Below are 1,153,433 nucleotides of genomic sequence, written 5' to 3' on the forward strand. Positions count from 1 at the left end.
AAACTTTTTTGTGACAACAATTTTTCTCTCTTTCTCTCTTTTACGAGTTTTACTATTAAAAAGTACGGGAACGAAGCTTAAAAAACCACGTAGAGTACATCATAATGTACCTTTAGAAAGAAAGTGTTGCTATGGTACACTTACATTTGTTTGGTTAATAAGGTATTAAAAATATTAAGTTTAATTTTTGTGGAATATATACAAATGAAATATGTACAAGTAAATATAAATGAATATGTATCTTCAATCAATTAGGACGATAAATGCCATTATTTAAATGTCATAAATACATATGCAAGAAGTTAGTAATGCCTAAACAAAACGCTCTCATCGAATATCTAAAATCTTGACAGTTTTCAAAAAGGTTGCTATAGGGCTGTAGGTTATGGAGGAGTTTTTTATTATTAAAAATCGTATCATTTGTATTGTGAAAACAGGTGGTTCATTTTCAATATTTTAGCAATGTCAAGAAAGCATCGAAGAACAGTTTCAAGTAAGTTGTTTTCAGTATAAACATCATTTTACAAAAAGAAATGTTACAACACCACATTAAGAATTACTTTTTGCTTTTTTGTGTTTTTCCAAATTATGAATTGGCCAAGGACTGGTACCTAGCTGTGAAGGCAACATCCGTTCTTTGGGTCTGTTATATTTTTAAAGTTTGTTTACAGGTAGAATTATCGGAGTTTTTGGTTTTGATAAGTTAGAAAGTCAGAATTAGGTGGAAATATTATTCCTCGCACACCAAAACGATAAAGTACCTATCCCTTCTTTTTGACATCATAAAAATTATGAGTTAAAAAATTGTAAACCCCAATATTGGTTTTTACCTTTCTTGTGTATTGTAATAAATTATAACCATTCAGGTACCACATGAATGATCTAGTTTTTGAGTTTGTTACAATCGTAGTCTTACTGTATACTTTACGGAAAATTTCGCGAAAACCCTTTGGAATAGTTGCAGGTAATTTAAATTTTTAAGAAAATTCATTTTTTGCAAACTATATATGGCGAATAACAAAATTCCTTTACAATTCCATTTGAAAAAAATTAAAATTTTTTTTTACGAGCACATCTACGATTTTTGGTACAGAGGTAAAGGAAAAAAAATCCGGTTTCAAATCTGCTCGCGTTCACGAAATTGGCCAATGCGCGCAAAAGTTATAGCGGTTTTTATTTTCATATAAAGAAAAAATATTTAAAAATATCTTTTTTGTTGTTATGAGAAAATGTATGCATAAATCGTTAACAGCATTCCATATCTATTCGTAGATGTTTAAATAGTTATTAAATTTATTATTATTTTCGCGGAAAATCAACAAATAATAAAAAAATTTTGAAGTAAATCCAAATTATCCTGTCCCAGAATCCGTACAAACCCTCAAAAAATAAATTAAAGAATATATGCGGAATCTAGACAATGCGTAGAAAAATATGATACCAAATTTATAGAGATTGGGTAAATAAATTGCATATTATAGCAACAACAAAAGAGAAAAACTTATTGTTGGAAAATATTGTTGCAAATATTTTTTTGGTTTGATTCTAAATATTAGAAAAAAATATTTGGGAGTTCTCCAACTATTTTGCTAAAATCCCATAGAATAATGAATGTATACTGTTAAAACTTCATCAAAACATATGGTTTACCATCGCAAGAGTTTAACTGATTACTGTGATAACTTATAAGGGTAGGAAATTTAGAGTAATATTGAAATTACAATCATTCAATTAATATTATAATTAAAAAGCCTGTTATTCGCGAATTAGTTAAAGTCGAATTAGTTAAAGTCGGATGCGCATCCGGTTTCGTCAGCGCCTATCAAAAATACGTCCAAATATACCAATTTTAATTAGATTCTTCAAGAACCGCGGATGTGCCTCCACATTCTATTTTTGGTGAAAAACCCATATTACACGCGAATCTCTGTAATTTATGACACGCGTTTTCGCAAATATTATAATCGCGTATAAAGGATTCCATTTACGTAAAAAAATTTCAAGAAAATCGCGGTTTAGTACGCGGATTTGTCGAAATAATTTTTTGCTGCTTTTCCTATTTTCAGGGTATCTATATCCGCGGTTTTAGTGGATGGATTCGATCGCGGAAGGTCTCATTAGATCCGTCGCGTAAAAAAACTAAATTCACGCGGGGTACAAAGGAAATTGAATGGCACTTGTAAATTTTAAACGCAAAAAAATAGGTTTTTTAAAAAAAAATCACGCATCAAATATTGGCCTTTAGACTCCAATTACTAGGATGCTGTAAGGAGCACACTCATGAGATATGCATTAAACGACGCAGAATCACGAGTTTTATAATCCTAATGTGAGTTTTGAATATTATCTTGTTGCGCGTCCGAATTATTAAAACAATTCAAAAAAACCCGAAATTCCGGCTTCAAAATGTCAGCATCAATTTTAGGTGGATGCAGTGGATATATCGAAATATGATAAACTAGTATCATATTGCCCATGAAGTATTCTTTGAGTCTTTCTTTGGGCATATGTCTATAAAATGTAAGGTTAAGCCTAAAATCGGAAGGGAGCATAAAAAAACTTGTTGGCTTCAACCCATTTTTACCTATTTTTCTACATTGATGCCAACACAGCTTCCACGTAAATTAATTTTAATGGTCGACCTTATGGGATTCCTCCTAAAACACTTCAGTTTAAAGAATGTATATCATACTATATAGAATATGTTAACAGTTCGCGAATTCTGAAAGGGTGAAACTCGGATTCATCGATTGTAAAAAATTTTTGTTTTTCGCCATATGCAAAAAACCCCGGCAATGCTATTTAGTTCATTTTTAAACGTTAAGTGAAAATAATTATAAAAATGCCAAGACCAAAAAATGTTGTTCTTCGTGATATGTTCAGTACAAACGAATCAAATCAAACAGTGTGTAATTTACAAAATTGCGTCAACAATGTTTTAAATTGGCAATCCGCAAATTTAGAGCGACATTTGAAAAATGTGCATCCCGAGTTGTATGCGAATTATATTGATCAATAGCGGGAAAACGTAAAAGAAAAAAGTGTCATCAAAGTATTATTAAAAAAGTGTGAATCCAAAAAATATTGAATCAGCATTGGTGGAACTTTTTACAAAAAATGGACGTCCTTTACATATGGCCGAAGATAAAGCCTTTAAAGTTCTTATAGAACCTGTTTTAAGTGTACTCGGGATAACGGTAAATGAACATAACGTAATGGAACGAATTATCGCTTTCTCAAAAAATATTAAAACGGAAATCTCAAACGATCTTAAAGGGATATTATTTTCACTTAAGATGGATGTCGCGACAAGAGTGGATTTAAGGATGCTAGGTATTAAAAAGTTGGTTATAAAGGAGAAAACGGTTATGTATATTGGATGTTCAAAAGGAATATGATGTTAATATACGTAATATTTTAACGATTACAACCGACAACGGATCAAATATGCTCAAAACTGTACTAACTCTGAAATGCAATTGTCGATAAATAATGATGCCGTGGACTTCGAAGAAGATGAAGATTATATCGATTGCCGAATAGCTATTGACACAATTGAATCAATTGATTTTAACATCTCATCGAACACAATTACTAGCATTCTTTGTGGTGCTCACACTCTCCAACTGTGTGTAAACGATGTTCTGAAACAGTCGGCAACAAAAGACAATGTCGATAAGATACGATTCGTGGTAAAAAAAACTTAGAAGTAACATGATTTTAAATTTTCTAAGAAGTGAACTCTACAAAAAACCTATCATTGATTGTGCAACACGTTGGAATTTTCAACATATAAAATGATTGAAAGAATCCTGGAAATGAAGGAAATTATAAATACACTAAGCAAGGATTATCCTGATTTATTTCTTGAATCTGAAGAATGGTCTTTCGCAACTGAATTCTTGGGACTATTTAAACCTATTTACAATGCTACCGTTAAGTTGCAAAGCGAACAGTTGTGCTATAGTGAACTATACATTATTGTTATGGATATAACATTTCAAATTGACGCTTTACCGGATAGCAATATGAAAACCCTTCTCAAGGAGTCCTTGAAGTTAAGAAAGGATAAACTTTTAGAAAATGAACGGTTTAACGCTTAACCTGCGAACAAAAACAAAGGGCGAAGAACTACATACTATCATTATATATACGCATGAACTCAACAGTACACAATACAAGCCACTCAATATTAGAGGAAACTCCATCACCGAGCAGACCACATGCAGCCAAATCTTTTTCCGATTATCTGCAAATGATAGATCCTACCACAGACATTCCGAGTTCATCTAATTTACACAATTTAGAAGCTGATTTTGCCACTTATGAGCGGCAATCAAGATCAAGACCACTAAACGAAAATATAATAGCATTCTGGTACTCTCAGAAAACCATCATCAGTGAGATTGCTAATATTGTACAGGCAATACCGTCAACCCAAGTAAGCGTGGAACGCTTATTTTCTGCTATGAAATACATATTATCTGATCAGCGCAACCGCATGTCAGCAACAAATCTTGAACATATATTAATAGTAAAAGTCAATGAGGATTTCAATTATGAAAGTTGAGCTTTCTTCTGTTAAATTCTGTTTTCTTTAGTATTATATATAATCTGTTACATATTTTATCACATGTTAATCTTTTATATATTCGTTAATTTTTTATAAAATAAATAAATGTTTTCATATTTACTGGTTAAATATAAATATATATATATACTTTTGTATTTTATTTATACGATATTCACTCTTATTTTTATGGTTGTATTTTTCCTCATGCCATTCATATTTAGTATTTCTTTATAAACATCACTCAGGTGTACGCAACCTCTTCATAAACATCACTCAGGTGTACGCAACCTCTATTTCATGCTAGGTACGCTACAAAACGTTATTGAACGGTACCTTAATGTAAGTTTTCGAACGCTGAAATTGCGATAAGAAAAAATCATATTAAATTCAGTTATAATTTATTTTGTAAAATAAAAATAAAATTATACGGTTTCTCTCAATTTCCCATCAGTAATTTCAATATAAAACAAGTAAGAACGGCGTTAAGTTCGGCCGGGCCGAACTTGTTATACCCTCCACCACAAGTTGTATTGAAGTTAAATGGAATAATTACGGCCAGTTTCTGTATGTCGAAAGAAGAATGTGTGCGAATGAAACACGCCCGAACTTTAGTTTTCGAAATAATTTTACCTTTGCTTTTGCTTCAAAACAAAAAACAAATTTGAAAAACACACAAGAGTTTGGACGTGTTTCTTTCGCACACATTCTTCTTTCGACATACAGAAACTGGCTGTTAATACTAAATAAAACAATGTGAGGCACCAACCATTCTATGGGGGCTATTTCAAAACGTCGATCTATACCGACAAATTTCTGACGGAAAGTTTTTAGTCTCAAAGAAGACTAAATACCAAATTTCCTATATTTCGGTAAGAGAATGTGGCTAAAACTAAAAAAATACCGAAAATCAAGAAGTAAGCTTCTATGGGGATATAGGAAGACGTGGACCTATACTGATAATAATGAAGCTAAAACCTTCAAAATACCGAAAATCGGGAGGTACCGTTCTAAGGGGGCTATATGAAGGTGTGGACCGATACCGACAAAATTCTGGGGGAAAGTTTTATAGCCCTAAAGAAGACTACGTACCAAATTTCAGCCATTTTGGTAGGATAATGAAGCAAAAACCTTCAAAATACCGAAAATCGGGAGGTACCGTTATATGGGGGCTATATGAAGGTGTGGACCGATACCGAAAAAATTCTGGGGGAAAGTTTGGTACCCCTAAAGAAGACTACGTACCAAATTTCAGCCATTTTGGTAGGATAATGAAGCTAAAGCCTTCAAAATACCGAAAATCGGGAGGTACCGTTCTATGGGGGCTATCTGAAGGTGTGGACCGATACCGAAAAAATTCTGGGGGAAAGTTTTATACCCCTAAAGAAGACTACGTACAAAATGTCAGCCATTTTGGTAGGATAATGAAGCTAAAACCTTAAAAATACCGAAAATCGGGAGGTACCGTTCTATGGGGGCTATATGAAGGTGTGGACCGATACCGATAAAAATACCAAAAATCGGGAGGTACCGTTCTATGGGGGCTATGTCAAAACGTGGACCGATATATCCCATTTTCAATACCAACCATCCTGCAAGTAATAAAAACTTCTGTACCAGATTTTGACTCTGTCTTTAAAATTGCGAGCTGTATCTTGATTTCAACAGACAGACAGACGGACGGACATAGAATTTTATGCTGATCAATAATATATATACTTTACTAGCGGACCCGGCGAACTTCGTTTCGCTATTAAGGAATAAAATTTCATACAAAAACTCAATTTTCGATTTTTCCAATTTTCCGACTTTGCCAGAGAGATTTTCCAAAATGTTCTTCCGTAAAGACCTTCTCCTCGAAAATACGAATAACTGACAAAAAATTTTACAGAAATCGGCCTAGCCGTTCTCATTTTATGAATTACTATACATTTTTTACACCATTTTTATATATATAGATAGGGTCTCCGACGAATATTTCGATGTGTTACAAACGGAATGACACATTTAATTATACCCTCCATATGGTGGAGGGTATAAAATATTTGACAGCCTGGGGGGGCCCCAATTTTTGTTCTATGAAAATTTGAAATGAAAACTTTTATAAAGGAAATAAATTTCAAATGAAAAGTTTTATAAAGAAAATATTTTTCACTTCAAATTTTCATAGAACAAGAATAATTATCACACCATGCCTTTATAGTTCTTGTCGACGAAAGGTTGAATGTGACTAAAATATAATACTTTATGAAAAATAAAATAATTCATCTCGTGTAAACGATAATTTTTATGAAATATACGTGGCGAAAGTAAACCTCTGAATGTTGGCAAAAATGTTCTTTTTAAATATTTCTTTTTGTACAATTCAAAATAAATAAATACTTCGAATATACAATTTTCCAATGATTTGCTTGCTAGTTTGCCAGCTTAGCCGTTCACCCACTAAATATAACATTCTAATATTCCTTATGATCGGTCTAACCACCCGTGAAACGTAGCATAATGGTTGAATGTGTGGGATTTCGGTGGATTTCTAATGTTTCAATTCTTAGTTCATAACAGCTCAACTCGAAAGAGAATTAATTCAAAAACGGTTTAGTTTAAACTTTATTATATTGAATTTTATTTTATTTTTTGTTTTGTTTTTTTTTTTTTATTTTTTTTTTTTCGTATAATTACTTATGTATATGAATATATTTATATGTGTGTATTTTTAAACATAGTTTTCTATTTCTTTAGTTTTTTATAATCATTAAATATATAAAAAATTAATCATTTATGACATATGAACTTGATCACATTATTCTCATTTCTTTTGTTGTTTTTATATATGGATATATTCAGCTCGATCATGAATGTAAACCCAGGTCAGGCAATGTGCGCTTGCTGAGAGCAAGTGAGCGAAAACTTCAATGTGAAATGCATTGAAATGTATGCTCACTTGCTCTCAGCAAGCGCACATTGCCTGACCTGGATATAAACTCCCCTTGAGTTTTGCCTCTCTGCCGTTGCAATTTAAAGTAGAGAGAAAACTCACGGAGAGTTGATATTCATGATCGGGTTTCTTGTTTTGTATAATAAAAATTGCTCAAGTTTTCTTACAGAAATGTTTGCATAATTATAACGGGAAAACAGATTTCTTTATTTCAATTCATGACGAAAAAAAATAGTATTTGTTTTCTTTAAAAGAAGAAAGGTATGGAAAAAGGCACGGGATACTCTAAAAGATCGTTGTTATATTAATATAAGAAAATAAAATTTAAAAATAATTTCTAAAAACAGAAACTCTTTAAGAAAATCATGAAAAGCAATTATGCCATGGGGAAAGGGATCTTCTATTTAGAAAACTTATAACAATCGGTTTAATGCAGTCGATTTTCTTTGCTTTACACTACTTAAGGAAGACTTATATAAAAATTTATACTTATATATAAATTTAAGTAAAGTTGGGCGCCATTTCTGATAAAAGAATAACGAGCTAGGGCAACGTAGATCGTATTTTTTTATAATCTTTTATCACAAATGACGCCCAACTTTAATGAAACGTTGGATGTGTTTTCGGCTTTATGTAGAATGAATATATGAACATGAAATTTGGTATGAGTTCAGATTACCCTTGACATAGAAAAATATGGTAGCGTCCTGCGGTAGAACTGTTACAACACAACATAAACTTCGTAAATTCTAAACCAGCGACTTAAAAAAAAACTACTGGAGCCGAATTAAACCTCAATATCACGTAGAAAAAGTAGGCTTCAGGTCAAACAGAATCCGTGTGTTCAACCCCTTATAGGTCCTATTGGAACAACTTATTGAAAGGCGCACACCTGCATCGACGGTTCATCAATTTCAAGAATGTCTTGAATACCATCAGATGAGTAGCGAATAGAGACGTTTCTCCGGCACCCTCAGTCTTTACTACCACAAATGCATCAACCTTCCTCTCAATCTCGTTAACCACTATGTGCACGGACAGCGATTCTTCAATCCTACTTGACAACAGATGAAGCTTCTGTTCATCCCGCAATTCAACGATATAGTTAAAAGACCGCCCTCCAAAGACACAGGAAAGAAAGCATCCCGAATGACATCTGGGAGAAACTACCGCTGACTACGAATTGGAAAAAGATTCAAACCTGTCAGAATGCCGCCCTGAGAACAGCAACAGGGTGACTCCTCAAATCTTCAGTAGACCGACCGAGCCGTGCAAGACATCTGCCCAGTATGGGCCCGCACGACACAAAACACCTTTTCAACTGCCCCGCCTAACCTACTCATTTGACTCCAGTTGATCTGTGGTTACATCCCATCGAAGCAGCCACTTTCCATGGAACTGGAGTTAGACCCAGAGCCAGATTGAACAGAAGAACGAACATACAAACATAATAATAAACACTGTTACAACAACAACCGCTGACTATATCTGTTGTTCAGATAGCCACAAAAGATGATGACCTAACCTGTCCTGTTGGACTGGACACCTTACATACTTATTTAGTTGGCCCTCTACAGGACATTTGGCCGAACTAAGAAATTTATATTTTATAGCTTTATTTCTTTACTGTATATCTCACAGCACATCTTTGGGACGAGCGACATACATATATCAGGTAGAGATCTCCTACCCCGAAGAGATCCCCAACACCGGGTGTTTAGCGGCCAGGTTTTCAGTCACTGTACCAACTGCAATAAAACGGAGCCTCGTTGATACCTGGGCGCATTAGTTGCAAAATCCTTATCACGGTAGTGGAGGGCCATGCCATGACCGTCCTCAATTCCTCAAGTCAAAAATTTTCTATGTGTGAAATTTAATTAAACACAAAAGCACCTCCCCCCGTTGAAGACAACTACTATGGCTTCGGACAAAGCTGCACACTGGTGCCCAAGACACATATTTAGGCGTGACGACTGCTCTACACTGACTATGGACACTATGAGTGATTCAATTCAGACGCAGGGGAATACTTGATATTCTTAGAGAAAGTGTATCTGTAGGTTTCGGGAAAGTTATCTTGTGAGCAACTGGGAAGACATCCCTCTGTCGGACGATGATATAGACACCTCGGTCATCCCATCTCAATCAAACAGAGAGGTGTCCTCCTCGGGGATCACACACAGGTGATCAGGAGCAAACGCCTCAGGGAATGGAACGTCAGTTGTTGCCGACAGACCTGGCTTTCCCATGCAGGACGCCTTGGTAGATGCGGCTGCGGGGGCTGAAGAGATGGATCACTCTCTCACATCTCCAATCACCAAGAATAATGTTGAAGCTTGGCTTCGAAAAGCGTGTCGAAAAGAAGTTCCACGTTGAGAAGCGTAGTTACCCGTCAAGCAGATTCCACTCCCCGACCGGTGGTAATCACCAGTCCAAAAACTGCGTTAAGCTGACCGGATTCCTTGCGAACATCAATGATCTCAGCAACAGGGCCAGCCATCTTGAATTCATCGGCCCTTCAACGGTAGGTCTCAAACAAGGTGGCTCGAAGGGACAGACACATAGGAAACAGCCACAGAAGGCTCCAGGCAGTGTGGCAGATCCGCCTGTGTATGCTGCTAATGCTGCTGGGGGAACAGGAGCTGAAAGGGTACTGAAGCCCCGAATTTGCAAAAATCTGGCTAATCGTTGGCAACGAACACGCACGGTTCCTCGGGGAAAAACAATTCAGGTTCCAGGAAGAAGCATGGTGTTGCGAGAAGCCAGGCGGCTTTCGCGAATCAGCCGCCTGACTTCTAGCAACACCATCCTGGGAATGCCTGTAAATATAGTCCGGGCCAAAAACCCACCAAACATGTGCCAACCACACAATTCAGGTTCGAGGAAGAAGGGTGGTGTTGCGAGAAGTCAGATGGCTGATACGGGAACTTAACCTAGGAAGGTCTGTGAAGGTAGTTCGGGGAAAAACCATATGAACCACCCAGATCTGCGAGAATGATCGATCCCAGATGATCTTCTAGTAGCAATGAGTGATAAATCTAATTCTGAAAGCAGGATCAGCTATGATCATTGGTTGCTGGTGGAAAGTCGTCTGAGGCAGTTCATAACTTCTGGCGAGGTGGAATGTAGGAAGACCGCCTTTTTGTGGGCTGCCGTTTACAAGGCTTTCAAGCTCTTTAATTGCCAGGATAAGGAATCAAAAGAATTCCTTATTCATACAATAAATGATTCTGATGGAATTTTAGTGGTCTACAAGCTCGCCCTACTACCAAAATCCCTCGCAATCCATATCAGAGTTGCAGCCACAACATGTGTGCCAACTCTAGATTCGGATGTGGCGGAGTTGTTGAAACTGATCCGAAAGCAGAACAAAGGTCTCCAAACCGACCGTTGGAAGTTGGTCAACTCCTTCCAGGTGTTGAAGCTGATTCGGAAACAGAACAGAAGCTGGTCAACTCTTTTTTAGTAAGCAAAATACCTTGGTATAATCCTGGACCATCGCTTGACATGGATTGCACTTTACTCCTGCAGGAACTCCATTGGGAAATGATGGGGACTTAGACTACAAATCATATGCTGGCTGCATGTAACTGTGATAACCCACTTATCTGTTGGCAAACCCTTGGGAATAACTTCTTCACACAAAAATTGTCAACATAGGTACATGTTTTGGCATAGCTCCAATATAGAAATACCTCCCGGTTTTAGACATTTTGGAGATTTATGCTATATTTTATGACCGATCTAGCGGTTATTTTACATTTGAAGTTGTCAGAAAACTTCTCTCCAAAAAATATTGTCAACGTAGATCCATGTTTTAGCATAGCTTCCATATAGAAATACCTCCCGATTTCAGGTATTTGGAGGATTATACCTGAATTGAGGTTCCCAGTGGTCACAAAACGTCTACACCAAAAAATAATCGACTTAGGTCCACATATGTCCACGTTTTGTTATAGCCCCATATAACAAACAATACCTTCTGATTTTAGGTCGTTTGAGGAAACTAATTATTCCATTATAGTTCAGAACATTTCATAGTGAAAGTTCGGTTCGGCAGAACTTAACACTTTTTCTTTGTTATATTTTACTTGCAAAATTTTCAAAGTTGTCCATTAGACCCCCCAAAAGCTTGTCGAGATGTATTTCTGGCTACGTCCTGCTCAATGATATGGGATCTACTTTCTATAGCCTAGTCCAAACGGCAGGAAATGTCGCCAACATTATGCTGGGGTGAATATTTACCCTCGTTGAAAATGTTCAGCCCTATTCTGAACTCATGGGAGTTGGACATTTTTTCCCATTCCCACATTTTCGTATTCTGAATAAAATTTTTGTGGGAGGTTTTTCCCATTTCCCATCTCCTCTCATTCTGAATGAAGTTCGAATTGGGAATTTGTTCCCATGGGAAAAAAGTATACATTTGGTATGTTCCAGAACTGCAAGAATCTACTAATTTTTACTATTTTTGTCGATAACATAAAAGAAAAATGTTATCGTAGTAAAAAATAGTAACTTCTTGCAGGTTCTGGAACAGAGCAATTCTCTATCTTGAATTGTGGGAGAATTTTGTGTCTTTTTTTTTGGGAAAAATCACCCCAGCAAACAGGGTAGGAGTGTGAAAAAAAGTTTCAAGAAATTTAATATTTTTATGAAATTTCATATTTTAAGACATCTACAAGACAAAATTATTGCAAATATTAGCTTCGTTCCAGAACTAAAAAGTCTTAACACATTTTTACCCGAAATGCGTTCCCGTACACCAAAAAAGTTGCAAAATATTCACTTCTCTTTGAACAAAAATGGCGCTGAATAGCTTTCTCTTTAGAAACCTTTTACACGACAAATTTGAGCGAGCAAATTGACATTAGTTCCAGATTTTTTGACGTTTCTGCCATTTTACCGTTCCCGTACATTTTGAAAAAATGTGTGCGGTGAACTCATTTTTGACAGTTTTCTCTTTTGCACTTTTTACCATTAAAAAAAGTACTGGAACGAAGCTATTTATAATAAAAGCATACAAAATGTACTGTAAAAAATGGCAATAGAAGGCTTCGGATTTTGTATATTCTTAATTTGATGGAAATGGACGGATTTCTTGGGTCAAAAAGAGCATTGCTGACTCCCGTATCGTCAGTCGCTTAACAAATGCCTGCAAATGTGCGAGGTATTATGTTTTTTTAACGTCATAGTACTTAACAACTGCGAAACAACGTGTTTCAAAACGTCAAAAACAAGCATTTTTAACTCAAATAAAATGCAAACATGTATCATTTTTACTTCTGATGCACTTAGTTGCATTTTCGAGGAACAATTCATGAGTATGCAACTGAAATATTTTGACGAAGATTAAACAACACAAAGCAAATGATGATATGGAAGTCAGCCCATTTATTTTTTATGTACTGAAATACAAGAAAAAGAGTCAAGAGAGGTTGTTTCTATAAACTCAGCACAACAAATAAAAACAATCCAATTTCAAAAGAATTTTAGGCAATAATTATTAAAATATATTGCAAAATAACTATCATATATACAATCTTTACAACTTTTATCCATTTTCGTGATATAACGTTCGAATTTTTTACGAGATGACTAACTTTCTATTAAAAATCTGTCAGATTCTCCTCAACGACTACGACAACGATCACACAAACGTACATATGTGCCAAATTATTGTTTTGATTGTAAAAAAATGTCTTTTCTTTTGATTTTAAGGTACACTGTGCAACATTTTTAAGGTGATCTAGTGTAAACAATTCGAACTGAGGATTTTTTGAAAGTATAGACCCAAACGACAAGATACCCTAGTTGGGTTTTGTTGTGTCAGATCCAGCTCGGATTTTATGGCCCCATCTAAACATGGTTAAATATTGAGTTTTTAATGAAATTCGGGGCTATATCTCTGAAACCAATGCTAATCTTCTTCTGACCTCTGAAGCAAATTTGTAGACAAGGACAAGAATAAAATATTTGGAAGAATAATGAACTCGAAAAACTACATTTATTGCCTCAAATTTCAAAATATATGCAAAAATTCCACCGTTCATTTTTCCTGAATCTTTTCTTCTGGAAATTTACTGGAATGTAATACACAACTCTTCAGAACATGTCATTGTTGTAAAATGCCTCTATGCCGTTGTTTTCAGTACATTTTTCAACGATGATTTAATAAAAATGTCAATAATGTAGTGAAATCCGAAATGCGAGAATAAACTCTTGGTGTGAACTGTGTTTGAAATACGTGTTGTAAAATATATGATGCAAAATACCGCTGAAACAACATGAAGTAAGCTTTTTAGAGTTTCAGAATGTTCTAAAGAATTGTTGAGAACTTTACTTGGAAGGGTTACTTGGTTCAAATCGCAATAGTTTAGACGATATTGACCAGAATTTCAGCAATTATGTAAAAAAATTTTCTATATTTTATAGACTTTGATGCCCTAGATGGAGTTTTTCTTATGTGGTTTTTTCAAAAGATAAGTTCTACTAGTTTAGGGCTACAATATTGCTAAAGACAGCAAGGCCGAATTCCTATTCGTTTCTGAGATAAAGGCCTGATAAATGCAAAAAATTTAGATTTAGATGAGGCCATAAAATCCAAACTGATCTGATTAGACGTAAAAAAAATTCAATATAATAAATTTGAATATGTACGCAAAAATATGTAATATTCAAAAAAAAAAAAAAATATCAGAATTTATCTTTTTGAATTTTTAACAAAATACGAGGTTAACGATCATTAGGAATAAATAAAACTTATTCCGAATGGACATCAACATACAATTTTTAAATTCGTTACAAACTTAAAAAGTTCCTATTATTTTATACACAAAAAGTATGTTTGCCTAACAATTAAAAAATGCAAGTTTGACTACGTTTGGCTTTATTCACATAAAAATTCATAAATTAATGCACGGTTGTTGAATTAGGCGACATTTACGTTTGCTTAGCTAATTCAAAAACAGTGAATTCAATGAAAAGATGCATTTTGTATTATAAAACAAAACTACAGCTCCCAAAAGTATGCTATAATAATTTGGTGTAACTAATTTCGAAATATTTCCTCCCTTTTTGGCTGCTCCCACGTCGTTGAGAATACGGAATTCGTGGGAATGGGAAATTTTGATCCCATGGGAAACAGCCCCCATGGGAATGTTTAAAATAGGGCTGGTTATGTTGCCTGACCTGAAGGTGAATATTTGCCACCGTTGATATGGTGAACAGCCATTAAGCGAAAATGTTGCACTTTGGAGAGATAGGGGTACTACAAGAAGGATTTGTCTTCGAACTTCATTTAAGGTTGAGAGACATATTACGATGTGGTTTCTTATGGGTCGATTTCTTATTGCGACGCGCGTCGTGTCGCGTTGCCAGTTGCAATTTTTCCATTACGTATGGCAAAAGTCGCCCGACGACGTCAAATTCTGTCGCCATAAAGTTCACTTTCCGGCGACAACAAATTAGCTGTCGTCGTGCATTTTTGCAAACGAATAAAAACGAAAAAATGAAACGTAGATCACATTTTCATTTAATTTAAGTGAATTTATTTAATATTATATACATTTTTTGGGTTTTCAGTACTTATATTGGTAAAAATTACTACAAAACAGCAATTTGAACGTAGCTCGTGGAGTCAGACTTTTTGGCGAAACTAAAGCCACTTTTGATGAGGTGTGGAAGGATGTTGTGGAGCAATTAAATAGTTGTGTGCGTACACCAGATGAATGGAACAGAGCATGGACCCATTTTAAATCCAAACAAAAGAAAAAAATTTCTTAAAATAAGAACATTACAGCTACAGGAGGTGGACCATCACAAGAAATATCTTCGCCGTCGATGGAGCAAGCGGTAGCAGACTTACTGCAAATTAATATGATTTCAAATCCTGCAGGTGCGATCTACGGAATTGAAGAGACATGGGATGATAATAACAGTGAAATTGGACAATCTGCTGAGGTAGAAAATGAAAAACCTCAAAATGAAGTAGAAATTGACAACGTATTTGCCAACAAAATGGTTAAACTAAAATATCCTTTTCTATTCAGATGTAAATGGCGAACATCTTCCTTTGGGTCGCATTATATGTACATACGTGTGTTCCGTCAATGCATCCAACAACGCCCGGGAAATTTTTTTTTGAATAAAAATAATTTTTATTTTGACGCTTTTCATCTTGTTAATTTGGAAACAATCCAAATTGTACACAGTTTTTCTTCTATTAACTCCAGAACTTCGCTTAATACCTTTGACAATGTGGGTTGAGCCATCCCGAGGTTAAAGTCACTGCCATGAGATTTTTGAAAGCTTCCTTCTGCAAAAAACCTTAAAGCAGCACACACTAAGTAGTGGCTGTATTGCTGTTGATCTGTGGGTTTTTTGAAGTCATTTTTGATGCCTCCACTATATAAATACAGCGTCTTTTGGAAGCCGAAAATAGGCTTTAAACTTAAAAAATAAAATTATTTTGATGAATGTTGGAAACCAAACAAACTCGCAATACTGATGACAATTCTAAAGAATTAGATTTATCTCTTAAGTGTCGTCTGATAGATGCAACGTAACTATATCTTCTTCACTATCATCGAAAAATAGTTCCACTGAGCTTATCATTTTAGAAAACTATAAATTTTGTGTACAACTTGTTCTGATATTTTTTTCTAATTTATTGAAATCAAAACAAAAAACGCTCCGCTACATCACCGATAACTTGTTATCGACGATAATCTGCTATCGCTTTACGTAGTGCATTTTTTAAATTTTGTCACAGAGACGATAGACGACGCGACATGACTCGCCTCGCAATACGGAATCGACCCATTAGACTTTTTGATTCCATAAATGAGGAAGTTTTGTTTGTTTTAAAGTTTGAAATAAGCGCCGCGAAAAAATTCTAAAAGATCCGAACTTGATCTATCGGGTATGTACTGAGACACTCCTATTTTGTGCGAATTTCATGGGGCTAATATTCATTTGGGCTTTAAAGAAGAAGAGTACAATCTAGTCCATCCATAAAACAGTCCCGAATATCCATTGACCGCTGGTTACGAAGTTTTTCGACAATTCACATACACACGACCCGAACGCAAACAAAGAGAGCAAATGTTTTGATTTTTTACTTCAGCCTTGTGCTGAATGTGAAGCAAGCAGGTTGATGCAGATTTTACATTGTACAATAAATACCTATGCGGAGGAAAGATTTGGAAATTTTTTTCGTCAGAATCAATTATGTATTTCCAATTTTTGTACATAATCAAATAAAATATAATATTTGATATTATAGAATCATTTAGAATGCATTCTTGCATAATTTTTTCGTATACATCAAAATTTCTTTATCGATATACATATATTCGTCTATTGTGTTTATTTTGCCGATCAATTATAATATATCGTTCACTTTAATGAAGTTGAAGTTTTACGAAACGTATTTAGATTTCAATTCAAAAAATCTTAAAGTACCCCATATATTTATATTGAGAATATAGCCCATGCATGAAATTAAAATAATAATAATATTTTTTTTTTAATTATAAAAAAATAAAAATTGAAACATGTTGGAATATATTTGAAAATGTTTTGCGAATAGGAACTTCTATGGGTGTTTGTCTTCAAGGGTATGAAAGGATGAATAAGTAACTCTATTGCGATAACTTTGCCTTTAGGGGTTCTAAAAATTATTATGCCACTAGAACCAATGATATTGTGGGTTTTGAGGCACTGGTTTCTCTTGACACCTCGAGAACCACATTTAGGCTTTGTTGATAGGATACTTTGCTTTAGGGGGCTTTTCTTCTAATCAGTCCATATGTAAGGAAACTAGGAGTCTACAATAAATTTTATTGTGTCGTACCAGGTTGGTTATATGATTATCCGTGAATAGGACACGAACCCCCCAAAGACTGCTTGCTAGCCTTATCAATGGCTCCTACCGTTCGAGAGTTATCGTGATCTCCAGCCAGACAGACGGATGGACGGACATGGCCACATCGACTCCAAATTGTCCGAAACGGATTTCATTCAAACATACTTGGGGCCTCAATGTACATACCCTCGTTAGCTTAAAGGCTGAGGGTACAACAATATAACTTGTACCCCCAAAACTAGTTTAAAAGTAGAATGGCTATGCTGCAGCTTAGTTTATGAATAAAAATTCCTCCAAAAATATTTTTTTTTCTAATTTTTGTATTTTTTCTACTTAAGGAAGGTAGACTAACTTAATTAATTCTTATTTTCTTTTTTAATTTTTTTCTTTTAATGAATGCCACATGAAAATATATTTGTGAAATATGAACTTGTTTAAATATATCAACTTAACGATTATTGTTTATGACAAGTTTTTGACTTTTAAATAAAGTGTTTAAGGATATTCCCCTTATTATAACCTGTCAATAGTTATTGTTTGGAATATATGGCTGATATTACAAAAAAATATCAAACTTCCATTAGCTATTGCTATGTTATAATATCGAGTCATAGAATCGTTCTTTAAGTAAAAACAAAATTGTATTCTATAAATTTTCTTGTTGGCAATTTTCTTTTTTCATTATCAAAATGTTTCATTTATGATATCACAAAGTAGTGTAAAGCACTTCTAAATACGAATATATAAACTTCAAATATTTAAAATATTTCTAAACTTAATATAAAATATATAACTAAATCACTTAAAACATTAAGGAATTTACAAAGATGATTACAATTATTGAAAAAAATAAACAATTTGTATAAGTAAATGGAGGAGGCATACGTACATATTGTATATATAATTATATGTTTCAAAATATATATCAATATTCTAGACAAACTCTTCAAATGAGTTACTACATTTTGTTTCGAAATTTCTACCATTGTTGTTCGTGCTTTTTCAAAGACTTATAGGAGGGGACGATCTTATTTAAAAAAAGGATTTTTGGAAGCCGATGATTTCATGGCACACAGCGTTTGTCTTTCCAATTGGAAATCATAATCAAGATCCTTTTTCAATACAAAATCGCTGAGTTGTGGCAGTGTTGAGAGCTAAAATGACAAAAATAAATGTTTGAAAAAGCTCAATTTCATTATAAATTTCCCATTTTCCATACCTCATCTTGTTTGTTTGATTTCAATAAAGGATTAATCACAAATGGCACACCTTCAACATCATTGTAAGTACCCAAAGTTCCAATGCTATGGCCTGCTGGTGAACTACGATTTGCTGTTGGTGGTCTTGGGGCAGGTCTCAGTGGTGAATTGATTTGATAAGATTGCTGAATTTCTTCATAATCATGATCCTCGGCAGCATTTGGCACTGGCGGCAGAGGTTGTTTAGGATTTCTCGAGCCATTATTTAAATTTAAACGATTTAAAGCCTTTTCCGCTTCCGAAATACCACCACCATTTGTTTGAGCTGGCACCAAACCGGGCACGGGCGGTGGCATACGTACAGGTATTGCACCCGTTTTGTAACATATTAAAATACCATTTATATCACTGTAAATACAAACAACGACATTGATATCAATTAGTTATTCTCAAATGTGGGCATTCCCTCCTCCCTTACCCTGCCAGCTTAAAACCATCAGGAGCAATTTTCAATTTAGAACATAAAATAATATCTGTTACTGCATGTGTAACTGTTCCGCGTTTAGACAATTTGTAAGCAATTTGCCTTTTACGCCATGCCTTTTGATCGGAATCTGCGGTGCGTGATAGTAGTGAAAATTCTTTGGGTGGTGCAATTTTTTCAGCAATAACTCTGCAAAGAGAAATAAAAAAGAAATTATTATACAAAATTAAAGGAAATATCCATAGAAATTCCTATCGATAACAAGATTTTTCATAGAAATTCCTATCGATACAAAGAAGTTCTAAAGAAACTCGATAACAAGGTTTTCTACAGAAATTCATATCGATAACAAGATATTCTATAAAAATATTTGTCGATAACAAGATTTTTATAGAAACTCTTGTCGATAACAAGATTTTCTATAAAAACTCTCGTCGATAACAAGATTTTCTATAGAAACTCTTGTCGATAACAAGATTTTCTATAGAAACTCTTGTCGATAACAAGATTTTCTATAGAAACTCTTGTCGATAACAAGATATTCTATAGAAACTCTATTCGATAACAAGATTTTTCTATACAAACCCCTGTCGATAACAAGATTTTCTATACAAACCCTTGTCGATAACAATATTTTCTATAGAAATTCTTGTCAATTGCAAGATTTTCTACAGAAACTCTTGTTGATAACAAGATTTTCTACAGAAACTCTTGTTGATAACAAGATTTTCTATAGAAAGTCTTGTCGAAAACAATATTTTCTATAGAAACTCTTGTCGATAACAAGATTTTCTATAGAAACTCTTGTCGATAACAAGATTTTCTATAGAAACTCTTGTCGATAACAAGATTTTCTATAGAAACTCTTGTCGATAACAAGATTTTCTATAGAAACTCCTGACGATAACAAGATTTTCTATAGAAACTCTTGTCGATAACAAGAATTTCTATAGAAACTCTTGTCGATTACAAGAGTTTCTATAGAAACTCTTGTCGATAACAAGATTTTCTATAGAAACTCTTGTCGATAACAAGATTTTCTATAGAAACTCTTGTCGATAACAAGATTTTCTATAGAAACTCTTGTCGATAACAAGATTTTCTATTGAAACACTTTCGCCAACAATATTTTATATAGAAACTCTTTTCGATAACAAGTTTTTCTATGGAAATTATTTTCGATAACAAGATTTTTTAAAGAAACTCTTTTCGATAACAAGATTTTCTATAGAAATTCTTTTCGACAAGATTTTATATAGAAACTCTTATCGATAACAAGATTTTATATAGAAATTCTTTTCGATCACAAGATTTTCTATAGAAACTGTTTTCGATAACAAGATTTCCTATAGAAACTCCTTTCAATATGAAGATCTCCTATAGAAACTCTTGTCAATAACGAGATTTTCTATAGAAACACTTGTCGATAACAAGATTTTCTATAGAAACTCTTGTCGATAACAAGATTTTCTATAGAAACTCTTGTCGATAACAAGATTTTCTATTGAAACTCTTGTCGATAACAAGATTTCCTATAGAAACTCTTTTCAGTATGAACATTTCCTATAGAAACTCTTGTCGATAACAAGATTTTCCATAGAAACTCTTGTCGATAACAAGATTTTCCATAGAAACTCTTGTCGATAACAAGATTTTCTATACAAACCCTTGTCGATAAGGAGATTTTCTATAGCAACTCTTGTCGACAACAAGATTTTCTACAGAAACTTGTCGATAACAAGATTTTCTATAGAAACTTTTGTCGATAATAAGATTTTCTATAGAAACTCTTGCCGATAATAAGATTTTCAATAGAAACTCTTGCCGATAATAAGATTTTCTATAGAAACTCTTGTCGACAAAACGATTTTCTATAGAAACTCCCGTCGATGACAAGATTTTCTATAGAAACTCTTGTTGATAACAAGATTTTCTATAGGATCTCTTGTCTATAATAAGATTTTTATAGAAGTTTTTGTCGATAAGAAGCTTTTCTATAGAAATTCTTGTCGATAACAAGATTTTCTACAGAAATTCTAGTCGATAACTAGATATTCTATAGAAACTTTTGTCGATAAGAAGATTTTCTATAGAAACTCTTGTTGATAACAAGATTTCCTATAGAAACTCTTGTCGATAATAAGATTTTCTATACAAACCCTTGTCGATAAGAAGATTTTCTATAGCAACTCTTGTCGACAACAAGATTTTCTATAGAAACTCTTGTCAATAACAAGTTTTTCTACAGAAACTTGTCGATAACAAGATTTTCTATAGAAACTTTTGTCGATAATAAGATTTTCTATAAAAACTCTTGCCGATAATAAGATTTTCAATAGAAACTCTTGCCGATAATAAGATTTTCTATAGAAACTCTTGTCGACAATACGATTTTCTATAGAAACTCTTGTCGATAACAAGATTTTAAATAGAAACTCCCGTCGATAGCAAGATTTTCTATAGAAACTCTTTTTGATAGCAAGATTTTATATAGAAACTCTTTTCGATAACAAGATTTTCTATAGAAACTCTTGTCGATAACAAGAATTCCTATAGAAACTCTTGTCGACAACAAGATTTTCTATAAAAACTCATGTTGATTACAAGATTTTCTATAGAAACTCTTGTCGATAACAAGATTTTCTATAGAAACTCTTGTCGATAACAAGATTTTCTATAGAAACTCTTGTCGATAACAAGATTTTTTTATAGCAACTCTTGTTGATTACAAGATTTTTTATATAAACTCTTGTCGATTGCAAGATTTTCTATAGAAACTCTTGTCGATAACAAGGTGTTCTATAGAAACTCTTGTCGATAACAAGATTTTCTTCAAAAAATCTTTTCGATAACAAGATTTTCTACAGAAGCTCTTGTCGATAACTTGGTTTTCCATAAAACCTCTTGTCTATAACAATATTTGCTATAGAAACTCTTTTCGATAACCGGATTTTTATGGAAATTCTTGTCGATAACAATATTTGCCATAAATTTTAGCCGGTTATACGATTTTCTTCAACAATTCTTGGAGTTAACAAGATTGCCTTTTAAAGTACTTGTTGTTTGTTTCATAATTTTGTTCATATGTATGTATTTAGTTTAATAGTTTCACGTATTTTCAAACACAAATTGACAACTCAAAGTCATTCTAATAAATACTTCTAATAACGCACAATTTGTCTTCGGAAAGTAGGGTTAAGCTTTAGGTTTTTTGATACTTAAACAATTAATGTCAATAGACATCATTAACAAGAACAACAAGAAACAACACACATAAAAGACAACAACATAATTGACAAAGTCTAATTAAGTAATTTGTTTTTATGTTTATTATATAATTTTCAATTGACGCTACATGCGATCACAGAAAAAAATGCGTGGTGCTGCTGTGAGGTCTTTGTGCTACAGTTTGTCTCTTATTGGGAAATACCCGTATAAATTTACAAGCATTGGATAGATGATGATGATGATGATCATGACTAATACCACAAGTACCCCGTTACGGATTTACCACCAATCCACTGGTTGGTTAGTTTTATGTCGTCATCACACACACTCAAAACGTCATTAGCAAGACATTTGGTTTTGTTTTCCTTGTTTGTGGTTGACATCGATCACCTTATTAAGCGTCTGTTGCAAATGTAATCGAAATGTATTGACAAACGATATAATTTGTATCTATTTAAAAGCTTTTTTTTATTATTGAAATGAACCACGGAATAAGCAGAATGAGAATGTTGATGACTCACATTTCATTTGAATATCATTTAGTGTCTTTATTTTCTTTTTTCATATCAATTTAACATTTATTTTGGGCAACCTTGAGTATTTACTTGTCTTCTGATTAGCAATGACGGCAAAGTTGCAGTTGAGATAAGGACAGATTTAAGATAATGTAGAGATAATTGAAATACGGCAGAAATTTTGACAATATTAGTCATAGAAATAGAAATCATAGTTTGGAGAGGATAAAGCTCCTATGGAAATAATTTCCATAGAAAATCAGGTTATCGACAAAAAAGTGTGTATAAAAAGGTTTGTTATCGAGAATAATTTTTATAGAAAATCTTATTATGGCAAAAAGTTTATATAGAAAAGTTTGCTATCGAAAATTCTATAGAAAATCACTATATCGACAAGTTTCTATAGAAAATTTTGTTATAGAAAAGAGGTTCGAATTCGAATATGTAGTAAATCAGACTTGATTTGATGGTCAATACTTTTTTGGTATTAACCCAGATATGCCCAGCGTCCTTTATATAGGACACACAAAATTCTTGCTAATTTGATATGTTATGTTTATCAAAGTACCGTTTATTTTGGTGATATACTCAGTACACATCTGTAGCTCTTGGGATATTATGTGATTCCATTATATTGAGCTACTATTTTTGAGTTTTGAGGTCTAGTTCATAGAAGTTGCCACCTATCGCTTAGTTTTTACAATGATTTGCGTTATGACCGATTAATTATTGGGTAGTTTTATAACGAAAACATACACGATGTGGAGCCTACTACGAAAAAACGTTAACTAGATGCCGAAAAGGTGTCTTTGGACTATATGTCAAATGTTTTGTGTCCCATAACTCCCAGTTATAACATAAAACCCTGTGTCCAAAAGTGGCCTCAAAAACCACTTTTTTCAAAAAATTTTTAAAAAACGTATAAACATACTGTTATTATTTCACATTTGCTTCTAAAATAATATAAAAATACTTTTAAAATGATCACGATCAAGCAATGGGCATATCTGGGTTAAAGATGTCTATGATTATCAATGTTCCTTGATTTTTAACATTGATTGGCTGGTTTGTCAAACAACTATTTCTTTATATTGTCTTAAGCGGGGTACACACGATCAGTATTGACTGTCGATTTTTCCGAAATATCGATAAATGTCAAACTGTCCAGCAACCACAAAATATTTTGTGGTTGCCTGATGACTGATAAAAATTAGCGGCCACACCGGCAAGCAACCGATTATTTGAGCAAAACTGACAGTCAAAACTGATCGTGTGTACCCCACTTTAATGTACTTGCTGTTGTTAAATTTCAAGTTACTTGTTGTTACTGAATTTTTTGAGAATGCCAAATGTAATACATTGTTGTTTTTGAGCTTATTGAGTAGTAAATGTTTTGTAGGTTTTGGAACTGTTCTTGGCTCTATGGGCTAAGTTCTCATTTATAAATAAATTGAAATTGTTATCGAAGAGTTTCTAGAGAAAATTCAGTTATCGGTATGAGTTTTTAGAGAAAATCTTGTTATCGACAATAGTTTCTCGAGAAAATTTTGTTATCGACAAGAACTTTCATAGATTATCTAGTTATCGATAAGAGTTCCTTAAGCATAGTACACACGGTCCAACAAAACTGACAGTCAACGTACTTTTACAGCAATTTTCTGGCAAATAAAAACTTTTTGTTAGCTAAAAATGATTGAAATACAACATTTAAGGTATAATTTAGTGATTAGAAAAGTAATTATTCAGCTAGACTTTGATATTAACGAAATAGACCTCGATGACTGTCAGTTTTGTTGGACCGTGTGTACTATGCTTTAAGAAAATCATTTTATCGGCATGAGTTTCTTGTTATCGAGAAGAGTTTCTAGAAAAAGCCCTGTTATCGACAAGAGTTTCTAGAGAAAATCCCGTTATCAGCAAGAGTTTCTATAGAATATCTTGTTATGGAGTAGAGTTTCTACATAAAATCCTGTTATTTCCAAGAGTTTATATAAAATATCTTGTTATCGGCAAGAGTTTCTATACAAAATCTTTTAATCGGCAAGAGTTTCTATAGAATATCTTGTTATCGGCAAGAGTTTCCATAGAAAAGAGTTTAAAGAGAAAATCATGTTATCGACAAGAGCTTTGAGAGAAAATCCCGTTATCGGCAAGAGTTTTTAGTGAAAATACAGTTGTCGGCACGAGTTTCTATAGAATATCTTGTAATGGACAAGAATTTCTAGAAAAAATGATGTTATCGGCAAGAGTTGATTTAAAAAATCTTGTTATCGGCAAGAGTTTCTATAAAAAATCTTGTTATCGGCAAGAGTTTCTAGAGAAAATCCTGTTATCGGCAAGAGTTTCTATAGGAAGTCTTGTTATCGACAAGAGTTTCTATAGAAAATATTGTCATCAGCAAGAGCTTATATAGAAAATATTATTACCGACAAACTATTTTCTCACAGAAAATTGATATCGGTACGATTTTCTAAAAAACAAGTAAAAAGTATCAGTCGGCTTTGCCGACAGAGTTATACCCTCAGCCTGTGCAAATTGAAACACTTTTTTTCACAAAAAAAAACTTATGTATTTAGGGGGTTTCAACATTTTGGTCGTATGAACCGACAAAAATGTTGATTAGGATTAAAGTTAAAAAATTTTGTGGAAAAGGTACTTAAAGGAATGGACCGACATAGACCATGGGGGTGCCATAGGGGGTTTGTGTAAAGTATGGACAAAATCGGTCCATATGTTTTGGGGTAGGTACCTGAAGGAGTGGACCGATATGGCTTATCTACGAACTTACACTAAGTTTGGAAACAATATTACGAAGGCCAAATTTTGGCCGGAATCGGCATATCCGTTCGAGAATTATCTTGCGCTTCCACCCATAAACATGGCGTCATAGGGTTTGTTTTTTAACTTTCAGGCTATTTTTTCTAGAAGTATGGACTTGCCCCTGAGGAAACTTGTACCTTCGTACAGGGGAGAGTGAATACAAGATGTTACAACAAAAACCAAAGCGATTCGAGAGCAGGTCCTAAACTGAACTCTTCCGAAATTTTGTGTGAGAGGTACTCGAAGGAGTTTACCGATTAAGTCCATATTGGAACCTCATCTAAGTCTGGTAGAAATTTCATAATGTGCAAAGTATCGGTTACTCCCTTCAAGAGTTATCGTACGCACAAATTTTCCGAACATTTTCGAACTTTTGTGGGGGAGGTACCGGAAGGAGTGAACCGATATAATCCATATTTGAACTTGAACTAAGTTTGGACAAAATATTACAAAAGCTAAATTTTGGACCGAATCGGCAGATCCGTTCGAGAGTTATCTTGCGCTCCAACCACTACACACGGTGTCATAGGGTTTTTTTTAACTTTCAGGCTATTTTCTCAGGAAGTATGGACTTGCCCCTAATGAAACTTACAGCGTCGCATAGAGGACAGCGAATACAACATGCGTAAACAAAAATCAAAGCGATTCGAGACCAGGTCCTAAACTGAACTTTTCCGAAAATTTGTGTGGGAGGTACCCGAAGGAGTGGGCCGATTGAGTCCGTATTGGAACCTCATCTAAGTCTGGTAGAAATTACACGATGTGCAAAGTATGGACCAAATCGGTTATTCCGTACAAGATTTATCGTTCGCACAAGTTTTGCGACAATTTTTGAACATTTGTGGGGGAGGTACCTGAAGGAGTGGACCTATATGACCCATCTTCGAACTTAAATCGAATCTGGACAAAATATTTCGATACCCAAAATTTGAACCGAATCGATTGATTCGTTCGAGAGTTATCGTGCGCACCAACCAGCCAGCCAGACAGACGGACAGACAGACAGACGGACGGACGGACATTGCTAGATCTACTCAAAATTGTCTGAACGGATATCGTACAAACATACTTGGGGTCTAAAACCATTATTTCGATAAGGCACATTTTTGGTCGTATCAAAGTGTAAATACCCTCTTTAGCCTAAAGGCTGAGGGTATAAATATCCCAGCAAAATTTGACGGAAGGGGTTCTTTGCGATGACGTGAATTCATGTCATCTTTTGCATTGGTTCAAAGGAAGTAGTGGAAGATCCGATCTTTTCATTAGGATTTGAACCAATGCAAAGGAAGTCGTGAAAGATCCGATCTTTTCATCAGCATTTGTACCCATTCCATCGATCCAACAGAGATGATGTTTGTGTTTTTATTTACACACCTGTTTATTTTCATTTTGGTATGTTCCAGTACTGCAAAAATCTACTCATTTTTACTATTTTTTTCGATAACATAAAGGAAAAATTGTTATCGTAGTAAAAATAAGTAGATTCTTGCAGTTTCTGGAACAGACCAACTGTCGTCGTGATGTTGTCTTACATTTCCTGCATATCAAACAACTAAAACTTCTAAACAATTGGTATTATATGAAGTCCCAACCATCGAGCTATAAATAGAATCGGACTACACACATTGCTATTTTAAAAGTTCCCTTGTCTGTTCTAAGTCTGACATAGAATGAAATCAATCAAATCTCGCTTCTTGGAATTTGAAAAAAAGTCCGAAACGAAAAGGACCAGAATCTGAAAATAAAGAAGAAACTACTTTTGGAAAGAAACAATTAAAAATAAATTAATTAAGCATAAATGGTATTTTCCAAAAAAAGTCTCTCCTCCCCGTTCGTTACATTTTGTTTTTAGAGATCCCTAAAGCAAGCCGGGTTGTAGATCCCTACATATTTCCGTCACTAAACAAAAGAGTATAAATTACCAAAATGTTGTTATAAAATAACAAAATTATAAAATAAAAGTAATTTACGAAATAAAAATACTTAAAGGAGTGCATTTGGAGTCCATGTTGAAATCTGAACTGGTGATGGGAAGATAATTGAAAAAACCTTTTGTAAGATGAAAGAATATCAGTTGCGGAGAACGGAGGAAGTAATCTTTTGCGTTGCAGCGGAGGTGATTACATTGCACTTTTGGATGTAAACTTTTGAAAAACTAAACTGATAAATTAAGTGTAGCTATTTCATGAATTCGTTTGAATTAATAAAGAGTTTTGTTTTTCATGAAAACCATATTTCAATACAGCATTTCCATTTTCCAAACAATACATGAAAATTTCATGCCAAGGGGTTGGTGAAAATGACATGCCAAAGCATTGGTTAAAATGACATGTCAAAGCATGGGTGAAAATGACGTGTCAAAGCATTGGTGAAAATGACATGTCAAATCATTGGTGGAAATGACATGCCAAAGCATTGGTGGAAATGACATGTCAACGCATTGGTTAAAATGACATGCTTAGGATCCAGAAAAGAACGTCATCTTTTGGGGTCCACGCTCATATAAAATTCATCGATGAAGATGCTAAAAAGATGACATGCTAGATCACTTGCACCCATGATTGAATGTCATCTTTGGCATCGAACATTTTGCTGGGTATCTGTTATCTACGCGAATTTCGGTAAAAAAATCTGACTATCTATCCAGAATTTTTAGACAATATTTTTATCTGCTCTTGTGCCTTGTTTTTAATGAAAAATATGGAAAGAATTGTTATCGGAGTGCGTTGTTTGCAAAAATCTTGTTATCCACAAGGTAAATATGAAAAACGTTCTCACTGATGAACCCATTCATCATAACACTCTCACTAACAGTTGTTTGTTGTTTGTTTCGTTTGTATTAACAGTTGTTTATTCAAATGTTAACAATAAATACGTAGAGAAATGAAAACACAACAATGGAAGCACGCAACCAAGATAAGATAGCCAAAAATAGTTGAAACAATTATCTATGTATTCAATTAAAGCTTATAAGGTCAACATGCTGACGATAAATTGCACATGAAGTGACAAAATTGGGTTTAATGTTAAGTATATAACATTATTGAAATATTTAGAATATAAACGAAATGCTCATTATACCAAAAACATATTGACAACAACATTCCATGAAATAGATCAGTCACTTCCTGAAATAGTGACGTACACGGATATTATCGAAAAACCATTAAATTATTATTGTTTATCTTTATTTTCATTGACAGGATAATCACTTAAATGCAACCATTACGATAAGAGAACTATCCCAAATGGCGGAAATCACCAATCCCAATTCCCCAAACTAAATGAAAATCAAATTGTTTCTAAAAATAGAATGAAGAACGATAAAAGCAATAAATGTGTGCTACAAAAAACGCTGAAGCCACAAAAAACCCCACACTCTACCGTTTTCCAAACAAACTATAGCCGGTAACTAAAAGTTGATTGACCTTAATTAAGTTCAGAGCAAACAAAGAAGTGAAAAATAAAACATTGTAGTTATATGAACAACGTATCTCCCGGCAAAAGAAAAGCATAGCACAGCCAGATGAACAATGGCGGTAAGACTTAGCTAAGGTAACATGGACACGACCAACTACAACAGTAATAATAATAGCAATTATGAAAAACCACAAGGGAAGAAACAAAATAACGTCTTCTTCTCATCCATTTTACTTACTTTAATGTTTCCACAACATATTCCGGCAAGCCCTCTGTTTTCGATAAACATAAATATCGTGTGGTTTGGCGTCCAAATAGATAATTACTTTCCCGCCACAAATCAGCATCGGCATCTTGATCATAAGTACGACTGATTGGAGTAAAATTCTTTGGACATCTGCAAAAAGAAAAACAAAGACATTATTAAGGGGTTTGGTAATTCTTGTTATCGGTTGGAAATAATTAAGTAACCCTTGTGATCGATCACAGTTTCTAAAGAAAATCTAGTTTACAGCAAGTGCTCCAATAGAAATATCGACAATAGTTTTTAAATCTTATTATTGGCAAGAATTTCGACAGAAAATCTCGTTATCGACAAGATTTTAATACAGAATTTAGTTATCGACAAGAACTTCCATAGAAAATCTTGTTATCGACAAGAGTTTCAATAAAAAATCTTGTTATCGATAAGAGTTTCTATAGAAAATCTAGTTATCGACTAGAGTTTCATAGAAATTTATATTATCGACAAGAGTTTCTATAGAAAATCTTGTTATCGACAAGAGTTTCTATAGAAAATCTTGTTATCGACAAGAGTTTCTATAGAAAATCTTGTTATCGACAAGAGTTTCTATAGAAAATCTTGTTATCGACAAGAGTTTCTATAGAAAATCTTGCTCTTGACAAGAGTTTCTATATAAAAGTTTGTTATCGACAAGAGTTTCTATATAAAAGCTTGTTATCGACAAGAGTTTAATAAGAAAATCTTGTTATCGACAGAAATTTTTATAGAAATCCCTGCAATAAACAAGAATTTCTATAGAAAATCTCGTTATCGACAAGAGTTTCTATGGAAAATCTTGTTATCGACAAAAGTTTCTATAGAAAATCTTGTTATCGGCAAGAGTTTCTATAGAAAATCTTGTTATCGACAAGAGTTTCTATAGAAAATCTTGTTATCGACAAGAGTTTCTATAGAAAATCTTGTTATCGACAAGAGTTTCTTTAGAAAATCTTCTTATCGACAAGAGTTTCTATAGAAAATCTTGTTATCGACAAGAGTTTCTATAGAAAATCTTGTTATCGACAAGAGTTTCAATAGAAAATATTGTTATCAACAAGAGTTTCTATAGAAAATCTTGTTATCGACAAGAGTTTCTATGGAAAATCTTGTTATCGACAAGAGTTTCTATAGAAAATCTTGTTATCGACAAGAGTTTCTATAGAAAATCTTGTTATCGACAAGAGTTTCTATAGAAAATCTTGTTATCGACAAGAGTTTCTATAGAAAATCTTGTTATCGACAAGAGTTTCTATAGAAAATCTTGTTATCGACAAGAGTTTCTATAGAAAATCTTGTTATCGACAAGAGTTTCTATAGAAAATCTTGTTAACGACAAGAGTTTCTATAGAAAATCTTGTTATCGACAAGAGTTTCTATAGAAAATCTTGTTATCGGCAAGAGTTTCTATAGAAAATCTTGTTATCGGCAAGAGTTTCTATAGAAAATCTTGTTATCGGCAAGAGTTTCTATAGAAAATCTTGTTATCGGCAAGAGTTTCTATAGAAAATCTTGTTATCGGCAAGAGTTTCTATAGAAAATCTTGTTATCGACAAGAGTTTCCATAGAAAATCTTGTTATCCACAGGAGTTTCTATAGAAAATCTTGTTGTCGACAAGAGTTTCTATAGAAAACCTTGCTATCGACAAGTTTTTCTATAGAACACCTTGTTATAGACAAGAGTTTCTATACATTTCTTGTTATCGACAGGAGTTTCTACAGAAAATCTTGCTATCGACAAGAGTTTCTATAGAAAATCTTGTTATCGACAAGAGTTTCTATAGAAAATCTTGTTATCGACACGAGTTTCGATAGAAACTCTTGTTATCGACAAGAGTTTCTATAGAAAATCTTGTTATCGACAAGAGCCTCAATAGAAAATCTTGTTATCGATAAGAATTTATATAGAAAACCTTATTATTGACAAGAATTGCTACGGAAAATATTGTTATCGACGAGAGTTTCTGTGGAAAAACCTGTTATCGATAAGAGCTTCAATAAAAAATCTTGTTATCGATACGAATTTTTATAGAAAATCTTGTTATCGACATCAATATCTATAGAAAATCCTGTTATCAACAAGAGTTTCTATAAAAAATCTTGTTATCGACAAGAGTTTATATAGAAAATCTTGTTATCTAGAATTTCCTGTTATCAACAAGAGCTTCTATAGAAAATCTTGTTATCGACAAGAGTTTATATAGAAAATCTTGTTATCGACAAGAGTTTGTATAGAAAATCTTGTTATCGACAAGAGTTTCTATAGAAAATCTTGTTATCGACAAGAGTTTGTATAGAAAATCTTGTTATCGACAAGAGTTTCTATAGAAAATCTTGTTATCGACAAGAGTTTCTATAGAAAATCTTGTTATCGTCAAGAGTTTCTATGGAAAATCTTGTTATCGTCAAGAGTTTCTATAGAAAATCTTGTTATCGACAAGAGTTTCTATAGAAAATCTTGTTATCGACAAGAGTTTCCATAGAAAATATTGTTATCAACAAGAGTTTCTGTAGAAAATCTTATCGACATGAGTTTCTGTAGAAAATCTTATCGACAAGAGTTTCTATAGAAAGTCTTGTTATCAACAAGAGTTTCTATAGAAAATCTTGTTATCGACAAGAGATTCTATAGAAAATATTGTTATCGACAAGAGATTCTATGAAAAATCTTGTTATCGACAAGAGTTTCTATAGAAAATCTTGTTCTCGACAAGAGTTTCTATAGAAAATCTTGTTCTCGACAAGAGTTTCTATAGAAAATCTTGTTCTCGACAAGAGTTTCTATGGAAAATATTTTTATCGATGAAATGAAATGAAATTAAGAGCTTCAATAGCAAATCTTGTTATCGATACGAACTTTTATAGAAAATCTTGTTCTCGACAAGAGTTTCTATGGAAAATCGTGTTCTCCGCAAGAGTTTCTATGGAAAATCTTTTTATCGATGAAATGAAATGAAGAGCTTCAATAGCAAATCTTGTTATCGATACGAACTTTTATAGAAAATCTTGTTATCGACAAGAATTGCTATAGAAAATCCTGTGATCAACAAGAGTTTCTATAGAAAATATTTTTATCGACAAGATTTTATATAGAAAATTTTGTTATCGACAAGTGTTTCTATAGAAAATCTTGTTATCGACAAGGATTTCTATTGAAAATATTATTATTATTGCTAAGGGTTTCTTTAGAAAAGCATGTTATCGACAAGAGATTCTATAAAAAATCTTACTATCGGCAAGAGTTTCTAAATTAAATCTTTTTAACGACAAGAGTTTCTTTAGAAAGTATTGTTATCGAAAAGAGTTTCTATAGCAAATATTATTATCGCAAGATTGTCTAATTAAAAACTTATTTTCTTTTAATATTTCTATAGAAAATCTTATAATCTTTATAATTTACCATTATTTGCTTGCCATTCCCAATTTATTTATTTCAACTTATGTATTAATCAAAATCAATTAATATTTCTAATGCTAACTTACTTTTCATAGTCTTCGACAATGTGCAGTGATGTGATTGGTCGATTGTCTGGCAGAAAATTCATTATCGATGTGATCACATTCTTTGAAGCTGTCGTTGAGCCGATGCTGCCGCCTCCTCCCACTGTTGTCGATGTCTGTAGCAGTGGTGAATTGGGTGCTATTAAGGGTCCATTACTGGCGCCCGATTGTATATGTTTCCCCGCTTTATTCATATCTTTACTGAATACGAATAAAGCGTCTGTTTTGGTAGCCAGCTTGATGGAGATGGCTGCGTTGCCGAGCAGCAAACGGCGGGCAAATAAACGAAAAACACAAACAATTCAATTATCAGTGACTTTCACCTATATTTCCGTTCAGGCCAATGGTTGGTGTATTCTTTTTTGTTGTTATTGTTTTTGTAGCGATACCCAAAGCTGGCTTGCGTTGAAGAGGCTATAAAAAAAACACAGAGAAAAAAAAAAACAAATAAAAAATTTAATAAAGTTATTTAAATATTAGTCACAAGTTTTAAAAACAGAAGATCTACAACAACATCAACAAATTTGGAAGGGAGTAGTAATATTTTTTCCTCTGCAATTATGGCAAAAGCTGCATTAAATTATGGCAATCTCGCCACAGATTTTGTTGGTTTATTTACTTTTTTTGTAAACGAAATGAGATATCTGCTTATTCAAGATACGTTTGTCATCTGTTTTGTTTGTTCGATTATTCAACAATTTTTGTTTACAGAAAATGTTTTTTTGCATTCCGTGGCACTTAGGAAATGTGAGAATACTGCAAATTAATTCCGAAAGTCTATACATATTTGATTTGTTGTTTATTGAACTTAAAAAAACTGCAAAACTGGTACGTTTTCATATTGGTGGTCTAAAAATGCTGAAGCCCATGCGAAATAATCATGTTTCTTTGAATCAGATTACAAAAATGCAAGTATTTTAAATGGGAAGAGTATAAAGTGTAAAGCCTTCAACCGTTTCCATAGCACATATTTATATCGACAATAAATTCAATAAGTTTGTAATCGACAGTAATTTCTATAGCAAATCTTGTCTTCAACAACAATTTATATAGAGAATCTTGTTATCGACAAGAGTTTCTATAGAACATCTTGTTATCGACAAGAGTTTATGTAGAAAATATTGGTATCGCCAAGAGTTGCTAAGGAAAATCGTGTTATCGACAAGAGTTTCTATAGAAAATCATGCTATCGACAATGGGTTCTATCAAAAATCATTTTATCGACAAGAGTTTCTATAGAAAATCTTCCTATCGACAATGGCTTTGATCGAAAATCATATTTTCGACAAGAGTTTCTATAGAAAATCTAGTTATCGACAAGAGTTTTTATAGAAAATCTTGTTGTCGGCAAGAGTTTCTATAGATAATTTTATTATCGACAAGAGTTTCTACAGATCTTGTCATCGACAAGAGATTCTACCGAAAATCTTGTTATCGACGAGTGTTTCTATAGAAAACCTTGTTATTGATAAGAATTCCACCGAAAACCTTATTGACAAAAGATTCTGTATGAAACCTTATTAACGATAAGAGTATTTAAAGAAATTCTTGTTATCGAAATTAATTTCTATAGAAATTTTTATAATCGGCATATATATTTCTTCTTAAATTTATGTATACGAATGTGTTATCGACAGTAATTTCTATAGAATGTTTTGTTATTGACAAGAATTTCTATAGAAATTTTTGTTGTCGTCAAGTGATTAAAAAGAATATTGCGTTATCAAGAAGAATTTCTGTAAAAAACTTGTTATGGACAAGAATTTCTTAAAATATAATAAATATCGTGACCGACAACTATTTCTACAGAAAATCTTGTTATCGACAAGAATTTCTGTAAAAATCTTGTTATCGACAAGAATTTCTTTAAAAATCTTGTTATCGACAAGAATTGTTATAGTATTTCATATTACTGCTAAGAGTTTCTATAGAAAATCTTGTTATAGAGAAGAGTTTCTATAGAAGGTCTTGCTATCGACAAGAGTTTCTGTAGAAAAGCTTGTTATCGGCATGAGTTTGTATAGAAAATCTTGTTATCGCCAAGAGTTTCTATTAAAAATCCTGTTATCTGCATGAAAATTTCTATGGGAAATCTTGTTATCAGAGTTTCTATAAAAATTCCTGTTTAAGATAAGAGTATATGTAGAAATTCAGTTACCGACTAGAGTTTCTATAGAAAATCTTGCTATCGACAAGACTTTCCATAAAATGTTTTGTTATCGGCAAGAACTTCTAAAGAAGGTCTTGCAATCGATAAGAATTTCTGTAGAAAGTCGTTTTATCGATAGGATTTTCTATAGAAAATCTTGTTATCGACAAGAGCTTCTATAGAAAATACTGTTATCGGCAGGAGTTTATTTAGAAAAAACTTGTTATCGACAAGAAAATCTGCAGTAAATCTCGTTATCGACAAAAGCTTCTGAAGAAAATATCGTTATCGACAAAAGCTTCTATAGAAAATCTTGTTATCGCCGCGAAATTCTATAGAAAAATATTTAATCAACAAGAGTTTCTCTAGAAATTGTTTTTATCGACAAGAATTTCTATAGAAAAGATTGTAATCGATAAGAGTTTCTATAGAAAATCTTGTTATCGACAAGAGTTTCTAGAGAAAACTTGTTATCGACAATAGTTTCTATAGAAAACTTGTTATCGACAATAGTTTCCATAGAAAATCTTGTTATCGACAAGAAGTTTTAGAAAAAATCCTGTTATCGACAAGAGTTTCTATAGAAAAATCTTGTTATGGCCAAGAGTTTCTATAGAAAATTTTGTTATCGCCAATAGTTTCTTTCTATAGGAAATCTTGCTATCGACAATAGTATCTATAGAAAATCTTCTTATCGACAAGAGTTTCTAGAGAAAACTTGTTATCGACAATAGTTTCCATAGAAAATCTTGTTATCGACAAGAATTTTTACAAAAAATCCTGTTATCGACAAGAGTTTCTATAGAAAAATCTTGTTATGGCCAAGAGTTTCTATAGAAAATTTTGTTATCGCCAATAGTTTCTTTCTATAGAAAATCTTGCTATCGACAATAGTTTCTATAGAAAATCTTCTTATCGACAAGAGTTTCTATAGGAAATCTTGTTATTGACAAGAGTTTCTATAGAAAATCTTGTTATCGACAAGAGTTTCTATAGAAAATTTTGTTATCACCAATAGTTTCTACAGAAAATCTTGTTATCACCAAGAGTTTTTATAGAAAATCTTGTTATCGACAATAGTTTCTATAGAAAATCTTGTTATCGACAAGAATTTTTACAAAAAATCCTGTTATCGACAAGAGTTTCTATAGAAAAATCTTCTAGATTTTTCTATAGAAAATTTTGTTATCGCCAATAGTTTCTTTCTATAGAAAATCTTGTTATCGATAAGAGTTTCTATAGAAAATCTTGTTATCGACAAGAGTTTCTAGAGAATACTTGTTATCGACAATAGTTTCTATAGAAAATCTTGTTATCGATAAGAATTTTTACAAAAAATCCTGTTATCGACAAGAGTTTCTATAGAAAAATCTTGTTATGGCCAAGAGTTTCTATAGAAAATTTTGTTATCGCCATTAGTTTCTTTCTATAGAAAATCTTGTTATCACCAAGAGTTTCCATAGAAAATCTTGTTATCACCAAGAGTTTCTATAGAATACTTGTTATCGACAATAGTTTCTATAGAAAATCTTGTTATCGACAAGAATTTTTACAAAAAATCTTGTTATCGACAAGAGTTTCTATAGAAAATTTTGTTATCACCAATAGTTTCTATAGAAAATCTTGTTATCACCAAGAGTTTTTATAGAAAATCTTGTTATCGACAATAGTTTCTATAGAAAATCTTGTTATCGACAAGAATTTTTACAAAAAATCCTGTTATCGACAAGAGTTCCTATAGAAAAATCTTCTAGATTTTTCTATAGAAAATTTTGTTATCGCCAATAGTTTCTTTCTATAGAAAATCTTGTTATCGATAAGAGTTTCTATAGAAAATCTTGTTATCGACAAGAGTTTCTAGAGAATACTTGTTATCGACAATAGTTTCTATAGAAAATCTTGTTATCGATAAGAATTTTTACAAAAAATCCTGTTATCGACAAGAGTTTCTATAGAAAAATCTTGTTATGGCCAAGAGTTTCTATAGAAAATTTTGTTATCGTCATTAGTTTCTTTCTATAGAAAATCTTGTTATCACCAAGAGTTTCCATAGAAAATCTTGTTATCACCAAGAGTTTCTATAGAAAATCCTGTTATCAATCCTGTTATCTATAGAAAATGTTGTTATCGACAAGAATTTTTATACAAAATATTGTTATTGACAAGAAGTTTCTATAGAAAATCTTGTTATCGACAAGAGTTTCTACAGAAAATATTGTTATCGACAAGAGTTTTTATACAACGTTATTTTCTATGTTCTGTATGTATGTCATCGACAAGAATTCTATATAAAGTCTTGTTATCGAGAAGAATTTCTATAGACAATCTTGCTATCGACAAAAGTTTCTATAGAAAATCTTGTTATCGACAAGAGTTTCTATAGAAAATCTTGTTATCGACAAGAATTTTTACAAAAAATCCTGTTATCGACAAGAGTTTCTATAGAAAAATCTTGTTATGGCCAAGAGTTTCTATAGAAAATTTTGTTATCGCCAATAGTTTCTTTCTATAGAAAATCTTGTTATCGATAAGAGTTTCTATAGAAAATATTGTTATCGACAAGAGTTTCTAGAGAAAACTTGTTATCGACAAGAGCTTCTATAGAAAATCTTGTTATCGACAAGAGCTTCTATAGAAAATCTTGTTATCGGCAAAAGTTTCTGTAGAAAACCTTGTTATCGGAAAGAGTTTCTATCGGATATCATGTTATCGACAAGACTTTCGATAGAATATCTCATATCGACAAGAGTTTTTATAGAAAATCTTGTTATCCACAAGACTTCTATAAAAAGTCTGCTATCGCCAAGAGTTTCTATAGATCATTTTGTTATTGGTAGAATATCTTGTCATCGCAAAAATAATTTCCAACATTCCTCACAAAAAATTTCACTGAGAATCATGTTATCGAGTTTACCAAATGTTTCTATGAAAACAAAGCACTCATTAACAGAGATTTTAAATGGTTCCAACGTATCCAAACTTAATCATTCTTTGTTACAAAATAATAAAAGTTTGGCGACCAAACAAAGAACACCTCAAGTCAATATCCACTTTACTTTTTGTTATGGTTTATCGCCAAGATATTTGTTTGGAGTTCATCGCGTCCATCGTCTATTCATGGAAAGTGATGGTGGCAGTGAAGATGAGTGATTAGTGGTGGCTGCGATGCTGCCTGCACTTGTTTGTTGGTATGTCTGGACAAAGAGTCTGTTTTATTTCAAACAACACAAATTGTACAACTTTCGTTATTTGTTTGGAATTTTTGTCTGCCAATTTTTTTTATTTTATTCAGTATGTTCTTTGTTATTTTCTTTGTGGAATGCAGTTGGTTGGTTTACTGCGGTTATTGTCGTGGCGCTCATTTGAAAACAACGACCTCTTGTCATAATCATCAGCAGCATCAACAAATAAAATAAAAAACTACAAAAAACTGCAAGAGTCGTTGATTGCTGCAACACCGACTGCCAGATAAATATTAGGGGGTTGTCCCCCGAAGACTCAGGAATCTTAGTAATATTTTTGTCGGTTGGTTTTGCAATTTTTTCTGTTATCAAAGTGCTGATAATTTGTTTTTATTTTATAAGGGTCATACATTTTCCTTATAAAGAAGGGAAGGTAAATCCCACAAATATCTGAATTTCGGGGAATTTTTATTTAATATGTAGTAGTTACTCACCAATTGCTGGGGTAAATCCATGATACAACTGTTGTACCATGGGTAAAGCCGAAAGTGTTAAAAACACAATCAAATATTAGCTTCGTTCCAGAACTATAAAGTTTATTTTTCCCCCAAAATGCTCACTTCTCTTTGAACAAAAATGGCGCCGAATAGATTTCTCTTTAGAAACTTTTTTACATGGCATACATATGTGGGCATTTAAAAATATATTGGTCCTTCGAGTAAAATTTCATGATCGTTTATGTCATTTGATAACCTCAAACATTAAAATAAAGTGATGCCCATATTTTTAAATTTGAATTTATGAAATGCATCTGGAAATTTCATTATGTTTTTTTAAATTTCTGGTTTCGACTTCTATACATATATTTTTTATTTACATCGCCAATAAATTTCAACAAACATAAACATTTCGTCCTATAAATGAAAACCACAAATATGCTGAGCACATAGAAATTCTTTGCAAGAACTATGAACTTTCGGTAAATGAACGAAGAATAGTGCAAGCAAGCAATTGCAGCAATTGTTACTTGCTTGCTCGAAGAGGCTGCCATCGATGCTATGAAAGAGTAGGCAAACAAAACTTAAACAATTTGTTATAGCCACTGACAAGTTGGCCTCTTTTTTTCTTACTAAGAGCTCTTGGAATTTCTGCAATAGAATAAAAAAGAAAGAAAAAACCTGCAGCATACCACCATGAGACCATGAGTCAGTCTGGTGGTGTCTACACTTGGGGTGTACGTACATAGCATTTCCGTGTTAACTTTTACTTTTTATTCTTCTTGTTTAATTGAGCAGCACATAATGAAATTAAGATAATATTACCTAAGAATGTGTAAAAGTTGTTTTTGGTTTTGTGTGTTTTATTAGGTTCTTTTTTTCGAAAGCTGTCGAGTGCCTGTGAAGAAATGTAATTCATTGCTGTTTTATGGTTATTTGCCCGCTATAGATATATTTATAGATTTTTCTTAATTTCAAGAAAATTTTCAGGCAAATGTATATTTTCCATTAGCATTCGAATTCGGGGAAAACAATATTTAACTACTATAAAATATAGTAGGAGGCGGATGACCGTACTAATTTGTTCTAGATCTAGGGAATTCATTTGTGATTAAACCTGTTCCGGAACGGATTAGTACGATCACCTGCCTCAGGGAAATTTATTTTCCCCGCAGACAAAAAACTGACTATGGGGGTGTTCCCCTAAAACAAAAAACACAATATGAAGAAAGTTGGACAATGTGAAAAAGTTACGGTACAGGTCCTAATAAACCCAGTACCGGCGGGTGATGTTGATCTGCCTACGAGTCACACCCCGTCGTCATCATGCGATCGTGAGCAAATCTCTCCCACAGGTGTGGGTGCCTTGGCACCTGTGGTCGAAGGGAGGAAGAGACTGAGAAGCTAAGGGGAAGTTCATGCTCGTCCCAGCCTTCAGATACAGGTAGCGACTCAGACTCCAAATCCGATAGCGAAAGCAAAAATAATATAACCGTCATGGAAATCCCAGAAAAGGAGGAGGTCCACAAGATGGTAGACGAAGTGAGCGACGCAAGTTCAACGACGCAAGTTCAGGAAGCAACGGGCAAGCAGGATGCTCCCACAGGGATCATGAACACTCCCTCCACTTCTTCGGAAGCGGCGAAGAGGATCAGATCCCCCGAAAAAAGCCGACGAAGAAGAAAAAGAGCTCCACATCCCCAAACGTCTCGAGTGCACCGCGTCAAGTACCACGCAAAGGAGACTGTTCCGAGAATCCTTTGGCAGAGGGCGACAAAGTCAGCTCGAACGTGAAGAAGGTGGGCCCAGCCGCGGAATCGACTGCAGGGCCTGGGGATTCTGCGAAGAAATCCCGGACCCGGCAGAAGAGGAAGAGGGCTGCGGAGACTGGTAGAGAGCCGCCATCTTACGCCAAGGTAGCCAAGAAACGCTATAGGGACGAACTCTGCTATGCAGTTATCGATACCAATAGAGGTTCCGGAAAGCTACCCAAAGACCATCTTCCAGCAATTGAGGAAATGGTCAACAATAAGATATTGGATCACATAATGATTGGAGGTGATCCAATTCAAATTATCAGCAGCGAAGTCAAAGGGGACGTGATGGTGTTCCAATTTGTCCAGCATGCAAACGTTGCCGCCCTCTAGGGTATTATCAGCAGCATAATACCTCCATGGGAAAGCGGCAAATTAAAGTTGGTGAGGAAAGACCAAATTCCTCAACTAACAAAAACTTCGGTATTCGTCAGAGGATGTGGCAGCAAGTTCGAGACGGAACGCATGCTCGAAGTCTTTGGTCGCCAAAACAAGGACTTGGACGTGAAGAGATGGGAGGTCTTCCACAGGGAGGAATTGACCATCTCTCCATGGCTATTCTGACAAAGACTAAGGGCAGGGCTTTCTACATCTACAACGCTGTCCGCTTCAAAGCAGGAAAGGCGGTAATCGGCGAAAGCGAGGAAGCCAAACAAAATAGCGAAGAGGTTCTACCTCCCAGCAAAAATGAAAAGGGAGTCGATGCCGTAATCACCGACTCTCAAGAAGCCCGTTTACTGGAGGACCAATGATTGAGGTCATCCAGATAAACCTCCATCGGAGCGAGACGGCAACCATGGCCCTGATGGAGCAAATCAATACAGGTAAAATCCATATTGGCTTGATCCAGGAACCTTGGACTATTCAGAACAAGGTCTCTGGACTAAACCATATAAACTACCAACTGTTTTATGCAAATACGGGGTCTCGACCGAGAACCTCCAGAGTTGTCAACATCGGACGCAACTGTGCTGAAGCTGGGGAATGGCAATATATACCTTGCGTCAGTATATTTACCGTTCGACTCGCCGACACTACCACCTACGTCGGAGCTGCAGCGGTTGGTGAGGTAAGCAAAACAAACAGGTAACGAAGTACTAGTAGGTAGCGATGCTAACTCACACCACATTGCGTGGGGTAGTACTAATCCTAACAAAATGGGCGATTAGCGAGTAGCGATTTTGGCTGTTTAAGGAAGCGATTGTAGCGATTTTTACGCAACATTGTTTTCTGTAATCACTTTTAAAGCAAACAAAACATTGTATATTGTGCAGCGAGTGAAATATTCATACATTTAGAGGCAAGATAGTGTTCAAAACTACAGAAAAGCATGGGAATTGAGATATTTTTTTGAAGAAATGGATGTGCGATTTTTTTAAATTTCTCTCTTTCGGTGTAACAGTTGATAATTTCTACCGTCAGTGGAGATTTGTGGTGGTTTTTAACACAACTTTTCTGTAGCATCCCTGTTGGCATCCCTGTTCTGGACAAGAAAATTACCAATTGCTTTTACCGGGATTTTGAACTGATTTCGTAGTCTGGCATGGTGTATATGACTTGACACCCTCAGTCTTCACTTCCACCCTGACTGCAACTAAAATGGACAATGACAACTGTTATCTTACTACTGTCGCCATAAGCTACTACAGTGATCCATTGATGATGGATGTAGAGGAAGCCATTGATGGACACTACAATGATCTATCTTTCCTACCCCATTCCCGATATTTTATTAAAACAGTTGGAAAGGATGCTTAATCGTGCTTTTTCATTGGTTCGGACTTAAAAGCGTCCGAAAATACGGCAAGTCATTGGATCCGGAAATGCCTGTCGAGACCCCTATGAGGTTAACGGCTGCGGTAACCTCCTGTTCTAGTACCAGGATGTATTCGAATGTAATGACACAATCATAACCTGGGCAGATTGAGGAGGTGTCGATGCCAGCCATCGGAAACCACCTCCACCTCAAAAGTGAATCCGAACGTACAGTTGTACCGCAACTTGGGAAGGTTGAGCAGATCTCATCCCATTAGATTCCTCTTCCAACACAAAAGCCAAGTCTTCGACCTAAATGTGTTCAACAAAGGCAAAAAAAATGTGAAGACTGTACCAAAAAACTATGCAACACACCTGGCTCACTTGGCAAACCACGTACCACGGTGATGATGAAGAAAATGTAGATGGTGGGCAGAGAGAAACTAAGAAAAAGAAGCTGCAAATGCGAAAAGGCGGAACATTGATGGGTCTGTGACAGCGTCGACCTCGTCAAACACCATGACTTGAGGTCCGCCTGACTATTTATAATCACGGTTCCTTTGAGCCTTGGTTCAAGTTTTCTAACCCTTTCGACCGCTTTCCTGATAACAAGAATCTCCGCTTGAAAGCCGCTGGCAGTTATCGTTAAGCTTGCATGAGAATTTTATCTAAGACCCGATTATACATATTGACACGCCGCATAGAAGAGGTCAAAATTCCGTAATTTGACAACTGGTAACGTTAAGGACCTTCGTATGTCCAACGTAGCTTCAAAGTAGTCCTAGATGCTTGGAAATGAAGCAGTATATCCAGAGGTTCGAGATCCATAATCATATGCAAAACATTATGAGAGGTGCTTTTGATTGATCCGGATGTCTGTGTTGACGCGACCCTTTGCACACTTGATATCTTGAACAGGTGTGTGTCAACATATGTTAGAATGGGTAGTACCACATTTACATACATCAAGCTGTTGTCGATATAGATTCTCGTTTTGACCGCATCTTATATTCCTTTATATTCGGCTCAACTGATAATCCAATGAAACTTCGTGCAATACAGTTAGTGTGAAATTGGGAAGTTTGCGCCTTCTGGTGAAAAGTACACGTTTCTTCTATGCCGGGTATACCCCAAAAAACCAACCGGCAATGCACCGATAGGTTAGGATGGGTAACATGCATCCAGTGTATGATATACCACTATACCACAGGCATGAATAGAGCGCCATAAGACCTTTCTTTGTCAGCTCCTCAATGTTCCTTTTCAAGCTCAAGCGGTGGTACAGGATCATTCTAATGTATTTACCTTCGAAAAAGAGCGCCAATCAAGGTTCGTCCAACACTGGTAGCTCTTAATTAGGAACTTTGCACTTCCTGGTGTAAAATAAAAGTTCCATCATTTTCGGGTTTACCCCTAGACCACCAGACAAGACCACATCCAAAGGAGTTCTTTAAGGAGTAAGACCTTTCTCTGTCCGCTTCGAATAAAACTTTGTTTACGCATTCTGAGGTAAAGTAGAAGTTCCGTTTCTGCCGGATTTACCCTAAGACCATTGTCATTATAGCCAATGTGTCATCCTATGATTGAAGTCCTATTTTGGGATCTCATCTGTAAGCTTTGCTAACAAGACTTTTACAGGATATGGTCTTTTCATTTGAGTTACCTATCCAAGATAACTCCCAGATATTTATCTTCATTAAAAATCGTTATTGTCTTATTTAGGAAAACTGGTTGCTCTGGTTGCTTTTCTAGTATAATAATCCATGTGAACCCGGTCACGTTTAGACCTCTTGGTCTAGCCCAGCTGTAAGCTATGTTTAGACCGTTTCGTCGACATAGAGAACAGATTCAAATCCTTCTTTGGTAAAGTTTCTTACCATAAATAGTCTATTATGGTAGTAACCCACAAGAGAGGTGATAAGGGGGGTCCTGGTTTCCACTAACACTAGATTTCGCACACCTCCGCTGCCATTGCACCTCACACAATCACAGAAACAATCGCCACATCACTCGTCTTGCATGCGACCCAAAAATATATATTTTTTGCGGGGTAGGAGGTAAAAATTAATTTCTACATATTGGAAGGCTTTGCCAACGTCGGAATCTCCATTTTGGCCTTCCATATTAATTACTCATTCCCGTGGAAATTGCGTCCAATCCGTAGCCGGTTTTAATTAACATTGTGTTTTTTTGTTGCTGCGTCAGCCCCGTATACTTCAAATGCCTGCGTCCAGGCCTCCGCCGGCTCCTCTGGTTCGATCGAAGAACGTCTTCGCAGAACTTTTTTACAACTTGTCATATGCTTATATCACTTAGCATTTTGGGAATTAAGTTCACCACCGTTATTTCCCCTATCAGTTCTATCTCCATTCTCACCCCATTTTTTATATATGATTTATATTATTTTCTTCCTCGTATATGCAGTACGGCGTACTACATTTGGCAATGTTATATCTGAGTTAAGTACAAGGTGGCGCAAAAGTAATATTCCGAAGTTTTTTGGCTGTAATTTAAAAAAATGAAAAACTTTGATTTTTCTTGTGGATTATTTTTATTTGGTCTTTTAATTTTTTTACATCAAGTCGAGAATATGATATCAGATAAATGGCCGCCGCCACAGTTTATTGTCATTTGAGTCCTTTTTATGGCATTTTATATCACTTTGGCCAAAACTTCCGGCGATAGGTCCTAACATTCTTGGCGGATATTGTCTTTACGAGCTGAAAGGGTCTGAGGCTTGTTGACATAAACCCGCAACTTCAAAAAGCCCCACAAAAAGAAGTCTGGAGCGCCTCATCACTCAGGATTATTTTTGATGAAAAATCATTTTCCTCTTGGTGGTGATTAAGGATGGATTGATCGTATGTTAGACGCGATTGGCGGTCAGCGTTTAACAGCTGATGCACCGAATGGACTTTATACGGAAACATCTTCAAATATCGTACCAAAATTCGCTGTAAAGACGGTCAACTGATACCCATTTGCGTGGCACGTCGTCTGGTCTATGTCGAAAGCGCTTCCGTGATATCCTCGGCTACAGCAGTAATATCCCTGCAGAACGGATACTCCGGGGTCTGCCATGCCTGGCAGCATCTCGTGTTGTGCCAGTCTCTTCGAAGCGAGCGGCTAAACGTCTGCGACGAAATTCACGTTGTGCCCAAGTCACCGACCGATTATTGGTCAAATAAATAGTCACCAATATTCCGCGTTCTGGAGCAGCGTAACATTGTTTATCAACGTGTATTTCGCATGTGTTTACTACACAAATGTCAAAACAGAACTGACATTAGGGGCCAATCGCAAAAATTATATCATTTTCTGATAGGAGGATTACTTTTGCGCCACCTTGTAGTAGTCCACTTCGCCGGTCGTTCTTTTAATCCAAGATTTGGGAGGAGCCTTCTTGTCCATCTACCTTGGGTCTCATCTGCCCATCTCTTTTTTCTGACTTGCAGTTTTTCCTGCCTTATTTCCTCTTCTTCCTGTTCCATATTTTCCTTCGTTCACATATCGTGAGATCGGGACTACGTCGGACTCCAGCTCCGGAGACTTTGCGGCATGCTGCCTTTGTCTACACTGCGCGTTTCTTCCATTTCATTGCATCGCTCAATGCATGCTATTACACGTTTCCATTAACCGACGTCGCTTGTTTTGTGTTGGGCCTCCGAAGTTTGTCATTAAACGGTTGAGTTGTGATGTTATTTTCGCTGCTTTGCTAGCAGCATGTTTTATTTGATAGGAACATGTCATCTTGGAGTCTAAACATATGCCTAGATAATTAATACTTGGATTCGAATTAAGTATCAGATCACCTACATTAGCGATCTCAGTCGGTATATGCCGTCTTTTAAGAAGTTTCTCCGTTTTATGAGTAGCTAAGCTGAGACCATGTGTGTCTCGACAACTTTTTGTTCTAATCATGACTTGATTCAACTTGCGTTGAATTTAAATTTACTTTCGTCAGTAAAAATAACTATTTTCCAGAAGTCGTCAGGTTTGTCTACATATTTTTTGGGCTATTTTATATTGTAGTTATCATGCAGAAAGTTCAGTAGCGTTTGTGCACTTGAAATAACTTTTTCAACTTTCTTTTAATAATTTTACCTATTTGCACAGCACTTGTTTTTGGTTCCAGCTTAACCATCTGGTCGATTTTTCATCCCAATCGAGTCTATGATACAATACGCCCTCTTACCGTGGCAATTAAGAGTGAATCGGGTTATAATTCTGTATCACATATTGGACAGATGAGTTTGGTCTAGAAATATTTTTTTTAGCTATTTCAAGATAAATTTTGCCTTCTTTGTGTAGTTGTATATGAGAAGGATCAGTCAGGCTGCTAAAAAATGTCCAAATAGATCAATGTTTTGTTATAGCCCCATGCCTTCAAATTTGGGGTATTTCGAACATTTCAGGCACATACTGTGATCACCTATACCACTTTTATGGAATGGTGCGACAAGATTTTTAATCAAAGAATATGGAATCAATTTATCTAATGTATATATATTTCCGATAGTTTTCGAAAAAATACCAGATTTTTATAAGACTTTCTTCAGTCTAATTTAAACTTTAGGTTAACTATTGTTAATAGAAAGTTTAAAATAAAACAAATTCAATGATTGTTAATATAGAAATGTTTCTTTGCTTCAATATGAAGTCTGATATACTTATTTGCCTCTACAAAAGGGGAAACCCGAGCAAAGATATAAATTGAAAAAAAAAAAACATAAAAAGCATCATACAATTTTTGTAAGGTCTCTTCTTAGTCTCTTTCTTTCTATTTGTTTGTTTTTGAACAGATTTAATTTCATTGAAAAAAATAAAGAATTGAGAAAGAAAGAAAATAAAAACCAAGCTGGACTTTTGTTTTTATTTTCTGTTGTTCAACAGTTCAAAGTCTTTGTGGTTTTTTGTTACGAGTCACGTTGTTGAAGAGGGCGAGCGTTGTTCCACCAGTGTCTACTGTCGTAAAACCTGCGTAAAAGTGCTGCGTAAACATTTGTTGGGATTTAGGTTTTGTTCTGCAAATTTATCTTTATGATGATGAAACTACATACATACATATGTACATGGCTTTAGTTTTGAGGTCATAACAGCAATTGACTTTATTTTGAATTAAAAAAAAAAAAACAAGAATTAATGTCAGTCAGGAACAATGTATGATGATGTTGGATGTAGGCCTCAAACAAGTCTTTATCACTTCAATAAAACCTAGAATACAATACCAGAAGTATAAAAAACGAGAGTATACAACATATGAATGACGAATTGTCTGTCAAGCTGTGAACATGGCACAGACTCTCAAAACAACAAACAATGATGCATCCATCCACCATATGGCATGCTGAAGTACGGCTAGAAGTACAGTAGCAGTAGTCAGTCAGCTGTTCAATTCAATATTCAAATGCTGTTTTGTTCCAATATCACTGTTCATTCATTAATGTATAAAGGGGTCATCACCATCCTCGCCACAAGCATCACGCTATCACTGCTCAAACCTCAATAAACAGTATATAAAGCATTTCTTTGTTGGCTATATTGTATGTTCTTATCTTGATAGAAACCACATTCACCAACACTGCTTCTGTTTTTGGAAAATCGAAAGCTCAAATTAGATATAAACGTTTTATTGTAATTTTTCATTTGTTATATGAAAAAAAGCTAGAAAGGAAGTTATATAATTTTGATAGCTCACAATGCGTAAGATGAGTATGCTAAATGGTAAACGTTTAGCATACTCCTACGTCATTTATGATAGAGTTCATGAATGATCTTTGTGATTTTATCGCACTAAAGAAGATGTTTTCTTCCAAGTAAAATATCAATCAAAGATACACAAGCGAAACGGCTGTCTTTCTTACTTACGTTATTTGTAGACATTAGAATCGGCATATGTGTATAACCGCAGTTTCCAGCAGGCTTTTGTGCTATGTCTCTGTCGATCCACATGTCTCAGTCCGGTATTAATGTTTCACAAAAAGTTACATTAGTTTCAGGTGTGCAGCCGGATGCAATATGATCCATAACATATGATTATACCATGATATGATCTATTACAAATCCCATTGTAACCTGTAATACGTATATTTTGTTGGTATTTTCCGGGGCCTCTTTGGATTCTCTAAAGCGGACTACAAACCATCAGTTTTGACTGTCGATTTATCAGAAATATCGATTACTGTCAAACTGTCCAGCAACACCAAAACATTTTGTGGTTGCCTGATGAATGACAAAAATTAATGAAATGAACCGATTATTTGAGCAAAACTGACAGTCAAAATTGATAGTGTGTACTCCGCTGTTTGAACATTGTCTGAAATTATAAAATTACTTTTCGGTTTGCTAAAATGGATCATTAACAGTGACTATCATTGAGAAACTTCAGGAGTGGGATTTGATTCCTCCGAAGGGTTAATTGTGATGGATGGGATTGGAGGTAAGTTATCTATATCAAACAAACCCACTGTGTTCAAATGTCAATTCCATTGCTTACATTTCAAATAAATCCTCATAAAGAAGGTCAACCCTGGAAAAGTCCATAATATAAACATGGCCTAAATTTTATATTTTAATATTTAGTTGATTTTTAGTTAAAGAAAACAAGTAAAAAAGTATCAGTCGGCTATGCCGACAGAGGTATACCCTCAGTCTGTGCAAACTGAAACACTTTTTTCACAAAAAACTTCTGTATTTAGGGGGTTTCAAAATTGAAGTTTGCGGAAAAGGTACTTAAAGGAATGGACCGACAAAGACCATGGGGGTGCCATAGGGGGTTTTTACACCCTTTGGGCAGTTTTCTAAAGAAGTATGGACTTGCCCTGAAACAGCTTTTACCATCGTAATTGAGGCAGCGAATGTAAGTTGCTTCAACAAAAATCATAGTGATTCAATAGCAGGTCTTAAAGTGAACTTATCCAAAATTTTGTGTGGGAGGTACGGGATGGAGTGGACAAATATAGTACATATTCGAAACTGATCTATATCTGTTAGATATTATGAGAACGTGTAAAGTATGGACCAAATCGGTCACTCCCATCAAGAGTTATCATGCGCACAATTTTTCCGAATATTTTTGAACTTTTGTGGGGTAGGTACCTGAAGGAGTGGACCGATATGGCTTATCTACGAACTTAAACTAAATTTAGAAACAATATTACGAAGGCCAAATTTTGGCCGCAATCGGCATTTCCGTTCGAGAATTATCTTGCGCATCCACCCATTAACATGGTGTCATAGGGTTTGTTTTTCAACTTTCAGGCTATTTTTTCAGGAAGTATGGACTTGCCCCTGAGGAAACTTGTACCTTCGTATAGGGGACAGTGTATACAAGATGTTACAACAAAAACCAAGGCGATTCGAGAGCAGGTCCTAAACTGAACTTTTCCGAAATTTTGTGTGGGAGGTACCTTAAGAAGTGGACCGATAGAGTCCATATTGAAACCTCATCTAAGTCTGGTAGAAATTTCATAATGTGCAAAGTGTGAACCAAATCGGTTACTTCCTTTAAGAGTTATCGTACGCACAAATTTTCCGAACATTTTCGAACTTTTTTTGGGGGAGGTACCGGAAGGAGTGGACCGATATAATCCATCTTTGAACTTGAACTAAGTTTGGACAAAATATTACGGAAGCCAAATTTTGGACCAAATCGGCAGATCCGTTCGAGAGTTATCTTGCGCTCCAACCACTACAAACGGTGTCATAGGGTTTTTTGTAACTTTCAGGCTATTTTCTCAGGAAGTATGGACTTACCCCTAATGAAACTTACGGCGTCGTATAGTGGACAGCGAATACAACTTGCGTAAACAAAAATCAAAGCGATTCGAGACCAGGTCCTAAACTGAACTTTTCCGAAATTTTGTGTGGGAGGTACCCGAAGGAGTGGACCGATTGAGTCCATATTGGAACCTCATCTATGTTTGGTAGAAATTACACGATGTGCAAAGTATGGACCAAATCGGTTATTCTCTACAAGAGTTATCGTGCGAAAAGTTTTGCGACAATTTTTTAACATATGTGGGGGAGGTACCTGAAGGAGTGGACCTATATCTTCGAACTTAAATCGAATCTGGACAAATTATTTCGATACCCAAAATTTGAAGCGAATCGATTGATCCGTTCGAGAGTTATCGTGCGCACCAGCCAGACAGACGGACAGACAGACAGACGGACGGACATTGCTAGATCTACTCAAAATTGTCTGAAACGGATATCGTACAAACATACTTGGGGTCTAAAACCATTATTTCGACGAGGCACATTTTTGGTCGTATCAAAGTGTAAATACCCTCTTTAGCCTAAAGGCTGAGGGTATAAACATACCGCATAGGGTATGGTTTTTCATAATTTGTAACCAGACGTTTTCGTAGGTGGTATAAGGGCATACAATAAAACACCAGCATGTTTAGGTTTTGAAAGAATACTTTATTCACTCTCTGTATTGCGGATGATGCTCTGCTATCATGATGTACAGAGTTCAAGTTGATCAAGAGGAATGAACGAAATTATTGAATTTCATTCTACTAGATCTGCTTTTGAGAAGAGTTAATGCCATCTAGTATTGCTTGATATATTTATTAGTACATAGTTGCTTAAGATAGTAGTATTAAATATATTTACAGTAATGCATTTTTAGCTGTTATTTTAAAATTCAAGTAAATTCGGCGATGTGTGTGAAGATAAATTGGATTTCAAATTGGAAAATTTAAATTTAGCAAAGACACGAACCAACAACAGCGTACTGTACACATCACTTCTAGGGCCAAATTTAAATTTGAATTTAATGACAAAATTTAATTTAAGAATGAAAATTAATATTTTTATAATATTTGGACAATATTTAACTGAATTAAGGGAAACTGTAAATATTTATTTAGCATATAATTTTATTATATTAATGAGGTTTGTTTAAACGTTTAAATAATTATATACGTGTCAAAAAAATTGGAAAAAATTATTTTATATTCCTACTACAAAAATTGCTAAAGGGAAATTATTGTGGGGCTCCCCACTAAATAATGGGGAGGGGTTCGTCCACGGAATATTTTTTTCTGGATAGGGCATCGAACGTCCATCAAGCCCATGTCTTTCAATAGATTCTAAATATATTCAGATTTTGGAAAAAAATTATTTTATATATTCCCACTGCGAAAACTGCTAAAGGGAAATCATTGTGGGGCCCTCCACTAAATAATGGGGAGGGGTTCGTCCACGGAATATTTTTTTCTGGATAGGGCATCGAATGTACATCAAGCCCATGTCTTTCAATAGATTCTAAATATATTCAGATTTTGGAAAAAAATATTTTATATATTCCCACTACGAAAACTGCTAAAGGGAAATTATTGTGGGGCCCCCCACTTAATAATGGGGAGGGTTTCGTCCACGGAATATTTTTTTCTGGATAGGACATCGAACGTCCATCAAGCCCATGTCTTTCAATAGATTCTAAATATATTCAGATTGTGGAAAAAAAAATATTTTATATATTCCCACTGCGAAAACTGCTAAAGGGAAATTATTGTGGGGCCCCCACTAAATAATGGGGAGGGGTTCGTCCACGGAATATTTTTTTCTGGATAGGGCATCGAACGTCCATCAAGCCCATGTCTTTCAATAGATTCTAAATATATTCAGATTTTGGAAAAAAATTATTTTATATATTCCCACTGCGAAAACTGCTAAAGGGAAATCATTGTGGGGCCCTCCACTAAATAATGGGGAGGGGTTCGTCCACGGAATATTTTTTTCTGGATAGGGCATCGAATGTACATCAAGCCCATGTCTTTCAATAGATTCTAAATATATTCAGATTTTGGAAAAAAAATATTTTATATATTCCCACTACGAAAACTGCTAAAGGGAAATTATTGTGGGGCCCCCCACTTAATAATGGGGAGGGTTTCGTCCACGGAATATTTTTTTCTGGATAGGACATCGAACGTCCATCAAGCCCATATCTTTCAATAGATTCTAAATATATTCAGATTTTGGAAAAAAAAAATATTTTATATATTCCCACTGCGAAAACTGCTAAAGAGAAATTATTGTGGGGCCCCCACTAAATAATGGGGAGGGGTTCGTCCACGGAATATTTTTTTCTGGATAGGGCATCGAATGTAATTCAAGCCCATGTCTTTCAATAGATTCTAAATATATTCAGATTTTGGAAAAAAAATATTTTATATATTCCCACTGCGAAAACTGCTAAAGGGAAATTATTGTGGGCCCCCCCACTAAATAACGGGGAGGGGTTCGTCCACGGAATATTTTTTTCTGGATAGGGCATCGAACGTCCATCAAGCCCATGTTTTTCAATAGATTCTAAATATATTCAGATTTTGGAAAAAAAATATTTTATATATTCCCACTGCGAAAACTGCTAAAGGGAAATTATTGTGGGGCCCCCCACTAAATAACGGGGAGGGGTTCGTCCACGGAATATTTTTTTCTGGATAGGGCATCGAATGTACATCAAGCCCATGTCTTTCAATAGATTCTAAATATATTCAGATTTTGGAAAAAAAATATTTTATATATTCCCACAGCGAAACTGCTAAAGGGAAATTATTGTGGGGCCCCCACTAAATAACGGGGAGGGGTTCGTCCACGGAATATTTTTTTCTGAATAGGGCATCGAACGTCCATCAAGCCCATGTCTTTCAATAGATTCTAAATATATTCAGATTTTGGAAAAAATATTTTATATATTCCCACTGCGAAAACTGCTAAAAGGATGCCCTATCCAGAAAAAAATATTCCGTGGACGAACCCCTCCCCGTTATTTAGTGGGGGGCCCCACAATAATTTCCCTTTAGCAGTTTTCGCAGTGGGAATATATACAATAATTTTTTTTCCAAAATCTGAATATATTTAGAATCTATTGAAAGACATGGGCTTGATGTACATTCGATGCCCTATCCAGAAAAAAATATTCCGTGGACGAACCCCTCCCCATTATTTAGTGGGGGGCCCCACAATAATTTCCTTTTAGCAGTTTTCGCAGTGGGAATATATAAAATATTTTTTTCCAAAATCTGAATATATTTAGAATCTATTGAAAGATATGGGCTTGATGGACGTTCGATGCCCTATCCAGAAAAAAATATTCCGTGGACGAACCCCTCCCCATTATTAAGTGGGGGGCCCCACAATAATTTCCCTTTAGCAGTTTTCGCAGTGGGAATATATACAATATTTTTTTTTTCCAAAATCTGAATATATTTAGAATCTATTGAAAGACATGGGCTTGATGTACATTCGATGCCCTATCCAGAAAAAAATATTCCGTGGACGAACCCCTCCCCATTATTTAGTGGAGGGCCCCACAATGATTTCCCTTTAGCAGTTTTCGCAGTGGGAATATATAAAATAATTTTTTTCCAAAATCTGAATATATTTAGAATCTATTGAAAGACATGGGCTTGATGTACATTCGATGCCGTATCCAGAAAAAAATATTCCGTGGACGAACCCCTACCCATTATTTAGTGGGGGGCCCCACAATAATTTTCCTTTAGCAGTTTTCGTAGTGGGAATATATAAAATATTTTTTTTTCCAAAATCTGAATATATTTAGAATCTATTGAAAGACATGGGCTTGATGTACATTCGATGCCCTATCCAGAAAAAAATATTCCGTGGACGAACCCCTCCCCATTATTTAGTGGGGGGCCCCACAATAATTTCCTTTTAGCAGTTTTCGCAGTGGGAATATATAAAATATTTTTTTCCAAAATCTGAATATATTTAGAATCTATTGAAAGACATGGGCTTGATGGACGTTCGATGCCCTATCCAGAAAAAAATATTCCGTGGACGAACCCCTCCCCATTATTTAGTGGGGGGCCCCACAATAATTTCCCTTTAGCAGTTTTCGCAGTGGGAATATATAAAATATTTTTTTCCAAAATCTGAATATATTTAGAATCTATTGAAAGACATGGGCTTGATGGACGTTCGATGCCCTATCCAGAAAAAAATATTCCGTGGACGAACCCCTCCCCATTATTTAGTGGGGGGCCCCACAATAATTTCCCTTTAGCAGTTTTCGCAGTGGGAATATATAAAATATTTTTTTCCAAAATCTGAATATATTTAGAATCTATTGAAAGACATGGGCTTGATGGACGTTCGATGCCCTAACAAGAAAAAAATATTCCGTGGACGAACCCCTCCCCATTATTAAGTGGGGGGCCCCACAATAATTTCCCTTTAGCAGTTTTCGCAGTGGGAATATATAAAATATTTTTTTTCCAAAATCTGAATATATTTAGAATCTATTGAAAGACATGGGCTTGATGGACGTTCGATGTCCTATCCAGAAAAAAATATTCCGTGGACGAACCCCTCCCCATTATTAAGTGGGGGGCCCCAAAATAATTTCCCTTTAGCAGTTTTCGTAGTGGGAATATATAAAATATTTTTTTTCCAAAATCTGAATATATTTAGAATCTATTGAAAGACATGGGCTTGATGTACATTCGATGCCCTATCCAGAAAAAAATATTCCGTGGACGAACCCCTCCCCGTTATTTAGTGGGGGGCCCCACAATAATTTCCCTTTAGCAGTTTTCGCAGTGGGAATATATACAATAATTTTTTTTCCAAAATCTGAATATATTTAGAATTTATTGAAAGACATGGGCTTGATGTACATTCGATGCCGTATCCAGAAAAAAATATTCCGTGGACGAACCCCTCCCCATTATTAAGTGGGGGGCCCCACAATAATTTCCCTTTAGCAGTTTTCGCAGTGGGAATATATACAATAATTTTTTTTTTCCAAAATCTGAATATATTTAGAATCTATTGAAAGACATGGGCTTGATGTACATTCGATGCCCTATCCAGAAAAAAATATTCCGTGGACAAACCCCTCCCCATTATTAAGTGGGGGGCCCCACAATAATTTCCCTTTAGCAGTTTTTGTAGTGGGAATATAAAATAATTTTTTCCAATTTTTTTTGACACGCGTTGACGGTGAATATCGACGTCGCATGAACCACGAGCTGTATCTGCTATACAACGACATGAATATTGTTAAACGTATCGAGATGCAGCGATTGCGTTGGCTAGGCCATATCATAAGAATGAGCGATGATGAACCCGCTAAAAAGGCGTATGAATACATGCCACATGGCGGTGCACGCAGAATTGGCAGGCCAAGGAATAGATGGCGCAAACAAGTGGATGATGAGATGACAAGGCGCGGTATTCCAGTGTGCAAAGCAACAAATAGAGAGGAATGGAGATCTCTTCTTAGTTCGGCCTATAGAACAAATGTTCTGTAATGGGCCAGCTAAGTAAGTATATAATTATTTAAACGTTTAAACAAACCTCATTAATATAATAAAATTATATGCTAAATAAATATTTACAGTTTCCCTTAATTCAGTTAAATATTGTCCAAATATTATAAAAATATTAATTTTCATTCTTAAATTAAATTTTGTCATTAAATTCAAATTTAAATTTGGCCCTAGAAGTGATGTGTACAGTACGCTGTTGTTGGTTCGTGCCTTTGCTAAATTTAAATTTTCCAATTTGAAATCCAATTTATCTTCACACACATAATTCGGCGGACCTGATACGATTGGTGAGATCGAAGAATCAAAGGTTGGCAAAAGGAAGTATATGCTGTTTAAGGGGTTATTGGCAGTGAATTTTTGGAAGTATGGAATGGGTCTAATGAAACTTTACTGCCGCTAATTAAAATTTATATGAAACCGAGATCAATTATAATAACTGGGGCTCAATACTTGTTGTATGAAACGAATATTTTATAAAGGATATAAATGTCAGTTGTCGAACTTCGTCTCGCAGTCTGTTAGAAGTCGTATTACTGAAGTCGATGGTTTTGTTGTCGAGTTCAATTGCAAATATTTCTTTGCTTTGAACTATCTAGGACGATCTTTGCCGCAGATGCCCACTAGACAATTGTACTTTCGATAATTGTCAGTTTTTCGAAGCATACATTATGACTTTGAACCTCAAAAAGTGTAAAAAATTTTCCTTATCTAGATCACTTCCGTTTTTCTCCAATTATTATATTGGTTCACATCAATTGGAAAATGTTGACTCTTTCCTAGATCTAGGTGTTTTATTAGATCATAAATTGCGCTTCAATTTGCACATTGATTCTTGTGTTAATAAAGCTAAATCGTTATTGGGTTTTATAAAACGTTGGTCTAAAGAATTTGATGACCCATACGTTACGAAACGTTTGTTTGTTAGCCTCGTCCGCCCAGTTCTGGAATATGGTTGCATTCTATGGAGCCCTTATTACAAATCATACTCTGATAAGATTGAGTCGGTTCAAATCCAATTCCTACTGTTTGCCTTGCGTGGTCTGCACTGGGACACGACCGTACTACTCCCACCTTATGAAAGCCGTTTAATGTTAATTGATCTTCCTACTCTTGAAAAAAGAAGATTTACACTAAGAGCGCTATTTTTTATTAAACTGTTACGCGGCTTAATTGACTGTCCGTACTTGATAGGAGAAATAAGATTTAATGTTCCTTCACGTATAACCCGTAATTTCTTGCCAATTAATTTGCCTACTGTGAAAACTAATTATGAAGATAATAACCCATTACGTTCATTGTGTGATATATACAATAACATCTATAATACGATACCTTTAACTAAACCATTACATACTTTAAAAAAATTAATATTGCATTCATAATGTATAAACAAGCAGGTTGCCAATCCTCTTTAATGTAGTATTAACATTTTTAGTAACTTAGTTTAGAATCTATTGCCCTGTAAACTACTTGTGCCTGTTAGGAACCCTTCAGCTCAGCATATGTATATCTACAACTCCCTATGCGGAACAGTAGAACACAGCTAATGAGCAGAAACTATTTTTAATTTATAACTATCACCGTCGTTCATTTTAAAAAATTGAGCTCTGTTTAACGGCAAACTACATCTCCCTCAGCGGAACCAGTAGTATTCAGCCTAAAGAGCCTTTAATGTAAATACATATTAATTTCCCTAATTAAATTATGTTGTTGTAATTTTGTTTGTAATTAAATTTTTATATCGGCTGATATAATTTGTAGCCGGTAGTTTTATCCCCAACTAACCCGCCATTGACCGGTCCATGGTGTGTACGTGCTCCCTACGTAAGGGGAGGTGGCCCCCTCGGTCGGCAGGGGCGGGTGTGAGTGGCGTGGGAACGAACGAAAAAAAAAAAAAAAAAAAGAGGCTACCGAGAGGCAAAGTGTTTCTATTTTATTTATTTATTTATTTATTACATTAACTAGTAGTAAATACAAAGTTAATAAGAGGGTAGCTTTGGCTACAAAGGCCATCAGCCATCTATTTTCCTCGAATATCTGTCCCATAAACTGACAATTGGGCAACTGTAAATCGGGACTAAGATATATTTATTAAGCAAATAACATATTTTGCGACGCACAGTTGAAACAAAGTAGCATCGTAACGCCCCCATTCGTTTCATAATCGATGGTTTTCTTCTTATCAGTACCTCCTACTTCTTGCTGTTGATACCCTCAGCCTTTAGGCTAAATATGCCTCATCGAAATAAAAGTTTTGCGTTGTTGGACGAAGTTCTTTCAGACAATTTGGAGTCGATTTAGCCCTGTCCGCCCGCCTGTCTGGCTGGTGTGCACGATAACTCTCGAACGGATCAACCGAACCGAATTTTGAACTTCGTAAAACCTTGCCCAAACTTAGTTTAAGTTCGAAGTTTACCCATATTGGTCCATTCCTTCGGGTACCTCCCCCACAAAAGGGCGCAATCGATTTGGTCCAAACTTTGCAAATCGTATTACTCCTTCCGGATATAGATCGGGTTTGAATATGGACCATATCAATCTACTCCTTCGTGTACCTACCACACACCATTAATGAAGTTCAGGAGCTGCTCTCAGATAGTTTTGAAATTTTTTTCAGCAGTCCATACTTCCTGAAATACTGGCCTAAAAACTCCAAGAAACCCTGACGGCATCATCTAAAATGTCAAATCCTGAAGATAACTCTCGCAGGGAGTTTCTGATTGGTCCAAACTTTGCACATCGTATTATTTTACCAAGTCCAGTCCTTCGGGTACCTCCCACACACAATTTGGGAAAAGTGGACTTTGAGGACTCGTCTCGGATCTATTTGATTTTTTTTTTGCAGAAGGTTGTTTTCACGATTCCTATTACAACGGTACAATTTTTTTCCGGAGTAAGTCCATGACTCCCTGCCGGCACATGCTTAAACTGCTAGTATGAAGGATAACTCTCAAATTTGTCAACAATTTTTTCCAAACTTGGTTTAAACTCGCTGTTTAAGCTTGTGTTTGCTTCTTTTTTGTTTTTGGTCAAAGGCTGAGGGTACAGCTGACTGATACTTTCCTACTTGTTTCTTTCCAATTTTGAATATCATACTTTTTCGATGTACATACATACATACATATGTATTTGACCATTTGCAATTGCGTTCCAGCTCTGCGGGAACTAAACTGATTTTCAGTGGGGATACCATTTGTTAGTAACATGACAGGACCTAGACAGTATCAATATATATCTGGTACTGCTCAAATTTTATACGACATAAATCGGAAGTTGATCTTTCGAAGGTGTTTTTACTTACGGTTTAAACGTATACATATGTATGTATATGCCACAACCTCATTTCCAATGAAATTATCTCTGAGCTCTAGATTTTTCAAATAACCCACCAATTTTGTGGATTTTGTACATTTTTCCTCAAAACTGTGGAAACCATTTCCAACTTTTTCATCTTCAACTTTTTAATCGGAATCTGACCGAAACCACTAATAATCTTTACAAACTCTAAACTAAACTCTCTCTTTTTAACAAAGATTTTTCTGTTAATTTTCTAAAAAGATGCTTAAAAATAAATGAAAATCGATTTGATTGTGAATGAAAAATGTCTATACACCTTTAGAAATTGACAAAACAGAGTAGTACAATCAATGGAACCTGAAAGTTGGTGCATATACAATTTTCACCAAAAACTGTAAAAAAAGTGTCATGGTAAACTCCAGACACGAAGCTACATAGAAATGTGTCAAAAAATATTTTTGCAAAATTTTCGCAGATTTTCGCGATTTTTTTAGGTTTTATCCTTTTCTGCCATGAGACCATTCCGAATTGGTGCGAATTGTCAAAATCAGTTCAGCGGTTCTTGAGTTATAAGCGTAGTAACTAACACCATTTGCTTTAATATATGTATATAGATATTTTTTATTTCAAATTTTCATAAAACAAGAATCCAGCCTCTGACTGTTGGAAGGTACATAAGTTTGGAATAGAAGTCTGATTTTTTCATAACTTCCCAGCAAAAAAATTTGAAAGTGGTGAAATGTGGAGTTATAATTTCACTACATCCGTCGATGCAATCCACACGAAACTATAAACAAGTAAAAAAACATTAAGTTCGGCCGGCCCTCCACCATAAAATATTCATTCCTGTCCCCAACTTTAAGTGAGTACGTTAAAATGTCAGATAATGTACATAAAATGCTTCATTCGGGAGGCCCTTTTTTATGGTGCCTATATCTAACTGTTGACAATTTTTGGTGGGCTAGAAATTGGGAGGTACTGTTATATAGGGGTTATAATAAAACATGGGCCTATATTGACAGTTTTTGATGGGAGCCTTTAATGTCAAATAACTCCTAATTCGGTTAAAAAATTTAGCCAGAATCCTCAAAATATCGAAAATCGGTACATAACGTGGGAACTTCAAATGTCATTAACAGCTAGTTCGGAGGTATCTGGGCTATACGAAAATATGAACTTAAATGAACAATTTTTGTTGCAGAATTTTTGTTGACTTTTACCCCCAGTTTATGTATTTCGAAACGAAAATGTGTGTGCATGAAACACACCCAAACTTTAGTTTTTGAAATATTATTGCCTTTGCTTTTACTTCAAAACAAAAAACAAATTTGAAAAACACACTCAAATTTGGTAGTTTTTCTTGCGCATTAATTTTCTTATCGACATACATGAACAGGCTGTTAAATTTCAAATTACAGAAAGTTCGTCCAAAAAATAAAGCTAAGGTACGGAAAATCGGTAGGTTTGTTCTGGGGCTATACAAAAACATGGACCTATGTTCGGTTAAACATTTTAAGTAAAATCCTTAAAGTACCGAAAATCGGGAAGTATCGTTATATTGGGGCTGTGTTGAAAATTGTTGATGCAGATATGTGGTGACCACTACAAACTTCAAATGTCAAATTACAGTTAGTTCTGTTAAAAAGTGTAGCTAAAATTGCCAAATTACTGAAAATTGGGAGGTACCGTTACATGGGAGCTATATCCGAACATGGACCTATGTTGACAATTTTTGATGGAGAGGTGTTGTGACCACTAAGAACTTCAAATGTCAAATTACGAAGACCTATGTCCACAAGTTTTGTCACATAAGTTTATTGACATTTAAGAACTTCAAATGTCAAATTATAGCTTTATCGGTCTGAAAATGGAGCTAAAAACGTCAAAATACCGTAAATCGGGGGGTACCGTTATATGGGGGCTAAACCAAAACGTGGACCTATGTCCACAACTTTCGTTATATAAGTTTATTGACACTTAAGAACCTTAAATGTCAAATTATAGCTACATCGGTCTGAAAATGTAGCTAAAAACGTCAAAATACTGTAAATCGTGGGTACCGTTATATGGGGGCTATACCAAAACGTGGACCTATGTCCACAACTTTTGTTATATAAGTTTATTGACATTAAGGAACCCTAAATGTCAAATGATAGCTACATCGGTCTGAAAATGTAGCTAAAAACGTCAAATTACCGCAAATCGGGGGGTACCGTTATATGGGGGCTATACCAAAACGTAGACCTATGTCCACAACTGCTAAAATATAAGTTTATTAACACTTAAGAACCCTAAATGTCAAATTATAGCTACATCGGCCTGAAAATGTAGCTAAAAACGTCAAAATACCGCAAATCGGGGGGTACCGTTATATGGGGGCTATACCAAAACGTGGACCTATGTCCACAACTGCTAATATATAAGTTTATTAACACTTAAGAACCCTAAATGTCAAATTATAGCTACATCGGTCTGATAATGTAGCTAAAAACGTCAAAATACCGTATATCGGGAGGTACCGTTATATGGGGGCTATACCAAAACGTGGACCTATGTCCACAACTTTTGTTATATAATTTTATTGATACTTAAGAACCCTAAATGTCAAATTATAGCTAAATCGGTCTAAAAATGTAGCTAAAAACGTCAAAATACCGCAAATCGGGGGGTACCGTTATATGGGGGCTATACCAAAACGTGGACCTATGTCCACAAGTTTTGTTATGTATGTTTATTAACACTTAAGAACCCTAAATGTCAAATTATAGCCAAATCGGTCTGAAAATGTAGCTAAAAACGTCAAAATACCGTAAATCGGGGGGTATCGTTATATGGGGGCTATACCAAAACGTGGACCGATATAGCCCATCATCGAACTTGACCTGCCTGCAAACAAAAAACGCATTTTCCCAAAATTTCAGCGTCTTATCTCCATTTTTGTGGATGCTAGAGTGATTACCACAGACGGACGGACGGACTGACGTGCTCAGATCGACTTAGAATTTTACCCTGATCAAGAATATATATATACTTTATAGGGTCGCAAATGAGTATTTCAATGCGTTACAAACGGAAAAACAAACTTAATATACCCTCCATACTATGGTGGAGGGTATAAAAATGCACTCCAATACATTTCAGAACAACTTGCTTAAAGCTCCCTACAAGCAAGGGAACCAGTTTTTTTATCTCTACCAGCAGTCACATTTCTTGCAAAAAAGAGTGTATACATTTCTAAGAATTTTTTATAAAATTAAGTTTGGGTACATTTGAGCGGTAATTCACGAGACGTCTCCAGAGCCGAACTTGTTATACTCCAAAGCAGGAGGAGGCATTGTGACTCACAAGAGAGCCCATGTGCTCTAAGTGAGCGTAAATTTGTTATCGCTCACAGCCTGTGTAGATGCTAACACGTTGTGAACAACAACAAATTTACGCTCATTGAGAGCACAAGAGAGACCCAAAAATGTTCTCTGCCTCACTCTGCTCCAAAGGGATCATTCCACTACTCGCTTTGAAAATCTATGAAATTTTCTCGTGAGAGCACCTTTCATTTAAGTAAAAATTGCCTCCATTTGTGTTTAGATCAGCCAAGATCACCCATATACGTTAAAATGACTGCAGCATTGGTCATCACTTCCTTACGGTAGCGTAAAAACAAACCACACGTATTCTCTCTTTATTTCTTATTTGCCATTGCTTAGTAATGGGGAGAGTGTCTTACCACTACTAATACACGAACTATTCTGAGCACCCCTGGACTGCAGCAACAAAGTGTATTCTCTTTGTTCTCATCTGTCGTGATTTAGCAAAGGAAAGGCTAGCTCAGAGAGACTAATTTTTTAACTCATTTTTGAGTTACCGACAAAACGCAAAATTATGAATGAAAATATGATTAAAAGTTTACAGCACGGTTGCTATCGCTAGGATTTAGCAACAGCTTCATTTCGGTTGTAATTTACCAAAATTTTCGTTAATTACCGAAATTATAAGCATTTTAATTTTACTGATATTTGTCGGTAATTCAAAAAATGTGTTACAGAATTCCACTACTGGTGTACCAATTAATTGTTTTCATGTTGTGTTTATTGCGGTTTTTGACTCATTATTCCTATATTGAAGATGCCTTTAAAATTTCATTTTCGGGGTGAATGTAAAGCCTGAATATTTGAATTCGTTTGTTATTTTAATTTCTTTGTCATCATCGAACCATTTTTCGTGTTTGCTTAGCTTTCATCCGTTTCTGAGGAGGAAGTTAACTTCCAAGCTCCATATTTTGCTGTATGTTTCAACTTTATATATCATTTTTTGAAGTAGAACAATATCACCAGCATATAAAAAAGTCTGATGTTAATATTGTTCACAAACAGTCCACCTTCAACCTGTTCGTGGAGATGATTGACATAAAGGGCGAACAATAATGGCGAGATGAGACAAACTTGTTTCACACCTTTCGTAGTTTCAAAGAATTCTGAGAGCTTTTTCATGTTCCATACTGCCGATTGGGTGTTACTGTATATTCTTTCTATTAGTGTTACGATTTTATAATTTCCCATTTGGAATGTTTGTATATTTGTTTGTTTGAAATTTGTGGACTCAAAAACCGCTGAATCGATCTTACTGAAATTTTCAGGGTATATTACTACATCGCCTGAAAGTAACATAGGCTATCAATATGTTTTATATTGAATAATCAAAAATTATTTTAAAATTCACAACAAGTAACCGATTTATGTACGCAAATCATAATATAACTAAAACAAGATACGTTTAGGATAATATTTGATTTTAACTTCATATTATAGTGTGGTATATCTATGGTATGTGGTTCAACAACTGCACTGTGTGGTTACTGGGGGACAAAATAACCATAATTACACAAATTTATTTTTATATAATACGTATAACAGGAAAAATTTCTAAAATCGTCTTTAACATATAAAAAAATCAAACAAAACAAACAATTTTTGATACTACATCAATGATTTTTGGTACATAGATTAAGAAAAAAGTCGTCATTCCAAATCTAAAAAAATCGCGTTTTAATATAGTAAGTTGTTATATTCTATTACCGTTAACTGAATTGGTACCCATTGCGATGATGCAAAAAATCTAAAAATCTCAATGGATTCGCTAAAAATCAAATTTGTTAAAAAATTATAACAGCAACCTGACATTGTGAGGAATAAAATGAAACCTAATACTACGTTTACATTTACGAAATCCACTCGATTTCAACTGTCAATTCCATTGCTCAAACATCTAATGAAATCCAATCGATTTCAGATGAGTTTTCATTTGACGTATACGCAAAGTAATTGACAGATGGAATCGAGTGGATTTTTTAAATGTAAACATAGTATAAGTCCCTATTTACATTAGGCAATTTTCCTTGCGGCAATTGTCAGTTTGTTGGAGAGAGAGGTGAGGCATATGGTAACCCTTTGCCTCTCAACACCCTCTCTCACCCACAAACTGACAATTGCCGCAAGTAAACTCGCCTAATGTAAATTGGGACTAAGTATAATATAAGGTTGGAGCCAAGGCCTATACAAGGTTGGCCAATAAGCCCACCTGATTATTATGTTTGTTGTCAAAAACATTATTGTGATTTAAAATACAAAGAAATTCAAATCACAATAATGTAAAATCTATTATGTTTGTTGCCAAAAGTTGTTAACAGAATTCTGAATGGCAGACCTTAGTTGGAGCTATAGTATTCATGTTATTAGCAAAAATACGAAGAAGATATGACAAAAAATAAAAATCTTATTTTAATTTTATTTTTTTATGGTTTTATAAGAAAAGTTGAAGAAAAAATGTTTGAGTTCTTCGTCATTTTAGGCAAAATTTCACGCTATAATGAAGATATTCCGTTGCAACAAAATAATTGCAGAATAATTTCGCACTACTGTAGTGGGATTCTGTAACACATTTTTGCTGTTATCGATAATTGCCGGTAAAATTAAAATGCTTATAATTTCGATAATTAACGAAAATTTTCGGTAAGTTAACGATGAATAAAAAGTAGTCGCTAGCCTCTACCGACACAAACAGTGATGCCAACTTTTCTTTATGTTGTTAGTCATAATTTTGCAATTTAATTTTACTGATTTTTGTCGGTAACAGCAAAAACGAGATACAGAATCTCACTACTGGTTTCAATCTTATTAGTTTTTACTTACAATTTTTTTATTAAATTTTTGGCAAGTAGGTATTCATACTCTATCACAACATTCTTCAGACAATGGAAATTATTGCGAGGCTTAAGTCTCGTTTAGGGGCACCTCTCGGATCGGGCTGAAATTTTCACCATAGGTAGTCCTTGGGACCCTGATAACAACTATATATATATTTCCCGGGGGAAGTCCATACTTCCCGAGATATGGGTCTTGACATTTCGGGAAAGTCCTACTTTAACACCATTAAATTATTTATGGGCACCTCACGGATCGGGCTGAAATTTTCACCGTAGGTAGTCCATGGGACCTTGATCACAACGATATATATCTTTTCCGGGGGAAGTACATACTTCCCGAGTTATGGGTCTTGACATTTTACTGTTTTTACTTGGGCAATATGGGTATCATTTAAAAGCTCGTGGTGAGTACTTTTGATTGCGTTTACGACTTTTGCTCCTGTCCATAGGAGAAAGTCTTAAATCCCGGCCGAAGGCCAGCTACTTACAAAAAACTTATAATTTTGGAAAAACTTTTGTTCGCGTAGCCCACTTTTGCTCCTGTCCATAGGAGAAAGTCTTAAATCCCGGCCGAAGGCCGGCTACTTACAGAAAACTTATAATTTTGGAAAAACTTTTGTTCGCGTAGCCCACTTTTGCTCCTGTCCATAGGAGAGTCTTAAATCCCGGCCGAAGGCCGGCTACTTACAGAAAACTTATAATTTTGGAAAAACTTTTGTTCGCGTAGCCCACTTTTGCTCCTGTCCATAGGAGAAAGTCTTAAATCCCGGCCGAAGGCCGGCTACTTACAAAAAACTTATAATTTTGGAAAAACTTTTGTTCGCGTAGCCCACTTTTGCTCCTGTCCATAGGAGAAAGTCTTAAATCCCGGCCGAAGGCCGGCTACTTAAAGAAAACTTATAATTTATAATTTTGGAGAAACTATATATTGTTGTAATCTGAAGCAAAAGTCGTAATAGCAAAGAAAAGTACTCACCACGAGCTTTAAAATGGTACCCAAATTGCCCAAGTAAAAATAGTAAAATGTCAAGACCCATATCTCGGGAAGTATGTACTTCCCCCGGAAAAGATATATATCGTTGTGATCAGGGTCCCAAGGACTACCTATGGTGAAAATTTCAGCCCGATCCGAGAGGTGCCCATAAATAATGTAATGGTGTTAAAGTAGGACTTTCCCGAAATGTCAAGACCCATATCTCGGGAAGTATGGACTTCCCCCGGGAAATATATATATAGTTGTTATCAGGGTCCCAAGGACTACCTATGGTGAAAATTTCAGCCCGATCCGAGAGGTGCCCCTAAACGAGACTTGTTCCTATTGCGAAAATATTTTAAAAATAGATCAAGGTTTTTTTTAGCTTAACAACGCGAGGCCAATTGCAGCAAAATTAGAACGGTTAAAAGTCAATGAACTTCTGCTGAAAAGTCAATGACAATACAGACAAACACAAGAAGGGGTTTGAGTTTGTAAATCCTCCAACAAAAACAAACATATATTTAACTAAATTCCAAATGTTGACCCCATTTTTGTTTGATCAACTATGTATGCTTGGGGGGACAACATTCACTTTATTTTAGTTAACATACCTACAACAACAATTTCGCTTTTAAATCTTACCAATAGACGTTTATATTTGGGGCATAGCCCAACAACATAGAAGGGGGAAGGGTGTGGTGGCTTTTATAGATGGTAGTACCCTACCTGCTTTGTTGACATTTCACTTTTTCTTTTATTATTATTCCCATATATTTAAAGGTTATTTTCCTTATTTTGTTTAGATACCAAAACAAATTCAAAACAACGTTCTTTTTGTATTTCAACGTTTCTTTCATATCTCCCCCTTTTTTTTCCTATTGGTGTCTGGTTTCTTGTAAATGCTGTTCATGTTGTCTTTGTTGTTGCATGCCTGGCTGGTGGACTGCATTGTTTGGAGTTCTCCCTCCCTGTTTAATAAGACAACAAAACAAATCAACTGGAGAGAGCATAACGTAAATTGTGCAAAGTACGTGAGAACTTGGCCGGTTGAAGGGAGGGAGTTGAGTTGTTGTAAATCCCAGTGGTAAAATGTAATCGATGGGAATCGAGCAGGTAATACAGAGTCACTATGTTTTAATGATTACCGAATACATTATTCGTAATACATATCGTAAGAAAATAATATATTCCTTTATAGTATCCATAGAATGCAATGTGTAATCTATGGATTAGAATATACTATTTTATAGTTTAGTAGGAATATCTAATATAATTTATATATTGGATTGCATCGTATGCTCTTTTTCAATTTTTCCCCGAAATTAAAATTAAACACCATTTATATTGATTAATTGTTATTTATATTTCGAACCGGTACACTGATATTAAACATATTTAATTAATGCTCTGCTCTACGAAAAAATAGTAAAAATTAGTAGATTCTTGCAGTTCTGGAACAGACCATAAAATCATAAAATTAAATAATAACATACGTTTTGTAACGTATTGCGTATAATGCATTAATAAATATATTTTCAATGTAATATGTTCCCAAATTTTCTCACTGGGTATCTCCTATAATGTATTTAATAATTTTTCTTTCAGTCCAATTCAATTATTCCCTCGATTATTTTGTAACGTATTGCGTATAATGCATTAATAAATATACATATTTTCAATGTAATATGTTCCCAATTTTCCTACTGGGAATGGTAAAAATGGTAGGAGTTTTACTTTGTTTTGTTGGGGTCTTTGTTATGCCAGCCAGTTGCATGTTACGTTGTTATTGTTGTTCTATGTAGATTTACTCTCTTTCTCTCCTTCAGCATAGGGTACATAGGGAGTCCAGTATCCCCACGAACACACGTAACAAAGAAGCATAATAATCCAGTTTTTCATCGTTTTATGTTCTCCCCAACAAAAACGAAACTCACTTTTATTCTCTGTCTACATTTCATGTCAATATTTCTTTCTACACTTAACAAGTTTTGTTTTTAATTATGTTGCTGTTGTTGTAGAATATAAAATAAAAATAGAATTTTCTTAAAATTGTGCAATCTTCTATGGTTTTTTTTTATTACCAAGAATTTAAAAAACAATGCTAACACGCTCCATTAATTCTTCATATATAAACAGAAGGGACGTGAGATGGAGGAGTATCAATAAATCACAAATTGTACAAACACTCACACTTGAATAGTTTTTTTTATTATATTATCACGAAATATTGAAATTATTTGCAGTTAATAACGTAATAATAACAAAACAGATATTGAAAATTTTGTATAGATACCTTTTGTTGTTTCAAATACAAAAACACGCACACACACAGAAATAAAAAATGTAGTATTGTTGTTGCAATACTTAAGAACCAATTTAAATTTATTTATTATTTTTTTCTGTGTTTTTTTTTTCACTATTTATTAATTTATGTTTTCTTTCATTCCTTTTTTATTTATTATTTTCTTCTTTAATGAGCTTTCTTTTCTTTCATTCTAACCGTTTCCGCCGCGCTATTTCTTAAAGAACTTTCTTTCCGCTTAGCCGTTTCGTTTCGTTATCTACTTGCTTGCAACTAAATTACTAAAAAAAGATACGCAACTAGGGAGATACGCAAGTCGACTTTTGATTAATCGATTAGTCGCCTTTTAGGTTGGAGGAGTTTAAAAATCGAAAACGACTTTAGTTTATTAAGAAAACAGAAAATTCGACTTTTCCTGGTGTAATGCCTTGTTCATACTGACGGTAATTCGTTCTCTATTCGTTGTTCGAGCCCAAATTATAGGTCTGTATACTCGTAGGTCTGTTCGTTTACTCAATAATTTGTACAAGTCCAGTAACTTCTTGTAATCGACTAAGGTCTTTTGCATGGTTCTGTAGAGTAATCGAACAACATCCAGTAACAATTTGTACAAATTGTAAGTAAACGAACACACCTTATGATAACCAAAAAGTTTGTTCAAATTTGTACAAACTTTTACAAAATGCTGTTCGATAACAAACTTGTAAAGTAAAAGAGAGAATTGTGAGAGAATTTTGGAGACTTTTGTTACTGAAAACTTACAAGTTTTTGCAAGCAAAATTTTCCTCGTAAGTATTTGCAAGTTTGATCAGCTGATTCGAATGTTTTGTGGCGGACAGTGCAATTCTTTGCAAAAACATAAACAAACATTTGGTTATTAAAATAAATAGAAGATAAAAAAGAGAAGAGATAACTAAGACCGTGTTTAGACATTCAAACTGGAAAGAAAATTTTTCTTCTCAATTTCCTTGTTGTATAGACATGGGAATCATGTTTGTGTCAATTTTATAATTTGTCTTATTCTTCTTCACACTCATTTTCTCATTGCCTTGTTCAAAAACAAAGCCAAGGCAAAATTGTAATGAAAAGTAAAAATGGACGTGTGTGATAAACAATTAATTATTAAAGGAAACCTTGAATTGCATTTTAATTTTGATATTTCCACTTATTTCGAATTGTTTTTGCTTAAAAATAGCTTTTCCTCCAAATGGCTTTTTTCAATTGTCTCCGCTGTTGTTTGTTACACAACAGCGAAAATAAAATGAAAGAAAATGCAAAAACAAATCTGCAGCCAACTTCAGGTTGTATACGAAGAAAAACGAAACAAAACAGAATTTGCCAGTACAGAGGTGTGTGTACCCCCTCTTATTCCTCTCTACTCCCTCGCCCATAAACTCAATTTTCTTTCCCATCAACTTTCCCTGTATAAACAGGGACAAAATAAATTATGGAAAACGACTTATTTTGTTGAGTTTTGGTTTTCTTGGTCCAATATGATCGTTTGTGTTATTTTTTAAGCTCTGTAGACCTAAGTAGTTTTCAAATAAAATTGCTTTTTATTTCATTTCATTACAAGTTTTTGCAAGCAAAATTTTCCTTGTAAGAATTTGTAAGTTTGATCAGCTGATTTAAATTCGAATGTTTTGTGGCGACCATGGCACATTCATACAGGTACCCGCGTCAGCCCAGCTGATGTACTGTGAGCTGTCAAAAAAGTTGTTGTAATTGAAAACACAAAATTAAAAAACAAAAATTTAAAAGAAAAGCTGTGAATTTTTGACGGATTTTTGTTATAATGTGTTTATTAATAACTGCCTAACAAAATTTTGTTGAAAAAAATGTGTAAATCGCTTTATTTTTGGAAAACATTTTTGATATTTCACAGTACTGAACTCGTTTTTGTTGTAGTTGTTTGCTGATGCATCTACCTGGTAATTGTGTCATGGTGGCGACTTTGCTATTCTTGGCAAAAACATAAACAACATTAGGTTATTAAAATAATTACAAGATAAAAAAGAGAAGAGATAACTAAATAAATTATGGAAAACGACTTATTTTGTAAAATACAGTTGAACCTCGATTATCCGTGAATCGATTGTCCGGGAACCTCCATTATCCGTGATAGAAAAGAAATGTTTGAATTTTCTTCCATTTCTTCTATTTTTCGTTATAAACTTCATTACCCGGGAGTAAAAACGCACTTTCCAATTAATTTGATTAAGCAAACAAAAGGTAAGCAAACGAGAACTGGAAATTCTCCCGTATTACACAATTTGTGTATTTATGGTATCACAAAAACCATGGGACAAAGTCAATTCAGATGAATCTGAGGATGATGATATTATGTATCCTTCTAAAATTGGGTGGATTACCATAACAAAATTAATAAAAATTGCAGATGTTCATATTAATGTATAATATGATGCCATTTTTATTTAAAAATAGTTTAAAAAAACTGCCTAAAGCATTGCCTCCATTATCCGGGAAAATCGATTATCCGTAGTGCTTCCGGTCCCGACAATAACGGATAATCGAGGCCTGACTGTAACTTATTTTGTAAAATAACTTATTTTGTAGTTTGTGATGATTGTTTTATTTCTAAGTTATCAAATCCCAGCAAAAAGCGGTGCATCCATGGAGTAGGAGGATCACTATGTGGACGGCCATCCCATGGTTTAATAAGAAAGGTAATGCTTGGTTTACATTTACGAAATCCACTCGATTTCAACTGTCAAATCCATAGGTTAAACGTCAAATGAAATCCAGATGAGATTTCATTTGACGTTTGAGCTATGGAATTGACAGTTGAAATCGAGTGGATTTCGTAAATGTAAACTTATCATTAGCCTAAAACTTCAAAACAATATAAACAAACTGTGTATGTATGTGTGGTGTTTGAATAATATGCCAAACAATTTTAAAAACAATCGAATTCAATGATTTTTAAAATTGTTTTTAGACCATTTGTATGGAAGAAATTGGTGAGATTTTCATTGAAACAATCGGTTTATCATATTCACAACTCGATTATGTGGAGAAAACTTAACTCTTAATTCATTTGTCGCGTTTTTTATAAAATGCTCAAAAAATGCATTGTAAACAAACCCACTTGTTGCTTTTATTTTGAAGTTGTAAGAATTCAAGAAAAACAAGGGTTCTATAGATTTTTTCATTTAAATCTTTAAATCTACCTCTTTACTTATACCAAAAGAAACTAAACGTATTTTCGTTGTTTGGTTTTTATTTAACAGCGTGCTGAAAATTTGCTGCGTGTTTGGTGCTAAAACTCCTGCAAGAAAAGTATTTTTCGTTTTTTTTGCGGAAGGTGTGGTGCTAAAACTCCTGCAAGAAAAGTATTTTTCTTTTTTTTGGAAGAGGTATGCCTTTTTTTATAAATTAAAAAAAAAAATAAAATAAACGTATTTTCGTTGTTTGGTTTTTATTTGAGAGTGTGCTGAAAATTTGCTGCGGAACCTGCAGCCGAGGTTGCAGAACATGTAGCCGAGGTTGCAGAACCTGCACAAGAGGTACCAATACATAGTGGTGCCAGAATTTTCGCAAACATTATTAGTTCGAAAATTCCTTCTAGTTATAGTGAAGAAGAAACAAAATCAATGATGCATGATGAAATTATAAGGTGGCGTAAAACGGCCAGCTGATTGGTTTCAATATGTCAAATTTTTTGTTATTGTGAATAAATTGTATGAAAACGTAAACAAACATTTTGACATATTGAAGAATTTTCCGCCAAAAATGTGTTGTTGTTGTGCTACTTACGTGACCTTTTAAATAGATCTTGCAATGATGCTATTCCTGTTAACATCGAAAAAATCATAAATCGAATAACAGAATATGCAGCAATTTCAACTCCCACCAGTTGAAACTTTGGAAGGACGATTCTCAAATGTTCTAGTGGCTTTTAACGAAAGAGTTACAGCAGTTGTACAAAACATGTTAGCGCAAAAACCCGAAGAAGAAAGGTTATGCGTGCTTTCTTTTGATGGTTTCAGATGTTGCAACAAACGTGAAGCTTATACAGTATGCAAAGTTCATATTCGTACACCCCTAAAAAATGAATAAAATCGTTATTAATTCCATATTTTATGTGCAAATATGAAATAATTGATGGGAATTACCATAACGAAGAAAGATTTAAGAATAACAAAACAAATTTTTAATTTATTCCGCCATTTACCTATAGATGGCGCCTGTGTGGGTGGCAAAGTTCGTATTCGTACACATATAAGCACTATATATTTGGAGTTTTTATGGATTTTCAAAGCAAAATACCGCAGATTTTTGTTCTTTCCTTCTTTTTGAATGCCTCTGCTATAGAAATATGTACAAATAACGGTAATTTTATTAAAAATGTTGCATAAATAAAAAGACGGACGAATATTTGAAATAATTAAGAAAAATGTGCTAGATATGATTAACTATTGCAATTTATTCCCGAATTTTGGACGAAAATAGCTAATAGCAGTCCTTCTGTACCAATATTCGTGGTCTAATATGAAAATAAATGTTGTCAGCGTTTGGAAATGCAAAGAAACGTAATCCGGGCTTAGGTAAAGTAAACACATTTTTGGTTTTTACTTGGTGAAAATCGCACGTTTAGTTTTATATTTGACATTAAATGTATTGAAGTTTTAGAATATGGAATTAATAACGATTTTATTTATTTTTTAGGGGTGTACGAATATGAACTTTGCATACTGTACATACCGTTAGGCAACAAATGTATTGCAAAACCCAAAATTGTAGAAAATTTCATATTAATTGTTCGTTTATGGCAAGAAATTATGTAAAAACTATACGGTTTTTTGTGCAAATCTCTTGCTATAGGTCCTAACAACAATATTCCGTCAAAATATGCTAAGTTTAGTTGTGATTTATAAAAATACGGTCAAAAATAAGAATTAACTAATATTTGGGGTGACAATAAAAGTATTGCAAACACTATCAAATCGATGGTTTCTTCGAGAATTATCAAAGGTGGGTTCCTTAATGAGCTGTCTATCCAATTTGGACATTCATTGGAGCATTAATGAGCTTAGTTAAACCAAAAATTAAGGCTCGGTATGTTTCACTCTAAGGATACTGGTTCCCCAATTTTTAGCAAATCTTAATCCTCCGTTGGAGGATACTTTTTTAAGTTTTTTTTTGTTAAATTGGACCCAACAATTTTATGAGGGTTGATATCAGGATGTTGGCCCGATGTATTTAAGAGTTTTGGGTTTGTTATATTACATTGGAAATTTACACAAATAAGATTAACATGTCATAATCTGGTCTTTGGAATGGTGGTAGTTGACTTTGCTTGAGCTTTCGGGATCGATTTTTCTGACTTTCAGACTAATATTTCTTAATGATGTCAGTGGGGATGTCTTCCCAATCATTATTATATCCGTGAAGCCAATTTCGCATACTATTTTCCATGGTAAAGAATATAGTACCCAAATATTCAGTATTCCAGCTTCTCCAGTAGCGGTTAAATTTCCATATTTGATTGGTTTTATTGGTTTTGGCGAAATTTTTTGGATTTATTATATCAGAGGATAATAGCACGGTTACACTACAGCTTTTTGCCGGGTTATACGGCGTTTATATTATAGTTTTTTGCAGGGTTAACCTTCTTTATGAGGATTTGTTTGAAGTATATACAATGGAAATGACATTTGAAACCCAGACCCACTGGGTTAACCTTGTTATATATAAACGGCCTATTAACCCACTTCATGAGGTTTTATTGCTTAATCTGGTCAAATCTGACCAGATTTTCCATACAAAAATTAAATCCTCTCACGGCTGGGTTTATTTTAAATCCGGCACAAATCCACCAAAAATACAGTGTTGTATTCGGTATTTGTGCAAAAAAAATCCAACTCTACTCAAAAAGTACCAAAAGTTGCAACTGTTTTTGCAACAGAGTTTGTCGTGTTTTACACGTTTACGATTGGTCGCATGAGATTTTATGGAGTTAATAAATCTAAAGTTATTTAGACGTCATAAAATTATTTTTTTTTTTTCATTAGACGACACGTTTTTAGCAAAAAGTACGATTGATACCATGACACAAAAATGTATCCCTGTGTGTAAAATATACCAATATGAGCAAAGAGGGGACGATATCTCATACGAGAAATTGTAAAAGTGTAACACACGACTTTATTAGTTATTTTGTATGTATACGTAAACAAACATCAGCTGACAGTTTATATCCTCGAAAAGCTAAGTGTAACCAGCAAAGATTAACCCACTGGATCTATTAAACCCAGTGGGTTAACCATCAATAGTGTAACCGGGGTATAATATCTATCCACTTAGTAAAAATTAAATCATATCAATACCATTGAGAGAGAGAAAATACTACACTGGTGGAAATTTTTTCCATATACTTTCCAGAGGTATTTCGATGTTTTCAAAGCCAACATCGGACTGTTTTGCATTGTTCCACTATCCTACAATACATATTGAGTCAAATATTCATTCTTTACATACTTGCCTGTGGCCGATTCGTTATGGTTTATTGTTAATATGGTCCCATGCGTTTTTTACCTGTCTGAAGGCCCTCCACGACGGCATTTATCACTGAACTTTATTACATTCAATACCCAGCAAAAAAGTGTGGAAGTAGTGCAAAGCAGAGTTATGATTTCAATACATCTTTCAATGCAGTCCACACGGAGGTATGAAAAATGCACTCAGCTCGATACAGTTTTGAAGCACTCGCTTAAAGATACCCAGCCAAGCAAGCCTATTTTTTTCAATTACGATTAAATTTAATGGAGCATTTTTATAATTTGTGTTAATGTAATAAAGTTAATATGTGTTAATGTAATAAAGTTAATATTCTTGTTTTACACAAATAAGAAATGTATTTTATTTATTTTGGGATATTTGCAATGGCTTGCATTTTTTACCATCTTTAGACTGCATTTAAATTCAATCCAAAACACTACATCAAAGGCTGTGATTTGGATCGAAAATGGAGCGCATCCTAGCTGTGTGCCGTGGAAACAAAATGGAGTGCATCCTAGCTGCGCGCTCTCTTGTAAAATTCATAGGTGAATTCATAGGAAAAGATGTACTCCAGCGGCAATTGTACTAGTGATTTAACTGCATCAACGGATGCAAACTTTTTGCTGGGTACTGTTAGTCTATTATTAGCAGCAAAAGTAATAAAAATCATGAAAATGCATAATGACCGCAAAAATTTGCAAACATTTTATGGTTGCAATACTTTCATTGTCACCCCAAGTAGTAGTTAATTCTTAATTGTTGTAAGGACCTATAGCAAGAGATTTGCACAAAAAATCGTATAGTTTTTACACAATTTTGGTCTGTTCCTTTACTTTTGAAAGTGGTAAAACCGGCAAAAGTAGCAAAAGTTGTAATCTGCTTCCATATGAATTGTATGGTGTCTGAAGTAAAGGAACGCTAAGGTAAAGAAAACACATTTTTCGTTTTTAATTGGTGAAAATCGCAAGTTTCGTTTTATATTTGACATTAAATGTATTGAAGTTTTAGAATACGGTTTCGAAAATCATTTTATGTCGAAAACTGTGAGAAATTATGAAGAAAAATGAAACTGTACAAGTTTTCATACTGTCTGCGTACGACTGAAATTCTACACTTACTATGAACGAGGTTATTGCGAAAATAATGGTTTTTACTTCTTGAAAATCATATTTCTTTACCGAAGGATCCAAAATGAGTACAAAAATGTCAAAAGAATGAAGTAAATTGTCCAGGAAAGAACGTGGGGTTACCTTTTGAAGAAAGGCATTATTTTCGGGCAAATTTTCTTCCTTAAAAATTTAGTATTCCTCGTAATTTCCGATATGTCTTGTCATAAAATGATTTTCGAACCCGTATTCTAAAACTTCAATACATTTAATGTCAAATATAAAACAAAACTTGCGATTTTCACCAAGTAAAAACGAAAAATGTGTTTACTTTACCTCTTTGCATTTCCAAACGCTGGCAACATTTATTTTCATATTAGACCTCGAATATTGTTACAGAAGGACTGCTATTAGCTATTTTCGTCCAAAATTCGGGAATAAATTGCAATAGTTAATCATATCTAGCACATTTTTCTTAAGTATTTCAAATATTCGTCCTACTTTTTATTTATGCAAAATTTTTAATAAAATTAGCGTTATTTTTACATATTTTTATAGCAGAGGCATTCCAAAAGAAGAAAAGAACAAAAATGTGCGGTATTTTGCTTTGAAAATCCTTAAAAACTCCAACTATATAGTGTTTATAGGTGTACGAATACGAACTTTGCCACCCACACAGGCGCCATCTATACCTAAATGACGGAATAAATTAAAAATTTGTTTTGTTATTCTTAAATCTTTCTTCGTTATGGTAACTCCTATCAATTATTTCATATTTGCACATAAAATATGGAATTAATAACGATTTTATTCATTTTTTAGGGGTGTACGAATATGAACTTTGCATACTGTATGTTTTTAGTAAAATATGAAAGATTTTATGAAATATTCAATATTTTCATAGACTTAATTTCTAGCTTATTTGTTATTCTGTCAGACAATTTTGGCCGAGCAGAAACTATCAACTATTTATAATTGTGCAATTTTTGCTGATGTCGACTTTAGGTACAAAAAATATAAAATTTGCCTGAATTCGACATAGTAAATATAATTTTGGCCATTTAAAGCAGCTTTCCTGGCTACCAATTTCATTTTAATTTTAGCTACTACTGCTACTGTAGGAATACAGGCGGTGACAGAAACGGCAGACAAGGGCACCCAAACTGACATATCAATATGGGAAACAATTTATATGACAATAAAACAACAACAGCAGCAACAAATGCAACCAGAAACAAAAGAGTCATATATTGAACAACAACAGCAGGAAACAGAACAACAACAGCATACGTTCCCACGACGATCGGATCTTTGTTACGGAACGACCCGAGTTATCGGCCAGGGATCGTCACCTCAGCAACAGCTGTATCAACAAACGCAACCAGAAACAAATGAGTTATATATCGAACAACAACAGCAGGAAACAGAACAACAACAGCAGCAACAAACAGAAACGTCACCGGCATACAGTTAGTCAACTATATTATTGCAAATGATGAATATTTAAAAATTTAGATATTGGATTAGGAATTACTACAAGAAATTCTTTAAATAATGTTGTTCTTTTTGTAAATATCTGTTGATTTACCTGTTAATGACAACATCAAGCCCATAAATGCAGAAATCGGTCGAAAATAACAAAAACAACGGGCAGAATGGATAGGTACCTGGTTTTTGTGGTGTCAACTAAATAATTGCAAAACGAATGAACATGCAATAAAATAGTGGGATTTTCCCCGCTATTTTTTCCAATTAAGGAATTTTATGACTTTTATGGTATATGGACATGTAGATCCATAATTTTTGATCATAAATTAATTTTTGTGTGTGTAACACAGACAGTATATTCAGAAAAAGAGAAAGTCAGGTATACGGTTACGGAAAATAGGCTACATTTGGTCTATTCCAATTATAATAATGGTAAATCCGAAAGAGAACTACTTAAAGTCACCTCTCGTAACCTGAGAAGTGTATACAACATCATTTACCGCACCGAGAAAGAAGCCAGCCTCAAACTGAAGGCGTTATATGGCAGACCCAAAATAGTAACCACACGAATTGACAGGAGAATGATTAAAGAAAGTGACGAAAGAGCCCAAAGCAGCACCAGAAAATTGATTTTTTTTTTAATAAAAATGATTTTGGAGTAAGTGTGTCACATGGAAAAGCCAGAAAAGTGATACATAATAGCAAGCACTTATCACGAGTGACTAAGTAAAAACCATTGCCCTCCCAGCACAATATATAGAACCAATTCAGACTTGTTACAGACAACTTTTCACGCCATCTTTAGTATCGGCATGTCGTTATATTTTCTGATGAGACTAAAATTATGCTGTACTATCACGATGGGTCTCAAAAAGTGTTGCGAAAACCCCTAACAGCCACGGAAAACAAAAATGGTATGTATTACCGTAAAGTTCGGAAAACTGTCATTTATGGTATAGGGTTGTATACCAAGCAGTGACGTTTGTAAAATCCAGATTTTGGAGGAAACAATGACAGAGGAAGTCTATTTAGATATTTCAAAACATGATTTAACCAAAAGCGTCAAGAAATTTAGGCCTGTTGGCCCTGAAAATTCAAACAAATTGCAATATGAGTACTACCAAGACAACACACCTAAGCATTAATCTAATTTATGTAGGACTTGGTTGTTATACAACTGTACCAAAGTCATTTACACCCCGTTCCAATGTCTAGGTATTAACCCCATCGACAATTCATGGGTACACCTGAAGGAAAAAGTCGGGAATAGGCCGCCCACTAACCTGGGGGACTAAATAAAATGCAATAAAGAAGAATGCCAAAAAATACAATTGGAATATGACATTACGAAACTTATTTATTAAATTCAGATACGTTTACAAGCTGGTTTGATGCCAAATGTGGGCATACGAAATATTAGAACCAACTTTTCGAAAAATACCGTAAAAGACTGAAAAGTTGTGAATTTTGCAATTCTTTAGTTGACAGTGCAAATAATGAGTTGTTTCCATTTTTGTTAATTTTAAGAAAATGTTTAGTGAAATTTAGCTCCTTTTTTATCTTATTATATTAATAAACATCTGTAAGAATTATACTGTTAACAAAAATATTAAAAATGATATTTATTTATACCAATACATGATACAATGATACAAGGTAACCTCACGCTCAGAGCTCACAGAGTTGTATTCGCTTTGCCGTCCCTTCATTGACAAAATGATTTTGACAAGTTTTGTATGTATATGTTAAAACATACATATGTCAGGTTTATTTACATTTCAAATCTGAAACCAATTTAATTTCAATTTTTTAAATTTAAAATTTTCAGACAACTTGGAGCCAAATATGTCTTGTCTGTCCACCCGTCTGAAGGATAAATCTCGAACGGATCTGCTGATGTGGTCCAAATATCGGTCTTCGTCTTATTTTTTCAAATTTTTAATCAATTTCGAGAGTGGGGGAGAGTTTTAACTTCTTCCCCCATAAAAGTTCAAAGATTTTCGCTAAAGTGGTGCGTACGATAGCTTACGACCGGATCAACAGATTTTGTCAAAAATTAATCCTCGCAATATTTTTTTCCAGACACAGATTAAGGCCTTCGAGTACCTGCACACAAAGTTTCTTCTTAAGGGCTGTTCGAGAATAGTTTATAAATTCATTGTGGTCCTGTTTGCAGTGATATGATGTGTTTCGTGATCAAGTCCATGCATATTTGTTCAAAGCTTAAAAAATCATATAGCGACCGATATAAATGGCTGGTGGTCAAAAAAATTGAAAGAGTGGCTTACTTCCCTATAGTGAGTTGCCTTGTTAACGTCAAACATCCTATTCATATCGCTGTGATACAGAATTAATGCGAAGTATTGCAATCCAAGACGACACTGATGCGATTTTGAAACGCAGAATAAACATACAAAATGATCAATAGGTAGAAAACTGGCGTAGTTTTTCCAACGGTGTGCATTAGAAAGTACTTTTACAAAGTTTAATGACGTTCCGGAAGTCAGCCAGTGACATCATTGGTCCAACACTAGCACATCGGAATAGTTCTCTCAAACATGGGCATGGTTCCTAATGACCCAAATCTCAAAAAATCCTATGGTGACAAACTAAAATGGCTGTTTGGCACGATAACTCTTGAAATGGCTACCCAAGTTAGATGCAGCGTTTATAATCATGACTACAATATCGTATTTTTTTCCTTGGGAAGTTTTTATTTTTTTAAAAACCAAACATTCATAGATGTTGGTTTCCTAGGAAATATATGCTGTAAACAGATAAGGCTGCAAAACTTAAGTTAGTTTTATATACATATTCTTAAATATTACAAAAAGACATACGTTTTGCTGCATTAAAATATATAATATTCTAACAATGTTTATAAAATTTCAAAAGTGTACATCTTCTGGGGGTGGTGGGGGGTGTTGCGCGGATTTCTTCTAGTTTCAAAGACCTGCTGTAACATTTTAGCGCTGTTGGCAGCAGCTTTACTGGCAACAACAGCAAAGTAGTTCTTAGCCACTTCAATTGACATTGGATTGAGACGACGAACACGGCCGATGTACCTGCGGATTTCTTCAGATTTAAAAATGCTATACTAATCGGCGTTAGCAATCTTGGGATGAGGAAGGTTCTTCAATGTGGGTGGAACCATATTTGCAAAAAAACCTTCATCATTGTTGTACATGATAAGGGATCCACGACGCGTATGGTACTTCGGCCAGCACGGAATCTTTGGTATTTCTTCACCTTTTGGATTTCAGTCCAGATCTTCAGTAGAGGCCACCATCAAGGCATGTGTTTCCAAAACCAACTGATCAGAGCACGACGAGTTTGCCAAGATTCCGTAGAGGTTTGGTGACCTATAACAAGGAACACACATTCAACATATGAATTTAAATCAATTCATCATCACTCCAACCCATTTACTTACCGGCTTGTTTGCTGTCAGCATAATGCGCATTATGCTTGTTGTTGGTTGCCTAAAATCTTTTGGTATCAGGACAATCAATTGGTGGATTTGTTGACATCACGGATGGGCAAATGTTGTTTTCCTCCTTTTGTTAATTGTTTTCCAAGTGTGTCCTGAGGACCGTGATAGAGAAAAACATTGTTTTTAGGGATTTTTCACAGAAATTCTTTTTGCACGCTGCTTACCATCTTTCTTGATAATTTTCCAACAATTATTGCATTCTGCAGCCCTGAATTAAATTAACCAAGAGACGCGCCAAAAAAAACTTAATACGCATTCTCCCGAAATTGTGTCAAAGATTGTCGCATCATCACTTAATTAAAATTTATTTGTTGCAAATATTATTTTTAAAATGTAAACAAACAGTAGTATGTTGTTATTGTTGTGACATACAATAACAAAAACAACTTTCATTTCGTTTTGAATGCATGGTTGTATTTGGCAGCTCAAGGACGGTTTTTCAAATGAGATTACCTTCTTATTCTGCCATGATACCAATAAAATGATGTTTTATTTCCAATTTTGTAATAATTTTGGTTTTGCAATAATTAAGTTGACTAACTGTATATGGAAACCGATGCAGTCGGTTTGGACGATACATTCGGTTCGGACGATGCATTCGAACCGACTACATCGACCGAACCGACTGCATCGGCCAGGTTATTCATTAGGCCAATTGGACCTGGAATTATGAAATATTCCTGTAATATCTGCCAAAAGATTTACAGTAGATTTACAGTAATAAATCCAACGCCAAAAGGCATGTAGCGTCAACACATGCTGTAGAACAAACCCGTTCGTTGGTATTGATATGGTTACGAAGTTTTTCTGCAAATCACACACACGCGACCCGAACGCAAAGTAAAGGGCTGTTTACATTATCTATCAATGTCATATGAGCTTTCATTTCTTTCACCCATTCGACATTCTCTATGTTTGTCAAAATTGACGTCATCCATACAACTTTCAATTTGTGCGTTCATACCTACAAGTGTTATTTTCGTATGACATAAAACTATAAATATAAAAACAGCTGTTTTTGTCATTGTTTACATTTATTGTTGAGTTACAAATTTGCGCAAATTTTTAATTTTGGTTGAAGGAAAATGAATATCTAGCATGTTTGTTGTGGTAGAATAGGTTTTTGGGGTTATAGAGGCCACAAAGCAATAATTTCCAACACTGCTCCTTTCGACCAATCGATCTGAAAATAACAGTATAAACACCCTTTATTTACTTTTCTAAATACTTAAATATACATACAAAACATTCCATTTTCTTTTTTAAAAGATTTTGTTTTTCAATTTTTTTTTTTGAGAATGCCAGAAAACAGCTGATAAATTTATGTTTACATACGAGAATGCCGTATCAAATAGAGCGCTCCCTAAATGAAAAATTTACATATGAGTTGCCAAATCATTTTGATAGATGAAAATTTTCATAGTGGTCACACTGTGTGTACAACATTCGCAGGTAGAAAATTTGACATCTCATACGACATTGATAGATGGTGTAAACAACCCTTAAGAGAGCAAATGTTTTGATTTTTTTACTTCAGTTTTGTACTGAATGTCATGCAAGCAGGTTGATGCCGCTTTATTAGTTTTTTTTTGGGTACACTGAAAAGATTTTGCAGTTGTACAGCAAATATGTGGAGGGAAGAATTTGAAAATAATTTTTTGTATTAATATTTTTAATGACGCAGAATGCCTCGTCTGCAATGCAACAATAAAAAATTTATATCCATCTTAATATGAGTGGATAATTTTCACTGTGAGGTAGAAATCGATGTTATTTAACAATTTTTATTTTTTATCTAAATTTACCCGAATTTCGTTAATTTTATTTTATTATTTTTAAGTTAAGACCCTAATGTAAAAATATAAAAAAGAACGAAATCGCTATCATTAATTAACTCTTAGCAATCGCAGTTTTAATAAAAGAAACTGAAGTGGATACTTTTGACTGTGATTCACTGTATATTATTTTTAATTTTATACTATGTTTACATTTACGAAATCCACTTGATTTCATATGTCAATTCCTTTGTGTATACGTCAAATGAAAACTCATCTGAAATCGATTGGATTTCATTTGACGTTTGAGCAATGTAAAATCCAGTTGAAATCGAGTGGATTTCGTAAATGTAAACATAGTATTAGTCATACAAAGCGAACGCGCCAACAATATATTTTTTCTATTTGAAAATTTTGCCTTTTTAGGCGAAGATCATTTTTAGTATTAATTTTTTTTTAATTTATTAATCGAGCTTTTTTATGATCTACAATGCAAATGAAAAAGGAAAGCCGACGATTCGAACCCACACACCCACCACTATGTTTGGCTCTGAACGCTAACACGCCGTGACAACTTTTTTCCTGTGTTTTTCATTTCATACTCAATATGAAAATCATCACCCTGTTCTGTTCTGTCAGTGTAATTTTACCCACACATAAACAATTTAAGCGCTCGCTCTTCTTGGTCGGCTATGCTGTAGAAACAACAGCAGCAACAACATCCAGAATACCCACATGTGGTAAATGTTTTATGAGCGAGTTGGAATTAAAGAGGCATCAAAGAAGTCATGTGACTCCATTTGGATGTACACGATGCCCACAAAGATTTAACACTTTAATACAGTATTTTTATTTTATTTTTCATATTTTGTTTATGTTTATATTTTTGCAGATATTTGCAACATGTTCAAGAGCACAACAGTAGCAGTAACAGTAATAATAATAATTCTCTCTTTAAGGATATGGTATTTCCTCCATAAATTTATATTATTACTAAAAGTATAAATATATAAATATAAATAGTAAAAATAAGCAAACAAATAATGTGCATAACTGTGCATAATTAAGATAAAAAAAATGATTCTAAATTGACTTTTAATGCCCGTAATTTGTAGCCCTAGGTAACCGCGTAGGTAGCTACCTATTAGTTATCTTTACCTACGCGTTTGGTAATTTCTACGTGCGTTTGGTAATTTCTACGTAACACGGCCGTTTTCGACCCGGTAACGTTACCTATGGATTGAAATTATGAACTGTTGCTTACACGGGGGATATCTATGAACACGTGGATAACTACCCGTAGAAATTACGGGCATAAATTGTATACCTCCTTACGGAAACTTTTCTTTTTAATTCTGTTTTACAATTTTTAACACATTGGCAACGATCAACCAGGCAAAATCCTTAGTGTAAGGAACACGGCCGTTTTCGACCCGGTAACGTTACCTATGGATTGAAATTATGAAATGTTGCTTACACGGGGGATATCTATGAACACGTAGATAACTACCCGTAGAAATTACGGGCATAAAAAGAAAAGTTTTTCTACGGGTAGTTATCTACGTGTTCATAGATATCCCCCGTGTAAGCAACATTTCATAATTTCAATCCATAGGGTCGAAAACGGCCGTGTTACTTACACTAAGGATTTTGCCTGGTTGATCGTTGCCAATGTGTTAAAAATTGTAAAACACTTATATGTGGCAATGTTTTTACGAAATCATGAATGAGAATCACCAGTGTTACCACATGTTTTCAAAATTTACACGCCTCGGTAAATGGCACGTAGAAATTACCAAACGCGTAGGTAAAGACAACTAATAGGTAGCTACCTACCCGGTTACCTAGGGCTAGAAATTACGGGCATTAAAAGTCAATTTAGAATCCTTTTTTTAATCTTAATTATGCACAGTATTTGTTTGCTTATTTTTACTATTTATATTTATACTTTTAGTAATAATATAAATTTATGGAGGAAATACCATATCCTTAAAGAGAGAATTATTATTATTACTACTGTTACTGTTATTATTACTGTTAAGGGTTGTTTACACCATCTATCAATGTCGTATGAGATGCCAAATTTTCTACCTGCGAATGTTGTACACAGTGTAACCACTATGAAAATTTTCATCTATCAAAATGATTTGGCAACTCATATGTAAATTTTTCATTTAGGGAGCGCTCTATTTGATACGGCATTCTCGTATGTAAACATAAATTTATCAGCTGTTTTCTGACATTCTCAAACAAAAAATGAAAAACAAAATCTTTTAAAAAAGAAAATGGAAAGGTATGTATATTTAAATATTCAGTAAAGTAAATAAATGGCGTTTATAATGTTATTTTCAGATCGATTGGTCGAAAGAAGCAGTCTTTGAAATGTTTGTTTGGTGGCAAAATCATGAATGCCTCTATAACTCCAAACACCAATTCTACCAATTCAGTTTCCTACAACCAAAATTAAAATGTGCGCAAAATTGCAACTCAACAATAAATGTAAATAATGACAAAAACAGCTATTTTTATATTTTTAGGTTATGTCATACGAAAATAACACTTGCAGGTATGAACGCACAAATTGAAAGTTGTATGGATGACGTCAATTTTGACAAACATAGAGAATGTCGAATGGGTGAAAGAAATGGCAGCTCATATGACATTGATAGATGGTGTAAACAGCCCTTTACTGCTACTGTTGTGCTCTTGAACATGTTGCAAATATCTGCAAAAATATAAACATAAACAAAATATGAAAAATAAAATAAAAATACTGTATTAAAGTGTTAAATCTTTGTGGGCATCGTGTACATCCAAATGGAGTCACATGACTTCTTTGATGCCTCTTTAATACCAACTCGCTCATAAAACATTTACCACATGTGGGTATTCTGGATGTTGTTGCTGCTGTTGTTTCTCCTATTGTTTCTACAGCATGTGTTGACGCTACATGCTTTTTGGCGTTGGATTTATTACTGTAAATCTTTTGGCAGATATTACAGGAATATTTCATAATTCCAGGTCCAATTGGCCTAATGAATAACCTGGCCGATGCAGTCGGTTCGGTCGATGTAGTCGGTTCGAATGCATCATCCGAAATAAAATCAAAAATAAAATCAAAATACATAAAAAGCTATTATGATTACAAGAGTGTTTCTCTCAAAATACAACATATTTTGAATGATAATGTTATTCAGAAATTAAGAAGAATTAATAGAAGCAATAACACTGGTCAACACGACTTTTGTTTCAACCGAAGTTGCGGTTGTTTCTAGATGAAATCGGCGAGTTATTTTCAAACCCGGTCCCGGTTTTTCTCCATCAGCTCTTGTTTTTGAGATATAGCTCAAAATCGGTTTTTACGAGTTAAACCCAGACTTTCGTTATTTTCGGATACAAACAAATATTTTTTGTGGGTTTTTCGACATTAATATATTAAGGAGATGTTGTACGCTCGATACAAATCGTTTTTGAAATAGTTGTGGTGAGTATACAGTCAACCAAAAAAGTCTACATACACCCTATAAATCTCAAGTTTTAAGGGTAAGGAAGCATTTTTATGCAAATCCAAGTACATAGTTCTATTTCATAACCCTAAAAAACAATATTACATACAACAAAAATATATTCCATAATACGAATAACGGTAAATTCTATAAAAATTAAAAAAATAATAGGGAAAAAGTGTACATACACCCAATGAAATATTAAGATTACCGTAAAATTTATGGAATAACCAATACAAATTTTAGATTTTATTGCTTTATCAAATGTCTCTGGTTGCCTATGATATATTTTAGACAAAATAGGAACTTATTTGTGGATTAATTGCCGTTATTTAATGTCAGACTTCGCTTATAGCTCGTTAAGGCGGACCCTTGTAGATATCTTTGAGTAGTTTATGAAACCCCAGAAAATACTGTGGGACTAAATATTTTGAGATCCTAGAGCGCTTTGAAGTTGTTTTTATGGATAATATATGCTCCTGAGCTTCGCTAAATATACGAATTCCTGAGGTTTCTCCTAAATGTTATAGTTTTCACAACATTCCAAGGGGCAAATTACACGCAGAAGCCCTCGAATTACCTTGTAATAAGGTCTGGTACAATCCTCGAGCATCCATTGAATAAGCAATGTAAAAGTATCCCACATTTATAGCGCTTCAAGTGACCCTAACGATCATAATACGAGAGCATACTAGTTAACAGTGTAAATTTCATACAAATTACATGCATTTTTTGGTGGTGCTTTTATTTTGATACTTTGGAAACTTTAGGAGCGGGTTTGTATAATAAAGTTGTACATTTCTGATTGAGTTAAGGTCCAAAAATGTATTACAAGGTAATTCCAAGGTTCTTGCTTGTAATTTGACCCTTGGAATGCTGTGAAAACTATAAAATTTATGAGAAACCTCAGGAATTCGCATATTTAGCGAAGCTCAGGAGCATATATTATCCACAAGAAAAACTTCATAGCGCTCTTGGATCCCAAAATTGTTAGTCCCACTATATTCTCTGGGGTTTCGTAAACTACTAGACTGAAAAACTCAAAGAAATCTGCAAGGGTCCGCTTAACGAGCTATACGCGAAGTCTGACATTAAATAACGGCAATTAATCCACAAATATGTTCCAATTTTGTCTAAAATATATCATAGACGACTAGAGACATTCGATAAACAAATAAAATGTAACATTTGTATTGCTTATTCCATAAATTTTACGGTAATCTTAATATTTCATTGGGTGTATGTACACTTTTTCCCTATTATTTTTTTAATTTTTATAGAATTTACCGTTATTCGTATTATGGAATATATTTCTGTTGTATGTAATATTGTTTATTAGGGATATGAGATAGAACTATGTACTTGGATTTTCATAAAAATGCTTCCTTACCCTTAAAACCCGAGATTTGTAGGGTGTATGTAGACTTTTTTGGTTGACTGTATATCAAAAAATATAGAAAATATACGACGGGCCTTGTAAAAATTGCATATTTTGAGTATTTTAAGCTGTAATTACGTCATCGGGGGAAGTCATAGGCAATATGGCAATGCGGATATGCTTAGGGTGTCTACTATATAGTCCAGTATTCAAATATATAATATAAAGTTCATAGCGCCCATGATTCGGCCATAACCTTGGATGGATTATAATCCATCAATACATTCTGCAATAGAAGTTATTAGCCAATCAATACCTTTTCTGCATCTTATGCCAAGTTTATACTTGCGCTCCAAAATCCACTGGATTTCACGAAATCCTGAAATACCCCCCGGTGTTTACACTTATTTTTTTGTTGATTTCAAACATATCACAATAACCAAGGTAGATGCATATGCACAGCTGATCGAACATGAATTCTCAAAACAAGTTGTTGTAAATTGAATTAGTCATCAAAAATATACGACAATATAGAACTTTACAACATTATTTCGAAAATTATCATAAAATTATCTATATATCGTATTAATTGTGTATAGTACTAACAAATGAAAAAAATAAAAAAATCATTTTATCGTTGAGCGGTGTTCGAAACCTGCAAAATATTACTAAATACGATAGCTGATACCATGGTACAATAATTCATAGGTAGGCCAGGTATGAGAATCGCCAAAAAAATACAACCCTGTCGCTATGGCTTAAAACGTCAAAATTGTTTTGATGAATGATAACGGATGAGTATACAAAGAAGAAGAAGAACGAAATGTTGAAATGAAAACAAAACAGAGTTGATTTTTTTTATCAATAATAAATATCAACTCTGCATGTCAACACGGTTTTGACAGATTAAGCCATAACAAAAAAAAAAATTGTAATCAGCTGTTAGCTGTGGCCTACCTAAGAATTATTGTACCATGGCTGATACGTTGATTTTGACATTTCTGCTGCAGTTTTTATAATTTCCGTCATTTTCCGTTCCCGTATTTTTTAAGAAATTTGTATGGGAATCAATTTTTGACAATTCGCTCTTTTTTCTAACATTACCACTAAAAAAGTACGGGAACACAATGAAAAATAGCATTGTAACAAAGTAATTTAATATTTTTTTACACTGTTTACAAATTTTGATACTTAAGCATAGTACACACGGTCCAACAAAACTGACAGTCATCGAGGTCTATTTCGTTAATATCAATGTCTAGCTGAATAATTACTTTCCTAATCACTAAATTATACCGTGAATGTTGTATTTCAAAAATTTTTAGCTAACAAAAAGTTTTTATTTGCCAGAAAATTGCCGTAAAAGTACGTTGACTGTCAGTTTTGTTGGACCGTGTGTACTATGCTTAAAAATTTTTGTTGTAGCAATTGACCATCTACCTTGTTATTGTGATATATGAAAAGTGTTGCAACTTTTGGTACTTTTTTAGGCAAAATCAGGGTTGTATATCACGAAATGAGATGATTTCATTTTTGTATGCGAAATCATGATAAATTTTGCTTGATTCCGCGCGAAATCACGAAACGCATTCGAAATCACGAAACGACGCCGAATGTAAAACAAGCATTATATTCAACGAAAGAAGATATATGATCGGAGAGAAAATACTAATTTTAAATAATTTTCTTACATTTTTGCAAGACACAGCCTTTTAAGGAAGATGATGCTTTATTGCAACTATCAGACAATTGATGTACATGTTACAAAATTATCCAAATATTCGGTTAGAAACATGCTCTACTCATTTCACCGTCGAGGATTTTGGCCATCAGATATGTAACAACGTTTGCCACAAAATTTGACGTCTGAACAATTGAAGTACTCCAAGTTAAGATATAACGCAGTATTGGAATATAGGGAAATGAAAACTCATCTGAAATCCATTCGATTTCATTTGACGTTTAAGCAATGGAATTGACAGTTGAAATCGAGTGGATTTCGTAAATGTAAACCTAGCATAGGGAAGCATTTTTATCCAAGTACATAGTTCTATTTTGTATCCCTAATAAACAATACTAAAATAACAAAAATATGTTCCATAATACGAATAACGGTATATTCTATAAAAATTAAAAATATAACAGGGAAAAAGTGTACATACCAGTGAAATATTGATATTACCGTAAAATTTATAAAATAAGCAATACAAATTTTACATTTTCTTGCTTTAACGAATGCCTGTGGTTGTCCATGGTATCTTTTAGGCAAAATAGGAACATATTTGTGGGTTAATTGCCGTTATTTAAGGTCAGACGTCGCGATCCACGGATTTGAATCCTATGGGCAATTTATGGAGTATTATGGAGACAAATATAAGAAGTCATAACATCTAAAGTATAGGAACCCTGAAAAATTCCTTACAAGGAGAATGGGGAAAAATGCTGATATCTTCCACCGAAAATTTAGTTAAATCTTTGCCAGAAAGGCTAAAAGCTATAATGGATAACGAAGAATGTCATACCAAGTGTTAAAACCCTAACCCTGCGTTTACAAATGACAGGACAGTTGACTTCATGTATTGATTGTCAAAATCCCACAACTTGCCTGTGTGACGTAAGCGTCCAGACAACAGCGAAAACAGTTGTAAAATTATGAATGAAAATCACCGATTTCTTTTTGTTTTCCATTCACATATTTTGTTTTGTACATATTCTTTTGTTTTCAGCACATTTGAATTATCATCTCACTTCTTTTTCACAAAAATGTCAAAAATTTGTCAACCCGGCTGTCTGTGAAAAACTGATGGACAGCTGAGAGACAAACGACAAATGTATGCATGTGTTAGTAAATCAGAGTTGTATTTGAAGACAAACTGTCTGGTGTAAACGCCTAGTTAGAAATCCGTTTTGTTTCAAAAAACTTTTAAAGTGGATACATTTCACTGTGAGGTAGAAATCGATGTTGTTTAACAATTTTTATTTTATTACTTAAATTTACCCGAATTTCGTTAATTTTATTTTATTATATTTAACTTGAGGCCCTAATGTAAAAATATAAAAAGAATGAAATCGCTATCATTAATTAACTCTTAGCAATGTCTTATGCCAAACTATGAAAGTTTTCGTTGAAAACTCTTTGTCATTTTCTTCTAATATTTCATTGACGTCCACACACATACTATATGAAATCAAATGAAAATGTTGATATTTCCCTTGCTTTACATTGGTTTGAGAGTTACGAATTTAAACACAAAGAATAATTTCAGATTACAGAACCTTGTGTACAGAGTTTCACCCCCTTCACAACTCTTGCCTATAAACTCATTGTCACGTATGTACATGAAAATTTTCATAGTCTGGCATAAGACAATCGCAGTTTTAATGAAAGAAATGTGGATACTTTTGACTGTGATTCACTGTAGGTCTGTACAGTCCAATTTACATATGCATATTAAATGATTTCGTTTTACGAAATCCTAGAATCAAATGAAGTGTATTTACATCTGTTTTTTTTGCGTCATTTGCTTACGCACACAATCGCACATACAAACTTATACAATAACACAAACACACGCACACAATATATTTATTCAGAAAAATAGGAATTTCACAACACAAATGTGTATCAAATAACTTAAATTAATTCAAAAAACAAAAAAACATAATTTTTGCAAGTTTTTTAACCATTTATTTTCACTTTTGTCATCATTTGAGTATTTTTGTTTTTCTACAACACACACAAACAAAGACATCATAAAACAGTTGCATTTTTTGGTAGTTTATGACGAAAAAGCAGGGTTGCGTATAAAAGTATGGTGTTTTCGTGCGTTGTTTAGAATAAATGACGTAGCTATCGTCATTAATTTTTGTATGGTAAATGACGCAAAAAGTTGCCTGTTTTAGCAAATAAATGACGAAACAGCTCTAAATGACGAAAAAGTTGCTAATGTAAATTGGACATACGATAACTTCGAAAGTAAAAAGTACTTGCAAGTTCTCAGTAACTTTTCTCCCCTAATTTTCTGTCTTGAAGCTAAAAATTTGCAGAATGTTATGGAACAGCAATTTGCAAAAACTTCCAAGAAGTCAGCTGATTTGAAAAACAAGAAGTTTGGCGGATAATGCCAAATTTACACTTGCGCTCCAAAATCCACTGGATTTCACAAAATCCTGAAATACACCCCGGTGTTTACACTTATTTTTTGTTGATTTCAAACATATCGCAAAGATCAAGGTAGATGCATATGCGCAGCTGCCCAGCAAAATGTTCGATGCCAAAGATGGCATTCAATCATGGGTGCAAGTGATCTAGCATGTCATCTTTTTAGCATCTTCATCGATGAATTTTATATGAGCGTGGACCCCAAAAGATGACGTTCTTTTCTGGATCCTAAGCATGTTATTTTAACCAATGCGTTGACATGTCATTTCCACCAATGCTTTGGCATGTCATTTCCACCAATGATTTGACATGTCATTTTCACCAATGCTTTGACACGTCATTTTCACCCATGCTTTGACATGTCATTTTAACCAACCCCTTGGCATGAAATCGTCGTATGGTTTGGAAAATGGAAATGCTGTATTGAAATATGTTTTTCATGAAAAACAAAACTCTTTATTAATTCAAACGAATTCATGAAATAACTACAATTAATTTATCAGTTTAGTTTTTCAAAAGTTTACATCCAAAATTGCAATGTAATCACCTGCAACGCAAAAGATTACTTCCTCCGTTCTCCGCAACTGATATTCTTTCATCTTACAAAAGGTTTTTTCAATTATCTTCCCATCACCAGTTCAGATTTCGACATGGACTCCAAATGCACTCCTTTAAGTATTTTTATTTCGTAAATTACTTTTATTTTATAATTTTGTTATTTTATAACAACATTTTGGTAATTTATACTCTTTTGTTAAGTGACGGAAATATGTAGGGATCTACAACCCGGCTTGCTTTAGGGATCTCTAAGAACAAAATGTAACGAACGGGGAGGAGAGAGTTTTTATGGAAAACACCATTTATGCTTAATTAATTTATTTTTAATTGTTTCTTTCCAAAAGTAGTTTCTTCTTTATTTTCAGATTCTTGTTCCTTTTCGTTTCGGACTTTTTTTTTCAAATTCCAAGAAGCGAGATTTGATTGATTTCATTCTATGTCAGATTTAGAATAGACAAGGGAACTTTTAAAATAGCAATGTGTGCAGTCCAATTCTATTTTAGGCTCGATGGTTGGGACTTCATATAATACCAATTGTTTAGAAGTTTTAGTTGTTTGATATGCAGGAAATGTAAGACAACATCACGACGACAGTTCTAACAACTTTGGTCTATTCCAGAAACTGCAAGAATCTACTTATTTTTACTACGATAACAGTTTTTCCTTTATGTTATCGGAAAAAATAGTAAAAATTAGTAGATTTTTGCAGTACTGGAACATACCAAAATGAAAATAAACAGGTGTGTAAATAAAAACACAAACATCATCTCTATTGGATCGATGGAATGGGTACAAATGCTGATTAAAATATCGGATCTTTCACGACTTCCTTTGCATTGGTTCAAATCCTAATGAAAAGATCGGATCTTCCAAAACTTCCTTTGAACCAATGCAAAAGATGACATGAAATCACGTCATCGCAAAGAACCCCTTCCGTCAAATTTTGCTGGGTGATCGAACATGAATTTTCAAAACGATGTTGTAAATTGAATTAATCATCAAAAATATACGATAATATAGAACTTTACAACTTTATTTGGAAAATTTTCGTAAAATTATCTATGTACATATATATCGTATTAATTGTGTATAGTACTAACAAATGAAAAAATAAAAAAATGATTTTATCGTTGAGACATCATAATAATAAATTTTGATAGATAAAAGTTGTGCTCAGAACCTGTACAATATTAGTACTTGCAATAGTTTTTTCGTTTAGTGCTAAAAATGCGTTCGCGTACTCCTAGCAAGACTTGCACTTCTCTTTAAACAAAAATAGCGCCGTACAATTTTGGCCTAGTAGAAACTAGCAGCATGCATGATCATTGCATCTAATATGATAGCTGATACGTTGATTTTGACATTTATGCTGGAGTGTTTGCAATTTTCGTCATTTTTCCGTTCCCGTATTTTTTAAGAAATTTGTATGGGGAAGCAATTTTTAACAATTCGCTCTTTTTTCTAACATTTCCATTAAAAAAGTATGGGAACACAATGAAAAATATCATTGTAACAAAGCAATTTAATATTTTTTCACATTGTTTACAAATATTGGTACTAAAATATTTTGTTGCAGCGATTGACCATCTACCTTGTTTATTGTGATACGTGAAAAGTGTTGCAACTTTTGGTACTTTTTTAGGCAAAAACAGGGTTGTATATCAAGTGTACTGTGATTTCGATGTTGATTTCGCTGAAATCACGAAATGAGATGATTTCATTTTTGTATGCGAAATCATGATAAATTGTGCATGATTCCGCGCGAAATCACGAAACCCCTTCGAAATCACGAAACGACGCCGAATGTAAACCAAGCATAAGATTTAATTTAACAATCGAAGGTTGTTTACGAAAATTATTTGATTATCCATTGCTACAAAAATAATTCTCTTTCCATATCATAAATTAACGGCTGGCGGTCCACATAGTGTTCCTCCTACTTCATGGATGCCCCGCTTTTTTCTGGGATTTGATACCTTAGAAATAAAATAATAATCACAAACTACCAAATAATGGGCCGATTCCGTACAGCGAGGCGAGTCGTGTCGCGTTGCCGAATGCAATTTTTCGATTCCGTATGGCAATATCGCCTGACGTCGTCAAATTTTGTCGCCGAAATGTTCATTTTCCGGCGACAACAAATTAGCTGTCGCCGTACATTTTTACTAACGAATAAAAATAAAATAAAAATAACTTGTTATCGACGATTATTTTCTATCGCTGTACGTAGTGCATTTTTTAAATTTTGTCACAGAGACGATAGACGACGCGACATGACTCGCCTCGCTGTACTGAATCGGCCCATAAGTCGTTTTCCATAACTTATTTAGTTACCTCTTCTCTTTTTTATCTTGTAATTATTTTAATAACCAAATTTTTGTTTATGTTTTTGCCAAGAATTGCAAAGTCCGCCACAAAACATTCGAAATTCTTACAAGGAAAATTTTGCTTGCAAAAACTTGTAAGTTCTCAGTCTCGCTCTCTTTTACTTTACAAGTTTGTTAGTCCATATTTACATTAGGCAATTGTCAGCTTGAATGAGAGAGAGGTGAATCATATGGTAACCCTTTGCCACTCAGCACCCTCTCTCACCGACAAACTGACAATTGCCGCAAGGAAAATTGCCTAATGTAAATATGGACTTATCGAAAGGCATTTTGTACAAATTTTGTACACACTTTTGGGTTATCGTACAGACCTAATGTTATCAAAAATGTTATTGCTCTGTTCCAGAACCTGCAAGTAGCTGCTAGTTTTTACTACGATAACATTTTTACTTTATTCTTTGTGATGACCGTGTTGTTGTAATTTATTCTTCTGTGTTTTTATATGTAAAACGGACTTTTTCGGTCAAGAGTTTATGAAAATAAAACTAATTTATTTCATTTTTTACTCAACGTTTCGTTGGCTTTATTCCAACTTCATCAGGAGCATTTTTTATTGAAATTCCTATGGCATGAACATTTTATTTATGGGCCGATTCCGTACAGCGAGGCGAGTCATGTCGCGTCGTCTATCGTCTCTGTGACAAAATTTAAAAAATGCACTACGTACAGCGATAGAAAATAATCGTCGATAACAAGTTATTTTTATTTTATTTTTATTCGTTAGTAAAAATGTACGGCGACAGCTAATTTGTTGTCGCCGGAAAATGAACATTTCGGCGACAAAATTTGACGACGTCAGGCGATATTGCCATACGGAATCGAAAAATTGCATTCGGCAACGCGACACGACTCGCCTCGCTGTACGGAATCGGCCCATTAGTTTCAAGTGCATTATGATACAGTAAAGTTTTTACTTACAATTAGCTTTTTCTTTGCATTTTGTGTAACTTGTTGTTATTAATATAAAAAAACTGGACAACACAACAGAAATTTTTGTATAAATATAATAATAATTACTAAAATAAACGAAAAATATTGCAGCAAAAACTAATCCTATATCACAGAGTTGTACTTTTTATTTTATTGCGACTGAATATTGTAGTTTGGTATTGTCCTTATCTTCCTTTGTGTTCATCGATATGTGCATTCTCTCTTGTATTCGGAGGCTTTCAAGAGTACATATATCTTTTATTCTCTTTCCTCTCCTTATCAAGTATTTTCACATTATCGAAGTCTGCATTGTGTCCCCACTGTTTCCTATGTTGAGATAATGCGGTGTTTTCTTTACCTTTTTTGATATCGGTGTCATGCTCATTTAGTCTCACACATAGCATTCTCTTCGTAGTCCCCACTCTATTGCATTTTTCTTCTTCATTGCCTTTGCACTTTATTTCGTAAACAATATCATTAAGTTTATATTTGTCCGTTTTCTTCTTTCTCGAGAATATTTGTTGTAATGTGTTGTTTGATCTGTATGCTGTAGTTATGTTGTTGTCATTTATGATTGTTGACATTATGGTATCTGTCAAATTGGGTACGTACGGTACGCTGAGAAGTATTTTGGCATTATCTTCATGTTTGCACTTGGTCTGTTCCTTTACTTTTGAAAATGGTAAAACTGGCAAAAGTAGCAAAAGTTGTAATCTACTTCCATATGAATTGTATGGTGTCTGAAGTAAAGGAACGCTTTTCGAGTAAAAAGTTGTAAAACTTGAAGATTCTTGCACGTAAAGGAAAAGGGCTACTTTGGTTCATATGTTTGATTTTCTGTTTTCTTTCTTGCATTGTTTATTTTATTATTATTTTTTAATAAGATGTTTGTTATTATAGATGTATTTTTGGGAATGAATTTTGGATCACATATATAGAAAACTTTGTTAATTAAGTTATTGGCTGTATTAATTTTTATGTTCATCGGTTGTGTTGAGTAATAATTCACCATCCGTCCTGAAGCGGTTGGTTTTGTGTACCAATCTATGCGTATGTAGTCGTTTTCTGGTATAATCTTCATGTCAAGATACGGTATCTGATTTTTATTTTCTACCTCCACAGTGAATTTCAATTTGTTGTGGTAGGAGTTTAGCAAATGTAGAATAATGTCGACATGTTTTCCGCTCACAATTGCAAAAATGTCGTCTACATACTTTGAAATTAATTTTAAACGGATCCCTTTTTGTTCGAGTTCGCCAGTTACGTTGTCAAGTAGAGTATCTAAAATGATATCGGCTATGGTTGGTGAAAGGGGGTTGCCCATAGGCATACCATACGTCTGATTGTAAATGTTGTCCTCGTATTTGAAATAATTATTGTCTATAAGACAAAATTGCATAAGCCCCAGAAATCTTCTCTTTGGAATCGTCGTATGTTGTTGAAGGATTTCCCACTTGTCCATAATGTTCTTAATAGCTAAGTGGATCGGTATATTAGTAAAAAGTGATACCACGTCAAAAGAAACAAGAATATATCATCCTCCGAATACAAGAGAGAATGCACATAGCGATGAACACAAAGCATGGTAGAACAAGAAAAGGTAGCAGCAATACCCAGCTGACTGAACTGGGTTGTAACGTTAGTGTCAAATTTCATATGACATTTTATACATTTATTTCTATTTCGATGTACATTAGGGACATATATTTTTTGAGAAAAAAATATATTATTCGGAAAAAACCATTTCCCAGAAAGACTTCTTCATATCAATGATATGTAACCTCCTCCAAGTTCGAACGATAAGCCGCGCAGTAAATCACCGCTTGTAGAGGCGATACAACGTTTGTTAATATGTGAGGTATTTTGTTAAAATTTAAAAAAATAAATCCCTAATAAACATGTTGTTCTTTGATTTCTAAAACAAAACATTGAAACAGCTTCTCCTTTTTCTATGAATTTCCAGCGACCCCAAACTTTTCTGCAAGAATTCTACTTTCTGCGAGAATTTATGCATTTAGTGGAATGATGTGGAACCATAAAAATTGAAAATGTAACGAATTTTCATTCATGTTTTCCAAAATATTCAACCAAATGTGAAAAATTATTAGTTTTTTAAATTCCAATAATTTATAGACATTTCCTTGTTTTGTTTACAAATACAACTGGCAGTAACGTTACAAACAAAAACAAATTCCTTTGTGGTTGTTGTTCGAGTTGTATTTGTTGTAGTATTAACTTTACCTTGTATTTGTTCTACAATGAACACAAAGGAAGATAAGGACAATACCAAACTACAATATTCAGTCGCAATAAATTAAAAAGTACAACTCTGTGATATAGGATTAGTTTTTGCTGCAATATTTTTCGTTTATTTTAGTAATTATTATTATATTTATACAAAAATTTCTGTTGTGTAGTCCAGTTTTTTTATATTAATAACAATAAGTTACACAAAATGCAAAGAAAAAGCTAATTGTAAGTAAAAACTTCACTGTATCATCCCAGCAAAAAAAAAATGGAAGTGGTGCAAGTTGGAGTGAGGATTTCATTACATGCATGGATGCGCTTCCAGTGGACTAATGAAAAAGGCAATCCTTTTCCTCACATTTGGATTACATCCAACAAGCACTTTTATGTATAAACGATAAAAAATTCAATTTTCATTCAACAAATGAAATTAAAGTAATACGGCGTTTATATTATAGTTTTTGCAGGGTTAACCTTCTTTATGAGGATTTGTTTGAAGTATATACAATGGAAATGACATTTGAAACCCAGACCCACTGGGTTAACCTTGTTATATATAAACGGCCTATAAGAATAAAATTAAATGGTCTGTTCCAGTACTGCAAGTATCTACTAATTTTTACTATTTTTTCCGATAACATAAAGGAAAAATTGTTATCGTAGTAAAAAGTAGTAGCTTCTTGCAGGTTCTGGAACATAGCAAAAATGTCTTATTAATGGCCTGTTCCCGTACTTTACAAAGTGGTAAAAGTCGTAAACGATTTTCATACAAATTTTGTGTACGGGAACGCAAAACTCGTAAAAGTGGTAAAAATTGTAAAAATGGAGTGCTTCCTAGCTGCGTGCTGCGGAAGCAAAATGGAGTGCTTCCTAACTGCGTGCTGCGGAAGCAAAATGGAGTGCTTCCTTTCTGCGCGCTCCCTTGTAAAATTCACTGAGGAATTCATAGAAAAAGAAGCACTTCGTGACACTTGCACCAGTGATTTAACTGCTTCCGTGGATGCAAACTTTTTGCTGGGATAATGCACTTGAAACTAAATAAAATGTTCATGCCATAGGAATTTCAATAAAAAAAGCTCTTGGAATAAAGCCAACGAAACGTTGAGTAAAAATTAAATAAATTAGTTTTATTTTCATAAACTCTTGACCGAAAAAGCCCGTTTTACATATAAAAACACAGAAGAATTTTTACTTTATGTTTTGTCGGAAAAAATAGTAAAAATTAGTATGTTCTTGCAGTTCTGGAACAGACCATATATTCGAATAATTTCAGGGATTTGTTAGGAATGTAGTAAGAGTATTTTCTCAACCAAAAACCGATAGCTAGAAAAATTTTATGTATTCGTTATTTTTTTAAGAAATGCTTAGAAAGTTTCAAAAAATAATTTTTATATTAAATTTTAAGTTTTCTAGCAAAAAAAAATCTCGGCGCTAAGTGGGTTAAATAACTCCACTATCTTCAAAATTAAGGCCTGCGTACATAAGCTGCCTTGCCTGATTGCCTTGCTTTCCTGCTTCATTTCTGACATAATAAAAATAAAAGAATAAAGAAGGCCAATCAAATTTCGAACTTTGTTGCCCTTTTCTTTTTTATTCTTTTATCAGAAGCAAGCAAGGTAAGCAGGCAAGGCAGCTTATATACTCACCCCTTTAGTTCTGTTCCTTTACGTGGAAGAATCTTCAAATTTTCCTTTTCTTCAAACACCAGTTTACAACTTGTACTACTTTTGCCGGTTTTACCATTTTCAAAAGTAAAGGAACAGGCCAATTGTTGCTTATGTATTCTAAAATTATTTGAGATAATTGCTCTATTCCAGAATCTGCAAGAAGCCACTAATCTTTACTACGATAACAATTTTTGCTTTATGTTATCGAAAAAAATAGTAAAAATCATGGTTTAATAAGAAAGGTTAGCCAAAGCTTTATGTCAATTTAAATTTTTTCATTCGAGTATTCTTAAAACTTCAAAACAATATACACAAACTGTGTATGTGTGTGTGGTGTTTGAATAATATGCCAAACAATTTTAAAAACAATCGAATTCAATGATTTTTAAAATTGTTTTTGGAACGTTTGTATGGAAGTAATTGGTAAGGTTATCATTGAAACAAACATTTTATCATATCCACAACTTTGTTATGCGGAGAAACATTGATCCTTCATTCATTTTTCGCGATTTTTATAAAGTGCTCAAAATTGGTGTTGTAAACAAACCCACTTGTTGCTTAATTTTGAAGTTTTAGGAATTCATGAAAAACAAGGGTTCTATAGATTTTTTTCATTTAAATCTACCTTTTTACTTATACCATGGTAAAAATTAGTAGATTCTTGCAGTACGGGACAATACCATGAACGTCGTTATTTTTATCAAAACATAGGTAACCCTGCCACTGCTTTATTCAATTTCCCGCCGTTTATTTTCAATCTATAGATCCATCTGGCCGCTTATTTTTCAATCTACAGATCCATCTTGCCGTTTATTTTTCGATCTACATATCCCATTATAGCATTGTTTTGAAAAACAACGTGAAAAATTAGGCGTTCTTCTGAAAATTATTGTTTTCCTCGAATAAATAATAATTATAATCCTTCGCCATGGACGGCTCCCAAGAGACAATTGAACAAATTCAGGCGGAAGTTGAGGCTATGCAAAAGGAAGTACAACAAGAAAAGGAGAAAAACATCGAAACAACAGAGACTCGAACAGCACAACAACCGACTGAACAATCTCAGGAACAGGCACAAATTGCAACATCAATTCCAGCTTCTACACCGCCAAAACACATCGAAGTTGATGAAGACGATGATGATGAGGAAGATTTCGATGAAGACGAGGAAAAAGATAATTCACAAAAATTAGTTATGGATTTGGAAGAAGAAGAGGAGGAGGAGGAAGAAGACGAAGTCGAGGATTTGGAAAATGATGTTCAAGAAGTGGCTAATGATGGAAACGATGATAACATACAACAAGATGAAAAACAAAAGGAACCAACAAGTGAAACGGTTGGTGATAAAAATACAAAATCTTCTGCAGCAGTTGCAAGGGAAGATGAAGCCATTACTTTATCTGATGCAGAAGAAGTACCAAATGTTCCTGAAGGAAATTCTAAGCCGGGTAAAGTACAAAAACGGAAAAGTGTGGGAGCCACTACCACTGCCAGTAACAATGAAGAGGAGAGATACCGTCTTAAGCGTCGAAAAATAAATGCTGAAGGTGCTCCCAAAATGCCACTAACAGGTATGATGGAAAATATAACCGATCTTTGTAGGAAAGTTATATTTTAAAATTTCTTTATTTTCAGGCTATGTCCGCTATATGAATGATCGCCGGGAAGCTGTACGCAAAGATAATCCTAATAAAAATTCCATTGAGGTTACTAAAGTCATTGCCGAAGAGTGGCAATCGTTGTCTAGCGACATAAAGAGTGAATATCTGAAAGCTGCTGAAGTAGATAAACAAAGGTGAGTTTTTAAACTTATAAAAATTGTTGGGTAAGGATAGTAAATGGAAAGAACGTTCAAAGCCAAACTCATAACTTCAAAGGCAGCGCAAAAAAAGTGTTTGTCATGAAGAAATAGAATTCAACGGCCAAATATCCGTTATTGTATAAAAAACACATCTGCATTTGAAAAACAAAAAGTTCTAGGACAGAGAAGCCATTCCACAGTCGATATGTCTGAAGAGCTGCTCAACTAACAGCGAAACCAGGTCACATAATTTGGTGACTGTGTGGGTTCGAATCCTTGTGTGGGTTCGATCATCAAGCCGAACTCTAAACGATAAAATTAATAAAAAGAAAAGAACATTGAACTTTATGGTAGGCTATATAGAACAAGTGTTTCTCCAGCATGTGAAAATAAATAACAGTGACATAATGGGTGATTTTCCTTAAAGCAATACTACGCTGTAAAAATAGTTCTCTTTAGCTACTGTACCCCTTACATAGAAGATATTTTGAAATACTTCTATTTATTGAAGAATGAGTATTGAAGGTGGAAACACTTTTATAGATATCCCAGTAAAAAAGAGGGTATATATATATATTTAAGCACGTATACAAAACTTTCGAATTGGACTTGAGGAGTGTCAGAAATAACCATTGTGTAACCCGTCCTATAATAACGCCTTCGGAAGTCCTCCAGGTCTTTTTATTGAAGACCCGAGGTCTTACTATAGAAGACCAAGTCTTCTTATAGAAGCCCACCAGGTCTTAAAGAAGACCTCGCTCTTTAAGAAGACCTTCTAATAGAAGACCAGCAGGTCTTCTTATAGATGAGCATCAAGACTATTTATAGATGACCATCAGGACCTCTTTTGGAAGCCCACCAGTTCTTGTAAGAAGACCACCAACCCTTCTTACCACCAGGTTTTTTTTATAGAAGACCACCAGATCTTCTTATATAAGACCACCAGATCTTCTTATCTAAGACCACCAGCTGTTCTAATTGAAGACCACCAGCTGTTCTAATTGAAGGCCACCAGCTGTTCTAATAGAAGACCACCTGGTCTTCTTATAGAATACCACCGGGTCTTCATTTAGAAGACCACCAGGTCTTCTTATAGATGACCATCAATACTATTTATAGATGACGATCAGATCCTCTTTTGGAAGCCCACCATGTCTTATAAGAAGACCACCAACCCTTCTTACCACCAGGTCTTATAAGAAGACCATCAACACTTCTTACCACCACGTCTCCTTATAGAAGACCGCTAGGTCTTCTTATAGAAGACCGCTAGATCTTCTTATAGAAGACCGCTAGATCTTATAGAAGACCGCTAGGTCTACTTATAAAAGATCACCAGGTCTTCGTATAAAAGTTCAGTTTTCTTATCGAGGCGAGATCCCGGTCCTCTTATAAATACCACCTTGTATTCTTATAGAAGACCATTAGGTCTTCTTATAGAAGGTTACCCAGTCCTCTTATAAAATGCCACTTGGTCTTCTATAAGAAGACAACATCAGGTCTTCTTATTGACCTCCAGCTCTTCTTATAGAAGTCCACCAGGTCTTCTTATAGAAGACCACCAGCTGTTCTAATAGAAGACCACCAACTGTTCTAATAGAAGACCATCAGGTCTTCTTATTGGCCTCCAAGTCTTCTTATAGAAGTCCACCAGGTCTTCTTATAGAAGTCAACCAGGTCTTCTCATAGAAGACCACCAGATTTTATAGAAAACCACTAGCTGTTCTAATAGAAGGCCGCCAGCTGTTCTAATAGAAGACCACCAGGTCTTCTTATAGAAAACCACTAGGCCTTCCTATAGAAGACCATCAGGTCTTCTTATTGACCTCCAAGTTTTCTTACAGAAGTTCACCAGGATAGAAGTCCACCAGGTCTTTTCTAGAAGACCACCAGATTGTCTTATAGAAGACCCCCAGCTGTTCTAATAGAAGACCACCAACTGTTCTAATAGAAGACCACCAGGCCTTCTTATAGAAGACCATCAGGTCTTCTTATTGACCTCCAAGTTTTCTTATAGAAGTTCACCAGATCTTCTTATAGAAGTCCACCAGGTCTTCTTATAGAAGTCCACCAGGTCTTTTCTAGAAGACCACCAGATTTTCTTATAGAAGACCACCAGCTGTTCTAATAGAAGACCACCAACTGTTCTAATAGAAGACCACCAGGTCTTCTTATAGAATACCACCAGGTCTTCTTATAGAATACCACCTGGTCTTCTTATAGAAGTCCACCAGGTCTTCTTATAGAAGTCCACCAGGTCTTCTTATAGAAGTCCACCAGGTCTTCTGATAGAAGACCGCCAGGTCTTCTTATAGAAAATCACCAGATCTTCCTATAGAAGACCACCAGGTCTTCTTTTAGAAGGCCATCAGGTTCCTTTATAGAGGGCAACGAGATCTTATAGAAGACCACCAGATTTTATAGAAGATCATCGGTTCTACTTACCACCAACTTTTTTATGAAAGACATTCCCAAGGAAGAGGATGTTTTATAAATTTAAATAACTAGAGTGGCCATAAACAATCCCGCTCAAAATTACATAGAGATATGGCATCTTACATCTGGTGTATTGCATTTCAAGGTGGTACATTGGTTGCTTGTGCTAATCTAAAGCGCAGCGTATAACAGAAAGAAACCCGTAAAGCAAAAAAACAAATAAATGTACTGCGTTAACGTGCGTTAAGAATATCATATGCGAAAGCAAGGGATAGAGTTTCCTTGCCTCACATTCCATATTCCACTACGTTGATACTCACACTCTTTAAAACCAGTCTACCTTCCACTTACATATAACTTGAAAACATTTCCACACATTGTTGTTGCTTGACGTACGTTGAATTTAGCGTGCGTTTGTTTGATTAGCGTTATGGCAGCAGACACAAGTACATAGCGTTTGCTGTTGTGTGTATGTTGCTGCTTGTTTATTAGATACACAGATACTTGGCATTCGGAACACAGACTATCTTTTTGTTGCCAATATGGAAACTGAAAAAATAATTGCCGAAGTAAAGAAAAGGCCAGTAATATGGGATTCCACTGAGGAATGTTATAAAAATAAGACCATGAAAAATGATGCCTGGCTAGAGGTGGCTGCAAGTTTGGAAAAGAATTTCAAGAATATGTCAGAGGTGGAGCAGAAATCTGTGTGTAAGTAAAATGCCCGTCCTTGGTTGAATAATTTTGCGTACTAATGTGTTAAACTCCTCCTTAGTACATGAAATCAATATGAAATGGCGTTCCATTCGCGACAATTATGTTCGCTATAAGAAGAAAATGTCGGAGATGAATAGTCGTGGAGTTGGTGTTTTCGAGGGCAAACCTGTGCGGTCATATATTTATGCCAAACAATTGAGATTTCTTAGCAAGTGTTTGCCCAAAGAGCCTCCACCAGCGGCGGCGGCAGAAGAAACAACACCAACAACATCAGTATCAACGGATTACATTGATCCCATGGAATTGGTACAGACACAAGTTTTTGAACCTGTACCAGATTATCCATCCGCTGAAACAGAGGACAATGATACCACAACATGCTCCTATACTTTGCCCACAAAGAAGTCAAGATGTAATAGTTACACCCTTAGCTCGCCAGGACCTTCAACATCGTTTCAAATGGCAATGACAACAACAAATTCTCAAGATTTTCACTTTCCTTCTAATACCAACGCCGCCGGCCACAAGCCACCAACATCTTTGGAAGAAAAACTTTCCAAATTTATGGAAGATTTTAAACCAAGAAATTTTGATGAAGATTTTTCATTCTTTGAATCGCTAATGCCAACCATTAAGGACTTAAGTAATGATGAAAAATTAGAGTTTCGCATAAAGACCTTGCAGCTGTTGCAAGATATTAAAAAGAAGCGTGAGAATGTTACGGCTGAAAGTCCGCTGTTGGTAAAAATAAAAGAAGAGATATAAGAGTTTATGGTGTTTGTTATAGGGAGTGAAAGATAATTAAAAGGTTTTCTAGTTAAACATTGCTTCATCAGGAACGATTAGGTCGTTGCTGTTGTAACAGTATATTTATGATAAGCTTGTAAGTTTGTTTCTATACCCTCCACCATAGTATGGAGGTTATATTAAGTTTGTTTTTCCGTTTTTAAACGCATTGAAACATACATTTGCGACCCTATAAAATATATTTATTTTTGATTAGGATTAAATTCCGAGTCGATATAGCCATATCCGTCTGTTGTAATTACTCTGTCGTCCACAATAATTGAGCTAGAGCCCTATATTTTTGCACCCGATTGTATTTTTCCATAGGCAGGTCAAGCTCGAAGGTGGGCTATATCGGCCCACGTTTTGGTATAGCCCTCCATATAACGGTACCTCAGTATTTTGAGGATCTTAGGTACAATTTTTACCAAACTAGCTGTAATTTGACATTTGAGGTTCTTAGTGGTCACACAATACCTACACCAAATATCGTCAACATAGGTCCAGGTTTTGTTGTAGCCCCCATATGTCGGTACGTCCCGATTTTCGGTATTTTATATCTATATATATATCCCTCATATAACGGTACCTCCCGATTTTCGGCATTTTGAGGATTTTAGCTACAATGTTTAACCGAAATATATGCAATTTGACATTTGAGGTTCTTAGTGGTGATAACCAAGCCCCCATAGAACGGTACCTCACGATTTTCGATATTTTGAGGATCTTAGCTACAATTTTTTTATCAAACTAGCTGTATTTTGACATATGAGGTTCTTAGTGGTCACAAAATATCTCCACCAAAAATCTATGTTTTGGTATGGCCCCTATATAACGGCACACCCGATTTTCGGTATTCAGGGAATTTTAACTAAATTTTTCGACCAGACTAGCTGTAAGGCTCTTAGTGGTCACAACACTTTTTCACCAAAAATTGTCAACATAGGTCCATGTTTTGGTATAGCCCCCATATAACGGTACCTCCAGATTTTCGGTATTTTGAGGATTTTAGCTACAAGTTTTAACCAAATTACCTTAATTTGACAGTTGAGGTTCCTAGTGATCACAAAACACCTCCACCAAAAATTGTCAACATAGGTCTCTGTTTTGGTACATCCCTCATATAACGGTACCTACCGATTTTCGGTGTTTTGAGGATTTTAACTACAACTACGGACGGAACTATCTGTAAAGGTGCCGTCCGATTGTAGGCATTTTTATATGCATTTTTTGCCTTATTTAGGTAAAGTAAAAATATCTCCGCCTAAAATCGTGGACAGAAAAAAAATTATTTTTAGTTTAGAATTGGAGGATATAGAAAGTTCGGAAAATATCATCCTGGACGACATTTAGGATAATTTATCATTGACGGAAGGGAATGAAGGAGGCTAATGAGGCTACCTCTAAGCCAAATGTCTTCCGTAAAGGAGAAAATTTGGCGTACGGATTGGGCTGTAAGCCCGACTTCAACCCGAAAGCCCGACTCAAAAGAGAGAATGAAAAAACTCAAGGGGAATTAACGTTTAGATTATGGCGTGCCACCGTGGCGCTGGTATACACACCCACCTTGCACGCTAAAGGTCGTGGGTTCGATTCTCAGGTCAGGCAACATCAAATTTTCAACGGTGGCAAAATACCCCTCAGTGATGTTGGCGACATTTCCTGTGTATTTACTGGGCCGATTCCGTACAGCGTGGCGAGTCATGTCGCGTCATCTATCGTCTCTGTGACAAAATTTAAAAAATGCACTACGTACAGCGATAGAAAATAATCGTCGATAACAAGTTATTTTTATATTTTATTTTTATTCGTTAGTAAAAATGAACGGCGACAGCTAATTTGTTGTCGCCGAAAAATTAACATTACGGCGACAAAATTTGACGTCGTCGTGCGACTTTTGCCATACGTAATGGAAAAATTGCAACTGGCAACGCGACACGACTCGCCTCGCTGTACGGAATCGGCCCATAAGCCTTGTAAAACTTCTCTACAAGTGGTGTCTTAGGACACGCCGTTCGGACTCGGCAATAAACAGTAGATCCCATATCATTGAGCTAATATGAATCGGGGTGCACTCATTGATATGAGAGAAGTCTCCCTTGTCCCATCTGGGATGTTTGTGGAACAATTATATAATATGGCGGATTATATTGTCTGACCAACTGCATTCTCTAACTCATTTTTTGAGTTTCCGATATTTGTCGGTAAAATTAAAATGCTTATAATTTCGGTAATTACCGATGTTTTTCGGAAAGTTAGCTACGAATAAAAAACAGTCGTAAAGTTCTACCGATAGTGCTGTCAACTTTTATTTGAACTTTTCATTCATATTTTTGCGTTTTAGTTTTACCGATTTTTGTCGCACTACTGGTCTCCTCATGGAAGTGATCCACAATGGACATTTTGAATTTCCGTTAGAACAATCCCCATCAGCTCAATGACGGACCTACCTTTTATCGCCGAGTCCGAACGGCGAGTTTTAAGATACCACATGTAGAGAAGTTCCAAAGAAACTATCAGCCTATAACTTATATGTCTAAAGATCATTTTAAAATATATCTCTAAACCTATTTTAATACCCGTTTTCTCCTCTCCTTTCAGATACCTTAGTGAACTTCATACATTCCTAAAATCCAGACCCGATATACTAGCCAGTGAATTGGCAAAGAATAAGACACGAAAAAGTGATGCAGGAACTTCAAATGCCGCAGCCACAACAAAATCCTCTGGCAACAAGGATAAAGGACAAACATCGAATGACAATGTCAAATCCTCCAAAGAAAGTGGAAAAGAAAAACCAACCACAAAGGAATCACAATCATCAACAACAACGTCTTCATCACAAAATTCCGAAAAACAATTGGACAAAAATCGTCGTAGCCGGCGAACACCAACACCACCATTTAATAGTAACAATGCCTCTTCATCAACATCCGCCGCCACATCGGTAACAGGTTCAGCAGCACCCTCCACCTCAGCTGCTGCCTCCTCATCCTCCTCGGCCACCACCATTACCAATATTACCCATGCACCAGGAGAAATACCCATATTCACCACCGAATTCTTGGAACACAATAAAATTTGTGACATGGAGCTGCGTTCATTGCGTAAATCTAAAACCGATTTGGAACAACAAAATTTCGTCTTAGAGAAACATGTGGAAAACATGAAATCGGGTGTGGAGAAAATGCAAACTGAAAATAATGAACTGCAAGAGAAAAATAGACTTTTAGAAATTTACTTGGATAAATTGAAGAGAAAATTGGCACAGGCTTTGTCGGCGCTGCCATTGCCTTCGGCTCCGAACGGGGCCACTGTGGAGAATATTGACAAATATATGCAAGACTTGTATAAGATGTCCACTTCTAATTCCCATGGTCCAGCAACATTGAACAAGGCCAAGGATATTATTAGAAAATTGGATTTACAAATACAATTGTAAACATGTGTTCGGTAAAATTATGTTCGTTTGTAAGAAGGTTTTTTTTTTATATATTTAAGGTTTTTATTTATAGATAAGGATTATGTTAATTGTTTATGCTAAATTGCCTATTTCAATAAAATTTACTTTTTGCAAAGTATTATTTATTAATAAAATATTCATAATATTTGTTAAGGGTCTAAACCATTGTCGCGCTTTGGTGTTGTTAAAGTTACGAAGTTTTTCGGCAATTCACACACACACGACCCGAACGCAACGAAAGAGCACACAAATGTTTTGATTTGTTTTTGTTTTGCAGCATGCGTGCATCCAACGTTACTAACACACTGTCAAAAGTTGCAAATATTGAAAATTTTGTGTGCCCTCTTCTTGGTCGGCTGTGGTCTAAACGGGCCTAGGTTTTTGTCACTTAAGAGAAGGATTGTAGAAATCAAGTTATGGTCTCAATTGGCTTTAACATGACAAAGTAAAAACTTGCCTCGGTGGCAAAATACCCCTCAGTAATGTTGGCGACATTTCCTGAGTATTTCAGCCTTGTACAACTTCTCTACAAGTGGTGTCTCAGACACGCCGTTCGGACTCGGCGATAAACAGTAGGTCCCATATCATTGACATGGTAGAACAAATATAAGGTAAAGTTAATACTACAACAAATACAACTCGAACAACAACCACAAAGGAATTTGTTTTTGTTTGTAAACCTTAGTGTCAACGTAAATGTAAACAAAACAAGGAAATGTCTATAAATTATTGGAATTTAAAAAACTAATAATTTTTCACATTTGATTGAATATTTTGGAAAACATGAATGAAAACTCGTTAGATTTTCAATTTGAATGTTTCCATATCATTCCACTAAATGCATAATTTCTCGCAGAAAGTAGAACACTTGCAAAAATGTTTCGGGTCGCTGGTAACTCATTGAAAAAAGAGATGCTGTTTCAATCATTTGCTTTTGAAAACAAAAAAGCACATGTTTATTAGGGCTTTATTCTTTTCAAGTTTAACAAAATACCACACATATTAACAAATATTGTACCGCCTCTATAAGCGGTGTTTTAGTGTGCGGCATGTCGTTCGGACCTGGAGGAGGTTACATGTCAATGATATGAAGCCGTCTTTATGGGAAATAGTTTTTTTTTTCTGATGAATAAATTTGTTCTTCAAAAATATATATCCCTAATATACATCGAACATAGAAATAAATACATAAAATGTCGAATGGAATTTGACACTAACACTACAACCCAGTTCAGTCAGCTGGGTATTGCTGCTACCTTTTCTTGTTCTACCATGTATCATTGAGCTAAATATGAATCGGGGTGCACTCATTGATATGAGAGAAGTCTCCCTTGTCCCGTATGGGATGTTGTGGAACAATGTTTTTGTTACATTTACATTTTGATTCAAATTTGTTCTATTTTAGAGGATTTTCAAAATGTATTTATGTTTTTTCCTAAAACAATTTTTGGAACGACCCTATTATTCAATATTTTCTTTGACAATTAATTTTCAATAACAACAATGTTGTTAGCTGTTGTAATTCATGCATTTACCTTATATAAATTTGCCTTGGCGCCAACATTCATTATTGTGAATTTTTAAAATATTTTGCCATTTGTCATACGTCAACACGCCTGTTTCCACTTCCACGAATGAGGAATAGGAGGACAGTGAAATTTTTACGAATGGAGGAATAGGAGGAAATCGAGAAAATTTAATTACTCGATTACTCTGATTTGAGTATTCGCATCATTCGCAGTATACAATAAACATCAATTTCACAAGCCGGCTGAAATCGAAATTTGCAAACAGAACTCAGGAATAAAATAACAAAATGCCAAAAGCAAAGCCAAAAAAGAATGAATCTACCTCCGACAGTGATTCTGGACCAGATGATGTAAGTAAATAATCACCAAACTACTTGGAATGTATTAACATTTCCACATTCCTTTTCTAGCGTGCTCCACCACCAAAAAAATCCAAGGACACTGTAGATGACAAAAAAGGCGGCAACAATAATCAATGGATATTGGAGAAGCAACGCCAAGTGCGTATCAATGAATTCCGCGGCAAAAAGCTAATTGACATTCGTGAATATTATGAAAAGAATGGAGAATTATTGCCAGGAAAGAAAGGCATATCACTATCGGTCACACAATGGAAGAAATTGCTAGAATGTGCAGATGAAATTAATGCTGCTGTACAAGATTAGCTATAAGTTGGTGTTGGTGTGTGTCCAAATTCCAGTTAATGTTAGGGAGTATACATAGATATACATATTCGTTATTTCTTGTTTTTTTCTTTCTATAATAATTTTTTAACAAATAAAAAATGGAATACATTGTATAAAAATTAAGATTTTTTATTGAGTATTGATAACGTTAGTAGAATAAATGGAGAATGGGGAGGGAGGTAGCTGTAATGATAGTAAATCTTGCAATGATAGTAAACCTCTTAAGTATTGTTGAAGGCAAACAATTTCATACCCTGTAGGAAATGTCAATAGGGAATCTATACTGACTTACTACTGACGTTGTCAACAGTACTACCGACAAACTGTAGACAACTAATGTAATTTCCTATAGACATTTTGTATGAACGTGTCATTCGAAAGTCAGTACTGACATTGGAACTAGTATGTCAGTAGTTCCTGAGGAACCATGTGTTGACATTGGAGGTAATGAGTCAGTGGAGACCTTGGAGGTAGTGAGTCAGTAGAGACATTGGAGGTAGTGAGTCAATAGTTCATAAAGGGTCATATGGAAACATTGGTACCAGACTTTCCTTACTAAGTTTTTTGGCTTATATGAACTTTTTATAGATTAAAAAGCTATATGGTACATTTAATAAGACGATGATCTTACACTTTTGTTTAAATAGTATATTTTATAAAAGAAAAATACATATTATTGAAAATGCTAAACAAGTAAAAATTGCGTATAACGGGTTTTAAATAAGGGCTAAGTACAAGATTCCACATAAGTTCAAAATAAAGCCAATCAGGTATGTGATGAAAACCGATTCGATTTGCAGAATCGAAATGGTTTATATTCGGAGTGCCTTTGATTATATATACAATTTTGCTTCGCGAAAGCCCCTTATTTGAATAATATTTTTGAAATGCTTTTTCAATTTTATTAAAATGTTCAATAAAATTCAAATATACGATTTCGATTTATGCGAAAACGAGTCGAATCGTTTTCCATCACATACCAGAATGTTTGAATATTTAAATAATAACAAAGTCGTTTTCATTGTCAGAAATATCATCGCCTTTTATTTTCTTGGCCATAAGACTTGGTGCGACTTGTCTGCTCAAAATATTTCTTCTTCTGCTGCACTTAACCTTTTATCATGCGATTCGCTGAATGTTGATATAACATCTAGGAATTGAAAAGAATAAACATGTATAAAAAAACAAAACGTCCTTAAATTTGCTTACCTATTACAGCTGTATAACAGTGAATATTACATATAAGTCATTATTATGTCGTGTTCAAATATGTATGTATATTGGGTTCAGCATTTCCAGCAAGACGGGACATTATATTCGCCAGGCTCCACAATCATCTCTAAAGATTCCACAAAATGTCTAATTAGGTGTGTCTTTTTATGTGATAATTTGTAAAATGTTACTAAATGCTGTCTTTTTACACAAAAGCATGGCTGCCAGATTTGACGATTTATCGTCATTTTGACGATTTTTTGGTCAAAAATTTATAAATGACGATTTTCACCCAAAAAATGACGATTTTCACCCAAAAAATGACGATTTTTGGATATTTTGCTAATACAGTCATAAAAAATTTTGTAAGATATGAATTTGTAAAATCTGATCAAATATTCTTAGCTGATTTTAAAAATTATTTGTTAAACAATAATTACATACATATTTTTTAGTGTATATGCAAAGGAATTTTTAACTAGAATCAAACTGAATTCAATGGAAACAAGCAAAATATATAATTGCACTGTTGCAGAACCCGAAAAAATGTCCTATTTTTTGGTAAATTTTTAAAGGAACAAAAAGTCAAAATTTCAACAATTATAGATTCTGTTCTGTTCTGGGCAATTTAGTGCGTTAACTTTTATATTGAGCTTTATGTAGAAATTTTAAAAGTTTAATAGATTTGATTTTGAAAACAATTTTATTGATTTTTCCACATCCTTAACGAATTTTCACATTTTGTGAACAAGAAGGATCCAGCAACAATTGGATTCAGATTTTCTTAAAGTAAAGCATTTCATCATGGAAAGACTTACGCCTGAACAACGTTTACAAATAGTTCAACTTTATTACGAAAATTCACGTTTATTGGGGATGTATTTCAAGCCAATTTTTGTTAGGTGAGGAGGCCTATTTCTTTCCGAATGGGTATGTAAACAAGGAAAGTAGCCGCATTTGCCTTAAGAGAAACCTAAAGAGGTTCTAGAGGTGTCACTTCATAGACAAAAAACAACTGTTTCATGTGGTTTGTCCGCTGGTGGAATCATCGGTCCATATTTCTTCAAAAATTATGTCGGTGAGAACATAAGCTTCAATTGCGACCATGATAGCCGATTATTTGATGTCTGAAAATGAAGCTCGTGACCTTGGCCACTTTTTGGTTTCAAGAAGACGGCCCATCTTCCCCTACATGGCATCAATCAATTGATTTATTGAAAGAATACTTCGATGAACAGACAATTTTACGATTTGGGATGGTCGATTGGCCAAGATCGTATGCTATCACATGCCAACGAATGTTCTTTCAAATGATAATAAACATTTTCCATTCAAATGAAATTTTCTTGAGGTTCCTAATTGTTTTAAAGAAAAAATTCTTAAAAAAATTAGGAACCTCTAAATGGATCGCCCTTTATGTATTTAAATTCTCTTCATAAGGATTCAATGTAGAGTATACCCAGCAAAATTTGACGGAAGGGATTCTTTGCGATGACGTGATTTCATGTCATCTTTTGCATTGGTTCGAAGGAAGTCGTGAAAGATCCGATCTTTTCATTAGGATTTGAACCAATGCAAAGGAAGTCGTGAAAGATCCGATCTTTTCATCAGCATTTGTACCCATTCCATCGATCCAATAGAGATGATGTTTGTGTTTTTATTTACACACCTGTTTATTTTCATTTTCGTATGTATATTCCAGTACTGCAAAAATCTACTAATTTTTACTATTTTTTCCGATAACATAAAGGAAAAATTGTTGTAGTAAAAATTAGTAGATTCTTACAGTTTCTGGAACAGACCAAAGTTGTTAGAACTGTCGTCGTGATGTTGTCTTACATTTCCTGCATATCAAACAACTAAAACTTTTAAACAATGGGTATTATATGAAGCCCTAAATGTCTGCAATAAAAATGAAGTCCTAACCATCGAGCTAAAAATAGAATCGGACTGCACACATTGCTATTTTAAAAGTTCCCTTGTCTGTTCTATATCTGACATTGAACGAAATCAATAAAATCTCGCTTCTTGGAGTTTGAAAAAAAAGTCCGAAACGAAAAGGAACAAGAATCTGAAAATAAAGAAGAAACGACTTTTGGAGAGAAACAATTAAAAAAATAAATAAATTAAGCATAAATGGTATTTTGCAGAAAAAGTCTCTCCTCCCCGTTGGTTACATTTTGTTCTTAGAGATCCCTAAAGCAAGCCGGGTTGTAGATCCCTACATTTTTTCGTCACTAAACAAAATAGTATAAATTTCCAAAATGTTGTTATAAAATAACAAAATTATAAAATAAAAGTAATTTACGAAATAAAAATACTTAAAGGAGTGCCCATGTCGAAATCTGAACTGGTGATGGGAAGATAATAGAAAAACCTTTTGTAAGATGAAAGAATATCAGTTGCGGAAGAATATCTTTTTGCTGATCAATTAATTGTTGTTATTTTGTGAATTCGTTTGAATTAATAAAGTTTTGTTTGTCCATATTTCAATAGAGCATTTCCATTTTCCAAACAAGACATGAAAATGTCATGCCAAGGGGTTGGTGAAAATGACATGTCAAAGCATTGGTTAAAATGACATGTCAAAGAATGGGTGAAAATGACATGTCAAAGCATTGGTGGAAATGACATGTGAACGCATTGGTTAAAATGACATGCTTAGGATCCAAAAAAGAACGTCATCTTTTGGGGGTCACGCTCATATAAAATTCATGAGTGAAAATGACAAAAAGATGACATGCCAGATCACTTGCACCCATGATTCAACTCATGATTTGTCATCGAAGATTTTACTGGGATACTGAAAGAATTTTTCCCAGCAACATTTAGCAAATTCGATCAGCTGTTTTTTAATCATCTGCTAATGGCTAGCTGCTCAATGTTTATCTTTTTTTCTGGAAGAATACTATAAATATTACAATTCAGCTATGTTTATTGATTATTTGATTAATATATTAATTATTTTTATTTAGTTTGCTTAAAATTGAAGAACTTTTTCATTGCTTTGGAGTTAGTTTTTCTTTCATGAATTGGCGCCAATGTTTTTGTTTTGGTTATCAACTGTTATCTTGCTAAAGTTTACTAAATGCTGTCTTTTTACTTTTTTTTCTATTTTCGTATCACAGAGTAAAATCTCTCTTACTCTCTGAAAAGAAGTTACTGAATAATTATTACTGAAAAAGTAAAAAGACACAACTATTGTCGAAGTTTCACAACACATGTTGTCAGCCGCCTCAGAATTTGTATTTTCATAATTGTCCATTTTTATACCCTCCACCATAGTATGGAGGGTATATTAAGTTTGTTTTTCCGTTTGTAACGCATTGAAATACTCCTTTGCGACCCTATAAAGTATATATATTCTTGATCAAGGTAAAATTCAAAGTCGATCTGAGCACGTCCGTCCGTCCGTCTGTGGTAATCACTCTAGCATCCACAAAAATGGAGATAGGACGCTGAAATTTTGGGAAAATGCGTCTTTTGTTTGCAGGCAGGTCAAGTTCGATGATGGGCTATATCGGTCCACGTTCTGGTATAGCCCCCATATAACGGTACCCCCCGATTTACGGTATTTTGACGTTTTTAGCTACATTTTCAGACCGATTTGGCTATAATTTGACACTTAGGGTTCTTAAGTGTCAATAAACATATATAACAAAACTTGTGGACATATGTAGGTCCACGTTTTGGTATAGCCCCCATATAACGGTACCCCCCGATTTGCGGTATTTTGACGTTTTTAGCTACATTTTTAGACCGATTTAGCTATAATTTGACATTTAGGGTTCTTAAGTATCAATAAACTTATATAACAAAAGTTGTGGACATAGGTCCACATTTTGTTATAGCCCCCATATAACAGTACCCCCCCGATAAACGGTATTTTGACGTTTTTAGCTACATTATCAGACCGATGTAGCTATAATTTGACATTTAGGGTTCTTAAGTGTTAGTAAACTTATATATTAGAAGTTGTGGACATAGGTTCACGTTTTGGTATAGCCCCCATATAACGGTACCCCCCGATTTACGGTATTTTGATGGTTTTAGCTACATTTTCAGACCGATTTGGCTATAATTTGACATTTAGGGTTCTTAAGTGTCAATAAACATATATAACAAAACTTGTGGACATAGGTCCACGTTTTGGTATAGCCCCCATATAACGGTACCCCCGATTTACGGCATTTTGACGTTTTTATCTACATTTTCAGACCGATTTAGCTATCAATTGACATTTAGGGTTCTTAAATGTGAATAAACTTATATAACTAGTGGACATAGGTCCATGTTTTGGAATAGCCCCCATATAACGTTACCGCCCGATTTCAGGTATTTTGAGAATTTTACCAACAAGTTTTAACCGAATTATCTGTAATTTGAACATTTGACATTTGAAATTCTTAGTGGTCACCACACCTCTCCACCAAAAATTGTCAAGAAAGCCCCCATATAACGGTACCTCCCGATTTTCAGTAATTTGATGATTTTAGCTACAATATTAAACCGAACTAGCAGTAATTTGACATTTGAAGTTCTTAGTGGCCACAACACCTCTCCATCAAAAATTGTCAACATAGGTCCATGTTCGGATATAGCTCCCATGTAACGGTTCCTCCCAATTTTCAGTAATTTGGCAATTTTAGCTACAATTTTTAACAGAACTAACTGTAAGTTGACATTTGAAGGTTATAGTGGTCACCACACATCTGCATCAACAATTTTCAACATAGCCCCAATATAACGATACTTCCCGATTTTTGATACTTTGAGGATTTTACTTAAAATGTTTAACCGAACGAAGGTCCATGTTTTTGTATAGCCCCAAAACAAACCTCCCGATTTTCCGTACCTTAGCTTTATTTTTTGGACGAACTTTCTGTAATTTGAAATTTAAAAGTCAACAAAACTTCTGCAACAAAAATTGTTTATTTTTTACATTATCTGACATTTTAACGTACTCACTTAAAGTTGGGGACAGGAATGAATATTTTATGGTGGAGGGTATGAAAAGTTCGGCCCGGCCGAACTTAATGCTTTTTTACTTGTTTCTTTTCGTTTCTTTTACATGTACACAATATCGGAATTTTGGAAAATGCGATGATTAGAATCAGTTCCCAGTTGCTAATGTGAGGATTAAATTCGGTTCACATTCGGTTAAGATGATGATGTATAGCTAATGCGATGATTAAATTCGGTTCGTAATTGATTAAATTCGGAATACATATTGAGCAATACGAATTATTTTGCTGGTGCGAAGATTAAATTCGGTTCGCAATTGATTAAATTCAGAAGAGAGCAAAATATGGAAAAGTAGAATCATTTATTCAGGTCAAGATGCAATGTGTATAAGCAACCCGGAACTTGGGAAGTGAAATGAAGATGTGACGATTCAAGAAGATGTCACAGGAAATTAAATTATTCGTGTTTTTAAAATTTAGATATGTGTCGAACACAATTCACACGCGGACTGTTGGAATTTCAATTTGAAATAGATGATGGTAACTGCGCAATTAAATGAAGTAGTTGGTTGCGTGGATTTGAGCTTTTTGCAACTGCAAATCGAATAACAGATAGTGAACAAAAGTACAGTTGGTTGTTACATTATGCTGGTACAAAAGCGCAGGATGTGTTCTTCAATTTGCCGCACACAGAGGATTATGTCAAACGCGGGCCACTGATTGGTGGATTTATTCCTCATTTAAACAAATATGATGATGCGGTAATGAAATTACAGAATTTCTTTGCACCGAAACGAAATGCAACATATGAACGACACATCTTCCGAAAAATGAAACAAGAACCAAACGAGAGAATTGAGCTGTTTGCAATGCGTCTTCGTACACAGGCCGAAAGATGTAATTTTGGAAATAGCACACGCGTCTGATAACGACCATGAAATTCAAGCAGTAAGAAATGCAATTAAGAATCAGGAATGGCTTGGTGCTGCTGAATCATACAAAGTATATGAAGCAGAATTGAGTTTTGCAGATCGTATACTATTAAGAGGCACACGTATTGTCATTCCATCGGACTTGCGGAGTCGTGTACTAGATTTGGCCCATGAAGGACATCCAGGTATGACGGTAATGAAAAGACGTCTGCGAGCAAAAGTATGGTGGCCTAGAATCGATCAAAATGTTGAGGCAATGGTAAAAAAGTGTCAAGGTTGTATCTTGGTTAGTTTACCATCAGAGCCGTGGCAGCAGCTAGCGGTAGATTTTTGTGGACCATTACCATCGGGTCACCACCTATTTGTCATCGTTGATTACTACAGTCGTTTCATGGAGGTGGAGATAATGACAAAGATCGATACAATGGAAACCATAAATCGATTAGAAATCATTTTTGCGCGATTTGGATTTCCAGTATCCATTACGGCAGATAATGGACCACAGTTTGGCGCTGAATTTCGAAATTACTGCGAAATAAACAACATTAAATTGATAAACACGACCCCATACTGGCCCCAGCAAAATGGTGAGGTTGAACGGCAAAATCGGTCACTATTGAAGATACTGAAAATAAGTCATGCAACGAAAAGCAACTGGAAAGCGGAATTGTTGAAATATTTGCTGATGTGTCGATCAACACCACACTCAACAACGTTGAAGTCGCCAGCCGAGTTGATGTTCAATCGGAAGATAAAAGATAAGCTTCCAACTATTACACAGCCATTGGAAATAGGCGAAGAACTGCATGATCGTGACAAAGAACAAAAAGAAAAAGGAAAGGTATATGCAGATTCCAAGAGAAATGCTAAATATATCGATATAAAAGAAGGGGACTTGGTGATATTAAAACGGCTTTGGTTGAATCGACGGAAAATGGAAAAAGGAAGCGACGAAATGTTGCACACCTAAAACGAATTTCAATTGACGGTAGTATAAATGAATCATCGTTCGATCGACTTGAGAACGAAGGAAGTCAATCAAAGCCTTGTGCCCGAACCACAGATAATCAATCTCCTTCGATCGGGGATTTGAGATCGCTGCAACAGGGGCGCCTATTGCCAGTCAAACGCAGATGTCAAAAGCCAATACGATTACAGGATTACCAAATGTAATCAGGATAATTTGTTACATTAAATTTGGAAAAAAAAATATAAAAAAAATAAAAAAGGAGTATCTGTAGTATCGGTAGCATAGACAATAACGTCATGTTTATATCAAATATGAAAATATAATAAACTTTACTTTTTACGGAGTTCGAGAACAATTCAGACGTGTTTTATTTATAACTACGGACTATTACACCCTTATAGATTGAACAAAATGATTTTGCCCTGCTTTAAATTTTGTGCTATTTGGACTTTTGTCATCGGATTTTAACTAAAGCTTGTCTAAACTGGTGAGAAAGGACGAAGTACCTCACCTCATACGACCAAAGCGGCGGTATACGTTAAAGGGAATGGATGCAAACTCGAGGAGAATCGCATGTATGATGTCTTTGGCAAACAAAATGACACGGCAGCGGGTTCTTTCGTACCGGATTGACCCAAAACGATGGTGTTGCGATCAGCGGCTGGAAACTCATCATCAAACCTATGCTTTTACATATGTAGGTTTGATGCTGCTACAAAAACAACAATTTGGAAGTGAATAGTCTCATCTATTCCCATCTACCACAGGGGGCGAAATAGGATGGCACACTCCTTGACAAAGACAATGGGCAGGGCGGAGGAGGATGATGCCAAACTAAATTGCCAGGAGGCTAAACCTCCGAGCGTTACACAAAAGGGAATCGAAACCCCAAAAAGCCATACTGGCCCCAGCAAAATGGTGAGGTTGAACGGCAAAATCGGTCACTATTGAAGATACTGAAAATAAGTCATGCAACGAAAAGCAACTGGAAAGCGGAATTGTTGAAATATTTGCTGATGTGTCGATCAACACCACACTCAACAACGTTGAATTCGCCAGCCGAGTTGATGTTCAATCGGAAGATAAAAGATAAGCTTCCAACTATTACACAGCCATTGGAAATAGGCGAAGAACTGCATGATCGTGACAAAGAACAAAAAGAAAAAGGAAAGGTATATGCAGATTCCAAGAGAAATGCTAAATATATCGATATAAAAGAAGGGGACTTGGTGATATTAAAACGGCTTTGGTTGAATCGACGGAAAATGGAAAAAGGAAGCGACGAAATGTTGCACACCTAAAACGAATTTCAATTGACGGTAGTATAAATGAATCATCGTTCGATCGACTTGAGAACGAAGGAAGTCAATCAAAGCCTTGTGCCCGAACCACAGATAATCAATCTCCTTCGATCGGGGATTTGAGATCGCTGCAACAGGGGCGCCTATTGCCAGTCAAACGCAGATGTCAAAAGCCAATACGATTACAGGATTACCAAATGTAATCAGGATAATTTGTTACATTAAATTTGGAAAAAAAAATATAAAAAAAATAAAAAAGGAGTATCTGTAGTATCGGTAGCATAGACAATAACGTCATGTTTATATCAAATATGAAAATATAATAAACTTTACTTTTTACGGAGTTCGAGAACAATTCAGACGTGTTTTATTTATAACTACGGACTATTACACCCTTATAGATTGAACAAAATGATTTTGCCCTGCTTTAAATTTTGTGCTATTTGGACTTTTGTCATCGGATTTTAACTAAAGCTTGTCTAAACTGGTGAGAAAGGACGAAGTACCTCACCTCATACGACCAAAGCGGCGGTATACGTTAAAGGGAATGGATGCAAACTCGAGGAGAATCGCATGTATGATGTCTTTGGCAAACAAAATGACACGGCAGCGGGTTCTTTCGTACCGGATTGACCCAAAACGATGGTGTTGCGATCAGCGGCTGGAAACTCATCATCAAACCTATGCTTTTACATATGTAGGTTTGATGCTGCTACAAAAACAACAATTTGGAAGTGAATAGTCTCATCTATTCCCATCTACCACAGGGGGCGAAATAGGATGGCACACTCCTTGACAAAGACAATGGGCAGGGCGGAGGAGGATGATGCCAAACTAAATTGCCAGGAGGCTAAACCTCCGAGCGTTACACAAAAGGGAATCGAAACCCCAAAAAGCCTGTTTATTGAGGGACCTATGATTGAGGTCATCCAAATAAACCTTAATCGGTGTGAAACGGCAACTGTAGTCCTGATGAACAAAAATCAATAAAGGTAATATTGCACATATTGGATTAATCCAAGAACCTTGGACCGTAAAGAACAAGGTCTCTGGACTAACCTCTTAACGTGATTCTTAAGCTGGGTACACATTGTCAGTTTTGAATGACAGCTTTGTTGTTGCTTGCTAGTGTGGCCGTTCATTTTTGTCATTCATCATGCAACCACAAAATGTTTTGTGGTTGCTGGACGGTTTGACAGTTATCGATAATTGCGAAATATCGTCATTCAAAACTGACAATGTGTACCCAGCTTTACTCAAGAGAATGGAACGCACAGTCAGTCGACACCATGATGAAAGTGAGACTCCAAACGATAGGCAGATTAGTGGAAACCGCATTACATGAGGTGGTAGCACACCACGTAGAACCTTCGAAAAGAAGATGTATACACCCGCTGTCTGCGAAGGCGCTTTCATGAACGTCAGCACAGAAACTCCAACCCAATCATTAGGCGAGTTTCAGCTGGATAACATGTTAAGGAAGCTGCACGCTACATGATGAAACAACAAGAAACAATGTTTAAAAAAACGCCACCGGGGGATTTTATCAAAGGGAACAATGCGTTACGACCAAAAAAGTCAACTAAAGGCCTGCGTAGATTAGCTGCCTTGCCTGCTTAGGGCAACCCACATCGAAATTTCCTCGGCCTTCTTTATTCAATTATTTTTATTATGTCAAAAATGAAGCAGGAAAGCAAGGCAATCAGGCAGAGCAGCTTATGTACGCAGGCCTTTACAGAGGCTTGCTGGCAAATTACATACATACATACATAATTCAAACATTTAAGTTTTCAGGTAAAATAAAATTTATTAATAACATATCAGAAGTAAGTAATGTTGTTTACAAAACTGTTTCTGATAAAAGAATAAAAAAGAAAAGGGCAGCCCAGTTCAAATTTTGCTCGGCCTCCTTTATTCTTTTATTTTTATTATGTCAAAAAACGAAGCAGGAAAGCAAGGCAACCAGGCAAAGCAGCTTATGTACCCAGGCCTTAACAACCTTAACCCAAGAGGTATTTGAAACAGCTTGCCATTGGTCTGTTCCAGTACTGCAAGAATCTACTAATTTTTAATATTTTTTCCGATAACACAAAGGACAAAATGTTATCGTAGTAAAAAATAGTAGCTTCTTGCAGGTTCTGGAACAGAGCATATGTATGTCGACGACTTTATAATACATACTTCTACGGGGAAAGTACCTAAATAAGGAGGTCTAAACGATAACCCGATAACAACGGAATTATGTATGTCTATTCACTAGGAAGAAGAAAGTGTGCGTTAAATATCTGAGAGTAATCCTGGATATGAAACTTAAATGGAAAGACCGTATCCACGGCGCATTTTACTGCAACCTTTTTCATGCATATGCGACTTAAGTCCTCGCAAAGATTATTTTCTCTGACGAGTTCGATTTAGCGACTGTAGATTTTCTTAGACAGCACAATGACTAAACGTTTATTCGACGTATTGTTATGGTTTCCCCACTTTCTTCTTTTAAGTTTCTAAATCCAAAAATATGAAGTTTTAATCCTTAAATTACATTAAATTTCAACACAACATTTGTTTTCATCTCCCGTGAGATTATGTGGAACATGACTTTACATAAATTAGTGGAAAGAAAGGTGGTGGTGGTGTTTAGTCCAACGTCACTACAAATATGGGGTGAGTGGTTTAATTCGTTAGGAAATTACAACTCTTGATGCTTGCCCAAAATGCGAATTCTATTACAGAACAATTGTTTTGGGTAGCAAATCGAAACCAAGGCACGAGTCAAACCAACCAACCACCCACCCTGATTTTCAGTTTTTTCATTCGTATTAATGTTGTTGCTGTTTTTACAATAAATCTCACACAATTGTCAAGGTTCGTTGAAGGTTGTCTAGAGCGAACACACACCGGAATATAGTTTTGTTGATATGTTCAACTTTTAATACACATTGCTTGCATTTCAATGGGATTGTAACATCAGGCAAATGGAATAAGGAATACCCTCCCTCACTTGTTCATGTTTCTTTTAGTTAATATTACAGCAGCTCAAATGTGTATGGTAATGATACGCTACTAAATACTGCATTCTATGCACACAGCATCCTTGATGCAAAGGTGCGATAGTGTGTGTCGTCAGATTGCCTTGATTTAAATTTCAGGGTAATAATGACGTCACGTGCTGCAGTGAAGAGATTTGGTAGTGAAACAAATTTCAATTATGGGAAATATTTGTATGGATTCGAATGTAGGGAGGTATGTATTATTTCAATAAATTTACTCGAGTAAGTGGAGAGTTTATAAAAAATTATTGTAATTGTCCCGCAGGAAAATGTGATCAAATGTCTTGCACTTAATGGGCTGCTAGAACTCCCATTCATACCAGGATTTCATAAAAGAAACATTGACCTGTTAATTTCCTTACATTTTATGATGGAAAAGTTGCCAAACCACGGTAAAAATCCTAAAGAAATTTGAAATACTGGGGCTGGATTCTTGTTCCATGAAAATAAGAAATAAAAAATATTTTCTTTATTGTTCATTTGACATTTATTATACCCTACACCACTATGTGGGGAGGGTATTATAAGTTGGTTTTGGCCAAAAAGTTTGTAACGCATCGAAATAATGGTCGTAGACCCATACGAATATATACCAAATTGAATGTCTCGACGAACTGAGTCGATCTGGCTATGTGTGTCCGTCCGCCTGTCCATCTAAACCTTGTAAGAAGCCTATTGATTTTGGTGATGGTCGGATAATATTCAGGGGTCGGAATGGACAAAAAAACTTATTTAGAGTAAAAAAATCATCGTTTTATTTCAAAGCGCATATCTCCGCATCTATAAGGGGTATATCAAAAACAAAACCTGCTAATGAAAGCAGAAAATATCACCTTTACAACGACGAATATATCGCAATAGTCGCTAATACAGGTGACGTAGGGGATGGAAGATACCAAGCAACGGTCCTGACCGGTTTTAACATGGCAAAGCCCAGGATTTATCTTGGCCCCTCTTTCATCTCAAGTGGACACTGACCTCCCCGTGGTGTCACCTGGGGAACTGCCTTTAACACCCGTTAAAGGTAGTGAGCTAACATGGTCCGCGCGTTCACCCATAATAACGTTAAAAACTTGGGTTTTTGCGTCGGGTTAGTAACCCTCCCCTAGAAAAAACAGCCTACTATGAAAAAACGAAAGAAAAGAAAAACAAACCCCTCTAAAGTTGACGAACCTCGCAAATGTTTTAAGGACCATGATCTGCGAATCTGCACCTGGAATGTTCGCACTCTTTATAGAGAAGGTGCAGTCTTCGCATTGGCAGACGTACTTGAAAAGTACAAGACCGATATTACTGCCAAACAGAAAATACGATGGATTGGGAAAGGCGTCACAACAACACCTAAAGGTGACGCACTGTATTATAGCTGCCATGACGTAAAGCGTGAGTTTGGTTGTGGATTCGTAGTTAGTCGGAGACTAAAACATCTGGTATCCAGCTTCACCGCAGTGAATGAAAGACTTGCTGCAATTCGAATAAAAGCTAAATTCTTCAACATCAGCCTTACATGCGCTCATGCTCCCACTGAAGAAAAGGACGAACAGACAAAAGATATATTTTACGAGCGCTTAGAAGAAACATATGACCGTTGCCCTGCCCATGACATTAAAATCATTCTAGGCGATTTTAATGCCAAAATTGGAAAGGAGAATATCTTTGGCCCAACAGTCGGGAAATTCAGTCTCCACAGTGAAACATCTGACAATGGTATGAGGCTGATAGACTTTGCAGCTACAAAAAACATGGTAGTTAGCCGTACCAGATTTAATCATCTCGATATTCATAAGGGCACCTGGCAGTCTTCAGATCAGAAAACAAGAAACCAAACTGATCATGTTGTGATAGATGGAAGACATTCATCGAGCGTGTTGGATGTACGATCGTTCCGAGGCGCAAACATTGATTCGGACCACTACCTTGTTGCAGCAAAGGTACGCACCCGCTTAAATATAGCAAACAAAGTATGAACAGACACAACACGAAAGTTAGACATCGGTAAGCTGCAATCACAACAGATAGCCACAGCATATTCCACTCAACTAGCGCAATTGCTTAATCAAAACACTCCTCATCCCGAAAACATATCAGCGCAATGGCAAAGCATTGTCCACTCCATGCAAACAGCCGCAAAATCCATACTTGGATACCAGAGACCTCCACCAAGGAATCCATAGTATGATCAGGAGTGTCGTGCTGCCACCGAAGAGAAAAATGCGGCATATATGGCTACTTTACAATCCGTAGCAACGCGTAGCGCACAAGGGAGATACAGGGAGAAAAGGAGAGAGGAGAAACATCTTTTCCACAGGAAAAAGAGAGATGAAAAATCGGGAGTGTGAAAAATCGAAATGTACAGGAGCCAGAATAAAGTCCGAAAATTCTACCAAAGAGTCAAGCATCAAACTGATGGCTTTGGTACAGGCACATCCTCCTGTAGAGACCAGCAAGGTAATTTGGTAACTGATACAGATAGTGTACTCAGGATACCACAGTCCCAATCCCAGAAGATGGTATTGAATGTATACCGCCCAGCCAAAATGAGGTAAAGACAGCAATAAATCGGCTGAAGAATAATAAGGTAGCAGGGGCCGATGGCTTACCAGCCGAGCTGTTCAAAACCGGAGGCGACACACTGATAAGGTGTATTCATCAGCTAGTTAGAACCATCTGGCAGGAAGAACGAGTACCCGACGATTGTAACCTGAGTATCCTGTGCCCCGTCCACAATAAGGGAGATATGCTCTAACTATAGGAGACTTATGCCCATATTGCCTACAAGATAGTGTCAGGGATATTGTGCGAACGACTAAAGCCTATGGTCAACGAGATAATTGGACCATACCAATGCGGCTTTAGACCTGGCAAGTCCACCATTGACCAGATATTTACCCTACGGCAAATCCTGGAGAAGACCCAAGAGATGCAAATCGACACCTACAACCTTTTTGTCGATTATAAAGCAGCCTTCGACAGCCCGCTGCGTTCAAAGGTATTCCAAGCCATGTCTGAATTTGGTATCCCCGCAAAGTTCATCCGGCTTTGTAAAATTACTTTAACTGACACGAGGTCCTCAGTTAAAATAGGAAAGAACCTCTCCGAAGTGTTTGGTACCAAAAGAGGTTTCAGACAAGGAGACAGCCTTTCGTGTGACCTCTTCAACATCCTGCTAGAAAAGATTATACGAGAGGCAAACGTCAAAAGAAGTGGCACAATCTACACCAATAGTCACATGTTACTTGCTTATGCTGATGATATAGACATCATGGGCCGATCAGTAAAAGAAGTAACTGATACCTTTATAAAGGTCGAAGGAGAATCTGCTAAAGTGGGTCTGGCGGTAAACGGTGAGAAGACCAAGTCGATGGTGTCGACGCGCAATGCGTCCATTGAGCTCGGACCGACTGTGGAAGTTGGTTCCTATAATATTAAGGTAGTAAAAGACTTCGTCTACCTCGGCACCTCCGTAAACACAACAAATGACATCAGTTGTGAAATAACAAGTAGGAAAAGCGTTAAGTTCGGTCGGGCTGAACTTTTTATACCCTCCACCACAAATTTCAGGCATTTCGGTGGATTAATGTGGCCACAACCTTCAAAATACCGAAAATCGGAAGGTACCGTTCTATGGGGGCTATATGATGGCGTGGACCTACACCTACAAATTTCTGGGGAAAAGTTTTATACCTCCAACGAAGACTAAATACCAAATTTCAGCCATCTCGGTGTGATATTGAGCCCAAAACCTTTAAAATAGCGGGAGATATCGTCCTATGGGGACTATATCAAAACGTGGACCTATATAAACATTTTATGGTAGAAATGTTTCTTAGCCTCTGGAAACACAAAATACAAAGTTACAACCGACTCTGTTGTCAAATAGGACTAATACATTCAAAAAATATTAAAATGACGCGTACTTTATATGGGGGCTATACCAAAACGTGGACCTATATAAATCAACTTTGGTAGGAATGTTTTTTTGCCTCTGGAGACACAAAATACCAAATCACAACCAATTCGGTGGTAAAATGGGACAAATATCTTAAAAATTCCTTAAAACGACGACGCGTCATTTTGTATGGGGGCTACACGAAAGAGTGGACCTACATAGCCCGCTTTCAATACCAAAAGTCCTTCGTATCAATAATAAGATTTTCCCAAAATTTCATCCACCTACGTCAATGCGTTCGGACGCTAGAGTGATTTCCACAGGCGGACAGACGGACGGACATGGCTATATCGATGTAGAATTGCACGCTGATCAAGAATATATATACTTTGTGGGGTCTACAATGATTATTTCGAGTAGTTACAAACGGAATGACAAACTTAATATACCCTCCATCCTATGGTGGAAGGTATAAAAATAAAAGAATAAAGAATGACGGGCAAATTCCGAACTAGGTTGCCCTTTTCTTTTATCAGAAGCAAGCAAGGTAAGCAGGCGAGGCATCTTGTGTATCCAGGTCTTCACACATACAATCCCAATTTTTAGAAAATTTATACATACTATCACAAACGCTGTCGGCCAGACTGATACGTGAGTGCCCAGCTTAAAAGGTCTTGCGACTTATTCAGGATAAGTTTTTTCTTTTGTCAAGGACTTTTTGTTGGCATTGCTCGGTCTGCTGAGGTGTATTCAATCTTTGTCCTGAAACACGTCTTATATAATTGATGCTCAACTCCACTTGACAAATGCCCAAAATGTTAAGAAATTTACTCTCCTTGGAGAATAAATTGATCAATGTATTTTGATCTATGTATATCCGGGATACTACCATATATTGAAATATAATTGATTGAAATTCTTGCAGATAGTGGCCCAGCCCTCTATGTTGCGCCATTGCCGCTCCCCTCGTGCACAAGAAAGGGTGAGAAAAAAAGTCAGAGAAACCGTTCTCAAAAGGCTAAGCCTTTAATTTCAATATATTTTCGACATCCTGAATACCTACATCTCCTTGACTTTCTAAATGCCTCGACACATAAGAAGCATGACATTCTTGCTGAAGTCATACCTGATAAAAGACTAAAACCTAATTGGTCGAACTTGGTCTTTAGTCATTTAGCAGATATATATACTCACAATACATACTCGTAATCCAAATTTACTGGGGCTAGTTCTCCACAAGCTTCTCCACTTCTCGTCATACACCACATATCCGTATACATTAGGGCGGCCCAAAAAACGACAAAGTTTTTTTTTTAAAACGCCTACCTCCTAAATTTTTTTTTCATTTAATCCAAAAACATTATATATGAATTTATATGGCGATCGGTTAACGTTTGCCCGTTCCACCAGAGGGATCTTGGTTTCCATAGTAATTTGTTTGGGGCCAAAGGTGTATGTATATTCACGAAAATTCTCTAAAATCCTCATTTTTGCTTCAATTGGTCCAGTTCATTGTTGTGGCTAGAAAACGAATTGTCTCCGGTTTTCTAATTTTAGTACCCTTCGTTGGACACCGTTGTTGTTTGTCACATTCGTAACACATGAGTCGGTACGTACACTGATTTCAAACCCATCTCCTACTTTTGCGACCTTTTTACGTGCAATTTTGAAGACATGGTATGGTGAAATGCGACAAATTTCATAAAATGGTATTCATTCTGTCAAATAATGTAGAAAAAGATCAAATTTTAAGAAAAAATTTGGAAATTTTAATAAAAAATAGGTGGGGTCTGGCCAGACTCATGTGTTACGAATGTGATATGTATGTCAAAAAATCCTTGTAGCTCCTTTTCTGGTGATCCTTTTGACTTCATGTTTCTTTCGTTGGAAAGGTAAGAACATTTCATGAAGCTACCTGAAACCTCAGGTCCATAGTTTTATTTTAACCCAATTTAAAATGCAAAATAAAATGAAAAAGGCCTGGCTAGACTCAGGTGTCCTATGGAGGGCTGATGCATAGGGGCCATTGAGCGCCGCGTTACAACAACCACATGAAAATTTCAAGATCAAACTTGACATCACTTAACCTTTTTCATGTGGTTGTTGTTTTCAACGCGTCACTAAACGGACCGTATGCATTTGGCCCGATACTCCTTATCGGTATGTCGCCACCGATCTTGAACAGTTCGGCATGCAGCCCATCAGCTACTGCGCTACTGCTGATGACTGTCGTTTGTAGCCGCTGGACGAAACACTATGGTTTCGTATCAATCCGGTACGAATGAACCCGCTGCCGTGGGATCCACCATATGGTGATTAGGGTGGCTCTCACGGTAACACCGAGCAAGACTGAAAGGAAAGCATGTAATTGTTTTGCTGTATGGAAAGAATCGTTGTCTCCTAAAGTAGATGGAGACATGAAGGAGGAATACTGGTGCAGTTCTCAGGGCGGCATTCTGATAGGTTTGAATATTATTCCAACGCGTTGCAATTACATTCGCAGACCACACTGTAGCCACATATCTTACCACAGACCGAACTATCGCGTTATATGTGGTCAACAAAGTTTCTTTATCAGCACCCCAAGCACCTTGTTCATACATCTCAACTTGTTGCAGATAGTTGTGGTATGTGCGGACGACAAGAACATGCTGTCAAATGTGACTTCTAGAATCTTGGAGTAGTTGGTGGTCAGAATTCTATTATCATCGACCATGACATTCAACTCAGTGCTCACATCTGTAGCTCATGTGGTGAACAGAGTGGCCGTAGATCATTGACGTACATATATGGGTGATCTTGGCTGTCATAAATCAGGGGTGCTCAGAATAGTTGGTGTATTAGTAGTGGTAAGACGAGAATAGAGAATACGTGTGGTTTGGTTTTACGCTACCGTAAGGAAGCGAGCACCAATGCCGTAGATTTAGTAACAGATATATTTATATTCCTCGCGTGTAAAAATGTTGTAAGATTAGCCTTTAGCAAATGTCATCAGGGAAGGTACTGGTGGCCAAGATCATACAATCATCTGCATACGTTAAGCCGAAAAACCCCACACAACGTTTTAGTAAGGTTGGGCGCCATTTCTGGTAAAAGAATAAAGAAAATTCTGCTTACGGAACCCATGCTAATGATCGGTAACTGTGTAATTATTTCTGGCGCTGGGCAGGATTATAGTCTCAAGGTCCTTTGCTACGGGAGACAAAAGCGAAATCAATCTGCACGATTCACCTTTGCAGGCATCCTTGCCTGACTTCAGTAGCGAGACCACCCTTCATTTTCCAGACTAGCGAAACGCTAATGCCTTGTTCAGACTGACGGTAATTCGTTCTCTATTCGTTGTTCGACCCCAAATTACGATATAATTACTTCATTTCCCATACAAATTTTTGAGAACGAACAACGATTTGTGTACTTTGTTCGATTTAAATTACTCTCAGAACGACGATAAAATATGTCCCATCTCTAACATATGAGAGAATTTATCGAAATAAATTAATTATGACAGGAAAAATATAAAATTTAAAATTTATTAAAAACCCAAAATTTTTCAGTAAAACTGCAAAACCTGAATGAAAAGTAAACGGTTTAAGGACTAATAAACATTCAAATCATAGCAAATGTTCTATTTTCGTTTATTGCAGTTGCATTTCTTGTCCATCGTTTCAAAGTCGCGTACAAATTTAAAAACAAAAATCAAATGCCTGCCAGAAAGTCTGTATACCAAAAAGTTATTTTGGCAGGTCTCTCTCTCGTTAATTTTGAAAATAGAAAAATATTTTTATTTGCTGAAAACACCAAAATTGTGAGAAAAAATCGAAAAAATGAATGAAAATAATGTAATTAAATATTTAATAGATATCTGAAAGAAGGACAGATAGTTTTTCAGTTCATATCAATTAATTTTACTCGTCTTCTGGACGAAACTTTCTTTAAAATCAGAAAATAAAAGGTATGAAAATATGAATCATGTTGCTATGAATTGTGTACCATGTCGTATGAACGGGTTAATTCATGTACGTAATTATGAGAACGAACTACGTGATTCAAATTCTAGTATGAACATGGCATAAGAACTTTAGTGAGATACTCGACTCATCCATAAGGACCCAATGCTTTGGATGATTTAGCCTCCACTTGCGCTGAGGTCTTTTGCTGATTTGGCAAATAGATTTTCAAAACATGCAAAATCTACAGGTTACATAATATGTTATAGAAGCTTAATTATATTTTCTGCCAGAGCCTCATTTGCGAAAACAGCGGTCACCAAGAATGATAATGAAAGAGGCTGTGTTTTGCGCATTCACTTTCCCACATAATATCCAATTTGTTTTTAATTTTCATATATAATCGCATGGTTCGATACAATATATGGTCCGTTCCAGAACTGCAAGAATCGAATAATTTTTACTATCAGCCAATCACGAATATCCGCAAGGAATTTCGTTCCCTCGGAAAATTTTTTCCTTACGAGAGAATTCCTCAAATCCCGAATTCCGTGAGGATTAAAAAAAGGAATATGGCAACATTAAAAATCAGCTGTTTGACATTTTCGCGCTTTGTTTACCCTTTTTCTACATTTTTGTGTTTAGTTACTTTTTGTGTGGTGAAAAGTTTTAATTAAATATTTAAAAAAGAAAAACATGAACAGTATTGATATGCGCATTTATATGGAAAATGTTGCTGAGGAAGAAGAGCATCAAAAAAAGTTGGAAAGGATTGCAGCAGGAAGGCAGATTGCATCCCTTATCTGCCTAACCCACTTGAGCTACCAGCGTCGCTGTAAGTTGACAAAATATAAAAGTTGTTTCTTTCAATAATTACATATTTTTCCAGATTCCGTAAATACTATCGAGTTAACAAGCCGGCATTCCTTTACTTGTTGGAAGTGGTCTCCAAAAATACCCCACAAACGAAAAAACAGTTTGGAATTTCTCCAATAATAAAACTTAGTGCTGCACTGCGTTTTTTTGCAGAATGAGGATACCAAACAAGCGTTGGAAAAGACTGTGACGTCGGACTTGCACAATCAACTCTAAGCAAGGTTCTTGGGGAAATGATAACGACACTTGAAACTCACTTGTGTACTAAGTGGATAAGAGTACCAAGAAATATCGAGGAGAAAAGGAAGATTGCTTTGGAGTTCTATAAGAAACACAAAATTCCTGGTGTTGTCGGGTGCATAGATGGAACCCACGTGCAAGTTATTGCACCAACCGACAACAAACATCTATTTTATAACAGAAAAGGAAAATTTAGCATGAATGTTTTGATTGTAAGTTGTTCTGTAATGCGTATGTTCGTGTATCGGTAACACTCTTTTCTTTCAGTATTGTGACCATGAATTAAAGATCCGATACGTTGACGCTTCGCACCCCGGGGCTTGTCACGATTCATTCGTGTGCAATACGAGCGATCTTCGAAATTATTTCGAAGAAAGATACTTACATGGTGAAAGTAACTTTTGGCTTCTAGGTAAGTGATACACCAAAATGACAAAAAATCATAAATAATTTAGAAATTTATTTTAAGGTGATGCTGGTTATCCTCTTGAGCCTTGGCTTTTAACTCCACATAGAATGCCAGAAATCGGTTCGCAAGAAATGACATTCAACAACGTCCATACAAAGTGCCGGAACATTGTTGAAAGAACTATTGGAGTGTTAAAGAATCGTTGGAGGTGTCTTCTTGGTGCCAGAGAGTTGCACTACGGACCAGAGAAAGCTGCGAGAATAGTGAATGTCTGCATTTGAATTCATAGCAATAAAATAAATTAACATATTTTTACTCTTATTTCTTATTGGTTCTCTTATTTCAAGGAACGAAGTAAAGCTTATGTTACATTTGGTCAAAAATTAAAAATCAATTTCTTCTAGATTCATCGTTTAATTGTTGCAATTGCAAATTGGTTTTTTGTAATTTATATTCTATTTCTTTCAATCGAAACTTTTCCATTACATTGTTATGGCGCTGCATTTACTGCAGCTCTTTTGTTTTTAATCTTTCCATCTCCTGGAAATGCCTTGCGTGTATATCACGCAATTGGTCTATTGACTTTGATATATTTTTTTGTACTTCAGTTTAATCTCCTTGGTTTGAAGCAACCAATTTTACTGTCTCCAATACTTCCTTTTGGACGGGGAGTTCGCTTTGAAGTACATCATATGACATATGTGTATTGAATTCACTTCTGGTCTTATTTTTGGTTTTATTTTTAACTTGTACAGGTGTCTTCACTGCAGTAACTTGAACACTGTCATCACTGGATTCTTGGATATTCACAAGGTCAAACAAAGCCTCGATACTTAAGCGCAGAATATCTTCATTAGGATCATCTAGACCCATGGCTTGCCCCGGCATCCCTTCCACTGAGGATTTCATTGCGATTACATTGTATATCTTGTATATCTTCTTCTGTGGGTGACAATACCTGCTCTTTATTAGGACCACCACCCGTACCCTTCTTATGTTTCAAATTCTGGGCAGCCTTTTGTCTCACATACTTTTTTGGTCTGCCCAAACCTAATCAAAAACGTACCATTATTTAATGATTAACCAGCAACTTTGTTTTACTTTACCTTCTTCTATTCGGCAATGCATTTACTTGGTGGTCCCATGGAGTTTAGCTCATTTTCGGCTTTGGCCCAAAAGCGCGCAAGGGTCTCCTTGTTGCCCCGAGCGATGTCTGGATTTGATTCCATTAGGGAAACGAGATGTTGAATTTGCGTTTTATTAGTAGTTTTCGCCCTATGAAACGCGAGTATAATGTTTATTAACTGTTTTATGCGAAATTTTTAGTAAATACTTACATTTTCTTGAAAACTCCCTACAGTTTTGCAAGCGAATTTTTCCTGGAGGAAAATACAAATTCAATGTCTTCCTGATATCTACTTTTTTCTTCTTTCCTACTTTATTTGTCATTTACAAGGTTGTTAAAAAAAGTACACATTTTTAAAATGTAAACAAATGGAATTCCGTGCGGATTTTTCGTTCGTGATAGTAGGAATAAAAAATCGGAAAAATTCCTCAAGGAATTGTTATTCGTGATTGGGCTGTATTTGTTTTTATATAAAAAAGGAAAAATTGTTATCGTTGTAAAAGTTTTTAGATTCTTGCAGGTTCTGGAACAGAGCAATATTTACCTTTGTTTTTATATATTCGTTTCACAAATTAGAATGATCAAAATACTGGAAACTTGTCTTCAATCCACAATAGATCATTGCTTATTGAATTTGTACATTCTATTGCTGCATCTGATCTTGATTTCGTATATAGAAAATTGTCAAAGCTTGGTTGATCATCAAAACGACTTCTAAGCTTGAATACAAGCGTCCAATGCTGTAATGTATCGTAAATTTTTCTATTTGTATATTTCCGCAACAAAATAATTTGTTGTTCCATAATTTGTATTGTATTGGTCAGAAAAGCCTAAAATTGGTCGGCTTTTTTTTCTAGCAATGTGTCATCACTGTTGTCTAATAAGAATAACAACAAACAAACTTGTTGTTGCACATTAAATTTATTTGAACGTTATTTAAATACTAAACATTTCGAATTCAAAATTAATTTACAAATATTTTATTTGCACTATCTAATATGTATTATCTTTATTTTGTGTTATTTTTTAATTTTTATTTAATTTCCCAAATAAATGCGAGGCTGCATTTGTTTGTTTGAGAGAATATCTCTCTCCCCACCCCACAAATTTCTGACTATGCCACATATGTTGTAGTTATCGATAACATAATAATCGTTGTTATCGTTATAGTTGGCTTGCTCTCTTTCAGATATAGAGAGAGAGAGACAACTCTTTCTCTTTCGTGCCCGCTGGAGACTGCCTGTGTTGTGGCAATATACCGGTATCAAAGCACACATTTCCACTAATACGATTCAGTTTCAACGGCGACGAGGTGACGGTTAACGGATATTTTATTGAACAAGCGGAAACGCGCGTTTGTTTTGTGAGTTCTTCGTCAACTCTTTACCGTAAAAATAAAACTACGAAAAAATGTGCGTGCGTGCGTTTTGGTATTTGTAGAGTTTGTTTAATATTTATTAAAAAATAAATGAAGTATGAAAGAAAAAGAAAAAAATAATTTGCATAAAATACAAGAAGTGAAGAAGAATAAATAATTAAAAGAACTGTGCATATTAAGAAAAGAAGGGAGTTTTTTAAAAAAAATAAAAAAACAACAATTCCAAAGAGATGTCTCTCAAAAAATTATTTAAAAAAATTGTGCAATAAAAAATTCTTTTTTAAAAATATTTTTAAAGTGAGCGTGAATAGAATCTTCAAATCAAAAATATTTGGAAAAATCTATCCAGGTGCATTAAAACCCAAATCATAAATAGAAATCTCCAATTTGGATTAAATTTTGCTTGCGCCTGCCCAGGCTTTGCATTCTATATCTACCACTAAGGAACTTCAACATCATCAATGATTTATCTCAATGTTTCGAAATATGGAATACAATAATAATAATTGATTAAACCAAAATTAAAATACTTCTACAAATTATGTCAACTGTAATGTTATTGTTGTTGTGAAAAAGTGTTCGTTGTAATGTATTTGAAAATACAGGCCACTTCTAAATTCCGTAAAGTTGACATTTAATACACAAAGTTTTGCATTGTGAGAGTGCATAACAAGTGGTGAAGCAGTGCAGCCAGTGTTTAATGGTGTTTAACTAACAACTGTCATTATTTCGGATCTATGTTACAATCTCCTAAAGAGGGATAACAATAACCAACCACCCCCTAGCCAACCTGTTATAAGTGGGTACGTTTTTGGTTGTCAACCAAAGTGTTAGATGATTGAGTATCTACTACTACAATTTTTTTACCATTAACAATTAGCACTCTTTGTTCTACAAAATAAATACCACCCCCACTATTCTCCAGAAGGAAAAACAACAACAACATTTTGATGTTTCCACTTAGTTTTATTTTGGTGTTTATGTTTTTAGAAGTCTTTTTTATCTCTACTAGGTACTCTCCGGGTGTTGTAAGTGTCCCCCCACTAAAATACCATCTCATTTGTTTTTTTTTTTTTGTTGTTTCGTGTTCTCATCTCAAGAGCACCCGTTATAGATGTGTGCCAGAGTGTGTGTGCCTGTGTTTTGTGCCCTATGTGATTTCCGATAAGAGTGCAAGTTACAGCAGTTGTCACCGTTGTTTTTTTCTTGTTATGTTTTTAACGGTCTCTTGCTCTCACTCTCCACCACTGTCCCCCACACACACAAGACAAACAAAAATCAATAAATTCTTCTTGTACTACTGCTCTCATATTAATGTGTTGCTGTTGTTAAGAACAAGTCCGTGCAAAATGTTAGCCAATGCTTGGTGTTTTTTTGCGCCACAGTTGTAGTTGTTCGTTCGTTTTTATCTGAAAAATGCAACCTTGAATTGTCAATTTGATGCAACATCGTTTGCCATTTGTCATTATTACAAGACACACAAACACAGAAAGAGGAGGGAAAATCACTGAAATGCGTGCACCTAAAACTCTTTAAATTTTAAACGAAGTGGAAAATATTGACTGAGCAGGGTTCTAGACAAAATTTGTGGATCACATAGGACATAATGGCAAATGGATAACAAGATCAACGAAAGTTGTCAATGCTATATCTGCTCCTACATCTCTTCATTGTGTTTGAGTTAGGACATGCTATCTGCAACTTCGTTTTATCGAAAAGGTATTCAATGGAGATTCGATGGACCCTGCTTAAATTATTTCCCAATGCAGACGAAATTTGCCTACTATCAAACAGTTCCAGAGACCTAACACAATCTGTCACAAACGTCCAAGATAACCTGAGAGGCACAGGTCCACAGATAAATTCAGTAAAAACCAAATACATGAGGATTAAGACTAGCGACGAACAACAACTACACGCAATAGGTCAAAGCTATGCCTCAGTAGACCAATTCTCTTATCTTGGAAGCTTGTCGGACTCGGATGGTGGTACATTTGGAATGCTGGCACCAATTTGGCTAAACAGCAGCCTGCGAACAAGGGCTCAGAAATTACGAATTCAAACTTGTCTTCAATACAAAATAGATCATTGCTTATTGAATTTGTAATTTCTATTGCTGCATCTGATTTCGATTTCGTGTATAGAATGTTGTCAAAGCTTGGTTCATCGTCATAACGACTTCAGAGCTTGAGAAAAAGCTTCATTATTGTGATGACTCATAAATGTTTCTATTTGAGTATTTCCGTGCTTTCCCATAGTTAACAAACAGTTCTTATTGATGCAACAAAATAATTTGTTGTTCCATAATTTGTATTTTTAATAAATAGTTAACATTTGTTGAATTTTTTCTCTTCAAAAGATAATTTTTCTTCATTCACCGATGTATTCATTCTGTGATATACTATTGGTAGGTAAGGCCTAAAGTTGAACGGTAATTGATAACAAAATCCAATGTAAATTCTGTCATGTAATACGTTTTCATTAGTCCATACGTTCGCCGAATTCTGCGTGTAAGTAGAGCTTTTACGCCAAGCAAATCAGATGGATGTGGGATCTGAATTTCGAAAACGTAAATGGCAATGGATTGGATATGTTCCTCGCCGTGATGACAAGAATATCTCAAAACAATTCTACGCTGGAATCTGTTTAGCCAACAGTAAAGAAGCTTTGGAAGACCAAAGAAAACCTGAAAACGTTCCACAGAAGTCGAAATGATATTTGTATAATTTGTTCGTGGGTTTCGACCGAGCTTTTGATACCGTTTTACAGAGGCGTTATGTAGAGCACCCTTATAACTAAAGGAATCCCTCTTAAAATTGTAACCGTGAACATTATAAAGATGCCGAAATATCCACAAAATTTATGTAGTGGTGTGCACAGGCCTACAATATAGGCTACTCAAATGACATTTGCTTTCCGCCTCACAGCTTCGACCACATCAAAGCTAAATTGGAACCTACTAACGTGAACTGCCTCCAAAGTCTGTCTACAAATAAATCCCAAAAATATTAAGCTTATGAGAATAGACACAATAATTCAAAAGCCTCTCAACAAACGGGCACATCATTATAGACGTAGAATAGTTTTTTTTGCTTAGGTAGCAAGATTAGCGAGGACGATGGATCAGAAACAGCGATCGCATTAACAAGGCTAGAAATACTTTCCGTTCGCTCAACAAAGCCTGGAGATGTAAGACCATCTTAACCACAACGAAAATTAATTTAACTGCAGCGTCAAAACTATTTTGGAGTTTTACGCAAGCTGCGGTCTTAATCAACCGTTGCTTACGGCAACTTCTGAGAATCTTCCAGCCTAACAAAATATCAAATTCAGAGCTATTGCTGCGAACTAATTCTAGTCTTGCCGATATAGAAGGATCTGGATAGGTCACAATCTTACGCCAACCATACAGTGACATTGCCAGAACCGTTCTAGACAGGAATCCGCTAAGATAACGGAAACAAGGACGTCCAACAAACATCTGGAAAGTGGTAAAAAAGAAGTTGTCGCTTCCCTATGTTCAACTTCCCTTTTTCTATGGGATTAGTGAATTTTTATTATGTAAGACATACAGATGAAAAAATATTTATTTTTATACATATATAAAGGAAATATATGTGATTCGAAGTGGGCATGATAACCTTTTTATCAACAACGTTCCTTTAAATATCAACCACGAGAAAATCCTTAATCTTAATCTGTGTCTGTGAAGAGATTTTGAAAAGCCGAATATTGTAAAGAATTTGAATACACAGTGGAGTGTACTGAAATGATGCAACCTGAACTAAAAAATGTAAAGGTTGAAACGAATTGAGATTTTGTATATATTGTATGCTGGATCTTGGATTTTGTTGTACTTCAATGAGCAATTATTTGGTGAAACCCACTGCATCTGGTACTCAAACAGAGCAATGAATGACGGGAACTACAGGTCATTAAATAAGGTAACCATTCCAGAAGGGACAAAGGAGACTTTGAATGAAGTTTCTTTCGTGGACAAATTGAAGACAACCATAAAGGTCGAACTGGTAAACAAATAGTGTAAATATTTTAATATAAATTCTGTTTCCATATTTTGGTGATATTTAAAAGTTTTATTCCAATTTTCTTCGGTGTCACGGTGGTCGCGGTTACTAAGCTCCTCAGAGTAAAATCGATTATATTTCACAGGTATGTTATTCCGAGGATGTTTGTTAGTTTTCCTATCGTGCGGAATTTAGTAGGGCCATTCTATTTTTCTCAATCTAGGAATGATACTTACGACCTGGTTGGGACAGAATAGTGTGGTCTATGAATTATCTCCTGGGTTTTCCCCAAAAACAAAAAGTAATAAAGTTACAGTGCAGAGCATAAGTAACCTTTATCTACGGGGATTGTTGATATGTCTGCGAGTCACATCCCGTATTCATGCAGCTATGGCTAGGGAATTTTTTCAATCAATGTGGGTCTCTTGTCGTTTGAGTTTGATGCTACTATTACAAGCACACGCCCTACTCATGGAGGATGAGTGTAAAAAACTCAAGCCAGGCTCAGCCTTTAGAGACCATAACATGATGAAAGAAGTGAAGAACCTCTCGGCTTCCACGGTGGCGGCAAGGAGGATCAGATCTCATCAATGGCATCAATGAAGTGAACGCTCCCTTCAATTTCCAGAAAGCGGAAAAGAAAATCAGATCTCCTGAAGAACAGAACACTGCGCAGGAGAAAATGCCAAAGCTATAAAACTAATGACAGTGAAATCAAGAACTGTGTAGGGATTAGAGGTAGCGAGATAGCTGCTCTCTGTTAAAGTCTTAGATACTACTTTATTTTGGTAGCTAACTGACCTATATATTTTGAAATTTTGGTAGGTAACTAGTTACATAATCGATCTACTGGACGAGATTCCAGTTCTATTAAAAATCTGAAATAAAAATATTTTTAATTATTTCTCTTTCGAGTTGAGCTTTATTTTATTTCCTCAGGAATTTTTTTCCCATTCAGTCCGTTGGGCTCTCTTCTTGTTCTTTGAGGTATATTACGTCTGTTTGAAATGTTATTTTTCTGTATTTTTTGTTCATCATAAAATAGTTTCTCTTCACACCACCCAAAACAATATCAAAATTAATCTTTTTTGCATTTCAAACCGAAAGTATGTTTATAGCCAATAATCAAAAAATGAATTTTTTACTGGCACTAAAAAACGTGATTTTTCAAACAAAAATTTACCAATAAAAGCAAAATTTGTTAATTTTCGCTTTTTTATTTATTTGCAAAGATAAACTCTGGGTGAAATAAATTATCTTTCAATTGATAGAAAGTGCAATGTTTAAAAGAATTTTTATTACTAAAAATTCAAGCTGTTTTGTTTATTTGTATTTAATGTATTTGTTTTGAACGGTAGGAGAATGAACGTACATATAAACGAAATATAAAACAGTTGTTTGAATATCTAAGATTTAGATAAACATTTTAGGTGGGTGAGTTTGAGGGTTTGTTTGTATTGAAATTCATACCTTCCATGCAACGGACAATTCAAGTGATTTCTAATTTTTTATAAACAAAAAAGATAATTCTCACAATTGGGAATAGTTTATTGTTTTGGAATTCCATGTAGTTAGAACTTGTAAATATTTTTATGGAGGACGAATGAATGAATTATGGAGAACTTAAAACAGGTGTTATGATGGGGAATATTAGAATTAAAAATGTGTTTCCATATTTTGGTGATAATTACAATTTTTGATGGAATTTTATAATTTAGTCGTAGGAATATATATTTAAAAAATCCACGCTTGTGGATGAGTAAAGGCGTGGGTACAAAAGCGACTGGCTTTCTTGCTTACGTTATTTCTGGTAAAATACGAAAAGGGCAACCTACTTCAAATTTGGCTCGGTTGTTCTTTATTCACTGACCAGAAATGACTTAAGCCAGAATGCCGTGCTATTTATGTACCAAGGCCTTAAGTTTTACAAGAATATTCTTTATTATTGTGGGCCCTAAAATATTATTTGAAGAATCTACGATTATGGGTTCTGCAAAAATATTCTTTAAAAAATCCATTTGGATTTCTTAAATATATATTTTTATAGAACTACCAACAATCGTGAATTGTCTAGACAATATTTTGTATATGGGGGATCCATAATCGTGGATTCTTTAACGAATATTTTTATAGGACGACCCACAATGGCGTATTCTTCAAAGAATATTTTTGTGCAACCCATAATCATGGATTCTTCAAAGAATGTTTTTGTAGAACCCATTATCATCGAGTCATCTTATAATATTTTTTGTAGAATGCATAATCTTTGAATCATCACAAAATCATGGATTCTTCAATGAATATTTTTTATAGAACCCATAACCAATAATTATGGGGTCTTCAAAGAGTATGTTTTGTAGAACCCATAAGGGGTTCTTAAAATAATTTACGATTATGGATTCAACAAAAGATGTTCCACGATTATGGGTTATACTAGAAATATCATCTAATGAATTTAGGGTTGTGGTTCTGGAAAAAAAGTTGCTTATCCACGATTGTGTGCCAGTAGGCCCTTGAAAGATGGTTCTAAAAATATTATTAAATTAATTGAATATTTTATATTATTTTTTTTTATTTTTAATATTTTCAAAAAATCCACGATAATAGCTTGTTTAGCCTTAATTTCAAGTCTTTATTTTTTATTTCTCTTCATTCTTCTCTAAATTATCCTCTAATTTTCAATTTCCATCTCTAATGAATTTAGGGTTGTGGTTCTGGAAAAAAAGTTGCTTATCCACGATTGTGTGCCAGTAGGCCCTTGAAAGATGGTTCTAAAAATATTATTAAATTAATTGAATATTTTATATTATTTTTTTTTATTTTTAATATTTTCAAAAAATCCACGATAATAGCTTGTTTAGCCTTAATTTCAAGTCTTTATTTTTTATTTCTCTTCATTCTTCTCTAAATTATCCTCTAATTTTCAATTTCCATCTCTTTCTAGGTTGGAAATAGCATTTTCGGAAATAAATTTTCCTGGCTTTTGAAAAGAAACGTCAACAACATTAACAAAAAACGACATGCAGTTATAAAAATAGAAATGTCTCGAAATTAAAAATAAAACACAGAAAAACACAAATCTTGAATCTCAAGAACTTTCACCCTTGTTGTGATGGCGGCGCAGCATTGTTTAGTGTGAAAGAAAGGAGAAAATAGAAAAAAACCCTCATAGAACTCACACATTAAAACAATAACAACAAGCAAGAGCTGCAGCAAAAATACATCACATTGAGATAAAAAAATAACGTACAACCACCTGTCCACCCAGCTACCACCCACCCACTACGGTACACGACATACTACGAAAAAATACAACTCTTTATGAAGGAAGCTGTCATCAAATTTGTGTGAGTGAGATGACAAATCTGTAACAACAGCATCCCTCTCCATGGAAATACTCTAAGAAAAACGAGAGAGTGAGTTTTGGAAATAGTGGTGTGAGAGAAGGATTTGTTTGTGCTACAAAACCAAAGAGAGAGCTTAATTGAGGATAAAAAAAACAACAAAGTGGTGAATTGTGTTTGTCATTTTTTAAAGAGGGAAGTGGAAGAAGATTTCTCATCCCTTTCTTCTTGTGCTACAGCATCATTGTTTGGAATAACTGTTTTATCATTACTTAACGCCGCTACAAATATGGGACGCCGTACTTATTTTAATCGTGCTACTGCCATCACCTACCCCAGTAGGGTTGAGGGTTGGTTGGATGTTTGTGGTGAGTATTTTTATATTCCCTCGTTTATTTGGTTTTTTATCTCCACGTAAAACAAATGTCACTTGACTTTTTCCCTTGTACAAACAAATAGGTAGTAGGTATTTTATCCCATCAACTGCTAGGGGAAGTTGTAACATCAATAGGTTCTTCCTTAATGGGGTTTAAGGTTACATTATTGAGTATTGAGAAAATCTCACTTCAATCAATTTGCATTCGATGATTGCCGCTTCAATCAGTCATCAGTCAATGATAGCTTAGCCTTAACAAGTGGTTTAAGAAGATTTTTCTTAAGCTCTTTTTATGAATTGCAATTTGCGTCTTAACTGGAAACTCAAGTCACAAGCAGTTAATGTCATTGATTTGGCGTTGTATTTATATATGGTATTGACTTTAGTGGATGAAATTTTGTTTCTTTTTTTGTCAAATTTTTATTGCAGTTTATTTGCTTATGCGCCACGATTTTAGGAACAGGTTTTTTGGCTTTTAGTTTTAGAAATTAAAATTTTATAAATCACGCTCTTTGTTTATTAGCTAAACAAGTGAATAATTTGCAAAGTGATTTATAGATAATATATAATTTGGAAAGTATGTGGGTGGAAAGAATACCCGTTGTGCAGAATGAATGTAGCTCTGTTTGTCCTTCAAAAACGAAAGATGCAACTTGAAGCAATTAATACCAGAAATAGTTCGAATATGAGAGTGAAATTATGTCGATTTGAAATATCAAAACAAAGAACTGGGACACAATGAATGCTTGGAACTTAATTAAATATCAACTCAACTTAAATACCAATATAGCCGCAAACGTATTCTCGAAAAGAGAATAACCGGTTTAACGACAACGCGGACTCCAGCCTAACAGGCGCTTGCCAGTACCCCGGTCACATGAGACTATAACCGGAAGTTACTCGGTTGTGAGACCCAACAAAAGGTATATAATGTATAGAATTGTGTAATCAACTCTCCACACCATCACCGATAATTACGGACGACCAGTCCCGATTTGTATGAAATTAAAACTGGTAGTAGTGTCAATTACGAAGTCTGAGAGAGAGAGACTTTTTTCCTGGTGAAGTGAAACCCATGCAATGGATCTTTAAATCGGTGCTTCCGAGATAAACCGGGAAGCTCTGTAGAGGAAAACTACACTCTAGGAGCTCTCTAAGTAATCTGAAAGGGGCACTGACCGACGCATGATATTGCTGCTCACGTGGTACACCATGGTTTGAGCCGTCAAAGGGAGAAATATGATAATCCCTTGACGACACTTCGGGAAATACACATGCTATAGTAAAATTTTATTTTTCGAAAGGTTATACAACGCTGCTCTGCGTCTATCGATATCTTAAAAGCGAAAAAAAAACTCCATAAAGCCAGTGAAAATTAGTGCGGGAATAATGAGAATCCATAAAACTAAAGAAGGCAATGCACGCATTGAGTTGGCAAGGGCTCATGTCAAAAGTGTTTAAAAGTTTAATTAAATCTGTTTTCGTCGAAAATGTAGTGGTACAAACGCAAAAGGAGAAATTCTTGGTGGGTATTAGAGATATTGAAGAAACTACTTATGGGGCTAAAAATGTAAACAGGCATTCAAAGAAACTGATACTTCCAATATCAAAATGCGTTAAGTTCGTAATTTCTAAGGAGGTACAAAACAAGACTTAGTGGAAATAGCCGAGAAAATTCTAAACACAGTTTTTGTTTTTGAAGTGTTTCTTATAGTCTGAAGGATGAGGAGAAAAATATTCCCAAAGCGGTGCTATAGATGCTTGGAAAATATCACCTAGCACGAAACTGACAAAAAAAAGAGACAAGAGAAAAGAAAGAAGAAAACGAAGATGTGGAGTTGACGGGCAAATAAGTCGAAAATATAAGTCCTCTCGATCGATCGCTCCATAGAATAGTGAGTGTTTCAAAGAGATAGAGACAACCACACTGACAAGGTGGCGAATAAAACAGAAAAGTCAGGTAATTACTAAACTGGGCTTCTGCTAGTCTTACGGTTTACGCCGTAAGGAGTGAAAGCAGAAATTAATCTCACGCCCATTTTCGAAAAGGCTTTCGGCAGCATTGACCATAAATGTATTTGGAATTCGTTGCACAAAAGAGGTATTCCGCCGAAGCTGATAAGCCTCATAAAATAGAGTTAAAAGATGCTATTATTGTAAAATTTGGTAAAAAATGGGACTTGAAGGACTGTGAAACTTGGCGGGAAATTTATGTGGTAATAGAACAAAAGCGGCATTTGGAATGTTGGCACCAATTTGGCAAAAACAACAGCTTAAGCCTTCGAACAACGCGCAGGATATTCGCTGCTGCTACAAGGGTGTACGACGTGGAGAGTTACTGCAACCATTAAAATGCTTCAATAATCGTTTCCTCCTTCGAATTTTATTCGTATTTTCACCACGTAAAATAAGGAATGTAGAGCTCCTACGCCGGTATGGGCTCAGAAATCCGGAAGCATAAATGACAGTGGATTGCTAATGTTCTTCGACGTAGCAAGCGTAACATTGGAATCTGTTCAGCCAAGAAGGAAGAACGGTTAGAAGTCCGGGAAATCCCGAAATGAGATCTAGGGCATTAACCAGGGACCAATTCAGATACATAGCTCCAAATCGAGTAATATTTAAGACAGTTATCCTACAGGCCGAAATCCGAGCGATCACAGAGTGTCTGAACTGGTTTAAAGCTAACACAAGGCCAATCACTGTAAACATCCTAACGGACGGTAAAGCAGCAATTAAAGCAATAACAAGCAAGAGGGTGAAATCAAAAACTGTCCTGCAGTGTAAAAAATCAATCAACGACTACTCCCACCATGGCTCGGTTAACATTATAAGGGTACCAGGACATAAAGGGATTAGGGGTAACGAGATAGCTAACTTCTTGGCAAGGCAAGCCAGGGAGCAAACTACGATAAGCCTAGATAATGCTAAGCCTTAAAAGCGGCGCGTCTAGAGTTAAAGGTATGGGCAGAAAACGCCAATACATCCCTCTGGAACACTGAATAGAAAGGGAAAAACACAAAAATCCGCTGGGGAATCCCAGGCGAGGATAAAACAAAGGAGCTCCTTTTAATGAGTAAAAAGGACATTAGTAGTAGAGCTGGCAAACTATCGATATCGGCCCCATTCGATTTTTTCGATATTTCCGTTTCAAAATATCGATAAAATCGATACTATCGTAAATTTCCTACCCCAATTTATTTAGAATTCAAAATGGCCGACAACTGTGTTTTGTTTACATTTCGCATGTCAGTGAAATACGAGGTGAATTAGAAAAGTTTGCGGCCTACGTAACACGCAGTGTCGCCAGTCGTCATTTGACTTTTTTTTGGAAAGTGTGACAATTTTAGCCTAACCGTACTCAGGGCAGTTTGACATACGACCATGTGTTGTGTTGTTTACAGTGACTTAAAAAAATCACTTTGCAAAAAAAAAAATGGAATTTACTTTGCAGGGTTAACCTTCTTTATGAGGATTTATTTGAAATATAGGCAATGAAATTGACATTTGAAACCCAGTGGGTTTGTTAAATCCGGTTATATGTATATAAACGTACTATAAAGGTCCATCCTATAGCACTATGAAAAACTGGTTTAATGAATTCAATCGTGGCCGAAATTCGACAAAAAAAAACGAAATTCTTAAAGATCGTCCAAAAACGGTCGTTGTGCCAGAAAAAGTTAAGCCGTGCCTGAACGGATAATGCAAGATCGCCATGTTATGTACCGAGAGATAGAGGCATCCTTATTCCACCAACTGATATTGCATGAACATTTGGCGCAAAAATGGGGTTTTTCTCGTCGGATCCCGCGTTGAACGGTACAAGAAATTTCGAAAGACCACGATCGCGGTGATTTAAAAGACGTTTATAAGAGAATGCAGAAAATAATTTCGACACAATCCGAGAGGAGCTCTTAAGGCCTGCGTACATAAGCTGCTCTGCCTGATTGGCTTGCTTTCCTGCTTCATTTCTGACATAATAAAAATAAAAGAATAAAGAAGGCCGAGGAAATTTCGAACAGGGTTGCCCTTTTCTTTTTTATTATTTTATCAGAAGTAAGCAAGGTAAGCAGGCAAGGCAGCTTATGTACGCAGGCCTTTAAACTTCACTTGTTCCGAATTTTCTGTGGGAGCTACCCGAAGGAGTAAGCCGTGATAATCTATATTCAAAGCCGATCTATATCTGGAAGGAATAATACGATGCAAAGGTTGGAACAAATCTATTTATCTCTTCGATAGTTATCGTTCACACCATTTTACACTAAAATTTTGAACTTTGCGGGGTAGGTACTCGAAGAATAGGACCGATATGGCTCATATTCGAACTTAAACTAAGTTTGGGCAAAATATTATATATAATATTTGTTCCACAAACATCCCAGGCGGGACAGGGGAGACTTCTCTCATATCAATGAGTGCACCCCGATTCATATTAGCTCAATGATATGGGACCTACTGTTTATCGCCGAGTCCGAACGGCGTGTCTAAGACACCACTTGTAGAGAAGTTGTACAAGGCTGAAATACTCAGAAAATGTCGCCAACATTACTGAGGGGTATTTTGCCACCGTTGAAAAGTGTTTGATGGGAATCGAACCCACGACCTTCAGCGTGCAAGGCGGGTGTGCATACCATTGCACCACGGTGGCACCCTGGGCAAAATATTACTAAATGCAAAATTTGGTTCGAATCGCTTGATCCGTTCGAGAGTTATCGTGATCACCAGCCAGACAGTCCGACAGACAGACGGACGGACTCTAAATGCTAAATCGACTCCAAATAGTCTGAAACGAATTTCGTCCAAAAATACTTTCGATTGGCACATTTTTGGTCGTATCAAAGTGTATATGCCCTCGTCAGCTTAAAAGCTGAGGGTATAAAAATTTGTGGGTATTGCTTCTATGGCTTTTTTTAGTGATGTCAAAATGGCCGATAATATCGATATAAAAAACTATTCGTCGATATTGGAGTAAAAAATTAACTATCGATAATATCGATATTTCCATCGATGGTTTGCCAGCTCTAATTAGTAGTCTGACAGGCATCATTACAGGACACCTAGGGCTACAAGCACACCTGCACAAAATCGGTTTTGCAGAAAGCAGCGAATGCAGAACATGAGGAGAGGGCGACGAAACGTTGGAACACTATCTCTGTCATTGCCAAGCCTTCGCGATGCTAAGAAACCAATTTCTAGGAAATAACACTATACTAGAACTGCACCAAATTAGGGCAAGCGACTTCAAAATCTTAAGAGATTATGTCAATGACACATACTGCAATCGAAAGGATAGAGAAAACGTAAAAAAGAATCAGTCGGATTTGCCGACATAGATATACCCTCAGTCTGTGTGAATTGAAACACTTCTTTCCCAAAAACATATGTTTTTAAGGGGGTTTTTCGGAATTTTGGGCGTATGACATGGGCGTTGCCGACAAGGAAACATGGATTTGTATTAAAGCTCAACAATTCTGCGGTACCGGTTTAGGTACCGACGTGGACAATGAACCGGCATAGTCCGTTTTGGAAGTGGGTCTTATTTTGGGAGACATGGATATCGCTCCCAACAGTCATTTCATTTGATCGCCATATAATTTAGACATTGGTCCTTCGAGCCGGATCAGTGGCCGATTCCAAAAAGAGCTGGGAAGCTGATAATTTGCCTCACAGGGAGGAAATTGGGTCAGCTGGCCGGTGAAGTCTTAATATTGTCCATAGGGGAAGGGACATTCACCATGCTGCTTCAAAAGGAACCGAAGGCAAAATATGAAGTGGAGAGGCTTCTTGGTCTCCTCATCTGGGCTATTGAGGAGATCAATGAAACCCAGTCTGAGGACTACCACGAAGAGATTTGTGAGTACGTCGAGACTCAACGGGCTGCAGCATCGAACCTGGCAGTTAAAAACAAACAGAGTGAGCTCTCAGTGTGAGGTGATAAGAGACCTACACATGAGGGATGAAGAGGCCAAAATGGAAGTCCGTGGCCGGCAGGAAAAATTGGACAGCGAGCGAATGCAACGCAAGGCCGCGGTAGAAGCTATGAAGATTATGAAAGGGGAGATCATGGCAATGGAAGTTGCTATGACCGCATGCCAATCGGAAAAGGAAGATGCAGTCAAGCTTGCCACTACACTAAAGGAGCAAGTCAAGCGTGAGGCTGAGGAATCGAGGATAGCTAAGGAAGAATTAATAGCGGCTATCCAAGAGGGAAATTGTGAGGTGACGGCTATGAAGGCAGAAGTGAGAAAATTAAATAAAAAATTGGCTAGCGCAGAGAGAGTGCGACATGCAGCTGAATTCAAACGTGATGAGTTGGCGGCACTACTGTTGGCTACAGATGAAGCTGATTGTCAACTGGCGGTGGAAGGTATTAAGAAGGCTGATAATCTTTTCCAAACTTTAAAGGAAATAGAAGCATCGATTACAAAGGGTAATCAATTGCAGATCTCTGGAGTGCTGAGTCAGAGGGAGACTGCGGCATTGAAAATGGTGGTGACGGCGAGCAACAAAGGCGAGGGGGCTTCAAATCTGAGCAAAGATGCTGCAGACAGAAGGGATGAGGCTATGGGGCCATATTCCCAGGAAGACGAATCGGTCAACAGCTCGGCACTGACCAAAAACCAGGCAGAGACAGGAACTCTGCTAATAAAAATGGAGCCTATGAAGAGGGAAAAGGTGGACAGCCCAAAGGAACAATCAGAACATACGGTTGCCATGGAAGACATTAAGTATGCTGGAGTTAACAAATGCACAAAGAGGGATGAGAAGAAAATGAAAAGAAGATAAGCCAGGAATATCCATCTAGACAACCTGTGAAGGATGACATTATTCAACGCCAGAAGAAAAAGATGTCCGAGGCCGGAAATGTTAAGCCGTTAAAGAAGGATGACTTTCTTCGACGTTGGAAGGAGAAGATGCCTATGGCCAAAAAGGTGAAGTCGCCAGAAAAGGATAACTGTCTTCAAGGCCGGAAGAAGACTATGCCCAAGGCCAGAAAAGTAAAGCCGCCGCAGAAGGATGACGTTGCGAGTATCAGAGTGAAGAAGCCGCCAGATGAAGACGACTCCGCCTGGAAGATGAAGCCAGCAGACAAAGGTGGTACGAGCAAGAAGGAGTGGCTGAAGCGATGGAGGAGCTTCCTGGGTGCTGTTACTTAGATTTGTGCTACAATAACATTGATTTTTTTATATTTCTCTATTTAGAATTTTAGCTGATATTTCTAATTTTGGTATTATAAAATAATTTTGATTATATTTCATAAGCATTTTTTGGGCCCCCAAGATGTTCACGTAGTAAACAGACATAATTTCTAATAAAGATAGTGAATGTCTTGGTGAGGGTGCGTGTATAGCATTCAAAGAGGAAATACCTGTGTTTCTTTCCTTAAGTCTACGGATCCTTATTTACAGGGACACTAGATGTACCTTCGGTAAACACTTCCAATGGATCCGAAGATATATTACGATATGCAAAGTGTGGACCAACGCAGTATTCGGTTAGAGAGATGTCGTGCGCACCAGCCACTACATTTACTGGTCGTAGGGCTTTCGGGGAATTTTCTTAAGTAGTATGGTCTTGGCACCCAAATAACTTGTACTATCGTAATATGGACCTTGAGTGCAACCTATTGTGGACCGAATCGGTTACTTACTTCAAGAGTTATCGTGCGCACCATTTTAGCGAACATTTTTGAACCGTTGTAGGGGAGGAGTGGACCGATATGGCCCATCCTAGAACTTGATTTATGTTTGCGCAAATGTTGGATTGAATTGGTTTATCCGTTGGAGAGTTACAGTTTACAGATTTCGGGCAATTTTTTCAGGAAGTGTGGACCTTGTCACTAAAAAAATATTTACCATCGTAAAAAAAGACCTAAGGCACTGACACATTCACAAGTGATTGAACAACATTTTGGATGTAAACTTATTGCTGGGTAATTTGTTTTTCTTTCTGGCAACAACTTAAATTCAGACATTGATCTTGGTAAGAAAAACGAGAAAAGTTCAAGGGAAACAAAGAAAGGTATATAGAATGCATTTTAATGTTAACCACAAAATTTAATTTAAAATTCTGACAAATTTAATTATGTATGTACTGTACGGATGTCTAGCACTCACACCAAATGAATGGATTTCCGCATTTCACATACACGTAATGTATGTATGGAACCCAAAAGGAAAACATGCGAGTGGGTGGGTGGTACACTGAACCCCCTTTTTCTTGGTTTAAGATGTCAGAAACAAGCAGAGAATGAGGGGGACATTGCAATGACGTTCATATTTCGTTGAATATTTCGTTGTTGTAAACCATTCGCAGTTATATTTATGAAATTTTATCTATACATCTTTTGACATGCCATTAGCTTTCCATTCTACATACGAATGAATTTACTTACTTACATATGTACATATGTATATTCCTTTGTAGAAATAATTTCCCTGGCATCATGATATTCATGCTATAAATTGTGCGTGTCTAAATATGCATTAGAATTAGATTTTCTCTATATTCTCTAAGTGCGAATGAAAGAAAGAATGACTCTATTCTCCAAATAACAAACGAATATGTTCGGAATATTTAAGAAGTGAGGCTTATGAAAAAGTATAGAACGTGCATAAAATTTCTATAATTATGTTAATAAAGTTAACGCAGTTAATATGGTGGGCTTGTTAGATTCTACAAGTCACAGACATATGACACCACAAGTTGATTTGACGTCAATTAGGAATTCATGAAGGAATGACAATATATTTCGGGGGTTTAGAGTTTTGTAGCTATTAGTCATCAAATCTTGAATGAATTGAACTTTGTCGGAAAAGATGGTACTTCGGGCACCTTTTATATGAGCGCTTTAAGATTTGAAAAGCTGTTGACACAAGTTGTTGCTATTAACATCAAATGTCGATGAACAGTCAATGTCGCGAGGGCTGTAGAAATGCCCTGGTGGAAGAAATGGTCCTTCGAGCACATTTTATATGAGATTTTTAAGCCTGGGAAGGAATAAATATTGAGGGGCTTTGCTGTTGTAGCTATTAGTAACTAAATGTCGATAAATTGAACAGCAATGTCTTGTAGGCTTTAGAAAAATTTGTCAGAGGAAATGGTCCTTCGAGCTGCTTTTATAATTTATAAGTTAATTTCCAAATATTATTTTATGCTGGCCCTTATTAGACGCCATAGCAGCATAGCAACTTAAAGCCACCTATATATTGAAAACTCTATGTGGTCTGTTCGATTTATTTTTTCTTCCATACGACGGATCGGAAACTTCGTTTCTAACTAAACCATGTTTGTTTGTACATACTTCTTTTGTTTGTTTCTACTACGATGGCCTGAATTGGATTTTTTCTTGGGTGTTCCACCACAGTAATATATCCTGAATTATTAATGCATTCCTCCATTTCTGCCGTTCTGTTCTTGATTTGAACATAACAAGTATTCAGCTTAATTTTAGTAGTGTAGTTTTCCGTTAACAATACTCGTTGCCCAAATATTTTTACCAAAAAAAACTTGTTTCATTGCTACAAAAAACATCCTTTGTCCCCTAAAAAGGCGAAACTACAATCTGTATTTTTTTATTCGTATAAATTAATATCAATTTCGTCGAGGCACAATGAGGGAAAAGGTGGGAGCGGCAATAAATCAATAATCTATTTTTGTTTTATTTGGAGAATTGCTTTTAGTTCAGTTCATTCATATACATATTTATTTATTAATTGTAGACCATTTTTATTAAACAAGTAAAAGAGCGTTAAGCTCGGACGGGCCGAACTTTTTATACCATCCATCATAAAAAAATATTCAGAGCTAATATAGAATAATTACCTTTTTTCTGTTACGAAAGTACCTATAAAGTACCTATTGCCACAATTTTAGGTGAAGAAGGTACTTGACCTCCTAATTTTACGTAATTTTAGCTAATACGGTCGTTTAAAAATTAGCATGAAACTACCTGAAACAGGGCGGTACCGTTATATGGGAGCTATACCAAACAATGGACCTATGCCCACAGGGAGGAAAACAAGGCCTCTCTAACATTTGTCCCAAACATATTTTGCAGCAAACATATATTTGTTTGCAATCAGTCCCAAACATAACATATGTTTGGGTCCTGCAAACAAATATATATTTGGGTTCAAACAAATTATATGTTTGGGTGCAAACAAATACAAACCCAAAAGCCACAAAAAACAAACACATGCACCTGTGGCGCTTTCTGAGAGCAAGGGAGCGTAAATTTCAATGTGAACGTAGGGGATGGAAGATACCAAGGAACGGTCCTGACCAGTTTTAACATGGCAAAGCCCAGGATTTATCTTGGTCCCTCTTTCATCTCAAGTGGACACTGACCTCCCCGTGGTGTCACCTGGGGAACTGCCTTTAACACCCGTTAAAGGCAGTGAGCTAATATGTGCCGCGCGTTCACCCATAAGAACGTTAAAAACTTGGGTTTGGGCGTCGGGTTAGTAACCCTCCCCTAGAAAAACAGCATACTATGAAAAACCGAAAGAAAAGAAAAACAAACCCCTCTAAAGTTGACGAACCCCGCAAACGTTTTAAGGACCATGATCTGCGAATCTGCACCTAGAATGTTCGCACTCTTTATAGAGAAGGTGCAGTCTTCGCATTGGCAGACGTACTTGAAAAGTACAAGGTCGATATTACTGCCATACAGGAAATACGATGGATTGGGAAAGGCGTCACAACAACACCTAAAGGTGACGCACTGTATTATAGCTGCCATGACGTAAAGCATGAGTTTGGTCGTAGTTAGTCGGAGGCTAAAACATCTGGTATCAGGCTTCACCCCAGTGAATGAAAGACTTGCTGCAATTCGAATAAAAGCTAAATTCTTCCACATCAGTTTTATTTGCGCTCATGCTCCCACTGAAGAAAAGGACGAACAGACCAAAGATATATTTTACGAGCGCTTAGAAGAAACATATGACCGTTGCCCTGCCCATGACATTAAAATCATTCTAGGCGATTTAAATGCCAAAATTGGAAAGGAGAATATCTTTGGCCCAACAGTCGGGAAATTCAGTCTCCACAGTGAAACATCTGACAATGGTATGAGGCTGATAGACTTTGCAGCTGCAAAAAAACATGGTAGTTAGCAGTACCAGATTTAATCATCTCGATATTCATAAGGGCACCTGGCTGTCTCCAGATCAAAGGACAAGTAGTCAAATTGATCATGTTGTGATAGATGGAAAACATTCATCGAGCGTGTTGGATGTACGATCGTTCCGAGGCGCAAACATTGATTCGGACCACTACCTTGTTGCAGCAAAGGTGCGCACCGGTTTAAACGTAGCAAACAAAGTACGAACAGACACAACACGAAAGTTAGACATCGGTAAGCTGCAATCACAACAGATAGCCACAGCATATTCCACTCAACTAGCCCAATTGCTTAATCAAAGCACTCCTCATACCGATAACATATCAGCGCAATGACAAAGCATTGTCCACTCCATGCAAACAGCCGCAAAATCCATACTTGGAAACCAGAGACCTCCACCAAGGAATCCATGATATGATCAGGAGTGTCATGCTGCCACCGCAGAGAAAAATGCGGCATATAGGGCTACTTTACAATCCGTAGCAACGCATAGCGCACGAGAGAGATATAGGGAGAAGAGGAGAGAGGAGAAACGTCTTTTCCGCAGAAAAAAAGAAAGAGATGGAAAAGCGGGAGTGTGTAAAAAATCGAGATGTACAGGAGCCAGAATGAAGTCCGAAAAGAGTCAAGCATCAAACTGATGGCTTTGGTACAGGCACATCCTCCTGTAGAGACCAGCAGGGTAATTTGGTAACTGATACAGATAGTGTACTCAGTATATGGAAAGAACACTTTTCAAAACTGTTGGTACCCAGAAGATGGTATTGAATGTATACCGCCCAGCCAAGATGAGGTAAAGATAGCAATAAATCGGCTGAAGAATAATAAGGCAGCAGGAGCCGATGCGTTACCAGCCGAGCTGTTGAAAACCGGAGGCGACACGCTGATAAGGTGTATTCATCAGCTTGTTAGCACCAACTGGCAGGAAGAACGAGTACCCGACGATTGGAACCTGAGTATCCTGTGTCCCGTCCACAAGAAGGGAGATAAGACTGTATGCTCTAACTGTAGGGGCACAAGTCTAATCCCTATTGCCTACAAGATCGTATCAGGGATATTGTGCGAACGACTAAAGCCTATGGTCAACGAGATAATTGGGCCATACCAATGCGGCTTTGGACCTGGCAAGTCCACCATTGACCAGCTATTTACCCTGCGGCAAATCCTGGAGAAGACCCAAGAGATGCAGATCGACACCTACCACCTTTTTGTCGATTATAAAGCAGCCTTCAACAGCCCGCGGCGCTCAAAGCTATTCCAAGCCATGTCTGAATTTGGTAACCCCCCTAAAGCTCATCCGGCTTTGTAAAATGACTTTAACTGACACGAGGTCCTCAGTTAAAATAGGAAAGAACCTCTCCGAAGAGTTTGGTACCAAAAGTGGTTTCAGACAAGGAGACAGCCTTTCGTGTGATCTCTTAAACATCCAGCTGGAAAAGGTTATACGAGAGGCAAACGTCAAAAGAAGTGGAACAATCTACACCGATAGTCACATGTTACTTGCTTATGCTGATGATATAGACATCATGGGCCGATCAGTAAAAGAAGTAACTGATACCTTTATGAAGGTCGAAGGAGAATCTGCTAAACGGTGAGAAGACTAAGTTGATGGTTGTCGACGCGCAATGCGTCCATTGAGCTCGGACAAACTGTGGAAGTTGGTTCCTATAATATTGAGGTAGTAAAAGACTTCGTCTACCTCGGCACCTCCGTAAACACAACAAACGACATCAGTTGTGAAATAAAAAGAAGAATTGTATTGGGCAACAGATGCTACTTTGGTTTAAGTAAGCAGTTTAAAAACAAAGCCACATCTCGTTAAACAAAAATAACGCTCTGCAAAACACTGATACTACCCGTGCTGATGTATGGCTTCGAAGCCTGGGTACTTGCGCAAGCAGACATGGCAGTGCTTGGTGTGTTTGAGAGAAAAATTCTTTGAAAGATCTACGGACCAATCTGCGTTGACGGTGAATATCGACGTCGCATGAACCACGAGCTGTATCTGCTGTACAACGACATCAATATTGTTAAACGTATCGAGATGCAGCGATTGCGTTGGCTAGGCCATATCATAAGAATGAGCGATGATGAACCCGCTAAAAAGGCTTATAAATACGGACCGCTTGGCGGTACACGCAGAATTGGCAGGCCAAGGAATAGATGGCGCAAACAAGTGAATGATGAGATGAAAAGGCGCGGTATTACAGAGTGCGAAGCAATAAATAGAGAGAAATGGAGATCTTTTCTTTGTTCGGCCTATGGAACAAATGTTCTGTAATCGGACAGCTAAGTAAGTAAGTAAGTATAAAATGTATTGGACATTTAATTTACTAAAAAGCACAATTTCTTTAAGAAAAGACGAAATACTGATTTATTCACCCACTTTATCGTCTTTACTCAACGATTGCACTTAGAAAACTGAAGAAAAAGAATAATTAATACCATTTTTTCTTTTCCTCTTCACTTGTTACGTTGGTTAACGACAACAAAGCACGAAAGACACTTGCTTTACCACATACATACCACCAAAGCTTCTGCGTGTCCTATTACACCATACAATCAGCTCTTTATTATAAAAAGCATTCCGCAGCCGCGAGAGTTCTGTTGTTACTCTCTTTGACAAAAATCCTCTCTCCACCCATAAAAAATATGTTCTAACATAAACAATATGTTGGAACCCAAACAAATAAAATTGAGATATGTTATGTTTGGACACAAACAAATTATGTTTCGGTCCCAACTTATATTTGTTTGCAATCATTCCCAAACAAATATTTGTTTGGATCCAAACATATTTCTAACATATATTTTTCTGAGTGTATATATGGTGATTTTGTACACTTTCTTCAATATGAAGTTTTATCACTTATCGCCTCTGTCCCTTTATCATGTTCTAGCTTTTCAACGATAATTTTCATATGCACGTTCAAAAGAAGCATAGAATATTTTGTTTATATTTTATTTGAATGGTCCTTCCATTGTTGTTTATGGTCCTTCCTGTTCATGTATGTCGCACGAAAACCCGTACGTAAGGAAAGCAGTCACTCACTTCCGTTTAAAAAGGAGTTCATGTATTTCGCAAACTATCGTCCGACTGCCGTTACGTATCCTATGCGAAATACTACTAGTTTAAATGTACATTTGTACAACTATGTAAAAAATAAAATGTGTCGGTATTTTGAATTATTTTATTTTATTAATTTCTTCAAAATAATGAATGAAACCGCCATTAAAAGTGTCTATAAAATTTTTAATTTGTTTCAAGAATGTGTTGCATAAATTAGTTTTAAGATTTTCGGTGTTATTCGCGAGTTTACGTTCTACTCGGCAGCTACAAAGCAAGTGAGTGATTTTGACATTCTCTTTCTATAAGAGACAGTCCTTTCGAAATACATAAACCCAAATTCAATGGAAAAGTGTACGTTTACGTGTTATTTCGTATGGTTTGTCGGTCGCATAGATTTTCGTTTCGAAGGCGTTTACATGAACAGAAAATAATTTTTTCCACTTCCGATGCGCAAAAAACCTTTCGGTCGACATACATGAACAGGCTGTAAGGATTGAAATGGTTCACCGACTGTTTGCTTTGATTTTGTTAAAATTAATTTTGCATTCCTTTCTCAATCTAATGCTAAGTTTACATTTACGAAATCCACTCGATTTCAACTGTCAATTCCATAGCTCAAACGTCAAATGAAATCTCATCTGGATTTCATTTGACGTTTAACCTATGGATTTGACAGTTGAAATCGAGTGGATTTCGTAAATGTAAACCAAGCATTCGCCAATGTTTCAAAAGAAGATGCGAAGAGAACATTTCGCTTTGCAATTTCTAAACCTAGCCTAAATGGTTCTTCGTCAACATGAATATATGGTGATTTTGTGACACTTGCTTTAAAATAAACTTTGAATCGAGGATTACTTATTAATTTTCTCTGCGATTCTGAAAATAAAAATAAAATATACGATAAATTTTATTATTGTTTGCCAAAAAAATAAATCTAAGGTTGAAAATTTTCTTCGACTAAATATATGGTGATTTTGTTCAACTTACTTTTGGAATTGAATTTCTTTCTCGATCTAAGATCATGTGAGAGTTGTTCACCTAACTTCCAAAAGAATATAAAAAAAGTATACTTTGTTGAACTTAAGACCATAATGGTCCTTCAAGTGCTTGAACAATTGATGATTTTGTGTCACTTGTAGTACGTACATTTACGAAATCGAGTGGACTTCAATTGTCAATTCCTTGTCGTAGACGTCAAATGAGAACTAATTTGAAATTCATTGGATTTAATTTGACGTTTAAGCAATGAAATTGACAGTTGAAATCGAGTGGATTTCGTAAATGTAAACGTACACGGTGCTCTTGAAACAATTTTAAATGGAAGCTGCTTACACCTCGGAAGTTTTTGCGGATTCTGAAACTACAATGTTCATAGATGAGAACAATCAAAAAACAAAATAAATCGCGATTTAAGTTGACATTTTTAGGGGTTGTTTAGGTTTTCGCGATTTTGCTTAGAAACGGCATTTCCTATCAAAATGGGACTAAAACAAATATTGTAGCTATGAAAATTCTATACAAGATCGACCTTTATGGTATTTTCGTAGTTCTTACCATTTTTGAGATGTAGAACTTCAACTTGGGACAATGCACTGACTGTATCGCCCCCTTATAAAACAATGTCATGTAGGGTGCGCCTTAACTAACTTTTGATGAAAACCGCTTACACAGGGAAAGTTTTTGTGAATTCTGAATCAGCAGTGTTCATAGATGAGAAAAATCCAAAAACAAGAAAAAATCGCTGTAGGGATTTTTAAATAAATCGCGGTCAAAAATCACATTTTAGGTGTTTTTTCGGTTTTTACGATTTTGCTTGAAAACCGCAAGTCCAATCGAAATGGAGCTAAAGAAAATGTTGTAGCTGTCAAAATTCTCTAGAGGAGTGACGTTTATCATTTGTTCCCAACTTGTACCATTTTTGAGATAAGGAAGCTCAGTTTACATTTTTAGTTTTTTTTTGTTAGGGTTTCGCGAATTTGCTTGAATACGGTAAGTCGTATCGACATGTGACCTGAGAAAATCTTAAAGCTGTGAAAATTCTCTACAAGACTGGATTAAGTAACTTATCCTTAGTTGTAACATTTTTTTAGATATATAAGTTTAAGTTGGGAATTTGCAGTCATGACATTGTTTAATAAGGGGGCGATACAGAATTGAATTGAATTTGAATTGTCCCAATTTGAACTTCTATATCTCAAAAACGGTAAAACCGACGAGAATATCATAATGGTCAATCTTGTAGAGAATTTTCATATCTACAACATTTGTTTTAGTCCCATTTTGATAGGAAATGTGGTTTCTAAGCAAAATCGCGAAAACCTTAACAACCCCTAAAAATGTCAACTTAAATCGCGATTTATTTAAAAAGCGCTCCGGAGATTTTTTTATACCCTCCACCATAGTATAGAGGGTATATTAAGTTTGTCATTCTATTTGTAACACTTCGAACTAATCATTTGCGACCCTATAAAGTATATATATTCTTGATCAGGATAAAATTCTAAGACGATCTAGCCATGTCCGTCTGTTGTAATCACTCTAGCGTCCGCAATAATTGAGATAGAGTGCTGAAATTTTGCACCCGAGGGTCTTTTTTCCATAGGCAGGTCAAGTTCGAAGATGGGCTATATCGGTCCACTTTTTATATATATAGCCCCCATATAACGGTACCTCCGGATTTGAGGTATTTTGACGTTCTTCGCCACATTTGCAGACCGAATTAGCTATAATTTGACACTTAGGGTTCCTAGTGATCAAAAAACTTATATCCCAAAGGATATGGGCATAGGTCCATGTTTTGGTATAGTCCCCATATAACTGTACCTTCCGATTTTCGGTATTTTGAGAATTTTAGCCACAATTTTCAACCGAACTATCTGCAATTTGACATTTGAGGTTCTCAGTGGTCATGAAACATCTCCACGAAACATCGTCAACATAGGTCCATGTTTTGGTATAGCCCCCATATAACGGTACCTCCCGATTTTCGGTATTTTGAGAATTTTAGCCACAATTTCTAACCGATCTATCTGCAATTTGACATTTGAGGTTCTCAGTGGTCATGAAATATCTCCACCAAACATCGTCAACTTAGGTCCATGTTTTGGTATAGCCCCCATATAACGGTACCTCCCGATTTTCGGTATTTTGAGCATTTTAGTTACAATTTTTAACCGAGCTAGCTGTAATTTGCCATTTGAGGTTCTCAGTGGTCATAAAACATCCCCACCAAACATCGTCAACATAGGTCCATGTTTTGTATAACCCCCATATAACGGTACCTCCCAATGGTAAATGGTTCTTCGTCAACATGAATATATGGTGATTTTGTGACACTTGCTTTAAAATAAACTTTGAATCGAGGATTACTTATTAATTTTCTCTTCGATTCTGAAAATAAAAATAAAATATACGATAAATTTTATTATTGTTTGCCAAAAAAATAAATCTAAGGTTGAAAATTTTCTTCGACTAAATATATGGTGATTTTGTTCAACTTACTTTTGGAATTGAATTTCTTTCTCGATCTAAGATCATGTGAGAGTTGTTCACCTAACTTCCAAAAGAATATAAAAAAAGTATACTTTGTTGAACTTAAGACCATAATGGTCCTTCAAGTGCTTGAACAATTGATGATTTTGTGTCACTTGTAGTACGTACATTTACGAAATCGAGTGGACTTCAATTGTCAATTCCTTGTCGTAGACGTCAAATGAGAACTAATTTGAAATTCATTGGATTTAATTTGACGTTTAAGCAATGAAATTGACAGTTGAAATCGAGTGGATTTCGTAAATGTAAACGTACACGGTGCTCTTGAAACAATTTTAAATGGAAGCTGCTTACACCTCGGAAGTTTTTGCGGATTCTGAAACTACAATGTTCATAGATGAGAACAATCAAAAAACAAAATAAATCGCGATTTAAGTTGACATTTTTAGGGGTTGTTTAGGTTTTCGCGATTTTGCTTAGAAACGGCATTTCCTATCAAAATGGGACTAAAACAAATATTGTAGCTATGAAAATTCTATACAAGATCGACCTTTATGGTATTTTCGTAGTTCTTACCATTTTTGAGATATAGAACTTCAACTTGGGACAATGCACTGACTGTATCGCCCCCTTATAAAACAATGTCATGTAGGGTGCGCCTTAACTAACTTTTGATGAAAACCGCTTACACAGGGAAAGTTTTTGTGAATTCTGAATCAGCAGTGTTCATAGATGAGAAAAATCCAAAAACAAGAAAAAATCGCTGTAGGGATTTTTAAATAAATCGCGGTCAAAAATCACATTTTAGGTGTTTTTTCGGTTTTTACGATTTTGCTTGAAAACCGCAAGTCCAATCGAAATGGAGCTAAAGAAAATGTTGTAGCTGTCAAAATTCTCTAGAGGAGTGACGTTTATCATTTGTTCCCAACTTGTACCATTTTTGAGATAAGGAAGCTCAGTTTACATTTTTAGTTTTTTTTTGTTAGGGTTTCGCGAATTTGCTTGAATACGGTAAGTCGTATCGACATGTGACCTGAGAAAATCTTAAAGCTGTGAAAATTCTCTACAAGACTGGATTAAGTAACTTATCCTTAGTTGTAACATTTTTTTAGATATATAACTTTAAGTTGGGAATTTGCAGTCATGACATTGTTTAATAAGGGGGCGATACAGAATTGAATTGAATTTGAATTGTCCCAATTTGAACTTCTATATCTCAAAAACGGTAAAACCGACGAGAATATCATAATGGTCAATCTTGTAGAGAATTTTCATATCTACAACATTTGTTTTAGTCCCATTTTGATAGGAAATGTGGTTTCTAAGCAAAATCGCGAAAACCTTAACAACCCCTAAAAATGTCAACTTAAATCGCGATTTATTTAAAAAGCGCTCCGGAGATTTTTTTATACCCTCCACCATAGTATAGAGGGTATATTAAGTTTGTCATTCTATTTGTAACACTTCGAACTAATCATTTGCGACCCTATAAAGTATATATATTCTTGATCAGGATAAAATTCTAAGACGATCTAGCCATGTCCGTCTGTTGTAATCACTCTAGCGTCCGCAATAATTGAGATAGAGTGCTGAAATTTTGCACCCGAGGGTCTTTTTTCCATAGGCAGGTCAAGTTCGAAGATGGGCTATATCGGTCCACTTTTTATATATATAGCCCCCATATAACGGTACCTCCGGATTTGAGGTATTTTGACGTTCTTCGCCACATTTGCAGACCGAATTAGCTATAATTTGACACTTAGGGTTCCTAGTGATCAAAAAACTTATATCCCAAAGGATATGGGCATAGGTCCATGTTTTGGTATAGTCCCCATATAACTGTACCTTCCGATTTTCGGTATTTTGAGAATTTTAGCCACAATTTTCAACCGAACTATCTGCAATTTGACATTTGAGGTTCTCAGTGGTCATGAAACATCTCCACGAAACATCGTCAACATAGGTCCATGTTTTGGTATAGCCCCCATATAACGGTACCTCCCGATTTTCGGTATTTTGAGAATTTTAGCCACAATTTCTAACCGATCTATCTGCAATTTGACATTTGAGGTTCTCAGTGGTCATGAAATATCTCCACCAAACATCGTCAACTTAGGTCCATGTTTTGGTATAGCCCCCATATAACGGTACCTCCCGATTTTCGGTATTTTGAGCATTTTAGTTACAATTTTTAACCGAGCTAGCTGTAATTTGCCATTTGAGGTTCTCAGTGGTCATAAAACATCCCCACCAAACATCGTCAACATAGGTCCAAGTTTTGTATAACCCCCATATAACGGTACCTCCCAATTTTCGGTATTTTGAGAATTTTAGCTACAGTTTTTAACCGAAATAGCTGTAATTTCACATTTGAAGTTCTCAGTGGTCATAAAACATCTCCAACGAAACATCGTCAACATAGGTCCATGTTTTGGTATATCCCCCTATATAACGGTATCTCCCGATTTTCGGTATTTGAGAATTTTAGATGCAATTTTGTCTATTCAAAAATAATCGTCAATATAGGTCCATGTTTTGGTATATCCCCCCATATAACTGTACCTCCCGATTTTCGGTAATTTTCAGTGGTCACGAAATTTCTTCACTAAAATTCGTCAACATGGGTCCATTTTTGAGGGTCTACATTGTTTTGATGAAACTACCCTCAATTTGACTCTTAAAGTTCCCTGCAGCTATAAAACTTTTCCTCCAAAAAATTTAAAGATAGGTTGACTCTTTGATATAGTCCCGTAGGTGGTACCTTTCACCTAGCTGAACACATTTTTTTAGATTAGATTAGATAACACTGTGCAACAAAATGGAGGTGAAAGTCTGGGGCGCGGAAAATTTTAAAAATTTTTTGGTCAAAATGGTCTTTCGATTATAATTTAGCAACAAATAATAGGTCTGTACGATAACTTTCCCAGCAATAATTACTCAGCAAGTTCCAGCAACTTCTCTCAGTGAATTTTACACTCTCAAGCAAGAAAAATTGCAGATAGTTATCGAACAACATTTTGCAAAAACATGCAAGAAAGTCAGCTGTTTCCGAAAATGTATGAAAAATTGTTTTTGTTTCTTTTGATATTTTAAACCAAATGGAACAAAAACATACATTTTAAAATAGCATTTGACTTAAGGCGGTATTTGCCCTATGACATACCTTAATTGGTCCATATGACCAAAACATTAATTAACGAAAACATTTAATTAACGAAAACAATGAAGCGGTCTTTGACTTGGATGGAAAAAAGCAGATATGGGAGGAATACATTACCAATCTTTTTACTGATAACGAACGATCACCTTATGGAGAGGTTTTGCAAATTTCAAGAAGGGGAACACCTATAACACGGAACGAAGTTGAATGCGCTATAAAATCCTTGAAAGATAAAAAGGCTACAGGACCGGACGAAATCCCATCAGAATTGCTAAAGCTTATTGATTCTAATAACGTAAAACTATTAATCAACCTTTTTAACCACATATATAACACTGGAAACTATCCAGAAGAATGGCTCAAATCCACCTTCATCGCAATTCCCAAGATAAACAATGCAAAGAAATGCAGTGACTTCAGACTCATTAGCTTAATGAGTCATGCTTTGAAGATATTTCTAAAAATAATTCATAGCAGAATATATACTACATGTGAAGCACACATGGGAAGTACCCAATTTGGGTTTAAAGAAGGAATGGGCACAAGAGAAGCATTATACTGCATTCAAGTTGTAACACAGAAATGTAGAGATGCCCAGAAGGATGTGTTCATGTGTTTTATTGACTATGAAAAGGCATTCGACACCGTCAAACATGACAAATTAATAGAAATCTTGAATACTATTGGAATACCAGAAAACGAACTCCAGTGCATTAAAAGTCTTTATTGGAATCAGTCGGCACGAATTGACGTAAGTGGAGAACCCACAAAAGAAATTGCCATATCAAGGGGTGTTAGACAGGGATGCCTTTTATCTCCCCTGTTATTCAACGTGTATTCAGAGAAAATATTCCAAGAAACACTCGAAGGAGAAAACATCGGAATTAGAATTCATGGGAAACTAATCAACAATATAAGGTATGCGGACGATGCTACGTTACTGGCAGGGAGCATATCCGGTCTACAAAAACTAGTAGAGAAACTGGCACGTGTAAGTGAGAAATATGGTCTTAAAATCAACATGAAGAAGACGAAGTACATGATCATTAGCAGAAAAAATCCCCATGCTGAGGTGAACTTAAAAGTACAAGGTACACAAATAGAAAGAGTGAGAACCTTTAAATATCTTGGGATGTTAATAAACGACAAATGGGATCCCTCGAAAGAAATAAAAAGTCGAATAGAGATGGCGCGAGATGCTTTCTGTAAATATAGTAAAACCCTGAAAAGTCATGACATAAATATAACAACAAAAATACGTTTTATAAAATGTTATGTTTGGTCGGTGCTGTTATATGGAACAGAAGTTTGGACGCTCAAATCCTCTGATGAAAGAAAATTGGAATCCTTTGAAATATGGATTTACCGGCGAGTACTGAAAATACCATGGACTGCGAAAATTTCTAATGACGAAGTACTAAGAAGGATAAATATAAGCCGGCAATTAATAACAACTATAAAAAGGCGCAAAATAGCGTATCTGGGACATGTATTAAGGAACAACAAATACATAATTTTACAAGCAATTCTGAAGGGAAAAATTGAAGGAAGGCCAGCTAGAGGAAGGAAAGAAACATCCTGGCTCAAAAATATCATGGACTGGACAGGTTATACCAACGAAACCGATCTGCTGAATGCTGCAAAACACAGAGAGCTGACAACCACTATACAATAAGATAATAATTAAAATGCGATAAATATTAAAAAAAGATGAATTGTACGATCACTTATATCCGGATAACGGATGAGTAAATAAAGAAGAAGACCAAAACAGGCTGCCAATGAAAGCAGTGAAGACAACTAGGGCAACTACCGCCTTGGACCCTAAACACACTATTTCAACAGTAAAGCACAGAGGAGACTCTGTTGTGGTATGGCGTTGTATGAGTGCTTCCGATGTAGGAAATCGTGTCTTTATCGAAGGATTTAAGGATAAGATGTATTATTTAAACATTCTGAAAGGATAATTTGAAACTTAGGCGCTGAAAAAATGGGATTTGGGACAACATTCCAATTTTATTAATATGTGAGCCTGAGCACAAATCACATATTTTTCCAAAATGGATGCTATGTAACTGTCCAAAAGTGATTCAAACATCTCCCCGATCCCCAGATTTGAATCCTATAGATAACTTATGGAGTAGTTTGGAGACAAATATAAAAAATCGTAACATCTAAAGTATAGGAACCCTGAAAAATGCCTTGCAGGAAGAATGGGGAAAAATGCAGATATCGTGCACCGAAAATTTAGTTAAGTTTTTGCCAAAAAGGCTAAAAGCTTTAAAGGATAACAAAGGACTGAAAACCTAAAAAATCCTTTTTGTTTCATTAGAGTTCATACTTTTCACTGTGAGGTAGAAATCGATGTTGTTTAACAATTTTTATTTTTTATCTAAACTTACCTGAATTTTATTAATTTTATTTTGTAATATTTAAGGTAAGACACTAAGTCCCGGTCCACACTAGAGTGATTTCATTGAAAAAATTGCATGAAAGTATGTGTCTCTAGATCGACTTCCATAGTAGAGTAAAATCATAAAATTGCTGTAGTGGGGAATTCGATTTAAGAACGCCTAATTTCATGAAATTTTTTAATGAAATTCACGCTAGTGTGGACAATATAAAAAAGAATGATATCGCTATCATCTTAGAAATCGCAGTTTAAATGAAAGAAAGTGAAGTGGATACTTTTGACTGTGATTCACTGTATTTAAAACTGTAATTCTATCCACATCGCTTTAAACTCGAAAAAAATGTAAAATTGTGAAATTTTCTTGGTCAAAAATGTTAACATTTCAAGTTGTTTACATTGAACAGCTAATTAAAAGTCAGTTGGCCGAACTTACAAATTTTTACGGGACAAATTTTCCCAGCAAAAATTAGCATGTTCTCAGTCTCGAACAGCATTCAGTAAAAATTTGTACAAATTTTTGGGTTATCGTACAGGCCTAATGTGATTTGTGATCTAAAATCATACGACAGTTATTTATGGCTACATATATTACACCAAATGCTTTTTCACATGCATGTTGTCACTTTGGATATACTAATAATATACAGACCAGCTGATGTCATATACATATGTGAAAAACATATGGTGTGATATAGCCATTAGCGAACCTAAATGGTCCTTTGTCAACTTGATTATATGGTGAGTTTGTGACACTTGCTTTCAAATAACAAACTATGAACCTACCCTTTTCTAGATTCACATTTCTAAGATTTCAGAAAAAATATGTTAATGGTAACTAGGTAACAAAATTGAAATCTAGAACACAATTTTTAAGTAGCAGTTTAGTTAACATTTATTTTAAGACACATTTTTATTACATAAACCATTAACATGATTCAGTTTTCTTGTTATACTCATCATTATCCACATCATCTCTATATAAACTTTTAGGAGTACTTGCTGTTGGCCCATTTATTTAATGATAAAACCAGTGACTTAAACACATAGCAGACAAGCAAGTGCGGTTCTCATTCATTATTCACACGCCTTTTTCCATATTCATTCTTTTGTTATAATAAAATTAAGACTTTTTTGTTTTAATTATTATTTACATTGCGATAAACCTTAATGTCAAGAAACGTCAGTTTAGTTATGGTTAGTAGCGGAGTTGGTTTTATCTTAACTATGTGTAATATTTCCAGGAGAAGAATCGTGTCTATTTTCTTTTCATCTTTTGTTGTGTACCATGACGTTGGCAACATTTACATACATGTGATTACACTTAGACGCTGTCAAGAAGAAGAGGTTAAGAATCAAATGATGAGAGAGAGAATATGAAATCACTTCTCTGAAATAGTTTAACTGAGATTCCCAAATAAAGATAGCGGCAAAAAACATTAAAAAAGTATATTGTGTGAACGAAGTATCTGTGGGAGTTGCTGGTGGGGAATTGTTAAACACCTTTTAACCAAAATAATGGTTAACCTCACTTAAGATATTTGGCTTATCTAGAGTGATCTTTTTCAAAGAAAAACACGAAATAGACAATTGCTTTAAAGTAAATTTTATTCCAGGAATTTTACCGAGTTATCAGCCAAAGTGTAAGTAGACCATCTGCTAATATGACATACTTTAAAGCATTGTCCGGCAAAAAGGGGCACACGTGCCCTTGATGAGAATAACAACAGAACAACCACCACTCAGTCTTCGTTAAGAAGTCAATGAAGAAGGTTCTGTTGTCGGTTGTTTCAATGATTTTTAATTTTAGCAATGCATTAACTCACACGCTGTTTGTGGAGAGAGCGAGAGAGAGTCGTATGCGTGAGGCCGCAAACAATGCATTTGTATTGGTGCCGATACCTGCTTTAAAGGAAGAACTATAATTGTAATAATGGCGAGGGGACAGGTTCTTCAGTACGATTATAATCAACTTCAGCAACTCGAAGGACCATTTATTAATTTGGCAATTAAACAATATGTTTGGGAATGCGTCTAAATAAATTAAAATAAAATTATTATTCTTCGGGGAAAACTTTGTTTTTAATGTTGAAAATATTATTTCGAAGACTATCAAATATTAACAATTATGAAAAATATTTTTTTAAGAATTTTCGAATTAAAAATTGTGTTTAAATGTATTAGAATATATTTCGAGGAAATATTTCGTAATGAATAAACCATTCTTCTTCTTTAAAGCAAACAACCCATTAGGTCATCTGTCATACACTTCAGACGACCTAATTTTCCCCTTTCTTCATAAAAACTACATGACAATCTGGAGTAAAATATTTTTTTTCTAAACCGAAAAAAGAAGATCTCTTTGTTTATGTAAATGTAAATAAATCAAATATTAAACAAAGCATATTTAATATTTATTTAATGATTAAAACGAAACATATCAATTACGCCATGTCTCATTCATATCTTAAGAAAATACCATGTTACAAACATGTGTTGAATCATTAGAATTCGAAACGATTCCAATATTCTTGGCACGCAATTTAAAAATAAACACAAATATTATATGAAAATAAATATTATTTTGTTTATCTTGTCGTATTGTAAACACACTATAAACACTTTTAACCTCTAAGCATTGGATTGGAGGCGCACTCAGTGGGAAGTGATAACAGAAAAAACGGCGAAGGGCATCTATCGACTACTGTTTGTAGGTTGGCTGTCAACGCGCTTAAGTGCGATCACTTAAGCGCTTACAATCAAATGGGAAATTGTCATTTACAATAACAATTCAATTGATTCTTTTGCGGGGAATTTAAGATGTTTAAAAGAAACCGTGGTCGTGATTTAGGAACTTTGTAAAGTGTCAGTGGCAATTTGACAGTTATTAAGTGATAAATATGTTATTAATGATCAATATTGTATCTTTTAGTCTTTGATAAAGTCCTCACAGACAAAATGGACTTAAAAAAACTGGGACATTTAATGGATATCAACAAAGAACCTAGAGGACTTGGACTAGACAGACAATGTATGTGTCTATTGCCCACAGTAATATGTAAAACACAATCCATAAGCACAAAATCCATAAATGTCTGTCCTTTCTATTGGACAGCAAAATATTGACTTCGTGGATAAATTCTGTTACCTCTAAAGAATTATTGAAATCGAAAGCGAAGCGACCTCGCAAATATATGGTCTGTTCCAGAACTGCAAGAATCTACTAATTTTTACTATTTTTCCGATAACATAAAGGAAAAAATGTTATCATAGTAAAAAATAGTAGCTTCTTGCAGGTTCTGGAACAGAGCAATAATTGGTTATGCTAATGGGATATTCCATCAGCTAAAAATCATCTGCAAGTGGCACATGGATGATTTTGCTTCATCTTCCAGTAGGTTCTTCTCATCACCAGTTTTGATTTCGATATTGACAATAACTGCATTCCATTAAGAATTTAGTTCTTGAGAATTGTTTACACCTATCTGTTGTGGGATGAAATGGTGTCGCTGCTTGTAGGGATCTACAAACCGACTTGTTTGTGGGGATCTCCGATTGTAGGGATCAAACAGGCGGAAACCGACATCGCAACTAAAATTGCCAATGCAAATGGGATATTCCATCTGCCAATAATCATTTGCAAGTGACAAATAAATGATTTTGCTTCATCTTCCAGTGGGTCTTTTATATTGACTTCTCATCAACAGTTCAGATTTCGACAAGGACCATAACTGTACCCCATTAAGAACATCCTTCTCATGAAATACCGTAAAATTGTTCAAAATTAACGATATCCTACAGGAACGCGAGAAACACTTCTCCTCTCCACTGAGACCATTCATAAAGGATAATACCGAATGTTCTCCACCTGCATTCTGGTTCTGGAACAGGGTAATTAATTAAAAAGTAAATGTACAAAATTACCATAGCAAGGCACCTGGTCCTGACAATATACCACCAGAATTACTATCAGCTGACACCGAAACCAGTGCGCAGATTATACATCCGGTAGTTCAGAGCTTTTGGACAAATGAGTCACTACCTAGTATAGTCAATGAAGGTATAATAATCAAACTACCTAAAAAGGGCAACCTCACACAGTGTAGGAACTGGAGGGGTATATCGTTAATGAATGCAGTAGCGAAAGTAATATCGGATATCATGGCCAAGCGCATTGGTGAACTATTGGAACCATTATTGAGAAGAGAGCAGGCAGGCTTCCGACCGCACTAATCAAGCGTTGACCACGTTAATACTTTGCGGGTAATAGTGGAGCAATCTGTTGAATGGTGATCCCCGCTGTATCTGGGATTCACCGACTTTGAACGAGCATTCGATACCATATCCCACGATGCAATCTAGAGCGCTATGGTTTGCAAAGGAATTCCGGCAAAGTTGATTAACCTCGTAAAAGCCCTGTGTGATAATGCCACGTGCCGAATCCCAGCTAAGTGATAAAATCAGCATAAACGCAGGAGTAAGGCAAGGGTGTGTTCTCTCTCCACTGCTCTTTAATATCGTACTGGACGTGATAATGAGCAGTGCAATGAGAAACTCCTGCGGAATACAATGGGGGCTAAAAGGAAGACTGCTAGACCTCGACTATGCTGATGATATGTGCCTGCTCACCCACAAGCATTCACACATGGCCGCAAACTTACAAAGCATTCACTGCTATGCAGCTAGAGCCGGGCTGAAGATAAATATTGGGAAAACTAAGGTGATATGCATTAACACCACAATGTCATGAAACATTACCATCGACGGTAAAGAAATTGAAACTGTTAGCTCCTTCATATATCGTGGGAGCATAATAAATGACAGAGGTGGAAGTAAGGAAGGAAAAGGACGTAGCGCGTTTGGTGCCTTGGAAAACGTGTGGCGCTCCCAAATTATCTCCAGGCAAACAAAATTGAGGTTATTTAAATCGAATGTTAAATCTGTAGTTTTGGATGGATGTGAAACCTGGAACACAGCGACAAATAAGGTTAAATCGCTGCAAGTCTTCATAAACAGGTGCTTGCGTAGAATAATGGGCATATTCTGACCCAACACCATATCGAACATTTCACTGTGGTGGGAACAGGCTAGCATAGAAATAACGAGACGGAATGGATAGGTCATACCCTACGGAAGGATAGAGACGTCAATGACAGACAAGCGCTTGAGTAGAATCCGCAAGGTAGTCGGAGGAGAGCTAGACCGGCAAATACATGGAGAAGGTCTGTCGAGGCAGAAGCAGCGAGTACGGGTCGAATTTAAACAATTTTGTGGTGGCCCTATGCTCCACAGTAAAAAGGATGTACGTCTAGAAAGTCCATTTATGGGACTTTCCTTGTACTCGAAGGACCATATTTCAATATTTCAAGCCGCTTTATATTTAGAATAGGTAATGATGGGTAATATTCCACTAATGAAAACACATTACGTTTGGAAAGTCAATTCATGGAAAGAAGGGGCATTCTATTGTATAAGGTCGTTAATCTACATTTAAATTTCTGAGCACTTTATATGCTCTCAAAGGCTTACATTTCAATCTTTCAACCATTACACAACCTGAAGCAACACCTCCGGGATTTTATATGTGTTAAGGGCATATTAAACAAATTAAGGAACAAACTGTATATCCTTTTATTTAAAAAGTAAATGTACAAAATTACCATATATGTATTTTTATTTTGTTTTAAGGACCATTTCAATACCAAGGAAATTCTAGATTATATAACGATGGTATGTGAAATGGAATGACACCTAAGACTAGAGCTTATATTTAACTCTGTGGTGTGCGACTACTGAGGGCTGGGTAAATAAGAAGCGTGACATTCTTGCTTAAGACATTTCTTCTTAACCTTTGCCTTTAAGTATTTTACTAGAAATGACTTAACCCAGAAAGCCAGTCTCCTTATGTATTGAGTCCATTAGAGGGTTAGTTGACTTATATACTTGAGTTGACTTATGTACTTGATAATTAATGAAATATTAAGAAAAATAATTTTTGTGATCAGTTTCAAGTAATATACATATATAGAAAGTAAAAATTTGTCTTAGTACCTTAAGTCCTTAGCATCAATAAATATCAAAAAGAGAATGATGTGGTCCCCCGACCATGAGTGTAGAAACACAAAAATCTGAATTCAAAATTCATATATGTACATGAAGACGGAAAACTTCATAATGTTATTATAAATTTATTTTGTTTTTTTTTTTTAAGTCAAAGTTTCCTCACTGTCTGGCATGAACAGCGTATATATGGTCTCTCTACTAAAACGTTTTATGGGTTTCCTTATCATTCAAGTGTTTTGCTTTATAATTATTGTTAACTGTGAATCATATTTACAATCTGAAAACTTTAGATAGGCCCAGCTGCAATATACAGAAGAGAAGTAAGAAAAATTATGCAGTTTTGTTTTCTTTGCAAACATGTATTATTTATTTTTCATTTGTTTATAGATAACTCTTAAACAATTTATTTGTATTTATTTAGCAAATGTTTTTACTAGTTTTCTTCAACATAAAACTCCCTCCTCCATTAGGGAGACAGCAACAACAACTGCCAATAGGTGGTATTATTTTATGACAATGTCATTGTTATCAGTTCGGAAATAAAAAGTAAACAGAAAAATATTAAATCAGCATTAAAAATTGACTTAAAAATTTATTTGTTAACGATAAAGAGTATAGCCTAGGTTTTTATGACATAAGTTGGGAAACGTAATAAACGATTTCACTTCGATTAGTGGAACAAAATGACAAAGTCTACAAAACATTGTAAATAAGGGCGAAAAAAGAGGTTATAGGGATGAATTTACATCAAACTTTAGCAAGTGAACTACAAATTCGAGTTACCATTGACCCCCCTTTATAGAAATTCCATGAAATATAACATTTATTATAAAAATTACCTTACTATATAAGCTATCTAACATGACCTAGTTACTTGATCCGTAATCTCCCTTGTCGCAAATTAATTAGGCTCTAACTACTGACTAATTATCAAATGGTCATGAATAACCACATGAAAAACTAAGTCAAAACTACCCCTCGTATTAGGAACAACTATTTTCCTTGAACTTATTACCACCCTTAATTCAAAGTCATGGTAAAGCCCAGACCAACTAGTGCCACTAAGGCTAATAACCGCAATTTTACTAAATATTTAATAGCGCGGGTTGCCAAGAAACAAAGTGCCACCATGCCACACCAAACACTTGACAAAACAATTAAGTAGCGGCTCTAATCCAAATATAAACAACACACCCGCATCAAATGACATACAATAGGTCCTAAAGAAACACAAAACTAAAAAACAGGTAAAAAGAAAAAAGGTACAAGTGTGTGCCACACATTTTTTGTCTAACATATTGAGGTTATGTTTGCATGTTTACTTCGACAACACCAACAAAAGACGTTAGTTTGCCTGGTAACGTCGCCGTTTGGTTTCTTGACTTCGTCATCACCCTCATCATTCAATTCCTAATATTTGTTTATTGAAAAATAATAATGTCTAGGTGGCACGCAATAATTTGTTGGCATGACGGGCGAAAAATACTGTGAAAAGTAAAAATCCATACCTTGAAAATAAGGAAACTTTTTTTGGAAAATAAGGTTAATTAAATGGAAAAGTTTTTGTTTATATGTACATAGTTCAAAGAAAATATGTGACAACAACAAAAATTGATAGCAGGAAGAGGAAATTTGACACTTGTCACATATCACACGTTGTCATATAAGGAAGGTAACATATTTTCCGGTTAATAGTTAGATGAAATTAAAGATAATTTGACTTTATAGACCAATCCTAGTTCAGATACAGCGTTTTAGGTCGAAGGACCAAATTCTAAAGAGATAAAGAGTTAAGGTAGTATATGTAAAATAAGTAGTATACATTTTACAACTTTTTGATTCTTGCAGTTTCTGGAACAGCGCAATTATTTAAAAAGTAAATGTACAAAATTACCATATACATTTTTTATTTCGCTCGAAGCACCATTTCAATTTCATTTCATTGTCGCCGTTTCACCATGATAAGATAAATGCAATAAAAGAGCCCAGTATCAACGTAAGCCTAAAGCCTTTTTAAGTAGAAGATCGTACATGAAAAATCTGCTCAAAGGACCAAATTGTAATATCTTAAATTATTATGATTTATATGAATAAATTTGAAAAGTGTACGGGAACACTTACAATCCCGTGGACGTTTCAAGTTTATAAAGAAGAATTGTTAAATCTTTTGGATTCTTGTAAGTTCTGGAACAGAGCAGTTATTTTTTAAGAAGTAAATGTACAAAATTACCATATATTTCTATTTTGCTAGAAGAACAATTTAAATCCAAAACCCAGAATGAACAAAAAATGCAGCAAAATGTTTTTATTGCCGATTGTCTGTGAGAAGTAAACTGCGTTGACATAGCTGTGGTAGATCGAACCTGTGGTCACGGTTGCAACACTGTGAGACTAAGTGCCATAACAAGATCAATCGCTGAGTAAGACAAAAAATCGCTACTATAGCGTTGTAAAAGTTTAAAAAGTAAGTGTACAAAATTACCATATATTTTCAATTTGCACAAAGGATCGTTTCAATCTCAGAAAGAACAAAGAGTGTTGACGGATTCTATTATAATCTCGATTGGGAGTTATACCCATGACAAGAGCTAACCATTAAGCCTATAATCGTTAGGGAGCCAGGTATAGACGACTATTTGTTAAAATTCAGGCTTATCTTGCTATACGCTTCTCTTAAAAAGTAAATGTACAAAACCAACATATATTTTCAAAGAAATTGAGCATAGTATCTTCAGCAAATTAGACAAAAAACTGTGTGAGCTTATAACTGACCTAATGGATTTCATTTTACGAATGTCCAAACTTAAAAGAATCTAAACTTTAAGGTCTAAAAATGTATTTCCTATGACAAGAAAACTTTTAACTTGCCTGTGAAATTCGGGTCAATGGTTTTCCCTACAATGTGAATGAGTATCTGCGTGAAGTCTTCAAAAATAAATGCAGCCCCATAAACGCAGTCTCTCCTTGTATAAAATCTATATTTTGGCTAGAAAATCTAAATAACACAAAGGAAGTAAACTCTACCGGCGGTGTTGAACTTGTTAATCAAGTATTGGAGACGCAATCGAATAGAACGAACAACTCTTTTGATCTTGATGTACTTTATTGTCCTTAAAATAGTGAGTTCGGGTAACAATAAAGTAATATTTACAGTAGAAGTACCTCAGTTACTAACTAAAATCTGAGGTTATTTTTGTTCGATCGTTGATGGTATGGCGAATATAAATATTTTGTCGTTAGTTAAGTCTAAAAAATTTAAAAATACTCTTTGTCGCATTTTATACACGTTTGAAGGAACATATTTTAATGATTCAAGTCTATGTTGAGAAACATTGTCATCGAAAATTACGTTTTATCTATTTTCCCTATTTTTCAATCTTAGCGCATTTGGTAAAATATCCTTGGCACTTTACATGCTCGAAGGGCGATATTTCAATAATTCGAGTCACTGCACCTATTGAATAGCACTTGTATGTGCTCGAAGGACAATATTTAGATATAAAAAATATAAACAAATATTTAAAATATGTCTTCCATATGGAAAATTACCATTTCGGGGACTTGTTCTGTGCTCCAAGAACCCTATTTCAATAATTCAAGCCGCAACACATCTACAGCAAGTATTTTCTGTAAATGGAGTCAGATAAATTTGTAGTTAAAGTGTTCAATGACTGACCTGTCCTAACTGTTAAACGAGTAGGATTTTTTAAGGCCGGGAGTATGTGCAGTTTTGTAGACAAACTGTGCGTTTTATTATTATTTGAAAAAAGTAGGTCGTTTGTAAAGTTGACAATAGAAAGGGTATTTCCAGTGAAAGTGGTTTCACTTTTTTATGCGCCCACTCTTGGCCTTAATATATTATATCTGGCTTTAATATGCCAGATCGGACAACATTGTCCAACATAATTTTGCCATGAGCTTTTATAGAGTTTTTATTGATCGATCGAAGGAGGTTAATGCATTACCAAGTAATGTATTTTATTAACTATCATCTTTTTTCCTCCCTTTCAACTCTCTCAAACCCTAACACAATATAACCTATTTAATACTAATTTTTTATTTGTTTCTTCTCTTTACAGGTAAGTGAAAACTTTGATTCTGGAATAAAATTCTAATGGTATGTACCTCTCTCCTTAAAATAAAAATATGCGAAAGAGTTGCCAAGTCCCCTCAGATTGAATCCATTACATGTTCCCTTACCACACTTCCCCCCATAATGTCATTGACTTTAATTGCAAAAATTGCAATTACCTCACAAATTTTCATTTTACCACAACAGATTTAGCTTAGCTTTTGCGGTTGTTAACACCACATTTTACTTTCAATTCGTTTATTTACGAATTGACATCTATACGGCCACATCATTTAAACGCCATCAAAATCATCCCAAATATGGTCATAACCACAAAATGTCATTTGGGCCATATTTGTCCCAGAGTACACACTCAACTAACTGGCTGGCCACAGTGTCAATTTGTGAGCGAGCGAGCGAACGTGCGTATGAGTTAACCAAGAATTTAATTAGAAAAAAAATAATATGTGGTATATATGGTTGACAGTTTTGTGGCTGAATTTTGTTGATTAGACTCTCTGGTAATGGCTTAAATTAAAAGTCGAATTGGTTTTTTTCTTCTGTTGCTGCTGCAATTAGAAATTTAAATAGATTTGTTTTCTGCAAATTAAACAAGTTTCAATTTGTGCATTTTTATGGTAACAAGATTAGGCCAAAATTTAAAATGTTGTTCTGGGCAAAATGAAACAAGGAATTTGGCGGGAATTTAGTCTACCACCACTACAGCAAACCTTGAAAGAAGTGGCCTTTTGTGGGTAATTTACCAAAAAGTAATTTGACTAATAAGTAGCACCATTCCTCAAATGGAGTTCATGGCTTGGAGATTAACAGGTGGTTTGTATTTTTAAAAATCACGGTCATATAATTAATGACAGGCTGTTCCATTGTAGTTTTACTGTAATTTGTGTCTTACATTCGATGGAAACCTAAAAAGAGTTTGTTGAAATCTCGAAGGACCATTTTTCGCCTTGGCACTACAATTCTTAAAGAAATGCCAAGCCATCAGATTTTGTGTCATAATTAAGGTTTTTTCTCGATTTCCTGAGATCCCGCAGCATTTAGAGATTTCCCTTCTAACCAGAGAGCTTTTGCCTTTCCACTCGAAATGCATATACCACAATCTCTTCTCTCTCCCTCTTATACCTTTCAACTTATTCCAAAAAGGTCTTTGACCTCAACATTTTAATGATCAAAAGAACTGCCCCACCAACAAAACAAAACCCAGACAAGTTTTATGGCGATGGGAACACATTTCTTTTCATTTTTTATGACTTCATCACCTACGGATGTAACCTGAGAACGGAAAATTAATTGAAATCTAGGGAGACTATTAAAAATCTATAAAAATGAAGTTATCAGCTCAGAAGATCACCTCCGACCCTAAAGATGATGATCAGTCACACAATGAAAATGATTAAGAGACATGGTGAGCAAAACAAATCCAAATTTTTGTTGTTGGACTTCCGTTAAGTGTTCACAAACATTTTATTGAAGTAAAAAACTTGCATGACGGACGGATACATGTAAGACAGAATGTGGCCGGAACAACAATGTAAACCTGGCGACATGCTGTTATGAATGAAAAATATGTTTTATTTTTTCTACTGATCAAATAAAGACATGTTGTGAAAGAAGTTGAGCGAAGAAAATGTGTGAAACACGTTTTTCTGAAAAAGGAGACGAAAATGCCCCCAGAGATTTTCTCTGGTTGGTTTCTTGTGAAGCGTGAGTTTTATATTTTATTGAAAAAAAACAATTCATTTAGCAGTTTGTTATGGTTTACCAAATGAATGTGGACACACACACTCACATCAGCGTGAAGATGACCTACACCACACCATCTACTAGCACCTATCTAGCTGCCTACTACCTGTTGCTTGGACAATCATTGCCTAGTGCTACCTGTCAAGATCAATATCTTGGATAAACTACTGTCTTTCTAAATCATTCTATTTGTATTTGTTGTTGTGAAATGTATTGCTTTTTCATTGGCAATTTATTAAGTCTTTCAAAAGTGTGGTTATGTTTGGCCAATTGATCAGCACAACCGTTTTTTGTTGTCGGTTTCAGACGATCTCTTTTTCCAACTTTGTTGTGGCTTCATTGCCTATTTTATGGCCTGTCATTTCTATCTCTGGTTGTGCATGAAAGCAAGACCAGGGAAAAGTGACATTTCGAACATGAAGATGAGAAATAGACAAAGATACACTTATTTGTTGAATCTGCCTCTTGGCAACACAGTGGTTTCTTTTAGTTCAAACTAAAAATTACAATGACCTAAAGAAAGACCCTATTTCAACAATTGAAGCCTCTACCAACCGAAAGGAACCACATCTGACGTTTTATGCGTTCAAAAGCCCATACTTTACCCATTGACCACAATTAATATTTCATTTGCTCGAAGAACCATATTTAAGTAATTCAAGCTGGAGCTCACTTTGAGGGGTTGCTTCCTACATCCCATTTGTACTCGAAGAACCATATTTATTTATTTATTTTTTTATTTATTTATCAACTTTACAATAATTCTAAGCCATCGGGCCAATTTAAATGAATTACATTATATTACATATGTGTATGTTATCACTACTCAGAGTGCATATAAAACTAGGTATATGATATAATCCTATAATTACAAATACTCCAAGCCATAAGGCTAAAAAAAATACAAATATTTATGTTCCCACTACTCAAACGTAAGAAAAGATTAAAAAAAAATGTAAAAAAAATAAACTATAGATAATAATAAGGTTATAACCCTTCATATTTGAACTGACAGTTAAAAATAAGTGAGATCACTAAAATAATAAAAAAAAAAACAATTTGGCGTTCATCAAACGATGGAAAGAGAAAGTATCTGAGCGTCAGAGTAGGTGTTGCAGAAGATGTCTTGAGAAAGAAGCTGGTGAAATATTAAATACTTTTAAATTGTTGGGCAAAATATTATATAGCCGCGCTACTCTTACTTCGAATGAACTATCCATTAAAAAAATAGCACTAGAAATATTCAATTGGCTCCTTCTTGTAAAAGTGGAGAAGTTGAACAGAGACATTAAAAAAGTAGGACATTGGTTACGAACCAACTTATAGAAAAACACCAGTAATCGAAGTTTTATAAAATTTGGAAAAGAGGTCCCTAGTAATTTAATGGTATATGGTATATCAATAGTAATATATAGTAATATATGGTATATCAATTCAGTTCAAGCCACTGTCAAGAAAAAATCCATATATGGGTCGAAATACCATATTTCTAAAATTTGACTCTTCCCAAGCCAAAAATCACAACATACGACCTTGATATGCCCTCAAATATCTATATTTCGGAAATTTAAACGGTTTAACATTTATTATGACAATTTTTGGCATTTTGTGTGCCCGAAGGACCATTAATGAGTCCAATCAAAGGACCATTTCATGCTATATGTAAGCAAAGTGTTATATTTCAATATTTGTCGCTAATACATAACTCAAGGGTCACTTCACGCCATTTATGTGTGATCGAAAGACCATACTACAATGATACGAACTACACCACATTTAGAAAAACCACTTTTGAATTTTTTTGTGTCATAAAAACCAATAGTTAGACCGAATAGAACAACCATATTCGACAATCAAACGCGATGAAAAAAACCACATTTTAAATCAAAAGTCACTACACATATACAAAGGTAATTTTTGGCAGTTAAGTCAGCTCGAAGGACCACATTTCTATTGTTCCGCGTGCCACGAATATAAAAATACTATTTGCTGAACTTCGGAGCACTCAACAATATATGGAGATCATCGCAAATCAGACGTAGTATAAAAATACGACTATTCAACTCAAAAGTAAAATCTGTCCTATTGTTCGGATGCGAAACATGGAACATGTCCTCAAGAATAGCGATTTCACTCCAGACATTCGTCAATAGATGTTTAAGAAGAATTTTGAGAATACATTGGCCTAATGTGATTACAAACCAATCTCCTTATGAAAGGTGCAAACAAAATGCAATAATCAAGGAAATCAAACTAAGAAAATGGAGATGGATCGGTCATACACTGAGGAAACAAGAAGGAAATATTGCCAAAGAAGCCCTTGAGTGGAACCCGCAAGGTAGCCGCCGTAGAGGTAGACCTTTGCTAACGTGGAGACGGCAAGTTTTAGAAGAACTGAGGAAGGTGAATAAATCATGGAATGAAATTAAAACTTTAGCTCTCAATATAAATAATTGGAAAATTTTGTTGTGGCGCTATGTTCCACCTAGGAACCTGGATATTAATAATAATAATATGCCTGTCTGCGTACTCGATAATTTGTAATAATTATTACTAATATTTCTAAAACTGACAGTTGTATAAAGGAAAAGTTGCTGAAAATTTTGTTTCAGCAACATTTAGTAAGTAAAAAGACACACCAAATAATTTGCTGAACTTGCATGTGCTGGAAGGACCGTTAGAGAATCATATTTCCACACAAAAGCCATTACACATCTAGAAGTAGTATCTCCTGCGCCTTGTATGTCTTCGAACCATCATATCCCGCATGTTTATGCCATCAATGTACAATATCTCACTATGTGAGTCCCAGTACATCCAGAAAAAAACCCATTCATATCTAGAGGGGCCACTTTTCCGTTTTCAGATGTACTCGAGGTAACATCTAAAAATTATTCTAGCCAGTGTGTTAAGAAGGATAAATTCTAGCATGATTTTCGATATTTGGAGTCAATGCATACCTAAACGGACCATTTCTGGGTCTCTAAATGAGCTCGAAGGACCATATTTTGCAATTCGAGCTCTTGTGAGTTAAAATGACTTCTTCTGATAATCTTTTAGAGTTCGGCAATCTCGTTCCTTTTGCGGTTCGATCTTTTCCGTTCATTTCGACAAAAGGAACTAGGTCGTTCAGTTACTTCCATAGTTCCTTTTAGTACCAACCTTTATATGTATAACCACACTCATACTCAATCACTCAGTTCATATCGTTCGTGCTTCTTCTTCATCAAAACAAAAGAAAAATAAATAGTTTTCGGCTTTCTTCATGGTAGAAAACAAATATTTAAAACAAATTTACAATCGTTTTGCTAATTAAAAATATATACTTCAATTGTTTTTTTTTAGATCAGTTTAGTAAGAAATGAAAAACGAAATGACACTATGAGATTTCTTACTCACTTATAAAAGACAGAGAGAGAAAGTGACAACTGATGTTAAATGAATTGATGGAACTAACTGAAAGAGAAGAGCAAACAGAATGGGAGAAAAACGAACGAGGGAGCAAAAGGAACTAGCCGAACCGCATAGTCGGACATAGTACCGGTCGTTCCTTTTGTGGAGTAGTTCCTTTGAACTAGTTAGTTCCGAAACGACACAACTCTATAATCTTTATGTGCTTTGTGGATAATATTTTTAGAATTCAGGACACTATATATCTAAAGAATTAGCATTTCTGTAACATTTGATGTGCTCGAAGGACCATATTGGAATAATTCGTTTTTAACGGACATTATATCAAAGACTCAGGGCAATACAGACATTGAATCATAATTTAAGGAGCTTTATATGTGCTCAAAGGAAAATTCAATAATAATTTAGGACACTGTATATATAGAATGAGCATTTCTGAAACTTTTTAAGTGATCGAAGGACCATGATACTTTAAGGAGCTTTATATGTGTTCAAAGGAACATTCATCAATAATTCAGGCTTTGTTTAGAACTTTCTATTTTTGCTTGATGGACAATATATGAAAGATTCAGGGTTAATACATACATAGAATGTTAACTTAAGGAGCTTTATATGTGCTCGATGGAACATTCATCAATATTTCAGGACACTACATATATGGAATGAACATATTTCAAGAATTTGTGCTTGATGGACAATATATCAGAGATTCTGGGCGGTACACACATAGAATGATAATTTAAGGAGTGCTCGAAGGAACATTCGTGCTCGTGCTCGAAGGAACATTCGTCAAGATTTCAGGACACTACATATATGTAGAATGGGCAATTCTGGAACTTTCTATGTTCTCGAAGGACCATATTTGAAGAATTTGTGCTTAATGGGCAATGCATTAAAGATTCAGGGCCGTCCACACATAGACCTTTAAGACCTTTTTTTGTTCTCGATGGAACTTTCATAAAGAATTAAGAACACTGAATATATAATATAGAATGATAATTTTTAGGACTTTTAATGTGACCGAAGGACCATATTTGAAGAATTTGTGCTTGATGAAGAATATGCCAAAGAATCAGGGCAGTAGGCACATATCATAATTTAAGTACCTTGAAGAACCGTTCATCAAGAACTCAGGACACTGCATATATATAATGCGAATTGTTACAACTTTTTATGTACTCGAAGGACCATATTTGCAGAATTTGATCTTGATGGACAATATATCAATGATATAGGGGACAACACACAAAGAATGATAATTTTAGAAGCTTTATTTGTGTTCGAAGGACCATATTTGAACAATTTGGACCACTAATACTTATGAAACAATAATTTCTGTTTTTCTTAGCAACTGAAGGACCATACTTTATTATAAAAGCCTCTATACTGGCAGAAGAGCAATTTGTGACACTATATGTGTGTTCGAAGGACAATATTACATTAAAAAATCTACCACGCCAAAGAAGGACTATTTCCGATATTTTTATATGCCTTCGAAGGATCATATTTTAGTATAAGAGCCATTAGATACTTGTAACAGTTCATATGACCTAGAAGGCTATGACTTCAATATGACAGATACCACATACATAAATACATACGATGACCGATTGTGGTAGATTATATGCCCACGGATGACAATATTTTAATAATTGCTCTTTATAAATCCTCGAAGGGCCATAAATCGCTATAGGAACCACTACACATCTTTACGGATAACTCCTTATGCGTTATAAGACCATTTGTGACACTTTATTTGTACTCGAAGGAACGCATTTACCTATGAGAGTAATTACAGTCGTAGTAGGGCCATTTCTGGCACCTTATAAGACCTCGAAGGACCATGTCTGGTACCTCATGTGATCACGAAGGACCATGTTCCAATTACTCCAACCACTATACTTCTAGACGGATAATTTGTATGCTAAAAGAACAACTGCACTCATAATAGAAAAATTTCAGACAATAAATATCACCTCGAAGGACCATATTTCAATATAATTTCCATTTAACTCCTAGAGTGGTAATTTTTTTCAATTATATGACCTTGTATATGACCATATTTCAATAAAAGGATCCCTAGCATCATAGAAATATAGTTTTTAGCTATTTATATTTATCCGATGGGCAATATGGCAATATTTCAAAGATTCGCTCTATTAAATTGGAAGAAGGACCAGTTCAGCTACTTTATATGCAACTGAAGGGCCATATTTTGCTATAAGAAGCACTACACTCGTTGGTGACACTTTATACGTGCTCGAAGGACCATATTTTATTACAACCAACCACTAAACACTTACAAAGATCAGTTTTTGTACTTTATGTGTGTTCGAAGGACCATATTTCAGCGAAAGAACTACAACACCGTAGAAAGAGCGTCTGTGTATGCCATCAAAAGACCCTATTTCATTATAAGAGCCACTAGACACGTAGAAGGAGCATTCATGGCACTTTATATGGATTAGAAGAACAAGACTTTCATATGACAGGCACTGCACACGTAGGAGGACCGATTCTCGTACTTTATATTCCATGCGATGACAACGTTTTAATAATTGGGGTTTATAAACTCTCGAAGGATCATATTCTAATGTGAAGACTACTACACATTTTTACGGCTAAATTCTAATGCGTTCTAAGGCCATTTGTGGCACTTTATATGCACTGGAAGGAACATATTTCACTATGAGAGCCATTACGCTAGTAGAAGGACAATTTCTGACATTTTATATGACAACGAGGAACTATTTGCGGTATTTCATATTGCCTCGGGGGATCATATTCCAATAATTAAAATCACTAAAAATCTAGAGGGACAATTTTTACCCAAAAAGAAAAACTTCATTGGCAATAGAACCATTTTCAGCACGTAGGATGACCGATTCTGATAATTATTTATATGGCCTCGGATGACAATACCATATTTGACCATATTTGAAGGTCATTTGTGGCAATTTATATACCCCAGATGTACTATAAGAACCACTAAGCTCTTTGAAATATGGCCTTGAAGGACCACATTTTAATATAAATCGCACAACGGTAGTTTCTGACTACCTTGGATGCTTTTGTGTGCTCGAAGGACCATTTTTCAATAATTCTTTCCTATAAACTGGAACAAGGTAAATTTCTTGCCCTTTATATGCTGTCGAAGATCAACATTTCATTATAAGAATGAGAGGCTCTCAAATTGCCTCTACATTCATTGAAGCGACTACTTTTGGTGCTTCTTATGCCCTTCGAAGGACCATATTTCAATATGAAAACACTACACTACAGCTTTGTTCCTTTACTTTTTTAATGGTAAAAGTGGTAAAAGAGAAAAGTGTCAAAATTGCTCTCTCATGAACATTTTTACCAGAAAAGTAAAGGAACGAAAAAATGGTAGATCTGGTAGCAATGTCAAAAAGAAACATAAAATATCAATTTTCTTCTTCTATTTCACAGTTTTTAATTTTGTTTTGTCTGCGTTCGACTTTTTCTTCTGTTTTTCGTTCATTTTTTTCTTCATTGTGAAATAATCGTCAAACAAAAGTCGAAAAATCAGTTCTTCAATTGTTTACCTGCAGAAATTTGTCTGGTAGCCAGTGGTAGAAGAGAAAGGCATATGTGCTATCTCTCATCTCTCACTCACTTAAAAATTGCTGCCAGTTTTACCACTTTTTGGGGTTAAGGAACGCTTTGCAGGTAAAAAATGGTAACCTCAGGTAAGTAAAGGAACACAGCTTACATATTACACATAGAGGGGCCATTTTGCACTACACATCGGAAAGGACTATTTATGACACTATGCACGCCCACAAAGAACCATATTTCGTCACAATAAAAACATCACATAGAAAAAGGCGAAACCATTCTTTATGTTTTTTTAATTCAATTGCATGGTCCTACTCGAAGGACCAAAATTGTTTTGAAACCCGAGGCTTGTGGTTCTGGTTTTCTGAAACTAGAGAAAAATCATTTCCCCCCACTGTGATGGCTTGGCATGATCTTTTAATGGCTAAAAGCGAATGTAGAACAGCTGCATCACATAGAGAAGCTGCAATTTTTTTGCTGCGTGCACTATGTGCGGATCAGTCAAGTGTAATATCACCTTCCATGTAGCCAACGTAGCCATATATTCAAGTGATCATTCATTCATTCATGTGGGGCGATGAGACTGAACGTGAATGGACCACAACAATTGTTGGTGGGGGAAATTTAAAACAAAAACAGAAGAATATCGAAAGCAATAACAACAATAACAATAACAAAGAAGTTCATGCACTCACTGTGCTGTTTATTTAGGTGTGGTTTGAAAGCGATTCACCCAGTAAACAAGCATACAAACATATGTTACATATAAGGCACGGACTGATTGTTGTTCTGCTTTTAGTGACAAGACATGGATTCATTGTAGACGCAACCTAGATTATAACCTGTTTTCAAAAAAAAAGTCACACTTTACCGTGGGGTAATAACTATGGTGGTTTCTTTATGCTTCTTCTTCGCCTTCTCCACATGACTTTTGGCAAATTTTCAAAACAAATCTTGGATTCTTTTGTTTTAATTTCAAAGTTTATGAGAGAGAGAAATAAATTAACAATGGAAAAAAGCTTTGAACTAAGCCGCTGACAAAGCCAATAGATTTGGCGGCTAGACAAGTCAAAACCGTGCTTTACATTTTTTTGTTATTTTTAGCCATTTATCTTTTCAATCAAAATATTGAATTATTAATGGTTTGTCTTGGTTGTCTTGTTTGGGTTGTTTATTTTTCTTTCTTTCGTTGAAAAGAGTTATTGACTTTTTCCAATTCATTGACCTTTTGTGATCTTAGAATTTAAGTGCAGACAATTCATTAGCCTGAGATGGAAACTGCTGCATCATTTCCCGTTTCAACCTTTAGTTTAGCAGCGGAACAGGAAGTTAATGTTATGCAGGTTGTAATCACTGCGTAGCTGTAAAGACAATGTGACATAAGTCATGGAAACCTTTTTCCTTTGGTTGGGAACATTTTGTAAATATTTCGATGAGAATTACTTTTCTTGGCTTAGAAGGTTGTAAATTCACGAGCAATTTAACTTTGTCATTTTGGGAATTATCTGTTGGCGGATGTGTAAATGAAAAAAAATTTAATTCTACAGTTCAATTTAACCTTGTTCTTTTTCTCTAGAAATAGGCAGGTATCCCAGAACTTGTAGCTTCAATCAGAATCCAAAGATCTATAGTTTCTAGTGATTGGATTCACAACACATCTCTTCATGAGCCCTCGAAGGACCATAGTCCACCATAATAACAATTTGTGGACCTCTAGAAAGCCCATTTTCAAATATTATATCAACTACACACCCCGAAGGATCATTTCCTCTCCTAGTAAATCCTTGAAGGTCATATCTCGTTAAAAAAGAACTACACTCGTAGAATGACCACATTGATATATTCTTAAGGGTCACACATCATGATAAAGTCACTACACAACAAAACGGACGCTTTATAAGTCCTTACTTACTTTACTTAGCTGGCCTTTTACAGAACATTTGTTCCATAAGCCGAACTAAGAAAAAATCTCCAATCCTCTCTGTTTGCTGCTGTATTTTCCCAATCTGGGATATGTAGCTTACTGATATCTCGTTTCACTTGTTCGCTCCAACGAAGCTTTGGCCTTCCAGATCTGCGATCCATGCGGCCCGTATTTATACGCCTTTTTAGCGGGTTCATCATCACTCATTCTTATAACATGGCCTAGCCATCGCAATCGTTGTATCTCGATTCGTTCAACTACATTGATGTCATTGTAAAGTTGATACAGCTCGTTGTTCATACGACGCCGATATTCGCCGTCAACACAGATTGGCCCGTAGATCTTTCGAAAAATTTTTCTCTCGAACACACCAAGCACTGCCTTATCTGCTTGAGCAAGTACCCATGCTTCGGAACCATACATTAGCACGGGTAGTATCAGTGTTTTGTAAAGTGTTACTTTTGTTTGACGAGAGGTGGCTTTATTCCTAAACTGCTTACTCAGCCCAAAGTAGCATCTGTTAGCCAACACTATTCTTCTTCGTATTTCACAACTGATGTTATTTGTTGTGTTTATGGCGATGCCGAGGTAGACGAAGTCCTTTACTACCTCAAAATTTTAAGTACCAACATTCACAAATGGTGCGGGGTTTGTGGAAATATTACGCGTCGATACCATAAACTTGGTTTTTTCGCCATTTACTGCCAGACCAACTTTAGCAGATTCTCTTTCGACTTTTGCAAAGGTGTCAGTTACATCCTTTACCGATCGACCCATGATGTCAATGTCGTCGGCATAAGCCAGTAACATATGGCTGTTCGTGTATATCGTTCCATTTCTTTTGACCTTCGCGTCTCGTATGACCTTTTCCAGCAGGATGTTGAATAGATCACACGACAGGCCGTCTCCTTGTCTGAAAACTCTTTTGGTAATAAACTCTTCGGAGAGGTTCTTTCCTATTTTAACTGAGGATCTCGTCTCAGTTAGTGTCATTCTACAAAGCCGAATGAGCTTTGCAGGAATACCAAAATCAGACATGGCTTGGAACACCTTTGAACGTATAGGGCTGTCGAATGCTGCTTTATAATCGACGAAAAGATGGAAGGTGTCGATCTGCATTTCTTGGCTCTTTTCCAGGATTTGTCTCAAGGTAAATATCTGGTCAATGGTGGATTTGCCAGGTCTAAAGCCGCACTGATACGGTCCAATAATTTCATTGACCATAGGCTTTAGTCTCTCACACAATATGCCAGATACTATCTTATATGCAATAGGGAGCAGACTTATGCCCCTGTAATTGGAGCATACAGTCTTATCTCCTTTCTTGTGGACGGGACATAGGATGCTCAGGTTCCAATCGTCGGGTACGCGTTCTTCCTGCCAGATGGTGCTAACTAGCTGATGCATACACCTTATCAGCGCGTCGCCTCCGGTTTTAAACAGCTCGGCTGGTAAGCCATCGGCTCCTGCTGCTTTATTATTCTTCAGCCGGTTGATTGCTGTTTTTACCTCATCTTGGCCGGGCGGTATACATTCTATACCATCCTCTGGGATTGGATCTGTGGTATCATCGTCTTCGCTACTATTGGATACCAGCAGATTGGAGAAATGTTCCTTCCATATCCTGAGCACGCTATCTGTATCTGTTACCAGATTACCTTGCTGGTCTCTACAGGAGGATGTGCCTGTACCAAAGCCTTCTGTTTGATGTTTCACTCTTTGGTAGAATTTTCGGACTTCGTTCTGTCTTCTGTACATCTCTATACCTCTATACCTATACCTCTCTCGTGCGCTACGCGTTGCTACTGATTGTAAAGTAGCCCTATATGCGCATTTTTTTCTTCGGTAGCAGCACGGCACTCCTGGTCATACCATGGATTCTTTGGTGGAGGTCTCTGGTATCCAAGTACTGATTTTGCGGCAGTTTGCATGGAGTGGGCAATATTTTGCCATTGTGCTGATATGTTATCGGGACGAGAAGCGCTTTCATTAAGCAATTGGGTCAGTTGAGTGGAATATGCTGTGGCTATCTGTTGTGTTTGCAGCTTATCGATGTCCAACTTTCGTGTTGTGTCTGTCCGTGCTTTATTTGCAACGTTGAGACGGGTACGTACCTTTGCTGCAACGAGGTAATGGTCCGAATCTATGTTTGCTCCTCGGAACGATCGTACATCCAACACGCTCGATGAATGTCTTCCATCTATCACAACGTGATCAATTTGATTTATTGTTCTTTGGTCTGGAGACAGCCAAGTGCCCTTATGAATATCGAGATGCTTAAATTTGGTACTGCTAACTACTATGTTTTTTGCCGCTGCGAAGTCTATCAGCCTCATTCCATTGTCTGATGTTTCACTATGTAGACTGAATTTCCCGACTGTTTGTCCAAAGATATTCTCCTTTCCAATTTTGGCATTGAAATCGCCTAGAACAATTTTAATGTCATGGGCAGGACAACGGTCATATGTTTCTTCTAAGCGCTCGTAGAATATATCTTTGGTCTGTTCGTCCTTGTCTTCGGTTGGAGCATGAGCGCAGATAAAGCTGATGTTGAAGAATTTTGCTTTTAATCGAATTGTAGCAAGTCTTTCATTCACTGGGGTGAAGCTGGAGACCAGATGTTTTAACCTCTGACCAACTACAAAACCACAACCAAACTCATGCTTTGTGTCATGGCAGCTATAATACAGTGCGTCACCTTTAGGTGTTGTTGTGACATCTTTCCCAGTCCATCGTATTTCCTGTATGGCAGTAATATCGGCCTTGTACTTTTCAAGTACATCTGCCAGCGCGTACACTGCACCTTCTCTATAAAGAGTGCGAACATTCCAGGTGCAGATTCGCAGATCATGGTCCTTAAAACGTTTGCGGGGGTCGTCAACTTTAGAGGGGTTTGTTTTTCTTTTCTTTTGTTTTTTCATAGTAGGCTGTTTTTTTTTTAGGGGAGGGTTACTAGCCCGACGCCCAAACCCAAGTTTTTAACGTTCTTATGGGTGAACGCGCGGCACATGTTAGCTCACTACCTTTAACGGGTGTTAAAGGCAGTTCCCCAGGTGACACCACGTGGAGGTCAGTGTCCACTTGGGATGAAAGAGGGACCAAGATAAATCCTGGGCTTTGCCATATTAAAACCGGTCAGGACCGTTGCTTGGTATCTTCCATTCCCTACGTCACCATGTAGATCCTCTACATACGTAAAATTAGAATTTTTGATATTTTATATGCCATAGAAGGACCATAATTCACTATAGAAGCCACTTCACTAGCTGAAGGAGCATATCTGGCACTTTATATGCCCTCGAAGGACCACATTTCCATACAATAATCGTTATACATGTATACGGTGAATTTCTAAGACTTTATTGGACTTCGGCATTGAATATTAATCTATGCGAGCTACTACACTCCTCGAAGGACCATTTGTGGCATGTTAAATGTGCTCGAAGGGCCATAAGTACATTATCTGGCATTTTATATGCCCTCGAAGGACCATACTTGACACACTACACTCTTGAAGAGGAAGAATTTATATGTATGTCCTTGAAGGGCCATTTTTCAATATAAAATCCAATGCACTTATAGTTGGACCATTTTTGAGGCTTTTATACCTTCGAAGGACCTTATTTCAATAATTATATCCTCTACACATTTGAATGGATAATTATTTCTCCATAAATCCCTTAAAGCATCATTTATGGTCTACAGTCGTATAATGATCATTTTTTTATATTTTATATGCCATCGAAGGACCATAATTCACTACGGAAGCCACTACAATCTAACCAAGCCTGCAAAACACTTGCCCAGTTGTCATAACAAGCCTCGACATTAAGTCAATCAGAAAGTGTCTGAAAAGTTTTTTCAATAAGAAGAAGAAAGCAGAAATCTTCATTATTATACAGTGGCCTTTAATGAAATCCAGTTGGTCAATGAATGACAAGCAAAAAACGCAATAAAAAGTGCGAAAGTGGAAAAGAAAAGTTTGGAAGAATTTGTAGAATTTTATTGAAGGTTGATTCGAAATTTTGTTTGAATCTAAGCTGTCAAATATATTTCTAGAGTTCTTAGTTAAATCCAAGGATAAGTTGTGGTTCCTTAAAGACCCACATAAGTTCAGCTGGAGTTAATTACCTAATAAACTTCATCTAGAACAGAGTCCGGTACTTCAAAGATCCTCGCAAATTTAGTTGGATAATTCACCCTGGTAGCCACTAAAAACGCTGAAGGACCATTTATGGAATTTTATATACCCTCGAAGGACCATATTCCAAAATGAAAGTCACTATTCATATATACGGACAATTTCTAAGGCTTTATGGGCCATCGGCATAGCATATTTCTCTCGAAGGATCATTTCTGTCATTTTATTTGCCCTCGAAGAATCATATTTATATTGAAATATAGTGACTATAAATATATTTTTGCTATTTCTAAAGCCTTATAGGTCCTCGAAAGATCATACTTCTCTATGCAGGACCATATCTGTTGCATTGTATGTGCTCGAAGGACCATATTTCAATAATCCGTTTCATTACACTGTTGAAAGTACATTTTCATACACTTTTTTGTGCTCGAAGGACCACATTTCAAGTACATTTTCATACACTTTTTTGTGCTCGAAGGACCACTTTTCAATAACTTGATCCGCTACAGACGTAAAATGACCTTTTTTGGCTCTTTATGTGCTATCATTTGAAGTTAGTTAGATCATTTAAACCTTGCCTATTTCTGAAGCGTTTCACCACCTCTCCAAATATTTGATATCTGCCTAATTTTGGAAGGGGAATAGAATGAAAAATTCCCTCTAAAGAAAACGGAACAGACTATCAAATTTTGCTCCACAAAAAAGAGGAAACTAACGCAGCAATTTCATAATCAACAGGCCTGACGTTACCATCAACGCCACATTAAAGACCACCGTTAGACCATACCTTTAAAAAAATTAATGAAATGAAAACAACGACCTGTGCGCACGTACTAAAAATTCTAATGTTTATTAAACCCCACGTTATGTGGCGTAAGTCTTTCTTTGGAGTTATTTTTAAGTAGAAAAAATACAACAAACCTATTTAAAATCCCGCTGCCACATGTTTACAACCTGGATGTGGTGGGCAAAGTGAGCAAGCCGCGAAGGTGGGGAATAAGTTTTGGAAAAATAAAAACAAACAAAACAAAAAACTATGTTAAATTAGTCATAAAATGTTGAATTGCCGGGTTATTGGGTTGGGTTTTTTTGTTGTCGGTTACAGCTAACAACGTAAAGCAGTGTGGAGGAGCTGGTTGGTTGGTTGGTGGTGGTTGGCTTAAGCCAAATGCCGGCTTAGTCTTCTTTACTTATGGAAATGTGGTTTTTGTTTTGGTATTATTTTTGTTTTTTTTTTTTTCGGTTAACGCCAACTATGCTCTGCCAATATTGTTTAAGCAAGCAATTTTTTTGGCAAATCATAAAAAAAAACAGCGATTGGAAATTAAACTCCGGAAAACCATCAAGTCAATGGCTGCTATGCAAATTAACCAGAAAAAAGTAAGCTTTAATAAAAGTAAAACTTTTTACGCTGTTATTGCCACGAAAAAAAAGAGAGACTTAAGTTTTAAAACAACCAAAAAACGAGAATCTCTTTTTATAATGTTATTGTCTGGCGGGACTGGTTGGCCCCAGCCAGCTAGGCAGTCAGCCAGACAGTCATTTATCTTTTGTTGTTGTTGTTTTTATTTTATTTTTACAGGCAACCATTGCAAACAATTCTGCCAAGTTTATGACGTTTCTTCATAATTTTCTCCACTTCATTTCAAAGGGGGTTTACGTGTGTACACTTTAACTACAAATTATAGCCTTTAAAAGAGATAACCTAAATTTATTTTAAACCAGAATAATGCTGAGATTTAACCAAGCCTGCAAAACACTTGCCCAGCTGCCATAACAAACCTCAACATTAAATCAATCAAAAAAATGGCTGAAAAGTTTTTGTTTAAGAAGAAGAAGAAAGCAAAAATATTAATTATCATATAGTGACCTTCCATAAAATCCGGTTTGGCAATGAATGCCAAGCAAAAAAATTAAAAGTGTGAAAGTCGAAAGGAAAAGTTTGGAAGAAATGGAGAATTTTAGACTTTGATTCGGAATTTTGTTTGAATCTAATAAAATATATTTATAGAGTTCTTGGTAGAACTGTGATTTCTCAAAGAGCCTTACAAGTTCAAGAGGAATGAATTAAATAGCTTTTAAAAGCCCTTGAAGGAACATTTGTGGCACTTAAAATACTCTCGAAGGACCATATTTCACTATAAAAACCAGTACTCGCGTAGTTTTAATGTTTGTCCAACCATTTCTGAGGCTTAAAATACCCTTGAAGGTACATACATTAGTAGAAAGACAACTTTTTCGTTTGAAAAGTCCTTGAAGGACCATTTGTGGCATTTAAAAATATGTACCTTCGAAGGACCATATTTCACAATAATAGGCACTACACTTGCAAAAGGACCACTTCATCATTTGAAAAGTCTTGAAGAATCATTTCTGACACTTAAAGAGGGACTACACTTGCAGAAGAACGACTTCATCATTTTAAAGGTCTTGAAGAACCATTCCTGACAATTAAATTACCCTCGAAGGTTTATACATTGTTGGAAGGACAACTTTTTCGTTTTAAAAGTCCTTTGTGGCACTTAAAAATACGCTCGAAGGACCATATTTCACTATAAGAGGCACTACACTTGCGTAAGGTTTACTTTATCATTTCAAATATCTTGAAGAACCATTTCTGACACTTAAATTACCCTCGAAGGTGACTACATTCGTAGAAGAACCACTTCTTCGTTTTTAAAGTCTTAGAAGGACCATTTGTGGCACTTAAAAATACGCTCGAAGGACCACATTTCACTATAAGAACCACTACACTCCTAGACGTACCACTTCATAGTTTTAGAAGTCTTGAAGAACAATTTCTGACATTTAAATTATCCTCAAAGGTTCATACGTTCGTAGAGGGACCATTTCTTCGTTTTAAAAGTCCTTGAAGTATCTTTTGTGGCACATAAAATACCCTCGAAGGACCATATTTCACTATAAGAGACACTACACTTGCAAAGGGATCATTCCATCATTTTAAAAGTCTTGAAGAACTATTTCTGACAATTAAATTACCCTCGAAGGTTCATACATTCGTAAAAGGACAACTTTTTGGTTTTAAAAGTCCACGAAGGACCATTTGTGGCACTTAAAAATACCCTCGAAGGACCCTATTCCACTATAAGAAGCACTACACTTGCAGAAGGACTACTTCATCATTTTAAAAATCGTGAATAAGAATTTCTGACATTTAAAATATCTTTCAAGGTTCATACATTCGTAGAGGGACCATTTCTTCGTTTTAAAAGTCCTCGAAGGACAATTTGTGGCACTTAAAATACTCTCGTAGGACCATATTTCACTTTAAGAGGCACTACACTGGCAGAAGGATCATTTCACCATTTTAAAAGTCTTGAAGAACTACTTCTAACAACTAAATTACCCTTGAAGGTTCATACAATCGTAGAAGGAAAACTTTTTCGTTTTAAGAGTCCTTAAAGGACCATTTGTGGCACTTAAAGTACTCTCGAAGGACCATATTTCGCTATGAGAATCACTACTCTTGCAGAAGGACCACTTCAAAATTTTAAAAATCTTGAAGGACCATTTCTGACACTTAAATTATCCTCGAAGGTTCATATATTCGTAGAAGGATCACGTCTTCGTTTTAAAAGTGCTTAAAGCATCATTTGTGGCACTTAAAATACCCTCGAAGGACCATATTTCACTATAAAAACCACTACACTAGCAGTTATAATGGTTCTTCAACCATTTTTGAGACTTAAGATATCCTCGAAGGTTCACACATTCGCAGAAAGGACAACTTCTTCGTTTTAAAAATTTCTTGAAGTACCATTTTGTGACACATAAAATACCCTAGAAGGACCATATTTCACTATAAGAGCCACTACACCACTAGACGGACCATTTCTTGACAGAATTTAAGGATAAATAGCGGTTTCTCAAGGAACCTGACAAGTTCAGAAAGAATTAAGTAGCTAATAAAGTTCTCTTCTAGATGAAGGTAGGTAAGCTTGAATCCTCTTTCCTCCATTGAAATCTTTAATTTAAGTCATTAACCTTAGAAATGCTGGGCTACACCTCCCTCAATATTATTAACTACAAAATCAATTTGCCCTGCTTTTCAAAGCCCAACCCGAATATCTTTCAAAAAACAGACTATGGTGATATGATAAATTTGATATTTGAGATCAAACGCCATGTAAATTAAGGCATTAATGCATACATCCAAGAAATGTCAATTTGATAAATAAACAACAACAACTTATGAATATGTCCAACGTCTAAGACGCAACTTTGCTGTTAATTAATAACCAACCATGCCTGTGACACATTCGGAAACCATAAATTTATTTAGCAGATTATTTCTTGTTTTGTATGTTTTACGAAACCGCAGTTCCCATAAGTTGGAGCATAGCGGCAAATGTTTGCATTTTGTTAACATTGTTTAAAACGACATCACTTGCCCTCTCTCTCACCCTCTCTCTTCACCAACTTATTTTGCTATGTATGTTTTTTGATGAACTTGTTTAAAAAATTAACCAGTGCTGCAGTGGTGAGCTGGTCCCCACCAAACCCCAAATGACCGACGGATGGTTGTCCGTCCGTTGCCTAAGTAAATTTGCATAATGTCAAATGTCAAGAGAAGTGAAAGAATAGAAATGCGTTAGAACGTTTTATTTTTTCATTTTTGTTCTCTTTGTGTGGCCCGGTTTTGTTTAGCGACAAAAAAACATGAGACAAAGCATTGTTTTGAGGTCAACACGAACGCGTCAGAAGGCCTTGGAATTTGTATTTTATAAACAAATTATGTGACCTACTCTTAACTATTCACCATTATATGTTCTGTGTCCTTGAAGGACCATATTTCTCCATATGAAGCACAAATTCGTAGAAGGAACATTTATGCCATGCCCCCGAAGGACTTTCAATCATAATATATAAACTACACACCTATAAGAATCGTTTCTTCTTCTTAAAAGCCTTTTAAGGACCGTTTGTGGCACTTAAAATGCCCTCAAAGGACGATATTTTACCACCTTACTAGTAGAAGGACATTTTCTTGTACTTTATATGACCTCGAAGGACTATATTTCCATAATTATTTCCACTACTCATCTAGAAGGGCCATTTTTTCAAACACTTGTAGGATTGACATTTTATATACCATAGAAGAACCTTTACACTCGCGGAAATGCCATTGCTGGAGATGTATATGCCCTCGAAGGACCAATTTTTCACTATATGGCCACTGCCCTCGTAGAAGGACCATTTTTGGTAGCTTATATACCATCGCAGTATCACATTTCAGGCATTATCTCAACTATACATCTAGAAAAAAACATATCTTCTATTTAAAAGACCATAAGGAGCATTTCTGCCACTTAAAATAGCCTCGAAGGACCATTGTTCACAATAAGAATCAGTAAACATGTAAGATGACTTTTTATGGAACTTTATATGCCCTCGGAGGTCCATTTTTCATTAATTTTCTCCACTACTCATCTAGAGAGATCTTATCTTCTATTTAAAAGCCTTTGAAGAATCACTTTTGACACTTAAAATAACCTCGAAGGACCGTTGTTCACTACACAAGGACTAGCCACTACACTCGTAGAGGGACCATTCATGGTAGTTTATACACCCTCGCAGTACCGGATTTCAAGCACATCTCCACTATACATCTAGAAGGAGCATTACTTTTCTGTGCAAGCCCTTGAAGAGCCACTTCTGACACTTAAAGTACCATCGAAGGACCATATTTTACTATAAGAACCACTACCCTCCTAAAATGACTTTTCTTGGTATTTTATATGACTTCAAAAAACACCACATTTCAATAATTATCTTCACTATACATCTAGAATTACCATTTCTTCGTTTTTAAAGCACTTGCCAGACCGTCTCTGGACATTGAAATACTACTTTTTTATGCCTTCTAAGGAACATTTTTCACTATAGGAGCCAACAGACTCGTAAAAGGACCACTTTATATACCTTCGTAATACCATATTTTGATAATTATGTCCACTATACATCTAGAAGGATCATAACTTCTATTTAAAGGCCTTGGGAAGACCATTTCTGGTACTTAAAATACCCTCGAAGGACTATGTTTCACTATAAAATCCACTAGTTCCGTAGAAAGACCTTTCCTGGTACTTCATATGGCCTCGTAGGACCATATTTCATTAATTATTTCCACTACACATCTAGAAGGTTCATACCTTCTATTTAAATGCCTTTTAGGGAGCATTTCTAGTACTTAAAATACCCTCAAAAGACCATATGCCACTATAAAGGCCTGGGTACATAAGAAGCCTCGCCAGATTGCCTTGCTTGTTTCTGACAAAAGAATAAAAAAGAAAAGAGCAACCTAGTTGGAAAATTGCCTCGGCCTTCTTTATTCTTTTATCAGAAGCAAGCAAGACAAGCAGACGAGTCTTCTAATGTACCAAGGGCCCTAAGAACCACTAGCCTCTTAAAATGATTTTTTTTGGAGCTTTATATGGCGTCAAAGGACCATATGTCAAAAGTTATGTCCACTACACACCTAAAAAGATCGTCGAGAGCCACTACGATCTTGAAAATATCATTGCTGAAATATTGTATGCCATTGAGGAATCTATACGGATAATTTCTTACACATTATTAGGCCTCGAAGGACCATTTTCCCCACAATAGACACTCTGCGCATAGAAAGACCATTTCTGACCCTTTTTATGTGCACGAAGGACCATATTTCAATAACTATATCTACCACACATCTAGGAAGATCACTAAACGTCTTTGTAAACCCTTAAAGTATCATTGCCGGTACTAAAATGTGCTGGAAGGACCAAATGCCAATAACTAGATCTACTAAAAAGTAGAAGGACCATTTACGCTACTTTATATGCCTTCGAAGGACCATGTTTGGCTATAAGAACTAATTTACTCACTGCAGTACCATTTCCGACCACTTTACATGCTATTAAAAGAAAATATGAGGGCCACTAAACAACAAGGAGGACCATTTTCCCCATAACAGCCACTCCACTCGCAGAAGCACAATTTCCGGCAATTTAATATGTGCTCGAAGGACCAATTTTTACAATGATATCCACTACACATCTTGGAAGACCATTCATTGTTTTTATGAAGCTTTAAAGTATCGTTGTGGTCCTAATGCGGGCTTGAAGAACATCTACTACATCGTAGAAGGACCATTTGTGTCACTTTATATGCCACCGAAGGACCATATTTGAATATAAGAACTACTGTACTCACATGAGGACCATTATTTCAATATAAGAGTCACTTTACTAGGAGATAAACCATAACATATTTTCCAGGGATGACAAATGAATATTTCTTGCACTTTATATGAGCTCGAAGGACCATATTTTAATAATTATATACATTACACATCATTGTCCTTATGAAGTTCTGAAGTATCTTTGTTGGTCCGAATGTGTGTTTGAAGGACCAAATTTCAATAATTGGATCTACTACACCGTAGAAGGACCATTTGTGTCACTTTATATGCCATCGAAGGACCATATTTGAATATAAGAACTACTGTACTCGCATGAGGACCATTTGTGGGTAACCATAGTTCAATATAAGAGTAACTTTTTTAGAATATAAACCATAAAGTCCACTCCACGGATGAGTAATAACTATTTCTCGCACCTTATATGAGCTCGAAGGACCATATTTTTATAATTATATCCACTACACATTTGGGAGACCATTAATTGTATTTATGAAGCTTTAAAGTATCGTTATTGGTCCTAATGTGGGCTTGAAGGACCAAATTTCAATAAATACATCTACTACACCGTAGAAGGACCATTTGTGTCACTTCATATGCCATCGAAGGGCCATATTTGAATATAAGAACTATTGTACTCGCATGATGACCCTGTGTGCCACGTTATAGTCTATTGGGGGACCATATTTCAATATAAGAGTAACTTTATTAGAATATAAACCAAAACATCCACCCCACGGATGACTAATGACTATATCTCGCACTTTATATGAGATCAAAGGACCACATTTTAATCATTATAAACACTACACATATTGGAAGACGATCCATTGTCTTTATGAAGCCTTGAAGTATCGTTGTTGATACTAATAGGGGCTTGAAGGCCAAATTTCAATAATTAGAGTTACTACACCGTAGAAGGACCATTTGTGCCACTTTAAATGTTATCGAAGGACCATATTTGATTTTAAGAGCTAATACACTCGCAGGAAGGTCATTTCTATGCTATTTAAAGACCATATTTCAATATAAGGGTCACCAAAAGCGAATATAAATCATAACAGCCAATCCACGCATTGAATGAATATTTCTGATACTTTATATTGCAATAATTATATCCACTAGACATCTAAAAACAATATTTCTGTCCATCAAAAGCCCTTGTGATACATTGTATGTGATCGAAGGGTCTTATTTCAATAGTCTACTATATATGGATCAATATAGTAGCCGATTCGATTCCACCTCTGTTCTTATGGTAGTACCTATTAGGTTAAGATTTCTTATCGGCGGCTTCTTACAGAAGGCCATTAGGTCTTCGCACAGAAATCCACCAGGTCTTGGAGCAGAAGTTCACCAGGTCTTCTTACAGAAGATTACAGAACATGCTACAGAATTAAATAAAGCCTTGTTATAAAAAACCACCAGACCTTCTCTTAGACATCTTCTCATAGAAGATCACGAAGTCTTCTAATAACAAACCACCGGACTTTCTGATAGATGTCCACCAGATCTTCTTATTGAAGGCCACCAAGTCCTCATTTAGAAGACCATCCTATTTATTGATAGATTGATGAGACCAGGTTTTCTTGTACAATTATGTTTGTTTTTGAAAACATACATGTACAAGAAAACCTGGTAACATTTTATAAAAGATTTGGTGGCCTTTTAAATGAACCTTGGTAGTTTTGGTTAGAGCAAACATATTTTGAAAGTAAAATAGTGTATTTTATATATGTAAAAATACATGTTGCTATCTTAGCCCGTATTATGTTAACTGACGCAAAGTATATGGTTACAACAACAATATAGAGATGTAATAACCTGTTTTTTCTCGAAATATGTTTCTTCTGACCATACTTGTTTTTGAAAACATACATGTACAAGAAAACCTGGCCACATTTTATAAAAGATTTGGTTGTGTTTTAAACGAATACTTTGCTGTCTTGGTTATATCAAACATATTTTGAAAGTAAAATAGTGTATTTTAAATATTTAAAAATACATATGTATTGCTATCTTAGCCCGTATTATGTTAACGGACTCAAAATATATGGTTACAACAACAATATAGATTTGTAATAACCTATTTTGCTCTCGAAATATATTTGCTCTGACCATACTTCTTTTTAAAAAAAACATACATGCACAAGAAAACCTGGTGACATTTTATAACAAATTTGGTGGTATTTTAAATGAAAACTTGGCGGTCTTGTAAAAACGAATGTTTGAAAATTTCATCAATCTCCCAGCATTAAGACATCACAAATCCATTGGAATATTATGCTTTTCAAACTTTTTCGAATCCATGATAGCGGGTATATTAAACATTGGACTACAGTTGCCGTCAAGTTCAGGTCTATGATCTTTGAAAATATATTTATAACAGTTTCCTGATTTATTGATTTTATAACAGTTTTAAATTTATTTGAGTTAAGAAAACTAGTTAAATGAGTAGCAAATTAATGTGCTTTGAGTAGAAAATTATTGGTCCTTCGAGTAATTAAGTAATGGTCCTTCGAGTAGTAATGTTAATGTTGCGTGGAATTCTTATATGTTTAGCGTTTTTCAAATTGTCTACTCTGAGGCTGAGCAATGACTATTTTTTATAATAATTTGCTTCAAAGAAATGGTCCTTCGAGTTGTTGAATAACACAAAAATGTCCCTTATATAGTTATGTCAAAAGTAATTTAAATCATTTATCATTTCTGCAAACCAAACGAAAAAAAACTTTTAAAAATTCCATAAAATAATAAATCAATAAAATAAAAAAATCCCTATTTCAGTTATGGCAAAATTTCAATTGTTTTATTACATTTGACATGATTTCTGATCTTATCTCGGAAATATTTTGATTTACAACCATAAAAATGCTAGGAGGAGGTGGTAGTGTGAGATTTTGTTAAAAAAAAGCAAAAAACAAACAACAACAAAAACATTTTTCTGTAACTTTTGTTATTAAGACAGTAGGTTATAAAGAGGCTCTCATTCACCCAATTGAAGAGTGTAGTCACTCATTCAGTCACGTTATTTTTATGTAAATTTCACGTTACGGTGGCTCAATTTTCATTCAATTCACTTGAAAATAAAATAAAATTTGGAATAAAATTAAAATAAAAACAACAAATTTTTTAATCAGATAAGAAAAATCACCGAAAAAAGAGACCAAACGACGACGACTGACTGACTCTTGTCATTATGGGTGGGAGTTTATTAAGAAGAAGGTGGCTGACTAGCAGCAGCGTGGTGGAATGACTTTATTGAGGCAATGATTTTTGTGAGATGTGAGACTTTTATGCGGTTTCGCGTCTTTCCGTTTGTCTTCTGTTTTTATTATTGCTTATTTGTTTATCCGCCTAAAAAGTGGTGTTGTTATGAATAAATTAAGAAAATTTGTAATCGTGATTCGTGATTATGAAAAAACGTCATCTCATGCCAGCAGTTGGTGGTGGTGGTGGCGATGCCAATTAATTTACATAAAGTTATGCTAGAAATGTTAATTTGTTTTCTTATTACATCATTTAACCATAAAAAGTAAAATAAATAACAGTTTTTAATTAATTACTGTGATTAGTTAAACTTTTGAAAAGTCAAAAGTCATGGTTGGGAGAAAGACACACGCCAATTAGGTAGTGTTTTTTTTTTTGTCAAATAAATGGTCCTTCGAGCAGACTAATTATTAGGGTGCGTCAATGAATGTAAAGATTTCATAAAGTTAATGTTCAAAAATTATTTATACAAATAGTATTGGAATGGTTGATAATTCCAATTAGATTGAATCAAACAAATTTATTTAAATGGTCCTTCGAGTGTCATAAATGGCGCTTCTAATGGTATAGTAGGTCGATTTATTGAAATTTGGACCTTCAAAGACATATTAAGATCCACAAAAGGTTCTTCAAGGCTTCAGAAGGACATTTAACGATTTTCCTAGATTTGAAGTGGATACAATTATTGAAATATGGTCCTTCGAAGGCATATAAAGTGTCAAAAATGGTCCTTCTACAATGTATAAGATCTAATTATTGAATTTTGGTCCTTCAATCACACATTAGGTAGCAACAACGATACTTCAAAGGTTTATAATGACAATGAATGATCTTCTTAGATGTATAGTGGACATAATTGTTGAAATAGGGTCCTTCGAGCACATCTACAGTATAAGTTTTATGTTTTTCTTCGTGTGAAAATTTAAAAAAATTATTACTTCAAAAGCTTTTAAAGTGGTAGGAAATGACCCTACCGCGAGTGTAGTAGTTCTTGTAGTAAAACATGGTCCTTCGATGACATAGAAAGTAACAGAAATAGCACTTCTACTACTGTAGTATCGAATATCAGCAATTGTACTTTACAATTTTATAAAGATTATGAATGATCTTCCTGGGTGTGTAGTGGATATAATTATTAAATATGGTCCTTCGAGCACAAATAAAGGGCCAGAAATGGTCATACTTCGCGTGGAATGGCTGTTATTGGAGAAAAAGATATTTCTTCCAGTTTCGCTGCTCGTATATTAAAATTGTCCTTCTACTAGTAGAGTAGATTTTATTATAAAAAGTTGGTCCTTTAAGCAGATATTAAGGACCAACAACGCTACTTCAAGTGCTTGTAAAGACAATGAATGATCTTCCAAGATGTGTAGTGGCTACAATTATTGAAATATGGTCCTTCGAGCACATATAAAGTATTAAAATTGGTCCTTCTACGCGTAGTGTGAAGGTTATGGTAAAAATTAGCATTCGAGGCCTTATAAAGCATAACAAAATTACACGTATAGATTGCTCGCTGGCATATAAAGCTCCAGCAAAGACCTTCTTACGAGTGTAGTGGCTCTTAATGAACTTCCTGGATGTGTATTGGATATAGTGAAATATATGGCATTATAAGAAATGGTCCCAAAAGGCCGTTTAAAGAGAGGAAATTATCCCAAGTAAAAATATTCTTTAATAAATCCACGCCTTGAAGGGCCAAGTAAAAATATTCTTTAATAAATCCACGCCTTGAAGGGCCAAGTAAAAATATTCTTTAATAAATCCACGCCTTGAAGGGCCAAGTAAAAATATTCTTTAATAAATCCACGCCTTGAAGGGCCAAGTAAAAATATTCTTTAATAAATCCACGCCTTGAAGGGCCAAGTAAAAATATTCTTTAATAAATCCACGCCTTGAAGGGCCAAGTAAAAATATTCTTTAATAAATCCACGCCTTGAAGGGCCAAGTAAAAATATTCTTTAATAAATCCACGCCTTGAAGGGCCAAGTAAAAATATTCTTTAATAAATCCACGCCTTGAAGGGCCAAGTAAAAATATTCTTTAATAAATCCACGCCTTGAAGGGCCAAGTAAAAATATTCTTTAATAAATCCACGCCTTGAAGGGCCAAGTAAAAATATTCTTTAATAAATCCACGCCTTGAAGGGCCAAGTAAAAATATTCTTTAATAAATCCACGCCTTGAAGGGCCAAGTAAAAATATTCTTTAATAAATCCACGCCTTGAAGGGCCAAGTAAAAATATTCTTTAATAAATCCACGCCTTGAAGGGCCAAGTAAAAATATTCTTTAATAAATCCACGCCTTGAAGGGCCAAGTAAAAATATTCTTTAATAAATCCACGCCTTGAAGGGCCAAGTAAAAATATTCTTTAATAAATCCACGCCTTGAAGGGCCAAGTAAAAATATTCTTTAATAAATCCACGCCTTGAAGGGCCAAGTAAAAATATTCTTTAATAAATCCACGCCTTGAAGGGCCAAGTAAAAATATTCTTTAATAAATCCACGCCTTGAAGGGCCAAGTAAAAATATTCTTTAATAAATCCACGCCTTGAAGGGCCAAGTAAAAATATTCTTTAATAAATCCACGCCTTGAAGGGCCAAGTAAAAATATTCTTTAATAAATCCACGCCTTGAAGGGCCAAGTAAAAATATTCTTTAATAAATCCACGCCTTGAAGGGCCAAGTAAAAATATTCTTTAATAAATCCACGCCTTGAAGGGCCAAGTAAAAATATTCTTTAATAAATCCACGCCTTGAAGGGCCAAGTAAAAATATTCTTTAATAAATCCACGCCTTGAAGGGCCAAGTAAAAATATTCTTTAATAAATCCACGCCTTGAAGGGCCAAGTAAAAATATTCTTTAATAAATCCACGCCTTGAAGGGCCAAGTAAAAATATTCTTTAATAAATCCACGCCTTGAAGGGCCAAGTAAAAATATTCTTTAATAAATCCACGCCTTGAAGGGCCAAGTAAAAATATTCTTTAATAAATCCACGCCTTGAAGGGCCAAGTAAAAATATTCTTTAATAAATCCACGCCTTGAAGGGCCAAGTAAAAATATTCTTTAATAAATCCACGCCTTGAAGGGCCAAGTAAAAATATTCTTTAATAAATCCACGCCTTGAAGGGCCAAGTAAAAATATTCTTTAATAAATCCACGCCTTGAAGGGCCAAGTAAAAATATTCTTTAATAAATCCACGCCTTGAAGGGCCAAGTAAAAATATTCTTTAATAAATCCACGCCTTGAAGGGCCAAGTAAAAATATTCTTTAATAAATCCACGCCTTGAAGGGCCAAGTAAAAATATTCTTTAATAAATCCACGCCTTGAAGGGCCAAGTAAAAATATTCTTTAATAAATCCACGCCTTGAAGGGCCAAGTAAAAATATTCTTTAATAAATCCACGCCTTGAAGGGCCAAGTAAAAATATTCTTTAATAAATCCACGCCTTGAAGGGCCAAGTAAAAATATTCTTTAATAAATCCACGCCTTGAAGGGCCAAGTAAAAATATTCTTTAATAAATCCACGCCTTGAAGGGCCAAGTAAAAATATTCTTTAATAAATCCACGCCTTGAAGGGCCAAGTAAAAATATTCTTTAATAAATCCACGCCTTGAAGGGCCAAGTAAAAATATTCTTTAATAAATCCACGCCTTGAAGGGCCAAGTAAAAATATTCTTTAATAAATCCACGCCTTGAAGGGCCAAGTAAAAATATTCTTTAATAAATCCACGCCTTGAAGGGCCAAGTAAAAATATTCTTTAATAAATCCACGCCTTGAAGGGCCAAGTAAAAATATTCTTTAATAAATCCACGCCTTGAAGGGCCAAGTAAAAATATTCTTTAATAAATCCACGCCTTGAAGGGCCAAGTAAAAATATTCTTTAATAAATCCACGCCGTGAAGGGCCAAGTAAAAATATTCTTTAATAAATCCACGCCGTGAAGGGCCAAGTAAAAATATTCTTTAATAAATCCACGCCTTGAAGGGCCAAGTAAAAATATTCTTTAATAAATCCACGCCTTGAAGGGCCAAGTAAAAATATTCTTTAATAAATCCACGCCTTGAAGGGCCAAGTAAAAATATTCTTTAATAAATCCACGCCTTGAAGGGCCAAGTAAAAATATTCTTTAATAAATCCACGCCTTGAAGGGCCAAGTAAAAATATTCTTTAATAAATCCACGCCTTGAAGGGCCAAGTAAAAATATTCTTTAATAAATCCACGCCTTGAAGGGCCAAGTAAAAATATTCTTTAATAAATCCACGCCTTGAAGGGCCAAGTAAAAATATTCTTTAATAAATCCACGCCTTGAATGGCCAAGTAAAAATATTCTTTAATAAATCCACGCCTTGAAGGGCCAAGTAAAAATATTCTTTAATAAATCCACGCCTTGAAGGGCCAAGTAAAAATATTCTTTAATAAATCCACGCCTTGAAGGGCCAAGTAAAAATATTCTTTAATAAATCCACGCCTTGAAGGGCCAAGTAAAAATATTCTTTAATAAATCCACGCCTTGAAGGGCCAAGTAAAAATATTCTTTAATAAATCCACGCCTTGAAGGGCCAAGTAAAAATATTCTTTAATAAATCCACGCCTTGAAGGGCCAAGTAAAAATATTCTTTAATAAATCCACGCCTTGAAGGGCCAAGTAAAAATATTCTTTAATAAATCCACGCCTTGAAGGGCCAAGTAAAAATATTCTTTAATAAATCCACGCCTTGAAGGGCCAAGTAAAAATATTCTTTAATAAATCCACGTCGTGAAGGGCCAAGTAAAAACATTCTTTAATAAATCCACGCCTTGAAGGGCCAAGTAAAAATATTCTTTAATAAATCTACGCCGTGAAGGGCCAAGTAAAAATATTTTTTAATAAATCCTTCGAGGGCATATACAATTCCAGAAATGCATAAAATTAGTTTTTAATACATTATTGAAATAGTTGACAATTACGACTGGATTGCATCATGCAATTTTATTCAAATAGTCCTTCGAGTAGTAAAAATTTTAATATGCGCTGCAAAAACTATTTTTCTTTTTTGCTAATTTTCCATAGCGTGGCATTATGACATTTAAAATGGCACAAAACTCAAGGTCGTTTGTGTGGGATTCTTTGAATAATGACCTAATCTTTTATTCTAAATGGCAAATAACCTGACTCAATTTTCTTCATTCAAATGAAATTAAAATGCAGAAAGAACTCATCAGAAATTAATGTTCGTTCTTTGTAAGGATACTCCCATTTCTCAGGAATATTAACAACACCATTAAATTCAATATTTTCATTGCTGACGTCAAGAACGGAACGCGAGCATAAATGTCATAATTTCCATAACTACAGCTTTATCCTTTCCTGTCCATTGACTAACTTAATATCGCGTGCAAATATTCTATTAAATATGAAAGCGAAGCAAAAAGAACAAATAAGAACAGCCAATGGGAGAGGAACACATTATGACAAGTAATTTGTATTCGCTATATCAGAAATTGCATTTTGCCGTTGCTGCTGCTGCTTCTTCTGATTCATGACCACCAACGACACTGCTCTGCGGAATGACAAACGAATGGCGGCTGACCCATAAAAACCAACAATATCCATTCATTTTCCACAACACAACATCATCATCGCCATCATCCGCGTAGAGTCATCGTTGAAAAAGTCAACATGTCATACTACTTTTTTTCAGCAGTCGCTTTGTATATTCCACATTATGTCAAGGTCATTTGCAATGACATTTTACTTTTCAAACGTTGGGGGAGGTTATGAATTTATTATGAAATTATAATTTTTAGTGCAATATTTTTCTCGTGACGCGGTGAGGAGGAAGGACTTAAAAGGGCCTCAAATTTTAATCAATAAAGTCAGCCCAATAGGTACTACCTTGGCAGTAGTGGATGAAGCTAGAGCTGGCAAACTATCGATATCGGCCCCATTCGATTTTTTCGATATTTCCGTTTCAAAACATCGATAAAATCGATACTATCGTACATTTCCTACTGCTATTTATTTAGAATCTAAAATTGCCGACAAATGAGTTTTGTTTACATTTCGCATGTCAGTGAAATACGAGGCGAATTAGAAAAGTTTGCGGCCTAAAACGTTCGGCACATACGGCGCGTTGAGCGTTGCGTTACAACAACCACATGAAAAAAGTGTAAGTGATGCCAAGTTTTTTGAAAAACAACAATGTGGCTGACGCATTAAAGTTAAACATAATTTAACTTTTTTGGGACAACGCGTGTCCCAACGTGTCACTAAACGGACCATATGTGCCGAGGGCTTAAGCAACACGCAGTGTCGCCAGTCGTCATTTGACAATTCTTTGGAAAGTTTGACAATTCTTAGTCTGAGCCATGGTACAATAAGAAAGGTAGATGCATCGGCGAATTGCTACAACAAAGCAACTTTTTTGTAATGTAAACTGTCAAAATTTTCGCCAAATGGTCTCTTGTTGTCTCTTTTTATCGCTTGTGTTTGTCTATAAAGTGTAGACATGCTATCTCTTAATTACCGAATCATATGGTTTTTTGTTTTGATTTCTCATGGCGAATTCATAGTTTTTTGACGTTTTAGATTCGATCAGCTGGGCTGAGGTATCTACCTTTCTAATTGTACCATGGTCTGAGCGTACTCAGTAGTGGGATTCTGTAACTCAGTTTTGCTGTTATCGATAATTGTCGGTAAAATTAAAATGCTTATAATTTTGATAATTAACGAATTTTTTCGGTAAGTTAAAGATGAATAAAAAGTAGTCGCTAGCCTCTACCGACACAAACAGTGAACCAAACTTTTCTTTATGTTTTTGGTCAATATTTTGCGATTTAAATTTACCGATTTTTGTCGGTAACAGCAAAAATGAGTTACAGAATCCCACTACAGGACAGTTTGACATACGACCATGCGTTGTGTTGTTTACAGTGAATTGAAAAAATCACTTTGCAAAGAAATGGAATTTACTTGTGAACATTTTCGTCCGATAATTTTTCACAACTTTAGACGTGGATAATCGCGGCAAGAGTGCATCGATCAAATTAAATCTTTGTATGTCAATAAAGAACCATCCTATAGCACTATGAAAAACTGGTTTAATAAATTCAGTCGTGGTCGACATTCGCAAAAATAAAAAAACGAAGTTCCTGAGGATCGTCCAAAAACGGTCGTGCGAGAACGGATAGTGCAAGATCACCATGTTATGTACCGCGAGATAAAGGCATCCTTGGGCATTTATTCCACCAACTAACATTTGATATTGCATGAACACTTGGCGCAAGAAATTGGGGTTTTCTCGTCGGATCCCGCGTTGATCGGTGCAAGAAATTTCGAAAAACTACGATCGCGGTGATTTAAAGGACGTTTATAAGAAAATGCAGAATATAATTTCGACACGATCCGAGAGGAGCTCTTAAACTTCACATGTTCCGAACTTTCTGTGGGAGCTACCCGAAGGAGTAAAGGCCTACGTACATAAGCTCCCTCGCCTGGTTGCCTTGCTTGCTTCTGATAAAAGAATAAAAAAGAAAAGGGCAACCCAGTTCGAAATTTGCTCGGCCTCCTTTATTCTTTTATTTTTATTATGTCAAAAATGAAGCAGGAAAGCAAGGCAACAAGGCAAAGCAGCTTATGTACCCAGGCCTTAAGCCGTGATACTCCATATTCGAAGTTGATGTATATCTGGAAGGAATAATACGATGTGCTAAGTTTGAAACAAATCGATTGATCTCTTCGATAGTTACCGTTCACACCATTTTACTCGAAGAATTGGACCGGTCGTGGCTCATATTCGAATTTAAACTAAGTTTGGGCAAAATATTACGAAATGCAAAATTTGGTTCGAATCGCTCGATCCATTCGAGAGTTATCGTGATCACCAGACAGTCTGACAGACAGACGGACGGACGTCGCCTCGTCAGCCTAAAGGCTGAGGGTGTAAAAACTTCTGGCTGTTGCTTCTATGGCTTTTCTTTAGTGATGTCAAAATGGCCGATAGTATCGATATAAAAAACTATTCGTCGATATTGGCGTAAAAAATTAAGTATCGATAATATCGATATTTCCATCGATGGTTTGCCAGCTCTAGATGAAGCAAGACAGATACTAATCGAATCAAACTATTGAAATATGGTCCTTCGATTACATATAAGGTGTCACAAGGGCTTTAAATGAAAAGAAATGATGCTTCTAGAAGGTGTAGTAGGTGTAGGATATAATTATTAAAATATGGTCCCTTCGTGTACATACATATAACGCATTGACAAAAAAAAAAAAAAAAATCATTCAATGGCTCATTAAGTGCCACATATGGTCCTTCTGCGAGCGTAGTAGTTTTTATAGTTAAAGACGGTAATTCGATGTCATATAAAGTGACAGAAATGGTCCTAGCAGAAGTGTAGTAGATCTAATTATTGAAAGCAAGCTGATATTAAAACCAGCAATGATATGTCAAGGGTTCATAAAGACAATGAATGGCCTTCATAGATGTTCAGTGGGTATAACTTTTAAAATATGGTTCTTCGACACATATATAAAGAGTCTGTTATGCGAAAATGATACTTTGAGGTCTTATAAAGCATCAGCAAATATCCGTGTAGATTCCTCGCTGACATATAAAGTTCCAGCAATGACCTTTTCGTGAGTGTAGTGGTAATAATATTGAAATATGGTCCTTCGAGCGCATTTTAAGTGCCGGAAATGCCCTTCGAGGGATTTAAAAAGAAAAGAAATGATCCCTTTGGATGTGTTGTGGATATAATTATTGAAATATGGTCCTTTGAGGGAAGGAAATACCAGAAGAGCTCCCAGATGCGTAGTAGATATAGCTATTGAAATATGATCCTTCGAGCACATATAAGGTGTCAGAAACAGTCCTGCTACGCGTGGAGTGTCTGTTAAAGAGAAAATGGTACTTCGAGGCCTCATAAATGAAATATGATCCTCTCTAAGAAGACCTGTCGTATTTCTGTACGAAGATCTGGTGGACTTCTGTAGGAAGATCTAATGGTCTTCTGTAAGAAGATCGTTGGTCTTATAAAAGAGAAACTGGTGATGTTCAATACGAAGATGTGGCATTCCATTAACAGGCCTGTTACCTTCCATAAGAAAAACCTGGTGTCTTCTGTAAGAAACCCTTTTTGTGTTCCTAAGAAAACCTAGGTGTCTTCTATCAGAAGGACTGGTGTTCTTTATAAGACGACTTCGTGTTCATCAACGTTTACAATTTTAGATGAATAATATTTATTTATTTATTTCTCTTTCAATGAGAATAGTCTTCTCCTATTCTATGGGAATAGCCTTTTGCTATTCTATGAGAATAGCCTTTTGCTATTCTATGAGAATAGCCTTTTGCTATTCTATGAGAATAGCCTTTTGCTATTCTATGAGAATAGCCCTTTGCTATTCTATGAGAATAGCCTTTTGCTATTCTATTAGAATAGCCTTTTGCTATTCTATTAGAATAGCCTTTTTCTATTCTATTAGAATAGCCTTTTGCTATTCTATTAGAATAGCCTTTTGCTATTTTGTTGGAATAGCATGGTGCAATTCTATGAGAATAGGCTTGTGCTATTCTATGAGAATAGCCTTTTGCTATTCTATGAGAATAGCCTTTTGCTATTCTATTAGAATAGCCTTTTGCTATTCTATTAGAATAGTCTTTTGCAATTCTATAAGAATAGCCTTCTGCTATTCTATTAGAATAGTCTTTTGCAATTCTATAAGAATAACCTTTTGCTATTCTATTAGAATAGCCTTTTGCTATTCTATTAGAATAGCCTTTTGCTATTCTATTAGAATAGCCTTTTGCTATTCTATTAGAATAGCCTTTTGCTATTCTATTAGAATAGCCTTTTGCTATTCTATTAGAATAGCCTTTTGCTATTCTATTAGAATAGCCTTTTGCTATTCTATTAGAATAGCCTTTTGCTATTCTATTAGAATAGCCTTTTGCTATTCTATTAGAATAGCCTTTTGCTATTCTATTAGAATAGCCTTTTGCTATTCTATTAGAATAGCCTTTTGCTATACTATTATAATAGCCTTTTGCTATTCTATTAGAATAGCCTTTTGCTATTCTATTAGAATAGCCTTTTGCTATTCTATAAGAATAGCCTTTTGCTATTCTATAAGAATAGCCTTTTGCTATTCTATAAGAATAGCCTTTTGCTATTCTATAAGAATAGCCTTTTGCTATTCTATTAGAATAGCCTATTGCTATTCTATTAGACTAGCCTTTTGCTATTCTATTAGAATAGCCTTTTGCTATTCTATTAGAATAGCCTTTTGCTATTCTATTAGAATAGCCTTTTGCTATTCTATTAGAATAGCCTTTTGCTATTCTATTAGAATAGCGTTTTGCTATTCTATTAGAATAGCATTTTGCTATTCTATTAGAATAGCGTTTTGCTATTCTATTAGAATAGCCTTTTGCTATTCCATTAGAATAGCCTTTTGCTATTCCATTAGAATAGCCTTTTGCTATTCTATTAGAATAGCCTTTTGCTATTCTATTAGAATGGCCTTTTGCTATTCTATTAGAATGGCCTTTTGCTATTCTATTAGAATAGCCTTTTGCTATTCTATTAGAATAGCCTTTTGCTATTCTAGTAGAATAACCTTTTGCTATTCTATTAGAATAGCCTTTTGTTATTCTAGTAGAATAGCCTTTTGCTATTCTATTAGAATAGCCTTTTGCTATGCTATTAGAATAGCCTTCTGCTATTCTATTAGAATAGCCTTTTGCTATTCTAGTAGAATAGCCTTTTGCTGTTCTATTAGAATAGCCTTTTGCTATTCTATTAGAATAACCTTTTGCTATTCTATTAGAATAGCCTTTTGCTATTCTATTAGAATAGCCTTCTGCTATTCTATTAGAATAGCCTTCTGCTATTCTATTAGAATAGCCTTCTGCTATTCTATTAGAATAGCCTTTTGCTATTCTATTAGAATAACCTTTTGCTATTCTAGTAGAATAGCCTTTTGCTATTCTATTAGAATAGCCTTTTGCTATTCAATTAGAATAGCCTTTTGCTATTCTATTAGTACAGCCTTTGCTATTCTATTAGAATAGCCTTCTGCTATTCTATTAGAATAGCCTTCTGCTATTCTATTAGAATAGCCTTCTGCTATTCTATTAGAATAGCCTTCTGCTATTCTATTAGAATAGCCTTCTGCTATTCTATTAGAATAGCCTTCTGCTATTCTATTAGAATAGCCTTCTGCTATTCTAATAGAATAGCCTTTTGCTATTCTAATAGAATAGCCTTTTGCTATTCTAATAGAATAGCCTTTTGCTATTCGATTAGAATAGCCTATTGATATTCTATTAGAATAGCCTTTTGCAATTCTATTAAAATAGCCTTTTGCTATTCTATTAGAATAGCCTTTTGCTATTCGATTAGAATAGCCTCTTGCTATTCTATTAGAATAGCCTTTTGCAATTCTATTAAAATAGCCTTTTGCTATTCTTTTAGAATAGCCTTTTGCTATTCTATTAGAATAGCCTTTTGCTATTCTATTAGAATAGCCTTTTGCTATTCTATTAGAATAGCCTATTGCTATTCTATTAGAATAGCATTTTGCTATTCTAATAGAATAGCCTTTTGCTATTCTAATAGAATAGCCTTTTGCTATTCTAATAGAATAGCTATTTGCTATTCTAACAGAATAGCCTTTTGCTATTCTAATAGAATAGCCTTTTGCTATTCTAATATAATAGCCTTTTGCTATTCTAATATAATAGCCTTTTGCTATTCTTATAGAATAGCCTTTTGCTATTCTAATAGAATAGCCTTTTGCTATTCAATAGAATAGCCTTTTGCTATTCTAATATATTCTATTAGAATAGCCTTTTGCTATTCTATTAGAATAGCCTTTTGCTATACTATTATAATAGCCTTTTGCTATTCTATTAGAATAGCCTTTTGCTATTCTAATATAATAGCCTTTTGCTATTCTATTAGAATAGCCTTTTGCTATTTTGTTGGAATAGCATGGTGCAATTCTATGAGAATAGGCTTGTGCTATTCTATGAGAATAGCCTTTTGCTATTCTATGAGAATAGCCTTTTGCTATTCTATTAGAATAGCCTTTTGCTATTCTATTAGAATAGTCTTTTGCAATTCTATAAGAATAGCCTTCTGCTATTCTATTAGAATAGTCTTTTGCAATTCTATAAGAATAACCTTTTGCTATTCTATTAGAATAGCCTTTTGCTATTCTATTAGAATAGCCTTTTGCTATTCTATTAGAATAGCCTTTTGCTATTCTATTAGAATAGCCTTTTGCTATTCTATTAGAATAGCCTTTTTCTATTCTATTAGAATAGCCTTTTGCTATTCTATTAGAATAGCCTTTTGCTATTTTGTTGGAATAGCATGGTGCAATTCTATGAGAATAGGCTTGTGCTATTCTATGAGAATAGCCTTTTGCTATTCTATGAGAATAGCCTTTTGCTATTCTATTAGAATAGCCTTTTGCTATTCTATTAGAATAGTCTTTTGCAATTCTATAAGAATAGCCTTCTGCTATTCTATTAGAATAGTCTTTTGCAATTCTATAAGAATAACCTTTTGCTATTCTATTAGAATAGCCTTTTGCTATTCTATTAGAATAGCCTTTTGCTATTCTATTAGAATAGCCTTTTGCTATTCTATTAGAATAGCCTTTTGCTATTCTATTAGAATAGCCTTTTGCTATTCTATTAGAATAGCCTTTTGCTATTCTATTAGAATAGCCTTTTGCTATTCTATTAGAATAGCCTTTTGCTATTCTATTAGAATAGCCTTTTGCTATTCTATTAGAATAGCCTTTTGCTATTCTATTAGAATAGCCTTTTGCTATTCTATTAGAATAGCCTTTTGCTATACTATTATAATAGCCTTTTGCTATTCTATTAGAATAGCCTTTTGCTATTCTATTAGAATAGCCTTTTGCTATTCTATAAGAATAGCCTTTTGCTATTCTATAAGAATAGCCTTTTGCTATTCTATAAGAATAGCCTTTTGCTATTCTATAAGAATAGCCTTTTGCTATTCTATTAGAATAGCCTATTGCTATTCTATTAGACTAGCCTTTTGCTATTCTATTAGAATAGCCTTTTGCTATTCTATTAGAATAGCCTTTTGCTATTCTATTAGAATAGCCTTTTGCTATTCTATTAGAATAGCCTTTTGCTATTCTATTAGAATAGCGTTTTGCTATTCTATTAGAATAGCATTTTGCTATTCTATTAGAATAGCGTTTTGCTATTCTATTAGAATAGCCTTTTGCTATTCCATTAGAATAGCCTTTTGCTATTCCATTAGAATAGCCTTTTGCTATTCTATTAGAATAGCCTTTTGCTATTCTATTAGAATGGCCTTTTGCTATTCTATTAGAATGGCCTTTTGCTATTCTATTAGAATAGCCTTTTGCTATTCTATTAGAATAGCCTTTTGCTATTCTAGTAGAATAACCTTTTGCTATTCTATTAGAATAGCCTTTTGTTATTCTAGTAGAATAGCCTTTTGCTATTCTATTAGAATAGCCTTTTGCTATGCTATTAGAATAGCCTTCTGCTATTCTATTAGAATAGCCTTTTGCTATTCTAGTAGAATAGCCTTTTGCTGTTCTATTAGAATAGCCTTTTGCTATTCTATTAGAATAACCTTTTGCTATTCTATTAGAATAGCCTTTTGCTATTCTATTAGAATAGCCTTCTGCTATTCTATTAGAATAGCCTTCTGCTATTCTATTAGAATAGCCTTCTGCTATTCTATTAGAATAGCCTTTTGCTATTCTATTAGAATAACCTTTTGCTATTCTAGTAGAATAGCCTTTTGCTATTCTATTAGAATAGCCTTTTGCTATTCAATTAGAATAGCCTTTTGCTATTCTATTAGTACAGCCTTTGCTATTCTATTAGAATAGCCTTCTGCTATTCTATTAGAATAGCCTTCTGCTATTCTATTAGAATAGCCTTCTGCTATTCTATTAGAATAGCCTTCTGCTATTCTATTAGAATAGCCTTCTGCTATTCTATTAGAATAGCCTTCTGCTATTCTATTAGAATAGCCTTCTGCTATTCTAATAGAATAGCCTTTTGCTATTCTAATAGAATAGCCTTTTGCTATTCTAATAGAATAGCCTTTTGCTATTCGATTAGAATAGCCTATTGATATTCTATTAGAATAGCCTTTTGCAATTCTATTAAAATAGCCTTTTGCTATTCTATTAGAATAGCCTTTTGCTATTCGATTAGAATAGCCTCTTGCTATTCTATTAGAATAGCCTTTTGCAATTCTATTAAAATAGCCTTTTGCTATTCTTTTAGAATAGCCTTTTGCTCTTCTATTAGAATAGCCTTTTGCTATTCTATTAGAATAGCCTTTTGCTATTCTATTAGAATAGCCTATTGCTATTCTATTAGAATAGCATTTTGCTATTCTAATAGAATAGCCTTTTGCTATTCTAATAGAATAGCCTTTTGCTATTCTAATAGAATAGCTATTTGCTATTCTAACAGAATAGCCTTTTGCTATTCTAATAGAATAGCCTTTTGCTATTCTTATAGAATAGCCTTTTGTTATTCTAATAGAATAGCCTTTTGCTATTCTTATAGAATAGCCTTTTGTTATTCTAATAGAATAGCCTTTTGCTATTCTTATAGAATAGCCTTTTGCTATTCTAATAGAATAGCCTTTTGCTATTCTAATATAATAGCCTTTTGCTATTCTTATAGAATAGCCTTTTGCTATTCTAATAGAATAGCCTTTTGCTATTCAATAGAATAGCCTTTTGCTATTCTAATATATTCTATTAGAATAGCCTTTTGCTATTCTATTAGAATAGCCTTTTGCTATACTATTATAATAGCCTTTTGCTATTCTATTAGAATAGCCTTTTGCTATTCTATTAGAATAGCCTTTTGCTATTCTATTAGAATAGCCTTTTGCTATTCTATTAGAATAGCCTTTTGCTATTCTATTAGAATGGCCTTTTGCTATTCTATTAGAATAGCATTTTGCTATTCTCTGAGAATAGCCTTTTGTTATTCTATGAGAATAGCTTTCAGTCATTCTACGAGAATAGCTTTCAGCCTTTCCATGAGAATAGCTTTCAGTCTTTCTATGAGAATAGCTTTTAGCTTTTCTATGAGAATAGCTTGTGTGATTCTATGAGAATAGCATTCTGCTTTACTATAAGAATAGCCTTTTGCTATTCTATGAGAAGACCGTTTGCTTTTCCGTTAGAGGATCTTAAGTTTTTCTATAGCAAGAGAAGATCTTGCTCTTCCATAAGACTATTGAGGTATTTGACATTTCCTTTTATGTAAAATACCCTTGGACTTCTTGGACCCTTCATGTTGTTCTATAAGAATAGCATAATCGTCTAGATAATGCTATTCTATGAGCATAGCATATTTTAATAGCTAATACTATTGTATAGGAATAGCATATTCGGTGTATCTTACGGTGTTCTATAGGAATAGTATATTCTTATGGATTATCGTGCTATTCTATATGAATTGATTCTGCTATTCTACTAGTATTCTAGAGAAGACCTTTATCTCTTCTCTCAGAAAACCTTTAGCTCTTCTACAAGAGGACCTATGGGTGACCCTTTTTTTATAAAGGAAATATGAACTACCCCGGCTGTTCTTGGACCCTTCATAAGTTGTCTTCTAATTAATAGTCTGTAGTTTCATTTATCTTTGATTTCATGTTTGCCTTTTTTTATGTTCGCTTCCTGAACACATGTCATAGCATGTGGTCTGCAGTACCTAAATTAGATTAGATTTTTTGTTTCTATTTCCAGACGTTAAATGGTGATGACCCCTCTCTATACCAGAAAAAAAGACAAAGAATAAACCAAAGAAATAAAGAATGAACCAAAACAACATGTGGAACACACACTTCTTCCCTTTGAATGTCATAAAATTATTCTAAAAGTTCGATCTATTGAAGAGGGCCACAAACAAAACTTTGAAAATAAATTGTGTTGTCAAATTTGTTTTCAAAACAATTAGCTTTGAGTTGTTGTGTGGTATCTGAAAATGACATTGGCAATGAATCCCAAAAGAAAGCATTCAATTGAGCAAAGCCATGCGTTGGAAATCTGTTTCCTATGATTTTTTTTTTATGATTTATGATAAAATTTGGTGGCAAAGTGTTAGAAATGGGGATATATGGATATTAGGTTGTTTTTTAGAGTTTAAGAAGATATAAGAAAATTTGGGGGCTTTGAATCTTCCATGGATTCCTTCCTTTTACAAAAATTCCTAATTATTTTATAAACATTTCGAGTAATTTTATTTTTTCATATTTTCCCAATCTTAAAGTTATTGAATCCTATCTAATAACCTTCTATCTCTATATTTTCTTAATTTTTTATAAAAATTTATCACCAGCAAACACAAATATTTTCAGTTCTTCTGTATTAGAATACCCCAATAACGGCACTAACTTTATTTGCCTTCTCCACCGCCAAAAGACGTTAGCCATTAGAAAAACAAATCACACATTTTTATTTGTGTTTACTCCCAAAGAACGAAAGGAGAGACACCGCACCACCAGCAAATGATAAACACAGACCATTCAGATCAGATGGCCATAATTCACCATGACGTCATTCATTCCTGTCATAAATGGTTTTGACACAATTATGAGGGTTTTATTTATGAAGACATTAAATGCAAACAGAGTTTATTTTGTTTTGTCTTTTTGCGGTTAAAATATTTACCTCCAACCCCCCTTCCATTTTATTTTCTTGGGAGGAGGACCTATTCATCATGGCTGTCAAGAAGAAGACGTTGGTTATTAGGTTAATTTTGTTTTAATTTCTACAAATAATTGTGAATTAAATTAAAGCAAAAAAATCCGTTATATTCTGCTGACAGTGATCTATGCGGATAATTAATTTTCTAACAAATTTGCAAAAATCTTAAGCTGACAGTTGCAAAAATAAGTTGCTAATTTCAGTATAATTTAACGTATAAATAACTTGTATTTGTCGTGGGAAAATCTTTAAATGTTTAAATAACGACTTCTAGTGGATGTCTGTAATGACTCCAAAGAGATATAGAGGTATAGTTCCACTGTACCATACAAAAGTACGAAAAGGGGAGAAATTCCTAATTTTATCATATTATTTAGACCTCACATATTGGAAGCCATCGTTTGTATATTTTTACTCGAATATTATTATACGTAAACAAAAAAAAACACATTTATCCATTACATCTTCCCCGGAATTACCACCTCAACCGCAAACCGCAAACGAAACAAATTATTCTCAGCAACAGAAAAAGAGGTAATGTAATAACAAAGTATGGTTAGCCCAAACAAAGTGGTGCTGCCAACATCTTGACACAAAACTTTTGGCAGAAATTACAAAAACGCCTTTTTAAAAGGATAAACGAGCTATTTTCGGTAAAAAGTATTTAAAAGAAGAGTAGGGGGAAGCCTTTCCATTAAATCATAACAGGGATCCTCACTTCGATAACGCCCAAGCAGGTACTACATTGACAACATCCAGTTGTGTTGATGCACCGGTAAAACCTTCATCTCCTCATGAATATGGTACACTATTGACATGAGGAGGTAACCTGCTGCAGTCCTCAGGGCGGCATTCTGACAGTTTTAAATATTCTTCCACTAGGTAGCGCTAACATTTGCATTCCACACTGGAACCGCATATCTTACCTCAGGCCGGGCTCTTGCATTGTAAGTGGTCAACGAGTTTTTTTTTTGTCAGCAACTCAAGTGCTGCCGTACAGCGGCTCGGCCAGGTCCTCGTTCCTTCTTCTGATCTTATTGGAAATAGTTGTGAATTGCGCGGACGACTTAGCCATACAATCGAACGTTACACACACAATTTTGGGGTATTAAGTGGTCGGAATCAGTAAACCATCGACAACTTTGTGCATTGGGAGCTTCATTTCAGCCATCCAATTGGTGAACTGTATGACAGTGGACTTAGCGGCAGATATTTTCATATTTCTCAGATGGAAGAACTGCACTAGGTCAGTTATATAGGCATTTAACCCATCACATACATATGTCTTCGACGATAGGACCCAACGCCAAGATCGTACAATCAACCGCCTACATTACACTCTCCATGCCTTGAGGAAAGTGAGGTATATCAGATAGGTAGAGTCTAAACAGTTCCGAAGATATCACACCGCTTTGGGGAACTTACTTTTTCACTCTACGGATTTTGGTCTTTAGTTTCTGAATTCCATAAACGACTGGCGTCCGCACATATAGTTGATTATTCAACGTTTCAAACATACGACTGGAGAGTGGTCTCTACTATATCCTCGAAAAGCTTGGCATGGTTGACGGTTTTGAAGTACTTTTGGTTCAGTCCTCTACTGATATGTGTGGATCTGGCGTGTAATGCTGTTGCAGTGCTATGCATTTTCCGGAATCCATGTTGATGTTGGGCAACTGGAAAACTGCTTCTCGTCGTGGGGAGGAGTAGTGCTTCTACCAGGCCTGTATGATTCACCCCTGCTAGCATCTTTGCCGGGCATTAGTAGCGGGGCAACCCTGCCAACTTTCCAGACTTCTGGTATAATGTGGGTGGCAAACGATAGGTTGACAACACTTGTTAAATACTCAACTCTGGGTTCGTTCAATTGCTTAAGCATTACCATTGATATTCCGTTTGGGCAAAACGCTTTGGATGATTTCGAGTTTCGGATGATGTCTGCAACAGCGCCCATCGTAAATTGTGATGGTACCTCCTCGACTGGGAGAGCTCTTCTTATACGGCGTAGCACACTCCTCTTCGCCATATTACTCTCGGGGTGCTCTATAAACTGCCGGTTGAAATAACACATGCACGTCTTTGGGTCAGTTACTGTCACGCTGTTGAAAGTACCAGCCGTTCTATCCTCCTTCTTTCCCGGATTCGAGAGTGATTGAACCTTTGCCCACAATTTACTTAATCCTATATCAATGTTGTATTGCTTCAGGTTCACCTACTAGATTATTGGCTTCAAGAGGAAGTTCTCCAACTGTTGGGTGTTCAGGGTTCGTACGACGAAGTTCATCACGCCAGTCCCCTCGCCTCTGCTGGGGAATTTGGTCTGATTTTGGGTATTCGACCAGCAGGTATGTAGCGAGCGGCTGCTGCAGTGATGATGCCCCGGAAAGGTCTCTTAGCCACCCGAGGATCTGAGGAAGTGGGAAGCTCTCTGAAGTGGTGATTGGTAAATTCTCTGAACTCTTGCCAATCAGCTTTCCCATGGTTCCGAAAAAAAAGTACGGCGTTAAGAGGAGTATAAGAGTATATTTACGAAGACGATGATAGGAAGGGGGAGGAGCCAAGAGAAATGACAGGTTTCCAGGATACGTCATTTATCGGTCCTGGTGCCACAATGATGATATCTGGCGAGCTTTGGCAATCTCCTCGTATCGTATTATTAGGAACGTCTTCATTTACCGTGTAAAAGGTGGAGCAATCAATTTGCTCGTCCAGCGCGGTACCCCTTACCTAGGACTGAATGCTCATGATGGGCATTGAAGTCTCCTAGCACCAGACGGTTATTGTACCTCTAAAAGCGAATTAATATCAGGCATATAACGCAGGGTACAGTTATTCATTCGGCGGCATGTACACATTAAGCAGCTCTACCTCGGCAGTACCAAACTTTATTGCTACCCACATTCAATCCATGTATGGGTGTCTGGAGTCAAGCTCAAGCGAAATAGGTCTGTGCTGGACAGACTGTTGTATTAGGAAGGCAAATCCTCCTCCTCCACTTCTTGTGCGATCCTTTCGCAGAACGTTTTAACCATGATATTTTCCCGACTCATAAAGCCTACAATTTCGCAGACCTTATTGCTTGTGGGTTAGATGCTACGTATGTTGGTGTTTGGCAGACTGCCAAATTCGTACGATGAAGGCGAATTCGGTGCATAGAACCGGCCGTCGTAGAGTTTGTGGTCTGTGGTGATCTTATATAAGAGTCCTAGTGGTCTTCTATAAGAAGGCCTAATAGTTTTCTATAAGAACATCTGGTCGCCCTTTATAAAAAGACATAATGGTCTTCTATAAGAAGAGCTAATGGTCTTCTATAAGAATATCTGATGGTCTTCTATAAGAATATCTGATGGTCTTCTATAAGAAGACCTGATGGTCTCCTATAAGAAGACCAGATGGTCTCCTATAAGAAGACCTGAAGAAGGTATTTTCTAAGAAGACCTGGTGGTGTTATATACAAAACTGGTTGCAATCTGTAAGAAGATCTGGTGGTCTTCTATAAGGAGTCCTGGTTGTCTATAAGAAGACCTGATGGTCTATAAGAAGACCTGTTGGTCTTCTATAAGAAGACCTGGTGATCTTCTATAAGAAGACCTGGTGATCTTCTATAAGAAGATCTGGTGGTCTTCTACAAGAAGACCTGATGGTCTATAAGAAGACCTGGTGGTCTTCTATAAGAAGACATGGTGGTCTTCTATAAGAACACCTGGTGGTCTTCTACAAAAAAACCTGATTTTCTATAAGAAGACCTGATAGTCTATAAGAAGACCTGGTGGTCTTCTATAAGAAGACCTTGTGGTCTTCTATAAGAAGACCTGGTGGTCTTCTATAAGAAGACCTGGTGGTCTTCTATAAGAAGACCTGGTGGTCTTCTATAAGAAGACCTGGTGGTCTTCTATAAGACAACCTGGTGGTCTTCTATAAGAAGACCTGGAGGTCTTCTATAAGAAGGCCTGGTGGTCTTCTATAAGAAAACATGGTGGTCTTCTATAAGAAGACCTGGTGGTCTTCTATAAGAAGACCTGGTGGTCTTCTATAAGAAGACCTGGTGGTCTTCTATAAGAAGACCTGGTGGTCTTCTATAAGAAGACCTGGTGGTCTTCTATAAGAAGACCTGGTGGTCTTCTATAAGAAGACCTGGTGGTCTTCTATAAGAAGACCTGGTGGTCTTCTATAAGAAGACCTGGTGGTCTTCTATAAGAAGACCTGGTGGTCTTCTATACAAAGATCTGCTGGTCATCTATAAGAAGATCTGCTGGTCATATATAAGAAGATCTGGTGGTCTTTTCTAAGAAGACCTCGTTATCTTCTAAACGAAGACCTAGTGGCTTCTAAAAGAAGACCTAGTGGACTAATATATGAGGGCCTGGCGCTCTTCTATAAGAAGTCCCGCTGGTCTTCTTTCTATGAAAAGAACACCTGGTGGTCTTCCGTAAGAAGAACTGCTGGTCGTCTATAAGAAGAACTTATGGTCATCTATAAGAATACCTGTGGACTTCTATAAGAAGATCTTGTGATCTTCCATAAGAAGAAGATCTGGGGGTCCTCTATAATAAGAAGACCTGGTGGTCTTCTATAAGAAGAACTGCTGGCCATCTATAAGAAGACATGTTGGTCTTCCATAAGAAGACCGGGTGGTAATCCATAAAAAGAAAGGTGGTCTTCTATAAGAAGATCTGGGGGTCTTCCATGTAAAGACCTGGTCGTCTTCCATAAAAAGATCTGGGGTTCTGCCAAAATAAGACCAGTTGGTCTTCCATGAGAAGACCTTGGTGATGTCTATAATACAAATATTTTGATCTCTTATGTTAGAAAATACAGTTACCTTCTATTAGAGAACTCAGTAGTCTTTAGTTAGAAGACTTAGTGGTCTTCTTATGGCTGAGCCATAAAACTAAAATTATAATTAAACATGAGAAGACCATATCATTCTATCTTTTTGTGTTATCTTCTAAATTATACAACTTCTCACCTCTGATATTGCATAATTGTCCTAACATCGTACATAAACGAACACCACAATTTCCGCATCATTTGTCAAAGTGACACCTTAAACTTATTTAATTCCGTTAAGTAACACCTTAGAACCCCAAACACAAAAACAATCTTTCAAAATCTCATGCAACCTTAACAGCCGACATGACATTCAGAAACTTTTTTCTTTTTCAATTTTCCTACTTCGTCTTTCAGCTGCTGATGATGGCTGGCAGCTAATCTTCTGTATCATTTTCTAATTAAGTTAACAAAGAAACGAATGAGAGCAAAAAAAAAACTATAGAATTCTAAATTTGGGTAATTTTCTTTAATTTCTTTGGACACCTTGGCCCAAAGATGGGTGATGCTGTTCAACACCGAGAAGGTATTCCACAAAAAGATGAAAAGAAAGAACATTTTAACGGTTGCTTTGGGAACATTTTAAGGTTAAGAAGAGAAGAAGAAGCAGAGAGCGCGACAGAAAATTCCAAAAGAGAGAGAAAAGAAAATCAAGAAAGGGAAGAGGAAATTATTTATTTAATTGAAGTCATTAACCTATGAAATGCCTGGTTTAGTCACTGACAGACAGACAGACAGTCAGTAATTGTAGTTGTATTATGTTGTAATTTTTGTTGTTTTTGTTCTACTCGTTGTTGTGGCTATTTACTTTTGACAATTTAGGCTAATGACAGAAGACACCAAGCATGCATACAGACAATTGGACATACTTGGTATAAAATGTTCATTTAATTTTGTGTGCATGTTTTGGTTTTTATTCGTATTTTACAATACGAAGGAGAAAAACTAAATTAAGCAGATTTCAGGGGACACAGTTTTGAGTGATAGGAATTGAAGAAGCCCAAAAACGTAAGTCTTTTGTCTATGGAAGCCATAAACATATGTGTGGTTAGATGAACTATATATTTCGGACAAGTATCAAGGACCAGCAGACACAGATTTTTTAACGTCCAACATATCAATAATCATGAGTTTTTCAAATATTTTTTTGCAGCGTGAGTTTTTAATAAAAGCAGTACTATTTAAGGAGAGGATATTTAATAGCGTGGATTAAAGAAATGTTTAAGGCGATGATTTGAAAACATATATATATATATATATATATATATATATATATATATATATATATATGTTTTCAAATCATCGCCTTAAACATTTCTTTAATCCACGCTATTAAATATCCTCTCCTAAATATCCTCTATATATATATATATATATATATATATATATATATATACAGTCGCAGATCTGAAAACACTATTTCAATTTTTTGATTTTCAAGACGTTGATTTTCAAAACACAATTTTTTAAATTTTTTTTAAGGCGCGGATTAAAAAACAGTTAAGATATAAAAAATTAAGGCTTGGGTTTAAATATTATATTTTTAAAGTTTAATTAAAAAAAAATATATATATATATATATATATATATATATATATATATATATATGTTTTCAAATCATCGCCTTAAACATTTCTTTAATCCACGCTATTAAATATCCTCTCCTAAATATCCTCTATATATATATATATATATATATATATATATACAGTCGCAGATCTGAAAACACTATTTCAATTTTTTGATTTTCAAGACGTTGATTTTCAAAACACAATTTTTTAAATTTTTTTTAAGGCGCGGATTAAAAAACAGTTAAGATATAAAAAATTAAGGCTTGGGTTTAAATATTATATTTTTAAAGTTTAATTAAAAAAAAATATTTTTAAAGAGTGGATTTTAAAATATATATTTTTTAGGCGAGGGTACAAAAGATTTCATTTAAAGGCCTGTTTCACTAAGACGATTCGAATACAAATTAGTTCGAACTAATACCAAACTTCTGTGTTTTTTCAAAAAATATTTGAGTTGCTTTTAATTTTTTATTGAAGGATTCCGATTCGAATTTTCGATTAGAGCAGACGTATTTTTTTCAATCAAATTTTTTCAACAAATTTTTGGAAAAAAAAATATATTAAAAAACAGGAATTTTTGAGTTCTTTCCCCAAGCCGCGAGCGTTTCTAGCAATGGATAGTCATCTGCCCTTGGGCAGCCAAGAGCCGAAGAAACCGCCTGATAAGATTTTGACCGGAAATGATGCTGCAAATATGCCCTTAAACCATTCCAAAGATGCTCTCAAACAAAGACAGATTTCGAAGAAAGCCGCTGATAAAGTGACGAAAAGACCAACTTCGTCTGGTAATAATCTTGGTAAAGCATTAAAGGAAGCTGTTTTTTCTGATACGTCAAGCACATCAAAAATATTTTCCAAGACAGACATGCTTTTCGTTTCAAATACGGAAAAATCTGCTGCATCTATGAACGATCAAATTGACACCGATTTTAACGAAAATACTGATGGATACGAATCTTCAAGAACTAATTTTGAGGTTAGCATGGATGCTTCTGCTAGTTCAGGAGAAGATAATGATGGATTTCAGCGTGTGCAGGAAAAACGATCCAAACGAAGAAGAACCGATAGTGATGTCGATGTTTCAAAACCCCAAAATATGAAAAAACAGCTCTCTGTAAATGTCACACATAGTGAAGGTTCGCAAAATAGATATGCTATTTTAGGGACTTTGGATTTTGAAAAAGAACCTGAGAGTTCTAGGAAAGTTGCTGATTCAAATCATGGACGCAGAGTATTGGAACCAAAACACGTAAAGTTTTGCCCACCTATTTTCCTTATCGATATAAATATCGGGCGTTTGGTAAGTGAGTTGAATGCTAAAAATATTGTGTACAAAATAGTAAACAAAAATAGGCATAAAAGCAAACTGTACGTACAGGATCCTTTAGTACACGCCGAAATTATGGAGATTTTACGTGACGGTAAATTCGAGGCTTATACTTATACACCCAAACAATTAAGACATATAAATGTTGTCCTTCGAGGCGTATATCATGCTTCAGCAATTAACGATATTGAGTTATGTTTACATGCTCAGGCACCAAATACCGTACATAAAGTCACAAAATTTAGTACTCAACACTCTAAAAAGAACAACTATGAAACAGGTCTATTCTTAGTATCGCTACTTCCGGGAAAAACTATTTCTGACATTTCACACATTAGGTACGTATTAAAGCAAAGGGCTTGGTTTGAATCACCAAAAGCTAATAGGAAGGTTCCACAATGTTGGCGTTGCCAACAATGGGGCCATATGTCAGCAAATTGCTGTAGGAAACGTGCATGTGTTAAGTGTGATAAATCCCATGAACCAGGGCAATGTGAGTATGTGCAATCAGAAAATAGCAAGCCATTCTGTGTGAACTGTAAAGAATTTGGTCACCCATCCAGTTACAGGAAATGTCCCTCTTACTTAAAATATGTGGAATTCAAAGGAAAATCTAGAGTATCATCACAACAAAGTAAATTTCAGGCTTCGAGAGCCGTTTTTAGCGCAGTTAATGGAGTTAATATGGTTCGGCCGGGTAAATCATTTGCTAACTGTCTTAATAACTCTCGAAAGCATACATCCAATACAGTCCAGGAATTCCTAAAAATCGCAAGAATTCTATGTGAGCCCGAAACGCTTTCTTTAGAAGAAAAAATGGAACGCTTTATTAAAAGGCATAAAGAAATGTCAGCCAGTGAGGCTAAGGAAGAATGCTTAAGGTTGTTAAACGAATTTAAGCATTCTTATGATCCGTAGAAATATTAATTTCTTAACCCTTAATGTTAGGTCGCTGATTGATGTCAGCCGCCGAATTGATTTATTGAATGTTTTAAATACTTACAAGATACACTGTGCATTTATTCAGGAAACACATCTGAAGGAAATGCATAGAGTATCTTTAAAAAATTATTCATTTTTGGAAAGTAAAATTGGTGTTGGAGTAGCACTTATACTTCGTGATAACATTGATTTTACTAGAGTGGAAATTCCACATATACAAGTTCCAAACGTTTTTGTTTCCATTAATATGACAATTGACGGCCAGTTAAAGAGAATTCTGCTGGGAACTGTGTATTTTGCCTCGAACTTAGGTGATTCTTATATAAATGACAGTTTGTCAAACATAAACAATTTTGCACAAAACTATGACGGTATACTCATAGGCGGCGATTTAAACAGTAAAAACACTTCATGGGGTGATACATTTACAAACATAAATAGAAGAGCGCTTCAACGCTGGTTAAATAATAACTTGCTTGTGAGATTGTGCGATTCGGTACCATCATTTCCTAATGGGTCGTCATTTTTGGATCATTTTGTAGTAAGTCCAACTTTAGTGAATGTACTCCAGCCAAATTATCGTATAGAAAGTTTATCTACATTTTCCGATCATTACGCTTTGAAATTGCAAATTACATTTGGAGATCTGGAGTTCGTCGTTAAACAGCCGCAAGAATATAGATCGTTTGAAAACACTAATTGGAGTCAGTTTAAGGCCGATTTGACTGCTGAATTGGGGACTCATTTTCCTCCTCATGATACAAATCTTTCGGACAGGGATATTGATACATATATTGACGAATTTACTGCTACAGTAAATTTTGTGTCTTCACTGCATTCAAAAAGAATACAAATGAAGAATCGGAAATATAAGGTATCTAGGGAAGTTGAAAATCTTTATAAATTAAAACACGAGTGGCAAAAGGAACTGAAACGATTATTTCACAGAAATATGAATAGACAAAATCCACAGTATTTATTATTGTCAAAGCAAATTCAACTACTCAAAATTATAATCAAAGAAAAGGTAGAAATAGAACAGGCACAAATGTTTGACGATAAACTTCGAAATATTAAACCTGGTCCAAACGCATATAGGCAAATTTACGGATTAATAGGAAAGGGGAGGAAGTCAGAAGACAACGATTTATCTGTAAATGGTGTGACCGTTATAAATGATAATGAAAAAGTGAATATATTGAAAGATCATTTTTCTCAAATTTATAATGGGCCGCCTCCAAATAGAGATTTGTCTCATATAGAGAATTCAATAAGTGATTATTTGACCGATGTTCCCAATCACATAATTCAATTTAATACCGAGTCTACTTCGTTTAATAACGAACTCGACAGCAGATTTACAACTGTGGAAGCCCTTCGTCTAACAGTGTCAGGGCTAAATAATAAAAAGTCATGTGGTTTGGACGATATATCTAATTTCCTAATACGAAAGTTTCCATTAAAGGCAATACATTACCTAGTTATTATATTTAATAATTGTTTAAACAATTCATATTTTCCTAAATTCTGGAAGATAGGAAAGATTCTTCCCATTAAAAAGAAAAAAAATTCAACAGATATTAACAATTTGAGACCGATTTCATTGCTTTCAAATTTGGGCAAGTTATTTGAAAAAATTTTGCGGGATAAAATGGATGCAGGTTTACCAAACGACTATATTTCAGAATTTCAATTCGGCTTTAAAAAGGGACATTCGACGGTGGATGCGTTAACAAAATTTAATAATGATATAATTTCTAATTTGAGAGAAAGAAAATGCACGGTTGCAATCTCGCTGGATGTTGAGAAAGCATTCGATAGGACTTATCACGATGGTATCGTGTATAAAATGACCCGTTTAGGTTTTGACCCTCATATAGTTAAAATGTTCAAAAGCTTTTTCACTGATAGGAAATTTTACATTCAACTTGGAAATAAGATATCTGATACGAATAGTGTATCCTGTGGGGTTCCCCAGGGGTCTATTTTATCGCCACATCTGTTTAATATTTACATGCACGACTTTCCTCATACGCATCAAAATTCATTGGGTGTGTTGTACGCTGACGACTGTCTTTTGTATGCACACGCGGAATCTCCAAGTGAAGCGTTAGCTATTGTATCCTGTCACTTAAGAACGGTTAATGCTTTTTATACTGAATGGGGCATAAAGATAAATACTTCCAAGAGCGAGGCTATGTGTTTGAGAAACGCTTCCGGAAAATGCAAGTGATGGGTAGTTCCTGAAAGTAAGTCTTTGAGACTGTCTCTGAATGGTGTGGAAATACCATTTAAAGACAGATTCAAATATTTGGGAGTTTGGTTAACCAAATTGTTTAAATTTAACCAAAATGCACGGTGCAATTTGGGGAAGGCATATGGTATTAAGGGGTCACTTGGAAGACTCCTTAATAGCAGGGTATTACCTGAAAAAACAAAGTTATTGCTATACAAAACTGCTATTAGACCCGTTCTGGTTTATGCCTTACCCATATGGTTTTCGATATCACCAACGGTAATGAAAGAGTTCGGAATACTGGAAAGGAAAATACTACGACTCTGTGTGGGAAAAAATTTTCAAGCGTATAACAAGCGTTTCTCAAATCAGTATATTTATGAGGCAGCTCATGTTACCCCAATATCAGTCTATGCCATGCAACTAATTAAGAATTATGTAAATAGACTTTATATGCATTCTAACTCACTTATGCAAAGAGTTGTTGAAGAACAAAATCAATTCGATTGGGAAAACACAAATTATGTGGCTATGGCCTTGGATTCTATTGAGTGTCCAGATTTCTATATCAGCACCTCTCCTGGTAAGCACAGGGGCTAGGTAACGGAGCAGATAAAAAGTTTTCTCGATAGAAATGTGTTTTATAGCCTAAAGCACATGTCTATCGTTATTACAGTTTATCTGCTTAGTTTAGGTTAGGTTTAGGTTAAATTTAGTTGTAAGATAAATCCAAACGAGACATGCTCTCAAAATTGTAGTGTCGGGAGCAAACACGGGGACATATATTAAATTTAGTTTTTAACACAATCAACATTATATGGAAAAGCATGGTGCTGAACATAACACATATGACATTAAAACCAAACACTATAGTTTTAAGGACCCACTAAAACAATGTTCAAAATTGTACATGCATATGTTAAAAAGGAAAAGACTCAATAAAATTTGAATTGAATTTGAAAATTGAATTAATTTTTTATCAAAGACTCAATAAAATTTGAATTGAATTTGAAAATTGAATTAATTTTTTATCAAACAAACATTTGATACAACACCTGGAAATTCTTAGTAATTCGAGCGAATTTGAATTCGAATCGTCTCAGAGAAACAGGCAAGGCCATAAGGCGTGGATTTATTTAAAAAATATATTTTTTATTAAAGAAAAACTATATTTTTTAGGAGAAAAATTTTAAAATTTATTTTTTATTTTTTACAAATAATTTTTTGATTGTTAGATAACACTGCTCAACACGATTTTTGTTTCAACCGAAGTTGCGGTTGTTTCTAGATGAAATCGGCGAGACATTTTCAAATCCGGTCCCGGTTTTTGTCCATCAGCTCTTGTTTTTGAGATATAGCTCAAAATCGGTTTTTACGAGTTTAACCCAGACTTTCGTTATTTTCGGATACAAACAAATATTTTTTTGTTGGTTTTTCGACATTAATCTATTAAGGAGATGTTGTACGCTCGATACAAATCATTTTTGAAATAGTTATGGTGAGTATATATCAAAAAATATAGAAAATATACGGCGGACCTTGTAGAAATTGCATATTTTGAGTACTTTAAGCTGTAATTACGTCATCGGGGGAAGTCATAGGATCTTCATATGGCAATGCGGATATGCTTAGGGTGTCTACTATATAGTCCAGTATTCAAATATATAATATAAAGTTCATAGCGCCCATGATTCGGCCATAACCTAAAAATCGCCATGAAGACTTCTAAAGGGAAATCATTTACCAGTGATATCATTACCACATAAGCCATTTACTTTTCAATGGCAGTCTTCATGATGGTTTTTAGGTTATGTCGGAATCATGGGCGCTATGAACTTTATATTATACATTTGAATACTGGATTATATAGTAGACACCCTAAGCATATCCGGAGTACCATATGAAGATCATATGACTTCCCCTGATGACGTAATTACAGCTTAAAGTACTCAAAATATGAAATTTTTACAAGGTCCGTCGTATATTTTCTATATTTTTTGATATATACTCACCATAATTATTTCAAAAATGATTTGTATCGAGCGTACAACATCTCCTTAATATATAAATGTCGAAAAACCCACAAAAAATATTTGTTTGTATCCGAAAATAACGAAAGTCTGGGTAAAACTCGTAAAAACCGATTTTGAGCTATATCTCAAAAACAAGAGCTGATGGAGGAAACCCGGGATCGGATTTGAATATAACTCGCCGATTTCATCTAGAAACAACTACAACTTCGTCTGAAACATTCAACTTTTTCAATTTTGTTGAGCAGTGTAATATTTTTTTAATATTAACAAAAATAAACTTGAAAATTGATTTTTATTCATTTTTGACAAATATTATTTAATTCTTAAAAAAATTAATTACTCAAATTTAATTTTAATTTTAAAAATATTAAAAATACTGAACTGTATGACGTTAATTTTTAAAAATATATATTAAATTAAAAAACATTTTTAAGACGTGAATTTTAATTTTTTTAATTAAAAAATATTTATAATAATAAAATATTTAAATAAATATTAGCTGATGGCCATTATAGCCAATGCTATTTCATCTGTTATTAACAGTGTATTTACTACATTGTTAATATTATAATAAATAAATAAATAAATAAATAAATAAATAAATAAATAAATAAATAAACAAACAAACAAACAAATAAATAAATAAATAAATAAATAAATAAATAAATAAATAAATAAATAAATAAATAAATAAATAAATAAATAAATAAATAAATAAATAAATAAATAAATAAATAAATAAATAAATAAATAAATAAATAAATAAATAAATAAATAAATAAATAAATAAATAAATAAATAAATAAATAAATAAATAAATAAATAAATAAATAAATAAATAAATAAATAAATAAATAAATAAATAAATAAATAAATAAATAAATAAATAAATAAATAAATAAATAAATAAATAAATAAATAAATAAATAAATAAATAAATAAATAAATAAATAAATAAATAAATAAATAAATAAATAAATAAATAAATAAATAAATAAATAAATAAATAAATAAATACATGAATAAATAAATATTTAAAAATTATTAAAATACTTTTTTAATTAAAAATATTTTAGGGCGTGTTTTTAAAGATTTTTTTTAATTAAATAAAAATAATCCGTAATTTTTTCAAATATGTTATTAATTTTTAAAAATAATTTTAAAAGGAGTATTTTTTTAATATATTATTAATTTTTAAATTATATCTTTGGAAAAATATTTTAAAATTTATAAAAGCTTTAAAATATATAAAATTTAAAAAGGTATGGCATCGTTCGTCAAGAGTTAAGGCAGGGAATACTAGTTTCGATCCTCGCCACAGGATCTCATCTCGTTTGGTGATCATTGGGATTAAGCACATAATTTTTAGACGTGAATTTTTAAAAAAATGTTTTTAAGGCGTGATTCTTTAAAAAATATTAAAAAAATAATTTTAAGACATGAGAAAATATATTGTAATTTACAAAATTTTTAAGTCTTGAAGTTTTAAAATATGTTTTTAATTTTATTTTGAAATCCTATTTTTTAATTTTTAGAAAAATATTTTTTAAATCGTAGAATTTTAAATATAACTTTATTTTAATAATATTTCTTAATTTTTAATATGTTTATGAATTTTAAAATATGTTTTAATTTTTACATATTTTATAAATTTTAGAAAAAAGGTTTAATTATTTATTTAAAATTTAATTTTTCCAAATATTTTTTTTTTATTTTAAAGATACTTATACATTTTTAGAAAAATATTTTTTATGACGTAGATGTTTAAAAATATATTTATATATTTATATATAATTATTATATATAATTATTTATTTATTATATATAGTTATAATTTAAAATTAAGTTTAATTTAAAAAAATATTTTTTAATTAAAAAAATATTTTTAGGGCTTGAATTAAAAAAAAAAAAAATATTTATTAAGAAAATATTTTAAAGGAATGAATTTTTAAAATATAAACTTGATTTTTATACATTTTTCTAATTTTTAGAAAAATATTTTTTTATTATTAAAAGATTTTTTAATTAATAAATAATGTATTTTTAATTAAAAAAAACTATCTATTAACTAATATTTAAAAAAAAAAAATTAAAATTAAGTTTAATTAAAAAAATGTTTTTATTAACCCACTTAGCAGAGATCATCAATGAGTTACTTGCCCCCGTAAGCCAATTAAGCACGCACAAGTTTTTTGGGCCTTTTGCTATTTCAACGCATGTGTTTTCTCGCACTCGGTATTTTTTCCACCACCACCAAAAATACTTGCGACGCATCAAGACGGTTGCTTGTGCGTAATAAATAAAACAAGTATTCCTCATATTTTGCACAGTTACCAAAACTCGCAATCGTAGATAGTTTGCCAAGTCGATGGTCAGACTAGCACGATTTCAACATGGCGACGTCAAGTTTATAGGCGAGGGGTATGAAGTAGTGAAACCCATGTACATGGTTTTCTGTGTTTGTTGTGTTGCCTCTTCTTGTTGTTCGTTGCAAGATTTTTTCTTCCATTTTCTTTCATTGTGATTTTCTCAAGCCAACGTTAACAACGAAACAAGCATAAAAAGATTTAACAAAAACATTTTATTAATGAAATAGACAAGATTTAGCTATTACTATTAATTTAATTATTGATGTTAATTATTTTGTGTTGTTGTTTAGTTTATTTATATATGTTTGCTTTGTTTTTTGGTATGAGAAACACAACAAATGCGAATAGTAAAATAAAGGGACACGAAAAAATCTTAAATTTTACGTTAACGTGTGTGGACACTAACGAAACTTGAAAAGAAACTTTAACGAAATTGGTTTCAAGAAACCTTGCTAGTCTGACCATCGACCAAGTGACTTATCAAGTGGAAGCACACACACAACACTACAAAAAATAAACAATTGTAATTTTATTTGTTGTTGTTTCGTTTGTGTATGCTTTTCTTTATTTGCTTGGAATGTTATGTGTGTTTTTGCATGTTCTTTTAACGTTTGAAAATCAGTGATCTTAGCTCTCATTCTCTCGGAGAGCACGAGACAATCGGTTGAATTACAAGGGTTGAAAACAATACTTGATGTGCAATGAGCAAAAATGCAAGACAGAAATTGTTATTGCGTATTTAAAACTAATTGGCAAAGCATATGAGTGTCAAAATCAGCTACTTGCGCACTTCTCTGCCACTTAGCGCCGAGAATATTTTTTGCGAGAAAACTTAAAATTTTTTATGAAAATTATATTTCTGAGACTTTTTAAGCATTTTTTAAGAAATAACTTTTTTCTTTAAAACGTATAGTTTTCGTGCAATCGGGCCTTCTTTTAAAACTGCCAAAAACTTTGGGGTGTAATATTGGTGTATCCTTACATGCCAATCCCTTGGTTTTTGATTGAGAAAATACTCTTACTATATTCCTAACAAATCCCTGACTTTATATGATTCTAACATTTATGATTAAATTTTTATCGCATATTTAAATTTTTCATCAAAAGTCGAAAATTACAAAAAAGTCGATTTTTTTGAATAGCTTGGGTTTTAGGCCAATTTCGTGGAAATGCGTAGATCAAATGAAGCGTTATAAGCGTGAAATGGCAGATAACAGACAATACTATATCAAAATGAAAAAAACCCACAAAAATATTCGAAAAAACCAGAGTTTTACGTAAATTTTTGCAACCATTTTTTGTGGCGTTTAAACGACCAGTGGCTTTATCTGGGTTAAAAAATATTTTTCGTTCTTGAATTTAAAAAAAAATATTTAATTAGAAAATATTTTAATGGAATGAATTGTTAAAATATAAAATTGATTTTTATACATTTTTCTAATTTTTAGAAAAATATTTTTTTATTATTTAAAGATTTTTTAATTTATAAATAATATATTTTTAATTTAAAAAAATACATATATTAACTAATATTTAAAAAAATTAAAAATAAGTTTAATTTAAAAATATTTTTTAATTCAAAAAATATGTTTAGGGTTTAAATTAAAAAAAAAATATTTACTACTAAAATATTTACTACTAATACTAAAATATTTTAAAGGAATGAATTATTAAAATATAAAATAGATTTTTATAAATTTTTCTAATTTTTAGAAAAATATTTTTTATTATTTAAAGAAATACTTTTAAATTTTTAGAAAAATTTTAGATGTTAAAAATTAATAAATTAATAATTAAATTCTAAAAAATCTGTTAGTAGTCATGGATTTTTAAAACATATATTTTCATTTAAAAAGAGAATATTTGTAATTAAAAAAAGAAACTATTTATTAATTTACTAAAAAAATAATTAAGCGTGGATATTTAAAAAAATATATATTAATGTTTTAAAGAACATATTATTAATTTAAGAAAAAAATAAGCTTGGATATTTAAAAAATATATACATTAATTAAAAAAAAAATATTTTTTAATTTAAAATAATTTAAAGGGGTGGATTTTTAGAAATTATTTTTTATTTAGTCTTAAGTATTTTTTTTAGTTAAAAGAACTATTTTTAATAAAAAAGGAAATATTTTTTTTTTTAAATCGTGGACTTTAAAACTCAGCACTACCATTAAAATCTATGCCTTATTTTAATTTGACTATTTTAAAGATACACATTGTTTGGTTAAATTGTGGAATTAAAAAAATGCATAAATTATTTTACAAAGTATTTTTAAGATAAATTGTTCAACGGCTGTTGAATACTACTGAGTGCGCTCTTAATAAACTTAATTCGGAAGGCTTTAGAATTATTTTAGCTTCATATTGTCTTTCAAAATTTTCATCATTCCTATGCCTTCAAACCCTATATGTACAGGTCACATTTTATTTCAAGTACATCAATTTCACGTTCTGCTGGCCATTTTCGGAACACACAGCTAAATAAAATGTTAAATGGACAATGACAGTGTAAGAACATCTTTTATGTTTTTTTTTTGTTTTCTTGACGAAAGTGGGTGTAAAATTTATACATTTCTGGCCACTATTTTGTTTGCTTCATTTAAAGAAATTTAATTGAAAATAAAAAATAATACAAAAAATTGTCTCTGCTGCAAAGGTGATGCTAGACATTTTATGAGTCATCATCAACAACATTTATATGGTGTTATTGTTGTTATTGCTATTAAAGAAAGATAAAACATTTAGCAGTGTAAACACACCTACGCTTAATGGCAGCACATGTGTTAAACATGCAATTTACAAACATCATCAACAACAATAACAATATTAAGGTAACACCAACAACAGCAAAATTGGAGGTGTTGGACAATACTGTTGCTGCTGCTGTTGACTGTGATGATGATATTTTGCATGTTATGTTCTTGTGGCACCTACAACATCAGCAATTGCAATTATTTGACAGGCGACGAGCAGGCAGCCAGGGAGTAGGCCTGCCTGCCATCATGCCATCACATGCTTGGATGGTTGCTTTAATATGTCAACTTAAAGAACATACAAACATAAATGTGTTGACATTTCCCGTATGTTGCGAACATCAGTTCAGGCAAATGCAGATTTTCATAAGGTCGTAATGTATGTATAATGGCTGACAAAACTAACCCATCCCATCTCATCATGCCAGCTGTTGACAATTTTAAGTTTGAGGACAGCTTTATGTATATTTAACTGTGTTAATTGACATGCATATTTCAATGACATGATTATTTGTAATGTAGATAATTTACGCTTTGTGGTATTCATTCCATTTAATTATGGCCTGAGAATTTTTTAAAAGGAAGGAAAAGGTCAAGGAATAATTTATATTTTAATAGTTTTGAGAAGAGGATGGGATTTTTTAACAAAATCAAATCAAGTCATAACTCAAAATCATTGCCCAAAAGTAATGTTAATGTATGCTGCATATTTTGAGGGTCATCAGCTGTTAAATAAAATCAGTAGGCCACTTGGTACTTAGAGTTGTGATTTTTCCTCTAGATTTCATTGATTTGGGCGTTTTATTTTCCTTTCCTCCCTCTGTTTTTGAAGTGTAGTTCTTGAGATGCAACTAAGATCTTTGATAAAAGTGTTTGGCGCCCAATTTAAAATTAGTGATCTACTTTATCAACTGACTTACTTCCCAAGGCCACATTTTTCATTTCACGTTCTTCTCACAGCTATAATTTAACACTTCAAATTGTAATGAATACTCTTTCACACCCATAACATCAGCTGTCATAATCATTAATATTGACAACATTAATGATTAGATGATTGCGATTGTCATTTCACACCCAATCTCAATTGCACCGCATTCATATGCGGTGAAACACACACTACATGTGATGGTGGTGCAAATACACCGTTTGTCATTTATTCCATCCATACATTCATTCGTTCATTCATGCTGTCATAATGACACTAATTATGATGAAAATTTACAACTCTGTTATGAGTGAGCAAATGACTGAATGTCTATTGGAATTGGTAGCTTTGAAGTTCCCATATGTGAGAACATAGAATGCAAAAACAACAAAATGTTAGGTTATGTTCAAACACAATTTGCCACAACTATGTATCTCAATTTACATTGAGTCATTGGGAATTATTTTCATACATACGAGGTCCATTGCAAGCAATGAAGTAAACAAATAACTCTACGTTTTGCACGGTCAATGAGGACGCCCCTACCAGAATTAAAGGAGAGTGTCACAGTTCGCCTGACATAACCATCGTGTCACCTCTTCTGACAAATGACGTTACCTGGCAACCCGTCATTTCCCTTGGATCAGACCATCTCCCCATAATTGTCTCCATTCGCAGACCACCCGACTTTATCACCTCTGAACGCCGCACGTTCGTCAATCATAAAAAAGCTGATTGGCCGAGTTTTAGAGAGTTCACCAATCACCGCTTCAGAGAATTGCCCAATCCTTCTGATGTTCGGGTAGCGGAAAGGACGTTCCGGGACATCATCACTGCTGCAGCCGCTCGCCATATCCCTGCTGGTCGAATACCCGAAATAAGACCAAATTTCCCAGCAGAAGCGACGGGATTAGCAAATGAGCGTGATGAGCTTCGTCGTATCAACCCCAATGACCCCAAAGTCAGGGAGCTGCCACTGGAAGTTAACCGGCTGGTCGGCGAGCATAAGCGGAACAAATGGTTAAATCATCTGAAGAGCTGTAATATTGGAGCCGGTATAGGTGAATTGTGGGCAACGGTTAAGTCACTCTCGAACCCTGGAAGAAGGGAAGATAGGACCTCAGTCACGTTTGGCGACGTTACGTTGACTGACCCGAAGAGGTGTGCAAGTAATTTCAATCGACAGTTTGTCGAGCATTTCGAGAGTGACAGGGCGAAGCGAAAAGTATTACGTCGCATCAGATCTCTTCTCTCCATGGTAATGTTGAAGCAGCTGGATGAGCCGGGAGTCGAGTATCTCACCAAAGTCTTCAACTTGTCGCTAGCCACCCTCGTTGTTCCCGAAGTTTGGAAAATGGGCAGGGTGGTCCCACTACGGAAGCCAGGCAAGGATGCCAGCAAAAGTGAATCGTACAGACCGATTTCGCTTTTGTCGTCCGTAGCAAAGACACTTGAGGCCTTGCTCCTCCCCAGTATCAGAAATAGCTATCAAGTTGCCGATCATCAGTATGGATTCCGTAAGCAGCACAGCACGAAAACAGCGCTGCACGCCATTACCACATATGTATATCTGTAAAGGACTCAACCAGAGACGGCCGTGCGATGGAACAGTGATAGTGGCGCTTGACTTATCAAAAGCCTTTGATACAGTCAGGCACTCCACGCTGTTTGAGGACATTGAGCAGACAACCCTCCGGCCAAGATTGAAACGTTGGATAGTCAACTATATGTGTGGACGCCAGTCGTACGTGGAATTCAGGAATAAGAAGTCCAAACCCCGTAGAGTGAAACAGGGAGTTCCATTCGAGGAATATGCAGATTTCCGCCACAAAATCTACAGCCACTCTGTTCACTATATGGACAGCGCAGTTTGGACGTGAGTTGAATGTCGTGGTCGACGGTAGCAGAATTCCGACCACAAACTGCCCTAAAATTTTAGGGGTCACATTCGACACTACATTCACGTCGTGCGCACACGCCACAGCTATCTGCGACAAGTTGAAAAGTAGGAACAAGGTCCTCAAATCCCTGGCCGGCAGCACTGGGGGTGCAGATAAAGAAACCTTGTTGGCCACGCATAACGCGATAGGTCGGTCTGTGGTAAGCTATGCGGCTCCAGTCTGGTCCCCGAGATTGTGTGATACGAACTGGAAAAAGATTCAAACTTGCCACCCTGAGAACAGCGACAGGGTGCCTCCTCAAATCTTCAGTGGACCATCTACATGAGGATGCAAAAATTCTTCCTGTAAAGCAACACAATGAGATGCTTTCGTTGCAGTACCTGCTTGGATGTTATCGTGTGAGCCATCCCAATCACCATCTTGTGGGTAGGCCCGACCCATTCAGGGAGATCAGGAAGGATATCCATGCACTAGAGGGAGAGGTCCAACGATACAAGAGAGAACCCCTAGATCAACAAGCATATCAAGCAGGATTGAATAGCATTCACACGGACGCAGTTGCCAAGGCCTTAAGCAATTATAGTGTGAATAAAGTACTCGGAGTACATCCTCCATCTATCGCAGCTGAGGAGCGTCAGCTGCCACGACAAACCAAAGTAGTTTTGGCACAACTACGCTCGGGATATTGCAGTCGCCTAAATTCGTATTGGGCGGAAATTGATCGCGCCGTGCAAGACATATGCCCAGTATGCGGCATGGGCCCGCACGACACACAACACCTTTTTAACTGCCCCGCCAAACCTACCCATCTAACTCCAGTAGATCTGTGGCTACATCCCATCGAAGCAGCCATTTTTCTGGAACTGGAGATAGACCCAGAGCCAGATTGAACAGAGGAACGAGCATATAAACATAATAAAAACACTGTTACCACAACAACAAATAACAAGTATTTTCTTTTTTTATATGGGGAACCCTCGTATTTCTCTTCTTTTTTCAAATTCCGTTTTCTTTGCGGTTATTGTGGGTAGATGAGAAAAACAAAAATTCATTAAAAATTCCTCTATGCATTCCGCATATGACCATGAATAATAAGAAATATGCAATGCCTGGAAAATAATAGGTTAAGACAACCGACTGATGATGACGATGATGAAGAAGAAAACGAAATATTGCTATAAAATTTAAATATCATCACTGCTAGGGAATAATGAAAAAAAACTGGGTGTGTCCTGTATGTGGATTGTAGTAGACACCAAGTGTTGGCGACATTGGTTTCTCTTCTCCCTCAGCCTTCCTCCAATCCATTGAGAATAATATTGGAGCCGTACCACAATTTCCACGTTTTGCCAATTGCTTATTACTTAACAATTGTGTTAATTTGTTAACGGTTTATTTGTAATACATGGTCGGTGTGAAGTGACAGAATTGTAAGTAGGCTAACAGATGGACAATGTGACGGGCTCCACCCTAATTTTTCCAGCTTTGTGGCAAAGAAAATTATAGTGCTTTGGTTTATTGTGAAGAAAAGAAATGAAAATTTGCTAAGAAAGCTATTGTGAAAGCTTGACAAATGGTAAATATGAAATCACGATGTTAAAATGGTGTTATTAGCAAATTCGAAAATTATATGGTCAGGTTGTAGACTAAATTGAGGTTTTGTTCAATTTGTTAGAAAAAAAAAAATAGAGGAAAGGAAGTAAGGTTTAAAGGAAATACCAAATAAAATAATATTGTTATGTTAAAAAGTTTTTTTTTTTTACTTATGTAGACACGAGGAACACAGAGTGTCTAAAAATTTTCTCCATTTCTGTCGATCATTAGCTAGAATTTTAGCTTGGTTCCAAGTGAGATTGCGAGAATGACATTCCTTCTTCACCACAGAAATCCATGTATTTGGAGGCCTGACAGGATGTCGCTGGCCCTGTGGATTCCAGTTCAGAGGTTATCTTGCCATTTCGCCAGGAGGATTTCTCAAAATACAGCCATTTGATGCCTCATTGCGCCTGCAAGATATCGTGTTTGATCGTATTATAGTTCGCTGTTATGAAAAGTTGTTGTTGTAACAGTGTTTTTATTATATATTTGTAAGTTAATTCTCCTGCTTAATCTGGCTCCGTGTCTATATTCAGTTCTAGGAATGCGGTTGCTTCTATTAGATGTAACCACAAATCTACTTGAGTTAGCTGAGTAGGTTTGGAAGGGCAGAGAAGTGTGTCGTGCGGACCTGAACCACATGCTGGGCAGATGTTTTGCAGGGTGCCATCGATCCTTGCACTATAGGAATTTAGACGGCTGAATTCCATTTCAAGCGTAGTTGAGCCAAAACTACTCTGGTTTATCGTGGCACTTGACGCTTCTCAGCTGCGATAGATGTGGGATGTACTCCGAAGACGCATTCATATGATAGTTGTTTATGGCATCTGCGACTGCGTCCGTATGAATGCTATACAAACCTGCTTGATATGCCATGCCTGTTGATGTAGTGGCTTCTGTGTTGTAATGCTGGACCTCTCTTTCTAGATCTGCCAAGATCATCCATATACGTTAACGTATGTGAGAATAACAATCAGTCGTCGTTGAGCAGCCGACAAGTAAACATGTGCATGGATATACGCATAATTTTAGTGGGGACACTGAACAAAACCGCACACACCCGCCACATGTTTACTGGTCACAGGTCTAGCAACCACTGAATGCTGATACAAACATTCTTGTGATTCTCACACTACTTTACTCTCTTTTTTATTTTGAGCATCAATGTTCTAGATCATGAAGGTCCCTCTTCACCTGGCTGGGGGTTTCATCTACCATATGGCGATTAGGATAGATCTCAAGTACTGCAACGAAAGCGCGAAATGTAGATGGTTCACTGGGACATGAGGAGACACCCTGTTGCTGTACTCAGGGCGACATTCTGACAAGTTTGAATATCTTTCCATCGCGCTACATTCACGGACAAAACTGGCGCCGCATAGCTTACCATGGCGATTAGGATAGATCTCACGGTAATACCCAAGGAAGTAATGCAACGAAAGCACGAAGTTGTGTTGCTGTACTGGAAGAATCATTGGCAAACTGGCGGCGCATAGCTTACCATGGCGATTAGGATAGAGCTGACGGTAATACCTGAGCAAGTACTGCAACGAAAGCACGAAGTTGTGTTGCTGTACTGGAAGAATCATTGCCTCATCATGTGAATGATTCACTGGAGACATGAGGAGGCACCCTGTTGCTGTAATCAGGGCGGCATTCTGACAAGTTTGAATATCTTTCCATCGCGTTGCACTTACATTCACGGACCAAACTGGCGCCGCATAGCTTACCAGAGACCAACCGATAGTGTTATATGTGATCAACAAGGTTTCTTTATCTGTACCCAAGTGTTGCCGTCTAGAGACTTGAGGGCCTTGTTCCTTCATTTCAGCTTGGTGCATATTGCTATTTTGTCCGCGGAACATCCCAGCAAAATTTGAAGGAAGGGGTTCCATGCAATGACGTGATTTCATGGCATCTTTTGCATTGGTTCAAACGCAGTCGTGAAAGATCCGATCTTTTCATTAGCATTTGAACCAATGCAAAGAAGTCGTGAAAGATCCGATCTTTTCATCAGCATTTGAAACCATGCAAAGGAAGTAGTGAAAGATCCGATCTTTTCATCAGCATTTGAACCCATTCCATCGATCCAATAGAGATGAATTTTGTGTTTTTATTTATACAAATTTTTCTAAATATATAAGATTAATATTTACAATAGGCTTGATGTTTCGGAGACTCGAAATCACAACCAACGTTGTTAAAACTCTCGTCGTAATGATAATGTCATTGCAAAGGGTTGGTGAAAATGACATGCCAAAGCATTGGTGTAAATGACATGCTTTGGATCCAACAATGAATAGCATCTTTTAGGGTCCACGTTCATATAAAATACATCGATGAAGATGCTAAAAAGATGACAAGCCATTATTGAATCACATCTTTGGCATCGAACATTTTGCTGGGATGCTATCGAAAGATTGACGCCCAGAATTTTTCATTGACCATGACATTCAACTCTGTTCTAACCTGTGCCGTCCATGTGGTGAACAGAGTGGCCGTAGATATAGCTTATTCCTCGTGTGAAAAAAGTGTTAAGATCGGTCAAATAGGAGTTCAACCTTTCACAAATGACATCAGTGAAGGTACCTGACGCCAAGATCGTACAATCGCCCGTATAGGTTACGGTCTCAATGCCGTCTGCAAAGTGGTGGAATACAGGAGAGGTAGAGGTTAAACAGTTCCGGCGATATGACGCACCTTGGGGAACTACCTGTTTCACTCTGCAGGGCTTGGACTTCTTGTTTCTGAATTCGACATATGACTGGCGTACACACTATAAATGATTATCCTGGGGAGTACTAAGGCCACAATTTCCAGACCTTGGGAACGATGTGGTTGGCTAGCGACAGGTTGGGAACTTTGGTGAGATACTCCACTCCCGGTACATCCATCTGTTTCAGCATTACCATGAAAATTCCATCAGGGTCCAACGCTTTGGATGCTTTAGCGTTCCTAATGACATTCGCAACATCATCCATTGTATATTGTGGTGGTTCATCTTCGGCAGGAAGAGATCTATTGCGACGTAGTACTCTTCTCCTCGGCCTGCAGGTATATGGCGACCGACTGCAGCAGTGATGATGTCTCGAAACATCCTTTCTGCTACCCGAACATCAGAAGGTTTGGGCAGATCCCTGAAGTGGTGATTACTGAGCTCTCTGAAACTCGGCCAATTAGCTTTCCCATGATTTACGAAAGTGCGGCGTTCAGAGGTGATGAAATCCGGCGGTCTGCTGATTACCAAACTGGGTAACTAAAGAACAACTTTACATACCTACACATGTTTGTATGTAAAGTTGTATGTTAGGTTAGGTTTAAGGATGCGCAGCCATCTAGTAGTATAGGTGAATGCTTCACTCGGAGACCGTTGGTCCATTGTGTTCATCCTGTGTAGGTTATAGTTGCAGATTTAAAAATGTGAGGATGTTGATGTGGTACAGTAAGATGAGGATGATAGGGTAGAGATGATGATGAAGTACAGGTGAGATGAAGATGTAAAGATGAGAAGTTTGATGACGAGGTGTAGATGATATTGTACTGGAAAATAGCAGTTTGATTAGTATTTAAGTTGTATGTTAGTTAGTTTGCTTCAAGCATCTAGTATAAAAACCTTGAATCCTCCTAAGAGAACCTTGTGTTGTTCTTCAGGCACTGCAACCTTACAATAGTACGGCTCGCTCAAAGTCCACAAAAGCTGCTGTTAAATTCCATAGACTACTCGATGATGTAAGGTACTGTATTGATGTGGATCTGTACATGATCTCCCTGGTCTGAAGCTTGCTTGTTATTTTCTTAGTATCCCAGCAAAAATGCGGATCCATTAGTCATTACGTAACCCATTACAATGTAATGTAAACAAGCTTCTTTTCCCATTACAAGTAATCTGAAAAGTAATGGGATACTTCTCAAAAAAAAAATTACAAGGCAAACCTACTTACTTTGCTCCTCACTAGGTAATGAGGACGGTGGCACAGTGAGTGTGCTTCCGACTATAAATCCTAGGGTTGTGTGTTCAACGCTCACGGCACGCGAGTTTTTTTAATTAAAAAATAACGGTTCGTGGTGCACATGTGCACTGCACATTTAAGTTCTTAACCGACCCTTAATATCCGTGTGCGTGGCATAGTATGTAGTGTCTTTGGCGAGAAATCAGAGGGTTCGTGTGTTCAACTCGCACAGCGAGCGAAATAAAATAAAGTAAAATGAAAGTAAGAGTGTGTTGAAATTAAAAACAAAATCTCCACATCAACTGTTCTAAAAATAGAATTTTTTTCAACTTACTTTTCAACTTCTTGTGGCCACAGAATAACTAGTTATTCTAGTGGTCATAAAATAACTACAAACTGCGACATGCCCTTGTAAAAATAATGGGGAAGAAAGGGGGTTTGCGAGTATTTACGGCTGCCAAAAATCCCTTACAAAACCCATGATTTTGGGAGGACTTTTTTTGCTGGGATGTTATCCAGAGAAAGTATGTTGTAGATTCATCGATGCTAGAATAGTATTAACCGTGTAACCTTAAGCTTGTAATTATGCCTATCTGAATGCTGCATATTCTCAAATCTCCTTTTCTGGTATTGTTGCGTCTACTCCCTCCTTCCAGCAACTCGGTATAGTCTCCTGTTCCCTGATTATTTTAATAATCAGTGTAAAAGCTTCAGTGGTGAGTTCGCTACCGTGTTTCAATAATTCTGCTAGTATGACATCTGGGCCAGGCGCTTTCGAGTTCTTCAGCTTAGATAGTGTTTGAGGTATTTCTGCAAAATTCGTCGTGGCAGTGAAAATTTTTCTTCTAGGCATGCGCCTATTTATATTCCAGGCGTTGTCCTGTGCATCGGTGAAGACTGAGACAGAGCATTGTGCGGAGAAGGAATCACGGCAGCGTAGCTGTTGCACTTTAATGTTGGTGAAATCATTGCCATTTCCATCTTTGAGTAGATTTATGGTGCGTGATTGTTTGCCGCTCAGCTGCTTTATAGCAACGTGCACGTATCTCATATCACTCAGAGATGATGCGATTTTGGCTGATTGGGCGATACTACGGTAGTAGGTTTCTCTGTAAGTTCTTGTCATTAAAGTCTATTCGGTACATAAGAAGCTTCTACGGCTGGCTTGCTTGCTCCTCTTCATTTCTGACAAAATAATAAAAAATGAAAAGGCAACCTAGTTCGAAATTGGCTCGCCCTTCTTTATACTTTGATCAGAAATAAAGCGGAACAAGAAAGCCAGCCGGCGAGGCTTCTCAGGTACCTAGGGCTGGCAAAATTCGATTCTTGCATTCATTTATTGATAGCGGAAGTACTTCATGATTTCTTGAAGAGTATCGTCAAATAGCCATGACTTTATTGATTTCAGATTTATTGATTCAAATATATAAATATTGGGTCGATAACTTAGGTCTTAAAATTACTTAGCATATTTCTTTTTTTTCTGAGTTTGTATGAATAAAACGTACATAAGTTGTATCAGGTACATAATATAGTCTTAATATTAGGATATTAACATTAAGTCAAAATTAATTCTGAAGCTGTCCACGTTATATATTTTATAAATATTTTAATTAGTATGTTAAGATAAAAAATCATGAATTCATATGTAAACGTATATATTTAATTAAACATTGATTTAAACCTAGTTTAAGATCTAAAATGCAACTCTGTATTGAATTTGAAAGTAAACTGCTAAATGCAACCCTGTAAATATTTTTAGTTACTACTATTCAAAGCAACTAGTTCTACACGAGAATATCGCTTCTCATAAGTAGTAGCTAAGTGGAATAAAATTTAAAGAATTCACACATTCAGCAAGATAACTTTGCTCCGAGTAATAATAAAAGTGTTTACATGAAATTAAATTCTTCGGTCTTTTCTTCTAATGTACCAGTATGAAAGGAGGAACTGTTTCAATTCATAATGTCTCCCAAAATATTTTAGTGGCTATGAAGGCTGTAGTTAAGTGTGATTTTGATAAGGCTGTCAGGTTTAACCGGCGTTCTCCAAAAAGTTTGTTATGTTCTATTCCTAATTTCTTGATTTAAAACTTATATTTCCCATATTATTCTTATACGCTATCATCTCTTCAACTGCATGCATACGTGTTTCTTTTGCCCACAGACTGATTAGTAAAAAGAATAAATCCGCATAAATTACAGATAAATAGATAATTGTATAAAGAATGATGCATAAAGAACAAAAGAAACAACTTAACTTCAATTAAAATGCACTAAACTTCAGAAGATGTGGGCTACAAAGCGAACAGCCCATCAAAGAAGGGAATGATGCATACCACTTCCACATCTTTTGCTCTTTCTATTTCTATTCACATGGTAAAATATAAGTTCAAAATTCAAATATGCTTTGAAATGCTTCAAAGGTTCCTTGGCTGCTGTTGCAGTTGATGATATGCAGTTGCAATAATACCGCTAGAAAAGCATCATTATTATGACTCCGCAAACTCAAAAGCCCCTCCAAACATACAGCGGGATATTTTACACATTAACTTTACCGCCATGGCTTTGGTATAATTGGTTGTTTGGGGTATTTGTTGCATTTTACACGTAACACTTTTACGCTTATTGCCCTGCTTGGTCGCCATCATAGCGACGTGTGACGTGCGATGTCTTCTTGTGAGCTGTTATTTTCCTTTGTCTCTTTTGTTGTTTTCTTTTCACTTCTTCTTCTTCTTTTCCTCTTTTACTCACTGTAACTTTAGTTGACTCAGTATTGTATTGGATGCACCGCCAAACATTTCTCCGTTTGGGATTTTCAAAAAAAACAACTGTTGTCAGTGGCAAAAGTTACAGGCGAATGAACGGACGGACAGACAGACAGACAACAGAAACAGCATAGAGCACGTGATGAAGAGGAATGAAGAAAGATGGTTGGTTTGTTGTGTATGAAGAAAATTTTTCTACAATTTAATTTCCTGTTATAAGAATTGTTATTAAGTGGAAATGTTTAAGTCTGACTGACGATCATCATTTGGAGGGCCAGAATGCATAGAAGACTGACTGGAAAAGACGCTTCATATGATTTCCCATTGAGTTTAAATGGTGATGGAGTGTAAGAAGAGGAAGTATATTTTGTTGTAAAATGATTTACATAAATTATGTAATAAGCCGTTAGTTGGATAAGGAAGGTTGGGTGGGATAAGAAGTTAAGTTTGTGCATAATTTGTAATTTATAGTCCATAACTCAACAATTATGCTGAAGACAATTGCAATGAGAAAAAAAAACGGAGATCTTTGTTATTTTGTCAACAATAGAGGAATGTCCTCTGAAAGAGAAGATTCTCATAAGCGTATTTAAGTTTCTTCAACATCAATGCGGCGTTAAAAATGAGTAGGCAAAAAATAAAATAAATTAGTTAAATTTTATTCTATGAAAAATAATCAAGGCTCGATTGCGAAATACAAGTCAGTTCAATGAGAGAGATTCCTCAGTAAAATCCGAGTGAACGATCGTATGTACTGAAGGGCTAACAATTTAGAGCAGCGTCAGGCGAGAGAGCGCCCACGTGCGCTCATTGAACGTTGCTCTCTCCACACAGACAATTCAACCAATTGAAAAAGCTTGCGCTCACACAATGACACCCCGTAAAGTACGCAATAGAAAAGTATGGTGCCTGACGCTGGTTTAGAGGACATTGTCGAAGGACAAGTCGTTGTCTCCCAGCAATTCTTTCGGATGTGATGTATCAATGTCAGCCAAGATCATCCACATACGTTAACGTATGTGAGAATAACAATCAGTCGTCGTTGAGCAGCCGACAAGTAAACATGTGTATGGATATACGCATAATTTTAGTGGGGACACTGAACAAAGCAGCACACAGCCGCCACATGTTTACTGGTCACAGGTCTAGCAACCACTGAATGCTGATACAAACTTTCTTGTGATTCTCTCACTACTTTACTCTCTTTTTTATTTTGAGCATCAATGATCAATGTATAATGTCCGAGCTGTTGATATTTTGAGAGAACTTTTCTGTTGATAGCTTTTAGTATTGGGTCAGGCTTGGAAAGAAGATCAAATCGCAAATCCGTTGGACCAAATGGACTGATAGTGCAGCTTGGAAACATATTGCAATTATTTTTAATTACTACATAAACCTGGACTATTTTCCGGTTACGTGGAAAAGGACAGTCACAAACCTGCAAGGAATCAACGTTATGGTGTAGCTATAGACCAATTAGCTTCCTTTCAGCTATCGGAAAGCCATTTGAGTATCTTTCTTATACTCCCCGAATGCAGTTTGGCTTCGGGCAAGGTTATTCACATCACATGCCTTGATGGTGATAGGGGAATATGTGAACACAGCACTAAATAACAAACGTATAACTATGACCTTTAGATTAAACTTCGCCAGAGCGTTCGGCAGCGTTTGACAAAACGCAATCACAGGCTGATGCCGACAATACCTCTGTTTTCAGCAATGCTGATGACATTTTGAGCAAACTTTTAGGCATATTATTATGGAATAAGGGTAATATACGGCGACGAAATAAGTTCTTTAAAGCTTCCAATATTGTGGGTCAGGGTTGAAAAGAAGCAAACATCGCAAATCCGCCGCACGACATCGAATCACTAATGGTAGAAACACAATGACTTTTGTTGCTTGCTTCACGCTCAATTTTATGTAAATGAATAAAGGCCAAGTACTACCTAATTCAAATGCGATCCTGCATTTCTTTATTCTTTTACACAAATTGAGGCTTGGATAAGCATGAATTTCTCATAATTTTTTCACCTTAATATCGTGTTTCGGAGGACTTTTAGGTCTCCGCTTGGGAACAAATTGTGATTATCTATAATCACTGCATAAACTTTGGCTATTTTCCGATTTCATGAAGAAAGGCTATCACAATAACAATTCTGAAACCTGGTAGCGACCCGACATTACGCTGTAGCTATAGGCTATTTAGTTTACTTTCAACGTTCGGAAAGCTATTTGAGTATTTTACACACTCTAAAATAAAAGAGAAGTCAGGAGATGGAGCAATTCTATCTGATAGTGGGTTTGACTGCAGTCATTCAACATAACATACCCTGATGGGGGAACATGTGACCGGAGATCTAAATGACAAGCGTATATCTATCGCCGTTTACGTAGATATTGTCAGAGCGTTTTGCAACGGACTCCGAGGTCAGCTCGAGGAAATGGTGGATTTCATGAGTCGGAAGAACATCATGGTCGCGGCAGTGCAGGATACCAAGCTCAACAACAACAGCAGCTTACAGCGTTGAGATTTTTACAATCTACTCAAAAAGGTTCGCACCAGAAGTGGAGGTGGGGGACTAGCTTTCCTATTGCAACAGTCTGTTAAATACAGACTTATCTCGCTTGAGCCTGGCTCTTATGATCCGTAAATGGAATGTATAGAGGTAGCAGTCAGATGTGCAACTGCCGAGGTAGAGTCAGAGCTCCAAATACTCGCTCGAATTCGAGGATAACTTGCCCCATCCCCATCACAAAACAATAACTTATCCCATACCCAAACAATCTTGCCCAACCACCAAAAAAAAATTTCACCCAAAAAAAAAAATTACCTCCTCCCCCCAAATTTTCACTCGAGAGTAAATCGGAGCTCTGGGTAGAGTTGCTGAACGTATACATCCCGCTGATAAATAGTAGTACTCCAGGTTAAAGACCCAACATTAGCTCACTTTGGAGGGTCTTAACCGTCTGGTCTTGGGCGATTTTAATGATCATCATGAATTGTGATATTCGGTCCTCGGAAACGACCAGAGGGGTATAGTGCTGGCTAAGCAGGTTGATAGCTCTACGTTTTGCACGGTCAATGAGGAAGCCCCTACAAAAATTAGCGGAGAGTGTCACAGTTCGTCAGTCAGAACCTCGTGTCATCTGGTCTGGCAAAGGACGTCACCTGGCAACTCGTAGTTTCTCTTGGATCAGACCATATCCCCATAATTGTTTCCATCAGCTGATAGCCCGATTTTATCACTAAACACCGCACTTTCAACAATAATCGGAAAGCTAACTGGCCAAGTTTCAGAGAGTTCACTAACCACCGTTCAGAGATCTGTCCAACCCTTCTGATGCTTGGGTAGCTTAAAGGGGCGTTCCGAAACATCATCACTGCTACAGCCGCTCTCCAAAAACCTGCTGGTCGTATACCCGAAATAAGACCAAACTTCCAGCAGTGGCGGCGGGACTAGCAAGTGAGCTGACACAGGAAGTTAACATGTTGGTCGGTGAGCATAAACGGAACAAGTGGTTAAATCATCTGGAGATTTGCAACATTGGAGAAGGAATAATATAGAATTTTGGCGTCGGGTTCAACCGTCCTTGGCATATATATATATATATATGATAGGTTAAATTTCTGCATAGCTGACTTAGTGCAGTTCTTCCATCTGAGGAATATAAAAATATCCGCCGCTAAGTCCATTGCCACACCATTCACCATCTGGATGCCTGAACCTATTGGTCAATGGTGTCCTGATTCTGACCACTAACTACCTCAAGATATTGGGTGTTACGTTCGACAGCATGTTTAAGTCGCCCGGACAAGCCACAGCTATTTGCGACAAGATCAAAAGTAGAAACAAGGTGCTCAAGTCGGTGGTCGACAACACTTAGAGTGCTGACGAAGGAATATGAAAATATCAGTCGCTAATCAACTGCCACACCATTCACCATCTGGATGGCTGAAATGAGGCGGTCGGTGAAAATATTGTTTGATGGTGCCCTGATTCTGACCACTAGCTACCCCCAAGATATTGTTACGTTCGACAGCATGTTTAAGTCGCCCGGACAAGCCACAGCTATTTGCGGCAAGATCAAAAGTAGGAACAAGGTGCTCAAGTCGGTGGCCGACAACACTTAGAGTGCTGACGAAGGAATATGAAAATATCAGCCGCTAATCAACTGCAACACCATCCACCATGGCTGAAATGAGGCGGTCGGTGAAAATATTGTTTGATGGTGCCCTGATTCTGACCACTAACTACCCCCAAGATATTGGGTGCAAAGTTCGCCAAGGCAAATACAAGTGGTTTTAGCCTAGTTAAGATCCAGACGATGCAGCCGCTTGAATCCATATTGGCCCAGAATTGCTGGCACGATACCCAAACACATGCGCTGCATGTGGATTGGGACCGCACGACACGCTGATTTTGTATAGCTGGTCACCTAACACCACTCACACATCCTCTGATTCGTTATGGAAGTGGTCAGTCCAGGTTACAGAATTTTTGAACCTGGATTTAGAGGAAACAGGACCAGATAAGTGAATAATATATACGAACGAACGTCACAGTTGCGTTGTTACAACAACATCTACAACCTATACAGAAAAGGGACTTTAGATAACAGTCTATTTGGACTGCATAAAACTGATGTTCACGGACTGATTCGGGCCAATTACAGGCCACGGTGTAGTCTATTTATAGGTCACTCTATGATGTTACCAATCCATGTCAGATCTTTTCCTCTTCAAATGGATTTCCCATCTATCTTTGCCCGGGTTATGATTTGAACTGTAGATTTTTCGCCTAAGAGTTGTGGTTATGTCAATCAATAATTTCGCAACTGGGAGTAATTCTAACCGCAGTAGAAACATTTATTATTTTTCCTTTTTATCTGTTCTAAAGAATTTCAGCAGAAAACATTGTTTAAAAAATCTTAATTTATACTAATCATGTTTCTGTCTTTCTCCTTCTTTCTTTTCAGGTAAGTTTCCAGGCAACTTTGGATAAATAACACCTGATAATATGGCAACTCAAAGAACGGCAAACATGATATTAAGTAAAATCTTTATTAAAAGTAATGTATACATTCTCGGCTGAAATTTTTGGATCTTCCAAGATAGATAAAGTCGTTACATTAAGAATTAAGCTGCTGCTAGTTTTAAAATCTCTTGATAGACGTAGAATCTGATTTGATAGCCTGAGGTATTAACAAATTCTTAGGCATGAATTGAGTAGACGGGTTCAACTCTATTCCCATAAATTGAAACTATTCCACCATTAAAACATACATATAAATAATATGTACGCGTTTTTAATCCCTTCAGAGATTAATTTGTGACCCGAACAGCTGATATACACACAGTTCCCTAAAAGTATGCAGCACACAATCAACATTTCCATAAAAATAGCTCATTTTTTCAGTGGAAGAGAGTGTTGTTAGGATTATGATGGTGTTTTTTGTGAAGGTTACGAAAGTATGTTATTAATGAAAAATTCAAATAGAAGTTGGTATCATTTTTCCTATCGGTAGAACTTTACGACTACTATTTCTTGGTCGTTAACTTAGCGAAAAATATCGTTAATTAAATTAATTAAATTTGTCGGTAACTCAAAAAATGATTTAGAGCATCGCACTACAGGTCTTTTAATTGACGAATGATAAAAAGATCTTCAAATCTGTTTAAATATGCATGAATATAAATAATCTTTTACAAACAAACATCTTGGTAGTCTTCAGATCCCTACATGTGATGGAATCATATCTCAATGTTAAAACAATATTTTAAATTCAATCATTGTTTCCCCTTCTTCCGAAAATAAAGAAGTTACTCATGTCTTTATACATTTTTGAATGACAAACTTTTGAAAAGACACTTCAAGCCACCGCCCATTACACAACTGCTACATTTTCCCTACCGCACACAAGATAAAGAAAAAGAAATAGATGGGGAAGGGTGTCACATTTTCTAACAAAAGAATAAACATTCCAATAAATTTTCTATTTACAATGAACTTTAAAGAAGCCTTCCCCCCTAACCAAATTGAATGTACTTCTGTTCATTGTTTGAGTTTTGGGATAGGTACCACCCAACTTGTCTGTCAGGCAGCCAACTTGGTGTCGTTATTCTTCTCACAAGCCAATCGAGCGTCTTACACAAAATGACATACACTATAAATTGTCTTCATTAGTGTCACAAACAACAAACAATTGAATAAAGTTGGCAACAATGTTGCATTGTAAGCAAACTGGTAGGCAGGCAAGCAGCTTGACAGGCCGGGTGGCAAGCATCTTATGCATTGATGCTGCCATAAGCTATAAAATTGATGCATGTTATGGATGCTGAACTTTAAACTGAATCAAGCATTCAATCAAGCGAACTACAATAATAATAGAATAAAAAATCTATTTCTTGTTTGACATGACAGAATGGAGTTGGAAGTTTTGGTAGCATTTCTTGAAAACAAAAAAAGAAACTTTGGATTGAACAAACTTTGAATCAAAAGGTTTGGAGTTTTCTTTTATTAAAAGGTAAATTCTTTTTGTATTAGATTTTGTGAGTAGATTCCAGGTGAAAGAAGAAAAGGCTTTTGTTTGAATTGGATGGATCATATTTTCCATTGAAGTGTCCCTAAATTGGGTTATTGGTTCAGTGGTAAAGCTTAGGCAAATTACAACCAACTTTTATAGTAAAGAACTGGCATCATAATGATTTGCAAATCGATTTACTAAAATACATATTTACATGACAGAATGAAGTTGAAGTTTGATAGCTTTTTTTAAATATCTTTGGATTGAACAGTTTGAATTTCTTTCCTTTTTTGTTTAGATTCAATTTTTATTTTTGATTGAAAACTTAATAAAGTGGATTTTTTGTTTCTGTTAAAAAGCAGACTTAACCACCCGTGAAACGTAGCATAATGATTGATGTGTGGGACTCAATTTTTTCTAATTCCTTCCAAATTTTCAATGTGCCTCTTAGGGCAAAATAGCTCATCTCCAAAGAGAAACAATTAAAAATATCATTAATAAATGACCTTTGCCTTACCTTGCAATAAAAAGAGAGAAATAAATAAACGAACGCTCTAATTTAATTCTTGAATGCCAATTTGTGAACCGAACAGCTAACAAAATCACATTCGCCTAAAAGCATACATCACTCATTCAAGCTGTCAACAAGCTATTGTGTATTTCTTAGGAAGTTTTGTATACAAATCGGATATAAGAAAAACAATTTTCCAGAGCATTCTGAAGCCGGGAAAAAAATAATCTTTATATATAATTTTTTCGACCATTCATTAAAAACTGTGAGAACCGAACAGCTAACAAAATCACATTCGCCTAAAAGCATACATCACTCATTCAAGCTGTCAACAAGCTATGGTGTATTCCTTAGGAAGAAGTTTTGTATACAAATCGGAAATAAGAAAGACAAAAAAATAATCTTTATATATAATTTTTTCGACCATTCATTAAAAACTCTGAGATTATAATTGTTTGAAATCGATTTACTGAAACTGACATTTGCGCGGCGGAATGTAATCTTAAAATAATTTGGACTGAATAAACTATGAATGAAGGACTTTGAATTGTTTTGTGCATAACTTTGTTGCCATAGATTCCAATGAAGTAAGAAAAGTGCTATTAGACTTTGCGGAGCTGGATTTAAAATTGAAATATTTATAAATTGTAGTAGAATTGTGAATATGACGATAATGATTACCAATTACCAAATAGATTTTAACATTTAAATGTAACAAAAAGGAAAATGTGATTAAATAAAACGACATTCTATTGAAGGTCGTAGAGAAAATAATAACCGAAGCTTAAATTCCGAGGTATCAGGAATATATCGAAAAACGAGCAAAAGCAGAAGGGTTTAAAGTCAATTGATTCAACAAAGGTGGCTTTGTGGTAATAAAGAGACGACATAGTGTGGGCAAACAAACATTTTAGCCAAAATATAAAGGGCCTTTTTTATTAAAGGAAAGAAAATATGAATCAAATATATTCGTTCGTATATTTTATTCAGTTACTAGCAGACCCTGATCCGCGTTGCTGGCCCGTCGTAATGAGTTATAATGACAACTTTTTATGGACTTTATGCTTGACAATTCAAAAATAGGTATTTTCTACATCACTTCTTCGGTCCATTGTCAAACCGAGGAGGATATTAAATTTATCAACAGATTTTGTCTGTAACCTTCCTTTTCTCTTACGGACTTCGTCGGATTTTTTCGCCTATTGATACTGTTAAGGATTTATTATCGTCCATGTCCCCTGTCATTACCCTAAAGCGATCTAATTATAAAAGTTTTTAAAAAGTCGAATTCTCCCGCTTATTGAGACCGGTGAGCCTCACCATTTAAGGAAATTTGTAAATATATCGTTTTTTTAATCGGGGGCGCAACCACCGTTGTCTCGAAAATTAATTTCAAGTAAATTGTTTCAGTAGTATCGGAGATATAACATATTTAAAAAAGCAGGCGTGGTCGCGACTTTAGGCACCAAAGAAGTACCTGGATTGTAGATTAATTCGTAAATTTTTAAACCGATACATTCGTAATATTTGCAAATATTGCGTTTTTGTAAATATCGCATAGGCGAGGTACCGCGCCCCTTCTGGAATTCAATAAAATATGAAGCCTGTTTCGGGGGCCATCACTGTACATTCCCTGACAATTTCAAGAAAACCGTTTCACAAGTTTTGTAAATTTACCATATTTTAAAATGTGGGCGTGGTCAAGTTTTTGGGTCCCAAATAAGTAGGTAAAGTCGGAGACACAACCGCAATAGCCTCGCAACTTAATTTCCAAACCGACACATTCGTAATTATTGTAATTATAACATTCTTAAAAAAATAGGTATAGGGGAAGTACCCTGCCCCTTCCGAAAGTCAACAAAATATGTAGCCTATTTTCACCGCGGCCATCGCTGTACATTCCCTGACAATTTCATGAAAATCAGTTCAGTAGTTTTTGTTGAAAAGATTAATGTTGAAAATTGAAAAAAGTGGGCGTAAAAGTGGGCGTGGTCAAATTTTCTTAGCATAAAAAGCTAAGTTGGGTTATGGCGAACATTTCACAAAAAAAAAAAAAATATTTAAATCGGTCCAGCCGTCCTCAACTGATGCCACTACCAACGAACGACATTTGATTTTTATTTATAAAGATATGGTTCCTCTGCATCCAGTCTGCAAGTCTGCTGAGACAGGTGAGCGGGGGTTAACAGTGCAGCTAAACAAATGCACCGTGTCTTGTGGTCCCAATCATACCATGCACAGCATGTGCTTGGTATAGTGGCATCAATTCTGGCGCAATATGAATTGATTCGACTGCTTCGTCCGCATCTTAACTGGGCTAAAACCACTCTGTATGTCTTGGCGGCTGGCATTTTCTGCTGCGCTGCGATAGATGGGGGATGGTCTCCGAGTACGGGATTGACACTTCCTTTGTTCGCAAATACCTGTGGTGTAAGGACGACTTAAAGATGCTGTCAAACGTTACACCTAATATCGTGGAGTAATTAGTTGCCGGAACCATATGTTCAGGAGGAACCTCATTTCAGACGTAAAGCTTGTGAACAGTGTGTGCAGTGGATAGCGGTGAATATTTTCATATTCCTCAGATGGAAGAACTGCAATCAGCCAGCTGTGTAGAAATTTAGCCTGTATCATACATATGTCGTCGATGATAGGACCCGACGCCAAGCTCGTACAATCATCTGATTACATTACGAATTTGTAGAATTTCAGAAAAGTAGAGGTTAAAAAGTTCCGAAGATATCACCCCGCCTTCGGGAACTCTCAGTTTTACTCTACGGGTTTTGGACTTCTTATTTCTGAATTCTAAAAACTACCAACGTACACGCATAATGTTGATTATTCAAAGTTTCAAACACGGCTAGAAGGAAATCTTCTCTATACCCTCGAACAGCATGGCATGGTTGACGGTATCGAAAGCTTTCGATAGGTCAAGAGCCACCATAACTGTTCGGTTGCACGACCAGCTCTGGTTCAGTCTTCGACTGATATGTGTGTATGTGGCGTGTAATGCTGTTCTTGTGCTGTGCATTTTCCGGAATCCATGCTGACGTTGAACAATTGGGAAACTGCTTCTAATCATGAGGAGGAGTAGCCCCAGAATCTATGCTAAAAAGAGGGAGATCGGCCTGTACGATTCTCCTCTGCTGGCATACCTGCCTGGCTTCAGTAGCGGGACCACTCTGCCAACATTGATGGATTGAGGACACTTGTTGAATACTCAACTACGAGTTCATCCAATTGCTCAAGCATTACCATTCAGATTCCTTGGGGTCTCAACGCTTTGGATAATTTCACGTTTCGGATGACGTCTGCAAAATCGCCCCTTGTAAATTGTGATGCTACCTTCTCGACTAGGAGGGATTTTCTTATACGGCATAGCACGCTCCTTTTCGTCCTATCACTCTTGGGGTGTTCTTTAAACTATCATCCTTCTTACCCGGATTTGAGAGTGATTTAGCCGTTGCCCATAATTTATTTAGTCCTGTATCAATGTTGCATTGCTTCAGGTGGCTAACCACTTATGTTAACTACAAGAGTAAGTTCTCTAACTCTTTGGTCTTCTGGGTATGTTCGGGTCAGTTACTATAACGCGATTGAAAGTAACAGCCGTTCTATCATCCTTCTTACCCGGATTCGAGATTGATTTAGCCGTTGCCCACAATTTATTTAGTCCTGTGTCAATGTTGCATTGCTTCAGGTGGTCTAACCACTTATGTTAACTACAAGAGTAAGTTCTCTAACTCTTTGGTCTTCAGGGTATGTACGACGAAGTTAATCACGTTTATTTGCTAGTCCCGTCGCCCCTGTTGCGAAATTTGGCCTTATTTCTGGTATTCGACCAGCAGGTATGTAGAGACCGGCTGAAGCAGTGATGAAGTACTGGCAAATTCTCTCAACTATCCGAGGATCTGAGGGAATGGACAACGTTCGAAGCGGTGATTGGTATATTCTCTGAAACCTTGTAAATCAGCTTTTCCATGGTTCAGAATAGTTCGGTGATTAGAGGCTATGAAGCCCGGTGGTCTGTTTACGGAGACGATGATCCGGAGATGGTTTGAGCCAAGAGAAAAGACAGGTTGAAAAAGACGTCATTTATAAGACTGGGTGCCACAGTGTTGATGTCTGGCGAGCTGTAACAATGTCTTCTTAGCCTCGTTAGAGCGTCTTCATTCACCGCGCAAAGCGTGTAGCTATCAATTTGCTCGGCCAGCGCTGTACCGCCCTCTGGTCCTTTCTTAGGACTGAATGCCAAAGCTCATGATGAACATTGAAATTGAAGTCCGGGATACATTGCCACTCCCACGATGAAAAATATACCAACACAAGCACATAATTATTGAGATAACAGCCCCTGGTCGAAGATTCCCCGAGGCAATACGGTGCATAGAACCGGCCTCCGTGGGATTGAACAAAATTGGGTTGTTGTTTTATGTTAAAGTTTAAGTGAGTAAGCGGCTAGAATTCTTATTGAAAAAAATCCTATGTTAATCCATGAATGCGTAATTTCTGAACCTAACAGCTGATGTAGATAGATTCGCCTAAAAGTATGCAAGACATTCATATTATCAACAAATAATGGTCTATACCTCAAGAGGATTTTTTTTTCCAAAATTGAGGCCAATTTAAATGATTTTGAGGAATATTTTTGGAAGAATCAAATCAAAAACCTACGATTCATAAAAGCTGGGTTAATAATGCTTCAAAATTGATTCACTGAAATGATATTTACATGACAGAAGATAATTTAAAGTTTTACGGGACAGATTGAATTGAATCTCCAATGAACAAGTTCGGTTTTTATATTGTGGGACTGGTGAAAGAGGAAAGGTTTTTCTTGGATAAAATAGAGCGGGTTAAAATATTCATTAATAGAGCTATTGGTCAATATTGAAGTTTAGACAAGAAAATGACTAAAGTCATAATGATTTCAAAATCGATACCATAAAAACTGGATCTCAGTTATTTCCAAATTGATTTCTTGCCATGAATATATTTCCACAAATTTCTTCACAATTCCTGTTATTATGCAAATGCTTGCGAAACCAATTTCCCTGTCGCCAAAGTTACGACAAAATTCCAGGAAGTTTTGGCCAAAAATGTTACATTACCCAGACACTCAATCTTCCTTTATCTTAAATGGCTCCATTAATGTCTAGCCGAAAAATTCCCATAAATAAATTGTTTAAACTTCAACAGTTTAGACTACAAACCTAATTTAAATTTATGCAATTGACTACAAGATTTGTGTCTGGCAAAAAGATAGACTGGCTGACTATACGTGTCTTGTTTGTTTTGGCTTGTCTATTTATTTGAGGCATGTTAAACATGCAATGCAATGTTTTGCATAATCTTCAACTCCACCGAGAGAGAGAGAGACACTGAACTGAGTTTCATGTTATGTTGCATTTTTTTTCCTCAATTAAGTTAATCCTATTGCCACAGTTTGGCGGAAGGCTAAACGAAGGCACATAAACTTGGCCAAAATCTAGGCAATTGTTAAGCTTTATTTGCAACTCAAGTCTTTGTTAAGCTTCTTAGGAAAATTTCCAGTTGTTTGACCACATCATTAATTTGTTACAATGACAGCAAAAATTCTTCCGCAATTACTCCAGTTCCCAGGGAACTACAAAAGCTTTCAATGATCCCGGTTTTTTTTTCGTTTATGTTGCTATTATTATGGCTCTTAGCAATTATCTGGTATCTAGGCTAAAAACTGCAAAAATATTGTGCGTCTGTTGTCGTCGTTTTTTTCTTTTTTGTTGTAATTTCTTGTAATGTTGCAAACGAAAAAAAGGACCGGTTTATCGTATATGACTTAGTTTCCGCTTACTACAGTGTTACAGTTTTTTTGCTTCTTTGGAAATTTGCTGCTGGGAAAAAAGTTGTTATGGAGATTTCACTAAGCCGTTGTCTACATGGATGATAGAAAAAGTCAATACCTTTTTGTAATTAATATGACTGAGATAATTAATAATTTGATCGATAAAGGAGGGTAGAATGGAAAGTTTATTAAATGACCGGGAGAAATTCTTAAAACTTAAGATTACAGGTATTGAGAATGTTTTAGAAGGAAAAAAAGTGATTCAAAATTCTTAATGTGATCCATAAACAATCAATTTGTGAACCGAACAGCTGATCTGCATACATTTTCCTAAAAGTATGCAGGATTATTTGGAAGAATATACCAAATTTAATTTATTCTTATAGTTGTGTTCCTTTACGAGTCTGAGGTTCCCATTTTTACCATTTCTTACCAGAAAGCGGTCCTTTACCCCAAACAAATGGCAAAACTGGAAACAATTTCTAAAAGAGAGAGGACCACAGGCTGCCATACAAATGTCGGGTAAAAAATGATTATTTGACATTTACTTAAGAATGAAGAAAAAGAACAAAAAAAAAAACCCGATAATAAACGATAATAAACAAAATTAAAAACAGTGTTATTCTTGGTTTACGTTTACGAAATCCACTCGATTTCAACTATAAATTCCATTGCTTAAACGTCAAATGAAATCCAATGGAGTTTAGGTGAGTTTTCAGTAAAATCGATTGGATTTCGTAAATGTAAACCAAGCTTAAGAGAAGCAAATTGAGTTTGTATGTATGTTTTTGACATTGTTACCAGATCTACCATTTTTTTCGTTCCTTTACTTTTCTGTAAAATTTGTTATGTGAGAGAAATTTTGACAGTTCCCTCTTTTGCCACTTTTACCACGAAAAAGTAAAATAACCACTAAGCTTATTGGTCTGTTCCAGAACTGCAATAATCTTCTAATTTTTACTATTTTTTCGATATCATAAAGGAAAAAATATTATCGTAGTAAAAATTGTAGATGCTTGCAGGTTCTGGAACAGGAATTATATTATTTAGTTTCTGTTTGATATTTAATTTTATTGTTTGGTCAATTGCTGCTTTAAAAAATTGTTTTATGGAGACTCGCCTGGGTCCTCGATGGCATAAAAAGTCGTCGCCTTGCTCTAATTGTTATGACTGGGACTGTAGAGTTTTATTACTGGCGGAAAGAAATTGTAAAAATGTAAATCAAATATGGATTTAGAATTTTACGCTAATGGTCCGTTCCAGAACTGCAAGTATCTAGTAATTTCTACTATTTTTTTCGATAACATAAAGGAAAAAATGTTATCGTAGTAAAAAATAGTAGCTTCTTCCCTAAAAGTTTGTAGGTTTAAAACATTTTAACTGTTTCTAGAAAAATAATATTCCAAAATCTTATTTTGATCCAGGAATGGTCAGTTTCAGAAACCATCAGCTGATACACAAACATTTCCCTAAAATTATGCAGCACTCTTTAAAATTATAATCGAATATTGTTTATTTCCTTCAGATGAATTTTTGTAACGAACACGAGAACGGGGGATCTTTTTTAGATTTAAAGCCCAGAAAAATATAATTTTTCAAAATATATTCCGATCAGCTGATATACAAATAGTTCCCTAAAAGTTTGTAGGTTTTAAACATTTTAACTAGTTTGTAGAAAAATAATAATCCAAAATCTTATTTTTATCCAGGAATGATCATGATCAGAAAACGAACACGAGAACGGTATGCAGGACATTAGGATCTTTCTTTTTTGTAGATTTAAAGTCGAGAAAAATATAATTTTTCAAAATATATATTCCAAAGCGTTCTGAGGCTAATAAACATGGATTTTTGTGGAATGTTTTGAAGAATTCTGAAGTAGGAATGTATGGAGCTTGTATGGATATTTTTCAGATCAAAATGAACCGACAGGACAATAGAATTTTTTCGTAAATATAAAGCTGAGAAAAACATAATTTTTCAAAATATATTCCGAAGTGTTCTGAAGCCAATAAACTTGGATTTTTATGGATTTTTTTTTGAAGCATTCTGAAGAAGGGAAACATGGAGTTTTATTTTGAATATTTTTCGGATCAAAACGAACCGACAGGACATTAGATTTTTTTTTGTAGATTCAAAGTTGAAAGAGACATAGTTTTTCAAAATATATTCCGAAGCGTTCTGAAGCTAATAAACTTTTTATGGATTTTTCTTTTTTGTAGCATTCTGAAGTAGAGAAACTTGGAGCTTTTATGAATATTTTTCAGTTCAAAATCGACCGAGAAAACTTGTATCGTTCAGAATTTTTACGAGCTTGACATTTTTGAACAATTTGAATCGAGAAGACAAAAACGATTTCTGATACACACATATTTTTCTATCCAAAACTGTCTTTGGATCTCACTGGAGTCGAAACGGAACACTGTAGAACTCTCTTTCAATACATATTTCAGGCAATTTCCAAATCCAAATCTCAATTTAATCCCGGTATAATCAATTTCTGAACCGATCAGCTGATATAAAAACCATTTCCCTGAAAGTATGCAGCACTCTTTACCTAACAACTGTGATACCTAATTTTTAAGATACCGCTGTGATATCTACATTTAATCGTAATTATACCCTCCACCATATGGAGGGTATAATTAAATTTGTCATTCCGTTTGTAACACATCGAAATATTCGTCGGAGACCCTATAAAGTATATATATTATTGATCAGCATAAAATTCTATGCCGATTTGATCATGTCCGTCTGTCCGTCCGTCCGTCTGTCTGTTGAAATCAAGATACAGCTCGCAATTTTAAAGATAGAGAGTCAAAATTTGGTACAGAAGTTTTTATTACTTGCCGGATGGTTGGTATTGAAAATACCTCCCGATTTTCGGAATTTTTAAGGTTTTAGTTTCATTATCCTACCAAAATGGTTGAAATTTGGTACGTAGTCTTCTTTAGGGGTATAAAACTTTCCCCCAGAATTTTGTCGGTATCGGTTCACACCTTCATATAGCCCCCACAGAACGGTACCTCCCGATTTTCGGTATTTTTAGGGTTTTAGCTTCATTATCCTACCAAAATGGCTGAAATTTGGTACGTAGTCTTCTCTAGGGGTATAAAACTTTCCCCCAGAATTTTGTCGGTATCGGTCCACACCTTCATATAGCCCCCATAGAACGGTACCACCCGATTTTCGGTATTTAGAAGGTTTTAGCTTCATTATCACACCGAAATGGCTGAAATTTGGTATTAAGTGTTCGTTGGTGGTATAAAACTTTCCTCCAGAACTTTGTCGGTATCGGTCCATGCCTTCATATAGCCCCCATAGAACGTTACCTCCCGATTTTCGGTATTTTGAACGTTGTGGCCTCAATATTCCACCGAAATGGCTGAAATTTGGTATTTTTCGTATTTTGAAGGTTGTGTCTTAAATATTCCACCAAAATGGCTGAAATTTGGTATTTAGTCTTCAATGTGATATAAAACTGTTCGCCAGAAATATGTTTGTACAGGTCCACGCTTTCATATTGCCCCATTTCTGACTAAAATTCGTCGGTATAGGTCCACGTTTCGATATAGCCCCCATATAACGGTACCTCCCGATTTTCGTAATACTGAAGATTGTGACGTCAATATCCAACCGAAATGGCTGAAATTCGTTATTTCGTTTTCCAAGAGTTATAAAATATTCCAGAAGAGTATTATCAGTATAGGTCCACGTCTTCCTATATCCCCATAGAAGCGTTCTTCTTGATTTTCGGTATTTTTTAAGTTTTAGCCACATTCTCTTACCGAAATATAGGAAATTTGGTATTTAGTCTTCTTTGAGCCTAGAAACTTTCCGTCAGAAATTTGTCGGTATAGATCGATGTTTTGAAATAGCCCCCATAGAATGGTGCGTCACATTGTTTTACCGAAATTGCTGACATTTAGTATTAAGTCTTCTTCATACACGAAAGGAAACTAACTATTCCATTAACTTCAATACAACTTGTGGTAGAGGGTATAACAAGTTCGGCCCGGCCGAACTTAACGCCGTTCTTACTTGTTATTTTTGCATTTATTTTTGTTTAATTGTAGTGTCGTAAATTTTTACACTAACTTGACGAATTTAAATGTAAAAACTTGACGAAAGATTATATATTTAATAAATTATCACTGAAGATAATAAAATAATCCTTATTTTTCATTAAAAAACAAGGACCTTAAGGCTCAATAAGACAAAGTCTTGAAAATTAAAATAATCTAATAATGTTTATTTCTTCAGATCGATTTTTGTAAGGATCCTGAGACAGTATACAGGAGCACTGTGAGATAATTTTCCCAATATTCATACATTCTTAGGATTTTTCGTAGATTGAAAGCCCTGAAAGACATAATGGTTCAGTATATTTTCCGGAGCGTTCTGAAACTGAGAAACTTGGATTTTTATGAAAGCTGTTTTGGAAGCATTCTGAAAGAATGGAAATATGGAGCTTTTATGAATATTTTTCGGCTCTAAATGAACCGAGGAAACTTGTATCTTCAAGAATTTTTTACAAGCTTGACATATCTGAACAATTTGTATCGAGAAGACCGAAAATCAGTTCTGAAACGATAATCTGATACACTTATATTTCCAGATAAGCCTTTTTATCTCACTAAAGTTGAAACAGAATACAGGAAAACTCTTTTTCCATAAATATTTCAGACAACATACCGAGAAAACTCTTTAGCGTACAAAATCGCCTCCCTACCTCGTCACTTTTAAAAATTTCCAAATCCACCATGATCACATTACAAATTTGTCAACATACGACGAAGAAGAAACAAAACTGGTCCGAATTGAAAGGAAAATTTAAAGAAAACGAAAATTTGCTATGCCACTTTTTTTCTATAGCTACTGGTGGTGCTGCTGCTGCTTTTCAACTCATATGGCTGCTGGGGATTTCATTTCCCAATTGAAACTTGTCTTGCCTGATGATAGCTGCGGGCTGGCTGCTTGTGTATTTGGATATTGTCATTCATCCATATGACCAAAGCTTCTTTTTACAGATGCTTTGAAATGCATGACAAGCCATGCAAACGACAAAGGAGATGGCGAGGAAAAAAAGAAAGTTGTTTGACTGCAATTTCCTTTTTGGAAAAATCCAATTTTCCATTTCGGTGTGATGCGATTTACGAGATGCTTTTTTTTAGAAGAAGCAACACAACATGTCCAATACAAGTGGATATTTTGAATAATGCTACGAGGACAAGGCTATGGAAAATGACAATGAAAATGTAAACATGGCTTAAAGTGAAATTTCAATTAGTTCTAGGAATTCTCTATGGCAAGATTTCATCTCGTGGGTTTTTTAAACTTAATATAGGGAGGGTGTTGTGAACAGCACTTAACCAAACAGTTGTCATTTACTATTTCATTATGGCACAAAATGTCACTTTGTTGCCTTACTTGTTTTCAAATCTCAACAAAATTTATTAACCATGTTTATGTCACTTGCTTGAAAAGTAGTCATTTTTCTTTTTTTCATCTCTCGCCAGTTATTGACTGAGTTTCATTTGTGGCGTTGTTGTTGTTTTTTTTTTTTTGCAAATTCGTTACGCAAAAATGCCATCATGAAAAGTGAAGGTGTTGATTGCGTTTTTTGTTTTAGCCACTGAAAATTTCACATTCACATTCGCCTTCAACTGAAAATTTTATTCCAAGATGTTGTATTTGTTTTTATCATTGAATATGAATTAGGATTATTTAATACATATTTTCAAGTCGTCGCACGTTAAATTAATTCAAAGCCATTAATCATACAATTTATTGAGGAATTAACAATTCGAAACAGTGGTTTAGTGGAGAAGCTTAAAATATTGGTTTCGTTTCGAAAATCCACATTTTAGAGCCTAACAGCTGGTAAGCTAATATTTCTCCTAAAAGTATGCAGCATTCATTTTCAAGGAACTAATGATCATTGCTTAGAAGTGATTCTTTTGAACATCGGGAATTTATGGAAAATTGATGTTATATTATGAAAGCTGCAAACATGAATTTTTTAATATTTTTGGAAACACCTTAATGACTGACTTAAAAAAAATTCATAGAGCAATCAAAAGACTAAAAAAGTCAGTCTTATGCATATTGCGATATTCTGTAAGCCTTCCAAATTAGAGTTTTTGAAACTATTTTTGTTTTTTGGATTAAGTGTAAGTTGAAGCCTATACAAGTTGAAGGAGATTATTTGTGGACCCATTATGGAGCCATAAACTTAAAAATTGTGTTTTTATTCACAACCAATTAATGTTGGAATCCAACAGCTGATACACATACAGTTTCCTAAAGGTATGCAGCAGTCAGTGAACCATTTTGTCATTGGGAAAAATAGTTTGTACTCTAAGACTATTTCCTGAAGGACCTTAAAAATTACAAATATTAAAACCATCATAGATTTTTAAAAATGTCTCTTATTTAAACTTTGAAATAAATAAAGGTGAAACTTTGAATATCTTCGGAACAAGGTAATATTTCCCAGGCAAATTTGAAAGAAAGCAATTTCGTATTTTTAGAATATTTTTTAAAGACTATTTTTGGAATCATCTCCTAATTGGAATTTTTCTTAGGGTATTTTTAAGAAACCAAATGTTTTTTTTTTTTGTTCTGAAGGAAATAAATATTGATTTTAAGAATGTATACTAAAATATTTTATTCCAATAAAAACAAGTAAGAACGGCGTTAAGTTTGGCCGGGCCGAACTTGTTATACCCTCCACCACAAGTTGTATTGAAGTTAATGGAATAGTTAGTTTCCTTTCGTGTATGAAGAAGACTTAATACTAAATTTCAGGAATTTCGGTAAAACAATGTGAGGCACCATTCTATGGAGGCTACTTCAAAACGTCGATCTATACCGACAAATTTCTGACTGAAAGTTTTTAGGCTCAAAGCTATTGTCGTCACAATCTTCAGTATTACGAAAATCCGGAGGTACCGTTCTATGGGGGCTATATCGAAACGTGGACCTATACCGACGAATTTTAGTCAGAAATGGGGCAATATGAAAGCGTGGACCTGTACAGACATATTTCTGGCGAACTGTTTTATATCACTTTGAAGACTACATACCAAATTTTAGCCATTTTGCTGGAATATTGAAGACACAACTTTCAAAATACGAAAAATCGGGAGGTACTTTTCCATGGGGGCTATATGAAGGCGTGGACCTATACCAACAAATTTAAAGGGGAAGTTTGAGTATCCCCAACGAAGTCTAAATACCAAATTTCAGCCATTTCGGTGGAATATTGCGGCCACAACGTTCAAAATACCGAAAATCGGGAGGTACCGTACTATGGTGACTATGTGAAGGCATGGACCGATACCGACAAAGTTCTGGGGGCAATTTTTATACCACCAACGTAGACTAAGTACCAAATTTCAGCCATTTCGGTGTGATAATGAAGCAAAAACCTTAAAAATACCGAAAATCGGGAGGTACCGTTCTATGGGGGCTATATGAAGGTGTGGACCGATACCGACAAAATTCTGGGGGAAAGTTTTGTACCCCTAAAAAAGACTACGTACCAAATTTCAGCCATTTTGGTAGGATAATGAAGCTAAAACCTTAAAAATACCGAAAATCGGGAGGTACCCGTTATATGGGGGCTATATGAAGGTGTGGACCGATACCGACAAAATTCTGGGGGAAAGTTTTGTACCCCTAAAAAAGACTACGTACCAAATTTCACCCATTTTGGTAGGATAATGAAGCTAAAACCTTGAAAATACCGAAAATCGGGAGGTACCGTTCTATGGGGGCTATATGAAGGTGTGGACCGATACCGACAAAATTCTGGGGGAAAGTTTTATACCCCTAAAGAAGACTACGTACCAAATTTCAGGCATTTTGGTAGGGTAATGAAGCTAAAACCTTAAAAATACCGAAAATCGGGAGGTACCGTTCTATGGGGGCTATATGAAGGCGTGGACCGATATATCCCATTTTCAATACCAACCATCCGCAAGTAATAAAAACGTCTGTACCAAATTTTGATTCTCTGTCTTTAAAATTGCGAGCTGTATCTTGATTTCAACAGACAGGCAGACGGGCGGACGGACAGACGGACATGGTCAAATCGACATAGAATATTATGCTGATCAATAATTATGCTGATCAATAATATATATACTTTATAGGGGCTCCGACGAATATTTCTATGTGTTACAAACGGAATGACAAATTTAATTATACCCTCCATATGGTGGAGGGTATAAAAACTTGGATTCTTAAGAATACTTTCTCGAAACATTTTGAAGAAATCAAACGTGAGTTTTAAGAATATTTTCAGAATTCTCTCCTCCTAAATTCTTAAGAATATTTTCCAATTTCACGCATGTACGCGTGGATTCTTAAGAATATTTTTCATATGCACGCGTGTATTTTCAAACACTAGCGTGGATTCCCAAGAATATTTTCCAAATTCATAGTTTTTTAAGAATATTTTCCAAATTTACGCGTAGATTCTTAAGAATATTTCCCAAATTCACGCTTAGATTCTTAAGAATATTTTCTAGAAAATTATTTCAGCGTTCGCGCGTTTGTTCTTAAGAATATTTTCCAAGAAATTCCAGTATTCTTAAGAATATTTTCCATATTCACTCGTGGATTTATAAGAATGGATTCTTAAGAATTTTTTCTAGAAAATTCTTTCAGAATTCAGGCATGGATTCCTAGGAATATTTTCTAGAAAATTCTTACAGAATTCCCGCATTTCTAGAAAATTCGTTCAGTATTAAAGCGTGGATTCTTAAGAATATTTTCTAAAACATTCTTTCTATTTTGTTTTTCAAAATAGCCAGGCTTAATCCCATAGTCGTTGGTATTGCATACTACAGCAATAAACAACATTTCGACGGTGTCCGGTCTCACAATTAGGAGGGTTGACGTTTTTTATTTGGGATGACGACTTCTATTTTGTTTTTCAAAATAGTCAGACTGAATACCATAGTCGTTGTTTTGATATTTTATTAAAACAACTTTAATTTATTAGTAGGAAAAATTGGCGATGTCTACCAAGGGGTAAGGCAGGGAAGACTACAGTTTCAGATCTCGCCACAGGTCTTCATCAGTTCCCTTGTTTCTTGAAACAACAAGAAACTGTTTATACCCAAGTGTCAATTGCCCGCTCAAATAGATACGTGTGCAAAGAAACACTCTGATCGAGAATTTCTTTGGCACTACCTAAACTCGAGCAGCTTCACTTGCAAACGAAACCAAATCTTTCCCACTGCTATGCGTTCGCTGATTCTCAGCGAAAAACACTTAACTAATTTGTTGGTACTGCATACTACAACAATAAACAACATTTCGACGGTGCCCGGTCTTTCAGTATTGAGTCGTGGATTCTTAAGAATATTTACCAGAAAATCCTTTCAGAATTCAGGCATGGATTAATATAAATATTTTCTAGAAAATTCTTTGAGAATTCAAGCGTGGATTCTTAAGAATATTTTGTAGAAAATTCTTTCAGAACTCACGCGTGGATTACTGAGAATATTTTCTGAAGAACTCTTTGAGTATTCAAGTGTGGATTCTTAAGAATTTTTTTTTCTAGAAAATTCTTTCAGAATGCAGGCATGGATTCCTAGGAATACTTTCTAGAAAATTCTTTAGAAATTCGCGCGTGAATTCTTAAGAATATTTTCTAGAAAGTTCTTTCAAAATGCAGCCGTGGATTCTTAAGAATATTTTCTAGAACATTATTTCAAAATTATTTATGAAATCACGCGTATATTTCACATTGAGTACTTCAATAGAAACTACGCCAATAACAATCCACTACGCCGACTACTAATTGAATTCAACAAACTATACCATCTGATTGATCTGTCTGAAAACCGTGATGTATTGAAGAGAAAAATAATATTATACTTAAATGAATCACAATGAATATAATCCCTTGGCACTCCTAATATTTGTAAACATATATATATATATAATTAACATAGTCTGTAAGGATCTTGTATCTATAGACATAAGTAAAAAAAAAAAATTCTCTCAGACTTCGAGTGGATTCTTAAGAATATTTTTTAGAAAATTCTTTCAGAATTTTTAAGGAATATTTCTTGATTAGAACCGATATATTGGATTAAAAATACAAATATGAACACAAAAATAAAGAATAAAATGTGTTTAATTTCTTGAGTCATGTTTTATTAACCATATTCTGACTCCACAGTGTGATGGAACACCAAAACTGAGAAGACACGTATCTCGCCATCTTTTTGTATCTCATCAACTTTCGCGGAGCAGAAGCCGAGAAAAGAGGATACAAATAGCAATTGTTTTGCTATTTTGGCCATTAAGATCCGTTTCTACAGAGTTCGTATATTCTAGAACAATGTTTACTGAGATCTGAGTTACATTTTTGCAATTGGTTGTTTGCTTCAAGTTTGATCGGTTTGATAGCTGTATAACAAAACTTGAGAAAAATTTTTAAAAGAAATTTGACCATGGCGATTTTGACCTTGCACACGCAGAGAAAAAAATATGTTTGATCCAACAATATTCCAAGAGCAAAATATGTATTGTTAACATATTGTTGGATTCCTTATGTAGTATTGTGAATCCAAAAATAGTTTGTGTCAACTGAACAATATTTCTCTCTTTTCTTCGAAATTTTTTTCTCTTCTCTCGCTATTCGATGCCGTGTTGAAAAAACAATTTTGGTGAGTTGTGGTGTTTGTATGACATGCTGCCTTTATCTTTGTTTTTGTGTGTATGTATACGAACAATGACACTCTTGTTTTTATTTGTTTCTGTTTTGTTTCATTCTTCTTTCCTTTTCATGTTTGTTATGGTGTTTAATTATTCCTTATGTTGTGGTGGTGGCTGCTTGTGGCTTTTTGTTTGTCTTTGTTGTCAGCTAAAGTAGCAAACCATGTATTGTGTTCATCAATGATTGCAATATTATACGCGACATTTATATCCAAGTTATGTGAAAAGTGTATATGAGAAGTATATACACTCAAATCAAAAAATTTAGTATCTGGTTTTCAGGGCTGACAATATGTTTTGTAAAAATTTAGATTATGATTGTTCGTACAATCGGTATTGTTAACGATTTTTACAATATTGCGGAAATTCGAAAGTTGTTTTTGTTTTCTATGTTCGGAACAAAAGATGGTATTTTTGGATTTGGATTACAATGCTATACAATGTACAAAACAAACACATTTTTGGAACCAAAATAGATATTGTTGTTCCAACAAAACCGAAAAATATTTTTTCTCTGCGTGCAGATTAAGTTTGATGGATTATATGTGTTCACAATTTTTGTTCTTTAAGACAAGACCTACAACTTTGCCTCTGAGATAAATTCAAATTTCCTAACAGTTTGCATGATATAGTCCTGACTAAATGACCCTTTTTACATCAAAGCCTCAAACCTTTGGAGGCTTATAACCGCGAAAGTTGATGAAATACGAAAAAACGGCGAGACAGGTGTTCTCCCTTTTTTGGTCTTCTGTCACGCTGCGGTGTCTGAATATGGTCAATAATTTTCGTGTTGCACAGTATGAGCCGAAAAATAACCTCAAATAAGTATTTAAATATTTAATTATTAATTAATATTATATTAAATTGCATTTTAATGAAGTTCTGAACCTGATTGGTAGTCGTCGACAGATATATTAAAATAGAAGATTCTAAAAGTCAACTTTCGCTTTCGATTACGTATCTCTACAATCAATTTTAAATGGAAAGTGCTTACACCTGGGAAGTTTTTGCGGATTTTAAAACTACAAATGTTCATAGATGAGAACAATCCAAAATCTAAAAAAAATCGCCGGAGCGCGTTTTAAATAAATCGTGATCCAAATTCACATTTTTAAGGTTTTTTTCCCGACTTTGCTTGCAAACCGTAAGTCCTATGAAAATAGTACTAAAGAAATAAATATTGTAGCAGTGAAAATTCTCTATAAGATTGACCTGTATAATATTTTCGTAGGTTTTACCGTTTTTGAGATATATAAGTTTAAATTAGGACAATGAACTGGATAAAACAATGTCATGTACAGTGCGCCTTAACTAACTTTTAATGAAAACCCCTTACACCAGGGAAGTTTTTGCGGATTCAAAAATAGCAATGTTCATAGATGAGAAAAATAAAAAAAACAGAAAAAATCGCTGGAGGGATTTTTAAATAAGTCGAAGTCAAAGTTCACATTTTTAGGTTTATTTTAGGTTTTCGCGATTTTACTTGGAAACCGCAAGTCCTATCGAAATGGGCTAAAAAATATTGTAGCTGTGAAAATTCTCTAGATGATTGACCTTTATGGTTTGTTCCTAGGTTTTGCTATTTTTGAGATATAGACGTTTAGGTCAAATTTTTAGAATTTTTGTTAGGTTCGCACGATTTTGCTTAAAAACGGTAATTTTGTCGAAACGGGACTGTAGAAAATCTTATAGATATGAAAATTCTCTACAAGATTGACCTTTGAAATTTGTTTCTATGTTGTACCGTTTTTGAGATATATAAGTTTAAGTTGGGAAATCACAGTCATGACATTGTTTTATAAGGAGGCGATGCAGTTAGTGAATTTTCCCAATTTGAAATTATATATCCACAAAAACGGTAAAACCTACGAAAACATCATAAGGGTCAATCTTGTAAAGAATTTTCACTGCTACGGCATTTTCTTCAGTTCCACTTCCATAGGACTTGCGGTTTCCAAGCAAAATTGTGAAAATCTAAAAAACCCATAAAAATGTGAACTTGAATCGCGATTTATTAAAATATATTAAATAGAGCTCCAGCGATTTTTTTTTAGTTGTTTTGTTTTTTCTCATCTATGAACACTGTAGTTTCAGAATCGGCAAAAACTTCTCAGGTGTTAGCACTTTTCAATTGAAGTTGGTTCAAGAGCACCGTGTACATTCTCAAGATTAATGAATATTTTGAATTCTAGAAATTCCCCAAGAACCAACCAACACAACCTTCATTTAATGAATGTAGCAAAGGTCTACCATCGCCGATATCTTCAGAATAATTCTAAGAAATTCCATGCTGAGTTATGATGAAATGACGTATTGTTTACATTTTGAAAGTTTCCTTGTTCGTACATTAACCTTAAACTTAACCGAGATTGTCTGGCGACAGCACTTGGTAACCGGGTAAACAAGTGATGGATAGGTGATAGCCCATAAAATCATTACAAAATGGACTTGATGTGACAAAATTGACATTGAAATTTTATCAGGGCATAAATTACAAAATAAAATTAAACCCCAGCAACAATTTAATAAAAATTTTCCTTGTAAAATGATTTATTCCCAAATGAAAAGAAATAACAACAAAAATATGTTGAGATTGAAATTTAATATTATAGAAAAAAAAATTGAATTTGCAGTTGCTTGATAAGCCAATAAAGAAAAGAAAACAACAACAAAAACTAAATGAAATTAAAAGTTTTTTATTCAGAATGAAGTATTTTATTTTATTTCAATTCAATTCAATTCTTTGCCTCCAGGGAAGAAGGAAAAAAAGGTCAATGGTTTTGTAATGAGAAAAAAATGTTATTAAATTTGTTTATAAAAAAATATATTACAAAAGACTTGAATGAAGTTGAAAATTTTAATAAAATTTGCTGTGGTATTGTGGTTTGATAATAATAAAACCACAAGCTATGGTTTTGTAATTAAGCTAACAAAGAACTATAGAAGTTTAAATATAAATAATATTAGAGGTTTTTGTAGGTTGGGAAGTATGTATGTATGTCTATTATTATTAGAATCATATACTTTAACCTTTAAGCGGCTAAAGGTCTCGGTACATAAGCATCAAGTCTTTCTTGCTGATGTTATTTCCAGTAAAAGAACTACCAAACCAAATTCGAACTAGTTTGCCCTTTGCCTTTTATTCTTTTAACAGAAATGGCTTTAGCAAGTAAACCGCTAATGGACCGAGGCCTTTTCTGGGCTTTTGAAAATTCTGAAAAATTCTCTTAAAATGGTAGTTCTTTGTTAATTAATTTTTAAATTTTAGTTTTGCAAATAAGTTCCCTCTCCTTTATCAAATACATATTCAAAATTGGAGCAACGCATTTGATGATCTATAAAGCAATAATGATGATAAATACTTTTCTATTTAAATCAACATTAAGGCAAATAAATATAAAATTATTGCAATGACTTTTACATTTGTTGCGTTTAATTGAAATGGAGATTGACCTCAGGCCATTGGCACATAACTCTTGCATTTAAACGGCAGTTATACCAAAGTGTCGCTCGGCTGGAATACTCCGCTAAGTATGCATACATAAAGTGATGATATTTAATTTGATGTTATGTTATTTTTATTGTTGTTGTTGCTGTTGGACACTTAACATCATGGATGACCTCTTGAAGATCAACACCCGCACAAAATTAAACACAATAGCTTGGATTTCACTGAAACCACAAATGTAGCAGTAGCCGCCAGTCAGTAGCCAGCAGCAAGTCAGAGGCAAGCATATACACAAACACAGAAAAATGTTGTTGACATATTATGCGGTAATTTATTAAAGAATACGACGGAATGGAACTAAAATTGAAAAAGGGAGAGCGTAGTAATATTTTCAGAGAAGGGTTGATCAACCCCTAAGCGTAGTATTTATTAATTAATTTATAGCTAATTAATTAATTAATTAAATTGTGAGAATAATTAAAAATCGATTTTCCTTTCAAACGATTAACAAAATTAGTTAGATTCCTCTAAAGAAGGAAATGAGACTGTGAGAAATCGTTTGAAACTTTGAAAAATCGAGCTGTGTTTGCTTTACTATAAATACAACAATCACCCATAAACTAAGATAGCCATCAAATAAATAAATATAATATCTGGGACCTATTTCCTTCTAAGCTTAAATATTACATTGAATAATTGGCCTACCTAAGCTTATCATTATATTTGTTCTAAAATTAATTGTAACGTCTGATCTTGTTCATATGCTCATTTCAATGAATCATTCAATTGAACTAGTTCCATTAGAACTCTTATTCTCTTATTGGAACTTTTGTCGGCGACTAAAAAGAGGAAAAAAGGTTTTTCATTTTGTTTGTTTTGTTTATTGTTGAAAATTCAATCTCATTTGATTGCTTGAGTTGGAGTATTCCCCCATTGGCTCAACTTCATTTATTACCCTCCTTTACAGAGAGTAGTGATTTTCAAAACGAACTGACATTGTTGCAAAATTTTACTGATCGCTACCAATATCATGATTTCATCCCGGCGAAGGGAATTATCAATTGGCTTCTCAGTTTTTGAAATGATGCCTTTTTAGCGAAAAACCGAACTCTTTAAGTGTCTAGTATTCCCATATGAATGAGTATCACACTCACTTTTCGGCTTTTCCAAAGAAACACCAAAATCCAAATATTCTGCACGTATCAACTAAGAATTCATCGAATTCTGTTAGTTGAAAAGAACATAACCACATTTGCTTGTGAGGTTGTTGTTGGAATTTCGTTTTTAACAAAGTTACCTTGCGCGTGCCTCCGCTGTTTTTTGTTTGTTTTGTTTATTGTTGAAGATTCAATCTCATTTGATTTTAGAATCTCTCAGATGTTCGACTTTCGAAATTCTCCAACTTTTTTATTCGCCAATACGCTTCTTGATTATTAAAAGACTAACTTTCGATACTGAATAACTCGCAAGTTGTCGTTGCATCCGTTATGACTACCATACATTACTACAATACATTAAAAAACTCACAAAAAATTAAAATAAAACTGTCAATTTCCACTGGAGAGTGTTAAGAATATACTTTAAATGAACTATTTCGACGGATGTAGTTCATATGCTCTTTTCAGTGAATTGTTCAATTGAACTAGTTCCATTGGAACTCTGGTTGTTGTAGCAACATTTAACCTACGTAGGAGCACAGGTTTAATGCTGGGTTGGCAGCCGAAACACTATAGTTCCGGGTCAATCCGGTACGAAAGAACCCGCTGCCATGGGATTTTTGGAACTCTTGTTCTCAGCCGGCGACTAAAAACCATCTCGTGAGTGTTTCTAGAATGTAAAGTTTTTCATTTAGGAATCTCTCATAGGTTTGACTTTCGAAATATCAATAGTGAACCTCCTAGACTGTATCTTTAATCGATATGGAATGAAATTTGAAGCGCCAGTAGATGTGTCTTACCTAATTCCAACTTTGGTCATAGTAAACCAGGAAGCGAATAGATGTTTTTATCAATTGTAATGTCAAAATTTGTTACCGGAACCCTTTTTTTAGAATGAGTTACTGCTTCTGTTCTTTATTGCTCTCATTAGCTCATCCCACAAGAATATATCGACTCAAGAGAGTCGAGAAAAGTTTGCCAAAAAAGTTCGAATTCTTCATATTCTTTTCGAAGTGTTCGATCATCTTATGTAAGGCGATTTTGCACTGACTTGTCCCTGATTATGGTACTGATCGCCCCTGACAGTCTTGGATAGCTTGTTGAGATTTCTATCAACTGTCCATTTTCTTCGATGCAAGACTGGCCGTGTCTTGTTGGCTTCAGGCCACCTTCGTTACTTGTACATCCGGGGAAATGGACTGGAAAATGTTCGGATGATCACATTTTCCTGCTCGGTTTTACGGCCCTTAGATAGTATTAACTGTAGTGTGGCCGGTTCGCTTCCTCTTTTGCATAGCCGACCAAGAAGAGAACACACAAAATTCTGAATATTGCCAATTTCTGACAGTGTGTTAGTAAGGTTGTATGCCCACATGCTGCAAAACAAAAATAAATCAAAACATTTGCTCTCTTTTGTGTGCTCTTTCGTTGCGTTCGGGTCATGTGTGTGTGAATAGCCGAAAAACTTCGTAACTTTAACAATATCAAAGAACGACATTGCTCTATAGCAGTCATGAGCACCAATACAGGCTCAGGCATAATTGCCTATGCTCGTGAGCAGCTGAGCACCTCACGCACAAAATCGTTATAATACTCAGCTGCTCGCGAGTATAGGAAATTATGGTAGCTGGTTATTGGACAAGAATCTCAAAATAGTTTTGGCGAGGGTATTTGAACTGCCTACTGAATAATGCAGTCTCGTAGTGTAACTGCCCTCAACGCTTTGAATTTTGCACCCAAATATGTTCTCCGGGATTCTGGATGAACCGAACATTGAAATTTGAAAAAAACTTTTCAGATACTTTACCTTATCAATGATTTCCCTACTAATTGGAGAAGTTATTATGTCATATATTTTAAAATGAAATTGAATATGGATTTACCTCGGGTATGGATGTCGGCTACTTCCCCATTGGAACTGACGAGCATTCGCTTCATGTTCTAATATAGTCAGACCCACCTTTCCTTCTGAACGACCTTCGGGGTTCTCGTAAGGCATGTAGAAACTAAAAGTACATAGCTCACCCTGAAAAGAGCTGATCTAATAACAAGGCCCTTGGCAGTGAACTAAAATTCCCAGAGCTCAAATCGCAAAGCGTTTTAACAATTAAAATTGTAACTAGCTGAGCTTCTTGTTTGACCTGATTTTGGTCCATTGGACAAACTAGTTCACTAGAGCGGTTTCGTAGAATGAACTTTAGGAACAACATTTAGTTCATTCGTAAATTTACTTCTTTTAGTTGAGTTATTTCGTTTCGGAATGAATCTTTTCAATGGAACGATTTTGAAAACCATATCAGTTTTTTGTTAACTTATTTCCTTAAGTTTAGTAGTGTTGTTCTGGATTGAACCCGTTCAAAGAAACAACTTCTTAAAATGAACTATATGAAACACATTTAGTTCTTTTGTGTACTTAGTTCCTTTAGTCAAATAGACTTCGTTCAATAGTATTTTTTATTGATTTCACTGTGAAACTGTGAAAGGAATTAACAAATGGAACGATCCATCCAGTAAAAGAAATTTCCAAACACTGAAAATTCCTCTTGCCATATTTATAATCACTGGTTTGTAGTACGTTCAATAGAACGGTTTCGTAAAATGAACTTTAGAAACTAGTTTTTTATATCTTGATTTTTCATAAATTTACTTCCTCTTGGTGAGTTGTGTCTTTCCTCAATGAACTTCTTCTAAGGAGCGATTTTTTAAATATAATTCCTTAAGGTGAGTTGTCTCTTTCCAAACGACCTAGTTCAAGGGAACAACTTCCTAAAATGAACTATAGGAACTTTAATTCACTACGCTCAATCGGATACATTTCTTCATTTTCTGATCAAAGAAACTAAGGAACAAGATTAAGGAACGAGTTCATACGATTAATTTCCTAAAACATGCCAAGAGTTTTTGATAATTAATAATCTGTTACGCTAAGACGATTCAAATCGAAATTCATTCTAACAAAAAAAAAAAATATTTGATTCATTTTTGTTTCAATCAAATAAAATTAACTACAAAAATATACGTTTGGTAGTTATTTAAACGAATTTGAATTTGAATCGTTGTAGAGATATAAACGATTAGTTCATTAAGTTCAGTTGTTCCCATGGAGGAATAGGAGGTGTTACATCAATAACAATAACTGTGCCATTAACCATACCAAACGTCTAATCTGTTAACAATAACGCATTACTGTATATTTGCTTGTTTCCATTTTATATGTGATTTTATCACAATAATGGATTTTGGCAACTAGTAGTGTGAAAATAAGTATTGTTGTGCCATGGTTGTTCCAAACGACATAGTTCAAAGGAACAACTTCATAAAATGAACTTTAGAAACTTTATCCAGGCCTTTCGTTAATCTAGTTCCTTTAGTTAAATTCGCCTTGGCCAATCAGATTCATTTGTTCATCTGATGTTTGCTGATCGAAGAGCGAGATTATGAAACTAGTTCCTCTAGTAAAAATAAATGAGAAATAACCGTGCGTGAAGTGATCGGGAATTAAACTTAACTTGTTTTGAGATATATGTTCTTTGTGGTATAGGATCTGTAGAATCTCCTCACCATTTATCTCATAAACATTTCTTTGAACCTCCGCTCCTGTTTAAAACCGCATACTCTGTACACCACAAAAAATGCCTGCGGTGGAGTGTATATTTCATTGTTTTAGTTAGGGAAGAGAAAACCGCAACGCGGCGATGAGGAAAAAGAACAAGAAAACTACAAACTTTAATTAGCCCCAATTAATGTTTTAATTGAAGTTTTTTTGTAATACATAGCTTTTGTTTTCTTCTCTCTCACTATTTTTCTGTGGTGTTCTTTTTTTCTGCAGAATAAAACCAACAACAACAACTTGAATTGGCCATATAAATTAATTGTTGTAGAATAACTACAACAATATGAAGTCGAGAACAAGTACGGCAACAAAAACAACAACAATTGCATAAATTAAAAAAAATGGAAATTTATGTTGGTTCTTCTGGGGTTCCTCCATAAAAACGCGACTATAATTTCATGGCAATATAAAATTGTGGGAGCTTGGAGGGATAGAATTCGCGTACATAAATATGTATGTATGTAGTTTTTTTTATTATTCTAAGCAATGTACAATTTTTCACACTTAACCTCTTGGGAGGAGACAGGGCATAATAATGTTTGTCTATTTCTGTCTGTCTGAAAATGTGTGTGGTGTTTTTTTTTTTTCAAAAACCACAAAAGGGAATCAATGTCGATTGCTTCATCATAATTCATAGATGTCAGTGGTTTGAAATGTTCAATTGACAATTGATATGTCCATTGAAAACTGCTGGTGCAAGGAACTAACTACATTGGGAACTAAGTGACAAACAGAATTGAAGTTCGTGGTAGACTCAAACATTTTCAATGTATATCGTAGGTCATAACAGCTCAACCCGAAAGAAAAATAATTAGGAATTGATTTAAGCCGTCATTTATAGGAAAACGGTTTTGGTTTCCCTGAAAAATATCATTCAAATTTCCGATTAGAAGATCTATTTGAAATACTTGTAAGTATAAAAAGATAAGTGGGATGTCTTCAATAAGAAGGCCATACTTGTGTTTTAGAGAAGGCGTTCAGTTTTATAAATAGTACAGACACTATATTGGTCTATAATATTTGTGTTGTTCCGAAACGATTGATTTCATATCGACACCTCCAAATAATAGTATGCTAAGTCTGAAAAGTGAGTTTTGCAGGAGAAGCTCTCAAAGTTTACAGTTTGCTTTGACCTTCAGTACTATGCTAAGTAAATATTTGTTTATAACTTCTGTTCGGATTGACCGATCATTACCAAAATTTGACAGAATTTAAGTTAAAGGACGTAAAAACTTAGCATACTATTGTTTGGAGGCGTCGTTATGATGTACAGCTCTTTAGTTGCTTAAGTTCCTGATTTTGAAACTTGTTTCTTTGTGGAAACAACTTGATCATCAGCTCAGTGAACGAGTTCTCTCAGTTGTGCAGTTTTATGAAGTCCATTGTAGGGACTTCGAATTGAAAGCGATTCTAACGGTTTCCTATGAGAAGGCTCCACCGGCCTCCAGCTTTATAAAGTGTTCAAAAGCTAAATTTTCTCGTAATGAACTATAGAAACTGTATCGAGCTCTTTCGTTAATCCTACATTTGGCATAGGCAAAAATGTCAATCCGCTAAATTTATAATATTTCGCATTCCGTTCGTTCCGAAACATACAATTTCAAAGAACCTATTCTTTGAAACGAACTTTAGGAATTACATATCTAAGGGTGATCTAGTTCCTATTAATATAATTTTTTTTTTGCTGGAAAATCAGTAGAAAGTGTACATATATACTGCTCAGAGCACGAGCCTTCTTAGTTGTGTTGTTCAAGAGGTCACCAGCAAAATATGCAACTAGTTTTGTAAATGAAATGAAAATATTCTAAGGAAGACCTATGGCCTCGGTACATAAGCGGCTTAAGAAAGAAAACATAAGTTATTTCTGTTAAAAGAGTAAAAGGTCGTTCTTCCTTCTTTTGCCAGAAATGACTTAAGCTAGAATTCCACGCTGCTTATGTATGTACCTAGGCATTTAGGCTGTGTGACGCGTTATGTTAGATTTGTGCCGATCGAAGTTCATAGTTATGGAACTAGTTATGTTCTGGAAAAGCAAATAGAAATTTCCAACAGCTCAACGAATAATATTTATTACTTGCTTTGTTTAAATCCCACAAGTTTCCATTAGAAACACCATCCGGCCTTCTAAAGAAGGACCTCCGTTTTATTGGAAGTACAGACGCTAACTTTGTATCATTCCGGAATGAACTAGTTCAAAGGAACGATTTCTTGAAATGAACTATATAAACTCCATATATCTCTTTAAATTATCTAGTTTCTGATTTTGGAACTAGCTCTTTTCTGAAAAAGCAACTAGAAATTTCCATAAGATCAATGAATGAGATTTCTCAGTTGTCGTGCTTAAGAAATAGCCAGTATATCTCTTTAGGAAGAAAATCCTATATTTTTTAACTGAGATTGTATGACTAAGCCTTAGGAATGCAGATCCTATGTTTGTGACGCTTCTAAACGTACAATTTCAAAAGAACGATTCTTGGGAATGACCTTCAGGAAACATGTTAATCCTGTTCTGGTTATGGGGCTAATTATCTATCTGCTAGGGATAGGTAATGGAAAGCAATAACCGATTTTTTGACTTTCCGATTTTGGTCTAAAACTAAAAATTCGATTTTCAGTTTGGCGATTATTTCAGTTGTCCTAAAACTCGACTTTCGACTTTTTCATAACCGCAGCAAATCGATTATTCGTCGAATTTCGAGTTTTCTTTTCAAACTGTAAAACCGCCAAGTCAACATTCTATGGGCACACTCAAAAATCGATCACAAGATAATCGATTACGCGATTTTCCCTCCAGACAAAAGTCGACTACGATTTTTAGACTTTTGACTGCACAAAGTCGATAAATGGACTAATCGAAAGTCGACCTACATATCCCTACTATCTGCTGAATGAAGGATATTACACAGTGTTGTTGACAAAGATGTCAGCAATCGACTTCTATAAAAAATATCCTACTGGTTTTCTAACAGAAAGTCTAAAATGTCTTCTAAGGAAGACCTTAAACTTTATGAGGAGTTCAGATGCTTTGTTCTGCGTCACAAACGTTCAAATTTAAAGAAAAGATTCCTTGAATTATAGAAACTATAAAGTATATGCAAGTTTTCTTATTTTCGCTCAATAAAGGAGGTTTCTCAGTTGTGTTGTTTAAGATGTCTCCAGTAGATTCTGTAAGAAGGAGATTTCAATAAGAAGATTTTTTCATAAGAATCTTGCTTGAATCCCCAGTATTCCAAAGAAGACCTTCAGTATTATATGAAGTTCAAACGCAAAGCTTGTGTCGTTCACGGATGAAATAGTTCAAATTAATGATTCTTTCAAATGAACCCTTGGAAAAATATCCAGATCTTTCTCAAATCTAGTTCCTAGTTCCTAATTATGAAATTATGTGAGCGGGAGTATTCCAAAGAAGACCTTCAGTATTAAATGAAGTTCAAACGCAAAGCTTGCGTCGTTCACGGATGAAATAGTTCAAATTAATGATTCCTTCAAATGAACCATTGGAAAAATATCCAGATCTTTCTCAAATCTAATTCTTAGTTCCTAATTATGAAATTATGTGAGCGGGAGCCATCTATCGACGCATGGGACAAAATGTATCCATGTCTTTGTGTGAAATTATAATTTTTAAGCTTTCGATCTTAGCTTCAGATGTTTTTCAAAAATTCTAAAATAAATTAAGTTTTAGACCAATGAATGTCGATACCATCACCCTGATCTGATTGCCGTTTACTGTCGCAACTAGTTTTGCAGATTTTTTCTCGATTTTTTTAAAGGTATCTGTTACCAGGTTCCACGAATGATTTCAAAGTGGCTTCTTTGTGTACTTATATTCCAGCAATGATTAGAAGATGTTTGGTACTTAAGTATTCTGAGAGGATCTTCACAAGACTGGATATACCTATAATCACCTTTGTAATCTTCTAAGCATCCTGCGCCATTGATCCACATTCATTGAATGAAATATTTTAATACAGCGTTTCCTGAAACTGAACTTTAGGAACTATATCTAGTTCTTTTGTAAATTTAAGTCCTTAAGCTAAGTTATGTCATTTAGTTCTACAGTTCATTCTAGTTGCATCGGAAAAATACCGTTCAGGAAAGAACTTGATCAAAGTAACGATTTCGTAAATTCTATCAAGTTTTCCTTTTCGGTAATCTTGTTCCTTTAGTCAAATTCACTTCCCCCAATCGGATTCATTTCCACATTTTCTGATCGTGAAACGAACCAAGGAGGCTATGGAACTATTTCCATTAGCAGTTAGATTTTCTGTGCCGATGAACGAGATTCATTTAACGAACTATTTGAATATAGCGGCTTCGTAGAATGAACTTTAGAAACTACATCAAGTTCATTCGTAAATTTACTTTATTATGTTGTGGAGTAAACAAGCGGGTATGCGTTCCTCTTGACAGATGGTGCTACCTCTGAACAAGAGATGGCTCAAAAAATCTAGCACGATTTCTAAAATTGTTATTGCTTTATGTTGGAAAACATATTGGAATAAATTCTGGTGGTCAAACGTGTCTCAGAAATTTCTAGTAAAAACGTTACGCAAGGTTGGTAACTAAATTTTGGTAATTAGTAAAACAATAATTAAAATCAATTTTGATCCCCTATATGACGTCGTTTCTTTGACGCTATGTACCCTCGAATTTGTGTAAAAGCAATGAATAGTAGTATGAAGATATAGCTCGTTACATTTCAGTGTATTATAAGAAACTTATTTTTTGGTCTTCAGAAATGTCTAAGAAAATTCTGAAAAAAATATATTTTTATAGTAATCACGTGGTGAATAACGAAATTAGTTAGAACACAACTTTGACCTTTAAAATAACCTATAAGGTCACCTAATCTTCTTTAATTTTCATTATATATACTTATCTTCTAAAACAACGCAACATCTTTTCATTATATTTAGTTCCTCGCTCAACCTGCCACTTTTTTGCTTATTAGAATGTAGTCTCATAAACTGTCAATACCAAATAATAAATTAACTGTGCGTTAACTGTTGGTTTAACAGCAGTTTTAGTTATTTGACACCTCACGTTTTAAATATAAAATTTCCTTTTAAGGGAAGTCTAGGCAGCAATGGACGATTTCTAGACATTCAATAAAGGTAATGACGTTAGTTCAATGAATTAGAATTTAACTGCCAATGACAATGTTAACAGAACAAAATAAAATTAATGAGGTTTGCAAGGAGTATGATGATGATTTGCAAGGAGTATTTTGGGGTCTTTCCGCCAAACCGGTGGACCAAGAATCTTAGAAAAGGGCAATGACAAATGATGATGATGGAAAATATTAAGCAAAATGGTACATTTGCTCTCTCGATTAATATTAAATTTGTACTAGAATTTATTTTGATTGTTTAATAATCATACCCTGCAATTGGTCATTATATAGACTATCTAAGCTATGATTTCAGCAGAAATACTATTTCTTTAGTTAGCTAGTTTCCTCTTTCCTTTCTATACTACTTAATCTCTGTTTTTTACAATCATCACTGTTTTTACAATGGATGGGCCTTTGGTCATTACCTAAACTGGCTTATCTATAATTTCAGGAGAAATGTAAGTTCCTTATTAGCTAGCTTCCTCTTTCCTTGTCTTTTTATGCCACACCAATCTCGCATTTTATAATACTACCACCTTCTCCAATAAAAACTAAAACAAACTAACTTTCTACTATGAAATCATTCAAGTTCAAAATTTACGAAATACCGTCCGCACTCCCCAAAACAGAGCGAAGAAAATAAAACTAAAGATTACTCATAATCCGCAATAGCCAAACCAAAAATTAAAGATAAGCTCAGATTTATAATGATCATGCTTCGCCACTACCCTCTTTTTACCCCATATTCGCCTCTTGCCCCCACAATCTGCCACCACACACCTTAACAAACAACAATGCTGTTGGCCATAAAAATTGTGACAATAGCAATTGGGCCTACAATTGTACGTTATTGCCCCTTTGTTAACGACCACATATCCGTTCAGTGGGCACGAGTTTTGTGTTTGCTGCTTTTTTTTTTCTTAAAACAATAAACATTTTCTTTAGCTTCTTGACTTTCTTCTTTTGCGGCTATTTGCCTTAAATAGCTGCCGCTACTTGCACTGCTATTGTAATAGTTTAACACTTTTTATGGCAATTCTTTGTTAGAAATTGTGTCATATTAGTTCGTTGGGGCCAACGACGTAAAACGACAATATGTTGAAATCCCATACGACGAAGCATGGACATGGTGGATAAAGACATCAAAACGAAGAAAACCAGAAAAAATTAGCATAATTTGTTAGCACCTTTCTTAGTTGAGTGCTATCACTTGTCCATGGCAGTTTGGAAAGAGGTTTCATTCAAATTGGAAGCATGAAAGGGTGACAAATGTTGGACTCCAAGAAACATGGTATTGGATTTTTTAGGTACATATCAGACAAACACAAGCGAATGAATTCTGGAATTTTTCTCCAAATACCTTTGAAGACGCTAAAGGAAGGTGTGGGATAAGTGTTGATTTTTTAAAAGATTTTTTGGGAACGCAGTTTCTTTCAGAAAGTGTGTATAAGAGCACCCTTTCTTTCAGAAAGGGTCTATGGAAGCAGCCTTTCTTTGAGAAAGGGTCTATGGAAGCAGCCTTTCTTTGAGAAAGGGTCTAAGGAAGGACCCTTTCTTTCAGAAAGGTCCTATGGAAGCACCCTTTCTTTTAAAAAGGGTCTATAGAAGCAGCATTTCATTTAGAAAGGGCCTATGGAAGCAACCTTTCTTTCAGAAAGGGTCTATGGAAACAACCTTTCTTTCAGAAAGGGTCTATAGAAGCACTCTTTCTTTCGGAAAGGGTCTATGGAAGCACGCTTTCTTTTAGAAAGGGTCTGTAGGAGGAAGCTTTCTATAGAAGCAGCCTTTCCTTCAGAAAGGGTCTATAGAAGCAGTCTTTCCTTCAGAAAGGGTCTTTCGGAAAGTGTCTATGAAAGCAAGCTTTCTTTTAGAAGGGGTCTATATAAGCACCCTTACTTTTAGAAGGGGTCTATATAAGCACCCTTACTTTTAGAAGGGGTCTATATAAGCACCCTTACTTTTAGAAGGGGTCTATATAAGCACCATTTCTTTTAGAAGGGGTCTATATAAGCACCCTTTCTTTTAGAAGGGGTCTATATAAGCACCCTTTCTTTTAGAAGGGGTCTATATAAGCACCCTTTCTTTCAGAAGGGGTCTATATAAGCACCCTTTCTTTTAGAAGGGGTCTATAGAAGCACCCTTTCTTTTAGAAAGGGTCTATAGAAGCACCCTTTCTTTTAGAAAGGGTCTCTAGAAGCACCCTTTCTTTTAGAAAGGGGCTAAAGAAGCATCCTTTCTTTTAGAAAGGGTCTATAGAAGCACCCTTTCTTTCAGAAAAAGTCTATAGAAGCAACCTTTCTTTCAGAGAGGGTCTATACAAGACCCATTCGTTCAGAGAGGGTCTATAGAAGCACCCTTTCTTTCAAAGTGGGTCTATAGAAGTACCCTTTCTTTCATAGGGGGTTTATAGAAGCACCCTTTCTTTCAGAGAGGGTCTTTAGAAGCACCCTTTCTTTCAGAGAGGGTCTATAGAAGCACCCTTTCTTTCAGATAGGGTGTATAAAAGCATCCTTTCTTTGAGAAAGGGTCTAAGAAGCACACTTTCTTTCAAGGAGGGCCTATAGAAGCACCCTTTCTTTCAGGGAGGGCCTATAGAAGCACCCTTTCATTCAGAGAGGGTCTTCAGAAGTACCCTTTCTTTCAGATATGGTCTATCGAAGCACTCTTTCTTTCAAAAAGGGTCTATAGAAGCACGCTTTCTTTCAAAAAGGATCTACAGAAGCACCCTTTCTTTCAGAAAAAAGTGCCCTTTCTTTTAGAAAGGGTCTATAGAAGCAGCCTTTCTTTCAGAAAAAAGCTCCCTTTCTTTCAGAAAAAGTCTATAGAAGCACCCTTTCTTTCAGAGAGGGTCTATACAAGCACCCATTCTTTCAGAGAGGGTCTATAGAAGCACCCATTCTTTCAGAGAGGGTCTATAGAAGCACCCATTCTTTCAGAGAGGGTCTATAGAAGCACCCTTTCTTTCAGAGAGGGTCTATAGAAGCACCCTTTCTTTCAGAGAGGGTGTATAAAAGCACCCTTTCTTTGAGAAAGGGTCTAAAAAGCACCCTTTCTTTCAGGGAGGGCCTATAGAAGCACCCTTTCATTCAGAGAGGGTCTTCAGAAGTACCCTTTCTTTCAGAAATGGTCTATCGAAGCACTCTTTCTTTCAAAAAGGGTCTATAGAAGCACGCTTTCCTTAAAAAAGGATCTACAGAAGCAACCTTTCTTTCAGTAAGCACCCTTTCTTTTAGAAAGTGTCTATAGAAGCAGCCTTTCTTTCAGTAAGCACCCTTTCTTTTAGAAAGTGTCTATAGAAGCAGCCTTTCTTTCAGAAAAAGCACCCTTTCTTTCGGAAAAAAGCCCCCCTTTCTTTCAGAAAAAGTCTATAGAAGCACCCTTTCTTTCAGAGAGGGTCTATACAAGCACCCATTCTTTCAGAGAGGGTCTATAGAAGCACCCATTCTTTCAGAAAAAAGCACCCTTTTCTTTCAGAAAAAAGCACCCTTTTCTTTCAGAAAAAAACACCCTTTTCTTTCAGAAAAAAGCACCCTTTTCTTTCAGAAAAAGTCTATAGAAGCACCCTTTCTTTCAGAGAGGGTCTATACAAGCACCCATTCTTTCAGAGAGGGTCTATACAAGCACCCATTCTTTCAGAGAGGGTCTATAGAAGCACCCATTATTTCAGAGAGGGTCTATAGAAGCACCCATTCTTTCAGAGAGGGTCTATAGAAGCGCCCTTTCTTTCAAAGTGGGTCTATTGAAGCACCCTTTCTTTCATAGGGGGTCTATAGAAGCACCCTTTCTTTCAGAGAGGGTCTATAGAAGCACCCTTTCTTTCAGAGAGGGTCTATAGAAGCACCCTTTCTTTCAGAGAGGGTCTATAGAAGCACCCTTTCTTTCGGAGAGGGTCTATAAAAGCACCCTTTCTTTGAGAAAGGGTCTAAGAAGTACACTTTCTTTCAGGGAGGGCCTATAGAAGCACCCTTGTTAGAAAGGGGCTAAAGAAGCACTCTTTCTTTTAGAGAGGGTCTACAGAAGTACCCTTTCTTTCACAATGGGTCTATAGAAGCACTCTTTCTTTCGGAAAAGGTCTATAGAAGCAAGCTTTCTTTTAGAAAGGGTCTATAGAAGCACTTTTTCTTTCAGAAAGGGTCTATAGAAGAACCCCTTCTTTCAAAAAGGGTCTACAGAAGCACTCTTTCTTTCAAAAAGGATCTATAGAAGCACCCTTTTTTAGAAAGGGTCTATAGAAGCACCCTTTCTTTCAGAATTGGGGCTATAGAAGCACCCTTTCTTTCAGAATTGGGTCTATAGAAGCACCCTTTCATTCAGAAATGGTCTATAGAAGCAATCTTTTTCAGAAAGGATCTATAGAAGCACCCTTTCTTTAAGAAGGGGTCTACATAAGCACCTTTCTTTCAGAAAGGGTCTATAGGAGTACCCTTTATTTCAGAAATGGTCTATAGGAGCACCCTTTCTTTTAGATTGTTCAGCGCCAAGCGTGGTTTCAGACAAGGAAACAGTCTGTCCGTGAATCTTCAGCATCCTGCCTGAGCAAGGTATGTAAAATAAGTATCTTTAATTTGTACTTCACCCTTTCGTCGGTGGTATTGCTTGTTCTACATTTTAATGATGACTTTTTACACCCAAACTATTGTTTAGCATAACCCACCTTCCCCAACCATTAAAATTTCAGCAAAAGTAGGTAAATACTGAAGACATTTGTTCATCTTTTTTCATCACTGCACAGATACTTTTATTACTAAAGGTACATACGGCGGATCCTCCACCTAATTTGTGGTGAATTGTTCTTTTTTGGGAGGGTTTAAAGGCAATTTATGCTACAACAAATCTCCGCACCAAAGATATGTTGAAAAACAATGATAATAGAATAATACAATACAAAAGAAAAATCCATGTAACGCTACAACAACAAAAGCCAAGGAAAGTGGAAAGAAAGGGTCACAAAGTATGAATTTCACAGAACAAAAGGTAAATATGCGAAATATGTAAAATTGTAATAGATACCAGCAGCAAGAGAACTCAGCAACCACCATCCATCCATGGAATTCATGCGATGAGAATATTCTTTATTTCCTTGATGCGCTGGGAAACCTGCATAGCAATTATGTTACGTTAATGGTAGTGCATACGTAGTACTACCACCACAACTACTAACCAATTACGCTGGGTAGTATCAGTAGTACTAAAAGTAGTACTCGAAAATCTGCAGCAGCAGTATGACAGGAAGAAAGTTCAGCAACAACAACACAACTGACATCTTTGTTGTATGTAAATGGGATCACAACTCTCTTGGACTCAAGTACCGAGCAAGTGAGTAAAAAAGAAAGGTACTTAAAATGTCTGCCGTCACTACCTCGTAATGTGACACAAAGTCTAGCCCAGACTCTATGCAGCAGTAGCTGTCAAAGTTCTCTACCCTCATTTATTACCTTTTGCAGTTTCACAACAATTGCTAACAAGTCAGACAACCAGCCATTCAGTCACCACCATCGTCATCTGCAGTAGCAGCAGCATCATTGTCATCCAAAGTCTAACAATTCCCTTTTGTGTTCCGACTCTTCGTTTGCTCTCTTTATGAACTTTTTTCCACCCAAACTGATGACTGATTTACTGCTACGACTGCTGGCTGTTGCAGTTACCAGTATCTTTTTTTGCGTTGTAATTTCGTAAAAATTAATTCATGTCATAATAATACCCAGTAGCAGCACCACCACAATCTTCACTTCGCATTGGAAACCGCAGCATTAACGGCAATGGCAGTCAGTGGTGGATAACCAAAAATTAATGAATTCGAATTAAGACAACATGAAAATTATTCAATCAGAATTAAAGGCAATGTATGAATGTCTAAATCATGAATATAAATGTTAATGTAATTACAGTATAAGGTCAGGATATAAGGGAGGAATAACAAAATATATGCAAATAGTTTTTTTTTGCATTATCATTGCTCTGCCACCAGCATGGTATATTGTCATGGGCTCAATCTTCAAATCAGCCAAAAACCCACCTTGTCATCTCTAGGAGTAAAATTCCCGATCAACACCAGGGCGACTAAAAGCATACGATCTAAAGCTCGTCAATATACAGACGATCTAAAGCTCGTCTATATACAGGCGATCTAAAGCTCGTCTATATACAGACGATCTAAAGCTCGTCTATATACAGACGATCTAAAGCTCGTCTATATACAGACGATCTAAAGCTCGTCTATATACAGACGATCTAAAGCTCGTCTATATACAGACGATCTAAAGCTCGTCTATATAGAGACGATCTAAAGCTCGTCTTTATACAGACGATCTAAAGCGTCTATATACAGACGATCTAAAGCTCATCTATACACAGACGATATAAATGTCGTCTATACACAGACGATCTAAAGCTCGTCTATATACAGATGACCTCAACCTCGTCTATAAAGGCAATCTAAAGATCGTCTATAAAGATAACCTAAAGCTCGTCTTTATATTAGCGTGCTGCTATAGACCCTTGCTGAAAGAAAGGGTGCTTCTAAAAGACCTTTCTGAAAGCAACGGTGCTTCTATAGACCCTTTCTGAAAGAAAGGGCGCCTCTATAGACCCTTTCTAAAAGAAAGGGTGCTTCTATAGACCCATTCTGAAAGAAAGGGTGCTTCTACAGACCCTTTCTAAAAGAAAGGGTGCTTCTATAAACCCTTTCTAAAAGAAAGGGTGCTTCTATAAACCGTTTCTGAAAGAAAGACCCTTTCTATAGACCCTTTCTGAAAGAAAGACCCTTTCTATAGACCCTTTCTGAAGGAAAGGATGCTTCTATAGACCCTTTCTGAAAGAAACGTGCTTCAATAGAAACTTTCTGATAGAAAGGATGCTTCTATATACTCTTTCTGAAAGAAGGGTGCTTCTATAGACCCTTTCTGAAAGAAACGTGCTTCAATAGAAACTTTCTGATAGAAAGGATGCTTCTATATACTCTTTCTGAAAGAAGGGTGCTTCTATAGACCCATTCTGAAAGAAAGGGTGCTTCTACAGACCCTTTCTAAAAGAAAGGGTGCTTCTATAAACCCTTTCTAAAAGAAAGGGTGCTTCTATAAACCGTTTCTGAAAGAAAGACCCTTTCTATAGACCCTTTCTGAAAGAAAGACCCTTTCTATAGACCCTTTCTGAAGGAAAGGATGCTTCTATAGACCCTTTCTGAAAGAAACGTGCTTCAATAGAAACTTTCTGATAGAAAGGATGCTTCTATATACTCTTTCTGAAAGAAAGGTGCTTCTATAGACCCTTTCTGAAAGAATGGGTGCTTCTATAAACCCTTTCTGAAATAAAGAGTGCTTCTATAGACCCTTGCTGAAAGAAAAGGTGCTTATTTAGACCCTTTCTGAAAGAAAGCGTGCTCCTGTTGACGCATTCTGAAAGAAAGGGCGCTTCTATAAAACCTTTCTGAAAGAATGGTGCTTCTATAAACCCTTTCTGAAAGAATGGTGCTTGCATAGACCCTTTCTGGGAGAAAAGTGCTTGTATAGACCCTTTCTGGGAGAAAAGTGCTTGTATAGACACTTTCTGAAATAAAGGGTGCTTCTATAAACCCTTTCTGAAAGAAAGGGTGCCTCTATAAACCCTTTCTGAAAAAAGGGTGCCTCTGTAAACCCTTTCTGAAAGAAAGGGTGCCTCTATAAACACTTTCTGAAAGAAAGGGTGCCTCTATAAACCCTTTCTGAAAAAAGGATGCCTCTAAAAACCCTTTCGGAAAGAAAGGGTGCCTCTATAAAGACCCTTGATGAAAAAAGGGTGCTTCTATAGACCCTTGATGAAAAAAGGGTGCTTCTATAGACCCTTTCTGAAGGAATGGGTGCTTCTATAGACCCTTTCTGAAAGAATGGGTGCTTCTATAGACCCTTTCCGAAAGAATGGGAGCTTCTATAGACCCTTTCTGAAAGAATGAGTGCTTCTATAGACCCTTTCCGAAAGAATGGGTGCTTCTATAGACCCTTTCTGAAAGAATGGGTGCTTCTATAGACCCTTTCTGAAAGAATGGGTGCTTCTATAGACCCTTTCCGAAAGAATGGGTGCTTCTATAGACCCTTTCCGAAAGAATGGGTGCTTCTATAGACCCTTTCTGAAAGAATGGGTGCTTCTATAGACCCTTTCCGAAAGAAAGGGTGCCTCTATAAACCCTTTCTGAAAAAAGGGTGCCTCTGTAAACCCTTTCTGAAAGAAAGGGTGCCTCTATAAACCCTTTCTGAAAGAAAGGGTGCCTCTATAAACCCTTTCTGAAAAAAGGATGCCTCTAAAAACCCTTTCGGAAAGAAAGGGTGCCTCTATAAAGACCCTTGATGAAAAAAGGGTGCTTCTATAGACCCTTTCTGAAAGAATGGGTGCTTCTATAGACCCTTTCTGAAAGAATGGGTGCTTCTATAGACCCTTTCCGAAAGAATGGGAGCTTCTATAGACCCTTTCTGAAAGAATGAGTGCTTCTATAGACCCTTTCCGAAAGAATGGGTGCTTCTATAGACCCTTTCTGAAAGAATGGGTGCTTCTATAGACCCTTTCTGAAAGAATGGGTGCTTCTATAGACCCTTTCCGAAAGAATGGGTGCTTCTATAGACCCTTTCCGAAAGAATGGGTGCTTCTATAGACCCTTTCTGAAAGAATGGGTGCTTCTATAGACCCTTTCTGAAAGAATGGGTGCTTCTATAGACACTTTCTGAAAGAATAGGTGCTTCTATAGACCCTTTCTGAAAGAATGGGTGCTTCTATAGACCCTTTCTGAAAGAATGAGTGCTTCTATAGACCCTTTCTGAAAGAATGGGTGCATCTATAGACCCTTTCTGAAAGAATGGGTGCTTCTATAGACCCTTTCTGAAAGAATGGGGCTTCTATAGACCCTTTCTGAAAGAATGGGTGCTTCTATAGACCTTTTCTGAAAGAATAGGTGCTTCTATATACCCTTTCTGAAAGAATGGGTGCTTCTATAGACCCTTTCTGAAATAAAGGGTGCTTCTATAGACCCTTTCTGAAAGAATGGGTGCTTCTATAGACCCTTTTTGAAAGAATGGGTGCTTCTATAGACCCTTTCTGAAAGAATGGGTGCTTCTATAGACCCTTTCTGAGAGAATGGGTGCTTCTATAGACCCTTTCTGAAAGAGAGGTTGCTTCTATAGACCCTTTCTGAAAGAATGGGTGCTTCTATAGACCCTTTTTGAAAGAGTGGGTGCTTCTATAGACCCTTTCTGAAAGAATGGGTGCTTCTATAGACCCTTTCTGAAAGAATGGGTGCTTCTATAGACCCTTTCTGAAAGAATGGGTGCTTCTATAGACCCTTTCTGAAAGAATGGGTGGTTCTACAGACCCTTTCTGAAAGAATGGGTGCTTCTATAAACCCTTTCTGAAAGAAAGGGTGCTTCTATAAACCCTTTCTGAAAGAATGGGTGCTTCTATAGACCCTTTCTGAAAGAATGGGTGCTTCTATAGACCCTTTCTGAAAGAATGGGTGCTTCTATAGACCCTTTCTGAAAGAATGGGTGCTTCTATAGACCCTTTCTGAAAGAATGGGTGCTTCTATAGACTCTTTCTGAAAGAATGGGTGCTTCTATAGACTCTTTCTGAAAGAATGGGTGCTTCTATAGACCTTTTCTGAAAGAATGGGTGCTTCTATAGACCCTTTCTGAAAGAATGGGTGCTTCTATAGGCCCTTTCTAAAAGAATGGGTGCTTCTATAGAACCTTTCTGAAAGAGTGGGTGCTTCTATAGACCCTTTCTGAAAAAATGGGTGCTTCTATAGACCCTTTCTGAAAGAATGGGTGCTTCTATAGACCCTTTCTGAAAGAATGGGTGCTTCTATGAGCCTTTCTGAAAGAATGGGTGCTTCTATAGACCCTTTCTGAAAGAATGGTCGCTTCTATAGACCCTTTCTGAAAAAATGGGTGCTTCTATGAGCCTTTCTGAAAGAATGGGTGCTTCTATGAGCCTTTCTGAAAGAATGGGTGCTTCTATAGACCCTTTCTTAAAGAATGGGTGCTTCTATAGACCCTTTCTGAAAGAATGGGTGCTTCTATAGACCCTTTCTGAAAGAATGGGTGCTTCTATAGACCCTTTCTGAAAGAATGGGTGCTTCTATAGACCCTTTCTGAAAGAATGGGTGCTTCTATAGACCCTTTCTGAAAGAATGGGTGCTTCTATAGACCCTTTCTGAAAGAATGGGTGCTTCTATAGACCCTTTCTGAAAGAATGGGTGCTTCTATAGACCCTTTCTGAAAGAATGGGTGCTTCTATAGACCCTATAAAGAGGTGCATGTAGTAGTCTATAAAGACGCCCATGTGGTCTTCTATAAAGACGCCCATGTGGTCTTCTATAAAGACGTCCATGTAGTCGTCTATAAAGACGCCCATTTGGTCGTCTACAAAGACGACATTCTGCTCATCTATAAATACGCCCTCAATCTCGTCTATAAATACGCCCTCAAGCTCGACTATAGAGAGGACCCCGTACTCGGCTATAAAGACCACCTTCTGCTCGTCTATAAAGATACCCTTCTGTTCGTCTACAAAGACTGCTTTCTGATCGTCTATAAGGACGACATTGAACTCATCTATAAAGACTCTCTCTTCTAGCGGTATAGAAAAACTACCTTCTTGCCATATACATATGTATAGATACTCCCATCATATTGTCTCTAAAGCTTTCTATTTGATTACCAAAATTCAAACATTGTGTTCAAATCAATCATTTAGCGTCGATCGGATATGGCAAATAAAATAGTCACAAATTATGGTTTCATTATTAAGATAAAATTTATTTTTAGCCATCCAGCAATAAACCTCCGCTTCGATGTTATCGTTTAAGCGGAAATTGATTTAAAAATGTAAACAAAATATAACAAATTTCTTTAAACAAAAACACTGAATTAGTTTTGAAAAATATAGAAAACTGGAATACATGGAACCGCCATTTGGATTTATTCATTTGGCAGATTGAGCAGAAAATTCCACCATGAAGGCTTACGCAATTTCCATTTTTTATGTAAAAACAAATAAATAATTAAATATTAGACGGAATGGTGGTGGTTGGTTGTTGGGCGATAAATATTGCGGCTGTGTTGAAACGCAAACAAAAACGAATTGCGAAATTAATTTCATGTTCCATGTTATTCAAAGTAGGAGATGTTCTTCAATGCACGCACATTTAATGTAAATTTTATGTTCAGCTATTGTTTATTACATTTTACATAATTTTTTCTGCTTTTTTGTAATCTAATTTATTTTGTGAACATTTTTTATCGCAAAAAGAAACTCCCATGGTTGGGTTTGAAAATAACTTGAAATTAAAATACAGAATTATCTACTGTGGCTTAAAGTGTAACGAAATCCAGAAGAGCACGCAATTTATGGCAACAATATAGAAGGAGTTTATTTATACCAATTGAAGATTTCTCTAGGAAACAGAAGTGTTTTTCCCAAGTTTCTTTTATTTCTTTGTAACAAAACACCCATTAACTTATCTCAGAGAAGGGTATATGAAATTTGATTTGATGGAGTTCATGTTCATTTTGTCCATCTTATTCTTGGTTTTTAAACTTTTTGGTAGTCCCCTCAAAGTATTTTGCCCATACTTAACCCCAAACATATTATTTTCTTTCTTCTTGTTATTCTTATTTCTCTTTCTTCCTTCATCCATTTCTAAGTTTCCATTGCTTCTTAGCTTGCGGGCTGAGTACTGGGTCAAAAAATGAATATTCATTAAAAATCATAAAAATGAAGAAACAAAAACAAATGAAATGTGAGAAACAAAGAATACCATTAGAAGTAAACTAATCGAAGAACAACATCGTCATCATCGTCATAAAAGCCCGGGTAAAAATTGACGCAATCTCTCCTTAACAAGCCTCGTTGAAAAGATGGATCACTTTGATGGTTGGTAAACAAATATACTTAAACGCCGGACACCTTTTGGTTGGCGGTTGGTTGGTTGGTTGATGGTGGTTATGGACGTTGTCAAGTGTAATAGCCCACAAAACCGGATAATAACTTAGTGACTGAATGAACGAACGAATGTCTGATAGATGGACGGACAAGTCTCATGTTTTTGTTTTGCAAAACAAATTGTCATTTATATGAGGCAATTCATCATCATTTAAAAATTATTTAAAACCCGGCGAATAGCAATAAGAAACGCGGGGAAAAAAGTTGTTGTGAACATAATTTGATTTGTGAAGTCATCGGTGGGAGGGGGTTTCTTAGGAGGGGTTATTTGTTGTGTCTTTATGACTTCTTTAATAAAAATATTTGCCAATTTATTTGTTTATTAATTCATATTTTGTTTTGGCCAAGGTCTTAATAAATATAAAAACGCTTTGATTACATGAAGTGATAGGAAACTACTTGAAATAGAAATGGAGCCAATTTGGAAGCCACAAAGATCCATTTTGATCTTTGGGAAATATCAGAAAGAAGTTAATGTCAAATGTTGAGGAGGTTTGCTTCTGCAAGATCTACTAGATTTTTAGGAGGCAAACAATAAATTAGAAATACATGCTTGAAATTGTGGTTCTGATATTTCCCGATAATGGCTTAGGAAGCGAGACAACAATTCGTTTCTTTGTTTTTCTCCCTTTGCCTTAAAAAATGTTTCAAATAATCATCTAAAGCTCATAATTAGCTTCTGCAGAATTTACATCGTTTCGCAGAATTCACCGAATTATTGTTGATAAACTGTTATAAAATAACACTGTAATTTTCTGCTACTTATCTTGGCGTTCGTTCTACTGCATAATAATTTTACGCTTATATAAGTTCAATGAATAAATATCTGGCGCTTAAGATTCATTTCAAGTGTAAATTCTTTTTATTTCATGGTCATGGTTATGAGAAATCTTCATGAAATAAAATTATATTTAATTTTTATAAGAAAATGTTTGGGGTAAAGTAGATAAGGTCTCCTTAAGTTTGAATAACGTGTTCAATATTTCCTCTATATTTCTATACCGCGGATAAAGATTCTTCTTCTTTATGCTGACAATGTAAATAATGTTTACTTAATATTAAGATATCGTGGATAACCATTCCACGTTATGTGGATGTTGTAAATAATGAATCCGCATTATTCAGATGACGTGGATAATGATTTCATGTTATTTTGGATACCGTGGATAAGACATCTACCTTGTTCGGGTAACGTGGATAATAGTTTCACGTTGTTTGGATAACGTGGATAATATTTTCACGTTGTTTGGATATATATTCACATTGTTTGGACAGCGTGGATAATATTTCCACGATATATTTGGATAATGTGAATAATATTTCCACCATATTTGGATAATGTGAATAATACTTGCAATTATTTTGTTAACGTGGATAATATTTCCACGTTGTTTGGATAACGTGTATAATATTTTCACGATATTTGGATAATGTGGATAATATTTCCAATTGATTGAATAACGTGGATAGTATTTCCATGTTGTTTGGATAATGTGAATACTAGTTTGACGTTGTTTGGCCAATATGGATAATATTTCACGTTGTTTGGATAACGTGGATAATTTTTAAAGTTATTGTAAAACTTGGATAATATTTTCATGTTGGTTGGATAGCGTGGATAAAATTTTCTCATTGTTTGGATAACGTGGATAATATTTCCATGCAGTTTAGATGACGTGGATAATATTTTGTAGTTGTGTGGATAACGTGGATAATATTTCCGCATTGTTTGAATAACGTGGATAATATTTCCACGTTGTTTGGATAACGTGGATAATTTTTCCACGTTGTTTGGATAACTTGGATAATATTTCCACATTGTTTGGATAATGCTGATAATATTTTTACGTTGTTTGGCTAATGTGGATAATATTTCACGTTGTTTGGATAACGTGGATAATTTTTAACGTTATTGTAAATCTTGGATAATATTTTCACGTCGGTTAGATAACGTGGATAAAATTTTCTCATTGTTTGGACAGCGTGGATAATATTTTCATGCAGTTTTGATGACGTGGATAATATTTTGAAGTTGTGTGGATAACGTGGATGATAATTCTACTTTGTTTGGACAACGTGGATAATATTTTCACGTTATTAGGATAACGTGGATACAATTTCTCCGTTATTAGGATAACGTGGATAATATTTCCACGTTGTTTGGATAATGTGTATAATATTTTGACGTTGTTTGGCCAATGTGGACAATGTTTCCACGTTGTTTGGATAACGTGGATAATTTTTAACGTTATTGTGAAACTTGAATAATATTTTCACGTTGGTTGGATAACGTGGAAAATATTCTGAAGTTTTGTGGATAACGTGGACAATGTTTCCTCGTTGTTTGGATAACGTGGATAACGTTTCCAAGTTATTTGGATAACCTGGATAATGCTTCTACGTTACTTGGATAACGTGGATAATTTTTCCACTTTATTTGGATAACATGTATAATGTTTCCACGTTATTTGGATAGCGCGGATAACATTTTTAAGGTACTAGGATATGGATAACATTTCCACGTTATTAGTATAACGCGGATAACATTTTCACGTGGATAATATTTCTACCTTACTTTGATAACGTGGATAATATTTCTACGTTATTCGGATAAAATTGATACATTTTCCACTTTATTTGGATAATGTTTCTGCATTATTTAGATAACCTGGATAATGTTGTTTGGATAACGTGGATAATATTTCCATTGTTTGGATATATATTCACATCGTTTGGACATCGTGGATAATGTTCCACATTGTTTGGATAACGAGTATTATATTTCCACCATATTTGGATAATGTGAATAATATTTGCAATTGTTTGGGTAACGTGGATAATATTTCCACGTTGTTTGGATAACGTGTATTATATTTCCACATTGTTTGGATAATGCTGATAATATTTTTACGTTGTTTGGCTAATGTGGATAATATTTCACGTTGTTTGGATAACGTGGATAATTTTTAACGTTATTGTAAATCTTGGATAATATTTTCACGTCGGTTAGATAACGTGGATAAAATTTTCTCATTGTTTGGACAGCGTGGATAATATTTTCATGCAGTTTTGATGACGTGGATAATATTTTGAAGTTGTGTGGATAACGTGGATGATAATTCTACTTTGTTTGGACAACGTGGATAATATTTTCACGTTATTAGGATAACGTGGATACAATTTCTCCGTTATTAGGATAACGTGGATAATATTTCCACGTTGTTTGGATAATGTGTATAATATTTTGACGTTGTTTGGCCAATGTGGACAATGTTTCCACGTTGTTTGGATAACGTGGATAATTTTTAACGTTATTGTGAAACTTGAATAATATTTTCACGTTGGTTGGATAACGTGGAAAATATTCTGAAGTTTTGTGGATAACGTGGACAATGTTTCCACGTTGTTTGGATAACGTGGATAACGTTTCCAAGTTATTTGGATAACCTGGATAATGCTTCTACGTTACTTGGATAACGTGGATAATTTTTCCACTTTATTTGGATAACATGTATAATGTTTCCACGTTATTTGGATAGCGCGGATAACATTTTTAAGGTACTAGGATATGGATAACATTTCCACGTTATTAGTATAACGCGGATAACATTTTCACGTGGATAATATTTCTACCTTACTTTGATAACGTGGATAATATTTCTACGTTATTCGGATAAAATTGATACATTTTCCACTTTATTTGGATAATGTTTCTGCATTATTTAGATAACCTGGATAATGTTTCTTATTGGGATAACGTGGATAATATTTCTGCCTTATTTGGATAACATGGATAATTTTTCCACTTTATTTCGATAACTTGGATAATGTTTTCACGTTGTTTGGATAACGTGGATAATATTTACATATTGTTTTGATAACGTGGATAATGTTTTCACGTTGGTTGGATAACGTGGATAGTTGTTCCACTTTGTTTGGATAACGTGGATAGTTGTTCCACATTGTTAGGTTAACTTGGATAATTGGATAATATTTCCACGTTTTTTGATAGCGTGGATAATATTTCCACATTATTTGGCTAACATGGCTAATACTTCCAAATTGTTCGGATAACGTGGATAATATTTTCACGTTGTTTGGATAACTTGGATAATATTTTCACGTTGTTTGGATAACGTGGATAATATTTTCACGTTGTTTGGATAACGTGGATAATATTTCCATTGTTTGGATATATATTCACATCGTTTGGACATCGTGGATAATGTTCCACATTGTTTGGATAACGAGTATTATATTTCCACCATATTTGGATAATGTGAATAATATTTGCAATTGTTTGGGTAACGTGGATAATATTTCCACGTTGTTTGGATAACGTGTATTATATTTTCACGATATTTGGGTAATGTGGATACTATTTTGACGTTTTTTGGCTAATGTGGATAATATTTCACGGTGTTTTGATAACGTGGATAATTTTTAACGTTATTGTAAAACTTGGATAATATTTTCACGTTGGTTGGATAGCGTGGATAACATTTTCTCATTGTTTGGATAACGTGGATAATATTTCCATGTAGTTTGGATGACGTGGATAATATTTTGTAGTTGTGTGGATAACGTGGATAATATTTCCACATTGTTTGGATAACGTGGATAATATTTCCACGTTGTTTGGATAACGTGGATAATTTTGTTGTGTGGATAATGCGGATAATATTTTTACGCTGTTTGGCCAATGTGGATAACATTTCACGTTGTTTGGATAACGTGGATAATTTTTAACGTTATTGTAAAACTTGGATAATATTTTCACGTCGGTTAGATAACGTGGATAAAATTTCATGCAGTTTGGATGACGTGGATAATATTTTGAAGTTGTGTGGATAACGTGGATAATAATTCTACGTTATTTGGACAACGTGGATAATATTTTCACGTTATTAGGATAACGTGGATACAATTTCTCCGTTATGAGGATAACGTGGATACAATTTCTCCGTTATGAGGATAACGTGGATAATATTTCCACTTTGTTTGGATAATGTGGATAATATTTTGACGTTATTTAGCCAAGGTGGATAATATTTCACGTTGTTTGGATAACGTGGATCATTTTTAACGTTATTGTAAAACTTGGATAATATTTTCACGTCGGTTAGATAACGTGGATAAAATTATCTCATTGTTTGGATAACGTGGATAATATTTTCATGCAGATTGGATGACGTGTATAATATTTTGAAGTTGTGTGGATAACGTGGATGATAACTCTACGTTGTTTGGACAACGTAAATAATATTTCACGTTGCTTGGATAACGTGGATAATTTTTAACGTTATTGTAAAACTTGAATAATATTTCTACCTTACTTTGATAACGTGGATAATATTTCTACGTTATTCGGATAAAATTGATACATTTTCCACTTTATTTGGATAATGTTTCTGCGTTATTTAGATAACCTGGATAATGTTTCTTATTGGGATAACGTGGATAATATTTCTGCCTTATTTGGATAACATGGATAATTTTTCCACTTTATTTCGATAACTTGGATAATGTTTTCACGGTGTTTGGATAACGTGGATAATGTTTTCACGTTGTTTTGATAACGTGGATAATGTTTTCACGTTGTTTGGATAACGTGGATAATATTTCCACGTTGTTTGGATAACGTTGATAATTTTTCCACGTTGTTTGGATAACGTGGATAGTTGTTCCACATTGTTAGGTTAACTTGGATAATTGGATAATATTTCCACGTTTTTTGATAGCGTGGATAATATTTTCCCATTATTTGGCTAACTTGGCTAATACTTCCAAATTGTTCGGATAACGTGGATACTATTTTCACATGGTTTGGATAACGTAGATAATTCCACGTTGTTGGGATAATGTGGGTAATATTTCCATGTGGTTTGGATAACGTCGATAATATTTTCACTTTGTTTGAATAACGTGGATAATATTTCCACGTTATTAGGAAAAAGTTGATAATATTCCAACTTTAGTAGGATAACGTGGATAATATTCTCAAGTTATTAGGATATCGTGGATAATATTCTCAAGTTATTAGGATATCGTGGATAATATTTTCACGTTACTAGGATAACCTGGAAATATTTTGACGCTACTTGGATAACGTGGATAATATTCTCACGTTATTAGGATAACGTGGATGATATTTTCACGTTATTGGGATAACGTGGATAATATTTTCACGTCAGAAGGATAACGTGGACAATATTTTGATGTAACTAGGATAACGTGGATAATATTCTCACGTTATTAGGATAACGTTGATGATATTTTCACCTTACTAGGACAACGTGGATAATATTTTCACGTTACTAGGATAACGTGGATAATTTTTTCAAGTTATTGGGATAATGTGGATAATATTTTCACGTTACTAAGATAACGAGGATAATGTTCTTACGTTATTAGGATAACGAGGATAATATTCTCACGTTATTAGGATAACGTGGATAATATTTTTTACATTATTAGGATAACGTGGATGTTACGATAAAATCCAAATAGCAGCATAGTTCATTATAGGCCATAATTCGGTTATCTTCCTAAATTTTAACTTTATTCATCTTCAAAGTTTTTTTTTCTTTTCATTCTCTTCAAAGCTTGCCAACATTTAACGTCAATTAAAATTTAAAAAATAAATAAAAATCCATTATTGAAGAAATAAGAGAAATACATTTGGCAAGACAATTGAAACATAACCGGAGGCGTCTTCAAAACTTTTTAAATGGGATGAACTTCTTCAACAACGCCCCTTTACTTCATAATGGGAAAAAAGCACGCGTATTTGAGCAATTAAAAAACGAAATATGGTTTCTGAAGCTTGGGGCTTAAAGATGCTGTTTCGTCAAGCCAAGCAACTAAACAATCGATAACAATTTTGGATTTCAATACAAATCTGGTTGTAAGTTAAATTTAGATTCCATCAAATATTCTTCTAATGCCATCTATGTATACAATGGCTGAAAGACAGACGTTACATTGTCGCCTAACACATCGGTAACGTAGTTAAGGCAGCTTTACCTTTTTCTTTCTCCCGCCGCTTTGGTGTGGTTATAGATGTTTTACCTCCCCGCCTTCCCCCGCATGATTCAGCTTTAACCAGACTCAATTAGTTCTGGTTGATGATTTTTCTCGTTATTGGATTTTGTTGCTCCTAATGTCTTGCTCTGGAGTTTATCCAACGGCAGTTTTGTTTTTTCGTTGGTGTGTAGAAACCGAAATTGCGCTAGACGACTGGATTGACAGACGAAGCGATAGACATTCACAAGATGACATGAATGATAGACAACCAACGAAGACTGTAAATGGTATTAATGAAAATGATGTGTTAAAGATTACAGCTGTTATATAGGTTTAGATTTACTAGAGGCGTAAACGCTTTAGCCAGATTATATTTGGCTATAATGTGGTTACATAACTTAGAATATGTGATTAGTCGGAGTATTAGATGAAGGATTGATTTAGGAGATAAGTTGAATTGTATATAAGTTAGAACAAATATAAGTTAATTTCATATTTAACTATGTACCAGGCAATCTTCAGCAAAGAAATCTGTCATCTACACAAAAATTGGTACTACCAAACATCATATGGTATTGTCCTTTAGACGATCTTCGAGGAGCAGCAATCGAGTATTACAAATTTTCCTCATTCTTCTATTCGTGTACCCGAAGACACTCATTATGTGGGAGGGAACCCCACGACTTTTGACCAGCAGCAACCGACCATAGACTTTTTTTCTCCACCCAAAAATTACCGCAGACCGGGAACTTAGATTTCAACCGTGTGGGGAGGAAGTTTACAATATCTTTCTTTTCACGGATCATTGTGTGGATAGAATTCTTCTTGCCGCCTTTTCTGCACGCTTTACTTGTTTGTGACTTCAAAGAAAATCTGATCCTATTCACAGTTTCTGAAGAAATGAAGAGAGTGTTCATAGTCTCACTGGCTTATAGCCTTGTATTTTTTCGATGTCTTTTCGTCCCAGTTCACTGATTCTCCTGAAGGCCATACGAACTATCTCTATTAGTGCATCATATAAGGATTTGGGGAAATAAAATAAAACAACACTTTAAGATATCAGAGATATTTTGCCATCCAACCCCTACAAGTTCTTAAGAACCCACTTTTCCCATAATTTTCGCACTCTCAATTTCGAAAGAATCCATAAAGCAAATCAAACAATTTTGAAATCTTAACAAATTCTGAAATGGCACATCATTAACAGGTGTTTTATTTCTATTGAGAATCATTGTTGTTCCCTTTAATTTGTTTATTTCCTGTTTTTCTCTTCACACAAATTCTTCGAAGCTGCTCTAGTGCTGCTTCTTTGTCTGACAACAGAGCCAAATGAAATGAATGAAGCCTACAATTTGATTGTTTAAAGCAATACAAATAGCATGGAATAAAATTATCGTCATATTTTATAAACATTTCATTTGTAATTAGGGGTAGCGATCCGGGAAGAGATTTTGGAAAGATTCTTAAATTTGGGATTTGTTGGGGAATTTTTAGGCAGCGATTTTAGAAAGATTTTAATATTTTGAGAGGTTGTCTCTTTGGCGGGCTAAACCTATTAAAGTTCCAGAGTTAATGGAATTGCTTTTAATGGATAATTGAGTAGGCGCTGTATGTTATTATTTTCACTCGGTACAAAAAACTCAAATTAATAGAAGAATCGGTGGAAAATGGGCATAAATAGTTTTAACCCAGTGAATGAAAGACTTGCTGCAATTCGAATAAAAGCTAAATTCTTCAACATCAGCTTTATTTGCGCTCATGCTCCCACTGAAGAAAAGGACGAACAGACCAAAGATATATTTTACGAGCGCTTAGAAGAAACATATGACCGTTGCCCTGCCCATGACATTAAAATCATTCTAGGCGATTTTAATGCCAAAATTGGAAAGGAGAATATCTTTGGCCCAACAGTCGGGAAATTCAGTCTCCACAGTGAAACATCTGACAATGGTATGAGGCTGATAGATTTTGCAGCTGCAAAAAAACATGGTAGTTAGCAGTACCAGATTTAATCATCTAGATATTCATAAGGGCACTTGGCTGTCTCCAGATCAAAGAACAAGTAATCAAATTGATCATGTTGTAATAGATGGAAGACATTCATCCAGCGTGTTGGATGTACGATTGTTCCGAGGCGCAAACATTGACTCGGACCACTACCTTGTTGCAGCAAAGGTACGTACCCGTCTAAACGTTGCCAATAAAGCACGAACAGACACAACGCGGAAGTTGGACATCGATAGACTGCAAACACAACAGATAGCCACAGCATATTCCACTCAACTAGCCCAATTGCTTAACGCGAGCACTCCTTGTCCCGATAACATAACAACACAATGGCAAAGCATTGCCCACTCCATGCAAACAGCCGCAAAATCCATACTTGGATATCAGAGACCTCCACCAAGGAATCCATGGTGATGAGGAGTGTCGTGCTGCCACCGAAGAGAAAAATGCGGCACATAAGGCTACTTTACAATCCGTAGCAACGTAGCGCACGAGAGAGATACAGGGAGAAAAGGAGAGAGGAGAAACGTCTTTTCCGCAGGAAAAAGAGAGAGATGGAAAAGCGGGAGCGTGAAAAAATCGAGATGTACAGGAGCCAGAATGAAGTCCAAAAATTCTACCAAAGAGTCAAGCATCAAACTGATGGCTTTGGTACAGGCACATCCTCCTGTAGAGACCAGCAAGGTAATTTGGTAACTGATACAGATAGTGTACTCAGGATATGGAAAGAACATTTTTCAAATCTGTTGGTATCCAATAGCAGCGAAGACGACGAAGATACCACAGCCCCAATCCCAGAACATGGTATTGAATGTATACCGCCCAGCCAAGAGGGGGAAGGGCAGCAATAAATCGGCTGATGAATAATAAGGCAGCAGGGGCCGATGGGTTACCAGCCGAGCTGTTCAAAACCGGAGGCGACACGCTGATAAGGTGTATGCATCAGCTAGTTAGCACCATCTGGCAGGAAGAACGAGTACCCAACGATTGGAACCTGAGTATCCAGTGCCCCGTCCACAAGAAGGGAGATAAGACTGTATGCTCTAACTATAGGGGCATAAGTCTACTCCCTATTGCCTACAAGATCGTGTCAGGGATATTGTGCGAACGACTAAAGCCTATGGTCAACGAGATAATTGGACCATACCAATGCGGCTTTAGACCTGGCAAGTCCACCATTGACCAGATATTTACCCTGCGGCAAATCCTGCAGAAGACCCAAGAGATGCAGATCGACACCTACCACCTTTTTGTCGATTATAAAGCAGCCTTCGACAGCCCGCTGCGTTCAAAGGTATTCCAAGCCATGTCTGAATTTGGTATCCCCGCAAAGCTCATCCGGCTTTGTAAAATGACTTTAACTGACACGAGGTCCTCAGTTAAAATAGGAAAGAACCTCTCCGAAGAGTTTGGTACCAAAAGAGGTTTCAGACAAGGAGACAGCCTTTCGTGTGATCTCTTCAACATCCTGCCGGAAAAGGTTATGAAGGTTGCTTATGCTGATGATATAGACATCATGGGCCGATCAGTAAAAGAAGTAACTGATACCCTTATGAAGGTCGAAGGAGAATCTGCTAAAGTGGGTCTGACCAAGTAGATGGTGTCGACGCGCAATGCGTCCATTGAGCTCGAACCGACTGTGGAAGTTGGTTCCTTTAATATTGAGGTAGTAAAGGACTTCGTCTACCTCGGCACCTCCGTAAACACAACAAACGACATCAGTTGTGAAATAAAAAGAAGAATTGTATTGGCCAACAGATGCTACTTTGGTTTAAGAAAGCAGTTTAAAAACAAAGCCACATCTCGTCAAACAAAAATAACGCTCTACAAAAAACTGATACTACCCGTGCTGATGTATGGCTCCGAAGCCTGGGTACTTGCGCAAGCAGACATGGCAGTGCTTGGTGTTTTTGAGAGAAAAATTCTTCGAAAGATCTACGGTCAACGCAGATTGACGGTGAATATCGACGTCGCATGAACCACGAGCTGTATCTGCTATACAACGACATCAATATTGTTAAACGTATCGAGATGCAGCGATTGCGTTGGCTAGGCCATATCATAAGAATGAGCGATGATGAACCCGCTAAAAAAGCGTATAAATACGGACCGCTTGGCGGTGCACGCAGAATTGGCAGGCCAAGGAATAGATGGCGCAAACAAGTGGATGATGAGATGAAAAGGCGTGGTATTCCAGAGTGCGAAGCAACAAATAGAGAGGAATGGAGATCTTGTCTTAGTTCGGCCTATGGAGCAAATGTTCTGTAATGGGCCAGCTAAGTAAGTAAGTTCCTCACTTATTATATGGAAGAATTACTTATTATATGGTATTATATGGAGAATAAAAAATAAAATGTGTCTATATTACAAACTGGAATAGCTGGCAATAATGAGGACAGAATCAACCTTCTCTATAGGGTTTGGATTCCCGAGCAATGTCATTCGGGCAACCTATGACGAGCAATAATTGAATCTGACCCATTTTTCTCTCAGAGTTGTATTCGTTAATCATTAATTGTTAGGAAGTCCTTCTGGTTTTCGCCTGAATCATTCACATAGCAAGACCACATGCTATGGTGGCAGGCTCACCCGGTTTGTCAGGTATGATTGACGATACCTGGGATCTTTGCCCGGGATTCTCCTACACACCGTGTTTACAAGAAATTTTAAAGGCTGTTTCGTTCGAATCAACTGTAAGTTGGGATTTCCTTTTCCCGTGAAAACAATGACCTTAAGGCCAATTTTCGATAAGCAGCTTTCGATTATCCTCAAATTTTCCTCAGGATCGGAAAACCAACCAGGCATTATTCACTTATCCCTTATAAACAATGGTTTTTTAACTGTGGTTTTGCTTCAGGGTCGGATTTCTCAGTGACAAACGAAGACTATCAGGGATCATTGTCCGGGATGATTCTCATCAGCGTCGAATTCGGCTCTTTTTGACGTTCTGCTCAACGAGATTTGGCCTCTTTTCACGGCAGATCACTTTGCCACCTTTGTAAACAGTGGCTCATTGCAACGTATGTATGTGGTTCAGATTCCTTCATTCGGATTTTTCAATGACAGTCACCGGAACTAGTACCGATTTTTCTTAAGGCGTTTTCAATGACTATAACCAGAAGTTCCTGAGGGTGGATAGGGGAAGGTGGATGGCCCTACTACTCAGCCCTAAACGAGGGAACTCAGTTTTGGCATTACCAGACTGGGATATAGTGTTACGATCACATACCTCTGGAAGCCTTGAGTTTCCTGCGGACTACGGCGGTGTACAGGGCCTAAATAATCCACTACCGGCGGGGACCAGTGATCTGCCTGCAAGTCACACATCGTCGTCATCAAGCGATCGTGAGCAAACATCTCCCACATATATGGAGGCGTTAGCATCTGTGGTCGAGGGTAATGCTACAAGCACACAACCTAAATGAAAAGGGGAGGGGGAGAAAGGGAAGCTTAGTGAGAGATTCAACTTGGCCTAACCATCAGAGACTGGAAAGGACCCTGAATACGAATCCAACAGCAATAGCAAAAAAAAACACAACCGTTTTGGAAAACCACAATAAAGAGGACATACACAAGATAGTGGATGAAGTAAGCGAAAGTATCACAAAACTCATAACGAAAAGGGTGCAGTGGTCAGGGGCTCAACGACGATAGTTTAAAAAGAACCAGGCGCAACTAAATAAAGAACAGCTACACACAAAGAAGAGATATTGTAGGAGCAATCATATTTGAAAAACAAAATAGTGTATTTTAAAAATCTGAAAATGTATATTGTTGTTTCAACCATATATTTTGTGTCAGGAGCATTTTGACACAAAATATATTGTTGGGCCAACAATACATATTTTCAGATTTTTACAATACACTATTTTGTTCTCAGAATATGATTGCTCCCACAATATATCTTCTCTGGGTGTAGATGCTTAAAATGATGTCAACAATACTCCCCCACTTCATCGGAAGCGGAAGAAGAAGATAAGATCTCATGACGAATAGAACACAACTAAATATTGTACGAAGAAAAAGAGCTTAGTTAAGCCAACACGGACAAAGTAAGCTCGAACATGAAGAGAGTGAGCGCGACCACAGAATCTTCTGGTATGGCCGGGGACTCAGAATAGAAGTCTAGGACTTTCCATCATATTACCTTGAAAATCTTGTAAAGTTTGGACCTCTCAACCTCAACCGATTTGTTAATGACTGTCAACCGAAGACTATCAGGAGTTTCACCTGCTTACCGGCCATCACACATGTGTAAAGAATAGAGGTCACGAATTGAACATAGTTGGAACTAACTTCCCCGACAAAGTTTTTAAGATAATCTTTGACCAGCACCCATCGACCATTACTATTTTTCCTTATTTTTCAGGGTCGGATTTGATGCCAAACAAAAATTACTATCGTCCGGAAAGCATCTGGGATCATAAACCCTGATTATGATGTTCTACTTTTCTTCCGGAGGCCTCATACTGTGGTGCGAAGGAAGTTCAACTCATTTGAACTCCTATGGTTCGGATGAGCGCTCATCGACATTACCGGGTCAAAAACTGCCACTTGAGGGTCTAGATTCTTTTCTTTTACAGCATTTCTTTAAATTATGGAGTTCCCGAATTTCACAGATTTGTTGTCAATGACTGCCATCCAAATGCTATATGTTTTTTTGTTTGCTTGCGGCTCTTCCTAATGTGAAAAGAATAGAGCTCACAAAATGAATATATTGGAACCCACTTCCTTTAAAATGTCTTTCAGACGGTATTCGACCACCAATCACCAACCATTACCTATTTTTTCCCTATTTTTTCAATGAGGATCGCATTTGATGTCATCTAAAATTGACTATCGTCCGGAGACCATCTGGGATCATTATCAGGCTAACCTTCTACTTTTCTACCTGCAATAACTTGACTTAGCCTCATACCGTGCTGAACAACTTTTTCTTCTAACGTCTAATCTCCTTGACAACCATGTAAAGAGAGTCTCTTTGAAACTGTTGTGGTTCAAATTCTTTCATTGTAGAAAATAATAGAATTTACTCTCATATCTGAGCATCCATCGACAATGCCCGATTTTTCCCTAAGCTTTGAGTTTGTCAATGATTCTCAACAGAAGTTCTGAAATATTTCGTTTTATAGGCTGTTAAAAGATTCCACATCTTGGTCTTTGGGTAGCAGGCGGAAGAAATAGAAGATTTGGCACCTAGCCTTAAGGGAGACTACTTTCTCTCCATGTCTATTGATGTTGGTGAAGGAGTAGGAAATTTACTATTAAATATGAACATTACTTCAAAATCGAGTTTCGGAGGTTTGACAAACAATGGGAAATATTTTTCATTCTACAAACAAATCTCATTGTTCCAAAGTTTACTATATAACCAGTGCAGTTGAACGATTGAACGATTCATCGAAAAAAGCATATTAACTGCTTCAGTCGATATATGTATATATGAGTATAAACTCATGCATTTCCAACCTGCAACTTTACGAAATTGATACTGCGAGTTGGAAACCGATATTCATCTTCCTCTGTTCGAACTGTTTACCTGACTCCACTCTCACTCTATGGGAGCCGACCTTGAGTGATAAGACCAGTATTCCAAATTGGTCGGATTTCGATATTTTCCTCACAAATCGGTATCGAACATTAGAATCAGTTACCGAAATGAGAATATCCAATGAACGAAAGCCAGACAATTCCAAGTTCAAATCGACTTCCGTCTGTAAAATAAAACGCACTGTAAATTATGTCCAAAGGATTTCCATATCATACGGAAATGTCCTCGATTCCTGGAGATGACATACAATCAACGGTTCGCAGAAATCAAACACAGTAATTTATGCTTAAATTGTTTCTCTAGCTTACACACGGTAAAAAATTGCAAAATTAAAAACTCTTGTTTCAAGTGCAACAAGAGGCACAACACACTGCTCCATAAGGAGTCAGATTTCCAAAATACTGCCCAGAATACTTCCAGTTCTCATAATTCCTTCTCCAATAGCAAGGATATTCATACGGCACAATCCCCTCGTCCATCCGCAGGAGTTATTCAAAATTGTTTCGCATCGAATGTCAAAGGGGTGTTGCTTGGAACCGCAATAGTCAACGTCCTCCATTTAGGTGTCACCTATCGAGCTCGAGCCCTCTTAGACTCGGGGTCAGAAGCTACATTTATCTCCGAGAAGCTTTCCAAATTTCTCAAGCTACCTTTCAGACGTGTCACTGCCACGATTTCAGGGCTGAACAACACAGTTACAGCCGATGTTCAACGGGAATGTAAATTTAGTTTGGTTCCCCTTTAAATTAGAATGGAGATAAGCGTATCTGCACTTATTGTTCCCCACCTGTCATGCAATCTCCCTTCCAAAACAATCAACCAAGATAACCTTGAAGAGTTGCCGCCTTTCACCTTAGCGGATCCTAGTTTCTATGTGAGCTCAAAGATTGACCTGCTTTTACGTGCGGATATTTTGCCATCAATAATGTCATCAAGGTGTAAGAATAATATAGGCGGGTCTCTGATGACACCGGAGACTGTGTTCGGATGGATCCTCACAGGACCCGTGCCTACCGAGAATACCGCTTGCTTTTCCAATGTCGTTTCATTGATCAATGAAATTCTCTTAACGAAACAATTTCAAAATTTTGGGAGGTGGAGAACGTTCCACGAAAGCGTGTTGTTTCTTCCGCAGATAAGATTTGTGAGGAGTTATATCAGTCCACCACTTACAGGGCAGATACGTGGTGTGCCTTCCATTTAAGGAAGAGTTCCCTGCATCCCTGTGTCTGGGACAGTCCCGATCCATTTCGATGGCACAATTCTTTCGAAGTGAAAATCGTCTTCTTCGAAATCCTAGCCTTAAAGAAGAATATGATAAGAATATCATAGAGTATTTAACGATGAATCACATGTTTTCCATCAGAGAACCACCGAGCAACAGTTTCTCTAGTCCACCCTACTACTATTTACCGCATCATGCGGTTTTGAAACCCGACTCCACTACCACTAAGGTCCGGGTAGTGTTTAATGCATCGTCTCCCACTTCGAATGGTGTTAGTCTAAACAGGGCCAGTTCTCCAGAGTGATCTCACAATTCTTATCCTTAACTGACGATTCAATCAGTTTGTATTTAATGATGATATACAGAAAATGTATCGCCAAATCCTTGTGAATCCCATACATACTCCCTTCCAAAGGATTTTATACCGAAAGGATCCACATGAGCCAATAAAAGACTACGAACTTCAAACGGTAACATTTGGCCTCAATTGTGCTCCGTATCTTGCCACACGGACCATTCTCCAATTAGCAATAGATATACAGGAAAAGTACCCTTTGGCCAGTCATGTTCTTAAAACATCGATGTATGTGGACGACGCTTCAGTTGGAGCCCATAACATTCATTCCGCAATTAAAACTAGAAAGCAGTTAATTGTAGTTCTCCGAACTAGAATAAGCGAACTAATCTAGTTCAGAATTTCAACTCCCATGAAAGTAATTTAATTGGAAGATTAGGACCTCTTTTTATTTTTTAGGCTAAAAGTAAATGCTAGCCTCGAAGGAGTTCCGAATAGCCGAGAAACATACGGTTATTGGCTTTATTATCATCTGGCCAGATATGTAAACGGCCTCGAAGGAGTTCCGAATAGCCGAGAAACATAAGGTTATTGGCTTTATTATCATCTGGCCAGATATGTAAACGGTCCGGGAAGTTCTTTATATTTTACAGCTCAAGCTGGCCGATGACTTAAGCGAGTAATACCCCGTTTGCACTTAACTGGATTTAAACAAGTAAGAACAGACTATAGTCGGACGGGGCCGACCATGTGATACCCTATACCACTAAACGCGTCTTCTTGGGATAAAGTTATAAGATGTGCATTAGAAATTTTACCAATTTTCACACAAAAGTTTTGATCAATTTAACCCGCTAAATATTATCCGATCATACCGTTGACTTGCACGCTACTTCTTCATCTCAAACCAAAACTACGTTTAAAATTTCGCGCCGATCGGACTATTATTGCGACCTACAGAGCGGCTACAAAATCGAGCAAAAATTTTGTTTTTGGTCCATTTCATCCCTTTAACATTTCACGATCATCGCCAAAAACTAATCAGTTCTATTCTGGTCCAAACCCGACCTCCATACTAAATTTCGTGACAATCGGTCCATAATTGCGGCCTCTAGCTTGATTACAATTTTTAATGGACGGACAGACGGACGGACGGACGGACACACATCGCTAAATCGCTTTATCTCGTCGAGATATGATGTTTGGTATACCACATGAGGGGTCTACGACGAATATTTCGCGGCGTTACATGAATTTTTGGGAAAACAAACTTATTATACCCTTTTCCACATTGTGGTATAGGGTATAAAAATCCACTGGGTTTCAAATGCCAATACCATAGCGCAAACGGGAAAAAAATCCTCATACAGAAGGTTAACTCGGCAAAAAGTTCAAATGCAAACACCGATCGCTTTGTGTGTCTCCTGAGAAGACTGAACAACCCATTGCGTCCTGCTAATATTCTGTGGTGTATTTTTTTGGACCTCAGTTCATCATTATGTAGATGTACTAAATCTTATTTGATCGCCTGGTACTTGTACATTAGTTCCGCTGGCCTTTTAATCAGAACCTAGCGGATCCACATTCGTTAGTTATAAAATTTGAAGAAACAACATTAGTAGAACAAGTTCCCTTGCTCTTTTCACCTTCAGGACTGATTGTATGGCCTACCCCTCTTTCCATTTTGAGTTAAACGGTCCCACTCTCTGCCTCCTCTTAAGAGTCTTCCATTGGGTGTTGTTTGTGATATTATTTCTTGACTCAGTAGAAGATGTATGTTCTGATACTTGACTTACTTTTTTGCAACAGTATTTCATTTGGTGTTTAACCTCAAACACATCCGGTAATTGTTCAGAAGTATCCTCATTCATTATTGAGCTTAAGGGGAATCTTAATCGAACTGGTCGCCAACGAGACAGAAACCGAAAGTCGTTGCCTCTCTCGCATATTTATTGGCAAGTTTGAAATTCATGCATTAATGAACCAAAATGAACTTGCACTAGTTCCTTTTTGTTTTAAGTGAATCGTTCAATTGCAAGTTCTTGCAACTACTTGCAAGTTCTCTCAGTTCTCTTTTACTGGACAAGTTTGTTATCGAAGAGCATTTTGTAAAAGTTTGTACAAATTTGTACAAACTTTTGGGTTATCGTACAGACCTAATGACATGAGCGATACATTTGAAAGAACGCGTGAACTAGGTCATTCGATATAGTTCATTGAACTAAGATCAGTGAATCAGAAATCATTCGATGGTGGAAGGTAAAATTTAATATTGTTTCTATGTGAGTTTATAGACCTGAACCGACTAGTATTTTCATCTTCTACATATTGAACATTGAGACGAATTTGCTTTATCATTCAACTTCTTTATTCAACGACTCACTTTTTACTCCACTCCATGCTCCAGAATATTGGTTATCGACAACCCTAATTGTAATTGACGACTCTGTATATTCTATTGTATATTTGAATCATAAAAAAACTTTGTTAAAATTATTTAAACAAATAAAAAATATGGGTCATTCCTCAGAAGGATGATGAGTTACGAATAAACACAGCCAGCAAGACAACGACATCGATTCTTGGCTGTGAACGTTTTTTTCTCGCATAAACAAAATTAGCATTTTTTGCTAGTGAATGTTTTTGCTTCGGATTTCACATATTTATGGGAAAATAGAAAATTTCGTTATTTATGGTTTGGAAAAAAATATGAAATTTGCTAATAAAAAAATGGGCACACACATTTCTGTTTTAAATTGGAGAAACGTTTTCAGAAAAAAGACATTTTGATGGTCTAAATAGGCTAATAGTGGAAATTTGAAGTGAATGAGGAGTTGGGACTGTTGGTTCCACTCAATTCAATTTAAATTGCAAAGGAAAAAAGATTTCGATCATCATTGAGTTTAGAGGCGTTTCTCTTGTTACAAAAATTATGTAGGATTCCTTCTTGCTAGAGAAATAATATGCGATTCTGGAATTCCAAGCATTAGAATATTCATCAGTTATAAAAATGGCTGAAATAATCAAAAATGTGTCGTGAGGTATTTAATCCAGTATCGTGAAGTCGAAAATATCATATTCAAATAATGCTATTCAATAATGCCAGACTTGTTTAATTCACTAACGAACTAGTTCTATTGAACGATTCTTATTAAAGAATGCATAAACTAGATCGGCCGATATAGTTCAATTTAATCCAATGAAATAAGATCAATGATGTATTCGAAAGAACGCATGAATACCAACCGATATAGCTCATTTTACTTTACGAACTAATATCAGTGATCAAATGATTATCAATCATCCATTGGGCGAACATAAATTTAATTAATTAATTCTCTTTCTAGTTGAACTGTACCATAAATATAGTTGTGGCAGAAAATGTATGAGATCTTATACACATGGTGCATCTTATCTTCTTTATGGGAAATAACCGCAGTAAAGCTTGAAGTTTCTGTCTCAAATTAGCAGACTTGATTGGTTTACCAATGAACTAGTTCCATTTAATGGTTCAATGGAACTAGTTCATTTTTGGAGCAGTTCATTTTAAAGAAAGAAGTAGTAGCAGCAGCAACTGGCCAAGTTCAGTTGATATGGTACTTTTAGTTCACTTTATAACCACAGTAAAGGTTGGAGTTTCTGCCTCAAATTAGCAGACTTGATTGGTTTACCAACGAACTAGTTCCATTTATCGGTGCAATGGAACTATTCCATTTGAAAGAACGGAGAAACTAGTTCAATTTTGGAGCAGTTCATTTTAAAGAAACAGGAACTTGGCCAGTCGATATGGTAATTTTTGTTCACTTTATAACCACAGTAAAGGTTGGAGTTTCTGCCTCAAATTAGTAGACTTGATTGGTTTACCAACGAACTAGTTCCATTTATCGGTGCAACGGAACTATTCCATTTGAAAGAACGGAGAAACTATGCCAGTCGATATGGGCCAGTTTAGTTCACTGAATTAAGATTAGTGAACCAACCAGTTATATATTTTTAGTATTGAAAATTTCTGTATGCGGTTTTATACAATTGAATCTTTGCTTCTATATAATGAACAATTTTCTAACAAATACCCCTACCTAATTTAACAAAGATTTTCCCTAATATTTTTAAATCAACCTGAAACTATTTTCATATTTATCGCCTCATCAATAAGTAACTAGGTTGATTGGAATGCATTGAACCCTGCACTATACATTTCTCACTATTTTCCCCCACACCCCCAGTATCAAATCAACCCACTCTTTGTTCACCTAACTTAAATGATATGCATTACGTATTGTACGCAGTGGCTCATTGGTTCTTAATGTTCCCCATTGCGTAACGAATAAAGTGATGGAAAACAAAACTACTCGCCCCCAAACCATCAACGATGCTTAAAAGAAAATCCAAGCTACGGAAATGAACTTTTTATAGAAATTCATTGGAGCATTAAAACATTTCATACGAATGTGGGTTTTTATGTTTAAGACTACATATTCTTGTTGTTGTCGTTGCTATGTTTTTTTACTTTTACTTCCGAAGCAATTTAAGTTTAAAGCATAAATGCCATTTGGGCTTTTTCAAATGTGTACCTTTCTCATGTAAATGTGAAACTATTTTCCTGAAAAAAAAAAAAATAATAACCTGATTTCAAAAGGAATCTATAAATAGCTTCAGGAAAAGGGATAAGTGAGGGATTAAATTAAAAGCTTTGAACATTTAAAATTGCTTGAAATTAAGCTTCAATATAGTATCCCACCTGAAGCGAAACAAGCAAAAAAGCTTTACGTTCGCACAACTCGTAATAAAGTTAAGCTGTTCGGATTTAGCTGTCATTAATTTAGGTGTAAATTTGGTTTTGCTATGGAAGTAATTTAAATAGTTTGTATTTCTTTTCAATTTTCTCTAAAAGATTAAAAAAACCGAACCAGTGGGAAACATGTTTTATTCTTACACTTCTCTCAAGAGGGGTTTTTTATCTCTGAGAATCAATAGTTACAAATAGAGAATCAAAGTTCCATAGGTAGTAATGCAACTAACCAGTTCAATTGAACGGTTCAGTGAACAGTGCATATTAACTAGTTCAGTTGTTTTATGTAGTTCATTTTAGTTCACTTTCATTCTAAAATTTCCCTCAGTTCGTTTTTTACTTATTGTTGTCTTATTATTGGGTGCCAACGTGGTGCAATGGTATGAACACCCGCCTTGCACGCTGAAGGTCTTGGGTACCATTCCCTGGCCAGGCAAACATCAAAATTTTCAACGTTGACAAAATACCCCTCAGTAATGTTGGCGGCATTTTCTGAGTATTTCAGCCATGTAAAACTTCTCTACAAATGGTGTGTTAGGACACGCCGTTCGGACTCGGCGATCAACTGTAGGTCCCATATCATTAAGCTAATATGAATCGGGGTGCACTCATTGATATGAGAGAAGTCTCCCTTGTCCCGTATGGGATGTTTGTGAAACAATTATATTATATTATGTCTTATTATTAGGACGAATGTCATTATGTATGAACGTTTTTAATTGATTGAATGAATTGCTATCATGAACTAAGGAGTTCCACACAGAGAATCTAGGTTTAAAAAATCCCTCAACGTACTTACTTAGCTGGCCTTTTACAAAACATTTGTTCCGTAACCCGAACTAAGAAAAAATCTCCAATCCTCTCTGTTTGCTGCTGTATTTTCCCAATCTGGGATATGTAGCTTTCTGATATCTCGTTTCACTTGTTCGCTCCAACGAAGCTTTGGCCTTTCAGATCTGCGTGAACCTCCATGCGGCCCGCATTTATACGCCTTTTTAGCGGGTTCATCATCACGCATTCTTATAGCATGGCCTAACCATCGCAATCGTTGTATCTCGATTCGTTCAACTACATTGATGTCATCGTATAGTTGATACAGCTCGTTGTTCATACGACGCCGATATTCGCCGTCAACACAGATTGGCCCGTAGATCTTTCGAAGAATTTTTCTCTCGAACACACCAAGCACTGCCTTATCTGCTTGAGAACCATACATTAGCTTCGGAACCCATGCTTCGGAACCATACATTAGCGCGGGTAGTATCAGTGTTTTGTAAAGTGTTACTTTTGTTTGACGAGAGGTGGCTTTATTCCTAAACTGCTTACTCAGCCCAAAGTAGCATCTGTTAGCCAAGACTATTCTTCTTCTTCGTGTTTCACAACTGATGGTATTTGTTGTGTTTATGGCGGTGCCGAGGTAGACAAAGTCCTTTACTACCTCAAAATTCTAGGTACCAACATTCACAGATGGTGCGGGGTTTGTGGACATATTAGGCGTCGATACCATCAACTTGGTTTTTTTCGCCGTTTACTGCCAGACCAACTTTAGCAGATTCTCTTTCGACTTTTGCAAAGGTGTCCTTTACCGATCGACCCATGATGTCAATGTCGTCGACATAAACCAGTAACACATGGCTGTTCGTATATATCGTTCCATTTCTTTTGACCTTCGCGTCTCGTATGACCTTTTCCAGCAGGATGTTGAATAGATCACACGACAGGCCGTCTCCTTGTCTGAAACCTCTTTTGGTAATAAACTCTTCGGAGAAGTTCTTTCCTATTTTAACTGAGGATCTCGTCTCAGTTAATGTCATTCTACAAAGCCGAATGAGCTTTGCAGGAATACCAAAATCAGACATGGCTTGGAACACCTTTGAACGTATAGGGCTATCGAATGCTGCTTTATAATCGACAAAAAGATGGAAGGTGTCGATCTGCATTTCTTGAGTCTTTTCCAGGATTTGTCTGAAGGTAAATATCTGGTCAATGGTGGATTTGCCAGGTCTAATGCCGCACTGATAGGGTCTAATAATTTCATTGACCATAGGCTTTAGTTTCTCACACAATATGCCAGATACTATCTTATATGCAATAGGGAGCAGACTTATGCCCCTGTAATTGGAGCACACAGTCTTATCACCATTCTTGTGGACTTGACATAGGATGCTCACGTTCCAATCGTCGGGTACGCGTTCTTCCTGCCAGATGGTGCTAACTAGCTGATGCATACACCTTATCAGCGTGCCACCTCCGGTTTTGAACAGCTCGGCTGGTAGGCCATCTGCTCCTGCCGCCTTATTATTCTTCAGCCAGTCTATTGCTGTCCTTACCTCATCTTGGCTGGGCGGTATACATTCAATACCATCTTCTTGGATTGGAACTGTGATATCTTCGCCGTCTTCACTGCTATCGGATACCAACAGTTTGGAAAAATGTTCTTTCCGTATCCTGAGCACACTATCTGTATCAGTTACCAAATTACCTTGTTGGTCTCTACAGGAGGATATGCCTGTACCAAAGCCATCAGTTTGATGCTTCACTCTTTGGTAGAATTTTCGGACTTCGTTCTGTCTCCTGTACATCTCTATTTGTTCACACTCCCTCTTTTCCATCTCTCACTTTTTCCTGCGGAAAGGTCGTTTCTCCTCTCTCCTTTTCTTCCGATACCTCTCTCGTGCGCTACGCGTTGCTACTGATTATAAAGTAGCCCTATATGCCATGGATTCTTTGGTGGAGGTCTCTGGTATCCAAGTACTGTTTGCATGGAGTGGGCAATATTTTGCCATTGTACTGATATGTTATCGGGACGGGAATATGCTGTGGCTATCTGTTGTGTTTGCAGCTTAGCGATGTCCAACTTTCGTGTTGTGTCTGTCCGTGCTTTATTTGCAACGTTTAGGCGGGTACGTACCTTTGCTGCAACGAGGTAATGGTCCGAATCTATGTTTGCTCCTCGGAACGATCGTACATCCAACACGCTTGATGAATGTCTTGCATCTATCACAACGTGATCAATTTGATTTATTGTTCTTTGGTCTGGAGACAGCCAAGTGCCTTTATGAATATCGAGATGCTTAAATCTGGTACTGCTAACTACCATGTTTTTTGCAGCTGCAAAGTCTATCAGCCTCATACCATTGTCAGATGTTTCACTGTGGAGGCTGAATTTCCCGACTGTTGGGCCAAAGATATTCTCCTTTCCAATTTTGGCGTTAAAATCGCCTAGAACCTTTTCTTCGGTTGGAGCATGAGCGCAGATAAAGCTGATGTTGAAGAATTTTGCTTTTAATCGAATTGTAGCAAGTCTTTCATTCACTGGGGTGAAGCTGGAGACCAGATATTTTAACCTCTGACCAACTACAAAACCGCAACCAAACTCATGCTTTGTGTCATGGCAGCTATAATACAGTGCGTCATTTTTAGGTGTTGTTGTGACTTCTTTCCCAGTCCATCGTATTTCCTGTATGGCAGTAATGTCGGCCTTGTACTTTTCCCGACGCCCAAACCCAAGTTTTTAACGTTCATGTGGGTGAATGCGCGGCACATGTTAGATCACTACATTTAACGGGTGTTAAAGGCAGCTCCCCAGGTGACACCACGGGGAGGTCAGTGTCCACTTGAGATAAGAGAGGGACCAAGATAATCTTTCATCCCCTACGTCACCCAATCCCTCAACGTAAGTTAGCTATATTTTCTAAGCATTAAAAGCATATATATCATATATATATATCATTGAGCTAAAACACAATCGGGATGCATAAGTCTCGCCATAGGTATTTAGGGATGTTCATGGGTAATAGAAAAGAGCCCAGATACACATAGCTACATCCTAGGTGCGACAGAAAAGAAACTCTTTGAATGTATTAGCCGAACATGTCAAATTTTTAACATTGAAAAGATGTTGTCCGGTAGCACTTTAGGCGATAAAAAACGCTTACAAGATAGAAAGAAAGTCTATAGATATCAACTTCATGATTTCAATGCTACGCAGGGAAAAATTTCGAGAGCTCTCGAAGTCCAAATGGGCAAACCAACTTGTCCTACTAGTGTGAAGTCTACTGAAAATTTAAGAAGGAAAGGCGCGCTGACATTTGTTTGCCATATACTGGAAGTAGATCGGGAACACACCCAATAAGAGGTTACAGGTGGCATAGAGACACAAGTAATCTCAAATATCCTCACCACCACAGAACTTGACGATCTTTCCGTATGTATGTAAATATGCTTGTCGGTAGCTAGTCGCAGAGTATAGCCGCTCCCGTTCAATGGTGCCCAGATTCAAGTTCATGTGTGGTTTGCTTTCGCAAACACCCATTCAATATCATCCCGGGAGCCCATTCCGATCCATACTATGCGGTTTTCTGATCCGCGTCTAACAATATTCCCATAGTCAACTATACATTTGTCCGACACCCGACCGTTTAAATTTACCTAACGTTCTCTCAGATAATGGTAGCCATTTAGAATATCCCCAGGAGCTTGTTTGAAAATAGTGAGCGGTTTTCTGATCTTATTGTCAACTACATATTCCTATAGTCAACTACGTTTGGACCAGTTAGATCTTAGTTATGTGCGATGTGAAGGAAAATCTTATAGAAATGCTTTCGAGGTTAATGCTGCAGCTGCCTTTCCTATTACAAAACTCTCAGCTTTGTCGCAATTATGTTTTGTTGTGAAGATTTCAGGTTAACGATTCCAAGGTCACCAGTTTGGAAGGTTGTTCTAGACCTTCCACACATAAATATGTTTGCCTTTCGGCTGTCTTATACCCCGGTTACACTTAATCGGATTAACCCAGTGGGTTTGGGTTTCAAATGTCAATTCCAAAGCGCAAACCTCAAATAAATTCTGATGAAGTGGGTTAACCTGGCAAAAAAAACTCTAATGTAACCGTACTATTAGGCTGTCTTAGAGAAAAATCACGGATACAAATTCCTTGGCAAAGTATTAGGGCAATCATGAATATTTCCCTCGGAGTTTTCCACACGGAAAATAATTTTAAAAAGTGAAATGCCTTTAAAATTAATATTTTAAAAGGTTGAAAACTACTAGAATCACTTAATTATGGGATGTTCTCTCCGAATCGACAAAAATATTCTTTTTTTATACATAAATATGGAAATAAAAAATTGTGAAATTGGAAATAGGGAACAAATTCCGCACAGAATTTTTTATTCATGTTTGTCCTGTATATTATTTATATTTTCGGTTTCACACTACTGTATCATCTTAATCTGTTCCCATGCTCAATAGAGACAAATTATTTAGACTATTGTGATTGAGACTGTAGTACAGACACAAACCACATAGATGCCCTCTAGTGGCGATTATTTAAAACAACCCTAATTCTCGCAAATCATCAACTGAGAACAGTGGCTTTCAAACGAGAAGAGTGAAAATATCTGGCAGTGGTTTATGTACCAACTTAGCCTAACTTTTAAGTTGTTATGTAGTGTTATGAGATGGCGCTGCTGTACATTTACAGGGTGCTTCAAATGGGAAGAGTTGGAAAAACTCTTGTTTTGTTATAAAATTTGTGGTTTATTTTCATTTAACACTGATTTTAATTTAATAATTTATTTATTTTTTTATTTCAGAAACTGAAGGTGAATTAACACGCAAACAAAAGGTCACACTACCCTGGGGTCCACTGTACTGTGTACTGCAACAGGATGAACAGGCATTCACCGCATATTGCAGTGAAGAAATATCGGTAAGTTTAGGTTTTATTTTTGTGAACATATTCCGTATAAATTGTTTTGTATCATTTAAATATGAATATGAAATCTCTCTAAAGTGAACATGCAGACATATGTGGGTATTTCTATAACACTGTGCAACATTTTTAAGGTGATCTTGTGCAAACAATTCGAACTGAGGATTTTTTGAAAGTACAGACCCAAACGACAAGAAACCCTAGTAGGGCTTTGTTGTGTCAGATCCAGCTCGGATTTTATGGTCCCATCTAAACATGGCTAAATATTGAGTTTTTAAAGAAATTCGAGGCTATATCTCTGAAACCAATGCGAATCTTCTTCTGACCTCTGAAGCAAATTTGTAGATAAGAACAAGAATAAAATATTTGGAGAAATAATGAACTCGAAAAACTACATTTATTGCCTTAAACTTCAAAATATATGCAAAAATTCCACAATTTTTATACATTTCACACCGTATCTCCAAAACCGTTAATTTTTTCTGAATATTTTCTTTTGGAAAAATATTCCCTGGAATGTAATACACAACTCTTCAGAACATGTCATTGTTGTAAAATGCCTCTATGCCGTTGTTTTCAGTACATTTTTAAACGACGATTTAATAGAAATGTCAATAATGCAGTGAAATCTGAAATTCGAGAATAAACTGTTGGTGTGAACCGTGTTTGAAATACGTGTTGTAAAAGATATGATACAAAATACCGCTGAAACAACATGAATTAAGTATTTTAGAGTTTCAGAATGTTCTAAAGAATTGTTGAGAACATTATTTGGAAGATTTTTGCAAGAGGTTACTTGGTTCAACTCCCAATAGTTTAGCCGATACTGACCAGAATATCAGCAATTATGTAAAATGTTCTATATTTTATAGATTTTGATGCCCTAGATGGAGTTTTTCCTATATGGTCTGTTCAAAGGATAAGTTCTACTAGTTCAGGGCTACAATATTGCCTAAGCCAGCAAGGCCAAATTCCTATTCGTTTCTGAGATAAAGGTCTGATAAATGCAAAAAAGTGTAATTTTAGCCCGGTTTAGATGGGGCCATAAAATACGAACTGGATCTGACAAGACAAAACCCTACTAGGGTTTTGGTAGTCTAAATATGTTCTATCAAAAAATGCACACTAGAAGTTGTTTGCATTTTCAGTGTTGCATAGTGTAATGGTAACAAAGGATGCAAACAAATTCGTTGGAACTACAACCAAAATACTGTTCTGAAAACTATTTGATTAATTTTAGTTTTCAATCAAACAAAATTTGTCTATTACAACAGGAGATTAATAAAAAATTCGAACTAATTTGAGTCACCTTTGAGAAACTGATCATTAGACTATGTTTGTACCTGCGCTTATTACCATTATTGGCTTAATTTAACAGTTGTTTTCTTAACACAACTAAATCGATATACAAACAAATTGCATATTAATTTCGTCATATATGACAACAAATTATGTAAAAACTATATGTTTTTTGTGAAAACCTATTGCTATTGGTCCTCAAAACAATATTCCGTCCAAATATACTAAGTTGATTTATTTTGCCATAAATGAACCATTATTATTGAAATTTGTTACAATTTCGGTTTTTGCAATACATTATTTGACAAATTGTATATCATTTTATCATGATAACAACCGCTAATTCTACAAAACTAACAAATTTGTCTTGAAATTCATTGTCAGCTTGAGAGAGATTTCACTGTGCAGTAAATAAAAACTATATTTGACTATTATTACAAACTAGTAGTTTATTGCCAAAAATGCTACATTATCTAATACTAATGTAAATTTATTTAAATATAAATATATTTTCTCTATTCTTTTTCTCTTCTCATATTTCTCACATTTTCTACACCCAACAACATTTATAACATAAAAATCGTTGCTTACACATGAAATTTTAAATCATACCAAAAATAATCTGACACACTCACACATAATTGCACTCTACACACAATACTTTTCAAATAAATTAAAAAAAACTGTATGCTAAAATATTGCGGCTATATAAAAATATCACAAAAAACTGTAGATATTGTCGGCTACACCCAGAAAAGAGGTGGGTAGTAATGCAAAATAAATTTATTTTTGATTCGATTTCGTAATTTTTTCTTTAATTTATTTAATTTGTATGCATTTTTTATAGAAATTTTGAATATTTTTTTTTTTAAATTTTAAGTTTTTTAGTTTTAAACTTATTTTGAAAGAAATTTCATAAAATTTAATTCTTGCCCTATAGGACTGCCAATTTGGCAGTGCCAAAGGGCTGTAAAAAATTGGACTAGTCAGAAGCTGTGACAATCTTCAGTTCCATATATAATATTGTGTTTAATTTTCGGAAACCCATATCGCAATAAAAAATGATTGTAAATGGCTTTATGTTCAGCCGGGTTATCCACCATTTGGAAATTTTATTAATATAATGGTTTGGTTTTAGGACGCGCAGCTACCGTTGTTGGCAGCTACTTCACTCGGAGACCTTGAGGTCCATTGTGATCATCCTTAAAGAAACTGTGTGTTGTGGTTGGGTTATGTGTGATGATGATAGATGCTGGACTATTGCGGATTTGTTGTGAAATTGAGTATGTAGGTGATGCTGTGATGATGGATGTGAGCTTATAGGTTGTTGCTGAGGTTGTGATGGTGGATGTAAGTTTATGATTGTAGAGTGGTTTTGATGGGTTGGATATGATGATGATGGATGCTGATTTATATGATGGGTGTTGAAAGTGGTGACTGGTTTATTCTGAAGTAATATGAGGTGGTTGGTCTATTCCGGTTTGTTGATGTAAAGTGGTTTGATGTGATGGGTGCGATGAGTAATGTATATAGATGCGCGGCTGCTGTGATTGTGACAAAGATGATGATGTAGTGGATGTGATGTGGGTGTGTTGCCGCTGAGGGTGTTGTTCAGTGTTGAGCCGATTTCTATCCCCCTGTGTAAAGGAGAAAGAAAAACAATGATTAATTAGTTTTGTTTGCCAGCCATGTGAGGTTTTTGGCAAATTGGTACAAGTAGATGGGGTCTATGTCGGAGAAGAAAGTCAGAGTATTTATCTCATATCTACCGAAGAATCGATGTCTCCTCGTGAGTAACGAGGGGCACCTACATAGTAGATGTTCGACCGTCTCTGTTTCTTCTGGATCTTGACATAGCCTACAGTAGTCTACACTACTGTTGTCCCATCTAGAAGTTAGGGACCTGACCATGTTGTGACCGGTAATGAGACCTACAGTGATCTTTATCCCTAATTTATTTAGTGAGAAAAGAGAGTTGGTTCTATGCTGAGAATAGCTGGGCCAGATTGCCTTGGATACCTTACAGCCAGTTTCCATTTGCCATCTTTGCCCCGCCTTCTCAAGGAAGTAACCTCGAAGTTTCCGGATGTAATAGCACTTTGGTGGTCTGATAGATGATCGACTGGTAAGTCAGTCGACTGAGAGCCACCCCGTGCTAGTTCATCCGCCTCTTCGTTTCCCTTTATATCACTGTGTCCTGGAACGCAGCAAAGATCAACGAAGTCGCGTACTTCAAGCAGAGCGTTTTTGCAATCGAGGATAGCTTTTGAGTTTATGGTCCATGACTTGAGAGCCTTAAGGGCCGCTTGACTATCGACAAAAATAGTCACCGGTCCTTTCAGGACACTCCCAAGTTCTTTGATCATCTCCGCTGCTTTCCTAATTGCAAAAATCTCAGCCTGAAAGACGCTGCAGTTATCGTTGAGTTTGAAGGATTGCTTAATTTGTGGGTTTTCGCAGAAGACCCCCGTACCTGTGCCATCCTCCATCTTTGAACCGTCTGTGTAGATGGCCAGACCGCCAAGAGGAGGGATACCACTAGACCAGGCATCTCTGCTTGGGATTATGACGTTAATTTGGTTGAAATTGAGTGCAGTGGGTATATAATCACTGATGTGATCGGGTCCACTGGACTCAAGTAAATCGGTGAAGGGGAAGAGGACCTTTGCATGTCCAAATCGTGAACACTGCCACATACCTGCCTCTCTAAGCCTGAAAGCCGTTCTCGCCGCCTGAAAGTTGATAGTGATGTATAATACTACGCAGCAAAAGTGCCACTCTCTGCATCTTTTTGCATGAATCAATCAGACTAAGGGTGTGCAAAAAATGATAACAAGAGTGGTGGACCTAAATGGCCTAATACCCTAGACAGACGGCAGCGTTAATTTGCATTAACTAACTGCCTTAGTTCAAATTAATTAATGCATTATCCACATTCTTACTGCACAACATCAAACTGAATTTAATGTGCATTTAGGTATTTCAATATGGCAATACCGTAAAAGAGAACCCATATTCACATGAGGGAGAGAGCATATTCATGCTCTAAGACACAAGGAAAACACAAAATTATAGGCAAACAACAACACAGCAAGCAGCTGTTTCGTAAATGCATTAACTGTCGTCTGTCAGGTTAAAATTAAATGCAGATCTTAATGCAAATTAACGCTGCCGTCTGTCTAGGATATAAGCCCCTAATTTTTAAAGGATGACAAAAGAAATTTTGAAGTTTCTAGAAAAAAAAATTTAATATAAACCGTAGACCGGAACTTTAGGAACTTTCTGACCATTATCGCAGACCTGTACTTTTGTGATAGAGGTGTATGAAGGAGTGGCCCTAAATATTAGGACATTACTTGGCCTAATCTCGGTAAGTATTGGCTTCACATTGAAAAATATACTGTTGTGGTCATGATCACATAAACTACCCGCTATTAAAATTTCAAAACGATCCGAGGTGTGGCCTAAAATTGGATTAAAGTGCAAAGTTGTTGATTTGATGTGGAGGGTGTTTCTGGAGAAATGGAAACTGATTTATGGTTGCGAGTCACTTGTATTTCGGTAGTTATCGTGCTCTCCATCCACTTTAGTTAGTCACTGTGTGATCTTTTATAGCGTTCGGACCAAAAGGTATGGACTGGTCCACGAAAAAACGCATGTCTTCGGGAACAACACGACAACAACTATCTTCGTTAAAATATCACAAGGAACCTCGAAAGCTCTTAAACTGTGTTTAAGCGATTATTTTAGTTTAGCACAAAGCGGCAACAGAAGCTGTTGCTTATCTCATTAAATTTTATCCCTGAAGATGGTTGACGATGGCAACCGAAATATTGGAATAAAAATTTTAAAACAAAAATAAATAAATACTGACCTAAAGCCGAAAAAACTTCAGTAAAAAATTAAAGATTATTTTAAACATTTTCTTAACCAAAAATGTTGAACTTCAATGGGGCAAAGACTCCTAACATTTGTCCAATATAATCCATATACTAATTTGATTAATATAATATACCACGGCCAAAGGTTGGAACAATCTCGTCACTTTTTACGATAGTAGTACCCACATGTCATTTTTGTTGGTCACTCTAGAACTTTATATTAGAGTTCTTGGGCCTATATGTCATGGACTTACCCACGAAAAACATAATATCGTTGTCATCATGAGCATCGTGCTTATCAGCCATTTTTTTTGTGACTGCAGTAGTTTTCAAGATTTTAACACCATTATCTCATGACATCTAGACTAGTCCAGGAAAATAAATTATATCATTGTAGTAAATACCACAAGAACTACTTTAGGAGATAATCCAAATATATTCTCGAGAAGACCATAAACTGCACTTTGTCAACGATTTTTGAACTTTTTGAGCGAGGTTCCCCATGGATCCCCCCATGGTGAACAGATATATATATCTCCGAAATTTATATAAGTTTGGAAAAACGTTGTGTGGACACAGAATATTTGTGTTTAAACCCCTGACAGGATCTTCCCATGTTTCGCCTGTGGCAAATCACCTCAACCGTGTGGAATGTACGTTGGAGGGCAGTGTATTTTAAGCTTATATCACCCAACCGATAAACAGGCAGCAGTTCCCTCCAGAGTCCAGTTATCCCGGAGTCAGCTCTTCTTTTTTGAGAAAATCTACAGATCTTCGTTGAGAAAGTCTACAAATCTTCTTCGAGAAAATCAACTGATTTTCTACAAGACGAACTACAGATCTCCAATGAGAAAGTAAAGATGAGATCTTCCATGAGAAGATCTACAGATCTTCCATGAAAAGATCTACAGATCTTCTATGAGAAGATCTACAAATCTTCTATGAGAATATCAACAGATCTTCTATAAGAATATCTACAGATCGTCCATGAGAAGATCTACAGATTTTCCATGAGAAGATCTACAGATCTACCATTAGAAGATCTACAGATCTTCCATGAAAAGATCTACAGATCTTCCATGAAAAGATATACAGATCTTCCATGAGAAGATCTACAGATCTTCTATGAGAAGTTCTTCAGATCTTCTATGAGAAGCTCTACATATCTTCTGTGAGAAGATCTACATATCTTCTATGAGAAGATCTACAGATCTTCTATGAGAAGATCAACATATCTTCTGTGAGAAGATCTACAGATCTTCTATGAGAATATCTACAGATCTTCTATGAGAAGATCTACAGATCTTCTATGAGAAGATCTACATATCGTCTGTGAGAAGATCTACATATCTTCTATAAGAAGATCTACAGATCTTCTATGAGAAGATCTACATATCTTCTATGAGAAAATCTACATATCTTCTGTGAGAAGATCTACAGATCTTCTATGAGAATATCTACATATCTTCTGTGAGAAGATCTTCAGATCTTCTATGAGAAGTTCTTCAAATCTTCTATGAGAAGTTCTTCAGATCTTCTTTGAGAAGATCTACAGATCTTCTATGAGAAGATCTATAGATCGTCCATGAGAAGATCTACAGATTTTCCATGAGAAGATCTACAGATCTACCATTAGAAGATCTACAGATCTTCCATGAAAAGATCTACAGATCTTCCATGAAAAGATCTACAGATCTTCCATGAAAAGATATACAGATCTTCCATGAGAAGATCTACATATATTCTATGAGACGATCTAGAGGACTTCTATGGGAAGATCTAAATATATTCTATGAGAAGATCTACAGATCTTCTATGAGAAGTTCTTCAGATCTTCTATGAGAAGTTCTTCAGATCTTCTATGAGAAGTTCTTCAGATCTTCTTTGAGAAGATCTACAGATCTTCTATGAAAAGATCTACAGATCGTCCATGAGAAGATCTACAGATTTTCCATGAGAAGATCTACAGATCTACCATTAGAAGATCTACAGATCTTCCATGAAAAGATCTACAGATCTTCCATGAAAAGATATACAGATCTTCCATGAGAAGATCTACAGATCTTCTATGAGAAGTTCTTCAGATCTTCTATGAGAAGCTCTACATATCTTCTATGAGTAGATCTACATATCTTCTATGAGAAGATCTACAGAACTTCTATGTGAAGATCTACAGATCGTCCATGAAAAGATCTACAGATCTTCTATGCGAAGATCTACAGATCTTCCATTAGAAGATCTACAGATCTTCCATTAGAAGATCTACAGATCTTCTATACGAAGATCTACAGACTTCTATGAAAAGATCAACAGATATTCTATGACAAGATCTACAGATATTTTATAAGAAGATCTACAGATCTTCTATGATCAACTGATCTTTTGTGAGAAGGGAAGATCTTGTAAGGGAAGATCTTCTATGAGAAGATATGCAGAACTTCTACGAGAAGATCTACAGTCCTTCTATGAGAAAATAAACTGATCTTTTATGAGAAAATCAACTTATCTTTTATGAGATGATCTACAGATCTTCTCTGAGAAGGGCAACGGATGCCATAAAATACACCTTATATGATAGGATTAACTCATATTTTGATTTTCCTTCAGAAAACCTACATATCTACATATTGAGTCTACTTGTTTTCTATAAGCAGGACAGTTGATCTTCTATATCATAAAAGAAGATCTTATATCTTATATCAACCGATCTTCTAAGAGCAAATCAAATAATCTGTGAGAATGCCAACTTCTATGGAAAATTTAATTTATTAATCCCATGAAATTAAAAAATACTGGGTATTTAATTCGGAAAAATATATATTTTTATTGGGTGCCACCTCCTTTCACGCTGAATGTCCGGGCTCGATTCCACGGCCAGGCAACATCAAAAATTCCAACGGTGGCAAAATACCCCTCAGTAATGTTGGCGACAATTCCAGAGTATTTCAGTCATGTACAGCTTCTCCAAAAGTGGTGTCTTAAGACACGCCGTTCGGAGTCGGCAATAAACAGTAGTTTCCATATAATTGAGCTAATATGAATTAGAGTGTACTCATTTATATGAGAGAAGTCTCCCTTGTCCCTTCTGGGATATTTATGGAACAATTATTATTTATTTTTATTTGAAAATTTTGTATTCATTATTGTAGTTGAACCTTGATTATTTCTGTATCCTACTGTAAAATCCTACCATAATTTTTATATTTCTTTAATTTGAAGCACTCTTTTTATTACTCTATGTAGCTCTAAGTTCTAGTTTAAATTTTTATTAATGTCCTCATTAATTTTCCAGTTAACCGATATCATGTGCAATGAATATCCCCGCGTACGTTTAGATCGTGTCCGTCGTCCAACAAAAATTGTTTGGGATGGACCACCAACATTGCCAGAAGAACCAGAAGATTCAGATACCTCCTGTCCAATGGATATACAATTAAATACAACTATGTATAGTGAAATAGGTAAGTGGAGAGACAAATATTTTTAAAATTTTTCAAAAATTAAGTTATTTTCAAAAAACAAGGGATTATTTTTTATACATAATTAATATGTCCACAGTAAATATATTTTGAGTGTAACAGAAGTACTATTATTTCGTAAAAATAAATATTGTTGTGAGAAGTTATATTGTGCTATTTGATACAGTATATGTGGCTGCAGCAAACATAAATATTGTTAATATTTCTGTGGGAGTTTTCTCTGTGTAAATTGAAGACATAAAATTAAAAAATCTCCAGGATATCAGGTTAGCACTGCTGGAGTTAATTTAACCTCGTTTTAAATCAATCATTATGTAATTCATATTTAGTTCAGGTAAATGGAAATGTGTATTGTAGTATATGATGGTAAAATGGTCCTTCGAACTCTTAGACATGTACTCTTAACCACTTCATTATAAAATAATTATTTATAATTCTTCAGCAATCATTAAATAAATTACGGAAAATAGTCTTTCGAGAATGCCTTGAAAATATAGATACGTTTTTAAGAGACGTCTTGAGGCTCGCCATTAAATTCTTTTATATTAATCATAAGTCTTCTTCTCTAAAACAATCCCCTTTTTCAAGATGTCCTTTCGATCGATCACAAAGAAATGTCCTCATTGAATAATATTCCTTTGTGGTCTTCTACATAATCTCCAAACTGTCATAAGGATTTTTTACTATGAAATCCTATTTAGGTCATTCACAAAGGCTCACTTCAGGTCTTCCTGATATTAAATCGTCAAGGTCGCTTCTAATGTATACATATTTACTATTATCAGCAATTATTGTCTATTTGGACGGAGGCTTTTATCGCATATTCCTATTGGTTCTTCGACGTAACACTTCATTACATCAAGTCACCGTCTTAGTACAATAGACTTACTTTTTAGATAATCCCCCATCTGATATAGACACATTTTCCATCAGGATGCAGAATCCCAGCGAAAGGTTTGCCTCCAAAGAGGCAGTTAAATGATATGTACAAGTGATTTGGAAGTGCATCAAATTATGCATTTTCACTCATGATTTTTACAAGGGAGTGACCCCGGAAAGAGGCACTCCATTGCACCGCATTTTAACTGACCCATTGGCATTGCTTTTTAACTGAACTTTTGGCACTGTATTTTAACTGACCCTTTGGCATTGCATTTTAACTGACCCTTTGGGGTAGAATAGGAGGCAGTCCAGAGCACGTGTTTTGAATAACAAAATAAAATGCATTTATTATTTGTGTAAAACAAAAATATTAATAACTTTATTAAATTAACACAAATTATGAAAATTCTCTATTGAATTCAATCGCAAACATGTGTGTTTCCTCCGCTCTTCATTTAATCCAAGCTTAAGTGCTTTTGCTTCATCTGCTAAATGGGTTTGATATTGTCTTCCCATCACCAGTTAAGATTTCGCCATGTACTCCAACAGCACTCCATTGGGAAATTTTCTTATCGTGAGTTACCGGAAAAATGTTCACAAATTAAATATTATTTAGTTCGTATTAACAAATGTTTGGAAATGTTAACACGCTTATCTCTTATTGGAAAATTTATGCCGCTGCCTGTAGAGATGTACAAACTGATTTATGTACATGTAGGGATCTCTAACAACTGCTAATAAAATGTAGTGAACGGAGTGCCTTTTTCACGACTCAGTTTGCACTGCATCCGGATGCTGTTAAGTTGTGAGGAATTGGAGTGCCTTTTTCACGACTCCGTTGAACTGCCTCCGGATGTTGTTAAAATGTGACAAATGGATGTGATTCTTTGGATTGCATCCAAATGCGGTTAAAATGTGAGAATGGAGAGCCTTTTTTCACGACTCCGTTTGAACTGCATAAAAACATGCCGTGAAAGAACAAGTCTACATTGCACTACTTCCAATTTATTTTGCTGGGATATTACACCATTTCTATGTTGGTCCTTCGTCTAAACACCAAAATCTTTCAAATACTTCATTATAATGAAAAATTTAACTGCAATTCCCATTGAAATTTGTTTTATTTTCCTCTGCACTTGTTGCACTTGTTATTCTATCACCCTCTTATAACATGTTAACATTTCTTAGATACGTAAGTATGTGCCAACTTTGGTGTATCACATCGCAACTTGAAAAAAAGCAAACATACAATTAAATTCTTCAACACCCACTTGCCCATCCACCCTTCACTACTCTTCACTTTACCAAACCATTCAACAAAATTGTACCTGGTAAGATAAGACCCATTTGTTGGTAGTTGTTGGTGCTAACACATAGTGCATACTCACTCACTTTGTAATTTTTGTTATTATCTATGTCTAGAAGCCAGTAGACCAGACCGTGTGGCGTTTTTCAACTATCCTAGTCCCCTCCACCTTTGTTTAGTATGTCGCATGCATTATCGTCGTCGTTTTCAAGTAAGTTGTATGTTATCGATAATGTTTCCGCGAATGTTGAATGTCTTTTTGTTGTTGCTGTTTTCTTTTCGGTGAGATTCTCTTTCGTTTCCAAGTACATACATGTATGTTCGTACTCATAAAACATGCAAAGTGGGGTAATCAGGCATGTAGTTGGACATAGTTTGTGCTATTCACCGAGTTTTTGCCAGTCAATATGGGTTTCTCTTTTTTTGTGTTATTGGTAATACAGTTGATTCCGAATAGATGGAACTGCTCCAAAGGATAGCAGTAAAAATATGTATATAAGCAGAAGGACTTTTGTAGAGAGAATCTAATGGGAGTCTTTATAGATTTGATGAGTGAAGTCAACAGACGATTTCGAGGAAGTTTTTATTGATAAACTAATAGAAGTCTATATAGACGAACTGATGGGAGTCTATCCGGACAAGCTGACAGGAATCTTATTAGACGCCCTGAAGGGAGTCTTTAGAGAATAGCTGACGGGAATCTTTATAGACAAGCCGAAGGGTGACGAGCTGAATCGAGTCTTTAGGGACCAGCTGAAAGTGAAAGTGTATATATACAAAGACTGAATACCAACATTAAACTTATCTAGGGTAGTAGATCCGGCGGTCTTCATCGAACAGGATTCCTTTACCATGTTGGTTTAATAACGCTACAGGGGGCAGGAGTTTTCTTCTGAGAATGGTGAGGTGTTCTTCGTTGTACTCTAGCAATGGTTTCAGCATTCAGTGCATGTTTTTTATCATAAATGCATCGATCCTGCTGAAATCTATACCGTTTTACATGTCTCTGTTGGGTGGAAGGAAGTCTATATACTCCATTGGTTGATCTCATTTCCAAGCATGCTGCCAATATCTTACTTTCTCAGATCCTAATTCTTTAACATTTGGACCGACGATATGTCTGTCCAGTCGGTGTAAGAGTAGCTGATGATGGATTTTAATCCTTCTCGCCGACGGGACAACCTTTGGTAGGTGAAATTCATCTTTTTAGCCTTCGACAGCACATAGTTGATGTGACGACAGAAGTCGAACCTGTCATGTAGGATAATGCTAAGATATTTCATCCTGTCTGAAGATCGTATTATCTATTATAAACTTTGATGGTTGGTATGTGTCTCCGAAAGCTCTTTTCTTGGATTTGCCCTTAAAAACCACAGATTCACATTTTTCAGCGGTGAGGTTGCCTCCCATTTTATTGAAGTAATTATGAAGTGTATCCATTATATGCATTCAGATATCTTTCCCCTGTGCCCTCAAAGCGTCCTCGCAACACCAGTAGGATGTAATCGGTACAGGTAAGCAGCATTTCTCCTTCAGGTGGTTCTGGTATTTCGCTGAAGAACAATTTGGACAGAACTGCACGCAGAGAAAAAATAATTTTTTTGTTGGAACAAAAATATCTGTTTTGGTTCCAAAAATGTATTTGTTTTGTTCAAACATTGTAATCCAAATCCAAAAATACCATCTTTTGTTCCAAACATAGAAAAGAAAAACAACTTTCGAATTTCCGCAATATTGTAAAAATCGTTAACAATACCGATTGTAGGAACTATCATAATCTAATTTTGTTTACAAAAAGTATTGTCAACCCAGAAAACCAGCCAGAAATTTTTGATTTGAGTGTATATACTTCTCATATACACTTTTCACATAACTTGGATATAAATGTCGCGTATAATATTGCAATCATTGATGAACACAATACATGGTTTACTGCATTGGCTGACAACAAAGACAAACAAAAAGCCACAAGCACCCACCACAACATAAGGAATAATTAAACACCATAACAAACTCCGGTATAACACCAAACCTCAAAGCACAATGAAGATAGAAGAATGAAACAAAACAGAAACAAATAAAAACAAGAGTCTCATTGTTGGTATACATACGCACAAAAACAAAGATAAAGGCATCATGTCATACAAACAAAACTCACCATAATTGTTTTTTTCAACACGGCATCGAATAGCGAGAGAAGAGCAAAAATTGTCGAAGAAAAGAGAGAACTATTGTCCAGTTGACAAAAACTATTTTTGGATTTAACAAAACCCAATTATTGGAATCACAATACTACATTTGGAATTTAACAATATCTTTACAATACACATTTTGCTCTTCCAATATTGTTGGATCAATCATATTTTTTTCTCTGCGTGTGGTATAAGTAGTGATTCTTGAGGCACTCCTGCCCTGACGGGTCGTTGTTCGGACATGCTGTCATCCATTCGCACTCGAAAGACTCGATCCTTAAAAAACTTGACATTGCATTTTATATAAAATATCAGGCCAAATTTAAAGGTAGCCTTAAAGCCTTCTGTTACGGTTTTGGATAAGACTGCCGGAGCATGGGTTGCTGAGTGATTAGCTCAAAACCCAATTTGACAGTCTCTAAGAATTCTTCATGTCTCGATGATCTGGTTGATTTTCGAACAATTTTCCAAAGGGTGATAATAGGTAAATGGAACTGTATAAAGCTTCCATGCAGACGAGCATCAGCTCCAGGTTTCCAGATTGGTACCTCTAGTGCTATTTTACGTGATATTAAGAACTTCATCGGTGCCGTAAAACTTCTTCGGTACTCTCCGTGCTATGGTTGACCATATCTGGATCGAAAAGCCCTATAATAGGGAATTGGGTGTATAGATAATGCACACATGAGCATCGGCTCCAGGTTTCGAGATCGCTACCACAAGTGGTTTTCTTCTAGGCTATCGGGGAAGAGCCAATGTTGAGATAGTGGTTAAATATGATAGTGAGACAAAGGATGACAGCTTCTCCTGTCTTTTTTAGCGTGCTGTCAGGACCTTTATCGGTACCGTAAGATTTCTTCGGCGATCTCCGTGCTATGGCTGATCTGCTATTGCGGAAACGACCAGCCCGTTGTCTTCCTGAAGAGCTCCATAACCTGTATCTTCACCATATCGAAAGCTTTGGCGAAATCCAGGCTCACCGCAATGGCGGCTTCTTTACAGGCTGAATGTGTAGCTCGAAATCCACATTGGTAGTACATTTCTCAGAATTCTCTTTGCCTCGATGAACCGGTTGATGCGTCGCAGTAGGAAATGTTCTAACAATTTCTCAAAGGGCGATAGTAGGGAAATTGGTGGTTTCGATATCGGTATAGTACCACTATATAACCACTATACCAACACTATAGTGTTGTAGTATAGTACCACTACAGTAACACTATAGTGTTTCTTTCCAGGCTATCGCCAAATAGCCGAAGTTGAGACAGTACTTAAATAGTATAATGAGGAAAAGGCTTTTCTACCATATCGAAAGCTTTGTCGAAATCCAGGCTCACCGCTTTGGACCCTTCGATAGTAGTAGGGAAATTGGTGGTTCCGATATCGGTACGACTAGTGTTTCTTCCCAGGCTATCGCCAAATAGCCGTATCAAAAGCTTTGTCGAAATCCAGGCTCACCGCTTTGGTCCCTTCGATAGTAATTTGTGTATGACTTCCACGCAGAACAGCATAAGCTCCAGGTTTCGGGATCGGTACCACTAGTGCATCTTTGCAGGCTATAGGGAAATAACCAACGTTGAGACAGTGCCTTCTTTAGCACGATATCTTGAACATTATCAGCGCCGTAAGATTGCTGAATCGACAAACCCGTTGTGTTCCCAAAAAGATGTTTGAAAATAAGTGAACAAATGTTAAGATTTCAATTATAAGTTCCCAACTGTAAATTTGGTTTGAATGTAAAACAAGTTAGTAAAGAATTGAGCGAAGAAAACTGCGATGATTCTACAAAAAATAATACCAACCTTGTATCAAAAAATAACACTTTGGCGTGATACTTTGAAAATGGTTAAAAATGGTCTTTCGATGTGATTTTCACCTAGGATTTTTAGGAGTTGAACAAGCATGGTGGCTCCATTATCTTTCAAATTGATTATAAATGGAATGAGTATTTTTCTTAAAAAGGGTATCCTATCTATCAACCCAAAAAGTGCTTACCCTACTTGTTAGGATTTTCGAGATAATTTGTGTATATGAAAAAAAAAAAAACTAAAAAACCCATACATACACAATTGATGTCGATCCATTTACTTTTAAAATTGAAATATTTGTCTGGGAGGAAAAAAGTTGCCTGCCGATCGGTCGGGTAGTGGTGGTACAATTAAATTGTTAGGCATGCGTAGCATTTCCTCCCAACTACCGCTTTTACAACTCCCTCGCTCTTGTCTCTCTCTTCATCAACGTTAAACGGCTTTTGTTTTCTTTCATGTACTGGCAAAAGCTACCAGCCAGCCAAGTCATCATCGTCTACTTTGTAATCCACCATCCAGCCAGCAAGCCTATCTGTCCTGTTGTCACGCACGGAACCGTAACAGTGTAATGTTAATAATGACAGTGCGGACTTGAACATGTGTACCAGGCGAAGCATGGCGCGCAAACGCTCAACTGCAGCAATGACTTGGGGGGAGAAATGTTGATATTACAAAAAAAATAAATAAAATGTAGGCAATAAGCCGGCAAAGATTGTCTGACATGCAGACTGGCTAGGCTGTTGTCTGTTAAAGCCAATAGTCTGGCTTAAAGTTATGGTGGTTGGTTGAATGAAAATTGAAACTTGATTTGTTGTTGCATTTCCGATCGACTCCAAAAGATAAATATTTTTTGGTATATGGTGGCAAGCGACAAAATAAAATTTGTTTGAATAGCTAATATTGCACCCAGTGGCTGGGTTGTTGAGGGTGGAAAGCGTGTTTTAAATTTATTTAAAAAATATTGCAAGTGTCATGTGTGTTTGTTTTAGAAAGGGGTATTTTCCTTATCATGATTTAAACATTTCAAATTGGTCAGTATTTTTTTTTTTTGCATTTTTGGAAATTTAATGAGGATTTTGGAAAATACCATTAATAAAATGACAGATCGTTTATGATAAGTAAAAACATGTAAGGGAGGTTCACACTGAATAATTTAAAACTTGGAACATCAAAGTCACAAACAAATCTGTTGAGGTCGCTGGAAACACCGATGCTTGCAGGAAATCTCAAGCTGGAATTGAACTCTTAGAGACCATAGACTCTAGAGCAGTGCCGACCAAGAAGAGCGAAGCCCCAAATGTGAATGTGTTCAAAACCTAGCCAATTTATGACAGTGTGTTAGTAAGATTGTGTGCAAGCTACAAAACAAATCAACACATTTGCTCTCTCTTGCACGCTCTTTTTTGCGTTCGGATCGTATGTGTGTGAATTGCCGAAAATCTTCGTAACCAGCGACAAATGGCTGTTCAGCACTGCTCTAAAGAGAGTTGTAGAGCTACAAGGAGAGGTCTAAGGAAAACCTATTGCTTGTAGATCAGCCGTTTTACACCCAGCGATAAAACCTCTTCTACTTTTGGTAGACTAAATTCATCTTTTTAGCCTTCGACAGCACATGTGCCGGCAAGATATTTCCTGTCTGAAGATCCAATTATTTTATTACCAACTTTGGTTGATAGGTGTCTCCGATGGCCCACAGATTCCCATTTTCCAAAGTGGAAGTTAAGTCCCCATTTGTTGAAGTAATTATAAAGTGCAACCATATACACATTCGAACTTCTTTCCACTATGCTAGGATATCAGAGGCGTAGATAAGCAGCATTCGCTCTTCAGTTGGTCATGGTATATCGCTGATGAACAAGTTACACCTCTTCCTTAACGTTTCGTTGTTCGGACATTCTTTCAATCGATATTCCAAAAAAACTTACCACCGTGCTACAAGTTTGATGATCGAAGCCAAAATGTCATTCTTTTACACCGTATCGAAAGCTTTGGCGGAATCCAGGCTCGCCGCAATGATCCCCTTTTGAGTGTTTTGATCGAAATTCAAATTGACAGTCTCTCAGAATTCTCCTTGTCTCGATAAACCGATAAATGCGTCACAGCAGAAAATATTAGAACGATTTCATAAAGGGCAATTATAGGGAAATTGGTGTGTAGCTTCCACGCAACACGAGCATCAGCTCCAGGTTTCGAAATTGGTACGACTAGTGCCACATAGTCCATATTAATATTAGGCTATTTGGTGGATCCTGTGGCAATATACAATTCAAAATTAATCGGACCTCCCGACCTCAGATATTTTTATTCCATGATTTGTTAATAATCTCAAAATGTGTAGCATATCGTTCAATGTGAACCCTTTTTCAAGGTACTCCAATATCTTTTCCTGCCGCACGACAGACACCAACAAAATTGTTCAATATTTTTCTTGTAATAATTTAAAAATATTATTATTATTCTTTCGCTTATTTCGTGTTTTCTCTTTGCCTTTGTTGTTGCTGTTCTTTTTTTGTATTGCTGTCATTAATTATTTTGTTCTCGGTGATCTTCATTATACTTGTTTTCGTTGTTTTTTTGTGTTTTTCATCATTTGTATTGTTATAATCGTACCGTGTTAAAACTCGAAAAAAATCATAAAGCTCCCCCACCACAAAAACCAGTTGAGTACCAGTGATGCATTACATTTTCATTATTACATTGAAGCCAGCACGGCAGACGCTGCACCATCACTTCCTCTACCCCTGCTGCCAACATTCTAGCATTTTAAGTTTCTACATTTCAAAGCATTTACACAGCAACTAATCACACACAACAAGTATCCAAACAGAAACACACATTGGCAACACTGCATTGAAGCCCCATACAGTCTTCTTCTTGTTCGTTTTCTTATTGTTTGTGTGTGCAATGTAAACAAATCAACCTTTTTTATTTATTGTTTGTGGTGGTAGAGCATTTTGCAGTGCCGAGAGCTATCCACATAATAGCGCAAAATGTAAAGAACTTTTTTAAGAATGAAATTCAATTCCACAACATTCCGTTGGATACAGTTGAGAATCTGAGAGAATGAGAGAGAGCAAGTGCGTGTTGCCCGATAAATGAGCACGATAAATAACAGGTGGGAACAGTTTATAACTGGCTGGTTAATAAGGGGAGTGGATATTGTTTCCAAGCAAACTGAGTTGCCATTTTTTGCAAACATGGTAGAATGGTCCTTCGAGGAGTGGAATTGTATTTCATTTCATTGGTCATCACACTTGCACTTAAATTAATTTTTGTGAGTAAAATTACATTCAAAAAGGTAAGCAAATAGTTAAGGAAATGTAAACAAATTTTGTCATTTGCTCTGATTTTTAGTAACTGATGGAACAATGCCACGCAAATGAACTGATGCAATTCTTTTAATAAAGAATTTCAAAAGTCTCATATCAGAATATTTCAAATACTTTTATTAACGTGTTTGTCATACTTTTCATGGAGTTTTTGATTATAGTTTTATGGGCAACTCTGTATCTAACCAAAACAATAACAAAGCTCTCTGTTTTTCCTCTCAACACTGTTCCCATTTGAGTGTTTAGAGAAGTAACACAGGTGAAGGTGGTTAAGGCCCAAATACGGGCCTTTTGTTGCTTGTAAAAGTCAAAGTGGAAACACAAAAAACAACTTTAACTATGAAGTATTATTTTAATTATAGTAATTTGGGTAAATTAACAAATTTAAAGAACGGTAAAAGTAATATTTTTAATTATTATGAGAAGGGTTGCTAAATTATGATTCCTCTCGACATCCATCACATTTCCTAGAGCTACGGTTGGTTTCCACATTTAAATTTTTACCTTACAAACTAAAGAATGCAATAGTAAAAAATTAACCACTGTTTATATCAGGAGAAGTGGATGCATAAAAGGAACTGCCAGTAATATCGTTTTGATCCACCATAATAGCAATGGGCGATAGATAGTATTTGTCCAGCTAAAAATCTGCTTTCCGTTTTGTAGTTCTTCCCTATAAATTTCCGAAAAATATTCCGTTCAAAAATTAAACTTTTTTCATGACCGCGAACCAATCATAGAAATGGACAGGTCCAATACTAATTTTGTAGAGAAGCAATTTCGTTTCAGCTGATAAGTATTTTTTATGAAACAGGGTAGTAAACGCTCCGTTCATTTTGTTATCTTCGTTTCAGTTTTCTCCAGCGTGATTCTTAACAAATTTATAAAGAAAAAACGTTTAAAAATTTTGCAAATAGTAGACTCTTGCAGATTTTGCAACAGAGCATTTAACAGCTTTGGTTCGGTATCAATCATAAGGTCTGGAGTTATGTAAGGTTAAAGACTCGTAGCTGTTTTAATGGCAATTGGTCCTTCATTCTGAGAGCTCATGGTTCTTCTTGAATGGATTTGTTCACGCGGAAATGATGTTCTTCTTTTGCTTGTTCGTTCTACACTTTCTAAACTGCTGACTCTTTCTTTAGCCGTATATTTTCAGCCGCCAAACATCTGATTTTAATCTCTGCATCTTCATTAGACGCTAGCTTTGCAGCCAATACATCACGCTCCGTTTTCGCTATATGTCGCGCTCTCTATGCACTAGCCAATTTTTCACTTAATTTCATCTTTCCTGCCTTCAATGAATTGAACTCGCGTTCTGCCTCTAGGTTAGCTGCTATTAATTCCTCCTTGGCTACCTAGGCTCCTCAGCCTCGCGGAAAGCATTCTTTACTTGCTCATTTAGAGTCTTGGCAATCTTGAATGCATCTTTTTTTTCGTTCTTGAACCAAATCATAGCATCTTTCATTGCCTTGGCCTCTTTCACAATTTAGCTCGAAATACATTCCTCACATAATGTGAATTGTCGTAATGACGTTGAACGATTTGTAAGCATTGTTCAGTCCTAATTTTTTCCGTGACACGATTGGTGTGAAAGTCCTATGCTCTCAAGAAGACTAAAAAGAAATAAATTGGACAGCGACATAATAAATCCTCGATTGTCTCTTTTCTCTCCTTCATCGTTGCATAGTGTCGCTTCCCTCCCATTTAGAGAACATCGATCTCATATTACAATCTTTAATGTTAATTTCAGGTCGAATTTTTTCAGAAAGAGTGAAAAGCGGTCCTATGTTTTGAAAGAGTTAGCCAGATGGATTTAGAAACCTTACTTCAGGGTTCATTCTGCCAAATTTGGCTTGCCTTATCACAATAACGTTGATATACATATTAGGCGAATGATTTTCACTGTCGTTTGGATTGCAACGTCAGTTGACTCTGATCCGCCACGTGCCAGTTCATCTGCGATTTCGTTTCATTCGACATTGCTGTGACCAGAAATCCCACAAAGCATAATGTTTGTTTTTTTGCTTAAAGGCCGCTTGCCAATCGACGTAAATAGTGGCTGGTCGATTGGTGTCTCTTTGCCTAATGATCATCAGCTTTTTTGGTTGCACAGTTTTCTGTTTTGGAAGAGATAATTGTACCTCTAAGCTTCAAAGAGAGTCTATTTGGAATGAAGGCAACAAAAAGAGCGATGAAAGAATAAGATTCATTGAACTATATCGGTATCGGGGCTATTTAGAACTACATACGCTCCGGTAACTAGATTGCCAAATTCTATAGAGCTGTCGCCGTCTAACGGTGTGACTTCGTTGGGCCATGCTGAAGTCGGTCGATTAGGTCCGGCAGGGTCGTTGAAGTCGAGCTCCGTGTGAATCTATATCGCATTTTGCATGTACATACATAGAAGTGCAAACTTCTGCACACTTATGAACGATGTTGAACCCAAATTGCTCTAGTATACAAAAACTGCTAGACGTTGATCCCTGCAATGGTTAGCGGTTGAGAACATATTCGCACTGTTGTTATGTTGAAGGCTGATCAGATCGTTTCTCTCTATCACCTGGACGGAGAGATGACGATAAATATTGCTTCCTCGACTATTGGCTTATGTTTGTGAAAATAATAATAAATTACCGAAGGAATCCCATCACTTATAACAGTCAATCTAAAATCTTTGATATCAAAAGCAGAACCGAAGAATGTAAAAAAATAAAAACCTATAAATCTACCCCAGCTTTTTATTCAAATCTACACCACTAGTTTCCCAATAGCAAAACGTACATAAGTATCGCCTGAATACTTGTTAAGTTGTTTATATTCGGTTCTAAAACTTCTCTGTAGACTTAGAATTCCTACGAAAAACTTAAAACGTGTTTTAGAGTTCGCATTGGCTGTAATCTCTCCTTTCCGGCTTGAGAAGAGCATTCACCTTCTCTATTTTTGAACTTTATAGAACCAAAGGTCGAAGATTTTGCTTATTCTGGCCTACTGGTTTATCAAACTGTTTAAGCATTAACGAGGAAAGATTGCATGACATGGCTTTCAGACGCAGCATCCATCCTCCACTGTAGGATTCACATTCGCTTCGATCCTTCCTTTTCGACTTGAGATTTTTTGGTTTTTCTAAAGCATATGTTGAGGATTTTTCAGAGATTTAAGCTATTTCAGCATTAACGGAGATATTCCGCCTTCAAGCAAAGCTTATCGTGACCAAGCGTTTCAGATGGAATTTACAGAAATATCTATTCAACTCTAGGATTCATATTTGCTACCACCCTGACCGCCTTTCTTCTCCCACTCTTCGAGAGCAAACCACAATTTTTTCGTGCAAAATTTCCATTGTTGCAATTCTTTTGATGATCTCGACATTTTTCGCTTACGTCCACTGGCGAGCTTTGTGAATTCCGTTTTTTGTAGTTTAATGACTCTGGTATAATGGGCTTTGGTTCGGAGAAGCTCATGACCTCAAATCGCTAGCCTAGTCGCCTCCGATAGGAAATTTGGGGTCAAGTGGAGTAATCGACCAGTAGGTATATAGCGAACTGCTTCAGCTGTGGTAATAAGCCAGAATTCCTTTCACCTGTGCTCCAAAAAACATGACAAGTAAAAATATATGTAATGCGTTGCCAGCAAATGTTGGGCCCATTCAAAGGCCGTAACACCCTTGTTTTGCTACTGTATATTCCAAGCATTCTCACCAATACACAGTGAGTGCATGCTTGGCAAAACATAACACACACACGGACCGATACAAAGTTTGCTGCTTGTGTGTTTTTTGGTTTTGCGCTTAAAAAGTTGTTGCTGACTTTAGTTTACTTTTAGCTGCCGGCCCAAACGGGGTAGAACGGTTCGAATTTAGGAAAAAGTTAGCGAACGTAAAACAAAAGAAAGTGTACGTCGATAAACAAAAGAAGAGAAACACCACGACGACGGCCAAAAACAACAATAGAGAGGACGCGTGTTTTGTTTTCTTAAGAGATCCAAACAACGATAGATTGCGAACGGCGTGCGACAACGGACGGTTTTGAAAGCGGGAACGTTTTTTGCAAAGTTTTTCTAAGCAAAGAAACAACAACAAAGTGAAGTAGGTTGTTTTTTGTGGATACCTTTGTTGGGTTTTTAATTTGCGTTTTGTATACAATTTTTGTTTGTTTGGAGGAAAATTTTGAGTTTTCCTTGAATTGGTGAAAATGTTATTTTTCTTAATTTCGTTGTGGATGTGAATTTAAAAATAGATTACTGATCTAATATTGGAAGCAAGAAAACAAAATATAATTGTGAAAACATGAAAACAAACAAAATGCGAAATTATAATGGATAAAATAACAAAAACTGTGGAATATGTTATGAATTTTGATGTGAAAGTCTTTTAAAAGTGGCCATAAAACGGTGGATCAAAGAATTGTGAAAAAATTGAATTTGATTTACAAACAAAAATATTGAAAAATAGAAGGTTAAAAATTATTAACACAAAATATTTAAAATGTTGAAAAAATATTAAAATATGTAAAAAAAATAAAATTAAAACGAAAAAATTTAGCAAACAACTTTTTAATTCCCACAAAAATTTGTTAATCAAAAACAACAACAAAAATTATAGAAACAAATTCTAGACAAAATTAAAAAGTTTCTTTATTATGAAAAATATAAATGAAAATTAAAAAAAAAAAACAAATTTATAAACTAAATGTGGGTGTATTCTTTCCCTATTTCGTTTGCTTCTCCACGTTGATGAATGTGTTTTTTTTTTTCATTTTTTACATTTTGTGGAAAAATGTCATTTGAAAAATGCTAACAAGAATCGAAATGTGTCCATGTGTAAAATGTGTGTGGATCAGATGGTGTGTAGGAGAAGTAGAAGAAAATAAAAGGGGGATGAGGGAGGATTTCTCTCTCCATTGAACGCTAATAAACGGTATTTATCACGCCAACACACACCAAACATCCATCTATTTACAAATTGCAACAACAACGAGTCGGCTTACAAATGACAAAACGACATACAACGTACACGCGTCAGCTGGCAAAAAAGACCAACAACAACAAATGTTTCTAAAATCATGAGGTGCCGTTCAAATTTCTCCATAGGAGGCGACCAAAGTTTGTTCTATGGGAACAATAATAGTATTTCTTAGGGCCTGTTTCTCGATGTCGATTGGAAAAATTCTGACGCCGATTGAAGAAAAACTAATGAATGTCATTATTAGAATATTTTATAAGAATGTAAATTTTCAAAATTGTCAAAAATAAAAAAGCTTAGCTTATATTTTATTAGAAATGAGTTTAAAAATATTTATTTAGCGGATATAAATTTGAAATATTTATTGAAGGTGGATTTGATAGTAAAATTATAAAAATGTATAGTTTGATTTCAGCCAAATATAGACTGAAACACAAACAACATGCTTTACTTGCTACTCGTGTACAGTAATAGCATAAAGAACAAGTAGGACAAGATTCAAATCTGGCTCTAACAGTCCTTTATTATTATTTACGAGAAATGACTTAAGCTACAATGCCGTCACTTTGCTTATTTGTCTAAGATTTTACTTCAGATATGTATTATTATGTCATTCCTTTAAGTCCCACTGGAGCAAAGCTACTTTCCATCTCCAAGTGCCAAATATTGACATTCGTTACCAAATGCTTAAGAAGAATTTGCGGCATCTTTTTGTCAAATAGAACTTCAAATGTAGAACTATGGAATAAAACTAATGAAGAACCTATAAAACGCCAGATTACAAGAAGAAAATGTATGTGGATAGGCCACATCCTTCGAAAAAGTACCGACAGCATCTTTAGAATTGTTTTAGTTTGGAGCCTCCAAATCACCACACGTCCAGGCCAGCCGAGAAACACATGGCGCAGAATAGTTTCTATGGAACTAAAAAGAATATACAAGTCGTGGGAAGAAATTAAATTTATATGTAATAATAGAGTAGAATGGAATTTTCTTGTTAATACCCTATGGACAACAATTAATTTCGGTTCTAAAACTATTGTGTAGAGTTTGAGTCCCTACAAGTACATACATACATAGTATCGCAATTTGTACATGTGTTATTCACTTTGATTTTTCAAACAAGACCGGAGGCTAGAGCATTTTTGCTTTTTAAGAAATCCATCCTGCTGAATCTATTCCTAAGATACAGGGGAGGAATAGTGATTCAAGAACCTTGGCTAATGACGAACAAATTTTAAACGTGTTATTAGAATTCTTATTGGCTGTAATCTACCCTTTTCGACTTGAGTAGAGCATTAACCTTCCCTATTTTTAGACTTTATAGAACCAAAGGTTGAGGATTTTGTCTATTTTGCACTCCTGGTTTATCAAACTGTGTCAGTATTAACGCGGAGAGATTCCACCTTCGTCCAAGCGATTGCATGACTTGGCTTTCAGATGTTATTTACGGCAGCATTCATACTCGAATGTTAGATTCGCATTCATTTCGATACCTCTTTTCCGGCTTGAGATGAGGAATCACCTCAGCTATTTTTGGTCTTGGTAAAATGATTTTTCTGAGATTCAAGCTGACTCAGCATTAATAGGAAGATTCTGCCTTCAACGAAAGCTTTTCGTGGCTAAGCGTTTCAGATGGAATTTACAGAAATATCCATCATAAAATGTGGTATGTTCGCGCCTTTATGATTCATATTCGCTGCCATCCCTGTCAGTCCGTGGAATGGAATTTTAAAGTAAATGCCCCATGTTCCCATGTGGAATGAATAAAGGAAAAAATCTAAGTTGATCCCAAGTTATTGCGGTATATCTTATTTCGACTTCCGTGGAACGTCTCCAGCTTACGTCTTCCAAGGTTGAATTTACAATTATTGCAGTAGTTCTAAATTGTTTCACTAGTTGTAAATCCGCAGCAAAAATCTTTCAGACTTTTCAGATGTAAATTAGACTGATTGACAGGTTCTACAGAGCTGGTTCTGGAAGTGATCTTAAAGCGGTTTTTGTTCCCACTCATAACTGAAAGCTATTCGTTTGCTAACATAATACAAAATTTAGAATTATGTAGTTCCGAAACGAATTAGTTCCAAGGAACTATTGGAACTATATCTAGCTCTTGCGTTCATATAGTTCCTTTCGTTCTTCTCTTTCCTTCAATTTAACGCCTATGTCGATCTTTCCTCGTTCCTGTTTATTCGCAATTTATTTTTATGTCAATTCATCCACCAAACCATGAAAACATTTCGGTCTCGGAACTATTTGGAATGAAGGAAACAAAAATAACGATGAAAGAGAAAAATTCGGTCTCAGAACTAATTGGAACGATGAAAGACACAAATTCTTGAACTGTGCCGATCTCGGAACTGTGGAACTATATTAAGGAACTAGTTACTTTTGTGAAAAAGAACTAGAAAGATCGATCTGCTCCGGGAACTAGATTGCCCAACTGTAGCAAAATCACATATCAAGTCTCAAGGCTTTTGCCTGGTTTCGATGATTAACATTTCCTTTGGAGATCATTGGTACACTTTTAATATTTTCCTTGCCTTGTCATGGCAGCATTTCAATATCAGTTTATTTCGATGTCACGGTTGTTGCACAAAATTTTCTAAAAATTTCTCCGAAGGATCCAGGCTTCCTTCGCTTAGCAGCGGTTGATGGATATATTTTGTCATCAGATCTCACACGGAAAACTCGATCCTTGAAAACCCGTATTGTTACAGGATTTATAGACATACTGGATTGAAGATTATAACCATAAGCTGAATGCATGCTTGCTTTTAGATTTTTCTCGCTTTTAGAGTGAATAAAAAAAATAAGACTTAAAATGGTTAGTCTTTTTACTTCAAATTCGACGGCGATTTTCTTCAACTCCTTCCACAGCGACGTTGAAACGGTTGCGGATAGCAATGTCCACCGTTGATTGGTACTGATGAATATGTAGAAGAGTTCCAAAGTTTATGCCACAGCTAAAATGGACAGAACGATCCCGAAGAGAGATGGAAATTTGAGAACTAGATGAACTATAGTAACTAAATGAACCAAAGAGCTGGTTGTAGTTTTGCTAGTTCCTTTCACAAAATATTTCTTTGACATGATTCATTCTGGAATTAAACAATCTTATAGTACGTTTAGACTATGGCGGATTTACCAAATCCAATCGATTAAAGTTGTAATTTTCATACAATATATGTCAAATAAATCGAGATAATGCTCTTAAACATGTTATAAGTGTAACAGACGTCTTAAGTCGCATTTACATCAAACAGGTTTTAACAAACTGCGTCATTTAAGTTGTCAATTCCCTTGAATATCTGTCAAATAAATTACGTATTTCTCCACATGCTTATCTGTCCAGGATAGAGACATGTATCGAAATTCAATAACCTCAATTTTAATTTGCATACAATCCCGAGTCCAATAACCTCATTCTCGATAATTTGTGTGTTTACCAAATCCCCTGGCAAATGGCAACCCTATTTCAAAGCGGCCGGCTCTGGTGTAATGCAAAATGAGGGCGTCAAATAAAATTGACAACTAAACCTACATTTCTAAACAGCACAATACAACAAAAACAAAGAAAAAAAGCAACAACACACAATAAGCTCTTTACAGTAAAGTGTGACAGACAAACAGAAACGTCGTACTCAAAAATAAAAGAATGACGGAAGACTCGACACATATTTTACAACAATAGTACATTAAGTGAAGTTAACAGCAGCAACAGCAACAATAATGGAACACAAAACAATCCAAAAAAAGTTTTTTTTTTGTTCTGAAGCTTTAAAATGCTGTCATTTTTAATGAGAAAAATTACTGTCTATGCCGGCTTTTATTACTGGCAAACATAACATCACACCACTCCAAAACCCTTAAAATGCATAGCAACAACGACAAAAACAACAGAAACGCATTTCCGGGAAATCACGAACGCACTCACATTAAATGACATAGTACCCCAGCTAACTAGTCAGAGATACCTGCCTGCCTACCACCGGCCGGCCGGTTAGACAAATGGCTTGGCTCATTTTATAATTTTTGGGTAGGCAGCAAGTAACACTCCCCATAACGGAAGCTAAAACAGCTGTTTGTTAGAATTGTTGTTGTTCTTTTTAGAACTTCAATAAAAATAAAACAAAAATACCATAAACAATGATGAAAGAATTAAAGCAAAGTAGCACCTTATTATCCAAAACCATGAAAGAAGCAGAAAGGAGAGAGAGTGTGTGTTGTCTCTCCTACTCTTGGAATGTTTTCACCTGTATTGTTATTTTTGATTCTAATAGGAAAAAGTGTTGCCATTTCAGATTTAAATGTGAAAGACTTTCAAAATATTAAAAACCTAGGATGAGCTATAAACCGTAGATGTGGCTTGGAAGCGTGTCTATGTTGCTTGGGTAAAGGCGGAGACACAAAAGCGGGTGGCACTCTTGCTTTAGTCATTTCTGGTTAAATAATAAAAGGCAACTGACAACCTGGTTCTGCAGTCCCTTATATGTATGTACTTGTACCTGAAATGACTTAAGCAAGAATAGCATTCGTTTATCTGTCTCCGTTTTAATGTATAAACGTTAATTACGCTGTTTGGTAAACATTGAAACCTTGCTAAAGTTGATTCCAATTTGATCCTAAACCCTACCTTAGTCGGAAAAGACATTAATCTTGTCCGCGTTGCTTGGATAAGGTGTAACCCTTATCCGCGTTTCTTGAATTAGGTATAACCCTTATCCACGTTGGATGGATAGGGTATAAACATTATCCATATTAATTGAAGAAGACATAAGCCTTATCCACGTTGTTTGGATTGGGTACAAAGCTTATCCACATTAGATGGATTAAACATAAACCTTATCCACGTTGCTTAGTTAGGGTATAAACTTTATCCGCGTTGCTTAGATAAGGTATAAACCTTATCTACATTGGTTCAATAAGACATAAAGCTTATCCACGTTGTCTGGGTAGGGTATAACCCTTATCCGCATTGGTTGGATAAGGCTAAACCTTATCCACGTCGCTTGGATAAAAGCAGATCACATTGGATGGATAAAAATTAACCTTACCCACGTTGTTTGGATAAGATACAACCCTATTCCACATTGGTTTGATAAGGCTAAACCTTATCCACGTCGCTTGGATAAGGTACAAACCTGATCCACATTGCATGGATAGGGTATAAACCTTATCCACATTGGTTGGATAAAAATTAACCTTATCCACGTTGTTTGGATAAGATACAACCCTATTCCACATTGGTTTGATAAGGCTAAACCTTATCCACGTCGCTTGGATTAGGTACACCTTATCCACATTGCATGGATAGGGTATAAACTTTATCCACATTTGTTGGATAAGACACTAACCTTATCCACGTTGTTTGGATAAGGCACAGCAATATTCCACATTGGTTTGATAAGGCTAAACCTTATCCACGTCGCTTGGATAAGGTGTAAACTTTATCCACGTTGCTTGGGTAGGGTATAAACCTTATCCACATTGGTTGGATAATACATAGAGCTTATCCACGTTGCCTGGATAGGGTATAACCCTTATCTACATTGATTTGATAAGGCACAAAGCGTATCTACGTTACCTGTATAGGGTATAATCCTTATCCACATTGGTTGGATAAGACATAATGCTTATCCACGTTGCCTAGATAGGGTATAACCCTTTAACACATTGGTTGCATAAGGCTAAACCTTATCCACGTCGCTTGGATAAGGTACAAACCTTATCCACGTTGCATGGATAGGGTATAAAACTTATCCACATTGGTTGGATAAAAATTAACCTTATCCACGTTGTTTGGATAAGATACAACCCTATTCCACATTGGTTTGATAAGGCTAAATCTTTCGGGGATAGGGTATAAACATTATCCACGTTGTTTGAATAGGGTATAACTTTTATCCACAATGTTTGAATGAGACATAAAGCTTATCCACGTTGTGTGGATAGGGTATAACCTTTATCGTTATTGGTTGGATAAGGCTAAACCTTATCCACATCACTTGGATAAGGTGAACACTTTATCAACGTTTCTTGGATAGGGTATAAACCTTATCCACATTGGTTGGATAGGGTATAAACCTTATCCACATTGGTTGGATAAGACATAAAGCTTATCCACGTTGCCTGGAGAGGATATAACGCTTAACCACATTAGTTGGATAAGGCTAAACTTTATCCACGTCGCTTGGATAAGGTACAACACTTATCCACGTTGCATGGATAGGGTATAAAACTTATCCACATTGGTTGGATAAAAATTAACCTTATCCACGTTGTTTGGATAAGATACAACCCTATTCCACATTGGTTTGATAAGGCTAAACCTTATCTACGCCTCTTGGATAAGGTACAAACCTTATCCACATTGCATGGATAGGGTATAAACCTTATCCACATTTGTTGGATAAGGTACAACCCTAATCCACATTGGTTTGATAGGGCTAAACCTTATCCACGTCGCTTGGATAAGGTACAAACTTTATCCACGTTGCGGGGATAGGGTATAAACACTATCCACGTTGTTTGAATAGGGTATAACACTTATCCACATTGGTTGAATGAGACATAAAGCTTATCCAAGTTGTGTGGATATGGTATAACCTTTATCGTTATGGATAAGGCTAAACCTTATCCGCATCGCTTGGATAAGGTGAACAGTTTATCAACGTTTCTTGGATAGGGTATAAACCTTATCCACATTGGTTGGATAGGGTATAAACCTTATCCACATTGGTTGGATAAGACAAAAAGCTTATCCACGTTGCCTGGATAGGATATAACCCTTAACCACATTAGTTGGATAAGGCTAAACTGCAAAACTTATCCACGTTGTTTGAACAAGGTATAACTCTTATCCACATTGGTAAAATGAGACATAAAGTTTATCCACGTTGTCTGGATATGAATGAATAATGCTAAGCCTTATTCACGTCGCTTGGATAACGTGAATACTTTATCCACGTTGCTTGGGTAGGGTATAAACCTTATCCACATTGGTTGGATAATACATAGAGCTTATCCACGTTGCCTGGATAGGGTATAACCCTTATCTACATTGATTTGATAAGGCACAAAGCGTATATACGTTACCTGTATAGGGTTTAATCCTTATCCACATTGGTTGGATAAGACATAATGCTTATCCAAGTTGCCTAGATAGGGTATAACCCTTTATCACATTGGTTGCATAAGGCTAAACCTTATCCACGTCGCTTGGATAAAGTACAAACCTTACCCACGTTGCTTGGATAAACTACATACATTATCCACGTTGCTTGGATAAGGTATAAACCTTATCCACATAGCTTTGATAGGGTATAACGCTTATCCACATTCGTTTGATAAGACATTAACATTGTCCACATTGCCTGGTTATGTCCTGAACTTTGTACACATTGTTCAGATAAGGTTTGATCATTATCCACATTGTTTGAATAAGGTTTGAACGTTATCCACGTAGTTTGGATAGTCTGAACTTCATCCTCACACATTTCGGTAAGGTCTGAATATTATTTACATTGTTTGGATAAGGTCTGAACTAAATACCTATTATCCGAACAAGTCTGATCGTTATCCGCACCATTTCGATAATGTTTAAACCATTTTCAAATAGTTTCAATAAGGTCTAAAAATTATCCGTTTTGTTTGGATAAGGTTTGAACCTTATCCGGATAAGTCTGAACATTATCCGCCTCATTTTGATAAGGTTCGGACGATCCACCTGGTTTGGATAAAGTCAAAACATTATCCACATTAGTCTGGACATTATCCACATTATCTGCATTGAACATCAACATTATCCGCGCCATTTTGGTAATGTCTAAATCTTATTCATATTCATTCGATTAGGTGTAAACATTATTCACATCGTTTGGGTAAGAACCTTATCCACATAACCAGCATAAATCTGAACATTATCCGCACCAATTGATGAAATCAAAATCTTATCCATTTAATTTGAGAAAGAAATGAATCTAATACACAAATCCGGATGAGTTTGAAAATTATCCGCAACATTTCGATGAGGTCTAAAAAATGTAAGGCAATGGGTCTCCCGTGATCTTGAATTTACTTAAGACCTCGGCACATACGGTCCGCTATGCGTCGCGTCACGCGTTGTAAACAACAAACACATGCAAAAAGTGTAAGTGATGCCAAGTTTCTTCTTGAAGTTTTAATGTGGTTGTTGTAAAGCGACGCTCAACGGACCGTATGTGTCGCAGCCTTTACGCTCACCACCAGTTATAGTCTACACAGGCTGTGAACTTAAGTAAATTTACGCTTACGGGAGACCCGTTGCCTCACTCTTGTGTATACCTTATCCATATTGTTTGGATAAGGTCAGAGGTATCTCAAACCCTCTTCGTCTCCTTAGTTACTTAAATTATTTGAAATGTATTAAAATATTATAGATTTTAGTTTGAATTTACTCAGTTGCCTGCCTTCTCTTCTTTTCCCTTGCCGATAATTGTCGATTATCGATTATCTTCTTCCATACTTCAAATTAAAATGTTTTGATGTCTATTTTTTTTTTCTTTCTTACTTATCGTATCTGTTTTTATTTTATGTTTCAATTTAGTTGTGCACTTTACGGCTATCTTTCGAGACAGCCAAACATTCATTGGCTCGGTTTTGGTTAGTCGGTCATTTAACGGTAACAATTTTTAATTCTTTTATTTTGTTTCTGTTTCTTCACTCCGAAATTTATGGCTTTCCTACGTTGGCAAAAGTTTTTGTTCAATTCAATTTGGTAAACGGCTAGACTGACTATTAAAGAGGGGCTTTGTTTTGGTAACTTTTTTTAGGGTTTATAATTTTGTTAGCTTTAACTCAGCTCAATTAACAAACGCTGTGGAAAATAGCCATTATCTTCATTGATTTGGTTGGTTGATGACTGTGTTCATTGGTTTGCTCGATCGGACGGACGGACGAACGTTGCTTTAAATAATTTGTTATGATAAATCATTTTGTATGGTATTGACTCGTTGTTGTTGCTGCCTGCATACTTGAGGTGTTTTGTTTTGGTTAAGTGTTCGTTTGCCACCAGCGTGCCATGGTGTTTTTACCGGATTATCTCACACCTTCATTTTTGGATTACCCCACATAATCTTCTTCAACAAAAACACTTTGTGTTTTCTTCTTCTTTTTTTTCTTACAGGTAAGTTGTCATATTTCATTTTTGTTTTGTTTAGAAAAAAAGACCTTAAGAGCTGGAACTGTGAGAAAATACCCAAGTGGTGGATCATTACTCTAGTTTTGTAATGAAGACAAAAATAAAGAAATTAAAGGAAAGAAGTCGTCTTTAAAATTATTCTCATGGTTCCAACTGCTAAGGTTACAATAATAAACCAAGTTGAGTATTGGGTGTTTTGCAAAAAAAAGTTTTATGACAAAAACTTTGGAAAAGACCTTTCTTTTCAAGTTTAGATTTTTGTATAGCTTATGTCACCTTTTGATCCAAAAATATGACAATATGTCATAATTCTTATGGGAACAATGGTGACAAAAATAAACCACCAAAATTTGAGGTCATTCTTAATTTTTTTTGGTAAAGGGGGTACCGGGGTACCCTTGGCAAATAACTCACCTTACCTTCTTTGTTCACCTTAAACATACAATATCAACAGGTTTCAATGGTTCTCTTTGGTATTATTTTGTTATTTGTCAACCTTAGTTACGTTGGTGATGGAACAAACTGGTCAAAAGCATACCAAAAATTGTGTTTTACCGCTATTAGCCTAGTTTTATGGGCCACGAATGGACTATAAAGAAGTTAATTTAATTAAACAAAAAATCACACACAGAACGATACAAATAAACCGGTTAACGGTTGCCTCTTTTTATATGTAAAACAGTTTGACGTTTGTCAAACAATGTAAATGACCTCTGTGGCTGGTGTCATAATGGGACAAGTTTTGCAATGGGAACTTGATAAAATAATAACTTTTTCTCACAAAATTGGAATAAAATTATAGGGTTAAGAGGAACTGGACTCCATTAAATGATTGTTGGTATAGATTCTAATGTGAAACAAATAAATTTGTGGATAATATTGAAACGTAGTTTGGATAAGGTTCGAACTTTATCCACATTGCCATATTCATATAGTTTGGATAAGATCCGTAAATTATTTACGTTGTTTGATTTGAGTAGGAGCATTCTTGGAAGGTTATCACATTCATTTGAACAGGATCAGTCTGGACTCCATCTAGATTGTCTGGATAAAATCTGCTTCTTACGCTTTGGAAAAGATCTCAACCTTGTCCACAGTATTTGGGAAGGATTCTAACTAAATCCACGTTGTCTGGATAGGATCTATTTCTTACCTGCATTGTCAGTATAAGCTCTGGAATAAGGACGTACCCTCATTCACATTGTGCGGTTGCTGAATGCAATTTTTCTATAGAAAAAGGTTGCTGAATGCACTTTTTCTATAGAAAAAGGTTGCTGAATGCACTTTTTCTATAGAAAAAGGTTGCTGAATGCACCTTTTCTATAGAAAAAGGTTGCTGAATGCACTTTTTCTATAGAAAAACGTTGCTGAATGCACTTTTTCTATAGAAAAAGGTTGCTGAATGCACTTTTTCTATAGAAAAAGGTTGCTGAATGCACCTTTTCTATAGAAAAAGGTTGCTGAATGCACTTTTTCTATAGAAAAACGTTGCTGAATGCACTTTTTCTATAGAAAAAGGTTGCTGAATGCACTTTTTCTACAGAAAAAGGGTGTTGAATGCACATTTTTAATAGAAAAAGGTTGCTGAATGCACTATTTATGTAGGAAAAGATTGCTAAATTAACTCTTTCTATAGGAAAATATTGCTAAATACATATTTTTATAGAAATAGGTTACTGAATACAAAAATATTGCTGAATGTAGAAAAAGGTTGCCGAATGCAATTTTTCGACATAAAGCTGTTGCTGAATGCACTTTTCTATAGAAAAATGTTGCTGAATACACTTTTTCCATAGCGAAAGGGTGCTGAATGCACTTTTGAAAGCTTTTTCTATAGAAAAAGTACATTCAGCAGCTTTTTCTGTAGAATAAGTGCATTAAGCAACCTGTTTCTATAGAAAAAGTACATTCGGCGCCCTTTTTCTACAGAAACAGGTTGCTGAATGCATTTATTCTACAGAAAAAGCTGCTGAATGTACTTTTTCTATAGAAAAAGCTTGCTGAATGCACTTTTTCTATAGAAAAAGCTTGCTGAATGCACTTTTTCTATAGAAAAAGGGTGCTGAATGCACTTTTTTCTATAGAAAAAGGGGGCTGAATGCAATTTTTCTATAGAAAAAGGGTGCTGTATGCACATTTTCTATAGAAAAAGGGTGCTAAATGAACTTTTTCTATAGAGAAAGGGTGCTGAATGCACTTTTTCTATAGAAAAAGGGTGCTGAATGCACTTTTTCTATAGAAAAAGGGTGCTGAATGCACTTTTTCTATAGAAAAACGGTGCTGAGTGCACTTTTTCTATAGAAAAAGGATGCTGAATGAACTTTTTCTATAGAAAAAAGTTGCTGAATGCACTTATTCTATAGAAAAGGCTTGCTGGAGGATCTTTTTCTATAGAAAGAGGTTACTTAATGCACCTTTTCTATAGAAAGAGGTTGCTTAATGCACTTTTTCTATAAAAAAAGGTTGCTTAATGCACTTTTTCTATAGAAACAGGTTGCTGAATGCACTTTTTCTATAAAAAAGGGTGCTTAATGCACTTTTTCTATAGAAAACGGATGCCGGATGTAATTTTTCTACATAAAACTGTTGCTGAATGCACTTTTCTATAGAAAAAGGGTGCTAAATGCACTTTTTTATAGAAAAAGGGTGCTGAATGCACTTTTTCCATAGAAAAAGGGTGCTAAATGCACTTTTTCTATAGAAAAAGGTTGCTGAATGCACTTTTTCTATAGAAAAAGATTGCTAAATACATATTTTTTATAGAAATAGGTTGCTGAATGCACAAATACTGCTGAATGTCTTTTTTCTATTGAAAAAGTTTCCGAATGCAATTTTTCTACATAAAACTGTTGCTGAATGCACTTTTCTATAGAAAAAGGTTGCTGAATGCACTTTTTCTATAGAAAAAGGGTGCTGAATGCACTTTTTGTATAGAAAACGGGTGCTGAATGCACTTTTTGTATAGAAAAAGGGTGCTGAATGCACTTTTTCTACAGAAAAAGGGTGCTGAATGCACTTTTTCTATAGAAAAAGGGTGCTAAATGCACTTTTTCTATAGAAAAAGGGTGCTGAATGCACTTTTTCTATAGAAAAAGGGTGCTGAATGCACTTTTTTATAGAAAAAGGGTGCTGAATGCAATTTTTCTATAGAAAAAGGGGGCTGAATGCAATTTTTCTATAGAAAAAGGGTGCTGTATGCACATTTTCTATAGAAAAAGGGTGCTAAATGAACTTTTTCTATAGAGAAAGGGTGCTGAATGCACTTTTTCTATAGAAAAAGGGTGCTGAATGCACTTTTTCTATAGAAAAACGATGCTGAGTGCACTTTTTCTATAGAAAAAGGATGCTGAATGAACTTTTTCTATAGAAAAAAGTTGCTGAATGCACTTATTCTATAGAAAAGGCTTGCTGGAGGATCTTTTTCTATAGAAAGAGGTTACTTAATGCACCTTTTCTATAGAAAGAGGTTGCTTAATGCACTTTTTCTATAAAAAAAGGTTGCTTAATGCACTTTTTCTATAGAAACAGGTTGCTGAATGCACTTTTTCTATAAAAAAGGGTTCTTAATGCACTTTTTCTATAGAAAACGGATGCCGGATGTAATTTTTCTACATAAAACTGTTGCTGAATGCACTTTTCTATAGAAAAAGGGTGCTAAATGCACTTTTTCCATAGAAAAAGGGTGCTAAATGCACTTTTTCTATAGAAAAAGGTTGCTGAATGCACTTTTTCTATAGAAAAAGATTGCTAAATACATATTTTTTATAGAAATAGGTTGCTGAATGCACAAATACTGCTGAATGTCTTTTTTCTATTGAAAAAGTTTCCGAATGCAATTTTTCTACATAAAACTGTTGCTGAATGCACTTTTCTATAGAAAAAGGTTGCTGAATGCACTTTTTCTATAGAAAAAGGGTGCTGAATGCACTTTTTGTATAGAAAACGGGTGCTGAATGCACTTTTTGTATAGAAAAAGGGTGCTGAATGCACTTTTTCTATAGAAAAAGGGTGCTGAATGCACTTTTTCTACAGAAAAAGGGTGCTGAATGCACTTTTTCTATAGAAAAAGGGTGCTAAATGCACTTTTTCTATAGAAAAAGGGTGCTGAATGCCCTTTTTCTATAGAAAAAGGGTGCTGAATGCACTTTTTCTATAGAAAAAGGGTGCTGAATGCACTTTTTCTATAGAAAAAGGGTGCTGAATGCACTTTTTCTATAGAAAAAGGGTGCTGAATGCACTTTTTCTATAGAAAAAGGGTGCTGAATGCACTTTTTCTATAGAAAAAGGGTGCTGAATGCACTTTTTCTATAGAAAAAGGGTGCTGAATGCACTTTTGTATAGAAAAAGGGTGCTGAATGCAATTTTTCTATAGAAAAAGGATGCTGAATGAACTTTTTCTATAGAAAAAAGTTGCTGAATGCACTTATTCTATAGAAAAGGCTTGCTGGAGGATCTTTTTCTATAGAAAGAGATTACTTAATGCACCTTTTCTATAGAAAGAGGTTGCTTAATGCACTTTTTCTATAAAAAAAGGTTGCTTAATGCACTTTTTCTATAGAAACAGGTTGCTGAATGCACTTTTTCTATAGAAAAAGGGTGCTGAATGCACTTTTTCTATAAAAAAGGGTGCTTAATGCACTTTTTCTATAGAAAAAGGATGTCGGATGTAATTTTTCTACATAAAACTGTTGCTGAATGTACTTTTCTATAGAAAAAGGGTGCTAAATGCACTTTTTCCATAGAAAAAGGGTGCTAAATTCAATTTTTTATAGAAAAAGGGTGCTGAATGCACTTTTTCTATAGAAAAAGATTGCTAAATACATATTTTTTATAGAAATAGGTTGCTGAATGCACAAATACTGCTGAATGTCTTTTTTCTATTGAAAAAGTTTCCGAATGCAATTTTTCTACATAAAACTGTTGCTGAATGCACTTTTCTATAGAAAAAGGTTGCTGAATGCACCTTTTCTATAGAAAAAGGGTGCTGAATGCACTTTTTGTATAAAAAACGGGTGCTGAATGCACTTTTTGTATAGAAAAAGGGTGCTGAATGCACTTTTTCTATAGAAAAAAGTTGCCGAATGCAATTTTTCTACATAAAACTGTTGCTGAATGCACTTTTTCTATAGAAAAAGGGTGCTGAATGCACTTTTATAGAAAAAGCGTGCTTAATGCACTTTTTCTATAGAAAAAGGGTGCTAAATGAACTTTTTCTATAGAAAAATGGTGCTAAATGCAATTTTTCTATAGAAAAAGTTTGCTGAATGCATTTTTTCTGTAGAAAAAGGTTGCTAAATGCACATTTTCTATAGAAAAAAGATGCTAAAAGCACTTTTTCTACAGAAAACGGTTGCTGAATGCACATTTTCTATAGATAAAGGTTGCTGAATGCACTTTTTCTAAAGAAAAAGGTTGCTAAATGTTATTTTCTACAGAGAAAGTTTGCTAAATGCAATTTTTCTATAGAAAAAAGTTCCTGAATGCACTTTTTCTATTGAAAAAGGTTGCTGAATGCACTTTTTCTATAGATAATTGTAGCTGAATGCACTTTTTCTATAGAAAAAGCTTGCTGAATGCGCTCTTTCTATAGAACTAAAAGCTTGGGCAAAGAATGCTCATATACCCCAATGGAATAGCCAGGAAAAGGGAAAAACTACAAAAATCCTATGGGGAAACCCAGACCAGGACAAAACAAGCGACCTCCTAGTGATGATTAAAAAAGATATCAGTAGACTGATTGGTGTCCTTACCAGGCATCTAGGACTACTAGCGCATCTGCACAGAATAGGCTGTGCAGAGAATAGTGAATGCAGGGCATGTGGCGAGGACGACGAAACGTTGCTGAAAGCACATTTTCTATAGAAAATTCGGTGAATGCACTTTTCTACTGAAAGCGATTGCTGATTGTATTCTTTTTATAGAAAACGGTTGGAGAATCCACTTTTTCTATTGAAAGAGTGCGCTGAATTCACTTTTTCTACAGAAAAAGTTAGTTGATGTTACCTTTCCACAGAAAATTTTCGCTGAATTCACTTTCCTGTAGAGAAAGGTCGCTGAATTGACTTTTTCTATAGAAAAATTGGCTGAATTGAGGTTCTCTATAGAAAAAGTTGGCTGAATAAATTTTTCAAAAGAAAAAGTTGGCTGAATTGAGTTTTTCTATAAAAAAATTGACTGGATTGACTTTTTCTATAGAAAAAGTTGGCTGAATTGACTTCTTCTATAGAAATATTTGCAGAATTGACTTTTTCTATAGAAAAGTTTGCAGAATTGCCTTTTTCTATAGAAAAAGTTTGCAGAATTGACTTTTTCTATAAAATAAAGTTCGCAGAATTGACTTTTTTTATAGAAAAAGTTCGCAGAATTGACTTTTTCTATAGAACAAGATTGCTGAATTGATTTTTTCTATAGAAAAACTTCGCTGAATTCAGTTTTCTATAGAAAACGTTCGCTGAATTGACGTTTTCTTTAGAAAACGCTAGCTGAATTTGCTATTTCAGCGGAAGAATTTGACTTAATTTGCTTTTTCTATTGAAGAAGTTTGCGGAATTGCCTTTTGTTACAAAAAATGTTCGCTGAATTGACTTTTTCTATAGAAAAAGTTTGCTGAATTTACTTTTTCTGCAGAAAAGTTAGCAGAATTGACTTTTTCTACAGAAAAAACGGCTTCCATAGGAAAAGGTAGCTGAAATAACTTTCCCTACATAAAATCTAACCTCAATTGACAATATCTAAGAAGAAAGTCTGAAGAAAAGTTTTTTTGCTACAATTTTTTTTATGCTTAGAAAAAATTCACTGAATAGAGTTTTAATCGATTTATTTTATTTTCTAAAAAATTATGCGGAATTGATTTCTTCACAAAATTGTAGGTAAAAATTTTAGCAATTTATTTCAACATTTCTATTTTAAATAATAATTATCTTTGCTCCAATAAAAACCCTAATTGTTGCTTAAAAAATTATTTAATTTTTGCTTGAGTGCGAAAATTTGAATGGTGCATAACAGAGCGAGAGAAGAAGTCTCAACATAAACACAAGCTTGGATTTTGCTAAAATAGCAACATAAATTATGTTACTTGGTTATTAGTAAAGCTTAATTAAGTTTTCAAACAAAGAGCAAGGGGCTGGCTGGCTTCAATATATTTGCCTTTTTTTGCAAGACTTTCTTTTGTAAAGTTTTTTTTTATTATTGGCAAATTGGGGTTTTGTGTTAAAATTAACTGTTAACTTCTGAGTTTTTTTTTTTAATTAGAGAAATTCAGTATTTGTATATCTTCACAAAATATAACAGCAATTTTCGTTAGTGTTTTTTTATTCACCTAATGAATGAATAAATTTTTACTGCTGATAAATCTGTCGTCGTTTTATTTGTGTTTTATATGCAAATTTATTTTGCTTAATTAATTAGCAACCAAAACCAAAAAAACTGTTTGATCTCGCTTTTGTTGAGATCATAAAAATTGCAAAGTTATTGTCACTTATAATGAATGTAGTTTGAATTTTAATTGCCATCATCGTATTGAAGTGTGTGATGCAAATTTTATTTGCTTTTATTTTCTTGACTTTGGTTTCTTTCTCCTCCTCCCCATGAATCATGAAAGCGGGTTTCTCGCTATGGGAAGGAATTAACGTCATATACAACTGGAATAAACCAAAAAAGCAATAACTGAAACGTAATAGTCACAGATTTTTAGGTTTTAGACTAAAAGCAATAATGGATTTCAAATAGTCTACGTCAATTTAGTTATAATTTCCAAAACCACGTTTTACCAACGCCATTGCTATATAATTATGTATGGATATACAAGGTAATCTTTGATTTCTAATCGGAATATTAAATACAAGCTACTTGTCTTAACCAATTCAAAAGTCAAAATATTTTGATCAAAGCTTCTCTGCTTCAAAATATCTTGTTGACCCTTGGCCGGCCACAAATCATTTTACATTAATAACCAAAAAATGTAAATTTCTAACAACCACACCATCAAAATATTCTTCAAATGTGGTCTATGAGAAAATTATTGAATTCTCTTTTGCCATATTTTGCCTGCCTGTTCTGTTGTCGTAATCGTCTGTCGCTCCGAATCTGTATTTCAATTTATTTTTGGATGTACAAAATAATAATAATAAACATAACATAAATTTAAATTTATTTTTAAAAGGATTTCAAGGTTAATAGTAGCCGAAGAAAACAATGAATAATAAATAATACGATTTAAAAAGAATGAGTGATGAAACTGAATACAATATAACACTAGGAAATATAGATTACTGGTTCACAAAATTTATTATTCTTTTTTAAAGAAATATTAGACACTAGAAAGATTTTTTATATCGGCCTTCATAATGGTAGTTAAAAAGGTTTATTTAGGTAATTTTCGATTCAGCTAACTTTTTCTACAAAAGAAGTCAATTCACTTAGCTTTTTCTATATTTCTTCATCATAATGCTATTTAAATCATTTAATTTCCCATCAAAGAAATCATAACCCAAAATTATTTTGTAATCAATTTCAAATTTTTTTTGACAATTTATTCACAATTAACTCCAATTTTTGTCAATTACTATGTTGTACAACAACAACTACAACGACACCAAGAAACATATCATACATAAATTTCAAAATGTCATCTTTTATTCTGAAATTAGGCAATAATTCCAAGCAAGCAACATCATTATAACGAAACCAATTCCAACCAAATTGGTATAGAGAGGCAGGCAATGAAGACAAAGGGGCTAACTGAAGGCTGAACGAATACTTTAGCAGATCTAAGGCAACGTGATGACAACTTTGTTTTGTTTGAAATATAATTAAAGAAGGCATTGTTGTCTGAGGAAAATAATAGCTGGTTTTTTTCGAACAAAAATATTAAAGCTAGCAGGTTGCCAAAAGGATTATCTTGGGGAAAATTTGTTTAGATTTTGAAATAAATTTTATTTTTTTTTTATAAAAAAAACACTACTATTATTTACAGCATAAATGAATTGTAAGCCAAAACAAAGACATGCTATTGTCTTGGCAGTTGCTTGAGATTATCATGAGTCAATTATTGTTGTTTGGTTATGCATAATTTTGACAATGATTAGCCTTATGACAAGAAAAATTAACACAAAGACACAGTACAGCACATTTTTGCTTCAGGATAATCGTTTCAACAGCATTCATCCAACGGAATGAGGATACAGCAATATTTTACAAGAGAGAAAGTCAATTTAGAACCCTTTCTCAATAGAAAAATTAAGTCCGGAATCTTTTTGTATAGAAAAAGTGAATTCAGCTAACTATTTCCACAGCAAAGTGATTTGAGAAAACTTTTTCCATCGAAAATTGAATTAAGAGAACCTTTTCTATAGAAAAAGCTTATTCAGCTTATCGTTTTGTATAGAGAAAGTGAATTCAGCGAAATTTTTCTGTAGAAAAATTCAATTAAGCAAAGTTTTTCTGTAGAAAAAGTGTATTCACCAAACTTTTTCTAAAGAAAAATTGCATTCAGCGAACCTTTTCTATGGAAAAAGTGCATTCAGCGAAATTTTTCTATAGAAAAAGTGCATTTAGCGAACTTTTTCTATAGAAAAAATGCATTCAGTAACCTTTTAATATAGAAGAAATGCATTTAGCAATCCTCTTCTATAGAAAAAGCGCATTCAGCAATCCTCTGTAACCTTATTCTATAGAAAAAGTGAATTTAGAAACCTTTTGCTATAGAAAAAATTCAATTCAGCGAACTTTTAATATAAAAAAGGCAATTCAGCAAACGCTTTCTTTAAAAACAAAAAAATTTTGTATTGAAAAATCAGCTCATCGTAGTTTTCCTACAGAAAACGTCAATTCAGCGAACTTTTTCTAAAGAAAAAGCGCATTCAGCAAACTTTTTCTATAGATAAAGCGCATTCAGCAAACTTTTTCTATAGAAATAGTGAATTCAGCGAACTTTTTCTATAAAAATAGTGAATTCAGCGAACTTTTTCTATAAAAATAGTGAATTCAGCGAACTTTTTCTATAGAAAAAATGAATCCAGCGAACTTTTTCTATAGAAAAAGTGAATTCAGCGAACTTTTTCTATAGAAAAAGTGAATTCAGTGAACTTTTTCTATAGAAAAGTGAATTCAGCGAACTTTTTCCATAGAAGAAGTGAATTCAGCGAACTTTTTCTATGGAAAAAGTGCATTCAGCGAACTTTTTCTATAAAAATAGTGAATTCAGCGAACTTTTTCTATAGAAAAAGTGAATTCAGCGAACTTTTTCTATAGAAAAAATGAATCCAGCGAACTTTTTCTATAGAAAAAGTGAATTCAGCGAACTTTTTCTATAGAAAAAGTGAATTCAGTGAACTTTTTCTATAGAAAAGTGAATTCAGCGAACTTTTTCCATAGAAGAAGTGAATTCAGCGAACTTTTTCTATGGAAAAAGTGCATTCAGCGAACTTTTTCTATGGAAAAAGTGCATTCAGCGAACTTTTCCATAGAAAAAGTGAATTCAACGAACTTTTTCTATGGTAAAAGTGCATTCAGCGAACTTTTTCTATGCAAAAAGCGCATTCAGCGAACTTTTCCATAGAAAAAGTAATTTCAGCGAACTTTTTCTAGAGAAAAAGTTCGGTGAACTAACGTGAATTCAGCAATATTTTTTTATAAAAAAAATTGAATTCAGCGTAATTTTCTATAGAAATAGTGAATTCAGCGAACTTTTTCTATAGAAATAGTGAATTCAGCGAACTTTTTCTATAGAAAAAGTGAATTCATCGAACTTCTATAGAAAAAGTTCGGTGAACTAACGTGAATTCAGCAATATTTTTTTATAAAAGAAATTGAATTCAGCGTACTTTTTCTATAGAATTAGTGAATTCAGCGAACTTTTTCTATAGAAATAGTGAATTCAGCGAACTTTTTCTATAGAAAAATTGAATTCAGCGTACTTTTTCTATAGAAATAGTGAATTCAGCTAACTTTTTCTATAGAAAAAGTGAATTCAGCGAACTTTTTCTATAGAAAAAGTGAATTCAGCGAACTTTTTCTATAGAAAAAGTGAATTCAGCGAACTTTTTCTGTAGAAATAGTGAATTCAGCGAACTTTTTCTATGGAAAAAGTGAATTCAGCGAACTTTTTCTATAGAAAAAGTGAATTCAGCGAACTTTTTCTATAGAAAAAGTGAATTCAGCGAACTTTTTCTATAGAAAAGGTGAAATCAGCGAACTTTTTCTATAGAAAAGGTGAAATCAGCGAACTTTTTCTATAGAAAAGGTGAAATCAGCGAACTTTTTCTATAGAAAAAGTGAATTCAGCGAATTTTTTCATAGAAAAAGTCTATTCTGTGAACTTTTTCTATAGGAAAAGTGAACTCAGCGAACTTTTCTATAGAAAAAGTGAATTCAGCGATTTTTTCCATAAAAAGGCCAATTGCTGTGTTTTTTATATAAAAAGTCAATTCAGCAAACACTTTCTATAGAAAAGTCAATTCAGCGAACATTTGCTGTTAAAGAGCGAACAGCGTACATTTTCTATTAAAACAGTCAATTCAGCTAAATTTTTCTTTAGAAAAAGTGAATTCAGCAAACTTTTTCTATAGAAAAAGTGAATTCAGCTAAATTTTTCTATAGAAAAAGTGAATTCAGCTAAGTTTTTCTATAGAAAAAGTGAATTCAGCGAAGTTTTTCTATAGAAAAAGTGAATTCAGCGAAGTTTTTCTATAGAAAAAGTGAATTCAGCGAACTTTCTCTATAGAAGAAAGTGAATTCAGCGAACTTTTTCTATAGAAAAAGTGAATTCAGCGATTTTTTTCATAGAAAATGTCAATTCAAAGAACTTTTCCATAGAAAAAGTGAATTCAGGAGCTAATTGCCATATAACGTTAATATCTACTCCCTCATCATGAAAATAATAATATCTCTCTCTTTACATTGCACCTAATTATAATAAACATTTATAATAATTTTTAGTGGCACTTTTCAAGAGGTTTATGAGTTTTACATTATATTTTTGTTTTTGTATTTTTCGGTTACAACTTTTATTTCAAAATTGTCGGATGACTTGGCTATAGTTTCGGCACTCAACTGTTAATAATGACAAATGACGATGTTATGGAGTGTGTGCCTGTTCAGTAAAGTATAGAAGATGGAAGATAATCACAATATGTCTGTCTGTCTCATTATGATGATCGTTCGTCATCATCATGCTCATCATAATTGTCATTAACATTGTCATATCCATTATCATTATTATTATTATATTACACTTGACTATTCGTCGGGTGAGTGAGCGACTACTGACTACCTACTGCACTCCATGGTATTACGTTTCATCATGAACTGTTATAATTTTCATGTTGTTGTTATTATTTTTGTAGCTAATTGGGGGGGATATACAACTCTTGCTGTTATATGAGCCGTTAAGAGGAATTTGAGTAATATTTTGGGGGTTAAGAAATACATACATAAATACATATGTATATCCATGCTTCCATGGCTGTTGATAAATATGAACTTTAGTTGGAGAATCATTAACATTTCCTCACTTTTGGGGGGGAAGTTCATTTACAGGAAGTACGGCTAAATGAATATACACAAGTACGCACATGTGATTTTTTCTAATTATGCAGAGTGGCTTAAAACAACAAATCACAATTTGACCTATTTTTTTTAATTATGAAACTGTCAAATAGGAAGTTAATATTTTGAAATATCAGAATTGTTTTTATGTTGTTGCAGAAGAATAATAGAATTTTATGTGATAGGAATCTTGGTGGTTATATTCCATTTATTACATTTTAATTTAAAGAAAGGCTTCAAAATGTGTATTCGTTGATGTTTTCTATAGATAAAGTCTATTCAGCAACATCTTTTAGTTGTAAAAGCTCATTCAAAAACATCTTCCCATGGAAAGAGTGCATTCAGCAACCTTTTTTCTATAGAAATAGTTTATTCAGCCAACTGTTTCTATTCAGCTATCTTTTTTTAACGGGAAGAGTGCATTCAACAACCTTTTTCTGCCGAAATAGTTTATTAAGCAACCTTTTCAGAAAAAGTGAATTCAGCAACCTTTTTTCTATAGGAAAAGTGCATTCAGCAATCTTTGTCTAGAGAAAAAGTGCATTCAGCAATCTGTTTCTATAGAACAAGAGTATTTAGCAAGCCCATTCTATAGAAAAAAATGCTTTCAGTAACTTTTTTAGAAAAAGTGCATTCAGCAACCTTTTTCCATAGAAAAAGTGTATTCAGCAATCTTTTTCTATAGAAAAACTGCATTCAGCGACCTTTTTTAGAGAAAATGTGCATTCAGCAAACTTTTTCTATAGAAAGAGTGAATTCAAAAACCTTTTTCCATAGAAAAAGTGCATTCAGCAGCCTGTTTCCATAGAAACATTATTTTCAGCAACATTTCTCCATAGAAAAAGTGCATTCAGCACCCTTTTTCATAGAAAAAGTGCACTCACCATACTTTTTCTATAGAAAAAGTGCACTTACCAACCTTTTTCTATAGGAAAAGTGCATTCAGCAACCTATTCTATAGAAAAAGTGCATTCAGCAACCTTTTTGTATAGAAAAAGTGCATTCAGCAACCTTTTTGTATAGAAAAAGTGCATTCAGCAACCTTTTTCTATAGAAAAAGGGCATTCAGCAACCTTATTCTATAGAAATATATTATTTAGCAAACTTTTGTACAGAAAAAGCGAATTCAGCTACCTTTTTTCTGTTGGAATAGTGCATTCAGCATTCTTTTTCTATAAAAGAAGTGCATTCAGCAACCTTTTTCTATAGAAAAAGTGCATTCAGCAACCTTTCTTCTATAGGAAAAGTGCATTCACCAAAAAGTGCATAGAACAACAGCATTTAGCAAGCCTTTTCTATAGAAAAAAATGCTTTCAGTAACTCTTTTTTAGAAAAAATGCATTCAGCTATCTTTTTCTATAGAAAAGGTGCATTCAGGAACCTTTTTTATAGAAAAAGTGCATTCAGCAACCTTTTTCCATAGAAAAAGTGCATTCTGCAGCCTTTTGCCATAGAAACATTATTTTCAGCAGCATTTTTCCATAGAAAAAGTACATTTAGCAACCTTTTTCTATAGAAAAAGTGCATTCAGCAACCTTTTTCATAGAAAAAGTGCACTCACCAACCTTTTTCTATAGGAAAAGTGCATTTAGCAACCTTTTCTATAGAAAAAATGCATTCAGCAACCTTTTTGTATAGAAAAAGTGCATTCAGCGAATTCAGCTACTTTTTTTCTGTTGGAATAGTGCATTCAGCCGTTTTTTTTCTTTAAAAGAAGTGCATTCAGCAACATTTTTCTTTAGAAAAAGTACATTCAGCAATCTTTTTCTATAGAAAAAGTCCATTCAGCAACCTTTTTCTATAGCAAAAGTGCATTAAGCAACCTTTTCCAAAAGTAAAGTGCATTCAGCAACATTTTTCTATTGCAAAAGTGCATTCAGCTACCTTTTTTATAGAAAAAGTTCATTCAGCAACATTTTTCTATAGAAAAAGTGCATTCAGCTATCTCTTTCAGCAACCTTTTTCCATAGAAAAAGTGCATTCTGCAGCTTTTTCTATAGAAACATTATTTTCAGCAGCATTTTTCCATAGAAAAAGTACATTTAGCAACCTTTTTCCATAGAAAAAGTGCATTCAGCAAACCTTTTTCATAGAAAAAGTGCACTCACCAACCTTTTTCTATAGGAAAAGTGCATTCAGAAACCTTTTCTATGGAAAAAATGCATTCAGCAACCTTTTTGTATAGAAAAAGTGCATTCAGCGCATTCAGCTACTTTTTTTCTGTTGGAATAGTGCATTCAGCCGTTTTTTTCTTTAAAAGAAGTGCATTCAGCAACATTTTTCTATAGAAAAAGTACATTCAGCAATCTTTTTCTATAGAAAAAGTCCATTCAGCAACCTTTTTCTATTGCAAAAGTGCATTAAGCAACCTTTTCCAAAAGTAAAGTGCATTCAGCAACATTTTTCTATTGCAAAAGTGCATTCAGCTACCTTTTTTATAGAAAAAGTTCATTCAGCTATCTCTTTCTATAGAAAAAGTACATTCAGCAATCTTTTTCTATAGAAAAAGTGCATTCAGCAATCATTTTCTATAGAAAAAGTGCATTCAGCAATCTTTTCCTATAGAAAAAGTCCATTCAGCAATCTTTTTCTATAGAAAAGTCCATTCAGCAACCTTTTTCTATAGAAAAAGTCCATTCAGCAACCTTTTTCTATAGAAAAAGTCCATTCAGCAACCTTTTTCTATAGCAAAAGTGCATTAAGCAACCTTTTTCCATAGATAAATTGCATTCAGCAACATTTTTCTATTGCAAAAATGCATAAAGCTACCTTTTTATAGAAAAAGTTTATTCAACAACCTTTTTTCTATAGAAAAAGTGCATTCAGCAATCTCTTTCTATAGAAAAAGTACATTCAGCAATCTTTTTCTATAGAAAAAGTATATTCAGCAACCTTTTTCTGTAGAAAATCTGCATTCAGCAACCTTTTTCCATAGAAAAAGTGCATTCATCAGCCTTTTTCTATAAAGTGCATTCAGCAACATTTTTCTATTGCAAAAGTGCATACAGCTACATTTTTTATAGAAAAAGTTTATTCAGCAAACTTTTTCTATAGAAAAAGTGCATTCAGCAATCTCTTTCTATAGAAAAAGTACATTCAGCAATCTTTTTCTATAGAAATAGTACATTCAGCAACCTTTTTCCATAGAAAAATTGCATTCAGCAACCTTTTTTCATAGATCAAATGCATTCAGCACCTTTTTTCTAAAGAAAAATAAACTTTTTCTATAGAAAATGTGCATTAAGCAACTTTTTTCCATAGAAAAAAAATACATTTAGCAACCTTTTCCCATAGAATACTGCATTCGGCAGTCTTTTTCAGCTACCTTTTTCTATAGAAAGAAGAATTCAGCAAACTTTTTCTATAGAAAACATTTTCACTTTTGTTATTTTCGATATCAAAATTAAATTCGGTAGCTGTATACGATGATTGAAAATAACGAATATCGTGGCCTAAAAGTATGCATCATTCCTTATCGGCAAATACTTATATGTATCTCAAACCTTTCGCATACATCTCTTTGGAATTGAAATCTATAAATATTGACTTGACAGTCATTAAGCCAAGTTTTAATTTTTTTAAAATTGCCTAAGATTCCATGAATTCTTAAGCGTTGCTTTTTTTTTGCTCTATCACAAAAACAAATGAAGAAAATTTTCATACAACAGGTTTGAGATTTTGTTTGTACCTCAACTATTCTTGTTTTAAACATTCTCAAGATAGACAATATTTTGAAGGCTTTTTGGTATAGACATTATGGCTGGCAGGCTGGCGGCTGGTTAGCTGATTGGGTGCATGGTCCATGCACAGTAATGGAATTGTTGTTGCTGTTTGTATTTGGCCCAGAAATCTTAAACGCATTGTAATTACTTGGCTAAAGTTTATGTTGTTGGCAACAACATGTTTATGTATTTAGTTGTGGTTTTTTGCCATCTACTTTTTTCTTCCATGGCTGGGGAATATTTGGTATTAGTTTAAAAATCTTTGTTGTTATTTTTTGTTTAAATAAATTATGCGTGAAAGTGCTGGAAACTTGCTCCAAGTGGTGGTGTTGTGATGCTCTCTCACTAGCTTCAAGGATAGAAATAATGGGTTGATAGGCTTAGTTTTTTACTGGCTGGGTTAATTGCTAAGCTACTCATGATGCTGATGATGATGTTTTACCGTGGCTGCCAGGAAAGACGCAAAACAAATTGAAAATATGAAAACAATTTTCATAATGAATGTGAAAGTTGCGATTCGATTAAAAATTGTGTACACGCATGTATTTTTCATGTTTGTTTTTTTCTTTGTTTCAATATTGTGGAAAATATCTTGAATACATATTATTAATGAAAAAATATAATAGTTTCTTTAAAAAAGTCCCATAAATAACACGATACGTATATAATCATGAAAAATGCATGGCATGCGTTTTGAAAATGAAACATTGTTCACATTGATTTGTTGAAAGATAATTTATAATTTTTTGTTTATTATTATGGGGACTACGTAAACAAAAAATTGTTTAAATTATGTGAAAATGTGACTCTTGCGTACGTATATCACATTTAACAATGAATTAATTAAACATTTTTATAATTATTTTTTTGTTGAGATACATATTTAATTAATGAACTTTAATGGCTCTCAAATAGGTAGAGTGACTCCAATAGATATCTATCAAAGGCTGGATTCACGCTAGGAGATTTATGTTGTTGCGTTGCCCACAGCAAATGTTGTAATAGAATTTTCTATTTCCACATTAAAAGTTATACTTCTGTACAATTAAATTATAAGCCGAAGGTTGAAAACACTGATATTGATTGAATTTGACAAAAAGTTCCGTCTTTTTACTCATTTTTATTGTATGATTTTCTCTTCTGGCAACGCAACTACATTTGAGTTGATATCCATAATCGACCCCGAAAGCAAATTTGTTAGTGTTGGCAATACCTTTCGTATTTTTGCGTTGAGTTAAGTTGGCTGCAAATGCCGAAAATCCGAATTGCATTGTATGAACGCAAGATACAGGTTCAAAATCTAATATCATATCATACGTATTACCAAGCAAAAATCGACTTTTCGATCTTTTGATTTTTGGTTAAAACTTAAAACCGATCTTTTGATTTTTACTTAGAAGTTAAAAATCGATCTTGCGATCTTATGATTCTTCTTTTGAAATCAAAAATCGATCTTTTGAATTTTACCTAGAACTCAATAATCGACCTTTCGATCTTTACTCAAAACGGAGAGGTCTACTTCATAGTCATAGTGTTTTAAATAAGGTGTACGTGACATTTAGCCGTGTTTTACTTCTTTTATAAACCAAATTGCTCATAGTACCGTTAGATTAACTTTCGTCATCAGTACAACAAATAATATAATTTTGTTGCCTTGCTCTTGTCAATGTAATCTGTATATTTCATTTTCGTAGTGCATCAAAAACTCATAACAGAATTGATCTGTCGATTTCCACTGCAAAAATCTAAGAATCTTAATAAAAAATAGATCTTTTGATTTTCTATGAAGTCAAAAGTCGACTTTGATTTTTAGATTCTTCAAATCAAAAAATCGAGGATTCGATTACTCGAAAATCGACTTGTGTATCCCAAGTGAAAATTTGTTTTTAACGATGAAATTAACATTTTTGTAATGATTTATAATGATAATGATGAACTTTTGTGAACTTCAAATAGATACGGTTGCTCAAATAGATACTACGAGATTTAAATGTGTATTTTTCATAGTGAAGGCAAAATTGTTATTGTTGGCAACTCCTTCGTACTTGTCGTAGAGTGAAGTTGGCTGCAAATCTCAAAACGTAATAGCAAGAGCAAATTGGAGACAGAGGAAATCATAGGGACAAAGCAATGATGGAATAGATACTAGAAGATCTAAGAAGTCCTGCCCAATAGCCCTTTATGGTTTTAGTAACATTTTACCAGGGTAGCAGGTTCTATAAAAGAGAAGTAAGAAGGATACGCAATCTAAAGGGCCCAAAGAGTCGGTAGCCTTTGTTCATAAGACTAGGGCACTCACAGAGAAGGTGCTCGATCATTTCATTTTATTCCTCGTCTTCACAGAGCATGTACTCAATATTTTTTTCTCCCACTTGTTTATTATACATCTTATGCAGCAGTGAGCACTGTTGACCCCCACAACAATTATGATCTTTGAGATTAGCGGCGACATTGAACTCGATAACTTGCAAATAGGTTCCTTATGGTTTTTTTTTCAAAACAGAACATGTTGAGTTTGTCAACGAAGAAGTAGAACTGTGGCTTCACACAGTCCTCCACGTAGAACCCTGTCTTACTAGTTCATCAACTATCTCATTTCCCTCAATATTGCAGTGGCCCCAAAACCCAGGAAACTTTGACAACCCACTTCAAGTGTTTAAGACAGAAGTCAGCAATATTTTTTCCTGGTGAATAGTACCAACTCTATTGGTTTCACATACTAACAGGCTAACTCTTTCTTATCTGCGAATGCAAGCATTGGTCCAGAACATAGTAGGAAGTACCAGCAGCTTTGCATTTGAGCCGCTCAGTGCACACTTCGACTAACTCCACTTTTTGAAAATTTTGAGATTTTAGTGTCAAAGCCTTTGATATCGCCATATCTATTTATGATTATAAATCTTTCCTGAATAATAAAGATGAGCACCTTTAAATAACAAGTTTTTATTGACCACTGAATAATATGCAATTTTTTTCAGTGCACACTTCGATTAACTCCACATTCAAATGTAGCTCTGCTCACAACGTGTACATGCAATACTCTTTCGGCTTTTGTTGAAACTATAGATGGCCTTTGACGTATATTACATACGTCGAAAACGTCGTAAACCTAGCCATGACGAATGACGCTAACATAAAGCTAACATGAATTAATTACAAATATTGTTTTATAACCGAACTGCCAACATTAATTTTTATGTGAAACCTGCAATATATGTGTATAAAACTAAGTTTTTCGTTAATAAAAAAAATCAAAACCTAACTTTATTACTTTTTTCAGTGCACACTTCGATTAACTCCACCATTACCACAACATTACTAACGATTGTTTGTTGACTATTGTTTTTATTTTATTTTATTTTATATACCGTTAGATGAAAGCTATACCTGCTATTATGCATTCTACATTATATATTTGAATCCATATTATCAGGGGAATTTTAAAAAACAATATACATTTCATCATTGCTTTTCTCAACTTGTTGTTTTATGGAGTTAGTCGAAGTGTGCTCTGAACGCTTCATTTTGCAATCAAGTATCGGGTCCGGGTTTTGATTTAGCTTCCAATCGTTTAAGCCATTATTATATCTATTGGCGAATTCTGTTGCGAAACTCTCTTTGGTGCCACAAAATTTATGCAAGGCATAATATGGCAAGTAAGTCAAAACTACTTTATGTAGCGTTGTTCCCGTACTTTTTAATAGTAAAAATCGTAAAAGAGAGAAATAGGGGAAAATTGTTTTCACACAAAAGTTTTTTTTCAAAAAGTTCGGGAAAGCAAAAATGGAAAAACGTTAAAAAAGCTGGAACAAATGTCAAAGTCAACGTACCGGCCAATCAGACGCCGGCAACCATGTTACTATTTTTTACACGCTCAAATTTGTCGAGTAAAAAGTTTTTAAAGATAGCGTCATTCAGCGCCATTTTTGTTTAAAGTAGGGCTGCTCATACAACTACAAACAAATTTTTTTTTATTGTGTTGGTTTTGAAACACATTTTGATAGTTTCCCAACATACCGTTCAGTTTGATTTTATAAAATTTACGAAAAATAATTCGTATAAATACATTCTTTACGGGTAAGCTAATAATTAAACATTCTAAAAACTTTTTAGTTCTGGAACAAAGCTTGTGTGTATATGATCTGTGTTATGTAAGAACGCATGTCCGATGTATACTTTTAGGCCATAAACCAGGCCTCGGCATTCAATACATACACATTTTGTAATTGTGTTTGTTTCAAAATATACACATTTTTTCAAGTTTCCCAATATAAATTTTTTTCGTAAATTAGTAAATTACAAATAAATGTGTGTAAGAATATTCTACAATAATCAATCGTATGTTGGGTTTATTTTTTCAAATTTTGTCCATATTTACATTGGGCAATTTTCCTTGCAGCAATTGTCAGTTTGTTGGTGAGAGAGGGTGCTGAGAGGCAATTGCCGCAAGGAAAATTGCCTAATATAAATATGGACATAATGAGTAAATATTTTGAAAATTCTGATTTGAGAAACAAACGTTCTCTTTTTCATTGTCCGTGTGAAAAATGCTTACACACACTATTAAAAAGGGTCTCCCATTGCCGAGCATTGCCATAAACATATGTAAATTTATTTCCGTTCTATTAGGATTCACATTCAAAGCTGTGACTTTTACGGCTTTAGGAAAAAGGCTTTCAAAATTCCAATTCCTGAGTTGCAGATTTTTCGGATTATGTTTTTTTTACAGCACTAGTGTACACTGCTATACAATTATAGATTTAATTTGACATGTTTCATCTTTCTAAGACTCCTAATTTGGATATAAACAAATAGATAATCTTCTCGCTTTTATACTAGGACAACCCTCAATGTTCATTTTAAAGTTTTCAGCATTTACATGGTTCATAATCTGAGCTTCTTTACTGCGTGTTGTAAATACCTCAATAGTATTAAAATAAAAACACTGGTCCATTCCAAAAAAAATACATTTAAATAAAAAAATGTTTTGTGGCTCATTTCGGAGAATTATTAAATTGAACTAGTTCACTTGATTCACTCAAAACATATGATTTCGATTTAATGCAAAAGTAATTGTAACTTTTGAGCTTTTTTACGTAGGGGCTATTGACAAGTACTGGACAATAACGTTTACAGAAAGAAATGGTATTTCTCGCTCCCTTTTTATAAGGAACTAGATCCTTTATATCGTTAATTCATTAATATACTTATTAACGAATATACTATTCGTTCTTTAGACAATTTTTTATTTTCAGAATTACTGTGTTTCAGAATCTTATTTAAAAAAATATATATTTCAGTACTTTGAATTTATTTTATGAATTCTTTGATTGAAATAAATGTCTCAACTAAATGAACGAAACAAAGAAATGGATAGTCCCGGTCCACACTAAAGTGATTCCATTGAAAAAATGTCATGAAATTGTGCGTTCCTGGATCGAGTTCCATACTTAAGTAATTTTATGACGACTTAAGTAATTTTATTAATACAAAAATTTTACCGACGAATATAGGTAGAATGACGGAACTTTAAAGAAGATGCAGGTCATTTCAAAATGGAATGAAAAAAAAAATCACACTTTAAAATTAAATTAATTAAAATTAACATAATTCAAATTTCTAATGAAATTATTTAAATCACAATTGTATATAAAATGATTATTTTTCAAATTACATGTAGAAAAATTCAAACTAAAAATCGTAGTTAAAACTATAAATGCACGTTTACATATAACTATATTTATTTTATTTTTTTTATTTATTCCAGTGGATTCTTATTTTCAAATCCATTGGGTATACGTACATATAAATTCTCATAACCCGACAAGTTCTAATGTAAACGTGGTGTAATATTCGACAAATTGTTTGAATTGTTTTTTGTTTTCAGAATTTTTATGATGTGGAGGGGTATTTTTAATAAGATCGAATATAGAGTGAAAAAGAAGATGTAAAATTCTAACATTTAATATGTGTATTTTGAACAGGACTTTTTAATTTTTTTTTATTGATCTGTTATTTCAGAATTACGTATTATCAGGGAATATGATGATCATGGTGATATTCTTTCTTTTATTGTTGATGCTAATCGAAGCCACCAAGAAAGTAGTAGGGTAGGAACTGTTACGGAATATATCCTTAAACATATTTTGTTCGTACTGAAAATAGTTATTATTTTCTCAGAAATTTTTCGCGCAATTCTGGAGGTTACCAAATGACCCCCAATTTCATCCATTATTTTATAAAATGTATCCATTTCCAATTCGTAAGGTGTCAAAAGCTTCCTATTAATTAGACTGAAAGGATCCACCATATGTCGCAGAATTTTCTTTTTTATGCGTAAAGAAAAATGTATCTCAGCTTACCTTTTTATTTGGCATAACATATATTCCAAAATCATTTCTTAAAATTTTGATTTTTATTGATTTTTTTGTTTAAAATATGAAAATTCTTTTATGTCGGTAGACTTAACGACTCCTTTTTTTCGTCGGTAACTGACCGATGATTTTCGATAATTACCGACATAAAAATCGGTAGAATTTGTATACAGAATAGCACTTACCGACAAATATCGCTAACTAACGACATTTGTCGTTAATTCCATCGGTAGAGAGTTACAGAATCCCGTTTATTTCACGGAAAAGTTCCTTTGAAACATTTCCATCGGGAACAACACATCCATCACGGTGCTCTTGAAACAATTTTACATGGAAGGTGCTTACACCTTGGAAGTTTTTGCGGATTCTGAAACAATAATGTTTATAGATGAGAAAAATCAAAAAACAAAAAAATCGTCGGAGCGCTTTTTAAATAAATCGCGATTTAAGTTGACATTTTTAGGGGTTGTTTAGGTTTTCACGATTTTGCTTAGAAATCGCAAGTCCTATCAAAATGAGACTAAAGAAAATGTTGTAGCTATGAAAATTCTCTACAAGATCGACCTTTATGGTATTTTCGTAGTCTTTACTATTTTTGAGATTTAGAAGTTCAAATTGGGACAATGCACTGATTGTATCGCCCCCTTATAAAACAATGTCATGAAGGGTGTGCCTTAACTAACTTTTGATGAAAACCGCTTACACAGGGAAAGTTTTTGTGAATTCTGAAACAGCAGTGTTCATAGATGAGAAAAATCAAAAAACAGAAAAAGTCGATGTTGGGATTTTTAAATAAATCGCGGTCAAAATTCACATTTTTAGGTGTTTTTAGGTTTTCACGATTTTGCTTGGAAAACGCAAGTCCAATCGAAATGGAGCCAAAAAAAATGTTGTAGCTGTGAAACTTCTCTAGAGGATTGATGTTTATCATTTGTTCCCAGTCTGTACCATTTTTGAGATAAAGAAGCTCAGTTTACATTTTTAGGGTTTTTTTGTTAGGGTTTCTCGATTTTGCTTGAATACTGTAAGTCTTATCGATATGGGACCTGAGAAAATCTTAAAGCTGTGAAAATTGTCTACAAGACTGGCTTAAGTAACTTATCCTATGTTGTAACATTTTTTTAGATATATAAGTTTAAGTTGTGAATTTGCAGTCATGACATTGTTTTATAAGGGGGCGATACAGAATTGAATTGAATTTGAATTGTCCCAATTTGAACTTCTATATCTCGAAAACGGTAAAACCGACGAGAATACCATGGAGACCAATATTGTAGAGAATTTTCATAGCTACAACATTTTCTTTAGTCCCATATTGATAGGACTTGCGGTTTCTAAGCAAAATCGTAAAATCGTAAACAACCCCTAAAAATGTCAACTTAAATCGCGATTTTTTTTTTTTTGTTTTTTTATTTTACTCATCTATAAACATTGTAGTTTCAGAATCCGCAAAAACTTCCGAGGGGCAAGCACCTTCCATTTAAATTTATTTCAAGAGCACCGTGCTATACATCTAGTCCATAGATTGATTTTGTAACCCGATTTACAGAACCATTCGCATTTAATGTGGCTACTTTCCAAATTTTGAAATAAACGTTGATGAACGAGGAAATGTTTTTAATTATCGTTTGCCATATCTTCAATATTTTGAAATGATCTTTGAGGAAAATTAATCATTAATCGAAAAAAATAGAAAACCGTAAGATATGTGAATCGTTCATTTCACCGATTGCTCTTTTGAACTAGTTCGTTCACTTAGTCGGTAGTCAAGCGTGCAAAATTTTCGGTAAAGTAAATTGACTTTTTTGGAGGAAAGCAGAGAGAAAAGAGCTTCTCTATACACTTTCCTACACCCTATTTCCCTCAACTCAATTTACTTCACGCCAAATTTTGTACGTGTGACTACTGACTTATGATTTCTTTAAAAAAAATGTATGATTGAACGAAAGATATAGAAAAACGAAAGTGTGTGGGTTCGAGTCGTCGGCTTTCCTTTTCAGATGCATTATTGATCATTAAGCTCGATTTCCAACGAGAAATTAATTAAAAAATTAATATGTACTAAAAATGATCTTCGCCCAAAAAGGCAAACATTTTCAAATAAATAAAATCAGCTGTGCCAGGCTGGGGTTTGAAGCCACATCCTTGAAAAACACAAGGAAAAAGTGTTGTCACGGCGTGTTAGTGTTCAGAGCCAAACTCATAACTTTTAAAGACTACGCTAAGCGTTTGACTGGAAAAAAAAATTCAGCACTGTAAAAAAACAAACTGCATTTAAAAGAGTAAAAGTTAGATGATAGCGAAGCCGTCCCGCATCCGATATGTCTGAGGAGCCTTCTTTACCAAAGGCGAAACATGTCATGTCACATAGTGGTGGGTGTGTGAGTTCGAGTCTTCGGCTTTCCTTTTTCAGATGCATTATTGATCATTAAGCTCGATTTCCAACGAGAAATTAATTTAAAAAAGAAAGCCTTTTATATCGTTCGGATCGTTCATTTTACGAAATAGTTACTGTGAACTAGTTTGTTAACCAACCACAAACCTATATCATACTCGTAAGTCTTTTGCTTTTATTATTTTAACCGATCTCCCCTCTCCCAAATTGTTGAAAAGGTGTATGACCTCTCAGTATGATTCCTTGGTTAGAGTGATGTATGCTTTTAGGCGTAAAACAGCTGATAATAAAATTTTTTAATTGAGAGCCATGCAAAGATGTCCCTAACATATTGCTCTTCAATATCTTAACACTTACAAGAGTTTTATTGTTTCCCATAGAATACAACTATTCAATAGTTCCAATCTCTAGTGGGGAATTCTTCCTCTACTTTCTTCGATTACATAATCCACACAAAAACTTTCTATAATCTCTGATGTTTATTTAAGTTTTATCTTTCTGTATATAACAAAAGAACAACACTATAAAAACAATTTTGTAAACATTTACAAAAATTATTACACATTATCTTCAAGATGCAATGTTTATTTTAGATCATTTACAATGCCTGACTGCCCAGCACCTACATGAGCTCTATTCTAGTCATTGTAATGAGTAATTTAAATGCGTTTTACTTTTTTTTGAATGCTATAATGGAAAAAAAAGAAAGCAGCTCACTGGATTTTCTAATATTCGAACAAAAAAGCTTTTTATTTTCAATCATCAAAGAAATATTTACATGAAATGTTGAATAAACAAAGGAAAAAATAAGTGAATTTAACAAAACAGTGAGAAAGAAGAAAACTTGAACTTGCTTATTTGGAAATATTTATATTTAAATTCGAGTTGTTATTTATATCAAAGAGTTCCATACAACTTCCATAGTGTGTTACAGATTCTGTTTGTGATTTTGAATGTGAAAGTTGTAATAAGAGTGATGATCACACCGGCCTTGGCTTTACATTAATCAGAGAAATGGTCCGTAATGTCCAAACCAAGACAGTTTATGTTCATGTTTCTCCCGACAATGAGCATTTTACATTTTCTAACAAAATGGTCCTTCGACCTATCTTAACTGTTAGCATACAATTAATTTCATTGTATTTGTGAGTTAGTTTGGTTATTTTTCACTTCCTCTTTCATTTCATAATTTCATCTACCAATTATAGTTTCATTTTTATGTTTCTCGGAATTCGTACTCCCATCGTATTTTTGCATAGATAATGTTGGCTAATTTTACACTTGTTTTAATTTTAACACCCCAAAACAAATTTTCTGCTTCCTCATAGGCCACAACTAAGTAAATGTTACGCTTGAGGCACATGATTCCCAAGTTTTAGAGCAGGAGGAGGAGGCGAATCAGAGTTTTGGAAGTTTGCCAAATAACAAAGCACTGCCCATAATAAAACTAGCAGATAGATCCCTTAAGAAGATTTTCATCATGTTATTTTATGACAAATGTCATGAACTTGAATTTGTAAGGCAAGCCGCCGCAGAGGCAAATAATATATTTTCTGGCCAAAAAAACTCGTTGCTTTATTTCCAAGCAGACATAATAATTTTGGGGTAGTTGAGAGAGTCTAAGATACCAAAAGAAGTTAAGGAAAAAACAAGAAACGGCACTGCTTGGCAAGCAGCCTTCCGCCTATTGCTGCTGATGCCGGTGCTTGTACTTGCTAAGGTACTTTATGTAGGCTATTGAACTTGATGATGATAATAATACAGCAAGTACCAGAGTAGTTCTCTTAAGTTACGTGCCATTTAATATGTTTCTTTTGATGTAGGAAACAGACAGACAGACGGACGGGCAAACATACAATACAAATGACGATGAATGGATAAACGGATAGGCAGACAGACAACCAGCCAGCCTAACTGACAGACACATACATTGGCCGGAGATTTTTTTCTTTTGTAAAAAAAATTAAACCGCTGCTGATGATGATGTTGTGTTTCTGTTTCATCCACAGCCATCATAATGGGGAATGAGTTCACTGTTTTTGTTCTTATTCATGTCGTTCATGTTCTACAATTCCCTTCCCTTCCTCCATTCAGTCGTCCGCATGTCTGTCTCTCTGTTCGAGGCGTAAAGTTGTCACTCATTTCGAAAATGCGACAAAACTTTTTTCCTGATGTATAGAAAAATTTCGAAAAATCCAACTCTTAGATGATGTATGACAATTAGAATGTTTCACTGGAAATATTTTCTGTAGAGATTTCAAAAAAAAGTGAACATCATGTTATTTCTGCATAGAATGTGCTGAACAAATGTTGAAAAAATTGTGGAAAACGCCTACAGATTTTTTTGTATTGCTGCTGTCATTCTATCGCTTAAACTTTTTCATTTATGGTTGTATTGAATATGATGTTGTTGATTTTTCCTAAATTGATGCAATATTTTTTGCCATGGCGATTGGAGCAAGAATGTATTTGATTGAAATCAACAAAACTAACTCGCAAAACTGGCTAACATCCGCCTTAAAAAGTCAAGAAGATTTTATTCCAAACCAACTAGAGAAAAAAGGAACTGAAAGAGATCTATCATCATCAAAGTGCTTTTCATTTGATTGATCTAAATTTAATTGATTGGAAATTGAATTCGTGAGGAAATGGGAACATATTAACAAACGTGGAGGTCATATTAAAATATCGAGATTCAAAGATTGAACGCCTGCAGAAGATGATGAATCGGCAAAACGTCAATTTAGAAATCTCTAACCTTCTTAAGTCTCTCATATTCTACGGACCGTTTCTTCGTTGCTCTCACTCGAAATGACAATGAAACGACTGTAGTCACTCGAATCCGACTTAAACCAGGGATTGTTTTTGCAAAATGTAAATCAGCAAAGGTCATTGCAAATAACGTGTTCGTTTAGGCTAGGGTTGAGGATGCGTAGCCTCTGTAACAGCGGCCACTTCACTCGGAGACCCTTGGTGCTTATATAGGATAGTTGTAGTTGGTTGTGGTATTGAAGGTACAATTAAATATTGTCTGGATTGCTGTAAACAAGCCATGAAAGGTTTATGGTAAATCTGTATAGGTAACGGAATCTTTAGCTGATAAAAAGTTGATGTATTTTTGTTTGCAACAAATGGGAGGTACAAAGCAGATGCCCCGCCATGTTTCTATTTTGCCAACACCACTGTCATTCCATCTTGAATTTGGAGATCATGGTTTAGGCTAGGGTTGAGGATGCGTAGCCTCTGTAACAGCGGCCACTTCCCTCGGAGACCCTTGGTCCTTTTATAGGATAGATGTAGTTGGTTGTGATATTGAAGGTACAATTAAATATTGCCTGGATTGCTGTAATCAAGCCATGAAAGGTTTATGGTAAATCTGTATAGGTAACGGAATCTTTAGCTGATAAAAAGTTGATGTATTTTTGTTTGAAACAAATGGGAGGTACAAAGCAGTTGCCCCGCCATGTTTCTATTTTGCCAAAACCACTGTCATCCCATCTTGAATTTGGAGATCATGGTGACCAGTAATGATCCCCGCAGTGATTTTCATACCCAGCTTATCGAGTGAGAGTAGACAGTTGGTTCTACGTTGCGAGATCACCGGCCAGATTGCCATGGATATTCTGAATTTATCCTTCATTTGCCATGTGCGGCCGCCGTCAGAAATTAAACAAAATTTGTCGATGCAGTAGCACATCTGTGGCTTTAAAGATTCATTAATTGGTATATCGATCGACTGACAGCCACCCAGAGCTACACAGAAAAACATATTTCAAGAATTTTTACATATTTTCGTTCGTGATGTAGTTTTTTCATGCTGTACAGGTACCTCACATAAGATACATGTACTGTTTCTTATATCTATCGGAAAGCCATTATTTTTTCAAAAATATGTAAGATTTTCATGAAATGCAAAATTACTTTCCTATTTTACCCAACATTCCTATTATTTGCTCTCATATTTCCTCTCTTTTTTGGTAAATGCTCTCAACTTTGTTCTCTTTTTCTTTTGAATGGTCTCACGTCTCACCATCACATTGACACTGTATGAACAAACCACAACACAACAACCTGACTGAAATACAGTTAAACGTGGTTTTTCCTCCCCACCATCGTCTCACCATCCCATTGAGACTATATCAACAAACCACAACAACACACAACCTGACTGAAATACAACTAAATGCTTTACGCTAAACTACCACCGTCGCGACGCGTCGTAACAACTGACAAAGCAAACAACTACAGTGCGTTTGGTGTCGAAAAAAACAAAGTAATTGGCTGTACGATATAGTTCGCATCTACAATTTTTTTAATTTCTATAATATAAAGGCAACATCTAATATCTCAAATTAGTGCCCAACATGTATGTACATATGGTTCATTGTTGTTGTTCTGCTATGTTCACAAGACGATAACAACTACAGTGAAAATCATTAGATTGGTTGTTGGTGCGTGTGTGGTGGTTGTTAGTCAATAAAAACAAAATAATTCGCCAAAACTGTTTTTTTCAATCTCTCAAAAGAAACCAGTATGTCTTTGCTTTATGAAAGGCGTTCATGAAATGCAGAAATTTGAACCTTGTCAAGACTTTATGAAAACTATTCCTAAAATTCAGTAATTTCCCATTATGTTACTTCATTTCTCATTATGTTACTTTCGAGTGCGATTCCATTTGCCAACTACGATCCGCAGTTATTGGTTTGTGAGCCATTAGGATTGCCTGATTAAAGATCCTGTAGTCTGACAGATTCATAAATTGTTATATCGATCGATTTATTTCCCATTATGTTACTATACCCTGGAACCCAAGAAATTTAAGAACATTGCTTGTAACCATCCTCAAATTATGGATAGCTCGGAAGTTTTTGGTCCACCTTTAGGTTAGACTAACTATCGACATATATAGTCACGAGTCCTTAGAGACTGGATAGGTGTTCTCCAACTACGCCGTTTGCTCCCTTATAGCCAGAATCTCAGCTTAAAATACTTCTCTCATATCAATCAGTGCACCCCGATTCACATTAGCTCAACGAATGGCACCTACTTTTTATTGCCGAGTCCAAATGACGTGTCTTAAGACACCACCAGTAGAGAAGTTTTACTCGACTAAAATACTCTGGAAATATAGCCTATATTAGGCTGAGGGGTATTTTAGCCAGCGTTGAAAAAATAGTAAAGTCAGCTTAAGGACATGTCTCGAATAGTTTTGAAATTGCTAGCAGCATTTTTACGGCAGAATATTTTGGGGCAAGTCCATACTCTCTGTGATAATGATCCAAAAGCTCTAAAGAACTTTGAAAATGTGGTGCTGCCTGGCTTAATTGTCGTCCCGGGCCTTCAGTGTGCCACTGCATCACGGTGACACCCCTATCACTAGTGTACACACGGTCACCCAGATCAAAAAGACCGCCAGTGATACTGAAAACATCTGCGTGTCCACGTTCCTGACTCCTGAAACCTAAAATCCGCCCTAGACGCTTGAAATTAAAAGAGGATATCCCTATGTTGTTGGTTAAGGATCACACTCTGAGCAGAATGAAGATTGTTTTATATTGTCCCGGAGATTAGAATTGATGCAGCCCTTTGTACACTTGATAGCTTGGACAGAAATGTCTTATTCCCAAGTACCTGCCACCACACGGGTTATGATGGACAGAACTACGGTTACACAGAACCAGTGTATATCTTGTGGTCTGAGTCCGCAACTTTAATCAAGTGAATTCTTGCAGTAATAGAGTGTTTCTTTGTCTGATCCTCAACATGTTCCTATTCCAAGTTCTACGATAGTCTAGGATCGTATCTAGATATTATGGTCCGAGAGAAAGCTCAAATGCACCTCCATCCAGAACTGATAACTATAAGTCGAGAGATTCGCGCTTCCACATATATAACACGAGTTACGTCTTCGCCGGATTTACCCCATGAAAATTCCCGATGAGGTGTGACCCTACATACGGGTTTCCTCTTGGTACTGGTACTGTAAATTGAGACGTTTGCGTTTCCAGGTGTATTTCACGAGTTCCGTCAAGTCTTCAGCTGGTCGAATCTCACAAGAATTTCATTTATTACCACGAACCAAGCTAAGGGTAAGAGATCTGCCCCTTTGGTGTGTCCCCGGGTTTCCTCTCGGTAATAGCTATCCTATTGAGAACTTTATGGATAGATTCAATCTTTGCATTGTTGATAGCCATTCCCCCTCTCCAACAAGAAAGACTGCCACAGTAAACTTAGAACTAACCATATTCTTCTCAGTGAGCCCTATCACCTCATATAAGGCGGTTTTTACTGACTTGCCCCTGATGAACGAACGGTTGCTGAGATTTGCTGATTTTCGCGGAATATAGCTGTGCTCTAAATTCTAGGTCTAATAACCTTTGCATTGCTTTCAATAGAGGTCACCTTTACCTATAGACCTCTAAAGCAAACCTCCTTTAGAATTGCTACGACGACAGCCTCTGGATTTTGCAGCAAAGCTGGTGTTATGGCATCCGCCCCTGAGATTTTCAAGGCTGAATGGTGATAATCGCCCACACAAGTCTGGGGTGGTTAATTCATCCATCTATCAGCTATACATTTTCTTCAGTGCGGGACTGATTATATGTATTGCAGGTAGGCGTCAGAATCCATGCTTCAAAAAATTTAACGGTGATAAGAGATGCAGAGTCTGTGGTTCACTAAAGAAAAAATGAGATCTCCACTTAGCTTTTTTATTGCACTCTTATACTTTTTGAAATTAGGCATGGGCATTCAAATCTGTCTAGACTGTCGTCTTGCTGACCTTATTGTATGATTTTCTAGCAGCTTTGTGTATCTCAGAAGACAATTTTTGATAATAATGTCTTCGTTGGTTATGGCTATTGGATGGCAGATCGCCCTCAAAATCCATGCATTCTGGAAGTGATATGAAATCCGGAGCCCAGTGTTAGTCCACGTGCCGTCGTTCAGCTTAATTTTACCCGTAGACATAGACAGGCTTGTGGATTGCAGGTCACCTTCAATATCGATACATCCGTGCAAATGAAGTCTTGATAAGAAAGCCCGAGACTCTAGTTCAGAGTTAGTCCACGTGTCGTCGATACGCGCAATACGATCAATAAATGTAGGATTCTTATTTCGTATTTTGTAAAACCTGATACCTTCGTTCTCTGAAGCGACTTCAAGACCTCCGATTAGCTTTCTTGATGAATACAAAAAATCACCTTACAGGCATCCCAATCAGTACTGAGTATCGTCCTGCTGGCCTTGCTTTATGATTTTCTAGGTACTTTACAGAGAATGCCAACTGTTCGCACCACCATACAAGTTGAGATTTTTCCAAGGGTAGTTGACAGGAGTCCCCATAGCATCTCAATTCGGTTTTTGGTGAGGATAGCCACAGCTTATCGACTTTCTTAACTGTGTACAGACCATTGTAGTCACCAAGATCTGAAACCACCAGCGGTCTGAACCTGCCTCTCAATTTCGAATTTTTAATCCTGGAATTACTAAAAGAATTCTGTTTTACTCCGAGAATAAAAGTTTGAAAAAGTTTTTGTCTTGGAATCAGACAGAGGAACTAAATACTCTCCAGTTTTAATATCGAAGTCGTCCATGTTGGTGAGGGTTATATCAATGAATTCCCCTGGCATTGACAAAGGTGTTCAAAAATCTTCAAGGATGTACCCTTCGAAAACTATTATAGGTAGGACCTAGTTTTTGCCTAATCTGTTGAGATTTTTCCCAGAGTAGGTGATTTGGAAGCAGTTCTCAGGAAAATTTTTGTTAAGGATATCCACAGACTTCCTTAACTGTGTACCAACTGTTGTGGTCGCGTCGTCAGTGCTTGTAGGGATTCCTAAATGGTCTCTGTTTCTCTACCACTACCGGAATTTGAAAAAGTATCATCTTGGGATTAGAGGGACTACTCAGCACTCAGATAACCTCAATTTTTTTAAATCGAGCCTGGGAATATATATGTTGGTGTTTTAAGATTGAATTTCATTCGACTTTGCTTCTTGAAGTTTTTAAACTAATTGACCATGCAGAAAATTATTTTGCAGCTTCCAAAAATTGGAAAAAATTCTACCAAAAAAAGAGTTTTTAAAGATACCGAATGATCAGGTTGATCATCTTCCACATGAGATTCGAGTTTGGAGTTGCATTCAAATCAAGTTAGAGAAGTCGCTTCTGAAAAATGTCAATATTATTCGTATTTGACTGTACATTCTGTTTAGTATTCCAAGATATAGACGGTCACAGGAGAGATATTTATTTCTTTCGAATTAGAGAAACGTTGTATTCCCCCAAACTAATCTTCAAAATATTCTGCATAACGAAAACCATGAAATAGTTGCAAAACTAATTTTAATAATTTATCCGTTTCTTATTAACGAAACATTGTATTTTGCTACGAATTTTCCTCATTTTCCTAAAAACTTGCAACTTTCTAATTGCCTCCTCACTAATTATTGAAATGTTCCGCACAAGCAAAATCCAAGAAATAGCTGGAAAAATATTTTTGCATTATTTTTCCGGGTTTTGTATTGTGGCATCTTCCTGAGATTATTTTCATATTATGTAATTATGCTAAAGAAACAGCAACAACATTCATTGGAATTTTCAATCATTCTATAATTGACCGCATATTGCATTACATTCATTCCAACAATTTGTTGTTATTGTTGGTGCATTTTTTTTGCTTCATTCAAGCCTCGGATATTCATTCATTCATTTTTACAAAGCGTAAGTAGTTTTTTTTTTCATATCTCTTGACTTGTTGTTTTACTTGAGTTTTTAGCCGGTTAGTCGTTGTGATTTTTTCTGCGTATTCCCCTTTTTTGGGGTCTCTGTTGTTGCTGCTGCTGTTTTTTTTCTGTTGTTCCCAACCGCAAACTTCCGCCGGGTTTTGTTTTGTATTCTTTTGTTTTCAGCAACTTGGATAATTTTGGACTTTTGGCCAAGAGACACACATGTAGAATTGAACGTTTAGTTGTTGCCCAGTCTTTATGAGGTTTCCTTATTTGGTATAATGTTTTGCCGGTTTTGGTGGCGGCTATTGATTTTTTGTTCGTCTTTTCTTGTCTTCTTTTTTTGTAAATTCTTACTTTGGTGACGTGTGATTTAAGTTGTACAAAATAATTGAAACATTGACGGGATTTTTGTTGGCCTTTTTTGGCTCACATTTACATGAAGTTGGTTGGTTTTCGATAAGAAATATTCGCAAGAAGTAAAAACGAAGATACTCATTATCAAAAAGTTTGCAGTTGTGAAATTTTTACTCAGCAAAATGTGCTACAGTCTATGTTTGAATGTATGAGTGAAAAAGCAACAACCAAATGATGTTTATTGTTTGTTTTTGTTCACGTACAGTGTGCGTGAGGGAGAAAAGGCAACTCAGTGAGATCGCTGAGTATACTGTCTTTGCAAAAAAGCGAATTGCTGCTCTAGGGAAACGAATTATGAATATCCCATGTCCATTTTTTCTGTAGAAGTAAAAACGTCACAGGTCGAAAAACTCAGTTCAAGTTTTTTTCTAGAGAAATGAATTCGCGTTCTAATATTTTTCTGTAGGAAAAATTACGTCAGACTTCAGGCCCCAATTGTTTTCTATAAAAGAATTCATTATCAGAGCGTAAGAACGCAGGACAAAGTTTGTTTCTAGAAAAAAATAAAATCTCCAAATTTCACGTTCAAATTGTTTCTATAGAAAAAAATCCGAGTTTCTTCTCTTAACAAAAATTTACCAGACCTTATCCCGAATATTTCAGTCTAAAACTGCTTTCATAAATTGTATGCCTTGAATTAGTCTTGCGAATAACATCTTCCAGATGTGTTCTCTCCACTTACCTCTGAGGCATCTTTCCTCCATCTCTTCCATTCAACAACACTTTGTTGCTTTGCATTAGCAATTGTTGTTCTTTACAACACTTTGTCTTTACATATCCGCATTGTCTACTTAATCCACATTCATTTGCCTGATTACTACTTCAAGCGTTTTCTTGTCTATGCGTTCATGCCACTTCTTCTATTATTTCATGTTCTTCTGTTGCTTGTAGTGCTTCTTTAACTAACGCCTTGCTTGACTTACATTTTTCCACTTCTAAGTTGGCTAACACTTCTCGAGGTGTTTTTTTGTTATTACTTGACTTATTTACATGCACTCTTGGCTTACATGGATGGTAGTACCGTTTGATGGTTACACGCTTAAAGTTTTTTCTTCAAGCTTTGGAAAAAAGTGCGTTGCTGCCGCCAACATTTTGAAATATGTATGTATGTATGTTGGCCAATCAAACAACAAGCAAACGAAAACAAAAACTTTCCACCTCAGTAATATGTGGATGATGTAGCCCAGCAGGCAGCTTATATGCGTTGTGCTACAATAATAACCTGACAAGTATTATTCGTCATACCTCAAAAGAATTTACATACGCTCAACATATTCATACATACATATGTTTGCACGTTGCTACTTGCTTGCTTCATGCGTCATGTGAAACACTGTAACAATCATACTTTTTGTTGGCCACTCTGATGCTTCAATGGTTTTCTCTGTACGTTGCGCTTCACACACTTTTTCAACTGCGTACACAAACAATAGCTGTGTCTGGTTACCCTAAAATTTGTAACAATTTGTACCAATTGTTGCTGGAAGTCGTCTGTTAACACAAAAAACCAGCAAAAGAGAGCGATTCGAGAGAGACATTTTGACAGTTCTTTCACTGAGAGCTTGCAAATTCTTGCTGGACAAATTTCTTCTAGCAAGCACTTGCAAGCTCTTCTTCTTCCTGAAAACAATCAATCAGCTGTTTTTAGTTTTTTGTTGATTTATGTTTGTGAACATTAAAAACAATTTTATTGTGGAAATAACATACTCTAATTGTATTGTTTTATGGAGAACAAATTTGTAAAGTGAAAATACTTTTTTGTTCCATTTTCTTTTTTATTTTTAATAAAATACAACGTGTTTGCTTCCTTTGTTGGCGGACAAATTGTTCTGTTTTGGCAAGTCAGCTGATTGCTTGCTGGTTTTTGCTGGGAAGGTGTCTGTTTACTTTTTAAAATTTTCTAGCAAAAGAGAATAAAAACCCCTTACTCTCTGAGAAAGTTCTTGCTGGACAATTCTTGCTGGGAAAGTAACCAGACAGACTTAATACTTGAATGTAAATGCGGGTATAGTCCCCTCCAGACCCTTGTTTTCCATTCGCCAATGTATTCACTGTTTTCTAATTAAGCCTTTATATGCAAAAGCTTCCTAAAAAGTTCATTAGCTTCTGAGCCTGAAATGTTATGACAGTTTTTTTTGCTACTTTTCATTTGGAAGAAATAATATTTCAATTGAAAGTGTTTGTGTTTGGAATTAATAAGGAGGTTGAATTCACTACACATAATTTCATTCGAATTAGAGAAACAGTTCCTCCACATTCTCAAATTTCATTCGAATTAGAGAAGCAGCTTCACGTAATGTTCAAAAGCGATTGTCGATTCGAGAAACTTTCGGGGATGTAACATAAGATCAAAGTAGCATCTCTATTCAATATTTTATTGGAGCCCAGAAGCAGGAAACGATTCATTGAATTCTGATTTCATGTTCTCCAAATACTGAAAATTATCAAAATTGAATGCATTCTGAAGAGCCGGCGAATACTACTATATGTAGGTCCTCTCCACTTTATTCGAGTTTGAGAAATTGTTTCTCAAATTTTTCAAACTATTTCAACATCTGTCCATCCTTTTGAAAATTCTAAGAATGTGCTGAAAAGAGGTTCTTCAAGTATCAAACGAGTGAAGAAACTGCTTCTGAAAATTGGAGAATCACAATAAAAGTTTTTAAAGATGAGAAACCCTTCTGTCCCCCTATTCAGTAACTTTTTAACAACTTTACCCATTGTTTATTTTACAACAATTTCATTTGTTTGTTTTGTAGTTCTTACAAAAACAAAAGAAATTTTAAAAAGTTTCTCAATCTATAAAAGTTACAGAATAGGCCTACTGGACTGGTTCATCAGTTAATTATCTGCCACATTATTTAGGTATGCAATGTATTTACTTTTCATTCCATTCAAAATGGAGAAAACGCTTCTCAGAATGTCACTACAATACACAATGTACTGTACATTCTTTTGAATATTCTAAAATATAATCGGCGAGAGGAGAGCTCTTCATTACTTTCGAATTAGAGAAACATTGTACTTCAAAAGCCCTCAAAAATAATTATTGCAATATTCCAATATTCATGAAACAGAACTATAACCAGTTATTTTGATCATATTTTTCCGTAATGAACCACATTGTTCAATTAAACTATTCCACGAATGGAACTAGTGGAAGTAGAACACTCACTTTCGTTTATATAATTTATTTTGTGGCAGTTCTAGAGTTGGCGAAAAATCAATGGCACTGAAGATAGTATCGATTATTTTTTAAAAATTCAAAATCGATAGATAGTTTTTTCCATCGATATTATTGGATTAGAAACATCTAACATTGGTGGAATAATAAGGTGTAGCGCCAAAAAACAGCTGATCTTCACATCAGTTGTCAACATGCGTTATTGTGAATAAAATCACATACAAAATGTAAACAAGCAATTCACAGTAATGAATTATTGTGGGCAAATTTGACGTTTGACATGATTTGATGTTACACCTTGTTATTCCACCATGCTTCTAACCTTACATCTATTGAAATGAATAGAAAATACGCGGCTTTTCGGTATTGTGAATTTAAGAAATTAAGTCCGTGGTCACACGTACAAATTTTTCTTAAGAGTAAATTGCATTTGTGTGTCTTTTTATCAAATAATAGCAATTATTTTTTCTACTTTATATTTCTGTGAAGTACATGTGCAAAATATCATAAAAAGCACATACATTTCCTCCATTTTTATTTCCAAATTAATTGAGATGACAAATGAACTAGAATATCGATAGCTATCGTTTTTTAAATGAAGTATAGAAATATCTAATGTTGGTTATATCGATAATTTGCCAGCTCTAGTCAGTTCGCTCCTTTGTAAACACTACACTCGCTGATCTAGATTCAAAATGCTGGTAAAATTGTGGTATTTTGTAACGAACTTATTCAAATAATTTATTCCAGAACTGGAACCAGCTGTTTCGATCATATTATTCAGAATTAGACTATGTTTACATTTACGAAATCCACTCGATTTCAACTGTCAATTCCTCTGCCTATACGTCAAATGAAAACTCATCTGAAATCGACTGGATTTCATTTGACGTTTGAGCAATGGAATTGACAGTTGAAATTGAGTGGATTTCGTAAATGTAAACATAGTTTAAACTATTCCACGAATGGAACTATTGGATGTAGAACACTCGCTTCGCTCCTTTAGTACGTTTTGTATTCTCCGACTTGAGATAAAAGTTCCGGAATAAACTAATTGAACCGAATCCTCTAGCAAAAATTGGAACCAATTATCGTTTTGTATTGAACTGCATAGTCCACAAATGTTACTATCCGAGTTTACTGACATTTGACATTTGTTCTAGAGTCGTTCGTTATAGGAAAGTTCGAATGTATTCTATAGTGTTGGGCAATATCGTTCATTAATCTGATCGATCTTTTTCATTTCTTTCACCAAAGGGAACCGGGTCGTATATTTCGTTCATTAGCTCATTTTCGTTTAATATTACGTGTCAGTCTCTCATTTTCTTGTGAATATAGTTTATGATTCTTTCTCATCGTCAATAGTAATTTTATCCAATCAAACATTATTTTTATTTGAAAACTACTGGATTTGTTTGGCTTTAGGTCAGAAAATAAAAACAATATGTTTTGTTTTTTTTTTTTATTTTTCCAATATTTCCATCCTCTTCAAAGGTCATCATCAGGGAATTTGAATTTTGTTTTTCTTCTCTTAACGACAGTCAAATATGAACATCCTATTCTTTGCAGGAGTATTTGACCACAATGCGAGTATTTTACAAAATAATATATTCTTTTAATTAAAAAAAAACACCCCCACAACACAAGACACAGAAATAAGAAATAGAGCGATAACTAAAGTAAAATGACCTGAAGAAACTATGCATATTCAGTGGTTCAACCTAAGAGCTATATAAACGGAAGGAGCTAAATGAGCCAGATGATCATAATAAACAACATAAACAAATGAACTGAATATGGTTCCGTTCTTTTATTTCATGGAATCGTTTCTTTGAACTAGTTTGTTCATGAACGACTCAACTATAGTATTCTGTGAATGAAACTGTTGAAAGTATCACTACACTCCTTTTTTCAAGTTTCGGTTTAAACTAAATGGACTTATTAGTCTAAGAAGAACGATGGAGATAAAATCAGCATTATTAATAAAGCTGAATCAAATCAAGAAACTGTTCAAATGAAGTTCCTTTAGAGGAATGAGAATGCCAAAACGCTCATATCTTCGAGTATCCAAGGAACGAACAAGATTTGGAAACTAGTTCCATTTGAGAAAATAATGAGCTTGGCAGAATCCATTTACTTTGTGGTGACGGAACAAAGGATGAATATTTAGGAACTAGTTTCTTAAAAAACGAAATAACAACAGAATTAGTAGTTCTGTCAAAGATATTTCTTTTAATCCACAAATAAATAGGAGAAGGAAATACGAAGAAAAAGATAACATTAAGGGCCTGTTTATGTATGTCGATAAGAAAATGAATGGGTAAGAAAAACTACCAAATTTGAGTGTGTTTTTCAAATTTGTTTTTTGTTTTGAAGCAAAAGCAAAGGAAATATTTCCAAAACTAAAGTTTGGGTGTGTTTCATACGCACACATTTTCGTTTCGAAATACATAAACAGGGGGTAAATAAATATTAAATTTGACAAAATAAAAAACCCTAAATGCAAATGGAACTAGAACGAGTGTAGTAGTATCCATTTACTTCGTAGTCACGGAACTAAGAAACAAGTATTAGGAATTAATTGCTTTTGAGATTAATTTAAAGAAAGATCAACTGAACTAGTGGTTCACTCAAGGCAATTTCTTAGCGAAGGAACTTTGAAGGGATTGATGAAATAGATAAGCAAAATTAAATAAATTGGAACTGGTTCCTCTATTTGAGAACCAAAAACAAGATTTAGGAACTAGTCTCCTCTGAGAAAAGAACGAGTGTTGTAAAGGCCATTTATTTCAGCTCTCAAACAAGTAAGCGAAGGAAGTATGAAGAGATGTATGACATTAAACAGCAGATACCAAAATCATTTGACAAAATGAATCGAAAATAGTTGGGCAATATAAGTCCCGGAGCGGATCGATCTTTCTAGTTCCTTTTCCCAAAAAGAACTAGTTCCATGGTTCCGAGACCAATATAGTTCAGTGAATCTTTCCTTTCATCGGTCTGTTTTTAATTCTTAATTATTCTTATTCTTAAACGTAGAACTGTATAAACATGAAAATAAGGGGTTATAGGCCGTTTATATATAACAAGGTTAACCCAGTGGGTCTGGGTTTCAAATGTCATTTCCATTGTATATACTTCAAACAAATCCTCATAAAGAAGGTTAACCCTGCAAAAAACTATAATATAAACGCCGTATTAGAAAGGCTACTTACCTTCCTGCTATTTATTTTCTTATTCGTTTTAGTTTCTTTTCCTTCCTCTCAATGAAAAGTTCACAGCACTTTTAATTGTTTTTGATGTGCAATATAATATTATTTTTCTTGATTTCATACAGCTGGCTGTCAGTTAGGCAGTCAGTCAATATCTAACTCATCGGAACAAAAAGAAACCGCAAAAGAAAATAGATTTTATTTTGCAATTGTTTACTTTGGAAGAAGAAAAAAAGTCAAGTATTTAATAAGAATGAGTGTCTGTGTGCGTATTAAGATATTTATAGAAATTCTCAATAACGGTTTTCCGCCTTCGATTTTCAATCAGACATTTTATTAATCGAAGTGATGAAATCATTGAATAGGTAAACAGTAATTTAATCAACAAAATGGGAAGCTGTGATATTGATTACATTTTTTTGCAAAACAAACCGCTCAACTTGGTAAATCGACAACAATGATTGGGATATTTTTTTTTTTAACTAACCTTGACCATGAATTCTTTTGCAGCAAATTTCTACTTTACAAAAATGGTCTAGAACGCCAGAATTCAACCGTTTTACAAAAACAACAAGCAATATAGGTGCATTAAAAATAAAAACACTTCGTCAAAAGGAACATAAAATAGCAGCAATACCAAAAAACCAAATCCAAAAAAAAAAAAAAAAACAAAACAAATAAAATCCATTCAATCAACAAGCAACAAATAAATCGAATATCCAAACAACACTGCCTCCAAATGTTTACTTTAAAAATACCGAATTCGTAGTATATTTAAATAAATTATTTATTCAACTTAATTTAAAACCCAAAATACCAAAACAAGTCAAATAATCTCAACAACAAAAATAAAATACCAAAAAAATAAAATAACAACAACATAAATAACTCACCGACAAAACACCAAAAAGCAAAAAGCGCACTTGGCGTAAGAAATTCTCCTTTTAGCAACAAGACAATGAACTGCGTAGCAATACCACCGTCAGATGAAAAGCGTAATGCTCCAACATCTGCATCATCGGCTACAGCCGCCCTAGCTGTCACCCCTTTACACATAATTCACAGTGAAGTGACACTGACATCACCCCTGCCAATAGAAAATAGCGGTGGTGTATTGGGTTCCCCCAATAGCTCCTCTTCGTCGGCTGCAAATAAATCACAATCGTTGCAGCGTACCACAACAACGCATCTATATTGTCGCTCGTTGGAAAAGGATGCAACTGCTTTGGCTGTGCCACAACAGAGACGATCCTCAAATTCACGAGGTTTCGCCTCATGTCTAAGGGGTGAACGTGACGATGCCTTTTTGGATTATCAACAAAGGGCAATACAATATGATATGGCAGCAGCCGCACAGGCGGCAGCTCAGTGTCGAGCCGCCGCCCAACAGCAAGGCGGTAACGGTATCAGTCATCATTGTTATCAACAGCAACAACAGCAGGATTATATTATGGACGAAAATCATCCGGTACAGGTGTTGCAAACGAGTATGTGCAGTGCGGGCAGTGGCAGTACTACATTTGATACGACAACGGGCAGGAGTAAGTAGAAAATAAATGTAAACAATCGATGGGTCTTTTTAAGATTTTATTATTCACTCTTGTTAAACATAACGGTATTACTTAATTCTATTTTCTTATGTTCTATCGTCCTTATTTATAAACAATAGGGATTATTCTGAACGTAAATTACCCGTGAATTTTGTCTCTTTGCTGCTTTAACCTAAAAAAGAGAGTGAAAAAACTCAAGGAGAATTTACGTTCAGCTTAACCCCAAATGTTTTTGTGATGTCACAGCTGATTAAAGCAGCTGTTTCAAATAGGCATCTCCAGGTATGTAAGTGTAATTGAAAACTATCGATCAGAGAACTAAGAAAGTTTGTTTAACATTTTATCATCGTCTCCCGACATAACTTAATTATATTTTCTTATGCCCTATTCTTCTTTTTAAGAACAATATTTTTGTGATATCCCAGATGATTAGAACACTTGATTAAAACAGCTGCAAATAGGGATCTCCAGGTTAGTGAAATCGATAACAATCGATTACACTATCTGAAAACCAAATTTAATTAGAGCATCAATTCTTTGATATTCCAACAACTTACATTGATAGCTTCAGTGACAGGTATCTAGTATTACTAAAGGTTTCAGAACGCAAGCGATCGATCAACTTTGTTTCAATTCTGATCAAATTCGTTACTAGACCATTGAAATAATCTGCAAACAAAAATCGTATTCAATGTTGACAACTTTCAATTTGGTCGTAACGGTATATTGAAGATTTTTGTTGATTAAATTCATTCACTTAATTTTGTTTTATGTTTTTTTTTTTTGCTTTGCTAAGCAACGAAATCTTGATCTTCAGATATGCTGGCTGGCTACCAATGAAATCCAATACACTTGTTTATATTTGAAACTTTTACGAAATGAAACTTAAAAACTTATCAATAACAAGTGAAGACTACCACCCCTTTGGCCTCACAAAGCTATCATCGCTTAAATCATCATCCATTCCCACCATATGGTGGTTTATCTACATCAAATGTATAGTGTTGTTATTGTTGTTGCTTGTGGTTCTTGTCAATTTATTGAAAACAATTAAACGAAATTAATTTGACAAGCATAAACACAACATAAAGAGAAAAAAAACTAACAACGGGGGGCCAGAGAAATGCTAACAACATAAACAAGCTAACAGAAAATATAATCATCACATTACCCAAAGACATAACGAGGAGAGGGTGCATTGCCTTGCATTTTATTTCAAATATTTTCTCCCAATAAATTTCCAATTAAATTCCCATTTCATTACGTTTCCTGCTTACATGGAAACACAATTTGTGGTTGTAGTATTTTTTTATTTTTAAATTTAAACTTTGTGGCCTTTGGATTGTTTTTTTTTTTCACTTTTTTAATGAATGGGCCTCCACCTATCTCCCTTTTTTGTATTTTGTCTGCTGTATGCATGTCTCATGGAATTGTTGCTTGGAGAGCAATTCCCTTGTTGTTTTAATTTTTATTGGATTCTTGTTGGAAATTCATTGCATTTAATTAAAAATGAACATAAATTGTTGTAAAGTACAGTAGTAATGTACAGTACAGGCCAAAAAGGGTGTTGGCCATGAAGGAAAGATGAAGAATGTGCTATTTAGAAACATTTAATATTTCATCATTTAAGTGTCCTTGCCTGAGGAATTTTAGTATTGTCCTGTGGGGCAATTCCCCAAAACTTGCCATTTAAAATCGACAAGGGTTTTTATTTGATAATTTTAGTACTCGAAGGACCAATTACCGAAGTTAAATCTAGGTTAGGTTAGAATGCGTAGCCTGTGGAATTTTAGTACTCGAAGGACCAAATACCATAGTTACATCTAAATTGGGTTTAATGTTGCGAGGCCTGTGTGATATCGGTACTTCAAGGACCAATTATCGATCTTAAATCTAGGTCTGGGTTCTATTCTGTTTATTTTATTAGCTGTTAAAAACGAATTTATGGATGGAGAAGAAAAAATTATACGGATTTAGGTCGTAGTAAAAAATACATTCACATGAAGGCTGTTCTGAAGAATGAATATATAGAACGAGAAGAAAATATATTCTATTAGGACGTAGTAAGAATTACCGAATTCATCGAGCAAAATGGACAGGGTTATTTTTAAGCTACGAGAGGTCTTTAGTTATAAATGACTTTGATAAGAAGGCACGATTTTTATCTCATATTTCTCAAAGCGTGGGTACCTTTTTGTCTTTGACGTGGAATACGCTCCGAGGGAAGTAAATTTTCGTACCGAATTCGAAAGAAAAACATTGGTAAATTCAAAAGGAAATTTATTTCCGACATTCTCTCCGAAATCGGAACGAATTCCCCTACGAAAAATCGTATAGAAATCGGAGCGAAATCTGAATGATTTTGCCTCCGAAATTGTTCAGATGTGTCGGACATCCGACAGTTGGTTTGCTGGGTTTAGACATAAAGAAGAAATATGGATAAATATATTTATAAAGTAGTATTTTTTGATCGTGGAACAGAATTTGGAACATTGGTGGCGTTTATTTAATTGGGATAGCTGTTACAATTTTGATTTTTCAAAATAGTCTGGCTTAATCCCTTTTGTTGTTTTAATATTTAAAACAACAAGTTTATTAGTGGAGAAGGTTTGGCATTGTTCGCCAAGGGGTAAGGCAAGGAAGACTAGTTTCGATCCACGCCACTGGATCTCATCAGTTCCCTTTGTTTCTTGTTTGTGGATATTCTCCACCGAAGTTATTTTTCAATAACTTCTTCAACAGGAAACTTTTTATACCCAAACATCAATCGTCAGCTCGAAGTATAAACGTAAACAAAGAAAAACCTTCAATGAGAAGTTTTTCTTTGGTAACCTAACACAACTCCGACGAAAGTGTTTACGAAACAAAGCAAACCTTCTTCACTCGTAGGTGTCGTTGATTTTTCAACGAATGCACATACTCAAATGCTGTTTGGTAGCTTATATACCAACAACACACAAAACCGTGCCAGTGTTTCTCAAATAGAACATTGGTGGCGTTTATTTAATTGGGATAGCTGTTACAATTTTGATTTTTCAAAATAGTCTGGCTTAATCCCTTTTGTTGTTTTAATATTTAAAACAACAAGTTTATTAGTGGAGAAGGTTTGGCATTGTTCGCCAAGGGGTAAGGCAAGGAAGACTAGTTTCGATCCACGCCACTGGATCTCATCAGTTCCCTTTGTTTCTTGTTTGTGGATATTCTCCACCGAAGTTATTTTTCAATAACTTCTTCAACAGGAAACTTTTTATACCCAAACATCAATCGTCAGCTCGAAGTATAAACGTAAACAAAGAAAAACCTTCAATGAGAAGTTTTTCTTTGGTAACCTAACACAACTCCGACGAAAGTGTTTACGAAACAAAGCAAACCTTCTTCACTCGTAGGTGTCGTTCTCCACTAATAAACTTGTTGTTTTAAATATTAAAACAACAAAAGGGATTAAGCCAGACTATTTTGAAAAATCAACAGAATTTGTTTAATGTGAGATCCTTAGCAAGGTCCAAAGAACAATGGAATACGTAAGTTTTTATTAAAAAGCTAAAAATATCACTTATATCGTTCAAACTGTCAGATTGTCTTTTAAATTTTTTACATCGACTGCAGTAATCAGGTTTTGTCATTATCACCAAAATATGAAAACAGAATTCTTTTGTCGCAGCTTAGACACACAAATTTTTTGGGAGAGAAAATTGAGTTTTTGGGCAATAGGGGGTAGGAAAGAGTATTGAAGAGCTCTGTTCTCCCCTCTCTCTTCCAAAAACTCAATTTACTTTCCCGAGTAATTTGTGCGTGTAGTGATCGGAGAAAAGGAGATTATATGCGTTAGCCGCGCCACGAGTCATCTATAACAAAGAATTATTTGTCTTTGAGATGGAACACCTAATAAGTACCTTCTTTATTAATTCTTTTACATCGTCTGCAGTAATCACATATTGTAATTATCACCAAAATATGAAAACAGATTTTTTTGAGAAAAGGTTAGAGATGGAGAGAAAGAGAGAGAAAATACCCTTTGTAAAGAAAATGCCTTTAGCAGTCGAAAGACCCTTTTCGAAGCAAAAAATATTTGGTAGGCCAAAAAAGAATGTCGTAGTAGGTAGAAATAAAAAAGTTGTTTATCTCGAAGGACCATATTACAGAAAGTGGTCAGAGAAATCGCAGACAAGTCTAGAAGAAGCATTTATAAAAGTAAAAGTAATGTTTTGCCTGTCTTTTTAAGTATAATTCCACACTAGACTAATTTCACAGAAAAATGGAAAAAAATGAAAAACCATTCCTTTTTATTTTTTACGAATATTGCATTAAAGGAAATATCACGAACACATTAAAGCTTGTACAGTAGTTTCTTGAAATGATATGTCTTTCCCAAAAAAAGCAAATTTCGTGTCAAAATTTCTAGTGTGAACCGAGACGTAGGATCAAAATATCAAAGCGTAGGAGACGGATTCATGATATTTGATGCAAAGTTACTAGAAATAATATGTTGTTTATCTCAAAGGCCCCGATCACAGAAGCTGGCCTGTGAAATCGCTCTACAAGCATACAAGAAGCATTTATAAATGTACCAACATATTTTATTAGCTAGAAAAAACAGATTTACTTATCTGCAAAGGTCATATAATCAATAATAATCTCTAGAAATGCAGTTTATGATTCGATTTCGTGAAATATAGATCACTGATAGAAGCAAAAATATATTATTAGATAGAAATAATCTGTTCATCTTAAAGAACCCGACCTACCTTTCTTCGAAATAAAAACATCGAAACATAGAAATAATGTGTTTTTAACTCTAGCGACCACGAAACAGAGTCTATGAGTCGGATTCATTAACTTTAGGCCTCGAAGGACCACTGAAAACGTAAATAGAATAAGGACTCGAGCTACCTCTCTTCGAAATAAAAATATCTTATCGGCTAGTATATGAGTGAGATTCGCGTATTTTCGTTCTCGAACAACATCTGATCGAAATAAAAACGTCTAAGTAGCTAGAAATAATATTTTCTTCATCTCGAGGACCAAACTGACCCGCAAAATAACATTCAAAATCTCGATGAGGGAAGCACTGATCGAAGTAAACAATAATTTATTAGTTAGATATAATATTTTGCTTGAAATATGTAGTATTTTACTAATATCTAAGGGCTCGAAACATCTCTTCAAATCGAAAGAGAATTAATAAATATCACTATAAAATGAACTTTGCCTTAATAAAATATGTTGTTGGCTAGACATAACGTATTCCCAGCAAAAAGTTTGCATCCGCGGATGCAGTTGAATCACTACAAGTATACAGTACAAGTGCCGTCAGAGTACATCTTTTTCTATGAATTTTAAACTTATGAATTTTACAAGGGAGCGCGCAGCTAGGATGCACTCCATTTTGCTTCCACAGCACACAGCTAGGATGCACTCCATTTTCGATCCAAATCACAGCTTTTGCGAAATATCCCAGAATAAATAAAATGCATTTATTATTTGTGTAAAACAATAATACACAGAACTTTATTATATAAACACAAATTAAAAAAGTTTCCATTAAATTCAATCACATTTGAGTTTACTTTCTCCGTTCTCCAATAAAATTGCTTCATCATCCTAAAGGGTTTTTATGTTGACTTCCCATCACTAGTTCAGCTTTCGACATGAACTCCAACTGGACTCCACTCCATTAAAAATTTCTGCCTCGTGAATTACCGCAAACATATTCGCAACTTAAGTTTTTATTTCTTTATTTTATAACAAATTCTTATAAATTTATGCACTCTCTCTTATTTTTAGAATAAATGATTTCGCCAGCGGTAGGTAGGGATCAATCAACTGTTTTTGTATTTTTTTGTAGGGATCTCTAAAGCTTATAAATTGTATCCAACGGAGTGCATTTTTCATAACTCCGTGTGGACTGCATTGAAGGATGTTGTGAAATCATAACTCTACATGCACAACTTCCAAAATTGTTTGCTGGGTTATTATCTCTTGAGGCCATGAAACACATAATATGAAACAGATTGATGAAATTTAGTGTTCGAAGGACCGTTGATTAAAGTCAAAAATGTCTTGGTGGCTAGAAATAATATTTCACAAAATAATGCAGACATTTTTTTAGGTGTCCGATTTGATAAATTCCGTAATCGAAGGACTATTTATCGAAGTAAAAAATTTTTAGCTAGAGCTGTATAGTTCATGAATGAACCAGCTCAAACGAACGATTTCATGAAATGAACGGAGGGAACCATATCCAGCTCATTTGTTTTTATCGTTCATTTAGCTCCTCTCGTAGTTTATCAGGTTGAACAAGTTAATGTAGTTCATTTAGGTCAGAGAAACGTAATATTGAACGAAAATAAGCCAACAACGAAATGAACTACCTGGTTCCTTCTGGTGAACGGAATAAAAAAGATCGATCCGCTCAAAGAACGAGGTTTATTTTTAAATCGAAGGAGGACGACTCATACAAGTAAAAATGTCGACGGAACATTTATCTAGGTTAAAATATTTTATCAGCTAGGTACAATACTTATTTCAAAGGGCATTTTTTATAAATGATGAACTCCCTAAACACAATCGACGAGACCATTTCGAAATACAAGAACTAGCAATAGAAGCAAAAATGCTAAAAAATAATATAAACAGAGCCATATTTGAGATACTTGTTGACTGACTGCTTAGCACTGAAATGAAATGAAATTCTTTTTGTCACATTTTTTTAAACCATGTGATTTGTAAAGATAAAGAGCTTTAAAATTAATTTGATTTGTAAGGTAACCGAAAAGTGCTATATAAACCCATTATTTGGTGATGGGATTCTGAAATTTGGCAGTGGAAGGACCATTTATCGCAAAAGGAAATATATTATTGATTATAAATATTGTTTTATTCGTCTCGAATGACCAAAAAGTGTGCGTAGAATCGCAGAACAACTGAGCAGATTAATTGGAATTTGGTTTTATTAGGTAGAGTTCAGGAAAACAAGAGTGGACGTACCACTATATATTTGTAATCCCGCTGGTTGTTTTAATGATTGTTTTCAGATCATTAAATGAAAAACATCTTACAAGGCAGACATGATATTTTCTTCTTATCTTAGGATCTCATTCCCAGCATATTTATAAAATTTATCTACCATCATTCTCTTCAAAATCTCCCCTGTGTCTTGATATTTGTGCCTGCCTCATTGTTGTCGACATATTTCGTTCTGGTTTTTGCACTCACTATGTCAGTTTCACACACAAAAAAATATTTATTGGTCGGCAATTTTTATTTGTTTTATTTTTATATTCCGAACACACTTGGCGAAAATAAACACGCTCCTCCTTACTTTCATGATCAAATACAACGTTTGGGAGTAGTTTTTGGTTTTGACATTTTAAAATGAATCACTTTTGCCGTTTAAAACATATTTGGGGGATATTGTGAGTCTTCATAAAGGCAAAAGATGTAGGCTCATATTGTCAAGATTTTGTTTTTCTATTTAGACAAAATCGATTTGTCATAAAAAAAGTGTTGATGATTTCTTAATTGGGAACGAAACAAGTTGTATTTCGAAAACATTTTCATTCACAAAATTTGAAAATGACAATATTTATTTTTTGGCAGAAATATGTGTGTGGGGGTTGGGCAGTCTTGACATGGAATTTGCCACTTGTAGAAATTTATGTTTGATTTTTTGAACAAAATCGCCAACTTATCTTGACGAAATTTATTTGATGTTTTTATTATTTATTATTGAGTAAGCAAATAATGAAGTCATTGTTTTGACACACAGTGATTCATTTGAGAGATTTAAACAGTGTATTTTTTATTTTTGTTAATTTGTGAGAAGTAGTTGTTTATAAAACTCGGATTATTCTGAAGTAAAATACATTTAAGAGTAATTTTTGGTCCTTCGATTTGAGGAAAAGTTTAATTGGCGTAACATGGAAACAAAACTGTAAACTATTTGTTTTTGTGTCTTTAAATTAAAGCGATTAGCGAACAATTTATGGTCCTTCGACTAAAGAAAAAGTTAAAATTGTATAACGACTTTTATTATGCTTTTTAAAAGACATTTAAATGTTATGCTTGTTTTAATTAATATTTTTCTTTTTTAATGACCGATGATTTTTTGCAAGTCAAAAAGAAAAGCCGAAGATTCGAATGCTTTCCTTTTTCACTTGCAAAAAATATTCGGTCATTAAGCTCGACTCAAACGAGAAATTAATTATAAAATTAATATTAAAATGATATTCGCCCAAATAGGCAAAAATTTCAAATGCTTGTTTGTTTTAGTGAAGATTAGCCCGCTGGGTCTAATGGACCCAGTGGGTTTACATAGATACATATAACTTTGTGAGGATATAAATTGTCAGCTGATATTTGTTTACGTATACATACAAAATTATAAGCAAAATATTAAAAACATTAAAATGAAAAGTATTTTAGACGGCAACGTTAATTTGCATTAAGATCTGCATTTAATTTTACCCTGACACACGACTGTTTCTGCATTTACGAAACAGATGAATGCTGGTAAACAAGTGTTTGCAATGAAAATGTTGTCTCGGAGCGTGAATATGCTCTCTCTTACATGAATAAGGGCTCTCTTTCGCAGTATTGCCATATTGAAATACCTAAATTCACTTTAAATTCAGTTTGATTTTGTGCATTAAGAATGTGGATAATGCATGAATTAATTTGAATTAATGCAGTTAATGCAAATTAACGCCGCCGTCTGTCTAGGGTATAACAAGTATTTATTCAGTGTTGTGATCGGTTGGAAAGTAAAAAAATATATGCCACAATATATAAAAAGAGGGCAAAGAAAACATTTAATGAGAATTATGATTTTTATGAGAAGAATATGGAAATTTGTATGTTGACAAATATATATTCGAATCAAATCTTATTAAAATATCATTATTGTAGGAAAGACAAGGAATGTATTGGGAAATAGATATTGCCAGGCTATTTTTTTTAGATAGCTTATGCATGAACCGCAAGAGCTTCAATGTATTTTGTCCCAGACCACCGTATTCGTATTAGAGTAGACCATTTCTTCTGCAAAAAAGAAAAGTTTAAATCGTTTTATAATTAAATATACATATACGAATTACTTACTTGTCAATGTCTTCTTTATATTTTTTTTAAAAACATAACTCTCATCTCATTTCTCTTTGAGGAAGCAATAAACCTAAAATCTCTTCCGCTTACATTGATGCAATTATTCATGAGTTATTTTTGTTTGATGACTCCTACATAAATGCCTCCAATTTCCTATATTCAAATTACAAAATGATGATATGCTACCATAACTTTCCATTTTATGTGAAAAATTATTTTCAAACAATAAATGGAAACAATTCCGCCACCATTTGGTGGTGGCCTAACATCTTCAAATACACTATTTTGTGAGTCATTCTGACAAATGCAAATAATTTTGCATAATTTAAAGTTTCCTTTATAACTTAGCAAAACTTATGCAGATAAACCTCAAACAGCACCAGCAAAAAATTTGAAATGAAATCTAACAACAAAACAAATATTTAAAATTTTAATAAATGTGCGAAATTTTCCCATTATTATATTAAAACATAGACCGAATATCGTCTGTCTGTCCGACTGTCTATCCACATGTCTGGCGGATTGTTGTTACCTTTCATGGTGTGTGTGTGTGTTGAATGAATTAATGCTGAATTGTTGCCATTATTTTTGTTAATTTTTTCTCGGCCCATCTTTTTTTCGCATAGTGAAAAAAAATCATTTGCACTGCAAAAATACACAAAGTTTGCATGTAAAAGTATCATTTACTAAACAAATACAGCACAACACTAAATTGAAGGCAGCGAAAAAAATCAGCTCCACGAAAAAACATTGTTTTTTTCGATAGGGTCCAAAGAAGAGGCTAGTAGTGTTGATTATTTTCAAGCATATGTGTTTAACACAGGGTCGCGCTTCTTTGCTTGGATCGTATAGTGAGGGCGCCCACTGAGTTGTTTTTGCATTTGCTTCTCTCTCTCACGTACAGTGTAAATTAATGAAAACAAACAAAAACATAATGTGGTTGTTGCTTTTTTCACTCATACGTTCATACATGTCTTCGCTTTGGTTGTATTTCTGTGGTCGTCGCTGGTTTAACAGCTGGCAAAGCTTTGTGGTGCTAAGCAAAAACATTACCAATCGTCAACTATGGTAATTACAGCAAGAAAAAAGTGGAGGAGAAAAAATTAACACGCCACCATAAGTAAAATACATAAAAAATAAAGAATAATGTTAATGGGTTTTTCTTCATATACGATGAACGTGTTGATGAGAACAATAAGGCCAGAGTTCATAGCCAACAACTACAATAGCTAAGGCGTTAAGAGGTTTTGACTTTTGTAAAGCCAAGCAATCTTTTAATGTGGCAGATGATCTTTAAGTTATGGCAGATGCTAAACAATTAGTCCATGAGGTCAAATTAAATGCAATAAAATCTTTAAATTGCTTCAATAAGTTATGAATGAATTGGAGAAAAATGTTTGGTCCTTTGGTTAGGAAAAAAAACATAAATTTTATATCTTTAAAGAAACATTAACCCTTTCACAATGGTTTCATAAATATTTTTAAGAATTTACGGTCCTGCGGCTGAAAGAAACGCATCGTGTAGGATGTACTTAAGCAAACCTTGAATGCACTTTAAAGAACTCTGCTCTCTGTTTTTTCCGCAATTGAATTTTTTTCTGAATGAATTTATTCAGGAATCTTGGTCCGCCGACTAGATAAGCCAGGATAATTGCAATTGTCTACTAAATTCATTTCAGACGTGCAACACCAAATCCTTCCATTCAGCAGAATATGACTCCAAGGTTGGATGATTCGCATCCATCCAGTAATCACACTTCGGTTTATTCTACAGATGAGAGTGCTACGCACAATCTTAACTTGCCTCCTTGTGATATTGATGTATTCAATGGAGGTTTTGAATCATGGCCAACATTCAGGGACTTGTTTTCAGCAGTTTACATTAACAACTCCAGAATAAGCGACGTCGAACGGCTGTGCCATTTAATCAATAAAACAAGCGGCGAGGCTGGGGAAATTGTTTCCAAGTTTCCTCTATACATCGACGTTTTAATTTAGCATGGAAGGCATTAGTAGATGCATACGACAACGTCCGCATCTTGGTTAATAATCAAATTAAATTGGTATTCGACCTTCCGGTCTTAAATTTAGAGACAAGTTCGGGTCTAAAGGACTTACAACGTGGTATAAATAGGTGCATTTCTGTCCTGTCGATCTACGATGTGTCAACTAACGGTTGGGATCCATTATTAGTGTTTCTATGTATTCAGCGATTACCAAGATATACTGTTACCTTATGGGAGCAAAGCATTACAAATAAATCTGCTTTGTCTTTATGGAAAGATCTGGATATCTATCTTACGGAAAGAATCCAAACCTTAGATTGTCTTCGCAATATAAAGGGCTTAGATCCGAATCCCATCTCCGATCGTAAATATCAACAAAGGCATTCTCCGAGTGCACCATACTCTAAGTCGCCTTTTTCAAATGCTAAGAAATATAGTCCAGTATGTCCCCGACAAAAGCATCACCTTTGAATTTGTGAGGAATTTCGAAAATTTTCAGTTCCTGATCGTTTTGATTTTGTAAAACGGAATTACTGTTGTGCCAACTGTCTTTCTCGTGGGCATCATGTCAGGGATTGTGGTAGCCGTTTCAATTGTTCTTGTTGCAATAGAAGACACCACTGTCTTTTACATCGTGAGATGACAGTAGGATCTCCCAATTCGGCGATAACATCGACTTCTGTTTCTAGTCGTCGATTTAATTCTGAGACTGGTTCACAACCAAATTCGAGTCCGAGCTCGTCCGATTCGCCCCCTACAATTAGAACCCCGCCAAATCCTTCCACTTTCTTGAATAGACAGGTATTTCATACCACTTCATCCAACAATATTGTAATGGGGACAGCTATGGTGAATGTTATTCACAAGGGTACTTCGTATCCGGTTCGTGAAATAATTGATCCAGCATCAGAATCATCGTTCATTTCAGAGCGAGTGGTTTCTAAACTCGGTATTTCTACCAACTCCACTTTATCCTCCATTACTGGACTTAACCAATCGGTTTTGGCAAATACTAGTGAAATCTCCTCCATTGAGTTAGGGTCTTCCTTCTATTAAGGTTAATGCTTTGGTTCTACCAGAACTATCAAGTAGGTGTCCGTCAATTTCATCTGACATTGAGCTGTCTTCTCGACTGCCAAATATACGTTTGGCAGATCCAACTACGTTGGATTCCGGTCGAGTGGATGTCTTACTAGGAGCGGACACTTATCCTAAAATAATTACTGACGGGATCATCCACAACTTACTTGGCACTTTATTGGCACAAAATACGGTCTTTGGCTGGTTTCTAACGGGACCAATTCCATCATCAAATAATCGAACGTCTTCGACATCAAACGTTTCCAATAAGTGATCTTCCAGATTATAGTTTTATATTTCGAAACATTTCTATCGATATCCGGTCGTCTTGTTTTAAAAACGCTTCGCGAAATCTACGATAAACTATTGTAAGACGAGCATTACCATGATCTATGCTAAGGCGTCTCCTCTACGTGAGTTTGCAATCGCCTTTCATAATCACCAATCTAGGACTTTCGTTCTGAACGGCAGTAGACACCCTTCTGGTACTTCTAGCCGCAACATAATGTCTTTCGACAAGATCAGCACACTTCCCTCTCTTCTACGAGAGATTGCACAGCGGGCTGCTCCATATAAAGGCTTCGCCTGGATTATGATACGTCGTCTCCTCTACGGGAGTTTGTACACGTCTTTCATATAAAAATCTTCGTTTATTTTGCAACAAACGTAGTTTTTTCAAGGCCGGCGGACTGTTAAAGTTCAAATGGGCTCTCTAATTCAATTTGACTGACTTTCAGTCATATGTCAACCCCCTTTGTGTAGGCCAGCTATTCAGGATCGCCCAAAAGCACGATTTTTCTTTGTGTCTATCTCCAATTATCTTATAAATACATTTGCGAGAAATTTTTAAAAAAGTTTATATTTTGTTATGCTGCTTCTATTTTGTACTGCTTCTAGCAAGCTATAACAGATGATTCTTCGATCACTTCGAAGCGTTTTGAATGCTATAACAGATTCTTTGTATCTTCAACCTTCCGCAATTGGGGTTTGAATTCATTTGAGAAAAATGTATGGTCCTTTGACTTCGTTAATTTATATTTTACTGCCTAAGGCTTAATTTGTATAGAAATTGAACAACTTGGCCCAGATTGATTTGCAAACATCTACACCTCTTTAACAATCCCCATCAAGCGTTTGAATATATTTTTATTTGCAATTATTGGTCCTTTGATTAGAGAACGAATTTAAATTTTATAGGTTTTTTGTATGATTATCTTTTAGCAAGTATTTGAGAGCAAGTTTGGAGTCTCTTCGTCTAGAAAATAAACAAATTTTACGCAAGCAAACTATTTATGGTCTTCGACTTTCCTCACTTTACCTTCTGAATACATTTTTGGTCCTTCAACTAGAAAAAAAAAATACATTTTACGGCTTAAAATGGTTTTGGGCTAGCTTTGAAAGGTGACTTGACACAGGTCGTGTCATTTCCGTAGTCATCTTACAAATGTATCTGAGAACAATTTATTGTTCTTGGACCAGGAAAAAGTTATAACCATAACATATTCAGCTTTAAGCAATCTATGAATGGTCTTTAGCGTTAAACAATTTACCATTGGAAATCATTTTTGGTTCTTCTTCTAGAGAAGTTAATTTTTACGGCGTAAGGTGGAGGATTTAAAAATGGCGAGTTTTTCACTATTCGGAATTATTTTTTGAAAGCATTTGGGAGAAATTGTTGATGCTTCGACTAGAGAAAAAGTAGAAACGGCGTAATAGAACTGCTTTAAGCAAACTATGAAGGGTCTTTAACGTTCAACAATTTATTTATTAAATTACTTTTTGGTCCTTCGACTAGACTTTATACAAATTTCCTCATTGTGTCATACATTTTTGGTCCTTCGACAAGAGAAAAAGTTAAAAGATTTAAAGATTCTAATAGGTAATACTGAGCATAAATGACAGGCAACTAACTGAGACTTTCAAAAGTGAAGAAAGATTCAATAAACGAAAATTATGGTGAAGCAAGCTATTGGCAGAACTAAGAACAGTGAACTTATGCGACGCTACGACCAACGTTTGAACTTTTAATTTGCAATTATTAAAAAATTCCAGTCATCAAACCTCCACTATTCTTCTTGAGAAATTAAGCTTAATGTTGGAAAATGTGATGCTTTGTGTATCAGAAATGCTTCGGGAAAATGGGCTAAATTGTTCAAGCCTGAAAATGTTTCTAGTATGAAATTCCGTTTAAGATAGATTTTTAACACGCCAGAATATATCCACGTAGGTCTTACCAATAATAATCATTCTGTGGAATTTTGTGTAATAAATAAACACCTTTTAAGACAACGCTTTTTATTTCTATGCTCTGCATAAGACCTGTATTATATGCTGTTCCAATATGATGTAGCATTTCTCCTTCGGGTTGATGTATGTAATAGAAAGAATACTCTTTTTCAGACTCCATACTCGAATTGTTTCATATACATATATACCTATTTTTATTTTTTGCATTGCACTTGTCTTTCTAAAGAAGTTGGTTGATAGCTTGCCAGATACGATAGCTCATATCTGGCCAGCTAAATTCGATCTTGAATTATAAAGAAAGATTTACCGAATAATTTCAATCCAACATTTACGCTTCTAGCCGATGTTTAACCCAATTCCTGGCTCTCATGGAAGTTGCATTATTCTTGCATATATATTCCACGTTACGTTACGTCCCCATTAACCAAGTTAGAATACAAGCACCCTGCCACACGATGAAATCAATTTAATGAAAGTATGCGTCTTTAGATTTAGACTTAGTATTGCTTGGTTTACATTTACGAAAACCACTCGATTTCAACTGTCAATTCCATTGCTTAAACGTCAACTGAAATCCAATGGATTTCAGATGTGTTTTCATTTGACGTATACGCAAAGAAATTGACAGTTGAAATTGAGTGGATTTCGTAAATGTTAACCAAGCATATGTTTGTCGTTAATGCAAAATAATACCCAGCAAAAAAATGGAAGTTGTGCAATTGGAGTTATGATTTCACAACATCTTTCGGTGTAGTCCAACAGAGTTATGAAAAATGCACTCCGTTCGATACATTTTATAAGCAGTTGCTTTAGAGATCCCTACAAAAGAAAAACAGTTGGTTGATCCCTACCCGTCGCTGCCGACATAGTTTCTTCAAAAGAGAAACAAGTGTGAATATATTTCGAAGAATTTGTTATAAAATAAAAAAATACAAACTAAAGTTGCGAACATTTTTGTGGTAATTTACGAGGCGGAAATTTTTAATGAGCTGGAGGTGGAGTCCTTGCCGAAAGCTGAACTAGTGATGGGAAGGCAACATAAAAACCCTTTAGGATAAAGAAGCAAAATCAGTTGCGCTTGGATTAAATGGAGAACGGAGGAAGTACACTCAATTGTGATTGAATTTAATGGAAACTTTTTTTAATTTATGTTTATATAATAAAGTTCTTTGTATTCTTGTTTTTCACAAATAATAAATGCATTTTATTTATTCTGGGATATTTCGCAATAGCTTGAATTTTTACTGCATCTTTGGATTGATTAAAAACACAATCCGAAGAGTGCCTTTAAATTCAATCCAACAGACTACATAAAAAGTTGTGATTTGGATCGAAAACGGAGTGCATCCTAGCTGTGTGCTGTGGAAGCAAAATGGAGTGCATCCTAGCTGCACACTCTGTTGTAAAATTAATAAGTGAATTCATAGGAAAAGATGTACTCCAACGGCAAATGTACTGTACACTTGTAATGATTCAACTGCATCCGCGGGTGCAAACTTTTTGCTTGGTAGCTAATGAATTGAGAGCGGAATTCGCATGTATTTCAAGCAGAAAAATGCTGATATCCTGACGCGATTTTAAATATATTGTGCAATATATTTATATATTTTATTATACGTATTATGTACTAATACGAGGAAGAAAACATTTAAAATCAGCCATCTTCGGCGAGGGACAGAACGATAAAAAATAGCTGAATTTTTCTATTTGAATTTTAAAAAAATATGCAATTTTCGCTGTATACTGATGAGAAATTTTAATTATATTTTAACTTTATTAAATATAAGTTGTGTTCCTTTACTTACCTGAGGTTACTGGAAGCAATCTTTAAGAGAGTGAGAGTGGAGAGAGAGCGAAAATGGCTTTCTCTTCTACTACAGGCTACCAGCAAAATTTCTGCAGGTAAAAAATGGCAGAACTGATTTTTCGACTTTTGTTTGACGATTATTTCACAATGAAAAAGAAAAGAACAGAAGAAAAAGTCGAACGCTGACAAAACTGAATTAAAAACTGTGAAATAAAAGACGAAAATTGATTTTTTATGTTTCTTTTTGACATTGCTGCCACATCTACCATTTTCCGTTCCTTAACTTTTCTGGTAAAAATGTTCATGAGAGAGCAATTTTGACACTTTACTCTTTTACCACCCTTACCATTAAAAAGTAAAGGAACAAAGCTATAGTTTATTATTTAATGTTATTTTCTTAATTTTTTGCAAATTTTACGTTACGTTACGTCCAAGCTATAATGAACAATGGACGTTTGTCATCACTGTACAAATAACAGCTGATGCATAACCACCACTTGACGTGTTGTGAAATAATTATTTTCTCTCAGTTTAGGCAATGCCTTTGTTGTTGTTTTTTTAATAATTCTAATTCCCCACTTGAATTGTGATAATAAATCTTCTAAATATGCCATGGTTTTCATGTTTAAAACATTTTTAAATAATGATGGATTCATGGCAATTTAAAAATCAAATCCGTAACGTAATATAAACCTACATTTAAAAAGAACATTTGGGTATAGCTGTCATTTATCCACTTGAAGAGACGAAGACGAATTTGAGAAGCATTACGAAATGTAGAACTTTAATTTGTAAACACCTTACTTCTCCATACATCACTTGTTAGCTGGCAAAAAATTTATGATTTCAAGACATACAATGGGGTAAGAGACGTATGAGGGTGGTTTACTAATTGGGGCTTACTAAAGGTATGTACCTCGTGGTAGATCTTCACTCACTTGTTTTAATCTCCTCAATTTGTAGTGGCTTCTGTTTTCTTCATTTCCAACAGAAGGGTATATTTTGCTCCCCTAAACTCTTCAATTCATGACCATGGACATGATGATATGTATGGTCGATGATTGCGATCGTTGCTTATGATGAAGTTCACAGGAATCGCTTTTATGCCTTCTCAATCAAAATTAAAGTGGCGTTAAAACTAAACGAATCGCAAATAATACCATGGACATGAAAAGGGTAAAAACCAAAGAGAAGAAAGACAAACAAGCACTACTATTTTGTGAAGAGATTAAATGACATGATAATTGAGTAACACAATAATGATGATGATATAGAAGAGAAGAAGGGGATATGAACTCTTTTTTGCCCACTCAAACGAAACATGATCTAATTTTGGGGTAATTATGATAAATTCAAGCCTCATTATTTTGAAATAAAAAAAAACAGTACAGCCATTACAGGCGTATAGACTACTAAAAAAATTTTTAAATCAAGTACTTGCTGGAATTTCCTGTTTAGTGTTTTTTGGCGTGTTCTTTTTTATTTGTTGTACTTTTGTGATTTCTATCATCATCAAGGTATTAGCATTTAGAAAATATATTTACTCTATACGCATGTAAATGAACAAGCAGGTTAATTATTTTTATACGAAATACAAAAAAATAATCACTATACCATAGCAAAATAATAATTATCTTTGTCGCTGTTATTGTCGTCATGGCGAAATCTCCACATCCGTTTTGAAACAATTGTTCCAATTCAATTGTTAGACTATAGTAATTTTGTTTAAATATTGACAACAAAAAATACTATATTGTTTTATAGAAATGTGGGCATATGGAACTACAATAAAGCGAATTATAATAACGGTAATACATTATAGGGCAAGCATGGTCACATTTGGCACGGCGGTGCCGATGATTTTCGGCAATTTACACGCACACGACCCGAATGCACAGAAAGAGCGTACAAAAGAGAACAAATGTTTTGATTTGTTATTGTTTTACAGCTTGCGTGAATACAAACTTACTAACACACTGTTATAAGTTGCCAATATTTTGAATACATTCACATTTTCTCCGTTCTCTTTTTGGTCATGCCTGTTATAGGGACATAGGGCATTAACAAAATTCTTATATTCAGCTTCACAAATGCACTGGTTCAATTGAACGATTCACTGAAAAGAGCAAGTGAATTATGCCAAGCAAAGTCGTTCATTATAGTTCATTAATATAGCAAGCGATAATGAGCTGAACTACGAAACTCTAATCAAGTTAAATTTAGTTTAAATGAATACGACGGTAATCGCGTTCAATATCGACGCTTTTGTTTAGGCATTTGGGATAACGGAGAAAGATATACATATAATAGGAATCTTGCGGATACAACAAAAAATAATGAAGCTCATAGAATACAGACATGATATTGAGGCACAATATACTCAAGATTTCTCACAGATATATGATTATGTTTATAGTGTTTTTACTTTAGTTAGGACTAGGTTATATAATTCCCATCAATAAAGTATGGGAGAATAAATATGGATTAAATGCACTGAACGGAAACAAACAAAACGATTCCCGTACCAATCACACAAAGCCACAAACTTTTCAGCTTCTCTGAATCGTTTCACTCTCACAACCAAAACGAAAACACAAACTTTTCAATGTAAAGAGATGGAAACCGTACGATTGCTGAAATGTAACTTCGGCTATGCTTTACCGAGTTGTTTCATTCACCACCGAAACAAAAAGTATTTTTGGGAAACGTTTGCCGTGCGTATTGTCAATGACACACTCAGACACACACACATGTGATTGCTTAACAACCCTATAAACCAGGGTCGAGCTTCTTTGCTTAGACCAATGGTGCACAAGAAGAGAATGCTATTTTTGGTTTTTGTATGGGAAAGAGAGTTTTAGTTAACTTTTTCGTAAAGACGCGTGCATGGCTGGCTTAGACCGTATAGTGAGGGCGCCCACTGAGTTGTTTTTGCATTTGCTTCTCTCTCTCTCACGTACAGTGTAAATGAATGAAAACAAAAAAAACATGATGTGGTTGTTGCTTTTTTCACTCATACGTTCATACATGTCTTCGCTTTGGTTGTATTTCTGTGGTCGTCGCTGCTATAAACTAACATCAACATACAACAGTGAATATTTTATCAACCACCAAACGTTTTTTGATTTATTCACATGTGTTTAGTACAATTTAGTTTTCCATCTGCTCTTGTGGAGTTGAGTACTTTTCGCATATCGTTTTGTTCGCACTCACGAATGTAAACAAAACGAAACTAAACAGCGTGGGTTATGTTTCGTTTTGTATTGTTCATATGGAAAATACGAAACAAAACGATTGGAAATGTTTTTTAAAGTATTTTTACGTACGCTGATTAAATGTGCAAAATATACGATACTTCTTTCCAGCCATCATTTCATTTCGCGTGTATTTCTCATAGCACTGTTCTGTATTACCTCCAATGCAATATTCAAAAGCAATCAAAATACTTTAAGTATGATAATGGTATCTCTAAATTTGGCTTTGTATTACAAACTATTATTCCACTGATATCACCATGGTCATAGTAAGGACAGGTTTCTAACAGTTCCACAATTACCAGTGTGATCGATCTTCAACACAATATGTGCGGCCGTTATGTGATTTACCAAGATTGCGTTTAATAAGGAAATACTTTTGCAGTCTGGAAGTCTCTAGTTTTTTGTATCTCATGTCGATTTAGGCTTTGAAATTCAAACCTTATCTACAACGTGGTTGGTAGAGTCACAAATGTCATAACAACTATAACACTGTGCAACATTTTTAAGGTGATCTTGTGCAAACAATTCGAACTGAGGTTTTTTTGAAAGTACAGACCCAAACGACAAGAAACCCTAGTTGGGTTTTGTTGTGTCAGATCCAGCTCGGATTTTATGGCCCCATCTAAACATGGTTAAATATTGAGTTTTTAAAGAAATTCGGGGCTATATCTCTGAAACCAATGCGAATCTTCTTTTGACCTCTGAAGCAAGTTTGTAGGTAAGGAAAAGAATAAAATATTTGGAGAAATAATGAACTCGAAAAACTACATTTATTGCCTCAAATTTCAAAATATATGCAAAAATGCCACCATTTTTATACATTTCGCACCTTATCTCCAAAACCATTAATATTTTCCGAACATTTTCTTATTCCCTGGAATGTAGTACACAACTCTTCAGAACATGTCATTGTTGTAAAATGCCTCTATCCCGTTGATTTCAGTACATTTTTCAACGAGTATTTAATAAAAATGTGAAGAATGTAGTGAAATCCGAAATGCGAGAATAAACTGTTGGTGTGAACTGTGTTTGAAATACGTGTTGTAAAAGATATGATTCAAAATACCGCTGAAACAACGTGAAGTAAGCATTTTAGAGTTTCAGAATGTTGAAAACTTTATTTGGAAGATTTTTGCAAAAGGCTATTTGGTTCAACTCCCAATAGGTTAGCCGATACTGGCCAGAATTTCAGCAAATATGTAAAATTTTCTATATTTTATAGATGTTGATGCCCTAGATAGAGTTTTTCTTATGTGGATTTTTCAAAAGATAAGTTCTGCTAGTTTAGGGCTACAATGTTGCTAAAGACAGCAAGGTCAAATTCCTATTCGTTTCTGAGATAGAGGCCTGATAAATGCAAAAATGTGTAGATTTAGCCCGGTTTAGATGAGGCCATAGAATCCGAACTGGATCTGACAGGACAAAACCCTACTAGGATTTTTATAGTCTAAATATGTACTTCCAAAAAATGCTTACTAGAAGTTGTTTGCATTTTCAGTGTTGCATAGTGTAAGTTGTGTTCCAGAACCTTTAAAACAGTACTATTTATCAGCCAAGATCACCCATATACGTTAACGTGGCTGCAACAACAACATGTGCTCTCTTTTTTCTCATCTGTCGTGGTTTAGCAAAGGAAAGACTCGCTAAGAGAGACTAATGCACAAAATATTTTGAGCACCACCGACCAATGGTTTGACATGTCATTTTCACCTACCCTTTGGCATGACATTTTAATGTCTTGTTTGGAAAATGGAAAATTCTGTATTGAAATATGATTTTCATGACAAACCAAACTCTTTATTAATTCAAACTAATTCATGAAATAACTAGAACAAATTTATCAGCATAAAGTTTACACCCAAAATTTCAATTTTATCACCGCCGCTACACCGCAACAGAGTTTACTTAGTCCACTCTCAGCCACTGATTTTGTTTCATCTTACAAAAGCTTTTCTATTATCTTCTCATCACCAGTTGAGATTTCGACATGGAATCCAACAACACTCCTTTAAGAATTTCTAGTTTGTGAACCTACATTTAATTTGTAATTTTATAACAAAAATTTTGGAAATGTATACCCTTTTGTTTTGATGTCGCTACATGTAGGGATGTACAAATCGACTTGTTTGTTTCTAGTGATCTGTACAAATGATTCAAATGCTGATGAAAAGATCGGATCTTTCACGACTTCCTTTGTATGGATTTAAATACTAATGAAAAGATCGGATCTTTCACGAGTTGCTTTGAACCAATGCAAAATATGCCATGAAATCACGTCATCGCATAGAACCCCTTCCTTCAAATTTTTCTGGGTATCCAATATTGTCCTACAAAACCTTCCTGTATTCCAAAAAGTTGCAGAACTTATACTTCTCTTTAAACGAAAATGGCGCTGAATGACGTTCTCTTCTATTTTCTACCACACAAATTTGGGTGAGTAGAAACCAGCAGCTTGTTTGCAGGCATCTGATTGGCAGATACGATGACTTTGACCTTTCGGCCAGATTGTTTGCAAGTTTTGCCATTTTTCATTATCCGTGCATTTTGAATAGATTTCTATGGCAAACAAAATGTCGACAGTTTGCTCTTTTGCTAAGTTCATTTTATTTATTTTTTTATAGTTCAACTCCTTTGAAGTAGTTCTGAAATCTAGTTCATAGTACAAAATCTACAGCAATCATTCGAATCAATTGGGGAAAGCTTCAAAATGAATTTATAAAATTAGAATTTAGAGTTGTTCATTCTAGGTAATATTCTCGTAGCTCAACTTTTTTGATTGAAAAAGTTCATGAATCTAGTTCATATTTTAAAATCTACATCGACTACCAATCAATTAGGGAGATCCTCGGACATAATTTGTATAATTTAAATTTATTTAAGGTGACAGAAAAAACGTTGTCTCTAGTAGATTTGTTCCTTTACTTTTTTTAAGGGAAAAGTGGTAAAAGAGGAAACTGTCAAAATTGCTCTCTCATGAACAGTTTTACCAGAAAAGTAAAGGAACGAAAAACTGGTAGATCTGGTAGCGATGTCAAAAAGAAACATGAAAATTCAAGTTTCTTCTTTTATTTCACAGTTTTTAATTTTGTTTTGTCAGCGTTCGCCTTTTTTCTTCTGTTTTTGCTCATTTTTTCTTCATTGTCAAATAATCGTTAAACAAATGTCGAAAAATCATTTTTTAACCTGAAGAAATTTGTCTGGTGGCCTGTGAAAGGTATTTTGGTCTCTCTCCTCTCTCACTCTCTTAAAAATCGCTACCAGTTTTACCACTTGTTGGGGTTAAGGAACGCAGGTTAAAAATAGTAACAAATGGTAAAAATGGTAACCTCAGGTAAGTAAAGGAACACAAATAGTGTTAGGGCAACATAGTTCCCTGAATGGCTCGATTTTTCTCATTCCTTTTCTCAAAAGGAACTAGTTCCATGGGTTCCTCTTTAGTGTTTGATTGAATTAAATACGAAATAAATTTGTCATCTGGCAAATAATAGGTTAAAGATCAAAGCGAAATGACAAACGAAAGTCCCGCTCAACACTAGAGTAATTCCATTGAAAATAATTCATGATATTATGCGTTTCTAGATCGAGTTCCGTTTTATGTAAAATCATGAAATTGCTGTAGTGGGGAAATCGATCTAAGAACGCCTAATTTCATGACATTTTTAAATGAATATCACTCTAGTGTGGACCGGGACCATGGTACAATTACAAAGGTAGATGCCTCAGCCCAGCTGATCGAATCTAAATCGTCAAAAAACTAGGAATTCGCCATGAAAAATCAAAACAACAAACCATATGATTCGGTAAGTAAGAGATAGCATGTCTGCACTTTATAGACAAACACATGCGATAAAAAGAGACAACAAGAGACCATTTGGCGAAAATTTTCACAGTTTACATTACAAAAAAAGTTGCTTTGTTGTAGCAATTCGCCGATGCTTCTACCTTTGTAATTGTACCATAACCGGGACAAACGAAAGTACGAATCGATTCATCGAAGTGAAGAATTGAACTAGTTAAACGCAAAAGCGAAGAAAGGACCTCGATTCATAAATGAACTAGCTCATTTTGGATCGACATAACCCTACTTGGAGCTACATATCTGCCTCTAATCTGTCCTGGAATGCGTTACAGCGGCTGAATTTACATAAATAGTTCGGATCAATTAGAGATTTCCTCCAAAAATGTATGTAATTCGAATTAATTTCAGGTGGTAGGCCAAAAACTATGTCCTAGTCTGATTTTTATTTATAACCAATAATAACAATAGAGTTGTCCTATTTTTCTCTTGCATTTAACCTTTCCATTTCCGATGATCTGATTTAGATTATTGTGTCATTTTATACGTGAAGATTTTCCCGAACTATATTTGTTCGTAATCGCTCGTTCAGTGGTCACGGTTCTGGGAACTACTGCTCTAGTTCATGCGCTCATTCCAATGAAATAGTTACTTCGCTAAAATAAAGTCCTTATTAGTTTTCTCAAACTCACACAACCACCAATGATCTTTGCCCTAACAGGCAATATTTCAAATAAAATTCTATTCGATGGACTAAAATTTTTGCTCATTCCTGCTTGTGTTTTTATTAGTGTTGAAGCAATCATAATCTAAGAGTAAAATAGTGTATTTTAAGAATCTGAAAATATATATTGTTGGCGTAACAATATGTTTTGTGCCATTATTGCGCTTGACACAAAATATATGGTTGAAACAATAATATATATTTTCCGATTTTTAAAATACACTATTTTAATCTTAGAATATGATTGCTCCTACAATATTTCTTCTCTGCGTATAGCTAATATTCATAAATCGATTCAAATGCCAATTCGAAAGTTCAAACAATTTTCCCCAGCATGCTTAACTTATGCTTCACCCACAACCTGTTTCTTATGCAACATCTAAAAATTGTTGCTGATATGGCGATGATGAAATGATCACCTTGTCCTTTAGTGTGAGCAATCTGTATTTTTTCAAATCACTTCACATCCTCGACTACACGCTGAGGTTTGAACCTGGGTCCTCTCCAACAAACAGACAATGTTGTCGAGATCTCAGCGTTCTAAGCCACTGCCAATGTATCATATCAACAAACTAGTCGACATGATGCCAATGTATCATATCAACAAAACTAGTCGACATGATATCCAAAACTTCAAAAACTGAAGGCATTACAATTCATGAAGGAAACCCCCCTTCGATTGTATATGTGTATGTATTGAGAAAATGATTCCTAGACAAGACACTAGGATGACTTGATAAAGAAAAAGACTTCCATAAATACTTCATAATTACAAAATTGTAAAAATGTTTGTATAAATAGAAGTTATCAAAATCAGCCTTTGTCTTCTAGCCATTAGCATTCAAATACGCCTGATGAGCCTGGCTTAAACCACCAGGCGAAACGATCGTAGCGTAATGGTTGAGTGTGTGGTATTTCGCTAGAATTCATTTTTCAATACAAAACTCCTTAGGCCATATTAGCTCGATTAATCCAATTAATTAATTAAAAACTTTCATAAATAATGGCCTTCGTCCTAAAAAGACAATAATAAATAAAAATTTTTCGCTTTTGTTGGAACAAAAATATCTGTTTTGGTTCCAAAAATGTATTTGTTTTGTTCAAACATTGTAATCCAAATCCAAAAATACCATCTTTTGTTCCAAACATAGAAAACAAAAACAACTTTCGAATTTCCGCAATATTGTAAAAATCGTTAAAATACCGATTGTAGGATCTATCATAATCTAATTTTGTTTACAAAAAGTATTGTCAACCCAGAAAACCAGCCCAGAAATTTTTGATTTGAGTGTATATATTTCTCATATACACTTTTCACATAACGTGGATATAAATGTCGCATATACTATTGCAATCATTGATGAACACAATACATGGTTTGCTGCATTGGTTGACAACAAAGGCAAACAAAAAGCCACAAGCACCCACCACAACATAAGGAATAATTAAACACCATAACAAACTCCGGTATAACACCAAACCTCAAAGCACAATGAAGATAGAAGAATGAAACAAAACAGAAACAAATAAAAACAAGAGTCTCATTGTTGGTATACATACACACAAAAACAAAGATAAAGGCATCATGTCATACAAACAAAACTCACCATAATTGTTTTTTTCAACACGGCATCGAATAGCGAGAGAAGAGAAAAAATTATCGAAGAAAAGAGAGAACTATTGTCCAGTTGACAAAAACTATTTTTGGATTTAACAAAACCCAATTGTTGGAATCACAATACTACATTTGGAATTTAACAATATCTTTACAATACAAATTTTGCTCTTCGAATATTGTTGGATCAATCAAATTTTTTTCTCTGTGTGTAGTTCATCCATTCATCGGAAGATCCATGAATATTCCCCAACAATCCCTTCTGTCTCTTAGAAACAAAAATTCACAAATCAGCGAAAATGTTCAAATTCTATTTATGTTTTAAGAAAGATTTCGAAGGACCAATTTGCTTGCTCAAACATGCTTGATTTCTTACCTACATTTATTAGTTCTACAGCCTACTGTTGATCTATTTTTGCTTAAATGTAAAGTTTTGTTGAAAATAATATAAAAAAAACATTTAAACTGATCTACTCGAAGGACCATTCTATTTCGCTGGAAAATATTCTTATCTATTCCAGCTTATGTTTATTTGCTTAACTAGAAATTACCTTAAATAAAAATTCACTTGGCCTTAATTGTTTGTTTCCAACACCCACAAATGCAAATAAATAAATTCCGAAACGACAAGTTTGCTTAAGGAAACTTGCTAATTTGCATTTAAAGTGTTCGGAAAGAAAGAAAAGAAGCTTTATTGGTCATAATTTACTAAATCAAATGAAACGTTTACACTCAAGCAAAAAATAACAATGATAATAACACTATGAATATAAAAAGCGGAAATAAAATCCTATTTTAAAAAGAATACTTCACCTCCACCATCTACCATTTGAGGCAACAAGTCAAGAGCCTATTACAACTAAAAATTGACCGCATTCCAGAAATACAATGCAATTTTGTTTGTTTTCATTTTTTTACAACAAAAACACTTCAACATATTTAATACTTTAGATTATTTATTTGAATTTTTTATTGCTTCAAAAGAAAGCGTAAGAGAAGTGTGTTCGGGTGTATATGGTTTTTCTCACTTAAGCTTATTTGCAAAATATCATTGAAAGCAATTGAAATAAAACGGCAGCCGCATGGCAAAAAAGCCAAACTTTAGCCCATAGAATTGAGTCAATTGTGAAAAAAAAATGTTGAGAAAATGACGCCATCATCGTCGCGTGTGTGTGAAAAAAACCCACCATGAATTGTCTGTCGTTGGTCGGACTATCCGCTGCTATGTGTAATTTTATGAATACTAAATAAAAATGTTTGTGCATTATTCGACACATTTGAGGAATGAAGACGTTTTCAAGTTTGAAAGAACATTTGGTTGGGGGATTGCATGAAGACGACGAAGAAGAAGGCTTGTCTTGAGAAATTAAAATGTCAATACTATCACACATTTGTTGCTTTGGACAATGTCATCGCCATAAACAAATAAATGTTCTATTGCGCCAGACATGAATAAATTTCAATTCAATTGAAAATAATACCCAGCGAAGGACCAAATCATTAATAGATATTTTATAGAAAGGGCAAAAGAGAAATAAGAATTATTATGCAGTAAGATATTAAGCTTGAGGTATGAATAAGGTATTTTTAGCGTTTGCAACAAAATATGTCTAAGGACCAAAAGATGACTATCTGATGCTCGAAGGACCATTCCATAAATACAAGAGTTTTTCTAGGAAGGACTATTTTATTTATAGAAAAAAATAGTTTTTCTGCAGCAATTGTTAAGGAAAATTTTTTGAAGTTTTTAAAGAAAAACATGTCGAAGGACCGAATGATGATCATATAATCATATGGTGCTCGAAGGGCCATGTTCTAAATAGAAAAATAAGTAGATAATCTGAAGCACTTAAAATTAAACATGTCGAAGTACAAATTCCTACCATATGATGCTCGACCAGTTTTTATAGCTAATATTTACTCCATTAAGCTCCGTTTTCATATTTGTGTGGTGATTGATCTAAAATAAAGTCTTAAGTGGCCTAAGAATTTAATGTCCATCTCCAAAGTGTCTTGCATCATAATGGTGGACTCATATTTCTTTTCACCCTCTTAAAAATTTCCAAATAGTACGAGTATGTGACAAATTAATCTTACTTGTCATGTGATTAGTTCAGCTATAAGGCTGAACAAAAAATTTTTCTGGATGTTGTATGAAGACAACAAAAAAACTCCAGCAAAATATGAGTGTGAAGAATAAACGATGTGTTGCCAACAAAGCTTTATAAAAAACAGCACCATATGTGTTGTTACTTCCTTGTCCAATACTTCATGTGAACTGACACACAAATGAACAGACGTTTTGTGGGTTTCAACATCATGGCAGTTTAGATGTTTTTTTTGGAAATTTTGTTTTGTTGTTTACTTTAAAAAAAAGTTTATTTCAAGTGAAGAGTTATTTTTTGGAAGGAGAATTATTCCATGAGAGGGATTGACAGTAAATTCTTTGAAATGCAATTGCCCTACTGACCAAACTACGTTTAAAGAAGAATCCACTTCCTTCTAAAGAGATTCCAGAAATTACAGAAATTCCTCATGATCTTTAAAATAATTGAGTCTTTTATGAGTTAGATTTGTTTTTTTTTTGGAGGCGAACCGTTAATAATAATTGCAATCGAAGGCAGAGCGGAAGCCGACTTCGCAAATAGAATTGGTAAGCCAACGGAGCCTATAATCAATTACGAGCCATCTGGAACTCCTCAATAATATCGACGAATACAAGAATAAATATATTTAAATCGAACGAGGAATAATAACGACGAACTATATCGTCAAGCCCTAGATTGGCATCCCCAATAGGGATAGGTAAGTCGACTTTCGATTAATCGATTAGTCGAATTTTTGCAGTTGAAAGTCTAAAAATCGTGGTCGACTTTTGGCTGGAGGGAAATCGATTATCTTGTGATCGAGTTTGCCCATTGATTGCTGACTTGCCGGTTTTACATTTTCAAAATTAAACTCGAAAATCGACGAATAATAGATCATAATCGATTTTCTGCGGTTATGAAAAAGTCGAAAGTCGAGTTTTATGACAAGTTCGCCCGACCGAAAAGTCGCGTTTTCAGTTTTAGACCAAAATAGAAAAGTCGATAAATCGATTATTGCTTTCCATTACCTATACCTAATCCCCAAGGTAGAAGAAAAAAAGAAGTTAGAATCCACTGAAAAATCATGGAGCGACATAAAAGCAATAGCAAATGACAGATCATCCCAGAGGATGTTTGTAGAGGCCCTATGCTCCTCAACGAATTTGGCGACAAAGGAGAAGAAAGAAGGCGTAGCTGTCGTAGTAGACATTTACTTCTCTCAGAGACATTGTTGTCCATTGTGTTCCTCCTGGTCTTTCATAGAGCTCGTGGAAAGAAGGAAAAATGTATATCCGAGATTTGCGAGAGATATTGAAAAGATCTTAAAGATTTTAGGTGTAGAGAATAGAGAGTGTGCCATTTTATTTTCACTGAAGCCACTTTATATCCATGGCAAGAAGAAGCAGACTTGTTGGTTCGGTTTGGCAGAAGGTTGTCAGAGATTGGATCATGTGTTCACCCATGATTCGCAGTCTCCGGGTCGTGAGTGTGCTCGATTGTCTCTGCTTCTTCCACATTTTCGTATAACCTGCAGTATCATCTCCTTCCCATTTGCAGGATATCGATCTTATTCTGCAGTGACCTGTGATTATTCCCACCGTTAATTCCAGGTCGAACATCTTCATGGAATGCAGAGCTGTAGTTCTTCGTTTGGAGAGGATGGAGCAGATTGCCTTGGATATCTTACAGCTACACTCGCTGTGCCAAATCTTGTGCAGATATCTTAGTTTCGATTGCCGTTTGATTTAGTTGTCGCCTTCAATATCGACTGACTCCAATCCACATCGCGCCATTTCATCCCCTATTTAATTTCCTTCGATGTTGCAATGACCCGGGAACCAACACAAGGTAACGATTGATCATAGCGCTTCCAAGGTGTTGTTGCAATCCAAAAACACTACAGACTTGATAGTGGGTCTGGGATCTAAGTGATTTAAGGGCCGCCTGATTATCCACATAGTTAGTCACCAGTCCAGCTATGTCCCTTTTCATGTTTCTTATCAACTCACCTGTTTTTTTTTTTTTTTTTTTTGATGACCCCACAATTTTCGTTCAACCTATATGAGAGCCGTAAATTGAGGGTGGCGCTGTAGACGCCTGCTTCTGTTCCCGTTTCTATTTTGGGAAGGAGATTTTGTCCATGAAAGGAATTACAATTTATCTCTTTGAATTAATCAAACTTCGTTTTAAGAAGAATTAAGTTCCTTCTAAAGAGCTTCAAGAAATCACCGAAATTACTCATGCTCTTTTAAGTAATTTAAGGGCTGATTACATAAGCTGCCTTGCCTGCTTACCTTGCTTACTTCTGATAAAAGAATAAAAATAAAAGGACAACCTAGTTCGAAATTTGCTCAACCTCCTTTATTCTTTTATTTTTATTATGTCAAATATGAAGCAGGAAAGTAAGGCAAACAGGCAAAGCAGCTTATGTACACAGGCCTTTAGTGTCTTATAGGTTAGGTAAAATGACGCTTACCTGTTGTAGTAGGCCAGATTGCCTTGGATATCGTACAGGTAGGTTCGCTGTGCCAAATCTGGATAGCCTTGTGTCGATATCTTGGTTCCAATTGCCGTTTGGAATGGCACAAGAAGGCTTGATTGAGTTGTCGATTTCAATATTGGGTCACTCGATCCACAACGCTCCATTTCATCCGCTATTTCAATTTCTCCGATGACCCGGGGCCCAACACAAGGTAACGATTGATTTTAGCGCTTTCATTGTGTTATTGCAATCCAAACCGCTGCAGACTTCATTGAGTGGGGTCTAAGTGATTTAAGGGCCGCTTGTCTATCCACATAGATAGTCACCGGTTCAGCTATATCCCTTTTCCTGTTACTTATCAACTCTACTACTTTTCTGATTGCAAAAATTTCAGCTTGGAAGACACTATAAATTTCGATCAATCTGTATGAGAGCCGTAAATTGAGGGTATAGCTGTGGACGCCTGCTCCTGTTCCCGTGTCCATTTTGGAACCGTCGGTATGTACCGGGTAGAGGTGGGGAGTTGTGGGTCCAGGACTCACTGTTGGGTATGTGCACATTAATCTCGTCACTGATTGCCTCCGATCCCAGTGCTAGTCCCGATCATCGTAAAATTGCAGCTTAAGCGTACTCGGAGTTGCGCCATGAACTTATCTCCTTAAGTCCCAACCCACACTTGAGTGATTTCGTGAAATAAGACGTTCTTAGATCGAGTTTCCCACTACAGCAATTTCATAATATTACTCTAGTATGGAACTCGATCTAGGAATGCATAATTTGAAGAATTTTTCAATGAAATCGCTATAGTGTAAACCGGGACTAAGTCGAAAAACATCTGTGGTTAGTAGTGATACCGCTCTTTGGATATTGTTTAGTTTATGAAAAAAGGATGAATTACTCAAAGCATTCCATCATACCAGATAACCATAAATAAGAATTGGGCATGCTATAGTCGTGAAGATCCAATGGATGACCTGTGGTTTCAGTCCCCAAACTCTTACTAATGGAATTCTTGCATGAATTAAGGGCTATTAGACTCAGTGTTTTATAAGCACGAACCAAGATTGGACGTATGGGTGTATTGGAAACACCCACCATGATTAGACCTTCGCATCTTTGGTAATTTATGTTTGGACCTTCGAGTCAGAGTGTCTTACAAGTACTTAATAAGAAGATGTGGAGTTGACGAGCAACATGTCGTTGTTGTTGTGGAGGCATATAAGTTTCTATGCTCTAGTTCAAAAAGACCTGCCTACGTGATTTGCAGCCCTTACAAACGCCACTGGCTCTAAAAGCATCTTGGGTTTTGCAGGCACAAGTGGTTGGCAGTGCAAATCTTGATCAGCTAAAATAAAAGAGCTCCTTTTGGGTTTTTCTTAAACTGTTTAAGTCGGTTTAGGCTCTGTATAACTTCTAACTTTATTTTCATAATCATCGTCCTTATATACTAAACATAACGGTACTTAATCCTAGATTTTGTTTGCATAATCTCTTCTTAATCATAACAAAACCAATCCTTAACACTACCGCTGTTAATCATTGAATTATATATCGTTAAATAATACGAATCACTACAAAGATATGTTTTAGCCATTTCTTCATAACATTTGATCCTTTGAGTAGGATTGAGTGTCTTCCAAGCACAAGTTTTTCATGCCACTCTTCAACTTACAATTGAAGGAATATCAAGTAAAGTGAAAAATATCCCTTTTGAGAGGCCTTATTAGATGGTTGAACCTATTAGTTTCTTTATAGCTAACATTAACCAACCGATAAATATGCCAATTCGAAAGACCAAATGTTTTACCCTATCATAGTTGAGTATGAACTGAATTTTATAAAAGTGCGTTCATTTCTTCTACCAGTTCATCTATTCATCGGAAGGAACAAGAATGATCCCACAAAAATGTCTTCAGTCCCTTAGAAACATAAATTCACAAATCAACGAAAATGTTCAGATTACACTTACATATTAAAAAAGATTTCTATTCGAAGAACCAAATAGTTTGCTCAATCATTCTGGCTTTTCTTACCTACATATATTAGATCAGCATACAGCAGTATCAGTCACATAACAACAGGAATGGAGGCACGCGTTGTCAGGGATGCCAACTGCGGGCTCTCTGAGCTAGTCTTTCCTTTGTTAAACCACGACAGATGAGAATAAAGAAAACATATGTTGTTGTTAGTTAGCTGATCTAGTCGAAGGAACAACTATTCAGCTCGGAAATTTTTTATCTAATCCAGAATGTGGCCTTAATTGTTGTTGCCAACACCCGCAAACGCAAATAAATGTATTCTAAAATAACAGTTCGTTTAAAAGAACTCTAAAACCTTCTTTTATTCTATACATTAATAAAGGCTAATACAAGTCTTTATATAGCCTCAATTCTCCTTTTCTCCACGCCTCCGAAAGTGACATCATTGAAACCATATGCTGTTCATATCACATTTAAAGATTTGATGACATAAACTTTATTGGCATCATCTTCATCATCAGTGCCACGCTATCTACCACAACATCTTTATGTCAGTATGCAGATATGTCACATTTGCCTGCCTTATGTTACGGTTCTTGGCATTAACTCGTCTTACTTAATGATAATATAATGAAGATTAAGTTTTGTTTTGCTTGCAACAAACCAACTATTCTGCAGATATTCTGTTCATGCTTTAATCCATAGTAAAAAAATTGTTTTTCTTTGTGACAATGGGTTAAACAGTTGTTGTTTCTTCTTTTTTTGTTGTTTTTCATTTGTTTTTTTTTTGTGGTTAAAAGACGTTTTGCTTCGATGACAACCGCTATGTGTACGGCTTTTGTGATATCTCTATTGCGTTAAGTTTAACGCTCTTTCGGTGGAGGCGCAACGCAAAACCTAAAGCTAAACGACTTTAACACATGGCAATTGTTGAGGTTTTTCTTGTGACAAAAAAATGGATCAAATTGAATGTCTATTTGGCAACATGAAGGTACAGGGTTGCTGCTTTTTAGTAGAAAAAAATTTAGAGCCACATGAGCCGATAGCCCATTACATTGTAATTTTAACAACATACCTTTTGTATTACCAATAGTTTAAAAATAATGGGTTATGTTTTCATATTTTCAAGGTAAAACTATTTGTTTTACTCATTGCAAAGTATTGATTGGTGGTGTCACAGAATGTGCAAAAAAAAAAAAAATACAATAAGCCAAAAAACATTTGCGACATTCTGAAAAACCCATTCCAAAGTAATGTAAACAAGCTACCTTTTTCATTACCAGTAGGCAAATCCTATAACTTTTCACTTTAATAAAGAATTGTGTCGAGGATAGGGACAAAGGAAATTTGTCCTTCTCCTCGACACAATTCTTTATTAATATTTTGAAAAATTAATAAATAAATCCTAAATGGTGCCTATATACAACCTTCTTCCACCGTGGATTCGAGTCCTTCGGATCTTACTGGTTATAATGGTCAAGGTTATTCTTTTTAATTCAGTTGTGTGTTTGAGGAGGGCGTTATTCGAGCTTTGGGTGCTGTCAAGTTTAATGCGGTTGGTTCTGACGGTATCTAATAAACCGCGATCTAAGATATAAGTAAAGACACAAACGTCTTTCTTAGTTGAATGCTTCTAGTGCACTGTTTTATTAAAGTAAAAAAAATTCTTAACAACTAAATAGTAAAACATGACTTAACCTAACTTATTTTCGCTCACTTGATCTCTGTAATCGCACATTGACTGTCGCTGGAGCAAATATTTGCCTAATGTGACCCTACCACATTAGACCAATATTTGCTGCAGCGACAGTCAGTGTCCGATTACTGAGAGCCTGTGAGCGTAAATAATGCCATGAAATTTATGCTCACTTGCTCTCAGTAAGTGCACACTGACTGTCGTTGGAGCAAATATTTGCCTAATGTGACCTTACCTTTAGACTAGTGCAGAGGTGCTCACATTGAAGATGTGTTTCTCCGTTGCAGGCCAAACAACGACTGATGTTCACTCTCAATTTACGCTACCGTGAAGAAATGAGCAGCCCTGGACTAGTGTGTAAAAGAGAAAGGTGAATACACAAATGTATACGAACGCATCTACCATACAATCTTATGGAGAGTTCGTAGACACTTCGTTATCTCACGTGTGGCAAGCAAACGAGCCACGCATGGTTATCAGTCTACACCAGCGTCGCCCAAGAGAATTACATCAAACTAAAGCAAATGTTTATAGTACAGGTGAAAAAAAAAAACAACCAAATGATGTTTATCTCTCGCTTTTGCACACGTATACTGTGAATGAGAGAGAAAAGCAAATGCAAAACAACTACAGATGGGCGACACTGGTCTATACCAATGGTGGGCAAATTGCGAGAGACTCATGTATTTTTTACACTTTTGTGTATGGGGCCGAGCATTTCTGCCCAACAGTGGTCTATACATAGATTACATCCAGCAAAGCAGACATACCACAAGTGGCAATGGGAATTCTAATCTCATTTTATTCTAACGACCTCCAACGATAAGGCGGTCTGCTTACCACATGTTTACCTTTCTCAATTTGACGGTATTAAAAATAGATCCCTGCTTAACAAAAATATCTCTCGTCTCTACACACGCAACCCTCACCAATACATTCACTATCTGTATTAGAAAACTAGTCTGTTCCCTGCAAGCAAAAACTATCGCGGAAGTGACTTAGGCGTGTCGCCCAGGGCGATGAAAACAGTCGCGGCGATAGTCGCAGAAGTCACCCTGAAGTGACTCCCGTTGTGAAGAAATGAACCACGCCGGGGTGTCGTCTTGGAAGTCACTCCAGCGACACTCCTAGAAGATCATTTCCGCGATAGTTCTAGAAATTAAAAAAATATTTTTTTTGTTTTTTTTTTCTATTTATTTTTATTTTTATTTAAATTTTTTTATTTTTATTTTTTTAGTTTTATTTATTTTTTTATTTATTTTTTTATTTCTCTTCTCTTTTAGAGAAATTATTCTTTGCAATTTCCGCCTACATTAATTTTGTCATTTTAAAAATGTGATGTTTTTTGCCTGACTTGGGAAGCGAACCCGGACCTTCAGAGTGCAAAGCGAGTGTGCTTACCACTGCACCACCGTCTCATATAATCATAAGATAGAAAATGTTCTATATTTGCTCAAATGTGTTGAATCATAAAATAAATGTAAACAATCGCCTTGGAAGTCACTCAGAAGTCACTCCAAAGTGTCGGCATACGCGATAAAACGTAATCACAATAAGGCTATAGAAATTGTTTGTGTAATTCACCGACTATCTTCCTTGGGGTGTCTCCGGAGTGACGTCTTAGGCGAGGGAGTGCGAAACGCACTTCCAATTGCTGGCAGGGTTCCTACGCGAAATTTCACATTTACATGAACGGAGCTAATATATGTAGTACTTGTGGATGAAATGAAGTGTTAAGGGTGTATTCTTGATGTATATAATCTTTTATACATAATCTTTTATTTGAAGCAAGTCTTCGTCGTTATTATTGGTAAATATATCCACCTTCCACGAAGGCCTGCTACATTGGCGCCCAATGTGGGGCCATATAACACGACAGTTCATTCCTGTAAAACAATTTAAACACTATATATCAACCTCAATGCTTCCTCAAGTACATGAAACCGATAATAGTGCATCATAAGAGCCTACAAACAAAGAATCAGTTATTCCTTTTCAAATTATGCAATCTTCTTGTTTCACTGGCGTCCAACATGAGCATTCCTGTAGAGAAATTTGAACAATACATCTCAACTTCAATGCTTCCTCAAGTATATGAAACCGATAATAGTACATCATAAGCTCCTACAGAACGTGAATCAAATTATTCAATATTCTTGTTTCACTGGCGTCCAACCGCTCATTCCTGTAGCGCAAATTGAACACTACATATCAATTTCAATGCTTCCTCAAGTACATGAAACCGATATTAGTGCATCATAAAAGCATATACAGAAAGAATCAGGTATTCCTTTTCAAATTATTCAATTGTCTTGTTTCACTGGCGCCCAACATGAGGCCATGTCACACCACGTTCATTCCTATAGAGCAATTTTAACACAACATATCAACTTCAATGCTCTGTGAGTGAATAAAGTATTCCTATTATGAATAAAGTATTCCTATTATTAATTATTCAATCGTCTTGTTTCAAATTGTTAATTAATTCCTTTTTTCTCTTCTTTCTTTCTAGGTGAGTACAAATCGAAAACCCTGCCACGGATACATTTCGACAATTCAATAAATGATATGTCGCTGAATGAAGGTAAATAGTAACTCAAGTATGGTCTCTCCTATAAGTACTTAAATTTTTCAAAAGTCACAAAGCCGCTCTTAACGGTAAAACACAATCAGCTTGTCGGTGACTTTGTTCGCTTTGCTCTAGTAAAAGAGTATATAAGAAAGGGCAACCTAGTTTGATTTTGTCTCGGCCTTAAAGACCGAAAATCAATGAATGCTTGCGTCGCTTCATTTCTGGTAAAAGAATAGAGAACACCCGAGACCACATTCAACTAGGTTGCTATTTCTCATTTATTCTTTTATGCAAGCAAAGCGAACAAAGCAAGCGACGAACTGATTGAGTTTAGACATTTAGTGATTCGGTAACATAGGGAACGCTTTTGAACCTGGAGATAATAATAATATGTGTGTTCGTTTATTCAAAATTTGTACAAATTGTTACTGAATGTTGTTCGTTTACTCTACAGTACAATACAAAAGACCTTAGCCGATTACAAGAAGTTACTGAACTTGTACAAATTGTTGAGTAAACGAACACACCTTATGTTATTTACTTATCTTATAGTACGTTTACATATAACCAGATTTAATGAACCCGCTGGACTTCAAATGTTTATTCCATAGCGTATACGTCAACCAAATCCTCAAAGAGAATGTTAAACCGGCAAAAAGCTTTAATGTGTATGGCGTTTTGTATTAAGTCTTATTACCTTTTTTTAGGTAATCTATCCTTTCTCCATTTGTTTCGGTCCAACTTTCACACCAACCTGGTTATGTTATTTGACTTTTGTTAAACTGGCAATAATCGTTTATTTTTGTGTTACTTCCTTATTTCATTGTTTCTTTATTCCAACACTACGATTACACTATTATTGCTAGTATTATACGGTTATTATCATTATTGTTTGTTGTTTTAGTTTATTCTGTTTTTATTTGTTTTTGCACCTCATTGAAACATTAAATCCCCAGGAAAAATAAATAATGAAATTATTATTAACTTCTTCAATATAAACTAGGCAAACAAAACACCACAGAAAAAAGGAAGGGGAGCGGTAGCCTCTCCTTTCCATTACACTTTATTGCAATGTTTATTAATTTTATTTTTTTTTTTATTATTTTGTTTCAAGTTTAGACTCCATACCCATAATGGCGCCATAATAGTCATGACTTTCAATGCATGATTTTAGTTTCATTTTTTGACTTTGTTGTGGTGCCTTGTCATGTGGCAACACTTTTTATGGCGAATCGCAAAATCAACCAACCAAAAATGAAAACATATTGACAACGCCAAAAGCTAAGCACTTTTTGCAAATTTAAAGTGTTTACGAGCCATTTATGTCAATTTCCATGCCACCACCACCTTTTTTTCTTAACTACTTCCTTAAGCGAACGGAAAGGAGGTCTGACGATGTTTTTGGCTATACAAATTTCCTTTTTCTCTTTTATTCTTTTCCAAGTATTTTTGGCATGCTATAATTCCTAGAAATGGCCCACCACCAATATGGTTGAGGGTGTAAACGCGCTAGCCTTTTCAGTTTTAATGACTTGTTTGAACAAGTCTATTAAAAAAGAATTGCATAGAACCAAGTTATCTGGTTGAAGTTCTTCTTTTTTGTGTTAATTGAAGAATTACTTTAAATGGAAAGTCATTAAATTCCGAAGAGCGTCGTAATGGTAATTATAGAAATTTTTTATTGTCGAAATGAAGTAATTAAATCATACTTTGTTGCGGTGGAGAATGGGTGAAATTCAATAACTTTTTTTGATGTAGCGGGAAAGTGGAAGGTAGGAGGTATATGAGATGAGGCAAGCATAGAAACTTAGTTACGAAGTCTAACTTATAGGCTAATCGATTCCCAAAGTCTTTTTAAAGAAGGCCAATAATTCTTATTTTGAAGACCTATAAATAAATAGATCGGTTAATAAAACTTGATTGACTTTATATTTGAAATTGTCTTCTTTATAAGATAAACTAACGGAACAACTTAATTCCAATCTCTTTATGAAATTGTATTCTTCAAGGTAAACAAATAAAAACATATGTTGGCCAAACAGCTGATCTGTACATTATATCAGTTGTACAGATCAGCTGTTTGGCCAACATATGTTTTTATTTATCAGTACAGCTGATAAATGGGTATCTTTGTGTTGTATTGACTCATACCAATTAAATGGATCTCTTTTTGAAGTACAGAATAGTTTTTAAATTGCGACCTTTGTGGTGGTTAGCATCACATTTATCATGTGTTTTTTTTTTTTTTTTTGTCACTTGAACTCAATTCCAAATGTAATTTATTTATGTTTTGGGTCATTTTATTTTTTATGTAGTTTCTAATTCAGTTTAGATTTTCTTGCAAATAAATAACAAAACATAAAAAACAACAACAAAAAACCGATTATTGCCAACTACAATCACTTTAAACAGCTGATCAAACTTAGGGCGGTTCACACATTAAAACTTACATTCAAATGTCATTAATAATAAATTTTCCTTAAAGTATGTTATAAGGCGACCTGTTGATCTTCTGCAGAAGTATTATGTGGCCCTGTAGGAAGACATATAGTCTTCTTTAAAGCATTAACAACCTACTAGGAAACAATTGGACTTACCACCTTCTCCCTAAACAAAAACATTCTTAGCAAGCAATAATTATACTATTTATTTTTTTGTTGATATTCCTTTACCATTAACATTTTAAGTTACAAACGATTTTACGGTTAGCTTAACATTTCACTGATATTTCGTTTGCTTTAATCCATTTACCTCTCTTCTAAGCATTGTGTACATAGCCCACCTAAAGCTGTGTTCAATGGGCTAGCTAGTGTGGTGTGGGGTTTTGTCGGCTTACTTGAATTGTTATTGGATTTTGATTATTCGCAAAAAGGGGGGTCTTATTTCATTGTATGGCCAATTACGTTTTTGTTGTACATGTTTAACTGACTTAACGGTTTTCTTTGGCCACTTTTTTGCTATTATTGCTATAGGGGAGCCATTCAGTCTTTGCAGCTTAGGTTTTGTTTTTCGATTTTGCCATACATCCATTATTGAACAATGAAGACGACGACGTCACTATGTATGAATGGATGTTTTAAATTTCAAATTACATCGTTTTTTTCTTTTGGTGTAGTATTATTTTACAATGTATGGGATATGGTTTAAAAATAGTTCAAGGTGATATGGTGATATTGAATATTTTGTTATGGAAATGTTTGCAATTGGAATGAATTGTGAAATTGAAGCTACAATCATTATTGAAATGGATGAAGAAAAGTACAGATTATTGTAATAATCAACAATACCAAAATCAGTTGTTAAATCCGACTTGCCAACCCTACTGAAATTCTTTCTTGGCCTTTATTACGATTCTGTAATAGGTTAAGGACACAATTTAGCCGAATAGACATTGGGTTTTGAGTTTGGCGTTTTCAATATTGCAATATTCATTAGCGGCAAGTCTGAAATTCTCGAGATATGACAGGCAAAAGACTCAGGTTCGAAATGGGGGCATCTGTAAAGAAGGCAATCACAAAATGTGAAAGAATATCGCTCTACCGAAACTGCGAAAAAGCAACACGTACAAAAGAAAAAATTTCACCTAGGTTGTTCTACTGCACTGCCGACCAAGAAGAACCCAGCAAACCAAATGTCGGATGTCCGACACGTCTGAACAATTTCGGAAGCAACGTCGTTCAGATTTCGTTCCGATTTCTAAACGATTTTTCGGAACGGAAATAGTTCAGATTTTGTACCGATTTCGTTCCGATTTCGGAAAGAAATTTCCTTTCCGAACTTCCCAAGGATTTTCTTCAGATTTCGTTACAAAATCGGATCGAAATCGATACTTTGAACAGTGTGTTAGTAAGGTTGTAGGCACGCACGCTACAAAACAAAAACAAATCAAAACATTTACTCTCTTTTGCGTGCTCTTTCTTTGTGTTCGGGTCGTGTGTGTGTGAATTGCCGAAAAACTTCGTAACTTCAGCAATACCAATGAACGGCATTGTTCTACTGGTCGCGCCTTGATTGGATTTACCAGATTTCGTGTACTTCCCGTGAAGAACAGTGATAGTGGCAAGGGGAAGATTCATGTCACTCACGAGGAAACATAATAAAAAAGGTGACAGAGAAATGCAATACCATGACACCATGGGACACAGGTATAGAGTGAGGAATCTACAAGATATAGAAGATGGGCATTTAAGGGAAATTACTATTACGTCCTCAGACCAGAAAGCTCAACAAGTAGTTTCTACTTGACTGTATGTTACGTACTAAACATTACATAAGGCTGGTGAAATAGTTTCATTACAGGGCTATTTATTTTTGTGGACAGGTATGCGAAAATTTTCGTTGTTGCGTAAACATCTCGTTGGACCATAAAAGTTAACTTTCTCAAGCAAACTACTGCAGCGAAAGGGATAATAAATCACATATTACAAAAATGCCTGATTTGAAAATCTTCTCATATTAGAAAGAGTTTCTACGAACGTGGCCAAACCTTATTAGTTTGCAGGACTCTTTTATGCTAGCAACGCCAAGAAATTATTTGAATATTAGCTAGAAAGGCCGCACGAGGTAAAAAGTGATAATTGGAAGGAGATTAGAAGATTGGCATGAGATGATATTAAGATGGTTTTGAGTTCTAAATTAAGAAATGGTCCTTCAAAGCATCTTAGGACAATTTCTGCTCCAAAAAACTTTTATGAAACCCCTCCAACAATTCTTTAAAAAAACTTCAATATTGAGTAGACGACTATCGTCTATAGATAGTTTGCCACAGCTAGACAGTCGATACTTTTAAACCGACAAGCAATTTCGAATTTGAAACCCAAAATCCTCTACTGCAGCCAAGTGTCAATAACAGATTAAAATTATTTCAAAATGGAGGTTTGGGTGGTTTGTGAACCCAGTGAGAAACATTCTTCATTCAAAAACTTCTTTCAGGAAGATTTTCTTGTCCCTGAGAATCAATAGCTTTCAGTGAGAAACATTCTTCATTCAAAAACTTCTTTCAGGAAGATTTTCTTGTCCCTGAGAATCAATAGCTTTTCATTGAGAATTCAAGGTTTAAATGTAACGAGTTTAATAGACTGATTCACTAAAGAGAGCTTATCAACTAGTTCAGTCGATATATAAAGTTCATTTTAGTTCAATAAATTAGGAGAGGATAATCGTCTACAGATAGTTTTCCACACATAGACCTGAATCAATTTCGGATTGAGAACTGTAGCAAAATATCAATAACAGCTACAAATTACTTCCGAATAGGACACTGCAGGTTTGTCAAAGAAACGAGCATCAAAACTTTACTCAGAGAGGACTTCTTTTCCCTGGTGGAATATTAAAGACTGCCAGCTGCGTTGGTCAAACCTTAAGAAACGTTTCTGAATTATCTCAAGTCGAAAATAGATTGTTTGTAAAATTAGTTCTATATTAAACAGGCCTACTCCAACTTTGATCTTATTTTATTTTATCGATTTTTGTTTGCAAGATACAAAATCTCACTACTACTTTTCAAAGACGATTGGAAGTCAAATTCGTTCGAAGCAAAAATTTAATTGTAATTCGATCGAATCGACTGAGAGTAATACCCCGTTTGCACTTAAGTGGATTAACCCAGTGGGTTTGGGTTTTGAAATGTCAATTCCATAGCGTAAACGTCAAATAAATCCTCATAAAGAAGGTTAGCCCGACAAAAAACTCTAGTGCAAACGCCGTTTATAGGTCATACATTTATCAGCTGTTAAAGGTATCTTCGTTGCCAACCTGGCTCAAAACTGTATGGTATCTACATTGCCAACCCTACATAAATCCCTTAAATAAACATGGTATTACCTTCATCAGCTGTTGTATGTTTTCGTAATGCCAACCTTGTTGCAATTATTCTAAGCAAGATAAGCTAGTTTAATTAGCTAGAAAATTTCTGACCATGTTTAAACAAATTGTAAACTGTTAATTCGATTTCAAGGCATTTTCGGGGTTTCACGACATTGTTTTATTTCTGTTTTTATAATTTTAAAATACAAATACATCCAAGGTTGTTAGTTTAAGTAAATTAACAATAAAAATAAATAAACAATTAAATTTAGTTGTTTTTGATTGTTGTTAACAACTTCTCTCCGTGTCTCCCTGTGTCCATTCATTAAACTTTGATCCCTTGATTGTTGGACTGAATGGGTTGCACATACGCTGACTACAGTCTGTATGAATAATAACTTACAATTTAGTAAATTAATGAAAAAACATTGAAGTGACATCTGCAAATAATTAGAAGGCAATTAAAATCAATTTTGTGTTGTTGTAATGAAAACAAAGGCAGGAAAATTCCAACATGAAAATTGTTGCTGTTGCTTGCAATTAAGTTTTGCATTGAATACAAATAAAAATTGCTAATTAAAATTTGTAAGCAAATGATGCGTATATAATTTTTGTGAAAATAATTGAGGAAATAATTTTCATGTCATGTGGAAGGCAATGACATTTAAATTAGGTGGAGTTGCCAACAAATGTTTTGTAATATAAATCATGGGAGACTCTTAACTTATCGAAGGACCAATTAGTGTCCAACAATATTTCAAAGCAAGTAATTTTCTATATACATACATAATTTTAAAAATTTGGTCATTATCATGGTGGACATGATGAAATTATAAGGTGGCGTAAAACGGCCAGCTGATTGGTTTCAATCTGTCAAATATTTTGTTATTGTGAATAAATTGTATGAAAACGTAAACAAACATTTTGACATATTGAAGAATTTTCGGCCAAAATAGAGTTGTTGTTGTGCTACTTACGTGACCTGTTAAATAGATCTTGATGGTGGAATAATAAGGTGTAGCGCCAAAAACAGCTGATCTTCATACCAGTTGTCAAAATGCGTTATTGTGAATGAAATCACATACAAAATGTAAACAAGCAATTCACAGTAATGCATTATTTTGAGCAAATTTGACGTTTGACAATTATTGATGTAACACCTTCTTATTCCACCATGCTCTTTATGACTCCATTCTACACAACATTTCAAACGAGGGGCTAATACTGACCCAGCATGTGCACTAATAGATAGACTAAAGTCCAAAACGTTTCATCGAAGGACCACTAAAATTGTCTAATTGCTTCTTCAACATCAAATACATTCTTTAGTCATAAAATCATTTTTTTAAAGAAAAAAACTATTTTTCGCTTCCATTCTTTGTTTTACTTCGGTATTTATTTGCTTTACGCATTTATAGCCGGGTGTTTAACAGTAAATCTTCCTATAAATTTATGACTCCCACGCCGCCAATGGCAAATCACGTTATAACCAAACCATGAATGGTAAATGACGTAGTTAAATCACATCACATTTATTTATTTTTGTTTTTTTTCTCTTTGCAATGAGCTATATGTCTGGCTAAATGCCTGGCAGTGTTTTCGTACGCCCAGACAATGCCCGGTTCAGACTCCCGGTTGATTGAACGCTGTCAAGGAACAATAATTGACACATAAGCAAAAAATATTGTTTGTATTTATTGTTTAAACGGCATTGTTTGAATACATTTTCTCCATGTGATTTACAATGGAATAAAATATGCAACAATTTTGTATGCACTGTTTGTTGCATTCATTGATAAAGAATTATTCAATACTGACGAAAAACATATTGCAATTTATTGTGATCTTTTTAAGGTGAAAAGTATTTCCATTAAAATCACATAAATGTCGCCAAAAATGCCAATAATATTCAATTATTCAATGTTTAAACAAATAAAACGAAACTCTTAGTGATACTTTTGCCGGAATATGAACTTAAGGTCAATTCTGTATTTTGGACCTTCGATTCGATTGGTACACAAAGCCAATGTCCGTACCACATTGAGTCCAATCACCGATATTAAGCAGTGTTGATCGTGGCTAGTTCTTAGATTGGGATTGTTATTTTATTATAAATTCCACAATCTCAGGAAAATTTATAGACTTTAATGTAGATTTACTTCCAAAATCTGTTCCACTTAGTGATAATTTTTAATGAATTAGAACATTATATTTTGGTCTTTCGACTGGCACCCAAAGACAGACTACGTCATGCTGAGTACATTGTTTCTCATCCGATCATCGAAATTATTCAGCGTATGATGCCGTTACATACATACATATGTACCCACAACATCCCTGAAGGGACAAGGGAGACTTCTCTCATATCAACGAGTGCACGCCGATTCATATTGGCTCAATGATATGGGACCTACAGTTTATCGCCGAGTCCGAACGGCGTGTCTTACGACACCACTTGTAGAGAAGTTCTTCATGGCTGAAATACTCAGGAAATGTCGCCAGCATTACTGAGGGGGAATTTTGCCACCGTTGTAAATTTGATGGTGCTTGGGCTGGGATTCGAACCGCAGACCTTATGAGTGCAAGGCGGACGTGCTAACCATTGCACCAGTTCTTTTAGTTTAAATTGCGCCATTCCTGGGTAATTTATATCCTTTGACGCAGATTTACTTCCACAATCCGCTCTGCGAGTTGAACTTAATCTGTAGGCTGTAATAGTCTCCATTCAATTCTTAAAGGATTTTATTTTTTTCGGGAGTTGTTTCCATATGGATAGTATTTTGAATCGATAATCCAAAGCCATTTTGTTTCTAATCAAATAAAAATAGATGAGTACATTTTTTCTCGTCAGATCTCCAAAATTAAGCAGCGTCGAGTACAATTTGTTCATATATGGTAGGTTTTCTTTCATTATAAATTCCAAAATCCCTGGAATATTTACAGCCTTAAATGTGGATTTACTTTCAAAATTCGTTCCACAAAGTGATACTTTTGCCTGAATAAGAACTTTTTATTTTGGTCCTTCGATTGGTACACCAAGTCAACGACCTTGCCATGCTGTGTAGATTGTTTCTCATCCGATCATAGAAATAAAACAGTATTGGGCGCGTTTAGTTCTTATGCTTGGTTTACATTTACGAATCAAATAAAAACGTCAACGATGAGTACATTTTTTCTCGTCAGATCACCAAAATTAGGCAGCGTCGGGCCCAATTTGTTTATAGATGGTGGTTTTTCTTTCATTATAAATTCCAAAATATCTGGAAAATGTAAATATGGATTTACTTTCAAAATTCGTTCCACTTAGTGATACTTTTGCCTAAATAAGAACTTTATATTTTGGTCCTCCGATTGGTACACCAAGTCAACGACCATGTCATGCTGTGTAGATCGTTTCTCATTAGATCATAGAAACAAAACAGGGCTGGGCGCGTTTAGTTCTTATGCTTAGTTTACATTTACGAAATCCAATCGATTTCAACTGTCAATTTCTCTGCGTATACGTAAAATGAAAACTCATCTGAAATCCATTGGATTTCATTTGACGTTTAGCCATGGGAATTGACAGTTGAAATCGGGTGGATTTCGTAAATGTAAACCAAGCATTAGATGGAGTTGTTCTTTCATTATAAATACCACAATCCCTGGTAAATTTATAGCCCTAAATGTAGATTTACCTCAAAAATTCCTTGTACGTGTTGAACTTCATCTACCGACTTCTTCCTTAAGTCTCCACTAGCACCCTCAACACTTTTCTTGCTTTCGAGGATTAATTCCATTTCAAGAATACTTTAAGTCGATAATCTAAATTCACTTTTGTTTTGAAACAAATAAAATTTTTGCAATAGCTAAAACGAATTTGGTTTCAAATAGTCTTAGGGAAAGCGGTCATTAGTTTATAGTTTGCATGCAGAGTACATCGTTTCTCATCCGATCACCGAAATTAAGTAACAAAAGGCCCGTTTAGTTCTTAGATAGGTTTTTTATAAATTCCTCAATATCTGGATATTTTATAGCCTCTAATGCAGATTTACTTGCGAAATGTATTCTATGAGTTGAACTTTTTCTATTAACTTGTTCTGCCAAGTCCTCACTATATCCTTTAAAGTTTTTCTTTCTTTCAGGAAATGTTTCTATTTATTTCGAAAATTTTTAATTAATTTTTGTTTGCAATCAAGTAAAAAATAACAGGAGTTTGGATGCAATTCGAACGAATTTGTTTTCGAATCTAATTCAATAGTTCGGATCAGAATTGTTCACTGCTTCCAAATTATTTTAACTACTTCCTCGAACGAAATTTCTTATAGAAACGTGTACTGGTCATACTCACGGCTGAAACAAATCGATTGTTTTTTTTCGCATAAGTCTGGTTTGAACAAATAATAAGGGATTGCCAGGGTTACAACTGGCAAAAGGCTAACAAAACTCATTCTGAACTAAAATTTACTTCCAACAAAATAATACAAAGAAATACCCTAATCTTCTTCCTATCCTGTTCACTTTGGTTGTATTCTCATTAGAGTTGTGTAGTTCCGGAACGAACTAGTTCCAAGGAACTATTCCAGACAAGGAACTATTGGAACTATATCCGGCTCTTTCATTTATATAGTTCCTTTAGTTCATATAGTTCCAGCCGTGCATATAATTACTTTCATTTATATAATTCATTTTCTTTCTTCGATCTTTCTCGTTCGATTCCTTCATCATTCAGATGCGACCACATTGTTAAATAAACTTAAATCACATCCTCGTTACATTGCTGCAATTTATTTATTTGTATGTCAATTAATCCACCAAAAGATGAAAACAAAAAGAAAGAGAAAGATTCGTTAAACTAATTCACTATCGGAACTATTTAAAATGAAGGAAAAAAAGAACGAGGAACGAGAAAGATAGCATTGTTCCACAACATCCCATACGGGACAAGGGAGACTTCTCTCATATCAATGAGTGCACCCCGATTCATATTAGCTCAATGATATGGGACCTACTGTTTATCGCCGAGTCCGAACGGCGTGTCTAAAGACACCACTTGTAGAGAAGTTTTACAAGGCTGAAATACTCAGAAAATGTCGCCAACATTACTGAGGGGTATTTTGACACCGTTGAAAAATGTTTTGATGTTGCCTGGCCGGGGAATCGAACCACCGACCTTCTGAGTGCAAGGCGGGCGTGCATACCATTGCACCACGGTGGCACCCTGAGAACGAGAAAGATGCATTGAACTATATCGGTCTCGGAACTATTTGGAACGAAGGAAATCGAAAGAACGATGAAAGAGAAAGATTCATAGAACTATATCGCTCTCGGAACTATTTGGAACTATATTAAGGAACTAGTTCCTTTTGGCAAAAGGAACTAGAAAGATCGATCCGCTCCAGGAACTATATTGCCCAACTCTAATTCTCATTACTAATTACGACAATGAAGTTCGGAACTAGATTTGTAATCGTTCATTCACTAAATTCAGTTCATTGAACTAAGATTAACTTTATATATCCACTGAACTAGTTAATATGCTCTTTTCAGTGAATGTGTTAATTTTAACTCGTTATATTGAAACATTTAATTCTCTATTTGGAACTATTGATTCCCAGAGAGTCTTACAATGAAAATTGATGCTCGCTTCTTTGACAAACCTGCCGTGTCCTATTCGGATGTAATTTCCATTCCAAAATTTGTCCAGGTTTAAAGTTAAAGACTGTCGAGGTCGGGCAAACTATCTGTAGACGATATTCGTCTTCACTCCTAGTTCAGTGAACTAAAAGGAATTACATATATCGGCTGAACTAGTTCATATGCTCTCTTTAGTGAAACAGTCTATTGAACTCGTTATATTTGAACCTTTTATTCTCTTTATCGAACTATTGATTCTCAGGGACAAGAACATCTTCCTAAGATAAGTTTTAGAATGAAGAATGTTTCTCACTGGTTTGACAAACCTCACATCTACCATTTTGAAATAATTTGAATCTGTTATTGACACTTGTCTGCAGTAGAAAATGTCGGGTTCCCAATTCGAAATTGATTGTGACAAACTATCTATAAACGATAGTTGTTTGCGCAATACTGAAGTTTTGTTTTTAAAGAATATTTGAAAGGGTTTCATAGAGGATTTTTTTTGGAGCAAAAATTGTATAAGCAAAGATTTAAAAATCAAAACCCCTCATAATATCACCTCATGACAATCTTCTAATCTCCTTGCAATTATCACTTATTAGCTCGTGCTGCCTTTCTAGCTAATATTCAAATGATTTCTTGACGTTTCTAGCATAAAAGAGACCCGCAAACTTATAAAAAAAAAATATTTCACTTTATGCTCTAAATAAAAATTCATTACTTATATACAGAAAACAAAATCAAGCCGCACATTTTTTATAAACAAAAATTTGATGCGCTTTCAACAATTTTTCTTGTTTTTGTTTTCTACTTGTTCTACACTTTTTGTCGACACGGGCGATTTGTATACGAAAAACAAAACCTCATTTTTATTATAATTATTTTTTGTTTGTTGTTGTTGCTGGTTTTGACCCAGCACGCCTAATGTTTAATGATGCTGGTGTTCCCAATATCTCTTTTGAATTGAACATGAGTACATACTACTAGACTAAACTATGTTGCATCCCATCGCATCACATCTTGCATCTCATCTGATTTGAATGAATGAGCTCTAGAAAACTTAAAAGCGCGCAAAATTTTCATTTAATAGAAGAAGAACAAACAAAGTAAACAACGAAATATATTCATGAAAAAAAAAAAACAACCATAAGAAACTAGTGCATCTAAACATAAAAAAGCAAGCAAGCAACTCATTTGTGTACAAGTAGAATACCACCAGTCAGCGCGGTTGTGCATAGCTTTTGAAGTAATTAAAAATAGCCTAGAACAACAATTGTGCGATGGCATCACCCAGAGCAATAACGGCATCGGCGTCATCATCATCATCCACAACAATATCATAGTCATCATTAGGCGCCTAGCAGGGGTTAGGGACTCTTAACGCCAAAAATAAGAACAAAAAAGAACGCACAACATGATGCCCCTGATTATGTGTAGCTAGCAGAGGTATGTGCGGGCCCTTTTTATAGTTTGTTTTTAAATGTAAACAAAAGCAAGGGATGCCACGATACTATGCGTCATAGACTAATTATAAAAACATTGCCAATTATTTTTAATAATATTTGGCAATTCTCCTCTCTCAGTAAGTTCTCTCTATAAGTTCCTTTATTTTGTATGCTTTTTGAATTAAGGAAATGCTTTTAGAGTAAAAAGTGGTAAAACATGAAGATTCCTGTACATAAAGTAACAAAGCTTATGTAAACCAAAACAGCTGTTACAATTATTCAATCACTCAAATATTTGTATTGCCTTCCTTATGTTTTCTCTAAAAAGTTGACAGCTTGTTGTACTTTGACAGTTTAAAGCAGGGCTGCACATCTTTGCAAATACACTATACTCAGCGATCACACTGAGTTGTCTTTGCTTTTCTCCCTCACGGACACTGTGCGTGAACAAAAATAAAACATCATTTGGTTGTTGCTTTTTTCACTCATACATTCACACGTGTATTTGTTTTGTTTGTATTTGTCTGATCGGCGCTGGTTTAAAGGAAGATCAGTTGGGCTTTCTGCGTGCATTGTTTGTTTACTGGCCTTTGTTCCAGAGACGTGGGTGTACTATGAAATCTTTTCCCATTATATGTTGCTGATATCTCTCTCTGGGCATCACTAAACCCAAAAATAGCATTACACCCCACACATGTCTAAACAAATTTCTTATTCTTCTTCTATTAATCATATCATTCACCAACATCAACGTAATTATAATTCTACACCTAACCGTTCCGAGCATTGTAAACATTATTGCTGTAGTGTCTGTTACTCTTCATTTTTTTGTTTATTGTTTTTATTTAATTAAACATTCACCTGTGCTGTGCTGTCTGCCTGTTTTGCATGGTTAACCTAGTTTTTTTTTCGGTGTTTATTTTATGTGTGTGTGCTTCTTTTTTTTCTTTTTATTTCATTTTACTTTCTTCCACCATATGTGTTGTGTCGCTCTCGCTACTGCCTACTCTTCACTTATTTAAAAAATTTAGATCACGACCTTTGTTGTTGACATCTTGTAATGCAATAAAAATTATGTAGGTGACAGTCACTGTGTACAGATTGTTTGGTGAGAATGTTTGATGTTGCTATTTTGATAGTTGTCATTCTACGCAGAAAAAGGTGGGGTGTTGCCAAATGAAAAATGTAAATCAAGTTAAGCCGTATTAAATTATAGAACACTTGTTAAATTTCCCAGTGGGAAAATGGAGAATATATTACATTGAGAATAAATAACTTATAGCATTATATGATTTACATTATAGAATTTGTCAAAAATAATCGAGAAAAGAATACAATTTGAGCAAAAATTAATTATAACAATGTTGTTATAGGATGCATTATATTATTCATCCCAATTGAAGCGAAATGGTAATTTCTTTTGACGAAATTTACAAATTGATTACCGTCTATATTCCAGAATCTGTATATGATGGAATGTGTAGTTTCATAGTTTGTTTTTTTCCTGATTCTGTGTCCCGTTATTTTCGGACGACTTCATGTCGCGTCATTGTTTAAGTTTGTAAATTTGTTTAGTTCTGTTTCATTCGTGTGACGGTGAAGATGTACGTTTTTTAAATGTATTCAAAGCGACATTGGTGGCATTTAATATCATATGGTCTGTTCCAGAACTGCAAGAATCTACTAATTTTTACTATTTTTCCCGATAACATAAAGAAAAAAATGTTATCGTAGTAAAAGATAGTAGCTCCTTGCAGGTTCTGGAACAGAGCAATAAATATTAATATAAATTATTTATTACAGAAGTGTCAACGTGCGAAGGATATGACGAGAAAGAATACAAAAAGATATTAAAAAGGCATTCCATCTGACTAAATTAAAAGTCCATTTAGACTACGCTGGATTTAGCAATTACCTGGCTTTATTTGACATATGTTGTATGAAAATGACAACATAAATCCACTGGATTTGCTAAATCCAGCATAGTCTAAATCAGGCATAAGACAGTTTAATAGTTGGTTTACATTTAAGAAATCCGCTCGATTTCAATTATCAATTCCATTGCTCAAACGTCAAATGAAAGCCAATGGATTTCGGATGAGTTTTCATTTGACTTATACGCAAAGGAATTGACAGTTGAAATACACTAGATTTTGTCTTTGTATTCTGGGAATACGTGCATATATTTATAAAACTAAGTTTATTACTAACAACAAAATATAAAAAAACTAAATTAAAATATATATTTTTCAAATAAAAATACATATTTTAATCTATTATGGGGGAATGAATTAAATAAATAACACTGTGCAACAAGGTTTCTGTGCGGTGGAAAATTCCTTTTGGAGATGAAAGCCCTTAGTGAGTATATTAAGAACCCAAAAGGAAATTTTCCCCATAGGTCAAGTTCCTGAGATATCGCGCGATGAATTTTTTGAATTTTTGCCTTTGATGCTTGAGAAAATAGCTTTATATCTCTGTTTGTTGTTATTTTAGCTACGTTTTGAGATTACAGAAGTTTGACCTATGGCATAACTGTCATTCCGGGTTCATAATATTAACTTCATCCACTTTCATCGGCAAAAAGAATATTTCACCCACCAAGCTTTGATCTTCATATTTACGCGCAGTGATATTTTTCCTTAAAAACGGTTCAAGAATACGGGTTTTTTGTTTTAGCACCGAACTCAGGTAAGATGCTGTCAAAAAATTTATTTTCCCTGATTGGCAATTTCATTAGCTTTCTGATGGTGTACATATAACTTTAATCGGTTACTTAAAATCGGTACAAAATCCGGGTTTTATATCGCTATATCCGGTTCAAAATATTAGATAACCGGATCTATTTTCCAAGAAAATTTGTCATTAACGTGTTCAGCATATCGGGAGCTGTATATGGTAAATATTTTAGATACATCTCAGATGTCAATATAAGCGATAACCAATGGGTATGTCTACCTACCAATACATAACAAATAACGAATATACAGAAAAACAAAACATAGATTTTTTCTGAACAAAAACCGGGTAAATGTCAAAAAGGGCAATGAAAACGTGACAATATCGATTAGTTGTCAATGAGAACCGTACCTAAAATTCTCTGAGCAATATTTTTGTGGAATATTTGAATGCTGTAAAATCTCATCTTGTGGTACTTTTACTACGGTTCAAGAAAGAAAGGACGAAAAGGACATGAAAGGAATTGAGTTAGAAGAATGAAATGTTCTACAAAAAGATTTGCCATTCGATTTGACTGAAGACATGTAATCTCAAAACGTAGCTAAAATAACAACAAACAGAGATATAAAGCTATTTTCTCAAGCATCATAGGCAAAAATTCAAAAAATTCATCGCGCGATATCTCGGGAACTTGACCTATGGGGAAAATTTCCTTTTGGGTTCTTAATATACTCACTAAGGGCTTTCATCTCCAAAAGGAATTTTCCACCGCACAGACCTTGAGTTCCAATTTGTGGCACAGTGTAATCAATTATATAATGTATTCTTGAAATAGCGTCCAAAAATGTATTATATTGAATGCATTATATTATGAATCATTGAGGCATACAAAAGGAATGCATTATTTTCCTAGGACATGCACCGTGTTAACAATAATGTATTCTGGAATCAATAAATCATAGTGTTTATGCATTACCTCCTTGTTTACCATTGCTTCCGTTTTCCCACTGGGTTGTTACTTTACAAGAGATTGAAAAAATAATAGAAATTAACGTTGAATTATAAATTCAGTTTGATGGTAGCAATTCGTGAGAAATAATTACAGAACATGTACTACATTTTGTGAGCTAGCTTTGGACATCGGCATATTTTGAGTTCAGTCGTTTCTATCTCAGATGGGAGGAGGTTGTTCTTCTATTATGAATTCCACAATCCCAGGAAAATGTAAATACGTTAATGTAAATCTTACTTCCAAAATCCGTTTTACGAGTTGAACGTAATCTATAGATTGGTTCCACCAAGACTCCAATAATCAGGTCTTTTATTGCTTTCGGGATTCATGTTGTTTAATGCATTGAATTTAGAATCCAAAACCAATGCCAATTTACACTCCAAATAACATTCAGGATTTCATAGCTTTAAAAGCAGCTTGGTTTTTAACAAAAATAGTTTCCAGCCTTTTTATCATATCAGCTGACTTCTTGATCGCAAAACCTTTCTTCGATCAGCTTATAGCTTAAAGAGAACGCTATATGAAGCCATCAATCTGTTTAATTATCGAATCGCGGCCGAAGCCATAAGACATTTGATTGAAGACGTGAGCATATTATACATATGTATATCTATCTCATTTATTATTTTTTTGTGAATAACGGAAACATAACAAATCTTCTAAATACCGAATCTCTGTAACTTCGGGGAGTAACTGTTTTAGCTCCATTTACATTTCTTTCAACGTGTAAATCCGTCCTACGGCCTCGCATATTGGCATATTTTTTTCCAATTTTTTTGGCACAAAGTCACATTGATCCATTAAATTGTCCGCTTTCCAAAAAATCTTCCTCAGATTCGTACTCTTTTATTTTAGTGGTTCAGGAAATATTTAAATATAATATAATTGATGGAAGACGTGAGCATGTAATCTATCTCTTACATTATTTTCTTGCAGATAATCTCTGCTGCTTTAGCCCCATATACATCTCTTTTAATGTGTAAATCCATCCTTTGGCATTGAATGTTGCCCTACTCTCCAATTTATTTGACACATAGTAGCATTCATCTATTAAATTGTGCGCTTTCCACAAAATCTTCCTCCTTTTTCTACTGGTTCAGCAACTATGCAACATTTAGGAATCATGTTGAAATATGGATATTCAAATCTAAGAGAACGCACTATGATGCGATCAATCTTTTTTACTTCTAGATCGCGAACTTCCAAATTATCCTCTATAATATTCAACCATGCTTATAGTTGTGTTACATTGCAAAAGGTCACTCATTCACATATATAATAGCATGTTGCTTTGAGCTCTTTAAGCTTCGAAAAAATAGCTAACTTTGTTCTTTTAACTTCATCTTCTGTAGCCTCTTTTCAAAACCTTCAATGCTAAAATCCTGTTTTGTATTCATTATAATGTTTTATAATTTTTCTTTATGTCGTTGTCTAAACCACAACAAACGCTTTATTGGTTCACTTTTTTCGGTTCATTAAAGAAAACTTTACACTCCTAACAATTCCTGAGCCTTTTAACTCAAAATTGCTAGAGTAGGTATCATGAAAGCTCTCAGTCGTCAATCACTAAGGATTCTAAATCACCAGTTGCAGCTTCCACAAAACAAAAAAAAACTAAAAATACAAATAATCCACAAGAAATATCCCAAGTCTATTTTTTAATATATTCTGACCGATTTCACCACATTCTTTCGCTAGTAAACCGCAAGACCATCGAAAACCGAATTCACCCTATTAAACGCAAAGGAAGAACTTTGAAGTAGTTCAGTCGTTCCGTTTAACAAATCATATAAATCGCAAGGTAATCGAAAACGAAATCCCTAGGCGTCATTGACAATGGATTATCTGGAAAAGATTATCCAATGATATAACAAAGCAAGCCCTTGGTTTGTCTTAAAAAATCAAATCAAGTTTATTTATCTTAAAAGAAAAACTTTGACTGAACTAGTTTCGTCACTCCTTTTGGTGAATCGGTCATTGCACTTATTCCCACAGTCTTCATTGTAAATGGTCTGTTCTTTTACTTTTGAAAATGGTAAAACCATATGAATGGTATGGTGTCCGAAGTAAAGGAACGCTTTTCGAGTAAAAAGTGGTAAAACTTGAAGATTCTTGCACGTAAAGGAACAGAGCTAAAGTAAACGTATTAAAATAAAGTATGTAATTAGGGATTTTTCAATGTCATTGTGCTTTGTTTTTCACTTTCCCTGCAAACATAAAATTCCAATTATGGAAAAATGCCTTTTAAAACTCTCCCATTAATTATATATAAAAATGCATGACAGGCAGGCAGCTATTGTTATCGGCACTGCACCTGTTTTTGTGGCAAAAGTCAGAAGGCATCTCCTCACTAAAATGTCTTTGTTTTATATTTTAAATAAAACAAAGGAAAAAAAAACGTTTGCATGCTTTAACTTTTATTGCAGCATTAGATGCCATGATAGGAGAGCTATTCGCCTAATGATAATAATCATGATGTGGCTTGTCTTATATGGATAACTAGATGATTGCGAATGACTGGGTGACTGACTACCCTGTTAAATATTATGTTATACGCCAAACTACCAGGAGATTTATGGGAAATAATTATTTCTTTCATTAGACCAGCGGCAGCATTGTTTTTATTTCATTTATTTATCTGGTGGAAATTGCAAATAAATTTTTTGTCGGTTATGGATGATGATTGCAGGGTTGCCGTAGGCTATTATTAAAATTGAAATAAATGTTAAAAATGAAATAAAGAAAGAAATAAATACTTGATTTCTCATGAGACTTTACATAATAGAAGTTAGGTATGTAAAAAAACATATCGTGTAAAATAGCCATAAGCCTGAGACAAATCAATTATTCTTCGCATCTCATATGAACATTAGGGATATAACTTTTTGCACTTTTTTGCAAGTATCAAAAATACCACCACATAGCCGTGTAGAGCATGAAAAACTATTATGAAATGTGGTGTCAATTTTTCTCTACCGCGAAAAAAGTTTCCGCACCAAATGCATTGAAGTTCTGTAATGCATTTTTTAATTTTATCTGTGAAAACAACATATTTGCTTTTCATTAAAATTTTTATTTTTTTGTAATCTAATTTAAAATCATTATCAAAGCGTTCTGGGCCAATTTGTTCTAAAATCGCGCCATTTCGGACCATATTAAGATTTTTTGACACTATTGCAATTTTTGGTTTTTCTTTATAAACTCGTGAATTTTATGTTTATATTTTTTTAACCTATCGGACAAGAGAATATGGAGTCATTTGCAACTAATTCGCGAAAGTTACAGGCTGTTTTTGTTGACTTTGCCTGTGAGAATTGTATTTTTTTCTATAAATATTTATTCAAACAAAGCAAATTTAAAATTATAAGTAGAAAAACATCAAAAGGGTTTTAGTAATCAATGTTGGTGCGGAGACTTTTTTCGCCGAATCGATCTTAGAAACGCGTTTTCATTATTAGGACAAAATTCCCCACATGGTACTGGTGTTGTATTTTTGTTGAAAACAAATACGATTCTCACAAGCAAAGTCAACAAAAACAGCCTGTAACTTTCGCGAATTCGTTGCAAATGACCCCATATTCCCTGGTCCGATAGGTGAAAAAAATAGAAACATAAAATTCACGAGTTTATAAAGAAAAACAAAAAATTGCAATAGTGTCAAAAAATCTTAATATGGTCCGAAATGGCGCGATTTAAGAACAAATTGGTCCAGAACGCTTTGATAATGATTTTAAATTAGATTACAAAAAAAATAAAAATTTTAATGAAAAGCAAATATGTTGTTATCACAGATAAAATTAAAAAATGCATTACAGAACTTCAATGCATTTGGTGCGGAAACTTTTTTCGCGGTAGAGAAAAATTGACACCACATTTCATAATAGTTTTTCATTCTCTACACGGCTATGTGGTGGTATTTTTTTGGTTATAGCCCTAATGAACATGTCTCGTTTTGCAAAGAAGACCAACAACATTTGAGTTGATTGGCCATACTTTCGATGTAAGCATGCGGTTATGTTATGTTGCCACATGTCGTTGCTTCTGAGGAGGTTGGCAGCGCTTTCGCTATCTTCATTTATTTCGTTGGCAACACGAAACGCCAAACTCAAAACCACATGTTGATTCTCTTCATTTATGTCTAGGATTAAGTATATGGAAGCGTTTTTATTGCCTAGTAAATAAATGTTTTTACTTATATATTTATTACGATTGTATGGCAACCCTAGTATAAATAAAGAAACATAACAAAAGTATTATTGAAAAAATACTTTATGAAATATTTTCCCTGGCATTGATTGCATGCAAACATTTATTTTGCAAGCCAAGTTAATTCGATGAATGTGAGGTTTACAGTAATCTCTAGTGTAGCCACTAAGCCATCCAGCCACCATTTCAAGTTGGTTTTTTTTTCAATTAAACTTTCATCATTCTAACCATTATTTCCGTGGAGATGTGTTGAAGAAAAAAAAAACTTTCTCTTTTTTTCGTTTTGTTTCTGGCGATTTGTGGTGCAGTTTTGCAAAATTAAAAAATGAATGTTATTTTCAAATTTTTTTTAATAACATGTGGATAATATTGGTAATGCGGGTTTCCGGCAATGACAGTAAATCGGAAAAGTGATTTGTTGTGGTGATGATGTAAATGTCTTGGCCATTCGATTTGTTTTAGCTGCAATCACGGGGTGCCTTGACACTCGCAAATGTTGTAGGTAAATGTTTTCAAAATGTGTTGACATTTTAAAGTGGATTTTTTTTAGTTGTAAAAGCCTTGCAGTTCATCTCAAGAAAAAATCTCACATTGGGCGCCAAATTACAAATTTTAAGCGATACGCAATTGAAGTTGAAGGCACCCTTGTATATAGTTATGACCAGGAACAAAGCCATGGAACACAAATCAGGAAGGAAATTACAATAGGTCAAAAGTTAATAAAATTCAACATCAAATATTACCTTTGGGCGCCACGCAATCGAAACAAAAACGCTGAAATGAAAAATAAGCTGATAAAATATATCCCTATACCACAAATACGTTTTTCTTCTATTTTAGTGATATAAATTATTATTGTTTTTGCTATTATTTAACAATTTTAAACACATTTTCCAACACTTGAAACCAATTCCCCAAACAATGAAACTTTCATTATTTTTACCCATTGTTTTTGTTAGAGGTTTTTGTTTTTCCCAGTTCTCTATTTCATATTCTAAAAGTCATTTCCTTTTCCGGTATGGAGTTCCGTATAGATTTTATTTTCCACATAGACTGTTTTGTTTAGAACTTTTTTCCAAACATTATAATTTACGTTTTCTCTTGTTCTTGTTAAAAGTTATTGCAACACATTACAAAGCTGCCGGTCGCTATATCTGCTTTCCTATTTGCCTGGCTGGCTGGCTGTCTGTCTTTCGTTCAGTATCTATTCTTTTTCTCACTTTTTGTTGTTGTATTTCTGATGATTTCCTACGTTGATAGCTTTCATTGCAATTCCAAAAAATGAACAAAAGAGCCAAATTCAACGAACCCTAACAAAAAAAAAAAAAAAACAATACTTTGTTGTAATGAAAACAAAACTTGGGCTAGTTGTTGCTGTTGTTATTGTTTTTTACATGGAAACCGGCAGCCAAACAAAGAAGTCATTGGCATTTTTATGTTAAACTAACAGAAAATGTCAGTTAGTATTTTTTCTACTTTTTAGAAAGTTTATTCAACCCAACCTAGTAGATATGACAAGAAAAAAATAACAACAAATAGGAAAAAAGTAATCTTGGCAAAAAAAAAAATGGTTAGCAATAATTGAAGTTTTCTTTATATGGTTTGAACATGATGATTCTTATCATTTTTCTTTTTTTTTAGAGGAAAAGCTCATTAAAATCGAAATGAATAATATTTTCCTGATAACGATCAGCTGATTTTAAACAAAAAAGAGGGATTGGCAACACCAAACAATTGTTTGCGCTGTATAGAAGGGAATGGTACATATGTATGTATGTGGGAAATTCAAAAGAAAATTTATATATAGAACTAAAAGGGAAACTCATTAGCATACAAATAAATAATGACGATAATCAGTTGTTTAAAAGAGAAAAACAATGTTTGGCAATGTTGCATATATAGCTCCAAGCAAAGTGAAAGGTGTGCACTAAATTCTAAAGAATTTGTAACTAGAATTTAAATAAAATTTTACCGAGAAAAAAGAAACAAAGACACATGAGTAGGCTCTTTATGTTACAATTGATAAGTATCAGGCATTACGAGCAAGAAGAGTAGTTTGAAATTAAAAGGTGTGCAAAACATAAATTGAGATTGAAACGATTTTCACATAGGCTTTCAAAACGTTTAAAGGGGATTTCTAAACAGAACTAATAGGGAAACTCATTACCATACAAATAATGATAACGATCAGCTGTTTAGTAAAAGGGTTGGCAATGTACACACGCACATATGATTTCCAGACCAAGGGAAAGGTGTGAATCCTATTCTATAGAATTTTTTTTACAGAAAATGATATTTATTACAGTCTTAAAAGCTTTGTATGCTACAATTGATCAGTATCCCGCATTACAAGCAAAAATTAGAACATCGTAAAAGTGTTGTATGGGGAAAAAGCTCATCACTGTAAAAAAAGACATTGCATGTGAGAAATGAAAAGTTTGATGACAGAGAAGCCACTTCACAGCCGATATTTCTGATGAGCTGCTACCAACAGCGAAACCGGGTCACATGATGGTGGTTGTATGGGTTCAAATCTTCTGCTTTCCCATTTCGCTTGCAAAAAATCTTCGATCATTAAGCTCCACTCCAACGAGAAATAATTAAAAGGGGAAGATTGTTTAAACTCTTAAGAAATTATTCTTGCAATGGATTTTTTGAAGATAAGAACCTTAGAAACTGTTCGAATCGACTGATCGAATCTTCGGCTTTCCTCTTTCACATGCAAAAAAATCTTCGATCATTAAGCTCGACTCCAACGAGAAATTAATTAAAAGGGAAAAGATTTTTTAAACTCTTAAGAAATTATTCTTGCAATGGGTTTTTTGAAGATAATAACCTTAGAAACTGATAACAAACAGCTGTTTCCAAAAACGAGATGAATGACAACTTTCATATTCGCCTGTTTGCCAAATGGTTAAATAAAATGTAGAACCTCATTTTTAATTAATTAAAAAAATATTACAAGGAAAGAGAGTGAAAATACTACATGTGAGATATCTAAGAAGGCAAATAAGAGAACAATTTGACTTTTAAATACGCATCATTGGCATTCTTCAATAAAGAACAAAACTGCCTCTACCAAGTTTATTGGTCTGTTCCAGAACTGCAAGAATCCAATAATTTTTACAATTTTTTTCCGATAACATAAATATTACCTTCTTGCTGGTTCTGGAACAGAGTATATATGAATCAAAAGGACCATTGGCTTCTCTCATAAATGTTCTTGCAACAGGGAAGCTATTTCAAAGAATGTCATATGAATGCTGGAAGGAAAATCGATTACGAAAAGTTGACTAATAGTTTAATTGAATGTCCAACTACGTGACCTAGTACAAACCTTATCAGACTTGCCAACTAAAACTGCCCTTAGTTCAAAATGAAGGTTAACTGCAATCAATCGGGCACAGAAAATATATAAAAAAAATCTAGAAACTATTGATGAAGATACCCAAATAGAGAGATTACTAGTTGGTATTTTGCCACAGTTGAAAATTTTGATGTTGACTGGCCGGGGAATCGAACCCACGACCTTCAGCGTGCAAGGCGGGTGTGCATACCATTATACCCAAAGTTCACGAAAGAAATGGTTAAATTTAACGATTCATTGAAAAAAAGTGTATGGACTAGATCAATCGATATTTAGTTCACTGATCTAATATCCCGTTTTCATTTACCCGGATTTAATAAGCCCACCGAGTTTCAAATGTCAATTCCATAGCGCAAACGTCAAACAAATCCTCATAAAGAAGGTTAACCCGGCCGTTTAAGTCTTTGAGCGACCTAACTCTAATGCCTTCATCTCCGCTCTCTTCCAAAAGCTGTGAAAGTTTCGTATGAATGTTTCAACGTGTGGTTTTAAACAGCGTCGCCCAAGATATTTCCATCAATGTTTCAGTATAAGTGGATGTATGGGTGAAGAAAACAACAACCACATGATATTTATCGTTTGTTATTATTCACTTACATTGTAAGTGAGAGATAAGTAAATGCAAAAACAACTCAGTGGGCGCCCTCACTATACGTTCTTTGCAAAGAAGTCCGTCTCTGCTTTAAAGCAGGTATCGGAACTAATACAAACGCATTGTTCGCGGTCTCACGCATACCACTCTCTCTCCCTCGCTCCACAAACAGCGTGTGCGTTAATGCATTGCTAAAATTAAAAATCATTGAAACAAGCGACTTCAAAACCTTCTTCATTGACTTCTGAACGAAGACTGAATGGCGGTTGTTCTGTTGTTATTCTCATCAAGGGCACGTGTGCCCCTTTTTGCCGAATGCTGCTTTAAAGCAGTGTTAATCCAGCCAAGATCATCCATATACGTTAACGTGACTGCAACAACAACATGCGTACTCTTTATTATCATCTGTCGTGGTTTTGCAAAGGAAAGATACTCTCAGAGAGACTAATGAGCAAAATATTTTGAGCATCAATGTGTTAATCACAATCTCAATTGTAGTGTGTTTGAACGTTGCTCTCACCACCGATCATCTTCTTTGTTTTAGCAATGAATTAACACACACGATGTTTATCTATTCCTCTCTAGATAAGCGTCGTGTGCGTTCATTCATTGCTAAAACAAAGAAGAGAGTATCGTTGAAACTCACCACAATTTAGATTGTGTGTGTTCACACAGACACGGCTCGCGAGCCCAATGGTGATTAACACTGCTTTAAAGTAACTATCAACGAAGCAAGATTAACGATTGATTGTCAATCTAGTTCAGCATGCCATTTCGCGGTCTTTTAGTCGCGAGCAAGCAGAGAGAGATTCTCTCTCCACTCACCTATAGAAAAACCATGCACTAACAACAGTGTTTGCTGAAATTGTTGTTGTTGTGTGCCGATTGCTGGCGCCGTCGTTTTTGTTAGGTGATGCCTTTGTAAATGTAATGAAATGTTTTGGGAAAAATTTCTTTACATTGACACAGAACATTATTTTTATCTTAATGCTAATGTTTTATTTAATTTGTTAGTTTTAAGTATTCAAATGCGTAGTAGAGTTGTGTCGTTTCGGAACGAACTAGTTCAAAGGAACAATTCAATAAAAGTAGTCATTGACTATTCGTTTCAGTTAGTTTCTCTTGTTCCCTCGTTCATTTTTCTCTCATTCTTCTTACTATTCTCTTTCCTTAACCCTCAACAAAATTTCTTGAAAGATGTTTTCTATAATTCGATATACAGTTAATAAAGTTTATTAGTTATGCCAATGTTTGTATTTATACTATTAAAACAATATATGTTTATTGCTAAGAGGTTATAGACAAGAAGGATGTCTTTAGTGAGAAATTGAAGCTGGAGAATGTTTTATGAGATATAAATGTAAATATTTATGACACACTATATGCAAAACAACTAATTTGAAAAGTGGTTACTTAACTACTCTCCTTAAGTTACGTCTTTGAATAATTAATCGTATGCTTATCGAACGCAGACACGGACGTATTGCTCTACCAAACCAGGGACCTAATTACGGTTTCCGATTCGATCGAGTATTTGCTCGTGAATAAAAAAATCTAACTATGAAAACCTATTCCCACCACCAACCGTACATTTACTAAGGTAGATTCATTAGCATCTGTTACAACAATATCAAAAATCTATACAAAATTAAATTATTTCGTACAGTTTTCTGGCACAACTCCATTCCGAAATTATTACCCAAAGTATTGTTCAACGAATTCCACAAATACTTACAGTTTTTCATTAATAATTTTGTTTTTTAGTTTTTGCTTTAAAATAAAAACTTATTTTACCATATACCTTCTTAATGTTCATTGAATAACACATAGGTTTTCATAGTTCGATTTTTTTCATTAACGAGCAAATACTCAATCGAATCGGAAAACGTAATTAGGCCCCAGATCATAGACTAGTAGGTAGTCTTTCGTGAGATCTTTACAGAATGTTTTACGAGATGTAAATGAATATATAAATGGCATACTATACGCAACGAACTAATTTAGTGGATACGCAATTACTCTGCTGAATTACGTTACGTCTTGGACTAACTAGTCTTATGCTTAATGAACACAGACACGTATTCAGTGAACACAGATGTTAAGATTCACTCATACAGATGAAATACGTAATTTGTTTTCTCAGAATTGAAAACGTACCGTGATCAAAGTGAGCACGAATATGGTCGAAATATTAAGACACCATTCGTGGCCAGGTCAAAAAAATTGAGCACGCATATGCTCATGTTGGCACCATACGGTGTTGATTTTGAGTCGATGTTTGTCCTTCTGTGTAGGAGAAGCCATATTATAAAACAGTATTTAGAAGTAAAAAAATGCTCTAGTCCTAAACTTACAATAGTTAGTATTTTTGAAATTTCGACAATTTTTCAAAATGTTAAAATGGTAGATTCTTGTGGGTTCTGTGGCAGAACAAAAGACTTAAACCCTGAGTACATAAGCTGGCTCGCCTGCTTACCTTGCTTGCTTCTGTAAAAAGAATAAAAAATAAAAGGGCAACCCAGTTCGAAATTTGCTCGGCCTCCTTTATTCTTTTATTTTTATTATGCCAGAAATGAAGGAGGAAATCAAGGCAATCAGGCGAAGCTGCTTATGTACCCAGGCCTTTAGAGTTAGTCTTACGAAGTTTACGTCTTTGAATATGCAGAGTCCGGAATACAAATTCAGTGAAGACAGATGAGAAGTATTCACTAGATTGGCTTCGTGAAACAAATGCCATCAAATTAGATTAGATTGAGAACAACACAAAAGTAATATCATGAAATTATTGTGGGGAAGTACTCGATCTAAGATATCCTAATTTCATAATATTTGTTTCATGAAACCGCTGTAATATGGACTTCGACTTAGCGATTGGATAGTTTAGGAGTAAACAAGAGATTATTAGTTATATGAAGTTAAATTGTAAAGTTATGTTTAAAATGCATTCAGTAACTAGGCATTGAATGCCACCTTGGTGCAATGGAATGCACACCCGCCTTGCACGATAAAGGTCGTGGGTCCGATTCCCCGGCCAGTCAACATCAAAACATTTTTCAATGGTGGCAAAAGACCCCTCAGTAATGTTGGCGACATTTTGTAAAACTTCTCTACAAGTGGTGTCTTAGACACGCCGTTCGGACTCGGCGATAAACAGTAGGACCCATATCATTGAGCTAAATGTGAATCGGAGTGCACTCATTGATATGAGAGAAGTCTCCCCTGTCCCTTCTGGGATGTTTGTTGAACAATTATAAGTAGGCACTATTTTCATATGAACTGAAGATAACCAGTTCCCTTTGTTCTTTTCTAATAATTGTAATAACTAGACCAAGTCATAGTTCAACTTAAACTCATAAACCTCCAGTATCATTATTGCTGTTCAACAACTGCAATAATTTTTGTCTTAATTTATTCCCATACTTAATTGACGATCTTAATTAAATGTTTCATAACGTCAATTTATTCCAAAAAAAAGCAATTAATTGCAACTTGCATAAATGCATGTTTGTTGTTGTTGCTATTAATTTACTGACAAGATATCTTTGAATGTCTATATTGAAGCTAAGTATTCATATGACCGCATATTTAATGAAAATACTTACATTTGTATATGACCATATATGAATGCATCAACAATTTATGCAGGAATGAAATTAAAAAAAATATTAAAAAGAAAAAAATGTTTAGAATTCCGTTAATCAACACCAATGACAATTTTATTCATATCTGCTACAGTTACAATAACACGTTGACGTCACGTTACTTTGCCAACTATCTTGCGAAAGTGGTATTGTAGTTTGACATTTATGCTAAGTTTACATTTAGTCCCAATTTACATTGGGCGAGTTTACTTGCGGCAATTGTCATTTTGTAGGAGAGAGAGGTGAGGCATATGGTAACCCTTTGCCTCTCAGCACCCTCTCTCACCAACAAACTGACAATTGCCGCAAGTAAACTCGCCTAATGTAAATTGGGACTTACGAAATCCACTCGATTTCAACTGTCAATTCCATAGCTCAAACGTCAAATGAAATCCAAGCATTACAGTGTAAGTGACACAGATATATTACGAGATATTGTAGATGGATGTGCCTAGAGGAAATTTATTTTTCTTGAAGCTATTTACTACAACTTTCTTCAACTTTACAGCACATTTACAACCAATGAGCTTTACTACAATTCGTAATTTAACTTCTCAAAACAATTTAATGTATGTGAAATAAAAAAAAGATATTTTCTTAAAACATGTGTTTAGGTGCCAGTGTAAATTAGTTTGTATAGTTTCCTGTCGAATCTTCTCAATTCTTTCTTTCACTAATTCTTATAAAATGTAAATGAGATTCAAAATCATGCCAACTGTCAAACTAATGTTTTTAGTTTTGTTCACTTTCTCCATTCCTTGTAATTTTTCTGTCATTTCATCTGTCAACGCTCATGCAGCATCATTGGTTCCAGCTGATGTATTATTTTCATTCATTCAACACAGATGCTTTTACATCAACTGTCAATTTTAATATAGCCCATCAATCAGATGTGTGTGTTACGTTTCAATAGGCAATGTTACATATTTAAATTGGCCTTATTAGCTGAATTGAAATGAATGTCTTAAAAAATTGAAGCATTTATGATTATATCGCAGAAAGCAATTAATTAAAGGTTATAAAATATTTATTTTTGAAGCCTATAATGACGAAACTTTCGTTTAAAGAGAATTCGTACGCAAATCAGAATTGGTAAACGTATTAGGAACATTTGAATTAAAATTTGTCCCAAATCACATAAAGGTGGTAAAACTTTAAAATTCTTCCACGTAAAGGAACAGGGCTATAGATGCATTAGCAGTCAAACAATCTCAAAAAGTTTTACAAATGTAAATCATTTCGTACATTTTTCTAGCATAACTTCATTCCGAAATTATTGACCAAAGTATTGTTGAACGAATTCAACAAATATTTAAGTTTTTCATTCATACTTTTTTTAGTTTTTGCTTAAAAAAACACAAACCTTCTTAATATTCTTTGAAGATTTTTTCATTCACGAGCAAATACTCGATCGAATCGAATGCCGTAATAAAGGTGTGAACAGAATGAAATACGCCGCTTTTTTCACGCTCAGTTTCATCTAAAAGATTAAAGCCCAAGTACTACCTAATTCAAATTCTGCCTAATTCATTTGAATTTAGTCTTTTACATGAAACTGAGCGTGAAAAAGCGGCGTATTTCATTGTGTTTCTACCTTAAGGCCCAGAGTTCTTTTCTTCTTCTCCTTGTTTAAGGGTTTTCTCATTCAATTTACACCTTTTCTTTACTAATTTATTCTTCAAACTTTACGCTTAAAACATTAATCTCATTTTTGCCAAATAGTTGCTTGTCTTTATTTCTTCAAGTTGACTTAAAGTTTTTTGTCCACTTAATGTCCTACACGTTTGACAAAATTATTTTCTCACACTTCGCACCGTTTATTTTTTTTTTTTCGAAATTCATAACACCTTCATGGTTCTTACGACGAATTACATTCGTGAATTTTTGACATTTTTATTATTCTTCACATTATTCTTGGACTGAGAAGTTAGACATAATTATAAAATGCTCACCTTTGCTACGATAATGGCCAGAAATAAAAACAGCACTCCAAAATGAAACTGATTACCTGACAAACCGGTAATTTGTTTACCTCTGATGAAATTCATTATAGATAGAATAGCAGAGGTGATAAAAAACGTCAACTTAAAACTGGACTGTCAATTAAAACAGAAGCCATGAGATAGTATGGCTTTAACTTGAGCAAATTATACTAGGCAAATGAGTTGTGGAGCATTTTAATTGAGGAAAGGTTTCGTTTGCTGTGGTCAAACGTGAGATTTTGCTAAATATGAGCGTTCATAGAAAATGTTAAGGAAATTAAGAAATTTGTTAAAACACATAACATTTAAGTTTGTCAAAACTTTTTCAAACTCATTAAATTGTCAAGAGATAATGTTAGATTTGAAACAAAGGCATCAAACGACTTTAGTGCGGAAAGAATGGCCCTTCCGGAGCCAATATTTCGAAAAGTTTTGTCTATAGTCCATCCTGGAACTGGATCTAATTTGAGAGTCATTCCTTTCGTTAGTTTTCATTCTAACCAGACATTTTAGTTGGTCTCTGTGGGATTTATTAGGGCTTTCCGGGTCATTGTGTCAGGAAGTATAGACTTTCGGTCAAATGGGATACTCAATTCTTGAGTTATCGTGCTCATCTGGCTATTTCCAGGTGTAAAGTGTCTGCTTTGATGGGTTGTAACACGACAGGGTAGTTCAAAAGGTGCAGTGTGTCGTGCGGGGCTGTACCGCATGCTGGCAGATGTTTTCCAATCCTTGCCCTATAGGAATTTAAATGGATGCACCATCCCGGACGTGGATGAGCCAGACGACGTTCTTCTTGACGTGCGTCAGCTGCTGATAGGTGGTGAATGTACTCCGTGCTAGTTTATGGAATCTGCGACAGCATCTGTGTGAATGCTATCCAAACCTGCTTGATTGGCTCTCTGATCTAGGGGTTCTCTCTTCTCTCTCCAGGGGATCTCTCTTCTATCGTTGGACCTCTCTCTCTAAACCATGAAGATACTTCCTGACATGCCTGAGTAGGGGAGTCCTATCCACCATACGGTGATTAAGACGATTCTCACGGTAACAACAGAGCAAATACTGCTACGAAAGCATCTTGTTGTGTTGCCGTACTGGAAGTATCTTCGTCTCTTCAAGCAAATTGCCCACTAATGACATGAGGAGGCAACCTCTTAATGATTTCAGGCCGGCGTTCGGACAGGTTTGAATATTGTTCCATCGCGGACCACAGTGGTGTCGCATAGCTGTCGCACAGACCGGCATATCGCGTTATGTGTGATCATTCCCAAGCTGTGAACCTGGAGGACCCTGTTCGTACATCTAAGCTTGTCGCTGATAGCTGATGCATGTGCGAACGACGTAAACATACTGGCGAATTTTGCCCCTAGAATTTTGGGGTGATTCGGAATTCCGTTACCATAGATCAGGACATTAAACTCTAGAGGCGGATATTTGCATATTGCGGAACAAAGATGATAAGGTCAATCAAATAGGAGTTTAGACTTTCACAAATTATATGAGGGAAGTACCCGATGTCAAGATTGTACAATCATCCACATACGTAATGATCTTAATGCCGGCATTGAAATTCAGTAGAGGTAGAGGTTAAACAGTTACGGAGATATCACCCCACTTTGGGGAACTACCTGTTTCACTCTACGGATAGCAATGTCCTGAAACAGCGTGGATTGCTTGACAGTATCGAAGGCATTTGAAAATCGAGTATCACCATTACTGTTCTGGCTTGCTCTGATTGATATGATGTACATCGCTGTTGTTATTGGTGTTCTGCTTACGGAACCCGTGATGATAATTGGCAACTGGTTAGCTATTTTTGACGCTGGGGAGGAGTAAATCCTCAAGAGTCCTTGCTATGAGCGACAAAAGCGAAATCGATCTGTGCTATTCACCTGGCATGCTGGCATTCTTGCCTGCCTTTAGTAGCGGGACCCCTGCCCTTTTTTCCAGACTCCGCACCTCTTCGGATCAGTAAGAGTAATGTCGCCAAACATGTCTGAGGTCTTATCTTCATTCTTACCAGGATTCAAGAGTGACTTAACCGTTGCCCACAAATTACTTATTCCTGCTCCAAAGTTGTAACTCTTTCAATGAATTAGCCACTTGTTTCGCTTATGCCCGCCAACCAACCTGTTAACTTCCAATTTCAGCTCCCTAACTGTGAGGTTGGCACGACGAAGTTCATCATAGGTCGCGTTCGTTTCTGATTACGGAAAGAAGTAAAGCCTCCAAAGTCTTTGACACGGGGACAATAACGAAATATGATTCACGTTTGCTAGTATTCTTGCCTGGCTTCAGTAGCGGGACCACCCTACCAATTTTCAAAACTTCGGGAGCGATGTGGACGACGACTGTCGGCTCATCCAACCGTTTTAGCATTAGCATGGAGATTTCATCAGGTACCAACGCTTGGACGATTTAGCATTCCTGATTAGGGATACACAGTGAATTGGAATAATCGATTTTTCGATTATTCGGTTTTCGTGAAAAACTTAAAACTCGACTTTCGATTAATCGTTAACCGCCGAAAGCCGATTATAATCGAATATAATCGGCCATTTTCGTTGATGCGATCCGTGATAGTTATATGTATAAAAAAGTACCGTCGATTATGCGGTTTTAGCACACCCAATAGTCAACTACGACTAATAGTCGACCACAATTAATAGCCGACTACGAATAATAATAGACTACCACTAATGGTTGACTACGAATAATAGTTGACTCTGTCTTCCGAAAGTCGACTAAGAATAATCGATTATCCGGTTTTAGCACAGTCAATAGTCGACTACGACTTTTGGAAATTTTACGGTTAATAATCGATTAACCGAAATCAATTTTACGTATCCCTTTTCCTGATGGCATTCGCAATATCATCCATTGTAAATTGTGGTAGCTCCTCCTCGACAGGAAGAGATCTAATGCGACCTAGTACTTTTCTCTTTGCTCTGTCACTGGCGGAATGCTCGACAAACTGTCGCTTAAAATAACTTGCGTACCTGATCCAGTTAGTGTAACGTCGCCAAACGTGACTGAGGTCCTATCTTCCTTCTTTCCGGGCATTGAGAGTGACTTAATCGTTGTTCACAATTCACATATTCCGGCTCCAACGTTGCAACTCTTTAGATGATTTGGCCATAAGCGGAGCATATACTCTCCGACCAACCTGTAAACTTACAGTGTCAACTCCCTGACTCTGGAGTCAGTGGGATTGTCACGACGAAGCTCATCACGTTTATTTACTCAATCCCACGACAGCGGGTTCATTCATACCGGATTTACCTATAACCAAAACGGTTTCGGCCAGCGGCTGCCAAACCAGCATCATATGCTGCTACAACAACAACAATTTCTATTTGCTAATCCCGTCGCCTCTGCTGGGAAATTTGGTCTCGCTTTGGGTATTCGATCAGCAGGTATATGGCGAGCGGCTAGTGATAATGTCTCGGAACGTCCTTTCTGCTACCCGAACATCAGAAGTGCTTGGCAGATCTCTGATCTATCAAGCTGCTCAGACAACAATATACCTTCTGGTCGTTTCCGAAGTCCGAATGCCACAAATCACGATGAGCATTAAAGTCCCCCAAGACCAAACGATTATGACCTTCCAAAAACGGGCCTAATGGTGGGCCTATGACCTGGAGCACAGCTAGTTTTCGGCGGGATATATACGTTCAGCAACTCTATCTCGGCAGTTCCACGCCTGAATGCTATGCACATACATTCCAAGTACGGGTTATTAGAGCAAGGCTCAACCAGGATTGGTCTGTATTGAACAGACGGGTGCAATAGGAAAGTTAATCCACCACCTCCACTTCTGGTGCGATCCCTCCTAAGTACGTTGTAACCACCATAACGCTGTAAGCTGCAGTTGTTGAGCTTGGTTTCCTGCACCGCCGACCATGATATTCTTCTGACTCATGAAATCCACTATTTCCTCGATCTTACCTCGGAGTACATAGCAATTAAATTGCAAAAAGTTTAAAGTGTTGTGTGTGCGGTTACTCTTAGGGGTACTGCGGGGTAGTCTCATATTCTGATGACGACGTATACTCACTGGTTAGTTTTTATATGCATATCAAACGATCCTTCAAAGGGCGCAGTTGTGGTAGGACTACAATGCTAAACTTTAAATTAATTTAAAGAAAACACTATTTTCGTAGATTGTTTGGTTGATTCACTCTCTATATTGCGGTTGATGCTCTGCTATCAGTTTCAACTACTTAAGGAAGCACTGAGGTTGATGTACAGAGTTCAAGTTGCTCAAGAGGAATGAAGGAATTTATTGAATTTTATTCTACTTAGCTTCACTTTTGAGAAGCTCCAAAGTCGTTTAGTCATGTATGATAAAATTTAGTAGTACATAGTTGCTTAAAGTAGTAGTATTAAATATATTGACAGAGGTGTATTTTTAGCTGTTTACATTAAAAATTTAAAGATCAATCACAATAGGAAATATGAAAAAGTATAATATCACAATGACAAAAGTACAAAAGCTTAAAAGTGTTACTATTGAAATGTAGAGGGCGTTAAACTGTAATTATTAAAGTGTTGATTGCTTCAGTCTCCCCCTCTGATGCTGAAAGCGTCCCGATGAAGCATCAGAAATAAATGATTGTGGGAACTGCTATGGCAAACTGTATCAGGAATTGGATTGTTGAATCTGTTACAATAAACTACATGCGGGATAATTGATTGTTAGATCTGCTAAGTAAACTGTATTAGGATAATGGGTTCTTGAATTTTGCTGAGGTATCAGTTTCATGTACTTAAGGAAGCATTGAAGTTGATGTACAGTGTTCAAATTGCGTGATGATGCACTATTATCAGTTTCATGTACTTCTGGAAGCATTCAAGTTGATATGTAGTGTTCAAATTGTTCTACAGGAATAACCCGTAGTCTTATATGGTCATCTGTATAGGTCTTCTCTGAAACAAGACGGTTGTGAAGACTCTGTGCTTTCACAAATTACGAGCCTTTGTTGTTGTAGTCCTCGGCTGTTGATGGTAGAAAGTGGTCGTGTTACATGGCCACTTAGTTGGGCGCCAATAAAGTAAACACGATTTTCGTAGATTGTTTGGTTGATTCACTCTCTATATTGCGGTTGATACTCTGCTATCAGTTTCAACTACTTAAGGAAGCACTGAGGTTGATGTACAGAGTTCAAGTTGCTCAAGAGGAATGAACGAATTTATTGAATTTTATTCTACTTAGCTTCACTTTTGAGAAGCGCCAAAGTCGTTTAGTCATGTATGATAAAATTTTGTAGTACATAGTTGCTTAAAGTAGTAGTATTAAATATATTGACAGAGGTGTATTTTTAGCCGTTTACTTTAAAAATTTATAGATCAATCACAATAGGAAATATGAAAAAGTATAATATCACAATGACAAAAGTAAAAAAGCTTAAAAGTGTTACTATTGAAATGTAGAGGGCGTTAAACTGTAATTATTAAAATGTTGATTGCTTCAAATTAGCATTTTTAAGCCGTCCTGAGATCATTTCGATATCGATTTTTATATACCTTTCAGTCATAGTTTTATGAGATATGAAATTTGTTTTTACGTAAATTACTCAAATTTCTTTCTTTGTAAGTTGAAAGTGAGTTTAAGATTTAGACAAGACGATTACTAATATTTTTAGTGTTAGTCTGATCCACCTTAATATATGTATGTACCTAATGTTAATTCTTTACTTTCTTTTTTTCTCTACTTTCAGGTAAATATTTTGACAATATATATTTTTTCTCAAGGATAAAATGTAACAGGTAATATTTATTATGTTGACATATAGTGCGGTAATTGGTGTTGAAGATGCTAATCAAGAATATCCTGCATGAAAAAATGCTAAAACTGTGAAAACGTTTTAACATAACTTTTATAAAAGTTCTGTATGAAAGTTATCTTTCCAATGAAGCTTCAAAATACTCCCTCTAATCTGATCCTATATTGTCCATTTGTGGAGTGAATGTCTTCTGTTTAGTAAGAAACTTAAAATCTCAGTAAATTTGAATATTAGTTTTGGCTGAAACCTTTAAAATATCTAAAACGTATTCCTAAAGCATTGATGGCCAAAACACACATATTTGCAGATTATACATTGTGCTTGTGTGAGTATAAAAAATCGGAACGACCAACATTAGTATTACACTAACAAAACCAACGTTCTTCCCATTGAAGCCACAGGAAGATGTTTACTCTATACGTGTGAGGGAAATTTGTTGTTGCTGGCCATCTCTATCCTAAAGTCAATTTACTGTCAATTCGATCAGAAAAATTGGTTAATATACTAGAGTTGGGCAATTGAACGACCTAGTTCACAATCTAGTTCAATGGACACCGTTCGTTTGTATGAACAAAATGCGTATACTTAATATCTCACGTTAGTTTGTATGATGTTACTCATACGTTTTTGAACTAGGACAGTGAACTAGGTCGTTCAATTGCCCAACTCTGTAGCTGTGTTCCTTTACTTACCTGAGGTTACCATTTTTACCACTTGTTGCCATTTTTAACCTGCAAAGCGTTCCTTAACCCCAAAAAGTGGTAAAACTAGCAGCCATTTTTAAGAGAGTGAGAGAGGAGAAAGGGCACAAATGCCTTTCTCTTCTAACACAGGCTACCCGACAAATTTCTGCAGGTAAAAAATGGTAGAACTGATTTTTCGACTTTTGTTTGACGATTATTTCACAATGAAGAAAAAAACTGGACGAAAAACAGAAGAAAAAGTCGAACGCTGACAAAACTAAATTAAAAACTGTGAAATAAAAGACGAAATTTGATTTTTTTATGTTTCTTTTCGACATTGCTACCAGATCTACCATTTTCCGTTCCTTTACTTTTCTGGTAAAAGTGTTCATGAGAGAGCAATTTTGACACTTTTCTCTTTTACTGCTTTTACCATTAAAAAAGTAAAGGAACAAAGCTTATAATATACCTAATATACCTTCTATGTCGTGTCTTTACTAGTTAATATGTTTTTGCCAATGCAAAACCGTTGATTTATTTTAGTTTTTTCACCAACCACTACCACAAACTCCAAAATTATTATTTCTGAGTCGTCCTGTAACAGACTGTATTTTTCAATGAAACTCCTAAAAATATGCCTCACTAATGCATCTCTTTTTCCAGTCAATAGTGTACTGGATAATAACAACACACCGCAAAGTATGCTTCAGATTCTTGTGATCTTCATCATAATATGGCTCATAGTGCCAATGAAGTTATTAACTAACAACCACAACAGGGTGTATAGTAATTAACGACTTATGGAAGTGCCATGTAAATTGTAAAGGCGGCATTGCCATATACAAAATGGGATGATCGTTGAATGCAGGTAAAATAAAAATTGGAATTTCTAAGGTTTAAAAACTGGAAATTACCAACACATTAATATAAACACATAATCTTGAATTATGAAGTGAGCTAAATGTGGTTTTAGGCAAATCTGTTGAATTTTGGTGGAATTTCCTAACACATAAAACTCAATGGGAATTTGAAATCAGATGTGATTTTAGTACACAAAATTTATTTTCGGCAACAAATGTATTTTCTTATTCATTAGTTATGATTTGTCTTCATGAGGGAGGGTAACATAGGAATAACCGAATAATTCCACGGATAGACATATGGAGTATCATCAGCTTTTGCACTCATTTTTGCGAGAATCAAATATTATTAAGAAATATGACATTAACTACTTTCTACCCTTTCTACAGCTTTTATTTCTCCCTGGTACCCATTAAATATTGTGGCGCCCAATCTGTAGTGGAAATTCTGTAACTCATTTTGCGAGTTTTGCCGACAAAAATCGGTAAAATTAAAATGCTTATAATTTCGGTAATTAACGAAATTTGTCGGTAAGATAACAACTAAAATAAAGTCGTCGCTAAGTCCTACCGATACCAACAGTGTTGTCAACTTTTATAGATACTTTTCGTTCATAATTTTGAGTTTTAATTTTACCGATTTTTGTCGGTAACTCAACAAATGGGTTACAGAATTCCACTACTGGTGTGTTTCTATTTTGCCGAAATATTAAAAGAAAAACAATAATTGTAATAAATCTTTTCAACTAATATTTTCCATTTTATCCAAATATCTTATATATGAAATTTGATGGCAATCGATTAACGTTAACCCATGCCACACGAGCGATCACTGTTTCCCTAGAATTTCTACGAAATTTCTCTATACGATTTGTTAATAAAAATTAATTAATAAAAATGTTTCAATTACTGTCATTTGATTGATTATTAAAATTTTTAATATTCAGCACTGCAGAGTCAAATCAATTGAATGTGCCAATTTTTCGGCTATTCAGCTAGCTAAATTTGGAATTTACAAATAAAATTCTTAAATGTATACCATTTCATTAATTATCATCACCATCATTATAAAAATACATTGAATAACATTAAAAGTGCCGATCATATCAATTACGTACTTCCTTTTTCCGAGATACGCCAAATTCTTTTATGAAATTTCACACCACCCAAAGCAACAATGAATGGACTTGAAATATTTATTAAAATAATATTTTTGCACATGGCACAAAACAATTTTTGCCTTTGACAATGAATTCAATGGAAAAGAAAACAAATTATCCGCAAAAATGCTTATAAGAAATGAAAACAAACAACAAACTAAAGTTGGGTTTCGCCAGACGACCAACATATGGCTGGCTGGCTGGTTCGCTGGCTGTCCCTTTTTGTTGAAGAAAATAAAAACAATAACAAAGATCTCGCCAAGAAGGAAATAAGCAATTTAAGTGTGCGTGAGTGGTGTGGTGTTGGTGTTGCGTTAGTCCAAGACTCTTTTTGGTCACTCTTCCATAGTTTTTACTATCGATACCGGCAGTTGGCCATCAAACCATGGGGTAGCAGCAGCATTGAAAAACAAGAAAAAAAAACCCCAACCAATATTTATGAAGTGTCAGGAATATAATAAGTAAATATCCTACTAAATGTCAAACAGATGACATTTGAAACTGTCAAATGGTCGATGTATCAAATGTGGCAAATATTCTATGGCATTCATATAAAGTTGCTGCTCTAATGTTTGTGTGTGTTTGCTTCACTTCAATACTTCGTGTGAGCAACCATATTAGAGGCGTTCCTCTTGAAACACCTCTTAAAAGAAGAAAATGATTTCCCTTCCCATAATTGAATGTAAATATGCCATAATGATATGGGCTCAAAATGTTCGGCTTAGTTTTTCTTGAGAGCCCTTTTCGATCGTAAAGCTGTCATATTTAAAGAGGCGTGTTTAAATGTGAAACTCAATTTGACAATCAGCAAAAAAAGGGGTGGTCATAACAAATAAAAAAAACAGATTTTTGAAGAGTCTGGATTAAGATGAAATGTGATAAGATAAGAATAGACGAGAAGATTAAATGGTAAGAAACAAAATTGTTAAGATGCAAGCGTTTCAAATTACAGAATGGAATAGCAAAAAAATATATTCAGGATTTTTGCAAAATTTTACGTAAAGAAACACATTTTGAAAGTGGGAAAAAACAGCATAGAAAGTTTTTATTACCTTTTCTTTCTAAATTAAAAGGAAAATGAATGACATAGTCAAATTTAAATTGATTAAATATAATTTAAATTTCAACTAAATATTCCTAGAAAAAGAGTAAATCTGTTAGGAGCAAATATTATAATAAGATAGTCTTAAGTTACTAAACTTTGTAAAGAATTATATGGGAAATAAAATCTTGAATCTTGAAGTGGGAAAAATTTCAAATAGACTTTTGATAATAAATAAAATGCGGGTTAAAAAGAATCATCAGTACTCTGAGCATACTCAAAATTAAAAAATCGTTCCATAAAAGTTTTTACCACTCTTAAATGGACCCACTTCAGCTGAGAACAATTTCGTGAAAATTGTGTAATGAAGTCCAGTTAACTATGTGCTCAAATCAGTTATCGTTGCACATATACACTGGACTCCCAATATACGGTGACATGTCCCAACTCTTTAGTCTTTGGCTTATCGGATTTGACAGGTACAGCATTTGAAACTCCTAATAGGTCTTCCTGGATGGATTGATTTAATTTTTCATGCCAATGATAAGGAGAGTGCCATTGTTTCTTATCTTTTTTCAAACAAAATTTCATTGCCATTCTTGGACTTCGCTTCTGAAACCAGAAGAACATTAATGTTTCTCACCTGCTTCAACTCTATATCTAAACCTTCGAACATGCGTTCTGTGCAGAAATAGCTTCTCATCCTTCGACACGTTAATTGACCAATTTCTACATAAATGTCAATTACAATGAACTTGTTTCTGTGTGGAAGTATCTTTCCAATCCGAGGAATCTGTTTCAGACAGCCGAAAACCACAACTCTTCCCACGGGCCCCTAGTCCACCTATATTTAAATCTTTGATCATGCCTTCTGTGTTCTGTGTGGAAGTATCTTTCCAATCCTTGGAATCTGTTTCAGAAAACCGAAAACCATTACTCTTCCCACCGGTCACAGGTCCACTTACATTTAAATCTTCGATCATGTCTTCTGTTTTCAAATAACTTCCCATCCTTCGACACACATTAATTTTTCCAGACTGGCCGTGTAGGTCGTTTTCATGATAATTACAATGTGATCATCGTCATCCTCCTCATGCCTCATGCCTCTTTATATCCAAATCTTGTTTTGCAAATCCAAAAAAGTCGATTATACCTGCTGTGTTGAACTCTCGTCCCACAATCCGTAGTCAGGAAAATAAAATTGCTTTAATTCACTTTAAGTCCATATTTACATTAGCCAATTTTCCTTACGGCAATAGTCAGTTTGTAGGTGAGAGAGGGTATTGAGAGGCAGAGGGTTACCATATCCCACAACTCTCTCTACATAAAACTGACAATTGCCGCAAGGAAAATGGCCTAATGTAAATTGTGACTTTTTTGAAAATTTACCTGTTAGGGCAAAGATCATTTTTAATGATTTTTATTAATTTTCTCGTTTAGAGTTAAGCTTGATGATCGGAAATTTGTGGCAAGTGAAGAAGGAAAGCCAAGAACTCGAACCCACACAGTCACCAAATCACGTTACCTGGTTTCGCTGTTGGTTAAGCAGCTCTTCAGACGTATCGACTGTCGAATGGCTTCTCTGTCCTAGAACTTTTCGTTTTTCAAATGCAAATCTGTTTTAAATTTCCTCCTATTCCACGCCTAAGACCTATGTTATCGAATTGATTTCCAATTCTTTTGAGAGTTTTCTTATATTTGATGGCGTGAAGAATTACCAAATTATATTTGAACTCTCAGTTCATGATTTCCTATTTCTCTATTTCTATCATTGCTGGCGCTCTACACTGTGTAGTGCCTTCCTAAACCCTTTCAGAATTTACTTTCGCTCTTCTCTATTTCGCTCTCTGCCAAAATACAGTCTCCTTTCTTAGTTGTTTCGAGCTACAAATAAGCTACATTTCGTAATCTTCCTTTGTTTTTCTTGGCGGCTTTATTTTGCTCTGGGAAAATCTAACCCCCTTCCCCTTCTTCTAGAGAAATGAACGAAATTTTGGAAATTTCTTCAGAGACAAACTGTTTCTTGCATTTTTATCAGAATACTAGAAGCTTTACAATTCTGGGTAAAGTTTTTACCCAGAGTTGTGATGTGCTTGACCAGATTAACTCGAAACACTGTTAGATGGGAATTTCTTTTCCTATTGAAGTCGCTCCCCAATGTTATGTTCTTTGGTGGATATTTTCCTCTTTGTCGCTTTCAAAGAATGGGAGAAAGTTTCCAGAATCTACTGTTTCAGAATCACCAGAAGAGACAATTTCCTTCGTGACCTTTCCCACAATTCGGAACTTTTATCTTTTCCTTAAGGTTTACACCATTGTTCACCTCTTTGGATTTCTTACTCCATTCATCGTCTGCAGAAGCGCGTGAGACAGTCGATGGATGGATTTCGGTCTTTGCTGGATATTTTCCTCTATTTGAAAGAATGGAAGGAAGTTTCCAGAATCTACAGTTTCAGAATCACCAGAAGAAACAATTTCCTTCGTGACCCTTCCCGCAACTTTTTCTTTTCCTTAGGATTTACACCATTGTTCACCTCTTTGGGATTTCTTACTCCCTTCATCGTTTCCAGAAGGGCGTGAGACATTCGAAGGTTGGATTTCGTTCTTTGCTGGATATTTTTCTCTTCGCCGCTGTCAAAGAAATGGAGAGAGTTTATAGAATCTAAATTTTCAGAATCCCTAGATACAGTCTCTTCCTTAGGGTTTACAACACCTCTTTGGGATTTCTTACTCCCTTCATCGTTTCCAGAAGCGCGTGACACCGCCAGTTGGATTTCGTTCTTTGCTGGGTATTTTCCTCTTCGCCGCTGTCAAAGAAATGGAGCGAGTTTATAGAATCTACATTTTCAGAATCCCTAGATACAGTCTTATGTGGATATCATTGAGGTTGATTGCTCGAGAAACAACAATACAGAACGTTTTTTTTTTCTTTTTCTTTGGAATTTCTTATTCACTTTATTGCTTCCAAAAAGTAAGACATTCGAATAATGGATTTCGTATCAAAATCCCCAAAGTTTACACAAGATTTTGCTGATGAATGGATTCACCTTTGTGGTGGATTCAACGAACCGTCAGTGGCAGATACAACGAACAGGGAGCTTGATGCACTCATTTCTAGACAATACAAGGCGAAATTGTAGTCCACAACGATGCGGTTAACTCAAAGCCCTATTAGGCGGGATTTTTTGTTTCTATTTAAGTTCTGTTCTTTGGTATATATTTTCCTCTTCGTCGCTTTCAACTAATGAGAGGAAGTTTCCAGAATCTACATTTGCAGAATTCACAAAGACAATTTTCGTTGTGACCCCAAGTGTTGTCCATTGCCCGACGGACTACAATTGCAACGTTGTTTCTATTCCTGAGCGATTACCATTGTTCAGCTCTTTGGGATTTCTTCCCTTCATCGCTTCCAGAAGAGCGTAAGACATTCGAATCATGGATTTCGAAACTGCAGAAGAACCTTTGTGGTAGATTCAACGAACAGTTCGCGGTAAATTCAACGAACAGGGAGTTTGTTAAATCACTGGGATTCTTACGGAGTGTATGTCCTATCCTCTTCCGTTTCCGTTACTTGATATTCATATAGATCGGTGTTTGATTCGTCAACTACCACAGCCTGTTGTTTGATATCGTGTTGGGCCAGTAAATTCTTAGTAAATGTCTTAGGTAGCGATTCCTGAAGCTTTGTAGTCGCGGTATGAGTTCCATGTTTAACAGCCGTACAGAAGGTCTGAGGTTACGTTTGAGTTGTAAATGGGTATCTTGGTTCGAAATGAAATAGATGAGGTTGCCCAAATGTTCAAAAGTTTGTAGTACCTTTTGCATATGGCTTTCGATGTCGTCTGCGCTCAAGTTTAATGGGTGTATTAGGAGGATTAAATCAAACTTCTTTACATACATTATTAGCTTACTCCCGAATTAACCCAGATATGCCCATTGCTTGATCGTGATCATTTTAAAAGTATTTTTATATTATTTTAGAAGCAAATGTGAAATAATAACAGCATGTTTATATGTTTTTTAAAAATTTTTTGAAAAAAGTGGTTTTTGAGGCCACTTTTGGACACAGGGTTTTATCATATAACTGGGAGTTATGGGACACAAAACATTTGACATATAGTCCAAAGACACCTTTTAGGCATCTAGTTAACGTTTTTTCGTAGTAGGCTCCACATCGTGTATGTTTTCGTTATAAAATTACCCAATAATTAATCGGTCATAACGCAAATCATTGTAAAAACTAAGCGATCGGTGGCAACTTCGATGAACTAGACCTCAAAACTCAAAAATAGTAGCTCAAAATAATGGAATCACATAATATCCCAAGAGCTACAGATGTGTACTGAGTATATCACCAAAATAAACGGTACTTTGATAAACATAACATATCAAATTAGCAAGAATTTTGTGTGTCCTATATATAGGACGCTGGGCATATCTGGGTTAATAGTTTAGGTGAGGAGCGGAGGAAGATTAGCGCATCTCTTTGAAGACATCCCGCTTCATGAAATTCGTATCAAAATCGCCAAAGTTTACAGAAGATTCTGTGTATGAATGGCTTTACAGCATAGCCGACCAAGAAGAGCGAGCGCTTAAATTGTTTATGTGTGGGTAAAATTACACTGACAGAACAGAACAGGGTGATGATTTTCATATTGAGTATGAAATGAAAAACACAGGAAAAAAGTTGTTACGGCGTGTTAGCGTTCAGAGCCAAACATTTGCATTATAGATCATAAAAAAGCTCGATTAATAAATTAAAAAAAAAAATAATACTAAAAATGATCTTCGCCTAAAAAGGCAAAATTTTCAAATAGAAAAAATATATTGTTGGCGCGTTCGCTTTGTATGACTAAAATTAAAAATAATATACAGTGAATCACAGTCAAAAGTATCCACTTCGGTTTCTTTTATTAAAACTGCGATTGCTAAGAGTTAATTAATGATAGCGATTTCAACTTTAAAATTTCTTCAAATGCATTGCTAATATAAATTAGCATTTGACTTGTGTCCCTTATATCAGTGTTTCATCAAACAAACAGATACATATACCGCATTTCGAATCCTCTCCTTTGTTTATACACATTTTTTATTGTTGCATTGCAGACGAGGCATTCTGTGTCATTAAAAATATTAATACAAAACAAAAAATCATTTTCAAATTCTTCCCTCCACATATGTATTTGCTGTACAACTGCAAAATCTTTTCAGTGTACCCAAAAAAAAAAAAAAACAAATAAAGCGGCATCAACCTGCTTGCATGACATTCAGTACAAAACTGAAGTAAAAAAATCAAAACATTTGCTCTCTAACTTTGCGTTCGGGTCGCGTGTGTGTGATTTGCCGAAAAACTTCGTAACCATATCAATACCTACGAACGGGTTTGCTTTACAGCATATGCATTCACACTTGGCACGGCGGTGCCGAAGTATTTCGTCAATTTGCACACATACGACACGATCGCCACGAAAGAGCGTAACAAAGAGAACAAATATTTTGATTTGTTGTTGTTCAACAGCTTGTTTGACCTACACATTTACTAATACATTTGCAATAATTGCCTTTTTTACAATACATTTTCAGTTTACTCGTTCTCTTTTTGGTCACCTGTGCTTTACAGTTGTCGCAGATTTTACGAACAGTCTCCTTTGTATGGACCTTGATGCGATTAGTTCGTGACAATAGAAGGTTAAATTGTCTTCCTTTCATACACTCCTCACCGCTTTCAGAGAATTGGTTTGTGTTTAAAGAAGCTGGAGTCCGCCAAATCACACTCAATTCTCATCATATTCAACAGAAGATTCTTCACATTAATCAGTCCATATTTTTTTCTTTCAGCAGACTACTACGTAGAGCGAATATACGATGAAAGCGGGATATTCTTTCCTTTTTTCTTGTAGAACTTATACTGTTCATCCTTTTTGATGCAGTGCTGGTTTCGACAATGCACTAACTGAAATCCAGCTATATGTTTATTGTTAGCTCTTAACTTAGCTCTTAAGGGAAGAAGCTCAACGCAATAGAAGACGAAATTTTAGTTTGCAACTTTATATTCTTCAAATTTTCAAGAGCAGTAGGAGTTGTCTCCTCAGAGTCATCTCACTTAATTTCGTGTTAATGATCATCAGTCTCTTCAGAAGATTTCTGAATAACTTCTTGAATATCTTAATTATCGTTGCTCTCAAAAGTAGCGCCCAACATTTATAAATAAAATGTAGGATTTTAATAATTACATCTATTTTGTTTTCTCATAAATAATTTATCTACTTATTTAAGATTTTTTTTAAATGCTGGTGTTATTTCTGCATCAATCTTCGACCTCCAACATTCTATATAATATAATACTGACCGTTGCTACCAATAGTGACGCCCAATGTGGTCTGTAATGTAGACCTATTAAAATAAATTGTATGGATTTTCATAATTACATCTATGTTGATAAGCAATTCTCCTGGCCGACATGAACATAGTTATCCTCCCTACTTGGCGCCCAATTGTGAAGTTCTTATTAAAGATTCCTACAATATTGCCTGAGAAAACCGGGAGATTTATAAAAGCATGTTAATCATAGAATCCCATAAAACTGTCAGCTTTTTATTAGAAAAATAAACATGCAAAGACCTCTCATCATCATCTGCCCGGTATCTTTTGATAACCTTGTTCAGCGAATCCCTTAAGCTGAGAGAAAAGAAAACAAGCATTTAATGATCTTTAATGAAATATTACCCCACGGCGAATAGTGGTGCATTCTGAAAACCTAGTTTATTTAATGAAAAATTGCATTCTCTCTATACTAAATGCGGAACACAAAAGGCGGCTGAATGCAATTCTTTTTAGCAAAATGTGTTGATTTATGCGTTTTACTTTTATAGCATTTCCCCTGCTTATGATGCAATTCTATGGAAGACAATACGTATGTGGCCCCGTGTGACAATAAAAGGGTACCCGTTTCTTAATGTTTTATCATTAACATTGAGCAATTCGGGAGATTTCCTATCTGAGGTTTCTTTCATTGGATGCACATTTTTTTGCATTACAATAAGAAATTGCATTGCATTTCACAGACACACGCACACAAGCCCATGGACAATTGACAATGAATGCAGTTTTAATTGTGTTTTTATTGTCAAGTTTTGTAAGGTATAAAACTGAATGAAACTAGAAGTTTGTGATGTACAACTATTATTTTCTTTTTGTTTGTTTTGTTTTCATGAATGTGTGAAATGTCTGCCTTGTCTTTCGTGCATGCTATGCTGCTGCTTCTTCTTCTTTGAAATGTATTCTTTTAAGACATTTCAAGAGTTTTATTACTTTTCCACAAACTTCTCACTCACTGTGTGATAAGGGTCATATGTATGCTGCTGTGACAACTTCACGCATTCTGTTCTCTTGCGCCGCGGGCCTTAATGTCAGGAAATTGCATAAGAAGAAATTTAAATGCAGCTTTTCTTTACCTCTCTCATTTATCCTTCCCTCCTTTCCTGTTCTGTCTCACATAGTAGTGTTAAGCCACAGATGTAGATAACAAAGTCATAAAATATTTCCAATAACTACAAAATATGATTTTTATTTGTTAATCTATGAATTTTCTTGGGAAAAAGGGTGGTAATAAAATTAATGAAAATTTCTTTTGAAGTTCAATCTCTCCATTAGAATAATAATTGAAAAGAAATGTTAATAAAAAATCAAAAGATATAAAAACGAAATTGATTAGTTTTAAAATGTAATAAAATAACGATTTCATTTGAAGCGTAAAATCGAATATTACTAATGGATTTTAATGAAAAGTCTAAAACCTAGACGAGTTTGAAGAAAAATGTTTAAAATTTTAAAACGAAAACATCGATGGTCATGTAAAAATCTATGCATGGGTTCTTTTTCTTGAAGATCTTTGGTGCCCCAATATCGATTCTTTTGTAGAATCGAAATTTTGAGTATTTTTCAATTCAGTGTTGCACCATGCAAAGACCATTAGTGGGATTCTCTAATGCATTTTTTTGTACCCACCGACAAAAATCGGCAAAATTAAAATGCTTATAACTTCGGTAATTAACGAAATTTGTCGGTAAGTTAGCAATCAAAATAAAGGTGTCGCTAAGTTCTACCGATAGCAACAGTGTTGTGAACTTTTATTCATACTTTTCATCAGGGATACCAACTGTTCCGAGGTAAAAATCGCTACAGCCACATACGCACCATAGGCCTGTAGCTATTTTTACCTTAAAACAGTTGACATTCTTGTTTAAACAGTGGTTTTTGTACGTCAAAAATCACCACAAGTAGCGGGAAAACCACCAACTTGCCACCCCTGCTTTTCATTCATAATTGTACGTTTTAATTTTAGAGGTTTTTACGGTAACAAAAATACGTTAGAGAATATAGCCTAATATAGCCTACTACTGCAGGTGATTGCAAGAGGTATGAATGGGACATTAAAAAGTAAATAAATGTCTGAAAATTTCCAAACACGTAGAAAAGAAAATTCTTAAACTTTGGATCTATCACCTCTCCTATGGGTTGCTACCATGACCAGCCTACTAACGACTTTAACCAATGAGTCTGCTTCTGAGGGGAAATAATCCAAACTTGTTATATAGAAGGGCCATATATGCTCTCGCTTAGAACTGGGCTCGACCAAGATATCAAACGTAAACCCGCAAACGGAAATGCATATGTTAAACTAGGAAAACTTCTACACTTTGATGAACCAAGGCAATCAGGGAGTAAAACTGGAAAGGAAACTTAAATAGAAAGTCCATACCCAAGAAAAAATCAACCTGTTAACGGGCTAATCGCCTCTAATGAAAGATCAGTCCTACGATGATACACTGGCACTTTAAAAACCTAATTAGACCCATTCTAACATACGCATCAGTGGTCTGGTAGACAGCTCTGGGAAAAAATTAATATTGAAATATTTCAGAAATTCCAATGACTTCGCTGTTTAAGGGCCTGTGGTGAAATTATCATAACACCAACTAGGGCTATAGAGACTATACAATATATACATGGGTCACTAGTCCCCCGGTCAAATAGGACTGAAACTAGAAGTAACTGGGTTGCGGGATCCAGAATCTACAATCTCAGAATATCCAGAGACTCGGTTTGCTCAAAAGACTATTAGACGCGAGTCTCTTTTTCTATTTAAGTGTTTCCGTTACATTCTAGATTTTGTCCTCTTCGCCGCTTCAAAAACCCCAGACACAGTTTCCCTTGTGATTTACATTTTTCTCAGGACACTTTTTCCTCTTCCTGAAGATTTACCATAATTCCGCTTCATCGCTTCCAAAGGAAGCGGCTCCGTAACGTTGTGTTCTTTGTTAGATTTTGTCCTCTTCGCCGCTTCCAAAGAAGTGGAAGAGTTTCCAGGATTTGCAGTTTCAAATCTCTTTGCAGATACAATCTCTCTTGAGATCCACTTTGAGATTTAATCCCTTCATCGCTTCCAGAATAGCGTGAGGTATTCGTATCATGGGTTTCATATCGTAATTGCCAATTGTCAGAAGATTCTGTTGATGAAAACGAGCAGTTTGTGATATTTTCAACGAACAGGGAGCTTGGTGCTTCCTTAACTTAATTAATGCTAATTTGAGATCAACTACAAGCATCTATACAGGCCACTTGACAAACCAACCATGCTCATCTGTATAAAATTAGCCCATACGGAGAAGACGACGAAGCTTGGAACACTTTCTTTGGCAAGCTTGGCTGTAGATTTCTTCTCGTTTTTGTACGATATTATGGCGTTTACCAGTGCCTTGATTTCAGCTTTCCTATTCTTCATGACCGCCACATTGGCATTGCGTTCCATACAATTCGTTGTCGAATTTGATCTTCAGGCCACCTTTTTGGTCTCTACTTTTTAATGTGTAGGTCTCGTATCATTTCAAACTGAGCGCTCACATTAGATTTAGCCTCATCAGCTTTCTTCCTGTCAATATGAAGAAGACTCTTCACTCACTTTAGCTTTAAGGCTTGCTTTAGCCTCTTTAGATTTCTTACAGAGAAGAGTCTTATTTATGGCCCTCAAATTTTTCAATTTCCTGGTGCCGTATTTCCTTTTCACGGAACTTCTCATCTTCTTCTTCCTCCCATGACCGGGGTATAATAGACAATTTAATTTAATCATCTTCGTATAACAGGTTGGTGAGGAATTGGATAATTTTCTCGTTTGTCCTTTTATTTTCAGGAGTCTGCTTAGATTTCGCACCTCGCTGACTTCCGACTTATCCATTCGTATCTTCATGGTACCTCTCAGACCTAGTTACTTAGATGACTTATATTCTAAACAGAACATTCTGTTCCATAAGCCGAACTAAGAATAGATTTCCAAACGCACCGATCTTCTCCTTTACTACTCCAATTTCAGATACCATGCCTTTTTGTTGATATCATCTTCAATTTGTCTTTCCATTGGAGTTTTGGGCTTTCCTTTGCGGCGTATACCTTCAAATATCTCGTATTCATATGCATTTATAGCGGGGGATCTTTTTTCATTGTGTTGATATGGTAAGTTTCGTTAATCACCTAAATCGCCCAGTTAATGAGGCCAAGAAGTCTCTCTATTTCATCATCGGTTCTTGCTGCCCTTCCCTTAAGGACAATCTTAGTGATTGCTCTTTTCATCTTTCTGACCGAATTGAGTCGAATTCTCTCCTTCCAGCGTTACTGGTTTCGGCCACTGCTTCTGCTAGAAGGGCCAAAACAGGGTTCTTTAAAATTACTAGTCTTACAATGTTTCATTAACTTTATACCACTTATTCACAAACTTTTATACTTTACTGATCTTTACTTCATTGACGATTTTAGTTCGCGGCATGATTTACAACTCAACTCACCCACCTGCTACTCTCCCGGATTTATGCTCGCTCACTGATAAATAGACTCTTCTTGCATTCTCAATGTATGTTTTACAATGGTCAAGCGAAATGTCAATCGAATCGCAAACACATATACGCACATACAAACAGATGGCTGATTGCAAACCACAACTGAGGCAGTGGTAATAAATACAAGAGAGTAGAAGACGTAATAATGAATGTCGTCACAATGTAGGTGAATAATAAAGGTCAAACTGAATGATAAAAACAAATATGTGAGAGAGTACAACAAACAAAAACAATAGCAAAATATACACGGACAATAGTGTGTGAAAACAATAGCAAAATATACACGGACAATACGAGTAGTGTGTGAAATTCTATACAATAGTTGTTGTTGTAAAATTGATTCGAATTAAGTAAATGCTTAGTAACGTAAATTTAAGTTACAACTTAAATTCTTAACAGAATTTCATCTGAACTAACTTAAATCTGCCACATACTTTGTTTTCAAAGGGCAACATTTGAGTGTCTTCTTGTGACAGTTAAGTCTCTATTTTAATTTACAAATAATTCGACAATTATGGATGTATGTGAATTTAGTTAAACAGCTAAATTACATATATTTAAAGTAGAAACAGCATCAGCTCGTTGCTTGCTTTCCAAATGTCATATTATAAAGGAATGCCAGAGCCTCTTCGCAATTCCGCCGGCGTTTCCCCATATAATTTGAAATTTCGAAAGCAAGCAACGAGCTGATTCTGTTTCTACCTTTAGGGTTAGTCTAGATTTAAATCGTTCGCTATATTCATCTCTGACTTACGATGGTGTAATAACACGGCGCTCGATTTTACTACACAAATGCATTTCTTCATGCTCAAATTAGAAGCTACACTTCATAACGTAACAATTAACACGTTGCGTGTTTAACTAATTACGTCCGCCATTGTTTACATTTGAGAAGGAGGGTTACCAAATAGTCCCTCACAAAGATTTGCGTTCAAAAAGTCACGATAAAGAAGACAAATTTTGTTTTTTAATGATTTATAATACGGCGTCCGATTTTACAAATCAAATATACTTCCCCATTCCCAAATTAGTAGCTACTCTTTGTAACGTAACAATTAACACGTTGCGTGTTTAACTAATTACGCCCTTCATTGTTTACATTTGAGAAAAAAGGGTTACCAAACAAACATTGAGAAAGTTTTTCCTCTAAAAGGTGACGCAGTAGAAAATAAACATTTTGCAAGTTGAAAAAAGCTTCTCAATTTTCACATTAAAAACGTAAATGTGTTTTTAAAAGATTTACAACAATGTCTGTAACATGCAAGGCCAATTAACTGTTAATCTCTCTTACTCATTTTTCTCTCCGTTCGTATATTTTGCTAACAAAAAATTTCCCTTTATTTATTAATTATGGTAACAAAGCGTGAAATATTTTTAAGTAAATTGCAATTTATTTCACAGTTTTTTTTTTTTTTCAACAAAGGCATTTGACAATTGCACTGAAACTTGAGTTGTTTGTGTTTTTTCTTCTTTTTTCTCTCTCCGGTTTGGTATAGGTCAAGCGTAAACAATTTGCGTTTGATGTTTTGTTTTTTTTTTTCAGAAAAATTGGGGAAAGTGATAAAATTGTGTTTTTCACTTAAGAAAATATTTCAAACAATGTCATAAAGATGTCTAAAAACTAACAACATGCAATTGGTGTTGTTGATAAATTGTTAGTTTTGAATTCAAGGTAAAATAATAATAAGAAGCGTTTGAATGTGAGGGAAGTAATGGAAATTTTTCTTTGGTATTGTATGAGGGTATCTTTTGAATTTTCGAATTTTCTTCAGGTAAAGAAGTAGAACCTTGTGCTTCTTCCTTCTACTGTTTGCCTATCAATAAATCATTAAGGTTGTCATAATCATGGGTTTCAGAATTTTCATTAAATAAAAAATTAAAAAGGCAAGGAAATTCTCTTTTGTTTTAAAAATTAGTTTGGCTGCTTTATATCCGGTAGCCAACTAATTTATAAAATAGAAAGAAAAGAATATTTGAATTATTATGTTAATGACCTTAGAAAAGGAAAACTGCATATTTTTAGAAATACTAAGCATGAAATTGTAAATTTAAAACACATACTTAGGTTTTGGAAAACTCTAGGGTGAATGACCTTTTAAAATATGAACAAATGTTAATTTTGTAAAGAAGTTCCTTGACCGTTTGTAAAAAACACAAAAATAGAATGCAATAAATAGTCAAAAACACTTTTGTGGTTTTTCAAACTTGTCTCCCAATCAATTCCGCACTTGATGTGGCTTCCTTCACTGAGTTGAACTTTGGGTAGTAGAATCGTTCGATCGAGCGAATATTTTTCCAAAAGAAAACATTAAGAAAAAATAGCGGTGTTGGAGATATGGTGCGATATGTATACAAATTATGGAAATTTTCGATATTTTATAATATTTGAGGCAATAAATGTATTTTTTCGAGTTTATTATTTCTCCAAAAATTTTAATCTTGCCCTTATCTACAAATTTGCTTCAGAGGTCGGATAAAGATTCAAATAGGTTTCAGAGATATAGCCCATAACTGCTCTAAAAAGTTAATATTTAACCATGTTCAGATGGGGCCATAAAATCCAAGCTGTATCTGACACAACAAAACCCAACTAGGGGTTTTGTCGTTAGGGTCTGTACTATAAAAAATCCTCAGCTCAAATTGTTTGCACAAGATTACCTTAAAAATGTTGCACAGTGTAATTGGAAAGGTGAGATTTTCTACTTTCTTTGACAGGCTTTGCTTTTGAAATACCTCTAATAGAGGAGGAGATATTCGCATAAGAATAAAACGCTTAATACCTTATCTTTTACATCATCCCAAGTACTTGAAGAAAACAATAATAGATTTGTGGTCTCTATGGAGAAACATTTTTCTTTTAACTTTATAGATTATTTTGTTAAATAAAAAACCTAAAATATTTTCTCTTACAAAATGCCAGGTGTGTGTTAACACTTCTTGTTGTAACCCTTACAAACATTACAAGAACAACAAAATATAACCGGATTTTTTCTTATATTATTCATTACGATTGGTATTCAAAACCAATCGTGTGTGTAATAATTTAGTTTTATATAGAAAAATATGCATGTCTCCTTTTATTAATGCAGACGACAGGATATACAGCGAAAGAAACGAGAAAACGCAATTTGCATTTCCCTTAGACATATTTTGTAAAACAGGCTACAAAGGCAAGAGGACGCGAAGACAGACAACAGACATGCAAGTAGACACATAAAAAGGGGCTAACATTAACACAAAAGTTAAGCACCCTTTCACGAGGGTTTATCATAAATAACCATGTTTTTTTGTGTTGTTTTGGAAAACGATTTGGCTGCCATCGCCATTGTGTTTTTCTTATTTATTGTGAGGATTTTTCTTTTCCACGCTAACTTCTTGATTACATTATGGCAAATCCTTTAAATGTTTTTCTTATTTTTATGAATTGGTTATTCATTATTTTATTGTAAAGGATCCATTTCTTCAATTGTCCCAAAAGGAGATTTGACAATGAAAGAATTTTCCAATTTTATTTTTACGTTAGCTTATTAGGTGTTGAATAATTTGTGGGAAATTTAGGTTAGGTATTGATGGCAATTTGATTTTTGTTTTATTCAAAAGAGGATAAAGACTTTGACACATATACATAATCCTTTCCCTGATATTGAAAAACAAATTTAAAAAAATGGGAACAATTCTCCTCATTAACCGACATGATTTTCTTGTAACGTCAATACAATCTATGGGAAAGTGTAATTTACCTCTTTTTGTTGTAATAAAAACAAAAAACGGTAAAACCTAGTAGCATAACTAACCTCAATATAAATGACACACTCATAACCCATATTAAAAAAATTAAAGCCATAATTTTTTTATATTTAAATTTAAAACTATTCCTCAGTCTATATAAACCAACCATAAATGACATTTTCTAAGTGTCAATTGTAATTTGTTTACATTGAAAACGTGATTTTGTTCGTAGCGGAAATCATCAGAAACTATGTGCGGCGGCTTAAAATGGTAACCAATAGCCAGCCACGTTGTCATAGATTTTTATTATTATAGAAAATCAATCACAAAGAACCTCATTAATTCCATGCCTTTTTGTGTCACTGGGGTGATACATACACGAATCAGCTGTTTTTCTATTTACCTATCGCCGTTCTATTTGCATAGGATCGATATAACCTCAATATGAAAACAAAAACACGAAACGTGTCCCTAGAATTCTTTGTTTTAGAATCAATTAATTAATCATTTTTGTTTTGTTTTATTCGAATTGATGATCATTGAGAGACCACACAATGCATCAGTATCTCAAAGGACGTGAAATTTGTCAATGACCTGGAGATTATGATGGACGACAAATGATTGATTGATTATTCAGCAAATACATAAAAGGTGTAAGTCATTTGTTGTTCTAGAGAAAATGTAAAATATTTTTTGAAAAATGCAAACTAAATTTTTGAGTTCTCTTTCTCATGTTCTTTATAAGCAGACTCCTATGAGAAAAATTTATTGTCTTCTAAGAGCAGAGCTCATGATCTTCTACAAGAAAGCTTCATGACTTTTTAGAGAAGACCACATGCTCTTTCTCCTTGAGAAGACCTCATATCTACTTCTAAAATAACACCTTATATCTTATAAGCAGATGGTGTCCTTCTATGAGAAGATCACATGGTATTTTTATACCCTCAGCCTTTAGGCTATGAAGGGTATATACACTTTCATACGGGCAAAATGTGCCTCATCGAAATAATGGTTTTAGACCCCAAGTATGTTTGGACGAAATGTGTTTCAGACAATTTGGAGTCGATTGAGCAATGTCCGTCCGTCTGTCTGTCTGTCTGGCTGGCTGGAGCGCACGATAACTCTCGAAGGGATGAACCGATTCGTTTCAAATTTTGGCTTTCGTAATATTTTGTACAAACTTAGTTTAAGTTCGAAGATGAGCTATATCGGTCCACTCCTTCCGGTACCTCCCCCACAAAAGTTCGAAAATGTTCGGAAAATTTGTACGCACGATAACTCTTGAAGGGTGTAACCGATTTGGTCCATACTTTGCCCATCGCGGAGCGTGTACCAGACTTAGATCAGGTTTTAATATGGACTCAATCGGTCCACTCCGTCGGGTACCTCCCACACAAAATTTTGGAAAAGTTCAGTTTAGGAACATCTCTCGAATCGCTTTGATTTTTCCTTTAGCAACTTGTATTCACTGCCCTCCATACGACGGTATAAGTTTCATCAGGGGCAAGTCCATACTTCCTGAGAAAATAGCCTGAAAGTTGCAAAAAACCCCTATGACACCGTGTGAGGAGGTTGGAGGGCAAAATAACTCTAGAACAGGTCTGCCGATTCGGTCCAAAGTTTGGCCTTAGTAATATTTTGTCTAAACATAGTTTAAGTTCGAAGATAAGCCATATCGGTCCACTCCTTCAGGTACCTCCCCCACAAAAGTTCAAAAATGTTTGGAAAAATTGTGCGTACGATAACTCTTCATGAGAGTGGGCGAATTGGTCCATACTTTACACATCCTAATATATCTACCAGATATAGATCAGGTTCTAATATGGACTATATTTGTCCACTCCATCCGGTACCTCCCACTCAAAATTTCGGATACATCTTCACTTTAAGACCTGCTTTCGAATCACTTTGATTTTTGTTGAAGCAACTTGCATTGCTGCCTCAATTGCGATGGTAAGAGTTGTTTCAGGGGAAAGTTCATACTTCTTGAGCAAACATCCCTGAAGTTCTAAAAAACCCCTATGGTACCATATGTAGTGGCTGGAGATCCATTCTTTTTAGTATCTCCTCCGCAAAACTTTTGATATTTAATCCTAATCAACATTTTTGTCAGTTCAAACGCCCAAAATTTTTAAAACTCCCTAAATACATGTGTTTTTGGAAAAAATAGTTTCAATATACACAGGCTGAGGGTATATCTCTGTCGGCAAAGCCGACTGATACTTTTTTACTTGTTCTATGAGAAGACCACATTTTATGAGAAGAGCTTAAGGACTCCTTCTATGGTATTCCATGAAAAGGCCTTAAAAATAGAAAAATATTTAAAAAAAACCACGATTTGTAGAAAAATATTTTGTAAAAATCCCCGGTTTCTAGAAAACATATTTTTAAAATTTAAAGATTTCTAGAAAAATATTTTTAAAATAAAAAAATCCACGATTTCTATAAAAATATTTTTTAAAAAATCCACGATTTCTATAAAAATATTTTTTAAAAAATCCACGATTTCTATAAAAATATTTTTTAAAAAATCCACGATTTCTATAAAAATATTTTTTAAAAAATCCACGATTTCTATAAAAATATTTTTTAAAAAATCCACGATTTCTATAAAAATATTTTTTAAAAAATCCACGATTTCTATAAAAATATTTTTTAAAAAATCCACGATTTCTATAAAAATATTTTTTAAAAAATCCACGATTTCTAGAAAAATATTTTTAAAAAATCCATGATTTCTAGGAAAATATTTTTTTAAAAAATTCGCGATATCTAGAAAAATATTTTTTTAAGAAAACCACGATTTCTAGAAAAATATTTTTTAAAAAAAATCCACGATTTCTAGATTTTTTTAAAAACACCATGATTTCTCGAAAAATTTTTTTTTTTAAAAATCCACGATTTTATAAAAATGGTATTCTTCTTTAAAAATACCACATGACCTTCTTCTGTAAAAAGACTACCTAGAAGAAAACATGACCTACATTTCCGTGAAGAGGAACGGCATCGTTGCCATCTTCTATCAGAAGGAGACCTTATGATCTTCTTCTATGAGAAGACTTCATGACGTACGCAGATCTCATGGTCTTCTTCTATAGAAAAGGAAAGACCTCATTGCACTTATTCTATGAGAAGAATACCTCCTCATAGAAGGCCTTTTTGAAGGCCACGACATCTTTTCATAAAAGACCACGAGAAGACCCTAAGGTCTTCTTATCGAAAACCATGAGGACTTTTTATTAAAGACCACGAGGTCTTCTCATAGAAGACCACGAAGACTTCTCATATAATATATATTTAGGTATTCTCATAGAATAACATAAGTTCTTCTCATAAAAGATCATTAGGTGTTCTCATAGAAGACCCCGAGATCGTCTCATAGAAGACCATCAGGTCATCTCATAGAAAACCATCAGGTGTTTTCATAGAAGACCATCAGGTCTTCTCATAGGAGACCACGAGATTTTCTCATAGAAGACCACGAGGGCTTCCTATAGAAGCCTACCAGATCGTCTCATATATGACCACGAGGACTTCTCATGGAGGACCATAGAGGACAATGAGGTCTTCTCAAAGAAGATCATTCTCCTGCAACACCATTTGGTCTTCTCATAGAAAACCATGAGGTTATTTCATAGAAGAAAATTAAATATTGTCATAGAATACCATTAGGTCCTCTCATAAACTTCGTGGTCGTCGTTTTCGCTTAGAAGATCATTAGATACTCTCATAGAGGACGGTCATTTGGTCTTCTAATAGAGGACCACGAGGTCCTTTCACATACGAACATGAGGTCTTCTCATAGAATACAACGGGGTCTTCACATAAAAGGCTTTGAGGCCTTCTCATATATGATCACGAGGTCTTCTTATAGAATACCATGAAGTCACACAGAAGAATGCAATGAAGTCTTGTTATAGAAGAAGACCAGGAAGATTTTTCATAGAAGACTCTTCTCATAGAAGACCATTAGGTCTTTTCATAGAATACCATTAGGTCTTCTCATAGAAGACCATTAGGTCTTCTTATAGAAAACCATGAGTTCATTTCATAGAAGAAAATTAAATATTGTCATAGAATACCATTAGGTCCTCTCATAAACTTCGTAGTCGTCGTTTTCGCTTAGAAGATCATTAGATACTCTCATAGAGGACGGTCATTTGGTCTTCTAATAGAGGACCACGAGGTCCTTTCACATACGAACATGAGGTCTTCTCATAGAATACAACGGGGTCTTCACATAAAAGGCTTTGAGGCCTTCTCATATATGATCACGAGGTCTTCTTATAGAATACCATGAAGTCACACAGAAGAATGCAATGAAGTCTTGTTATAGAAGAAGACCAGGAAGATTTTTCATAGAAGACTCTTCTCATAGAAGACCATTAGGTCTTTTCATAGAATACCATTAGGTCTTCTCATGGAAAATCATAAGGTCTTTTCATAGAAGATCATGAGGTATTCTTATAGAAGACCATTAGATCTTCTCATAGAATACTATTAGGTTTTCTCTTGGGAAATCATAAGGTCTTTTCATAGAATACCACAAGGTCTTCTTATGGAAAATCATAAGGCCTTCTCATGGAAAATCGTAAGGTCTTCTCATAGAAGACCATTAGGTCTTCTCATAGAATACTATTAGGTCTTCTCATGGAAAATCATGAGATCTTCTTATGGAAGACCATTAGGTATTCTAATAGAAGACCGCGAGGTCTTCTCATACAAGGCCACGAGGTCTTCTTATAGAAGACCAGGAGGTCTTCTCAATGAAAACCAAAAAAGAGCACGAGGTCCTCTGATAGAACAACCTGAGGAATCCTCATAGAATATCATGGGGTCTTCTCATAGAAAAACATTAGTTATTATCATAGAAGACCACGATGTCTTTCATGGCCTTCTATAAGAAGATCTCATAGTCTTTTTATCGAAGAAAATACGGTATTGTGACTTAAAACCACAAGTACCTCTTATAGCTTATATCGACGACCACTTGGCTTTCTTTGGCAGAAGTCCAGATATGGACAAGAATAAATGTATCTTTGGAGACTATGTCTGACCTCCAATCTTTCCTCATTATTTTTTTTTCTTTACTTAAATTCCTTGGTCAATGACCTTCTGTACACCACATTAACACTATAACAAATTTTCCAATTTTTTTCTCTTCTGACCTAACCTAATGGAAACCAACGTCTGTTTGTCGGTGTGTCTACAATATGAAATCAAAAATTCTAAACCATGTTGTCTGCAACAACGAAACGATCATAAATAGCCACCCAGAATATTTCCGTCTACAGTCCCAGTTGCCTATAGATGGTGACGAGGTTCAATTGATTTCTAACATTCTTTTCCTCCACTTTTCGTATTTTCTTTTGTGGTTGAAAAGGTATTTAGGTTTCATTGTGGGGCTACCATAACATTTCCTAGTCTCTGGCATTGATTAGAAAAACAAAAAACGAAAAACCATGAAGTAGGAAAAACAAATGAAATGTTGTCACCATTTCCACGCAGTATTGAATGGTTATTGGAACCAGTGGTTGCAAGCCAAAAAAACGGATCACATTTTTTTTAAAGAATATCAGCCAAGTTTACGGTTTTCTATGTCTCCACAAAACAGTTTTTTTAGTTATAGGGAGTTGTTTTTGTCGAGCCAAGAGGAGGAGGAGGAGGGAGGGAGGGTAGTTAATATCTATTGTATGAACAAATGTAATGGATTTGAAGGTGGTGGTGGTTGGTTGGTATGGATCATCATCAGTTGGCCACAACAAATGCTAGTCACGAGTTTCCGGTGTCATTGGTTTGCCTCAACTAAGTATTGGCTGACGACGACGACGACAACTGCCTGGTTGTTTGCCTGCCTTGTTTCGTTTTGTGGCTTATAAATATGGATAAATATTCAATTTAATAAGTACTGATCGTTTTGTGTTGGATCTATGATGATAATATGTAGTTCATAATGATCTTTGATGATCATCATGAAGATCATGACAAATATTATTATTGCTGCCAGCCTGACTGTGCTGGTGGCCCCCACAGCACAAGCCAGAAAATGCATTTTGTTTTGCTATTTTCTTTCCTATTATCTGTGTCCCTTTTTATTCGTGACATTTATGGGGAAATTAAAAAGAAGAGCCAAATAAAGCCGTATAGTTATACGATGATAAACAAAGGAAGAATTGAAATGGTGTCTCTAGACAATGTAATCTGTCAATGTCTAACTACTTTTATGGCTTGCTTTACAAAATAATTTCAGAAATGTGATGAATCAACTGAAATAGTTGAAGGAAATATTTAACGGAGGTCGAGCAAAAAGGTCTTCGCATAGAAGACCAAGGTATCTTCTCAGAGACGACCATGATGTCTTCTCATAGAGGACCAAGTGATCTTATCATGGAAGACCAAGAGATCTTCTCACTGAATTTCATGAGATTTTTTCATAGAAAAAGACAATGACGTCTTCTCAGGACAAAAGACCATGACGTTTTATCACGAAAGAAGACCATGAGGTCTTCACTTCCACTAGATCAGGGTTGCTCAGAATAGTTGGTGTATTAGTAGTGGTAAGACACTCTCCCCATTGCAAAGCAATGTCAAATCAGAAATAAAGGGAGAATACGTGTGGTTTGTGTTTACGCTACCGTAAGGAAGCGAGCACCAATGCATTAGATCTTCTCATAAAAGGACAAGAGGCCTTCCCACAGAAGACCATAAAGCTATGAAATGATTTGAAGATCATTCGAAGACCCACTTGCCTATTTAAATAGTTTATATTGTAGATACATATGTAAGAAAATATTGATCTACAAAGGCTTTTTGGTTGGATAATCCTATTTTGAAAATATGAAATGAAAAAAAAGCAGTAAGGAAAAGATTAAAGTCGGTCGAGGCGACTATATGATACCCTACACCACTGTGAATATGTAAAATATATATGGCAGAATTATTTCTAGATCTAATTCCGTCACACATTCCAAATTTGATCAAATTTGGACAGCTATAGGGTGTTTGGTTCATAAAATAACTCAAATCGGCCGAAAATATATATGGGAGCTATATCCAAATATGAACCGATTTCGATATAATTTATTTCTTGACCGAATTCAGTGACACATTCCAAATTTCATCGAAATTGGTCATATATAGCGTGTTTGGTTCAGCAAACACGGGAAATCGGCGGAAAACATATATGGGGGCTATACCCAAATCTGAGTCGATTTTCACCAAAAGCAATAGCGTTCATCCTATGGCTAAAAAATTATATTCTACAATTTTCAGCTAAATCGCACAATAAATGCGTCCTGTACGTTGCGAACGTGGACAGACAACGGGCTGACATGCATAAAGCGACTCAGAAAGTGATTGTATGTATATCCCCAAAAGGATCTATGGGTCTATTTCGTTTCCTTAGGTTTGTTAGATACAAAAAAATCCTTATTATTTTTTTTTTGCATTTGAAACCCTTTTACTTACTAAAAGTTTACATTTCACATTTGTATAGAATACGAATTCAGCCACTGATACTGAACTTAATTTCCTAGAAGAGATCATCCCATAAAATATGCGAAGGTCCATTAATTGATATTTGAAAGTCTTCCATCTGTCATTCATCAAGAGGTTCTGTAGTTCCTTATTTACCACATTAAACAATAACTAAACTTGTTAGCAGGACGTAACAATAATTAGAAGATTTTTTATGATTTTTTTTCTCAAGAACATTGCCCTAATTTTATTGTAAAGCAAAACATCCCCAATATCTTAGGGATATCAAGGGGACAGCATAACATAAAATCTCTTCAAATTACAAATGTAAACAAGTTATTAAAGCTGTGAAAAACATACTTGTAAAACATTACATATGTATGTACATACAATCTTAGGGGAAAAATCTATACGAAACCTAAAATAATAAACCACGCCACAAGAAAAAAACGTGTTTCTCTTGGACAACAACACCTTTCTTATCTCGCATGCCATGAGGCTCGTCTTCAACAACAACATACAATTTTCAAATAGCATTACAACATTACGTTACAAATGTTACATTTGTTGGTCAACGTTGGTGCTGGTGGTGGTGATAAAAATCAGTTAAACATCCTTTCAAACAAGGGACGTCATTTTACAAAAACAACAATACACATTTATATACTCAATTGTAAAAAAAATTTTCCAAAACCAACTGATCTAGGAAAGCAAAATATACATACATACATACATATTTCCTTTTTCTTGTTTTTAGTTTTCCCGTTGTTGTGTCAACTGACCTCTGACCTCAACGCAATAAAAATTAAGAGCCAGCCAGGCTCACTACTACACAGGCAAGCGGTAACTCACTTTTGTATCTTCTTCTTTGTTTAAACGGGTATCTAAGAATGACCATGACATACGTCTATCTTTTTGTAGGATGTTCCTTTGTTTTTGTAACAAAGAATTGATTGGTCGCTACGACATAAATGTGTCTCCTCAGGCTCTCGCTGGCTTTCGCTTTCATGCCAAACAATGACAAAAAGAAAGGCATAGCCAACTAATTGCAATTTAAGACAAAGGCACAGTGCTTGGAAAGGGAACATTTTTAAGAATTAAATTTGAAGGAGTGTCGTGCCTATTACATGGTTTTCTTAGAAGACCGAAACGGTCATCTATAAGAAGAACCTTTAGCATTCTTCTTCTATGAAAAGACCTATTGAGACTCGTGGTCTTCTTTGGGAAGAAGGCAAAACCTCAAGATATTTTGTGCGAAAATCTGAAGATTTGTATGCAAAAGACCGCAACATCTTCAGGTATTCTAACCTCAAGGAATTCAGAGAGAAAACCCCAAGATATTCCGAGAAAACATTCTAAAAAAACCTCAAGAATTTCTGTGAGAAGCCTTTAAGATCTTCGTATATAAGAAGACCTCTCTTTAAAAAGATCTCTTGGTATTCTATGAGAAGATTCCATGATCTTTTATGAAAATACCCCATGGTACTTTATTAGATGATCTCATAGTATTCCTGATAAGATCTCATAGTTTTCTATGGAAAAACCGTTCTATGAGGAGACTGACGTTCTATGAGGAGACTGCTTGGCCTTTCAGTAAAAGACCTCATTGTCTTTTCTCATATAAGATGATCCGTAGTGCGATTCTCCAACTTATTTTTTGAGTTACCGACAAAAATCAGTAAATTTTGTAATTAACGATGTTTTTCGGTAAGTTAGCGACCAAAATGTAGTAGTTGTTAACTGCTACCGATATCAAGACTACTGTCAACTTTCTTCTTTGAGAAAACCTCACGGTCTTCTATGAAAAGATTTCATGAGATCACATCTTCTATGAGAAGATCACATAATCTTCTAAGAGGAGATCACATGACCTTCTATGAGAAGATCACATGATCTTCTATGAGAAGATCGAATGATCTTCTATAAGAAGATCACATGATCTTCTATAAGAAGATCACATGATCTTCTAAGAGAATAACACGATCTTCTTTATGGAGATCACATTATCTTTTTTAGGAAGATTACACAATCTTCTATGAGAAGATCACACTATCTCCTATGAGAAGACCACATAATCTCCTGTAAGAAGATTATGTGGTCTTCTATAAGAAGGTCACATGATCTTCTAAGAGAAGATCACATGCTCTTCTATGAGAAGATCACATGCTCTTCTATGAGAAGAGTACATGCTCTTCTATGAGAAGATCACATACCCTTCTATGAGAAGATCACATGATCTTCTGTGAGTAGATCACACTATCTTTTATAGGAAGATCACACGATCTTCTATGAGAAGATCATATGATCTTCTATTTGAGGATCACACGATCTTCTATGAGAAGATCACATCGCTCATTTATTCAAAGAGTGACACATCTCAAAAAATCTAGTTTCGAGAAAAACGCTCTTTAAGTTGGCTTCTATAAGGAGATCACACGATCTTCTATAAGGAGATCACATTATCTTTTATAAGAAGATCACACGATCTTCTATAAGAAGATCACACGATCTTCTATGAGAAGATCACACGATCTTCTATGAGAAGATCACACGATCTTCTGTGAGAAGATCACACGACCTTCTATGAGAAGATCACATGATCTCCTATGAGAAGACCCCGTGGTCTTCTATCAGAAGATATCATAGTTTGCTATAAAAGTATCTCACGGTATGACTTGAAAGGTCTTCTATGAGAAGACCTGCTTCTCTTTACGAAAACATATTTTGGAAACAAAAGTGGTCGATCACAAGACTGCTTCCTTCAAAAATCATTCTTAAAAAAAAACTACGAACGTGGGTCTCCTAGCCCACGTACACATAGATCATAAGATTACAAGTCAAGCCTTCTAAAATTATTCTCTAAAAATCCCTACTACAAGGAGACTTTGTCCTTTGTCCTCTGCTTCCTTAAAAGATTATCCTTCAAACAATCCCCCACTATAGGTCTCCTTTTCCTTCGGAAAAATATTTTCAAAATTAAAAGTATCACAAATCTGCTTCCTTTAAAAATGATTCTCCAAAAATCCATTATCTTATCCTTGTCCATTGGGAAAATATTTTAAAAAATAAAGGATCGATAACAATTCCGCTTCCTTCAAAACTTATTCTTTGTCTCCTGGGCCACTTATATATATAGATCATATAAGATTTCAAGTCAGCTTCCTGCAAACATTAATAATTCTTCCACAAACATCCCAGACGGAACAAGGGAAACTTATCTAATATCAATAAGTACACAGGTTATCGCCGAGTCCGAACGGCGTGTATTAAGATACCATTTGTAGAGAAGTTTTACATGGCTAAAATACTTAGGAAATGTCGCCAACATTACTGAGGAGTATTTTGCCACTGTTGAAAATTTTATGTTGCATGGCCGGGGAATCGGACTCACGACCTTCAGCGTGCAAAGCGGGTGGGCATACCACTGCACCACAGTGGCTCCTTCAAACATTATTATTTTAAAATCCACGATCATAGATCTTTTTGTCCTTGACATAAAGGATCACTGGTCTGTTTCCTTAAAAATTATTCTATAAAAATCGAAGATATAGGTCTCCGAGTGTTTTAAAAAAATATTTTGAAAGCATAAAAAAAAATTTATGAGAAGTCTGCTTTCTTAAAAATCATACTTAAAAGTCAGGATCATAGGTCTCCTTGTTCTACGGATTTTTTTTAAATTCCTTCAAAAATTGTTCGCCATAATGTTTGCTGTTCCTTCAGAAAATATTCTTCAAAAATCCACGGGACAACATTTTTAAAAATCAAGGTTCACAGGTTCTTCCTGTCCTTAAAATAATTTAAACCTCAACCGTTTCTTAAAAAATATCATTTTCAACCTTATTTATCCTTATTGTTTCCAAAACACTGTGCCACACATTCTTCTTACCTTACTACCACCAAAATCTTTATCGCTAACTGCTGCATATTCCGGTCAGACGAAAATTTTGTCGCCACTACATGTGCATTGCATTAAAGAAGGTCTTCTTTAAACAGATTTTTTCATAGTACGAGTATTATGTGTCATTTACTTGCATTGCCTTCGTGGTGGCAATAATCTTTTGTCCAGCCAGCCGTCCATCGTGATGGACTTATGCTTCAGTAAGGCCCTGCAGAGAGAACCAATTTGTATTTTTGTGTTTTTATTATTTATTACCACACAAAAGAAATACAATATTTTCCAAGCAATTGACCACATGTTTTGAAAATATGCTGTTGCATATTCCGGGGTTTATGAGCTACACGAAATAGTAGTTTTGCCATCTAAGATAAGCGCAAAAGGTGAGCAAGCATTTGAGTGTTGCTTTTTTCTTTTGAAATGCGTATTTGGTTAATCCTATTGAGAAAATTATACAAATTTGTCTTAAATTGTTTACACTATGGCTTATGAGTTATTGTTACAAACAAAGATCTTGTTAAGAAATTGGATATTTTTAAGAGCAACATGGTATTTAGGACGTAGTCCATCTTAAATCGCTTGAAAGATAAATGATTGATTGGAAATTCCAATAGGTTATTATTATCTTATGCAACCAAATGTTTGAATAAAAAATCCAATTTTATATTTTAGCCATATTATGAAATATTCCTAGTATTGCATTCTCTCTCAGTACCTAGAGTTTGGAAACTTAATCTCTCCCATATCGTATCCATATGTTAGGTTACTGAATTCTTTGTAAAAAATGTCACTTCTTTTATACAAATGAACAGCCCAATGAAGGTTCCCTTGATACTATTGCACCTAGAATGTCCTTACAGCTGATGATTAATCAAATGTACATACATAAGTGCGATAAATGACATATTGCTTGGTATCAATCGATACTATTGTTCCACAAAAAACCAACAATATATCCCATTCATCTATTTAACAATATAATAGGAAGGTTAGTCATTTCAAAAAACTACGACAAAATTAAAAACGTAGAAAAACAATGCATTAAACCACCCATTATTGTTAAAAAAATAATGCCTCGTTACACATTTGTGCTAACATGGGGTCAAAAGAGCGTGCGGCGGGCAGCTGTTGTAGTTCCTTTCATGCAACGCAATTGCCAACCCAAATGAGTGAGTCACAGCGTTGCCATGTTCTGCTGCTTTGCCACAAAACAATGACAGTTTTTTAATCCTTTTTTTTTGTTTTTAGCGTAGCGTACGCATTGCTAACAAATGTGTTCGAGAACGCCGAACGGGAATTATGCCTGAGTTTTTTCCCCCGGATCCTATGGTGCAAAATATGTTTGATGTTTTTATAATGATGATGCAAGAACACAATAGGAAATTGTTAATAACCTACAGGATCTACTTATGCGATAACGTTTGAAAAACAGCTGTATCAAGGATTTTGATTTAAGCTTCTTGAATAAAAAAACGACTGCTGCAGGAATTTTTGTGATTGCAATAAATCGGGTATCTATATAACTAGCAAGTAAACAAGGTTAAGAGGAGGAGATTAATCACAGCATCATCAACTGCATGGGTTTTCTCATTGGGAGGGACATTCCTGAAATGCAAACTAAACAACAAGGATATTGTAGTGCACTCGAAGTTAATGAGAATTGTTGAATAATGTTCAATAATCGGATTAAATAGATGCACACATACAGGGTGTTGTTTATACAGAAGGATAACAAAAAAAGGGGGGAGTAAATCCTATAACGATTTGCACTTAGTTATCATAAGTGTTGAGATATGGAGGAAACAACGCGGTGAACCTTCATAGATGTAATAGTGGCCGTTTATTTAAAAAATTAAATTGTTGGTTTGTTGGTCCTTCAAGATTAATTTAAAAAAATCAAGGATCACTAGTATGTTTTCCTTTTAAAAATATATTCTTTAAAAACTACGATAATAGATATGATTGTCCTTTAAAAATATTCGTAACCTCGAACATAAAAGATATGCATGTCCTTTAAAAAATATTCTTAAAAAATCCACGATGATATTTCTGATTGCCCTTTAAAAATATTGTTTAAAAAATGCTATCGTAAATGTGCCCTTCTTTAAAAAATTGGATTCGTAAAATCCACGATAATATTTCGGCTTGACCTTCAAAAAAAAAAATTTTAAAAAGTCCACGATGATAACCCTTCCTTCCATTAAAAATATGTTCTTTAAATCCCGTTCATACATCTGTTTATCTTTTAAAAATATTTCTGAAATATCTAAGATCGCACGTCTGGTGTCCTTTAAAAATGTTCTTAAAATCCAAGATCATAGATCACTTTGTCCTTTAAAAACATATCAACGATCGTACAACAAAATAATCTTAAAATATACGACAACATAAATGATCTGCATGTCTTTTAAAATATTTCTGAAAAATTCACGATCGTACATCTGCCGTAATATATAAAAATAGTCTTAAAAAATACACGGTCACACATCTGCCAAAATTCGAGATCATAGACCTGCTTGCCCTTAAAAAAATTTTTCTTAAAAATAATGTACGCACATCTGACGTCCTTCAAAAAATATTCTTAAACTCCGCGATCATAGATTGTCTTTTCTTTAAAAAGTTTTCTTAAAAATCCACGTTTGTACATCTGCTGTCCTTTAAAAAATGTTCTAAAAACCCATGAACATATCTCTGCTTGTCCTTTAAACAAATCTTAAAAATAATGGATCGCACATCTAACGTCCTTAAAAAAATATTTTTAAAATAGATCTGCTTGTGCTTTAAAATATATTTCTGAAAAATCCACGATCGTAAATCTCCTTTAAAAAAATATTGTTGAAAATCAAAGGTCACACATCTGCCGTCCTTTAAAAACATTTTTTAAAATCCACGATCATGGATCTGCTTGTCCTTTAACAAATATTAAAATACACGATCGTACATCTGCCGTACTTTAAAAAATATTTTCTAAAATCCACGATCCTCATTGGTGCCACTTGTATGGAAAAGAGTGCCAAAAATAGTTGTAATCGAGCTACCGCCCCCAAATTTTAAACGTAGGTTTATAACAAGCCAAAAATATAGAAAACCATTTTTTGTGGATGTAGGTCCATATTTGGATATAGCTCCCATAGAAAGGTACCGCCTGATTGTTGGTATTTTGACGATTTTGGCCAAATTTACCAATCGATTTGGATGTTATTTTACATTTTGAGTACTGATTGAATAAACTACCTCCTTGCAAAAAATATTCAATATAGGTCCACGTTTAGGTATAGCCCCCATATAAATGTACTCTCAGATTTTCGGTATTTTGAAAATCTTAGCGAATTTTTCCAACTGATTTGGCTGTAATTTGGGATTTTGAGTTCTGAGTAAACCAAGTACCTCCATGCAAAAAGTGGCTAATATCGGTCTACATTTAGGTATAACCCCCATATAAACGTACCTCCCGATTTTCGAAATTTTGACGATTTCACCCACATTTTTCAACCGATTTGGCTGTAATTTTGCATTTTGAGTTCTGAGTGAGCTAAATACCTGCTTGCAAAAAATGTTCAGTATAGGTCCATGTTTAGGTATAGCTCCCATATAAATGTTCCTCCCGATTTTCGGAATTTTTGATTTTACAGGCGTGGTATAAGAGGAATAACATAGCGGGCAGATGGGCTCACTACGTTAGTAGTGCGATCGTACATCGAATTTCAGTCCCATACTTTTGAAACCACGAAATGTACTTATTTCTAAAACATTTGGAATACCACAAATTTTTACTTCAATGAATCCACGATCATAGAAGTGATTGTCTTTCAAACATACTTTTATTATATTGAAGATCATGAGTCGTCTTTTCTTTTAAATGAACTATTCTTTATATAATATTTTCAAAACCTAAAGGATCATTTTCTAACAATCCAACATCATAGGTCTCCTTGTCTTTTGGGAAATATTATCAAAAAATGCAGGAACGATCACAAGTCTGCTTCCTTCAAAAAATATTCTCTAAAAATTCAGGACCCAACATGCATTCTTCTCCTTACGAAAATTATTTTCAAAACAGAAAGAGTAGCAGAAGTCTGCTTCCTTTAGAAAATATTCTCTAAAAATCCTCAATCATAGGTCTCTTTCTCCTTCGTAAAATATTTTAAGAACATTTAGGATCAAAGGTCTGCTTCTTTCAACAATTATTCTTAAAAATCCACAATCATATATCTACTTGTCCTTCCGAAAAATATTTTCAAAACAAAGAATTACAAGACACAACAACAAATTTAGGTTGCCCTTAAACTAACTTTAAAAACGATAATCGATACTCGTTTCTAAAAAGAGATTTTTTTATCGATTGTTCTCAAAGATTCGTTGATTTTTAAAAACTTTATAGGCCACAGGTCAGGTTGTCTTTTCAAAATTAAATTGATTGTGAATTTGTAATATTTTTTTTTTTTGTGTAGATGCATTTCGCTTGATCATTATAGAACATCTTAGATTGAGGATTCTAGACCAGTCTATGCTTCAGCGAGCGAGTATAAACACGGGAGAATAGCAGGTGGGTGAGTTGAGTTCTAAATAAAACCACGAATCAAATCGCGTCAGCTAAATAAAGCAAAGTTTGTTTACACTTTGAAGTTGTGTGCGAATAACTGAATTAACGTTAATAAATCATTTTAAGAGGCCTAAGCTAAAGAATACTCGTTTTTTTTATACAAATCGTATCGGAGAATAAAACAACGTTAATCCGCGGTTAAGTTACACCGAATTCCGTAACAATATTCCCAACAATTAAGGATCTCAAGTCTACTTCTTTAAGAAATATTTTATTAAATCCCATTAAAATCTACAGTTCTATAAAAATCTACTAGGACTAAAATTCCTCAAAACCCACTTTATTAAAAATAAAAAAATGTATGTATATGGATCCTATAAAAAAACAAGATCATACTTACTTTAAACATTTTTCTTTAAATATTGATGAGTAAAGTTCTGCGTGTCTTTCTAAAAGTCTGTTAAAACAAGTAAAAAAGTGTCAGTCGGCTTTGCCGACAGAGGTATACCCTCAGCCAATGTGAATTGAAACTTTCATCTACGGACAGATAGAATGTATTTAGCGTCTCTTCAGAATTTTGTGGCCCTTTTTCAACATTTGAACTTGCCGACAAAAATGTGGATTAGGAATTAACACAAATGTTGAACTTTTGTGGGGGAGGTACCCTTAGGGAGGACCGATATGGGCCATTTTAGAAGTTAAACTAAATTTTGACAAAATATTAGGAGATCCAAAGTTTGGACCAAATTGGTTGCACCATTCAAGTGATATCGTCCTAACATTTTAGTGACATTTTTTAAATATTGGGGAGAAGTACCGGAAGTTGGGGACCGGTATTGCCCCATGAAACTAAGTTTGGATAAAATATGACGAACACCAAATGTTGCACCGAATCGGTAGAACAGTTCGAGAACCATATATGGTGACATAGGGCTTTTTACACTTTCGGGATGTTTTCCCAAGAAATATGGACCTGCTCCAGAAAAAACTTTTACCGTCGTAATGGAGGTAGCGAATGCAAATCGCTTCAACAAAAATCAAAGCGATTCGAGAGCAGGTCTTAAAGTGAACTTATCTGAAATTTTGTGTGTGAGGTACACAAATTAGTGCACAAATATAGTCCATATTCGAACCTGATCTATATCTGGTAGATACATTAGGATGTGCAGAGTATGGATTACATCAGTCACTCCCTTCAAGAGTTATCGTGCGCATATTTTTTCCGAAGATTTTTGAATTTTTGTGAGGGTGGTACCTGAAGGAGTGGACCGACATGGTTTATCTTCGAACTTAAACTATGTTTGGACAAAATGTTACGAAGGCCAAATTTTGGACCGAATTTGCAGATGCGTTCGAGATTTATCTTGCGCTCCAACCACTACACACGGTGTCATGGGGGTTTTTTGCACCTTTCAGGCGATTTTTTCAGGAAATATGGACTTGCCCCTTATGAAACTTGTACCGTCGTATGAGGGACAGCGAATACAAGTTGCTAAAACAAAAATCAAAGCGATTCGAGAGCAGGTCCTAAATTGAACTTTTCTGAAATTTTGTGTGGGACGTACCCGAAGGAGTGGACCGATTGAGTCCATATTTAAACTTCATCCAAGTCTGGTAGAACTTGCACGATGTACAAAGTATGGGCCAAAACGGTTACGTCCTTTAAGAGTTATCGCGCGCACAAATTTTCCGAACATTTTCGACCTTTTGTGGGGGATGTACCGAAAGGAGTGGACCGATATAACCCATCTTAGAACTTAAACTAAGTTTGGGCAAAATATTACGAAAGCCAAAATTTGAACCGAATCGGTTGCTCCGTTCGAGAGTTATCGTGCGCACCAGCCAGCCAGACAGACAGACGGACGGACATGGCTAAATCAACTCCAAATTGTCTGAAACGCATTTCGTCCAAACGTACTTGGGGTCTAAAACCATTATTTCGATGAGGCACATTTTGCCCGTATGAAATTGTATACACCCTCGTTAACATAAATGCTGAGGGTATACAAATCTAGGATGATATTTAATTTTTTCCTTGAAATATGTTCTTTACATCTACAGAAAAATAATAGGTCTGATGTTCCTACACAAATACGGTTCGTGGGTATTCTGATCCTACCAAAAGATCATAGTTTCTTTACTAATTTTGCTTTAAATATCAAGCAGACCTATGATCTGTTTTCCTTTTAAACATTCGTTAAATATTTCAAAACCATTTTTCGACTTTTCCTTGAAAATTCGAAAAAATAGGTCTGGTATTCGTTAACATATTCTTCTCTAAAAATACAAGATAATACATTTTCTTCAAAATCTTACGTTAAAAGACTCAATATGCGATCACAATTTTTTTTCAAAAATTCAGGATAATAGGTTTGATTTTGATCAAAAAAATTCTTCGTATATCAAACATAAGAGGCCTAACATTTTTTGAAAATTGTTTCTTTAAAAATTCACAATAACAGGAAAGATTATCTTTCCAAATTGTTTATTTAAAAATTCTTTAAAATTTTCTCTAAAAATTCGTGAAGATAGCTGAAATCCGTTTAATTTTTTTCTTTAAAATACACGAACAATAGCTCTGTTAAATTCTTCGCAAATTAAAAATAAGGGGCCTGATATTTTTTGAACAAAATTTCTTTAAAATTCTCGGTAAAAGGAGTGATTATTCATTCCATTTTTTTTATTTTAAAATTCGAGATGCTAGCTGAAATTCGTTTATTTTTTTTTTTTTTTCTTTTAAATACACGAACAATTGCTCTGATTTCGTTAGTTTTTTTAATCGACGATAATAAATCAGCACTTCCTGATTTATTAAAAGATTAACACCAATGTCTGTGTTTTTCAAAAAAAATCTACAAACAAATCCACGATCAAACGTCTTTTGACTTTTAGGGAAGCATTCATCAACAAAATCCAGTACCACTGATCGCAACTCTGCTTATCATTCAAAAATATTCATAAAAAACTTTAATAATTGCTCACCTTGGCTGTTCCTCCTCTTTAAAAGAGATTCTCTATCATTTAACGATCAGATTCCTTTCTATTTAGGCAATAGATATTATATCGTTATAAAGATAGATCCTCTAACTTTATGACGATAGCTTCTCATTCGATGTTCTCTTCTTTGAAATGACAGTTTTTCTACGATGAGTGAACGATAGAAATCTGTCGTAAATAACATAGATTCTCGTTTTGAACGATAGTTTATGTATCGTATTGAACAATGTTACGAGAGATCTATATCGTTATACCGTTTTTAACGACAGACTCTCTACCATTTCCAGCGATAAAATCTCCATTGTTTTGAACGATAGAGTCGCTTTGAATGAAAGAGTATGTCTCGTTTTGAACAGTAGAGTCTATATCGTATGAAACTATATAATTTCTGTCGTTTTGATTGAAAGATTTTTATAGCTTTGAACGATAGATTTTCTTTCGTTTTAAATTTTAGATTATCTATCGTTTTGAACGATAGAATTTCTTTCGTTTTGAATGAATTTCTGAACGATTGGTTCTCTATCATTTTGAACGAGAGATTCTCTACTATTTTCAAAGATACATTCTCTATTGTTTCAATAATAGATTTTTTATAGTCGTTTTGAACGATAGATCCTATGTCGTTTTGAAGTATAGATTTTCTATAGTTTTCAATGATAGATTCTGTCTCGTTTAATCGATAAATTCTCTATTGTTTTCAACGTTTTGAACGATAGATTCTCCATCGTTTTGGACGATACATAATCTATCTTTTGGACGTTAGATTATCTATCGTTTTGAACAATAGATTATCTATCGTTTTGAACGATGGATTCTCTATCGTTTCGAACGATTCTCTGTCGCTTTGAACGATAGATTGTCTATCGTTTTGAATTATAGATTCTCTGTCGTTTTGAATGATAAATGTTTTGATGGTGGATTCTCTATCGTTTTGAACGATACATAATCTATCGTTTTGGACGATTCTCTGTCGTTTTGAACGATGGATTCTCTATCGTTTTGAACGATACATAATCTATCGTTTCAAACGATTCTCTGTCGCCTTGAACGATAGATTCTCTATCGTTTTGAACAATAGATTTTTTATCGTTTTGAAAATAGATTCTCTATCGTTTCGAACGATAGATTGTCTATTTTTTTGAACCATGGATTCCCTATCCTTTAGAGCGATAGATTCTCTCTCGTTTTTAATGATACATCCTCTCCCGTTTAACAATAGAACCTTTATTATTAACGATAAGTATTAACTAACAAGGACTCTCAATATAATATGGTGCTTGAAATAAATATTACTCATTCCCTGCAGGATATTTTTTTAATAAACAGATGGTACTCAATATCAATCTCCATAATACTTCTGCCTCTCCTTCACCACAGCAGTGCTGTAGATAGAGGGCATAATCAAACTGTTTATTTAAATCATGTTCAACTATTGCCTTTGGAAATATGGAATAAATTAACGCTCAGTAAGAGTTTTGCCTCTCGATAATGCCATACTTTCGACTATTTCAAGTGGATTTTGGATCAGTTTTTCAACAACTTTATTTTGTTTAAATTACAACAAAATGCAAGTCATCCAACAACAGTTTACAATAAACAGCTGTGGCAAGTAACAATGATAATGAGAATGCGATGCAAGGAAGGAATGGAAAGAAGGATAATTTAGCTGAGAGCATAAATGATGGAGAGAGAAAACACCCGCTGGGAAAGCAGCACTGCTTTCAAGTGCCCCTTGAGGCAAACCGATCGATGAACTCAATCTCCATAACAATTTTTGTGCACAATGATTGGAAGTGCCTTGAGGCATGAGCAGCAACTCTTTGTCATACTCTCTCTCAAAAGCAATATTTATAATAATGAGTATGAAAGCATGTCCTTACGCATATAATGCCCTCTAGCAATCAGCAATTGAAAGTGATAGGGAAAACACCCGCTGTTTAGCTAGTCAGTCAGTCAGCAATGATTTAAAGTGGCTATGCAGGCGTAACTGATCGATGAACTCGCTCACAGAAATTTTCCACTAGGTTCTTTCTCTTTGGTATTCTTTCTCTTTAGAATTTTTTAGTGCAAGCTATGAATATTTTTAGGCATAACTAATGATAATTCCTTACAAAGATTATAGTTGCCTTAAGGAAATTATTAATGCCTTAAAATTATTCTCAAAAAACCTCTTACCTTCTAAAAAAGGACATTTCTTTGTTAGTTTCCTACATTTTTATGTAAATTTTTATGGTAACTTAATTTTGTTGACTTTGTCATTGTGCTGGCAAACATGGGCGATGTTCTTTTTTTTTGTCTGAGCTAAAACAACCCAAATTTAATTCGAGTTAGGCTTCCATGGTTTTTAGATGGCAGCTGTATTGCATAGGGGCGCTTTCTTGTTTTTTACACATTTTTTGGCGAAGGAATTCTTGGCACCACCACAACAATTGTAAGTTTTATGATCGTAAAGAATTGATCTGCTTTTCTGTACATGCTCTTCTTGTCCTTGGCTTGCCAACTCAGCAGTTGGTCTTTATCGTGTCCTGTCGCGCCTCATTTGGTGGCTGGGCAGCGCGATAACAGCAGCCTAGCCTGCCGGCTTTTACACCTTTTGCTTCCTGGCAATTAAAGCAATGACGCATGCCATTTGTTTGTTGTTTCCAAATGAAAATGTTTTAATGGATGGCAGATCTACTGACTGTGTTCGGGCAAGCCCGAAATTCCGTATTGGCCATTCAACATTTAACTCCCTCCACTTACTCAATTTGTAAAACATATTCTTCAATTTTAAAAAGGTGGCGGTGGTGGTTCTTTAGTGAAATGTTTTTTTAATTTATATTGTTTTTTCCATATTTTTTTCTTTTTATTTCATTTTACTCTTCAGATTTATGCCACTTTTGTTTTTGTTGCAAAAGTTATCTGTCATTGGCATCGGTTTCGTTTTTTTATTGTGTGGAATTTTTGCACAATAGAATGGCGAAGGGTGTTAACAACACCCCTTTCTTTTTATTGTCTGGGACAACTAGCACACCCTCCTTTTGTCCGACCATAATTTCCTCCAGCAATGAATAGATTTTGTTCACGCATATGCAAATTTGTTGTTTGTTCTAGGGGTTTTTGCAATGTTTTTTCCCCTAAGGATATTTCAAAATCCAATATGAACGAACTAATTTAAATTTGCATAAGCAGGGGATTTATTATTGAAAGGGTTGTTTTTATGGTAATGAATGAGCACTCTACCTCGTATAATATTGACAAAGGTCTATAACAGTGGAAAGAACTTCGCATTACTTTTGTCCAGTGTCCCGTTGACAGACAAGCAGGAAAACTTTTAATGAATAATTTTCGGAATGTGTTATGTTGGATCTGGCAAAGATCTGCAGCGTTATAAACTACAACTGAGACCTATTTACTTAAATAAGATTTAAGTGCCCCGCTCGCAGATATTTATAGAATAAAATTCTGCATTACAGTATGGTTAATCAGTTTTTGTGGTCTTTATTGAACTGCGGCGAAGACTTGTTGACCCAAAATGCAGATTAGCTTCCTCCAGGACGACAGTTCCAACAGAGCCACAGACCTTCTGTGTATAAGGCAATGGACTAAATCATAATGTCAATTCAAACTCACGTCGGTCGGTTCTCTGCACCGGATTGATTCGGAGGAATAATCGAACAGGGGCCGTCACCTCAGTAATTATATGTTTGTGTTCAATTTCGTAATTTTACAGGAATGCCTGCTCCGAGCTCTTTTGGTCCGTGCCGGTATAGAGATGAACCCCGTGTCAGTATGGACTTGTTCCGTTTGCCAGATTCTCCTCCACCACCCGTCAATATCGGTGAGATGTAATGGGTGTTGGGAATGGGTGCATTTCCGAAGGTGCTCTGGCCTTAGTCGCACCTGGGTGTATGGAATGGGTTCATTTCCGAACGTGATATGGCCTTAGTCGCACCCAGGATTACTGCAATCGGTATGTTGCTGCTTGCTGCGCCAGAACATCGCCCAGTGTGTCTCCAATTTCGTCATCCGACTCTTCGTCGTCGTCGGTATACGAACCGCCCCCGCAGTCTTCCTAACAACAACAAAAGCAGCAGCTAACACCACAAATTGTGTTAAACTGCCAGGAAATGCATCGTTCCTGCAATTCTATTGCAACGGTCTCCTCAATAAGGTCAGCGAAATTGTGGACTTTTTGAGTGGGAAAAACATCATGGTAGCAGCGATCCAGGAAAAAAGCTCACCGTCACTTGTATCTTGCAACGTTGTGGTGGTTACAACGTTTTGCGGATAGATCGCACAAGAAGCGTAGGAGGACTTGCCTTCCTAATACACCAGTCTGTCCAGTACAGACCTACCTCGCTTGAGTTTGACTCTAGTGACCCATACATAACATGTATGTGTGTAGCAGTAAAGTTTGGTACTGCCGAGGTAGAGCTGCTGTACGTACCGCCGATAAATATCTATCGCCTGCGTTATGTTTTCGATATTAGTTCGCTTTTAGAGGGCAATAATCGTCTGGTGCTAAGGGACTTCAATGCCGATCATGAGCTTTGGCATTCCGTCCAAGGTAATGACCACAGGTGTACAGCGCTGACCGAGCAAATTGATAGCTCCACGTTTTGCACGGTGAAAGAAGACGGGGATAAGAGGAGATGCCACAGCTCGCCAGATGTCACTACACCAGGTCTGATAAATGACGTATCCTGGCAACACGTCATTTCCCTTTGCTCAGACCACATTCCTATTATCGTCTCCGTAAATAGACCACCTGACTTAATATAACCTTTGAACGCTATCCTTTTCGGAACCATGGTAAAGCAGATTGCCAAGAGCTCAGAGTATTTACCAATCACCGTTTCATAGAGCTGCCCAGTCCCTCAGATACTCGGGTAGCTGAGAGAACTTTCCGGGACATAATCACTGCAGCAGCCGCTCGCTACATACCTGCTGGCCGAGTACTCGAAATCAGACGAATTTCCCAGCAGAGGCGACGGGACTAGCAAATGAGCGTTATGAGTTTCGTTGTACGAACCCTGAACACAAACGGAAAAAAGTGGCTAGACCACCTGAAGCAATTCAACACTGGTTCAAAGGTTTGACAGTGACAGGTCCGAAAAGGTATACGTGTTATTTAACCGGCACTTTTAAAGCACCTTGACAGTGGTAAGTCGAAAATAAGAGTGCTAACCCTCTTAGCGAAGATGGTACCACCACAATTTACGATGAGCTGAGCGATGTTGCAGATGTCATCCCAAATCCGAAATCATCAAAAGAGTTGGGTCCTTATGGAATCTCAATGGTAATGCTTAAACAACTGGTGTCCTCAAGCTATCGTTAGTCAACCATATTCTACCAGAAGTCTGCAGAAGTCTGGAAAGTTGACTGAGTGGTATCGCTACTGAATGCAGCCTATGATGCCACCAGAGGCGAATCGTAAAGACCGATTTCGCTCCTGTCACCATCAGCGAAGATTGTACTATCCTCCCCATGATGGGAAGCTGATGCCCAACATCAGCATCGATTCCGGAAAATGCACGGTACCACAACAGCCTTACACGCCATATCCACAGATATCAGTCGAGGACTGCACCAGAATAAGCCGTGCGACCGAACAGTCGTGATGGCTCTTGAACTATCGAATGCCTCGGATACCGTCAAACCTGCCAAGCTGTTCGAGAATATAGAGAAAACTTTCCTTCAGCCGTTTTTGAAACGTTGGATAATCAACTGTGGACGTCAGTCGTTTGTGGAATTCAAGAATAAAAAGTCTAAGACCTATAGAGTGAAACAGGGAGTTCCCCAAGGTGAGTTGATCTTTCCGGAACTGTTTAACGGCTACCTTTCTGAAAATCCACATCCTCCAGACGACAATCTCTAATCGAGTCCAATCGTCGATGACATACATATGTGATAGGTTAAATATCTACATAGCTTACTTACTGCAGTTCTTTCTTCTGAGGAATATAAAAATACCCGCCGCTAAATCCTCTAAAATACTGTTCACCATCTGGTTGGCTGAAATGAGGCGGCCGCTGAACATATTGGTGCCCTGAATTCGACCACACCCTCCAGACTGCGCAGAGATCGTAATGTATGCGGATGATTCCCCGATCTTGTCGTCGGGTCCAATCGTCGATGTAATAGATCTACATAGCTGACCAAGTGCAGTTCTTCCATCTGAGGAATATGAAAATATCCACCGCTAAGTCCACTGTTGCACTGTTGGACGGCTGAAATGAGGCTTCACCTAAACATTTTGGTCGATGACATTCTGATTCCGACCACTAACTACCCGATGATGTTGGGTGTAACGTTCAATAGCATGTTTAAGTCATCGCACAAACCTGTCAGAATGCCGACCACTAATTACCCTAAGATGTTGGGTGTAAAGTTCGACAACATGTTTAAGTCTTTCGCACAAGCCACAGCTATTTGTGAAAATATCAAGCTGAATACACATCCAACGTTTGGGTAAAGTTTTGTGTCGTTTTGAGCGTTTTTACACTGTTGGGCATTATGCCGAAAAATTCAAATTTATTTGAAATATATGCCGGCAAACAGATCAACGCTGGACTTTGGTATCGGCGTCGCCCTGTTGTTGTTGTTTTTTCCTCAACGCCCAACACAAAACTTTACTTAAACGTTGGATGTGTTTTCAGCTTCAGAAATAGGAACAATGTTCTCAAGACGATGGCCGGGATTCATTTGGGGAGCCAAAAAACAAACCTTGTTGTCCTCCTATAAAGCAATAGGCTGGTCTTTGGTAAGCTATGTGGCGCCAGTGTGGTTTGCAAATGTTAGCACTATGCAATAAAGAACATTAAAACCTGCCAGAAGGCAGCCGTGAGGACTACAAGAAGTTGCCTCTTCAAAACCAGTGGACCACATTTATGAGGAGACGAATATTTTACCGGTGCATCAGAACAATAAGAAATTCGGTATTATCGCAGTGAGCGTCCCAGCCACAATCTATTGCACAGGCTACACCCACCCAGGTACGTAAGGGGAGATTTGCATTTTCTAGAGAGAGAGAAATTCAAAGGTACATAGGAGAATCCCCAGATCAACGATGGATAGGGCTGTAATGAGGACATCTGACGGCAGTAAAATGAAACCCTGGTGATAAACATACATGTATTGATTCTGAAGACAAAAGTTGCAGCGTTTTATGTTTCCTCGCGAGACACATAATTGCTCCTCCCAAGAAGAAAGACTAGACGCCACATTTTTTAAAGTTTCTTTAAGGTGCCTAATTTCAACTAGCAAGACATTGATGTGCTCCTTTATTCGTTCTTTCAACCCCTAAACGTAATAAAATTGCTATATTTTCAGATTAGAAAATAAATGTCTGGATCTAATTAACTAATAGACAGCCACCTTTCTAGGGGAAATAGCCTTTCTCTGGGGGTAGATACCATACTTGTCCGTAAACCCGCAACTGTTTCTTAATAAGATGTGTCTATTATTAGATTTTTTTATAAAAATGGTTTAATTAATCGATTTTATGACCTTTCTAATTATTTTTATCTTTTTTCCTTTTTCTCTATTTTCAGGTATGTAAAAAGGAAAGAATTTTAAAATGGTGGAGAATAAGAAATGAATAAGAATAAGAAATTTCTTGTAAGTAAAACGACAAAAACTTCTTTAAAATACAACCTACCTTTGAAAATGTTGATAGCATAAAATTAATGAGCTGCATAAAATAATTGACAGCTGTCAGTTTTAGACAGATAGTGTCTTGTCAAAAAGTCTAGCAAACCAGTTTTCTCATTCATTTTTTCTTGTAGGAAAATTTTAAATTTCTTAACGAAAAAGTCATCTTTTTTAAGAAAGGTGAATTAAAAAATGTAATTATTATCCCTTTCCATATAGAAACTAAATAGAGATCATGACAAGGCATTTGAAATCCATTTAGTCGATTTAAGTCTATACGAAAAACGATATTTAACTTATTTGGTAAAATGAATACACCGAAAAGTCTGTACATACATACATAAGTTGACGACTAAATCAAAAAGTCTAAAAATAAAGTTTTATTTATTATCCCACCAAAATTATGGGTGAAAGTGACCTGACATCTGGGGTGAAACACCTATGAGTTTTATAATAGCCTGACCTCGAAAAGATCTTATTCATTTTCGGATCACAAACCCTTTGACATAGTTTAAAGGGATCATTATTTAAAGGAATCATTGTATCGAATGGAACCTCTTCCATTAAATTTTGCTTAACCCACATAAAGCCACTGGTCGTTTAAACGCCACAAAAAATGGTTGCAAAAATTGACGTAAAACTCGGTTATTTTCGCATATTTTTGTGTGGGTTTTTGCTTTTTGTTATAGTATTGTTTGTTATCTACACTCTAATTCTGTTGAATTTCACAATGATAATAGGTGTGTTCGTTTACTCAACAATTTGTACAAATTTGTACAAGTCCAGTAACTTCTTGTAATCGGCTAAGGTCTTTTGCATTGTACTGTAGAGTAAACGAACAACATCCAGTAACAATTCGTACAAATTTTGAGTAAACGAACACACATAATGATAGGCAACAAAATGCGACACAAAAATGCTTAATTTTCAACAGTTTTGTTGTTGTAAGAATTTATGCATAATGTGCTTAAAACTTTACACATTTTTGTTGCGATTTTAAACGCAATTTATTGTAATTTTACTCGCATTTGTGTGTAAATTTTTGCAAATGTATGCTTAATTTCTGAATGTGTTTAACCCACATAGCGCCGAGATTTTTTTTTTGCGAGAAAACTTAAAATTTTATATGAAAATGATATTTTTGAGACTTTTTAAGCATTTTAAAAAATAAGTTTTTTCTCTAAAACGTATAGTTTTCCTGCTATCGGGCCTTCTTTTTAAAGTTCCGAAAACTTTGAAGGGTAATATAGGCGTATTCTTCCAGGCCAATCCCTTGGTTTTTGATTGAGAAAATGCTCTTACTATACTCCTAACAAGTCCCTGACTTTATGTGAATGTAACATTTATGATTAATTTTTTATCCCATATTTAAAATTTTCATCAAAAGTCGAAAATTACAAAAAAGTCGATTTTTTGAATTGCTTGCGTTTTTGGGCATTTGCGTGGAGATGCAGTTTGTGTTTAATTTTAAGCATATTCTCTTGTAAATCCAATTTTTGCAATAATTTATGTCTGAAATTACGCATTTCTATAAATTGCACCACAATTTGTTAATTATTGCACACCTTTTTTAAAAAATCAACAAAAAATCACAGTGATTTTCATTGCAATATTCAACAAATAATTTAGAGTGTATCATTCCACGCATGTTAAGGTTCATTTGGTCCATACATTTCCACGCGATTGGCCTAAAACGCAAGCAGTTCAGAAAAATCGACTTTTTTTTGTAATTTTCGACTTTTGATGAAAATTTAAATATGCGTTAAAAATTTAATCATAAATGATACATTCATATAAGGTTAGGGATTTGTTAGGAATACAGTAAGAGCATTTTCTTCATCAAAAACCGAGGGATTATCATGTAAGAATACACAGATATTACCCTTCAAAATTTCCGGTATTTTCAAAAGAAGGTCCGATTACAGGAAAACTATACGTTTTAGAGATTAAATGTAAACAAACCAAATATTCCCTATTTATGAGGCCAATAATCAGCCTTTATATTTTTTGTTTATAAAATTCATTCCTCATTCATAAAAATTCCCCCATTTTTTTGTATAACTCCCCCATATGTCCCATATGTGTGTTGTTTTATTTGCAGTTGTCCCCCATAAGTAAGTTTCACATTTCCATCCATCATTTAATTATCTTTTTTTTTTTTGTTGTGGTGTGCAAAAATCCCTTATTTATCCCCCATAGCATAACAAAAACATGTTTCCCAGTTTGATTCCCTTTTAACCGCAACACTACATTCATACAAACATACATACATAAATACTCGTACGTAAGAATGTCGAGTGAACAACCATTACAACAACAACTAACACTGCTGGGGAGAGAGTTAAAGATAAATTTTGAAAACCAACTTATTTGTTTTGGAGAATTGAGTAGATTGTTTGAGTGGTTTTTATTTTACTCTCTCCCTCTCAACCTAGCCTGGATATTGCCAGATCATAGAAAACCCAAAAGATGCGTTTAGCAATCTGATCTTGTTTGTTTTTTAGCCGGTATCAAGGGTTTTGTTGTTGCCAATTGACTATTATGAGTCACACTTCTTGGATTTGGGGAAATGCCTGAAATTTTTGTTCAACAGTTTGTACTAAAAATAAACAAATGATTAACAGTTACCATTGGAACTCTTGTTTTAACTATTATTTGATAAATGTGGTCACCTAAGTACAAAATGTTTTATTTAAAAAATGTTAGTGGATATTTTCAGTTCTCATAAGGATTTTTAAGATACGATAAATATCATATAGAAATTAAATAACTATATACCTTTAAAGCGGCATAGAATAACATAAGAAGGTTATGGACTTTGTACCAAGGTACCAATTTTCCTCGGATTGTGGATGGAAAACCAACTTGGGAGATAAAGAAGATCTGCATAATTTAAACAAGTATGCACAGGCTACAGTGGGGACGGGCCGTCTATGTGATAACCTACAAAATGTTTAATTAAAAGAATTTTAGTGGATATCATATAGAAAATAACTAACTAGGCACCTAAAGAGCGACATCGAATAACATAAAGGTTCTGGACTTTATAACATAAGGCATAAAGGTACCAATTTTCCTCGGATTGTGGATATAAAAACAGCTTTGGAGATAAAGAAGATCTGCACAATTTTAACAAGTAATCACAGGCTACAGAGGCGACGGGCCGACTATGTGATACCCTACTCCGCAACTCCTGTGCTCAAACTTTTAATGCATCAACATTTCTGTTAGCGAGATACTAAAATTAAATTCCAGGAGATTGAACCAAAATAGTTACAGTCACACAATCGAAATCAAGGTATATATTTTCATAAATAAACCTCAATTGCATAAAACCTATTTCCTATAGAAAACTGAAAACACTGGACCATTAATATATACACAATCTGTATTAATTTAAAGATGAAAATACTTTTAAAACTATGATTAAAGACTGTAAAGTGAAGTTATTTCATGTTTATCTCTGAATTCATAAAATGAAATGCAATTTTATTACAGACCATGTAATGAGCAACGTCGACTTAAAAATTAAAAAGGCGATTACAATAAAAGTCCAAAAATTGAGTAGTGGGATAGCTCGATGTCCTTTATATTTGACCACTAAATTAAAGCTAAGATTAGCATTCATTCACCATGTCAAATATAAAAATTAGGATAGTTTAGCAAATTTGGCATTTAAAAATCAGACAACTTTTATTATCAGGTTTTTTTTTCATCGAATACGTTCAACTGAAACATATACATATATGAGCTATGGGAAAAGAAAAATTCCACAAATTGGAAATTGGGGTAACTGAGTGTTTTTTCTATATCCTTGGGCTAAGAAGTTCTTTTTAGTATTGGTCGCTTTTATTAAATTGTCCCAAACGAAAGCAGGGATACTCGTCATAACAAGTAACATTTAAGTTATCTATGTTGAATCTTTGTTGCTTGACCCACTTTGCATCATTGAATGACTTGTGCTTGATTGAAAGCCCTAGGAAGCATGTAACTGTGTCATTAAAATTTATTGGTACGCTTACTACAGAGCCCCATTTTAGCTTTGCCTTTCAAACCCAGTAGAAACAATTATCATTAAAGGCAGCCTAATAATAATGAGTTCTTCTTTTATAGCTGTTACACCTTTCAAGCAATCAGGAATATAAGGAAATTCAACTCCATTCGATAAATGAATGTTTGATTTCCTCTTGTTTCTAACAGATCTGCTAAACTCTCGACAGAATGAAGGGAAGAAATTTATCTATTATAATATAGACAATCTATCATGATTACGACAATTTATTGAATGAAAGACAAATATAAAGCCTCGGACATAAGAGACATGGCATTCTTGCTTAAGTTATTTCTGATAAAATAATAAAGAGCGGCACTGCCAAATTTGAAATTGGTTGCCCTTTACCTTTTAGTCTCTTACCAGAAATAATGTAAGGCAGAAAGCCAACCGTTATGTATCCAGGTCTTTAGGTCTCTACACATAAACCTAAAACATAATGGACCCTTCTTATACATCTATTAGTCAGTACTTCCAATATCTAACCGCTACGTAATTGTAATTTTCATGAAAGAATAGATTCCTTTTCTATTTAAAAAAGGCGTTCTTCAGAAATTAAAATATGGGTCAAAACTTGAATTTGGATATTTTTTCACAGAAATCTGTTTGTTACTTTTACCCGCTAAAGGTCAGGAATAGTCATTCAAATACATAGAACTTAATTGGCCGGAATGTGTCTACCAGGAAGCAAGACATAGGTGGTGCATTGAAAACATTCAGAATTTTCACAAAAAAGTTTAGATCCATTTAACCCGCTAATGTTATCTAATAATCATCTTCAATTGCAGGCAATATCTCTTTCATAAACCCAAGCCTTGTTCAAAATGTTGCTCCGATCGGATTATTATTGCGACCTACAATCGCATAAAAACAATGTTTTTGGTTCATTTCCCCCTCTAAATATTGTACGTTCATAAACGTATATTATGGTGTACGGTATAATTGATTTTGTATCTACTGCCAAAATCTAGCTGGACCAATTCCCACAAAGAATTATGAAGACCAAACCCCAAATTTCAGCTATTTCGGTTGGATATGTGGCTAAATCTATCAAAATACCGAATATCGTGCGATGTGTATAACAAAATGTTGACCTACATCCACAAATCGCAGTAGTAACGTCTTATACCCCTATCGAAAACTAAACTCCACAATATTTTTGGAAGTTTCTATCGATGTTTCATCCATTTTTAAACTGTATTCTAAAATAAATCAAAATATTCACTTATTTGTGCTCCAAGAAAAATCGAAATAGAATTATAGGTGAAAATTATGCCTGTTCTGAGGGCTATTACAAAACGTGGACTTATACCAACAATTCTCTGTAAAAATATTTTGCACCCCTGGCGTAGACGGTTCTATGGGGGCTATATGAAAACGTGGACCTACATGCACAATTCAGGCATTTTGGTTGGATAATGCGACTAAAACCTTAAACAATGCACAGTTGTCAATTTTACGAAAAACCTGGCCAAAACTCTAAAAATGAATGGATTCAAAGCTAACCTTGGGTTTTTATGTTTTTCTGGTCACTGGTTTAATTTTTCGTATTTCTTAACGCTCAGACAGTCATTAAAGCGGGTCTTTTTGGTCCCTTCTCCTTCTAAAAGTTGATCGTATCAGGTCAAAATATTCTACAAATTGACTCGCCATCAATTTTTACTATAGGTCCTAAAATACACCAAAAATCTATATCTTACCTAAACTCCAGAAATATGCAAATTAAATACACGTTTTAGGATTATGGTCGTTCTTCATCTGAATTTTGGCAAAATTTTCATACAAAACGTAATTTTAGAAGAATGGCGTCAAAGACAAAAATGTTCTAAATTTCACTATTGCTCTGTTCCAGAACCTGCAAGAAGCTACTATTTTTTACTACGATAACATTTTTTCCTTTATGTTATCGGAAAATATAGTGAAAATTAGTAGATTCTTGCAGTTCTGGAACAAACCATATAAGTCACAAAAGAAATGAAACCTCTATTTGCATTGCATTATCGGTATCAATTTTGACAGAAAAACCCAAGACACTAAAATAGGGGTGCAAGCTTCTACCATTTCTACAGTTTTGGAAATATTTAAGTTAATATTACTTGGAATCCTTGCACATAGGTGTATGGTGTCTTCTGAAACTTTACTGACAAGAATGCGAGGAATATTTTTCTTAATAAATTAACCCTCATGCTAGTCATAAAAGGGGTCTATTTTGTCCCTTTTGCCACAAATCTTTATCTTTACCACTGTGCAATGAGGAGGTACCGGTATATGGGGGCTATATCAAAATGTGTACCGACCTTCCATTGTTTTCCCTCGAGATTGTAAGCCAACAATAAGTAAATACTTACAGTCAACCAAAAAAGTCTACATACACCTTATAAATTTCGAGTTTTGAGGGGAAGGAAACATGTTTATGAAAATCCAAGCACATAGTTCTATTTCATATACCTAATGAGCAAAATTAAATACAACAAAAATGTATTCCATAATACGAATAACGGTAAATTCTATAAGAATTAAAAAATTTATAGGGAAAAAGTGTACATACACCCCAATGAAATATTGAGATTACCGTATAATTTATGGAATAAGCAATACAAATTTTACAATTTATTGCTTTATCGAACGTCTTTAGTTGTCTATGATATCTTCTTGACAAAATAGGAACATATTCGTGGGTTAATTAGCGTTATTTAAGGTCAGTTTTCGCGTATAGCTCGTTATTGCGGACCCTTGCATATTTCTTTGAGTTTTTCAGTCTGGTAGTTTATAAAACTCCAGAAAATACATTGGGACTAATAATTTTGAGATCCCAGAGTGCTTTGAATTTGTTCTTCTGGATAATATATTCTTCTGAGCTTCGCTAAATATATGAATACCTGAATTTTCTAATAAAGTTTATAGTTTTCACAGCATTCCAAGGAGCAATTTACATGCAGAAGCCTTGGAATTACCTTGTAATAAGGTCTGATATAATTTTTGGACCTTAACTCAATCAGAAATTTACAACATTATTTTACAAACCCTTTCCTAAAGTTTCCAAAGCATCAAAATAAAAGCACCACCAAAGAATGCATGACATTTGTATGAAATTTACACTGCTACTATGCTCTCGTATTATGATCGTTAGGGACACTTAAAGCGCTATAAATGTCGAATGATTTTACATTGCTGATTCAAGGGATGCTCGAGGATTGTACAAGAGCTTATTGCAAGGTAATTCCAAGACTTCCGCATGCAATTTGCGCCTTGGAATTCTGTGAAACCTATAAACTTTATGAGAAAACTCAGGAATTCGTACATTTCGCGAAGTTCAGGAGCATATAATGCCCACAAGGACAACTTCAAAGCGCTCTAGGATCTCAAAATTATCAGTTCCACTGTATTTTCTGGGGTTTTATAAAGTAACAAACTCAAAAACTCAAAGAAATCTGCAAAGGTCTATTTTAACGAGCAACACGCTAAATCTGACCTGAAATAACGGTAACTAACCCACAAATATGTTCCTATTTTGTCACAAAGATATTATGGACAACCAAAGACGTTCGATAAAGCAATAAAATGTAAAATTTGTATTGCTTTTTTCATAAATTTTACGGTAATCTCAATATTTCATTGGGTTGTATGTACACTTTTTCCCTACTCAATTTTTAATTTTTATAGAATTTACCGTTATTCGAATTATGGAATATATTTTTGATGTATTTTAGGGATATGAAATAGAACTATGTACTTGGATTTTCATAAAAATGTTTCCCTGCCCTTTAAACTCGAGATTTATAGGGTGTATGTAGACTTTTTTGGTTGACTGTATATGTTCCAAAATTGATCCACTTTGTAGTATTTATATTGCAATTTATTTGAATTTTCCGAAGTTATTGACAGTGACGGTTAAATCGTGTGTTTAAACAACCAAAAGAACCTTACTTTGTTCTTAATTCTTCTAAAATCGTGTCCCAAATTCTACTAAAAACTTGGCGTTGGTAATTGATGTGTAGACAGCGGAATCCTATGCAAATGCATATATGGTAAGGATGGTCGTAGAGAAAATCTGACTAGACAGAAACTCATTTTATTACAAAATAAAACGAATTAGGCCCAGAAATTTTTGCATATTTTGCATATTCTGCATATCGTGCATATTTTGGCATATTTGTACATATCTGCATAAAATGAGCATATGCAAAACCATATGCAAAAATATATTCAAGGATTTGTGGTCTAAATATCCCACCGAAATGACTGAAATTTGGTATTAAGTCTTCGTTAGGGGTATGCAACCTTACAACTGAAATCTGTCCGCATAGGTCCACGTCTTCATCTAGCCCCTATAGAATGGTACCTCCCGATTTTCGGTATTTTGAAGGTTGTTTCCTCAATATCCCACCGAAATGACTGAAATTTGGTATTTTGTCTTCGATGTGGGTATAAAACTTTCCACCTGAAATTTGTAGGTATAGGTCCACGTCTTAATATAGCCACCCATAGAACGGTACCTCCCGATTTTCGGTATTTTGAAAGTTGTGGTCTCAATATCCTTCTGAAATGGCTGAAATCTGGTATTAAGTCTTCGCTGTGGGTGTAAAACTTTCCACCTTAAATTTGTCGGTATACCCCCATAGAACGGTACCTCGATTTCTGGTATTTTGAAGGTTGTTGTCTCAATATCCCTCTGAAATAGCTGAAATTTGGTATTAAGTCTTCGCTGTGGGTGTAAAACTTTCCACCTGAAATTTGTCGGTATAGGTCCACCTCTTCATATAGCCACCATAGAACGGTACCTCCGGATTTCTGGTATTTTGAAGGTTGTGCCCTCAATATCCCTCCGAAATGGCTGAAATTTGGTATTAAGTCTTCGTTGGGGGTATAAAACTTTCCACCTGAAATTTATCTGTATAGGTCCACGTCTTCATATAGCCCTATAGAATGGTACCTCCCGATTTTCGGTATTTTGAAGGTTGTTTCCTCAATATCCCACCAAAATGACTGAAATTTGGTATTTTGTCTTCGATGTGGGTAAAAAACTTCGCACCTGAAATTTATCGGTATAAGACCACGTCTTCATATAGCCCCCTATAGAGCGGTACCTCCCGATTTTCGGTATTTTGAAGGTTGTGGCCTAAATATCCCTCCGAAATAGCTGAAATTTGGTATTAAGTCTTCCTTGGGGGTAAATAGCTTTCTACCAAAAATTTGTCGGTTTAGGTTCAGGCCTTTATATAGCCCCCATAGAGCGATACCTCCCGATTATCGGTATTTTGAAGGTTGTGGCTCTGGTTATACATTTCTCTATTTTATTGACTTGTCTGAAGAGAATTTTAAACGGAAAAATTGTACACACAAACATTTTTGTACCTATTATTGAAATATTTGTTGCATAAGAAAATATGTAAAATGCATAAATTTTGCATATGCAAAAATATATGCATTTTGCATAATTTTGCATATGTCACATGTTTCGATTGCAATGTAATCAGAAGCCAAAAATATGCCCAGTCTCAAAATTTGACATGAATCGGACCAAAAATAGGGGTTGCATAAAATTCCGCTGTCTATTGATGTGGCACCTCATGGCATTACTGACAATTTTCTGACCATTACAGGATATATGACATTTTTATTGTAAAGGGATGTAAGAGCTTTTCAAAATTTGTTGGAATATCCAGGATTTAATTTCAACTCCAATCATCGCAAACAGTTAGTCGTAACCAAAACATTAAAATTGTAGATATAACGACAAAGATGTACAAAAAACCAAAAATCATTCAAATAAACCGCTGTTTTAAAATTTAATTGTACATTTATTTATTTATTTATTTATTTTTAGTTAAGTCATTCTTTGCAAACATTTATCTGTCTAACTGTATTTTAAATATGAACATACATATTTCCTTATTATCCATAATATTAGCGAAACTGACATCTTTCCACAACTGTGTGGCAACTATTCGTAATGCAATCCTCACTCAAAAGATCATTTGTTTTGAAAACAAAAAAACTCCCTCTCATACTCATACTCACACTCTGGCTCTCTCCCTCTCCAGTTTAATGAGTATTTATCTCCATTTATCTGATTGCTTGTGCATTCTGGCGTTTGTTTATTTATCTAGCTGAAAGTTGAGTGAAGTGGTGGCGCAATGGCAAATGGTTTGTCAGTTGAGAAGTTGAGTGCGAGAATGAGAGACGGTTAAAGTTTTATAGAACGGAAACGCGAGTGACAAACTTTTTTTTATATTTTCTTTTATTTGTTTTTAAGTATTTAAATGTTAAATATTTTAATAAAAGATAAAAATATTAAGAAATAAATTTTATTAAAGAAATAAACAAAAATCTGTTAAAAATATTTTTAAAAATTTGAGAAAAATATCTGTGAAGTGAAAAAATACCAACAACTTGTTTTGTTGATATAGTGGTGCCATACCAACAACATCCAACAAACCACATAAACCAGAAGCAAAAGATGCACTACTTCTTTGGTCGTCTCCCCTTGTTCTTGCGTGTGTGAAATTCTAAAGTTGTTGGACAAGTTTTCGGTAATGTCGGTCGTTTATATTTTGGTGGAACATCATTAAGGCTCCATGTTTGGAGTTCTGCTGTGGCAAAGAGCAGCGCGAGAAAAAGAAGTGTAAAGTGTGTGAAATGAATGCGGCCAGCTGGAAATTAAATTCTTAAGATAAGAAAGAAGTTTTGTTGAAATCCGATACGAAACCCCAAAATACATACACCAAAAAGAGTTGGAAATAAAGGTGTTTTGAATTTACGAAAAAAATAAACAAAACAAATAGTGTTGTGAAGAAGAGTTGCCATATTAAAAACAAAAAAAATATATAAAGAAAATTTTTAAAACTAACGAAAAATTGCAATTTTGTGGCTTTTTGTGCAAAGAAAGAAAAAATTGGAAAAATGTTAAACTTGTTCTTTAAGAACTCCCCTGAAACTTTTAATTTTTAAATCCTTAACAAAAGGATTATCCATTTAAAACTTCCCGCTTTTGGAAAATACAATGTTGCAGTCCTTGGAAAATACCACATCTCTAAATCGCTCTAATACTTCTCTGACTACTCTACACAACTCTTCTGCTACTTCAACGACAGTTTCATCGCCAGCTGCCAACTCCTCTGCTGCTGCTGATAAAGAAGAAAAATCTCAACGTAGACGTTCTACATTTTATGTGCCCTTGGTCATTGAGGACGAGGACGAAGACTCATTTGCCAGCCATAAAGACGAAGTGGATAAAAGCTCCAACTCAGGCAGCCTGTCCAGTCTAACAACAACCACCACTAGTCACTCTACTAGTAGCAAGGATTTTAAAAATTCCAGCAACATTAATCTCAAAAAGTCAACGACGAGCCTTTTTAAAGGCTCTTCATCGAATAGCCGGAACAGTGGTGGTGGAGGTTCACCACGTAGCAGCTCAACCTCCGTAAAGGTTACGACATTGCTGTTTGAAAGGGCCAACAGTACTTTGGGTTTTAGTACCACCTCTTCCAATTCCTCTACAGCCTCATCGGGCTATCGTAGTGGTAGTGGAGGTGGACGCAAGGGTTCTTCGTCATCTTCCAAGAAAATGGCACCTCCTTGTGGCTTTAATTGGAGTCTAACAGGAGTTGCGGATGATTTGTCGGGAGATTTAGATGATGATAGTGATGCTGCGGAATTTATAATAGCCATGAATAAAAACAAAGTAAGCGCCAGCAAGCCACCCATAACCACCACACCGGAAAAGAGCTCCACCAACTCAACTACATCAATGAATTCGGCTGCCAAAAGAAACAGCAAGTCATCCACATTGACTTCAACTAAATCCAATACCACAGCATCTACCCATAGACTAAGCTCTACCAGCTCCACCAAATCCACCATATCTGCCACCTCGGCAAATCATTCCACACCCTTGCCCAAACCCCGACCACAAACCCAAACTACAGCTAGAACCAAAAGATATGGTGTGGTCCTTAACTCCCCCGATGATGGCAGCTCTCCCCGGAACTCTTTAACTTCCATTGGGGGTGATCATCTCACCGAGGCCCGGAAATCCACAAGCTCATATAAAAGTACCACATCCTCAAATGGTGGTAAATGGCCCTCACCGGCACCACGTTCTCGTTACAGTGACGGTGGTGGTGGCACAGGCAGTGAGGGTGGTGGTTTGGCAACCCCTGGCAAATCTACGTCATCGTTGTCATTGTCTAAACAAAATACTCCCGCTGCTTTGGCGAAAACAAAACAAACCTCCAGCAGCAGCAACAAAGCAGCACTTGATAACACAAACACCACCACTACCACCCCGTCGACACCGCTATCTGCAAATTCCTCTCTAATAACAAATAGCAGCCGCAATTGCAATGAATACGACGACGATGATGATTCAGAGATAAGTCGCATGCAGACGAATACCTCGACTCCCATTAAAATGATGAAGTCACGCTCTCGCACAAACATCTTGTCCGTGCCAGCGTCAACCACCTCACAACAAAGCTCCGAGCAAAATCTAATCAATGTCGCCAAAATAAAAGCTTCCACAACACAAGTGAATAGCAAACACCAACAACAAGGAACGCCAACAAAAATAAATGCTGCTTCAACAACTACCACATCCACGACACCCTCTCCCAATATTTTGCGAGTCAAAGCAAAAACATTACCGCAAAATTTATCGCCCTCAGTTGTTTTACAGCAGGGTGAGGCATTGGATAACGCTGCAAATTCATCGTCGCCAAAATCGGGTCTTAACGGTAAAAATTCCAAAAAATCCCCCAACGATAATTCGTCTTCGGTATCGACGGCGGTAACTTCTTTGAATCGTAAATTCGGTGGTTCACAGGCGTGTAATTTAAATCGCGATCCTTCAACAAAAAATGTTAAATCTAGCAACACGATTCTAACATCGGCCTTTCCACCCAAGAATCTCTTTTTGCTAAAATCAACACCGAAATTAAGTAACGGCAATTCTATGTCCTCCTCATCGGACAATTCGTTGACTTCACCACCCACCACCGGCAACGGCAGCAATGCGAAAAACAGCAACAGTGGAGGCAACAACGGGAAAAACTATCCACCACATCCCCATCAAATTACATCACCGGCCAAAAAGTCTCTCTCCTTTATAAGGCGGGCTCATTCCACAAAACTTTCACGTAGCAATTCTCTGCTCAAATCCATTGCATCCCAGCATCAAACACAAATGCAAACGGGCGGCAACAGCAGTACAGCGGCGGGTGGTGGCAACTTTTGTTCCGGCAGTTGGGGTAAAGATTTCTATTTACAATATGATGTCTGCCCTTTGGCATTGGATGAATTGGATACATATTTTCGTGCTGAAAATTGTCCGGAATTAATAAAGGAACGATTTAAAATTCTGGATGTTGATTTGGCTCCGGAGCCAAATTGTTCGGGCACCGAGACGTTGGTCCAGGAGAATGCCACACTTTCGTCGGCTGGTGGGGAAACCCTGAGGCATATTGATAGTAGTATTGGTAGTAGCCCGTGTTCGGATAAGGAGCAGCGAAGTCCAGGAGGTTCATCGGCAGTTGCAGCGGCAGGAGGAATTGGTGGCGGAGAAGCTGATGGTGATGATGAGGATGAAGATGATGATGCAGGACATCATTCAGGTAAGCAGCCACATCTGTAGATTAGATGTTAAGATCCCCGTGATGCCTCTTTCGTCTTGTGGTTTAAAGCAAAGTTCTCATCAAATGTTCCTTCAACATTTTGACTTCACAGCACCCTCTAACGACAATTTCCCATATTGTCCATTAGCATTCCATACTTTTGAGACCTAGGTACCAATGTCATCATGTCATCCATTGTGAGACATAAAGCGTTTCCCTTAAGATTAACTAAAACCCAAAACTTGTTAATAATACTTTCCTAGCTTGAAATTTGTTGTCGTGACTTCTTATTTGTCAAAGGGTGTGCCTTGAAAACACTGTGAATATAGTTCGACTATCTGTTTTAGGTTCCATGGAACGATTCAGTCCAATTTCCCTCATCTTGGCACGTCTAAATACTGTTTTCCTCAGATGTTGCTTTAAAATGTTAGCTCCTCAGCAGCCCCTAACGGCAACGTTTTCCTAAATTTCCTGAATAAACAAAAATCTTAATATATAACCTGTAGGACAACTTCAACACCACGCGGGGGCCAATTGGGCAAATTATAAAGATGGCGTTCAACGTTGGGTACAATTTTTTACCCATTAATTCCTAGTTATAAAAACAGCGAGACTAATCATATACTAAAGTAGCGATCTACGTCGGACACCACCTTATTACCCTCATAACAAATATGGCGCCCAACGTGGGGCACAAATTCTTAATAGGATAAGGAACGCTAGTTTGCATGGCAAGTAACCCTTGTATTCTTTTGACGTGGCCTTAAAAATAACCGCGAAGAGTTTTTGTAATTAGTTTCTAGAACTGTTGCCTATACGGATTAGTATTCACATCCTTAAGACTGCAGGTATACATATCTGCAAAGTGCTATAATCTATCTCTTGAGATCAGTTTAAGCCAACGCTTTATATTAATCCCCTCACTTCTATACAAAATTACCAAATCTTTGTTCCTGTTAGGCAACCCTAGTTAAAGATCCCCTCTTTTGATTCGTAATTCGTTCGATCTACAATACTGTCCTCAAAATAATCATTCAATAAATATACAATATTGTTTCAAATGGTCATTCCACATTCTAATAATACGAGTATTCCAAAATTAAGCGCCCAACGTGGGGCCAGTAGGGCAAATTATAGAGATGGCGCTCAACGTTGAGTACAAATTTTGACCCTCTTATTCCTAGTTATAAAAACAATGAGCCTAGTAATATACTAAAGTAGCGATCAACGTTGGACACCAGCTTATTGTTCTCATAAAAAAGGTGGCGCCCAACGTGGAGCACAAATTCTTAGTATAGGTACGGTTTAGTATTCAGATGCTTTCGACTTCATGTATATTTAGAATGTGCTATATATTTCGCCCTCAATTCTATACAAAATCACCAAATCTTTGTTCCTGTTAAGATTTACATTTCAATTCCCAAACATGTCCTCGAAATAACCACACAATTTGTATATAAAAGTTTCATATGGTCCTTCGAAGTGTTTAGTTTATGAATATGTATAAGTGTTGATTCTTCTGTATGTTTGAGAACTAAAGTTTCGTCTCTAAGACAGGGTTAAAATCAAATTCCCAAACATGTCATCGAAATAATCGTTCAATAAGAATATATCGTAGCCTGGAATGGTCCTTCCACCTTATCAATTTATGCATTGCAGCCCATTTTTATTATGTATTACTATTATTTTATGGTTCAAAAATCGTTTTATAGTCTAATAAGATCTCAATATTTGTCTCTAACAAAAAATTAAACATTTGTATTTCAATTCCCAAACATGTCGTCAAAATAATCACACACTTTGTATATAAAATAGTTTCAAGTGGTCCTTCGAAGTTATCAATTTACGAATATGTATAATAGTCATGTCGAGGTGTAAAATTTCGTATATACGACCGAATTAGAGATTTTTACTTCCATCAAAAACTTTCCCAAAAATGTTGTCGAAATATTCGATAAATGGGTATACAATACACTTTAAAGTGGTCCTTCGACGTTATCATGTTATGTAATATACCCCAATATTTAATTTTTTGTGTGTTCATAGCCCTTTTGAGAGTCAAATGAACAATTATTGAAGAAAATAAACCAAGTCTAGGCAAGGAGAACAAAAGGCTTACATCATGACACATAACCGTTATATTATCTTTACCTAAACTTGAAATAAAGGGAAGATTTTGTGTATTTTCTAGAATTTGTAACTTTAGGTATTGGTATTCAAATGCTTTAGACCATAGAAATTGCTTTAATTTTGTTTCCAAGATCAATTTAAGCCAGGAAATTCTTCTCATAATTCGTTTAATCCCCTCAAATCTGTACGAAATTTCCTAATATTTGTCCCTGTAGGGCAACACTAAGCCAACTAAAGATCCCCTGCTTGGCATTGTTTTGTTATTTCACATAGAACAACGTTGTTATCTCTTCACCTTCACCAGTTATTTACTCACTAGTTAACACAAACAGTCAATTACGACTCTCTGCCTCTCCTTCCCTCTCGTAAACGTACTCCCAATGGCTTAATTAATTGATATTTTATTTAATTGATATTTTTAAGAAAAAGACGTCATAACCTTTGCTCTCCCACTGAGTATTGAGTTGAGATTGTATACCTGTGACTGTATATAGCTCCTCTCTAACGCAATCTTGTGTTAACAAACAAAATAAACAAAGAACAACAATAACACGAACTGGTTATTCTCTAACAAGATCGGCTAGAGAGTTCGTAAAACAAGGAGAGAAAGATGTTTAAAAATAACAAATAATAATAACAACGACGTAAAAATTTGTTTTTAGTCATCCATGCAGAAAGGCACACTTGATTCTTGTTCTTAATGTTCTGTTACACTTTCGGTAATCAATCATTTAGCTATGCCTGCTTCTTCTTCGTCTTCTTGTTTTTCTTGTTCTTCTTTGATTATTGATGATCGGCCATGGCTGCCTGGCTGCCTGCCGCATAGTTAAAGAATGTATCTGTAAAACGATAAAGAAAAATAAGAAGCCTAAACTAACAAACACAAAAAAAGAGTAATCAAAGGCCAACACAACAACTTTTTAAGATATGAGAAAAGAGCGGCAAAGAGAGAATAAAAAATAAACAAAAATTCTTTCTAAACGAGTATTAGTAGGTTCTTTGTTGCCACGAAAATGTTCCGAAATGAGCATGGCTGCCAGAAAACCTTTCAAAATGCTGGACCGTTCATTAAAGTGGAGTTGTTTTTTCTGAGTCTGCCATGTAATTAACGAAAAAATATTTTGAAGGGGATTAAATGGAGCAAGAAAAAAGAAGTACCTCTTAAATAATCATCTTTCTATTTATGGAGAAGAAGAAGAAATAAGTAGAAGAGCCTTAAGTCATTCACATTCCAAAAGGGAAAAACAACACGAAAATTGTAAACAATCTCCCATCAAATGCCAAGATAAAGTTGTCATTGTCATACAAATGTTTAACGGGCTATTAAACCCCTCCAAATGAACAATGAAAAGAAAACCATTTCTAATTTTTTATTTTCCACTTTTTTTTCTTGGTTTCTTTAAAAATGTCAAATGTTAGTTTGTTTAGGTGACATTTTGGATATTGTCGACCATAACCTTTTCGAAATTCATAAAAAAGAATGACAAATGTGACAGATTTTTGTTAATCCCCAAGGGAAAAGTACACCTTATTTTCTTTTAAGTGATTGATGATAAAGATGTGGAGTGATAAAACTGTTATTTTCACTAGGTAAACACATAAAAGATAACCCATAGTTTAACTAAGCTTAAACAGGGTTCAATGTGAAATGTCACTGAGAAAGTAAGTGATAAGGAAAAAAATAATAATAAACGTAAAATTACGTTAACTAAACATTTAAGACTAAAGGGCATAAAAGTTGGTTTTCAAATCATTTCTCTTTTTTTTTTGTGGTAACACTTCAATGTCTACTGGGTTGGCTATTAAGGAAAATGTGTATTTGAAAATGGTCCTTCGAGATGGGCCTCTTTTTAATACCATTTTTGAAGTAACATGTCAAATGAAATACTGCAATGCAGTAGATTCAGGGTCATAAATGTTGATTTTAAAACACGCCCACTTATTTTTGTAACAGTTAAATTTCTACTAGTGTAGCTGTAAAGGTAAACATTTGAAAATGGTCCTTCGAGATGGACCTGTTTTTAATATTATTTGTAGAATAACTTGGATAATAAGATAATGCAGTGCAGTTGTAGTAATTTTCCATTATTTATCACCATGACTAGTTATATAATTCCACCTTTGCCGTTTCGTATATTCCCAAATTTCCAAACAAAGAAAATGTCCTCAATGTTAACACTCAATAAATATATAATATAGCGCAAATGGTCCTTCGACGTGGTAAAGTTATGAATTGGTGGTTCCCATCATGTATATTTTAGGTTCATAGTTATTTTGAGACTCTTATTAAGTTGATATTAAGAGGTCCTTCGTCTTCATCAGTTTGAGAATAGGTGACAATCAGGGTTTAAAATGCTAACGCCATATTCGCAAAAGCACAGAATATTTGCAGCTTTGCCCGCTAAAATTTCTTCGAAATATTTTTAGTAACAATGAACAACGGCAACATGTAGCAACTAATTTCACAAAAATATTGCTAGCGATGCTGATGCTATTTGATATTGTCGCTATAATAAAATAGCATCGGTCACGCATATTAGCAAAAGCACAGAATATTTGCAGCTTTGCCCGCTAAAATTTCTTCGAAATATGTTTAGTAACAATGAACAACGGCAACATGTAGCAACAATTTTCTCAAAAATATTGCTAGCGATGCTGATGCTATTTGATATTGTCGCTATAATAAAATAGCATCGGACACGCATATTCATATTTTGCAGCACACATGACCAACGCATATCAGAAAAGAGAATAAGCAACAAAGTTTCAACGGCTTAGCCAGGTTTTCAGCAAACAATTGTTTTTCAGATCAGTGTTAGCAGTCTAATGCATTAAAGATCACGATATAATTCCACTTTTTCGTTCGTTTATTTTTTATTTTTTAACGATAATAATTAGTATTCTTTAGGTTCTACCATATGATGGAGGCATTTTGACATTAAATTACATCTTTTTTATTACTGCGTTGGCAACTCTGCGACGAATGGTAGCGTAGCTACTGCTAAATATGTAGCATGGTTGTCGATTATGCCTAACAAAACAAAGATTAGGCGTAAAAACCGAAATAAGCAAAAATGTATGCGTTCGGTTGCTTATTTAGCCGTGTGTGTCAATATTGTGTAGCAGTTGAAGTGTACAGCTAATGGTAAAGTTTTTAGATGCTGGCTTTGAAACCCTGGTGACAATACAAAGATTTTGTGAAGATCTACATGAATGAGTCATATAAATCCACTTTTGCAGTTATTTAGGTTCTTTTGAGAGTCTAATAGTGCTTTAAACATATATCCCTAGGATACGATTAATCTTTTAATCTGTCAATGAAAATACCACCGCTTCCAATTCCCAAACATGTCCTTGATATAAACGCTCCAATTTTAAAAAAGTACCTTCAATGTTCTTCCGATGTTTTAACTTATGAATTGGAACCTATATTTGATTTGCGTTTGGTTCACAATTCTTTTGAAAGTCAGATGAGGACATGTCCCCGAAATATTGTCTGACTTTTATGTACCTTGAAATGGTCCTTCGGCATTATCAATGTTTTATTTGTTTAAACTTAAGATCTATAAACTTTAAAAATAAAACAGAGTCTATTGAACGTATTTAATTTTGTCTTTAAGAATGAAATAAAAATATTTGTTTTAATTCACAAACATAATAATGAAATAATCACCCAAATTTTTATATACAATAGCTTAAAGGGGTCCTTCCTTCCACATTATCAATTTGGTAGGTTCTTTCGATAGTCATATAGAGTTCTAAACACTTGTCTCTAAGACAAAATAAAATAACAAAATAAATAATTATAATTTTTTTATTTTTTGAAATTTGAAGATCATTTTTAATGATTTTTAATGAGTTAAGCTTAATGATCTTTTTGCAAGTGAAAAAGGGAAGGCAATGTCTCGAACCCACACAGTCACCAAATTACGTTACCTGGTTTCGCTGTTGGTTAAGCAGCTCTTCAGACGTATCGATTGTCGAATGGCTTCACTGTCCTAGAACTTTTCGTTTTTCAAATGCAAATTTATACATTAACGGATATTTGGCCGTTGAAATGTACTTCTTCATGACACACAGTCACCAAATTACGTTACCTGGTTTCGCTGTTGGTTAAGCAGCTCTTCAGACGTATCGATTGTCGAATGGCTTCACTGTCCTAGAACTTTTCGTTTTTCAAATGCAAATGTGTTTTTATACATTAACGGATATTTGGCCGTTGAAATGTACTTCTTCATGACAAACGCTTTTTTGCGCTGCCTTTGAAGTTGTGAGTTTGGCTTTGAACGCTAACACGCCGTGACAACATTTTTTTTATATCATTTTTATTTGTCGATTAAAATTTCACAGCTCAATTCCCAAACTTGTCTTCGAAATAATCGTCCAAAAGGCATAAGAAATAAATTGAAATGGTCCTTCGATGTGATCAATTTGTGAATAGGAGGAACCTATGTTTAATTTGTTTTGTGTTCGTAGCTGTTTTGAGAGTCTAATGAAGACATGTATATCAAATTGCTAGAAGTGGTCCTTCGGCGTCATAATTTAAGAAAAAATTCATAGCTCTTTTGATACTCTAATAAAGTTCATAATATTTTTCTCTAAAAAAATAGTACAAAATTGCTTTTCAATTCCCAAACATGTCCTCGAAATAATCACAGAGTATTTGTTATGGCTTTTCAGAGTTCTTTTTGGGAGTCTTATGAACATTCATAAATAGTGTAAATTGGTCCTTTGACTTTATCATTTAAGAATATGTACGTTTTTTAATTTGTTTTGGGTTTTCACCTCAATTGAGACTCTAATGAAGTTTTTAAATTTTGTCCCTAAGAAATAACACAAATTTACATTTCAATTACCAAACATGTCCTCGAAATAATCACACATTATGTATATAAAGCAGCTCAAAGTGGTCCTTCGACGTAGCAAATTTCCCAAAACGCCATTTTTTAGTTCCGTTATGTTCATAACTATTTGAAATGTCTTATAGACATCTTTATTTTCATTTGTTAGGAGAAAAATATCGTCTATTAAGTCCCACAATCTTCTTCGGTATTTGAAATGCAAATTTCTTTTAGTGTGTCGTATTAAAAATTTGCATTTTCTATAGTCGATAAAAATCTCACAGTTTTCAGTTTTATTTTTCTGTTTGTTTATTTTTTTTTTAATTTTGCATTTGCATTTAATTAAGTTTATTAACAAAAACTTGTTTCACATCATTCGATAAACATGATCACAACTAACTATTTTCAATATTTAATGAAAATGCGTCACAAAATGAATGATATCAACATTTCAAATCTCACGGTCCGTTTAACACTGAATTACAAAAACAGATACAACATTTAGGGTATTTTTTTTAAATATTGAATAAAATATATTTTTGTAGAAATAAAATTTTACCAAATGTTGGACAATGCGGTTCTACAATGCAAAGAAACGGTCCTTCGAGCATTGGTCCTTCGAGCATATTCTCATTTGTAGCCGAAAATGTTTAGTTTTTTTTTTTTTTTTAAATTTGGATTCTGTTCTACACTGAATCCGTTTAACACTGAATTACAAAAACAAATACAACATTTAGGGTATTTTTTTTTTATTTTTTAAATATTGAATAAAATATATTTTTGTAGAAATAAAATTTTACCAAATGTTGAAGAAACGGTCCTTCGAGCATTGGTCCTTCGAGCATATTCTCATTTGTAGCAGAAAATTTTTAGTTTTTTTTTTTAAATTTGGAATCTATTCTAAATTTATTTGTTTGCAGTCTCAATTTTCTTTTTGATTTAAGTTCTTTTTTTGTAGACTTGTGCAATCAATTATTTGTTTTTACTATTTCTTTAACTCTCAGCCAGTTTCGAATTAGTCAACTTATTTTTTATGCAATGAGGTAATTGGAGATACTTTTATTGGCATGTCTTGTTGGCCAACTTTTCGTTAAACCAAAAAAAAAAAAGAATTATTCTTTCACAATAGTACACAAAATGTTAACATTTTTGTTATTATCAGCAACTTCTCTTATTTTTTTTTTTTTTTTGTAAAGCCGATATTTGAATAAACCAAAAACTGCTGATTACGGTTCGAAACAAAAATATTGTAGGTCAGTTAAAAAAAAAAAACAAACTTACGAAACATAATTTATATTCTGATAATTTTTGCGGCATTTTTTTCTCTGTTGTATTACAATTTCCAGAACTGATATAAAAGCTACGAGAAGACTTAATGGGGACTTTATTTTTTTTCCATTCTCGTCTCTGCTGCCGCCTTGCCCTCTAATTTATAGGAAATTCTCTTGAGTGCTTGGGGTTTTTATCACTGCTTTTGTGTTTTATTTTTTCATTCATTTTAAGGCCTCAGTAGTTTGTTTTATTGGATTTTCCTTTTTAGTTTTTTTTTTTGTTTTTTATTTTTATATTTTGTTTCAACTAAATTACTAACCATTTCCTCTTCGTGGTTTTATGTTTATATGTTTTAGTGGTTCTTTGTATGCCATGATTTGTGGATTTTAATAAGTTTCGGCTCTCCACAAATCATTATCGTTAATATGACATTTGCGTGCTGCAAATGTTTAAATCTATGTGAATGTCATTTTGTGTTTTGTTTTAAACTAAAGTTAATTATCTTCCAAAAAAAGATTGTTTGATTTTTTGAGAAATTTATTGGTTAATGTCAATATAAGGCTGTGGATAGTTGGTTTGAATGAAATTGATTGTATTCTTGAAAAATGGTCCTTCGATCTTAATTTAATTGTCTAATAACAAAGGAAATTGTATGCTTTTGTTGAAATTATTTTTATATAGATGTGATCTTTAGAATTTAGTTAAGAATTCAATCCGAAGCATTTGCACTCTAAACTTTTTGCAACAAGATGCTACGAAAATGTGGGCAATTTTAAACATTTTTGTTGAAATACGATTCTTATACATAAAGTGTGTTGAAATTGTGAACCCACGTGTCTAAAGTCAAAGTCGTATTTCATCAAAAATGTTTAAAATTGCGCACATTTGTGTCGCATCTTGCTGCTTTAAACATTTTTGTTGAAATACGATTCATACACATAAAGTGTGCTGAAATTGTCAACCCATGTGTCTAAAGTCAAAGTCGTATTTCAACAAAAATGTTTAAAATTGCGCACATATGTGTCGCATCTTGCTGCAGCAAGTTTGCAGTGTGTATATTGTCCTTCGCTTCTCATAAGGTTCTTCGTTCTTCATTCAGATTCATGTGGATGTAATGAGAATTGATTTTTTACCATTTTTATGGTTGAAAATGGTCCTTCAATTTAATATTTTATGCCTTAATTTTATATTTTTTCTTATTTTACTGATCATTGACCCTCCTTTATTAGCACGGCTGATCTTTTTTGAACTAATTTTAAGTTTACAACATTAACATTTTATGACCTTTCATAATATTAAATTTCAATTTTTGTTTTTTTGTGTGAATTGAAAATATAGACATTGCCGAATTTGCAATCAAAAATCAATTACAACATTTCAACAAATTGTAAATTACAAATTCACGACAAAACAACAACAACTTAACTTCAAAACTGGTCACGATCAACCATTACATTTACCTACTTACTGGCCAAAATAGAGTTAATAGAGCAAATGAAGACTAAAAATTTCAAATGTGGATGTAAATTGAAAATAAAAATAAAACGAACACAAAACAAATTACCCTACCCCAAAAAAAGACAAATAACAAAACAAAACGACGAAAATATCAACAAATCATGAAATTTACTAACAAATAATGGCTGACGAACCTTTCGACGGTCTGGCTGACTGACTGACGAACCTTCCGCATGCCTGTCTCTAGCAACCAAATGTCTGCTGTCTGCTGCTTATAATAATCACTAAAGTAAATTAAATGGTCTTGTTTTTCGCACACTCTCCAGCGTCATGCTTCAAGACTGCGTCGTTGCTTGGCGTCAACGCCACCAGCAAATAATAACTTAACATGATACGCGGAACGTCAGGTCCATTGATTTTATTTTTCAAACAAAAAAACCATAACAAATAATTTTGGAAGTGGCCTCGTACCCAGATTAGAGGTGTGTGTTCCAATTGTAATGAAATGTTAACAACAATTGCCAAAAAAAAAAAAAAAACTATATTGAACAGAGCAAACTTTGAAAAATCGTTTTGAAATGCTTTGTTTTGTTCGATTATTTATCAAAGCACTTCTCTTTTGACTTATCACACCATGTGGAAATTTTCAATTGTTGTCGTCGCAAAGAATTACCCAGTTTTGTTTCTTTTCTTATCTAATCGCCACACAATTGATTGCAAAAAAGAGCTTTAAGTTATCATTTTAATAGGTTTTTAATTTACGAAATTCAAAATAAACAAAAAATTTAGTTGTGTGGGTCCAACAATTTATAGAATATAGTTTAAAAGGGCTAAGAAGTGATTTCTATTTAAAAATATTTTTAAAAATAATATTAATTTTAATTAATTTCTCATTGGATTCAAATCTTCGGCAAAATCGTTGATCATTTTTGAAAGTGAAAAAGGAAAGCCGAAGATTCGTGTGGGTACGAATCCACCAAATTATGTGATCTGGTTTCGCTGTTGGTTAAGGCAGCTTATCAGACATATAGGCTGTGGAGTGGCTTCTCTGGCAATACATCGAAACTCACATCATTTAAATAAATTAATCTTAAAATGATCTTCGCCCTAACTGGAAAAATGTTTAAAACAGAAAATATATTATAGCTGTGTTCCTTTACTTACCTGAGGTTACCATTTTTAACCTGCAAAGCATTCCTTAACCCCAAAAAGTGGTAAAACTGGCAGCAATTTTTAAGAGAGTGAGAGAGGAGAGAGTGCTCATATGTCTTTCTCTTCTACCACAGGCTAACTGACAAATTTCTACAGGTAAAAAATTGTAGAACTGATTTTTCGACTTTTGTTTGACGATTATTTCACAATGAAGAAAGAAAAAAATGGACGAAAAACAGAAGAAAAGTCGAACGCTGACAAAACTAAATTGAAAACTGTGAAATAAAAGACGAAAATTGATTTTTTATGTTTCTTTTTGACATTGCTACCAGATCTACCATTTTCCGTTCCTTTACTTTTCTGGTAAAAATATTCATGAGAGAGCAATTTGACACTTTTCTCTTTTACCACTGTTACCATTGAAAAAGTAAAGGAACAAAGCTTATATTGATCTTCGAAGGACCATTCGGTTAATTCTAATGCCGAAGGACCAATAGATTAACATTTGTATGAAGGTTAACATTTGTTAGAAGTGATTGGTATTTAAATATATTTATAAGAAAATAAACGTCGAAGGACCATTCATTAATGACTAATGAGAACCAATTCTACGAATCCTTTTTTGATTTCAAATATTATTTATTTATTTTAAATTTCTGTTGGAAATACTGGCAACTGATGTGCAATCACTGGCAATTGTGTGCAACAAAGAGCTTTATTATACAGGGCAATCATGAATATTTCCCTCTGAATTTTCCGCACGGAAAATAATTTAAAAAAGTGAAATTCTTTCAAAATTAATATTTGAACACGTTGGAAACTACTAGAATCCCTTAATTATGGAATATTCTCTCTGAATTGGCAAAAATATTCCCTTTTTAGACATAAATATGGAAATAAAAAATTGTGAAATTCGGGAAAATGAACAAATTCCGCATGGAATTTTTATTCATGATTGCCATGATATAATTTTAATATGTCTGTAATTGACGAGACAAGAAATATAGTATTTGGGGGATTTTATGGTCCTTCGATATGACTCTTTCTTCATGCCATGTGTTCTCTAACAGATTGTAAAGAATACAATCTAATAGTAAAACTTATTTCTTGTAAGAAAATATCAACTATTAAAATGTATTTTAAATAAATTTGTATTAAAATAAACATTGAAGGGCCATTTTATATAATCCAATGTACAAGTACCAATATGTTGGCTTCTGACGAATTCTTTCTACAGTTTAATGAATTGTTTGTCATCTTTTATAGTAAGATCTAAAAGTTATGAATTCTTTGTTCAATTTAACGAATTTGTTTGTCATCTTTTATATTTAGTTTTTGTTTAATTTATATACATTTATTAGCAAACATTAGATTTCACATTTTCTAAGTTACACGCAGAAAAAAAAATATGATTGATCCAACAATATTCGAAGAGCAAAATATGTATTGTAAAGATATTGTTAAAGTCCAAATGTAGTATTGTTATTCCAACAATTGGGTTTTGTTAAATCCAAAAATAGTTTTTGTCAACTGGACAATAGTTCTCTCTTTTCTTCGACAATTTTTTCTCTTCTCCCGCTATTCGATGCCGTGTTGAAAAAAACAATTATGGTGAGTTTTGTTTGTATGACATGATGCCTTTATCTTTGTTTTTGTGTGTATGTATACCAACAATGAGACTCTCGTTTTTATTTGTTTCTGTTTTGTTTCATTCTTCTATCTTCATTGTGCTTTGAGGTTTGGTGTTATACTGGAGTTTGTTATGGTGTTTAATTATTCCTTATGTTTTGGTGGGTGCTTGTGGCTTTTTGTTTGTCTTTGTTGTTAGCCAATGCAGCAAACCATGTATTGTGTTCATCAATGATTGCAATATTATACGCGACATTTATATCCAAGTTATGTGAAAAGTGTATATGAGAAGTATATACACTCAAATCAAAAATTTCTGGGCTGGTTTTCTGGGTTGACAATACTTTTTGTAAACAAAATTAGATTATGATAGTTCCTACAATCGGTATTGTTAACGATTTTTACAATATTGCGGAAATTCGAAAGTTGTTTTTGTTTTCTATGTTTGGAACAAAAGATGGTATTTTTGGATTTGGATTACAATGTTTGAACAAAACAAATACATTTTTGGAACCAAAACAGATATTTTTGTTCCAACAAAAGCGAAAAATATTTTTTCTCTGCGTGTACGAAATTCCAAATAGACAAGGAATAGACTTATTGGATTTTTTGGTCCTTCGATATAAGTTTTGTTCATAAAATATTCCCCAAAAGTCGTCAAGTGTAGTTTAAAAAGTAATTCTTTAAGGCAAGGGTCAAGAATTTAAATCTGTTTTAAATAAATTTGTATTATTTCGAACGTCGAAGGACCATTTGATGAAGATAAACATAAATAAATTCTAACAAATTTTTTTGTAGTTCAATGAATATTTTTTGTCACTTTTACAATTTCCATTGGAAGTATTGTCAGTTTTAACCTTCACTCAATAATAACTCCAAATAAAGAAAGTGCTGAGGATTTTTTTGGGTTTTCGATATGTGCTTTTTTCCATAAAATATTTTTTAAAAGTTTTCATATTCACTATAATAATTTTGGGTAATGAGCATGGATTCAAATAAATTTATTTTATTATGAGCGTCGAAGGACCATTCGCTAAAGATTTACGTAAAAAATTAATTCGCAGTTCAATGAACAAATTTTAAACTTTTAATGACACTTTTTGCCAAGAATGGAATTTGTTTTACCTCTATATTTTTTATTTGAATTTTTTGGTCCTTCGAGATGTGATTTTCAATTCTATTTTGCGGATTTAAAACTACACAAGCTGTTATAACTGCTTCGTGAAGTTTAAAAGAGTAATTGTACACAATTGTCATGTATTTAAATGTATGTCAAATTATTAGCTATTTAAATAGGAGTCCAAGAAGTCCATTCGATAAAAAAATAGGTCGAAGGACCAATATTACAAATTCCTTGGCAGATCATATGCTTAGTATTCAAGCTTTTTTTCTAGCAATTGATCAAAAATGTTATGGTCCTTCGATATGAACATTTTTTAAAATGTTCCCAAAAATTAGAATCGAAGGACCATTTTAATCATTGTTAAACTGAAGAATCGAGAAAAAATATTTCAACGAAGAGAATCGAAGCACATTAGCATTTCTTCTCATATTTTTTTCTACGTATTATTGTATTCATTTTCTTATTCATACATCTTCGCGTCCATTAAAACTTTGTTTATTTTAATGATTTCTTTCGATGAGACTTTTATAACGACAGTTTCTAAAAATATTGAAGTCGAAGGACCAGTATATAATGATTTAAAGAATTGTTTAATTTTCAGCTGCTTCGAGCTGAAAATCTCGCATAATTTTCAAACTAACTTTAAAGACGAATGACCATTATCAAAGCTTCTTATTAACATGGAGTTAAATGAGGTTGTTCTGTTCCTTCAATTTGATTTTCAAATGTAAATTTTTAAATACTTCCTAAATGTCATCTTCTATCTGTAGAAATTTTCAAAATGTTTATAAACTTTAAAGTCGAAGGATTAATATAAGCTTTTTGCCTAATTCTGGAGTATTGCCCAAATAGTTTCACTGCATATTACTCTCTATTACAGAGTTTTTCTAAAAAATATTTAAGTCGAAGGACCAGTTATAAAGCTTATAAAGAATTGATTTATTTTCTGCTGCTTCAAGTGGGTAAAAAGTTGTCTATATTTCTTGCTAAATATTTTTTACTTCCATTTTCAGATTTTGAAAAAGATTATGAGAAGAATATTATTGTCATGTTTAAAGTGTTAAATACTTTATATTACCTTATGCAGAGTCGAAGGACCATAATACACCTTCATAGAAATTATATTTGGAGATAACTAAGCTCTAAAAACTAGGAAAACAACAGGACCGGATGAAATTCCTTCAGAAATGCTAAAACTCATAAATGAAAATAATATTGACCTGATAACAAGGTTAATGAATCATGTATATAGTACAGGACACTATCCTCAAGACAGGCTAAAATCAACTTTTAAAGCAATTCCTAAGAAAAGTCATGCTAAACACTGTGGTGACCACCGACTTATCAGCTTAAAATAATTTCTAAAATTATACACAACAGAATTTATAAAAAATGTGAACAAGCTATGGGTGTAAATCAATTCGGCTGCAAAGAAGGTATGGGGACGAAGGAAGCATTATACTGTGTTCAGCTCATTATTCAAAAATGTCGAGAGGCTAACAAGGACTTTTTTATGCTTCAACGACTATGAGAAAGCATTTGACACAGTGAACCATGACAAATTAATGGAAATACTTTCGTCAATTGGGATAGATGGCAAAGAACTCAGGTGCATTCGGAGTCTGTACTGGCATCAAACTGCACAGATTGATGTCAACGGCAATCTTAACGACAATATACCGATATCAAGAGGGGTCAGGCAAGCCTGTATCTTATCTCCGTTGCTGTTTAACATATACTCAGAGAGAATTTTCCAAGAATCCGTCAAAAATATAAAAGAAGGAATAAAACTAAACGTTGCTTATATTAACAACATCCGCTATGTAGATGACACCACAGTATTAGCCGATATGAATATCCGGACTTCAAAAACTAGTAAATGAACTCACTTCACGCAGCGAATCATATGGTCTTAAAATTAACACACATAAAACAAAACTGATGATTGTTAGTAAGAGAAATTCGCACAATGAATCAATGTTAAAAATAAACAACGCACACGTCGAGAAAGTACAAAGTTTTAAATACCTCGGGGTTCTAATTAATGACCAATGGGATCCCTCAAAGGAAATAAGATGTCGTATAGAAATGGCAAGAGATTCATTCTTCAAATATAAAAAAGTTTTGACCAACCATGATATAAACATTGAGACAAAAGTACGATTTATTAAATGTTATGTATGGTCAGTCTTATTATACGCGGCAGAAGTCTGGACCAGAACAGCTTCAATGAAATGATGCCAGTTCTTGCTGCTTCGAACATATCGACGCCTCCAAACAATAGTATGCTAAGTCGACTTAGCATGTTTTCAAGTTCTTTACATTTTTATATTTAACGTCCTTTAACTTAAATTGTGTCAAATTTTGGTAATGATCGGACAGTCCGAACAGAAGTTATAAACAAATATTTACTTAGCATAGTACTGAAGGTCAAAGAAATTTCCAAACTTTTAGAGCTTGTCCTGCAAAACTCGCTTTTCAGAATTAGCAAACTATTATTTGGAGGTGTCCAACGTCCTTTAACTTAAATTCTGTCTAATTTTGGTAATGATCGGTCAATCCGAACAGAAGTTATAAACAAATATTGACTTAGCATAGTACTGAAGTTCAAAAAAATTTCCAAACTTTGAGAGCTTCTCCTGCAAAACTCACTTTTTAGACTTAGCGTACTATTATTTGGATGTGTCGATATTAACTCGCCTTAATTTGCTAACATTTTCTTGCTAAATATTTTATTTTACCAATATAAGGCCTTCTTATAAATCATATTTTTTAAATGAATTTTCATTTCAAATGTTCTTCTTACGGTATTTCCAACCCTGGAATTTTTCACTTCAATCACTCCACAGCAAAACTGGTTTGCGGGGGGAGTCTAGTTAAAAACGTCTTCTTTTTTAAATTGAATGAATGATTCATTTTGCCATTTTAAATGTGTATTTTTATGAATTAGGGTCAGTCTAGATCACTAGGGTGATGATGGTGACTCTCTGACTCTTCATCAATTCCCAGCATAATGTGGGAGCAGAATGCAACTTTTTTGGTTTTCGAGAAAACGAAATGCAGACTCTAAATTAAAATTAATTAAGGGAAGTTGTAATTGAATTATTAAATTTGCAATCTGAAAACAAGTACAAATAAAATACATAACATATGAAGTGTATATCCTCACAGGATATTAGCCTGTTTTTTTATTGTTTTAAACCCAACAAATCCTGTAATCCAGCAGGTAACTGCTGCTACTGCCTTCCTGTTAAACTAGTTTCCATACCGCCCTCAATTGCATTTTGTTCTGTTCCTTCTCTTTCAATTCCCATTCCTTGCAATTGAATTGAGTTTTTTATGATTTTTAAATGAAGTTCCGGTTAGACAGACAGTCAGACATTCATTCGCACATTACTTCCCTTGCTTTTGGAGTTGATGAATTAGAGGTTGAGGTTATGAAACAACCCCCGCTTCTGTATTACTTCCGTTGAACACTTGAAACAAAAATTGTTGTTTTGTTCGAAAAAAAGAAGAATAATTCCTTACATCCGTCCATGGTATTGAAAAGAAATGTATTATTATTATTTTTTTTTTTTCAAAATATTTCTGTTAGATCATCATCGAAATCTACAATTCATTCATAATCATTCCAACGGATTGGTGGATAGCCTGTCATGACACAAAAAGAGCAGCAGTTCCCATGACTTAGGAATTCCTTGAAATCTGCTTGAATTTCCAGTTAACTATTCAAATATTATCAATATTTTTTTTTTTGGTTTGGTGAAACCTGTTTGGATTTACGTTGATACAGAATCAATTCAATTTACCATGATGCGGTGTAGGGTGTAGAGGAGGCATGGAGGTGTGTTATGTATAACATGAAAACAAAATTCAATTTACCTTTTTTCGAGCAACCATCGTGACTCATGTGATTTTTTATGATTGGATTTTGAACATTTTTTTCTGTTGTGGTTAAATGATTCAAATTCTTGAGTCGCCTTCCATGGAAACTGGTTCGTTTTTTTTTTTTTTTTGTTAAAGAGCAATGATTTCTTTTTTCTTTCAAATAATAATGATTAAATAATATATTTTCCCACCCAATAAATGTGATATTCTTTTCTATTCGGTTATAATTCACTTGCTCTTGAACTTCAGTTTTGTGTGATTTATTATAATTTAAACCGCATAAACGAATTTTATTTATTTAGCTTACCTTTGTTGTGGCTCTTTTTTTCTAATAAATATTCATAAGCTACTGTTTACCTATTGTTGGTTATTTGAAGTGGTGAAAACACAGGTGAAATCTTTGTTAAGCCACACTCAGCATTGCCATTTTTGTGGTATTCAAATTAAAGCCATAACTCTTATCGAATCGATTGAAATAATTTCTCTTTCATTTGATTTACTAAATAGAGCTCGAACTTTGTTTCTTAATATATTTTTTGAATTATTAATTTTAATATTAATTTTTTCTTTTCAGGTATGTTTTCGCTTAAAAATATAAACTCATTACATTTAGGATACTAGTAAGTAGTTTTGTAAGCAATTGAAGCATTATGCGGACGATTTAAAACAAAATATTTGCTTAAATAAGATACATTATTCCAATATATACTTTTTGACGACATCGAAGGACCACATGGTCACAAAAATGTTTAAAAAAATTACAAAGAACCATTTAACCTAAAAGTAAATCTTATTCCTTAAAATAATGGTTTGTTTTTCTAAGATTATTCGAATTCTTAATCCTTAGTGAAATAGGCCATTAGTTACATTTGTCGGAGTAATACCTTAGGTTATCGAAGGACCATTTGACCGCAAATTATTTTAGCACAAGAGATCTGACCTTGCTCCATATTATTTGCATTGTCGAAAGAGCCCACTCTCTCCCACATACACGCAGAGAAAAAATATTTTTCGCTTTTGTTGGAACAAAAATATCTGTTTTGGTTTCAAAAATGTATTTGTTTTGTTCAAACATTATAATCCAAATCCAAAAATACCATCTTTTGTTCCAAACATAGAAAACAAAAACAACTTTCGAATTTCCGCAATATTGTAAAAATCGTTAACAATACCGATTGTAGGAACTATCATATTCTAATTTTGTTTAGAAAAGGTATTGTCAACCCAGAAAACCAGCCCAGAAATTTTTGATTTGAGTGTATATACTTCTCATATACACTTTTCACATAACTTGGATATAAATGTCGCGTATAATATTGCAATCATTGATGAACACCATGTATTGGTTTGCTGCATTGGCTGACAACAAAGACAAACAAAAAGTCACAAAAGCACCCACCACAACATAAGGAATAATTAAACACCATAACAAACTCCGGTATAACACCAAACCTCAAAGCACAATGAAGATAGAAAAATGAAACAAAACAGAAACAAATAAAAACAAGAAGAGTCTCCTTGTTGGTATACATACACACAAAAACAAAGATAAAAAGATGATGCCTTTTATACATACAAACAAAACTCACCATAATTGTTTTTTTCAACACGGCATCGAATAGCGAGAGAAGAGAAAAAATTGTCGAAGAAAAGAGTGAACTATTGTCCAGTTGACAAAAACTATATTTGGATTTAACAAAACCCAATTGTTGGAATCACAATACTACATTTGGAATTTAACAATATTTTTACAATACATATTTTGCTCTTCGAATATTGTTGGATCAATCATATTTTTTTCTCTGCGTGTAAGCAGATTAGTAAATTTTTACGATCTTCATGTAGAAATATATGCTTTAATAAGTTTGAAGGACCATTTTATCACCAAATGTCTCGACTTGTTTGTCTATATATATGTCAATATAATATAAGCTGTGTTCCTTTGCCTTCCTGAGGTTACCATTTTTACCATTTGTTACAATTTTTAACTTGCAAATCGTTCCTTAACCCCAAAAAGTGGTAAAACAGGAAGCCATTTTTAAGAGAGTGAGAGAGAATAGAGTGCGAAAATGCCTTTCTCTTCTACCACAGGCTACCAGACAAATTTCTGCAGGTAAAAAATGGTAGAACTTATTTTTCGACATTTGTTTGACGATTATTTCAGAAAAAATGAACGAAAAACAGAAGAAAAAGGCGAACGCTGACAAAACAAAATTAAAAACTGTGAAATAAAAGAAGAAAATTAAATTTTTGTTTCTTTTTGACATTGCTACCAGATCTACCATTTTTTCGTTCCTTTACTTTTCTGGTAAAACTGGTCATGAGAGAGCAATTTTGAGCAATTTTGACAATTTTCTCCTTTACCATTAAAAAGTAAAGGAACAAAGCTGTAGAAATATAAGTTTTATTTAGTTCGAAGGACCATTTTACCGCCAACACTTAATGCTACGCCTAAAATACTTACTTAGATATCAATAACGGAACATTTCTTCACAAACGTAAGAAAGATTTTAAAACCCACCCAAAGGTATTTTACACTGATTCTTGATCGTGAGGTTGAGTTTGGGATTCCCATTGAAGATGAGGCCTTATATTCCCTGACGAACCATTAAGCTCGACTCCAACGAAAAATGAATTATATTTAACGATGTAGTCCAACGATAATTATTGATTCAATTTCCCTACGCTCTCGCTCGAAGGAAGAAGAAAGACTAAGTTTCAGGATAAATTCAGTTTTGAAATTACTTATCTTTCAATTTGACTTTGGGTTTTTAAATACAATATTTAATTTTTAAAAAAAAATCTTAAACATAATGAAAGTAGAGCTAAAAATATGAGATACGTGTATCGGCGTTTTTAAGGTTTACGTCGGGAAGTAACCAAAATAGCCGAGGCTAGTTCCGCCCATTTTTAAATTTTTCGAAATATTCGAGTTTAGATATCTTGGAATCCTTGCATTTCAGGTATATAATGTCTTTGGCAACTTTACTTAGGAGGGTGTAGGAAATATTTTTGTTAAAAATTTTAGCCCTCATGCGGTTCATCAAAGGGGTCTTTTTTGTCCTTTTTTCGAAAATCTTTCAAAAACTCATTAAAAACATGATCGTATCAAATCTGAATATTCTACAAAATTGATCGCCATAAAATTTTACTATAGGTCACAGAATACACCAAATCTGTAACTCTTGTCTAATCGCCAGGAATCTCTAAAAATGAAAAACACGTTTTAGGGTTAAAGTCAGACTTCTTCTGAGTTTATTCAAAATTGTCCCACAAAACATAATTTTAGAGAGATGATGTCAGAGACAAAAATATTCTTCGTCAAATTTCACCATAGGTCACCAAAGAAATGAAATGTCTATTTACATTCTATAGCATGAAAATATCAGTATCAATTTTACTGAAAAAAACATGAAAATATTTCCCAATTTTTTTGATGAAAATTTGTTTCTTCTTTTTCCTAGTTGATACATGGAAGTAATATAAAACTTGGTTATAGGTGAAAAGTGTCAAAGGATGAAAAATTCTACACAAAATTTCACTATGAGTTTCAAAATAAACCATAAATCTATGTACACTATTTCCTTAAAAAAATTTAGATTACAAATTTATATATATTAGGATGAAATGATATGTTTTAATTTTGGACTGTTAATTTTACATAATTCCATACTGGATCAAAATCTAGCAAAATCCTTTACTTTTTGGGAATATTGTTAAAGAAAGAAATGTTCCAAATGAAATTTCATTATGAGTCTCTGAATACAAGAAATCTGTAACCATAACATATAACATTCTTAGCAGCACTTGTTTTTAATGTATAGGTTTTAGGGCCATATTTTCCAATTTTCATACAGATTGTCGTTGTGATTGAAAAATATAAATATCTTATTGATGGATTTTCGTTATTAATTCATACAGAAGATGTTGTGCGTTCAATTTAAACAGCTTTAAAAAACATTTGTGGTTAATATATATTTGAAATTTATAAAAAACCAAGTCGGACCTGCCAAAATTGCGTATTTTTAATACGTTTAACTTAAATTCCGTAGTTAGGATAAGCCATTGGTTACTTATATTGCACGCGAAAATACATTAGAGGTCTACGGCTATGGTCCAGTGAAAATATAGGTGTCATATGGGCTCTCACATGCACAATTTTGTGTGGTCCAAAAAATCTACAATGATGGGATTCACTCCTAATTTGGTGGCATTTACGGAATTAACCCTAGCAATATATAATTTTAATAAGAAAATAAGGTTTTAATAAATTTCGGAACTTTTATACGATGATATTTTTCGGCTAACGCAACAAATTAAAATAAAATAATTTAGAATTTAAAGCACTTTTGCTTTTGATTGTCACTAAAATGGTCCTTCGAGCTGCTGGAAAGCAAATTATTTTAGATAAGATTCCATTTTAAGTAAATTAATTTGTTAAGCGATTTCAATTGCCACTAAAATGGTCCTTCCAGCTGGATTTATTCATATAAACTTTGGAATGGTGTATGCCTACAGCTCGAAGGACAATTTTGATGACAATAAAAGGCATATAGCATATCTAAAATTACTTGATCGCCACTAAAATGGTCCTTCGAGCTGCTGGAAAGCAAGTTATTTTAGATTAAATCCCATGTTAATTAATTTTTAATTTGTTAAGCGATTTCAATTGCCACTAAAATGCTCCTTCTAGCTGGATTTATTCATATGACCTTTGTAATGGTGTATACCTACAGCTCGAAGGACAATTTTGATGACAATAAAATGCATTTAGCACACCTAAAATTACTTGATCGCCACTAAAATGGTCCTTCGAGCTGCTGGAAAGCAAGTTACTTTAGATTAAATTCCATTTTAATTTGTTAAGCGCTTTCAATTGCCACTAAAATGGTCCTTCTAGCTGGATTTATTCATATAAACTTTGGAATGGTGAATACCCGCAGCTTGAAGGACAATTTTGATGACAATCAAAGGCATTAAGCACACATAAAATTACTTGAAAGCCACTAATATGGTCCTTCAAGCTGCTGGAAAGCAAGTTACTTTCGATTAAATTCCATTTTAATTAATTTTAATTTGTTAAGTGATTGTAATTATCACTATAATGGTCCTTCGAGCTGCATTTATTCATATGACCTTTGGAATGGTGTGTACCTACAGTTCGAAGGACCATTTTGATGACAATAAATGGTATGAAGCACACCTAAAATACCTTTAATTTTTTAACTTTTCCGTCTTTTGCTCTTTTCATGGTATTATATGCCTAATTAATAAAGTGTTTGGTACTAAAAGCAACTTTAAATTATAACTAGTTATTATAAAGATGCCTAATTACTACTTAAAACATGCTACTTCTAATGATTACTTCTGTTTTTCGCTTTAACTCCTTTTAAATTGTGGAGATTCTCACATTTCTATAGAAATATTTTCGGAAGTTTAATGACCCCTCGCAACATTTGCAAATAAACATATGTATTAGAGGAAATTATTTTGGTGGTAAAATTGAAAACAATAATTATGTGTTTTTAAGGAAATGTTTTGAATAGAAATTATGTACATATCTTAAAAAATCTACATCTTTGTTATAATAAATATTTCTTTCTCTTTTTGAAAATTTACTGCATCTTTTCTTGTCTTTGTCAGATCATAAATCTTGTTGGCTTTCTTTTCTTCGATTTATTTTACGAAAAAAGTTAATCTTGTGCTTCGTCGTATTATTTGTTAATTTCCTGCTCAATATAACAAATAATATTATGTATATGATGGTCTGCGGGATGGTCTTTACAACCACAGGCAAAACAGTTGTTGTAAAGAAATGCTTTTAAATGGCCACTGAACGAACGCTACACTACTTTCCAACTATCATCGCACCGGCAAGACGAGCGACACTTAATCAGGATTATTTTTCAGTCTTCCTAAGAAAAGAAGCAAAAATGCCAATGACGACGACAATAATACCCACCAAATGTATCTTCATTGACAGTTAAATACATCCAATAATAAATGAGGGAGAGCTTGCTATTGAGCTTGTTTGATGATGATACAAAAAAAGACAACATTTTCAATGAGTCATTTCGAATTGCCAGGAATACCAAAAGATTTACAAAGATGAGTAAGTTAGGGGAGAATGTTGTTAATGGATGGAATGTGATAACAATTGTCGAAAGAAATTGAAGAAGATAAATAAAAATGTGAGAAATGTATCCCAAAAACGAAAAAGTCATTCACCTTTTTAATATTATAAAAAAAAGTTTTTTGGCTTCAAAGACATAGAAGCAATTTGTATTTATGTCTTTGTTGGCTTGTAAAATGGTCCTTTGAACTATGAAAATAATTTCAATTTAAAGCAAAGTAAAATATATCTGATGAAATAATATGAAAAACATTTGATACAATGTAAGATGAATAATGATCGAAGGACCATCATGTCTTATGAAATACTATTAATTTTTAATAATATGAATTATGTTCAAAGGTCAATGGTTTTTATGTGGTCCTTCGAGCTAAGAAAGTTGTCAATATTATCGCATAATAATAATAATAATAATGATAATAATAATAATGATTATAATAATTATAATAATAATAATTTTTTTGCGGCTAGAGATGGGAAAATGCGTTTACGCATGTGGCGATGTCGTCACAGTCTTCGTATGCCGGACTCATGTCTATACCGGCTAAAAACCCACCTCCCTCCTCCCACCTCGGAACCGCTTCCTCATTACTTCGAGGTGGACCACTTAGTGGTGCTTCTGACCAACTTCTTCAAAAATTGCCTGCGTCCAGGCACCGCTGCCTTCTTTTATTGGTTCATATCAAGGTCTATATTTTTCTTGCGGAGAACGAATTCCACAAACTTCGATATCGCTTTCCATCCAGCTTCACTTTCCAGCATTTTTATTGTAATACTTGAGCTTGTAACGTGTCCGATCTCGGTTTGTAGTATTTGTCGCCTTCCTGTCCAGTGGTTTCACTTGAAGAACGTGTGTTCAGCGTCATCGACCACCTCTTCTTCTTCGTATATACAAGACGGTGTGCTGCATTTGCCCATTCGGTGTAGATACTTACGGAAATATCCGTGACCAGTTAGCATATGCGTTATACAGTAATTAACTTCCCCATGTTTTCTGTTGTGCCAATTTTCTATTACTGGGATTAGCTTATGTGTCCATCGTCCTTTATTTCGTTTTGCCACCGTTGTTGCCAAGTTTCTAAAGTTTCCAGTCGTGCGGTCATGGCATATTCCGCTTGTGGCCCGCTTTGTTGCTTAGCGGTGAAAATCTTATGGCGCTCCATTGCCTGTAGATCAATGGGGATCATTCTAGCTATAACAAGTACAGCTCCAGCGGATACAGTGCGGTAGGCCGAAGTTACCCGTAGGGCTGATGTTCTTTGAAGCGACAATAACTTATTCGGCCGGACCTGGGTTTTTAGGGCCGGGGCCCAGATTTCCAAGCCGTACAAAAGAATGCTATTGCTCGCCTCCATTAGAATTTTTCTCCTGCTTGGCAGTGGACCACCTGTATTTGCCATCAGTCTACTTAGTTGCGAGGTTATTTTTGCAGCTTTAGTGGTAACATATTCAATCTGCTTTGAGTATGTTAGCTTTGAGTCTAATCTCATTCCCAAATATTTTACGGACTGATTTGTGGGGATTCTTATGTCAACTACATTTATCTCAATCTCAGTGGGAATATGTCGCCTGGTAAGGAGAAGCAATTCCGTTTTTGGGAGAGCTAATTGAAGACCATGTTCATCCAACCAACTTTTCGCGCTTATCATTGTTTGGTGCAGTTTACTTTGGGCTTCGCTTATGCTCCTAGCTTTAATTACTGCCGCGATGTCATCTGCGTATCCCACAAGGTAGGTATCATGTGGCGTTTCGATCTTCAAAATTTCATCAGATTTTAGATTGTTACTGATAAAAATAATAATAGGAAAGACCTTTATAATGTCAAATGAATACTGTTCGAAGGACCAAAATTCCTTATGGCGTGGTTCATGGAGTAGAGTTAACATAAACAATAAATTTGAACCGAAAGACCTTCCAAAAAAATTTAAAGCAAAATATATAATTATGACAGAGACAATGGGAAGAAGTCTAAAAAGAAACAATTTTTCGTTGGAGTCGAACTTGATGACCAAAGATTTTTTGCAAGTGAAAAAGGAAAGCACACAACCACCATTATTTGAGCGGTTTCGCTGTTGGTAGTAGCTCATCAGCAGCGTACGTAAAAATACTTTAAATAACATTTCCAATCGTTTCGTCTCGTATTTTCCATAGGAACAATACAAAACGAAACATAACCCACGTTGGCCGAGCTCGCTGTTTATTTTCGTTTTGTTTACATTCGTGAGTGCGAACAAAACGAAAAGCGAAAATTACTCAACTTCACAAGAGCAGATAGAAAACGGAATAGTACTAAACACATGTGAATAAATCAAAAACGTTTGGTGGCTGATAAAATTCACTGTGGTATGCTGATGCTACTTATAGGGTTGTTAACCAATCACATGTGTGTGTGTGTGTGTGCCTGAGTGTGTCATTGACCATAACGCACAGCAAACGTTTGCCAAAAATTATTTTTGTTTGGGTGGTGAATGAAACAACTCGGCAAAGCATAGCCGAAGTACATTTCAGCAATCGTACAGTTTTCATCTTTTTTACATTGACAAGTTTGTGGTTTTGTTTTGGTTGTGAGAATGAAACGATTCAGAGAGGCTGAAAAGTTTTTGGCTTTGTGTGATTGGTACGGGAATCGTTTTGTTTGTTTCCGTTCATTGCTCATCAGACATATCGGCTGTGGAATGGCTTCTCTGCCAAAAAAAACTAAAATTAAAAAAGTCGTTTAAAGGTCGCACATTTCTAATGAGATGTGAGTTTTTCACAATTGCTAACTTCTTTCCATTGCCATTTTTCCCAATATCAACTTCATTATTTTTGGTACATGCCAATCTATCACGTTTTGCAATTTTTATTGTGTCTATTTCTTTAACTAATTCAGCTGACATTAGCAAATTTCCTACTTTGTTTCGTATATTTTTGTTTTTGCGCCGCAACATAAATCGTGTTCTTGTTTCACCTTTAACTTTTATTTAATGAATTCTGACACGTTTTCATAGGTAATCATAATTATTTATAAGGTATTATTTGATTTTTATTTAAATTAGTTTGAGAGAAATACACACACAAAAATAGACGCAATAGAGTGTGTGAAACGTATCTATGGAGGTACGAGTACTTTCAAAAATTTTCCCCCCATTATAAAGGTGATCCGTAATAGTAATAATAATAACAATTTCACATTATGATCACATCAGCAAACACCACTCAAGACACTCTAACAGCGACGACAACATGGTGATTGTTGAGTACTTACCCGCTCACATAGTATAAAGAAAAAAATTATAATGCTAGTGCAAAAAAATATTTTTTTCGTCTTCTACAATTATGTGATTACAATGACAGACGACGTGCCCATTTTGTGCCATATTTTGCTGGGAGTGTGAGGATTGACAAAAAAATAAACTAAACTATAGGCGGAAGAATATCAACTTGTTGTTGTAGTTTCGTTCATAGAGTTGAATATATATTTTTTTTGTTTATGAATTTGAAAAGTGGGGTAACAAATGAATTCAAATGTGCTTTATATCACATTTGTAATAAATTTAAAGTTAAGGTAATCATAGCAAAGCTTTGGGGTAGTCTTAGAGGCTAAATATTAGCTTTGAGATTTTTGGAACATGATTGAACATGAATAACCTGCTCGAAGGACCAAAAATGTGTTCATTTTTGAGATAATTGTCGGTATTTACATTACACATGCAATATTTTCCAAATATCAGTTCACAAAACGATTTTTGGAACATTATTGAACAAAAATAATTCTAAAGGTAATCATAACAAAGCAGTGGTGTAGTCTTATGGGTCATATAACAACTTTGTGATTTGTTGTATCCTGATCGAACATGAAAAACTTACTCGAAGGACCATAAATATGTTCATCCGTTATTTAAATCACACATGTAATATATTCAAAATAGCGCTTCACAAAACGATTTTTGAAACATGATTGAACGTAAAGCACATATTCGAAGGACCAAATGGTTCGTTAGTATTCATGTATATGTAACGGGTGTTTTTTTTACAGGTTTGTTTTTCGAATAGAGATAAAACTGGCATTTTGTGGTCAAATCTGGCAACTCTAATGTCATTTATGTTCAGTTTGGTTTGCCATTTCATCATGAACAGGTTGACAAAAGAACGCTTGCAAATAGTGCAAATTTATTTCGAAAATAATGGTTCAGTTAGCGAAGTTGACCGCAAGCTCCGTCCATTTTATGGTCGACAAAATCGTCCATCGGAGCAATTAATTTGGTTAACCATGGATCGTTTTCGCACTACGTTTACTCTATATGATAATACGCATCCGCAGAGACGTCGAACAGTGCGCAACGAAGAAACAATTGCCGCTGTAGAGCAAAGTGTTGAAGAGGACCCGAATGAATCGATTCGCCACCGTGCACAGCAATTGGAGCTTTGTCCATCAACTTTATGGAAGATTTTGCGCAAAGATCTTGGGGTGCGACCTTACAAGATCCAGCTTGTGCAAGAATTAAAGCCGCGAGACCATGCAATGCGTCGTGATTTTGGTGTATGGGCCGAAAATGAGATTGATCTCGATGCTGATTTTCATCGCAAAATTTTTTTCAGAGATGAGGCTCATTTTTGGTTGAATGGCTACGTCAACAAGCAAAATTGCCGCATTTGGGGTGAAGAGAATCCACATAAGACCCTTGAGACACCATTGCATCCACAAAAACTGACTGTTTGGTGTGCTCTATGGGCTGTGGAGTCATTGGGCCATACTTCTTCCGAAATAATGCTGGAGAGGCAGTTACCGTTAATGGAGACCGGTATAGAGCCATGATAACCGACTATTTTGTTCCCGAATTGGATGGCATGAATGGGGATGAGTTGTGGTTCCAACAAGACGGCGCTACATGCCACACAGCGCACGTCACAATCGATTTATTGAAGGAAACATTCGATGAGCGCATAATTTCGCGGAATGGACTTGTCAATTGGCCACCAAGATCGTGTGATTTGACACCATTGGATTATTTTCTTTGGGGATATGTGAAGTCGCTCGTCTACGCCAACAAACCAGAAACGTTAGGGGAATTGGAAGCCAACATTCGTGGCGTTATTGCCGACATACGGCCCCATATGCTCGAAGAAGTGGTTGAAAATTGGACCTCTAGAATTGACTTTATTCGAGCCAGCCGCGGCGGCTACATGCCCGAAATCATATTTAAACATTAATGGCATAAAATTATCCTTCTAATAAAGCCAAAATGATGGACATTAAAACGATTTTCTTGTGTTTTATTTCAATTCGAAGTTCTATACCACTAAAAGAAACACCCGATATTTGTTTGAGTGAATATGCCTTCGAAGGACCAAATGTTTCTATTTTTAAAAGAAAACTGTATTTTCTTTAGGTTTCTTCTACTTATTTTTTGCTCCACAGAAGTTTGAAATGGAAAATACCAAATTGAAGGCATTTGGAGATACTCGAAGGACCAAAAATATATTACTTAATTTTTTACCGTTATTTACATTCAAAATATTAGTTTTGATAAGTAAACGAGGGATCAATGTATTGATGTTTGTACTTTGAGTCATGGGAAGGCATGAAGTGAATATCGTATATGGTTCAGACGGACTAAATGTCCATTCGAAGGGCAATTTTTTAAGGGAATTTCCATTAGTTTTTTACCTTAGTTTTTTACCTGAAGAAGTATCCTTCGTTTGTGGTATTTTACCTTATTTATTGTTAGCAACCATATCGAAGGACCAGTGGTTTAGGGTTCATTGAGAACATTTATACTTTTTGATAAAAAGGATGGTCCTTCGAGCAAAACTTTTTTGAAGAGTTCCTATTTTTACCATATTAAACTTTCATGAAAATGGAATGCTTTTATCTTTCAAAGAATTTGTAATTATTATCTACAAATTTGGACATTTCCCCATATATTTTTATTTTTAAATCACCCTGTTCCTCGATACTAAGTAAAAAGTAGTCTGTGGCATAGGAAAATTCCCTGAATATTTTGTCTGATATAAAAATAATTTTTGTGGGATTCTTTCTTGCACATGTTTCGCTCATATTTTTGCCTAGAAACGACACAAAACATAAGTAGATTCAATGCAAGAAACTAATCTCTGCAATATACAATGCGGAAGTTTTTCTTGGCGGTGAATATGACGATGAACATGATCACAAGTGACTAGTTGACTGCATAAGTGAGCGATAGTGGGCAAGATTATATTAAAGATAAAATAGAAGAAGAAAAAACAGCACAGAAAATTACTAAAAATCTTGTTAATGATGTGATGATGATAATGAAGATTGTCACAGACACGAAGAAATATGAATTTGCCGTATCTAAGTGATTATCAGAGGTTTTAGAGCATGGCTTATAATTTTTGAATGAAATTGCTTATTAAATTATCTAATAAGTAATTTTCTAATAATGTCAGCATTTAGCAATTTAACTTTTGTGATTTTCTTTTGAAAATTTTTCTAATATTACGTTTTACGGTAATTTTCTTCTTAAAGCCAATGTGTGTGGCCATTTTTATCTCCCTAATTCATTAGGCCTTTCAAGTTAGCCATTCATGTTTTGCCGGTCATGTTTGAATGGCTTCCCTCTCTGTCTCTCAATCCGTACCCATTCATTTGTAATTTGTGTCAGTCGGTTGATGTGATTTTAAGAAAAAAAAACCAATTAATGGCAACAATTATTTTTAAGTAGTAGTTGTTTTGTTTTTGTTATTTCAATTAGTTTTATCACTATTTTCATTTCAACTTTACTTTTGGCGGGCAATCCATCACCAAATCTCCGCCGCCGCCGCTCGTTGTCTACGATTATCCAAATACGTACATACAGTATGCAAAGTTCATATTCGTACACACCTTAAAAATGAATAAAATCGTTATTAATTCCATATTTTATGTGCCAATATGAAATAATTGATAGGAATTGCCATAACGAAGAAAGATTTAAGAATAACAAAACAAATTTTTAATTTATTCCGTCATTTAGGTATAGATGGCGCCTGTGTGGGTGGCAAAGTTCGTATTCGTACACCTATAAGCACTATATATTTGGAGTTTTTAAGGATTTTCAAAGCAAAATTCCGCAATTTTTTGTTCTTTTCTTCTTTTGGAATACCTCTGCTATAGAAATATGTACAAATAACGGTAATTTTATTAAAAATGTTGCATGAATAAAAAGTCGGACGAATATTTGAAATACTTAAGAAAAATGTGCTAGATATGAGTAACTATTGCAATTTATTCTAGAATTTTGGACGAAAATAGCTAATAGCCGTCTTTCTGTAACAATATTCGAGGTCTAATATGAAAATAAATGTTGTCAGCGTTTGGAAATGCAAAGAAACGTAATCCGGGCTTAGGTAAAGTAAACACACTTTTGGGTTTTTATTGGTGAAAATCGCAAGTTTCGTTTTATATTTGACATTAAATGTATTGAAGTTTTAGAATAGGGTTTCGAAAATCATTTTATGTCAAGAGATATCGGAAATTACGATGAATAATAAATTTTTAAGGAAGAAAATTTCCCCGAAAATAATGCGTTTTTTCAAAAGGTTACCCCACGTTCTTTCCTGGACAATTTACTTCATTCTTTTGACATTTTTGTACTCATTTTGGATCCTCCGGTAAAGAAATATAATTTTCAAGAAGTAAAAACCATTATTTTCGCAATTTTGGCAGCCATAACCCTCGTTCATAGTAAGCGTATAATTTCAGTCGTACGCAGACAGTATGACAACTTCTACAGTTTAAATTTTCTTCATAATTTCTCACAGTTTTCGACATAAAATGATTTTCGAATCCGTATTCTAAAACTTCAATACATTTTATGTCAAATATAAAACGAAACTTGCGATTTTTACCAAGTAAAAACCAAAAATGTGTTTACTTTACCTAAGCACGGATTGCATTTCTTTGCATTTCCAAACGCTGACAGCATTTATTTTCATATTAGACCTCGAATATTGTTACAGAAGGACTGCTTTTAGCTATTTTCATCCAAAATTTGGGAATAAATTGCAATAGTTAATCATATCTAGCATATTTTTCTTAAGTATTCCAAATATTCGTCCGACTTTTTATTCATGCAACATTTTTAATAAAATTACCGTTATTTTTACATATTTCTATAGCAGAGGCATTCCAAAAGAAGAAAAGAACAAAAAATTGCGGAATTTTGCTTTGAAAATCCTTAAAAACTCCAAATATATAGTGCTTATAGGTGTACGAATACGAACTTTGCCACCCACACAGGCGCCATCTATACCTAAATGACGGAATAAATTAAAAATTTGTTTTGTTATTATAAAATCTTTCTTCGTTATGGTAATTCCTATCAATTATTTCATATTTGCACATAAAATATGGAATTAATAACGATTTTATTAATTTTTTATGGGTGTACGAATATGAACTTTGCATACTGTATATAGAGGCCAACAAATACCCATAGGGTACATTGTGTGTGTGTGTACTCTGTCCACAACGGCATGGATTTGTTTTGCCTATGACCTGACAAACGACAGCAGGAAATGAGTTTAAGTACCATATATTCATGTGAATTTGACCCTCAAGTCTCTAATCCATCATTTGTTGCTTTCTCTACCTACTACTTATTTTTTTCTGTTAACAATTTGAAGGATTTGTAAAGGAAAGTAGGATTATTTTCTAATCACATGATAAGTAGCAATTGTATGTGAGGGGTGTTACCCAGGAAGTAGTTGTGAAAATCTCATGGCAAAGAATTTAATTGGAATTCAATTTTCTCCGAGGATCTAAAAGTAATTTGGGTAATTGTATTAATGGACGAGATTTTTTTTCAATAAGAGTGGAGAAAAATACCTACAATATTCTCTCTTTATAATAATTGTAATAATTGGTCCTTCGAGCAACCCCACAATTATTGAGTTGCCAATTAGGGATGAAGTCCATTCAACGATGATAAACTACCCTTCAATCATTACTATGTGGCTCATATTGCCTTTGTTTACCCCCTTCGACCAGGAATTAGTTCATTGTATCGCCTTAAAAACGCAGTGAATCCATGGTGACCCTAGGAAAGTTGGAAATCACTCTTAACATGCGCTTCACTAGCCTCAAAATTGAATCTAGAGCAGGTATCGGCACTATCACAAACGCTTTGTTTGCGGTCTCACGCATACGACTCTCTCGCTCTCTCCACAAACAGTGTGTGCGGTAATGCATTACTAAAATTACAAATCATTGAAACAAGCGACAGCAGAACCTTCTTCTTTGACTTCTGAACGAAGACTGAATGGTGGTTGTTCTGCTGTTATTCTCATCAAGGGCACGTGTGCTCCTTTTTGACGGATGCTGATCTAGAGCATGATTTTTTTAGTGAGAGTAAAAGGAAGTTTCGCATAATATTCTCTATATAATATTTCTATTTTTTTTACACAAAACAAAATAATCTTCACGAAGGCATTTTAATATTGGTCCTTTGAGCAACACCATAACTTTTAAGTAACCTTTTAGGTCTGAAGACCATTCAATGATGATAAATTGTCATTTAATCACTACAAGTTGACTCATATTGATGTTGTCTATCCCATTCCTTATCCAGGACAAATAAAAATCTTAGAAATGGTCCTTCGGCCAAGAATTAGTTCATTGAATTTCCCTAAAAATTAAGCGAATTAAGGGGCAATGCCGAAAAAATTAGAAATCACTCTTATTAGGCGCTTCACGAACTACAAAATCGAGTCTAGAGCACTATCTGATGAAATCGTATCATCAAAATGGTCATTCGGTCATCATAAACATATTAGAAATTGTCCTTCGATCGGCAATCAATTAATTTGACCAAGGAAAATTTGGAAACCCTTAACTTACTGCAAAATTGGAAATAGAGGCTCGCTGAGAAAATCTTATTCATAAAAACGGTCCTTCGGTCATCATAAACTCCTTAGAAATGGTCCTTCGATCAGTAATTAATTGGATCTGCCTAAAAACTAAGAGAATCAATGACAATGTAGGAAGACTTGGAAATCAGTCTAATCAGGCTCGTCACTAGCTTCAAAATCGAACCTAGAACGCTCTCTTAGAAATGGTCCATCAACCAGTGATTAGTTAATTGGGTCTCCCTAAAAATGAAGCGAGTTAATGGCGATTCAGGGCAAGTTAGAAATCACTTTCATCGGTCGCTTTACTAACTACAAAATTGAATTTAAAGCGCTCTCTGAGGAAATCGCATCATCAAAATGGTCCTTCGGTCATCATAAGCATATTAGAAATGGTCCTTCGACAAGTATTCAGTTAATTGGGTCTTCCTAAACACGTAGCGAACCAATAACTTTTCAGGGGAAGTTGGAGATCATTCTTTTCAGGCGGTTTACTAACTACCAAATGTAATCTAGAGCGCTCTATGAGGAAATCAAATCGTCAAAATGGTCCTTCGGTCATCATAAACTCCTTCGACTAGTATTTAGTCAATTATATATCCCTAGGAACGAAGTGAATCAATGGTGATCCATGGAAAGTTGGAAATTACTGTTATCTAGAGTTAGTCAATTCAGTTCCCGTAACGGATCGATCTTTCTAGTTCCTTTTCCCAAAAGGAACTAGTTCCTTAATATAGTTCCATAGTTCCAAATAGTTCCGAGACCGATATAGTTCAACGAATCTTTCTCTTTCATCGTTCTTTTCGTTCCAAATAGTTCCGAGGCCGATATAGTTCAACGAATCTTTCTCGTTCATAGTTCTTATCGTTCCGAGACCTAAATAGTTCACCGAATCTCTCTCTTTCATTGTTCTTTTTGTTTTCTTCGTTCCAAATATTCCCAAGACCGAAACGTTTAATCGTTTTGTGGATGAATTGACATAAAAATAAATAAATTACAGCGAATAAGCAGCAAAGAAGAAAGATCGATGTTACATTATAGGAACGACAAGAGCGAAAGGAACTATATGAACTAAAGGATCTATATAAACGCAAGAGCTGGATATAGTTCCAACAGTTCCTTATCCGGAATAGTTCCTTGGAACTAGTTCGTTCCGGAACTACACAACTTTACTGTTATCAGGCGCTTCACTATCCATCCATCAACCCTAAAAATGAAGCGAATAAACGGCAATACAGGAAAAGTTAAAAATCACTCTCATGAGTCGCTTCACTAAATCTAGACCATTCTCTGAGGAAATCATATCATCAAAATGGTCCTTTGGTCATCTTATAAATGGTCCTTCGGCCAGTATTTAGTTAAGTGGATCTCCCCAAAAACGAAGCGAATTCAATGGCAATGCAGGAGAGGTTGAAAATCACTCCCATCAGGCACTACACTAATTTCAAAATCGAATATAGAACGCTCTCTGAGAAAATCGATCGTCAAAATGCTCCTTTGGTCATCATAAATATTTTTAAAATTGTCCTTCGATTAGGAATTAGTGGAGTTTGTTAATTAGCGATACAGGGGAAGTTGGATATCATTCTTATGATGCGCTTCGCTAACATCAAGATCGAAACCACGTTGCTGGCTGAGAAAATCGTATCATCAAAATGGTCCTTCGACCATCACAAAACTTAGATTCTTTCACAAATCTTCTAGGATTGGAAAGGTAGGGAAAATTTGTATAAATGGTCCTTCTATCAGGACAAATAAACATAACACTATATTATTATTCTCTTTATTTTTGTCTCTCTCCAAAGAGAGAGAGAGAGAGAGAAAATCATACAAATGGTTCTTCGATCGTCAAAATGGTCCTTTGAGCTCATTTTCATAATTATTCATAGCAGCCCAATGGGTCCTTCGGTCACATAATACTTGCATAAATCAATAAGAATTTAGAATTCTCTGAGAAAATTGATCATCAAAATGATTCTTTGGTCATCACTAAACCTACACATACCAACTGGAATTGGAAACTTGCATAAATGGTCCTTCTATCACGATAAATAAGCAAAACACCATATTTTTATTTTTGCTCTCTTTATTTGTGCCTCTCTGCAAAGAGATAAAAAGAAAGAAGATCATACAAATGGTCCTTCGATCAGCAAAATAGTCCTTTGAGCTCATTTGTATTATTATCAATCGCACTCCCATCTACAAATGGTCCTTCGGTCACATAAGACTTACATAAAGCAAGAAGAATCGGAACAAATTGTTTTATGGTCCTTCAAGATGCAATTCCTATGCCTATCCATCATACTTCAGTCTACAAATAAAAAAATTATAATAATATACATATGTATGAGAATATATAACACATGAGAATCGGGAAGAATGGAAAAACTTTACATAAATGGTCCTTCGATCGCAGCGCAAAGAAACATTCTGCCTTCATTTTCTTATTAGCCTCTTTTCCTTTTTTGTCTTTTTTCCCACACTGTTCTCTTATTCACATTTAATATCCTCGTCTTGTGTCTGTCTCCCCCCAAACCAATTTAATTAGTCTATTGTCTTTTCCTTGTATTTGCAGTTCCATAGAATAAATTATTTAGACATGTGTGGTTATCCGGACGATATCAAACATTAACATTCATATGTATGCTAAACAAACATACATACATAATATTGTATATGTTTAGCGTTCTGTTATCTAGCCAATCATGGAAAAAAATACTTTTCCCATTCCCATGCTATAGAAATCCAATTCATTCATTGTCCATTAATGGTACAAATGTAGAGCATGCCATGACTAACTAATCAAACCACCATGGAAACCAAACCAATGCGAACGGCAACGGAAGAATGAACCCACTTTTTATTACCATTTTCATATAGGAAAAATGGACAATGAAAAGAACACCCCATCATTTGTTGGTGGTAAAAGTGACCAAAACATTTAGGGGATGAGTCTTATAAAAAAAAACTTTTCTTAAAGGTTTATTTGTAAAATTTCATTTTTAAGAAGAAACAAAACCTGCTCGAAGGACCAAGATGTGATATTCTTCATCGAAGTTCCATAATGTTAAAAAATAAAGAATATGAATGACTCTTCTTGGTGTAATTTTTCAATAATTAGTTGTTTCAAATATTAGGCCATGTTTAAATTATAGCCTTTTGGCAGGGTTAACCTTCTGTATGAGGATTTATTTGAAATATAAGCAATGGAATTGACATTTGAAACCCAGTGGGTTTGTTAAATCCGGTTATATATAAACGTACTATAAACTTTTATGTGGAAGTCTATAAATCTGAGGTGCTTAAATTAAGGAATTTTAACACCTCGAAGGACCATTTTCAATCATCATATAAGCAAAATGGGCAATGAAAAAACACTCCACAAAAGTTTGGTCGTAAAAGTGACCAAAAGTTAGGGGATGAGACTTTTAACACCTTTTCTTCAAATTTGATAGTTTTATATGTGTACTTTCCATTTAAAAAGAACACTAAAAAATCGAAGGACCAATGTGACATTTCCCATCGAAGGACCACAATGTGGAGCAAATAACAAATATGAATGTATTTTATTCGTGTAACTTTTTTATTGTTAAACTTTTCAATTTTATGTATAAGTTATAAATCGCAGGGCCATAACTTGAAGAATTTTGACACCTCGAAGTACCATTTTCCATGTATTGGCCATGTTGTTGAATGAATATATTTCCATCGAAGGACCATAATAAGAATCAAATAACGAATATTAATGATTATCTTCTCAATGTACTTTTTATTGGTTAAACTTTTCCATTTTATGTGAAAAGTTATAAATAAAAATAAAATGAAAACTTATATATAAAAAAAGTTTGACTCCTCGAAGGACCATTTTCCATGTATTTTAACAAGTTGTTGAATGAATCTTCTTCCAATTTGAACTTCCATTTGTATATTTTAGTTTTATGAAGAAAGCTTTCTTTTTCGAAGGACCACAATGTGGACCAAATTTCAAATGCGAATGGTTTCTCTTCTTTATGCCCTACTTATAAATGTAAGGACCATAACTAAAAGTGTGACACCTCGAAGGACCATTTTCCATGTATTGAACAAGTTGTTGAATGAATCTTCTTCTAATTTGAACTACCATTTGTATATTTTTTTATGAAGAAAGCTTTCTTTTTCGAAGGTCCTATGAATGCAATTTATTTTCGAAGGTTCACAATGTGGACCAAATTTCAAACATAAATGGTTTCTCTTCTTTATGCCCTACTTATTCATCACTTGTGTTAGGTACTTTTAAGATAGAATCATTTAGGTGAAAAGTCATAAAACGAAGGACCAAAAACTTGATAAATTTTGACATCCAACACAATCTCGAAGGACCATTTTTTCATTAATCGTGAAATATATTTTCAGGAATTGAAAATTGTAGTAAAAATTAATTTTAGATGTACTCGAAGGACCATTACTCTATTGAAAAACCATAATACAGACCAATTTTCCAATATGAAAGTGTTTCCTTCTTTGTGCACAATTTTCTCATCATTTGGTTTATATTCTTTTCAAATAGATTCTATTTTGTGAAACGTTATGAGACGAATGACCATAAACTTGATCGAATTCGACATCTTACGCCATCCCGAAAGATCATTTGTTCTTAAATCCTAAAATATATTTTCAGGAATTAAAAATGCTAGTAAAAATAAATTTTAGTTGTACTCGAAGGACCATTACACCATCGAAGAACCATAATATTTTCCTAATTTCCAATATGAATGGTTTCTCTTCTTTGTGTACAACTTTTTCATCATTTGAGTTATGCTCCCCTATTCAAATAGAAACAATTTGGTAAAGTTATGAAATAAGCACCATTAACTTAATTAAATTCGACATCGTACGCCATCTCGAAGGACCATTTTCTTTTAATTGTAAAATATATTTTCAGGACTTAAACATTTTAGTAAAAAATTGAGTATAGTTGTACTCGAACCAAATTTCGTAAAATTGGCATAACGAAGTTGGTATTTTTATTTAAATTTATTATATTTGCATTTCGAAGGACCATTTTTCTTTAATCTTAAAATATATTTTCAAGAATTAACAATTGTGAAACAAATTAAATATATGTAGTTGGACTCGAAGGACCGTCATCACACCAATTCTGAATTCCTATTTAAATTTATTATATTTCCATTTGTATGATTTATAGTTTTTTTAATTTTCTTCGTTTTACCTATGGCGACATCTTTCCTAATCCCCCGTATCATAATAATACCTTATAGAGAAACAAATATTAGCCTTATGTTTCTCATTTCTTGTGGCTCCTTAAAATAATCCCCATAATTGGACCCTATTCCATCTCTGTTTCCCAAAAAAAAAACTAAAACTCCAAACTAAATGGCCTGATAAACGATTGACGATTTCCATTACTTTTTTCTGTCTAAATCACCCAAAAAATTTGACTTGCTATATTTGTTCTTTCCACTATCTTCGTCGTGCCTTCGGTCTCACTTCATGTAACATATTTGCCCGACAGTCTGCCTGTCTGTCCGCCTGTCTGTCAGAAAGGAAAACAAATAAAAACCATCCAACAAAAATTATGTTCAATCCAATAATATTTAGTAACGGGAGGGGGATTTTGTTCTTTATTTGCTTTGGTTTTTGTGTGTTTTGAATTTGTCGTGTCAATAAAATACTAGTATATCACCAAGAAAACAGAGAAAAGACTAAAAACAAAACCCAGAGAAACAAAAAAAAAACATAACACACGAATTCCAAAATTGACACATGCACACAAAAATTAAACAAATGGTAAATAAATTTTCCCGTTTTCGGAAAGAAGGTGTCTGCATACAACATATTGAACGATAAAGGTTATCAACCCAATGAGAATTAGATGCATTGGTTTAAAAATAGTCCACATACCATTCTGCATAACTAATCACATAGTTGATAATCATAATATTAGTCATTCAATTTGAATTATATTTACAGTTTATTTATTTTTGTTTAATTTAAACCAAGATAAAGCAAATATTTGTTTTAAAATCAATAAAGTGGAATTTTTATGGTCATCTAAAGATATTTGAAAAGGTTGTAGGGTTATTATTTTTAATATAAAATTATTTGTAAGTAGAAGTTAAAAGGAGAGAACATTATATTCTAAGACTCTAGTCTCGATACGGATTGTTTTCTAACAACTATTACAATTGCATATGAGTTCGTAGGACCAAATGATGTCCGAAGGACCAAATGAAGTCGAAGGACCAAATGAGGTTGAAGGGCTACTAAATAAAATCACCAAAAATTTCAACTTCTTCATTGCAAATTTCAAAATTTTCTTAGGTTTTTATTTCGAACGAAGCGAATGAACAGTGATATGACATCTCGAAGCAGCCGCCTTTTTTTACAACTATTTAATTATAATTTTCGCTTATTTCAATGAGATCGAAGGACCAAATTTCATTATAAAAAAATAAAAGTACAGGTTAAATAATACTATGAAATTTTCAACTGTTCATTTGATTTTTATTTTAGTTTTTTATTTTGAAAAAGGAATGAATATGGCTTCTCGAAGGCCCAGATTTTCTTTTAAACGAAAAAATTATAATTGCAGCATATTTCAAATTTATTTGAAATCGAAGGACCATATTTTGTTTAAATAAAACTATGAAATTTCCAACTCTTCATTGCAAATTTCGAATCTGATTTTTATTTTAGATTTTTATTTCGAAAAAATAATAAATATGGATTTTCAAGGGACAAGTTTTTCCTTACAACAAATTTATTATAATTGCCGCATATTTCAAATTAATGTGAACTCGAAGGACCATATTTTGTTTAAAAAACATGCAGGTGCATGTCTCCTTTTCTAATGTCTTCTTTTCATTAAAAATTCCCTCCCATTTAGTTCTTAAAATATATTTTTCAGGGATTAACTTTAGTAAAACTATTTAATTATAATTTCCACATGTTTCAAATTTATGTGAACTCGAAGGACCATATTTTCTTTAATGAAAAACATGCAAGTGCATGCTTTCCCTACCCACTTCAACTTTTCTCTTAACAATTTGAAGGATTTGGAAAGGAAAGTAGGATTATTTTCTAATCCCATGAAAAGTAGCAATTGTGTGGAGGTTGTTACCCAGGAAGTAGTTGCGAAAATCTCATGCCAAAGAATTTAATTGCAATACAATTTTCTACGACGATCTAAAAGTAATTTGGGTAATTGGTCCTTCGAGAATTTGTATAAATGTTTTATTATTAATGATCGAGATTTTTTCAATGAGAGTAGAAAGAAAAACTTATAATTGCCGCATATTTCAAATTTATGTGAACTCGAAGGACCATATTTTGTTAAAAAAACATGCAGGTGCATGTCTCTTTTTATTATGTCTTATTTTCTTTACAATGTCCCTTCTACTTATTTCTTAAAATATATTTTCAGGGATTAACTATAGTAAAAAAGTTTAAAACTATTTAATTATAATTTCCACATATTTCAAACTTATGTGAACTCGAAGGACCATATTTTCTTTAATAAAAAAACATGCAATTGCTAGGGATAGGTAATGGAAAGCAATAATAGATTTTTCGAATTTTCGATTTTGGTCTAAAACTAAAAATGCAATTTTTCGGTCTGGCGATTATTTCTGTTGAACTAAAACTCGACTTTGGACTTTTTTCATAACCACAGCAAATCGATTATTCGTCGATTTTCGAGTTTTCTTTTGAAACTGTAAAACCGCCAAAACTTTAAAACCGCCAAGTCAACAATCTATGGGCATACTCGAAAATCGATCACAAGATAATCGATTATGCGATTTTCCCTCCAGACAAAAAACACATTTGTATTTGAAAAACGAAAAGTTCTAGGAGAGAGAAGCCATTCGACAGTCGTTTCGTCTGAAGAGCTGCTTAACCAACAGCGAAACCAGGTAACGTAATTTGGTGACTGTGTGGGTTCGAGACCTTGGCTTTCATTTTTCTCTTGCAAATAAAATTCCGATCATCAACCTTAACTCTAAACGAGAAAATTAATAAAAGTCGACTAAGATTTTTAGACTTTTGACTGCAAAAAGTCGATTTATTGATTAATCAAAAGTCGACTTACCTATCCCTATGCATTTCTCTTTTTCAAATATCGTATTTTCCTTACAAATTCTTACCTTTACCTACCCAAAAACCCTCTTTTCTTCTCATTACCAGAGTTCCTAACACACCCGCCCGCCCCTTTGTAGTTTGCAAATTTTATTATTGCATGTTAATGAAGTCAAAAGCAAAAAGGATTGCAACTAGTGACCCTACAAACTTCTTTTTAGTGTTTTCTGCCCTAAGGCTATTTATTGTTGCTTTGTTCTCAAGTATCACCACTTAAGGTGCATGCAAACACGCACACCTTGATTAGGGTATAAAAGGTTGTGAGGATCAGCAGCAAGGAAACAGTAACAACAAGCAAAAAGGGTTTCTTAAGAATTTTGTTAGTGTGTCGGGGGCCATAAAAATGTCAGGGTTAGGATACAACAATAATATAAAGGCAAGGTAAGAAGTCAAAAGTGAAGCAAAATAATAAAATGGCCAAAGGTAAAGACAAACGAACCGAAAATGTTGAAAGTAATTTTCAGTGGCCACGTTACAGAAAATCCTAAGTAGTGGTACCAATTCTATAATAATCCATCAAAATCTCAAAGAAATTTTTCGAGAACTAAGGTCGAAGGACCACAGAAATTGAAAATAAGTGCAAAATGTGAATAATGGACTTTCGCGGTGATTTTTACCAAATGAGAATTTCAAATTATGATCGAAGGACCAAAGAAGTGGCCCCATAAAATTTTTGAATATATAAGGAAAAAATCCATTGAAGTTGTAAAAACAAAAAAAAAAATGCATTTGAAAAAAGAAAAGTTCGATGACAGAGAAGCCACCCCACAGCCGATATATGTCTGATGAGCCGCTCTACCAACGGCGAAACATGCACGTCACATGCACGTGGTGGTTGTATGGGTTCGAATCTTCGGCTTTTCTTTTTTCACTTGCAAAAATAAACGGTCATTAAGCTCGATTCCAACGAGAAATTAATTGAAATTTCCATTTCAATCTTCTCCTTAATTTTGTTCCCATTCTGTATGAATCTACAACCTAATTCTTTATGAGCCCAGAATCAATTTCAGTACTATCAGACTTTAATTGGTTGATTTTTACACATCTGTTAATATTTTCTCTTTCATTCATCAACATATCAAAGACATTTTTCGGTGAATTTACTTTTTTGTGACCCCAGAATCAATTTCAGGACTCCAGACATCCACGGGTTGACTTCCCGTCTCTCTTAATATTTTCTCCTTTACTCTGGCATAATCTATTAAAATATCAAAGAAATTTTTAAAGAATCTAACGATTTTTCCAATATTCTTCTTGATGTTGTTCTCATTCTGGTGAATTTACTTTTTTGTGACCCCAGAATCAATTTCAGTACTACAGACATCCATGGGTTGACTTCCCGTCTCTCTTAATATTTTCTCCTTTAGTCTGGCATAATCTATTAAAATATCAAAAAAATTTTTAAAGAATCTGACGATTTTTCCAATCTTCTTCCTTAATGTTGTTCCCAATCTGTTGAATTTACTTCTTGATGGCCCCTGAATGAATTCCAATACCACACATTCCCATTAGTTGATTTTCCTGTCACTCTTAACATGTTCGTCTTCATTTCCTAACCCTGTTTCTTTGTTGCTGATGACCCGAACGACTGACTACCTTAATATTCATATTCACTCCTTCTTGCCTGCTGTTAATGTTTTGCTGCAAATGTTACCTCAAACCACTTTAAGTAATTTTGACAGCAGCTGGTATTCCCTGCTGTGTTTACCTTTTCTGCTTTTTGCACAACACAATTTTTAGTTTCTTCGCCTTCGTCAACATCATCATTATTGTCACTGCATATGCAGGCATGCATGCCTCCTGCCTGCCTACATTTCAAGCTAATTTTGAACAAAAACAATGCAAAAATAATTTCGAAGAAAAAAGGTAATTTAAGGCTTCCTTAATGTAGGGCAGCTAAAACGCAAAGGGAATGAAAGAATGAACCAAGAGAGAGATGCCAAGAGGAAGTTAATTTTAAAGGAATTTGTAAAGTGTAAAGAAGAATTCCATTTTTTTTAAATAGGGGGAAATTGTTTACAATATTTTGGATTGGCGGAGAGAGAAAACATTTTTTCCTCAGTAGTCTGAGGATGGTTTTTTCTATAGAAAAAAAAATTTCCTCAGTAGTCTGAGGATGGTTTTTTCTATAGAAAAAAAAATTTCCTCAGTAGTCTGAGGATGGTTTTTTCTATAGAAAAAATTTCCTCAGTAGTCTGAGGATGGTTTTTTCTATAGAAAAAATTTCCTCAGTAGTCTGAGGATGGTTTTTTCTATAGAAAAAATTTCCTCAGTAGTCTGAGGATGGTTTTTTCTATAGAAAAAATTTCCTCAGTAGTCTGAGGATGGTTTTTTCTATAGAAAAAATTTCCTCAGTAGTCTGAGGATGGTTTTTTCTATAGAAAAAATTTCCTCAGTAGTCTGAGGATGGTTTTTTCTATAGAAAAAATTTCCTCAGTAGTCTGAGGATGGTTTTTTCTATAGAAAAAATTTCCTCAGTAGTCTGAGGATGGTTTTTTCTATAGAAAAAATTTCCTCAGTGGTCTGAGGATGGTTTTTTCTATAGAAAAAATTTCCTCAGTAGTCTGAGGATGGTTTTTTCTATAGAAAAAATTTCCTCAGTAGTCTGAGGATGGTTTTTTCTATAGAAAAAATTTCCTCAGTAGTCTGAGGATGGTTTTTTCTATAGAAAAAATTTCCTCAGTAGTCTGAGGATGGTTTTTTCTATAGAAAAAATTTCCTCAGTAATCTGAGGATGGTTTTTTCTATAGAAAAAATTTCCTCAGTAGTCTGAGGATGGTTTTTTCTATAGAAAAAATTTTCTTCAGTTATCTGAGGATGGTTTTTTCTATAGAAAAAAATCCTCATTTGTTTGAGAATGATTTTTTCAATAGAAAAAATGCCCTCAAAATTTCCTCAAGGATCTGATGATGACTTTTCTACAGGAAAAAATTCCTAAATTACCTGAGGATGTTTTTTTCTATTGCAAAAAGTTTCTCAGCTCTCTGAGGAAGGTTTTTCCTTAGAAAAAATTCCTCAGTGATCTGAGGATGACTTTTTTCTACAGAAAAAAAAAATTCATAAATTATCTGAGGATGTTTTTTCTATTGAAACAATTTCCTCAGTTCTCTGAGGATGGTTTTTATCTATAGAAAAAAATCCTCAGATTTCTGAGGATGGTTTTTTTCTATAGAAAAAATGTCCTCATTAGTCTGAGGAAGGTTTTCTCTATAGAAAAAATTTCGTCAGTAATCTGAGAATGGTTTTCTATAGAAAAAATGTCCTCAGTTCACTGGGGATGGTTGTTTCTATAAAAAATTTCGTCGTTATATAGAAACAAATTCGTAATTGGTTTCTTCTATAGAAAAATTTCCTCAGTGATCCGAGTATGGCTTTTTTCTATCAAAAACAAATTTGTCTATGGTCAGAGGATAGGTTTTTATATAGAAAAAATTTCCTTGGAATTCTGAGGAATGTTGTTTCTATAGAAAAAATTTCCTCAATTTCTATAGAAAAAATTGCTCAGGTATCTGAGGATGGCTTTTAATATAGAAAAGATTTAGTCGGTGATCTGAGTATGGTTTTTTCCATAGAAACATTTCCTCAGTTCTCCGAGGATGGCTTTTTCTATAAAAAAAAAATCGTCGGTTATCTAAGGATGTTTTTTTTTTCAATAGAAAAAAATTCCTCATTGTTCTGAGGATGGTTTTTTTTATAGATACAAATTCGTCAGCGACCCGAGGATCGCTTTTTTTCTATAAAAAAAATCCTCAGTAATCTGAGGATGGTTTTTTCTATAGAAAAAATTTCCCCAGTAGTCTGAGGATGGTTTTTCCTATAGAAAAAATTTCTTCAGTGGCCTGATTAAGTTTTTTATATAATTCCTCGGTGATCTGATTATCGTTTTTTCTATAGAAAACATTTCCAACCATTTTTTGGGACCTTAAAATAGTTTCTATATAAAATTAATTTGATTTTTTCTATTAAAATTCCACTTATTATTCCCATCACATTTCGGCTAAACGTAACCACAAAAGTTTCAATTTCATTTTCCATAGTTTTATCATTTATTTTTATCAAACAATCTTAGACTACAAAGTGTAGATGAAGGTATTGCCGGTAACACCTCAGGTGCGTTGTTTTTACCTGCCACAACCATTTTAACAGTTAATTTTTGATTAATCAATTGTTGAGTTGGCCATTGGATGGGGTTGATGAGTTGATTGTGGTCATTAACCTTGGTTTTGTTGTTACCAATGTTTCCTCTTTTTCTCTCACCTTCTCTTCTTCACTCTCTACCTCTTTTATTTGGTTCCCGCTATGGTTTCTTTTGTTTTACCATATTTGTTACATTTGAATATAATAATAAATTAATTGAGAAAGTTATTTCGGGGATTTTTTAATGTTAAATGTTTACCATATTTGGATACCGGTGACTGGTGACTAGCTTTTTGGATTCACTTGATTTGGATAAGCCGTTAATTTCTAATGGTGTATTACCTTAACTTTCAATTGATAGTTTGGGTGAATCACCCAATGTGGGTCAATTAAAAAAAAAAACTTGTTGGGGATGATTGTCTTGATGATATCATAAGTTATTTAAATATAATAATTTATTAATAATAAAAAATAAAAATTATGATTAACTCATATTTATTTATATTTTTTTTCTTTTCTATTTTCAGGTATGTTGTTATATAAAATAAAATTAAAAATAAATTGAGTAAGTAATATGAGTACAATAGTTGGCTCCAGGCATTATCGAGCGGTTTAACACCAATGAAGCCTTTAATTGGGACCATTGTTTTTTAAATATTTTACCATACCCACATGTTTCTTATCTATCGTCATAGTGTTATAATTTTGTCTGTCAGTCTTTAAATAATTAGTTTAATTTAGACTTCTTCCCCTCCACCTCCATTACATCTGTAATAATTTTTGTTGTTGTTTAGATTTCAAGTAACCACATTTTAAAAGCATTTTTAATGATTTGTTTGAAATTTTATAGTTTGTTATAGTTTCCTCTTAGCCTCGTCCCTTTGCCCTTCTCCCTTCTTCTCATAAAATATCCACACTAAGTACGCTCGCTGGCTAAACATAAACAATAATAGCTAGTAACTTGTTTTAATTACTTATGGCCCTCATATTTCTCTTTTTCAAAGAAGCACACACAACAAAACAAAGCGAGAAAAAAGAAAAAGTGTACGGTCATGCCCTTTAATAGGGTCATAGAGTTTACAACAACTTAGCCCTCGCCTTTTTACAATTACAACACACAGCTGGTCATTCTATATCTACCCCTCGCTCTCTCTTGCTCGCTTTTTGTTTCCATTTAAAACACTAAGTAATGGACTAGCCGAACATATGGCCGGTCAGACAATGTATTTGTCAAGCACACCAGCAATACATCTGGATAGATGTAAACATTCCGAGCACTCAAATGCCAAACAGCTATCCATCCATAGTTGATATGGTGATGATGATCCGGATGGATGGTTGGTGGTGTTGGTGACAATTTCCCATTCATATACACCGCTGGTGTTGTTGTTGTATCTTGAAGATTATCATTGTAGCAGCATTCATAATTTTATCCAATCATCTGGAACTAAATGTGCCACTAAATATCTTGTCCGCTTGTGTTGTCCAGCCTTCTCAACATTCCGGCCTGCCCACCCCTTGAAACAAATTCGTCACTGTCTATGCTTAATTTTTGAATAATCTCTTGTTGTGTTTTTTTTTTTTTCTTTTGTTGTAAAATATTGAAATTTTGCGCTTCATTGGCATTCGTTGTATTGTTGAAGTGCTATAAAATTTCATCTCCCTAAGGCATTGATGATTGGCGGACGGAGGGGGTGGATGCGGATTACCACTTTGATTTAATGTTTAGATAAAATTAATAGTTTTTTCTTTGATTTTCAATGGAAATATTTTTTCTGTAAACCATTTATAATTGGAAATATACAATTTGATATTGACACACTTTGCCAAGTGATGATATGGACAAATTAATAGGCGTACATTTTGGTTTTATGCCACCCATGGTGGTGGTAATAACCGGATATCCCGTAATTAAAAATCTGAAAAAGTGTGAAAGAAAAATAATTGAAATTTTGGATTAAAAATAAACATTGTTACAGAAATTAATAATTGTTTTAGGGGACCTTGAAAGGCAGGTATGTTTTTTGAAAATTATAAACCTTGGCCCATGATGCGAACTCAAGGCTAAATAAATAAAAAAAAAAAAAAATATACCTCATTGATCTGAGGAAGGTTTTTCATATAAAAAAATTGTCTATGCGAAAGCAGGGCGGCAGTAGCATGTGGACATTTTTTATAAAAAAATTTCCTCAGTGGCCTGAGGATGGTTGTTACAGAAAAAATTTCTTCAGTGGCCTGAGGATGTTTTTATTTCTATTGAAAAAATCTTCAGAGTTCTGAGGCAATCGAAATCTGATGATGCTTTTTTCTATAAAAAAATCCGTAGTAGCCAGTGGATGTTTTTTTTTTCTATAGAAAAATTTTCCTCAGTTGCCTGAGGATGGTTTTTTCTATAGAAAAAATTTCCTCAGTTGCCTGAGGATGGTTTTTTCTATAGAAAAAATTTCCTCAGTTGCCTGAGGATGGTTTTTTCTATAGAAAAAATTTCCTCAGTTGCCTGAGGATGGTTTTTTCTATAGAAAAAATTTCCTCAGTTGCCTGAGGATGGTTTTTTCTATAGAAAAAATTTCCTCAGTTGCCTGAGGATGGTTTTTTCTATAGAAAAAATTTCCTCAGTTGCCTGAGGATGGTTTTTTCTATAGAAAAAATTTCCTCAGTTGCCTGAGGATGGTTTTTTCTATAGAAAAAATTTCCTCAGTAGCCTGAGGATGGTTTTTTCTATAGAAAAAATTTCCTCAGTAGCCTGAGGATGGTTTTTTCTATAGAAAAAATTTCCTCAGTAGCCTGAGGATGGTTTTTTCTATAGAAAAAATTTCCTCAGTAGCCTGAGGATGGTTTTTTCTATAGAAAAAATTTCCTCAGTAGCCTGAGGATGGTTTTTTCTATAGAAAAATTTCCTCAGTAGCCTGAGGATGGTTTTTTCTATAGAAAAATTTCCTCAGTAGCCTGAGGATGGTTTTTTCTATAGAAAAAATTTCCTCCGTAGCCTGAGGATGGTTTTTTCTATAGAAAAAATTTCCTCAGTAGCCTGAGGATGGTTTTTTCTATAGAAAAAATTTCCTCAGTAGCCTGAGGATGGTTTTTTCTATAGAAAAAATTTCCTCAGTAGCCTGAGGATGGTTTTTTCTATAGAAAAAATTTCCTCAGTAGCCTGAGGATGGTTTTTTCTATAGAAAAATTTCCTCAGTAGCCTGAGGATGGTTTTTTCTATAGAAAAAATTTCCTCAGTAGCCTGAGGATGGTTTTTTCTATAGAAAAAATTTCCTCAGTAGCCTGAGGATGGTTTTTTCTATAGAAAAAATTTCCTCAGTAGCCTGAGGATGGTTTTTTCTATAGAAAAAATTTCCTCTGCAGCCTGAGGATGGTTTTTTCTATAGAAAAAATTTCCTCAGTAGCCTGAGGATGGTTTTTTCTATAGAAAAAATTTCCTCAGTAGCCTGAGGACGGGTTTTTCTATAGAAAAAATTTCCTCAGTAGCCTGAGGATGGTTTTTTCTATAGAAAAAATTTCCTCAGTAGCCAGAGGATGGTTTTTTCTATAGCCTGAGGATGGTTTTTTCTATAGAAAAAATTTCCTCAATAGCCTGAGGATGGTTTTTTCTATAGAAAAATTTTCTCAGTAGCCTGAGGAAAACATTTTCTGAGTGTTCTGAGGATGATTTTTCTATAGAAAAAAATCCTCAGTTCTCTGAGAATGTTTTTTTCTATAGAAAAAAATTCCTCAGTAGCCTGAGGATGGTTTTTTCTATAGAAAAAATTTCCTCAGTTGCCTGAGGATGGTTTTTTCTATAGAAAAAATTTCCTCAGTAGTGAGGATGGTTTTTTCTATAGAAAAAATTTCCTCAGTAGCCCGAGGATGGTTTTTATATGGAAAAAATGTCCTCAGTAGCCTGAGGACGGTTTTTTCTATAGAAAAAATTTCCTCAATAGCCTGGGGATGATTTTTTCTATAGAAAAATTTCATCAGTAGCCTGAGGATGTTTTTTTTCTATAGAAAAATTTCTTCAGAAGCCTGAGGATGGTTTTTTTCTACCGAAAAAATTTCCCCCAAAGCCAGAGGATGGTTTTTTCTATAGAAAAAATTTCCTCTGCAGCCTGAGGATGGTTTTTTCTATAGAAAAAATTTCCTCAGTAGTGAGGATGGTTTTTTCTATAGAAAAAATTTCCTCAGTAGTGAGGATGGTTTTTTCTATAGAAAAAATTTCCTCAGTAGTGAGGATGGTTTTTTCTATAGAAAAAATTTCCTCAGTAGCCTGAGGATGGTTTTTATATGGAAAAAATGTCCTCAGTAGCCTGAGGATGGTTTTTTCTATAGAAAAAATTTCCTCAGTTCTCTGAGGATGGTTTTTTCTATAGAAAAAATTTCCTCAGTAGCCTGAGGATGGTTTTTTCTATAGAAAAAATTTCCTCCGTAGCCTGAGGATGGTTTTTTCTATAGAAAAAATTTCCTCAGTAGCCTGAGGATGGTTTTTTCTATAGAAAAAAATTTCCTCAGTAGCCTGATGATGGTTTTTTCTATAGAAAAAATTTCCTCAGTTCTCTGAGGATGGTTTTTTCTATAGAAAAAATTTCCTCAGAAGCCTGAGGATGGTTTTTTCTATAAAAAAAAATTTCCTCAGTAGCCTGAGGATGGTTTTTTCTATAGAAAAAAAATCCCTCAGTTCTCAGAGGATGGTTTTTTCTATAGAAACAATTTCCTCAGTTCTCTGAGGATGGTTTTTTTCTATAGAAAAAATTCCCTCAGTTCTAAGAGGATGGTTTTTTCTATAGAAACAATTTCCTCAGTTCTCTGAGGATGGTTTTTTTCTATAGAAAAAAATTCCTCAGTTCTCTGAGGATTTTTTTTTTCTATAGAAAAAAATTCCTCAGTTCTCTGAGGATGGTTTTTTCTATAGAAAAAATTTCCTCAGTTCTCTGAGGATGGTTTTTTCTATAGAAAAAATTTCCTCAGTTCTCTGAGGATGGTTTTTTCTATAGAAAAAATTTCCTCAGTAGCTTGTGGATGTTTTTTCTATAGAAAAAATTTCCTCAGCGGTCTCAGGTGCCTTTTTCTATAGAAGAAATTTCCTCAGCTGTCAGAGGTGACTTTTTTCTATAGGAAAAATTCCTCAGTGTTGTGAGAATGATTTTTCCTAGGAAAAATTTCCTCAGTTCTTTGAGGATGATTTTTTTCTTTAGAAAAAATTCCTCAGCGTTCTGAGATGGTTTTTTCTGTACAATATGTGGTCAGAATATGTCTTTTTTCTATAGAAAAAATTTTCTCAGTGATCTGAAAATGTTTTTTTTTATAAAAAATAATTCTTCGTAGATTTTAGGATGTTTTTTCCATAGAAAGAATTCATCCGTTGTTTACTTTTTACAATCGAATAATTTCTTCATATTTTGGTTTTCTATCCTCTTTCTAACCTCAAAAAGAGAAACTTTTCCTTTCGCCATTCCCTTTTTGTGGTTCGTTCCTCATTTGGCGTTCCATTACATGATTAATTGTTTAGGTTGCGTTTTATAAGGAAATTTAATCTAATTTTTATTTTTTATATTTTTTTGTCTTATACATATTTTATTTGCTGTTTCATATTTATGTAGATTCCATATCAGGAAACTCTTTTGTTTTCGTTGTTGGCTGGCAACCACTAAATGCGATAATGTTACAACAAATATTAACCCAGTTTTGTATCATCCAGTAAGGGATCGTTCGTTGTTGTTTTTTCATTCTTCAATCGTTTCTTTTGTTACATTGGTTTTGGTGGTTGGCGACCAAACTCAGGCTGTTGTTTTGCCACAAATTGTATAGCAATTTTCTATTGTTGCCATTCCGCAAAGCTCCGTGCTCTATGGAGTTGGTAGAGATACTATGTTGTTTGAGCCTAATGGAGCTTAGGTTTGAATTGTGTCTCCTATGTTTAATGAAGGGGAAAGGGTGTTCCTAGATTGGTATAAGTAAAACTGGGGAATTGAAATAAGTAAACAGCCTTGTGATATGTAATAGGACCTGCTTTAGATTTTCTTTCATTCCTTTTTATATTACCCTTTTGATATTTAAACTTAGAAAAAAGGGGTGTGCTTAGACCATACAAAACAAAAACATGCATTAATGCCCCGTTTCGTAACTAAAACGGAGCTAGAAAAAAAATATAAAAAATTAATGATGTGTTTCATGCTTTGGGTAGGGCTGGCTGCCCGGCACCCAAAGGCAAATATCAGCCAACTAATTATAAGCTATAAAATGTATTCATTCTGTTCTTCTTCTTCTAACTTGGCAATTATCACACACAGAAAACTGCAAGGTTTGACATAGATTTTTAATTTTAAATAAAATTTAAACAGAAAAAAGTCTTGCATAATTTTCTTAATGGTCTATAAAAATCATTTCTACGCTGGCTAACAAAAATAGCAGAGAGATGTATGGCTGATGGTGATGATGATACGCACATGACATGAAACGTTGTGAACAGGCAGGCCCTAGGCAAAATTTTAGGCAAAAATGTTGGCTAAATGTAACACAAAATTTTTTGAAGAATTACAGAAAATAAAACGAAAGAAATCAAAAAATATAGTTTTTTTGTGGCTAAAAATAATTTCGAATAAAAGTGTTTTCGAAAGTCTATAGAATCTCAAGAATGCCTGCAAAATATTTTATCTGATACAATTTTTCCAATACCTAAAGGTGTTGAGGCATGTTCAAGTATCTCTTTACTGTTTGTTCTTCATGAAAACTGAAGAGGAAGGGCACCCGCATTTTTTGTTCTCTACCTTTTAGAAACGTTGATGTTAAAGAATTTCAACAAAAGATCCAATTTTAGAGAGAGAGCGAACAGATATGAAACAGAAGCAGAAAAAACCAGGCACAAGGACAGTAGGTAGACTCACAATTTTTTGTGTTTATTTTGCTGTGGCTGTGCCATGATTCTTCTGGTATCTCCTCTAAACACTTGGTATGTTGAGTCTTTGTATTTGGAATGGTATGAAGAAACATGCATATCTGCTTGCAGGCCCTTTTTGAAAAATAAAACCCAATATTATCTACAATCTGTAAAATGAGCCCTAAAGTGACGATGGATACTTTTACATTGTTCCATTACAACAACGATAAATATATCCCGCGCACAATACATACTTTATCAGAATTTAAGTGAAAATGAAATGGAAAAGCAGGGAGGTGGAAGCCAAAAGGGGATAAGAAATAATCAATCCCAATGGCAAAGGACTAAAAATGAATTTATAAGAATGGTTTTTTCTATAGAAAAAATTTCCTCGGGACCTGAAGATGGGTTTTCTATAGAAAAAATTTCTTTAGTCATCTGAGGATGGGTTTTTCTATAGAAAAAAATTCCTCATTGACTTGAGGATGGTTTTTTCTATAGAAAAAATTTCCACAGTGACCTGAGGATGGTTTTTTCTATAGAAAAAAATTCCTCACTGACTTGAGGATGGTTTTTTCTATAGAAAAAAATTCCTCTGTGGCCTAAGGATGGTTTTTTTCCATAGAAAAAAAATCCTTAGTGGCCTGAGGATGGTTTTTTTCTATAGAAAAAAATCCTCAGTAACCTGAGGATGGTTTTTTCAATAGAAAAAATTTCCTCAGTAATCTGATGATGGTTTTTTCTATAGAAAAAAATCATTAGTAGTCTAAGGATGGTTTTTTCTCGGTGACCTGAGGATGGTTTTTTATAAGAAAAAAATTTCCTCAGTCATCTGAGGATGGTTTTTTATATAAAAACAATTTCCTCAGTGACCTCAGGATGGTTTTTTCTATAGAAAAACTTCCCTAGGTCTACTGAGGATGGTTTTTTTCTATAGAAAAATTTTCTCACATTACTGAGGATGGTTTTTTCTACAGAAAAAAGTTCCTCAAGTTTACTGAGGGTGTTTTTATAGAGAAAACAATTCTTCTGTGACCTGAGGATGGTTTTTTCTATAGAAAAAAGTTCCTCAAGTTTACTGAGGGTGTTTTTATATAGAAAACAATTCTTCTGTGACCTGAGGATGGTTTTTTCTATAGACAAAAATTTCCTCAGTGACCTGGGGATGGTTTTTTCTATAGACAAAAATTTCCTCAGTGACCTGAGGATGGTTTTTTTCTATAGAAACAATTTCCTCAGTGACCTGAGGATGGTTTTTTCTATAGAAAAAATGTCCTCATTGACCTGAGGATGGTTTTTTCTATAGAAAAAATTTCATCAGTAACCTGAGGATGGTTCTTTATATACAAAAAGGATGACCTAAGGATGGTTTTTTCTATAGAAAAATTTTCCTCATTGACCTGAGGATGGTTTTTTCTATAGAAGAAATTTCCTCTGTGACCTGGGGATGGTTTTTCAATATTTGTCTGTGACGTGAGGATGATTTTTTAGGGATGATTTTTTTTGGTTTTTTCTATAGAAAAAATTTTCTCGGTGACCTGAGGATGGTTTTTTATAAGAAAAAAATTTCCTCAGTCATCTGAGGATGGTTTTTTATATAAAAACAATTTCCTCAGTGACCTCAGGATGGTTTTTTCTATAGAAAAACTTCCCTCGGTCTACTGAGGATGTTTTTTTTATAGAAAAAGTTTCCTCACTGACCTGTGGACGGTTTTTTCTATGAAAAAAATTCCCTCAGTTACCTGAGGATGTTGTTTTCTATAGAAAAAACTTCCTCAGTGACCTGAGGATGGTTATTTCTATAGAAAAAATTTCCTCGGTGACCTGAAGAAATTTTTATAGAAAAAATTTCCTCAGTGACCTGAGGATAGTTTTTTGTATAGAAAAATTTTTCTCAGTGACCTGAGGATGGTTTTTCAATAGAAAAAATTTCCTCAGTGATCTGAGAATGGTTTTTTCTATAGAAAAAATTTCCTCAGTTACCTGAGAATGGTTTTTTCTATAGAAAAAATTTCCTCAGTTACATGAGGATGGTCTTTTGCTATAGAAAAAATTTCCTCCGTGACCTGAGGATGGTTTTTTCTATAGAAAAAATTCCCTCAGTGACCTGATGATGGGATTTTTCATAGAAAAAACTTCCTCATTACTCTGAGGATGGTTTTTTTATAGAAAAAATTACCTCAGTGAACTGGGGATGTTTTTTTCTATAGAAAAAATTTCCTCAGCGACCTGAGGATGGTTTTTTCTAAAGAAAAAATTTCCTCAGTGACCTGAGGATGGTTTTTTCTATAGAAAAAATTTCCTCAGTGACCTGAGGATGGTTTTTTCTATAGAAAAAATTTCCTCAGTGACCTGAGGATGGTTTTTTCTATAGAAAAAATGTCCTCAGTACTCTGAGGATGGTTTTTATCTATAGAAAAAATTTCCTCAGTACTCTGAGGATGGTTTTTTCTATAGAAAAAAATTTCTTAGTGGCCTGAGGATGGTTTTTTCTATAGAAAAAAGTTCACAGTAACTGAGATTGACAATTTTCTATAGAAACACTTAGGTAAACTATTTTTTTCTATAAAAAATGCAGAAATATATTCCTCAGTAGCATAACGACACATTTTTTCGTTAGAAAAGGTTTCCAAGTAGCAAAACATTCATTTCTTTTCTCCCCTTAAATTTTTTTCCCAACTGCGACCCTGCCTGAATAACGCCTTCTACCACCACATGCCTGCTAGCTGCTGCTTTTCATTTTATTTCTTCTTTTTGTTGCTTCTATTTTATCCAACTGATGACATTCTGGCACTTGAGAGTCTCAAGTGAGTGTAGCCTAGGGAGGGCGGGAGTCTTCTACTCCACACACAGGCCAGCCATTACACATCATGCATTGAACATTGCATTGCGTTAAATTGCGCGTTTTCTTTATTATTTTTGTTGTTGTTGATGAACGCTTGTCGTTTTACATCTTGCAAAATGAAACCTATATCGAGTTTCTATAACAAAAAAAAACCATGCTGCACACAAAAGACTTTCAAGTCTCGGTATGTTTTTTTTTTTCAGTTAGTTGCTGCAGTTTTTTTTTTCTTTCGTCTTCAATATCTCAAAATGTGTGTTTATTTTGAAAATGTGGATGAGCTACTGCAACTAGACACGACGACGTTGAAAGATGAAATGGTTGCAAGCACATACATAAGTGTTGCTGATAAAAAGAATTGAAGACAAGAAAAGTACAAGAATTGCCAGATATCAAGAGAAAAAAAAAATAAATGGGATTAAAATTTTACATTTATCGAAACTATTTTGGATTGTGGATAGAAAGAGTCGAAATGAGGGGGGAATTACTTATTTTTTGTTTATAAAATTCTGTAAGATTGAATATAAGTACCTTGTTTTTTTTAAATATTCCTTTCATATACAGAGTGCTTACTTGGAGCTTCTTTTGAACAACCATTCATATCCTGATCCATTTCTGACCAATAGCTAATAATTTTTTATATGATAAGTGCTTCGTAATGTGTAACGATGCTAAATTGCAACAGTAAGTAAGCAGTTGCATATGCCAAGGGCTGTTTTCAATGCTTACCATGTGCATTTTTCAATGAATCATTGTTCAATTAGTAGGAACTAATAATTTTTTAATGAATGTGTAATATTATTACTTTTGTATGCAGACTGCTTACAAAGAGCTTCTTCTTTAAGAACTTTTCATTTTTGATCAATTTCTATCCACAACATTATAATTTTTATACCAAAACTGCTTACCAAAGGCTTCGTAATATGTAACGACGCTCAATTGCACCAACAAGTAAGCAGTTGCATATATATGTGGTGCTTACCAAGTGCTTCTTTGCATCAAAAATTGCTATAATGATCAGTTTAATATGTGGGGTGCTTATGAAGAGTTTCGATGTATGATCGGTAGTCTAATTTCCTTAATAAATTATAGGTTTTTTATTTTTAGTGCTGCTTACAAAGTGCTTCGTAATATGTAACGATGCTCAATTGCAGCAATAAGTAAGCAGTTGCATATCTAGAGTGCTTACCAAGTGCTTCTTTGTATGTAACATTGCTCTGATGGTCAGATTCACATGTGTAATAATTTGCGAGTGTTCCGATGTATGGACTTTCATTAATAATCACTTTCATATGTTGAGCGCTTACAAAGTGCTTCGTTTCTTTTCATGAACCGCATTCACCACCAAACACATTATTTCCCACTCTCCTCTTAACTTCTTCTTCACAAAGCCTAATATTAAAATGTTCTATGTCAGCTTACGGTAGAATTATATGCCCAATTTTGAATGTTCATTAAGCGTGGGTTGGGTAGACGCTTTAAATCTCATAAACGAATACCACCGTAGTATCACTTCATCGGATACATTTCATTATCACCATCTTTATCTTCACCATCTTCATTAGCATTTAGTGTGGAATTCTACTTAAAAATATTAAATATTCAAATTAGCCACCAAATACAATTCAAATTGTTATGTTATTTTTTATTTGGTTTTTTGAGTTTTCGTTATCATAACAATTTTCTTTATGATGTCAAATGTAGATAATACAACTTTATAGGTGAGAAATAAAACCCACGCTTAAGGGGGAAACAAATTAACATAACCATGTAAATAAGAATGAGAATATTACGATTGGAAGTTTACATTGCCTACTTTTATTTTCATTTGGAATATTTGTTTGTTATTTTTAGATATTGACTGTGAATAGTATTGAATATTTCGATTTGTGATTATAATCTGCCAGGCAAGGTTTTGATATCTCGTTTTGGAGAATATTAACAAAATGTTTAGCATTAAATTAAACGCTTAGTTGCTTATGAAGTGCATCTGTGGAAGGCATTATTAGCTTTGTGTCTGTTTTATTATTTTAAAATATATTCGCCCTATTCCCAGTAAATTGATATTGAATTCCAAGAACACACATGAAAATCGGTCATGTAGATACTTTATCGCCAACATCTACCTACCAAAATGCTCCCTTTATGCATCCATTTTGATTACTCAGTCCTTTTCACCACTTACCATTCATAAACAGTATATCACTTTCTAAAGGTAACATTGGCAAGAGCATAAATGATTACATTACTGCGTAATTTTTGCATCTACTTTGATTACAATATAGTGTTCTTGACAACACGCAGAGAAAAAAATATGTTTGATCCAACAATATTCCAAGAGCAAAATATGTATTGTTAACATATTGTTGGATTCCTTATGTAGTATTGTGAATCCAACAATCGTTTTTGTTAAATCCAGAAATAATTTGTGTCAACTGAACAATATTTCTCTCTTTTCTTTGAACATTTTTTTCTCTTCTCTCGCTATTCGATGCCGTGTTGAAAAAACAATTTTGGTGAGTTGTGGTGTTTGTATGACATGCTGCCCTTAACTTTGTATTTGTGTGTATGTATACGAACAATGAGACTCTTGTTTTTATTTGTTTCTGTTTTGTTTCATTCTTCTTCTTTATTTCATTCTCCTTTCCTTTTCATGTTTGTTGTGGTGTTTAATTATTCCTTATGTTGTGGTGGCTGCTTGTGGCTTGTTGTTTGCCTTTGTTGTCAGCTAAAGTAGCAAACCATGTATTGCGTTCATCAATGCTCGTAATATTATACGCGATATTTATATCAAAGTTATGTGGAAAGTGTATATGAGAAGTATATACACTCAAATCAAAAATTTTAGTATCTAGTTTTCAGGGCTGACAATATGTTTTGTTAAAAATTTAGATTATGATTGTTCCTACAATCGGTATTGTTAACGATTTTTACAATATTGCGGAAATTTGAAAGTTGTTTTTGTTTTCTATGTTCGGAACAAAAGATGGTATTTTTGGATTTGGGTTACAATGTTTGTACAAAACAAACACATTTTTGGAACCAAAATAGATATTTTTGTTCCAACAAAACCGAAAAATATTTTTTCTTTGCGTGTATGAATAGTTTTGAATGTTTCTATTTGTTAATTTAATCTTCAAACCTATTTTGGAGAAGATTACCAAAAAAAAGTCCCCTTTGTCTTCATATTGCAATACCCTAAATGAATTTTAGTTGTTTATACACTTTACTATTAGTGTCTGCTTACCAAATGCTCCCTTTATGCATCCATTTTGATTACTCAGTCCTTTTCGTGTAAACGAATTGTTCTTTTATCTTTAAATTTCACGAATTCCCATTCATAAATCAGTATTTCTTTTTCAAAGGTAAAAGTAATTCAAAATATTAGAAAAGCTTACATTTCAGCTTACTTCATTCATCTTTTGTGATTACAAGGTCGTTTTCTTGAATGTGAATATTTTTGAATATTTCTCTTTGTGGTTCTAATCTTTCAGGCCAGGGGTTTTTTAGATAGACAACATATTTTTGAGAAGATTACAAAAAAAAAATGACCGACGAAGTGGTCGTTTTTCAATACCCTATATGAAATTTGATTGTTTATACACTGTATTATCAGTTACTGCTTACCAAATGCATACTTTATGCATCCATTTGGTTAGACAGATCTTTTCTTAGAAATTAATTGACCTTTTACCATTAACTTACATAAATTTACATTCATAAGTCAGTATTCGCCTAATAAAGTTAAACCCAATTGCTATGGGCATACATGTTGCTTACATTTTAGCTTACCAAGTGCTTCATTTTTGCATCAACTTCGATTACAAGGCATTATTCTTCACACGTCATCGCTATTTTATTATTTAATTTTAAGGATTCACTATTTCACGTCATTATTCTGCTTACGCAAGACATCTGCTTAGTTTTCTGCTTACCTAGTACTTACCTATTGCATCCATTTGGATTACATAGGCCTAGAAATAAGTTTTCTATAAGAATACAGTTTCTTTTAGAACGACTTTTAATTTATTAAAGTAAAGTTTTCAGAACCTCTCATCCCTCTATATTCTCTACTAATTTCTGTCTAGTCACTCGATGGTGGTCTTACTTGTTTTCAATTGATAAATTGATACTACCATAAAACATCTACAAAGAAATTTTCTAACCGGAAGAGGGGATTATTGGAGAAAATATGAAAGATGAGTGTGTATGCGTCTGAGCTATTTGTATTGATTAATTATCTTTGGCAGACAATAAACAAGTTGTTGTTTTACCTCACACAAAAGAGAAAGAAATATGGAGACATGACATTTAACACAAAAAATCAAAAAACTTTGTTAAATATCATAGAGCAAACACAACATTTAAGGAAAATTCTCATAAATTCCAAAAAAGAAAAAAAAGAAAACAAAGAAGCCCACATATTTTTTACCTAATCAAAAATGTATGCGATGAAGTAATTTGTCAAACCTGCAGTGGAGATTGTGAATGCATTAAGCATAAAATTGGAATTTTTTGTTTATTTTTAAACGTTTGAAAAAGTTTTGTGAACCTATCGAAAAAACCCCTTTTATTTTGATTAAATATGACACCATTTCTTCACTAGGCAGCCATTTATTAGATATTTTCAGGTGGAGTTAAAATTTTTCTCACCCCATATACATACATATCAAACAGAGTTGAGTTACTGAGCAGCTGTTGCAGTAGAAGGGGGAAATAGATTCTAAAACGTTTTCATTTTCACAAAGTGCCAAGCAAGTGTTTATTTTTTTTCTTCTTCCTCTACTTTAGTCATCTCCTTTGCATTTCATTTGGTGTACATTTCTAAGTAAACAACAGCAACGTTTGAAAACCTCAAATGCTTGATTAACATATTCTTGAAAAAATAAACAAACCATAAAAATAAAACAGACGAAAAAAACATCTCTCAACAGTTTAACCACACATGGCTAACAAAATTCTACTACAGCTACTACTCCTCCAAATGCCCTATACATTCATTCATTTTTTCTAAATTTTTTCCTCTATCTTTCTTCATTGCTATGACGATAATCCCTCCATACATTTTCCACCATTATCCCAGCAAGATTGTCGTCATCACATGACATTATTTGCTGAAAAAGAGACGACAAGAACAACATTTGTAGGCTTAGCACACACCTTAAAATATGTGAATTCCTTAAATGAAGCCATGAAGCTCCATATCCACAACCCAATCCACTCTAGCAACCAACCAGCCATAATCTATCCCATCCATCCATGTATTATTGCGTGCCTTTGGAATTTTGATGATGTTTGTTTGTTGATTGTGTCTTCTCATGAATAAAAAGTATTTGAGGAGTAGATTTATGCCATACTCCTTCTCTCCTCGTTTTTCTGAATGCCTTCCTTATTTAAATTAGAAATCTTTTTCTTTGAAATAGGGATTTCTGTTTACAGAAAGTGTTGCTATTTAACGCCAGAGGGCATTTTCACGTTCCAAGAGAGAAATTTCTTATTGGTGAATTCTTCTAATGGGAAGGAGAACAAAATTTTAAGGCAAAGCCACTTTGGATTTCCAATAAGAAAATTTTGAAAATATAGCCTTTAATTTCTTTTATTATAGTGAACATGATTCCTGTGACCATATAGTAAAGTAAAAGTAAGTAAAAGTTTTAGGGAAATGTGTAAATTGATTAGTAAATAGAAACGCTTTCTGGTAAATCCACTCAAATCTTCCGATCCAGATTACATTAGTATCATAAAGATATTTGAAGTTTTTGAAATTAATTAGGCTGTACTATAGTGAACATGATTCCTTTAACCATACCACAAAAGAATAATATTTAAATTAAAGTAAAAAATTTCACAGAAATTTGGGAATTGATTCATAACTTGTAAAACTTTGTGATGAATCCACTCAGATTCTCTAAACCACACTGAATATCATATTTGTAGTTTTTAAATTGTTTAAGCTGTTCTATAGTCAATATGATTCCTGTGACCATACCACGAAGGAATAATATGCACATAAAGGAAAAAGTAGTAAAAGTCTAACAGAAATATATAAATTGATTCCTAACTAGCAAAATTTCATATAAATCCACTCTAATCTTCGGGTCCAGAGTGAGTGAGTAGCATAAAAATATTTAAAGTTCTTGATTTTGGTTAGGTAGTTCTAATAGTGAACATGATTCCTGTGACCATATAGTAAAGTAAAAGTAAGTAAAAGTTTTAGGGAAATGTGTAAATTGATTCCTAACTAGCAACGCTTTCTGTGAATCCACTCAAATCCTCCGATCCAGATTAAGAAAGTATCCTAAAGATATTCGAAGTATTTGAAATTAATTAGGCTGTACCATAGTGAACATGATTGCTTTAACCATACCACAAAAGAATAATATTTAAATTAAAGTAAAAAATTTCACAGAAATTTGGAAATTGATTCGTGTAAAACTTTGTGATGAATCCACTCAGACTGTCTGACCCAGACTGAATATCATATTTGAAGTTTTCGAAATTCGTTGGGTTGTTCTATAGACAATATGATTCCTGTGACCATATCACGAAGGAATAATATGCAAAGTCTAACAGAAATATATAAATTGATTACTAACTAGCAAAACTTTCAGATGAATTCACTCTGACCTTCTAGTCCAGAGTCCGTGAGTAGCATAAAAATGTTTGAAGTTCTTGATTTTGGTTAGGTAGTTCTAATAGTGAACATGATTCCTGTGACCATATAGTAAAGTAAAAGTAAGTAAAAGTTTTAGGGAAATGTGTTAATTGATTCGTAACTAGCAACGCTTTCTGGTGAATCCACTCAAATCTTCCTATCCAGATTAAGTAAGTATCCTAATGATATTTGAAGTTTTTGAAATTAATTAGGCTGTACCATAGTGAACATGGTTCCTTTAACCATACCACACAAGAATAATATTTAAATTAAAGCAAAAAATTTCACAGAAGTTTGGAAATTGATTCTTAACTTGTACAACTTTGTGATGAATCCACTCAGACTGACCCAGACTGAATATCATATTTGAATTTTTTGAAATGGTTTAGGATGTTCTATAGCCAATATGATTCCTGTGACCATACCACGATAGAATAATATGTAAATAAAGAAAAAATAGTAAAAGTCTAACAGAAATATATAAAATGATTCCTAAATAGCAAAACTTTCATATGAATCCACTCTAATCTTCGGGTCCAGAGTGAGTGAGTAGCATAAAAATATTTAAAGTTCTTGATTTTGGTTAGGTAGTTCTAATAGTGAACATGATTCCTGTGACCATATAGTAAAGTAAAAGTAAGTAAAAGTTTTAGGGAAATGTGTAAATTGATTCGTAACTAGCAACGCTTTCTGGTGAATCCACTCAAATCTTCCTATCCAGATTAAGTAAGTATCCTAATGATATTTGAAGTTTTTGAAATTAATTAGGCTGTACTATAGTGAACATGATTCCTTTAACCATACCACAATAGAATAATATTTAAATTAAAGTAAAAAATTTCACAGAAATTTGGAAATTGATTCTTGTAAAACTTTGTGATGAATCCACTCAGATTGTCTAACCCAGACTGAATATCATATTTGAAGTTTTTTTAAATTGGTTAGGCTGTTCGGTAGTCAATATGATTCCTGTGACCATACCACGAAAGAATAATATGTAAATAAAGAAAAAATAGTAAAAGTCTAACAGAAATATGTAAATTGATTCCTAACTAGCAAAGCTTCCAGATGAATCCACTCTAATCTTCGGGTCCAGAGTGAGTGCGTAGCATAAAAATATTTAAAGTTCTTGATGTTGGTTAGGTAGTTCTAATAGGGAACATGATTCCTGTGACCATATAGTAAAGTAAAAGTAAGTAAAAGGTTTAGGGAAATGTGTAAATTGATTCCTAACTAGCAACGCTTTCTGGTGATTCTACTCAAATCTTGCGATCCAGATTAACTAAGTATCCTAAAGATATTTGAAGTTTTTGAAATTAATTAGGCTGTACCATAGTGAACATGGTTCCTTTAACCATACTACAAAAGAAAATATTTAATTTTTCCACTAATAAATTAGTTGTTTTAAAATAATAAAACAACAACAATGGGATTAAGCCAGACTATTTTGAAAAGACAAAATTGTATTAGCTATCCCAATAAAAAACGACGCCACCAATGTTCGATTTGAGAAACATTGGCACCGTTTGTATGGTTGGCTGCGACAAGCTACCAACTACATTTTGTTATGTGCATTCGCCGAAATTCGACGACACATAGCAGTGGGAAAAGGTTTGGTTTGTTTCGTAAACACTTTCGTCGGAGTTATGTTAGGTTGCCAAAGAAAAACTTCTCATTGAAGTTTTTTCTTTGTTCACCTTTATACTTCGAGCTGACGATTGATGTTTGGTTATAAAAAGTTTCTTGTTGAAAAACTTATTGAAAAATAATTTCGGTGGAGAATATCCACAAACAAGAAACAAGGGAACTTATGAGATCCAGTGGCGTGGATCGAAACTAGTCTTCCTTGCCTTACCCGTTGGCGAACAATGCCAATCTTTTTCCACCAATAAATTAGTTGTTTTAAAATAATAAAACAACAACAATGGGATTAAGCCAGACTATTTTGAAAAGACAAAATTGTATTAGCTATCCCAGTAAAAAAGGACGCCACCAATGTTCGATTTAAGTAACCCACAATTAATAAATTGATTCCTGTTCGCATCTTGAATCTGTGCCAAAATTTGTTAAATGTTCCTGAAGGCCATAACCTCAGAAGTAATCGCTGTATCATCTTGAACTAAGTTGATTTTGAAAGTGCAGAAGCTGTTCTCCAAATTGGCGTATGATAAAGATATATTTCCAATTAAGAGTCCCATAAAATATACAAATTGATTCCTAAGCGTGGTGAATCTAATTATAAAATACCCTCGACCCAGGATACATACCAATGCAAATTGCTGCGTTTAAAGGTTACGATTCTACAAAATTAGTTTTTAAATGTATTTAAACTCCTTTGTGAGGATATACTCTAATGAAATTGCCGAACAAATCTAGTATTTTTGAATTCTGGGCACCAAATCCCTGAAGACCATAAAATCAGGAATTCTCCTTGTATCTCTATAAAACAAATAGATTTTAAAAGCGGGGACAATGTGCTTCAAAATGCTATACGAAATTGAAATGTACCAAATAAAATGTACCCCACAATTGGTAAATTGATTCCTCTGCTCGCCTTGAATCGATGTCAACATTTCATTTTTTTTCAACCTTTCAATCTTGGCCAAAAAATTTCTGAAGGCCATAACCTCAGAAGTTTTCTTTAATTAATTCTCTTTCGAGTTGAGCTTATTAGACCTATTATATACATTGAAAAATTAGGAGTCTACCGAAGTCCCACACATTCAACCATTACGCTACGTTTCACGGGTGGTTAAGCCGATCTTCAGGCGTATTGAATGTTGTTTTTGTGGCAGACGAAGGCAAAGCTTGGGAACTAGTATATATATCGCACTTCATTAGATAAATGCATATGCGAAATTATGTCAGTTATTTGAAACTCCAAACTTTTCCTATAGTCCTGCTTGGTAATCCCATTTTTCAATGTTCACAAATACTATGGTAATTTTTATTCCTATGTAAGTTTTATTCCTATGGTAAGTTTTATTGCTCTCCTATATCAGAAGATTTTTTGATCATCAATTATTGTCTACTAAAGTTTTGACAAGTTGATGGTGGTTCAGAACGCTAAGACGCCGGCAACCTTGACACTCAGTTGTCGGAGACCCAGCTTCGAATCCCAGCCTGGCTCATGCTGAAATTATTTTTTATTTTTGCCTTATTAAGGCGAAGGTCATTTATAGTGATATTTAATTAATTCTCTTTCGAGTTGAGCTTATTAGACCTATTATATACATTGAAAAATTAGGAGTCTACCGAAGTCCCACACATTCAACCATTACGCTACGTTTCACGGGTGGTTAAGCCGATCTTCATGCCGATCTTCAAGTTTTCGTTGTATCGCCTTGAATTAAGTTTATTTTAAAAGTGCAGACCATGTTCTTTAAAATACTGTATAATAAAAATATATATTTTAAATTAAAAATCCTATAAAATATACAAATTTATTCCTACGCGTGGCGAATTCACTTCCAAAATATCATAACCACAATCAATTCAAAATATGGATAGAAGTCATACATTTCTCTACTGTTTCTATCAGAAATTCTTTGAGACCGCTTCCTAAGACTAATGACTTTATTTGTTACGAATTTCAATTTTCTAGCAAATGATTAATTATTCCCAAGAAGATCCTCTTGATGACTGTTGAAAATTCAACACTTGTCTTAATTAACTTCGAGGCAAAGAAAAAGTCAATGTTTCTTCTCCTGGATTAAAAGAAAAATATAAAAATCATAAGAATTAAAGCAAAATTATATGGAAATTTTCAATTTCGTGTAACTTAATATCCTTGGCTTATCTTTTCAAAACAACAACTAATTTACCAATAACAAGTTGTTGTAATCTTTACTTCAATCGCCTACTAAGAGCCGCACTCATTGCAAAGATGTATTGTAAAGACAAATCTTCAAATTTATGATCACCCAAAATTACGTGTCATACAACAATTTACTGCACGAAACATCAAGGAACTAAAAAAACAACAACAATATATTTTACATTCCTCAATTTTTGTTGTAAAAATATCCTCCACATCCTTTCAGGCATGCGTAAATAATTGTTTCTTGAGGATAGAGTAGAGGTTAAGTGAGCGTATGCATTTATGATCCGGGTTTTCTACCTGCTTTGGGTTGTGTTTCCCTTTAACCTCACCAAAAACGCCAGTTGTTTTTGGTGATCTCCCACTTCACCACTTGTTTGCTTTGATGTTTGAACTAAAAATATAGAAATTTCCGTATTTTTGTCTATTTCCAGTTTTTGTTTCAGAGAAAGGGGATTTTTTTCGTGTGATATTTGAAAATAAGCAGGTGATGAAGTTGGGAAAAAGGATAGAAATATTTTGTGTAGACGCTAGTTGTCCCTTTCTTTTAACAGGCAACGGCGGTTATTTGTGGACCTTTGACCTTAGAGATAGTTTCGTAGTAATTATTCTAGTTATTCTTGGGACATTTAGTGGTTTAGTTGGCATTTAAGCGGTTTCGCGTTACAAGTTGGCAAAAAATTAATCTACGCTCAAAATTTCCATTTCACATAAGTAACAAGTGTGATTGCAGAACGCCTATTTTTATTTGTGGCCTCAAATAATGGTTTGTCAAGTGTTTTGGCAAATTTCAAAGATCTCCAAATCAAGATTATTTTCGAGCGGATTAAATCTGCAATTTATAAATATTTTGGAAACTTGAAGGGAATTGGTTGGCGTTTCGTGAAGTGCTTGTGGAAAAATATGTGGATAAACGCAAAAATAGAAAATCGAAAAGTATTTAAGGAAGATTGAAACATAAAATATAGTGTTCAGGCTGTCTTATGGACCATTCTACGGAAACAAAATTCAAAAAAAGATGGATCAGAAGATTATGAATTCTTAGAGGGTGTTTGATATATAAAATGTACAAAACCCCCAGCATTTGTGAACCAAAAATAAAAAGAGTTGAAGTTTTGAACTAGAGATTCCTACTGTGCCTCCTACCTTCTATGAAAAAAACTCAAAAAATTGGTGATAAGTGAAACTAAAAGACCCAGTGATTAATTTTAGAATTATTTGCCCTAAAAGATTGTTTTATCAAAGAAGAAAACATCCAGAAAAAATAAAACTTGATTCCTACTTCCCATATACTATTTAAGGGTGTGATTCCTACTGTCTCATCTAACTTCTATGTGAACAAGCTTTAAGAATGTGATGAAAAAGAAACTATAAGACCCTGTGATTAATTGAAGAACATAAATTCATTGAAAATTTGTTTATTTGGAGTGAAAACTACGCCATTAAAATTAAATGTGATTCCTACTGTGCAAATACAGCAAGTAATAAAAGTGATTCCTACTGTCCCCCATCTACTTTTAAAGTAAAGTACATTATTAAAAGAGAATTTTTGAAATGTTTTCAATATATTGAAGCTATCCAAAGAATTTAAAATGCATATTTCTCCTTCCTCCCTTGAGGTAAAGAAATAACAGTAATTGTTCACAAAGCCAACCTAATAATTCTCATTCACTTTGTTAAAAACTGCTCAACATAAATTAAACCAACATTTGACATTAAATGTAGTTTGAACATCATCTGGAACACATTAACAAATTATTTAATGTTGTAACACTCCCATCACAAAACTACGAAACCTTAGTAAATACCTCAACCCTCGGCACCCCACCAAGAGTGCTCGCTCTAACAGTGACAATTACAATGTCAAAGCTAGTCATGGTCATTTGAAACAAATACAAAAAAGAAACAATTCATATAGCAAACGTAAGCTTCTGGCGGCAACTGAGATGATGACTGGCCATCCACAAATCACAACCTCCAAGTGTTAAATTTCAAAATAACAAAAACTAAGAATACATAAACCAACAATCTACAATTCAAAAATTGCTTGACTTTGTTTTGTCAAGAATCATCTAACCGTTAAAGCTTGTTTTTGTAAAAAATTGTAACAAAACATTTGTGAAACAAAAGCAGCCAAACCTTTCAAGAACCTCCAAATATTCTCATCACAAAAGAAAGCCCTTGCTGTTTTTGTTTGTTACCGCTTGTACCTACCTCCTCTTGTGTCACCAAGGGGGTATAGCTTTTTTGGTTTGCTGAATGGAATTGGCTTCAAAATTTTTGGATATTTCACAAAGTTTGGTTTTGAATTTTTCCCATACACGACTGTATCACATATCCAGACGAATGTTTAATGAATTTTTCGATGATGAGCCAACGAGCTATAGTATCGAGTTTGCCAGAGGTAAGATTCTTTAACAATTATTTTGGGTGGACATTTTTGTGCATTAAAGGGTATGGAAACTTTTTAGCAATATCTATTAAGTATGAAATTTTGATAAGCGGTTATTTAAAAAAACTGTATTTTTTTACTAAAAATTTAATGATTTTTTCAAAAAAAAAAACATATTTTTTTAATTGAAATTATTGAAAATTTTTTTACTTAAATAAAAAAAGTTAAAATAAAAAAATAATAAAAAATAAAAATACTTAAAAAAATATATATTTTATATTTACAATTTTATGAACCGATTAAAAAACGTTTCTACAAAAATTAAAAAACGTTTCATTAAAAATATGTATGTTTATGCTACAATTAAAATTTTATTATTCTGATCAAATTTCAAAAATTTTTAAAGCGTCTTCGAAAATTATTTGATATTAAATGGGAATTTTGAAATTTCGAATCAGACGCAGATTCAGATGACATAAATTCGATATGACCTGGGAAAGGCATATATCTACCTATTTACTCCGTTTATATGCATATTTAGTTCCTGTTTCGTGTTCCAAACGTTCCAGAAAGTCTTAGAATATCATAATATGCATTTTTTGGCGAACCGGTTCTAAACGGGTTTGAACCGGTTATGTGAAATTTTTACATGAAATAAATTCCCTTTGCCTAGAGAAGTCAAAAACATCAATATTATTTAATTGGAAAGTAAGCCTAAAGTTCTGAATGAGAACCGGTTCGAATGAAAAATTACTCAAAACTGATATTTATAAAAAAAGAAATTCTTAAAAAAATGGAAATATTCCAGATGGATTTCACTTTGTTAGCGTCTAGGGAAATTCTTTGGAGTTTAATACGAATTTTAAAAAAACATTCGATTTGGTATTCTCGTGTTGAAAATTTTTCAAACCCGGTTTGAAGCCTCTCTTAAAATACTTATAAAATCATTTTTGCTTATTAGTTCAACTTCTAAATGCTGTAAAATGTCTTAAAATAAAATAATATGCATTTTTTGGCGAACCGGTTCAAAACGGTTCTGAACCGGTTATGTGAAATTTTTACATGAAATAAATTGCCTTTGCCTAGAGAAGTCAAAAAACATCAACATTATTTTTTTCTATGCCATTTAATTGGGAAATAAGCCAAAAGATCTGAATGTGTTCAGGTCCAAAAGAAAAAAAAAATAACTCAAAATTATTTTTTTACAAAATAACCACAAATGTTAAGAGAAAATTCTTAAACATATTTTTAAATATATATTCCAAATGCGTTCGATTTTGTCAGCGTCATAGAACAATTCTTTGGAATTCAATACGAATTTTAAAAATATTCGAATTAGAATTCTCATATTGAAAATTTTTCATAAATACTTTAAAAATCATTTTTACTTATTAGTTTATCTTCCAAATGCTGTAGAATGTCTTAAAATAATATAATATGCATTTTGTGGCGAACCGGTTCAAAACGGTTCTGAACCGGTTATGTCAAATTTTTACATTAAATAAATTCCCTTTGCCTAGAGAAGTCAAAAAACATCAAAATCATTTTTTTCTATGCCATTTAATTGGGAAATAAGCCAAAAGATCTGAAAAAATTAACTCAAAATTATTTTTTAACAAAATAACCACAAATGTTAAAAGAAAATTCTTAAACATATTTTTAAATATGTATTCCAAATGCATACGATTTTGTTAGCGTGTTAGAAAATTCTTTGGAATTCAATACGAATATTAAAAATATTCGATTTACTATTCTCATATTGAAAAATTTTCAAACCCGGTTCATAAATACTTTAAAAATAATTTTTAATGATTAGTTCTTCTTCCAAATGCTGCAAAATGCCTTAAAATGTTTTAAGTTGTATTTTTTGGCGAACCGGTTCAAAACAGTTCTGAACCGGTTATGTGAAAATTTTACATAAAATAAATTCCCTTTGTCTATAGTAGTCTAAAAACATCAAAATATTTTTTTTTTTTAATTTGCTGTTTCATTGAAAAATAAGCCAAAAGTTTTAATGCGAACCGGTTCAAAAAGAAAAAATATTTAACACGATTAGTATGACAATCTTGTTGAATGAATTTACATTTATTCTGCAATTTATTGTTTTCTTATCTCACTTTTTTGTTAGGCTTTACCTTTTGTTCGCAAAGATCTATAATTCTCATATTGGATTTTGGTTTTTGCATAACCGGTTCCTCAGTCCTTAACTCTAAATACCCGAAAAAGCCTATTTTGACATTTATTTTTTCTTCCAAATGCTGTAGAATGTCTTAGCATAAAATAATATGAATTTTTTGGTGAACCGGTTCAAAACGGTTCTGAACCGGTTATGCGAAAATTTTGCACAGAGTAATTAGTTTTAACACAGGGAAGCTTAAAACATCAAATTAAAATTTTTGCAGTGTAAATTCAGTGATATAGAAGAAAAAAACATAAAATTTTAAACCGGTTCTAGGGAAGAAAAGGTGAAAAATTCGCTTAAAACATATTTAGCAATTTTTGAATTTATTATCTGCTTAAATTGGAACCAAAAACGCCCTGAAAATCTAAAATCTATAATTTTTGGCGAATCGGTTCAAATCGGTTTGAACCGGTTATGTGAGATTTTTACATCAATCGATGCCTGGACAAATTATAAATATAATTTACATAGAAATTTTCAATCGTAATTATTATTTGAGAATCTGTTGCAATAAAAATCTATGTAATTTTTATTTAAATTCCAAGTACAAAAATTTTAAAGAAACTTACACACACTTAGACACATTTTATCATTCTATTATTTAAATTTGTGCATGGCATTCCACTTCCCATCTCTGGTGTCTATAAATATTCATTATAAATCAGAATAATTTAACTTATCTCTTTGAAAAAAATAATGTATAAACAATGACAGCTTAGGTGTTATAGAATTTTCAATTTTTTTTCATTTCATTGCAATGTTATTATTGGTCATGTTCTGTCAGATTAGAAAATTTATGAATAATAAAAAATAACAATCAATAAAATTATTATGAATTATTTAAACGAAAATTTAAATAAAATATGGAAATAAATTTTAAATTGTAGATTTGTTGGTACAGTAATAAAAGTGAAAGATAAAAACTACAAATGCCTCAATGTTAATATTTTTTCAAATTTTATGCTGTTGTATTTGTTGTATTTAGCCACCTTTTACAACAATCTAAACCTATTATTACAAATATTTGGTTTGCTACATTTTTTTACAAGGTGTTATGAAACATGTTTTGGTTTGATGCTTGTATTCCCCTGGCTATAGATTGAAACACATAAAAACATGACAGCTTTAATCTTAGGTTTTGAGTTATTTAAGGAAACTATGAAACATGTTTTGAACATGTAATTTACAAGATTATGATTATAACTTAGTAGACAAGTGGTAGGTAATATCAAAAAGAGTTGAAAAAAATTGTTAAATATTTTAGGATTTAATTTTGAATTTAAATAAGAAGAATTCGGATTTAGTTGACCAAAAACAACTAAACTTTTATTGAAACTCCTCAAAATGTGTAACAGAACTTTCGAAAACCCCAAATCATCAGTTTTTAGCGAAACGGTTCAAACCGGTTCAGAACCGGTTATGCGAAATTTGTTTCTCAAACAACTTCTCTTTTCATATAAAAGTGATATATAAATAAAATAAAATTTTATGAGCACAATTTGACTGCATTTTGTTGAAAATATGGAATGAGAAATTATTTTTTAATTTGAGTATTTTTTTTTTTTTTGATATTTTTATTTATTTTGAATTTAAAGTAGAAAAACCCGGATTTATGTGACCAAAAACATTTTTAAAACTATTGAAACTCTTCAAAATATGTAAAAAACCACTCGAAACCACCGAATGGACAATTTTCGGCAAAACGGTTCAAACCGGTTATGCGAAATTTTTGTCTGAAAAGAATTATTTTTTCACATACAAGTGAAATATAAATGAAATAAAATTTTATGAGCACTACTTGACTGCATTTTGTTGAAAATATAGAGATAGAATGAGAAATTATTTTTTAATTTCAGTATTTTCTTATTTTTATTTATTTTGAATTTAAAGTAGAAAAATCCGGATTTAGTTGACCAAAATCGTCTAAAAAATTATTGAAACTCTTCGAAATGTGTAAAAGAACTTTCTGAAAACCCAAATCACCAGTTTTTGGCGAAACGGTTCAAACCGGTTTTGAACCGGTTATGCGAAATTTTTGTCTCAGACGACTTCTTTTTTCATATAAAAGTGAAATACAAATGAAATAAAATTGTATAAGAACAATTTTACTGCATTTTGTTGAAAATATTTTTCTTTTTTTTTTTTAATTCCAGTAATTTATTTTAAATTTAATGTAGAAATTTAATTTATTTGGACCAAAAACATTAAAACAGTTGTTGAAACTCTTCTAAATGTATAAAAGAACTTTCTAAAACCCAAAATTTGCAGCTTTTGACGAAACGGTTCAAATCGGTTCTGAACCGGTTATGCGAAATTTTTGTCTCAAACGACTTCTCTTTTCATATACAAGTGAAATATAAATGAAATAAAATTTTATGAGCACAATTTCATAGGATTTTGTTAAAAATAATCTCATTAATCTCAAGAGATTATTTCTTTTAATTTCAGCCATTATTTACATTTTTAGTTTTTAAGGAGAAAATTAATTCACTTTTCAAAAAAAAAAAAATTAATTATAATAATTTGTAACACATTAAGGAGGCTTCCAAATGAACTAAGAGCAATAAAATTCTGCAAATCTTTTGTTTATAAAAACAAAACTTAGCACAAAAAATATAAATAAATTCCAAAAAAAAAGAAATATCTAAGTGATGGACATTTTTTGCATAAATATTTATAGAAGATAAACAAAAAAAGCAATACAACCAGACACTAGGAAAGTTTAGAAACAGAAATGTAAACATTTCAAACCAAACAAAACAAAGAAAATAAAATCCAATGAGTCAAATTAAATATGAAAACAAAATAACTAATGTCCAACGATAAACAGTAGAAGCCTCCGACCAAACCACAGATAGATGCAGTTGCAGCCATTGCCACCATGACAACGCACCCAGTGCATACTGAAGAACAAATTTACCAAGTCACTAACCTCCCTCTCTGTTTTTTCTTAACGATATCTGCAAGAATACTTAAGCAAACATTAGCTAGAATTGGTGGCTGACTGGCATTGTGGAATGAATGGACAATGTCTGGACAGTCGGCCAATAAAAATTATGCACACAACACATTGAAATGCGTTTAATCACCACTTGGCCTAATCCAGAAAAACAAAAAACCAAAAGGAGTAACACAGAAAATACCAAAGAACAAAACATAAAAATTGGAAAAGCGAAAACTGGCAGAACAAAACAAAAGAATAAAGCACTCAAAAGTTGGAATATCAACATAAAAACAAATTCAATACGCAACACACATATTGGACGGGATAGGAGGAGACGACATTGTTGGCACAGGGCACCTAAAGCATTCTACAACGTGGCAGCACGTCACCATTTGCCATTGCATTATCGTTGTCATTAATATTACATGCATTATTGGGGCATATGTATATGGCCTCCTCAGAGTCAAACGACCAAAGCAATTCGCTCGCTGCAACAATTGTTGCCACAAGGCCTAAAACTTTCATAAAAATGTTAAATGTGTGCATCCAGCTTTAATTCTTAAAAGACTCCCTGAAATAAAAGCGTTCACATGTTGCGTGTTGAAGGCCCATTATCATCATCGTCATTACTTGTTGTTGCATTTTCATGCGTAGTTTTTGAAATTCTTTTCCAAGCTAAAAATGGAGGTATACTCACTCATTCTGTAACGCCCCACCAATCGAGCATGTTGCCACATGCAAATCACTTGAAAGGCATGCCAAAGTAAATAAAATTAAAATGAAAAAGAAAAAATCCATTAACAAAGAACGTTTTGGTGGCTGGCTAACTGGCCACAAATCGAAAACTTGCAACGTCGATGTAAACTTGTTTTTCAAAGTTTTATCGATAGTTTTACAAATTTAAAGTGTTTTGTAACTTTGTTGTAAGTGTAAAGCACACACAAAAATTGTATGAAACTAAACGAATTGAAATGTTATATTACAGAGGCTGGTGGTGCATACTAATTACAAAATTACCACAAATGTTAAGGAGAGAAAATTCTTAAAAGAAATGTTTTATTATTCCAAAGGCATTCGATTTTATTTGGACCTAAGAAAATGGTTTTGAATTTTGTGAAGCATTCGATTTTAGTAGAGACTAAGAAATTTATTTGTAGGCCAAAGGCAAATTTTAAAAAATATCAATGTACCTTGGTGATGGGTTTCAATTTTAAATCAGTCCCCCCATTGAGATGAAATAAATTCGATATCATCCAGAATAGGCATATAACAACCCATTTACTTCGTTTATATTCATATTTGGTGCTTATTTTTGTTCCAAATGCTATAGAAGGCCTTAAAATGCCATAATATGTGTTTTTTGGCGAATCGGTTTAAAACGGTTCTGAACCGGTTATGCGAAATTTTTGCATGTAATAAATTCTCTTTGCCCAAGGAAGACAAAAACATCAAAATAAGTTTTTTATTTAGATTTTTCATTGGAAAACAAACCAAAAGTACATTTATGACGGTTCAAAAGAAAAAATAACTCAAATTTTGTTTAACAAAATATCCAAAAATTTTAGGAAAAATTTCTTCAATAAAAATTTTAAAAATTTCAAATACATTCGATTTTGTTGCGTCTAAGAAAATTCACTACAATTCCATAAGAATTTTTAAAATATTCCATTTAGAATTCTCATATTGTAAAATTTTCACAACCGGTTCATTGAAGCAATAATATATGTATTAAAAAATTAATATTAGTGCTTATTTCTATTTCTAAATGCTGTAGAATGCCCTAAAATGTCATAATATGCATTTTTTGTCGAACCGGTTTAAAACGGTTCTGAACCGGTTATGCCAAATTTTTGTTTAAAATAAATTTCCTTTGCCCAAGGAAGTCAAAAAACGTTGAAATACATTTTCTACTTTGTCGTTTCATTGGAAATGAAGCCAAAAGTTATGAATCCGAACCGGTTCAAAAGGCAAAATAGCTCAAAATATGTACTTTTTTAACTAAATATCCAAAAAAGTTACGTGAAAATTCTTCTAAGAAATTTTAAAGATTCCAAATGGATTTGACTTTGTTATCGTCTAAGAAAATTCTTTCAAATTCACTAAGAATTTTAAAAACATTCGATTTAGAATTCTAATACTGTAAAATTTTCAATACAGGTTCATTAAACCCTACTTAAAATACTTTAAAATTATTTTTGATGCTTAGTTCTTTTCCGAATGCTATAGAACGCCTTAAAAATGTTAAAATATGCACATTAAGGCGAACCTATTCGAAACGGTTCTGAACCGATTATGTGCCATTTTTGTTTAAAATGAATTTCCTTTGTTCAGGGAAGGTAAAAAACATGAAAATAAGTTCTTTTCTTTACTTTTTCCTTAAAAAAAAATAATCCAGAAGTTTTAAAAGAAAAATAACTTAAATTAATTTTTTATACAAATTTATTATTGAATTTATATTCTTATTAATTTTTTTTTTTTGATTTCTCATCTTATTTTCGTATTAGGCTTTTCATTTTGTGGCCAAGATCTACATAGAATTCGAATTCATATTTTTTTTCATAACCGGTTCACCAAAACCCACCTCTTAATACCCGTAAAAGTCAATTTTGGTGCTTATTTTTTGTTTCAAATGCTTAAGAATATCTTAAAATTTTATAATATACAAATTTTGGCGAACCGGTTCAAAACGGTTCTGAACCGGTTATGCGAATTTTTTGCATAGAATAATTACTTTCAACCCAGGGATTTTAAAAACATCAAATTCATTTTATTTTTAATCGTAAATTCAGCTATTTGGAAGAAAAAACTTTTTATTTTGAAACGGTTCAAAAAGAAAGCGAAACAAACGCATTAAAAACATGCCATTTTAACAAACGCATTAAAAATTATAGATAAAATGGAAAGTTTTTGTTTCCGGTTATGGTTTACATAATGTTGAATTCAAATTAAATTTATTTCAACAACCGTTTCAGAACCGATTTGTCTATCAAACAACACAATAGTAACCTTAAAATGAATTTCTCGAACCTATTTCTTCTTCCAAATGCTGTAGGGTGTCTTAAATTATCATAAAAGTATTATTTGACGAAACGTTTAAGCAAAATTTGTACACAAAGTGAGTTTTTTTGCCTAGGGAAGTAAAATGCCACCAAAATATTTTTTACTGACCAACTTCAAAGAATTTTCCACTTTAAAATGTCAACTCCGGTTTTTTTTCGAATTAAAAATGAAAATACATTTTTGAAACAAATTTGCAATAAATTTCTCTCTAAAATTTATTACGATTGCAATTTTGTATGTGATTTATGTTTCAAATGTATCCACAAATCGATTGAGACCAAAATTAGCCTTAACCGGTTCAGAACCGATTTGAACCGGTTCGCCCAAAATGCCAGATTTTAATATTTTTTAAGCAGTTCTACGTCATTTTCCATAATTTGAGCCATCAAATATAAAGAAATTCAAATAACTACCACTTTTGTTATTTTTAATTAAATTTAAAAATTCAAAATTTTCTTGCAAAAAAGCCTAACCGGTTCACTAAAACTTACTACGATTGAACAGTTTTATGTTATTCATGTTAATTAAGTGTCCACAAATCGATTAAGACCAAATTTAGCCATAACCGGTTCAGAACCGGTTTGAACCGGTTCACCAAAAATTTCAGATTTGAATATTTTAAACAGTTCTGTATAATTTAATCAATTTTTATAAAATTTTATTCATATTGTCTTTCATAAATGTCACATTTGACATTTTTCTTTTTCAAATCCAATTTTTTCTTATAAATAACCTTTTACTGGTTCACTAGAACTTCCTACGATTTTAATTTTTTATGTTATTCATGTTGACTACGTGTCCACAAATCGATTAAGACCAAATTTTGCCATAACCGGTTCAGAACCGGTTTGAACCGGTTCACCAAAAAATGTCTGATTTGAATATTTTAAACAGTTCTGCATCATTTTTGTATAGTTTAAGCCGCTAAAATTTACTATTTGTAAAATTTTACAAATCCAACATTTTTGTAAAATGAACCGTTTCGCCGAAAATGTTAACATCTTTAATCTAAGTCACTATGAGTCAATAAGTGTATATGTTTACAACATAAAATTTACACTTTGTCATATTTAGTTTTAAAAATTTTCTTAGAAATAGAATTGAACCGGTTCCTTAAAATTTACCGTGATTGATCATTTTTATGTTATTTATGTTCATTTAGTGTCCACAAATCGATCAAGACCAAATTTAGCCATAACCGGTTCAGAACCGTTTCGAACCGGTTCGCCAAAAATGTCAGATTTTTATATTAAAAAACATACTGAACCATTTTTACACACTAATAACAACTAAAAATAATTTTTTCCATAAAAATTTTACAAAAACTTGTTTCAATTTAGTTTTATTTATGACCAATAAATTATTCAAAAATCTATTTCTATTTTTAAGAACTTGTCATAAGAAACTTGTTTACATGAGGTTGTGTTCTTAATCCATTCTCATTGAAAATGATCGATTTGTGGTTTTTTGCTTTTTGAGTTTTCTAAAACAAATTAATGTAACATGAACATGAAAATTAATCAATAAAAAGCAATCTCTTATTTGCAAATTATGTACGAGTATAATCTCAATTCACTTGGCCTCAATGTGGCCGTTAAGTCTTTCTTACCAGCTATCTCAGCAACGGTTATTTAATAGGCATGGCAAAAAACAATGGCGCTTGTTAAGTAACTTCTTGTGTAGTTGTCTCTTCCAGTGACATTGTTTAATTTTCAGCTACTTACTTTTCTACATGTCTGTCGGTCTGTCTCCATTAATTAGCTTCGCTTAAGATTTATATGATCTCACAGAGAGTGTCATTTTTTTCCTAACCTCTTTGTCCCAGTCTGTTTTTTCAAATGCCGCCACGGGGAATTCAAGCTGGGAAAAGCATTTGAAATATTTTGGTTAACCGTAATCCACAATTACAAAGTAATGAAATGAAATCCACGTTGAATGGCTAACGTTTCTCTCTGCTAGTGACTGGCAATCCCTGGCTAAAAGGTTGATTAATCGAGCCAAGTCACAATTATGTGGTGGCCAAGTGATTTGTTTTTGTTTTCTTGCAAGCCATTAAAATCCACTGTAAATTGCTTGTTCAACATGTGTTTTGAAGCAAAAACACAAATCTTTTTTTTTTTTTTCTTTCATTTGTCCTCAACTTGAAATACCAAATTTTGATTATCAAAAGATTAGCAGCAGCAAAAATATTATTAAAGTGTTTGCTCATCAAAGCGAATCCATAATATTTTTAATTAAAAAAGGCAACAAGTTTTTTAATTGCATTTCTAACTACTTATTTGCATGACTGAGTGACTGACTGACGGACTCTATGAATGAATGACTAATGATTCAATTTTATTCATGCATCTGCCAATTTTTCATATTATTATCACTTATGTTGATCTTCATTGCTTGAAATGTGGGTTGCAGATTATACCCCCGCTCTCTATCTTTCAAGTCAAGTGTAATAATCATTAAGAAATCTGTGTCATTTTTTTTTTTTAATATTTGTGTTGAATCGATTAAAAACAACGCATATCCATATATATAAAACTGAAACTTATATTTCTATGTTTTTTTTTTATTTCATTTCAGATACTTCATATGAAAAAGCATGCAGGCGTGGCTCAGCACCAGCGACACCCATATTGGGTCAAAAACAAAATCAACAGGAAAACAATACCACATCAAGATTTACGAATTTCTTTTCTAAAAGGTAAGAGCATAGCACCGGAAATTTCTATCATATTTTCTTCCTTAAAAATCCAAATATTTGCCTTTGAAACAAAATAACAGAGAAAATATCGGGTAAAAAATTCAGATAAATGATACGAAAAGCCAGGTTATTCGTTGAAATATTTGTCAATATTGGTTTCACTGTCCACAAATCGCTATATGTGGTTTAAATGAAATAAAAGAGTCGAGTAACCGGTTCAGAAAGTACACATAACCAGTTCTAAAAGTCTAAAAAGCCGCTTCGAAAAGCCTAATAGTTACTATCTGCATCTAAATGTTTCAATAATTTAAATTGAGGTCAAGGAACGATAGAATTGTTAAGTAACCGGTTCGAAATTTACACATAACTGGGTCGGAAAGGCAAGCTATTGATAGAAATATATATCACAATTAATGCTGCAGTACAAAATACCATTCTTAGTGCTTCTAAATTAATATTGAGATCCAAAAACCGGAAAAATACCGAGTAACCGCTTCCAAAAGTTCAATTAAATCGGTTCGAAAAGCCAGTGCATCAGTTCAGATATACATTAGAAGTGACACAAGAGTATTTTAAATCCTATTATAAGCAATATTTTCAAATTAATGAAGGGTAACCGCTTCCAAAATGCAAGTTAGTTGCTCGGAAAGCGAAATAATCTATTCCAAAATTTGCTAAAGGCGATTTCACAACATTTCAAAAATTAATTATAAGATGAAATTGTAAGCAATATATTCAAATTAAAGAAGAGTAACCGGTTTAAAATGCAAGTTAGTTGCTTGGAAAGCGAAATAATCGATACAAAAATTTTATAAAGGCGAGTTCCCAGCATTTCAAAAATAATTATAAGATAAAATTGAAAACAAAAGGCGAGTAACCGGTTTAAAAATTCACATAATCGGTTCGAAAATCCAAATTCTCAAATCAGAACTCATCTTCCATTCCAGATTTAGTCGTCTTAATGTTTTTTAATCAAAAATTAAATCGAAAAGCTAGAAAATATCGGGTAACCGGTTCCAAAAGTCCAATATAATCGGTTTGAAAGGTCAAACAATTTAATCAGATGTCTCTCAGGAGTGACTGAAAATTATTTTAAAATATATTATGAGCAATATGTTCAAATTAAAGACGAGTAATCGGTTCAAAAATGCAAATTAGCGCCTCGGGAAGCCAAGTAATCGATTTATATATTTAATTAAGGTTTTTCACAGCATTTCAGAACTAATTTTTGACATATAAATAAAAACAAAAGTCGGGTAACTCATTCTCCGTTGCAGATTCAGTATTCTTAATGTTTTTAAATCAAAATTTGAGATAGAAAAGCGAGAAAATATCGGGTAACCGGTTCCAAAAGTCCAATATAATCGGTTTGAAAGGTCAAACAATTAAGTCAGATGTCTCTCAGGAGTGACTGAAAATTATTTTAAATACTATTATGAGCAATATGTTCAAATTGAAGACGAGTAACCGGTTCAAAAATGCAAATTAGCGGCTCGGGAAGCCAAGAAATCGATTTATATATTTAATTAAGGTTATTTTACAGCATTTCACAAATGAATTTTAAGATATAAATCAAAACAAAAAACGGGTAACCGGTTCAAAAATATAAATAACCATTTCGAAAAACGAAATGAGTACTTCAGGAGTACTTAGAAGAGATTCCGCATTATTTAAAATACAAAAGTACAATACAATATATTCAAGTTAATGCCGAGTAACCGTTTAAAAGCCTCCACTAACCGATTCAAAAATCATTTTAGCTGTTCCGATATCTAGCAGGTGCTGCTTTACAATAGTTAAAACATTAATTATATTCCAGAAGCAAAAATTAATGATGGAATTAATGGTTTAAAAATTAAAATAACCGTTTTAAATATCAGATAATTTTATCAATAATGCTATTCTAAAAATGTTATTCTACAACTTTTCAATTTTTTTTTTTTTTAAACAAAACCTTCGAATATGTATGAGTAACCATAGAATGTTTTCGAATGCCTATTAACAGTGATTTCACAATCATAAAACATGTATTCTTGTTCAGAAGTAAAAAATCAAGGGCGAGTAACCGGCTTAGAAATTCAAATAACCGGTTTGAAATTATAATTAATTAATTCAAAAATGCCCTGGATCTGATTCCTGCACTTTTCAGGCTTCTTTTAAAACCAAAACTGGCAAATATAGACGAGTAACCACTTCTACACGTCAGATAACCGGTTTAAAAAAACATAGAATCTCTTCGATTAACTGAGTAATCGTTAGGAATATTCTATGTAAATGTGTCCACGACCTTACCTTTACGTTTTTCATTTAAAACACCAGATAAAATTCGAGTAACCGTTCAAAATATCAAGAAACCGGTTAAAATTAAAATAACCAATACAAAAAAGTATTCACTAGGAATATTTTATAAAAGAACACCTTAAATTTTCAGTTTTTATTAAAAATCGAGTAACCGTTTCAAAACATCATGTAAACGGTTTAAAATGTCAAAAAATCGCTTTGAAATTATAATTAATTAATTCGAAAATGCCATGGATCTGATTCCTGGACTTTTCAGTATTTATTTAAAACCAAAAGGGCCAAATATAGACGAGTAACCACTTCTACACGTCTGATAACCGGTTCAAAAAACATAGAATCTCTTCGACTACCTTAGTAATCGTTAGGAATACTCTATGTAAGTGTGTCCAAGACCTTACCTTTACGTTTTTTATTTAAAACACCAGATATAATTCGAGTAACCGTTTCAAAATATCATGTAACCGGTTAAAATAAAAATAACCAATACAAAATTCAAAATACTCACTAGGAATATTTTATGAAAGAACACCTTAAATTTTCAGTTTTTATTAAAAACCAAAAAAAAATTCTTGTAACCATTTCAAAAAATCGAGTAACCGTTTCAAAACATCATATAACCGGTTTAAATGTCAAAAAATCGCTTTTAATCGTTCAGATGTACCTCCGCATTCTTCAAATGGCATATGCCAACAAAAACTTGCAAGAAAAGTTAAATAGCCGGTATAAAACAAAAAGTAACCGTTTTCAAAGAAACGAGTAATCGTACAAAATATCGTTTAAAATTTATTTTGGATAAATATAAATTATATTTAAGGGAAAGAAAAAATAAATTCAAGGTAAATTTAATATTAATAACGGGTACAAAAAATTAAGTAATCGTTTTCCTTATTCATTTCACAATGAAACCAAAAACAATAGTTCTGAATAAGTTATAGAAGTTTTTCGGTAACCCTTCGCGTTTATTTTTCATTTAAAAATCAAAATAACATTTTAGTAACCTATACAAAACATCAAGTAACCGGTTCATAATGTCAAAAAATTGTTCGTAAAGTTTTTCAGATGTGTTTCCACAAACTTAAAATTGCATATGTTAACAAAAACTTGCAAGAAAAGTTAAGTAACCGATATAAAACAAAAAGTAACCGATTTGAATGAAACGAATAAACGTACAAAATATGGTTTAAAAATAATTTTGGATAACGATAAATTATATTTTAGTGAACAAAAAATAAATTCGGGACAAATTTAATCCAATAATTTAATCAAGACAATTTAATAACCGGTATCAGATATAAATTAATCGCTCTAAATATTTTTAATATGTTATAGAGATGTTTTCGCGACCATATCTTTTTATTTCTGATTCACAAGTCAAGATCAAAATCAAGTAATCGATTCAGAATTTCAAGTAACCGGTACAAAATGTCAAATAACGCTTCTAAAATTGCGTAGATGTACATATGTCCATATTCTTCACACTTCATATATATAAAAACATGCACGAAAAGTTAAGTAACCAGTACAAAACAAGAAGTACCCGGTACCGAAATTGAAGTAATCGCTTCAATTTTCCTATTTGAATTGCCAACGAACCCGAGATTCCAAACCATGATTGTCGCTAGGAAAAAGATGGTCATTTCATTGGCAGTCTCATGGAACACACCCCTTGGCCTACAACAAAGGAAATACCCACAATAAAAGTCAGCTTATTATTGGCTTCAAGCCAAGAACATAAAACTCGTCTAGGAAATTGATAATAAAATAGGAAATCGAAATCGACCATAAATTTTATTTCTTTTAATTTTTGGAAACTAAAAACCAAGTGATTCATTAGACCTTCCTTTTACCATTTGCCTAGTTTGAAGGGGTCCGTGCTGCAATGGATAAATGCCAACTGTGAGTGAATTCAAGTAGTTCGTTGAAGTTAGTTTATGGTGTTACTTAACTATTGCCGTCAAGAAGCTTGAACTCCCGAATTCAATTCTTGACTCTAAGCCAAACAAATTTGTTATGGACAATAAATGAAAAGTGGCAGTATGCTGTTAACACAAAGACGACAGGTATCAACTACCGACTTGCGGAGTTGAAAAAAATAACTTGGCAAGTTATTTTCAACGAGAAAAAACAACATTAGCGGGTGGTATGGAAATTGTGGAGGAAATTGTTTGAAAATATTTAATATGCAGGCTAGTAGCAGCTATGTTTCATGGTTTATTTTCTGTTTATCTTAAACTTCTGCTATTCATGCCAAGTGGAATAGCATGAATAAGGCCTTTGTCATATAAAAAACCTAAAGAAATGCTGCTGCTCTTTGTTGGCCATTTGAATTTTGTGAATAGACCGTTTTTTCCAGCGTTTTGTCAGTTTGTGCCATCAGCAGCACAATGTTCCTTCATGTACAGGTTTTTATCTTTTCGTTTTGTGTGAATTTTTGCCTCAAACCCAGTGAATGAACCAACAAATCAAGTTAACAAAGCTTACATGCACTTTGTGTAACAGCTTGATTCCAGCGAGCTCTTTGTCAAGTTACGATCTAAGCAGAGGCAATGGCGGCCAAGAGGGTTACAGGACGCCAAGAAGAATTTTGGTTATTGGCTGGCTACATCATTTGAGCCTGATGGTGGTGGTAAGTTTTGTTGTAACCACAGAAAACACACCAGCTGTGCTTCTGCTGCTGCCGCCACAGCCGCTTGATTGCGGTTAAGTCTTTGAATTCTATGTTTGTTTTTTCTTTTTGGCCAACAATTTTTAACCACCAACAAATAGACCGACCAACGTTTACCCATACAGAGCGAGCGACTGACTCAAAGACCGAATGAAAACAAAAACTTTGAATGGTCGGTCGTCATTTGAAGGCAATTTGCAATGAGTCAGTGAGTTTTGTGGCTCTATCCTAGTTAGTGAAGTGGTGCACAAGTGCAACTCTTGGTGGTTTTTAATAGATCACCACCACTAAACACTATGCTGCTTGTTGTTCTTTTTGTGTATGTTTGATGCCAAAAGGGTTTCTCATTAAACGGCTTTTGATGATATTTATGATGTTGTAGTTCTTGGCTGCTGGGATGCCATGTGGCTTTTTGGGAATTTTCATGAACTTTTGCTAAGCAAAAATAAAAAAAATCTATAAAATCATAGAAAACTCAGGGATTGTGGTTTTTAAAGGGTTTCTAAACAATTCGTTTAGAAACCGACGATTTCAATCCCATTTTGAAATCGTTTCTGTGAGGAATTACACTACTGATTCCAATCAACCTTAATTTTTCTTCGTTTTTAAATTTTGGTAATTTTAAATTTTTTTTAACCGACTTCAAGGCAAATTTAGAACCGGGTCTATTTGTTGTTTGATTTTGTATTTCATTGCTAACTTTCTTTTTCCCATTTTCCTTTCAGAACGAATGCTTTGAAACGTACAAAGTCTGTAACCAAATTAGAACGCACTAAACGAGGTTCGGGAGGCTTACGCGGCTCTCGTTCACACGAAAGTTTATTATCCAGTCATGCAGTAATGTCAACCATAGGTAAGTTCACACTCTCTAGCTCTCTCTCTCTCTCTCTCTCTCTCTCTCTCTCTCTGAAATCCTTCATTTTTAACTCATGCCTTTGTCCTTTACAGATCTCTCTTGCACCGGTGCTGTGGGTGTAGCACCCGTCCATCAATCGGTATTGGGTCGCCGTTATTGTTTCCAAGTACGTGGTGGACCACGCGGTGAACGTTATTACTCCTGTGGCTCACGTCAGGAACGTGATTTATGGATTTATTCGTTGCGTAAATCCATTGCCCCAAATGCTGAACACACCCGCCACACTGATAACTCTCTGAAGATGTGGATATACGAGGCCAAAAATTTACCACCAAAGAAAAAATACTTTTGCGAATTGCATCTGGACAAGACCCTGTATGGTCGTACCAGTGTTAAGCTACAAACTGACCTACTATTTTGGGGTGAATATTTCGATTTTCCCGATATACCTGATATTAATGTGATCACCGTCAATGTTTTCCGTGAGGTGGAAAAGAAAAAGAAACGTGACAAGCACATGTTTGTGGGTTCAGTGAAAATACCCATTCACGAGGTGACCACCCGCCTGTTCTCCGAAGATTGGTATCCCATATTGAGTGAGAAAAATGATAGCCTCAATCGCAATGGCAAGGAGGTGATACCCACTTTGCGCATTAAGTGTCGTTTCCAAAGTATTGATATTTTACCCATTAATGTGTATGCGTATTTCTTGACATATCTCAAGGAGAACTATAAGAAGGTGTGTGAGACCCTGGAACCAGTTATTGGTGTTAAAGCCAAAGAAGATATTGGACAATCATTGGTGTTGCTAATGCATGCCCAAGGTTTGGCTGGAGCCTTCCTAACAGATGTGGTTGCCTTGGATCTGTTGCGTGTGGGTGATCAACGTTTGACCTTCCGCGGCAATTCGTTGGCCACCAAGAGTATGGAAGCCTTTTTGAAGCTGACAGGCGAACAATATTTGCAAGACACTTTGGCCGGGCCCATTAATGAGATCATACAATCGGATCGTGATTGTGAAGTGGATCCCACCAAAGCGACTGGTTCGCTGCAAAGACAACAGGCCTCTTTGAGGGCTGCCGTGCGCAATGCCTGGCAATGTATCTATGAGTCACACAAAAATTTCCCCACTCAGCTGCGTAACTGCTTTGCCACATTCCGTGAACGACTGGAGCAATTGGGACGCCAAGATATGGCAGATAATTTGATATCGGCTTCGATATTTTTAAGGTTCTTGTGTCCGGCCATATTGTCGCCAAGTTTGTTCAATATTACCAATGGTAAGTCCATAACTTTTTAACATTTTTGATGCTCAGTTACAAGTTTCCCTCTCTCCTTTTAGAATTACCCTCATCCCGAGCCACCCGTAACCTTACCTTGGTAGCCAAAACCCTACAAACCCTGGCCAATTTCACCCGTTTCCAGGGCAAGGAGAATTTCATGGAATTCCTCAATGATTTCCTGGAACAAGAGGCCCCCAAAATGAAAGAATTCTTGCAGAACATTTCCACCCGCCCTGAACACACCACCCCCGAATCCATTTTGGATTGGGCTGGCTACATTGATCAAGGCAAACAATTGTCCATACTCCACATGCTGTTGAGTGAAAGTGTTTCCAAACTGCCTGAGGCCCGCCAACATGATTTGGATCCCTTGCAACATATTCTGGACGAAATAACCAAAGCCAAAGAAAGCAACAGCTATATGCAACACATGCCCTGCAACAACATGATGATGATGTCCACCTCCTCGACAAGTGAAAATCAGGAAAATCGTAATCCCGATGAAATGATGACTTCGCAAAGTTCTGCCGGTGGCCAAAGTGGTGTGGTCCAGCAAGCCCAATTGGCCCAACCACAACATGCTGTGGTCACCAAACCCATTCCCGCTGAAAGGGGTATTATGCGTGGAGTGCTTACACCCAGTTCTTTGGAGAAGAACATTTTCCGTTACAATGATCCCACAGTTAATGGTCTATTGCAACAGCAACAACAACAGCAGCAGCAACAACATGCCGCCAATTTGGATAAACGTCATTCAAATTCGCAGACCTCCATTGCCGGTCTGGCCTATACAGGGGGAATGCAGCATGCCCAAAGTCAAACATCTATTGCATCTTCATCGCAGCTAATGATGGCTGGTGGAGTCAATCATCATTGTCCACCCGCCCCCAATGCCAGCGCCACCAACACCATGGATCGTTTGTATTACACAGCCACCAGTTCCAATGGCAACCTTTCCACTGCCAGCCACAATGGCAATGACAGCGAGGTAAGCTCCGCCGGAGGCCAGGTGAGAGCCACCACCCTTCCCAGGGGTAACAATAATTATGATGAGTCCACTGGGGATTTCATACAAATCTCCGGCCTCGATACCAACAGTGCTTTTGTACGCAAATCTCCCACACCATTGCTAAAGAATCAGGCCAATCAAGGAGGAGTGGTAAGCAGTGCTGTCAGCATGTTAAATGCCTCCCAGCAGCAAAAGCAACAACAACGCCTTTTGAACAATTCCTCTCTGTCATTGACTCTAAGCGACCGCACTCCCAGCAAATTGAACTTGGGTATTCCCGATCACTCTAGTTCACCTTTGTCTCATAAAATCGCTGCTTATCCTCCCGCATCCCGTCAACGAGACTCAAATCCCAATTCAAATATGCCCATGAATTTGGAAGATTTAGATGATCTCTTTAAATATGCCGAAGAACATGCAGTTGTGGGTGAGGTCCAACCAACTTCAGCATCTGCTAAAAACAACAAAGAACAGCTATCGGGTAAGACCAGTCATGGTTCTAGTTCAGGATACCAAAGTATTAATACACAAAGTCGTGAGGACAACAGTAGCAGCAGCAATCAAACACAGCAAAGCAAATCATCTGGCATGGCAGCTCCATTGGCTTTTAAGAATCCCAGTTATCAGTTGCAACAGAATTCATCGTCGCAGCAATCAAATGCTGGGGGTCATCATCATCACCACCATCACCAAAGATCCACCACAAACAATTACAATTCATCAGGCCTAAGTGCCCATCAGCAATTGTTTGGTGGCAACAATAGTAGCAGGACCAAATCAAATGCTGGTGGTTTGGTGGCAGCTAGGGCAGCCTTGCTAAATGGTGCTGCTCCTCTAACACCCTCCTCCAGTGAGGAACGTCTTTCCAATGACAATTATCACAATTATGCTCCGGTAAATAAGCTGTTGAAATCCCCTTCACACGGCCACTTGGATGCCCAGCGCACCTTGAGTGGTGGTAGCACTTCATCTGCCTCCAGCTCGAATATGCAAGGCTATACTGTGTCACAATCGCAACAGCGAATGCCTCGAACCAATCCACAATTCAAAAGGGAAGATATTTATGCCCCCTTGAATAATGGTAGCAATTATATGACCTCGTCATCAGCTTCATCGGCTGGTAGCAGTGGTGGTGTTGTACATCCGGGCACAGTGGCAATTTACAATAACTCAGCAAGGCAGCAACAGCAGCAGGGTTCCAACAATTGTGCAGCATTGGTATTGGCCAGTAATGGACGTTATCAACGGCGTTTGAGCCTAGATTCGGGAAGGACTTTATCGGATAGTTCAACAGATACTGAGGGTAAGTAAAGGAATTAAGTAGTTACAGCTTAAAGATATTAATTTGTTTTCCTTTTTCTTTACTTCGTCTGTTAGCTCAATATCCTCCTCATGAGGGCAATAAACGCCGTCGCCAACCCCGCAATCATGTCAACAACAGTTCAAATGGTTTACAATCCAACCAGTTGAATGATCAAAATGGTGAAATCCAATTGTTGCAGGAAACTTTGGATACCTTACGCCACACTTTGGATCGTGATGAGGCTGAGTTGCGTGACTCCAGTGATGAACTGTTTGCCTTGCAGCGTTGCAATGGTTTCAATGGTTGTGGACCTAACGGAGTTGCCAGTTTAACCGCCAACAATTTGAGCCTACAATCGGAATCAACAATGAGGAGTATTATTGATAGGTAAGTTGGGAGATTTGAAAAACCCGTTTTCTCAAGTTCCCATATAGAGTTCAAAGCTTAAGCTAAAAAAAACAAAAACAAAATAGACATACCCCCATTATTATAAGTCTTCTTTTGTAATAGTTTGGATTTACCGAACAGATTTATAGCGTTCCGGATAACTTAAAGTTAAAAGTGATTATTGAATTTCAAGGAGGAACTTCTTGTCGTTAACTTTCAATGTAAAAAATATATTTTTAATGCCTCCAAATTGGTTTATTTTGCGTTTTCAAATCCATCAGATAGTAAAAGAACACATATAATATTGGCCCATAACCCTAGATATTGGTATGTTTTGGCTCAATTTTCAATCAATTTACTTGGATTTGTTTATTCTGCAGTATTCTTGAGTACAAAATAGAATAAATTGCGATTTACTATAAACATAACCTCTAAAAATGTTGGGAGCTTAACTTCAAAATTGTGCAAAATGGTTATTTTTTTCAAAATTGTCATTTAATTCAGAAGCAGTAATCGATTTTGCTCTAAATTTGAATGCAAAATATAAGAAATATTCGTTTTCTAAGGGCATAACCTCAAAACCCAAAACAATCTAACCTCAACCAGTTGGCAAATTTAGTGCAAATTTTAATCTGTTTAGGTACTGTAATGAATTGTGCTGTCAATTTGAATGAACCAATAAGGAAATGAAAATTTTCAATAAGCTAAATCTCAAAACCGAAGTGGACCTCACATCATTTTTTTTTTAAATTTGTATTCCTATACAATTTTTATTTAATTCAGAAGCAGTAATGCATTTTCCTGTCAATTTGAACAAACAACTAAAGAGATATTGATTTTCTATGGTCATAACCTCTAAAAACCAATTCAACATAACCTCACAAATTTCGAAATTGTCATTTTAGTGCAATTTTTATGTGCTCAGGTACTGTAAAGCATTGTGTAGACAATTAGAATGATAAAGATTATGGAATTACCATTTTCTATAGACCTAACCTCAAAAAGCCATGACAGCCTAACCTCAAATATTTTCAAAATTGGTATTTTTGCACAATTTTCATTTAATTCAGAATCAGTAATGCATTTTGCTGTCAATTTGAATTGAAACTTGAAAAAGTATTGATTTTTTACGGCATAATCTCAAAAACTAATTCAACATAACCTCACAAAATTCAAAATTTTCATTTTACTTTAAATTTTAAATATTTTAGGTAATGTAATACACTGTGCAGTCCATTTGAATAAAAAATATAAAGAAATAACGATTTTCTATTGGCATAACATCAAAACCTAAGTAGACATAACCTCAAGATATTTTCAAAATTGATCGTGGTAGCAAAATGTCCACTCATTTCCATATTATTTGTAGTATTATAAATTGTAGTACTCGAAAGTTTTATTCTTTTTTGAAAATTAATTAAATTCCTAACCTCAAAATTGAATACCTTTTTTTTAATAATTTTCATTTGATTTCCTTTTCAGATTAATAACCATGGAGGAGGAATTAAGACGTGAACAATTGAAAATGTCCTTGGCATTGTCACACAAACAGCGAGTAATTGAGGAGCAGCAGGGTCAAATTGCCGCCTTGGATGCAGCCAATAGCCGTTTATTGAGCGCCTTGACCGTATTAAGGCAACGCTATGAGACACAGCATCAACAGCAAAATCAAACGCAGCAATAAGTACAGTTTTAGATTAAATTATATTAAAAACATAAAACTTAGCTTTGAAACTATTGCTCTTCTCCACAAAGAAACAAACCAACCAACAATCCCCTTCTTTAAGAATCTGTAATCTATTTAAAACTCCTTTTTTTGCTGTTCTACCTGTCTTGTATTTATATTTTAATTTTAAACAAAAAAAGTTCATACTTCTTAAATGTTAAGTTTTAAAACAAAAAAGTATTTTTTATCTGTTTTTAAAAAAGAATAGAATTTCCTCCCCCCCTCACAACAAAATCCACAGCCCTCTTAAAGAGTGTTTTTCAGTTTTAAGTAAACAAAACTAATAATAATAAATAAAAAAAATTAATATATAAAACCAACAAACAATGTGTGTAATCACTCCCCCATACCCTTACATTTTTTCTCACTTTAGAAGAAAATAGGGTATTGTTTTTTATATACGAAAAAAACCTTTTTTTGCTATTTTTTAAGTTAAGTTTCTCTCTTTTAAATTTGTATTTTATGGTAAATTTTTAATTTTATAATTTATAAATATTTAATCCCTTAAGCTTAAAAACAAATTACATATATACAAATGTTTCTTTAGAAGCGAATATTAAACCCACAAAAAATTAAAATATTTAAAAGAAAAAAATGCAAAAATATACTTCACAAAAAGTTACAAAACCCTGATTTTATATATGCAAATATTTAATCAAACAAAAAATTGAAATTTGTAAAATATTACTTTTATTATATTATATATGTATGTTATAATTTATAATAATAATATTATTAATAATTTTAACCAAAGTTATATTTTCATTCGCATCAAGAAGTTTGTGCCCCTACGCCTTAAGGTAATGGTCGCATCCGCTTGGTGTTTTTGCAGGAGAAAATTTTGCAAAAAGTTTTCTTCTTTTTAAGAAATAAAAATGTCCTGTAGTCGTGTGTAAATGTTTTTGTCCATGTTTTTCCCACAACAACAAAAGTTTTTAAGAATTTTTGTTTTTATTTTATTTTTTATATAATAGTTAAACCACAAACTCAAATATACAAAATTTCAATAAAAACAAAGCTTTTATTTTACAAAAAACAAATGGCTTTTAAATTTAAAAAACAAAAACAATATTAATTAATATAAAACCATATAAGCAATAACCAAAAATCCAGCAAAAATATTAAACCACAACTATAGAACGGTCTGGTCTACACAATAATCAACATTTACTATTCACAAAAGGCAACAACAAATGTTATATAGTTAAGCATGGTTATAACGAATCTCAAATGTGTCCCCATAGCTGAAAAATTCCATTCAAGTTGTATGGCTTGTGTAAAGATATATGACAACATGAATGGTTTGACCTTTTATTCGTTATAATCACTTGTTTGTCTGCATAAAGTTAACCCCATAGTTTCCTAATTTTCCCAAAAATTGCTTTATGAATATAAATAATTTGTCTATAAGTGTTTTATTTAGTATATTTAAGTAAAAATTCGTTCTCGAACGATCAAATGACACCAACCAACCAACCGCTATATTTAAACAAACAATTTTTTCCCAAAAAAATTAAAACAATCGATAAATAAAAACCACAAATACAAAATATTTATGAAATGTAAAACGTACTCAACTTGTGTTTTTTTTTTTTTTTTTTTTGTTGGGACCTGTAAAAGATGGGACATTCGATTTATAACCATGATGCAATAATAAGGTACCCATGTTAGCCCAGCTTATCATTTTTTTTGTAATAATGCTTGCCTGTCACACGAACCGTTCGTAAAAAAACGTATACGTTCAAAATTTGGTTCTTCTAAAATTTTACGAACCATTCGTCTTTATCTAAAAGCTTTCGTTTATTTCGGAAAAGCTTTTATATTTCAGGGTTTCGTAATGCTTATTTTGTGAATTGTTGCTGATGGCAACACCGATGACAAGCAAAAAAGACAAAAATGCATGGTAGAACAAATATAAGGTAATGTAGGTTAGGTTAGGTTAAAGGACGCGCAGCTGTCGTGTTGGACAGCCACTCCACTCGAAGACCTCATGGTCCATTGTGTTCATCCTATAGTGTGGGTAGGAGGCAAGAAAAGAAATAATTGCATAGAAGGTATCGAGTTTATAAGTAAGAAATAAGAATAATTAAATAATTAAGAAAATAAGGGAGAATTATTAAGAAAGTGCTATGGATTGAAAGACAATTGAGAAATTATTTATGAAAGGAGAGCGAGTAAGGAGGTGAGGTTTTGCCATAGTAAGATGCTGTAATTCGTCATGTTGAAGCCACTTCAGACCCTTGGCGAGAAGAAGCAGTGTTGTCGGCTCGGCTTGGCAGAATGTTGTCAGAGATGATAATGTATGTTCACCCATTGTTTGGATTCTCCTGGTCCTGAGCATTGGACAACGGCATAATAAGTGCTCAATCGTCTCTGTTTCTTCTTCATATTCGCATAATCTGCAGTAGTCCGTGGGGTCATGTCTATCCCATTTGCAGGTCATTGATCTTATTCTGCAGTGTCCCGTGATTACTCCAACCATTAGTTTCAGGTCAGGTTTTCTCATAGAGAGTAGAGAAGTGGTCTTCCGTTTGGAGAGGTTGGGCCAGATTGCCTTTGATACCTTACAGCCAGGTTCGTTGTTCCAAATCTGACCAGCCTTCTCCCTGTATACTTGTTCTAGGAGCCGCATGAAGTGACACAAGGGTGGCTTGATTGAGTTATCGATTTCGATGTCCTTTGACTCAGATCCGCGACGCGCTAGTTCATCCGCTTTTTCATTTCCCTCGATGTCGCAATGCCCCGGGACCCAGCACAAGGTAACGATTGATCGTAGGGCCTCCAAAGCTTTCCTGCAGTGCAAGACCGCAGCAGACTTGACTGAATGGGATCTAAGTGATTTTAGAGCCGCTTGACTATCCACATAGATAGTCACCGGCCAAGCTATGTCAACTTCCATGTTTTTTATCAACTCTGCTGCTTTCGTGACCGCAAAGATTTCGGCTTGGAAGACGCTACAATTTTCGCTTAGCTTGTACGAGATCCGTAAGTTGAGTCGCTGTAGACGCCCGCTCCTGTTCCCCCTTCCATCTTGGATCCGTCGGTATAAACCTCTATACCGGGTAGAGGTGGGGAGTTGTGGGTCCAGGCTTCTCCATCAGGTATCCGAACTTCATTATCGTCGAGGTGTAATTGTGGTGATATACGAGGGCAGTTCGGAAACTTCTTAGCCTAGCACAAAAAGCGCGGTATAAAGAGAAAAAAGTTAAGTGTTTTGGAAACTTCCATCTCTGTTATGAACACACGTTAAATTTCTGGCAAATCCTTCATATAGAAACAGGTGTTCAAAAAAGACGCATCCGCGATTTTTTTACAATGGAAAAATTAGACATGCGTGCTGTCATTAAATATTTACATGCTGAATTTAAACGTGGTCGTACAAGCATTGAAGATGAACCACGTAGTGGACGTCCAAAAACAGCAACAACAACAGAAATTGTAGCCAAAGGTAGGTATTAAATGATCGACGAATAAAAGTGCGTGAAATTGCTAATATCATGGGCATCTCAAATGATCGAGTCCATTTAATTTTGCATGAAGAACTACAGATGAAAAGACTTTCTGCAAGATGGGTGCCGCATTTGTTAACAGTCGATCAAAAACGCATAAGAATGAACATTTCTCAAGCTTGTTTGGATCGTTTTAAGCGAAATAAAATGGATTTTAAGCGTCGTTCCATAACTGTTGATGAGACATGGATCCATCCAGAGACAAAAGAACAATACAAACAATGGACTGAAGCTGGAGGAAGTGCCCCAAAGAAGGCAAAAACAATTCAATCGGCTGGTAAGGTTATGGCAACGGTTTTTTGAGACTTCAAAGGTATTTTATTGATTGACTATCCGCAAAAGGGTAAAACAATAAATTCAGAGTACTATTGCAACCTTTGGGTTCAATTAAATGTACAAATTCGAGAAAAACGTACTGGCTTACAACACAAAAAAATAATTTTTCATCAAGACAACGCACCAGCGCCCAAGAGTGTTTTAACAATGGCTAAAATCAACGAATTAAAGTACGAGTTGCTTGACCACCCACCTTATTCTCCTGATTTAGCTCCCAGTGACATTTACTTGTTCCCAAATCTAAAAAAATTCCTTGCTGGCGAGCGTTTTACCTCAAATGAAGATGCAATTACAGCTGTAAACCACTATTTTGAAGACCTTGAGGAAAACTATTTTAATCAAGGGATAGAATTGCTAGAAAAGCGTTGGACTAAGTGTATTGAAGTTTCAGGAGATTATATTGAAAAATACAAATATTTTTGAAAAACTAACTATTCTCTTTCATTGATATTCTAAGAAGTTTCCGAACCGCCCTCGTATAGTCACTGATTACCTCCAATCCCACAGATTGTCCAGATCGTCGTAAAATAACAGCGTGGCCATAGTCGATGTTGCGCCATGAGCTTATCTCCTTGAGTCGGAGAGCACTCTTTGCTGCCAACTCTTGCACCACGAGATTCATCGGATGAAGATCCAGTAATACATTGAGGGCAGCCTGTGGAGTGAGGGTAATGTAAATACTACAACAAATACAACTCAACAACAACCACATAGAAATTTGTTTTTATACCCTCCACCATAGGATGGGGGTATATTAAGTTTGTCACTACGTTTGTAACTACTCGAAATAATCATTGTAGACCCCACAAAGTATATATATTCTTGATCAGCGTGCAATTCTACATCGATATAGCCATGTCCGCCCGTCTGTGGAAATCACTCTAGCGTCCGAACGGATTGACGTAGGTTGATGAAATTTTGGGAAAATATGTTATATTTACGTAGGACTTTTGGTATTGAAAGCGGGCTATGTAGGTCCACGCTTTCGTATAACCCCCATACAAATTGACGCGTGACGCGTCGTCGTTTTAAGGAATTTTTAAGATATTTGGCCCATTTTACCACCGAATTGGTTGTACTTTGTGTCTCCAGAGGCCAAAAAATATTCCTACCAAAGTTGGGTTATAAAGGTCCACGTTTTGGTATAGCCCCCATATAAGGCCCCTTATAAAGTACGCGTCATTTTAATATATTTTGAATGTATTAGACCCATTTGACCAAAGAATCAGTTGTAACTTTGTATTTTGTGTTTCCAGAGGCTAAGAAACATTTCTACCATAAAATGTTTATATAGGTCCACGTGTTGATATAGCCCCCATAATACAATATCTCCCGATTTTCGATATTTTGAACGTTTTAGCCTCATTATCACACCGAGATGGCTGAAATTTGGTATTTAGTCTTCTTTAGGCGTATAAAACTTTCCACGCCATCATATAGCCCCCATAGAACGGTACCTTCCGAATTTCGGTATTTTGAAGGTTGTGGTCAAATTAATCCACCGAAATGGCTGAAATTTGTGGTGGAGGGTATAAAAAGTTCGGCCCGACCGAACTTAACGCTTTTCTTATAGCCCGTTTCCACGGTACGTCGTTCGTTCTCTATTCGTTGTTCGACCCATAACTACGTATAAATTACTTATTTCCTCACACAAAATTCTATGAACGAACGACGAATTTTCTACGTTGTTCGATTAGAAACACTCACTGAACGACGAATAAGTATGCCCCATCCCTAACAAATGAGAGAATTTATCGAAAAAATTAATTATGACATGTCTAAATTCAAAACTAAAAAATTTGTTGAAAACACAAACATTTTTAGAAAAAAGGAAAAATATGAATGAAAATTAATGAACTTAATTTTTTATATATATGCAGAAGGAAGATGGTTGTGTTTCCTTCTTAATTCTAGACACATTTCTTGTCCATTAGTTCAAAATCGCGTAAAAAAATCAGAAACAAAAAGGAAACAAATAACTGAAAGTCTGTATACACAAACATTGTTTTGACATGTCTCTCTCTCTTTAATTTTGAAAATAGAAACATATAAAAATATATTGAAAATACAAAATTATTCAGAATTTATGGAAAAAATTAATGAAATGTGTGTAGTTAAATATAAAAGATACATTTGAAGGAATGTCTATTGCTTTTCCTATTCATTTAATGTATATTTAATGTGTTTTCGGTTCAAATTTTCGTGAAAAGAAGGAAACAAAAATGAAGGAAATTTTGTTTATGTTTCTGTTAATTACGAATGGTGTCGTGGAAACGGGTTAATTCATGTACGTCGTTCGACAGGCGAACAACGTAATTGAAACGCTCGTGTGAACATGACATAACTTGTTGTTTGTTACGCTAGTGTCAAAAATATACAGTTAGTCAACTTAATTATTGCAAAACCAAAATGATTACAAAATTTTAAATAAAACGTCATTTTATTGGTATAAATAAATACCATTATTAATATTTTTGTTAACAATACAATTCTTACACATGTTTATTAATATAATAAAATAAAAAGTAGCTAAATTTCAATAAACATTTTCTTAAAATTAACAAAAATGAGTACAACTCATTATTTACACTGTCAACTAAAGAATTGCAAAATTCACAACTTTTTAGTCTTTCACGGTATTTTTGGAAAAGTTGGTTCTAATATTTCGTATGCACACATTTGGCATCAAAAACAGATTATAAACGTATCTGAATTTAATAAATAAGTTTCGGAATGTCATATTCCAATGGTTTTTTTTAGCCATTCTTGTTTATTGCATTTTATTTAGTCCCCCAGGTTAGTGGGCGACCTATTCCCGAATTTTTCCTTCCATGTACCTATGAATTTTCGATGGGGTTAATATCTAGACACTGGAACGGGATGTAAATGACTTTGGTACAGTTGTATAACAACCAAGTCCTACATAAATTAGATTTATGCTTAGGGTCGTTGTCTTGGTAGTACTTATATTGCAATTTGTTTGAATTTTCAGGGCCAACAGGCCCAAATTTCTCGACGCTTTTGGTTAAATCTTTTCCTAAAACGTCTAAATAAACCTCCTATGTCATTGTTTCTTCCAAAATCAGGATTTTGCCAACGTCATTGCTTGGTATACAATACCATAACTGCCAGTTTTCCGAACTTTGCGGTATGTATTAAATTTGTGTTTTCCATGGCTTTCAAGGGTTTTCCCAATACTTTTTGAGGTCCATTGTGATAGTACAACATAAATTTAGTCTCATCAGAAAATATAACGCCATCCCAATACTAAAGATGACATGAAAACTTGTCTATAACAAGTCTGAATAGTTTCTATATATTCTGATGGGAGGGCAATGGTTTTTACCTAGTCACTCGTCATGAGTGCTTGTTAATATGTATCACTTTTCTGAATTTTCCATGTGACACACTTACTCCAAAATCATTTTTAATTTGAAAAAAGCTATTTTCTGGTGCTGCTTTGGGGTATTTCGTTAATTTCTTTAATCATTCTACAGTCAATTCGTGTGGTTACTATTTTGGACCTGCCATGTAACGCCCTCAGTTTGAGCCTGCCTTCTTTCTCGGTGCGGTATATGATATTGTATACACTTCTCAGCTTACGAGAGGCGATTTTAGGGATTTCTCTTTCGGATTTACCATTATTATAATTGGAATAGACCAAATGTACCATATTTTCCCAAACCGTTTACCTGATTGTCTCTTTTTCTGAATATACCGTCTAAGCTACACACACAAACATTAATTTATGATCAAAAATTATGGATCTACATGTTCACATACCATAAAAGTCTTAAAAATCCTTAAATGCAAAACATCGCTGGGGAAACCCCACGATTTTATTGCACATTAATTCATTGTGCAATTATTTAGTTGACACCACAAAAACCGGGTACCTATCCTTTTTGTCCTTGTTTTTTGTTATTTCCAACCGATTTCTGCATTTATTGGCTTGATGTTGTCAATAACAGGTAAATCAACTGATATTTACAAAAAGCCCAACATTATTGAAAGAATTTCTTGTAGTAATTCCTAATTAAACATTTAAATTTCTAAAAATTCATCGTTTGCAATAATATAGTTGACTAACTGTATGTAAACAAAATAAGGAAATGTCTATAAATTATTTGAATTTAAAAAACTAATAATTTTTCACATTTGATTGAATATTTTGGAAAACATGAATGAAAATTCGTTACATTTTTAATTTGGATGTTTCCACATCATTCCACTAAATGCATAATTTCTCGCAGAAAGTAAAATTCGTGCAAAAATGTTTGGAGTCGGGAGAAGGGGAGGGAGAAGCTGATGCAATCTTTTGTTTTTGAAATCAAAGAAGCACATGTTTATAAGGGCTTTATTTTTTTTAAATTTAACAAATACCTCACATCATAACACACGTTGTACCGCCCCTATAAGCGAATCGTCGTTCGGAATAGAAATAAATATATAAAATGTCGTATGGAATTTGACACAAACGTTACAACCCAGTTCAGTCAGCTGTGTATTGCTGTTACCAGGGTTTGAAATGCTAACGCCATATTAGCAAAAGCACCGAATAGTTGCAGCTTTGCCTGCTAAAATTTCTTCGACAACATGTAGCAACAAATTTCACAAAAATATTGCTAGCGATGCTGATGCTATTTGATATTGTCGCTTTAATAAAAAAGCATCGGACACGCATACTCATATTTTGCAGCACACATGACCAACGCATATCAGAAAAGAGAATAAGCAACAAAGTTTCAACGACTTAGCCAGGTTTTCAGCAAACAATTGTTTTTTAGATCAGGGTTACCTGTGTAATGCATTAAAAATCACGATATATTTAATTCCACTTTTTCATTCAAAGGACATGTGAATTTGGTGAAGCTGTTCAATATATATATACATAGCGATTATGAATCTTCACGTAGGGAGCTACTCACAAGTGAGTTGCAGTTCACTTTCACCTACTCGAGCTATTATGATTGAGCAGGGAGGAGCACAAAAAGTGAACAAGGGTTGACAAGTCGGAAAATGGAAAATAATGGCGCGACTTGTGAACCCTTGAAATAATAAGTTGTGTTGCCATACCGTCATTTTTTGCACAAATAACTTTGAGATTAATTAATTCTTATTTTTTGTATAAAAAATAAATAAATTTTCAAATTAATAAACATTTCTAGCAAGAAAAATGTCAGTTATTAACAATCCACTGTAAAAGAACATGGATATTGGTAAAAGAAAATACAACATTAAAACAACATGGCAACATCTGTAACAGCTGTTCTTTTGTTTTGGCAGATATGTGAAAATTGTTTATTTACACTGAAGAATTCGTGAAATTTATTGGAAAATCGTAAAAAAGTGAACAAATGTCGTTTAAAAACGTCATTAAATGGCTACAATAAGTAAATGTTTAATGTTGCATTTTGGGTGATAACAGAAATGGCAAATTCTGAGGAATACCAAGGAAATGAAGTGGAAGTTGTGTTTAGCACCATCTCCCATTCTTTCCAAGACTGCGACCCCAAAAGATCCAAATCGTGTACATTACTCTCTCTAGGAATAACAATTGCAGACATGGGTTGCTCCTGATTGGGTCCTTGTATAGTTGTGAGCCGCTTTATGCAGAATGTACCTTTTTGATCTGTCCATACCTGAAAACTCGATTTAGGCCTTCCTTCACTGATACATACCACGGGCAACGTTTTAGTTACAGTACTTGCTCGGGCATTACCGTGAGATAGGGATGGCTCTCACGGTAATGCCCGAGCAAGTACTGTAACTAAAACGTTGGGTGGGTTGGCCCGACACACTAGGTCCATCAAGAATGATCTTCACGTTCTAGAGAGGGAAGCCCAACCATACTGGATAGAATCCCTTGCTCAACAAGCATTTCAAGTAGTTTTGAATAGCTTTCACATAGTCGCAGGTTCTAATGTAAACAAATATAGTGTGAATAAAGTCCACAACAAACCAGAGTAGTTTTTGCTCAACTATACTTGGGATATTGCAGTCGTCTAAATTCTTAGGCAAATATTGATAGCACCATGCACAGCACTCTGCGTCTTTTAATGGTGCGATGCCAAACCTAGTCATATAACTCCAGTGGATAGTTACATGCCATTCTTGGAACTGAAGGTAGACCCAATTTTGTACCAAATTCTGAAAGAATTCAGAGATTCAGACCGAATTCGTAAAGAACTCTGAAAAAATGTTAGCGGTCAATGTCCTAAGCTTTAAAAAACAAGAACATTCGTTTTATGCAACTATAAATATTATGGTAGAAATTTATAATAATGATATTTCTTTCTTTTTATAAGAATAAAAACAAAAACGCCCATTTGTTTTTAAATTTTTAAGTTGACCTCAAGCCAAATTAAAACCAAAGAAAATAGCGTCCAAAGGTCAACAATAACCTCACAACATAAAAAATCTCTTATTATTTTTTGTTACTTTCAACCTAAAATACAATTAATTATCATTACAGATACAAAATATTCGTATTTTTTAAAATAAATGTTCACACTTAAATTTTTTTGTTCAACTCACTTTGATTTCGGTAGTGAGAAATTTCAGCAGAAATTTGGCTCTTTTTCTCACTTTTTTTACATTTGTAATAGCTAATTTTTTCACGAACGTGAGTTTTGCTCACCCTCTTGTTGTTTATAATAAGGGAACAGTGAGAACATAACATCACTCACGGCGATATGATGTTTATAATAGGGGAGGAGGCGAGAAAGAGAAAACTCACGGTGAGAGGCCGTTCATAATTGGGCTGATATATTTTTTAAATAATAATAATTAGTATTCTTTAGGTTCTACCATATGATGGAGGCATTTTGACATTAAATTATATTTTTTTATTACTGCGTTGGCAACTCTAATCAAAAAAACACCCTCGGTTGCTAATTCGTTCTTACGAATGGTCAGCCGACTGCTAAATATGTAGTGTGGTTGTCGATTATGCCTAACGCAAAAAAGATTAGGCGTAAAAAACGAAATAAGCAAAAATGTGCAGAAATAAATATGCGTTCGGTTGCTTATTAAGCTACAATATTGTGTAGCAGTTGAAGTGTACAGCTAATGCTAATGGTTTTAGATGCTGGCTTTTAAACCCTGGCTGTTACCTTTTATTGTTCTACCATGACAAAAATGTATACAAATTTGTCAAAAAATAATTCACAAAATATAAAGAATCGGCGGTACTTCTTCTGTGCTTCTGCGAAAATAAATAAAATGACATTCCCCACCAGTTTTCATGCGTTTTGTGCCATTTATTACGCAAATAATTCAGTTTTCATTCAAAACGATGGGTCTTTTCCATTCGTTTTTTTCTGACGTATTCGTTCGTCTGATTTTGTTAGTCGTTGGTCAGACTAGCAGGTTTCTTGAAATCAATTTCATTAAAGTTTCTTTTAAAGTTTCGTTAGTGTCCACACACTTTAACGTGAAATTTCAGATTTTTGCATGTCCTCTTTATTTCACCATTCGTGTTTGTTGTGTTTCTCATTAAAAATTCGACAATAAAGAAAAAGGAAAAACTACAATTAAAAAAAAATCTTACAAAAATGCACATATTTTGAAAAATGTCTTTAAAAATCTTCGTTTATTGAAAGGTATACTTTAAGAAATCGCGTTTTTGAAAAATATTCCTTTAAAGTTAACGTTTATTGAAAAAACAATATATTTAAAAAAATATCCTTTAAAAATATATTAAAAAAACTAAACTTCGTTGTTAATCGTTTGCTTGAGAAAATAAAATGAAAGAAACCGGAAGAGGCAACACAACAAACACAGATAACCATGTACATGCACAGCAAACCAAATGTCTTGCGACACGTCTGAACAATTTCGGAAGCAACGTCGTTCAGATTTCGTTCCGATTTCTAAACGATTTTTCGGAGCGGAAATAGTTCAGATTTTGTACCGATTTAAGAACGAATGTCGGAAAGAAATTTCCTTTCCGAATTTTCCAAGGATTTTCTTCTGATTTCCTTACGAAATCGATACGATGTCGCTCCGACATTTCGTTCCGAAATTATGTCATCCACTTCATACAACTTTCGTTAAGATATCGTTACGATACTACTACTTCACACCCCTCGCCTATAAACTTGACATCGCCATGTTGATATCTTGCTAGTCTGTCTGACCATCGACTTCAAAGAACCAAAAAGTTACGAAAATGAAAAAAGTCAATTGCTATGAAAACCAAATTGTTCGGTCAACATTTGATAACATTTTGCAGTATAAACACAGGTTAGGTTAGATTTGTATTTTGTAAGTTGTTGTATGATAAGCTAATATCCGGATACCGGATTTGCAAATTAAGAAGAAGAACAGTTTCAGATTTAGTATTGAACATGGTATAAGTAAAGAGGTAGATTTAAATGAAAAAAAACTATAGAACCCTTGTTTTTCTTGAATTCCTAAAACTTCAAAATAAAAGCAACAAGTCGGTTTGTTTACAATGCATTTTTTGAGCATTTTATAAAAAACGCGAAAAATGAATGAAGAGTTAAGTTTTCTCCACATAATCGAGTTGTGAATACGATAAACTGATTGCTTCAATGCAAATCTCACCAATTTCTTCCATACAAATGGTCTAAAAACAATTTTAAAAATCATTGAATTCGATTGTTTTTAAAATTGTTTGGCATATTATCCAAACACCACACACACATACACAGTTTGTTTATATTGTTTTGAAGTTTTAGGCATACTCGAATGAAAAAATTTAAATTGACATAAAGCTTTGGCTAACCTTTCTTATTAAACCATGGTATTGAATAATTTTATGCAAAGAGAAAACATTTTAGTCGCTGTCCAACTAGTATGAGCTTTCAAGACCCGTGCCCATTTTCGTCATGGTTCCGTCTGTATAAAAAGCCAAAGCGTCCAGAAGAGGGTTACTGTGGTTCATTTAATATTTAGTTCCATAGACCAGAGCTAGGCGATTTTAATGCCAATATTGGAAAGGAGAATATCTTTGGCCTAACAGTCGAGAAATTCAGTCTCCACAGTGAAACATCTGACAATAGTATGAGGCTGATAGACTTTGCAGCTGCAAGAAACATGGTAGTTAACAGTACCAGATTTAAACATCTCGATATTCATAAGGGCACCTGGCTGTCGCCAGATCAAAGAACAAGAAATCAAATTGATCACTTTGTGATAGATGGAAGACATGCATCAAGCGTGTTGGATGTACGATCGTTCCGAGGTGCAAACATAGACTCGTACCACTACCTTGTTGCAGCAAAGGTACGTACCAGATTAAACGTAGCAAACAAAGTGCGAACCGTGCCACCGTGGTGCAATGGTATGCACACCCGCCTTGCACACAGAAGGTCGTGGGTTCGATTCCCCGGCCAAGCAACATCAAGCACTTTTCAACGGTGGCAAAATACCCCTCAGTAATGTTGGCGACATTTCCTGAGTATTTCAGCCATGTAAAACTTCTCTAAAAAAGTGGTGTCTTAGACGCCGTTCGGACTCGGCGATAAACTGTAGGTCTCATATCATTGAGCTAATATGAATCGGGCGCACTCATTGATATGAGAGAAGTCTCCCTTGTCCCTAATGGGATGTTTGTGGAATAATTATTATATTATAAGCTGCAATCACAACAAATAGCCACGGCATATTCCACTCAACTGGCCCAACTGCTTAATCAAAGCACTTCTCGTCCCGATAACATATCAGGACAATGGTAAAACATTGTCAACTCCATGCAAACAGCCGCAAAATCAGTACTTGGATACCAGAGACCTCCACCAAGGAATCCATGGTATGACCAGGAGTGTCGTGCTGCTACCGAAGAGGAAAATGCGGCATATAGGGCTACTTAACAATCAGTAGCAACGTGTAGCGCACGAGAGAGGTATCGGGAGAAAAGGAGAGAGAAAAAACCTATTTTCAGGAAAAAGAGAGAGATGGAAAAGCGGGAGAGTGAACAAATCGAGATGTACAGGAGACAGAATGAAGTCCGAAAAGAGTGAAACATCAAACTGATGGCTTTGGAACTGGCACATCCTCCTGCAGGGACCAGCAAGGTAAACTGGTAACTGATACAGATAGTGTGCTAAGGATATGGAAAGAGCATTTTTCCAAACTGTTGGTATCCAATAGTAGCGAAGTCGACGAAGATACCACAGATCCAATCCCAGAAGATGGTATTGAATGTATACCACCCGGCCAAGATGAGGTAAAGACAGCAATAAACCGGCTGAAGAATAATAAGGCAGCAGGAGCTGATGGTCTACCAGCCGAGCTGTTTAAAACCGGAGGCGACACACTGATATGGTGTATGCATCAGCTAGTTAGCTCCATCTGGCAGGAAGAACTCGTACCCGATGATTGGAACCTGAGCATCCTGTGTCCCGTCCATAAGAAAGGAGATAGGACTTTATGCTCCAACTATAGGAGCATAAGTCTTCTCCCTATCGCCTACGAGATAGTGATAGGGATATTGTGCGAACGACTAAAGCCCATGGTCAACTGACACTAACTGACACAAGATCTTCAGTTAAAATAGGAAAGAACCTCTCCGAAGAGTTTTGTAACAAAAAAAGCCTTTCGTGTGTACTTTTCAGCATCCTGCTGAAAAGTTTATACGAGAGGCAAACGTCAAAAGAAGTGGTACAATCTACACCAATAGCCACATGTTACTTGCTTATGTTGATGATATAGACATCATGGGAGATCAGTAAAAGAAGTAACCGATACCGTTACGAAGGTCGAAGGAGAATCTGCTAAAGTGGGTCTGGCGGTAAACGGCGAGAAGACCAAGCTGATGGTGTCGCAATGCGTCCATTGAGATCGGACCAACTGTTGAAGTTGGTTCCTATAATTTTGAGCTTGTAAAAGACTTCGTATACCTCGGCGCCGCCGTAAACACAAGAAACGACATCAGTTGTGAAATAAAAAGAATAATTGTATTGGCCAGCAGATGCTACTTTGGCTTAAGTAAGTACTTTAAAAACAAAGCCACAACTCGTCAAACAAAAAGAACGCTTTACAAAACACTGATACTACCCGTGCTGATGTATGGTTCCGAAGCCTGGGTACTTGCGCAAGCAGATAAGGCAGTGCTTGGCGTGTTTGAGAGAAAAATTCTTCGAAAGATCTACGGACCGATCCGTGTTGACGGTGAATATCGACGTCGTATGAACCACTAGCTGTATCTGCTATACGACATCAATATTGTTAAACGTATCGAAATGCGATTGCGTTTGCTAGGCCATATAATAAGAATGAGCGATGATGAACCCACTAAAAAGGCGTATAAATTCGAGCCGCAGGCCAAAGAATAGATGGCGCAAACAAGTGGATGAAGAGATGACAAGGCGCATTATTCCAAAAAGCGAAGCACGAAACAGAGAGAATTGGAGATCTTTTCTTAGTTGGGTCTATGGAACAAATGTTCTGTAATGGGCCAGCTAAGTAAGTAAGTAAGGCCTGAGCTGCAGATTTGTATTCAGGGCTGCTTGAGAAGTGCTGCTTAGGGTGCAATACATAAAAATTAAAGCTTCACGTTACATTTTGTCTAATTTGCTTGAATTGGACTTGTATGATGTTAAATGCTACCAGACAAGACAGCCATGGGTCGGACTACAGCATTAGAAAGCTCGCAAAAATAGACTTCAGCTTTTTACTTTGAGCAGTCGGCTTCTTCTTCCCTAATCTTTTGCTCGATATCGCCGTCACCTCTTTCGAGACTGTGGCTTGAGTGGGTCCAGTTTCTGGACGGAAACATGTTTGCGCCCGAAATTCGGGTTTAGGCTCATAATGGTAGAGCCTTTCGAACCTCCATTCTTACAATTTCACATCCTTCGCCTGGGTTGAGTGGTGATACACAGCGGTATTTTTTGTAATGATTTGTGTCTCTCGCTTCTTTGAGGACCAATAGCAAAAGATTTGCACAAAAAAGCCTTATAGTTTTTATACAGTTTGTTGCCATAAATTAACACAGTTCTCTTAACCAACTTTAAATGAAAACAGTTTACACCTGGAAAGTTTTTGCGGATTAGGAAACAACAATGTTCATAAATAAATTGCGGTCAAAGTTCACATTTTTAGGGGTTTTTTTAGGTTTTCACGATTTTTCTGGGAAACCGCAAGTCCTATCGAAGTGGGAATAGAAAATACATACTATATTCTCTACAAGATTGACCTTTATGATATTTTCGTAGTTTTTTTCGTTGGCTTTTGCAAATCTTTAGTTGTCTAACTGCGTGCTTTAGATGGAATGTCCCTTTTGGTCTATCAATGGAGTTGTGACAAACTCACCTCTATTTTATTAATGCCCACACCTCCACCAAACCAATAATATACCACTGTTTTGGTGACGAAAACCACTAATTTTATCATAGCCACACACCTTTTACACTACGTTGCCACATTGTTTTTGAAAAAAAAAAAAATTATATGGTTTGTACGTTGCAGATAAATACTAAAACATATAAGCAGTTTATTGCAACAACTCTAGATGTCGCTGGTACGTTCCATGGCAGCATCAAATGCAATTGGTTTTTATAACCTCCACCATATGGAGGGTATAATTAAATTTGTCATTTCGTTTGTAACACATCGAAATATTCGTCGGAGACCCTACAAAGTATATATATTATTGATCAGCATAAACTTCTATGTCGATTTGACCATTTCCGTCTGTCCGTCCGTCCGTCTGTCCGTCTGTTGTAATCACTCTAGCGTCCACAATAATTGAGATAAAGTGCTTAAATTTTGCACCCGAGGGTTTTTATACCCTATACCACAATGTGGAAAAGGGTATTATAAGTTTGTTTTGGTAAAAATTCATGTAACACCGCGAAATATTCGTCGGAGACCCCCAATGTGGTATACCAATCTTCATATCTCGACGAGATAAAGCGATTTTGAGATGTGTGTCTGTCCGTCCGTCCGTCCGTCCGTCTGTCCATTATAAATTGTAAACACGCTCCAGGCCGCAATTATGGACCGATCGTCACGAAATTTTGTATGGAGGTCGGGTTCAGATCAGAATAGATCCCTATTCTTATTAGCGATGATCGAGAAATATTAAGCGGGTGAAATGGACCAAAAACTAAATTTTTATCCGATTTTGTAGCAGCTCTGTATGTCGCAATTATAGTCCGATCGCCTCGAAATTTTAAATAATGTAAGATTATATGACAAAGAAGAAGCTTGCAATTTGAGATGGTGATTGGATGATGTTTAGAGGGTTAAATGGACCACAACTTTTGTGTGAAAATTGTGAAAATTTTTAATATACCGGTAATATCTTTATTCCTGGACCACACATTCCGCCCATATAAATAATATTTGGAAGGACAACTCTTGCCCTTTCAATTAATGCCAATAATGTTGATTTATGTAGTCAGATAACAGAGTTACAGCCTAATATATCGAGTGTTTTGCTTGTAATGTAATCAAAATCATACTAGAGGTCGCAATTATAGATCAATAGTCACGAAATTTTGCACGAGGTAGGGGCTTAAGTCGAAGAAGATGCCTACAATTTTTGATGATGACCTGATATTATTTAGCGGGTGCAATGGACCATTACTTTTGTATGCTAAATAAAAACATTTTATTTTTGGTCCATATTTGAATCCCTGGAGGCCATATACCGGCAAAGTCGCCTATATATGAACAATTAACTACCGATCTTTCCTCTGATGAAAATTGCAATAATATGTGTGCTTGGTAACGGACCTACTACCTAAGATATAATGAGTTTTGTTAAGAGAACCACATCTTCCTCCCATGCTACAAATTTCCTCTATCATGACAGACAAGTTCCCAGTTCTTACAAATTGCGTGGAACCTGTCCAATTGTTCAAAATTTAAAGATGTAGCAGAAATTGCTAAACAACGCCAATTTTCAAATTTAAGAATATTTCTTAAAATGTACTGTATATAATTGTTCCACAAACATCCCAGTAGGGACAAGGGAGCCTTCTCTCATATCAATCAGAGCACCCCTATTAATATCAGCTCAATGATATGTCGACAGCGGAATTTTATGCAACACCTATTTTTGTAAAACTTGCATATTTTTGGCTTCTAATTAAATTCCAATCGAAATATATCACATATGCAAAAATATGCGAAATGTATAAATTATGCATATGCAAATATTATTTTTGCATATGGAAAATTTCTGTATTTCACATATTTTCGTGTGCTACATATATTTCAATAATATCTTCTAAAATATTTATGTGTACATTTTTCTGTTTGAAATTCACTTCAGACAAGTCAATAAAATAGAGAAATCTCTAACCAGAGCCACAATCTTCAAAATGTCGAAAATGGTGAGCTTTCGTTGTATGGGAGCTATATGAACGCTTAGACCTATACCGACAAATTTCAGATGGAAAGTTGAATACCCCCAATGAAGACTTAATACCAAATTTTAGCCAATTCGGAGGGATATTGAGACCATAACCTTCAAAGTACAGAAAATCGGTAGGTTCTGGTTATGGGAGCTATATGAAGACGTGGACATATAACGACAAATTTCAGGTGGAACGTTTTTTTACTTCCAACGAAGACTGAATACAAAATGTCAGCCACTTCAGTTTGATATTGAGGCCACAACCTTCAAAATACCGGGTATCGGGAGATACGGTTCTATGGGAGCTATATGAAGACCTGGACCTATACCGATCAATTTCAGGTCGAAAATTGTGATGAACGAATACTTAATACAAACTTTCAGCCAATTCGATGGGATACTTAGGGCACAAAGTCTTGCATATGGTTTAGCATATATGTCAAAATATGCAAAAAATTAGGTCCAGTCCGTTCTAAAATTACTTATTGGTGCCACCATAGTACAATTGATTGCACACCCGCCTTGCACGCTGAAGGTCGGGCGTTTGATTCCCGGCCAGCAAACATCAAATTTCCAACGATGGCAAAATACCCCTCAGTAAAGTTGGCGACATTTTCTGAGTATTTCAACCATGTACTCAACTACAGGTGGTGTTTTAAGACATGCCTTTCGGACTCGGCGATAAACAGTAGGCCCCATACTATTGCTGTAATATGAATCGTGGTACACGCCCTGTCCCTTCTGTGATGTTTGTGGAACAATTATTATATTGTTATTTAAACTTAATGTGATAAGGTTGCAGACTCCAAAAATGTATTTCTTACAATGAGCTTATTTGTCCAAAGGAAACTTTGATTTGCTGAAAGCTAACTCGCAGGGTAGTGGTGTAGGGTATCGTATGGTCGGCCCTGTCCGACTATAGCCTTTGCTTACTTGTTTTCCATAGGCAGGTCAAGTTCGAAGATGGGCTATATCGGTCCACTCTTTGGTATAGCCCCCATATAACGGTACCTCCGGATTTGAGGTATTTTGACGTTATTCGTCACATTTGCAGACCGAATTAGCTATAATTTGGCACTTAGGGTTCCTATTGATCAACAAACTTATATCCCAAAGGATATGGGCAATGCCATTGGGCATAGAACCATGTTTTGGTATAGTCCCCATATAACTATTTTCGGTATTTTGAGAATTTTAGCCACAATTTTTAACCGAACTATCTGCAACTTGACATTTGAGGTTCTCAGTGGTCATGAAACATCTCCACCAAACATCGTCAACATAGGTCCATGTTTTGGTATAACCCCCATATATCGGTACCTCCCGATTTTCGGTATTTTGAGAATTTTAGCTACAATGTTTAACCAAACTAGCTGTAATTTGCCATTTGAGGTTCTCAGTGGTCATAAAACATTTCCAACGAAACATCGTCAACATAGGTCCATGTTTTGGTATAGCCCCCATATAACTGCACCTCCCGATTTTCGGGAATTTTCAGTGGTCACGAAATTTCTTCACTAAAATTCGTCAACATGGGTCCATTTTTGAGGGTCTACATTGTTTTGATGAAACTACCCTCAATTTGACTCTTGAAGTTCCCTGCAGCTATAAAACTTTTCCGCCAACAAATTTAAAGATCGGTTGACTCTTTGATATAGCCCCGTAGGTGGTACCTTTCACCTAGCTGAACACATTTTTTTAGATTAGATTAGATAACACTGTGCAACAAAATGGAGGTGAAAGTCTGGGGCACGGAAAATTCCTCTTGGGGAAGAAAGGCCTTGGTGAGTATATTATGAACCCCGAAGGACAGATCCGCCGTGAGTCGAACTTCCGCGTTATGGCGTTATGAAATTTTTGTTAGAGACCCTGTGGGCCATCAGGAATTAGCGTTATATCTTTGTTCACTTAAGTGCTCTACAAAAACAACAAACAAAGATATAATGCTAATTCATGATGGCTTACAGGGTCTCTTGCAAAAACTTCATCACGCCATAAGGCGGAAGTTCGACTCACGGCGCATCTGTCCTTCGGGGTTTTTAATATACACACACCAAGGGCTTTCATCTCCAAAAGGAATTATCTCTGCCCCAACATTTGTGTTCACAGTGTAATTTAAGCAATAGTGGGTGGCAGTAGGTGTCTATCCATTGTCGAAAAGTTGTTCCACCTAAAATTGTGAAAGGACCCTAATTGTTCCATTTTAATTAAGACTATTTCATGGTGGAGGGTATGAAAAGTTCGGCCCGGCCGAACTTAACGACTTTTTACTTCTTATATGTAAAATTGATAAACAATCAAATCGGCTTTACCAAAAAAACACCAGAACAAAATATTTGCAAGCTCACAGCACGATTCAGCTAAGAAATCATCGATTTCTTCATGTAGCTGCTACAGAACGGTACCTCCCGATTTTCGGTATTTTGAAGGTTGTGGCCCCAACAACCCAACGAAATAGCTAAAAATCGGTATTTAACACAAAAAAAAACATTGTTCCCAAACAAAACATACGGGACAAGGGAGACTTCTCTCATATCAATGAGTGCACCCCGATTCATATTTAGCTCAATGATATGGGACCTACTGTTTATCGCCGAATCCGAACGGCGTGTCTTAAGACACCACTTGTGGAGAAGTTTTTCAAGGCTGAAATACTCAGGAAATGTCGCCAACATTACTGAGGGGTATTTTACCACCGTTGAAACATTTTTGATGTTGCCTGGCCGGGGAATTGAACCCCCGACCTTCTGCGTGCAAGGCGGGCGTGCATACCATTGCACCACGGTGGCAAAAATCGGTATTTAGTCGACTGAAATTTGTCGTTATAGGCACACGTTTCGATATAGCCCCCATAGAACTTAACCTCCTAATTTTCGTAATTCTTTTATAGCCATAGGGCTATAAAATATTCCTGAATAAAATTATCAGTATAGGTCCAATTCTTCCTATATCCCCCATAGAAGCGCACCTCTTGATTTTCGCTTTTTTTTGATTTTTGAAGGTTTTAGCTACATTATCTTACCAAAATATCGTATTAAATCTTCGGTGTTAAATCTTCTTTCCGCCAGAAATTTTTCGGTATAAATCGACGTTGTGATGTAAACCCCATAGAACGGTACCTCTCGAATTTCGGTATTTCGAAGGTTAGTCACATTGTTTCACAGAAATTGCTGAAATTTGGTATTTAGTCTTATTCATAAACGAAAGGAAACTAATTGTACAACCCGTGGTGGAGGGTATAACGCCGTTCTTACTTGTTTTAATATGATCCGTATATTTATTGAAATTAAAGAATTTCAATTTTCACAACACAGAAAAGTATACATACACCTTAAAACTATTTGCATTTCGATTTTTTATGATTCCAGGCTACTGACTATAGATCTTCATGGAAAGTTCCCATTTAAAGGACTAATATCGGTTATTTTCGTCATGCATTTTGCGGCTGGGGCGTTAAATCGTGTTAATTTATAGTTTGTAGAAAAATTTTCTTCAAATAAAGATAGCTGTATACTAAAAGACCTCCCCTTACTGCTAAGTCCATCAATTTCGATGACCAGGCAAACAATAAATGACTTGGGTATGTCGGAATGACATTGTCGGACCATTCTACTCTTGAAAGAAAACAAATATCCCGCACTATATTACCTCCACAACATCCAAAATAATAGTAATTTATTGAAACGGTTGGTATCGCCTATGAACATTGTAGTTTCAGAATTTGCAAAAACTTTCCAGGTGTAAGCACCTTCCATTATAAGTAGCTTCAAGAGCACCGTGGTGATTGACATTGACCCAACCTTAACACTTGGTAATATTTCTGTCAAACTTTATGCATGTTTAAAGATGGACTATATCGGATAACCTTTTCCGGTACATCCCTCACAAAAGTTGTGATGTTATGGACTATTCGAGGATTATTATGATATTTTCATTGGAGGTACATAGTTCTTGTCTGACTATAACTACAACGATATAATTTCTTCTTGGCAACCTCTAACTGCAAAATGGTTGGATTGTTGAAATTCTATACTCCGATTGAATAACCCTCCATAATCTAATTTATTTCCCAATGGCCATTCTCTTATTTCCTTTTTATTCTCTTTAAAATGGACTTTGCATTGCTCATTCATGCCATTCCAGAGTTTGTTTTTTATTTGTGCTCGTTATGCTTTTACTTTTTTTCTTTCTTTGGGTTTTCAACGAGAAAATAAGGCGGGATAAAATTGATTTTCTGCTTTGTTTTGATTTTGAGAACATTGAACTTTATCCGAGGGAACTCAGTCAAGTCATAAACACAACAACAACAATAAAACCAACATCAATGTTTGCAAATGATATAATATTGATTTTTTTCTGTTCTTTGATTATTTATATTTGGAATTTTTGTTTTATTTTGAGGGTTTCTTAGGATTTGTGTATTTTTAAGTGGTGGATATTTTGTGGTAATGGATGGGTGGACAGTTGTCATAAACCACAGCAGTTTAATGAATGGGAACCGGTGGTGGTCTTCTATAAGAAGATCTTGTAGTTTTTTATAAGAAGACCTTATAGTATTCTATAAGAAGACCTTGTGGTCTTCTATAAGAAGACCTTGTGGTCTTCTATAAGAAGACCTTGTGGTATTCTATAAGAAGACCTTGTGGTCTTCTATAGGAAGACCTTGTGGTCTTCTATAAGAAGACCTTGTGGTCTTCTAAAGGAAGAACTTGTGGTCTTCTAAAGGAAGAACTTGTGGTCTTCTATAAGAAGATCTTGCGGTCTTATATAAGAAGACCTTGTGCTCTTCTATAAGAAGACCTTGTAGTCTTCTATAAGAAGACCTTGTAGTCTTCTATAAGAAGACCTTACAGTCTTCTATAAGAAGACCTTACAGTCTTCTATAAGAAGGCCTTGTGGTTTTCTATAAGAAGACCTTGTGGTCTTCTATAAGAAGACCCTGGGGTCTTCTATAAGAAGACCCTGCGGCCTTCTATAAGAAGACCTTGTGGTCTTCTATAAGAAGAACTTGTTGTCTTCTATAAGAAGAACTTGTGGTCTTCTATATGAAGACCTTGTGGTCTTCTATATGAAGACCTTATGGTGTTCTATATGAAGACCTTGTGGTCTTCTATATGAAGACCTTGTAGTCTTCCATAAGAAGAACTTGTAGTCTTCTATAAGAAGACCTTGTAGTCTTCTATAAGAAGACCTTGTAGTCTTCTATAAGAAGACCTTACAGTCTTCTATAAGAAGGCCTTGTGGTCTTCTATAAGAAGACCTTGCAGTCTTCTATAAAAAGATCTTGTAGTCTCTTATAAGAAGACCTTGTGACCTTGTGGTCTTCTATAAGAAGATCTTGTGGTCTTATATAGGAAGACCTTGTGGTCTTTTATAAGAAGACTATTGGTCTGTTCCAGTACTGCAAGAATCTAGTGATTTTTACTATTATTTTCGATAACGTAAAAGGAAAAAGTGTAATCGTTGTAAAAAATAGTAGCTTCTTGCAGGTTCTGGTACAGAGCACTTGTTGTCTTCTATAAGAAGACCTTGTAGTCTTTTATAAGAAGGCCTTGTGGTCTTCTATAATAATACTTTGTGGTCTTCTATATGAAGACCTGGTAGTCATCAATAAGAAGTCCTGGTGGTCTTCTATAAGAAGACATTGTGGTCTTCCATAGGAACGTCTGGTGGTCCTCTATAAGAAGACCTGGTTGTCCTCTATAAGAAAACTTTGTAGTCTTCTATAAGAAGACCTGGTGGTCTTCTATGAGAAGACCCAGTTGTCTTCTATGAGAATACTTTTTGTCCTTCTGTAAAAAGTGCTGGTTGTCGTCTATAAGAAGACCTGGTGGTCTTTTGTGCGAAGTCCTGGTGGTTTCTATTAGAAAACCTGGTGGTCTTTTATAAGAAGACTGGTGGTCTTCTATAAGAAGACCTTGTGATCTTCTTTAAGAAGAACTTGTGATTATAGAAGTCCTTGTGGTCTTCTATAAGAAGGCCTTATGGTCTACTATAAGAAGATCTTAAAGTCTTCTATAAGAATACCTTGTGGTCTTCTATAAGAATACCTTGTGATCTTCTATAAGAAGACCTACTGCTCTGCAGTAAGTAGACCTGGTGGTCTTCTAAAAGAAGTTCTACTTATCTTCTATAAGTAACCCTGGCGGTCTTTTATGAGTAGACCTGGTGGACTTCTTTAAATTCTACTGGTATTAGAAGAAACCTTGTTGGTCTTATATGAGTGGACCTGGTGGTCTTCTGTAATTATACCTGGTGGTACGAGCGCTTAGAAGAAACATATGACCGTTGCCCTGCCCATGACATTAAAATCATTCTAGGCGATTTTAATGCCAAAATTGGAAAGGAGAATATCTTTGGCCCAACAGTCGGGAAATTCAGTCTCCACAGTGAAACATCTGACAATGGTATGAGGCTGATAGACTTTGCAGCTGCAAAAACATGGTAGTTAGCAGTACCAGATTTAATCATCTCGATATTCATAAGGGCACCTGGATGTTCCCAGATCAGAAAACAAGAAATCAAATTGATCATGTTGTGATAGATGGAAGACATGCATCAAGCGTGTTGGATGTACGATCGTTCCGAGGTGCAAACATAGACTCGGACCACTACCTTGTTCCAGCAAAGGTACGTACCAGATTAAACGTAGCAAACAAAGTACGAACAGACACAACACGAAAGTTAGACATCGGTAAGCTGCAATCACAACAGATAGCCACAGCATATTCCACTCAACTAGCCCAATTGCTTAATCAAATCACTCCTCATCCCGATAACATATCAGCGCAATGGCAAAGCATTGCCCACTCCATGCAAACAGCCGCAAAATCCATACTTGGATACCAGAGACCTCCACCAAGGAATCCATGGTATGATCAGGAGTGTCGTGCTGCCACCGAAGAGAAAAATGCGGCATATAGGGCTACTTTACAATCCGTTGCAACGCGTAGCGCACGAGAGAGATACAGGGAGAAAAGGAGAAAGGAGATCTTTTCCGCAGGAAAAAGAGAGAGGTGGAAAAGCGGGAGTGTGAAAAAAATCGAGATGTACAGGAGCCAGAATAAAGTCCGAAAATTCTACCAAAGAGTCAAGCATCAAACTGATGGCTTTGGTACAGGCACATCCTCCTGTAGAGACCAGCAAGGTAATTTGGTAACTGATACAGATAGTGTACTCAGGATATGGAAAGAACATTTTTCAAATCTGTTGGCATCCAATAGCAGCGAAGACGACGAATATACCACAGTCCCAATCCCAGAAGATGGTATTGAATGTATACCGCCCAGCCAAGATGAGGTAAAGACAGCAATAAATCGGCTGAAGAATAATAATGCAGCAGGGGCCGATGGCTTACCAGCCGAGCTGTTCAAAACCGGTGGCGACACGCTGATAAGGTGTATTCATCAGCTAGTTAGCACCATCTGGCAGGAAGAACGAGTACCCGACGATTGGAACCTGAGTACCCTGTGCCCTGTGCCGTCCACAAGAAGGGATATAAGACTGTATGCTCTAACTATAAGTCTACTCCCTATTGCCTACAAGATCGTGTCAGGGATATTGTGCGAACGACTAAAGCCTATGGTCAACGAGATAATTGGACCATACCAATGCGGCTTTAGACCTGGCAAGTCCACCATTGACCAGATATTTACCCTGCGGCAAATCCTGGAGAAGACCCAAGAGATGCAGATCAACACCTACCACCTTTTTGAATTTGGTATCCCCGCAAAGCTCATCCGGCTTTGTAAAATGACTTTAAATGACACGAGGTCCTCAGTTAAAATAGGAAAGAACCTCTCCGAAGAGTTTGGTACCAAAAGAGGTTTCAGACAAGGAGACAGCCTTTCGTGTGACCTCTTCAACATCCTGCTAGAAAAGGTTATACGAGAGGCAAACGTCAAAAGAAGTGGCACAATCTACACCAATAGTCACATGTTACTTGCTTATGCTGATGATATAGACATCATGGGCCGATCAGTAAAAGAAGTAACTGATACCTTTATAAAGGTCGAAGGAGAATCTGCTAAAGTGGGTCTGGCGGTAAACGGTGAGAAGTTGATGGTGTCGACGCGCAATGCGTCCATTGAGCTCGGACCGACTGTGGAAGTTGGTTCCTATAATATTGAGGTAGTAAAAGACTTCGTCTACCTCGGCACCTCCTTAAACACAACAAACGACATCAGTTGTGAAATAAAAAGAAGAATTATATTGGCCAACAGCTGCTACTTTGGTTTAAGTAAGCAGTTTAAAAACAAAGCCACATCTCCGTCAAACAAAAATAACGCTCTACAAAACACTGATACTACCCGTGCTGATGTATGGCTCCGAAGCCTGGGTACTTGCGCAAGCAGATAAGGCAGTGCTTGGTGTGTTAGAGAGGAAAATTCTTCGAAAGATCTACGGGCCGATTTTCGTTGACGGTGAATATTGACGTCGTATGAACCACGAGCTATATCAGCTATACAAAGACAGGAATGTAGTTAAACGTATCGAGATGCAACGATTGCGTTGGCTAGGCCATATCATGAGAATGAGCGATGATGAACCCGCTAAAAAGGCGTATGAATACATGCCACATGGCGGTGCACGCAGAATCGGCAGGCCTAAGCTTCGATGGAGCATACAGGTGGATGAAGAAATGAAAAGGCGCGGTATTCCAAAAAGCGAAAAACAGAGAGGAATGGAGATCTTTTCTTAGTCCGGTCTATGTTACAAATGTTCTCTAATGGGCCAACTAAGTAAGTAAGTAAGTAAAGATGTTCTATTTTGTAATGTGCGGGAATGCTTTTCTAGTATAAAATTGGACAAATAATAGCACGTTTATATATACATAACCGGATTTAACAAACCCACTGGGTTTAAAATGTCAATTCATTTGCGTATAAGTCAAACAAATCCTCATGAAGAAGGTTAACCCTGCAAAAGGCTATAATATAAACATAGCTTAATACTGGATAGTTTAATCTTGCAGATTCTAGAACACAACAATTGCTTCTTACCCATTTAATTTAAAGTGCAGACGAACTTCTCTATAGCCTAGCTACTGTGGATGAAGGATTGTTACGCTATAAATTTTCTTTATAACTTAGTTAATCTATTTCGTGATAGAATTCATATTTTGGTTTTAAAAATAATCCTTAAAGATAATTATTCCTTATAGATGCATTTAATATACAGAAGTTGGACTGAAGATGACCCATATAGGTCCAATCCGAGATATCTCCCCTACAAAAGTTCAAAATGTTTCCCTAAAATGATACGGACGATAATTCAAACTTTTTCTCATGGTATTCAGAGCAAACATGAATAAGAATTCCATGCCGAATATTTCCCTTTCCCCAATATCATTTCCATATTTATGTCCAAAAAGCGAATATTTGTGCCGATTCGGCGAGAATATTCCATAATAAGGTGATTCTATTTGTTTAAGTTAGAAACTCTCTATTGGTATTTTCACTACAAATCTCCAGGGAGCCTTTGTTCGCCTAGTTCGGATCGCAGAGAGGCCTCCCTTCCTTAAGTGTTCTCTACAAACCCTCTGAGAAACTATGTTCGCTTACGGCGGACCGTAGGGTGATATTTCCAATCATTGCCCTACAAATCTTCTCAGAGACTATGTTCGCTCATTGCGGATCGTAGAGCAGAGTGAGGCAGAGAACATTTTTGGGTCTCTCTTGTGCTCTCAGTGAGCATAAATTTGTTGTTGTTCACAACGTATTAGCATCTACACAGGCTGTGAGCGATAACAAATTTACGCTCACTTAGAGCACATGGGCTCTCTTGTGAGTCACAATGCCTCCTCCTGTCGTAGAGAGTACTCTCTTGGTAGTGGAATTTCTCTGCAATTTCTCCCTGGAACTGTATTCGCTCAGTTCGGATCGTAGTGAGAACTTTCCAATAAGCAGTAATTGCCTCAGCCTTGATCAGGGGTGAGCACGCCTGTGTGCTAGCACATAGGCAAATTGAGAAAACTTACTCTTAGCTTTTTGTGAACCATAAACAATTAAAAGTTTATGCAATTTTTTACTTATATTTTTTAATAATTTGCATTGTGGACGATTTTAGACAACATTAACGTTTAAAAAATGTTGAACTCAGTAATGAAACATCAAGAAAAATTAAATATTAATTCTCCCTTAAATTTGCCTCTCTCTTGATTTTGCTCAGCTCTGGCCTTGATTCACTTTCGGTTTTTATACACAAAACACTTATTAGTCATCTCTTCACCTGTACAGACGTACATACATATGTACATTTTTATAAGTCGGTTTCTCACCTTAACATCCTTGTTTATACTCGCGAATTGTAACGCGTCTCACCCACACCAGGTAAAGTCATCAGCACTTTTCGCCTAATAAATCACCCTACACACCATTATTATTATTATACCAACTAAAAACATTTGTGTTTTATTTTCTCCTCTTTTATTTATCGGTAACACTCGCGTTCGTATCACTTGCTCATCTCCACAAACAACAACTAATCTCTGCGGCCTTTCTGAGCTATCAACTAAACACTATTAGTTCTGAACGTTTTAAAATATTGATTTTGAAAGAATTTAATTTTCAAAATTATTTTCCCCGCGGGAAATTCCGAGGGAATATTCATTATTGCCCTGAATATCTTTTCCAGACATAGATAAGGTTCCTCTGGTTCGAGTCCTACCACACTAAATTTCAAAATAGTTGGCAAAAGTGCGGTTCAAGAACATGTCTCGGATGGGTTTGACTTTTTGCAGCATGTTGTCCTCGCTGATTCTATTACTACGGTATAATTATTTTGTGGACAAGTCCATACTTCCTCAAAAGGGCTTTAAATAAGCTGTCGGTACCAACTAAAATCAATTATGAAAGTAGTATTCCATTTTTTCGAAACTTTACAGATTGTAAAATTTCTCCCAACCGTAAAGTGCACTTGTTTGTCCGAGAATCGTTTTGAAATCTTATGGTGACCAACTAAAATAGCTGTTGGGCACGATAACTATCGAAAGGAATGACACGGTGCTCTTAAGCAACTTTAAATGGAAGGTGCTTACACCTGGGAAGATTTTGCGGATTCTGCAACACAATGTTCATAGATGAGAAAAATCAAAAAACAAAAAAATCGCCGGGGCGCTTTTTAAATGAATCGCGATTCAAGTTGACATTTTTAGGGGTTTTTAGGTTTTCACGATTTTGCTTGGAAGCCGCAAGTCTTATCAAAACTGAACTAAAGAAAATGTTGTAGCTATGAAAATTCTCTACAAGGTTGGCTTTTATGACATTGTCGTAGGTTTTACCATTTTTAAGATATAGAAGTTCAAATTGAGACAATGAACTGACTGTATCGCCTATGAACATTGCAGTTTCAGAATCTGCAAAAACTTCCCAGGTGTAAGCACCTTCCATTATAAGTAGCTTCAAGAGCACCGCACAGTGTCCGATTTTCCAAAAAACCTGGCCAAAAATCGAAAAAAAAATTTATCAATTTACACTAAAAAGGGTAAGATATTGTTTATAGGATCCCATTGCGTGTAGTTATGAAAAAATATATACATTTCATGTTTAATAAGTGGGTATAAAAGCATGACGAAGTGACCCTATTTGGAATTTAATTTTTTTAATATTTAAGTTGTTTATAAATCTATGATAATAAGCAAAATAAACAATGGTTATTAAATATTTCCTTTTTATACCCTCAGCCTTTAGGCTAAAGAGGGTATTTACACTTTGATACGACCAAAAATGTGCCTCATCGAAATAATGGTTTTAGACCCCAAGTATGTTTGTACGATATCCGTTTCAGACAATTTTGAGTAGATCTAGCAATGTCCGTCCGTCTGTCTGTCTGTCCGTCTGTCTGTCTGGCTGGCTGGTGCGCACGATAACTCTCGAACGGATCAATCGATTCGGTTCAAATTTTGGGTATCGAAATATTTTGTCCAGATTCGATTTAAGTTCGAAGATGGGCCAATTAGGTCCACTCCTTCAGGTACCTCCCCCACAAATATTCAAAAATTGTCGCAAAACTTGTGCGCACGATAACTCTTGTAGGGAAGAACCGATTTGGTCCATACTTTGCACATCGTGTAATTTCTACCAAACTTAGATGAGGTTCCAATATGGACTCAATCGGTCCCCTCCTTCGGGTACCTCCCACACAAAATTTCGAATAAGTTCAGTTTAGGACCTGGTCTCGAATCGCTTTGATTTTTGTTTACGCAAGTTGTATTCGCTGTCCTCTTTTCGACGCTGTAAGTTTCATTAGGGGCAAGTCCATACTTCTTGAGAAAATAGCCTGAAAGTTACAAAAAACCCTATGACACCGTGTGTAGTGGTTGGAGCGCAAGATAACTCTGGAACGGATCTTCCGATTCGGTCCAAAATTTGGCTTCCGTAATATTTTGTCCAAACTTAGTTCAAGTTCAAAGATGGATTATATCGGTCCACTCCTTCCGGTATCTCCCCCACAAATGTTCGAAAACGTTCGGAAAATTTGTGCGTACGATAACTTTTGAAGGGAGCAACCGATTTGGTTCATACTTTGCACATTATTAAATTTCTACCAGGCTTAGATGAGGTTCCAATATGGACTCAATCAGTAAACTCCTTCGAGTAACTCCCACACAAAATTTCGAAAAAGTTCAGTTTAGGACCTGCTTTCGAATCGCCTTGGTTTTTGTTGTAGCATCTTGTGGGCAAGTCCATACTTCCTGAAAAAATAGCCTGAAAGTTGAAAAACAAAACCTATGACACCATGTTTATGGGTGGAAGCGCAAGATAATTCTCGAACGGATATGCCGATTCCGGCCAAAATTTGGCCTTCGTAATATTGTTTCCAAACTTAGTTTAAGTTTGTAGATAAGCCATATCGGTCCACTCCTTCAGGTACCTACCCCACAAAAGTTCAAAAATATTCGGAGAAATTGTGCGCACGATAACTCTTGATGGGAGTGACCGATGTAAAAACCCCCTACGGCACCCCCATGGTCCATGTCGGTCCATTCCTTTAAGTACCTTTTCCGCAAAATTTTTGAACTTTAATCCTAATCAAATTTTTGTCGGTTCATGCGACTAAAATTCTAAAACCCCCTAAATACATAAGTTTTTTTGTGAAAAAAGTGTTTCAATTTTCACAGGCTGAGGGTATATCTCTGTCGGCAAAGCCGACTGATACTTTTTACTTGTTGTAATTGTAATGAAATATATGTGAAACGTATTTAAGATGTTCAGTGTCGCCAATGAATTGTGCGTTCTTTAATAATTGCTGTCCGTACTTGTTAATTTTTTTCAAGATCAATTTTCACAATAAATTATGAAAATAGTTGTGAGTAAGATCGAGTTGGGCCGTGTAATTTATCACTTCATAAAAAAGGAAGGGTTTTTTTTACCAATTTCCATCGAAACATCCTGCACATATTTGCACTTTTCGTTTTTATGTGATATTTTGTCTTGCAGGTATATACAGATTTTCTTTCATTCATAAGACCAAAACTTAAAACTCGACGCCTGACGTGTGCGTACAAAAATACAAAAACAAAATACATGTATTTGTTTTTGTTTTCAATTTGAAATACATGTATTTTGTTTTTGTATTTTTGTACGCACACGTCAGGCGTCGAGTTTTAAGTTTTGGTCTAATGTGGGAATATAGTATAGGGTCACTTTCTGGCGTTTGGGCATAATTTAGAGTTTTGATATATTTTAAGACCTATAGTAAAATTTTATGGCGAACAAATTTCTAGAATATTTTGGTCTGATCCGACCACATTTTATAGGAAAGGAAAGGGGTCCTTTTGGTCCCTTGTATGACTCGCACTAGGGTTAATTTTTTTAAGACAAATATTCCTCGCATTCTTGTCAGTAAAGTTGCCAAAGACATTATACACCTAAAGTGCAAGGATTCCAAGTGATCTTAACTCAAATATTTCCAAAAGTGTAGAAATTTGTGGAAGCTTGCACCCCTATTTTAGGTTCTTGGTTTTTGGCAAAATTTATACCGATATTTCCTTGGTATGTAATACAAATAGAGATTTCATTTCTTTGGTGACTTATAGTGAAATTTAGCTGAGAACACTTTTGTCTTTGACGCCATTCTTCTAAAATAATGCTTTGTATGACAATTTTGCCAAAACTTTGATGAAGTACGACATTAACCCTAAAATGTTTTTCTAATTTGCATATTTCTGGAGTTAAGGTAAGATATAGAGTTTTGGTGTATTCTAGGACCTATAGTAAAAATTTATGGCGAAGAAATTTGTAGAATATTTTGATCCGATAAGATCACATTTTATAGGAGGAGGGACCAAAAAGACCCCTTAAATGACCGCCTGAAGGTTAAATAATATTAAAAATGTAATCAGCGGCCCGAAAAACATAAGAACCAAAGGTTAGTTCAAAATCCATTCATTTTTAAAGTTTTGGCCAGGTTTTTCGGAAAATCGAACACTGTGCACCGTGGTGATTGACATTGATCCAACCTTAACACGTGGTTATATTTCTCTCAAAATTTATGCATGTTTAAGGATGGACTATATCGGATAACCTTTTCCGGTACATCCCTCACAAAAGTTGTGAAGTTGGAGGTACATAGTTCTTGTCTGACTATAATTACAACGATATAATTTCTTCGTGACAACCTCTAACTGCAAAATAGTTGGATTGTTGAAATTCTATACTTCCGATTAAATAACCCTCCATAATCCAATTTATTTCCCAATGGTCATTCTCTTATTTCCTTTTTATTCTCTTTACAATGGACTTTGCATTGCTCATTCATTCCATTCCAGAGTTTGTTTGTTATTTGTGCTCGTTATGCTTTTTTTACTTTTTTCTTTCTTTGGGTTTTCAACGAGAAAATAAGGCGGGATAAAATTGATTTTCTGCTTTGTTTTGATTTTGAGAACATTGAACTTTATCCGAGGGAACTCAGTCAAGTCATAAACACAACAACAACAATAAAAACAATAAAACCAACAACAAAGTTTGCAAATGATATAATATTGATTTTTTTTCTGCTGTTCTTTGATAATTTATATTTGGAATTTTTGTTTTTGTTTTATTTTGAGGGTTTCTTAGGATTTGTGTATTTTTAAGTGGTGGATATTTTGGGGTAATGGATGGGTGGACAGTTGTCATAAACAATATAAGTTTAATGAATGGGAACCGGTGGTGGTCTTCTATAAGAAGACCTCGTGGCCTTCTACATGAAGGCCTTGTGATCTTCTATAAGAAGACCTTGTAGTCTTTTATAAGGAGACCTTGTGGTCTTCTATAAGGAGACCTTATGGTCTTCTATAAGAAGACCCTGTGGTCTTCTATAGGAAGACCTTGTAGTCTTCTATAAGAAGACCTTGTAGTCTTCTATAAGACGACCTTGTGACCTTCTACATGAAGGCCTTGTGGTCTTCTATAAGAAGACCTTGTAGTCTTCTATATGGAGACCTTGTGGTCTTCTATATGGGGACCTTGTGGTCTTCTATAAGAAGACCTTGTGGTCCTCTATAAGAAGACCGTGTGGTCTTCTAAAGGAAGACCGTGTGGTCTTCTATAAGAATACCGTGTGGTCTTCTATAAGAAGACCTTGTGGTCTTCTATATGAAGACCTTGTGGTCTTCTATAAGAAAAACTTGTAGTCTTCTATAAGGAGAATGTGTGGTCTTTTATAAGAAGACCTTGTGGTGTTCTATATGAAGAACTGTTGGTCTTCTATAAGAAGACCTGTTGGTCTTCTATAAGAAGACCTGTTGGTCTTCTGTAAGAAGATCTGTTGGTCTTCTATAAGAAGACCTGTTGGTCTTCTATAAGAGACCTGTTGGTCTTCTATAAGAAGACCTGTTGGCCTTCTATAAGAAGACCTGTTGGTCTTCTACAAGAAGACCTATTGGTCTTCTATAAGAAGACCTGATGGTCTTCTATAAGAAGACTTTATAGTTGTCTAAAAGAAGACCTTTGAGTCTTCTACAAGAAGACATTGTGGTCTTCTATAAGAAGACCTTGTGGTCTTCTACAAGTCGAACTTGGAGTCTTCTATAAGAATACGTTATGGTCTTCAGTATGAAGAACTGGTGTTCATTAATAACAAGGCCTGGTGGTCTTCTACAAGAAGACCTGATGGTCTTTAATAAGAACACCTTGTAGTCTTTTAATAGAAAGCCTTGTGGTCTTCTATAAGAAGATTTTGAGGCCTTCTATTAAAAGATCTTGTGGTCTTCTATAAGAAGAACTGATGTCTTCTATAAGAAAACCTTGTAGACTTCTATAAGAAGACATTGTGGTCTTCACAAGAAGAACTTGTGGTCTTCTATAAAAATATCTATTGGTCTTCTATAAGAACAACTGATGTCTTCTATAAGAAGACCTTGTGGTCATCTATAAGAAGAACTGGTGTTCTTCTATAAGAAGACCTGGTGGCCTTCTATAAGAAGAACTTGTAGTCTTCTATTAGAAGACCTTGTAGTCTTCTATAAGAAGAAATTGGAATCTTCTATAAGAATACCTTGTAGCCATCTATAAGAAGAACTTGCAGTCTTATATAAGAAGGCCTTATGATCTTCTATAAGAAGAAATTGGGGTCTTTTATAAGAAGACCTTGTGGTCTTCTATGTAGACCTTGTGGTTTTCTATAAGAAGAAATTGGAGTCTTCTATAAGAAGACCTTGTGGTCTTTTATAAGAAGAAATTGTGGTCTTCTATAAGAAGACCTTGTGGTCTTCTATAAGAAGAAATTGTGGTCTTCTATAAGAAGACCTTGTGGTCTTCTATAAGAAGACCTTGGGGTCTTCTATAAGAAGACCTTGTGGTCTTCCATAAGAGGACCTTGTGGTCTTCTACAAGAAGACATTTTGGTCTTTTATAAGAAGACCTTGTGGTCTTTTATAAGAAGACCTTTTGGTCTTCTATAAGAAGACCTTGTGGTCTTTTATAAGAAGACCTTTTGGTCTTCTATAAGCAGACCTGTTAGTCTTCTATATGAAGACCTTGTGGCGCTCTATAAGAAGACCTTGTGGTCTTCTTTAAGAAGAACTTGTGGTCTTCTATAAGAAGAACTTGTGGTCTTCTTCTATAAGAAGACGTTGTGGTCTTCTATAAGAATACCTTGTAGTCTTCTATATGAGGATATTGTAGTCTTCTATAAGAAGGTCTTCTATATGAAGACCTTGTTGCGCTCTATAAGAAGACCTTGTGGTCTTCTATAAGAAGAACTTTTGGTCTTCTTCTATAAGAAGATATTGTGGTCTTCTATAAGAAGACCTTGTGGTCTTCTATAAGAAGGCCTCGTGGCCTTCTATAGGAATACATTGTAGTCTTTTATAATAAGGCCTTGTAGTCTTCTATAAGTAGGTCTTTTATATGAATAAGAAGAGCATGTGGTCTTCTATAAGAAGACCTTGTGGTATTCTATAAGAAGACTTTGTGGTCTTCTATAAGAAGACCTTGCGGTCTTCTAAAAGAAGACCTTGTGGTCTTCTATAAGAAGACCTTGTGGTCTTCTATAAGAAGGCCTCGTGGCCTTCTATAGGAAGACATTGTAGTCTTTTATAATAAGGCCTTGTAGTCTTCTATAAGAAGACCTTGTGGTCTTCTATAAGAAAACCTTGTGGTCTTCTATAAGAAAACCTTTTGGTCTTCTATAAGAAGACCTGGTAGTCTTCTATAAAAAGATCTGATGGTCTTCTATAAGAAGATCTGGAGGTCTTCTGTAAGAAGACTTACTCCTCTGCAGTAAGAAGACCTGCTTATATTCTGTAAGAAACCCTGTTGGTCTCATATGAGTGGACTTGGTGGTCTTCTGTAAATATACCTGGTGGTCTATAAGAAGATCTGGTGGTCTTCTATAAGAAGACCTGGTGGACTTCTATATGAATATGAAGGTGGTTTTATACAAGAATATCTGGAGGTCTTCTAGACCTTAGGTCTCCTATGAGAAGACCTGATGGTCTTCTAAAAGAGTACCTCTAAGAAGACAATATTTTCTATAAGAAGACCCGCCGGTATTTTATTAGAAGACCTGGTGGTCTTCTATAAGAACACCTTATGGTGGTCTTCTGTAAGAACGCCTTATAGTGGTCTTCTATAAGAACACCTTATGGTGGTGGAACACCTTATGGTGGTCTCCTATAAGAAGACCTGGCGGCGGTCTTCTACAAGAAGCCCTGGTGGTCCTCTATAAGAAAACCTGGTCTATTATAAGAAGACCCGGTGGTGTTCTTTAATAAGATGTGGTAGTTTTCTGTAAGAGGTCCTGGTAGTTTCTAATAGCGATAACCTATAAGAAGATCTGGTCTGTGGTCTTCTCCAAGAAGATCTGGTGGCCTTTAATAAGAAAACCTTGTGTTCTTCTATAAGAAGTGAATTCCAAATATTTTTATCAAAGCAAACAAAATAACTGAGCATGTTGGTGTCTTCATCCTTCCGTCGCTTTTATTTAATTTTTAGGGTCAATGTTTTGTTCGCTGCTGGGATTATGGCTTATTATGCAATATTTTTGTGGTTAAGGTGGTGTGTGGTTGTTGAAATAAAATCGAATACCAAACAGCTGGAATGCTGAAAAAAAGAATGAAATAAGACGCCAACCAAAACAAATCCTCAAATAAATAAAAACAACAACAACAACAAAGAATCACTTAACCGTTTTAACGCTTTGAATATTTTTAAATTTATCTCACATTGGGCACCTACAAATCCCCACCAATAACAAAGAACACGCTTTGAGGATGATGCCTGCTGATGAGGTGCGCTGGCTTTTGGCGACTGGGTTATTTCTGTTTCTCCCTGTTATCGTAAGTAGAAGAAGATGAAGACAATACATTGGCCTTTTTGGTTTGGTTCTTTTGCCTTGTCCGCGCCACCACTCCAACGTCCTTCTAGTCTTCTTGTTCTTTATTATCATTGTCATCATCACATTGTATGTGTGCGACAGTGTTGTTGGTGGACTGTCTGTTTGTTCCGCGTGTGTGTGGAGAGTGCAAAAAACTCGGCCATATGAGAGTTATTGACCCTCTCATTGAACTCCACATAACACCAAACAAAGTTGAAAGAACGAACGAACCACAATTTCAGGCCTTTTTTTGTTTGGCTTGCATGACGTATCCATTCGTTAGCACACACATATGCAATGTGAATTTTACTACTCACACAGTCATGTATTTATGCCGGCAAAATAATGATAATGGCTGCATTGCAACTCCGAAAGGATGCCAGACTGTTAGTAAACATTGTGGGGAAGGCCTTTCCTGTATGGTGCCCAAAATTAAATTGGCGTTGTGGTAGACAGCTACTCCACTCGGTGACCAGTTCTTCATTGCGTTCACCTTGACAGAGAGAAGAGGAAAATGGAAAGGAGAGGAAGTGGATATTGCAGACAAGGAATGGTGGAGACGAAATTAGTTGAACGTAGGAAAATCTAAAGGGCCTGCCCCATAGCCATTTAAGAAAGAGGAAAAGCAAAATGGAAAGGAGAGGAAATGGATATTGCAGACAAGGAATTGTCGAGACGAAATTAGTTAACGTAGGCAGATCTAAAATGACCCGCCCCATAGCCATTTAAGGCGCCAGCAGTATCTTTACAGGGCCGCTGGTCTTTGTCTTCTGTCCAATAGACTAGGACACCGGCAGAGAAGACGCTTTGCCACTTCCTCGTCTTCACAAAGCCTCCTAATTGCTTGTCAAAAATCTTATACGACAGTGACAAATTATGACCCCTACAGCAATCTGGATCTCTGTCAGTCTAAGTGTGAGTAGGAATGCACTTCTGCGTCCTGGAATTATCTGCCAGCTTGACATTGCCTTTATTTGGTTCCGTGTCATGTCTTCTCAATATATGGCCAATCCATTGCCATTTGCACCTACATATCTCCTTTTCCATGGGCTTGCGGTTTGCTAGTGCAATTAACTAGGTATTTGTTACCGACTTTTGTCAGAATATGCGCAGGATTTGCTTTAAGCATTTGTTGAATGTTTGCAGTCTGTTTCTGGAAGTTTGGGTGGCGCAGCAATAAAAGAGCCCTGATATTACGCTGCAGTCGAAGATTTTGAGTTTCGTACTAAATGAGATGTTGCTTGTTTGTTTCCAGCGGATAACATATGGCGCATCTACATTTATTTCCTGCAGCACGCAATCCAAGAGGCGTAAAAAGAATGTGGCCGACAAGGCACAGCCCTGTTTAACACCAGAACAGGTCTTAAAGGGTTTAGTTGTTTGTCCTTTGTAGCGAACTCTGCATTTTACACCATTGTATAGGTCACGGATAAGGCGTACAATTTTTTGGAGGAATCCCTTTAATACTCAGTGCACCACACAATGCTGATCGGAACACCGCGCGTTCAAAGTCTATGAACAGGATATCATAATTCGAACAGTGTTTATATGGTCCACACATGATCTCCCCGAACAAAAGTTTCGTTACCACGTTTTGAAGAGTTATGCCTCGCCAGTTATTGCGTATTCCAAGGTCACCTTTTTCGGTATGATAATTACGATGGCCTCCTTTCAGCATTCTGGTTGTTGTTGTAGCAACGCATATATGTTCGTTCCTGTATTATTACAGTTATCAGGCTCTGGATCCATTGTATCCAGACTTAGAAATTCTGCAACCTGGACTAGTTGCGTCCATAAAGAATCAGGAGATAGGTTTAGCTAGAAACAAGCCAGCCCAATAGGCTCGTTAATCTAGAGGTTCTCCTTTATACTCCTTGGACCCCTCTCTCTAGATCATGAAGATCTCTCCTGACATGCCTGGGTGGGGGAAGCCTGTCCATGAAATCGTGATAGGGTTCTGCATCGTCTACTCATGAAGATGGTCTACTGGTGTCATGAGGAGGCATCATGTTGCAGTCCTCAGTTCGGCATTCTGGCAGGTTTGAATATTCTTACACTGCGTAGCGTTAACATTTGCATACCACGTTGGCGCCGAATAGCTTACCACAGACCGGCCCGTCTTAAACATGCTGTCGAATGTTACATCCAATATTTTGGCGTAGTTAGTTGTCGAAATTACCATCGACCAATATGTTCAGTGGTAGCCTCATTTCAAGTGGTGAACAGTGTAGCAGTGGATTTAGCGGCTGATATTTTAATATTCCTTAGAAGAAGAACTGCACTAGGTCAGCTATGTAGACATTTAAGCCAAGATCTTACAACCATCCGAATACATTACGATCTTTTTTTATTTTTTGTTTCTTTTTTCTGAATTCCACTAACGACTGACGTCCGAACATATAGTTGATTACCCAACGTTTTAAACGCGGCTGGAGAGTAGTAGGAGGAGTAGTGCCACTAGGATATTTTCTACTGGCGACAGGAGTTAAATCGGCCTGAACGATTCACCTCTGCTGGCTTCCGTGCGAGGTTTCAATAGCGGGCTCACCCTGTCAACTTTCCAGGCTTCTGGTACAATATGGGTGGCTAACGATAGGTTAAGAACACTTGCTAAATACTCAACTTAAGCATTACCATCGATATTCGGTGTGGCCCCAACGCTTTGGATGATTTCGCATTTCGGATGGCATCTGCAACATTGCAAATCGTAAATTGTGGTGGTAACTCCTCCGCTGGGAGGGCTCTTATTATACGACCCAGCACACTCCTCTTCGCTCGAGGTGCTCTATAAACTGGGTTAGTAACTGTCACGCGATTGAAAGTAACAGCCGTTCTATCATCTTCTTTCCCGGATTCGAGAGCCATTTAACTGTTGCTCACAATTTACTTAATTCTGTACAAAAGTTGCTTTGCTTCAGGTGGTCAGCCACTTTTTCCGCTTATGTTCCCCTACTAGCCTGTTGACTTCAAGAGTATGCTCTCTAACTCTTGGGTCTTCAGGGTTAGTACGACGAAGCTCACACGCTCATTTGATAGTCCCGTCGCCTCTGCTGGAAATTTGTGTCTAATTTCGGGTATTCGAGCTGTAGCGAATGGTTGCAGCAGTAATTATGTCCCGTAAAGTTCTCTCAGCTACCCGAGGTAGCATTCCGGTATTGTCTCTTGCTCCCAAAGATCTCTTGCTATAGGAGTAAAGGCCTGGGTACATATGTAGCTGTCCCGCCTGGTCGCCTTGCTTTCTTGCTTCATTTCTGACATAACAAAAATAAAAGAATAAAGAAGACCGAGCAAATTTCGAACTGGGCTGCCCTTTTCTTTTTTATTCTTTTATCGGAAGCAAGCAAGGCAAGGCAGCTTATGTACCTAGGCCTTAAGGGCTTCAGCAATAGGATCACTACCGTACTTAAAAAAAATATCTCTTCTTGATGGTCGTCGACTTCCAGACCAGGTCCAGGCGAGAGTTTGGAGTGTTTCCGGCATTGGGGCCGGCAAGATCATTTCTCCTTTGTGGATGAAATTCCATTTCCATTTTGGTCTATTATCACATCAGTAGTGCCTGCGTTCTTACCTTCAATCTGTTTAATGGCGTTGTACGCACCTAGAATATTTCCTACCGACGTTGACTTTTCCGTTTCTGTTGATATATTAAATAAAATAGAAGCCTTCACGGTCTTTTCGTGCTAATAGTTTAACTCTTGAAGCCGATGACTGATATTCTGCTTCTATTTCTCGAAGAGTTTCGTCGAAAATTCACGGCTTATGGGTTCTTTTCTGAATTCCAAGAATATAAGTTGCACTGTGGTGGCAGCTGTTGGTGGATGGTGTACCAAGAATGTGAGGTAAGTGTGTTCAACTGGTCCGCTATGTTGCTCTTGTAAAACCTAGTGTAAAAACGGAGGAGGATAAAGGGCAGCACAGGGGGAGGATTAACTTGACCCAACTATCTGATGATGGTAGCGACCCTGATTCCGAATCCGATAGCTGCGGCAAAACAAACACCACCGTTGTGGAAAATCCCATGAAAGAGGAAGTCCACAAGATGGTAGAAGAAGTGAGCGAGAGCATCGCAAAGCTCACGACGAAAAGAGTGCAGTGGTCTGGGGCCCAAAGGAAGAAATTCAAGAGGAACCAGGCAAAACTAAAGAAGGAAAAACAGCTGGCTGCTTCAAAGGTTACAACAGAAAGTCCCTCCACTTCTTCGGAAGCGGCGAAGAGGACAAGGTCTCCTGAGGAGCAGAACGTGGCAAAACCCAGTAAGAAGAAAAAGGGCTTCCCACCTTCAATTGCCCAGAACAAACCTCGTCAGGACAAAAGCCAAGGAGACTGCCAAAAGGATCCTTCAAATGATACTGAAGAGGCGAGTTCTGACAAAAAGAAGGTGAGCGCGACGTCGGAATCTTCTGCGGTGGCCAAGGACTCAGTAAAGAAGCCTACTACCACCCAGAAGAGGAAGATGGACGCTGAAACCGGAACGGAGCCGCCATCGACTTACGCCAAGGTAGCCAAGAGATACTACAAGGACGAGCTGTGCTACGCAGTAATCGATACTAGTAAAGGATCTGGAAGGCTACACAAAGAGTACTTACCGGAGATCGAGAAATCGATCAACGATAAAATATTGGAACAAATCCTGCAAGGACGAGTCTCAATAAAAATAAACTGCTGTGAGCCAAGGGGGGACCTCCTATTGTACCACCTGGACTCACACGCAAACGCTGCAGCTCTCGGGGAGGTAGTCAGCAGTATAGCAACTCCATGGGAAGGTGGCAGACTAAAACTGGTGAGGAAAGACGAAATTCCTCACCTAACCAAAGCATCGGTGTACGTCAAGGGGTATGGCTGCAAGCTCGAGACGGAGCGCATGCTCGAGGTCTTTGGCGTACAAAACGAGGCCCTAAAGGTGGAAAGATGGGAGGTCTTCCACAGGGAGGAGAAGGAAGACGGCACTCTCCTTGTGATGGGGATCGACGATCTCTCGCTAGCCGGGCTCGTCAAAACCAAGGGCAAGGCATTCTTCGTCTCGAACTCGGTCTACTTCAAAGTTGGAAAGGCAAGAGTTGGTGAGGAGGAGATTGCCAAACCAAATAACCAAGAGGTCAACCTACCAAAAGGCTTTCAGGAGGGAGGAGCAGACGAAATTAGCGACTCCCAAGAAGCCAACCTTCTGGAGGACCAATGATTGAGGTCATCCAGATCAACCTCCATCGGAGCGAAACGGCAACACTAGCCCTGATGGACAAAATAACTAAAGGTAATATACATATTGGTTTAATCCAAGAACCTTGGACCATAAAAAACAAGGTTTCTGGACTTAACCATATAAATTATCAACTTTTTTACGCAAATACGGGATCCCGACCGAGGACCTGCATTATATGCCACAAAAACTTATGCTTTCTTTTTTCTCCAGAGTTGTCATCGTCGGACGTTACAGTATTGAAGCAGGGGAATGGTAACATATACCTAGCATCATTATACCTGCCGTTCGACTCCCCGACATTACCACCTTCGTCGGAATTGCAGCAACTGGTGAGAAGGATAAAGCAAACAGGTAACGAAGTACTAGTAGGTAGCGATGCTAACTCTCACCACATCTCGTGGGGTAGTACTAACATTAACAAAAGGGGACAAGCCCTTATAGATTACTTAAATACTAACGACCTAATTACACTTAACACCGGGAATACGCCAACCTTTGTTAATAGAATTAGGGAGGAAGTACTAGATATAACGATATGTTCAGAAAATTTAATAAACGAGGTACACGAGTGGAGGGTCCTGGAGGAACACTCCTTCTCAGACCATAAGTATATTAGATTTAAAATAGCTAGGCCATCGCCTAACCCGATAACCTTCCGAAACAAATCCAAAACAAATTGGACAAAGTTCGGAAAACGAGTAAAAGAAAGACTTGGGCAACCAGATGAGGAATGCCTAAGTAAGGAGGACATAGAGAGAGATGTCCTAAAGTTAACTGAGGCACTAGTAAAGTCTTTCGAGGAAAGTTGTCCCCTTCGAGAGAGGAAATCCGCCTACGAAAAACCCTGGATGACAGGGGAAATTCGGAATAAAGGCAAGGAGGTCCGCAGACTTTATAATAGGGCCAAACGTAAAAAAGCAGCTGTATTCTGGGACAACTATCAGGCAAAATTAAAGGAATACAACAAAATAACAAGAAACGCCAAACGAAACTCCTGGAAGCTTTTCTGCGAACAGGTGGATAGTGTAAATGACGTTTCAAAGATTAAAAAGTTTCTATCTAAAACCCATACACAGACCGAGCAATTGGTCGATGGAAATGGAAAAAGGATTGAAACAACAGAAGAAACTCTAGGCCTTCTGATGAAAACGCACTTCCCGCAGAATACCATGGTTAACACTGAGGCATCGACGGAATGTATTAACTCATCGGAAGAAGCACCAAAGATCGACAGCTTAATGGTCCAACAAGCCATTTTAAGCTTTTCACCATATAAAGCAGCTGGACCAGACCAGATCTTCCCGGCTTTATTACAGAGGGAAGTGGACTTTATTGCGTCCAAACTGGTCGGGATCTTCAATGCATGCTTAAAACTTGCATACACTCCTATAGCCTGGCAGGAGGCAAGGGTAGTCTTTATACCCAAACCTGGCAAGGCAAGTTATGCAACACCAAAATCTTATCGACCGATAAGTTTAACTTCATTCTTACTCAAAACAATGGAACGGACAGTCGACACCATGATAAAGAGTAAGATCCCCAACGATATGCTTAAATTCAAACAACATGCATACGTTAAAGGCAGATCAGTGGAAACCGCATTGCATGAGGTAGTACACCACATAGAAAGAACCTTCGAAATGAAAATGTACACACTTGCTGTATGCATCGACATCGAAGGCGCTTTCAATAACGTAAGCACCGAGACACTTATCCACTCCTTAGACGAGTTTCAGGTAGACAGGGCCTTAAGGAACTGGATAAACCACATGCTAAGGAATAGATGGATAAGCTGCGGGCTATACGACGTGAAAATAAGAGACAAAGTTGGACAAGGAACGCCACAGGGAGGGATACTTTCACCTCTGTTGTGGGTTACCACCATAAACAGTCTCTTGAGGACCCTAACCGAAGAAGGATTTGACCCAGTCTGCTACGCAGACGACGTTATAATACTTCTGAGGGGAAAGAATCCGAATCAACTCTGTCGTAGAGCAGAAACGGCTCTAAAAATTGCTTTTAACTGGGCCAGGCCGAGAGGTCTGAACGTCAACCCAGAAAAAACAGAATTATGTCTATTCACTAGGAAAACGAAAATGGGGCACTACGAGGAACCAGTTTTTCTAGATAAGACAATAAATATCTCTTGTACAGTTAAATATCTAGGAGTAATTCTGGATAGGAAACTTAAATGGAAAGACCATATACAAGAAAGGGCCAACAAGGCCCAAATATGTTGGTCAACCTGCAGAAGGGCGATAGGCTCAAAATGGGGGTTCAATCCTAGGATGATACACTGGCTATACAGAAGCGTAATTAGACCAATTCTAACCTACGCGTCTGTGGTATGGTGGACAGCCATGGACAAAAAATGCAATGTGGAAATATTGCAAAAGGTCCAAAGAACATGCTGCCTAAGCATTAGCGGAGCAATGAGGACCACACCGACTAGGGCTCTAGAAACAATTTTGTTTGTACACCCAATAGAGATTCAGGTAAGGTATGAGGCAGCCATCGCAGCTGTAAGGCTAAAGTCGATGAGCGAGTGGATCGAAAAGAGCCACCAAACATACCACCAAAACATATTAAAGGTCACAACGGGTGAATCTATAAATCAGGTAGTATCGGACCGTATACCTGAAACTAGTGAAGTAGCCTTGTGTGAAGTGTCAATACCTGACAGAGACATGTGGATCGAGGGAGCTCTAGCACAGATTCCCGCTGGAAGCTGTGGGTTTACGGATGGGGCTGTGCTAGGGGGGAGAACCGGACTGGGTCTTTATATAATGGAACCGGAAACGGAAATCTCCCTCCGTCTGCCGGATCATAACACAATCCAGCAGGCGGAACTCCGGGCGATAACAGAGTGTCTGCTTTGGTTTGATACACACACAAGGCCTACCACTGTAAATATCCTTACGGATAGCAAAGCAGCCATTAGAGCTATATCAACCAAGACAGTGAAATCTAGAACTGTCTTGGAATGTATTAAATCTATAAATAATTACTCCCAACACGGTAAGGTAAACATTATATGGGTACCAGGGCATACCGGGATTAGGGGTAATGAAATAGCAAACTCCTTGGCAAAACAAGCCAAGGAGCAACCAACGGTAAGTCTAGAAAACGCTAAGCCGTTTAAAGCTACGCGACTAGAACTAAAGACATGGGCAAAAAATGCACATGTATCCCTCTGGAGTAGTGGAGAGAAGGGAAAAAACACAAAAATCCTATGGGGAAACCCAGACGAGGACAAAACAAAAGAATTACTTTTACTAAGTAAAAAAGATATTAGTAGACTGACAGGAATCCTTACAGGTCACCTAGGTCTAAAAGCGCACCTGCACAAAATAGGTTGTGCAGAAAACAGTGAATGCAGAGCATGCGGAGAGGACGACGAAACGTTGGAACATTACCTCTGCCATTGTCAAGCCTTCACAAATCTGAGAACCCAGTTACTAGGGAATGACATTATACCAGGACTCGACCAAATTAGGACAATCGAGTTCAAAAAGATCAGAGACTATGTAAATAGGACAGAGATCCTAGACTAAGTCAAAAAAAAAGGATAATCCTTCCATAACCCAAAATTAGAGCGCACAACAGGCCTACTTATGGCTTAAGTGTATGTCCACATGGGCATGTGGTGATCTAGTATCACCCCTCTTATCAACCTAACCTAACCTAACCTGCTCTTGTATTAGTGTTCTGAAGCTTGTGAGTATTGTATTTGGGAGGTTTCCTTTTGGTGTGCACCGTAGCGGGATGCAGCTTGAAGCTGCCGACCAAGAGCTCCTCTGTGTGTCTTCACATCCACTAGACAACCAATGATTCCACGTGTATTTCTGAATGTCCTTGTGGATGAATGTGGTGCCGCCAATGTAAAGGTGGTGGCTTGCATACATGTCCGTCAATCTGTCACCGTTGTCAATTTTTGACTGTACCCAGACCATGTTTTCCCATTCCTGATTTCATTGTTGTTAATGTTGGCATTGAAGTCACCAAACAGAACTTTAATGTCACCACTGTGTATTGATTTTCTGCTCTCCGATGCTTCAAATCCTACCTCCAATGACGCTGACTGCTGATAGCCGGTTGGGGGTATCGGTTTTCCCTCTTCCTTTAGCAGGCGGAGTTTATGAGATGTGTCCTATATCTTTCTCTGAAGTTTGCCATTTATGACGCCTTTGAAGCTCCCGGAGTATTCGGTTTTCCAACGAGCACAGAAACTCAGATGTACCCAGGCACCAGGAATTTGGCGGAAGATTGTCGTCGTACATAGCGACCAGTACGTTCTCTTCTATATCTTTCTCTGGAGTTTGCCACTTATGACGCCTTTGAAGCTCCCGGAGTATTCGGTTTTCTAACGAGCACAGAAACTCTGTGCTGTGCTGCTACCGGTTGAGCATGTAGACTGTACTCTCATCAACGTTGGGATCAATTGGAGCTAAAATGGGAGTGCCGAACAGGAAATGACCTGGCGTCAAAGCGGCGAAATCAGTTGGCTCAATTGAAATAGGAGACAAAGGACGAGAGTTCAGACAGGCTTCAATCTTGGACAGAAGTGTCGAGAACTCTTCGAACGTGAATTTGTGGGAGCCGTCGAACTTGCGAAAATGGGTTTGTTGAAGAGATTTTGGTCTCCCCAGAAGTGATCTTCTCACTAGCCTTCCTCGTCACCGAAGCGTACGATACAGACGACTGGACCGGCTGCGATAGTGCCAGCTTCTTCGCAACTGGAGGCTTTCAGACCATCTATCAGAATCAGAACATTTTTTTAATAAGGAAATTTGACAACTTGAAAATTCCACCTAAAATCCCCTAGCTTGCATTTCATCCCAATATGGCCATAATGTTAGGCGCTCTTTTCTTAAAAGTATTTCATATCCTCTCTTTTGACATACTCTTGCAATGGCATCACAAAATTTTAATGATTTTGGTTGGAAAATGAAAATGTCAAGAGCACCAAAGTCATAGCGCACATTTGAAGAGCATACCAAAAGATATGACACAAATTCCTTAGCAAGAGATACAACAGTCACTGGCCGAGGAACAAAAAAAGAGTAACATACATACTTCGCCACATTTGAAGAGCAACATGAAGTAAAAAAATAAAAACGAATAACAAAAAAAATCAAAACAACAACATGACAAAAACGCATGCTAAGCACGGTCATTCACCTCCAACTTCTGGAAGGGAAAAAATACAATTGCGAAAGAAAGTAAATAAAAAATATGAGGCACACACACATGTGCTATGAATGTGAGTTTGTGCATGAGTGTTGTGAATAATGGGTATTTTTTATAAAGATATTTAGTATCTGTAAAATTAATATTGTAAATTAAAATAAAATTAAGATAAATTTATAAATTTATTCAAAATTAAAATTAAAAAGAATTAAGTAAATCGTTTTTTGATTTGAAAAAAGTGGCGCCCAATTGATTTACGTATAAATGCAGAATGAGGGAACAAATAAACTTAAGGGAAGTTTAATCTCGACTCAGCCTTCACAGGCAGGTAGTGACTCAGTTTCGGATTTCTCCAACAATAATTACGCACAAGTCATAGAAATTCCGAAAAACGCGTGGTCCTCAGAACGGTTATTGTTGTAGCCTCTAGTGTAATTAGACAGAAGGATTTAGGTAATGTTCTTCTAGCTATTATACTTACTCTCACCTTATCCCCATAGCAGGCGGCGAACACAGTATAGGTATTGCCGCTTATTTTTGTACAAAGGTCGTGAGGGGTTTTAGTAGTTCAGCAACAGCTTTGCAATGATGCAGATTTATCTACATAAATCTAAGCTTTTGATGCTTCCCACCTATTGGAGGGATTCGGAAGTATAATACTTCAAACTCAAAGTTAAGAACCCCACTCCCCCTCTATTTCTTAAGTAATCCTTTCCAGACGTAACGGTGGCAAATTTGATGACAAGTCCGTCGTTCGTAAAGGTGTTAAGAATCTTTTCATCTGAAGACCAACGTTTTGCTTCTCAACTAATTTCAGCATTCGCCCCAAATCCATCGAAGGAGGAGGGACCCATTCCGAAGTCACCATCCCACATGTTATTTCATTGAGAGGTACGACTGCTAATTAGCTGCCTTCACAAAGCGAGCCAAAATCTGTCTGAACAAGAAAATATGCTGATTACTTGTTCGCACAGCTAATGACCTTGACTCCCTTGTACAGATCAGCCTGGCCAAGCCGTACATTCTTTTGGTCAACCACGTCAGAGATGAGGATGACCCTGAGATGACTTTTCACTAGCAAACAATGACAGTCGCTGATGCGCCTTGCCGATGATTGTTACACGAATTTCTTTTGGGACAATCCGTCGAGCAGCATTGTCAACTTGCTTCGGGTTAGACGACACAAACAACGCTTGCGGGTGTATTCGAAATTTAGGATAAGTAATTAGGTTGACCAGCTCATGAAACTTTCGCATTAACATCACCGACCCCCTTGCAGTACAACTGCAATGAAAGAAAAAGAATGGACAATTTCGTGTGTGTCCCTGCTGTTTACAAAACAGGCGTGAAAATTACTGAATGAAGGAAAATGAATGAGATCAGGATGTTAAATCTAAGTATGGATGTGATAATACAGAATGGTATGATGAAAGTTGATATCAGCTCTGCTAGGAATCCGTACTCGCATCTTGGACTTCATGAGGTGGATCTGAAAAGGTAAAGTTTGTGCTTTTGAGGGAAAGAAAGACAATAGTGCATTTAGTCTAATTAAATTTTATTAAAATTCATGAAATCTGTAGGAATCAGTATGGAGACGAATAAAAACATCCAAGAGCATAGCCCATAGATGGCCCAACCGAAAACGGTGCTTTGGTAGTCCGTTTCGCGCGTACGCCCCCTCAGCAATGAACCTTGGATATATATCCACACCAGTCACGATATCTATCCTCGCCGATTGGTAAAATTTGGGATCTGCGAAATAAAGGTGATAAAAATTCTTTTGGAAATCTTCCGGAAGTGACTCGGCGGGTGTCTTCGTCAATCTAAACGTTGGTCGAATCTGGAGAACAGGGTGAGTTGGCGCAACGTGTCCTTTCTCAATGTCAGCATGTTCATCTTTATTTTCTCGGCAAAGGCCCTCAAGACGCGGCTCACTGGCGATGCAGCAGCCATGGAGGTTAACGGCTGACGAAAGTCAGTGTCACTCAAGCAAGAACCCACTGAATGGTCTAGGGCCAGACAGTTTACACAATATTTATGATCCCGAACAACCTTCATCCTCTCTGCCATGTTCATGTCCAGGAATTTATAGCATCGTCGTAACGCATGAGGACGCCGGCAAACGCTACACAAGAATTGTCCCTTTCCATAAGGAGCTGACTTGGAACGGCTGCGTTGATTGTTGTTGGAGGAAGGTGTGGGCATGATGAATCTATTGAGGAGACGAAAGGAACAAAGAAGAAATTTTGAATTTAGTTAGCTGACAGGACGAAAAGCTTGGTTATCGGACGCGTAACAACGCCCTTTTGTGTCACGATATCAGCGACTCGAACATGCCGATCTGGGACAAGGTAAGTTTTGGAGACTTTACCCAGGCGCCAGGAATTTGGCTGAAGATTATCGTCGTAAATAGCGACCAGTGCGTTCTCTTCTATATCTTTCTCTGAAGTTTGTCATTTATGACGTCTTTGAAGCTCCCGGAGTATTCGGTTTTCCAACGAGCACAAAAACTCTGATGTACCCAGGCGCCAGTATATTGGCGGAAGATTATCGTCGTAAATAGCGACCAGTACGTTCTCTTCTATATCTTTCTCTAGAGTTTGCCACTTATGACGGCTTTGAAGCTCCCGGAGGTATTCGGTTTTCCAACGAGCACAGAAACTCTGTGCTGTGCTGCTACCGGTTGAGCACGGAGACTGGACTCTCATCAACGTTGGGTTCAATTGGAGCTAAAATCGGAGTGCCGAACAGGAAATGTCCTGGCGTCAAAGCGGCTAAATTAGTTGGCTCTCTTGAAATTGAATTTGGTCCTGAACTAAAAAGTTTTACCACTTTTACACATTTTGAGTTCCCTTACACACAATTTATATGAACACAGGCTAATAATATTAATAAACATTTTTTTTTGAATCCATATGAATTAATGGGAGAATTTATAACATTTATAAATGAATTAGATACTTTGAAATCGAATTTAAAGAAAAGTATAAATAAAACTTTTTCCTATAAGTACGTAGAAGATAAGTCCGATAGATTAAGATTTATAAAGAATAGGGCAAGTGAATTCTTAGATGTTGAAGAATTAACCCAATCGAGAATAAAGATAGAAACCTATTGTACGGATATAGAAAACATTTTAAAGAATCTGAACATAAAAGGAAGAAAGGAAAATTTGTCAAATATGGCCCAATTCGATATTTCGGTTGTAGGGAAAAACCTGCAGATATTCAAGGGTGCCTACAAGTTTTTGGACGACTTTTTGACTCAAACTGAGATGTTGCATGATATGATAATAGATACTGAGAGAGAATTGTTCATTAAATACGTTTACAATTTCAAGCTATCTAGCCAGGTTAGGAGTACTCTGGGACGGGCAAATAAGCCAACAACATTTTCTGAACTACGACAGAGTTTGATCGAATCTTACCCAAACCCGAAAACACTACAGCAAGTTCTGTCAGAATTAGGGACAACAAATCAAGGAAATTTAACAGTAACAGAATTCAGAGAGCAACTTTCTGAGTTGACAGATCAATTGAGCACATTTGAAATAAACAGTCTGATTAAACCCTCTAAAGAGACTAAGGATGCAATATGTAAAATAAGCGAAAATATGGCTTTGAATGCTTTTATTAAGGGCGTTAGAACTGAATATCAGACAATTTTACTGGCTAATCCACCAAAAAATATGAATGAAGCTGCTCAGAGATGCTTGAATGCTGAGAAAACTTTAAGTCTCGATGAGAAGAATGTGTATACAGTAAATAAAAACTATTCAAGCTTAAACAGGAACGTTAGTTTTAATAATAGATATAGAGATGAAATGGATCAAAGCAACTATAGATACAATAACCGAGGCAGTAATTACAATGGTAACCTCAACAGATACAATAATAACGATAGATATCATAACAGTAGATACACTTATGATAGGAATTACAACAATAATACTGAAGTATATAACAGATTTGGTAATAGAGATTTTAATAGAAATTCTCATATTAGCAACAATAGGAACGCGGATATGAACAAAAACACACGTCGATATGTTCAAAAACCAAACAAAAAAAATGAAAATTATAGAGCTTATGCATATGAAGAGCAGGGAAACTGTCAGGGCCAGGAGACAGGAGAAGATGTCCAAGAAGGCCAAATGTAAAAATTTTCAAAATGAATGTAAAATCAAGTGCATTTATCACATTAAAATGTAAAAACACAAATAAACCACTAACGTTCTTAATTGATACTGGGGCAGATGTCTCAATATGCAAAAATAAAAACTTTAACAACATAAATATTCATGAAACCGCAAGACTTACGGGCATAACTGAAAGTGAAGTAAATTGTTTAGGAACATCTCAGCTTAATCTCCAAACTGACTCAGAAGAGTTGACACATTCATTCTACATAGTTAATAACAATTTCCCAATTCCAACAGATGGAATTATTGGACGGGATATCCTGACAAAGCACCTCTGTAGAATTGACTTCGAAACGTTCACAATAAATTTCTGTATAAACAACCATGAAATAATTTTACCAATGAATAATAAGCAACAATACCATAAAAATTTTGTAATACCACCAAGAAATGAAATAATACTACCCATTGACATAGACATTAAAGAAGACAGTATAATACTCAATAAGGAAATTTCGAATGGAGTTTTCATTGCAAACTGCATTATACCACAATATGGTTTGAAGCATATAAAAATATTAAACACTACCAATAAAACTGTGTCATTGAATTCACTTAATTTTGAGTTTGACGACCTGAAGGATTATCACATATTTCATACGATGAACTCCGAGAAAAAGAATAACGAAAGAGTTAAAATACTTCTAAACAATTTAGACGTTGGAACAGTGGATCCTAATGCTCGAGAATCAATAATCTCTATAGTAAAAGAATATAATGATATCTTTCATTTACCTGGGGATAATTTGACAGTTAACAATTTTTACTCACAAAATATCCAAACAATTGATAACACACCGGTGTACATAAAAAACTATAGGTTGCCAGAGATACAGATGCAAGAGATTAATGAACAAGTAAACGAATTACTTAAGAATGACATTATTGAAAATTCGGTCAGTCCTTATAATTCACCACTATTGGTGGTACCTAAAAAGTCAAGAGATGATGAAAAGAAATGGCGCCTTGTAGTAGATTTCAGGAAATTAAACAGCAAAATTGTAAACGATAAGTTTCCATTATCTAGGTTGGAAGATGTATTGGACAGACTTGGGAGAGCTAAGTATTTTTCAACACTAGACATGACAAGCTCCTTCCACCAAATCAAGCTGAAAGAGGAATCACGACCACTAACAGCATTTTCGACAAATAATGGACATTACCAATTCAAACGCTTGCCATTTGGTCTGAAGATATCTTCAAATAGTTTCCAAAGGATGCTCAGTATTGCCTTGAGTGGTTTGAATGCTGCGGCTTTTTTGTATGTCGATGACATAATAGTATTTGGATGTAGTTTGCAGCACCATAACAACAACCTTATAGATGTATTTGATCGACTAAGAAAATATAATCTAAAGCTAAACGCAACTAAGTGCTGCTTTTTGAAACCAGAAGTAATTTATCTAGGCCACTTAATTACTGAAAAGGGAATCAAAACAGATCCAATGAAAGACGATATAATTAGAAAATACCCAATTCCGAAGAATGCAGATGAAGCGAGACGATTTGTGGCATTCTGTAATTATTACAGGCGTTTCATACCAAATTTCGCGAACATCGCAAAGAGTTTAAACGCTCTGTCAAAGAAAAGTAAAACATTTGAATGGACTACAGAATGTCAGCAAGCGTTTGAAACATTAAAGACCCGTTTATTGAAGCCTCCAATTCTACAATATCCGGACTTCACAAGACCATTTATATTAACAACAGATGCATCAAATTATGCGCTTGGAGCAGTTTTGTCTCAGGGAGAGATTGGCTCCGACTTACCAATATCGTATGCGAGTACGACTTTATCAAAACACGATTTGAATAAGCCAATAATAGAAAAAGAATTACTCGCAATACACTGGGGGATAAATTTCTTCAGACCTTATCTTTATGGCAGGAAATTTATCGTAATCACAGATCACCGACCATTAGTATCGCTTTTTTCACACAAAAATCCTTCTTCAAAAATGACGAGAATCCGAATGGATCTTTCAGACTATGATTTTCAAATAGCATACAAAAAGGGCAAAATGAACACGAACGCAGACGCACTTTCTAGGGTTATCATTAATAGTGACGTACTGAAATCAATGATTCCAGCAAGGACTGAGGAGAAGCGAATACTCGCTATAACACGAAATATGCAGAAAGCCATAGACAAAAATCAAGAAAAGATTGATGAAAACAAAAAAATGAAACATACCAACGAAAATGTGGATGGTATTGTAATTTGGGAATGTACGTCAATAGCAGACATAAAAAATGCAAAGAAACTTTCATTCAACATCGATAAAAAAAACGAAAATACGGGAATAGACATAAATGAAAAAGAAGTAGTTATCAATTGCAGTAATAATCAATCAAACATTAAGACGATTATGGAGAAATTCATACTTCAAATGCGTAATTTGGGAACGAACGAATTAGCATTAAGTTTAAGAGACAAAATATTCAATAAAATCTCCATTGTTGAATTCAAAAAAATTTTCTCTCAAATTCAGACTGACCAAAATCAGAAAATAAAAATTTTGCTTTACAAGGAGCCACTGCGAGTATATAGCAAAGAAAAGCAAATGGAAATAATAGAAGAATTGCACAATTCAATACTTGGAGGACATCTAGGTGTCCGAAAGACAACACTTAAAGTAAAGCAAAGATTCATATGGAAAAATATGAACGCAATGATAAAGCACTATGTTTTAAACTGCAGAAAGTGTAAATTAAATAAACAAACAATTCATACCAAAGAGAAGTATACATTAACTGACACACCGAGTACAAGTTTTGAAGTAGTCTCTATTGATACGGTAGGTCCTTTAAGGATTTCATGTAATTATCGATATATACTAACTATGCAATGTGATCTGACCAAGTATGTGATAGCATGTCCTATGGAAACAAAAGACGCAACTACTGTAGCTAAAACTCTAATAGAGCATTTCATTCTGATCTATGGTAATTTTAAAGTTCTCAAATCAGACAAGGGTACAGAATTTACAAACCAACTCATGTCCGAAATATGTAAAATACTTGATATAAAACAACAGTTTAGTACTCCTTACCATCATGAGACGTTAGGATCGATAGAACGAAATCATAGGGTACTTAATGAATTTCTTCTCAATTACTCCAAAGATGATGAGTGGCATTCCTGGATACCATATTTCGCATTTGCTTACAACACAACTCCACATATTGATACAGGCTACTCTCCATATGAGCTGGTATTTGGCAAACTTCCTTACTTACCCAATGAAGAGATAAATACTGAGAAACCATTTTACAATGAAGATAGTTATGTGGCTGAATTAAAAGCCAGATTGAAATTTTCGTTAAGAAAAGCAAAACAGTTTTTGGAAATAAGTAAACTCAAGAGAAGTGACCGGCAAAATAACTCAAAGCCGTTAAATTTAAATGTAGGAGACCAAGTTCTTCTAAGAGTGTTGAATAGAAAGAAACACCAATCTCCATACAAAGGGCCGTACAAAATTGTAGAACGACATGGGGTTAATTCTTTAATATCAGTAGATGGAACAAATAAATTGTATCATAATAATATGTTAAAAAAATGGAATCTAGTTTAAATATATATAGCATAATTTTTATTATATAAAAATTATTTTTTAAGGGGTGAGGGTGTGGTGTTATCGATCTGCCATCAATAAATCCACCTAATGAACCCTAAATATGAACCAGATGTTAAGAACTTAACAACTGTTCCTAAAACACAACAGCTGTTTAGAACTTAACAGCTGAATATAAATTTTGTTATCACGCAGAGAAAAAATATTTTTCGCTTTTGTTGGAACAAAAATATGTGTTTTGGTTCCAAAAATGTATTTGTTTTGTTCAAACATTGTAATCCAAACCCAAAAATACCATCTTTTGTTCCAAACATAGAAAACAAAAACAACTTTCGAATTTCCGCAATATTGTTAAAATCGTTAACAATACCGATTGTAGGAACTATCATAATCTAATTTTGTTTACAAAAAGTATTGTCAATACAGAAAACCAGCCCAGAAATTTTTGATTTGAGTGCATATACTTCTCATATACACTTTTCGCATAACTTGGATATAAATGTCGCGTATAATATTGCAGTCATTGATGAACACAATACATGGTTTGCTGCATTGGCTGACAACAAAGACAAACAAAAAGCCACAAGAACCCACCACTACATAAGGAATAATTAAACACCATAACAAACATGGAAAGGAAAGAAGAATGAATCAAAACAGAAACAAATAAAAACAAGAGTCTCACAAGTACATACACACAAAAACAAAGGTAAAGGCAGCATGTCATACAAACACACCACAACTCACCAAAATTGTTTTTTCAACACGGCATCGAATAGCGAGAGAAGAGAAACAAATTTTCGAAGAAAAGAGAGAAATATTGTTCAGTTGACACAAACTATTTTTGGATTTACAATACTACATGAGGAATCCAACAATATGTTAACAATACATATTTTGCTCTTGGAATATTGTTGGATCAAACATATTTTTTTCTCTGCGTGATTAAGGATATGAATTTAAAAGAAAATAGAAACTAAGAAATGCCGTTATATTATGTATATAAGGAGTAACAATTTGTAAATAAATCAATCAGTTTTTATCTGCCGACTTATTGGCACAACCTTAAAAACCATTGTTTTATTTAGCACTGTAAAGTGCTGCGGAAACAAACCTTGCTTAGGCGCTAATTGAGTGCCAGCATATAAATATATTTTCCTGCCAGTGGCGTTATTAAAGCGCCGGCAAACATAACCTAGGCAGGCTTACCAACCAAAAACTTACTAGGTACATTTTTGTTACATCTATAAAGACTTCTTTTCAGATCGCCTAAAGCCTCCCATAAGCTCGTCTTCTCTTTTCTGAGAGACTTGCCGCAACTGTGTGCGCTGCGGAATAATTCAGAAATCGACTTTCCTTGCGGATTTCGTCACCGATTTCTAAATATGTATATTGAAAGAAAGGAAAAATAATAAATAATAAAAAATAGTGAAAATATTGGAATATTTCGGCGTGGCGTGCCCCTTATTGTAATTACTTTTTCCTATTTGGGAAAATACGTTATTTTGCAAATTTATGGAGAAATAAATAGCTATTTCTCGGAAACTATAACAATGTTGTCTTTCTTATTCTTAATTGGCAATCCGTTATCCGGATATAAGCGATCATACAATAATTTATAAATATGTTGAAGTAGTACCCTCGTTTGGCCGGAGACTGTGGTCCTTGTATTTTGTTGGATGTTCATATTGCATGATTTTCGGGGAAAGTTACTTTAGTGGTTTCCCGGGGCCTTCTGAGGGGTTTAAGGTTTTTCGTCTAGTTTCAGCCGCTCCTCCTGGAGTTCAGACTTACTCTGTTTAGTTCTAAGTTTACTTCTGATTTACTTAAAGGCAGCTACCTGTTGGTCAGCGAGATGTATTTGATTTCTTACCACCCATATCTGGGAAGCAATCTCCTATCCGGCACCTGGGTCGCGTCCAATAGGTGTTACAGGTTCCCTGAAGGAATGTTGTCTTTAAGAAGAGGCTTAATAAATTACAGTTGCGTTTACACTAGATGAGCTATTTAATTTTTTCTCAGGTGCTAAATTTTAGTGATATACCAACTTTAGTGGGTTAGAAATTTTAGCACACCGAAATGAAATTTCGAAAAGTGTTGATCTACATAAAGGATATTAACATATATTTTTTGAAAAAAAATTGCAGTATGTTTTCAAAGTATTTTTAGTATTTAATTTTTCAAGGACATTTTTGATGTCCTTGTTATCCTTGAATGCAATAAATGAAATAGATTTTATAAAGCCAATATTCTCCTCTTTAATATGACACCATCACCAGCATCGTGCGATGGGTACAAGTATTTTAAATATTGTTTTGAAAAATGTTGTCCTTTCAAATTTGAATGTCTTTTAAAATTTAAAATGTCAGGATGAGAAAACGAAAAATCTTAAGTGTCATTTTACTCCATTTTTCCTATAGTTTCAGACCTATATAGTCCGATTTACACATGCGTAATTCTTGTCTGTTTTTAGATTACAGGTGCAATATCCCATGACCCATCTGCAATAGACTTTGTAAATGTTTAATAATTTATAGGGCCTTAAAATCATTTTAAAGATTTAAATTTAAACTGTATTTAATGATTTTTTCTTTTAAAATACCTATTTCAATTTTAATCTGATGGATATGACGTTAATCTTCAGTTCACCAAAGCCACAATCAGCCAGCCAACCCAACCAACCGACCGATCCGATGATGATACTGACTGATGCAAGCAAAAAAATAACAATAACAACATTACACTACACAGCGACAACAACAATAATAACACTAAACATCGCATACTGTGGAGTAGTGTTTTTTTACTTTATTTTTCATCAAATAAAATAAAAGTACAAAACCCTATACTAAACGTAACAGACACACTCACATACATTGCCTTACAAAATTCATACATACACTACATTTTGCCTAAGCGGCTTCGTTCGTTAGCCCAACGATGTGAATGAACTTTTCTCTTTATGTTTTGGTAGCAATTCCGTTTTGTGCCGTCATACGTAATACCCCCTTGCACCCTTAAAAATCACCGCGCTAGCAAAAAAAAAGTGTGCAACAGAACCTACCATAAATAAAGAGAATATCTTGTGGTTTGCCTGCCTTGTTTGGCGTTTGTATTGAGTATGTGTATCTGTGCGATACACAGCGGAAGAGTCAATTGTCACTGTCAGTCAGATACTTTGCACATGCAATAACAATTTAAGGGAGTAAGAGAAATCCATCGGATGAATATTGGTTTTGGCCATAGATGGTCAAAAATACTCTTAAATATTTTCTAAGGGAAAAATAAAACAGCGTTTTTATTAGAATTGTTTTACTTTTTTAATATTTTTAACACACAGACTTAGATGTCGTCAGTTACAAAAAACGATTTTATTAAAAATAAAATAACAAAACAACCCGTAAATGTTTATTTATGTTGCAACAACGAAAAAGAGAAACAAACCACAACAACGCTGGCGTGCGAGAAAGCCCATCTATGGTTTTGGCACTAAAAAGAGTACGCGCCCCCAACCTAGTCCGATAATGTGAAATAGTGTTGCCATTGTGCAAATGTGGTTTTAATATTTTTCACATTAAAAACCGACCAAAAATTAAAAAAAAAAGAAAATCACCAAAAATAAAACAATAAGGGAAAGAATCAATTCTGATAGAATAATGAAATAGCCAAAACTTCGTCTGTCAGAGTCCGAGTCAGACACTGTATGTTTAAACGGAATAGAAGCATTCAGAATGCCCATTGGTTTCATATGACAGTTGCCTTACCATGGTCAAATGGTCAAAATATTGTACAATACTTATAGTCCAGTCAAGATAGACATGCGTATAAGGGGGAAATAGCTGAATTTTGGTGGAAAGCTAGGGTTTTCCATTAGATGTAACGTCCTAAAAGTCCCCATCGACCACAAATTTTTTCAGGTTTAAAGGTAATTTTTTAGAGGCCTTTTTTTAATTTTTTTTCCAACGGTAAGACCTATTAGAAATCCACTAAAGTAAAAGTTGTAGACTTACAAATTATCTACAAGAATGATTCTTATGATTTTTCAATAGGAATCACCATTCTTAAGATATTGTGATCGTGTCAACCCAGCAAACCAATCGTACCGACATTGTAACGAAATCGGAACAAAATTCCGACGCTAGGTCCGGTGTCGAATCCGAAATCGTAAAAATATCTCAACGAAAGTTGCAAGAAGTGGTTGACATAATTTCGGAACGAAATGTCGGAGTGAAATCGGTCAGATTTCGAAACGAAATCGGAAGAAAATCCTTGGGTAATTTGGAAATCGAATTTTTTCTTCCGAATTTTTGTACAGATTTTTGAGCAATTTCGGAATAATGTCGTGTGGAAATCGGAGGTACCTTCCGAATCTTTCAAATTTCAAACGTTACTAATTATTTTCACTCTTGTTATCATTTTATAGTAGAACAATGAAAACTTTGTGTACGAATATGCATAAATATTTAAAAATTTAATAATATATGGTATGTTCCAGTACTGCAAGAATCTACTAATTTTTACTATATTTTTCGACATCATAAAGGAAATATTGTTATTGTTGTAAAAATTAGTAGATTCTTGCAGTTTCTGGAACACACATAGGTGTTTAAAATATTTAAAAATTGGGCTGCATAAAGTGACTCTAACATGGAATAACTCTACAATATTTTCTTTTTCACTTTTTGATTAGACCCACCGTTTGCAAGAAAAAAATCCGAAAACCTAAAAAATCCATAAATTTTGACCTTTGACCCCGAATAACAGTTTTTGCACACATGTGATTAATGGGGACGTTTAGGACATTGCTTCTAATGGCAAACCCTAGCTCTCCACCAACATTCAGGTTTGTGGGAATTTTTCTATTTCAATGTCTATTTTCACTGGACTACTACGGGCAAATACATGAAAGAAGAGATTGAGACGTTTAAGCAAAGTTAAATTTCACCCTAGGCTCCAGAACAGGACTCAGATTTTGAATAAGACTTCATGCAAATTCCAATTGAGTGAGTGAAAGTATTGCAGTGCTTACAATAAATAAAATTCAGATGTCTGCGGGATGAAGCAGAAAAATTCAACAAAGGAACACAGCCGTCCCAAGAGGTATTTAAATACTACAGAAATGCAACAAAAGGACTTTATTGCAAGTGGCGAAAAGGATAGGATCTACTGAAGAGTAAAACATCTCGAAGACTCCAAACAAGAAATGATATTTCTCTCTTCTAACGAATCGATGTAAAAGACTCTAGAACGAAATAAAAAACAGTGTTGGTAGAAACTTAGCAGACGGCGACAAAGTTTATTCGAACATTACAATGGTCCGTCCGACAGTAAAATTTTATGCAAAGTTTAGGATCCTGAAAGGATGTTCCCCAGCATAAACAGGTGATGTGGATACGCTTGATTCCACTACTCGGCATAGGCAATGTAGCCAGTAAAGCGGCTGAAAAATATTGGAAGTGGGTGAAAACATTGCCATCAATGTCATATGACCCGAAATAAAAATATTCCATACTGCTCACGTAAATGGCGTAGGGAAAATCCCCAATGTTGCACACATTAGCGACTGTACAACGATTGAAAATTTCAGGTCATATGATATTGATGTAAACAACCCTTAAGCTCAAAATAATTAAAAAAATGTCTGGACAACAACGACTTCAAAATGAATTCAAAATAAACCAAAATACTTTGAACAGAAATTTGTAATTGTCATCTCTTTGGGAGTGTCTGTTCCAGAACCTTCAAACTTAAGCTAATAAGCAGCCCTTTGACGTCAAAACAAGGCTTGACTATTTTGAAAAGCAAAATAGAAATGGATAATATATTTCAGAAGAAATAAGAACAAGGAAGGCTTAGACAATTTATTTGTGGTTACTCTGAAAAGAAGTCTCCCTTGTCCCTTATGATATGTTTTGGGAACAATTATAACTCTAAAAAAGACCAAAGGCTGAGACTAATAAAGAAATTTGCAAATCATCGGCTATCTTAAAATGTAAAAGAAGTTTTTGGAAAACTAATAGTACGTTTATATATAACCGGATTTAACAAACCCACTGGGTTTCAAATATCAATTCCTTTGCGTATACGTCAAATAAATCCTCATTAAGAAGGTTAACCCTGCAAAAGGCTATAATATAAACATGGCCTAAGAAAGAGGAAATAAACTTATGAGTGCGTAGTTACAGACTTCCGTCTGTAGGTTTAAACTTTAATAATAAATAACCCTTGAGACAGTTAGGTAATGATTTGGTGCGGCTCGTGCTTATCATTCCTAGAACCTCTGGCGCAACATCCTACGTAGGATGGTGTTCGCGACCCTCTAGTTTCCCTTGAGTCACATTATTGTTATAACCTTAGAGGTGCCAGCAATCCTATGGTTTCTTTTGCGACGCGTTAGCCTATGTAGTGTTCGTAACTTGTAGGTCTCCCTCTTTTAACCCTCTGGTAATCGTAGGACCGTTGCGTTGACCTCAAGTTGTGTCCGCCAGATTTCGTGAGTAAGGGTACCTTTCATTAACCCCTGGTTGACCATTGGACCGTCAGTGGTTTCCCACTCAACCTAACCATTGAAAACCGGAAGGGAGTACTTGTGGAGTGCGCCTCTTAAGGGTTAACTTATCCAAAATAAGAAGAAGAATACATGATTGATAACATTGGTCATATAACAAAACAGCTGTTTGTATAACAGTCATTAATACTGACTTAAGGGGGGAAGTAAAAGAAAACAAGGAGAGAAAAGAAAATATGAGTTGACATGATGAGATCTTCCTTACAAAAAATACAGGAAGATCTGCCGTTTTGAATTTACCTGTGAAGAAGATTCGATGCGTGGCTCCAACCAACCAGCGAATACTAACAAGACCGTTTTTGAATATAATTAACTTTATTTATAAATGGATACGAATATATGGGTTGATTTAACCTGGTGTGAAGCTAAAATCAGTTTTAAACCTTACAAATATATTCTTGGAACTCAGCGTCCCCAATGGACCATTTACACCCATACTCCGGACAGACAGACGGACGACCAAGCCCAATAATTTAATTCCGAGTTTTTTTTTGTTGAAAAGAGAACAAAAAGATTGCATATTAGAAGGGGTAAACAAACGTGTTCGGGTAATTTTTACTCACTTTGCATTATAGGACAGGTACACAACGTTGAATTGAGCTCATTTCAGGGTTAGATAACCTAGTTTTGCTTTGCTCGTCGTTTTGAAGTGTAATCGAAATTCATCCTTTTGTTTGTCCTTTCCTGGAAATAAAAAGAAAACACATTCATTCATTAATTTTAATCCGGATTATAATTATAAGCCAAACTTTCACTATACATACTTACCTACATATTGGGGTCGTCATCAGCTGCCATCATACCGGCAACGCCACTCAAAAAGACCAACACATTGCGAATTTTTGTTCACTTTAGTACCTCGGTTGTTACATACTTAATCAGGTTTCCTACGAAGCCATCTCTGTGAAATAGAGGGGAGTAGTTATTCTGGTTTCCATTAAATCCTAGAGTAGGAAACCTCTCAACAAGTAGTACTTATTCAGGTCTACTTTGGAAAGTCAAGTTACCGGAGTATTTTTCCAGGTCTCCTGCAAAGACCAGACCGGCGAAAGGATAATAAGCTGAACTTATTCAGGGCGATAGTTCCTCGTGGAGGATTTAAAGCCACCAATTGATTAAACCCTAAATAACACGTTATCACACTTACGGACAATTTTTGTTTGTAAATTTCTGTGACAGACTATAGACCCCGCGAGTTATGCCAGCAACAGTACAAGTTCTATAAGACAAATCCCAGTTATTAGTTATGTATACTAAGTTATGACCATTTTAAACCTCGTATCCGTGTAACATATTTTGATGAGTTTTTACCTAAGATTAGATAAAATTGAATTATAAGGTGCTTCGATTTGAAAAAAGCTCACGCACAATGTCATTTGAAAAAAAACAGTGTCTAAATTCCCACATTCCATTATAAGTTCCAATCTACATTAAGAAATTTTAATTGTGAGGATTTGCAGTTTTTGCAGCGGTGAGGATAATGGGAACCCTTCACTTTTCAATAGACTTTCTCACGAACAAATTGAGATTGTCTCAAGCAAAATTGCTTATGTAATTTGGAACTTAAGTTCTACTTCCATAACCAACATATTTTCACAAACCATAGAATACAGTCCGCGGGACAGCAGAAGTGGAATTTGAAAAAAAAAGTCAAGTCATATATGTGCTGAAGTTCTTAATCATGTATTTGGATTGGTCTATTGTCCTTGCGAAGTCACCCTCATTACAATAGGACATCTTCAGCTTATTTGAGCTACAATCCTCCTTCAGATAATCGACGAATGTCACTGACGTGTAGGTAGGCTTCCTCATTTAATACCCTGGTACTTTTCACAAGGACCTGGCTTTCAGGGAGTGGGTAACCCATATTAATTGTTAATTTATAATTGTAATCCGCAAATTTTTTGGTCGATTTTTATTGATTATCGTGGCAACACTATCTCCCCAATACACAATTTCAGTGAGTAAAAACAAATCAAGTGAGCAAAGGAGAGTATGATGGCACAACAAACCAAGCAACAGCAACAAAAGATGACGAAGAAGAAGAGGAAGCAGGAAAATAGTGGTGGTGGCCGTTGTGTGGTTGATTGCTTCAAGCAGCAAGGCAAGGCACAATGTGTATGATTTTTAGCGAACGACCATATCACTGTCATTGACTGCCTGATGAGTACGTAAGCGCGCCTCGTCGTTCGGTACGTTTTTTACGTTTTTTGGTTGAGCGGTTTTGGCAAATTCTAGTTAGCCATACGGCAAAAAATAATGACGACAACAACAGCTATAGTGACGGACGGACATGCATTAACTAGGGAAGAAGAAGAGGAGAAAGAAAATTAGCCAAAAATATTTAATAAACAAAAAATGCAACAACAACAATACCCAGAGATAAAATCATAATAGTTTTAACTAAAAAAATAATAGTTTTTGTTTAAGAGAAACATGTGTTTTGTATTTAAAAGAATTTTTGTTGTGGTTTAGCAGTAACAATAACAAAAATTAATTAATGAATTAAGAATATGGCAAAGTGCTAATTGCAAAAATGTAATGGAATAATTAAAAAAAAGACAAAAAAATATATGAAAATTTTTCTGCAAAAAATATTGAAGGAAGTTTGAAAAGTAATGGTGCTAATTTGAGGCTCAAAACCCTGGATTTAAAAGAAATAGTGAAAACAAATAATCAAATTTGAATTATATATGAAAAATATCTTTGTGATATTAAAACGAAAATTAATAAAAACAATTATATTTGTTGAATTGAATTATATAAATTATAAAAAAATTAAACTAGTTTGTTTTTATTTTACTGATCTCAAGCCAAATAAATTAAATGAAAAAATAAGCAGCACTGTTGAATTACGAATAAAAAGTGCGGAAATAATTGTCAACATGTTAATAATTCAAAAAGTAATAAAACAAATTTTGAAATATACATCAAAATTTAAATAAATATGTAGCAAATGTGGATTAATAAACAACATGACAAATAAAAATTACTTCCTTTAAATGCTTTAAACAAATATATTAACAAAGTGAAAACATAGATATTTATATTTTACCTAAAGCATCAGTTAAAAAAAAAAAAAATAAAAAAAAAATAATTTGTGCCAAAAAATGTTGTTATTGTTACAAATTTACCAGTATTCACTTACCATCATTCCGGGTCCTTTGGATACGCAAAATTCAAATATTAATTCTCAAAAATTACAGGAAATGCTACATACGCCAGGAACTACCACACGTCATCCTTCGCGATATTAAATCATTAAGGTTTAAATGGCAAAAACATGGATAAGTACCAAACATAGAAATGGGGTTTTTAGTAACTGTGGAAGGATTATATCAAGCTTAAAGCCGTATTGAAATTTCAATCTAAATGCCGGGAATCTAAACAGGAAAAACAAAGGTTTAGGTTAGGTTTGGGGATGTGCAGCCACTTATTTGTGACTGTGTCACTCGGAGACCTTCCGGTCCATTGTGATCATCCGGGAAGAAACTATGAAAGTATGAAAGAAGTAAGAGAAAGAAGAAGTAATTAGGTAGAAAATTTTAGAAGGGAAAAACTAGTTTTATGGAAGGAAAAGTTTGATGGTTGGTAGAATATTTGAAATATGGTTCACGTGTTCAGGTTGCGCTGTCCCAGCCATTTCTGATGATGTTGTAGATTACAGCAGATTCCACAGTTGAATAGAAGGTTAGACACGGTGGAAAGTGAACACCCACTAATATAATACCGAGCCAGGGCTGGACATCGACAGAGTAGGTGCTCGATCGTCTCCATCTCCTCCTCATCCTCACAGAGTCTGCAGTTGTCCGTAACATCCTCATCCCATTTTATTGTAAAAGCCCTGATATAGCAGTATCCAGTGATGACTCCAATCATTACTCTAACTTCAGAGATTTCCTTCTTTTGACTGACAGAGACGTCCAAATGGATCTTGACACAATGCACCTAGGTTCATTATGCCATAATTCACTGTCTCTTTCATCAGAGAACGTTTCAATTCTTTGGAAAAAGTGGCAAATGGGTGGTTTGAGGGAGTCAGCGATGGCTAGATCTGTAGACTGCGATCCTCGTCTAGCTAATTCGTCTGCTCTTTCATTATCCATATAGTCGCGGTGTCCTGGTACCCAGCATAGCCGATAGCCGTTAGTTCGCGTTCTTAAGGCTGTTCTACACTTGAGGACGACATCGGACTTGATGTTGCAGGATTTGATGGCTTTAAAAGCCGCTTGACTATCCAAAAAGATAGTCATCAGTTCAAAGATTTCTGCATCCAAACTTTTTATCAATTCCGCTGCCTTCCAAATCGCGAAGATTTCGGCCTGGAAGAAACTACAGTTGTCATCTAGCCTGTAAGCGTACTCAAGAGATAGTCTTTCACCGTAGACGCCAGCCCCCGTACCTTCCTCCATCGTGGAACAGTTTGTATAAAAAGCCAGACCGTCCAGAGGGGGGTTACTGCGGTTCCAGTCGTCTCTACTATGTATAACGACATCTATATCGTCAAATCTCAGGACTGATATATAGTCGCTCAGTTTTCCGCGTTGGTTCACATTGATACCTGATTCATTCAGGATACATCCATGCCCATAGGCACAACCGCGCCAGAGATTCTGTTCACGCAGCCTTAGGGCACTACGAGTTTCCTGCCACTTAATGCTGAGGCTCAGAGGTCTTAGGTTCAGCATTGCGTTCAGAGCTGCTTGGGGTGTGCTCCTGGTGGCTCCAGCTATGAGAATCGCGGCAGCTCTTTGCACCTTGTCTGGTTTGCTGGATGTCGATTTTTGGCGCAGTGAGTGCCATCAGCCAGTGTATAATCGCTGGGTTTAGACCCCAATTTTTCCCAATAGAATTCTTGCATGAATAGAGTGCAATCAGTCCTCTCTTCGCCCGCTCCTCGGCATTCCTGTTCCATCGCAATTGACAGTCCAGGATTGTGCCAAGGTACTTTGCCACCGGCGAGAGCTGAAGCTGCACTCCATCCAGTGTTGGTGGGACAAATACGCCGAGTTTACGCTTCCTCGTGAACATTACCAGTTCTGTCTTAGTTGGGTTTACTCCAAGGTCGTTAGCCTTAGTCCAGCGAGACAGCGTCGATAAGGCTCCTTGCATAAGCTCCGAAATGGTTGACGGGAACTTACCGGAAATTAGTAGTACCACGTCGTCCGCATAAGCAACAACTGTGATACGTTGATTATCCAGCTCCGTCAGAATATTGTTTATAACAAGTAGCCACAGTAACGGTGAGAGCACTACACCCTGGGGAGTGCCTCTAGTCACTGTTTTCCTAATTTTAGTCTCCCCTATATTGGAATTTATAATTCAGCTTTTTATCATATTATTTATCAAACAAGTTAGGGTTTCGGGTGTTTTAACTTTTTCAAGTGAGAGTTTTATGGTCTCAAGTTCTACATTGTTGAAAGCTCCTTCTATGTCTAGAAAGGCAGCTAAGGTAAAGTTTGAGTTTTCCATCTTCCTCTCAATGAAACCTACCACCTCATGCAAAGCAATCTCCACAGATTTGCTTTGATATATGCGTGCTGCGAGTTGCTTATAGAAGTGGCGTCTACATGACTCCTTATCTCCAGATCGATCAGTCTTTCGAGAAAGGATGATAAGCTAATGGGTCTGTAGTCCTTTGGTGCTGAGTGACTAGGTTTTGCCGCTTTGGGAATATAAGTAACTTTTACCTCTTTTCACAGACCCGGTACATACGAGAGAGTCAAACACGCCCTATAGATCTCCTCCAGGATTTGGTATAAACGTGACGATGCAAATTGAAGCATCGCCGGCGTTATACCATCCGGTCCAGGTGACTTATATGGCTTAAAAGTGTTGACAGCCCATTTAATCTTATTTCTGCTAACCACTTTGCCAATGAGATCCAAATCCATAGGCTCTTGAATTTGGAAGACGTCACACTCACTGTTGACGGTGTCCGCATCCTTGCAGCCTGGGAAGTGGGTCCCTGCCAAGAGGTTAAGAGTCTCTGTAGCAGAGTCTGTCCACGCACCATTTGCTTCTTGATACTTCCGATGGATTTAGGGTCCTTAGAGAGTATTCTTCGAAACCTAGCTGCGTCGTTGACTCCTTCTATTGACTCACAGAAATTGGCCCAAGACTTTTTCTTTGCTCGTTTGATTTCATTCTTGTATTTATTGAAAGTCGCCTTGTAGGAGTCCCAATCAATGTCGAGTTTAGTCTCATGCGCCTTGTTATAACAAAACTCAAGAAGTCTCTATGCGAGGTTGTTGCCTTCTATATAAATTGTGACAACCTTCTGATTTGTAATGCAAATCCATAAAGACGCATATATAACCAAAATGTAGATTCAGACAGCGTAAAAAAAGAATGCAGTAAAAACTACCTCGAGTATAAGATAATAAATATATTGATATTTCATACCACATGGATTTCAACATACGATCGAAATTGTTTGCTTGTAAGTTCGAACATAAGGAATTTTGAATTCCTCGACATTTTCTGAGGGCTTTTCAGCCATGTAGAACATCTCTACAAGTGGTGTCCTACTATTTTCGGAGTCGATAGGGGTTTGCTATCATAGCCCTAATTATAGAAAAGGCATGCACTCATTGATTTGAGAGAAGTATCAAGAAGTAACTTCGGGGATGTTCGCAGAAAACTGTTTTTTTTTGTAGTTGTATCAATGGCAATTATTAAGAAATAACATGCCACAAAAGAAAAGTTTTTGAAAAGGATTGAAAATACTTACAAAACTTAGCATGACAGTTCTTAGAAACGGTGATTTGCCAATTGACTTCCTTATAATTCATGAAAGTTTGGCGTTACTGAAGAAGATTATTGAGGGAGAGGGTCTCATTCAGAAGCGTCATCCTATATTGAAGAAAGTGCCAAATTCTGAGCTAAAATAGGGTGGATTGTTAATGGAGATGATTATAGGGTAGTAATCTAATCGAAGATCAATTATGGATAGCCATGTAACGTTATTTTTCAGATTGGATGCTACGATGCATGGTTTAATAAGAAAGGTTAGCCAAAGCTTTATGTCAATTTAATTTTTTTCATTCGAGTATGCCTAAAACTTCAAAACAATATAAAAAACTGTGTATGTGTGTGTGGTGTTTGAATGATATGCCAAACAATTTTAAAAACAATCGAATTCAATGATTTTTTTTAAAATTGTTTTTAGACCATTTGTACGGAAGAAATTGGTGAGATTTGCATGGAAACAATCAGTTTATCATATTCACACCTCGATTATGTGGAGAAAACTTAACTCTTCATTCATTTTTCGCGTTTTTTATAAAATGCTCAAAAAATGCATTGTAAACAAACCAACTTGTTGCTTTTATTTTGAAGTTTTAGGAATTCAAGAAAAACAAGGGTTCTATAGATTTTTTTCATTTAAATCTACCTCTTTACTTATACCATGCTACGATGGATATGTTTTTATGCCTGGGGATCATAAATTCAGTTGGGCGCCATCATATAAAGTGCAAGGCTTCGAGCTTTAACTCTAAAACTAAGGCTGCAACACAGGACCGAATGATCCTCCGGTTAGTAGGTCGATTCTATAACAATTCAATGGCTACCTTAAGAACCAATACGAAAGATCAATTTCATCCAATAAATAAATATTTCGAAAGTATCAACAATTTCGATTATGACGAGAAAGTATAGATATCGGAATTTTACACAACTCCTATTTTTGATCCGATTATTGTCAAATTTATGAAGGCCTGGACCTATACCGACAAATTTCAAGTGGACAGTGTTATACCCCCAACGAAGACTTAATGCCAAATTTCAGCCATTTCGTTGGCTACAACCTTCAAAATACAGAAAATCGGGAGGTACTGTTCTATGGGAGCTATATGAAGACGTGGACCTATACAGATAAATTTCAGGTCTAAGGTTTTATACCCCCAACGAAGACTAAATACCAAATTTCAGTAATTTCCAGTCTTTTGGGACTTTATGAAGACGTGTACCTATATCGATAAATTTCCGGTGGAAAGTTTTATACCCCCACCGAAGACTTAATACCAATTTGCAGCCATTTCGTAGAAATATTGAGGCCACAACATTCAAAATACAGAAAATCGGGAGATACTGTTTTATGGGGGCTATATGATGACGTGGACCTACACCGACAAAATTCAGGTGGAAAGTTTTATGCCCCCAACGCAGACTAAATACAGAATTTCAGTCATTTTAGTGGTAGATTGAGGCCACAACCTTAAATTCACGAAAATCGGGAGGTACCTTTCTATGGGGGCTATATGAAGACGTGGACCTATGCAGGCAAATTTGCGGTGGATAGTGTTCTACCTCTACTGAAGACTAAATACCAAATTTCAGTTATTTCGGTGGGATAATGAGGCCACAACCTTCAAAATACAGAAAATCTGGAGGTACTGTTCTATGGGAGCCATATGAAGACGTGGACCTATACCGAAAAATTTCAGGACTAAGGTTTTATACCCCTAAGGTTTTCTACCTCTAGGCAAGACTAAATACCAAATTTCAGTCATTTCGGAGGGATCTTGAGGCCACAACCTTCAAAATACAGAAAATCTGGAGGTACTGTTTTATGAGAGCCATATGAAGACGTGGACCTATACCAACAATTTCAGGTGTAAGGTTTTATACCCCCAACGAAGATTTAATACAGAATTTCAGCCATTTCAGTGGTATATTCAGGCCATAACCTTCAAAATACCGAAAATCGGAAGGTATCGTTCTATGGGGGCTACATGAAGACGTGGACCTATACCGAAAAATTTCAGGTCTAAGGTTTTATAACCCCAACGAAGATTTAATACAGAATTTCAGCAATTTCAGTGGTATATTCAGGCCATAACCTTCAAAATACCGAAAATCGGGAGGTATCGTTCTATGGGGACTACATGAAGACGTGGACCTATACCGAAAAATTTCAGGTCTAAGGTTTTATACCCCCAACGAAGACAATACAGAATTTCAGCCATTTCAGTGGTATATTCAGGCCACAACCTTCAAAATACCGAAAATCGGGAGGTATCGTTCTATGGGGGCTACATGAAAACGTGGACCTATACCGACAAATTTCAGGTGGAAAGTTGTGTACCCCCAACGAAGACTAAATACCAAATTTCAGTCATTTCGGTGGTATAATGAGGCCGCAACCTTCAAATAGAGAATATCGGGAGGTACCGTTCTATGGGGGCTATATGAAGACGTGGACCTATAACGACAAATTTCAAGTCTAAGGTTTTATACCCCCAATGAAGACTAAGTACCAAATTTCAGTCATTTCGGTGGTATAATGAGGCCGCAACCTTCAAAATAGAGAATATCGGGAGGTACCGTTCTATGGGGGCTATATGAAGACGTGTACCTACTCCGACAAAATTTCAGGCGGAAAGTTTTATACCCCCAACGAAGAATAATACAGAATTTCAGTCATTTCAGTGGTATATTGAGGCCACAATCTTCAAAAAAAAAAAAAAAACGAAAATTGGGAGGTACCGTTCTATGGGGGCTATATGAAGACGTTGTCCTATACCGACAAATTGCCGGTGGAAAGTTGTATACCCTCAATGAAGACTTAATACCAAATTTCAATCATTTCGGACGAATATTGAGTCCACAACTTTCAAAATACAGAAAATCGGGAGGTACCGTTCTATGGGGGCTACATGAAGACGTGTACCTATACCGATCAATTTCAGGTGGAAAGTTGTATATCCCCAACGAAGACTAGATACTAAATGTCAGTGATTTTGGTGCGATATTAAGGCCACAACCTTCAAAATACCGACAGTCGGGAGGTACCGTTGTTCTATGGGGGCTATATGAAGACCTGGACCAATACCTACAAATTTCAAGTGGAAAGTTGTATACCCCCAATGAAGACTTAATACCAAATTTCAACCATTTCGGAGGAATATTGAGGCCACAACTTTCAAAATACAGAAAATCGGGAGGTACTGTTTTATGGGGGCTATGTGATGACGTGGACCTATACCGACAAATTTCAGGTGGAAAGTTTTATACCCCCATCGAAGACTTAATACCAAATTTCAGCCATTTCGGTAGGATACTTAGGCCACAAATCCCTTGAATATTGTTTTGCATATGCTCATTTTATGCAAATATGTATATCAAAATATGTAAGATATGCAAAATATGCAAACATTTCTGGAACTCATTCATTTTATTTTGTGATAAAACGAGTTTCTGTCTAATCAGATTTTATCTACGACCATCTTAACCATATATGCATTTGCATAGGATTCCACTGTCTAGTTATAATCCCAGCCATTAGGCTAATCGTGTTCACGGACCAACCGATTTGGTCAAAACTTAGAAGATTGAATATTACCTCGGGCACCTCTCCCACAAAAGTTCAAAAATTGTAATTCTTGAAGTGAGTAACCGATTTGATCCAAACTTTGAACATCGAAATATTTCTTCTAGACATAGATCAGTTTCGAATATGGACTGTGTGGGTAAACTACTTCGGATGCCTTCGGATAAAACATTTCAAAATTGTTCGCACAAGTGCATTTCAATAGCAAGTTTCGGATAGTTTTGAAAACGATTGCTGCAGCTTGTCCTTGTGTCCCCTATTACGACGATACAATTTTTTACGGGGCCCGCTACTGAAGCGATGCAAGGATGCCAGCAGAGGTGAATCGTACAGAATGATTTCCCTCTTGCCGCTAGTAGCAAAGATTCGAAAGATCATACTCCTCCCAGTTGCCTAACATCAGCATGGATTCCGGAAAAGGCGCAGCACAACAACAGCAATACACACCATATCCATACACATCAGTCGATGACTGAACTAGAGCAGGCCGTGCGACAGTTATGGTGGCTCTTGGCTTATCGAAGGCTTCCCATATCGTCAAACATGCAAAGTTGTTTGAGGATATAGAGAAGACTTCCCTCCAGTCGTGTTTGAAACGTTGGATAATCAAATATAAGAGTGGACACCAGTCGTTTGTTAAATTCAGAAATCAGAAATCCAAGACCCGTAGAATAAAACACCAAGACAGGTTGATATCTCCGGAACGGTATGACCCCTACCTTTCTGAAGTTCCCCATCCTCCAGACGAAATAGATATCGTAATGTATATTGGCGTGGGGTCCTATCCTATATCTGTCGCACTATTCACCACCTGGACGCCTAAAATAAGGCCCCATGAATATATTAGTCGATGTTTTCCTGATTCCGACCACTAACTACCCCAAGATATTGGGTGTAACGTTCGATAGTATGCGCATATTTACATAAGGAAATTTTCGATGCGGCAATTGTCATTTCGATGGAGAGAGGGGTGAGGCATATGGTAGCCTTTGCCTCTCAACACCCTCTCTCACCTACAAACTGACAATTGCCGCAAGGAAAATTGCCTAATGTAAATACGGACTATGTTTTAGTCGTCCGCGCAAACCACAGCTATTTGGACAAAATCGGAGCAAGGTTGCCAAGGTAAATACGAGTGATTTTAGCCCAGTTATGATCCGGACGATGCAGTAGCCTCAAATCATATTGGGCCCAAATTAACGACACGACCCAACACATACCCTGAATGTGGATTGGCACCGCACGATACGCTGCATTTGTTTAGCTGTTTAGATGGATATAATGCGTTTGGTGGACTTGTTCATGCTTCCAAAACTCTATCGTGCTTATGGGCACGATAACTATCGAGAGGATTGACTAGCATTGATCTAAACTGTGGATTTCGCCATATTCCTCTCAAACTTATTATAGCTTCTGATCTTGTATCACTTAATGTTATCCTGCATAATCGTATTAATTCCGCAAAAATGTCAAACTTAGACATAGCTTGGAACACCGTTGACTTTATTGGGCTGTGTGTGTGAACTGTTTTCATGTGCCTTCTCCAGATGTGCCAGGTCTAAAGCCGCATTGGTATTGACCACAGGTTTTACACAATTCCCTCGACAGCACTTTATATGCCGTGGTATGCCTCTGTAATTAGCACAAACTGTCTTGTCTACATTCTTGTGAATGGGACATAGCAAACTGAGAATTCAATCGTACGGTGTACATTCCTCCCGCCCAATTTTCCTAATCTACTGTTGCATACTCCTTATAAGTCTTGGTCTTGAACAGCACGACAGGCAGCCGATTAACTCCTGCGGCCTTATTGTTTTTAAACCGATTAATTGCCGTTTGGGATTGCTTCTGGGGTATCTTCATCGCCGATCATGTTCGATAATAAAAGCTTGATCAAATGCTCCCCCTCGATCCTCAGTACGCATCTCCTTCATCATCTTTGCAGGTTCTACATTCTGGTTTTTTTTTAGGACTTCATTCTGTCTGCAAAACATCTCGAATTTCACGCTCTCGTTTTTCTTTTCAACGGTGGCAAGATATCCCTCAGTAATGTTGGCGATATTTCCTGAATATTTCAGTCATGTAAAACTTCTGTACAAGTGGTGTCTTCCCAGCAAACCAATAGCACTGACATCGTAACGAAATCAGAACAAATTTCGGATGCTACGTCCGCCGTCGGATCCAAAATCGTAACGATAACTTAAGGAAAGTTGTATGAAGTGGTTGGCATAATTTCGACAAAAATGTTGATTAGGATTAAAGTTAAAAAGTTTTGCGGAGGAGGAATGGACCAACATAGGTACCATAGGGAGTTTTTACACCCTTCGGGCTGTTTTCTCAAGAAGTATGGACTTGGCCCTGAAAAAACTTTTACCATCGTAATTGAGGCAGCGAATGTAGGTTGCTTCAAGAAAAATCGAAGTGATTCGATTGCAGGTCTTAAAGTGAACTTATCCGAAATTTTGTGTGGGAGGTACCGGATGGAGTGGACAAATATAGTCCATATTTGAACCTGATCTATATCTGGTACATATATTAGGATGTGTAAAGTATGGACAAATTCGGACACTACCTTCAAGAGTTACCGTATGAAAAAATTTTCCGAACATTTTTGAACTTTTGTGGGGGAGGGACCTGAAGGAGTGGCCCGATATGGCTTAACTTCGAACTTAAACTATGTTTGGACAAAATATTACTAAGGCCAAATTTTGGACCGAATCGGCAGATCCGTTCGATAGTTATCTTGCGCTCCAACCACCTTACACGGTGTCATAGGGGTTTTTTGCAACTTTCAGGCTATTTTCTCAGGAAGTGTGGACTTGCCCCTGATGAAACGTGCACCGTCGTATGGGGGGCAGTGAATACAAGTTGCTGAAACAAAAATCAAAGCGATTCGAGAGCATGTCTTAAACTGAACTTATCCCATTTTTTGTGTGGGAGGTACCCTGAAACACATTTCGTCCAAACATACTTGGGGTCTAAAACCATTATTTCGATGAGGCACATTTTGCCCGTATGAAAGTGTATATACCCTCGTTAGAATAAATGCTGAGGGTATAAAAAGCATAAAAAATGTATTTAATTGGTCGGGAATCTTATATGGGGCTATATCAAAGTGTGGACTTATGTTTTTGGTGACGAAGTTTTGTGACCATTGGTAACCTCAAATGTCGAATTGCAGATACTTGGGTCAAAAATTGTGGCTAAAATCTTCAAAATACCCAAAATCGGGAGGTACCGTTATATGGGGGCCAAACCAAAACATGGACCTATGTATATTTACAGTTTTTGGTGGAAATATTTTGTGACTACTGGGAACCTCCGACATCAAATTACAGGTAATACTACCGAAAATCGGGAGGAACCGTTATGTGGGAGCTGTTCCAAAACGTGGGCCTATGTTTACAGCTTTTGGTGGAGATATTTTGTTATTACTAGGAACATCAACAAACATTTTTCAACGGTGGCAAAATACCGCTCAGTAATGTTGGCGACATTTCCTGAGTATTTCAGCCTTGAAAAACTTCTCCACAAGTGGTGTCTTAAGACACGCCGTTCAGACTCGGCGATAAACAGTAGGTCCCATATCATTGAGCTAAATATGAATCGGGGTGCACTCATTGATATGAGAGAAGTCTCCCTTGTCCCGTATGGGATGTTGTGGAACAATGTTTTTTTTTTGTGTAGGAACATCAACTGTCAAATTACAGGTAGTTCAGTAAACAATTTCAGCTAAAATCCTCAAAATACCGACAATCGGGAGGTACCGTTATATGGGGGCTGTTCCAAAACGTGAACCTATGTTTACTTCTTTTGGAGGAGATATTTTGTTATTACTAGGAATCTCAACTGTCAAATAACAGGTAGTTTGTTCAACAATTGTAGCTAAAGTCCTCAACATACCGAAAATCGGGAGGTACCGACCTATGTTGACAGTTCTTGGTGCAGATATTTTGTTATTAGTAGGAACCTCAACTGTCAAATTACAGGTGGTTCTGTCAAAAATCCATCTTCGAACTTGACCTGCCTATGGAAAAAATATATAAAGCGCTTTATCTCAATTATTGCGAACGCTAGAGTGATTACTACAGACGGACATTGCTAGATCGTCTTAGAATTTTATTCTGATCAAGAATATATAAATGATTAGTTCGATGTGTTACAAACAGAAAAACAAACTTAGTATACCCTCCATACTATGGCGGAGGGTATACAAACTAAGTATAAGTTTACAATTGAGAACTCCAAATGCCAAACTACAGCCGGTTCGGCCTAAAAATGAAGATAGAATTCTTAAAATAAATTAAATCGGGTGGTACCACTATATGGAGGATATAAGAAAAAATGGGCCCATATTGGTTTTGGTTTCATATTCATGTATTGTCATTCAAATCTGAAAAGTGTGCATAGTCGATTATTCAACCGCAACTAGGTGGAAAATTAGGTACTAGATTTGCACCAAAATCGGGTGGTACCGCTATATGGGGGATATAAGAAAAAATGGACCCATTTTGGTTTTGGTTTCATATTCATGTATTGTCATTCAAATCTGAAAAGTGTGCAAAGTTTTAGTTCGATTGGCCAACTGTAATTGTGTGGAAAATGAGTTACTAGATTTGAACTAAACGGACCCTACGCAAGTTAAATAAAACACTGTAAAAAACAATTGAACCTTGAATTTTTTTATTTTTTCCAAATTTAGTTTAATTCAATGAAATTTCCAAACAAAAGTACCAAAATATCTGTCAAACCGTTGTATTATTTTGCGTATCTTTAGGACACGGTGAGGTTATGGTAAAGGAATTGATTAAGTGAACAAAAATGCTTATTTTCAATTTTTTTCAGAGTTGGGGAAAGAAGGAGTAATAAACTAAAAACAAAAAGAAAAAATTAGAAAAAAATACATAGTATATAAAATCTAAAAAGAGATGCAATGAAATGAAAGCCTTTAAAGAAAAATCCGTGGAATTGCAGTGAAACAGAAATAACATAAAGCGAAAAAATGTCTCCCACCATGACGTTTAACAATTATGAAAATTTAATAATATTTGATAATTACCATGTGCCGCAAGCAACAGTGTATTCAAAGTTTGTATTAACAAAAACTGTTAATTTTCCTTAAAAATCAAATCTACAGCTGCTGTCCTCATTAAAACGCAACGAGCATCAGCATTCAACAACATCCACAAAATGTGAAAAATAAAAAAATTCACTCGATTTCACGTAAAGTTCTTAATTAAATATTCGATATACTTGAAAAATATCATTTTACATGTTACAGAATTACAACGATGATCCATGAAGTGTTTGAATACCTGAGAGAGAAAAAAATCTGAGCCATAACAAATCTTTGTAAAAGTGAAAAAAAACCCCAATAATCAAGTTGAATCATGTTGCATAAATGTGAAAAAAAAAAAACAAATAAAACAAGAAAACATATTCTCAAGAAATTAAGAAAATAAAAACCTAGCTATTCCAGACAAGAAATAAGTGCCGTCCCGCCCAAATCCTTTTCCCCGGCCTAACACCATATCCCTCCATAACCCCCAACACACAACTCCCTTACAAGTGAAACAAAAACGTGTATGTGTGTGTCAATTGTTGCTACGATCTTGGATTACAACTCCACAACGACGACAGGCTACGTACGGCATTGACAGGTTGGCTTGTAACTCAAAACCTTCTTCGTCTTCTTTTGGTGTGGGAGTGTGTGCGTGTGTGTGCGATATCTTAGTGGATTAAATTCTGTAAAGCTGTGAAGTATCACACCTCTATACCCCATACATTTATTTTATTTCTGCTGCCGCTGCTGCTCTGGTCGCCTCCTGTCAGCCGTTACAAATTTTGTGTGAAAACGTTTACGTCGCCATCTTAACAAAGGATAGCAGTGTTATTTGAAAGGTAAGATTAAGAGTTTAAAAAAATTCAAATATATTTTCAATTTGTTGGAGCACTTTCGCAATCCTTCTTATAATGCAAGAATACCTTTCGGGCGGGGTTTTTGGAATATTCGGACCATTATCGAGATATGTATAGAATTATGGCGTTCTAACAAAAACCACAAAGACTGCTAAAACGTTCGTGCAAGATGTGTATGTATGATGTGTATTTCGTGCAAGAGGTGTAACCCAAAACATTTCGGGGAACATATCTCAGGAATTAGAAGCAAATTTTGATGTGGTAGACAATGATAACAAAGACTAACCTCTATTAAATTTTCAACAAGACTCGAGAAATTACCTTTTGCGGAGAAGGCATAGTCTATCTTGGGAATCTGTTTTGGGGATCATGTCTTTCATTTGCCAGGAAGCATGGATTTGCCCACGAAAATCATTATAAAGTTGTAGTAATAATCACAAGGACTATTTTCGATGAAAATATCAAAACAATTCTCTAACAATGCTTAGACTGCACCTACGCGAAATTGTTTATATATTTTGTGAGGAACGTACCCAGGATTTGTCCGATATAGACCTTACTGGAACTTGAAATAATTAAAAAAAAAAATTACGATGTACGAAGGTTTTACCAATGTCAGTCACTTCTTTCGATAGTTATCGAGCACATCAGCCATTTTAGCTGGGCACCGCAGGTTTTTCTTAAAGCATTTGGACTATTTTCTTGCCCATTAGGCAGGATTTTTTACAGCTTTAGGGCCAGTTTCTCAGGACGTATGTATATGACCACTGAAACCATTATGTCGGTGTAAATAAGACCACAAGGAGTACCTTCACAAAAAATTTCAAAACTATCCTCGAACAATCCTTAAACTGTACTTCAACGAAAATTTTGAACTTTTTTGAGAAAGGCCCCCAATGGTGTTGTCCGATATAGCTCTCCCAGGAACTTGATGTGCAAAATTTTGGACAAATTGGTTAATCTTTTCGTTGGTGTTGGCAGGGGTTTTTTTTAACTTTCGGCCATTGTTTTAGGAGAAAACACCTGAATTAATGTACCGACATAGATTTTGGAAGTGGTTCTAATTTTGGAAGTCATTTCTCGTGCCAACCAGACAACCTGCTCCAAAAATGTTCAAAACGACCTGATGTCCTTGAACTGCACTTATATGAAACAAATTGAAATTTTGTGTAAGGGGTACCCTAAGCAATGGTCCGATATAACCCATATTCGAACCGGATCTATATCTGTAAAAATGTTAAGATGTGCAAAGTTTGGAGCAAATCCCTTTTGGAGAATTGTCTTACCCACCAATTTATCGGCAAATGTTGAAGTTTTGGGGTGAGTTATCCGATATAGACCATCGTAGAACTTGATCTAAGTTTTGACAATGTATTACAAAGCCATGCAGACTGCAACGGGAAACCCTCGTCGCTTCAAGAACACATTGCAATTGAAAAACAAGTAAGAAAAGCGTTAAGTTCGGTCGGGCCGAACTTTTTATACCCTCCACCACAAATTTCAGCCATTTCGGTGGATTAATTAGGCCACAACCTTCAAAATACCTAAAATCGGGAGGTACCGTTATATGGGGGCTACAAAAAAACATGGACCTATCTTAACAATTTTAAGTGGCGAAATTTCGTGGCCACTGGGAACCACATATGTAAAATTTCAGCTAGTTCAAGCAAAAAATGTGGCTAAGATCCCTAAAATACCTTAAATCGGGAGGTATCGTTATATGGGGACTATATCGAACCGTGGACCTATCTTGATAATTTTTAGTGGAGCAATTTCGTGGTCATTGAGAACCTCAAATGTAAAATTTCAGCTAGTTTGGGCAAAAAATGTGGCTAAGATCCATAAAATACCTTAAATCAGGAGGTATCGTTATATGGGGACTATACCGAACCGTGGACCTATCTTGACAATTTTTAGTGGAGCAATTTCGCGGCCATTGAGAACCTCAAATGTAAAATTTCAGCTAGTTCAAGCAAAAAATGGGGCTAAGATCCCTAAAATACCTTAAATCGGGAGGTATCGTTATATGGGGACTATACCGAACCGTGGACCTATCTTGACAATTTTTAGTGGAGCAATTTCGCGGCCATTGAGAACCTCAAATGTAAAATTTCAGCTGGTTTGGGCAACAAATGCGGCTAAGATCGTTAAAATACCTTAAATCGGGAGGTACCGTTATATGGGGGCTATACCAAAACTTGGACCGATATAGCCCATCTTCGAACGTGATCTTCCGACGGCTAAAAAAATGGTATTCCCCAATTTTCAGCGAAATCGGTCAACAAATGCGACCTGTATGTTACGGACGGACGGACGGACGGACATGCATAAATCGACTCAGAAAGTGATTCTATGTATATCCCTAGAAGGAACTATGGGTCTATCTCGCTTCCTTTTGTATGTTACATACAAATACACTAACACATAATACCCCTTACCACATAGTGGTGTAGGGTATAATGAGAGTTCGATGGTAAGCTTGGTAAAAGTTATACTTCGGTATAAGATTCGAATTGATGAATTTCTGCGACGAAATGTCTATTGAGTAAACTGTAAGAACCACCGCTGATTCGGTAGTCCTTTCACTCATCTTGCGTTTCTTTAAACACACGAAAGTCTTCTACGAAGTTCTACCTGCTCCAGCTATTCCGTCACCGAAGCATACGATACTGATGAATGTGTCGGTTTTAATAGCAGCAAATGCTGAACAGGTTTAAAGTCAAGATGTTTTAACACAAACCAAAGGTTTTTAGCAGACAGATATTTTTGCCGAAAGGATGCAACGAATAACTGCCTGCAAAAGAAAATCAACTGATTTCATATTCCCACATAGTCCGCTGCTCTGTCCCAGCGCGCCTGAAAGGTTTCTGCAAATATCCATTCTCCAGTGATGGTCTCCCCACTAACCGTTCTTGTCTTCGCAGAAGTCCAAGCAAATGAATCAATTCACGCCTCTCCAGTGGGATACAAATCCATCCGCGATAGATGGTATAACTTTCTTCTTCTTGGGACTTGTTGAATTGTCATTTCGACTTCTCATTTGTGTTGCGTGAAGATATGATCTCTTCATCCTTGCCTAATTTGGAAGAAGATAAATTTGGAAACATAAAATGTTAGTTTTTATCAGACTAGTCTCGAAGATATCGTTTCGGCAGACACGTAGGGAGTGTAATCTTCGTGCTCTTCACTGTAAAGGACTTCTCATCTCTTCACATTCAAAGTCTTGTTTTGACGTTCAAAAGCCCTTGAAAATGCGGCGAGGGTGAGCGACGGAAGTGTAATATTGCTGTCCTTGTTCTTGGAGGTATGACAGATCTCCTCATTGGTGACCGATCCTTGCCCTCCCAACTTTAAAGTAACGAAATATGTAATACTTCAATCGGGTTTGCCTTGGAAATACCTTCTAGGATATATACAAACAGAGTGCCATTCTCCTAGATGGGAAAGAGTTCTTTTTTTTACTTTGGAGTAAGATAACCGATCTTTGCCAGTCTCTGCTGTCATATTTGTGTTGTTCAGGTTTATTTATTTATTTTCAGAATTCCTTGAAGTAGATTTTCATATTTTCTCCATTGCCAATCTTCGCATCTATCATTTTTTTCACACGGCAGAATTTCTTTTAAGAATTCCAAGGCTGGGTACAAAAGGGGAGAGTTTGTGCATTCTTTTGCTTAAGATGGATTCTTTTTACCAACCTGCACATTCATATTGGTGTAATCCCCAGGCCCGACATAACTTTCCTTAAGCTTGCTTTGTCTGCCAATGTTTTCTCAGAGCAATTTCTAGCTCGAAACATTCCTCTCTTTCTCTCTACAAGAGATCTGATCCGCTTTTCCAGTTTCCGGCTTCTTTCCAGTTTCGGCAGCCATCTTCCTCTTCTGAATGGTTCGTTAATTTCTTTTAGAATTCCCTACAGTAGACTCCGCGTCGTGGATTTTTTCAGATTCTCTGAAATGCTGAGGTTTATTTATTTTGTTATTTTCAGAATTTCATGTAGTAGATTTTCATATTTTGTCCATTGCCATTCTTCGCATCTATCACCTTTTGCCAGAATTTTTTTTTAAGAATTCCAAGGTTGGGTAACGCAGGGGAGAGTTCGTACACTCTTTGGCTTCATCTTCCTCATTTGTGGAATCCACAGGCCCAGAAGAATTTTCCTTGAGCTTACTTTGTCCGCCAATGTTTTCTCAGAACAATTTCTAGCTCGAAACATTTCTCTCTTTCTTTCTACAAGAGATCTGTTCCGCTTTAGCGCTTCCGGCTTCTTTCCATTTTCGGCAGCCATACTCCTCGTTTGGTTCGTAATTTTATTTCAGAATTGTAAAGGAGTGTATTTGGGAGCACCCTGCTATTTATCCTTTCCTTGTGTTCAGCTGCAATATATCCATCCTTATTTGCTTAGAGCACAATAACTTTATCTAACTCCTACTTACATGCGATTTTCGATATGGTTGCTTTTTTATTGTTGCAACTGAAATATAATTTCACTTATCTGGTTCTGGTTCCTTTATGTCCAAACTTAAAAATTCCTCAACCAGAACTGCCATGGTGGCATGACATAACGGCCAACGGACATTAATCCCAAAATTATTTCTGGGCGTTATATCAGGCCAGACTGAGGTTATAGGGCCCAATTAATTTTGTGCGCTATAACCATCATAAAGCCGGTCATAAAGCATTGCGACTGTTTTTGAATGAATTCTGATTTGAAAATCCATTCCGATTTAAAAAAAATATTCTTACGGAATTAGAATGATTTATTGGCTTTACCTAAGCACACAGCTTGACTTTATGAAGCACACAGTTTTATTCTACTAAGTACACAGCTTAACTTTACTTTGGTTGTTACACTTTACTTCACTGAAGGTTTTAGTTCACGGTATGATTTACAACTCAACTCTCTCACCCGCTTTTCTCCCGTATTTATACACGATAGCTCAAGCATGGACTATTGTAGAATCCTCAATCTAGGATGTTCTATAATGTTGGCACACAGACGCCTTCATATATGCACACACATATACAAACGGACGCATGAATGTAATCAACAAATGGGGCAGAGGTAATAAATACCAGCGAGTAGAAGAGGTAATAATGAATGACGTCAGAATGTAGAAGAATAATTACGCTTAAACCATTGGTGCTCAAATATTTTGTGCCTTTGCCTCTTGGAGAGTGTCTTTCCTTTGCAAAACCACGACAGATGAGAATAAAGAGTATGTATGTTGTTGTTGCAGTCACGTTAACGTATATGGATGATCTTGGCTGGCTTAAACTCAAATATTTTGTGCCTTTGCCTCTCGGAGAGTGTCTTTCCTTTGTTAAACAACTGTAGATGAGAATGAAGAGAGAATATGTTGTTGTTGTACATCCAGCATAGCTGCCTTCAACTGAATGATCAATAGATCAATGTGAGGCATTGTGAGTGTTGTGAGCGTAAATTTACTCTCGCTCACAACTTGTGTAGACCATGGCTGCTCATTTCTTCACGGTAACGTAAATTGAGAGTAAACATCAGTCGTTGTTTGGCCTGCAACGGAGAAACACATTTTCAATGTGAGCACCTCTGGTGTAGACTCTAACTGGTGGTGAGCGAGAGTAAATTTACGCTCACGATACTCACAATGCCTCACACTGCAATAAATTCTATACAGTAGTTGTTGTTGTAAAATTGATTCAAACAAAGTAAATGTTTCATAAAAACAAGTAAGAATGACGTTAAGTTCGGCCAGGCCGAACTTGTTATACCCTCCACCATGAGTTGTATTTAAGTAAAAAGAAAAAATTAGTTTCATTTCGTTTATGAAGAAGACTAAATACCAAATTTCAGTAAGTTCGGTAAAATAGTGTGGCTTACTTTCAAAATACCGAAATTCGAGAGGAACTGTTCCAATGGGGGCTATATCAAAACGTCGATCTATACCTACACATTTCTGGTGGAAAGTTTTTACACTCAAAGAAGACTAAATACGAAATTTTCCGATATTTCGGAAAAAACTTTCAAAATAACGAAAATCAAGAGATACGTTTCTATGGGGGATATAGGAACCCTCGGACCTATACTGATAATTCTCTTCTGTAATATTTTATAACCCCATGGAAGACTAAATAACAAATTTCAGTCTTTCGGTGGGATATTGACGTCACAACCTTCAGAATGACGAAAATCGGGAGGTGCCGCTCTATGGGGGCTATATCGAAACGTGAACCTATACCCACGAATTTCAGTCAAAAAGGTTTTTTCCTCCCACAAAGAATAAATACCAAATTTCAGTCATTTCAGTGGGTTGCTGTGGCCACAACCTTCAAAATATCGAAATTCAGGAGGTACCGTTGTATGGGGGCTATAAGAAGGCGTGGACCTATACTGACAAATTTCTGGAAGAAAGTTGTATACCCCCAACGAATACTAAGTACCAAATATCAGCCATTTCGGTGTGATAATGAGGATAAAACCTTGAAAAAACCGATAGTCAGGTGGTACCATTCTATGGGGGTTATACAATGGCATGGACCTATACCGACAAATTTCATATGGAACGTTTAATACCCCAAATGAAGGCCAAATACCAAATTTCGGTCATTTCGGTTTAATATTGAGGCCACAACTTTCAAAATACCCGAAACAGAGAGGTACCGTTCTACTCGTATAAGGGCTATACTAAGACGTGGACTTGTACCTACAAGTTTCTGGGGGAAAGTCTTATAACCTCAACGAAGACTAAATACCAAATTTCAGCGATTTCGGTAGCCCGCCTTGCACGCTGAAGGTCGTGGGTTCGATTCCCCGGCCAGGCAACATCAAACTTTTTTAAGCGGTGGCAAAATACCCCTCAGTAATGTTGGCGACATTTCCTGAGTATTTCAGCCATGTACAACTTCTCTACAAAGTGGCGTCTTAAGACACGCCGTTCGAACTCGGCGATAAACAGTAGGTATCATCGGTATCGGGGTGCACTCATTGATATGAGAGAAGTCTCCCTTGTCCCTTCAGGGATGTTTGTGGAACAATTATTATAATTATTATTGTGGCCAAAACCTTCCATATACTGAAAATCGGGAGGTACCGTTCTAGGGGGGCTATATGAAGGCGTGAACCTATACCGACAAACTTCTTGGAGAAAGTTTTATACACCCAGTGAAGACTAAATACCTTCAAAATACCGAAAATCGGGAGGAACCGTTCTATGGGGGCTATATCAAAACGTGGACCGATATAGTCCATTCGCAATACCAAACGTCCTAGGAGTAATAGAAACTTCTATGCCAAAGTACAAAGCTCTATCTTAAAAATTGCGAGCTGTATCTTTATTTCAACAGACGGGCAGACGGACATGGTTACATCGACTTAGAATTTTACCCTGATCAAGAATATATGTACTTTATAGGGTCTCCGATGAATATTTCTATGCGTTACAAACGGAATGACAAATTAAATTATACACGGTGCTCTTGAATCAAATTTAAATGGAAGGTGCTTACACCTGGGAAGTTTTTGCGGATTCTGAAACTACAATGTTCATAGATGGGAAAAATTAAAAAACAAAAAAAAAATCGCCGGAGCGCTTTTTAAATAAATCGCGATTCAAGTTGACATTTTTTGTGGTTGTGTGGGTTTTTGCAATTTTGCTTGGAAACCGCAAGTCTTATCAAAATGGGAATAAAGAAAATTTTGTAGCTATTAAAATTCTATACAAGATTAACTGATATTTTCGTAGGTTTTACAACTTTTGAGATATAGAAGTTGAAATTGGGATAATTCAAATTTAATTCAATTCTGTATCGCCCTCTTATAAAACAATGTCATGACTGCAATTTCCCAACTTAAACTTATATATCTAAAAAAATGGTACAACCTAGAAAAAATTACATAAGCCAGTCTTGCAGAGAATTTTCACAGCTATAAGATTTTCTCAGGTCCCATATCGATAAGACTAACGGTATTCAAGCAAAATCGCGAAACCCTAACAAAAAAAACCTAAAAATGTAAACTGAGCTTCTTTATCTCAAAAATGGTACAGCCTTAGAACAAATCAATCCTGTAGAGAATTTTCACAGCTACAACATTTTCTTTAGCTCCATTTCGACTGGACTTGCGGTTTCCAAGCAAAATCGTGAAAACCTAAAAAACACCTAAAAATGTGAATTTTGATCGCGATTTATTTAAGAATCCCTACAGCGATTTTTTCTTGTTTTTGGATTTTTCTCATCTATGAACATTGCTGTTTCAGAATTCACAAAAACTTCCCCTGTGTAAGCGGTTTTCATAAAAAGTTAGTTAAGGCGCACCCGTCATGACATTGTTTTATAAGGGGGCGATACAGTCAGTGCAGTGTCCCAATTTGAACTTCAATATCTCAAAAATGGTTAAACCTACGAGAATACCGTAAAGGTCAATCTTGTAAAGAATTTTCATGGCTATAACATTTTCTTCAGTCTCATTTTGATAGGACATGCAGTTTCTAAGCAAAATCGTGAGAACCTAAACAACCCCTAAAAATGTCAACTTGAATCGCGATTTAAATAAAAAGCGCTCCGCCGATTTTTTTTTGTTTTTTTTTATTTTTCTCATCTATGAAGATTGTAGTTTCAGAATCCGCAAAAACTTCCCAGGTGTAAGCACCTTCCATTTAAATTTGATTCAAGAGCACCGTGTATACCCTCCATATTATGGTGGAGGGTATAATTATTATAACCTATGATTTACAACTCAACTTACCCGCCTGCTATTCTCCCTTATTTATACTCGCTCGCTGAAGCTTATACGGTTCTAGAATCCTCAATCTAGGATTTTCTACAATGTTCGAACGCAGATGCATTCACAGATGCATATATACAAATAGCAAATATACCAGAGATAATAAATAGATTTATAAATAGTATTATAGAGGGTTCCATGCGCATAAACGACTTTGTATCTTTCCGAGGGTGTTCAAGGCATTGTGTCCTATTTAAATTAAACTTTTTAACCATCGCCAGTTAGGTCATAATCTCCAAAATAATTTTGGACCTTACGAATGCAAACTGAACGACCATATCACCCGACATTATTTTGAGTTTTATGACGATTGTGATTAGTAGTTGTGTTGCACAGTGTAATTAAGTTTGTATTATATGGAGGGTGTGTTCGGCATTCTTCAATATCCTACTCTTAAGATGAAGAATATAAGAATATAGCGATTTACGTATTTACATTTAATTATATTTCTTGACATGTTATTTTCCCAATTTTAATTAATATCCTCTCATATTTCAAGTAGCGATAATTAGTTTCACTTTAAGACACTTATCAGAAAATAACATGACAATGAAATAAAATGTATTCAAAACTTTACCCTGTACTAGAACAGCGAATGCACGTGTATACAATTTTTTTTTCAGACATACCCACATTTGTCTAAGCATAATTTATTGCTTTTTGATAGAATCTTTGCTTAGCATGCTATCAATTCTGATTTTTTGTCTACTTCCATCATCAATTCTCCACTATGCCCCTAAAAAGAAAAACAAAAAATCAGTTTCAGTTTCGCTTTCATTCTATTGCTGGCGGTGGGGTATGGATGCTGTGGGGCCTAATATTTGTTTATTTAATTTTGCAAAAGTTTTTGCTTTTCACTTGCCTAGCGGCTGGTGCGGCATTCGCCTAGAATTCCTCATGCTTATCTTTCTATAGTAACACGTTTTTTGTTGTCAGTGTTTATTATCTTTTTTGTTTGCTTTTGAAGGTCAATGAACGCTAAAGTGGCTGGCAACTTTATTACGTTTTTTTGCTTATTTGTTTCCATTTTTTGTTTATACAGTAGTTTTCACTTAGCTGCATTAGTTTTAGCTGCGTTTTGGCGTTAGCTTCCCAATTTCATTTTTCTTGCGTAGGCCAAATATGCTATTTTATATCAGATTTATTTAAGATAACTGCATTTTTTGCTTACGTGTACAAAAATGGCTGCAATTTTTCAATGTGCAGGTAAGCAAAAACTACTGTAAAAGAAATTTATTTGTATAGTATTCAAAATAAACAACAAAAGAAAACTTCTTTATTTAAATTTTTGGGAAACTCGGGAAATGTGGGGAATGATATTGTGGCACTTAAAAAGATTTTAAGTTAGATTTGAAGATGCCGTGGCGTGAGTTAAGGTATTTAAGGGCTTAATAATTTCTAAAAATTCCATATTCAAATTGCCTAGGGAGAGTGTGCCTTCCACTACCGCCAATAAGTATTGGAGCTTTGTTAAAGCTGATCAATTGAAAGTTCGAAAAATGACCAACCCTAGTGAACAACCATTTAATTTTTTTGGATTTAATTATTCGGTTTTTTTATTTTTAGAATGATTTATTATCAAGGAAGTCAAAAGGTTATGCAATGTTTCATAGAGTAAAATTTCAACATAATGCAGGTGGTCTATAATTGCTATTTCGAATACGAAATGAAACCGGTTTCCAAACTATCCGTCAATTAAATCAAATCATTTTTAGAAACATATATTTTGAATTAAATGACTAATTGTGTTTCAACATTTTTGCTGCGTTGCACTGTAGGTAATTCTGTCTAGTTAAAAAAACTATTAAAAAGTATCAGTCGGCTTTGCAACAGCAAAGAGAAGCTGATGTATTTAAAATCAATGATTTTAAATCGATGGTTTCCTGCTAATTCCATGATTCTTTATAGACATTGTTCTACAACGGATATTCATATTCAACAATTTAATCCTACTATCACAGATTCCACATAAGAGGGCCCTTCGGCTAAAAATTCAGACTTTCATCTATGGACTGATCAAATACAAGCTACACAAACGAAACCCTTTTTGCTCAAACATTATTTTCAAATTTTGTGCCATTTTTAAGGAAGGAATTACTTGCCGAAACATTTAGCGCTTATGAGGTCTTTAAGGCGACAATTGTGAATGTTCCGAATAATTGTGGACTTTGATTATAGGAACAGCTGGCAGAGAATTTTGAAATTTTTACCACAGGTAGATCTTCACGTCCTAATTACAAAAATATAAAGTTTTGGAAATTCCCTTGTTTATAACATAATCATTTTTGAACGGATAATAAAAAAAGGAGACCATTATAAAGCTTACGGAATACCATTGTAAAGCTTACGGAATATACACTATTTTATAAATAGTCTGCCTTTCGGCCGGGGATTTAAGACTTTCTCCTATGGACAGGTGCAAATCTCGGGCACGGGAACAACATTTTCTTTTAAATTGTAATTTTTTCGAAGTAGCCGGCCTTCGGCCGGATTTTAAGGCTTTCTCCTATGGACTGGAGCAAATCCCGGGCACGGGAACAAAATTTTCTTTTAAATTATAATTTTTTCCAAGTAAACAAGGAAATTTTCGGAGCTTCAGAGGCCCATACCTCGGGAAGTATGGACTTCCCCCCGAAGAGCTTTATATTTTTGTAATCAGAACGAAAAGATCTACCCATGGTAAAAATATCAGATTTTTCTCGAATTCGAATTTATCCATTTGTAATTCGAATTATTCCATTTGTAATTCGAATTGTTCTATTTGCCATTGGAATTATGTTATTTGTAGTTCGAATTATTCTATTTTTAATTCGAATTATTCCATTTGTAATTCAAAGTATTTTATTTGTAATTCGAATTGGTTTATTTGTAATTCGATTATTCCATTTGTAATTCGAAATATTCCATTTGTAATTCGAATTATTCTATTTGTAATTCGATTCATTTTGTTTGTATTTCGAAAACCAACGGAACTAAAAATTTTTTAATTTTTTGTTTAGAATTTGAAATGGAATAATTCGAATTACAAATAAAATAATTCGAATTTCAAATGGAATAATTCAAATTAAAAAAAAAAATTGAATTAAAAATGAAATGATTCGAATTACAAATTGAATAATTCGAATTACAAATAGAAAATTATTAATAGAATTATTATTAATAGATAATTATAAAAATGGATAAATTTGAATTACAAATGGAATGTTTCGAATTACAAATGGAATATTTTGAATTACAAATGGGATAATTTGCATTACAAATGAAATGTTACGAATTACAAATAGAAATCTCGAAATACAAATGAAATTTTACGAATTGCAACTAAAATGTTTCGAATTACATCTGAAAAAGGTGTATTTGTAATTCGAATTATTCCATTTGTAATTAAAATTATTTTATTCCTAATTCGAATTATTCTATTTGTAATTCGAAACATTTTATTTGTAAACCAAATACAAAACCAACGGCACCCAAAATTTTGTAAGTTTTTGTTTCGAATTACAAATAGAAAAAATCGAATTACAAATGGAAAAATTCGAATTAGAAATGGAATAATTCAAATTACAAATGAAATAGTTCGAATTACAAATGGAATAATTCGAATTACAAATAGAAAAATTCGAATTACAAATGGAAAAATTCGAATTAGAAATGGAATAATTCAAATTACAAATGAAATAATTCGAATTACAAATAGAAAAATTCGAATTACAAATGGAAAAATTCGAATTGCAAATGGAATAATTCGAATTACAAATGGAATTCTCGAATAACAATTGAATTGTATGGAATAATCGAAGTACAAATGAAATGTTACGAATTACAACTGGAATATTTCGAATTACATCCGAAAAAGATGTAGTTATTTTGGTCCTTGCCTGGTTAGAAAAGAATCCCGCGCCATGGATCTGTTCCGTGTGCCAAATCCGCATACACCACATGGAAACATCGGTGAGATATAATGGATGAAGGGAATGGGTGTACTTTCGAGGCTGCTCTGGTCTTAGCCGCATCCAGAACTAAAGAAATTATATTGCTGCTTGCTGCGCCAGATCATCTTCCAGAGTGTCATTAACTTCGTAGTCAGATTCATCGTCCTCTTCGTAGTCTACCCAACAACAACAAACGCATCATCTAACACCGCATGTGCATCGTTCCTGCAATTCACTTGAAATAGTCCCCGTAATAAAAGCCAGAGAAATAGTAGACTTAATTAGTCGAAAGAACATCATGGCTGCCGCAATCCAGGAAATAAATCTCAACGTCACCTGTAGCTTGTAACGTTGCGATGGTTACAACGTTTTGCGGTAGGGGAAGTACGTGTCTTTCTTATACACCATTCTTTCCAGTACACACCTATCTCGCTTGGCTCTATCGACGCATACATTGAATGTATGGGGGTAGCAAAACAGTGTTGGGACAGTCGATGTAGACTTGCTTAATGTGTACATACCGCAGATGAATATTTATACCCTGCATTATATTATATTAATTTGCTTTTAGAGTGTAGTAACCGTCTGGTGCTATGGAACTTCAATGGAAACTTCATCATGAGTTTTGGCATTTCGACCAAGGCAATGAGCAGAGGGGTACAGCACAGGTCGAGTAAATTGATTGCTCCACATTTTACACAGTGAACAAAGAAGCTCCTATGAGGATAAGAGAAGCCTGACACAGCCGATACATTGTGGTACCTGATCTTATAAATGACGTGTTCTGACCACCCCTTATTTCTCTTGGTACAGGCGATATTCATAAAATCTGACTGTCGTAAATTTCTGAACCATGGATAACCAAACAACGCTTCAGAAAGCTGCCCTCAGATCCTTGGCTGGCTGCGGGATTTTTCTGGGACTTCATCTACAGCAGCTCGCCCTAACGCATACCTGGTCGAATACCCGAAATTAGGCCAAATTTCCAAGCAGAGGCGACGAGCAAATGACGTGATGCTTCGCCGTACGACCCCTAAAGTTCCAAGAGTTAGGTAACATATGTCATATTTGATAGGATGACATATGTGAAAGGTTAAATGTCGACATAGCTGACATGGTGCAATTCTTCCATCTTATATCCGCCGCTAAATTCACCGCTACAATTTTTACCACCTGGACGACTAAAATTAGGCTCACCCTGAATATATTGGTCGATGGTGTCCTGATTCCGACCACTAACTAACCCAAGATATTGGTCGTAACTTTCGACAGCCACAGCTATTTACGACAAGATCGGAAGTAGGAACAAAGTCTCATGTATCTGGCCGGCAGCATTTGGGGTCTGACAAAGAAATCTTGTTTTCCTCTTATAAAACAATAGGTCGGTCTGTGGTAAGCTATGCGATGACAGTGTGGTATGCAAATATTAGCGCTATGCGCTATGATTTTAGTTTATGAAATGGAAATTTTGAAAAAATATATTTTCAAAAGCTTATAGTCTATGAAACAGGGACTTTTTAAAGAATATTTCTTCAAGTTTTTGAAACGTGGACTTTTAAAGAATATTTGTCAAAGCTTTAAGTTCAAGAAACGTGGACTTTTTGAAGAATATTTTTCAAAGCTTCTAGTCAAAGAAACGTGGACTTTTTAAAGAATATTTTCCAAAGCTTTTAGTCCAAGAAACGTGGAATTTTTAAAGAATATTTTTTCAAGAGCTTTTAGTGCAGAACGTAAACTTTTTAAGGAATATTTTTTCAAGAGCTTTTAGTGCAAGGAACTTGAGCTTTTTAAAGAATATTTTTTCAAGAGATTTTAGTGCAAGAAACGTGGAATTTTAAAGAATATTTTTTTCAAGAGCTTTTAGTTCAAGAAGTGTGGACTTTTTAAGGTCGCTCTCAACCTTCAGATTTATATAGCCATATCGTACCACATCGTCTAGGATGTGCCTATAAACCGCCAGGGTTACCTACATCATCGTACCAACTCTAACCATCATAAAAATTTTTAAGATCCTAGTGGTTTTTCCTGAGGTTGGCGATCACTGAGCGGTCAATCAGTGAGTCACTCATTAACGAAGAAGTTTATAGTTATATTTTGTTTTTTCAAAATAGTCTGGCTTAATCCCATTGTTGTTGTTTTAATATTTTAAAACAACTATTTTATTAGTGGAAAAGATTTATAGTTTATAGTTATAGATATATTTAGCCATTTCGTACCCTATGTCATTTTTCGCAAACCCCAGGCTTATTTAGCACCTTCTCGCCAAGGTTACTGTTGGTGAAATGGTGATAAATAAGTCTGGGTTTTGAGAAAACCGTCATAGAAGAGTACGAAATGGCTACATAAATCAAAATCTATAAAATTTTTCGGTAATAAGTGACTCACTGATTGACCGGTCAGTGATAAACAACCTCAGGGAAAAAGGCTGAAACTAGGATTTGGAAAATACTCATGATTGTTGACGTTGATGAATGATAATTGTCAAGAACCTAGCTACAATTGACATTTATTTTTTCTACCAAACTTAGATGAGGTTCCAATATAGACTCCACTCCTTTGGCTACCCCCTGATTCGGAAAAGTGCAGTTTAGGACCTGCTCTCGAATCGCTTTGATTTTTGCTGTAGAAACTTGTATCCACTGTTCCTCATACGACGGTACAAGCTTCATCAGGGGCAAGTCCATACTTCCTGAGAAAATAGCCTGAAAGGTGCAAAAAAAAAAAACATGACACCGTGTGTAGTGGTTGGATCGCAAAAAAAGTGGTTGGAGTCCAAAACTTGGCCTTCTTAATATTTTGTTCAAACCTAATTTATGTTCGATGATAAGCTATATCGGTTCACTCCTGCAGGTACCTCCCCCACAAAAGTTCAAAAATGTTCGGAAAAATTGTGCGCACGATAACTCTTGCAGGGAGTGACCGATTTGGTCCATACTTTACACATACTAATATGTCTACCAGATATAGATCAGGTTTGAATATGAACTATATGTCCACTGCTTCGGGTACCTCCCACACAAAATTTTGGATAAATTTACTTTAAGGCCCGCTCTCGAATCGCTTTGATTTTTGGTGTAACAACTTGTGTTCACTGCTCCCCATACGAGGGCACAAGTTCCATCATTTTATGACACCGTGTGTAGTGGTTGGAGCGCAAGATAACTCTCCAACGGATCTGCCGATTCGGTCCAAACTTTGGCATTCGTAATATTTTGTCCAAACTTAGTTTAAATTCGAAAATAAGCCATATCGGTCCACTCCTTCAGGTACCTCCCTAACAAAAATTCAAAAATGTTCGGAAAATTGTGCGCACGATAACTCTTGAAGGGATTGACGCATCCTAATATATCTACTAGATATAGATCAGGTTCGAATATTTCGAATAAGTTTACTTTAAAACCTGCCTTCGAATCACTTTGATTTTTGTTTAAGCAGCTCGCTGCCTCAATTATGATGGCAAAAGTTGTTTTTCAGGGGCAAGTCCATACTTCTTGAAACAGCCCGAAAAGTGTAAAAACCCCATATGGCACCATGTGATGTGGCTGGAGAGCACGATAACTCTCGAACTGATCAACCGATTTGGTCCAAAATTTGGCCTTCGTCATATTTTGTTCAAACTTAGTTTCAGTTCGAAGATGGCAAATCTATGCCGAAGCTGTTCGCTGTGGTCCTCTTAAAAGCGATATTTTGTTTTCCGTGGACACAGCCATGCTTCCTGGCGAACTGATCCTAAAAGTTATACCATGACCCACTATAGTGACTAGTGGGCGCTATATCAATCGAAAAGATATGACCCCCAAAATAAGATCAACTTCCATAATGGACTATGTCGGTTCATTCCTTCAAGTACCTCCTCCGCAACATTTTGAACTTTAATCCTAATCCACATTTTTTGTCGGCAAGTTCAAATGTACATAAAGAGCCACAAAATTCTGTACGTAGATAAAAGTTTCGATTCATATAGGCTGAGGGTATATCTCTGTCGGTAAAGCCGACTGATATTTTTTTACTTGTTGCATCTTTATTTTGCTATTGGTTTTGTTGTATTCTCTCATCTTCGTTTTGATCATTCAGTTTGAGCTTAATTCTTCTTCTACATTGTGACGTCATCCAATATTACCGCTTCTACTCCCTCGTATTTATTAACTCTGCCTCAATTGTTGTTTAAATTCCTTCGTCTGTTTATATGTGTATTTTTGAATCGATAGATATTTCGCGGGACCATTGTAGAACATCCTACATTGAGGATTCTAGAACAGGCTATACTTCAGCGAGAGAGTATAAATACGGTAGAGTAGCAGGTGGGCGAGTAAGTTGTAAATAAGACCGCAAAATAAAACTGTCAGTAAATCAAATTGTACAGTTGTGTGCTTATGCCATGATCACACCATATGCTTTTTCACATGTATGACATCAGCTGGTCTGTATATTAGGATAGCCAAAGTGACAACATACATGTGAAAAAACATTTGGTGTGATATAGCCATTAGTAAAGTCGTTGTGTAGAATCGTAATCTAAACAGACTAGAGTTTAATTAGGTACAAACCGTATTGGGGAATAAAACAACGTATACACGAAGTTAAGTAAAAATATTGTTGTCGCTGCGAAGCCTGTCAGGCTCATTCAGTTATCAACTGTTTTATTGTATAGATTGGATTTTTTTAATAATTCATTTATTTCTGTTTTAATTCATTACAAAAGTTATTAGTTGCCCCCGCGCCTTGAAGCTTTATAGGGACTTACTAAAAGCACAAAAATAAATAAAGAGCGGATTCTATATTAACTCATTTGAAATTTTGATTTGCTCAAATGACATGCTTCTTTCTTTTAGTCTGTTCTTCCTTGCCTCGTTGCACAGATAAGACTGAATTGTCAAAAACTTAAAAATTATTATCTGTTAAAAATGTATTTTATTTTATTTTGAAGTTTGAAAAGCATATTTATTAATTACTTATTTTCTCTTCTCTTTTCAGATTATCAACTTGTAAATGTGAAAAAATTATATATAACAAAATGTGTAAATTGTAAGTAAAAAATATATATTGTAATCGTTAAATACTAAATAAAAAATTAAGTTTAAATGTAATCCAAAAGTAAAATAAAAAATTACTTTAGTTTTTCACTGCAACGGAAAAACTAAAGAATTGTAAATTACTAAACGATACCTAATTGTGTTCAAAAGTGGTAAAATATAAAAAGCATAAAATTAAAAAATATTTATTTAAGTGAAAAAATCCCATATAGAATTAAAGAATAATATTATAATCTTCAAAAATAATTTAAAAAGTCAATATATAAAATATATAATTTAAGAAATTAATTAAATATTAATTACAAAATATTAAACAAAAAATATATTCAAATAATTCAATATAGAATAAAATAGTGTAAAAATAATCATATAATATATTATTAAGAGAATAGGGCAAATATATCCAGATTTTACTAAAGTGAAAAAATACAAATAAATAATTTCAATTATAACCTGATATGTCTACTACAACAAATTGTGTCTAATGGGGAAAATAACATAAAATTCCCTAAAGAAAAAAAATAATTTTGAAGTGAAAAAAAATCCATCATCAATTAAATGCTGCATCTTGTGAATCGATACATTAATAAAAATTAATGAAAAAATGTGAAAAGTGCGGGAAAAATATTCAATTTACTGTGAATCAAATAACAAATATGTTAAAGAAAACCTTAAAAATAAATAAAGAAAAAAATGAGAGTTCTCTTAAATAAAAGTGTTAAAAAATAATATTTTGTTGCTTTGTGTTTTAAAAAATCTACATGTTAACCATGGTCATTTGTGAGACCAATTTTTCTGTTAACGGATTATACCCCTAAATGACAATGCCGTTTTGTCCACAAAAACATATTAGGTAAGTTAGTCTGTTTTTTTTTAAACAAAATCATATTTAAAAAAATGGTAATCCCAATATTAATAAGTGCTACATTGTGATTGGGACATAGATTTTAGACACATTTCCAACTGAATAAGCTATAATTTGGCATATAGAGTTATCCGTGGATAGCAAATATCCCTATTAAATTTATTGCACTTTTCAAAAAAAAAAATTATTCAAAAGCTTATGATCCAAGAAACGTGGACATTTTCAAGAAATGTTTTTTTTTAAGAGCTGTAGGTAAAGGGACGTAAACATTTTAAAGAATATTTTCAAGAGCTTTCAGTGCAAGAAACGTGGACTTTCTAACGAATATTTTGTCAAGAGCTTTTAGTGCAAGCAACAAAAAAATTCAAGAGCTTCCAGCGCAAGATACTTGGATTTTTTAAAGAATATTTTTTCAAGAGCTTTTAGCGAAATAAACGTGGACTCTTGAAGAATAATTTTTCAAGAGTTTTCAGTGTGAGAAACGTGTACTTTTTAAAGAATATTTTTTAAAGCGCTTTCAATGCAAGAAACGTGGAATTTTTAAATAATACTTTTTCAAGAGCTTTTCGTGCAAGAAACGTCCACTGTTTAAAGAATATTTTTTCATGAACTTTTTGTGCCAGAAACGTGGACTTTTTAAAGAATATTTGTTTCCAGAGCATTCATTGCAAGAAACGTGGACTTTTTAAAGAATATTTGCTTCTAGAGCTTTAATTGTAAGAAACGTGGACTTTTAAACCATATTTGTTTCTAGAGCTTTTATTGCAAGAAACGTGGACTTTTTAAAAATATTTGTTTCTAGAGCTTTCATTGTTAGAAACGTGGACTTTTTAAAAAATATTTGTCTCTAGAGCTTTCATTGCAAGAAACGGGGACTTTTAAACCATATTTGTTTCTAGAGCTTTCATTGCAAGAAACTTGGACTTTTAAACCATATTTTTTTCTAGAGCTTTTATTGCGTGGACTTCTTAAACTTATTTTTTCTAGAGCTTTTATTGCTTGGACTTCTTAAAAATAATTTTTTCCAGAGCTTTCATTGCGTGGACTTCTTAAAAATATTTTTTTCTAGAGCTTTCATTGCGTGGACTTCTTAGAAATATTTTTGTCTAGAGCTTTCATTGCGTGGGCTTCTTGAAGAAAGTTTGTTAAGACTTTAATTTTTTAATGAGCTTTCGGTGTAAGGATTTTCGACTTTTAAACTTTGAAGAGGTTTTAGTGCAAGAAAGGTGGATATTTTAAAGAATATTTTTTCAGAAGCTTTTAGTGCAAGAAACGTGGACTTTTTAAAGAATATTTTTTTCAAGAGCTTTTAGTGCATGAAACGTTTACTTTTTAACGAATATTTTTTCAAGAGCTTTTAGTGCAAGAAACTTGAACTGTTTAAAGATATTTTAGTGCAAGAAAGGTGGACTTTTTAAAGAATATTTTTTCAACAGCTTTTAGCGCAAGAAACGTGGACTTTTTAAAGAATATTTTTTCAAGAGCTTTTAGTGCAATAAACTTGGACATTTTAAAGAACGTTTGTTTCTAGAGCCTTCATTTGGGAGAAGCGTTGGCTGTTTAAAGAATATTTGTTAAGACTTTAATTTTTTTAATGAACTTTCGGTGCAAGATACTTGGACTTTTTAAAGAACATTTGTTTCTAGTGCCTTCACTGGGAGAAGCGTGGGCTTTTTAAAGAATATTTGTTAAGACTTTAATTGTATTAATGAGCTTTCGGGGCAAGGAGTTTGGAATTTTTAAATGATATTTGTTTCCAGATCTTTCATTGCAGGAACTTGGACTTTGAAAACTTTTAGTGCAAGAAACGTGGACTTTTTAAAGAATATTTTTCAAGAGCTTTTAGTGCATGAAGCGTGGAGTTTTTAAAGAATATTTTGTGAAGAGCTTTTGGTGCAAGAAGCGTGGACTTTTTAAAGAATGAGTTTTCAAGAGCTTTTAGTACAAGAAACGTGAACTTTTGAAAGAATATTTTTTCAAGAGCTTTTAGTGCATGAAGGGTGGAGTTTTTAAATAATTTTTTGTGAAGAGCTTTTAGTGGAAGTAACGTGGACTTTTTAAATAATTTTTTTCAAGAGCTTTTAGTGCCGGAAACGTGGACTTTTTAAAGAACGTTTGTTTTTAGAGCTTTCATTGCAAGAAGCGTGGGGTTTGTAAAGAATATTTGTTAAGATTTTAATTTTTATACCCTCAGCATTTATGCTAACGAGGGTATATACACTTTCATACGGGCAAAATGTGCCTCATGGAAATAATGGTTTAGTATGTTTGGACGAAATGTGTTTAAGACAATTTGGAGTCGATTGAGCAATGTCCGTCCGTCTGTCTGTCTGCCTGTCTGGCTGGCTGGAGTGCACGATAACTCTCGAACGGATGAACCGATTTGGTTAAAATTTTGGCTTTCGTAATATTTTGTCCAAACTTAGTTTAAGTTCGAAGATGGGCTACATCGGTCCACTCCCTCCGGTACCTCCCCCACAAAAGTTCGAAAATGTTCGGAAAATTTGTGCGCACGATAACTCTTGTAGGGAATAACCGATTTGGTCCATACTTTGCCCATCGTAAAATGTGTGTGTACCAAACTTAGATAATGTATCAATATGGACTCAATCGGTCCACTCCTTCGGGTACCTCCCACACAAAATTTCGGAAAAGTTCAGTTTAGGGCCATCTCTCGAATCGCTCTGATTTTTGTTTTAGCAACTTGTATTCACTGCCCTCCATACGTCGGTAAAAGTTTTATTAGGAGAAAATAGCCTGAAAGTTGCAAAAAACCATATGACACCGTGTGAGGTGGTTGGAGCGCAAGATAAATCTAGAACGGGTCTGTCGATACGGTCCAAAATTTGGACTTAGTAATATTTTTTCCAAACATAGTTTAAGTTTGAAGATAAGCCATATCGGTCCACTCCTTCAGGTACCTCCCCCACAAAATTTCAAAAATGTTCGGAAAATTTGTTCTTGAAGGGAGTGGCCGAATTGGTCCATACTTTACACATCCTAATATATCTACTAGATATAGATCAGGTTCAAATATGGACTATATTTGTCCACTCCATCCGGTACCTCCCACATAAAATTTCGGAAAAGTAGAATTTAAGACCTGCTATCGAATCACGTTGATTTTTGTTGAAGCAACTTCCATTCGCTGCCTCACTTCCGATGGTAAACGTTTTTTCAGGGGTAAGTCCATACTTGTTGAGCAAACACCCCGAAGAGTGTAAAAACCCCCTTATGGCACCATATGTAGTGGCTGGAGATCCACTTCCATAATGGTCAATGTAGATCCATTCCTTTTAGTATCTCCTCCCCAAAACTTTTGATCTATAATCCTAATGAACATTTTTGTCGGTTCAAATTCCCAACATTTTTAAAATAGGTTTGTTGGGAAACAAATTTTTTCAATATATACAGGCTGAGGGTATATCTCAGTCGGCAAAGCTGTTAAAAAAGCTTTCGTTTAACTAACGTGGACTTTTAAGGAATATTTTTTTAGGAGTTTTTAGTGCAAGAAACGTGCTTTCTTGTACTTTTTAAAGAATTTTTTTTAAAGAGCTTTTATCGCAAGAAACTTCCTCTTGTGTTTCGAATTTTCGGAATTAAATATTAAAATAGTTGTTTTTGAGTATTACAAATAAGATCCTGATCTATTTTGTTTACACCTTTGGAACAAAATTTTAAATAAATCTAAAACTGAATAAATTTCCTTTTTTCGCTGAAAATTCAAACTATATTTCAAGTCCTATTGCAAAATTGTCTCAATTCCCTGCTATTTGATATTATGTTTAAAATCAATACATCATCAATATGACCGTATCACACAATTCGATACCCCACATGATTTGTCATCGAACTTTTTTATGCTTAGTAGAACACCCTGCTGCGTTTGTGTCATTGTGGTTTCCACCCAAAAGTGAATTACATTCTTCATTACTTGATGACTAATCATCATAATTTTAATTTGCTGTTTTGTTATTTTTACGATCACTCAAATGGATGATGATTTATTTATTTGTTGGTAAACTAATTGACAATTTCTCCTTGTGGAATTACCAAAAAAACGGTATATTATCTTCAATAGGCTGCAACAGCAACAACCAGGAAGACAACAATATTTACAACAAATTTTTGTTATTACTTCCACAAAAACAAACAAGCAAACCACCACTCTAAGAGCAACAAAAAAACGTTAATTAATTTCCAAAGAAAAACCTGCTGTGCATGAAAACAAAACCTCAGCGAAAATCAGATCATTGAACTTCTTCAGCTGGTGCTGCTTCTTCGTGGTGTCTTCTGACTGTGTTTGTTTTCTTTTTCCTCCGTTTGTTCGTCTTCTTGTTTGCGGTAAGCAAACGTTATTCGCCGTCGTCGTTCGTTCACTGAACTTGAGCTTAAGAAAAAGTAGTAAAAGTTTTCTTTCTTTCTTTTTTCCTTGTGCTTGGATGATTGCATTATTCTGGCTTTGCGATCAAGGGTAACCAGCTGCTGGGCGGTGAACAAAAAAGCTGTTGATCTTGATCATGACTCTGTTTCAATGTTATTTGTGTTTTGCTTGTGGTGTTGTAGTTGTAACACCATCGCCATAATTTCATTGCGATTTCTTGTTATTAAACGTTGTTGTTGTTGTTGTTGTAGAAGTAACACGAGAAAATATTTTCTTTATCATCATCATTGGTGGTGATGGTGGATGCTTGATTTTCCAGTTGTTTTACTTTCATTTTTCTTCGAGGCTTTTTTCTACTTTTGCCTCTTCCTGACAACCGTATCATAGCTCAAGAATATCGTTAACCGCTTTATATTATTGGAATTGATAACATTGTCGCTCGCCGAGTGTTGTTGTAAAAGTCATGGTCGCGGTCATGATCATTTCTTTAACTGAAAGTTTATTAACTTCTTTTTAAAATAGATAAGACGTGGAAGTGAATGAAATTTATTTTAAAACAGAATGCTGGGCTTTTCATAGAGAAAAATTAAATTGTCACGGCATTTCCGAAATAGAAATGGTTTGAAACTTGCAGGAGTTTTACCAAAGAAATTCGATTTTTTTAAAAAAATATTTTTTAAAGCTTTAGTCTTTCTCCCAAAACGTGGGTATTTAAGCAATATTTTTTCAAGAGCTTTTATTTCAACAAAATTTTCTTTTATAAACTTGAAAGTGTATTCTTTAGAGAATATTTTTTTCAAGAGCGTTTAGTCCAAGAAACGTGGATTTTTTAAAAAATATTTTTCACGAGCTTTTATTCCCAGGAACATGGATTTTTTAAAGAAAAATTTCCAAGAGCTTTTGTTCCAAAAAACTGAATTTTTTAAAGAACATTTTCCAAAAGCTTTTATTCCAAAAAACGGGCTTTTTTAAAGAATATTTTCCAAGAGCTTTTATTTCCAGAAACGTGGATTTTTTAAAGAAAAATTTCCAAGAGCTGTTGTTCCAAAAAACGGGATTTTTTAAAGAATATTTTCCAAGAGCTTTTATTTCCAGAAACGTGGATTTTTTAAAGAAACATTTCCAAGAGCTTTTATTTCCAGAAACGTGGATTTTTTTAAAGAAAATTTTCCAAGAGCTTTTATTTCCAGAAACGTGGATTTTTTAAAGAAAATTTTCCAAGAGCTTTTATTTCCAGAAACGTGGATTTTTTAAAGAAAATTTTCCAAGAGCTTTTATTTCCAGAAACGTGGATTTTTTAAAGAAAATTTTCCAAGAGCTTTTATTTCCAGAAACGTGGATTTTTTAAAGAATATTTTCCAAGAGCTTTTATTTCCAGAAACGTGGATTTTTTAAAGAAAATTTTCCAAGAGCTTTTATTTCCAGAAACGTGGATTTTTTAAAGAAAATTTTCCAACAGCTTTTATTTCCAGAAACGTGGATTTTTTAAAGAAAAATTTCCAAGAGCTTTTATTTCCAGAAACGTGGATTTTTTAAAGAAAATTTTCCAACAGCTTTTATTTCCAGAAACGTGGATTTTTTAAAGAAAATTTTCCAACAGCTTTTATTTCCAGAAACGTGGATTTTTTAAAGAAAATTTTCCAAGAGCTTTTATTTCCAGAAACGTGGATTTTTTAAAGAAAATTTTCCAAGAGCTTTTATTTCCAGAAACGTGGATTTTTTAAAGAAAATTTTCCAAGAGCTTTTATTTCCAGAAATGTGGATTTTTTAAAGAAAATTTTCCAAGAGCTTTTATTTCCAGAAATGTGGATTTTTTAAAAAAATTTCCAAGAGCTTTTATTTCCAGAAACGTGGATTTTTTAAAGAAAATTTTCCAAGAGCTTTTATTTCCAGAAACGTGGATTTTTTAAAGAAAATTTTCCAAGAGCTTTTATTTCCAGAAACGTGGATTTTTTAAAGAAAATTTTCCAAGAGCTTTTATTTCCAGAAACGTGGATTTTTTAAAGAAAATTTTCCAAGAGCTTTTATTTCCAGAAACGTGGATTTTTTAAAGAAAATTTTCCAAGAGCTTTTATTTCCAGAAACGTGGATTTTTTAAAGAAAATTTTCCAAGAGCTTTTATTTCCAGAAACGTGGATTTTTTAAAGAAAATTTTCCAAGAGCTTTTATTTCCAGAAACGTGGATTTTTTAAAGAAAATTTTCCAAGAGCTTTTATTTCCAGAAACGTGGATTTTTTAAAGAAAATTTTCCAAGAGCTTTTATTTCCAGAAACGTGGATTTTTTAAAGAAAATTTTCCAAGAGCTTTTATTTCCAGAAACGTGGATTTTTTAAAGAAAATTTTCCAAGAGCTTTTATTTCCAGAAACGTGGATTTTTTAAAGAAAATTTTCCAAGAGCTTTTATTTCCAGAAACGTGGATTTTTTAAAGAAAATTTTCCAAGAGCTTTTATTTCCAGAAACGTGGATTTTTTAAAGAAAATTTTCCAAGAGCTTTTATTTCCAGAAACGTGGATTTTTTAAAGAAAATTTTCCAAGAGCTTTTATTTCCAGAAACGTGGATTTTTTAAAGAAAATTTTCCAAGAGCTTTTATTTCCAGAAACGTGGATTTTTTAAAGAAAATTTTCCAAGAGCTTTTATTTCCAGAAACGTGGATTTTTTAAAAAAAATTTTCCAAGAGCTTTTATTTCCAGAAACGTGGATTTTTTAAAGAAAATTTTCCAAGAGCTTTTATTTTCAGAAACGTGGATTTTTTAAAGAAAATTTTCCAAGAGCTTTTATTTGCAGAAACGTGGATTTTTTAAAGAAAATTTTCCAAGAGCTTTTATTTCCAGAAACGTGGATTTTTTAAAGAAAATTTTCCAAGAGCTTTTATTTCCAGAAACGTGGATTTTTTAAAGAAAATTTTCCAAGAGCTTTTATTTCCAGAAACGTGGATTTTTTAAAGAAAATGTTCCAAGAGCTTTTATTTCCAGAAACGTGGATTTTTTAAAGAAAATTTTCCAAGAGCTTTTATTTCCAGAAACGTGGATTTTTTAAAGAAAATTTTCCAAGAGCTTTTATTTCCAGAAACGTGGATTTTTTAAAGAAAATTTTCCAAGAGCTTTTATTTCCAGAAACGTGGATTTTTTAAAGAAAATTTTCCAAGAGCTTTTATTTCCAGAAACGTGGATTTTTTAAAGAAAATTTTCCAAGAGCTTTTATTTCCAGAAACGTGGATTTTTTAAAGAAAATTTTCCAAGAGCTTTTATTTCCAGAAACGTGGATTTTTTAAAGAAAATTTTCCAAGAGCTTTTATTTCCAGAAACGTGGATTTTTTAAAGAAAATTTTCCAAGAGCTTTTATTTCCAGAAACGTGGATTTTTTAAAGAAAATTTTCCAAGAGCTTTTATTTCCAGAAACGTGGATTTTTTAAAGAAAATTTTCCAAGAGCTTTTATTTCCAGAAACGTGGATTTTTTAAAGAAAATTTTCCAAGAGCTTTTATTTCCAGAAACGTGGATTTTTTAAAGAAAATTTTCCAAGAGCTTTTATTTCCAGAAACGTGGATTTTTTAAAGAAAAATTTCCAAGAGCTTTTATTTCCAGAAACGTGGATTTTTTAAAGAAAAATTTCCAAAAGCTTTTATTTCCAGAAACGTGGATTTTTTAAAGAAAAATTTCCAAGAGCTTTTATTTCCAGAAACGTGGATTTTTTAAAGAAAAATTTCCAAGAGCTTTTATTTCCAGAAACGTGGATTTTTTAAAGAAAATTTTCCAAGAGCTTTTATTTCCAGAAACGTGGATTTTTTAAAGAAAATTTTCCAAGAGCTTTTATTTCCAGAAACGTGGATTTTTTAAAGAAAATTTTCCAAGAGCTTTTATTTCCAGAAACGTGGATTTTTTAAAGAAAAATTTCCAAGAGCTTTTATTTCCAGAAACGTGGATTTTTTAAAGAAAAATTTCCAAGAGCTTTTATTTCCAGAAACGTGGATTTTTTAAAGAAAAATATCCAAGAGCTTTTATTTCCAGAAACGTGGATTTTTTAAAGAAAAATTTCCAAGAGCTTTTATTTCCAGAAACGTGGATTTTTTAAAGAAAAATTTCCAAGAGCTTTTATTTCCAGAAACGTGGATTTTTTTAAGGGGCCATCTACTCTATAGTAGACGACCCAAGGGGCCATCTACTCTATAGTAGACGACCCAAGGGGCCATCTACTCTATGGTAGACGACCCAAGGGGCCATCTTCTCTATAGTAGACGACACAAGGGGCCATCTACTCTATAGTAGAGGACCCAAGGGGCCATCTACTCTATAGTAAACGACCCAAGGGACCATCTACTCTATAGTAGAGGACCATCTACTCTATAGTAGAGGACCCATCTTCTCTATAGTAGACGACCCAAGGGGCCATCTACTCTATAGTAGACGATCCAAGGGGCCATCTACTACCCAAGGGGTCATCTACATTATAGTAGACGACCCAAGGGGTCATCTACTTTATAGTAGACGACCCAAGGGGTCATCTACATTATAGTAGACGACCCAAGGGGTCATCTACTTTATAGTAGACGACCCAAGGGATCATCTACATTATAGTAGACGACCCAATGGGCCATCTACATTATAGTAGACGACCCAATGGGCCATCTACATTATAGTAGACGACCCAATGGGCCATCTACATTATAGTAGACGACCCAAGGGGTCATCTACATTATAGTAGACGACCCAAGGGGTCATCTACATTATAGTAGACGACCCAAGGGGCCATCTACTCTATAGTAGACGACCCAAGGGGCCATCTACTCTATAGTAGACGACCCAAGGGGCCATCTACTCTATAGTAGACGACCCAAGGGGCCATCTACTCTATAGTAGACGACCCAAGGGGCCATCTACTCTATAGTAGACGACCCAAGGGGCCATCTACTCTATAGTAGACGACCCAAGGGGCCATATATTCTATAGTAGACGACCCAAGGGGTCATCTACTTTATAGTAGACGACCCAAGGTGCCATCTACTCTATAGTAGACGACCCAAGGGGCCATCTACGCTTTAGTAGACGACCCAAGGGACCATCTACATTATAGTAGACGACCCAATGGGCCATCTACATTATAGTAGACGACCCAATGGGCCATCTACATTATAGTAGACGACCCAAGGGGTCATCTACATTATAGTAGACGACCCAAGGGGCCATCTACTCTATAGTAGACGACCCAAGGGGCCATATATTCTATAGTAGACGACCCAAGGGGTCATCTACTTTATAGTAGACGACCCAAGGTGCCATCTACTCTATAGTAGACGACCCAAGGGGTCATCTACATTATAGTAGACGACCCAATGGGCCATCTACATTATAGTAGACGACCCAATGGGCCATCTACATTATAGTAGACGACCCAATGGGCCATCTACATTATAGTAGACGACCCAAGGGGTCATCTACATTATAGTAGACGACCCAAGGGGCCATCTACTCTATAGTAGACGACCCAAGGGGCCATCTACTCTATAGTAGACGACCCAAGGGGCCATCTACTCTATAGTAGACGACCCAAGGGGCCATCTACTCTATAGTAGACGACCCAAGGGGCCATCTACTCTATAGTAGACGACCCAAGGGGCCATCTACTCTATAGTAGACGACCCAAGGGGCCATATATTCTATAGTAGACGACCCAAGGGGTCATCTACTCTATAGTAGACGACCCAAGGGGCCATCTACGACGACCCTAGGGACTGTCTACTCGATAGTAGGCGACCCTGGGGATCTCCTACTCGATATTAGACGTCACTATTCGTTAGTAGGCACCCCAAAGGGGCGTCCACTCTATAGTAGTCGACGTGGATGTGTCAAAATTTTTTTTTTCAAAGGATCTTGGAAAATGGTTTAAGGAACATAAGGAAATGACACCTGATATTTTTTTCCAACTCTTAAAATGTACCTGTACTCTCAGCTCTCTGGCATCAAACAGAAAAAATAAAAATATTTTTAGCGAGCAGAGAACAAAACACATCGACCTATCTGCCTAATGAGGACGAAGTAATGAGTCAAACCTAAAGGATTTTTCTCCACAAATCGATACGTGATGGTGTGTGTGGACAAAGTAATAGCTCTGCCAACATACCAAGCATTCAATTAAGAATCATTCAAATTTACTGACAAGAGTTTCAAAAGTTTCTGCGCATGTGTTTGTTGGTAAAGGGCAAATGTGTGTGTGTGTACACGCACAAATACATATACACTACAAATATACACATCCTTACATTCCACACAAAATGCTTCGTCACTGTTGTCGTCGTCGTCATCATCGTGAACAACCAAACATCAGTCTCTTATTCAGTTATGAATCCATTGCGCTTAGCCAGACGTTGTCGTCGTAAAAATTGCGTGCAGTTTTGCTGCCACGTTGCTGCTGATTTCAATTCTGCCTGCTACTCTCGGGTTCATTGAACTTTGCTATTGAAATTTTTTTGGATAATTTTTGGTTGTTGTTCTTTCATTGCCTGACTGTAGGTCTCTGCCTGACTGACTGCCTTCCTGGAAGAAGTTGGTTGGCTGGTTGGGGGTGTGTTGCGAAATAAATTCATGTGTATTTTGCGTCATGGGATAGGCGTGTAGATGTGTGTGGGGGGAATTTTTGGGCCTTTTCAATAACAAAAATTTCCTGGTTTGTATTTCGTTGTCAAATGTTTTCGTTTTGTCTGTTGGTGTTGTTGTTGTTGTTGTGTGGTAGACATCTCTGCTCTTCAGTGTGTGTATGTATCCAACTACACTACACTGGGCCAAAAGGGCATTGAACGATGTCTGGAGTATAAACGTTAGAGCGTGTGTGTGCAGTTACTATAAGGAAATGATTTTATAAATGCCAGGCAAATGTTGTTGGGTGGAACGGAGGGATTAGATGTTAATTAAATCACTTGGTGTTGTTGTAGGGAAATATTGAATGTGTTTTTTGGGAATAAACGGAAAAGATATTTGTGGTGTTTTTTAAGGATCAATGACCCCCTATTTGTGTTATAATTACGCATAATTTGGGATGAATTATATAAGAGAAGGACAGAAAGAAACATTGTGCTTGATATTGAAAAGTCTTTTTAAGCACATCGGCTTACAAGTTAATATTTTTTCGAAAGCTTTTATTCCAAGAAACGTTGATTTGGATTGTTTCTTTTCTAAGAGGTTTTAGTTCAGAAATGTAGCATTTTCAATGAATATTTTTCCAAGAGCTTTTTGTCCAAGAAACATGAACTTTTTAAGAATATTTTTTACAAGCTTTTTGTTTAGGAATTTTTGACTTTTTAAGTAATATTTCTGAACAGCTTTTTGTTCAAGAATTGTGGACTTTTTAAAGTTTTTAGTCCAAGAATATTTGATTTTAAATATTTTCAAGAGCCTTTAGTCCAAGAAAAGTGTACTTTTAAAGAACATTTTTTTGAACAGCTTCATGCTTTTTCAAGAGGTTTTACTCCAAGAAACTTGAATTTTCAATGAATATTTTCCAAGAAGTTTGGACTTTTAAAGAATATTTTTTTCAAGAGCTTCTAGTGCAAGATACATGGAGTTTTCAAAGAATATTTTTTCAAGAGCTTTTTTGGTCAAGAAACTTGGACATCTTCAAGAATATTTTTTTCAAGAGTTTCTAATACAAGAAACGTGTACTTTTCAAAGAATATTTGTTAAGAGCTTTTGGTCCAACAACGTGAACTTTTTCAATAATATTTTAAAGAACTTTTAGTCCGACAAACGTGGACTTTTTAAAGAGAATTTAGCACAACAAACGTGCACTTTTTTAAAGAGATTTAAGTTCAACAAACGTAAAGTTTTTGAAAAATATTTTAGAGAGTTTTTAGTACAGAAACCTGAAATTTTCAAAGATTATTTTTTGAAGAGCTTTTAAACCAAGACACTTGGTTTTCTAAAGAGTAGATTTTTATGAAATTTTTGTTCAAGAAACGTGGGATTTTTTAAGAAAATGTTTTCTAGATGTTTTTTCCAAGAAACATTGACTTTTAAGAAATATTTTTAAAGAGCTTTTAGTCGAAAAAGCTTGGTTTTTTAAAGAATATTTTTTCAAGAACTTTTAACCCAGAAACGCGTAATTTAAAAGGTAATTAAATCGTTTAAAGAATTTACTTTTTTAAATATCCTTAGGCCTCAAGGGGCTATCGAACCTACAGCAGATGATCCGAGGGGCCATGTACTCTATAGTAAACTACCCAAGGCAATTTTAAAGCGCCGCTGTACTTACCTGTGTTTTCTAGCTCAGTGCTATTTTTGTTAATCATGAACTTGCAAGGTGGGTTGGGGGTCTTCGTACGTCATGTGAATCTCGATATCAAAAGCCTGTAACTTCCTCCCTCGATCCGCACTACACTTATTAGACAGAAGAATTAAAGTGTGGTTCTTTTTGGGAGCTATATACGTTCTAACCTTGTCCCTATTTTGAGTATAGATTTTGCGGGTCTTCCTGGACAAGTACGATGTCCACATCTAAGGTAGAGAGATTTTGCAGGAGTTCAGCATGAATGCTGATTTATTTGCACAAAGCTACGCTTTTGCTGCTTCCGTCCTACTGGTGCTTTGAGGATACGGAAACATAATCTCCTACTCCGAAGCATAGCACCCCTTCACTGACTTCTTACATAGTCTTCCTCAGTATGATCGTCATAGTTTAGAAACGAATTTAGAATCGCCCAATTTCCCATCCGTAGACCAACGTTCTGCTTCTCGACTAACTTCAAATTTTAGTACCCTTTCGACTTTCTAGATAGTCTTCTCCAAGATGATCGGTGGCAAACTCTCTGTAAAGCCCATCATTCTTTGGAAAAAAATTAGAATCGCCCAACTTTACTCCTGAAAACAGACGTTTTGATCTTCGACTAACTTCAGTATTCTGTCCAACTCCATCGAAAAAAGAGGTACCCATACTGAGGTTAAAACACGGAATCTCAGCAACAGGTACGGTCGCCAAGTGATTGCCGTTCCAAAGTGAGTCAAAGCCATTAACAGCTGAAGATTCTACGTTTTCGCTGCTAGTATCCTTGACTCTCTTGTATAAAATGCCTGGCCGAGCAGAATTTTGCTCTTCCTCTTTGCTTTTCCTCAGGGGTAACAATCGCTGATTGTTATTTCGGATTGGTTGATTGAGGACCGGTTTTTTGAAGTAGTTAATCGTTTCTCCGTCCCCTAGCGTTTGCACCTAAATCAAATGGTTTCCCTTTGTTCATCAGCTGACTCACCTCCATCACTCGCGATTCACGGCCAAGCTGAGATCATTCGGACAATCCGTCGCACAGCATTGTCAATATGCTTCGGGATAGACGATCATAGTTTCTGCGAAGAATTTAGCTTCACACTGTCCTTGCTTGCGTTCGCTGACGTACAAGGTTTCTGCGCAGATGCACTACTGAATGCATTTTGGTCTTTCCAGTAGTGATCTTCTCGCTGACCTTCTTCGTCAGGCAAATGAACTGGCTGTAACAGTGGCAGCTACTTTGCGCCAGGTTACTGTTCCTCAGGCGACCATATCTTCTTCACAACCACTGGTGGTTATTTCAGATTGGTCGATTGTGGACCGGCGACCTTTGAAGTAGTTGATGCTGTCACAGATCCGTCATTGCTTCGTCTGCTCGCGTTTACGCCTAAGTCAAGTGGTGTCCCTTTGCCCATCAGCTGATTCAACTCCATCACTTTGGATTCCTGTATTGGGGAGTCCATCTTCCTACCGTACTTCACTGAGCACTTCCATCTGGCCAACCACCAACATGGCTTCAGAACCGGAAGAAGCACGACAACAGCCCTCAGTGAAGTCACGACCAGGATTACGGAAGGACTAAACAGTAAGAGACCACACAAAAGAACTATATTAGTGGCTCTGGACCTGTCTAAGGCCTTCGATACAGTAAACCACACCATACTTCTGAAGGACGTTATTGAGACCTCTCTCCCTAACTACCTAAAGAGATGGTTGGTAAACTACATGGCCGGAAAGTTTGTGACTTAGCCGCCTTGGTCGAGCACTTACCTTTTCAATAAGTTGGGGAACCAGAGGCCTCAACACTTTCTCAACCATATTTCCTTTAGAAAGGGTTGTCAAAAAATTTCCCCAGAATTTTGTCGGTTTAGGGGTAAAATTTGTTCACATGGGTCCACGTCTTCATATAGCCCCATAGAACGGTACCTCCCAATTTCCGATATTTTGAAGGTTGTGGCTTCAACATCACACTTAAATGGCTGACATTTTGTATAAAGGGTTTGAAGGTTGGGCCACAATATTCCTCGAAAATGGCTAAAATTTGGTATTTAGCCTTCGCTGGGGGTATAAAACTTTCCCCAAGAATGTTGTCGGTATAGATCCATGCCTTCACATAGCCCTCATAGAACGGTACCTTCAGATTTTCTGAATTTTTGAGGGTTGTGGTCTCAACATTCCTCCGAAATGGCTAAAATTTTGTATTTAATTATCGCTGTGGGTATAAAACCTTCTCCCGGATTTTTTTCGGTATACGTCCACACCTTGATATAGCCCCCATAGAACGGTTCTTCCAGATTTTCGGTATTTTGAAGGTTGTGGCCTCAATATTGTACAGAAATGGCGGAAATTTCATCTGTAGTCATCATTTGGGGTATAAAACTTCCCATATGAAATTTGTCGATATAGGTCCACGCCTTTATATAGCCCCCACAGAACGGTACCTAACGTTTATCGGTATTTTGAAGGTTGTGGCCTCCGAAATGGATGAAATTTGGTACTTAGTCTTTGTTGTTGGTATAAAACTTCACCCAGAAATTTGTCGGTACAGGTCCACGCCTTAATACAGCCCCCATAGAACGGCACCTCTCGAATTTCGGTATTTTGACTGTTATGGCCACAACAATCCATCGAAGTGGCTGAAATTTGGTATTTAGTGTTCAATGGGGGCATTCAACTTTTCCCTCTAATTTTGTCGGTATAGGTTCACGCCTTCATATAGCCCCCATTTAACGATACCTCCGATGTTCGGTATTTTGAAGGTTGTTGCCTTAACATTCCACCGAATTGGCTGAAATTTCGTGTTTAGTCTTCATTTGGGATATAAAACTCTCCATATGAAGTTTGTTGGTATAGGTCCACGCCTTTGTTTATCCCCCATAAAGCAGTACCCTCCGATTCTCATAATTCTTAAGGTTGTGACGTCAATATCCCACCGAAATGACTGAATTTTGTTATTTAGTCTTCCAGGGGTTTAAAAAGTATTGCTGAAAAGAATAATTTGTATAGGTCCAAGTCTTCCTTTATCCCCCATAGAAGCATAGCTCTCGGTTTTTGGTATTTTTTAGAATTTAGCCACATTATCTTACTGAAATATCGGAAATTTGGTAACTATCAGATGAAAAAAAGCTCTTAGTGGGTATATTAAGAATCGCGTAGGACTGATCCGCCGTAAATCGAACATTCAAGAGGATTTTTTTCGTATTTTTAGCTGGCTTTCTCCCATGTCCTTTTCGCCCTTTAATGGTATTTCATTAGAGTTTTTCTTTAAGTGTTATATTAAAGGCAGCTCATCTCCGTCAAATAACAGTTAGTTTTATTCACTTCGCCATTCAAAGCAACACCAACAAAAATGGCGTCAATGAACTTTCCCTATTTTCTCTGCCTATTTTCCAAAAACAGTTTTACAGCACGTTTTATATTAACCATGTTTTGTTTTGGGGACTAAACAAAGTTTTCCTTATTAAATATTTGAAGTTGAAGGTTATTCTTTAATGGTTCTTATGCCACCACACAAAGGCCTTCCTATGTATAACAATTTCGAATATGATGTCAGCCAATGAATGAAGTAGGAGGGAGGGAGTGTGGTGGTATAAATGTTGGAAGCAATGTTTAAGGAAATATTTTATTGGAGGTTTGGGGAGGTTTCCACGTGTTTCGAATTTATATGTAGGGGGGTGAGGAATAAAGATTTTTTATACGTGGGCGTCTTGTTTTATTAACACAAATGATTGAAATAGGCTGAATGTTTATGGGCTATAAGAAAAACGTGTTTGTTTCTGGGATTTTTTTTTCATTTATGGAGTCCTAAGGAATGGGAGTTTCATAAGTTCGTACGTTTTACAAAAACTCACTTTAGGCAGTATAAAGAAATTCTCCTCAAATTAGTCTATAGAGACTCCCCTTTTTTACCTATAATAACTCAAAAAAGGTATTTTACAAAGACTTCCTTCCGGAAGTCCATATTACCTCCCTTTGAGTTCGTCTAAAAAGTCTTCTTTTCGTCAATGGAAACACAAGTCCACTTCTGTGTAAATCGAAGTAAATTGGCGTATATAAAGACTTATCCCAGATTATTGTGCTGCACCCAAGACTTTGGGACTTCAATAAATACTCTACCCCGTGTTCGACTACACTTCCTTCATACAAAGAATTTGGTGCTCTTTCTTCCCATTGGCCTCCAGAGATACAATTATATTTGTCTTTAAGTGCTATCTCGTCATGTCTACAAAGAGACCCCACAGAACCGCTTCATTTGGTATTCTATAAAGACTATCTTTATATTAGTTTATAACCCCAATATTAAATCTATTTGTCAATGAGGTATCCCCTCCATGATGCCGTTTAAAGAACCTTCTATCGGTTGTCTCTTAACCACCACTTTTGGTCATACGAATGTCACACCTCTGATCGTAATAAATACCTTAATTTCGTGGTCAATGAAGATTCCCTTTCTGTTGCTATTAGAGGCATCTATGTGCCTTCTTTCGAATTTGGCATTTAGTAACAAGAAACTGGAAACAAATCCCTGTTCTCCTCAACAAATTACGTCAAAGCCACCTCTTGGGTTTCAAAGGCAAATTAGTAAAATTCCCATGTAATGTATAACCACTGAACCACTTAGAGGTTCTTTTGTATCAGGTTTTTTTCTTCTCATTACATTCAATAATCCTTTGACAAGGATCCGAATTCCAGCTGTGTAAAAAGATTTTGTAATATTCCACAAAATAGACAGCTGTCAAAAAATTGCTTGTCTTGTATGACAAAAAATTCATTAATTTTTTTAGAAAGACAGCAACAAAAGTAGATGGCAGCAACAACAACAACGGCAAAGGATAACCAGAAAATTCCCGAAAATCAACCCCTATTACAACGACGTTAGCAGTACCGCAACAGAAGAAGAAGTAGCTATACTGGAATCCAATAGCAAATTTCCAAAACAAGCAGCGAAACATGTAATGCGCAGGGAGCAGCAGCGTCAGAATAGAACCTTCAAAATTTATTTCAATGTCAAGTAACCCCCATTTTATTGATGTTGTTGTAGTTCTGTTGCTTTGTAACTTAGCAGAGGAAAACAAAGAGTTCAGCTACCGCATTACAAAGTTGCACAGTGACACAGGGTGCTGATTACAACAGAGCGTGGTAGTTGTTGTCATTTTAAATTTGGATGGTGCTGTTGAATGCAACAAAGACAGAGACGTGCTCAAGGTCGTCGCTTAAGACGAGCTTAAGGTCGTCTTTATAGACGAGCCAATGGTCGTCTTTATAGACGAGCTTAAGGTCATCTTTATACACGAGCCAAAGGTCGTCTTTATAGATCAGCCAAAGGTCGTCATTATAGACGAGCCAAAGATCGTCTTTATAGACGAGCCAAGGATCGTCTTTATAGACGAGCCAAAAATCGTCTTTATAGACGAGCCAAAAATCGTCTTTATAGACGAGCCAAAGGTCGTCTTTATAGACGAGCCAAAGGTCGTCTTTATAGACGAGCCAAAGGTCGTCTTTATAGACGAGCCAAAGGTCGTCTTTATAGACGAGCCAAAGGTCGTCTTTATAGACGAGCCAAAGGTCGTCTTTATAGACGAGCCAAAGGTCGTCTTGTGACGACGTGTTTTCACTTTGAATTTATTTTTGTTTAGAGACCATAAAGAGAGAGAAACACATTCGTTAATTTTTTTCATAAAACGTTATAAACACACTTTATTTCTTCTAACACGGAAACACTACACATAGTTAACACAATATGGTTATCTTGACATTCAATATTCTGGTACATATGTTGTCGGGTGAATGCATTGGAGGAGGCGTTACCACGAGATGATGGGCGTAGCGGTTTTGATGTACACAAGGCGGTGGGCAACAACTTTGTCACAGCAGCGGCTCAATAAATGTTGATGACAGTGCATTTGACAGCGACGTTAGCACAGCCACGGTCCAATAAATGAGGTTGACGACAGCGAGATTGGTAGAAGATAGGGTGCTTGGCAGCGATGTTAGCGTATCAGCGGTCTAATGGGAACAAACGTTGATGACAGCGAGACTGGCAGCGACGTGAGCACAGAAGTGCCCGAGTATAGCGGAGACAGTCCGGTATACACTGATGTGTTGTCGAAAAGCCAAGGTTTTGTTTTTCAACACCACTTGACTCAGACGACCCCACAACAATTATACTAATGGCGACTCGATGCCCTGTCCAATAGCCAAGGTTTTGTTTTGCAACACCACTTGACTCTGACGACAGCACAACCCAGAGACCACTAACTCCGAGAGTATACTGCAACTACTTCCACTGATAGTCGAGGTTTTGTTTTCACACCACTCGACTATGTAGAACTAATATCTACCTTATTTTCCACAGAGTCAAGGTTTTGTTTTGCAACACCACAAAAGCCAAGGTTTTGTTTTCACACCACTTGACTCAACAACCGCCAACAGACGACTGTCCCGATTGTCTCCACAGCATCTTCTTTTATACCTTCTGGTGGATGGCCGTCGATCGATTACATTTTCATCGGCGTACTAGTTTGGTTGTTTGGCGCCAGGCATTGCCATCACTGAATATCAGTTTCATGACTGGCCACTAGGGGACATTCTGACCGTTACGTTGAAACAAATAAATGTAATCAAAAACGAGTAATCACGACTTTTGAGCGTTACAGTCTTTATAGACGAACCAAAGGTCGTCTTTATAGACGAACCAAAGGTCGTCTTTATAGACGAGCCAAAGGTCGTCTTTATAGACGAGCCAAAGGTCGTCTTTATAGACGAACCAAAGGTCGTCTTTATAGACGAGCCAAAGGTCGTCTTTATAGACGAACCAAAGGTTGTCTTTATAGACGAACCAAAGGTCGTCTTTATAGACGAGCCAAAGGTCGTCTTTATAGACGAACCAAAGGTCGTCTTTATAGACGAGCCAAAGGTCGTCTTTATAGACGAACCAATGGTCGTCTTTATAGACGAACCAAAGGTCGTCTTTATAGACGAGCCAAAGGTCGTCTTTATAGACGAACCAAAGGTCGTCTTTATAGACTAGTCAAAGGTCGTCTTTATAGACGAGCCAAAGGTCGTCTTTATAGACGAGCCAAAGGTCGTCTTTATAGACGAGCCAAAGGTCGTCTTTATAGACGAGCCAAAGGTCGTCTTTATAGACGAGCCAAAGGTCGTCTTTATAGACGAGCCAAAGGTCGTCTTTATAGACGAGCCAAAGGTCGTCTTTATAGACGAGCCAAAGGTCGTCTTTATAGACGAGCCAAAGGTCGTCTTTATAGACGAGCCAAAGGTCGTCTTTATAGACGAGCCAAAGGTCGTCTTTATAGACGAGCCAAAGGTCGTCTTTATAGACGAGCCAAAGGTCGTCTTTATAGACGAACCAAAGGTCGTCTTCATAGACGAGCCAAAGGTCGTCTTTATAGACGAGCCAAAGGTCGTCTTTATAGACGAGCCAAAGGTCGTCTTTATAGACGAGCCAAAGGTCGTCTTTATAGACGAGCCAAAGGTCGTCTTTATAGACGAGCCAAAGGTCGTCTTTATAGACGAGCCAAAGGTCGTCTTTATAGACGAGCCAAAGGTCATCTTTATAGACGAGCCAAAGGTCGTATATATAGACGAGCCAAAGGTCGTCTTTATAGACGAGCCAAAGGTCGTCTTTATAGACGAGCCAAAGGTCGTCTTTATAGACGAGCCAAAGGTCGTCTTTATAGATGAGCCAAAGGTCGTCTTTATAGACGAGCCAAAGGTCGTCTTTATAGACGAGCCAAAGGTCGTCTTTATAGACGAGCCAAAGGTCGTCTTTATGGACGAGCCAAAGGTCGTCTTTATAGACGAGCTTAAGGTCGTCTTTATAGACGAGCTAAAGGTCATCTTTATAGACGAGCTTAAGGTCGTCTTTATAGACGAGCTAAAGGTCGTCTTTATAGACGAGCTAAAGGTCGTCTATGGAGATGAGGCTTAAGGCCTTATTTATAGATGAGATTAAGGTCGTCTTTATAGACGAGCTTAAGGTCGTCTTTATAGATCATTAAGATCCCTCTTGTCATGCCTGTGTGGGGGTCCTATCCACCATATGGTGATTAGGTTGGCTCTCACGGTAACTCCCGAGCAAGTACAGCAACGAATGTATGTCATTGTGCTGCTGTACTGGAAGAATCTTTGCCTCCTCATGTAGATGGTCTACTAAAGACATGAGGTGGCACTCTGCTGCAGTTCTCAGGACGTCATATTGACAAGTTTGATTATTTTCTATTGCGTTGTATGTATATTAGCGGACCACACTGGCTCTGCATAGCTTACCACAGACCGACCTATCGCGAAAGATATGGTCATCAAGGGCTCTTTATCTGCACCCCAAATGCTCCCGGCTAGGGACTTGGGCACCCTGTTGCAACGTCTCTGATAGCTGTGCGGCTGGACAACGTGCTTTCGAATGTGACCCCCAGAATCTTGGGGTAGTTGGTGGTCGTAATTTTGCTATCATCGGCCATGAAATTCAACTCAGTGCTCACCTCTGCTGTTTATGTGGTGAAGGGTATGGCCGTAGATTTAGTGGCAGATTTTTGCGAAACAGTCAAATAAGAGTTCAGCTTTTCACAAATGCATCAGGGAAAGTACCTGACGCCATCAGGTACAATCATACGCATACTTTGCGACCTCAGTGCCGTCGGAACGGGGTGGAACACAGCAGAGGTAGAGTTTAAACAGTTCAGAAGATATCACCCCACCTTGGAGAAGTCCCTGTTTCACTCTACGGGGCTTGAACTTTTTGTTCCTAAATTCTACGTATGACTAGCGTCCACACATACATATAATTGAATATTCTCGGCTAATACATATGTACATATGTGTAGAGATGGCGTGATGTGCTGCTTATTTTCCAGACTTCGGGAACGATGTGGCTGTCTAGCGAGAGTTTGAGAGCTTGCGTGGGATACTCCACTCCTGGCTTATCCAGCATTACATTGGAAATTCCATCAGGATCCAACGCTTTGGTGTTCCTGAGGACATTCGCAACATCATCCATTGTATATTGTGATGGTTACCTCATCGGCAGGAAGAGTTCTATGCGACGTAGTACTCTTCTCTTCGCACTGTCTTTCGCGAGGTGCTCGACAAACTGTCGATTAAAATAATATGCGCACCTCTTCGGGTCAATCAGGTTAATGTCGGTAAACGTGATTGGTTCCTTCTCTCCAGGGTTCGAAAGTGACTTAGACGTTCCCCATAATTCCCTTACTCCGGATCCAATGTTGCAGCTCTTCAGACGATTTAGGCACTTTTTTCGCTTATGCTCACCTACCAACCTGTTATCTTCCAGTGTCAGCTTCCTGATTGTGGGGTAACTGGGATTGGAACGATGATGTTTACCGCGCTCATTTGCTAGTCCTTTCGCCTCTGCTGAGGAATTTGGTCTCACATGGGGTATTCGACCAGCAGATATATGGCGAAAGGCTGCAGCTATGTTGATGACATCGGGACGTCCTTTCTGCTACCCGAACATAATCTGTGAAGTTGTGATTGGTGAAATCTCTGAAACCAGGCCAATTAGTTTTCCCATGATTGATGAAAGTGTGGTGTTCAGAGGTGATGAAATCTGGTGGTCTGCTGATGGAGACAATTATGTGGAGATGTTCTAAACCCTCCTAGTAGTTTCGGAGGACTGAATGTCGCAACTCATGATGTGTATTAAAGCCCACCAAGACCAGACTGTTATGACCTTCTAAAAGCGTGCTAATGTTGCTCCTATAACCTGGAGTACACCTATTTATCTGCGGTATGTATACGATAAGCAACTTTACCTAGGCAGCTCCACACCTGACTTTAGCCAGACTGAAGCGAGATAGGTCTGTATTGAGCAGACTGGTGCTCAACTCCTCTTTTTTTGGTACGATCCTTACTCAGAATGTTGTAACCATAACAACGCTGTAAGTTGCAGTTGTTATTGAGCTAACTTTCCTGCACCGCCGTGACCATAATATTTTTCTTAGTCCCTCACATGGACCTCTCCCGTCTTCTATTGCATCTCACGGAAGTTTGAGTGTGGTCGATGCGGATGTGATAAACAGAGAACAGTAATACTTGTTCCGGCTTTTCCTCCTCCACGGACCAAACGAATCCGGAACAGGCATTCCGGGATATACTGCTCCCAACACAAAAAAAACGATGCAAATACAAACATATGTTCACTGAGGTGGCATTCGCTGACCACGTTTGCTGTGTGATTCCGGGTCCATCCGGTATCGAAGAACTCGCCGACGAGACTTGTGAGCAACGGACTTCCTTATAGATGAGCTAAAGCCGTCTTTAGAGACACTCTTCTGGCCCAATAAAAGCGCATTTCAGGTCGTCTTTACAGACGTCCTTCTGGTCGTCTATAAAGACGCCCTTCAAGTCGTCTATAAAAACGCCCTTCAGGTCGTATATAAAGACGCTCTTCAGGTCGTCTATAAAGACGCCTTTGAGGTCGTCTATATAGGCGCCCGTTAGGTCGTCTATAAAGACGCCCTTTAGGTCGTCTATAAAGACGCCCTTTAGGTCGTCTTTAAAGACGCCATTCTGGACGTCTATATAGACGCCCTTCTGGACGTCTATAAAGATGCCCTTCTGGTCGTCTATAAAGATGTCCTTGTGAACGACCTTGTCGTCGTTTATAAGGACGCCCTTCTGGTCGTGTGTAAAGATGCCCTTGTGGTCCTCTATAATGATGCACTTGTGGTCGTCTATAACGACGTGATTCTGGTCCCTTACAAGGATGCCCCATAAAGATGTCCTCCTGGTTGCCTATAAAGACGCCCATCTGCTCGTGCTTTACGGGGTGAGCAATCCTCCTTATGGTTGTCTCTGAAGGCACCTGTTTGGATGCCATTTTGGTTGTCTTTACCCTTTAGGTCCTTGAAGTCGTCTTTCGTCGTTTAGAATTACTGAATTTGTCTTATCAAAATGTGTCAATTGTCTTGACCGCTTGTGATTCATCTTTGTCCATCATAAATAAATCAACAGGAAATGAATCATTGCATCTGTGAAGATGCACACATTTTTATATGAAAATGATTTTTCCTTGGAAATTGTAATAATCACCCATTTTTATCTGTAGGACTTGTGATTTTTGAATCATGTCCATTTCATTCATTGGATATTCTTTGTTTCTGCTCTAAAGTGTGAATAGTCTCATCAGCAAGAGCATCATCGTCATCATCATCAGCGAATAGTAAAGATAGCCAATGAAGGTGAAGGTAAACCACAGTATATGACCATGTCATTTGTTAGCCGTTCAACGACACTGTACCCAGTAACGTACTGAGCGTAACAAACAAAGTTCGCATACAATTTGATTAAAACAATTTAAGCAAACTTACATACATACGAATACAAAATCGCTTCGGATACATATTTTTGTGTCTGATGACATTGACCATGATTTCGATTGAGCCGTTTTTTTTTCTCGGTATCTATAAAGATACATAAAAATATAATAGGGTGGTGTAAGGAGAAAAATATTAAAAAGTGGGATGTCATTACCACTGATTTTAGTTGCTTTCCTTCAGATGCGATCTCAGTTTTAAGTCTTTGCTTTATCGTAAGGCTTGTCCCAAGTGGTTCAAGTAAGAAAAGAATTAATTGGAGCAGAATATCAAGCGTCCACAGCACTTGAAATTACAAGACACAAGGTGCCCTCTTACATCCAAATCTCTAAAAAACAATCTACGTGTATCTAGCGTCCACACCACTTGAAATTACCAGGCACAGGTGCCGTCTTGTTGGATTATCTCTAACCACTAAAAGAAGAATTTTGTCTATTGTCCTCCAGTTTTGGGGAATTGACTTATTTATTGAAAAACTTGGAATGGATTTACTGTATAAAGTGGAAATCAAAAATCAAAAACATATAGAAAAAATAAAAAGTCGGAAGACGAAGAAAGTGGCCGTCAGCGGCCCTAGGGTAAAACAAATGATAGCTTCTACGAAGAGATGGGCATTCATGAGTGACTAAAATTTTCTTGCTGACCCTATCCTTACCTCAATTACCTGCAAAACTCTAATATAATACTAAAATTCCAACTTCACCCTAATATTTCCTTTGTATGTACCCCTTCTTCTTCTACGCACACTCATGCCCTGGCGTGTGTTGTCGCTTTTTGTATTTGCACAAAGAGCTAGGAACATTTTCGGCACCATACAAAGAATCACAAGACATGACAAACTTTAAGTGATTTTTTTTTTGTTTTCCAATTTTTCCATTTCCCAATTAACCACTGAAAAGTAAGCCGCATCTCATAAACTGGCTGATGAGTCAGGGGTGGTTTTTCTTTGTCTCTATTGTGGCATTGGTTTTGGGGGATGAAGAAACAAGTTGAGATGTGAAAAAAATTGGGAATACTTTAAGAAAAACAAAGAAAATGTTACCTCTGAGATTTTTAATGAATTTGAATGGCTTTAAAAAGACAATTCTAGGTACAAAATTGCATTTAAAGTCGATTCTTTCCGACGACGCCTTTGAAGTGAAGAATCGATTTCTTAATGGGTTATATGAGAAGACAGTTTGGTATCCTGCTTTCATATCCCTGTCTGCGAGACATATCCCTGTCTCTATCCAGAAGACATAGCAGGAGGCATGTACCATATAACTTAAAGCCTTAGAGAATTCTTTCCAATAGACGAGCACACGATAATCTTCATAGAAGTGCAGAAAGACGACCAGAATGGCGTCTGAATGGGCCATCTGAAGGGAGTCTTCATAGACGTGGTAAAGGAAGCTTTTATAGGCGAGCTGAAGGCCTTTTTAGACAAACTGAAGGCAGTATTTATAGAAGATTGCAAAGACGAGCGGCAGAAAGTCTTTATAGACAGTGGAAGGGAGAACAGATGGAACTTTTTTCGGGCAATTTGACTTCCAAGTGCCTTGGGTTTTACTGCAACTCCAACTGACATCCTGAGCTGACTGAGCATTCCAGCGAAGTTTTGCTCTGCTTTTGCGTGTTCTATCTGCAGATTCCGTTGTAGAACTCTCATCCATTATCACCAAATGGCTTAACTGGCGTATTCGCTGTAATTTTGTCTGCTATAGAGGCTTCTTTAAGTTCTCTATAGAAGCCTTTATGTCACTTATATATATAAGTCGCCTTTTGTAGACCTCTTTTGAGTCGTCTATAGAGGCTACTTTAAATCGCTCACAGAGATACTCACCTATATAGGGATCCAGTAGAGGCTATTTTTAGTCGGCTCATCTGGGTGTCACCGTGGTGCAATGGTATGCACGCCCGCCTTGCACGCAGAAGGTCGTGAGTCCGATTCCCCGTCCAGGCAACATCAAAAATTTCCAACGGTGACAAAATACCCCTCAGTAATGTTGGCGACATTTTCTGAGTATTGAAAAACTTCTCCACAAGTGGTGTCTTAAGACACGCCGTTCGGACTCGGCGATAAACAGTAGGTCCCATATCATTGAGCTAAATATGAATCGGGGTGCACTCATTGATATGAGAGAAGTCTCCCTTGTTTCGTATGGGATGTTGTGGAACAATGTTTTTTTATCTGCCAGTCTTCCATAGAAGCTACTTCGAGTCGCAGATAGTGGTATATTTCAGTTCGTCTCTAGATAGAGGATATCTTATATCTTCTATAGAGGTTTCTTTAGTTAGCTTATAGCGATTCGTTTGCAAGTCTTATAAGGAAGAATCTTCAAGCCGCCTTTAAAACCCTCATTCAGTTCGTCCGTAAATGCTTCATGCAGTACATATGTAGATGCCCCTGTAAGTCGCATATTGAAGCCGCCTCTAGAACCGCTCATTGAGTTCGCCTATTCAATTCGGCTATAGAGGCTCCATTAAACCCCCTATTGAGGCTCCATAAAGTCGCCTACACAGGGTTCTTTTATATCGCCTTTAGAAGGCATTTAAGTCAGTTCAGTTCTACTGTAAAGGCTCCATTCAGTTCGCCTATTTAGGGACTATCGCAGAAGAACCTTTAAATTCGCCTAAGCAGGACTCCTTTAAATCGCCAACAGAGGATTCCTTTAAGTTGCCTATAGAGGGCTTCTTTACCCATCTCAGTACAGTCCGATGTGAGGTTACGTTTTGTGGTCCTGTATAAACCAGAACAAGCCTGGACCTTCACATCTACCCTGGTGGCAACAGAACTGAAAGCATTCTTCAAGACTTTTTAGGTTTTAATAGTACGGAGGCAGGGGCCTTTAGATTAGCAAATCAGGTCGACTGTAGATACTCCATCAGTCCGCCTATAAAAGCTCCTTCAAGTCGCCTATTGAAAGATCCTACAGGTCGTCAATAGTGGGCTTATTTGAGACTATTGTAGAGGACCCTTTAAAATCGTCTATAAGGGATTCCTTTATGTTGTCTACATAGGGCTCCTTTAAGTCGTCTATATAAGGTTCTTTACCCATCACAGTACAGACCGAAGTAAAGTAACGCTTTGCGGTTGCGTATAAACCAGGACAAGCCTGGACTTTTACCACCACCCTGTCCTGTATAAAAAAGGATGGACTTTTACAAGGAATATTTTTTAAAGGAAAAAAAAAAAAATAGGACAATAAGCGTGGATTTTTAAGGAATATTTTTCTAAGGAAAAATAGGGCAATAAGCGTGGATTTTTAAGGAATATTCTTCCAAGGAAAAATAGGGCAATAAGCGTGGATTTTTAAGGAATATTTTTCCAAGGAAAAATAGGGCAATAAGCGTGGATTTTTAAGGAATATTTTTCCAAGGAAAATAGGGCAATAAGCTTGGATTTTTATGGAATATTTTTCCAAGGAAAAATAGGGCAATAAGCGTGGATTTTTAATTAATATTTTTCTAAGGAAAAATAGGACCATAAGCGTGGATTTTTAAGGAATATTTTTCCAACGAAAAATAGGACAATAAGCGTGGATTTTTAAGGAATATTTTTCCAACGAAAAATAGGACAATAAGCGTGGATTTTTAAGGAATATTTTTCCAACGAAAAATAGGACAATAAGCGTGGATTTTTAAGGAATATTTTTCCAACGAAAAATAGGACAATAAGCGTGGATTTTTAAGGAATATTTTTCTAAGGAAAAATAGGACAATATGCGTGGATTTTTAGAGAATATTTTTCTAAGGAAAAATAGGACAATAAGCGTGGATTTTTAAGGAATATTTTTCCAAGGAAAAATAGGGCAATAAGCGTGGATTTCTAAGGAATATTTTTCCAAGGAAAAATAGGGCAATAAGCGTGGATTTTTAATTAATATTTTTTCTAAGGATAAATAGGACAATATGCGTGGATTTTTAAGGAATATTTTTCTAAGAAAAAATAGGACAATAAGCGTGGATATTTAAGGAATATCTTTCCAAAAAATAAGACAATAAACGTGAATTTTTAAGGAATATTTTTCTAAGGAAAAATAGGACCATAAGCGTGGATTTTTAAGGAATATTTTTCCAACGAAAAATAGGACAATAAGCGTGGATTTTTAAGGAATATTTTTCCAACGAAAAATAGGACAATAAGCGTGGATTTTTAAGGAATATTTTTCCAACGAAAAATAGGACAATAAGCGTGGATTTTTAAGGAATATTTTTCCAACGAAAAATAGGACAATAAGCGTGGATTTTTAAGGAATATTTTTCTAAGGAAAAATAGGACAATATGCGTGGATTTTTAGAGAATATTTTTCTAAGGAAAAATAGGACAATAAGCGTGGATTTTTAAGGAATATTTTTCCAAGGAAAAATAGGGCAATAAGCGTGGATTTCTAAGGAATATTTTTCCAAGGAAAAATAGGGCAATAAGCGCGGATTTTTAAGGAATATTTTTCTAAAAAATAGGACAATAAACGTGATTTTTTAGGGAATATTTTTCTAAAAAAATAGGACAATAAACGTGAATTTTTAGGGAATATTTTTCTAAGGAAAAATAGGGTAGTAAGCGTGGATTTTTAAGGAATATTTTTCCAAGGAAAAATAGGGCAATAAGCGTGGATTTGTAAGGAATATTATTCTAAGGGAAAATAGGACAATAAGCGTCGATTTTTAAGGAATATTATTCTAAGGGAAAATAGGACAATAAGCGTGGATTTTTAAGGAATATTATTCTAAGGGAAAATAGGACAATAAGCGTGGATTTTTAAGGAATATTATTCTAAGGGGAAATAGGACAATAAGCGTGGATTTTTAAATGCTTGGATTTTTAAGGAATATTTTTCTAAGGGAAAATAGGACAATAAGCGTGGATTTTTAAAGAATATTTTTCTAAGGAAAAATAGGACAATGAGCTTGGATTTTTGAGGAATATTTTCTAAGAAAAAATAGGACAATGAGCTTGGATTTTTAAGGAATATTTTTCTAAGAAAAAATAGGGCAATGAGCTTGGATTTGTAAGGAATATTTTTCCAAGGAAAAATAGGACAATAAGCTTGGATTTTTAAGGAATATTTTTCTAAGGAAGAATAGGACAATATGCGCGGATATTTTAGGAATATTTTTCTAATATTTCTTTCTAATATTTTTCTGAGGAAAAATAGGACAATAAGCGTGGATTTTTAAGAAATATTTTTCTAAGGAAAAATAGGACAATATGCGTGGATATTCTAGGAATATTTTTCTAAGGAAAAATAGGACAATATGCTTGGATTTTTAGGAATATTTTTGTAAGGAAAAATAGGACAATAGGCGTGGATTTTTAAGGAATATTTTTCTGAGGAAAAATAGGACAATAAGCGTGGATTTTTAAGGAATATTTTTCTAAGAAAAAATAGGACAATAAGCGTGGATTTTTAAGGAATATTTTTCTAAGAAAAAATAGGACAATAAGCGTGGATTTTTAAGGAATATTTTTCTAAGAAAAAATAGGACAATAAGCGGGGATTTTTAAGGAATATTTTTCTAAGAAAAAATAGGACAATAAGCGTGGATTTGTAAGGAATATTTTTCTAAGAAAAAATAGGACAATAAGCGGGGATTTTTAAGGAATATTTTTCTAAGAAAAAATAGGACAATAAGCGTGGATTTTTAAGGAATATTTTTCTAAGAAAAAATAGGACAATAAGCGTGGATTTTTAAGGAATATTTTTCTAAGAAAATATAGGACAATAAGCGTGGATTTTAAGGAATATTTTTCTAAGAAAAAATAGGACAATAAGCGTGGATTTTTAAGGAATATTTTTTTAAGAAAAAATAGGACAATAAGCGTGGATTTTTAAGGAATATTTTTCTAAGGAAAAGTAGGACAATAAGCGTAGATTTTTAAGGAATATTATTTTAAGGGAAAATAGGACAATAAGCGTAGATTTTTAAGGAATATTATTTTAAGGGAAAATAGGACAATGAGCAAGGATTTTTAAGGAATATTTTTCTAAGGAAAAATGGAACAATGCGCAAGGATTTTTAAGGAATATTATTTTAAGGGAAAATAGGACAATGAGCAAGGATTTTTAAGGAATATTTTTCTAAGGAAAAATGGAACAATGCGCAAGGATTTTTAAGGAATATTTTTCTAAGGGAAAATAGGACAATATGCGTGGGGTTTTAGGAGTATGTTTCTAAGGAAAAATAGGACAACATGCGTGGATTTTTAAGGAATATTTTTCTAAGGAAAAACGATGTTTAAAATGACATGGATATTTGCGACAGCGACGGAATGTGTCGTCGCGTGGTTTTACATGATTCTTGCCTTGACAGCTCAAGCCATGGCATACCTATGCGCAATTCGCCGGCCAACATCCATTAGGGATTACTTAGAGAGTTCCTAAAGTGTCTACACACACAACACAGTACACCACATAACTTTCAGGTCTATACCGCAAGCTCTAATTCGAAGATCCACTGTAGGGAATTTATTCATATCCCTCTTGGTAAAGAGGATGAAGTCTATTTTTCACCAGAATAAATTCTCCGGAGAGAATTCGTAGTCGACACTACTAGCAGTTTTTGTTCCATGCAAATCGGGACTGTTCACTTTAAATCGCTTACAGATTTAAAACACCCGCCTACAGGGGCACCTTGAGTCACCTATAGAGGTTTGCTTTATGTTGCCTATATAGGGTTCCTTTAAGTCGTCTCTATAAAGCTCTTGACCCATTACAGTACAGTCCGAAGTAAAGCAGCGTTTTGGAGTCCCGTGTAAACCAGTACAAGCCTGAACTTTTTCAGCCTGGTGGCGAAAGGACAGGACGCGTTCTTTCAAACTTAGAATGTGAGATACTGCCGTCAGACGCAGACCAGCAAGCCGCTTACTTTGGTTCAAAAGCTGCTGATTTTTTTTGAAGACCCCTCCGAAAGAGAACGATGTTTACCATAGAACAGGTATTTGCGACAGCAGATGGAAATGGTCGTCAGGAGGTTTTACATGATTCCCGCCTTGACGGTTCAAACCCTTGCACAGTTCGTCGGCCAACATCCCTTTGGGATTGAGCTAGCCTATAGAGGTTCCTTTAAATTATTTTAACCGCCTATAGAGGGCGATTAAGTCCTCCATTCTTTCGCTCTGGACTTTGCGAACGGCATCCTATTTATATGCGATCATAAAGATCTGTATGGCGTGAAAAGTTGAGATTTCCCAATTATCCACACCATTTGGGGTACAAGAAAAGCGACCTATTATAGTTCCATCTCGCAACCGAGTTAACTCAAGTTTCACTCATATCTGCCCCCGGAAATGGTAACCACCTGCTAGGTGGAAGCTCTCTCTTTCGAGTATATCCTTGCGGTAATTTAGGTCGTCCATAGAGGACCGTCTTGGCTCCTTTCTTCCTTTTTAAAAAAAAAAATTGGAGAAGGTTAGGTGTAATGGATAAAGATTAAGATTTATAAAAATATGGACATGATATGTTTTATATCCAAGATAGGAATATCAACGTACATCAAATCATTTCTGTATACGAAACAAATAGCTTCAAAGTTTCCAATCTCCTAACAAAATAAAAATTGTTTCAATTTGTTTGCAAAACAAACAACACGAAAAGCTTTTAAAGCTACAGTAAATATTTATGTATATGCTACAGGAAGGAGACGAGACAAAGTGGTATATACATAGCTGCCAGGATAAAACGTTTTGTTTTCCTGTTATTGATGTCTATTAATAACATTTTTATCGATGAGCTATAGCTAAGACGCCTACAAGTCTCTAAGCATTTTATAAATTACTTGCTATCTTTTTCCCCACCTTTTTTATATATTTCATCCTGCCCTATTGATAAATGAATAGAGACAAGGATTGAGGTATAAGACAAACATGTTTATATAAATGACAAAATGAAAAAGAAACAAAAAAATGATACACAATGCCGATTTCATTAAATGACAGTGTTGTTTACCTTCTTCATCGATGCCAGCAACTTTTTGATATCCTACAATTTTTGGGGGCATTCTTGGTATTCTCATGTTTTCTTTAAGTCACTTGACTTAAATTTCAAACTCAAGTTTTTCTATGTTTTGTTGTTCTATTTGTGTTAAGTTCATTGAACTCTCCACATTGACATTTAAGATTTCCTAAGCTAGGATGAATATTGGTTTGGGGGACATAAAGCATAAAATATATACTGTTTTCGTAGGGATTGTGTAGGTGGGGCTTTGTTGTTATTTGTTTACTGAGATTTTTTCGACTTCTTCTTCTTCTTTAAGTGCTTTATGGGAACCTCAAAGTGTGTTGTTCTAATTATGCAAACAAATTTCATTAGAAAACATTTTGGGGCAGGCTTAAGAATGTGGAAAATAGAGATAATATTTGACACAGGTTAAATTACAACAAGGGAAATGTGAGCGCTCACGAACATTGGAAACAGTGATTTTCTCTGGGGTACATGAAAACGTTAATTATAACCTAAAGGTGTTTTGAAATGGAAATTAAAACAATTGTATTAATATTTTCATTTGTGGGAGTAGCATTATTGTGATTTATTTGAATCTTGAACTTTTTATATACTTTCCTGTGACAAGCGTTCGGAAAGGGACTTGACATTTTTGTGGACAGAAAATCAACTTCACTTCCGAAATTTAACAAGCAAAAACGGCGTCCTATTCGACCGAGCCGAACTTTATATGCCCTCCACCATAAATTAGAATGAAACCGGAGTTTCCTGTTTATACTTTTGATCCCTCTTTATCTCTCCGGACGGGGGAAGCCTTTCCAGTAGATCGTGGCAGGCGGTAACACCCAAGCAGATACTGCATAGTCAACATCTTGTTGTGTTGGTGTGCCGGTAAAATCGTCATCTCGTCATGAGGATGGTTCATGAGGAGGCAGTATGCATGGCGGTATTCTGGTAGGTTTGAATATTCCTCCACTGCGTAGTGCTAATATTTACATACTGCACTGGCATCGCACAGTTTACCACAGACCGACCAGTTGCTAGATAAGATATCATCAAGGTTTCTTTGTCAGCACCAAGTACTGCCGACTTGAGAAACTTCCTCCTACTTCTGAACTTGCCGCAAATAGCTGTGGCTGCGACACGGACGACTACAAATTGCTGTCAAACGTTACATCCAACATCTTGGGGTAGTTAGTAGTCGGAACCAGGGCACCATCAACCAATATGTTCAGGTGGAGCCTTATTTCAGGCGTCCAAGTGGTGAACAGTGTAGCAGTGGATTTAGTGGTATAAATGTTCATGTGGACATATCACATATGTAATCGACGATAGGACCTGCAGCCACGATCGTACAATCATCCGTATATTATACGGTTTCTATGTCGTCTAGAGTGTGTGGAATTTCAGAAATATTGAGGCTAAACAGTTTTGAACATATCACCCCGCCTTAGGGAACTCTATTGGTTTTTGACTTCTTTTTTCTGAATTCTTCAAATGACTGGCGTCCACACATATAGTCGACTGTTCAATGTTTTAAACAAGGCTGAGGGAAGTTTTTTCTATATCCTCGAACTGCTTGACATAATTGGTGGTAGAAGGTGGTGGGAGAAGGCGTTTAGAACTGTTATCGTGATGTGCTGCTTACGCAACCCATACTGTGGAGGAGTAAAGCTTCAAGAGTCTTTGCTACAGGCGACAAAAGCGATTTGCTGACTGTATGATTTGCTGACATTTTTGCCTGACTTTAGTAGCAGGACCACCGTGCACATTTTCCAGACTTCGGGCACGGGTGGCTAGCGACAGGCTGATAACTTTGGTGAGATACTTGACTCCCCGCTCATGCATCTTTTTCAGCATTTCCATTTTGATTCCATTATTGCCCTGATGTCATTCGCAACATCAGGTATTGTAAATTATGGTGGTGTCACACCAGGTTTGCTCTACAAGCGTAGTGCTAATATTTGCATACTGCACTGGCGTCGCATAGCTTACCACAGACCGACCAGTTGCTAGATAAGATATCATCAAGGTTTCTTTGTCAGCACCAAGTACTGCCGACTTGAAAACCTTCATCCTACTTCTGATCTTGTTGCAAATAGCTGTGGCTTGCGCGGACGACTTAAAACTGCTGTCAAACGTTACAGCCAACATCTTGGGGTAGTTAGTGGTCGGAATCAGGGCACCATCAACCAATATGTTCAGGTGGATCCATATTTCAGGCGACCAAGTGGTAAACAGTGTAGCAGTGGATTTAGCGGTGGAAATGTTCATGTGGACATTTAACCTATCACATATGTAGGACCTGAAACCACTATCGTACAATCTTCCGTATATTTTACGGTTTCTATGCCGTCTGGAGGGTGTGGCATTTCAGAAAGATAGAGGCTAAACGGTTTTGGACATATCACCCCGCCTTAGGGAACTCTATTGGTTTTTGACTTCTTATTTCTGAATTCTTCAAATGACTGGCGTCCACACTAGGCCGGGGTGATTTGTATGCAAGGAAAAAAACCATAGTGTCCAAAAAACGTGGATAAAAAACTTAAAATCAAAATCGGGAGGCTCGATTTTCACCGTAGACCTATGCTCTAGTGGACTTTTTTGCTCAGTTCAATCCCAGGAATAAGAAACGCGAAGGGCCCATTAAGGTTTTCAAATCGCCCCGGCCTAGTCCACACATATAGTCTATTATCCAATACTCGATCAGCTTCGCATAGTTTACGGTATCGAAAGCTTACGATAGCTCAAGAGCCACCAAAACTGTTCTATCGCAGGGGTTGTTCTGGTTGAGTCCTCGACTAATATGTGTGGAGAAGGCGTTCAGCACTGTTATTGTGATGTGCTGCTTACGCAACCCATACTGGGGAGGAGCACAGCCTCAAGAGTCTTTGCTACGGGCGACAAAAACGAAATCGGTCTGTACGATTTGCTAACATTTTTGCCTGACTTCAGTAGCAGGACCATCGTGCACATTTTCCAGACTTCGGGCATGAGTGGCTAGCGACAGGCTGAGAACTTCGGTGAGATATTCGACTCCCAGCTTATCCATCTGTTTCAGCATTACCATGGTGATTCCATCAAGGTCCTGATGTCATTCGCAACATCAGACATTGTAAATTATGGTGGTGTCACACCAAGATTGCTCTATAAGCTGTCATTTAAAATAACTTGCGCACCTCTTAGGATCAGTTAGCGTGACTGAGGCCCTATCTTCTTTCGTTCCAGGGTAAGAGTGTGACTTAACCGTTGTCCACAATTCACTTATTCCGACTTCAAGGTTGCATCTCTTTAGACCAACCAACTTCCAGTGTTAACTCCCTCACTCTGGGGTAGCTCAATTCGGGTATTCGTTAAGCAACTCTACCTTGGCAGTTCCACACGTGACTGCTAACCCCAGATATTCCATGTATTAGAGCTTGGCTCAAATGAGATAGGTCTGTATTGAACAGACTGTTGCAATAGGAAAGCTAATCCCCTACTTCTGATGTCATCCTTACACAGTACGTTGTAACGATCAAAACGCTGAAAGCTGCAGATGTTGTTGAGCTTGGTTGGTCATTACACTCATGAAAACCACTATTTAACCTATCACCTATTTCCTCGATCTTACCTCGGAGTACAATGCATTTAATTTACAAAAAAGGATGTATTTTCAGGGATTGGAACAGCAAAGCCTGATGTTAAATGCTGTGTGTGCGGCTGATGTTGAGGGACTGGGAGGGAGTCTCGTATTCTAATGACCATGACGACTCACTAATGGCTGTGCCACGCAGCAACATAGTCGCTATCGAAGTCCCTCACATGGACGAGTCCAGAGCAACCCCTGTAATGCATCAACTCTCTGCATCTTTTGCATCTCACCGAATTTTGAGTGTGGCGGATGCGGATGAGACATGTAACGGAACGGACCAAAAAAATCCGGAGCAGGCATTCCAGGATATGCTGCTCCCAACACAGAAAAACGGTGTGTACACTGTGATGGCAGCCGTTGGCCGGAACGCTGATGTAGTGTGGTTCGGGGTCAATTCGGTATCGATGAAATGAGTTAAATCTTTAACGTTTTTATACCCTCAGCCTTTAGGCTAAAGAGGGTATTTACACTTTGATACGACCAAAAATGTGCCTCATCGAAATAATGGTTTTAGACCCCAAGTATGTTTGTACGATATCCGTTTCAGACAATTTTGAGTAGATCTAGCAATGTCCGTCCGTCTGTCTGGCTGGTGCGCACGATAACTCTCGAACGGATCAATCGATTCGGTTCAAATTTTGGGTATCGAAATATTTTGTCCAGATTCGATTTAAGTTCGAAGATGGGCCATATAGGTTCACTCCTTCAGGTACCTCCCCTACAAATGTTCAAAAATTGTCGCAAAACTTGTGCGCACGATAACTCTTGTAGGGAATAACTGATTTAGTCCATACTTTGCACATCGTGTAATTTCCACCAAACTAAGATGAGGTTCCAATATGGACTCAATCGGTCCACTCCTTCGGGTACCTCCCACACAAAATTTCGGAAAAGTTCAGTTTAGGACCTGGTCTCGAATCGCTTTGATTTTTGTTTACGCAAGTTGTATTCGCTGTCCTCTATACGACGCTGTAAGGGACAAGTCCATACTTCCTGAGAAAATAGCCTGAAAGTTACAAAAAACCCTATGACACCGTGTGTAGTGGTTGGAGCGCAAGATAACTCTAGAACGGATCTGCCGATTTGGCTTTCGTAATATTTTGCCCAAACTTAGTTCAAGTTCAAAGATGGATTATATCGGTCCACTCCTTCCGGTACCTCCCCCACAAAAGTTCGAAAATGGTCGGAAAATGTTTGCGCACGATAATTCTTGAACGGAGTAACCGATTTGGTCCATACGTTGCACATTATGAAATTTCTACCAGACTTAGATGAGGTTCCAATATGGACTCAATCGGTAAAGTCCTTCGAGTACCTACCACCCAAACTTTAGGAAAAGTTCAGTTTAGGACCTGCTCTCGAATCGCCTTGGTTTTTGTTGTAACATCTTGTATTCTCTGTTCCCTATACGAAGGTAAAAGTTTCCTCAGGGGCAAGTCCATACTTCCTGAAAAAAATAGCCTGAAAGTTGAAAAACAAACCCTATGACACTATGTTTATGGGTGGAAGCGCAAGATATTTCTCGAACGGATATGCCGATTCCGGCCATAATTTGGCCTTCGTAATATTGTTTCCAAACTAAGTTTAAGTTCGTAGAAAAGCCATATCGGTCCACTCTTTCAGGTACCTACCCCACAAAAGTTCAAAAATATTCGGAGTGACCGATTTGGTCCATATTTTACAAATTCTCATAATATCTACCCGATATAGATCAGGTTCGAATATGGACTATATTTGTACCTCCCACACAAAATTTTGGATAAGTTCACTTTAATACCTGCTATTGAATCACTTTGATTTTTGTTGAAGCAACTTACATACGATGGTAAAAGGGCAAATCCATACTTCTTGATAAAACAGCCCGAAGGGTGCAAAACCCCCTGTGCCACCCCCATGGTCTATGTCGGTCCATTCCTTTAAGTACTTTTTCCGCAAAATTTTTGAACTTTAATCCAAATCAACATTTTTGTCGGTTCATACGACCAAAATTGTGAAACACCCAAAATACATACGTATTTCGTGAAAAAAAAATTAGCACAATTAGCACAGGCTGAGGGTATAACTCTGTCGGCAAAGCCGACTGATACTTTTTTACTTGTTAAACGTGTTTTCTGATGCCCTTTGTCCGTAAGCGCATACGTTTTGACAATACTTATAAGAACCCATGTACTTGTACCACATACGACACATATTTTTAGAGAATTCACTAACCTTTCTTTCGATGTTCTCAAACAGATTTGTGGATCTCTGAATATCCAGAGCTTTGCCCCTTTTTTATTATTTTGGTGTTTCTTCATTTTCCGCCTTGCCTAAATTGTATACCCTATTTCATTAATTCATTTCGGATGTTATTTCACGAAATTGTAAGCCGACAGCTAATGTTTTGCTTAACAATATTTGGTTTAGGGAGTTCAATGAACTCATTTGGTTATGTCAAAAGAAATGTATGGATGAAGAGAAGTAGGAGAAGACGTCGTAACGTCATAGAAGAAAAAGGCGTTTGTATAATTCACTTTCACTTTCTGCCCCACAGAACAATATTATTTTTTGTGACTAATGACTACAGTTGCGTTGATATGTTTTTATTGTAAGCCATTTTTTGACTATTCGTCTTCGGGGAACTTAATGTTGTTTTTGGGAAATGTGTTGTTTCATAGTCACCAGGAGGTGGACGTCTCCCGGTGAAAATGTTTCCTTTTTTGTGGGGATGGTATTAGAAAACATGATTTGGAGAAAATAAAACAAACGCCTCACGTAATGCTCCTAGATGCTATCAATGAATTTTTTTGGGGAAGTATACAGAATAAACAAATATTTTTAGTTAATCATTTCAGTTTTTTTGGGTGGCACACCAATTTCATACCATTAATCATTTCCATATAACACGTTTTTATTTTGTTTGGTCATTGAAGATTTTTATGGCTTGATTATATTGTCAATGCTCTCTCTCCCTCTCACTTTGCATAGCTTTTTGGGAAAGGTTAATAAACTCTTGAAGGTCGCTAAGGATTCTGGTGAATGTTCCTTATAGGTTATTAATCAAGAGAGAGATAAGTTTGTGTTTATTGTTACTATGACAATAAAACAAATAAGTTTGAATGGGAGAAATTGAGAAATAAGAGAAATAAATATTGCCTTGTAATTATCAGCATTACAAAAATTGTAACACATTTGTATTTAATATTTGCCGAGATATCCATATATATTTGTGTTTTTGCAATTTATTATTACAATTTCTAATTATATATTTTCTGTTTCTTTTTTAGGTAAGATTTCCCCTGTGAAAATCAAATTGAAGCCAAATATAAGGTAACATTGTTCTTTTTTTCGTCATAAATATATAAGGTTATATTTATTATCTTATAAACTCTCGTCCAAAATACTTGACGGCTTAGTCTAGATAAGCGTATACGCACTGACAATACGTATAAGCTCCCGTGTACCGTATATAACAGTTGTATTAATAAATTATTTTTACTTTTTAAGTGCAATAAATGCATGCCCTTTTTAAGTAATATTAATGGCTTGTTTCGCTAAGACAAATTCGTTCGACCTACTACTAAACTTCTGTGGGGCTACACCAAACATAGACCTACGTTGGTAATTTTTGTGTTAAAAGGTTTTTATATTCTCTAAATATTCAAAATATGTATTTGCACAAAAATCGGTAGACATTTTTGTCTTTAACCTTTAAAATACCTTCAATGGGGGAACCCGTCATACGTGGGCTATACCAAAACGTGAATCTACGCTGCTATATTTCGCATAGAGCATTTTTATCTAGAAAGAACTTAAAATGACAAAATGCCAACTAATAAGTTGGAAAATGTGTCTTGAAACTTTGAAATATATCCTATAGGTCGGAACCGTTCAAGGGGGGCTACACCAAAACGCGAACCTATAGACAAAATAGTTTGTACATAAGTTTTCTATCCCCTATATACTCAATATACCCATCTGCGTCAAAATCGATTGAAAACTGAATGTGAAACGTAAAAACGGATGCATCCGTTACATGAGCGCTACGAGAAACTACGGGTATATGTGGCCCACTAGCCACTAATATTATAAACATTTCTAAAAAATTTTAGTGACCGACGTCCTTTCATTTAAAAGTTATTATTAAAGTACCGTTAAAGTGCTCATATTTCGCACTGCTTGTCGGTGTGAACAGTGCTGCAAATACGTGTTATAAAAGATATGATACAAAATACAGCTGAAACAACATGAAATAAGCATTTTAGTGTACTGCTCAGAATGTTCTGAGAAATTTCTGAGAACATTATTTGAAAGATTTTTTCAAAAGGTAAAATTATTCAATACGCCACCGTGCCACCGTGGTGCAATGGTATGCACGCCCGCCTTGCACGCAGAAGGTCAGTGGTTCGATTCACCGGCCAGGCAACATCAAACATTTTTCAACGGTGGCAAAATACCCCTCAGTACTGTTGGCGACATTTCCTGAGTATTTCAGCCTTGAAAAACTTCTCTACAAGTGGTGTCTTAAGGCACGCCGTTCGGACTCGGCGATAAACAGTAGGTCCCATATCATTGAGCTTAATTTGAATCGGGGTGCACTCATTGATATGAGAGAAGTCTCCCTTGTCCCGTATGGGATGTTGTGGAACAATGTTGTTTGTTAACTTTATTCAAACTCCCGATAATGCCCAGATATCCAGATATTATGTAACATTTTCTATATTTTATCGACTTTGATGCCTTTGATGGAGTTTCTTATGTGGTCTGTTTAACAGATAAGTTCTACTAATTTAATGCTATAATATTGCCGAAGACAGCAAGGCCAAATTCCTATTCGCTTCTGAGATAAATGCAACAAATTTAGTTTTTGCCCGTATAGATGAGGTCATAACATCCGAACTGGATCTGACAGGGCAAAACCCCACTAGGGTTTTTGTAGTCTCAATATGTACTTTCAAAAAATATGCATACTAGAAGTTGTTTACATTTTCAGTGTTGCATAGTGTTATCTAATAAAATCGAGTTCGAAATTTTTGGTATCTTTTTGAGTCAGTGTGCGTATACGTTCTGGCAATATTTATACGCTTCCATGTATCACATTAAAGAATTTGCATTTAAAGAAGTTCAGAATCTTTCTTTCGAAGTTCCTTAAACGTTAAGGCTAAATTGACCGCATCAAAAGCTTTTTATATGTCAAGCCCAACCAACCCAGCCTCTTCTTGTGAAGTCGTCACCTTGTATGTGAAGATGAATGCAAGTTAGAAGAAATTTGTTATGGGTTCAGAAAAGTAATCACCAAATCTTTAACGTTTTCAAACGCCTCTCCTTGTTACCTTTTTTGTGTTAGTATGCGTATACGCTCTGGTATACCCTTCCATGTACCTTATTTATACCCTCCACCACAAATTTCAGCCATTTTGGTGGATTAATGTGTCCACAACCTTCAAAATACCGAAAATCGGAAGGTACCGTTCTATGAGGGCTATATGATGGCGTGGACCTATCTCTACATCCATCCTATGGTGGTATACCCTCCACCATAGGAAGATAAAAGTGTCAGCTGTGCAGTCCATACATCATCTAGCTTTCTGTAATATGCATCTATTCTAATGCAAACAGCCATCCCATATGGGACACAAACATCCCATATGGGACAACAGAGACACTTCTCATGTCAACGATTCATATTTGTTCACTGTTATGGGACGTACATTTTATTCGCGAGTCCGAAAGTAGTGTCTGAAGAATACTCAGAAAATGTTGGCTGAGGGGTATTTGTGCCAAAATTCAATGTTGTCTGGTCTGAGAATCAAACCCTACCATTCAGTGTACAAGGCGAGTGTGCTTACTATTCCACCACAGTGGCGCATGGAACATAAAACAATTAAAATATTCTCCTTGAAGATGGCTCCCTTTCAAGTGTCTCCCACTGTGAGGAAATACTGTTTAAAAAATCGGTATGCGTATACGTTCTGGCAATACTTATACGCCCACAGTCATTAGGAAATCGATTTTGCTGGCCAAAGAAACTTTTTTAAAATGTTAGTTAGAACGTAGTCCAAAATTTGGCGTAGGCGTGCTTCAACAATTTTTTTGTGTTTAACAAAGTGTGGTCGGGGCAGGTTCAAAGTTATGTATAAAAACACTCAAATCTATTTACCTGGGGAATGTATCACTTGCCTTTCCAAAGCAGATCACGAGTAAAATATTAACAATAAATTATGCAGACGCTATCTGAGACTATCTATCTTCAAAGACTATCCTACCTAGCAAGTGAGAAAAGGCTATAGTCGGTACGGGGCCGACTATGTGATATCCTACACCACTACCTCTGTGAATAATCTTTTCACTCGAAAACATTTCTTTTATGGAGATACGACAGTTTTCACCTATCTGGCTTTTGTACCAAATGACTTAAGGCGAACCGAACCAAAATAATTAATAATTAATTTCAAAAATGGGATTTTCTACTTTCTTAGTCAGGCTTTGCTTTTAGCAGGTCCCCAACCAAAGGTGTGATATCCGTCATTATTATTAAAATCGCAAAAATGAGAAGTTGGGTTCTATTAGCGACTATTGCGATATCGTCTTGTTTGACGACCTACGACAACCTACGTTACATTGTTGTAAAGGTGATATTTTCTACTTTCTTTGTCAGGTTTTGCTTTTTGTATACCCCTTATAGAAGCTGAGATATTCGCTTTGGAAAAAAAACGTTGTCTTTTTATCCACATAAGTTTTTGCCCATTCCGACCCCTAAATATTATCTGACCATCACCAAAATCCCATCAACACCAAAAATCAAAATTGCGACCTGTAGATTTAGATGGACAGACGAACGGTCGGACGGACGCACATAGCCAGATCGACTCAGCTCGTCGAGACATTCATTTTGGTATGGGTCTACGACCATTATTTCGATGCGTTACAAACTTTTTGGCCAAAATAATACCCTCCCCACATAGTGGTGAAGGGAATAAAAAGTGGCCTTAATATGGACAGGCATTTTGAACATTTATACTGATGTACCGGAAGATAGCCTTAATTCATCTAGGGTTTGAAGAAATTTTACTACATGCAAAATCAAACCACGTCGGTTATTTCCTCGAAAATTAATATGCTCCCCACCCATACCCTAGGGTATTTTTTAACTTAAAACAATTATCTCCGGAAGAAACAAGTTGTAACAGCTAAAAAATAGTGAACTAGTCAGCCACGTCGGTTGGCGTCCTTTGGATGTTTTGGGACTTTATTACGTGGAGGATGGACGCGCCCACGAACGTCATATATGTCAGTCTAAGCAGGACAATAAGAATTAGCTTCGTAAGTCCCGGTCCACAATAGAGTGATTTCATTAAAAAAATTGCATGAAATTATGTGTCTCTAGATCGACCTCTATAGAAGAGTAAAATCATTAAATTGCTGTAGTGGGGAATTTGATTTAAGAACACCTAATTTCATGAAACTTTTTAATGAAATTCACGTTAGTGTGGACCGGGACTAAAAATAAAAAAAATATACATCAACAGATCGTAAATGGCATTAAAACAAGTAAAAAATTATCAGTTGGCTTTGCCGACAGAGGTATACCCCCAGCCTGTGTGAATTGGAACTTACATCTGTGGGCAGATCAATTACCGGTTACACAATTAAAATAATTTTACCCAATATTTATTTAGGAGGTTTTCAGGAGGTTTTTCGCAAAAGTATATATTTATATTAAAGCTCAAAAGTGTTGCGGAGGAGGTACCTGAAGGAATGCATCTTAGTTTGGGTGTTATTTCTTTTCGATAGCGCGTCCTCAAGTCATTTCAGCTGGTCACAGTATAACTTAAAGGGTTTGGACCACTACGTCAGGAAGTATGAAAAACATAATATCGATGTAAACAGGACCACAAGGGGTAGCATCGGAAAAAATTGCCAAAAGATATTCGAACAGACCGTAAACTACGCTTAAACATAAATATTGAACTTTTGTGTGGGAGGTACTTTAGGGCAAGCCGGATATGGATATTTTCGAGATGGATATTTTCGAAGTAAAACTATATTTGGACAAAATATTAAGAGATTCAAAGTTTGGACCAAATCGGTTGCTCCGTTTAACAGATATATCGCATACTATTTTAGCGAAAAGTTAAGAACTCTTTTGGGGATGTACCCGAAGGAGTAGACCGATGTTACTCATCTTCGAACTAAAACTAAGTTTGGACAAAATATTACTAAGGCCAAATTTTCGATCAAATCGGTTCATCCAGTCTTGAGTTATCTGTTGGTATCCGATAGTAGCGAAGACGGCAAAGATACCACAGATCCAATCCCAGAAGATGGTATTGAATGTATACCACCCAGCCAAGATGAGGTAAAGACAGCAATAAGTCGGCTGAAGAATAATAAGGCAGCAGGAGCCGATGGCTTACCAGCCGGGCTGTTTAGAACACGCTGATAAGGTGCATCATCAGCTAGTTAGCACCATATGGCATGAAGAACGAGTTTCCGACGATTGGAACCTGAGCATCCTGTGCCCTGTCCACAAGAAAGGAGAAAAGACTGTATGTTCTAATTATAGGGGCATAAGTATTCTCCCTATTGTCTACAAGATAGAGTGTCAGGGATATTGTGCGAACGACTTAAGCCTATGGTCAATGAAATAATTGGGCCATACCAATGCCGCTTTGGACCTGGCAAATCCACCATTGACCAGATATTTACCAGACAAGGTGATGGCCTCTCGTGTGATGTTTTCAACATTCTGCTGGAAAAGGTTATACGAGATGCGAAGGTGAAAAGAAGTGGCACAATATATGCAAACAGCCAAGGCGAATTTAACAAGGTGATCCAAAAGGCGAATTCCGGCGAATTCAGGCCGTATTCTTCATTTGCTGTCAAAATTTTTTGCACGAAATATCCACAAAAGTTAGAAGAAAACGGTAAAATTTGACTCCAATTTGTCTGAAATGGATTTCGTCCAAATATACTCCAAACCATTATTTCGATGAGACATATTTTGCCCATATAAAGTTTATGCAGCCTCGTTAGCAATAATGCTGAGGGTATAAACATTTAGTAAAAGAATACGTTAAATAACAATGGTTTCGGAACCACTGTGTTCTCTAAAGTTTCCCATAGTTTAAGGGCTGCTCGAGATATTTTGGATCTTTTTACGAAAGAATGTTATACCTTGTGGCCCTGATTACAAGGATATAATTATCTTTTTGTGGTTAAGTCAACAGCACCTCCTGAGATAATGACACAAAAGCGAGGTGACTGCTGAGAACCATAACCAGGAAGAACAATTACTTCAGGTTGTTAGTACTCGAGATATTTTGGATCTTTTTACGAAAGAATCTTTTACCTTGTGGTCCTGAATACAAGGATATAATTTTCTTTTTGTGGTTAAGTTAACAGCTCCTCCTGGGATAATGACACAAAAGCGAGGTGACTGCTGAGCACCATAACTTATTTACTTATTTAGCTGGCCCATTACAGAACATTTGTTCCATAGACCGAACTAAGAAAAGATCTCCAATACTCTCTATTTATTGCTTCGCACTCTGGAATACCGCGCCTTTTCATCTCATCATCCACTTGTTTGCGCCGTCTATTCCTTGGCCTGCCAATTGTGCGTGCACCGCCAAGCGGTCCGTATTTATACGCCTTTTTAGCGGGTTCATCATCGCTCATTCTTATGACATGGCCTAGCCAACGCAATCGCTGCATCTCGATACGTTTAACTATATTGATGTCGTTGTATAGCAGATACAGATCGTGGTACATGCGACGTCGATATTCACCGTCAACGCAGATTGGTCCGTATATCTTTCGAAGAATTTTTCTCTCAAACACACCAAGCACTGCCATGTCTGCTTGAGCAAGAACCCAGGCTTCGGAGCCATACATCAGCACGGGTAGTATCAGTGTTTTGTAGAGCATTATTTTTGTTTGACGAGATTTGGCTTTGTTCTTAAATTGCTTACTTAAACCAAAGTAGCATCTGTTGGCCAATACAATTCTTATGCGGGGATACCAAATTCAGACATGGCTTGGAATACCTTTGAACGCAGCGGGCTGTCGAAGGCTGCTTTATAATCGACAAAAAGGTGGTAGCTATCGATCCGCATCTCTTGGGTCTTCTCCAGGATTTGCCGCAGGGTAAATATCTGGTCAATGGTGGACTTGCCAGGTCTAAAGTCGCATTGGTATGGTCCAATTATCTCGTGGACCACAGGCTTTAGTCGTTCGCACAATATCCCTGACACGATCTTGTAGGCAATAGGGAGCAGACTTATGCCCCTATAGTTAAAGCATACAGTCTTATCTCCCTTCTTGTGGACGGGGCACAGGATACTCAGGTTCCAATCGTCGGGTACTCGTTCCTCCTGCCAGATGGTACTAACTAGTGGATGAATACACCTTATCAGCGTGTCGCCTTCGGTTTTGCACAGCTCGGCTGGTAAGCCATCGGCTCCTGCTGCCTTATTATTCTTCAGCCGATTTATTGCTGTCTTTACCTCATCTTGGCTGGGCGGTATACATTCAATACCATCTTCTGGGATTGGGACTGCGGTATCTTCGTCGTCTTCGCTGCTATTGGATACCAACAGTTTTGAAAAATGTTCTTTCCATATCCTGAGTACACTATCTGTATCAGTTACCAAATTACCTTGCTGGTTTCTACGACTCTATGGTAGAATTTTCGGACTTCATTCTGGCTCCTGCACATCTCGATTTTTTCACACTCCCGCTTTTCCATCTCTCTCTTTTTCCTGCGGAAAAGACGTTTCTCCTCTTTCCTTTTCTCCCTGTATCTCTCTCATGCGCTACGCGTTGCTACGGATTGTAAAGTAGCCCTATATGCCGCATTTTTCTCTTCGGTGGCAGCACGACACTCCTGATCATACCATGGATTCCTTGGTGGAGGTCTCTGGTATCCAAGTATGGATTTTGCGGCTGTTTGCATGGAGTGGGCAATGCTTTGCCATTGCGCTGAGAAGTTATCGGGATGAGGAGTGCTTCGATTAAGCAATTGGGCTAGTTGAGTGGAATACGCTGTGGCTGTCTGTTGTGATTGCAGCTTACCGATGTCTAACTTTCGTGTTGTGTCTGTTCGTACTTTGTTTGCTACGTTTAAGCGGGTGCGTACCTTTGCTGCAACAAGGTAGTGGTCCGAATCAAAGTTTGCGCCTCGGAACGATCGTACATCCAACACGCTCGATGAATGTCTTCCATCTATCACAACGTGATCAATTTGATTTCTTGTTTTCTGATCTGAAGACAGCCAGGTGCCCTTATGAATATCGAGATGATTAAATCTGGTACTGCTAACTGCCATGTTTTTTGCAGCTGCAAAGTCTATCAGCCTCATACCATTGTCAGATGTTTCACTGTGGAGACTGAATTTCCCGACTGTTGGGCCAAAGATATTCTTCTTTCCAATTTTGGCATTAAAATCGCCTAGAATGATTTTAATGTCATGGGCAGGGCAACGGTCATATGTTTCTTATAAGCGCTCGTAAAATACATATATCTTTGGTCTGTTCGTCCTTTTTCAGTGGGAGCATGAGCGCAAATAAAGCTGATGTTGAAGAATTTAGCTTTTATTCGAATTGCAGCAAGTCTTTCATTCACTGAAGTGAAGCTGGATACCAGATGTTTTAGTCTCCGACTAACTACGAATCCGCAATCAAATTCATGCTTTACGTTATGGCAGCTATAATACAGTGCGTCACCTTTAGGTGTTGTTGTGACGCATTTCCCAATCCATCGTATTTCCTGTATGGCAGTAATATCGGCCTTGTACTTTTCAAGTACATCTGCAATGCGAAGACTGCACCTGCTCTATAAAGAGTGCGAACTTTCCAGGTGCAGATTCGCAGATCATGGTTTTCCTTTTTTTCGTTTTTTCATAGTAGGCTGTTTTTTCTAGGGGAGGGTTACTAACCTAACGCCCAAACCCAAGTTTTTAACGTTCTTATGGGTGAACACGCGGCACATGTTAGCTCACTACCTTTAACGGGTGTTAAAGGCAGTTCCCCAGGTGACACCACGGGGAGGTCAGTGTCCACTTGAGATGAAGGAGGGACCAAGATATATCCTGGGGTTTACCATGTTAAGGACCGTTCCTTGGTATCTTCCATCCCCTACGTCACCCGAGCACCATAAACAGGAAGAACAATTACTTCGGGTTGTTAGTACTGTTTTCACAGAATTGATAATCCCTGGCCGTGTAAAACTCGTATCGCTGGAGCATAGATCCGATTGCTGTGGAAACCCGAAGTTTGCGAATGGCATAAAACAGTGGCTGCTGCCAAAACGGACCACTGTCACAGCTTTTGATCTATCCAAGTCGCGTTTCTGACATCCTGAAAATTCTTCATTGAATTCCAAGGTCAAAATTCAAAAAGCAATTATTTTGCGAAACTCCCAAATAAACGTACGCTGATAACTGTTCCATCGTTCCATCAGGGGTTAACATTCATGACAACCATCAACAATTTTTTTCCCGTAGAGTAACTTACAGTATCCTCTACAAAGTCATCCGTATTACTTTTCACTTCCTGTGCACGAGAGGTAAACCTATATCTTGAAATACAAAAATGTGCAACACATCCATATACCAGAAAGTAAAAGCCAGTGATAAAGTCTTCAAAAGTAGTGCTTTGAGGACTTTATTACCTCCCGGGCCTGTAAAAAGAAAATCCCAATTAATGCGCTCATATTTGCAACTGACTGTGTCCCAATTTTAAGTGTGGATCACCTACGTAAGAAAAGGGCTTGTCAGGCAACATAATGTGTTTCTGACAAGATAGTTCCTGATACCGTCCTAGTTGCCATGTCATCTCAGCAATCACACTGAGTAAGAAGATCCAATCCGCAATTGAGTTCATTAAACCAGTTTGCATAATTTTGCATTTTAATTTTCCCGATTTTTGTCAGCAACTCAAAAATGACTTACGGAATTCCACAAAATTTCGCCTTTGTTCAATAGCCATCAGTTAGTCAGCTAAAATGTTTGACGTCCTAATTACGAAAACAATTTTTTCGCGGGTAAGTCCTGGCAAAATCGCGCTAAAGAACATGGCTGTAACAGTGTATTTATTATTTTCTTTTAAAGCCAATATTTCCCGAGATATTGGTCACGAAATGTGAGAATATTTAGTAGCTGTCGTCATTCACCTCATATATGAAAGTGCAGATTTTTGCCATGCCATGATATCATTCTTATTCAAATTCTCTACAGACCTTTCTGTTCCATCTGAACTCATTAACAATTCCTACTGGAAAAATTCCATTACACCTAGAAGGCTTGATAGGCTTTTTGTTTTACAAGCAACCACTTGAAAACGTGTGTTTAATTTCAAAATTACATTCATTGTTTACAAAAAGTAGTGCAATTTTATCTTTAATTAATAGGCATGCAGTCTATTAGAACTTATTTTTAACAAACTAGTTGATAAGACCCGTCGAATATTCAGTGTGTTCAATGACTCTTATCTTCTTATATAGAGAAATTATAGTTTATTGATCTATAAAAGACAATGTTTGAAACCAATGAAAATATTTTTAAATGACCAAAACAGACTATGAATGACAATCCTCCAATAATATTTTTTTATATTCTATCAATAAAATATATTATACTATAATACAGAAAAAGTTATTATTTTGTTTAACATTTTTAAACAAATTTACTAAATGAAATTAATTTGTTGAGATTTAAATCATAATTTTTATTTATTTTGTTTCTTAACAACTTTTCCAATATTTCGCAATTATTTAATTGGACTATTTGCAGTACACAGAACCTTCAGGATAATTCTTACAGGCGACAAAAGCAGAGAAATTTCGTAAGAAAATTTTTTCCGGAATTTTATGTAGGGTATTTATGCTCTTAGGTGTTTGTTTACATGTTTTTTTATTAATATTTTATTTCATTTTTCTTTCAATTTTTATAAAATCCACCATAACACCTTTACTTCTACTACCATAACGTATATACAACTTAACACATTGCCTTTCCCTTAACGAAAAATTCCACCTTCATTGCTCAGTTAGCTCTCTTTAAAGGTTAATCATATATTCAAAGAGTTTCTTTATATAGTTTTCTTTAACAATATTCTCCTTCCCCACAAAATTCCAATTATAGAGATACAAGAGTGTATTGATATGAGTCTCACTGTATGAATACATACACAGAATTTCTTTTCTTATCAGGCAAACAGTTGTTGAATTTACATAACGTGAGTGAGCAACTATTAACAAAACTACTCTACCTACCTATATATTTACTTTTATCAGTTAATTTTTTTTTGTATTTACTGTCAAGTTCATTGGCATTTGTGTTTAAATAAAGAACACTCACTCTGGCTGAGGAGGTGTGCACTTAAAGAAATTTTGCGAGCTAAATTGTCAATTAACCTATTTAAATAAAATAAAGAAAATATGGTGGCGTATGAAAAATGTTTTATTTATACGCCAATTTTTTTTTGCTCTGCAATATTCTTGTTAGAGGTGGCGGCGTATACGGAATGTTAATACGTATTCGCCAAATTGATAGTGATTTGAATAGTTTGTGTTTTAAATTAAGTGAATTGGAATAAGGAAAATTTTATAGAATGAAAATCCATAGTATCTGGAAGCAATGTTATCTGGATTCTTACCAAAATGGTTACAAACAGTGACAGATTTATATAAATAAATACATATTTTGAGATTGTGTTTTTATTTGAAAACACTAACATTTCCGATAGTTTCCCAACATACCATTTTGTGTTATTTTATGAAATAACAAAAAATATGTATAAAAATGTTCTTCTTCGACGCTGATAAGCCTAAAATAAGCGTGCATATTAAATATATTCCATAGAATATCGTTAAGACCATTACACATTAGGGTGGGGCGATTTCAACACCATCACGGGCGCCTGGATTTTCTGATTATTGGGATTGTACTGAGCAAAAAATTCCACTAGACCATATGTCTATGGTGAAAATCGAGCCCCCGGATTTTGACTTGAAGTTTCTTTTCAAGGGTTTTTGGATATTTTGGCATGTATGTAACAGTCAAACCACTGAGATTTTCGATCCAACACAGAGACAAAAATTGTAGCCAAGACAATAATTAAAAACTCTCTAGTACATCGCAAATGCATTGGAACGCTCCTTTAGGCAGTTATGGTCCCGAGAAAGTGCACATTTTTCGGAAAATATCGATAAATTACACTGTGCTACAAAATTTGACTCAAAGTCAGTGGGTGGAAATTTCCTTTTGGAGATGAAAGCCCTTGGTGAGTGTACTAAAAACGCAAAAGGAAATTTTCAGGATAAGTCAAGTTTCTGAGATATGGTTTGGCCAGAATATCCTTGAAAAAATTTCAAGTCAAAATCCGGGGCTCGATTTTCACCGTAGACATATGGTCTAATGGACTTTTTTGCTCAGTACAATCCCAAGAATCAGAAACTCTAGGCGCCCACTATCTCTTTTTTCCTTCCATACAAATCGCCCAGGCCTATTACACATGCATTTTAAAACTTTTCTGTAATATTTGCTCTGTTCCAGAACCTGCAAGAAGTTACTAGTTTTTACTACGATAAAATTTTTTCCTTTTGTTATTGGAAAAAATAGTAAAAATTAGTAGATTTTTGCAGTTCTGGAACAAACCAATTATTTCAAGTAAATTTAATATGTTGGGTTGTCTTTTACCATAGAATGGCTTTACCTAATTAATTGCGTGTTGCGTGTGCGTTCAAAAAAACAAAAACAAAATACATGTATTTGTTTTTGTTTTTTCGAACGCACACGCAAAACGCAATTAATTAGGTAAAGCCTGAAAAAATTGTGTTTTGAAATTTTTCTAAATCCATATTTACATTAAGCAATTTTCCTTGCGGCAATTGCCAGTTTGAAGGAGAGAGAGGTGAGGCATATGGTAACCATTTGCCCTCCCAGTACCCTCTCTCATCTCATCTCATAGGATCTTTAAGGCAACAGGAAGACGACCAGTTGAAACCAAACTGTTTCATATTTTTCATATTTACTTACTTACTTAGTTGGCCCATTACAGAACATTTGTTCCATAGACCGAACTAAGAAAAGATCTCAATTCCTCTCTGTTTTTCGCTTGACTTTTTGGAATACCGCGCCTTTCCATTTCTTCATCCACTTGTATGCTCCATCGAAGCTTAGGCCTGCCGATTCTGCGTGCACCGCAATGTGGCATGTATTCATACGCCTTTTTAGCGGGTTCATCATCGCTCATTCTCATGATATGGCCTAGCCAACGCAATCGTTGCATCTCGATACGTTTAACTATATTCATGTCTTTGTATAGCTTATATAGCTCGTGGTTCATACGACGTCGATATTCACCGTCAACGCAAATCGGCCCGTAGATCTTTCGAAGAATTTTCCTCTCAAACACACCAAGCACTGCCTTATCTGCTTGCGCAAGTACCCATGCTTCGGAGCCATACATTAGCACGGGTAGTATCAGCGTTTTGTATAGTGTTATTTTTGTTTGACGAGATATGGCTTTGTTTTTAAATTGCTTACTTAGACCATAGTAGCATCTGTTGGCCAATACAATTCTTCTTCTTATTTCACAACTGATGTTGTTTGTTGTGTTTATGGCAGTGACGAGGTAGACGAAGTCTTTAACTACCTCAAAATTGTAGGTACCAACTTCCACAGTTGTTCCGAGCTCTATGGACGCTTTGCGCGTCGACACCATCAATTTGGTCCTTTCGCCGTTTACCGCCAGACCCACTTTCGCAGATTCTGCTTCGACCTTCCTAAAGGTATCAGTTACTTCCTTTACTGATCGTCTCATGATGTCTATGTCATCAGCATAGGCAAGTAACATGTGGCTATTGGTGTAAATTGTGCCATTTCTTTTGACATTTGCATCTCGTATTACCTTTTCCAGCAAAATGTTGAAAAGATCACACGAAAGGCTGTCTCCTTGTCTGAAACCTCTTTTGGAACAAAATTCTTCGGAGAGGTTCTTTCCAATTTTAACTGAGGACCTAGTATCAGTTAATATCATCTTACAAAGCCGGATGAGCTTTGCGGGGATACCAAATTCAGACATTGCGTGGAATACCTTTGATCGGAGGGGACTGTCGAATGCTGCTTTATAATCGACAAAAATGTGAAATGTGTCGATCTACATCTCTTGGGTCTTTTCTAGGATTTGCCGCAGGGTAAATATCTGGTCAATGGTGGACTTTCCAGGTCTAAAGCCACATTGGTATGGTCCAATTATTTCGTTGACCATTGGCTTTAGTCGTTCGCACAATATCCCTGCCACTATCTTATAGGCAATAGGGAGAAGACTTATGCCCCTATAGTTTGAGCATACAGTCCTATCTCCTTTCTTGTGGACGGGACATAGGACGCTCAGGTTCCAATCGTCGGGTACGCGTTCTTCCTGCCAGATGGTGCTAACTAGCTGATGCATACACCTTATCAGCGCGTCGCCTCCGGTTTTAAACAGCTCGGCTGGTAAGCCATCGGCTCCTGCTGCTTTATTATTCTTCAGCCAGTTGATCGCTGTTTTTACCTCATCTTGGCCGGGCGGTATACATTCTATACCATCTTCTGGGATTGGATCTGTGGTAACATCGTCTTCGCTACTATTGGATACCAGCAGATTGGCGAAATGTTCCTTCCATATCCTGAGCACACTATCTGTATCTGTTACCAGATTACCTTGCTGGTCTCTACAGGAGGATGTGCCTGTACCAAAGCCATCTGTTTGATGCTTCACTCTTTGGTAGAATTTTCGGACTTCATTCTGGCTCCTGTACATCTCGATTTTTTCACACTCCCGCCTTTCCATTTCTCTCTTTTTCTTGCGGAAAAGACGTTTCTCTTCTCTCCTTTTCTCCCGATATCTCTCTCGTGCGCTACGTGTTGCTACTGATTGTAAAGTAGCTCTATATGCCGCATTTTTCTCTTCGGTAGCAGCACGACACTCCTGGTCATACCTTGAATTCCTTTGTGGAGGTCTCTGGAATCCAAGTATGGATTTTGCGGCTGTTTGCATGGAGTGGGCAATATGCTGCCATTGTGTTGTTATGTTATCGGGACAAGGAGTGCTCGCGTTAAGCAATTGGGTTAGTTGAGTGGAATATGCTGTGGCTATCTGTTGTGTTTGCAGCCTATCGATGCCCAACTTCCGCGTTGTGTCTGTTCGTGCTTTATTTGCAACGTTTAGACGGGTACGTACCTTTGCTGCAACAAGGTAGTGGTCCGAATCAATGTTTGCGCCTCGGAATCAATTTGATTACTTGTTCTTTGATCTGGAGACAGCCAGGTGTTCTTATGAATATCGAGATGATTAAATCTGGTACTGCTAACTACCATTTTTTTTGCAGCTGCAAAGTCTATCAGCCTCATACCATTGTCAGATGTTTCACTGTGGAGACTGAATTTCCCGACTGTTGGGCCAAAGATATTATCCTTTCCAATTTTGGCATTAAAATCGCCTAGAATGATTTTAATGTCATGGGCAGGGCAACGGTCATATGTTTCTTCTAAGCGCTCGTAAAATATATCTTTGGTCTGTTCGTCCTTTTCTTCAGTGGGAGCATGAGCGCAAATAAAGCTGATGTTGAAGAATTTAGCTTTTATTCGAATTGCAGCAAGTCTTTCATTCACTGGCGTGAAGCTGGATACCAGATGTTTTAGTCTCCGACTAACTACGAATCCGCAACCAAACTCATGCTTTACGTCATGGCAGCTATAATAGAGTGCGTCACCTTTAGGTGTTGTTGAGACGCCTTTCCCAATCCATCGTATTTCCTGTATGGCAGTAATATCGGCCTTGTACTTTTCAAGTACGTCTGCCAATGCGAAGACTGCACCTTCTGTATAGAGAGTGCGAACATTCCAGGTGCAGATTCGCAGATCATGGTCCTTAAAACGTTTGCGAGGTTCGTCAACTTTAGAGGGGTTTGTTTTTCTTTTCTTTCGTTTTTTCATAGTAGGATGTTTTTTTTCTAGGGGAGGGTTACTAACCCGACGCCCAAACCCAAGTTTTTAACGTTCTTATGGGTGAACGCGCGGCACATGTGAGCTCACTACCTTTAACGGGTGTTAAAGGAAGTTCCGCAGGTGACACCACGAGGAGGTCAGTGTCCACTTGAGATGAAAGAGGGACCAAGATAAATCTTGGGCTTTGCCATGTTAAAGCCGGTCAAGACCGTTGCTTGGTATCATTCATCCCCTACGTTTCATATTTACATTAAGCAATTTTCCTTGCGGCAATTGTCAGTCTCAAGAAGAGAGAGAGGTGAGGCATATGGTAACCCTTTGCCCTCCCAGTACCCTCTCTCATCGACAAACTGATAATTGCCGCATGGAGAATTGCCTTATGTAAATATGGACCATTGTAAAATAAAAAAAAAAATCTGTAATATGTATATGCTCTGTTCCAGAACCTTCAATAGTCGACTATCATATCATATTGTCAATTTTTATACCCTCAGCATTTATGCTAACCAGGTTATTTACACTTTTATACGGGCAAATGTGCCTCATCGAAATAATGGTTTTAGACCCTAAATATGTTTGGACGAAATCCGTTTCAGACAATTTGGAGTTGATTTAACCATGTCCGTCCGTCTGGCTGGATCGAACAGTCCAAAATTTGGCTTTCTTAATATTTCGTCCAGACTTAGTTTAAGTTCGAAGATGGGTTAGATGGGAATATTGGTCCACTCCTTCCGGTAACTCCCCCACAAAAGTTCGAAAATGTTCGGAAAATTTGTGCGCACGGTAACACTTGCAAATCGTGGAAATTCTACCAGACTTACATTAGGTTCCAATATGGACTCAGTCGGTACACTCCTTCGGGTACCACCCACACAAAATTTCAGAAAAGTTCAGTATAGGAGCTGCTCTCGAATTCCTTTGATTTTCGTTGCAGCTACTTGTATTCACTTGCTTCACACTTGCAAATCGTGGAAATTCTACCAGACTTACATTAGGTTCCAATATGGACTCAGTCGGTACACTCCTTCGGGTACCACCCACACAAAATTTCAGAAAAGTTCAGTATAGGAGCTGCTCTCGAATTCCTTTGATTTTCGTTGCAGCTACTTGTATTCACTGCTCCCCATACCACGGTACCAGCTTCGTCAGGGGCACGTCCATGCTTCCTGAGAAAATAGCTTGAAAGCAAAAAACCCATATGACATCATTGCTGGAGCGCAAGATAACTCTCGAACAGATTTGCCGATTCGGTCCAAAATTTGACCTTAGTATTTTTTTTTGTCCAAACTTAGTCTAAGTTCGAAGATAAGCCATATCGGTCCACTCCTTTAGGTACCTCCCCCACAAAAGTTCAAAAATTGTTCACACCACAACTCTTGAAGGGAGTGACCTATTTGGTCCATACTTTACACATCCTAATATATCTACCAGATATAGATCAAGTTCGAATGTGGACTATATTTGTCCACTCCTTCGGGTACCTCTCACACAAAATTTCGGATATGTTCACTTTAAGGCGTGCTCTCGAACCACTTTGATTTCTGTTAAAGCAAATTGCATTCGCTGTCTCAATTACGACGGTAAACGTTTTTTCAGGGGCAACTTTTTGGTCCACAACTTCCGGTAATACTTCCCCCCAATATTTAAAAAAATGTCACTAATGCACGATATCTCTTGAACGGGGCAACAAATTTGGTTCAAACTTTAGATCTCCTAATATTTTGTCCAAATTTAATTTCGCTTTTGAAATGGCCAAAATCGGTCCCCTCTTTTTTGTTAAGCTGACTTTCCCAATAGAAGTGACGTATTGAATATATATTACGTATTCGACCAAATGTTCAACATTTCTTAAATAGGCGAATGATTGTTGTCGGTACGTATTCGCCAGAGTGGAAAAATTATGAAATAATTGTTTTAAGATTTATTTAGATTTATGTCATATCGGGCTATAAGGTATTTGTATTGTTAATGAAAACTAAATAAAAATTATTATTTCATTATTTTATCCGACGTTTTGTTGGAGCTAGTACGAGAGTCGTATTTAAACATCTGTGATTATTAGTAATAAGGAACTCTGTGACATTTTATTTTAATTTTGGTTTATTTTTGCAGTTATACAATTAATTGTTTGTGTTGTTTTTTTTATTAACCGCAATTATTAATATTTACATGTAAAACAGGTCCCTGAGGAAGTTGCAAAAACCCAACGAAATTATTATTTTTATTTATTTTTCACTGACAATAAAAATACCTTATAGCCCGGTAAGACAGAAGCATTAAAATATTAGTAAAAAGATCCAAAGGTCGATAAAAGTTTAGAAAATGAAATAATATTAATATTCACTTTTAAATATTTTTTCGCTACTGTAAAAAATCATATTTTACAATTATTTACAAGTGGTTATAGTTAGCAATGGAATGTTATTAATGGAATATGTTATGGTTATCTGTTATATACATATATATATATAAAAAATAGTTTCCGACAGATTTTGTTCTATGTACAAAAATATTTAACCTTTAAATGGTGAGGCAAGGTTTACCTCAGTCTCTGGAATAGCCATCCATTTAGAGTGTCGGATATGACTAGCATATTACACATACCTATTGTATGACATTCCTACTGTGCATACATATAAGTATACACACTGCATGATGCAAATATGAACAAAATTACTAGCTCCTTATATTTGTATGTTTAAAACACCTCTCCACATGGCTAATGGAAAAAACAGCGGCATTAATGTCATTGTCATCGAGAAAATCTACAAACTGGCAAGATTATGTGTCTACATATATCTTTGGGATCTTGAGTGTATAAGTAAGACTTTTTTATATGGTAAAATGGTAATAGGAGTTTACAAAATTGTAAAAACTTGTGTTTAAAGATTTCTTCTTGCTCGTAACTATGAACAGATCCCTAGTGATAAATATAAATAGCATTTTTGTAGGTGACAAAAGTTGTTTTGGAAGTTTCCGCTGCACATTTTTGGCGTTTGGGTAGGTAGGTATGATAAACAGTGGGTCTAATTACACCACTTTGGCGAATGCGTACTGACAACAATCATTCGCATATTTATGAATCTTGATCATTTGGTCGTATACGTAATATACATTAAATACGCCTTGGTACCGTGGTATTAGGAAAGACACTTTAACAATATATAGATTTTTTCATGATTTTTATACCCTCAGCCGTTAGGCTAGATGTGAATGTGACTCATCGAAATAACGGTTGTAGACACAAAGTATATTTGGACGAAATTAGTTTCAGACAATTTGGAGTCGATTTTGTTATGTCTGCCAGTCTGTCTGGCTGGCTGACTGGTGCGCACGATAACTCACGAACGGATCAACCGATCCGAACCAAATTTTGAGTATCGTAATATTTTGTCCAAACTTAATTTAAGTTCGAAGATGCGCCATATCGTTCTAAGCCTTCGTGTACCTCTCCCACAAAAGTTCAAAATTTGTTTATAAAATGGTGTTAACCATAACTCTCGAAGGGAGCAAACGATTTGGTCCAAACTTTGCACATCGTATTACTCTTTTCATATATAGATCGGTTTCGAATATGGACTATATCGGTCGACTCATTCGGGTACCTCCCATTCAAAATTCGGATAAAGTGAAGTTTAAGAGCTCCTCTCGTATCGTTTTGAAATCCGTTTCACCAGGTTTCTTTTACTGATCCATTTACGACGGTACAAGTCCATACTTCCTGAGATATTGGTCTAAAATCTCAAAGAAATCCTGACGGTACCAACCAAAATGGCAAATCCGCAAGATAATTCTCTCAGGGAGTTTCTGATTGGTGCAGACTTTGCACATCATATTATTTCATCCAGTCATGTATCAGGTTGGAATATGGACTATATCGGTCCACTACATCGGGTACCTCCCACAGAAAAATTTGGATAAAAAGAAGTTTAAGAGCTTCTCTCGCATCATTTTGATTCTTTTTTCAGTAGGTTGTTCTAGCGGCCTCATTTACAACGGTACAATTATTTTCCGAAGTAAGTCAACACTTCCTGAGATAATCACCGAAAAGCTCCCAACACTACCGGCACATACTAAAATGGCTATTGTGCAAGATAACTCTAAAACATTTTCAAAAATTTCTTCCAAACTTAGTCCATATCTACATTAGGCAATTTTCCTTGCGGCAATTGCCAGTTTGAAGGAGAGAGGGGTGAGGCATTTGGTAACCCTTTGCCTCTCAACACACTCTCTCACCGTCAAACTGACATTTGCTGCAAGGAAAATTGCCTAATGTAGATATGGAGACATTTCCTGAGTATTTCAGCCTTGAAAAACTTCTCCACAAGTGGTGTCTTAAGACACGCCGTTCGCACTCGGCGATAAACAGTAGGTCCCATATCATTGAGCTAAATATGAATCGGGGTGCACTCATTGATATGAGAGAAATCTCCCTTGTCCCGTATGGAATGTTGTGGGACAATGTTAGATATGGACTTAGTTTAACGAAAATTTATATTTCGAGTCCCTTCTGAAGAAGTTTGGTTACTAAAAATGTTTGGTATATGTCAATGATTTGGTGTAGCTCCACATTACGGTACGTACCGATTTAAAAGCAAACTCGTGATACAAAATCAATATATTTTATATACGGCATAATAATTGTGTTTGGTTTGGAATTGTTGTTTTTTTATCAGTGGTAGAGGGTATATCTCCGTCAGCACAGCTGACTGATACTTTCTTACTTGTCCAGCATTACCTTGGAAATTCCATCAGGCCCCAAAGCTTTAGATGATTTAGCATTGCTGATGGCAGTGACAACATCAGTCATTGTAATTGTTGGTGGTTTCCCCTTGGCTGGAAGACATCTGATGCTACGCATTACTCTTTTCTTCGCCTAGTCACTGCGGGGGTCCTCGACAGACTGTCGATTAAAATGATATACTAACCTATTTGGATCAGTGAGCGTCCACGTCGCCAAACGTGAATGAGATCCTATCCTCGTTCTTTCCAGGGTTCGAGCGTTGCCCACAATTAACTTATTACGGCCCCAATGTTGCTGCTCCCCGACCAAACTGTTAATTTCCAGTGTCAGCTTCCTGACTCTAATCAATCATTCTACTTGGTGACGTGAACATTTTTAGAGCTTTTAGGACATTACCTCCGGAAGTATGGACTTGATACCGAACAAATAAGGTTTGCGAGGACAAACTGCTGCAAAAAGATTTAACACGACCCAGGGCATGTCTTCAAACTTAATTTTTGAGAACATTTTTTATGAGAAGTACCCACCCGAAGGAATGAACCCATATATCCCATATTCGTACTTGATCTATATGCGGGAATAAATATGGCAAAGTGTTAAATTTGGAATAAATCGACAACTCTCTACGAGAGTCATCTTGCGCACAATTTTAGCAAAACATTTGTTGAGCTTTTGTCGGAAAGTACCTGAAGGAGTGGACCAATATGAACAAGTTTCGAACGGACAGAGTTATCAGGTTGAAATAATATCTCAAAATAACAAGTAAGAACGGCGTTAAGTTCGGCCGGGCCGAACTTGTTATACCATCCACCACAAGTTGTATTGAAGTAAAATGGAATAATTAGTTTCATTTCGTGTATGAAGAAGACTTAATACTAAATTTCAGCAATTTCGGTAAAACAATGAGAGGCATATTTCAAAACGTCGATCTATATCGACAAATTTCTGACAGACAGCTTTTAGACTCAAAGAAGACGAAATACCAAATTTCCTATATTTCGGTAAGAGAATGTGGCTAAAACTTAAAAAATACCGAAAATCAAGAAGTACACTTCTATGGGGATATGGGAAGACGTGGACCTACACTGATTATACTCTTCTGGAATATTTTATAACTCTTGCAATACTAAATAACGAATTTCAGCCATTTCGGTGGGATATTGACGTCACAATCTTCAGAATTACGAAACTCGGGAGGTACCGTTCTAATGGGGCTATATCGAAACGTGGACCTATACCGACGAATTTTAGTCAGAAATGGGGCAATATGAAAGCGTGGACCTGTGCAGACAAATTTCTGGCGAACAGTTTTATATCACATTGAACACTAAATACCAAATTTCAGCCATTGTGATTTAATGTTGAAGCCACAACCTTCAAAATACCGAAAATTGGGAGGTACCTTTCCATGGGAGCTATATGAAGGCGTGGACCTATACCGACAAATCTAAAGGGGAAGTTTGAGTACCCCCCAACGAAGTCTAAATACTAAATTTCAGCCATTTCCGTGGAATATTGAGGCCACAACGTTCAAAATACCGAAAATCGGGAGGTACCGTTCTATGGGGGCTATGTGAAGGCATGGACCGATACCGACAAAGTTCTGAGGGAAAGCTTTATACCACCAACGTAGACTAAGTACCAAATTTCAACCATTTCGGTGTGATAATGAAGCTAAAACCTTCAAAATACCGAAAATCGGGAGGTACCGTTCTATGGGGGCTATATGAAGGCGTGGATCGATACTAAAGAAGACTACGTACCAAATTTCAGCCATTTTAGTAGGATAATGAAGCTTAAACCTTAAAAATACCGAAAATCGGGAGGTACTGTACCGAGCTGTATCTTGATTTCAACAGACAGACGGACGGACGGACAGACGGACATTGTTAGATCGACATATAATTTGATGCTGATCAATAATATATATACTTTATAGGGTCTCCGATGAATATTTCGATGTGTTACAAACGGAATGACAAATTTAATTATACCCTCCATATTATGGTGGAGGGTATAAAAAGAGCTTTCGCTAGTCTTTGACTACTCCCTTCCGCTCGTCTATAAAGATTCCCTTCCACTCGTCTATAAAGACTCCCTTCCGCTCGTCTATAAAGACTCCCTTCCGCCCGTCTATAAAGACTCCCTTCCGCTCGTCTATAAAGACTCCCTTCCGCCCGTCTATAAAGACTCCCTTCCGCCCGTCTATAAAGTCTCCCTTCCGCCCGTCTATAAAGACTCCCTTCTGCTCGTCTATAAAGACTCCCTTTCGCTCGTCTATAAAGACTCCCTTTCGCTCGTCTATAAAGACTCCCTTTCGCTCGTCTATAAAACTCCCTTTCGCTCATCTATAAAACTCCCTTTCGCTCGTCTATAAACACCCCCTTTCGCTCGTCTATAAACACCCCCTTCCGCTCGTCTATAAAGACTCCCTTCCGCTCGTCTATAAAGACTCCCTTCCACCCGTCTATAAAAACTCCCATCCGCTCGTCTATAAAAACTCCCTTCCGCTCGTCTATAAAGACTGTCTTTAGCACGTCAATAAAGACTCCCTTTCCCTCGTCTATAAAGACTGTCTTTAGCTCGTATATAAAGACTGTCTTTAGCTCGTCAATAAAGACTCCCTTCCGCTCGTCCATAAAGACTCCCTTCCGCTCGTCTATAAAGACTCCCTTCCGCTTGTCTATAAAGACTCCCTTCCGCTCGTCTATAAAGACTCCCTTTCGCTCGTTTATAAAGACTCCCTTCCTCTCGTCTATAAAGTCTCCCTTTCGCTCGTCTATAAAGGCTCCCTTCCGCTCGTCTATAAAGACTCCCTTTCGCTCGTCTATAAAGACTCCCTTTCGCTCGTCTATAAAACTCCCTTTCGCTCATCTATAAAACTCCCTTTCGCTCGTCTATAAACACCCCCTTCCGCTCGTCTATAAAGACTCCCTTCCGCTCGTCTATAAAGACTCCCTTCCGCTCGTCTATAAAGACTCCCTTCCGCTCGTCTGTAAAGACTCCCTTCCGCTCGTATATAAAGACTCCCTTCCGCTCGTCTATAAAGACTCCCTTCCACCCGTCTATAAAAACTCCCATCCGCTCGTCTATAAAAACTCCCTTCCGCTCGTCTATAAAGACTGTCTTTAGCACGTCAATAAAGACTCCCTTTCCCTCGTCTATAAAGACTGTCTTTAGCTCGTATATAAAGACTGTCTTTAGCTCGTCAATAAAGACTCCCTTCCGCTCGTCCATAAAGACTCCCTTCCGCTCGTCTATAAAGACTCCCTTCCGCTTGTCTATAAAGACTCCCTTCCGCTCGTCTATAAAGACTCCCTTTCGCTCGTCTATAAAGACTCCCTTTCGCTCGTTTATAAAGACTCCCTTCCGCTCGTCTATAAAGACTCCCTTTCGCTCGTCTATAAAGACTCCCTTTCGCTCGTCTATAAAGACTCCCTTTCGCTCGTCTATAAAGACTCCCTTTCGCTCGCCTATAAAGACTCCCTTTCGCTCGTCTATAAAGACTCCCTTTCGCTCGTCTATAAAACTCCCTTTCGCTCATCTATAAAACTCCCTTTCGCTCGTCTATAAACACCCCCTTCCGCTCGTCTATAAAGACTCCCTTCCGCTCGTCTATAAAGACTCCCTTCCGCTCGTCTATAAAGACTCCGTTCCGCTCGTCTATAAAGACTCCCTTCCGCTCGTCTATAAAGACTCCCTTCCGCTCGTCTATAAAGACTCCCTTCCGCTCGTCTATAAAGACTCCCTTTCGCTCGTCTATAAAGACTGTCTTTAGCTCGTCAATAAAGACTCCCTTCCGCTCGTCTATAAAGAATCCCTTCCGCTCGTCTCGTAAAAACTTTCTTGCGCACCTCTATTAAACTGCCTTCTGCTCGTCCATTGGGACTATCTTTTGCTCGTCATTCCCTTTAAAACACCCTATTTTCTGTTTTATCATTTCTTTGACCATAGTTTCATAGACATTTAAAGTATTTGCCATAATGTACACCCACATAATGTTTCAGCAATGCATTGCAACAATTCTGCTGTTACTGCTCTACGTCCTCATATAGCCCGGCTTCCTCTACTTTTGCATTATCAGCAACAAATGAAATAAAATACATATGCTGGCTGGCAGTTCATAACTCCTTATCATGACTGTACATCAATGTAGCACGACTCATAGCTTTTATTGCAAAGCAAAAAAGAACTTAACGGCAACAACAAAAACAATAGCATCAACAATTATAAACGTGAAATTACAAAACTTTAATTTGCTTATTTGTCATATTTGTCACAATTGCTGCTACTGTTGCTGGGGTTTGTAGAAAAAAAAGAACAAGTCAAGCATTTTATAAAAGTCAATGAACGGACATTGTACTTGATTTTCTAGACAATAGTTTTTGAGGATTGCTGTGTGGAAGGTAAAATGAAACTGCGAGAAGTTAGTCATTCAGTCAAATAACGTCATTTAGAATGATGATCATTTGATCGTTTAGCTCCATTTCAAAGTAAAATCAGCAAAGATGAACTTTTTAGGGATATTTGAGACCTTTTAATGTCTGGAGTCTTTATTCCCTTCAGCTCATCTATAAAGACGCTGTTGTGGTCGCTTATAAAGACACCCTTTCGGTCGTCTATAATGTTTTCTGTTCTTCTATAAAGACGTCCCTCTGCTGGCCTATAAAGCAACTATTCTGACTGTCTGAAAAGTTTTTATAATGGTCTATAAAAAGCCTCTGCGGTCGTCCATAAATTTGCCTCTGTGTTCGTCTTTAAGGGTCTATAGACACTCATTTTTTGTCGTCTATAAATACGTTTTTCGGGTCAGGTTTTTATGATAGTACATTGACATGGCTTTCTACCATTCTTTAGAACCTTTCATTTTTAAAAAATTTTCCCAATTTTCCCACAGTTTCATGCGAAACATGTGAAGTATATTTCAATGGAAATATTACTACATTGTGTTAACGGTTTACTGCCCATCCACAAATACGACTTAAAGATTTTACGATAGTCATATAGCTGCGTCATTTGATTGTAAGTGCGATTAAGTTGCCTTAGAAGCTTAAATAAGGCATTAGATACGCACTGGCGGACAACTTATGTGAAGAATAAGGAGTATCATTCAGAAATTGAAAGGGAAGCTCTGTCCAGCCCCGTACATGAAACCAGGGAGACTGTACCAGTTATCAGAACTGCACCATTATAGACGGACAGAAGTGAGTGCTTCATAACTATTAATGGGGAGAGGGAAATCTTCACCACATTTAATTAGATTTGATTTGACTGCAATAGAAATTGAAAAATAATGAAACACTTTGTTTCTTCTGAGAGTAATAAGTTCGTTCCTTAATCCTTATTCCCATCATTAGTTTATTCGTCAATTAGGCACATGCATACCCTAAAATAACAACAAATAAACATCAACTTGCCATTTTTGAAAGTTTAAGTACCAACCAACAAAGTAATAAAAAGTAACGGCATAACATTTTCACTTTGTTTTTTGATTTTTAGTGGAGACTACAAAGCAAAAATTTTTACGACATCACCGCCAACAAAAATCAGTTTATTGGTTGTTAGTCATTCGCACACCATACACTGCTTACACTCACACGTGAGTCTCCTAGTCCTAGCCACAGTTGTGAAATAAGTTGGAGTTTTCAAACAGCAACAACACCAACAAAATTGATTACAAACAGCAATTGCAATTACAGGAAAGCAGTTAGCAACATGCCGATTGCAGTAGGTACTGTTGTCGCATTGGTAAAAAGGCCAATGACCTACAGCTACCTAGTTTAGCGATAAGTATTTTCTTGTCTCTCTTTTAAACTAGTTCGATTTTTTCTGGGCATTTAGATATCAGTTATTGTTCAACGATATGTATGTAAAACAGTTTACCAGGGACGTCATTATAGATGACCCCTTCAGGTCGCCGTTAAAAATGCCCTTTAGGTCGTCTATAAAGACGCCCTTTAGGTTGTCTATAAAGACGCCCTTTAGGTCTTCTATAAAGACGCCCTTTAGGTCGTCTATAAAGACGCCCTTTAGGTCGTCTATAAAGACGCCCTTTAGGTCGTCTATAAAGACGCCCTTTAGGTCGTCTATAAAGACGCCCTTTAGGTCGTCTATAAAGACGCTCTTTAGGTCGTCTATAAAGACGCCCTTTAGGTCGTCTATAAAGACGCCCTTTAGGTCGTCTATAAAGACGCCCTTTAGGTCGTCTATAAAGACGCCCTTTAGGTCGTCTATAAAGACGCCCTTTAGGTCGTCTATAAAGACGCCCTTTAGGTCGTCTATAAAGACGCCCTTTAGGTCTTCTATAAAGACGCCCTTTAGGTCGTCTATAAAGACGCCCTTTAGGTCGTCTATAAAGACGCCCTTTAGGTCGTCTACAAAGACGCCCTTTAGGTCGTCTACAAAGACGCCCTTTAGGTCGTCTATAAAGACGCCCTTTAGTTCGTCTATAAAGACGCCTTTAGGTCGTCTATAAAGACGCCTTTAGGTCGTCTATAAAGACGCCTTTAGGTCGTCTATAAAGACGCCCTTTAGGTCGTCTATAAAGACGCCCTTTAGGTCGTCTATAAAGACGCCCTTTAGGTCGTCTATAAAGACGCCCTTTAGGTCGTCTATAAAGACGCCCTTTAGGTCTTCTATAAAGACGCCCTTTAGGTCGTCTATAAAGACGCCCTTTAGGTCGTCTATAAAGACGCCCTTTAGGTCGTCTACAAAGACGCCCTTTAGGTCGTCTACAAAGACGCCCTTTAGGTCGTCTATAAAGACGCCCCTTAGGTCGTCTATAAAGACGCCCTTTAGGTCGTCTATAAAGACGCCCTTTAGATCGTCTATAAAGACGCCCTTTAGTTCGTCTATAAAGACGTCCTTTAGGTCGTCTATAAAGACGCCCTTTAGGTCGTCTATAAAGACGCCCTATATGTCGTCTCTAAAGACGCCCTATATGTCGTCTATAAATACATCGTTCTGGTCAACTATAAGGACGCCCTTCTGATTCTCTATTCAGGACACATATAAAGACTGTATTCAAATCGCCCTGAAGGGCATACGTCATGTATAACGTTGCCCCTGTATAGAGACTTCCTATTCTTAATTTTTTTTTTCCAAAACCAACAAATCTTCTTCTATAAAAAAAACTAAATCCAATCACAATGGCAATCAGAAGCCCAACATGGCGAATTCAATCTAATCGTTATCAATGCCTACCACTAAGCTCTTGCTTAAGCCGGAAAATGTTACCAGAAATTAACTTGTCAATGAAAACATTGTACGGTCAACTTGAGAACCAACTTCCCACCCTCGCCATTCTCCAGCAATTTTCCTATTACATCATTGAATGACGAGAACATTAATCATTGACTGTCATGACAGACAAGACAAACGGCATACACGTAAAATCCTATAAAAAAAAAGTTTATAGCCAAACATGAGGTCGCCTAGCATTTACACTTCTCTCCCTCCCTTCCGAACACTTTTCCCATTGAACCTAAAAGACCCCTACAATGATTTACAACTAATCGGCGAAAAGAAGAAATTCTATATTTTATGAAGTATTTGCACCGACTACTCGTTGTACGTCGCTGCTGCTTCACATCAACAATAAAAAAGCGCGCGCACAAAAATACTTTGCCAATCACCAGCGTAAGTAAGGTGGTGTTGCAAACGTAAGTATGTAACGTAAGCCATGTAAGAATCACTAAGAAGAGGAAAATCCAGGAACAACATGTCCAACAACAACAACAACACAAACAACTACTACTACTTCTGCCAGAACATAAAATTAGCATGCAATTCAAACGAAGGCTATGAGACGTCGTTGTACGAAGTCACAATACCCCACGAGTACGACGAGTTACAGACGCGTCACTTAGCCTCGTACTGATGAAAAAAAGGGCACACGTTTAGTGTGAATGACCGCGGCTAACACACATTTAACGCATTGAACAGAATGCAAACATAAAAAGCTAAACGTAAATGAAAAGAAGAAGCAGCAACATGGTTATTACGAAGAAGATGAAGAACGTTGCAATTTGAAATGACATTGCAATATGAGGGTAAATATTTTTCATAACAAATTCAACTTTTTTTTTAAAGAAAATGCAATTCTTAGGGCTTGTTCATAGAATACAAGAAATTCGTATTTATAGGAGACCATATATGGCTATTAATAGACGAACTGAAGTCTTGGATGTCTTTATAGACGATCTATAGGGCGTTTTTTTAGGCGACTTGTAGGCCGTCTTTATACTCGACCTGTAGGGCGTCTTGTTCAGACATGCAGAGCGGTTTTGTAGACGACCTGCAGAGCGTCTTTATAGACGACCAGAAGGACGTCTTTATAGATGACCTAAAGGTCGTCTTCATAGACGATCTAAAGGGCGTCTTTATAGACGATCAGAAGGGCGACTCTAAAGACGACCTAAAGGGCGTGTTTATAGACGACCAGATGGGCGTCTTCATAGACGACCTAAAGGACGTCTTTATAGACTACATAAAGGGCGTCTATATAGACGATCTAAAGGGCGTCTTTATAGACGACCTAAAGGGCGTCTTTATAGACGACCTAAAGGGCGACTATATAGACGAACTAAAGGGCGTCTTTATAGACGAACTAAAGGGCGTCTTCATATTCGACCTAAAAGGCGTCTTCATAGACGACCTAAAGGCGACCAGAAGGACGTCTTTATAGATGACCTAAAGGGCGTTTATATGATGACCTGAAGGACGTTTATATGGTGACCTAAAGGGCGTCTTTATAGACAGCCAGAACGGCGTCTTTATAGACGATCAGATGGGCGTCTTCATAGACGAAATATAGGCGTTTTTATAGACGACCTAAAGGGAGTCGTTATACACTACCTAAAGGGCGTCTTTATGGACTTCCTAAAGGGCGTCTTTATAGACGACCTAATGGGTGCCTTTATAGACAACCTGCAGAGCGTCTTTATAGACGACCAGAAGGGCGTCATTATAGACGACCTAAAGGGGTCTTTATAGACGACCTAAAGGGGTCTTTATAGACGACCTAATGGACGTCTTTATAGATGACCTAAAGGGCGTTTATATGATGACCTGAAGGACGTTTATATGGTGACCTAAAGGGCGTCTTTATAGACAGCCAGAACGGCGTCTTTATAGACGACCTAAAGGGCGTCTTTATAGACGTCCAGAATGGCGTCTTTATAGACGATCTAAAGGGCGTCTTTATAGACGATCTAAAGGGCGTCTTTATAGACGACCTAAACGGCGTCTTTATAGACGACTTAAAGGGCGTCTCTATAGACGACCTAAAGGGCGTCTTTATAAACGACATAAAGGGCGTCTTTATAGACAACCTAAAGGGCGTCTTTATAGACGTCCTAAAGGGCGTCTTTATACACTACCTAAAGGGCGTCTTTATAGACGACCTAAAGGCGTTTTTATAGACCTAAAGGGCGTCTTTATACACTACTTAAAGGGCGTCTTTATAGACGAGCTAATGGGTGTCTTTATAGACGACTTATGGGTCGACCAGTTATAGTCGACCAAAAGGGCGTCATTATAGACGACCTAAAGGGCGTCTTTATAGACGACCTAATTGATGTCTTTGTAGACGACCAGAAGGGCGTCTTTATAGACGACCTAACGAGCGTCTTTATAGACGACCTAATGGGTGTCTTTATAGACGGCCAGAACGGCGTCTTTATAGACGATCTAAGGGCGTCCCTTAAACGATCTAAATGGCGTCTTTATAGACGACCTAAAGGACGTCTTTATAGACGACCTAACGGGCTTCTTCATAAACGACCTAAAGGATGTCGTTATAGACGACCTAAAGCGCGTCCTTGTAGATGACCTAGAGGGTGTCTTTATAGACGACCTAAAGGGCGTCTTTATAGACGACCTAAAGGGCGTCTTTATAGACGACCTAAAGGGCGTCTTTATAGACGACCTAAAGGGCGTCTTTATAGACGACCTAAAGGGCGTCTTTATAGACGACCTAAAGGGCGTCTTTATAGACGACCTAAAGGGCGTCTTTATAGACGACCTAAAGGGCGTCTTTATAGACGACCTAAAGGGCATCTTTATAGACGACCTATAGGGCATCTTTATAGACGACCTAAAGGTCGTCTTTATAGACGACGTAAAGAGCGTCTTTATAGACGACCTAAGGGGCGTCTTTATAGACGACCTAAGGGGCGTCTTTATAGACGACCTAAAGGGCGTCTTTATAGACGAGCTAAAGGGCGTCTTTATAGACGAGCTAAAGGGCGTCTTTATAGACGTCCTAAAGGGCGTCTTTATACACTACCTAAAGGGCGTCTTTATGGACTACCTAAAGGGCGCCTTTATAGACGACCTAAAGGGCGTCTTTATAGACGACCTAAAGGGCGTCTTTATATACGACCTAAAGGGCGTCTTTATAGACGACCTAAAGGACGTCTTTATAGACGAACTAAAGGGCGTCCTAAAGGGTGTTTTTACTGACGACCTAAAGGGCGTGTTTTTGTAGACGTCCTAAATGGCGTCTTCATAGACGACTTAAAGGGCGTCTTTAAAGACGACCAAAATAGCGTTTTTATACACGACCTAAAGTGCGTCTTTATAGACCATCTAAGAGGCGTCTTTTAAACGACCTAAAGGGCGTCTTTATAGATGTCCTAAATGGCGTCTTCATAGACGACTTAAAGGGCGTCTTTAAAGACGACCAAAATAGCGTTTTTATACACGACCTAAAGGGCGTCTTTATAGACGACCTAAAGGGCGTCTTTATAGACGACCAAACGGGCGTCTTAATAGACGACCAAACGGGCGTCTTAATAGACGACCTGGGTTGATGAATGTTTGCACAAGTACTTATAAGGGCACAGGCCTAAGAAAACATCCGATGTTAAATTTGAAGGTTATTTTTCAAAAATTGACCGATTTATACCAAAATCGGTGAAAGGTATATATGGAGGCTAATACAAATCTGTACCGATTTTTGCGAAATCAAATCAAAATCGGTAAAACTGAACAGGGGCCTGAGGAATCCCGTGTTAAATTTGAAGGCTATTCATCAAAACTTGATCGATTTATAGCAAAATCGGGGAAAGATATATATATAGGAGCTATGTATATCCAAATCTGAACCGATTGTTGTAAAAATCGGTGTATGAAATCGGTGTTTGAAGGCTATTCGATCAAAATTTAACGAGTTGTAGCAAAATCGGGAAAAGATATATATGGGGGCTAAATAAAATCTAAGCCGATATATCTCAGAAGGTGCAGGGATGGGCAGAATGTTTTTACACATTTTGATTTGGAAGAGATGTCCAATTGACGGAAAACAGGCGCCAAGGTGGCAATATGTGGTAATCAAAAGATCTGCTCTACTAAATACTAAGAATTTTGAATTTTTTTTATCAAATTTAAATTTTGATTTCTTGATAATGGTACATTGCCCATGTGCAGTTAATGTCAGCTTTTTGTACTAGCCAACACATCAAATCCCCATCCAAAACTTTTAGTATTATCAACAAATTTTTCAGAAAATTTTATTTTAAATGTCGTCTAATTTTCATATGATTATCGCCTTAGATTACCTAGGAAATATTTTTCATATTTAAAGAGCTATAGCTTCATTATAGATGCACATATCGACAAATTTCTTTCAGATTCCTTGTATCGGATGTGTTTACTGTAAGAAAAAAACATAAACATATGTAAAAGTTAACATCACATTTTTTGATTTTTGTCCACGAGGTAACACTGTGGGACGTCTCTATAGACGAATTGAAGGCGGAATTTATTGACGGGTGACTCTATAGACGACCTATAGGGTGTCTCTATATATGACCTGAAAGGCATCTCTAGAGACGATACGAGGGACGTCCCCACATACGATCGATGATCGTGTTACGTATCATGCCATCAATTCGGGCCCAATTTGTATTCAATCGGCTAATCGTCCGTATCTTCACTGGGCTACAACCAGTAGTGTTTACCTAGGTGGGGAAGTCTGTCCACTAGAGAGATGATCTAATTTTGTATAAAATATTACAAGTTGTGACCAAATTGGTTGATCCGTTCCGAGAATTATCGTGCGCTCCAGCCAGCCATACAGACGGACGGTCAGGCCTAAATCGACTCCAAACTGATTTCGTCCAAACAGACTTTGGGTACAGACCTATTATTTTGATTATGCACAGTTTTTCTGTTCTTCGTTATCCTATAGAATAAAGGTATACAAATCCCCTTCGGATCTCAATATACCTATGAAAAATCTTTACGTATGTCCAGATTATTTAAATATACAAAATTGCAACAACATTTTACTTATTACGAAATTGTTATAAATAAAAGTGCAAATCATTCGACATTTAAAAATAATTCTTCTTTATAAGCAAATACAAATGTATAAATAATAATGAATTTTTCGCAAAACAAGAATAAAAAACGATCATTCACATTTTAACAAACGCTTATTAATACACAAAATAAAACGTCAACAAAATAACGTACACCCTCTCTACGTATCAACGAATGGCCAGTGTTAAAAGCCAATAAACTTAAAATAATCAGCAAAATTAAAAGAAAGGTAATAAAAAATCTGAAAAATAAATGCAAACAAAAATCTTCTCTCTTTTTCCATGTACGACGAACACCATCGCAAAATTTTTTAAAATAAAAATTCATTCAAACGCTTTACTTTAACTTGAGTAAAAAAACACAAACCAAAAAGTAATGCTAAAGTTTAATCTCTCTCCCGTTCTGTTTCACAATCAACTTTAAGCTTAATTCGAAAATTCTGGCATGCAGTGCCAGTGCCACAAGCAGAACACAGAACAGAAAAAAATATAAACAAATGCCGCAAAAATGTCATTAAACTCTGGAGAAGAAACAACAACAATAATATGCGGAACACATTTTGAAATTAAAAAAAAAAACAAAAACGTAAAAAACTGTTAAGAGACTATTGCAAAAGATTACAGATACTATTAAGAGAATTTTAAGAGAATTATCTGTAGTAAGCAGGGTTTCCGTGATCGTTTTTTTTTTTCAATATTCACAAAAGTATTTCATTCGACCAAAAGCAGTATAAATAAAATTGATTGAAGAATAAGGGCTTTATTGTAGACTCGGTCAATTTTTTGTGCGAATTTCAGTCAATTCGATTGAATATGAAGCCTAAAAACGATAAAACCCCACAATTCCGATGTAGAGTTACATGGGACTATATCCAAACTTTGACCCATAGCATGCGGAATATAATTTCTTTGTGAACGAGGTAAAGCTACCAATGTATGGGGCCATACCAAAACGTACATTGATATGTTCCAATTTGTATTCCATCGATTCTATAAATAATCTTCAAGAATTGTGTATTCATTAAATTGACAAATTTATCTTAAATATTACAAAATAAGCGGACCCGTTTATTGTTGGCCAATTTCGTTCATTTCGGTGATTAAAAAAGTTTGACGATGAGTTAGCGACCAAAATAAGGCTGTCGTTAAGTTCTACCGATAGCAACGGCGTTGTCTACTTTTATTTGTAATTATACCCTACACCACTATGTGGTAAGGGGTATTATGTCTTTGTGCATTTGTATGTAACATACAAAAGGAAACGAAATAGACCCATAGTTCCTTTTGGGGATATACATATAATCACTTTCTGAGTCGATTTATGCATGTCCGTCCGTCTGTCTGTCTGTCTGTCTGTCTGTCCGTCTGTCCATGTATTTTTGTTCGCAACGTACAGGTCGCATTTTTTGTCCGATTCAGCTGAAAATTGGGGACTACAACTTTTTTAGCCATAGGAAGAACGCTATTGCTTTTGGTGAAAATCGGTTCAGATTTGGATATAGCTCCCATATATATTTTCGTCCGATTTCACGTATTTGCTGCACTAAACACGCTATATACGTCCGATTTCGATAAAATTTGGAATGTGTGACGGAATTCAGTCTAGAAATAAATGTGCCAAATTATATCGAAATCGGTTCAGATTTGGATATAGCTCCCATATATATGTTCGCCCGATTTCACGAATTTTCTGCACCAAACACGCTATATACGTCCGATTTCGATGAAATTTGGAGTGTGTGACTGAATTCAGTCTAGAAATAAATGTGCCAAATTATATCGAAATCGGTTCAGATTTGGATATAGCTCCCATATATTTTTTCGCCCGATTTCACGTATTTGCTGCACCAAACACGCTATAGACGTCCAATTTTGATGAAATTTTGAATGTGTGACTAAATTCCGTCTAGAAATAAGTGTGCCAAATTATATAGAAATCGGTTCAGATTTGGATATAGCTCCCATATATATTTTCGGCTGATTTCACGTATTTTCTGTACCAAACACGCTATATATTTCCGATTTCGATGAAATTTGGAATGTGTGACTGAATTCAGTTTAGAAATAAATGTGCCAAATTATATCGAAATCGGTTCAGATTTGGATATAGCTCCCATATATATGTTCGCCCGATTTTACGAATTTGCTGCAACAAACAAGCTATATAAGTCCGATTTCAATGAAATGTGCCAAATTATATCAAAATCGGTTAAGATCTGGATATAGCTCCGATTTATATTTTACATATTCACAGTGGTGTAGGGTATCATATAGTCGGCCCCGCCCGACTTTGATCCTTTCCTTACTGGTTTTCATCTATAGTTTTGCGTTTTTGCTTACAGAATTCCACTACAGGACTATTTTTAATTTTTCCGCAACCCGGATTGGCTGTTGCTAGTAATCGACAAGTCGTTTTTGAGTTATATTATAGATATATCGCAGGTAGTCACCATTATAACGGTATAATTTCATTCTCTGAAATAGCGACTTGAAAGTTTCCAACAAGTAAAAAAGTATCAGTCGCCTTAGCCAACAGAGATAAGAGATTAAGGTTCTTTCAGAATTTTTGTCCCCTTTTAGGACATTTGAACTTGCCGATAAAAACGTGGATTAGGAATAAAGATGAAAAATGTTGCGGAGGATGTACATAAAGGAATGGATCGACATAGTCCATTATGGAAGTGGATCTTATTTTGGGAGTCATATCTTTTCGGTAGATATCGCGCCCACTAGTCATTTCAGTGGGTCATCGTATGGACTTGTCCACGGATAACATAATATCACCACAACAAACAGCATCTGCATACATTTCCAAAGGATCTTCGAACAGACCCTAAACTGCACTTAGAAAAATTTTTAACTTTTGTTGGGGAGGTACCCTAATGAGAGGACCGATCTTGGCCAAGTAAAACTAAATTTGGACAAAATATTAGGAGATCCAAAGTTTCGACCAAATTGATTGCCCCGTTAAAGAGATATCGTGCATACCAATTTAGTGAAATTTTTTTAAATATTGTGGGGAAGTAACGGAAGTTGTGAACCGGTATTGCCCATCTTCAAACTGAAACTAAGTTTGGACAAAATATGATGAATGCCAAATTGTGCTCTCTAGCCACTACATATGGTGCCATAAGCGTTTTTACACCTTTCGGGCTGAAAAAATGTTTACCTGAAAAAACTTTTACCGTCGTAATTGAGGCAATGCAAGTTTCTTCAACAAAAATCAAGGTGATTCGAGACCAGATCTTAAAGTAAACTTATCCGAAACTTTGTATGGGAGGAGTGGACAAATATAGTAAACATTCGAACCAGATCTATAACTGGTAGATATATTAGGATGTGTAATATATGGACCAAATCGGTCACTCCCTTCAAGAGTTATCAATTTTTCCGAACATTTTTATACCCTACACCACTATGTGGGGAGGGTATTATAAGTTGGTTTTGACCAAAACGCGTCGAAATAATGGTCCTAGACCCATACTTATATATACCAAAATGATTGTCTCGACGAGCTGAGTCGATCTGGCTATGTGTGTCCGTCCGTCTGTCTGGCCGTCTGTCCATCTAAACCTTGTTATCACGCTACAGGTCGCAATTTTCATCGGATCGTCACCAAATTTTGGGTGTTGATGAGGGTCCCGAAGGGTAAGAAGCCTATTGATTTTGGTGATGGTCGGATAATATTTTGGGGTCGGAATAGGCAAAAAACTTATTTGGGGAAAAAGTCAATGTTTTTTCCAAAGCAAATATCTCAGCTTCCATAAGGGGTATACCAAAAGGAAAACCTGCTAAAGAAAGTAGAAAATATCGTCTTTCTAACGATGCGAAGGAGGTTGTCGTAGGTGGTCAAACAACGAAGATATCGCAATAGCCGCTAATATAACCCAACTTTTTATTTTTGCGATTTTAGTTATAATGACGAATATCACGGCTTTGCTTGGCGACTTTCCAAAAGCAAAGTCTGACTATGAAAGTAGAAAATCCCATCTTTACAATGATGTAAAGCAGGTTGGCGTAGGTGGCCAAATAACGGAGATATCGCAATAGTCGGTAATACATCCCATTTTTCAATTTTTTTGTAATCACGCTACAGGTTGCAATTTTGATCGGATCGTCACGAAATTTTGGGTGTTAATGGGGGTCCCACAGGGGAAAAAAACTATTGATTTTGGTAATGGTTGGATATTATTCAGGGGTCGGAATTTGACAAAAACTTATTTGGAGAAAAGACCAATGTTTTATTTCAAAGCGAATATCTCAGCTTCCATAAAGGGTATAGCAAAGGCAAAACCTGCTAATGAAATTAGAAAATATCACCATTCTAATGATTTTAGGGGTCGGAATGAGCAAAAAATTTATTTGAAGAAAAAGTCAACATTTTATTCCAAAGCAAATATCTCAGCGTCTATAAGGGTATATAAAAAGCAAAACCTGGCGATGAATGTAGAAAATATCACCTTTACAACCATGTAACGAAGGTTGTCATAGGTGGTCAAACAACGAAGATATCGCAATAGTCGTTAATAGAACGCAACATTTCATTTTTGCGATTTTAATAATAATGACGGATATCACACCTTTGGTTGGGGACCTTTTTAAAGCAAAGCCTGACAAAGAAAGTAGAAAATCCCATCTTTAAAATTATGCAACGTAGGTTGGTGTAGGTGGTCAAATAATAGAGATATCGCAATAGTCGGTAATGCATCCCTTTTTTCCATTTTTTCTGCAATCACACTACATGTCGGAATTTTCATCGGATCATCACGAAATTTTCTCACAGAGATAGAAGCATATTGATGTTGGTGATGTCGATAGTAGTCAAATATAAAATTAAATATTAATTATTTTGGTTCAGTTCGCCTTAAGTCATTTGGTATAAAAGCCAGATAGGTGAAAACTCTCGTATCTCCCTAAAAGAAATGTTTTCAAGTGAAAAGATTATGCACCGAGGGAGTGGTGTAGGGTATCACATAGTCTACGGTGCCGACTATAACCTTTTCTCACTTGTTTTATTTAAGTTGTACTGATGATGTACTTAAATGCGTTTCAACAAAATTGACCTGTAATAATGAAGACATTCAGAGCAAAGGAGCTAAGCTATCCCAATTTTAATATTTTGAATTTTACCAGTCAAAAGCTTATGAACAGGGGTAGTGGTGTAGGGTATCACATAGTCGGCCCCTACCCTACTATAGCCTTGGCTTACTTGTTGAACTTTTGTTGGAGAAGTACCTGAAGGTGTGTACCGATATGGCTTATCTTCGATCTTAAACTATGTTTGGACAAAATATAACGAAGACAAAGTTTTGAGCAGAATCGGCAAATCCTTTCAAGAGTTATATTGCGCTCCAAATACTACACACCGTGTCATAGGGGTTTTTGCAACTTTCAGGTTATTTGCTGAGGAAGTATTTTGGATCAAATCGGTTCATCCGTTCGAGAGTTATCGTGCGCACCAGCCAGCCAGATAGACAGACGGAAAGACGGACGGACATTGCTAAATCAACTCCAAATTGTTTCAAACGGATTTCGTTGCGGTATGAAACCATTACTTCTATGAGGCAATATTTGCCCTTATGAAAGTTTATATACCCTCGTTAGTATATGAAAATGTTCAAAAGGCATTTTGAAATCTTAGTCGGTGCTGAAACTTTTTGCACCGAATCGAACTAAAACTCGCGTTTCAGGGCAATATTAACATGGCACTGGCGTGGTATTTTTTGGTTATAGCCCTAATATACACTTTCATACGACCAAAATGTACCTATTCGAAATAATGGTTTTAGACTTCAAGTATGTTTGGACGAAATCAGTTTCAAACAATTTTAAGTCGAACAGATCAATCGATTCGGTTCATAATTTGGCCTGCGTAATATTTTGTACAAGCTTAGTTTAAGTTCGAAGATGGACCATATGGGTCCCCCACAAAGGTCCATACTAGAGTTGGGTAATCTAGTTCCTAGTTCGTTGTACTAGTTCCAAAACGTATGAGTAACATCATGAAATATAACGTGTGCTAGTAAGTATACGCAGTTTGTTCAAAGAAAAAATGTGGGTCGTTGGAACTGCGAAGTGTACTAGATAGTTCCATATAGTTCCTTTGGCACAACTCTAGTCCATACTTCCTAAGAAAACGGCCCGAAAGCTTTAAAGAAACCATACGGGCACCATATATAGTGGCTACCTGCAAAATTATTATGGTAGTATATCTGAAAATCTTAAGCATAGTACACACTGACTAATAAAACTGGCATTCAACGAGATCTATTTCGTTAATATCAAAGTCTAGCTGAATAATTAATTTCCTAATTTCTAAATAATACTTTCCTAATTTCTAATAAATACAATATGTAAATTGTATTTCAAACATCTTTAGATAAACAAAATTTTTAATTTGTTAGAAAACTGCCGTAAAACTACGGTGACTGTCTGGTTTTAATGGTATTTTTGACTTTGGAACCTATGATGCATATTAATACCCTAGACAGACGGCAGAGTTAATTTGCATTAAAAATTTCCTAATTTGAATTAATTTTTTACCCTGACAGACGATAGTTTCTGCATTTATGAAACAGCTGTTTGTGTTGTTTGTTTGTACCCAGCAGACCATTTCATAAAGCTTTACAAAAGTTCGCCGAAATATGCGATACAAATACACTTTCTACCATTGACATTTTCACCACGATGTAGCAAAAATAAATTTAATTTATTCGCGATATTTTTGAGTCTTTTTAATATTATAAAAATATTGCAAAACTTTAAAAAACATTTGAGGAAGATATAATTTTCGATAGAATTGGTATGTTGGGTAATGGCATTTTTTGTGAAAATAAAAATTTGAAAAAGAAATTTGTTAAAAGGTGTGAAAAACGATTAGCTGCTATTCTACTCGCGAAAGACCACTACTTATTTTGAAGAAACTCGAAAATTGCTGATTTGCTTTCCCTTTTTATTTTCTTAAACATGGAAATTTGACAAAAGACAATTGATTTTCAACAGCATTGCCATATTGAAATTGCTTAATTCAGTTTAAATTTCCTTTGATTTTGTGCATTAAGAAAGGGGATAATGTTCAAATTAATTTGAATTAAGGCAGTTAATGCAAATTAACGCTGCCGTCTGTCTAGGGTATAAGTAGAAAAGCCATATAATGCATCATACGCAACGTTGGTACCGACTTCAAAAATACCATTTTTTAACCCAAAAAAGAGTGATAGAAATCCGCTGTTAAAAAGAAGTTATGCCCGTTAACCGTTATAAAATAAACAAAAATCAACTTACCCAAAGAAACCAAATGTATTTTTGTCTTTCATAGACTCCAACAAACTCGAATTTTTATTTTACATCAGAATTTTTTGGTGAATTTTGTATAACCGTGTTTTTTACTTTTTCTCCAACAAAAATACCCAAAAATATTTTTTAAATTTCCACTATTCCTAAAACTTGGCAACCCCATTCTTTACTATACAACCGGCATTTTTTCTTGTTTTCAACAATTACCAGCCCTTTTTGTGAGATACTGCAGAACCAACAATCCAAGAATTGAAGAGAATTCTAATACCCTCTCCTATCCATGTACTCATATCAGGTTATTTAACTCACACATGGAGCATGACTTTGTTATTATTTGGGGTCTTTCACTTTTCCCCACAATGGAGAAGAGAAGCAAGTGTATATGCCTCTTTCGGTCGTTGGCCAAGTGTGAGTGTGTGTGACACGAACATATGGCATGGCATAACATTACTTTTTGCAACAACTGGGGCCCAGAGAATCCGATTGGAGAGTACCACCACCTCGGGAGAGTGTATCTAACAGTGTTGTTCGGGAGGCGGCAGTCCATTCGTTTGTTGTGATGTGTGAGTGTGAGACAGGTGAACGACCGACCTAGCCATTCTTGTTATGATTTTTTGTTGTTGCTGTCTTTGGGATGTGTGTTTTTTGGTGTCATTGGCTTTTGGTTTAGAATTTTTTCTTTTGTTTTGCGTTCTTCGGTGAACAGCAAAAGTTAAGAGAGTAAAAACCAAATAACCCCAAAAGAGACAAGAGAACAAGAGTAGATATTTCGCAATGATTTGGTGTGGGGGCCAATTTGTTAGAGAAGGAAGGTGGGTAAAACTGACTCACTCACTCTCTTCGCCACGGGGCGGGTGAATAAAATAAAGTATTGCAATTTATTCGATTAATATGCCTATATATTTTTGCTATAAATTTAAAAGATATTTTTAAACAAAAATGTGTTGTGTGTTTTAGCTGTGTAAGAAATGGGTGTGTGCTGAATTTAAAAGATTGGATATTTTCTTATTTATTTTTGGTTTTAAAAATTTGTTAATGAAAACGCATAAATCTAGCTCCTAATTTCATCTTCCGCTTGTCATACAATAAATTCGCACTAGTGCTATGTGCGGATGCGTATGCTGTGAAATTTTGAGATTTTAACTAGTCGAACACACATATGGGGTGCGTGTTTTATAACAACAGCAGCAAAAATCATCATGACATGAAATACATAAGTGAAACGTCAGCAGCAATCACCGAACGTACGAACATTGACCTTGACTGTGACATTCATTCATTTGATTGGGTTGTGTTGTGTGCGTTAGTGCCGAAAAATTTTTCGACAAGCGATAAGCCACAAAGAATAAAGAATAATGCTCTTGAAAATTTAAAAAAAGAAAGCATTTTTCGCAAAAATTCTGAAGGCCAACATTATTTTATTACCCATTATCAAGAATTCAAGCATATCGCTCGCAATGATAAGCAAATCCCAAAAGTACTGTTTTTAATTTCGCAAAAAATTTTTCCCAAATTTATGTGGGTTATTGACCTTTTATGTTATTGTTGGAAGAACTGAGTGCGTTGTGCGTTTCACTTTGAGGAGTTTCTTTCTGTTTCCTTTGGGAAGAATATTTGATGTGTGAGAAAGTATATGAGATGTGTTTGGTTATAATTTATATAATTGTTATGACGTAAGTCTCGTCTGTTTTTCATACCCTGTTGCGGAGTCTCATCAATTTGGTTTTATTTAAATTCAGCTCTTTTGTTTGTTCATAAAAGCAAGTGTCAAAATTATTGATGTTTATTTTGATTTCAATTACGAAATTCGAACAATGAACTTTGAAGAGTTGAATGTAAGAATAATGTTTATTTTATGGATGATATCCATATTTTGGGGATAATGTTATCCATATTTATTAATCAATGTATGCTGAAAATTTTATCCACCTTGGGGATTAAGGTATTTACGACAATAGCATCAACATTGGTGGATAAAAGTATCTACACAAACCGTTAGCTTTAGTCATTTTGTAATTACAATAAATTTTTCAATATATAAATAAAAATAAAAATAGTATCCACATTGGTGAAAAATAGCATTTACATTACAACAACGTGGATATTATTATTCACCAATGTGGATATTATTATTCACCAACTCGGATAATATTATACACATAATAATATTATCCACCCACGTGGATATTTTTGTCCAACAACGTTGATATTAGTATCCACCATAGTCGAAATTACTATTTACCAAGGTGGGTATTTTTTTTTTTTTTTGCACCAACGTGGGTATTTTTATTCACCAACGGGGATATCTTTATTCACAAACGTGCATATTTTAATTCACCAATGTGGATATAACTGTCCACCAACGTGGATATGTTTATTCACCAACGCGGATATACAGTGTTGTGCATATCAAAAGCAACAAATCGAGGATTTTGCAGTAATTCAATTTTTGGATCCGTTAAAATTTTTAAAAATGTAATATATTGTGGCCAGTTGTTCTTTATTATGTACAGAGAGCTTCCAACATGTTGTTTTTGTACTTTGTCGTTGGATGGGATAACAACAACAATAATATTGGCTGATCCTCGAGAACGTGGATTGCAAAACAAAAGCAACAATAGAATATTATTAAAAATTGTAGTGTCGTCGGTGTTAATTAACTGTACTTTTGACTTAAATTTGCCTTTTGGGGCATGGTAGTGTCATCTTAGAAAGGATTTGCATTTGTTATCCTAACAGGGTTGTCACTTTCTACCACTTTTCCCATGGTCTGGAGAAAATCTCACATTACCCTCAAATCAAAAAATTTTTCCCTCATATAAACATTTAAATTTTAAAAAATTCATTCGGAAAGTGGATTAATATCAACCGTTCTTTTGTTGCCGCATAATAAAAAAGTTAAACAACCGAATAGTAGTAAATACGATACATCCTGGTGTAAACCCCTTGAGGCCATTGACACATTGTGACTAGAAACGTTGGGGGAAACTTTGAAAATAATGCGAATAGAAGCACCCAAGTATTAGTTGGGGCTCTTATTTCCGATACATGGCCCAGAGTACTTCGCAGAGGAAGTTTTGAAAACAATTTGAGAAGTTATACAGCTCCCAACTCAAACAACACAACGGTCAAGAACCCATTGTTTCAACTAACAGTTAGTAAAATAATCTCATATGGCTAAATAATGCTGGGTTTTTTATATTTTTTGTTATAAAATCTTATTTTTAATATAATTTATTGAAAATAAAATAAAAACAATTTTATTGGGTCGCTTAAACCATATAAAACATTGCATTTTCTACCACTGTTTCATAAATTGTCTTTCTTTGGGAATGTCTATAGTTTCTTGGCCAGTGTATAACTTTTCAAATTGTTTTCAAAACTTCTTCTGCGAAGTACTCTAGGTCATATATCGAAAATAAGAGCCCCAACTAATTCTTGGCAGTTCCTATTAGCGTTATTTTTAAAGTTTCCCCAACGTTTTCCGCCAAAATGTGCCGATGGCCTTAAGGGGTTTACACAGGGATGTATTGTGTTTACCAATATTTGATTTTTTACATTTTTATTATGCGGCAAACAAAAGAACGGTTGATATTAATCCACTTTCCGAATGAATTTTTTAAAATTTAAATGTTTATATATGAGAAAAAATTTTTGATTTGAGGGTATTGTGAGATTTTCCCCAGACCATGGGGAAAGTGGTAAAAAGTGGCAACCCTGTTAGGATACTTACTTACTTACTTAGCTGGCCCATTACAGAACATTTGTTCTATAGGCCGAACTAAGAAGAGATCTCCATTCCTCTCTATTTGTTGCTTTGCTCTCTGGAATACCGCCCCTTTTCATCTCAACATCCACTTGTTTGCGCCATCTATTCCTTGGCCTGCCAATTCTGCGTGCACCGCCATGTGGCATGTATTCATACGCCTTTTTAGTGGGTTCATCATCGCTCATTCTTTTGACATGGCCTAGCCAACGCAATCGCTGCATCTCGATACGTTTAACAATATTGATGTCGTTGTATAGCAGATACAGCTCGTGGTTCATGCGACGTCGATATTCACCGTCAACGCAGATTGGTCCGTAGATCTTTCGAAGAATTTTTCTCTCAAACACACCAAGCACTGCCATGTCTGCTTGCGCAAGTACCCAGGCTTCGGAGCCATACATCAGCACGGGTAGTATCAGTGTTTTGTAGAGCGTTATTTTTGTTTGACGAGATGTGGCTTTGTTTTTAAACTGCTTACTTAATCCAAAGTAGCATCTCTTGGCCAATACAATTCTTCTTTTTATTTCACAACTGATGTCGTTTGTTGTGTTGACGGAGGTGCCGAGGTAGACGAAGTCTTTTACTACCTCAATATTATAGGAACCAACTTCCACAGTCGGTCCGAGCTCAATGGACGCATTGCGCGTCGACACCATCAACTTGGTCTTCTCACCGTTTACCGCCAGACCCACTTTAGCAGATTCTCCTTCGACTTTTATAAAGGTATCAGTTACTTCTTTTACTGATCGACCCATGATGTCTATATCATCAGCATAAGCAAGTAACATGTGACTATTGGTGTAGATTGTGCCACTTCTTTTGACGTTTGCCTCTCGTATAACCTTTTCTAGCAGGATGTTGAAGAGGTCACACGAAAGGCTGTCTCCTTGTCTGAAACCTCTTTTGGTACCAAACTCTTCGGAGAGGTTCTTTCCTATTTTAACTGAGGACCTCGTGTCAGTTAAAGTCATTTTACAAAGCCGGATGAGCTTTGCGGGAATACCAAATTCAGACATGGCTTGGAATACCTTTGAGCGCAGCGGACTGTCGAAGGCTGCTTTATAATCGACAAAAAGGTGGTAGGTGTCGATCTGCATCTCTTGGGTCTTCTCCAGGATTTGCCGCAGGGTAAATATCTGGTCAATGGTGGACTTGCCAGGTCTAAAGCCGCATTGGTATGGTCCAATAATCTCGTTGACCATTGGCTTTAGTCGTTCGCACAATATCCCTGACACGATCTTGTAGGCAATAGGGAGTAGACTTATGCCCCTATAGTTAGAGCATACAGTCTTATCTCCCTTCTTGTGGACGGGGCACAGGATACTCAGGTTCCAATCGTCGGGTACTCGTTCTTCCTGCCAGATGGTGCTAACTAGCTGATGAATACACCTTATCAGCGTGTCGCCTCCGGTTTTGAACAGCTCGGCTGGTAAGCCATCGGCCCCTGCTGCCTTATTATTCTTCAGCCGATTTATTGCTGTCTTTACCTCATCTTGGCTGGGCGGTATACATTCAATACCATCTTCTGGGATTGGGACTGTGGTATCTTCGTCGTCTTCGCTGCTATTGGATACCAACAGATTTGAAAAATGTTCTTTCCATATCCTGAGTACACTATCTGTATCAGTTACCAAATTACCTTGCTGGTCTCTACAGGAGGATGTGCCTGTACCAAAGCCGTCAGTTTGATGCTTGACTCTTTGGTAGAATTTTCGGACTTCATTCTGGCTCCTGTTACCCTGTTAGGATAACAAATGCAAATTCTTTCTAAGATGACACTACCATGCCCCAAAAGGCAAATTTAAGTCAAAAGTACAGTTAATTAACACCGACGACACTACAATTTTTAATAATATTCTATTGTTGCTTTTGTTTTGCAATCCACGTTCTCGAGGATCTGGCAATATTATTGTTGTTGTTATCCCATTCAACGACAAAGTACAAAAACAACTTGTTGGAAGCCCTCTGTACATAATAAAGAACAACTGGCCACAATATATTACATTTTTAAAAAATGTAACGGATCCAAAAATTGAATTACTGCAAAATCCTCGATTTGTTGCTTTTGATATGCACAACACTGTAACAATCCACCAAAGTGGATATTGTTATTCACCAAAGTGGGTATTTTTATTCACCAGCGTGGATATTTTTATTCACCAACTTGGATATTACTACCCACCAACGTGGATATAACTATCCACGAGCGTGGGTATTTTATTCACCAACGTGGATATTTTAATTCACCAACGTGGATATTTTTATTCACCAACGTGGATATTTTTTCCACCAACGTGGATATTACTATCTTCCAACGTGGGTATTTTGATTCACCAACGTGGATATTACTATCCACCAACGTGGATATTACTATCCACCAACGTGGATATTACTATCCACCAACGTGGATATTACTATCCACCAACGTGGATATTACTATCCACCAACGTGGATATATTTATTCACCAGGGTGGATATTTTTATTCACCAACTTGGGTATTTGTAGTCATCAATGTGAATAGCTTTATTCACCAACGTGAATATTTTTATTTGCCAACGTGCATATTTTTATTCACCAACGAAGATTTTTTATTCAACAACGTGGATATTTTTATTCACCAACGTGCATATTTTTTTTCACCAACATGAATATTTTTTTCACCTACGTGGATATTTTTATTCACCAACGTATATTTTTTATTCAATAACGTGCATATTTTTATTTGCCAACATGAATATTTTTTTCACCAACGTGGATATTTTAATTCACCAACGTGGATATAACTATTCACCAACGGGAATATGTTTATTCACCAGGGTGGATATTTTTATTTACCAACGTGGGTATTTTTATTCATCAATGTGAATATCTTTATTCACCAACGTGGATATTTTAATTCACCAACGTGGATATTTTTATTCACCAACGTGGATATAACTATTCACCAACGAGAATATGTTTATTCACCAGGGTGGATATTTTTATTTACCAACGTGGGTATTTTATTCACTAACGTGAATATCTTTATTCACCAACGTAAATATTTTTATTCACCAACGTGGATATTACTATCCACCAACGTGGCTGTTTTTATTCAACAATGTAGACATTTTTATTCACCAGCGTCAATATTTTATTCACCAACGTGGATATTTTCATTAACCAATGTGGACATTTTTATTCACCAACGTGGATATTTTTATTAACCAACGTGGATGTTTTTATTCACCAATGTGGATATTTTTATTCAGAAACGTGGATATTTTATTCACCAACGTGAATATTTTTATTCACCAAGCGTGGATATTTTTATTCACCAACGTGGATATTACTATCTTCCAACGTGTTTATTTTTATTCACCAACGTGGATATTACTATCCCCTAAAGTGGTTATTGTTATTCACCAACGTGGGTATTTTTATTATTATTTTTATTTTCATTAACCAATGTGGACATTTTTATTCACCAACGTGGATATTTTCATTCACCAATGTGGACATTTTTATTCACAAACGTGGATATTTTTATTAACCAACGTGGATGTTTTTATTCACCAACGTGGGTATTTTTATTATTATTTTTATTTTCATTAACCAATGTGGATATTTTTATTCACCAACGTGAATATTTTTATTCACCAACGTGTATATTACTATCCACCAACGTGGATATTACTATCCACCAACGTGGATATTACTATCTTCCAACGTGTTTATTTTTATTCACCACCGTGGATATTACTATCCTCTAAAGTGGTTATTTTTATTCATCAACGTGGATACTACTATCCACCAACGTGGATTTTTTTTGCACCAACGTGGGTGTTTTTATTCACCAACGGGGATATTTTTATTCCCCAACGTGGATATTTTTATTCACCAACGTGGATATTTTTTTCACCAACGTGGATATTTTTCTCACCAACGTGGATATTACTATCTTCCAACGTGGATATTACTGTCTTCCAACGTGGATATACTATCTTCCAACGTGGATATTACTATCTTCCAACGTGGATATTACTATCTTCCAACGTGGATATTACTATCTTCCAACGTGGATATTACTATCTTCCAACGTGGCTGTTTTTATTCAACAATGCGGAAATTTTTATTTACCAACGTGGGTATTTTTATTAACCAACGTGGATGTTTTTATTCACCAATGTGGACTTGTTTATTCACCAACGTGGATATTTTTTCACAAACGTGTATATTTTTATTCACCAACGTGGATATTTTTATTCACCAATGTGAATATTTTTATTCACCAACGTGGATATTTTTATTCACCAATGTGAATATTTTTATTCACCAACGTGGATACTACTATCCACCAACGTGGATATTTTTCTTCACCAACGTGGATATTTTTCTTCACCAATGTGAATATTTTTATTCACAAACGTGGATACTACTATCCACCAACGTGTATACTTTTATTTACCAACGAGGATATTACTATCCTCTAAAGTGGTTATTGTTATTCACCAACGTAGGTATTTTTATTCACTAACGTGGGTATGTTTATTCACCAACGTGAGTATTTGTATTCACCAACGTGGATATTTTTATTCACCAACGTGAATATTTTTATTCATTAGCGTGAATATTTTTATTCACCAACGTGGGTATTTTTATTCACCAACGTGTATATTTTTATTCACCAATGTGGGTACTTTTCACCATCGTGAATATTTTTATTCACCAACGTGGATATTTTTATTCACCAGCGTGAGTAATTCTATTCACCAACGTGAATATATGTGAATATATTTATTCACCAATGTGGGCATTTTTATTTACCAACGTGGATATTCTTATTCACCAACGTGGCTGTTTTTATTCACCAATGTGGACAGTTTTATTCACCAGCGTGAACATTTTTATTCACCAACGTGAAAATTTTTATTCACCAACGTGGATATTTTTTTCTCCAACGTTGATATTTTCATTCACCAATGTGGACATTTTTATTCACCAACGTGGATATTTTTATTAACCAGCAAGGATGTTTTTATTCACCAGTGTGGACATTTTTATTCACCAACCTGGATATTTTTTCACCAACTTGGATATTTTTTTTCACGAACTTGGATATTTTTATTCACCAACGTGGATACATTTATTTACCAACGTGAATATTTCTATTCACCAAAGTGGATATTACTATCTTCCACCGTGGATATTTATATTCACCAACGTGTATATTTTTAAACACCAACGTGAATATTTTTATTCAGCAACGTGGATATTTTTATTCACCAACGCGAATATTGTTATTCACCAATGTGGACATTTTTATTTACCAAAGTGGATATTTTTACTCACCAACGTGGGTACTTTTATTCACCAACGTGGATACTTTTATTCACCAATGTGGATATTTTTATTCACCAACGTGGGTATTTTTATTCATCAATGTGAATAGCTTTATTCACCAACGTGGATATTTTTATTCACCTGCGTGGATATTTTTATTCACCAACGTGGATATTTTTATTCACCAACGTTGATTTTGTATTCAACAACGTGGATATAACTATCCACCAAAGTGGATAATTTTATTCACCAACGTGAATATTTTTATTCACCAACATAAATATTTTTTTACCAACGGGGATATTTTTATTCACCAACGTATATTTTTTATTCAACAATGTGGATATTTCTATTCACGAACGTGAACATTTTTATTCACTAACGTGGATATTTTAATTCAACAACGTGAATAATTTTATTCACCAACGTGGATAGTTTTATTCACCAACATGGGCATTTGTATTCACCAATGTAGATATTTTTATTCACCAACGTGGATATTTTTATACACTAACGTGGATATTTTTATTCACCAAAGTGAATATTTTTAATCACCGACGTGAATATTTTTATACCCTCAGCCTTTAGGCTAAAGAGGGTATTTACACTTTGATACGACCAAAAATGTGCCTCATCGAAATAATGGTTTTAGACCCCAAGTATGTTTGTACGATATCCGTTTCAGACAATTTTGAGTAGATCTAGCAATGTCCGTCCGTCTGTCTGTCTGTCCGTCTGTCTGTCTGGCTGGCTGGTGCGCACGATAACTCTCGAACGGATCAATCGATTCGGTTCAAATTTTGGGTATCGAAATATTTTGTCCAGATTCGATTTAAGTTCGAAGATGGGCCATATAGGTCCACTCCTTCAGGTACCTCCCCCACAAAAGTTCAAAAATTGTCGCAAAACTTGTGCGCGTGATAACTCTTGTAGGTCATAACCGATTTGGTCCATACTGTGCACATCGTGTAATTTCTACCAAACTTAGATGAGGTTCCAATATGGACTCAATCGGTCCACTCCTTCGGGTACCTCCCACACAAAATTTCGGAAAAGTTCATTTTAAGACCAGGTCTAGAATCGCTTTGATTTTTGTTTTCGCAAGTTGTATTCGCTGTCCTCTATACGACGCTGTAAGTTTCGTTAGGAGCAAGTCCATACTTCCTGAGAAAATAGCCTGAAAGTTACAAAAAACCCAATGACACCGTGTGTAGTGGTTGGAGCGCAAGATAACTCTCGAACGGATCTGCCGATTCGGTCCAAAATTTGGCTTTCGTAATATTTTGTTCAAACTTAGTTCAAGTTCAAAGATGGATTGTGTCGGTCCACTCCTTCCGGTACCTCCCCCACAAAAGTTCGAAAATGTTCGGAAAATTTGTGCGTACGATAACTCTTGAAGGGAGTAACCGATTTGGTCCATACTTTGCACATAATGAAATTTCTACCAGACTTAAATGAGGTTCCAATATGGACTCAATCGGTAAACTCCTTCGAATACCTCCCACACAAAATTTCGGAAAAGTTCAGTTTAGGACCTGCTCTCGAATCGCCTTGGTTTTTCTTGTAACGTCTTGTATTCACTGTCCCCTATACGAAGGTACAAGTTTCCTCAGGGGCAAGTCCATACATCCTGAAAAAATAGCCTGAAAGTTGAAAAAACAAACCCTATGACACCATGTTTATGGGTGGAAGCGCAAGATAATTCTCGAACGGAAATGCCGGTTCCGGGCAAAATTTGGCCTTCGTAATATTGTTTCCAAACTTAGTTTAAGTTCGTAGATAAGCCATATCGGTTCACTCCTTCAGGTACCTACCCCACAAAAGTTCAAAAATATTCGGAAAAATTGTGCGCACGATAACTCTTGAAGGGAGTAACCGATTTGGTCCATACTTTACGCATTCTCATAATATCTACCAGATATAGATCAGGTTCGAATATGGACTATATTTGTCCACTCCATCCCGTACCTCCCACACAAAATTTTGGATAAGTTCACTTTAAGACCTGCTATTGAATCACTTTGATTTTTGTTGAAGCAACTTGCATTCGCTGCCTCAATTACGATGGTAAAAGTTGTTTCAGGGACAAGTCCATATTTCTTGAGAAAACAGCCCGAAGGGTGTAAAAACTTCCTATCGTACCTTTTCCCCAAAATTTTTTAACTTTAATCCTAATCAACATTTTTGTCGGTTCATACGACCAAAATTTTGAAACCCCCTAAATTCATAAGTTTTTTGTGAAAAAAGTGTTTCAATTTACACAGGCTGAGGGTATAACTCTGTCGGCAAAGCCGACAGATACTTTTTTACTTGTTTTTATCAGATTTTGTTGCGGCTCTGTAGGTCGCAATAATAGCCCGATTAACGCGAAATTTTAAATAAGGTAAGAGTTTTTGACAAGGAAGAAGCTTGCAATTTGAGATGTCGATCAGATAATATTTAGAGGGTTAAATGGACCACAACTTTTGTGTGAAAATTGTGAAAATTTTTAATATACAGTTTATATCCTTGTTCCTGAAAGACACATTCCTTCCTCGTGAGTTATATTTTGAAGACGATCTCTTGACCTTTCCATTGATGTCAATTATGTTGATGTACGTGATCAAATAACAGAGTTAGAGCCTAATATATCCAGTTTTTTCTTTGTAGTGTAATCATAAACACGCTATTATAGCTCAATTGGTCGCAATTATAGCTCAATAGTCACGAAATTTTGCACGAGGTAAGAGTTTATGTTGAAGAAAATGCCTATAATTTTGCATGATGATCTGATATTATTTAACGGGTGAAATAGACCATTACTTTTGTAAGAAAAATATAAAAATTTTATTTTTGATCCACATTTTAATTCCTGGAGGGCATATACCGGCAAAGTAGTCTACATATGGAAAAATAACTACTGACCTTTTCCCCTGATGCAAATTGCAATAAAGTGTCTGCTAGATAATGGGCCTACTGCCTACTATATAATGGGTTTTGTGTAGATAACCACAATTTTCTCCCATAATACAAATTGTCTCTATCATGACAGAAAAATTTTCTGTTTAATTGTTCAATTGGATTTTTTATACCCTCAGCCTTTAGGCTAAAGAGGGTATTTACACTTTGATACGGCCAAAAATGTGCCTCATCGAAATAATGGTTTTAGACCCCAATTATGTTTGTACGATATCCGTTTCAGACAATTTTGAGTCGATCTAGCAATGTCCGTCCGTCTGTCTGTCTGTCTGTCCGTCTGTCTGGCTGGCTGGTGCGCACGATAACTCTCGAACGGATCAATCGATTCGGTTCAAATTTTGGGTATCGAAATATTTTGTCCAGATTTGATTTAAGTTCGAATATGGGCCATATCGGTCCACTCCTTCAGGTACCTCCCCCACAAAAGTTCAAAAATGTTCGGGAAAATTGTCCACACGATAACTCGGGAAGGGAGAACCGAATTAGTCCATACTTTGCACATCGTGACATTTCTACCAGACATAGATGAGGTTCCAATATGGACCCTATTGGTTCACTCTTTCGGGTACCTCCCACACAAAATTTTGCTTAAGTGCAGTTTAAGGCCTGCTCTCGAATCGCTTTGATTTTTGATGCAGCCACTTGTATTCACTACCCCCATTACGACGATATAATTTTTTTCAGGAGCAAGTCCATATTTCCTCAGAAATCAGCACGAAAACTTCAAATAACCCATATAATACCATGTGTCGTAGTTGGAGTGCACGATAACTCTCGAACGGATCAACATATTTTGTTAAAATTTTTGGTCTTTCAATATTTTGTCCAAACTTAGTTTAAATTCGAAGATAGACCATATCGGTACCTCCCCCACAAAGGTTCACAATTTTTCGCCAAGATTGTGGGCATGATAACTCTAGGAGGGAATAACCGAATTGAGCCAAACTTTGCTATTGGTAATATTAGTTTCAGGCATAGATCGAGTTCTAATATGGACTATATCGGTCCACTCATTTGAGTACCTCCCACACAAAATTTGGAAAAAGTATAGTTTAGCAACTCCTCTCTGATCATATTAATTTGTGACGCAGCAGGTTGCAGTTGCGGCCCCTGTTACGACGTTGTCATTTTTTTCGTGGGAAAGTCCATACTTCCTGAGATAATGACCCAAAAAGGTCCAGAAAATCCTTATAACCCTTTAAGAGAGAAATCGATTTAGCTCAAACTTTGTAAATTGAAAAGCAAAATTGTAATATATTTAAATTCAGAAAATTATGTACAACATAATTAATTATACAGTGTTGGTCACACAATTAGCACACCCCACTACCAACATTTATTTTGCCTAAAAATACCATCAAAAGTAGTTGTATTTAATAAAGTATTTGTACTAATATATTCTCAGTAGTATGCTTAAAGAATACAACGCAATACAGAAACTGAATCATAACTGTCAATTTGAATAACCTCCAAAAATGTAAAAAATGTCCTAAATTCACTGGACACGTAATTAGCACACTTTAAAAAAATCACTAATATTGTGAATAGTTTCAATATTTTAGTCCATATTCAGTTTTAAATCCCTTTTGTTTGGGAATAAGTTCCAGTCTGCTAGTTATACTCTCCACCAGTCTCCGAAATTTCAGTGTCAGAAGGGAGTTATATGGGGTACACCTTGAGTCCCAAGGACTGATGGAAATTTAATTTTTTTTAGTGTTTTTTATCGATTTTCTCACATGTAAACAAGTTCATTGAGGCAAGTAGTTCATAGAAACATCAAATAAAACATCATATTCTTGTTCATCTTTGTAAATTTTGTGAATAGTGGGATGTACCCACCAGCAGTTTGCATCTGCAAAGTCCGTTTGACACAAAAATTTTCATTAAAAAACTGGAATATGATGCTTTGAGCTATTGATTTTATAAATACTTATCCATCTGGACTGAATTTTACCGATATGCTGTGGTGTATGCCACGATAAACCTGTGTTCATCTCTATGGTACCTACGCAAATTTCAATAATTTTCTAAACAAAAGGCAAATGGGAGATAGTCTAGTGAGACCGCAAGAACACATGTTTCCCGGAGCTTAAACCGATTAAATTTAAAATCAATAATCCAGAAAACATTTATCTTGAATAGTATATGCCTACTTTCAGGGATTTTAACCAATTTCAGCAAACCTCAAAATCCTTTATGGTCAGAAAGGGGTTATACCATTAAACATACCCATGTGCTATGTGTTCATCTAGTGCTTGGTTGGCTGTTTTGTAATGATAGGTCCTTGGTGTTATTCAGACGTGTAATTTTGAATTACAAATGGTGTTATAAGTCGATCCTTCTTCACATAAGTGTGCATTTTATTGATCTTTTTTCTATAAACCCCATACAAATCGAAAATTTTCTTGAATGAATCATCGACCTTAAACACTTTTTGAAAAGTTTTTGTACTTTATATTTAAATTTCGGTAATCGGTTAACAATTCCAATAATTTCAGATCCAATTGTACATTTGTTTTTAAAGTTTCGGCGACTTTCTGACGTTTAAGTGTTCATTACGAAAAATGGTCCGCTATTGGGATATATTTTGAGATTCCGGGGTGATAACTTATTTTTTCTTTCAAAAAATGATTTGTTCAATACGTTTTGAATATGAATTAACTTCAATATAAATTAATTTTTGTATATTAATTGAATTAAATTAAAAAATCTTAGGGTGTGCTAATTATATGTCCCCTTGATAATTTGGGCGTGTTCACAAAACTTTTATTTTCAAAAAACCACTGATAATACTATTCACTTATATCATTAAATATGTTAAATACATTATAGAAAAGGATTTTGTTTACGAAAATATATCAATTTGACCTATCAAAACTCTTAGCCGACTGAAATCATTTTGCCCCAACGGGGTGTGCTAATTCTGTGACCAACACTGTATATGTAGTCTGTAAGGAAAATATCCATAGACTAATAAAGAAAACAAAATATTTCCTACAAATTTGTATTAGGTCCGAATATGTACTACATCGGATCACTCCTATGGGTACACCCTACCCAAAGTTTGGAAAAACTGCAACATGTAGTTTTTTGCGGCCCTTTCCATCCTGGAAAATTTTCTCAACAGCTAAAAAACCTACAGAAGTATTGTGTTAACTTTTTTTCTTTGGGTACGTGGCTGAGGGTATATCTCTGTCGGCTCAGCTGACTGATACTTTCTTACTTGTTATACACCAACGTGGATCATTTTTTCACCAACTTGGATATTTTTTTTTACCAACGTGAATATCTTTATTCACCAATGTGTATATTTTTATTCACCAACGTGAATATCTTTATTCACCAACGTGCATATTCTTATTCACCAACGTGCATAATATTATGCACCAACCTGAAAATTGTTATCCACCAACGTAGATATCAGGTTAGGTTTAGGGATGCGCAGGTTTAGTATATGTGACTGCTTCACTCGGAGACCGTTGGTCCATTGTGTTCATCCTGGTTAAACATGATGACAATTATGTAAAAATAATGATGAGGTAGTGATGATGATGATGATGAGTTAAAGATAATGATAAGGTATCTGCATCTTCACAGAACTTGCAATAGTCACTGTCATCCCATTTTGAAGTTAGTGATCTCACCCTAATTTGTCGAGTGAGAGGAAGGAGGTTGTTCTGCGAACAGATTGCTTTGGATGTCCTGTATCCAGGTTCCAAGATCCATTTTTGATGTGCTTTTTCGCTGTGGATGTCCCGAAGTTTGCCGATGTAGCAGCACATTGGTGGTCGGACAGTTTCTTCAACTGGTAGGTCGATGGGTTTAGAGCCATCTCGAGTTCATATGCTAATTCATTTCCCATTATATCACTTTTCTCCGAAACGTAACAAAACTTAACGATAATGCATATATCATGCCGAGCTTTCCTGCAGTCAAAGATAGCTTGAAAATTTATATTCCGTGGCTTGAGAGCTTTGATGGACGCTTGACTATCGACATGTATAGCTAACGGTCTTGTAAGATTTCTTCTAAGCCCTTTCGCCGATTCTGCAGCTTTCTAATAGCAAGAATCTCTGCTTTAAAGACTTTGTAGCTACCTTCAATCTCATACGAGGGTTGTCGCAGTAAACGTCGGCGCCTTCCTTCATCTTGGACCAAGAGGAGAATGCCTTCAGCCCATGTATCCCTATTTAAAAAGAAAAATAATAAAGAGTCATGCCTGAATAAAATGGGTATATAATTGCTTACGCAACATTTGTCATTAAATATAAGCTGACTATCAATAAATTTTGAAACTGCCGCACGTTCGAACTTCGCCACGATCCTGAAGCTAAAAGTCGTTCTCGCTTGAAACTGGATGAGAATGTCCTGATGTTGGAGATCCAGTATTACGTTTAAGGCGGCCTAAGGAGTGCTTTTAATTGAGCCGGTAATTAGTATTGACGCAGTCCTTTGTATACTTGATAGTTTGGACAGTAACGCTTTATTTCCCAGTGTTTACCACTAAACAAGTCCTCTATGGGTTAAGATGGGTAGGACAAGAGTTATGTATATATAGCCAATATATGATTTGAGAGCCCTTTCTTCGTCTGCTTCTCGATGTTACTTTTACATGTTAAGCGATGGTCTACGATTGTACTGGCTGCATATTGGGAATTTTGTGTTTCCTTGTGAATAATACAAGTTCCGTCTTTTCCGAATTAACTCCAAGAAGGCCAGACAGTGTTGGTAAAAATGTGCACTTTTTGACATTTTAAGTCACATTTTCAAAACGAATTAACTATAATTTGACATTAGGGTTCCTAGTGATCAACAAACTTATATTCCACAAATTATGGTCATAGGTTCATGTTTTGGTATAGCTCCCATATAACGGTACCTCCCGACTTTCGGTATTTTGAGGGTTTTAGCTACAATGTTAGATATGTACTATTTTTATTCGAACTAGCTGTCATTTGACATTTGAGGTTCTTAGGGATCAAAGCACTTCCTCACCAAAAAATGTGAACATAGTTCCATGTTTAGGTGTATCCCCTATATAACGTTCCTCCGGATTTTCGGTATTTTGAGGATTTTAGTTAAAAATTTTAACCGAACTAGCTTCAATTTTACATTTGAGGTTCTTAGTGGTCACGAAACTCCTCCACCAAAAATCGTAAACATAGGTCCATGTTTTAGCATAGGCTCATATAACGGTACCTCCCGATTTTCGGTATTTTGAGGGTTTCATCCACAATGTTAGATACTATTTTTATCCGAACTAACTGTAATTTGACATTTGAGGCTCTTAGGGCTCACAGCACTTCCTCACAAAAAATTGTCAACATAGCTACATGTTTAGGTGCAGCCCCCATATAACGGTACCTCCGGATTTTCGGTATTTTGAGGATTTTATTTAAAAATTTTAACCGAACTAGCTTCAATTTTACATTTGAGGTTCTTAGTGGTCACGAAACTTCTCAACCCAAAGTCGTCAACATGGGGCCATCTTTTGGTATAGCCTCCATATATCGGTAAAACCCGATTTAAGGTATTTTGAGGATTTTAGCTTCATTTTTTGACGGAACTAACTGAAATTTGACACTTGAGGTTACCAATGCCCGATAAATTTCTCCACTAAAATTTTTCAAGATAAGTCCACGTTTTGGTATAGCCCCTATATAACGGCGTTTTCCGATTTTCGGTATTTTGAGCGATTTTGCTAAATTTTTTGACCGAACTAACTGTAATTTAGCATTTGAAGTTCCCACTGGTCAAAAAACATCTCCACCAAAAATTTTCGACACAGATCCATGTCTCGGTATAGCTCCCATATAACGGTAACTCCCGATTTTCGGTATTTTGAGGGATTTAGCTACTATTGTCCACCGAACTACCTGTAATTTAACATTTGAGGTTCCCTGAGGTCATAAAATATCTCTACAAAAATTGTCAACAAAGGTTCATCAGAACCGTTCGTCAGAATTTTCGTTATTTTGAAATTTTTAGCTACAATTTTTGAACGAACTACCTGTTATTTGATATTTGGCATTTAAGAATTTTAACTACTTTTTGACCTAACTACCTGTTGTTTGATATTTGAAGTTCAAGTTATCACAAAACATCTCCACCAAAAATTGACATTTGACAAAATTTCTCCACCACAGTTTGATAATAGCCCCCATATAAAGGTGACGCCAGAATAAATTTGTTGATACATTTTCTGACCTTATTTAGGCATTTGGGTTTCCGTGGTCACAAAATATCTCCGCTTATAATTGTGGAAAAAAAGAACTAATATGTATTTCATGGTAAATGATATAAAAAGTTCGACACGGCCGAACTTAACGCTTTTTTACTTGTATAATAACAAATGTTCCCATCTGTTTTTTTTTTGTTTTTTTTTCGTAAAAAATAAGATTACAGGCTTTCTGTTAAGTGTCCTTCATATGTCATTGACACAATGAACGATTTTTAAAATAATAATTCCAAGAATTTTTTCTTGAAAACCATGGCGTGGTGCAACGAATAATATGTCAAACCCATATTTAGGTCAACAGGATGCTTCAGTGAATTAATGCACTAATTACTGGGAAATAAATATCTTAAGAAAACCATCACAAAGCAAACCAAAACGACATTCATGTAAAGAAGCTTCTTTGTACTCCATTCTTTAGAAGATTTTCTGAACTCAGTGATTTCGAAAAAACAATAGCGCGCGCATAGCTTCTTGTAATGCTCCTTGCATTTGAATTGTAATTTAAAACAATGGATTGTTGTAAAAAAATCCGTTGATTGATTTGCTTATCCTTACAAGCTATTCAAGTGGTTGTTATCCTTTTGTTTTTGCGATGTCTTTTGCTTAACGCGGACTTTTGTTTTTTTTTTCTTGTGGTTCTTGAATCAGTTTTTTTATTGAGTATCCTTTAAAATAAAATCTAGGGTTTGCATTTTTATTTATAGTGCACTTTGGCATTAAATTTCATTATCCTTGCCATCCTTTTTGAAAGAATAAAATATGTGTTGCTCTTGCTGCTTTCAATACTTGTACATCATTCATTCATTTTGTATTTGCTGTTCTTGTTGTTGTCGTTGCCTTTGTTCCAGCTAAACTAAATTGAATTTAATGCATTTACAGTTCAATGAGCATTGCCTGGCAAGCTGCAGTTGCTGCAGGATTACCAACATTTGTCGTACACCAACCAACCAACCAAACCAAGCAAATCAAGTTTTATTGAAGTTCAATGTCCTGCCATACCGAAGTAATACAACCAACCAAAAAAAAAAACAACAAAACAAGATTTTTCTAAGTAAGTCCTTTTTTGTGCTAAGCACTAAACCGAGAATACCAAGTTAAGTGAGTAAAGCGAACTACATTCAAGGATTCCCTTGAATGCAGTTGTTGTGTATCCTTCTTGGATTTTAAGCGCGAAACTTCTTGTCACAGTCAATGCTTTTGTGTTAGCTAGCATGGCTATGTCTTTCTCTCTCTTTCATTTCTTTGTATAGTTCTCACTGTATATTCAACAGGAAACTTATTGCTGCAGGGGTCCTTTGTCTGACTTTGTGATGCATAAATGCTGCAATTGTCGTTGTTTTGTTGTTCTCGCTCATCGTCACATGTTAAGTTTTGTAAAAAAACTTTTGCAGCTAGAATATAGTTTCTGGTGTCCTAGGTTAGGGTTGAACTCAGTGGCTGCCATTTTTTCCTAAAGGTTAACAACTCCGGTTACATGAGTAGGTCCTTGTTTCGTTTCCTTTGTTCCCGTTCGTGTTTTAATGAATTTTTATGTCAGCTGCATACTTTTAATGGACGTTATTAAAGATTATCAGGAAAGCAATGAATAAAAAATTCTGACAAAGAAACGTTGGTTGATATTTAAGCTGATGTGAAAAAACAGCAACAGGGATTCACATGTCCCTAAGAAACCTTATCATAACCTAAGACAAGAAATGTTGGAAACAAAGGAAAATAACTTTGGAAGAGTTAATAAAGACCATGTGGGCTTCAAGCTTCGGCGAACTACTCCGTTCACTCTCAGCGTTGTCGACTGTGAGAGCTTCCATTTTCCGATGACTATGGAGTCAACATCGCCTGTCGCTCAATGTACTCGCCTCAGACAGTACCATTGCTTCTATAGACCCTTGCTGAAAGAAAGGGTGCTTTTGCAAGCCCTTCCTAAAAGAACGGGCGATTCTATAAACTTTTTCCTAAAGAAAGGGTACTCCTATACACCCTTTCTAAAAGAAAGGGTGCTTCTACAGACCCTTTCTGAATGAATGGGTGCTTCCGTTGGCCCTTTTTGAAAGAAAGGTTACTTCAATAGACAATTTCTGAAGGAAAGGGTGCTTTTATGGACCCTTTCTGAAAGACAGGGTGCTTCTATAGGCCCTTTCTGAAAAAAGGGTGCTTCTATAGGCCCTTTCCGAAAGAAAGGGTGCTTCTATAAACTCCTTTTGAAAGAAAGGGTGCTTCTATAGATCCTTTCTGAAAGAAAGGGTGCTTCTACAGACCTATACACCCTTTCTAAAAGAAAGGGTACTCCTATACACCCTTTGTAAAAGAAAGGGTACTCCTACGCACCCTTTGTAAAAGAAAGGGTACTCCTACACACCCTTTGTAAAAGAAAGGGTGCTTCTATATACCTTTTCTGAAAGAAAGGGTACTCCTATACACCCTTTCTAAAAGAAAGGGTACTCCTATACACCCTTTCTAAAAGAAAGGGTACTCCTATACACCCTTTCTAAAAGAAAGGGTACTCCTATACACCCTTTCTAAAAGAAAGGGTACTCCTATACACCCTTTCTAAAAGAAAGTGTACTCCTATACACCCTTTCTAAAATAAAGGGTACTCCTATACACTCTTTCTAAAATAAAGGGTACTCCTATACACCCTTTCTAAAAGAAAGGGTACTCCTATACACCCTTTGTAAAAGCAGGGGTGCTTCTATAGACCCTTTCTGAAAGAATGGGTGCTCCTATACACTCTTTCTAAAAGAAAGGGTGCTTCTATGGACCCTCTCTGAAAGAATGGGTGTTCCTATACACTCTTTCTAAAAGAAAGGGTGCTTCTATAGACCCTTTCTGAAAGAAAATGTGCTTCTATAGACCCTTTCTGCAGAAAGGGTGCTTCTATAGGCCCTTTCTGGAAGATGCTTCGGTAGGCTCTTTCTGAAAGAGACGATGCTTCGATAGGCCCTTTCTGAAAGAAAGGGGGCTTTTGTAGGCCCTTCCTAAAAGAAAGGGCGATTCTATAGACCCTTTACGAGAGAAAGGGTGTTTTTACAGACCCTTTTTGAAAGAAAGGGTGCTTCTATAGACCCTTTCTGAAGGAAGGGGGCTTCTATAGACCCTTTCTGAAAAAAGGGTGCTTCTATAGACCCTTTCTGAAGGAAGGGCGCTTCTATAGACCCTTTCTGAAAAAATGGTGCTTCTAAAGGTCCTTTCTGGAAGAGAGGATGTTTTGATATGTCCTTTCTGAAAGAGAGGATGTTTCGATATGCCCTTTCTGGAAGAGCGGATATTTCGATATGCCCTTTCTGAAAGAGAGGATGCTTCGGTAGGCCCTTTCTGAAAGAGAGGATGCTTCGATAGGCCCTTTCTGAAAGAAAGGCTGCTTTTGTAGGCCCCTCCTAAAAGAATGGGCGATTCTTTAGGCCCTTTGTGAGGGAATAGTTGTTTCTATTATGCCTTTCTGAAAGAAACGGTGCTTCTATAGGCCCTTCGTGAAAAAAATGATGCTTCTATAGGCCCTTTCCGAAAGAGGGTGTTTCTATAGGCCTTTTTTGAAGGAAATGGTGCTTCTATAGGTCCTTTCTGAAACAAAGGGTGCTTCTATAGGCCTCTTCTGAAAGAAATGGTGCTTCTATAGGCACTTTCAAAAAAAAAAACAAGTAAGAACAGACTATAGTCGGACGGGGCCGACCATGTGATACCCTATACCACTAAACGCGTCTTCTTGGGATAAAGTTATAAGATGTGCATTAGAAATTTTACCAATTTTCACACAAAAGTTTTGATCAATTTAACCCGCTAAATATTATCCGATCATACCGTTGACTTGCACGCTACTTCTTCATCTCAAACCAAAACTACGTTTAAAATTTCGCGCCGATCGGACTATTATTGCGACCTACAGAGCGGCTACAAAATCGAGCAAAAATTTTGTTTTTGGTCCATTTCATCCCTTTAACATTTCACGATCATCGCCAAAAACTAATCAGTTCTATTCTGGTCCAAACCCGACCTCCATACTAAATTTCGTGACAATCGGTCCATAATTGCGGCCTCTAGCTTGATTACAATTTTTAATGGACGGACAGACGGACGGACGGACGGACGGACACACATCGCTAAATCGCTTTATCTCGTCGAGATATGAAGTTTGGTATACCACATGAGGGGTCTACGACGAATATTTCGCGGCGTTACATGAATTTTTGGGAAAACAAACTTATTATACCCTTTTCCACATTGTGGTATAGGGTATAAAAACGGTGCTTCCATAGGCCCTTTCTCAAACGAAGGGTGCTTCTATAGGCCTTTTCTGAAAGAAAGAGTGCTTCTATAGGTCCATTGGGAAAGAAAGGGTGCTTCCATAGGCCCTTTCTCAAACGAAGGGTGCTTCTATAGACCCTTTCTGAAAGAAAGGGTGCTTCCATGGGCCGTTTTTGAAACAAAGGGTGCTTCTGTAGGTCCTTTCTGAACGAAAGGGTGCTTCTATAGGTCCTTTCTGAAAGAAAGGGTGCTTCTATAGGTCCTTTCTAAAACAAAGGGTGCTTCTATAGACCTTTTCTATAGGTCTATAGGTCTTTTCCCAACGAAAGGGTGTTTCTATAGGTCTTTTCCTAACGAAAGGGTGCTAAACAGCCTTTAAATTTGAACTTTTTTAAGGCAGACATCCGATGGTGTTTCCCGATGTAGACCTGCATGAAAATTGTTGTACGTTAGGAAGAAATTTTTCCTTTGTCTGGGTGGGGTAAGTCTGTCCACAAAATCGTGACAGAGATGTTCACGGCCGTAACACCCAAACTCATGAAAATGGTCCACTAGTATCATGAGGAGGCATCCTGCTGCCCGATAGCGGTATTTTGGAGTTCAGCTTCAAAAAATGTTGATATTTGATTTTCCAAACAGTTCTTGCAGGAAAAAATTGGTTAAGAATCAGAACCCCCCAAGTTGAGGTGTAACAAAAACGATTGAAATCAATATTTCGTTGTATATCCTTTATTCTGGATGACACAAGCACATGTTTTAGGCACAGAGGATATTAAATTAGGATTTATTTCAGGCGAAATGCTCAAAATACTGAAAATCAGGAGGTAATGTTTTATGGGGGCTATAACCACACGTGGATCCAGGTCCACAATTTTAGGTGGACAAGTTTTGTGACTAATAGGAACCCTAGGTACCAAAGTAGTTACTACTGCCAAAATTTACTGCATATAGTCATTACTTGGTAATGACTTTTTTGCTGGGTAGCAAAAGAAAGATTCACAGAAGAGCGGTAAAGGGCGGCTTATTCAGTCGATGACCAGCAAAAAAAAAACCTTTCATATCGACAAAAAATGAAAAGGCCAGACTAGAGTTCGACACGACCCATATAAAGTGTAGTATCCTAAAGAAAAATTACAACTTTGTTTTCTGAAAAAATTTTGTCATTTTTAAAGAATGTACTGTACAATTGTGTTTATTTGTGCAATCAATTCGCCAACCCTTGGTATTACAAACTGGCGAATTGTTATTGTTGTTTGTCTTGTATTTTTCTGATATGCCATTTGCTGCACTATTAGAAAATGCATTGTCGGAGGTTAGTTATGCAAAAGCAAAGAGAAAAACAATAAAAACTACTGATGAAAAAAAAAACAATTTTCTATGGTCTTTGGTGTGGTGCATTTGTCAGCTTTTATAATTTTTTTACGGTTGGGATGGGTTGCATTTTTCGTTTGGTTGAGGTTCCCTACAATTGAATAAATTTGTGCGAGAAACTGTTATCAACGTTGTGCTACCTCTCTCTCAGTTTTGTGACCCTACATAAACCAAGAATTCCAAGTACTCTAGTCAGGGGAGGCTTTCTAATGTGATGAGCTCCTAATAATGTTGTTGACATTCTGTCATGTCGGTGGTCTGTCTGTCTATCATCTCTCTAACAAAAAACTAAAGTCTGCAATTATTTCAATGTGTAGATAGACAAGTTGTATTATTTTTATGAGTGACTGACTACGCCTTGTCACCAACTGCCTCTTGACACTTCCCTTTTCTGTTTTAGTTGTTTTGTATCGAATAAATGTCTATCATTAAAATGAGCAGTTTGCTTTTCATGTTGTTTGCTGGCTCTTGTTGGCTGTCATTGCTGATTTTCGTTGTTTTGTAAATTAATTTTAATTAGTTTGTTCGTTTTTTTCTTATTTTACTCATCATCTAGCGATTAAATTATAAATGAGCTATAAAAGCAAGCAATTACCAGGGATACATGGTTGAGAAAATAAACTAATTGTAAGGTAATACGAATTTTCAGTTGACAGAAAATATTTGTACTACACCCAGGACCTCACAAAAATATTTAATAATCTTACAGCCTTTGCAATTGATAAATATACGTCTTTTTATTGCTAACTTAGTCTTTCTTTCTGACCGGGACCGGTACCGTTCTATAGGGGCTATATGAAGACTTGGACCTATACCAACAAATTTCAGGTGGAAAGTTGTATACCCCCAACGAAAGCTAAATACAAAATTTCAGCCATTTCGGCGTGATAATGAGGCCAACATTTTCAAAATACCGAAAATCGGGAGGTACCGTTCTATGGGGGCTATATGAAGGGGTGGATCTATACCGACAAATTTCATTTAGAATGTTTTGTACACCCAACGAAGATTAAATGCCAAATTGCTGCCATTTCAATGTGATAATGAGGCTAAAACTTCTAAAATACCGAAAATCGCCAGGTACCGTTGTATGTGGACTATATCAAGGCGTGCACCTATATAGCCCATTACATTATATACAAATTAATTACCGGGGGCCCAGTAAACCAAAAATGACTAATTGGAAGCAAAATGTCTAAAAAGTGTATGAAAAATACTCATTTCTGGAAGGACCTATATCACCCTACCCTGCGTATGACCCTGTTATGTTCCTTATGGAGAAGGTACAATTAATGCATCGACGAATGTACCTGTAGAGTATAACATCAGATTGGCTGTATATTTGTACTAGCAAAAAGCACGCTACTACGTATGCGGAAAAGGAATAATATTCAAATAAACAATATTTAATTGGTGAACACTGAAAAATTTTATGTACTAATACCTATTTGAATTGACATTTAATTTCTTTCAGGTACTGTTGGTACAAGTTTTTTCGAATTTCAAAAAAAAAAGTCCTCAACACTTCAACAGCGGCCTACATTTTAAATTTCAGTCCATGTTTTATTAGAATGGTATGGGTATTTTGAAAATTTTATCAACATTTTCCAACCGAATTTTGGAATTTGTGATATCAACACGTAGAAAACCGATCAAAATACCCCTCAGTAATGTTGGCGACATTTCCTGAGTATTTCAGCCATTTAAAACTTCCCTACAAGTGCTATCGTAAGACACGCCGTTCGAACTCGGCGATAAGCAGTAGGTCCCACATCATTGAGCTAATATGAAACGGGGTGCACTCATTGATATGAGCGAAGTCTCCCTTGTCCCGTCTGGGATGTTTGTGGAACAATTATTACATTATTTAGAAACCGAATTCGTGTTAACATAGAAACAATACTACATTATTCATTACAATTTTCAGAATCCAGGACCATAGCTCAAATGTTAGTGTTTTAGCTCTACTTGTTCACCCAATGCCAATGGTATTACTTGTAGAAACTTTTCATTCATTTAAAGGTGGATTTTAATAAACATTCTGATCCAATCTCAATAGTGAACCCTACAACAAATTTCATTTATCGATTCACTCAATACCAGTGTTTCAATATGTGGTTTTACTTATTACTTCTAGTACATTTATTGTACGTCCACTTCTAACAATGAACCTGACAAATAAATAACATACAAGAATTTTGTACTTTTCACACACTTATTATATAATCCCAGTTTCATTGCTGCACCAACGTCAAATTTAATACCATGTCGTTTTTCTTAATAAGTCAGCCAGCCCTCAGAATTTGCATGCATTTCAAAAAATCCTTATCTAAACACCAACACCATCCCTCATACAACAATTCGAAATTCCACCTTTATCCCTTCAAGCAACGCCAAAGTTGTCCAAATTCAGTACTTATAATATGTATAAGTTAAAAAACTACCGCCTTTTATCCAAAACTAAATACCAACCGCAATTTAGTATTTTTCGTATACGTAAGTACGTATGCGTAATACCGAATTTCACAATTTCAGCTTTACTAATTTACAAAATAACAATTTGAACAAAATTCTGTGCCATTTTGTAATTTTCGTGCACTTATTGTACGCATATCCACAACCACAACCGTACACTTATTGTACGCATATCCACAACCACACCCAAATATAAATTGTACCAAATTTAGTACATTCCGTACCCATAAGTACGAATTTCCAAAACTACTTCAATCCTACAATCCATAAGTAATCTTAATTATAAATTTCACAATTCCAGCTCTATCTGTTCACCCAAATCGAAAATGTAGCAAACTTAGTAGAATTTAGTACTTTCCGTACCCATAAGTACGAACTTCCAAAACTACCTCAGTCCTTCACTCCATCAGTAATCTTAATTCCAAATTTCAGGTTTCCAGGTCTATCCAAATCCAAATTTTACAAAATTTAGTACCATTTAGTACTTTCCGTATCCTTATGTATGAATTTCCAAAACTACATTCCAAAAGTAATCTTAATTCCAAGTTTCAGGATTCCAGCTCTATCCGTTCACCCAAACCCAAATTGTACCAAATTTAGTACCATTTACAACTTTTCGTACACATAAGTACGAGTTTCCAAAACTACGTCAATCCTACACTCCAAAAGTAAATAAATTCAAAATTTCAGGATTCCAGCTCTATCCGTTCACCCAAATCCAATTTGTATAAAATTTAGTACCGTTTAGTAGTGTTGGGCAATCTCGTTCATTGAGCTGATCGATCTTTTTCATTCCGTTCAATAAAAAGATCCGGGTCGTTTAGAACGTTCGTTGGCTCTTTTTCGTTCAACAATACATTTGACTGTGTTATTTTCTTTTGAAGTCGTTCGTTCTCTGCTGCATATGACTCCGTCGTTCTTTTCACCGAATCGTTCTTTTGAAAATGTTCGTTCACAAATGACAAATTGTGGGGTAATGGGGGTGGTTTTGTTTCTGGATTTGATATGAAAGAACCAGATGAACGAATGATGCAAAAGAAAGATATGACCGAGATGTGCTGTTACTGGGCGAGAGTAGCTCTCTGAATCATTGTTTGTTTTGTGTGGAAATTTGTGCTGCTTGTGCTAACGCAGCGTTTGTTTAGAGCAGGGACGAGCTTCTTTGCTTAGATCGTATAGTGAGGGCGCCCACTGAGTTGTTTTTGCATTTGCTTCTCTCTCTCACGTACAGTGTAAATGAATGAAAACAAACAAAACCATAATGTGGTTGTTGCTTTTTTCACTCATACGTTCATACATGTCTTCGCTTTGGTTGTATTTCTGTGGTCGTTGCTGGTTTAGAGTTTGACTGCAAAACCAATGCATTTGTTTTTTTTTGCTTGCTTGTGCGTATGCAAAGCTAATGGTGGTGGTTTTGTTAGCAGCAATCACTCCATCGCAGATCTAAATGAACGATGTAAAAGAATGAGCTGGATACGGATCCGTTCGTTCTTTTCACGGAATCGTTCCTTTGAACCGGTTCATTCATGAACGACACAACTCTACCGTTTAGTACTTTTCGTACCCATAAACTACGAATTTCCCAAAACTACCTCAGTCCTTCATTCCATCCGTAATCTTAATTCCAAGTTTCTGTTTTCCAAATCCAAATTTTACCAAATTTAGTACCATTCAGTACTTTTCGTAAACATAAGTATGAATTTTCAAAACTACCCCCATATTTCACTTCGACTGTTATCTAAATTCCAAATTTCAGGTTTTCAGCTCTATCCGATCACCCAAATCCAAATTGTACCAAATTTAGTACCATTTATTACTTCTCGTACACATAAGTACGAACTTCCAAAATCATTTCCTTATATAAGCACAACTTCCCAACCCTGATTCCCATACCAAATATGAAGATTGTAGCTATATCCGCTCAAAATATACAATTGGTACCAAATTTAGTAACTTTCAGTACTTTTCGTACACTTATAGGTAGAATTTCCATCAGTTATAACTCTCGTTCCAAATTTCAGAATTCTAGCTCTTCCCGTTTGCCTAATACCATGGATACCATATTTTGTACGAAATAAGAACGAAATTGCTGGGTTCCAGCTCTATTCGTTCAACCAAATCCAAATTGTACCATATTTAGTACCATTTAGTACTTTTCGTGAACATAAGTACTATAACTACCCCATATATCAATCGTACACTTACACAGTTATCTTAATTCGAAATTTCAAGTTTCCAGCCCTATCCGTTCACCCAAATCCAAGTTGTACAAAATTTAGTACCATTTAGAACTCGTCGTACACATAAGTACAAATTTCGAAAACTACCCCCATATCGCAATATTATACTCCGTCATTAATCTTAATTCTAATTTCTAGCTCTATCCGTTCATCCAAATCCAAGTTGTACTAAATTTAGTACTTTTCGTACACATAAGTACGAATTTCCAAAACTACCCCTATACCTCAATCCTATACTCCGTCAGTAATCTTAAACCTGTTAAAAATATACAATTGGTACTAAATTTAGTACTTTTCGTACACTTAGAGGTCGAATTTCCCAAAATACTTTCGTACATCTTTTTAACTCTCCATCAGTTACCCTCATTCCAAATTTCAGAATTCTAGCTCTTTCCGTTTGCCTAATACAAAGGGTACCATATTTAGTACCTTTTAGTACTTTTCGTACCCTTCTAGGTCGAATTTCCAAAAACCCAGCCTTATCTCACCCCTACACATCGACAGCAACCCACAGTCAAAATTTCAGCTTTCTAGCTTCAGCGGTTTCGTCTGGGCGATGATATACATGTCACTCACTCACTCACTCACTCACTCACTCACTCAGTCATCACTAAGCTCTTTTATATATATAGATTTAGCGGTATGTTGAAACATTTCGTCTCCAGATTAGCCATAGCTCACAGTCAGTTTGGTGTAACCCTACGCAGGGAAGCAATATTTAGGACTAGCAATGTACCCGCCACTTCATATGCGGAAAGGATATAAAAACAAATAAGCAATATTTAATATGGAAATGGTGAATACTGAAAAATCTGTAATAACTATAGGCAAAGAAACTTATAATTTCTTTAGTATTGGTCCAAATAGAAAAAAATCTTTTTTTTTGTATTTTTATAAACTATCTAATAAAAAATAGAACAAATTTTGCACAGTAGGCTTGGAAGCAATTTTCGCGATTTAATTTTTAAAATAAATTTTTATCACTGATTGTATTAAACTACAATTAATAACAAAAATTCCTATATGATAGTGGGAATCGAATAATTACTATTTTCTAATTTTTTTTTTAATATTTGTCAATTAAGTTTATCCTATATTCCACTGTGCAAAATATGTTACTTTTAGAGTGTTCATAATAGAAACCGATTAAACGGTTATCGGTTTTCGCCAAAAACTGACACAATGGTTCCCGTCTCCTCCTTATCCTCGAACAGCCAGCAGTCAAATTTTTTGCGGATCAGTTCTCCCTGCTGTACTGGTTGGTCACATCCCTAAGTTGTGCAAACCGCTAAATTAACATCAACAAGTAAAAAAGTATCAGTCGGCTTTGTCGACATAGATATACCCTCAGCCTATATGAATCGAAACTTTCATCAACGTAGAGAATTTTGTGGCTCCTTTTGGACATTTGAACTAGCCGACAAAAATGTGGATTATGATTAAAGTTCAAAATGTTGCGGAATAGGTACTTGAAGGAATGGACCGACATAGTCCATTATGGAAGTTGATCTTATTTTGGGGGTCAACTCTTTTCGATTGATACAGCGCCCACTAGTTACTTTAGTGGGTCATAGTCTAACTTTTGGATCAGTATGCCAGGAAGCATGGACTTGTCCAAGGAAAACATAAGCTCGCTGTAAACGGGATCACAACGAACAGCATCGTTATACATTTCCCAAGTTTTTTCGAAAAGACCCTAAACTGCACTTAGACATTAATTTTGAACTTTGGTGGGGGAGGTTACCTAAGAAGAGGACCGATATGGACCATTTTAGAAGTTAAACTAAATGTGGAAAAATATTAAGATATCAAAAGTTTGGACCAAATTGGTTGCCCGTTCAAGTTATATCGTGCATACCATTTTAGTGAATTTTTTTTAATATTGGGGGAATACCTATATTGCCCATCTTCGAACTGAAACTAACTTTGGACAATGTATGACGAAGACCAAATTTTGGACCAAATCGGTTGATACGTTCTAGCCCTTTCAGGCTATTTTTTCAAAAAGTATAGACTTGCCTCTGAAAAAACTCTTGCCGACGTTAAGGTGGCAGCGTATGCAAGTTGCTTCAACAGAAATCAAAGTGATTTGAGAGCGGGCCTTAAAGTGAATTTATCCGAAATTTTGTGTGAGAGGTTCTCAAAGGAGTGGACAAATATATTTTATATTCAATCTTGATCTATATCTGGTAGACATATTAGAATGTGTAAAGTATGGACCAAATCGGTCACTCCATTCAAGAGTTATCGTGCGCACAATTTTTCCGAAAATTTTTGAACTTTTGTCGGGAGGAGTGGACCGATATAGCTTATCATCGAACTTAAATTTAGTTTAGACAAAATATTACGAAGGCCAAATGTTGGACCGAATCGACAGATCCGTTCGAGAGATCTCAGGAAGTATGGACTTGCTTCTGATGAAACTTGTACCGTCGTATGGGAGGCAGTGAATACAATTTGCTTTGTGGGGGAGGTACCGGAAGGAGTGGACCGATATAACCTATTTTCGAACTTAAACTAATATTACGAAAGCCAAATTTTGGACATAATCGGTTGATCCATTCGAGAGTTGTCGTGCGCTTCAGCTAGAGAGACAGACGGACGAACATTGCTAAATCGGCTCCAAATTGTCTGAAACGGTTTTCGTCCAAACATACTTGGGGTCTAAAACCATTATTTCGATGCGGCACATTTTGCCCGTATGAAAGTGTATATAGCATAAATGCTGAGGGTATAAAAACAGACCACTGATGTTGGAAGTATGAACTAAATCGGTTACTGCCTTCGGAATTATCGTGCACACCATTTTACAGAATATCTTTGAACTTTTGTGGGGAAGATACCTAAAGGAGTGGACAGATATGACCCATCTTCAAACTTAAACTAAGTTTGGCCACTATAGCTATCAAAGGTACAACCTTTTTTACATCGTAATATTTCTGTCAAACTTGAATCAAGTCCGAAGGTGGGTTGTACTCACTTCAAGTATACATATAATCTATATTAATAAAAGAGTAGAGTGACTGATTCACTGACTGACTGATTGACTGATTGATTCATCAACGCCCAGACGAAACGGCTGAAGCTAGAATCCTGAAATTTTGGGTGTGGATCACTCTTGGTCCGAAGGGGTCAGATAAGGCTGGGTTTTTGGAAATTCGAACTGGAAGGGTACGAAAAGTACTAAAAGGTACTAAATATGGTACCGTTTGTATTTGCCGAACCGGTAGAGCTAGAACTTTGAAATTTGGAATGAAGGTCACTGATGGAGTGTAGGAAAGATGTGCTAAAGGGTTTTTAGAAATTCGAACTATTAGTGTACGAAAAGTATTAAAGTGTACTAAATTTGGTGCCAATTCGTATGTTGTGAACGGATAAAGGTTGAAATTTGGCGTGAGAATCAAGGTTTAAAGGTACGGTTGACATAAGGAGGTGGTTTAGGGAAAGTGCCCACATGTGTACGAAAAGTACTAAATGGTACTAAATTTGGTACAATTGTGATTTGGGCAAACGGATAGAGCTGGAATCCTGAAATTTTGAATTAAGGTTACTGTTGGAGAGCGGTATGGACATTCGTACTTATGGGTACGAAAAGTACTAAATGGTACTAAATTTGGTACAATTATTATTTGGGCGAACGTATAGAGCTGGAATCCTGAAATTTTGAACTAAGGTTACTGTTGAAGAGTGAATGGAAGCAGTTTTGAAAATTCGTACTTATGGGTACGAAAAGTACTAAATGGTACTAAATTTGGTACAATTATTATTTGGGCGAACGGATAGAGCTGGAATCCTGAAATTTTGAACTAAGGCTACTGTTGGAGAGTAAAATGGATGTAGTTTTACAAATTCGTACCTATGGGTACGAAAAGTACTAAATGGTACTAAATTTGGTACAATTTGGATTTAGGTTGAACGGATAGACCTGGAATCCTGAAATTTTGAATTAAGGCTGCTGTTAGAGAGTAGAATGGAAGTAGTTTTGAAAATTCGTACGACAAGTACTAAACGGTACTAAATTTGAATTTAAGTTGAACGGATAGAGCTGGAATCCTGAAATTTTTAATTGAGGCTACAGTTGGAGGGTAGAATGGAAGTAGTTTTGAAAGTTCGTACTTATGGGTACTAAAAGTATTAAATGGTACTAAATTTAGTACAATTATGATTTAGGCGAACGTATAGAGCTGGAATCCTGAAATTTCGAACTAAAGTTACTGTTGAAGAGTGAATGGAAGCAGTTTTGAAAATTCGTACTTATGGGTACGAAAAGTACTAAATGGTACTAAATTTGGTACAATTATGATTTGGACGAACGGATAGAGCTGGAATCCTGAAATTTTGAACTAAGGCTACTGTTGGAGAGTAAAATGGATGTGGTTTTACAAATTCGTACCTATGGGCACGAAAAGTACTAAATGGTACTAAATTTGGTACAATTTGGATTTAGGTTGAACGGATAGACCTGGAATCCTGAAATTTTGAATAAAGGCTGCTGTTAGAGAGTGGAATGGAAGTAGTTTTGAAAATTCGTACTTATGGGTACGACAAGTACTAAACGGTACTAAATTTGGTACAATTTGGATTTAGGTTGAACGGATAGAGCTGGAATCCTGAAATTTTGAATTGAGAATACAGTTGGAGGGTAGAATGCAAGTAGTTTTGAAAAATCGTACTTATGGGTACGAAAAGTATAAAATGGTACTAAATTTTGTACAATTACGATTTGGGCGAACGGATAGAGCTGGAATCCTGAAATTTGAATTAAGGCTACTGTTGGAAAGTAGAATGGAAGTAGTTTTGAAAATTCGTACTAATGGGTACGAAATGTTCTAAATGATACTAAATTTGTTACAATCATGATTTAGGCTAACGGATAGAGCTGGAATCGTGAACTTTGAATTAAGGCTGATGTTAGAGAGTAGAATGGAAGTAATTTTGAAAATTCGTACTTATGGGTACGAAAAGTACTAAATGGTACTAAATTTGGTACAATTACGATTTGGGCGAACGAATAGAGCTGGAATCCTGAAATTTGAATTATGGCTGCTGTTAGAGAGTATTATGGAAGCAGTTTTGACAATTCGTACTTATGGGTACTAAATGATACTAAATTTGGTACAATTACGATTTGGGCGAACGGATAGAGCTGGAATCCAGAAATTTTGAATTAAGGCTACTAAGAATAGAATGAAAGTAGTTTTCAAAATTCGTAGCTATGGATACGACAAGTACTAATTTTTGTACAATTTGGATTTAGGTAGAACGGATAGAGCTGGAATCCTAAAATTTTGAATTAAGATTGATATTGTAGTGTGGGATGGAGATAATTTGGAAATTCGTACTTATGGGTTACGAAAAGTAATAAATTTGGTGCAATTAAGTTTTGGGTCAGCGGATAGATCTGAATTTCTGAAATTTGGAATAAAAATTGCTGCTGGAAAATAAGATTGGTTACTGTTGGATTGTAGAAGTTGTTTTGAAAATTCGTACTTAAGGTTACGAAAAGTTCTAAATGGTACTACATTTGGTACAATTTGGATTTAGGGTGAAATTTCGAATTAACATTGATGTTAGAGTATGGGATTGAGATAATTTGGAAATTCGTACTTCGTAGGCTACATTTGGAGTGTATGGAAGTAGTTTTGAAAATTCGTACTTATGGGTACAAAAAGTACCAAATTTGGATTTGGGTGAACGAACAGAGCTGGAATAATGAAATTTAGAATTAAGCTTGCTGTTGGGGTGTAGGATGGAGTTAGTTTTGCAAATTCTTACATTAGGGTAAGAAAAATACTAAATATTTGGTACAGTTTGGATTTGGGTGAACGAATAGAGCGTGAAACCTTAAATTCGTAATTAATGTTGAAGTGTAGGATTGAGGTAGTTTTGGAAATTCGTACTTATGGATACGAAAAGCACTAAATTTGGTATAATTTGGAATCTGGAATCGTGAAATTTGGAATTGAGATTATTGTTGAAGTGTAGGATTGAGGTAGTTTGGGAAATTCGTACTTATGGGTACTAAATGGTACTAAATTTGGTACAGTGGCTATTTGGCGGAACGGATAGAGCAGGAATCTTGGAATTTGGTAAGACTACGGTTGGAGTGTAGGATTGAGACATGGAGGTAGTTTTTGAAATTCGTACTTATGGGCACGAAATATACCAAATGGTACAATTTGAATTTGAGTGCACCGACAGCGCTGGAATCCTGTTTTTTGGAATTAAGGTTACTGGTGATGTGAAGGATTGAGGTAGTTTTGGAAAATCGTACTTATGGGTACGAAGAGTACTTAGTGGCACTCAATTTGTTGTTGGGTGTGTAGGGACAGTGCTGGAATCTGTATTTTTTGGATTTAGTGTGAGTATTGGTGTGCAATGTTGGTCTCGCTGTTGACATGTAAGGGTGAGATACGGCTGATTTTTTGAAAATCGAACTAAAGTGGTACGAACAGTACTAAAATAACAATAATTATTGATTAAAATTGGTATAAGTACAATAAAATTTTCAGGGTTTGCCATTTCCATGTTATATATTGTTTATTTGTTTTTTTTATATCCTTTCCGCATACGAAGTAGCGGGCACTTTGCTAGTTGTATATATTTTTATACCTTCCACCATAGTATGGAGGGTATATTAAGTTTGTCATTCCGTTTGTAACACATCGAAATAATCATTTGCGACCCTATAAAGTATATATATCCTTGATCAGGATAAAATTCTAAGACGATCTAGCCATGTCCGTCTGTCTGTCCGTCTGTCCGTCTGTTGTAATCACTCTAGCGTCCGCAATAATTGAGATAGAGTGCTGAAATTTTGCACCCGAGGGTCTTTTTTCCATAGGCAGGTCAAGTTCGAAGATGGGCTATATCGGTCCACTATTTAGTATAGCCCCCATATAACGGTACCTCCGAATTTGAGGTATTTTGACGTTCTTCGCCACATTTGCAGAACGAAGTAGCTGTAATTTAGCACTTGGGGTTCCTAGTGATCAAAAACTTATATCCCAAAGGATATGGACATAGGTCCATGTTTTGGTATAGTCCCCATATAACGGTACCTCCTGATTTTCGGTATTTTGAGAATTTTAGCCACAATTTTTAACCGAACTATCTGCAATTTGACATTGGAAGTTCTCAGTGGTCATGAAAGATCTCTACGAAACATCGTCAATATAGGTCCATGTTTTGGTATAGCCCCCATATATCGGTACCTCCCGATTTTCGGTATTTTGAGAATTTTAGCTACAATTTTTAACCGAACTAGCTGTAATTTGTCATTTGAGGTTCACAGTGGTCACGAAATATCTCCACCAAACATCGTCAACATAGGTCCATGTTTTGGTAAAGCCCCCATATAACGGTACCTCCCGATTTTCGGTATTTTGAGAATTTTTATCCACAATTTGTAACCGAACTATCTGCAATTTGACATTTGAGGTTCTCAGTGGTCATGAAACATCTCCACCAAACATCGTCAATATAGGTCAATGTTTTGGTATGGCCCCCTTAAAACCGTACCTCCCGATTTTCGGTATTTTGAGCATTTTAATTACAATTTTTAACCGAACTATCTGTAATTTGACATTTGAGGTTCTCAGTGGTCATGAAACATCTACACGAAACATCGTCAACATAGGTCCATGTTTTGGTATAGCCCCCATATATCGGTACCTCCCGATTTTCGGTATTTTGAGAATTTTAGCTACAATTTGTAACCGAAATAGCTGTAATTTGCGATTTGAGGTTCTCAGTGGTCATAAAACATCTCCACCAAACATCGTCATCATAGGTCGATGTTTTGGTATAGCCCCCATTTAACGGTACCTCCCGATTTTCGGTATTTTGAGAATTTTAGCTACAGTTTTTAGCCGAAATAGCTGTAATTTGACATTTGAGGTTCCCAATGGACATGAAATATCTCCACCAAACATCGTCAACATAGATACATGTTTTGGTATAGCCCCCATATATCGGTACCTCCCGATTTTCGGTATTTTGAAAATTTTAGCTACAGTTTTTAACCGAAATAGCTGTAATTTGACATTTTAAGTTCTCAGTGGTCATAAAACATCCCCAACGAAACATCTTCAACATAGGTCCATATTTTGGTATAGCCCCCATATAACGGTGTTCCCGATTTCGGGTATTTTGAGAATTTTAGCTGCAATTTTTAACCGAACTAGCTGTAATGATCGGTATATTGAGAATTTTAGCTACAATTTTGTCTATTCAAAAGTAATCGTCAATATAGGTCCATGTTTTGGTATATCCCCCCATATAACTGTACCTCCCGATTTTCGGGAATTTTCTGTGGTCACCAAATTTCTTCACTAAAATTCGTCAACATGGGTCCATTTTTGAGGGTCTACGTTGTTTTGATGAAACTACCCTCAATTTGACTCTTGAAGTTCCCTGCAGCTATAAAACTTTTCCGCCAAAAAAATTAAAGATAGGTTGACTCTTTGATATAGCCCCGTAGGTGGTAGATTAGATTAGATAACACTGTGCAACAAAATGGAGGTGAAAGTCTGGGGCACGGAAAATTCCTCTTGGGGAAGAAAGGCCTTGGTGAGTATATTATGAACCTCGAAGGACAGATCCGCCGTAAGTCGAACTTCCGCGTTATGGCGTAATAAAATTTTTGATACAGATCCCTTGTTCACTGTTGCTTAAGTGCTTTACAAAAACAACAAACAAAGATATAATGCTAATTCATAATGGCTTACAGGGTCTCTTGCAAAAAATTTCATCACCCCATAACGCGGTAGTTCGACTGACGGCGCATCTGTCCTTCGGGGTTATTAATGTACACACACCAAGGGCTTTCATTTCTAAAAGGTATTATCCCTGTCCCAACATTTGTGTTCACAATGTTATTTAAGCAATTGTGAGAGACACTAGGAATTTATCCATTGTCGAAAAGTTGTTCCACCTAAAATTGTGAAAGGACCCTAATTATTCCATTTTAATTAAGACTATTTTATGGTGGAGGGTATAAAAAGTTCGGCCCAGCCGAACTTAACGATTTTTTACTTGTTTTTATAATAAAATTTCTCGAAATATGAGCTGCTTTCAACTCTGTTGGCCCCATCCCAAATTTCTGATTTTCGTAAAATTAGGGAAATTTTATTTTGTTTGCCGTATTTGTTGGCCAAAAAATTAAAAATTTTTCATATATCTATGTATATAATTTAATATAATTTATGTAATATAATTTTATTGTTATAATTCCTTTTTGCCTCGATTGATTCAAACCCCCGCACATGTTGAGTTCTGGTAATACACGATGAATTGAGGATTTTATTCGTGCAGACTGTGGCGATGGGATTTGAATGTGTATGAATTAGCCCTACTGTTTCCGATAAATGTAACAAACGACAACAAATTTGCGTATAAATGCAGGTTATAGACCTATTTCGGACTGTTTTAAATAAGCGTAACTTGTAGTCCTTGTGAAACACTTACCAACTACGAACATGCTGTTTCTATTAAGAAATGAGGTGCCATACCTACATCCTGACATGATGGCATAAAAGCTTTAAAAATTCTAAGATGCGTTGCGTGGTGGACGATCGATCGGAAGGAATAATCAACCTTTGCACATCGTTATATATCTCTCAAATTTAAATCCGAGCAAAAATATCTTAACAACGGCATTTAGTGCGTAGTAAGGGCTTATTTTAACCACTAAAATAGGTATTCACGACTTTTAGTAACTACTCATTTAAGTGGTCAGAAAATAACCAGTTACTACGCGCCATATGCACCTGTTAAATAATGGGTTAGTAGAGGTTTTGTAATGAGTATCTTTGCTGGGATCAATTTCGAAGATGGAGTGTAACGGCGCATTCTTTGGTTACTTCCAGGTTAAAGCCACTTCTCGGATCGTGTTGAAATTTTGAATACAACAGTATAATTTGGAAGTCAATATTTTGATATAGACCCCGAAACGCATGCAGGTTATATTCCGATTTTTCATAGTTTTGGAAATATAAAAAAACGTATTTCGTCTCCTATTCTTTTTTATTAAATTTAGTTTTTAATTTTTTTTTTCAGATATCCATAATACTTTTTTCCTCTCTTTGTAACAATTTCATTTCGTATTCGAAATATTAAGATTATTATTCCAATTTCAGTCACCTTATTTTAATGGCTTTTCTGTTGACCAATGTAAACTATGTTGTGCAAGCCAATATACCTACCCCTTCTCTAGGTTTATAACTGTCATAACAATAATAATAACAATAACACAACTTGGAATAAAAGCAAAACACCCATATACACATTCGTATATGTATGTATGTATATTAGTGTAGCATACTATGGTACAATACAGTATGTAAACATGCCATTACTTTTGCTTTAAAGGAAAGTTCAATGGCCGTAAACGACCCTGAGGTCTAAAGTTCAACAAACTGGCAACGTTAAAACCTCATCATCGTCATCAACTATGTACAACAACACCAGCAACAACAACCGCAGGGAAAACCCTATATTTGCAAGACATGAATCCTATATATTTCCTATTGTAGTTGTTGTTGTCGTTGTTAGGGAAATGTTAGACAAAAAAGCTCTATTTTCCTGCTGAAACCCAACAACAATAGCTTTGAATGAAAAAGTCCCTCCACTCGCATTCAGAAATGTAACGTTTTTTATATAAAAACTGACTGACACACACATTTTATTTATATACTTGGCGGCTGCCACAGCTGTAAGTTCCCATTTATTATCGACTAAGGCTCCTTGTTTCTCTTTTAGGGGTCGTTGGCTCCTTTAGCCCTTACTTACACACAAAAAAATCAATGATGACGATGTGCCACATACGACCCACAGATACACTCCTCTATACAACCAACCAACAATCATGTGCACGAGTTCATTTTAATGTTGCTGTCGTTGTTGTTGTCGTCGTCATCGTCATTGCTGTTGTTTTGCATTTCTCCTAAACTCCTACTCCATCCAATCAACCAACAACCATACTCATCAGTTAGTCAGTTTTGTTTTTGTTGTTGTTGTTGGGGATTTGTTGGCAACGTGACAAAACATTTTTGGGGTCGTTGATGGTCGTTATCCTATATACCGAGAAACACAACATAACATAACACGACGACGAATTGGAAGGAAAACAACGACCGCAACAACAACAGCAAATAACACAATAACAAGTACAGAGCAGCGCCAACAGACCCAGCCATAATAACATGATGGCTGCCGACAACAACAACAACAACTTTATTTTACCTATTTTTTGTATATAGGAAAGAGAAATGACATGGCATTTCCTCTCATTGGGAGAGCTGAGAAATTGCAAATGCAATTGACTGACTCTGAGTTTTCATAATGAAGCAACAACAAAGTTAGCAGAGAAGGGTTCACTCACTTATGGTCCTATATTGCAGTCTCTCCCTATTGTAGGGCTGATGCTTCTCTTTTCTCAAAGAGGAATTTGTTTGAATTGCATAAAACCCCTTACCGAAGGCATGCCGGTCAACCAGACTCCTCTGCTTGAAAAACACACGTTGCAAAAAGTAAAACAAACTTCCTCCATGTATACCTCTTCAACAACTTAATGAGAGAGTTGTTTTGCAAGGAAATTCCAATTGAGTTGCCAGATCTTGCAAAGAAGTTTGGTATTTTAAAATCACTAGGTGAGAAGAGACTAATATTTATTGAATCAACTGCAACTGTTTGGAATTCAGTCCTTCGAATTTCAATCATCTGTGGCAAAAAAATATAGCAGATGCTCTTAAAAAATATGATTATGATTTTCATCACCTATCTAGGTTAGCACACGTAGCTGTCGAAGTAGTCATCTATTTTACGGGGAGACCTTGTTGTCCATTGTGTACAGAGGGAAGGTTCGGTTAGGTTTAGGGATGTGCAGCCATCTAATAGTTGTTGTTGTAACAGTGTTTATTATTGTATGTTTGTGTGCTCGTTCTTCTGCTCAATCTGGCTCTGGGTCTATCTCCAGTTCCAGGAAAGTGGCTGTTTCGATGGGATGTAACCGCAGGCCCACTGGAGTTAGATGAGTAGGTATTGCAGTTTGTCGTGCGGGCCCATGCCGCATACTGGGCAATTGTTTTGCACTGTGCGATCGGACTTTGCCTAATAAGAATTTAGGCTACTGCAATATCCTGAGCGTATTTAAGCCGAAACTAATCTGGTTTGTCGTGACAGATGACGTTCCGTAGCTGCGATAGATGGGGCTTGTACTCTGAGGACTTCATTCACACTTTATTTGCTTATGGCCTTGACAACTGCGTTCGTGTGAATGCTATTCAAACCTGCTTGATATGCCTTTTGATCCAGGGGTTCTCTCCTGTATCGTTGGACCTCTTTCTAAATATCCTTCTTGATGTGCCTGGGTGTGTCGGGCCTACCTACCAGATGATGATGGGGATGGCTCTCATGTCAACACCCTAGCAACTGCTTCATATGCCTGTTAATCTAGGGGGTCTCTCCTGTATCGTTGGGCCTCTTTCTCTAGAGCGTGGATATCCTTCTTGATGTGCCAGGGTGTGTCGGGCCTACCTACCAGATGATGATTGGTATGGCTCTCATGTCAAAACCAGAGCAAATACTGAAACGAAGCATCTCATTGTGTTGCTCTACTGGAACAATCTTTGCCTCCTCATATAGACACTGAAGACCCTGTTGCTGTTTTCATGGCGGCATTCTGACAAGTTTGAATCTTTCTCCATTGCGCAACACATAATCCTGGGGCCCAAACTGGAGCGGCATAGCTTACCACAGACCGACCGATCGCGTTATATATAGTCCACAAGGTTTCCTTTTCTGCATCCCAAGTTCTGCTGGCTAGGGACTTGAGGACCTTGTTCCTACTTTTCAGTATGTCGCAGATAGCTGCGGCATGCGCAGACGACGTGAACGTAGTGTCGAATGTGACCCCTAGAATTTTAATGCAGTTTGTGGTCGGAATGGGTGCCGTCGTGGTGCAATGGTATGCACACCCGCCTTGCACGCTGATGGTCGTGGGTTTGATTCCCCGGCCAGGCAAACATCAAAATTTTCAACGTTGGCAAAATACCCTTCAGTAATGTTGGCGACATTTTCTGAGTATTTCAGCCATGTAAAACTTCTCTACAAGTGGTGTCTTAGGAGCTAATATGAATCGGGGTGCACTCATTGATATGAGAGAAGTCTCCCTTGTCCCGTATGGGCTGTTTGTGGAACAATTATATTGTGGTCGGAATTCTGCTACCATCGACCACGACATTCAACTCTCTTCTATACTGCGCAGTCCATGTGGTGAACGGAGTGGCCGTTGATTTAGTGGAGGATATCTGCATATTCCTCGCGTGAAAAAAGGTGGTAAGATCGGTTAAATAGGAGTTCAGTCTCTCACAAATGTCATCAGGTTAAGTACCTGACGCCAGGTAGAGGCTAAACAGTTCCGGAGATATCACCCCTCCTTGGGGAACTCCCTGTTTCACTCTACGGGGTTTGGATTTCTTGTTCCTGAATTCCACGTACGACTGGCGTCCACACATATAATTGATTATCCAACGTTTCAAGCTTGGCCGGAGGGTTGTCTGCTTCATGTCCTCAAGCAGCCTGGAGAGTTTGACATCTTTGATGTGTCTCTCGTTGAAGATATCATGAAGTTTGCCAATGTAGTAGCACATTGGTGGCCGGACAGTTTCATCAAGTGGAAGGTCGATAGACTTAGAGCTACCTCGAGCTAGTTCATCTGCTACCTCGTTTCCCATTATATTACTATGGCCCGGAACCCAACATAGCTTTAAGATATCGAGTATGTCATGCAGAGCCTTCCTGCGATCAAGAATAGCTCAAGAGTTAATGGTCCACGACTTGAGAGCCTTGAGGGCCGCTTGACTATCCAAATATATATTCACCGGTCCTACAAGACTAACTTCAAGTCTTTTCATCAGTTCTGCTGCTTTCCTGATAGCAAGAATCTCCGCCTGAAAAACGCTGCAGCTATGGTCAAGCTTATATGAGTGGTTAACTAGAGTTTTCTCACAGTAGACGTCAGCACCAGTGCCTTCCTCTATCTTTGAACCATCTGGGTACATTGCCACACCGTCCAGAGGAGATATGCCTTTAGCCCATGCGTCCCTACTTGGAAAGATAACGGATTGGAAGTCAAACTTGAACGAGGATGGCATATAATCGCTTACGCAACACGTGTCAGTTAACAATCAGTTAGTTTTAAAACTTTCGAATGTCCGAAGTGTGAACTTCGCCACGACCCTGACTCTCTGAGTTTAAACGCCGTTCTTGCCGTTCTTTAAATCAGCCAGCGGAGTGATTTTAATCGAGCTACTCTTGATAGTTTAGAAAGCAACGCTTTGTTCCCAAGTGCTTGACACCAAACAAGATTCCCGTAAGTAAGTATGGGCAGGACAACGGTTACATACAGCCAGTATATGTTTTGCGGTCGCAACCCCCAGCTTTTGCCAATAGAGTTTTTACGCGAGTAGAGTGCTATGAGTCCATTCTTCGTTTGCTCCTCGATATTCATGTTCCATGTCAAGCGATGGTGCGGAATTTTGCCGTAGAAAGTTTCAAGGCCACTCCGTCCAGAACAGGAGGTGGAAATTGCGAATTTTGCCTTTCTTTGTAAATAGTACAAGTTCAGTCTTTGGGTTTACTCGAGGCACTTTTCAGGGGATCAGACAGGCACGGTGATAAGTATTGATGCCTTGCTGAAAGTATTCCAGCCTACCAATAAGAACCGACACTAATTACTTCGTTTGTGGGGAAGTGTATATAAGCTAGGATATCCAGAGATCCGATGGATTCGGGGTCCTTGGAAAATACCATACGACTAAAACAGATTCAAGATTTGATAGACACCTCATCGTTTCCCCAATCTGTGGACAACTTCGTTTTGTTGGCTTTGTTGTATAGCCTTCTGCTCATCTTCCTAAGGTTACCTTATTCCTTTGACACCAAACCGGCTGACATCTCCTGCCTGGAAAGGAGTCCTCATAGGTATCCAACATGTCCTTTGTTACATGCTTCATTTGGGGAAGTGCATATAAGCTAGGATATCCAGAGATCCGATGGATTCGGGGTCCTTCGAAAATACCATACGACTAAAGCACATCCAAGATTTGAAAGACACCTCATAGTTGCCCCAATCTGTGGACAACTTCGTTTTGTTGGCTTTGTTGTATAGCCTTCTGCTCATCTTCCTAAGGTTACCTTTATCCTTTGACACCAAACCGGCTGACATCTCCTGCCTGGAAAGGAGGCCTCATAAGTATCCAACATGTCCTTTGTTACATGCTTCAATTGCGCTGTAGTAGGGTAAAGTGAATTTCTTCGGTGTTCCGTGGATTCCTCTGATTCAATGGTGACCATTGGCATCACATCTTAAGGTCATGAGGCATGAGCTCCCCGTATCCCTAATGAGCCTCTGCAAATCTTGGCCTTGTGGGTAAGGGCTTTCGAACGCCATGTAGATGGTATAGTTGCCAGTAACCTTATTTTGGTATAAATAGGGTTTTTAGACTAAGCTGATGGAAACGTTAGACTTCGTGAGGGCTAATAGTAGTTCAGCAGCAGTAGCTTTGCAGTGATGCAGATTGATCTGCATGATGCGAAGTGGTTGCTGCTTACGATCTTCTACTGTTTTCTGTAAGACGGAATCTTATCTATCCTAGTCCAAAATGTAGTTTGCCCTCGCGGGTCCTTATGTATTCTTGACCCTAATTGTTTATTGACACCCTGATGATAAGGCTCCCATTATCCGGACTGTGGCTTACCTGTTTCCATGTGCTGGTCCGGAGATCGGAAATTTTCATACCGAGTATTGTCAGTAAGCGTTTTCTTTATATCTAATTTGATTCGTCCCCTTTGACATGGAATCCTCCGATTTTGAGGGTTGCCATAAGTGGGCGGCAGGGCCTCCCTTTGAATAAGGTGCTGTGTTCGGAAGAGGTGAATCGTTTATAGGTCTGGATCAAGCCAAGCCAGTGGTATCTTTCCTGCTCCGAGTCTTTTGGTAACAGCCAGAGGATGTGGAAGGTTTAGGTCCCTGGCCTGGGTTGGGTATCTTAGCCTTGGGTTGTGGTTCCTCCGTTGACCTATTTTTTTTTACCGTAATTTTTTATGAAGAAGTTTTGGTTTTGGTAGGAACCCATGTACAGAGGCCGGTTCTTCGTCAGATTTTCCAGTTTTCTTTATTTCTTGTTGACTTTTAGGGTTGTCCTGGTTGTTGTTCTGGTTTAGCCTTTGAGGTCCATGGGAGTGAATGTTACCATTGATCTCGATTTCGCCTCTTCAGTTCTCGATATGACAGAAAGCTTATTTATTTCAGGATTTCTCTTGGGCAAATGAGGGTGAGCTCTTTCGAGCTTGTTCACTACCTTCAAATTGATCCTTATTAGTTTGCATTCTCCCATGGATGGGAGCTCCCTGCCGATGTACTTTCTGATGAAGTGGATTGACCAACAATACGCCCTCTTTTCTTAGGCCAATCGACCCGCTGAGCTAGTTGAGGTGGTGGGAACATCGTCGGCCAAATTTTGGTAGCAGTTCTATCCTCAACATCATTCTGTCTCTGGAGGCCAGTTATATTGGCTAAGGTCGATGGCCGGATTTCGGTGCCTCAGATGGTCTCAACTTCAAGAATTTGGTGAGACCGAGGCCAGTTTATCGTCGACTATATCCGCTGAAATGACTGTGCTGTCAAGTTTGTCATCTGATCAGCTGTCCTCGGTCCCTGCATAAGCACTACCCTTGCTGAGGCTCAGTAGGGCTAGAAGTCGGCTTTGTTCTGCCACACTGTCCATGGCAACTTCTAGGCAAGGTACACTCTGTCCGTCCCCTCCCGAAACTACCGTCCCGTAGAGTTAATTTATGAATGGAGGTTCATCCAGCCTTTGTCCTGAAGTTCTAGGGCTCGTTTCTAATGGTATAGCACTTTCAGCTAATTCGGTTGGTTACCTTGGATAAAACCTATGTGAAACGGACCGGCACCGTTATATTGGGGTTATATCAAAATATTAGCCTAAGTCAGCAATTTTTGGTAAGGAGACTTCTGGTTCATAAATAACTCGAAACATCAAAGAACCGACGAATGGATCGAATTTAATGTAAGTCTGATAAATTGTTAAGATGTGCAAATTTTGGACTAATTCGAGTACTGCTAAAGCTAAAATACATCTGGCATCACTTTGTCATGCCATACATTGTATGGTTTGTTTACACTTTTCTTGGTGCATTCACCGCTTTCGGTCGTTCGTTGACTCCTTGGCAATAGTAACAACAAACCGATGTCGAAGAAGAAGAAAACGACAACACATTGTCATCGTCATCGCCAACATACCCGTATTTACACACCCATGCAAACGACTGGGGGACTCCTTCAACGATGGACTGACTGGTTTGCTCATCACATTGTGTGTGTCTCTGGTTTGGTAAAAATTCACTTCCACTAAGCGACCACGACCACAACGACGAGCTGCAACTCGTTTTTCTTGCAAAATGAATTCATTTTTGCTATATTTAGGCTTCCTCTTCCCATTCCATGGAATACCAGCACGATGGCATGGCAATTTGTACGTTTTCGATTTTTTGCTGCTGTTCGTGTTGTTGTTGTTGCTGCTGCCATTTGTTGTAATATTATTGTTCCTTTTGTCCATGCCGGCATAATTTGCCATTATTACTCAACACTTGTTTACAGGTTCGGGTCGGGGTTTCTTTTGCTCTCACAGAAAAAATGCACTCCATTATGCTCTGTTTCATTTCTCAGAGCATTTCGTCTCTTTTAGGTCTACAAATGGGAAGCAATTGCTGGAGCTGCATTGTAATTGTTTGCAAATTATTCGTTTTTTTTTTGTTATTGCCCCCGCTTACTCACCTGTGTGCGCTGAGTTTTATTGCAATCGTATTGTTATTGTTTTGAATATAAAGCAAAATTTTATGACCTTTATGGGTGGCCGGTCAAAAGAAATTTCAGTTGTCTGGTTAGTGTCTGTACCATTGACATTTATGGCAAAAATTGTTTATGAGGTATTTTTATTTTTTATGCAGATATGTCGTAGGATGAATTAAAAAAGAGATCCTGTTATTGTTGTATTAAAAATTTGGAGTGAAACAAATCATTTAACAATTTTTGAATTAATAAAGGATGAAGGAGGATGATTTGAAGACGAGTTCGTGATATTTTCGAATTAAAAAGTTATAGAAGGAGAAATTATTTAGGAATTTTAGGGCCTGTTTCACTAAGGCGATTCGAACTCAAGTTCGTTCGAACTACTACCAAATTGCAGTGTTTTAAAAAATATGTGATTCAAGTGCGTTTTCAATCAAACAAAATATTTCTACAATAACAGGAGTTTGGTAGTAATTCGAATGAATTTAAATTCGAATCGTCTTAGAGAAACAGGACATTTAGGACGACACTCAACCGACTTGCGGAGTATCGTAATTAACCCACATAAAGCCACTGGCTGTTTGAACGCAACAAAAAATGGTTGCAAAATTTGACGTAAAACTCGGACATTTTCGCAAATTTTCGTGGGCTTTTTTGCATTTTGTTATAGTATTGTCTGTTATCTATTAGAAGACCCGAGTGCAGGAAAGCTATACGTTTTAGAGAAAAACAGGTTTTTTATTTTTAAATGTCTCAAAAATATCATTTTCATATAAAATTTTATATTTAAATTTCTTGGCGCTCAGTGGGTTAAAAAAACAAGTAAGCAATGTATAGTATGTATATAGTATAGTTGTTGTTGTAACAGTGTTTGTTATTATTGGTCTGTTCCAGAACTGCAAGAATCTACTAATTTTTACTATTTTTTCCGATAACATAATGGAAAAAATGCTATCGTAGTAAAAAATAGTAGCTTCTTGCAGGTTCTGGAACAGAGCATATGTTAGTATGTTCGTTCTTCTGTTCAATCGGGCTCTGGGTCTATCTCTAATTCCACGATCCACTGGAGTTAGATGATGTCCTCAACCAGCGTGGAGTGCCTGACTGTATCAAAGGCTTTTTTATAAGTCAAGCGCCACCATCACTGTTCTATCGCATGGTCGTCTCTGGTTGAGTCCTTGACAAATATGTGTGGTAAGGGCGTGCAGCGCAGTTGTCGTGCTGTGCTGCTTACGAAATCCATGCTGAAGATCGGCAACTTGATAGCTGTTTCTGATACTGGGGAGGACTAAGGCCTTAAGGGTCTTTGCTACGGGCGACAAAATCGAAATCGGCCTGTTCGATTCACTTTTGCTGGCATCCTTGCCGGGCTTCCGTAGTGGGACCACCCTGCCCATTTTCCAGACTTCGGGAACAATGAGGGTGGATAGCGACAAGTTAAGAACTTTAGTGAGATACTCAACTCCCGGCTCATCCAGCTACTTCTGCATTACCATGGAGATTCCATCAGGGCCCAACGCTTTGGGTCATTAGATACAGGCTCAAGCGAGATAGGTCTGTATTGGACAGACTGGTGCAATCCCTGGTAATCCCCCACCTCCACTTTTGGTGCGCTCTTTCCTTAGCACATTGTAACCCTCACAATGTTGTAAGCTACAGTTGTTGTTGAGCTTGGTTTCTTGCACCGCAGCGACCTTGATGTTCTTCCGACTCATGAAATCTACAATTTCCTCGATCTTACCTCGGAGTCCATTGCAATTAAATTGCAAAAGGGATGCATTCTCTGGGATTGGGACAACAACGACTGGTGTTAAAGGCTGCATGTGCGGTTGTTGTCGAGGGGACTGCGGGGGAGTTTCGTAGTCAGACGACGAGGGAGTTTCGTAATCCGACGACGACTCACTGGGGACTGTGTTCACGGAGCATGCAGCAACATAGTCCCTGTCGTAGTCCCTCACGTGGACAAGTCCAGAGCAACCCCTTAGATGCAGCCACTCCTGACATCTATTGCATCTCACCGAAGGTTGGATGTGGGTGAAGATGCGGATGTGACAAACTGAGCACAGATATATTGGTCCTGGGTTTTCCTCCGTCCCGGCACGGACCAAAAGAATTGGGAGCATATGCTGCTCCCAACACAGGAAAACGAAACAAATACAAGCATATTTACACTGAGGTGGCATTCGCTGGCCGGAACAATGATTTTGTGTTGTTCCGGGTCAATCCGGTACGAAAGAACCCGCTGCCGGTAAGAATGTATAGTATAGTCGGAAAGGTTCGATTATGTGATACCTTCACTACTATCCCATATTCGGAAACCTGGCTATTAATACCAGATCGCGTAAGGTTAGCATAATCAAACAAGTTAAAGTCGCACTACAGAAATTAATATATTTTCATAAATGCAGTGGCATAGAGAATACCCGAAGAACTGGACCAACAATATCAACACAATCGCCATTAATTTAAATATAAAAGTCATCTGAAAACTATGACTAAAGTTGCGCAAAATGCACAGTCCAGTTGCTTGTTATTTAATTTTTTTCCTCGAATTTATCCTGAGAATAGTCGATGATTTAACAACATAAACTTCTTATTTTTGTAACACTATGGCTGATTCTTCGCAATTTCGCAACATGTTATGACCTGTTCCACAAATTTATTGGACTAAAATCTGTTTGATCGGCTGGACACGCGAATAAATGCCCTGTATCGTGAGGCCCTTGTCTGCACCGTGGGCAAATATCCTCAACAACTTGGACTATTTTGTCTTGATATTTGTTGAAGTTGGTTGAATAGCCAATCTCAGTTGGGCAAGTATGATTCTTGTACGTCTGGGTAATATTCTCTAGATATCAGACAGAAACCTTGGACATATTCGGTAGCGGTTCGCTTGCAAAAGAAGTCTAAACTTTGTCAGCATAATAAATGGCTGAGTGACTGACAGCTTTGTATGTTGCAAGCAGGACTTCTTTATCCTAAGTCCATGTGGTACCCGATGTGACTCTCAGTAGCTTGTTACCCATCTGGACTTTTACTGCATGTCTCAAGTAGGTGAGGAGATTGTAGAAAATGACACCGGGAACTATCGGGTTCTGGACGGTTGGTATAGTCCGATCTACGACTTTAATGTCCAATAATCTCCTCGCACCAAGGAAATGTAAAGCGTTGCGGCAGATTTTGGTGGTGATAGCTGTACACTTCTTTCGTTATCTGGAGGAGATTTCGGCGTCAATAGCTGTATATTCCGTTCCTTATCTGTACAGATATTGCCTCCAAAATGTAGTGCAACCCTTAACACTTCATGGACCAAGGAGATCATTGGACATCAAAGTCGGAAATCAGACAATACCAGCAATGCGGATCACCGAACTGAAGCACACGTACACTATAAATAAGATCATGTGCTTTCGTTCAATACATGCACAATGTTTAGTGTTTAGTAGTAGTGTTGTTGTAGCAGCATAGAAACCCACGTTAATCACAGGTTTGATGCTAGGTTTGCAGCCGCTGGCCGAAACACTATGGTTTCGGGTCAATCCGGTACGAAAGAACCCGCTTTGTTTCAAATTAGTACTGGTGGTGGCCATTGCTGGACTATACGAACCGCCCATAACCCGAGAATTCTCGGAGCGTACTTAAGTATGAATTGATTCTTTACTCCAGTGCATTGATGTCCACTCCAGTGGCAAGTATCGTGCAGTCATCAGCGTATGATATCAGTTTGATTTTGCAAGGCAAAGTAGAGCTGATGATGTCATTGAGTAAAATGGAGTGGTTGACAGTGTCAAAAGCTTTGGATAGATCCAAAGACGATTGTCCTCTCGGCAGGTCTAGTCTTGATTAGGACATTTTTCGATGTTATAAACGACATCAGTGAGGGATCAGTGAGAATGCGCCATGCGCACGATAACTTTTGAAGGTACCGACCGAATTGGTCAGAACTTTGCGTAAGGTAATATTACTTGCGGGCATAAGCCCGGTTTCAATATCTACTAAATCGGTATACTCCTTCGAGTACCTTAAAGTAAAGTAAAGTTTAAAAGCTCGTACTTCTTGCGAAACTTCTCAAGTCCATACTTCCTTAGATTATGAACCAAAAAGCTCTAAAAAAGCCCGACTGTACCAACTAGACTGGTTAGTACGTAAGATAACCCTTGAAGGGAGAAACCGATTTGGTCTAAATGGTGTACATCGTATTATTTCTTACATACTCGGATTATGTCCAAATATTGACTTCTTCAGACCAATCTTTCTCCCACAATTTGGTACGGACTTTCCATTACTCTTAGGATATTTAGTATTGAAAATGGACTACATCGGTCCACGTTTAGATATAACTTCCATAAAACCGTACGTCCCAATTTTCGGTATTTTGAAGGTTGTGGCTTCAATATCGCACCGAAATGTCTGAAATTTGGTTTTATTCTTCGTTGGGCGTAAAAAGCTTTCTACCAAAAACGTTTTTGGTATCAGTCCACGTCGGTTTTTTGAAGATGGTGGCCTCAATATGCTATCGAAATGGCTAAAAGTAGGAATTTAGTCTTTATTAGAGCTTCCAAATTTTTCCCAAAAATTTGTTAGTATAGATCCACATTTTTATATAGCCCCCATTGAAGGGTATCTCCCGATTTTCGGTATTTTGAAGGTTGTGGCCTCAATATCCAACCGAAATGGCTGAAATTGGGCCCCTAGAAATTTTTCTGTATAGTGGCTGAAAATTGGCATTTAGTATATTATTTTGGTCTTTCATACTTTCTCCCAAAAATTAGTCAGTATATGTCTACGTTTTGATATAGCACCCATATAACGTTACCTCCCGATTTTCGGCATTTCCAAGATTAAACCGCGTTGTCTTCGATGAATTAGTAAAATTCGGTATACATATATAGACTTCGTTGGCGATATAAAACATTCCTGTGGAAAATTCGGTCGACGTTTTTATATATTCCCGTAGAAAGGTATCTCGCGATTTTCGGAATGTTTAGGGTTTTAGTAGTCAGATTATCTAACTAAATCTAATATAGCCCCCATAGAAGAGGTATTGTGGGTTCTCAGATTGGAAGATACAACGACACCGCTCGATGTCACGGTAGCGATTTTTACTTGGTATTTCAGATTCTCAATGGGCAGAAAACCTCCTCGCAGAAAATGATCAATGTAGGTTCATCTTTTGGTATATTCCCAATATGAAGGTACCTCCAGTAATTTGAAGGTTGTACACTAAATTGACTCAGAAAAACAAAAACAAAAATATGTTTCCATTTGATCCAAAAACCTTATATATGAAATTTTATGGCGATCGGTTAAAGTTAACCAGCGCAATCTTAGTGATCTTTGTTTCCATAGTAATTTGCATGGGGGCCAAAGGCGAATTTTCAGAAAATTGCTCTACAGACCATAATTATTTTCCAATCGAAATTATTGTGGCTAAGAAACGAATCCTACAAAAATTTATGAACATCGCCTCGAACTTTAATATTAGCTATAATATAGGGCCCACTTATAATTACTTATAATATCAAAATCTTACCCGATTTTCATAAATGTTTGTAGGATTCGTTTTCTAGCCACAACAATGAACTGGTAAAATGTTGTCATCGATTGGAAAATAATTGTGGCCTGTAGAACGATTTCAGAAAATTCCCCTTTGGCCACCATACAAAGTGTTATGGAAATAAAGATTGGCATTTTCGTGAAAATGTACCCTTGGCCCCACACAGATTACTATGGCAACAAAGATCGCTAGGTTCATGCGGGTTAATCAAAGGAAATCCGTTGTGGAAAAAATAAGATATGCCCGTTTAAATTTGAAAATATAAAAAACCCAGATTTTCACTACTTTTACCGTTATAAAAACATAAAACGAAGTGACCCAAACGAACTAAAGGCATTTTCGTTCTCCATGGATCCCAACACGATGGAGTTTTGCATCAGAACGCATGAATATTTTTCTTTTGTAGCACAGTGCCATTTATCGACATTTTCCGAAAAGTTTGCACCTTCTCAAGACCAAAACTGCCTGAAAAAGCATTCCAATGATTTTGCGATGTATTAGAGAGTTCTTAATTATTGCCTTGGCTACAATTTTTGTTTTTGTGTTAGATAAACTAGTAGATAAACCAGTAAGGAAAGGATCAAAGTCGGGCGGGGCCGACTATATGATACCCTACACCACTGTGAATATGTAAAATATAAATCGGAGCTATATCCAGATCTTAACCGATTTTGATATAATTTGGCACATTTACTTCTTGACTGAATTCAGTCACACATTCCAAATTTCATCGAAATCGGAAATATATAGCGTGTTTGGTACAGAAAATACGTGAAAGCGGCCGAAAATATATATGGGAGCTATATCCAAATCTGAACCGATTTCTATTTAATTTGGCACATTTATTTCTTGACTGAATTCAGTCACACATTCCAAATTTCATCGAAATCGGAAATATATAGCGTGTTTGGAGCAGAATATACGTGAAATCGGCCGAAAATATATATGGGAGCTATATCCAAATCTGGCACATTTAATTTCTTGACTGAATTCAGTCACACATTCCAAATTTCATCGAAATCGGAAATATATAGCGTGTTTGGAGCAGAATATACGTGAAATCGGCCGAAAATATATATGGGAGCTATATCCAAATCTGAACCGATTTCTATATAATTTGGCACATTTATTTCTAGAGTGATTCGGTCACACATTCCAAATTTCATCGAAATCGGAAATATATAGCGTGTTTGGTACAGAAAATACGTGAAATCGGCCGAAAATATATATGGGAGCTATATCCAAATCGGAACCGATTTCGATATAATTTGGCACACTTATTTCTATACCGAATTCAGTCAAACGTTCCAAATTTCATTAAAATCGGACGTATATAGCGTGTTTGGTGCAGCAAATACGTGAAATCGGGCGAACATATATATGGGAGCTATATCCAAATCTGAACCGATTTCGATATAATTTGGCTCATTTATTTCTAGACTGAATTCAGTCACACATTCCAAATTTCATCGAAATCGGACATATATAGCGTGTGTGGTACAGGAAATACGTGAAATTGGCCGAAAATATATATGGGAGCTATATCCAAATCCGGACCGATTTCAATATAATTTTGCACACTTATTTGTAGACAAAATTCAGTCACACATTCAAAATTTCATCAAAATCGTTTGTATATAGCGTGTTTAGTGCAGCAAATACGTCAAATCGGCCGAAAATATATATGGGAGCTATATCCAAATCTGAACCGATTTTCACCAAAACAATAGCGTTATTCCTATGGCTAAAAAATATATATTACCAAATTTTCTGCTGAATCGGACAAAAAATGCGACCTGTATGTTGCGAACAAAAATACATGGACAGACGGACGGACACGCATAAATCGACTCAGAAAGTGATTATATGTATATCCCCAAAAGGAACTGTGGGTCTATTTCGTTTCCTTTTGTATGTTACATACAAATGCACAAAGACCACTGTGTGGTGTAGGGTATAAAAACTTATAGTCAAAATCGTAGACATTTGGTCCAGTAGACTTTTTTGCTCAGCTCAATCCCAGGAATCAGAAACGCGAAGGGCCTATTAAGGATTTTTTTCCTTCCACACAAATCGTTCCGGCCTAACTTACATATATGTATTTCATATATGGATGTACCTATTTATTACATTATATTTATTACATATTTGATTCCAGATACCGATTTCCCGCTGATGATTTTAACTTTGACAGGAGAATGTGTTTTATTTCACAACTAACGGGAAGTGTACAGCGATGTTTCTCTATTTTTGTTTTCTTCTTTTTAAAAGTGTAACACTTAATTATTATTTACTATTTTATAAATTATTTTATTCCGTTTTTCTTTCATTAAAAACTGTTATGTATATCTTGTGCGATGTGGAATTTTGTGTATCTACATACGTGTCTGTTGTTGCTTTTGTATTTGGTATTTCTATGCATTTCAATAAGAGAAAAAACAGCACCATTTATAAATGCGTCTGTTTTTGTTTTGTGATTTGGGTTTGTATTTATATTACATCCAAACAAATATTTGTTTGGATGCAAACCAAACATATATTTGTTTGTGCGTATGTTAGAGATGACTTTTTTCATCCGTGTAGAAATAAACTTTGAAGTGGTGGAAGTGCTTAGTACTTTAATACAACTCATGGTGGAGGGTGGACCAAATATTTTGGAAACGTGCCTAATAACCACTTTTATGGATTGGCATGGCCTTTTTTTCTTATCCAGAACTAGAGCTACAAGTTTGTCAAAGATCCAAAAATGAAAATTCAACTGGTTTCCGAGATATGAAACCAACAACTTATAAAAATGAACTAAGATTAGCACACTATGCAACACATAAAAAATCATTACATTTAAATATCTGTTGTACAAGAATGTCGAGACTATAAAAATCGTCGATATAAGTTTTTTTCAGTGGTACGTCTTAATAAGATTTCACACAAATATTTTCCAGCTCTTTCCAGTATCCTTTCTGTACTTGTTTGCATTTCAAAACAAATTTTTTCTCTAAACATCTGATTATGAAGCCTAAATATATACTTCAATATTCCATATTACTTAAGGATATATTTAAAACTCGTTTAAATTTTTTTATAAATTACCGTTAATAAATATTACATTTGTAAATCCTTGAAATTTTTAAAGTACATATTTATTATATAATTCCCCTTTAAATTCAAACAAAACAAAAACTCCAATGTAAAAATATTTCATTTATTCAAAGTGGAGGACGTTGGTGGTGTTGCTGTTAAACAAAAAACGTACTACACTCTTGAATGACCTTTCAAGTGTCGTCATTCTGAGTTCATATTGTCCAAGTCAATGATGGGGTTAATGAAACTGTTTGGCACAGAAAAATTCACGACACAATAGTGTGTGTACACAACAATGTGCAACAAAACGAACACACACACTCACACACAAGTGCATACTTCTAGGGAATATGCGAAAAGCAGCAACAACAACAACAGCACAGAAATATAAACAAGAAATTCACTAACAAGGAAGAGACAAATGAGGATTTTGCAAACAAAATCAAACAGCAACGACCTCTAAAGAATAACAAAAAACAACAAAAATTACAAGCGACTACTCTGCAATTATTTTTGCTACTCTTCTTATATATAAAACTCTTTGTTAAGATTTGATATATAAAGAGAAATGCCACCTTCCCACTAATAATTTTTCTCTTTTTCCCTTATCTCTTCTCTTGTTTCCAAATGAAAGTGAATTTGTTTTTTCGTTTTATTCAGCCACAATAATAATTTCTTTAGGCTTCCGTTTTGTACGAACGACGGCATGGGCTTGTTGGTGTTTTGCTTTCATAGTGCAACAACCGACCAACCGGCCTGTCAACAACCCACAGTCATCCGAAATATGGGTGTGTGTGGTGAGCTGGGCCGAAGTGAGTGAGTGAGTGCATTGTTTGTAATGGCGGCAACGGCAATGCTGTGTGAATGACTGTCTGGTTTCCTACATTATTCTGGTTGGGTGTGTGTGCGTGAGTGGGAATGGCTTGCTGGCTGGCTGAGTGTGTTTGGTGGCGTGTTAGTCATGCTTTCGCGTAAGAATTTGCCATCCAGACCAGTCAGTCCGCCAGCCATCTTTACACACCATACACTTCCGCATTCAATTTCATTTCATATCATCTCACTGCACACTGACTGTGTGTTGTGATTCAGTGTAGCCGTTGCCAGTTTATGTTTCGTTTGTCAATGCATTCCGCTTTCTCTCTCTGGCACATAGTTGCAATGTATTTTTTATTGCTCTCACTTGGAGAGAGTCACATGTACATTTCCCATGCAGTTGTTTTGAGTGTGTGCATTCTTCATGGTTGCAATTTGAATGCCGTTTCCTTCGTTTCATTTCATTTGAGAGAAATTATTTTCAACTGTTTTGGAATAATAAAAGAAAACTAAAGTTTCGCGCCAATTTTTGACGTGCATCACATCACCACCAAGTGTTAGTTTTTTGAACTGCTCTCTCCGTTTGAAGAGTTGCACTTGGGAAATTGTGTGGCCGTTAAAAATTTTAAATGCATTTAAAAATGCATTTCATTCAGTCTTATAGTGCGGCACTCTAAAATGAGATGGCGCTGTTGGGTTTCTTTTCGTAGTGCGGGTTTTTCTTGGGAAAGTAGAAAGTGCAGGATAATAGTTTAGATGAATGATGAAAGTTTTAGTAAACGATGCACACTGGAGAATTCAAGAAAATTTCAAGGAAAATTATGGTATGTCAGTGAAAAATTTTTAGATTTAAAGGAGAAGAAATCATATTGCTTCCTCATATAAAGTACCATAGATTGATGAATGTATAGACTACAAATGTTTCTCAGCTCTTATCTTCGAAAAAATTTGAAGCAATAGATGTCGCAGATAGTTGTTTATGGGTTGAGTGAAAGCTATTCTCTTCACTCAAACTAAAATTTATAAAATTATAAACATTTATGAAGTTATTATTCACCGTAAAGGAAGTCGAAAAATATACAAAGGTAGCCGCAAAATTTTAGAAAAACGAATAAATTGTTTTCGAAGTCGAGTGGTTTCATTAGCCACGGTGCTCTTGAAACAAATTTAAATGGAAGATTCTTACACCTGGGAAGTTTTTGCGGATTCTGAAAGTACAATGTTTATAGATGTGAAAAAAACAAAAAACCAAAAAAAAAAAAATCGACGGAGCGCTTTTTAAATAAATCGCGATTCAAGTTGAAATTTTTAAGGGTTTTTTAGGGTTTTACGATTTTGCTTGGAAGCCGCAAGTCCTTTCGAAATGGAACTAAAGAACATGTTGTACTTACTTACTTAGCTGGCCCATTACAGAACGTTTGTTCTATAGACCGAACTAAGAAAAGATCTCCAATTCTCTCTATTTGTTGCTTCGCTTTCTGGAATACCGCGCCTTTTCATCTCATCATCCACTTGTTTGCACCATCTATTCCTTGGTCTGCCAATTCTGCGCGCACCGCCAAGCGGTCCGTGTTTATACGCCTTTTTAGCGGGTTCATCATCGCTCATTCTTATGATATGGCCTAGCCAACAATATTTATGTCGTTGTATAGCAGATACAGCTCGTGGTTCATGCGACATCGATATTCACCGTCAACGCAGATTGGTCCGTAGATCTTTCGAAGAATGTTTATCTCAAACACACCAAGCACTGCCATGTCTGCTTGCGCAAGTACCCAGGCTTCGGAGCCATACATCAGCACGGGTAGTATCAGTGTTTTGTAGAGCGTTATTTTTGTTTGACGAGATGTGGCTTTGTTTTTAAACTGCTTACTTAAACCAAAGTAGCATCGAGGTAGACGAAGTCTTTTACTACCTCAATATTATAGGAACCAACTTCCACAGTCGGTCCGAGCTCAATGGACGCATTGCGCGTCGACACCATCAACTTGGTCTTCTCACCGTTTACCGCCAGACCCACTTTAGCAGATTCTCCTTCGACCTTTATAAAGGTATCAGTTACTTCTTTTACTGATCATCCCGTGATGTCAATGTCATCAGCATAAGCAAGTAACATGTGACTATTGGTGTAGATTGTGTCACTTCTTTTGACGTTTGCCTCTCGTATAACCTTTTCCAGCAGGATGTTAAAGAGATCACACGAAAGGCTGTCTCCTTGTCTGAAACCTCTTTTGGTACTCTTCGGAGAGGTTCTTTCCTATTTTAACTGAGGACCTTGTGTCAATTAAAGTCATTTTGCAAAGCCGTATGAGCTTTGCGGGGATACCAAATTCAGACATGGCTTGGAATAACTTTGAACGCAGCGGGCTGCCGAAGGCTGCTTTATAATCGACAAAAAGGTGGTAGGTCTCAATCTCAAGGCTCAAGGCTGCTTTATAATCGACAAAAAGATGGTAGGTCTCAATCTGCATCTCTTGGGTCTTCTCCAGGATTTTCCGCAGGGTAAATATCTGGTCAATGGTGGACTTGCCAGGTCTAAAGCCGCATTGTTATGGTCCAATTATCTCGTTGACCATAGGCTTTAGTCGTTCGCACAATATCCCTGACACGATCTTGTAGGCAATAGGGAGTAGACTTATGCCCCTATAGTTAGAGCATACAGTCTTATCTCCCTTCTTGTGGACGGGGCACAGGATACTCAGGTTCCAATCGTCGGGTACTCGTTCTTCCTGCCAGATGGTGCTAACTAACTGATGAATACACCTTATCAGCGTGTCGCCTCCGGTTTTGAACAGCTCCGCTGGTAAGCCATCGGCTCCCGCTGCCTTATTATTCTTCAGCCGATTTATTGCTGTCTTTACCTCATCTTGGCTGGGCGGTTACATTCAATACTATCTTCTGGGATTGGGACTGTGGTGTCTTCGTCGTCTTCGCTGCTATTGGATACCAACAGTTTTGAAAAATGTTCTTTCCATATCCTGAGTACACTATCTGTATCAGTTACCAAATTACCTTGCTGGTCTCTACAGAAGGATGTGCCTGTACCAAAGCCATCAGTTTGATGCTTGACTCTTTGGTAGAATTTTCGGACTTCATTCTGGCTCCTGTACATCTCGATTTTTTCGCACTCCCGCTTTTCCATCTCTCTCTTTTTCCTGCAGAAAAGACGTTTCTCCTCTCTCCTTTTCTCCCTGTATCTCTCTCGTGCGCTACGCGTTGCTACGGATTGTAAAGTAGCCCTATATGCCGCATTTTTCTCTTCGGTGGCAGCACGACACTCCTGATCATACCATGGATTCCTTGGTGGAGGTCTCTGGTATCCAAGTATGGATTTTGCAGCTGTTTGCATGGAGTGGGCAATGATTTGCCATTGCGCTGATATGTTATCGGGATGAGGAGTGCTTTGATTAAGCAATTGGGCTAGTTGAGTGGAATATGCTGTGGCTATCTGTTGTGATTGCAGCTTACCGATGTCTAACTTTTGTGTTGTGTCTGTTCGTACTTTGTTTGCTACGTTTAAGCGGGTGCGTACCTTTGCTGCAACAAGGTAGTGGTCCGAATCAATGTTTGCGCCTCGGAACGATCGTACATCCAACACGCTCGATGAATGTCTTCGATCTATCACAACATGATCAATTTGATTTCTTGTTTTCTGATCTGGAGACAGCCAGGGGCCCTTATGAATATCGAGATGATTAAATCTGGTACTGCTAACTACCATGTTTTTTGCAGCTGCAAACTCTATCAGCCTCATACCATTGTCAGATGTTTCACTGTGGAGACTGAATTTCCCGACTGTTGGGCCAAAGATATTCTCCTTTCCAATTTTGGCATTAAAATCGCCTAGAATGATTTTAATGTCATGGGCAGGGCAACGGTCATATGTTTCTTCTAAGCGCTCGTAAAATATATCTTTGGACTGTTCGTCCTTTTCTTCAGTGGGAGCATGAGCGCAAATATAGCTGATGTTGAAGAATTTAGCTTTTATTCGAATTGCAGCAAGTCTTTCATTCACTGGGGTGAAGCTGGATACCAGATGTTTTAGTCTCCGACTAACTACGGATCCGCAACCAAACTCATGCTTTACGTCATGGCAGCTATAATACAGTGCGTCACCTTTAGGTGATGTTGTGACGCCTTTCCCAATCCATCGTATTTCCTGTATGGCAGTAATATCGGCCTTGTCATTTTCAAGTACGTCTGCCAATGCGAAGACTGCACCTTCTCTATAAAAAGTGCGAACATTCCAGGTGCAGATTCGCAGATCATGGTCCTTAAAACGTTTGCGGGGTTCGTCAACTTTAGAGGGGTTTGTTTTTCTTTTCTTTCGTTTTTTCATAGTAGACTGTTTTTTCTAGGGGAGGGTTACTAACCCGACGCCCAAACCCAAGTTTTTAACGTTCTTATGGGTGAACGGGTCTTAAAGGCAGTTCCCCAGGTGACACCACGGGGAGGTCAGTGTCCACTTGAGATGAACGAGGAACCAAGATAAATCCTGGGCTTTTCCATGTTAAAACCGGTCAGGGCCATTCCTTGGTACCTTCCATCCCCTACGTCACCCAAAGAACATGTTGTAGCCATGAAAATTCTCTACAAGATTGACTTTTACGATATCTTCGTAGTTTTTACCGTTATTGAGATATAGAAGTTAAAATTAGGACAATGGATTGGCTGTATCGCCTCCTTATAAAACAATGTCGTGTATGGTGCGCCCTAACTAACTTTAATTTTTTCTTGGGTTGTACCATTTTTGAGATATATTAGTTTATGTGGGAAAATTGCAGTCATGACCTCGTTCATAAGGAGGCTAATTTGAACTTTTATATCTCAATAACGGTAAACACATTCAGCGGATCGGCACTGGCTCGGTAATCGTCTGGTGTGGCTCGGCTCCACACTAATCGGCTTGCTGTCTGCTCGGGGCAGTGGGGAGGCTTCGGCTCGGCAGCTGTAGGGTGTGGCTCGGTTCTACAAGACTCGGGTTGCTGTCGGCTCGGGGCAATAGGTTTGCTTTCGGCTCGGCAGTTATCGGATGTAGCTCGGCTCTACAAGAATCTGGTTGCTGTCGGCTCGGGGCAATCGGTAGCTTTCGGCTCGGCAGTTGTCTGGTGGACTCGGCTGTGGGCAATCGGGCGGCTGTCAGTTCGGCAGTTGTTGGATGTGGTACGGTAATGCTTTCGACTCGATGGCATTCGGGTTGCTGTGGGGAAAAGAGGTCGGTCAATATTTAGGAGCTGTCTATGAGCATTGAGCTGGCCATGCGCGTTGAGCTTGGTAAGAGCTTGGAGCTTGCTAAGAGCGTTAATCTTGCTATGAGCTTGGTGCTTGCTAAGAGCTTGGAGCTTAATATAGCATGGAGCTTGCTAAGAGTTTGGAGCTTGCTAAGAGATTGGAGCTTGCTAAGAGTCTTGGAGCTTACTAGGAGCGTGTTCGAATCGTAGCTAACGAGTAACAAGACTGCGGACGAGACACAAGTCTTGTTGTACTTTGTCGGCCGGTGATCGACGACTTGGGTGAATAAAACCGGAATACATATTCAGGTGGTTGCACGAAGTGAATGAGAATTATTATTGAATGTGATTGTTGTTGACTTCACTGAACCCAACATATGCTGTATGATGGATCATAGGCCACTATTGAGTAGGGGGTAAGTTTGATACTGACGGTATAATGGAAATATTAAGGTGGGATGGATATCAATGCGGGTCGAATGAGAGGTAAGAATTGTATGTAACGGTCACGTTACACAATTTAGTTAGTCCCGTACGTTTTTTTTTTTTTTGAGATTTTGGACCATTATGTCTGAAAGCATGCACGTGCTTATAAAAATATTATATTGCCGTTAAAACTATCCGTTCAAATTATCCTCCTTAAATTTCACTCAAGTGAATATTTTGTAATTTTCTGAGGAGAGTATCCCAATGTGTTGTCCCTTTTAGATCTTCTTGATGTACGTTTGCGAGAAATTTTAAGTTCTCGTGCTCATCAGTAATTTTAGTGAGTACCGGTAGGGTTTTTTGAGTTTGGGGGCTATTATCTCAGGAAGTACGAATGTCCCCAGAAACAAATTGTATCCTCATAATACCGGCTGCGACGACAAACTTCAAAAACATTTCACAACATTCCATCTCCGAACTTGATCTATGTATGTTCGGACAAAATTGCAAATTTTTAACATACTTGACCGTTATTTCGATGAAACACTGATCGACTGATCGTGTCGCTATCCCAAAGGTTGAGATTATCAAAAAATATACCATGGCGTTTCTCATTTACAGTATCTTCTCCTGATCCTAATATTGCGCCGAAAGGCACATGGTTGGCCAGATGAGGTCCCTAAGAAGAATATTTCGTTTAGCATATTTATTTTTAAATTTCTTCTGATGTTTTTCCTACCATCGGCTTTTTAGTAATTTAATTTTTTTATTCTTTCTTCTCTTTGCAGCTCCCCATGTAGTACTATCCTATTGACGAACCAAACCAAATATTGCAAATTGAGTAGTTCCCTTAACCTACAAAACGCTATAGCTAACGCAACAACCACACAATTCCAAGAGAATTCTATAGACACATTAACATATGATTTTGGACATTATTCACATTATACCCCAGAGCTTAGGAGGCGGCCGCCGACAATAGTAACGGATAAAGATTTTACGAAAAGTACAAGGTAAGTTCAAAAGTTCCCCTGTAAAGCGATTATACAATAAAGTAACTAAACATCATTTGAGTCTTATATCAGTTAAAATAAGTATATATTTGTAAATTAAAAAAAAATCGTTATACTAACTAAAGACTTGCAGAAAAATCCCAATTTAAAAAATTTTAAACCAAATATAACAGTTGCAATAAAGTGTTATACTGGTATAACTGTTTTCAAAGTTTGCAGAAATATCATAAAATCCAATTTTGCCCAATGACACTAATTTCCAATTTTTTGAGGCAGTATAACAGTTGTCGTGAACTGTTATACTTGTATAACAGTTAAGAATATTTACAAAAAATTTCATAAAATGCCATTTTTCACATTAAATGCAATTTGCACATTTTTTAATGGAGTATAATAGTTAAAATGAATTGTTTTTGAGGTATCAATGTTCCAATTTACATTGGGCGAGTTTACTTGCGGCAATTGTCATTTTGTAGGAGAGAGAGGTGAGGCATATGGTAACCCTTTGCCTCTCAGCACCCTCTCTCACCTACAAACTGACAATTGCCGCAAGTAAACTCGCCTAATGTAAATTGGGACAATGTTAAAATAAATTGTTATGCTGGTATAACAATTTTAAAAGTTAAAAAAATGTCATAAAATACCATGTTGCACATTTAAAAGATTTCCTAATATAACAGCTTTATAAGCAAAGCTGACCAGCAATTGTTACGTTTCGTCCTGTGGAATCTACAGTATCATCCGGCGGTATGGAGATAGCGACCATAATGGAGTTCTCGCATTTATCATCAGCGGTTTCTCTTCATGATGATTCTGATTCTTTCCTAGATGTTATTAGCATTTCAACCCATTCCGGAGATGTTGAAATTGAAATCGTCAATCGACATTCCGCTCGTTAACAGCATTAGAGCCGAGCATATAATAACATAACATCTTTAGAGGAAAAGCAATAGTTCCCTCCTCTCGTCCTCTGGGAACTACAACATCATCCAGCGGGATAGTGCTAGGGTCCATGGTGGGTTTCGCCTCCACTATTGAGGATTTCTCTACAAGAATTATGGTCAGATGTTCGAGCACTCCAGACATTTTCATTGTTAGTCCTTCCTGTTGCATCCTGGTTAACAAAGGTCGCACTAAATTCAGGCCGTATTCCAATCCTGGTCACAGTAGAGAAACCCTTTAATTCTAATAAATCCAACTGGCATGGCTTCACAAAATTCATTGCCGCCACACGCATACACCAGGAAGAGTGAGAAAATATTCAGGGAAACAATTCTCAAAGCGACTTTGATCCAAAGTAAAGAGTTTTCAATATAAATTAAACAAGTAAGAACGGCTTTAAGTTCGGCCGGGCCGAATTTGTTATACCCTCCACCACAAGTTGTATTGAAGTAAAACGGAATAATTAGTTTATTTTCGTGTATGAAGAAGACTAAATACTAAATTTTAGCAATTTCGGTAAAACAATGTGAGGCAACATTCTATGGGTGCTATTTCAAAACGTCGATCTATACCGACAAGTTTCTGACGGAAAGTTTTTAGGCTCAAAGAAGACTAAATACCAAATTTCCTATATTTCGGTAAGAGAATGTGGCTAAAACTAAAAAAATACCGAAAATCAAGAAGTAAGCTTCTATGGGGATATAGGAAGACGTGGACCTATACTGATAATACTCTTCTGGAATATTTTATAACTCTTGGAAGACGAAATAACGAATTTCAGCCATTTCGGCTGGATACTGACGTCACAATCTTCAGTATTACGAAAATCCGGAGGTACCGTTCTATGGTGGCTATATCGAAACGTGGACCTATACCGACGAATTTTAGTCAGAAATGGGGCTATATGAAAGTGTGGACCTGTACAGACATTTTTCTGGAAAACAATTTTATATCACATTGAAGACCAAATTTGAGCGATTTTGGTGGAATATTGAAGACACAGCCTTCAAAATACGAAAAATCGGGAGGTACTTTTCCATGAAGCTAAAACCTTTAAAATACCGAAAATCGTGAGGTACCGTTCTATGGGGGCTATATGAAGGTGTGGACTGATACCGACAAAATTCTAGGGGAAAGTTTTGTACCCCTAAAGAAGACTACGTACCAAATTTCAGGCATTTTGGTAGTATAACGAAGCTAAAACCTTCAAAAAACCGAAAATCGGGAGGTATCTTTCTATGGGGGCTATATGAAGGTGTGGACCGATACCGACAAAATTCTGGGGGAAAGTTTTATACCCCCAAAGAAGACTACGTACCAAATTTCAGCCATTTTGGTAGGATAATGAAGCTAAAACCTTCAAAATACCGAAAATCGGGAGGTACCGTTCTATGGGGGCTATATGAAGGTGTGGACCGATTTATCCAAAATTGCAGGCATTTTGGTAGGATAATGAAGCTAAAACCTTCAAAATACCGAAAATCGGGACGTACCGTTCTATGGGGGCTATATGAAGGTGTGGACCGATACCAACAAAATTCTGGGGGAAAGTTTTGTACCCCTAAAGAAGACTACGTACCAAATTTCAGCCATTTTGGTAGGATAATGAAGCTAAAACCTTAAAAATACCGAAAATCGGGAGGTACCGTTCTATGGGGGCTATATCTAAACGTGAACCGATATATCCCATTTTCAATACCAACCATCCTGCAAGTAATAAAAACTTCTGTACAAAATTTTGACTCTCTATCTTTAAAATTGCGAACTGTATCTTGATTTCAACAGACAGACCTGACGGTCGGACAGACGGACATGATCAAATCGACATAGAATTTTATGCAGATCAATAATATATATACTTTAAAGGGTCTCCGACGAATATTTCGATGTGTTACAAACGGAATGACAAATTTAATTATACCCTCTATATGGTGGAGGGTATAAAAAGTGTTCTGATGCCAAAAAGTGTGCTACACAGTTCTGCCGTCAATTAATTGAACATCCGTAGATATAAAAATCTCAAAATAGATCTGCAACCAGCCTCCTTCACATCCAGTGAAGTCGAGACAGCTATATCCAAATCTAAACCATCCAAAGTCCTTGACCCAGATGGCATCTCAATGCTCATGTTGAAGAAACTCGAGCAACAAGCTTGGTTACCTGCCCACATATATATACAGTTGGTGATTCCGGATATTAAGTAGGTGGCCCTAGATATTTCGATTCTGAAGACCGAAAAATCCGCTGCCAATGGAGCCAGCTCTTGACCTGTTCGAGGCGTTCGATACTGTCGATCATTCAATGCTGAATTCCGACATCATGAATTAATACTACCCTTCCAAGTGATGTGACGAGATAACTTGCCAATTACCTTAATGGTAGCCGATGCAAAAAATCCAAATATCGCGGGGTCCATCCAACCATTTTGTAATTTTGTTATATTTCACTGTGCCTTTGAATCAAATTTAAATGGAAGGTGCTTACACCTGGGAAGTTTTTGCGGATTCTGAAACTACAATGTTCATAGATGAGAAAAATAAAAAAAAAACAAAAAAAATCACCGAAGCGCTTTTTAAATAAATCGCGATTCAAGTTGACATATTTAAAGGTTTTTTAGGTTTTCACGATTTTGATTGGAAACAGCAAGTCCTTACGAAATGGGACTAAAGAAACCTTTGTAGCTATGAAAATTCTCTACAAGATTGGCTTTTGTGATATCTTCGTAGTTTTTACCGTTATTGAGATATAGGAGCTCAAATTAGGACAAGCAAAGCGCTTTAAAAAAAACGCGATTCAAGTTGACATTTTTAAGGGTTTTTTAGGTTTTCACGATTTTGATTGGAAACCGCAAGTCCTTACAAAATGGGACTAAAAAAACTTTGTAGCTATGAAAATTCTCTACAAGATTGGCTTTTGTGATATCTTCGTAGTTTTTACCGTTATTGAGATATAGAAGCTCAAATTAGGACAATGGATTGACTGTATCGCATCCTTATAAAACAATGTCATGACTGCAATTTCCCAACCTAAACTTATATATCTCAAAAACGGTACAACCTAGGAAAAAATTACGAAAGCCAATTTTGTAGAGAATTTTTACAGCAACAACATATTCTTTAGTCCCATTTCGAAAGGATTTGCAGTTGTCAAGCTAAATCCTGAAGACCTATGAAAAAAATCTAAAAGTTTGATCTGAACCTCTATATCTCAAAAATGTTAAAACCTAGGAAAATATCAATCAGCCAATCTTGTACAGAATTTTCGCTGCTAAAACATTTTTTTACTCCAATTTCAATAGGACTTGCGGTATCCAAGCAAAATCGTGAAAACCTAAAAAAACCTAAAAATGTGAACTTTGATCGCGATTTATTAAAAAAATCCATTTAGCGATTTTTTCTTGTTTTTGAATTTTTCTCATCTATAAACATAGCTGTTTCAAAATTTGCAAAAACTTCACTGGTGTAAGCGGTTTTCATTTAATGTTAGTTAAGGTGCACTGTTTATAACATTGTTTTATAAGGAAGCGATACAGTCAATCCATTCTCCGAATTTGAACTTCTATATCTCAACAGCGGTAAAAACTTCGAAGATATAAAAGTCAATCTTATAGAGAATTTTCATAGCTACAACATCTTCTTTAGTCCCATTTCAATAGGACTGGAGGTTTCCAAGCAAAATCGTGAAAACCTAAAAAACCCTTAAAAATTTCAACTTGAATCGCGATTTATTTAAAAAGCGCTCGGGCGATTTTTTTTAGTTTTTTGATATTTCTAATCTATGAACATTGTAGTTTCAAAATCCGCACAAACTTTCCAGGTGTAGGCAACTTCCATTTAAATTTGATTCAATAGCACCGTGATATACTTAAAAGTTTGGACGAGTATAACAGTTTAAATAAAATGTATTCTATGTAAATAATTTCAGAAAAATCATTAAACTCCATTCTTTAATAATTTTCAAAATTTTTGGAAGCAGTATAACAGTTATAAAAACTGTTATACCAGTATAACGGTTATAAAAACTGTTATACTAGTATTAACATTTAAAAAAATTAATAAAGTTTAACGTGTGTAGTTTTTTTTTAAGTAATAATTTTTTCAGGCTCTTATCTTGCGTATTTTATCCTTTGTATCTCCTTTGTTCACTTCCGTAAATACCGAACCCTCTAAAGTTCAAGAAAGCAGTTAACGACAAAAGTTTTACTAGAATTTCTATAAACAACTTTTTTGAACATATGAACTTCCTTGCAATAACTCTTAATGACGTGGGGCTATGTTGGCGATCACCGCATCGGTAAGTTCAGCATACACAGGGCACAAGTGTAGCGTCGTAACCATATTGTATGCTGCCAATTTTTGTTTTGTTAGTTATATGTATACATTTTAAATTCTAAACTTCACTGAGGCAGATTTTTAAATCATTTCTCGAATCTTCAATCAAAATCTCCTTTAATTTCGTCAATTAAATATAACAAACCATAATTAATTCGTCAAGTGGGTGGCCAGTTTGGATTGCACGTCTAATACTTCAAATATGTCAGCCTACAAGTGCAGGGTTTATCTCCCACATGCTGTAACCCACACCGGCATGGCTTAATTCTCATAGTTTTTCTCAATTTTTTTATTTGCCTTCTAATTTCAACTAAACGACAAATGTGTGGCTTTCGTTGTTCTCTGAATACATGCGATGTGACTGTGTATTCTGTTGCTGTTTGTTTTTTTTTTTTTCATTTCTCGAACAACATATTTTTTTATCAGTTACCATAGCAATGAACTTTAATTGGGCCAAAGACCATTTAAAAGTGCATTCTGTAGAGGAGAAAAAAAGCAAGGCGAGAAAACACCCAGCCAATGTTGAAAAGCAACTGCAATCAACAGCAGAAAAAAATAAAAGTTTCATTAAAACAAAATAGTTCTTTACACTGCCTTTCCTCTCGCTAGTTCAAATGGTCGTATAGAGCTATGATATGATGGTATTGGTGGTGGTGCTGAAACACCCAATAGTTGCACTAAAAAACAGCAACAACAACTAAAATTACAGTGCTGATAAAAAAAAACTGTAATAGAGTAAAGCTATAAATGTGAGGGCCATTGCTGTTGATGTCTAATGCAAACATACAAATACATGTGTACATATGGATGTTTATACATATTTCCTAAATACACATAGGCAGAGATACTGACTTCATTTATAGAGTGAAAAAATATGTTGAATTCTGAAATTAGAAACAACAACAAAATTGTATTTCATTTTCCAATGCTGACCTACTGTTTAACGACGCAGCACGCCCATCACCATATTGGGCTATTTGTACAACAATGATAGGACAAATATACTTATTAGCTATTTATTACAGATAAATGGGGGGATTTATGGCGGCTATAAAAATATGGGTTTAATAAACTTTTTTTTATAGTTATAAAATATTAATCAGAAAAAAAATAAACACTAGGGAAAAGGCCCACAATCATACTATTGGATCGGCCACACGAGGCCCTACATCTCAACGTTAGTATTTAACACCAACAAAAAAACTATAAATATTTAAAAACTGTTCCTTGAAATATTCTTTAAAAAATCCACATTTCTTGGTCTAATGTCCCTTGAAAAAATATTCTTTAAAAGTTCACGTTTCTTGGTCTATTGTACTTTGAAAAATTATTCTTTAAAAATCCACGTTTTTTTCTATTGTACCTTGAAAAATTATTCTTGAAAAATTTCTTGGTCTAATGTCACTGTATTATAGCTGCCATGACGTAAAGCATGAGTTTGGTTGCGGATTTGTAGTTAGTCGGAGACTAAAACATCTGGTATCCAGCTTCACTCCAGTGAATGAAAGACTTGCTTCAATTCGAATAAAAGCTAAATTCTTCAACATCAGCTTTATTTGCGCTCATGCTCCCACTGAAGAAAAGGACGAACAGACCAAAGATATATTTTACGAGCGCTTAGAAGAAACATATGACCGTTGCCCTGCCCATGACATTAAAATCATTCTAGGCGATTTTAATGCCAAAATTGGAAAGGAGAATATCTTTGGCCCAACAGTCGGAAAATTCAGCCTCCACAGTGAAACATCTGACAATGGTATGAGGCTGATAGACTTTGCAGCTGCAAAAACATGGTAGTTAGCAGTACCAGATTTAATTATCTCGATATTCATAAGGGCACCTGGCTGTCTCCAGATCAGAAAACTAGAAATCAAATTGATCATGTTGTGATAGATGGAAGACATTCATCGAGCGTGTTGGATGTACGATCGTTCCGAGGCGCAAACATTGATTCGGACCACTACCTTGTTGCAGCAAAGGTACGCACCCGCTTAAACGTGGCAAACAAAATACGAACAGACACAACACGAAAGTTGGACATCAATAGGCTGCAATCACAACATATAGCCACAGCATATTCCACTCAACTAGCCCAATTGCTTAATCAAAGCACTTCTCATCCCGATAACATATCAGCGCAATGGCAAAGCATTGCCCACTCCATGCAAACAGCCGCAAAATCCATACTTGGATACCAGAGGCCTCCACCAAGGAATCCATGGTATGATCAGGAGTGTCGTGCTGCCACCGAAGAGAAAAATGCGGCATATAGGGCTACTTTACAATCCGTAGCAACGCGTAGCGCACGAGAGAAATACAGGGAGAAAACGAGAGAGGAGAAACGTCTTTTCCGCAGGAAAAAGAGAGAGATGGAAAGCTGGAGTGTGAAAAAATCGAGATATACAGGAGCCAGAATGAAGTCCGAAAATTCTACCAAAGAGTCAAGCATCAAATTGATGGCTTTGGTACAGGCACATCCTCCTGTAGAGACCAGCAAGGTAATTTGGTAACTGATACAGATAGTGTACTCAGGATATGAAAAGAACATTTTTCAAAACTGTTGGTATCCAATAGCAGCGAAGACGACGAAGATACCACAGTCCCAATCCCAGAAGATGGTATTGAATGTATACCGCCCTGCCAAGATGAGGTAAAGACAGCAATAAATCGGCTGAAGAATAATAAGGCAGCAGGAGCCGATGGCTTACCAGCCGAGCTGTTCAAAACCGGAGGCGACACGCTGGTAAGGTGTATTCATCAGCTAGTTAGCACCATCTGGCAGGAAGAACGAGTACCCGACGATTGGAACCTGAGTATCCTGTGCCCCGTCCACAAGAAGGGAGATAAGACTGTACGCTCTAACTACAGATCCTACAAGATCGTGTCAGGGATATTGTGCGAACGACTAAAGCCTATGGCCAACGAGATAATTGGACCATACCAATGCGGCTTTAGACCTGGCAAGTCCACCATTGACCAGATATTTACCCTGCGGCAAATCCTTTAGAAGACCCAAGAGATGCAAAGATACCACCTTTTTGTCGATTATAAAGCAGCCTTCGACAGCCCGCTGCGTCCAAAGGTATTCCAAGCCATGTCTGAATTTGGTATCCTCGCAAAGCTCATCCGGCTTTGTAAGATGACTTTAAGTGATACTAAGTCTTCAGTTAAAATTGGAAAGAACCTCTCCGAAGAATTTTGTACCAAAAGAGGTTTCAGACAAGGAGACAGCCTTTCGTGTGATCTCTTTAACATCCTGCTAGAAAAGGTTATACGAGAGGCAAACGTCAAAAGAAGTGGCACAATCTACACCAATAGGCACATGTTACTTGCTTACGCTGATGATATAGACATCATAGGCCGATCAGTAAAAGAAGTAACTGATACCTTTATGAAGGTCGAAGGAGAATCTGCTAAAGTGCGTCTGGCGGTAAACGGTGAGAAGACCAAGTAGATGGTGTCGACGCGCAATGCGTTCATTGAGCTTGAACCGACTGTGGAAGTTGGTTCCTTTAATATTAAGGTAGTAAGAGACTTCGTCTACCTAGGCACCTCCGTAAACACAACAAACGACATCAATTGTGAAATAAAAAGAAGAATCGTATTGGCAAACAGATGCTACTTTGGTTTAAGTAAGCAGTTTAAAAACAAAGCCACATCTCGTCAAACAAAAATAACGCTCTACAAAACACTGATACTACCCGTGCTGATGTATGGCTCCGAAGCCTGGGTACTTGCGCAAGCAGACATGGCAGTGCTTGGTGTGTTTGAGAGAAAAATTCTTCGAAAGATCTACGGACCAATCTGCGTTGACGGTGAATATCGACGTCGCATGAACCACGAGCTGTATCTGCTGTACAACGACATCAATATTGTTAAACGTATCGAGATGCAGCGATTGCGTTGGCTAGGCCATATCATAAGAATGAGCGATGATGACCCCGCTAAAAAGGTGTATAAACACGGACCGCTTGGCTTGGCAGGCCAAGGAATAGATGGCGCAAACAAGTGGATGATGATATGAAAAGGCGCGGTATTCCAGAAAGCGAAGCAACAAATAGAGAGAATTGGAGATCTTTTCTTAGTTCGGCCTATAGAACAAATGTTTTGTAATGGGCCAGCTAAGTAAGTAAGTAATGTCACTTGAAAAAATATTTTTTAAAAAATCCACCATTCCCTTCAAAAAATATTTTTTAAAAAATCCACATTCCCCTCAAAAAATATTTTTTTAAAAAATCCACGTTTCTTGGCCTAATGTCCCTTGAAAAAATATTCCTTAAAAAATTAACGTTTCTTGGCCTAATGTCCCTTGAAAAAATATTCTTTAAAAAATCCACGTTTCTTGGCCTAATGTCCCTTGAAAAATATTCTTTAAAAAATCCACGTTTCTTCGACTAATGTCCCTTGAAAAAATATTCTTCGACTAATGTCCCTTGAAAAAATATTCTTAAAAAAATCCACGTTTCTTGGCCTAATGTCCCTTGAAAAATATTCTTTGAAAAATCCACGTTTCTTGGCCTAATGGACTTTAAAAAAATATTCTTTAAAAAATCCACGTTTCTTCGACTAAAGTCCCTTGAAAAAATATTCTTAAAAAAATCCACGTTTCTTGGCCTAATGTCCCTTGAAAAAATATTCTTAAAAAAATCCACGCTTCTTGGCCTAATGTCCCTTGAAAAAATACTCTTTAAAAAATCCACGTTTCTTGGTCTAATGTCCTTTAAAAAAATATTCTTAAAAAAATCCACGTTTCTTGGCCTAATGTCCCTTGAAAAAATATTCTTAAAAAATTCCACGTTTCTTGGCCTAATGTCCCTTGAAAAAATATTCTTAAAAAAATCCACGCTTCTTGGCCTAATGTCCCTTGAAAAAATACTCTTTAAAAAATCCACGTTTCTTGGTCTAATGTCCTTTAAAAAAATATTCTTAAAAAAATCCACGTTTCTTGGCCTAATGTCCCTTGAAAAAATATTCTTAAAAAATTCCACGTTTCTTGGCCTAATGTCCCTTGAAAAAATATTCTTAAAAAAATCCACGCTTCTTGGCCTAATGTCCCTTGAAAAAATACTCTTTAAAAAATCCACGTTTCTTGGTCTAATGTCCTTTAAAAAAATATTCTTAAAAAAATCCACGTTTCTTGGCCTAATGTCCCTTGAAAAAATATTCTTAAAAAATTCCACGTTTCTTGGCCTAATGTCCCTTGAAAAAATATTCTTTAAAAAATCCACGTTTCTTGGCCTAATGTCCCTTGAAAAAATATTCTTTAAAAAATCCACGTTTCTTGGTCTAATGTCCCTTGAAAAAATATTCTTTAAAAAATCCACGTTTTTTGGTCCAATGTCCCTTGAAAAATATTCTTTAGAAAATTCACGTTTCTTGGTCTAATGTCCCTTGAAAAAATATTTTTTAAAAAAATCCACGTTTCTTGGCCTAATGTCCCGTGAAAAAATATTCTTTAAAAAATCCACGTTTCTTGGTCTAATGTCCCGTGAAAAAATATTCTTTAAAAAATCCACGTTTCTTGGTCTAATGTCCCTTGAAAAAATATTCTTTAAAAAATCCACGTTTCTTGGCCTAATGTCCCTTGAAAAAATATTCTTTAAAAAATCCACGTTTCTTGGCCTAATGTCCCTTGAAAAAATATTCTTTAAAAAATCCACGTTTCTTGGCCTAATGTCCCTTGAAAAAATATTCTTTAAAAAATCCACGTTTCTTGGCCTAATGTCCCTTGAAAAAATATTCTTTAAAAAATCCACGTTTCTTGGCCTAATGTCCCTTGAAAAAATATTCTTTAAAAAATTCAAGTTTCTTGGCCTAATGTCCCTTGAAAAAATATTCTTTAAAAAATCCACGTTTCTTGGCCTAATGTCCCTTGAAAAAATATTCTTTAAAAAATCCACGTTTCTTGGTCTAATGTCCCTTGAAAAAATATTCTTTAAAAAATCCACGTTTTTGGCCTAATGTCCTTTGAAAAAATATTCTTGAAAAAATCCACGTTTCTTGGCCTAATGTCCCTTGAAAAAAATTCTTTAAAAAATCCACGTTTCTTGGCCTAATGTCCCTTGAAAAAATAGTCTTTAAAAAATCCACGTTTCTTGGCCTAATGTCCCTTGAAAAATATTCTTTAAAAAATCCACGTTTCTTGGCCTAATGTCCCTTGAAAAAATATTCTTTAAAAAATCCACGTTTCTTGGCCTAATGTCCCTTGAAAAAATATTCTTTAAAAAATCCACGTTTCTTGGCCTAATGTCCCTTGAAAAAATATTCTTTAAAAAATCCACGTTTCTTGGCCTAATGTCCCTTGAAAAAATATTCTTTAAAAAATCCACGTTTCTTGGTCTAATGTCCCTTGAAAAAATATTCTTTAAAAAATCCACGTTTTTGGCCTAATGTCCTTTGAAAAAATATTCTTGAAAAAATCCACGTTTCTTGGCCTAATGTCCCTTGAAAAAAATTCTTTAAAAAATCCACGTTTCTTGGCCTAATGTCCCTTGAAAAAATAGTCTTTAAAAAATCCACGTTTCTTGGCCTAATGTCCCTTGAAAAATATTCTTTAAAAAATCCACGTTTCTTGGCCTAATGTCCCTTGAAAAAATAGTCTTTAAAAAATCCACGTTTCTTGGTCTAGTGTTCCATGAAAAAATATTCATTAAAAAATCCACGTTTCTTGGTCTAGTGTTCCATGAAAAAATATTCTTTAAAAAATCCGCGTTTCTTGGTCTAATGTCCCTTGAAAAAATATTCTTTAAAAAATCCACGTTTCCTGGCCTAATGATAAAATATGCCTTAAAAAATCCACATTTTTTGTCCAATATCCCTTGAAATTTTATGGTTAACTGGCGATCCTATTAACCTTTATGTGGGAGGTATAATGAACGCTGTTACTTATACGCCACTGAGTGCCTCATGTATGCACTTGTACTTAGCATTTAAATTTAATATTAATCATACGCCATCTGTTGCCAGAAAGTTTACATCTGTTCATAGACCACCTTGATACATAAGTAATATTGCGAATAAAATAAAATGCATCATACGTCTTCCCCTTCTTCGTCGAACATGTATTACTTGTTTTTTTTATTTGTGTTGAACATCCATCAAAGTCTGACCTATTGAATGTTGTCTCTGTTGCTGGCCGCTATTGACAACACAGACTGCTATGCTATGACCGACCATTGGTCGTTGGCTAGGTCTGGTCGGTCAAATGGTTATCTTTGATGACTGTGGCTGGTCATGGGTGTTGGTCGTTGAGGTTATTTTGAGGTTTTCGTTTCGTTTTGGTTGTTTTTTTTCTACTTAAAATTCGCTTAGCATGCAAATCCTTGAAAACAACAGTGAATGGATAAGGTAATGTCAGCCATGGAAACAGTTACCTACCTCAAACTAAGCGAATGACCAGAAAAGTTTTTCAACTCTGTTTTTTTATGTCAATCGAAATGCAAAAAGAAGAGGAAGAAAATATAGAAGAAGAGAGAAAAACTTTTCAATTTGCCATCATACCTCGTTGAAATGAAGGCAAAAAGGTTGTTGCTCGCCAAATAGGCAAAGGAGACGACTGACAACGCACAAGCAATACAAACACGTATTTTAACTATAAACGCACACACACCCAACTCGTTAAAAAAGCCAGAAAAGTAAACACAGACACATAAACATTTTCAATGATGATGAACTATGTTGCTTGCAATACTCATTGCAACTTGGCGCAATTATAGTTTTGTTATAGTTTTCTTTCCTACTTCTACTGCTCTTGCCTCTCCCTCTAACTATTTCTCGTCATTAAAAAGGCCTCCTTAGACCTTAGTGATTATGGGATGGGTTTTGGACGTCAGAGCGTAGAGTCCCTCTGCTGGGTGATAAACATTCTGGCTTTTACCTCAACTTTTAAGTCGACGGCCCTGAAGTGCATACAAGTGCTGTGTAGTGGCAACATTTATTTGCAGTTTTTGTAGTTTCATTCCTCTTGCAAAAGCAATATGACGGAGGTTCTTTCTCTTTCACTCCCTGCTAAATTCGTAAAAGGTTTGACAAGACGAGCTGTTGGGAAAGTTTTCGAAGAAATTAATAATGTTTGGTGAGCAATATGTTGAATTTTTGGATCGAATATCTATGGGGAGCGTATAATGTATGTCAACAACCATACGGCACAATCAATGCAGAAATAATAACTTGGTTCTGTAAAATAATAATATTTTTTGAAGGACCAACAGACCAAGAAGGACCACCAAGAAACGTAGAATTGAAAAAAAGTATGAACCGACCAAGAAAAGTGGATTTACAAAAAAAAAAAAAAACAACTAAAAACCCACCAAGAAAAGTGGATTTTTTTAGAACTCCAAAAAACTTAAATTTTCTAACAATATTTTTAAGGACCATCAAGAAGCTTAGATTAAAAAAAAATATATTTTAAGACCGTGGATTTTTTTAAAAATATTTTTTAAGGAACACCAAGAAGCCTGAATTTTTTAAAAAAATATTTTTTATGCACCACCAAGAACTTTGGATTTTTTAAAGAATATTTTTTCAAGCGACATAATAATATTTTTCAAAGTGGATTTTTTAAAGAATATTTTTTCAAGCGACATCAGACGGAAATCGTGGATTTTTTTAAAGAATATTTTTTCAAGGGACATCAGACCAAGAAAAGTTGATTTGTTGAGAAAATTTTTTCAAGGGACTTTAGACCAAGAAAGGTGGATTTTTAAAGAATATTTTTCAAGTGACATTACACCAAGGAAAGTTAATTTTTAAAGACTATTTTTCAAGGGACATTAGACAAAGGAACGTGGATTTTTTAAAGAATATTTTTTCAAGGGACATTAGACCAAGAAACATGGATTTTTAAAGAATATTTTTTCAAGGGACATTAGACCAAAAAACGTGGATTTTTTAAAGAATATTTTTTCAAGGGACATTAGACCAAGAAACTTGGATTTTTTAAAGAATATTTTTTCAAGGGACCTTAGACCAAGAAATGTGGATTTTTTAAAGAATATTTTTTCCACGGACATTAGACCAAGAAACGTGGATTTTTTAAAGAATATTTTTTCAAGGGACATTAGACCAAGAAACGTGGATTTTTTAAAGAATATTTTTTCAAGGGACATTAGACCAAGAAACGTGGATTTTTTAAAGAATATTTTTCAAAATACATTAGACCATGAAACGTGGATTTTTTCAAGAATATTTTTTCAAGGGACATTGGACCAAGAAACGTGGATTTTGTAAAGAATATTGTTCAAAATACATTAGACCATGAAACGTGGATTTTTAAAGAATATTTTTCAAAATACATTAGACCATGAAACGTGGATTTTTTAAAGAATATTTTTCAAAATACATTAGACCATGAAACGTGGATTTTTTAAAGAATATTTTTCAAAATACATTAGACCATGAAACGTGGATTTTTTGAAGAATATTTTTCAACATACATTAGACCATGAAACGTGGATTTTTTAAAGAATATTTTTCAAAATACATTAGACCATGAAACGTGGATTTTTTAAAGAATATTTTTCAAAATACATTAGACCATGAAACGTGGATTTTTTAAAGAATATTTTTCAAAATACATTAGACCATGAAACGTAGATTTTTTAAAGAATATTTTTTCGAAGCTTAGCATTTGAAGAACATTTTTTTATGTGATATCAGACCAAGAAACGTGGGCTGGTGCGTATGAGAAATATTATTTCAAATTACTCATTCGCCAAAAGTTCCTTAATTTTTTGTTTAAACTTTTCAAACATATCCCCATAAAACACAATTTGCCACATGGCGACAGTTGATGTGCGTCAATCTTCGTATAGCTGGCTGTGTTTGCTAGTGAATCACTGCAATGAAATAGTTGATGTTGCTGCTATTGTTACAAACTGTCTGTCACACTAACGAATAGTGTTGTTGACGACGACTACGACGGCGACAACATTCATAAGGATGACGAGGTTGTTGATGATGGCGATGGTGGTTGACGCTTGAACATGTGCCTTGATTTAGAACAATGAACTTTTTCTATAGCCAGCCAAGGAGCAGCAGAGCTCTTCAAAATAACTATAGAAAAACCAACAACAATTTTGCAGGCAAAAAGCAATGTTTTTTGTTGTTGTTGTTGGATAGTTGGTTGCCATGGCATATTGTAAATTATGGGTTTAAAATAAAGAGTAGGGAGATGATAGAGTTAAAAAATAAGAAAAAATTAAAATAAACAAATGTATTTATTTAATTATAAATCAAAAACCAAATAATAAAAATTTTAAAAATTAAAAATATATAAAAAATCTATTTTTACTAAGATGTTTTTTATAAAACTAGAAATGTAAATAAATTTTTGTTAAAAATATAATTTTTAACGTCGGAAATATAGAATATATATTAAAATTATTAAAAATAATTTAAAAAGAAATGAATGGGTTTATTAAAATAAAATTTATATTTTTAGGATCATATGAAAAAATATAAAAATTCAAAATAAAATAATTTTTTGTTTTTGATTTTCTAAAAAAAATAGAGAATAGGTATGGAGATGTAAATATATTATAATATTCATTGAGGAAATTTAAATTCCTAAAAATTAAAAAAAATCAAAAAATACATATGTTGTAATTAAAGCTATTTTAGGTAGGTATCTTTTTAGAAAATCAATAAAAAACCTATTTTTTATTTTTAAAATTTTTAATTTTTTTCATATGATCACAAGAATGCTAATTTTTTTTTAATTTTAATGCTAATTTGTTTTAGTATGTGTATTTAAATAACAAATTTCAAAATTAAATAATATTTTTTTTAATACTTCAAATTTATTTTTCTATTGTGTTACTATTTTTTTGTTGCAAGCCATTATTTGTATACCCTCTCTGTATTTGTTTAAAGAGCACAAGTCCTTCATTATTATTCACTGACTGAGTATCGAACCAACACCACCACCAGTAGCAGAAACCCAAACAGCAGCAATAGCGGCTACCTTGTTGTTCAACCCTGTCAGGACATTGTTCCAGTTTTTTAAAACTGACGAGCTGTTATTTTTGTTTTTTTTTTTCAACTTTGTTTCAGGGCATATCGACAAGAGGAAAATAGTAAAAAAAAACGTTGACGGAATTGAAAAGTTCTTGGCTGTTTTGAATTTGTTTTTGTCGTTTCTCTTCCTAACCACCCTTCCTTCATCTCTTGCCTGTCTTTCTCTCTGTACACACCACTTTTATCCTTGTTGGCATTTAAAATACCATCATACCACAGCATTCAATCATAAACACAAACATACACACACACACTTACAGCATTTATGTAGGTTAATTTGATGTGGAGTGCACTTCCTGTTCTCTGGCAAAAGTTGCGTCGTTGTTGTTTTCTGCTGCTTTGTTTCTTATTTGCATTTTTATACCCTACACCACTATGTGGGGAGGGTATTATAAGTTGGTTTTGGCCAAAAAGTTTGTAACGCATCGAAATAATGGTCGTAGACCCATACTTACATATACCAAAATGAATGTCTCGACGAGCTGAGTCGATCTGGCTATGTGTGTCCGTCCGTCAGTCCGTCCGTCCGTCCGTCTGTCCGTCTGTCCGTCTGTCCATCTAAACCTTGTAATCACGCTACAGATCGCAATTTTGATCGGATCGTCACGAAATTTTGGATGTTGATGGGGGTCCCAGAGGGGAAGAAGCCTATTGATTTTGGTGATGGTCGGATAATATTTAGGGGTCGGAAAAGGCAAAAAACTTAGGTGGATAAAAAGACAACGTTTTTTTCCAAAGCCAATACCTCAGCTACTGTATGGGGTATACCAAAAGCAAAACCTGACAATGAAAGCAGAAAATATCATATTTCTAATGATGTAAAGTAGGTGCTCGTAGGTGATCAAACAACGAAGATATCGCAATAGTAGCAAATAAAACCCCAATTTTCATTTTTGCGATTTTAATTATATTGACAAATATCACAGCTTTGGTTGAAAATTTTCCAAAAGCAAAGCCTGACTATGAAAGTAGAAGATCCCGTCTTTACAATAATGCAAACTAGGTCGGCGTAGGTAACCAAATAACGGAGATATCGCAATAGTCGGTAATACATCCCATTTTTCTATTTTTTTGGAAATCACGCTACAGGTCGCAATTTTGATCGGATAGTCACGAAAATTTGAGGGTTATTGGGGATCTCACAGATGAAAAAGCATATTGATTTTGGTGATGGTCGGATAATATTTAGGGGTCGGAATGGGCAAACACTTATTTGGAGAAAAGTCAACATTTTATTTCAAAGCCAATATCTCTGTTTCTTTAAGAGATATATCAAAAGCAAAACCTGGAAAGGAAAGTAGAAAATATCACCTTTACAACGGTGTAAAGTAGGTTGTCGTAGGTGGTCAAATAGCAAAGATATGACAATAGTCGATAATGCATCCCATTTTCCAATTTTTTTGTAATGACGCTACTGGTCGCAATTTTGTTCGGATGGTCACGAAATTTTGGGGGTTAATGGGGGTCCCACAGAGGAAGAAGCCTACTGATTTTAATGATGGTCGGATAATATTCAAGGCTCGGAATGGGCAAAAACTTATTTGGAGAAAAGGTCTACGTTTTATTTCAAAGCCAATATCTCTGTTTTTTTAAGAGGTATATCTAAAGCAAAACCTGGCAAGGAAAGTAGAAAATATCGCCTTTACAACGGTGTAAAGTAGGTTGTCGTAGCTGCTCAAAAAACAGAGATATCGCAATAGTCGGTAATGCATCCCATTTTCCGATTTGTTTGTAATCACGCTACAGGTCGCAATTTTGATCGGATCGTCACGAATTTTTTGGGAGTTGATGCGGGTCCTCCATAGGAAGAAGCCTATTGATTTTGGTGATAGTCGGATAATATTTAGGGGTCGGAATGGGGAAAACTTATTTGGATAATATTTAGGGGTCGGAATGGGGAAAACTTATTTGGAGACAACTTCAAAGTTTTATTCTCTGTGAATATATTGGCTTCTAGTAGGAGTATTCCAACGGCAAAGCCTGTCAATGGAAGAAGAAAATATTACCTTTACATTGGTGTAAAGCAGGTTGGCGAAGGTGGTCAAACAAGGGAGATACCACAATAGTCGGTAATGCATCCAATTCTTCCATTTTTTGCAATCAAGCTACAGGTCGTAATTTTGATCGGATGGTCACGACATTTTGGTTGCTTATGGGGTCCCAGAGACAAAGAGGCATATTATTTTTGGTGGTAGTCGGTTTATATTCCCTAAAAGAAATGTTTACCAGTGAAAAGCTTATGCACAGGGGTAGTGGTGTAGGGTATCACATGGTCGGCCCCGTCCCGACTATAGCCTTTGCTCACTTGTTTCCGAGTTGTTTTTGTGTGGTTGATGTGCTGTTGCTGCACTTGCCTAAAAGTATACGATTCTGAGCACCTAATACTTTGCAATAATATGCAAATATTTGTGGTAAAGTGCGTTTAAAGGCATGTCCAAAGAAAGGTGAAAGGATTTATAATGGCTATTGGAAGAAGAGAGAGACATACATTGCTATGTATTTATTTTGTATAAATGGGAATATTTAATTAAGATTAAGGAGGAAAACTATATATACAAACATATACATACAGTGGCGGCCATATAATTAAGAACGACATCGTATTAAAAAGTATTTGACTTGCTACGTTCCAAATATTTGAATATTTATACGGAACAAAATTTGTAAATAAAGTACACGGTAAGCACTTTCAAACAAAGCCAAAACATGTTTTAATTCTCCCTCGTTTATACGAAAGAAAGCACGATTTATTAAAATAGTCATAAATCGACCTAGCCACATAATTAAGAACGATATAAGTAAAGGTTACTTTAAGGTAATTTCATACACAATATGTGAATATATCGTTATGTATTTTAGAAATCGGTTACTTTGATTCATTTTTAGTATCAAATGTCCTTCAATGGTACATATTATTGAGTCTAAGTTTGATAATTAGGGCATACATAACGTTTTCCAAAATTTGCCCATAATTTGACGAATTTATTTTATTTTTGGGACCTAAAGCCACAGTTTTGGCTTCCTCTCATTCCCTCGATGACGCTTTAAACGATACCCTGTGATTGTCGTTCCATAGTCGGCGCTTACTTACCCTTAAATTGGCTTTTATCCCTCTTCTTTGAGTCCTTGACGAGGGAATTGTCTGGGAAATAGTTTCGTAAGAGCCATTTCCACCTTATAAAGCGGTAGGATTTTTATCTGAAGGTAGTATACAGGAAATGAAACAATAACATAACGTCTATACAAAAATTTGAAGAATTCCACACCGAATATAACATTAATTAACATAATGTTTTGAATGCTCGAATTCCACAATAATTTTGTGTATGTACATCAGATATTAGTTTATACAAAAATTGTATTTTCATCCATAAAAATTATTGATTTGACTGGTTTTGATATTAATATGAGCTTCATTGATTAAAAAGTCTTACATAACTATGCCTACCACACCCACAAAGACATTGTGCAATGAAAGCTTTCAAAATATTAAACCTTTCATTTTTGTTCGGTGTACCGTTAGGCCAATTTGTTGTACAAAACGAAATTATTTTTTTATTTCCTGTCTACTATCCGCAGACAACAATCCTGCCGATTTATAAGGTGGAAATAGCTCATACGAAACTATTTCTCAGACAAGTTCCTCGTAAAGGACTCAAAGAAGTGGGATAAAAGCCAATTTAAGGGTAAGTAAGCGCCGACTATGGAACGAAAATCACAGGGTATCGTTTAGAGCGTCATCGAGGGTAAGAGAGGAAGCCAAAACTGTGGGTTTAGATCCCAAAAATAAAATAAATTCGTCAAATTATGGGCAAATTTTTGAAAACGTTAGGTATGCCCTAATTATCAAACTTAGACTCAATAATATGTACCATTGAAGGACATTTGATACTAAAAATGAATCAAAGTAACCGATTTCTAAAATACATAACGATATATTCACATATTGTGTATGAAAATTACCTTAAAGTAAACTTTACTTATATCGTTCTTAATTATGTGGCCAGGTCGATTTATGACTATTTTAATAAATCGTGCTTTCTTTCGTATAAACGAAGGAGAATTAAAACATGTTTTGGCTTTGTTTGAAAGTGCTTACCGTGTACTTTATTTACAAATTTTGTTCCGTATAAATATTCAAATATTTGGAACGTAGCAATTCAAATACTTTTTAATACGATGTCGTTCTTAATTATATGGCCGCCACTGTATGTAGGCCTTAGTACATATTTTTGTGTTTTTTTTTCATAATTTTATATGTTCGTTTTTTGTATGGCGATATGCGCATACATTTACCACTACTTTTCAATAAAACAAGATATCGCATGAGCGACGACATCGATTATACGCTCCCACAGCAACATGTGACTGCAGATGTCTATAACAAACACCTTTACTTACTTACTTACTTAGCTGGCCCATTACAGAACATTTGTTCCATAGACCGAAATAAGAAAAAATCTCCAATTCTCTCTGTTTAGTGCTTCGCTTTTTGGAATACCGCGCCTTGTCATCTCTTCATCCACTTGTTTGCGCCATCTATTCTTTGGCCTGTCAATTCTGAGTGCACTGCCATGTGGCTCGAATTTATACACCTTTTTAGCGGGTTCATCATAGCTCATTCTTATGATATGGCCTAGCCAACGCAATCGTTGCATCTCCATACATTTATCTATACAGATGCCGTTGTACAGCAGATTCAGCTCGTGGTTCATACGACGTCGATATTCACCGTCAACGCAGATTGGTCTGTAGATCTTTCGAAGAATTTTTCTCTCAAACACACCAAGCACTGCCATGTCTGCTTGCGCAAGTACCCAGGCTTCGGAGCCATACATCAGCACGGGTAGTATCAGTGTTTTGTAGAGCGTTATTTTTGTTTGACGAGATGTGGCTTTGTTTTTAAACTGCTTACTTAAACCAAAGTAGCATCTGTTGGCCAATACAATTTTCCTTTTTATTTCACAACTGATGTCGTTTGTTGTGTTTCCGGTGGTGCCGAGGTATACGAAGTTTTTACTACCTCAAAATTATAGGAACCAACATCAATGGACGCATTGCGCGTCGCCACCATTAGCTTGGTCTTCTCGCCGTTTAAACCAGATCCACTGTAGCAGATTCTCCTTCGACCTTCATAAAGGTATCGGTTACTTCTGATCGTCCCATGATGTCTACATCAGCATAAGCAAGTAACATGTAGCTATTGGTGTAGATTGTGCCACTTCTTTTGAAGTTTACCTCTCGTATAACCTTTTCTAGCAGGAAGTTGAAAAGATCACACGAAAAGCTGTCTCCTTGTCTGAAACCTCTTTTGGTACAAAACACTTCGGAGAGGTTTTTTCCTATTTTAACTGAAGATATTGTGTCAGTTAGAGTCATTTTACAAAGCCGAATGAGCTTTGTGGGGATACCAAATTCAGACATTGCTTGGAATACCTTCGATCTGCATCTCTTGGTTTTTCTCCTGAATTTGCCGCAGGGTAAATATCTTAGGCCATAGGCTTTAGTCGTTCGCACAATATTCCTGACACGATCTTGTAGGCAATCGGGAGTAGACTTATGCCCCTATAGTTAGAGGATACAGTCTTATCTCCCTTCTTGTGGATGGGGCACAGGATACTCAGATTCCAATCGTCGGGTACTCGTTCTTCTCGTGCTCGTGCTAACTAGCTTATGAATACACCTTATCAGCGTGTCGCCTCGGTTTTGAACAGCTCGGCTGGTAAGCCATCGGCTCCTGCTGCCTTATTATTCTTCAGCCGGTTTATTGCTGTCTTTACCTCATATTTGTTACCACCCGATCAAGATGAGGTAAAGACAGCCATAAACCTGCTGAAGAATAATATAATAAATAAATACCATCTCCTGGGATTGGATCTGTGGTATCTTCGTTGACATCGCTACCAGGGATGCCAACTATTCCGAGGTGAAAATCGCTACAGCCACATACGCACCATAGGTTTGTAGCGATTTTTACCTTAAAACTGTTGATATTCCTGCTTAAACAGTGGCTTTTGTACGTCAAAAATCACCACAAGTAGCGGGAAAACCACAAACTTGGCACCCCTGTTCGCTACTATTGACTACCAACAGTTTGGAAAAATGCTCTTTCCATATCCTTACCACACTATCTGTATCAGTTACCAGATTACCTTGCTGGTGTCTACAGAAGGATGTGCTAGTTCCAAAGTCATCAGTTTGATGTTTCACTCTTTGGTAGAATTTTCGGACTTCATTCTGGCTCCTGTACATCTCGATTTTTTCACCCTCCCGCTTTTCCATCTCTCTCTTTTTGCTGCGGAAAAGACGTTTCTCCTCTCTCCTTTTCTCCCGATATCCCTCTGGTTCACTACGCGTTGCTAAGCATTGTAAAGTAGGCATGGATTCCTTGGTGAAGGTCTCCTCTATCCAAGTATGGATTTTGCGGATGTTTCCATGGAGTGGGCAATACTTTACCATTGCGCTGATATGTTATCGGGATGAGGAGTGCTTTGATTAAGCAATTGGGCTAGTTGAGTGGAATATGCTGTGGCTATCTGGTGTGATTGCAGCCTACCGATGTCTAACTTTCGTGTTGTGTCTGTTCGTACTTTGTTTGCTACGTTTAACCGGTGCGTACCATTGCTACAACAAGGTAGTGGTCCGAGTCTCGGAACGAACGCACATCCAAAACGCTCGATGAATGTCTTCCATCTAACAACGTGATCATTTTGATTTCTTGTTTTCTGATCTGGGGACAGCCAGGTGCCCGTTTGGATGTCGAGATGTTTAAATCTGGTGCTGCTAACTACCATGTTTGTGCCGCTGCGAAGTCTATCAGCCTCATACCATTGTCAGATGTTTCACTGTGGAGACTGAATTTTCCGACTGTTGGGCCAAAGATATTTTCCTTTCCAATTTTGGCATTAAAATCGCCTAGAATAATTTTTTGTCATGGGCAGGGCAACGGTCATATGTTTCTTCTAAGCGCTCGTAAAATATATCTTTGGTCTGTTCGTCCTTTTCTTCAGTGGGAGCATGAGCGCAAATGAAGCTGATGTTGAAGAATTTTGCCTTTATTCGAATTGTAGCAAGTCTTTCATTCACTCGTGTGAAGCTGGAGACCAGGTGTTTTAAATTCCGACCAACTACAAATCCGCAACCAAACTCATGCCTTGTGTCATGGCAGCTATAATACAGTGCGTCACCTTTAGGTGTTGTTGTCAAGCCTTTCCTATTCCATCGTATTTCCTGTATGGCAGTAATGTCGGCCTTGTACTTTTCAAGTACATCTGCCAATGCGTAAACTGCACCTTCTCTATAAAGAGTGCGAACATTCCAGGTGCAGATTCGCAGATCATGGTCCTTAAAACGTTTGCGGGGTTCGTCAACTTCAGAGGGGTTTGTTTTTCTTTTCTTTCGTTTTTTCATAGTAGGCTGTTTTTCCTGGGGGAGGGTTACTAACCCGACACCCAAACTCAATTTTCTATCGTTCTTATGGGTGAACGCGCGGCACATGTTAGCTCACTACCATTAACGGGTGTTAAAGGCAGTTCCCCAGGTGACAACACGGGGATGCCAGTGTCCACTTGAAATGAAAGAGGGACCAAGATAAATCCTAGGCTTTGCCATGTTAAAATCGGTCAGGACTGTTCCCTGGTGTCTTCCATCCCATACCTGATTGATTTGTTATCTACCAAAAAGCTCCTTAATATGTATAACATTTGTTCTTCTATGGGAATACCTTGGGGCCAGCTTTCGGTATACCTTCTGGTTTTCTATTACAAAACCGTGTGTTTATATTTTAATTGAGCTTTTGGTCTCTTACCGGAAGATCATTTGGTCTTTCGTTTGGTCTTCCATAAGAAAACATTTGGTGTTTTGGTCGTCTGAAAGGAGGCATTTTATCAAGTGATCTTCTGATCGTATGAGTAATGACGTCAATTATACGATATGATTGTCGATCGATGATAGTTGTCTATAGAAAAGTTTAATGAAGCCACATTATTGTCTATATGAAGCTCACGTTACCTACTATATGATTACCTTATGGTCTCCTGTTAGAAGAATATTTGGTCGTCTATGAGAAGAGCTTTTGGCCTCTCATATAAATATATTTTGGTCTTGTATAAAAAGAGATTTGGCCGCTTACCGTAAGCGGTTATCTTTTCGATCTTTCGGCCTTCCATAATGGTCTATTAGATCTTCCAAAAGTAAGCTTTTGGAACCAAAAATAGGTCTTTGGGTACATCACAAGCCCTTTTGAATACTTGGGTTTTTATGATGTCTCTAAGTTATGAATGCGCTCAGTCCATCCTTCCTGACTAAATGACCCGAAGGCTCTAAAAATCCTGCTGAAACCTACAAAAAAATACTAGTGGGCACCATAACTATCGAAGGTATTGACTGACATTTGTCCACCCGTGCAGAACCATATATGTATTTCTCTCAACCATATATTTCTCTTAACTTAATTCAAGCCCAAAAATGTAGCATACCGAACAACTTATTCGAGTGTCTCCCAAAGGTCGAAGTTTTCGTTTAAAAATATTTTGAGTGCGCCTTTTCTGGTAAAATTCTATAACTTTGGTGCGAGAGGTAACCTTGTAAGATTACCTACAAATTAAATTTCATCAAAATCGGCACCATGGTTCTTATCGACTTTGAAATGGAAATCTAACTTTTGATTTTTTTTAAATTTGTATAGAGAAAGTCAAAGGCCAAAAATATTTCCAGAGCAAATAGCAAGCTACAGCAACTAGCTGGTTACAGCTTACCGAGGTAATACGAATACTTCCCCAGATGTGGGCCCGAAATGTCCCAATATTTAGGGCCGCTCTTAGCTACAGGCCCGGACAAAAGTGCAGTTACATTGGCTATAATTTGGATTAAGGTGAACGGATAGAGCTGAGATATAAAAGTAGTGGTAAAAAAAGTGGTAAATGGTACAAACTTTGGTACGGCAGATATTTTTTTTTGGAAATTCTAACAACAGTGTACAGACCTAAAAGGAAATAAATTGATTAAATGTTGATATTAAAAATAGGTTTTACTACAACAGAAACGCTAGTGTTTACCACTTCCATAATAAATATTGTTCAGATATATTTTATTCCCTTTCCGCATACGAAGTAGCGGGCATTTGCTAGTTTTTATATAAACTAATGTCTGATGTACAGACACAAAATTATTGTGGAATTCGAGCATTCAAAACATTATGTTAATAAATGTTATATTCGGTGTGGAATTCTTCCAATTTTTGTATAGACGTTATATTATTGTTTCATTTACTGCCTAATACCTGCAGACAAAAATCCTACCGCTTTATAAGGTGGAAATGGCTCTTACGAAACTATTTCCCATACAATTCCCTCGTAAAGGACTCAAAGAAATTGTGGAAAAACCAATTTAAGGGTAAATAAGCGCCGATTATGGAACGACAATCACATGGTATTGTTCAGAGCGTCATCGAGGGAATGAGAGGAAGCCAAAACTGTCGCATTAGATCCAAAAAATAAAATAAATTCGGCAAATTATGGGCAAATTTTAGAAAACGTTAGGTATGCCCTAATTATCAAATTTAGATAATATGTACCATTGAAGGACATTTGATACCAAAAATGAATCAAAGTAACCGATTTCTAAAATACATAACGATATAGCCACATATTGTGTATGAAAATTACCTTTAAGTAACCTTTACTGATATCGTTCTTAATTATGTGGTCAGGTCGATTTATAACTATTTTAATAAATCGTGGTTTCTTTCGTATAAACGAGGGGGAATTAAAACATGTTTTGGCTTTATTTGAAAGTACTTACTGTGTACTTTATTTACAAATATTGTTTCATATAAATATTCAATTATTTGGAATGTAGCAAGGCAAATATTATTCAATACGATGTCGTCCTTAATTATATGGCCGCCACTGTATGTCTCGTAGAAATATTAGGATGTGTCAAGTATGGACCAAATCGGTTACTGCTTTCGACAGTTATTGTGCGCACCATTTTAGCGAAAAGTTTTGAACTTTTGTGGGGGAGGTACCACTGCTTTGGGTACCTCCCCCACAAAAGTTATCTTAGAACTTGATTTAAGTTTTCGCAAAATATTACGACTACGAATATTTTGTACCGAATCGGTTTGTCCGTTCGAGAGATATCGTGCGCTCCATCCACTACACGTGTTGCCATAACGTTTTTTTACTTTTATTTTGATTGTTTGTTTAGGTCATTTTAGGTCATTGAAAATAAAAAGATGTTTTACTTCATAAAATACGCATGACCTGTGAACATCTGAGTTAAGTAGTAGTCCACTTCGCCGATTTTTCTTTCAATCCAAGATTCAAGACTTGGGAGGAGTCTTCTTGTACATCTACCTTTGGTCTCAGCTGTCCATCTCTCTTGCTAGGCTTGAAGGGTTTCCCGCCTTATTTCATCTTCTTCTTCCTGTTCAAGGCTACCACTTTGTTTTTCGTCCATATGTTCTTTCGTTCTGGTATCATGAGATCAATGGGGACTACTCCGGCTATGACGAGGACTGCGGCTCCGGAGACTGTTCGCGGACGTGATCCGTAAAGCGGCTGTTCTCTGGACTGCAAGTAAGGAGTTAGCTCTTTTCATCCCACTTCATTGCATCGCCCCATATTTCACAACCGCACAAAAGCATACTATTACTCGTTTCCATCAGCAGACGTCGCTTGTTTTGTGTTGGACCTCCGATATTAGCCATTAAACGGCTGAGTTGCGCTGTTATTTTCGCTGCTCTTGTAGCAGCATTTTTTATTTGATACGAAAATGTCATCTTGGAGTCCAACCTTATACCTAGGTAATTAATACTTTTACTCGAATTAATTGCCAGGTCGCCGACGTTAAAAGCGATCTCGGTTATTATGTGCTGTCTTGTGAGAAGAAGTATATCCTTTTTGTGAGTAGCTAAGCTAAGACAATGTTCAGCTTCCACAGTATCTCTGGCGCTTATGGCCGCTGCTATGTTGTCAGCGTAGCCCACAAGGAAGGCGTCTTGGGGCATTTCAATTTGTTGTATCTCGTCGTAGCTTATGTTCCATAGATTTGGGCCAAGAATAGAGCCTTGTGCTGCTCTCGATGTGATTTCATCACACATCTGTCCTTCTGTTGTGTTGTAAATCAATTCCCTGTTGTTTAGGTAATCGGCTAAGATGTGTTTCAGGTAAGCTGGTATTTGAAATTTTGATTCCAGTGCTTCTATGACGTCTCTCCATCTGAGGTTGTTAAAGGCTTTTTTAACGTAGAGAGTGGCTAGTAATATCAGAGGTCTGCTATAATGGTTTGTGCGGCTTCAAAAGCCTGTGTGACGTCTCAGGGCACCAACCGTGGATCTGCCAGGTCTAAAACCATGCTGTCTGTTCGACAAGCCTCCTCTATCAGCAATAGCTTTTTCCAGTCTCGGTTTTAGAAGTCTTTCGAGTAGCTTTCCCGCCGTATCGAGCATACAGAGTGGTCTATAGGCCGATGGGGAATCCGGGTCGCCTTTGCCTTTGCTTCCAAATGTTGGGAAATTTCTCTTGCGTTAAGCATGCGTTGTATGTGTCAAGGAGTATTTCTGAGCGATTTGTAGCTATTTCCTTCATCACTTCTGTTGGCCTGGACTCTTCTTGGGCTTTAGTTTTATAGCGGCTGCGACGAGTTCTTCTTTTGTGAAAAGTGTGATATTTGTGTTTTCTATAGGCATTGTGAGTTCTTCGCGGTGGTTGTGGGTGGAGAAGAGAGATCTTACAATCGAAGTAGTTTTGACTTCGTTCATCAGTGGTGTGGGATTTTTCGGGTTCAACATTTCCATAACAAGTTTATATCCTGTACCCCAAGAGTTAGAATTGATGTCCTCACGTAGAGCTTCAAACATTCGCCTTTTGCAATCGAAATTTTTTTTCGCCTCTTTGTATGTACAGCTTCGCTTCTATGCCTTGCCCTCGTGTATCGCCTTCTGCATTTGAGACATTCTCGTCTTGCATTTGCGATATCATCATTCCACCAGTGCACTGGGTTCTTCCTTTCCCTGTTAGTTTGTACTTTAGGCATGGCCTTGTTGCAGTTCTTCCTGATTGCATTTTCCGTAATTGGTGCTAGTTCATCCTTCGGTCTAGCTTAGATAATTGTTCGGCATTCCATATGCTTGTTGAAGAGCTCTGTCGTCTTGCTCTTACATCTTTTACAGCTTTTGTCTTAACGATATGTACTGGTGGTCACTTCCTGTGTAAGTTTCAAGGACTCTCCAGTCCAGTATTTTTGTAAGTGTTCTTTCGGTAGTTAGAGTTACATCTAGTATGGTGCCTTCACATCCGAGCCGTCTGAAAGTTGCAGTGTTTCCCGTGTTTGCTGCAATAAGACAAGCTCTGGCCATCATTTGAACTATACTTCTGCCTCTTGCATCAATGGTTTGCATTCCCCATTCTTCAGCTCTGGCGTTTAGATCTCCTGCTAATATGACATGTCCTCTTGCTGTGCGAACGAAATCCTCAATCTCGTTTAATTTCCTTTCGAACGCTTCGATGTTGTCACTTGGAGTGAGGTAGCAGCTGACGATTGTAAGGTCTTTAATTTGTATCCAGACAAAATAGTTTCCTTTTCCACTTTTGTTGATCACAGTTATGTTTGTATTTGGGATCCAGAGTGCTGCCGTGGCGCTGTCGTCTTCAAACCATAAACCATTCTATTTCCTGTACTGTTCGCTTACAGTAGCGATGTCGACTGATTCCTCTTTTACGATCTGTTGTAGCAGAGCATCTGCTACTTTCCCTTTATGCACGTTTAATTGGAGGATTTTCATGGTCGCGTCGTTTCTTGTCTATCTGCTTTGCATTTTCTTGACCCTGGCAAGTGATCTGACGGAGTCTTTCCTTGCTCCGAGCAAATACAGCATTTTGGTGGGTTTTGACAATGTTTGCATATACCTTTTCTGTCTGCTCCTCTGCATTTCCATTGCTCGTGTCCAAGACCGAAACACTTGAAACAGCGTCTGTCTTCTTCTCGATATTTCAGTATGCAGGTTGACCTCCATCCGATCTTTAGTCGCTTTGTCTTTAGGAGTTTTTTCACATCGTTTGTAGCCATAACGACAAAAGCCTTTCTTTGATTTCTTGAGTCTAGCTTTGTGAGTCGGACGCTCATATCTTCTTCGTTTGTTCCCGTTTTCTTGAGGAGAGCCGCAATTACGTCCTCCTTTGTAGTTGTGCAATCTATGTCTCTTATCTCGATTGCTGTTTTCGGCTTCGAATCTCTCACTCAAGCGGCTTCTTTCAGAGTGTCTTTTATTGCATCTGTGAACTGTTTTGTTTTCCCTACTTGGGCTAGTTCTCGAAGTATAGCACCATTGCTGGTCTTACGAATTGTGCGGACATTAACGTAAGCGTTTTCCCTCCTCTCCTTCAGTTTTTTTTAAGACATCGGCATAGGTATGACCGTCGGCTGGTTTGACCAGAACGGCACCCGCACGAGATCTGGGCATCCCTGTCCTGTATTCATCTCTTCTTGTCTGATCCCTGTTTGGGAGCAGTTGATTGTTTTTACCCTCGGCGGATTCATCAGATGCTTTCTTCTTAAGCGTATGATTAATAATAATTATTTGATAATATTACGTATACTCCAAAGGTAACTGCACTTTGTAATTTTTTGTAATTTCGGCTACAATAGAAACCGATATCATACCTTAATACCCGAGACATGAAAAAGTCATGGGCTTACTGATTTAAGGAGGATATTGGATTTATACATTGGAAGTAAAACTTGCCCTCCATTTCAAAAACGTAACCTCAAACACCGCGACGACACGCTTAGTTCATTGAATAAAAATGACGGGATTAGGCAAAAACAAAAAACGAATAAAACATATTACAACAAAAAAAGACGAAAAGTCGAAATGGTGCATAAAATAATTATTACGACATCTGTAAATTCAGGCATTGTTTCGTGTTCAGGCATGGTGTGTGTGGTTAAATCTAGATATCAACTAAGAAGCATTTATAATAAACAACAGTCATGCCTAAGAAAAACCATCCCAATGGAAATAAAGGAAATGTTGCTGAGGCCATTATAATTGGAAGGTAAATCTCCCGATGTTATTACTCTCCCTGCTTCCCACACCCAGAAGCAGGCACAACAAACACTGTGCCAGTCGTCTGTGGGCCTTGTAATGTGCAATGTGCTATGAATTAATAGTTGTTGTTGCCGTTATTTTAGAGAAGAGAGTTGTCTCTCTGTCTCTCTCTCTCTCTCTTGTGTTGTTTGGTCTCTCTATTTGATTTGTTTATTTTTTATTTCTTTACAGCTCACAGACACAACGAAAGCGAAAAAGGCCATTGGCCTGATATAATGTTGACCTACTAAGCAGCAAAAATGTCTGTACGTAATAACAGGCCTACGTACGGTGGTGGTGTTGTTGCTTTTTTATAATAATGAAACACAACAGAAAAGCATGTTGTGAGTGCAGTGCCGTCATGCCAGCAGATGACGCTGTAAATGATGATAAAACGAACTAAAATGAAGACGACAACGTTAACGGTAACGTTAGCGTTTGCCGCTTAATGTGTGATCCCCCTCAACGTGTCTAAGAATCATGGTGTGCCATGGCATGCGATAAATTGTGGGTGGTTGTGAGTTAAATCTAACCATGTATTGGTGCAATGCATTCTGTTGTCACTGCATGTTGTTGTTGTTTTATGATTATTTTTTTTTTCCAACATTAAACATACATTGTCATTGCCGTACAATAACAAATTTAACCTGGGTTAGATGATAGGAAAAACCATAACAACAACAGCTGCTGCAGCATGAATATGAAGGGAAAGCTTTCGCTCTCGTATGAAACATAAACTATTTTCCTTGCTCACTCTCAAACTCCCTTTCTCTTTCTCTCTCTGATAAACAATGTTAAGTTAACATACAGATAACATTAAAAGAGTTGGAGAAATATAAAGAGCAACCCCAAGAAAGCTTTATTTCTCTTCCTTTTTACCAAAATTTTTAAGAGTTAAAAATTGGAGTTTGTTTAAAAAGCTCTATTACATTTTATGTTGCGGAGACTAAAAGTTTTTTCCTCAGCAGATCGTCATTTCAAGTTTTCTATGCTTGAGAGTGAGAGTGGTTTTTTGGTTTTGTTTCTTGAAAACTCTCCATCGGCATGTTTTATTGGTTTTGTTTATATTTCTCTGCTTCGCCAATAAGGCGGAAGCTTTTCTTTTTTTTCGTATAGCCGGCATTATTTGTTTGATTTTTCATGTTGTGTTTTGTTTGTTTATGTTTGTATAACTAACTGCTGGCTAGTGAAATGCTTTCTTATTTAACTAGGAAAGTGAAGAAAAAGGAAAGCAAAAAACCAAACTATTATTACATTATTTGTTGAAAGCTTTATGAACAAGGAAGTAAAATGTGGTGGTATATTGCATTGTTGTTGTGCTTGTTGGATGTTTGTTTTATGCACATGAATTCATAATGATAATTAATAGGAGGATATGAGGTTAGATTATGTGGGTGGATGGGTGGTTTTGTGTGTTGGTTTCACTATCGATAAGCTATTCAATTTCAATTGAAAGCCTTGTAAAGGAACAATAATGACTTCTATTTAAATAGAGAGGATAAGGAATACCTTGAGTATATGCAAAATAATGGAATCTTGAAAAAAGGATTAGGGAGCAAAAGGATGAGTTGAACATGGAGCATATATGCTTACACATGCTGGTCAAATATTTGAGATGACTTAAACACGCTGTCAAATATCATACCGAGAAATTCCACTTAACACTATAATATTAATTTGAAATTACAAATTTGACTACTTTTCTGAAAACAAACGTAATTACCAACAAATTTTCTATAACAAAAAGTTGTTATCGTCAAGTCTTCTATTAGAAAAAAATACCTGTCGAAGTTTATTTATTGCTAAAATTTGGCGATGACATATTTAGTGTAGAGTTGTTATCGATGGTTTTTCTATTCTTGCAATTTATCTTATATTAAATATTAGATAAATTTATAAATAAAATTGTTATCGACAATTTTTCGATAACGAAAAGTGATAATCGACCACTTTTCGATAACGAAAAGTTGTAATCGACAATTTTTTTGTAACGAAAAGTTTTTACCGACTACTTTTCTGTAACGAAAAGTTGTTAGCGATAAAATTTCTATAACGAAAAGTTATTATCGACTAACTTTTATAACAAAAAGTTATTATCGACTAATTTTTAATATCGTCGACTCCATTTCTGTAACGTAAAGTTGATATCGAATACTTTTGTATAAGGAAAAGTTGATATCGACAACTTTTCTATAAGAAAAAGTTGTTATCGACAACTTTACTACAATGAAAATTTGTTATCGACAACTTTTCTACAACGAAAATTTGTTATCGACAACTTTTCTATAACGAAAAGTTATTATCAACAACTTTTTTAATAACAAATATTTATTATCCGCAATTTTAGAATAAAGACATCTTGTTATATTGAAATTTTCTCTATACCAAAGAAGTTATCGAAAACTATGTAATTGACTAGTTTTAATCGCCAACATTTCAGCTGGATACACATTGCCAGTTTTGAATGACAGCTTTGATCAACTAATCGGTTGCTTGCTAGTGTGAGTGTTCATTTTTGTCATTCATCAAAAATATTTTTAGCTGTTGGTCAGTTACCGATAATTGCGAAAAATTGACAGTCAAAACTGACAATGTGTACTGCAAACGAAAAGTTGTCATAGGCAATATTTTCGTTACGAAAAGTTGTTATCGACAATTTTTTTACCACAAAAAGGTGTTATCGATAACTTTTTGTGACTTAAGGTTGTTACCGACAACTCTTTTGTAAGAAAATGTTTTTATCAACAACTTATCCATGATGCAAAATTGATATCTAAAACAAACAAAATGGTTATCGAAAACTTTTCTATAACGAGAATTTGTCATCGAAAGGATTTATACCGAAAGTTTGTTATCGACAACTTTGCATTACGGATCAGTTGTTGTAGAAAACTTTTTTACAACAAAAAAGTGTTACCGAAAACTTTTTCATAACATAAGGTTGTTATCGACAACTATTCTATGACAAAAAGGATTTATCAACAGGTTTACTATGGCGAAAATTTATTGCCGACAAATTTTCAATGACTTAAACTTTTCTATGATGACAACTTTTCTGTTCCGCATAACGAAAACGAACATTTTCTGTAACGGGAAGTTGTTATCGACAACATTTCTATAAAGAAGAGTTGTAATCGATTAATGTTTATACCAAAAATTTATTATCGACTAATTTTTTTATTATTATTGACACCTTTTCAGTAACGAAAAGTTGATTTCGACAAATCTTCTATAAGGAAAAGTTAATATCAACAACTTTTCTATAACAGAAGGTGTTATCGATAACTTTTCTACAACGAAAAGTTGTTATTAGTAACTTTTATATTAGGAAAAGTTGTTATCGACATCTTTTCTAAACGGAAAAGTTGATGTCAACAACTTTTCTTTTAGTAAAAGTTATTCTCGACAACTTTTCTATAACCAAAAATCTTTATGGACAAAATTTCTATAACGAAAAGTTGTTTCTATAACTATACTATAACGAAAAGTTGTTATTGACCATTACTCTGTGACGAAAAGTTGTTATCGACAACTTTACTTTAAGGAAAAGAATTTGATAACATTCTTATTACGAAAAGCTGTTACCAACAAGTTTTCTATAACAAAAAGTTGATACCAACAACATTCCTATAACGAAAAGTTATTATCGATAGCTTTTTTGTAACGAACAATTTTATCGAAAACTTTTCTCTAACGACAACTTTTCTTTTATAAATCTTTGTTATCGTCAACTTTTTTATATAAGGCAAAATTGTTATAGTAAAAGAAACGAAAATTTATTATCGAAAATGTTTTGTATCAAAACGTTATTATCGGCAACTTTTCTATAACGAAAAGGTGTTGTCGACTACTTTTGTACAACGAATAGTTGTTATCGACAACACTTCAATAACGAATAGTTGTTATTAAGAACAATAATTTGTTATTGTCAACTGTTCTATAACGAAAAAATTTTATCACCATCGTTTTTTAATGAATAGTCTCTATCGACAAAAGATTTTATAACGACAAGTTGTTATCGATAACTGTCCTAAAACGAAAAGTTGTTATCGATAACTTTTCTGTAACGAAAAGTTGTTATCGACAATTTTTTTATAACGAAAAGTTATTGTCGACAACTTTTCTGTAACGAAAAGTTGTTATCGACACCTTTTTATAACGAAAAGTTATTATCGACAACTTTTCTGTAACGAAAAGTTGTTATCGACACCTTTTTATAACGTAAAGTTATTATCGACAACTTTTCTGTAACAAAAAGCTGTTATCGACACCTTTTTATAACGAAAAGTTGTTATCGACAACTTTTTTATAACAAAAAGTTATTATCGACAACTTTTCTGTAACAAAATGTTCTTATCGACAACATTTCTATAATAAACAGTTGTTATCGACAACATTTCTATAACGAAATTTTTTTTTATAACGAAAAGTTATTATCGACAACTTTTCTGTAACAAAATGTTCTTATCGACAACATTTCTATAATAAACAGTTGTTATCGACAACATTTCTATAACGAAATTTTTTTTTATAACGAAAAGTTATTATCGACAACTTTTCTGTAACAAAATGTTCTTATCGACAACATTTCTATAATAAACAGTTGTTATCGACAACATTTCTATAACAAAAAAGGTGGTAAAGACAACTTTTCTGTAACAAAAAGTTGTTATCGACAACTTTTCTGTAACGAAAAGTTGTTATAGACAACATTTCTATAATAAACAGTTGTTATCGACAACATTTCTATAATAAAAAAGTTGATATTGACATCTTTTCTATAACGAACATTTGTTATTGACAACTTTTTTATAAAGAAAAGTTTTTATCGACCACTTTTTTATAAGGAAAAGTTGTTATCGATATCTTTTCTATAACTGAACCGTTGTTATCGACATCATTTAAATAATGAAAAGTTGTTATCGACAACTTTTCTATACCAAAAAGTTGATACCGACAACTTTTCTACAATGAAAAGTTGTTATCGACAATTTTTCTATAACGAAAAGTTATTATCGACAATTTTTCTATATCGACAAATTGTTATCGACTAATTATATTAACAAAAGTTTACTATCGACAAATTTTTACTATTATCGACACCATTTCTGTAACGAAAAGTTGATATCGAAAACTTTTCTATAAAGAAAAGTTGTTATAAACACATTGCTATCGACAACATTTCTATTACGAATAGTTGTTATCAACAACTTTTCCAGAACGACAAATTGTTATCGACTAATTTGTAAAAAAAGATTTATTATCGACAAATTTTTACTATTATCGACAACATTTCTATGACAGCAATTTGTTATCAACAACTTTTCTGTAACCAAAAGTTGTTATCGACAACTTTTCTAATAGGAAAAGTTATTAACGGCATTTTTCTATAACGAAAATTTGTTATCGACAACTTTTCTATAATGAAAATTTGTTATCGACAACTTTTCTATAATGAAAATTTGTTATCGACAACTTTTCTATAATGAAAATTTGTTATCGACAACTTTTCTATAACAAGAAGTTGCTATCGACAAATTTTCAATAACAAAAAGTTGCTATCGACACTTTTCGTATAACAAAAAGTTGCTATCGACAACTTTTCTATAACAAAAAGTTGTTATCGGTCACTTTTCTTTAACGAAAATTGTTATTGAAAGCTTTTCTATAACTGAAAGTGTTTATCGACAACTTTTCTATACCAAAAAGTTGATACCGTCAACTTTTCTACAATGAAAAGTTGTTATCGACAATTTTTCTATAACGAAAAGTTATTATCGACAATTTTTCTATATCGACAAATTGTTATCGACTAATTATATTAACAAAAGTTTACTATCGACAAATTTTTACTATTATCGACACCATTTCTGTAACGAAAAGTTGATATCGAAAACTTTTCTATAAAGAAAAGTTGTTATAAACACATTGCTATCGACAACATTTCTATTACGAATAGTTGTTATCAACAACTTTTCCAGAACGACAAATTGTTATCGACTAATTTGTAAAAAAAGATTTATTATCGACAAATTTTTACTATTATCGACAACATTTCTATGACAGCAATTTGTTATCAACAACTTTTCTGTAACCAAAAGTTGTTATCGACAACTTTTCTAATAGGAAAAGTTATTAACGGCATTGTTCTATAACGAAAATTTGTTATCGACAACTTTTCTATAATGAAAATTTGTTATCGACAACTTTTCTATAACAAGAAGTTGCTATCGACAAATTTTCAATAACAAAAAGTTGCTATCGACACCTTTTGTATAACAAAAAGTTGCTATCGACAACTTTTCTATAACAAAAAGTTGTTATCGGTCACTTTTCTTTAACGAAAATTGTTATTGAAAGCTTTTCTATAACTGAAAGTGTTTATCGACAACTGTTCTATATTAAAAAGTTATTATCGCTAAGTTTTCTATACAGAAAAGCTATTGACAACATTTAGTGCAGAAAAGCCGCTATGAAAACTCTTTTATGCCGAAAAGCTGTTATCGAAAACTTTTTCATGCAGAAAAAATTTAGTTTTTATTATAGAACATTTTTCGAAATTGTTTGCTATACAGTTGCAATTTTTCTATAACAAAAAATTGTATCGATAACATTTCTATAAGGAAAAGTAATTATCGGAAATTTTTTATAACGAAAAATTGTTATCGACTAATTTTTATAACAAAAATGTACTATCGACAAATTTTTATCATTATCGACGCCATTTCTGTAACGAAAAGTGGTTATAGACAATTTTTCTAGAACAGAAAGTTGTTATCGACAACTTTTCTATAACGAAAAGTTGTTATTGACAATTTGTTATCGACTAATTTTTGTAACAAAATTTATTATCGACAATTTTTTACCATTATTGTTATCGACAACTTTTCTATAACAAAAGGTTGTTAGCGACAATTTTCTACAACGAAAAGTTGTTATCGACAATGCAGAAATAATTTGATTTTTGTTATAGAACATTTTTCGATAACAATTGTTTGCTATACAAATGCAATTTTTCTATAACAAAAAGTTGTTATCGATAACTTTTCTATAAAGAAACGTAGTTATCGGCAACAACGAAAAGTTATTATCGACAAATTTTCTTTAACGAAATCGTATCGATAACTTTTATAACACAACAGTTGTTATCGATCATTTTTTTTACGGAAGATTTGTCATCGACAACTTTTTTTTTGTAAAAAAATGTTGTATTAAGCTTGGTACACATTGTCAGTTTTGAAAGACAGCTTTGTTGTTGCTTGCTAGTGTGGCCGTTCATTTTTGTCATTCATATTTTGTGGTTGCTGGACGGTTGGACAGTTATCGATAATTGCGAAAAATCGACATTCAAAACTGACAATGTGTACTGCACTTTACGTAAGTTTTCTATACCGATCGACAATTTTTCTATCCAAAAAAATGTTTATAGACAACTTTTCTATATAGAAAACTTGCTATCGACAACATTGTGTTACAGCTAAATATGTTATCGTGTATTTACCTACAAATTGAAACAACATCATTAATTTTTTTCTCGATTACAATAACTCCACAAACAAAATACAAATTTCTAAATTTCACTTTCAATTGAAATTATTCATTTCAATACAAACACAGACATTACTTTGGCTGTTTGACATTTTTGTTGTTGTCGTTTAAAAACATTATTTCCAAAAGGCAACCGAAAAAAAACAAGATCATTGATGTATACCAAATAAGTGACAATTGTTAGCTCAATCCATACATCCATCCGACCATCATCCATCAGTCAGTCAGTTGGACACTAAGCCAAACACATCTCTGACTCGGATGTTTGTTTTGTGAGCGTGTGTGTGTGAGTTCGGCTTTTACAAAACATTTCACCCACAATGTCAATAACCTTTTTCTATTTCACAAAACTCAAATTTTACAAAAAAAAAAAACGAAAAGAAAAAAAACAAGAACAACAAACGACATTAAAAAGTCATTGTTGTTGTTGTTTGAGTGGGTCGGTAAAGTTTTCACAAAAAATAAAAGCTTGCGCCTTTTTTGTTTGTAAAGCGAACTTCACAATGACATGACAGATGTCAGTGTGAACGAAGAGGGAATACCCTATGTTTTGGTGTAGGCTGAATGTAGTTTTACAAAAGATGCAGATATGCTGCTTCAAACCCCTGCACTTAGAAATATATTCGATACATTCAAGCTTTCATGCCCATATTCACTTTTGCCAAGAAGTCTTTAAAGTCGTCAAGTATATTTGTGTCATAATCGCTTAATCTAAGGATATTCTACGTACTGTGAGGACGTATCCAACGTCAAACCAGGTAATTGTTTGCCTCTTATAGAGTACCTTTCGAACGATGAGCTAAACCTATTTAAAAGCGACGCGTAAAAACTAGCATTCAAATAATATGAACAAGGCGTAACATTAGCAGAATTTGAAAAGCATTAGACAGGCGGACTTATATACGGATACAGAGCAAAGCTGCTCCAGGCGCACAAATAACACGAAATTCATTGAAGTTCGAATGAACAACAGACCCAACCCTAAAATGGGTTTTGCTGGTTATTCATTGCGATGTTGTTGTTGTTGCTGTCGTTACTCCAACAACTGTAAGCCAAAGTTTATGACTCGGTTATGGTTAATGCCAAATGTAAAGCTTTTTTGCACTGAACTCTGGCAGGGACAAACGTGTATTTAGCCAGTATGACGACATGGCAATTATGATGATCATGAATGATCAACACTCTCGTCATGAGCATGTGTAATGTAATTGTGGTTGTTGTTGTTTTTTGGCAAATAAGATTAGAAATGCACAAAAAATAACTTTCACTCGCATTAATTTTTGAGAGAGAGGACTGGGGGGGAGATCTTAAGTACTCAACTGAACTTCAAGTGTGAAGTACACACCATTTTTGCACATTAGTTTCAAATGCTTATTAATTTTTCTTCAACAGTTTTTGCCTAGGTGTAGACCGGTCGTTGTGTTGGCGTGTGGGGAAGTGGGCAGCTTTACCAAAAATTTTAACACTACCCCGAAAAAAATTTGGTTTTGGCTTTTGTTTTCTTTTTGTGTCTGCGACTAATGATGTACTGCTACCTTTAAACAATTGACATGTACATAATAATCACCATTCTGTGGCTGATGATGAAGATGATTATGATCGCAATAATTGATATTTCCATTTCGACGAAATATTATCTGACAGATTTTTATTCATTATTCTTTGAGTTGTTTTTGGTTTTGTTTTTGGCAAGTTGGCGTTAGATTTTGTTTTGTACCGAATAGTTTTTTGGCAAATTTGTTCGTCTGCGATAGAAAGTAATGGATAATGATAAGGTATTTAGGTCAGCGACAATCACAGAATGAATACCTTTGTGTTGGCATTAGGATGTGTTGAGGGTGTTCGAAATTTTTGTTGTCATAAAAATAAAAAAAAAAACAAAATTTGAGATAAAAAGCATTTCCAAACAAATGATAATATGGCGATATTGAATTTAAATTGAGGAAAAATTATCGGTAACAATTTCTTGTTGTAGAACAGCTGCAGATAGCCTACTTTTGTTATAGAAAAGCTGCAGATAACAATTTTTGGATACTGAAGTGGTCGATAACAACTTGTCTGGATCGAAAAGTAATCGTTAACAACTTGTCTTTATAGAAACATTATCGATATCTACTTTTCTTTATAGAAAAGTTATCGATAAAAAATTGTCTGTATAGAGAAGTTATCGATAACATCTTCTCATTACAGAAAAATTGTCGATAACAGCATTTTTTATAGACTTTTCACTACTGAAAACTTTTCGATAACAAATTTTCACTATAGAAAAAATGTCGATAACAACTTTTCATTACAGAAAAGCTGTTGATAACTGATTTTCACTATAAAAAATTATCGATAACAACTTTCCGATTTAGAAAAGTTATCGATAAAACTTTTCAGTATAGAAAAGTTGGTGATAACAACTTTTAACCATATAAAAGTTTACGTTAACAACATTTCACCATAGAACATTTCGTTAAAGAAAAGTAGGCGATAACAACTTTTCGTCATAGAAAAGTTGGCGATAACAACTTTTCGTCATAGAAAAGTTGGCGGTAACAAATTTTCGTCATAGAAAAGTTGGCGATAACAACTTTTCGTCATAGGAAAGTTGGCGGTAACAACTTTTCGTCATACAAAAATTGGCGATAACAACTTTTCGTTATAGAAAAGTTGTCGATAACAACTTTTCGTCATAGAAAAGTTGGCGATAACAACTTTTCGTCATAGAAAAGTTGGCGATAACAACTTTTCGTCATAGAAAAGTTGGCGATAACAACTTTTCGTCATAGAAAAGTTGGCGATAACAACTTTTCGTCATAGAAAAGTTGGCGATAACAACTTTTCGTCATAGAAAAGTTGGCGATAACAACTTTTCGTCATAGAAAAGTTGACGATAACAACTTTTCGTCAAAGAAAAGTTGGCGATAACAACTTTTCGTCATAGAATAGTTGGCGATAACAACTTTTCACTGTAGACAAGTTGTCGAAAACAACTTTCCATTATAAAACAGTTGTCGATAACGACTTTTCGTTATAGAAAATTTGTCGATAAAAAAATCGTTATGGAAATTTACTAAAGAAAAATTTTCGATAACAACAAATTTATCAATAACAACTTTTTACTATAGCAAATTTGTCGATAACAACTTTTCGTCATAGAAAAATTGTCGATAAAAACTTTTCGTCATAGAAAATTTGTCGATAACAACATTTCGTCATAGAAAAGTTGTCGATAACAACTCTTCGTCATAGAAAAGTTGTCGATAACAACTCTTCGTCATAGAAAAGTTGGCCATAACAACTTTTCGTCATAGAAAAGTTGACGATAACAACTTTTCGTCATAGAAAAGTTGGCTATAACAACCTTTCGTCACAGATAAGGTGGCGATAAAAACTTTTCGTCATAGAAAAGTTGGTGATAACAACTTTTTGTCACAGAAAAGTTGGCGATAACAACTTTTCGTCATAGAAAAGTTGGCGATGACAACTTTTCGTCATAGAAAAGTTGGCGATAGCAACTTTTCGTTATAGAAAAGTTGGCGATAACAACTTCTCGTCATAGAAAAGTTGTCGATAACAACTTTTCGTCATAGAAAAGTTGTCGATAACAACTTTTCGTCATAGAAAAGTTGACGATAACAACTTTTCGTCATAGAAAAGTTGGCGATAACAACTTTTTATCATAGAAAATTTGTCGATAACAACTTTTCGTGATAGAAAAGTTGTCGATAACAACTTTTGTCAATAACAACCTTTCGGTATAGAAAATTTATCGATAAAAAATCTTCTTTGTAGAGAAATTGTGGATAACAACTTTTTTGTAGAAAAGTTGTTGATGTAGAAAATTTATCGTAACAACTTATCGATCGACAATCGAATCGAATTTTCCCGCCAAATTCACTTTTGAAAAACATTTAAATTTCTGATTTTATTTTACCTCCAATTCCCATGAGTTTTTACTATCATTCCGGAAAACCTTAACCTTAGCAGTAGTTTTGCCTCGTTATCAGCGTTCAATGTGCCTCGTTTTCTCGCTCCTAATCATATCTACAATTAATGTTTTTGGCCATAATCTTGACATTGTTAACATGTGAAAAACGAGAGGCAAAGAACACCTATACCCTGTGCCCCCTTATTCCTCACCACTTTGCTCATCGTTGTTCCGACCAAAAAAAGTCATGCTCTACATTTCACCCTCATAAATCATGTTGTGCGATTTTTTGGAAGTGCCTCTCATCTGATCCAAAGCAAAGACAAAAACATCTGTTTTTTTGGTGATGGTATAGTGTCTTGAAACGAAAAAAGTGCGTATGTAGTGGGACCATCAAGTGACGGACTGGTTGTCTGACAAGGTGACTGCTGGGGTATTGTTAAAAGGTAAAGTGTCCCCATTCTTGGAGATCTGTTTTTTTTGGTTATTTTAGCCAAAATTTGCCCAGCTGATGACGTTGTTTCATTACTTATCTGCACACTTTTGCACGCACACACACACACATCCGTACACACAGGGGGATGTTTATCAGTGATTATGCTAACAAGACCGGCAACAACAACAACAAGAACGGCTACAACAATTACCCAGTACCCCCTCAACATTAGGGTTAAATATATTTAAGCAAAATTTGCGCGTGTTTTGCTGTTTCGCCGTTAGTCCGTCCGTCCGTTCGCCTGTCTATCTGGCGATTAATTCAATTCCTCTACTCTGCCTAGTTTGTTCTCGATTCATTCCGTTGTTGGTGGCGTCGCAGCTATCTCCTCTACCACGTTCACGCGTGATAATGAAATTGAAAATTTCAGTGTTAAAGACTAATTTTTATTTTTGTTTTGACCTCATTTCGAATGTTGATTTAGCCAAAAAATATTCACAACACACACATACACGCCAATATATCAAACAAATGCTACGCAAACCTGTTATCAGCAAATTTGAGAATGAAAATAATAAAATACGACATAGAACTAATTTCTTTTATAGAGGAGGAGGAGTAGAGCAGAACTTAACATAAATTATCAAATCAAATCAAATATTCCGCAAAAAAAAAGAAAAACAAGCATCAGATCTAACATAATTTTTTTGCGAATATTTTCAAGGACAAATTTTCGTATTTTTTTTTATTATTTGTTTTGGTGCGGGATTGTTTTGTGTGTTTGTTTCTGAGGGGGGATTCCATCACATACAAACTAATGATAACCTATTTTTGTTCGACATATAACCTTGTGATAATTTGCACAAAGGGGTCTGTCATATTATTATGTTTTAAATGGTGTTTTTAGTTCTATGTTTAATTCTAAAACTAATTCTAGGTCAGTTCCAAATTCCACTTTTAATAAACGATGTACATTTAGATGCCGACCCCACGTACATATGTTAAGGCCAAATCTGGTTCGATAGCAACTTTTGCTATATAGAAAATCTATCGATAATAAGTTTTCGATAACAACTTTTGCAATATGTCGATAAAATTTTTTCTATATAGAAAAGTTGTCGATAACGACATTTTCTAAATAGAAAATCTGTCAATAAACAAATTTTTCTATACAGAAAAGTTGCCGATAACATCTTTTTCTATATGAAAAATTTGCCGATAACAACTTTTTCTACATGGTAAAGTTGCCGATAACAACGTTTCCTTTATGGAAAAGTTTCCGATAACAATTTTCCTAAACGCAAAATTTGTCGATAACTATTTTTCCTATATAGAACAGTGCCCGAAAACAACTTTTGCTATACGCAAAATTGTCGATAAAAATATTTCACATATGGACAACAATTGTCTCTATATCGACAACAACATTTCCTATAACAATTTTCTCGATAACAACTTTTCTTATATGGGAAAATTTACAGATAACTACCTTTCGTTTAGGGAAACGTGGCCGATAATAATTTGTCCTATATTAAAAATTTAAAAAAATTTTAGATAAAAAATTTACATGTAGTAAAAGTTTTCGATAATCACTTTTCCTTTATGAAAAAATTGCCGATAACATCTTTACTATATATATTTCTGATTAGAAAAGTTGTCGATAACAACTTTTTCTATATAGAAAAGTTGTAGATAACAAATTTTTAACAATTTTTCTACATAGAAAAGTTGTCGATAACAACTTTTTCTACATAGAAAAGTTGTCGATAATAACTTTTTCTACATAGAAAAGTTGTCGATAACAACTTTTTCTACATAGAAAAGTTGTAGATAACAACTTTTTCTACATAGAAAAGTTGTCGATAACAACTTTTTCTACATAGAAAAGTTGTCGATAACAACTTTTTCTACATAGAAAAGTTGTCGATAACAACTTTTTCTACATAGAAAAGTTGTCGATAACAACTTTTTCTACATAGAAAAGTTGTCGATAACAACTTTTTCTACATAGAAAAGTTGTCGATAACAACTTTTTCTATATAGAAAAGTTGTCGGTAACAACTTTTTCTATATAGAAAAGTTGTCGGTAACAACTTTTTCTATATAGAAAAGTTGTCGGTAACAACTTTTTCTATATAGAAAAGTTGTCGGTAACAACTTTTTCTATATAGAAAAGTTGTCGGTAACAACATTTTCTATATAGAAAAGTTGGCGATAACAATATAGAAAAGTTGTCAGTAACAACTTTTTCTATATAGAAAAGTTTTCGGTAACAACTTTATAGAAAAGTTGTCGGTAACAAACTTTTCTATATAGAAAAGTTGTCAGTAACAACTTTTTCTATATAGAAAAGTTGTCGATAACAGCTTTTTCTATATAGAAAAGTTGTCGATAACAACTTTTTCTAGAGAAAAGTTGTCGATAACAACTTTCTATATAGAAAATTTGTCGATAACAAATTTTTCTATATAGAAAAGTTGTCGATAACAACTTTTTCTATATAGAAAAAACTCGATAAAAACTTCTTATCGAAAACAGTTTTTCCTATATGGAATAGTTGTCGATAACAACGTTTCCTACATACATAATATGTCGGTAAAAATTTGTAATATATCGATGACAACTTTGTCTATAACAGCTATATCGATAATCACTATTCCGATAACAACTTTGTCTATAACAGCTATATTGATAACCACTATTCCGATCACAACTTTGTCTATAACAGCTATATCGATAACCACTATTCCGATAACAACTTTGTCTATAACAGCTATATCGATAACCACTATTCCGATCACAACTTTGTCTATAACAGCTATATCGATAACCACTATTCCGATAACAACTTTGCCTATAACAGCTATATCGATAACCACTATTCCGATAACATCTTTGTTTATAACTTTTTTTCCTATATGGGAAGTTGTCGATAACAACTTTTTTATATAGAAAAAAATCGATACAACTTTTCCTATCGATAATAATGATTTCGATAACGGCAAATTTCTTTATGGAAAAGTTGACGATAATAATTTTTCCTATGTCGATAATAAATTTTCCGATAACAAGTTTTTCCGATATGGAAAAATTGTCAATAATGTTCCTATGTCGATAATATTTTTACGTTTCGTTATGGTCGATAACAACAATTCCTATATAGATTAGGTACCAATAACAACTTTTTTTTTGAATGGAAAAAGGACTTTTCCTATATGGTAAATATTTTTTATAAACTTATGGAAAATTTGCCTATAACAATTTTTCCTTTATAGGAAACTCGACAACTTTTCCGATAACGACTTTGTCGATTACAACTTTCCCTGTACGGAGATGATGTCGATAACAATCTTTTCTATATGGACAAAATGTCGATAAGAACGTTTCCCATATGGAAAATTCGTCGATAACAATTGTTCTCATATCGATAGTAACTTTTCTTATAATAGTTGTTTTCGATAACAAGTGTTATTGTATCGAAAAATTGTCGAAAGCTATTTTTCCAATATGTAAAGATGTCGATAATAACCGGTCCTCTCCCCCTGGCTAAGTTGGTGGTATCCGTGAAGAACAGTGTTATAATCCGACCAGCGGAGAGAGATTTATTTTCCGGTTGTTCTGTAAAGAATCCCAATTCTATTCTCCCTCTGGCCCCACCATAAGCAGATTATCTCTTCACGTCCTAAGTCTGATTTTGTTTACCAAAAAATTTCGAGTCTCCTTTTCGTCTCGAGTTTGATGCCCCACGTACACCGCTGCTTTGGTAAGTCGAGATAGCCCATGTTTCTTACCTCGAGAGCGGCAAAGTTCGCATGCGGGCCGAATTGGAATATTAAGAGGTCCCCCCTCAACTAGCTGCTGACGATTTCCAGTCGGCCGAGCCTCTGCATAAGGTGGTCCAAATAATGTCGATCTCCCCGTAACACATTTCACCCCTGTATTACCTCTTTGCTTTGTCGTAAGTTGATAAACTCTCACTCCTGTCCCCACGACCATCTTCTTCTTCTGAGAGATCTGGCAATTCTTCCTTTTCCACTCTTTACAGAAATTTCAGTGGTCAAGCTCAAGTTTTTCGTTCTGAGCACACTCTCTTATGCGCATCGAATCATTTAAAGCCGGTAAAATCTGTTTCTTCTTCGGTGACTTTGCAGTCTTCTGCTCTTCTTGGAACATTAACAGGGGTTATTTAGGCCCAGCATCGAAACTTTTTTATATTTACTTCTCCCGTATATGTTTTTTTTTTTGTTTGTTTAGGCTGTTTGACCGCGACATTCTAAGTGGTTTTCATAACATTCTGCTCCGAAGCAGGTAGTATCGCAAGTAATTTCCCTAACAGTACCTCGACCACAAATTTCATGGCATCCACATCTGTGAGATTTGAGTTACCTAGGCACGGTAGTTCAAGTTTATCTCTATTTTCGTCTTCCATAGTTATTTTTTGTCCTAGGTGAGTGATTTCCTTAGTTTGTAGCAGAATAGAACACTCATTACTGTAGGTATTCTACTTGCCTCTAAACAGCATTTTCTCTAGAGTTAACTTGTGTATCAGGATTCCTATTCCATTTGCAATTTTTCACAGTTATGTGACTTTAGCATTTATTAGGCTTCAAAACCTGGTATATAACCTCGTACATTTATGGAAATTTCTGGCAATAAAAAAAAAACACCATTCATCCATTCGCAACACCATAACTATAAAAATCCGCATAACTTTACATCATAAGTTTGTTTTGTGGCATTTGAAAAGTAAAGTCAGATTCATTCTTTGTTATTTTGAATTAAAACAATATCAACAACAACAACAATTTCATTCGTTTCATTTCATTTCATAGAGTTTCGTTTTGTTGTTGTTTTTCTTGTTGTTGTTGCTGATGTATTGTAAAAAATGTTGTATGTAGAATAGAGTAGAAAGTAGGTGAAAAGGTTGAAGACCTGCCATGATAAACACAGCAGCGAAAAAAGTTATGGATGTTTTTTTTTGTTTATTTCAAACTACTACAGCAGCAACAAAAAAACAACAACAACTGTTATGACTGTCGTTTTTGTTTCAACATTTCTAGCAGACACAAACAAAAGCTGGAGCACAACACATACACACAAAACGGGAAAATATCAGTCTTTTTCATTACAATAAAAGTGAATGCATTTTTTTCGGATGATGGAATTCAAGGGGGAGGGCGTTTGGTTGCTGGCTGCACTTTTGGGATTAAACCTTAAGAATGTTTTGTAAAAGATGCTTTGATCTTAAGCCGTTTTTTTTGAGCCGAAAGAAAGTATTTCTTAAAAGCCTCCAGGGAAGGTAAACAACTTCAGGGGTGACAAATAGCCATTGGGTTTGTGGCAAAAATTAAATTGGATCACCACCACGGCAGGAAATGAGGAATTTGTATGGAAATGGATATGTGGAAAGTTACACCCATGTTCTGTGAAACAATTTGGTTTTCTTTTTCGAAAATATATCTTTACATTCAATGAGGAGATTATAGTTGTTGTGAAGAAAATTGGGTTCTATAAAGAAGGCGTAAAGGACCTCCCTCAGCTCGTACATAAAAACGCCCTTCAGGTCGTCTATTAAGACGCCCTTCAGGTCGTCTATTAAGACGCCCTTCAGGTCCTTATTAAGCCTTAAGAATGTTTTGTAAAATATGCTTTGATCTTAAGCCGTTTTTCGTGAAACAATCTGGCTTCAATGAGGAGATTATAGTTGTTGTGAAGAAAATTGGGTTCTATAAAGGAGGCGTTTTGTTTTCCAGTGAGCTTTCAGCTCGCATATAAAGACCTCCCTCAGCTCGTCTATAAAGACGCCCTTCAGGTCGTCTATAAAGACGCCCTTCACGTAGTCTACAAGGACGCCCCTCGGGTCGTCTACAAGGACGTCCTTCAGGTCGTCTACAAAGACGCCCCTAAGGTCGTCTACGAAGATGCCCTTCCTGTCGTCTATAAAGACGACCTTCAGGTCGTCTATAAAGACACCCTTCAGGTAGTCTACAAGGACGCCCTTCCGGTCGTTTATAAAGTCGCCCTTCAGGTCGTCTTTAAAGATGCCCTTCAGGTCGTCTATAAAGACGCCCTTCAAGTCATCTATAAAAACTCCTTCAGATCGTCTATAATGACGCCTATAAAGACGCCCATCAGGTCGTCTATAAAAACGCCCTTCAGGTAGTCTACAAGGACGACCTTCCGGTCGTTTATAACGACGCCCTTCATGTCGTCTATAAAGACGTCCTTCAGGTCGTCTACGAAGATGACCTTCAAGTCGTCTATAAAGACGCCCTTCAGGACGTCTATAAAGACGCCCTTAAGGCCGTCTATAAAGACGCCTTTCACATAGTCTACAAGGACGCCCCTCGGGACGTCTATAAAGACGCCCTTCACGTAGTCTACAAGGACGTCCTTCAGGTCGTCTACAAAGACGCCACTAAGGTCGTCTACGAAGATGCCCTTCATGTCGTCTATAAAGACGACCTTTATGTCGTCTATAACGACGCCCTTCATGTCGTCTATAAAGACGTCCTTCAGGTCGTCTACAAAGACGCCCCTAAGGTCGTCTACGAAGATGACCTTCAAGTCGTCTATAAAGACGCCTTTCACGTAGTCTACAAGGACGCCCCTCGGGACGTCTATAAAGACGCCCTTCACGTAGTCTACAAGGACGCCCCTCTGGTCGTCTACAAGGACGTCCTTCAGGTCGTCTACAAAGACGCCCCTAAGGTCGTCTACGAAGATGCCCTTCGTGTCGTCTACAAGGACGTCCTTCAGGTCGTCTACAAAGACGCCCCTAAGGTCGCCTATAAAGACGATATTCAGGACGTCTATAAAGACGCCCTTTAGGACGTCTATAAAGACGCCCTTCAGGACTTATATAAAGACGCCCTTCAGGTCGTCTATAAAGAGGCCCTTAAAGTCGACTATAAATACGACCTTCAGGTCGTCTATAATGAGGCCCTTCAAGTCGACTATATAGACCGCCCTTCAGGCCATTTGTAAAGACTCCTATCTGGTCGTCTATAAAGACGCCCTTCAACTCTTTTATAAAGATTCCCTTCAGCTTGTCTATAAAGACTCCCTTCAGCTCGTCTATAAAACCACCTCCTTTCAGCTCTTCTATAATAAAACTCCCTTCCGTTCGTCTATAAAGACTACCTTTAGCTCGTCTAGAAAAACTGCTTTCAGCTCTTCTATAAAAAATTCCATCTAGCTCGTCCATAAAAACTCCTTTCGGTTCGTTTGGCCTGTTGAGGCATTTTCCTCAAGTCAGATCATAATCTTTAAAAAATACCTTAAGACCTTGTTCATAGTAGACCTAGAGGTCTTCCTCATTGACGGCCTTCTTCATATAACCCTATAAAGTTCTATAAACTTATATTACTGACCGCCTTCTAACATTATATTTATCCCTTTACCGTGCAACAAAAGCGATCCAACAGCGACTGTATGTATATTATATGAATATTTCTCCATGCAACCCTCCACCCCTTGAAAAACATAATAGCAACAATAAAATACGAAACGAAAAAATCCCTCACTGTTTCTGCATCATAAAATGATGGATGCATTGCACTGGGTGGCAGAACCACATGGGGGCACACACGTTGCTTGCTGTTGCTATTGAAGTTGCATGTTCAAATGACCTTTATGTAGGTCAAAAAGAGAAAACACCTCTCACACCATATGCTAAACTTACAGAGGAAAAGAGGAATTTGAATAACCAACCATTCAGCAGTACTTTGAACGAATGCATGAATGGATGTAGCATGTAAACTGATGGCATTGTGGAAAGTGGATGGATAGATGGATGACCTGCCTCCGTACTTCTCATCCCTACAAAAAATAAATAAATAATAAATAGAATTTAGTTTAATTTCCCTCTAATAGACGATACAGTGGAATTTAGCAGACAATAATGGCTAGATGTGCTCTCTAAACGCTTCCGAAGAAATAGCTACCCCACGATATCACTGTGCCTCTCTGCTGTTTTGCTGTTCTTTTCGCTTGCGTTTTTTTTTTTTTTGCCCACCGGTAGGTACTTTACATTAATTCCACATCGACACAATAAAAGTTCGAAACCCTGCTGTTTGCCGCTTGGCATGCAGTCGTTGCGTTTCCATTTATCGCCAACCCTTTTTGTACGGAAACAATAGAGGAAATAAGAATAGAACTGTCTGCCATTCAGACAAGTGGTATTGGCACATACTTTTGTTTCACCCTCTACTTGGAGAGAGGGACTTTTCATAACTATAGATATCGCAAAAAAAGCATATCCTATGCTTTCAGTGAAATAAAAGAAATGTACAATGATAATAGGAAAGAGAAGGACAACTAAAAGGCAAAAAGCACTTAAAGACAAGTAAGAAAGTATCAGGTAGCTGTGGCGATATACCTTCAGCCTCGGACCAAAAGAAAATAAGCAAACACAATACTTCTGACGTCGATAGGGATTTTTTGAGTTGTTTGGGCCTATTTCTCAGCAAGTATGAACTTGCCCCGAAAAACTTGTACTATCGGAACTAAAACCGATCCCTGGCAAGTCGTTAAACTGTCTCTTTCGAAAGATGTAGTCGTAAATGTTGTCCATATTCGGACATAAGGCTGTAAGATATAATACGATGTACAACGTTTGGACCAAATCGGGTTTTACCTTCGAGGGTAATCTGAAGTATTACCCAGCTTAGTTGATGCCGTAAGGATATTTTAGCTTTTGGACGATTACCTCAGAAAGTATGGATTCGCCCTCGAAAATTTTGCGCCGTCCTTAAAGTGGCCGCAAGAAGAACTTTTTGGAAAACATTTCAAAACGATCGGAGATGTGCGGTTTAACTGATTTTTTTCCAATTTTTCAATTTAATTACAATGAACTCCGAGCTTAGATTGAGAATATAGTGGATTTCATGAGTCGGAAGTATATCATGGTCGTGGCGGTACAGAAAACCAACCTCACGATCAACAGAAACTTACAGCGTTGTGATTGTTACAACGTACTTAGGAAGGATCGCACCAAAAGTGGAGGTGAGTGTTAGTTTTCCTTTGCTGCAGACTGTTCAATACAGACCTATCTCGCTTAAACCTGGCTCTTATTACCCGTACACGGAAACAGCCGAGTTGGAGTTGCTGCCGATAAGTAGCTGTAGTCTAAGTTATAGGCCCAACATTTGTCTACTTTTGGAAGGTCGTCTGGTCTTAGGGGATTAAATGCTCATCATGAGTTGGGGGATTCGGTCCTTGGCAATTACCGGATGGGTATAGTGCTGCCTGAGCAGATTAATACCTCTACATTTTACACGATTAACGTGGACGCCTCTACCAGAATTAGCGGGGAGTGGCAAGGTTCGCCAGATATAACCATCGTTCACATGGCAACCCATCGTTTCTCTTGGGTCATACTATCTCCCCATAATTGTTTTCATCAACAGACCTCCCGATTCTTCACCTCTGAACGCCGCAATTTCATCAATCATGGGAAAGCGAATTTGGCCTAGATTCAGAGAGTTTACTAATCACCGCTTCAGGTATCTGTCCAACCATTCTGTTGTTTGGGTAGCAAAGAGGACGTTACGATTTCTCAGAAGAGTCGACGGTATTAGTGAATGAGCATGTTGAACTCGTAGAACCAACCCCATTGACACCAGAGCCAGGAAGCAGAGACTGGAAGTTAACAGGTTGGTCGATGAACATAAACGGAACAAGTGGCTATATCATCTGAAGAGGTTCTGCATTGGAGCCGAAGCTGAACTGGTATGAAGTAAATGCGAATTATTCTGCACTGATTACAGTAAACAAATGACTTCATGCATGATTTTGGTTGATGTTGTTGTAACAGTGTTTTATTATTATGTTTGTATGTTCGTTCTTCTGTTCAACCTGGCTTTGGGTCTATATCCAGTTCCAGGAAAATGGCTACTTCGATGGGACGTAGCCACTGATCAACTGGAGTTAGATGAGTAGGTTTGGCGGGGCAGTTGAAAAGGTGCTTTGTGTCGTGCGGGCTCATGCCATATACTGGCAGATGTCTTGCACGGAGCGATCGATTTCCGCCCAATAAGAATTAAGGCGACTACAATATCCCGAGCGTAGTTGAGCCAAAACTAATCTAGTTTGTCGTGGCAGCTGACGCTCCTCAGCTGCGATAGATGGGGGATGTACTCCGAAAACTTTGTTCACACTATATTTGCTTATGGATTTAGCAACTGCATCCGTGTGTTTGCTATTTAAACCTGCTTGATATGCATGTTGATCTAGGGGTTCTCTTCTGTATCGTTGGACCTCTCCCTCTAGCGTGTATATCCTTCCTGATGTGCCTGAATGTGTCGGGCATACCCACCAGATGCTGATTGGGATGGCTCTCACGGTAACACCCAAGCAAGTACTGCAACGAAAGCATCTCATTGTGTTGCTGTACTGGAATAATCTTAGCCTCCTCATGTTGATGGTCCACTGAAGACTTGAGGAGGCACCCTGTTGCTGTTGTAAGGGCGGTATTCTGACAGGTTCGAATCTTTTTCCAATTCGTATCACATAGTCTCGGGGACCAAACTGGAGCCGCATAGCTTCCCACAGGCCGACCTATCGCGTTATATGGGGTCAACAAGGTTTCTTTATCTGCACCCCAAGTGCTGCCCTCTAGGGACTCGAGGACCTTGTTCCTGATTTCCAGTTTGTCGCAGATAGTTATGGCGTGTGCGCACGACTTGAATGTAGTGTCGAATGTGACCCCTAAAATTTTGGTGCAGTTTGTGGTCGGAATTGTGCTACCGTCGACCATGACATTCAACTCTCGTCCAAACTGCGCTGTCCATGTGTTGAACAGAGTGGCTGTAGATTTTGTGGCGGAAATCTGCAGTCTCTCAGTCTCCCACAGATGCCATCAGGGAAGATACCTGACGCCAGGAACGTGCAATCATCCGCATACGTTACGATCTCAATGCCGTCTGGAGGGGGCGGCATACAGGAGAGGTAGAGGTTACACAGTTCCGGAGATATCACCCCACCTTGGGGAACTCCCTGTTTCACTCTACGGGGTGTGGAATTCTTGTTCCTGAATTCCACGTACGACTGGCGTCCACACATATAGTTGACTATCCAACGTTTCAAGCTTGGCCGGAGGGTTGTCTGCTCAATGTCCTCAAACAGCGTCGAGTGCCTGACTGTATCAAAGGCTTTTTATAAGTCAAGCGCCACCATCACTGTTCTATCACACGGCGGTCTCTGGTTGAGTACATGACTAATATATGTGGTAATGGTGTTCACCGCTGTTGTCGTGCTGTGCTGCTTACGGAATCCATGCTGATGATCGGGAACTAGATAGCTATCTCTGATACTGGGGAAGACTAAAGCCTCGAGGGTCTTTGCTACGGGCGACAAAAGCGAAATCGGCCTGTACGATTCACTTTTGCTGGCATCCTTGCCTGGCTTTCGTAGTGAGACCACCCCGCCCATATTCCAGACTTGGGGAACAATAAGGGTGGCTAGCGACAGGTTGAGAACTTTGGTGAGATACTTCACTCCCGGCTCATCGACCTGTTTCAACATTACCATGGAAATTCTGTCAGGGCCCAACGCATTGGATGATTTAGCGTTCCTGATGGCTTTGGCAACATCATCCATTGTTTACTACAGGAAGAGATCTAATGCGACGTAATACTCTTCTCTTCGCCCTTTCACTCTCGGGGTGCTCGACAAACTGTCGATTGAAATAACTTGCGCACCTCTTCGGGCAAGTCAACGTAACGCCGCCAAACGTGACTGAGGTCCTATCTTCCCTTCTTCCAGGTTTCGAGAGTGACTTAACCGTTGCCCACAATTCACCTATACCGGCTCCAATGTTGCAACTCTTCAGATGATTTAACCACTTGTTCCGCTTATGCTCGCCGACCAGCCTGTTAACCTCCAGTGTCAGCTCCCTCACTCCGGAGTCATTGGGGTTGGCTCGACGAAGCTCATCACGCTCATTTGCTAATCTCGTCACCTCTGCTAGGAAGTTTGGTCTTACTTCGGGTATTCGACCAGCAGGGATATGGCGAGTGGTTGCAGCAGTGATGATGTCTCGGAACATCCTTTCCGGTACCCGAACATCAGAAGGATTGGGCAGTTCTCTGTAGCGGTGATTGGTGAACTCTCTGAAACTCGGCCAATAAGCTTTCCTATGATTGACGAACGTGCGGCGTTCAGAGGTGATGAAATCTGGTGGTCTGCTAATGGAGACAATTATGGGGAGATGGTTTAATCCTGGGGAAATTACGTGTTGCCAGGTAACGTGATTTGTCAGACCAGTTGACACGATGGTTGTGTCTGGCGAACTGTGACACTATCCTCTTATTCTGGTAGGGGCGTCCTCATTGACCGTGCAAAACGTAGAGCTATCTATCTGCTCAGCCAGCGCTGTACCTCTCTGGTCGTTTCCGAGGGACGAAAGCCAAATCTCATGATGCGCATTAAAGTCCCCCAGGACCAGAAGATGCGCATAATTTTGGTCGATGGAAGTGCTGTTGAGTGTATATCGATTTACTGCTACAGCGATGTTAGGAGGAACCCGTAGGCGTTGCTGAATATATGTGACTCGTAGCACGCTAGAGTATGAAACATGTATCTTGCCGTAAAAACATGCCTTAGAAGGTCCCTAGAGTTATTCTCAGTCCAAATACATAGATGAGCTTGTTATTTATTGACAAGGAGGTGATCGGTGAAGTATGCCTGCTGTCTACTAATTACTATTGGTGATTCAGCTGTGTATAAATCTAGTGGAAATTGAAGTGCATACGTGCCTAAATACAGGTATCCAAAAATGATTAAAGCAAGAAAACGGTCACTCAATTTATCTCCCTTTCCCAAACGGTAGTGGTGATCATTTATGTTAAACAGATGCAGATAAATGCATAACAGCTAGAAGCATCAGTGGGAGTGTGTGTGCCCAAAAACATGCCCACACAGCAATTCAAAGCTAGTTGTGAATGGAATTTTCCTCGAATTAGCTGAAGTATTAATTGATTGGTAATACCATCGATTTTCAATGCCACGCTTCCACCACATCTAAAATCTTCATTAGATTTACAGCAAAAAACTTGCAGAGAAACCGCATTTCCCTTTTTGTTTTCTTCATCAAAATTTGTGGTTTTCAGTTCTTTTTTCTCGAAAAATCCAAAACATTTATGACTCATTTTCACGTAAGTAGTTTTTTTCTTTTTGTTTTTCTGCGACAAGCTTAGATTTCAGTTAAAGCTATTTATTGTTTATATTTATCGGAAATTTACCAATAATAATAATTTGTTGCTTACATTGCAACATTTTTATTTTGTTGCTATTTTTTGCTTTTGTTGTGTCGCCTTACATTGCACTTTGTGTGTGAGAATGCAAACACTCACTCGCATAACAACAACACCACCACCAACAACAAATACGACAAACAAAAATAACAAGACCGCAACTGCAGTATTAGCAGCAGAACACACAAAAAAACAGACGTTCAGAAAAAAATGTAGGTTAAGGCAGTTCAATTGCATTTGCTTTCTATACCCTCAACCTTAACAAACGAGGCTGGAATGATAAGTTGAATGTAGAAGCACAACAAAGTGATTAATTAGTCATAGTTATTGGAGTTCAAAAGCATGCCATATTGTATATGGAGGCATCATTAGGCAATTAAGATATTGGGGTGGGTATGGGATGTTTGTGGAACAATTATAATAAAGTTTGCGAAGTATTTAATATGATGCGATAATATGTTAAACGATAAATCCCTCATTCTCTGGTCTGTCATTTGCAAACACAATTTTTTTATCCTTGGTTTTGATTGTTAGTGTTAGTGTTGGTTTTTTTCTTTGCAACATGAGCCGTATATTGAACCAGGTTCTTTCTTTTTTTACTGTCTGTCCTCATTTAGAGGTGTTTTGTCCATGATGTAGTTCGTTGTCATAGAACATATTAACAAAACCTACAATAACAACAACAGCAACGATAATCATAACATGCATGCAAAACAATGCAACTTATAATTAGTATTTGAGGTCAATTGATTTTTGTTACAATATTTGTAATACATAAAAAACAACAACATCTTAGCAGTGAAATGCAAAAGAGATTAAGTCACATTTCTTGAAAATGTTCATTTTTTACATGATTATCATTGTCGTTAAAAATCCACCTATCTTGGTCTGATGTAATAATTGTTCCACATACATCCCAGAAGGGACAAGAGAGACTTCTCTCATATCAATTAGTGCACGCCAATTCATATAAGCTCAATGATATGGGCCCTACTGTTTCTCGCCGAGTCCCAACGGCTTGTCTTTCTAGAGAAGTTTCACATAGCTGAAATACTCAGGAAATGCCGCTCCAACATAACTTTTTCTTGAAAAATATTTTTTAACGAATCCACGTTTAGTCGGAAAATATTTTTAAAAAATACACGTTTCTTTGAAAAATATTTATTAAAGTATTTTTTCTTAAATCAACGTTTCCTTGAAAAATATTTTTTAAAAAATCCAGGTTTCTTTGGAAAATATTTTTTTAAATCCACGTTTCTTTGAGAAGTATTTTTTTAAAAAATCCACGATTTCTATAAAAATAGTTGTTATAAGGATTTTTAGAAAAACATTTTTTAAAAATCTACGTTTACTTAAAATTTTTTTAAAAATCTACGTTTCCTTAATTTTTTTTCAAATCGACGTTTCCTTGAAATCCACGATTCATTGAAAAACATTTTATTAAAAAATCCACGATTTTTGGAACAAATATTTTTTAAAAAATCCACGTTGTGTAGAAAAAAGATTTTTTTTTAAAATTACACCATTTTAGAAAAAATATTTTCTAAAAAATCCACGATTTGTAGAAAAATATTTTTTAAAAAATCCACGATTTTTGGAAAAAAATCCACCATTTCTAGAAAAATATTTTTTAAATAATCCACGATTTTTAGAAAAAATATTTTTTAAATAATCCACGATTTTTAGAAAAAATATTTTTTAAATAATCCCCGATTTTTAGAAAAAATATTTTTTAAATAATGCACGATTTTTAGAAAAAATATTTTTTAAAAAATTCACGATTTTAGAAATAATATTTTTTTTAAATATACACGATTTCTAGAAAAATATTTTTTAAAAAATCTACAGTTTCTAGAAAAATATTTTTTAAAAAATCCATGATTTCTGGAATTTTTTTTTAAATCCAAGATTTCTAAAAAATATTTTTTAAAAAATCCACGTTTACTTAAAAAATATTTTAAAAAAATCCAAGTTTCCTTGAAAAATAATTTTTAAAAAATTTAAGATTTCAAGAAAAATGTCTTTTTAAAAATCTAGAATATTTTTCGATTTTTTTTTAATCTATGACTTCTATAAAAATATTTCATTAAAAATCCACGGTGTTTAAGAAAATGTTTTTTTAATCCCCGAATTCCAGAAAGATATCTTTTTAAAAATACGCTATTGCTAGAAAAATATTTTTTTAAAAATCCACGATTTCTAGAAAAATATTTTTAAAAAATTCACGTTTCCTTGAAAAAATGTTTTTTAAAACTCCACAATTTCTAGAAAAATATTTTTTAAAAATCCACGAATTCTAGATAAATATTTTTTAAAAAATCCACGATTTCTAGAAAAATATTTAAAAAAACACGTTTTCATGAAAAATATTTTTAAAAAATCAATTTTTCCTTGAAAATATTTTTTTAAAAATCAAATTTTCTTGAAAACTGTTTTTTTTTAGTCAGTTTTTCCTTAAAAAATATTTTTTAAGAAATACAATTTTTCTAAAAGATTTTTTTTATTTAAAAATCGTACAAAAAAAATTTAATCCATGTTTCCTATAAAAGTCTTTTTTCAATTCACGTTTCATTGAAAAATATTTTTTAAGAAACCCAAGACTTATTAAAAAATATTTTTTTAAAAAATTCACGTTTGCTTGAAAAATTGTTTTTAAAAAATTCACGCTTGCTTGAAAAATTGTTTTTAAAAACTCAACGATTTCTAAAAATATATATTTTTTTTAAAAATTCACGATTTTTAGAAAAATATTTTTTAAAAAAATCCATGATTTCTAGAAAAATAATCCTTAAAAAATCCGAGATTTCTAGAAAAATATTTTTTTAAAAAAATCCATGATTTCTAGAAAAATAATCCTTAAAAAATCCGAGATTTCTAGAAAAATATTTTTTAAAAAATCTACGATTGCTAGATAACTATTTTGTAAAAAATCCGCGATTTCTAGAAAAATATTTTTTAAAAAAATCACGATTTCTAGAAAAATATTTTTTAAAAAAATCACGATTTCTAGAAAAAGTTTTTTAAGAAACCCACGATTTCTAGAAATATATTTTTTAAAAAATGCACGTCGTCTAGAAAAAAAATTATTTTGGTGGTAAAGCAAATCAGCGGACGTATCGACTATGTAATGGCTTCTCTGTCCTAGAACTTATCGTTTTTCAAATGCAAATGTGTTTTTTGTACATTAACGCCGATACTTGGCCACAGAAATGTATTTTACATAGTCGATACGTCCGAAGATTTGCTTTACCACCAATGAAACCAGGTAACGTAATTTGGTGACTATGTGGGTTCGAGTCCTTGGCTTTCCTTTTTCACTTGCAAATAATTTCAGATCATCAAGCTTAACTCTAAACGAGAAAATTAACAAAATCATTTAAAAAAATGATCTTCGCCCTTTAAAAGGCAAAATTTAAAAAAATAGAAAAATATTTTTTAAAAAAAATCTACAATTTCTAGAAAAATATTTTTAAAAAATCCACGATTTCTAGAAAAAAACAAAGATTTCTAAAAAAAATACATTTTTTTTTAAAAAATCCACTATTTCTAGAAAAATATTTAAAAAAATCCACAATTTCTAGAAAAATATTTTTTAAAATTAAAGTTCCCCCATTGGCTTAACTTCATCACTTTCCTCTTTGCAGAGAAAAATGTTTACAAAACGCACTGACAGCTTGCAAAATTTACTGATCGCTACCAATATCATGATTTCATCCCGGCGAAGGGAATTATCAATTGGCTTTTCAGTTTTTGAAATGATGATTTTTTTAGTGAAAACCTGAACTCTTTAAGCATCGAGTATTCTCATGTTAATGAGAATGATGCTCACTTTTCGGCTTTCCCAAAAAAAACACCAGAACAAAATTTTGAAAATAAAATTCCAACGACATACTCACAGGTAACTGTGTTGATGTTATTTCAACTTAACAGAAATCGATGATTTCTTAGTTGAATCGTGCTGTCAGCTTGCAAATATTTTGTTCTGGTGTTTTTTTGGGAAAGCCGAAAAGTGAGCATCATTCTCATTAACATGAGAATACTCGATGCTTATAGAGTTCAGGTTTTCACTAAAAAAATCATCATTTCAAAAACTGAAAAGCCAATTGATAATTCCCTACGCCGGGATGAAATCAAGATATTGGTAGCGATCAGTAAATTTTGCAAGCTGTCAGTGCGTTTTGTAAACATTTTGCTCTGCAAAGAGGAAAGTGATGAAGTTAAGCCAATGGGGGAAACTCCAGACTCTTAAACAATCATATGATTGAATCTTCAACTAAAACAAAACAAACAATTAAAGTTTCCTTAAAAATTATTTTTTAAAAAATCCACGATTTCTAAAAAAAATTGTTAAAAAATCCACGATTTCAAGAAAAAATATTGTTTAAAAAATCGACGGTTTCTAGAAAAATATTGTTTAAAAAATCTACGTTTTCGAGTAATATATACATATATTTTTTAAAACCAAGAATTCTAGAAAAATGTTTTTTAAAAAGTTCACGATTTCCAAAAAAAATAATTTTTAAAAAGATCGCGATTACCAGAAAAAAATTTTTTTAAAAAATCCACGTTCCTTGAGAAAAATAATGTCTAAAAAATCCATGTTACTTTAAAAAATATTGTTTAAAAATCCACGATCCGTGAGTAAAATAAAGTTTGAAAAATCCATGATCCGTGAGAAAAATAAAGTTTAAAAAATCCACGTTCCTTTATAAAAATACTGTTTAAAAAATCCACGTTCCTTTATAAAAATACTGTTTAAAAAATCCACGTTCCTTAAAAAAATATTTTTTAAAAAATCCACGGTCCTTGCAAAAAATATTTTTTAAAAAAATCCGCGTTCCTTGAAAAAATATTTTTTAAAAATCCGCGTTCCTTGAAAATTTTTTTTTACAAAAATTAAATTAAAAATAGTCTACAAAAATCCACATTTCTTAAAAAAAATATTTTAAAAAATCCACTTTTCTTGATCGATATTGCTAGAAAAATCCACGGCATTTATATTTCTGAAAGAAAGCATTTATATTTTCTGAAGATCTTAACCTTAAAATTTGGTAAATTTTTCCCACATCTCATTGTTGTTTTTGTCGTTATTGGCTCACCGATTCGGTGATATGACCTTCTTTATAGTCCAATCAACAAAAAAGCATGAATGACATTTCCGATATCGTGAAAGAAACGCAAAAAAAATCCGAATATTAAGGGTAGCATTTCTGTATGATTTATTTTCCTCCTTCCCTCTCTCCACTTTGTTTCTTCCATTTGTGGTTTTCTTTTGATAACTGACTTGGCCAAATAACTTGGTGGTTAGCAAAGAAAAGTAGTTTAGAGTTCAATAAAACATAAAACTCCATTACTGGGTCATTGCTAAATGTTGACATCTACAGAAAAATAAATTTCGCAAAAACGGTCACTTTGTTGCTGTTGTTGTTGCAGATTGCAACGAAAAGAATGCCGAACGCACCTCACACACACACAGACAACGAGACGACGACGACGATGGCGGCGACAAAGTATGTCTTAGTGGCTGGATTTTAATTATACAAAAGAAGAAAATTTATGGGTTTTCCTTGAATGAAAGTACTGGGTTAGCAAAAGCTCGAAACAAAAACTTTTGTACAACACAAAAAGAATTTTGTGGTGCAAGGATCCCTCCCTCCTTGCTGCTGCGAAATAAGTGAGACCTATCACAATACAATACAAACTTTTAGCTTTGTCATGAATTGTAAAGAAACGTGGTGGTATTTACGCCTTCCCTTCTCCCTTGTAGCACACAAAATATTTTGCCAACTGCATTTCATGTTCAATTTCAAAACTGTTACGAACGTCCTTTGGTGCACAAACATTTTCCTCCAAGTGCACTTGATGCGGTCAGTGACTTTTTCATTTGTGCAGGTCGTTCGTAGTCATTGTCGTTGCGCTCCGTCATTTACCAACAACCCTCAAACCCCATCCCCAATATTTTTAACACCACATAGTCGCCAAACAAAAGGGGCTGAGGGTTATCCATTAATTTGCATTAGAAACATTTTGTAGTTGCAGTTGCAATTTTTTGCATATAATTTGTTATTTTTTAGTTGTTGTTATTGTTGTTGCTATTTAATATATGTATGTTTATTTTTTGTGGAATTGTTGTTTACATTACATTTCTCTGTTATGTTTCAAAAACACATTTTGCTGTTGTTATTTATTCTAATGGCATTTGAAGAGGAGGTTTTTAGTGGCTTAATTGTTGAAGCAAAAAAATCATAACAATTATTTTGAAAATTTAATTGTTTGATATTAAATTAAATCTTTATTTTAGATGTTAAATTAAAAAAAAAATAGATTTGCAAATAATTTCGGTTTAATAAAAACTAACTCGTTGTCTCTTTATTTTTTACAGGACACGACAATTCCCTGCTGTAAAGGTAAGAATCAGGTGGCATATTAGCTGTAGTCTTTAAAAATAAATATGTCAGAAATAAAAATTAAAAAAAAAAACAAAAACCGGGTTCGCTTGGAAACCGATTCATCGGATCACCGCATAATAAAGTCGAAGAACTGAAAGAGTGATTCATAAGTGCCGAGTAACTGGTTCCAATTCGGATGTTTGTGTTTGGTAAAAACTTGCTTACACTTTCTTACTTGCTGATCGAACGCGGTTATTTTGTGGGCATGGCGGGTTTGCTTACAATTACACCATGCCTATAAATATTTCTAAGAATTTTGTCCTCAAACACTTTTATGTCCACGTTTCCATCCATACAACGGCTTGTAAATTATAAGTCAGAGTACGAAAATAAACGATACGATTCCCATATCAATCACTCAAGGACACGAAGTTTCCATTTTATCTAAATCGTTTCGTACTCAAGACGAGACAAAACCAAAAACTTTTCAATATTAGCAAAATAAAAACGGTACGATGCTTGAAATATGCATCGGCTATCATTGTACAGTTTCGCAGCTGAGAACTTTTAACTTCGGTTTTGTTTTTACTCACGAACACATAAGTGCAGTTATTGTGTGGTTTTTGTTATACATCAGTTGAAGTTATGCTACATAGTCGTAAAAATTTTGCAGGTATAGCTTGTTCCTTTACTTTTTCAATGCTGAAAATCGTAAAAGAGAAATCTGTCAAAATTGCTCTTTCATAACCAGTTTGACGAGAAAAGTAAAGGCACGGAAAAATGGTAGATTTGGTAAGAATGTCAAAGGGAAGCTGGTAGCTTGTGGTAGAAGAGTACGCCATTTTTGTTTTCTCTCTTAATAATTGCTTCCTGTTTTACCATTTTTGGGGGTTAAGGAACACTTTGCAGGTTAAAAATGGTAAGAAATGGTAACCTCAGACAAGTAAAGGAACACAACTTATGCCAAACTAAGGAATGCCCTAAGAAATATAAATATAAAAGACTGATTCATTAAGTCTTATATAAAGAAAGAAAATCTACTCCCCATATAAAACAATTTTAAGATGTCTTCTAATTTCAGAAGATTTTCTATAAAAGTCTCTTTAGGATGTCTCCTATCCACAGGTCTTAAGAAGTCTTCTATCCACAGGAGACATTTTTAAAAGATCTCCTTAACATATAATACCATTTCAGTGTGTCTTCTAATTATAGAAAACTCTTTAGGAGGTATTCGATTTATGAAATACCCATTTAAGTGGCCTGCTATCCATTTAATAACATTCCACTAATAATTACCAACTAACGAAGACCTCTGCAGGAAGTTTGCTAGCTTCCTAACTTCCCAAAGAGCTCGTTAGGAAATCATCCGTCCATAGAAGAATCCATTATTTAGATGTTTAGAAGACCTCATATAGAAGATCCCTATTGTAGGTCTTCTAACTAGGGAAGGTCAAAAAATTTTGTAGTTATTGGATACCCCGAAGAGCACGTTCAGACGTATATATTTAGGAGACCTCCTAAAGTGGTACCCCTATAGAAGGTCTTCAAAATATAAAAAGATCCGAAAAGATCCCTCTAAAAAGGATGCATATTCATACAAGACCTCTTTAAAAGGTATTTTTGCTATGAAAGCTACTATTTGGTGTCTTCTATTAAGACGAGAACCTCTAATTAAAGAAGATCTTTCATGAGGGTCTTTTAACAAAAGAAGATTTTTTTTTCCAAAGTCGTATATCCATACAAGATTTCAAAGGCATGGTAAGGAGATATTCTGTCCTGTTAGGAGACTCCCCATGATGGTATTCTATACATAGAAGACGTCTTCTACCCATAAATAAGTCCTTGGTTGCATTTTCTATTTGAAGGCCATTTTAAGTATTTTATCCAGAAGTCCCTATTAGGAAGCTTTCTATCCACAGAAGACCCCTTTAGGATGTATTTTATCTGTAGAAGATCCAACTAAAAGGTCTTCCATCTAGAAAGTACCCCTTTGGAAGTCTTCTGTTTGGAAATGACGCTTTTAGTTATACCAGAGGACCCCATAGAAAATACTTTTAGTAGATATTCCATCCGCAGATGAGCACCTTCTAACTATTGAAGATCCATTTAGAAGGTCTACTGACTTTTAAAAATTCCGAAGAAGTCATCAGGAGGTAATCTATCAAAATAGAGGACCCATTAGGTTGTCTTCTAAACATGGAATATACCTTAAGGGCCTTCCATCCAAAGAGTACAGTTTTAGGAGGTCTTTTTTAGCAGTTAGAATTGTAATTAGAAGACCGCAAGGGCGTAGCCAGGATCGAATCTTGGGGGTCGGCAAATGCTTGTTTTTTCGTAATATGTATAATTTTTTACATAGAACTGCCACCCCCCTGCACATACCTGGCTACGCCCATGGAAGACCGATTTAAAGGTATAAAGATCCAGTAGTATGTCTTTTAACAATAGAGGAACCCTTTATGAGGCCTTTTATACATAAAATACCTCATTCCGTAGAAGTATCCATAAAGATATTTTAAGCTGTTTTCTATCCATTAAAGTCCCCTAAAACAAGTTTTCTATCCATGGAAGGCCCCAGAAGGAAGCCTTCTATCCCTGTAGATCATTTTGCAATGTCCTCCATGCGTAGAAAAAACCTTTAGGAGGTCTGCTATCCGTAGAAGAATCCACACAGATATTTTCTATACATAAAAAACCCCTTTAGGCGGTCTTATATAGAAGACCCTAATAAGACACCTTGTTAGGTTTCCTATTCATAGAATACCCATTTTAAGAGGATTTCTATCCATAGAAGATCCGCTTATTAGTTCTGCAGGCCATAGAGTATCCCTTTACGTGGTCTTCTATAAATAGAAGATCCGTATATGATGTTTTCTATCCATTGAAGATCCCATTATGAGGTCTCCTTTACGTTGAAGATCGTCCATCCGTAGAAGACTATAGTAGGAGGTCTTCTATCCGTATAATACCTCTTTAAGAAATTGTTCATCCTAGAATACAATTTTAGGAGTTATACTACTCATTTAAGGCCCTTTTAGGAGGAGTTCTATCCATTAAAGACCCTGGTAGGACGATTTCTATCCATAGAAGTCCCCATTTCCACGTCTTCTATTTAGAAGTCCCCTTTAAGAGAATTTCTATTCTAGAGCAGTGCCGACCAAGAAGAGCGAAGCCACAAATGTGAATGTATTCAAAACATTGTCAATTTTTGACAGTTTGTTAGTAAGACTGTATGCACGCAAGCTACAAAAAAAAAATCAAATCAAAACATTTACTCTCTCTTGCACGCTCCTTCTTTGCGTTCGGATCGTATGTGTGTGAATGGCTGGTGCGCACGATAACTCTCGAACCGATCAGCCGATTCAGTCCATAATTTGGCTTTCGTAATATTTTGTCCAAACTTAGTTTAAGTTCGAAGATGGGTTATATCGGTCCACTCCTTCCGGTACCTCCCCCACAAAACTTCTAAAATGTTCGGAAATTTGTGCGCGCGATAACTCTTGAAGGGAGTAACCCATTTGGCCCATACTTTGCAAATAGTGAAATTTCTATCAGACTTAGATGAGGTTCCAAAATGGACCCAATCGGTCCACTCCTTCGGGTACCTCCCACACAAAATTTCGGAAAAGTTCAGTTTAGGACCTGCTCTCGAATCCCTTTAATTTTTGTTGTAGCAACTTGTATTCACTGTCTCCCTTAACGAATGTTCAAATTTCATCAGGGGCAAGTCCATACATCCTGAGAAAATAGCCTGAAAGGTGCAAAAATCCCTATGACACCGTGTGTAGTGGTTGGAGCGCAAGATAACTCTCGAACGGATCTGTTGATTCGGTCCAAAATTTGGCCTTCTTAATATTTTGTCCAAACTTAGTTTAAGTTCGAAGACAAGCCATATCGGTCCACTCCTTCAGGTACCTCCCACACAAGAGTTCAAAAATGTTCGGAAAAGTTGTCATCTTAGACTGCAGGAGGAGGCTTTATGGACTATTAGAAGACACGTTTAATAGACGTGCAACATGATGGCTTTTTACACGAGCGTGAGATTTTATAGGTGACCAGAAGCGAGCCTTTATTGACGATTTGAAGTTAGTTTTTATATACGGGCTAAAGTTAGTGTTTGTGACTGAGCTGAAGCTAAGGTTATGATGCCGTAATATACGTTCTAATGTGTATATACGAACTACAATTAGTATTTGTAGCCCAACTAGAGGTGATCTTTATAAAGAAAGTAAAATCTGAATTTATCCTTGTTTAGAAAGTAACCTAATTCATCATCATAGTCGTCAGTATGACGTTATATCTTCTCCTCTTATATATACGAGGATGAGAAAATTGTGAATTCATTTAATATTCCTCCTTCAATGTTTCATAAGAAGGCTTCGTAAGGACATTGTCGTATGGAATATGGATAACAAGAAAACTCACAACAACTTGGAAACCTGAATATCAACTTGTGTAGAATAAAAACAACTTAAATACAAACTATGTTTTCCAAAAACAGGATATGGTGGTGTAATAATTATGGGAAATGTTTTTAAAAATTGGATTTATAAGGATATGATTTTGTATATAAGCCGGGTTTTATCTTCTTAACAGGATGATATAATTATTGGAGGGCGTAAAGCATTGTTTAGAGGCGACCAGAAGAACGTCCTTATCAATTATGAAATGGGGTATTTTAAAGATAATACCGATCATTAGGAAGAAATGCTTGCTTAGATCTCATCATTTTCTTCTACGGTTCTTCAGTTGTCTTAGAATTTTGCCAACTACATTCAGTCTCTTTCCTTCGATTGTGAAATAACTTGTTAGGAATTCATGTAATCCAACTTCTCACCTCTGTGCAACGGAATTACAATAACATGAAGACTATAACGTCATGACAAATTTTTGTTGTTTTCGTTTTGTTGCTAAGGTTGTGCTCCGAACACATGTAAACAATTCATGTACCTTACATGTGTCGTCAAACGGATAAAACGACAAACCGACAACACATCAACATATGAAAAATAACAAGCTTTAACCTCCTCTATCTCTAACTTAGAAACAAAAATTGATGGCGTTGACGGCACATAACGTAACGTGTAAATCGCACAAAACAAAAACAAATAGTACTGCACTTCTATAAAACTGTGCCAATGCCCGGACAAAAACACAAGGTGATGATGTAAAACAACAGTCAAGAAAAAAACAGCAAAAAAAGTCCAATAAGTTTTGTTGCTGTTGTTGTTTTTGTTGCTCTCTATACATCATCGGAATTATATGTAAAACAGTTGTGCATATTCCAAAGCGTATGAAAAAAAAATCACCTTGCCTATGCCAATGTAAAAATCATTTAGGCTTCACACAACACTATCACACGGTTTTCTTTGAATTTCTTAATATTCTTTCTCTCTCTACCCCCAAACACCTTCGCCACACACATTTTGAAGAAACAACTTTAGCTCAGCAAGTGCAGTGTAGTGTTTTTCATGTTTTGGCTTCCTCAACTGCTGGCCCTGGGCTAAAGGAGTGCTGTATGTTAATCCGATATGGATTTTCATAGCTCGGTGGTGCAACTGTCATGACTGTGACCGTCCAACCAAGCAGTGTCTGCCTGCAAAATGCCTTGCCAACTTGGTTGCCTGTTTGGTTCGTGTTCATGTTTTTTCGTTTGTTTTGCTGTTGTTGCTGCTTCTTGGTGTGCCATTTCACACTTTCACGTTTCACAGTCAAGTCAAGTCAAAGTGTTATAATGCTAACAAGGAAGTGAATTTTGCATGCTGGCTGGCTAGCTGACTAAGTGACTGAATGCTTGCCTGAATGCCTATTTCGTGTTCCAAATGTTGGCATTGTGGTTTGACGTTTGTATGTATGTGAGGAAGGAGAAGAAGTTGAAGGGGGTGTGCAAAGTCATGATAATTTGTGACAATTTACTTTTAAGAAGAAAGAGGAATTAAAGAAGGGAGTCGTTATAGACTAGCTGAGGTGAGTCTCTATAGACGAACTGAAGAGAGTCGTTATAGAAGAGCTGAGGGGTTTCTTTATAGGCGAGCAGAAGTGAGGGGGTCTTTATACACAAAAAAGTAGAAAAGGCAGGGAGTCTTAATAGACGAGCAGAATGAAGGAATCTTTATAGACAAGCAGAAAGGGTCTAGGAAAGCACCTTTTCTTACAGAAAGGGGCTGGTGAAGCAGTTTTTCTTCCAGAAAGGGCATCACCTAGGTGTACAGATGCACACTTTCTTTCAGAAAGGTTCTATAGATGCACCCTTTCTTTCAGAAAGGTTCTATAGATGCACCCTTTCTTTCAGAAAGGTTCTATAGATGCACCCTTTCTTTCAGAAAGGTTCTATAGATGCACCCTTTCTTTCAGAAAGGTTCTATAGATGCACCCTTTCTTTCAGAAAGGTTCTATAGATGCACCCTTTCTTTCAGAAAGGTTCTATAGATGCACCCTTTCTTTCAGAAAGGTTCTATAGATGCACCCTTTCTTTCAGAAAGGTTCTATAGATGCACCCTTTCTTTCAGAAAGGTTCTATAGATGCACCCTTTCTTTCAGAAAGGTTCTATAGATGCACCCTTTCTTTCAGAAAGGTTCTATAGATGCACCCTTTCTTTCAGAAAGGTTCTATAGATGCACCCTTTCTTTCAGAAAGGTTCTATAGATGCACCCTTTCTTTCAGAAAGGTTCTATAGATGCACCCTTTCTTTCAGAAAGGTTCTATAGATGCACCCTTTCTTTCAGAAAGGTTCTATAGATGCACCCTTTCTTTCAGAAAGGTTCTATAGATGCACCCTTTCTTTCAGAAAGGTTCTATAGATGCACCCTTTCTTTCAGAAAGGTTCTATAGATGCACCCTTTCTTTCAGAAAGGTTCTATAGATGCACCCTTTCTTTCAGAAAGGTTCTATAGATGCACCCTTTCTTTCAGAAAGGTTCTATAGATGCACCCTTTCTTTCAGAAAGGTTCTATAGATGCACCCTTTCTTTCAGAAAGGTTCTATAGATGCACCCTTTCTTTCAGAAAGGTTCTATAGATGCACCCTTTCTTTCAGAAAGGTTCTATAGATGCACCCTTTCTTTCAGAATGGTTCTATAGATGCACCCTTTCTTTCAGAAAGGTTCTATAGATGCACCCTTTCTTTCAGAAAGGTTCTATAGATGCACCCTTTCTTTCAGAAAGGTTCTATAGATGCACCCTTTCTTTCAGAAAGGTTCTATAGATGCACCCTTTCTTTCAGAAAGGTTCTATAGATGCACCCTTTCTTTCAGAAAGGTTCTATAGATGCACCCTTTCTTTCAGAAAGGTTCTATAGATGTACCCTTTCTTTCAGAAAGGTTCTATAGATGCACCCTTTCTTTCAGAAAGGTTCTATAGATGTACCCTTTCTTTCAGAAAGGTTCTATAGATGCACCCTTTCTTTCAGAAAGGTTCTATAGATGCACCCTTTCTTTCAGAAAGGTTCTATAGATGCACCCTTTCTTTCAGAAAGGTTCTATAGATGCACCCTTTCTTTCAGAAAGGTTCTATAGATGCACCCTTTCTTTCAGAAAGGTTCTATAGATGCACCCTTTCTTTCAGAAAGGTTCTATAGATGCACCCTTTCTTTCAGAAAGGTTCTATAGATGCACCCTTTCTTTCAGAAAGGTTCTATAGATGCACCCTTTCTTTCAGAAAGGTTCTATAGATGCACCCTTTCTTTCAGAAAGGTTCTATAGATGCACCCTTTCTTTCAGAAAGGTTCTATAGATGCACCCTTTCTTTCAGAAAGGTTCTATAGATGTACCCTTTCTTTCAAAAAGGTTCTATAGATGCACCCTTTCTTTCAGAAAGGTTCTATAGGTGCACCCTTTCTTTCAGAAAGGTTCTATAGATGCACCCTTTCTTTCAGAAAAGTTCTATAGATGCACCCTTTCTTTCAGAAAGGTTCTATAGATGCACCCTTTCTTTCAGAAAGGTTCTATAGATGCACCCTTTCCTTCAGAAAGGTTCTACAGATGCACCCTTTCTTTCAGAAAGGTTCTATAGATGCACCCTTTCTTTCAGAAAGGTTCTATAGATGCACCCTTTCTTTCAGAAAGGTTCTATAGATGCACCCTTTCTTTCAGAAAGGTTCTATAGATGCACCCTTTCTTTCAGAAAGGTTCTATAGATGCACCCTTTCTTTCAGAAAGGTTCTATAGATGCACCCTTTCTTTCAGAAAGGTTCTATAGATGCACCCTTTCCTTCAGAAAGGTTCTATAGATGCAACCTTTCTTTCAGAAAGGTTCTATAGATGCACGCTTTCTTTCAGAAAGGTTCTATAGATGCACCCTTTCTTTCAGAAAGGTTCTATAGATGCACCCTTTCTTTCAGAAAGGTTCTATAGATGCACCCTTTCTTTCAGAAAGGTTCTATAGATGCACCCTTTCTTTCAGAAAGGTTCTATAGATGCACCCTTTCTTTCAGAAAGGTTCTATAGATGCACCCTTTCTTTCAGAAAGGTTCTATAGATGTACCCTTTCTTTCAAAAAGGTTCTATAGATGCACCCTTTCTTTCAGAAAGGTTCTAGAGATGCACCCTTTCTTTCAGAAAGGTTCTATAGATGCACCCTTTCTTTCAGAAAGGTTCTATAGATGCACCCTTTCTTTCAGAAAGGTTCTATAGATGCACCCTTTCTTTCAGAAAGGTTCTATAGATGCACCCTTTCTTTCAGAAAGGTTCTATAGATGCATCCTTTCTTTCAGAAAAGTTCTATAGATGCACCCTTTCTTTCAGAAAGGTTCTATAGATGCACCCTTTCTTTCAGGAAGGTTCTATAGATACACCCTTTCTTTCAGAAATGTTCTATAGATGCACCCTTTCTTTCAGAAAGGTTCTATAGATGCACCCTTTCTTTCAGAAAGGTTCTATAGATGCACCCTTTCTTTCAGAAAGGTTCTATAGATGCACCCTTTCTTTCAGAAAGGTTCTATAGATGCACCCTTTCTTTCAGAAAGGTTCTATAGATGCACCCTTTCTTTCAGAAAGGTTCTATAGATGCACCCTTTCTTTCAGAAAGGTTCTATAGATGCACCCTTTCTTTCAGAAAGGTTCTATAGATGCACCCTTTCTTTCAGAAAGGTTCTATAGATGCACCCTTTCTTTCAGAAAGGTTCTATAGATGCACCCTTTCTTTCAGAAAGGTTCTATAGATGCACCCTTTCTTTCAGAAAGGTTCTATAGATGCACCCTTTCTTTCAGAAAGGTTCTATAGATGCACCCTTTCTTTCAGAAAGGTTCTATAGATGCACCCTTTCTTTCAGAAAGGTTCTATAGATGCACCCTTTCTTTCAGAAAGGTTCTATAGATGCACCCTTTCCTTCAGAAAGGTTCTATAGATGCAACCTTTCTTTCAGAAAGGTTCTATAGATGCACGCTTTCTTTCAGAAAGGTTCTATAGATGCACCCTTTCTTTCAGAAAGGTTCTATAGATGCACCCTTTCTTTCAGAAAGGTTCTATAGATGCACCCTTTCTTTCAGAAAGGTTCTATAGATGCACCCTTTCTTTCAGAAAGGTTCTATAGATGCACCCTTTCTTTCAGAAAGGTTCTATAGATGCACCCTTTCTTTCAGAAAGGTTCTATAGATGTACCCTTTCTTTCAAAAAGGTTCTATAGATGCACCCTTTCTTTCAGAAAGGTTCTAGAGATGCACCCTTTCTTTCAGAAAGGTTCTATAGATGCACCCTTTCTTTCAGAAAGGTTCTATAGATGCACCCTTTCTTTCAGAAAGGTTCTATAGATGCACCCTTTCTTTCAGAAAGGTTCTATAGATGCACCCTTTCTTTCAGAAAGGTTCTATAGATGCATCCTTTCTTTCAGAAAAGTTCTATAGATGCACCCTTTCTTTCAGAAAGGTTCTATAGATGCACCCTTTCTTTCAGAAAGGTTCTAGAGATGTACCCTTTCTTTCAGAAAGGTTCTATAGATGCACCGTTTCTTTCAGAAAGGTTCTATAGATGCACCCTTTCTTTCAGAAAGGTTCTATAGATGCGCCCTTTCTTTCAGAAAGGTTCTATAGATGCACCCTTTCTTTCAGAAAGGTTCTATAGAAACACCTTTTTTATTTGTATTGTTTTTCTGTGTTGGGACCAGCATATCCTGGAAGTCTGCTCCGGATTCTATTGGTCAGTGCCAGGACAAGGGTTACCCCAGGACCATGGACAATGTTGCTGCATGCATCGTGATCACAGCCCCAGATAGTCATAATCAGGATACCAGTAATCTGAAATATGACGTCACCTTGAAATCCGTCTTTTCTTTTGCCTCAACTATCTCCTCATAATTGCCTCCATCAGCAGACCGATCAGTTTCATCACCTCTGAACGCCGCACTTGCATCAATCATGGAAAAGCTAATTAGCCTAGTTTCGAATAGATCACTAATTATCACTTTATAGAGGACGTTCCTAGATAACATCACTGCTGGAACCGTTCGCTATATATATACCTGCTGAGCTTCGGCCAACCCCAGTGAACCCAGAGTCGGGGAGTTGAAACAGGCTGGTCGGTGGGTATAACCGGAACAGGTGCGAAATCGTGTCGAAAGTTGCTAAATTGAAGTCGGAATAAGTGAATTGTGGGCAAGGTTTAAGTCACACTCGTAACCTGGAAAGAAGGAAGACAGGAATTCGGTTACGTTTGGCGACGTTACGCTGACTGATCCGATGAGTTGCACAAGTTATTTTAATCGATAGTTTGTCGAGCTGCCTAAGAGTGACGGGGCGAAGAAAAATGTACTACCTCGTAGTAGATCTCTTCCTGCAGAAGAGGAACTGCCGCAACATACATTGGATGATGTTTCGAATGCCATTAGGAACATGAAATCATCCAAAACATATGTCCCTGGTGGAATCTCCATGGTAATGCTGAAACAGCTGGATGTGCCGGAAGTCGAGTATCTCATTAAAGTTCTCAACCTGTCGCTAGCCAGCCGCATCGTTCCCGAAGTGTGCAAAGTGGGCAGGGGGAGTTTCGCTATTGAAGCCAGGCAAGGATGCCAGCAAAGATGAATCGTACAGACCGATTTCGCTTTAGTCGCCCGTAGCAAAGCCTCTTGAGGTTTTACTCCTGCCCAGCGTCAGGAATATATACCCAGTTCCCGATCATCAGCATGGGTTTCATAAGCAGCACAGCACGACAACAGCGATACACGCAATCTCCACACATTCTAGTCGAGGACTCAACCAGAGCAAGCCGCGCGATAGGCCAGTGTTGGTGACGCTCGACTTTTCAAAAGGCATTGATACTGTAAAGCAGTGCACCCTGTTAGGGGACATTGAGCAAGTTTAAGATGTTGGATAATCAACTATATGTGTCGATGCCAGTTGTACCTGAAATTCAGGAACAAAGTGTCCAAGCCCCTTAGAGTGAAACAAGGATTTCCCCGAGATGTGGTGATATCTCCGGAATTGTTTAACCTCTACCTATCCTGTATTCCACCTCCTCCGGATGGCAATGAGATCGCAAGGTATGCGGATGATTGTACGATATTGTCGTCAGGTACTTCCCCTAATGTAATTTGTGAAAGGCTGAACTCCTATTTGACCGATATTCACTCTGTTCACCACATGGACTGCAGAGGTGAGCACTGATTCAACTCAGTAATGGTTGATGGCAGCAAAATTTCGAGCACTTACTACCCCAAGATTCTATAGGAAACATTCGACAGCATGTTCACGTCGTCCGAGCATGTCACTACTATCTGCGACAAGCTGGGATGTAGGAACAAGGTCCTCAGTTACCTAGCCGGCAGCACTTGAGATGCACATAAAGAAACGGTATTGACCATATATAATGGAATAGGTTGGTCTGTGATAACCTATGCGGCGCCAGTGTAGTCCCCGAATATAAGTGCCGCGTGATGGAAAGATATTCAAATATGACAGAATGCCGCCCTGAGAACTGCAACAGGGTGCCTCTTCATGTCCTTCGTGGTTCATCTACATTAGGATACAAATATTCTTCCAGTATAGCAACAAAATGGCATGCTTTTGTTGCAGTACTTGCTCGGATGTTATCGTGAGAGGCATCCTAATCATCATATGGTGGATAAGACCGCCCCATCCAGGCATGTCCGGAGAGACTTTCATGAGCTAGAGCAGCATCCGGGAAAAAGGGGCACACGTGCCCTGAATTAGAGTAACAACAAAACAACTGACATTTAGTCTTTACTCAGAAGTCAATGCAGAAGGTTGTGTCGTCGCTTTTTTCAATGATTTTTTATTTCAGCAATACAATAACCCACACGATGTTTGTGGAGAGAGCGAAATTTACGCTCTCGATGTCGTATGCCTGTGACCGCGCATACTTCTTTTGTATTGGTGCCGATACCTGATCTAGAGGGAGATAGAGGTCCAGCGATATAAGAGAGAACTCCTAGATCAGCAAGGCTATCAAAAGGTCTGAATAACATTCACACAGATGCAGTCACAGATGGAAAGACAACTGCAGTGTGAATGCCATCAATCGCAGATGAAGAACGTCAGCTGCCACCAAAAACCAAAGTAGTTTTCGCTCGCTCAACTACGCTCGGGGTAATGCAGCCGTCTAAATTCCTACGCGGTACAGGCCCGCACGACAAGTTGCTCCTTTTTAAATTTCTAGCCGAACTCCGACTAACTGCAGTACCGGAGCCACATTAAGCTGGTAAATTAACTTACAAACATATAGCTGTTACAACAACAACTAGGGTATCTTTATTGATGATCACAAGGGTGCCTTAATAGGCTACCAATATGTAGGGTGTCTTTATAGATGAACTGAAGGCAGTCTTTATAGATGAGCTAAAGGTAGTCTTTTTAGACGAGCTAAAGAGAGCCTTTATAGACGAGCTGAAGGAGTCTTTATAGAGGAGCTGATGGGAGTCTTTGTAGATAACTAGGTGGGAGTCTTTATAGACGACCAGGTTAAACGACCAGAAGGGCGTCTTTATAGAGGACCACAAGATCATCTTTATGGACTCCCTTTATAGACCAGAAGTTTGACTTTATAGACGACCACAAGGGCGCCTCTATACGACCAGAAGGGCGTCTTTAAGGACGTCCTGATGGACGACCAGAAGAGTGTCTTTATAGACGTGCAATAGGGCGTCTTAATAGAAAAGCAGATGCCTTCAATAGACTAGTGGGCCGTCTTTTTAGACAACCTGCAGGTCGTTTTTGTAGACGATCTGCAAAACCTCTTTATAGATGACCTTTATAGACAAGCAGTAGTTGGTTTTTATGCCCAACCGGCAAGTCTTCGTTATATACGGCCGGTAGAGCGCCTCTCAGGCTATCAGCAAATCGTCTTTATAGATGGCCAGCAGGAAGCCTTTATAGACGACCAGGAGGGTGTCTATATAGAGGACGACTAATAATAATGGCGTCCTGGGCCAACAGGAGGTCTATAGAACGACCAACGGTTGACTGGTAGCCTTTATAAACGATCAGAAGGGCAACCTTATAGCACTGCCGACCAAAAAGAGGGCACGCTAAATTCTCAATACTGGCAACTTTTGACAGTGTGTCAGTAAGGTTGTAAGCACGCATGCATCAAAACAAAAACAAATCAAAACATTTGCTCTCTTTTGTGTGCTCTTTCGTTGCATTCGGGTCGTGTGTGTGTGAATTACCGAAAAACTTCGTAACTTTTACAATACCAAAGAACGGCATTGCCTTATAGACGGCCTTTATAGACCACCTGTAGAGTGTTTTTTAGGTTTTTAGCTTATAATTCTATTAAGAAAATGAAATTAAAAGGTATTCTATGGAAATATTGGTATATAATACCCTAGACAGACGGCAGCGTTAATTTGCATTAACTGCATTAATTAAAATTAATTCATTTTTAATGCACAAAATCAAAGGATATTTAAACTGAATTTAGGTATTTCAATATGGCAATGCTGTAAAAGAGAGCCCATATTCATGTAGGAGAGAGAGCATATTCATGCTCTGAGGCACAATATGCATTGTAAACAACAACGAATCAGTTGTTTACCAGCAAACAGCTGCTTCGTAAATGCAGAAACTGTCGCCTGTCAGGTTAAAATTAAATACACATCTTACCCCCTGTTTTTGTAAAAAATTGTATTCTTCTCACACGAATTGTCAAATTTTGTAGATCGATTTACTCGCCATAGAAAAAATGTAGAGCGCTGATTTTTAAATGAGGAATTCTTTACTGAAAATGGAACTCGTCTACGAAAAATTAGGTCTGTATGTCATCTGGGGGCAGGACTATGGATACCTTAATTTTGACGAATATACACAAACGAACAACAATTTGTTACAAAAACTGGGGGTTAATGCAAATTAACGTTGCCGTATGTCTAGGGTATAAAGCTTTTTTCTCGAACTTTACATACTTCCATTAAGACTTGTTGTTATCCCTGCCATAGTTTTCACCCCATTCCCTTTGGCATACTTCCCACTCCATTTGGGAAATCTATGCCATCGATTGCATCCCACTATACCAACCCAACCCTTTCTTTCATTTGTAATCTCCCAGAAAAAGGAAGCAATCTTTCATTTTAACTGTTTGAAAAAAAAACTAAACAGTTGTTGTATTTTATTTTATACTTCGTCTCTGTTCCGCTGGCTGTGTGCCAAAAATTATTTTATTTCTTTTATTTTTGCTAGCAAATATTTTAAGGCAATGTGTGCTGTATAATAAAAGACAAGCGTTTTTTTTTTTGCTTTGATGCAGCTTTTTGAAGACAAGCAAGCAAAGCTTTTCTTTCAAACCACAATATTATGTAATAGAAATGTGCCGCAAAATGTTGGCAGACGAGTTATTTGAGACGTTTGTGGTAGTGGGAGTGTAGTGCTTGCAAAAACCCAACGCCACCACTACAACAAAAACTTATCATGGCTAATAAACATTGACTTTCATTAGGAAGCAAAAGAAAAAACTATGAAAACTAGGTTTTGCAAAGCCTGTCTCAGCTGCGGGGCGGCCGGCTACTGTTAATGTAAACCCTAGAAAACTTTATCATACAAAGTGAACATTTTATGGCCCACTACACTTTTACCACCGTTGCCATGCATGCTCTATGCCACGAACACACATTTGCTTGCTGTTGCTGCGTCCACACACACCTCTGCATTTCAATGAAATTGAAAGTTCAATAAACTTTATACAGTGTAACTATGCTATGAGAGATTACACAAAACAGCATGTATGTACATAGGTTGTATGCTTATAGATACGAGGGTTGGAAAGGAAGTGTTGCAAAAGACTTTTATTTCTTCATGAAGACCAGCAGGGCTTCTTTATAGACGATCAGTCTATAGTTTAATAGACGAATAGACGACGCGTCGTCTTTGTAGACGGGCACAAGAAAACCTGTATATACCAATTGGAAGGCGGCTTTATAGATGACCAGAGACCAAGAAAGACTTTAAATAACCTCAATTTTTAAACGACTTGAAGGAAACTTTTAGAGGCTCTCAGAAAGGCTTTTCTTTTGATGTCCCGAAGTACGTCTTAATAGAAGACCAAAAGGACTTCCTTGTAGACGAGTTGAAGGACGCCTTTTTATTCAATCGGAAGGCGACTTTACATACGACCAAAACGGCTTTTTATATGCTGATAAGGACTGTTTAAGAGACGAGGATAAGGTCGTATTTATAGCCGATCATTGTAGTGTCTTCATAGAAGGCCAGAATATCTTCTTCTTAGGCGAAGAGAAGTCCTCCGAATCGCCTGCGAACACTACATCTTTGCAATATAAGCTCTTGTTCGCTTTAAACCCTCAAGCTTTTCCTTGCATATCTCATTTTTATTATTCTTATAAAACTTGTCTTCGATAATCCGTTTATGTATATTACCTCCCCTTCGTGTTCAAATCCTTTACTTGTCATTTTTTCTCAGCAATTTTGTTCTCCCATCAACTTTCTCTCCTCACCAACTTCTTCTAACACTTCTCCACCCAACCCTCGCATCATTATTGAATATCAACTGAACTGAAAACGGAAATCATATGGTAACACAATTGACAGATGTAGGTTTTGTTTGCTTCCATATGGTTGTCTCTTTAGTTGTCCATATGTCTGTCAATTCCAATTCCAAGCTTCATCGTAGTTACGTGCTTCTGTGTGTACTCTATGTGTGTATTGGCGGCATTGTCATTACGTTACCATAACGTTGGTTGCTATTGGGCGGTCAATTGTGACAGTTCGTATTTTAATTGTCAATAGAAATTTCCTATAGAAAAAAAGTTCGAACAACAGAAAAAAACAGAAAGTATATCCGCACAAATGTAAATTACTCCAAATGAAAGTGGAGCAGCAGTAGATGTTGTTTTTTGTTTCATTTCGGTTTTACACAATCGCTCTCGTAAAGTTCATTGACTGATTTCACAGAAGGGATTTCCTTAAATTTTTTGAAAAATTTCGAAATTGAAAAAAGTTGATTGTTTTGTTTGGGCATTAAAAGCTTGCGCCGCAATCAAGGTTGTGATGAGAGAAATATTCCAATTATATTTGGCGACTGATCATCTATGAAAACGACATCAGCTCGCCTCTATAGATTCCATTCTGTTTATCTATAGAGATACTATAAAGACCCCATAAATACACCATTCTGGTCGTCAATAAAGACGCCGTTTTGGTCGTCGATAAAGAAGCCCTCGTGGTTGTTTACAAATACCCCCTTCTGGTAAGCTATAAAGACGATTTTCTATACGCCTCTCTAGACTTCTGGTGGTCTTATATGCAGACGACCTTGAGATCGTTTATATCGTCATATGGTTGTCTATAAAGATATCGTACTATTAGTTCAGGTCCAACACGAATTGAGGCGGCTGCATCTCCTGATCTTAACTGGCCTAAAACCGCTCGCATTTGTCTTGGCAGGTAGCATTCTTCTGCTGTACTAGATGGAGGGTCTACGAGTACGACATGCACACTGTATCTTTGTACTGTCTGCGCAACTGCATCACTGCGAATGCCAGTAAAACCTGTCTGATAGCCTAGTTGATATATTAGTTTTCGTTTGTACCTCTGGGTCTCTCTTTGTTTCTAGATCATGAAAATCTTTCCCGACGTGCCTGGGTGGGGGGAGCCAGTCCACCAGATTGTGACGGATGCTCTTGGCGATAATATCCGTCGGGTTTTGCATTAATCTTGTTATGCTGATACACTGGTTCAATCTTCGTCTACTCATGAAAGTAGTCCAGTGATGTGATGTGACGCTTTTACAGTCCTGAGGATTAAATATTTTCCCACTTCGTAGCGCTAACATTTGCACCACACTGGCGCCGCATAGCTTACCACCGACCCGCCTATTGCTTTGTAAGAGGTAAATCATGTTATCTAACGTTACATCTAATATCTAGGTGTAGTTGGTAGTCAGAGTTTCGACACCATCGACGAATATATTCAGGGGGAACCTCATTTCGGATATTTTCATACCCCTCCGGTAGAAGAGCCGTGCCTATAACATTTGTCATCAACGATAGAACCGGACGCGTGGACAATCATCCACAAAAAGTAGAGTTAAAAAGTTTCCGAGATATCACCCCACCTTGGCGAACTCCCTGTTGCACTACACGGGTCCTGGACTGGACTCCTTGTTAACTAATTACATCAACGACTGGTGTCCATACATATACTTGATTATCCAACGTTTCTAACATGACTGGAGAGAAGTCTTCTCTATGTCCTCGAACAGCATGACATGGTGACAGTATCGAAGGCCTTTAATAGGTCAAGAGCACCCATAACTATTCGGTTCTACGGCCTGTTCTGATTCATTTCTCGACTGATTTATGTGGATATGCCATGTAATGCAGCTGTGGTACTGCGCATTTTCCAGAAACCATGCTGATCATGGGCAATTGGGAAACAGTTTCTCATTATGGGGAGAAGTATTGCCTCTAGAATCTTCGTTACTGGCAAAAGCAGGGAAATCGGTCTGTACGATTTGTCTCTGCTGGCATCATTACATTGCTTCCGTCACGGGACCACCGGTGGCTAACGATAGATTGAGGTCACTTGACAAATATTCAACTCCGGGTTCCTCCATTTGCATTTGAAATTCCATGTGAGCCCAAGTCTTTAGATGATCTCGCTTTTCCGATATCTGCAACATCGCTTATCGTAAATTGTTGTGGTACCTCTTCGGCTGGGAAGGCCTTTATACGGCGTAGCACGAGCACCTCTTTGGGTCTGTTACTGTCACGCCGTTCTGCCATCATTCTTTCCCGAACTCGAGATTGATAAAAACCGTTGCCCACATTTTACTTAAACGAGTACCAATGTTGCATTACTGCAGATAGTCTAGCCACTTTTCCGCTTATATTCGCCTACTAGGCTGTTGACTTCAAGAGTAAGTTCTCTCACTCTTGGGTAAGACGAAGCTCATCACGCTCATTTGCAACTCCCATCGCCTCTGCCGGGAAATTTGGTCTTATTTCGGGTATTCGACCAGCGGGATATTCGACAGGTGAACGGCTGGTGATGATGTCCCGAAAAGTCTTCTCAGCTACCCGAGGATCTGAAGAAATGGGCAGCACCCTGAATCGGTGAGTGGTAAATTCTCTGAGCCAATCAGCTTTCCCATGGTTCAGGGAAGTACGGTGTTCGGAGGTTATGAAATCGGGTAGTCTAATTACGGAGCCGATGAAAGGAAGGTGGTCTGAGCCAAAGGAAAGGACGGGTTGCCAGGATACGTCATTTATCAGATTTTGTGCCACAATGCTGATGTCTAGCGAGCTGTGATACTCCTCTAATCCTCCCGCAAATCGTAGAGCTATCAATTTGCTTGGTCAGCGCTGTACCCGTCTGGCCATTACCTAGGACGGAATGCCAGAGCTCATGATGGGCATTGAAGTTCCCTAGTACCAGACGGTTATTTCATTTCAAATATCAGATCTAATATAAGACTTATAACGCCGGGCACAATTATTCATCGGCGGCAGTATAATGCGACAAGGCCTCCTCTTCCTCTTCCAGGAAGAATTGCAGGAACGAAGTACTCCCGGGGCGCTGAACAACATCGTGTGGTGTAAGATGCTGAGTTTGTTGTTATTAGAGAGCTGGGAGATGTTCGCGAGCAACAAGCAGCAACATAAGCAGACATTGCGAGATATATTGGCGGTCCCATGGTGAGACAATATTTGAACACAAATGCATAATTGTTGAGAAGACGGTCCCTGGTCGAAGATTGTTCTGAATCAATCCAGTGCATAGAACCGGGTGCCGTGGGATTATCTGATCGCCCTCCTGCTTGTCTATACAGTCGCCTTTCTGTTCCTCTATAAAGAGCATTTCCGCTCGTCTTTAGAACAACCATCGACGTACATCTTATGAAGACATCTTGGTGTTCTCCTATAAAAATTCCCTTTCAATAAAGACTTACTTCTGCTTGTCTATAAAGACTTCCTTCAACTCGTTTATAAAGACTCCCTTCAGCTACTCTATAAACACATCCTTTAGCCCTTCCATATAGACTCCCTTCAGCTCGTCTATAAAAACTCCCTTCAGATCGTCTATAGAGATCCCTTTTGCTCGTCTATATGTTTAGCTGTTATCAACTGTCGTGTAGAACACCTGTTCTGTAGCTCAGCGATTTTATAGGTCTGATCATCGGCCGAAAATCAAAGTTTAAATGCCGATCAAGTAAATATTCTCGGATTCAAAAGTAAATATTCTCGGATGAAAATTATCCACTAAGCTGTTCTATTTTTTTTTTTTGTTCAGATATTCTACGATCATCTGTTCTATTAATCAGCCGTTTCATTAATCAGCTGTTATATTAGTTAGTTGTTTATTTGGCAAATGTTTGGTCTGTTCCTTTACTTTTGAAATTGGTAAAACCGGTAAAAGTAGTAAAAGTTGTAAACTGCTTCCATGTGAATTATATGGTGTCTGAAGTAAAGGAACGCATTTCGATTAAAAAGTGGTAAAACTTGAAGATTCTTGCGCGTAAAGGAACAGAGCTGTTTTTCTTCTTCTAAAATGCCCCACCTCATCATACCCACCTCAGCATGCCTAAACAAAACAGGGACAAAAAGAAATGAATGATACAACAACGACATTACAATTTCTACAATTGCGTTATGTGTGTGTTTTGTATAAAACGTAAGTAAGAGTATGATCATGACGACAATCATGATGAGCGTGATGATGACGATGTTGTTGTTGTTGATAATCTTACTCACGATGCTAACAACAATAGTTTTCGGTTTTTTATGTTGTTACACATTTTCTACAAGCGACTGCAACATCAAGAGCAGCCATGGCAAAACTTAGATGTGTGTTATATAAAAATAACAATGAACTTTTGACTGAATGACTGACTGACTGACAAATATACAACATTGTTGGTCAGATTCGTCGTCGTAGTTTCTGTTGCTGCTAACGACAACAATGTTGCGTCGTCATCATTGTGATTTGTTGCAAATTTTTAAAAGGTTGATGTTTTCATACATTTCCTTACCTACATACCAAACATCCCATTTCCATTTCCAATGTTGCTTGGCTAAGGAGAAGTTGCTGTGGCCAAGCCACCATAGATGCTAATAAAAATCATGTCACACGGTAACTATGCAGCAACGATGTTCGACAAACCTGCGAAATGACTTTTTGTCTGACATTTCTTTTTAGCGGGTGGTGCTTAACTATTTCTAAATTTTTTAGATTTTATTTGGCCAACTGGCGGATTTGCATGGTTGGCAATAACTCTCCCATCACTGGCTGACAGATGAAACTAGCTGTCATTCAGCTTATGGTATAATCAAGCTGAGTGCCAGTCTTGCGTTAACAAGGAAAGTAGGAAATCATAGTGAAATTCATAAACAATAGATGTGAAATTGTTGCTGGTGCGGCCGCAACCATTCAAGTTTGTTGAACTCGGGCTCATTAAAGGTGGGTAATGGGAATAAAAAATTATGTTTCGGAAAAGCAAACAGAAAATGTTTTCATTTACAAGCAGAGACAAAATGTTGTTCTATGCATCAAATGTTTTATATCAGGTGTTCTATAGGTCAACAGCTTTGCAGAACAGCTGTTTCGTATATAAACAATTCTTCTGATCTGTTGTTACATCGGTAAACTGTTCTATAGATCAGGGCCAAGATCTGTGACATCTAGAAAAACTAATCTACAGGACAGCTGATCTTTAGCAAAGTTGATCTACACAGGTGGCTCATAGAACAGCTGGTCTTAAAGATCTGTGATTTCTAGAACCTTTCTGAAAAAAAGTGCTCTTATAGAATAGAAAGGGTATTTCTATAGACCTTTTCGTAAAGAAAGGGTGATTACATAGAACTTTTTTTAACGAAAGGGTGCTTCTATAGACCATTTCGTTACGAAAGCGTGCTTCTATAGACCCTTTGGAAAAGATAGGGTGCTTCTATGGACCCTTTAGTAAAGAAAGGGTGCTTCTATAGACTCTTCCGTAAAAAGGTGCTTCTATAGACCCTTCGTAAAGAAAGGGGGTTTCTATAAACCCTTTCGTAAAGAAAGGGTGCTTCTATAGACCCTTTCTGAAAGAAAGAACGCTTATATAGACCCTTTCGTAAAGAAAGGGTGCTTCTATAGACCCTTTCGTAAAGAAAGGGTGCTTCTATAGACCCTTTCGTAAAGAAAGGGTGCTTCTATAGACCCTTCAGTAAAAGGTGCTTCTATAGACCCTTCCGTAGAAAGGTGCTTCTATAGACCCTTCCGTAAAAAGGTGCTTCTATAGACCCTTCCGTAAAAAGGTGCTTCTGCTAAAGAAAGGGTGTTTCTATAGACCCTTTCGTAAAAAAAGGTTGTTTCTATAGACCCTTTCTGAAAGGAAGGGTGCTTTTATAGACCCTTTCGTAAAGAAAGGGTGCTTCTATAGACCATTTCGTTACGAAAGCGTGCTTCTATAGACCCTTTGGAAAAGATAGGGTGCTTCTATGGACCCTTTAGTAAAGAAAGGGTGCTTCTATAGACTCTTCCGTAAAAAGGTGCTTCTATAGACCCTTCGTAAAGAAAGGGGGTTTCTATAAACCCTTTCGTAAAGAAAGGGTGCTTCTATAGACCCTTTCTGAAAGAAAGAACGCTTATATAGACCCTTTCGTAAAGAAAGGGTGCTTCTATAGACCCTTTCGTAAAGAAAGGGTGCTTCTATAGACCCTTTCGTAAAGAAAGGGTGCTTCTATAGACCCTTTCGTAAAGAAAGGGTGCTTCTATAGACCCTTCAGTAAAAGGTGCTTCTATAGACCCTTCCGTAAAAAGGTGCTTCTATAGACCCTTCCGTAAAAAGGTGCTTCTATAGACCCTTCCGTAAAAAGGTGCTTCTATAGACCCTTCCGTAAAAAGGTGCTTCTATAGACCCTTCCGTAAAAAGGTGCTTCTATAGACCCTTCCGTAAAAAGGTGCTTCTATAGACCCTTCCGTAAAAAGGTGCTTCTGCTAAAGAAAGGGTGTTTCTATAGACCCTTTCGTAAAAAAAGGTTGTTTCTATAGACCCTTTCTGAAAGGAAGGGTGCTTTTATAGACCCTTTCGTAAAGAAAGGGTGCTTCTATAGACCCCTGCGTAAAGAAAGTGTGCTTATATAGACCCCTTCGTAAAGAAAGTGTGCCTATATAGACCATTTCGTAAAGAAAGGGTGCTTCTATAGACCCTTTCGTAAAGAAAGGGTGCTTCTGTAGACCCTTTCGTAAAGAAAGGATGCTTCTATAGACCCTTTCGTAAAGAAAGGGTGCTTCTATAGACCCTTCAGTAAAAAGGTGCTTCTATAGACCCTTCCGTAAAAAGGTGCTTCTATAGACCCTTCCGTAAAAAGGTGCTTCTATAGACCCTTCCGTAAAAAGGTGCTTCTATAGACCCTTCCGTAAAAAGGTGCTTCTATAGACCCTTCCGTAAAAAGGTGCTTCTATAGACCCTTCCGTAAAAAGGTGCTTCTATAGACCCTTCCGTAAAAAGGTGCTTCTGCTAAAGAAAGGGTGTTTCTATAGACCCTTTCGTAAAAAAAGGTTGTTTCTATAGACCCTTTCTGAAAGGAAGGGTGCTTTTATAGACCCCTGCGTAAAGAAAGTGTGCTTATATAGACCCCTTCGTAAAGAAAGTGTGCTTATATAGACCATTTCGTAAAGAAAGGGTGCTTCTATAGACCCCTGCGTAAAGAAAGTGTGCTTATATAGACCCCTTCGTAAAGAAAGTGTGCTTATATAGACCATTTCGTAAAGAAAGGGTGCTTCTGTAGACCCTTTCGTAAAGAAAGGGTGCTTCTATAGACCCTTTCGTAAAAAAGGGTGCTTCTACAGACCCTTTCGTAAAGAAAGGGTGCTTCTATAGACCCTTTCGTAAAGAAAGGGTGCTTCTATAGACCCTTTCGTAAAGAAAGGGTGCTTCTATAGACCCTTTCGTAAAGAAAGGGTGCTTCTATAGACCCTTTCGTAAAGAAAGGGTGCTTCTATAGACCCTTTCGTAAAGAAAGGGTGCTTCTATAGACCCTTTCGTAAAGAAAGGGTGCTTCTATAGACCCTTTCGTAAAGAAAGGGTGCTTCTATAGACCCTTTCTATAGACCCTTTCGTAAGGAAAGGGTGCTTCTATAGACCCTTTCGTAAAGAAAGGCTGTTTCTATAGGCCCTTTCGTAAAGAAAGGGTGTTTCTATAGGCCCTTTCGTAAAGAACGGGTGCTTCTATAGACCCTTTCTCAAAGAAAGGTTGCTTTTATAGACCTTTTTGTAAGAAAGGGTGCTTCTTTAGACCCTTTCTCAAAGAAAGGGTGCTTATATAGACCTTTTCGTAAAGAAGGGTGTTCCTATAGGCCCTTTCGTAAAGAAAGGGTGCTTCTATAGAACCTTTCGTAAAGAAAGGGTGCTTCTATAGACCCTTTCGTAAAGAAAGGGTGCTTCTATAGACCCTTTCGTAAAGAGAGGTTGCTTCTATAGACCCTTTCTGAAAGGAAGGGTGATTTTGTAGACCTTTTCGTAAAGAAAGAGTGCTTTTATAGACCTTTTCGTAAAGAAAGAGTGCTTTTATAGACCTTTTCGTAAAGAAAGAGTGCTTCTATAGACCCTTTCTCAAAGAAAGGGTGTTTATATATACCCTTTCGTAGAGAGAAGTGGCTTCTATAGACCCTTTTTAAATGGAAGGGTGCTTTTATAGACCTTTTCGTAAAGAAAGGGTGCTTCTATAGACTGTTTCTCAAAGAAAGGGTGCTTCTATGGAGCCTTTCTCAAAGAAAGGGTGCTTCTGTTGACCCTTTCTCAAAGAAAGGGTGCTTCTGTTGACCCTTTCTCAAAGAAAGAGTGCTTCTGTTGACCCTTTCTCAAAGAAAGGTTGCTTCTGTTGACCCTTTCTCAAAGAAAGGGTGCTTCTGTTGACCCTTTCTCAAAGAAAGGGTGTTTCTGTTGACCCTTTCCCAAAGAAAGGGTGCTTCTGTTGACCCTTTCTCAAAGAAAGGGTGCTTCTGTTGACTTTTTTCTGAAAGAAAGTGTGCTTTTGTCGACCCTTTCTGAAAGAAAGCGCGCTTTTGTAGGCCCTTTCTGAAAAAGGGTGCTTCTGTAGACCCTTTCTGAATAAAGGTGTGCTTCTGTAGGGCCTTTCTGAAGGAAAGGTTGCTTCTGTAGACCCTTTCTCAAAGAAAGCGTCCATCTATAGAACTTTTCTCAAAGAAAGCGTCCATCTATAGAACTTTTCTCAAAGAAAGTGTGCTTCTATAGACCCTTTTTGAAAGAGATGGTGCTTCTATAGACCATTTCTGAATGAAAGGTTGCTTCTATGGAACTTTTCTGAAAGAAAGTGTTTTAAAAAAGGTGATCTATTGAAGAGCTGATCGTTACAAAATATCATCTAATAAACAGCTGATTATACAATCTATAAAACAGCAGACTATTGAAACAGTTGATCTATGGAACAGCTGGTCTGACAATACGATCAGCTGTTGTAATGGTCATCTGTTGTAACAATCAGCTGTTTCATAGATCAGCTGTTCTATAGATCAATAGTTATATAGATCAGCTGTTTTTCTTTGTCCTTCACATCACAGATATTGACTTCGTGAGATACATACATAACCCTTCATAACAGCAAACAACAAAAGAAAGTTTGACATTTGTTATGGACGGTTAGTTTTTGCCGCTAATATTTTTTCGGTTGGTACAAGTTCAAGCTTTGCTTGCAAAAAAATGGCAAGGTGAAGTTTAAATATAATTACTTGACCGAGAAACAAACAGCAATTGTAAAACAACCGGAAAAAGTTAACCCTAAAAAAAATTAACCCACGCATTATAAAACCCCCTGAGGAAGGAATGAAGAAAAAACAGAGTACATTAAAATAATTGCCATGGTCTTTTAAAGTCATGACAGGGCCAAGCCATTTCGTTTATACATTGGTTGGTTTTTGGAAACAATAAAATTCACAAAATTCGAAAAAGAGAAAGGTTTCGAAGTCAAGTACAAAGAGTAATTGCAAATATCGCAACATAAAAAATCTTCATTTAATGGCGATTACGGTGAAGTTAAATTAAAAAGTGAGCATGCGTTTGGCAGATCCCGCAAACAAAGCTGGATACTGCTGCTCTTCATAAGCCCAAGCAAACCCACGAGAGGAATGATCAATCATAGGTACAGCTTGACTCTTTTTACTTTGCCAAATAATGAAGACAAAACAATTCCCAATAATCATCAACAATTGCTTTTCAAAAATAACTGAAAATCAAAATTTCGTTGTTATTACCAAATTTGCTTGCAAAAAAGAAAGCTCAGTGGCAAAAGAAGAAACAACTCAAAGCTAACAAAAGAAAGGTAATAAACAATTTTATTACTTATTTTATTTGACTGACAAGACGAATGAACAGACAGACGGACAAACGCACCATCAGACAGACTAACTGATGATACATAATAAATAATAACACCTTTTCAATCTTCTCCTTCTTCTTTCGCCAAGGTTGTTAGACAAAATGAAGACACTAAATGGGAGTGGTGGTGGCGTACCCAGGAGAAGTTGGACAACAACAGCGAAAATGTTATACCGTTGTCGTTGTTATTTTGTATGGTTTGCATTTCTAATTTGTACATCATGATTTTGTAATAGATTTGCTGTTTTGATTTTAGTTTCATTTTTGGTTTGGTTTGTTTTTTTCTCTTCCAACAAATTTATGTTTATGGAATGTTTTTCTTTGTAGTAGGTGATTGGGATAAACTAATGGAATAAAAACTGAAATATTTTATAAAAAAAGGTCAACAAATACTAATTCCAATCTAATGTTTAAATCAGCTAAGCTATAAAGAAGCTGATCTATAGAACGGATGATCTACTCAACAGCTTATGTTAAAAGAACTATTGTATTCAGAGATAAAGAAACGGGGATGTTAGAGCAACTGAATCTTTAGAAGACCAGATGAACAGGATTAATAAAATGACTAATTCATAGTATAACATATTAAAAGTATACTTGATCTAAATTACCCCCAAACGCCTAATCCACGGAAAAGTTGATTTATTGAACATCTCATCTGTAAAATAGATGATTTGTTGGTCTTATAAACTATGAAATATCTGATATGTTGAATAGCTGATTTACGGAACAGCTGATTTATCGAAAATACCGACCTACGTAACAGCTGATGTATAGAACAGTTGAGTTATTAAGCAGCTGATTTAGATAACGCCTGATATGGAGAGCAATTGACTTTTCGAACATCTGTATCAGTTCCCAACAAAAAAAGTCCTCCCAAAATCATGGGTTTTATAAGGGATTTTTGGCAGCCGTAACTACTCACAAACCCCCTTTCTTCCCCATTATTTTTACAAGGGCATGTCGCACTCAGTTTCTAGTTATTTTATGATCACTAGAATAACTAGCTATTCTGTGGCCACTAGAAGTTGAAAAGTAAGGTGAAAAAATTCTATTTTTAGAACCGTTGATGTAGAGAATTCGTTTTTAATTTCATCACACTTCTTACTTTTATTTTACTTTATTTTATTTCGCTGTCTGCCCGAATTGAACCCACGAACCCTCTGATTTCTAGCCAAAGACGCTACACACTGTGCCGCGCACATGAATATTAAGGGTTGCTTAAAAACTTAAATGCGCAGTGCACATCTGCACCACGAACTGTTATTTTTTAATTAACAAAAACTCACAGATTACTTGTAATGCGAAAAGAAGCTTGTTTACATTACTTTGTAATGGGTTACGTAATGACGAACGGATCCGAATTGTTGCTAGGTTGTTTTGTTGAACTTCTGATTAAGGGAGCTGCTGATCTAAAGAATATCTATATATCATCTGTTGTCGAAAACATCTAATTTTCCAAACAGTTGATTTATCAAACATCTGATCTAAGGATCAGCTGATCTACAGAACAACTGATTTAAAAGGAGATTAAAGATTTATGAAACAGCTGATCTACGAGGGCAGTTCGGAAACTTCTTAGCCTAGCACAAAAAGCGCGGTATAAACAGAAAAAAGTTAAGTGTTTTGGAAACTTTCATCTCTGTTATGAAAACATGTTAAATTTTGTTTCGATCTGGCAACTCCTTCATATAGAAACAGGTGTTCAAACAAGTAAAAAAGTATCAGTCAGCTTTGCTGACAGAGATATACCCTAAGCCTGTGTATATTGAAACAATTAGGGGGTTTTAAAAATTGTGGATGTATGAACCGACAAAAATGTTGATTAGTATTAAAGATCAAAAGTTTTGCGGAGGAGATACTTAATGGATCGACATTGACCATTATGGAAGTGGATCTCCAGCCACTACATATGGTACCATAGGGGGTTTTTACACCCTTCGGGCTGTTAGCTGAAGAAGTATGGACATGCCCCTGAAAAAAATTTTACCATCGTAATTGAGGTAGCGAATGCATGTTGCTTCAACAAAAATGTACGTGATTCGATTGCAGGTCTTAAAGTGAATTTATCCGAAATTTTGTGTGGGAGGTACCAGATGGAGTGGGCAAATATAGTCCATATTTGAACCTGATCTATATCCCTTCAAGAGTTACCGTACTAACAATTTTTCCGAAAATTTTTTAATTTTTGTGCGGGAGGTACCTGAAGGAGTGGACCGATATGGCTTATCTTCGAACTTAATTTATGTTTGGACAAAATATTACTAAGGCCAAATTTTGGATCGAATCGGCAGATCCGTTCGAGAGTTATCTTGCGCTCCTACCACCTCACACGGTGTCATAGGGGTTTTGTGCAACTTTGGGGCTATTTTCTCAGGAAGTGTGGACTTGCCCCTGATGAAACTTATACCGTCGTATAGGGGGCACTGAATACAAGTTGCTAAAAAAATCAAAGCGATTCGAGAGCAGGTCCTAAACTGAACTTATCCCAAATTTTGTGTGGGAGGTACCGGAAGGAGTGGACCGATTGAGTCCATATTGGAAACTCATCTAAGCCTGGTAGACATTTCACGATTTGCAAAATATGGACCATATCGGTTACTCCCTTCAACAGCTACCGTACGTACAAATTTTCTGAACATTTTCGAACTTTTGTGGGGGAGGTACCGGAAGGAGTGGACCGATATGACCCATCTTCGAACTTAAACTAAGTTTGGGCAAAATATTACGAAAGCCAAAATTTGAACCAAATCGGTTCATCCGTTCGAGAGTTATCGTGCGCTCCAGCCAGCAGGTCAGACAGACGGACGGACATTGCTCAATCGACTCCAAATTGTCTGAAACACATTTCGTCCAAACATACTTGGGGTCTAAAACCATTATTTCGATGAGGCACATTTTCATCGTATCAAAGTGTATATACCCTCCTTAGCCTAAAGGCTGAGGGTATAAAAAGACGCATCCCCATTTTTTTTACAATGGAAAAATTAGAAATGCTTTAGAAATGTAAAGTATGGACCAATTCGGCCACTCCCTTCAAGAATTACCGTATGAACAAATTTTCCTAACATTTTTGAACTTTTGTGGTGGAGGTACCTGAAGGAGTGGACCGATATGGCTTATCTTCGAACTTAAACTAACTTTGAACACAATATTACGAAGGCCAAATTTTGGATGGAATTGGCATATCCGTTCGAGAAATATCTTGCGCTCCAACCACTACACACGGTGTCATAGGGGGTTTTCAAACTTTCAGGCTATTTTCTCAAGAAGTATGGATTTGCCCCTGATGAAACTTGTACCCTCGTATTGGGGACAGTAAATACAAGTTGCTACAGCAAAAATCAAAGCGATTCGAGACCACGTCCTAAACTGAACTTTTCCGAAATTTTGTGTGGGAGGTACCCGAAGGAGTGAACCGATTGAGTCCATATTGGAACCTCATCTAAGTTTGGTAGAAATTACACGATGTGCAAAGTATGGACCAAATCGGTTATTCCCTTCAAGAGTTATCGTGCGCACAAGTTTTGCGACAATTTTTAAACATTTGTGGGGGAGGTACCGGAAGGAGTGGACCGATATAACCCATCTTCGAACTTAAATCAAATCTGGACAAAATATTTCGATACCCAAAATTTGAACCGAATCGATTGATCCGTTCGAGAGTTATCGAGCGCACCAGCCAGACAGACAGACGGACAGACAGACAGACGGACGGACATTGCTAGATCTACTCAAAATTGTCTGAAACGGATATCGTACAAACATACTTGGGGTCTAAAACCATTATTTCGATGAGGCACATTTTTGGTCGTATCAAAGTGTAAATACCCTCTTTAGCCTAAAGGCTGAGGGTATAAAAACAGTCGAAATAGAATCTGCTAAAGTGGGTCTGGCATTAAACGGCGACAAGACCAAGTTGATGTTATCGACGCGCAATGCGTCCACAGAACTCGGAACAACTGTGAAAGTTGGTTCATATAATTTTGAAGTGGTTAACGGCTTCGTCTACCTCGGCACCGCCATAAACACTACAAACAACATCAGTTGTGAAATAAGAAGAAACAGTTTAAAAAAAGTCACATCTCAAACAAAAATAACATTTTAGAGAGCACTGTTACCACCCCTGCTAATGTATGGTTCCGATGCATATTTATTGGTGTAAGCAGTGCTTGGTGTGCTTGGGAGGAAAATTCTTCGAAAGATCTGTGGGCCAATATGCGTTGACTGTGAATATCGGCGTCGCACAGTAGTTCAGAATCGTTTTTGTATTAGTATGAATCAACCACGATAACATAACCATTTATTAACCGATTTGAACAAATAATAGCTTATGCGAAAGATATTATTCACCCCTTTAAAAGAAAAATGATCAATAGAAATCCGTTGTGAAAAGAGAAGATATGCCCGTTTAAATTTGAAAATGTAAGAAACCCAGATTTTCACTACTTTTACCGTTATAAAAAAATAAAACATAGTATCCCAAACGAACCAAAGGTATTTTCGTTGTCCATGGACACCAACACGATAGAATTTTGTAACAGAACGCTTGAATATTTTCTGGTCAACTTTTGTAGCACAGTGTCATTTATGGATATTTTCCGAAAAATGTGCACTTGCTCACGGCCAAAACTTCCTGAAGGAGCATTCCAATACTTTTGCTATGTAATAGAGAGTTCTTAATTATTGTGCTGGCTACAATTTTGGTCTTTGTGTTGGATAGCAAATCTCAATGGTTTTCTGTTATATGTCAAAATATCCAAAAAAACGTCAATGAAAAACTTCAAGTCAAAATCGGGAGGCTCGATTTTCATCGTAGACATGTGGTCCAGTGGACTTTTTTGCTCAGTTCAATCCTAGGAGTCAGAAACGCGAAGGGTCCATAAGGGTTTTTTCCTTCCACACAAATCGCCCCGGCCTAATATACATACATAGAATCACTTTCTGAGTCGATTTATGCACGTCCGTCCGTTCGCAACGTACAGGTCGCATTTATTACTTGATTTAGCTGAATATAGGGGAATTTCATTTTTTTAGCCATAGGAAGAACGATATTGCTTTTGGTGAAAATCGGTTCAGATTTGGATATAACATCCTTATGTATTTTCGGCTGATTTCACGTATTTGCTGCAACAAACACGCTATATACGTCCGATTTTGATAAAATATGATGTGGGTGACTTAATCGGCCCAGATTTGGATATAGCTCCCATATATGTATATGTATATTCCCGGCGGATTTCACGTATTTGCTTCACCAAACACGCTATATATGTTTGATTTCGATGAAATATGGAATGTGTGGCTGAATTCGGCTTTAAAAATAAATGTGCCAAATTATATCGAAATCGGTTCAGATTTGGATATAGCTCCCATATTTATTTTCGCCCAATTTCACTTAGTTGCTGTACCAAACAAGCTATATATGTCCGATTTCGATGAAATTTGGAATGTGCGACTGAATTCGGTGTATAAATAAATGTGCCAAATTTTAATGAAATCGTTTCAGATTTGGATATAGCTCCCATATATATTTTCGCCCGATTTCACGTATTTGCTGCACCAAACACCCTATATCTGTCCAATTGTGATGAATTTTAGTCCAGATCGGTCCAGATCTATATATATATATATATATATATATATATATATATATATATATATATATTTTTTTTTTTTTTTTTTGTTTTTTAGCATATTCACAGTGGTGTAGGGTATCATATAGTCGGCCCCGTCCGATTTTGATCCTTTCCTTACTGGTTTCCTGATCAAATTTCTGTAACTTCTGAACGGATGGAGATATTTTTATAATACTTTTTTTGTTCAACGGATAACGTGATCATGGTCAAACATTTAAGTTCTTTTTACTATTTTTCATCAAAATGAGACTAAAAAAAATAAAAAAAAAATGAAAATTTAGAAGCTGAGTTAAAATAAAATACCCCACTACGTTTAAACGCTACGGCAATTTATTAAAATGTTTGTTAAACGCAGCAATCCTACCTACATAAAAAAACGAAAAAACACAATAAACACGATATATCTTATAGTTTCCGAGATATCTGTTATAGTTTACGTATTTTTTAAAATGGGAAAAAATTGCAGTCTTTTAAAATATTTTGACGTAATGTTTTGGTTTTCTTAGTTTCAATAAGATTACTATAGAATCCCATATAGAAATTAACAATCGGTGACGACACAAAATTGGGGTTTAGGCCAGGAAAATTGATGTGTGAACCATTGTGTCACAATAACTCTCAACCAGGTTTTGCATCGACTACGTCTTGTTGTTCTGCTGAAACGGTAAAATCTTCGTTACCTGACAAGTTTGAATATTCTTCCACTGCATACCATACTGGTTCCCCACAGTTTGCCCTAGACCAGCATAGTGCTTTGAAAGAGATCAACAAGACTTCTTTGTCAGCACCCCAAGTATTGCCGGCCAGTTCGTACATCTGATCTTCTGCCAAATAGCTGTGGCTGACTTAAACATGCTGTCAAACGTTACACTCAATATCTTGATTAGTTAGTGGTTGGAATCAGGACGACATCGACAAATATGTTCAGGAGGAGCCTCATTTCAGTACGGCAGTGGTTTTGCGCCTGATATTTTGATGTTGCCCAGATGGAAGAATTGTTACTAAGTCAACTATGTAACCTATTACATATGTCATCGACCATATCGGCGACGGGACGCCATACTCGTACATTACTATCTATATGCCGTCTGGAGTGTGTGGAATTTCAGAGAGGTTGAAGTTAAACAGTTTCGATGATATGACTCAGCCTTGGGGAACTCCCTGTTTCACCCTTCGATTTGTCATTTCTGAAATACATTTGGTTTAGTCCATAGCATGGTAGCGAAAGTGCAGTTTAGGGGCCTTTCGACTTGACTTTTCCATTGCAACAATATATATTTTTCGGTTCAAAGATGGATTATGTCGGTTCATTCCTTCAGGTATCTTCTGCGCAAAAGTTCAAAACTTTAGCGCTTTAGTCTAGTTTCAGATTATTTCCCGCAAGGTGTTAGAATTTTAATAGCGGGTAGTTGTTGTAATCTTGTGTGTGCGTAATTTGTTGATAGCGGAAGCAATACTTCCTGGGAAATGGGCACGGAAATATAAAAATATTTAGGGTCACTCCTTCATACATCTCTGGCAGTGTTTAATAGTCTTTGTGATATTTGTTACAAGGCTATTATTTATTCTCCATTGTACTCTCCCAATAGCTACGATATAATCAGAGTTATGATTTTTCTTTCTCTTTTTTGATTTAGAATGTGTCGGTTATGTAAATCATATCTCCCTCACAAATCCCTAAAAAGTACTCTGAAAACTTCTTTTGCCAACAACGAAAATCAGATTGGATTTTGGTCTAGCTCCGATAGGGCGATTTTAGGTATTTTGGGCCCTATAAAGATACATATATCGAAATGTGATCCGATTTCTACAATTTTTTTGTATGATACGTTTTTTGGCCACAATAATGTACTTTTAAATGTTCATCGATTGCACTACAAATGCGGACTTTAGAGAATTTTCGTGAAAATGCACCTTTGGCTACATACAAATTACTATGGAAACAAAGATCCCTCTGGTGGCACGCGTTAACGTTAACCGATCGCCATAAAATTTCATATATAAGGCTTTTGGATCAAATGGCGTTGTTTTGTGGCCCTAATGTGCATAGTGCATTTATGTCCACTATTCCTGTTACTGTGCAGTGTACAGATATGATGTGCAGTGTACAGGAGATGAGTGTCTTCGTCTCAAATTTCATTCCAACTGAAATATCTTTAATTGTCTTATGTTTTAGATTTAAAAAATATTTCAATGTTTCTTAGCTTTAATCTAAACAAATTTCAAGTGAAATTAATTTATGACTTTTTTGTAAAAAAAATTTCAAGTAAACAAATACCAAAAAAGCAAGTGATTTAATGCATCTTGTAACTCACACCTACAGTTAATATGGAATTTTAAGAAAAGAAAATAGTTTAAAAGAAGAAAAGGCGTCCACACTAAAATATCATAAATGTTCAAATGTAAATACAGCAGCAGCAACGATTGCAGCCAACAACAATGTTGCCACCATTGCTCTTGGTAACAAAATGCAGCTACTAAAACTTATACCAAACATTAGTAGTTGGAGAGAAGCAGTAGCCCATCAAGTATCCCATATTTCAAAAGCAACCGGCATTTGATGCAGATTGACAGCTACCATTTTTCTCTAGAAGTAAGGCGGCCTTTTGGCATTTAAAGCTCTGTTCCAGAACTAAAAAGTTCTTACAATTTTTACCACTTTTACACATTTTGCCTTCCCGTACACAAAATTTATATGAAAATCGTTTACGACTTTTACAACTTTTACGACTTTTACCATTTTATAAAGTACGGGAACAGGCCATAAATAGGCAGACAATTAAACAATGCTGGTAATTAACTAAACTCATATTAACTATGTAGTTAGACACCTTGTTTGTGTAAAATATTTAGTTTCTTTTTAAGAGTATCAATAGTTCCTACAAAAATTCTGTTCCACTCAATATTTTCACTTCATCAATAGTTTTGCCACACTACCTACTTGGTATCCATCAAAATACATCCACTTCAACATCTTTTTAACATCATCAACTTAATTATTATTTAAATCATTATCATGTTAATGGGATTGTCGTTCTGTATTTTTTACTTTTTCTACACACAGTTGTTGGTGTTGTTGCTGTTGTTTTTTGTTTCTACTTTAGCAACAGGGTTCAATGGCTGACCTAAATTTTATGTTAAAGTATCAGCAGCCAACAAGAAGAAGAAGAAAAAACATGTGAGAGAGTATTTGTTTAGCGAGTCTGTTATACCTACTTCACATTTGTACAGAGCAAATAACCGGCACAGACACACAGAAATATTCATTCGCTTTAACATCGAAGAGGAAATGCCACAAAAGAGAATAAATAAAACGGGAATAGTTGTAAAAAACGCATTCATCCCATCGTTGCACTTGCATACACTTCTCATCAGCATTAAAACCGTATTTCGCTCTTTTTTATACTTTGCTCACTGTTATGAGTATTTCCTAAGTTTTTATATTTTTAAGGGAATAATTACGGGGCGTACGATTACACTGTACAACACAAAAAATAATTACAAGATAATTCGGCCAGATTATGAAAGAGGACCGAAAAAAAGAAGACGCGTGTATCGGCGTTTTGAAAGTTTACGTCGGGAAGTAACCTAAATAGGCGTGGCAAGTTTCGCCCATTTCTACAGGTTTTGAAATATTCGACATAAGATTCCTTGGAATCCTTGCATTTTAGGTATGAAGTGTCTTTGGCAATATTACTGACAACAATGCGGGGTATCTTTTTATGAAAAAAATTAACCCTCATGTGAGTCTTTTTGGTCCTTTTTTCAAAAACGTTTAAAAACTTCTTTAAAATGTGATCGTATCATAACAAAATATTCTACAAAATTATTTGCCATAAAATTTTAGTATAGGTCCCTGAATACACCAAAACTCTAAATCGTACCTAAACGCCAGGAATCTGCCAACATTTTTTAAACGTTTTTGAAAAAAGGACCAAAAAGACCCGTTTAGTGACTCGCATGGGGTTTAATTTTTTTCATAAAAAGATACTCCGCATTGTTGTCAGTAATATTGCCAAAGACACTTTATACCTAAAATGCAAGGATTCCAAGAAATCTGATGTCGAATATTTCAAAACCTGTAGAAATGGGCGGAACATGCCACGCCTATTTAGGTTACTTCCCGACGTAAACTTTCAAAACGCCGATACACGTGTCTTCTTTTTTTCGGCCCACTTTCATAATCTCTGCGGGGTTTCTTGTAATTTTGAAAAAAGTTCAAATTTGTTGTACAGTGTTATTAAGAGGAATTACATTTTTTGTGAAATGCCCGTTGCTTTGAGTATGGATAACTCAGAATAAACTGTGGATAGGCCTTATGTATAGGACCACGAAAACATGGGTTGAGGACACACATGGTGTAGTATCAAGTGGACAATAACACGACACATATTCCCGCAAGCGCAAAGTAGGTACCGGTATCTTTTATGATGGATGGCGCCATGGGGGTCTTAAGGTCAGAATTATTCTCATATATAAAAATTGCCGAACTGATATAGGTACAAAATGTAAACTAATAAGTAAAAACGACGTTAATTTCGACTGTGAATTGTATTGAACATTTAGTTTCTTTTCGTTTATAACGGTACTAAGCTCCTTCGCAAAGTCAAGGCTTATTTCTAGGAAGAGTAGAATGTGTTAACTGACGAATATAAGGTATAATATCTGAAATACAAAATTACAACCATTAAGAGATGTGTATAAAAAGGAGATGTGTATAAAAATAAGTAAAATCGGGAGATACCGTCATACGGGGTATATACCAAAGTATAGACCCATATTGATCATTTCCTGCCTGAAGATTTTCTACTTATTGAAAATCCGAAATACCAAGTTACTGCCTCTTCACTAGGAAAATGTAACAAAACCCTTCAACTGACCTCACATAGAGAAGTATCGTTATATGGCGTCTTTTCCGAAGCATGGATCCATATTTATAATTTTCCGAATTTAACTTTTGTACCCTCTGACAACCCAACATACCAAATTACAGCAATTTCGTGGCCTATACCAAACCCTGGACCTAAATGGATAGTAATTTGTAAGAAAGTTTTCGACCCTTTGGGAACTCAGAGTTCCAATTAACATCCAATTTGGTAGAAAGATGTGAGCCGAGTATCCGATTTGGCCAAAACTTTGCAAATTATAAATTTCCTTTCAATCGTACCTCAAGTTCCAAGATATATATCAATATATCAATCAGATAACAGCTTCGAGGTATATATCAATCAGATAACAGTTTCGGGTACTTGCAAAAAGTTCAAATGTTTCGCTAAAGTACAGTTTAAGGGTTGTTCGAGAATAGTTTTAAAATGTTTACCGAACACGGTGCTCTTGAACCAAATTTAAATTGAATGTGCTTACACCTGGGAAGTTTTTGCGGATTCTGAAGCTACAATGTTCATAGATGAGAAAAATTAAAAAAAAAATCACCGGAGCGCTTTTTAAATAAATTGCAATGTTCACATTTTTATTTTTTTTTAGGTTTCCACGATTTTGTTTGGAAACAGCAAGTCCTATCGAAATGGGACTAAAGAAAATGTTGTAGCAGTGAAAATTCTGAACGAGATTGGCTGATTGATATTTTCCTAGGTTTTGCCATTTTTGACATATAGAGGTTCAGATCGAACTTTCAGATTTTTTCTTAGGTCTTCAGGATTTAGCTTGAGAACTGCAAATCCTTTCGAAAGGAAGACTTCAGAAGACGACTGTTATAGACAGGAAGACTTCTGAAGTCGACTGTTATAGACAGAAAGACTTTTGATGTCGACTGTTATAGACCGGAAGACTTCAGAAGTCGACTGTTATAGACAGGAAGACTTCTGAAGTCGACTGTTATAGACACGAAGACTTCTGAAGTCGACTGTTATAGACAGGAAGACTTCTGAAGTCGACTGTTATAGACAGGAAGACTTCTGAAGTCGACTGTTATAGACAGAAAGACTTTTGATGTCGACTGTTATAGACCGGAAGACTTCAGAAGTCGACTGTTATAGACAGGAAGACTTCTGAAGTCGACTGTTATAGACAGGAAGACTTCTGAAGTCAACTGTTATAGACAGGAAGACTTCTGAAGTCGACTGTTATAGACAGGAAGACTTCTGAAGTCGACTGTTATAGACAGGAAGACTTCTGAAGTCGACTGTTATAGACAGGAAGACTTCTGAAGTCGACTGTTATAGACAGGAAGACTTCTGAAGTCGACTGTTATAGACAGGAAGACTTCTGAAGTCGACTGTTATAGACAGGAAGACTTCTGAAGTCGACTGTTATAGACAGGAAGACTTCTGAAGTCGACTGTTATAGACAGGAAGACTTCTGAAGTCGACTGTTATAGACAGGAAGACTTCTGAAGTCGACTGTTATAGACAGGAAGACTTCTGAAGTCGACTGTTATAGACAGGAAGACTTCTGAAGTCGACTGTTATAGACAGGAAGACTTCTGAAGTCGACTGTTATAGAAAGGAAGACTTCTGAAGTCGACTGTTATAGAAAGGAAGACTTCTGAAGTCGACTGTTATAGACAGGAAGACTTCTGAAGTCGACTGTTATAGACAGGAAGACTTCTGAAGTCGACTGTTATAGACAGGAAGACTTCTTAAGTCGACTGTTATAGACAGGAAGACTTCTGAAGTCGACTGTTATAGACAGGAAGACTTCTGAAGTCGACTGTTATAGACAGGAAGACTTCTGAAGTCGACTGTTATAGACAGGAAGACTTCTGAAGTCGACTGTTATAGACAGGAAGACTTCTGAAGTCGACTGTTATAGACAGGAAGACTTCTGAAGTCGACTGTTATAGACAGGAAGACTTCTGAAGTCGACTGTTATAGACAGGAAGACTTCTGAAGTCGACTGTTATAGACAGGAAGACTTCTGAAGTCGACTGTTATAGACAGGAAGACTTCTGAAGTCGACTGTTATAGACAGGAAGACTTCTGAAGTCGACTGTTATAGACAGGAAGACTTCTGAAGTCGACTGTTATAGACAGGAAGACTTCTGAAGTCGACTGTTATAGACAGGAAGACTTCTGAAGTCGACTGTTATAGACAGGAAGACTTCTGAAGTCGACTGTTATAGACAGGAAGACTTCTGAAGTCGACTGTTATAGACAGGAAGACTTCTGAAGTCGACTGTTATAGACAGGAAGACTTCTGAAGTCGACTGTTATAGACAGGAAGACTCCTGAAGTCGACTGTTATAGACAGGAAGACTTCTGAAGTCGACTGTTATAGACAGGAAGACTTTTGAAGTCGACTGTTATAGACAGGAAGACTTCTGAAGTCGACTGTTATAGACAGGAAGACTTCTGAAGTCGACTGTTATAGACAGGAAGACTTCTGAAGTCGACTGTTATAGACAGGAAGACTTCTGAAGTCGACTGTTATAGACAGGAAGACTCCTGAAGTCGACTGTTATAGACAGGAAGACTTCTGAAGTCGACTGTTATAGACAGGAAGACTTCTGAAGTCGACTGTTATAGACAGGAAGACTTCTGAAGTCGACTGTTATAGACAGGAAGACTTCTGAAGTCGACTGTTATAGACAGGAAGACTTCTGAAGTCGACTGTTATAGACAGGAAGACTTCTGAAGTCGACTGTTATAGACAGGAAGACTTCTGAAGTCGACTGTTATAGACAGGAAGACTTCTGAAGTCGACTGTTATAGACAGGAAGACTTCTTAAGTCGACTGTTATAGACAGGAAGACTTCTGAAGTCGACTGTTATAGACAGGAAGACTTCTGAAGTCGACTGTTATAGACAGGAAGACTTCTGAAGTCGACTGTTATAGACAGGAAGACTTCTGAAGTCGACTGTTATAGACAGGAAGACTTCTGAAGTCGACTGTTATAGACAGGAAGACTTCTGAAGTCGACTGTTATAGACAGGAAGACTTCTGAAGTCGACTGTTATAGACAGGAAGACTTCTGAAGTCGACTGTTATAGACAGGAAGACTTCTGAAGTCGACTGTTATAGACAGGAAGACTTCTGAAGTCGACTGTTATAGACAGGAAGACTTCTGAAGTCGACTGTTATAGACAGGAAGACTTCTGAAGTCGACTGTTATAGACAGGAAGACTTCTGAAGTCGACTGTTATAGACAGGAAGACTTCTGAAGTCGACTGTTATAGACAGGAAGACTTCTGAAGTCGACTGTTATAGACAGGAAGACTTCTGAAGTCGACTGTTATAGACAGGAAGACTTCTGAAGTCGACTGTTATAGACAGGAAGACTTCTGAAGTCGACTGTTATAGACAGGAAGACTTCTGAAGTCGACTGTTATAGACAGGAAGACTTCTGAAGTCGACTGTTATAGACAGGAAGACTTCTGAAGTCGACTGTTATAGACAGGAAGACTTCTGAAGTCGACTGTTATAGACAGGAAGACTTCTGAAGTCGACTGTTATAGACAGGAAGACTTCTGAAGTCGACTGTTATAGACAGGAAGACTTCTGAAGTCGACTGTTATAGACAGGAAGACTTCTGAAGTCGACTGTTATAGACAGGAAGACTTCTGAAGTCGACTGTTATAGACAGGAAGACTTCTGAAGTCGACTGTTATAGACAGGAAGACTCCTGAAGTCGACTGTTATAGACAGGAAGACTTCTGAAGTCGACTTTTATAGACAGGAAGACTTCTGAAGTCGACTTTTATAGACAGGAAGACTTCTGAAGTCGACTGTTATAGACAGGAAGACTTCTGAAGTCGACTGTTATAGACAGGAAGACTTCTGAAGTCGACTGTTATAGACAGGAAGACTTCTGAAGTCGACTGTTATAGACAGGAAGACTTCTGAAGTCGACTGTTATAGACAGGAAGACTTCTGAAGTCGACTGTTATAGACAGGAAGACTTCTGAAGTCGACTGTTATAGACAGGAAGACTTCTGAAGTCGACTGTTATAGACAGGAAGACTTCTGAAGTCGACTGTTATAGACAGGAAGACTCCTGAAGTCGACTGTTATAGACAGGAAGACTTCAGAAGTCGACTGTTATAGACAGGAAGACTTCTGAAGTCGACTGTTATAGACAGGAAGACTTCTGAAGTCGACTGTTATAGACAGGAAGACTTCTGAAGTCGACTGTTATAGACAGGAAGACTTCTGAAGTCGACTGTTATAGACAGGAAGACTTCTGAAGTCGACTGTTATAGACAGGAAGACTCCTGAAGTCGACTGTTATAGACAGGAAGACTTCTGAAGTCGACTGTTATAGACAGGAAGACTTCTGAAGTCGACTGTTATAGACAGGAAGACTTCTGAAGTCGACTGTTATAGACAGGAAGACTTCTGAAGTCGACTGTTATAGACAGGAAGACTTCTGAAGTCGACTGTTATAGACAGGAAGACTTCTGAAGTCGACTGTTATAGACAGGAAGACTTCTTAAGTCGACTGTTATAGACAGGAAGACTTCTGAAGTCGACTGTTATAGACAGGAAGACTTCTGAAGTCGACTGTTATAGACAGGAAGACTTCTGAAGTCGACTGTTATAGACAGGAAGACTTCTGAAGTCGACTGTTATAGACAGGAAGACTTCTGAAGTCGACTGTTATAGACAGGAAGACTTCTGAAGTCGACTGTTATAGACAGGAAGACTTCTGAAGTCGACTGTTATAGACAGGAAGACTTCTGAAGTCGACTGTTATAGACAGGAAGACTTCTGAAGTCGACTGTTATAGACAGGAAGACTTCTGAAGTCGACTGTTATAGACAGGAAGACTTCTGAAGTCGACTGTTATAGACAGGAAGACTTCTGAAGTCGACTTTTATAGACAGGAAGACTTCTGAAGTCGACTTTTATAGACAGGAAGACTTCTGAAGTCGACTGTTATAGACAGGAAGACTTCTGAAGTCGACTGTTATAGACAGGAAGACTTCTGAAGTCGACTGTTATAGACAGGAAGACTTCTGAAGTCGACTGTTATAGACAGGAAGACTTCTGAAGTCGACTGTTATAGACAGGAAGACTTCTGAAGTCGACTGTTATAGACAGGAAGACTTCTGAAGTCGACTGTTATAGACAGGAAGACTTCTGAAGTCGACTGTTATAGACAGGAAGACTTCTGAAGTCGACTGTTATAGACAGGAAGACTTCTGAAGTCGACTGTTATAGACAGGAAGACTTCTGAAGTCGACTGTTATAGACAGGAAGACTTCTGAAGTCGACTGTTATAGACAGGAAGACTTCTGAAGTCGACTGTTATAGACAGGAAGACTTCTGAAGTCGAATGTTATAGACAGGAAGACTTCTGAAGTCGACTGCTATAGACAGGAAGACTTCTGAAGTCGACTGTTATAGACAGGAAGACTTCTGAAGTCGACTGTTATAGACAGGAAAACTTCTGAAGTCGACTGTTATAGACAGGAAAACTTCTGAAGTCGACTGTTACAGACAGGAAGACTTCTGAAGTCGACTGTTATAGACAGGAAGACTTCTGAAGTCGACTGTTATAGACAGGAAGACTTCTGAAGTCGACTGTTATAGACAGGAAGACTTCTGAAGTCGACTGTTATAGACAGGAAGACTTCTGAAGTCGACTGTTATAGACAGGAAGACTTCTGAAGTCGACTGTTATAGACACGAAGACTTCTGAAGTCGACTGTTATAGACAGGAAGACTTCTGAAGTCGACTGTTATAGACAGGAAGACTTCTGAAGTCGACTGTTATAGACAGGAAGACTTCTGAAGTCGACTGTTATAGACAGGAAGACTTCTGAAGTCGACTGTTATAGACACGAAGACTTCTGAAGTCGACTGTTATAGACAGGAAGACTTCTGAAGTCGACTGTTATAGACACGAAGACTTCTGAAGTCGACTGTTATAGACAGGAAGACTTCTGAAGTCGACTGTTATAGACAGGAAGACTTCTGAAGTCGACTGTTATAGACAGGAAGACTTCTGAAGTCGACTGTTATAGACAGGAAGACTTCTGAAGTCGACTGTTATAGACAGGAAGACTTCTGAAGTCGACTGTTATAGACAGAAAGACTTTTGATGTCGACTGTTATAGACCGGAAGACTTCAGAAGTCGACTGTTATAGACAGGAAGACTTCTGAAGTCGACTGTTATAGACACGAAGACTTCTGAAGTCGACTGTTATAGACAGGAAGACTTCTGAAGTCGACTGTTATAGACAGGAAGACTTCTGAAGTCGACTGTTATAGACAGGAAGACTTCTGAAGTCGACTGTTATAGACAGAAAGACTTTTGATGTCGACTGTTATAGACCGGAAGACTTCAGAAGTCGACTGTTATAGACAGGAAGACTTCTGAAGTCGACTGTTATAGACAGGAAGACTTCTGAAGTCGACTGTTATAGACAGGAAGACTTCTGAAGTCGACTGTTATAGACAGGAAGACTTCTGAAGTCGACTGTTATAGACAGGAAGACTTCTGAAGTCGACTGTTATAGACAGGAAGACTTCTGAAGTCGACTGTTATAGACAGGAAGACTTCTGAAGTCGACTGTTATAGACAGGAAGACTTCTGAAGTCGACTGTTATAGACAGGAAGACTTTTGATGTCGACTGTTATAGACCGGAAGACTTTAGAAGTCGACTGTTATAGACAGGAAGACTTCTGAAGTCGACTGTTATAGACAGGAAGACTTCTGAAGTCGACTGTTATAGACAGGAAGACTTCTGAAGTCGACTGTTATAGACAGGAAGACTTCTGAAGTCGACTGTTATAGACAGGAAGACTTCTGAAGTCGACTGTTATAGACAGGAAGACTTCTGAAGTCGACTGTTATAGACAGGAAGACTTCTGAAGTCGACTGTTATAGACAGGAAGACTTCTGAAGTCGACTGTTATAGACAGGAAGACTTCTGAAGTCGACTGTTATAGACAGGAAGACTTCTGAAGTCGACTGTTATAGACAGGAAGACGTCTGAAGTCGACTGTTATAGACAAGAAGACCTCTGAAGTCGGCTGTTATAGACAGGAAGACCTCTAAAGTCGGCTGTTATAGACTATTTCGAGAGAATATGTTGTAGCTGTGAAAATTATCTACAAGATTGGCATTCATAATTTTTTATTAGGTTGTACCATTTTTTTAAGTTGGGAAATTGCAATCAATGCATTGTCCTAATTTGAACTCCTATATCTCAATAACGGTAAAAACTACGAAGTGAATTTTCATGGCTACCACATTTTTTTTAGTCCCATTTTGATATGACTTACGGTTTCCAAGCAAAATCGTGAAAACCTAAAAAAATGTTAACATTGCGATTTATTTGAAAAGCGATCCGGCGATTTTTTGTTTTTTTTTTTTAATTTTTCTCATCTATGAACATTGTAGTTTCAGAATCCGCAAAAACTTCCCAGGCGTAAGCACCTTCCATTTAAATTTGGTTCAAGAGCACCGTGCGAAGCTTCTCCTTGTGGTCCTGTTTACAACGATATAATGCTTTTCTTAGGCATACTTCCTGACATAATGGTCCAAATGTCCCAAGAAAATTCAACCAAAATTGCTGTTGGTGGTTATTAACATCGTAAGAATTTCTGTCATGCTCAAATTAAGTTAGAAGATGGACTATGTCAAACCTCTGTACTTCCTAAATTACTATATACCTACGAGTGACTCGTTGGCTTGATAACTATCCAAAGAAATGACTGCCAATAATAGACCCGCTTCCACGTTATACTATTGTTGAAGCGAGTTCAACAGTTTTGTGAAGGATTCCTTCCCTTACCGGAACTATAAAACAAAGAGCGCAAGAAGAGCGCCAGCGGACACTTTCCAGCATTTTTCTTTAATATTATTTATTTACTTTCTTTCAAATAGAACATTTCACTTTTTCGCTCACTCTTATTGAATTGTTACATAGCCCATGAAGGGCACATAACACTTTTTGCTTATCCATAGTTATATGCATGTAAATATCACATACTACATAAAAACCGTTGATGAACTCAGATAAAGTAAAATCATTTTTAGAAATGTATAATGTAGTTAGTTAAGTTTGAACAATAAGAGGAGTTGGTCAAGGAGACCCCACCTTCAATAAATAATAAAAACTTCAACTCAGGTCTTTTATTTGGGAAAAAACTTTAACCCCCCTTGGGCCTCCACTATAAGGCTTTGGAGCCCAACAACTATGATGGTCCATTTCTTCAGGTACCTCCTTCGCGAAAATTCGGCACTTTTGCGCTACAATACAGTTTAAGGCTATTTCTCGGATCGTGGTGAAATTTCCTGATTACAATATTATACAATACAAGCTGAGGTATGGACCCCAAAATGTCTCCATATAGAGGAGCAGTACTTCATACACTTCTCGCACTAAAGATGTTGTAGCAACGCAAATATGTTCGTTCATATATCTTTTAGTTATCTGGTTCTGGTTCCTCTGTGTCCACATTCAAAAATTCTGCATCTGGACTTGGTGCGCCCATATAGAATCGGGTGAGTGTGTTTAGCTTGGCAATTAAACAAATGCAGAGTATCGTGTGGTCCCAATCCATATGCACGGCATATGTTGTTTATCAATTAGGACCCAATACGAATTAAGGCGGCGGCATCGTCAGGATCTGGACTAAACCAATCGTGTTTGCCTTGGCAGCTGGCGTTCTTCTGCTGCGATGTATGGGAATTGTCCCCTCTACATGCGCAACTGCATCAGTCTGAAAGATAGACCACTTAATCTAGAGGTTCTCTTTTGTATCTCCCTGTCTAGGTCATGAAGATCCATCCTAGCGTGCCAGTGTGGGGGAAGCCGGGCGGCGATAAAACTCAAGCAGGTACTGCTCGGTTGGAATCAGGACTCCATCGACTAATATGATCAGAGCAAGCCTGATTTCAGCAGTCCATGTGATGAATTGTGTGGCACTAGATTTAACGGCGGATATTTGCATGTTCCTCAGATGAAAGAAATGCACAAATTCAGCTATATAGACATTTAACCTACTGCATATCTCTTCGACGAGAGGACCTGACGCAATGATCGTATAGTCATCCGCATACATTTCGATATCTATGTCATCTGATGGGTGAAGAAGTTCAGAAAGGTAGAGGTAAAACAGTTCCGGAGAAATCACCCAGCCTTGGGGAACTCCCGGTTTTAGTCTACGGGTCGTAGACTTCCTTTTTTACGCTCTCTGCCTTTAGAATAACGAGGGTATATGATGTATGGTTTTAGACCCAAGTATATTTGCAGAAAATCTGTTTCAGACAATTAAGAGTCGATTTAGCTATGTTTGTCCGTCTGTCTGGCTATTTGGAGGGCAAAATAACTCTCGAACGGATCAACCGATTCAGTTCAAAATTTGGCATTCGTAATATTTTGTACAAACTTAGTTTATGTTCGAAGATGGACCATCTCAGTCCACTTCTATGGGAACCTCTCCACAAAAGATCAAAAATTTTCGCTAAAATGGTGCGCCCGATAACTCTCGAAATTAGTAACCCATGTGGTCCATACTTTACACATCATAATATTTCTACTAGAAGAACTTCAAAAATATTTGCAAAAATGGTAAGCGCGATATCTCTCGCACGGAGCAATCAATTTGGTTCAAGCTTGGGATCCCGTAATACTTTGTCCAAACTTAATTTTAGTTCGAAAATGGTCCCCTACTTAGGGCACCTCCCTCACAAAAGATCAACATTTTTGTTTCGGTTCAGTTTAAGATCTGTACGAAGATCCTTTGGAAATTTTTACAGAAGGTCTTTTTTACAGCGATATAATTTTTTCGTGGACAAGTCCATGCTTCGGTCAGCAAAGCCTTATCAAAGTATCAGCACTTTTTTACTTGCGAAATTCCACAAAGTCTGCCGTCGTCCAAACTCTTCAAACACACATTGAGGGAAGTCTTCTCTATTTCGCCAAACAGTTTGGCATGGTTGACGGTACCCAAGACCTTCGATAGGTCAATACTCAAAATCTGTTCAGTCGAATGGTCTGTTCAGGTTCAGTCCTAGTCTGATATGTGTGCATATGACGTGTAATGATGTTGTGGTACTGTGCATTCTCCGGTGCTGATGTTAGGCAACTGGGAAACTACTTCTCATCATGGGGAGGAGTAGTGCCTCTACAATCTTTCCTTATAAGAGGGAGATTGGCCTTTACGATTTCTGGGATTCTGGTACAATATGGGTAGCTAACGATAGATTGGGGACACTTTTAAATACTAACTCCGGATTCATCAAGTTGCTTAAGCTTTAACATTGCGATTCCGTGTGGGCCCGCCGTTTTTGGGGACTTCGCGTTTCGGTAGCCATCTGCAACATCGTAAATTGCGAGTCCTCGACTGGCTCTTAAGCGGCGAAGCACACTCCTCTTCGCCCTGTTACCCTCAGGGGGCTCTTTAAACTGCGGTTTAAAATAAAAAGCGCCACACCTGTTACTGTCACGCCGTTGAAAGTAACAGCTGCTCTATCATCCTTTTTTCCCGATTCAAGAGTGATTAACTTAATCTTATACCAATGTTGCATTGCTTCAGGTGGTCTAGCCACTTTTTTTGATTTCGTGGGTCTTCATTTGCTAGTCCTGTCGCCTCTCTTGGGAAATTTGGTCTAAATTTGGGTATTCGAACATTCTCACAGCTACCGGAGGAACTGAGAGAATGGACAGCTCTTTGAAGCGGTGATTGGTAAATTCTCTGAAACCTTGCCAATAAGCTTTTTTCCATGGTTCAGAAAAGTACAGGTTTCAGAGGTATCAGGCGGTCTATTTACGGAGACGATGATACGAAGATGGCCAAGAAAAATAACGGGGACAGGACACTTCATTAATCAGACCAGATGCCTCAATGGTGATATCGGGTTGGCTGTGGCAATCTTCTCTTATCCTCACAATCCAAAATGTGGAGCTATTAATTTGCTCGGCCAGTGCTCTATCTCTCAGGTCATTGCCAAGGGCGGAATGCTAAAGTTCATGAAGAGCATTGCATAGCGACCCATAGTCAAGCTCAAGGCATATATATGTCGGAATATATATGCCGCTCTGATGGTGAAAATTATATGAACAGAAAAACGTAATTGTTGTTGCTCAAACTGGCGCTGGGCCTATCTTCAGTTCTAGGAATGTGGCTGCTTCGATGGGTTGTAATCACAAAGCTACTGAAGCTAGCTGAGTAGGTTTGGCAGGACAGTTAAAATGGTTCAGGGTTTTGCACGGACCTGTGACGCATGTCAGGCAGATGTTTTGCGAGGTAGTTGAGCCGAAACTCAGCTGCAATAGGAGGAGGATGTTCTCTGAGAACCACATTGACACGATAGTCGTTTATGCCTTCCGCTATTGCATCTGTCTGTGTGTATGCTATTCAAACCTCCTTTATAGGCTTGCTAATCTAGGGGGTTTTATTTTGGAACGATGGACCTTCCTTTCTAGGTCGTGAATATCCTCCTGACATGCCTGGATGAGGTGTCCTATTCCCCATATGGTGATTAGGATGGCTCCCACGGAAACACCCTACCAAGTACTACAACGAGAGCACGCCATTGTGTTGCTGTACTGGAAGAATCGTTGTCTTCTCATGTAGATGGTCCAATGAAGACATGAGGTGGCAACCTGATACTGTTCTCAGGGCCTTCTTGTTTGAATATTTTCCCATTATGTTGCATATTTCTCGCGTGAAGAATGCGGTAAGATTAGTCAAATGGAAGCTAAGCCTTTCACAAATAGTACCCGATGACAAGATCGTACAAATATTACATGGACAAAATTTTGAACCAAATCGGTTGATCCGCTCAAGAGTTATCGTATGTACCAACATTTTGAACTTTCGGGAGGGAGGACTGGACCGGGATAACCCATCATCCAACTTGATCTAAGTTTGTACAAAATATTACGAGCACTAATTTTACAAACAAAGCGGCTGATCCGTTCGGTCATGCAGACAGACTAAATCGACCGAAGACCTTCGATAGGTCAATACTCACGAAATCTGTTCAGTCGAATGGTCTGTTCAGGTTCAGTCCTAGTTTTGCATATGACTGTTGTGCTGATTTGCATTTTCCGGTGCTGACTTAAGGCAACTGGGAAAATGCTTCTCATCATGAGGATGAATAGTGCCTCTAGAATCTTTGCTACTGGCGACAAGAGGGAGATCGGGCTAAACGATTCACCTCGTTTTGCTGGCTTCAGTAGCGGGACTTCCCTGCCAACTTTCCAGGCTTCTGGTAAAATATGGGTGGCTAACGATAGATTGAGGACACTTGTTGAATATTCAAACCGGGATTCATCCTGTGGCTTAAGCGTTACCATTGCAATTCCGTGTGGGCCCAACGTTTTGGATGATTTAGCCATTCAAATGACATCTGCAACATCGCTCATCGCAAATTGAGTGGAACCTCCTCGGCCGGGAGTGTTCTTGTACGGGGAGCTCTTTAAACTGTCGGTTAAAAAACACGCGGACCTCTTCGAATCTGTTACGGCACGCTCTTGAAAGTAACAGCCGTTCTATCATCCTTCCTTCCCCTTCTATCCTCCTTAATCCTATACCAATGTTGCATTGCTTCAGATGGTGTAGCCACTTTTTTTCGCTTATGCTCGCCTACTTCAAGATTAAGTTTCCTAAGTTTTCATTTGATAGTCCTGTCGCCTCTGCTGGGAAGTTGGTATGTAGCGAGTGTCTGCAGCTGTGATGTTGTCCCGAACATTCTCTCAGCTACCCGAGGACCTGAGGGAATGAACAGCTCTTTGCAGCGGTGATTGGTAAATTCTCTGAATCCTTGCCAATCAGCTTTTCCATGGTTCAGAAGAGTACGGGGTTCTGAGGTTATGAAGTCAGGTGGTCTATTTACTGAGACGAAGATCGGAAGATGGCAAAGAGAAATAACGGGTTTTTAGGCCATGGTTCAGAAAGGTACGGGATTCGGCGGTTATGAAGTCAGGTGGTCTATTTACTAACACGAAGATCGGAAGATGACCAAGAGAAATAACAGGTTTTCAGGACACTTCATTAATCAGACCATATGCTTCAATGAATAGCTCAATATCTGGCTAGCTATGGCAATCTTCTCTTATCCTCACCGTGCAAAATTTGGAGCTATCAATTTACTCGGCCAGCGCTCTACCTCTCTGGTCATTGCAAAGGGCGGAATGCTAGAGCTCATGAAGAGCATTGAATAGTGATCCATAGTCAAGCTCAAGGCATTCCGGAATATATATGCCGCTATGATGGTGAAAATTATATGAACACAAAAACATAATTGTTGATATGTATGTGAAGTCGTTTTTGTCCTTAAACTGGCGTTGGGTCTATCTTCAGTTCTCGGAATGTTGTTGCTTCGATGGGTTGTAACCACAGAGCTACTGAAGCTAGCTGAGAATGTTTGGCAGGACAGTTAAAATGGTGCAGGGTTTTGCACGGGCATGTGACGCATGTCAGGCAGATGTTTTCCATGGCAGTTGAGCCGAAACTCAGCTGCAATAGAAGGAGTATGTTTTCTGAGAACCACATTGACACGATAGTCGTTTATGCCATCTGCTATTGCATCTGTCTGTGTGTATGTTATTCAAACCACCTTGATAGGCTTGCTGATCTAGGGGGTTTTATTTTGGAATGATGAACCTTTCTTTCTAGGTCATGAATATCCTCCTGAAAGGCCTGGATGGGGTGTCCTATTCACCATATGGTTATTAGGATGGCTTCCACGGAAACACCCGAGCAAGTACTGCAACGAGACCATGCCATTGTGTTACTGTACCGGAAGAATCTTTGTCTTCTCATGTAGATGGTCCAATGAAGACATGAAGTGGTAACCTGATACTGTTCTCAGGGCATTCTTGTTTAAATATTTTCCCATTACGTTGCATATTTCTCGCATGAAAAATGCGGTAAGATCAATCAAATAGAAGCTCAGCCTTTCACAAATAGTACCCGACGACAAGATCGTACAATAATCCGCATACTTTACAATCTCAATGCAGTCTGGAAGGGGTGGAATACCGTAGAGGTTGACCGAATCCGGAGATATTTACTCAACTTCCTCGAACATCGTGCTTGACAGTATCAAAGGCTTTTCGAGAGCCACCATCACTGTTTGTACGGCTCCTGGTCGAAGATTCCTCCGAGTCAATCCGGTGCATAGAGTCCACCGACGTGGGATTGTTTAACAGTAATTTTAGTTGGTGTCGTCAGGTTTTTATAGAGCTTTTGGGCTTTCACCTCAACAAATATGGTCTTGGCCCCTAAAAAAATTACCGTTCTAATAGGGACCGCTAGGGCAACTTGCTGCAAAACAATATAAACTATCCCAAATATGTCCTTAAACAGTACATGTGAGAAAACTTTTGAAATTTTGTGTGGGAGTTACCCGAAATAGTGGGCCATTATACTCCATATTCGAACCTGATCTATGTCTATTAGAAATATTACGTGGACCAAATTTTGAACCCAATCGGTTGATCCGCTCAAGAGTTATCGTATGTACCAACATTTTGAACTTTCGTGAGAGAGGATTGGACCGAGATAACCCATCATCCAACTTGATCTAAGTTTGTACAAAATATTACGAGCACTAATTTTGGAACACAGCGGCTGATCCGTTCGGACAGACAGACAGACTAAATCGACTCAAAATTGATCGTATCAAAGATAATGTACCCTCCATAGGATAAATACTAAGGACATAAAACTGTTATCCACGTTACCAGGATAATACAAAACTCTTATTTGCGTCACATTTTTCGTTCAAACTAAAATTTTTGTCCAATCATCTTAACAATTCTGTAAAATCCTTTCTTACAAATAAAAAAAAACTTCAGTGGTGTGTAATCATCCGCTGGTATGCAAAAACAACAAATTGTTACAAGCAATAATTAAACTTTTTGTTGTTGCAATTGCACACAACAACATTTTTTGCAATGTTGTTATGTGTAATGGTATTTGTAATTGCATAAGATTGGTGTTGTTGTTTTTGCTGCCTATACTACTCCTCTAAGCCTCTTAAGACACGATGGCATGCAGTTAATTACATTTGTAATATTACAGCAAGAAAAATAATTAAACAAACACCAATAGCAGCAACAACAACAAATTAACACAATCGACAATTATAAGCAACAAACAAGACGATGGTTTGAATATTTTGAATTTCATGTAAAGAGGCATGGGTTTGGCAATGAGCAATTGCTGTTACAAACTAGGCGATGGAATCGCCGAATCTCTAGTGGGATAAGTTTGCTGACTTCTGATTTTACTCCTGATTTACTGCCTTGTAACTTAGTTTTTATATATTTTATGGAACTGTAGATACAAACATCTGTAGCTTCATAAGGATAGGATTAGTTTATAGTTCGTGATGGTCCTTGCCAAACTTCTTGACTAGGTAGAACCAAGGCAGTAATTTCATTTATAGTCCTTAAGCGCATAGTGGCTCAGTGTAATCCAGTTATTGAATTGCCCAAAATGAAAGTTCCATATGAAATATTAATTTTCTATGAGGGCATTATAAATTTAAGGCACTTCAATACCATTGTTCGGGCTTTTTTATTCTTCAAATTATGCTCTTAAGAATTTTTTTGTTAAACTGAGGTCAGTTACACACCGAGTAATAATCTTCATCCAAATATTTCATTACTTAAAAAATTAATATTGAAAAAAAAAATCCGATACTATTTTTGCTTTCTCGCCTATAATTCTGCTCATGTGCAAAGATTATTTTCATTCCCCAAAAAGAATAATAAAAATCCCAAAAAGCAACAAAAGAAATAAATCGAACAGATAACCGAGAAAATTTCTCTTTTAAACTTGAAATTTCATTAACAAAGGCGGAATGTTAATTTCTTCTTTTAACGCCCATTTCTCTGGCCTCTAACTGAAAAGACCAACAAACCCATGAAACCAAACCTCAGTGGAGGCAAGGCAAACAAAGTAAAAGTAATGCCAATCCGCAACATAAAGGCCGAAAAACATAACCAAAAACCAGTACCAATACCTTTGCATTTTTGTTGTCGATTGTTAAGCAAAGAAGGCAAGTTCAAGTTTATTTGGTTAAAATGTAAAAAAAACAACAATAACAGCAACAACAACAACAATGACATTAACGGTCATAATTATGTTAACACAAAAAAACGGACAACAACAACCACTACAGCCATAAAATTTTGACCCTTAAAAAGACACACTCACGCACCACAGCAAAGCTTACATTGTAATGGCTTAAAGATAACCGGTTCTCAGCTCTACTGGACAGCGGAGACAATAGCTTTGTCTTATTCACGTAGGGCTTTGGAAGAAAGATTCCATAACCTTTGGGGAATTGTTTTTTTTCGTACGATTTTATGCGTCACTTGGCACGACATGGCCAAAAAAACTGAACAGAATGTTTGCAAAAAATTAAAACAATTCAATGTTAAATTATGTGGTAAAAAGAAAGTGTAAAATGTTGATATCAGTTTACCTACCTAAGAGGATGTAAGTGACCTAATTTGAAGCGAAGCTATCATTTAGACGGGAGGAGATGTACTTAAAAGACAACTTGATAAGTTTTTGTAGAAGATCCTGGATGATTTTAAATGTGAGCAATGTGAGTTGTTTAAGAATTCAGCGGACATTGTAAGGAAAAAAGGATTTCGTAGTTTCATGTTATTACGGAAGGACAGGGAACAATCTACAAGCATTTGGAGGAGCCTCTATTCAAAATTTGTTTAAAATCCACAAGCTTTTTTATTGTCTTTGTGAAAGTTTTTCTCAAAATCCATCATCTTTCGGGGGAGGCGATATGAAAATTTTTCTTAAAATCAACAATCGTTGAAGAAGTTATACGAGGGCTGAACGATAATTATTAGGCCTAACAATGAAAACGGGAATATATACCATCAAAAACGTTTTTATTGTTTTCTTAAGTAGTTTCCCGCATGATTTATGCACTTTTTCGTGCCCTCAAACCTATTGGCGAAGCTCTTTTTCCACTCGGTTTGAGACACCTCCTAAACATGGTTTTTGAACGTTTTTACACCATCTTCAGGCGACAAAAATCGTTGACCCCGCCTTTTTTCTTGATGTGCTGGAATCAAATGAAGTCATTGGATCCCCAGCAAGGGTTGTACGGCGTATGACCCATCAATTCCACGTTTTTTTCGGTCAAACAGGCCCTGGTATGAATCGATGTGTGAAAGCCCACATTGTCATGATGCAGATTGATTTGTCTTCTCTTGTTCGCTTTTCGAATTTCTCAGGAGACTTCAGGCAAACAAATTGTAGTGTAACACTAAGAATTAACCGTCCTACATTTCTCAGGCCGCATATTCGCCACACGGTCAGTTTAGCCGAAGACTCTTTGTTTCAAAGTGCTTCTTACATGAACAGCTTTCGTTGGATTAGGCTCGTTTTCGAAGACCCAGACGGCCGATTCCTGTTTTGTTTCGGGCTCCCATGCATAGATCCTAGATTCGTCGTCTGTGACGATCTTATAAACGTCGTTGGAAGCACCGCGATCGATGTTATGCACAATTTCTTTGAAACTATCCACAAGAGCCTTTTTTTGAGCGATTGTCCAATTTTGCTGGATCTAACGAGAAAACTCCATTCTTGGGCCCAGGTGTTCATGCAATATCGAATATTAGTTGTTGGAGGAAATGTCCAAAGATGCATCTATCTCACGGTATATAACTTGGCGATATCGCATTATCCGTTCACGCACGGCATATTTCTTTTCTGGCATAATGGTAGATTTTGGGCGACCCTGACGACCTTCCTTTTTGGCGAGGGCTGGCCATGAAAAAAAAACATTGTTCCACAACATCACACACGGGACAAGGGAGACTTGACCATTATTGCATTCAATAAACCAGTTTTTCATAGTCCTATAGGATGGTCCTTTATCGACATACAAAGATTTATTTTGAACGATGCATTCTTGTCGTGATTATCCACGTCGAAATTTGTGGAAAATTGTTGGACGAAAATGTTTAGGAGTAAATTCCATATTTTTTTCCAAAGTGATTTTTTCAAGTAACTGTAAACAATACACACGATGTGCCTTAAATGGAAGGTGCTTACACCTGGGAAGTTTTTGCATATTCTGAAACTACAATGCTCATAGATTAGAAATATCAAGAAACAAAAATAATCGCCGGAGGGATTTTCAAATTAATCGCGATTTAAGTTCACATTTTTAGGGTTTCTTTAGGTTTTCACGATTTTGCTTGTAAACCGCGAGACCTATGTATAAGGGCCTAAAGGAAATGTTGTAGCTGTGAAAATTCTCCACAAGATTGACTTTTATAATATTTCCGTAGGTTTTACCGTTTTTGAGATATAGAAGTTCAAATTGAGACAATGCACTGACTGTATCGCTTCCTTATAAAACAATGTCATTACTGCAATTTCCCAAATTGAAGTTATATATCTTGAAAATGGTATAACCTTGGAAAAAATAAATCATCCAATCTTGTAGAGAATTTTCACAGCTTCAACATTTTCTTTAGTCCCATTTTGATATGACTTGCGGTTTCGAAGCAAAATCTTGAAGACTTAAGATAAAAACCTAAAAATTTGACCTAAACCTCTATATCTCACAAATGGTAAACCCTACGGAAAAACCTTAAAGTCAGTCTTGTAGAGAATTTTCACAGCTACAACAGTTTCTTTAGACTCATTTCGATACCACTTGCGGTTTCCAAGCAAAATCGTGAAAACCTAAAAAACCCTAAAATTGTGAATTTTGATCGCGATTTATTTAAAAATCCCTCCGGCGATTTTTTCTGCTTTTGTAATTTTTCTTATCTATGAACATTGCTGTTTCAGAATCCGCGAAATCCTCCCATGTGTAAGCGGTTTCATTAAAAGTTAGTTAAAGCGCACTGAGCATGATATTGTTTTATAAGAAGGGGATACAGTCAGTGCATTGTCTCAATTTGAAAATCCCTCCGGCGATTTTTTTGTTTCTTGATATTTCTCATCTCTGAGCATTGTAGTATCAGAATATGCAAAAACTTCCCAGGTGTAAGCACCTTCCATTTAAATTTGGTTAAGGCACACCGTGTACATTACATGGTCGTACGAGAGACTATCCTGAGTATATCTAGCCCAAAAACTGTCAAACTTTCCAAAGAAATTTTCAAATGGCGCCTCGTAACAAACGCCTTAGGAATCCACTTGCGTCTGGAGTAACATCTGTTTAGTTTAAAAACCCACGAGCTTTAGTAGGGTGTTTGTGATAAGTATCCACTAGCTTTTTGAGATGCCTCCGTAAAAATTTTATTTAAAATCCAAAAGTGTTTGGAATTTCCTAGGATAAATTTTTCCTTAAATCCATAATCTTTCAAAGAGGTCCCAGTTTATATATTGGTAAAAATGCACGATAATTTTTCTTAAAATCCACTATAATTTGGCTGGCTTTGTGAACATTTTACTTAAACTTCTGGACACATTGTGGGTTCAAAATTCACATACCTTTGTTAAATTGAGGAGCTTTGAAACTGTATTTAAACTCCATGAGCATTTGGGAGGACCTCTTTGAAAAATGTTCTTAAAATACACAAGCATTTGGAGTATTCCCAAGAATCCACCACCTCTTAACAATTTTCTCAAAATCTACCAACGTTTGGAAGGCGTCTGTGTCTTAAAAATACAGGAGCGTTTGGAAATGTCTTAAACGTCCACGAGGTTTTGGTGGGTCCCTTACAAATAAACTTTATAAAACCTAGAGTGTTTGAAAGGACCTCTATGAAAGGTAAGAAATTCACAAGCTTTTGTAAGGTGTCTGTAACAATTTTTTTTTTTTTCAAAATCCAACAGCCTTAAACATTTGGAAGGATCTCTGTGACAAATTTCCTTAAAATGTTCGTTAAATCCACGAACATAATGAGCGGTCTCTATAAAAATGTTCTTGAGTTTTATAACGAGTGGTTTTCTATAGGGCTAAGGTAAGCTCAGCCGCTGCCAGGTTTGACCTAAGGACCCACAAACCTTAAGTAAAAACGCGATTGTTTACAATTTCAATATTTATTATAAAACTCTTGGTGTTGGATATACGAACAATATTTGTGAGGAATATGGATGAGATGTGTTTGTTGATAACCAGTGCCAATTGCGTTGTTGTAATAGGCTGTTGTTGTCGACTCGATGGCAATCGTGTATGTTTGCGTCGGCTCTGATGTATTCGGATGCTGTCGGCTATTCGGGTGACTGTCAACTCGGCACTCGTCGGGTGTATGTCTCGGCTCTGTGGTGTTCAGATTGTTGTCGGCTCGTTGACAATCGTCGTGTGTGTGTTCGGCTCTGTAGTATTCGGGTTACAGTCGGCTCATTGGCAATCGTCGGGTATGTGGCTCGGCTCTGTGGTTTTCGGGTTGCTGTCGACTCGTTAGAAATCGTCGGGTATGCGGCTCGGCTCTGTCGTACTCGGGTTGTTGTCGGCAGTCGTTGGATGTGGGACTCGGCTCGGGTTGCTGTGGGGGGAAGATGTCGGTTAATATTTAGGAGCTGGCTCTGAGCATTGAGCTGGCTATGAGCGTTGAGCTGGCTATGAGGGTTGAGCTTGCTAAGAGGCTTGGAGCTTGCAAAGAGCTTGGAGCTTGCTAAAAGCTTGCAGCTTGCTAGAGCATGGAGTTTGCTAAGAGGCTTGGAGCTTGCTAAGAGCATGGAGCTTGCTAGGAGCGTGTTCGAATCGTAGCTAACGAGTAACGAGACTGCGGACGAGCCACACGTCTTGTCGTACTTTGTCGGCTGGTGATCGACGACTTCGATGAATAAAACTAAAATACATATTCGGGTAGCTATACGGAGTGAATGAGAAATGAATGCGTGTAGGAGTATATGAAACGGTGACGTTACTATGGGTGACAAATTTTCTTCGGTATCGTCGAAAAATTCGGATACTTTCCTGAAAATGTTTTTGAAATTTTACTGGTAATTATAGACACAATTCCAAATTTCCTTCTTCGCAGGAATCTCCCTTAAAATATTATTAAGATTTTACGATCAATAAATATATGCTTAAATATATAGCATTAGTAGAAACTCACTTCAAACTAATCTTAAAAATATAACACTTTTTATGGGCACTTTTCTAAAAATATTTCTTAGGATCCAAGATGACTGAAGAACAACCCACCAGACTTTGCAGACGTCTAGGTGAAAAATTTCTTAAAAATCCACTACTCATTCTTATGTGTTTAAGTAAGTTCAGTCGCGTTCAACGTTTCCATAAGGATTCAATAAACCTTACGAATTAAAGGGCTGGTTTTCTTCCTTTAGGAGTTAGATCTGGTGTTTATCAATCTAAGGGTCATTATTATATGTGTTCTTTTACTATCTGATGGTTTTGAAAACGCAAAATAAACCAATTTGGAGGCATTAAAAATATAATTTTTACATTGAAAGTTAATGCCAAAAAGCTCCTCCTTGAAATTCAATTACCACTTTTAACTTTAAGTTGAGCGGAACGCTCTAAATCCGTCAACTAACCGAACGTATAATGAGAAGAGCTTTTTGTAGAACCTAACTGCCGACTGACGATTTGAAAGCGATCGAGAACTGTGTCCTGAGTGAATGATCAGCACTGACGATTGGATTAAGTTTGGGAACTGCGCTGATGGTGATATGGATCGCCGTTTTAGTGTTTTTTTGGAAGAAAGACTAGTCGACGCTCGGGAACTCGGGAAACTTGTTGATAGATTAGTATTCGGTTGAGGATCGAAAGTTTCTACACTCTCTCTCGTACAAACTGCTGGGTACATTTTAGAATAGGGCACCGATGTCGCTCTGAGGGGCAGAATATCGAAATCCTTGTAAGGGACAGGAAGGATAGGTTTAAAGATGCGCAGCCATCTAATAATATATAGTGGGACAGTCCACTCGAAGATCTTTGGTCTATTATGTTTATCCTGGATATATTTAAATATAGTGATGATAACATTTCATTATTATTGCTTGTTGGATTGAGGATGAAGAAGGAGTTTCCGACATATTGCTGTGTTGTTGATCGTTTGTACTACAATGTAATAGAGAAACACGGTGCTCTTGAACCAATTTTAAATGGAAGTTGCTTACACCTGGGAAGTTTTTGCGGATTCTGAAACTACAATGTTCATAGGTAAAAAATGACAAAAAATGGCCGGAGCGCTTTTTAAATAAATCGCGATTCAAGTTGACATTTTTAGGGGTTTTTAGATCTTCACGATTTTGCTTGGAAGCCATAAGCCCTAACGAAATGGGAATAAGGAAAATGTTGTAACTATGAAAATTCTCTACAAGATTGACCTTTATGATATTTTTGTAAGTTTTACCGTTAGTGAGATATTGAAGTTCAAATTGGGCTAATGCATTGACTGTACAAGGTGCGCCTTAACTGACATCTGGGAAATTTTTGCGGATTTTGAAACAGCAATGATCATAGATGAAAAAAATCTAAAAACAAAAAAAAAAATGGCTGGAGGGATTTTTTAATAAATCGCGGTCAAAATTCACATTTTTAGGGTTATTTTGGATTTCGGCGATTTTGCTTAGAAACCGCAAGTCCTATCAAAATGGGGCTAAAGAAAAAGTTGTAGCTGTGAAAATTCTTTAGAGGACTGACCGTTATGATTTGTTCCATAGGATGGGGGTATATTAAGTTTGTCACTACGTTTGTAACTACTCGAAATAATCATTGTAGACCCCACAAAGTACATATATTCTTGATCAGCGTGCAATTCTACATCGATATAGCCATGTCCGTCCGTCTGTCCGTCTGTGGAAATCACTCTAGCGTCCGAACGGATTGACGTAGGTTGATGAAACTTTGGGAAAATATATTATATGTAAGTAGGACTTTTGGTATTGAAAGCGGGCTGTGTAGGTCCACGTTTTCGTATAGCCCCCATACAAAGTGACGCTTGACGCGTCGTCGTTTTAAGGAATTTTTAAGATATTTGTCCCATTTTACCACCGAATTGGTTTTAATTTGGTACTTTGTGTCTCCAGAAGCCAAAAAACATTCCTACCAAAGTTGGGTTATATAGGTCCACGTTTTGGTATAGCCCCAAATAAGGCCGCATATAAAGTACGCGTCATGTTAGTATATTTTGAATGTATTTGACCCATTTGACCACCGAATTGGTTGTAATTTGGTACTTTGTGTCTCCAGAGGCCAAAAAACATTCCTACCAAAGTTGGGTTATATAGGTCCTCGTTTTGGTATAGCCCCCATATAAAGTACGCGTCATTTTAATATATTTTGAACGTATTAGACCCATTTGACCGCGGAATTGGTTGTAATTTGGTACTTTGTGTCTTCAGAGGCCAGAAAACATTCCTACCAAAGTTGGGTTATATAGGTCCACGTTTTGGTATAGCCCCCACATAAGGCCCCTTATAAAGTACGCGTCATTTTAATATATTTTGAATGTATCGGACCCATTTGACCAAAGAATCGCTTGTAACTTTGTATTTGTGTTTCCAGGGCCTAAGAAAAATTTCTACCATAAAATTTTGATATAGGTCCACGTGTTGATATAACCCCCATAATACGATATCTCCCGATTTTCGATATTTTGAAGGTTTTAGCCTCATTATCACACCGAGATACCGAGATGTTTGGTATTTAGTCTTCTTTAGGCTTATAAAACTTTCCCCCAGAAATTTTTAGGTATAGGTCCACGCCATCATATAGCCCCCATAGAACGGTACCTTCCGGATTTCGGTTTTTTGAAGATTGTGGTCACATTAATCCACCGAAATGGTTGAAATTTGTGGTGAAGGTTATAAAAAGTTCGCCCCGGCCGAACTTAACGCTTTTCTTACTTGTTTGAGTTGTAGAAGTTCAGTTCACATTTGTAAGTTGTTTGGTAATTTTTAGCTTGAAAACGGTAAGTCTTATCGAAATGTGACTGCAGAAAATCTTATAACTGTGAAAATTCTCTACAAGATTGGTTTTCGCAATTTTTCCTAGGATATACCATTTTTGAGATATATAAGCTTAAGTTGGGAAAGTGCAGCCATGCCATTGTTTTATAAGGAGACGATACAGTCAATGCATTGTCCCAATTTCGACTTCCATATAATCAAAAATGGTAAAACCTACGAAAATATTATAAAGGTCAATTTTGTAGAGATATTGTCTTTAGTTAGCTACAATATTGTCTTTAGTTCCATTTCGATAGAACTTGCGGTTTCCAAGCAAAAACGTGAAAACCTAAGAAACCCCTAAAAATGTCAACTTGAATCGCGATTTATTTAAAAAGCGCTCCGGCGATTTTTTTTTTTTTTTTTTTTTTCTTACCTATGAACATTGTAGTTTCACAATCCGCAAAAACTTCCCAGGTGTAAGCACCTTCCATTTAAAGTTGTTTCAAGAGCACCGTGGGGAGAAGTTATGAGTTTTTGACAAGCCAAGAAGGTTTTATTTAGCAAATTTAAAAAAGATAATGGGATCTATTTCAGATAGGAAGGTAAGAGTATGTATTCCGTACGAGTATTTAATTTAGAGATCCACCTTGCTGTGACGCGTGATTTCGGGTCCATGGGTCCAACTTTGGGGGACTTTCCCCTCAATTACATTGAGGAGCTCTGTATGTTTAAACTGTCATTTATGTCGCAAAATTCCAGAATGTCGTTACCGCCCTTAACTGCATTCAGTTTCTTTGTCACACAAGAACTTGAAATGCTGACGCCAGTAGTGAGGGATTCGTTGTCAATGGTCATATTTGTTATAGTCAAGGAGAGTGAGGTTGAAGACCGAAGAAGCCAAGGCATCCACACCTACATTTATTGAAGTTTTATTTTTGGGTTCTTTGATTTTTTAGTAAAAGTTCGTTTATCATTGAGATATGGATATATGAGGCATATGCCGACATTCCTGAAAACCTTCATGAGGCACCTTCACGTGCTTTTATGTTAATATTCTATAAAAATCCATGAGCTATGTGAAGGTCCTTCGGAAATACTTTTAAATACTCACGAGTCATGTGTAGGTAGACCTTCCTGAAAATATTTTTAAAAATCCACGAGCCATGTGTAGAACGTCCTGAAATGTTTTTAAAAATCTACGAGCCTTGTGGCGATCTTCCTGAAAATATTTTAAAAATTTACGAGCCAAGAGTAGACCTTCCTGAAAACATTTCTGAAAAATCCACGAGCCATGTGTTGTTGACCTTCCTGAAAATATTTTTAAAAATCCACGAGTCATGTGTAGAGCCTCCTAAAAATATTTTTAAAAATCCACGAGCCATGTGTAGAGCTTCCTGAAAATATTTTTAAAAATCCACGAGTCATGTGTAGAACGTCCTGAAAATATTTTTAAAAATCCACGAGCCATGTGTAGAGCTTCCTGAAAATATTTTTAAAAATCCACGAGCCATGTGTAGAACTTCCTGAAAATATTTTTAAAAGTCCACGAGCCATGTGTAGAACTTCCTGAAAATATTTCTAAAAATCCACGAGCCATGTGAAGAGCTTCCTGAAAGTATTTTTAAAAATCCACGAGCCATGTGTAGAGCTTACTGAAAATATTTTTAAAAATCCACGAGCCTTGTGTAGAACTTCCTGAAAATGTTTTTAAAAATCCACGAGCCATGTGTAGAGCTTCCTGAAAATATTTTTAAAAATCCACGAGCCATGTGTAGAGCTTCCTGAAAATATTTTTTAAAAATCCACGAGCCATGTGTAGAAACTTCCTGAAAATAGTTTTAAAAATCCACGTGCCATGTGTTGTTGACCTTCCTGAAAATATTTTTAAAAATCCACGAGCCATGTGTTGTTGACCTTCCTGAAAATATTTTTAACAAGTGAAAAAGTGTTAGTCGGCTTTGCCGACCGATATATACCCTCAGCAAATGTGAAGTGAAATTTTCACCTTCGGACAGATCGAATGTATTTAAGGTCTCTTCAAAATTTTGTGGCCCTTTTTGGACATTTGAACTTGCCGACAAAAATGTGGATTAGGAATTAACTGCACTAAGACACAAATCTTGAACCTTCGTCGGGGAAGTACCCTTAGGGAGGAACGATATGGGCCATTTTAGAAGTTAAACTAAATTTTGTAAAAATATTTGGAGATCCAAAGTTTGGACCAAATTGGTTGCCAATTCAAGTGTTATCGTCCTATCATTGTAGTGACATTTTTTAAATATTGGGGAGAAGTACCGGAAGTTGTGGACCGGTATTTTCGCAAGAAATATGATCTTGTCCTGAAAAAACTTTTACCGTCGTAATGGAGGTAGCGAATGCAAATCTTTTCAACAAAAATCAAAGTGATTCGAGAGCAGGTCTTAAAGTGAACTTATTCGAAATTTTGTGTGAGAGGTACTAGAAGGAGTAGACAAATATAGTCCATATTCGAACCTGATCTATATCTGGTAGATATATTAGGATGTGCAAAGTATGGATTACATCGGTCACTCCCTTCAAGAGTTATCGTGCGCACAATTTTTCCGAACATGTTTGAACTTTTATGGGGGAGGTACCTGAAGGAGTGGACCCATATGGCTTATCTTCGAATTTAAACTATGTTTGGACAAAATATTACGAAGGCAAAATCTTGGACCGAATCGGCAGATCCGTTCGAGAGTTATCTTGCGCTCCAATCTCTACATACCGTGTCACAGGGGCCTTTTGCAACTTTCAGGCTATTTTCTCAGGAAGTATGGACTTGCCCCTGATGAAACTTGTACCGTCGTATAGGGGACAGTGAATACAAGATGTTACAACAAAAACCAAGGCGATTCGAGAGCAGGTCCTAAACTGAACTTTTCCGAAATTTTGTGTGGGAGGTACTCGAAGGAGTTTACCGATTGAGTCCATATTGGAACCTCATCTAAGTCTGGTAGAAATTTCATAATGTGCAAAGTATGGACTAAATCGGTTACTCCCTTCAAGAGTTATCGTACGCACAAATTTTCCGAACATTTTCGAACTTTTGTGGGGGAGGTACCGGAAGGAGTGGACCGATATAATCCATCTTTGAACTTGAACTAAGTTTGTACAAAATATTACGAAAGCCAAATTTTGGAACGAATCGCCAGATCCGTTCTAGAGTTATCTTGCGCTCCAACCACTATATACGGTGTTATAGGGTTTTTTGTAACTTTCAGGCTATTTTCTCAGGAAGTGTGGACTTGCCCCTAATGAATTTTACAGCGTCGTAAAGAGGACAGCGAATACAACTTGCGTAAACAAAAATCAAAGCGATTCGAGACCAGGTCCTAAACTGAACTTTTCCGAAATTTTGTGTGGGAGGTACCCGAAGGTGTGGACCGATTGAGTCCATATTGGAACCTCATCTAAGTTTGGTAGAAATTATACGATGATCAAAGTATGGACCACATCGGTTATTTCCTACAAGAGTTATCGTGCGCACAAGTTTTGCGACAATTTTTGAACATTTGTGGGGGAGGTACCTGAAGGAGTGGACCTATATGTCCCATCTTCGAACTTAAATCGAATCTGGACAAAATATTTCGATACCCAAAATTTGAACCGAATCGATTGATCCGTTCGAGAGTTATCGTGCGCACCAGCCAGCCAGACAGACAGACAGACGGACAGACAGACGGACGGACATTGCTAGATCTACTCAAAATTGTCTGAAACGGATATCGTACAAACATACTTGGGGCCTAAAACCATTATTTCGATGAGGCACATTTTTGGCCGTATCAAAGTGTAAATACCCTCTTTAGCCTAAAGGCTGAGGGTATAAAAATCCACGAGCCATGTGTTGTTGACCTTCCTGAAAATATTTTTAAAAATCCACGAGCCATGTGTTGTTGACCTTCCTGAAAATATTTTTAAAAATCCACGAGCCATGTGTTGTTGACCTTCCTGAAAATATTTTTAAAAATCCACGAGCCATTGATAGACTTTCCTGAAAATATTTTTAAAAATCCTCGAGCCATGTGTTGTTGACCTTCCTGAAAATATTTTTAAAAATCCATGAGCGACGTGCAGACCTTCTTTAAAATATTTTTAAAAATCAACGAGCCTTGTGTGGAGCTTCCTGAAAATATTTTTAAAAATCCACGAGCTATGTGTAGAGCTTCCTGAAAATATTTTTAAAAATCCACGAGCCATGTGCAGAAACTTCCTGAAAATATATTTAAAAATCCACGATCTGTGTAGAGCTTCCTAAAAATATTTTTAAAAATCCACAAGCCATGTGTAGATCTTCCTGAAAATATTTTTAAAAATCCACGAGCCATGTGTAGAGCTTCCTGAAAATATTTTTAAAAATCAACGAGCCATGTGTAGACCTTTCTTAAAATATTGTTAAAAACCCGCGAGCCAGTGTAGACCTTTCTGAAAATACTTTTCTAATCTACGAGCCAGTGTAGATCTTCCTGAAAATACTTTTAAAATCCACAAGCCATGCGTAGACCGTCCTGGAAATGTTCTTAAAAGTCCACGAACCTTGTGTATGCTTCCTGAAAATATTTTTAAAAATCCACGAGCCATATAACCTTTCCGAAAATATTCATAAAAACTAGCAGCCAAGTTTCAGATATCTCGGAAAAGTTCATCTACCTTGTTATGTCAGATCATACGGTAATTAACAGAATGGGTTGAAAAACGTCATGATGAGTATTAAATTATAGTTCCTAGCACCACATTGTTGTTATTAATATTAGCGTGTTCATTGGTTTTTTTATTCTTTTTGTTATGAAAGCTACCTTTTGTAAGAGCGTTTTTATTTATCTTCTGGATATGCTATCTCACAAAAAAATGTTATTATGATAAAGATGATAAGTTCAAGAAAATTTTAGGCTTCGATAATCTGCGTCTACGTTTTTCCAAGATTGAGGGAAACACTACTTTCAATTACTTTTGAACATTTCACTAGAATTTACTTCTTGATAGGCGGTATTAAAGTATCTCCCAGTTGTTCATCATTTATTATTCCTCAAACATACAGCTTGATAAAGACCTTTGATTTCAAAGGCCTATTTATCATTCGAACAAACAAAACAATTTCTTTCAGTTTTCCAATATCAAATTCCAAAACTCAACAATCATCATAAATCAATAACCAACAAACAGCAACAACAAAAACTGATTGACACGTGAACACACATAATACGACGACCTAGGCCTATGTGAAAAAAATAGTTTACTTCCATATTAAGTTGTTTGTTTGTTCGGTCGACTCGCTTTGGTTTGGATGAAATCATTCGTTGTTTCGAAAATATTCCAAATTTAAGGGCGTTGCAATTAAAAAAGTTCATTGACTTTTTGGGCTGTTTGGTAAAAGTCAGTCGCCAGTCAGAAGAGAGTTAAGTAACAGTTTGGGACGGTAATCGCCGCACAAATCATCAACACGCGCAAGCGCAATGAAGGTAAAGTTGGTCAGCGTGTAACTTCGTGAGCAGTGGGCATGCCACCGCATGCCTATGAATTCAATGAATGTTTTTTGCAAAATAATGGTGGTATTGATGAGGTTAGGGGAGGGTGGAGCGGTTAGCTACACCAAAAAACGGGATTGAACGTGCTGGCAATATAAAGCAAAAAAACAGAAATTCACGCCTTCACTCAATGAATGTTGCTTACGCCTGTGCAAAGTTTCTTCCCATGTCAGTCAGTCAATCAGTCAGCCAGTTTGTTGATTTGTCAGCTATTTTGTTCACACATAAAGACATATACACACACTCACGTACTTACTTTAGTGTATACGCTCAGAGCTTAGTTTACTTTCTTTCTTAAAAGGCTTAATGTCAAAAATCATCATCCATGGTCTGTGGATACGCTGTAGAGGAGGAGGGCTTTACCACAATTTCACTTAAATGTGTACCGCTGCTGCTGCTGGTATTCTGCCTGTTGTTGTTACTGTTAGTGTAAGTAAAAGTGAAATTATTGTTTAATTTCATTTCATTTTGTTTACACTTTTTTCCTGGTCTTGTGCTGCCGTTGTTGTAGTTGTTGTTCAATTTGATAATTATTATTACACTCACATAACTGTCCGCTGTTGTTTACCTCTGCCGTTGTTGCTTTACTTTTTGTAATGGCGTTATTTAATTTATGTCCGCTTCTCTTTTTGGTAATGTCACGGTGCGACGGCAAGAGGTGTTGCTGATTTTTATGACAAATATTTTCGCTTGGACTGGTAACAGATTTATTTCTTGAGTTAACATTGTGACTTGTTGGTTAGGTGTTGAATATTTTCATTCGATTATGTGTTCCGACTAGTGACCATAACCTTTAAAATTCCGTATGTGTGGCAGCTAAATGACAATGAAACAATGTTTAGTTGCTGTTGCAAAAAGCGAGAAAATATTTTAAATATTTACATGAGTGGTGGTGCCTTAAAGAGAAGAAGAAGATTAATTTGGAAGTTCTCTATAAACAGAAGATTCTTTAGGAGGTCTTCTGTCAATACAATACTTCAGAAGGTGTTAGAAGACCTCTTTACGAGGCCCCTTTTCTTAAGAAGACCCAGTTTGGAGGTCACCTGTCTATAGAAGACCTTTTTTGAGATCTTCTGTCTATAGAAGACCTTTTTTTTGAGGTCTTCTGTATATAGAATACTCCCTTAGGAGTTTTTTGACCTCTTCAGGAGGCCTTTTGTCAATAGAAGACATCTTTAGCAGTTCTTCTGTCTATAGAAGGCATCTTTAACAGGTTTTCTGTCTATAGAAATCATCTTTAGAAGGTGTTCTGTCAATAGAAAGCTTTCTTTAGGAGATCTTCTTTCTAGAGAAGATCTCTTTAGCTGGTATTTTGTCCAGGATACCGCTTTAGTAGGTCTTCTGTCGATAAACGCCTCCTTGGTAGGTCTACCGTCATAGAAGACCTCTTTAGCAGGTATCCTGTCAACAGAAGATCCCTTTGGGATGCCACCTATCTTAAGAAGACCCCTGTGGGAGGTCTTCTATCTAAAGACAAGCCCATTGGGTAGTCTCTCTAAAAGTCTTCTGTCTATAGGAGACCGCTTTAGGAGGTCTTCTATTTATAGAAATCTGCCGTCAATAGGAGACCTATTTAGGAGGTCCTCTCTGAATGGAAGATTTCTTTTGGAGGTATTCTCTCAAAAGAAGACCACCTTGGGAGGTCACCTTTCTAAAGAGGTCTTCCATCTAGAGAGGAGACCTTTGTGTCATCTCTCTAAAGAATAACCCTTTGGGAGGACTTCTATCAATAGAAGACCCTTTTAAGAGATTTTCTGTCTATAAAAAGACCTCTTTAGGAGGTCTTCTATTTATAGAAATCTGCTGTCAATAGAAGACCTATTTAGGAGAGGAGAGAAGACCTCTTTAGCGGGTATTTTTTCTAAGGAGACGTCTATAGTCTTCGATAGATATAGAAGACCTCTTTAACAGGTATTCTGTTTGCAGACGGCCCATTTGGGATGTAACCTATCTTAAGAAAACCCCTTTCGGAGGCCTTCTATCTAAAGAGGAGCTTTTGGGTGGTAATCTCTTTAAAGAATACCCCATTGGGAGGACTTCTATCAATAGAAGGCCCTTTTAAGAGATTTACTGTCTATAAAAAGACCTCTTTAGGAGGTCTTCCTTCAATAGTAGATTTCTGTTGGAGGCCTTCTAACAATAAAAGCCTTTTTAGGAGATCTTCTGTCAGTTGAAGACCTCTTTAGGATACCTTCTGTCAATAGAAGACATCTGTCATAGAAGACTTCTTCAAAAAATACCTCTTTGGGAGAACTTCTATTTCATGAAGACCCCTTTAAGAGGACTTCTCTCTACAGAAGACCGCTTTAGAAGGTCTCCTATTTATTGAAGACTGGTTTGGACCTTTGTAAAAGGTCTTCTGTCAATAGAACACCTCTTTAGGAGATCGTCTGCCTAGAGAAGATCTCTTTTGCAGGTTTATTATCTAAGGAGACCTCTTTAGTAGGTCTTTTGTCAAAAGAAGATAGTTTTGATAGATAGAAGACAGTCTTCTGTCCACAGAAGGGCTCTTTAGGAGATCTTCTTTCTATAGAATTTCCCTTTGTGATGCCACCTATCTGAAGAAGACCCTTTGGGAGATCACCTCTCTAAAGAATACCCATATAAGATGTCTTCTATATACAGGAGTCCGCTTTAGGAGGACTTCTATTAATATAAAACCCCTTCAGGACCCTTCAGGACCACCTATCTAAGGAAGACCCTTTGGGAGGTCACCTATCTAAAGAATACCCATATAAGATATCTTCTATATACAGGAGTCCGCTTTAGGAGGACTTCTATTAATATAAAACCCCTTCAGGACCTTTTAGGTCTCCTGTCAATAGAAGACCTTTTTATTCGGTATTCTGTCATTTGAAGATTTCTTTAGGAGGTCTGCTGTCAATATAAGATTTATCTTGGAAGCTTTCTAGAAGACTTAGTTAGGAGTTCTTCTGCCAATTGAAGACATCTTTAGTATGCCTCGGTCAATAGAAGACTTCTTTAGGAGCTTTCTTTCAAAAGACATACCAAAACATCACAGAAGATACAAGAGAGACTTCCATCAAATCAATTAGTGCACCCAGATTCAATTAGCTCAAACATCTTGTCGTGCCAACACTAGTGACGCCAGAGTTAGGGAACTGACACTGGAAATTAACAGTTTTGTCGGAGAGTTTAAGGGGAACATGTGGCTAAATCACCTGAAGAGTTATAACATTGGTGCCGGAATAAGTGAATTGTGGGCAACGGTTAAGCCACTCTCGGACCCTGGAAAGAAGGAATACGTTTGGCGATGTTGCACTGACTGATCCGAAAAGGTGAGCAAGTTATTTTAGTCAAGCACCCTGGGAGTGACAGTGCGAAGAGAAGAGTACTACTGCGCGTTAGATATCTTACTGCCGAGGAGGAACCACAAAAATTTACAGCTGGATGAGCCGGGAGTATCTCACTAAAGTTCTCAAACTGTCGTTAGCCACACACATCGTTCCCGACGTCTGGAAAATGGGCACGGTCTCGCTACTGAAGCCAAGCGAGGATACCAGCAAAGGTGAGTCGTGCAGATCGATTTCGCTTTTGTTGGCAGTAGCAAAGACACTTGAGGCTTTACCACTCCCCAGCGTCAGAAATAACATGGGTTCCGTAAGCAGCACAGCAGGACAACAGCACTGCACGCCATCTCCACACATGTTAGTCGAGATCCAACCAGAGCAAGCCGTGCGATAGAACAGTGGTGGTGGCATACGTGTTTGACAATTAATTATATGTGTGGAATAAGATGCCAAAGCCCCGTAGAGTGATACACTCAATATGGTGATATCTCCGGAACTGTTTATCCTCTACATTTAGATCGCAACGTATGCGGATGATTGTACAATTTTGGCATATGAGATCAAACTAAAATAGCTGGTGCGAACGATAACTACCGAATGGAGTAACCTATTTGGACTAGACTGTGCAACTCGCAATATTTTCTCCAGATCAAGTGCAGCTTAAGAACAGTTTGAGGGTCATTTTGATATTTTTTAACCAATGTAGACATTGTGGCCCTGAAGTTTAAAATGTTATGGTTATGTGCAGCTTAAAGTGCGACGTAGGGGTTGAAAGATACCAAGGAACGGTCCTGACCGGCTTTAACATGGCAAAGACCAGGATTAATCTTTGACCCTCTTTCATCTCAAGTGGACATTGATTTCCCCGCGGTGTCACCTGAGACGCTGCATTTAACACCCGTTAAAGATAGCGAGCTAACATGTGCCGCTCGTTCACCCATAATAACGTTTAAAACTTGGGTTTGGGCGACGGGTTAGTAACACTCTCCTGGAAAAAGCAGCTGGAATGTTCGCACACTCTATAGAGAAGGTGCAATATACGCATTGGCAGATTTACTTGAAAAGTACACCTATAGGAAGCGCCATGGAAGCATGAGTTTGGTTGCGCATTTGTAGTTAGTCGGAGGTTAATACGAGTATATCAGTTCTCCAGCTTCACCCCATTGAATGAAAGACTCGCTACAATTCGATTAAAAGAAAAATTCTTCAACATTAGCATTATCTGCGCACATGCTCCAACCGAAGACAAGGACGAACAGACTAAAGTTATTTTCTACGAGCGCTTAGAAGAAACATATGACCGTTTTCCTGCCCATGACGTTAAAATTATTCTAGGCGATTTTAATGCCACAATTGGAAAGGAGAATATCTTTAGCCCAACAGTTGGGAAATTCAGTCTCCATAGTGAAACGTCGAACAATGGAAAAAGGCTGATAGACTTCGCATTAGCATTAGTTAGCATTACCAGATTTAAGCATCTCGATATTTATAAGGGCACCTAGCTGTCTCCAGATCAAATAACAAGTAATCAAATTGATCATGTTGTGATAGATGTAAGACACTCGTCGAGCGTGTTGGATGTACGATCGTTCCGAGGAGCAAAAATAGATTCGGACCACTACCTTGTTGCAGCAAAGGTACGTACCCGTCTAAACGTTTCAAATAAAGCACGAAAAGATACAACGAGGAAGTGGGACATTGGTAGGCTGCAAACACAACATATAGCCATATCATTTTCCACTCAACTAGCCCAATTGCTTAAGGAAAGCACTCCTTGTCCAGATAACATATCATCACAATGGCAAAACATTGCCCACTCCATGCAAACAGCCGCAAAATCCATACTTGGATACCAGAGACCTCCACCAAGGAATCAGGAAAAAAATGCGGCATATAAGGCCGCTCTACAATCAGTAGCAACGCGTAGCGCACAAGAGAGCTATCGGGAGAAAAGGAGAGAAGAGAAACATCTTTTCCGCAGGAAAAAGAGAGAAATGGAAAGGCGGGAGTGTGAACAAATCGAGATGTACAGGAGCCACAATGAAGTCCGAAAGTTCTACCAAAGAGTTAAACATCAAACTGATGGCTTTGGTACAGGCACATCCTCCTGAAGAGACCAGCAAGGTAGTTTGGTAACTGATATATGTAGATAGTGTGGTCCGGACATGGAAAGAACATTTTTTCCAAACTGTTGGTATCCGATAGTAGCGAAGACGGCGAAGACACCACAGATCCAGATAAACCGGCTGAAGAATAATAAGGCAGCAGGAGCCGATGGCTTACCAGCCGAGCTGTTCAAACCAGGAGGCGACACGCTGATAAGGCGTATTCATCAGTTAGTTAGCATCATCTGGCAGGAAGAACGAGTATCCTAAAATTGGAACCTGAGCATCCCGTGTCCTGTCCACAAGAAAAGTGATAAGACTTAATGCTCTAACTATAGGGGCATAAGTCTTCTCCCTATTGCCTACAAGATATTGTCAGGGATCTTATGCAAACGACTAAAGCCTATGGTCAATAAAATAATTGGACCATACCAATGCGGCTTTAGACCTGGAAAATCCGCCATTGATCAGATATTTACCCTGCGGCAAATCCTGGAGAAGACCCAAGAGATGCAGCTCGACACCTACCACCTTTTTGCCGATTACAAAACAGCCTTCGACAGCCCCCTGTGTTCAAAGTTATTCCAAGCCATGTCTGAATTTGGTATCCCTGCAAAGCTCCATCGGCTTTGTAGAATGGCATTAACTGATACTCGGTCCTCAATTAAAGTAGAAAATAAACTCTGCGAAGAGTTTTGTACCAAAAGAGGTTTCCGACAAGGAGACGTCCTCTCGTGCGACTTATTCAACATTCTGCTGGAAAAGGTTATACGAGATGCGAAGGTCAAAAGAAGTGACACAATATATACAAACAGCCATGTGTTACTTGTGCGATGGGTCGATCGGTAAAGGAAGTAACTGATACCTTTGCAAACATCGAAAGGGAATCTGCTAAAGTGGGTCTGGCGGTAAACAGCGAGAAGACCAAGTTGATGGTGTCGACGCGCAATGCGTCCATAAAGATAGGACCAACTGTTAGCGTTGGTTCCTATAATTTTGAGGTAGTAAAAGACTTCGTTTACCTCGGCACTGCCGTAAACACAACAAACAACATCAGTTGTGAAATAAAAAAGAAGAATTATATTGACCAACATATTCTACTTTGGCTTAAGTAAGCAGTTTAAGAACAAAGCCACATCTCGTCAAACAAAAACAACGCTTTACAAAACACTGATATTACCCGTGCTAATGCATGGTTCCGAAGCCTGGGTACTTGCGCAAGCAAACAAGACAGTGCTGTGTGTGTTTGAGAGAAAAATTCTTTGAAAGATCTATGAACCAGTCTGCGTTGACGGTGAATATCGACGTCGTATGAACCACGACCTGTATCTGCTATACAACGACATCCGTATAGATAAACGTATCGAGATGCAACGATTGCGTTGGCTAGGCCATATCATAAGAATGAGCCCGCTAAAAAGGCGTATAAATACGTGTCAAATGTCGGTGCACGTAGAGTTGGTAGGCCTAAGATAGGATTGAGCAAACAACTGGATGAAGAAATGAAAAGGCGCAGTATTCCAGAAAGCGAAGCAGCAAACAGATAGAATTGTGGATCTTTTCTTATTTCGGCTTATGGAATAAATGTTCTGTAATGGGCCAGCTAAGTGAGTAAGTAATGTGCAGCTTAAGAGTTGTTGGAAAATCATTTTAAATTTTTTTGCCGAAGTTAGACTTTGTGTCCTGATTACAATGATATAATTTGGTTTCTGGAGGTAATCCTAATGAGCCGGGGAGCTTAGTACTTTCATCACAGAAGGGAAACTAATTAATCCATTTCGTGTACATAATCACAGTGGTATAGGGTACCATATAGTCAACCCCGACCGATCTCGATCCTTACTGCTTTTTGTTAGAAAATCGTCTTTGGCACTTTGATATTTAGGAGTAAATAAAATTTTCCATCTAAACAAGTAATCCCTTATTTATTCACGCCTCAGTTATCTTTTTTTGCTTCTAATGCAGCCTTATCACCAAAAGGCCCAGAATGACTTACAGAAATATGTTTACAAAAAAAATTGTAAATTCTTTCCTTGAAGAAGAAATATTGCAGTTTTATAATTTCTGCTAATTATTTATGTACTCTAACGCACACTCTACAAATACATACATGCATGCATACATTTATACAGAGGCAAATACACAAACCGTTTTTAAGGCATGCAATTATAGCACTTAGCCCTCTATTGTAAAGCTTTTTTCTGATGTCGTTTGTATGCATTTTTTCTTCAATGCATTCTAAAGTCCAGTCGGCCGTCTGTCCTTCCTTTCATTGGGTTTCCGTCCCTCAGCCAAAGAGTCAGTTGGTGAGTTAGTCAGTCATCGGTTGTTTAACAATGACTTGATTTAATTTAACCTAACACTTGTTTTGTCTTTTTTCACTTTTTCTTCTTCTCCTTATTCCACTAAGTTTGTGCGTCTGATAAGAGTGTCATTAGAACTATTTTTTGTTGTTGCTGCTGTGACTGCCAATGATTTAGTCTGCCTTATAAAGTAAAGAATTGGAGCAAATACTCCACACAGCCACACATATAAACACGCATGCATTTATTTATTATCCATTGCACTTCGTTACGACAACAAAAAAGTCAAGTATACGAATGACATGTTAAAACCTAAAAAGACCTCCAATGATAAGAGTTTTAGAAAAAAAAACACCAGAACAAATATTTACACAAATAGTTGGGTGGGTATATTTTCGTTGAGTATATGGATATGTGTCCATATAAAAACAAACAGTTATAAATATATTTCGAAGTTGTTAGAGAGTCAGATAACTGAAATTGTTTAGAGATACCATGTAATAGAATTGTGGAAATTCAAGCGGTATTGAAATTCTCCTTAGACTTATGACATCTTTTTCATTCTTTCCCAGCAAAATAAACTGGAAGACGTCCACTATAGACTAGTGCTTTCACAGCAGGTTCTGAAAAATTGCACAAGAAGGTCGTGAAAAAGGCACTCCATTTCATACATTTTGACATCATTCGGACGCCATCTAACGAATGTCATCCACTTTTTACATTTAAACAACATCGGAATAAGGTTTAATGAAGTCTTTCGTATGTATAAGGCCATTCGATGAAAAAATCTCCGCACAAAACATTTTAAAATGATTTATTTTTTAAATAAGTTTGTGTGTGAGTTTTTTATGATATCACCTTATATATGTAGGACTTTATCTAAGTCATTACCCTAATACACACGAGCTAGTCGTCATTAACCCATTTAAAGTTTGCTGTCCCCAAAAAATCCCAGGATTATATGTGGTAATAAAATATATTACAAGCCGACAGAGATATACGCTCAGCCTATGTGAATTGAAACTTTCATCTAGTGTCAGATCGAATACATTTAAGATCTTTTCAGAAATTTGTGTCCCTTTTTGGACATTTGAACTTGCCGAAAAAAAATTTAATTAGGATTGAAGTTCAAATGTGTTGCGGAGGAGGTACTTGAAGGAATGGACCGAAATTGTCCATTATGGAAGTGAATGTTATTTTGGGAGTAATATCTTTTCAATATATATACATTTCCAAAGGATCTTCGAACAGACCCTAAACTGCAGATAGACACAAATGTTGAAATTTTTTGGGGGAGGTTCCCTAAGGAGTAGAAGAAATTGGTTGCACCGTTCAAGGGATATCGTGCATACCATTTTAGTGACATTTTTTAAATATTGGGGGGATGTACCGAAATTTGTGGACCGGTATTGCCCATATTTGAACTGAAACTAAGTTTGGACAAAATATGACGAAGGTTGATCAGTTCGATCGTTATAGTGACATCTTTGAACTGCAACTGAAGTTTGGACAAAATATGACGTATTGCTCTCCAACCACTACATATGGTGCCGTAGGGTGTTTTTACACCTTTCGGTCTGTTTTCTTAAGAAGTATGGGCTTGCCCTGAAAAACTTGGAAAAAGTCTCGTTTGTGGGCACCTCTCGGACTGGGCTGAAATGTTTTACCATAGGTAGTCCTAGACCCTGATGCCAACTTTATATAGCTTTCCCTGGGGAAGTCCATACTTCCCGAGATATGGGTCTTGACATTTCGGAAATGTCCTACTTTAACACCGTTTATTTGTTTATGGACACCTCTCGGATCAGACTAGGTAGTCAGAATAGGTAGTCCTTGGGACCCTGGCCACAACGATATATAGATTTCCCGGGAGAAGTCCATACTTCCCGAGATATGGGTCTTGAAATTTTTTACTCACCATTTTTAATTAACCTATGGAATATGGATATCATTTGAAAGCTCAGGAAGAGTAATTTCTAATGCCGTCAATAAATTGCAAAAGTGGGGACGCGAATAAAATTTTTGTCAATATTGTAAGTTTTCTTAAGTAGACGGCCTTCGCCCGGGGATTTTAGACATTCTCCTATGGACAGGTGCAAAAGTGGGCAACGCGTACATAACTTTCTTCAACATTTTAAGTAGCCTGCCTTCGGCCGGGGATTTAAGACTTTCTCCTATGGACAGGTGCAAAAGTGGGCAACGCGTACAAAACTTTTTTCAACATTTTAAGTTTTCTTAAGTAGCCGGCCTTCGGCGCGTGTGCCTGACTGTTTACCTGTGGCAAAAATGTCAGCCCGATCCGAGAGGAGCCCCTAAACGAGACTTAAGCCAAAAACTTTTACCGTCGTAATTGAGGAAGCGAATACAAGTTGCTTCAACAAAAATCAAAGTGATTCGAGAGCAGGTCTAAAAGTCAACTTATCCTAAATTTTGTGTGAGAGGTACCCAAAGGAGTGGACGAATATAGTCCATATTCGAACCTGATCTATATCTGGTAGATATATCAGGATGTGTAAAGTATGGGCCTATGGTGACACCGGGGTGCAATGCACGCCCGCCTTGCACGTTGATGGTCGTGTGTTCGACTTCCCGGCCGGGCAACATCAAACATTTTTCAGCGGTGGCAAAATACGCCTCAGAAATGTTGGCGACATTTCCTGAGTATTTCAGCCATGTAAAACTTCTATACAAAGTGGTGTCTTAAGACACGCCGTTCGGACTCGGCGATAAATATTAGGTCCTGTATCATTGAGGTAATATGAATCGGGGTGCACTCATTGATATAAGAGAAGTCACCCTTGTCCTACAGGGACGTTTGTGGAACAATTATAAAGTATGGTCCAAATCGGTCACTGCCTTCAAAAGTTATTGCGCGCACAATTTTTCGAAAATTTTTGTGGGGGAGGTACCTGAAGGAATGGGACCGATATGGCTTATCTTCGAACTTAAACTAAGTGTGGACATAATATTACGAAGGCCAAATGTTGAACCGAATCGGCAGATCCGTTCGAGACTTACATATGTTGCGCTCCAACCACTACACACGGTGTCATAGGGTTTTTTTGTACCTTTCAGGCTATTTTCTCAGGAAGATTGGACTTGCACCTGATGAAAATTGTACCGTCGTATTGGGGCAGTGACTACACGTTGTTACAATGAAAATCAAAGAGATTCGAGATCAGGTCCTAAACTGAACTTTTCCGAAATTTTGTGTGGGAGATACCAGAAGGAATGGACCGTTTAAGTCCATATTGGAACCTCATCTAAGTCTAGTAAGAAATTTCACGATATTCAAAGTATGGAACAAATCGGTTACTCTCTTGAAGAGTTGTCGTGCGAACATTTTCAAACTTTTGTAAGGGAGGTACCTGAGAGAGTGAACCGATATGGCCCGTCTTCGGACTTTAAGTTTGGACATAATATTACGAAAGCCAAATTTTGGACGAAATCGGTTCATCCGTTCGAGAGTTATCGTGCGCACCAGCCAGACAGACGGACGGACATTGCTAAATCGAATCCAAATTTTCTGAAATGGATTTCGTCCAAACATACTTGAGGTCTAAAACATAGCCGACCAAGAAGAGGGCACACAAAATTCTCAATATTTGCAACTTTTGACAGTGTGTTAGTAACGTTGTATGCACGCATGCTGCAAAACAAAAACAAATCAAAACATTTGTGTGTTCTTTCCTTGCGTTCGGGTCGTGTGTGTGTGTGAATTGCCGACAAACTTCGTAACTTTAACAATATCAAAGCACGACATTGGTCTAAAACCATTATGTGCTTGAGGCACATTTGCCCCTAAGAAACTGTATATACCCTCGTTAGCATAAATGCTGAGGGCACAAACATTTTATTTTCAACTTGCATTAAAGCATTAAGGGGTTATCCCTAGTTTCGCAGAACAAAAAAAACATTTTTCATGAATTTTATTTTTTCAAAGAAACTATTAACATTTTTAAGTAGATTTTTCTTTCATGTGAAAGAGCACGTCCTAAACTACTTTTAAAATTTTTTTGTTAAAAAATGTTGCTTAGTTTTGTGGTAAATGGCTAGTTGCCAAACACTTTTTGTAAAAGCGTTTTGCGGTGCCAACGATAACTCGAAAATGAATGGGCCGATCTTCATATCCTTTCGTGGAAACCTAATAATCTTGTCTTTATCCGAAACAGAATTTTAAATCATTTTGAAAAAAATTGTTAAATGTCAAAGTCAAAATTTCGATTTTAGCAAAAAATTGACAATTTTTTGACCAAAAATATTGCAAAAATATTTTTAAAAAATTCTGTCTCGCTTAATGGCAAGCTTTAATAAAGTCACCAAAATATATGAAGAGCGTTCCATTTGTTTTCGAGCTATCGTTGGCACTGACTTCAAAAATGTCATTTCGAGAAAAACGCGTTTTAAGTTACGCTTCTACACAAAAAACACGATTTCTTTACTTCGGTCATATCTAAGCCAATTTTGCTCCGATCGACTTGAAATGTTTTGATGCATAATCTATACTACCTATACGTCAATAATTTTTGTTTTTCGATTTTCTCAATGTGATAAGTAGAGGTAACGCCTTAAGTGACTTGTAGAGAAGTTTTACATGGAAATATAATGTTATTTGACCTGGAAATGGAACCCGGACATTCAGTGTGGAAATGGGATGTACCTCATTGCCCTAGGCCAATTCTTGAATCGTGTATCTATTTTCAGCTTGATCAGACTTATATACTGCTTGCTGTGCGTTATTTCTCTGAAATCGGGTGACAATATATGTTAAAGGTATATCCAAATTGGACCAATCTTCAATATTTTTAGAACACTCGTTGTCGGGGCAAAAAAATTATGTAAAATTATATATCAATCGTTGAGTGTAAACCACCTAGCAAGAGGGAGAGAGAAATAATTTTTTTATTTAAATTTCATTAAAGGGGTATGCAGCTGATTGGCAAGTGAACCACTATCCAATGATTATAAATCCGACAATGTTCCGTGCTCAAGCAAGGAGGCTTTAAATACCAACTATAGAGCCACTATAGTTAAAAATATATATCCGTCAATGAACTTTGCCATAACTCCCACAGTTTGTCCTACATCAAATACGGGGTTAACTCCCAATATTGGATTTAAATTTTGCAAATAGCCATATTTATTTGGGAGAAATCTTACAATCTAACAGAATGGCTTACTGTACTAAAATTAGAAGTACAGTCGAAATCGCTTATAACGTCATATCGGTTATAACGACCACATCCAAAAGACCCAAATCTCTGGGGCCCTTTATAGCCATATCGCTTATAACGACATATCGGTTATAGCGACGAATTCCGTCGGTCCCTTGACCGACGTTATAAGCGATTTCGACTGTAATCCTGTAGCTACTTACCTACTATATTCCCAATCCTGGATTGGATACTAGCACACATAGCTTCTCGTGCGTATTAGTCGAGCCACGCCACAACATATGCCCTGTTCGGTGAAAAGAGCATATGTTCTGTATCGGGTCGTATTTTATTTGATACAGAGTAATAGCCAAATTATTACAGTTTCTCTAATACATCTCTTATTATCTTTTTCAATCATCCAATTTCTAAAAATATGTCTTACTTTTTTTATTTTCAGGTATGTGGTCCTCTGTAAAGATAAAATTAAATAAGGTAACATTTATCGATAATATAAAAATACTTGATATTTTTCCACAATAAGCGTATACGTACCGAAAACCCTTATACGTTCCCTGGTAGCACAATTATTTGTATTTTTATTTGTGTATGCAAAGGATAAGACAGAGCGCTTAAGCTAAACATAAATTTAAGGTGGTTTCTTTGTTATGAATATAATCTCCCCTTAAAGGGTAATCCCTAGCTGTGCAGACAAAAAAACTCATTTGTTATGATTTTTTTTACAGAATCTAACAATATTTTTAAGTAGTTCTTTCTTTCAAAACAAACAGCACATCTTTCACTACTTTTGGAATTTTTGTTGTTGAAAACATTGCATTTGCGAAACACTTTTTTGTAAAAGAGTTTTGCGGTGCCAACGATAGCCGGAAAACGGATGGGCCGATGCTCGTATATTTTTATCTTGAAGAGAAACTGAATTTTAAAAATTTATTTTTAAAAAATAGTGAACTGTCAAAGTCAAAATTTCGAATTTATCGAAGAAAATTTACAGCTTTTTGTCAAAAAATCGGGAATTTTTTTTTTTAATCTGTCTCGCCTAAAGACAAGCTTTTTATGAATTTAAAAAGCTAACCACACCATACGAGGATCGGTCAACTCGCTTCTGAGCTATCGTTGGCGCCGACTCCAAATATGCCATTTCGAGAAACACGCGTTTAATGTTTCTAAGGTTTTTGAGAAAAATTTACGCACAAAAATTTCGTGTTTGGGCGCAGATTACTGTGATCCTGTGAGGGCTACACCCTCATGTTATACCCTAAAAAATGCGAAATCGCGAGAACTATAATCAAATAATAAGCTTTTAGGGAAATCCAGCTGCGCGTCCCGATTAGAACAAAAATTCAAAAAATCCCATTTTTCTGGTTTCAAAATGTCAGCATCCGTTTGAGGTAGATACAGTGGATATATTAAAAAATCATACATTAGAAACTTCAACTCTGAAGTGTACTCTTTAACTTCTCCTTTGAGCATTAAGCTCTACATTGTGTTGTAAAACCACTAATTGGAAAATAATATAATGAAACTCGTTTTCTTCAACGATTTTTTCCGATTTTTTTTACATTAGTACGACCACAGCTTCCGCTCAAATTATTATTTTAAGAAACCCCTCGGTGAATCGGGCTAAAACAGTTTATTTTACCGAAATGCGGTCAAAAGTTATGGTATAGTAAAACTGATCGCGAGTTACAATACCCCATACCTCAGTTTCAACATAAGTTAATTTTCTACAAAAAGCTTGATATCTCAGCCAATATTACTCCGATCGTCTTCAAATTTGTTTTTTTTTTTTTTTGTTTTTTTAATGATAAGTAAAAGTAACCCCTTAACCCTTGTGACACTTTTAATTCGCTTAACTGTAGGAATCCTCACAGTGGTAAACAGTTTCTCACAGAGATTTTCGTTTCACAGATTCGCTGTTTGTGGATTTGTAGAGACGGGTCGGAGTAGGTGCATCTAGCTATTTACCTGTTATATATGTATATCATTGTTGTTTGGAAGTTTAGTCCACTAAATTTTTAATATCACCTGAAGCAAGTCTGATATACACTCCGGTTCATCTGAATAGAACCAACCAATATTTATCTACAGATACCGTTATATCAGATGAAAGGAGAGGAATTGTAAATTATAATTTTGTGGAGTATATAGTAGCCGATATTTTCAATACCTAACATGTTTCACATATGCGTCATAACGGTACTTTTTACTCGCTTTATGAAAAATGTCAAAATATTAGCATTTTTTAATGGTTCACCAGGATAGAACCACCCTAAGAATTTAGATGTTGTAAACTTTAACAAAAAACTATTTATAATTATAAATAAATGCCGTGAGTGTTAATTGCTATCAAATATTGTGCAAAAATTTGTATTAGGGTCTTGAAATTTGATGAAAATCGATGCTTAGAGCTGCAAAAAATATTTTTATGAAGAAATCGGTAGAAACAACTTATAAAGACAAAATTTTATACTGAATTATGTTCAAAATTTTCTATACTACAATAAAATTACAAAAAGTCATAGTTGATAGGTTTATGAGTCCGAAATAGAGGAAATATGGTAAAGATAACTCAAATTTCTACCTTTCCAATCCAAAATTTGATCTTTTATCTCAGGAAAGTGAATGCAAATCGATGGGTTCCACCCAGTTGCGTTGGCTGTGGGCATCTACAGGTCCAAAAAATAAAGAAAATTCCACCGCCGAACCCTCCATGTCAACATCAAGGGCTTTGATTTAGAAGATATCGCATGACATGGAAAGCATAGAAACATAGGCGCTCTTTTTGTATAATAACGGATCAGAAATATTTTTTCGGTACTTATACTATGAGGAAAAGATGTGTGAACATCATAACCATCAAAATTAAACCCTTTCCTTTCGAAAAAATTAACGTCTGCCTTCCCCTATCGCTAAGCTGTTTCTTCACATCAAATGTCTTAGAACCTTTTTGAAATTCCAAGGACTTGATCATGACATGGAGCGTTCGGCGATGGAATTTTCTTTATTTTTTTGACCTGTAGATGTCCACAGCCAACGAAACTGGGTGGAACCCATCGATTTGAATTCACTTTCCTGAGATAAAATATAAAATTTTGGATTGGAAAGGTATTTGAGTTATCTTTACCATATTTCCTCTGTTTCGGACTCTTAAACCTATCAAATGTGACTTTTTTTATACCCTCCACCATAGTATGGAGGGTATATTAAGTTTGTTTTTCCGTTTGTAACGCATTGAAATACTCATTTGCGACCCTATAAAGTATATATATTCTTGATCAGGGTAAAATTCTAAGTCGATCTGAGCACGTCCGTCCGTCCGTCCGTCTGTGGTAATCACTCTAGCATCCACAAAAATGGAGATAGGACGCTGAAATTTTGGGAAAATGCGTCTTTTGTTTGCAGGCAGGTCAAGTTCGATGATGGGCTATATCGGTCCACGTTTTGGTATAGCCCCCATATAACGGTACCCCCCGATTTACGGTATTTTGACGTTTTTAGCTACATTTTCAGACCGATTTGGCTATAATTTGACATTTAGGGTTCTTAAGTATCAATAAACATATATAGCAAAATTTGTGGACATAGGTCCACGTTTTGGTATAGCCCCCATATAACGGTACCCCCCGATTTGCGGTATTTTGACGTTTTTAGCTACATTTTTAGACCGATTTAGCTATAATTTAACATTTAGGGTTTTTAAGTATCAGTAAACTTATATAACAAAAGTTGTGGACATAGGTCCACGTTTTGGTATAGCCCCCATATAACGGTACCCCCAGATATACGGTATTTTGACGTTTTTAGCTACATTATCAGACCGATGTAGCTATAATTTGACATTTAGGGTTCTTAAGTGTTAATAAACTTATATATTAGAAGTTGTGGACATAGGTCCACGTTTTGGTATAGCCCCCATATAACGGTACCCCCCGATTTGCGGTATTTTGACGTTTTTAGCTACATTTTTAGACCGATGTAGCTATAATTTGACATTTAGGGTTCTTAAGTGTCAATAAACTTATATAACAAAAGTTGTGGACATAGGTCCACGTTTTGGTATAACCACATATAACGGTACCCCCCGAATTACGGTATTTTGACGGTTTTAGCTACATTTTCAGACCGATTTGGCTATAATTTGACATTTAGAGTTCTTAAGTGTCAATCAACATATATAACAAAACTTGTGGACATAGGTCCACGTTTTGGTACAGCCCCCATATAACGGTACCCCCCGATTTGCGGTATTTTGACGTTTTTAGCAACATTTTTAGACCGATTTAGCTATAATTTGACATTTAGGGTTCTTAAGTATCAATAAACATATACGACAAAAGTTGTGGACATAAGTCCACGGTTTGGTATAGCCCCCATATAACGGTACCTCCCGATATACGGTATTTTGACGTTTTTAGCTACATTATCAGACCGATGTAGCTATGATTTGACATTTAGGGTTCTTAAGTGTTAATAAACTTATATAATAAAAGTTGTGGACATAGGTCCACGTTTTGGTATAGCCCCCATATAACTGTACCCCCCGATTTGCGGTATTTTGACGTTTTTAGCTACATTTTCAGACCGATGTAGCTATAATTTGACATTTAGGGTTCTTAAATGTCAATAAACTTATATAACAAAAGTTGTGGACATAGGTCCAAGTTTTGGTATAGCCCCCATATAACGGTATTCCCGATTTGCGGTATTTTGACGTTTGTAGCTACATTTTCAGACCGATTTAGCTATAATTTGACATTTATTGTTCTTAAGTGTCAATAAACTTATGTGACAAAACTTGTGGCCATAGGTCCACGTTTTGGTATAGCCCCCATATAACGGTACCCCCCGATTTAAGGTATTTTGAGAATTTTACCAACAAGTTTTAACCGAATTATCTGTAATTTGAACATTTGACATTTGAAATTCTTAGTGGTCACCACATCTCTCCACCAAAAATTGTCAAGAAAGCCCCCACATAACGGCACTTCCCGATTTTCAGTAATTTGATGATTTTAGCTATAATATTAAACCGAACTAGCAGTAATTTGACATTTGAAGTTCTTAGTGGTCACAACACCTCTCCATCAAAAATTGTCAACATAGGTCCATGTTCGGATATAGCTCCCATGTAACGGTACCTCACAATTTTCAGTAATTTGGCCATTTTAGCTACAATTTTTAACAGAACTAACTGTAATTTGACTTTTGAAGGTTGTAGCGGTCACCACGCATCTGCATCTTAAAATGTTTAACCGAACGTAGGTCCATGTTTTTGTATAGCCCCAAAACAAACCTCCCGATTTTCCGTACCTTAGCTTTATTTTTGGACGAACTTTCTGTAATTTGAAATTTAAAACTCAACAAAAATTCTGCAACAAGAATTGTTCATTTAAGTTCATATTTTCCAGATACCTCCGAACTAGCTGTTAATGACATTTGAAGTTCCCACGTTATGTACCGATTTTCGATATTTTGAGGATTCTAGCTAAATTTTTTAACCGAATTAGGAGTTATTTGACATTAAAGGCTCCCATCAAAAACTCTCAACATAGACCCATGTTTTATTATAACCCCTATATAACAGTACCTCCCAATTTCTAGCCCACCAAAAATTGTCAACAGTTAGATATAGGCACCATAAAAAAGGGCCTCCCGAATGAAGCATTTTATGTACATTATCTGACATTTTAACGTACTCACTTAAAGTTTGGGACAGGAGTGAATATTTTATGGTGGAGGGTATGAAAAGTTCGGCCCGGCCGAACTTAATGCTTTTTTACTTGTTGTAATTTCATTGTAGTATAGAAAATTTTGAACATAATTCAGTATAAAATGTTGTCTTTATAAATTGTTTCTACCGATTTCTTCATAAAAATATTTTTTGGAGCTCTAAGCATCGATTTTCATCAAATTTCAAGACCCTAATACAAATTTTTGCACAATATTTGATAGCAATTAACACTCACGGCATTTATTTATAATTATAAATAGTTTTTTGTTAAAGTTTACAACATCTAACAAAGGATTTGTGTAAATTCTTAGGGTGGTTCTATCCTGGTGAACCATTAAAAAATGCTAATATTTTGACATTTGTTCATAAAGCGAGTAAAAAGTACCGTTATGACGCATATGTGAAACATGTTAGGTATTGAAAATATCGGCTACTATATACTCTACATGTCCACAAAATTATAATTTACAATTCCTCTCCTTTCGTCAGATATAACGGTATTTGTAGACAAATATTGGCTGGTTCTATTCAGATGAACCGGAGTGTATATATTTTCGGACTGCGTAAGTTAAGACTTTCCTCTATGAACAAATCGAATACCGTTTAAAGAATGGACCTTCTGGAAGTATATTTCATTTTGAGAGTCACTCCTTTCGATACTTATCGTGCCAATCAGACCAGCAAGGTAATTCGGTAACTGATACAGATAGTGTGCTCGGGATATGCAATGAACATTTTTTCCGAACTGCTGGTATCCAATACAAACGAAGACAATGAAGATACCACAGATCTAATCCCAGAAGATGGTTTTGAATGTATACCGCCCGGCCAAGATGAGGTAAAGACAGCAAAACAAGTAGAATGACAGATAGAATGTATTTAGCGTCTCATGAGAATTTTGTGGCCCTTGTTCAACATTTGAACTTGCCGACAAAAATGTGAATTAGGAATTAACACAAATGTTGAACTTAGGGAGGACCGATATGGGCCATTTTAGAAGTTAAACTAAATTTTGACAAAATATTAGGAGATTCAAAGTTTGGACCAAATTGGTTGCACCATTCAAGTGATATCGTCCTAACATTTTAGTGACACTTTTTAAGTTTGGGACCGGCATTGCCCCATGAAACTAAGTTTGGATAAAATATGACGAAGACCAAATGTTGCACCAAATCGGTAGAACAGTTCGAGAGCCACATATGGTGACATATGGCTTTTTACACCTTTCGGGATGTTTTACCGAGAAATATGGAACTGCTCCTGAAAAAACTTTTACCGTCGTAATGGAGGTAGCGAATGCAAATCGCTTCTACAAAAATCAAAGTGATGCGAGAGCAGGTCTCAAAGTGTGGGCCAAATCGGTAACTCCCTTCAAGAGTTATCGTGCGCACACATTTTTCAAACATTTTCGAACTTTTGTGGGAGAGGTACCCTAAGGAGTGGACCGATATAACCCATCTTCGAACTTAAACTAAGTTTGGGCAAAATATTACGAAAGCCAAATTTTCGACCGAATCGGTTGCTCCGTTCGAGAGTTATCGTGCGCACCAGCCAGCCAGACATACAGACGGACAGACGGACGGACATGGCTAAATCAACTCCAAATTGTCTGAAACACATTTCGTCCAAACATACTTGGGGTCTAAAACCATTATTTCGATGAGGCACATTTTGCCCGTATGAAAGTGTATATACCCTCGTTAGCATAAATGCTGAGGGCATAAAAACCGGCTGAAGAATAATAATGCTGTAGGAGACACGCTGATAAGGTGTATGTATCAGCTAGTTAGCACCATCTGGCTGGAAGAACGCGTACCCGACGATTGGAACGTGCGCGTCCTATGTCCAGTCCACAAGAAGGGAGATAAGACTGTGTTCCAATTACAGGGACATAAGTCTGCTCTCTATTACATATAAGATGATATAAGGCATATTGTGTGAGCGACTAAAGCCTATGGTCAGTGAAATAATTGGACCCTATAAGTGCGGCTTTAGACCTGGCAAATCCACCATTGACCAGATTTTTACCTTGAGACAAATCCTGGAGAAGACCCAAGAAATGCAGATCGACACCTTCCATCTTTTTGTCGATTATAAAGCAGCCTTGAGACAGTCCTACACGTTTTAAGGTGTTCCAAGCCACGTCTGATTTTGGTATTCCCGCAAAGCTCTTTCGGCTTTGTAAGATGCCATAACTGGTACTCGGTCCTCAGTTAAAATAGGGAAGAACCTCTCCGAAGAGTTTATTTCCAACAGATGTTTCAGACAAGGAGATGGCCTGTCGTGTGATCTCTTCAACATCCTGCTGGAAAAGGTCATACGAGAAGTGGAAACAATATACACAAACAGCTGTATGTACTTGCTTATGCCGACGACATTGACATCATGGGTCGATTGGTAAAGAAAGTAACTGACATCTTGCAAAAGTCGAAAGGGAATCTGCTAAAGTCGGCCTGGCAGTAAACGACCATAAAACTAAGTTGATTGTATCGTCGCGTAATATGTCCACACATCTCGCGCCATCCGTGAATGTTAGTACCTGCAATTTTGAGGTACCATATGCACAAAGAGCTGTATCAACCATACAACGACACCAATATTGTTGAACGAATCGGGATACAACAATTGCGAGGGTTAGGCCATGTCATAAGAATGAGTGATGAATGACCCGCTAAAAAGACGTTTAAATACGGACCGCATGGTGGTTCTAGCAGATCTGGAACGCCAAAGCTTCGTTGGAGAGAACAAGTGAAACGAGACATCATAAAGCTACATATCCAAGATTAAGAAAATACAGCAGCAAACAGAGAGGATTGGAGATTTTTTCTTAGTACGGCTTAGGGAACAAATGTTCTCTAAAAATCCAGCTAAGTAAGTAAGCAATAACCGGGCATTTTAGCTAGCGAGAGGTGACCACAAAAAAAATTAAATCGTTGCAATCAGAATAACAAGGACTAACTTTTTAACGAAAAATTTAAACTTTGTCACTTTGAACTTGACTTAAATTTGATAAAAAAAAAAAATAAATAATAGGATGTGCAAAGGTTGGACCAATCCACTTCTTTCACTAGTTATTGTACCCTACAGCCATTTAGTTTTCCATCGTAGGATTAATCGAAGCTTTTGGGACATTATGTCCGGAAAATGGACTACTACAAAATCCATAATTTAGTTTTTTCTGGGAGTTAACATTTACAAACTACCATCAAATAGCCCTCATACTGCACTCAAGTGAAAATTTCGAACCTTTGTGAGGGAGATTCCCTAAGATGTTTTCCAGTATAGACCTACTTGGAACTTGAAGTACATTTGTAAGAAATTTTACGATGTGAAAAGTTTCGGACAAATTGGATAACCAAATCGCAAAGTTTTGATGCTAATCAGACAATTAGTTGGTACAGGCAGGGGTTTTTAGTATTATCAGAAATGTGGACATGTTTGCAGGAATATTTAAGGCCATCAAGAGAGACTACATAGCTTTTCTGTTCAATAATGTGGCTAAAAGCTTCAAAATACCGCACATGGGGGTACAGTTCTTTGGGGCTATATAAAAAATCGTTGACGGTGCATTCTACGTGGAATGTTTTAGACACCCCAGGGAGACTACATACCGAATTTAAGCAATTTCTTTAGGATATAACCTCCAATAATACCGTTATAGGGTCTTATTATGGGGTCAAATTCCATCAATAGTGTACGGAGTCGGTGCTGGAGAAATATTGAAATTTTCCGACTTGTAACGAGCTGCGTTCAGATGATATATCTATTTAGATGTATTATCTACGTGAGATCAGAGTGCTGTTAGTCAGGCAGCATATTGCGTTGTTGGCAAGACAGTTCTACATCCGTGTTCGGAGTGGTTTTCGGTTGCCTAGAGGCCGTCCGAGTGGTCTTCTGAAGACTCTAAGATCTTAGGAGATAACTTTGGAGTAGTGTTCTGGGGTATATACAACGTTCGGAATGGAATTCTTTAGGTTAGAGGTCTTCCGGAGTTGGCTTCAAGAACATATATGACTTTCGACATAATCTGCTTTTGGACAGAAGTTCTTCGGAATAGTTTTCTTCAGGCTATAAAGCCTTAGCAATAATATACATTTAAAAAGAAGACCTTAAGCGTTTTTAAGAGAAGACTTTCAGAATGGCAATCTTAAGGCAATTCGACTATATGTACCTTTTATTACATCATCGGTAAAAATAGCGATTCTTTCTAGAAAAGTTGGTGGTGTGAACTGAGGCCCAAATATAATTCCTGGGGCTCAATTCTGTTTCTATGAAAATGTGAAATGAAAACTTTTATAATGGAGAAAACTGTCAAATGAAAAAAAAATATAAAGAAAATATTTTTCATTTCAAATTTTCATAGAACAAGAATCTAGCCCCTGGAGTCCAGTACAGTACTCTTGGGTGCTTTACTATCAGTATAAAAAATTTTATATCCATTATGGAATTTTGGTCAGTTGGTAGTGTTGCTAGTTGCCTCAGGAGAATCACATGAATCCTTTCAATGTGAAACAATTAGAGCTTAAGGTAACTGATGGTCCTTCTATATTTATAAACGCCACCATTCATGCAGAGCTGCTTCAATAAATTCGTCCTTTGAAGAGGCCTTTGTTTGAAATTGTAATTTATCAACAATCTCGTACAATGCTGATCAATATTTAGAGTTCCGATCATTTTTTAACTTGATTTCCACGCAATAGATATACACAGCCATCACTAGACATGAAACCAATATCTCTTAGAGGTAGTTTACACTATCTGTCAATGTCATATGACACGAAATAAAAACATTCCATATTTACATAACGATGGAAAATTTCATGTCATATGACATTTACATATAGTGTAAACTACCCCTTATCCACATTGCAACACTTCGAGAATAAGACCTCTGAGTTCCTAGGACTTAGACATACATATGCCAAATTTTAATCATAAAATTGTCCTCCATGATTTCGAATCGGTGGGTTGACTCCTTATCATGCTGATTCTCTGTTCCGCAATTTTTTACTGCAAGCCTATATTTCTGTAATATATTGAACAATTGGGGCATTTACCGGATTATAACGAAGCAAACAATTTGATGGAAGTTATTAACAGCCCAGAACAGTAGCAGCAGACGATAAACAACATCATAATTATCTTCGTTTTTATTAAATAATTAAACTTTACAACCATTTCCTTTGCATCATTATACAAAATACCCAAACCAACCACCCACCAGCAATAAAATGTTAGCGAATATCAGCGGTGCGTTTTATGAATGGTCCTGCTAACTTCAATGGTGGGTGGCTGTTGTTATTGCTCCATTACAAAGCTGTATTTATGGCCTTCTCCCAGAAGCCTCGAAAATTCTATCACTCTATTGTTGTTGTTATTATTTCTAGTTGTGTTCTTTTTATTGCTGATAAATAAAACCAAACGACCGACGGACCAACAAGAATAACTACTATAACTATGGCAGCAGGCCTCCTATACTGCTACTTCGCCAGCAAACTCTACTAAAAATAAAATCTGACAACATTTGCAGGCAAAGCAAAGAGTATCAAACGAAATTCAAATGAAAGCAAAAACTGCAATTCTTCTAAGAGTTGTGCTGCTGCTTCTGTTGCTGAATGTATTTGGCCCACTGTGGATAAGTGTAAGTGCGTGCCGCATCAGAATAGTGTAAACGTATGCGTCTTTTTATAGCTGGTGTATTTTATTTTAGATGCACGGCATTGTTATTCTTGTTATTGCAGTTTTGTTGTAAATAAACGCATGTGGATTTCTTTCTTTTTTCTTCTTTTTTTTTTTGGTGAAGCGTTGTTCACTGCCCGAAATATAGGTTAAAAGTTGAAATATGCACCATTCCTCTCCACACCCACCGAAATTTAGTAGCAAATAGTTTTTTTTTTTTTTGTTTTGTGATCACATCGCTTGAATTGCTTGAATGTTCTTGGTCATAGAGTCAATTTTTATAGAGAAGGAGAAAAGGAGGGAGGGAAAGAACTAAAGCAGATGAAACTTGCGTCGTTTTTTTTTTTTTCTTTTTTCTTTTTTGATTTTATGTGTTTTGATTGTTGTCGGTCGAGTTCTTGGTGCAACTGTGGCGTCTGCTGTGGCAATCTTTTGATGAGGCTGCTGCTGATGACGATCATGATGTGTTATTTTTTAATGTCAAAATAAATCAAAGCTAATTTAGAAATGGGAATCATTTTGAGAATTTTTAACATACTTAAATAACAATATCGATATTATTTTTTTTATTGAGAATATTACTGTCGAAAATATAATATTTTCTTTAGAAAATATTGTTATCAACAGAAAAAAAATTATCGACAATATTTCCTCTAGAAAATATTGATAGCGAGAATATATTCTATAGAAAGTATTGTTATCGGCAATACTTTCTATAGAAATTATTATGGTCGATAAAATGTTCTATAGAATTTTTTGTTATCGACAATACTTTCAATAGAAATTGTTGTTATCGAAATTTATTTCTTGTCGACAATTATTTCTATAAAAATAATTCCTGTCGACAATTATGTCTATAGAAATTATTCTTATCGACAATTACTTCTATAGCAATTTTTATTATTAAAATATTTTCTAAATAATTGTTGTTGTCGATAATATTTTCTATAGCAATTATTCTCATAAATAATATTTTCTATTAAAATTATTGTTATCGACAATACTTCCTATAAAAATGCTGTTATCGACTATGTTTTCTATAGAAATATTGTTATCAGCAATATTTCCTCTAGAAATTATTGTTACCGGCAATATTTCCTACAGAAATTATTGCTATCGGATATATTTTCTATAAAATTCATTGGTTATCGACAGTTATTTCTATAAAAATTGTTGTTATAACTAGTATTTTAAATGGAAATAATTGTTATCGACAATATTTTAAATATAAATTATTGTTGTTAATTTTCTCGCTTAGAGTTAAGTTAGTTAGAGTTAAGCCCGGCTGGGATTTGAACCCACGTCCTTGAAAAACATATCAAAAAATGTTGTCATGGCGTGTTAGCGTTCAAAGCCAACTCATAACTTCAAAGTCAGCGCAAAAAGCGTTTGTCATGAAGAAAATACATTTCTGTGGCCAAGTATCCGCGTTAATGTACAAAAACACATTTGCATTTGAAAAACGATAAGTTCTAGGACAGAGAAGCCATTACATAGTCGATACGTCCGAAGATTTGCTTTACCACCAATGAAACCAGGTAACGTAATTTGGTGACTATGTGGGTTCGAGTCCTTGGCTTTCCTTTTTCACTTGCAAATAATTTCAGATCATCAAGCTTAACTCTAAACGAGAAAATTAACAAAAATCATTAAAAAAATTATCTTCGCCCTAAAAAGGCAAAATTTCAAAAAATAAATTTATCGACAATAATATCGAAAATATTTTCTATAGACATTATTGTTGTCAACATAAGTTTCTATAGAAATTATTGTTATCGATAATATTTTCTATAGAAATTAATGTTATCGACAATATTTTCTATAGAAATTATTGTTAACGAGAATATTTTCTAGAGGAATAATTGTTATCGATAATATTTTTTTAGAAATTATTGTTACCTACAATATTTTCTATAGAAATTATTGTTTTCGACAATAGTTATTATTGTATTGTTTTCGACAATAGTTTCTATAGATATTATTGCTATCGAGAATATTTTCTACAGAAATTATTGTTATCGACAATATTTTTTCAGAAATTATTGTTATCGACAATATTTGCTACAGAAATTATTGTTATCGACAATATTTTCTGTAGAAATTATTGTTATCGACAATATTTTCTGTAGAAATTATTGTTATCGACAATATTATCTATAGAAATTATTGTTATCGACATTATTTTCTATAGAAATTGCTGTTATCGACAATATTTTCTATAGACATTATTGTTATCGACAATATTTTTTATAGACATTATTGTTACCGACAATATTTTCTATAGACATTATTGTTGTCGACAATATTTTCTATGGAAATTATTGTTATCGACAATACTTTCTTTAGAAATTATTGTTATCGACAACAGTTTCTATAGAACAATAGTTTCTATAGAAATTATTGTTATCGACAAATTTTTCTAGAGAAATTATTGTTATTGAAAACATTTTCTATAAAAAATATTGTTATCGACAATATTTGTTATAGAAATTATTGTTATCGACAAAACTTTCTACAGAATTGATTGTAATCGAAAATATTTTCTATAGAAATTATTGTTATCGACAATATTATTTTATTGAAATTATTGTTATCGATAATATTTTCCATAGAAATTATTGTTATCGACAATATTTTCTCTAGAATTTATTGTTATCTACAATATTTTCATTAGAAATTATTCCTATAGTATAATTCCCTATAGTTATAATTGTTATCGACAATATTTTCTATAGAAATTATTGTTATCGACAATTATCTATTGAAATTGTTGTTATCGATAATATTTTCTATAAAAATTATTGTTATCGACAAATTTTCTATAGAAATTATTATTATCGACAATATTTTCTCTAGAAATTATCGTTATCGACAATACTTTCTACAGAATTGATTGTAATCGACAATTTTTTTTACAAAAATTATTGTTATCGACAATATTCTCTATAGAAATTATTGTTATCGACAATATTTTCTTTAGAAATTATTGTTATCGACAATATTTCCTATAGGTATTATTGTTATGGACAATATTTTCTACAGAAATTATTGTTATCGACAATTATGTATTGAAATTATTGTTATCGATAATATTTTCTATAGAATTTATTGTTATCGACAAATTTTCTATAGAAATTATTGTTATCGACAATATTTTCTCTGTAAACGATCGTTATCGACAATATTTTCTAAAGAAATGTCGAAATTATTGTCATCGACAATAGTTTCTATAGAAATTATTGTTATCGACAAATTTGTGCTAGAGAAATTATTGTTATCGAAAACATTTTCTAAAAAAATATTGTTATCGACAATATTTTTTATAGAAATTATTGTTATCGACAATATTTTCTTTAGAAATTATTGTTATCAACAATATTTTCTCTAGAAATTATCGTTATCGACAAAACTTTCTACAGAATTGATTGTAATCGAAAATATTTTCTATAGAAATTATTGTTATCGACAATATTATTTTATTGAAATTATTGTTATCGACAATATTTTCTCTAGAATTTATTGTTATCGACAATATATTCTATAGAAATTATTGTTATCTACAATATTTTCATTAGAAATTATTCCTATAGTATAATTCCCTATAGTTATAATTGTTATCGACAATATTTTCTATCGAAATTATTGTTATCGACAATTATCTATTGAAATTATTGTTATCGAAAATATTTCTATAGAAATTATTGTTATCGACAAATTTTCTATAGAAATTATTGTTATCGACAATATTTTCTCTAGAAATTATCGTTATCGACAATACTTTCTACAGAATTGATTGTAATCGACAATTTTTTTTTAAATTATTGTTATCGACAATATTCTCTATAGAAATTATAGTTATCGACAATATTTTCTTTAGAAATTATTGTTATCGACAATATTTCCTATAGGTATTATTGTTATGGAAAATATTTTCTATAGAAATTATTGTTATCGACAATTATGTATTGAAATAATTGTTATCGATAATATTTTCTATAGAATTTATTGTTATCGACAAATTTTCTATAGAAATTATTGTTATCGACAATATTTTCTCTAGAAACGATCGTTATCGACAATATTTTCTAAAGAAATGTCGAAATTATTGTCATCGACAATAGTTTCTATAGAAATTATTGTTATCGACAAATTTTTCTAGAGAAATTATTGTTATCGAAAACATTTTCTTTAGTTTTGGTATCGTTTGCCTTATTAATGTTGATGTTTGTGGTATTGTTTGGCTATAGACTTTTCATAAATAAAAATCGTTTTTGTGATTTTTAATATTTTTGTTATCGACAATATTTTTTATAGAAATTATTGTTATCGACAATATTTTCTTTAGAAATTATCGTTATCGACAAAACTTTCTACAGAATTGATTGTAATCAAAATATTTTCTATAGAAATGATTGTTATCGACAATATTTTCCATAGAAATAATTGTTATTGACAATATTTTCTATAGAAATTATTGTTATTGACAATATTTTTTTATTGAAATATTTGTTATCGATAATAATAATTTATTGTTATCGACAATATTTTCTATAGAAATTATTGTTATCTACAATATTTTCATTAGAAATTATTCCTATAGTATAATTTCCTATAGTTATAATTGTTATCGACAATATTTTCTATAGAAATTATTGTTATCGACAATTATCTATTGAAATTATTGTTATCGATAATATTTTCTATAGAAATTATTGTTATCGACAAATTTTCTATAGAAATTATTGTTATCGCCAATATTTTCTCTAGAAATTATCGTTATCGACAATACTTTCTACAGAATTGATAGTAATCGACAATTTTTTTTTTAAATTATTGTTATCGACAATATTCTCTATAGAAATTATTGTTATCGACAATATCTTCTTTAAAAATTATTGTTATCGACAATATTTCCTATAGGTATTATTGTTATGGAAAATATTTTCTATAGAATTTATTGTTATCGACAAATTTTCTATAGAAATTATTGTTATCGACAATATTTTCTCTAGAAACGATCGTTATCGACAATATTTTCTATAGAAATGTCTGTTATCGACAATATTTTCTATAGAAATGATTGTTATCGACAATATTTTCCATAGAAATAATTGTTATCGACAATATTTTCTATAGAAATTGTTGTTATCGACAATATTTTCTATTGAAATTATTGTTATTGACAATATTTTCATAGCAATTATAGTTATCGAAAATATTTTCTATAAAAATTATTGTTATCGACAATCGATTGTTATCGACAATATTTCCTATAGATATTATTGTTATCGACCATATTTTCTATAGAAATTATTGTTATAGACCATATTTTCTATAGAAATTATTGTTATCGACAATATTTTCTATAGAAATTATTGTTATCGACAATATTTTCTATAGAAATTATTGTTATCGAAAATATTTTCTATAAAAAATATTGTTATCGACAATATTTTCTATAGAAATTATTGTTATCGACAATATGTTCTATAGAAATTATTGTTATCGACAATATTTTCTTTAGAAATTATTGTTATCGACTATATTATCTATAGAAATTATTGTCACCGACAATATTTTCTATAGAAATTATTGTCACCGACAATATTTTCTATAGAAATTATTGTCACCGACAATATTTTCTATAGAAATTATTGTCACCGACAATATTTTCTATAGAAATTATTGTCACCGACAATATTTTCTATAGAAATTATTGTCACCGACAATATTTTCTATAGAAATTATTGTCACCGACAATATTTTCTATAGAAATTATTGTCACCGACAATATTTTCTATAGAAATTATTGTCACCGACAATATTTTCTATAGAAATTATTGTCACCGACAATATTTTCTATAGAAATTATTGTCACCGACAATATTTTCTATAGAAATTATTGTTATCGATAATATTTTCTACAGAAATTATTGTTATCGACAATATTTTCTATAAAAATTTTTGTTATCGACAATATTTTCTATAGAAATTATTGCTATCGACAATATTTTCTATAGAAATTATTGTTATCGACAATATTTTCTATAGAAATTATTGTTATCGACAATATTTTCTATAGAAATTATTGTTATCGACAATATTTTCTATAGAAATTGTTGTTATCGATCATATTTTCAGCATAGCTTGATGTTATCGACAATATTTTCTACAGAAATTATTGTTATCGACACTATTTGCTCTATAAATTTTTGTTATCGGCAATATTTTTCTATAGAAATTAGTGTTATCGACGATATTTTTTATAGATATTATTGTTATCGACAATATTTTTTTATTGAAACATATCAAAATCAATTTTAATTTTATTTTTCTCTGATTTGTACTTTTCTAATTTGCGGAAAAGTATTCATTTTCTAACTATTCACCACCAAGCATCTATCGCTGTTGCATAATTCATTCATGCTTCCTATTTACTTGCATTCCCCAACAAGCTTTCAGCATAAGCAGCAAGCAGCAGAGAATCTCAGTGTTTGCTTTCCTATGGCAAACAGAAGCAAACTCATCATGGGGGCATTGCTTCAAACCAAGGAGGAAACTTAGCTGTAGAAGTGGAGGGGAGACCAGGAGGGACTATTAAACCGAAGCCACAATAGACGATGTTTCGGGAATTTGTACATACATACATAGTTAGAAAATTAGGTCGGAAGAGCACTGTGCTATGGAGACGTTGTTCAACGTTCAGTTGTGGCGTTTTGGTGCAACAGTGAGTGGATGCATCCGCCATTTAGTCATTCGGTCGTTTTGCTATAATGCATGCATAATGCCCTCTACCAGAGAATCTATTTTTACACAAACAAACCAAAACATTGTCGTCGGATGCTAGGTAAAGCTGAAAATGAATGCGTGTATTTTGTGTGACGATGTTGATGACGGCGATGGCGATGAAGATGAGGAGAATGTTTGTTCTTTGCTTAATGTTGTCAAGCTGTATGTTGATGACCGACTAAAGGAATGCCGTCAGTTGTTGGGAATGACAAACAAACACTTTTCATTTCAAATCATAAAAGGCTGTTGTTTTTGTATATGCAGAGAGGTAAGCTGAGGTATAACTAGGAAGTCAGGAACTAGGCATTTTTAAAAATAGAAGAAATAGAAAATATGTGGGACAACATTTAATGTAGTCGGAGGATGTAAAGTTGAAAGACCTCAACGGTCATTTTAAAAAAAGAGTGGATTATTAATTGCTGTATCGGGAGCATGGTTATCTACAATAATTCCCGAGAAATATTTGTTATTGGGAAAAATTTATTTAAAAAACTGATGTAATCGAAGGCTTTTTTCTATAGAAGATATTGTTATCGGTTATATTTTCAATAGAAAAAATTGTTATTGGTGACATTTGTAATAGTAAATATTGTTATCGATGATATTTTCTATAGAAATTATTTTTTCGATGATATTCTCTGAGGTAATTTTTGATATCGGTGAAATGTTCTATAGAATATATTGTTATCGATGATATTTCTATAGAAAATGTTGTTATCGATTATATTTTCAATAGAAAAAATTGTTATTGGTGACATTTGTTATAGAAAATATTGTTAGCGATGATACTTTCTATAGCAAATATTGTTATCGATGATATTTTCTATAGAAAATATTGTTATCGATGATATTTGCTGAATAATAGTTTGATATCGATGAAATTTTCTAAAGAATAAATTGTTATCGACGATATTTTCTATAGAACACTTTGTAATCGATTATATTTTCAATAGAAAATATTGTTATCGATGATATTTTTTATAGAAAATATTGTCATCGATGACATTTTTATATAGAAAATATTCTTATCGACTATATTTTCTATGGAAAATAGTGTTATCAGTTAGATTTTCAGAACAATAGTCTTATATCGATGACATTTTCTATAAAATATATTGTTATCGATGATATTTTGATAGAAAATATTGTTATTGATAATATGTTCTATAGAAAAAGTTATCGATTATATTTGCAATATTATTATAGAAAATATTGTTATCGATGATACTTTTCATAGAAAATATTGCTAACGATGAAATTTTTTATAGAAAATATTGTTATCGATGATATTTTCTATAGAATATACTGTTATCGATGATATTTGCTGAAGTTTGATATCAATGAAATATTCTACCGAATATATTAATAACGATGGCATTTTCTATAGATCATTTTGTAATCGATTTTATTTTCAATAGAAAATATTACTATCGATGATATTTTCTTTAGAAAGTATTTTTATCGATGATATTTTCTGACGAAAATTTTTTATATCGATGAAATTTTCTATATGATATATTGTTATTGATGATATCTTTTTATAGAAAATATTCTTATCGACGATATTTTCTATAGAAAGTATTTTTATCGATGGTATTTTCTATAGAAAATATTGTAATTGATTTTTTTTTTTTTATCGAGGATGCCTTTAAGTGCATCTCACATTGAAAATCTTTTCACGAAAAAATCTCTTTAAATTTCCCCTAAGAAACGTTACAAAAATAACAGCCTACGTATCAAATATACCGTCATCATCATCTCCTTGTTTTTTTCGGTTAGACATTTCATGTTTCCCCCTGACAATATGAACCTTTAACCTGTGTGTTTACCCATTCAAATGTTCCCCAAGGGGACCACTATCATGTACACCTATCACGAAGTCGACGGTAAAGCAAATCATAAAAACCAACTCCAGAAAAAAACAAAAGCTTTTCTTTCTTTACATCATCACGAAAATTGCTTCCTTGTTGCCATGAATAACGAATGAGCCAAAAACTAAACAAAATGAAATGAAAAACTATGACTAAAGAAAGGAAAAAAACTTCATTTATTTGAAAGCGAAGGCAAACATTAACAAGAGTGAAAAACAACAACAAACGATATGTATGAAACACAACAAACAAACTGACAGGCTGACGGCCAGACAGAGCGGAAAGAAAGGCAACATTTGTTAAAGTCATAGACCAGCATAATAATATAAAAACAACAACAACTACTACTGCTAGACACTCACTGCGTTTTCCGAAGGGTACTTCATAGGGAGTCCGATGCCATCACCACAGCCAGGGCAGTGCAGCATGGGGGAAAAACAAATGAAAGACGGAAAAGACCAAACTAACCCAGTTTCTCAACAACCAACAAACAACATCACAATCATAATGACAACAAACCCCCAAGGGTATCTAAAGGGGGGTACAAAGAGGAGGGTAGTAGCAGAGGCATAAGGGAAATGCAATGAAAATCGAAAGAAAAAGCAAAACTTGGCAACTGGCGCTTTAGCGGGCAAAAGTGCATTAGTCTGCCGTGGTGGCTAAGGGTACGACTGTGACTGAGAAAAATGCTGAAGAAGCAATGAGGCGGCTAAAGAGACCTAGAATTGTGTACAAGTAATCCCACTTGCTCAGTGTTGGTGTGGTGTATGTGTGTGCGTCTCTAGTTATCTCTGTGAGAAAGCTCAACATATGCCGAGTGTTATTATGAAATGCATTTGACGGGGAGGTGCCAGACATTTTGGGGACTTCAGAGAAAAATTAGAAAATTTTAATGGATTCTGGAATATCGATAACAAGATTTTCTGTAGCAACTCCTTTCAATAACAAGATTTTCAATAGAAATTATTTTCGATAACAAGATTTCCCATAGAAACTCTTTCGATAACTATATTTTCTAAAAACTCTGGTCGATAACACGATGTTTTTATAAAAACCCTTGTTGATAACAAGACTTTCCTTAAACATTTTTTTGTCGATAACAAGATTTTCTGTAATAACCCTTGTCGAATACAAGATTTTCTATATAAATTCTTGTCGATAACAATAATTTCTATAAAAAGTATTGTCGATAAAAATAATTTCTATAGAAAATATTTTCGATAACAACAATTTCTAAAGAAAATATTGTCGATAACAATAACTTCTGTAGAAAATATTGTCGATAACAATTTCTAAAAAATATATTGTCGATAACAATTATTTCTATAGAAAATATTGCCGATAACAATAATTTCCAAAGAAAATATTGTCGATAACAATCATTTCCATAGAAAATATAGTCGATTTCAATAATTTCTACAGAAAATATTGTCGATAACAATAATTTCTATAGAAAATATGGTCGATAACAATAATTTCTATAGAAAATATTGTCGATAACAATAATTTCTATAGAAACTATTGTCGATAACAATAATTTCTATAGAAAATATTGCCGATTACAATAATTTCTACAGAAAATATTGTCGATAACAATCATTTCTACAGAAAATATTGTCGATAACAATAATTTCTATAGAAAATATTGTCGATAACAATAATTTCTATAGAAAATATTGTCGATAGCAATAATTTCTATAGAAAATATTGGCGATACCAATAATTTATATAGAAAATATTGTCGATAACAATCATTTCTACAAAAAAATATTGTCAATAACAATAATTTCTAGAGAAAATATTGTCGATAACAATAATTTCTATAGAAAATATTGGCGATACCAATAATTTATATAGAAAATATTGTCGATAACAATCATTTCTACAAAAAATATTGTCGATAACAATAATTTCTAGAGAAAATATTGTCGATAACAATAATTTCTATAGAAAATTTTGTCGATAACAATAATTTCTATAAAATATGTTGTAGATAACAATAATTTCTATAAAATATATTGTATATAACAATAATTTCTATAGAAAGATTGTCGATAACAATAACTGCTATAAATAATATTGTCGATAGCAATAATGTCTATAGAAAATATTGTCGATAACAATAATTTTTTTTAGAAAATATTGTCGATAGCATTATTTTCTATAGAACATTTTGTCGATAACAATTATATCTAAACAAAATATGGTCGATAACAATAATTTCTATAGAAAATATTGTCGATAAAAACAACTGCTTTAAGTAATATTGTCGATAGCAATCATTTCTATAGAAAACATTGTCGATAACAAAAACAATAATTTCTATAGAAAATATTGCCGATGACAATAATTTCTGTAGAAAATATTGTCGATAACAATAATTTCTATAGAAAATATTGTCGATAACAATAATTTCTATAGAAAATATTGTCGACAACAATCATTTCTATAGAAAATGTTGCCGTAACAATAATTTCTATAGAAAATATTGTCGATAACGATAATTTCTATGGAAAATTTTGCCGAGAACAATAATTTCTATAGAAAATATTGTCGATAAAAATAATTTCTATAGAAAATATTGGCGATACCAATAATTTCTATAGAAAATATTGTTGATAACAATCATTTCTACAAAAAATAGTGTCGATAACAATAATTTCTATAGAAAAGTTTGTCGATAACAATAATTTCTATAAAATACATTGTAGATAACAATAATTTCTATAGAAAGATTGTCGATTACAATAGTTTCTATTGAAAATATTGTCGATAAAAATTACTGCTATAAATAATATTGTCGATAGCTATAATGTCTATAGAAAATATTGTCGATAACAATAATTTCTTTAGAAAATATTGTCGATAACAATAATTTCTATAGAAAATTTTGTCGATAACAATAATTTCTATAAAATATATTGTAGATAACAATAATTTCTATAGAAAGATTGTCGATTACAATAGTTTCTATTGAAAATATTGTCGATAACAATAACTGCTATAAATAATATTGTAGATAGCAATAATGTCTATAGAAAATATTGTCGATAACAATAATTTTTTTTAGAAAATATTGTCGAAAGCATTATTTTCTATAGAAAATTTTGTCGATAACAATTATATCTAAACAAAATATGGTCGATAACAATAATTTCTATAGAAAATATTGTCGATAAAAACAACTGCTATAAGTAATATTGTCGATAGCAATAATTTCTATAGAAAACATTGTCGATAACAAAAACAATCATTTCTATAGAAAATATTGCCGATAACAATAATTTCTGTAGAAAATATTGCCGATGAGAATAATTTCTGTAGAAAATGTTGCCGTAACAATAATTTCTATAGAAAATATTGTCGATAACTATAATTTCTGTGGAAAATTTTGCCGAGAACAATAATTTCTATAAAAAATATTGTCGATAACAATAATTTCTTTAGAAAGCATTGGCGATACCAATAATTTCTATAGAAAATATTGTCGATAACAAACATTTCTACAAAAAATAGTGTCGATAACAATAATTTCTAGAGAAAATATTGTCGATAACAATAATTTCTATAGAAAATATTGTCGATAACAATAATTTCTATAAAATACATTGTAGATAACAATAATTTCTATAGAAAGATTGTCGATTACAATAGTTTCTATTGAAAATATTGTCGATAACAATAATTTCTTTAGAAAATATTGTCGATAACAATAATTTCTATAGAAAATTTTGTCGATAACAATTATAGTTGTTGGCTTTGTATTGTTGGACTGCAAAATAATACTTGTTGTGTATTTATTTCAGCTAAAGTCCATTTTTTTGTTCCTTCAAAATTTGAAGAAACAAAATGTTTTACAGTGGGTAATGAAATTGATTACTACGAGCGGAGGCAGAGAATACTATAGTTTCGGAAGCAGCCAAACTTCCTCATCAGTTCTCTTAACCGCTGACTCTGTATCGATAAACAGGTCAATAAGAGTGACCAGAAAATTAAACAGAACGCGAAATTTTCTGTATCCTCCTAAATCTGTTGACCGCACAATTGAGTCAGAATAATCAAAATCATATACCCACTACTGTTTTTGGACTTTAGCTGAAATAAATACACAACAAGTATTATTTTGCAGTCCAACAATACAAAGCCAACAACAATAACAGGCAATCAGCACGGCCTTACTTGATGACTACGCATAAAGCAAAAACAACATTTTGTTGTGATCTCTGCTTACTGCAAACAACACTACTTATGCTTGTATTCTTTGCGATGCAAAGACAACATTAAAAAAAAAACAGTAGTGGGTATATGATTTTGATTATTCTGACTCAATTGTGCGGTCAACAGATTTAGGAGGATACAGAAAATTTCTCGTTCTGTTTAATTTTCTGGTCACTCTTATTGACCTGTTTATCGATACAGAGTCAGCGGTTAAGAGAACTGATGAGGAAGTTTGGCTGCTTCCGAAACTATAGTATTCTCTGCCTCCGCTCGTAGTAATCAATTTCATTACCCACTGTAAAACATTTTGTTTCTTCAAATTTTGAAGGAACAAAAAAATGGACTTTAGCTGAAATAAATACACAACAGATAACAATTATATCTAAACAAAATATTGTCGATAACAATAATTTCTATAGAAAATATTGTCGATAACAACAACTCCTATAAGTATTATTTTCGATAACAATTATTTTTATAGAAAACATTGTCGATAACAAAAACTTCTATAGAAAATACTGTGGATAACAATAATTTCTATAGAAAATATTGTCGATAACAATAATTTTTATAGAAAATATTGTCGTTAACAATAGAAATACAGAAAGTATTGTGGATAACAATAATTTCTCTAGAAAATATGTCGATAACAATAATATCTATAGAAAATATTGTCGATAACAATAAGTTCTATAGAAAATATTGTCGTTAACAATAGAGATACAGAAAGTATTGTCGATAAAAAAAATTCTATAGAAAATTTTGTCGATAACAATAATTTCTATAAAAAATATTGTCGATAACAATAATTGCTATAGTTAATATTTTCGATAGCAATAATTTCTATAGAAAATATTGTCAATAACAATAATTGCTATAGAAATTATTGTCGATAACTGTAATTTCTGTAGAAAAATAAAAATAAAAAAAAACTATTCTAAAAGCAGGAAATTTCTATAAAACTTTTCCGATTCAATTTGCACTGTTCCATTATTTGATTACTACCATCTGGCAACGCCACTAATATCTTAACGACTATATAATTCGTATGTGTGTGTTTGTGTGTCTACTATGCATTCGTGCGACCGTCTCGGTCGTTGCTAATGTTAGACACAATCGTGGGCACACAACGTACATTCATTCGTTCGTTAGTTGTGTTTGTGTGTTTTTAATGTAAAGTTCGGGTTCAAAGACCTTTAGGAGGTCGTTTGTTGTTGCTGTTGTTTGGCAGCAGAGCCATAAATGCATAATGGCAGCAAAGCTAGTGCAGTCAAAGCTTATACAAATATTAGAGCAGAGAGGTGTTGTCGTTGTTGGCAGAGGTATTTTTCTAAGAGGCATTAGCACAACAACGACAACAACAACACACAATAAAACTTTACTAAATAAACGATGAATGTTCAACGTACAATAGCACGACAGTGTGGCACAGTGACGAACGACCACGAACAAGGCAACGACAACGATGATGATGATGATGGTGGTGATGACGACAACGACAACGACGACGAAGAATGAAATTGTCTAAACAACAATAACAACAAGAGAATACAAAACGGCATGATGACGAACGAATATAGATTGTTTTGGTGTTATTGTTGCAAGCATATTTTTGTTGTTGTTGTTGCAAAACTTGCAACCAAGGCATTATTATGTTGAAGAGGGGTGGCTGGTTGGGGCATATAATTTTCATGACAAAAAAACTAAACTAGTAAACAAAAGCTTTGAATTTTTTGTCCACTGCACTCAGGGAAATGCATTGGAAACCGGGAATGTTGCATTTGTGCGGAGTAGTGGGAAGAAAGAGAGGTAGAGTCTGTGTGTAAAGAGAAACAGTAATTACTCTTTCGATTAGTTAATAGAAATGTAACTCTCAGCCATACATTGTTTACTATCTGTCTGCCTGCCTGCCTGCCTTAGAATGCATGTTGTGAGAGAGAAAACAAAGCTTCATCATTGATTTATTAATCGTTGCCAGAGTGAGAGTGTGTAACAATGTGTTTGAGTGTGTCTGTGTTGTTATTGTTGTTATTATTGCACTGTTATCTCACTGTCGTCATCACTGTTGTAATAATGAAATTAAGAGTGAAGTTTACTGTTAGAAATGCCACGAACATTGTCGGCAATAACAACAGCTGCGACGACGACGACGGCTGCTGCTGCTGTCGACTGCATTGTGGTAATGATGGCGGGCAACAAAAATATATCGGCTAAATGTCTGACTGCATGCCTTGCATGCATGGCCAAGTTAAAGTTTATTTGTTCGCTTCGCAATTCGATGATAATTTGTTTTGTTGCTGTTGTTGGTGCTGGTTTTTTTCTGTTTTGTTGTTTATTTTGTATTTTATTTTTAATGTGCATTCCTGTTGGCGGTGCTGCAGTTGTTGTTGGTTGGCTAATTGAGTAGGGGTAGGTAGCCAAGCTCTCTTGTTTTCTGGCTTATGATGTTGTAACACAAATATTCGAAATTGAAGATGGAAAAAGCTTTTTGATGCATCTCTTCTAAGGAGTATTTGGGAAAAGAGAAAAAATATTGAAATTGATGGAGATTAGAGAAATGAAATTGATCGATGTTATTAAGGTAAATTTAAGATGGCCAATGAGAAGGGCCATTGAGGCACTTCTATTATGACAATCTTTTTCTCCCCAAATATTAGTAACGTTATTTATATCGTGTCTGAACACAGCTGAAATGTTTGTTTTGTTATTGTTGAAGGGTTAATCTCGTGTGATTGTGTAAGTCTGGAGTGTTACTTTTTTTGGGAAAACCGAAAAGTGGACATTATTCTCAATAGCATAAGAACACTTGATGCGTGAAGAGTTCGCTTTTCACTAGAAAAATCGTTGTTTCAAAAACTGAAAAGCCAAATGGTAATTGGCTCTTCGCCGGGATGAAATTATGATATCGGTAGGAATCTGTAAATTTGCAAGGCTGTCAGTACGTTTTGTAAATATTACTCTATTTAATAGAGAGTAATAATGAAGTTAAGTCATTAGGGTAATACTCCAGACTTAAACAATCACACAGCTGAAATTTCAAATAGTGGGCTTTACATCGCCCCAACATTTTTTCAACTCAATTTTTGTTTTCCTTTATCCAAAAATCATAAATATGACATTTTATGGCTAATCTTGATTTCCATAACAATTTGTATGGGGCCAATGGAAAATTTTTGTGAACGCTTCGGTTTTTCTTATTTTGCTAACCCTTGCACCATGAAGTGAGACTAAATCTTTGGAACAAATCAAAATATATCAACCATTAAGAAGTATTCACATTCAAAAATGTTTCACTTTCTTCGAAGTTAGTTTTCATACTTACTACGTACGGACATGGTGGCGTATTAAGTCAACAAACATATTATTGTGTATACGTACACAGATCAGTTTGGAGCTGACATGTTGATTATGCCCTCAGCCTTATGAAAGTATCTAAAATTTGCTTGTTTGGAATAATTGTTTTGGACCAGCTATAGGCAAGAGAGCGCACACGTGCTCTAAGTGAACTCTCACATCCTCAAGTATGCCATAGAATAATTTTCACCTTGTGGGCAAGTCCATGTATTCCGACATAATTGCCCAAAAGCTCAATGAAATCCAACTGTGATCAAAAGAAAATTCTTTTGGGCACGATAACTATCGAAAGGAGTGGCGACATTGGACCAGCCTTTGCACATCGTAATATTTGTCTCAAACTCTCTCTCTCTCTCTAAAAATGAATATATGCAACAATTCCATCGGGTACCTCCCTTAAAAAAGATCCAGTCCAGGATCGACTTGCAATTTTCACCTTGTGTGTGGGAGAAACCCGAAAGACGCGAGCGATATAGTCCTTATTCCAACCTGATGCGTGACAAGATGATATAAATACATATGCAAAGTTTGAACCAATCAGAAACTCCCTGCGAGATTTATCTGGCGTATTTGCCATTTTAGTTGATGCCGTCGAGGCTTATAGGCCATTATCTCGGGAAGTATGGACTAGCCACCGAAAACAATTGTACCGTCGTAAAAGGGCAGCAAGGGCAACATTCTGAAAAAAATTCAAAACCATCAGAGAGGATCTCTCAAACGTCACTTTCTCTGAATTTTGTGTTGGAGGCCCCGAAGGAGTGATAGTTCAGTCAAAACAGACATGCGAATAAACTGAATTTTCTGTCGTGGAAATTTTCTTCTTTCAAATGCATTTTTTGTTTTTACAACAACAATGAGTATTTGCCCATTTAGTTGTGCTTTCAGGACAAACGCTTTGCGCTGCCTTTGAAAGCAATGACGACGTGGATAGTTAATCATACCTATCACATTTTCCTTAGGCATTTCGAATGTGGGTCCGACTTTTTATTCATACAAATTTTTCAATAAAAATATTGAAAATTTTGCCTTTTAGGGCGAAGATAATTTTTAATATTAATTTTTTAATTAATTTCTCGTTGGAATCGAGCTTAATGACCAATGATGCAAGTGAAAAAGGAAATATTTACTACGAGGGCTGCAAGAAAACTACCTGACCTAGGCTACACCGCGTATTGCCGGGCGCCATTTGAATTTTTTGTTGGAAAGTTTGACAGTTTTTAGCCTAGGCTTACTCAGGACATTTTGTGACTTAAAAAAAGCACTTTGCGAAAAAAGGGAATATACTTGTGAACATTTTCGTCCAAGAATTTTTCACAACTTTCGACGTGGATAATCACCGCAAGAGTGTATCGATCAAATTAAATCTTTGTATGTCGATAAAGGACCATCCTATAGGACTATGAAAAACTGGTTCAATGAATTCAAACGTGGTCGGCACTCGCCAAAAAACGAAGGTTGTGAGGGTCGCCCAAAATCAGTCGTTGTGCCAGAAAAAAATATGCCATGCATGAACGGTTCAAAGAAATTGTGCATAAAATCGTCACAGACGACGAATCTAGGATCTATTCTTAGGAGCCTTAAACAACAGCAGGAATCGGCGTTTGGGTCTTCGAAAGCGAGCCAAATCAAACGAAAGTTTTTTATATAAGATGCACTCCGAAACAAAAGGTTGCCAGTTTATTCAAAAGAACTGACCGTGTGGCGACTATACAGCTTGAGAAATATAGGACGGTTAATTCTGAGTGGTACACCATAATATGTTTGCCTGAAATCTCCTGAAAAAATCGAAAAACGAACAAGAGAAGATAAATCATTCACACATCGATTCAAACCAGCGCCTGTTTGACCGAAAAAAACGTGGAATTGATGGCTCATCCGCCGTACAGCCTTGACTGGGGATCCAATGACTTCACTTGATTCCAGCATATCAAGGAAAATGGCGTGGTCAACGAGTTTTGTTGCCTGAAGATGCTGTAAAAGACAAACCTTAAAAAAATAAATTAAAAATATCTACAGAATCTAGACAATGCGTAGAAAAAAACTGGAACCAAAAATTTGAAGATTGGGTTAATAATTGGTTTGTTCCACAACCTGCAAGAATCTAAAAAATTTTTACTACCACAACAATTTTTCCTTTATGATATCGAAAGAAATAGTAAAAATTAGTAGATTCTTGCAGTTCTGGAACAGACCAAATATGTTGCTGTTATATGCAACAATAACGGGGATAAACTTATTGTTGAAGTAATGTTAAAAAATAGATTAGAAAAATTAGAAAAAAAATATTTGGGAGTAGTAGGACTATTTTGCTAAAATCCCATACAATGATCAATATATTCTGCTATAACTTCATCCCGAAATATGCACAAGCATTACGAAAGCTTAGTAGAAAGCTGTGATAACTTTTAAGGGTAGGAAATTATGATTAATATCCGGTTTTGGATACAGCGAATCAGTCTCTTTCAATATCCTTGTATATTTCACTAAGCAGCCAAAGTGTGCCGTCAGTTGCATCACACAATGCAAAAAAAAACCTTAAAGTTGGTAAAAGTCGCGCAATTCTCATATATACACCTATTTCATATAGATTCTTCATGAATCGCGGATGTGCCTCCACATTCTATTTTGGATAAAAGACCCATATAACTCGCTTATCTCTTCAATTTATGACATGCTTTTTTGGAAAATATTATATTCGCGCATAAAAGATTCCATATATGTAAAAATTTTCAAAGAAAATCGCGGCTTAGTACGCGGATTTGTCAAAATATATTTTCCTATTTTCAAGGTATCTATATCCACCGGTTTAGTGAATAGATTCGAACGCGGAAGGGCTCATTCGGTAGGCTTTTCTATGAAAATTTACGCTTCAACTTTTGGTCTTTAGACTCCAATTACTAGGATGCTGCACGAAGCACTCTCATGAGATATATGTACATTAAACGACGTAAAATCACGAGTTCTGTAATTCTATTATCAGTTTCGAATATTATCTTGTTTCGCGTCCGGATTATTAAACGAATTCAAAAACCCCGAAATTCAGGCTTCAAAATGTCAGAATAAATTTTAGGTGGATGTAGTGGATGTAACGAAAAGTCATACACTAGTATCATTGCCAACGAAGTATTCTTTGATTCTTTCTTTAAGCATGAGTTCATGCAATGTACGGTTAAGCCAGAAATCGGAAAGAAACATAAAAAACTTGTTGGCTTCACCCCCTATTTGTACAAATTTTTCTAATCGGTCAAATCGGTTGCTCGCATTGAGAGTTATCATGGTCACCAAGTATTTTGGTTAATCACGGTGGGATTTTTAGATCTTTAGAGCCCTTAGTTCGGGAAGTATTAAAGACATTGTATTACACCATGCAACACTGAAAATGCAAACAACTTCTAGTATGCATTTTTTGAAAGTACATATCGACGCCTCCAAACAATAGTATGCTAAGTCGACTTAGCATGTTTTCAAGTTCTTTACATTTTTATATTTAACGTCCTTTAACATAAATTCTGTCAAATTTTGGTAATGATCGGACCATCCGAACAGAAGTTATAAACAAATATTTACTTAGCATAGTACTGAAGGTCAAAGAAATTTACAAACTTTTAGAGCTTGTCCTGCAAAACTCGCTTTTCAGAATTAGCAAGCTATTATTTGGAGGTGTCGAACGTTCTTTAACTTAAATTCTGTCTAATTTTGGTAATGATCGGTCAATCCGAACAGAAGTTATAAACAAGTATTGACCTAGCATAGAACTGAAGTTCAAAAAAATTTCCAAACTTTGAGAGCTTCTTCTGCAAAACTCACTTTTTAGACTTAGCATACTATTATTTGGAGGTGTCGATATTGAGACTACAAAAACGCAAGTAGGGTTTTGTCTTGTCAGATCCAGTTCATATTTTATGGCCTCATCTAAACCGGGCTAAAACTACAGTTTTTACATTTATCGGGCTTTTATCTCAGAAACGAATAGGAATTTGGCCTTGCTTAACTTATCTTTGGAACAGACCACATAAAAAACTCCACCTAGGGCATCAAAATCGATAAAATATAGAAAATTTTACACAATTGCTGAAATTCTGGTCAATATCAGTTAAACTGTACGGAGTTGAATCAAATAACCCTTTGCAAAAATCTTCCAAATAAAGTTATCAGCAATTCTTTAGAACATTCTGAAACTCTAAAATGCTTACTTCATGTTTCAATGGTATGGCATCGTATCTTTTACAATACGCATTTCAAACATAGTTCACACCAACAGTTTATTCTTGCATTTCGGATTTCTCCACATTATTGACATATTAAAACAATGTGATAGAGGCATTTTACAACAATGGCATGTTCTGAAGAGTTGTGTATTACAATTTATCGAATATTTTCCAAAAGAAAACATTAAGAAAAAAATAAAGGTTTTGGAGATATGGTGCGATATCTATACAAATTATGGAAATTTTCGATATTTTATAATATTTGAGGCAATAAATGTAATTTTTCGAGTTCATTATTTCTACAAATATTTTATTCTTGTCCTTATCTACAAATTTGCTTCAGAGGTCACATGAAGATTCACATACGTTTAAGAGATATAGCCCCGAATTGCTTTAAAAAGTCAATATTTAACCATGTTTAGATGGGGCCATAATATCCAAGCTGGATCTGACACAACAAAACCCATCGAGGGTTTTTGTCGATTGGGTCTGCACTCTCAAAAAATCCTCAGCTCAAACTGTTTGCACAAGATTACCTTAAAAATGTTGCACAGCGTTATTGTAGTCACTACCACAGACACTGCCTTTAAAACGATTGAACTGCATATATGCGAATATTTTTGAGATTTTATGGAGAGGTTCTCGAGGGAGTGGTCGGAAATGTAGTGTATATTTGGAATATAACGATTTGCAATGTTTGGACCAAATCGGTTATTCCCACCGAAAGTAATCGTACACACAGTGTAGACAGAGATACATATGGACGGACGAACATAGTTAGATCAACTCCAAATAGACTAAAACTGAATGTGTTTCAATATGTATCATTTCAAATCATTTTATCGAATCAAAGTACATGCACCCATCTGCGATCCGCCTCCAGAAAGTTTCATCGGTTGATACATCGATTGTCGTATCAAGTTCGTTCAAGTTATCAGATACATAATTCTCAATTATATTGCTGTGATCGGGTAGTAAATATCATACAGATCCCTTCGGATCCTGTCAGGCTTAATTCAAGTTCTCTTACCAACAAGGCTGCCTTCTTGATAGCCAGAATATTTGCTTGAAAAGGTGATAGTTGTAGACATCATCATAAGTCAGTGGTTTCAGCATTATAAAGGGGTGATAATAATTATATAACAAAAACGGATATGGTCGTTCCAAGTCTTGGTACGGATCCCTTACAACTTTCCTCCCCAATTTATATTTTACATTCTCAAGAGATCAGCTATTATGTTTAAGGATAGGTCTCTTGTAAAGTTTAGGTTAAGTTACGTCGAGAAGAGGGACGATAAAATCGCCATTGACATGTTTTTTTAACTCGCTTGCCCCAATTTGCTAGGTTCAAAATATTTCAGGTTTCATCGTCCTCTCTACATCCTCTGCATTCGCTATTATTGCACAACCCACATTTTGTAAATGCACATGTAGCATGAGTTGTACTGTAAGGAGACTTGTCAGTCTACCTTATTTCTTAAAAGTAGATTCTTTGTATTATCCCCATCCAGATTTCTTTATAAAATGTTTGTTTTTCTTTATCTCCTCTTTTCCAAAGGAAAATATGGATATTCTTTGTCATGCTTTCAACTATAAACTCGACTGACTTAGGGGTCTAACATTGTATAGGGTTGGCGTAGTTTGTTCTCTGACAAGTTTTACCAAAGATTTAGCATACTCGTAACTCCTTATCCAATAAAATGTGCACCGAACAGTACTGAGAGTAGTCATTAATTGAATTAAAGCAGTCCAATACAGTTTTTATACCCTACACCACTATGTGGGGAGGGTATTATAATTTGGTTTTCCCCAAAAAGTAACGCATCGAAATAATGGTCGTAGACCCATACTTACATATATATATATATATACCAAAATGAATGTCTCGACGAGCTGAGTCGATCTGGCTATGTGTGTCCGCCCGTCCGTCCGTCTGTCCGTCTGTCCATCTAAACCTTGTAATCACGCTACAGGTCGCAATTTTGATCGGATCGTCACGAAATTTTAGGTGTTGATGAGGGTCCCGGAGGGGAAGAAACTTATTGATTTTGGTGATGGTCGGATAATAATTAGGGGTCGGAATGAGCAAAAAAGTTATTTGGAGAAAAAGTCTACATTTTATTCCAAAGCGAATATCTCAGCGTCTATAAGGGGTATATAAAACGCAAAACTTGGCAATGAAAGAAGAAAATATCACCTTTGAAACGATGTAACGTAGGTTGCGTAGGTGGTCACACAACGAAGATATCGCAATAGTCGCTAATAGAACCCAACTTTTCATTTTTGCGATTTTAATAATAATGACGGATATCACACCTTTGGTTAGGGACCTTTTAAAAGCAAAGCCTGACTAAGAAAGTAGAAAATCCCATCTTCAAAATTATGCAAATTAGGTTGACCACCTAGGTCAAATAATAGAGATATTGCAATAGTCGGTAATGCACCCCTTTTTTCCACTTTTTCTGCAATCACACTACAGGTCGGAATTTTGATCGGATCATCACGAAATTTTCTCACAGAGAGAGAAGCCTATTGATTAATTATTTTGGTTCAGTTCGCCTTAAGTCATTTGGTGAAAAAAGCCAGATAGGTGAAAACTTTCGTATCTCCGTAAAAGAAATGTTTTCGAGTGAAAAGATTATGCACAGGGGTAGTGGTGTAGGGTATCATATAGTCGGACCCGTAACTACTATAACCTTTTCTCATTTGTTGATATTACATCCCTAGCTGTTAAAGCTTTTGTTGTCATTTTACTGTCCGCAAGAAGCGTTGTTGGCCTCGAGTTAGCACTAAACCAAAGCAGACACTCTGTAATCACTCTCTCGTACTTCCTCCTGAAAGATCGTGTTATGATCCGGCAGTCGGAGAGAGATTTTTGTTTCCGGCTCTTTAGTATATAACCCCCATTCCGTGGTACCACATTTGTGACTTTTAGTTCTTTTATTGGCAGATGGCACTGTGCATCGTAATATTGTTCGTCGCCAAGTCATATTATACCTGGGCACAGGCTGGGTTATTTCCAACAGACTTAGAAGAACGTTACACCTTAAAACCCTATATATATGGTGCAGGGTAATTTAGTATTTCATATAATGAACAAATAGTTTGTTAAGATTTTTTGGAAACTTACCTTCGAAAGGTATTTCCTTTTATAATTAATTTCTCGTCATAATCTTTGTTTCGAAAAAATGCTAATTCTATTAATTTTTCTTTGCAAATATTTTCAGTTGTGGCCCAAACTCCATGCAACACCCACGGTTAACTCGATATTAGGTAAGTTCAACATTTTGGTTTTGGTTTCACTTTCAAAACGTCTGCCAAACGAACAGACAACAGACATGGATGGCAACCAAAAGATTTTTTGTGTCAACCATCATTAATTCAGTCATTCATTAGTTAGTTGTTTGATGCTATCGCTGCACCATGTCTCAGAGTCACAGAGTGTAACTCCAGAAAACTCCAGCCTAGACATTTCCGCCATAAATTGCAAACAAAAAAAAACGTCAATTGGCATCATTAATCCATGGCATGGCACCGCGATGTAAGATCAATGTAATGCCATGAATAATAGCAACAACAACGACAAATGGTAAATTTCATGTAACAATTTTCAATTGTTGTCGTTGTTGTTAGGCAGGCTTGTTACTTCATGTTTCTTGTTTGGCGTTTTTAATCCTTAACGATTATGGGGGTTCAAGACCTCCAAAATAAAAATCCATATAACCCAAGAAAATTGTTGAGAAGTCATGCGGGAAACTCTTTTTATCCAGGTATTACTTTTGTTATTCTTGTTGTTTTTGTTGTTGTAAATGTTATCAAACATTTATGGCACTGACGTGAACTCTAGTCAATGCAATGAATTCTTGTTGTTGTATGCAATGTGAAGTTAACTCGAAGTAATGGTGATGGTGATATCCATACATCATTTGAAAAGTGAAGAAGTGAGTTGCCAGAGAATCAGATCAATTGGGATGTGAGTGGTTCTTCTTTCAATGTAAAAGAAGCTCAATTTAATAAGAATAAGTTGTTCTGGTAATGGGTATTACATTTCAGTCTACTGTAGCTAGTTTACATTACTTTGTAATGGGTTATTCGGCTTTTGGGGCTTCCAAAGTTTTACTGTGATATTTATTGATAATCTATTTTCAAGGAGATATTTTTAAAGACAAATCGGACTTGAGCGACCCTGTTTAAGGAAGATGAACCCCTTGACCATCTTAGAACCATTTGAAAGGAAGTACTTAACCTCCTTCTCTATGGAAGACGGCAAGGACTAAATGCTGTTATCTATAAAAGAAGACCCTCTTGGTACTCTTGTCTATGGAAGAAGAACACTTGACCTTCTGTGTATAGGTATAGTTACACAAAAATCGAGACCTCTCCAAAAGAGAGGACCTATTACAATGGGATCCGCCTTATCTGTTAAATAGGACCGACTCGGCTCTGTTGTCGATGGAGAAGGAGCCAGTTGCCTCACTTTCTATGAAAGAGAACCCAATTTGACCATCTCGCCTTTAGAAGAGGGCCCACTAGACCAATTTATCCAAGGTTTAGCCCTTATGTTTGTGCGAAAAGCCTATTTGACCCTCTTTCCTTAGGCACTCTACAAAAGGGAACCTACATAGCCCCCTTGCCTATGGAAAACGAACACTTAGCCTTCTTATGTATGAAAAAGGCACCACTTGACCATCCGGTCTACAAAAAATCTCTCTTGTTAATGGCTGAGGATGCACTTTACTTTAGAAGTAGGCCCATTTTGCCTTTATTTGTATAGAAGAGCACACTTGCACTTGTGACCCTACGTGACCATATTGTATGGTAGTGAACCCATATTGCATGTTCTTTGTGCAAGATAAACCACATGACTGTCTTATATTTGAGGCTTAATTGGCCCATTGTTTATAGAATAGATCCTATGTGGGCATCTCTTCTTCAAATAGGCGCTATTATCTGTAGAGGAGGACCCTCTTGTATGTAGAAGAGAACTCACTTGATGTAATGTGGCCAAGTGCGACATAGTGTTTACGGAAGAAAGCCTATTTGTACCTCTGGTTTATAGAAGAAGGTCCACATGTCCATTTTTGGCTGGAAGAGGGGGCCACTGGAGAGGGTACAGTCCCTAAGCAAATGGATATACTTGGACCTCTTGTCTAAAGAAGAGACTCAACTGACCCGTTTCTCATGGAAGAGCCCCGTTGCTTTCCATCTAAAGAAGAAGGGGTCACTTGGACCTCTTATTTGTAGAAGAAGGCACTTTTGTCTGTAGAAAAGGACCCACCTGAGTCTATTTTGTGGAAACGTGGCCCGCTGCGACATTTTGCTTACGGAAGAAGATATATTGGTATCTCTAGCTTATAGGCATCTTATTTACGGAAGAAGACCTATTTGTACCTCTGGTTCATAGAAGAGCGTCCACAAGACATCTCTTTTTATGGAAGAGAGCCCACGGAACCCTCTCATGTGTGAGCCTATTAGTTCCTCTTGGCCACAAAAGAGGCTCACTTGGTTCATTGTTTATGGAAGATGACGTAATTGGCATTCTCGTCTAAAGAAAAAGGGCTCACTTAACCCTCTTATCTGTAAAAGACAAACCTTTTGTTCATAGAAGAGAGCCCACATAAGTCTATTGCGAAAAAAACTTAGCCTATTTGTACCTCTGGTATATAGACAAGGTTACTCATGACCATCTTTTGTATAGAATAAGGCCCACTGGAGCCTCTTCTCTATGAAAACGGACCTATTTAGTCCTCTTGTCCATAAAAGAGGCTCTCTGGGTCCTTTGTTTATGTAAGAGGACGTACATGGCCTTCCGTCATAAGAAGAAGGACTCATATGAAAATCTTATTTGTAGAAGATGACCCTTTTGTCCATAGAAGAGGACCCTCTTGAGCTTATTGTGAAGAAACGTCGAAAATTGCGACGTCTTTTTTACTGAAGTCTTTTTTAATTGGTCCTCTTTTCTATAGGAGAGGCCGTACTTAGCCTTTTCGTCTAAAAAAGAAAGGTCAAGGAAACTTCTTATGTGTAGAAGAGGACCAATGTGTCTGCAGACGAGGACTCACTTGAGTCTATTGTGGGGAAACTTATCCCACTTTGACATCTTGTTTACGAAAGAAGGCCTAATTAGAAGAGGGACCATATGACCTTCACTTTGAACGCCCTCCGTAGGAGACTTCTATAGAATAGAAGACCTCCGTAGGAGGCTTCTATAGAATAGAAGACCTCCGTAGGAGGCTTCTATAGAACAGAGGACCTCCGTAGGAGGCTTCTATAGAATAGAAGACCTCCGTATGAGGCTTCTATAGAATAGAAGACCCCCGTAGGAGGCTTCTATAGAATAGTAGACCTCCGTAGGAGGCTTCTATAGAATAGTAGACCTCCGTAGGAGGCTTCTATAGAATAGAAGAATTCCGTAGGAGGCTTCTATAGAATAGAAGAATTCCGTAGGAGGCTTCTATAGAAGAGGAGACCTCCGTAGGAGGCTTGTATAGAATAGAAGACCTCCGTAGAAGGCTTCTATAGAATAGAAGACCTCCGTAGGGGGCTTCTATAGAATAGAAGACCTCCGTAGGAGGCTTCTATAGAATAGAAGACCTCCTAGGAGGCTTCTATAGAATAGAAGACCTCCGTAGGAGGCTTCTATAGAATAGAAGACTTCCGTAGGAAGCTTCTATAGAATAGAAGACCTCCGTAGGAGGCTTCTATAGAATAGAAGATTTCCGTAGGAGGCTTCTATAGAATAGAAGACCTCCGTAGGAAGCTTCTATAGAATAGAAGTCCTGCGTAGGAGGCTTCTATAGAATAGAAGACCTCCGTAGGAGGCTTCTATAGAATAGAAGATTTCCGTAGGAGGCTTCTATACGATAGAAGACCTCCGTAGGAGGCTTCTATACGATAGAAGACCTCCGTAGGAAGCTTCTATAGAATAGAAGACCTCCGTAGGAGGCTTCTATAGAATAGAAGACCTCCGTAGGAGGTTTCTATAGAATACTAGCGGACCCGGCGAACTTCGTCTCGCTATTAAGGAATAAAATTTCATACAAAAACTCAATTTTCGATTTTTCCAATTTTCCGACTTTTCGAGAGAGATTTTCCAAAATTTTCTTCCGTAAAGACCTTCTCCTCGAAAATACGAATAACTGACAAAAAATTTTACAGAAATCGGCCTAGCCGTTCCCATTTTATGAATTACTATACATTTTTTACACCATTTTTATATATATAGATAAGACCTTCGTATAAGGGGTTTGAAAATTCTTTTTTTAATATTTTGAAACTTATTTAATATTCTTGTTCTCAGAGGAGACCGAAATTAGCCCTAGGTAAACTTTAGGTTCTAAGGATAGGTTTTTTTTACTTTAGAAGAGGATACTTTTGATCCCCTACTTCACCGGAAAGCATCGTTTTTGTTGTCTTGTCGAACGGCACCAATTTGTTCCTCCTACCCATAAAAGTTAACCGATATGTGGTCTTCAACTTATCTTTACAGTGCCTTTAATGTTCATCATCATCTGGCAACTCTTTACCTTCCCATACAAAAATCAACTTTAACTAATAGCTTTAAGTCCTACCTCCGCATTAGTTATCCATTCAATTGGGAGAGACTTTGTTTTTGTTTTCATAATTTACCGTTAAACTAGGTATTGTGCAATAGTTAACATGGCTGGAATGGATGGATGGTTGGATGGAACACCATACCACACCATTCACAAACAACAACAGCAAAAAAAAAAAAAAAACAACCACATAACGAACTGCATGGAAAATTGCATCTCCACCATCCACACGTACGACAGAAGGGGAAGAAGGCAGGCAGGCGGTGTATCTTGCCTGCATTCAGCAGGGAATTGTTGCCACAGTTGTTCATTCGTCTGTTTGTTTGTCTTCTTGTTTCGGTTTTTTTTGTTCAAAAAGAAACTGAAAGTACATTACATGAATGGAAAGAACCTCAGCCTCTATGCCTCCGATCACCATGGAAAACTAAAAGAAAAACTATTTTTCCAAACAAGTCTTACGTAATATGTATGATGATTACGTTTCTTCTGCTCGCTACAGGGAGCTTGGCAATGCAATGCAGCATAACTGTGTGCAACTGTTTTTTTGCAAAATGCATTTCATTTGGAGCTTAACCACATTCCCTCTATATGAATTGTATGGTTCCATGGCTTTAATCAAAGATTTGCTTCTTTACCGCTCTTTCGCCTTTGCCGCCCCTGTTTGTAAGCAGCAGCAAGATGATGAAGTTGCGGCAAAAAATGCAATCAGCCAATATCTGTTTCACTTTTCCCGTTTTGTGTTTTTCTTTTCTTCTCGGGTTTTATTGCAATTTGAAGTTTTGTGGGTCGCCAACGTAACTTTAGTTTTATCTAATCGTCAGTTTTTTTTTCTTTCTGGGTTTCAGGTTTTCTAATGAAATAATAGGGTGGTTTTATAACAAAAAATGGTAAAAAAGTTTGACATATTATTATAGGGAATCCGCATGGACCAACATAAGGACCTAATTAGTCCTCTTTCATAAGTAAAAGAGGACCATATAGTGAAACCGAAAAATGTAAGCAAAGGACCAAGTGGATTCTTGTCTAATCAAAAGTCCCACTTTGGCCCCTTATTGATAGAATATCAGTACGAAGATAGCATTTCTTTTGTAGTAGAACCGTGGGCCTCGTGTGTGTAGAAGTGGACAGCATTGGACTTCTTCAGTATAGAAAGTGTGGACCTCTGGTCTATGGCCCTTTTCCCTTGGTCCGTTTGGTGCACAGAAGGTGCAACATCGAATCAGTATGGACCAACATAAGGACCTAATGCGTCCTCTTTCATAAATAAGAGAACCACATTGTGAATAAAAAATAACCAAAAGACTTAATTGATCCTTGCCTAGGAGAAATGTTTCACTTTGACCTCTTACTGATGAATATCAGTCCGAAAGTAGTATTTTTTCATAGAAGAACCGTGGGCCTCTTGTCTATAGATCGGACACACTTGGACTTCTTAAGTATAGAAAGTGTGGACCTCTTGTCTATAGAATTGGTTTCCCTATGTCCATTTTGTTTGTAGAAGGAGCAACTTCGGATCAGCATGGACCAACATAGGGACCTTATGCGTCCTCTTTCATAAACAAAAGGACCACATTTAGAAAAAAAAAAACAAAGACCAAATGAATTTTTGTCTAGTGAAAAGTCCCACTTTGGCCCCTTATTGACAAAAGATCAGTTCGAAGATAGTACTTGTTTTGTAGTAGTACCGTGGGCCTCTTGTCTGTAGAAGTGGACACCATTGGACTTCTTAAGCATAGAAAGTGTGGACCACTTGTCTATGGCCCGTTTCCCTTGGTCCATTTGGTCCACAGAATGTGCAACATCGGATCAGCATGGACCAACCTAAGGAATAAAAAATAACAAAAAAACCCAATTGATCCATGCCTAGTAAAAATGTTTCACTTGGACCTCTTACTCATAGAAGATCAGTCCGAAGATAGTACGTTTTTTATAGAAGAACCGTGGACCTCTTGTCTATAGAAGTGGGCACACTTGGATTTCTTAAGTATAGAAAGTGTGGACCTCTTGTCTATGGAATTGGCTTCAATATGTTCATTTTGTCTATAGAAGCAGCAACTTCGGATCAGCATGGACCAACATATGGACCTTATGCATCCTCTTTCAAAAGGACCACATTGTAAAACCAAAAAAAAACCAAAGGACCAAATGTTTCCTTGTCTAGCCAAAAGGTTCCACTGGGACCTCTTATTGATGGAGGGAAGATAAGTCCGAAGTTAGTAATTTTTAAAGTGTACAAAGTGTGGACCTCTTGTCTATAAAGTTGGCTTCCCTTTTGTCCATTTTGTCTATAGAAGGACTAACTTCGGATCAGCATGAACTAACATTAGGATCTAAGGAGTCCTTTTTTATAAACAGGAGGATCACATTGTGAAACCAAAAAAAATAACAAGGTCCAAATGGGTCCTGGCTTAATCAAAAGGTTACACTTAGACCTCTTATTTATGGAAAATCTGTCAGAAGATTGTAATTTTATATAGAAGAACCGTGGATAATAGGATAATAACTACATTAACGTCATGTATACACAGACACTCAGAAGGTCTGCGGTTCAATTCCTGGCCAGAACATCAAATTTTCCGGCGGTGGCCAATCCCCTCAGAGCAATGTTGGCTTGCATTTCCTGAGTATTCAACCAAAAGTAGGTCTCCCTTGTGATGGGAACATATGTATGTATGGACCTAAATCACAGTCTTGCATACAAAGGATGACCCCCATGACAGGTATGTGGTCATTTGTTTTTGGAAGAGGATCCACTAGGACCTATTCTTAATAGAAGGTAACCCACTTGTCTCTCTTTTCTAAGGAAGATGAAGAGGAGATATTAGGCCTTCTTGTATACAAATTATGACGCGCTTGAGCTTAATGTCTCCATACATCCTCTTAACCCTTTTGTATATGTAAGAGGATCCACTTTGATTTTGTGTATGGGGAATGACTCAATTGACCTCTAATTGAATAATAAAGACCATTTCGTCCTCTTATTTATTGAAGAGTCCATTTGACCCTTTTGCTTATAGAGAAGGGTACTTGGTTCTCTTGTCTATTGAAGATGGACACTTGGTCGTCTTGTTAATCGAAAGGTCTCCGTGGCCCCCCGTCTGTAGGTTCGGTCATTTTATTTATAGACGGAGCCCCTTCGGTCCTCTCATTGCTCCTTTTAATAATAAAAGAGGACTCCATGGACCACCTGGCTATGAAAAAGGCCCCACCTTACCCCTTATCCTTGAAGAAGACCTAGATGGACCTCTGGAAGATGGATTAAAAAATCCATTATATAATGAGACCCATGATTCTCTTGTCTATAGAAGTGGGCACACGTGGTCTACTTATTTACCTTGTCTGCAGAATTTGTCATTTTGTCTATGGAAGAAGCCACATGGCTATGGAAAAGTTCCCACTTAACTCTCTTTTCTTTAGAAGAAGGCCTAAATATCCGTTTTGTCTGTACGAGGGGACTCAGTAGTTTTTTTCTAAGGTAGATGACCTACGTGACCCATTCTGCTTGTGGAAGAGGTCAAATTGGATTATATCTTCTATAAAAGAGGACGATCTTTGAGGAAAACGTGATCATCTTGTCGATAGAAGTGAATTCAATAACCCTTTTCGCGATATATGTGGACTCAAAGTCCTCTTGTTTACAAAATTGGGAACATTTGATCCTCTTTCAGATAGAGAAGTCTTACTAATAATACTTCTTTTAAAGTATTTAAAGTATTTTGCCCTTACTGTCTATAGAAGGTGCCCAACATATAGCATCTTATCATTAGAAGAGGACCAGCTTGGCCCTATTGTGTACAGAAAGAAAATCATTAAGCACACTTGTCAATGGAAGTGGAAAGCGTATTCCTCTTGTCGATGGAAGTGGACTCAGTAGCTCTCTTGTCGATATAAGTGGACTCTCTTCTACAAAAGTTGGAAAATTTGGTCCTCTTACACGTAGGAAGGTTGTCCCAACATTTCTTTTAAAGTCTTTTGTCCTTTCTGTCTATAGAAAGTGGCCAACATATGTCATCTATTTATTGGGAGATAACTGGTTTGGACCTATTGTGTACAGAAAGAACCCAATTTGGTTATATTGTCTTTTGTCTAGGAGAAAAGCATGTGGGATACAAGTGATCCTTTTATTTATAGAAGATCAACATGATTCCCTTATTCACGTGTTCCTATCTACAAAGGAACATATGGCGACCCATATATAATCAATATGATTCAATGGGGCCACATGTGTAGGGCCCCGGGGCCCTCTTGACTATAATGATTGGGATACTTAGTCCTCCTTCTGATTTGGTTCTTTTGTCTATAGAAGCGGATCCTGTTATCAATAACACTTGAAACATTTGGCCCTCTTTCAGATAAAGGACTTACTAAACTATCTTTTGAAGACTTTGGTTAGTGATCCTTTTTTGATAAACGAAGGTCCCACATAAAATATTCATGTGTTCCATATGGCTACTCTAATATAAGAAATAAGAAAGAATGGGCCACATTTATAGATCCTCTGGGCTATAAAAGCTGACATCCTTTGTCCTATTTCTGATAAATTAGTACTTACTTTCTTTCTGTGGAACAACAATTTAGTCTTTGGTTCGTTCGGCCTAAAGAAAGACCCCTTTTTAAAAAAGAAGCAGTTCAACATGGGTCTGTTATGGCTCCCCTTCGACCGACAAGAGGACCAATGTGATTCTCTTCTTAAAAGAAGCATCTACCCATGTTTTCTATTTTATTGAAAAAAAAAGACCTAAGTGGATCTCCCAGTCCTAGAGGAAATCCTCCAAAAATGTTTTATGTTTCATTTTTTGTTAAACCTCCCCAATATTTTCTCCATGGAAAATAGTTTCACATCTAACCAAGCAAATTCCAGCTGCATTTTGTCCATTTGTCTATTTGTACACACTCTCTCACACATACACACACCAACAACTAGTGGCAACATTAAGTTGTCTTGTAAACTTTTCCGCTTTTCACGTTCAACGTTGATGATCGTCATGAAAAGCAATACACAAAGTTTTTCTTCAACGTCTTGCGCGTCGTTTTTTCATTTTTGTAACACTTCTTGGCCACTCATTTCTATTCCATAACTTTGCCAGAAAACCAACTTGGACTATCACTGTCGGGACCAAATTTTATTGCAGTTGTTGTTGGTGGTGGTTTTGTACAAGTTGCACAATCATCATGTGGCAAAGAAGTTATGAGCGAGGCACAATAACAACAAAACAAGTCAAATGTTGTTGCGGTTTTCTAAGATGCCGACGTTGACAACAACAACGACCAATACGTCGACACAGAGAGACACCGACCGGCAACAAAAGGTGATGGCTTTGCCTAGGCAATGATGATGATGTTGGCGCTGGTGATGACGTTATTAAAAAGTGAATGGATAGATTGGTTGTAAAGAAACGGGGAAAAATGTTATGGAATTTGAGGATCCTAAGAGATATGAAGGAGTGTTCACATAACCTTGACAGGCTTTACATTCTAGAATATAACACGTGGTTTACAATCAGAAGAACCTGGAGGAATCGGACACATTGCTATCCTTCCTTATATTGAAAACCATCCGCAAGAGACAATTCCATTTGCAAATCGGTTACTAGTGGTACCCCGCTAGAAGGGGGTACTATATTAGTAAAATATGTAGTAGAGAACCATGTGGGCTATAAAATCAGCGATCCTCGTCTTTATAGAAGGGTGCTCCTTACATTTGTTGATAGAAGAACACCCACTTGGTAGTTTTCAGAGAACCCGTTTGATCCACGTATTTACTGAAATAAAACCATTGACCCTTTGCCTATGGAAAATACCACGTGGCCCTCTTGTCTATACGTATGTACCTTCGGTCCTCTTATTGATTGATAAAGTGCCCCTTTTCGCCAGCTTTGTCCACTTGTGTACACAAAAGAACCCATTTAACTTTTTCGCCTACATTTAACTTTTTCGCATGGCCCTCTGGGCTATGTATATAATGGATATTTTGCAAGAAGATAATGGATCTTCAAGAAGTAGATCACCAATTTTCTTTCTAAAAGAAGATAATCGAACCTCTATGAGATCTTCGATCTTCTATGAGAAAATCCTCGATCTTCTACAAAAGCATCCTGGGTTTTCTACAAAATCATTGATCTTCTACAAGAAGTTCACCGATCTTCTATAAGATTTTCATCGAGCTTCTATAAGCAGATCATCGACTTTCTATAAAAAGATCATCGATCTTCTATAAGAAGATAATCGACCTTTTATAAGAAGATCATCGAAATATATCATCGATCTTATAGAACTTCTTCAAAAATACTACGATTTTCTAAAAGAAGATTACGATTAGTGATTTTCTACAAAAACATAATTGGTCATCAATAATAAGATCGTCAATCTTCTCTAAGATGTTCAGCGATCTTCTACAAGAAGATCATGGATTCGAAACAAGAAGATCCCTGATCTTCCATCTTCTACTAGAAGATTATCGATCTCCTAAAGGACGATCAACGATCCCGTACAAGAAGATCATTAATCTTCTACAAGAAAATCATCAGTCTTCTACAAGAAGACCCTCGATCGCCTAAAAGAAGATATTTGGCCATCGTTCTCCTACGTTCTCCATTAAGGTTATCGATCTTCTACAAGAAGATATTCGATATTCACCGAGTATATCACAGATCTTCTATAAGAAGATCATAGATCTTCTATAAGAAGATCATAGATCTACTACAAGAAGATCATCAATTATCTATATAAAGATCATCGAACATTTATAAAAAGATCGTCGATCTTCTATAAGAAGTTCATCGATATTCTATAAAAAACACCGATTTTCTAAAAGAAGATCATGAATTTTAAACAAGAAAATCATTGACCTTTTACAGGAAGATCATCTGTCTTCTACAAAAAGTTCATTGATAATATATTTGAAGATCGATCTTCAATAAGGAGATCATCGATCTTCAACAAAATCATCGATTTTAAACAAAAAGGTCGTCGATCTTCATCGATCGATCTTTTCGGTCGACAGGAAGATCATCTACAAAAAGGTCATGGATATTCTATTAGAAGATCGTCGATCTGCAAGATAATCATCGATCTTCTTTTAGACGATCGTTGGTCTTCGGTAAGGAGATCCTAAATCTTCTAGAGAAACATTATTGATTTTCTTACATACAATCAATTGAGATCTGGCAAATGAATATTTTCCGATCTTCTATGATAATGTTATTTAATCTTTTACTTGAAGAAGATCTTCTATGCGAAGTGGTCTTAATAAGAATATCGTGGAATTTTCAATTAGAAAATCAGGAGATGTTCTATGAGAAAATCGGACGACCTTCTTCGAACTTCTATTCGATGATCTTTCGCTTTTCTATAGGAAAATTGTGCGACCTTCAATAAATAAAAAAACTTTCGATCATCTGATCATATATTGACAGGACATTTGATCATTAGCAGAAAGATCATTCTATTTTTTAATCTTACTTACTTAGCTGGCCCATTACAGAACATTTGTTCTATAGGCCGAACTATTTATTGCTTTGCACTCTGGAATACCGCGCCTTTTCATCTCATCATCCACTTGTTGCGCCATGTATTCCTTGGCCTGCCAATTCTGCCTGCACCGCCATGTGGCATGTATTCATACGCCTTTTTAGCGGGTTCATCATCGCTCATTCGTATGATGTGGCCTAGCCAACGCAATCGCTGCATCTCGATACGTTTAACTATATTGATGTCGTTGTATAGCAGATATAGCTCGTGGTTCATGCGACGTCGATATTCACCGTCAACGCTGATTGGTCCGTAGATCTTTCGAAGAATTTTTCTCTCAAACACACCAAGCACTGCCATGTCTGCTTGCGCAAGTACCCAGGCTTCGGAGCCATACATCAGCACCGGTAGTATCAGTGTTTTGTAGAGCGTTATTTTTGTTTGACGAGATGTGGCTTTGTTTTTAAACTGCTTACCAAAGTAGCATCTGTTGGCCAATACAATTCTTCTTTTTATTTCACAACTGATGTCGTTTGTTGTGTTTACGTAGGTGCCGAGGTATACGAAGTCTTTTACTACCTCAAAATTATAAGAACCAACTTCAACAGTTGGTCCGATCTCAATGGACGCATTGCGCGTCGACACCATCAACTTGGTCTTCTCACCGTTAACCGCCAGACCCACTTTAGCAGATTCTCCTTCGACCTTTATAAAGGTATCAGTTACTTCTTTTACTGATCGGCCAATGATGTCTGTATCATCAGCATAAGCAAGTAACATGTGACTATTGGTGTAGATTGTGCCACTTCTTTTGACGTTTGCCTCTCGTATAACCTTTTCTAGCAGGATGTTGAAGAGGTCACACGAAAGGCTGTCTCCTTGTCTGAAACCTCTTTTGGTACCAAACTCTTCGGAGAGGTTCTTTCCAATTTTAACTGAGGACCTCGTGTCAGTTAAAGTCATTTTACAAAGCCGGATGAGCTTTGCGGGGATACCAAATTCAGACATGGCTTGGAATACCTTGGAACGCAGCGGGCTGTCGAAGGCTGCTTTATAATCGATAAAAAGGTGGTAGGTGTCGATCTGCATCTCTTGGGTCTTCTACAGGATTTGCCGCAGGGTAAATATCTAGTCAATGGTGGATTTGCCAGGTCTAAAGCCGCATTGGTATGGTCCAATTATCTCGTTGACCATAGGCTTTAGTCGTTCGCACAATATCCCTGACACGATCTTGTAGGCAATAGGGAGTAGACTTATGCCCCTATAGTTAGAGCATACAGTCTTATCTCTCTTCTTGTGGACGGGGCACAGGATACTCAGGTTCCAATCGTCGGATACTCGTTCTTCCTGCCAGATGGTGCTAACTAGCTGATGAATACACCTTATCAGCGTGTCGCCTCCGGTTTTGAACAGCACGGCTGGTAAGCCATCGGCCCCTGCTGCCTTATTATTCTTCAGCCGATTTATTGCTGTCTTTACCTCATCTTGGCTGGGCGGTATACATTCAATACCATCTTCTGGGATTGGGACTGTGGTATGTGTCGTCTTCGCTGCTATTGGATACCAACAGATTTGAAAAATGTTCTTTCCATATCCTGAGTACACTATCTGTATCAGTTACCAAATTACCTTGCTGGTCTCTACAGGAGGATGTGCCTGTACCAAAGCCATCAGTTTGATGCTCTTTGGTAGAATTTTCGGACTTCATTCTGGCTCCTGTACATCTCGATTTTTTACACTCCCGCTTTTCAATCTCTCTCTTTTTCCTGCGGAAAAGACGTTTCTCCCCTCTCCTTTTCTCCGTGTATCTCACTCGTGCGCTACGCGTTGCTACGGATTGTAAAGTAGCCCTATATGCCGCATTTTTCTCTTCGGGAAGAGGAGTGCTTTGATTAAGCAATTGGGCTAGTTGAGTGGAATATGCTGTGGCTATCTGTTGTGATTGTAGCTTACCGATGTCTAACTTTCGTGTTGTGTCTGTTCGTACTTTGTTTGCTACGTTTAAGCGAGTGCGTACCTTTGCTGCAACAAGGTAGTAGTCCGAATCAATGTTTGCGTACATCCAACACGCTCGATGAATGTCTTCCATCTATCACAACATGATCAATTTGGTTTCTTGTTGTCTGATCTGGAGACAGCCAGGTGCCCTTATGAATATCGAGATGATTAAATCTGGTACTGCTAACTACCATGTTTTTTGCAGCTGCAAAGTCTATCAGCCTCATACCATTGTCAGATGTTTCATTGTGGAGACTGAATTTCCCGACTGTTGGGCCAAAGATATTCTCCTTTCCAATTTTGGCATTAAAATCGCCTAGGATGTCATGGGCAGGGCAACGGTCATATGTTTCTTCTAAGCGCTCGTAAAATATATTTTTGGTCTGTTCGTCCTTTTCTTCAGTGGGAGCATGAGCGCAAATAAAGCTGATGTTGAAGAATTTAGCTTTTATTCGAATTGCAGCAAGTCTTTTATTCACTGGGGTGAAGCTGGATACCAGATGTTTTAGTCTCCGACTAACTACGAATCCACAACCAAACTCATGCTTTACGTCAAGGCAGCTATAATACAGTGCCTCACCTTTAGGTGTTGTTGTGACGCCTTTCCCAATCCATCGTATTTCCTGTATGGCAGTAATATCGGTCTTGTAATTTTCAAGTACGTCTGCCAATGCGAAGACTGCACCTTCTCTATAAAGAGTGCGAACATTCCAGGCGCAGATTCGCAGATCATGGTCCTTAAAACGTTTGCGGGGTTCGTCAACTTTAGAGGGGTTTGTTTTTCTTTTCTTTCGTTTTTTCATAGTAGGCTGTTTTTTCTAGGGGAGGGTTACTAACCCGACGCCCAAACCCAAGTTTTTAACGTTCTTATGGGTGAACGCGCGGCATATGTTAGATCACTACCTTTAACGGGTGTTAAAGGCAGTTCCCCAGGTGACACCACGGGAGGTCAGTGTCCACTTGGGATGAAAGAGGGACCAAGATAAATCCTGGGCTTTGCCATGTTAAAACCGGTCAGGACCGTTGCTTGGTATCTTCCATCCCCTACGTCACCCAATCAGAAAATCTTCGGATAAAAAATTCTTTGGTGTATAAGAATAATATATAAAGTGCTATGGCAATATTGTATTAGAATATCCCGCAATCTTCTATGAGAAAACCAAACGATATATAAGAAGGGCAGTCGACCTATATGGAACCTCTATAGAAGCGATCAAGCGATCTTAGATCAAGAAGCGATCTTAGATCAAGCGATCTTCTATGTGAAGAGATCTTCTTCTATAAGAAGATCAGTTTTTCTTCTATAAGAATATTAGTAGATTTTCTATTAGAATATCAGTTTATTTTCTATTGGAAGATCAAAGTATCTTTTATGAGATGATCGAAGTATCACTTATGAAAAGGTCGAAGTATATTTTAAGAGAAGATCGAAGAATATTATGTTAGAAGATTAAAGGGTCTTCCATAATAACACCGAAAGATCTTCTAAAACAAGATCAATATATCTTCTATGCGAAGATCACACGATCCTCTATGAGAAGACCATTCGCTCTTCTCACAGGCTATCATTCTATCTCCTTCCGTAAAAAGATCATACAATCTTCCAACAGAAAACCATTCCTTTAGGTATGAGAACAGTAATTTTGAAACTCAACCTTTCATTTCTCACAGTGCACACTGACATAACACTCTCTGAATCCGTATGATCAGTTTCTAATGCAATATTGCATAAGCCTCAATGTACAATGAAATATGCCAAGCGTAATGCGATTACAAAGCCTCAAAAAGTGAATTTCAGAGCGAAAAAAAACGCTGCATCAAAGTGCAACTAACACAAAAAATGCATTGAAAGTAAAATCTGCAAAGCCACAAAATAAAAAACAAATTCACAAAACAGGCACGCCATATAATCATGCTGTTTGCTAACAGTATTTTCTTTAGCAATGTGTCCCCATAACAACAAAAAAGGCAGGCCTTCCCGTCATTATCATCATCATTGTCGTGGTCGACAATGATTATTGTCTTCATCACCATCATCATTATGGCGTTGCCATGGTTTGTTGTTGTTTTCTTGCTATTGCTACCGGTTTTGTAACATCAAATGCTGCAAAATCTACTGGTGTAGTTGTTATTGTTGCTGCTGCTCTCTGTGTTACATCGAACTAAGTCAGGCCATGATGCTACGGCATGGCATGCTCAAATTCATGCCACACATAACAAACATGCACCACTGCACTGATTAAATAATCATTGCTGGTGTGGTGGCATGACGTTGAGCGCAGGCGCCCCCTTTACATTGCAATTGAATGTGTGCTTCTTCTTCTTTGTCGTCGTTGTAATCATTAGCATTGTTGTTGTTTTTGCCTTCCTACATTCACATGCAACTGGAAAATTGCATGTTTGTTAAGCATGCTGCCAGTTTTTCATTTCGCACACACATTGTCTTTCTTTTTCTTGCATTTGCAATGCATCCCCAATCCCTCTCTTCCTCTCCTTAAAACATATCATAGAAAAAAATGTATGTCTGTGTTACATACGTAAATACTTTCAGTGTGATTTTTACTGCGGCATATTTCTCTGCTTCTTCATCTTCTTATCATTTATTATTTAGCCACTCAAACTAGTTTTCCTTATGGCCGACCGACAAAGCAAAAGTTATGCGAAAATTATTATTACGTAACTCTATGTCAATACCCTCTGCTTTTGGATCACCTTATTTTGGGGAGGGGAGACGACTACACTGATTTAGCCTCTTCGTAACCAATGACTTTTTTTTTGATTGCAAGTATTTGAGATTTCTTAAAATGATCTTGTCATTTGACTGTCTACTCGAAGATTCGTTAAGAAATTTTAAAGCGAATTTGCTGCACTGAAAAGAAAGAGGGAATGTTATATAGCATTTATATGAGGAAACTTCATGATATCAATATAACTTTTCTATCCACAAGGAATATCGCAATTACAATAAGAATCATGATAGTATAGTTTAAAAATCTCAGGCCATTATTTCAGGGAGCATTGATATGCATACAAAGGAATGATAGCCCTAATCAGGACCGTAAGGACCACTTTCGGTAAAAATTCCCAAAACTATCCTCGAGTTATCGTGTTTGTTAGTGGCTTTTGTTGATGCCGGAAGAACGTTTTTATAGCTTATCTCACGAAGTATGGACATTTGCCAACGAAAATAATATGTTATTGTAAACAGGACCCACCACATACGGTAAAAATTTCAAAACTGCTCTGAGGAAGTCCATTTATAAACTTAATCAACGTTTGGAATAAACATTACTATGTACAAAATTGGGACCAAATCCTTTCGAGAGTTAGACAGGCAAGCGGACTGCCGGCGGACATATGTAGGTACATCGATTCTAGATTGCCTGAAGCTATACCCAAAAAGTATCACTCATTAATGGGGTGATATCCCCATATTGCTGATAATAGCTAGAAATTAAAACCCCAGAAATGGATGACGGAATGGAACGTTTGAGGTTGTGATTGCGAAATTCTCTCAATTCCGTCAACTACTCACTACAAGGGAACGGCCCTGACCTGCGGCTGCTTTGATCTTAGTAGCCTCTAGGACCACTGCGATATCAGTTAAGTTAGTAATTGCTGATTCACAACATCTCACCCCGTGTCCCCAAAATCGTCGTTCGATTCGTAGTCTTCGGAAAACGAGTCATTCCTGCAGTCTCCCCCAACAACAAACGCAGCGTCTAACACCACATGTTGTTGTTCAGCGCCCCAAAAATGCGCCATTCCTGCAATTCAATTGCAACTCTCTCCGCAACAATGTCAACGAAATCATAGACTTTATAAGTCGAAGGAATATCATGTTCGTCGCCATCCAGGAAACAAAGCTCACCGTCACCTGTAGCTTGCAACGTTGCGATGGTTACAACATTTTTCCGAGGGTTCATACAAGAAACGAAGAAGTACTAGCATTCCTTATACAACAGTCTGTCCAGTAAAGACCCATTTCACTTGAACTTGACTCTAGTGACCCATAAACGGAATGTATGTTGGCAGCAGTAAAGTGTGGAACTGTCGAGGTGTAGGTGTTTAATGTGTACATACATCCGAAGATGTTTGCTGATTTATATGCCTGATATTAGCTCACTTTTGGAGGGGAATAACCGACTGGTGCTAGAGGACTTCAATGGCCATCATGAGGTTTGGCATTCCGTTCTAGGCAATGACCAGGAGGGGTACAGCGCTGGCCAAACATTTTTAACTCCAAGCGTTCCACGATGAACGCAGACTCTTTTACCAGAATAAGAGGAGATAGCTCGCCAGACATCACCATCTTGAACCCAGTCTGATAAATGACGTGCCCTAACAACCCTTCATTTCACTTTGCTCAGACCACCTCCGAAGCATCGTCTCCATTGACAGGCCAGCCGGCTGCATAATCTCTGACAACAGTACTTTTCTGAACCATGAAAAAACTGATTGGCAAGTGTTCAAAGAATTTACCAATCAACGCTTCAGAGAGCTGCTCATACCACAAATCCTCGGTTTTCGTCACAACTGCAGCCGTGTTATTTTAGTGGGCAAGTGTTAAATCACTCTAAAATCAAGTTGTTTTACTTTCAACGGCATAAGGGTGAAACGTCCAAAGTGGTACACTAGTTATTTTAACTGGCAGTTTACAGAGCACCCTAAGAGTTATAGAGAGAAGAGGAGCGACTGTGCTACGCCAAATAAGAGTCCTCTCAGCCGAAGAGGTTTCACGACAATTTATGATGAGCAAAGATTTGCAGATGTCATACGAAGCGCGAAATGATCCAAAGCTTTTCGCCCCCGGAATCTCAAGGATTATGGGTGAAGCCGGAGTTACGTATTTGATCATTATCCTCATGTTATCGTTAACCACCCATGTTGTACCAGAAGCCTAGAAATTTGGCAGGATGGTCCCGCTACTGAACCCAGACAAGGATGCCAGTAGAGACGAATCGAACAGGCTTACTTCCCTCCTGTCGCCATTAGCGAAGATTTTTGTAGCATTATTCCCTCTTATGATCAGAAGTAATTTCACATTTGCACGGATTCCAGAAAAGGCACAGTAAACAGCACCATTACTCGTCATATCCACACATGTCAGATGAGAATTGAACCAACACAAACGTCAATTGGCTCGGCAGATAAATAGTTTTTACCCAATACCTGGGAAAATACTCGAAATCGGGGTACCCTTATATGGGGGCTTCAAAAATATGTATCCTTGTATCCTTGCACAAATATGTCAACGTAGGTCCACATATTTTTGCAAGGATACAGCCAATAAGATTGTAAAATGAGGCTAATGATAAAAAAACACCATAAATCGGGAGGTACGGTTATATGGGGGCTATATCAAAACATGGACCCAGAGAACCCATTTTCAATTCAGTTCATATAAGAAAGATTTGAGCCAAATTTTGGCACGTGAGAACTATTTGTAATTTGATGTTCCCAGAGGTTAGAAAAGTTCTCCACCAAAAATTGTCAACGTTGGTCCACGTTATTGTTTAGCCCCCACGGTCGCTCCGGATTTTAGCTATTTTGAGTTATTTTTAACTGCATATCTTGAACGAATTACCTCTAATTTGACATTCGAGGTTCGCAGTGGTCACAAAACGTCTCCACCAATAACACTGTGATACAAAAGTGGACAAAATTTTTTTGCAGGATTTCTGATGCATAAATTCGGTTTTGTGGGAGTCCATAGAAGACGAAAATACCTTTGGTTTCTTTGGGTCACTTCGGTTTTTCATTTTATAACGGTAAATGTAGTGAAAAATGGGGTTTCTTGGATTTTCAACTTTCAACGGACATTACTTCTTTTTTCCACAACCGATTTGCACACACTGTTTTTCATTATAAAGGGGAGAGTAAAGCCTTTCGAACAAGCCATAGATTTTTAAAATCGGTTAACAAATGGCTAAGTAATAGTGGTTTAAGTGTGACAAAAACGCATTAAAAAACAGTAAAATGTTTTTCTTTGTGCTCTAGGCTGCGTAAACGACACCTAACAGTACAATTATTTACTGTTAACAAGTAGGAAATTTAGTTGGCTTTCCAAAATGGGAAAATCCAACGAAATCGGTTGAAAAATGAATGCGTTATGGCATTTTTTGTGTTTCAACTTTTTGGTTTTTTTCATATTTTCCTTTATAAAAGATGGGTATCTTAGCATGTATGATTCTAATTGTGATTATCCTGCTTAACAATTACGCACAAGGTTTCAATGTTTTTAAAGGAAAATATGAAAAAAAACCAAAAAGTTGAAACACAAAAAATGCCATAACGCATTCATTTTTCAACCGATTTCGTTGGTTTTTCCCATTTTGGAAAGCCAACTAAATTTCATATTTGCTAACTGTAAATAATTGTACTGTTAGGTGTCATTTACGCAGCCTAGAGCACAAGGAAAAACATTTTACTGTTTTTTAATGCGTTTTTGTCACACTTAAACCACTATTACTTAGCCATTTGTTAACCGATTTTAAAAATCTATGGCTTGATCGAAAGGCATTACTCTCCCCTTTATAATGAAAAACAGTGTGTGCAAATCGGTTGTGGAAAAAAGAAGTAATGTCCGTTGAAAGTTGAAAATCCAAGAAACCCCATTTTTCACTACATTTACCGTTATAAAATGAAAAACCGAAGTGACCCAAAGAAACCAAAGGTATTTTCGTCTTCTGTGGACTCCCACAAAACCGAATTTATGCATTAGAACCCCTGCAAATTTTCACTGTAGCACAGTGTAATTGTAAACATGTTTTGGTATAGCTCCCATATAATGGCTCCCCTGGATTTTAGTTATTTTGAGGATTTTAGCTGCTTTTTTTGTCCGACCTATCTGTAATTTAACATTTGAGGTTCCCAGTGGACACAAAACTTCTCCACCGAAAATTTGTGGCACAATCCGCCATATAACAGTACCGCCCGCTTTCAAGTATTTTTAAGATTTTCGTTGACCGAATTGACTAAAATTATGTATTTGGGGTTCCTAGTGGTCAAAAACCTTCACCACATAAAATTGTGGTCATTGGTACATTCATAGCAGAATGCGAATTAATTATTCGAACTTAAATTGACAATTTTATGGTGGAGGTTATACAAAATTTGGCCCGGACGAACTTAACGCTTTTCACTCTTGAATCAAATTTAAATGAAAGGTGCTTACACCTGGTAAGTTTTTGCGGATTCTGAAACTACATCGCCGCAGCGCTTTTTAAATAAATCGCGATTCAAGTTGACATTTTTAAGGGTTTTTAGGTCTTCACGATTCGCTCCGGCGATTTTTTAGTTTTTTTTTTATTTTTCTCATCTATGAACATTGTAGTTTCAGAATCCGCAAAAACTTTCCAGGTGTAAGCACCGTCCATTTAAATTTGATTCAAGAGCACCGTAGATTTCCTTACAATCTCATACAAGTTGGCTTATAGGCCGTTTACATATAACCGGGTTAACCCAGTGGGTCTGGGTTTCAAATGCCATTTCCATTGTGTATACTTCAAATAAATCCTAATAAAGAAGGTTAACCCTGCAAAAAAACTATAATATAAACGCCGTATTAGTTTCTAACATAATTCTATTTCAGTGTAATTCGCTTCTTTCATGTTGCTTGTTTATTTTTCGCGGAAAACTCTGGAAAACTCGTTTGATTTGCTGCTATTACGTTGTACAACTCTTGTTCAGCAATTGCATGTTGCAGCTTGTAGTATACCAACCAACCAAGACAAGCTTGCTGGACGTAATATGCTGTTGTTGTTATTATAAGTTTTTCTTTTTTCTACTATTTGCTATGCTTGCCACTAATAGCGTCTTATGATTGTTATTAAAGCTTCTCAATGCAATTACATAGCATGGCAGCAACATTTGATGTTGTTGTTGGCTTTGCTATTTCACTTTCAGTTGCACTTAAACTCTATTTTTGCCACATGCAACAACGAAACAAAAAATCGCAAAAAAGTGAAACCGCCACATTGGTACTGATCTTAAAACACAATGTTGCCTCATTGAAAGAACTGGAGGCAAGGGGCCGAACAAGCGACCAAACGGCAGAGTTTGTAATGCATCTAGGCTAGGAATAACTGGGCTGCTTGGTTAGCTGGTCGCCTAATAAAAATCGGGTTTTATATTTCAAAGTGTGTGTGTGAGTGTGTAATTGTGGCACAATTTGATGGCGTAATCGGTCACATAATTATTTTTCCATGATGTTGGCGGTTAGCCTATTAGATAATACTTGTTTTTTGTTGGTCGACCGACCATTGTTGTTTTTTCAGTTTTGATCAAATTATCCAAGTTTGCCATGTTGCAGTAAAAGGAAATTACGTTTTTTTTTTACTGTTGCAAGTGTGCATTAGGTATTGTTTTGTGAGTTCGAGTGTATGTGTTTCTATTCAGAGTTGAGCTATGACCGTAGGTCATTATTATTTGTGCTGCAACGGTGGTGATGGTGGCAGCTAACCTTTTTTGGCTGCAAATGTTACAAGTCCTTGATCAAGATATGACCACTAAAAGGTTAATAACTTCATTTAAATTTTACCTTTTGTCTATGGGAGAACTAATTGAATGGCTATTGTTTTCACGTTTTGATATCATTAGGCGTTTAAGGCGTTTTATTTCGCATGGGAAGAACCAGTTGACTAACTTTGCCATTTATTTTCAATATGCAGCATAATATCGATTATAAGTTGTAAAATTTATATAGATATGAAAGAGAAACTTGTATTATTAAAGAAAAGTATTTTCTTTGAAAAAATTGTTTATTTTCCTGGACGCAGATAACTGCAACTTTTGGCTTTTTTGTTGTATTGACTTCGGGGCTTAAGTAAGTTTCTTCATTTGCCTGACGCCAATAAATAAAAAAATGTAGGGCCGTTGTAGTCCCAGCTAAGGTGTTGATGCAGTGTAACGACTTGTTCTTTAAAAAGCTTTGAGTTAAGTTCGAAGCCCTTTTTTTGGTAGTAGACTAATTTTCTTCTGAAGAGACCCTTTAAAACACTACATTCCATGAAGGTCAAGCGAGAAACTAGGTCAGGTCTCTTCATGTCAAAGAGCAGCTGGAATTTTTCTTTGTCCTGCCAAAAAATAACCAAAAATATATCAGTACACGGTGCTCTTGAAACAATTTTAAATGGAAGGTGCTTACACCTCGGAAGTTTTTGCGGATTCTGAAACTACAATGTTTATAGATGAGAAAAATCAAAAAACAAAAAAATCGCCGGAGCGCTTTTTTAATAAATCGCGATTTAAGTTGACATTTTTAGGGGTTGTTTAGGATTTCACGATTTTGCTTACAAACCGCAAGTCCTATCAAAATGGGACTGAAAAAAATGTTGTAGCTATGAAAATTCTCTACAAGATCGACCTTTATGGTATTTCAGGGACGTAGCCAGGATTTCATTTCGGGGAGGGGCCCACCTGACCAAAATTTTGAAAGTTCATGTTAGCGAAAATGTCTTATTTAGCAAAGAGGTAAACCTTATTTTAGACTTATTTTACTGATGAAATAATTTTCATTACTATTTTTTAATTCAATTGGCGTAAGACTTCTTGGCCAATTTTATCTTGTTTTTAGAACTTTTTTGACAATATGTCGCAGTTAATATATGTTCAAAACAATTAATATATTTATAATCCCATATATTTTTGGGCGTATCATTTATCAAATAACTCACAACTACAGTGAATGTTATGAAATTCAGTGATATCACTTCGGTAAGACCAAAAGAAAGCGAATACAATCGGAAAACCTTAGAAATATCATAACGTTTAATTTGCAAATATCTTAACATTATTATTATCAAATATATGCAAAAATCCGATGTCTACTTATCACAAAGAATTCCTGAAGGCCGAGAACTAATGCTGAGCAATAGTTAGTCTATCCCTCAAGAAATTCTAGCACCTAATCACGGTTATGTAAATGAAAAATTCTATCGCCAAATCGTGCATTTGTCAATAGACTAATTTTGGCGTCCAATCGTCAGACTTCACTTATAGAAATTCTGGTTTCCTATCCTGGATCTTCTCATAAATTGACCAGGAACAAGGGAAACTCTGGAATCCAGTTCTAAATTCCTCAATGACCTCAATGGTCATGGCTTCACTTCCTTTATGCTAATAATTTAGTTATAAGTAAAAATATAAAATAAATAAATAAAAATAACCCTCTGGAAACGCTTTGCTTTTTTGCAACAAGTGTTCCCGGAGCCCCTATTACTACAGTACAAGATAATCAGAGGTAAGTCTATACTTCCAGAGAAAATGGCCCGAAAGCTGTAAAGAACACCTAAGGCAGGGTCGAGCTTCTTTGCTTAGATCGTATAGTGAGGGCGCCCACTGAGTTGTTTTTGCATTTGCTTCTCTCTCTCACGTACAGTGTAAATTAATGAAAACAAACAAAAACATAATGTGGTTGTTGCTTTTTTCACTCATACGTTCATACATGTCTTCGCTTTGGTTGTATTTCTGTGGTCGTCGCTGACTTAAGGCAATCATGTGTAGTGGCTAGTGCGCACAACAACTTTCAATCCGGATACTGCGTTGGTCCAAACTTTGTTTATCGCAATATTTCAGCGAGCCTTATATATACAAAATTTGAAGATGGTGCTTTTCGGTCTACTTCTTCTGGTATTTTCCTCCAAATTTCAAGAATTTTAGCTAAAGTGGTATGCGCGAGTTTTCTTGAACGGAGCAACAAACTTTGGATTTAATAATATTTTTTTTATACCCTCCACCATAGTATGGAGGGTATATTAAGTTTGTCATTCCGTTTGTAACACATCGAACTAATCATTTGCGACCCTATAAAGTATATATATTCTTGATCAGGATAAAATTCTAAGACGATCTAGCCATGTCCGTCTGTCCGTCTGTTGTAATCACTCTAGCGTCCGCAATAATTGAGATATGGTGCTGAAATTTTGCACGCGAGGGTCTTTTTTCCATAGGCAGGTCAAGTTCGAAGATGGGCTATATCGGTCCACTCTTTGGTATAGCCCCCATATAACGGTACCTCCGGATTTGAGGTATTTTGAAGTTCTTCGCCACATTTGCAGACCGAATTAGCTATAATTTGGCACTTAGGGTTCCTAGTGATATACAAACTTATATCTCAAAGGATATGGGCATAGGTCCATGTTTTGGTATAGTCCTCATATAACGGTACCTTCCGATTTTCGGTATTTTGAGAATTTTAGCCACAATTTTTAACCGCACTATCTGCAATTTGACATTTGAGGTTCTCAGTGGTCATGAAATATCTCCATGAAACATCGTCAACATAGGTCCATGTTTTGGTATAGCCCCCATATAACGGTACCTCCCGATTTTCGGTATTTTGAGAATTTTAGCCACAATTTGTAACCGAACTATCTGCAATTTGACATTTGAGGTTCTCAGTGGTCATTAAACATCTCCACCAAACATCGTCAACATAGGTCCATGTTTTGGTATGGCCCCCTTATAACCGTACCTCCCGATTTTCGGTATTTTGAGCAATTTAGTTACAATTTTTAACCGAACTATCTGCAATTTGACATTTGAGGTTCTCAGTGGTCAAGAAATATCTCCACGAAACATAGGTCCATGTTTTGGTATAGCCCCCATATAACGGTATCTCCCGATTTTCGGTATTTGAGAATTTTAGCTACAATTTTGTCTATTCAAAAATAATCGTCAATATAGGTCCACGTTTTGGTATATCCCCCCATATAACTGTACCTCCCGATTTTCGGGAATTTTCAGTGGTCACGAAATTTCTTCACTAAAATTCGTCAACATGGGTCCATTTTTGAGGGTCTACATTGTTTTGATGAAACTACCCTCAATTTGACTCTTGAAGTTCCCTGCAGCTATAAAACTTTTCCGCCAAAAAATTTAAAGATAGGTTGACTCTTTGATATAGCCCCGTAGGTGGTACCTTTCACCTAGCTGCACACCCTAACATTAGTTTTCCAAAGATTATTTACTTTGCTTATGCTTCAAAACAAAAAACAAATTTCAAAAACACACACTAGCTATTTCGTGCACATTCGTTTTCTTATCGACATACATAAACAGGCTGTAAAGCCTGAATTTGCTTTCTGGGTAACCTTATAAATGCACCTTGACTTCGAATATTATTCATAATGGGCCCGTTCCAGAACTTTTTACTCTTTTTTCCGAGAACATAAAGGAAAAATTGTTATAGTAGTAAAAATTAGTAGCTTCTTGCTGGGTCTGGAACAGAGCAAATATTTATTAACTATTTTTTATTATTTTGTGAGTCTTGGAATGACGTTGAACGAATTTTCAAGCTGAAGCTTTGAAAGATTTTAAGGAAAAATATCTTTCGCAAAATATCACAAAGCAAATTGATGATTCTGTGTCGGATTACTCATTGCTCATAGAATACTCCTCAGCTGGCCTATCGCACACATATGTTTCCTCAATATCCCCGAAGGGGCAATGTAGACTTCTCTCATATCAAAGAGTGCATATCAAAGAGTGCAGTAAGCGCTCACTGGCTATCTCTAACATATACACACATTTATAAATGGTGGTTGTTTATTGAAAGGCATTTATTGAATGACATAGGTACATAAAAATTCCCAAGAAACACATAACAGACTTTAATAAAAGAACAACTGAATGAAATAATTTATAAAAAGTCACACTTTTAAAAAGAATAAATTATATACATAGAAACATCGTTGAACGCGTCTTCTTAGTTGTGAAATAAAACACATTTTCAACAAATCATCAGCTGGAAATCGGCATCTGGAATCAAATGATTATATAATGTAATAAATAGGTACATCCATATTTCAAATATACATATGTATGTATTTATATGAAAAATGTATTGATGTAATTACCAATATTAAATGCGATTTCTTCCTTGTCCAATCAAATATTTCCATTCACCTTTTTGATTCAATAATAAAATTTCCAATTATAAAATGTATTGGGCATTTAATTTACTAAACAGCACCAAGAAAACACAAAACACTGATTTATTCACTTTAACGTCTTTAATCAAAGATTGTATTTAGAAAACAACAAACACACACGTGTTTGCCGCATAAACACCACCAAAGCTTCTGCGTCTCCTATTACACCCTACAAACAGCTCTTTATTATAAAACAGCATTCCGCAGCCGCTAGACCCATGTTGTTACTCTCTTTGACAAAAATCCTCTCTCCACCCATAAAAAATATGTTCTAACATAAAAAATATGTTGGTATCCAAACAAATAAAATTGAGATACGTTACAAAATTTCGCAAACATATATTTGTTTCGACACAAACAAATTATGTTTGGATCCAGACATATATTTATTTCCAACCAGTTCCAAACAAATATTTGTTTGGATCCAAACATATTTCTTACATATATTTTTCTGCGTGTAAAAGGTCCCTATAATGCTATTCCTGCCATTCTATAGAAGATTCCTCTATAAAAGTAACCTCGCTATTCTTTTATTCTATAAAAGAGGGGCCTTCTATTCTTTGAAAGTTTCTATTCTATAGAAAAGTCCTTCAGTAGCGTTCTATTTTATAGAAGTCCCGTCTTCCGTTCTGTAGAAGTCCCTTCTGGAGACCTTTTATTCTTAAGCAGACCCTTCCAGTGGATTTATTTGCTATAGTGTATCCCTCACGTGACCGTCTATTCTATAGAAGAACCCTGCGATGTCCTCTTATTCTAAACAAATCCGTGGAAATTATTTTCTACCGTAACATTTTGTTGGCCTTTTATCCATGATTAGAAGGGGTTACCTTCTTGTGCCGTAATATTCCATGGAAGATTCCTGTAGTGTCCTTCTATTCCTTAAAATACCCCTGTAGACTTTTATTCAGTAGAAGACTGCATCATTTCAACCGACAAATTGTCTTCTTTTCCCTCCCGTGGTCTTCCGTTCTAAAGAATTACCTTCTGGAGTCCTTCTATTCTTAAGCAGACCCTTCCACGTGACCTTTTCTAAAGAAGAACCCTCCGATGGCCTCCTGTTCTATACAAATCCGTTAAATTTATTTTCAATAGTAACAGCGTGGTTGGGTACTATACCATGGTGCCCTAATATTAAATAGGAGATCCCTGAAGTGTCCTTCTGTTCCTTAAAATACGCCTGCGGTCAGGTTTTATTCTATAGAAAACCTCTGCCGTAATATTCTGTACTAAAGAGAACGCCACAGATAGATATCTAGATTTGGGTAATCTAGTTCCTAGTTCACTGTACTAGTTCCAAAAAGTATAAGTATCGTCATAACATCTAACGTGTGTTATTACGTATACGCAGTTTGTTCATACAAATGTTGTGGGCCATTGGAACTGCGTAGTGAACTAGATAGTTCCATATAGTTCATTTGGCACAACTCTACTGTACTGTTTTCTATAGAAGGTCCTTCCAGAAGGTTAATATTTTATAGAAGGCCCTTCCGGTGACGGCCTGTTCTATAGAAGACCCCTCCTTTTCAATAGGTCCTGATTTCCGGTTCAGTTCAATAGATAGCCGAACACACTTCACACTCGGCCACGCGTACGAACATTAAGGGTTGTTTAAACACTAACATGTGCACCACCATCTGTCCTTTATTTTGTCAACAAAAGGCTGGCGTGCCGGCGGCGAGCGTTGAACACACAATCCTAGGATTTGTAGTCGGACACACACGCTGTGTGCCTCCGTACTCATAACTTAGTACGGAGTGATATAAGTAGTTACTTTTGTTTACATTACTTAGTAATGGGTTACATAATGACTAACGGATCCGAATTTTTGCTGGGAAATTGAGTACACTTGTCAAAGAAACTCCAGCTTAAGCATTATCATTGGGGATTCCATGTGGGCCAAACGCTTTGGATAATTTCGAGTAACAGATGACATACATACGGTACTACCCTGTTGATTTCAAGGGTATGTTGCCTACCTCTTGGATATTCAGGATTCAAATGACGAAGCTAATCACGCTCATTTACAACTCCCGTCGAGTATTTCGAGTAATCGACCAGCAGGTTTGTAACTAGAGGCTCAAGTTGTAATTATGTCCTGGAAGATTCTCTAAGCTACTCGAGAATCTGAGAGACTTTTCAGTTCTCTGAACCGGAGTTGATCTGAGCCAACCAACCATTTGTCAGAGCAGGTGACACAACAGTGATGTTTGGCGAGCTGTGGCAAACTCCTCTTATCCTAGTAAGAGTGTCTTCGTTCAACATGCAAAATGTGGAGCTATCAATTTGCTCAGCCAGTGATGCAAACCTCTGGCCGGAGGAATGCTAAGACGGAAAGCCAAAGCTGATGATGAGCGTTGAAATTTCTAGCACCAGTTTTTGACACAGCTATTCATCTGCGGTACGTGCCCATTAAGCTCCTCTACCTTACCACACTGTACTGCCACCCATGGGCGTAGGTCCTACAAAACAGTTCATTTGTATGTAAAAAATTATGAATATTTCGAAAAACAAGCATTTGCCCCCCTAGAACGACCAAAAAGCATTCCTGGCTACGCCCATGCTACCAGCCCTATTCATTCCATGTATGGGCTACATGAGTCAAGCTTAAGCGACATAGGTTTGTACTGGACAGAGTTTTGTATAAGGAAGGCAAGCCCTCCTGCTTCGCTTATTGTACGATCGTAGCGTTTTAAGCTACAGGTGCTGGTGAGCTTTGATGCTTCTCCGACTCATAAAGACTTCAATCACGCTGACTTTGTTGCAGAAACTGTTGCACTTAAATTGCAGTAATTATGCATTTCCAGGGCGCTGAACAACAACTTGGGATGTAAAATGCTGGGCATAGCATAGCATCGATGCTTAATACCACAATTTCCTTCAACCGTCATTCTGGGACCCTTCGAATGGAGTATTGCGAAATCTTGAGAAAAGTTAAGTGTGACGGAGCAAAAAGTTATTCAGGTACTGATCACCTACCCATTAGAGATCCTCTAACGTGTTCTTAGGTTAGCAGGACACCAATTGTCCTATAATTGAGCCTTTTTGAGTCTCAACGAGTATAGATTTAGCAGTCGGGATCTTGCCACGGTAAAGTAGGGCTATGCCATGGTTGACCTCAGTACCCCCAATATATCAATAGCGCATGGATAATGTAAACAAATTTTCAAAACAACAGAGCACTCCTCCAAATAATGACTACTCTCAACTCAAAAGGGCAACGACGACAACATTAATAGCGCAGGTCAGCCTACAGTCATAAGGACTGTAAATTTGGGAGGGGACGACAATAAGGTAACTGATCTAAATGAGAGAACAAAGTAGGCAACTACTAGACCTTCTGGCTCTGTGATTCAGTCAGTACAGTTTATCACGACAAATGTAGTCTCTGCGGTAAGAATGTGAGACCTAAGAAAATCTCACACCCTCATCCACCTACTTAGGTTAAAAGGGCTGGGTCAACCGAGGAACCATGGGCTATTTTTTCCAAAGCTAAAAATGTGAGTTTGTCTGGCCTGGGAATCTAAAGCGAACCTTTAGTATGCAAGAAGGGAATGATTACTCACCATTACACAACGGTGATACCCTAAAGTCCAAATTTACGTTAGGCAATTGTCAATATAAGGAAGAGAGAAGTAAGGTTTGTGGAAACCTTTTATTTCGCAGAAACTGATATTACCGAAAATCGAATGAACTATGACACTTCTGGAAAATCTGACAAATTTTTTAGGCATAGTTAATCTTAAAAAAATTCTATAGACAAACATGTGTCGCTATCCCTTGGTTCCCATACCTATCTCCTTCGTATGTTTGCACTTTCTAACTTCCTTAACTCTCTGCGATAAAGCGCCATTGACTAAATGTTTAAACAAGGATATTCAAAGGATATTTTTTGTTCTTGCTGTCAATTTAGTTAACCCACATTTTCGAATGCCGGAAGATGTTGGTGTGCTGTCTTTCTTTTTCAATTTTTTCTACGTTTGCTTTTGGCCCTAAAGCAATGACAGACAGCATAAGCATGTAGCTTAAAACATACCTTCACACCGTCATCAGCAGCACCCAACAACAACAACAACGACAAGAAGCCACTACCTTTTCCGGTGTTTTTCTGCAACAACAACAACGCACTGTTGTTGTTAAGGAAACATTTTGAGATTGCCATTTTTCCTTGTTTTGGCGGAAGACATTTGACCCACATTCAAGCTGAGCATTGTCATTCATATCTGAGTAGAGAAAACTCAACAACAACAGCAACTACATAACCCTTGAGAAACTCCTAAAACAAAGTTCTTCATAATGCACACACACACACACACAACTGCTACCCAAACACAAACCGAACAACAGCAACAACAATTGCCACCCAAAAACCATTAACTATTAAAACAAAAAACAAAAACACAAAACAAAGTTCATTGACTCCATTTGGCTATATAAAAGAAGCATGAACTTTTTTGCATGGTCTGAACCGCCGCTACCTCCATCTCGTTCTTGCCTAGGCCTCTTCAAGTCATTCACTCTATCTCAAGCTTTTTTTACGTTAAAGTTGTTTACAAACACCCAGTGAGCATGGTTGGCTGGCTGGCTGGTGGGGTTGACAAAATCACCCCACAAAATATCCGAAGAAGTGGGTAAGAAGAAGCAGAAGACTGCCATGTTTAAGTCAATGACGACGGTTTTGATGATGAAGAAGTAGCAGAAAAAAATGTGGAAAAAAGCCATGGTAGCTAGGTGGTAGCTATTTGCCAAAGGGGGGTGGGAGGGAGGGAGGGGAAGTTAGGAGAAGTCATAGAAAACAAGTTGCATGCAGTTATGTAACATTTACCTACTAAACGCCAAAGGCATAATAACAACAACAACTTCGACCAACACTAGCCAACAAACCGCCAATAACCACAACAAGAAGACTAACGGGAAACCTAGAAACAAAGCTAAGGAAAAAGCGACTACAACACCAGTTATAAGCAAACAACCAACCAGCCAACCCATACCACGGCATGTGTCTGTCTTTACGTATGTTTGTATGCAACTGAGTAGGAAAACTTTTTCTTCTTCTTCATCGCCATTGCCGCCTATTTCGCCAGTGCAGCCAGCCAACAACAACAACGTGGACTGCATGAAAAACCATAGAGACACAGAAAATTACATTTGAAAATGAAAGGAAAAACTTTATAATTGCTTTCAATGCGAAAAGGCAATACATGTGGTTAGTTGGCAATTAAAGGGTGTTATGAAATGGAGTGATTTAAAGGTATCTCTTCAATACGGGAAGATAATTTCAGAAATAATCATTTCCAGGGTGAAAAGTAAAGTAATGCATTAAAAAGAAGCGGTCGGCTTACCGACAGCTTATCTGACTTCGATTGGGAATCCGAAAGGTTCTAGAATGTCGGAGGAAGAAATTGTGACCGTAAGCCGTCGTATCGCTTCGAGATTGTTAGCAGCGCCCTGGAAATGCATCATTCCTGGATTTTAATTACAACTGTCTACGCAACAAAGTCTGCCATATTTTAGACCTAATAAGTCGGAGAAACATCAAAGCTCCCCATCACCTGTAGCTTACAATATCACGATCGGAGGAGAACTTGCCTTCTTTATATACCGTGAAGGGATGTTCGATGTATTTTCAGCTGGCCTTCCTGCCTCGATCGCAGCTTGCCCGGGAAGCCCGTTTCTTCCGACATTGACCGTCGAAAGGCCGTTCTCGATTTGTTCTTGGACTAGTGAGGTCAGCAATCAACTCTCTACTTGCCATCGACACACACTTCTCTGAAAGGCAGACAAATCCATTTCGTCTTCCGATGAGGATGCGTTGTTGTTGTAGCCCGGTATGAATATGTCTTCATTTCATTGATTCGGCCCTCCTACCAACTTCAAGTTCATAAAGGACGCCATATGGATAGCATTAGTTAAAAGTGAGAGTGGAACTAGGTGTGTTGGGTTGGCTGGGCAGTTATAAAGGTGCAGTGTAGTATATAGACCGGTGCCGCACGCTGGGTAGATGTCCTGCGTGCCATCAATCTTAGCCCGGTATGAATTGAGACGGCTACCCCAACCTTAGATCGTAATTGCACCAACACGACTCTCGTTTGCCTTGGCAGCAGTTGTTCTTCAACTGCCACGATAATCTTCGAGGACGACATTCACACAATAGGCTCCTAAAGACTCAGCAACTGCATGAATGTGAAAATCTCTCAAACCAGCCTGGTAAGATTGTTGACCTAGGGGTTCACCAGATCACGAAAATCCTCCCTGGCTCGCCTGAGAGGCCAAGGTGATTTGGATGGTTTGGATCCAAGCAAATATTGCATCGACAGCATCCTGTTGTGCCGACGTACCGGCATGATCTTGGACTCCTCATGCAAATGGTCCACTGAAGGCATAAGGAGACACCCTGTTTCTGTTTTCAGGGCTGCATTCTGGCAGATTTGTAAGCTATCCCAATGTGTATCACTTACGTTGGCAAACCACGCTGGCGCCATATAGCTTACCACAGACCGACCTATTGCGTTGTATGTGGTTTCTTTATCCGCACCCCAAGTGCTGCCGGCTATGGACTTGAGGACCGTGTTCATGTTTCTCATCTTATCGCAGATAGCTTCAGTATGAGCGGACGACGTATAATTGCTATCAAATGTGACCCATAAGACTTTGGGGTAGTTTGTGGTCGGAATTATTGAACCGTCATCATTTGCGCCTTCCATGTGATGAAATAGTGTGGCTGTTGACTTAGTGGGGGATATTTTTATATTCCTCTCGTGGAGGAACTCAACAAAATCAATGAGATAGGTATTTAGCCTGTAGTAAATGTTATCAACGGTGGGACCTGGCGCCATTTGCGTACGTAATTAACTCAATACCGTCGGGAGGGCGTGGACTAGCAGAAAGTAGAGGTTAAACAGTGCCGGAGATATCACCCCTCCTTGGTGAACTCCCTGCTTCACTATGAGGGGTTTGGACATCTTGTTTTAGAACTCCACGTATGACTGACGACCAGGGTTTCGGAGTCGGAGTCTAGCAAATTTTGCTGGAGTCGGAGACGAAGAAAAAATAGCTGGACTCCGAAACCCTGCTGGCGATCACACAAATAATTGGTGACCCAGCGTTATAGTAGTAGTATTCTCGATGTCCCCGAACAGCCTAGCATGGCTGACCGTATCAAAAGCTTCGGTCAGATCCAATGTTACCATCACTGTTCTTCGGCTAATATACAGTGGTGGCAAATACATTTGCAACGAAATTGCACGAGTTTGGAAAATTTTCTGTAAAATATTTTTTGAAAGACAATTCAGGAAAATACATAAAACGCCTTAAAATTACTGGTCAAAATATCTGCAACTGGGCCAAATCGGATGCAAAAGTCTTCAATATTTTGTAAAATATTTTTAATATGATTCAAATTATTTGTTTTTTTTTTTGGGGAAGTTTAAAATTGAGTAAAATTTTAAAACTGATATCAGTCATACGTACTTCATCGGGGGAGTGGCGGGTCTAGGGGAGGGGCATGTGCAAGAGTCAGAAACTTAGGAAATAATGAAAATTTCTTGACATTTAAGTTTTGGATTTAATAATATTCAGAGTCCAGAGTGCAGAGGTTTTGTCCTCTTTGTTCGTGGTTAAACTGCCACCTGACCCTTGCGTCCTATGAGAATCCTTTTTGGATTCACCGGTCTCTCTTGTTGGGTTGGTGCGGTTGGCACCATGGTGGATGCAGCAAGCGTCTCTTCCAGGATGCTGTCGAGGAACGCCCTGTCGCTGCCTATGCTCCCAACCACCGTGCTGCTTGGAGAAGCCAACGAGACATCTCGCCCTGGGGTAATGGGGAGCCCATTTGGTTTCGTGGCGCCTGGGCTGGAACCCAACCATTCCCACTCGTCAAGAGGAAGTAGAGTGGGATTCCCATCCTGGGTTGAGGCCGGCAGCCTTGAGGACGATGGTGTTGCTGGCGTTGGCTGGCAGGTTTTCGTTGGTCTGGACGGGGTGGTGGATTCGTCCTCCAACTTCTCGTTCCAGACTGATGTTGACGAGCCTCCGTACGGTGGGGTTGCGGACAATGCTCGGGCTCGCTTCTGTGGCCTCGATGGGATAATCGACTCGTCCTCCGACGAGAGGGTGATGACCACCGGTAGTGGTTCGCCAATGACGCCACGACGTCGGTGGGTGTTCACTGCTTCCATCACTTCTTTTGGTCGAGGACTCTGGGCTGCCTTTATGTCTTGCAGGATTTGCAGGATTCCTCGTTGGGTGAGCTGCACGAGCTGTACACAGCATGGCTTGGTAGCGGGCCGATTGGTGCGCTGCTTGAGGGCCGCCTTGGTTTTTATTGTTGGCATCATGATGTTCGGCAATGACGCCACGACGTCGGAGGGTGTTCACTGCTTCCATCACTTCTTTTGGCCGAGGGCTCTGGGCTGCCTTTACGTCTTGCAGGATTCTTCGTGGGGTGAGCTGTACACAGCATGGCTTGGTAGCGGGCCGATTGGTGCGCTGCTTAAGTGTCGCCTTGGTTTTTATTGTTGGCATCATGATGTTTAACAAAAAAAAATCGAGGTCGATGTTGCTGCTTCGCTGGTCTGTTGCTGACTGTCCCCGTTCTAAGTTAGGTCGCCCTTTTATAGTGGGATCCAGCCACTGCTGTCTCGTTGTTTTTGGGAGATAACGGCGGATCTCTCTCTCTTTATCTGTAATGTGGCCTCAGAACACAAAAGTCGCTCACATAGGTTAAGTTTCAAGTTGATTTATTTCGTATATACAAAGTAAACCAATTCAATATGAAAACTTCAGTGGGTGTGGGAAAAAATGAACCCAGGTGATTTTTGGTCGTCACAAATCTCTCAAATAAAACGCTTGCCGTTTAAATTTGCCACCATTTATAATTTAAATGCAAGCGTTTTATTTGAGAGATTCCATCATGAGAAAGAATATATTTATTGAGGGTAAGTGACAAATTATTTCCTAGTTTTAAGTGCATTTCTAAATAAAATACTTTACCTTTTTAGTAAATAAATTTTTTTGACCACTGAGAACAAAATTATACTCAATTTAGCCCGAAAATTTAGATAAAAACTTTAAAATGCCTGAAATCGTGTAGAACCGTTATATATACAGGCTATACCAAAAACTGGACTTATGTCCATAATTTTTTGTGGGAAAGTTTCTGTACCATTGCGGACTCCAAATGCCAACAGCCAATTCTGGCTAAAAATGAAGATAAAATCCTTAAAACACTTGAAATCAGGTGGTACCACTATATGGGGGCTATATCAAAACCTGGACCTATGTTAACAATTTTTGGTAGAGAAGTTTATGTACCATTGGGGACAACTAATGCCAAGTTACAGCCAATTCGGCCTCAAAATGAAGATAAAATCCTCATAATACTTAAAATCGGGTGGTACCGCTATAAGGGTGCTATACCAAAACCTGGACCTATGTTCAAAATTTTGACACCTAATTCGGGCAATAATGAAGATAAAATCCTCAAAATACCTGAAATCGGATGGTACTGCTATTGGAAAAATTGGGCCAAAGTTTCGGTTCGATTGGTCAACTGCAACTGTGTGGAAAATGAGTTACCAGAGCTTAAATGCAAGTTAAATAAAACACCGTTAAAACACTGTAAAATGAACCAATCTTTGTTTTAATTTCATATTGATGTATTGTCATCCAAATCTGAAAAGTGCGCAAAGTTTTAGTCCGATTGGTCAACTGCAACTGTGTCAAAATTGAGTTACCAGATTTGAAATGTAATTTAAATAAAACACCGCAAAACACTGTAAAAATGGTAAAAATGGGCCAATATTGGTATTGATTTCATTGTGGTACTATACTGCTTCCGGAACCCATGTTGATGATCCGCAACTGCATAGCTCGCTCTGATGCTGCGGAGGAGTAACGCCTCGAATATCTTAGCTGCTGATGATAGAAGTGAGATCGACCTGTATGATTCACTTTGTTGGCAAGGTTTCGGCGGCGAGACCACCCTGACCACCTTCCAGGCTTCGGGGACTATTAGGGTGGATAACGGTAGTTTGAGGACCTTACTTAAATACTCGACTTCCGGGTCATACAGCTTTTTTATCATTACCATTGAAATTCCGTCAGGTCCGTCACTCCATGGGTCACTAGAGTCTAACTCAAGCGAGATAGCCCTGTACTGGACAGTCAGGTGCAATAAAAATGCAAGTCCACCACCCCAACTTCTCGTACGATCCAAGCGAAAAACGTTGTATCCACCACAACTTCGATGGATGCAGTTGCTGTTCAGCTTCGCTTCCTGAAACCCCGCGACCACTATATTTCTTCGACTCATAAAATTCACGATCTCATTGATCTTGCCACGAAGAGCATCGCAGGAGAGTTTCATAATTCGACGACGATGACGAAGGCTCACTGGAGATCACGTTGGCGCAGCACGAAGCAATATAATCCCTTTCATAATACACCCTCAAGAAGGTCAAGCCTGAACAGTTCCTGAAATGCACCCAACCGCGGCAACCGACATATGGTGGATGAGACGCTGACAAAAAGTGCAAAACCATGTTCCGGGGTTATTTTCTATCCCGGCACGGACCAAAAGAATCCGGAGCAGGCATTTCGGGACATAATATATAATTGTTCCACAAACATCCCAGAAGGGACATGGGAGACTCCACTCATATCAATGAGTGCACCCCAATTCATATTAGCTCAATGATATGGGACCTACTGTTTATCGCCGAGTGCAAACGGCGTGTCCTAAGACACCACTTGTGGAGAAGTTTTACATGGCTGAAATACTCAGAAAATGTCGCCAACATTACTGAGGGGTATTTTGCCACCGTTGAAAATTTGATGTTGCCTGGCCAGGGAATCGAACCCACGGCCCTCAGTGGCAAGGGGGATGTGCATACCATTGCAGCACGGTGGCATACCGCTCTCAAAATAAAAATAAAGATGAACACGTAATTGCTGGGGCCGAGAAGATGTTTCCTCGGTCAATCCGGTACATATAACCGTGCGTCGCGGGATTGATGTGATTGTTTTGGGATTGTTGTCGTGAGAGCTGCCCTGACTGAGTCACAGACCCAGAGTCGTATCTGTTAGATTGTCGTGAGTTTCATTTAGATCAGAATTCTGACCTACGCAACTCAAAGTATTGTCTTTTCCCTTTGGAGTTGCCTAGACGTCATCTTTTGATGGTGATGTTTTGATTATTTGGAAGTTTTTTGTTTATATTATCCATGTGCTGTAGATATGTTGAGCGGACAGAGATCAACCTCAGCTAATTGTATACTCGTTGAGGCGCCCAAGTATCAGTTATAATACAGTTGGTACCCTACTGCAAACCTAAGAACACCTCGGCATTAGGAGATCTCTAATGGTTGGGGGATCAGATCATGGATAAGTTTTTGTTCGGTCACACTTTCCTTTACTCAAGTATCAAAGCATCTTACACCCCAAGTTGTTGTTCGCCGCACTGCAATTTAATTACTACGGTCTCTGCAACATTATCAGGAATATTTTAAACCTAATTAGTCGTAGAAACGGTAAAGCTCTCCATTCCGATCGGAGGAGGACTTGCCTTTTTTATACACCATTACAGACCTACATATTTCGCTCGATCCTGCATCTAGTGACCCATGCATAGAATGTGCATGGAACTACACAGGTAGAGTTTCTCAATGTACATATATATTCATAGTTCTGAACAGCATTATATACTTGATATTAGTTCGTCGTTGGAAGGCAATAACCGTCTGCTGCTAGGGAGCTTCAATGGTCATCATGAACATTTGCATTCCGTCCTTGGTAATGACCAGAACGCTACAACGCTGGCTGAGTAAATTGTCAACTTCACGTTTTGCACAGTGGCAACTGTTCCAATAAATGACGTATCCTGACAACACGCCATTTCCCTTGGCTCAGACCACCTCCCTATCTGCGGTTAAAGACCACCGACTTCATAACCTAGAACTGCCATACTTTTCTGATCATTGGAAAGCTTATTGACAAGGGTTCAAAGAATTTAACAGTCACTGCTTCGAAGAGTTGCCCATTCCCTCAGGAAGCTGAGAAAAATTTTCTGGACATCTTCGCAGGTACGTAGCTGTTGGTTGAAATCCCGAAATTAGACCTAAGAAGGTTGTAGCCTCTTCGGTAGTGGTGTACAACATCCCTTAGAAAATTTGTCCGTACACGCCCACACCTTCATATAGCCCCCATAGAACTGTGCCTCCCGATTTTAAGTATTTTGAAGGTTGTTGCCACAACAACCCACCGAAAAGCTGACATTTTATATTTAGTCTACAATGGAAGTAAACATCTTTCCGACTGAAATTCGTCGGTATAGGTCCACGTTTCGATATAGCCCCCATAGAACGCTACCTCTCGATTTTCGTAATTCTGAAGGTTGTGACGTAAATATCCCTCTGAAATGGCTGAAACTGGTATTTAGTCTTCCATGGAGTTGTAAAATATTCCGGAAGAGAATTATCAGTATAGGTCCATGTCTTCCTATATCCCCCATAAAAGCGTACCTCCTGATTTTCGGTATTTTTTAGGTTTTAGCCTCATTATCATACCGACATATCGGAAATATGGTATTTAGTCTTCTTTGAGTCTAAAAATGTTACGCCAGAAATTTGTCGGTATATATCGACGTTTTGATATAGCCCCCCATACAACGGTACCTTCCGAATTTCAGTATTTTGAAAGTTAGCCACATTGTTTTACCGAAATCTCTGAAATTTGGTATTTTGTCTTCTGCATAAACGAAGGAAACTAATTGTTCCATTTTACTGAAATACAACTCGAGGTGGAGGGTATAACAAATTCGCCCCAGCCGTTCTTACCTGTTATCTCATTAATACGAGACCTCGATTTTGTCGCCATGTCCGAAGCAAGTCGCCAGTGCCACATAAGGAAAATACTTTCATAGGCACAATTCTTAAAAATTCTGCTAGCGTTTTACATGGAAGTCACCGTGATGAAGTGCACTCAGAAGGCCTGCGATTAAATTCCTTACCAGGACATCAACATTTTTGTCGGTGGCAAATCCCATCAGCCCGCATTATGGCTTACATTTCCTGAGTACTTCAGCCATGGCGATATGAATCGTCGTGCACTTATTGATATGAGAGAAGTCTCCATTGTCCTTTCGGGGATGTTGTGGGAACATAATATGTATGTATGTAGCATTTTACTATATAGCATTTTACCATATATGCCACCGCCAAATATGTGATATTCTGTTAAGGGATTGGGGTACAGAACAAGGCGGTCACGCTTACCACTGCACCATAGCGGGAAGGTTAGACTATACAAATAAATATACGACCATTTAGAGGCAAATGACCTTTCACATGTGCATATAGGCAGAATGACATTATCGGGTCTTCAATGGATTAGAGACAATTTACAGGTTTAGTGCACTGGAACTTTTTCTCTAAATTTGCCATCTATCAAAATTGAAACTTTCTTGGTTCCAAACACATTCAAAATATTCCAAAATTTTGAATTTTTCTTCCAAACATTATTATCAATCGAAGCAAAACCATCACTTCAAAGTCCTTAGCCCCAAAAACACCCACTTTAAACTTGCTTTTCATTAAATTGGCAACAGCTGTAATACCAACACAGATTCATAAATATACAAACCCCATCACCAACATCATTATCACTATTACCAAGAAGTATGCACAACGATGACTGACAATCAAAAATGCACACAGAAGAGAGCGAAAAAAGGCCCACAAAGTTACAAACATGTCTAAAACATATACCACAAAGTTAGTGTTGTTGTTGCTGCTGGTAGTTTTATTGCCTGTTAGCTATTTGCTATTTGAATGTTGCAACCTAACACAAACGAATGTCAGTTGTACTGTCATACTGTCAAAATGCTAGTCTAAACACCACGACGGCAACAAAACCGTCCGCCAACGAGGCAGCAAGACAGTTAGTCTTCCTGCCCATGTCTTAACATCGACGCCATTCATATCCATTGGCATGTACATTCAAACTTTTGCTTGACACTGATATTTACATCAAGTGGCAACGTCACTTTTATTATTGGAGGCAATGGTGTAATGTTTGAAATGTTGAAGCACCAGGAGGGAGGGTAGGGAAGGAAACAAAAAACCCAAAGTGGGAATTACAAAAAAATAAAAATTGAGCAGTGACAAATAAAGCTTTGGATAAAAATTGAATTGAATTGAATAATTATTGTTGTTGTAACAACGTAATCCACATGTTCGTTCGTATATTTTATTCAGTTTTCCGGTATTGGTTCCTCTGTATCCAGATTTAAACAATCTGCAACCTGGACTGGCTACGTCTATAAAGCATCAAAAGACAGGTGAGTGGAGTTAGCTGGGCAGCTAAACAAATGCAAAGTGTCGTGTGGTCCCAATCCACATGCACTGCAACGGGCCCAGTATCATCGTCTGGATCTTAACTGGACTAAAATCACTCGTGTTTGTCTTGGCACCTGTTGTTCTTTTGCTGCGATTGATGGCGGATGGTCCGAGTACACATTCACAATAGACAAGCGCATCAGTGTGAATGCTACTCAAGCCTGCCTACCTTATAGCAACGAGCCTATTTAGTGCTTCTCGCTTGTATCTTTGGACGTCTTTTCCAGATCATAACGTGCCTGGATGTGGGAAGCCTATACAATATATCGTGGGAGGGATACTAACGGCGGTAACATCCACACTGGTACTGCATCGACAACATCTTAATATGTTGATGTACTGCCAAAATCTTCGTCTGCTCATGAAGATTGTCCCCTGGTGTCATGAGGAGGCACCCTGTTGCTGTCCTCAGATCGGTATTCTGGTAGGTTTGAGTAATCTTCTACCTTGTAGCGCCAACATATACATACCATACAGGCGCCGCATAGCCTACACCATACCGGTATATTGCTTTATAAAAAGTCAACATGGTTTCCTTGTCAGCACCCCAAGTGCTGCCGGCCAGCGACTTGAGAATTTGTTGTAAATAGCTGTGGCTTGCGCGGCCGACTTAAACATGCTGTCGAACGTTACACCCAATATCTTCGGGTGTCAAAATCAAGACACCATCGACAAACATGTTCAGGGGGAGCCAGGTGGTGAACAGTGTGTAAGTGGATTTAGCAAAGAATATTTTCATATTCCTCAGATTCCCTAAGTAAGCTATGTATGTCATTTAACCTATCAATGCCAAGATCGTACATAACGATCTCTATGCGGTATAGGAGGATGCGGAATTGCAGAAATGTAGAGGTTTAACAGTTCCGGAGATTGGTCAGAAGCCACCATAACTGTTCAGTCGCATGGCCTGTTCTAGTGCAGTCCTGATATGTGTGGAGTCCATGCTGATGTTGGACAAATGTGAAACAGATAATCAAGAGTAGTATCTCTACAATCGTTGCTACTGACGACAAGATGGATTCACCGTTGTGGTATTTTTGCCTTCGGTAGCGGGACCACCCTGACAACTTTCCAGCCTTCTGGTACAATATTAAGGATAGATTGAGAGCACTTGTTAAATTATCATCCTGTTGCTTAAACATTACCATTGAGATTCCGTGTGGGCCCAACGCTTTGGACTACTTTGTGTTTCAGATGATATCTGCAACATCGCCCATCGTAAATTGTGGCGGTAAATCCTCGGCCGAGGGGGTTTTTTTAGGGCGTTGCATAATCCTATTCGCTCTATCAATTTCGGGGTGCTCTATAAACTACATGTAAAGATAACAAACGCATGGATCGGTAACTGTATCGCCGTTGAATATAACAGACGTTCTATCATCCATCTTTCCCGGATTCGAGGATGATTTAATCGTTGCCCACAATATATTTAATCCTGTATCAATGTTACATTGTTTCAGGTGATCTAGCTACTTTTTCCTCTTATGTTCGCCTACTAACCTGTTGACTTCAAGACTAAGTTCCCTAACTCATGGGCCTTTAGGGTTCGTACGCCGAAGCTCATCTCCTTCATTTGCTAGTCCCGTCGCCTCTGCTGGGAAACTTGGACTGATTTCGGTTATTCGACCAGCAGGTATGCAGTGAGCGGCTGCATCTGCAAGGATGTCCCAAAAAATTCTACCAGCTATCCGAGGGAAAGGGTCAGCTCTCCGAAGCGGTTATTGGTAAATTCTCTGAAACCTTGCTCAGTATTTCCATGGTTCAGAAAAGTACGGCGGTAAGGGGTTATAAAGTAGGGAATATGGTCTGAGGTAAGGGATATAACGGGTTGCCATTACACGTCATTTATCAGACCGGGTGCCACAATGGTGATGTTTGTCAAACTGTGGCAATCTTCACTGAACCTCGTAGAAGCGCCTTCGTTCACCGTGCACAACGTGGAGCGATTAATTCGCTCGACCAGCGCTGACCAGAGGGCATTGCCTAGGACGAAAAGCCAAAGCTCATGGTGAGCACCTGACGATTATTGTCCCCCAATACCGAACTAATGTCAGGCATATAACGCAAGGCTCTGTTATTCATCGGCGGAATATTCACAGTCAACAACTCTATCTCGGCAGTGATACACTTTACCGCAACCCCCATACATTCATTAGAGTCAAGCACAAGGGAGAAAGGTCTGTATTGGTGCAGAAGGGAGGCAAGTCCTACTCCGCTTCTTTTACGCAACCATCGCAACGTTGCAAGCTAGCATTGGTGGTTAGCTTTGTTTCCTGGAACGCGGCGACCTTCCTTCGACCCATAAAGTCTACTATTTCGCTCACTTTGTTGCGGAGGCCGTTGCAACTGAATTGCAGGAATGATGCATTTTCGGGGCGCTGAACATCAACTTGGGCTTTTAGATGCCGTGTTTGTTGTTGGGGAAACTGCAGGGGTGTCTCGTTTTCCGACGACAATGAAGTTGGAGACACGCTCTGGTGCAACAAGCAGCAACATAACTCCTATGGAAGCAATTACATCTCACCGAAGTTGACGTATTGTGATTGTGCATGTGGCAAATCCATGGGCCAAGGTTCTTCTCTATCCTGGCACGGACGAAAAGAGCTCGGAGTAGGCATTCCGGAGTAAATTGCTGAGGTGACGACCCCAGGCAGAAAATACTTCCAAGTCAATCCGGTGCATAGAAACGACCACCGTGGGATTGATTTTCGGAATTTGGAAGATTCTCACCTAATTATAGGTTCTTTTTTTGGTATAGCCCTCATATACGATTCTGTTAATTAACTGTTACCGTGGTGCAATGGCAAACATGCCCGCCTTGCTCACTAAATGTCCGTTTTCTATTTCCAGGCAAGACAACATCACACTTTAGTCAGTGTCCAAAAATACACATCTGCTTAATATGGACGACATTTCCAGATTATTTCAGCTAGTTTAAACCTCCTTAAAGTGTTGACTTAAGACTCGCCTTTCGAACTCGGCTATTAAAAGTTGATTCCATATTATTGAGGTAATTAATTCAGGATGCACTCATTGATATGAGAGAAGTCTCCCTTGTATCTTCGGGGGATCCTGAGAAGCATCTTAAGTGCACTCATTTACATCTATTACGTCACAAAGATGTTGATATGTGGTGCATGCAGCTGTGGCAAACGGAACAGATCCTTGGGCCGGGGTTCTTCTCTATCCCGACACTGACCAACAGAGTTCGAAGTAGGCATTCCGGCATATATTGCCGCTCACATCTCGACAAAAGTTTACGAATACAAACACATAATTGTTGAGGTGACGGCCCCTAGTCGAAGATTCCTCCGAGTCTATCTAGTACATAGAACCAGCCACCTTGAGATTGAGAATATGCTGTGGCCATCTGTTCTGATTGCAGCTTTCAGATGTCCAACTTCTGTGGTGTGTTTGTTTGTACTTTACTTTTCAGCAACAATGTAGTCAATGTTTGCTCCTCGGATCGATCGTACATCCAACACGCTCGCTGAATGTCTTCCATTTATCAAAACCTATACGATTTGGTTTTTTGTTTTTTGATCTAGTGTAAGCTCGTTGTCCTTATGAATGTCGAGATGCTTCAATCTGATGCTGGTAACTGACCAGTTTTTGCCGCTGCAAAGTCTGTCAGCTTCATTCCTCGCTTTAAGATACTGAATTACCCGACTGTTGCACCCAAAATATTCTCCTTTCTAATATTAAATTTAAAATCGCCTAAAATAATATCAAGGTCAGAACACCGATCATATGTTCTTTCTAAGCGCTGGTAAAATATTTTATGATCTGCATACCTTGTCTCCGGTTGGGGCATGGGCGTAAATAAGGCTGATATTGAAAAATTTGGCTCTTATCCGCATTGTAGCAAGCCTTTTATTCAGCGGAAGAACCTGGAGACCAGATTTTTCAATCTCCGAATAACAGCAAAAAATTTTGACTAAAAATTCTTTCAAATAAAATATAACGGTTATTTTTAAAAATAGTTTTTACTCATCAAAATAATGGGTATATATGTATGTATATCACATTAAGATTAATTACCCCTTGAATTTTCCAAAAACACTTGACATTTAATAATACATATAATTAACTTAATTATTTAATTACCCTAGTAAAAACTGGCACCAACAACAAGACCATCACCATGACCACTACCCCCAGCTGTAGTTCATTGACCTCTGAAAATGAGCCCTTTCAGTTAACAGGCCACTGCTCACAACCAACCAACCAAATATTCGATTCCTGTTGTTACGCACCATAACGGTGTAAAACGCTATTTTTATTATTCAGATTTAAAATAGTTGTTGTTCCCGTTATTTGTTTTTATTGTTAAATCGTTGTTATTGTTGTTGGTAATTTCGTGATTGTTGAAGTAGGAGGTTAATGTTTTTGTTTTATACTTTTCGGCCAACCAAAATACTAGAAAACAAAAGTGTAACAAAACAATAGCCGAAAACAAACCATCAACATCGACATGGCGTGCTAAGTTGAAATTCAAGTGAAGGATTTGGAGGCGTATTTGTTGAAAAATTATTGGCCATTGTTGAAATTTATTTGTGTTGGCAGGTTTTGGGAAACGAGTAACACCCTCTGCGTATTGGGAAAAAAAAAACTTCAGTAAATATTTAGGTGAAGTGTGGCTTCAAATAAAAGATGTGAATAGTTGTGATTGATACAATGAAACAGATTAGATTTTATAACTGTAGGACGAAGTTTCCTGGTGACGTAGGGAAAAGGTGTCACATCAACACCTAAAGGTGTCGCACTATATTATAACTGCCATGAGTTAAGCTAAATTGACTCCAAATTGTCTGTAACGAATTTCGTCCAAAACTACATGGGGAAGACGCACATTTTTGGTTGTATCAAAGTGTATATACCCCCATTAGGACAAGGCTGAAGGTATAAAAACACTCTTCGTTCCGACAACTTATCTGCACAGTGGCAAAGGATTGTCCGCTCTCTGCAAACAGCCGAAAATCCATACTTGAATACCATAGATCTTCACCATGCCCAGCAAAAATACTCATTACAAATTAACCTACTAATTCATTATTTTAACAAGGGCATGTCACTAGAAATCAGTAGCTATTTTTTGGAAACTAAAAAGTAGATAAATAAGGAGGGGAAGAGAAAGGTGAGGAAGAGAAAAGGGGTTAGGATGACCCGCCCATAACCTAAATAAGTTAACCAGGATCTATTGAGGAAATGTAAGAGAGATATAATATCATGGACACCAAATAGCCTCACAGAAAAAACAAAAGTATGCAAATTTTAGTAATTCCGTTCATAATTTCTTTTTGTTCATATTTTGAACGCACCTCTTTTAAAGTGAATGGAAAAATTTTTGTATTCATATACACAATACTATTTTGCAAAAGTATGAATGCTTTTCGAAAATCCAAAATAATTTTTTTAGTTTCCCCTACATTCACCATTATTTTTTTTTAACAAAACCCGGTTTTTGTTCTTTGCCTATAAAGATGTTGTGGATTTGCTTCTATTGTTTTTGTCTTTCCTCCCCTCCATCGTATCTAAACGCACATTGATTCCGTGTCAACACAGCACAACAGCCTAAACAACCACCACGAACTACCACACTAAAAAACCAAACATTTATAGATTTCGTTTTTTGTCGGAAAACACTCACTATATCAATAGCATTATTTCGCATATACAATTTTTGAATTTCTTTAATATAAATGAAACATCTAATAACTCAAGCTAATGCTGAACAATAATCACAAAATTATATAAAACAATTAAAAAAGTATCAGTCGGCTTTGCCGACAGAGATATGCCCTCAGCCTGTGTATATTGAAACAATTTTATCCCAAACAAGTAAAAAGTCAATAAGTTCGGCCGGGCCGAACTTTTTATACCCTCCACCATAAAATAGTCTTAATTAAAATGGGTCCTTTCACAATTTTAGGTGGAACAACTTTTCGACAATGGATAGACTCCTACTGCCTCCCACTATTGCTTAAATTACACTGTGAACACAAATGTTGGGGCAGAGATAATTCCTTTTGGATATGAAAGCCCTTGGTGTGTGTATATTAAAAACCCCGAAGAACAGATGCGCCGTGAGTCGAACTTCCGCGTTATGGCGTGATGAAGTTTTTGCAAGAGACCCTGTAAGCCATCATGAATTAGCATTATATCTTTGTTTGTTGTTTTTGTAGAGCACTTAAGCAACAGTGAACAAAGATATAACGCTAATTCCTGATGGCCCACAGGGTCTCTAACAAAAATTTCATCACGGAAGTTCGACTCACGGCGGATCTGTCCTTCGGGGTTCATAATAAACTCACCAAGGCCTTTCTTCCCCAAGAGGAATTTTCGGTGCCCCAGACTTTCACCTCCATTTTGTTGCATAGTGTTATCTAATCTAATCTAAAAAAATGTGTTCAGCTAGGTGAAAGGCACCACCTACGGGGCTATATAAAATAGTCAACCTATCTTTAAATTTTTTGGCGGAAAAGTTTTTTAGCTGCAGGGAACTTCAAGAGTCAAATTGAGGGTAGTTTCATCAAAACAATGTAGACCCTCAAAAATGGACCCATGTTGACGAATTTTTAGTGGACCTATGTATATTTACGATTATTTTTGAATAGACAAAATTTTACCTAAAATTCTCAAAAAACCGATCGTTACAGCTAGTTCGGTTAAAAATTGCAGCTAAAATTCTCAAAATACCGAAACTCGGGAGATACCGTTATATAGGGGCTATACCAAAACATGGACCTATGTTGACGATGTTTCGTTGGAGATGTTTTATGACCACTGAGAACTTCAAATGTCAAATTACAGCTATTTCGGTTAAAAACTGTAGCTAAAATTCTCAAAATACCGAAAATCGGGAGGTACCGTTATATGGGGGCTATACCAAAACATGAACCTATGTTGACGATGTTTGGTGGAGATGTTTCATGACCACTAAGAATCTCAAATGGCAAATTACAGCTAGTTCGGTTAAAAATTGTAGCTAAAATTCTCAAAATACCGAAAATCGGGAGGTACCGATATATGGGGGCTATACCAAAACATGGACCTATGTTGACGATGTTTCGTGGAGATGTTTCATGACCACTGAGAACCTCAAATGTCAAATTGCAGATATTTCGGTTAAAAATTGTAACTAACATGCTCAAATCGGGAGGTACCGTTATAAGGGGGCTATACCAAAACATGGACCTATGTTGACGATGTTTCGTGGAGATGTTTCATGACCACTGAGAACCTCAAATGTTAAATTGCAGATAGTGCGGTTAAAAATTGTGGCTAAAATTCTCAAAATACCAAAAATCGGGAGGTACCGTTATATGGGGACTATACCGAAACATGAACCTATGCCCATATCCTTTGGGATATAAGTTTGCTGATCACTAGGAACCCTAAGTGCCAAATTATAGCTAATTCAGTCTGCAAATGTGGCGAATAACGTCAAAATACCTCAAATCCGAAGGTACCGTTATATGGGGGCTATACCAAAGAGTGGACCGATATAGCCCATCTTCGAACTTAACCTGCCTATGGAAAAAAGACCCTCGGGTGCAAAATTTCAGCACTCTATCTCAATTATTGCGGACGCTAGAGTGATTACAACAGACGGACATGGCTAGATCGTCTTAGAATTTTATCCTGATCAAGAATATATATACTTTATAGGGTCGCAAATGATTAGTTCGATGTGTTACAAACGGAATGACAAACTTAATATACCCTCCATACTATGCTGGAGGGTATAAAAACGTACGTATTTAGGGGGTTTTAAAACTGTTGGGCGTTTGAACCGACAAAAATGTTGATTAGGAATAAAGATCAAAAGTTTTGCGTAGGAGATACTAAAAGGAATGTATCGACATTGACCATTATGGGAGTGGATCTCAAGCTACTACATATGGTGCCTATGGCCCTTCGGGCTGTTTGCTCAAGAAGTATGGACCTTCCCCTGAAAAAAAAAACATTTACCATCGTAATTGAGGCAGCGAATGCAAGTTGCTTCAACAAAAATCAAAGTGATTCGATTGCAGGTCTTAAAGTGAACTTAACCGAAATTTTGTGTGAGGTACCGGATGGAGTGGACAAATGTAGTCCATATTTGAACCTGATCTATATCTGGTAGATACATATATTAGGATGTGTAAAGTATGGACCAATTCGGCCACTCCCTTCAACAGTTACCGTACGAACAAATTTTCCGAACATTTTTGAACTTTTGTGGGGGAGGTACCTGAAGGAGTGGACCGATATGCCTTATCTTCGAACTTAAACTATGTTTGGACAAAATATTACTAAGGCTACATTTTGGACCCAATCGGCAGATCCGTTTTAGAGTTATCTTCCGCTCCAACCACCTCACACCGTGTCATAGGGGTTTTTGCAACTTTCATGCTATTTTCTCAGGAAGTATGGAATTGCTCCTAATGAAACGTGTACCGTCGTATGGGGGGCAGTGAATACAAGTTGCTAAAACAAAAATCAAAGCGATTCGAGAGATAGCCCTAAACTGAACTTTTCCGAAATTTTGTGTGGGAGGTACCCGAAGGAGTGGACCGATTGAGCCCTTATTGAAACCTTATCTAAGTCTGGTACACATTTCATGATGTGCAAAGTATGGACCAAATCGGTTACTCCCTTCAACAGCTCCGTTCGAGAGTTATCGTGCGCTCCAGCCAGACGGACGGACATTACTCAATCGACTCCAAATTGTCTGAAACACATTTCGTCCAAACATACTTGGGGTCTAAAACCATTATTTCGATGAGGCACATTTTGCCCGTATGAAAGTGTATATGAAGAAAAGACAAAATTTTTTAGTTTTCCATAAAAAAAAAATTAAACAATTTTTTTTAAGCTACATGAAAGATTTTTGGTACATAGATTGGGGAAAAAATGCCATTCTTAAATCTGTTCGTGATACTAATTTTGGTTGTTGCGCGCAAAAGTTATGGCGGTTTCAATTCTGATAAAAAGAAAAAAATCTTTAAAAGACTCTAACCATTATATTGAGAAACTCTCTTAATTAGGGGCTCCCTACATACTATATGTTTACTGAGGTCCCATAACTTTAGTGAAAAAGTTGTGCATTTTCGCGGAAATTAGGAAAGAATTCCAAACAATTGGTAGTTTGCAACTTGTTTTAATAAAATTCAACCTGCTTATGCCTCTGAAAAATATGTAAAAAATATATACGTAATCTATACATCGCGAAGATTCAAATGACACCAAAACTATACAAATCCGTTTAGTGGTTTTCATATTATAGCGAAAACAAAAAAATATATTGAGGAAATTTATAAAATTTTTGTAAGAGAAAATATTTATTAAAATTTATTTTGTGGGTTAGTTGAACAAAATGTAAGAAAAATAGGTCGGAGTTTTTCTTCTATTTTAGTTAAATTTCACGCAATAAATCACAATTTTTATTCTAATCACTTTTCGAAAACGCGCTAACATCTAGCAGAAGATATGGATATCTTTCAAATAAATGTTGGGTTCCTTTAAATGGGGTATAATCTTGAAATAAAATTGTATCGGGTAATGTTCATTTTGAAATGCGTGTAAATCGCGAAATCCTCAAAATCACTTGATGCGCATGCGATTTACCAATACAGCGAATTCTTCTCTTTTAATTTGTACACATTTGCCAGGATTTACTTTGGCCGCTAAGATGTAGCATCGTCTGCAGTTTAGTGTGCAACAAACTGTATAACGCTTATATTTTGCACAAAGTGCATACACTTTTTATGCGCATCCGATTTCACTATCAACCGTGAAAAATACATCGATCTAAACATATTTCAATAAAATCCATCAAGAACCGTGGATGTAGCATCACACAGTATTTTTTGGATAAATCGGATACAGCTCCCACGCCACTAAATTTTTCAAACCGCTGTTTTCGCACAAACGCGAGTGATGATTCACTGTCTTCATTGAAATGGAAACGATCCACATAAAACGCGAATTAGTCAGCGATATTTTGAAAAACATTTTTCGCAAATTTTTCAATTTTTGCAGTAGCCATTTCCGCCGTTCTAGTAGATGGATTTTTATGATCTGTGATTCATATGATCCGGATCGTCGAAAAACTAAAATATCGCGGGGTAGCAGCACACTCAAAACGATATTGTAAATACTGTACCCAAAAAATAGGTTTTTTTAGAAAAATTATCACACTAAATTTTGGCCTTTGGCAGTAGATTACTCTGCTGCTGTGTGGGCTACATACTCAATATACATATCAGATTATGCGAAATCGCGAGTTTTTTAATCCTATAATTGGTTTTTCGAAATATCCGAATGCGCGTCCCAGTTACATAAAAAATACAAAAAACACCTGAAATCCGGCTTCAAAATGTCAGCATCCAAAAAAGGTGGATGCAGTGGAAATTTTGGAAAGTGATACATTAGAAGTGTAATCTTCATTTTGTATTCTCCTACTTTTACTTTGGACAGATGTCCGTCATTTGAATGGTTTAATCAGAAATCGAATAGCAATGTAAAAAACCTGTTTAGCTTCAACGTGTTTTTACCTATGTTTTTTCCTTTACGCGGTCGTAACTACCACGTAAATTAATTTTTTTTGCTAAATTTTTGAGCTTTGTACAAAAACATCTAAAATAATCCAGCAATAGTCATAGTTACTGGTAAACTACAATAGTTCGCGTATTATAATAGTGCAAACCTTGGCTTCATGGAAACTAAAAAATTTTGACTTTTCCTCATATACCCTCGTTAGCATAAATGCTGAGGGTATAAAAAACTAATTTCAAAATAAAATAAAAAAACTAATTTCAAAATAAAATAAAAACAAAATATTTTAGACAAAATAAATTTATAAAAAATATAAACAAAGTTTTGAATATAAGCAACTTTTTCTTGCTTTAAAGAAGATTATTTTGAAATGAATGAATTGGCTCATATTTTGCAAAAAAAAACCAGTAAGGAAAGGATCATAGTCGGGCGGGGCCGACTATATGATACCCTACACCACTGTGAATATGTAAAATATAGGAGATATGTATCAATTTGAACTGATTTATATACATATATATACACATCCCAAATTTCATCAAAATTAGACAGAGCGGGCGAAAATATACATAGGAGCTATATCCAAATCTGAACCGATTTCGATATAAGTTGTTACACTTATTTCTAGACTAAATTCAGTCACACATTCCAAATTTCATCAAAATTGCACGTAAATAGCGTGTGTTCAGCAAATACGTCAAATCGGCCGAAAATATATTTGGGAGCTATATCGAAATATGAACCGATTTCGATGTAGTTTGGGACATTTATTTTGAGACCGAATTCAGTTACACATTCAAAATTTCATCAAAATCGGACGTATATAGCGTGTTTGGTGCAGCAAATACGCCAAATCGGCGGAAAAATATATGGGAGCTATATCCAAATCTGAACCGATTTCGATATAATTTGGTACATTTATTTATAGACCTAATAAATTTAAATGTCAAATTATAGCTACATCGGTCTGAAAATGTAGCTACAAACGTCAAAACACCGCAAATCGGGGGTACAGTTATATGGGGGCTATACCAAAACGTGGACCTATGTCCACAAGTTTGGTGATATAAGTGTATTGACACTTAAGAACCCTAAGTGTCAAAATATAGCTAAATCGGTCTGAAAATGTAGCTAAAACTGTCAAAATACCGTAAATCGGGGGTACCGTTATATGGGGGCTATACCGAAACGTGGACCTATGTCCACAACTTTTGTTATATAAGTTTATTGACACTTAAGAACCCTAAATGTCAAATTATAGCTACATCGGTCTGAAAATGTAGCTAAAAACGTCAAAATACCGCAAATCGGAGGGTACCGTTATATGGGGGCTATACCAAAACGTGGACCTATGTCCACATCTTTTGTTATATAAGTTTATTGACACCTAAGAACCCTAAATGTCAAATTATAGCTATATCGGTCTGAAAATGTAGCTAAAAACATCAAAACACCGTAAATCGGGGGGCACCGTTATATGGGGGCTATACCAAAACGGGGACCTATGTCCACAACTTTTGTTATATAAGTTTATTGAAACTTAAGAACCCTAAATGTTAAATTATAGCTACATCGGTCTGAAAATGTAGCTAAAAACGTCAAAATACCGTAAATTGGGGGGTACCGTTATATGGGGGCTATACCAAAACGTGGACCTATGTCCACAACTTTTGTTATATAAGTTTATTGATACTTAAGAACCCTAAATGTTAAGTTATAGCTAAATCGGTCTGAAAATGTAGCTAAAAACGTCAAAATACCGCAAATCGGGGGGTACCGTTATATGGGGGCTATACCAAAACGTGGACCTATGTCCACAAGTTTTGTTATATATGTTTATTGACACTTAAGAACCCTAAATATCAAATTATAGCCAAATCGGTCTGAAAATGTAGCTGAAAACGTCAAAATACCGTAAATCGGGGGGTACCGTTATATGGGGGCTATACCAAAACGTGGACCGATATATCCTATCTTCGAACTTGATCTTCCGACGGCTAAAAAAATGGTATTCCCCAATTTTCAGCGAAATCGGTCAACAAATGCGACCTGTATGTTGCGAACGGACGGACGGACGGACGGACGGACATGCATAAATCGACTCAGAAAGTGATTCTATGTATATCCCTAGAAGGAACTATGGGTCTATCTCGCTTCCTTTTGTATGTTACATACAAATGCACTAACACATAATACCCCTTACCACATAGTGGTGTAGGGTATAAAAACATATGTATATTCCATGTTTATGTTTCATTAAAAAAAGTAACCAGTATTTATTGCTTTATGAATTAGGTTCATACAATGTAAAAATCTGAACATTGGAAACAATTTTTGAACACTATTCATAAATTGAATGAATTTATTTTTTCTGTGCTGTGTCTTTGGACTGCCAGTCTAAGACACCCGCAGAGATAGTGCTCGATTGTTTCAGTTTTTCCACATCTTCACATAGCCTGCAATAATTAATGTTGTTATCCTACCACTTACTTGTCATTGATCTATAATTATCCAATGACCGGCAATGACCCCTACAGCGATTCTAATCTTTGATTTACGTAGTGAGAGAAGGGACGAAGTTCTACGCGCTTTGATTGTCGGCAGCTTACCAAGTTTGCTGAGGAAGAAGCAAAACGGTGGCTTGTTAGCGGTGGTACCCGGCAGAACTTAACGTCTATATTATTTTTAAGATAGACCCACAATTTTGAACAGTCTTACATTTAATGGTGAAGGACCTTTAGAGCATCCTGGATATTCACGTATACCGTGACTACATTATCTCCAAAGTCCGTCATTCCCAGTAGTAGTTCTAAGGCCGACCCACTCCTGTCACGGATTTCTACCACATCTGTGCTAATATCAGGCGAAATATACTAAACCCCCCCCCCCCCCCCTTCACTTACCCTATCTGCCTATCTTGCCGCTATGGAACGCTTGCATGTCAAGGCCATGAAAAACGCCTCATATTAAGCACCATGGGGATGCTGATCTGCATAGGCAAATAACCCAGTTATTAGCCTACAAAATTTCTTGAGTATCCCGTTAAGATAAGACTCTTCTCTGTACATCTAGGGACTGACTTCCTATCAACACAACTATTTTGAATAGAGGGGACACATCTCAACATCCTTATCCTCCGAAAAGTGGATTTTTGTCAGTAGGTCTAGAGTCTCTGGAGCACTGTTCGTCCACGTACAATCACCTCGCTTAATGCCTCCAATCGGTTTGGATCCTTTAAGATCACCGCTCCATCTATTGTCTCTCTATATTTTATCCAAGAATTCATCTTAGCTTTCTTGACCTCATTCTTATAAGAGGGGAACTAGAAAAGTTTCCGGTCTAACAATGAAAACGTGAATATTTACCACCAAATATAGATTCATTGTTTTCTTAAGTTCAATTAAGTACCTCCACCACAAATGTTAAAAATGTACGCATAAATAGTGCGCACGATGATTCTCGAAGGCAGTAACCAATTTGGTCAATACTTTACACATCGTAATATTCCTACCAGACATATATCAGGTTCAAATATGGATTATATCGGTCCACACATTCGGGTACCTACCACAAATTTCGGAAAAGTGTAGTTTCAGTCATGCTCTCAAATCGACGCTTGCTTTACCACCAATGAATCCAGGTAACGTAATTTGGTGACTATGTGGGTTCGGGTCCTTGGCTTTCCTTTTTCACTTGCAAATAATTTCCGATCATTAAGCTTAACTCTAATCGAGAAAATTAATAAAAGATGTGATTTTGTTTTTGCAATAACTTGTGTTCGCTGTTCCCATTACGACGGGAAAATCCATACATCCTGAGAACATGTCACGAAAACTCCATATGTCACCATATGTAGTGGCTGAAGCGCACGACAACTTTTGAACTGGATACTGGATTCTTCTAAACTTTGAATATCGTCATATTTCTCTGAATCTTAGATAAATTTCAAAAGTTGAATTTTCAGTCCACTCCTTCATGTACCTCATAAACGGAGCAACCGATTTTGCTCAAACTCGTAATATATTGTGCAATGTTTAAGTTCGAAAATGGGTCATATCGGTCCACTCCTTAGGGTGGTACCTTCCTCACAAAATCTCAATATACTCATATTTGTTTAAGTTCTGTGCGAGGATCCTTTGAAAATTTCACCGATGTATTTTTACAGCGATATTATGTTTTTCTTTGGCAAGTCCCACATTTTTGTCCATGCTTCCTGATATGATGGTCCAAAAGCTCTAAATTATATGGTGACCATCTGAAATGACTGGTATACGTTATAACTATCGAAGGTCCACTTCCACAATGGACTAGTTGTTCTATTCCTACAGGTACCTACTCTGCAACATCTCTGAGCTTTAATCCAAATCTAAGAGGAAGCTATTCGTTTTCAGTGCTGGAATCTAAAAATCACGTTTTTAAGGTTGCCCAAATGATGGCTCTATCAACGCTTGCTTCTGCAGCTGATGACAATGATGACGATCATGACTCGTTGTCATGGTGGCCATTTCTTATTTTTGTTAAAACTATAATTAAAATGTCAAAATAAAATCACAACAGAAAAAAACTAAACAAATCATGGGCAAATTTGTTTTACACTTCCCATTTATTTTGCTCACGCTTTTGTTTTGTTTTGTTTTATTATTTTTATTTTAAATTTTTATTTAACCAAACAAAAGGAGAAAGTGTGCAATTTTTGGTGTTTTGTTTGGTACTTACGGTTAGTTGTTTGTCACTGCTAACTGTTGTTGGTGTTGTTGGGGGGTATTAAACAATTAATTTACACAAAACATTAAATTCACAGCACACATTTCTTGCCATTTCACTTTAATTTTTTCGTACTATTTTTTTCTTTTTTTTTTTTTTTTTTTGTTGAAGAGGAGGGAGCTCTTCTTTTTGTTTGTTTTCAAAAGCCCACAAAAAACGTAATCGCTGGTTTCTATACTTTTTTGCAATCAAAATCAAAAAATAAAAGTAAAACGCAAAAATAATGTAACATTTTGCGTTTTTTTCGCTTTTTTGTTAACTTTTAAAGTTCAATGTGAAGCTTATGTAAACTTCTTTATCGGTTTTCGTACCATGTTTGCCATCTGAAATTGTTAAGCCTCTGCAATAATTGCTTAGTTTTTGGCCACACATTTCCATTATTGTGTGTTGGCAACACGCCCAATGTGTTTACAATTGGGTTTATGACATTTTGTGCCTAGTGTGAGTGTGTGTAAAGTAATTTGTTGATGTTGTTTGTTTGTTTTTGAGGTTAGATTTTGATTTAGCAATGATTGTTTTATTGGATCTGCCTTTCCAAATGCCAAAAGGTCTGCAAGCGACATCTGTATTTATTAACTCTTCATTTGGGGATTGCATGAAATGATGGTGACACATTTGTTTGGACATTCGCAACCTCAATTGAAGGCTTGCACATATTGGCAATGTAAATACATGCTTTGGAATTATTGCCAACCCGAGGGGAATCCCGATTGACAGGTAAAGTCAAATGAAATAAAAAGGCCATAACGAAAGGTTGGATGAACTTTGTATAACCTCTAACACGAAGATAACTTTAGACATTGGGTTTGATCCTTTCCAAAACAAAGCTCTACATTGACAATAATTGAGGAGTAGGTACTGACAATATTTGAGGATTAGGTTGATCCTGCAAGATTTTAACATCAGATAACATTTTTTCCAATACAAATTCGTTTGCCCAAAAACCACAAACGATTTTACTAAATTTGTTGGGATAACTCAATGGACACAATATGTATATTTTCATAGCATTAGAAAAAAAAAAACGCTCATTTGGGTCACAACAATGTGTCATTTCCCTTCCGTCATATGTAGGCATGTCCATATCTAAGCTGTTCACTTGTTTCTTTTTTTCGCACACTTTGTCGATGTCATTAAAATGCCATGAATTCAAGCGCAAAGTGAAAGTTGTTTTTGTAATAGATTTTTTTTTGTTGTTTAGCGTATGACAGAAAAAAAAAAGAAAAAAAAATACCCAGTACAACTATTGTTATTGTTATTATTCAATTTGCGTTGGCTGTATTTAACAAAACTAATGACATTTTACTGACTAATGATAACGCTTCGGATGAAGCTTTACATAGCTGGCTGAAATACTGAAAAAATACATACAGGAGACATACATAATAAATACGGCGAATTGACATAAAATTATACTATCATGAGGAACATACTTAATTTTGGGTCATAAATCTCAATAGACTTGTCATACACTCACCGCTTAATGCGCATCATCAAAATCAAGGCAAATATAGAAGGTAGCCGATTCGGCGAATTGTTACAACAAAGCTACTTTTGCCGTAACATAATACGTCAAAATTTGTAAAGAGAATCAATTCGCCTTGGCGCTTAAATTTGCAGCGATTTAGCTTCGGCCAATCAGAACAAGATGTTTGTCTACATTTCACAATTACAACAATTTTATTTGACATTTCATGTTCAATCAGCTGATACGAGTCGGCTACCTTCTTTAATGTGCCTTGATCAAAGTAATATTTTGGACCCTAAAAGTATGTTTGGACAAAGTCGGTTTTATTGAATTTGGTGTCAATTTAGCAGTATCTTTCCGTTCGTCTATCTGTCTGGCTGGTACGCGAAACAACCTTTGAAGGAATCAACCGAATTTGTCCTAACATTACACCTAATAATGTTCTGTCAAAAATTAGTTCAAGTTTCAAGATTGTGTGTCGACTTCTTCGGGTACCTCTACCACCAAAGTTCAAAATTTTTCTTTGAAATGATGCGTACGAAAACTGTCAAAGAGCGTTACCTATTCGGTCAAAACATTGCACATCTTAATATTTCTTCAACACACAAATCAGGCATAATATGGACACAATTTCATGATATTTTACAAAATTACATTTCAGGGACATGTATCGGATAGTTTTGAAATTTTTACTGAAGGTTGCACTCCCGGCCTCTCTTGCAGCGGTATTATACGTTGAACATAGAATGGACTTTCAGGCGCCTCAGTTCTCTGGGTAACCTCAATTGGCACATGGTTTTAATATTATTTCCTTCACATCATTGGGTTTGTATTTGAAAACCACGCAAATCTCTTCTCATACGCTTTAGTGGATATTTCGCACTGCCGAATTTATTTGAAAAGTACAATGCTGGTGTTGTCGCCTTATAGGTATTGCATGGAAAAAGAAAGGCTCCACAACAGAACATAATGGTGACACATTGCATTATAGGTATCGTAAAACCCGATTTTTGTTTTGTTTCGGTTATGCAGCTGGTCGAAGGCCAAAGCATATCGTTCTCAGATTCTCAGGGTGTGCAAAATGCAGCAATAAACCGGCTAAAGAATAATAAAGCCCCCGTATCAATGATTTACCATCCGAGCCGTTCAAAACTGGAGGCAACACGCTGTTATGCAGCAGCTAGTTGGCACTGTCTGTTAGGAGGGTCGCGTACCAGATGATTGGAACGATGATTGTCTCGTCCATAAGAAATGAGATAAACTGAGTGCTCAAAATATATATATATAAAAAGTTGGGCTAGTTGCTGTTATGACAATGAGCGATGAAGAACACAGTAAAAAGTCGTCTAAATATGGGCAGAATGGTGGGAAGATCCTTGGTCTTCCCATGGAGTAATCAAAAGATGGCCGAGATCAAAACGCTTGATATTTAAAATTGTGAAAGAAAAACAAAAAAAAAACAAGTAAAAAAGCATTAAGTTCGGCCGGGCCGAACTTTTCATACCCTACACCATAAAATATTCTGAACTAAAATGAAATAATTACTTTTCATTCCTGTCCCCAACTTTAAGTGGGTACGTTAAAATGTCAGATAATGTTTATGTACATTTATGCTTCATTCGGGAGGCTCTTTTTTATGGTGCCTATATCTAACTATGTATGTTGACAATTTTTGGTGGACTAGAAATTGGGAGGTACTGTTATATAGGGGTTATAATAAAACATGGGCCTATGTTGACTGTTTTTGATGAGAGCCTTTAATGTCAAATAACTCCTAATTCGGTTAAAAATTGCAGCTAGAATCCTCAAAATACCGAAAATTGGTACATAACATGGGAACATCAAATATCATTAACAGCTATTTCGGAGGTATGTGGGCTATACGAAAATATGAACTTAAATGAACAATTTTTGTTGCGGAATTTTTGTTGACTTTTAAATTTCAAATTACAGAAAGTTCGTCCAAAAAATAAAGCTAAGGTACGGAAAATCTGGGCCTATGTTGACAGTTTTTGATGGGAGCCTTTAATGTCAAATAACTCCTAATTCGGTTAAAAATTTAGATAGAATCTTCAAAATATCGAAAATCGGTACATAACGTGGGAACTTCAAATGTCATTAACAGCTAGTTCGGAGGTATGTATCTGGGCTATACGAAAATATGAACTTAAATGAACCGTTATATGGGGGCTACACCAAAACGTGGACCTATGTCCACAAGTTTTGTCATATAAGTTTATTGACATTTAAGAACTTTAAATGTCAAATTATAGCTACATCGGTCTGAAAATGTAGCTAAAAACGGCAAAACACCTCAAATTGGGGGTACCGTTATATGTGGGCTATACCAAAACGTGGACCTATGTCCACAAATTTTGTTATATAAGTTTATTGACACTTAGGAACCCTAAATGTCAATTTATAGCTAAATCGGTCTGAAAATGTAGCTAAAACTGTCAAAATACCGTAAATCGGGGGGTACCGTTATATGGGGGCTATACCGAAACGTGGACCTATGTCCACAACTTTTGTTATATAAGTTTATTGACATTTAAGAACCCTAAATGTCAAATAATAGCTACATCGGTCTGAAAATGTAGCTAAAAACGTCAAAATACCGCAAATCGGAGGGTACCCTTATATAGGGGCTATACCAAAACGTGGACCTATGTCCAAAACTTTTGTTATATAAGTTTATTGACACTTAAGAACACTAAATGTCAAATTATAGCTACATCGGTCTGAAATTGTAGCTAAAAACGTCAAAATACCGCAAATCGGAGGGTACCGTTATATGGGGGCTATACCAAAACGTGGACCTATGTCCACAACTTTTGTTATATAAGTTTATTGACACTTAAGAACCCTAAGTGTCAAATTATAACTATATCGGTCTGAAAATGTAGCTAAAAACATCAAAACACCGTAAATCGGGGGCACCGTTATATGGGGGCTATACCAAAACGGGGACCTATGTCCACAACTTTTGTTATATAAGTTTATTGACACTTAGGAACCCTAAATGTTAAATTATAGCTACATCGGTCTGAAAATGTAGCTAAAAAAGTCAAAATACCGTAAATTGGGGGGTACCGTTATATGGGGGCTATACCAAAACGTGGACCTATGTCCACAACTTTTGTTATATAAGTTTATTGATACTTAAGAACCCTAAATGTCAAGTTATAGCTAAATCGGTCTGAAAATGTAGCTAAAAACGTCAAAATACCGCAAATCGGCAGGTACCGTTATATGGGGGCTATACCAAAACGTGGACCTATGTCCACAAGTTTTGTTATATATGTTTATTTACACTTACGAACCCTAAATGTCAAATTATAGCCAAATCGGTATGAAAATGTAGCTGAAAACGTCAAAAAACCGTAAATCGGGGGGTACCGTTATATGGGGGCTATACCAAAACGTGGACCGATATATCCCATCTTCGAACTTGATCTTCCGACGGCTAAAAAAATGGTATTCCCCAATTTTCAGCGAAATCGGTCAACAAATGCGACCTGTATGTTGCGAACGGACGGACGGACGGACATGCATAAATCGACTCAGAAAGTGATTCTATGTATATCCCTAGAAGGAACTATGGGTCTATCTCGCTTCCTTTTGTATGTTACATACAAATGCACTAACACATAATACCCCTTACCACATAGTGGTGTAGGGTATAAAGAGGCGTGAAAATCTATGTTATTAGTTAAGCTTATAGGAATGTTTTGCATTTAGGATCACTAGTAAAACATTATTTAATCAGCTTAGCCGACAGCTATATAACTTCAGGCTATGACTTGCTGTCCCAAGGAAAAAAATAATTATAATTATATACTCGCTATTACAATTTCAACAAGATGAAGTGATCTTAAAATGCATTAAAGCAAAAAAGTATTGAACTTTCGGGGAGGAGGTACCTGATGGTAATTCCTTCATAGCCCATCTTGGAATTGAACGTTTTAATTATCGTGTCTAGCAGCCAGTTTAGTTGATCACCGTATGATTAGTTTAAGAAATTTTCGAGCATTATGTCAGGAAGCATGGACTCACTCAAAAAACAACATCATATCGCTGTAAACGGCACCACAAAAAGTATCTTCAGTAAAAATTTCACAACGGTCATCGAAAAGCCCTTGTACTACACTTGAGTGAAAAATCTTAACTTTTCTGACGGTGGTACACAAAGGTGTCTCTACCTCACGGCATATAACATGGCGATCTTGCATTATCCGTTCAGGCCCAGCTTAATTTTTTTCTGACACAACGGCCGTTTTTGGACAACGCTTACGATCTTCGTTTTAGCGAGTGTCGGCCATGATTGAATTCTCTAAAACAGATTTTAATAGAGCTATAGGATGGTCCTTTATCGACATACAAATATGATCGATGCACGAAGAAAGTTCTGAAAAATTATCGAACAAACATGTTCACAAGTAAATTCCATTTTTTTGCAAAGTGATTTTTTCAAGTCCCTGTAAACAACACAACACATCGTCGTATTTCAAACTGTCCTGGCAATACTACGTGTAGCCTTGACCGCAATTGTTTGTACCCTCAGCATTTATGATAACTATACACTTTCATACGTGCAAAATGTGCCTCATCGAAATAATGGTTTTAGACCCCAAATATGTTCGGACGAAATGTGTTTCAGACAATTTGGAGTTGCTTTAGCCATGTCCGTCCGTCTGTCTGTCTGGTTGGCTGGAGCGCACGATAACTCTCGAACGGATCAACCGATTCGGTCCAAAATTTGGCTTTCATAATATTTTGTCCAAACTTAGTTCGAAGATGGGTTATATCGGTCCACTCCTTCCGGTACCTCTCCCACAAAAGTTCGAAAATGTTCGGAAAATGTGTGCGCACGATAACTCTTGAAGGGAGTAACCGATTTGGTCCATATTTTGCACATCGTAAAATTTCTACCTAATTCTAATTTCTAATATGGTCCACTCCTTCGGGTACCTTTCACAAATTTCGGAAAAGTTCAGTTTAGAACCTGCTCTCGAATCGCTTTGATTTTTGTTTCAGCAACTTGTATTCACTGCCCATCAAAACTTAGTTTAAGTTCGAAGATAAGCCATATCGGTCCACTCTTTCCGATTCCTCTCCTACAAAAGTTCAAAAATGTTCGGAAAAATTGTGCGCACGATAATTTTTGTTGGAAGTGACCAGTTTGGTCCATACTTTACACATCCATATATATCTACCAGATATAGATCAGGTTCGAATATGAACTATATTTGTCCTTTCCTTCGGATACCTCCCACACAAAATTTTGGATAAATTCACTTTAAGGCCTGCTCTCGAATCACTTTGATTTGTGTTGAAGCAACTTGCATTCGCTGCCTCAATTACGACAGTAAGAGTTTTTTCAGGGGCAAGTCCATACTTCTTGAGAAAACCGCCCGAAAGTTGTTAAAAACCCCCATGGCACCATACGTAGTGGCTGGAGAGCTCGAGCCGAATACTGAGTTCGTGCACACTTTGGATATTACGATATTTCTTCGAATATTAAATGAAATTCGAAGGTGGTGCTTATAGGTCCACTCCTTCCGGTACCTCCCCCACAAAAGTTCGAAAATATGCGCTAAAATTGTACGCGCGATATCTCATAGACTTAGGAACCGATTTGGTCCAAACTTTGGATCTCTAAATATTGTCGAAACTTAGTTTATGTTCAAATTTGGGCCCTATCTGTCCAATCCACCCAAACAAATGTTAAACATTTTTGTGTGGCTAACGGTCTGTTCGAGGATCCTGCAGACATTTTTACCGAAGGTTTTCGTAGTGGCCCTGTTTACAGCGATATTATATATTCGTAGGCTAGAATGGTAAAAAAGCCCTATCTACCGATATCTCAGCAGATTGTTGAGTTTTAATCCTATCCATATTTTTGTCGGTTCACAGGCCCAACATTTTGAAACCCCTTCTAAATACATACGTTTTTTTGGAAAACAAATATATCTCTTTCGGTAAAGGCGACTGATACTTTTTTACTTGTTCTAGTTCCCCCTGTTTAAATATTAAAATTTTTTCTAACTTACAAAAATGTTTTTTTTTTTATAGAAATAAAAATCTGTTAATTTCAGAAATCTGTTAATTTTGGACGATTGCAGTCTACAGTCTTAGACGGAGGTCCTACGTTCTTTTACTTAAAGGTCAAGTGTTCCCCACTTCCATGACTTAGACGTTGACAACAATCTCCAATTGCCTCTGTTCTGTAATTTTGGTATTAATAATTTTCTAAAAATTTCCAACACCTTATGTTATTTTTTAGGAAGCCACCTTGGTGCAGTTGTAAGCAGGTCCGCCAAAACATAAACTTTTTTGGCTGTGGCAAATCCCCTCTGTGTAATGTTGGCTTACATTTCTTGAGTATTTTAGCCATGAAAAACTTCTTTACGAGTGGTGTTGTAAGACACGTGATTTGCACTTATGCCTCTCAAAGTGCTTGGAAAACCATACGTTTTTGAAAATAAAATGTAAAAAGCCTATATTTTTTCCAATGATCACATTTTCCTCGTATCCACTCCATCTTACCTGATTGCTTGGTAATCTAACAATCCCACCGAGTTTCATCGTTTTGAATGTCTTAGCAGTTTTGTGACGTTAACTGAGAGAACACCAATGCGAAATTGACCTTATATCTCAAGTATGCAACTCTTTGGATTTTTTTTTTCGTTTTCCCTCAGGGTTATATAACGAGTGGTATAATCTAAGTCACCGCCAGAGTAAGCTCATGGACCCACAAACCTTCAGTTAAAAAACGAGTGGTGATAATTCAATTCTATGATCGGTTGGTCCTTAAATTATTATTATTCATGAATAGGTAGGTTATACATAGCAGCGGGTATGATTCTTATTGTGGGCTCGCAGGCACAGCATCCTTTCTTTCAGAAAGGGTCTATGGAAGCACATGGTTTGGTGATATTCGGCAGGGTAGTCAAGTTGAGGGTTCTAGGCATATAGTTGTTGGGTTGAAGTAACTCGACTGTGGTGATAGGGCTGGTGGTAATCTAATAGAAGTCCGATTAGTCATCAGAGGGGCTCAATGATGCAGAGCTTTAATTAGTATGCTTACATACTGCTTGGATATTGTTTTACTTCAACAATTACTCAGACCTTTTACATGAGAAAGACTTCTGAGCAACCGCAGCACTTGAGTTTATGTGCATGTTCCTTACCCACATGCCCTGAGGCTGTAATAAGTTTATGTTATCCCGTATATATCATGTACAAGCTTAAAACAATGTGGCCTATGCCTTCTCTTAATTTCCTTTTTTATTTCTGAGCTCACAACATTTGTCCGTTTGCACTTCCCCCTACAAAACCCTGGCAATCCTTATTGCCAATGCTAACTTTGTTGTTGCTGTTATTTTATTATTATTTGCCGCCCAATAAAATTTGATATAGTCAATCATTAAACATTTCCTGTTAACTTTTTTCTGCTGCATCACAGACCAACAATATTGCAGTTTTCTTCCCTTAAGATATGGCCTACGTTTTCCTCTTGAAATGAAAATTATGCAATTTTCCAAGCCTCCGTTTGTTAAGTGTAAAGTTTTCTTTTTGTCTTCTATTTGTCCCGTTGACTTGCTGCGCTTAGTCTTAGAAGCAACCACAACTGATGGGAAACCTAAGCAAAAAATCTTGTTACCAAGCACATTGTTGTGCACCAACCAAATGGTTTCTTTTATTCATTTTCTGTTATGTCTTTGTGCTTGGATGTTTTTGCTGTTCATTGTCATGATGGGATTTTAGTTAATGGAGTGCCTGCCTAGCCTAGCCTTATGCGGAAGTATTACCTGGTTTCTATGTTACGTCAAAACAAAACAAAACTCCAAACGCCACAACTGAGAGTGAAAGGAAGTTTGTTATGGGTAAAGCTAAACCACAAAACTCCAGCCACCACAACCGTCATTTATCTGCTGCTTGCCTTCCTAGCTTAGATGCCAAACTTTGATCCAGCCATGTAGCTCCACATTTTGTATTGTTGTTGTTGCAGTTTTTGCATCTGGGATGTTATAAACACAAACAACAACAGCAATAATGATTTTTCCTTTTGCAAAATTTACAACTCGTGTAACCGGAGAGATAAATCAATGCATTTCCGTTACATGAAACTGAAATCAAAAGTGCACGAACTGAACATAAAAAAATGAAGAAAAATAGAGGGAAAAATTAAGTCAAATGTCATGGATGGTTGAAAGGAAAGAAAACTAAAACAAAACATCAGTAAAAGAGAGGAGTGTCTTGGATTGCAATTGGAAATTTCTTAGCTGGTCTTGGGGTGGCACTTGGTGATCATTAGGGGGGAAAAGGGGAATGAGGACTTATGAAGACCACTACGATTTCGCAAGGGAAAACTAAACTATTCATTTAGCGTTTCGTAAACGCTGGGTCTTCTATATAAAGCATAAATACATTTTTTTACAGAAGACCAAAAGATTTTTATAGAAGATTGAAAGGTTTTGTTTATTGAAGCCTGAAGGTTTTCTTCAGGTCCTTAAAAACGTTTTCTTCACAGAAGAAGAGCAAAATGTTTTTATTTTAGAAGTCCAATAGGTCCTCTTTATAGAGGACTAAAATATCTTTTTGTATAAAAGACCGAAAGGTCTTCTTTATAAAAGGCCAAATGTCCTTCTATAGAGGAGGTCTTCTTTATAGAAGGTTAATAGGGTTTCTTTGTAGAAGACCAACAAGTGTTCTTCATAGATAACCAAACGGTTCTAGAAGACCAATAGGTCTTCTTTATAGATGACGGAAATATAATCTTTAAAGAGGGTCAACAGGTCTTCTTAAAAAGGTCTTCTTAATAGAAGACCAAAATGTCTTCCCCACAGAAAACCAAAGGCCTTCTTTATAAATAATCATAAACTTTTCCCTCTAGAAGACTAAGAGATCTTATTTATAGAAGATGCAATGACTTCTCCATAGAAGATCAAAAGGTCTTCTCTATAGAAAACCAAAAGGCCTTGTTTATTGTAAACCAAAAGTTCTTCTTTATAGAACACCAAAAGGTATTATTTATAGAAGGTCAACATGTATTCTCTATAGAAGGCTGGCAGGTCTTCTTTATAGAAGGCCAAAAGGTCTTCCTTAGAGAAGACCAATAGGTCCTCCTTATAGACGACCAATAGGTCATCTTTAGAAAAGACCAAAAGGTCTCTCCATAGACGTCCAATAGGTCTTTCCATAGAGGACCAAAATGCCTTTTTTATAGAAGACCAACAGTTTTCCCTTATAGAAGACAAAAAGGTCTTCTCCATAGAAAACCAAAAGGCCTGGTTTATAGAAGACCTAAAGGTCTGCTTTTATGCAGACCAAAATATGTTCTTTATAGAAGAACAAAAGGTATAGAAGAAGATTATAGAAGACCAAAAGATCCTCTTTATAAAAGATCAAAAGATTTTCTTTATAGGAGATCAAACGGTCATCTTTATAGGAGCCTATGAGGTCTTCTTTATAGAAGACTAAAAGGTCTTCCTTATAGAAGACTAAAAGGTCTTCTTTATAGAAGACCAAAAGGCCTGGTTTATATAAGACCAAAAGGTCTTCTTTTAAGCGAACCAAAAGAAGTTCTTTATAGAAGTCGTTTGTCTTCTTTATAGAAAACCAAGCGATCTTATCCATAGAATGCGAAAAGACTTCTTTATAAGGTTGTAGAAGACCGCGCGGTCTTCTTTATAGAAGATCAAAGGTCTTTTTTATAAAAGATCAAAAGGTTTTCTTTATAAAAGGCCAAAACGTTTTCTATATAGAATACCAAACGGTCTTCTTTATAGAAGACTACAAGGTCTTCTTTATAGAAAACTAAAAGGTCTTTTCCATAGAAGACCCAATGTCTTCCCCATAAAGTAGCCAAAAATGTTCTCCATAGAAGACGAAAAGGTATTATCCATAGAAACCCAAAAGTCTTCTTTGTAGGAGATCAAAAGGTTTTGTTATAGAAGAACAAAAGGTCTTCTTTATAGGGGACCAAAAGGTCTTCTTAGTAGGGGACCAATAAGTCATCTCCATAGAAGACCAAAAGGTTTTCTCCATAAAAGACCAAAAGGTCTTCTTTAAAGAAGATCAAACGGTCCTCATTATAGAAGAACAAAAGGACCTCCTTTTAGAAGACCAAAAGCTATTCTTTATAAAAGAACAAAAGGTTTTCTTTACAGAAGACCAAAAGGTCTTATCCGTATACGACCACAAGGTCTTCTACATAGAAGACCAAAAAGTCTTCAAAAGGGTTTTTCCAGAGATTACCAAAGGATCTTCCCTATAGAGGATCAAAAGGTCTTCTCAATAGAAAGCCAGCAGGTAATTTTAGTAGATGACCAATAAATATTTCTTATAAAATACCAAAAGGTATTCTCCATAGAAGACCAAAAGCTCCTCTTTAGAGAAGAACAAAAGGACCTCTTTTTAGAAAACCAAAAGGTATTCTTTGTAGAAGACCAATAAGTTTTCTCTCTTCTTTATATGTGACCAAAAAGTTTTCTTTATAGGGGGCCAAAAGGCCTTACTTGTAGAAGGCCTATAGGTTTTCTCCATAGAAGAACAAAATGTTTTCTCCATAAAAGACCGAAAGGTCTTCTCCATAGAAGACTAAAAGTCTTCTTTATAAAAGACTAGTAGTCTTCTTTTTAGAAGACGAAAAGTCTTCTTTATAGAAGACCAAAAGGTCTTCTCCATAGAACACCAAAAGTTTTCCCCATAGATGACCAAAAGGACTTAGCCATAGAAGACCAAAGGGTTTCTCCATTGAAGACCAAAAGTAAATATTTATAGAAAACCAAATGGCCTTCTTTATAAAAGACCAAAAGGTCTTCGTTATAGAAGGTCAAGAGGTTTTCTTAATTGAATGCCTAAGGAAGACCTTTCTTTATAGACGACCAAGAGGTCTTCTTTGGAGAAGACCAACAGGTGTTACTTAGAGAAGACCAACAGGTCTTACTTAGAGAAGACCAACAGGTTTTCTTTAGAGAAGACCAACAGGTCTTCTTTTTGGAGGACCAATAGAAGGCCAAAAGGACATCGCCATAGAAGACCAAACGGTCTTCTCCATAGAAGACCAAAGGGTCTTCTCCATAGAAGACCAAAAGTTAGTATTTATAGAAAACCAAATGGCCTTCTTTATAAAAGATCAAAGAGTCTTCTTTATAGAAGGTCAAGAGGTTTTCTTCTATATAGGAGACCAACAGGTCTTCTTTAGAGAAGACCAACAGTTGTTCCTTAGAGAAGACCAACAGGTCTTCTTTTTGGAGGACCAAAAGTCTTCTCCATAGAAGACCGATTGGTTTTCATTATAGGGACCTTTTTGTTTTTTTTTATAGAAGACCTTTTAGTCTCCTTCTTGGAAGAGCCAAACATCTTCTCCATGGAGGACTAAAAGGTCTTAGTTATAAAACACCAAGAGCCAAAAATCTTCTCCATGGAGGACTAGAATGTCTTATTTATAAAACACCAAATGGTCTTCTTCATGGAAGTCCCAATCTACATCTCCATAGAAGACCAGAAGATCGTCTTTATAGAAGACTAAAATATCAAAAATCTTCTCCATGGAAAAAGGTCTTCTATAATTGGTCTTCTATAATTTGGTCTTCTTTCAAAACAGCTTCTACTTAGAAGACCAAAATGTCTTATGTATAGAAGATCAAAGTAGCTTTTTATAGATGGCCAGAAGGTTATCTGTAACAAGACAAAATGGTCTTCCACAATGAAGACCCAGAGGTCTTTAACATAAAAGACCAAAAGGTCTAGTTTATAGAAGACGAAAAGGTTTTCTTTATACAAAAACTACTTCTTTATAGGCTTTCCATTAGAAAACCTATAGGTTTTGTACAATTTATTACTATTGAAACCCTCCTTCTGCAAAACAGCTTATAAAAACTGCACCCAATGTCTCTCAATGTGTGCAGGCTGTAATAAAGAATCTCTCCTGCACTTTCTTGAACATCTCAGCTATTTTCCTGCTAATATCTCTGAAAATTTCGGCTGCATTTTTCTCACCAACAAATGCAGACTTTCTACAGAACCACCCATTCACTTTTGTTCTTCTGCACAACTGCATATGTTTCCTCTCAGTCTCATTCTGTTTACTCAATATTTTCTCTCCTTCTCTTATTCAATATTTTGATTTCCCTGATATAATGCAAAAACTATTTACATTCACACATATATTTCGCTATATATACATTTACGCGTATATACATATGTATGCATATATATAGCATTATGTACAGTGTTCAGTTGAAGGACAATAGTCCTTTGACCATCTCAGGGACATTTGAGTTTTATGTGTGCCAGGCAAAAAACTGTTAGCATTGCATTCAACCAACCAGCCATGCTACGGCTCTTTTTTTCCTTCATATCCTACAAAACAGAGTAATTGCAAAATGCAAGAACAACAACCACAACGAAAATGAAACTGAATAGAAAAGAAAATCAAGTATGACATTAACAAAAAGAAAAATGTTGTATTGTTGTTTTTATAATTGAAGTACAAACACACAGCCATAGATTTACATACCAACTAACATTCACTTGACATGAACCAAAAAACCCGAATGACAGACAGACAAACATGCATTTGAATTTTTTACTAATACTAAAATAATTATTATAAATATGTTAGTATGTGTATGGGTGTTTGCTAAAAAAAAATTGAAGATTACTTGAGGAATAGAGTTTGGAATGAAGGATTTTTGAAAGTATGTAATATAAAAAGATGTATAAGGGTGGAGATACATGATGCCTAATTCAAGACGAAGACAAAGACGACGGGCATCCACATATCATGAGTTACACATGACTGAAACGGTCCAAAAAGGTTTTTGAAGAAGACCAATTTTGTTGCAAAAAATCGCGGAGACCTTACTTCGCTACCCTTGGACATCCCCCTAAGTACTTTTATGCAGTGCAGATGAAGGCAGAAATTCTTGGGGAATTTTCGAAAGATCGTTGATCGTTATCCAAATGACCTTCTGTTGAGGACTCAAAGAATGAACGACTCACAGAATGAAAATAGAATACCCCTTGTCTGAGAAAATGTCGGACTGAGCCAGTGATAGAATAGACTTAAATTTTTGTCGTGTTGCCAAAAAAATTGTTCCTGGTTTTTTTTGACATGAACTCTCCTAAAGCGCTACCAACGTAAGCGAATGCATCGTCTTCAGGTACTGCAGTTTCTTAAACTGCACTGGAATTGACCGATACACTTCATATTTGAACTACTTGTAAGTGTGATACCTTAAGATGTGCAAAGGTTGGGCCAATTTCAATTACTCATTTCATTACTTTCATGCCCTCCAGACATTTGGTTGGTCACCGTAGTTTCATCAAGCATGGACTTGCACGCGAAAAACAATATAAACATGAACGCAAGGAGTACTTTTGCTAAAAATATCCCAAATATCTTTGAACAGCCCTTGAACCGCTCTTAATCAAAAAATTGAACTTTTTTGAGGAAGGTCCCGAAGATGTTCTCCAATATACCCCTTCTGTGTTCAAAGTTTCGGCCAAATCTTTAACTCGTACAATCTGTTGCATTTACTTTGTCCAAACATAGTTTAAATTCGAAGATAAGCCATGTCGGTCCACTCCTTCAGATGCCTCCCCCACAAAAGATCAAACATGTTCGGAAAAATTGTGCACACGATAAATCTTGAAGGAAGTGACCGATGTAATCCATACTTTGTACATCCTAATATATCTACCAGATATAGATCAGGTTCGAATATGGACTATATTTGTCTACTCCTTTTGGTACCTCTCACACAAAATTTCGGATAAGTTCACTTTAAAACCTGCTCTCGAATCACACTGATTTTTGTTGAAGCGATTTGCATTCGCTACCTCCATTACGACGGTAAAAGTTTTTTCAGGGGCAAGTCCATATTTCTTGGGAAACAGCCCGAAAGGTGTTAAAAACCTCTATGTCACTATAAGTGGCGATCGGAGAGCACGATAACTCTCGAACTGTTCAACCGATTTGGTCCAACATTGGGTCTTCGACATATTATATCCAAACTTAGCTTCATGGGTCAATACCGGTCCACAACTTCCGGTACTTCTCCCCAATATTTAAAAAAATGTCACTAAAATTCTATGACGATATCACTTGAATGGGGCAACCAATTTGGTCCAAACTTTGGATCTCCTTATATTTTGTCAAAATTTAGTTTAACTTCTAAAATGGTCCATATCTGTCCTCTCTAAGACCTCACTCACAAAAGTTCAACATTTGTGTCTTAGTGCAGTTAATTCCTAATCCAGATTTTTGTCGGCAAGTTCAAATGCCTAAAATGAGCCACAGGACCTTAAATACATTCGATCTGTCCGTAGGTGAAAGTTTCACTTCACATTGGCTGAGGGTATACATATATCTGTCGGCAAAGCCGACTGACACTTTTTTACTTGTTTGGGAAAATTTTAGTAATTTTGGGTGGGAGGTTCGCAAAGTAGGGGACCGACATAATCCATATTAGAACCTAACCTATGTCTGCAAGAAATGTAACGCTGTGCATAGATTGAACCCAATCGGTTACACCCTTCGACAGTTACCGTGCGGACCTTTTTAGTGAACAAATTGGATCTAAATTTTGACAAAATATTACGAGGTCTCAAGGTTGGACCAAATCGGTTGATTTGTTCGTGCGGACCAGCCAGACAAACGGACGAACAAGGCTAAATCGACTCCAAATTATCTGAAACGGATTTCGTCCAAACATACTTGGAGTCTAAAACCATTATTTTAATGAGGCACATTTGTAATCCCCGATTCCAACTATCCACCAATTCGGCTCAGTAAAACCCTTTCAAATAAATGTAGGCATCGAAAAGTGGGTAATAGGCCGGTTACTCGACGCTTCAGATAAGTTTTTCCTGGTATGAGAAGAGCAATGATTTCTGATTTCTTAAAGTAGGCCGGGGATGTAGCCTGAGTTAGTGATATCCGTGCCGAATCCGACAAACCATTTTCTAGTGTGGGGACCACTGTGTTGAATACAAACAATTAACACCTGCTGCATTGCCGTTTTTCATCTTTGACAGTGCTTGGTTCATTTCCGATACGGAAAAAGGATGGAATGGTAAGACCTTTATTTCTTAGTTAAACTTTGTAGTGTCAGCTTTGAATTGGTTGACTATATGGACAACAATGGGGTTTTGATTCATTGTAGAGTTTGTGGAGGAAGGGTTGCCAGTCTGTACGGCTGAAGTGATTGAATTTCATGCTGGACATGGAATTTGCTCACTTAGATTTTTTCGCATCATCCCGATCATTTATGAGCTCATCCGCCACTTCTGGGCGTTGGTTGTCGCTTAATCGGCATCGAACAGTAGGTGGAACACATGGGTTTCTGCTTATTGATGTAGAGCCGCTCGTCGTTTCATCTTTTTTGGCGTATCTCTAGAAGCTGTGGTGGAAAGTTTGACAGTTGGGTTGTTTAAAGCGACTTAAAAAAATTTCATTGCAAAAAAATCGAATTTACTTGTGAAGATTTTCGTCCGATAATTTTTCACAACATTCGACGTGGATAATCACGCCAAGAGTGCATTGGTCAAATTAAATCTTAGTATGTCGATAAAGAACCATCCTATAACACTATGAAAACCTGGTTTAATTACTTCACGTGGCCTACACTGGCCAAAAAACGCAGGTCGTTAGGGTCGCCCAAAATCGGAGGTTATGCCAAAAAAAAAAAATAAATCCGTGCGTGAACGGTTAATGCTAGATCGCAATGTTATATACCGAGGGACCTTTTCCACCAACTAACATTTGATGTTGCAGGAAAACCTGACCGCAAAACTAGATTTTTCTCGTTAGATCCAGCAAAATTGGTCAATCGCTTAAAAAGGCTCTTGTGGATTGGCGCAAAACAATTGTGAATAAAAACAATCGCGGTGCTTCAAACGACATTTATAAGATCGTCACAGGCGACGAATCTTGGATCTATGCTGAAGAGCCCAAAAAAAGACAGGAATCGACCGTTTGAGTCTTCGAAAGCGAAACACATCCAACGAAAGTTGTTCATGGAAGAACACCTTCGAAGCAACCGGTCGCCTGTTTCTTCGTCAAAACTGAGCGTGTGGCGACTATACGACTTAAGAAATGTATGACGGTTAATTCTGAGTGTTACACTACATTTTTTTTGCCTAAAGTCTCCGGAGAAATTCGAGAAACGAACAAGAGAAGACGAATTGTTCTGCATCATGACAATGCGAGCTCTCACACATCTATGTTTGATCAGACAAAACGTGGAATTGATGGGTCATGCTCTGTAAAATCCCGACTGCGTATCCAATGACTTCATTTCATAACAGAACATCAAGAAAAAAGGCGTGGTCAACGATTTTCGTCGCCAGAAGATGCTGTAAAAGCTTTCAAACCCCATGTTTTGCAGGTGTCTCAATGAAGCCAATGTAAACAACTCAACACTTGGTCGTATGTCAAACTGTCCTGAGTACCCTTAAAAACTGTCAAACGTCCAAAAAAATGTCAAATGACGCCTGGCGACACTTAGGCAACACCAGAAAGTTCTCTAGTGCCCCTCGTACGTTTACAGATTTGTTTGATGGCTAGACCTTCGCTCAAATTTGTTATTATTGATATGTCTCCTGTGTCTGTCTGCACATAAGAACACCTCAGCAGTAGAGATATCATTGTGTACATACATACGTAGCGATACCATATTTGCTGTGATTAATGGCTGATAGGAATTTATTACCAGAGGGATAGGAATTTATTATCGTGTCACCTGGTCTGACAAATGACGTTACCTGGCAACCCCTCATTTCCCTGGAACAGACCATCTCCCCACAATTGTCTCCATTAGCAGACCACCCGACTTCATCACCTCTGAACGCCGCACGTTCGTCAATCATAAAAAAGCTGATTGGCCGAGTTTCAGAGAGTTCACCAATCACCGCTTCAGAGAATTGCCCAATCCTTCTGATTTTCGGGTAGCGGAAAGGACGTTCCGGGACATCATCACTGCTGCAGCCGCTCGCCATATTCCTGCTGGTCGAATACCCGAGGTAAGACCAAATTTCCCAGCAGAGGTGACGGGATTAGCAAATGAGCGTGATGAGCTTCGTCGTATCAACCCCAATGACCCCAGAGTCAGGGAGCTGACACTGGAAGTTAACAGGCTGGTCGGCGAGCATAAGCGGAACAAATGGTTAAATCATCAAAAGAGCTGCAACATTGGAGCCGGTATAGGTGAATTGTGGGCAACGGTTAAGTCACTCTCGAACCCTGGAAGAAGGGAAGATAGGACCTCAGTCACGTTTGGCGACGTTACGTTGACTGACCCGAAGAGCTGCGCAAGTAATTTCAATCGACAGTTTGTCGAGCATCCCGAGAGTGACAGGGCGAAGAGAAGAGTATTACGTCGCATCAGATCTCTTCCCGCCGAGGATGAACCACCACAATTTACAATGGATGATGTTGCCAATGCCGTCAGGAACGCTAAATCATTCAAAGCGTTGGGCCCTGATGGAATCTCCATGGTAATGTTGAAGCAGCTGGATGAGCCGGGAGTCGAGTATCTCACCAAAGTCTTCAACTTGTCGCTAGCCTCCCTCGTTGTTCCCGAAGTCTGGAAAATGGGCAGGGTGATCCCACTACGGAAGCCAGGCAAGGATGCCAGCAAAAGTGAATCGTACAGACCGATTTCGCTTTTGTCGCCCGTAGCAAAGACACTTGAGGCCTCGATCCTCCCCAGTATCAGAAATAGCTATCAAGTTGCCGATCATCAACATGGATTCCGTAAGCAGCACAGCACGACAACAGCGCTGCACGCCATTACCACATATATTTGTAAAGGACTCAACCAGAGACGGCCGTGCGATAGAACAGTGATGGTGGCGCTTGACTTATGTGTGGACGCCAGTCGTACGTGGAATTCAGGAATAAGAAGTCCAAACCCCGTAGAGTGAAACAGGGAGTTCCCCAAGGTGGGGTAATATCTCCGGAACTATTTAACCTCTACCTCTCCTGTATTCCACCCCCTCCAGACGGCATTGAGATCGTGACGTATGCGGATGATTGCACGATCCTTGCGTCGGGTACCTATCCTGATGACATCTGTGAGAGACTGAACAACTATTTAACTGATCTTACCACCTTTTTCCATTCGAGGAATATGCAGATTTCCCCCACAAAATCTACAACCACTCTGTTCACTACATGGACAGCGCAGTTTGGACGTAAGTTGAATGTCGTGGTCGACGGTAGCAGAATTCCTACCACAAACTGCCCTAAAATCTTAAGGGTCACATTCGACACTACATTCACGTCGTGCGCACATGCCACAGCTATCTGCGACAAGTTGAAAAGTAGGAACAAGGACCTCAAGTCCCTTGCCGGCAGCACTTGGGGTGCAGATAAAGAAACCTTGTTGGCCACGTATAACGCGATAGGTCGGTCTGTTGTAAGCTATGCGGCTCCAGTCTGGTTCCCGAGATTGTGTGGTTCGAACTGGAAAAAGATTCAAACTTGCCAGAATGCCGCCCTGAGAACAGCGACAGGGTGCCTCCTCAAATCTTCAGTGGACCATCTACATGAGAAGGCCAAAATACTTCCTGTAAAGCAACACAATGAGATGCTTTCGTTGCAGTACCTGCTTGGATGTTATCGTGTGAGTCATCCCAATCACCATCTTGTGGGTAGGCCCGGCCCATTCAGGGAGATCAGGAAGGATATCCATGCTCTAGAGGGAGAGGTCCAACAATACAGGAGAGAACCCCTAGATCAACAAGCATATCAGCCGGATTGAATAGCATTCACACGGACGCAGTTGCCAAGACCTTAAGCAATTATAGTGTGAATAAAGTACTCGGAGTACATCCTCCATCTATCGCAGCTGAGGAGCGTCAGCTGCCACGACAAACCAGAGTAGTTTTGGCTCAACTACGCTCGGGATATTGCAGTCGCCTAAATTCGTATTGGGCGGAAATCGATCGCGCCGTGCAAGACATATGCCCAGCATGCGGCATGGGCCAGCACGACACGCAACTGCTCCGCCAAACCTACCCATCTAACTCCAGTGGATCTGTGGCTACATCCCATCGAAGCAGCCACTTTTCTGGAACTGGAGATAGACCCAGAGCCAGATTGAACAGAGGAACGAACATATAAACATAACAAAAACACTGTTACAACAACAACAACAACCACACAATTTGCAACACAGGTCCATGTTTTGGTATGGGCCATAAACAGCACCTTCGGATTTTAGGCATTTTGAGGATTTTAGCTGCATTTTTTACCAAACTGCCTGTAATTTGACATTTAAGGTTCCCATGGGTCGAAAAACTTTTCTACCAGAAATAGTCATCATAGGTTCATGCTTTGGTATAGCCCCCATATAATAGTACCTTCGGATTTTAGGTATTTTGAGGCTTTTATCTGCATTTTTGACTGAACTACCTGTAATTTGACATTTAAGGTTCCAATGGGTCACAAAATTTTTCCACCAGAAATAGTCATCATAGGTCTATGCTTTGGTATAGCCCCGATATAATGGAACCTTCGGATTTTAGGCATTTTGAGGATTTTATCTGCTTTTTTGACTGAATTACCTGTAAGTTTCCAGTGGTCACAAAACTTATCCATCAAAATTGTCAACATATGACCACGTTTTGGTATGACCCCATATAACTATAGCTTCGGATATTAGGCATTTTGACGATATTTGCTCCATTTGTTGACAGAACTATATTTAATTTGATATTTGAGGTTCCCAGTGGTCACAAAACTTCTCAACAAAATAAAATTGTCAATAAAGATCTATGCTTTTTAAAGGTAACTCCGGATTTTAGGTCATTAAAAAATTATGCATGAAATAATTGGGTTAGAGGCCCACGCTGTACCGCTCATATAGTAATACCTCCCGATTTCAGGTATTTTTAAACGTTTAGCTAAAATTAGGTGTTTGGGGTTCCCAGTGGTCAAAAACGTATCCACATCAAATTATGGGCATTGGAACTTTCGTAACATAAAGAAAATTAGGTATTCCATATAAGTTCGGAATATTTAAGAGGGGACGACACAGTGTCATCTTAATAAATGTGCCCCTAACGGATAGCATAATAATTGTCAACATGGACCGAAATTTCCCTAGGTTTAATCCTTAGTTCCACCCCACTACTACCACCAATAATTTGTTGCCGTTTTCGATTGTTCTGGAATATTTTGTTTGTCTAGCAGCAAGAGTAATGGCAGTCATCTACATTCTCCTCTATCGGCTAGATTTTATATTTGCAAATATATTTACATACATTCATACATACATATATATTCACAAACTGTATATATGTATGTCACTGTGTGTTGGTGTGTAGCATTGAAACATACTTTGGGGGCAATGTGCCGCCATGAAATGCAACAAAACGTGGCAGCCAATAAATGTTGAGGAAAAACATTACCCCAAAAGTCGTCATCATAGGCAAAGCGCTAACGTCCGCACCAATACCATCAGCAACTGTGAACAAGCACTGACGCCAAAAACTGCATACACACGACAACACCACACACACGCACACACAATCTGATATACTGTGTATATATAAATAGAATTTCCATTACTGACCCAGTTTTGCTACAAATCAACACGGGTGGTAGTGGGTGGTTGGTGGTTGGCTGGATGCCTTTAAGTATGGATGTGATGAGCTTTGGAGAAATGTCAAAATAACAAAACCCCAACGCCATAAAACGAGTGAATGTGCCACATACGACCCCTACCAATGTTTTTAAAATGCTAACACGTAATATTGGCAAGCATTGCAGCAGCAACAACAACAACAATGGTCATGGAGGATAATGCCATAAACAGTTAAAATGTCACAACCACACACAGGCACACACACTTGCAATTGTATGCCACCATGACTATAAGTCTTCCTAGGCATTAGTGTGTGTATAGTTTTTTGCCTAGGCGGCGTATGTCCTTGGTTTCACTTGCAGTGCATTGCATGAGGCTATTGAACTTCATGGGGCCACGTTGCCTTGGTAACGTTTAATGTCTTTAGCCCAATTGCAGAATAGTCACGTTCTCTGTCTCTCTCAATTGTTGTGCATTATGTGTCTCTCTAATGGGGTGTCCAGTGAAATGTGTTGCAATAGAATGGGGTTCGCTGCAATCAACACCCAACCACCCAACACCCAGGCAATATATTGGCCATTTATTCAAACGGGGAGGTTCAATACATTTCACATTGGCTTAGGTCAGTTATGGCAAGCAAAGAACTACTACCAACCAACCACCCTTTTGCAGTGTTTACTCTCACTCTCATTTGTTTGGATTGGAAGAAATTCGAAATTCTGTTTGGCTGCATGAAATATGCTCTCAGCTTATTTGCAGAATAGCATAGTTTTTGTTGTTGTATTTTGTTATAATTTATTTTATTGTTGTTACGGTGTTACTGTCGTTCTTTTTTTGTAGTCGATGCAGAATTTTTTGGCAAGTGCAAGTTCAAGCCATTATAAATACATAACTCAACATACTCATGGTGCATTGGGCTGTTATATACTTGGCTACATAATGTTGTATGTATGTGTGTACACCACTGCAATCCGACAAGTAAATAGGTTGAACTTTAGTTTTGGTCATCCAACCAACAGATAAATGATGAACTTAACAAAGATAATCCCCAAAAATTACATTGCGAGGTGAAAGTCACTCGATTGTTTCCGGATGAAGGAACTAGAAAGGCTATAATTACGTTTAGGATTTTAATACTAATTGGATTTTGTTATGTGCATGATTTTATATGGTTTCTTAAGGACTTGTGGATGCTATGAACTTGCAATGGAACATGTTTATGTGAAAGTTCCAGCATTGCAAGAATGAAACACAGCTCTGAGGTTCTTGAAAAAATTGTTTTAAACGATCTACGATTAAAGCACTGATAGTCTTAAAAAATATTCGTTAACAATTTAAGAATATATCACAGATAATTCATCAAAAATATTTCAGCCTTAAATATACGTAAAATATATCCTTGTTATAATAAGCTTGGCTAAATTTTCTCTAAGTTGAAGTTCTAGCGATATTTTGGTGGTGGTAAATTGAAAGAAATATGCCGTTAGCCGAGACAGTAAAATAATACAAACCATAGTAACTAACCATTCCACGAACTGCCTACTCGAATATAATATAATAACACTATACCAACAAAATAAACAAGTAAAAAGTCGTTAAGTTCGACGGGGCCGAACTTTTTATACCCTCCACCATAAAAAGTCTTAATTAAAATGGAATAATTAGGGTCCTTTCACAATTTTAGGTGTAACAACTTTTCGACAATGGTGAGTATATTAAAAAGCCCGAAGGACAGATGCGCCGTGAGTCGAACTTCCGCGTTATGACGTGATGAATTTTTTGCAAGAGACCCTGTACGCCATCATAAATAGCTTTATATCTTTGTTTTTTTTTTTTTTTGTTTTTTTTTTTTTTTTTTAGAGCACTTAAGCAACAGTGAACAAATATATAACGCTAATTCCTGATGGCCCACAGGCTCTCTAACAAAAATTTCATCACGCCATAACGCGGAAGTTCGACTAACGGCGGATCTGTCCTTCGGGGTTCATAATATACTCACCAAGGCCTTTCTTCCCCAAGAGGAATTTTTCGCGCCCCAGACTTTCACCTCCATTTTGTTGCACTGTGTTATCTAATCTAAAAAATGTGTTCAGCTAGGTGAAAGTTACCACCTAAGGGGCTATATCAAAGAGTCAACCTATCTTTACATTTTTTGGCGGAAAAGTTTTATAGCTGCAGGGAACTTCAAGAGTCAAATTGAGGGTAGTTTCATCAAAACAATGTAGACCCTCAAAAATGGACCCATGTTGACGAATTTTAGTGAAGAAATTTCGTGACCACTGAAAATTCTTGAAAATCAGAAGTTAAAGTTATATGGGGGGATATACCAAAACATGGTCCTATATTGAATAGACAAAATTTTAGCTAAAATTCTCAAAATACCGATCATTACAGCTAGTTCGGTTAAAAATTGTAACTAAAATGCTCAAAATACCGAAAATCGGGAGGTACGATTATAAGGGGGCCATACCAAAACATGGGCCTATGTTGACGATGTTTGGTGGAGATGTTTCATGACCACTGAGAACCTCAAATGTCAAATTGCAGATAGTTCGGTTACAAATTGTCGCTAAAATTCTCAAAATACCGAAAATCGGGAGGTACCGTTATATGGGGGCTATACCAAAACATGGACCTATGTTGACGATGGTTGGTGGATATATTTCATGACCACTGAGAACCTCAAATGGCAAATTACAGATAGTTCGGTTAAAATTTGTAGCTAAAATTCTCAAAATACCGAAAATCGGGAGGTACCGATATATGGGGGCTATACCGAAACGTGGACCTGTGTTGACGATGTTTCGTGGAGATGTTTCATGACCACTGAGAACCTCAAATGTCAAATTGCAGGTAGTTAGGTTAAAAAAATTGACATATGTCGACGATTTTTCGTGAAGAGGTTTCGTAACCCAGGATTTATCTTGGTCCCTCTTTCATCCCAAGTGGACACTGACCTCCCCGTGGTGTCACCTGGAGAACTGCCTTTAACACCCGTTAAAGGTAGTGAGCTAACATGTGCCGCGCGTTCACCCATAAGAACGTTAAAAACTTGGGTTTGGGCGTCGGGTTAGTAACCCTCCCCTAGAAAAACAGCCTACTATGAAAAAACGAAAGAAAAGAAAAACAAACCCCTCTAAAGTTGACGAACCCCGCAAACGTTTTAAGGACCATGATCTGCGAATCTGCACCTGGAATGTTCGCACTCTTTATAGAGAAGGTGCAGTCTTCGCATTGGCAGACGTACTTGAAAAGTACAAGACCGATATTACTGCCATACAGGAAATACGATGGATTGGGAAAGGCGTCACAACAACAACTAAAGGTGACGCACTGTATTATAGCTGCCATGACGTAAAGCATGAGTTTGGTTGTGGATTCGTAGTTAGTCGGAGACTAAAACATCTTGTATCCAGCTTCACTCCAGTGAATGAAAGACTTGCTGCAATTCGAATAAAAGCTAAATTCTTCAACATCAGCTTTATTTGCGCTCATGCTCCCACTGAAGAAAAGGATGAACAGACCAAAGATATATTTTACGAGCGCTTAGAAGAAACATATGACCGTTGCCCTGCCCATGACATTAAAATCATTCTAGGCGATTTTAATGCCAAAATTGGAAAGGAGAATATCTTTGGCCCAACAGTCGGGAAATTCAGTCTCCACAGTGAAACATCTGACAATGGTATGAGACTGATAGACTTTGCAGCTGCAAAAAACATGGTAGTTAGCAGTACCAGATTTAATCATCTCGATATTCATAAGGGCACCTGGCTGTCTCCAGATCAGAAAACAAGAAACCAAATTGATCATGTTGTGATAGATGGAAGACATTCATCGAGCGTGTTGGATGTACGATCGTTCCGAGGCGCAAACATTGATTCGGACCACTACCTTGTTGCAGCAAAGGTACGCACCCGCTTAAACGTAGCAAACAAAGTACGAACAGACACAACACGAAAGTTAGACATCGGTAAGCTGCAATCACAACAGATAGCCACAGCATATTCCACTCAACTAGCCCAATTGCTTAATCAAAGCCCTCCTCATCCCGATAACATATCAGCGCAATGGCAAAGCATTGCCCACTCCATGCAAACAGCCGCAAAATCCATACTTGGATACCAGAGACCTCCACCAAGGAATCCATGGTATGATGAGGAGTGTCGTGCTGCCACCGAAGAGAAAAATGCGGCATATAAGGCTACTTTACAATCCGTAGCAACGCGTAGCGCACGAGAGAGATACAGGGAGAAAAGGAGAGAGGAGAAACGTCTTTTCCGCAGGAAAAAGAGAGAGATGGAAAAGCGGGAGTGTGAAAAAATCGAGATGTACAGGAGCCAGAATGAAGTCCGAAAATTCTACCAAAGAGTCAAGCATCAAACTGACGGCTTTGGTACAGGCACATCCTCCTGTAGAGACCAGCAAGGTAATTTGGTAACTGATACAGATAGTGTACTCAGGATATGGAAAGAACATTTTTCAAATTTGTTGGTATCCAATAGCAGCGAAGACGACGAAGATACCACAGTCCCAATCCCAGAAGATGGTATTGAATGTATACCGCCCAGCCAAGATGAGGTAAAGACAGCAATATATCGGCTGAAGAATAATAAGGCAGCAGGGGCCGATGGCTTACCAGCCGAGCTGTTCAAAACCGGAGGCGACACGCTGATAAGGTGTATTCATCAGCTAGTTAGCACCATCTGGCAGGAAGAACGAGTACCCGACGATTGGAACCTGAGTATCCTGTGCCCCGTCCACAAGAAGGGAGATAAGACTGTATGCTCTAACTATAGGGGCATAAGTCTACTCCCTATTGCCTACAAGATCGTGTCAGGGATATTGTGCGAACGACTAAAGCCAATGGTCAACGAGATTATTGGACCATACCAATGCGGCTTTAGACCTGGCAAGTCCACCATTGACCAGATATTTACCCTGCGGCAAATCCTGGAGAAGACCCAAGAGATGCAGATCGACACCTACCACCTTTTTGTCGATTATAAAGCAGCCTTCGACAGTCCGCTGCGCTCAAAGGTATTCCAAGCCATGTCTGAATTTGGTATTCCCGCAAAGCTCATCCGGCTTTGTAAAATGACTTTAACTGACACGAGGTCCTCAGTTAAAATAGGAAAGAACCTCTCCGAAGAGTTTGGTACCAAAAGAGGTTTCAGACAAGGAGACAGCCTTTCGTGTGACCTCTTCAACATCCTGCTAGAAAAGGTTATACGAGAGGCAAACGTCAAAAGAAGTGGCACAATCTACACCAATAGTCACATGTTACTTGCTTATGCTGATGATATAGACATCATGGGTCGATCAGTAAAAGAAGTAACTGATACCTTTATAAAAGTCGAAGGAGAATCTGCTAAAGTGGGTCTGGCGGTAAACGGTGAGAAGACCAAGTTGATGGTGTCGACGCGCAATGCGTCCATTGAGCTCGGACCGACTGTGGAAGTTGGTTCCTATAATATTGAGGTAGTAAAAGACTTCGTCTACCTCGGCACCTCCGTCAACACAACAAACGACATCAGTTGTGAAATAAAAAGAAGAATTGTATTGGCCAACAGATGCTACTTTGGATTAAGTAAGCAGTTTAAAAACAAAGCCACATCTCGTCAAACAAAAATAACGCTCTACAAAACACTGATACTACCCGTGCTGATGTATGGCTCCGAAGCCTGGGTACTTGCGCAAGCAGACATGGCAGTGCTTGGTGTGTTTGAGAGAAAAATTCTTCGAAAGATCTACGGACCAATCTGCGTTGACGGTGAATATCGACGTCGCATGAACCACGAGCTGTATCTGCTATACAACGACATCAATATTGTTAAGTAAGTAAGGTTTCGTAACCACTGATAACCTCAAATGTTAAAGTACAGCTAGTTCGATTAAAAATTATAGCTAAAATCCTCAAATGACCGAAAATCGGGAAGTACCGTTGTATGGGGCTATTCCAAAGCATGGACTTATGTTGACGATTTTTAGTGGAGACGTTTCGTGCCACTGAGAACTTCAAATGTCAAATAACAGCTAGTTCGGTAAAAATTTTACCTAAAATCCTGAAATTACTGAAAATCGTGAGGTACAGTCCTATGGGGAGGCTATACCAAACGTGAGCCGATATAGTCCATCTTCGAAATTGACAGAACATGGCTGTATCGGCTATTGCTATAATAAGCTTAATATGCCCTCCAACTATGATGGAGGGAATAAAAATATCGTTTTCGTAGGTGACAAGAGAAGTTTTTGAAGTTTCCAATGTAAATTCTTAAGCGTTTGACAGACCCGTGGGGATTGGTCTACCCTGAAAAAAACGTCTTATATTGCACAAAAAATCTGGGAGGGGTTTTTGGAACTGTCGGGCTCATATAGAGAGAAGTATGAAAAATAAAATTATAGCCTTGTAACAAGGAAAATAAAGACTACTAAAAGCTTTAATGCGAGAAGTGTATGAAGTAGTGGGACAGTACCCTTAGCAAGAAAAAACAACACTACCCACTATTAAAATTTCAACGCGATCTGAAAAGTGCATCATGTTAAACGCCATAGTGTTGAACATTTGGGGAGGAAGTGCCGGAAGGAATGGACCGACATAGTCCATTTTGGAAGTGGATCTTGTTTTAGGAATGATTGCTTTCGATAGCTATCGTGCCAACCAGTCATTTTAGTTTGTCACTGAAAGATTTGGTAAAGCTTTTGGGTCATTATATCATTAATTTACCAACGAAAAAGATTAGAGATCGTTATGTCAAGAAGCATGGACTTGTGCGCGAAAAAGATTATAACAGGACCACAAAGAGTAACTGTAGTAAACATATCGAAGGATGTACTTGAAGGAATGGGCCGACATAGTCCATTTTGGAAGTGGATCTTATTTTGGGATTCATTCCTTTAGATAGATTTTGTGCCCACCAGTCATTTCGGTTAGTCACTGTATACCTTAGAGGTTTTGGCCACGATGTCAGGAAGCATAAACTTGCCCACGAAAAACATATAATCGCTTAAACAGGGCCGCAAAGAATAGCATCGGTATAATTTTCCAAAGGTTCTTCAAACAGATCCTAAACTGAGCTTAAACAAAAATGTTGAACTTTTGTGGGGGAGGTACCCTAAGGAAAAGACCGATTTCTGAAGTAAGACTACTTTTGGACAAAATATTAATAGATCAAGGGTTTGGCTCCGTTAAGCAGATATAGTGAATTTTTTTTACATTTGAGGGTGGGGGGAGGTGACGGAAGGTGCGAACCGACAGTACCAATCTTCAAACATAAACTTAGTTTGGACTAAATATTACGTCCTGGGGGCAGCGAATACAAGTTGTTACAACAAAGATAAAAGCGATTCGAAAGCAGGCCTTAAATTGTATTTTGTGAAGGAGGTACCTGATGGAGTTAACATATATAGTCCATATTCAAGCCAGATCGAACAAATATTACGATTTGCAAGGTATGGACCCAATCCGTTACTCCCTTCAAGAGTTATCGTGGGCACAAATTTTCTAAATATTTTGTGAGAGAGGTTCCTAAAGGAATGGACCGATATGGCTCATCTTCGGACTTAAACCAAGTTTAGTCAAAATATTACGATGGCCAAATTTTAGAGCGATTCGGCAGATCCGTTCGAGAGTTATCGTGCGATCCAACCACTACACATTGTGCCATAGGGGATTTTTAAAACTTTCCGTCTATTTTCTTAGGAAGAATGACTTGTACCTTCGTAATGAGGGCAGCGAATACAAGTTGTACAACAAAAATCAAAACGATCCGAGAGCAGGTCCTAAACTGAACTTTTCCGGAATTTTGTGTGGGAGGTACCCGAAGGAGTGGACTCTTAAAGTCCATATTGGAACCACCTCTATGCCTGGTAGAAATTTCACGATGTGCAAAGTATGGACCAAATCGGTTGCTCCCTTCAAGAGTTATCGTGCGCACATATTTTCCAAACATTTTCGAACTTTTTTGGGGGAAGTACCTAAAGGAGTGGACCGATATGGCCCATCTTCGAACTTAAACTAAGTTTGGACAAAATATTGTGAAAGCCAAAATTTGGACCAAATCGGCTCATCCGTTCGAGAGTTATCAAGAGCACTAGCCAGACAGACAGACGGACTGACATGCTTGGGGTCTAAAACCGTTATTTCGATGAGGCACTTTTTGCCCGTATGAAAGCATTTATGTTACCCTGGTTAGCATAAATGCTGAGTGTGTAAAAATAAGTAAAAAGTATCAGTCGGCATTGCCGACAGAGATATACCCTCAGCCTGTATACATATATTGAAATAATTTTTCCCAAAAAACGTATGTATTTAGGGGTTTTCAAGAATATTAGGAATTTGAACCGACAAAAATTTTCGTTAGGATTAAAGATCAAAAGTTTTGCGGAGGAGATACTAAAAGGAATGGATCTACATTGACCATTATGGAAGTGGATTTCCAGCCACTACAAATGGTGCCATAGGGGGTTTTTACACCCTTCGGGATGTTTGCTCAAGAAGTATGGACTTGCCCCTGAAAAAAACGTTTACGATCGTAATTGAGGCAGCGAATGCAAGTTGCTTCAACAAAAATCAAAGTGATTCGATAGCAGGTCTTAAAGTGAACTTATCTGAAATTTTGTGTGGGAGGTACCGGATGGAGTGGACAAATATAGTTCATATTTGAACTTGATCTATATCTGGTAGATATTATGAGAATGTGTAAAGTATGGACCAAATCGGTCACTCCCACCAAGAGTTATAGTGCGCACAATTTTTCCGAATTTTTTGAACTTTTGTGGGGTAGGTACCTGAAGGAGTGGACCGATATGACTTATCTACGCACTTAAAGTAAGTTTGGAAACTATATTACGAAGGCCAAATTTTGGCCGGAATCGGCATTTCCGTTCGAGAATTATCTTGCGCTTCCACCCATAAACATGGTGTCATAGGGTTTGTGTTTCAACTTTCAGGCTATATTTTCAGGAAGTATGGACTTGCCCCTGAGGAAACTTGTACCTTCGTAAAGGAGACAGTGAATACAAGATGTTACAACAAAAACCAAGGCGATTCGAGAGCAGGTCCTAAACTGAACTTTTCCGAAATTTTGTGTGGGAGGTACTCGAAGGAGTTTACCGATTGAGTTCATATTGGAACCTCATCTAAGTCTGGCAGAAATTTCATAATGTGCAAAGAGTGGACCAAATCGGTTACTCCCTTCAAGAGATATCGTACGCACAAATTTTCCGAACATTTTCGAACTTTTGTGGGGGAGGTACCGGAAGGAGTGGACCGATATAATCCAACTTTGAACTTGAACTAAGTTTGGACAAAATAATACGAAAGCCAAATTTTAGACCGAATCGGCAGATCCGTTCGAGAGTTATCTTGCGCTCCAACTACTTCACACGGTGTCATAGGGTTTTTTTTGTAACTTTCAGGCTATTTTCTCAGGAAGTATGGACTTGCCCCTAATGAAATTTACAGCGTCGTATAGAGGACAGCGAATACAACTTGCGTAAACAAAAATCAAAGCCATTCGCGACCAGGTCCTAAACTGAACTTTTCCGAAATTTTGTGTGGGAGGTACCCGAAGAAGTGGACCGATTGAGTCCATATTGGAACCTCATCTAAGTTTAGTAGAAATTACACGATATGCAAAGTATGGACCAAATCGGTTATTCCCTACAAGAGTTATCGTGCGCACAAGTTTTGCGACAATTTTTGAATATTTGTGGGGGAGGTACCTGAAGGAGTGGACCTATATGGCCCATCTTCGAACTTAAATCGAATCTGGACAAAATATTTCGATACCCAAAATTTGAACCGAATCGATTGATCCATTCGAGAGTTATCGTGCGCAACAGCCTGCCAGACAGACAGACGGACGGACATTGCTAGATCTACTCAAAATTGTCTGAAACGGATATCGTACAAACATACTTGGGGTCTAAAACCATTATTTCGATGAGGCACATTTGTGGACGTATCAAAGTGTAAATACCCTCTTTAGCCTAAAGGCTGAGGGTATAAAAATGATTGTATAAATAGAAGTTATCAAATTCAGCCTTTGTCTTCTAGCCATTTACATTCAAAATATGCCTGATGAGCTGGCTTGAATCACCAGCGAAACGATCGTTGCATAGTTGGTTGGGTGTGTGGTACTTCGATAGAATTCATTTTTCAATACAAACTCCTTAGGCCATGTTAGCTCGATTTTTCAATTAATTGATTTAAAAATCTCAACTTTACTTTGATGCAAATAAGGCTGGCGTATGTGGTCAAATCAAGCAATATACGCAATATGATGACAATTATCCCAGATTTTATTGGGGGCATTTTCATACAAATGACCAATATTTAAGAAGAGCGTCAAAATTAATTATTTTATGAAAAATGGACAATTATCCATTTTAATTTCCATTTTGTTTTAAAATGTATTAAAACTAATAATTTTATTTTTTGCAGGAAAATCAAAACCAGCAAAAAGATTTTTATGCCGATGTAAGTAAATTATTTATTATATTTGTACGAACATATATTTTTACAAAAAGATTTAACAATTTTATGTATGTATGATGTCTTGTTAAAAATGTTGCAGCAGGTAAAATATACTTCTGACTAAAAAAAAAAATCTCTTTGGGAACATTCCATTAGAAAATAATGGTCTTTGCCTAGGGTACAGGTGCAATGGCGTAGACTATCATATGACCTTGTATTAGTACTTTTTTTGTTGGATCTGTATGAAATCAATATTTTATTTTTTTCATTTGGTAAATATTTATATCCCACCCACCTTACCAATACAAGTCCATTATTTACCTTACTGCGATTTCTGCATAGAATAAAGCTCTTGACTTCTTGTAATTCCCACGAAAAAGCTTTCAATGCTATGTAGCACTGCAACTGTTCCTCAAAACTGGTTGCGCAGGCGTTAATTCAATGCAAAAACAACTGCAACCAAGAATAGAATGCAAGCCAAAAAGTTCAATGTTTTTTTATTTCAAAGCAAAATAAGAAGTTGCAAAAAAAAACGCAAAATACAAACTACCGATTGTGCCGACACGATCAGTGTACCCACTAATATGGACATGTTGTTGGTGGTTGGTGGCGTTTTGTGGTATTGAGACGTTACTGGCGGCGCTCATGTTGCTGCTGTTTGATTCTATAGCTAAAGTCAATTGTTTAATGCCATTAGAATTGACCATGACTTTAAACCTTTATTGACTGACTGAACAAAGTAAAAACAAAAACACAAAAACAAAATAACAAAAACCAATAACAAATCAAAACAACGAATAATGGAATATGTTGTGTTGAATTGAATTGAATTGATATTGTGTTACCATAAAATCTAAAGTTTATCGCCAATTAACTAATTATTGAATTATGATATGCAATAGACATGGTTCCATTTCCTCAACTACAAGAAAAAGAAACTTTTTAAAAAATATTAAACGGGGTGCACAATTTTTTTTTTCCTTAAATACTCCGACCATTGATTCAATCGAATTAAATGAATGAAATACAATACAGAAACTTTGTAATTAAAGGAAGAAGAAATTATTCTAAAGGAATACATCAACTGGGCACCAGACTTTCGGATGATAAAAAACTGATTGAAGTCAGGATTAAAATTCCATACATAAGATAAAAAAACGGCTAATGTGAACAAAGTTGGGGGTTTGGTCACGAAAATCGAATTCTAAATCACTGTACAACGCAACATAATTCGCTGCCCTTTATACCTTTTTATCTCCACAACACGTGCAATTTTTATGGGAGCCAAAAATCTTCTTATGATTCTTATAAATGAATCAACACCATAGTGGAAAAATTAAAAACAAAAATGTTCTACAACCAAATTAACGTAAATATAAACAAATAGTTTGGATACCAAAAAAAATAGACACAATTAAAAATATATAAAACAGTAGACATACATATGTACGCATTTTTGTATATGCATATGTAGGCATATGAAATAGCAATACCAAGAGTCACAGTAATTTCCGAAGAAAGGCATCAAACACTAAATGAGAAAATAACAAATGAAATTATGATGACCCAGCAAACCTTTTTGGTCATTGAAAGCTATTTGTATAAAGTACGAAGTTATCAGTCAAAAGACCATTCGAAAAACGAAAAAAAAGTTCTAGGACAGAGAAGCCATTACATAGTCGATACGTCCGAAGATCTGCTTTACCACCAGTGAAACCAGGTAACGTAATTTAGTGACTATGTGGGTTCGAGTCCTTGGCTTTCATTTATCACTTGCAAATAATTTACGATCATCAAGCTTAACTCTAAACGAGAAAATTAATAAAAAATCATTAAAAATTATCTTCGCCCTAATAGGCAACATTTTTTTATTTAGATGCATGCCCTAAAAATTTTGCCCATTTGATGCCGGAATTCTAACTAAATTATTTTAACGTTTAACGTTCATTAACGTTCATAAAATGTTCCATCATTATTTTCATAGGAATTTAGTGAAGTGAAATTTTTTAAATCAGTGTGCAGGTGGGTTGTATTTATTGTCCGTATTTTTAGCATTTCATCTTAAGCTCTTCCCCATATTTTAAGTATTTTGTGTGTCAATTACGTAAAATTTAACCGTTAACCGATCTCTGAATGTAACTTTTATCCTATGACAGTTATTAGTACGCCCGCCCTGCACTGTACAAGTACTTATGAGGCATAGGAATGAAAAATTCTAACTTTGGTTCATTTCGTTTCAAATTTAGATATAGGCCTTTATATATCTTTCCCCGATTTTGTTATAATTAGGTAAATTATAATTGAATAGCCTTCAAATTTAATATGTGATACCCTACACCACTTCCCCTGTGCATAAGCTTTTGACTGGTAAAATTCAAAATATTAAAATTGGGATAGCTTAGCGCCTTTGCTCTGAATGCCTTCACTAATACAGGCCAATTTTATTGAAACGCGTTTAAGTGCACCGTCAGAATAACTCAAATAAAAAAATGGAAAAGTGGGATGTATGCCAACCATCAAGCATCACATTCCGACCCCTGAATAATATCCGGCCATTACCAAAATCAATAGGTTTATTCACGCAGAGAAAAAATATTGTTGGAACAATCATATTCTAAGGACAAACTAGTGTATTTTAAAATTCTTAAAATATGTATTAATGGCCTAACAATATATTTTGGTCATCATGTTTCCTAATAAAAAATATATGGTTGAAACAACAATATATATTTTCAGATTTTTAAACTACACTATTTTGTTCTTAGAATATGATTGTTCCAACAATATCTCTTCTCTGTGTGTTGATCTGTGGGACCCCCATTAACACCCAAAATTTCGTGACGATCCAATCAAAATTACGACCTGTAGCGCGATGACAAAGAAATGAAAAAATGTGATGTATTAACGACTATTCCGATATCTCCGTTATTTGGCCACCTACGCCAACCTACTTTGCATCATTGTAAAGATGGGATTTTCTACTTTCATCGTCAGACTTTGTTTTTGGAAGGTCCCCAACCAATGCTGTGCTATTCGTCATTATTATTAAAATCGCAAATATGAGAAGTTGTGGTTTAATAGCGGCTATTGCGATATTTCCATTGTTTTACCACCTACGACAACCTACGTTACATCGTTGCAAAGGCGATATTTTCTATTCTCATCAGCAGGTTTTGCTTTTGATATACCCCTTATAGAAGCGGAGATATTCGCTTTGAAATAAAACGTTGACTTTTTCTCCAAATAAGTTGTTTGCCCATTCCGACCCCTGAATATTATCCGACCATCACCAAAATCAATAGGCTTCTTCCTCTGTACGACTCTCATTAACCCCCAAAATTTCGTGACTATCCGATCAAAATTGCGACCTGTAGCGTGATGACAAAGAAATGAAAAAATGTGATTTATTAACGACTATTGCGATATCTCCGTTATTTGGCCACCTACGCCAACCTACTTTGCATCATTGTAAAGATGGGATTTTCTACTTTCATCGTCAGACTTTGTTTTTGGAAGGTCCCCAACCAAAGCTGTCATATTCGTCATTATTATTAAAATCGCAAAAATGACAAGTTGTGTTCTATTAGCGGCTATTGCGATATCTTCGTTGTTTGACCACCTACAACAACCTACTTTACCTCGTTGCAAAGGCGATATTTTCTACTTTTATTAGCAGGTTTTCGTTTTGGCATACCCCCTATAGAAGCTGAGATATTTGGATTGGAAAAAAACATTGTCTTTTTCTCCAAAAAATGTTTTGACCATTCCGACCCCTAAATATTATCCGACCATCACCAAAATAAATAGGCTTCTTCCCCTGCGGGCCCCCCATCAACACCCAAAATTTGGTGACGATCCGATCAAAATTACGACCTCTAGCGTGATTTCTTTAAAAGTGGAAAAATGGGATGTGTTACCGACTATTGTGATATCTCCGTTATTTGGCCACCTACGCTAACCTACTTTGCAGCATTGTAAAGACAGGATTTTCTACTTTCATAGCCTGGCTGTGAAATTCGTCATTAGAATTAAAATCGAATAAATGAAAAGTTGGGTTCTACAAGCGACTATTGCGATATCTTTGTTGTTTGACCACCTACGACAACCTACCATACATCGCTTTAAAGGTGATATTTTCTGCTTTCATTAGCAGGCTTTGCCTTTAATATACCCCTTATAGATACGGAGATATTCGCTTTGAAATAAAACGTTGACTTTTTCCGCAAATAAGTTTTTTGCCCATTCCGACCCCTGAATATTATCCGACCATCACCAAAATCAATAGGCTTCTTCCCCTCCGGGACCCTCATCAACATCCAAAATTTGGTGACGATCCGATCAAAATTGCGACCTGTAGCGTGATTACAAGGTTTAGATGGACAGACGGACAGACGGACGGACTGACGGACGGACACACATAGCCAGATCGACTCAGCTCGTCGAGACATTCATTTTGGTATATATAAGTATGGGTCTACGACCATTATTTCGATGCGTTACAAACTTTTTGGCCAAAACCAACTTATAATACCCTCCCCACATAGTGGTGTAGGGTATAAATAGGCAGATTATATAGAATTCAGTTGAGATGTGTATATGGACCCCATCTATGTGGGCAACAATTTGTAAAATTGAGTTTTCAATTTAAAAAAAATCCTGCTATATCTTATTACTGTTAACTGAATTTGTACGCTTTGCGATGATATCAAAGTACTCCTGAAATGTCTCAATGGATTCGCGAAAAATCGAATTTATTACAAAATTGTACCTATTTGCAAATATATTTTTGAAATAGTAGCGCTTATGCTTACAAAAAATATGTAAAAAAATAGAAATATAGCAGCATCCAGACATTGTGAGAAACAAAAATGAGAAGAAAATATGAGGACAAAATAAAAAGTACATTATTCTAATTTTGTTGTTTTATGGGTTTAAAGGAAAAGTTATAAGTTTGTTTTGGTAAAAATTCGTGTAACACCGCAAAATATTCGTCGGAGAACCCCAATGTGGTATACCAATCTTCATATTTCGACGAGATAAAGCGATTTTGAGATGTGTGTCCGTCCGCCCGTCCCTCCGTCCGTCTGTCCATTATAAATTGTAATCAAACTCCAGGCCGCAATTATGGGCCGATCGTTACGAAATGGCGATCGTTGTATGGCGGTCGGATTCAGGCCAGAATAGATCCATATTTTTATTGGTGATGATCGTGAAATATTTAGCGGGTGAAATGCACCAAAAACATAATATTTATCCAATTTTGTAGCGGCTCTGTAGGTCGCAATAATAGTCCGATCAACGCGAAATTTTAAATAAAGTAAGAGTATATGACAAAGAAGAAGCTTGCAATTGGAGTTGGCGATCAGATAGTATTTAGAGGGTTAATTGGACCACAACTTTTGTGTGAAAAATGTGAAACTTTTTAATATACTTTTTAATACATTAATATACAGCTTATATCTTTATTCCTGGAAGAAACAGTCCTGACAAGTAAGCTCTACTTGGAAGAGGGGAACACTTGACCTTTCTATTGATTTCAAATGTTTTGGTGTGCACGATAAGATAACAGAGTTACAGCCTTTATTTGTTTGTAGTGTAATCATAAACACGGTAGAGGTAGCAATTATAGCTCAATAATAACGAAATTTTGCACGAGGTAAGAGTTTAGGTAGAAGAAGATGCCTACAGTTTTGTATGATGATCTGATATTATTTAGCGGGTGAAATGAACCATTACTTTTGTATGAAAAATAAAAAAAAAATATTTTTGATCTATATTTTATTTCCTGGAGGGCATATACCGGCAAAGTAGCTTACATATGGAAAATGAACTACTGACCTTTCTCCCTGATGCAAATTGGAATTACGTGTCTGCTAGATAACGGACCTATTGCGTAATATATAATGGGTTTTGTGTAGAGAACCACATTTCCCTCCCATGCTACAAATTGTCCCTATCATGGATTTTGTATAAATATATTGCAACATGGGGTCGCTTCGCCACCTTTTTGTCAAAATGTTCTCGATGTCGCTACCGTTAAAGTTTTTTTGAAGTACTAAAAAACAGAGGCAACAAATTTTAACAAACCAATTTTAGTAAAATCTATCAAGATGGATGGATGTACACTCGCAACCAATTTTTGGGATAAATCGGATACAGCTTCCATACCGCTAAACGTTTTAAAACCCTAATCCGCGATATTTTCAACAAAAAAAATTAGGATTTTTTTTTAATTTTTGCAGTAGCCGTTTCCGCTGTTCTAGTGGATGGATTTTCACTCTATGATTGATTTATATGATCCGGAACTAAAATATCGCGGAGTACCAGCGCACTCAAAAGAATATTGTACTCTACCCAAAAATAGGTTTTTTAGTAAAAATATTGCATTGAATGTTTGCTTTGGCAGTAAATTACTGTGATGCGGTGTGGACTACATAGTCAATATATGTACATATCAAATTAGGGGTAATCGCGAGTAATTTAATCCTATTATTGGTTTTTTGAAATACCCGAATGCGCGTCACAGTTAAATCAAAATCATTGAACCTAAATTTTTTGGTATTCACTCATATATAAGTTTAGATCACAATCTTACTCGTATCAGCCTGAAAATCACAAAACCGTGTGCATTATCAAGCATAAGTATAAGTACAAGTGCACAATTTTTGGACGATAGATCTTAAATAATTTCACAATTTTCTCTCTGACAATTTTTATTTAGCATTTGTAGTGTTCAATAAATTGGAGGAGTGTCATTGTAACTGGAAATATTTGTATTCCAAAAAGAAACCTGATGTTCAAAGAAATTGCACAAACATTTCCTGGCAAGGCAACATAAATTGTTCAACCCCTCAGTAATGTTGGCGACATTTCTGAGTACTTCAGCTATTTCTCTACAAGTGGAATCTTAAGACGCTGTTCGTACTTGGCGATAAACTGTAGGTCCCATATCTTTGAACCAATATTAATTGGAGTGTACTCATTGATATGAGAGTAGAGAATTTGTTTCAATTTTGATTTGTGGAAAGCTAATTCCCAGGGGTAGTGGTGTAGGGTATCACATGGTAGGCCCCTCCCGACTATAGCCTTTGCTTACTTGTTAGGTTTATTTTAGGTTTTCAGGATTTTGCTTGGAAACGGCAAGTCCCATCGAAATGTGGCTAAAGAAATTGTAGTAGAGGATCAAGCATAATCCTGAAACCCTAAAATAAATCCAAAAATGTGAACTTTTTGGATTTTTCACATCTATGAATATTGCTGTTTCAGAATCCACAAAAACTTCCCCTGTGTAAACGGTTTTCACTAAAAATTAGTTAAGGTGCCCCCTTCATGACATTGTTTTATAAGGAGACGATATAGTCAGTGCATTGTCCCAAATTGATCTTTTATATCTCAAAAATAGTAAAACCTACGAAAATACCATTGCAGTGAATATTGTAGAGAATTTTCATTGCTACAACATTTGCTCAATCCCTTTTTGATAGGGCTTGCAGTTTTCATGCAAAATCGTGCGATTTTTTTCTGTATTCGAACATTTTAAACAGGCATATCGATCGCTCTATTTATTTAAACGCGTTTTAATAAATTTTTTGCAAATTTTCAAAATTTGAGGGGTATCATATCCGTCGACATAATTGAAGGATTTGGACGCGCCATGGCTTATTAAATTCGAAATGCAAAACAACTAAATTCATGCGGGTATCCACGGAAAACGTATGACAGTTGTAAAATGTAAACCAAAAAAATGTCTACTTTGGGAGTGGATTGCTCTGATCCTAACAAGTTTACACTCTGGAGCTATACGTTCAAAAATGCGTAAACGTAAGTACTACAACCACATAGTAAGTCCAGTTGCGCGTCCAAAAAGGAGACCAAATTCAAAAAACCAAATGTTTCAGTTTTCACAATGTCCATAGAGGCATATGTAGTAGATATATTAAAAAATCATACATTAGGAACGTCATCTCTGAAGTGTATTCGTAACTTCTTTTTGGAGCATTAGGCTCTACATTGTGTTGAAAAGCCTCTAATTGGAAATTAATATGCAAAAACTCATTTCCTTCAACGTATTTTTCCTATTTTTTTACCCTCCACCATAAGATTGGGGGTATATTAAGTTCGTCATTCCGTTTGCAACTACTCGAAATAATCATTGTAGACCCCACAAACTATATATATTCTTGATCAGCGTGCAATTCTACATCGATATAGTAGAGTTGTGTCGTTCATGAACGAACCGGCTCAAAGGAACGATTCCGTGAAAAGAACGAATGGATCCGTATCAAGCTCATTCTTTTATATCGTTCATTTAGATCCCCGATGGACGAGTCATTGCTGCTTACAAAATTAGCAGCATTGGTTTTGCAGTCAAACTCTAAACAAACGCTGCGTTAGCGGAAGCAGCAAAAATTTCTAAACAAAACCAACAATGATTCAGAGAGCTACTCTCGCTCAGTAACTCACCTCATTCAGTAGCACATCTCGGTCATGTCTTTCTTTTGCATCATTCGTTCATCTGGTTCTTTCATATCAAAACCACCACCACTACGTTCCGAAACAAAACCACCCCCATTAGCACACAATGTGTCATTCGTGAACGAACATTTTCAAAAGAACGATTCGGTGAAAAGAACGACGGAGTCATATGCAGCAGAGAACGAACGACTTCAAAAGAAAATAGCACAGTCACATGTATTGTTGAACGAAAAAGAGCCAACGAACGAACTAAACGACCCGGATCTTTTTGGTGAACGGAATGAAAAAGATCGATCCGCTCAATGAACGAGATTGCCCAACACTACGATATAGCCATGTCCGTCCGTCTGTGGAAATCACTCTAGCGTCCGAACGGATTGACGTAGGTGGATGAAATTTGGGGAAAATCTATTATATGTACGTAGGACTTTTGGTATTGAAAGCGGGCTATGTAGGTCCACGCTTTCGTATGGACCCCATACAAAATGACGCGTGACGAGTCGTCGTTTTAAGGAATTTTTAAGATATTTGTCCCATTTTACCACCGAATTGGTTGTAATTTGGTATTTTGTATCTCCAGAGGCCAAAAAACATTCCTATCAAAGCTGGTTTATATAGGTCCACGTTTTGGTATTACCCCCATATAACGCCCCATATAAAGTACGCGTCATTTTAATACATTTTGAATGTATTAGTCCCAATTGACAACAGAATCGGTTGTAACTTTGTATTTTGCATTTCCAGAGGCTAAGAAACATTTCTACCATAAAATGCTTATATAGGTCCACGTTTTGATATAGCCCCCATAGGACGAAATCTCCCTATTTTCTGTATTTTGAAGGTTTTGGCCTCATTATCACACCGAGATGCCTGAAATTTGTTATTTAGTCTTCGTTTGGGTATAAAACTTTTCCCCAGAAATTTGTAGGTATAGGTAGGTCCACGCCCTCATATAGCCCCCATAGAACGGTACCTCCTGATTTTCGGTATTTTGAAGGTTGTGACCTCAATATCCCACCGAAATGATTGAAATTTGGTAGTTAGTCTTCGTTATCGATATACAATTTTCCACCTGAAATTTGTCGGTATAGGTCAACGCCCTCATACATCCCCCATAGGACGATAACTCCCAATTTTCGGAATTTTTGGAATTCACTTCAATATAATTCGCTTAACGCTTCACGTACTTGTTTACATTAATATGACCACAGCTTCCGCTCAAATTATTCTTTTAAAAAATCCCTCAGTTAATCGTGATAAAACAGTTGATTTTACAGAAATGCGTTCAATACTTATGGTATAGTACAATTGTTCGCGAGTTGCAATACCCCATACCTGAATTTCAACATATGTTAATTTTGTACAATAAGGCCCACATATATATTAATTATCCATTTTTTGTCCGATCTCTGTTAAAATCTGAATGTAATGAACTTGGCTAAATTTCATGTGGTTGCAGACTTTTTTTACACATTTCGCGTCGGTGGGGATATTTAACCAGGAGTCATTGTGGCGAAAAATGGAAATTAAAATATATACTCTACGAAATATAGGGTAATCGAACTAGAGGTTCCTAACTTTTTTAAAGAAAAAAAACACAGAAAATTCTATTCAGGGTGGCGAAAGATGGAAATTAAAATATATACTCTACGAAATATACGGTAATCCAACTAGAGATTCCTAACTTATTTAAAGAAAAAAACACAGAAAATTCTAATTGAATGGGAAATGTTTATTAACATTTGAGAGAACATTCTTCGACATTTAGTTTTTTAAGTTTATGTCTATCAAATATTGACCGCGTCTACGTCTTAGCGGGTCTGTCCGTAGAGTCCAATTTTCGCTGAATAGTTCGAACATTTCGATTCGTAACTGACGCAAGAAACGCGCGATTTTTTGCCACAAGGCCTGAATTGAAGCGGGGTTGTCCGCATACACTTTAGACTTTACATACACTGTGTATAATTTTTTGAGTCATGTTTTATTAACCACGTTCTGACTCCACAGTGCGATAGAACACCAAAAATGAGAAGACACGTGTCTCGCCGTTTTTTCCCTATCTCATCAACTTTCGCGGTTATAGGCCTCCAAAAGTTTGAGGCTTTGATGTTAAAAGGGTCATTTAGTCAGGACTATATCTTCTAAACCGTTAGGAAATTTGAATTTATCTCGGAGGCAAAGTTGTAGCTCTTGTCCTAAAGAACAAAAATTGTGAACACATATAATACATCAAACTTCATCTACAAGGTCAAAATCGCCATGGTCAAATTTCTTTTAAATTTTTTCTCAAGTTTTGTTATACAGCTATCAAAAGATCAAATTTAAAGCAATAATTTTTGAAGAACGATCGTTGTGTACTTAACCTTCCCTTATGTCTTTTTTGAAAGGCTGATATGCAAATATCCCCCACTAAATCTACGACCACTCTGTTCACCACATGAACGACAGATGTGTCAATGGTAGCATAATTCCGCCCACAAACTACTCCATAATTTGAGAGGTCACATTCAACAGCATGTTCATGTGGTGCCACGGCTATCTGCGACAAACAACAAGGTCCTCAAGTCCCTAGCCGGTAGCACAAGGGGTGCAGATAAAGAAACCTTGTTGACCACGTATAACGTGATAGGTCGGTCTGTAGTAAGCTATGCAGCACCAGTTTGCTCTGCAAATATATGTGCAACGCGCTGGTAAACTTTTCAGAATGCGGCCCTTAAAACTGCAACAGCGTGCCTGCTCATGTCTTCAGTAGACCATCTACATAAGGAGACAGAGATTCTTCCAGTGCAGCAACACAATAGCATGCTGTCGTTGCAGTACTTGCTCGTTTGGTACCGTGAGAAACATCCTAATCACCATATGGTGGATAGGACGTGTGTATACGGTCCTCGCAGAACATCGCCCATCTGTCACAGCTGAGTAGCGTCAGCTGCCACGACAAACCAGAGTACTTTTGGCTCAACTACGCTCGGCATGGTGCAGCCCTCTGAATTTCTATTGGCCAAGGATCGATGACACCGTGCAGAACATCTGTTCAGCATACGGAATAGGCGCGCACGACACACTGCACCATTTCAACTGTCTTGCCAAGCAAACACAATTAATTCCACTAGATCTGTGGTTACATCCCATCGAAAAAGCCACGTTTCTAGAACTGGAACCAGAATAAGCAGGAAAACGAGCATACAAACACGTCAAATACTATTACAACAACAACCAGTAACTAACCACAATCCCACTCCCAAACTCTTATGGTTAAAGGTATAGCACCGCACACGTCAAATCACTAGTTTTAGTAGATACGAGGAGAACTAGAAAAGTTTGAGGGTTAGGCAGCACGTAGTGTTCTGGCGACGAAAATCGTTGACCACGCCTTTTTTCTTGATGGTCGGAAATCAAATGAAGTTATTGGGTGCCAAGGCAGGGATGTACGGTAGATGACTCATCAATTCCACGCACTGTCCGTGCAAAATGGCGCTGCTTTTAATCGATGTTTGAGAGCTCGCATTGTCGTGGTTTCTCCATACACTTCAGGCAAAGAAATTGTAGTGTACCACTCAGAAGTAACCGTCCTACGTTCTCAAGCCGAATAGTCGGCACATGGTCAGTTTTGCCGAAGAAACAGGCGACCATTTGGTTCGAAGTTCTTCTCCCATGTACAACTTTCGTAGGATTTAGCTCGCGTTCGAAGACCCCCACGGTCGATTGCGGTTTTGTTTCGGCCTCATACGCATAGTTACAAGATTCGTCGTTGGTGACGATTTTATAAACGTCGTTTAAAGCACCGCGATCGTATTTATTCACAATTTCTTTGCACCAATCGGCAAGAGCCTTTTTTGAGCACAACGAAAGTTTTTGGACGACCCTCACCACCTTCGTTTTTAGAGAGTGTCGGTCACGATTGAATTCATTAAACCAGTTTACAGTGCTATAGGATGGTCCTTTATCGATATACAAATATTTAATTTGATCGATGCACTCTTGCCGTGATTATACTCGTCGAAAATTGTGAATAATTTTTTTTTTGCAAAGTGATTTTTTCAAGCCACTGTAAACAACACAACACATGATCGCATGTCAAACTGTACCGAGAACCTTCAGGCTAAAAACTGTAAAACTTAAAAAAAAATGTTAAATGGCGTCTGGCAATACTACGTGTTGCCTAGGTCGCAAACTTTTCAATTTCCCCTCGTATTAGAACAAGCTCTCCAGGTGACACCAGGGGTTCAATTCTTTTTCTATGAAGATGTGATATAAAAACTTTTACGATGAAAATAGATGGCAAATTAAAATTTTATAAATAAAATATTTTTCATAATAAATTTTGGGGAATAAGAATCCAGCCCCAGGAAAGGTCAGCACAAGCTCAAGATGAAAGAGGGATCAAATTTGGTATCTATCATACCCAATTTCACTCACATGCAAATCACCTGTTTAAAATTGAAACACCTCCTGATATTAAAAATTACAATATCCCAATACGTTCACTGGGTTATGTGCTTGCCCAAAACACAATGCTTTATCATTATACAGTTATACGTATGAATGTATTTTTAAAAATGTTGAAACAAAAAAATTAGAAATAATAATAAAAAAAATTATATATAAAAAGTTTGACCTAGATTTTGTTGCTATCATTGTTGTTGTTATTGTTCTATTTTTAATAATTTGTTTGTTGTTGTTTATTTTTGGCGGGTGTTGGAGGCAATGCAAAGACGAAAAAACAACAGAGAACAACACAAATGAAAGGCAAAACAAGGAATGGACGTGGAGCAAACAGCAACCAGACATACAGACAGATGGATAGAATTGTGATCACTGTGATCGTGGAGCGGGGTGTAACAATAGAAGCGGCAAAGAAATGTGGAGACATGAAACAGTGCCAGAGGGAGTGAAATAGGGAGTAAAGAGGGAGATAGAGGAAATAAAGTACTATCACCACCCCAAAAAAGTTTATGGTGGGCGAGATAAGATTGTAAAGCTTTAGAATGTGTGGTGCTGGTGCTTATGTTTACCATTTATGCTGTGTGTGTTTCGAAAAGAACAAACATCCTCCTGCCGCACCTCACTCTCTCCCAAAAATATATCACTTAAAAATTCATTTTATGTTTGTTGCCCAAAAAAGAAGAACAACATGAATGCGCCAGCAACAACAACAACAACATCATTACGAAATATTATCAATTATTTTGTTGTTGTTTTGTCATTCTTATGACTTGAAAAGAAAGAAAGCAAAAACAGCAACAACAACATTTAACATAATTTAAAAGGCACCAGACCCGCGTGCCTAGAAAAACTGAAAAGTAAACAAAAATAAACCTTCAACTTGATTAGAACCCAGGGATAAATTTGGTTGCGTTTTCATTTAAAACTTTAAGAAAAAAATTAGAACACCGTTTCTTTTCGGGCTTTTTGTTTACTTTTCTGGTGATAAGAATTCAAAATGATAATCTAAAAAGCAAGAACTGCCTGCCTTGGCATGGACTTCATCTCTAGTGGCATTGAAAGTAATGGTTGGTCGTTCGGTCGTCTGTCGATGCCAACCAAAAAAAAAAAAAAAAATAGAACATTTCAATGTTGATTAATGTGTCTGCTTGCATTGACAGAGAATTGGAATTGGAACTGCATGTAACAATGTCTTGCTAAGGTTATTTGTTTTCTTTGAAAAGTCTAATGATGGATGGTGGTCATAGGAGGAATTTGTTCTAACTTAAAACGTGTTACCCCTTTAGGCGAAACGAATTATTAGATTGAAATTACAACGACAACTTGATGCCGTTTGATGGATGGCGGGAGACAAACGTAAGCTATAGTTGTTGTGAGCATATGTCTATCGGAATTGTATTTCATGATTTTTCACGAGATTTTCGAAACAAAAAATCTTCTTTCATCGATATCTCGCAATGTATAAGTGCCGCAGAATGACTTGTCATATTTTTAAAATCGTTTCATTATTTACACACATTCCAATTATCGAAAAACCTGATCTTCACTGCCATCACTAGAATGGTGAAATTGTCGAAGGGACCAATATATTGAATTTCGAAAACGGTAGTTCCATCTTAAACATTTTGCAATAATACTGTGGAAATGACATATGTACATATTATTGCTTGTGAATATTTCAGTCTAGTAGGTGCAGAGGAATAGTTCAAATTTTCTACATTTTCTTACTATTTTTCATCAAAATATAAGTATTTTTTGTGTTTTTATACATTCAAAAATATTAAAAATTGTAAAATTAAAATAAATAAACTATATAAAAAATTTTATTTTTGAACAATTTTTTTTTTTGAAAAAAAAAATAAGAAATTGGGTTTTTTCAAAAAATTTAAAATTTGTTAAAAAAAATTAATAAAATTTAATTTTTAATTTAATAAAAACTCATATACTGAAAAATGTCGATTTGTGTAAAAACAAGTAAAAAAGTATCAGTCGGCCGACAGAGATAAACCCTCAGCCTGTGTATATTGAAACAATTTTTTTCCAAAAAACGTATGTATTTAGAGGGTTTTAAAAATTTTGGGCGTATGAAACGACAAAAATGTTGATTAGGATTAAAGAGCAAAAGTTTTGCAGAGGACATACTTAAAGGAATGGATCGACATTGACCAATATGGAAGTGGATCTCCAGCCACTACATATGGTGCCATATGGGGTTTTTACACCTTTCGGGCTGTTTTCTCAAGAAGTGTGGATTTGCCCCTGAAAAAACTTTCACCTTCGTAATTGAGGCAGCGAATGCAAGTTGCTTCAACAAAAATCAAAGTGATTCGATATTAGGTCTTAAAGTGAACTTATCCGAAATTTTGTGTGGGAGGTACCGGATGGAGTGGACAAATACAGACCATATTTAAACCTGATCTATATCTGGTATATATATTTGGATGTGTAAAGTATAGACCAATTCGGCCACTCCCTTCAAGAGTTACCGTACGAACAATTTTTCCGAACATTTTTGAAATTTTGTGGGGGAGGTACCTGAAGGAGTGGACCGATATGGCTTATCTTCAAACTTAAACTATGTTTGGACAAAATATTACTAAGGCCATATTTTGGACCGAATCGGCAGATCCGTTCGAGAGTTATATTGCGCTCCAACCAACTCACACTGTGTCATAGGGGTTTTTAGCAACTTTCATGCTATTTTCTCAGGAAGTATGGACTTGCCCCTGATGAAACTTGTACCGTCGTATGGAGGGCAGTGAATACAAGTTGCTGAAACAAAAATCAAAGCGATTCGAGAGATGGCCCTAAACTGAACTTTTCCGAAATTTTGTGTGGGAGGTACCCGAGGTAGTGGACCTATTGAGACCATATTGGAACCTCATACTACTCTGGTAGAAAGTTTACGCTATACAAAGTATGGACCAAATCGATCGCTCCCTCCCTTTTAGAATACACGACTTGTGATTCTATATTATACAAATTAAATATTTTTGGATAAAATGAAATGGAAAACAAAACAACATTGTTCCACAACATCCCATACGGGACAAGGGAGACTTCTCTCATATCAATGAGTGCACCCCGATTCATATTAGCTCAATGATATGGGACCTACTGTTTATCGCCGAGTCCGAACGGCGTGTCTAAAGACACCACTTGTAGAGAAGTTTTACAAGGCTGAAATACTCAGGAAATGTCGCCACCATTACTGAGGGGTATTTTGCCACCGTTGAAAAATGTTTGATGTTGCCTGGCCGGGGAATCGAACCACCGACCTTCTGTGTGCAAGGCGGGCGTGCATACCATTGCACCACGGTGGTGAAATGGATGTGGCAAAAAATATTAGCCTTAAAAGATAATTTGGGTGGAAGCTGTGGCTATATTTATGTTAAAAAATGGATAAAAATGGGTTGAAGCCACCATGTCTTTTTTTGTTTTCTCTCGATTTGTGAGTAAACCACACTTCTCTCGATTTTCCTGTAAAAGTAAAAGTAGAAGCAAACTAAATAAGGATCATCTCACTAATGTATTACTTTTCAAAATTTTAACTGCTTCTACCATTAAATGATGCTGACATTTTGAAGTCAGATTTACAGTGTTTTTTGAAATTTTCTTCTAATTTCATACCGCAAACAGGTTTTTCAAAAAACCATATATAGGATTGTAGTACTTGCGATTCTGAGTTATTTGATACCACTAATGTGAATGTAGTCTGCACAGCTTCATAGAAATCTACATCCAAATGAGGAAATTCTGTGCGAACATTTTTGTAAAAAACATATTTTTCGGGCCTAATTTTTACACTTGTCATTAGATTTCCTCGTACTTGATTGCACATTTTAGTTTTTTTCGTTCCGGATGTAATAAATCATTCCCCGTGAAAATCCATCCACTAAAACGCCAGTTACAAGAAAGTCCAAAGTAGAAAAATCACCTAAAATTGTTTTTGGAAATATCGCGTTTTCTGCGTTTCGTTTCCACTGCAATGAAACAAGTAATACAGCATTTTCGTTTTAGCGGAAAGAGAGATTTGAAAATTTCACTGATAAGGAAAGTACATTCATTTTATCCCAAAAAATAGTGTGTGATGCTACATCCACGGTTCTTAATTGATCGCCTTGAAATAGATATATATCGATGTAGATTTTCATGGTGGACATTGAAATCGGATGCGGACAACAATTATATGCACTTTGCGCAAATTAGCGATATTTTATAGGTATTTTAATGCTAAGATGCAGCTGATGCTACATCTTAACCACCAAATTAAATTTCGAAAACTATATTCAAATTAAAAGATACGGTATTGCTGTACATGAAAATCACATGCGGACAAACTGATTTTGATAATTACGCGATTTACACGTATTTTAAAATGCATATAAATAAAAATGGGTTATTTGATCTCTATTTCCATTTCAGAAGCTTTGACATATATCCCCATCATCCCAATTAGCTTCCCTAATGGGAAAGCTTTAATGTGAATGTCAATAAAGCAAAATCCGTCTATTTTGTTGGGAGATTTAAGCAAAATGAAGGAAGTATTCCTATAAATTTTTACAATATTTTCTGCTACATAATGCATGTGAAAAAATATTTTTTTAAAAAAAAAATAATTTTTTTGATCAAAATATGTGATTATTTTGGCTGTAACATCCAAACTATAACACCAATCTGTACGATTGTAGTCTCATTTGATTTGCCGTGAAGTTTGGATCCACAACAATTTTTTATGTAATTTTATGACCAATAAATGGGCCTTAATTTTGAAAAAAGTAGACTTATATTCCAAAATTTATCAATTTTATGTACATTCCGCGAATTCTGTGTAACCTTTTGCAGGTATTATGCAATCTACTCGCTGAAGTCGCTTCGAGAGAACTCTTTTGTAACAATTGTGCTCATTAAAATAATTAGCGTTTTTATAATATTTTCTTTCTTAAAAAGCGAAATAAAAGCGCCATAACTTTTGTCCGCAACAACCAAAAATTGGCTCGCGACCAGATTCGTACTGGGAATTTTTTTCTTAACCTACATATCAAAAATCGTTGATGTAGCGCGAAAAAAAAATTATCCTTTTTTTCTGAAATGGAATATGAAATAATTGACAATATTCGTGATATACCCTCCTTAGCCTAAAGGCTGAGGGTATAAAAAACTGTAATTAATATGGGAAACGCTATGGGAACACATTTTTACCCATGTGATTTCAATAAATTGAAAAAAGTGTTAAACGGACGGAACTGTGAAAACAGAACATTGTTCCATGTTGTTTCACAAATGTTTTAGTCCACTAAATTTGGAATTTCATCAAATGTAGTACCTGAGAAAGAATAAAATATCTACGGTAATTGATTAAACCGATTTTTAAAAGCCTCAATGAACACAATATCTGTTATAGTTTCCGAGAAATAGCTACTCCTTTCTCCAGAAATTTCCAAAAATTACGTATTTCCCAAAAATGGGAAAAATGTAAGGGCATCCCACTCCCACATCTTCGAATATTTTGACCTAATTTCTTGGTTAGTTTCAATAAGTTTACTCTCGAATCCCATATAGAAATTAAATATCTCCGACAAAACTAAATTTTTAATTAATTTCTCGTTGGAATCGAGCTTAATGATCAATAATGCAAGTGAAAAAGGAAAGCCGACGATTCGAACCCACACACCCACCATTATGTGACATGCGTGTTTCGCCTTCAATAAAGGCTCTTCAGACATATCGGATGTGGAGCGGATGTGCAAATATTGGATTTTTATTTGAACTCGATGGGAAACCCTGTCGGAAGGAGTGGACCGATATAAACCATAGTCGAACTTTATTTTTTTTGCAAAAAATTTTACGATGTACAAAGTTTGGACCAAGTCGGTTGCTCCGTTCGTTATCCGAAGTTTGTTGACAACTAGATACCATAAATGACAAATTACAGCCAATTTAGTCCGAAAATGTAGATAATAACTTCCAAATAGCTGAAGTCGGGCGGTACCGGTATATGGGGGATATACCAAAACGAGGACCTAGTCTAAAAATTTGGTTGGGTACGTTTTTTTTACTATTTTGAACACTAAATTTTAAATTACAGCAAATATAGACAGCTACAGAGCAATCATGAATAAAAATTCCGTGCCGATTTTTTTCCTTTTCGCCAATTTCACAATTTTTATTTCCGTATTTATGTCCGTAATTAGGTGATTATAGTACTTTTTCACGTTTTAAAATTTAACATTTTTAAATTATTTTGCGTGCGAAAAGATTCCGAGGTAAATATTCATGATTGCCCTGATAGTGTGGATAACATCTTCCAAATTACTGAAATTAGGTGGTACCATTATATGGGGTCTATACCAAACATGGCCTTTGGAGAAATTTGTTGAACACCTAAGATGCCAAATTAAAGCTAATTCGGTCTGAAAACGTAGCTAAGAACGTCAAAGTAACCGAAATCAAGTGGTTACGTTATATGAGGACTTTAACATAACGTGGACTTATGTCCATAATTTTTGGTGGAGAAGTTTTCTGACCACTAAGATGCCAAATTATCAGAAAATGCAGCTAAAAACTCAAAATACCTGGAATCGGGTGGTACCGTTATATGGGGCCTATTCCAAAACGTGGACCTATATAAATAATTTTTGGTGTAGATTTTTTTTGACCACTTCGACCCTCAAATGCCAAATTATAGCTTAATTAATCTGATTTAGTATAGATTTTGCGGCAGTTTAGAGATTGAGCTATTCTTTGCGACTGCGCTTCCACATTATCTTGACAAGGAGTGTCGTCTTCCAACATGTGGGTAAGTTGAGCGGAGTATGCTTTTGTTACCTGTTGTGTTTGCATATTCTCCACATCCAGCCTCCGCCTTGTGTTGGATATCACTTTGCCGCAACATTAAGACGAGAGTGTTACTTGACTGCTACAAGGACCGAATCACAGGAAGAGTGTATCACACTGGAAGAGTGTATTCCATCTATCACAACATGATCGACCTGGTTTCTGGGTTTCCACTCTATGTAGCCTCTCGTAGAATATATCCATGGTCTGTTTGTCTTTCTCTTGAGACTTATGTAAAAGAACTTTTCTTTTATACGGATTGTGGCAATTCGTTCATCTACCGGAGTGAATCTGGAGACCAGGTTTTTATGTTTCTGATTTTCCATTAATCCAACACCTAGCTCAAGTTTACAGTCAGTCAGACTCGATCGCACATCATGTAAGGTACACTAAGACCTCTCTTTGCGTCGTAGATACGTTCCAAAAAACACGACTCAAAGTGAAACAACGCAAATCGAACTAAGATTTTCTATGGAAAGCCATGTAAAGTCCGGAGATAGGTTCCAGGGTGAAAAACACTTTTTTGTTATGTCCACAATTTTTGGTAGAGAAATTACCTGAACAAATAGGAACCCTAAATGCTAAATTACAGCTATTTTGGTCTAATTCGGCCAGAAAATGTAGCTAAAACAAACTAATTGAAATCTGGCGGTATCGATAATGAGGGATATAACAAAACGTTTACCTATGTTCTTCATTTTTGTTGGAGAAGTTTCTACATCACTGGGAACACTAAATACTAAGGGTATAATTCAATTTGTCATTCCGTTTGTAACACATCGAAATATAAAGAATATAAATTCTTGATCAGCACAAAATTCTAAGTCGACATAACCATGTTCGTCAGTCCGTCCATCTGTTGAAATCACGATACCTCCCGATTTTTGGAGTTTTGAAAGTTGTGGAATCAATATCCCACCAAAATGGCTAAAATTTGTTATCTAGTCTTCGTTGGGGGTATAAAACTTTCCACCTGAATGGCTGAACTTTGGTGTTTAGTCCTCGTTGGGGTACAAAACTTTCCACCAGAAATTTGTCGGTATTGGTCCACGTGTTCTTATAGCTCCCATTGCACGGTACCACCCGATTTTCGGTATTTTGATGATTGTGGCCTCACTATCCCACCGAAATGCCTGAAGTCGATATTTAGTCGTAGTGGGGGGTACAAAACATTCCCCCTGAAAGTTGTCAGTATAGGCCATCAGGACATTATATAGCCATATAGAACGGTACCTACCGATTTCCGGTATTTCAAAGGTTGTGGCATAAATATTTCACCGAAATGGCTGAAATATTGTATTTTTTTATTGGTGTATAAAACTTTCCCCCTAAAATAGGTACACGTATTCATATAATCCCCATATTAGTCACATTGTTGAACCGAAATGACTGAAATTTAGTTTTTAGTCTTCATTTTGTTTACAGAATTTTCCTCCAGAATAGCCCCCATATAAGGATAGCCCCATTTAAGATTTTTTGGAGATTTTTGTCTCTTTTTTTTACCGAATTGATTGTTAGTTGGAATTTTGTGTTCCCGGAAGACAGATAAAACCAAAGCAATGAACACAAAATGCATAAACTCAAATCCATTCTTTATTGGCGACAAACCGATCGAATTCGTAGAGTTGCCTTGGAAGCTTAATTGCAAGCGAAGGCGGATCAGAAGCCGATATCGTAAATAGAATTGGTAAAGCAAACGGAGCTTTCAATCAACTACGAGCCATCTGGAACTCTTCAATAATATCGACGAATACAAAAATAAATCGACGTATAAAATCGAACATTTTATGCGTATTACTTAACGGGTGCGAAACTTGGTTGACAACAGCAGCATTAAACTCAAAGCTACAATCATTTACAAATCGATGTCTTCGATACATACTAAGAATATGCTGGCCAAATTTTATGAGCAATTCCGATCTAAAAAAAAGAAGAAAATATAAATGGATAGGGTACACGTTGAGAATAACTTGAAAATAACGACGAACTATGCCGTCAAGTTCTAGATTGGAATCCTCAAGGTAGCAGAAAAAGCGAAGACCTTAAAACTGCTGTAGTGGAATTCTGTAACTCATTTTTTGTGTTACCGACAAAAATCGCTTACATTAAAACACAAAATTGTGAATGAGAGGTATCAATAAAAGTTTACAACACTATTGTTATCGGTAGGATTTAGCAACAGCTTTATTTTGGTTGTTAACTTACCGACACTTTTCGTTAATTATCGAAATCATAAGCAGTTTAATTTTACCGATATTTGTCGGTAACTCGAAAAAAGAGTTACAGAATTCCACTACTGGAAAAAAAGTCTTATGAAAGAAGTTAGAATCCATCGGAAAATCATGGAGCGAAATAAAAAAGTAGCGAATGACATAGCATTGGGAGGATGTAGAGTTAAACGGAAAAGAATAAGAATGTATTGCGAGGAACTGAGATTCCTGTAATTATATATTTTGTGTAGCCAGAGGATACGAAAGTTAAATTCGGAAAATTGTAAATATTTGAAAAGAACAGCGAGGACGGCCCATATGAGCTCATTTAAAGGGAGTATTATAAGTTAAGATATTCTGTTTAAAACATGCTAAATGAAGGGACACCCGGGTTGCCCGGCTGAACTTAACACCGTTCTTACTTGTTATCGTTCTTGTGGGTGAACACCCGCACATGTTTATCTCATTATCTTTAACAGTTGTTAGAGGCAGGAAAAAAGGGACCAAGATAAGTTTTTATTTCACATACAAAACACAACTGATTCGTCTCTTTTGATGCTCATATCTCAGTCAAATTGCTCCGATCGACTTGAAATTATTACTACTGTTTTCTGAAATTATTATTACTGTTTCAACGCCACACCCTCAAATAACTTAAGTTCCATTTTTTGTAGTTTATTTTAGATCACCCATTTGATCCCATTTTATAGAAATTGTAGCCTAATATCTATCGCTTTGAATTTAGACATCCATCTACACCCCCTCATTTCTTGTTATAAAATGTTCTAAACAAATATTTCATTACTTTGCTGCTCTTACGCTTTTGCCACATTCCAGTCAAGTGGCAACGTGACCACCATTGCATACCCAGACTGGCTGGTTTGAAAATGGCAACTAAACGCAAAAAAAAAAAACAACTGCATAAAAACGAAGAACAACAACACAAAAAACACTCTTCCAAGTCGAGCTTTGACCAAGAATTTACGTTTAGAACCAATGTGATGGACACGCGGCAGCGGCGACTGCGCGCATTGCCCCTTTAAGAAGGTGGTGTATGGCGGCGGCGGCGAGTCAGAGACATTGAATTAAGCGCAAAATGACTACTGTTGTAAATAGCATTTACGCCAGGTTTTTTTGTTTTCTTCGCTACTTTGGCTTTAGAAAAGCAATTAACGGTATTTTATGTTAATACTTTAACATTAACATTGAACTTAAGTTGTGAGTGCCGTGAAAAAAAGTTGTAGCCGTCATCGTCGTTATTGCTGTTGTTGTTCTAGTTGGTTGGTGGTGGTGGTATTTGTGTTCTTGCCAATTCTGTTCTAGTCATTCTTGTCAACACTTGCATTATTGACTTGGCTTAGATACTCACACTCATACCGACACATTCGTACATAGCAGCTTGACTTAGAACTTGGTTTTGTTGACGCAAAACTGAAAAGGCGGATGTTTACAGCCGTAGTAAACATACCGTTCGTTGTAATTCAGCCTGTATTTAAATGACATTTTATTAGCCAATTCAGAGAAGCTGAGGTCTGGCTGAGCAGTTGCTAAAGGTTGCATAAATTATAGACCATTTATTTGTAGTATTTTGTTTTGTTTTTTGTTGCTCTGTTCTGTTGTTTCTTGTGAAATATTCTAAATTCTGTTGGGGACGTATGATTAACAATAATTCAAGGTTAAATCAAAAGAGTTTTATTAAATAATTATTAGTTGCTAACAGAAAACTCAAAGATCTGACAAGCGTACAAATTGATAAATATCGCTTATTGGCTTGGCTTTGCTAGCTGGCTACTGTAATTATACAAATTGTAACAAAACAAGATTTGTTTTATTTTTTTCTATTTTGTAATTTTTTATTGTTAATAAATTCATAAGCAGCATTATTAGTTGTTCTTTTATAAATAACAAAAATAAAAGAAAACATTAAAGAGACCTTGAACAGAAAGAGAGAAAGGATGTTGATTGTAGTTTTTTTATTATTTTCATAATTTCTCATTAATAAAATGACTAAAAATTATTAATCACATGCGGGCATGTTTACCACTGGCCTAAGGCTGCTCGCGAGAAAATATTACTGATATCATCGATATAAAAAATGTTATCGATAACAAAATGTTATATAAAGCCAACAATTAATTTAGATAACAATGTTTTCTATTGTTATCTATAATAATTTTATCGATAGTAACGTTTTTTTTAAGCGGGGTACACACGATCAGTTTTGACTGTCGCTTTTTCGGAAATATCGATAAATTTCAAACTGTCCAGCAACCACAAAATATTTTGTAGTTGCCTCATGACTGACAAAAATGAACGGCCACACTGACAAGCAACCGATTACTTGAGCAAAGCTGACAGTCAAAACTGATCGTATGTGTGTACCCCATTTTAGAAAAGGTCGACGATAATAACATTTTCGAAAGAAAATAAAAACGATAATACCATGTTTTAAAAAACTGTTATCGATGACAATGGTTTCTATAGAAACTGATATCGATAATAATGTTTTCTATAACAAACCTCAACGATAACAAAGTTTTCTAAAAAAACATAATCGATAATAACGTTTTCTATAGAAATTTTTATTCTATATAATTCTCTGCTGAAAATGTTGCCGTTATCGACAAAATCGAAAAAAAAATTGAGTAGAAAATGTTGTCGACAATTAAATTTGCGTCAAATAATCTTGTCGATAAAGAAATATTTTAAGCAGAATATTGTCGATAAAAAAATTGTCTTTAGAAAATTTAGTCGATGAAATTTGAGTTTCGACAACTTTCGATAATGAAATATTTTTAAGGACACCATTGTCGATAACAAAAAGTTCTTTAGTCGATAATAAAATTTGTATTTCGACAACATTCGATAATAAAATATTTTAAGAAAAACATTGTCGATAACAAAAAGTTCTTTAGAAAATTTAGTCAATAAAAAAATTTTCTTCAGAAAATGTCGACTACATTCCAAAATTTTCTATAACAGTATAGGCGATAAAAAATTCTTTAAATTAAAAAATCTTTAGGAGTGTTGTCGATAAAAAAAAACTGTCTTCAGAAAATTTAGTCGATAATGAAATTTGCGTTTCGACAACATTCGATAATAAAATATTTTAAGGAAAACATTGTCGATAACAAAAAGTTCTTTAGTCGATAATGAAATTTTCATTTCGACAACATTCGATAATGAAATATTTTAAGGAAAACATTGTCGATAACAAAGAGTTCTTTAGAAAATTGACTATAAAGAAATTTTCTTCAGAAAATGTAGTCGAAACTAAATTTTCTTTAGAAAATGTCGACTACATTCCAAATTTTTCTATAAAAAATTCGATAAAAAATTCTTTAAATTAAAAAATCTTTGGGAGTGTTTTCGATAACAAAGTTCTCTAATGAAAATATTGTCGATAACAATTGTTTGTTGTCGATATCAAAATTTTCTACAGAAAACGTTGACGATAACAATTTTTTCTCCAGAATATGATAGATCATTCAATAGAAAATGTTGTCGACAACAACGTTATCCATAGAAAATACTGTCTATAACAAAATTTTCAATAGAAAATGCTGTTGATAACAACATTTACTGTCGATATCGAAAACGACGTTTGCTATAGAAAATGTTAGCGAAAAAAATATATATAGTACATTTTAAAACAACATTTTGTACATTGTACCGACAACAATATTTATTGTACACAAATCTTCTATTGACAATATTCTATACAGAAAATTTTTTTATCAACACATTTTCCATAATAAATTTCATTGTCGACTATATTTTCTATCTATCTATAACATTTGAAATAGAAAATGTTGTTATCGGTTACAATTTCTACAGAAAATATTTGCTCTGTTCCAGAACCTGTAAGAAGCTGCTACTTTTTACTACGATAACATTTTTTCCTTTATGTTATCGGAAAAAATAGTAAAAATTAGTAGATTCTTGCAGTACTGGAACAGACCAATTGTTATTAGTAACTTTTTTACATAAAATGTTGTTATCGGTTATTTTTTATTAAAAATGTTTCAACCGTTAACATTTTCTTTAGAAACTGTTGTTATCGGTAAATTTGATGTAGAAAATGTTGTTATCGATGACATTTTCCAAAGAAAAATTTTGTTATCTGTAACTAGTTTCAACAAAAATGTTGCTATCGGTAATATCAATATCCGATAACAAGAGTTTCCATAGAAAATGCTGCTATCATATCATCATATTCTACAGAAAATGTTGTCATCGGTAACATTTTCTATAGAAAATATTTTTATTAATAGCACTTTCTGTGTTATCGGTAAAATTCTCTGTAAAACATGTTGTTTCTGGTAATGTTTTTTTTTTTTTTCAAGAAATTGTTGTTATCGGTAACACTTTTTGCAGAAAATGTTGTTATCGATGACGTTTTCTATAGAAAATATTATTATCGCTAACATTTTCTATTAAAAATTTTGTTATGGCTAACATTTTCATAGAAAATATTGTTATCGGTAGTATTGTCCATGGAAAACGTTGTTATCGGTAATAATTTATATAGAATATATTGTTATCGATAACAATTTCTATAGAATATGTTGTTATCAGTAATATTTTCTATAGAAAATGTTGAAAATCGGTAATAATTTCTGAAGAATATGCTGTTATCGGTAACAATTTCTATAGAAAATATTGTTATCGATAAAATTTTCTGTAGAACATATTGCTACTGGTAATGTTTTTCAAGGAAAATGTTGTCATCGGTAACTATTTCTATAGATAATTTTGTTTTTTATGGAAAATGTGTTTATCGCTTACATTATTTAGAGAAAATATTGTTATCGGCAGTATTATCTATGGGAAATTTTCCAATCTGTAGTATACAGATACACGCAGAAAAGAGATATTGTATGAGCAATCATATTCAAAGAACAAAATAGTGTATTTTAAAATTCTGAAAATATGTATTGTTGGTGCAACAATATATTTTGTGTCTTTATGTTTCCTGATAAAAAAATATATGGTTGAAACAACAATATATATTTTCAGATATTATACACTATTTTGTTCTTAGAATATGATTGCTCCTACAATATCTCTTCTCTGCGTGTAAGTTATGTTGTTATCGGTAACAATGTTGTTATCGGTATAAAAAGTGGTGTTACAGTTTACATTTTCTATAGAAAATATTGCTATCGGTAACATTGTCTACGAACAATTGATTTTATGATTTCTATATAATATATTTTATCGGTAACAATTTTAATAGAAGATGTTATCGGTAACAATTTCTATAGAAAATATTGTTATGGTAATATTTTCTATAGAAAATGTTGTTATCGGTAATAATTTCTATAGTATATGCTGTTATCGTTAATAATTTCTATAGAAAATATTGTTATGGTAATATTTTCTATAGAAACTTTTGTTATCGGTAATAATTTCTACAGAACATATTATTATCGGTAACGATTTCTAAAGAAAATGTTGGTTATTGGTAACATTGTTTAAGAAGATCTTAGCGGTGACAATTTTTATAGGAAATGCTGTTATCGATGATATTTTCTATAGAAAATATTGTTATCGGTTGTATTGTCTACGAAAAACGATGCTATCGGTAAAAATCTCTATAGAAAATGTTGTTATCAGTAATACTTTCTATAGGATATATTATCGGTAATAACTTCTGTAATAAACGCGCATATCGGTAACAATTTTTTTCTTTAAAATTTTTTTTTTGTCGCTGGCATTTTCTATAGAAAATATTGTTATCACTGTCTATGGAAAATGTTGTTATCGGTAAAAATTTCTATAGAAAATGTTGTTATCGGTAATAATTTCTATAAAAAATATTGTTATCGGTAATAATTTCTATAGAAAATATTGCTATCGGTAATATTTTCTATAGAAAATGTTGTTATCGGTAATAATTTCTACAGAATATATTGTTATCGTAACGAATTCTAAAGAAAACATTGTTAACGCTAACATTTTCAATTGAAAATATTGTTATCGGTAACATTTTTATGGAAAATTTTATTATCGTCAATATTTTCTATAGAAAATGTTTTTATCGGTAGCATTTTCTATAGAAAAATGTTTTTATCGGTAATGTTTTCTATAGAAAATGTTTTTATCGGTAACATTTTCTATAGAAAAAGGGTTTTGTCGGTAATGTTTTCTATAGAAAATGTTTTTATCGGTAACAGTTTCTATAGAAAATGTTTTTATCGGTAACATTTTCTATAAAAAATGTTATCGGTTACATTATCTATAGAAAATGTTTATATCGGTACCAATTTCTATAGAAAATGTTGTTATCGCTTACACTTTCTATGGAAAATATTGTTATCGGAAATATTTTCTATGCAAAATGTTGTTATCGGTATTAATTTCTATAGAATAAGTTTTAATCGGTAATAATTTCTATAGAATATGCTGTTATCGGTAATAATTCCTACAGAATATATTGTTGTCGTAACGATTTCTATAGCAAATATTGTTATCACTAACATTTTCTTCAGAAAATATTGTAATCGGTAACATAATTTATGGAAAATGTTATTATCGTCAACATTTTCCTTAGAAAAACTTCTTATAGGTAACATTTTCTATAGACAGTTTTGTTATGTTTTTATCGGTAACATTTTCTATAAAAATGTTGTTATCGGTAACATTATCTATGGAAAATGTTGTTATCGGTTACAATGTCTATAGAACATTTTGTTATCACTTCCACTTTCTATATATTGTTATCGGAAATATTTTCTATAGAAAATGTTTTTATCGGTAACATTTTCTATAAAAAATGTATATATCGGTTACATTTTCTATAGAAAATGTTTTTATCGGTAACATTTTCTATAAAAAATGTTATCGGTTACATTATCTATGGAAAATGTTGTTATCGGTAACAATTTCTATAGAAAATGTTGTTATCTCTTACACTTTCTATAGAAAATATTGTTATCGGAAATATTTTCTATAGAAAATGTTGTTATCGGTTATAATTTCTATAGAATATGTTTTTATTGGTAAAAATTTCTATAGAATATGTTGTTATCGGTAATAATTTCTACAGAATATATTGTTGTCGTAACGATTTCTATAGCAAATATTGTTATCGCTAACATTTTCTTCAGAAAATATTGTTATCGGTAGCATAATTTATGGAAAATGTTATTATCGTCAACATTTTCTTTAGAAAATGTTTTAATAGGTAACATTTTCTATGACTGTCTATAGGTAATATTTGTTATCGGTAATATTTTTATGAAAAAAAAATTCTTCTTGGTAACATTTTCTGGAGATACATTGTCTATAACATTTTCCATGGAAAACAAAAGAAAAACGATTTTCTTGTAATGCCAGGAATTTCGTCTCTTCCACTAGAGTTTTCTCTGTCATGTCAATTATCAAAAATGATAATATGGTCGACAGTTTACATGACACCCACCAAACATGAACACTATCAGCCATTTTAAAATTCCAGGAGGACTGCTGTTGGAGATGGCAGATGTGTGTCTCTTTTGGGTCAAAAAGGCTATAAAATTGACAAATTTATTAACGTTTTCTAAGAAAAATGACATTGTAATGGGAGGCAAACTTTTGTGAGCGTTATTTTAAGATTTTCGAAATTGGGTGCACATATGTACATATATCTGTTTTTGTAGCCCAAATGCATTTTCTAATAATTAAGAAAATCGAAAGATTTTAAGCAACAAAATTTGGTCAATAAATTATGAAATAATTGAAGGGGATCTTGGGTGACCTTAAACTATTTTGACGTTTCAAAACGATTTCAATATTACTATATTTGTTCTTTTATTTAATGTATTTGAAATTGCCAGATTTTGCCTTGCTTCCACTTGAATTTTGTGCCACCAGGTCAAAGGCCAGCACTGATTTTCAGCCACCATATTCCAGGCTTAAGGTTTTCACAACACTCACACACACCAACCAACACACACTCCCCCACTAAAAACCCCACCTTATAGCCTTAGGGGAGGTATTGTTTCAAAGCTCCGGCAACGGCCTTCATTTCATATTTTGAAAACATATAATTTTCACAAAAACAAAACAAAAAACTAAAAATGATTTGTAGTTTGTTGCTACCTACTTAGCTACTGGTGGCTGGCGTTTTATTATTTTCTGGTTAGTAGCTGGCGATTTGCATTACTTTGTGCAACAATATGCTGCTGTTGTTGACTTGGCAACGCGAGTTCAGGGTTGCCAGTCGTCGTATAGTGCATTAAACGCACCTGGCATTGATCAAGATTAGATGCATTTGCCAAGCTCGGTGGTTAGTTGGTTGGCAGGCGGGAAGGCAATGTGCCTGAAAACATAGAATGAAAAAGCAAAAAACAAAACATCACGACACTGCATATAAATAATGAATAAAGTGTCAGCGTACTCAAAAAAGTAACAACAAAAACAAAAATTAAATGCATTTGTTTTTCGTTGTGCTTGGAAGCAAAAACAATTCACTCTACGGCATAGAAAATTTCGAAAAAATTCTTTGACAGATTTTAAAATATATATTTTAAGACCTTAAACAATTTTAGTTCTCTATTGCAAAAGTCCTTATTTTTCTGTATTTCTGTAGTCTTACTGAAGTTTGTATCCTCCACCTTATGTGCACAATGCACTAATTCCCTTTAAAGTCCAATCTGTTTCAAATTAAAAATAAATTATCAATTTATTTTCAAATCCCAAATGATGTTGGCATTTTAGGTCACGTTTCGTCTACAAAACATTTCGTTTTTAATTTCATATACAATTTTTTATTTATGTTGTTGCTGCTGATATCGCTTTTTATTTATTATTGTTGCTGTTGTTGTTGGTGATCTTTCAAAACTAGAACAAAAATAAATTTCAAGTTCTTGGCAATATAGAAAATAATAAATCTATGCTAAGGTAAGCAATGCCGCCCCAATAGTGGCGCAACCAGCAACGCCTCCTCAGTGCACAGTAAAACATAATCTCCTAAATCTTCTTGCTATGCACTTAAGCATTCTCCTACGGCTTCTTCTGCTGTTGTTATTGTGGAAAATTTCCAGGGAAATTTCAATGTTTCCATTCCCCCCTAACATTCTAATGCCCTCTAATGGAGCTAAAATTTGAATTAATGTTTTGAAAACTTTGAAAATGTTGGAAAATTTTGAAATTAACTTAAAACAAACAGCAGCAGCAACAGTGACAACAACAACGAAATGAGTTCTCTGGCAGAACAACCGAACTGATAATGTTTTCTATTCGTCAGATGTGTGCAAGTGTTTGATGCCTCAAAAGAAATGACAAATTTGACCCAGAAAAATATTTCAATGTTTATACATATATGTATGTAGGTGCGTCTGTCCGTCCGTTCGTTGGACTGGCCGTCTGTCTGGCTATGTGTGTTTGTTATCACTATGCCTCAC

At 36.0% G+C, this 1,153,433-nt stretch overlaps 5 protein-coding genes and 5 long non-coding RNA genes across 15 annotated transcripts; 7 read left to right on the forward strand and 3 right to left on the reverse strand.

Moving 5' to 3' along the window:
* Positions 1–18,038: 18,038 nt before the first annotated feature.
* On the reverse strand, positions 18,039–68,630 carry Mvb12 (multivesicular body subunit 12-like Mvb12). Of its 2 annotated transcripts, none has more exons than XM_073972036.1 (6): positions 68,081–68,630; positions 32,800–33,231; positions 29,275–29,433; positions 19,048–19,242; positions 18,590–18,977; positions 18,039–18,524 (listed from the first exon to the last, which is right to left on the reverse strand). In XM_073972036.1, the coding sequence occupies exons 2-6, from the start codon at positions 33,009–33,011 to the stop codon at positions 18,399–18,401; spliced, it is 1,080 nt and encodes a 359-aa protein (XP_073828137.1). In that variant the 5' UTR covers positions 33,012–33,231; positions 68,081–68,630; the 3' UTR covers positions 18,039–18,398. The 2 variants fall into 2 exon arrangements, with proteins under 2 accessions (XP_073828137.1, XP_073828136.1); XM_073972035.1 differs by having other exon boundaries at positions 68,293–68,602.
* A 3,028-nt stretch (positions 68,631–71,658) lies between these two features.
* Positions 71,659–85,052, forward strand: LOC141396992 (uncharacterized). Its single transcript, XR_012411293.1, has 3 exons — positions 71,659–71,678; positions 84,864–84,978; positions 85,038–85,052. It is a non-coding gene; the product is annotated as an uncharacterized lncRNA (long non-coding RNA).
* LOC141398069 (uncharacterized) lies at positions 79,168–81,221 on the reverse strand. The gene is made up of 3 exons (XR_012411611.1): positions 81,075–81,221; positions 80,851–81,002; positions 79,168–80,779 (listed from the first exon to the last, which is right to left on the reverse strand). It is a non-coding gene; the product is annotated as an uncharacterized lncRNA (long non-coding RNA).
* Positions 85,053–100,306: 15,254 nt separating the features above from the next.
* On the forward strand, positions 100,307–108,857 carry Hmg-2 (High mobility group protein 2). Its single transcript, XM_073974329.1, has 3 exons — positions 100,307–101,091; positions 101,156–101,315; positions 107,862–108,857. Exons 1-3 carry the CDS (start codon positions 100,449–100,451, stop codon positions 108,700–108,702), a joined length of 1,644 nt encoding a protein of 547 aa, XP_073830430.1. The 5' UTR covers positions 100,307–100,448; the 3' UTR covers positions 108,703–108,857.
* LOC141397692 (uncharacterized) lies at positions 103,889–106,250 on the forward strand. The gene is made up of 2 exons (XM_073974330.1): positions 103,889–104,468; positions 104,533–106,250. Exons 1-2 carry the CDS (start codon positions 104,300–104,302, stop codon positions 105,237–105,239), a joined length of 876 nt encoding a protein of 291 aa, XP_073830431.1. The 5' UTR covers positions 103,889–104,299; the 3' UTR covers positions 105,240–106,250.
* A 1,584-nt stretch (positions 108,858–110,441) lies between the features above and the next one.
* Ssb-c31a (single stranded-binding protein c31A) lies at positions 110,442–111,057 on the forward strand. The gene is made up of 2 exons (XM_073973988.1): positions 110,442–110,602; positions 110,663–111,057. Exons 1-2 carry the CDS (start codon positions 110,540–110,542, stop codon positions 110,915–110,917), a joined length of 318 nt encoding a protein of 105 aa, XP_073830089.1. The 5' UTR covers positions 110,442–110,539; the 3' UTR covers positions 110,918–111,057.
* A 20,809-nt stretch (positions 111,058–131,866) lies between these two features.
* On the forward strand, positions 131,867–132,993 carry LOC141397428 (uncharacterized). Its single transcript, XR_012411399.1, has 4 exons — positions 131,867–132,035; positions 132,090–132,528; positions 132,584–132,728; positions 132,786–132,993. It is a non-coding gene; the product is annotated as an uncharacterized lncRNA (long non-coding RNA).
* A 4-nt stretch (positions 132,994–132,997) lies between these two features.
* LOC141397429 (uncharacterized) lies at positions 132,998–134,273 on the reverse strand. Its single transcript, XR_012411400.1, has 3 exons — positions 134,063–134,273; positions 133,832–134,000; positions 132,998–133,775 (listed from the first exon to the last, which is right to left on the reverse strand). It is a non-coding gene; the product is annotated as an uncharacterized lncRNA (long non-coding RNA).
* An 859-nt stretch (positions 134,274–135,132) lies between these two features.
* Positions 135,133–620,057, forward strand: raskol (Ras GTPase-activating protein raskol). 5 transcript variants are annotated; one of them, XM_073971816.1, is made up of 11 exons: positions 135,133–136,032; positions 142,199–142,966; positions 323,016–323,131; positions 325,167–325,193; positions 331,607–331,775; positions 607,812–607,932; positions 613,624–613,751; positions 613,847–615,034; positions 615,097–617,349; positions 617,424–617,736; positions 619,219–620,057. In XM_073971816.1, exons 2-11 carry the CDS (start codon positions 142,888–142,890, stop codon positions 619,418–619,420), a joined length of 4,596 nt encoding a protein of 1,531 aa, XP_073827917.1. In that variant the 5' UTR covers positions 135,133–136,032; positions 142,199–142,887; the 3' UTR covers positions 619,421–620,057. The 5 variants fall into 5 exon arrangements, with proteins under 5 accessions (XP_073827917.1, XP_073827918.1, XP_073827916.1 ...); XM_073971817.1 differs by lacking the exon at positions 325,167–325,193; XM_073971815.1 differs by lacking the exons at positions 135,133–136,032; positions 142,199–142,966; positions 323,016–323,131; positions 325,167–325,193; positions 331,607–331,775 and adding exons at positions 346,053–346,222; positions 396,535–397,565; positions 433,965–434,036.
* LOC141396389 (uncharacterized) lies at positions 593,248–596,662 on the forward strand. The gene is made up of 2 exons (XR_012411152.1): positions 593,248–593,793; positions 593,839–596,662. It is a non-coding gene; the product is annotated as an uncharacterized lncRNA (long non-coding RNA).
* Positions 620,058–1,153,433: the final 533,376 nt, after the last annotated feature.

This window comes from Musca autumnalis, unplaced genomic scaffold, assembly GCF_047663935.1.
Source record: "Musca autumnalis isolate F117 unplaced genomic scaffold, ASM4766393v1 scaffold_3, whole genome shotgun sequence".
In the NCBI taxonomy this organism is placed as follows: Eukaryota; Metazoa; Arthropoda; class Insecta; order Diptera; family Muscidae; genus Musca; species Musca autumnalis.

Bases quoted from the DNA above. Each gene is read 5' to 3' on its own strand.
- Mvb12 (XM_073972036.1), bottom strand. From the start codon at position 33,011: ATGAATAAAGCGGGGAAACATATACAATCGGGCGCCAGTAATGGACCC. The intron at 29,434-32,799 runs GTAAGTTAGCAT...TTCTTTTTGCAG, and splicing joins ATTGTCGAAGACTATGAAAA to ATGTCCAAAGAATTTTACTC. The intron at 18,525-18,589 runs GTATGGAAAATG...TTGTCATTTTAG, and splicing joins AATCAAACAAACAAGATGAG to CTCTCAACACTGCCACAACT.
- Hmg-2 (XM_073974329.1), top strand. From the start codon at position 100,449: ATGGACGGCTCCCAAGAGACAATTGAACAAATTCAGGCGGAAGTTGAG. The intron at 101,092-101,155 runs GTATGATGGAAA...CTTTATTTTCAG, and splicing joins TCCCAAAATGCCACTAACAG to GCTATGTCCGCTATATGAAT. The intron at 101,316-107,861 runs GTGAGTTTTTAA...CTCTCCTTTCAG, and splicing joins GCTGAAGTAGATAAACAAAG to ATACCTTAGTGAACTTCATA.
- Ssb-c31a (XM_073973988.1), top strand. From the start codon at position 110,540: ATGCCAAAAGCAAAGCCAAAAAAGAATGAATCTACCTCCGACAGTGAT. The intron at 110,603-110,662 runs GTAAGTAAATAA...TTCCTTTTCTAG, and splicing joins GTGATTCTGGACCAGATGAT to CGTGCTCCACCACCAAAAAA.
- raskol (XM_073971813.1), top strand. From the start codon at position 526,122: ATGTTGCAGTCCTTGGAAAATACCACATCTCTAAATCGCTCTAATACT. The intron at 528,730-607,811 runs GTAAGCAGCCAC...ATTTCATTTCAG, and splicing joins TGATGCAGGACATCATTCAG to ATACTTCATATGAAAAAGCA. The intron at 617,737-619,218 runs GTAAGTTGGGAG...TTTCCTTTTCAG, and splicing joins ATGAGGAGTATTATTGATAG to ATTAATAACCATGGAGGAGG.
- LOC141397692 (XM_073974330.1), top strand. From the start codon at position 104,300: ATGGAAACTGAAAAAATAATTGCCGAAGTAAAGAAAAGGCCAGTAATA. The intron at 104,469-104,532 runs GTAAGTAAAATG...ACTCCTCCTTAG, and splicing joins GGTGGAGCAGAAATCTGTGT to TACATGAAATCAATATGAAA.